Here is a 1024188-nt window from a genome sequence, read left to right as displayed (position 1 = left end):
ATTCCAAAAAAATATAATGTACATTTTTATAAAAGTATCACATTATTTAGTACGTGGCCTTTAAAATGAGTACCTATAAACATTTAAATGGAAAAAAGAAAACGAAAAGCAGATCGATATAACGTGGCAAAATAAATGAAAAGATTGCTGAAAAATTTTCTAATTGTAGATGAAGAAAAATTACAACAATCGCCATCATTTTTGCAAAAACTCTAGAAACATCATTTGTGTCCGAAACAATTCTGCAAAAAGACCAGCAGGAAAAACCAAGCAATTCCGTTTATGAAGATGAAAAAAATAAATTTAAAATCATCTCAAAGTAATGATGAAACCAAACCGATATTGCATTATGACCAGAATACTTAACAGACGCCAGATTGGTTGGCTTATACTGAAACCAACAACTTATTGTACAGTTACGTCTGTAAATTATATTCCAAGCAAACAACAAGGCTATTGACAAAAGAGACGAATGATTGGAAAAATGTACATAAAAAAAATGAAAACTAGTGACAATTTTTATAACAAGATCTAAAATGACCAGACGCATTAAGACTGAACTGGAAAAACAAATAAATGAAAAACAATAAGTACTTAAACGTGTGGTAGCGACAATCAAATTTATTTCTTCATACTCTTTAGTGTTTTGTAGTGAAATTGAAGTGTTTTTAGTGAAAATAATGGTAATTATATATTTGCTTTGGAATAATCATCTCAGTTCGATCCATTTTTGGAAGAATACATGAAAAAATATGGAAACTGCGGTTCCGATACTATAAACATAAATAAAGCCAAATTTTACTCACTAATCATTCATTCAACACCTCAGCTAACAGTCATTATTCGCTATGTTCTTCCAAGTGGTATAAAAACAAGGTTTTCGGATTTGTACCTAATATTCTCATAGAATTTTTCAATAATATAGATCAAGGACAAATAAGATAATATGTTCAATATGCCAGGTAAATATAAAGGATACCAATCCAGAATAAAATAACATATTTTTTCTGCTCATGTTATACCATGCGCAAATTATTCATTCAATTTAATTGGAAACGCTGCTGCCGAAAGTTGCATGGAAAGGATCAATTTGTTCAATATTGTTCAGGAATTGTACGTATTTTTTAAAGTTCTACACATAGGAAAAGAGCAAACACTTGAGTATTAAACCTATTTGTGACACCAGGTGGTCTGCTTGTTCCGATACTAACATTTTTGACATCATTTTTCCTCAAACAAAGATAAAAACCATTATTAAGGTCCGAAAGTGCTGATTTACATAAGAAACTTGATACTTTTGAGTATGTACTGTTACTTACTATATAGGAAAAGATTTTAGTAAGAATAGATGCTTCAAACAAGACTCTTCAACAAAAAGACAAATCCCTAAACACAGCATATTTAATACATGATTCATTGGTAGATTTAATACAAAAATGTATATATGACTTTAACAATTTAAAAGAAGAAGAAGAAAAAGTTGAAGATAAAAAACAGAAGATAATTCGAACACTATTTCATGATGAAATTCCAGAAATAAGATTCATAAACAAAGAACATTTTAAAGTTTAAATATATTTTTTTTTGTTGGATGAAATTGTTTGATTAGCAGCATTAAAAAAGGTTTGAGGTATATTTAACTATTAACAATAAATTCAAAACAATTTTTCATGGAAGTGATGTTAGTGATTCTTCAATAGAGGAATTAAAATGTTAAAAACAAGATTTAAACCTAGCAGAATTGAAAAATGAAATATTACATTCCAGAACTATGATAAATATTATTTCGCCTGTATACTTGTCGACATTTATTTAGGATATTGATATTATTGCAGCATTTCCTAATTTTAACATAATTCTGAGAATTCATTCAACCCTTCCAATAAGCACTGCAAGCGGTGGAAGATCATTCTCGGTAATAGCCAGAATAAAAAAAAATTTAATATTAGGCCAACATTAGGCCAATAAAACTTAAATAGTTTATTATTACTTTATACAGAAAAAGAGTTATTAAACGAATTTATTAATTATGACAAACTAATTAACAAGTTGGCAGAATTAAAACTGAGAAAAAAGGTACTGTAGCTGGGTATCTGGGTATATTTATTGCACATATTTATCATTATTCTCCTTTTTTTCTTGTAATCCGATAATTAAATAGAACTACATATTATATGATTTGAAGTCAAAATACCAAATGCAAAGTATGTGTCATGAATGCAAAATATGCCCGGAATTACAATGTTGCCTAGAGCCTACTTTAGCCTTAGGCCACCACTGTTGGTGGCGTAGAAGAAGTTAATGAAGTTTTAACTGTTCTTCTGAACATTTTATAATTTATCAATAGTGCTTTGAACCGTGCTTAATTATTATCCCACCTGGTATATCAATTATTTACTTTATTTGATTTTTTTAATTTTTATTCACTCGGACTATCCAAAATTGAATGATATCATTGCTTTCGACAGATTTTTCAATTTCCAAATTTTCTAAAATTTATCCTTCTTGTTATAAGAACAATTGTATTTGAAATATAATGGAACACAAGTATAAGTTTACCAACAAACAAAACAAAACACAAATTTCCTGCAACTTATTATATATTATTAAAAACAACCGGTTCTATGAAAATCACCCAGCTTCAACACATTTAAATATCTCTGCAAGTGCAGTAAAAAGCAAAAGTACACCAAAAAAAAATGAACTAAGGCTTAACATAACATCAAAATGCGAGAGTATTGAGTACTCCTAGTATAATGCAAGGCATAGTGGCGCATTCGTTTATAAAATTGTTTGTAATTTTTTTTAAATGTCCAGGAGGTGTTCCTAATTATAAAAGTGTAAGATGACACTTGATATCTTTGATGTTATTGTTTAAACAACGAAAAACTGAATGAGCCAGAAAAAATGCATTTTTTACAATGAATTAATTTTTTTTATTCTTTACAATATTATCGTATCTCCAACCCATTAATTGTTATGAATTTTTTGAAATTCAAAATCCTAATTTTCCTGAATTAAATAATATACCTAAAAAATTGAAATGTTATAATTTTTAATTTTTTATCAAATATTTCAACTATCTTAAATAAATTAACCTAAGTAGATTTGAAGAATTTTGTTTTTTTATAGAAAGAAATACGTTAAGAAATACGTTAAGAAAATATTCTTACTGCTTCTAATATTAATCTATTAATTTTTTCAACATATTGTTATGTATAATGAGATTGTTATTTATTATTAAAATATTTCACATAACTTTTTTTTTGAATAAAAAATAATTTTTGTGTAAAATAATGAAAGTAGATAGGTAGAAATTTTTCACAGATCGCGACAAGTGTATTTGTCCTTTTTTATCTTACTAAAAATAGGGATCAAAAAAGGTTACTTCTTAGACGGTATCTGACAATGATTTTTTCATAAATAAAAATAAATGTCGAAAATAAATGTTTCTGTTAACTTCAATCACCAAAAAAAGTTATATTTGTTTAAGATAGTTGAAATATTTGATAAAAAATTAAAAATTATAAAATCTCAATTTTTTAGATATATTATTTAATTCAAGAAAATTAGGATTTTGAATTTTAATTCATTAACAACTAATACGATAAAAGCTGTAAGGACTTTTTTCAATCGAAATATTGTAAAGAATATAAAAAAAATTAATTCATTATAAAAATTGCATTTTTTCTGACTTGTTCAGTTTTTTGTTGTTTAAGCAATAACATTAAAAGATATCAAGTGTCATCTTACACTTTTATAATCAGGAACCGTTCGGTGCGATAAAAACCAATTGTGCATATTCAGCTCAGTTTTTGGATATTATCATTGAATTTATATTATTATTATACTATCATTCATCAAGATACTTAGTGTATAAACTCAGTTTTAACAACTAATAGCATCAGTAAAAAAACAAGTTGTACCTTATAAATGACAAAACGTTAACACTTTAATAAAAACTAAATCATGAAGTGCCCACAAACATTAAAATTACTTTTGAGTACATATATTTAGTAGAATGAAACAAAATAGTTGTATTTCATGTCATCCTCTCATCAATATTCAATGTAACATTCACGATCTTGTTATTTTTGTAGTATTCTTTTCAACATACGTTAAATAAATTTGATAAATAGGTTTCTATTTTACACAGTGAATCAACAAATGAATCTAACCTGATTCCGATATAAATGCTAGTTATCTATCTAGTAGTTAATTATTAGTATTATAAATATTTTTTAAAGTTCAAAAAATCGTAGACAAATGTCACAACCCGGTAGCTGATCGGATTTACCGATTGGAAAGCCACCACCGGCCATAGATAGTGGCGTGATTTAACTGGAGAACTTCGCATAATATGTTGTTGTTGTTCACTTTGAACCAAGAAATTTTGTAAATATTCATACAAATGGATTGAAAACGAAAGATGAACCATTACCAAATATAGAAAAAACTAGCGTGGGAAAAAAACTAGATATTTATACCAAAAATGATTGGATTTTTCCTGCTTTCTTTTTAGAGGCGATAACACTTAGCAAATAGGTGTCACCGATGTACAGTTAATTTGAAGACAAAAAAAATATTAATTGTGGGGCATTTGAATTGGCTCTCCGCGGATATGATGAATGAAATATTACCGATTGTCGTGATATATTTCTTGGACTTTGAAAAATTTTCGACTGATTAAATGCAATTCTTAGTGAGTCCCGAAGCATACCTTAGTTTAATTAGCAATTTCTCAACATGGTTAAGAAAATGTTGAATCAGTTTAAATTGTTCATGACATTTTTTAGAAATGAAACACGAATTTTCTGCAAAGGCAATGAATGTAAAATATTAAAGTATAGTAAAAGCCTCTGTAGAGACGTAAAGTGGTGCTTGGTGATTAATTTTTTTCTTGTAACCGTAACAATCCATAATTTTTGGCAACCTAATTTTTTTTATCACGAGCTGCAGCTCTTCGTATGTAAATAAAAAAATGTTTCACTATTCATGACCAAATTTATACAAATTTAGATTTAACCTTATATTAAACTGAAGTGGCTGTTCCTTGACCCTGATCGATTAAAATTGATTTGCAAAATGCAACCTTCTTTAAGCGGCATAAATATCCATCTTATTCGGCATTGCTATACTAGTGTTACGCAAATTTATTTTTTAATTGACTCTAGTTCTAATTTATGTATTAGCAAATAATATGACCTCAGATATCATGATTTAATATTACATATCAATTATGCCTGTCGCGTCGCCCTCTTCTTGGTCGTGTTCTCTTCACATATTCTTGAAGAGGCGCTCTTTTCATTGATTATGCGTAGATTGTAGATTGTTTTGAGGAGTAGTTTTGGCTTTACAGCCTCTCTGCACCTATACCTGAAAGATATTTTAAACAAGACTCCACTTTTTATTGTTCTGCTTCCAAAATAGATACTCTACTGTTTCCATGGGCTGCTCGCAGAATCTGCAGTTGTCGTCCTCTGCCAGACCCATCGTCTTAACGTAGTATTTCACGAGACAGTAACCTGTCGTATCGTTTCTGGTCATTACAAGAAGTTCCTCAGACTTTTTAGCTTAGTGCTGAATCTTTTGGATTATCTTAGGCCTGGAATATTTCTCCGTAAGACTTCATCTGATTCATCAATCATTAGTTCAGTTTGTTATTGAAGTTGCATCTCTTGAGGCCACCGTAGGGCTCTGGTATAAGGTATGGAGTTGTTCCCTCTTTTTTGGCTAGTCTGTTTGCTTCCTCATTTCCTGGAGTAACTTATTGGCATGTTAGTCACATTAGGGTTACTTTGTATTTGTTAGTTAGTGCTCGTACGGTTTGTTTTCACTCCTAAATTGCTTTTTAGAGAGGTTTCTATCCAACAATTCCAGAGTAAATTTGATTATTGCTAGCTCCTCTAGCTGAAAAATGGTGAGTCACGTTCCTAGAGGTATGGATTTGGTCCAGAAATACCCAATAAAGCTCTTAGTACTAGCTACAAACCGTCTGTATACCAGAGATATACATTTTGTGTTTGTTGAAGATTTTCGTTGACCCATACTTGGCGGTCGTCAATAACCACATGCAATGCACCTCTTTCTTCACTATGAGGTGAAGAGGAGACAGATTAAGGAAGCAAGTTGACATTGACCCTGTAATACCTAGACCGCTTCATTGAAAGTATTGATTTAGTTCTATTAAGGAGAGGTGTGCTTATATTTGCCTTCCTTCTTCTTGTAAATGGAACTTCTTCATCACTCCAGTTGTTGATTGAGTTTAGGGCCGTTTGCATCCGAGCAGAGATTATCCTTCATGCTTTTTCCGTGCTACCAGTACTAGATCATTTATGTAGTCTAGAAATCCAGCACTGCTAAGTCTAGTAAGGATTTTATCCATGTCCATATTTAGTAATGACCACAGTAGGAGTTAAGACAATTTGGGAGATAACACTAAAGTTGATCTTCGTAATTATTTGTAGTCTATTACTTCCTAATTTGTTACAACCCAATTATATCATCTATTATGAGCTCAGATTCTAAGTACCTGATAAGATGTCTGAGCCAAATTTTTGACAGGTCTGATCACGGTTAAGTTAATTCTGATGTTCAAATAGCTAGATGGCATCTTATAATTCTTACAATGCTTATCCCCTTTTCGAATCATAGCACATATTTCACTGCATTCAAATTATAATTTGTATGGGTGTCCATAATTATATCCTGTTTTATTATGTTTTTGAGTGTTTTGCGTATGCCGTTTATCCATTTAATTTCCAGTTTTATGCTGGTTTTTTATGATATCCATATCTAACACTAACTTAAAGTGAAAATTATATTTTTTGCACTAGTACATACTCGTACTTTTAATGCTTGATATTAAGATTTTTACATTTCACACTTAATATGTATCGTATGTGTATTAGGATTAATATTTTTTAGGTGAATTCAACTGGTTTTAGTTATCTTATTGTCTATTAGTATGGGCCGGACGTTCATTTGCCTATAATTTTCATTCTTAGAATTCAAACCATATTTAAATTACATATATGCAGGTATATTTGTATTATTTTCTTATGTTAATTTGCGGATATATCTTTATGAGCTCAATTTCCATCTGCATAATTATTTGGTTTTTATGGGATAATCCCATATAAAGGTATATCAACAATGTACTAACTAGTAGTCTAAAGGTCATGGTAAGAAAGGTAAAATATATTACTTAGAACCGTTTATCGACTTTGAATTATGTAGATGATACTGAATGAATTAATCACAGGGTTATTTTTTTAATTAAATTTAAATATTAAACATTAGATAAAATATTGAAGAAGAAATAAATAATAAAAAATCATCAAAGAGAAGACTTTAGTTGGTGTAGTAACATAATTAATAGTTTTTCTTACTATACTAACAATAATTTTTCACCAATAATCCCATCAAGCCTGTAATTATTATCGTCACATCGCGGGTCTTGAGCTAAGCATATTTAAGAAGGTTGTCATTATTATTTCAAACACCAATTTGAATAAATCAGTTCCTAATGTCCGAAATACAACGTGATATAAGTGACATAGAGCCACATCCATGTTCCAAATGCAATCGAAAATTTCACAAAAGAGTAGGAGTCCACAACGCCAGGTTCAACGGGCCTTTCAACACGGGCGGGTGTGGAGCCCCCTGGTGACGGCCTTCCAGTGACCAAATCTCTTTATCACTATCGCCAAAATGTAACCATTAGGTCGGTTCTAAATATATTGTGGATTGTGTATGCTATTTCGTACTAAACTGTCAATAATTTCAATGGAGGAGTCATATTTCATTTTTTGTTATTTCAGTTTATTTAGCAATTAATAATTGGAAAATTATCTTCATAGTTCAATATTGCATATTTTCAATAAGTTCTTTTACCTCAATGATAAATCCATATATTTTACAATTGCTCTTGTGCACCAATATTTTTTTCTTTTAATTTATAAACGCCCCCGGCTTAAGGGGAGCCCAGGACACGTATCTAAAGTGCTCTTATGTAAATTCGTTTCAATTTAGTTAAATCGATTACCCTTATAGACACAACCTTTTGTTGCCAACAAAATTTAAAAAGAATCAAAAAACCTTATTCTCACAGACAGATTCATAGTGTCGAGTGGCGTCTATCTGTACTAAACCCGGTCATTAGGCATCTATATAATAAAACGACAGTTAAACCAATTGACTATATGACAATTTTTTTGCAAGAATTTTTTTTGACAATTCGGATCTCCTGACGCGATATACCCTCTGTTATTTTTGTTATACTATCAAAAAGTTGTTTCCAACTTTTTAGTGCCCCTTTCAAATTTAATTTAATTTCTTCTGATGAATAAAACCTTGGATATTATTTATTCGAAATGAAGTCAGGACGCAATAAAAACGAAAATAAAAGCAGTATTAATTTCAAACAAATTTTGTTAATAGCAGAAAAAGCTTGGGTTTTAAAATTCATAATTAGGTCACGAAATATATGATCTTTCTTCCAACAAAAAATATGACACAATTTCATCTCATAATAATGAAAGCAATCCACACTTAGATAGATTTATTGACTGCAGTTATGTATTTATCTATTCATATACCAACTACTCCTTCCTTGAAAAAAGTAATCATTTTTTTATTTTGACTCTTATGTATTTAAGGGTAAAGTATCCATTTATTGGGTGGAGTCCAGCACTTATGACTACTTTGCAAACAAAAGCAACATATAGGAAAAGCATTAGAACTGTTCCTTCATCAACAATAAAAGTACTCAAAATTTTTGTTGAGGAGCCTGTATACCACAAACCACTTATATATATGATCTGTGCTATATACTCTATAATATTAAGTGAGTTTCAACAATGATTCATTCTAATACATCAAGAGATAAACATACTCTGATATTATCTAATATCAGATTTAATATTTAATATTTAATAAAATTTAACCATCCTTCATCTTTTGTTATTAATCTGTGGACAATACCAGTTCACAGTAATTTATTTGAAACCTCAGTTTCTAATTGAATTGCAGATATTTAATTTAATAAAGCGTTTAAAATGTTAATAAAAAAATATGGTATTAATTATGGATAAGAGTCAGATAAAAAAAAAATTTAGTTATATTTTCTGTGTTTAACGATAGAAGCAGTAAACTCATGGTTAATTCTATTTCATTATTTCGTCTGAATATATTTTATGTTAACTAAATACAACAATAATTAACGTCCATTCTATGATAAAAGCGGTATATTATTTTAATACCAACTAATAAAATGCGATCCGAAATGTAGTGTTTTATTTCCACTCGTAATATTAATAATATTAATGATTCAAGAAAATGGAAAATTAATACAAGCTATTACTGATATACTTAAGCGTCTATTTTTATGTACGGAAGAGTAGTAAAATCTAATTCCTAATGCAAAACTTCGATCAATTTGAACATTATTACAGAATAATCTAAATATTTCGTACAATTTTCATAAATGTACTTGAACTGATTCAAGTTTTCGGTCTTTTATAGATCTTTTATATTGAGAACAATAGAAAAAAGGTTTGGATAGACCAAAATCTTTGTAAATTAAATATTACGTAGCTGTATCATAAGATTTTTGTCAGTGTAGTACTTATTTGCCCATAAAAATTTTGTTTTTATTTTAATTCCAAGAATATATTCCTAACAAATTTCACCGAAAAGACGATTGTAGGTTTTTCTGCTTAGTAAGGAAGTCCAAGTTATGTATTCTTAACAGTTTAGTATAGTTGCAACTTACAAGGTGCAGTGTGCAGTCTGTGAATTCTATTGTTCAACAGTTTATGAAAAAACATTAATATCCAACTGTTTTATGTAATTCACAGACGAAAATTTATGTAAAAGTGTTGATAACACAGTGGAATTAGTTAGTAGTGCGCTTGTTGTTGGGAAATCTACGGTTTACCTAGTTAATAAAGCTCTAGTGAAACCAAAATTACTAATATATCATTTGACAGAAAGACTTCGAAGGACAGTGCATGCGTTCTTCTTGAGAGAAGAATTTCGCTATAGTAGTAGCAGATATTAATGTTTTTTTCCTTTCACTTTATGAAATTTATCAGCAACAGAAAAGCTAAAAAGCTTCTTGACCTTTATAGGCGTCGTTACTATGCAGCATTCAACAGAAAAGTAAGCGGGCGCGAGAGTGTGGTTGATTGTTTGGCCTCGTCCCCAGGCATCCTTTGCCTCATACCTGAAAAACCTACAAGAAGCGACAGCGAGAAGGAGGGAAGGAAGGCGATAGGACACAAGTACATCTTCCATACTCTCGTAGAGCCTAGTGGAGAGTCTGGATCTGAATCTGGATGTGACTATAGATGCTGACTTTGATTAGGATACGATGCGATATTGGATTTCGTAATAGTACATTAAACACCGAGGTGGGAAGAATTTCTTTACTGCCAAGAGATTAAATATAGTTAACCAAGACGCGAAGCGTCAAGGATAGCTAAGGTCTCGAGACAGGGATGAAACTTTCTACCGAGGTTTGTATACTATTTTATTTACAACCATCATATTTCGATCAAAATTATTAAATTTTTGTTTCGTTCTAAATTTAAATGTTACATAAATTCAGATGGATATTAAGTTCGCGATTAATAAATTGAGAAAAATGTCCTCCGATGAAGAATTGATGGATTGTACCCCTCTAGAAATACGACAGAATGTTGACGGAGCAGCACAAGGGTTGGTGCTGAAAAAAAGTAAGCATTACTACTTAAAAGCTACTGGATTATATAGGAAGTGGTGCGAAGAAAAAAAGGTGAAGAATACCAGTTCCGAAAGTGTACTCTTAGTATATTTCAGAGAACAAACAGACAAAAGAAGCCGTCCCCTTTGTGGGCAATGTACAGTATGATTCGACGATGCTACAAATTGAAGAAAAAATTGATATTTAGAAACATGGGAAACTTTCTAAAACAACAAAATATGGGCTTCATTTCAATAAGTAGTTTGTTGTATTTTGGTTCATTGTTGGTTTTTATTGTTTGCTATAAAATAGGCATTATAATATTTGTGAATGTGTTATATTTTTCAATATAAAAAATTTTCATCTAGAATAGATTAGAAAAATTTTAACGATCATAATATTTTAGAGGGCGGGATGTGAAGGCGGGAAATGAAGACGGGAAGTAAAGGTAATATGACACTTTCTAACCTTCCATGACGTTAGTAATGAAAGCATTGCATATATGGTTATAAATAAAAGTATATTCACTGTTTAATAATTCAAATAGAGAGAGAGAGAGAGAGAGAAATGCTTTATTGTCAAAAAATTGTTCATAATTTGTCGACAAAATCTTGGAAAAATCTAAGAAACAATCATACAAATAATCTAATGAAGATACAGATAAAATAAAATATAAATATAAAGTATACACAAGAAAACTACAAAATTACGTATGGAAGTGCCTCAAATAAAGCATACTGTATAATTTTGTACACCATAATCCATAATAAGTTAAATAAAATTTGTAATTCTATTCTTTGAATTCTGCATTTAATTTCAATAATTTAAATTGCTAATAACTTTTTAAAACTTCATAGAAATAACCTTCATAATGTTTAAACAAATTCTATTTTGAAATTCACGTTATTAGGGAAATTTTTATTCATAAATCAGGGTAGCTAATTTAAAGTAATGATAGATTAAATCTTATTGTGCAGCAGGAACAGTTACAAAGAATAAACTAAAAATATTGTCTCAAAATTTTAATAGGTGACATGTCACTACAGCAACATGTGAATTAAAATTCCTTTCTTACCTATAAGATTTATACATAAGAGTTTGTTCATAAACTTCACGAATATGATTTGACCCACGAAGAATTTTATGCTGGATGTCGCTGCAAAGCACTATACTATTTTAATAATGAGTAATATATTCAAATATATCTGAAAGCAAGCAGAATTGACGCTTTCAGATATATACAAAATTATCTTACTTTAAACTTAGACAAAAACAAGGTAATCAGAATTATTATAAATAGTAATTGGACATAAAGAATTTTAAATACCTACTGACAGAGTAATGATGTAATTAAATTAGTTCTTACATCACATGTAGACTATTATATTCAATCAATGAAAAACTAACGGAACTTTTATCGTAAAACAATTTGTAATGAACAATATACATTTTGAACATTTGTATCAATACATTTTTTACGACGTAAACTGTTTGATTTTAACAAATCCTGAGTTTGATGAAAAAAAGAATTTTGATTGTACTACAGATAGTAGTAATGTAAGAAGTAAGAGTTATACTAATTCAATAGTGGATATGCGGATACCGATGAGGTCGAACTTTTAGTGAGAACCTGACCATGGACGATTGGAAAGTTTTTATGAACCTTTGTTGAATGAAGTTCCTACACACCATTACAAAATTTTTCCTCCGAACAGGATGTCCAAATATCGCGACTTATTTATGTGAGAGGCTATTATGAACCGAAATAGGTACTTTTCTATACCCAAGTTTATTCGCCTCTTTACATCCGAAGCAGCAAAGACCCGATTGATCTGAAACCCTTAGAGCATGCTTGGGATCAACTACAAAAAGTCATTGACAATCACAATCTGTAATCAGAGAACCAGTTTGAGATATTATAATTCGTATTTGAGAAAAAATATATTGTTTTTGTATTTGCATCAGGATTACTCAAACATTTGACAGAATAGATTGAGCCATTTTTGATGAAAATATTACTGTTTGCTAGTGTTCTAATAACTTTGTTTTTTATATCTAATATTGTTTATTCGGGTACTAAATGTTATTTTTTTCTGTATCCCACTTCGACAATTATCAAGACAATAAAAAACAATAATTGGTTGAAAGTAAAAAAAGTTATATTTCGCCAGTCAATTATCTACAATTAATTTGTTTTCTGGGCCCAGTCTATATCTCTCAATGGAATTATAACTTTGCTGTTGGCTATATAAAATAGAATTATTAATTAATTTCATCATCTATTTCGCGGAGATTGTTTTTAAACATCTGAATCTTTTAGTGGGCGTCGACCTTCTCAAATTAATTGGGTAGACACGTTCGATATTCACATATTTCAACATACATTATTAATAATTACGTCGATATCTTATAATTTTTTTAAGAAGGGGTAAGAAACTATTAATAATAGTTAGATATTAAGAGTTTCTGAAGAAGATACATTTGCAATGTATGTACACTACACTAATACAAATGACATCGTCTTCAAAACAGAAGTCCAAGGAAAATGAGCAATCTTCCACAAAATTACTTAGTTATAATTGGATCCATTTTATTCAATGGGTGTTAAGTTAGGTTGTAATATTTTTGTTAAATCTGTTTTAAAAAAGCCGTGAGCAGCAGAGCTCCATCACGAAAGTCTAATTTATCGTCGAATGAAGAATTTAACTAATACACAAACAAATCTTTCCATAAAATGAATTTCTTGGAAATGATATCAATTCTCAATCTTATTTCTTTATATGGAAAATTTGCTATTCCTCAATAACTTTTCATTTCACAAGTTAACTCTCTCTCTCGAATGAAAATTCATAATTTCAATAGACCTGGTGGTCTCGAACCCTCTTGTTCAATTCCAATTGACAACAAAGAAAAAATTGTCATAATGACAAGAAATTTCGAAAATGGGAAGTAAAAAAAATCACCCTAGCAACGATCATATTCGTATTATTCATTAAATAGGAGGCGGTCCCGTTCAACAATTACAACGATCAAAATGATTTCGGGGGTTTTGTGCTAGAAGAACTGAAGAAGAAAATTTTGAATTTGAGAAAGACAATTATTCAACATCATCCCTACTTGCATGCGAAGTTCGAACCCTCTAGTTAATTTTTTTTGGCCAAAATATAAGAAAATATAACAAAAATGACCATAAAATGGAAAGGGGCGGAGATGGAAAGTTTCGACCTTAGACAGGAAATCATCTCGCAACTAATTGAACCTACATGTGAAATTTCATTTTTCAGTCGCTTTTCGTTCGACCTGCAGAGGTGAGCAAAGATCGAAAACAACTTTATTTGCACTGCGACCCCTCGAAATATTCGTTTGTTTTCAACCAAACTCCAATAACATTAATCCGCCGCCAAAAAAGCCATGTATGCTAATTTTGAACCAAATCGGACCCATAGCAATTGCTCGAGAGACGAAAATAAGAATTGTAGCTTAAACAGATATATAGATATATATATATATATATATATATATATATATATATATATATATATATATATATATATATATATATATATAACTACAGATATTCGAAAAACCATCATAATCGTGTTCAGGATGTCTCAAAATATGGGAAAAATGATGTGCCCCCCATTTTTCTTCTAGTCATGCCTACTGTAATAGTCTAATTTTTCCTTGAAAAATTCGACGTATCCTTCCTCCCTACCCTATAGGAATCCAGATAGAAATATAAACAAGTGTAAGCAAGGTACCGCGATGCTAAATATTAGAAGAGAATTTGAAGAAACAGAATGTGTAGAAGACATACTAGTTAAATAGGAGTAAAACAAAACTCTCTTATTTTGTATATTATATTTATTATTTTTTCTTTTAAAGCATTAATGATATTATAATCAATTAACAAACAAATCAGTTTCAAATCATCACATTGTAAAACACCTTTCCCCATCGTATGTACAAGGACTTTATCAACAGCTATCAAATCATTTTTTCACACAAAATTCATTTTCATAAAAATTTCTGTAGTCTAAAATCTAAAATAAGTAATATTATATATAATAATTGTAATGTTGTTTATATAGGACATACATACAATATTCCAGATTTTTCGAATTTCATAAGTTTTTAATATTGAATTTGGCTGAAGTATAGATTTGAATTATCTATTATAAAATTAAATTCTTATGAAGAACTCTCAGAGTAGCTGAAACTATAGTTAGATTAGCAGCAAGAAAAACACTGCTAAATAGCATCAGAAAACATTCTTCTGGAAACAAAAGAAAATGAAGCACAGGTTTATAAAAGAAGTAATCGATTCTCACATATGGTGCAGAAACGTGAACAACGATAAACTAAAACAAAAGCTAAATACCAGAGAAATAGAATTTCCAAGGAAAATAGAAAATAAGGCAAGGAGAAATAAAAATTTTGATGTACACAGACAATAGGAAACAACTGAGATGATTCTATCACATACAACGAATGATGGAAGAAATAAATAATAATAAAACACGTATTTGAGGCAGGCGGTAATGAGGAAGGGAAACTTGAGAAGAGATAAAGAATTAAAGTAGGACAAAAATGTGTGAAGAGAAAGTTGAAAGACAATAGAGCAACAAAGTCCACAAAAAAAACCAGACCTGAAAGGGTGCATTATATAAGATTAAGATATTAATTGTAAATAGGTTTGTACTTCATATATGTCAAAAATATTTAACAAAAGCTTTATATGGAATTATTGTTTCAACAAAAAAAATAAGTTCATATTCCACAACCATAGATCGTGCCTTTTTATCTTAATCCTTCAATTTTAATTCGGATATTTTGCTTAATACAAGGAGAAAACTATGAGAAGTTATGATCTGAATCCAGTTGAATATATTGAAATCAAAATCAACTCGGCATCATGTAATTATAAGATTTTATTTAGATATTCTGTTTGTATCAGATATATCACAAAATTAAGTTTGAAATAATATTTTTGTTTATGATAATAAATTTACCTTCTCAAAAGTCTTTCATTAATAAATAGGTCATAAATAAAACAATATTGGTAATTTTTTTCTAAATTTACGTACCTTTTTTAGTAATATCCTTTTTATCTTCGTCGATGTGTATTCCGTTAACCTCCTTCATTTTGACGTACCAAAAAAAGAAAAAGAACGACAAATAACACTTAAAAACGCAAAAATTCGCGGTGAATTTTTTTTGTGAAAAGCGAAAAATCGCCTCCCTTACTGCTACAGATTTAACGGTGCACTTTAATATATTATTTACTCTTACTGACGTCACGACATTGGTTTACTCCTCCCTTTTCAATTTCTTATAATTATCCTTGCTTTTTATATACTCTCCTTCGTACGCTTTTGATACAGATTTTAGTTCACTGAACAATAACCTGATAAATAATTTATTTCTTAGATATTTGTTTACTTGAATATAGATGGAATCACTCTTAATTTTAGAAAAAAATTATTAATAAATAATACAAGGTGATTTATACAGTGAGTACAAAAAGTAACGAAACGATTTAATAAAAAGGTTCACGTCACATTTACAGAAAAAAAGTTTAAGTTTGTCAACAGTAATGTTGGACATAGTGTTATCAATCATTTGTCATACATTTTTTCATTTTTATTATACTAATAATTTACATTTCAATTGTCGCTTCCTTCGTTAAAGCAAAATGGCAAGAATATTTTGCTTGCATAGAAATCAGCCCACTGAAAGCTTTTAACATTATTTATATTTTTTTTAAATTATTCATCAGATCTATAAAATGTTTGAAAGGCAATTTAATATGCTTTAATTTGAGTATAAATTTAGGAAACTTATTTATACTTCCTATGTTTATCATAGTGAAATTAATGCATTAAGCAAATTAAGCTTTTTTATTATTAACGTAAATAGAGTTATTGCCAATCTAAAACTTAATTTATTAATAATGGGTATGACCTCCCTGCCCTAATAACACTTCTCATACGATTAGGCATAGATCTAATCAAGTTAGCTATTGTTTTTTGTGAGATGTCACTCTTCTACTTCAATAATAAGCTCTGGGATCGAGTTTGGGCTAGGAAGTCTAGCTCGAATTCTTTTTTTTTTGCTCATCCCATAAATGTTCTATCGGATTTAGACTGGCCGCTCCATAACCTGAAAACCGACTTCTGCAATGTAATCTGGCACGATTATGGAGATCTACGGCCTTGCATTGTCATGCTTAAAGGTGAATTCGTCTCCAATGTAGTCGACATAAGGTACCACATGAATTGATAAAGTTTCCTCGATGTATCTATCATCCGTTAAACCTATTCTTCCGTGAACACGGTCGCTTCTAAGAATGCAGAAACCTCCTCAATAAACACTCTGGTCTTTAAAGCAGCAATCTACAAATCGCTCTCTTGGTCTTCGGTACACATTCCCTCTTCGGTCGTACCATGGAAGCATATTCTGGTCTCATCTGAGAACAGAACAGATATCCCCATTGTTCCAACGTCCAGTTCAGATGATCCTGTGCAAAACAAGGTGCTTACCGATGAGCTTGAGTAAATTTTGGATCAATCTCAGGTGTTTTAGGGGTAAGATTAATTTCCTGTAGTCTTCGTCGTACTGTTAACTGACTCATAGTCACTCCTCGCACCTCACGGATATGTGGTTCCATATGAACGGCATTAAAGTGACAATTTCTCAATGTTGTTGACACAATCAAGCGGTCATCATGAGCGGTTATAAACCGCCTTCTGTCTGTTCAAAGTGGCCTATAAAAGGATCCAGTCTTCTCATAACGCTGGCACACTCTTCGCTCATATCCAATTGTCTAGCAACAGCCTGCTGACAAAGTCAATTTTCGAGTAGTGCAATAACTTGGGCGGCTTTTTGTGGTGTAGTATGCGTTACATAACACACTGAACATTATTGAGATTATAAGAAACAAATCATACGTAAATTTCTGTTGTAAGCACAATATTAATATTCGATAAATTTGTTATTCTCGTTACAATCACCACATAAACTCGTTTCGTTTGTTTACCGGTTGCTATCCATGTAAACGATAAGCCTCGCTGAAAAGTGTATACTCAAATCAAAGCATATTAAATTGCCTTTCAAACAGCATATTTCTTTTTTTGATCCGATGAATAGTTTAGTTAAAAATATAGTTAAAGCCAAAAATTACAATGGACCGATCTATGCACACAAATGTATGCGTCAAAAAGTCATTCACACTTTTAAATCAAACACTAAGATTTTTATTTGGGTCAATCATTTCTTTCAGTTCTAGCTTCTAGCATACTGTATCTATAAAGATTGCACCTTTGGAATCCAAACACAGTAATCGGGGGTGGTTGCATGGCTATAGAGCTCTCAAAAATGTATGGAGCTCAAAAATGTTATTTACATAATTTAAATAATCTACATTAATACATTTTCTATTACTTTTCAAACTTCTTTAATACCCCGCAGTTGCTTTGTAATAATTCAGTAAAAACGACGCGTTCTGCAGGCTCTTTCCATGGCTTACGATGACCCACATAATGGTACCGGAGGTCTGAAACAGTTGCTTGTTTAACACTCCAGCGCAATGCGTAATACGGTGGGTAAATGTCGAGTATATATCTTTATTCGCACTTTCCGAATTGTCTGGTTATTTTCGAAACATTTAAACTCAATAACAATATACTGTAGTACAGGGTGTGTGATTTTGTTCCTTAGGGAAATTATTTTTAACTTACTAAACACAAAATATTATGACAGTAAAAGCTGTAGTAAGAAAAAAAGCTGCTTATATAAATAAATTTATCTCAAGATATTTATGTTTATATTTGTGGAAGTAACTAAAATAGTGCAATACTTTTTGGTAAAAATAAAAATTGGGAAATAGGGATCAGCGAACTAGAGCAAGTTTGAAGATGAAAGACACGAAAACTCCAAAAGCTATCTTTAAAATTGCATGGTACATGTGTTATTAGGATCATTATAAATTAGATTCTGCTTCTAGTTAAATATACAGAGGCATAATAAAAATGTGTCGAAAAATAGGTATATATTGTCAAAAATTATCAATTGTATTAAATTTTATGGGGCATTGGACATTACGAAAGCGGTACTTCCAAAAATCTTGGCATATTCTTGCATGACATTTCACATTTCGGCTGAATTAGATGCAACTGTAAAACCGAAGCATACTCTAGTGAACAATCTCTCAACATAGCTAAGTTACTGGAAATATTAAATCTTTCTTCCTGCTTATTATATTATCAAAAATTTGAAGGTTGCAAATATTTTTAAGACAATAAACGTGAAATCGTAAAGTATACATTATCAAGGTCTCGGTGGCAACCGTTCCAACAATACATCATTTTATCACGGAAGCCAATAAAGTCAATAGAAATTTGACAAAGATGACAAAACTTCAACAAGGTAAGTTTTTTTGGAAACATTGCAGGACACCTAAAATTGTTCACCACGATCCGCTACTGACTGTAGCCAAGACCTTATTGGCCGGTCCTGGATATCAGCATCATCTACGTTCATATGAACACTTTTAAAAGCAAATTACCACTTACAAATAATTCCATGCATGAGTACTTTCTGGATAATATCTACGTTACTTTTCCTCGTTTTTTGAATTTTTTCACGTAAAAATAGAGTTCAATAAACACTAAAATGTCTTCATTCATCATATTCACCCAACAACGAAAACTATTTTTTTATATTCGTATGAAAACTAATCTTTGTCAATTTTGATAACTAATAAATAATCTTAGGTTATAGAGAGGGAAAACAATATGTATATATGAAAAGTGAAATGCGTTAAATAAGGGTGGGGCCACATTAGCATCAGGGTAAATTTTAAAGGAAGCGCCAAATATTAGATAGAAAATACGAAATCTAATCACTCTAGGTTATTATTATGAACACATTGTATAGTCTAATTTCTTTAAATGTCAATATTTTTCATTAAGGACTCTTATCAATTATGTTTTGTCAATTTTGTAAGCTTTCCATGTCAACTAACAAGGTTTCAATTGATTAGTTTGCTACTCTTATCACTTTCACACTAAATTATTATGTATTATAATGATACATTTTGGTCATTTGTTAATAGTAAGAGCAGATTATTTTATAAATAACTAGTAGATACTTTGGTCTCTTGTTGTACTAAAAAATATATATTATTTAATGAAGAGTAGGTAGAATATCAAAAAGAAGGAATCTGGTGACCCATTAACAGATCTCTCCCTTCACATATAGTTACAAAAACGTTATAGTAATCCTTTGTAAATTTCATTTTCACGCACGTTAATATTTTGCGATAACTCCCTAAATTTTTCATTTAATTTGTATGATGTAAAATTATGAAAATTTGCAAAAATACTTAAGGTAGCACCATATTTAAGTGGATGAAAATTATTAATTCCACTTTATTATATCTTAAATAGAATAGTAACGTTTCTAAACTTGTCTATTTGCAACATAGTATTTTTTGAGTTTATCTATCACCAACAAACAGGCAATGGATTGTCTTATAAAATGTAATGATCCTACAACGAACAATTTTCAGTAATTCAGATTATAATGGTTAATGTGAATAAAAAGAAATCGTTTGAAGTCCGAAGCTAATAGCCACGAATGAAGCATTCAAAATGATTCTTACGCGTCCTTCTCCTCCTTATATTCTTCAGCTATGGGGGATTAACAAAATGTCGAAACATTAAGTATTATACTCTAAATACTGTTACCTAGGTTAGGCGCGTACATACAACTTTTCATCGACTCAACAATGGAGGCATCAACGATTTCACCTGGACTTAACTATTTAGTTGTGTAAGGTGCGCATACAGACAATTAAATGAGGTCTCTATCATTCCTTATTAGTAGTACAAAATGCTCTGGCTCTGGCCAGTGCTCTCCTTTATTTGGAGGATGAAAAGAGGAAAATGAAACGAAGATACTGGGTTAATCCTATTTTCAGAACCAGATAACTAAATGTAAAATTCCACTGGAAAATTTTTCAGCTTTTACAGAATAAGTGTTAATAGTTTCGATGAAATCATTTGCCAATCGGTCTACCCATTCTGAGACAACTTCTCGATACACCTCTTCCCATATTTTTAAAAAATTAAGTCTGAATATTACTTCAATGTATTGAGATAGAACATAGGTCTCTTCTCTATACATTCAATTGAGTATTCAATCAAAAAGCAGTCAATATGGTTTTATGATATATTAGTCAAACAATTATCATATTGGCTGTATACGCACTCCATTCGATTCGACATTTGATAAACAACTAAATAATTGTTTTGTTAAAAGTTGTTTATATGCGTCTAGCATAAGCACTGAAACTCTATTATGCCCCATACTTGAGCTGTTGTCGGGACTATTTATAGCTCATAATCCAACAATCAAATCCATAGATCTAATGTTTTGAATGTCTCTAATGGCTTTGAAGATAGCAGAGTTTTGAGTTGCATGGTGATTCGGAGAATATTGTGCCAGAAGACAATAGATGTAATAAGAAATAAAGGTAGGGAACACTTCAATTTTTATACTGTACTTTATATTATAATTTTTTCCTATTTCTTTTAAATTTGTTTGTTTGTTGATTACAAACTCTTAACACGTTGAAGACCTCATTGCAAAATAGTATTTTTCACACATGGACCGGCATTTTTTTAATTACGTATATTATTTTTTTAAATATTTCTTTAGTGTACAATAGTTTGAGGTAGACATTATTCAAACCCCAGATTTATTTCAATTAAAGTGCCCAAGGGTGGTCACCTGGTCCCAACGTGAGTCATTATTTGTTTTGTACATTTTTCGGTTTTTATAGCTTGGAGGAGTTGAAATTGTCGAACATTTTTATATCCGCAGTTAATTTATGCACAAGTATAAGATAGATGTGCGTAATCCTGTGTTGTATTTGTAAAAATTAATAAACTTTTTGTGCCTTCATATGTTTTGTCAACGTGGGATCCTGTCACTGGTAGTAGAAAAAGTTTACAAAAACTCCTCAAAATTTCAAGGTGGATGACGATATCGCAAAAAAACTTACTAGGAAAGACCCAATTGATTTCTACGATTACTTCATAGATGACGAAGTAATTGCCTTATTTGTGACAGAGACGAATAGTTTCGCTTTGTAAAATATATATAAAGATAAAAACATGGTCAGATACTGACCCCGTGGAAATGAGAAAATTCATTAGAATGATACTATGGATGGGTCTTCTTCCGCTTCCAAAAATACAAGATTACTGGTCTACAAATACATTATATGAAAATAACAAACATATCCAAAATTATGACTAGAAATAGTTACGAACAATTATTGAATAACCTTCAGGGCGTCGTTCCAGGAGATGTTTGTATTGATGAGAGCAAAATATTCCAAACAAACGGCATAGATATGGAATAAAATTATTTAAGCTTTGTACTACTGGAGGATACAACTGGAAATACAAAGTATACACAGGAAAAGAAAAAGCAGATGTTGTTTCTGTTGGAGAAAAAGTGGTGATGGAATTAATGGATGGTCTACTAGATTCAGGAAGAAGTCTCTACACAGATAATTGCTACACTAGCGTACCATTAGCAAAGGCGCTGATAAACAGACACGCACTTGGTGGGAACATTACGTTCTAATAGAAAAGATATTCCTAAAGAAGTGATACAAAAAAAGCTAAAATCGGGAGAAATAATATCCCGACGAAATGAAGATAAAACTGTAGTATTAAAATGGAAAGACAAAAGGGATGTTCTGATGTTAAGTACAAAGCACGATGACTCTATGATAAACTTAAATATTAAGGGCAAAGAAATCCGTAAACCAGCCATCGTGATAGATTACATCAAAGGAAAGGCATTTATAGATTTGTCGGATCAAATGGCCGCGTATACATCATATTTATGAAGAACTATAAAATGGTATAAGCGACTGGTATTCCATATTATTACTGCTACAACTGTAGCCGATGCTCATTATTTGTATAAAAAAGTTTGTGGTAAAAAGATGCAATTTACCAAATTCAAAGAACTTCTTGTTCCTGCAATGACAATTACAGACTGATCGCAAGAATGCCAAAAAAGTTAATACAATTTGGGAAAAAAGCAAAATATCAATTTGTATCGACTGTTTTCAAAAAAATCATAAAAATGTTGCACAAAAGACATTTAGTAAGTTGTATCACAAATATGGAATAAAATATATATTAAAAATTGTGTTTTTTATTTTACTTTGAAAATCTTTTAACACATCAATTTTTTTTGAATTAAAAAAAATCGTTTAAAAATGAGGCTATGTCAAATTAACGTGTTAAGACCAGTGTATTTCACATGAGTCAGTTGCAGTATATTTTTATCAAGAATTAATTTGAAAAAATTTAATTAATAAATTTATTTCTTCCTTAGTTTCAGGAAGATGTCAATAAAAACTAAACAAAACATTTGTAATTGAATATACATTTCAAAATAAGTCTAACTTAATCCGTAAACATTGAATATAAATTAATAATATTTAAATTAACTTAGAAGAAAGTCTTCTTGATCTCCTTAGTGGTGTTGGATTGTTATAAATGTGAACTTCTTTATTTGCTATCATGGCACAGTTTTCTTTATTTTCTGTTTCAAAATCCAATTTTTTCGAAATATTGTCCATGTTTTCCACAAAAAGAACTGATTTAGTATGTCTTTTCTCAGACTGGGTAAAATCTGTTTTGAGAATGCTTTTACTAGGAGTCAGACCATCGCCTGCTTTTATAGCTTGTGTTATCTTCATCATTGTTAATCCAGGAGAGCTCATTCTTTTCATACTAGATCCTCTCAATAAAGATGCTCTTAAACTCCTTCTAGAGCTGCTGGTCTTTACTGGTGATAATTTTTTAGGAGGCTCTGGTGTTTTGGATTCCATTAATTGTATACTTATTTCTTTGTTGTTTTTAATTTTATTTCTAGCAGCTTTAATCATTTCTTTAATTGAAGATGATGCCTTTTGTTTCTTCGGGCGACCTCTTTTGCGCGTTTGCACTATTTTATTTTCTGGAAACACTTCTTCCCAATTATTATTCTTAATTTTTTCCAAATTATCAAATCTTTTATCTAAATCAATTACTTGCTGATAAATCATATCCCAAAAACCATGTAAATCTTCACAAGTTATTGGTTTGTTCTTAAAATCTGATGATTTGCATTCTAAGATAAGACCTCTAAACTGTTCAAATTTTTTAGTTATAAGTAGTTTGGACTGTCCTATTGCAACATTAATCATATCAATAGCTTCTTCAGATAGATTATTGTTCTGCTTATAGTTTTCCCAATTTTCACATATTGACTCTATTCTAGAAATTTGCTTGTCTAGTATAAGTTCAAAATATTCTGCTCCAGCCTGGGTACTTGTGCTCTTGGAAAAATCTTTACCATCTGGTGAAGTTAAGAACACACCTCCTATAAAAAAGTTTTATTATTGCCAAATATCGATAATTTCTTAGAAAAGTAATAAATAATAAGGAAAATGTATATATTTTATATTAAAATATTAATTTTAAACTATAAAATTTTGTGTTTTTTATTTCGATGGAATAATCTTATAGTTCTATATAAATATGGTATCTTATTTGTAAGACAATTGAAAATGACAAGAACTACAAGCACATACGGAAGAGCAAATTATTAAATTTCGTTGGAACAATATATTAGGTTCCTAAAGTAGATCTATGTTACAAAATAGGAAGTAAGGTAATGAAAATTCTGTAACATGATCAAAATCTCGTCCACCCTTAAAACAAAAGATAAATTTCTTTCTTTTTGGTATTATATACAGTGCTTCTCAAAAGTCCCCTTACTCTCTCTTTTCCTTTGAACAGTAAAAGACTGAAAACGAACTACTGTAAGCTTCTCTACAAGTAATAACAAGTGACGTTAAAGACACCTAATATGAAAGGTATTTAGAATGCATATTCAATCATACTATTTTTTTTTATAACGATGTTTGTGATGGTTACAATAAATAAACAGTAAAATTTAAGTTTCACTTTTAATTAATAAGTATTTAAGAATAAGTTCTTATAATAATTGTTCAAAATGTGCTCTATCTACTTCCTTACAGTAAAACTTTTTAAACTCTTATCGAAGTCAATAAAATGTGTCGTGAGAAATTGAACTACACCCTTCAACAATTCGTTGTCGTCAATACTATCAGGAGTTGTATCATATACTTTAGATTTAAGATATTCCCGTAGAAAAAAATCTGAAGGTGTTAAGTCCGGTGACCAAGCTGGCCATTCTATTGAGCCATGTCGTACAATACATCCACAAGAATATTCCAAGTCCACTGCAAAGGAATAGTGTGCTGGAGCACCATCTTGTTGGAACCTTATTTCCACATTACCAAATTCATCTGGATTATCTTCTGAAGAATTCACTGTTCAATAACATTTTCAAACATTTCAAGATACACTTCACCTGTGAAATTAGGGTTTAAAAAAGAGGCTCGACTATGTGGTTTTCCAAAATTTCGTGCACAAGAATGAACTTTTAATGGGAACTGTGTATGTTTTCCACAAAACATGTGAGGATTTATGTCACTCCATTACATCACATTTTAAGTAACAACATTTCCATTAAGGACGAAAGTACTTTCATCACTAAAACAAATTGTCCCTTACAGTGTAAGGCTGTTGCAGAGTTTTAGTGGACATATTTTCACAGAATTGCAGCGTTAGGTCGGGGTTGTCATTTGCAAGTTGATGCACCATTTTTAATTTGTATGGGTGATATCTCTTTTTGGCTCAACAGATATATGCTATTTGGTCTGGGGAAGAGGAGGTATCTCTCATTAAAAATTCGTTCCGCTGCATGAAAATTATTTCCAGTTTCAATAATAATTAAGATAATTTGTACTTTGTCAGCTAAAGTATGTACTATTTTGTTTATGTAGATACTTAAACATCTCATTAAACAATAATCAAACTAAAAATTCAAGATATTATAGCTTGTAAGGAAAACTTAACTTTTTTGACAAGTAACCATAACGGACTTTTTAATTATAATTGAAAGCAAAACTCAAATTTTTGTGTTTATACCATCAAAAACATTGTAAATCCAAAAAAATTAATATGATCGAATAGGAATTCTAAATACCTTACAAACAAGGTGTCATTTGCCATAAGGCCCCATTATATATTATTGATTTCAGTTACCTGATGACACAAGTGATGCCCATTATGTCACTTGTTACCACTAGTAGAGAAGCTTACAATAGATCATTTTCAAGCTCAAAATTTCATCAGTCTTAGCATCAACATTCAATTGAAAAGAGGGCGGGAGTGGTCTTTTGAGAAGCACTGTATATACGACTTTAGAATAATATCTTAGTCAATAGTCAATATTGTTTCCTTAAAGAAAAATTCACTAATGTTAAAAACAAATATATGAATTTACCTGTAGATTTTCTTTGGCTAAATTCTTTTCTTGCAGATTCCTTTCCTCTTGATATAGTTACAAATGGACTTATGTATATAGGTGTTTGCATATCCCTTTTACTTATTGATTTTTTGGGTGTTTTATTATCACAAGTATTTTTATTTATATCAATATTTGAATTTTCTTTCAGAGATTCAATACTTTTATGTGTAAGTGTGTTTGTACTTTTAGAATCTTTAGTATTATCTACGTCCTTTATCGACATTCTTTTAGTTACTTTAACACTAGAAACACAAGATTTCCGGTTTTTTTTAACTGGAGTTTTCAGTGTGATTTCTTCATCATCATAGATAACAACTTTTTCAATTTGGAAATCCTCACTAAGATTAATATAGTTTTCAGTATTTTCTCTATAATTCTTGGATGTTGAACTGTTGTTAATTTTTGATGATGATGTGGCTTTAGTCATTTTTGGAGTTATACAATTTTTCTTATGAGTTTTGAGTGTTTCATTAAATTTGCTTAAACTGTTTTGACCAGTTGATGAAGTCTTTGGTCCTTTAGCAGAAACTAGCTTTGATTTGGATGGTAAAATATTTTTTTCACATTTCGTACCAGTGGTTGCCTAAAAAAATTAAAAATTTTACATTCATAGTCTCTCCTTATTTAGCTGTGTTGAATTCTCTGAATGTACAAAAGCTTACTTCTGTTTTCTATAATATAAACAAAAGATAACAATAATTAGTTATAGAAATCAAATGCCCTAAAATACCCCCTTTCTTGTTGTGATACTGGGAAACCCAGTGTCCACAGTTGATCTGTTAATCCCACAGCTGCCAGAGATCTTTGTCTCTATTTCATATGTTCCCAGATGTAGTGCCCTGGAGTTCAGTAGTGTTTCACACTTTGAGAGAATGTGTATAGAGATTTTGTTCTCTGTGCAACGAAATCATTATCTGCTAAGTCTAGTATCTTCAAGTGTCTATTGAGATGACAGTAGTCCGATAGGACTCCTGTTAGTATTTGTAGATTGTTCTTACTTAGATTGATACATTCAGCAGATTTTCTCTGGTTATAGTTTCCCATGAGAGTATTTGCCTGTTGCAGCCCCTGTAAGTTGTTCCAAGAATTGGTTTGCTCTACCTTATTTTCAAATGCTTTTTCTATTGTTTTGTAGCCAATGCGACAGAAGGGTTCAGGTCTCATGAAGGGGGTCTGCCTCGGCTTATTGAGCTCATCAGCTATTTCATATTCCTTCGCTCCAGTATGTCCCAGAATCCATTGTAGGGTAACTTTATTTTTGATGCTAAATCTGTTTAATCTCCTAGGTAATCCCAAACGAGTTTGGATTTTATGATATTAGAGCTTAAAGCTCTCATATAGCGCCCATCGGACAGGATGATGATCTCCTGTTTGCAATAGTCCCTCCACGGATTGAATTTTTCAAATGCATAAATTTCTACTTGAAAAATGCTTGGTGTGTTGTCCAGGCTTTCAGAGTGTTTGGTTCTAGGCCCTTACACTTCTATTCCAGTTCTGTCTGCTGTTTTACATCCATCCGTATACCATTTAATGGCATTTCTGTTCATTTTTTGTATGGTGTTTTGATCCAACTCACTTCAACAGCATAGTATTGAGGTAATTTTTTTCTCAAAGGTAAACTTTTTCAGTGCATCATCCTGAGACATGTCCCAGGTTTGGACATTTCTTTTGTGATTCTGTCTCTGAACATTGTAAGTGATGATTTTTCTGCCACACTTTCCAGAACTATGTCGAAAGGTGAGATATTTAGAATCACTTTTAGTACAGCTGTTGGGCTTTAGACTAGTTCTACTACCCCAAACCACCACCCCATATGTTATGATTGGTCTTACAATTGCCGTGCAGAACCACAGTAGGATCATTGGGTTACAACCCCAATTCCTCCCTGCAAAGTTTCTACACACCATCAGGGCTTTTGTGGCTTTAGTGATTATCTCCTATTCATGTTTGTTCTAGAGAAGTTTACTATGTAGAGTGAGTTTGAGATATTGTTATTGCTTGTGACCTCCAAATTAATTCAGTTAAAGAAGAAATATCTCAGTTCTCCCAGAAACATTCTCACTGCATTGAAACCCATCCCAATGCATTCACTCAACCTCTAATTAGACCTCCCATCCAGTGAAGACATGGAAAGGCACCTTTCATATGATCTGTCTGAAATTTTAGTGCAATAGTGTTGTGTACCAAACTATATATTTTAAGTGAAAGGAAATTTCCACCAGGCAATATTCCTATATTATAACACATTTATAGCTTTGAAGCATTTGCTCATTGTAAATTTTAGAGATTGCAAATAAAAAGAAGGGGTTTGTGAAAAAAATTTGTTTAAACTGTTTTGACCAATTAGTTGCCTGAAAAATTAAAATTTTTACATTTATAGTCTCTCCCTGTTTAGCTGTGTTGAGTTTCCTGCATAAACAATAGTTTATTTTTGTTTTGTATAACCTAGATAAAAGATAATAACATGAAGATATAGAAATCAAATGACCTAAAATAAGAGGAAAAGATAAAAACCAGAGAAATAAACAGCCAATTTTAATATTGTAAGAAATATATTGATTACTTACTCTATAAATAGAGTTAACTCCAATTTTTTTAATATCCTTTAGTACTTCTTTTTCATTTTTTGAAGATCTACTCCTCATTACCATGTTAGTATGGGATGAATTTGTGTTATTTAATTCTGACATTTTCTTCTCAACATTATTGACAATTGTAGTCTTTGCAAGATTACTAACTTTTGATTTTACAAGTGATTGCCCCAATCTATAATTAAAAATTTTAATACATTTAACAGTATGATTAGTCATGTTGCAACTGACAAAATTACCAAATGAAATTTTATTGTTTGCATTTAGTTTCTTTCATAATCTAATATGTAATGTTTCTAATTATTACAATGTACTTGTTTTGATCTAAATGTTTTTCATGACAATATAGATGTTTGAATATAAACTATTCAAAAGAATGTAATATTACTGTGCCCATAGATGCCTTCTTATTTTAAGCTTTAGAGTTCTATGAGAACTTGCTTGATTTGAAACCATATTAAATTAAATAAATTATTGTACAAAGTTCCCAAATGGCAATAATCTTGTGACATTCTTGATATTATCAAAGCTTGTCATCGACATAAAATTTTAATTAAAATCTATTTCAAATATTTGTTTCAAAATTTACAATTTTTCAGTTTTGGGTAGCCAACTAAAAAATAGCCCTTGAGGCAAATTGTAAAAAACTTGATCAAATAACATTTAATAGTTTTTTGGGAAAAGCAATAATTAATGAAGAGCTATTTTCACTTAAAATTAAAATAACAATGTTTCTTTTCAAAACAAAGTTTCAGGCCAAATAGGCAACTTAAGTTAAATGATTACAATTAGATGCAATACCATCCAGAAAAGTACAATATTAATGATAGTTATCCACAAAATGAGTTTAAATCGCTCACCTAGCATCAATATTATTTTTATTAACACTAATATGCCAAACTTCTTTAGATTGTGTCTTCACTGGCTTTTTCATTGGTTGTGGTTTTATAGTTAGATTTTTGACTGACTGAGAAGTATTTTTCAACTCATGATTATTTCTTGATACAGGCTTAACAATTTGTACTGGTTTCACGTTTTTGGGAGGTTGAAATTTATGATTGGAGGGTGCAAAAGATTTCACTGTTGCACTGACTGGTTTCATTGGTTTACCTTTAATTTGTTTATTGACGTTTTCTAAGTTGGGCAAACCAATATTTTTATTTACATGACACACCTTGAAAACAGGCTTTGCAAGTTTCTTTGCTGCTTCTTTCTGTTTATCTCTTTTTTCTTTCCACTGTTTTAGCATTTCATATCTTTTGTTCGATTCCTCATTTTTAGGTTTAATTACCTGTGGACGCACTTTCGTTTCTTGTTTATTAGATTGTGGTGTGATGAATGGAGTTATGTCTGCAGCTATGTTTCTTTTATTAAACATCAAAGTTTCTCTGGTTTGTCTTCTAGCAATCATTAGGGATTCCTTGCGAGTAAGCAAACTTCTTTTCTTGTAGTTTTTATCCAAATTATCTTTATGTAAATCCTGTAGTCCTTTACGGAAAATGTCTGCTAAATCCATAGTTGCCTAAAATATTATACATAAAAAAGGATTTTCCAAATTTATTAGAGAGTATCAATTGTATCTTACCTTCAAATTAATACCGTACAACCGTTGGAATTTGAAAATGACGTATGAACAAAAAGACGACTATGACGTTTGTTCGAAAACGTTATAAACATAGACAAACAAAAACATCGTTTTTACATAGTCATAGTAATATTATTATTATGTCTAAGGTTTTATACTTTTCCTTTTCTCTGTTTCTGATATGAGCATCTGCTCAGTCCTCAGTCTACACTCTAGATTTATCAATAAAAAATAAGATAAATAACGTTTCTTTGCTTTGCAATTTCATAACCTATAAAATACCATACATGTAGTTTGAAAACTAATACGATTTCCATAAGTTAAAAATGTTTACGACTAAAGCATTTATTAAAAAAACCAGAATTGGTCATTTTTTAAAGGTTAGTAATTTGTGACTATTTGATTATATTTTAAAATTAATGGTTTGTTTTAGAACGTTAGAGAACATTATATTAGAGATGATATCTTCTGTGGATTACTAACATGTGAAAAATGCAGTTCATCGGAATCAAATTTAAGCACAACTCATATAAATAAGTGTGCGTTATTTGACTTTAATCATTATTTAATACTCGATACAAATATAATTCTGGACCAGGTAATATTTTATGTTATTTACTTGTAGAGAATAGGATTATAGGACTTGCGAAATTGCTTTTTTCAATAATATATGTAAAAAATCAAATGATAGACAAAAACATTAACTTGTTACATTTTTTCACTTTTAATTAGATAATTTACTTTCTGACCTTATTTAATATCAAGAACTTAAAATAAACAAAAAATACATACTTTTAAAAAAAGTAAATGCCCTATTATTGCATTAGACCTAGAGAACATTCTATTCATTTTTAAAAATCACTTTAGTTTTCATTGAACTTAGTTATTAATAACATTCTGATAATTTTTGTAGATGGATATTTTGGAAGAACCTATACTTGGAAATGTTATTATTTTACACACTGTTTTGAAAGAAGTTAAACATCGTAGTTTGCCAACTTATAAAAGACTTAACAGTATTATAGAAAATCCCAGCAGGCATTTTTATATTTTCACCAATGATCATCATAAGTAAGTTAAATTTTATTAAATTATTCATATACATAACCAAAAATCTAATGATTACTGAATACACTATTCACTGTCAGTAAGAATATGATAAGCCACCCCACGGCGATCTTTATGAAAATTCTATACAAAAACTATTGATGATATCGTCCCTACAATGGTAAACTTGCGAATCTGCAATTTTTGCAAATTTGGGGTTATTGGTGCATTTTGATGTAAGATGACCAATACACACTATGGTAGACTCGCGTATCTGTAGCTCGTTTCGTTATACTAGATATTGCCACTGTAAACTCACCTAACTGCGTGAATCTTGTTTTTCGACCTCTGTAAAGTAGCGAATTTATAGATTGGTGACTTTACCGTAGTGAATTTTAATAACACATGCATCTCTTTACCAATGTATACTCGCGAATAGGCGAATTCGTTAGTCTACTGTTGTGAGCTATTTCGTAAATGTTATCAGCGTGTTGTAAACTCGCGTAACTTATGGACATTTAACAATTTTGTAGTATAGATCAACATTTAGTTGCATATTGCGTTTTCGGGTGGAAGCACTAATGCTTTTTTCGTTTGTTGGTGCTGTATTGAAATTAATTCATCGGTTAAGTTTAAATAGTGAAGTTTCTTGAAAACATGATGAGTAGATCGAAGAGGCTAGTGGAAATGGCATTAAAGCAACATGAAAAAGGTAAATTAAATAATTTAAAAGCTTCTAGTGGTGATAATCAAAGCACTAAAAATATATTTTTTTTGCAATTTTAGAGAAAACTGAGGAGAAAACGTCAGTAGATAAAGATTTGCCAATTCCATCCACTTCGCGTGTTTTGCCTTTACCTTGTAAGTAATTTTGATCTACATTTTGTACCTACAACTCTGCAAACTTCACATAAAAGTTTTATTTCGGCAAGGTTTTGACAAAAGTAATGATTTTTCTTTTGTAGGTTCTAGAGAATCGTCACCTATTCCTTCCTTCGGTTCGGATCTGGAAAATGCTTTCAGCTCAGATGATAGTGTTTTTGATAAGGATTACCAACCTCCATCGGATAATTTGAGTGATTTGGAAACAAGTATGCATAACCTTGATTAATTTTAGCTCAAATTGAAACCTTTTTTTTTTCAGGTGCTACAGAAAATATTAATGAATTACCACAGGAAATAATATCAAACAAAGAAACTACTTCTCCGTCTAAACAGGCAACACCGAAGAAAAGGAAGGTATCAGACCCTACTCTCTGGAAAAGAAGTGTTGAAAAAGCGAATCGACTCAAGGGAAAATCTTATAAAACAACTACTGGTAAAAATATTCCTGCTAGACCTATTATAGCTCCTCGTTGCTTGAATCTTCCTAAACACAAGTGTAAAGATTTAATTCCTGAAGATGGCAGGTTACAAATTTATAAAACATTTCACGGGTTAGATACTTTATACCAGCAACGTGAATTTATTGTAAAACATGTGACTGTCAATCTTCCAAAAAGAAAAACAACGAATCATGAGTCTCGAAGGAAAGCAACAAAGAGTTACTCTCTAACATACAAAGGGGAGAAACATAACGTCTGCAGGAATTATTTTTTAGATACTCTAAATATTCCAGAAGCTACTATTAGGGGTGCTTTAGCTAAGGTTAGTGAAACAGGCCAAATGCTACCTGATATGAGAGGAAAGAAGGCACCACCACAAAAAACAGATGAGAATTCAGAGAAATTTTTTAGGCAGCATATTCTTTCCTTTCCTTCTGTGGAATCCCATTACTGCCGTAAAAAATCAGAATATAAATATCTTGATTCTTCATTAACAATTAAAACTATGTATAAATTATATAAACTGGAGTGTGAGAAAATTTCTAGTAAGCCCGTGTGTTTTGAAAAGTACAGGAGGGTGTTTAGAGAATACAAGTTAACATTCCATAAACCAAAAAAAGATTTTTGTAAAACCTGTGAGGTTCATAAAAATACAGAGGGAAATGATGACCAAAACAATAGTCATGGTGATCATTTAAAACGCAAGGAAGCTGCACGTCAATGCAGGGACGAGGATAAAGAAACAGCAAGGCAAGATACGTTTGTTTTGGCGTTTAACTTTGACTTACAGTCAGTTCTTAACACTCCTAAGGGTGCAGCCGGGTCTCTGTTTTATGTCAGAAAACTTGCAGTTTACAATCTTACGACATATAACTTAGGAAATTCTGATGCTACCTGTTACCTTTGGGATGAAACTGAAGGAAAGCAGGGAAGTGTGGAAATTTCTACTTGTATTTACAATTTTATAATGAATAAACCAGAAATAAGGCATGTTCGAATGATGTCAGATAATTGTGCAGGGCAGCAAAAGAACGTAACTTTTTCTATAATGTGTCTCCATTTACTAAAAGTACACCCTGTTCTTGAGGTGATAGATCACAAGTTTTTCGAATCTGGACACACCCAAATGGAATGCGACTCCATTCACGGTAAGATAGAGCAGAAATCGAAAAATATTCCTATATACACCCCAGAAGGCTGGGCACAAGTGATAAGAACAGCACGATCAAATCCAAGACCTTATGACGTCACGTATCTTTTACACGATGATTTCATAGATTTTAACCAATCTAAAAAATCTGTTTTCCAAGACGAGTCAGGTCAGAAACTTAAGTTTCGCAATGCAGTGTGGCTGCATTATGAAAAATCGGCTCCAGAGACAATTTTTTTTAAAAATAGTTGCAACGATACGTCATACACTAAATGTACTTTGAAGAAGCTACGAGGGCGTCCTGTAATAATATCAGAGCCTGCAAAACTGTATTCTTCTCGAATTCCGATTTCGAATGCAAAAAAGAAAGACTTAAAAAAACTTTGTGATGAATTAGTGATACCCAAAGTTAATCACGATTACTATGATAATTTACCTACAAGTAAATTGGCAAGAGACAACTTGCCAGAACCAGATCAGCTGGAAGAGTCTGATTATTCTGAATAATAAGTTCTAAGGATTAATCTAAGTTGATTTTTGAGATTTAATTTTTGTTAATTTTGTATTTTTTAATTTGATCTTATAATTATTAATTTACGTTTAGTTTTGAGATTTAATTTTTGATAACGATAAATATTTTTTAATTTGTTCTTGTATTTGGTTTGGACTAAGTACTTTTTTTATATTAAAATATGTACCCTAAAACTATTGTGCATTAGTATAGCGAAGTTGTGTAATAAAAACCGACAATTGAGTGAATAATAACATTAAATTTGGAACAATAATTATTACGGATTCGCTAGTTTACTGTCAAACTACAATAATTACCAAATGTGTACCACAGTAAACTAACGAATCTGCGTTTTAGGCCTTTAAAATCGAAAATTTTCAAAGTTGCTCTTATAGCCTTCAAAATAGCCTCAAGTTATACATTATAGGCAAAAATAACATTTAAAAAGAATTAAAACTGATTTTAGGGAAACAAATCGAATTGCTTTTTGCTCCCCTGAATAATTGAGATTTTGCAGATTCGCGAGTTTACCATTGAAGGGACGATATGAGAAATCAATTTGCCATATCTATTTTATGTGAAAACATTTACTTCCAGAGATACCGGAAGTAGACATTATCTCAAGTAGGTTAACAGATATCGAACCACAGATAACTTTGTTCAATAGATCTTATCAAGATCCATCAGTGAGTGAAAAGTCATGATGATTGATACATACTCAGAAAAGTTTCAGTGGAAAAAGTATGCAAATGCATAATTTTTATCAAAAAATCAATTAGTAGATGGCAGCAGTGCACTGCTACACTTTAGCTATTGCAGAGTATTCAACTTTCATTTGTGATTTGATGCTTGCACTATCAACATCTTTTGTTATTGCTCAATATTTCATTAATTTCAACCCAGGTATGTATGCTTTTTTACGCTTATTTTTTTTAGTAATTATTTATCAATTCATTGTTTTTTAAATATTCACTTTAAATTTCAAACTTCTTTAAACTCATTATGAGGTCACATATATGCTTGGCCAAAGAAATTTGCTGCTCTGATACTCAAACTATTGAATGGTATCAAGAACAGGGACTTTTGTGCATCAAATTTTATTGCCAACAACATCATGTGCAAATGAAATTTTATCTATATTTTTTATGCCCTTGCAAAGCCTCACACACTTCTTCCCGGCCTCAAGAAAGAAGTATGGCATACAGAACCTGGTTCTAAGACTTGCGCTTACCTTTGAGGAACATTTTAAGATTAATGTCCGCTTGGTCTCAGGATCTAACATATGAAAGGGTGCAGCTGAAAGTGATTGTTCCCATTCGACTATTGCAGAATACTATGGTAGATTCAGGTAGGCGATAATATCTGCTTTTTTATCCTTTCAAGAAGAGCGAGACCTGATTGGAGGTACAGGCATTATCGTCCAAATTAACGAGGCTAAATTTGGACGACAAAAATATCATAGAGGTTGGCAATTGGAGAGACACTGGCTACTTGGCATTATTACTAATGGATCAGAAGAGATCAGATTTGAAGCTTGCCCAGACAATGAAAGAGCATTTGAAGTCTTGATTCCTCTAATCAAAAAGCACATCATTCCAGGAAGCATAACTCATACAGATGGCTGGCTAGCCTATTGATACCTCAGGAATGAAGGCTACACTCACGAGTGGGTCACTCACAAAGAAAGATTTATTTCTTATAGCAGAGTTCATACCCAAAGAATTGAGGCCAGCTGGAGACCTCTGAGAGCATATACATAGCGATGAGAATGTCGTAAATCTGAACCAAAAGTAGACCAATTCATTTCATTAATAGAAGAAATCAATTATATTTTCAAATGTAAAAGTTATAGATTTAAGTCCAATTAAAATATTTGATTGAAGAAAATTATTTTTGGTTACCTTTATTTCAGTCTCTAACAAAACCTGACCTAACCTAATGTAACCTTACAGAAATTACCAAATTTTCATTTTATCTATTTATTTTTCGTGAAAATGATGCATTTGCATACTTTTTCACAGAAACTCTTCTGCACTCTTATGCATCATCGTCATGACTTTTCACACACAGATAGATCTTGATGATATCTATCGAACAAAGTTATCCATGGTTTGGTATATGTTAGCTTTCCTGAGATAAGTAAATGTAAAATAGATATGATAAATTGATTTCTTGTAATGTCAATAGTCTATGTATAGAGTTTTATGATGATTGTTGTGGGCCTTATCATACTTGTGCCATACTGTCACTAGACCTATACTCACAATTACAATATCTGAAACATGTTTCAGTTCACTTGTTCTTGATTGCCAAAACTGTATCAGATAATATAATTTTGTAATTGTGAGTGTTACTCTAGTTTATATATATATATATATATATATATATATATATATATATATATATATATATATATTGATTGTGATTCACTCAATGGCATGAGGCCCATTGTGTTATTTTTTCCCTTTTAGATTATATTTCTAAGAATTTCAAATTTAGAAATTTAGAATAAAGTCTTTACTATTTCTATTTCTAATACTGCTGTTTTTTTCGAGGCAATATATTGTGCCGTCCCCCTACATTTGACGTCCTTTCTCCATCAAAGCCGAGTACTCACAGAACATATGTTAGATCATCTCTTTTTCTCCGTTACACTCTTTGCAATAGTTGTTCATTGTCACTCTCCATTTCTGAAGTCTTGTGCTAACAGTACAATATGTGTATTTTCACTGAATCCTCCAGGCTTTCTGGCATTTCATAAAACTCACTCTCACTCACTCACTCTTAAATTGCCGATTTGAAATCGTAGCGGCAGATTTAGTAAAATCTTGGTTTTCCCGGATTGTCCATCTAAAAATCACAAATCAAGAAAATTTCTTATTGGCACTTCAATAGGTGGTAATTACAATAATAAAAGCAACTGTTAAACTTACCATTTGACTGTTCTATCTCCTGAAATATATATTATGGAGCAAGCCAAGATTGGATTCTGTTGGATGAGTAGAAAAACAAATCCTAAAACACTTCATCGATCTACGATTAAATTAGCTGATTTACAAAAATATTTATTGAGCTGAACCATAACTAAAAACTATCACTTACAAGGATGCGGGACATAACTAAAACACAAAAAATTGGGCCAAAATCACAACGTGGTTCTCAACAGCTGATGCAATACTAATGCCAGAACACCGTGTGCCAGACAGACGCCGACTACGCAAACAGTAACTATCCTCATATTTCTCCCGTCGACACGGGAGATTTCTATTGCCGATGGTACAAATCCTTTCCATTTATATTTATAAAATAACTTAAATTTATAAACAGATTGAATTTAAATTTTCATGTTTAGTTTTTAGAAGATGATGCTTTTTATGCTCTTTGATCATCATATTTTATTATAAAAGAACTTCAGCTAACTAAAAAGTCATTTTCCTGTAGTAATATACCTATAAACTGATCTCAAGCTAAAGAGTTTAAAAAGTAGCTTTGATTGTTATACTCGTATCGTTAGATTTAAATAAAATAAATATACATTTTTGATTAAAATTACATCTTTTATTTACATTTGGTAACTATTCTAAGTGATAAAAACAAAAGATAATACTTACTCATCAGAGAGAAACCACTCCGTAAATATAGTGGTCAGTGAGGCCGCACGTTCATCAGTGTAACAAAAATAGAACGTCCATAGTTAAAGGTAAATAAATTATATGAGCAAATATACCGCGTGTTTTAAGTTTACCGTACACTATAAAGAAGATAAATAGTATACTTAGCCACCATTTAAATTTAAATAGGATTTACAAGTTTAAGAGAGGTTTAATAACTTGCTGACATGTGCTTCTTTGTGCCACATAAAAGAGCGTGGGTCACGGGTATCTACAATGCAATTTAAAAGGAGCCAAAACTTTTTTCTCTAAAGAAAAAAATACTTAAGCAACGTTGGACAAAATTTCAAAAAATTTGGTACCTACAGGAACTTTTTAAGAGAATCGAATCCCTCATATATGATTGCTGTGTAATTTTAATTAATTTATTATTTAAATTTACAATAGAAACTCTGGAATAGATTTTCTCTGTACTTGAAACATTTTTCATTATTGCTTTGTCCCTATTTTTCCACTCAAACCAGTAGTTTATGAGTTGAATGTGCTTCACTAAACTCTTTGGCTTTATAATATTAATATAAATATTAGTAAAATATTTCAAAGGAGTAATTTGCTGCAAATGTAGTGTTACGCAACTTATCAATATTAGAAGCAACATATTATTTCCATTTTTCAGAGATACTTATATAAAACAAGAAGATGGTGAGCTAATAAATGATTATAATGATAGATGCATCAGAAAATCTTGCTCTTGGTACATTAACCATTTACCCAATGAGAAGTTTGTATTTCTTAGTGATGATGTTAATAACCGAAATATTGCTATTAAAGAAAATATACTTGCCTGTTCTAGTAAGTATGTATTTTAAACTAATATAGTTATTTTTACTATTGCCTTTTTAGAAGTATAGTGATAATAAGATTAAATCCTGCAACTTATTTACCAATTCCAGTTGGTAAAAATGATTTTAATGTAGCACGATTCTCTTTGATATTGACAAGTAATATCTTATACTTTTTTAGTTAGTGATTACATTAGCAATATAGAAGAAGGTTCTGTTTTGCAAGATAAACTTTTCCGAAAGGACTGTTTTATAGAAAGTTATACTAAAGACATATTCCCACCTCATTTATCAAGTGTTGATTTGTTAATGGGTGTCAAAGAAGGGAAATATTATCAAGGGACATTTCGAGCTTCCAAAGATAATTTTTTGGAAGGATTTGTTAGTGTAGACGCTTTTGAGGATCCTGTAAGTATTTTTCTAAATTTTTTAATAAAATGAAATACAAAATTATAGACAAATTACTTTTAATTATTCAAATACTTTGTTTCACAGGTTATTCTTCAAGGAAGAAACGGTCTTAACAGGGCAGTGGATGGAGATGTGGTTGTTGTAGAAATATTCCCTAAAGAAGAATGGATATCACCTAGCGAAATTGTACTAGAAGATGAAGGTGCAGCAGAAGAAAGTATAGATGAAGTAGAACGGAAAGAAAAAGAATTGAAAAGAGCTACTAAGAAAACAAAAGATAACAAACCAACAGGAAAAGTTGTAGGTATTATCAGAAGAAAATGGCGGCAGTATTGTGGAATCTTACAAGGTGGAATGGATGGAGTTTATCAATTGTTCATACCGTCAGACAAAAGCATTCCAAAAATTAGAATAGAAACCAGACAAGTTGAATTCTTAAAAACGCAGAAGTTGATTGTGACCATAGATTCTTGGCCGAGGCATTCCAGATATCCACATGTAAGTAGTGAAATTAATTTTTGAACTACATAATCTATCTAAACATGTAACAATTGTTTTATTTCTCAATTTGAAATAGAAGTGCTATATGATTTGAAGATGATGCTTAAGTATAGTTATAAAATTTCAATCGATGCAGCATACACAGGGAAATTTATTCTTTTGCTGTTTCAAATACATTAATGTTAATGTTTGATTAACATTATCTAAATAAGTGGTTCAGCAGATACAAAATGTAATTGAAATAAAATGGTCATTTATAAATTTGAGCCTTTTACAACACAAATTGAATATATCGAAAATTGAAAATATGGAATGATTTTAGGGTCATTTCGTTAGAGCTTTGGGAAAAATAGGTGAACAAAATACAGAAAATGAAGTTGTTCTATTAGAACATGATGTACCACATAGTCAATTTTCTGAGGAAGTCTTAAGTTGTTTGCCAAAGTTACCTTGGATTATAACAGAAGAGGTAAAACATCACTTTTTTGTTGTTCTGCGTAACTGTTCATTCTCAAGTTTCCATCAATACGTTAAGGATTCAATTTTATGATATTTAATAAGTAATCATACGTTAATTTTCAGGATGAAAAACGAAGAGTTGATCTTCGTCATATAGACATTTGTTCAGTAGATCCGCCAGGTTGTACTGATATAGACGATGCACTGCATTGTCGTCAATTAACAGAAAACACATTTGAAGTAGGAGTCCATATTGCTGACGTATCTCATTTTATTAGGCCGGGCACTGCTATTGATTTAGAAGCTGCATTACGAGCTACAACTGTATATCTTGTAAATAAAAGAATTGACATGGTAAGTAATAACAAGCCACTTTTGTGGGCTTGTCATACAGTTATTAGTTGAGTTAATCATCAGTTTTTTTCTTGTTCTTGTCATACAGGTTTTTGTGTTTCTTTGCTGTCTACTAATTTGGTTTCATCCTTCAATTTTTCTCACTATTTAACGACGATCGCAATAGAATTTGAACTGTGTTAATTTGCTGGTTGGTACAATTCATGAGTATTTTAAATTTGTAATGTGATTAGTTGGGTATCTAAGAATGTGTTTTTACTCTATTGGAGGGTCAGAGTTGTTTCGGATATCTATATCTTGCCAGAGTTTTAATGATCTTCAAAGAAGTTCCTACAGGTTTCTTGCCCAGAACAAGTTTTATGTATGCTTGTAACGGCAAGACTTTCTAGAAATAGGCAATGTAGAAGTTCCATCCTCTTTCCAACAGAATCTACTTGATTTTGCTAGAGCTATTAGATGCTTCTTGAAACGGTATTATGTAAGGAAGCCAGTGAAGTGTAGCTTAGAGTTATATAATACTAAGAGTCTTGAATTTGTACCAATTTGTATCATTCTTTAAATTCAAGGTGCCTGAGCTTCTCAGTTCTAACTTATGTTCTTTACGAGGTGGAGAGGAACGTTTTGCATTTTCTTGTATTTGGGAAATGGATAAAAATGCGAAAATTTTAAATACACGTTTTCACAAAAGTATAATTCTATCAAAAGCAGCATTAACTTATGAAGAAGCACAAATGATTATTGATGATAAAAGTAAAGAAGATTCAATTGCAATGTCCTTAAGAGGTTTAAATATGCTTGCAAAGATTTTAAAGAAAAGAAGATTAGAAAACGGGCAAGTTTTACTTTATTTATTTTGGATCTTATACTGAAACTTGTTTTCAATTATAGAGCATTAGTATTAGCTTCCCCAGAAGTAAAAATCCAAATGGATTCAGAAACAATGGAACCTTTAGATGTTGAGGTTAAGAAGCTTTTTGAAACAAATTCCATGGTCGAAGAATTCATGTTGTTAGCAAATATAAGTGTTGCTGAAAAAATATTACAAGACTTCCCTGAATGTGCAATGCTTAGGAGGCATCCTATTCCACCTAGCACAAACTTTGATCCATTAATAAAAGCCTGCAGACATTTAGTAAGTACTAATCAAAACAAAGTTTCTTTGCCAATATTTTTCCTTTATTTATTTTTCATGCAGCAAAAAATAATTTTTAAATGCTTTATTTATTAAATCACGATTTCCTCTAATGTGCATTTTTAATTATAGATAAAATAAAAAATCTTCATTATGTATACAGTACATTTTTTTTAATAATTCATAGTTTTTTATTTCTATGTATCAACTAATGTAATTCAGGTAATATAAAATGTCAATTTAAATATGCAATTTTCTGTTTCAAATTAACAAACAACAAAAATCAATTTTCTTAGGGATTTGACATGAATATCGATACTGGCAAACAATTAGCTGAATCATTGGATAAAGCTGTCAAACCGGAAAATCTATATCTAAACACAATGTTAAGAATTTTGGCGACCCGTTGCATGTTACAAGCTGTCTATTTTGCAAGTGGAACTGTACAAAAAGATGAATATTATCATTATGGTCTAGCAGTGCCACTATATACACATTTCACTTCTCCTATTAGAAGATATGCCGATATCATTGTTCACAGGTAAAATTAACTCTACTACATTTGTTATACTATTTTTATAATATTTGAAATATATTATTTTGTAGGTTACTAGCAGTAACATGTGGATCAGATTCTACATATCCAGATTTATTGGATAAACAAAAAACGAGTCACTTATGTCAAAATTTAAATTATCGAAACAGAATGGCTCAATATGCTGGAAGGGCTTCAGTAGCTTTCAATACACATGTAAGAATCTTAAATTTATCATTTATGGTATAATTTTTTTCATAACGAATAAGATAAACATTAGGCAAACTCGAATCTGTTTTATTTGTTTATATAAAATTTTTGCAAGATGATTATAAAACAACGTTATCCAAATTTCCAAAGGGAATACAAAAATTTAAAATTCCTAGAATATTCCTTTTATGTTAAATTTCACTTAGACGTTAAATTGAGGAAACAAATTATATTCTGTTATTGAGTTATAATACTGTAATATTAATATGATTTATAATTATGGGTGAGTAGTATAGAAAGCATAGTTTAGAAAAAATCAATTTGCCTTCATCTTTAATTATAATTGTGTATAATTTTCCAAATAAAAATCTTCTATAAAATATCATCATTATTTATTTTCAGTTATTCTTCAAAGGAAAACTTCAGGATGAAGAAGGTTACATACTTTATGTACGAAAAAATGCATTACAAATTCTCATTCCGAAGTATGGTTTAGAGTGTACCCTATTTTTAGCTCGAAAAGGAGAAACCTCAAACATATTTGAGTATAATGAGGAGGTAATCAGTTTTCTCTTTTTTACACTTCAAATAACGATATATATATATATATATATATATATATATATATATATATATATATATATATATATATATTGATATATATGATTTATCAATCAATAAATTGCCTCACAGTATGTATATAAAATACCTTGTTTAAATTGTGACAAAAAGTACATTGGTCAGTCATTGATCACTGATCAGTCGGATAACTTCTCACAAGGGTGATAACAAATTATATCCTGATAGATGTGTTCATTAGCGACTCATGTCTATCACGAAGGACACAATATAAATTATGAATCTGCGAAAGTTTTGACTGTAAAAAACTACAAAAAACGTTTATTTTTAGAGACAACATATATTGCCCAAATTGATCAATGCATTAATAAGAAAACTGATTTAAATAACCTTAGTGTAATTTATGCATATCTTTTAGATTTCGAAAAAACAAATTCTATGAAAATTCAATACCATTAACAACCAACTAACCTCAGCTAACCTATAAATTTCAACTTAACTTATAACAACCTAACCTATAAAATTTATTGTCATTTATATTCTAGCCAATGGATATTCAACTACATTCATAACGACGTAACCTATTGAAATTTAGTGTTATCCATAAATTTACCAATCAATATTAAACATCATTCACTAAAACTTTTCCATATCTAACCTATAAAAATTCAACGTCATTCAAATCTAACCAATTAAAAATTAATGAAAATTCCTATAGTAACCAGAATCAATATTTCAATTAATCAATAGTTCTATCAACGTCAATTTGAATATTGAAATTTTTTTTAGAGTTGGATCATTATTAAGTTCTTTGTATGATGTATTATTGTAGATAAGTTCTTTGGATAAATCTAAATACTGCTATTTCTCCATAATGACTGTGACATTACCTTTGTCAGATGGATGACTATTTAATTTGGATTTTCTTTTAGAAAATTTTTGGTTTTATATAATAAATCACTAAAAACAGATTGTTTCGATTCATGAATGTGGTTAGTTAAAATGTTGGTTGCTTTCGCTATAACATTTCTTTCTTGTGCATTTTGTATGAAAGAGGATATGTAATCAATATTGGCTAACATAGTTTTGATTGAAATATCTTTAGTAATTATAGGTTCAATACTGAATTTAGATCCTAATGAAAGAAAATGTAAAATATCCTTAGGTATCTCTGTATTGGAAATATTTTTAATCCATTTATCTTGGAGCTTAAGAACTGAATTGATTTTTTTGTTGATAAGGTTATTAAGTTTATTCTTTTGTTTGTTTTTAATTTTATGAAATAATTTATTATAAATAACTTGTTGTCTGCTCGAAAAATTTTCAAAAGTGGATTCATTTGTTGTATCAATTATTTGGTTTTTAAATTGTGAGAGATCATTTTCAAGTTTTAATTTTGCTTTTTGATAACAATTTCATTATTTAAAAGCTTATGTACTAACCTATTATAGATGTAATAACTATTGTTGGTCTCTTGTTCTTGGCATATGAGTATTTTTTCAATATACTTGATATTATTCTGTAGAAAGGTGGGAAGAATGTTCTTTTTCCTACATTGTAGCAGAAAGCATCTTCTGTTATATTCCTTCCTGAATAATCAACAACATTCATAACGACCTAACCTATTGAAATTTAATGTTATCCATAAATTTACCAATCAATATTAAACATCATTCAAAATCAAACCAATCAAAAATTATTAAAAATTCCTATAGTAACCAGAATAAATATTTCAATTAATCAATATTTCTATCAAAATCAATTTGAATATTGAATTTTGAATTCCATGAGTTTAAAAATTTTTACAAGCTTTAATAATATTAAAAATCACCGGAAATCTTAATTAATTATTATTATTATAAGTAAGATTTTATTATTGTTATACATTCATACATATTTCTTATATATATATATATATATATATATATATATATATATATATATATATATATACAAAATTTGAGAAATTGCAAATTCATTTCTGAGTTTTGTTGTTATAAATCACACTCAAAGTAGTTGAATATATCATGAGATATTTCCAGTGACTGTAGCATTCATTTGGCATTTTTGTGATTTCGTAAGACTATGAAAAATAACTAATTTTGTTCTTATATAAAAGGTTATTTTCAAACTAATATATTTTGTATTCAAATAACAACAAAAAATTGTAAAATAAATAAAACACATTAGGAACTTCTGTAAAGATGCCATAGTTCAGAAAGTTGAATTTGGAACTTGATTTGATACAAAATATAAACAGTTTGGATTAATCAGATCTAAAATGTTTAAAAAATATCAATTGTAAATGTTTCTTCAATATATTACTGACGAAATGGTCCAAATAATTGAATATTATAGGAAATTATAATCGTGTTCGTATGTACATTAACATCTTTTAAGGTACAACAATTTCTTCTATAATATTGGTATAGCAAAAAATGCTTGGCTTCTGAAAAACATGAATAATTTTCACATCACCCTATATTATTATCTCTATGTCTAACGCAATCTTCATTCAATTCAGGTCGTTTTCGCTGTCAAATTTTATTTCCAAAGAAACATTTATTTGGACAAGAATTTCAAACACCAATCCAAAACTTTTTGACCATGAATTACACCGAGCCCCACAGCAATAGTCGTTGTGTAAGAACGCTATGACAAATAAATAAAATCGAAAACTAATCTTTGGATGAAATGAAATTTCAAAGTGCCAAAGGGGCACTATAAACTAAAAATAACGAACTAAGACTCGAATTATCACAAAAATTCAAAAAATAATACAAAGGTTCCTAAATGAACTGAACCTTAACAAGTTTACTTTGAACTCCATGTTTATAAAGGAGTACTAGTTTCCAGATTAGAAACCCTTTTTCAGAAGATCCCAATTGAGTACAGTAAATATGTCAGTTTTATGAAACGTAATATGCCATTTAATTTTGTTTTTAAATTCTTAGCATGCGCAAATGCTTACAAAAATGCCTATTATTGTTTAGAAGAAATGTAATTTTTTCAGGACCAAAGTCAAAAAGCGGGCAATATCACACTCCACGCTTTTGATCCAGTAAAAGTTAGATTAAGCTTAGATTCTAACAATATTCAACACGAAAAGTTTGTTCTGCAATTGGTTTCTCCGTATATAGAAGGTTTCAGTGTTCCACCGCTCGAGGAAATTTTGGATATTAACGATGATACTGTAAAGAGAAAATCTTCAAATGAAGTACCAAAAAAGAAAACCAAAAAGAAGCGTTCTTAACATTTAGTTTGTTTTATTTATGTTTTGTTGTCCTTCTCAGAAAAATATATTGATGTAAGATTTTTAACATGATTTAAATTACCTACTTTCCACAACTCTGCGAAATTTTTATCATCGTCCAAGATGTCAAAAAAGAACTTATCAAGGCCAACTTCATCTGTGGGTACTTTAAAAAAAGTTTCAAATTCATGTTGAAGAGGCAGATTGGCTGGATTGGTTAAATTAATGTACTGCTGCTTTGCTTTTTCGGCAACATCATCCTCAACTCTGTTAGCGTGAACCAAGCACTGAAGGGCCACTTGAAACCTCTGAATACCAATTTTGGGCTAATAAAAGGATCTAACGCAGAAACACCCCGAACGATCAAGAACTTCACAGGACTCCTTTCTTTCAATTTTTCAACAATAGCAACAAGAAGTTCCCTGCACCGCAATTGAAAGTTCATAACATCTCTCTCATCTACTTTGACTTCTCCAAGAAATTTTCTGGCAGCAAAACCAACATCAATTTTTTTGTAATGAAGAAAGTTTTCAGATTGACATAGGTCAATATCAAGCAGTTGCTTCACAGTAATTGCAGCCTTTAATTCATCATCACTGACAAATCTTGTCATGAGGGCTCCGATTACATCATGCAGTGCTTCATACAAAAAGGGAGCAAGTGGCTTTGGACTCTGAAATCTTTTCAAAAAGGGTTCCAATTCAGCTGCAATTAATTTAAAAAAAAATTACAAAAATGATCAGTAGTTACAAGTAATGTTAAAAGCAAAGAATTTCACAAAATATAATCACTAGAATTTGCATCACTTAAAACATAAAATAAAAACTAAGAAGGAATAATAAAATTAACTTACTTTGCTTTAATTGTAAATCCAGATGTTTGAGTATGTAGTCAGCAGCATGGGTTCACACAGAAATTAGAAAACTACTTTTTGCATAGACTAACAGAAGCAGATTAATCCATCTAATCTAGAAGCTAAGAATTAAATTAAAGCAACATTCTTTTTCAGAGGCACCAAAAAAAATTCTTTTCAGAGGTGCCATCTAGTGAGAAGTACAGCAAATTCTCTTTCAAAGGTGTCATCTAGTGAGAAACACAGCAAAATATTTCAGAATCGCCATCTGGTGAGACGCAGCGCAAGGATTTTCTAAAATCTGGAGTTACTCCAGATTTTACTTTATTTTAGGATTTTCCCTGACTTTTTGAAATTTTTTGTAAATTTCCCTGACTTTTTGAGAATATTTCCAAATTTCCCTGACCATTTTGCAATTCCCTGACTTTCCAGGTCGCTGCGAACCCTGTAAAGGCTAGCTTTGAAATGTAGTAGTAGGAAGACGCCTCCCCTGCGGACATAACAGCACTGCCTGTAGTGCTACGACGGTTGAATCTAATTTTCTTATCATTCTTCTTTTCTAGTCTGGACAAGTCCATTTCTAGGACTTGTCCATTAGCCCTACAGGAACTATATTATTCATGTAAGCGATCTTTGGTGCAGTAACTTCACATCCCAAAAAATATATTATATATCATCTAATATTATAATTATATTAGGGAAAAAGTTTGAAAATAACAGTCTGTGAGTGAGTCATTTCTTCCTATATATTAGTATTCACTACACTTATACTTATGCAAGTGACCAACAATATTGATATATTTCAATCAAACGATAAAACCTAATCTCACCAGTCTATAATTATATATTAGTCTCGCTAGTTTCAGGAACATCTTTAGTACTGCGCTCTAAATTGACTTGTGTAGGAGGCAGAGCATTTGGCGCAATTACTTGCCACCGCCTTTCATTTTTTGCCGCAAGTTTTAATATCAAAGCTGTACGTTTTTTTCCTGAACAAACAAAAAAATTATAAGTAATTTGAGGAAAAATATTAAAGCTTTGTGATAATTAATTCAAGTATTCACCTACAGGGGTCAATTCTGAGCCTAGTAAGATATAAAAAATCTTGCATAACAATACGTAAGAATAATATAAACATGCATATCTTCAAAAATATCACATGAAACTTTATTTTGATTCAATATAAACTATTGAAACATATTTCGGTTTTAATTAAGTTTGCTTTATTCGCTGGGTGAAAATTTAACCAGAAATCTACATTTTAGCAAATTTGCTGGTTCAGCCTGCCAGAATCACATTAATCTTAAATGCAAACCGGATTATCTGGGTAAAAATAGAAATGTACTATTGTAAGCTAACTCAGTTTTACTTACATGATGGACGTCTTTCCTCCTTGAACGTTTTGAAGTAACTCTTGTATTGCGCGATATGTCATATGATGAACAAAATGACATAATAATCAAAAGGTAAAAAGAAAATTTTTGACACCAACCGTTTGATGAAACAGCGACATGTTTGTTACGAACATACTAATATGCGAAAAAAGTGCAGAGGATCACAAATATATGTTTATTGATCCAAATTTATTGGATTAGATGCCACTCAATCTCATTGTGAGTATAGAAGATATGAAGAATGCTTTTGTGATAAGAAACGAAAAACTAAAGAGGATCAGAAAACAATATAGAAAAAATACTCCTCACTGGAAATATTGAAGGAGCAAGTTATTTGATGCCAATTTTTCTAAGGAAAATCAAAAATGGTTTATAAAGATTAAAACTAATGAAAATTACAAAATTTTATATTTTATTATATATATTAAATTACATGTTTGATTAAGGTTTGTTTAAATCCACAAGAATACAAAACATCATTATACCAAGCCAAACCTTTGACGTGGCCTTGATGTTTTTCATTTCTATAAACAATATCTAAATCGCTAGTTTTGGAATTAATAATCAAAACTTCATTTGTATCCCCACAAACTGCAAAATTTGAACTGTCTTTGAAGCAAATTCTATTAACTGGAGCAGAAAAGCAATAGAGTACAGATAAAAATTCTTTTGGTTCCCTTTTATCTAGAAGATACACATCACCTGCCTGTGTACCTGTAACTATGTAATTGTTATCCTGTTGATTCCATGCTATACTTGTGACAGATGAAAATTCATTTGTGTAAAGTACTAAAACAAAAATTAAACTTTCTTTCTTTTTCAATTGGTGTGGTTCAATTATACTTACAAGATGCAGCAACAGGATCTCTCATATCCCAAATACAAGCTAATCTATCTCTCCCTCCTGACAGAAATAAGTTTGTGTCTTTTTTTAATGTATTTACACAATTTATTGTATCACAATGAAACCACCTAGAACACAAGAATAGAGTTCAGTATATAGTATTACTAAACAAAAAAGGAAAAGTAACATGCTAATCAGCCTCATACATTTTCGTTAAGTATTTTTTTCTATTTTATTAGTTACTGTGGCTTTGTAGTTACTTCTGCATAGCTTGTGTTATGTTTAGATTCTTTTTCATCTACTTCTTCCTATAGCAACATTATCATGAAAAAACATTAGGTGACTGCTAGACCATCACTGCTGTAACAGCCAAGTATTCTTCATTATCTCTAGAGAATGTTTATTATTAAACTGTAATATACAATCCACGAAAACAGCTGGTCTACGTGAAATTGACGGCCCTGGGAAAACAATTTACTTTCTTGTATGTACTTGTGTTTTTTAGAGTTTTCCAGTATTGAGAGCTGTTTTGTATTGTTCATTTGTTTCATGATGGTAACAGGACTTCAGACTTTTTAGATCTGTTTCAGTAGAACTAATACAGTTAAAACTGAGTATTTCTTTCCAATGAGACTGCAAGTAAGCTTTCAAACAATTTACAAAATGTGTTAGGTGAAAGGTATATGAACAAACTTAAAGCTGTTGGTAAAGGTAGCCTCTTTTCATTAGATGCCAAGAGCTTTAGTCAGAGCCCTGCTTATTTTCCACAAGTTTCCAATATTCTGCGTTTTATATTATAATTACAGTTTGTCTACACTGATCAAACGATTCATAGTGGAAAAAAATCGACTAAGCTACTTTTCCAGGAGGAAATTTCGCACTTCTTTTAGTAGCAACTCAAGAGGCAATTTTACAATAAAAGGTCTAACATCGATCGAATAAGTTCACAAATCATACGAAAACTTATGAAAAAGAATTTTTTACCCCACAACAACTAATTGAAACATTTTTTAATGATTTTAGTAATTTACATTAATTTTGAACTGCGTTTAGCAATAGTTTTCAAGTGCCTCAATAAATGTTTATTTTTTATAGACGTTTCTAGCTTTTCCCTCATTTTATCTTAGATCTTCAAGTTTTCTCTAGTTGAACAGCTAGTGGAGACCAAATTAATATTAATGATTTAGTCTACAAATAGTTCCTTGGAGTAATATATCTACCCTACTTTATACAATCATTTTTTATTCCAAATGAAAGTATTTTGGAAAAATATAGTCAACATCACTCTTACTTAACTATCTTCATTGAATTGCATATTATGTTTTTCTTCAATTAGTTTAAACACATAAATATGTATTTAAGGATAATTTATGAATAAAGATATACTTACTCATATCTTTGCAAAGGTTTTGTATCACTTGATTTGAAATCGAAAATATAAATTGACTTGCTGCCACATCCCAAAATTCTAGAAGAGTTATCCCAAACATCTACTTGAGGAACTCTATCAGCAAGTCGGAAATAATTAGTAGTTCTGATAGTATTATCTTCATCAATGGACAGTACATTTATGTGACCTGTATCATCTGCTAATGCAATCTAAAACCAAATATAAACAAAATAAGTTATTCAGTTTCATATAAGTGTACAAAAATTTTACATATTTGAGTCTAAACTAGGAGTTAGCAACCTGGGGCTCTTTAGTTTCATACGCAATTATTATTAATTCTATCAAAAAACAAAAATTTTTTTGAGAAATTCAAAACTAACAAAACCACTCATACACACATTCATAGGAAATCCTCTCAACACAAATAGTAACGAAATCTACATTTAGCCATTTGGAAACTGGGTCTCTCGAAATGCAATTGATCGATTTGAAAAGTAAAGCTTTGTGGAGTGGAAAATTTATAGAGTTGGAGGTCTAGAAATGTATGTACATGACACAACAAACATCGACAGTTCTGAAAGAAATGCCGCGAGATGAGGCTCTTAGATTCGACATATGGAATAGCCTTCCAGATTGCTATAGTGAGGTAAGAAGTTGGCATTTGGATCGACATATTCCTGCAAGCAAATGTTCTCTTGCATGAATATAATTAAAAGTAAAGTAAGAAATCAACTTACAAATGAAAATTTAGAGTCATAATTGAAACTTGAGAAGACAAGTTATAAACCAAAATTATCCAACCTTTCTAAAACCATGCAAAGCCAACGCTCCCTTTGATTTGTTTGCTGAAATGTATGTTATTGATTTTTATTTTCAGTATAAGTTGCATTGTTTAGTGAAGTTTAAATTTTCTACTAGAAAACCATGTAAAGCCACCTCTCCCTTTAAATTTGTTTCACCAATTGTTATTGACGTAGGGATAAATTGTGAGGGCTGTGAGCAAATGTTTAATTGTTCTATTTTTTTATTTAAATGATAATTATCTAATATTTCCATATAAATATAAACAATATCAAATGGTCTAAAAAATAAGAAAATAATATATATATATATATATATATATATATATATATATATATATATATATATATATATATATATATATATATATAATCTTAAACTCATAAAATTCAATATTCAAATTGACATTGATAGAAATTTTGATTAATTGAAATATTTCAATTAATGTATTTGACCATAATTTCAGTTCCAGACGATGAATACATAAGTATTCCAAAGATTGGAAAATAGATTAAAGTTAGTCCACTTTAGTGTTTCCTTGCCATGTTTCCAATAAGAAAATGAAGAATATATTTCTCAAAAATTGTTGTGAAATACACTACAAATATATGAATAAATTATTATTTCTAAGAATTAAAGATTATTTTTTCACCAAAAAACTTTATTTATGAGAGTATTAATCATTATTTACTTTGCAGACATATTAGATTGCATTGTGTTATTTTTAAGGTCACATTTAATTTTCAGTTTTTGTATCTTTTATTTATATAGAACATAAGTTACTTAAAAAGACATACTTTCATAAAGAAAACAACTTATTTATTTACCATTTTTTCATTGATAAATTTTCCATCTGAAGTAGTGCTATGAATATAAGATCCACAATAATTATACTGTTCTAATTCCTTATCATTTTCGAAATACAATAATGTACCTTCCCAAAAAGTATTATCTACTGCCGACGATCCAAGAATACAATTTCCTAAAATTTGTTCTTATTAAAACTAAAAATGTTTAAATAATTTCAACATCCACCTGTTGTGTTGAAGCTTATAAAGAATAAACTGTCGTAGATGATAGGTGTTTTTGAAAAATGATTTCTTGGTTCCATAGGTCTATTCGGAGAATTAATTACATTTCTCATAAAACCATAATCTTTAATTTCATTAAACATTTTGAAATTATTTAATTTATCGACAATGAAAAAATTAAGGTTAAAATACTATTCTAAACTCTGGTTCGTGTAGTATAAACATGTGGTTAATCTATGGTATAAACTTCTGCACTAGTTCAAAAATGTTTGTTTCGGACGGTAAGACCGTGGTTTTGAACAATGACTATATCTATGGTTTTGGAACTATTGGTAGGTGAGAAAACCATAGAGATATTACTGTCTTATATCTATGGAGAAAACTCACGTTTCCTAACCAAATTTTAGAAGCACGCGCAGTGTGCAATAGATTAGTCGTGAGTACAGGACGCGAACGTCAGTTTACAATTGGTTCAACTAAAGTTGACAGAAGACAAACAGAGTGGCTCATTTATCATAAAACGAGCACGGAGAAAATAAAATTCCTAAAATTAAGTCCTAAAGGGGACCTAGGAGGCTACGTTTTACCTGTAATGTTAATCCAAAGGAAAAGCAGGGTAAGTGATACAAATGTATTTATAAAAAATCATTCCTGAATAAAAAAACCTAGGTTCGAATTTTCCACCATTTGCATCGTTTATTTACTTTAGGAACACCAAATATTTTAATTATTTGATACGTAAAAGACATTATTACAAATAAAATTTGAACTCAATTCACCTATCCACTTTTTCGATAAAATGTACCTTTTGAGCAAGAAAAAATATTTTGCTCTTTTCAATTGATAACTTTTTTGTTCAAATCGCATGTAAGTATAGTATGGCTAAGAGATTATAGGTAAGGTGGTTATTTTATTGTTAAACACATGAAAAAATAATTAGGGATTGTATTATTGGTGAAATTGATAGATTTTATAAAACACACATTACATCTGGAAGAAGACTGCAATGATACTTGAGATGTAGATTTGTGGAATTGTAACTGCTGTCGAAATTGCATCAAAATGTTTATTTGTATATTAATAATTTCATGAGCTAAATAATCTAGACTTATAAAATTCAATAGCTGTTCAATGATAAGATTTCCTTTTAATAATTAAAATATTTTTGAAAATATTTATATAGATACCAGTATTATGTACCTTTATAGTTTTAAGGTTTGTACATATTCAAATCAATGTAAAATAGTTAATTTTGTTCCGTGATATAAATATTACATATTTGATTATATGCTTTTAATTAACATGTAGATAACTTGAAAATATTTATCATTCAATTAAATTAGCTATTGTAAATGTTAGTTCAAATATCACAAAAATGTCTATATACAAAAATTTAAACTAATTATACTGAGATATTGTATGGTAATGATGAGAATAACAATTATTTTCTCATTCGAATGCCAGGGTCAGATATAAAAAAAATTATTGTGATTCCAAATACTGAAAATAATATTAAGAAATTATTAAAACTGAAAATATTGAGGAAATTGTAGAACATTCAGTCTTATAGTTATTATGTACAGTGATCTAGTATATCTTTGCCTATGGGACAGCTATTCTCACTCTGGGCAAAACCCATGAAGAAAAGGCAGAAAAAGTTGTAAACTTAGATCAAATATGGTGGATCAAATCATTACTAGAAAGAATTATCAACACATATCAATTGAACTAGATAATGCCCATTTAGAAAATGAAACACTGTCAATGGTGCACTCAAAGTAGTGAAGTACTTGGGGATCAAGTTTTAGGAGACCTTTGAGTTTGTCATATATCAGGACACAGCAGAGTGTAGTCTGGTGTCTACATATGCTTATAGCTATTAGAGTATAAAGAACTACTTTGGTTTTTTTACAGAAACTATTGAATAAAGGGAAATTAGAATTTCTTATTGATGGTAAATGGTATTTACATAAATTTAAAAACGTAATACTTTTTATTGTGAAACTTGTTTATTATTGTAATTTGGAATATTTATTGAGAAAATAAATTAATAAGTAACTAATATTTTTTAATGTAAGCTGGTTCTCTCGCCATTTACTGTATATAGAGGTTACTAGATTACAAAGCCAAAAATATTTAGGATTCTCACTATTTTAAAGAATACAAGCACCACTTCCATAATTTCACATCAATAAAAATGATTGAGCTTGATTGTGGTCCGGCCAAACTAATTTTGACACCTAATTTATCATTTATGATAATATTTCTCCAACTTAACACAATTAAAGTTTCAAAACAACTTATTGTATCATTAAATTAATATCTATACCCAAATTTTAACAGCCTTTATAAAAAAACAGACTAAATTATCAATCAAGTGCAAATATATATCTTATAAACATTTTTATTATATTTCATTCCAGCACTGTATAAAACTTATTGACATTCAAAATATACAATATGATACATTGATAATTACCTTTTTTAGGAAATATGATTGAATTGTTGTTTAACGCCTGACGTAAATTGATAGAATGGCAGAATGTATCAGTATAAATTCAGATCTTCCTAAACAAGACTGCAGTAGCCCTAGTCCTACAGAAACTGTCTGTTTGGAGTCTTTATGTGCTGAAAATAATCCTAGTAAGTACTTTTTTAATACTACTTAAATAATGAAACATGCAGTTTTGAAATTTGGCAAAAAATATGATATTCTTATTGTACCAAAAAATAACATGGTTCTTGAAATATGAAAATACAATTTTACTAATATATACATAGTTTTCTTACAAGTATGAGATTCTTGTAATCAATTTTAACATATTGCTTGTTTTTTGTAACTTCAACAACTTTTTCTTTTTAAGAGAATAACTATGTGGATGGGTCAATAAGTCTGTGACTTTTTGAATTTCCCACTATGTAAAACAGCTACACTACTTCTGTCAAGCAATTGTCATTTGACTTCAGTCAACATTTAACAACAAAAATCCTACAAATTGCTTCCTATCCGCCCTTTTCTCTGGATTTAGCCAGAGATACTATTTCTTGCTTGTAAACCTGAAGGCTTGACAACATAACATAATCATTCCACAAAAATTCTTAAAGAATGTTTTGTTGCAAATACATTTTTTTAAAATTTGGTAGTAAAGTGAAACATTAATTCTGAATGATCGATAGAAATCCGCAGTAAAATTGCTTTTCATTGCCTAGGCACTGAAGAAACTCAACTGTCATCAGCTTCATGTTTTACAGCAGTTGAGTACACATCAACTAGCGTACAAACTTTCAACATTATGAATAATTAAAACTGTTCTATTACACAACACTCATAACATATTCTGCTCGCCAATTATTTTCACAAATATTTTTGAAACTTAGCGATTTCAAAAAAAATATAATGTAATGCGACACCAAAGCTAGTTGCTAAGGCTAAACGCCTCGGTCACTAATCTCCAGTTTTGTAACAAAAAATTTGACTTTAGTACCTTGATACATTTATAACTATTTTGACCTTCCATTTTCAATTCATAAGCTCTCATTTTAGTGCCCTATATACAGACTCTATGAATATTATTCTATTTTTCTCTATAGGTACTTCACAAAGCAATACAGAGCAATTGTCTAATCTTCAAATCGACAACTATAATATAGATCAGGTTGAAAAATTAGAAAAGAATAACTTTTTGAATGAACTTGGTTTGGTAGAAGAATGTGAAGATGGTGTGGGAGATAATGAAGGCACTGATGATGATGATGATGATACCAATAGCAAAGATGATAATTGGGAAGATTGTCTAGATCAGGAATTCCCTGATGATAATGTGAGTATTTTTTCATCAACTACCCCAATTTTTTTCAAATAGCTCTTGCACTATACTGTTTTGTTGTATGCTTTCAAATTTATTAAATGCATACTTGAAGCTACATAAAATGTGTAGAGGTGAATTCAAAAGTTACACATTAATAGTACAAAGATTGTATCAACTTCTTGTGACAAGGATTTGGGAATAAAGTCATTAATACAGGAAAGGTAAAACAAAAAGCTCAAACAAAAGTAACCAGAAAACCCAAAATTAAATGGGTGGGTGTCTTATAAAGAATGGAACTAGGTGAAGAGACTGTCTGAATTAATTTAAATCAGTTATATACCATTAAATACAACAGTGTATACCAACAGTTTAAGTTGAATTTGATTAAGCTTTAATTGAGTTTTACACTCTACAGTGCATATGTCATGTTTAGGTTTATTATGGCTATATTGAACACAGTAGCTCATTCAAAGATTCAAATTCAAATGGTTTACTCAATTATTTTGTTTTTTAGTCTGAAGATGTAACCAGCAATGAAGAAACAAGTATTGATAATATTACCCAATCTAATACGCCAAAAAGTACCCAATCGAAAAGAAACTATTTTGGTGCGATTGAACGAATTTTGGTAAGTATATTTGAATTATTGAAAAAACTATGCTAGAATGAGATAGGGACTTAGGTCTGAGTAGTTAATTTAATGGATTTTAATATCAAGTAATTAATTTGGATATTATTTTTACACCATTATATCCAAATTTCAACAGACCAAGGGACAATTCAAGAAAAAAGCAATTCTCCCAACAGATGAACAATAAATTAGAAATATAGGTTACTATAGTCATAGATTGTTAATAAAGAATAATAAGAGAATAATAAAAAACAAATATATTTTTCAAATAAGTCATCCAACCATATTTCATTAATTTAAAATATTGTTTTGATTTTGAACAGGAAGTTATTATCTGTTGTGTCTTTATTTTTAGTTAGATAAATATAGATCCTTATTCATATACATTTTTTTACATATTTTCAACCTACTTTTAAAATGCTTTAAATACTTTATGATTTGTTCCTTAAACTGTACTGGATATCACAAATAACCCAGATTATATTTATTGTTATCACTAAATATGATTTCAATATGGGTAATATAGCCATTTTTGTGATATGATGAATATTTTCATTGGAGTTGGTACCACTTCTTATGGTGACTAACAAATGATATATGACTAATCTTCTCTCTGATAATTACAATAAACGTTCTTTCTAAAATCTTCGTGAATATATTGCATTGAGTATCATTCAATTTATTTTAAGCGTAAACGCAAATTGGACGTCAATAATGGATTGTCATTGTCATTACCTTGTAAAAGAATCCAATGTGATTCGTCAAATTTATGTAGTGATGGTGCTTCTGCTACCCCAACAAATAGTTCTTGCTCATCACAAAGCTTCTCAGGTAGCATTACACCAGCTAGCGGTAGGTCGAGGGCCACTATACCGACAAAGGATAATCCACCGCCAGACTTGTCTATTTGGTTAAATAGATTCACTACGTGGTCAAATGCAGAGAGAATTATGGCCATAAATGAGTTGATTGCTAGCTGCGAACCAACACAAGTAAGGCATATGATGCAGGTAAGAATTTGTTTTCATATATTGATATTATAATTAATACACCAGTAGTTTCATAATTTTTATTAATCACCAAAAATATTTGAATCTGGAATTGATTTTGTAGGTCTATATTGAGTAGTTTAAGTTTCCTCAAATCTGTTCACACACTTCTTGTAGATAAAGCACGAGAAGGTGGTTAATCCTTAAATATTTCAATGTGGAGCTAAGAGTGGTCAGACCAGTCTAATAAAAACATTGAAATAACAATTTTGAAGAAGGGATCTTTTTGTGTCAAACTTTATAATTATTCAATCAGCCGTTCACCATTTTTTAATATGAATCTATTATTTATTGTTTCTTTATGCTTAAATAGATAGAATTCATTTATGCATATTTTTAGGTTATTGAACCACAATTTCAAAGGGATTTTATATCATTGTTACCAAAAGAATTAGCTTTAAAAGTTTTATCATTTCTGGAACCCAAGGATCTTTTAAGAGCTGCACAAACGTGCCGAAGTTGGCGCGTATTAGCAGATGACAATTTGTTGTGGAAAGAAAAATGTAAACAGGCAGGTATTGAAGAAATACCGAAAAAACGAATGTCTTCTAGGTCTCCAACACATATGAGTCCTTGGAAGGTATATAAAAATCTATTATTTTAATATTGCTCTTATTTAAAAAATATTATCATTTTTTATATTTATATTTACTTCTAGGCTACATTCATGAGACAACATACAATAGAAATGAATTGGAGATCATCTCCGTTAAATAGAATGCCAAAAGTGTTGAAAGGTCATGATGACCACGTGATAACATGTCTTCAGTTCTGTGGCAATAGAATAGTTAGTGGCTCAGATGACAATACTTTAAAAGTTTGGTCTGCTACAACTGGAAAGGTACTTTTAACATACACATATATTCTACACTAATGTAATTAATGTTTATAAAAATAACACCATATACAAATGAATTTTTGAACATTTTTCTCTTTCAATATATTATTTAAATATATCAAATTCGCCTCAAAGTAAAATTAAACCTAAACATAAATATTAAGTGACAAATGTAAAATACCATGCTTCAAAAGTATGTATTAGTGCAAAAAATATTCATTTGTATGTCTAAATTATAGTTCTTATTTTTATTAATAATTATGTATTTCAAGTATGAGTTTTACTTTTAATATTATCTATTGTTATCCACATCTAATCTGCAACCAGTTATGATTAATATTTACATTTACATGGAACAAACCCTCTTATTGAATTTTCCATCAAACTAAATGGGACAAACTCATTCTTTTGTCTTAAATATTTTGTTCAATAAAAACACTTCAGAACCCAGTTTTGTTAATGAATAATTTGTTGAGAAAATTCAAATGTACATTGTAAATTATGAAATGTACATTGTTGTTATTTTGCTAACAATATGGTATTACCTACTGATTTATCTATTGTTTAAGTGTTTAAGAACGCTTGTGGGACACACGGGCGGGGTTTGGTCTTCACAGATGTCTGGAAGTACGATCATTAGTGGAAGTACGGATAGAACATTAAAAGTTTGGGATGCCGATACTGGTGTTTGTATGCACACTTTGTATGGACATACTTCTACTGTTAGATGTATGCATCTGCATGGAAAAAAGTTAGTATGTTCTTTTATTTATAAAAAAAATGGTGGAAACTTAAATATTATAAAAATCTGTATTTCTCCTTTTTAATGAAATTCTCCATTGTTACTCACTTGGTGTTAATATTAATACATATTTATGTTATTTCTGAAGAAATTCGCAATATTGTTATGAGAAATTTGTCATTGATTACTAATTCGAGATATAAAAAAATAATAACAATGAAAACTATTAAGGTAAATATTATGAGATATTATATGAGCAAGATACTCCAGAAACCCATTAAAGTGTACAAGACTTTAAATGGACTTGTTTGGAATTAACGTGTTGACTGAATGAATGAACATCAATAGAAAGAAACATCAAAGAAATGGTTGTCATACTGAGGAAACTGTTTTCTCAAAGATTGGAATTTTGTATACAATTATGGGAAATCAACCACATATCAAATTAAAAGAATAACATATTTTGTTTCAGAGTTGTAAGTGGCTCTCGGGATGCAACTTTACGAGTTTGGGATATAGAAACTGGCAGTTTTCTTCACGTTCTTGTGGGGCATGTAGCCGCTGTCCGATGTGTTCAATATGATGGTAGATTGGTAGTCTCTGGTGCCTACGATTTCATGGTTAAAGTATGGAATCCTGATACACAAGAGTGTCTGCATACTTTAGAAGGACATACTAATAGAGTTTATTCTTTACAAGTGAGTGTATTTTGCTAAATCATTAGCGTGGTTGCTCTTCCTTTTTATTGTAAAACAATTTCTTTTTCTTCAAGTAAAATTGTGCTCCCTCTTGAGGAGACGAAAACATAAGAAAACTTCTATCTCCGCTTTATTACAATAAAAAGACTGTATATTTGTTTGATTGTAGTTGAGTAATCAATGATTAAATATTAAGTACTTATACTATTTTATTTATTAGGATTTACATTATTATATTAATATGCGTTTTCTAACTGTGCATTTACATACTGAAATTATTTTCTTTCAACACATGTGGTATTCAATGGTAATCATCATATTTATATTATAATAATTTTTTTTATCGGTGCTAACCTAATTAATATTCTTCAATTCCAGATCCTCCAATATGAAAATGTTTCCAAATTAATTACAACTTATTCCAAAACTTTTTTTCCCAGATTTTTGACTATTATCCTTAATAAGTGAGAGTGAGAGGAAAGATGAGAGTGGCGCAACGGGCAATGGAAATGGCAATGTTGGGAATTACGAGAAGGGATAAAATTACAAATGAGAAAATAAGAAGAAGAACAAACGTTAAGGACATTATTGAAATTATAGCCCAAAAGAAATGGAAATAAGCAGGCCATGTAGCCCGAATGACGGATAATAGATGGACGAAAAGAATATTGGAGTGGAGGCCAAGAATGGATAAGAGAAGTAGAGGCAGGCCGCCAACAAGATGGAGTAACGATGTAAAGAAAATTGTAGGAAATTGGATACATACAGCTCAAGATAGAGATAGATGGTTTAAACTAGAGGAGGCCTATATCCAGCAGTGGATGGAAGATTGCTGATAGATGATGATGATGATGATGATGATCCCTAATAAAATTAAAAAAGCAAACAAGTGCATGAACGTTACATGTTCTGATTATAAGTTCCTTGTCGACAAATGTACATTTATGTATTTTTATACCATTTCTTTTATTCTTTTTATGTTGAATGATGAAATTGGATTTTTAGAGCTTTCATAATACTCCATATTTTATTCTATGATTACTTAGTAAAAGGTTTGAATTTTTTGTCGAGTTCCTGTACAAGTTTGAGATATATTGGTTTAGTGATTCTCACTACATGATCACTGCTTGCTACAGTGGAATTCCGATTAATTGTGATAACAACTTGTAAATGAGAACAAACTGCTATTCATGTTATTAATTTTCAATTATATTTCATTCTGATCTCATTTTTTGTATCTTCCTAGTTTGATGGTGTTCACGTGGTGAGTGGCTCACTGGATACAAGTATACGTGTATGGGAAGTAGAAACAGGTGCCTGTAAACATACATTGATGGGTCATCAGTCTTTAACTTCTGGTATGGAGTTAAGAAATAACATACTCGTTTCAGGGAATGCAGATTCTACAGTTAAAGTTTGGGATATTGTGACTGGACAATGTCTTCAAACATTATCAGGTAAGTTTTATGATAAATTATAGAAAACTTTGACTTTGGGTGGGACGATAAAGATTCATTGGAATTACCTGACCTATTTTAATTTAATTTTAGGTTTTTTTACTATGATTGAAAGATTTATTTAAAAAATAAGCCTGAATAAACGGGATTTTGATGATTCTTGCATCCTAAAATATAAAAATTTTATATAAAATTATTCATTTGTAATATTTTTAAAATTCTCGATTGTTATGTGTACTAATGTTTGTAGATATTTTTTTAGATTGTGTTTAGTTTAATTTCTTTATTCAAGTACAATGTTATGATTGGTAAGCATTATTGCAACTAAATTTATATATAAATAAAGTCAGACCTGAAATTGAGATTTAATCGTAAAATCACATAATATTCATTTTTTAAAATTTGATTACTTTCCTCCAAGTTAATAATTGTTGTTGTTAAATAAAAAGAAATATTAGAAATAAAAACAATAACGTTCTAGGACCATATAAGCACCAGTCTGCCGTAACTTGCCTACAATTCAATAAACGTTTTGTGATAACTTCATCTGACGACGGAACAGTTAAACTTTGGGACGTACAAACAGGCGAATTCATTCGAAATTTAGTGGCTCTTGATAGCGGAGGAGCTGGTGGTGTCGTTTGGCGTATCAGAGCAAACGATACGAAATTAGTTTGTGCTGTTGGTAGTCGAAACGGCACTGAAGAAACAAAACTATTAGTGTTGAACTTTGATGTCGAATCAAATAATAGTGATGGTACAATTACACCATCTAGGTAATCGTTAAGGACTAAAAAAATTTGTTGTGTGATTGTGAGTGGGCGTGTCGTATTTGTCGTCAGAATAAAAAACCATTTATCAAATTACTAATTCGCACTAATGGAATTTTAGAATGTTATTGAATTTTATCAAAATATATGCTTTCAAGCCTACTAGGAACTAGTAAAAAAATCATAAATTTGAATTACTGTATATATTTACATACATGAGGCAATAACATTTTTTATAATCCAATGCAAAGTAGTTCAAATGATTTAATTCACATTATATTAATTTTTTTTTAAATTGACTAATTTTTATACTTCATCCCGGGCGGGTATCTATTTTCATTCCTCCTGTCCAAATTATTATTGAGTTCAAATTGAGTTTTTGCATATTCTGGGAAACTATATGAAAGGGAAATTTCCAAACTTTAATATTTATTTACATACGTATGACAATAAACATACGGTATCGTCCAATGCATAGTAGTTCAAATGAATCAATACTCACTTGCAATGATATATTAAAGCATTATTAGAAAGAAATAGTAGACCTAATTTAGATAAAAACCATAACTCATTGGGGCATACAAAAAGTAGAAAAAGTGTCTTATTATAAGGAAGAATATTATTTTCAACACGTCATCTTCCAAAATTAGTGATTAATTCTTATCATTTTATTTAATACATACAAAACGTCTTCGTTCCAATTTTCTTTGAAAACTCAATAAAATATAGTCTGGACACTTTCAAAAATTGATTATTAAAAATATATCACAAAAATTGTTGGAAAAATGTCCTATGAGCCGCAAAATTCTTTAAAATAAATAAAAAATACCTTCTCATAAAACTGAAATATATCCAAACAGCTAGAATTCTAACACTATATCTTAATAAAGCATAGTGTTTGCATTAGTGTACGGATACCATAAGCATAATTTTTTCTACTTGATGCCATAAAAAAATTAAAACTTGCATCAGATTTTTACTTTATGCCCTGTATTTAATAACTTACAATTACAACTTGAAAATGTATTTTGATAAAATATACTGATTCTGGGATTAATATAAGAGGTATATTTTATAAACATCTTCTATCAAAACCTCAATCATCCCAAATAAAAAGAACATTCCATAAAAAAATTGTATTAATTATCTTACAGTCTAATACATGAAAATAGAAGACTGCCGTTATCTAAGAAACTTGAATCACTCTAAGTACTACCAGTTTGTGAAGATTTGAAAAAGTTTGAAACTTGTAAATTTTCTTAATTTCATTTCTCAAATTTATTTATGAAAAATATGACTTAATATGTATATATGTACTTCTTGTAGTACAAGGCACTTCATTACTTCTTAAAATAAAATATTATTTTAACATTTCCTTAACAAATTGGAGCCTTATATTTATCAATAAATTATATATTTATACAAAAGCAGAAATAAAATAGGCAAGTTGAGAAGAGTACATTCACGCAATCCATTGGTATCTAATGTTTCACCTCCATCCATTCAAATATTATCATGATAATATTAAAATTAGAGCTGATAGTATGTTTAAAAATAAAGGTATAGATACTGTTTGAAGGGGTGAATTGAGCCCTTTTTTTTCTTGAATTATCTATCAAATAGTTTATATTAAGGAGTTCATATTTTGAAGAAGGGAGAATAAGATATTAGGATGTTACTATTATGTCTTAATCCGCCCCATTCCTTTTAATTTTGGATTCTGTTTTTTACCATACATTTTACTGTAACATTATTAACATATTACTGTAACTTATTAACTGTAACATATTAACAGATATTTTGATAAATAAGGTTCTCAATTTACTAAGGTTTGTATTTCCCTTATTATTCCGTTACAGAACAGAAAATAATTAACGCTATTTTTGGGCTCTAGAAATTAATATACATAATGTTGGATCACCGTTTATATTACTTAACTATATCCAAACTTGAAATATTTTGTAATCGTATCATTACCACTAGTAGTTGGAGTTATACAAACAAAAAATTAAAGTATATTTAGCTGTCGTAGTTGGAATTTTTTCAAATTTTTGTCTACATACTGGAAGATTTAACTGTGATACTATTCAAATTTAATCGAGTGATTTAAATGTAGCCAACATGACATTTGATATTCTGACAACAAATATCTTTTAGTGTATAAGATGACTTTCATAAAATTGTAATAACTAAATCTGGTGCTTTTCTTTTTTTCTTTATTATTATTTGGTTATCAGTAAGTACAAACCGTGTTATTTTTTCCTTTACATGTACGATTTGTGAGTATAGCTAGAAGTGAATTATAGACGGAGATTGGAGATTTTTTAAGGTTGAAATTCTTTTTCCATTGTTATCATAAATATTTTGTTAAAAATGATTCCCAACAAATTCTGTAGAGGATGTCAGGATATTTTTCTTGTAGTAGAAAAAGTGCCAGCTTTTTGTTAATTTATTTATTGCTGTCAGCTTTAAGTTCTATCTGGCAATAAAGTTGTACCCTATAATTATAAGTGTTATCAGTCTATATTCAATACTCGATTACGATAATTATTATTGTTTTCATGTTGATTTTTGTGTGACTAAGTGAGATATTAGCGAAGCATTTTAAACAGCAATCAGTTTTTTATAAATTATTCTGATGTAATAAGATGGAAATATCCACAAAGATATTTGATCTAAACGAATTTTACTTTAAATCGGATTGATAGATATATAGGAAGATGCGTCGTGCAGTTCTCTAGATGTATTTTTATACCAGACCATAGTTTTAAGTTACAAGAGATAGGACTAGAAGGATTCAGTTCTCTTAATATTGCTACCAATGGATTTTAACATGGATGTCATACTTGGATTATTTTTTTATGCATATATATTATAGCTACAAGAACAATTTCTTGTTTCCCTAGCCGAAAGTACGGTTATTTATTATTATTATTACAATAAGGTACAGACAGGGACCCTAAGATCCGTAAGCCCTGAAATATACAGTATATATTATAAAAATTAAAGTAATTAAAGTACCTAGTTAGAAAATTAAAAATTACAAGGAAAAAAAAAGATTTAATTAGAAAATAGAAAATCGTCCAGTTATTCTTAAAAATATTGAGAGACGGTGCCATTACAATATCCTCAGGTAGATGATTTTATGTTGAAAAAACATGATTAGATAAAAAATGTTGCCTTGTCCAACAAGTGAATATTTCTTTTTTCAATTTCCACCTGTGTCCTCGAAGCCGATTATCAGGGTCAACATTAAATATGTTTCTCAAGTTACCATAATTGAAATTTAAAATGCGATAGGTGATTATCATATCCCCATGAAGACGACGTTGTTCAAAGATCATTAAATCCATTATATTCAGTCATTCTGTATAACTAGGTCTTGTACGCCTAAAGGATAGTCTGGTTTATCAACGCTGAACTTTTTCAAGAAGATCTTTATCCCACACTAGTTCCAGACACCCCACAGTTCCACAATACTCCATAATTGGGCGAATATAAGTTTTATATAAACGAGTTGAATTATGTAATGATATCCTTCCAAAAAACTTGCGGAGGAGACACAGCTTACTTTTTGCTTTGTTGGCAATATTTATAACATGTTCGGACCAACTCAAATCCGTAGTAATTGTAACACCGAAATCATTATAAGAATACACTTCATTTAAGGCGTAACCGTTTAAGAAGTATGTATGTCTCAGATTTTTTCGCCTAAGTAAAGAGCTACACACTTATCTGAAGTAAGAGGCAACATCCAGTCCGAGCACCACTTAGAGATCGAATCCAAGTCTTCCTAAAGATTTATATGAAGAGATGAATCAGCGAATATTTTCGACTCGTCGGCATAGAAAACTTTATTGTATTGAATATGAAATTGGAGGTCACTTGCGTATATTATGAATAAGAGAGGACCCAGTACTGATCCCTGCGGAACACCGCTTAATACGGGCTTCTCAGCTGAGAAACAATTTCCCACTTTCACACAGAACTTTCTGTTTGTTAAGAATGAGTCAATCCACTCCAGTAGATCACCTCGTATGCCAAGATGTTCCAATTTATACAGTAATCTTGTCTAAAGATTTTGTCCATTCATTAACACACCAAAGTAGATTCGTCATTTTACAACGCCCTTTTACAAATCCATGTTGTTGTTCAGCTATTATTTATTCAATCAAAAGAAATTCACTGACATATTTTGATATTATAGATTCCAAAACGTTACAGATGATTGGTGTAAAGCTAATGGGGCGGTAGTTATTGGGGTCAAGTTTATTGCCTTTCTTAAAAATTGGTGTTACAACATTACATCTTTTTAGAAATAGAGGAGATTAGATCAAGACCGGGAGAAGAGTTGTTTTTAAATTTTTGAAGGTGACATTTGACAGTTTCAGGAGTAAAATGAAGTTGCTCTAAGGATGAAATTACTCTTGTGGGCAGAATGTCGGGTATAAATTATTTTGGATATTTTCGGTAGAGAAAACCTTAGAAAAAGTGTCTGCCAAAACTTCGTCAGTGTCATTTTGACAAACCATACCATCATCTTTTTTTATTAGAGGAATGGATATTTTTGATGGCAATGATGATCGAATGTATTTGTATAATTTTTCAAGGTTGTCGCTGCACACTATAGACTCTTCGTACACTTCTCTAATTTTTCTAAATCTACAGCAAAATTTTTGTGAATTTCAAAATCAGCTTGACTGACCGCGTGCTTTTACTTCCACCACAATTTGCTTTTATATCTAATCAAAGAGATTATTTCATTATTGATCCATGGTTTTACTTTATTTATGTACATCACTTTCCTGGTAGAATACTTGTTTTTAAGATCCGCAACAGTACTTGTAAATGTATCCCGTACTACAGTGGGATCCAGTGAGTCCCTAATCAATACTAGCTTGGTTCTCAAAATCAGTTAATTCAACAGTTGTAGCATTATTGTTTTTAGATGGCAGGTCAACATTAAATTGTAATTGGCTTGTAATGAATGCATGATCAGAAATACCTATTGGTGAACCTATCACGGGCTCAGTCAGTAGTTGTTCGTCATTGGTAAATAATAAATCGAGGGTAGATGGTATATTATTGATTCTGAAATGTGTTGGTTAAATTATCAGCTGATTAAGATTAGAATTTAGGACAAAGTCCATGAACCAGTTCTTAGAATTTACGCCATCCCCTGGTGACACAGTAATTGGTCAACAAATTAAAGTCGTCCATGATGACAACATTTTCGAGTGTAGACAAATACTGTAGTTTTTTGATGAGTGATATGTCATCAGCTAGTTGAGAGTCTCCAGGTTGATAAACACAAAATATGTGGAGCACAAACGAAATTGAAGAAATTTTTAAACCTAATAGTTTCATATTACTGACAGAGACATCAAGAGGATTAACAGCAAAATGCTTTGTTATATCTGAAGACAAGTAAATACGTACACCGCCTCCACGACGATTCTGTCGATCATATCAATATAGAGAGTAATCTCTGATGTCGTACATTGAATCAGGATCTTTTGATGTCAACCAAGTTTCAGAGATAAGAATAATTTTAGGTTTCAAAACTTTTGTAATACAATACAACTCATTAAATTTAGAGTTAAGAGTAGCCAGATTCGTGTATAAGAGTAGCCAATCGTAAAAACAGGAAAAATATCATCGACGAACTTTTACAATCTTTGGGACCCCTTGTATATATTTTATAGTCAAATCTCGTTCACCATTTTGTGTCTTTAAATAAGTTCTGTGCGTAGTTCTTTTAAACATTCAATTTGAACCGGTGTTTTGTCATCGATAATACTAAGTTTTTTCGTGGCCCCTTATTGCAGAAGTTTCCTTTTATTTCGTAAAATATGTTTTGCATCATGTTCGTTCTGCATTACTATCTTTATCATTCTGGGAAATTTATCATTATCTTTGCCGACTCTAAATGTGGTAACTGGAACCTGGTCACATGCCACAGTTTGCAAAACCTCACGAATAATATCATTATCATGCTTTTTTTAGCATATTTATCTCCAACAATCTCCGGCACCCCTCTTACAAAAATATTCTTTGCGCGGTTAATTCGGTCAACTGCTTCGTTGGCAATTTTATCAGTAAATTGTACGGATGAAAAGTAGTCAACTGTTGACAGTTTGTTTCCAATAATCGCCAGTTTTACATCTATCGCAGTAGTTTTCTCATCAATTTTGTCGATTTTTGTTTGTAAACTGGAAAAAGATTCAAAATTAGAAGTACATGTATTGCATAGAATTTTAATTCCATGAATTTTATGCTTGGTAACGCGATCTTCTGCTCGTAAATCTGTTTTTTGATTCTCCATCGACAAGCGGCTTGGAACAATTCGCACAGTTGTTGTCCATGGTAGGAGTAATGTAAATATTAACTAATTTTGACTGACCTTGCAATTGACGATACAAACAAACTTAGGCTTCTATTGCACTATTTGATAATCTAGTTTCTCCACACTTATGTTCTAACTTATCTAACTAGTTTGTAAACGAAAATAATTATCAAGCAGTTTTTAGTGACTGAAATTAATTAAAAACTTGTGGATCGAAGTCAATACGTTCACCGTTTGACCGCATTTCCCTTTAGAAACAACGGTTTTTAAAATCTACATGTATATGTATATAGATTTGGGGTCTCAAATACACTGTGACCCAAAGGATCTATTGTGTCTCCCTTTCTTACTGCGATACTGGAGAACCCAGTATTTACAGCTGATCCATTAATCCCACTCCTTTTAAACAACCTAGAATGTGGGATGGCTTTAATTGCCAGAGATCTTTGGTGTAGTGCTCTGAAGTTCCTTAGTGTTTCACACTTCGAGAGAATGTGAATAGAGGTTTCGATCTTTTCTGCAACAAAATCTTTACGCTGCATTATCTGCTAGGTCTAGCATCTTCAGGTGTTTGTTTAGGCGACCGTGTCCCGATAGACCTCCTGTTAGTATTCGTTGATTATTCTTACTTAGGTTGATACATCATCAGATCTTCTCCAGTTATAGGTTCCCAGAAGAGCTTGTCTGTGTTAGCCCCTGTAGGTTGTCCCAATAATTGGTTTTGCTTCTATCTACCTTCTTTTCCAGTGCTTTTTCTATTGTTCTGTAGCTGATATCACACATACATATACATAATTCCTCAATAATCGAATTTATCCAAAAATCTTTTGTCGACTAATATATGTTTTGAGTATGGTATACCTATGCTCTAATACAGGTAATTCTCTCAACTTTGTATATGAATTTATTGGCGGTGGTAGTAGACAACACATGACAAAAGGTTAGTCCTTATTTTTCATGTTTTGCAAAAAATGTAGAAGTTGTTCATACGTACTCAACTTATATCAATCAATAATAACTAAGTACATATAGTGAGGATTTTGATTGTACCCTCCCTTAAAATAAGTTGAGATGGGCTCATGAGAATGATAAAATATAATAAGTAATGTTTAATTTGTAATCGTATGACTTGGAATATTTCCATCTTTTTAAAGCCTTGTAGATATTGTACTTACCACGATGATCAATTTTTGCCAGTAAATATATTTTGAAAACGTTATACTAGTACCGCTTTTCAAATTTTTTAAACAACTAATAAAATTTTGCAAGCAATGCGGTCTAGACTTATATACATGAATTGCTAAAGTCGATAGTATTTCCAAAAATAAAAGTACATAATTCTGAAAAAGGCAGAAGTAACCAATTAAGGGAGGATAATTTTATTAGAAAAATCTTATGATTATCCCGATCCATGAGAATATAGGATATTTTTGGATAATAAGAGAAAAATTACATTCTTAATTGTAGTAAAATACACGTATACCTTTGGGTTCAAATTAATTATTAAAATTGAAAAATTGTGACGTAATAACTCTCACTATTCTCCCAAAATTAGTGTATATTCATACGGGATACGTTTGATGGTAACATAGAATCAATTATCTCTTTATAATCAGTCCCAGAATCTGAACTCCTATATCAAAACCTTTTGATAAAAAAGGTTCTCCATTCATCCTTTTCTGGGGGTCTATATCTTTTATTGAGCTTTATAAAAAAAATGTACTTGTTTTATTTTTGTATATACTATCAGCTTTAGAAATTAATATATTGTATTCCTGGAGAGTTTAGGCATTTTTGATATGAAAAAGTTATAATATCGCATATACATAGTTTTTTTTTTAATAACCGAAATACAAACATGTACAATTAGATATTAAGCAATATGTTTGTTCTCACTGTTCTTTTTTGTTCTAATTGCCAATTTGCTAATTCCAAAAATATTTCACGCAATCGCTCCTAACATGGAAAATATCTTCTTGCATATGAGTACCACTATATATTTTTCCATAATTTTTTTGCAGTTATTTTCAATTTTCCTCCTACTGAAACACTATAATATAACTACCACTAGAAGAGAATTATATTTTGAAACAGTTTGCATCATAGCTACAATTTCCATGCAATAAAATGAGATTGTAAAAATATTTTTTCAACAGATTTATATGCTATTTTATGGGCATAATCTGTGTAGGTGTAAAAATTTTGAAAAACGATACTCGTATTCTCTTTTACTAATAATTAGGCGAATCTCTATTCCTAAGATTATTTGTAAATAATGCACCAGAGAGACTGATAGTAAGTTAGTAATACGGTATTTTTAGATGAGAATCTTACCACCTAAGTTTTAATTGTATTAATTCCATAAAAAATACTTTAATGCAGATAGGTAATACTTTATAATGGCATTCAGCATTCACTACTTAGTTGTCTTTAAAACTTAATACATACTTACTTCCCATACATGTCAAACAATTAACTCTCCTGTTTTTGATAGGATTCTTCCAAATATATTGTAAGCAGGGGATATGAAGAAGTCCTTATTAAACCTTCTGATATTGCAAAAGACGATTTATTTTTACCGTTTTCTTGTATGTATTTCCATCATTTTCCTCTATTATAATATTTTTATAGCTTCTGTTTGTTCCTCAATTAATTTGGATCTATTTTCGATTATCATTTCTGGATAATAATTTTTCTATATTATTTCTTTCATAGTTGGTATATTATTTATATTATTTTTATTTTAATTTTATGTTGATAATTTGCTGACTTAGAGAGGCGCCGGGATACCATCCTTCTTCTTTTCTTTGATACCTGTTCAATTGAAATCAGTGGATTCTATTTGGGTGTTTTGAAATCTTGGAAGTCAATTTTTCCATATTAAACGGCTTTTATTCCAAAAAAAAATAGGGATAAAATTAATTATCTGTACGGTCAAAAGTGCGAAACTACAGCTTTTCTGGTAGATACATCTGAATCCTGCAAAGTATTATCTTTCTCCAGTGTAATTTTGTTTTGTAATTTTTGTAAACGTTAATAAAATATTTGTGGTTAAAGCTCAATATTCTCGTCTTAGCTCAACAAACTGTAAATAAATATATATAAAAGAATCATCACATCACAACGATTTTACTGTTTTGTCCAATATATCTTTTAATAAAATATTGCCATTTATTTCTGTAAAGATCAACTGTTTTATGTATATCAAAAAAATACTCGTTTGTGGAAGCTTCAACATTCGTTTTCATGTCTTTGAACCCGCTTAACAAAATTCATGTTTAGTCTATTAAAGCTTCTTAAGACCAACAGAGCTTTTTGGTTTCATTCATATTTATGTTAATTATGTGCATGTGTTTTTTGTGAATTTGTTCTATTTTGGAAACACATCAATAAAAATAAAAGTTGTTGATGATAAGTTCATTCAAATAAATTTAGTCCTACCAAACATCTATATCCCAACATCTATACTAATATTAAATATCTAGAGTTTTTTTGGCAGATCGCTATTCTCAGGAATTAATGTTAATAGCTCATTTATTAATATCCAAATCCATTTAAAAAGTCTGCGATAGCATATATATTTGTGCTACCGTTTCCTGGTTTATATCAAAGATCCCCTATCTTTTCTGATCCCATATATTTTCAATGGGATTTAGATCTGATTCCACAAATTCTCTAATTACTATACTAATGTGAAATGCTGAGTTGTATTATTACCCCTATGTACACACTTCTGAGCCTAACTATGTACTTTGATATGAAATAAACTTACACCAGTTAAAGTTAGCTGAATAGAAAGCCAGGAAACTTTCATTTCAAATATACTTCCTCAGAACAATATAATTTCTTCATTATATTTTGTAATACATTTGGTAGTCTTCGATTACTTAGGTTTTATCTGAAAAAACGCACATTTTATCAATTTTTAATTGTTCAAAATTTTGTGAAGACGGGACCAAGTCCAGTCAATTTAAGGTTTCCTCTGACATACTTGAACCTATCACTACCAGTTGTTGCCGTTTTAAGCTAATCTATTTACTAATTTGCATGCGTTGATAATTCCTTTATTAATGAGTTATAATCATTAACAATCAAGAACTACGAAAGATTTTTTGCAGGATGTGTTTTAATAATTGATTTGGTTTTGTGATAACCTCTGAGCAGTTTTTCATTATAGTAATGTAGTCACTGTCAATAGATTTCTTAAAACATTTTCTTTGAATCTTCACAAATTGCCACATATCAATTGTCTTAAAGAAAAGTTCGCCTTTGTATTATTTATTGCAAGAACGCAGCTATTCGGAGGGGAGCAGTAGGTGTGTCAATCGGTAGCCTGGTTCTTGGGAATTAAGTTGCTATGGAGCGTTTTTCGGGAGCGAACCGTGCTTGCGTGAGTTTTCAAAAAGCGGTAATTTGGCGACAGTAGAGCATAGAAAATTCTGCAATATTCGCAATTTTCGACCAGGCGCTCGACTGATTGGAAAATGGATCAAGAAATTCGAAGAGACCGAATCAAAACTTGATAAACCGAAACATAGAGTGTTCCTCTGTCTGTTCGTGACGAGCCTAACTCGTCTATTCGGTAGCGTGTTATTGCTTTAAACGTGCATAGATAATCACTTTTCCGCATTTTACACAAAGATTTGGGGCTGCACACTTAAAAAATTCAGTTGGTGCAAGTATTGAAGCCTCAGGAAGCTGGTCAGAGACTTAACTTCGTAAACCAGATGGTTGAGCGCTTTCCAACGTTTACAAACATCTTGTTTTCGGATGAAGTTCAATTTCATCTTAATGGATAGGCCAAGGAGAGGTAAATTGTCCTCCACGCAGTCCCGATTTAACACCTAAGGACCTTTTCCTATCGGGTAATGACGAATCTAAAGTTTTTACTAACAAACCGACTTCCCTAGCATAATTAAAAGGAAATATCCATAACGAAATGACAGCCATCACCGATCTGCAAGGTAATCTAGTACTCAGTTAAATGAATACCATGAACGCAATACTTTACATTTGGACGATATTATTTCTAAGAAATAAATTCCCAAGTAATGTATTTGAATATGAAATAAACATTTCAATAAACTCCTTATTTTTCTTAAAAATTTTTTTAAATGTGAACTTTCTTTTTACATTCGATCAACTGGAATAATTGCGAAATCGAGGTTATTATAACCAATATGTTGAAGTCAAACCTGAGTTGCTTTTTATTATATTACAAATAATATGAGATTTTGTACCTTTGAATATCTCTGAATTTTCTTTCTATAAACTGGTAACGAATATTAACTACACAAATTATTTTGTCTAATGAAGACTGACAAGGACTTAATTGAACCTAATAATTGTTGATAAGGTAAGTCCTTACATACATTAGTTTCCTTTTCATCGATAAATATGTTTTCATTTATAGGTTTTCTGATAATTTTAATATCTTTCATGCTATATTTTTCTAATAATTGATCTATATACAATTCTTGATCCAATCTAATTCTATATTTATTTTTAATCTGACACCAAGAAAACTGGCCTTTTTTTTTAGATCTAGAACTCAAATGCATTTTATTCATTAGTAAACATAGTAAATAGGGTGTTAATTATACATAATTCGAAATTCTTCTATAATCATCAGGTAGGTTGTTTTAGTAGGGTTGCGGTTCACAGTCAGTAGTTAGTGAGCTCTGCAAGTGTGCGGTGTATTAAAGATCAAGTTGTTCTTAAATAAAAGTTTTGTGATCTATAAAGTATGTGGCAACCGTGCCTTCAAGATCAATCAACAATGTCTAGAAGAGATGCTATTCAGGAAAATTTTTTGACAAAGACTATACCCTACAAAATTGCGAAGCAAAGTGTAACAATGAGACGAAAAAGTAATGTTAAGGATTTTTTTTTAATTAAACCTGATAGGTTAATTTCAATATGTATGGTAATCTACAGTATTTTCGCATCAAACATAATGCCAAATCTTCAAGGTATTCCCGCAGAACTGAAAAGGAAATTTATCCAAGAGGTATGTTCGCTACGAAGATTGCGAAGATTTAAAAAAACGTAAATAAAAGGCAAACAGTAACGGAAAATAATCGTTTGATAAAGTAGAGAAATGAATATATAACAAAAATTCGGGAGTATTAGAATGACGGAAGACAAATCTATTACTCAACCCCTTCTAGAGGTAAACGCATATCATAGACCATATCGGCGAGGAGCAAGGTTGGGTTAATGATGCATTATTATTAAGTTCGAAGCATGTTAAGGATATACCTTTAGATTACCACCAGGATATTGAAGGGATCCCGTTCGAGTCTGGGCTCAAAGAAAAACGTACCAGCCCTACATACAAACAAGTGTAATTGTGTTAGATAACGCCTCGTATCATTCAAGACAAATTTGTAAAATTCCATATAAATAATCGTCCAAAGCAGACATACAGAAGCTTCAACTTTTACAAGATTTACATTTCGAAGAGCATTATAAAAAGAAGGAACTCTTAGAGGTTTTAGAAACAAAAATTATTGCCAAAGAATATACTGTAGACGAAATGGCCACTGTTCTTAGATTACCTTTGTACTATTGTGTTTTAAATCCAATGGAATTAGTATGGTCCCAGCTAAAAAGACGGAACAAAAACTAATAACAATAGAACGGTTGTGACAACATCTAATGTCCAGGTTTAGTTTCATCGATAACGCTATTCTTAATGTTTGACTGGTAAACTGGTAAATGTTTTCAACCGCAACCTTTGGAACCAATCTCAATGTACAATGTGCTTAAAAAACCAAGTGCGTATCCATTTATCTTTGTTTAGTCTTGCCATAGCTTCCTCCATTGAGTTGCTACTTCAGCCCGCATTTAAACTGAACTTTATCACTGTTTTCTTGTTGCTAGTAATTCATTCGTGGCCAAAAATAACGCACCACCCCAATTTCTGAAAATATTTTTTTGTGTAATAAATTTAAATTAATATTGCTATTGTTTAACTTCTTTTCAAAAATTTTGACGTAATAATAAAAAATGTGTAGTAATTTTGAGTGATTTTTAATGAGTAAAAAAATGAAAACATAAATAAAATAAAACCAAATTTTCTTAAAACTAAAACTTGCATGTCCCAGACATGCTCGATAGGATTCATATCTGTACTTCTTGGTTAGGTTAGGTTAGGATATGAATTCCTACTTCGTTTAGGTAATTCAAAACATATGCCGCAATGTGTGGTCTAGCATTATTATGCATTTAACGAAAATCGTCATCAATAAATGGCCCAAATGGAACGACGTGATTTTCAAGAATGTCAGTTATGTATCTTGCTGCGTTTAGAGGGGGGGGTCTTGGAAGAGACACTAATTCTGTGCGGTCATCAAAACAAATTCCTCCCCAAAACATAATAGACCCTCCTTGGAACGGCTCCCTGGGAATGATACAAGACTGCACAAATCTTTCTCCTCGCCGTCTTCGAATTTGATGCTGCCTGGTTAGCGAAGGTGCCTGGAGAGCTTTTCTACTGTGTAGACCAGCATTCTGAAGGTGTCGTCTTATTGATCTATCAGAGATATTGACAATTCGGACCTCTCTTAAAAGGCTGTTGAGCTCGACACTTGTCATTGACCGATTTCTTATTGAATTTACAGAAAACGGTCATCTCGAGGAGTTAAAACTGAAGGACGTCCTTGTCCAGGCCTCCTAAAATGTGAATCGGTCTCTCGAAATCTTTGCCCCTGTCCAAATAACTAGGCTATTCTTTCAGCTTCGCGTTCACTCAACTGACTAAATCTATTCACACAAATTGGTACAACAATAGAATGAAAGAAACATTGAAATATGCATAAAATTTAAATTTTAAAAAACCACAAAAACAGTTATTTGGTGATAAGAAATTTTGCTACATTTTATCGCTAACATTTAAGGTATTTTAATTTTTTGTGATAGCAGAAAAAAGAAACCCAAAAAATTAACATTTAAGGTTTTGATATTGAAATAAAGGATGGTGCGTTATTTATGGCCACGATTTTATTATATATAGCTTAGAAAGGTTCTGTTTGTTTTTCTCACTATTTGACTTTAATTTTTTTAATAATTCACCAATACCCAATACACTGCTCGCAACGTATATAAAAGACTAAAACAAGGAAAGGGCACACGCATGGGCAGGCAATAAACGAAACTAATCCGAAATCATAATTAATGAATATTTTTGTGTACATTAATTTTTATGCTTATGCTAAAAATACCCTTTTTCATAATTAGTGTTTTTAATGAGTAACCTAAATTGATACTTTTAATGAAGTTGATTTTAAGCAAGCTTAATGTCTTTTCTTTTCTCATCATTTCATGGGTGGGTAGGTTACCTACTTTTATAATATTAATAAATTCAGATCAAAATATATAAGTTAAAATCTAAATTTCATGAACCGTTGGTTATACTCATACCTAACACACTAATTACTATTACAACACTCACAACTACTTTGCCTTATAATCTTCCGAGACCGAAGGTGAACTGGTTACTCCGAAGACGATCATTTGATGATCGAAATGCCTGTCAACCAGTGTAATTGTGTTATGTAACGGAATTGTAAATAGTATGCTCAGTATTATTGGGTTACATTAATATTTATTTATCATCATAGTATTTCGTCCTTCCATCCTTTTATTGCCAAGGTATTTATGTCAAAGAAAAAGAAAAAAATAAATAAACAAACAATATTTCACAAATCACCCATGGACAAATTGATAATTCTATTACATTCTCATCTTCTATCTTGCGCATTATTCTTTCAGCTTCCTCTATCTTTGCTCTTAGTAGTCTGCTAGTTAATTGTCTAATTGTCTTCACCTGAATCGATTTTGTGTTTGATGTTTTATCAGTCTTTCCTCCTTTTGGTACAAATATTCTCATTCTCCTTTTTTCAGTTCGAATCAAGGATTGACCAGCTGGGAATTGTCAGTTGTCGTCATTCCCTGTTTGATGGTATTGGATCTCCTTAGCCGACTTAACTGATCCTTTTCCAATTAGTACTCCTTTGCCAACCTCTCCGTCGTGGTTCTATGGCTCCACCATAATCGGTTCACCTTCTTTCATGACCCTCAGTAGCCGCTCTACTATCATGACTTCCTTTTGTTCATGTAGAACAATATCTTCCTGTATAACTGATTGGTGTTTTTCTGTGAACTTTAGCACTCTCATCTGTGGATGTCCTTAGTCTAATCTGGTTGTTTCTTGGAACTTATCAGATGGGGTCTTATGATGGCTCTAGTTGCTCCAGTATATACCGGCAGAGTATATTTCTTCCCATTCACTTTTTTAATCACATTAACACCTGAAAGATGCTATCGCTATGAGGAGGTCTTTCAAACGATCCTGGGTCGGTGCTGTCCCCTCGTAGTCGACCTGTTTTCCTGTGATTGTATTTGCGGGAGTTTTGTTACGCTTACATTCCCTAGCTCTCCTCAATTTCTTTGGCTTCTTCTCAATCACATCTTTGATCAAATTGATGATTTGGTCAAGTTTGTTTTTGTCATTTTCTTCATGTATGGTTTTGACCCTGTTATATGAAGCCATCGTGGCTGCTTCAGATTTAAGAGCAGCAATTAGAGCATCTACTGATTGGGTTAATCGAAGCGTCCTATGCATATCATGGTCGCGCAAGTTATCTATGCCTGGTTGCCCGAATATTCCATGATGTTCTCTGGTGCTGATTGATAAGCGAATCGAACAAGTCAGGCAATGTCTACCTCGTATCTTGGAGAGTTTCGTCACGCTTTGCATTCGGTTTTTCAGCTGCGATGCTCGTAACTCTTTCTTTCTAACTCCTTGATTTTATTGTCAATCGTTGTCATTTAATTCTACATATTCGAGTTAAGGGATGACATTTTATTTTCGATGTCGACTGCAATGTCAGTTTTCAACGATCAAATATCCGCAGAAATATCGCTATTCGTGATTGAATGCTTCTCGACGATATAGCCGAAATATACTTCATGGTCGAAATCTTGTCCTTGACCTTTTCAAAAACTAATTCTAATAAAATAATATAAACAACTGATAAAAGCATGTCAAAGGAAGTAATATCAAAATCGCCAAATCTTAGCATTCCATTATAACCGGATCCACGATTCATGTCGTGGACGAGTTCGTAACATTATTCATTCATCATTCATAAATGTTTCCTCATCTATTCAGCAATTCTATTTATAGCATGTATTGAGATTTTTAAATTTTGCGCAGCCTTTTTCATGTACAGTGTTGCATCTGACAAAATGAGAAAATCTTATTTCCAGAATATTTAGAAGCAATGAGGTAAGATTTTGACGGAATGTTGTCGCTAATAACACCTATTAATATATGAGCAATATAACGTCCTCTACAATCGGGGAAGTGGCTATCTAATATCAAGACTGATGACAAAAATATTTTATTTTGGTATTATGTATATTTATTTATTATCATCTCCAATATATACCACTCCTCTATCCCTATCACTCTCCATGTCAAACTTCCATTGTTCGAAATAATGCAGGAAATATTTTTCTGTGAGTTTTTCTTTCACAGCTTCAACTGACTCAAATATTGTTCCTTTAAATGCAGATTTGGTTTTAGAAAAGAGGTAGAAGTCGCACGGTGCATGATTTGGCGAATAAGATGGGTGGTATAGCACTGGGACGTTGTACTTGGCTAGAAACCACTGGACAGTGCAGAATCAAACACCAGTTTTACAAACACTTTAAGATGTTAAAATTTTTCATATATGAGGAAGTAAAGTTTCTCTGTAATGTTGATTCAACTGGTACTTTGAATTTGCAATTATTTATAATAATATTAATAATTTGCAAAACATAGACAATGAAAAAGGAGTGGCTTTCATGTTGAACAAAGAAACAACGTCGAAACTTCTAGAATAGGAGAACGTTCCAGAGAGAGGCCAGATTTAAGACGAAAATATGTAGTTAGAAAAATTACAGGTGGTGAGTATCCACGGTATCGAAGAAAGAAATGACAATTGTTCAAGACTGATAAATTTCTGTTCAGAAAATGAACTAGTTATACGTGGCACGCTTTTTTAATATAAAGATATAAATCAAAATACCTGGACTTTACCAGAAAGAAAAATAAAAAACCAAATAGATAACATACTCATAGCAAGAAAGTGGAGGAACCTCTAAAAGTTGTAAGAATAATGAGGAAAGCAAACTGAAAAATTAGAAACTAATGTAGCCAACTACAAACCGAATATCAAAATATAAGGAATTGGAAAAACCTTATATACTGAACAATTATAAGAAACTACATATGGAAAACATACAAAGTCATCTACAGAGAGACTGCAAAATTGGGTTATACAAGAAAGACCAACCGTGAATAACTGCAGAAACGTAAGCCAAAATAACAGAAAGAGAATATAAAAAATAATTACTAAACATATGTCCAATAGAGTTGCTTTAGAAATATAACATAAAAAATAAAGACGTGCCAACAAGACAGGAAAAGTATGTTTGAGTCAAAAAGACATAGAACGAAGATGGATCGAGCTCATTTCTGAATTATATAAATAAGCAAATATCGATCTAGTTGACCTAGAAATAAACGCAAATGAACATGTTACGATAAATACGAGTATTATGGAAGAATTTCTCGCGTCAAAATATCGGCTATTTCAAAATGTAGGGGAGCTTTTGTTCGTTGAAATCTCTACTTTCTGATGATGTAAACAAATCCACATTTATATGGTAAGTTTTCTTAGAGAATGCAAAAAAACAATAAATACTCGAATCTGAAAATTTTTCTACATCATATGTACAATTTTACACTTTAACTAGCTTTTACCCGCGGCTTCGCTCCCATCGAATCCATTCCAAAAACCTACAAAAATCCATAACTCCACATTGAATGTCCGCGCCTAGCTCCTCTCCAACTCAACCGATTTAAGTGTTCAAAAACTCAAAAGAAAGAAGGTGTTTCAGCTAGTGTTCTTAAACAAAAACGAACTCTGTAGCTATATTAGAACCTGAGGTATAGATCTTTGAATGTAGAAAAATTGCCAAAAACCTACAAAAATCCATAACTCCACATTGAATGTCCGCGCCTAGCTCCTTTCCAACTCAACCGATTTAAGTGTTCAAAAACTCAAAAGAAAGAGGGTGTTTCAGAGAGTGTTCTTAAACCAAAACGAAGTCTCTATATTGAATAGAACCTGAGATATTGAGGATAGAACGTGTGTATGTGAAAAACTCCCATAAGTAATGTACAGGGGGAAATCGCATTTGAGTATAACTTGAGAATGGTGAAAATTAGATGAAATCCGATGGTTGCTTGATCTGTGCATCAATACCTTTCATTAAAAAAAATTAAGCAAATCGGTTGGGTAGAACGCCTGAACGGACTCGGAATGGAAATCATGAATTTTTTTAATATATAAGATTAATTAATTTGATCAATGTAACATGGAATCACACGTTTTCCGAAAAATCAAAGTATAAAATTTCAATAAATTGCATAGTGATCATAGTGGCCATAGTAATGTACATTTTTGCACCCTATCAGAAAGGTTTCAATGATTAAACATATTTTGACGTGTCAATTTTCGAAATTAGAGTGCTTTTTCGATATTAAGTCAAAATAAGGTAAAAAATTGATTATTTTGAATCAAAAAATAACAGTATGGTTGGGACATAAAAATGTTAGCTTTCATCATGTTACATCCTAAAAATAATGTTTTTCAAAGACAAATAAATAACTAAAATTCCTTAATGGAATTTTTCACATAAATTTTGAGGTTTGGTGAAAAAAGTGTGTGTGGAAACCAATGTTGTAGAATTTTTTATTACCAATACCTTTGCTATTTATCTTTTTTCCATATAATCCGTAGTTTTATCGCATATCGAAATAAACCGTTTTATACCCTTGAAAACTCTACTATTTTCTATGAACTTATATCGCCCGTAAATTATTTTTCCTTTCATTTTTGTTATATTATCTTCATTATCCACATTATTCAAACAATTGAAAGGTGATGAAATATATTTTTAGAGTTACGAGCAAAAAAAAAACAAAATGATCGTTGATTTCTGACAGGAATATACAAGTTGATTAACAAATTGAGACGGTAACCTTTTATCAATATATGTGATTATCAGGATATGTTCACTTATTAAGTGTATTAAGACATACCACAAGCTTACATAACAAATTTTACACGTTAAGCTTCATTTTCTTTTGGATCTTTATGCATATGGACAATATTTGAAATTGCTTCTCCGAAAACGCAAAATGATGCCTGGCTCTTAATTTGTCAATAGACTAATAGAAAATATTTGCGCCAACCGTTAAATTCATGCTACAAGAAAGAGTTTACTTTGTTACGTCGTATCTGCGTACGAACGTAGATTATGGAACTATGTCTACCGAATTTTAACAACAATTTTCGTACTCGCCGATACTAAATAGTTCAACAGTGACGAAGACGTACCACAAATTTATAAAACGGACTTTTTCGCCGACGCACCGCTGTATGGACGACCGCTATCTGTAACATCTCACGAAAATATGGAAAAAGTGGCGTTGACGTTAGTGTAGAGCAATCTTCAAGTTGAAAGATACGGTCAATCGGCATAACTGCTTCTACTGGAACGACCAGAATCCTCACGTCTTCATTGAACAAGTATCGATTCTCTCTGGGGTGTGTTTTTGGGCAGGTATCCATACGGGAGGTTTCGTGTGTCCGTATTTTTTTTTGAGAGTCACGTGACGGGCCAAAGTTATCTGGAAATACTCGAATATTTACATGGACAAATGAACATCCGTCATTTCATGCAGAATGGAATTTTGCCACAATACGCGTTTTAAGTGCGGGAGTATCTTAATGTTCATTTTGGTGAATATATAGGCAGACTAGGATTGGTTGAGTGGCCCGCATGGTCATATGATCTGACAATCTGTTATTTCTTCCTGTGCAGCCTTCTCAAGGACTGCATTTTGTAAGAGGATCATGCACCCTTCCCTTAGACATCTTGACATGCTACGTCGGATCTGCCTCTCCGTTGAGAAATGTTACTGTAAATGCATTCATCGAGATAAGCATCCCTTTTTCGAGTTCCTTTTATAATTTTAAATTCATTTTGACGCTGCATTTTTTTTCTTAATGCAAATTTTTTGCCTGACTTGTGCAGATCTATGTATAACAACTTTACTTTAGTGGTGCCCTCGATATTGGCGTATGGTAAATAAAAAAAGACGACACGATATCATAACAATAATTCATTATTTTATTTAGTTGTTGATATAACAAAAAACCTCAGTTAAACCCAACAACAGCAGCCGATAAATCTGAATCTAGTCCATTGAATAATTAAATAGGCTTAAGTGAAGTGATAATACGTATTGAAATTCATTGAAATGTAAATAATTAGTTTAGGCGTGGCACATGCTAAAGGAATTGTACAAAATCAAACATTAACAAAACAAATTAATATGATGAATAAACGGTATCGGTCCATTGTTTTTAACACGAAAATAGATGCCGTTTTAAAATGATCATCCATGTGAAAAATATCACTACCAGCTTTTTTCTAACCCTTTATTTTTTCTCTTTTATTGTTTAGTAAAAGAAAAGAGTGCTCCGCCCTGGCACTTTGAAATTCCTTTTTAAATAACAACGTAATTTTGATTATAAAACACTACCAGCATGATAGTCCGTTGTATTCTGAAGACGTGCAGAGCCCGTTATAAAAGGAAGTTGGGCCTCTTGAAATGAATATCAGTTTACTTAATAAGTGGTTTTTGTTTTTGGTTTTGAAATATGTTTTAGTTAGCGGTTATTTTGTGAAAGTTAGAACGGTTTTTGTGTACGTATCTTTATTATTTACTGAACAATAAATATCAAAGTTGCCTATGGGATAGCCGTATTTCAAAATTTTGAGCTCATTAATTCATCCTAGGTTATTTTACGTGTCATTTCTTGTTTCAAGACTGTCTTCGCAACTGAGATCGAAAGCTGCAACTATTTTGCAAATATTCCTTCGTTGCTTTATCATACTTTGAGCTAACAGTAATTTGATCCACGATTAATAGCACTTGTAACAGGTATTTAAATAATTTTATAAATGTGTAAGAAGTACGAGAATCACTTTTTCTGTGTGTATGCAATGCCAACGTGTAATCTGCTGAAATTGTTTTAATGTTGAAAATAGCTTATAAAGATGGGTAAAATTCATGTGTACGAGAGATTTGCATCATTTTACTTCAACGGAATTGTAAATGTTTCCATTTTTACAATACCCTTCCCAAATTTCCAGTCTCTAAAATCATTCACTTCTAATCTATTCGATATACTTCTACTTTTCTTTTATTTCCAGTTCCATCATTCCTACTTATTAAAGTTCCTCACTTCTTGGTACAATTGGAATATTATTGAAAATTCGAAAATTTATACTTGATTATCGTACATCGTACTTAGGGCCATAGGTTAAAGTGCGTTCTCATGAGTCAATTTTAGTTGACCAATTTTAGTTCATCAACAAAAGTAGAATGAAAGTTGTAGTGAGACCCTGACGTCCAAAAGAGTTGATCAAGAAAAGTTTGACCCAGTCAAAATTTTTTATTGTTCAAGTGATGAATCATCACGAATTGCTTTCAAGTTGAAACTTGTCTTGAAACGTGTGAATTACACATTCAACTTTTGTTGACTTTGTATAGTACAATTCTTGGAACCGGCCGGCGTACAGCCAGGGTACATGTGCGTTTAGTTGATTTATTAGGTGTTATTGAAAGTTAGTAACCAATACAAAATTGTTCGAAATGAGCTTCACATAGTCTGAAACTATCATGATGAAATTTTTAGAAGTATGATCGTCTGAGGGACCACCGAACGGAAAAATATAGAAATAGAGATGCACGAGAAGATGCGGTCGGTTGTACTGTGCAGGAAATAGATTTACTTAGCATTAATATTGCTGAAATAAAAAAACAAAATAAATATTATTAGAACAATGTATAAAAAAGAACATTGATTGGTTGGCAAATCGAGACATAGTGGAATCATAAGAGATAAATTGTGCGTACCAAAGTTATTCTGGTATGAACGAGCGGACCTTTTTTTTTAAATGGTGTTACAAATACAAGAGATGCCTTATCAAATTTAGTGAGTATACTTTTAAATATCAAATTTTTTTTACCAGGGCACAGCTCCATGTCCGGAAAAATATTCGGCACATTCATTACGCACATTATATGCTATTATCGAATAGTTACCACTTTCTGAATTAACGTGCAAATTAACTAGAGCATTCGCTTCAGTACTGTCTGTTTTCCAAGAACCCGGTATAATACGCCTAGTATTTAGATCGTCAGTATGAAAAGAATATCGTGGTGTATATTTTTCACTTAAACTCATTTTTAACCAATTATTTTTATTATTATTATTATTTTTCCATTTATTTCGTTACAAAGAACACATTTTATTTTTTCGCTAGCCATTGTAACATAATTTTGTTAAAAACATAATATAAATAACAGCAACGTCAATGTCAAACTGACACCATCTTAACATGATTGTCTGTACTCTTCCAGCATGCCCAATCACTTTTCACTTTTGGTCTTGCTGAAGGTTCAACAATCGAATTATTCTTTGGCAAATTAATTTTAGGTTTTCAGATACTTAAATAACATCATATAAAAATTTCAGCTATACTGAAATATTTTGAAAAAAATGATTTGAAAAATCGATATTTTACCTGTACAGGTAGAATGCGCACTGATGAACGGAACTACTACTGCAAGCCAGATAGCTCATATGACGTCCGGGAAAGTGAAAGAGATAGGATATCTAAAAACTGGCCTACCTGAACTTCTCTCTCAAAAACATTGCTAGCTCTTAGACTATAAAGTCATACTTTTTGTCACGATACTTTATTGCCGCCTTACATCGAAATCGCCCAGATTCAAATACTTGTGAAAATATTTTTTATTGAGGCGAGTAGAATATGTAATGAGTTCCGTGTAAATCTTATTTCTCCCCATTTATTTACATTAAAGGTAATAGAACAGTTTTAATTTTTCGTAATGTTAAGTTCAGTTACTTCAGTGCCTAGGTACTAAAAGGCGATTTCATTGCCGATTTCTCTCGACCAATGTTACATGTTTCACCTCTATAAATTTTTCTCTTTATTGAATGTTACTTTACCTAACATCCTGTACATATTTGGTTCAACTATAGGAAATTAATCTCCCAGAACGACGATTAACCAAATTGCAGTTGTAAAAATGCTAATGCACTTACATTCTGTACTTTTAATCCCTTAATCCTCTAATAGAGGTTTTTAGGGATGGTCCTTCTGAAAAACGAGTCGCCCTTTTGTATAAAACGGTTTGTGGCTATGGGATTTCTACCAACATAAGCTACTTAGTGTGGTGCAATCGAAACTAGCTATTTTTTTTATTCTACTTCCATAACAGAAGGCAAATTATTATGGTTACTTATTTGTCAAGAGCTTTCATAATAGTATGAGTGGTATTACACAATTGAACATATGTATTTATTTAGGCATATTGATTGATAAATTAAAGATTAGCACAAAATTATCAAAATTTCTATATATGAAGCCTCCACGTTTCCTTTCCTTAGCTCTTCTACCGTGTAAGATATTCTGCGTCTTGTCTTGTGAAATAATAGCACTACTTTCTTTCTGACTTAGATCTATTTATTTGTAGTTATCTTCACTAGAGAAATTATCTACTCTTTCGATACTATTTTTTATTTTTCATTCTCTCAAATATCAACGTTTTACTGCCAAAGAGTCGACGTATATTTCTTATCAAATCTGGTTTTTGATACATAGATTCGATTTTTTTTAAGTATTGAGCTTACCTTTACATTAACTTTTGATGTTCTTTATCATTTGGTGAGTGATTTCGTTCTAAGTAGTAAGAGAGAGAGGTTCATTCATTAGATTATTTGTGAATGGGATAGCGACATTGTTAATGTGGGTTGAGGAATATTGAAGGTTTCGTGCCGATATAAGAAATATTTTCCTTTACAAGGGTGGAATTACCGTAGATTCAGGAGGTAACTGTGGTATGGGTAGAAATGAGAGGAGCAAAAAAGACTCGATTAAACAAGTTGCAGCTATATTATTCCCTGACGTAAACGGGTTCACCAGGTTACAGTAAACCGCAGAAAACCTACAACACCGACGATTTCCAAGTAGTTTTGACGCGGATATTAGTATTAGGATCGAAACTTTTGGAACAAACGTCATAAATAAATTTGTTACATCTAAACTATCTGCTCAAAATTAGAATCTAATTAGTCAAATAGGTATATAGTTGAAATTATACCTGAGCCAACCTTATACTAGGTTAACTGGTCTCAAGATTACGACTCTACGCATTATATTACATTGAAATTCCTTGCTATGTATATCATACGAATTATTTTTGTTAGAATGCTAAAAAACTATATCTGACTATATGAGAAAAGCTTGTCTTGTCTATTTTGAGCCGCACATTTCGAATGTAAATAATATGTTTGAAAATGTGGAATAGTAGATAATTGCAAATAGAAAATGCCTTAACTTTTGAGTATCAATGATAGGGAGGCAACAAAGGAACTGTAATGATGACCATTATTTTTATCTATGGAAGGCATGAATAGAATCAATAGACACAAATGGTCTTATCCTGATATATATTTTTCAAGAAAACCTATAGTATATTTTGAAGAAATACATCCTTTGTATGTATGTATAAGTAATTCAAATTACTTATCATTTATCTCGAAAATTATTAACTTTATCGAGAATGTTATTAATAATTAAATTGTCTACAATTTGTTTTTAATACATTCTTTTTTGAATCAATTTTACAAAAGTTATCAAGCATGAATCGGAACATGTGAATAAAATAAATTATTTATCAGTTCATATTATTTTTTTGTTACTATCATATTAATTTATGTATTTTTATCGACAATAATAAGATATAACAATGCATTTATATCATCCGTACGACTATTTGGAGAGGATCTCATAATGAAATAAAGGTGGAATAGTTTTCGGTACTCATGCGCCGATTCCTCCTGGACTAAATTGAGTTTGGTCAAATATTCTTCAAGAATTAGCATTATTTTTTAGGGCTCAGTTCCTACTGGTAGTTCTCCTACCGTGAAGGAGAAATATGAAACAATTACTCTAGTATTCAAAAACATATATGAAGAACATCAATGAGTCATTTTTGTTGATAAAAAATGGTTAACTATCTCATCTTATCAGCTGAGTGTATATACAAAATATACTTTTTTTTGGACAGCAATGTCAAAAATAAACATTGAATTAATATAAATTGGCCGTCAAGAGTAATGATTCAGTCATGATTGAAGTAAAATAAAATGTAATCAACAATGCTTTGTTGCTTTCGTTAGGAGATAACATTATTTCCGCCTTTGAATTAAAAAAAAAACAATTTGTAAAATCGAAACGGAAATGATCCAATTTTTGGATTAAGATGGATAAACTGTAAGTCGGTATATTTGCGAGTCCTTGGCCAACTGAACAGAGATTTCTTAGGAATTATAGAGCAGATAATTACGTAGAAATTATGAAAACTATGCTAATTACGATATTTTCGTAAGTACATAAAAATTAACTACCTTCACAGCTATATATATCGGTTTATAAAAAATTTAGATGAAGAACAGGATACCAAAACTATGTACAATGGATATAAAAGACGATAGGATATTCACAAAATACCTTTTCTAGCTTAAAAAATCGCACACCTTATATTATCGATATATTCTTGTTCCTTCTACATATTATTGTTAAATTAGATTTTCATCCATTGAACTTCGATGAAGTTTTCAAGAAGTTCCCTTACTATATTGCTAATTTATTTTCTTATATAAATATTCAACAAAATGAAAGTCATCAAATAAGAATTTTAAACTGACTTAACTTATTGAATAACACGAAATCGACCGAAAAATATCGGGGGACCCTAAAAAGTGGCGTATTAACGAAATACTTGAATCCGTCAGGCATTAATAAAAAACAAGTAAATTTGATATGGTCAGTATAACAATTGAATTTATCAAATTGTAGTGACGCATCAAAGAATTGTAAATACAGATGTTGGTAGATTCTACTGAAAGTTCCTATAGAATTCCACGGAACGTTAAACTGTTAAATCACTTTATTTATGGTTAGAAATAATTTCAGTTTCGATGCTTTATCGTTAATATTTTTTTGTTGTATTGATGAGACTTCATTCATGTTTTTTAAGTACTGTTCTATTAAGATTGGTTTGTATCGATGTTTGATCCATTCTTGTTTTGCTTGTTAATGCAATTGGGCTTTTTAAATCATTTTTATGAGGTGCTTTATAATAATTTGTTGAAAGTAGGAGTAGCAGATATTGGAATGAAAATATAAGAATAACTTATGGAGTGCATTTAGTCATCTAGTGCTTTTTCTAAGTTAATACCACAATACCCATTAATAGTGATGTGAAATTGTCATTTTCAACTGACCTCATTGCAAACATAACAAACTTCTTTTACACTTTAATTTCTAAAGGCGAGGGGCCACAACGTTTTATCACTCATATCGTTGAGAAGTTTCTACGAATATAGATGGAAACACATGGCATGAGAAAAGCCAAAGTAACAAAGATGGAGCTTCTGCTTGCCTCTCAATAAACTGCTTCGTTTAAACAGGCGCTAAATACGACTGGTATTCTAACCGTATTTTTTGACATTTCAGAGGAGTCCGCTATTTAAAAAAAATCATAGATTTTCGACAGACGGTAGGATACTTTCTGGGAGTTTGAATCCAGACATAAGTGATACATTTGATATCAGATTCTCTGGGTCGCCAAACATTGAAAACATATGCAATATTATGGCGATTATTTTCATATATTGAGACTTGAGACAACTTGAGACTCTGGTTAAAAAATCTATAACAGAAGTTATTTGTATATTCTTTCCTGTACTGAATCACTGGATTGTTTGTAAAATATAGAATTATTGAAATTGGCTTGAATCGCTTTCCACCAATACTAGAAGTAATAATCCAATAATCTTGAATTCCATGCAGTACCCATATTGAATGAAATTCCCAAAAAATTATTGGATTGTTAGCCACAAGTTAATATGTATTCTTACCTTGTCGATTCTGATGGAATATTCGTTTGATCTATGATCAAACTTGAATCAACTTGTCATTTAATCGATTTAGTAGTTTTCGATGTTGGTAATTATTATCATTATCATCCTCCAGGTTATCAAAAATCTGCGTCACTAACAGTGCTGGCATATGAGTATTTCTAATGCCTATCCTTCAATATATTTAGCGAATAGCTTCTTGTATAGAAGCCCATCGTCATGATTTTCCGTATTTTCATGAAATTCATAAAAAGGACACTTTTCACATAAAAAAGCTTTGGAAACACGGAAATACTGACTGTATCTGCGGTATCTACACAACTAGCGGAGCGTTAAAAGTCGAGGTCACCAGTGCACAACATATTTGTACACTTTTAAGAGATATAGACATCCAATTTTTTAAAGATGATTTGAAATGAATAAATATTGAATGAATAAACTTGTCATTAACATCATCACAACAAAATTGACTTGTTTGGAATATATACACTTATTTCACACTAATGCACCGTATTTACTCGTTAAGAAATTAAGTGGAAGGTGAATAAAATGGTCCGAACATTAAATTTAAACATCTATCGGCAAAAATTTTTTGAATTTACTTTGATATTCATTCATTTTTTTGATAATAACTGTAAATATATATTCTATATTTTGAAATTCTTGTATGAAATGCATAATTTTATTTCTGACCACCCATCAGAAAATTAGTATAAATGTAGAAATTACAAGCAAACCGGCTTTCTTAAGTAAGTTATTATATTAAATGAATACATGAAAAGTTACTATAATCTGCGAGATCCTGAAACGAAAGTAGTCATTTAAAATCAGAACATGCACGGGTTGCTTTAGGATTACAAGTTTTTATAAGAAACATAAATTAACCGGCGCGGCGGGCAGTTTATTTTGGTAATATTGATGGCTTTTATGAAGAATTTTTCCTTTATTTATTCAAACCAAGTTAACTCTTGCATTGTATAACATTGTTGCAAGACAGATATACCAATCTAATCTATACTTTTGTATAGTTTGAAGAGTTTGTTTGTTTCCACGCTTTATCTCAGGAACTATTGGTTCGAATTGAAAAATACTTCACAATGTTACTTACCATACTCCTCCTTTTTATGAAATTTTATATGCACATTCAGTAGTTTTGAGAATCGACCAACTTCTATTTTTCAAACCCTTAATAATTTTGGTACGATAAATTCTCATTTATAATTTCAATTTCCTTTAATTATATTTTTTTCACCCTATTTCCAAACAGAAACGTGTACGTGTGTTATGAATATACGTGTTTTATTATTGTGAAAGGTAAGTCACAATAAATATTTTAATTTGATTTATTTATAGGTTATATACTGTACACTCTAGAATGGAAGCAAGGCGCAAAGAAATCAAAAAATCATATCTAGAGTCATGCAAGATATAAGAGTATGAAGATCAGGTGAATAAATCCAACAGAACAATGCAGATGTGCCAGTGAGCACGGTGCAGTTACGTGAATCACAATCGCAAGAGGCACGAGATGAACCAAATCAAGAGAGACAATTAGAACGAAGAGAAACACGCAGATTCAGAGTCAAGAGACGTAGAGGAATTGACCAACAACGCCAACAAGTTCTGCGAGCATTACATCAGATTTATTACTTCGAGTAGCATTCCAATAAGAGACTGATATTGAATATTACACTCATTCCAAAGTGGTTATTGGAGAACTATATGTGGCATGTTCTCGCATAATGATAATCATGAATAATTATTTTTGTTGTTTAATAGCTATCAAAAATTTTAATTTGAAATATATTCATTACTTTAATAAAGAATTAATTAATTAACCTAATTAAAGCATAATTCCATTGTCTACTACGCTTTCAATACACACTTATAGTGTGTTAGTTATTTTTATTGAATTTGTTAGATTTTATATTTATATAGCAAAAAAATGTTACCGGGTTATCTAGTATAATCTAAAACGCAAAACGACATATATTAGATAATATACAGGTTGATGGTTTGATGGATTGGACATAGATTAGCTAAACTGTGTTATTAGGTCCTAAAAGTGGAAACAAAAAAGTTATCAATGAACAAATAATTTTATTAATTTAACCAAATGCTTCAATACTTTATACAACCCCCAATGGTTGGAAGATATATCTTAAGTCCAATAAACATAAATATTGATGAATTACTTCATCTATCTTATTCTCCGTCGTGGATCATGTAATGGCAATGCTAATGTGTGGCACCCAACAAGTAAAAATTTGATTTCATGAAGATGATCATGGAAAATTGAATTTACTGCTGTCGATCCAACGCTCGTGCAGAATTTTCATGTCATTCTAGACTTATTATTATATTAGATGTTTTTTTTTCGGTAGTAAGAGTTGTTTTGTACCGTTTTTTTGTTTTATGGTATTAGTGATAATTTTAGTGGAATTAATAGCGTTCAAGCAGTATAAAAAATTTATAACGCTTGAGTTATAAATTTTTTGGACATTAGTTTTAACTGTTGCTTTAATGTTTAGATATTAAGTTTATCAAACATGAGTCAGTACTTTTTAAAGTTGCAAAGTGATAACCCAGTGGCAGTATGAAGAAAAATTTTTAGCTTTAGGTGGAGCTTTAGACACAATCCAGTTCATTTTCCACCACTCTCGAATATGGACAAGTTTGAGATAATGTTCATATTAACTAGTTTCTACACTCAGACACAAATGAAAGCATTTACACTAACATCGTTTTATGAAATACGGCGTGGAATATAGCTGAAAAACATAGTGTAACTGTGCTGCGCATACCGCCATATCATTGCGGACTAAATCCTATAGAACTTATATGGGCGCAAGTGAAAGAATTTGTAGCAAGACACAACACGACATTCAAAATGAAAGACGTTAAGCTACTGTTTGATCAAGCCATTAAAGCGGTAACACCAGAGAACTGGCGAAAAGCAGTCCAGCATATTATTAAAGAAGAGGTGAACATGTGGGATCTTGACTACTTTATCGATCGGACCGTCGACCCGTTAATTATAACGTCAAGAGGAGATCACAGTTCCTCGGATGACGAAGAATATTATGATTTTTTATAATTTAATTTCTGTATAATGTATTTTTTGTATAATGTTTAATAAAAAATAAGAGTACCTAATACTATGTACAAAATGCTTAATTTCTATTCTGTTAAAATAAAATTCTTTCCCTTTGGCACACTATTTTCAGTGTTTGTGAATGGATAACAATAGGCTAAAACCATATATTTACCCCAACCCGGATGGTACTTGATAAAAAGAAAGAATTTTACAATGAAATCAATGCCAAACTATGAAAGTGACTTGAATATTCGTTGGGTCACTTTGTGGTCCCTTTGCATACATAATGAGATTTTATTACTCTATAACTTTCTGAAATAAACTATAAAATCAACTTAAGTGGAATTTTCAATGAATAATTAAAACAAAACTCGTTTAGAACTGTCATATAGGTATATGTTTAGGTTTAGTCATAGAATTCATTGCAGCTGTGACCGCTTTGCTCATCCAAACTCTCTTTTCGGACTCTACCACTTTCCTACACTACGCAGAACACTGCATAGTCGAATAAAAAACCAACAAAACCACGTTTCTGAGAGGAAGTTTCGCACTTCTTTAAATAGCAGCTCTTTAAGAAGGTTTCCCGCAGTGAAACTCAGAATAATGAGGTCTAATAACCAACCAATAACATCACTTCTTCTCAATTTTAGGCAGATTGCCTGTTCAATCTTCGCAGCTTGCCTATTGCATCATTTGATGGTAAGATTATCACTTCATCTTTTTCGTGGCCTTCCCATATTTCTTCTTCCCAGTGGTGAATTGTCTCGTGCTATCCTTACTATTCTTTCCTCGCTTATTCTATTTATGTGTTCGTCCCATTTGCACTTTCTGCTCAGTACCTATCTAGGAGCGTTTTTCCAATAATTTTTCGCAGGACTTTCATTTCGCTTGTTTCCAGGAGCCTTTTTGTTTTTGCTGTATCAGGCTGAGTTTCTGCTGTGTACGTCATTATGGGTCTGATTACAGTTTTGTAGGTTCTTGACTTGGTCTCTATACTTATGTATTTGTTTTTCCATATAGTGTCGTTCAGACATCCGGCTGCTTTTGCTTCTTTTATTGTTTGCTGCCTTACCTCTGTCTCAATATCACCATATCCAAATAGTTCTATACCCAGATATTTGTATTTAATTTCTTGCTGGATTATTTTGTTGTCTACGACTAGCTTGCATCTAAGAGGTATTTTTGATATTGTCAGGCTTTTGTTTTGGAGGCAGAAACCATCGTATTTAGAGATTTAATAACATCACAAAGTGAATAAATTTTTACATAAATGTTTACAGTAAAATCATTTTAAATGGGCATCAGTTCATTTTGATAATTCCTAATAGTTCAGTGGCATCTTAAAATGTACAGAGTGGTCTTCGTAACCCTTGAGTAGGTATAGTTTTAATGCTAAACAATTAGTACAGATTAAGACTTATGACGAGCAGTACGATAATACTAATTAGGTCATTATCAATTTTTTTTTTCAATAAAATCTATTTCGTAAAACTCGTTAGTCTGATACTAGAGGTAGGTATTCAACGCTAGTATCAATTCAGATCATTATTTTTATAGTACGAGCCTGTTACTGCTTATTTTTTTTTGAAATTCATAACTTTCAAACATGACGCGTTTAGTATCCCGCGGTTTGTTAAAGCGCGTTTTAAGTGTACATATATAATTCCGATTCCAGTGTACACATTAGAATACGCGTTTTTATCTGAGCGCGAACCAATTTCACGTTGTTACTATTATGCTCAACATTTGAACGCCCGCTTTCGTGTATAAAGGACACACTTTAATGAAAATTGAGACCATTTTAATATTGATTCGTTTATTTAGAATAGGACTTAACGCAACGCCAAGCGGTAAATCTATACCATTCCTAAGAAATTATTGTCGGTCAACAGAAAGTATATTTTTTCCATGATGCCTAGTGCAATTAAAATGTATACACAGCACGCCTAAAGTATGTAGTATTAGAAGTAATTTATTCATAATTGGTTGTAAAAGTTGTTACTTATGAATTTTGAGACAGACAGATATGCTTTATTGTAAAAAATTGTTTACAATTTGTAGACAAAAGCTTGTAAAAAACTAAGGAATAAAAACACAAGTAACTAAATAAAGACACATAAAATAAGTGGTCCAGGTGGACTACCAGGGATCCACGGGAGACTCGATGGGGGTCTATGTTGGGTGAAAAAAATGGGGGTCCACAATCGTAAGCGAGGTTGCATGAAAAGTTATTTGGAAAGTGAAGAATTAAAATGTTGGCTTAACTTAAAATCAATACAACTTGTGGCTTATGTGCTTGTAAACTTGCATAAACTTGTTTGATTCTTCACAAAAAAATGAATCGATATTAGTGTTGGCCCGTGACAGAATTTGTTTCCAGACTTTCGAAAAAAAAAAGTAAAGTGAATCGATATTAGTCATTGCCTGCCTATTTGATATTTGCATATAGTATTATTTTATATATTATTCATTTTTCAATTCATTTTAAACAAAGAATTAAAAGAAATCTCTTTCAACCAACTTGTTATATGATATAGGTATTTTTATAATATATTATTTCAGTATTTAATTTTTACTACGTAACTACTACACGCAAACATTACAAACACATTATTCATTACAATTTAAATTTAATATTGTGATTTGTATATGTTAGTATGTTACTTACACACTACGATAAAAGTACAGAGAGCCGAGAAAGATTGAACTGATTGTCCCTACTTTATTTTTATCACCTATCTATATTTATTTCATTATTGAGTTTGGAAATCAAAATATTGTTAGAAGTTTTACATTTTACAGTTACAGTAATATATTAAAAGTTAGTCCACTTTGGTGTTTCATTGCCACGTTCCCAATAATAATGTGTTTTTATGTATATGAAATACGTCAATTACTGTAGACACTATAATATTTAGATCTTGTCGACATATACGACGCATATAGCTGATGCTCTCTTTCCACGTGAGGTCAGGGTGGGTCATTAGTTTCAAATATTCCTTCTTCGTATTTTCTATGGTACCACTTAGTCCATATTTAATCTTTCTGATTATTAAAACTGTTGGAACTATCGGTAAGCAACGTTTGTTGTCAAACTATTACTGACGCTTTCGTGCCGACATCGGCTTCAGCATCATAATTCTAAGTGCCACCTCAAGCGAGAAATGAAACCACTGGAAAAAAGATTAACAACTAATTTGTGCAAAGCGGATTATAACCATAAATTCTGGTCTCGGTTCTACAAAAAGTATCAACCCTCTTTTGAATTTGGGTTCAATGCATTTACGGATTAAAGCTAAACTGACGGGGTAAAATTATATACTGGGAGCAAGATTAATAGAAATTTCACGTCTCTATTTATGTGAAAATAGGGGAACATGAAATGCAGATACATAAAAAATGATACTAATCGAATTGGTTAAGTTTATAGAAACAAAATTGATGTATGGATGAATTTAAATAATTCCTAACGTCAAATTCATGTGCGAAAATACAGAAACCGTGCTTATGATAAGGGAAACTGTCTCCTCCACATTAGATAAAAGTTGCAATCAACTGATTGCGGACATATGTTTCTATTCATTTGCTCATGCACCGAAAAAGTCTTTAAGAGTACCCAGTTTAATTAGCCAGACGTCACAATTTGGGGGAGCCTATCTTCTAATCGTGTCGTGGATCATATCTTTTTGTATGTTGAATTGCTTCACGTATCTGAAAATTTATTTTTTTGACAAGAATTTTAGATCTTCTAAAGTGGTTGAGCCTCGTGTAATCTGTGTAGACTTGAAACTGTTTTCCAGTGCTGTTAATTATCAATGACGAAGGTAGCTTGACACACTTGAATCTTTGAAAATAATTTCTATTTCAATACAAAATTTTAGGAAAGGAATTAGGATCCTTCCGATGCCGTGCTCCTGCACCCTACCCACTTACAATACATGCGGAGCACATTTAAACTCGCGACACCATTTTTTCACTATCACAAACACTCTCTCGATTCTGGACTTCTATTATTGGAACGCTTCAAAGGGATTAATCTGCATAGATCTTTATACCACCAGGAATTGAAACAAAAATCGAATAATAAATTTTGTTTGTTCGGGCGTGTCTACCTAATGCTGATTTGTTAGAACTACAACTGAGGATATTGATGTTTGCTGCATAATTTGGAAATGAGAACTCTTTATTAAACTAGAATTCCAAGATTTTGGAAAGCCTTCTCCTCAGCATCAGGGAAACTACAATATAGAAAGAAATAATGGGATAAATATTATTAGTCTTTTCATGTAGACTCTAAAATGAATATGAGAATTTAATTTTAAGATAGATTCCTAGATTTCACAAGAGTTGATTGATTAATTAGTCAAAAACGTTTAAAATATGAACAAAATATTAAAATAAATGAATGAATTATTTCACTAATTATTATGTGACGTCAATGTTTTAACAAATAGAACATAAGATTAGAATTTAAATGCTTTTACTAGTACTACATGTGGTTGAGCCAGGGAACTAATTTGACGGAACGTGATAAATGACAATTAATCATCTAGGAGAGAGGATAGTTGCCAACTGCTAATAGTTGATTATTACAGTGTAACTAATTAAAATATGCTGATGGATTTTAAAATCAAACCCACTAAATGGGCCCTCACTATAGTCAAACAGCATGAGAGTCTCATTTGTAAAGGATATGATGGCGAAACACTCCAACTAACTCATTACAGATCATTGATCAGTTGACCAAATAAAATTAACTCGAAAAGGAGTCAGTTATTGAAACGTTTGCAGCGTTCAAATCCATCCGATGATGAATCGAAGTGTTATGTTCAGCTAGTGCACATCTTTCAGGATGTCATCTGCAATAAGATCTTAGAATTTAACTGATGTATTGTTAAATATAATTTTATGATAAACTATTAAATTCATATATTTGGAACAATAATTTTAAAAATAACATTGGTCATAAATATATATTTTATTATATTATCAATATAACAAACGAGTGACTCTATTTAATTTTATTGTAAATAAGTAATTTTATCTTTTGCTTCGTTGCACGGTTTCTAACAAAAGAATATTTCAGAATAATCCCTCATTAAGTTCTCAAAACTAGTCTTGCCACAAAAATCTAATCTTCTTATCTTATTAGCCACAGCCACATCGTTCTAGTTTTCGGATCACTCGCTGTGTCAAAAATGACCCTCGGACGTGATGAATTCATCACTCATTTGTGAAAGTATCCAGTGGCGTATGTATTCCATTAAAAAATGCAGCTCCAACCTTGGGAACAAAAGTCCAATCTTGGGAACAAAACGTTTAATTTAATATAATTTTTATATGAAAAATATAAGAAGTGAAGGAAGCATTAATAATAAAAAGATCAAAATAAAACGTAAGGATGACTGAGAAATGACGAAAACTAAAATAAAAATTGTGCATAGAAACTTAACAAAATTACTTTTATTTCTAGTAAGAAATGTGTTAATGACTGAATATTACAGATTGATTTGGACAGTTATGATTTATCCAGATACTTCTTAATGTTTTTTCGCATCATACTAATTCTGAGAAGTCGATTTACATCAAAAGTAGAAAAAGTCGTGAGTTCCACAAGATTTAGGTAAGTCGAATGTTGAATATAGTGAACGGGAGTTTTCATTACAAATTTAATCCAGGACACTAGCAAATGTTGTAATTTTTTTATAAAATCAAAACAATGCAATTCGAATTACAGGTTATCCAAAATGAACCAGAGAATACGAATATGAACTCTGGTTAGGTAGACCATTGTTAGATAATTCACGTATCAAAAAAAATCTGCTGTATCTTGAGCACATATATTTTTGAATATATGAAGTAAAAAAAAAACAAGAGCAAACAAAATTTGAAAACATTTTTACCGTTGTGAGCGTATAAAGATTATTAAAGAGTATATTGAACCATATCCAACATGATGATTAACTACCTGTTGGAAAAAAATTGTTTATGAACTTACTACAAAAAGAAATTTATCCATTTCAAGTAGAGATTAGTATCGATAAACAAAACTAATCAAAAATTTATATAATATAGCCCCGCTATAAAAACATGATTGAACTTCACTGGTCAACGTATTTATCTTTCCAGACCCTTAATGAGAAAAGTGGTAATGGGATGGTAACATTTCTGGTTGGAACATTTCTTTCCGGTGGTTTCCCACGTGCTACAAAGCTGATGGGTTTCACAACACACGTGATGATTATATCAATGTTATCTGTGAGGGCAATAGTGACCCTTGAAATTCAAGGATTAAGTGACGTATGTCGATGAGACGGAAAATAATAATGGTATATTGGCTCGGGGGTTCAAAAAGCGAAGATAGAAAGGAACTTGTTGAAAGCTTGATAGGTGGTTGTTTATTAAAATTCTCTTACCCAGCCGCTGGGCAAGACTTGAAATCAGATTGTGAGGTATATGAAATTTGGTTGAACTATTTAAATGATTGAAGTATTATAAACATGTTTGATGCTGTTTGCAACCAAAAATTCGAAAGAAGAAGAACGTTTGAAAAGTCCTTGTAGAAGAATTAATCATTATTGCGAGCCGCATTCATAATTAATAAAATGTTGTTTAGTTAGTTTAGTTATTTGGTTTCTTTTTTAAGCGTAGCTACGTTTCTTAGAAGCTCCAAAATTTAAAATTCTGAACAAAGAAAATATTTTTACAAGTGAAATATATTTAATGGAACACTCCAAACAAATGTCCAAGATTGATTTAACAAATTGCAATAATGTTAAATTTTGTTGTTTCTAATAAAATTATAATATTTTTGTCTAGGTTTAAAGGTTTATTGAGAGGTTTTTAACTGTCAAAAATAGCTATGTGAACATTGGATACACACCTACGCAACGAATTACGGCTCAATTTTCTTGAGTAATGGTTTTCAACTTTAAGTAAGAATAGCGCCAGAGAGCTCTCTCTGATGTCTCTGCTGGAAAGTATTCAAGTATACGGACCAAATAGCATTACTGGCTGGTGTTGTATTTCTGTTCGAACTAGAGAAGGTGTTGCACTGCAAGATACAATAGTATCCAAACCGGTGGGCGGATTACGCTTCTCGATCGTTTTCTTCGGAGAAAATGTTATTCAAAATTCTCATCTATTATGAAATAAAAAAAAGAAAATGCTGTTTTCTTTTTCGAGGAGTGGCAGACTTTGTTTTCCAATTATTTCATTTCGCAGCAATATCAGAGGTGGAAGTAGTAATTATATTTCAATATATTAGATGCACGTATCTATAAAGAACTATGTACTACAATAGCTCAAGTTACCCTATTAGCCCGGAAAAACGCTACAAATCACAATCGGATTTTACAGTTGATACAGTTATTGAACCTTACGTAATTTCCACATACATAAGTACTTTTTTTCTAAAATGTAATAGAGATCTATAAAATTTTCCCACTTGGGATAAAATTTATATAAACGTCATTATTACAATAACAAAACTTTGATAATAATTTTAGTCTCAGAAAATTGTTTTATTTTCTGCCGACTACAAAATTACATGTAAACTCCATGTGGACATTTATTCAGTATTGTTAATTATAAGGTAGATGATATTGTTAAAACAAAGGCGTTTTGTTAAATCGTCACTCCTGTTTAAATATTTGACATGTTACTTTTGTGCACCACGTGTTGCGAAATTTGACGCCGATATTCGAGAAAAAAAACGTACGGATGAACCTAAATCTTCTAATGACTTCCGTTTCAAATGTCTTGAAACTTCCAAACAGAGAATTGAATTTCTTCTAAATATGTGTCGAAATAAAATCAGAGAGTTCTTAAAATATTTTCTATTTTTATGTCAATGCAATAATCGCCGTTTTCAACTAGTTTACAAAAGTTATTCAAACAAAAAGTAGGAATTTATTGTACTTATTATGTTCGTAATTAAATATTGAGAAGTTGTATGAATCAAATAGATTTATTATTTATAATACATATCCCTATTGAAGCAATTGCATTTATGAGGACTAAGAATTTGGTTTATACTATTTAATTCTATATCTTCTAGTTGATTATGATGAAACTTGGAAAAAAATGTACTATGATAGAAGGTGATGGTAATCTTAATGAAGTGCTTCATATATAGGGTGAGTTTTTAGTAGGATGCATGCAAGTTTAACTACAGCTTTATATAGATGTTTGTCGATGATTTCTGTTACAAACAGTTTGGAAACCACACAATATTCTTCAATTTACTACGCAGTTTTGGGGATATCTTTCTCTGCCTATTCTATCTGATGGAACCCGCTGGCGAAGTCGAGAGTAGACAAAAACTGACATCTTCCTAGTTTATCGAGGATATCTGTGATGCTTCATATGGGGTACCTATTATCGACTGTTTTCTCGTTGACCTTGCCTACTGTCTACTACTATTTGCCATTTGATTTTTTGGGAACAGCTTAAAAAGGTGAATACCAAGGCGATTGACTAGGTCTAGTGATTTCTTGTTCCAACATTGATGTTATTTGTTTCTGTACCTCTTCTTTGTGAATGTGTGAGTAACGGTATGATTTGGTGTAGGTCGGAACTGCATCTGTTGTTCTGATGTTGTATTTGATTTGGTTGGTGAAAGTAAAGGGTAACTCTGGATGGTGGAGGACATCTGAAAGCAGTTGTTTTATGTACACTTCTGAGTTAAGATGATCGACTCTCGTGATAGAGATATATGTCTTCTGGTATTCTTGAGGAATAATTTCGGCCGTAAGTAGATGTAGTCGAGTAAATGGAATTCTTAGCTTTTAACTGGATCTGTTAGTGCTATTTGTATCAGCTTGTCTGTAGAATTGAAAAGTTGTGTGACCCAACTGCTAGACAATGGTCGTGTCGTGCCCAGATCAATAATCGTGTGCTATGCGTACGGTTGCGAGCTGGTCCAAGGCGAGCCGGGGAGGTTTCCTCACCGTCGGCGTCGGCTGTCGTCCCAGTGTTGTTTTGATGTAGTGCTTGTGTTATGTCGTATTTCTGGTGTGTGGCCATCGGGACGCGTAACTCTGGAAAAGCCGCGAGGATGTTATGATACGGCGTGTTACTAGAGATTACTCTTACGTTTTGTACGTCTCTGAGACGTGAATTTTGTTATTTGGCGATGAGCTGTCCATCGTGACCGCCTATGAGGAGTCCGAAGTGGGCCAAGAAATCGACGCTCTTGATCGGTTCCGTAATGTCGGCAACGACAAAGTTCCAAGCTAGGCGCCGGTATCATATAAGAAAAACCTGTTTGATCCTCGACGTTCAACAAAAAGGCAGCGCGAGTTTCGACTGTTGTCGTCCGCCGCTATTATAGAGCGCGGTGTACGTTTCCCGAAAACTTGCTGCTAGGTAATCAGCACTTGTTCGCTACCTCTTGTTCAACCTCGGCTTCTTCTTACCTTGGACTCAACAACGGATTAACTCCTCCCTAAGTTTTTTTTATACGGGTCTGCGCGCGGTGGATTTAAAATCATATATTCTACTTTGTCACTGTAGATCGGGTCTAGTGCCACGAAGGTCTAGGTGAAATTTTCCTTTTCGTTCGTTATATTGTATACGGCGAAATTTCGCTCGGCGATCGCGAACCATAGTGCCGGTTTCGTAGGTAAGAATGCCATAACGAAACTAGGCTATTTACTGGCTATCGGACTACCGCACACTTCACACCGTCAGTCATTTTCGCTGTTCGTGGCTTTTTTTATGATGAATGAATTGAGAAACTACACTATATCTCTACGCTTTACTGCCACAAAAATGTTCACTGTTCACGCGTCTTTTGCTTCTGTTTTACCATATACACCAAAATATATACATCGACAGATAATACTATGTCGCGCGAGCTAAGTTTCTGGAAATAGCGCAGTTTTGCTAAGATCTCGACCTTCGGGATCTTATCGCTTCGCGGTCTCGATACAGAATTGAGAGAGGGAAAGAGAGAGATAAGTTTTATTGTCACTAGAAAAGCAGAGGTTAATTTTTTTGTCAAGTTTTCTATATGTACAAACCATTGAAGGGCACCGATAATATGTAGATCAAGAAATTTGATCGAATTTGAGAATAGTATTAAGTCATCGTTGAGTTTTAGAGGTTTTAAAACTCCTTTATAGGATAAAACCTAAGTTTTCTCTGTGTTTCAACAGAGACCGTTTGCATCAGACCAGTGCTTAATAGTTATGAGATCATTGCCCATGGTCGAATATAGAGCTTGTATATCTGGATCACTCCAAGCTACACTGGTGTCATCCGTGATTAAAGTAATTTGACCATTGATCCGAAAGTCAGTGAGATCATTGATCAAAATCAAAAAAAGAATTTAACCCTGACGCACACCACTGCCAACTGGCAATTTACTTGCAACTTTACCAATTCAAGATAAGATACAAACCATTTTAATGGAATACCTCGGATGCCATAATATTCTAGTTTGTTAATCAGAATTTTATGATCAACAAAATCAAAGGCTTTAGCGAAATCACAAAAAACTGAAGCCGTATAAAATTTATTGTTAAGTGAAGTATATATTTCGTTGAGAAATATATACTTCAGAACAGAAAACATAGCGTCATTAGAGCATTTATGAGGTAGGAAACCAAATTGTTGAGCTGTCAGGATTTTATGTTTTAAAAGAAAGAGTAATAGACGGCTATTCATTAGTCGTTTAATTATCTTCGATAGGATTGGCAATAATGCGATAGGACGATAATTCTGTTAAGAATAATGTGTATTTCTGTAATCTGTCTATGACTCAAACTTAGGTGATATACAAGTTGGCACCACTTGAATAATGTCACAAGTAGTTCAAAAAATAAACGAACACGTCCATAATGTGAATGTCTCAAGTCAAGCTGCATGTTGTGTGTTTTATTTTTCCACCTAAAAATACCTAATTAACCTGGTAAAAGGGCAGTAATTCAATAAATTCTTAGTACTATTTTTCTCGTCGCCTTTGTACAGAGGAACTTTCGGAAAACCCAAAAATAACTTAGCTGATCATTCGTCGATTCCACAGGTTGCTGAGTATGGTTTGCTCAATCTCAGGTCTGAGGAAAAGACTGCCAGTGATTCTTTTAGAAGGAACGAGAAAAGAGAGAGCATCTTGATATGTGGATATTTTAGAACTAATATTCTTACTAACGTTCACGAAATATTTGTTGAGTTAGTTTGGGTCGAGATCGATTATGTTTGTTGAACGCGATTTGCTTCTAAAATCATTGATACCAGACTAAGTTTCTTTCGACGAATTTTTAGCTGTCGAGATGCGATTGTAGTCATAGTTTTGCTTCATATGTAATGATAGTTTGCCGATACAATGATCTATAGTTATTGATATAATTGAGTACGTGAGGATTATCTGTGATCTTTTTTATATACAAGAGTAATCTCATATTCATGGATGAAGTACATGTTCCTTTCGTAGTCTACGATTCATGATGATTGGTTTTACGAGGGCGAAGAGGAAATGCTGTTTTGTCGCACCTCATAATTTTGTCGAGAAAGTTCGAAGTTTAGAGTTAATTTCGTCAGAAAGATCTATCCAATCATTTGTTAGAAATAAGTTATGGAATTTGATGAAGTTTTATTTAGAGTGTCTCCTCACCAACGGAGTGTGTTTTTAAGAGATTTATTAGGTATAACAAATTCGGCGAATCCAGCTGCTTCATAATCAGAGAGACCTGAATTAATTACAAAGTGATTCACATCATGGGGTGGGAAGTCGGATACTATGTAATCTAGTAATGAGGAAGTTGTTTTAGTAATTCGAGTGGTAAATCAACGTGCATATTTAGATGATATGAATCAAAAACATTTATCCCGAGTGGCACAATCATTAGTAAAATCATTGTTGAAATCACCACATACAACTTTTCTGCTATTAGTAGGGAGGGCATCGAGTAAATGTAGAAGGTTCTTGAAAAAGGAATGAATGAATTTAGGTTGTCTATAAATACGGACAAAATTAGGGTCCCGCTGGGAGCTGAATTACCCCTGTCATATCTGCTGATAACTTTATATTTGTCAATAAAAAACGGGTCATTTTCATGTAACCAGTATTCTGCAGGAACCCCAATTCCTACAAAAACAAATACAATTCATTATATTTGCTTTAGTATTCTCCATTTACAGTCCTTAAAACAAAGTTAGGATTCCAGTTCTCCTAGACACGTCCTATTAACTAAAAAATTATCTGAGAAGAATTGGCTGTTACTCTCTCTAATTTGTTGCTGATGAATTCTTCGTTGCGAGGTGATGTAAGTTGCTTTTAAATTTAAATTGCTTTTAAAGCTTCACAGGCTCTTGAGTAGCTACTGGAGGAGGTGGTGGTTCTTCTCGGGGCAGTGAAGGTTCAACAGCCCATTTAAATGATCCAGTAAAACATTTTAAATGATGTCGGTGTCTCTATTGAATAAGGGTAAGCAAAGAATGAACTCTGTACATTCCAACTGTTCTTTTTCGTGGTATAGCAAGGAGGTTGCTGATTATTACATAATGCCACTTTTGATTGCTGCTAGTGGACACGGCGTTTGAAATCTTTGGGAAGCTGGCAGTCTCAGGAGCTGTCTCAGTTTATGTGGGTCGTTTCTTTTGTTCACTGTCATTAAGTTGGGTGCTCATCTCTTTTACTAGACTAGATAAATGACTTCTATAAGATCAGACTTGATGATAAATCGAAGGTTTCAGGAGTAATTCATTTCTCCACGAGTCCAAACGAATCGCCTGGTTTTGTGTTAGTATGGAACAAAGATCAGGTAGAAAGTTTTTAGTTTTTTCCAAAGTTTGGTTTATTAGGAAGGATAAATTTAATTGTATGCTATGTGGATATTAAGAAAGTTACTTGGAATTACCTGAGCAATTAAGCTATAAGAAAAATCACTTATTCACTTCATTAATTCACTTAATAAGTACCAAAATAAGGACATTTCTTGTTATATAACTGAAAAAATGGCTGAAGTATTTGATTCCAGCGTTTAAATCCTGTCTCATATACCTATTTCGATGATTCCAACAAGTTTTATTTTTTATGAGAGAGAAAACATTGGAGAAAAGTTGTACAATGAAGATTCTGTATTTCAAATTTCCAGTTTCATCAATTGTAAACATTAAAGTTCTATAAAAACAAATCATATACAGTTCAATAGAGTGAAAACCTAAGAAGTAGTAATAGATAACATTACAATGCAAAAATTCTAATTGAATATATCTACCGATATTTTTTTAATCGTATTTTATTGTGAGGTAGCATCCATCATAATTTCCAAATATTTAAGTTACTTATTGAATCATCTATATCCACTTGACTTTTCTGTCCACTCAGGTAGGTACACTACAAAATTATATAGAAATGCGTCCGATTTCCCACAAAAGGCATTCTTGTTGTTTTTATCTAATTTCACGGCTAGTAAAAAAAGGTTTTGTGTCCAAATTACAAGTGGATGAGATAGGTAATTTAAAAAAGCGTATCGCTTTACAAAGGAGCGCTATTCAGGTTTCCTTCAGCTTGATGTTTTTTTTTCACTAAAACTCTTCACGCTTATGGCGCCAACCAATAAAACATCTCTTTTTCAAAGGGATATTGATTAATCCGTAATGAAGACTTAAGTTAAATTCTTTCATAATGTCCTTGACGAAAGATAAAAAATAGTAGCTCACTCAATTTGGTTCAGTTATTTCTTGAAGCCACTTAGTGTGTAACATCCTTCAAAAGATATAAGTAGAAGTTTTTCAGTCCACACTTATTTATAAGCTAATTATAAACATTCATAAATATCTAATAAACAAATATGAGAAAATGCCTGACAATACTTTTTAAGTTCGTAGATCACTTATGAGTGATCTACGTTCGTATCTTATGAAACGTTATATACACATTTGAAGGTTGGTTATAAACGGCTTACAGCTTCTCTACTATAGTTCATTCGAAAAGTACGTGGAGGAATAAATCATAATCGTACACAGATTAGGACGAACCTTTTTTATTTATTTTTAATTTAAAATCACTCAAAAAACTTATAATTCGAGCATAGTTAAATTTGGGTATAAAAAAATAATAGTTGATGAATCATTCATATTATTTCGATTCTACCTAGATTGATGAGAAATATAACCAATTATCGAAATTTTCTATTATTACCCACTAAGATGGAATTTTTCGAGCCGTTAGTGATATTCATTCTGAACACACGGCTTACACTACCACTACACCAACATTCACAATCACACTGTCTGACGCGCGTTTCGATAATCAAATTATCGTCTTAAGAGACTTGAGGTAAACAATAGTAAAGTGGCCAACGTAATATTCTGCATTTTGTAAGTGCAGCTCTTTCATCTACAAGGGGTTCTCTTTTTCTTGATTAGATTCGACTGAAATTAGTAGCTCCGCTTTCGGCATTTCTTAATTATATTTTTCGAAGTAATTCATTATTAACTTATAAGTTTTTCATCCGTCGCCGTAAGACATTTATTCAATCGCTAAAGATAAGGATTTTTTATCAAAATATTTTGTATATAACCTGTTTACGGGAGTTGCTACTTAAATTATGAGATTGTCAAGCATTTTTTTCATTCCGTTAGAGGTATCTCCAAAACATGGGATTTGGACCCATCAAACGCTTCTTCAGGTGTAGAAAAAAGTCGGCATCGCAATTTATTTTTAATCTGCAGGAATAAGAGCTCAATGGGTACCAAACAAGAGCTGTACGGAGGGTGACCCATCAATTCGATGGTTTGAATGTTCAAAAAAGTTTTTGTTTCAATTGATGTGTCAGAGCTCGCATTGCCGTGGTGGAGAATTCACTGTTCTACGCTGCTCTTATGGAACGGTGGTGACATGTCCATTTATTCCAAAAAAAAGAAGCAACCATTTGCTTCGAAGTGCCTCGTGAACTAACATCTTTTGTTGGACTTGAAAGACCCATACAGTCAATTTATGTTTAGTTTGGTATGATTCGTGGCCTGTCCCGATTTTGAAGCACCGCGAAGTTATTCAATATTCCGTTAGCGGCAGGGTGTTGAAAGTCCTTCTTAATGGGCTTCTCTTGGAGTTATTATTTTATTTTATTTGTATTTTCACGTAGATATTCCGATCGCCAAGCATTAGATTATTTTTTGTGGGAATATTTGAGATTCACGTCTTAGCTTCGGATAGTATGGACTTTTTGAAACAACCACCAAGGCAGGAAAATCAAACCAAAACAACAATAATTTCCTATGAAAAATATTTTGAATGTGACCCAATTTAATCAATCCAATTTTCTATGGATCTGTAGTCCCTTTCATTAGAAGCTATTTAAAACTATTGTAATGTTTTTTTTTATTTATACATTTTCTCTCGGTGGGGTGAATTTATAAACACTGTCTTTTACTTAATTAATTTATTTAAGTCTAACACTAAACTTAACTAAGCTACATAATTTATTTAAATTTAACATATATAAAAACAAACGATTTGTTCCGTATATCAAACGTGCCACGACTGCGCTAAATTTTAGAATTCTATTATAACTGGACAGGACTGGCTCACAATCTATGTCTTGCACTTGCACTCGCACTTGGACATATGAAAATAACAGGGCACCATCTTCCCCAAGTACTGATTATGGGGTACATAGCTGTAAATTAATATGTGATTTCCGGTATGGTGGAATGTCACCTCTACCATGCTTCGGATGGTCCTCTGCATATCATGGTCGCGGGGACCATCAATGAATGCCTGGACGTCCAAACATTCCATCATGTTTTCTGGTGCTGATGGAAAAGCGAATTAAGTAAATAGGGCAATGTCTACTTCGAACTCTTGAAGAATTTCGTCACGCTTCTGCCTTCGATTCTTCAGCTGCGATTGGTACAGGTGTTCTAGATGTTCGTGACTATGTCGCATGTCCAACCTCTTATTCAGCTGTTCGAAGTCGTCAGTTTCTTCAAGATGTATCGTCTGGAGTACATCTAAGGTGTCTACTCGCAGTACAATGGTTAAGTTTACTGCTTCTTCTTTATCGGTCCAATTATTTACTCTAGCGGTTGCTTCAAACTGTTAACGTAATTGTTCCAAGAGGTCAATGCTGGGACCTTGACTCGGATAAAACTACCCTTGTCTTCGGTTTTGAGTAGATCTTGTATATTGAAGGATTTAATTTGTTCGATCTCCTTTTTTTCTATTGGTGTCTTTTGTTCTTAAATCTGCAATCTTTTTCTCCCACTCCTTGATTTTCTCGTCAACTTCCGTTCCGTTCACTTTGACTATTTATTATACCATATATTAACATGCCATATATATATATATATATATATATATATATATATATATATATATATATATTTCGAATACTTATGTATTCATCGTCTGATAAATAATAAATTAAGATTTCCGGTGATTTCTGATATTATTTAAGCTTGTAAAAATTTTTAAAATCATAAAATCTCTGATTAATAATTTTTGGTAGTTCGTATGTTGAGCTAAGTTTTTTGTTTTTTTAAACTTAAATTCATTTTTTTCATGTTTGTGTAGAGCAGTCGATGCGTTTTTGGTGTATTTGTGACCATTTATTCTGTTCTTCAACTATTGTGTAGTCATTCTTATATAATTTTTAGGACAATTCAGACATGGTCTTTTAAACCCATTCCGTCACATTAGCTTGTTATAACCGTTTTCTTCAGATCTTATAGTGCAGGATATGAAACATGGATATTGAATAACGCATTAAGTTTTGTTTCAAGGCAAAAAAGTGACAAAGAAGCTCATGAAGTATGAAATTATGTCTTTGTTTATTATGAAGTAACCTTGAGGAGGGCTTAGAAGTGATATGAGCGATTTAAAAATGGAAATAAGTCACTAAACGATGAGATCGGAATGTCCTCGATCTCAAAAATAGATGAAAATGTGTAAAAAGTAGATAAACTTTTTGTCCAAAATCGTTTTAAGAGATATCGGAATGTTTGCAAATTAATGCGAGTAGAAAGTGTGCTGAAAATTTTCAATATCATGAATTTTTTTCTGCTAAATGCCTTGCTGTCTATCCACAACCGCATTCGTTATCTACTAGATTTAGCCTCAACCGACTTTTGCCTTTTTTCAAATGTAGAAAAAGTGCTATAAGAGACACCATTCCTGAGATTAAGAAGGCTGGGCAGAAGAGATTCCGAAAGAAGTCAAAGTTTTTTTCTCTAGTGATAGAGAAAATGCCTAAACGAGTTGGGATGAAAGTTTTAAAAAGTATGGATTGTATATTTCAGTAAATAATAAAACATGTGTTCTTGCTGCCGAAATTAGACTTTGTTATGTGAAAATTATTTTTATTTTAAGTTGCAAGTACTTGTTCTACTTGTTATTAACATTGCTGCCTATGCATAATCCATACTTTAGGGATTTCAGTACTATGATTAAGCTAAGTGTGACCTAGTAAGTATAACTTGAATCTTTCGGTCATTGACTGTGATCAGGGTTTCACTTCAGGTTCAATATCGCGTAGTTTCTATTGGGATTTTTTCATCCGTTTTTGCATTTTCTATTCAAGTAGTGCTTTACAATCATCGCTGTAATTTTTCTGCAAAGTCATGAATCTAAACAATTTGTCTAATCTAATTTGTCATTGGGATTTTTTTTTCAACTTTGAAAATTTGAGGAAGCATTTAGTACAATCGTTCTCCCTTTTATACATTATATATACTGTTGATAATTAGCTTGGTATCCCTGTTTGATAAATATGATATTTAAGTATATTTTGATAGCGCTTAAGATAAATCAGTTGTCAATACATGGCAGAATTCACCGCAATTTTACCATCAACCACTTGAGTGGAATAAGTATTAATTTTTCCCAATTAAATAGACAGCAAGGAATTTGATACTTATCGAAATATTTGGTTACTCGATGAGAAAAGATTTTTAAACCTTTCGACCACCGTTTAAATACTCTCACTGAAACCCTGACTCGTTATTGTACTTTTATTTTTAAATGAATTTTTATTAAATAATGTATTGAATTGTTTATGTTTTATGTAGAATTCAAAAAGACAAAAATTCACGTCTTGGTTTTTATAGAAGATATAAAGAAAAAAAATCGACATGTTCTAATGACTCCATTAGTCGTTTACTGCAGAGTCATGAGTGGAACTAACCCGCCGACAATAACACCTCATTTTGCCGGCAAATGCCCGAAACAATATAACTTACTCTCTCACACCTACTAAAGACTTTTGTTATCTTTGGAGAAATATTATTGTGTGAATGGTCAATCCTCCAGTGCAGTAACAAATAGGTTTTTCAGTTAAATTTTCAAGAGTGAAACCAAATATTTCATGAATGAGTTGCTGCCAACAAAATTATGTTTCCTGTCTGTGAAATTTGTAAATTTGTATGAAAAAGCTGGTTATATATATATATATATATATATATATATATATATATATATATATATTCCAGATTAGAAACTCAATTTTGTTGGCTGCTATACAAGTGTTTGACATTTCACCCATGCGATCAATTTGACTCCGAGAATAATCTTATAATAATATTCTACAAAAATTTACAACTGCTGAACTAATTTTCTACATAGTTTCCGAAATTTTGTAAGCACCTGTCATAGCACGGCACAAGTTTCTGTATGCCTTCTGCATAGAAGCTTGCTGCCTGTGTTATCAAGCATGTAGTAACATCGTCTTTCAGCTTGTCGTCATCGTTAAAGTGGTGACAATCCAGGAAAGATTTTAGGTGTAAGCGAGGTCCAGGCTATAGGGTGGATGGAACACTTCCCAGCCAAAATCCTGCAAGAGTTTTTTGTCATGTTCGCAATGTGAAATAGGGCATTACTGTGAAAAAACCTGCGAAACACCTTTCGACAGTGATCTGCGGCGCTTGTTCTGTATTGTAAGGAGTTCTGTATTTTTTAATTATCCCACAGTAAACATGTGCATTGAGTGTTTGGCCTCGTGGTAAGATATCAATTAGCAAAATGCACGATGCACGGTGAGTTTTCAAGGTGTTAAGATTTGCTTAGGCTCAATTTTTGTTGGAGGCGAAGTGTGCCTTCATTCCATTGATAATCTTCAGTTTCTGGAGGTGGCACTAATTGTGAACTTTTGGATTTGTTTAAGCTTCTTTCCAATTGTGTGTGTTCATCAGTAAACAAAGACAGACTTCTACATCGTTCTCCATCGTGTACGTGTTGTTCATGGAAACTTGCAGTTTTGCCGATACATTTTAGCTGTTCTTTTGCATTTACAAAATAAATCACAGATCTGATTTCATAAACAGCAACATTTTGAATGAAGGCTTGGCATATTAACGAACCACTAGAAAGAGCACGTTGGTAGCAGCGATCCAAAAATGGCGTAAATTTCTTATGCTTGAGGCGAAGTAACTACCGCGCATTCTCGGAACTGCGATCGCAGCGGTGCCGCTGATAGGAATAGAAACGGAACATTGTGGTTTTACCTCGTAGAGAAATTTTAAGTTCGAGAAATGATCAAAGCCTAGTGATCAATTGCCGAAAATAGATCATATTACGTAATCTGACGTGATTATGTGATGGCGTGTGTAACAGTAAACGGTGTCGTTTTATATTAAAATTTATAAAGGTGTGTTTACACGTGAGAGTGAAATTCACCCTAGTCCACTCTCGGAAAGCTACTCGCCATGGCAACTGTTGAGAGTACCCTTAGACCGTTTACACGGGCGATTTATATTAGTTCTGAGAGTGCTAGTAAACATCTCGAGATTTCTGTTCTCAGAGAAAAATATTTAAAGGTAAATAATAAATGCAAATGATTTGCTATATATATTTTTTATTTATTATATACCACACAAAAGATTTATAAATAAAAAAGTATTAAATTAAAATAAAATGTTATAAATGTACAAAATCACACAACTCAAAAATTTTTTTGGATGGTGGGTTATATTTTTTTCTCACATTTTCAAATTTGAACAACATCAAAATTCAAACAATTACTATTATTGGCAAATCCTGACCAGTATTTACGAAATTCACAAATATTAATTAAGTTAGCAGAATAAAATATTTGTGAACTTAAATGTCAATGCACTTTTGAATCATTATGCATATTATTTATTTAATTATTTGATTTTTGCACCATTGAATTGTAAACCAAGTCAAATTCGGAGAAAATACAAATTGAAACTAGTGGGTTCGAGAACCAGGTGTCTCCACAGAATATGATAGAAGCGGCGGGCAGGTAATATTTTTATATAGCTGGACCACTGACGTTCGGTAATAAAGAATTTATTCAAAAATTGCAACCTGATTGTTATTATTATTTTTTTTAGTTTCCCACAGAAGACTGGCTGTACATAGAAATGAGTTTTGAGAAAATATTTTCTCAAAATTTTCCTCATTATATTGGCGCAATCAACGGAAAACACGTCATTAAAGCTGCAAATAAGAGTACATTTTATAACTATAAAGGGACACAGAGTATTGTTTTATTAGGAGTTGTAGATACAAACTACAGATTTATCTATGTAGACGTTGGTTGCAATGGACGAGCTGGAACAAAAAGCATTAATATTATAATGTATTTAATAAAGTTGCTTTAATAATGAGTATTATACAACCTCATTTATCCGAATGTGCTGATTATTTGTACCACTTTTAAAATCTGGCGTTCAAATGATACCTAATATTCGCTTTATGACAAACTATAATTTTCACACTGTAATATGGTTGTGTTCTCAATATCCTTAAAAACGACCTTTTCCATACCCAACTTTCGTAAAACCATTCTTAAAGTCAATCTTCAATATTGATATTGATTATTCCAACTAAAAATTTGTGTTTGTATTTATTTTCTAACAATTTTTTCTTCTTCGTCAGTATTAGGTTGTGCAGAGAAAGGATGAATAGACGGTGGTAAACTCCTTAAAGGTAAATTGGTCGCTGGGTTTTCATATCGAAATCAAAGAGAAAAGCAAATTGTGTACTTTACTTTGACTAGTTCATTATTTAAAAGCAACCAACATGTCAGATTAAGTTACGTTATTGGAACTAACATAAAAGCCGTAAAGGGATCACTTTGGCGACCAGTTTACATGCGTCTGGAATAATCTCTTTGTTTCTTTCTGCATCGGAAATTGTAAATTCTGATACACTTCGGTTACGAGACAACACGTTTTAAAAGCACATCAAACTAAAACGTTGAAAATAATTTTTAAAATAAGCTTAATGAATAAGAAATACTAGTATTATTTTTAAAAAAGCGTCGGGCGCTCGATGTACGAGAAATATAGAACAAAGCGCCCCACGCATTTTTCACAATAATACTATTATTTTTCATTCATTATTGTTTTAAGCTTATTTTAAAAATTATATTTAACTTTTTAGTTCATGTGATTTAGATACGTGTTTTTTATTCAGCATCTTTAGTGAACTGCTGTGACGCATATTGATAAAATAACTATATTTAGGGTCTTTTGGCCGTATAAAATTTTCTTTCATAACTTGTTGCTCGGTTTCCATAAATTATCTCTCCCATATTTAATGCAGAGACGGTCTCTCTTTTCCGAAAATGTTTGTAGTTATATAGTTTCGGTTTTCATATGTGAAAATTCCTACGCCTCAATTTGAACATATCGTAAATTGTTAAGACTAGTCTCTAATTATATGAGGAGAACAATTGCTTTACTTTCTTTCAATCATTCTCTCTTTGTTTATTGATGACCCAGTACGTTTTTATAATGAATAGCGCGAGTGCGATAAATACGGTATTCGTTTATTGTTGAGACCTTATTCAAAACAAAAATTGAAAGCAGAGATCAGAAAACCATTGAAGTCTTTCTACCCATACTTTGCAGCACTTGGCAATTAGGCATACATTCCATTTTGAAACGCTTCCATTAGATTCATATGTATCTGCATCTGACTTTTCAAGGACGAGATGGAACCATCAACAACATGTGTACATATTAAAGACGGGTTTAACATACCATAGGAATAATATTACTGATGAGAAAACTGAAATTACTATATAAAAGCGTGGGGTGCCTTCTATGACATTTTTAATTTTTAGTAATCGAAAAAATCATTAGAATAGTCCCCGGTCTGGTAATCAGACTTATTTCTATTGGTTAAAAACGCAATTTTAGTTTAAAAATCCCATACAAAGCAATGCACGCGTTTAGATAAGTGACATAAATTTTCCCATCTGTAATTTTACTCTTAGGCCAAGAATTGTTTTATACTTTTTTGTATGATTATTTCTAAAAGCATTTTTTTTAGTTTTATATCATTTTCAACAGTATCAGGCATTATTCTACCAAAATGCACTATTTTGGTATGTATTGATGTTGATACAATTGTATTTCTGATTTGATTTGTGGCAAATATTACTTATTTATTATCACTTATTTATTGCTTCTATTTTCTTGGACCATTGGCTCATAATTAGTTGAGTAACGATATTAATTTCGTACCTAAAAAATGATATTTAGCAAAACCGCATAATTAAACTGGTCAACAATACCAAGACGTTCTTGAAAATTAGCGAATTTAATCTGCTTTTCAGGTAAATTATTGTATTCTAGGAAGATTGTCGGTCCGTTAAAAGACACGTACAGTTAATTAATTCCAAACTCGAAAAAGTGTCAGAAGCACTTTGATTATATCAAGTCAAGTATTTTTCACTGTCGAAAAAGTTGCTGATTTCAATAGAGGGTGAAGGCTGTTGACTAAAATAGCCGTAGCTCTCGATGGTTGACTTTGACCATGGAATAAATTATTATTAAACATACCGAAAGAACAACATTTGTACTTTTTTAGGAAACGGATTTGTATCCTATGATGTCCTATCCATTCTCCCACGTTTTTTTTGTTTTTGGTAAGTACTTTAATTTTCTACAGTTTTCTTCTACCAGATTTTCTTCGTTCTGTTGGTTGATTTTTCTTTTAATAATCTACGTTCATTCTTTAATTAAATATTATTATATGTCCATAGTATTCAAATTGACTTAATTTAAATCACCAAATTTTTTTATTTCATATATTATTTTGGGGATAGTCAATTATTTATTCATTTTTTTCATCTATTTGTTTGTGACGTACGATGGTTTTATTCATTCAATAGAATAATCTTATAGAATTATCGATTCTGTTCGTTAATTCTCCGTCTATTTTTCTGTCTTCACTGATGATTATGCATCGTTATTCATATTCTGATACTAAAATGCTACAACTTGAGATTACTTTACTGATCATTTTTACTTCTTTTATTATTATACTTTGGTTATGTTTATACCTATTATCATTATTTCAATCTCTGTATTCCATACATTTATCAATTTCTGCATATTTTCTTCAGATTTCTCAAAAATTATTAAGAAATGTTAACAGAGAAAAAGGTAAAGGTTTCACTTAATTTTGCTGAGGATATAAGGAAGCCTTTAATGATTACGAAAATTGTGATTGCGTAATACACAGATTGGGCCTCATCTTTTAAGCTTCGTTCTCAGGGGAAATAATAGGTAATCGACCCTGGAATTCGCAGAAATTACTCATCTAGCAGAGGTAGCGTGAGTTTGCCTCTGACGTCTACGGATGTCAGGTTACGAACAGTTTTAAATATTTTTGATTTTCAAGCTGGTCACGAACCTCGTCAAAGATGATAAAGTGTATGTATGTATGATGCGTTTAGGCTTAATAAGTCTCTTCCAGATGGACTAGAAAAATCAGAATTTCACTTTTGAGCAGGCATGCAATAATAAGATATTATTATTCTCCATGCAAATAATGAACCTGAATATTAAATCCTCGTTGTTCGTAGGACGCTCTGGCCATCCCACGCTGAACTCCTACATGTTTTTTTGCAGATAAGAACGTAGCTTCTTGGGACGAAACTGAATACGTATTACTTGACCCATTTCAATTAAAGGTTATAGTAGAAAGCAAAACCCTTCAAGAATTCCTATACTCATTCTTTATAATTTAGATTTGATAGAATGATTCATATTTTTTAACACTTCTTTCAAAAGATATATTTCGAATAATAATATAATATTCGATACATCAATTTCATATTCATAACATTCTTATTAAATTGAATAGAATATAAATTGTAGGTAGGTATATCTTGCCTTAAATTTTTCATAGGGACCTTTTTATCACTTTCAATCTATTTTTCTGTGAAACCAACACCTCAGAATATCTCGCCCGAGACCTGATTATTTCGAAAATTTACGATTATTACTTGAAAGCAACTCGGGGTTTAACATCTTTGTTTACTTCTCCACTGTCGGTATAAATCTAACGTCAGACGCCCAGCCATGTTTCCTATCTATAAATCACCCTGTGTGTGACAAAGGTGAAGTGAATTCCGTACTCGTTTTAAGGTGGAGATCTAGTACCTGTTGGAAGCCTGTTCTTTGTGAATCATGACCGATCGTTTCTTCGAATCTATAACTACTTATACCACCTGCAAATTAGGAGAAAATTGATCTGAAATGGTTGACACATTCGATGATAGGATCATCACGAGTTATAGACGTCACTTAATTGTTGCTTTGGCTACTAGAAGTGATATCAATTCTAATTTATGAGTAGGAAATTTTTAATCTCCCATTTTTCAGATTTTAATCATATCAGTAACAGTAAGCCATAAAAGTAATAGGCAAAAACATTAATAATTCATAGAAGCTTGAAAATTACAATTGACAAGATATATAATGAGAAGAAAATTATTCGTTAATAATCAGGTGAATAACAGATGTGACTTAAACAAAGAAGAAAATTCAGAAAAAGATATAAGGAGGCGTATAAGGAACACAAAAATAAATAACTAGAAATTTAAATGTGAGAACAGAGGGGAGTAAACTGTTTATCTTCAGTCTGTGAACACGATAACTTTGTTATCGAAACGCGCTTCAGACAGTGTAATTCTGGGTGTTGGTGTAGTAGTAGTGTAAACAGTGTGTTCAGTATTCTATAACAATGTTTGGCATTTGTTGTATTTGTATCCGGGATAATATCTTGGGCCAAATTTATAAAAAATTGATATCGTACTTAGCAAAAACATTTTAACACCTCTAGGGGTGATGAATTGTGATTGTATCATTGGGATTCTGAAACCAAATTGCAGTTGATAGTTTGGTTCTTTTAAGCTCTTTTAACTACCTCCTACAAAAATTCAATGATCACGCAGTGAGATGGACATGGTGCTGCGTAAAACAGTTAGAAGAACTATTGCACTGGAAACTTAAGGAGCAGTGACATTCTCATCACTACTCAGAATCATTTGCATATATAAAATTATTTCGGAGTTTGTGGTATGAAATGTATTCACAGGTCGATCGACGGCTTACTCAGATGGACGTAATAAAAATCACGAAGTCGTCTAGAATGTGTGGTTAGCGTATAACAGTTTGTTTGATAGTTAACCTGTTAAAAATACTACGAATTATTGAATCATGACCTAAAACATGCAAATAAATATGTAATGAATAAAGAAGAAACTAATAAAAAAGTTTGGTGCCGTCTTGTCTTGTCTTTACAGGAGTGAGACGTACTAGATAAAAGATAAAAAATAAGTGCAAAAACGTTATTGTATACAAATCTAGTAATCTCGTTAGAACAACTGAGGCACATAATTAAGATAGTTGACAAAAAAGAATATAAGAAGGAACAAAAACACAGATTTTCAAGTTGTACATGAACATTGTTTTTGATGGATTCAATAGTAAGTGAACGAATATGATTGTTGTTAAGCTCAATTAACTGGATACTGGATAGTAAAATACTGGGATTGTGTCGGACATTGTTACTATCGCCGAGGTTCAGCTGGATAAGCAAAGACACTTGATTTAAATCAAGAAAGCATGATAAATCATTTATCTGTACTTCAGAAAGGGGTCATTCGTGATTTTTGTTTGTTTCTCAATATTCCTGTCCAAACGCTCCATTTGAATATGTATATTAAATAACAAAACTGTGAATTTCTATTTTTTTATATATATTTTCTATAAAACTATTATTCTATCGATTATAGTAAACCTCATCTGAAAATTATCCATGAAAGGAACAGCGATTTAATAAAATATACATGAACTCAGTTTACATAGCCGCTATTTTGAATTTTCAAAAAATTGGTGAACACATATTATTAATTTCTATTTGTTATTTTAATTAAACTTGTCGCATGGATGAATTTTCTAGTAACAATTTTTGTAAAATTAAGAGTTGAAACTCTTACAAGAACTGATGAGTGTAACAGCAGGATCCAGCTCGTTTGGGTGCCCCGTCATTTGGGCAAAAGCGAACGACGAAGCGCACTCACTCGCTATATAATAGGGATCGGCAAACCCACCAATGGACCCAGAACTCATTTTTAATGTAGCTAAAAGAGTCTCCCAACGGTCTACTTGCAAGACAGGCTCTGCGGATATGAAGTACCTGACAGATAAGTTGAAGCACTCGTTAATGGACCTTCTTGCAAAATAACTGTTTTATTTAAATAGAAGCGAACTTCGACTGGTGACTAGATTTATAATCGGACGCTGTCATATCATGTTACCCAAGAGGCTGTCTTCGCCCTATGGGTATCATGGTCGATCCACAGTGCTGCTGGTGCATGGAGAGGGAAGACACTGCAGACCACGTCATCTGTGAATGCCCAGCACTCACACACAGGCGGTTCAAATACTTTGGCAAGACTCACAGTTTGCCTCATGTGAAGGGTCATATCATAGTGCCTGGTCTGCTTTTAAAAGTGCAACGGTATTTGGTGAGAAACTTGATTCATTTTTTGCTTTAGCTTGAAAAATCTATTGGAGACTACAGGAACAAATTTTGTGAATAACGAAACAGGTCATTTTTTGAGAACAACTAACTCTTCAAATATTTCAAACTCCTAACGTAATGATCTAATTTTGACGGATTGAGATTGTAGTGGATATCGTATATACTTCGAAAATGACCTTGAATATACAAGGATTAGATTATGTCGGCTATCACATTTAACTGTTATTTCACATTAACTTTAATGTTATTTGGGTTGAATGTATATATTTTTATATATATATATATTAATTTAGCTGTTAGTTACCACCTTCTCGAAATTAACTTGAAAATTTAATCAAATATTTTTCAATGGAAAATAAATTCGTATTAGAAACGATTCGTTGCAGCTGTGGTCATAAATAAAAAAAAATAGATATACGACACCTGCGCACAAAGTGTGTATTAATTATTAGAATAAATTGCATAGTAGTCCCAAGACTGAGAAACAGAAATCCTCTTGTAATAAATAACTTTATAACCGATAATTATTTCAAATAGTACATTATAATTAATTGATGAAAAATATTCATCTTGATAAACTCTTTAATTCATAGCCCACTTAGTCGTGATTTTGGACACAGGCGGAGTAAACTAGAAGTATTTTTTAACAACAGATAAAAATTAATGAATATTTTACGTCATCATAATATAGATATTTCAGAATACAAATTCAAATAGGATGAATTGATTCATAAACTTCAAAAAACCATATTTACGATAGTTACGGTGTTGATTTGTCTTCATCGAGAGAACAAAAATAATAACAATGTTTCATAGGCTAACTAAGTTGGAGTTTCTGGAACTGTTAGTGATATTCAAACTCACAATTATACTGTACACACAGTCTAGTTTATTTATAATCTTAATTTGTAATTGTGCGTGTATAACATGCCATTTGGCCTGTTTCACTGCAAATATTTTTATGTTCCTTTGTTTACTTATTGTGGAACATATTCACTTTTATTTTATCATCTGTTCAAATTTTTAAAGAAATTAATTTTTTGTCGACCTCCCACACCATTCAATAATTTGTTGAAATAAAAGGTTATTTTGAAAGATAATTGAATTTTTTTGACCACTATATAATCAAGTTCAAAGCTGGAATGATATTCCAAAAACTTAGCAGCGAACATAAGGAACAGTGTCACAATTCCATCGAAAATTTCAGTCTCGATTCTAAAAAGTCTCCTATTTACTTTCAACCACACTAACTTAAGGTTAAAATTGAATTAAATTTGTAAAGATTTGGTAAGTTTTTCTAATATCTTTCCAACTATACTTCTATTAATTATTTTCCATAATTTCCTTATATTTTAAGTAAATATTCGAATGGAATGAAAGGTCTACAAAAAATTAATTTTGTCAAAAACTTGAACGGATAATAAAACAGAAGTGACTACTGAGCCATAGGGAATAAAGGAAACAACCAAATGATGCAAGTCCATAGAGGCCCATAAGCTTTCTACCAGTTCCCTCAAAAGTCTTCGAAGAGCTACTATTTAAAAGTCTCAATGCAATAATAGAATAAAAACAACTCACACCTAACTATCGATGGCATGGATCTATCCAACAAGGTCACAGATTTGTCAAATAAATCAGCGATGATATCGAAAACATGGAGTATTGTTCGACTCCATTTTAAGATATAATTCAAGCCTTCAATAAGGTGTGGCTATATATATATTTATATATAGCAGATTTATCCCCGACAAGTACACACAAATTTGTATATGACGCAGCTTTGCTTGCATCACATCAAAATCCAAACGCAAAAGAAATAAAAAGTCTGCATGATTTGTGTCCAACGGTCTGGCTTAACAATCAATATCTTGTCCATAAGTGAAATACCTTTGAAACCACTTAGATCGATTGTTAACATGGAGAACCCACATATTTATGAGAAGGAAACAGTTAGGCATGAAACTAAGTCAGTACCTTTGGTTAATTAGGAGACAATCCCAACTAAATAATATAAATAGAAAATGAGCTGCTGATATAGAAAGCTATATAGAAGCAAATTTTGACTTACGGAATACAGCTGAGCGGTACAACCAGTAATTCAAACCTTGAAATATTATAATGGTTCCAGAACAAGATACTACCAGTGTTGCTTAGTACATCCTAAAGCTAAGCTAAAGTCAGTGGTTATAGTGAAAGTTACAACACCAGAAATGGTGCTCACATTAAAGTACTTGTGTGCAAATTTGTTAATACAGAAAACGAGGTATGACGTTAGAAGCATTTCAAACTAATGGACCTAACCAAGAAGTTCTACTAACAGAAGACTTGTGAATAATATCTAGTTATACTTTAAGTATTAAGTATAAACACCTAACAAAAAGTTATTATAGACAAACAATTATTCAAATGAGTAATTGTTAAAGAAATTTAATAAATATTCTTATATGAAACCATTTAATTGTGTAAAATTTGTACATCATAAAACGTGATTCCAATTGAAGCTTTTCAGCATATAAGAGTCTAAATATAATGCAGTTTTCGCAGTTTGCGTTAACGAACTCTCTGAAAAAAGTTAATCTCGACCAACAAGCCAAAGGTGACTACCAACCACTAATGAAGATACACATTTGCATGAAAGTGCACGCTACGGTTAATGACCCAAAATTCTCTTGGCCCAAACCAGACGTTTTGTTTTTTGCTCTTTTTTATTTACTTTATCAATTTAAATAACTACCTATAAACCTGACATATATCATTATGAATGTAATAGGTGTTCAATTAATTTTCACTAGATTCATATTTTATATTTTTTAGAAATAATTCTTCATATCAATTTAATAAAGTAAAATATATATTCCAATAGCTCCTAAAGGGTGCACTTTTCTATTTTTCAAATATTGATCAAATAATTGGATAACTTATTTGAATGTCGGTTATATGCTGAAAAACTAAGAATGGCAATAAGACAATTGACAATTGGATGGAATAATTGATTTGCTAAATGAGTATTCAATTAAAATCCTTTAGGAGAGTAAACGACCTCGACTTTCTGGAATAACTCAGATTACTATTGAATACCTGTGGTTTGGGAGAAAAATATATAACCATTAAATGTTTATAGTGAAGCCGCCTAGGTAACTTTTGAATATTAGTCCTATGAAACCCCAAATGTTACAAACTTACTAAATCATCAAAGTACTCTAGAAAAAGCAATGTTATCATCGACGGTCCACTTTTGCGTTGAATATCATATCTGATAACGAAGTAAAATTTGACTTCAAAAAGTGGTCAACAGGGGTCAAGGACTAACATAGGACGGTCTATTCAATCAAATCTGTCAGACTCTCTTCTGGCGTCACAAATTACACAACATTACCTCATTTTATAGAAAAATGTGAACAAACAATATAGCAATAAATAATAAAGAAAATAACACTTATATTTACATCCACAAACAATACAAATTGGAGCTGGTGTGATTCTTCTTGTTATTGTGAAACAAATAGAAAAAAATATTCGCCACTGCAAATTTTATACACAAGATAAAACACTCAACCAACTGAGTATAGAAATGCTATCTTCAATTCTCGAGTAGAAAATATAACCGTTGTTCTTATCATATGTTATATGCTTCGAAAATGAAAGCTGCTGTAGGATAACTACACGCTTGCTGTAATTTGTGATGTCACAAATTTGTATTGGGAGCAAAAATGTCACAAGAAAATATCAAGGTAAGGAAGACTAGGACATTAAGCAACAGTGTGCGAAAGAATACAAATATTTAGGAGTAAAATTCTACAAGACACACAAATCCTACAAAATTGTTAACAACAACCATAAAATAATAGAAAAAGTATGAACTATGAAAATGTTCACATTTGTCTAATAAATGAAAATTAGTTATTCACTTAAATCATTTTTTGATATCTTCACAAATGCGAATATTTGTGAAAATTCATCAACTTTTTTCAATAAGTAACAAAGCCATGAACAACTATTGAGAAATGAAGACGTCAGATACATCAATATGCGAACAAAAGGTATCCAACCATCCATAACAATTACTGAATATACCTATTTGGTTGGGCCATCTATTATCTTTTGTATATCGTTAAACACATTTATGTCAAGGATACATTATGGACCGTGCCGAGAAGAAGAGACAGTTAACTTTTGAAATGAATACCAAGAAATTTCTATTTGGAAGTTTATAATTGCTGAGACAAATGAAGAGGAACATTACCTCACATTGTATTATGTTACTAAACAGAATGGTTCTCTAGTTGGTATTTTATAAATGATGTTGATACCGCAGCCATTTTTTACCGTAAATAAAGAATGAGAATAAACAAACCGACATTAATAAATAAATTGATTTGACAAAATGAATAAGTAATATGAAAGAAATATTGCTTTAGAAGAAAGATAATGAATGAACAGTCTACACAATATTAGCTATCCCTTTAAGTTTACAATTACAAAAATGTAATATACTTTTTACCCTGCAACTTGACATTTGCTTGAATACCTAAGCAACTATAGAATATTCTGGAATAGCTCTAAGAACTTAGGAGAATTTTTTACCTTTTTGGATTGACTATAAAAGCAGCGCACAATAGTAGAAAAGGTAGCAAATAAATTTTAAAAAACTCAGTAAAAAGCTATAAGCTTTGATTCAAGTGAATCCCTCTAATTAGTTTTTTCGATAAAACTTGTATAGGTCGAATCGTCAATTATTAACTGTGTTTTTCAACTAGTTTTCTATCAAAGGAGATCTAAAATCAACTCAGTAAAAAGCCGTAATTTTTGATTCAAGTGAATTCCTCTGATTAGTTTTTTCGATAAAACTTTTTGATTTAAGTCACATTTGAGAGAAATTTAGTTTAAAACCGCCAGTGAAACTTGACCTATTTCCAAAACAGGTCGAATCGTCAATTATTAACTGTGTTTTTCACCTAGTTTTCCATTAAAGGAGATTTAAAATCAACTTGGTGAAAAGCCGTAAGTTTTGATTCAAGTGAATTCCTCTAATTAGTTTTTTCGATAAAACTTTTTGATTTAAGTCACATTTGAGAGAAATTTAGTTTAAAACCACTAGTGAAACTTGACCTATTTCCAAAATAGGTCGAATCGTCAATTATTAACTGTGTTTTTCAACTAGTTTTCCATTAAAGGAGATTTAAAATCAACTTGGTGAAAAGCCGTAAGTTTTGATTCAAGTGAATTCCTCTAATTAGTTTTTTCGATAAAACTTTTTGATTTAAGTCACATTTGAGAGAAATTTAGTTCAAAACCACTAGTGAAACTTGACCTATTTCCAAAATAGGTCGAATCGTCAATTATTAACTGTGTTTTTCAACTAGTTTTCTATCAAAGGAGATCTAAAATCAACTCAGTAAAAAGCCGTAAGTTTTGATTCAAGTGAATTCCTCTAATTAGTTTTTCCGATAAAACTTTTTGATTTAAGTCACATTTGAGAGAAATTTAGTTTAAAACCGCCAGTGAAACTTGACCTATTTCCAAAACAGGTCGAATCGTCAATTATTAACTGTGTTTTTCAACTAGTTTTCCATTAAAGGAGATTTAAAATCAACTTGGTGAAAAGCCGTAAGTTTTGATTCAAGTGAATTCCTCTAATTAGTTTTTTCGATAAAACTTTTTGATTTAAGTCACATTTGAGGGAAAATTAGTTTAAAACCACTAGTGAAACTTGATCTATTTCCAAAATAGGTCGAATCGTCAATTATTAACTGTGTTATAGATTTAATAAGAAAACCATATAAAAGGGTTTGAAAATTTTAAAATATTCATACTATTAAATCAACCTCTAACCTATCATACATATTACTGTTGGTATGATGTCAAGTAAATATTATTTTATAATGAAGAGGAGGATTTAAATAAGAAATATTAATTTTATTATCCACTTCACAGATTCATTTGTATATACTGCTGTTTTACAACAAAAAACCTCATGCTACAATAATCGTTTTACTATTTTTTTTTATTTAAAATATCGGATTTCCTTACAGTATATCACCCTCGAATAATGACTTCATCGCTTGTATACCTACATCTCTTCAAAACTAGTAACGAGCCGTATCGGTATAATTAGTGATGTTGTGGAAGTGCTCAATTTCTACCAGGGAGATCAAAGGTTCGAGTCCTCTATTGAACGAAATTTCTATTATGAATAAGCCACTTGCTCTTAGTCCAAAGGAGACTTACAAACAAACAAATCCACGTACAGGTGAAGCTAATATAAGCGTGTTAATAAACAAAGAAAAGTTACTGGCGAAGATTGATAGGGTTTTTGTTTCCCAAACCATATTAACAATAATGGATATGAGCCTTCAATTTGTAGATGGTAGGAACTCCTTAAAGAGCATGCAACGAAAGGAAACTATAATGCAGTGGAAGATAAAGAAGAAGGGGAAAATAAAGGAAAATAAGTAAGAAATCGTTTAAATGAAGAAATTTGAGGAAAAAGTGCAGAAGGAGCTGAAATTATTTGAATGACATAAATATCTAGGAAAAAAATCATTAAGTAAAAGGTTATCTTGGATGAAGTTTATCTTGTGTGACCGATGAATGTCGAAGCTTTAAGTACTTTCAGAATAGAAGAGTCCCACGGCTATAATGTGAGAATACGAAATTTTTTGGGCCCAGAGCTACAGGTGTTTCAAGGTTTCAGCTCAAGAATATAGTCCCAAAAAGACGGGGGGGGGGGGGCACTTGTTATCCACCCAATCAATCAATTGAGTTTTTAACAAGTTATTCCCTAATAAGTTCATGTCACGTAGAGGTAATATCTCCCAGAAGATCCGATCTTAGCCAAATTCTGTATTTTGTGTGGAGATGCCTTTAAAGTGTAGTGTTCCCTTTCTACGTCTCTGTAAGTTATTGAGATCTTGGAATAATTACGACTTACAAGATATTCCTTGCTATAGTATCAAATATCATTACAAACAACTTTTTTGTATTTTAACCAGTCATAATGATGGTTATATAAAATCAGTGTCTTTCATTAGATATCCAATATATATTACAATTTAAGTGCGACGTTATTTTGTAAATTAGTATAAATCCGAGCCAATTCATTTTAACTCAGTTCATTCATATTATTATTGCTACAAGTGTAGAGTTTGTATGGTAATAAATTATAGTTAAAAAAACTGAAAAACACGCCTTTAGCAATAATCAAACTAAAAAGTGGAAAATAAGAATAAAATTACCGATGAGAAAATAAATGTCACTATTAAAGTGTGGGTGTATTATATGACATTTTTAAACTAACTTTACGCTTTGTAACCAGTAGATCTAAGTGTAATCCCAGTCCGAAACTGTTTGAATGATTTTTTCACTTCACTTACTTAACGCTTCTATTTTTTCTGCCTATTGGCTCATAATTAATTCATTAACGATATTAATTTCGTTACTATCATTTAAGGGCTCACATTATAATATAACTTAATTTAAAAGCGTGGTTATCGGTGTTTTAAAACTGTATTTTATTTTTCGCTGTATAGTTCAGTTTGCTTTTTCGAACTCGACTTTAATATGTAAAGATGTATCCATGGTTATATTTTAATTTGGTGTGTCTGGGTCTGCGCTCATATTTTTCGTAGACTTGCTCTATCTACCTTACTCTCATGCAAAATATTCAAAAAAAAGTTTATGAATCCTGGCGAATCTAATCAGAATAATCACACATTTTGATCCATTTATTGCATTGTCGCAATCTTTGCAAAGTTTAAATTAAATCTGATCGTTCAAAGTAGGATAAAATTGAGAACAAAAAATTAGTTACAAACAAACAAAAGGAGAACTAACGAAAGCATCTTAAAGGTGATCTTATTCCTCTCGGCACGCTACAAAAGTAAGGATTATGAGGATATTCTGACGAAACCCCGCGATCTTAGCACCTTATGAGCAGAATTTCAATTGACCAACCATACCATATAAAAGAAATTAGTCATAAAGGTCAAGTTTTATTAATTGGTTAGGCTAGAAAATTTTTTATTATAGGTTAAATTGTTTAAGGCTGAGAAGTCGCCGATAATTGATTAGTTTATATAAATATTTGGTAGGTTTAATTTAAAATTAAAAAAATTAAGCAAGTTATCATAATCGTAACGCGCAAAGTTTCGGCCGGTTACTTGTTTCATGGCAAAGAGCACTTTCGCACAGCTCTTTTTTGATGTAAATAAAATATTTCTAATTCAAAAAATTCATGTTTATATAAAATTCTTATAAAGTAAACTACTCAACTATCAGCACCCAAATCCCATGCATGCACTTACACCTTCACGTAATTTAAAAAAATATCCTATTTCTTTATTCTCTATTATATTTCTGATGTTTTTTATATTTTAAATATTTATAGTTATACTTCTCGACCGTGTATAGGTGGAATATTTTATTTTTCTCGCGAATAAGAAGCTAAAATTTCTAAGTGACTTACTTTAACCCTTAATAAAGAAGTTTTATAACGCTGACCAATTAGTACTGACATTTTATGACCAATTTTCAAGTTTTCAGATGGTATAATAATTGATCAATCGAAATTCCGCATATGAGGTGTTAATATCGCGTGCTTTCCGACAAACCTAACGAAATTGAAACAAAATATCAGACGGCCAGCAATCTTCATTCCAAATTAGAAGAATACCAGAAGCGAAACGATTACCCATTGGAAGTAATTTCTCATTTTGTTCGTTGATAATAATCGATAATAGAGAAATACTTGATTATTGGTAGTTTTTGTTTTATTAAACGCTTTCTCAGTAATTTCATGTAAATACATATTCATTATCTCAAATAGGGTGACTTTTAAGTAATAAACATAAGATTAATATATTGTTTAATTCTAAAAAACCGGAACTAAAAACTTCACTTTTAATTATAATAACATAATTATAACCTCCATAATTCGAAAATAATCCCTATTCTGAAATAGGTATGTATTATATGTAGTTTTTTTTTATTTTTCAGCTGCCAAGGAATTATGTTTGTGGTTTACAAGAAAAGTAATCAATACCAGACTTAATATATTAATAAAAAAACCTAATGATGTATTATAAAATTCTAAAGCATGAAAATAACAAAAAATGTCCTTAATTTTGTGATTTCACACAATAAAGCAGTGCCGTCATTGAATCGTTAGCATTTCAGACCTTTTGAGACGCCTTCGTCAGACGAAATGACACTAGATTGTTACCTACCTCATGATTATTATTTTCAAGTTTGGTATGCCTGTCGGCTACTCAAGTGTAACCTTTCTTTATACTTTGTTTTACAGTTTATTTTTCTGTCTTTGTCGCCTCTATTTTTTTAATCAGATATATCTTGTTCTCCAATGAGTATCTGCAGAGGCGTACTATCAAATTTTTTTGTGTTTTAGTCTAATAGAAAAGTTGTTAATGGATTTTGTTTGCAGTTTGATACAAAGAGGAGGATATCCATAATGAACGTTGACAAATATACCCTATGAGAAGGATAAAACTGAAAATATCTGATAAATACTATTTATTTTGATATTGCATGTTATTCAATAAAGATGTCAAGAATAAATTTTGTTTTAGTGGATTCGTTTTTGTCACTTGATATCATGCAATTAAGAGGGCTATACGACCAGGCAATTGCGTTACGATTTATGGCCTTATCTGTCATATTCGCCAGATATGGCTCCAGGCGATTATTTTCTGATACCAAATTTTGAAAAGGGCTTGGTAGAAGGTGTGGCAAAGACAAACGCGTATTTTGGATAACTCTAAATTATTTTTTCGTTGGTTACAAAAAATTGGAAACTATGTAAAATTGAAAGAAGATTGTATTGGAAAATAGAATATTTTTCAACAGAACTTTCAAATGACCCTATGGAGTTCCTGTAACCACAGTTACAATAAAACACTCATTATGATCATTATGATGGTGTTTGTCAGATAAATGGATCCTACTTACCGAGATTTTATACAATGGGACACTTAAACACGTATAAACGATAAACCAAAAGTAAATATAAAACTAAATCAAATGAATTACTAAAACGATTTAATAAATCTTAAATAAAGACAATAAATACTGTAATTTTCACTTTGCAATCCAATTGCCGTGTGTCGAAAAATGTATGTCGCGCACTTGAATTTTTATAAAAACTTTATATTGTACTGTACAATATGTATATATGTAAACAGTTTTTCAACAAAAGTTTGTAACACAAACAAGAGTTTCATATAAAATTCTTACCCAAAAATGTATGAATTCTAATTAGCTCCTTTACCGCTACTACTGCATCAAACTTTTGAAAATTGAATATGATATTGTAGTGATCGATTTACTTCAAAGTCATCTGAAGCCTTGGTAGCCATTATTGAAAATTATAACAGTGAAAGCAATGAAAAGCAAAGAAGTGATCAAACTTTTTCTGTTCTTTCATTCTTAGAACTTCTTTTAGTAGTTACTGTACCTGTGCAAGCTAGATTTTCCATTCGCTATGCACTCTACGTGAAAATACACCACTAATGTTGGGTTTTCAGTATTTGAGATTGCTTGATAGTAAAATCTATATCTATTTTAGATAATTTCGTAATAATTAAGCTATTCTTTCTTTATCTGCGTTACATAAAAACAGAATCTATATACTGATCGACACTTCAACTATGAAGTTAGTTTACGATCGGTTAAGAACTTTTGTAACCACAATAACCGTTAGTTATGAAAATCTGAGTTAATATAAATAAAGAAAATGCAGAAAGTACATCGAGACTTAATGTCAAGTGGTTGTATTCGCGCTTGTTTTCAATGCCTGCGTGACTTTATTAGCATACATAAATGCATCAGAAATTGCGAGTTCTCAGTATATTGCCTCGAGGAAGACAAAGAGATGAAGACAATAACAATGGCTTTAGATTGGCAGTTAACTTGCTCTTTTCTATGGTCCGCACGCTACGTGGCGTTGGATTGAGTTATTTACTTCTGTTTGATTGTTTTCTTCTGTTTTCTGAAATTGAATAGCTGTAGTTTCAACGCTGTATATAAATACTCGTCTATCTACAGTCCTACACAATAATTGTTGTAACATGAACGCGAGAAAGCTGGTTGTCATTATTTAGAACTAAATCGAAATGAAACGAAAATACATATTCGATATTCAGAATTATGACAAGCAGTAATGTGGATAGTGCTTATTCATCAAGAAAGTTTCAGAAATCAATCAGGGACTTAATAAATAAATAAATCTAATTTCTTGGGTTCTTAGGTTGTTTGGATAAAATAATAAAACTACAAATATTTCAATCATCATATTATATTAATTATTCTTTTTAAAATGCTCCCAAGGAAGGAGCGAAACGTTAAGTTATATTTCATCGAAGTTTTATTATTTTATCCAAACAACCTACGAACCCAATAAATTAGAGAGAGGAAAAAAATAATAAATTTATATATATATATATATATATATATATATATATATATATATTTCTTAAATTTCTTATTTCTTAGACCTTTTTATATATTAATACATCTAAAGTTAAAAGAATGTACTTCTAGAAATTGAGGAAAATCCGCATAAAACAACTCGAGAACTTGTCGCCGACAATGATGCAAGTGAATCATCTATTTTGAGAGTTTGCACAAAGAAAAAATTCCACACTTACAAAGTTCAGTTGAATGAAGATGATCCTGATAGAAGGCAAGAATTCTATGTATTGATGATGGACAGAATGAACGCATATTTGTATTTCATAAACAAACGGAACGGTTAACAAATAGAACTGTAGATATTAGAGTAGAGAAAATCCTCACTGGATGTGTGATGATCACACTCAATATCCTAAAAAAGTTAACGTTTCGGCTGGTATCATTGAAAATAAAATTATTGGCCCTCATATTTTTGAGGACATAGTTAATAGTGAGGTTTATCCAGATTTGTTTATTAACTTCATAGTGCCCACATTACAAAGACTTCTTTTTGGTATTAATCATCCAAACTAGATAGACCGATCTATTTACTACAAACAATACGGAGCTCCACCGCAATTTACACATACAGTTAAAAATTATTTGAGCACGATTTTTCCCAATATGTGGATTGGAAGACGTGGAACGATCGAGTGGCCGGCTAGATCCCCTGAGTTGACTCCTCTCGATTATTTCTTGTGGGATATTTAAAATATAAGGTATACTTTAATAGGCCAGACAATATTGCTGATTCAAAAGTTGGGTAAACTGAAGAAATTAAGAAAATAACCCCCGAAGTAATACAAAATGATGTACGAAAAATCCAAAATCGCTTCGGTTATTGTTAAGAAGTGAATGGTGGTTATGGTTATGTTAATTCTACGTAAAGTTTTGTGATAGAGATATTATCTAAATTTTACATCTTAAAAATTAATTTTCCCAATAAATTGTAAATTTAAAAATAAAAATTGACCTGCTTCAGTAATATAGCAGTAATCAATAAAATTCTTTGTAGTTTTATTAGAATTTACAAAATAGAGCTATAAATTTATATAAATAAAATATTTAAATAAAATTATCCAGATCTCTTTTATCTTTTATAGCTTTTTCGTTCTTATGAATGTGAACCATTTCTAAAATTTCCCTATTTCGTGTATTAGATTCCGGTTCAAGAATTTTTGAATCTTTATAATTGAATTTATGTTTTTTTTTTGATATTTCATGGTTCGTTAATGCAATTCTATTTTTTTATCGTATTGATGACCTCTTAGTCTATTTTCTAAATACTGAGATGTTTGCCCTATGTAGACAGCGTCACAATTAATACAAGGTACTTGATATATAATATTATCCACTTCTTTTGTTTTTTGGTATTTTAGATTTTAATTTAATGTAATTATGTTGTTTTATGACTTATACTAATATCATATTTATTGAAATAATTCGATAATTATTTGGAAAGTCCTTGCACATATGGTAAGGAAAAATGTTTTATGTTTTTATGTTTCGTTTCTGTTTTGTTTTTAAATTGTTGTAGTATATGTTTATCCTTTTCTTGAATATGTTATTTATCATTTTTTCTGGATAATTATTTTCTTTCAATGCAGCTTTTGCCTTTTGAATAGCTAAGTATGTAAATTCGGGATCTGACATTTGGTAGACCTCTCAGCCAGACTTATTATCACTGATCTTTTTCGTGACATAGGATGACACGAATTGAATTTAAATATCTTGGTTTCGTATACCATTCTGTTCTTATGTTATTGTTAATTTTATATAATGTGACATCAAAAAAATTGATTTTTCTATTTTGCTCAACCTCGATTGAATTGAAGCTTTTTATTATAAGAATGGAATTTTTTATTTATGTTTTCAAATTGATTCTTTGGTACAGCAGTAATTCAATCATCTACATATCGGAAAAAAATGGAATATTTTTGATATAGTATTTGTGTTGAAATAAAATTTTTTTCAAAATATTTTTCAAATAATTAAATAATGGGGTGAGAGGAGTTTGAATACTTGAAACAATCGGTTGAAGGGGAATGTCAGGTTTGTGCAGTTTTGGTAAACCATATATTGTAGGGGGTAATGCATTGTGAATTTTTAATTTTTTTTCTGATGGCGAAATAAAAAGTTGTTCTTTCCATGATCGAATTAAAATTAATATATATATAGCTCTATTTTGTAAATTCTAATAAAACTACAAAGAATTCAATTGATTACTCCTATATATTTGAGATGTAGGGACGAAGGAAAAATTAATTTTTCTTGTTAGAACAAAGTTCTAAGTTGATTTTATCCTTATTTTGATATTCATGATAAAGCTTATCTATAGATCAAAATAAATAAGCAAATTGTCAGTGTCAATATCATATTTTGATAAAGACTCGAAAAGTCAAAATTTATCTTATAATTATCAAAAAAAAACTAATTTTAAAACAGAAGAGACCTAAAATCAAGAACATTTAGATGCATTAATATATATATTCAATACAATGTGTGTTACCGTTATTATGTTTTATGTGAAAAAAACCTGAAACAGGTCGATTTTTATTTTTAAATTCACTGGGAAAATTAATTTTTAAGATGTAAAATTTAGATAATATCTCTATCACAAAACTTTACATAGAATTAACATAACCATAACCACCATTCACTTCTTAACAATAACCGAAGCGATTTTGGAAATTTCGTACATCATTTTGTATTGCCTCAGGGTTATTTTGTTAATTTCTTCAGTTTACCCAACTTTTGAATCAGCAATATTGTTTGGCCTATTAAAGTATACCTTATATTTTAAATACTCCACAAGAAATAATCGAGAGGAGTCAACTCAGGGGATCTAGCCGTCCACTTGATCGTTCCACGTCTTCCAATCCACATATAGGGAAAAACCGTGTTCAAATAATTTTTAACTGTACTTGTAAATTGCGGTGGAGCTCCGTATTGTTGGTAGTAAATAGATCGATCTATCTAGTTTGGATGATTAATACCAAAAAGAAGTCTTTGTAATGTGGGTACTATGAAGTTAATAAACAAATCTGGATAAACCTCACTATTAATCATGTGTGATCATCACACATCCAGTGAGGATTTTCTCTACTCTAATATCTACAGTACCGTTCCGTTTGTTTATGAAATACAAATATGTACATTCTTTTAACTTTATTCATCAGTAAATTGAACATTTCTACCTAGTTTTTCAATATTTTTTATGTTGATCAGAGGCTCTATTATTAAAAATTTCACAAAACCTTCTTTTGAGTTCTTGTTTCATTACCACAACCAATCATAATTAAAATATCTGTTCTTTGAGTCCCGGACAAATGAGCCATAATTAAATTAATTACGCGTACAAATATTATACTAATGACTTTTAGATTTTTTCCTGATGTTTAGTAGTATACGTACCACAATACTTATTATTTTTAAAGTATATTTTGAGAGACCATACAATATTACTGATCTAAAACTTAGGAAAACGGAAATTAACAAAATAACCCCTGGGATCATACAACATATTGTACGGGAATTCCAAAATCACCTCAGCTATTGTCAAGCAGTGAATGGTGATCATTTTGAACATTTAATTTAATTATAAAGTACGTTAAAAAATACATTCTTAATATTATGCGACATTATTATCTTCATTCTACGTAAAGTTTTGTGATAGACACATTAACAAAATTTTACATCTTAAAAATTATTTTTCTCAGCTACGACTGTACCAAATTTAAAAAACTATATATCACTGAACAGAGGATTAAAATCCGTTTCCAACAAAGTGCCACACGACCCACTTTTTTATTTAAAATTTTTGAGGGGATGCTTATAATTCAGAGGGCGATCATATTTTCATACTGTAACTTGTCGATTTAAGAATAAAAATCGACCTGTTTCAGGTACATAAAAACGCTAGAATTTAATTTAATCCATACCTTTGTACCGCATTGTATATAAGGTCAACAGGTAAGAATTATTTATAATACATAAGTTATACATTAACTTTCTTAATCAACAGAAATTACTATGCAAATTGTGAATCATTTTAGATAATATTCAGATATTTGTACGTATAGTCGTCTTATTCTAAAAGGATAAAGTGAATATGTGAAAAAAGTCTAATTATACCCCTGGAAAATTAAAGTATAACTTAACCATGTATGTGGAAACTACAAAGTTAAGTGTACCTCACAGTCTTGTACATGAATATTTCAATAGTACTATTTGGAGTATAGTTTTCAATTTTCAAATATGATCAGAGTTGAGGAAGCAACCATTTATGGACTTTGAAGCAACGAAAGAATGAAGTATTACAATTAATTGGAAGAAAAGCCTTACAAATAAACGGTACTACAGAAAGGTTGATCCGTAGAAAAGCTTTTTATTTTATTTACAATAAAAGATACTTATTAGGGATAAAGTTTTATTGTAAATTAATGGTGTCATCAATATTGTGGAGCAATACACAGCTTTTCTAATATTTTTATAAACTTTGTTTTTTTATATGTGATACTTACTAAATTGCCTTTTCATAACTGTTATTATGTATTTCTCTTGAAAAATATTTAAAGTATTTTTTTTTAAATTTGGAGTATTGTATTTTTGGTGATCATATTAAAATCTTGTGAAACTTCAGATAAATTTCGATATTTACTTTTTTGCCATCAAAACTATGTTATTAAGAATTTTTATGTAAATTATAACGATATATAAGTAATTTCTAATAAGTTATCAAGAATTACTTTTGAAATTTACATTTAATCTATAGTTCTATGATTCGCAGGTTTTAGTTATTTTGGATATTTCTGAAATTAATGCATCTTCATATATTATCTGTTAATTTTTACACGGCATACGAATTTTACAAGAATCGCTTCTAAGGCCATCAACTTCACAGATATAATAGCCCCAATTAGTAGGTAAAACATAAGCTGACTAACACCAACCATAAATTATATCTTTTAAACTGTAATTTTTACAAACCGAAAGTGCCGTAACAGGTAAAACAAACAAAATGAGCAGGCACCTTGTTGCAAATTACAAAGTAGAGGTTGTCAAATTTGTGATTGTTGAGAATGGCGGCATTGTTGATATTTGATTTAAGGAAAGGCATAGACGTACTTTTCAACAGCTTATAGGTATGAAGTGAAATATTGGAAGTTGTTTTTATTCTAGATTTGAAAAGAAATGTTACATTTGAATATTGTTAGTCTACAGTGTATTCCAAAATTAACTATTGCAACAGGTATTTCACCTTCAACAGATTACTCAACTTTTTTTCAAATATCAGTAAAACATGACATTTCTGTATGATGGCATCCGGATCAATGAGGTATGCACCATCATTGAGCAGCTCATGAATTATAACATACAATAGACGCTACTGGAGTAGGGGCAAGTGGCAACGAGAAACATATTGTCCACCGGATACTGCGAAAAATTGTATCGTAGTGGGTACCGCATATTAGAAAAGAGAGAGTTGTTGAGGTAGATTTCTTAGTTTCCTCTGCAGTAATTGTATGATAAATCCTCTATCTAATTCGATGTTGGGAAGAGCAGCTTTTGATTTCGCCATCAGATGCAAAAAAATTGAAAATTCACAAATCCCTACTCTCTAGCATATATGGATTGTCAAAACTGTACAAATCTAATTATTTGAAAAATATTTTGAAAAAAATTTAATACCAAAATAAATACTATATAAAAAACACATGATATTTCAAAGAAAAACTAAAAAAAATGAAAATTCCTAACAAATATGTATTTATTTCGTTAGAAATAGTTTCTTCATATACAAATATTCCTATTACAATTGTAATGTAATGTAATGAAATTACTAAACACGAAAAAAGCACCGTACTCTGACCTAATAACCGCGAAAATGCTGAAAGAATTGTCATGCTAACATACATTCACGATGCAATTATGAGACTCGGATACTGGTCAAAATTATATAAAAGTTGCACAAATCATATTAATTGGTAAACCAGGCAAATACCCAACCAACGAGTCATCTTACCGTCCAATAAGCATTCTACCTACAATGTGTAAACTTCATGAAAAATTACTCCTACATAGAATAACTGAAGGCTTACCTCCACAGGAATGGATCCCCTGCCATTAATTTGGATTCCAACAAAAACATTAGATAGTGTAACAAGTTCATTGACTCACGCAAGAAATAAATAAAGTCCTGAAAACCAAAGAATACTGTCCTGCTGTTTTCCTTGATATTGGACAGGCTTTTGACAGAGTCTGGCATTAAGTGCTACTATACAAAATTAAAACTCTTACCCCAAACTACTACCCACTTCTAAAATCTTACTTAACCAACAGAACCTTCCAAACGTTAATGAGGAAAAGTCAGAAAATTTATTTTACCATAGCAGAGAGGTGCCACAGGGTAGGATTGTAGTTACGCTATTTTGCATACTGTATACATTAGATATACCAGAGACACGTATAAAACAACAGCAACCTTAGCTGACAACAGAGTCATCCTCTCTACTGATCGAGAACTATAAACAGCAGCAAAAAACGTACAGGCTCATCTTGACCAATAACAGGAGTGTCTACAAAAATGGAGGCTTGAAGTTAATGAGACTAAATCAATAACTGTAACATTCACGCTACGTAAGGGTACATGTTCGCCAGTTGAGTTAAACAAAACGGAAATACCACAAACAGATAGATATAAATATTTAGGAATCCACCTAGACAAAAAACAAAGAAACAACAGATCACAAAAAAAGAAAACAAAGTCCTTATCTACAAATCTGTCATCAAACCTATATGGGCATATGGAATAAAGCTGTGAGATTGCGCTTCCAAATCTAATATAAATATTATTCAGAAATCCCAATTGAAATACTACTAATAGGTGCTCCATGGTATGTGACAAACAAACACCATGCACGTGGACCTGGGAGTGCCCACTGTATAAGAAGTTATCCAAGAGATGATCATCAAACACCACTAACTATAGAAACTCACCCAAATCCAATACTAGAGGATTCACATTGAATGTATGAAATATTCTTATTCTTGAGAGAAACTAAAAATATTAATGAACTTGAAATTCATAGGATTCAAAAATGACGTATGATAGAAATCATATTTTTTGATATTTTGGAAAGACGGATAAAAATTGACTTTAAATCAATTAAGTTGAATTTAAGTTTAATAAAAAAAATAATTTTTCTTCAGTCCTTATATCTCAAATATGTAGCAGTTAGAAATTAAATTATTTGTAGTTTTATTATAATTTGCAAAATAGAGCTATAAATTTCACTTTTATTTAGGTCTTTTTTATCATTTATAGCTTTTTCGTTCTTATGAATATAAACAATTTCTAAAATGCAGTTGTATTTTTTTTTATCGGATTGATGACTTTTTCGTCCATTTTCTAAATGCTGAGATGTTTCCCCTCTGTAAATAGCGTCACAATTATCTGTCTTTCAAAAATTAGTAAAAAAAACTAATTTAAAGTAGAAGAGACCTAAAATCAAAAACAATTAGAAGCATAAACTTATTAAAAGGTCTAAGAAACTAAAGAAATTGCATTTGCTCCTGATAAACTGATATTATGTATTCATTCTTCTTAGTATTGTTTATCTAACTGGACTTGAAGATATTTTTAATATTGCACGTTTCTATACATAACATAACTGCAGCTGTCCGGGATATTCTTTGCAGCCTTGTGCCATTCAAGAAGTGCCCTTACTCAGGGCCGTTACATTCATCAGCCATTATCATGAGTTTCTAGAGAGGAATTCTGAGCTTATTTCTTCTTGCTTTTCTCATCTCCATTCTGTTGATCACTGTTTGATTCATCCGCCTTTAGGCTCAATTTCCCAACCCTAGGACAAGTTGTCTTTACGTGAGAACCAAATATGTTTGGTGTGTTCACCCACACCCCGTTAGCGAGTGAAGCTGCAGATTGGGATTATTATTTCATCAAGTTTAAAACCATAAGGCATTACTAAAATTATCCGGTCTTTTACAGGAGGACAATTTCATTATCATTTATTTAATTGATGTTAAACGGCAATTATCGTGTGATATTAATAAATGAATGACAATTTCATTATCATTTACACAATTAATATATTTCATACAACGATAATTTCAATATAACAACCTGTTTTAATGAAAATTACCTACCCATATTTAACTATTTAAATCTAGATATAAAACCAGACATCGAAAAATCAACAAAACTCGCCTCCAATCCCAATTATTACGATCTCGGACGTTAATGAAGTCATTTTCTAGTAAACGAAACAGGTTTGAGATTCTTGAAGCCAGCATTGCCGCAAGTACTACCAGAGGAAGGGAAAGATACTAGAGGTTCGGACTACCTGTTGGTTGTCGATAGATACACATATCATATTACACATTTTTAGAATTAATTCTTAGGTTGATGTTCAGACAGCTTGATTAAAGAAAAAAAGAGATTGATTTTTTGATTTGAAAAATAAAATTTTGTGCATTTTAACAAAACTATTAATATACAAATCCATATGGATGGTTATAATATTCGGACTCAGACATGATTGTTGAATAGAAATGCAAGATTTTTCCAAGAATTTTAAAGGTTATAAACACCAAAGTATTTTTGATTGCGAAAGTTTTCTTAACAAATCCTTTTTTATTTGCGATCTGAACAAATGGTTCGAAGAAATATATAAGTTATCTTGTAGAAAAATTACCCAGTAGCAATTTCTTTTCACTTAAAAACAAAGTTTGGTCAAGGAATAACTACAGAACACTATGACACTAAAATCTGTCAAGCAGATTACACGGAAGATGTTTTCGTTTGGTGGGAGGTCTCGTTAGAGGTTGAGATAAGTTTCCTTGCGGTGAGAATATTTTTAGGAGATATTTCTTCTTCAACTAATTTAATTTGAAGATCACATGGAGCGTTTACAACAAGTATTAGTACTGTTGAGTGAAATCTTTCTAGAATTGTTATATTAGAGTTGAATGCTCTGACCTATGTTTGAATACCATAACTCCAGATGAGTTTTAGTGTGACTTTGGAGCAGCTTGTTAGTTCGAATCTTCGACCTATTAACCAGTACAGTTTGCTGAGTTTCAAACCCAATTGCTTCCTCTTGGTTAGTATGTGTGTGCTGCAAATTCATCGGTCCAGATGAATTCTAAGGTATTTTGCACTCTCTTTTTGCTGCAGAAAATGCTCGTTTAATATTACAGTTGGACAGACCCCTCTCCGTTGGGTGTATGTGACATGAATAGATTAATTTTCATTTACTTCTATTCTCCTATTTTTTAGCCACGAGGAAATAGTATAAGTATGTCTGCCATATATGTATATTCCTCAGCTACACAAGTCAAGAAAAACATTGAATTTTTATACCTAGCACACTTCATTCTCTTTGAAACTGTTAAATTCATATCATTTTCACTTGCTACACTAACATTATTTTGATAAGATTTTAAAAAATAATTTGATGATAGACACTTTTTCAACTATTGCTCCATTTAAGACGATTGTACTCACCTCTACAATCCATATTATCCAACTAAAATCCTTTATTGAGGGAGTGAATAGGAATTTGGAAGTACCACGCTGGCCCAACAAACCCCACGAGAAGCTGATCTCTATACATTCATTACCCCTCCCGCCAATAATATACTTCCTACGCGCGTCAAAAACCCCAAACCCGCTAATAGGTCCCCTATAATTACAAGAGCCAGGCGACTAGCTCCCTAGTTAGCTCAAGACTAGCAGTTAGTGTGTATGTGTCAATAGTGTTCTTGATGGTAAGCATATTATTTTTATTTTCTATTTTAATCATTTTATATTTTTTTGTTTCAGCTTTTCATTTCCTAGGTAAAGTTCCAAGGAGTAGGCAGATTGAGGACTTGGAATCAACCAAGATAACGGGTGATTCGTTGCGTGGAGTAGGCCGAATAAGACCACGGAATCGGGTCATTTCTTACCAATGAACAAATAACCAACCTATATATAAATGCATCTAAATGTTCTTGATTTTAGGTCTCTTCTGTTTCAAAATTAGTTTTTTTTATAGTTTTGACGTTTCAAGAATGTATCTTTCAAAAACTATCAAAAAAAACTAATTTTGAAACAGCACATTTAGATGCATTAATATATCAAAAGGTCTAAGAAATTGAAGAAATTTATATATATATATATATATATATATATATATATATATATATATATATATATATATATATATATATATATATATATATATATGCATTTATTGTGAAGATAAAAAAAATGACTGTCCTGTATCTGTTATCTCGGGCTCTCCAAACCATTCAATAAACTTATATTCTTTTTGTAAGCATATACCGATTTTTGCGGTTTTAACCGCGATTCTATTTTACTATAAACGTAAACAATGTTATTAGCCACTGTTGTGAAAAAAGAATTTGTTGTAGTTAACAAAATGCAAATCAATTTTCGTTTTTATTCATTCTTATTACGTTTCTTTTGTGTTAGTAGATAAACACGAATTGAAGACAAACAAACAATGACATTTTGGAAACCTCACTATACACCAGGGATGGTGAAAGAAAATTGGAGCGCGGTAGCTCTCATTTCCTAAATTCATTATCATATTTAGTATAGTTGAAACCTGTTTTTAAAGCAACTATAGACGATAATTACATTTTTTTACTTATACAAATGTGGCGGCGAATTCCAATTCAAACAGAATATCCAGCAAGTTACAAGGAGAATATAGTGTTGGCCTTGAACGTATAACTAATGAAGTTATTAAGACATTAAGCGGCTGTGGCCACACTCGTTTGGTTCGTCCGGTTTATATTATTATATTTCTCGGTGAAATCACAGGAGCTACTTCTAGTTTTATATATATATATATATATATATATATATATATATTAATTATAATGAATTATAATCTCTGTCATTTTTTATACTTCGCTTATTCTTACCGTAACCGTATAATTGTCAAATGAGTGAAGATACTAACATTGTTTTAAATTTTGTGATCTTTATGAAATAAAAATATATAATTACGATCATTTTTATTCATTTACCGAATAGAATAAGGATTATTAGCAAGAAGCTAATAGGGAATGGTGGCTACTTGTGAATTAATTTTAAAAATATAAATTAACAATTCGCAAAACAAGTGTATCTATATTTTGCAGAAAATTTTATTATAAATATGAAAAAAAAAAAGATTTATCCAGTGATAACAAAACATAAAAGGCGGTGATAGTACACCGACAACAATGAATGTTCTAGAGCATATTGTTTGGACTTAAAATAAAACAAAACAACCGAGTCAAGCGACTGCTATCTCATGTTTTGATGAATCTACCAAAACGCATGTCACATTTAAAATGTATCTGCTTGTCAATCTTATTCTTTCATCGTGCCGTGGTATGTCGACGGAAAATCTGTACTCTTTTCCCGTTGTTGGTTTTGAATAAAAGGAAATGAAATCTTTCAAACATTGTTACGATTATGCAAAATACTAGAGAGTATTGACGGAATAGTGAGTTCTCAGATGATGACAACACTTTCGTTACGGTGATTATATTATTGTTCCCACCATGTTTCCGATGTCATCTGTCAAAATGTTAATAAATCTAGTAGATAGATAGTTTTAATACTTACATGAAGAGAACTGTTTTTGTTTTGACTAAATATAGAGCAAAACGACTTTCGAGTACTGATTAAACATTATTTTTTACAAGTAAAAACAATTGAAGAAACCGATGAAAAGTCAATTGAATATTATCCTGAAAGATCCCAGTCGTATAAAATAATTTTTAAGTGGCTCTCTACTATTATAAGTAATGAACATGGATGATACTGAGTGGCTGAGACCGTCTTTTACTTCAAATACTTCATAAAATATCAATAAAAACCGCACTCTTGTACTTGGATATCGTCCAAGTAAATATTTCAAACGGATGGGTATTATTTTGCATTTGTTACATTTGAAAAAACTGTTTGCAAGGTGTGTCTTGATTGCTTGATGTGGTAAAAAAGGGCTATATCATTTTGATTTGATGAAAGGTTGTCTTTTGCCCTGCAGCCTTGATATATATTTGCATTCCCTATCACAGCTGCTTTCAACATCTACAGATCATTTCCATTTTAGAGATCTGTGCTGGCTTCAAGGACGTTAGTATTTTGTTCGAAACATTCTATATGCTTATGTACCTGCGATACCGGAGCATTCTAGAGCTAGGCGAACTTCAGTATCTTCTTTTCCACAGATACTTCACTTGTCAATACTTCCAAGTATTTCTTATTGGTATATCTCCTACTTAAAAGAGTATTTTCCGATAGCAGATAAAGGTTCCACGCAGAAGAAAGACGTTCGTCCTACTTTACTGGCGAGTGTATTGAATTCTCCATAATCTTAAATGCTTTGATAACAAAAACCCAAAACAAAAAGACTATTATTCTTGCTTATTTCATATAGTTTTTTTCAGTACTCTGATATCAGCATTGAGTCAAAATGAATTGATAAGTTACATTTCTGATATGTCTTTTCCGACTTCATTTACATGCATCTTCAATAGAAAGTATTTCTGCACGTCTACAGTATACATCATATTAAATAAAAGTTATAAGTGCTATTGTTATTAACGTTAAACTTGATGACACCATTCTCAAAGTTTTTATTTTGAAAACGCATGACAAGTCGTATATTGACCAATGAGTTATTAATAGGAAGAAAAGAAATTTGTCAAAGAAATCTACTAAATCAAATAATGAAGTTGCGTCTATCCTTCTCAAACTTTGAAATTTTGGTGTTGAAATAACATTATCTATCGCGGTGTGACCACAGTTTGGGCCGGAACAAAAACAAAATATGAGTATTTGCACATTTTATTGCTTTTGAATTCACTCTAATCGAAAAGGAAGCACGTGTAATAAAGAAGTGCTAATAACTGTTTCAATATGTTTGCTTGGATTTTCCGAGTTATTACCATGGCACCTAGTACTTTTGGTACATTCATTCTTCACTTGCTCATCCATAATAACAATTGTTTATTCCATTATTTAATGAGTAGAAGAAATGATTTTATTTTTCGCTATTTTAATCGTATACTTTCAATGAACGGTTGTTTTACTATAAACGCCACATAAATAATTGCTTAATCTACTCTCAACAAACACAGTGATGTCTATATCGAAAATTTATAAGAGAAAAAATAAGATTGCCACTTCTGTTATAATCGTAGTAATTCAACATTTTTTTTTGAAATAATAACAAGGCGTCTCAAAACATCTGGTTGAAAAAATAACAGCTATCAAGACACTAGTAAAAATTCCTTAAACCTGATGTTAATGTGTTAATTCTCGACATGCTGACAAAGGGGATAGATATAGCATTTTTATCTTTCTCGGCAATATTTTAGATTAATGAGACACGTTTCATGTGTCGAGTTCTATCTTTGTTTCACTTAAATATTGTCATAATTTTAACTTGAATCGCGAATTTGCAGAAAGAAAAACTTTAATAGTACCAGAAACGTACAATATTTCTTAATTTTAAACTTATCAGACTTTGGTTTCATTAAAATATTGAAGAGAATAGTGGTAATAAACGAAAGTGGGGTAGAAATTTAATAAAATAGTTTAAATTATCATCATTAAAAGCTATGCGTGAGCTTGTGAAAACTTAAAGATGTGCTCGTTGGGTTTGATTTTATTGGTAGGTGAGGAATATTTTATGTGAGATTTGGTTCACTTCGGATGGCTCTGATATAGGAATATTTTCTTCTGCCAAGGTTGTAGTGGACAGTTTTTAGTATGGTGGCTGAAATCAAATAGCAAGTAGATGAAAGGCCGGGTACAGCTGCATTATTATCTAGCATGAGCCATGTGACATATGAAACAATTCACAAAGTAAGAGGAAGACCGCAAACAAGTAACGAGGGGTGAGTGGATGGACCCCATTTTCACATAATTGTATTTATTCGTAAAAACATTGAGAAAATAGAAAACTTTATCAAATTGACTTTTGTCTTGACATCATATCCAACAAGTTCACAAAATGAATAAACTGTGTCTGTAGACAAACCAAAATAATCATAGATAAGACAAACGCGTCTGCAGGTATATCATCACTAATCATAGGGTATGCGGAAGTCGGTTATCACAGATACAACACAGGCAATGTATGATATACATCAATGGGACTGCAAAGGGATTACCCAGGCATCTAGAATCAATAAGGTGTTCCCGTTCTTAGTATTCGTAGTATAGTGATCTTTCGCCTTTTTTAAAATACTAGACTTCAATATTTCTCTCCTATTCTTGGCATTCCGTTTCTATATTACTTCGACAGTTCCCTATTTATAAGTGATGATTTAATTCAACGTACAATAACGTAGTTCCCTCAAATCCAATGATTGTATATTATGTTTATTGTATTCTTAATTTTAAATATAATTATTTATCAATATACCTTCATTTGGGATGACGTAGTAGAGCTTTTATAATCTATTCTAATAATGTACGAATATACAATTTGATGAAAGCTAAATTTTTTGCCTTCCCCAGAATCCGTGCCAAGCGGCTTGGTGAGATTATATCCAAGCACCCATTTTGGGTCATAAACTGCTCTGTTATGGATTATCGTAGGTTCGTATTTTCAGATCGAGAACTTATCAATGAGGATGGCCAATAAGCTTATAATCCCCTAGATCATCATAACTTGTCCAGGACATGTACCCAGTTCTTCTCACCATTTCAATCCAGCTTTAAAATTTTTCTTTTACTTCTTAATTTGATATAAATTATCATCTAATTATTTTCATCTATATTATTTTCTGGCACAAAAATCTATAGAAAAACGAAAATTTTACTCACCGTAAAATGTAGGTATATTATCTATCTATGAACTAACAAATTTCAAAAGGCAATAGAAATGATTTAAGTTCATTGAAGTATTGAAGTAAAGAAGAAGCATTTAACCGTAGAGAGAAGCCTGAAATATGGTTAAGTTGTGGTAAGATATATTCGACAGTATACATCTTGATTAAGTGTCACATTTTGTTAAAAAACATTTAAATTTCTAATTTCAACTTAAAAATTGTTGAGTATTGAGTGTGTTTCAGTAAAAGTGAAATAACAAAGCTTCTTCTAATATAAGATTTCATGAGTAATTTATCAAAAAATTACGCAATTATTCGTATGTCTAGATTCAAAGCCCGTGAAAGTTATTATTATTATATATTATTATTATTAAAACTTATACTCAATAATTTTTATTGTCGCATTAGATTTAAAGAATTATCCGATAGCATCCACTCGAGTATTCTGATATAAATATAACTCCAATATAGAAAATGCTGGAGGGGGGGGGGGTAATATATTGGAAATATACCTGAAAAATTATAATTATTTATATCTTAACCACAAATATTGTTGGGACAAGGGCGACTCTCCGGGTCCTAGATAGGCGGTGTCAAAGAAACCATATTAATTCAAAATAACTAATACCTCTCCTAGTTCTATATAAACAAATAGAGACTCTCTACCACAAAATCTATCACAAACGTACATTTGAAAAAATTAGTCGGCGAGACAATAATTAATTAAAGGTACCGAAGAATAGCATAGCATAGTTTGGTTCTGATCAGTAACCAATTCGTGAAAATGAATATTAACCAAATTGGTTACATAATTGAGTAAAAAATTAGAACAGTATAAAAAGATCATTAGTAATAGATTTTTGTTCATTCTGTATTAAAATTGAAAATGAATTATGATATTAATTTGTTATTAAAATCCGAATAAATATTTATAAAAAAAGATATGAGGAGGAGTTAATCAAACCTATAAAACTCAGTTTATAAACTCACGTGGATTATTATCACCCCGCCACTGCGTTAACAAGTGATCAGAGAATGCGAGTCCATTCCCTCACACTCGGATAAAATAAGCCCCTCCCCTCCTTGCCCCTCTCCTACACTACTTAGTTGAGTTGTAAGGTCTGCCTGTCAACCGAAATATTCTCCTGCCTCTGCATTCTGGTTAGTTCCATGTTGTCTGCAGTGTTTTATGTATGTAGTGAATCGTTTTTTTTTTCGTACCTACCGACACACGCAAATCAAAACAATTGACAATTCGAGAACGTTGACAAACATGTGTTATTATTGTACTCTCATTAACCATATGAACTGTAGGGACAACCAGATTTAGTGACTTGTGACAAATTTTTTTTGTGATGGAATGTGATTAGTGACATGCCGGAGAAAGAAGCGGATTTTCAGACCGCTATGTCCGCAGGACTTCCCATGCAATTTCCTTCAGCTTTCGCTGCCTTTCACGCTCCTTTGCCCGTTGATCAAAGAACTCACGACGGACGGTACGTCTGGGATCATAGGATGCAGCCTCCTCCTACTGGTGCCTTCCATCCGCCAGCTCCATCAAGGTAGGAATCAAAGTATGAATGCTTCAAATTTGATAGTTTCTAAAGGAAGAAACGATTTCCGGAAAGGAAAATATTTTAACTGGATTCATAAATTGTCAACAATGAATTTTCTTTCGATAATGGGGTGTCTCTTAAAAATTTCGGTTCGATTATTAATATATTTAATAAAATAGGGTTGAAATAATGAATAAAATAAATTGTTGTCTAGACATGATGTAAAGTAGTGAACCAAGAAATTAATTTATGTTTATGACAATATTAGAAATAACATCAATAGACGATTAAAAGTCAAGAATATGAAAATTTATTCATTACTTCAGTACTTATAAATTAGAATACAGGTATAAGTATAAATCTTCCTTGACTTGAATATTCCATATCACATGAGTCTTATGATAACCCATCTAGTTATTGTTTGTGATTGTTTGTTTGTACACAAAAAAATTACATGTTATGGAAGTAATTTGTGTTATCGGCTTCTCCAAAATGTTTTCAATACAAAATTCTTGACGTTTTCTTTTCGAAACTCTAATTTTCATTACTTCATTATTCAATTTTCAATGACTTTCAAACAGCGCGTAAGTTCTGTAATAGATAATTTTATTGCTAGTTAAACCTATGTAATAATTGGCATAATATATCGGTAAGGTAGTTGGTTTGATACCGCAACCCTAATGAAAAGGGAAAATATGATTATTAACTATGACTATTAACACATTAATCAATGTCAGTCCTCCATCTAGTACCAGCTTTTCGGCCAAATTTTGTTTTATACATCATCATAGTTTTCTTGGAGAGTAGTACAGTCTAACGCTTTTCCATCTTTTCTTTGGCTCCAAAATATGCTTTTATTTCAGCGATGTTTTCAATAGGGTGGTTAACTTGTGACTTTCTTTTCTTAGTAGTTGAAAAATATGTGTATCCCAAAATACAGAGGTCAACTCTGACTGTTTTCGCCGGGTTCACTCTTCTCAGATGGATACTTACTTATATAGTGGTGAATACAATTAATCAAAGTCCATTTTTTTATTTCATTGATAGGAAACGCGGCACCCATTTGGAACTAAGCTTTTCCACGCTCAAATACTTAAATAATAGTGTAAATATTTTACTATCTCACCTTTTAAACCATGTATGATTTGTGTTGACCTTTATACGTGAGATCAGGTATATCGATGGTACAAATCATTCATGTTTATCTTGTCGGAAATATATTTATTCCAAGCAGCCCTTCATTTCCTTACACAATGATTTCGGAATCTTATTCCATAAACAAAAGAAATACTTAAGTTTAAGCATCTTGCAGTCTTAATAACAATCTATGATATCGTCAGTTTTTTTTCGTATCGAAATGATAAAGCTCCTACTTCTCAATAGTTGCCTCTCCATGGGTATGTTTCTTATTCCTGTAATATGAAATAAGCTCCAGGCTATGTATTGAATATTCAACAAACAGAAACTGATATAAAATCGACAAAAATAAAAAGATTTCTGAATTGATAATAATCGTTATACATTATATAGTTGATTTTTTAGTGATTGATATCGAAAAATACAATTATTATATACTAGCTTTTACCCGCGGCTCGCTCGCATCGAATCCATTAAATAAGTATCAGAAATCATTATAATAGAAAAGAACGAACTCTGTAGCTATATAGATCTTTGAATATAGAAAAATTGCCAAAAACCTACAAAAATCCATAACTCCACATTGAATGTCCGCGCTTAGCTCCTCTCCAACTCAACCGATTTAAGTGTTTAAAAACTCAAAAGAAAGAAGGTGTTTCAGCGAGTGTTCTTTAATCAATACGAACTCTGTAGCTATATTAGAACCTGAGATATAGATCTTTGAATGTAGAAAAATTGCCAAAAACCTACAAAAATCCATAACTCCACATTGAATGTCCGCGCCTAGCTCCTCTCCAACTCAACCGATTTAAGTGTTCAAAAACTCAAAAGAAAGAAGTTGTTTCAGCGAGTGTTCTTAAACCAAAACGAAGTCTCTATCTTGAATAGAACTTGAGATATTGAGGATAGAACGTGTGTATGTGAAAAACTCCCATAAGTAATATACAGGGGGAAATCGCATTTGAGTATAACTTGAGAATGGTAAAAATTAGATGAAATCCGATGGTTGATGGCTGATCTGTGCATCAATACCTTTCATTGAAAAAAAAAAAATAAAGCAAATCGGTTGGGTAGAACGCCTGAACGGACTCGGAATGGAAATCGTCAGTTTTTTTAATAGGTATATAAGATATGTATGTATACTTACATACAAACTTTTAATTTGCTGAATATACATATTAACCATTATATTATGCATTTTAGAAGAAAATATGTAACACATATTAAAAAATAGTTCGCTAATCTAACTATTTATTGAAATGAAATGGTAATTTTCCTATTATTAGGCCGTCCTTGTAAATTCCTCAAAATTATAAATAAATTAATTCAATATGACATAAGTTCTTCCTTTAGATAACGGAATTGTTTTGCTTTGGGCTTCACGCTTCAAAAACTGTAGTACTGCACATAACAATTTCGGCATTAGATCAAACAAAAATTCTTCGTCACTTTACAATGTGAAACCATGTTTAATAACTGTAATGTTCTTAAATTCTGCAACCGTATAACCGCACTTAAATATAATCAAAAGAGATGAAGATCCTACAATTAGTCCCTAAATATTTGTTTTTACTATTAGATATTGCTGGGAGGAATGATACATATGTATTTTGCAAAAAAGATTCTACCTTATTACAAAAATATAATCTCTTAAAATTTAAATTAATACTTAGTACCATTTCTACTTGGGGCTGTACAAAGTGCGAAATTCTATTGATAACCCGCCATCTTTTGCTACTACGCGCCCAAAATCTTATGTGCCATCCAACTTCTGATGAACAGTAGAAGTAGAGATTACGGAAACATCTGCTCAAAAGGAGATAGTATACACCTTATTCTGAAGAGGCATGAGAAGGTCGAAACTGGCTTGAAAGTTTTACGTTTCTCATTTTGATCGCATACCTAAAGATACATTAATAAAACTGACTACCATCACTTGTCTGGGGACAATTGAAATTGATATTCATCTTGGTTAGATATAAATATGTTTTTTCTTTGAGAATAGTTAAGAAAACTTTTATGTGAAAACTGATTATGTGTTAATTAATCCGTAACCATTTTAATTATAATGAATGTGTTAGCTATAAATTTTCTCTATTTTTATATAGTTCATAAAGCGATTTATTTGATTACAAAGTTTTCTGTTTTCAGGAAACGCCACTTTAAAAGTTATTTTCAAAATCCGGTGATTACACAAAATATTCCACAATATTTATTTTATTTACTATACTGCTTGTAATAAGAAACCTGATCAAGAATAAGTAAATATTTTATTAGTATAAAAATATAATTTTCCAGTTGATTTTTGTTTTAAACGAGAAACATCATTACCTTAAAGTAAAAAGTGAAAAATGTCTTACTCAGTAACATTGTTGCAGAATACGAACAATATTTCTTTACATTTTCAAAATCTTTCAATTAGTCATTCGGTGAATATATCCTCAAAATTAAAATAAACATTTTGTACTAAATGCACTAGGAAGCAGTCATAAATATAATCCTTTGTTGTGAATTGTTAGTGATTGCTCTCTATCTGCTTCAAAGAACTTTGGTCTTGAATAGTATCAGTTCATTCATTTTCAAATTATATACTTGTATTGTGATTCAGGATTACGGGGACGATCAAATTTTTGTAAATTTCTTTTTAAAATATAATAAGAAAATATTTTTTTGTAATTTTGCTTCGTAAAGCTGCATTACAAATTTTATAGAAACATTTGAATGTTTTCGAAAAATTCATTGCTTAAATTGAATTAATAGCATGTTTACCAGCATTATATATTTAAAATAGAACGTTTACAACTACACTCCCACAAAGATTGCTTTTTATTCAAATAACTTGCCCAATAAACAATTGTGCCACCTAATAAATTTTCTTTTTTCTTCTTTTTCTCCGTTATTTTCTTACTTTTTTATAATATTTAACGTAAAAAAAAGATACAAATAAAGTTTGTTTTCTTCGCAACTTAGGTGATATTTATACTTAACATACTGTTTACTGGTCAGATCAGAATTTTTTGTACTAGTATTAATCAGTGCCTTGTATGATCACTCAAACAGAAAAAACTAGAATCAAAATTGGAGTTTTTCGAGCAATGTCGATTTGTAAGAATTTCTTTTGGTTATTTGAGGCAAAGACAATAATACTCTGATCGTAAAGAATTACAGATACTTAATCTACAATTTTACCATTCATGACATAGTAAAAGCATGAAGGTTTTTGTAGAATAAAAGAAAAAAGAGGCAGTTGCTAGATTGCAAGTTGACTGTACTGACTATACTGACAAGAATTTACCGAAAGTGATCGACAATATTGTTTGCTAAAGTGATAGATCTAGTGGTAAAAATGTAACAAATTTGAAGTAGTCTTGTTAGGACTATATATTTAAATTTTGTGGTTAAAGAGCCTCTCTCATCGTTGCTTAGTTAAAAAATGTTGGTAAAGTAAATATTATTTTTACTTCAAAAATAATAGATATACCACAAGAGGAACATTTATACATAGTAAATGATGTTCCACACAAGAATATTGTGATTGAAACAAATATGCTCAACAAAAGTGACTACAAAGGAAAAAAATTAACTTATATCGTTGGAAATGACGAAGAAAAATATAATGAGAATAGATTAAACAAGAAAAATCGACATAAGGACCATATAAGTGCCTATAACAAAGTAATTTTTGTTAATTTAAAATATTAGGAGTGGCTATTTAATTATGATGTGTAATGTTATAGTTCACATTTTTACTCATTATCACCACCAATATACACCTTGCATCTATAACTACATGCTCTCTACGAACCTATTTTTTGTGCTGGAAGTATTTTTTTGTTATCTCTTTTAAAGCGCGTTATGATTTATTTTACAGTTTCAATGTACGTAAACTATTCAGTTGTTGATTTCAGTGACTCTAAGATTGATGAAACAGTTCACATTTTGTTTTTTTTTTCATCAATAAAAAACATGATATTCAACGGTTTGTTTGACAAAATTATCCCTAGTATTAAAAAAAGCGAAAATTTTACGAAATCTCCTCAATTGTTAATATTGCAATAATATTTTTTCACTTATTAACAATGCCTAATTTGTGTCTTCAACGTACATTTACAAAAGTTAAAATTTTTAGATTGACCCTAACTTAAAAACCATACAAAATTTGTCAGTTTTTCTGCAAAAACTCTACAGCGTGGCGAAAGAAAATGATGGACAGGAGATGCAGTAGTTAATATATGCGCATACTATTAAAAAAAATCCAGTATAGGGCACTATGGCAGCTTCTGTATAGGGAAATAGATGATGATAAGATAAAGGATATTCCTATTGGAGAACTGGAACGTAGATACTTTCAAAGATTATGATTTCAATATACACAAAACAAATTTGAAGACTACAAGAGGAATGTTATGATTATATAATTTCTCTGCCAGGTAGTTACAAGAATATTTTTTTGAAAGGTATAGTCTCAAATACGATCCTTTCTCTTACATAGAGTTTGCAAACGCAAGAGCTGCCAAAAATACTAAACATTGGCAATTGCAAAAAGATCAATAAGAAAGTTTCCACTAAAATACTCTCTTTCCTCTCCTAGAGATAAAAAATTTCGAAAATCATTGTTTTTAGTTAAAAATTTCTGGTTTCTATTAAAATAATCAATACATTAAGTATTACGGAAATGCCAGTGTTAATCTTTAATTAATTGTATATATTACAACGTGTACAACAATATATATTTATTAATAATTAAATGAATTGAACACCTCCATAGAATTAGCAGAACTAACTAGGCAGAAACATTAATCCTACTGCATTATTTATTACTTCCAACTAATTTGTTCTATTGTAATTTTGTAGCATGCGCTGTTGGAAAAAGGTGGCGGAACAAAATAGAAAAACATATCTAGTTATAATTGGTTTAATTCAAACCACAAAAAAACTGTTGAGTAGATTCCAATCATTTTAATAAACAAAATATTATCAATATCTGAAGATATTGTTTTGTTTATTGATAATTTGTTATTTTCAGTTTTTATAATTGGTATACATATCATCAGTGTTTCTTTGTTATTCTCAATTGGAATAAATTGAGATACTAAAGCATAACTAGATCTAAAAGTAATTTTCATTATTTGAAATAACAAGAAAAAAGTATAATTGTGTCGAAAATCTTGGCTAGATGATCTCTTTTCTGCTCAAGAAAATTCAATTTATTATTGATTGGCCAGTTTGTATTAGTTAAAAGTTTATTTTTTTCCTTCTTTCCATTTTTTTCGTCTTTACTAATTCTTCTACATTCGTCTTGTAGTTTAGATTTCATTACTGGTTCTATTACTTATCACTTTTCTGGTTGAATGTAACATATTTTTATTAATTCCTCTGACATGTTTCAATCCTCTGTTACCGAGTTTTCTCTTCTTTAACATATATTGGATTCACTTCTTCAGCGCCAATTACTTTGATTTGCTTTTATTACCTAATATTGCTCTTACGAATACTATATGTATGTTTTTCTCGTTCTGTTTCACTATTATCTTTGATTTCCTTATATTTAATATTGATATAAAATAAAATTACAGTTATAGAATCAAAAACTTTTATTGAAAGCCGAACCCCAGGATATGACATTAACAGACTATTAAAATTGGTAACATCAATTGACATAAACCCAAATCAAGACATTAATGACTGAGTGATTTAAAATAGACAATAAAACTCCTTAAATCACCATCAAACAGGAAACGGTCACTTAACAGACACAAAACTGTCTCCAAGTAAAGTGATAATTAATTTTGAAATAGACAGAAATGTTTAAAATACAAGATCATAGAGATTATAAGAAAAGCCAGACGATTCATGGCAATATATTTTAATTAGAAGTACCAAATACTTGCGTCGCCGCATCCTTATTACAATTGCGCTCCACTCTCCCAGATTTCGTCCAGCTAAACGCAAATAAGGATGGTCATTAGGGACGATGCGCCTGCCAATTGTTCTTACAAATTGAAAACTGTATGGGTGACAGTGCTATGGTATAGATAATTTTTCCGATGTCTAAGATGGTAATAGACACTAGTTTATTGCTCCTACAAGTTTAATTTAGCAAGTTTATCAAGATATTCGGGAGACATGAAACTTTATGGTTTATGAACCTTGAGCTAGGATATCATTTTCCTGGAACAGAAAATAAATCGCACTAAATTATCACGACAAAAACAAAGGCTTCGGAGAGTGTTGTTCTTAACTATGACAATAACGACCTCATAGTACCAATGTGAACAAAGAACTTCTCCAATAGTTCAAAGCGAGCTCTTTAACTAGTGGTAGTTGTTATGAAAAATGCCTCAACATTCGTTTAACAATCAACGCTTTTGTAGGATTGTACATTTCAATTGGTAAATTTTTATCTTAAAAATTTCTTATTTATGACCTATCGAAAATGAAGAAACAGAACAGCCCTCACACATGTCAGTACGAATGCAAATTCGACGATACCAAGAGGTAACATTTGTGACAAAAACCAGCCTAATCACGGTCGTACCGAGACGACGTCTTCGAAGAGAGACGAAATGTTTCAGGGGTCTTTTATTGACAGCACAATCTTGCTGATAAATGAATGCGTAGAAAAGATGTCGGTATGACTTGCAACAAGAATCATTGACGGAGCTACGTGTAGTTTCTGACATTGATATAATCGCAGGATCATGAGTTGATAATATTTATTCAGTAATTCGAAGAATTTGCGTCTAGTTGAAGAGATACGTTGAAAGATCGTTTGTCAACTCTATAAGAAAGGCTGTAAACTCTGAATTAAAAAAAATGACTCTGGCTATTGTGAAGTATATTCATATGATTTTATATCAAAAAAAGTGTGATTATATCTCAACACTTGTCAAAAATTGTATTGAGAGTGAATAACCTATCTTTTTAAATTCATAAAACCGTTAAACTACCGCAAATAAATTAAATAAATCCGATTTTCTGCAAATTGTTACATTTCCTTTACGAATTTCACATTTTAAAACCGGAACCCTTAGAAATAACAAATACAGACCATTCTGAACATGCATTCCAGTTCGTACAATAGAGAAATAATAAATATTCTCCACAATCACTTTTTCGAAGAAATGTCAGCATGTTGTAACATTGACGTATTGCCTAAAAATCTCTTTTTCGACGGAATCATGATCCCTTTTGTGTTGCCAAACGACAGGTTATGAAAGTTACAGTTTTGCGGGGTACCTTTTTATATTCAGGGGTGGAATTGGAACACAAAACAGATACACATGGTTGTTGGCGTAAAATTAGAATGTTTACGGAGCTTGGTATTTATTTTATGTCGGGATTCATGTTTTTTTATTGCGTCTATAAAATGCGGATATGTGTTGAAATAAAACTTTTCCATTTAATGACATCCTCCTTTTTATATCAACATTTTATTCTTATTGTAACCATAAGTTTCAAAGAAAAAAACATGATTTACTTCGTAATAGTTCGATATCCCAAGGTTAGGATTTTGGAGCTTACAAGTCAATTATTACGCATGTTTGGATTTAGAAGAGCACTAAATGGCTGATGGAATTTCTACATAGTTGCATTGGCTGCAGTGTTCAATCAAGAGAAATAATACTTGTGATTAATAGAAGTTGTGTCCTGTTTCGATAGTTAAATACATATTTCAACTGTGATCTTATCGCGATCGTTTCTCCACTAGAGAGAATTAGTCAAACAACATTAGTCATTTCTTCTATTTTTTAAGAACGATTCTTGATTATATGTAACATGAGTGATTGCAAGTCAACAGAAGCAACACATTCAATGAGAAAGGCTATACGTACTCATATTAAGTACTATAAAATTAGCTCCATACAAAGTAAACCAACCTAGGCGGCCTTTTTGGTGTTTTTTCTATTAAACACTCTTTTTAAGATGCTGATTGACTTATAATACAGTTATAACACAACATTGATTAGGTACCGTAAAACGGAGTTACATTGAATCCCAGGGTAACATTGAACAATTTTGCAATCAAGATTATATTTTTCCACAAGTTGGCATGAAATTGTTTTTTGGGACCGATCTATTTTTTTGAGGGTCGCAAATATGTTTTTCTTGGACTTTCTTATGAAATTTCATTTCAGGTTCTCAAAATTAAGGAGAAAAACTTTTTATATTTTATATCTAAAAAAAATTTTCTGAAACTTTGGTCTGTCTAGTCTTGCACGATACTAGTACCTATTTGAACCTTATTCTACATAAGACCGTAAATGATTTGGGTTCTATAATATTTTTAACTACATAATAAAAAAAATATGTAATTTTTTTGGAAAAGTTCGTTAACATTGAACGGCAAGACTCATCGGGTTTAGGCGACATCGCGAATGATTTATGTAAATATTGTTTCCTGCCGTTAGTTTTGAATCGTACGCGATCCGTGTAACATTAGTTTGCGTCGAAAATATATGGGAAGATTGTGCAGTTCGAAAATCCCGTTTTAAAATGAGTGTTTACGTTAGAAAGTTGGGTAATCGATCATACAAAAATTACACCATAATACTATGGAACAAGTAATCCGAGAAATCAAAACAAAAAAATTTAAGATATACAAGAACCCAAAAGGAACGTTAAGCTGCAAACTGAACAATAAAAAAGTTAAAAACGTCGGTAGGCCCCCAGTTTTAAGCAACGACGAAGAAAAGTTACTGGTTGCTGTTGAAAATCGCTGAGTGGGGCTCTCCTTCGACTCACGACGATTTACGACGATTTACGACATATTATGAAAAGCCATTTGGACAAAATTGGTAGGACAGTTAAGCAGTTTAACAATAAATTGCCTGGTATCGATTGGATTAAAGGCTTTTTGAAAAGAAACAGAAAAATAAGTTTAAGAAAATCCCAAAATATTAACCCAAATAGAGCATCTACCACTAAAGAAGTTTTCAATGCTTATTTTGATAACCTTGAGCAATGTCTAGACGGAGTTTCCCCCGATTGTATGTACAACTTCGATGCAACAAATTCATCGGATGACCCTGGGTCTATAAAATGCTTATTTAATAGAACGTTTATTGTCTCACTCAAAATCAAATATTTCTTTGATGTTTTGCGGAAGTGCTTCAGGAGCTCTGCTGCCACTGTATGTAGTCTACAAAGCAGAAAACCTTTGGATAAACTGGATGGAAGGAGGACCCGATAAAACAAGATACAACCGTACAACTCATGGATTGTTTGATTCTGCAACCTTCTTAAATTGGTTTACTTCTGTTTTTCTCTTTCGCATCAAGAAGGAATCAAAGTATTGATAGGAGATAACTTGGCGAGACATTGCTCTGAGGAATTTATCAGACTGTCGGTCGAAAATAATGTTCGATTCATATGTTTACCTCCGAATACCACGCATATAGCTCAACCGCTCGATGTCGCGGTATTCGCACCACTAAAGTAAAACAGTGGCGTACAATACTCAGTGATTATAAGTTAGCGACTGGTTATAACAGGTCTTCCAAAGAAGGCGTTTCCAAAACTCTTAAAGAAGTTAATGTTGAAATTCGCATAAACCGGCGAACAAAACCTTAAAAGTGGCTTTCGGGCAACGGGTATATACCCTTTAGACAGAAATGAAATATTAAAGAAATTGCCTGGTACTGACGACACTGAAATAAACCAAAATTTCGTAAACAGTTTAAACGACACAGTTGTACAATTTCTACAGGGTATTAGGAACAAAAAAGGACCTAGAACCAAAAGAAAAAAGAAAATAAACATTGTACCGGGTAAAAGCATCGGACCAGAAGGTTTTGAAATAGGAGAAATTTCTGGATGTTCTGCACCAACCACCAAGAATAAGAAAAAGTCTGCTAAGGAATTTGATAGTGATAGTTCCGACGTAGAAATAGAGTTTCAGGACTAATCTGATTGTGATCTCGAGATATTTTCTGATGAAGTGCTTCAAGAAGAGAATAAAGAGGACGACAAGCCGACGGAGGCTGCAGTCGTTAACGATTATGTGCATGTGAGATTCGCAACCAAGAAAAGTTTAAAATTTTTCGTCGGTCTTATACAAGAAAAACTGCCTGATGGAGACTACGTTGTCAAATTCTTAAGAAATGCTAATAAATCTGCCTTCTATTGGCCAGAGGTAAATTTTTCACAGCGTTGTGCATTATAACAAAATATAATGTTGTTTTTGTTTTCAGATAGACGACGTGTCAATCGTAAGTTCCTCGGATTTTGAGAGACTTCTGCCCGCTCCAGCTAAAGACTGCCGCGGAAAAGTGGTTTTTTCGATCAAAATCGACGGGTATGCTGTGGGCTAAAAGTATTTATAAAGACTGTCGATCATACGTTTCCATTATCTTTTGTTCTTTTACTTGCGAATTACCAATTTGCTTAATCTAGAATAAGATTCTATTACACTGTATTAAGAACTTTAAAGTTTAATAAAGAAAATTTTAAAAAATGTATTTCGTCAACCAATATAACTATATTGGCATTAAAAAAAATGGTAAAATAAATTGACCCCTTACTAATTTTTACCGCTTGCTTCAATGGCGGGGTTATATTGAAAAAATAATTAACCTATGGGCACGTAGAAGCCTATTTATATCATTGTTCAATGTTACCTCAATCACGGGGTAATATTGAACAGCAACTTTTCTAGAGCTGTATCTCCATAGCTACGCTCAATTTATAATCTGACGTACGTAAAGTCTTGGTTCTATAGTGACTCATAAGTGTTATTTTCCTCGTTTCAATTGAACCACAAGTAAAAGAGTTATTCAACAAAATATCAAAAAAATGTTCAATGTATCCCCGTTTTACGGTACCTTTAAATTTATCTAACTGAACAACAAACAAAGCCAAACGTTATAAACCTTTTCATGTTTTTTCTAGCGAATGTTCTAGTGAATGCTTGTCAAAAAATATTCTTCATGAAGATGCTAGATATGACATTCGCGTGTGCTGCATTCTTACTTGTGGGTTATATTGAGAAGAAATTTTAAGATTAACTGCTCTAAAAATTTTTAAACAGATTTCAAAAGCTTTTCAATTGGAAACGCCGTATAAGCAACAAGCTTGAGAGAGTTGTTAAAAATTTGTTGAACATCTATCAATGTTCGAGGGTTATTCGGTTAGAAAATGTTTGGCTAATTATAGAAAAAATATAATTTAATTTAAAGCAAGTATCCAGTTTAGTTTTGAGTTTAATGGTATTTTCTAAAGCCGGCTTTAGACTTATCGCGAAATAGCACGAAAAGTCCGCGAAAACGCGATAAGTGTAAAGAGATGCATTTGTTCTTTCGAAAGCGATTTGTAGTGTAAAGAGAATGTTTCGCATTTCGTTTCCCTTTTCGCGAAACAGCACGAAAATAGTGTGAAACGCGAAAACGCGAAAGTCTAAAGCCGACTTAAGGAATATGAATTTTAAATAATAGAAAGTTGGATGAATATTAAGTATAACATTTACTACTACGAAAGTATGTATGTATCACATTTCGTCCACCTACAGAGAAAATTTTCATCTTTATATCACCAACAAACGTAACATAACCTTGTTATTCAAATAGTTTTACTTTTAATTAAAATAGCTTCACTCAAAGTCAAAACAACATGAACGGGTTTTAATTGTTCACAACTAATTTTTTAAGAAGGATTATTCAAATCAATTATAAAATTTTGCATGATTCATTTCTCATATAAAAATTTTATCACGTCATTTAATTCCCCTAAAAAGTGCTTGATTGAATTTAAATGTTATTAATAGAAAAATAACGCATAATTTACAAGGACGCTACCCAAAATTGAACGCTTTCTGTTTGTCAATAACATTGTATAAATAAATTCATCCAATAACCCGAATGTATATCTCTCGATAAATTCTGTGATAGATCAATGAAAACACATTTTTATTAGAAATATTCTTTAATCTTAACATAGTCACCATCAATATATATAAGGTTTGTTCGAACCTGCTAATTTGGACCTTCCTTGGACTTGTTATCAACCAAATATGGAAAAAAATTCCTATATACATATATCGAAACACCATAGTGGACTAACTTTAATATATTTTCCGAGCTCTCGAATACTTTTGTATTTATCGTCTGATATTGATTAATTGAAATATTTCTATTAACGTCAATTTAAATATTGAATTTTGAATTCTATGAGTTTAAAAATTTATACAAGCATTAATACTATCAAAAATCAAAAATTCGAGCTACGGAGTTTTCGAGTTATAGAAGATTTCGAGTTGGGTGACAACTGGTTAAGTAGGGTGTAGAAGACTTTGATGTCGAGTTTCATACACTAAACACTGCATAAATGTGGTTAATTATATAGTACAATATGTATAAAGTAACATAAATTGGTATGAGCCTATTGGAAGTATACCGTTTCTCCAAAATGACCTATATAACCTATTAACAAATTTTCTATGAATAATACACCTTATATATATTATATATTATAGGTTTTTTATCATTTACGGAAGTACAACTACAACTGTCGAGGCCTGATAAGTCTAATCATTTATTCTAGAATTATGAAAAAATAATGGGAACAATATTATTGATGAGATGTTAAATTTTTTTCTCCTACTATTTGACAAATCAAAACCTATTATAAAAAGCCGATATGGAAGTACTATTTTGTTGATTTGTTATTTGTTAGGCTGCTATTAGTATTCTAAATCTGAGTTTAGGACAATATATACATTGCGGTGAGTTGGTTGTATAGCCACTACCTCTGCTTCACAAGTCGTAATTTAATATTAATAATTAAGAATAATTTAAAACGTATTTATCTATTTATATACGAAACTACAAGTTAATCAAGTCTTGCTGTTGGCCATTTGGTTGATATAGATGTTCGATTTGTGAAATTATTCCATCTGATCGAAAACCGTTCTGAATTACTTACAAACTGGAAATAATCGTAAATCGTAATCTTGGACATGATCGTTCAGGATTTTCTTCTAATTGACTTGCTTAGCAAATCCGTTTAGTGAAATAAATAAATATTCATTCAAAGTGTTAGATGAATTTTTTTCATCTCATAAAGACGGCTTTCGGTATAAATCGATTATTATATTATTGAGTTTATTTTCATCTAGAGACCTATAATAATTATAAATATCAAGAGATTCTAATTTCATTAATATGTTCACAACATATTTGATTCCAATTTAGAGTTACCTGACAAAGAGAGTTTTTTAACAACTTTGTAACATTCACACAATTATAGATCCTAAAGCACCTCATACTTATCGAAATTGACTGTTTGGATTCTAGTGAATATACTAACTTGGTTATCGAAAAGCACGTCAGACGGTATAATTGTGAGTGTTGATTTAGTAAACAATACTTTCAGTAAGAGTATCACCAATCGCTCCATAAATGTCAACTTATATATTTGAATGATAATTTTGGGAAGGTATAAATACATACTATTCGAAAATAAGAACAAATTCCGCTTTGTTTCCCTTTTTTGTAATCAGGACCACGATATACATACACTGGTATGCTGACGAGTCTGCTCAAATTGGACACGCTGGAATCAGAATTTTTCCTTGGCCATTAAGATTAGGTTGGAGCTGGAGTTGTACGTATTTACTGAGTTTGTATGTGTTTTTGATATTTTTTTGTATTTAGTGGCTGATATAGAGTTGACCCAACTGTTATTTTCTTTCTACTATTACTTTTTATTATGAGATCTTATTACCATTGCTACATTCAAAAACACTATTCCAAATACCAAAGAAACACGTATTAAATACTTTGGATAGGACCTTATTGTTGAGCGGATAACATTAATTTAAAATATGGTAAATGAATGTTTCAAATCACAAAATAACACACAATTTTTATTTTTTCCAATAATTATACTTATTTTATGTTATCGATTCACGAATTATAAACCAAAACGGTTTCAGTCTGTTTGGAAATATTTAGATATGATACCCCTTATTTATGTGTTATTTATTTTAGCACCAAAGTGTCTAGAATTAAAACATTGTTTATTCACCTATTATTATGATTCGCTAAAAAAAATAAATAAAATTTCCTCTTGATATCGCAAACAATATTATTAAATTTAATAATTCCATAATTTTGCTCATCATATTTCACGGAACAGGCAGGAAATTGTAAACAGCACGCGTCCTTAAGTACGTGAAATTTAACTACTAAATTCAATATAATCAATCCTATAAATAATACGTATCAAGACATGTCTTAGCATCAAATATTATTTTTTCAATCAAAATAAAATTTCATAACAGCTATACATCTTTACATTTTGATTCCAACGTGACGTAACATTGTTCGAGAGTGATGATGTGTGCCTGCGCAAAAGTATATCTTGATCAGGACTATGTCTTCTGCACTGGCTCTGTCCATTTTCTATTCTTCTGATACTTCTCTGTCTCCATATATTTCTTATTAATGTATATAATCGCTCATGCAGTTCTTGTAGTAGTAACCTGAGATGTTTAATCTTTTCATCTTAACAATTTAACAACAGTAGAATTAACAGTTCGCTTCTATTATCCATTTTTGCAAATATTCGTTGTGTCACTAAGCGGAGGACGACAGAAAGATTATAGCGAATCAGTTAGTAGCCGCTTAGTCGGTCGTAGTTTTCGACGACTGGTAAGCGTGGATTGAAACTTGGTTTCAATGGTGTAAATTAAACTTAAGCTAAATAGTTTAATAATTCCAAGAAATGTTTGAAATTTAGGTGGATAAAAATGATACGTCATTGTTAATTTCTCCTTATCGTAGATAGAGCAGATATTTAAAAATAAAATAAATGAACTAAATACCTTGAGTAACCTGCTACTAAATTTGAAGGTATGAACAGAATGATCATATTTCAACACAAAGATGATAACAAGTAATAACAATTTGTAGGTAGAAAGGTGAGTACAATAGATTCAAAGATGTGTTATTAAGTTACAAGCTTACTGATCATGATCGTACCCCCACGCATTCTTACACCGGTTTTTAATTATTGTAAGTAGTAACGAATTGACTGAATTGCAAGTTGTTTCCGACAAAAAAATTTATTAAATCTTTATTCAATGTTAAAATGACTTATTTCATTTGTAGGTGTCTTAATGTAATAGTACTTTCAATAATAATTATAGGGACCAGTATCAGAACTTATTACAATAAATAAACGTGGGTGGATGACAATATTCCATGTGCAGTAAATAACAAAGACATAATGCTAGGCGGGTAATATGACTCTGCGTTTTTTGTCGCATATTTTAGGTTATTCTCGCATGGTGAGCTCCTAATTATGCCGTGAAATTTTTTTCACTGTCTAGAATGTTAGACGTTTTCATTTTACTTTGAGCATTTGACGAAATTTAAGACAGACATTCTTTGGTTTCTGAACAAAATTTTTGAAAATGAAATGGGAATAACAACCATTTTTTGATGCATTCATTTATATTCTTGGTTTTTGATATTAATTTCACAGATGTTCAGTGGAGTGTTTGCTCAAATAAGTTCCGCATATGTGATAACCAAGTTTTAACACAAATTAACTGTGGACATGTGTAGAAAGTTGAGTTATAGAGATCAATTAACCGTAAAACTATAATTTTATTCATTATATAAGACATGAACTCCCACCATCTTTCGACAGTGAATAAATTTTTTCAATTCCGTCTACGGAAGAAAATCGTTAATTCGAATTAGGCATATGGAGTAAGATTATCAAATCAGTGTATTGTCATCGACTTGAGAAGACTCTCGCAAGTATAATGGTTTCAATTCTAGACTTGATATTTAAGAAGTGTACAAAATAATATTCTGAGGTGCTTGAACATTTTTTTATACATTTACCTCGTATTATGCTACGACACATAATTTCATGTTTACCATCGTTTTACTGGAAAGTATTCTTAAAATCTCTGGTGCGACTCTGATTACGTTGAAGCAATTGTTTGAGTTTGGAGCAATTAATGTTGTCGGTCTCTACCTCTCATTTTTTGCTTCCAACCTTTCAAACTCGAGCCGCATTTAAATGTTATCATTAAAAGTACTTTTTAATTGTCCTTAAACAGTTTTATGAAGACATTGGAACGGTAACGGTAGCAAATTTTCGAACTCGTTTAAAAACCTTTTTTGGTATTTTTATGCTTAATATTGGATTGATGGTTTAATGTATTTATACTTTGTCGGTCAATAACTCGAAATGACCACTTATTAGTTTCATATTTTCATAATAAAAAGAGTTTATTTTCATACATTATACAATGAAGAACATATGAACGTTTGTTCCGACAAGATTTTTCACAAACTGTGCAGTACCAAAAGTTTGATAATATTTAATATTTGTTCCTAAACTATGTTAACTGAGTAATCCAGATATCCATCAACACCGCTATAATTGTAGAGTCATGATATTGTGTACATTTTTACGTTTCCATTCATGTCTTGAAGTACATCTTTTTCTTCCTAGTGGCCTAACAACTGCCATAGCTATACTTTTCATTTGATTCCTTTTGCGACTTACAGACACCATTCGTTCAATATTGTCGCGGAAAAATTAGGAGAACTGGATTGCCTCAACCGCCATATTCACCTGATCAATATTATTCCAATTAATTCTGTTAACGCAAAGCGATTTCCCACAGATTAATTCATGATGGCAAAACGCGTTTTTTCAGAACTTTTTATACTCTGTTCCATCAGACCTACTTTGTAATTAATACCACTTAGTAATAAACAATAATCTTTATAGTAGCAATGTTAATTTGAGAGATTTTATAATCATTCATGAAACTTTTGAAACACCAGTTTGATTCGCCATCAAATTACATAAAATTAAATGTGAACATCAATAATTTGGGATTAGTAGAGATAGTAACTTTCTTAATACAACTAGTAGTGTAATGAAAAAATGTTGATTGATCACCCACGCATTAACTAGACCTAAATCCCAGCAGACCATATTTCTCACTTCTTATTTTGACAATGACCTCCTAACCAAATCTCTTTCCTACGTGTATTATATCTGATGTTTATGGCTGATGCAAACAAGTACAATTGCCGATTTCTGCTTATTTTGATGGTTTATAGAAAAATTTTTATGTCTTTTTATGTAATGTATGTCAACATTACGAAGATTTAAACGCTTACTGCAGTAAATTTCTGTAACAACAAGCCTTTTTGCGTTCACTGAATAGCTTCAGTTCATTTTATTTGCAGAAAAATGTCTAATTTCTTCGTATGTATCTACCTACTTAAAAAAATTAATTGTAATAATTATTCGAATATATATTTTCAGTTCTTTCATCACGAAATTGAAGGGTATAAATTGGTAAAGAGCCAATAGGTCATAAAATGCCCGGTAAACATTTGACTTGTTATAGAGATGTAAATTGAGTAAAGGTTTCTCGAAGTGTTAATTTACGTGTGTTTGTAGAACTTGATTCTATAATAGAGCCGCATTCCTTTCTCCGAAGATGCTGCGGAATATGGGATACTGAAGACCCGAATATTTCGAATTTTGACTGTTGCTACTAAACCGACTTGACGTTACTAAATTCCAATTCATTATTATTTCATTATTACATTATTTATATGGATTCCATTATTAGTTTCAAAGTGATATTTGCTAGATCATTATTAGCTTAATGAAGTACTGCGAAGAAAAAACATTTATTTGAAAAATATTCGAATTTAATTAATAAAATTAAGTGCGCAACGAAATTGTCCCATTATTCTTAGTTTTACGTTTTTTGTGCCCTATCCCACTATCTTGTAAAATCACATGTGTTTCCTTTCCAAAAAATATTTAAAAGCAAAATAACTGAGCCTATTATAATGAATATTTTTTAAAATTTAGAACATGTTTGGTAACATCCCTCACACATAGTGTAATGTTCCCATTACTGTAAGTTATACTAGTGGATGAGCTACTAAACAGATTAACCCAAGCAGGCATACAGTTCATGCAGGCCCCATAAAACCTGTAGAATAAGCAGGTCGATAATATCTCCAGAACTGCCACAACATCTGTCGAAGTTAGTTAGTTATGACATATCTGGAGACACTAATTGAATCTAACATTGGAACAAGATCCTCCTGGAGGTGAGAGAACGCCAATGATTTGCTGAGGATCTTGGTCTCATTATTGGGATGCTGAGGTCCAGTAGCCTTAGTACCATTTCTTGTGGGTATATTTGTAGGTTTTCCTTCAGTTGATAAACGCTCTTTGACTTCGACCATCTGATTATCAACCATTATGTCTTCATGATAATTTGTCTTCGTAAATTTGTCTTGTTTTGGTTGGTCTCATAGAGTATGGTTTGTTATTGCACGAAATATTTTCATCGAGCGTTTTCATAGGCGTTTCAAAACTGCTACTACCTCTAGTATAAGTCATAACAAGAATTAGGTTTTCTAGATGCTTATTCTCTGCTTCGTCAGTAAGGTGTAGTTACGTCCTTTAGATATTGAGAGGGATTGAGTTTTATGTGAAGATAAAGTCAGACTGAATCTCTTTGCTACTTGCTTTAAAAAGTGTAGTATTTTTCGTAGTTTCCACTTAATCTTAGCCATAAGAACCTTTTTGGCGTATTGATTGAGGTGAAGAGAATCAGGCTAAGGATTCTCGCCTTATACTATCTGCTACTGGTATTTGCTTCAATATTTTTCATTATTATTCTGTTTCTGGGTTAAAATCTTCAATTGCTCTTATACACTCATTATTATCGAAAAATGTTCATACCTAGTGCCACAATAATCGATGTTATGATCTTTACAATATAATTAATTATTAATTATACGAGTAACATTGGAAATTTCAATGAATATAATATGAATAAGTTATTTTATTGAAGATTTATAGTGTTAAAGCTACTTCATCACCCATTAAATTAGATTGAAATTTTTTTTGACGTTCAATCTTTTGATTCTCTTTATATTATACCAGAAATGAGCACGTATTTTGTATTTTCAAATTCTTCATAAAAAATAATGCGATAGTAAATCTCTCTTTTTAAACAGACCTCTACTATTTCGATATTTCAGACTATTTTTCAGCTCTTTTCTCCACATCATTACTTTCCTTGGACTTGTTCACCCATGCAATAATGGACTACCGAGTTGAAACCTACGCGCCATATTATAATGGCACGGAAAGTACATGAAATATGCCTCGGCGGATAATGCACGCTGCTTTTTGGCAAGGACTATGAGGGTAATTTTTATATGCGTAACAAAATTTTACGCTTCATTCATTTAACTTTGTCTGTCCCCATTCTCCTACAAATAACTGTCGCTCTGGTATGCCTAATATAAATAAGTAATCTTCACACTGCATACACATTTTACATATTGTTTTCTCGTATGTTTCCAACTTTCTATCGAATTTTAACATTTCTGTCTATTTTTGGTACAATAATATAAATTTCTAATTTCATTTTATGACTATGTATGTATGTATGACTGGTATGCAAAAAAATCCTAAATCCAAATATAACTACCGTTTTCTTCCATCGCCCACTACTTTCGGGAGAACACCACACTTCTATTTATTCCACTTATCGATAAAAATAATAATCTTATGGATATTGATTTCTATTTAAGGGTAAAATGAACAATTTTAGCTGGGAACAATTATAAATAATGAAGATTATGTACCATTATTTATGCTTGCTTACCTTTAATACCCCGAGGCGCAGCTGTCTACCCAAAAATCAGCAGTACTCCGCCAACATGCTTGCATTCCACTTCCCTGAAAATCTCTTCTCCATCTTAGCGTTTCTCGAGATTATCGGAGACTGCTGTTAACTTTTCAGGTGCGACTGAAGGAATTGTACTTTAAGAGACATGGTGTTGTACGCTAACAGAAATTCCTTGACGTAAGCGACATAATGATCACTTTTGAAGTTACACAAAGGAAACAGCAATATTTTGTGAATGTTGATTGCAGGCCCTTGACTATACCAACAACTTTCAAGTCAGCGCAAAGTTCTCATTTATAATCATGATAACTAATTTTATCAATGATCTTTTCGTACTTCTCCTTCATATCAACAAAGTATGCAACTGAAATTGATGGTAAGTCATTCCTATTTGCCAACAGGACAACTTTTATGCTTATTTCCGATGAATCTATTTGTTTGGGTCACATGGCATCTTTACCTCTGTCAACAATGAATTGGCATTAAGACAGAACACTAGGCCTTTACCTTCCGGGAAAAGTAATTCAAGGTTCGACTGATCTGGTCCAACATGAAGATATTTTTATATAGGAATATATATACATATATATTCCTTTATATAGAGATTAAAATTATCTGAACTCAAAGAACCACCTTTGGCATTTATGAAAAGCTAACGCTATAAATACCGCAAACATTTGATGTCACAACTCATTACGAAACTCAAAAAGCATATATACAATATGTGCTTTTCTGTATTTGGCTGCCTATTTCACCCTAAATTGCAGAAAAAGATACTATTCAATTATTTGGAATTGAACAAGTCACAATAAGCTTCAAATGTATTATTTGACACGACCGACCTCGCAATTCATAATGCACTGACAAATGACAATCAAATATGTCCTTAATATTGTTATTTTCCAGCTCATAGATGTCATCAGAATATGTTAGTATGAATCTATGAAATTAAACATTCTTAGTTGTACATTTTAATAGATCTATTATATTGCAATTGTAAATTGATATTAATTATTATGTTAATGAACCTTACCAATGTCAAGGATCAATTACCTTTCAAACAAGATTTATGCATCAAGAAACACAATTTTTGCTCATCGTATCAAGACTATTATCAAAGTAACAGGTGAAATATTGACACAATAAACACCTTCCACAGAACGCCCTACGTGAGGCTCTGTATAATAAATGCTCTCGCCAATTCTAAAAAATGCACGATGCATTGAGCTTAGTTGAAATATAACTTTGATAAAACGACTCGTAGGCACATTCAGCCGTCGCAAGAGTCACCGCAACAGTTTGGATAGTTTAATCTCTGTATATGGAATTTATTACTTGAAATAAAGTCTCTTAAGTTGAAAAATTACTTGTGGTGAAAAACAAGTACGGATGAAAAGCTTATTGCTATTTGTACAGCTCAATACATTATATTAATATATCGATAATAAAAAAAATAAAAGAAAATGTTTGGATTATACAATAACCAAATGTATGTGAGAGAGAGAGAAATGCTTTATTTTTGAAAAATTGTTACAATTTGTGGACAAAAGCTTGTAAAAACTACAAAACAAACATAAAAATAAAGATACAAATGAAATAAAATTTCAATATACAGAAGAAAACCACAATGAGTAACAAAATTATAGGTAATAATTAGTATGTAAATCGTATTTATATAAGTCCATAACATAAATTAAACCAGTATGTAGCATATCCTGAATTAAATATTATTATTAAAATAGAAGTCGTTTACAGAGTAGAAGGTACTTTCCCGTGAATATGCCTTCAAATTATTGTGGAATGCGGAAAAAGATGATATCGATTTGATTTCAATTTATTTTTTTACATTGTAAAATATTGAGCCCTTAACTAATTAAGAACGTGGACTAGGTAGGGAAAGGTCGTGCTCCGCGTTTCTAAGTGGATAGTAGTGCAACGATCTTTCTTAGATCTTTCTGAAGAAGCGTATTTACGAATTAAGAAAACGGATTCAAAGATGAATAAGGAAGGAAGAGTCAGAATTTTAAATCTTTTGAAAAAGTCCCTGCGGTGAAACTGCTGTTTAGTCCAAGTAAATATCTATCAGCTCTCTTTTGTAGTTTGAAGATTCGATCAAATTGAGTTGCACCACACGTACCCCAGAAGGGAAGGGCATATCTGAGATGCGACTCAATAAGGGCATAATAGACTGCTATGGAGGTGGATAAGTTCAGTTCTTTGGAAACTGATCTCAACGCAAAACAGGAGGAACTTACAACGTCAATGGTGGTGTTGTTTAATAGAAAAGATTGCATTGTATTTTTATACGATAAACTTTGGTTTTGGGTACGTTGAGACAGAGAAGATTCGAATCGCACCATGATTTAAGGGTGATTAGGTCATTAGTCTAGTGTCGTCTGCAAATAGACATATTTTACCAATGATGTCTAGATAGGCGATGTCCTTTATAAAGAGAAGAAACAGAAAAAGACCTAGTACTGAGCCTTGGGGCACTCCACATTCTATTTGATTGCAAGATGATATCTTTGTATCAATCCTTACAAGCTGACTTCTGTTGGTAAGGTATGACTTGCGACAGGTGTTCCTGTCTGCAATTTGTTGATTAAAATATTATGATTAACACAATCGAAAGCCTTGGAAAAATCACAACAAGTTGTTGCAATAGAGTGATGGCTGTTTCGGCTAGAGTACACACTATTAAGGAGAATCAAAAACATATTTGTTGTAAGTCCATCAGTTCCAGATGAGTATTTATTTTTGATGTTATTAATTGTACTGCGAAGCTCTGCTAAAACCACGAGCATAAAGAAGAAACTGTGTAGGTTAGCATTAGCATCAGGGAGATATGAAAGCGGATCATGAGAATGAGTTAAGAATTTGATAATTTTTCGGCTACATTTACAAAGTCATTATTGAGGTTATCAGTTGAAGTAGAGATTATGCTCGATGAAGAAGCCTTATTTCTTAGATCATTCACAATGGACCTGGCGAGTTTCCTATTATAATAAATGTCTTTGGCACCTTATCTTATGATAAATTTTCCTGTATAATTTCCTTAGGTGAGATAAAGATCGCATGTTCTTTGCAGATATACGTAAACCTTTAGTGAACCAGGGTTTATTTTGCTTATTTTTAATACGCCTCAGACGAAAAGAATTGAATGCCAGACTAGTTAGTGTTTTTATGAATCTAGAAAAGTCCACATAATCAAAGAGCATGTTCCAGTCAGTTGTTTGACAATTGTGCTTGAAGTTTTGAAAACTTTTTTCCGAAAAGATACGGGCATTTTTAATTTGGATTTTACCGAAAATTTTGTTATCACTGCTTAATGATAGGAGAGACCTGAATTAAAGACAGTACAGTCGGTGGATTCTGGATCATACGATGACACGACATAATCTATAGTACAAGAACTGGTCTTAGTTATTCTGGTTGGTGCCGTTATATGCATGACCATCCCAAAAAAATCAAAAATTGTCTGAAGACATTCTTGACCAGCACACACACTGGAATAATAAACATTCCAATCGCCACATAGAATTAGTTTGCTTTTTAGATGTAAGGACTCCAGTAAGGTAAGTAGTTTGGGACAGAAAATATGCACGTCAGCGTCAGGTATAGAGGTCATATTGTATTTAACATTTGTTATTACGGATACATTTGACAATGGTCATTAACAATAATGAGTAAGAATATTAATAGAAAATGATTTCGTTTATCCTAAAAATTAAAAAAAAAAACAGTCAGACATGTCGATTTTTAAATTAGGCATAAAGCTAGAAGTTTAGGTGTTCTGTTCAACCCTCAGTAAGTAATAGAGAGAGTATATTTGAATAATAATTTACACTTATGAAAAATTTGAAGTAAGGGTTTGAATTAGTACACTAGTTGTCATGTCATGTCAACTATTTTTTCTTGAACGGATTTCAAAATCATAGCTGCAGACACAGTGTGTATACAGAAAAACAAATGGCTCTGTGATAGCTGGTAGTAACCAGGACCACCAAGAGACTTTTGGTAGCCCTGGGGCAGAGTTTGGTACCGAGATCCCCCTCCCCATGACAAAATGGACAAAATCGGAAATTGAAAGTAACCATTTTGAACTGGCCCAATGTCTCATTTTTCCAAAGTCCATCTAAAAGATAATAAAAATTCGTCGCATGAGCTGAGCTTTTCCAAAACATCTCTATAACAATAGGTTATTAGGCTTACAGGACTAAAAAAATGTAATATAGTCTGAAAATGTTACTGTAGTAAAAAATCTAATGGATAAGATATGGTGACTTTACCGGCCATTGCATGGACTTGATTGAAATTTTTTGGATGATTCTTAATTGTATCAGTTACCGCGGCTGTTATCTCAGTTTGCAACATATTGATATTTCTGTCAATAAATATTTTTCCTATCTATTACTAGGATAGATTTTTATAACATATTTTGAATAAACTTTTGAATGAATTGTTACGTGATTCTCTTGGCCATTTAAAAAAATTTAGAGTATTGATAAGAATACCGAAACTTTGATAAAGTTTTATAATGAAATAAGTTGAAAATCAACATGTCCCAACATTTTTATAGTAAAATAAACAATCTAAGAGGAGGTATGATTTAATCCTTTCACTTGAACATTTTCTCAATTATTGATTCCGGATCAATTTGACAAATTTAAATTAAGTTTACAGTTGATAAAATTTATTCTAAATCGAGAGCACACCTATTTATTTTATCTAAGGCTTCTTTCATCGATTTTTACTCTAGCGAATACTTATTTCTTCCACAGCTTCCATTTATTTTATCCTATTTCTTGATGAATCTGGACCAATTCTTCTTGGTCTTCCACCTTTGCTGTTTCTTGGTTTACTTACCACATTTTTTTGGCTTTTCTTTGTGAGTTTCTTCTCATTTTATTGATTATTGATGTATGCTCCGGTACTTCCCTCAAGTGTTTGATTCTAATTTTGTTCCATGTCTCGGGACCGATTTATTTATTCGTTAGAATAATATGGACTACTTTATTGGCTCTATATTGTTAGGTATACTCCTATTTTTTCCGTTTTATGTGATTATTATGGCCATCATTATATGTCGATACTTCTAAAATTTTTTCTTGGCATTTTTTCGATTTATTTATTACTTAATTTTTTTTTCTTTCGTTTATTATAATAACTTTCATATTATTTATGTTTATATCCATTTTTGTCCTGATAACCGCTACATTCCATATATTCACTAATTTCGTTCTAGTTCGTAATCAATACTTAGTTATCTGCATATATATCGAATCACTCATTATATTTGATTTTCAATTATTATCCCATCCTGTTCTTTGTCACTGGTTAATCCAATACCAAAATGAACAGCAACTGACTTAAACTGTCTCCTTGTTGTATCTATTCTAAGAAAAATTTCTCTTGCAAACATTTATTCATTTTTGAATGTTAGTCTAAATTATCTAAATATGAATTGAGTTCTGCAAGAGCGTTTCCTTGAAATTGATCAACGCTTTTTAGACTGAAAAACCTGCACAACGCCAATCGTAAAATTTTATAGCAACCAAAATGAGTGCCGTACGGTAAAAAGTCAACGAAGAAGAAGAAACTAACCTCTCTTTAATGTTTATCGACAATGTTTTGATTTTTTTTTTGGACGGAATCAGTCTTAATTGATGTGTCAGTTCCAGGGAAAGCCGCCGTTTGTGCTTGTTCTTTATAGTTTTGTCTTTTCAAGTAACACGCACAAGAGGAATTAATGAAAACAACAAAAAAACAAACGCAAAAACAGGATCGGAAAAATTCGTCTCGGTATTATCGGTATTATTTGCATGCAATTTTGGTAGATCAACAGTCCAAGATTAATTAAAATAATGAAAACAACTTTATATAATGCTATTAACATAATTAGTTGCAATTTTAGAGTTCGGGTATTTTTACTGCCGATATCTTAAGTAGCGGAAAATCCAGTGCCGTACGCAGGAGATTTTCTCAGAAGGTCAAACGTATGTACGTATCTGTAAGTTAATTACATAGTTCAGATAAAATATACTTAACATACAAAATTAACACGTACTAAGTTTTGTTTATACAAACGTATACATATATTTTTAATTTTTAAGTAGATAGATAATAGTTTTGAAAACGCGCATTGAATAAATACTATTGTACAGTAGATCCAAATAATTAAATAATAACAACGGTTCCCGTGGTTATTTTGTAGAAATCTTATAGAGACAGTTGTGATGATATGAATAATGAACCAAGAACTGAATGACTAGAAAATGATATCGTTAAACACGATCTCGAAAATTACCAAAAGCAGAAATAATGTCGTAAGAGGAGTTGAAATTTGAGACAATTTTGATAACTGATCATCATTCTAAAGATATTATTTACAAAGAATATTTTCTGAATCTGTTGGTGGTGAATATATACAAGTTGCACATCCTTTACGCTCGAGAGATTACCATATGACAGATTTGTTCCTCATTGACCGTATCCAGGTATTCGATATATTGAATATAACTAGTTCAATTTCTTAGTTAATGCAAAACTGGCCAAAATATTATATTGCAAGTATTAAGGAACTACATATTGGTACAAAATCCAATACCTTTATGCATTCTTGTTTAATTACACTTGTCTACAGTGCCTTGTTAACAATAATCATCTTATTATATTCCAAATTAATTCACATTCAGATAACTGCAAGTAAAGAGCTCCTCACGTCTCATTTTGTTCTTTTAAGACTTGTTCACAAGTATTTCAAAATGATGTTTAGGAATCCAGTAGTTTCAAATTCCAGATCATGGAAAGAAAATAATATCAAATGACGGTTATCTTGTTTGCAGCATATGCAAAAATAACTAATAAGTGAATAAAATGTTAATCATTTAAAACGATTGAATATGGAAGTTTTTTCATTAACTGCGAAAGGATCGATTTTGTTTGCGCAACTCTCTCAAATTTTCCATAATCACATTAGAATTCACAAATAGATATTACACTCTGCATCTTGCAAGTTACGATTGAAATAAGCTGTTAAGAATACACTACTTGGACATCTTTATTACATGGAAAAACCTAAAATCGATTTTCAATGGAATTTGCCGTGAAGAGATCTTTAACCAAATATCTGACTTTTATTGGCAAATAGATACATATAGATCTTATGGTACGGCAATGTAATCTTTAATACATAGCGCTTTTGCTCAGTCCAACTTTTTTTTCTATTGTACAGTACAGCTAATGGTTATTAAAGAACAATAAAAGCCCGAATAATTTTTATTAGCTCAGGTACATTTATAAAAATAAATAGGAGTAAATTAGGATAAATATTCAAATTATTCTGTAAAAATGTTTAAAATGAATAAGTTCTGAATTAGTAAGTAGGTTTTAATTTTCTCTTGTCCATAAAAATAGGCTATAGTACTATAAATTTCTTCTCGTCTTTTTCCTCTTATCTTAACATCAAACTTGGTGCTATTTTTCTCATAGTTATTTCACAATAACCAAAAATTCCTCCATCGTTTGAAATGTCGTTTAAAAATGTTGTTTAAACTATTAATATTATATTAAAAAAAAACACGTGACTGTGTTTGGCGTTTGAATGCAACTGTAGACGTGGGAATGAAACTGTTTGAAAATGGCATTCGTTTTTTATTTGGGATTTTTTCACGTTTCATAAAATAACTCTCGACAACGTGTAGGAGATTATTTAAGTAATCTAATACTTATACGTATTAAGTGACTTACTTTACCAGTTGACTTCGTCTGAGGTGTATTCGGTTACAGAAGTGGTTATTCAAGTTACCTTAATTAACTAATAGTAACAAGTTCCTCCAACTTGAAACGTTTCTCTTTTGACTGAGGATATAGTCAGACAGTTATCAAATAATGGAACAAATATAAAAATTACTTCTATTATATATGGATACAGATTTGTTTTATTTTTAATATATTTCTTTTATAAAGGAAATTGTTTTGACTATATACGCTGATTTGAGTCATAGATACTACTACAGTTATTTGAGAAAGAAACAAAGATTACAGAGACTTCAGAAATATGAGTAATATTATATTCAGCTTTTATCTTGTATGTACAAATATATATATATATATATATATATATATATATATATATATATATATATATATACATATATATGCCTCAGTCTTGATGAAGACTGAAAGTAGCCGAAACGTCAAATTTTAATCTGTTTTTCAAAAATTATAAAAAAAACAGAAGGACAGAAGAGTCCTAAAATCAAGACGATTTAACGATTTGAAAACATGCAATACACACATACACTAGGAAGTATAAATTATTTATTAATTATTTCAATAATTAATAAGTAATTTATACTTACTTGAAATAATATGTTATCAAATTATTAAGTCAAATTAACCTTAAAAGAAGAAGATGAGTATATGGTATCGTAGTTCAATCAAATGATGACTAGTTCAGACGATTCGGACTATCATTATTATTTATGAAGATACTTTTGAAATGAAATTTTTTATTCTCTTGTTTAATTTGCAAAGAATTTATTTTCCTTTATGGTTTTTGCTTTGAAATTTCATTTTCCAGAAAAAAAAGGAATAGGGTACAAAAAGGGCTCAGTTCACGTCAGGTATTCTGTTTAAACGAAACCCCATCACTGGCAGATACATTTTACTCGTCTATTTACGTTTTATAATTTAATATTCAGTTTTAGCAAGTTAATGAGGTATAATAATAATTTTTTGCTAAGTTCCAAGTAGGACTACATTTAATTAATAATGATTCGATTGCCTTTTAACGAATACTTTCTCGTATAAAATTTACATAGTTTTAAACGTATTTGTAAAAATAATAAATTTATAAAATAAATATAAAATTTATTTAATATCTACGCCCATGGTAGGTCAAACAAAATAACTGCAACTGATATTGGACGAACTATACACTATCAAGTTTTATCGAGGGGAATTTTGATGTAAATCGGAATGATGTTTGTAATTTCGATTAATAATATGTTCAATAATAGTTGGTAAGAACCGTATTACCATCGCCTTCTATGAGAGATATACAAACGAATTCATGGGTGGTATCAGCTTCCAAAAAATATTTATAAAAATTAATTACAATGTTGCCTGTATGTTCGGCAAAATCGTAAGAAATATGTATGATTAGTTTTGTCTTCAACACCTTCTATCTTAAAAACGTATGGCGTTACGAACATTTACAACTAAGCAACCTGTCCTATAGACGGTGTCCGCTTATTTTTGACATTGTCAGTGCAGCAGATTTCCTTTTAGTATCATAACATGGACAAAATATCAGTTGACAGTAGCTCGGCTTCATTACAATTGTTACAATAGAACTAAGGTGCTAACCATGCCATCTCCACTGATGAAAATGATCTCCACTTATAAAAATGATATTATGTACGAAGAAGAAATACTAATTATCGTCAACTAACCAAATCTACAAGCTCTCAAGTTTCGCAAGGAGTTCTCCTAGTTAGCAGAGTCAATTAATTACCACATCTCTAGATGCACAGAGCAGAACGCGTAAAAATAAACGAGCGCGTAACGTTTCCGTGCGATGTGTGTACCGAGGTAATTATGCACAAAAGAGAGGATATACGAGATGGATAACGTTAGCAAATTTTAATGAATACTCATTAAAAAGCTCATCTAAGAATAACAAACGCGTCAAGAGAATGATTGATGTGTGGATACAAAGTGAAATAACTCAACTTCGAAGTGATTTGAAACCTATTAACGCCACTCTGACCACTCGTTGGCCAGACGTTGTCCGACGTTTAAGTCCGTAGAATAAGAGGTTGGACAAGGCCGTACGTTGGGGTTTCTATGTGGGATAGTTATGTCTTTATCAGATTGGCGTTAAGGTTAAGTACATAAAGTCGAACAAAAACATATATACAAGGTGTAATCAGAACAAATTTGTTGAGAAAAAGTACAAAACAGCAAATTATTCCTTAACATTTGTATTTTTTTATTACTCATATCTATTGTAAGAATTCGAAGGTTCTTCATGTCAAATAAGTGCTCTTGTTAACTTCTAATTATTGCATTGAAACAGGATATCATTTATCTAAAATTAAATCAGAAGTTGATTTCAGTTTAGTGCGCGCATATATTGAACAAGTTAAGAGACGTCCGTTAAGAGGAAAGAGAATCAGTATCAATTCCCCTAAATTTCACGCAGGGTAGTGAGTTTATTTTGTCAAATATCACGGGAGAAATAATTGTTTTAAAATGTAAAAAAATCAGATTATTATGGAATAAAAAAATGTTTATAGTCTAAAATATGTCGAAATCTACTATCTGCTTCTTCTAGATAATTAAATCCATCATCCGTAGATGTGAAGTTATTTAGGATTGATAGGATCACCGATTACGATATAAAAATATGAATTACCAAGTATTTATAAAGAAGCAATGCAAATTGTTGTGTTTTACTAAATAAATTCAACCCATTTAAACCAAGTCACGTTCCTTCTTGTCCCGATTTAGTGCCCAGTAACTAATATATGTTCTTTTAATTTGAGAAAAACTCTGGCCGGGGAGCGCCACGACAACGACGACGGTATGAAAACACTTGTGTTGAAGTGTTGTAAACACAAGCGGAGATCAAAAGCTAATTTGATTATATGATAAATGCCTTAGTTTGTGGAAATTAAGTTGAAATGAAGGCTTTCATGAAAAAATTTGTTACTAAAAATATGTGTTTGTTTCTTTTTTATTTCAAATAGCACTTGCACAAAAAATGTCTCGTTTCAAATTTTTTTTTCTATCTAATTCACAATAAATCATCATGACCAAAAAAATAACTTCATTTTTTAAGTATAACCCCATTAGTTTTCACTATATTATTTCTTTCTTTATTATTAATTCAAGTAATCTCCATGAAATGTAACGAATACTAAATAATCGACAAATCGAGGTGATTATATTTTGAGTTGCTTATTTATTCATAATGTCTAGCCGATGGCAGTTTTACTTGATGATGGTACACAAACAACAAATATGAAGACGTCTTTTACGGTACTATATTCATTTTTCAACATTTCTCACAACATCATCGGGGCATATAAACTCATTATTATTCACATGCGTTGTAATAAATGATTTTTAATTGGAGAAATGCTACAGTCGCTGTTTGTATACCGAAAATTATAAACAAGCGTGATTCATAAATAATTCGCACATAAACTGCAACACAAAATAATTAAAGAATTAAAAGAAGTTTATGGCAGGATAAAATCCAAATTTGAATTTGTGGCGAAATATAGTATTTTAGGATAAAATCTAATGGAAAAAAACCTGATCTCCCACACACAATGTAGAAAGAAAATGAAGGGTAGTAAGTAGAATTAATATTTTAATGAAATGCCTATAACCACAATAATATCCAAAAATCTCCACTATGTCTTCCTACATCTTATAATTTTTTTTCTATAACTTTTTGATTATGAACTTTTTAAGATACATACCACACAGGATTTTCTGCTGGCCAAGATAAAATATATACAGAGGGAAATTTTAGTTTGTGATGTGTCATCTCGCAAAAAGTTTAAACGAGTTTTATAAATTCTATTCAGTTTTTATGGATACATAATGAGCTATTTGAATATGAATCACTCTGTTTTTTATTATTGATGTCTTCAATGCTGGACATTTGTTATATAATGTGCTCCACATCAAATTTTCGTAAAATCACCACCACTATACCAACACTTGAGAGACTGAAGGTAAACTAAAATCTATTGACTCGACTTACCTGAAACCTTTTCCGCGAAAATTAATTTCAGCGGGAAAACCTTGGCGAGAATCTTCACATTTATTCCTTGACTACTAAACTATAGAGTGGATTGTAAGGAATTGGCTCTTTGTCCCTATTTTAGCTACTCTTACATTTAGCTGCTTCGAAGTGCATCCAACAATTTATTATTGGACACATTTTTTAAACAATTTTACATTATTAATATTTATGTGATGATTATTACTGGCAGCGTGATCGGAAATACTCGATTTTCCGGTCCTTTCATCATATTTTAAATGAGCTATGTGCACAATTTCTTATATACTCTTATCCAAATTGGGTATTTTATCCTTAGGATTGCCAAACAATTGTTTTAATGTATTGTTGGATTTATGATTCAATTTAAAACCGACATTCCTTCTAATCCTTCTATATAAAGAGGACTGAAAGGTATCAGAGCACATTTTTCTTGGTTTTCATTTTGGGTTTGGAAAAAAGTTGTTTCACATAGAGATTTCTTAAACCTATAACGTTTGATTGAACTATTACAATTCTTTTATCATAACCGTTGAGTACAGCTACATCCTCAATAAAGGTCTCTCGATGGTAAGTGGAAAGTGAATTAACCGATGTACCAGAAAATGGATGCTGGCCATCTTATGTTGGATACAATCAGCCGGGATGTACCTGCAGGTAACGGTGTTTGTACTTAAATACATTAAATTCTAGCCTATTACTATTTCTAATGACTAAAGTATTTAAAAATGATAACTGAACATTATTTTCCATTTCATAGGTGAACTTTATAGATGAATATTTTGAGTTCCAAAATGAATTCGTCTACGTTTGCCTTCGTCGTTTTGAATATGGCGAAAATATCATCCACATACTTGCACCATGCCCTGGTAAAATACTGAAACTGTTGTCTGATTTGCTTTTCAATGCCTCATGAATAGTTGAACCATATACATTTTTGTTAACTGTAAATATTCTTCTATTACATCAGCTATAATAGAAATAATAAACTTTCATCAAAGGAGATTAATCTTCAAGTTCTGTACTGTTCATTTTGTTGATAAACTCTAAAGAATTCTTCGCTGAATAACTCTCAGGTTTGGTGGGTAGATTTTCAAACTCCTTCATTGACCAAATGTTGTGTGTACAAATTGTTGAATCAATAGGTCCCATTGTCTTCCCAGGTTGGTGAATTTTGGGATGGCAATAGAGCTCTGACAATGTTGAGTTAATTACGGATAAATTATACTTGACCATACCGGTAAGATTCTTATAATTTTTAAGTGTTTCTTTCACATTTGTGATCATTTTATTCAACGAATTCCTCGAGATTATGGTGTATGGTCCTGTTTCGATTAAGCTGTCCACTCAGTCGAAATGGTACTTCTTGTCCATTATAACAACCTTGTTTTCTTTATTGGCTTTCGAGTAAAAACAATCTTTCCTACTCAAACTCCTGACAATATTCAAATCTCTTTTGCTGACTGACGGCTTTTTTTTTAGTAGACATATTTTTCAAGATTTGACTTCTGCACGCCTTGGACGAAGTTCCTTGCGTCATGAGGAAGATACTGAATGGAACTTTCGAACTTTCAATGTATCCAATCAATTCGCCAAGATCGCCCCTTATTTAACAACTCCATCTCTTTACTGCCAAACGTCTGGGAAGAAAGGAATTTTCGTTAGCTGAGGTTTTAATTTCTTCAATTTCTTACTCAAAACTGCTCAATTGAAATTGAATTTTTATGTTTATGTTATGTGAGAAGATTATCCGAATTTTATAATTAGACAAATATGAACGCAATTTGCTATTTCATAATTATCCGTTAGATGTATATTACATAAAAATAAATTTCATTCAACCAAAGTGAGGTTGGTTCTTGATGTGTTAGATGATTATTTCGACATACATTGAGAATTTCCAAATACAGTGAAAGAAAATATCACGATACGATCGAACCGAACATTCATTAAATGAGGTTTTATCTTTGAAATATGAAACTTTATTCAAATCAAATCTTAGCTATTCGACTGTAACTTTTAACTTAGCAAATGTAGCTATATTTCCGAAATTCGACAATGGGTTTGGAACATTTCGAAAAAGGATATTTTTTTCCAACGAAGACAAATACAACTTTATTTTACAAGAATAATGGTGGTTATTTCAAGTCGACAGGATTAGTATTAACAAACTTACAAAGTTTAGAAGTTTGCATATGTTATATATGGGCCGAGATCCGTTCCGAATAGATATACTCCATCATGAGCACCGATTGCCTAGGAGAGTGGCTGGTCTGTTTGACAAGATGCTACTGTCTAGTTTGTCGCTATTTTGACGACGACGATATATTTATTGACAATAATAGGGCAGGGGTTTTTTCGTAGTTCTTCAAACAACTTGCTCCTAACAGATTTCCTTGCAATGACTATTATAGTTATAGTTATTTTGCCATAAATAACGATTCTATGACTGTTCAAATCCGATGAACAGACAGATCGATAAAATGACATATTCATGGGACAAAAACAATAAGATTTTATATGGACGGAACATTTTAATTTTGAGGTACCAAGTGTTAATGTTTAAACAGATATATTTAATTTGAAGAAAATTTTATTGGGCTTATATTGTTCAAGTAAAAAATGTTTGATTTTCATCTCAAAATAGTTGAAATGAGATAGGTAAATACTATCGTTTTTCAAATGTTATAGTACTTCTTGATTTTATTAATTTCATTTAGTTAATGCCTGATAACTAGCAAAAGGTGTCAACCAACTTACATATAAAATGTAGTTTTATAAAGGTTTTAATAAAAAAAGAATATGTCCGTAACACATTTTGATGATTTCGCCATAAAAATCAGACCGATTTTATTTTTTAGGGGTCAAATTTGCTCAATGTTAAACGTGAATTTTAAAAATTATTAGGTCTAAAAAACCGGCGGTGTCCCTTTTTTTCTGAAGCAATATTCAGGTTAGATCACGTATGGACGTCACTCCCATGCAAAAAATCAAATCACAAGCAACACCTTATAACTACTATATTATTGTTACATTAAAATATCAACCTACCTTGTATCATAAGTTTTACAAAACGTATTGTATTTGATATAACTTGATACTCAAAAATACTTTATTGGGTATAGTAATAGTGGTGTTGGTACATTTTGGTACAAATCTTCAACATTCTGACAAAATGTACGACTAATACGACACAACGCCTTAGAATGATAAAACGAAACAACGTGATGTGGATGCTGCTGTAGCTTGGCGAGCGAAACTAGATCGGCGCTGATGACGTAAGTAAGCGATTGGCGCGTTACAAGAAGAAATTGGGGGGGGGAATAAAAATATTCCTTCTTTAAAAGTTAATATTAGCACTATTATGAGTGCTAAAGACGTGCGGTAAATTGTAAATTTTATTTTACGGCGGGCCCAATCATTTGAAAATATAAAACCGACATTGCTTTCAGACCCATTAGGTATAGGGAACCAATAGAAGTAGAATATAATCAATTTAACGTAACAAATATCATTATTTATCCTAAAAATAGAATGGTTGGATGTAAATACATACTATAATAATATATCATATATCAAAACCATTACAGCAAAATTACAATAAACGCTTCAACAATCTACGGCGTTGATTAAACTTTAAAATGTAATTAGATTTTAAGATATGGGCGGTTGATTGTTGATAAAAATTTCACGCATTTTATGATTTTTCTATCCAATCAATATACTAAATTGACGAGAAGAGTGATGTGACGACTGGTACGTAGCACCAACGTGATCTTCTCTAATAAAACTCTTTTTTAATTTTTTTACTTATGCACAACATGTTTTTCAGTGCCTCATTATTACACGGTTCTTTACCTGACAATTTGCTACAGTCTAACTATTGAATACAAAACCTTCCAATGACCAATCAATACTACATATGCTTGTTTAACTAACTAAACGACTGTATGGTATAAAATATAGATTTGTATTTTGTGTATTGGTTAAGCCTTTGACAAAATTATAAGCAATATAAATAAGCTTTGCTTACTATATAAATTATCTCCAAAAGTCGAGACGAAGTGATGGTATATCTCTTAAGTACATTTGGATCCGACGAATCTGAAACTAAACAGCTGATAAGGTCTATATCCCTACGTTGATGATTAGACCTTAGAATTTTTCTCTGATACCCACTTCCAATCCAGGCGTTAGGAAGTAAATTTTTTTATTATTTGTCTACCAACACTAGTTAACATACAAAATTCCGTACCTTTAAGAATTTCTGTGCCCATCGATTAGTGAGTGGCGTAATCAGGATATGTAGAGAAAAATAAAATCTTAAGTACAAGAGATCTGTAACTGAAACTTATTCTTCTCCGGAATTTTCCCTTACGAGCTTGCCGCTCTTGTCCTCAACAGGTCTCTCACATTCCAGTCTTCTACTCTCATGTCTGTATCTACATGCCCAATGTATGTTACCCATCTGAGAGTTAGTAGAACTCTCCCAGGAGGCTCCTGGTCTAGTTTCGTTTTGGCCACCTGTGTTCTGGCATTTCTGGGATGTTATCTTCCAATTGCAGTGCTTTTGTTTTCTACTTTAATTTTATTGAGCATTCTACTCCCATTAATTAATATATTTATGTAATTAATATATGTCTGCAGTTATTATTTTGTGGCTTATTATGACTTGTAGTCACCTCATCTCATACAATTCAATTGGTACACTTTCATTTTGTTTCTTGTTGTTGTCATTGGTCATACCTCTGCCCCATATGATGTAATATTCTGTATTATGTTCTAAAAAATTTGTTTTATGTTTTTATTAAATCGGGTGTTATTCCATAGCAACCCATGGAGTTCTTTTGGGGCTTGTTTCCTTTATGCTATTTTTTGTATCTTACATACATATCTTACTACCATCTTGGCGGAATGCCCTAAGTACTTGAAAGTTGAGTTGCCATTAACCCTTTTTCTTCCAAAACTAAATCTGCAGCCTGTTGTCCAATACGTAGATAATCAGTTTTATTCCTTATTATATACATCTTGTCGTTTTTTTTCCTGTGCTATTATTTGATCATCCGCAAATAATGGTTAATGCGGTCTAGTCATCCGTTCATATATTTTCTACTATATATATAGATATTTTAAAAAGCAATATCATAATTGGTTCTGTTAATCCATCACCTATTTTTATTTGTGTTTTTTTTTATCTTCATAACTTTTCACCGTCATTTTCATTTAGATTATTGATTATATAGATCTTTCCAATGACAGCTGACTGCAATAGTAATAATTACAGTCGCTGATAAATAATTTTTTGGGGGTTTTAAATAAACTGGTCTTCAATATCTGATTAATAAATTTTGAGAATTCTGAAAGTAATCAAAAATTAATGTATTCCATAGGTTCAGCAATACGAACTTGTAAGATTAAATGATTTATTATATATACCTAAAATGACTAACAATGCAAAGTTGCTACCGACATGAAAACATTAATCTAAGTTATCACTAATATGGTTATTAAACAGACGTGAAACGTCAAACAACTTCAAAGAGCTGTAACTTTTATTCGTATTCATATTCGTCATGTTGTAGTTTAAAATTGGACCTAGCTTTTTGTATATTAAGATTACCGCACCATTTAACAAATGCATAAAAAAGTCTGTCTTCCTTATAGCCTTCCAAAGTAAAAATAAAATATGGCAAATTTTAACACAGCAATCATAACAATGAACGACCATTGAAACGTTAGTTAAAAGACTTTAAAACCAATACCCAATAAAAGTGTGGATAAAGATCTCGGAACTATAAAAACTTTCTCATTCTACATTTGGTTTTAGTTACCCATAAAACCAAAAATGCCGCTATTAAAAATAACAACTAAATCTTCTTTCCAAGGTTGCAATTCTATATTGAGGATGTGTCGTTATTTCAATAACGTTATTTATTCACGAACTATATTACGTCACACACAGGATATTAAAAGATGCAGCTGATGAATATTTATGTAATTATTTGGAATAAAATAAAGCAGTCTATATTAAATATGAGACAACACGTGTAGATTTAAAATTATTTTCTCGATAAATGTAGGAAAGTATTAGTTGAAGTTCTTACGATTTATTGTTCCCTATAATTGATTTGACATTTTGTCAATTAAATCCTCGTGGATTCGTTAGAGATAAGAATAAATTGCTCAGCCGAATTCCATATTTTAAAGTTTCTATATTAACAATGTACGTTTAATAATTTTTCTATCTATGACTTTAGCTTTGCTTCGATACTTTTCATGTGAGTGGATAATGTTAAGGGATCGATGGTCTATCGGAGAAGTTGCCTGTAGAGGTTTATCAGCGCAGTTCAACCCTACATTTGTCGGTAGCATACAATAAAATTTACGGGTTTAATCCCTCAGACGTTCAGGTACCGTTAACCCGTCAACCATATGTGTATGGCAACCATTAGATTAAACATAATCGCTAACTGCTAATCGATCGGTTTACACTGAGGTTAGCGAGTAAAAAATATATACTGTGCATTATTTGTGCTCATAATTATCTCATTGGCTAGTAATTTCAATAGTAACTTTGATATAGGGTCCATCAACACATTTTCAGAAACGTGAACCAGGACCTACTCACCTTGTCGGGAACAATGGGGCACCAATGCAACAGGACGTGGATTAGTACCTTACGTACCTTACACAATTTCTTACTGGAAAAAGACAGCTCAATGTATATTTATATATGTGGATCCCAAAAGCTGCTGCTTCTTCGTCATATATATATATATATATATATATATATATATATATATATATATATATATATATATATATATATATATATATGTATATATATTTATTGCGAACGATTGTCTGATAGAAATACAGCTGCGGTGTTAAAATGAGATTGTCCCGTGGATATTTGGGAGCAATAATAATTTTACGGAAGAGACAGGCTTCGTGAGGGAAATATTGATAACAAATATAAACGAGAAATGTGACATGGAGGCTCAGCCTCAAAAAGTAGCATAGAGAAGTTCTAATACCAGGAAGTAGTACTCACGCGGTATCGAGACATACAAAAACTCTATAATATGTTAGTAATGCTCTAATCTCCAATTGTGATAATTTGGCAAATCATGAAAAAACTACAAATCGCTGTATTTTCATCACTTGAGGCTCATAGCTAGGATCACTGTCACTGATTTCTTGTTAGAATTGTAGGTATTACCGGAACTGCTTGCGCATGTGTTCGTCATTTTGATTCTAGAGAAAAACTAGAACTATACAATAGTTTATCGCGTTAGCAATTCACGAAGACTGGAAATAGTTTTGTAGTAGCTTGTTAAGGTTATAACCGAGAATATAGAAAAAAACAACTATTTTAAAAATATATAAGATAATGGAAGAGAAGCACAGATATAAACACAAAATATGAAACTTCTGAGACTACAAAAAAGATATATATTAGGTGAATACATGAAGTAGAGGTGTGAAAGAAGAGGAACAAAAGTTCTACTTATAAGAAACTCTTCTTTGTTCTGGCGGGTTGTTCATTGGATGAGATGCCCATTGGTTTTGAATTTAAATACAGCAATTACTTCTGTGCATACATTTAATAAACACATAACTGTATAATTTACTGCGAACATCCACTCTGTGAGCAATTATTGATGCATTCACTGTTCTACAAAGTAGAGATTTAAATATATGGTTGAGGAATTTAACTTGATTCGGTGTTTTTGCTCACCCCACTATATTTCAAAATTATTATTGACTACATTGATACTTAAGAAATGGAATGATACCAGCGCGATTTTATGAAGGGCCGACTTTTGTTGAGAAAACTTTCACTACGGTGTCTATATATTGTTACTTTCCGTTTAGTTTCGGATATCGCTTATTAGAATTTTAAAAAAATCTGAAAAATAGATTAGTTTCAACACGTAACAACTCGAGTGTTTAACATTGTTTTTAAGTTGGAAAACATTTAGTGAAGCCGAGGAGAAGTTTTTTCGGTAAATCAAATTGTAACATAGTAACTTTTTATTTCTCTTTATTGATCATATAGAAAAAAAGTTAATTATAACTGGCCAGTATTATGATACATTTTGATGTGAACTAGAAAAATACCACCTCTTCACGATAATGTGCATCGCTCAATACGCCATATTTACATAATCTGGGAGTTTGTGAAAACATATGCGCAAATAGTTGACTGAGATCCTGTCACATGTTTAAAAATATAGAAAACCGTCAATATAAAAGAACGTTTGTATCCATCTCTATTAAGTACAGCGAAGCAATTTAACGTCTTAATAACAAAATAACAACTTCATTGTCTCACTTAACTTTTAATTTAGATGCAAATTTTTTGCGTTGTTTTGGGACAAGTTGTGTGGTCAAATTATTATGCCATCGTCGTATCGAAAATTAAACAGATATATGCAGATTTTGCATTGATAAATCGACCGACATAATGGTTAAATGACGCGTCAATCATTAAACTATCAAATTTAATTGCTAACATTCAAGGAGCAATCCTTATTATCATTTTTGTTATGAACGTTCTAGCATTAATAGTTTACCCTAATGAAAATTATTCATGGTAAAGTAGATAAATTAATTTAGTTGAAAGTTTTTTGTAATTATTCAAATGACACTGTCGTTACTAACATAATCAGTCTCTTCACTTTTACTAACTCCGAACTGAATTGAAACGTTTTAAAATTTACCTTTGTTATTAGCCATGAATAATCACGTAGCTTCATTTTCAAGCATTATACATCTGCTTCCTCAATAAAACCAACATAAAATTTAATATGTCGATAAAGACACCATATTATCTGACACAATTTTTTTATAATTTTCAGCTGACGCTTTTTTGTCGCTCCTTTTAATTTTCGGTTGAACAAAACAATAGAGTATAGGCAGGTAAATATCTATGATTAACAATCACAGGTAATAAATAAAAATATCATTAAATAAATATAACGATTCTGGAGACATTGAAATAAAAAGGCCAAAATAAAATATGTAACAGAGAATTGGGTGAATCATAGAAATCATGAAACTATAACTGAAGTAATTGAAATTGAAATGAACAAATAAGGTAAATAACAAGTAACTCATCAACAAAATAAAAAAGAAACAGCTATATGGTATGTGCCAATCAAGACCAGGAAAATAATGAAGATGGTGCACCAAGAAAAAAGTAGACCAAGGAAGGCCAAGAAGAGAACGGAAATAAAGAACCTTTGAGTACGTTTCTTTGGAACATAAAACTATGTAAAACATGGAAGTGTCAGTTCTACGTTTGAAAAGATAAGAAAAGTAGAAGTTATAATGTATCAAAATTTTTAATTTTTTTAAATTGTAGTTTAATAAAATTATAGACCTAAATGTTCTTAGATATTTTTCTCAAAGACTAAGTTATGTCTGACTTGAAATATGATCTTAATATAATGATGTAGAAGACCTATTTATAAGTTCGTTTAAAAGCAATGCTTAAACTAATTAAAAAACACTTAACGATTAGTACTTCTACCAGTAATCATATTATTTTTTAGTTTACATAGGTAAAGTGAAAATGAGTATCTCTTAACAACAATTTTTATAGAACGGTGTTAATATTATAGTCAAACAAGTACCTATGTAGCAGGTTACTGTGAGCCGTTTGTACATTGTAATATATTAGAATTCTTGAAAAAAATCCTCTGGTTTATCATTATTGAAAGACAATTTATCATATTTAATTTACCAACTAAATTTGATTAAATGTGATTTTAATTTTTTTATTTTATATTTATAATTCTTAAATATTTCTACAAGTTTATTATTGATACATGTATTGCCATCAATAGTGAGACAGTTGCGAAATTTCAAGTCAATAGATTGATTGGATGTTGGTGAAATTTTGATTAGAAAATTCCATAAAATTAGACTAACTAGTCAGTTAATTGAAGTGCGATAAAAATACATAATTTCATAATTCTCATAGAAAATATGTTACTTTTACAGTTGAATTGGAACATAGATATTGGGATAAATATTAAAGCGGAGAAGGAATTATTAACTTATATATATATATATATATATATATATATATATATATATATATATATATATATAAAATAGATCGAATACTTCCTCTGGTATGAAGCTAGGAAACATTGTGATTATGAAGTGCTTGCTAGAGAGTATAATGAACAGTGAAATTTAGTATTTCTATTAGTTCAAATCATAATCATCGTATCTTGTATTGTGATTATTGATCAAAACGATCTCTCTGTCAAGCTTTCATTACTTTACATGAGAATAGTACATTCCTTTCAAGACAAACCATATTTTTGAAACAAATTAAAACTTTTCCTATTCCTATTCATTCTGTCACGGTTTCTAAGGATTTCGGTAAGGAAAATTTAATTATTTGTTACTTTTCATGAAAACAAATTCTCTTATAAAACTTACCTATAACTTTACTGAGATATTAAATTGAAATATTCCGTATTTATGTAACTTTTCTTTCTTTCTTCTTTCTTTTCTTGGACATCTGACATGCTAGTTCGTTGATTTGCATATCCAGCTACCTTGCTGGCCATTCAATAATACTACTTTGTCTAATCCATTGACTTAGATTGAAGTAGAATGGTACGTCTCCATGTCATACTTGTACCTAATATTTTCACATGGTAGATGGGATCTATTGTGTAAAGTTATGAGTTTTTCAAACAAATGGATAAGAATTCATTACACTAATAAATCTCAGGATGCCTTGAATCTATTGGCTTCTCGTTTTTCTACTAGATTTACCCTTGAAGAAAACCTTCTTATAGTTGCATTTTTGTAATTTGTTTTAGGAATTTCTAAATCCTTGACATGGGATAAGACCTTGCTTGTGAATAGTGTTGCAGATCTATTGTTCTTATCTTCAGATTTGTTTGGAGGAGTATTGAGTAGTGTTGAGAATTAGGATGGGGTTGAGTAGTATCACAAACTTTTTAATTTAGTTGGCACTAATATTCCCTGCTGGAAATGCATTGTGTTGCATGGATAGAGTATTTTTCAATTATTCCTCTTACTTCTCGATCATTTGATAATTCGTTTATTAAATTGTAAATGTGATTTCATCTGGTTCTTCACTGATCATCCCTCATATTAATTTGACTCGATGCTGACCTATCAACTTTGTTAAAGGCTTAGATATTTGTAGGTTTATTAATATTGCATGATATTTATGATACTGGAACCAGGAATAATAAAGTTTTTGCAGCTCGTATTACTCACTGCTTCGAGCGAAATCTCCATTCTATATTATTAAACATATTTGAGAAGAAGACAAAGAAGAAGTTTCCTTAAGAATTATGAATTTTTCCAGTACTGATTAAAATGATTAAAACTGGTTAAGCTAAGTGAAACTTACGTTTGGTTTTAAAGTGAGCTACAGAAATGGAAACTGCTGAGAAATTGAAATATAAAGAATAGAATAAAGACTACTGTATTTTTATTAATTATTATTTGTAATGCTTCGACATAATTTCGGTCTTTACCAAAATATATTCAGATATTAACAAAGATAATATCAATCTTCAGATCACCTAAACTTAATTAGCGAAATAAAATCTGCTCTAGCCATACAAAAACTTCCAATTGAAATTAGTACATAAAAGAGAATTACAAATTTCCTACCATATCAAGGTTATTGTGACGTCCACTTTTAAATAATTTAATATGACTTTTTGCAATTTTTTGCAAAGGGTGAAATAGCCAACCAAATTTCAGAAGAGCAGATACGTCATTACATGCTTTTTGAGATTCTTTACAACCATCATCGCCCATCCAAGAAGATTTATACTGCGAAGCTGGATTTACATCCTTTATAATTTTGTGTGTTTGTTTGAATATATTGCGAATTGTTCAGTTCGAATATATTGCGAACAACTTAAATCGAGAAGTATTCGGCGATTGTCAACAAAAAAAAACATTGCAAGACAAACATTGGCAAAAATCAATGAATTTTAATTACAACTTCATAGTTGCATTTTCCATAAATCCAATTTAATTATATTATTAAACTCCGTAACGAAACCTTTTTAATAATGACCTTATTTTAATAATTTCAATAACATTCCATTAACACTGAGAGTATACCTTATAGTGTCAACATCACAGCAATTTATATGACATTCATGAAGGTCCAATGCAATTGGCAAAAGTCAATGTTTTGTATGGATTTTGTACTAGCGGTTGGTTCACATTTCTTTGAGAACAACGTTGGCGCGCAATAAATCGATAATTACAGACTTGAATGAAATGATATGGGCACTAGTAATATGTGGTTTTAACATGACCACTATGTCATATTGGACAATTAGCTCGAGCAATTTTAGGGCATTTTCATCTCACGTGAAGGTAATTTGTTAAATATCGTGGGGATGTATACGAATAAGGTACCAGAAGACCTTAAAGTCCCTAAGTATTGGCCAAATTCAACCTGATTTATGCATGCAAAACTGGCATCGTCTTTCGATGGTATCTAATATATTATTTGAATTTGAATTTAAATATCAAAAGTGCTTAATGAGAGACCTTTTAGTAATAATTAATATCAATATTTAGATATTTTCATTCTATTTGTAGTCAAATTTATTTTTCAATTGTGGAATGAAGTATATTATACTTGTGCATAATAGCTATTGGCTATTATTCCCTTACTGAATGATGAACTGTTATTATAGTGGTTGACTTAGTAATCATTCAGTTTATTTATTTAAACAAAAACTCAAATAATTGTTGTAATATGTGAAGAAATGACATTAATAGGCAAAAAAATAATATATTATAAAATAAATGTTTTTTTTTGTACAGCAATCATTGTTTGAATTTTTCTAGTAAACTCCAATCTCAATTTCACAATAAATCTGTCCATAGCTTCTTCATTTTATTTTAGTTCAATGGCCTGAAATAATAAAAAATTTTCTGGTTCTGTATCAGGTACCAAAGTAACAATCAGAAAGAAGCATAGGATAAAGTATAACTATAAAAATTCTATTATTTTTTCTGGTGTTGCCAATATCAATTATCTATAATTTTAGGTCTATAATGGCTTTAGAGAGAATAATAAACCAAAGTACAACACCAATTTAAAAGATTCTCAATGAGTGAAAGGCCAACAAAATAATCTTAATAATTAAATTGTTGAGTATAATGTTTGTTGTCATGTAATCTGAACTTTTATTGGTTCGATATAGATCAACAAGTCGTTGGATCAAAAAATATATAATTTGAAGATTTTAACTTATTGTATTGTATCAAAATCATAATGAGAATAATAATCTTATATATTAAAAAAATTGATGATTTCCGTTCCGAGTCCGTTCAGGCGTTCTACACAACCGATTTGCTTTATTTTTTTTTTCTCTGAAAGGTATTGATGCACAAATCAGCCATCAACCATCGGATTTCATCTTATTTTCACCATTCTCAAGTTATACTCAAATGCGATTTCCGCCTGTACATTACTTATGGGAGTTTTTCACATACATACGTTCTATCCTCAATATCTCAGGTTGTATTCAAGATAGAGATTCGTTTTGGTTTAAGAACACTCCATGAAACACCCTCTTTCTTTTGAGTTTTTGAACACTTAAATCGGTTGAGTTGGAGAGGAGCTAGGCGCAGACATTCAATGTGGAGTTATGGTTTTTTGTAGGTTTTTGGCAATTTTTCTACATTCAAAGATCTATATCTCAGGTTCTAATATAGGTACAGAGTTCGTTCTTTTCTATTATAATTATTTCTGATACTTATTTAATGGATTCGATGCGAGCGAAGTCGCGGGTAAAAGCTAGTTTTATTTATAATTGACAAATTTACGAAATATGTGGTTATTATAATCATCTCTCCTATGAAATCATCTCAAATAAAAATGTCAAGAACAGAAACACTTTTATCAAAGTAATACTAATGCTAATATTGATATGAAAACATGAATAAAAAAGAAAAATATTATACCGACGCGATAGATAATGAGAAAAACTAGATGGAACCAATTTCTTTATTGAATGATAAAAGGATAATAGTACGAAAAGGAAATTTCGTTCTACTAGATAGTTATGATTAGTATGCAGCAATTGGTAGCTCTGGTGAAAAATACTCTTCAATGATATGTACTTACAAGACAACTATCTTCTTTCTACAATCTCCGTAACATCAAATTATACATTATTTGTAACCTCTTTTTTCGGATATTGGACATGTCAGCGCGTCGGTCAGTTTTCATATAGGACAAGCAACAAATCCTTGAAGAATTTATGCGCTTCTCCAAAATTAGCGGAGTATACGAATTACGGAGAAAATACTTTCTCCACTTTGCACATTATGTTGAAGATATTGATAATGATTCATGGAAGTTATGTTGAGGACGCCTAGAAAAAAGTTGATAATTTATAACAGTTACAACACGATTTGCAGAGATAAAGAAACAGTTATAGGCCTTTCTTACATATGCATAAGAAAAGGAACTTGCAAAACTTCAATTTGTCTGGACAAATCAGGCTGTTGTTTTGAAGTTTAATATTAGTTACGACCATTTTACTACTAGAAACGTTTAAATACAAGTGAATTCGCAACTTTTCTACTAAAATTGTAGGCTTGTTGTAGTAGTACGATATAACGCACCACTAATGTTTGTAAATCCTTTCATAGAGGCTTCAATTCAAAATTTTAAGGTTCACACCCAGATATCCAAATCCCAGATATTAAATATATAAGTATAATACATTCTAGCCTGGGTTCTTGAGTAAACAGTATGAACATCCGTCAATAACTAACCTAATTGTTTAAAAAGTGTCTACATAGTTTATCTCACTATATTTTGACTCGCCTCGCTCGCCTTCATTCTCCTCACAGCCCCGTTTGTTCGCTCCTTGTCAGATTTTCAGGTGATTGTAGAATAAATCAAAGGTGTGGATGGCTAACACGCCACCGCTCACCAAGGCCCTTGCGGAGACCCTCTAGGAAGCGTCTCGCGAGATCTAGATCGGGCATACAAAAAGATGTGCCTTGTTGTTATATAGTCCGCTCGTTAAAATCCTCGATGAGTAAGAACATTTCAAACATTATTATTTCTACTCCATCTCCTTTTCAGAGAATAGCAATGAATTGCTTTTCTACCCTTAACGGCCCCCATTAGTCCTTCAAAATGTAAGCCTCTCCAGTCGCACATTAGTGATATAAGGTAGTATAACAATTTTATGAGAAAGTTGGGGTTCATTTATTCATTAGACTACTAACTATCTCATTTGTATGAATTCACTAGAATTATATGAGTATCTGCATTGTTTTGATTATAATGTATAAACATATGTAGAAGTATTTCTGATCAGATAATCGATTAACAAGAATAATGTACTATATAATCTGGGAAAATAAATTAAAAACTATTAGTCGAAGGACACCATGCGAGCAACTAATTAAAAATTTATTATTCTTCACACGCAACGTCCATTAATTTTATGACTTCTTCTTATATGAAATTGAAATTGTTAAAGAGTATAATAAAACTGTAACACCACAAATAGAAACGATTTTTTTTCTTTATCAATCGCTTACCTAATATGTACCGAAGCAACAAACAACTACAAGCAAAAATCTAGCCGTACGACTTTTTCCCCATGCCATTGATACAAATAAATCGTCATTATGTGCTTTGGCAGCATGAAGACATACCAGCGGGAATGTAGTTCTCAAAAATAATCGAGCTGCACACATCTATACGTCAATCCCGGATAAAATACGGCACGTTCTTTTTAGAAACGTGTATTTCGTCGAGACGGTTGTTCTCGTTTTTACCGACTCGGAACAGTCCGAAGATATGTCGGCATCGCCAATAAACATGATTCGCTTATTCAGTGAATATTCCGCACAACAAAAGTTAATATAAAGTTCCGTTCATAAATGAATGATACATAATTATTCTACTTTAGATTAAAACTAATTACTGTTAGATAACATTTTACTTAAAATTTTTTCAATATCTACAATTACCACAATAACCATATCGAAACGAGACCTGCAACAGATTAATAAATGTTCGTGACCCTTGCAAAACTTATACAAGAGTAATAATAAAATAGTATTGTGAACATTTTGTTTATATTTATGTCGGTGACGTGGACTAAAATTGTAGAAAAGATTTTGAACGTTTTTAAAGTTAAAATTTTATTATTTAAAACTATTCATTCTTTCGCTCATGTTATGCAAACAACTAACTATCCGAATTTCAATTTCAATGATTGATGTGAAAAATTAAACTTATATTGAACAACAAATTCACTGGAATGTGAAGGAACATTAAATTTACTATTAATAATAATGTTACAAGAAAAATAATTTGGTGTAATAGGACAAAAAATGCTTGAAACTGCGTTAAATTGCAGTGTTATGAGGCAAATATTATTGACTGGAAGACAAAAAAATAATTTTCAATGATATTCGGTAGTCAAGCAATTCATAAAAGTTCACTGGCCGTTCGTAGTTTGCATCCATATTATTGCCATATATCCTCTCACGAAAATTAGTCATGAGTTGCAAGCTGCAATTTCTAGTGCAGTGAGCTTTTCTATAAAGCTAATATATAATAAAATATATATATAATATATAATAAAAATAAAATGGATAAAATCAAAAAACTTTTATTTATATCTTTCAGTCTTTTTATTCATAGTCACAATGTTTTTCATTGGTCCAAGTTTAATGTGAAGCGGAGGCGAAAGAACATTTTTTCAGAATAAAGAAGCACATATTCAATATTTTGAGATCGCTGTTGAATAATGGACTTGTTTTGGCCAAATTCGCCTCCAATTTACTGCAGGACTACCCCACAAAGAAAATTGAAATATTGCGTTAACCCTCCCTGGAGTCCCACTGAAATTGCGATAACTCTTGTATCATCACATATCTGCTATATTGCCAAGCCACGTTGTAGGTTTCCTTCAGTGACACTGAATGCCAAGTGGTATAGATAGATTTCATTATGTAATGGTTAAAAAAAATAATATTACAGATTTAAACTATATATATATATTATAAATACAGGCCAATCTAATATACTCCTCATAAAAGTTACTATCAGGGAACCTATCGACCTCTCTGCTCTTATTTTGCTCAATTTTACTGATTAAAGTACTCATTATAAACCTCAATATCAAAGCTTAAAAGTACATCACATCTATCCTAATTAATAATAAAATCAAAATAAACATAAAAAATATATAAAATATTGAAAAAATCTATTCAAAAATTTGTTTACATAGATATTCTACAACAAAATAAACGTAACTACTATATTTTTAAGATCGACAACTTTCTTATTGTCACTTCTATATTCTCAAGTTCATTAACAGATAAGTTAAAACTACCGTTTTAGAATAAATGTCGCTACTTGTGTCACAAGCAAACGATGTGTTTCTTGATTCAATATTTATATTTGCCCTGCATTTTAAATATACTTTGACAGAGGATACATGCTTAACTCACACAGTGTCTTGGTCGATACTTAGAACTATTTGTTTTCAGTAGGTGCTAAATATTTGTTGTATTTGATATTGCACTGCAGTACTATTTTAAATGAAACGTTTACACGATCATTTTGAGAGAACCAGAACTTTTATAAAACATATATGTAGTAGTAAAGTTTTATTCAAATTGGATTATAATGTTTAATTTGACATCTTTATATGGCAAGTAATTGTGCATTTTTTTGCATTGTAAAATATTGAGCACTCAACTAATTTTGAAACTGGAGAAGCGTGTTTACGAATTAGGCAAACGCATTCAAAGATGAATAAGGAAGGACGACATGAATCAAGTAGCAGCGCTCGCTGGTTGTGTCTTCAGTTCGAATGAGAGACTCTGAACGAGAGGTCGTTACGCCATTCTGAAGAGACGCAACAATGTCAAAACTAATCAGTGGCTAGACCCTCTCCTTGTAATTGCGAATCGTTAGCGATGCCAATTTCGGCAGATTGTCGATAACATCACGTTCTTCGGAGGAGATGTAATTCAATATTCTTCGTGGTATTAGCCAGGAAAGTAGTTGTTTCCTTGAAGAACGGCAAGCCAACATTTCGAATCATGAAATTCGAAATAACAGGTATAAATAGATATTATGTTTTTTATCACCAAATAATTTAATTCATATATATATATAGAATTCAAAATTCAAATAATATATATTATAATTACAATTATAACGAAGTCTTTGCCAGCTATATTATGAGCGGTTTCTTATTGGGAACTAGGCAATGAAACAACCAAAGTAGACTAACTTTAATATATTTTCCAAGCTTTCGAAAATTTATGTATTCATCGCCTGGGGAATAATTAATTGAGATTTGAGGTGTTGTATGGATTCTTGTAAAAATTTTAAATTCATATATATATATATATATATATATATATATATATATATATATATATATATATATACATATATATCTTAACATACTGATTATATATCTTTATTTTCAGGTAAGTGTTCCAAGAAAAATCGCTTGACGTTGCGTTGTCGGTAAGTTCAGAGGCCTCCAAACATATATTTTAAAATATTGGATTTCAAGCTGTCAAGAGACGGTTGCTGTGACTATTTTCATAAGATATATTGGAATTCTACAATAAAATAACATCCGATACACGTTGGGTGGAATTAAAAGTAACATACGACTTCGTTAGAATCATCAATATACTTCCTTAAATTTTTTAGAAGACATGAATTGAAGTTCAATTATCTTGAGGATTAAGTTTTGTATACCATTCCGTTCTTATGTTATTGTTAATTGTATATCATGTGACATCAAGAAAATTAATTTTTTTTGTAGGATTTCGATTGTTGATTGAGGTTTTTTATGATAAGAATTGTTTTTAATTTGATTATTTTCTACAGCAGTAATGCAATCATATAAATAACAAAAAATGAATGGGATATTCATATTAAGTTTGCTTACAACAGTTTCCTCAAGATATTCCATTACTAATTGTGCTGTAACACTTTATATGAAAGCACCATTTGAACAACCATTAATTTGCTTATATATTCAATTTTCATATTTGAGGTATGTTGTTGTGTTACTTGTACAGCTTTGATAAATTCATTCTAACGTATGTCCGTGTATTCTTTAATTTAGTCCCATTTTTTAATTAATATATCTTTCACAATTGTAAAAGTAATAACTGGTACTACAACCAGATTAACTTTCAGATTAAGTTTCATTATTTAGTTGATTGGTGCTGTATTTAATATTTAATATTTGATACAGGTAACTCTTTGGCACTAAATATATTTTGTGCAAAATTGGAAACTAAAGATAAAATTTCGTTTACTTTATTTGGTGTTTTAGTATTAGTTAAATTTTCTATCAATATTGGTTTTATTTCGTGTGTATTTTTATAAATAGGTTGTTTTTTCAATATTAGTTCATCAATTTTCTTAATCTTTCTTACTTTTTATTTTTTTAAAAATGTTTCAGTCCAGAAATTTTCTTTCAAAGTTTTGTAAAATGTTATTAGGAATTATACTTTTCTCTACAGCTTATGGTTATGAAAAACTAATAAAAGCTCGAAACGTTGTATGGGGTCAGGTACATTTATTTTAGTTTTGAATTTTCTAATTTCCTAATTAGAGTTATGTAATGAATAACCTAATCCAACCTAACCTTAATAAAAAGTGATTCTGATATTTGTGTTGCAAACGATTGTTTGTTAATTTTATGAGATAATTTTGAATTTAGAAATGTACGAGGATGGTCCAAGAAGTACCTGGCTGAACAAAGAAAAAATAATCATTTTGAAAAAAAAATATATTTATTTTTCAACGTAATCTCCTTTTGGTTCCATACAATTTTCCCAGCTCCTCAAAATAGCCATTAACTGCCAACATCACCTCTTTATTGTTGGAAAATCTTTGACCACCGAGCTTTCTGTTCAAGTTCGAGAAGAGAAAATAATCCAAGGGGGCTAAAACTGGCGAATAGAGTAGCAATTCAAACTTTAACTCATCAATTTTGGCTATTGCAATCACGGATGTGTGAGCAGGTGCATTGTCTTGACGAAACAACACTTCCTTCTTAGCGAAATGCGTTTTTTTTTGCTTGATTTCTTGGCATAAAACTCGCAATTGATAGTTTTTCCTTTTTCAAGATAGTCAAAGAAAGTTATCCCAAAAAATGCCTGCGCACTTTCAGTCAACGATCATCCAACACCACTACGTGGATTTTCTTCAATAGTTCTGGAGTAGTCATCTCATTTGTTCGATATTTTATATATATGTTGATAACGAAGGTAGTATCTAATTCAGCTTTTATATTGGTTGGGCTAATGCCTTCCAAATAAAAGTATTGTATCACGTAACGACCAATTTTTTACATGTTTACAAATTCAGTGAAAACATTCACTATTGATGACTGCCAAACAAATAATAACCAACGTGGCGTCTTCAAACTTGGAACATATGCCGTATAGATTGTGTACTTCCTAATACAGTGATATTTTTCAAGCATCTACGCTATGTCTAGGTCGGACCACTTTCGTAGGTATCAACTTTTTAGCATATTAGTAGAAAAAATCTGTTGTTTTTCTGTATAACAGTTTTTTGAATATGAAACATTAAGTTTTACATGTTATTTTAAACTGATTTTTGTGGAAAAGAAACCTAAGATCAAGACAAATTATTACGAGAAGTTTTCCTTTAATTTCATCTCATCATATATATTTCAACTTTCATCGATAATAACAATGTATTTCCAACTAATTAAGATTACATCCACTGATTATTCAATTCAAATAATCTGGTTTATTATTTAAATTTACATCCAACAGACTAGCTTCTTATACAAAATCAATCCGAAAATTATTAGGAACGTATTCAAAAGACTGTCATTGATTACCTCCAGTAGACGCACGAGATTATACGCACAAGATTATACGAGAAATAACAGGAAGGGATTGATTCCTCCTAAAATTCAAAAATAATATATTAATACATTATTTACCTAGATATTGGATATAAATCAATGTATGTAATTTCTATCACAGTACAATCTGATCACTTAGTGCCTACGACAGGAACTGAGTCACGCAATTTATATTTCCGCAAAAAATTAATATGATTTAAGATATAGAGAAATTTATGTTTTTATTTGGAAAAATCTGTTATTTATAATTATTAAGGATGAAGCTTATTTTTTTTACTATGGTAAGTTATAATTTTGAAAGTAACATAACCTGAATTTAATGAAATAAATATCTGTCTTTAAATTTTTGTTTGTCAGTTAATGGACATTTTTCTTATCAGCATACTCGAGATAACATTTATTAAAAAGCTTTCAAAATAAGTAGTTCAGTTATCATATATAGGATTATGTCAAAAATTTAACTGCTCGTAAATTTGAAATAAAAAATGTTACGAAATCTTTTATTTTATTGTGTCTTGAATATTCAATAATACGAGATATAATATAATACATTATAGGTTAGCGACTGTCAGCTGTTTAGAAGCATGAAGTCTACTCTTTCGAATGCGATGTTTACAGTGTTCGTAGACCAGTGTAGCCCTGGCCTTCATTTTTATAGGTTTTTTTCTTTTATTTGACAAAATGCAAGTGAAACTTATAATTTATTGAAATTAAACAGTATGGAAATGGTTGTAAGTCACGTCCGCGTGTTTCTGAGTGGTTTAAGCGTATTCAAGATGACCGAGAAGATGTTGAAGATGATTCACGTTCGGGTTACCCTTCTACGTCAAAAATGGATGAAACTATCGGTAATCTAGTTCTATCAGACCATCAGCTAGTATTCGTACGATTACTGAATCTATAAGAATTGACACAAAATGTGAGCGTCAAATTTTACATAAAAATTTTTAACATGCGAAAAGTGTATGCCAAACTGGTGCCTCATTCCGCACTGCCAGTCAAGAGGCTAAGTACAACATTCGAGTATTAGATCACCCACCGTATTCACCGGATCGTGCACCGTGCGACTTCTACCTTTTTTCTACGGTCAAATCTGTATTGAAAAAAACAAAATTTGAATCTGTTAGAGCTATGAATGAAAAAGCACTGCTCGTTCTGACTGAACACGACTACACTGTTTCGAACAAAGGAAGATTTGTATGGAGGGGTATATATTGAAGGTATAAAAAAATACACATAATACCAAAATGAAACAATTTATATCTCTATTCTCGTTACTTAATAGCCATACCTGCCGAGCATCATACTGTGATCATCCCGTAATTAATAATTATTTGGGATGGTTTACGATTGTAACACGTGCACTAGTTTGTACGAGCATTTTGCCATGTAACTTAAGAAAATAAAGAAACTTTAGAATTGTGTGGATTTTACAGAAATTTTCAAATCAAATTCATTATTCTTTTGTTGAAATTAAACAAACTAGATCAGATTTTGTATTCTGTGAAAGATTTTTTCATTCCTATATCAATGTTTCGCAAAGCTTCCTTTCATCTATTGGTTGTCTTTGGAAACATCCTTGGTATGTAATGCACTTAACAACTCGTGTGATTTGAACCTCAGCAAGATCAACATTAATAAACCCCAAACCATGTAGCAATGTGCTTAATCATGCATAAATGTTGTTTTTTTTTTTTAAAAAAATAAACATTAAAATATGGTCTTCTAGAGCCTTAAACGTACCATTTTGGATAAAGACAAGCTTCTCCCATTACCATAACTGACATCCATCAAATTGTAGTCGCTCAGTAATACAACTGTAAGATAAAATGGAAATTATTCGGTTACAATACGCGACTATCCTCTCATCTATCCCTTCAAGATCCATGACCTGTTTTATCATAATTCGATGAAATGTTGTAAATGAATATAGCTTAAGAGTTATAAAGACTTTGCTCAAAGTTTGAATTTGGACCTTAAATCACCGGTTATATGCCATGTTTTATACTGTATTTTATATTTTTTACATGGTCGGATAAAACATCTCCAACTGGTAATATGCCCTTCGATAGCCTGAGCGTGCACCAGAGTCAAACTTCAACTAAAATCAACAGGATATCTTTCCATTGAAGCTGCAATATGAAAAATGTCTCATATCATTAAACAGAGACTGTAGCCTGTAGGAGTAATGAATACCATTTTTTACAAAAATTATCTCCTGCCCCAAAAACTAGAGAATTCGAAAATTAAATATCATCTATATTCGCTCACAAATAAAAACTAACTTGTCATTTGGAACGAAAATTAACCAGTATTGAAACACTAAATACAAAAACATCCACAACTAAATTCAATCACAGTAGCTACCAGTAGCTACTGCAAAACACAAAGAACCTTCCAAATATACATTTTCTCCTTTTTTACCTCTCAAATTAAGTCACCGATAATGTTCTCATTATATTGTCTTTCATTAAGTTGTTCAATTATCATCGCTCCACTACTCTTAGGAAGATTCACACAAGTTACCTTCAAAATGTGTCTGTAGGGTATGTAATTTATGGGTTCTTCTGGAATCGAAGCGTTGATTCGACCAAAATGGCAAAATAAACTTGTTTAGTTTGTAATTATCAAAAAAATCCCTTATTTCTTGATTATCAATAACGATACGATTTGTCCACTGGCCATCATTTTTTTAATTGACAAAACCATCAGCTTAAACTTCTATTAATCATGAAAATTTTGCTGAAGACCATCCTCGAATCACTTCATGAACCCTAATTTCAAATAGAACCGACGGAGCGTTAGTATCTGATCGGGATTCATACTTTCTTAATTTTTAACATTACGAGTATAGTTTCGAGAATATCTCATTCCTTTTAGAAGTAGATGTTGTTGGTTCACTACCAACATCTTCACTAGATGACTATCCTTTGATAACACGGAGTTATCAATTTAACATAGTGTTGCTTTTTGTTGACTTTTACTAAAATAAATATTTCAATGTTAATATATCCAGCTATATATGGATGTAATAAGATTTTATAACTAACTATTACACACTAACAATTACAACTTTTTATTACTTTCATCGAAAACATTTCAATTTTTTATTCTGTGTATTGATTATTCTTCATTAATTAAAACAATATGTCTACATCATCATTATTATCCATATGTATTTCACTTCTGTCTACAGATTTACTATATAAATATTGGTGTCTATTATTTTATCATCTTTTGTGCTTCCTTCACATATTTTGATTTTCTCTGGCTCTGGTGTCTTGCTGGTTAAGTCCGGTCCTACACAGAGAATAAAAGACTCTAAGACATTGTAACAGATGGCCCGTCGTAGTGGCAAGCATGCATGCGTTGTTGTAAGATTATCACGCTAGATTTAAGAAGCCGTCTACCATTTTGAAAAATGACACTAAAGTTATTATTAATTGTCTTGGGATAGCGTTCGAGTCGACAGAGTCGGCGTATTGTTTAATATCGAACAATGAAAAATGAAATCTTCCGATAATGATTTTAAAAATCGGGCTAATTTAATTTAGATGTACCAAACATGTTCCATTGATTCAAGCTAAACAAGTGAATTTTTTTCTATGTTATGATTTTTTATGCATTTGTGAATATTTTCTTCTAATCTTAAAAACAATATATCTAATGTTTTCACTGTTTGCAACTGACTTCAAGGCCCGCATCACTATGAGCGATAAGATTCAATTTAAACTTTGTACACTTGTCAAAGACTGACGACAAGGTGATAAATCGATCAGTATATCTCTATTTATTTATTAGATTCGTCAGTATCCAAAAATTTCTTCCAAAAAAAATCCAAATCCAAAAGAAAACCATCAACACATCTGTATATATTAAAGAGAAGTAAAAAATAAAATACAGTTTATAAACACTGAGAAACACGCTCTCAATTTTAGTTATACTAAAAAGTAAAAACCAAATTATGGTTTGAATAAAATATAGTTTAAAAAGACCAAGACATAGTTCAGAAAATTACAAAATACGCTTTTAGCAATAATCAAACTAACAATTAAAAAATAATTAATTAATGTCAGTGTTCTTTATAGAAGACTGGGGTTTTTTCATGACATTTTAAAACTCGCTTTCGAATTGAAACCAGTAGAATACTATAACGGATGGCATCAAGTCCTAAATTTGGATATCACCAATTTGAACGAGTTCTGTGAATGGGGATATGGAGAATACAGGAAAAGGAAGTCCTATTTAGTGAGTAGTTTTCAGTAACGGGAAAATAATTTGGACGACTCAGAGTAGCAATCGAAGCCAGATCTATTGGTTACACCCTAGAAGTTTTACCAGTTAAACTAAACTATCCTAAAAGAGATAGCGACGTACCGCATTTATATTTCAGTCACGAGATTCAACACTGCCCTCGTCTTATGGTAGAGACCCATTATCCAAAATGCAAGAATATTTTATTTAAGGTTACCTTTTCAATAATATATTCTAAGCTCTGCACGCTACTGTATTTCATTTCAATGAATATTAATAATATTTAATCAATAACTAAATAAATCCCCAGCTTTTTTTTATCCATTACCCGATCAGTCAGTTATTGTTGTAATTCAATCCATATTTTTTCTTCAATCTAAATATTTCAACATTATCTTCCGGTTGAAATTAAGTGATTAAGAAAGATGAATTGTAAATATCTTTCCTGCATTACCAACTTCCAGATGACCTAGCCTGGTGATTTCTTGTGATCTCAGTAATCCACATAAATAATCATATAAGTTGTCCTTTGATTTCTATTTAAAATTTACATGTCAACAACTAACGCTAATTAAGAGTGCTGACATAAAAATCTACAGAGAGAGGCGGCGTTGCCGTTTAGCAGAACAAAACTAGTACGATATTTACACTTACGGTATTACATTCATAAAATCTTATAATGAACAGAAATATAATTTTTACCATATAAAAGAGAAAAACACATCAAGTTAACAAAAATACTTTAGGAAGCCACGAACGAATCAATGACTTCTATACAACATGAGATATTACAAGGTCGAGAAATGTAGTGTTTTTCAAAGATAATAGGTATATACCACAAGACAACTTCTAAAAATCATCAAACGAAGTTTAAGTTTCTAAATCAGCTGAATATCAGCTTGTGAACTCCGTAGGTACATCAAGAGCCAGTAGGCCTACCGAGAATAGACTGTTACAAGAGGCTAGGAATCATGGAAGAGGATTTCATAGTAAGGTCTCACTCCAGCATTCCGCAGATTCAGTTAACGAATTAAAGTAGGGAAGACTACGCTAGGCGTTAAACCAGGTCTGTTAAGACAAAGCTTGGTTATCGAAACGCGCATTAGACAGTGTAATTATGAGCATTGGTAGTTCTAAACGATGTATTCAGAATAAATAAAATTTTTTTATAAACATTCCATTATTGATATTTCAATAATTTGCTGTTACTTATTAATTAGTAACACATCTTTTATCACTATTTTGTAAATTTCATAGAAAAAACGTTAAACAAAAACTTTGGTATCCAACAGTCAGACCAAAAAAATGCACTACTAAATATATTAGATTATTCTTATTTAGTTTTAAGCGAAGTCAGGGAACCGTAGGGGAAAATCAAAGAGAAAACATGCAGTACACGCGTTAAAACGAAGCTTTTCATGTAGGGTATGTAGTAACGAACTGTCTGGTGTGGTAGTGGCTATTGCTCAAAATTTACCTTGGAAAAACATGATGAAGACTTCACAATTATTAAATTTATTTAATTGTAATGTAATAATTATTATGTATTATTTTCATGTCATTGCAAATTCGATGTTTGATTATTGCATTGTGCCACGGTCATAACGTAAGATTCTAAGGTCAAGCATAGTGATAAATTATATAATTATAACAACAAATTTACCAAATATGTACAAACAATTATATAACTTTAAACAAAAGATTGGAGGGTTTGAAATAAACATTTTAAGATATAAATATCGTAAGAGAAAGTCATAAAGATAAGAGTATAGTAATCAGATGTAGTTAATAACACAGTAGTCAAAAGTTGCAGTTAACTTAAGTTACGATGTAGTTATGTTATAATTAACCTCTACATCACATTATAGTAGAAGTGGTCAAGATCTAGTAATATATCTAGGAGATAGTGAATTAAATGAAGTGTATAATGTGGTATCTAAATATATTCGATAAATTTCGTTGGCCCATCTTAATAAATAATATCCAAATATGGAATATGACTAAATCACAAAGTCTAGAATCAAAAAAAACGGTGTAATACGTTTTTATAGCTTTATCTTCTTCATTACATATATTCGTTTCTTTAAATAAAGTATTCTTGACACAAACGTGAAGTGACTTCCTACTCTCGCTATTCTTGTGTGATTTTTATCTTTATAAACGATGTCTTGAGTCGGTACATAGTTCTTTACTGTTTTTATCACCTCAACACAAATGTTTTGTAACTATTATCGTTTTAAAGTGTTTTTTATATTATTGAGCAAGATTTTTATAAATACACATGTTTATTCTTATTTCATAACTTTCCATATCTTTATTTTATAATCTTGTGTCCTTAGCTGGAAACTATTCCTCAGCATTAAGTATAGTACGTACAACTAATAAAAACCGAATTTTACGCGATCAACTCAAGATACAGGTAGAAAAGTTGGAAACTTTACAAAAAATGGGTTATTGTAGCTCTCAGCTTTGTTTTAGCGGTGATCTCTCGGAATGATCCAACCGTGACCTATTAACTGAACAGATACAAAAGTAGCAGGGAAAGGAAAACAACTAAGGAATGAACGAGTAAGTAAAACAGATCTGGACGAAAAAGAGCTATGCTGTAACACAAAAAAGTGTATTTATTAAAGTGTTATTTCGTAAACCGGAGACATTAAGGAAAAATCCTGAAACCCGTCGATTTTTATTTTAAAACGGGCTATTCGTAAGGATACTTTTTTATTTTTGACGTCATCTATGCGAGCGTGATGACGTCATCGCTAAAATTTTTATTCAGTCATATCAATATGGACAATAATTGATTTTAGTATTTATTTAAAAAATTAATAAAATATCATTATTACAATAAATATTTAATATGTTCTACTCATTAAATACAACCAAATTAAATTAAGTGCTCAAATTGTTTACCTTCAGGTAAAATGCAATGAGAAAGACGTGCCGCGAACTCTTCTCGAACCTTCTCTATAACTTCCGGAGTTATTTGTACAACCTCAATACGTATCCTTTCTTTGAGTTCATTGATATTTTGTGGCCTATTTTGGTACACTTTATCTTTCAAGTATCTCCATAAAAATAAATCAAAAGGAGTCAAATCAGATGGCCTGGGCGGCCATTCTATTGTTCCTCTTCGATCTATTCACCGATTTGGAAAGACGTTATTTAAATAGTTGCGCACCAATACAGCATAGTGTGGAGGCGTACCATCTTGCTGCCGGTTCAATTCAGGTAGAAAGAAGTTTTTCTAAATTTCGAGGTCCTTTTAAGGTTTCTTCGAAAAAGTATGGCCCAATAATCCTATTATCTATTATTCCTGCCCAAACATTAACTTTCTCTGGGTATTGAGTACGGTACTCTTGCATCCAGTGTGGATTTTCTGTAGCCCAGTACCGATAAGTTTGACGATTGACATGACCGTTTAGTAGAAATGTACCTCCATCCGAGAAAAGAACCTTTTTTAAAAACATCGTATCTCTGTTATTTTGTTCTATCAAAATTTCACAAAACTCAATTCGTCTATCAAAATCATCTTCCATAAGCTCTTGTACTAAACTTACTTTGTAGGGATGTCACTTTTCCTTCTTTAGCTTTTTAAGAACTGTTGAATGGTCCATGTCATTATCTAATGCTACTTGCTGTGAACTGGTATGGGGATTATCTTAAAAGGCTAACAGAACATCTAGTTGTTTGTTTTCTAATATTGTTCTAATATGTTTTCTACTACCTTTAGGGAGGTCTTTGACATGACCTGTTTCTCTGAATTTCTTTTAAATTTTGCTTAGTGGATTGTGAAATTGGTTCTCCGTTGGGGTATTTATTATCAAATAACGTACATACTTCTTTCTGCGTACGTGCTTTATTTCCACAACCAATAATTATTAGAATTTCACTTCTTTCCGTTTCAGTCAGCTTCATGTTGATAGATACAAAGACTGTTTGAATTCGTCTAATACAATAATACTATCAATCAATTGACGGAAAGTTAATTATATACAAGTGTTAATGTTGCTGTTGATAAGATAACTAGATTTTTAAAAAAGGTAAAAAGTAGGTAGATAAGACATTTCATTACCAGTGATGGCCTTTACAAAATTTATTTTTGTGTGTCAATAAATACATCATACCAATACTTAATACATTTTATTAAGAAATCTGTTGAAATTTCATGAATAATATTTGTGACAATACGCAAATCAATTACCGTACATCTTGATATGGCTGAATAAGTATTTAAAAGATCTTTCAAATAATGTATTACAACACACACATTTCCATTTAAAAATTTTAGCAATGACGTCATCACGCTCGCATAGATGACGCCAAAAATAAAAAAGTATCCTTACGAATAGCCCGTTTTAAAATAAAAATCGACGGGTTTCAGGATTTTTCCTTAAAGTCGCCGGCTTACGAAATAAAGAATTTATTCCTTCCATTTGCACCATACTTTATAAAATATAACCAGATAGGAATCTGTTCTATTTTTTGTGTTGTTCCATAAATAAGCAGAAAGTTATATTGTCACGAAGCTAGAAAGATAAAAGAGAAATTTTCAATTAATAGCATTTTTATATGAAAAGTGTAGAGAACCTTCACAAAGACTTGAATTACCAGCAAGTTGAAATAAAAGTAGCGTAACTGATTTTTATAATTACAGCAGTTCTAAAAGATGTCTACTACTCACCTCCGACATATTTCGAAATTCAATATTTCGAAAATGAATTATCCTGTTCTTCAAATCCGAAAACAACTACTTTCCTGGCTATGAATTACAACTATTCTGAAGAGCGTGATATCACCTTTTTGTCGATATTAACATCTCCAATAGCTTGAAATTGTAAGAAGAGGTTGTAACTACTGACTAGTTTCGACGTTATTACGTCTCACTAGAGCAGTTTAACAATTCTCGTTTTCGGGCTTGAGACCCAGACTGAAAACGACGTCAAATAGCGTCGCTATTTGGTTCATGTAGTTAAACATTTCCCAGCGAACGCTAACTGGTACCATCCTCACTTCCTACTGTGAACCACTGGTCAAGAAAAAATCTAGCGTAATCATTGATATTACAGGTTCCGATGTTAAATAAGGTGTGTAAAATGTATCAATGTTATGTTAATATTGACAAAAAGGTTGATTAATATTACGCTCTTCAAAGGAGTTGTAATTCAATATTTGTGTGTGTGTATGAATTGTAGTTAGTTTATATTATCTTTTTTTAAAGCTCTAAGTTGAAAAATAACTATCTGGTCATAATCATACTTCCTTTACGCACCATATGTGAATGTACATATATAAATTTTTAAGAATCTTCTATTCACATTATTGCATTTACTTATTTACCGATACTCTGCATAAATATCGAAAGATTCCTTTAGATTTTTAATGAGTTCTAATTCGATATAAATATGCGAAACATCGTTATCGGTGCATAAAATACTAACAATTCTGCAATAAATCAAAGAACAATTACAGGAATAGACGAACACAATATTGAATATAAACTTTTTCTTTGAAATATCGGGTTCTACAAAATCCTCAGTATAAGTAGCAGGATACTTGAAAATCTATTGACAAGAATAACAATAAAATTTCAAATTTGTGAACATATTTTTATAATGCTACGTTTTATACAAATAATATGTCTAAAACGTCTAATCTAGTTCTTCATTACCTTTGCTTCTTATATTCTTATCTGTTATTGTGTTAGAATTATACTCATGGTTTTTATCTTTAATACTTCAAGCTCATTTCCTTTCTTTTCGGATTGTGGTTTTTCAACATAACTGGTAAAATCGTCTTATAAAGGTTTATTTGTGTATTTTATTTCGTAACACAGCTCGAGTCCACTCAAATACTTTTTCTTTTCAATACCCTGTCTCCTATTCGTGTTTTATTTTATTTTCCACGGTCTATATTTCTAAAATAATATAGAAAACCCATATATTAATTCAAAATAGATTTTTTGTTATAACCTGAAATTTTGTTTTATCTCTTGTATTATTAAATTTATCTTAATCAATTTTCTTATTTGGTTTTAAATCTTCAATCTTTCTGATTCGTTCACCATATGTTTTCGAATCAATTTTTCAAATGCACTCATGAAATCTATAGTACTGCGTTTGTATTTATGTTATGTACCCCGTCTTATTTACAATATTTACTTTGGATATTTATTGAGATTGTTGACCTTCCTGGCCTGAAGACCATAAGGTAACTATTTCTCGATGCATGTTTTTATTTGGATCAATTCATATTCTAATAGTTCTAGTGAAAATGTCGTGGAAAAGTTGGTTGCTGGATTGAAAGTGAGTTAGTTAAAATCTTTGCATTGATATTCCTATCGCACTCAAGCCATAACAAAAACGATTGTAAATGAAATGTTTTCTAGATCAGTTAATTCGGTACTTAGGTGTACCAAATTAATTCAGTGCATATACAGTTTGAAGATATCTTTACTGATTAGTGAAGCCAATTGTAATGTAAAGTCTACAGACCGTTTTATAAAAATTATTATTGAATGATATGCTACTATTTTTGATGTTAATTTTATTTAGACTTGTCGAGCTAGGACTTACGGCGACTAAAACGAAATTTGACTTTATTTGTATTTTAGTTTAATGTGAGAAAATTACATAAAACTATCAAACCCAAAAATGTTTTGTTTGAACTTGAGTAAATCTCCATTTAATGTAAGAATGAACAACATCGAGAAAACAAAATGCTATTGAAAACAAAACTTGCAATTTTGCAACTAAGTTCTTTTACCGTAAAAAGTGAGATCCATGTAATACCAAGTCGGTTGATTTAGTCAGTCCCTACTTAAGAGACCTTCTTTCTTAAGTTATTACGTAAACTAGCTAATCTAACATCTTATAGTGACCACATTAATATTAAAAATCTTTCATGTTTAAATAAAATAGATTGACTTGGCCATCACATGAAAACACAATGCCATCACAAATTGTAAAAAAAACCTTGTCTTGCAACTCAGATAACATTGAGCAACATGAAACAAGGATTTAAAATTAAAACTAATTTCTCAAATCTAGCATAGCCTCATAAATAAGTAGATACGACTTGGGAATCACATTGGCTTCAAATAAACGTAATGAGTCTTTCTTTTTGTTTGTGCCAATCTTTGGTTTAGTTGTGTAGGCCGGGATCAGAATCAAATTAAAGTCATTTTGTCTTCCTCTTTTTCTTATAAACCACTAATTGGAAATCTGGAAAGATAAAACTTGTATTCCATTCAGTCTCTGTCAAAGTTGTTGCGGATCTGCGTCTGAAGATTCTTTGTGTTATAAAAATCAGTGTGGGTTATGGCACTACAGCTTTCATATTTATATCTTGACGAAATGTGGATGTCAATTTTAAATATTTTTGGGATATGCCACTATTTAAATAGGAGTGCGCTATGATAGGATTTTCTTCAATATTGTATAAACGACACAAAATAAGGTGATTGGTTTTGGCAGTGGTATTGTAAGCTCACAAATCGGTGATAAAACATTCTTCAAGTCACTTAGAACAAACAACTTTCGTAAGGGAAAGTTTAGACTCTTAAATAAGTTATACATTCGAGAAAGAGAGAGAGGGAGAAATGCTTTATTGTAAAAAAATTGTTCATAATTTGTAGACAAAAGCTTGTAAAAACTAAGAAACAAACATAAAAATAATTAAATAAAGATACAAATAAAATAAAATTTCAATATCCAGACTACTTTTGCGACCGTTTGTAAAAAAATATATAGCTGTCTAGTAATTTTGTTCAAGGAATTTTGCCTCAGATTTTTTATCTAACGTGAAAATTCTTGATGTGTGATCATAATAAAAAATTGAAACAATGAAATTTGATCTGTTTCCTAGTGCAAGATAAATAAAAAAAATGAAATTTTCCAAGAGACAAATACTCGGTACTAACAGATTAATGTAAAATGTGTCAATAATTCTCAAATCTTAAGGAGAAGCAATTAAATCTGCGGGAGTTGGAGTTTGACAATATAAATAGTACTGAATGACGTGACTAAAGAGAAAACTGTAAAAACATTAAAATTTTTTTAATAATATCAAATATCCAAATATTTTGAGATAACCGGTCAATACCTTTTACTCGTGTAAGGTTCCCTCCAACTAAGTGTATAGTTTTGGAGTTAAATATCTAGTATATCTACCTGAATTTCAATACATTATAATTTTCCCAAAAAGTTAAAAAAATATCGAATAGTAATTCTTATGGTATTATTATATATGCCCCACCTCATTATACGCTTGTTGGGTTTTATCACGCAAGTTGCCTCTACAATAAACCGATAACTTAATTAGACTACGAAATCACTTTAAAAAACACTGTTTTTAAAATTGAATCTCTCAATATTAAGGTAAAAAATACGATTAAAATAGAGACAAAAAGGATTAGGATATCATACAACAGTTAGTTTTGTTTTAGAATTAGCGAGTTACTAGATTTTTCCGTGAATCATTCACTTATTTAGATAATAATAGAAGGAAAGTACGAGGAGAAACGTGCTGACAGGTCCTGTTCTTTAGTTCCTGTAGGAAATATTAAGAGAGTGAAATGTACCTATGATTGAAGCAGCTCTTCATGTTCGATAGGCAATTGTTAAATCAATTTTAAATGATCATTTTCAGTGAAAAAAAATTGTTTCCAAATACGCTCAAAGATTTCCAAAAGACACAGATAGTAAAAATCGCAAGAGAAACGTTAGAAATATTAAATTATAGTGGACAGTAAAAAGCATACGGTAGTAATACTATATCTTTGAAGAGAAAGTCCAAACCTTGTTGTTCGAATATATCCTATTATTAATGCAGTAATTTGAAAATTTAATTCAAAATTCAACCGCTGTTAGTGGCTTTTGTATAATCAAGTAAAAAAAGACTATCGTTCCTGCGCTTTGAATAAATATTTTGGAATGCTATTCTAGAATTCTTAAATTTTTGTTAGAAAAAATTCCTTCAGCTTTGTACTTTTAAAAATTTTCAACAGAAAATCCCAGTACAACTTCTGTTTCAAATAGATAATTATCTCGTCACATGAGAAACATGACACACTGTTTCATGTCATTTAGTTTACATAACTATCCTTAAATGGCGCACGATCATAAGTATAAAATCGAATGTCTGTTACGTCAATTGAATATTCCACCTCGATTTCAGTTGTTAATACAGTCATTTCGAAATTTATCACGTACTACATTTGAGTTATGTTGAGTAGCTATTCATCTGCATTTAAGAGATCTTTTTTCTCTGGGGTACACGATAATGTTAAGATTTAATGTAATCCCTGGGGATTAATGGTGTTGTTTTTTCATGTTTTTTGTTCTCATGTCAACAACTTCTTTATTGTTTGTAACTTTGAGTATCAGTTTGCAAACAAGAATTTAATTAAACTCGTGAACTGGCAGCACTGTGTCACTTCGTCCACATCTGCCTCTAAGTTTTACTTTAAGCGTGGAGTAGATAGCAATTTTAAATTAAAATGGTTTAGTGGTATCGGAAGAATAAGTGTTTCATATTACAAGGAATGGGTCGAGATTCAATGTCAAAAAATCAAGCTGAAAACTCTAGTAAATATTTCGCACGGAAGATCTGAACATGCAAATATTGTGTTGCAATCAGATCGACGGCATTCTAACAATGTCGCAACTTCCTTACAGTCTCGATTTTGTCTTCTGTATTTTTTTTTATTCCCCCAAGTTTAAATCTCACAATCTCTCATCAGAGGAGCTTGTGGTGACTCACGGGAGATGGAAGGAGCTGTAACCGGATTTTCAAACATGTTGATATCAGATTATTACCAATGATGGTTTGAATCGGGGTAGCAAAGTTCCCATGAAGACTACAGTAAAGGTTGACAATAAATATTGTCTCGAACATTATCGATGAGTTCCCAAAACTATCACAACTTGTAAGTTATACTAAACTGTCGAAAACAGACGCTGTCAGAAAATTGTAAGCTTCACACAATGTGATTCTTTACATCACAAATACATTTTGCTTGTATAGCGAAATATACTCTAATGATGAAATGACATGAAGATCATAGATAACATTACGCCGTGTAGGATTTGAGAACTTTTGAAATTATCTGTCATTTCAGCTCTAACGATGAAATGTTCCATCTATCAGAATCATTGAATCAAATTAAAAAAACTAATCCGACTTATTATTATAATAGCTAACATCTCCACCCTCTTCAATTTTGAATATAAAAATATTTTTTACAAATTAAAAACGTTATCAATCGGAATTAAATTCCTACATTATTTGAATTCACATACCAAAACCCGAAAATTCATTTTAGTATCTTGTCGAGTAGCAACCCCGCGGGATCACGACGGCCATGACTTATGGAGGACGGTTTCATCGACTATAAATAATCTCCGAGTTGCATCCCCGGCTCTTTCTCTTTCTCTCTTTTTCTCCCCAGATAGCATCTCTGACCTCAAGAGCTCAGATATATACTAACAGAATACGCCCACGAATAGCTAGACAACTAAATCAGTTAGGTTCGAGATATAAGTCGAGATATGACTGCTGCTGTGTTGCCTTTAAATGCCGTTTAGAGCACGATGTGATGCTGTCTTGGACGCCAAACAACATGAGAAGACATGTGGATGGAACTTGCATCCATCATTGTTGAGAATAAAGATCTCGCCGGGCAGTACTGATAGGGACAAACACCGAGCTTTTGCATTATTCAAAATCGACTTTGTAAAAGATCGCTTTATTATACCACTTAAGATTTCATCTTCGTCTTCTAGGTAATTGAATTCTTCTATTACTTGCATATCTTTATAGATATTTTTCGTGGCAATTCGAAATACGTAGCCAATGTTATAGTTTTTATCCAAAATTAGAATTGAAAACTGGATATTGTGAATTAAAGGTATCACATATATGTGCTAATTAAAAATGTCTTACTACTACTTACATAATTACACAAAAATTATCATTAAAACACATAAAAATTTAGTATTTAGTGTTTTAAAACTAGGCAGTGAACAAACTCATTATGGAATTCATTTATTAACCTTTGTCAGGAATTTTATTTTATCTTTACTTTCGATTGAAAACAGTTCTACATTTGAAGTTTGTGAAGAGAAAATACAGTGAAACATAAAATTCTCATTTCACTTATTCATTTCGAAATATGTATCAGTCTGTTTATCAGTCTATAACAAGAGTTGAGCTTCATATTCGTCGTAACTTTTAGTATAATCTAATGATAATTTTTTATTATACCATTCGATAACCGTGCATTATACTAAAATAGTAATTAAAGAAGCAGCCATTACAAAGATGAAACGACTATTCAAAAATCCGAACATCTAAAATAAAGACCCTTTTCCAACGTCGTTAAAATACTGAGCCAATCAAATCTAGTAATAGTCTATCACGATAAAATTGGAAAGTTGTCGATGAGAATATTTAATCAGTTAGTTAGAGGATATTTTAATTGAAAAAACTTGTTTACCATTCAAATTACTCAATCTTCTTTACGTTTCCAGGAAGTTTAGAAGCATGCTATTGTTGAATGAATAAATGATCGTTCAATGAAGTCGGTAGATGACTTTTATTTATTTACGTGAATATATTTTTTAATTTCTATGTAATGCATATTAATTCTTTTAAAATAGGAATGTCCAATTACATTAGAGCTAAGAACGCAAAACAGCACGAAATTAACCCCTATTTTCATTTAAAGGAGCAAAATATGCCGCGATAATAAACAATAATAGGATTCTGCTATCTCAGAGGCGTCTTATTGAACAAATAGGTATGATGTTATAAAATAATTTTTATATTGGAATTCTTTGTATATTGTTAAAGCAAAAATTAATTTGAAAATAAAAAAATGTTGTTTGCTCACACACTTTGATCATACAGGAATAAAAGGATATTTTTCTATAAGGCCACTGGCAATTAAAATATTTTTTTGCCATCAACAACCTTTAATAGAGTGAAAGTTCTAAATTATATTATTCACATTCATATTTTATTTGACGCATTATATTGGATTATATTGGATTATGTGGATTATCACTTCATGTCTTCAAATCCTACCACGCATATATAATTTCTTTTCTACAATATACAATATTAAATTTCAATCACTACCACAATTAGTGAATGAATATTGAGGTTTCGTTTTAATGTACTCCAAACCCTTTCTAGGATTAAAATAATAAGAGCATTATTAATAAGGTATGTCCAGTATTCTTGCAAATCTTTTTTTTAGGAATATTATGTTCTTCATTTTTATAAATGTTAATATCTTTTTCAAAACTGGTATTGAGAATGCTTTCAAATGACAATATACATTATCTATAATAATGACGGAATTTGACCCAATTTTTCGTAGGAATAATGATCAAAAAAGGCCCTGTCATGTCTTCTTGGCAATCAGAACAGAATTGAGAAATATTTTTAGCGGGTATAATGAATACATTTAGTACAAAAACCAACTTCACTTCCAATATAAGGAATAATTACAAGGAGTATTGAAGACACAACAAACTAGAATTAGATTAATTACACTGTCTTTAATCTTTATGTATAAGTTTGTCTTAATACATAGTAAATATTCTTTCCAAAGTTCAACGATATAACTCCATTTTTTTGTTGCGTTTTTATGTTCGAAAGCCTTTGACATCTTGTCGTATTTAATCATTTGTTAATATATCCTTGTTTGTAACTCCTCTCACACGCCTAAGAGATATTTGCAGCTTGCAAAGCACACTTTTATCTATTAGTGAGAATTTCACATTTACTCCCATACCAAACTACTTCAATGTATTATTCTAGATGACAAAGTTTTTATATTGATTTGAAATTGTTTTCTGCAATAAGGATCATATCTTAAGCAAATGCTCCTTTAGATGTCTTCACTTGTCGTAACTTCTTATATCCAATGCACACTTTATTTGAATTAGATAAATGAGCATATATTTATTATATTATATATAAATATATTAAAAAGCAATGCACTAAAACCAACACTGTGTCATAATCATTTTGTGGTTAGAAAAGCCTCTGAAATTAGGTTTTTACGAATAGCCTGGATGAAATTTCGTTAATATAAGCTCATGATTACATTTCGTAAGTCAACATCTATTTTTCTTCTTTCCAAACTTCTTCATGTTTTTATCCGTGGTCTTAGTCAAAAGCTTTCTACATATCGATTAATCCAAATAATGCATCTGTAACTCGACGAACCTTTGCAGAATCCACTTTGTGCACTATTTACTGTATTTTCTAATTTTGTTTTCAATTTGTTTTATTCCTATGTAGTTATTATATTCCATACTATCTCCTGTCTTAAAATGAATAATAACAATGCTACATTTGATTGCTTCTATAACTTCTTCCTTTGTTATCCTTTCTTCGTTTTCACCGTGGCCCCCTTCTTCACTTCTATTATTAATTTCTTTATTTAGTTTTTTTATCTTTTGTTCCCATCAGTAGTTGCTCAAAATACGATTTCCATATTTCTATTATTTTCCCCTCTTCTGTTAAAAGATTACCATATTTATCATTTATGTATGTTTCATCTTGTTTCTTACCCTTTCTTAACTATCAGTTTGTTATCGAAGTCTGCCCAACTCGTTTACTATATTTCGGCTACCTTATATTTTGCTTTTTTCTCTCTTTTCTGTATTTTTCATAGTTTTCAATTTTTTTATTTGCCAGATATCGCTCTCATGTGTCTTATTTCTTTCTAATTTCTTGCTTTATTTGAGTTATCTGACCACCATGATGTCAATCTTTTTTTGGTAGTTGTTTTGCTTTTTGCAGTTTTTTAATTCGTTTATTTTCTGCGAATGTATGTGCATATCGTTCTATTACTTCCTCTTCTTCTTTCAATTTATACGACCTTATAGTTCAAAATTGTTTATTATTTAATTTTTCCTCGCCGTTAATACTAGCAGGAAGTGATCACTACCAATCTCAGCTTTGCGTTCGACCCTAGTGTCAGTTATGGCACCAGTTTTGCATATCCATTGTCCGTTGCATGTATCATTTCCGTGATGGCCATGTACATCTGTGTTCCTTAGTTTTTTACCTTCCGTTTTATCTGTTTTAGCTGCTGTTATAAAGATTCCTCTTCGGGCGATCTGCAACTTATTTTCCTTTTACCTTTTATCATTTTTTCATCTTCATCATCTATTTTCATATTCATTTATTTTGTTTGATAAATTTTATTGTTGATTATCAGTTTGTTATATTTAATAATTGCTCGTTTTCCATATGAACCTGCCTCTTAAAATATTGGCAGTAATTGTCATCTTTCTTCCAAGACTTCCTTAGAAAACCCGCCTCAACCCAAATATTAGTCTTTTAATTGTTTTTATTTAACAAAATTTTCTTTCCCTGTATATTTTCCGTTTTCCTTAACGTCTTCCAATTCAGTTCTATTGAAGTTAATGCCCATCTGTTTTTATATCTTACACGCCTTCAAGGATACGATATTTATATCTCACATCTCTCTCTAGAATTCCAATTCCATTTCCTTTATTTCTTCATTCTCTCCATTTTACTTATACACAAGGATAAGTGTGTCACTCAGTTCAACACTTTGGAGGTTTCTCCCTTCTTTGTGTTAATTTATGGTTTTCACTTTAAGTTTCTAGAATTCAAGCAAAAGCCGGCAACGTCGTCATTTATTTAGTAATTTCGTTGATTGCTATCAGCTGATCACTTAATAACATTTCAATACCTGTTTATTATTCAACTGTAATTGCAATAATAAACACTTTACACAAGTTTTTCATCATTTTATTTAATGAGTATATTATTTTCACTTACTGTTACTATTTTCAAAATTATTCCTCATAAATCTCGATTTTCCAGTTTTACACAATTCCTTGGAACGAAGTTGGAACAATTATAACCAGTAATCGACGGGAGAACCGTAACAACTGGGTAGATATAATAGAAAATCTGAAAATAGCATCTGAAACCAGAAAGAAGTCTGCACAGAATAGAAGTGGAGTGGGAACAACTATGGAAAATTAGACCTCGCAACGGTGCCGGTGAGCTTAAATTGTACCTACCAATCCAATCTTTTTACCCCCAAGTATGCATTTCTACGTTTATGAACTGGTATTGTCGTTATGCAAAATAAATCGTCAAATTGGATTGGTTCCTCTAACTTTACTGAATACATCTGGCTACTCTTATACATCACGCTGATTTGACGGTGTTGTTAATTTGGAAATTCACAGTTACCGATTTTTGTGGAAAGATTAATTTTTCATTATAAAAACAGATCTCAGCAGACAACACCAGTGTTAAGCTTTCAATACTCAAATAATGAACTTTTCAAATTTTTATTTCCTTTGTTCATAAAGAAAATATAGGAGTATTATTGTTTTCCAAATCTGATTTATATAAAGAAGTATCAGATGAAAGTGGGACATCAAGTTAACTGTGGATTTTTTAGAGTGCACTCCTGAGTTCTCCGGCTGTTAGCCATCTAATTGTTGAAATAAATATAACTTCATCTGAACTACATCGAATCGTTTCGTTTTTGTGGCTGTGCTCGGAACAAAGGATAACAAAGGCCTTTTCAAGATAGTGAGGAGGTTTTTGTTAACATTCCGTACCATGTATTATTCATAGTGAATTGTGGATTGTTTGAAGGCTAGGATTCGATTGAAAGTCAGTCGTTTGCTTTTCGTTTAGCAACGACTTGGGTATTTATAAATTTTTTATCCCGACAAAAATAACTTGTTACTCGAGAATACCACTTTGAATAAGTCTTATCTAATTGGCTATTAATGTTGATTTTACCAGTATAGTTTTAGTGGAAATACTACTGCATGGAATATTTGAACTCTTACATTAATGGATATGTTAATGCTAATATACTTTCAACTTTCAATAGAAGTAATTTATATAAAACGAGTAGAATAAAATCTTGAAACGATTACATAGTCAATTTATATTTTTAGTTAACGAATGGGCAGATATAAAAAGTCCACATATTTTATAACAATCACTCCAGTGGTAAGAAAGTTTATTCTACACTCGTTCATAAAATATGATAAAAATGAAAAAGGTGGGTGTGCAAGCAATTCGTCCAGTTTTGCTATCGTAACCAAAAACAAATATTCATTTATGATGTGTTTTCGTATCAGAATCAAGGAGAATGGATTAACAGCTGTTCGAACACTTTTTCGTTAATATATAAACGTTAAATTAGGTTCAATTTCACCGTACTGACTCTTTGACCTCAAATAAATAACCCAAACGATAATAATATTATTGTGATGTTCACAAAGCTAGATAATAACACCAATCACCTAAGATGAATTAGTAACGTGCGTATAATTTTAAACTATAATTTTGTTCGAAAATATAGTGTACAAAATAACATGCTCGTCATTATTATGAATCGATATAAATTACTCAAGAACTTAGCAAGTTCATAATTATCACTCGTTATATAACTTTACCACTAATTAGAATTCCAAAAATAAAACATTATTAAATGGTTGCATATTCTAATTTTCTTTACAAGATTTTATTTTTTTTTTTTGTTAATTTTATTATTTTCAATAATTATTTTCTAAATGCCGAAGTGAATATGATTCACCTGTTTTGGTAATTGTGATGTCAATTTTATATTTCCGTCTTATGTAAATATTTCAGTTTCTTATACGAGGTGTGAGAAATGCTAAGGTAAATTGGTTTTTATACCAGTTATTATTTACGCTTAATTTATTCTAGCTATTATGTGTTATACCTTCTTGTGTCGAGATCGTTAGTGACAAATTAGAAGTAATTCTGACTGTCGGTTGTCTAATATAGCGGATTTAATAAAAACCTGTTTGCAGTATTTATCCTTAGAAGCTCAATAAGTATTGAAATAAGTATGGAGACTATTTAATAGTGAAGCAATATTTGGCCTCAAAATCCGATGAAAATTTGAAAAAAGTGGACACACAGGTGATTGACCATCCTATATGTAAACTTAAAGTTATTAGAAAAGAAAGCTGAGTCTATAGGGATCATGCATCTAGACTTTTACGCCAACTAGTGGTGAACATCTCAAGTAATTGGCATCGGTTATTAAATGTTTACTCGTGATTTATTTTTTAATAATTAAAATCAAAATCAATTGATATTATTTTAATTATGTCAGCTTCAAGAAAGAATTATTCTATCCGTGGTTGTAATAATACATCAAGTCAAAAACGTGGAGTTGATATGAAAGTGAAATTTTATAAATTCCCAGATAGCATGTTTGGAAGCACATGGAAAATAGCGAAAAGTAAACAGTTGATAAAAGCAGTAGCAAATCATTTGGGAGCTCTTTATTAATCAAAAATTTATTACAAAATAGTAACCGAATCTTTGGTTGTGACAACTTCTTCACTGTATTTTTGAATCACAGATTATAGCAAAAATATATCAGTTACGACTGTATCCGCTTTTTCCGTAAGCGTTTGTTTTCTCTTCATTTGAATTATTTCTAACAGTGATTCAGCTGGTGCAACAATGACATTTTTCTCTTCGTCTAGTTTTAACAAATTTCCAAAAGATGTGCTAGAGAATGAGTACGGTAATTACGCAGTCGTAATCTTGACAGTTTCCAATTTTGATGCTTCTCGACACAAAGACTTCGGAGTAACGAGCTTCGACATTCTTTGACCTTTATTGCATCCCAGAAATTGTCGTTGGGTTGGCTTTCCCTATTCTTGCAAGTGACTCGTCTTTGAAGATGAGCTTTCTGAAGAACAATGTGCGAAAAAATAAACCTGAAAAATGGACAATAGCACCATGCAACTTATTGTATTCTAACACCACTTGATTCAACATTAAGATAAGTTCATTGTTAATCCAGGGTAATACGCGCTCTGAACGAACCAATTTAAAATGTGTAGGTATTGCCTTTTCATTTTTATTTAAATACAATAACTTACCAGATATTTTATTGTACCTCATAAGTCATGATTCTCTCTGTTTTTTCTATATTTTGGACTTTTGTTAAAACATTGCTTTCTATTTCTCCCTTATGAGCTTAAAGAACTATTTAATCTATAGCTCACATGAGAGGTTTCTTGTATTGGTTACCAGATTTCTATCACATTTTCATTGATGATGTTGTCGTGCATGCACCTAGTTACATTTGCTCCCATTATTATATATGTATATCTTTGGACTGGTGGGGATATCTACTTCAACTTTAGCGTCAAATAATTAAGGAAAATCTCTATCATAATTCAGAAGATTTTTTGATATTACATCCCCAGCTTTCATACAGAAATGTAGCAGAAAAGTTTAGACATTGCAATACAAAAATTAAGTACATCCTTTGTAACGATCTTTCAAAATTGATTGCCACTAGCAGCTCAAGTCTCTTTTCCTCTAAAGTACTTAAAGCCATGATTCCTGCATCTATTACGGACGATAGCATTTCCCTCTAAAATCCTCATGAGCCCTCATCTTCCCGTCGGTTTTGTAGATTTTGTGTGGTTTTCCTGTAACTTGTACTCGACTATATTTAATTTGGTTGTAATATCACAAAATCCAAAATTTTATCACACTACATTACATATAATACATTGAAAGCTTTTACATATCGCAATGCCAAATGAAAACTTTTTCCATGGAATTAAAATTAAAATTTGCAGACAAAAAACCCTAACCGAAATACAGCACCCCCAAAAGAAACTTCAAGAAACTAGTTATAGATAGCCCACGGGCATGAATCGTTGATATTACTTCTACTTATTTCGCAATATAAAATTACTTTAACACCGCACTTGACAACCTCACAATAAACACAAAAGATTAGAATCTGTTTACAAGTTTTCTCAGAAAATGACTCCCGTTTTATTGCAAATTTTAATTAAGCCGAAGATTAAATCTGCGTGCTTGGAGAGAATAACGTCCAAATCTGGCAAACTTGGACGGCCATTTTTTTGTTTTAATTACTTAAACAGCGACTATCTCTCCATCTTTATACGCGGAATGAAGACATCAATTAGTGTGCCTTCTAATTATATTATTTGTTGTGAGATAATTTTAAAGGGTTTAAATCTATAGTTATTTATCATTTTAAACGTTCATTGAATCATGGAATAGTAAGCACTTATTACTGCTTAGTGTTTTTTATGCTTAATTTCAAATTTTTTGTTCACCGAGTAAAATTTTCATCACGTCATTTTCTTCAAATGTACAGTTTAAATCGATAATGGTTGATTTGCAGATGCTATTAGGTTTAATTTTGTTGTGTGATATCTTTTGGACTTGTATTGTGTAAATTATCTATGAGATACGTGAACATTTTCATTCTTCGTTTATCAAAACAAATAATGATCCGCCATCGAAGATCTGAACTTAAGGCAGCACTTACACTGCAGAAGTCTTCGTTCCAATATATCGTAGGTAAATAACGACGTAGAAATTGCTCGCTTTATATATTTACGAGTTATTCTTAAGAACTTGTACAACTATTTCATTGCTATCAAATAATCCAATAATCATCCAATAATGGATGATCAAAAATATTAACCAACTGTATACATCTAATGATACAAGTGAGTGCCAAATTTGTTCTTAGAAATTGAATTCGTATGGAATTGAAATATTTCCTTTATGTATATCCAAATTTAAGTTTAAGTGTCAAAATTATTACTGCAGATGAAAGTTAATTTTATGGTTATAATCCTGAGACTTAAAGTTCGCAATAGAAAACTAATGACTTACTTTGCTCTAAAAAATCTTCCATTCAAAATTCGAAAATGGAGATTATGGTGGAGACTACTGCCATTGAGAATAGTAACAGAATAGAAATATTTCCTATTAAAGTTAGGTTTATTGGATTTCTAGCCAAAAGAAGTAATTTGAAGGAAAATTAGAATTATATGTTTCTTTTCACTTCCTACTTACCACGTACTTATATTTGGTTTTATACTTTTGACTAAAAAAAAGTTGATGTCTTATTTAGAATTTAGTCTGCATATTTCAAATTTATATAAACTTCCTGGAAACTGTTTTCTGGTTTAGCGATTTTATTCCGAAATAAATATCCAAGAATTAAGTAATAATGAAAGGAATACTATTTATTAATGTTTCTTTCAATAATATTTTTCTGACATTTTTTAGTAATAACATAAAATGTATAATAGTAAAATAAATAGATGTACGATTTAAAAAAATGTTTGATATTTCTTTTCATATGTTTATAAACAAAATAGCACATTTTTATACGTTTGATTCATCATCGTGAATGAGAATTCCGTTATAGAAATAGAAATAGCCATTTGTTATTTTGTTCTTATTCATGTCGTCGATTTCCGTAGCATTGCGTTTGTCATTTTTCATTTTGATCTCCAATCTGAATAAATTGAGTTCTACGTTCAACGACCAGATGAGGAATGTTTTGGATACAAATATTGGATTGAATGTCTGCGTTACCGTGTACGTTTCAAACAGCCAGATAATTTGGCACAACATAAAATTAAATGCTCAGACGAAATCCTTACATTTGATAATTAATATACTGGAATTTATACTAAATGAATTTGGAGGTTGTCAATAAAAAGTTATTGAATATATTCACAAGAGCATTGGGAATTTTTTAAGTTAAGTTTAAATGTTTAAAAATGGTAAATATTTTCCCTACAGTGATTAAACTGTGAAAATGTTAGATTAATCTGAAAGGTAGTTGATAATAAAAAACTATTTTCATTACTGTGTAAATATGAAGAAAAAATAATTTTGAGTTTTATTGACATTATTTTTTAATTTCTTACGTGGTGGAAAAATATTTGAAGATTCTCTGCTTTTAGATATGGCCTTATGAACACGGATAACGCTGAACGTCCGGTATAGCCGTTTACCGTAACTACTACAGAAATAGTCAATAAAGTATGTGCCCTTTTATTTATAGATCGATCAATAAAAATATAGCAAATAAAACTTTCTCGAGTCGAACCCATATCAAAAGAACGGAAAAACTGTTCTCAAAAACTACCGTCCGTTTGCTTTAGTCCCAGCCATTGCCAAGGTCATAGAGATAGTCGTTAATCAGCAAATCTTCAGTTATCTTTCGTAAACTTACATCAACCGAAGATCTCCTTCCCTATCTCATCAACGCGTATGGACTGAGGGAAATCTCAGGCAATCGCACTCAATAGTCGAAAACTATCGATAGGGTCTGACATGTCAACTTTCTAATTCAATCAATATCATACAGTTTATCCCCTAGCTTATCGACTGGCTTTGTAGCTTTCTCAAAAACTGATCCATCCAGGTAGCCATAGATGGACACAGGCTTTAGAAAGGTTTGATATCCACGCTAGCGTTCTTATTGTCTCCAATCCTCTTTTTCCTATACATCAATGATTTACCCGACAAAATTGCCAGCTTGACGATAGTACATTTTGTCGTCCTTTTAATCAGCCCTAATAAATACGGCTAATACCAAACTCCGCAGACAAGAAATAACTACTATCAATACGCATCTTGAATACATTCTGGAATTGATTAGAAGTAATCTAATGAAGTTTAACGCAGTAAGACCCAGGCGAGACCCGGTAAAATGTTTGCAGGATGAAGAGGACGATAGAATTGGTATGATTTACGTTAATAATGGCTCTCTAACTATATTTTTTTCTGTCTGATTAGCCTGTTTTCTACTATAAGTTGAGAGGGAGGTTTAACAGCAGCTGTGACGCTGCCGTGGGGCATGTTGACATGATCCCTGATTTTTTTGAAATCTAGTTTGTTCTTTATTCGACCACAACAAGCAATGCGTAAGTGGTCATGGGTTTGACGAACGTTTGGTATGGTTAAGTCCCCATGTACTGCCTACGAACTTAGGATAAGTCCATATTGCCGCAGATAGATACTTTACTTTATTGGTGAGTATCAGTTGAGTTCCATCAAAGGTAGGTGCGAAGTTTAAGGCCGTTTGCATCCTGTCAGAGTACGTCTTTGATATGTTCATGTTTCATATAAATTGGATGAGGTTCAGCTAACACTGAAAGAGGAAGCAATAAACAACTTAATGGATTTTGAGTGCTTTTACGTCGAGAGTAAATTTTTAAGTCCATCACATAACCGCTCGCAACAATGAATAATTGCAATTTTTTCGCATCTCTTTTTTCTATAGGCAAATGTTGATTGAGATTTCAAATTTATATGAAAAATAAAAGTCAATTGAGTGATAAAAAATGTTTGATCAACTTTCAACCTCCTCCTTGTATAATGCATTTTGTACAAAAGTTATCGAATATAAATATCGCATTATGGTTGAAGTCTAAAATACGAACTTCGTGCCGCATGTGCGAATTTTAATTCTTTATGGCCCCAGTTTGCGTTTTGTTTATGTTGTGTTGTATTTGTATTGTATTGCACCAGCTCCAACGACTCCCTTTTTTATGTTTTTTTGTAACAGCTCGTAAGTTGTCTCACTCTACAACTCATTTAGTTTTGGGTACATGTATTGTGTTATCTCTATCAGATACTTGCCCTTGGACGTATAGTGATTTATCGGTAGCCTAAACACAATAATCTCACTCTGGTTAATATTGTTTATGTATAAAGTATTTCGTTGCCATTTCCATGTATTTTATTTCACCTCATAGACGAATATTTATTATGTGTTTTTAAATATTTGCAAAAACATAACACGAGTATAATTTTGACACACAACCATTTTAAAACAATATGTCACAATAATAATGAAGGCACTCGATATTTTTGTGATCGAGGGTTATGGGCAAAATAGCCGGATTCTTTATATTTTACTTCGCGTTAATTGTAGTGTGGAGTATTATCCGCGTGTTTGAAATACTAAAAATATTCATCTGAACTGTTTCTAGCAATGTTCTTCTATGTTGAGACCCAATTTCATTCCTTAGAAGTAAAACTCACCAAAATACTAGATATAATAACAAAACTAACGCTGTAAATGATTTTTTCCGAAATCATAGATTTTTACATATTATTACCTTAAATTAATATTCCGCCTCTATCTCTATAACGCTCAAAGTTCCCTCCTTTCTTCAAGGAACTGTTCATTTTATTGTGTCGCTATAATTTCAAATAGAATTAAAAGTACTTGTACAGAAATTTTTGAGAATTTCTGATGAGAATTTTATGCACCAATTTGGCACAAACTTTTTGAATGTTAAATTTGGTGTAAAGATTCACGGCCATCTCGAGAATGCTTAAACCAAACAAAAACACTTTATCAAAATATATATTTTGATAAAGACTTTAAAAAAATCGAAACGTCAAATTTTATCTCCGAAAAATTATTAAAAAAACAAATTGTCAAGCAGAAGTCTGCATGACTTTCTGTTTTACTCAATTTCCAAAACATTTTTTATCATGTAAAAAGCAAGCATAAGAGGTTAAACCCTACTACACTTGAGTAGCTCGAGTGGTGCTTGCTATGTCTAAGGGGTATTATGTTGAACGGTTCGGAAGAGTATCTGTCGTGGTAATATCGCTAAAACAGAGTCAGGTCAGCGACCTTTCTTTTATGCTGTAAGCTGTCCAAGTTTCCGGTCATGTCTGGATCGCCGTCTCTTCTGTATTGAATCGAACATTCTCAGGGTATTCTTGGGAGCCAAGCTACCAATGTGCGAGAAATAGTGGTCCTTATAGAGGATTAGGAGCTGTCGCGAAATATATAGCTTTTGGTGTTAAGGGGTTCCAGGTTCTTGTGAAGCTGCCTTAACTAATTCGGTTACGTGACTATACCAAAATATTGCGCCCAATAAAATAATTTGTACAAAAATATAAATTATATTCTTCCACTTACATATAATATAAACGTGAAAATAAATTTATTTCTCATTTATTCAAAAAATAAATATATGCACGCCAATGGGCTTCGCTAACTATCCTCTGTTAATCAGACTGAAGAAATTTATACTGCTATTATTAGGCTATTAGGCTTAAACATAGATCCGACAAAGAAACTAGTTTTGGCCTTGTCTTACAAACTACGAAAAGAACTATTCTTTAGGATATTTGAAATTTATATCTAATGGTGAGGACTATCTAGAATATAAGTGGATTAAATTTTAATCTCATTAAAAAGAAAAAACGTGATATTATTTATTATATTGACTCTATTCAATATGGAGATAATTATGTGAGATTGGAATCGTCGAATACTGTGGTTAATGGAGAAAAATAAGGTATATGATTTAAACTGATAAATTTATTTTTTATATAAAATTCTGAACGATTCGAACAATTACAGAAAAATCGTCATTGTACGACTGAATTTTATTTTTTTTTTGTACAGAACAAACCTTCGCTCTAAAATCTAAAACGGTCTGAAGAATAGAGGTTACCACAAATTATATTTTTCCCAATCAGAATAATTAAACTGTAGGGTACAATACAAAGTAACAAGCTTTGCGTGTTCTTTATATTTACAGAGACATTGAATGCTTGTGTCGTAGCTGGTCTTTCTTGAAACTTACTGTTCAATTTTGAATAATTAATTGAAATTGAGTGAGTAGCTTCTAAATAATCTCATTTATCGATAAACGTTTGCTAGCTTTTCATTATACTATTATAAGTACAATTTGGTGAATAAGTTTGTGAATAAATCCTAAAAGGATTTATTTTTACTTATGCTGGAGCTCCCTTATCGTCTTCTTCGGGTCACTTGGTCGTCTATTTTTTCTAGCCTAGACAACACAATCACAAATCAATTCACCACAACCCCAACCCCGCTGAGGAGCAAATCCTATAACAGAGCCAACTTCAACAAACATTCCTATATAAAAAAAATATCCTCCCCAAAAATACCCATCGAAACTCTCGGGTAAGTATTTGTGGATAAAAATGTACAAGTGAATTTAACACTTAAACTTTATTACATCACAAATTTCACACTAATTACAACACTACTAACAATTTAGTGACTATCACTTCAATTTATATTTCAGTTGGTACCGCTCGGATTGTCCTGTATCGTTCGCCGTCTATCTTCAATATTCAGCTCACTGCTCTACTGTGATAATTTTAGAACATATAGAAAATTCTACTCCTAGTTACAATTAACCCCTTCTTCCATAAACACCTACAACAACGGTTATCCAATAGTACATGGAGCCATCCACCATCTTTAATAGATATATTATGACCGGCGCCATCAGATAGGGTGCAGTTGTGTATCCGTCCATCATATTTTTTTCGTATGTTTTGTAACAATTTAATGTATTTTTTTATCTACTTAGGTTCACGTTATAATTTATTAACAAGAAATATTTTGTGGTGTTCGAAAATAATTAAATGTTTTCCTATTCTTATTTCATAATCTAAAATAATCTAAAATCACATAAATTCGGCATATTTAGGATTAGCCTCTTCAACTAAAGGATTATATTTGCTTTTTCCATATATATACTATCAATACCATATTGAAGTCCAATAAGAGTCTAGATAGGCGTAACCTTATACAGTCACCGTAGACTTGGTACCACCGTTGTGAACTCATGCGCTAGTCAACCGAAGCAAAACACTTTTCTTATGTCCACTTAATTTTACAAGAATAATGGTGTTTATTTCAAGTTAATAGAATCAGTATTAATAAACGTACAAAGTTTAGAAGTGTGGAAATATTTTATACCGCCGGAGATCCGTTCCAAATATGTACTACGTCATCAGCGCTTATTGTGTAGGAGAGCAGGCCGGCTTGTTTGACAAAATACCACTGGCTAGAGTGATTTGTTGCTGTTTTGGCGACAAAGAATCGATTTGTTGACAAAAATGGAGTTCACATTGTATATCAGTTATTTTTAAAGTGTTTGATAGGAGAAGTATTTACATGTGAAATTGCTCTTTTTTATTGGAGAACATGGTACATCATATGTGTTTGTGGTAATATCAGTTTGCACTTGTTTATGTGTGACATTGCATGACTCCATATTTTGGATTTCTATGCGATGTTTTTCCACGGCAACACCTTTTTCAGGTTTGACAGACTTGGAACCTGACTGCTGACACTTAAAATCACGAAGTAAAACACCTTTTCTGAATCTTATGTGTCCGCCCATTATCTTCCACTTCATATAATTTTCATATATCAAATATTAATACAAATCTCTTTAAAGCTGTCCGTTATAATATTGGGGAATTCCCATAAATTTATAATTCTTTTTCATGACAATACACCGAAATGTAACGTATTATTCCAATACTCCTGAATAATCTGAAAAAGTAACCTTTCAGTCTCTCAATTTAATTTTGTCATTTAAATTCAGCAGTAGTAGACATTTTTACTTAGGGTACCTTAATTAAATAAAAATTAACTCACATCAAAATGATCTCCACAACAAAACCGATTACATATACTCGAAAGAAATTTGTTTATTTTGTTTTCCCTCTCCATTGCATTACACCACTGTTTCTGTATTTTCTCTCCTTTTTTCACACTAATAAATATTTTAGTTGGAGTAGGCAATACAATATTTATATTGAATATTTTAACCTTTCAAAAAACAAAAAATAATAGCGTTCTACGTGAAACTAATTCTCTAGTTAGGCTATCAGCGCTTATCACAAACAAGTGGAACCATGTATGAAGTAACTATAAATACAAAAAAAACCGAATAAATTGCTAAATTTAAGTAATAAAGTGCACCTTTCTTTCACATTATAATCCAAATATCGTTTCCAAGCTCATTCAAAAAGATATCTCAGCTCCAGAATATTTTTGTTCATCTAAATTTTGACGATAGCTTCAACAACAAATAGTTCTACGTCAGTTTTTTCCCGTCTTTTCCGTCGTTTTCGTTATATACTCTTACACAGTTATATATAAATATTTCATAAATCCACAATTTTGTGTTTATAATGCTTATAAACTAATTTCTAAAAAAGTCCAATGGCTATTATACATTTTGAGAACAAACTACGTAGAGATACTTATCAGCGTATTAAAAATAGATTTGTTAATTGGCTATGACATTACATTTTAATAATAGTTTTTTTGATAATTGAATCGATAAACTGTGAATAATTTATATACTCTCCATTTGTCCAAGCTAAAAAGAAGAAATAAATAAGTTTGGAAAAAAAATTTACCTCAAATTTCAACCATTGTGTTTTTACCCGTCCTCTCGATTGATATTTTGGACATAACAGCCGAAGAATGTCGTAACAATGGGTCTATTATCTACCTGACGGTATTTCGTCTTTAATTATAAGTTTGCCGTGCGTGGTTCAGGTGAAAAGCCAGCTTGTTTACACCGGACGCTCGTTGCCTGACATTTGATCCGCTACCCAAGTACTGACAGCATTGATGAGTTGATTCATTGTGTTTCGTGTTGTTGGACTGTTTGTCGTCTGTCTTACTGTCCTTGTCACGTGTATTGATTTGCGGTCTGATTGTGATGGAAAAATCATACATAAAATATGTAATAATGTATTAACGTGAAAGGGTTTGTCAATGTGTGTATAAAGAAGACTATAATTTGACGCACAATACGTAAAAGTTATTTCTATTAACATAACACCATATGTAATGCTTCTTTTATGAGTACGAAATATACCTCCAAAAGTCTTTCATACAATTAGATACGTACCAATTATGCCTTTTATATTTTTGTTAATTAAACTCATAATAGATACGAAAAACTGTCAGAGAAGATATCACATAAAATGTCTATGGCAGCCATTGTCTGCCATAGTGAGTGAGTTTTCTAACGCCCCATCCTTTATTGTCATATACGAGTATGTTAACGCTATTTAATGACCTCATAAATCAATGTGTCAGGCTTATTCATCCTAGGTTTATTCCAACCTACTGGACCGTTCTTGGAACGGTTATTAAAAGCGTTTAAATGATATTTTCGCGCAATCTTTCGGCTATTAACGGTTCTTGTAACAATACTTCTGTCTCGGAAACAGTTCCAGAACTATACCTAAGTTGGTTAAAACACAAAACAGAATCGATCGTATAACGGTATTTGTCCTATTGGAACACGTAATTTTATTGCGCAGAATCATGACCGTACCAAGGATGGTTCTTTGATGGATTGGAAAAAACCTCATAAATAAGTGTTCCTGGTATATATTTGTTGAGAATAAAGGTCTAATACAAAAAGGAAACACAATAAAAAGTATAGTAAAAGTGATTATTTAAGATGTCCACACGAAAGCATTGACATAACTTCTGTTATCAAGTGAAGTTTGAGCTACATCGTCGTTTAGTTAAAGGTTTTGTCAGCTTATTTCAAGTAATTCACAATACAACAAGAAAAAGTGTTAAATTTGGCTGTAAATTGCGAATAGGGAGCAGTAGCAGAATATACTACAATTACTGTCAATTCCATTATAATTTCCATCTCACTGTCGTTCCTATTGAGACTAATATCCAATTTTGGCACAGCGCATTCTCACGCGCGTGTGAAAGTCCGTCAAGTCATAGACCAGGGTAGAAGACCAAAAATGGTAAAAAGTGATAAAAAATAATAGTAAAATTAATAAGAAGAAGAACGAGAATATAATAAAAATAAAGGAAAAATAATTTACGGGTGATCCGAGGTCGGGAAGGGAAAAGAGATGGGTAGAAAACGGTCTTAAGGGAAAAATCAAATAGCAAAGTTGTAGGTATTAAAAAGATCTATCACTCTTGTATCCACTTTTTTCACATAACATTATTAGTTCACGAAATTTGATGAAAACTTGATGTCCCAACCACACTGAAATTTCTTTGATTTTAAATATTTAGTTTTTCACTTTATTTTGACTTCGAAAACGCACCCTAATATCAGTTTTTTTGAAATAGTTGGTGAGTTTTTTGGTCGCTTAATTCTGATGTTGTAAAAATATTACCTTCACTATGATAAATTACTCAGAAAACACAATAAAAACGAAAGAAAACTTGCATTCTAAAATTGTCTTTAATCATAATGTACAATTTTTAGATATTTATTAAAATTCTATTTTGTGAAAAAATTCATTAGGAGGATGGTAATATTATTTTACACTATCAGAAAGTAGAGATAGACGAATACAAAATCACCGACTATTTCAAAAAAGCTGATATTTTCATGGGAGAATTTTCGTTTGAAAATTAGGGTGTTTTTTCGATATTAAGTCATAATAATGTTAAAAATAAATATTTCGAAACAAATAAATTTCAATGCATTTGAGACATAAAAAGGTACGATTTCATAAAATTTCGTGAATAACAAGGTTTTTTAAGATAAAAATAGAAAACTAAATAATTGGTTTTTTGAATTTTTCACATAAATTTTGAGGTTAAGGGGAAAATGTGGAAAAACAAAAACTGTAGATTTTTTTAGTACCTACAATTTTGACTTTTTTCCATAAGACTAGCAGCCTCCTCCCCCTTCCCGACCTCAGATCACCCGTAAATTATTCTTCTATTTATTTTTATTTTATCCTCCTTTTTCCATGGGTTTCATCCAACTATGTTTTTTTTTGGTTTCAAAAATTATCGACCCTGGTCTATTAGGCATATACCCCCCTAACCAAGTCCACGTATAGACGATAAATAGGATATTCTACCCTGTCATTACTACAGGATCTTAGTGTAGACTTTTTTCTCTCTCCTTTTGTTCTGAGGCTGATTTCGGAAGATCCCTTCTGTGTACAAACTTTATGTATACAAGGCTTTGAACGCAAGCTCTAGCTCTTAATGAAAATTTGTACTCACACGATATTTTAAAATATTCCGAAGGAAAGAAAATTATGTACAATAGTTTACATCTTTAAGTTGAGGATTTGGTTTGGGAATCGTTGTTCCCATAAATCGACTGTATTGATTCTCCAGACTAATTGGTGGAAAGAATAAACAAAGGTTTACTGCTTATTACATTACATATGAGAATACAAAATAGACAGAACTCTATAAGCGCCAAGGATAAGATAGGAAACCAGGTTATTCCAGCACTCAAATATGGTCTAGATCAGTGATGGTGTAGCCGTTGGTGGTTTGGTTTTTTCTTTTCTGCTACTCTGATCTGACAGCTACAGAACTGCAGAAAAATAAAATGAAAAAATGAACGGGAATGTGGATGGGAATGACTATAGAAGGAATGAGTGGGTAGAACAGATTTGAGTGAAAATGAGCTTATGCTCTAGCACATACGAAAACTGAAATATTTTTAAAATATCAGATACCTATTTCAGTCAATTTGTGCTGTACTCCAACTTATTAGAAAATACGAATTTTCAGAAAAGAATTCACGAAATATGCTTTGAGCGATCCATTTTAAAAATAATAGAATTCAACATAAAAAAGCATTTATATAAGCACTGCACATAAAAAGCAAAGTTGAAAAGTTACAAATTAATTGCAATTCACTTTATTAGAAATTATTAGAAATCGAGACTGATTATTATTATTATTAAAAATGTCTTTATTTTCTGTTTTAATTCCCTAGTTACATTTCATCTAATAGATTAACAAATGAATACGTTGGCCGATGTTATAGCGATCCGTAAATCGATACTTTTCAACTATTCGAATTGAAAGGTAGGTCAACAACATAAAACATTTTTTTTCTAATTGAAGTTGGTATACAAAGTGTCTACTGTGCCACAATAATTAATTATCGAAATATTTGACGAAAAAAGTAACACCCTGAGTCACATATGGATTCTTAAAGAAAATTGTCTCCAGTAAATATATAAATAAGAATAAATCGTCGAATGTGTTACAAAGCGCAATAGCAATTTATCTATTTTGTTCCTAAATATACTTTGAAGTTTGAGGAAATAAATTCCTAGACAAACTCGGAAGACTCTAATATAAGTGTTCAAGTTGTTACTCATCTTCATTGTCAACTTAAACTATTCAAATTTGATACAAATATTTGATGAAATAATCTGTAAATTTTTTACCGAATCAAGCTGGAAAACAATATTAGGCTAATAATATTGAACTGTCACGTGTCACACATTTATTTATGTCTTCGTCTGATTTTAATGTGTAAAAATTCTCGAGACGAATGTTGCATTCTCACGTTCGCTCGCGTACGACCAATTACGCCAACCCTACCGAAAAAAAATTTATAAAAAGACCATTAAAACGTTTCTTCCTCGAACACGTAATTGATTTATGAAAAAAGGAATCGTTAGTTTTTATTTGTATTACCACCAAGTAATTGATGTTTTTTTCAATGTTATTAACATTGTTTAGACTTGTAATTAATTTGGATCCGGATTGGTAGCCGTTGAAACTGACGTGGTGGTAGATCGTCTCAATTTGAAGATAAATTTGGTTCAATAATTAATAGAATAGAAATTCTGGTTGTAATGATTCTATATTGATCTGTATTATTTCTTCAGCTTAATGTCTAGTAAAATTGATTTTGAATGTTTAGCAAATAATTGGGAAACAGGTGATTTGGCATTGAAACAAATCGCAATGTGTGCGTAATCTTTAATAAAAACATATAATGCAGTTAATGGTAAGTAATATTGAAAAATTATTAAAAGAAATTGGCACGATTGAAAATAGCAGACCGATATAGATAATAATACAAAATGACTTATTGATGATCCCCAAGTTTTCAATGCAACTGTAAATGAATCATTGAAACTAGAAAATTGCGAATTTTTTGAAATTAATATCTACAGGAAATAAATGATATTGATCTAGAGAAGAAGACAATTTAGTAAAAGAATAATAGATAAATACCCGCGAGACTGTAAAAAGCAAAATTATGTTCAATAATGCAATTTTCAATTGAGATAGCAAAGTTAATCGTCAGAATTGTAGGTTATGAGCAAAACAAAACGTGTAGTGAATGAACACGTAATCATCATATACAGGGTGAGTCGGGAGGAGCGCATCAAACTGTGGGAGTGTATTATACGCGTGAAAATAATGAAAAGAACATATGAGTTTTTTTAGATTATTTTCACGTGTATAATACACTCCTAGAGTTTGGAGCGCTCCTCCCGACTCATCCTGTATAACTCACGCACAAAATAATAATATAAAAGTTATAAGAAACTTATTGGATAATAGAGGATCTCATTTCTTCTTCTCAATGAATTTTTTTCCAGTAGACCCTGGAGTAGTGGCTTTTAACCGGTTAGTCAAGGGACGGACCTGAGGGGATCGTGGAGGAAGAAAAGTAAACAGCATTCAAGGCACAGATAATAAATGAAGAGACCCTATATTTATTTAGAGCCTGAGCTAACCTATGATTTACAAAAAGGAACAAGAGGAGCTATGAATGACTCAATAACGTTCCTGCAAATCATGGTGACCGAAGGTCTTATTGTTATGGGACGAAAGTTGTTTGTTCAGAAAAGACATACTACACAAAATACATTGCAAAATTGAAACAAATAATATTTTTCATGAAATCTAATAGACTGATTTAATTAGAGCTGAGCTTCCTTGGAATTAACTAATTGTTGAATGTCTAGGCTGATTTTTGTCGAACACAAAATATTAGTTTCCCATTCTCATTTTTCAGTGCCAAACTGCTTCTAAATTTATCTTGTGGAAAATCATTTTTCACAAATGTAAGAAGTATATTTAAATGTAAAAGGTTCAACGCTACTTTGGTCTGTTCCAACTTTATACCTTTATCAATGATCGTAGAGGCCAGAATTTCGTTGTTTAGCTTTTTGAACAGTTTTTTTCAGAAAAAGGTTTGTTATGAATAGAGATCCACTTGTATCTTTAACAGAAATATAATTCATTCAATTGCTTTATCACGGCTACAAGATGTGATGATATAAGTAATGAGAGAGTTGATGTGTCAATGGATGCGTCACCAATACTTGAGACATACTCTTCGAACTCTAGTGTAAGTTTAATTTTAATTTCATTTATTTATGAATTTTTGCCACCAACGTCTTGTTAATAAAGTTTTGAATAGTGGTGGTTTGTGTAAATATTGCAACATATTATATAACAATTAATTATTTTTGTCTTTATGTATATAAAAGCCTACCTTACAATATCTACTAGAAGGGTAAAAAAAATCCTCAGCTTAAAAAGGGTTGCGGCGTTGAAATGGTTGAGAATCCCTGATCGAAATTTAAAGTCAAGCTATTTTATGCTCTATTAGTTATTTGAAAAGGCAAAGACAATTTTTGACGATATTAAACATGCGCATTTTCAACCAAATAACTAAACATATAAATTTTCATTTGTTGTTAATTAACACATAAACGCCAACAATTAAACTTTTTAATCTCCCAAAACAAATTTTCGATGATATCATACTACGAAAAGACAATTTTTGACAAAGCTAAAGTAATAAAAGCCAGCGTTTGACGAAATAACCAAGCCAATTTTTAGCAAATTTAGATTTTGAACGGACAATTTTGGACGAATTCAAAATTCAGAATCCCAATTTTTCCACATAATGAAATTAACTAATTTTTCGACAAAATTAAATTTAAAAATCCCAACTGTACACGCAACAAAAGTTAGTTATTAATTTAAATTGAAAAACAAATTTTCGACGGAATTTAATTAAATAAAAACAATTTCCATAAATTTAATTCAGTATTTGGTTCGAGCTGAATAGAAACCACTTATTAAATATTTTATATCTTCGTGAAAAAATGGACTAAATTGAATAATATGGCAACACACTATAGACGTTCCGTCCTCTACATTTATCAATAACCAATGATATAGAAGATAATTCAATTATTCTTGATGTGAGAAAGAATTAACATGATTTCTTGTTCCCATACCAACATTGTTCTAATCGTCATGGATCTCTCGGCACATACATACGTACAAAGAAATGCCGGCTTCGATCTAAAAACGTCGCCTGTTTAAGCGAATGCTCGAGAACACATGTAACCACCTTTCGGATGCAACTTTTTTGTTTCAGACTTCAATTAGTACACTCGATGTACATCAGAACGAGTATTCAATAGCTGACCATAGACGGTAGAGGAATTTCATTACTCTTACATATAGACATTATATTTATTCATAAATAGAATTAAAACAATAATTGGCCCCAAAAAATAGGTAAAGAATTGTTACGTCGTTGATTGATTTTTTCACAATTATATAAATCTATGAATATATTGAAATAATTATTCTGTGGTGTCATTAGAATTACGTACACAAATTAACCTACAGGCGTTAAAAGGTTTATAGTTATCGATTCCATTTGTGGAATCGGTGAAAAGTGCAAGAAAAATCACATGACATAGTTGTCTTTTAAAATAACCCATTTTAATGCTGCATTTCTGCAGAAAAAACTCAATTCCTGTGCGCAGATATGTCACTCACACCATCAAAAATCAGCCATACAGTAACATTCATGTCTATAGTAAGTATTCTCATCGAACCTTCAGATGAAAAAGACAAAGAAAAAAATTATTATTGATAATTCATGGAACGTGACAATAAAATAAAAATAAACCATTATGTGATCTTCTAACAATCTATATTTGTTTTTGTATTATTAACGCTGTACAGATCATCATTTCTAAGCAAGTAAAATATTGGTTTTTAATTCATTGAGTAAATTATTGAAAATGCACATTGACTGAATAAAGCTATTTTTAGTACTGACAGTTTTATATACTTCGGTACAATTATTTATTTATATTTTGCTTTGCATTTTAATTTATAAAATGTTCTTTAAAGCTTGTTTTGATATACTGCTCACTAAGCAATTATTATGAAAAATTATTTCCCTAATTTGATAGACGGAAAGGAAAAAGAAGGACAATGACCAAAAATTATGACCTGCTGTAGTATCTATTAAATTTTAAGAGGTGGATAATTTCATCTATGTGGTCGAGGTACTCGATACTGAAAACTGCTGTCAAGATCTTTATCATCAAACATGATGGGAAATATATTAAACTTACAAAAGAAACATCTATGTTTCTCCAATACTTCTACATTACGTGCTCTGAAACTACGATAATTGGGTGATTCCGTTCTAACTGTGATATCCAATGTCCTGTATTGTTTTTTTGTACTAGTCATTAATTAATAATCAATTAATAAAAATTTTGTGTTAATTGAATAATTCTTAAGATATTTAAACATTATTTTTATACAATATAACTTGCCACTTAAAGAAAACTTATACTACATCACTTGAATGTCAGTACCGTGTCATGTCCATTCCTAGAATTTACCGATAAATTATTAATTTTTTTTGTCGTAACAAATGATTTAAACTAATTACCTTATAAATTCTAATGTTTATGATCAAACTGAGGAAAATTGATGCACTTGTTGTTTAATATCTTAAGTTACCATGTCAGTACCGTGTCATGTCCATTCCTAGAATTTACCGATAAATTATTAATTTTTTTTGTCGTAACAAATGATTTAAACTAATTACCTTATAAATTCTAATGTTTATGATCAAACTGAGGAAAATTGATGCACTTGTTGTTTAATATCTTAAGTTACCATGTCAGTACCGTGGATAAATGAGTCAGTACCGTGGAACTCAAAATCCGACATTTGTGTCTTGCTCGTGATACTTTGAAGTTGTAGTAAATTCCTCTTAGAGTTTTATTTTTACAGTAAAATAGATGAATAATATGCATAAAAAAGTTAGAAAAGTTAAATTTTAAAATCTTGAAATTTTGAATACAAAAAATCACAGTTAGAACGGAATCACCCAATTACACATTTTTTAAATATGGAAATGAAATGGAAACTTCTCTTAATGACAAATATGAATCAGTAATAGTGATTCCTCTTAAAAAACAATTATTTTTAGTAATATTTCTTCCAATAAAGTGCAAATTTCCTTTCGATGACATGCTGCGCCAGTTCATGATCAGTGTGTATTTCTAATTATTATCCTATACTGAATTTAATTATTCATATCTCAAAATATTCAGAACTCTCTATCTTAACATCTTAACATGCTTATTAAAAAAAATTTATATATTTTGTATTGTTGGACAAATCTCTCTAAATCTTTCAAGTTTCTAGAAATCGGCTAGGCAGAACTGGATTTGCAGGTATTTTTCATGATTTGAAGAGATAGACTAAATCTTTTAAAATGAATAATGCACAGAATTTGTGTAAGGATACAAATATCGTATGTAAAATGTCACTTGGGTAAATTTAAAATAAAATTGGTGCCACTTTTATTATAACTTTTTTTTCTGAAGTTGTGATATTATACGTAGACCGGAATTTCATGAAAATTCACATTTATACATTCAGAATTCTTTATGAAGAGAATTGTTCAAAATCCATATCCTCACATCTGAACTTGTCCAACGTCGAAACGCTAATCAAAAATTTATTTCACAAGACTTTGTCGAAAGTTCCTCCAAGAGCTACTTCCAGGAATAAAAAATTAACTTAGTAAACGCTGAAACTTAGATCGGCCATTGTATGACTCACACTTCAATAACCTTGGTTTTTAAAATGAATAAACAATATGGTGGGTGCTGAATGTTATATCAAGGATTATATATCTAATCTAATGAAGCAAGAAAACTCCTGGTACTTGACATTTCCTACAAAAGAAACGTCTATTGATTCTGTGTGCGAATAATTCTGATATCACCAATTCAAACCTTAAATTAAGTTTTATCACTCTATAATGTTACATTAATGAAATTAGAAGTTGAGCTCATATTTCTATTTCACTGTTAATAGTAGTTTCTCTTCAGCATTTAACAGAATTATCAATTTTAAACAAAAATATTTGATTGTTATAGTGTTTTCAATCCGTTTTTAATTATTTTTATTATTATAAACGCATTGTAAATCTCAAATATTAGTTTGCGGGCTTCCCTATGACACAAAGATCTAAAAATTCGACTCCCAACAACATCACTTCATTGAGCACTACGTCAATGTAATTAACCCGACAATTGGTTTCAATAATTTTTCTCAATACTCGTTTATCAGCATCTATAATCTTGCGATTTCTGAAAGTTTTTGTCATTACATCGTAATAAACTCAATATTCAGTTGAAGTATTGCATTAATGCTTCATGTGTAAATAATATTTTTGTTTTCGTTTATTCATTGCTCCGACGCCGACGTCTAGATCATTCATGTATATTTTTTTGTTCTTATTTTTCTCGATATTAACTTTTTTTACTTGATATTCTTTTGGATTTATAGAATATCCAATTGAAATATGCATGCATACTACAGATAATAATTATTCAATGTACGAACTACAATGCAATAAATTATGATGAGTATGATAAAAATGCTGGATATGTAAAATAGTGACTCAATTACAAATTAATTGCCATCAAATATAACTATTACTCATGATATACTTAATACTGACATTTTATCCAATTGAACCTCAACTTTCATTAGATTACTGACGTTTATTTTCAGTAAAACGAATAAACGTAGCTTTGTAATAGTATTGTATAGAAAATCCTTACAAAGTTATAATATTCTGACAGCAAAAGTTATAAACAGCGTAGAATTATGTGGCAACAAATCATTTAGACAACTGGGTAATTGGTATAAATTATTTGCTGCGAAACATGTGAATTAGCTGATGACAGCTTGGAATTACAAGATTTAGAAGACACGTACGGTCAAAAGGTTATATATTTCACCTTAAATAAACGGAAATTTTTATTTATATGTTGATTCGTAGATTTGGTCTATCTGCCTTCAGTTCTTCCACAAAATTATTCACAGTTTTTTTTTCTACCTTATTATATTATTACCCTTTTCGCATCCTTCTGTAATTTTTGCATCAATTTTGATATTTTCTCTGTTTTCTACTTCTGATGAATGACATATTATATACAGGATGATTCGAGAGAAAATAGAGTTGAGAAACTTTTCAGTATATGATATGGGCCACTATTTGTTTGCACAAGTTTGCAATCACCTCTAGTTAATTGCAGATATGCTATGCTTATAGTAGTTATTATAAGTTTATGAAAGTAGAAAGTAGGGCGTTTGTGGTTGGCTAACGCCAAAGATTAGTTTTAATAGTGATTCTCTATAGCCATACATGAGCCACAAGTTTTTCGACTGCATCTACATGCCATGTTTAGAAGCATGCTTCAACATTTCTGATGTTTCTATTGCGTTGCAGTGTATGATATTTTGTCGTTCTGAATCTGTGGTATACTCGCCTGATTCTAAGAGCAGAAATTCTAACCTTGTATTCTTAGCATCTGAATTTTTTGAGCCTTTGAACTAATTGCCGAATATCTAACGCAAAGAAATTGTAAACAGAATCACTTCCAGTAAAGGTTCAACTTTAACACATCCATCATCGTTACTTTGAAATATTTGATTTTGTTGCTTATTTATGACCTTTACACGTTAGTAAATAGCAGACCAATTTAAAATGGTCTACAATTAGACCAATTAAAAATTAGACCAATTGAAAAAATCTAAATAAAGAGGTCCATTTAAATGGTCTAGACTACAATTCTAAACGAATATTAAATATTCCATGATATGTATACAATAATAATCAGAGAAAATAGAAAAAAGGATAATAATAAAATCATTCCTATTGGTTTGTTGGCGACAGGCAATAGACCAAAACTAGTAACATCAGAATAGAGAAAAATGTATTATAGAAGATTTTAAGCAATGTCGTAAAAATAAGAAGGATAATAAATGATACAGACGTGAACAAAATTGGAAAATAAATATCGAGTTGCTTTGGTATTAATATTTTGTAAATTATTAAACAAGAATAATTATAAAAGTTGATAAAATAACTAGATATGACTGAAGTATTAATTTAGATCAATTTAAGGTGATAAAAAAATGTTAACAAATATGTTTTTTAATGATTTGGATATAAAAGTTAGACAACAATGAGAGTGAGTGAGCTACAGAGTTTCAGATTTCAGCCAAGTAAATATATTTTCGTTATTACAGGTTTATTTTCATATATGTTCTAGAATATAATCAGTCAATTCTCAATCCTACAATAATCAAAGATAAAAACCTCATTATAGGTATATTCACTAGGATTACTTTGGAACAATAAATTTTAGGTTGCAAAATAATATGTGTATGACAATTCAAACCTCATTCGTACTTAAAACACCCAACATACGACTAGAGACGCGAAAGCATTGGATGAACTCTAAAATTGATTATCTCCAATTAGCGATGCACCCATTTCAAACTATTTGCTTATCGACAAGCAATAACGCGATACTCCTGAATATCACATATCACATATTATTATGATTCAAGATTATTATGTTCACCAGATGCATTTTCAATAACTACAGTAATAACTTATCTATTATTTTGTTCTCTTACATTTTCGAAATGAACCTTTTCGTTGTATTGTTGCATATTTGAGTAACCCCATGATTTTATTATTCGCTATCAATTTTTGTCCTAAACTTGAAACCGGGAACATTCTGAAATAGATAATAGAAAAAATGGCATATAAATCCCATTTGAAAAATTTTTTATTAATATAGAGTAGAGTAAGTAAAGTACAACTCACAGACTATTTCTTTTTGGTTTTTTCCTTCCCTGTATATCCTCCTAAATATGTTGCATGGTACAAAGTATTTTTTTCACATTAAACCTTATTGCCTTTAATTATTTATTAGTTATACGTGGTAAACTTTGTTAATTACTTACATTTAAGGTAGTGTGTGGTTAACCATTTCAGCTTGTCATGCAGATATCGATTAATTTTTCGACAGGTCAAAAACAAAATTGTTAATTGATGAAAATGGTTTTAAGTGCTTATACATGTTTGTTTCTGAGTAAATGATATAAAACCAATTCGATTAACTCAAACTATAGATCTCAAATCGGAATCTAGTTCTTTTGTTCATATACAGGGTGATTCATTAAGAATGTCCAATCTCTGAACTGATTCTAGACCTCAAAATAATGATGATGATGATTCTGCTCAACATGCAACCTTATGCAAATATTGCTAGTTTCAGAGATACGGGGTGTTCAAAGTTAAAATTTTGATCACAATAATTTTTTTCTTTTCTCTTTGAAAATTGGCAATTTTACGTTTTATGGCATGAGGAATCATAATTTGCACTGTAAACTTTTTTTTGGGCTAAACTCACAACTAAAATAATAAAAAAATATTAAAAAGCGTTAAATTCTACAAAAAAAAGTTACTATTCTTTGATTCGTGTAGCTCAATCGGTTATCGAGCTATTTGCTTCTAAAAAGTTCAATAAATTTTAATTTTTTCATAAAAAAATTTTATTATTCCTTAAATATGTAACAATAACTAATTTGTAAACAAAAATAAAAAATCTCAAAGCAAATGCTCAAAATGCCCATCATTTACTTCAATACACTTTATGATCCGCTTTCGTAGAGATCTCTTAATATCTAATAATCCTTGTCTATTATTCTTAATTACATCCCCAGTTTCTTCTATTTTCCGTCGCAGTTATGGAAGAGAAGTAAAATTTTTCTTTGTAAAATAATGCCTTCATTTGCGACCAAATTGAAAAATCCAAAGGATTTAAATCAGGGTCTCTTGCTGGCCAAGCAAACTCACTTCCACGACCAATCCATCGATGCGATTCGTTTAAGTATTGACAAACTTGTAAAGAATAAGGTGGTGGTGCTCCGTCGTGCAAAAACCACATATTTTGTCTTAAAGCGAGAGTTATATCCTCTAGTAATTCGTGTAAATGATCTTGAAAAAAATCTAAATAAAGAAGTCCATTTAAATTGGTTGGTAGTTCAAAAGGACCTATTAAATACCCACATATTACACTACACCAAATGTTAACCTTAAACTCGTGCTATAAATATGTTTCCCTCATAGCATGTGGATTTTCAGAATCCCACAAATGATTATTTTTATAATTAAATATTCCTCGTCTGGTTAAAGTTGCCTCATTAGTAAAAAGAATTGTATCCAGAAAATCTGGGTTAACATTTTGTTTATCTTGCAAAAAATGGGAAAATTGTAGACGCTTAGGTAAATCTTGAGGTAATAAATTCTGAACAGGAGTGTAACTCCTTTGACTCATTATATTGTGTTGGGTAGAGCTACTTGATGGGGGGCTATGACATTTTCACTATTTTTTATTTGATCTTCTTTTCTCCCCATTTTATCTCCTTTGTTTCAGCTGCTATTTTAACATTTTGAATCCATGTTTTTCTTAGTCTTACTCCATAATTTCATTTGCTGTTTTGATTTAGAATTTTTTTTGGTATTCAGTCCTCAAGCATCTATATGATTAATTTTATATTCTTTTTTTGTTTTATTCTCTATTTTCGCATTCATTCCGACTATTTTTGGAACTATTGAATATAGAATTATGCAGTCATGCAGTATTTATTAATATCATAATAATTAATATTAATATAACAATTTATTAACTGTCTTTAAAAAATTATAAAAGAAATTTTAAATCAGAAGAGACCTAAAATCAAGAACATTTAGAAGCATAAACATATCAAAAGGTCTAAGAAATAAGAAATTGAAGAAATAATTTATTAATAGATTAAAAAAATTGAAAATATACTTGAATATATATTTTAAAGTAATAGTGTACTGAATACTATTCGACTTGAGCAGATGGCCCAAATTGTTATTCATTGTAGACCGAACAGAAATTGAAATATTAGCTAATAGCTTTAATTTATGATAACACGTCGAACTAGAATTTCTCCAAGAAACTGGCGTTTGCTATTGTATAGTGTATTTAATATAATAATATGGTGAAGATTATGATGAAAAGAAAAACGACCAATTGTACGTACAGGAGTATATTCAGCTGTAGGGCCAAACACATTATTAGTTCATTTTTTTTTTTATTTTAAATACGTGTTAAAGAAATTTTTGTCAAATATCTTTTTCTTGATGTAAAGCTATCCCATTACCAATAAATTAACATCGTGAATTATTCGTTTCCGGTGAAACACTTTTAAGTCACAGAATATATATTTTGGCAATAATTTTAAGTATTTCAAGATACGAAGAGAATGTCATATTCTTATGAACGTCACTTTCAACATCCGATATAAAAATATGTGTGCCAAACATTCCAGAAAATTCTCTTATCTCGACTTCTATTCGATTCTGTGTAAACGTTTCATTTTTAATTCCCGTTGAAGTTCAACAATCTAAAGAGATTATTATACTAGTTAAACTTTGGATGTTGCAGTAAAACAGCTATAAATAGCAGCTACTACTGAGTTCACTATACTCAACATTCCAAACAAATATCTACATCATAATCAATCAATGGTAATGATTGCATCAAATCAAACAAAAACAAATTCAATTCATCATTACAAGCACCCCGAGGTTATCAATATCAAGGAACTTTTCAAGATCATTAGTTGTTATTGTTCAATTAAATAATGATTCATGCATTCATCGTTGTATGGTTCAACTAAAATAATCAATAATGATAGTAGTTCAATGGAAAAATTCAATTACAAAATCTTTACAATAATACCAGCAGTGAACTAGAAAATATACGTATATATTAAATATTCAACCTAAGTTTGATTATCTTTTAATCGTCTTCGTCGACTTATACAATTCTCTTCAACTTGGAATTGTTTACTAAATTCACAAAATGATTAATTTTTCGTAGACACTTCATAAAAATTTTATTCAAATTTGCCTCGTAAAAATATATTTTCTACAATTTATTCGACCGAACAACCTGAAGATTTAGCCTACAGTTAATTTATAAATCAATTAAGACTATGACACATGTCAGATAATCACAACGACAAAATATTGTAATATTTCAAAATATGAAGGAAAGTATATTGAATAGACTAAACGGTTTAGTAACGTTCGGTTTAAGGAGCACATTAGAAATCCTGTATAAGTGAAATTTTATATGAGTTCGTAGTTTTGAAGTGCACAACAATCGATTTCAAAAATTTCGTTACATACATACTACTACCTTGCTAATATTATCCGTATTTAGAAGCGGGTAAGATAGATTTTCTTACAAAATATATATTTTTATATAAAGCCACAGTAATATTTTATTTGTACCTAGTCCAAATTTTCAACATGTTATGTAAGTAATTGTCTTTTTGGTGTTTCAAAATCAAGAATACAAAAATGTTGGTTAATTGATATGTAAACAGAGATGTGACATATTGTGAAATTTCACAAATTCTGCACAATTTATTAAATTTATAATGCTTTAGATTTTTCATAGAATATTTTGATAAATGATAAAAAAATTATCAACGCAATATTATATTGAGCAATTTCTCACCTACAGTAAGTATACTAGTTTGAAGAGGTGTAATTTCTTATTTGTAGATTGTTAATGGGTAGTTGCACAATTATATTAAATATAATAATAATAATAATAATAATATAAAAAATAATTTAATTAAAATAATTAGCGTAAGTGACAATCTACCTTTTTAATCAAACTTTGAAATCTACAATTATTCACACCTCAGCAGAACGTTATTGATGTAGCATAATTATTTTCATGTGTTTTTATTAAAGTTCACAACTTGAAGATGGCAACACTGCTTTATTGACAAACGTGTTAAAAGCTGATAAATGCCTTTTGTTACTCCTTTTACATTTTGAGCAAGGACAATCCCGTAGCTTTCATCAAAACACCATTACAATCACAGAAAATGGGTGCGGTTTATTTGCTGGCGCAGTCATTGGTTCTTATGTCTTCAAATCGATGATGGTCAGAATGTTACTATTATCATTAAAAAGGATAGAGACATGTTTTTTTTGTACCTAATTTACCTCATTTAGCTGACATTTATTTTGCTGTACTTACAACAGCCGTATGCCACACAGCACGTGATACAATTGATTTACTCTTTACTCTTGAAAACAGCTGGAAATCAAAAACACAATAGATGGAATACGGCTGCCTATGCTGCAAAAAGCTTGCAAATATTGGTGTTCTATATTGCGTATTGTCCACGGTAGCTGTGACTGCCACATGCCGATATTCAAACATTTTAACACTGTAAAAAATCACCCATCAACAGCTTTTCCTCGCTCTGTTAGCTATTGAATTCAATTGAACGAATCAACTTGTCTTCTCACGTTAATATCTTTGAATTTGAACTTTGTTTCTATCATTCCCAATTTGAATTTTTCCTCTCGAAGATCTTTACAAAAAAGAATCTCGAGATTTATACCTGATATTTGAATATATTGAACAGCTCACATTGACATAAAATGAGATGTTAAATTACTGAAGAAAATGAATTGCTACGAAATCAAGTGGTTAGATCTACAGATAAATTTCAGTTTTTCGAGGAAGATTCGTTTCACACAACCAACACTAGAGTTTCTAGAGAATTGCAAAACTAACTTTTTTACCACATCTTTGTGTTGTACTGTGTTTTCTATTTACGACGTCCCATCTTTCACGTTACTAGTTACTACATCAATTCAGTAGCTCGAAGATTAGTTAAAAGATGTTCACAACTGATTTTGGATCCAAAGTGTAGCATGATGATGCATTTTCCTTAAATCAAGGCCCAATTAAACTATTTTTACTGTTGACTTCCCAATCCCAATTTACTCTATGGCTACTGTCGATCCACGTTTCGTCAAGAGAAAAAAAGAGTGTATTACAACGTCTGAAGTGGATTAATTATTCCATAATCGGCATCCTTTTATCAAATTATTTTATAATTATTATCTTCTACAATCACTTCATTCGTTAGAACTCTATATATAAAATAAATAGAAGATTCATTGAGTTCTATATATATGAATTCTGTAAATTCGTTTTTCGTTAGCAGATTTTCGAATAACCAAAATAACTTGTTGGGTTTTTATGTGCAAATCTGCGTAGTTAAATTCATATGAGATAATATTCTTTCTTAGTGACGGAGTTTCATTACTACTTCGTGTAATTTTATTTTACGACAAGCCAGATGCAAAGATATTATTAATAAAATTATCATTCAGGCTTGATACGCCGCTAGAACCAACATACTGCGTTTTTACTCAATAGTTACTGTTTTAATTGGTTCAAACCTAATACTTTGACGCATTTCAATCAATTATACATGGCATATCACTTCCTATGAATATTTAATTTTTTTCTTGGTTCATTAGAATAGATTTGATTAGATGGACTAGTGCGTAAACGCCGTGAATCGCCTTCGCTTACACTCAGACTTATTGATCTTTTGTTTACCAGAGAGTTAGCAACTGGATGCTATACGAATCAATTCTACTCGTTTTAAGAGGATGAGCTCGGCTGCTTCCTTGCAGAAATGACAAGAACTGTCGAAAATTTTTCTTCTGTTGGTAATTCATAGAATAGTCTTCAGTGATCATACCAGTAACTATCTTTAGATCGTGTAATGTAAGGACTTTTTGGTCTAGTTAATAGAATAAGCAATATCTCCGATTGTTTTAGACCTGCAGTTTTACTATATGTTTATGATTTTCTCTAATTTTTCTACTCTTTTATCATCATGGCTTAATAACATGACAAACCAAAAGAAGCGAAAATATACGCAATTTCAAGAAGAAATCTATGAGATAAAGGAGGCTGCCAAACAGAAAGGGATAGTGATGAATCAATCATAAACAGAAGAATCTACACAGACATCCAAGCAGCCTTAAAAACAATAGCACTAAAAACGACAAAATCAGAAGTGGTAATGAGCTGCCGCGACACACTCTCCCGGATTCGTGACACTGAGTAGGCCTCTGCTGGGTACCTGGACTCTGTGAATAGGAAGGGAACTCAACGCAAGTAGGCTTACTAAAGGTGCCACGAGGGGAGAGAATTCCCTGAAAACAGTAACAGACAAACACAGGAATCAGAGACAAATATTAGGATAAATGATCAAACAGAAGTGATGCATGATATCCAGAGCAATTTAGCCAAGGATCAATGAAGAGAATACGAAAAAGATAATAAGATGTACACATAATATAGGTACACATTTCCTTGAACAATTTCCTCAATAAAATAATTATCCTTCTTCCCCTGACCGATGGATACTCGACCAAGGGAATTCCATGTTAACTTCTTTTGGGAATTCCAAGACACCATTCTTTTATTACCTCCTTAATGTCCTAATAGCATACAATCAACTTAATCCTCACTGATATACCTGGTACACGTTTTAGAAAAATCCAACAAACCAACTATAATTATAATTCCATAACAATAGACATGGTTCTCCATTTTGGGGATTTTTTAAATAAAAATTGTAGTTGAACGCACCTATAACTATCATTTCAAAATAAAAATAATGATGATTGTCATCATATGAAACGAAAAATTCAAATCTCACATCAAGTTAGTATGGTTACTTGTAACTATCGATCTCCCATTCGAAAGAAAGAGTTGTTCAACTAACAACTAACGTTATATCGCTATAGATTTCTATCTTATCGTTATTCGTATCACGCATCTTTTGTTTCCACGGTCATGATTTGCTATATAATAATCAATTCTTAACCTGTTTGACAGCGACGACACGTAATAATATTCAAAGAACGAACTTAGAAACTTTGCGATACTATCATACCAACAACATCTAATTTAAATTATGTTGCGAGCCTTAAAGGGATGCGGAAACTCAAATCGCATATTTGAATGTAACAGGAAGAATTTCTAACGTTATTTAAATAATTTACTATCCAATTATATGCCAAATTTTGTTAATTTTAGATTTCATGGAAATCGTATTAGTGAAAAATCATGACATAGGTTATACTAAACTACTCTATTAAAACGAAAAACAGAATAACATTTTTATTTTAATATAACAGTCAAAAGAGTATTTCTGATTATCCATGGAAATATTTTCATTTCGTAAGACACTTTGCTATTTTTACCTGTTGGGCATTGATAATTTGAATTTGTGAAAATCACAGTTGAAGTCTTAGGAATTGTTGTTATTCCTCAAATTTACTTACGCCTCTTATTAGACTCTCCTTCAAAATAACAACTTGAAGCATTTCTTACGGAATAAATTTAATTTGCACTTTTTGGGAAGAGCAAATTGAAGAGGTGAATTTGGTGAGTAAAATGGTTGTTTAACTTATAGCGTATAAAGCCGAAGAAACTTAGATTTTACATTATTAAAACAAACTTTGACCATACTACGATGTTGACATGACATTTCGCGAGATTTTTATTACTTTTTTCAATTCGAACCAGAACTCCAAATACAATTTCTCTAGAACAGCTTTAAAAACAGACAGATTAAGTAATTGCTGCTATACAAAATGATTAATCGTATTTATGAACCTCGTATAGGTATATTATTTCTTTGAAACTTCGTAAGTTAATTGATGTAACTTTCATATTCAATCTATTTTTCTTCCGTTATTATTTGATCGCAGCTGTTCTAGATTCGTCATCAGTATCTGTGAAATCAGGCAATGGAGTAGATAATAAAAAATACATAGAAAAGAAATTCTGGCACTATATTCAATGATAATTTGAAGGAATGGTTAAGAGGATGAAAATCAAAATAAAATAAATTCTTATTGTGATAAAGGCTCAAATTTACAACCTCTGTCGGCTAAACAACATCTTTATTTATACAGAGATATTCTCATATCTCTTAATCTCGGAGGTTGTTTACTTTAAAAAATATATACTACCGAAAATAATTAACTCAAAAATTGAAAGCTGTCATTGGAAAGATAATACTTAATGAGGAAAAAGTTTATCGATACAATACCACAGATCAAGTTTATTTAAATGGATCTATCCAAATTGACGTCGACCTTAATAAAATACTGGCAAATTTGAATTTAATTGATGGTTTTTGATATATTATTTGAGGTAGTTCATACTGCTACCTTACAACTTTCAAATTTATGATTTTGTTTATATTTATCTTAAAATGACACATTTTAAAGTATAATATCACAAAAGATGAAAAAAATCCTAATAGGAAATTCATTGGTTGTAAATTTGTTAGGAGAAAAATATTGTCATTGTAAGAGCACACAACTTATTAAAGTGAAATAATACGGTGAAAATAAAATTTTAAGCAAATATTTTCAAATAAAATATTGCATACAAACATAACAATATAGATGTAACATATTAAGCGATTAAACCTAATCTCAATAAGTTTTATTTACTTGAACTTCGTAACAAATTCCTTGCAGTTAATTTATAGACGACAGCCATCTATTAAAACGTTCTAAGTTCTTATGAGGATTTGGGAACAAAGGCATTTTATTAATCGACTCGTAATGTTATGCACAATATTTATTGAAAGTCATTTTAAAAACTTAACTGCTAACACTATACATTATAAAATTGACACAAAAGCACCAGCACAACACAACGATAATTAATCATCAGGAGAAACTGTACAATCTATACCGACATTATATTATCCAGTTTTGTGTCAAATCCGCCAACTTGATATGCAGCCAGATCCATCTAGGGCTCTGAACAGAAATTTCAAACATTATTCAACCTTGGGCCGTCTGTGTGAAACGTCCAGAAAATAGGTGGTTTGTGTACAATATAAAGGGTTTTAATACTAAATTGAGATTACTCATATTCCATTATAAAGTCTCAGTCAGCTTCCGGTAGAAATATAAATGGTGAAGAATGCTCATAAAGGGTTACTTTTTTCAAAAGGGAACAAGAACATATTAGATCAAAATCATTTCCCGCGCATAAAGGAAGGATACGAGTGATATTTCCTTACGATGCAGTCACTATTAAATAATATCATCAACCATAGTTTGCTAATATTATGATTCTCTTCCATCCCACATGAAAAGATTAATCCTCTTGAATACACGTACCTGTATCTCTATAAGAGTATATTATTTTCCGATAAGTATTATTAGAAACAAACATGCAAGATGGTTTCTTTATGGCCGCGGCTTCATTCGACCTAATAACTTGTTTTAAAGCTCGTGGCCTTATCTCTGTCTTACTTTTATTAGACTTGTCAATGAACGTGGTTTATTTAAGATATACTTCTAATTGTAATATAAATATATTGATATTATTTGTGTTGAGTATTTAACGTTGCCGGGTTTCTATAATTTTTTCATATTGTCTATTATTTATAATACTCTTTAGTTACTAAACAATACTTTCCATTTCCACAGTACCGACACACACTAACGGCTTCAAAAATTCGTCTTCCATCCTGTTATTCTTTTTTCGTTTTGAATTCAATTATAACTAATCTAGAGATAAGATAAACGAGCAATATGTTTCTAATAAAATCTTTAAAACTGTTTGACCTCCTGGATTTTTCTCATTTTGTTTCTGTCTTGGCTGTTCACTGCATAACAACAATTTTGCTATTGGTTTGCTTAGACGCTCTCGTGGTTATAAAGCCGTTCTCCATACTCCCATTCATCGTTTACTACCATTTACATTTATAGATGCCTGTGGAGGTCGCTGTTTCTTACAAACCACTTGAAGTTAACAATACACCTCATAGCCCCAAACTTCTTTGCCGTATGTCCACATTAGCTTCAAAACCTGTTTAAATAGTTCAGATTGTCTACCTAGTAGAAAGTATAGTTTTCTATATTTGAAATGTAGTTCTTCCCTTGTCTTCTTGATGCATTCTTTCCATCGTAGTTTCACAAATTAATTCATACTTGTTTGTTTATATATGGTACAATATATTTATTACTGACTATAGTTATTTGTCGTCCAAAGATTGACTTGATCTAACGCTTCTTGGAATATTTGTTCAATTTCACCAACTTCTAGTAAAAATGTTTCGTCTGCAAATGTTACAACCATGCACTTAGAACACTGCCTTGTAGTACAATAGCCTTTATCGGTCTTAACTTTGAATATTTATGTTAGCATTTCAAACGAGCCATTATTTCACTAATTTGAATAAGTAGCAGTGTAATTCAATTCGAGTGAATTATGAAGTGAAAAACTTGATAAAAGACTGCCATTTCGTCGCACTTTCCATTTTTAAATTATTACTTACGGTTCGACTCCTATATAAACCAATTTATTTACAAGGGGCCCAGAACACTAATTGGACTGTAAAAAAGTAAGCGATATTACAGCTTGTCACTTCACCTAGGTAAAGTGTAGAAAATTAAAGTGTCTATTATTTGATGAAGCAGTGCTTTATGTAGAAATGAACTACTAATATACCTGATAAAACTATAAACACGAAGTATATAGTTATGTTGAATTACATATTAAATATATGCGAAACACATCCAACGCGGTCATTCATAATTTCATCTTAAATGTTTTAATGGATGAGAAAGTTTGAAAATTATTTCATGAATAGGAATTCCAGGATAAGAATAGTTGTCACCACTTTATGTGTATGTGTGACAATACACCATCTGATCTCTCTTGGACGGGTCAAAAACTATCGTAACTTCTTTCTAATTAATAGTTTTAGAGTACTACCGCTATTATTTTTTATTATTCTGACTTCTGGAATTTTTTTCGTGGTTTTTGTAAATTTTCTCACCATACTTGTCGTTGTTTTGTATATAGTTAATCCAGTATTACATATTTTTCCACTTTTAGTTATTTCATATTCACCAACTGATTTTATTTTTGTTTTTCATTTAATTAAGATATCTGTTATTATTTGAATAAAATTAATTAATTGTTAATTTTCACATTTTCTTTTTTTTTTTCTTTTCAGTTCTAATTTATAGTTTATTTCCATCTCTTTTTAGATCATTTCTATAGCAGACAAATTTAAAATATTATTTAGTTTTTCCCTATCCTGTACATCAAGTTTATAGTCACTACGTTGTATTTCTTGTTATACTCAATTATTTCGTCCAGAGAGAAACTCTTTACAACGCAACTAACTTCAATTTCGAAAAAAAAATATTTCTTTGTTCATTATTATCTTTTTCTTATACTAATGACATATTTTTTATTTTTAATAATTTCATGACTGGTCTATTATTGGTCATTCTTGATTCTGATCTCGAAGCCCAAAGCCAAACGATCATCAGATATAATGAGTGTTTTGATTCAATGCCTTATTCATACCGAGAAAATAAATTACCTAATGTCTTAATCGGCCTTTCTTTTGTGTCTTTAGACGAGGCTTTCTCACAGTTATCGGGCTCTTTTGTAGGCTCATGAAATTTCCTGTTCGTTGTGTAAAAGACATATTTGACATATTTCACATTGGTACTTTGTATTTATATTAACTTATATTTATATTAACAGGACAATGGCAACTAAATATTTATATAAATTTCTTCAATTTCTTATTTCCTCGACCTTCTAATATGTTTATGTTTCTAAATCGTTTTGATTTTAAGGTCTATTCCGATTTAAAATTAGCCTGACGCGCGTTTCGATAACCAAATTATCGTCTTCTGAGACTGAAGATAAATTAAAATCTAATAACTTGACTTATCTTTTTTATACCAAATTTTCCAACCAATAAAGATATCAGAGCAAATTTTTCTGGTCTTTCACTTTGGGTGGGGAAAAATTTGCCTTACATAATGAATATCAAAATAAAAATAAAATCAAAGTAGAAATCTGTTATAATAAGAAAAATTAATTTGTCCTTAGTTTTTCACATCTCAAAAATATGTAGCAGCCATCCGTCAAATTATTTGTAGTTGTATTAAAATTTACAAAGTAGTGCTATAAATTCTACTTAATTATTTAGCTCTTTTTTATCATTTATAGCTTTTTGGTTCTTATGAATGTAAACCATTTCTAAAAATTTTCTTTTTCGTGTATTAGATTTTTTTTCAAGAATTTTTGAATCCAATTTATGTTTTTTTGATATTTCGTGGTTCGTTAATGCAGTTTTATTTTTTTATCGTATTGATGACCTTTAGTCTAAATACTGAGATGTAGACAGCGTCACAATCAGTACAGTCTTACATTAACGAGCCACAAAATTCAATTATAAAAATTCAAATTCATATTTATTCTAAATTTCTAAGAAACCTCAATGGCATGATAATTTATAGGCAGACGACTTATCAATATCAATCACTATTAATTATGATATCATTGTGAGTTTTCAATTATTATTGATGTTACTATTGTAAGATTGTGATTTTTCCGCTTTAATGTTCAATACATTAATAAATAAATAAATGTTTTAAATTCACTCATCCTGATGCACAAATTGAGTATGCTGTAACTTTATTTTGATGGCCCTGTTGATCTTCTGAAAAAATTTAATGTTCTAACAAAATCCTTATCCCTCGGCCTAATTGTGTAACAACTTTATTACATTGTGAGATATAATATTTAATTGTATATTAATTGCTGTGCAGTTTTTTGCTTGTGCTTGATTTAATTAAAATATGTTAATCCAACAATCTTTATCTCTTTCTAGATCTTTAGATACAGTATTAAGTATCTAACATGCAAATTATCGTCAATTTAGAACAGTTTCAATGGCTATTAACAAATTCAAAGGGCAGCTTCTAGTATTAGAAAGATGCCAAGTGTTAATAGACTTGCTGCGCTCCTGCAGGCGAATTCTTTATACTTCGAGATTGCTTTATTTCATCCGAACCTGTCGTAAGATTCTTAAACACTTATTTAAAGTTGTATTCAGAAAAGGCCACTCGCAGGGTCGGACCGCATGATACTGCATATTATCTCTAAATGAAGGATGATCAACAATTTAATTTTTGTTTTATTTTGTCTTTAATTCGTTGGTTGATAATTATATATATATTATGTTTTTTAATTACTAAGCATGCTTCATATATATATAAATTTCTTCAATTTTTTATTTCTTAGACCTTTTGATTTATTAATGTTCTTGATTGTAGGTCTCTTCTGTTTTAAAATTAGTTTTTTTTTCATAGTTTTTAAAAGAATGATAAATTTTGACATTTCGACTTTTCTTTAAGTCTTTATCAAAAGATAATCTTCAATGAATGTAATTGTATAGATTTGACAACATAATAGACATTGGTTTAAAGAATTATTTCTCTAAAATAAATATTTCACATTTATAAATTGAGAAAGATAATCCATCAGTTACGGTGTGACATTATAGTTATCATTCAGGACCAACCTATGATGGAAATCTTTTGTATATTACATGTTTCTCGCTTCAATTTAATTCCTTATCATTATCTTAATATTACTTAAGATTTATAAGGGTCAACAAACATTATTAATTTGCTAGGAGTAGTACATATTTATGGTTCTTTGACCATGTAATGATTCCACTCATTCTTTGAGTTTAGCAAACAAGCTCTGCTCAAAATCCTTTCAATCGAATAGTTTGTTTTGTTTTTTGGTGTATTTGAAGGAAACACAGCAAAAATAATAATTATACTCATAATTCAAAGTGTCTCGAATATTAGCTTTACCGTATCTATAATCTAGTTTCATGTATGATAGAAATTATAATATACAACCAATTTCATTGACACATGATCCATCATTTTTTATGGTTGATCCGACCCTGAGAGCCTATATTATCCTCGAAATAGCTCACGAACGTTATCTGAGGGCACATCGAATTTGAGAGAGTTCGAGCCGAGAGGCGTCATCATCGAAACTACGAAACAAGCACTTAAAACAAAATGAAGTATGAGAAAAGAAAATTACTGCAATTATTGGTTTCGGGATCGTGGCCGCAGACCGCCCATATAACCATATACCATACGAGCAAGAGATACCACGCCAGAAATATTCTCTCTGCTCTCATATCTCAATTATTATGAGATGAGGCAAGCAAGTAACGATTCAACAAGTTCGGTTATAATCGGATTTCTCCAGTAAAAGCTCAAGTTGATTTTTAAGCTACAATTTTGTATGCGATCGCAGGATCGCGAGCTACTAGTGTTCGATACATAATATAAGCCTATTATTGGGAAAATTCAATAGCTCAATTTTTTTTTATTTGTCCAAGCACAATTTTTCATATACAATAATAATGGAATACAATGTGTCTCAATTTAGCGGCAAAACGTTGTTATTGTTAAATTGCAACACTGTCATATTGATTATTTTTATACGATCTTAATAATAAATCGAAAATCAAAAAGATATGTTTAAGAATATCGATTATTCGTGAATTCATTTCTATTGGAAAATTAGTTCTATATGATTTATCTGAAACTCATCATATTGACACATGGAGATGAAGCAAGAATAAACGGTATTTGTTGATGATTCTATGAGAAGTTCTTGAGTGTTTTATTGGCATACAATGTTAAGGGAGGATCGCAAAAGCGTGGAAGACCGATCGAGGTGAGCTTTGACATGAACGCGCAGTGTTTAGGTGCACAATTCTTCAAGACCAACTGAATATCAACCCTGTAACCATCAGATAGATTTCGATACTTCGTGACGAATAAGTTCTCAAATGTCGAATGTCATTTGCAGAATTTGTCGTACTGGAAATAAGTAATCCTATGCTGCTAGATAGTATTTTTACGTGTAAAGACAGTTGATTATTCCACAGTGGTTACCATCAAATGATTCAAGATAAAAAAAGCTCACATGAAGAAAGTTGAGAGAGAAAACGATACTCATATGCTCCTGTATGGCAGCCGAGGAGAGTTTTCCATGAAGAGCTCTTTCCCCTGGACAGACCGTGATTCAGCCATTCTATTTAATGGACTTCTATTCAATAGACAAGAAAAATGGTGCCCAAACATCGCGAACCTTTGGTCGCTGCATCATGATAATGAACCTAGATTGTGAAGTAGTCTTCAACTGCAAGAGATATTCTTCACAGAGACTTTTTGCTCTCGTGGGGTAGATAAGTTTTTTGAAGAGAATCATGTCATTAGATATTTTTAGACCTCGTACAATTAGATGTTTTCTTTTTCTCCGGCATTTTCCCTTACGAGTTCGCCACTCTTCTCCTTGACAGCTTCCTTCCATTACAATCCCCACTTTCAGGCCTATCATCGCATGTATGTTTCTCATCTTCCCAAATCCAGTATTCGTTTTGACCATCCGCCTTCTAGTATTTTTTGGACGTGTTCATACCCTTGTGGTGCTGCTCTCTTTTCTAGTTTCCTTGTTATTGATCATTCTAATCTCCAATCATTTCATTTCAGTACGAACAAATAAATATCTTTTGGTTTCACAGAACATCTGTATATCCTTTTACATCGCCCCGAACTATTATTCATTATCACGTAACATTGTAACATTGAAAATTAGTCTCATCTTAGAAACTGACCAGTCAATCTGTTGAGGTGTACCTAATGTAAAAACAAAATTCGAGAGAGTCATATATAACCATCAAAATGGATTGAATCGAGCAGCGACTGATGATTATCATATGATATAGTGAAAACGTAGTGTCGTAAGTCTAAATGTTGTAGATCATCATATATAGTGTTAAGAACGAATAGATAATATTACAGTAGATACAGATGAACAAGAAAGTAAAAGGAAATATTCAGGTTTACCATCGCCGAAAAAAATTCAAAACATTACCTACGAGAAAAGTTAATGCTGCACGTTTTTTTAGATACTGAGGGCTCAATGAAGCTGTAACTGTATGTCCTCCTGGTTAGGTTCAAAATTATATGGTGGGAAACACGCTGGGTGAATTTGCCCAACACAGAATATGCTGCGAATTAGTTGAGCATCCGCCATATTCTCCAGATTTGTTCCCTCGGCGATTAATGGCTACTTTCAGAACTTTTAAAGAATACTTCCATAGGTTGATAAAATGATATGTGCGGTGAATCAGTGGTTTGCAAAATTTAGAGATTATATTAAATATCAAAATGATATCCTTGCCACTTTTTTATTATAAGTGGATCAGGGTAATCAACCCTCGCACATGTTACCTAATCTAAATGAATTGTATGTTATTATGAATTCTTTAGACCGATAATAACATTTATATGCGAATTAAATAACTTTCCATATTCGCATATTTAACCTGTATAAGACTGCAGTATGAAATTTATTTGTTTTATAAAAACATTTTAATCTCTCTGGTTGATACGAATTGCATTGTAAATAAAGTTGTAACGACTTTCTTGCCTTTTTTCGGCAAGGGGTTATTAAATGCGACACACATTTCAAAAATTTGTACTCAAGAGACTTTCACAAATTACTCGAATATATTAAAGTTAATTTTTGTGTCAGGACGAGCATATTAATCATTATAGTCAAAAAAAAAACTCAAAAGTCTCAATAAATTTTAACAACTGTAGTTATATATTGTATTGGATGTTTATTTTATTAAAAAAGTAGAAGCTGTCTCGTCTCTGTTGTAGAAAGAAAAGATTTACGATCGAGTACTTAGTATGAGTATAATGTAATCACAGCCCTCGATCCGAGTTACAAGTCTCTCAAAATGAAAATGTGAACTCAGAGTGTAACAGAACTGTACATAGAACTGCAGTGCCTTTCCAAAAAAAAAAAAAATTAAAGATTTATCCATTCATAGAAACTTTCCTTAAATGCATGAATCTGGGAACTGATCAAGAAGTCTCTTTGATGTCATTATTTGATAAAAAACAAGTTCATCTATTGGCCGCTTGACTTTTGAAAAGAAAAAATCGACAAAAATTCTAATAAAAAAATATACACAACTATTTGCTCCTATAGATAATACTTTTTATTAGCTTACTGACCTTTGTCAAATCATATTCATGCGTTACTATTATACCTCAGTTCCCAGTTTTATGTAACGATTTAGCATGCGAAGTCCTATAGGTAATGCCCTCCAAGTCCAAGTTTGCTTAGTAACATATATTTCATAATGAATAGAGATGTTGTAACGCTTCATATAATAACGAGAGAGCAACCCACAATTTTGTTTGTTGGGACCAGAAAGCATAAGCTAGCCGATGACCGCTATAAAATCCTAGTAGCAACGATGACGAGCAAAGAGCTTTTTGTTCTTTACAGTTTGCAAACCCGGAAACTGTAGTTACTAAGAGTCTAATTTAGTTCAGTTGTGATCCTCCAGGTGATAAAAATATCCAGTTGGAAGATGTATGTTGGCTTTGAAAAAGGAAGAGTTGGGCAATTAAGAAGTTGTGAGAAGAGAGTTCAAAAAATGCCTTACATTACAATACATTAATTGTTGAGGTGATGAAATAAGGTTAGTGCCATTGGGGGGATTAACCAAAATTAAATTTTCAATACAATTTGGACCGGAGAAATATCAAAAAAACCTTCTAGGGCTTAGTACATCAAGCATGGTGGTTTTGAGGTCTCTAAAGACTTTATAAATGGTACTTCTCGACAGTCTGTTGATTATTTTGTGAGCACCTTATTTTATGTTTTATCAATAAAAAAATACTACTAGTAAGTCCTAGACAGGACTTGAGGTCTCCAAACACAATAAGAATGATATTCCTCGCCTGTCTGCAGATTATTTATTGAGTACCTGAGTAGCACTTGATTTTATATCAGTTTTCAAAAAGGTAAAATCCTACGAAGACTAAGTACATCAAGCATGTTGGTTTTAATGATATTCTTGACTATTTCCTGATTTTTTAGTAAGCACATAATTAGTACCTTATTTTTATATCAGTTTTAGTGATAAAAAAATCCTACTAGAACTTAGGACAGTAGGCCTAGTAGATTTAAGGTCTCCAAACACAATATAAATGATATTTCTCGACTGTCACCTCATTATTCAGTGAGCACCTAATTAGCTCTCAATTTTATGTCAGTTTAAAAATGAATAAAACCAACTAGGATTTAGTACGTCACACATGGAAGTTTTAAGGACTCCAAACACAATACGAATTATATTTCCCGACTGTGTTCTGATTATTTTGTGAGCACTTGATTAGCCTCATTCTCTAACAGTTTCGAAGATAAATAATCATCTCCTGGACGTATTACATAACTCATAGCAGCTCTATGGCTTTTATCATCCATAAAGTTGAATGTGTTGCAATGTTTTTTTTTCGTTAAAGAACTTAAATAGCATTTAAATATTTAGAATTTCAAAAATTCATTTTATATTTTGCATTTTTCATAGTATTATTACTTAACCTGAATTTATCTCCCGTTCGTATATAATTTTTTTCCACGAAATTTCACACAAGCACCCAATGTTCCTGCTTTGTTGATATCTAATTGAGTATCGATTTTATTTTTAGAGAAACATGATTTTTGAATTCCTTAACTCACGGAAATTAACTCGTTTATCGATTATTCGGGCACTTTCAAGACTCTTCAGCAACGAATACTCACCTTATTTTATTACCCCAACAATTAATATATTGTAATTATTTTCATTGCGTTGATATCATCACGTTTTTCTAGCACCGCAACTTTGGGTATTCCATTGCTGTGAAAATTACACATCATCTAATTTTTGAACTTGGCACCTAATTAGGATGTAAAAAGCATCTAATTTTGGCATTTTCTAAATGACTTAGCGTTGCTGGTGAGACGGAGCTCTATAACGGCTGTTTGGAGAATTTTACGAAGAAGCTTATAACTACATTCTTATAGTTTTCACCTTTTACAGGCTCTTAAATCAACCAACTTATATATACTGTATTTTCCCATTTTCCGGTGAATATTTTAAGAAACAGCTTTAAACCTTCGGTACATCAAAGCTTATTTTTTTAATAATTATCTTTTAAGAACCCGTGAACGGATTTGGAATTCAACATACACACAGCTTCCGAAAAATCAAATATTGGTACATAATATATGCCTAAACAAATTCGTGAAATGATGCTTGTTACCATTAGGCTTTAGTATTTCAGGGGCATCGATACCAATAGACTGGAATGTCTGTATTAAAAACTTGATATACCAATATGTATTAGTCTCACCAAACATTCCTTGGCTAATCATGAATTATGAATACTTTCTTAAGAGAAAAAATCAACCTCTACCAGAGAAAACAATCAATCTATATCTCAAGCAAGGTCAACGTCTTGTTTATTACATTGACGGCATATTAAAGAAAATGAAGAAAACAAAAAATGGAATTCTTCGGACGTCCTAAGAAACAGTTCCTTTTAAAATCTCCGAACCGAAAACTTGTTAAATTGAGTCATAATATAAATGCCTTGAAAAAATAAATCATGCTTAAAGTAACATTGATTATGGTTAATTGGAAAAGTATTTGAAAAAGTACCTATTTGTAACAAAATGGATATTACTTGAAGCAGTTGCGTTACAGATATATTTTATGTAGGAAAGGAAATTAAACTATCAATTCACCTGGAAAATTTTTCTAGGTTCAATGCCAGTTTACCGGTAAACAAATTGATATTTTGATAAATACCAAAATATCGAGAGACTCTCAAAATCAAGAAGATTTATCAAAATAAAAACAAATTGAAATTAGACAGTCATTTAATTCCAATAAACGGAAATCATATTAGATGTGGAACTCTCGTGAAATGAGGTGGAATAGAACAGAAAAGAGTACAAGGAACCGACGAGGAAGATGCTAGCTATACGCTGTTCAGAGTCTCACGTTGCATTTATCAGGATTCCATTTGTTCTTATAGGAAGCAGAAGTTTCCATAATTGTCTGCAGTCTCTTCTAGTTTATTGAATACTTTTTCCATTGCTTGTTCTGGTTATCAAAACGAAATCGTCTGCCTGTCGATATTGAATATCCTTGTTTTAATCCCTTTCTCTGATACACCATCAATCGTTTCTCTACTGTACGAGTTATCTAATGTCATTTAGAGTAGGTTCAACATTTTTTTCGGGACTTCTAGTAGATTGACGGCAACACATATTTTATTTCTATGACGGTGTCATAAGCCTGCTTAAAATCTATAAACAAAATATAAAGGCCTATATTTCGTTTATAGCTTTTATTCATAGTCGTCTTAAGGGTAAATGTTAGATCCGTTGTTCCTGTTTCTATCTCGAAACAACCTTGGTACTCTTCCACTATCCTTTCTTGGTAGGTACTCGTTGAGTCTGTTTCTCACAACTTTGCTTCTTGAAAGGCTAAAATGTCTATTTTGTACCTTTTCTACTAGATTCCACAACGCTACTTCCTCAAAAATCAACATAACATTCTATGTAACGAGTTTTATTATATCACTTCGTATCTTTCCTTTCATTCTTTTGTTAGTTTTACATTTTCTTGTGCCTTTTCCGATATTTATATTACCATTTCCTTCATTATTTCCCTTAGTAATTTCCTAATCCATTGCCTTACTTCATTATTGCTCTTATTAATACCTGTCAATTTTTTTGAGTTATTCTCTTCTTGTTCTTCTTATATTCATTCTTGCTCTTCATTTCATTTCCATACATTGCCATTTATTATCAGCTTTCTATACCCAACTTTTGCCTGTTTACCTTTTTACTTTTTCGCTTTTATATGATTCTAATTTATTTCTTTGTGAGTTCCGCATTGGGGTAGCATTCTTAATTGGTTTCTGCTCCGTAATGTATTTATTCTCTCTTCAAGAATTTTTGTCTCTACTATACAAACCTCATCTCCCACTTTTCTTGCATGTCTCGATTTCATATCGATTTTAAGTTCTTTCAGCAGAAAATTTTCAATATGTCCTTTATTTATCATCGTTTGTATTGTTCTTCAGATCCGAAATTTTAATGAACATTTCGAGTTAAGTAGACAAAATAATAATTTCTCTAAACACGTTATAATAAAATTAAAGTGACTGAGCCACAATAAGTAACGAAAAACGTAACACACCGATAGTCATGTTACAAAGTTATAGCTGCATTTATTATCATTCTATGTCTTGTCGCTTATGGTGATGATCTCGTATACTATTGTTACTATTGATATTATTTTTTCCTTTTTTACCAGATATTCTAGCACATACTAAATCAGTCTTTCCTGTCTTGAGGCCCACTCTCCAAAAAAGTGCAATTTGATTTTAAAGGGGGCAATTCGAAAATTGAGTCGACACGACTTCTCGCTGTAGTATTTTACAGCTTATAGTTGGTATTAATAATTAATTTGAAATAAGGGTCTGTAAAAACTGTTGTAGAAGCTTTTTTATTCAATAAATATATAAATTGCGTAGATATATTTAGTAAGTACTTGATTTTATTTCTTTATAGTTGAAAAACAAAATTTATTAAATCAAGGAACTAATAAAACTCTTGTCGATGCAAAAGCAAATATGTATATTTGATTTCACTGCCTATGATAAGTTTCTTGGCTCCAAAATGTGAAGTAACTCATATTGTTTTACTCAATATTTTCAACCATTTGAATATTCTATCTGCTAAATTAAAATTTATGTGTAAAAGAAAATGGAGATATAATTTGTTTACATTAGGAAATAAGTTCAAAAATCGTGAAAGTACTCTACTTTGGTGTAAGGAAATAGGATTTTTACCTAATGGAAGATATTGTAAAAAGCATAGAAATATTATGACGGTGCTGAATGAAGGAATTTGCGAGGTTTTTTGTGTCTTGAAAAATCTGTATGTAGGCACAAAATACTAATATCTAAAACTACGTGGTTAGGGTAGGTTAGGGAAAATGTTTTCATCCCCTTTCCTTGCGAGATACAGACAAGAATGCACCCCGAGCTGCACTATTTTGTTGAAAGTGCCAATTTAAACACCAAATTACGGCCTATTGTTTATTTAAAACATTCCAAGGTATATAAACTCTAATATATTTGTTTTCAAAGAGTTAATGTTTGACTTAACTTCGACAAACTATTATAGAAAATAATTGCTGGTAGAAGTAATATACAAATGTCATTATTAATAATTAAAGATTCAGCTATTCAAACCTTGCTAAATAACATATTATATTTGTATAAAAAGGGATCGAAATAAATTTGCAATCAAATCTAAAAAATACAGTTATATATCGGCTTTACGGTGTTGAATTGTCGAGTTGTATATTGACTCTTGACTTTCATTGTATGAGACGCCTGACAATACCTACAGTTACTTATGCCAAAACTATAAATGCTAAACCCTGTATAACCACATAACAGTTTTACGAAATAGATTGACTAACATCATTTTTTTTTCTTTCCAAATTTGAAACAGTCATCGTAATAGTCAAACCAAATTAATCATGCTAGAATCAATTTTTTTCAATCTACTGGAACCTGTTCAAATAACCGTCTCTTGACGTTATAAGTATGAGAAATGAAAAAGCTGTCGTACCTTTTGTCTTAATGAGTTTTCTCTAGAATTAAGATATAATAAAAAGGAGGCGTTACTTTTTACAGTTAATTGCCAAATTCAAATTTGAAATCACTTTCTGCGTACACCGAAAGAACACCTAATTTATTAATAAAAAAGCCATCACTCTGGATATGATTTATTAATAAATGTATCATACAGCTGCCCGAAGAGACTTAAATTACCTACATGACAGAGTCGTACCAGCCAATTTGTGAGTGTCTATTCATACATATACATACTGTTTATTGACTATACTATAGAAAGTGATAGTTTATATGTGATAACACAAGTTAATATACGAAGACTAAATAATTAAAGATATAGAAAATAGTTAAGGAAAAAGTTATTCCATATAATTATCATTGCAAACCTAGGGCATCAAATTCAATGTACGTTATTATTCATTTTAGTTCATGGAATGGTAATTAATTAGGTCTTAATGGTTTGAAGGATTTTTTCAAATATTACCTGGCAAGTTGTTTTATAATTAAGTCCAAAGTAGAAATAACTGCTTTGTCCCATATTCCTATTCATGATGGGTATAACTTTTGTTTATTTCTGATTTGATAATCCTGTGAGCGACTATGTCATGTATACCTATCTTATTGTCTTATGTTGTCATATAAATAATATATTTGACGATTATCTAATGCATCTACGAAAAGTTGTTCGGCAGTAGTTTCAAAAATTTACTTTGAAAAACCTGTAATGTATTTTAGTGTACCAACTTTTGAAACACCTCTCCAGCTTGATATATTCTTTCTTTTCTATTCAATAATTCAATTTTTTAAACCTTTATGAGATGCTACTTTTTTGTTGATAGTCCACATGAGTTTTCAATCTGAAAGAATGATCCAAGATATCTAATTCGATAATTTTGATGTGAACAAATTTTGTATGGATATATAAAGTTTTGGTAAAGCTGTATTGAGATTACCGAATGGTGTAAAGTATTTTTAATTTTAGCGATGATAATGTGTAGCCCGACAAAGTTTTGATTTCGTCAAATTTTCAAAATGTTACAGTTTTGGATATTTTTTATATTTCCAATCAAGTTCATTATAAATTTTTATCGAGAATAATTTTGGATATAAAATATTAGTAAGAGGGTCCAGAGTTTCTAGAAAACCCCGAACTATCATCAGCCCGTACTTCCCATGTGTAAAATTTGCATTTGTACATGCCATTAAAGGTGACATTTTCGAGTTTTCACTTTATACACCCCATAGCGTAATTAATGCATATGTTAATTGGCTCAAAGTTTTAATGAAAAAACTGGTTTCTTCTTTTACAAAGTTAATTTCCAGCCTAATATTTCTACTTTGAATAAACATAACAATCTGTAAAAAGCAACTGTTTTCATACCCTTATAAGGCGTGAGATGTTATCGAGACTTTCGCGGCTCTACAGACATATTTGAGGGTGCAAATAATTTCTTGAATTGGGGAAATCGATTAGTTGCAGCATAGAAAATACATCGAAACAATTTGTGCCTTTTATGGAGAGAAATTACATTTACCTGGTTGTCATCTTCCAGCGTCCTTATTTTGGGAAGTTGCATTTAGCAATGAGTAATCGTTGTCTTAGCACATTTTGCATATTTCAATCTACAATCACGTCGCGTGCATTTTATGTGGCTAACTCTTAATATAAAACTCTTGTTTTATATTTTTGTTCAATAAAATTTGAAGAAAACATCACATGTGAACATAAATATAAAATGTATTCTTTTGTTCGAAGTCAATGCAATATTTCTTAAGGATAAACAATTTTGCCAGGACCTTTAGTTTAAATTTGACGTCTTTTTATATCGTATATTTAGTAGTATTATGTCAAGAAACGTTTGATTTTTGTATTTTCCATCCAATAATTTTTAGAAAATAATACAACATGACTAAAAATGAGAAATTGAAAATTATCGAGAGTATATTAAATCAAATCAAGAGGCGTTGTGAAACGTGTTTAAACCTAATATTGAAACAGTATCTTGAAAGTTTTATAAACTACCTACATTTCCTTTCATCAATCCACATGGTCTGATGTTAACGTCGGACTGGTCCAGTTCAATATTCTTGCTTTATTTTCAGTTTTTAGAAGGCAACAGCTGGTGGCACTGAAACCCTATATTAAAATTGTATCAAAACGTAATTAGTTTTTAGTTAGGATCCGATGGTTTTGTTTTACATGATAAATTTACTACTTATTGCTTACTCGACGTAATGACGTTTTACCATGTCAGAATTGGTTATTTAACTAAAGTTTAACACTGTTGATTTGTCATTGTGAGCAGTTTTTGTTGACTGTGTTTGGTCATTACAGTAAAGATGTGATACAAGTATGTATGATCTAAAAATAACCGAAAATTTTATAAAATAAATTATGGAAAGAGGTAAATTATTAGACGTATTTCCAAATAATATCTAATTCTATGAACAAGTAATAATGACTATTACTCATGAGGACGTAATTCATCCAAATAAGTAAGTCATTACTAGCAATATTACTTCTTGTAGTTATTGTATTTATAATATTTGTTAATAAATCCCACAATTTTTCTTGATCTAACAATTAACAGAACCAAAATAAAACTAATTGTAGTGGATAAGCCTAACGTAGTAAAGAGGACCTATCTGCTTGGTGATCTCAAAACTGTAAACAACTTTATATATATGGGGTCAGTAATAAGCATGGATCGGTACTGGAAAAGTTAAGTGTAATCACCAGACAATAATCATTTTACAAGAAGAAAGTGTTGCTATATTTTGGAGGAGATGACAGTATAGACAGGCTCAGAGTGATGGGAGAAGATTAGGGAAAAAGAAGCAGAGGCCGATTACCTATGAGATGGGCTGATCAAATGTATCAAGTCACAGACCAATTCCTTCACGTATAGTTACATCAGGCCGAAATATATGTAAGGAGACAATAAAAAAGGGAACAGATAGTAATAACGGCTTTTGACTGAAGAAACGGGCAGAGAGAGATGGAAAGAATGGTTCGTGAAGAATATCATGTAGACTGTAGATCACTGAATGGATTCTTCTGTATCAAATAGGTGTATATGCTCACACAATGAGTCACAACTGCATAAATTCAATACCAACTTAATTTATGAGATCGAAAGAACTTGAAAATTATTCCATAGAAATTTGAAACCAGTCATTCAATAAATAAATTCAAAGTTAATTAAACTATCTTTTTCTCCTGTTTGAAGAATATTCACTTGGCTCAAATCATACATTATTTCTTACGTCAAATAACCACATTGTCCTTAATGGTTGAAACAAATTTAAAAAAAAGTGATACGATTATTTTTAATTAAAGTTTAGTTTCTAAATATCCTACGACACTGTCCTAAAAGAATAGAATCGATATCTGTATTCAATTAGTATACCTAGTTATCCAAACAAACCCTCCCATGTTATCAAGTCATCGAGTCGATGCCGTACACTTTACAATCGCAAAAAATCTCTGAATCCCAAGCAGGTATGTTTTCAAATCGTCGGGTTACTTTCCAGTGGTGGATTGGAATTAAAATCAAACGGTAGCCCTTCTTCCATCTTTTTGCAGAGCCTGTTATCTCCTTGGATTATTTAATTGGTTATTTTATACTGTGCGAGAAAAATTGAAAAAATAATAAATGAATATCAATTAATAAAATGAAATTAATTCAATTTATTCCAAAAATGTTTGATAATAATAAAATATAAATCAAAACAAACTCGGAAAATATTCCAAGTAAATTGTAAAACTTATATAAGCTATTTTATTTAAATTATAATAGATCCAACTGACATCAAGGCCATAAAGCTAGCCACAAATATCACGCGACAATGGAAATTGATAATAAACAAACTGTGAGAATCTAGGAAATTTCAGACAGATTTTTAGTAACAGATTGGTTGAGACAAGAGTATCCCGCGTTATTTTATGTCTATCAGGGTCAGTATTAAATGATCCTTAATGGTTTTGTTTAGTTACATCAGCCAACTGTATAAAAAATATGGCTACTTATTCTCTCAATATTATTCAATGATTTAGAAATATCTGTTGTTGTCGACTAAATATGGGTATAATCAAAATAATAATAATTTCTTGGCTCTAATGTTCTACGTCAACATATGCAAAATAACAGCAGAATAGAATAAAGTTGTTTTAGACGCTCCTATTGTAGTTTCAACAAGACTTGATATTTATCATCATTATCATATCTACTCCTCGGTGATGACTCCACAACAGTTTTAAAATCTCCTTATTTTGCTCAAAGTTTATTTTCAAAGTAGTGAAAAGTGTTGAAAGCCTCTTCGTATGCTTTTGTTCGGAAGAACTGTATAAAAAGTCAGGATATCAATGTTTGATTTCAAAAAGACATTTGCAGTCAACTTTCAACTCATTAGAAAAAATTTTTTTGAAAGATTAATAACAATAGATGAGCGCAAACATCGAGGTTTACCATCGCCAAAAAAATTCGAGATACAAATTTGAACAGTAAAGTTAATACTAACCGTATTTTGAAGTGCATCATCCTTAATTTTCGAAGATTAACACTAAAAAGGAGCCACCATTACAGGTGCTTATTATGTCAATTGTGTTTCAAAATAACGTTAGAGAACACCTCACAAAAGCGTTCTCTCGTATCATGTCACATGTCTTAATAGAGAGAATATATTATGGAATTTTTATAATTGAATGTACGTTTTTTTTATTTCGTGGTTCATTAAAGCAGTTTTATTTTTTTCTATCTTATTGATGACCTTTTAATCTATCTTATAAATTTTGAGATTCTGTCCTATGTAAACAGCGTCATACATCATTACGAGGTAATTGATATTCAATTTAACTTCTCTTGAGAAACTTGACTATCAAGTAAAAGAACTGTTTTTTTAAGTGCTTGAAGCAAATATTGTTTTGGAAAAATTACCTGTTCGATTTAAATAAAGTACAACATGAAGTTGGTCTCAATAAAAAATAGAATATCGAATTGGAAATGGGTACGTTGCCAGAAACTTAAGTAAACGAGTTGAATATTTGTTAAAAACAGATACTAACTTATATTTACCTTTTATACGTGGTAGATTGGTACTTCCAAAGGGCTGAAATGTATATTCATAAAAATATAAACAGTCGTTTTCTGATTTTTTCGAGAGAAGAGCATTAATACGGCTTTGCAATTGGTGAAATTTAATCTAATTGCTTATGGTTCTGAAAATTAGAATTATATAATAGACACCATGAAATTAATATTACCATATACGTTTGCTATATTATTTATGTTTTTATTTCTTTTCCAACAATTTTCTTCATTGGAATTAGTTCCATTTGTATAGTAAACGAAAATTTTTTGAAATACATAGTTTTCTTCCGTTGTCACTTGTTAAAACCCCGCCACTGCTTTTTCGCCGTGTGTTCAGTTCAAAAAACCTCTTTCATAATTATGAACCTTTTGTGAAGAACTGAATCGATATAGTCATGAAGTTATTAAAGAAGATAGAGTTATTGTTGTTGGATACTTTGAAACCGAAGTGTTTCTCCCTCTTATTAGTATAATACTTCAGTAACATACCAGGTAAAAGATTTTTGTTTCGTTCGTCGTAGATTATACGATAGATCTTACATTGGATATTTACCTACTTAGTATAATCTTCACAATTGATGGTTGGTTGACGGTTGATGAGATAGGAACAAAAACAGTTTGATTGTAGTAGTAAATTTTAATTGAAAAGTATTTTCACTAAAAGTAATCTACTGTTATCAAAATCGGAAAAAAAATTTGTCAACAAATATTGAATTTGACGGTAATATAAGTTAGATATTAAATCGTTCACTCGATTATTTTAATTAATGATGCCACAACACTCACTTCCAAATCATGGGATTATCATTATTTGATAATAAATTTAACTAAAATTTCTTATTTTGTGGATGAAAATTGTAGATCACTTCAAAATATTAAGAATTTATTGAAATATATAAATGATTTTAAAACATTTTAAACATTAAAAAATGTACTCATTCTTATCAGTATTACTTATAGGTAAGCTTTTCGAAGTAATTTCTAACCAATCATGTGAAAATAAGTTTCGTAAGTAGCTTTTCTATTTATAATACAGTCATTTTACAATGGCTGCTTATATAAACGGATTTATTTATTTTTCTGCTATATTGTGTACAACAAGACCGATGAAATATTAGAAAAACGCAAATAATTTTGTTATTTTTGATTTATGAAAATTATAGGGACGTTGAAAAGATTTTTTTCTCAAAATCCATTACTAGGTTTTTTCTCTATAATTTAGTCCCCTTATAACTTGGCAGAATATGAACCAATTCTGTCAAAATTATTTCACAAAATATGTATACAGAATGGACAACATATTAAATGAAACTTTTATTTAAAGAACTAGAAAAGAGGAATAATATAAAAAAAATTTTAAATTCAGACTATTTTCCAATAAATACACTTAATAATAACAAGTAAAAATATTGAAAATAAATAAATCAGTATAAAATAAAAATATTAGATAAAAATTTACTCGAGATTTAATATACGGAGTTCATATAGTTTCCTCGAGTCGATTGAACTTGGAATAATAGCATTATTATGATTCAAATTTAGTTCATAAATTAATACTTAAAAATTATCCTTAATAATCTTAATGCTTGCATTAATATTAATGTAATTAGAAACAACTACAAAAACGTGTCCAACGGTGTAATATAATTATTTATTACAGTCTTTATTTTTTTATTATTTCTTGTGTTGTGAAAAATAGTTTCCGCATTTTTATTACAAACAATATCATATCAAACATTAACACACTTTTTTTTCCGGGCTTGCGTAAATTGAATATCTAACTTGTTGTGTTCATTTGTTTTTCTAAGAATACTGGTTTCTTTGAAATTCTTGATGGTTCATCTGTCCATATTATAGAATTATAAAAGTAGAGTTTTCACTAGTATTCGCAGTTTATATTAACTGAATTCGAAGCGTCTAATCATTGGATTAGTGTGAAAACTCTCCTGTTCGTAATTTATATGGCTTACAACGGTTTACAATGATCAACTAGTGATTCTTTTTTGGTACATTTTCCAGATTTTCGAAATAACATTTTTTGAACTGTCGTAATGAAATTGAATGTTACTATAATGAAAAAATATTTCAGCATAGTATTATTACGTTCAAAATTAGTAATATGTCTAGTTCTAAATTTTCATTCCCTAAGTCTCTACACTTATTTCTCTTAAATCTTTAAAACAGTTACTCGTTTGTTAATAATAATGGATACCATTATTTTTTCTCACATAAAGTGAGTATCTTCCAAATTTTTTGCTTCGGTGTGATGTTTATGGAATATCAAATGTTTGTCATATATTTAACAATGTAGCTTTCCGGAGGTTTTTTTTCAAATCGCATTTAATAATTGATCTACCCCAACTCTGTATATATTTTATTAAATCATTTTCATTCAGTGAAATTCCCGAAACATATTCTTAATTACCTTCCACTTTTTATGTATAGTCTTCCATGATCATTTATGTATCCATTTTATAAAATTTTTTTCGTAAAAAGCTGCAACAACTCAAATGGATTATTTATAGCTTTTATGTTATTCTTTTGTAACATGCCATAGAATTTTTAGAATTATTTTAGAATTTGAGTAAGGTAGAACTCAATGATGTTTTTTCCAACGATTATATTCGTCACTATTCGACAGCTATGTAGATTTAAGGACAAGGGTGTTACAGGTTGAACAACTTATCTAGTAGATTAAGGGGTGATATTTTTCTATTTGATACCAAATCTTCATAGTGAATTCGACTCATTGGTATCTTTTGAAAGGTGTACTTATTTGGATTGTCTGCACAGACAATACCTGCTTTTAAATTGCCGCATTGGCTCAAAAAGTATATGTTTTGATACTCTACTAATCCACTTTGGTTGAAGGCTTGTAATATCATTTCGAAATAATAGTTTATGATGTCTACTTAATAACAATATCATTTCTACATATAGTAATGGGCACTTATTCATTTTGTACTATGCCAGATTTGTTGTCTTTAGTTGATAAGAAACATTTTATATTATCTACTGGTTAGGTTTCCATAGTTGCCATTACACATTAAATGCATACCTGACTACCTAAATTTGATATATTTTTGGACTGATACAGTTATGGAGTCAGAATATCAGAATACCTTATGCTACACCACCTATTGTTCAGTAGTTATTCAAGCTTACCTTGAAGCTTCGATTTTCTTGTCTTCTAGTTTTTGCCACTAATTTGGCATATTTTGTGTAGTCTACTAGCGTATGGTTTTTCCCTAAAGTAAATTCGAACGATTTGCTTTAAAGGCGTTGTTATTACTCCGTATGCAGAGACTTACTACATCGGTTCTTCAAGTTTCAATATAGTGATAGCATTTTCCAGTTTTTTTTTTCAATTTTAAGCGTTACAATGTGAAAAGTTAATATAATTCGTATGCAGTGATGTGAGAAGTGATAAATTTTGATTGATCGTTAAGTAGTGTCACCATGTAAGTAGTACCAAATAGCGTGTTTTGTCCCGAGTACCATCGGTCTTAAATCGCGAGTCGAGATCATTAGTTCTGTCATCGAGCGCACGTACCGCCGCGCCGCGCGGATAACTCTTCTTCTTCTTCTTATCTTCTTTCACGGCCATCTTTAACTTGCCCCTGGCAGTTTGCAATCTCCACGGCTCAATCATCCACGCGGTCTCATTTCTTCTTTCTGCTTCGCGATTGTCTTTTATTATATTGTCGGTTCGAGAATAAGACATTCTGTGCTGAGATTGGTCTAGCGGTATGGGTGGTCGGTAATATCTGCGTCTCACTCTTCTTAGGTACTTCGCCACTGCCTGATCGGCTTGTTCGGTACCGACGATTCAGTACCATCTCGATGTCTTAAGGAACGGTTCTTTGTCGCGCGAATTTTCAATAATTTGTTTGATATAGTGATGGCGATCTTCGGTTTAATTACAACACGCGAAACGCAGTGCATCTCATATATCGTAGTTATTGACAAGTGATCAAAATGAATAATCAATAACAATGTTTTGTTTGATTTTAACCATTTAAGACTCAATTATGAGTGATAATACTTGAATTCTATTCAAGTTTATTGGTAAACTTTTTCTTTTAATAACATTCTAAAAGATATATTAGAATTAGTTGATTGTGATGTAGAAGTACCAAAAAGTGCAATTGTTATTTCTGTGATATTTAGTTTTATAGTTTCAAGTAGTCCCATAATATACCTGCAATTTGTTACAACTCAAGGAAGAATTGATGATTATATAAGATAAATAACAGCTTAAAACTGGAGTTCGTACGTGGGTAAGTCAAGTTACATACTAAATTCTTTTTCATGATTTTCATTGTTAGATTCAATATATTCAGTTAGTTTTATTTTATAGTTTGAAACTGCTTTCCTTCCTAACATTGTTACATACTACAGCAACCTTAAATGAATATTCAAGGAATCATTTATCGTAATAAACCAATTTATCCTTCTTTCATTTCCTGTGATTTTTTTCTATTGATTAAAATACTGAATGTGTTGCTCTGATTGTGTATCAAATGCTTTCCTTGGTTATAAATGTTGTCAATTGAAGTATGGCATGACTTTATATTGATGTTAATAACAATAAGTTCTTATTTATAGTTAAGGAGTCATAAATAGATATAATATTCGGAGATCTTCTCTAAAGCGAAGGAATGTTTGGAAAATAATGAAGTGCATGTTGTACGTTCAAGTTTATTTGTGGCTCACTTGGAAAATAATTTTTTTTATAAATTTGAAATGTATCTAACTTTTTAAAAACAAATATATCGAAACTCTCAGAGTTATACACATGAATCAATCATAACAGTCTACTGCTAGGCACAAAATATTTCTCTTGGACGTTTCAGTGAGAGAGTTTGATAGATTTTCAATAACTATGTATAAACTGACAATCAAAATTCGTTATACTTGTAATGTAATGTTGTTTATAAAAATACCATCATGGAGATTTTTTTTCTTTTATAGGTGTATGTAAGAATTGTTTAAGTTCAGTCTTTATGTTGACTTCTTTTCCACAGCTGTTTCCATTCTTTCCTATCCTTTTTCTTTTAATTTATTTCCTGCCGTATTTGTTTTTCTGCCCAGCTCCTCCTCTGTCTTCCTTTCTTGTTTTTGTAACTTGGTGCTTCATATATCTTCCTTATTAATCCTTCTACTCTCATGACAATCTTCTTAATTGTCTTTATTCGCTTTTGTTTTAAATTGGTTTGAAGCTAAAATTTTCTTTAACAATTTTGTAGTATCTTGTTTTAAGTATTTTCTATTTTTCTTAGAAATCTCATTTCTGTAGTTCTCTAGTTTATCACTTGTTTCAGTCTTCTATATTGTGTTAATGTCAAGGCAAAGTGTTTAAAGCCTTTCTTCTGATTCTTATGTATCTCCTCATTTCGGCTCATTATTATCGTCGTGTGTTTGTTTATTGCTTATTCGTTATCTCTAGATTTTTATTGTATATTGTTAAGTTTGAGTGCTAGTGTCATTTGCATAAATTATCTCCCACAAAATGTATAACGATCCAACAACATATTAGCCACTATTATGATGGATATTTTTAATTTTGAAAAAAATTCTTAAATAGAAATTATTGTTATTTTCTGCAGTTGGAATTTAACCTTCTTAGTGTGAGTTCACGCGTCAAATTTTTTTATTTTAATAATGTTTCGACTGTGGGAAAATTGACTCGAAAACGTGTTGGTTTCTGAATATATTCCAGACGCAGAACTTCCTGGAAATGTAAGTCTGAATCCAGAACCTTCAAGAAAAAGATGGTTACTTTACTGTAAGCAATAACAATTTGACACCACGGTTCAAACTTTTCTAAACTAAAGGGGCTAGAGAAGTTGGCGGAAATCGATTTGAGCCTATTTCCATAAATAGATAAGTTCATGTAAACATGTAAACAATTGGAAAAGTGTGTGATGTTGAATCACGGAAACTTCAACTTATCAACTCATTTTGAGAAGTTAAGTGTTCTCCTCTATGAACCAGGAACGTTTCTCATAATCTAAGAGTTTCATATTTTGCAATGTACAGTAAGTTCTTTTAAGTTACAATTTGATGAAAAAATTTCGTCGGTCCACTTTCCATCTTCCTCTATTAATTTTGTTAACTAGAATAAATCGTATACATCAAGTTATATACCAGCCAAGAAAATATTATATTATTCTACAATTAAATATGATTTATTACTGTTAAATTTCGATACGCTGCTCGACCATTACACTATGTTTAACATTACGATTCATTGTTTTCATTGGTTCATCATTAAATACTACGTATTTTAATGCACGTCAATTAAGTTCATATATACTATCATTTTCTTTATGGGTAGTAAAACGTAGTGTTATAAAACAGCTTCTGCATTTGTAAATGGAAGAACTATACTTATTTATCAATCGACTGTCCTTTGTTTTCAATCTTCTTCTTCTCTTCTTCTTACACTACATTTTTAATTTTTTGTCCAATTGGAAAACTCATTAAAGACGGGGACATGATGACATTACAGAGAAGTTTAAAAAACCACGGGTTCAATACAGCTTCGTCAAGAAGTATCAAAGAAAACTGATTTCATTTTTTTTCTTTTGAACCTAGAACCTTCAAAAGAAAGCTACTTTTTTATAAAATTGGGTTGAATTCCATCCTTATCATTCTCATTTTCATCTTGGTCCAGTTATTTCATTTTAGTTATGTGGCGAATGTGGAAAACAGTAGTAAATTTGAATAATTTGAATTATCTAATGAAGTCTTTGACTATTCATTAAATACCAATCTTCAAGATGAATACGTAACACTACGGTTTTATTACTAAATGAGCTTATATAGTTATAAATTTTATATGCTATTAGACTTATTCATTAATTTTTATACAATTTTATTAACGACCTCTCAAGAACTGGTTCTCTATCTCGATAATTCTGATAAAATGTTCGATATCCAAATAATTACCATAATTTATAATTTCCTTTATAAATCGTACGCCAAGAAGCTCTATAATATAAATAGATTATCCTATCTAAAGGGACTTTTTTCCAAAATATAACCGATTATTTACCAAAAACAATTGTTATATGCTAAAATACACTTATCATTATAAAAACCAGCAGTAATAATTTAAAATAATTATAGTTATAGAATTAACCATGTGCCCTATGTTTGTAATGTAATATCAGTAACTTCCGAATACAAATTACAATAATCCATATCCGTATCCGCCAGAATAAATACTACCGATTGCTTGAGTTGCTTACATAATGTGACATTTGCTTTCACTGTCTTTTCTATTAAAAGAAATAGACGTGTTTCCGGGATGCAACACAATATGCTCTCCACCATTTTCTTAAAATTATTTCTAATTGTTAAGATCTTACTTCATAGAACAAATTTATTAGAAATATCGTATGCGAAGCGAAAATCAGTCAAAGAAAGGAATAAAATTTCGCCATGCTTCTCTAGTTCAGAAACGCATGTCAGTCAGTAAAAGTGTCACACAAATAAATATTTAGATTAATTAGTATAAGTGAAGTTAGATGATTGTATTGAATAAATTATGGATAAGTATACTGATTGACAAAGATCACGTTATATTCAGAAAATTGTGGTAAACAATTTAGAGTGTTCTCCAGAAGAGCGTACCGTTGAATAATGAAACACCAAAGTGGACTATTATTGCCATGTTTCCAATAAGAAACCGCTCATAAAATAGCTGGCAAAGACTTTTTTACAATTTATATATACAACCAATATTTCTATTAACGTCAATTTAAATATTGAATTTTGATTTCTATGAGTTTAAAAATTTATACAAGCATTAATACTATCAAAAATCACGTATTCGAAAGCTCAGAAAATATATTGAAGTTAGTCCACTTAGGTGTTTCCTTGCCACGTTCCCACTAAAAAATCACTCATTATATATATATATATATATATATTTCGTATCTTCTCATATTCAAATTCAAGTTCTCCTTTTTTACTCTATGATATCACCAAAAAAAAGTAAGCAGGGAAAACATATTAATGCGTTCTTTTTATTACCAAGTCCAATTCTAATTGACATAATTATCTTCAGTAAGTTTTCTTGCGCAGCTACTTCTCCTACTGACACCTGCTTTTTTATAATAATATTGGGTATATAGTAATGGCCTAGCTCTCATTTTTAAATCTATATTTTATTTGTATGAATATTTACAAAAGCTCGTTTTTAATTATTAACTTCCATAATGCACAAAATGACACTCACTTTATTATAATATATTGTTATTCAGTTTAAATTGTCCTTAAGAGATAGATAGTTCGGTAAAATGTCGTACATATTAAAATGCCTTGATCAAAGAAATATACCATATATATCAAGGATTTGTTTTTGTCCGATTATTAAGTCACATAAATTAATCTATGTTTTGCAAAAATAACTATCTCTCTCTTATTGTTCATTAATCCTTTATAAATCCTTTATAAATCTCTTGTTTTTAAAGGGTATAATTCCCAAAAGTAATTTCTCAAAAATACCTCGCAGAGAAATACCTCGAAAACTTCCACTTCAAGAAAACACATCGCTTTCTTACATCGTGACTGTTCAGATTGGAAGAAACATACTCAGCGATGAAGGAATGAAATGATGATCAGAGTGTTCATCAGATTAAATGTTTCATAGATTTTTAGAAAAATTATAAAATTAATTACTTTAGAAATACATGAATCTTTGCCAGCCAATATACAAAATTTATAGCTATCTTCATTTAATTTTAGTTAATATGTCTTTTGATTTTCTTCTTACCATTTCATCACTGTCATCTTCGTTTACTTCATCTAACTCATGGTCATTGGTCCCTTATCATGGCAAATTTCTTCATACATCTCTCGTAAGAATCTTTTCCATTTTCATACCTAATTGAATACATAAGGATCTTGAAGCTCAAAGTTTTTTTATTTTCTGCAATTTGTATATATTTCTTTCTCCTAAATTGTATTCATTCAACTTACACTATAGAAAAAGGTGATTCTCAACTTCTAATTATTCAATCGATAATATGCATTGCTGTTACTTTCAACTCAGTTTCCTTTACTTATATAGAAATCTAGTACTTCTTTTAGTCTAAGCTTGCATCTTTTACATATTTTGTACTCATATAATATGGTATTGATATATGGTTTCTTTCCGCACTTAGACGCAATTTTCCTCGCCAAAGAACTACAGAGAATAAGGAATAAAAATAGTCTCCTTTCTAAAACTGTAACTAATCCGCCGCTGAAAGGGTACCGAAGTTAAATGATGATGAAGTCACTAAATCCGGTTCTCCTCCAAAGGTATAATATAGTCGTTCATCATAGTAAGTTCCCTCCGCCCTCCTGATACTCGATCTCGCCTCTCGGGACTTTTATTTAAATTTATAATTATTTCTTTCTTAAGAGGTTGAGTAGCTACAGGTGTATTTTGAAAACGTGTTAAAATTTGACACATACGTTTATTAAAATAAATAGGAGCAAATGATTATTATTATTTGTATTCAATTCTATGAATATTTATTACAATATATATAACATGGCTAATAAGCAAGAAAAGCTGCTTAGCAAAACTGCCTCCTTTTAAGTTATTAGGTGATAAACTATCTCTGGTATGGCCTAGTTTTTCATCAATATTCACATCATAAGTTGCGAAACGTCTTTCTTCTAGACCATTTCCAAAATATTAATTTTGACTCTGACATTCAGAGTAAGAACTTGTAGTGAAAAATATTTATATCTACAGTCTGAAAAATAGGAACTGTGATTACCATATTTTAATTAAAAAAAAAAACTTTATATTGGAGTTAACTGATAACAGAAAAGTTCCCTTCTTATGTAGTTGTATTATGATATACAGATAATCTGAATTCGTGTATAATACATAGGATATAAAGAACTTTGGAAGGCTTTTTCTTTATATATCAGAAATATATGCAGGTTTATGACAAACTTCCTCTATGTTATATTGGAATTTAAGATTATGATCTCCTAAAAACACCTCTTTTCATTGAAATGATGCGTTTTTATATCAATACCAAATCAGCTCATACATTAAAAATTTGCAATTTTCGCATTTTCCTTCCTCTGTATCTTTGTTTGGAGATTTTCATTTGCTTCTTTTACATATGGATCTTTTAAGCAATTGGCCATATGGCCGTCAATAGCTGAATTATTCAGCTGCATCTGTAAGTGCCACCCGCATTTTGCTACAAACCGTTTGTTTGTCGCACTTTTCATTTTTCCCATTTGCTTTGCTCTTTCATTATATTGAAGTGCACATGACTCTACCATCCTAAATCCACTACAACTTTAACCCAGCAAAGGAATCTTTCCTATATTAGGGCCAAACTTAATAAATCCCACCCCCACATGGATAATATCCTTATCCAAATCACAAACATACAAACGAACCTCTGTCTCCCCCTCTCTTCCCTTCTGTCTCCTTTACCAATAACTGCGGTGCTCAAACAGTTTGTTATGAAAATTATTAAATAAATAATTCCCTTAATAAGTTATATATATTTCAATTCTTTGCTCAATTTTTCCTTTTCGTAAACAGAAGTTATCACCTTTCGTGGCTATAGTTTATCATTTCCTATTTTGCTTAATTCACTATTTTCCATATTCAAACAAAATATCACATAAAAAGGCAATTGAACTGAGAGGAGTTTTGATGTTGACCTGTTGAAATATCACATAAGGTAGACAAAAAATTTTTCAGTTGGAATTATACAAATCCAGTTTAACGTCACAGAATTCGCTTGATATAAAATTAGAATTTAATAATTTCTTATGTAAACATAAGCCACTAGATTGTGGCAGGCAGTTATCACTAATAGAGTCATCCGTTGGAGGTATTGGAAAAAAATTTCTTAACGCTTAGACCTTCCAATAGTTGGTTCTTTATGAAGCATTTAAGTTATTTCTGTAAACAAAAGAGCGTAAGTAAGTGTAACCTACATAATTTCTAAATCGCTTGAATTGAGAAAATGATTCTACGCAGGCATAATAATGAAAATGATCAAATTATTTCAGAGATCATGATTACGAATAGGTGTGCATCCTTTTTAAGTTTTAGTTTAGAAAAGGTATTTATCTACTCATTGAAAGCTGAGAGTGAAAAGAGGAAGCATTCATGCCTGAATGAAGAAAGTTGTCAATAGAAAAATGCTCAGGAGACACGTTTGAAAATTGGAAGTTCCAAAGGAACAAAGATATATGAAACATTGTGCAGATGTAATACTTATATCTGCTTGTTTTTTACATTGATTCTATAATAATCGTAATTTTAAATGTATATTTATTTCTAAATGAATAAGAATACTTCTACTACTATTTTCATTGTTTTGTGTTACTAAAAATTGTGAATGTCTTATTTATCTATCTCATAGATTGCCTTTTTAAATTAACAACCGGTATCGGTTAATAAGTAAGCTATTATAAATAAGTCACGTTGATTACAGCATGCCTTAAAAATTATTACCATGCTTTGTACAACTACGTGGGTCCGTATTATTTTTAATTAATACAAAACACAGTCCTCCCACTGGGCATATTCCTCTTAAATTTCTAATTATTCAAATCTTAATCTCGAAATCTAGTATTCGTTCCGTCAGATAAATACTTCTCCCTTTTAAGCCCGAGTTATAAAACAGGACCGTATCCTATATTTTTTCTACTAAAACGTCAAACTGATTTTTTGTAAATTTTCTGCATGACTGATCGTCACATACAAACTTTACTGAATTTGCAATTACGGAAATCACAAATAATGGTATTAGTTTGACACGATGTGTTGCTATATTTTCTTCAAATGAGCAGCTGCCTTCATTATATTTTTGAGATTTATGAAACCCATATTTTATGGTAAGTATTACTCGTACTCGTATTACTAACAATTTCAATACTTTCAAATGCATCCAACAATTTTTTGTTTATGTGTTTGTTGATATTTTAAATGAGCTGAGTGCTCCTTAAACTGGATATTAACAGACTTCTTAGTCTGCCTAACATACTTCTTACCACATTCATTACAGCTTTTTTTGTAAATACCACTCTTCTCCAAATCTAGTACTTTATTATATTACTCAACAATAGTTTTAATGTATTGTTGGATTTATACATTAAAAAAGTTAGATTTGATCTTATACCTTTCTACCTTCATTAATAAAACAAAAGGACACAAACATGAATTTACCTCATAATAAATTGAACTTATTCAAAATAACCTTACTTTTAACAGCACGAATTATATCGGTTCACCTTAAGAGTTGGTAATTGCAAAAGTTACCAAACTCGTAGGACTGACACCTTCATAACCTCATATACTCTTTACATTTTTGTTTTCTTTGTTAAGTGATTATCTGCCCGCTATAATTCGACTAATAAAAAATATACCAGCTCAAAAATAATTGTTTAGAGCTGTTAAAACTGATGAGATTTTGTTAATCAATTTTGTTCAATATTAAAACAAGCCTGGTAGTTGCGTTATCTTCAAATTTAGGTAAAATCAAGTCCGGTCCTAAATTCTATAGCTCCGGTGTATTATTTTTCTATATTTGACAAGCCGAATAAAAAAGGTCTACGTATCCATTTGTCCATAAATTTCGTTTTAACACTGTCATGTAGATAAATAAATATTTTTTTAGATACACAACCCGAGAATTCAAATATAAATGTCTTATAAAAATATTAATTGGTTGGTAATTTATCTCTCCTTTAAAGACGATGATCTTAATATGTTAATGATCAGATGGTCAATGTAATGTTTTGATTACATACTTTTTACTAATCTTTGCCGTCGAATAATTTGTTGGAATCAATTGCTTTTTCTTTTTCTATTGTAACAATGTTAATAACATATAAGAAGGAGACGAAGAAACATAAAACAAGAACATAGTAAATTATCGCAAATTACTTCCTTAAATTTTGTTTTTTTAATGCTTACATATATTTTGCTCACTCGTATTGTCTTTGTAAGTTTAAATTTAGTAGTAAACAAGATTGATAACTCATTTAATTTTGATTCAATGAAAATTACCGATACTCTTTTTTCAAAGATATCGTACATAGATCAATATGAATTACAACTAATTTAATCAATTTAAAAGGACTTAAGGAGAAAAAAACCTCTCGACTGGTTTTGATCTACTTAGGTTCCTAAGTAAAAAGCGATACCCTTTCTTTCGAGGAGGAAGAAGGAATTTCTTCGTTACTTCAGTTAATTAGAAAATTAATTCATATAATTTTTATAACCCAGGAAGTAAACCCCAACATGTCAAACTACAATGTTTAGGATTATTTGTTCCAAAATAAAATATATTTATTGTTAAAACAAACAAATAAGAATATCGATTAATTTCTTTCCTTTGCTGAAGTGAAGTTATTGGTCGATATGATCAATGCTGTTTTGAAATAATATTTAATCTGATTTTACGGTAAATAAACTGAAAATAAATATTAAGAATGAACAAATTATGTAGTATTTAAAAAGATAAATAAATTAATTCAAAAATTGAAATCTATTTGAATTTTAAAATCTCGAATACGGAAAAGTGTAGGTTGCTTAAAAGAAAACTGAAGTTCCTTTTGGTTAGATTGCAATTTGTTGCATTTAGAATGTTATAAATAAGAGATTGTATCAAAGAAACTCAATTATGGGCTGGAATTTCCCAGTTTTAATCTACAAAACAATGTTGAGTATAAAATCTCTACAGATATAAAAGATTTACAATTGAAAATTAATATGAACTTACTTAAAAAAAATTATTTTATGAAATTATATTTATCAATTGCATTTTCACAATAAAGAAGACAAAAACATCTAGATACACTTCTGTAGAATTGAAGTGCCATGTAATCGTTCACACGCGCGATCTCTATAGCAGAATGTGACGTCACGTTGGAATCAAAATGTGAAGTATAATATATGCTGTATACCAGTTTTATTTTGATTTCAAAAGTAATATTTGAAGCAAAGACATATCAATATATGTATTATTGATATGATTAAGGCGGTTTAAAGGGAATATAATTTTCTGCCTGTTCCAAGAAATAAAAGACTATTATGAATAAAAAATATTGTTTCTGCTTTATTATGGGTATATTTTTATTTATTTCGTTGATTGAATCATATATAGGTAAACAAACAATGTTTTAAACCTAGACACTTTGCATTATAAAGAACTATACTAATCGAAATGAATGAAACAAAAAAGTTATAAAATGAATAACACATAAATAAGGGGGATATTATCTAAACATTTCCAACCACACTGGAACAGTTTTTGTTAATAATTCTACGGATGAATCGACACAACATAAATAAGAAGACTTATTGGAAAAAAATTGGAATTGTGTGTGTTATGCTGGGATTACGACATTCATTCACCATATTTTAAATTAATTTTATCCTTTCGACCACAGGGTCCTATCCACTACTTCGCCAAGTCTTTTTTTAAACCAAAGTATTAAAAAACTCAGTGAATACATCCAATCGTACCTAATCTTAATGGCCCAGAAAACATCTGATTTCAGCGTGCCAAATTTGAGCCGACAATTCAGCATACCCGTGTATGTGTATTGTGATTGTTCATATGAAAAATGATGTTAAATATACATGATACTCTTGTTCATGAACATTTCAATAGAATTGTTCGGAGTAATCTTTCTAGTGCTCAGATATGACTGGAACTGAAGAAACAACAATTTATAGACATTTGAAGCAATGAAAGGATGGAAGTATTACACTAACACCTAAAACAGAAACAGAGAGAAAACTCAATCAAATCGAAACAATTTATCCGAAGAAAATACATTTTCTTGTTTACAGAAGAAAATACCTATACCAATCCGGTTACAAAAATTCGACAACAATGCTAGTTTGCCTTTAAACTGGCAGTAACAAGTAATAATACCTAAATATCAGAAGATTGGAAGTGAAAACAGACTAATATGTGATGCTATGGAAACAATAATTTTGTTGCTAATCGGAATGATGTTAATATCTCATTCAGCATAAAACGATATAAATGGAAATCAGATATTACTAACGAGTATTGTTTCAAAATGTAAATTTCACATATGAATTGAGTTAGTTTATAATACGTCAAAAGTATTTTAGCCAAACATTTTTCCATACCGTATAGTTGCCAACTTTTATAAAACATATTCGTATTAATTGTAAAACGCGAACGTTAATGAGATGCAGACCTATTTAGTAAATTTACGACTTTATCTGCTCGGGCCTCTTTTTTAATCCCTTTCTGAGAAATCTTCGTTTTCAAGTATATTTAGTTAATTGCTTTATTACTTCGGGTTTTCTCAGTTGAAGAAATATTTAAGAAGATGGTCATTCGAACTTACTTTCTTTTCCTAATCACCTCTGTTCTCTTTCTAATTTGAATTCGAGTATGAGTTTCCTACTGCCACTATCTTCGACTCCTTCCTACTAAGAAAACATTAAGAAAAAATGAAAATTTTAAAAAGAGTCAGTCTTCGTCAATCAGTAAAATTAGTAAACCACGAACACGATTGCATACCGCGGTTCTTCAACCGAACATACCGTTCAAAAATTCAATACCGTTCAAGTTATATATTCTGTATTCTTATAAACCGGGCAAGCTACCTTAAACCGTGAGTTTCCAATAGTAATTAGGAAAAATCTGAATAAACGGTGTACCTGCCATCTATTATTTGTGTTCAGAACGCTCAAATATTTTCGTTTTCCACAATTTCGAGCTCGAAAAAAATATTTTTTATTCAAATTTTATATTGCTTTATAATATAATGTAATATTTATATTGAAAAAATATAAATAAACAACCAATTAGTAACAAATTTTGATCTATTTTCAGCTTTGATTCTCTCATAATGTTACTGACATTTTATCGTCAAATAGCACTGTTTTCGATTCTTTAGGACAGGATTGACCAATACATTTCAAGAATTTTATTATATTTTTGCCCATTTAGTGCTGCCAGTACTAAGGAGCTTAAAGGCGATTATAAAATTGAGAACAATAGACAAAATACGCAAATACTTGTCAAGCACTTGAAAGGGGGTTGTCTAGTGCTTAACATTCCGAAAGTGTAAAGGTCGCTGTTTAATTATCATGTATAATGAAGGAATTTTTGTTGATAGAGGCTTGGTAGAATTTGTTTGAAAGACTACCATAGCAAAACTGACAGCTACTAACTTATTACCAACCGATCCTGTCATATAAATGGACAAAACATTGGCTACTAACCAAAGAAATATTGCAGATTCATTAGAAAAAACTTTATTTATGTGAAGAACATTGAGCCAATATGTGACTCCATATCAAATCACTGGACAACTGCCTTAGACATATTATAGCAAACTAAGATTTTGTAAACTTGATATGTTAATAGAAGAAACAAAGATTATTTCTGTGGATAGTGAGGAAAATGATGATGCTTATGATGATTCTTTATCGATAGAAAGAGTTTTATATTTATATTATTTTTGTTACTTTTAATGTTTGTATATTTATTATTTTAGAAGAATATTCAAATCTAATATCAAAGTAATTTCGGAGGTAAAGAATTATTGGTGAAGCTATATATAGAGGTTTTTTGGAGTACCTATACTAAAATCTAGTCGAAATTCACAAGAGAATTGTCAATAATTACTTTTTTTACATTACAATTCTGTATATAAACCATAAAAAACTATACGATTATGGATTTTCAACATCTTAATAATATATATTGATAAAATCACGCTTTGCAGCTAAAATATTTTATAGAAAATTATCTTTTCACTCATATAGTTATTTTCACCAAACATCACAAATTGCTTTAACCGTCACGTTAAGGATAACTATCTTAAAATATTTTTCTCCTAATTGAACGAGAACTTGTTTTTCGACACTAATTGACTGAAACGTTTTCACCTGCTCAGGTATTTGAATAACATTATATATGTACCATTTTATTTTGTACTGGATCTTTTAAAAATTCTTTGGATGAGTTTAAGGTAACCGAAAAATCCTAAAAAAAGTGCAGGTATAAAAGCTTCCTGTTATAAAAGGAACCGCCTATCTTAGTACGGGTGTATGGCAGTGAATAAAAACGAAACTGGGCAATAAAGAATAGCTATAAACCATTCATCAATATTTCCAGGGATTTTAGAAAACTGAATTCTTAGGAATTTGTTTGAAATGAATGAAATGTACGTGGGTATTTCTGTTATATTCACTATGGTTCTGATTATCTTGATGTCTTATTTAAAAAGTTTAATTTCATGAAACATGAATGTAACAATAGAATACATCTAATAAAATTATAAATTTATTTATACTCACCTACTTAAGTAGGGTATAGTATAAATTATTTTTTTTTCTATTATTGTCCCTTTTATACTTTCAGTTTGTGATGGTGTATCATTTGTCATTTCAAATTTCACTTATTAGAGAATCTGTAAACGATCTTCTCCATTAATGTACTAGTTTATGGCATTTTAGCTTAACCACTATGTATCTTCAGAAATGAAACCTAAGAATGTATGTTCAGGGATGGAACATTGGATATTTTAACAATATTCATATTGTTTGAAAATGTAAACATTATCCTAATATATAAAATATTGATATAACGAGGCCATCTTCACTTGATTCATCTTTGGTTAAAGATATAACAAGTATTTAAGTATTTGAACAGCTTGGTTCTCCACCCATGACATCTTTTATTTATGAGTACCCTATATCCTTTTTAGCCGATTTTATTTTGTAATTTTTCATAATAATAGCAATAATAGACAAAAACAAGAAATTTGTTGCTATATATCCTCTGCAATTCCAGTTATATAGTGGTAAGGTTACCACTATATAGTAAAATAGAAAATAGTAATTCTACAAACCCTGGCCATTTCATAAACGGTCTAAACACCGAAGTTTTCTCTTTAATGCATACTTTTAGTAGTTTCTCACTTAATAAAACATCACCAATAATTGAGATATCTGCATATGAATTTTAACCAATTTGTCTTGCGAGATTTTCAAGAGAGTCAAGATTCACCCAGTTTTCATCTAAATTGAATATTCATTTGCTATGATTATCCACTTTTTGTATTTCCCTCCAACAAACTATTTCTTCTTTTTCTATCAACTTTGATCTATAATCCAAATGAAACTAATTCTTATGAAATTGAGTCAATGCTAGAGCGGGAACGCACCCAATCTTTGAACTCATTGGGAGATAACAACATAGTTACTCTAATGAGGCTATTTGGCCACACCGGAGTACACGGCAATGAACAAGTTGATCACCTGGCGAAGAATTTCGGGACAAATCCGAAAAACGGGAAAACGAGAAAAATCAGAAACTTCTAGTAAGACCCTAGGTCTGAAACAATTCCATTTTTATTCTTATTTTACCCAAAACGCCCTTCTATTAAGCAAAGATGAAGTAGGAAGAATTACTGGTGAGCCAAAACCTAAAGAAAATCGGAAAAACTCCTAACAGCTCTTGTCGTTTCTACAAGGAACCAAGAGAGACTGGTTGCACAATTCGGGGTACACAATAGTATATCAAGAAGTCAAAGAGTTAGCGAGAGAGATACACGGCTGTTACCCCGTAGCTCATCTAGATATTACTAAAAAGATATTGACAATGTATGGACAGTTCTTACTCTTGTCATTTGAGTAATATTATTCAACTTCACGTCAAAATCAAATCATAATGTAGTATTTTGGCGCAAAACGTTGGCATGAAGAATTTGACTTCAATGGTAAAACAAATTGGTTTGTTCCTAAAACAGAAAGATCTTAAACATCAACAAGATTATGGAGAGGAATAAAAAAGTTGTGATAATGGGATTAATCCAGTTAAAACACATCAAATATACTCGTACGCTCAGTTATCAAACAAATGCCTATAATTTGTATATCAGATGAATACGGTGATTGTTTATTGAAATATACAACTTGAAACTCATTTACAATGAAAAATTCACCTTTAAAAGTTCAAAAACGTCTAAAAATGATGACTTTTTTGAGTGTACATTGAGTTTTTGGAAAAACGATTTAACATGAGTCATATTAAGTTATTTGTTAAAAATTTTAATGAGAAAGTTGTTTAAAATGACATATTTAACTTGGACAGTTATACGAAGTAAAATCACTTGTTTACAGACCAAAAAAGAGTCAGTTGCGTGAATACAGTGGTTGTTTATTGAAATTTTGACAGCACTCATTTATATAACATATTCATCTTTGACAGCTGAAATAACATAATGTGTTTTTTCCTGATAGTTTAGTATAAATACTCGCTATTAATGTCATTACTCCCTCATTGAATAACCAACTAGAATTCAAGTGGATCATATCATTGGTTTATCATGAAGTTTGAGGAAACCTAGTTGGTATTTGCTTATATTGAAATGAAAGAACTTTACTTATTCTCTAATAGGTTCCTCGCCGTTAAAAAAGCTTGGAAATTATATTTTCTCGTATTCTCGAATAAATGTTGTTTTAACCTTTTACTAATTATTGTGTAAGGCTTTCGTGGCCATCGTCCAATGCTCAAATGTTTCTTAAGCTACGAGTAATAGGCCGTCGTCGACAAAAACCGTTCTTCAACTCGTGTGGTTAGCACTTTTACCACACGAGCTGACGAAACGTCAAGAAGTATTTTCTTTCAACGACACGACAGGCTAAACATTCTAAACAAGAAACATTTAAATAAATTTGTATGGTCTTCGTTCAAGTAAAACTGCTTCACACGCTGAACGAATGAAGTATGAACATTTTTCAAAAGATTGTAAAATTCCAAAGTATTTTTACCATCACGGAATAGTGTGATCTAGTGGGTGCTCCAGTCGTACCACTTGCCGATAAAGAATTACACCATTACTTAAATCCTCTGTTCGATAGTATCTTACACGTAGAATTTTTTTTTTCGCACAAAACCCTCGTTGTTTATATTGCCGAGAATCTGGAACACCATACATACACTCTTATTTAAGATATCACCTGAAAGGACATTATTCTTGTGTTTGCATTGTTTTCTTGACACTTTCGAGAACATGCATGGATATTGCGCGCATAATGATCTCACTGCAAGCAAAACAGTATGTGTTGGTGTTTACAGGGTGAATTCATATTCATATTCAGAATAATATAATAATCCGACAATCTCTAATAAAACTGAAAATATAATAATAGGTATAATAATTAGATATTTTTTTTCTTTTTTATTATATATTTAATGTTTTCTGAAAGATAGATACAAACAATTGAAAACAATTGATTCACTTCTTTTTAATTGTCATTTGGATTTTTTTGAAATCGGGAAACCAAACTGAAAAATATAAACATCTGCCGATAAAAATTTGATTTCATAACGGCTAAACCAGCGCTCGCATATGCAACAACTGAAGCTGCCGACACACTGCAAGAAAAAATAAAATCTCATAAATAGTGAAGTGAAAATAGCACCCAATTTTCTATTAAAACAACAGAATTTAATATATTTCATTCGCGCCCAATACGTTACGTGTCTGAGGTATGATACAAAAACTGAATTTGAAAATATTTACACCTGATAAAATGAAGGGCTAACAAAATGTGTTTATAATTTCTGTTTTAATTGTTTCAACTCTAAAACATTTGCATTTTGTCTAAATACTAAATTTCAAAGGTATATTTGTTCTATGTTTTCGGATCCTCCTAGGATCAGTATCACTTCTATATCTACAATTGTAGTTATTTAATGTACCATTCAACATAAAAGTAACTTTATCAGAGAATACGATTTAACTTGTAAACTGAATTCTGATTTGAAAATTCACAAAATCTCATTCTGCCGTCATGCCATCTTGTACTTGTAGTGTTAATTTAGTCGGTCGTTCGTTAGCCAGTTTTAGAGAGATTTTGTAGTTTGAAACCCTAGCTAAAGAAGTTTCTCAATCTTCCAAACTGCAGTTTTGGTAATTTCTTTGCGATTTGGACAGGTTTCAACAAATAAGTAAAGTACTTCTTCGTCGTCAAAGTTTTTTATGATCACCGTAACCACTATAAGAAGCGTTATTTCCGGTTAAATTAACTTAATGCCAATAAATTCTTTTCAATGAAAATGAAAAATTTCATGATTGAAACACAATGAATGACAGAAAAACCAACTACCTTTTTAATATACATTTTTTTCATTATTCTTTTCACTGTTATCTGCTGCTATCTCTCGACGATTTGAAAGCTATTGAGGTGCATCAAATCCTTTTCAAACATAAAACACGTACTTGGAACGTGTGTATTTTTTGTTCCTAATATTTTATTTTCATTAAAAGAATTCATTCTATCCCCAATAATAGATTAAAATAAGAACTATAATTTTCATGTGAAAATGGATATTTATTACACAAATATTAATTTTACACTGTCGAAACGCTGTCAGTTATTGCTGTCAATTCAAGCGTTCTTGGTTCGTTATTGAATTTGAATTTAAGTTTGAGTTTACTTGGTCAATTTTATTTATTTTGCTAACGTATTAAAACTAAAGAATGCTTAAAAATCCATTTTGTATTGTATTACACTGTAGTGCCTATGTTATTTCTTTCATTTATTTGCTTTGCCCGCTAAATGAACGGACTATTACTAATTAAATTATTTATTAAAAGTTAGTGCACAACACTCCTAATAGAAAGTATCCATTTTGGAGGTACGTTAAAGTATTAATCTATTACAAGATTTCGAACAGGCGTCATAAATTTTAATACAGCAGTAATTCACCTAACATACTTGTGTACCTCAGAACGAAATTAGTTCTAACACCTAATTATTAAAATTAACTACTTATGGTGCAATAACTAACCTACAAGACTGGAATAAAAATTGTTCAATGGATGCTCCAACGCTTTCTAATGCACATTAATTCTCTTAGTGTCAACAATGGTTAACAAAACAATTGAAATCGTGTTTCTACCTACGTAATCGTATCGAAATAATATATAAAGTGTTTGCAAGCTATTGTTTTATTTTTTTCTAAGGATAGAAACGGATTAATCCAAAAGAATTAGGGTATTCTAAAAATCATGAATATCTTTTATTGAAAACTCCATTTAAAAACGGGTTAATAACAAAAAAGAAGCAGTCATATGAAATAATTAGACGGCAAGAAACAATAATAAAGACTTTTATAAACTATAAAATACAGTGTATATCATCCTATTTAGACGGTTGCCCGCCTCTTACGCATTAATCTTTAATTGGTAGCAACAAAAAGAAAGTCCATGCTGTGAGGTGTATCAATTTGATCTTTTATCTCTCCAAATACTCAACAACTATGAGTGGTACCCAAAATGCAAAATATTAAGATCAAGACATCAAAATTAAATAAATGTGATCGTAGTTGACTTTTTTCTAATTTATTAATTGGAACTATAAAAATAGCGATTTCCAACCAATATTTTCTCAAACCAACTAAGAAAAGTCGTATATAGGCTTTCTCTGTTTCTGATGTACTAACTAAGAATCAAGCTTTTTAGTATAATTTCGTGTTAGTAACCCATTTAAATTTGAAATTGATACAATAATACCAAAAATTTCCTCGTCTTTCTATTCTATGTTTATTGAAAGATTTTTTCCTTTCCTCGAGCATTTTTTCATAGGTATGAAAATAATCAGCAGTGTGAAAATATTATGGAAGCCTATAGAAGTTCAATTCATTAAATTATTCGTTGTTTTTACGGACAAGTGTCACTGCGCATTTTCTTTGTGAAAATCAATCATTGCTTTCATTTTAATTCAAATCAATTCAAAATTTATCAAGACAATCTTCTTATACTTAACAAAAATCACAGTTAAAAGTACGTCAACCGTGACATTGAAATATATTTTCTGGTTCATTGATTGATTGTTCATTATTTCGTTCTATGGTCCTTAAAATAATTTTCAAACAAATCATCATGATTTTTATAATCATCTACTTAACGCTGTGTGAACAATCAATTTGTGGAATGAGCTTCAGCGTTACGTAATGAGTTTTTTGCACTAATAAACAAGATATTTTCACTTTGGATTACTATGACCACAACATATATATACTGTTACATAAGATATGGTTTAATTCAAATTACTTTTCAACCGGTCATGAATTCGTTGGTTCCTGCGTTTTTTGAGTGTCTTTAGAAGACATTAGCTCAATAAATGCGCATGAAGTTTGCTCTAATCCTAGAAAACTGGTAAAGCATCCATGAATTCAAGTCGGAGTAAAATGTAAACAATTTGACTGTTTTCTTTAATTATGAAAGTGTTATACATTGCGAAAATGCAACTAAAGGTTACACGTAGATTTCTACGTTGAAATTTTGAAAAAAATTTAAAAACAAAGCGACTACTGAAATGGGAAGAATTATTTAAACAGGACTTTATAAAGATGTAAGATTTGACATGAGACGTTTTATCAAACAGAGTTAAAATGATGCTTGTTTGAAAATTCGCCATTTAGGAGTTATAAACCTTAATTTTCTATTAAATGGATTTAAGTCAAAGTTTGCTATATTCATAAGGGCGAGTGGTGTTAATCAGGGTCCCACTTTAAAAGTAAATCTGCCAACTAGGTAAACGACTACTGGAATGGGAAGAATTATTTAAACAGGACTTTATAAAGATGTAAGATTTGACATGAGACGTTTTATCAAACAGAGTTAATATGATGCTTGTTTGAAAATTCGCAATTTAGGAGCTATAAACCTTAATTTTCTATTAAATGGATTTAAGTCAAAGTTTACTATATTCATAAGAGCGAGTGGTGTTATTCAGGGTCCCACTTTAAAAAGTAAATCTGCTAACTATGTACTACTTACATCCTATTACAATTTTTAGTTCTTTCTCTTATCACAACCTGTGTATTTTTTATTTATTTTCATTTCACTTTTCGCACCATTTGGGAATTTTTGATTAAAAAAAATCTTATACCACCTCAACCATGTTCATGTAAATTAAATTGAAGTGAATACTGTAACTGTAAGCACTCCTTAATATCGACTAAGAATGATATAAACAGAACATGACGATATTATCTATAAAACTTTCATGTGGCCTTATTTACGGCGACCATTAGATCGTTTCAGATTCAGTTGTATAATTTTATAGTGGTAACTGCGATTCTTGGTAAGCCCACACCACTCTATGGACAACAACGCTACCGTGTTCTATGTAAATGATTTTATAGCAGATCTACAAAAAAGTATTTAACGAAAAACAAAAAAAATTAATTAATGATCGTTCTCATTATAAAATTTGTTTGGCGCGTGATGCGCAAGTATGGAATAAAAATCAATTGTTAGAATTACAGGACAAAGTTTGAGTACAAAAAATAAAGAAGAGCATAGTTATAGCTGTAAATGATGAAGAAGTTAATCCAAAGTAAGGCGTTTTTTCTATGAAATATCTACATTTGCCAATGAAAATATGTGTCTTCTTGAATAAATAATTTTAGATTTACAGAGATGGAATAATTGTGATCTATACCTAAAGTATGACTTGATACCTAGACAATTCTGCTAAATTAATAAAACACCTACCCAATGAATCTAACAATACACTAAAAATAATTATAAATTTGGCTTAAGTGGTTTCGTTCTTTTTAATGTTGATAGATTTCTCACTTATATGTATATATAATGATTTCTAAAAATTCCCTGTTCCAAGTATTATTGGATTTTTGTATTTAAATGCATCGGAAATATTACAAGAAACCACATATATATTATTTATTTTTTTGCATCTACATGAGAAATTGAAAAAATTTATTTATTTTTTAGAAATTTAGATTCCAGACCATTGAAATATTACAATGATTCATTATGTATTTTATGATTTATTCTAATTTCAAATTTAGTAAAATAGACAACTATGGAGAAAGTCCTTGTACATATAGTAAAAATAGGTGTTACACATTTTGATGTTGAGGATTTGTTTGTCCTCTTTCGCATACTTCATTTTTTTTTCCAGAATAATTATTTACTCTCAACAACTGCGCTTCTAAATTCAGGATCTGAAACTTAAAAAGCCAAATTAGTTTCTGAACTTTTGATGTCCTGGAATGAATTGAAATGTAAATATTCTGAGAAACTAGTGTAAGTCATATTATATTTCATTATTCAAAAATATCAAACTTGAAAAAATAAAATTAGAAATATTATATTTTGTATGCTTTGTAACTGGGATGTTGTTTGCATACATTTCATCATTTGTAAAATAGTGTAAGAAGTCTTCATTCCGATATAAACTACATTTACCAACCATGAAATAGAAAAAGACGTGCATGCATTTATAAAAATTCAATAATTCTTTGATTAAGTCTAATAAAAAAACGTACTGACGACTCAAAGGTCTCAAAAAATATAAGCAAAATTTTCATTTTTCACTAATTCCAGCTCTCTGGTCGAATATTATGCCTGAGATGTAGTAGAATTAATATATTATAGGTTTTTCTCAAATTGCTTAAGCCGAGGGATCTCGTCTCGAGGTTTTTATTGCTGTAACTTATTAAAATGTTTCTGTATCATCTTTGGTATTGTATCAACGTTATTACTACTCAAGTAATCACTAAATCATCTGCATCTAACCGTATTTTAATAAGACTGAGTACATTTTCTGTAACGTTATTAATTGCAATTAGAAATAATGTTGGACGTATAACCTTGAGAATGAATCCCAATTTTTTGTTAGTTTTGGTCAATACATTGCCCTTTGCATTCGCTCTAAAAATTTTATGGTTTAGAACGTTTTCTTAGAAATATTAATATATATCCATCTACATACCATTGCCGCAACGTTTCAAATAATATTTTTCTATATATAATATTGAATGCCTTGTTGATATCGATAAATACAATCAAATATTTCTGCTTATTTACAAAAGTTTGGTATATGTCACTTTCCAGATCAATCAATCAAGATTGTACAGCCTAACCTATGGAGCAATATCTGAGTAATGCGCAGACTAGCATGTATTTGCTATGTAGACTCAAAGAATGAAATTTATCCTAAACTTACGTCCACTTAACATTGTCGTAGAAAGACTTGCCAAGATATCTATGATTAGTCTTTCGAAAAGGGAGAATTAGGAACTCAATGAGTTTTCAATCAATCAAAAATGACGGTGATTATTCATTATTTTTTCTAAAATTTCAAGTACCGTATTTGTCAGTACAATAAACAAGAATGTATATCTGTTGCTTCTTCACTTGTCTCTGGTATTGTTAAAATTGTTGTAAATATTTAGAGTGATTGGTTATAATAAGACACATTGTTAATTGTTTTGATTATTGATTCGATTTTCTTTTTTCGATTGGTACTTAGGTTAATTTCTTTGTCGCTTCTAACCAATATGATCGATGCGACAGTGAAAAATGAAATCAAATAGAATATAATAATATTTTGTGAATTTAACATACTGTACTTTAATATCCATGTGATGTATTCATTCATTTATTTGAGTTGTTGTCAGTTGAATGTCAGGCAATATATCAATAAATATCAAAATAAGTGAAAAGCTCTAACATTCGAAGAAAGTCAAATAACAAACTCTGTCGATTACTTTCGTAACAGTTTGTCATTTACTGAGAACTAAACTATCAATAGATATACGACTCAGCAATTGTCTAGTTAATTTTTGCCTAGTATTTTGAAAAGAATTGAAACTTTACTATTATGCAGGATGATATGCTGATATTTCATTCTCTTAATACAACGCTTTTTCTTCTCAAATAAACTTTTTTAACGAGAACAAATGTAGAAATTCCAACAGAAGTAAATACATAAAATAAATGTCACTGTCTTAATGAGTAATCTTTTTGAATACCATGAACACTTTCTATTTTTACTTCTTTCAAAATGATCTTCTATTTTATTTTCTTCTTTGCTGGTAGTGCACCATAATTCTTTCGAAAGTGTCAGAACCAAGCAGGGTTCTAATTCATATTATGTTGTTAGATGTGCAGGTAAAACCTTTCTTGTTACAATAAGTGACTTTCAACTTTTAGAACGTTAAAAAGAAACCCTTAAAAGTATTTCAAATATAAGAACAGCTTATTTCATGGCCGTTTCAAGTATTTATCATTATGACTTGCGATTGTATCAAAATATTCTTTATAATTCTGGGCTATAATAAGTTACTAGTAATGTGAGAAGTACAGTGTTATCTAGAAAACTAGTAATTTATTTTCAGTTTCAACTAGATGAAAATTAAATGCATTAAATGGAAGTTGTATTTCATGGAAATTTCCACTCAAAGTTGAGAATTACAGTTTTTTAGGTTATGTACTAGATTTTGAACACATACTCTTGTGGCTACAGAAATTATATTTTTCCGTAGAATATAACAGAAGACGACTTCTTTGTCAATTTATATAGTCCAATTTAAGATTGTAGACAAAAAGATATTGCATAGGCGGCCTTTTTAGACTTTGTTATTACATTACATAATGTGCTTTTTTCAAGCTGATCTGTCAGTAGAATTCCTCATCTTTGTACATAGACGAATTCACAGTCTTTGCAAATTTGGAAGGTAGATAATGAATGAAGAAAAGAAAGTAGACGTATCGTCTAAAATCGTCTGTTGTGCCAGAAAACATGCTCTGCGTAAACTGATACTTCAAGATCGTCATGTTGCATACCGTGAGATTGGGGTAGATTTGGGCATTCCACTTGCATATATTCAATACTGTATGAACATTTGGCTTTAAATAACATTTGTTCGCGTTGAATACTGCTCAAAAAAAGTTCTTGTCGATTTGTGCCAAGAAATGCTGGAAAAATTCAATCGCGGGGCTTCAAAAGGCATCTATAAGGTCGTGACACGCGAGAAATCATGGATCTACGCATATGAACCCGAACAGCAATCGACTCTATGGGTCGAATTGTTCGTGTACGAAGCACTTCGAAGCAAATGGTCGCCACCGTTCCATTAGACTTTAGAGCAACGGTCAATTCTCCATTGTACGCCATTATTTGATTACCAGAAGTGTTCGAAAAAATCAGGGACACCAATGGCAGAAGACGAATCATTCTTCATCACGACAATGTGATCTCTCACACATCAGTTCAAACAAAAACGTTTTTAAGTAGTCAAAACATCGAATTGATGGGTCATCCGCCATACAGTTGTTTGGCACCCAATTATAATTCTTATTCCCTCAAATCAAAAATAAATTTGGAGGTGAACGTTTTTTTTTTCAGCTTAAGGTGTTCAAATCACATATTTTGGAAGTACCTAAATCGGAATGTAAAAAATGCTTCGACAATTGGTTCCAACGCATACAAAAGGGTATTGATCTTAATGGAGGATATTTTGAAAAACAATAAAGCCGTATCCAATTATAAATCATTGTTTTTATTTGGTTAGCTTAAAACTTAAGTAGCAACCTTAGCAAGCTTTTATTTTGTAGTCAAGATCTAGTCTGACTGGGACAGTAAAAAAACACAAAACACACTACCGAAAGCAGTACTGCATAGTCTGAATCTAGTCATTAGTTTGAAAGACACAGTTAAAAGTAAATTTTCATGACAATTAAATTACGCTAAAATACTCTACTAATGAAGTAGTTATTCCTTTATTAAATAAGGAATATTTGATTGTAAACGTTAGCAAATATAAAAATTCTAGAGATGATATATGTATATTGAATTTTTCTGTTTCCATTCAATAAATTAGCCCTATCCCACTGACCAGCCGAGTATTTATTCAATTTCTTATACCTACTACTACCGAATGCGTTTCAAGCTGTTAATTGTGTTGGGTTTTAAAAATACTGTCGTAACTTTTATGGACGTATAAAAGCTGAATCCAGACTACATTATCAGGTGTGTCGTGAAATAGTTGACCAAATAAAAGGAGTGCAACGATTATCTCGTAGAAACTCGGGGTGATTTAACTGGTTAAGTGGCAAGACCGTCGCATAAAACACCTATCGGGTTGTATTCAAATCAGCGATGGGTGCAGGACCGGAATTGGAAGATATCTAAAGTAAACAAAGTGTTACACTCCCAAATATTAACATTCTTTATGTTCACACTTTATAGCTTGCTGCATTGAAAACTGGAAAACTGGTATGTTTTCCGCGTGAAAGGATAGTGAGACAACTTGGTCTCAAGAAAATGTAGATCGTTAACTCACCGTGGTAAATGATCATTTGTACTAAGCTTTCGATCGAATAAAAAAATCGAATCATCGGAATATGTTGCAACACAACATTGCGAGCATTACTAAATATAAATATGGAATTAAAGGATTATTCCCATAACACCCAATCTTGTCCGAGCTACTTTTCCATAGTTGTTCCCATTTGTTGTTATTGTTGTTCTCAAAGTATTTGAGCTGTCCTTTAATTTCTCACACGATGTATTAGTTTTATGTTGGTATTTTCTCTGGCATTTGCTATGTTTATTTCTTTAGTTTCTGAGAATGGAATCCATCCCTGGTTGTGTATGTATTCGCTGGCACTGGTGCCATGGCTGTGATGTTATGTGTGGGTTGCTTTTAATGCAGTTGTTTCGAAACAAAAAACACAAAAGGTTTTTACTGCCCTTTTCATTATCATCGACAGTTGTATAATTTGACAATTTGTTTCATGTCTCGACTTAAAGTAAATTACTTTTGAATAAATATGAAGACGTTGCTAAACACGTTTTAAATTATTTTATCTCCTAATATAACCACTGTCGAAAAATATGGAATCGATTAATGAAACACAATAACTATAGATTGTTTTAGACAGATAAAAAAATCGACCGGAACTGGATCGATACAGTTTTTTGCTTTTTGATTGGAACTTCGTTATGATATGATACGTGATAGCTCAGATAATATTCTTTATTTACGGTTCAACAAGAATTCTTATGGTAGAAGTGCAATAACCGAAAAATGTTTTAAACAGTGGGAACGGCAGTACAAAAAGATAATACTTGTTTCATATTTTTTTAAGTTCCTAGTTTGCTTACCACTCTATTGTGGATTTTTTAATATAAAATTTCAAAGATTTTTTCAGTATTATTTGCAAACAATATTTCACGACTGAAATTTATTAATTTACTAATAGCCAGATTTCTGTATGTATAATAATGAAATATAGCGAACATTACACAAAAATATTCAGCATTTCTTGAGGATTTTGAAAAGAAATTTCTTGAGATAGTGAAGATGTTACCAGAAAATTGGTTAGGTTACCATTCCATAAAAGTATTACTATTGAAGAATATCTTGTCGTATTCACTCTTAACTCTTAAGTATTGGTTGAACGGTTAACGTCCACGTTTAGACTAGTTTTTTTCTTTGTTATTTTTCTAGAAATAATAAATAGAACGAATACAATATATTGTGAATAAGGAGATAATGAAATCGTGTGGGTAACATTTTTCCACTGAAATCGAAAATAAAACTAAGATGAATTTGAAACGAATCCCATGTGTTAATTCACTCATGAATATTTAATTCGATGATTGCAAACTCGGATTAGACGCACTCACGACACTGAACATTTTGATCATTGCCAATTACTTGAAATACTTAGTTGCATCGACGATATATTTTTGTAGTAATATGATCTAGCGAGAAAATAAACAACTGACTTGTTCTATAAGAAAATTGTCGTTCATGGATTTATTTTCACTTTTGAAATGAGGTTCTTCTTTTTTTCACATATATTTATCAATACATGAAATAAAATCGTAAATAGGGTTACCTGGAAGTTAGTTACGGACAAATTATCCAAATCGTCTTCTGACGTACCATTTGAGATGAATCCCAGGATCATACCACTAGAAACACTGCAGAAAAACAGTGATTCAGTATCAGTAACATTTTTACCCATTTGGTTATCGAAATTCAATGTTGAACTTTTCTCTACATCGATCGCCCTCTTAACTGACTGATCTGAAATATGTATATCAATTCCATTATCATGTTATGTGTTCTTATTATTAGTAGATACACGGTTATTATCATCTGCTAAAAAAACAATCATGGATAATTGCTCACGTTCATCAATCGAATTTTCTTCAAACGGTACATAAGCATAACAAGAAGCATACATGATCCTCATTGGATTGATCCTTACATACAAATAAGAGAAACTCGATAGATAAAGTCTGTCAAAAGGGCCCGACTATTATTCATACGGATGTTATATATAATCCAACCAGAGGTCTCCTCTCAAAGGACTTCAATAAGTGGGAGTTCTGAAAAATTTAACGCATACCTCGGACAAATGAGTGGTCAATATAAAAGTGCTAAGAAAAATGAAGTTCTGGATACTGATAATACTGAAAACTTGAATATTTTAGGCATAATGAGTTCTATGACGTCCTATCAGAATAGACCTTTTTAGATAAGGTATATGGAGGTAGAGAAGAAGACACAGAGGGAGAGTATCTTGATTTGAAAATCTTATTAACAACTTAGGTTTCATGAGCTTTTGTTGACAAAGTTCGAATAGCTAACGGCACTTACGCTAAGAAAATGTTTCAATGATCCAATCAATCCAAATCTCTTACGTATTTTTTAGAATTGGAAACATATTAATTAGCAGAGTTAATCTGTAGAATACGCTGAATAAGGCAGTATAAATTTCTATCTTGGTTACTAATCAGGTATGAATGTAAACGTTGCATTCAAAGAGAACATTGTTACTCATTCAAATCACTATCTAATTTATGCAAACGTTCAGAACAATAGTCACATGTGATTGTTTTGACCAGTACCAATAGTTGAACTATTGGACGTGATTTACAGACTTAGGCTTCTCCATGATTTCATTGATGGTTTTTTAAGCAAATAATAGCATTTAATCAGTACACGAATTTCTCCAATTTCGATAGATATACATTTAAAATGCCTACGCGGTTAATTCAAGTAACATTAATTCCAAATGGGTATTATTATATTCTATTTCAGAAAGGTATAGAGTGATAAAATGGGGAATTCCGTCCACTTTATCTCAATTTAGTTGTCGGCCATAGGTGTAGGTCTTGAAATAGTATTGTTTGTAATGCTAAAATTTCAAGTGCTTGCCTAACAGAATTAGGAAAAGTTTGTCTGTAGTGTCAATATCGAAATATTGTGTAGAAATTACTTAGGAAGTCAATTATACAGTTACGTATTAACGTTTAACAGGTACCGTTTAACCTTCTATTAGTGTCTCTGCCTAATTCCAACCCTATTTCAGATTCGGCTTAACCATGCGCCCTAAGGGCAATGGTGCCTTACCCAAAATGTTTAGACCTTTATTAGTATATTTGTTGACACCAAAAGTGTAATTCGAAGAAAAGTTCACTTTTTTATTTAAAAAAGAAATACCCACCCTAGATAAGATTTCAATGGAGCCTGGCCAGGATGATAGTATTTCGTTGGTAACTAAAAAACTTTTATGGACCACTTTGAGAAATATGGATTTTGCCTGGGAGAAGCATAACCGTAAAGCACTTTTACTGGAAAGCGATGACATTGTTTACTGGCGACGAAAATACTTAAAAAGTATAAAGCAGTACAGAACTGAGCAGAATAAATCTTTTATCTTGATGAGACGTGGATTAATGAAGGTTATACAATACTAAAAATGTGGCAAGACAAAAATATAACCAGTGCTCGCCAAGCTTTCATGGAAAGCCTGTCAACGGGTATTAAGGTGCCTTCAGGTAAAGGGAAAAGACTAATAATCGTCCATATTGGAAGCGAAGAGGAATTTTTAAAAGAAGATTTGCTAACCTTTCAGTCGTGCCATACGGGAGATTACCACGACGACATGGATTCGGATGTTTTTGAAGACTATTTTGGTGAAATGATAAAATATCCTGTTTAATATATATTCAGAGGCAAATTTCCAGGAGGCTCTGCAATACATTGAAATTGGAATGAAAATCAATGGGAAAATCTTAAATAATATTAGATATGCGGATGACTAGCAGATACTAGCCCACACCATTCAATATATACAACAGCTATTAAACAGAGTAAAAACTATCAGTGAAAATTACGGACTTAAAATGAACTACAATAAAACGAAATTCATGATAATATCGAAAACTACAATTAATAATGTGTCGCTGTGAATTAATAATCAACTCATAGAGACAGTACACCGTTTTAAGAATTTGGGAAGCTGCCTGAATGACAAGTAGGACCCAGATGAAGAAATTAATACGTTATTTAAATTAAATTCGCTTCTCACGAGAAATGACCTTAACCTGAGAACACGCTGGAGATTAACACAATGCAATGTTTTTACTACCCTACTTTATGGTGTTGAGAGCTGGAATTTGAAGGTCTCCAGCATGCGTAAGGTGGAAGCTTTTGAGATGTGGCTCTTTAGACGGATCCTTAAAATACCATGGACGGATCGGGTGACCAATGACGAGGTGCTAAGACGAATGAACAGAGAACGAGAACTATTAACCACTGTAAAGAGATGGAAAGCTTCCTACTTTGGTCTTGTTACAGCTGATCATGGAAAGAAAGATTGAAGGCAGGCGCGGCCTGGGTAGAAAAAGATTTTCATGGTTGAAAAACCTTTAAGATTGATTCCATGTACGTGATGCCGTAAATCTAATACGCATGACTGAAGATCGTGAAGAATTCCAAAGGATGATTGCCAACCTTTTTTATAATTTAATTTCTGTATAATGTATTTTTATATAATGTTCAATAAAAACTAAGTGTACCTAATACTATGTTCATAATGCCTAATTTTTATTCTGTTAAAATAAACTTCTCTTCTTTTTATCCTACCGGCCCGCCTTTGGCACACTATTTTCAGTGTTTGTGAATGGATAACAATAGGCTAAACCCATATATTGACCCCAACCCGGGTGGTACTACCTGCACTTGATAAAAAGAAAGAATTTTACATTGAAATCAATGCAAAACTATGAAAGTGGCTTAAACATTCGTTGGGACACTCTGTGGAACCTAATGTGGTTTTATTACTCTATAGCTTTCTGAAATAAACTATAAATTCAAAGCTTCCTGTTTTCAATAAATCAGTGAGAGTGATTAAGCGACCAGAAACTAGTAACCTTGGAACATTGCGACCTTAAATCGATCGTGAAATAACGCCACCAGTTAAAAGATAAGCCTTATTAACACTTACCGTCACGTGAACTTACAGAAATAATCTAACGCCAAGGTGGGTCGTCCCGACTTAATTGGCATAGTCAAGTAGTTCATATCTGATGAGAATACGCAGACTCGAGAGCTCGAGGTATTCTTTAAACTGAAACAAACACAGTGTCGGAACTTTAATACTATTTTAAAACTATTTATTAATAAACGCAACCGAAATTTACAATATTTGTGGACCATAAAATAATAATAATTTGACCTAGATTACACAGGGTGTTCAAAAAAGGGGTGCAACGTAAATAGTTCTTCTAAGTCTAACTTTATAGAGGTTATGTTCAATAATAATTGAGAGTCATATACAAACACAAATTCATTAGATGTATTAGTTTTCAAAATATTTTTATATAAAATTTTATTACAATGTTGCCGATAGTTTCGGCAAAACCGTACAAAAAGGTGTATAATTTTTTTCTTCAATCCCATTCATGTTCGTTACAGATTTTTTGACGTAAATTTTTTACCAAGTATATCCAATTATTTTTTCTACCTCTCCTTGACACCAGTCATCTTTTTTGACGCACCGTGTATAGTAATTATATAGGTCATAGCGCGTTCTCTTAGTAATTGGTTCAGCTATAGATTTATGAGAATGAAAACTGAATCTCGAACTCATGATCTGCGGACATGACACGAAGTATCCACAATGGCATTAGTATTGATTTGCTGAAAGTGACACCACAGATGCGCTGATCCTTCTAAATGGAAATATAGTACACTTAGATGATATCCACAAATATCGAGAACATGAATTCATGAAAAAATTGAGAATAGGTCTAACTTGAATCCCTTTGCTTTGTACGCAGATCTTATCATATTGAAAGATTTAGCTGTGCAGTTAAACACATGTAAAAGCCTTTGAAGATCATCCTATCTAAATTCTAGGTTATATGTTAAAGTCAGATTTGAATAGACAAATAAGAATGACCGAAAGAATAACAATATAAAAGCAGTAAGATACATAAAAAGTTTACATAAATTAGAGCGTTAAATAAGGTATGAAATACATAAAAATAATTTTTCTCTAATATTGTACTTATTCTCAAGAATCGAAATCCGATCTAATTTTTGTCAGCCAATAACGTAGACCAGGTGTTCCTAAGCTGACATAAACTTCGGTTTAAAATTCTTAACTAAGTCTTCCACATTAAAGGTACTTTTTTAGTTCTGCATGGAGGAATTTGTCTCTTAATAGAGTTATAAAATGAAAACTGGTGTACTAAAATCGAACAGATTAAATTAAAGTATTGTTTGTTAAAGTTAAAAAGCATTTCTTCCAATTGTTGCTTGTCACCTCACAAACGGCACGTTTAAATAATAGTTTAGAATTATTTAGTTTAAACGATATATTCTTTCGCGTAACTTCTCTATTTATTTGTGCTCATATTAATTTAATGGGATTTTGTGCACAATGGTGTGAGGAAAGTCGAAACACAAATATATTACGAATAGTAGCAATTTCGTCCACAACATAGACTTTAAATCTGTCTTTGTACGTTTTCAATTGGATGAAGCTTCGATTTAAGCGTGTTATTAGAACGAATTTTTAATCACGACTACAAATTAGAGCATCTATTAAATCTTTGATATAGGCATGCAATTTGAAATTTCTTTCCTATGTAATTAAAAATGCATCTATATATGAAGATCTTTATAAAAAACACATTTCATATTTAATACGTTTACGATTTATAAATAAACTTTACTACATACGGGTGATTCCGTTCTAACTGTGATATTCAATGTCCTGTATTGTTTTTTTGTACTAGTCATTAATTAATAATCAATTAATAAAAATTTTGTGTTAATTGAATAATTCTTAAGATATTTAAACATTATTTTTATACAATATAACTTGCCACTTAAAGAAAACTTATACTACATCACTTGAATGTCAGTACCGTGTCATGTCCATTCCTAGAATTTACCGATAAATTATTAATTTTTTTTGTCGTAACAAATGATTTAAACTAATTACCTTATAAATTCTAATGTTTATGATCAAACTGAGGAAAATTGATGCACTTGTTGTTTAATATCTTAAGTTACCATGTCAGTACCGTGGATAAATGAGTCAGTACCGTGGAACTCAAAATCCGACATTTGTGTCTTGCTCGTGATACTTTGAAGTTGTAGTAAATTCCTCTTAGAGTTTTATTTTTACAGTAAAATAGATGAATAATATGCATAAAAAAGTTAGAAAAGTTAAATTTTAAAATCTTGAAATTTTGAATACAAAAAATCACAGTTAGAACGGAATCACCCATACATAGTTTGAAGATAATTCGATTTTTATTCACAATACTTTATTTTAAGTTATAGATATAACTATAGCTGAATTAATCTTTTTAATAGTGAATAAATAAATAAATGTAAATCAGTAGTTGAGAGAGAAACAAGCGTTATTGTCATGAGAAAATTTTATGTACAAAGCGACACAACTTTATATAAGATAAAATAAAATAACAATTTGTAGAAATTGTAGAAATTCTGCCACAGAATAATCTTTCTAGCAGATATGCTTTTGTTAATTTCCTAAACTTAAATGTATTTGCCATTTTTAATTCTAAAGTTGACTGATTGAATAATTTTTTTGGCATTGAATATGATGAAATATATATCTACAAATATTGTCAAATTTTAATTTAACTTGTTACAATACATATTCATAATAAATTCATAATAAATAACAACCTTCAAAATTATTAAGTTGTCATGTCTATTTAATAACACTTAATTAAATATTGATTCCATTAAAGGGTGTAAGTGAACATATATATATTATATAAATATGATATTACCTAAACGACTTCTCAACTGTTATTAATTTATCATCGTTTATTTCTCTTTCACTTAAATTGGCTCCGGTACGCGTTGCATCACGAAATTAATACTTCTAAATGAATGTTGCATATCAATTGTTTAAACAATGATCGATGAATTTCAATTCAGTAACGGATTAGAGATTGCGTCATCTGAAGGTGCTCTTATTTGTCAACTGTATCGATATGAATCTGTTTTATGTAGATTTGTTTAATTTTTTGTTATTTATCTATTTTTATATCTCACCAGTACAGCGTAGTGGAATAAATGGTGTATACATTTTTAGTTATGTCATATTAAACGCTATAATGGAAAAAAATTATTTTGAAGAATAATTGAACTTGGTGCTTGCAGAAAATGAGGCAAGACTTGTAGAAGGAACCCCAAAAATAAAACTGACGATATCAAGTTGAAGTTGGATTAAATAAGATGTTGATTTGAAAAAGTTAATAATAAGATATGACTCAGAGACAAGGAAAAAGTGACCAATGCATTTGATGAGACAGTAATAGAGATGAAGTTATAATATCCAAAATATAATGAAGAATATATTGAAAAATTACTTAACTAAGATAAAATATGGTGATAATGAAGATCAAAAACAGATAGAAAAAAATACGAGTCATAAAGGGATAACTCAGCACAAAGCGCTTTGAATAAATTATAAATGAGTTGCAGTAAATAAATTATAATTAATTCACCAACATGAATTAAAAAAAAGCAATCTCATTCTTAGTTTCTTTTTCCCTTAAACTACACTCATACCCTCAGATCCCCTTGTGCAATTTCTTTATTAATTCCTTGTCTCAAATCAAAATCGCGGAAAACCTACTTCAAATAGCTCGAACTAAAGAAGTATTTCTAGCATTTGACGTCCATATAAACCATGGGAAATGTATTTCTGAAATTGTGAAATATTTCTCTTTCATTTGTATGGATTGGTTAGATTATGTTAGATTATGTTAGATTATGTTAGACTATGTTATTAATGTTAACATCACGAACAATTATAAACCAACCTAACCTAATCTAACTTAGTCCAACCTTATGTGACAACCTATTAAAAATTATACACTGTTCGCTTTAAGAAAATGGTGTATGTAGTAGTGAACATAAAGCTTGTGTGTAGGCTCATATGATTTACTAAATTTCGTTTTATAAGAGTATCAAATGCTAGATATACTTCTTCAGTAAGACACTTTTTGAAGCTATTTGAAGTAGGGTTTCCGCGAGTTTACATCCTGAAATAACGCCAGTTTATCACTATTTAGACAGTATGAAATGGAGTAGTGTTTCAAGCAGTTTCCGATAGAAAGTTCTACTTTAGTAAATCACAAGCCAGGGGATGTATTAAAGGAACGACCTGTACTTCTCAACTACCTTACGTATCGAGTCATATGCATTTCTGGACCTGATATCACTTAATTTGGATTATGAATATGTACAGGTACTATGCCGAAGTTCAGATTTTCTATCGTAAATATATTGTGGTATATTTATGATACTTACACAAAAGTCAATCATTTATTCGGTTTGTTAAATATGAAGTAATTGAAAATATTGTGCCTGTTACAACAATGGAATATATATTAAACTCACCGTACAACAGCATTCACAGTAGCTTTTATTAAAATGATAAACACACGTGTTTTGTCAACTAGAAAGAGGGCAGTCATTTCATTATTAATATCACCGTAACACAATTGATAAAGTTTTCTGGTTATCGGGTGCGCTATAAATAAAAAAAAATATTTACTTGTATATAAACGCAGTCAAATATATTTTCTAATGAAAATGGGAAACGATTTTTTTCCGAACTTAAAAGACTGGCCTGTCTTTTGTAAAGTCATTGCCCTGTCTTAATCAAGGACGAACACTCCAATTGAGAAATAAATGAGTCAATCAAAGGCATTAGTTGTTTTGAATAGTAGGTTTTCTAAACTACGATGCACATGTGCTCGCTCCTAGAATTCGTAAGCTGTACCACATTTTTTTATATTTTTTCAAACGGAACTCGAATAAAATAATAAAAAACATGGGTCGCTTGTCGCTAAAAATAAAATTAATGAAGGAGCCATAATATTTAATAACAAATTTTTGCTTCATTTAACTTTGAAATCTGTTACGGTGAATAACTGTCACAAATATAATTCCATATATTCTGTAGTATTTTTAGAATCACATCATACAAAATTTAAATGTGTATTATTTGACATTTTTTAGAGCGTTGCCCGGTATTTTAATTTCCGCATATTTCAAAATACAGTATTGTTTATTAAAGAAAGATATTTACATGAGATAGTTCATTATATTATAGATTGTAACAAATATGTAACACAAATATGAATTGAGTTACGAGGGGTAATCGATAATCCATGAAACTCAGATTGTAGTTGTCATACTTTCACTGTGAGGGTTTGCAATCTTGAAGTTTTTGTTATTAGTGATCCAGGGTGTTTACCTAACATCAAGGATCAGTAGTCTTTGGTCAGCCAGTTTTAGTTGAATCCATTTTCCCAGCTTCATAATTCTCCTATAGGTTTAGTAACTTGTTTGCGATTTGGATACAAAGGATTTGTTAAGCAAGTACCTAATCATATATTCTTTCACAATAAATTTAACATATCATAATCGTTCGATTAGATGAGCTATTGCGTAAAAGTTGTGAATCAACCTTGCTATCATGTCAACATATTTATTTATTGCGTACCCTGCACTGTTCATCAATAAGGTAGCAGCGCCTTTGCAAAATAAGCTTCTTGTTGGGTAACTATACGGCCTACCTATTCTGGGTTCCAAAAGCGTGAATGTAAATACCTTGGTCACCTAATTTGGAAGACATGGTATCCATGTTATCGTGAAACAATTTGCACTTGTTATTTCAAGACAAGACGCGATTTGTAACTTATCTACCTTATGATAGGTCACACAACGGATCTACTCGTTATTCATAATTTTGGATTCTGAGCCCCTTCCTTCGACAATTTGTCAGCAGTTGTATGAAGCATTTGATGCCTTTTGACTTACTGCTTGCAGGTGGTGACTCTAGGTTAAAGGTCAACCCAATATGTTTAATATCCTGCTCAAAGGCATGTTCAACCTCATACATTCTGATGGAATGAGAATCGTTATTACTATCTAATTAAAATACCTTCCACTAATGACAATAAGACATGAATCACGATATTTAGATATATTAATCTAATTATAGAAAAAGTTACTATATTTTTCAATAATTTTGATTTCAAACTTTACATCGACTGGACTTTGTATTTTTTATTTAAAAGATTACGAAAAACTAAATGTATTTCGTCTTTATTAAACAGATTTTATCTTTTTACAGTGTCGGTGGTAATCCTGGAGGCGGTTTACTTCTAGGAAGGGAGCTGCATCCAGCATATCGGTTACCTCCACATATGGAGTATCTGTATTCTCTCCAACATTCCACTGGTAGCTCCATTCACGGTAAGAATTATCATTATTATTTAAACTTTAATATCAAAATATTGGTAATCACAGCAAGGAAAAAAAACTATAATAGGAATTCTTTATAAAACGATGGTTTTCATTGAAACGGAAAATAAAGATTTTATTTGTTTGAGAAGAGAGAGATTTATTGTCAAAAAATTGTTACAATTTATAGACAAAGGCTTGAAAAAACTGAAAAACAAACATAAAAATAAATAAATAAAGATAAAACAAGTACAATAAAATTTCAATATACACAAGAAAACCACAATGAGTAACAAAATTATATGTAATAATAATAATAAGTCCATAGCATAAATTAAATCAGTATGAAGCATGTCAGAAATTAAATATTATTATTAGAATAGAAGTCGTTTACAGAGTAGAAGGTACTTTCCAGTAAATATACCCTAAAATTATTGCGGAACGCGGGAAAAGATGATATCGATTTGATTTCAATTGGCAAGTGATTGTGCATTTTTTTGCATAGAAAAATATTGAGCCCTTAACTAATTTTGAATGTGGAGTAGGTAGGTAAAGGTTGTGCTCCGCCTTCCTAAGTGGATAGCCGTATAACGATCTTTCTGAAATTATAGAAGCGTGTTTACGAATTAAGCAAACGGATTCAAAAATGAATAAGGAAGGGAAAGTCAGAATTTCTTTTAAAGAAGTCCCTGCAGTGAGCCCTGCTGTTTAGTCCGAGTGCATATCTAACAGCTCTCTTTTGTAATTTAAAGATTTGCTCAAATTAAGTCCTATCCTAACCACACGTACCCCAGAAAGGAAGGGCCTATCGGAAATGCAACTCAATAAGGGCATAATAAACTGTTAAGGTTGTGGATAAGTTCAGTTCTGTGGAAACTGATCTCATTTCAAGAAATTGTCCACAACAAGCCCTAAGAATTTTACAGATTCAACGACGTCAATGCGTGGTATTATTTAATAAAAAAGGCTGCAATGCATTTTTATAGGATAAAACTGGTTTTAGAAACATTGAGTCAGAGAAGATTAGAATAGCACCATGATTTAAAGGTGACTAGATATAGTCCTATGAAATGCCGTGAGTTCAGGGCTGCTCCAAGAGAAACTAGTGTCGTCTTCAAATAGACATATTTTACCACTGATGTCTAGATAGGCGATGTCGTTTATAAGCAGAAGAAACAGAATAGGACTTAGTACTGAGCCTTGGGGCACTCCACATTCTGACTTCTGTTGGTAAGGTATGACTTAAACCATGCGATATGGCTGTTTAGGCTAGAGGCATCATTTGTGCATTTTTTACTAAAAAACCCAAATTGATGGGTAGTAATTATTTTATATTTAAACAGAAATAATAAAAGCCTTTTTTTGACCAATGATCTTAGATAACGTGGGACCTAGTGCAATTGGGTGATAATTCGATACTTGATTTTTATCTCCTCCCTTATACAGAAGTATAATTATAGCCGTCTTAAGGCAATTGGGAAAAGTACCATTTTGAAATGAAACGTTAATTAAAGTGGTAAGGTAGTTTAATGTGCAATGGGGCAGACTTGAAAACATTTTTAATATTAGTTCATCAGTTCCAGATAAGTATTTATCTTTAATGTCATTAATTGTACTACGAAGCTCTGCTAAAGCTACGGGCATAAAGAAGAAACTGTGTAAGTTAGTATTAACATTAGGAAGATATGAAAGCGGATCATGAGAAGTAGTTATAAAATTTGATGAATTTTTGTCTAGTTCACAAAGTAATTATTGAGGTTATCAGGTAAAGTAGAGGTTATACTTGATGAGAAGAGTCGTAGAAGAAGAAGAAGAAGTCGTATTTCTTAGATCATCCACAATGAGCCATGTTTCGTTAGAAACATTACGACAAGTGGCGAGTTTCCTATTATAATAACTATCTTTGGCAGCTTTTATTGTCTTATGATAATTTTTTCTATATAGTTTTACGTAATATTTGAAGAAGACACTATCCGAAATTTCCTTAGGTGAAATATGCATGTTCTTTTGCAGAGATACGTAAACCTTTAGTGGACCAGGGTTTGTTTTGCTCATTTTTAATACATCTGAGGAGAAAAGAATTCGATACCAGACTAGTTAGTGTTTTTATGAATCTAGAAAGTTCGAGGTCCACATCACCAGAAAGCATGTTCCAGTCAATTGTTTGACAACTGAGCTTGAAGTTTTGAAAACTTTTTTCGGTTAACCCATTCGTGATCTTACTATATATTTCCCTGGATTCTTCGAATTAAACAATACTAGGAATTCTCTTCTCAAGCTATTAATTCACTAAAATAACTTCATTCAGATATTAAATTCATTCGGGCAGTTGTGGCACAGCTAACAACGAGACACCACGGTCCATTAACTTGACATATTATTTACGAACCATCTAACAACTACACTCGATTAATAATTCTTGGTAGGCTCAAATTATCCCATTTCTTATGTTAATTCATCAACATTAAAAACACACTGTTTCGTCGACCGTGTTCTTTTTCTTTTTTCATCTCTTTTGGTACACCTACTACATAAGTTATCCATTCCGTAGGAAGTCGGTGGTTAATTAGTTAAGAATATTTTCGGGAAAGGTAATATTTTAAATTAATTTAGCATGTTAATGACGTGAGAGGGTAAAACTTCTTTCCGGTCGATGCAAGTACAGGATAATTTATATAGTAATTTTCGGCATTTTTGTCTTTGAAAAGAACCAACTGGTAGTAGTTTTTCCAATCAACTTTTGATGTGTTATTTGTAATAGTTGCAATAATATTTGTAATAGTTATTTGCAATATTGAAAAAACACAATCATGGCAACGAGGGCAACAGTTTTATGTTCAACAATTGGCGAGATCCACAAGTGACCTCTCTACATCTCTACAAAACATTTTTCTAACTCTTACGATTATACATAAGTCCCGAAACGATGATAGATATAGAATTTAAATAAGTATCTTGTCACGGACTACAATCTAGTGAAACTTCTTTCCTGAGCAATAAAAATATATATTGTAAATATATATTTATTGTAAATTGTAAATAGTTGCAATATAGGGGTTCTTTACTTTTGAAAATGACCACATGAACACGGATGATGCTATACGCACAGGAGCATCATTCACCGAACGACTCCAGCAACGATTCATAAAATCTGTGCTCTTGTACTTAGCAATTGTCGAATAAAAGTACTTGAGACAGCTAATGAAGTAATGAAATCTTTCATCCAAACGGATGTAATATTTTGAATGGAAGGATTACCTAATGCTGATTTGAAATTTGAATATGTTCAAACGTGATCCAAGATTATACTGATGTGATGCTATGTGTTTTACCAAATTTAAGAATTGCATTTATTGCATCATCTGCCATATTCGCCTAATATGGTTCCTGGCTTACACCTATTACTTTTATTTAATATTATTACTATTGAAGAGACACACACATCTTGCAGAACAAACGAAAAAATAACTAATCTATCTACAGCCGAAAACGTTTAAGAAGACTTAGTCTAGTAGACATAACAGAATCATTCAATAAAACATAAAACAGCATCCGTCGCCTTGATTGATTTGATTTATTAGGGGAAATTTTATTTGTCTCTTACTAGCGTCGCTTTTTGAATTGTGGCGTGCTGTTGACGAATCTTACTCAGGCTCAGATGAGCAGATATAGAACAAACTGATACCGAAAAAAATTATTGCTCCAAATTTAAGTTACTTGCGACGAACTCCACAACATCCGGTGAACACATTTGTCAACGGAGTAAGTCTTCTAACTTCGAGATAAGAAATAACCTCATTCACCCTTGAATTCATGTGTTATACCTGATTTAAAAATTACTCCTAGAATGTATTTGTATGGCCCAAGTGTTAATTATAGCATAAAACAGGAGGATTCATTTTTGATGTATTTATAGAAAACAGAAGTGCATAGACTAATAGTTTATTTGAAAATGCAACAATTAGTTCATATTTTATGAACAAAATAAATCACTAGTTTTATTTGAAACATTCCATGCAAAAGATTGGTGAACTCGATTTTAAAATATGGTGGAGCTTCCATTAATTAAATCACTGATAGGATTTTTAATTCAATAAAATTATTGGAATGGAAATGAAAATCAAACGAAAACAGATTCTTAAAATAGAAATAAATGGAATCTGTATCAGCTTTGGCAATACAAATAATATCGAAGCGTGAAAATTTTAAATAAAAACTCGCAATAACGGTCTTATTAGAGGCGTGTACCGAGAATTACAAGGCGTTCATAAAATTTTTGGAAAACTTGATATCGTAAAATCTGGAATGTATCGAACATCCGCCGTATTCTCTTGGTTCTGACCATAATGTCGGAAAAATGTTATAGCGAATAACTCATTAACGCTTGTTTATATCGAAAAATTTTTTTTTTTACTTCAAAAAACATCTTTTTCATAAAACTGAAAATTTTCTGCAGTTGAACTCGAGTCATCGAGATGCAGGGTCTTTCTAAAGAACAAATTGTGCATACTTCAAAGAAATTTAAAATAGTCAGGGTGAAAACAATAGGCTCAACAGTGGTTGCGGCAACTGATATACAATAGTTCCAGCAATCAAAAGAGTGTATTGAATCCTCATGTGAAATATACGTAATATATAAGTAAACCAAAATTGAAGCTTTTTAGCACAATTTCTCCATCTTTCTCCAACTATCTAAGCAAGGAGTGGATGTAACACTCGTTTATATCCCCTCCCATTTAGTAATCGACGTTAACGAATTAGTTGATGTAGCTGCATATGGAATAACAAACTAGAGATCGAAATATCTCAAATAAAAACGAGGGTTGATACTGAAGTTTTGAGATATGGCAACACTGATGTGGATATGTCAAATCTGATATTGATAAAGTTTGACATTTTGACAAATTCAAATATAGATTCAAAAATTCTTGGAACGGAATCTATTACACAGAAAAGGGAATTTTTTAAATTCATAAGATCGAAAAAGCTATAATTTATAAAAATGACCTACATTTGCTATTCGCCTTTCTCAAAAACAAACAAAAAGAATATTTTTCGTAAATCAAAAATCTTACTTTTGGTAGATGATTTCGATTTCGTTTGATCAGTTTATTTTATATTTAAATAGCAGCAATTATATAACATTTTTTAATTAAATCCTATTTTCCAACGAATCTCGTACACAAAATGATTTACAACGGATTATTTTTGATTTACCCGATTGATTGATAGTTACATAGGTAGTAGACATTGTATCCTTTTACATTGTGCGTCATCCCAGAGACTAACATTAACATAAGAAACGAAGATGCAGAGAAAAATAAAGACTGGATGTTCATAAATAAACCTGTCGTTTGGGTATATAGCAATGAAAACAAACACGTCTCATGCAAAAATAAATCATTAAAACCGCTATAAATATATTTAAATGGACTGCATGTAGTCTGGAGCATGTGTTTGTTGCCTTTTGTTTCCTTTCATTCGGTCAAAAAAGATTTAGTGACTCTGTAGTGTAATAAATAAATTCATAATTATAATTTACTCGATTTTTGTTGAATTAGGAAAAATAATACGAACGACAAAGCTTACTTACCTTTAGTATTAGTTAAGTAAATACAAATAGAAAAATATCAAACAACCACTTTGATAATAATAACAGAAAAATATGTATATATTTAGAATAATGAGATAAAGATATCCCAAAATAGGTCAATTTTTATTTTTAATTCATAATTTGTTTGAATTATTTCGTCACAGTTCAAATCAACGAGTTCATACTTGTAATAATCACCGAGTGTAGTAGATGGAATGTAGTGATAGTAAAAAGGTCGTAGGCTTACTCATAGGATATCAAAAGAACGTGTTGCACATATCGTGAATTGATATTTCAGTCGTCATAAACCCGAATTGATATGTGACAATGGATAGAACTTGGCTTCATCACACACCGGAGTCCAATTGACAGTCAACTGAGTCAACTACATGTGATAGATCGACTCCAAAGCATGAAAAGAGACAATAGTCGGTGGGTATCAGTATTTTGGATGCACATGCTATTGTTACGAACAAGTTCGCAAAATGGTTTCCTAGGCAGGCCCTTTCCAACTAGTCGTAGTGAAAATAACGAATAAGTAAATTATTAGTTATAGTTTATTTTAGAAAGGTATAGAGCAATACTCAATAGGTATGCAAAGGGACCACAGAGTGATCATTGGCATTGATTTCATTGTAAAATTCTTTTTCTTTTTATCAAGTACAGGTAGTACCACCCGGATTGGGGTCAATATATGGGCTTAGCCTATTGTTTTCCATTAACAAACATTGAAAATACTGTGCCAAAGGCGTGCCGGTAGGATACTCGTAGAAAGAAAAGAATTTTATTTTAACAGAATAAAAATTAGGCATTATGTACATAGTATTAGGTACACTCTTAACGTTATAATTAATGGGTCGACGGTTCGACCGATCAAGTAGTCAGATCCCACATTTTCTCCTCTTCTTTAATGACATGCTGGACTGCTTTTCGCCAGTTCTCTGGTGTCACCTCCTTAATGGCTTGATCAAACAGTAGCTTAACGTCTTTCATTTTGAATGTCGTGTTGTGTCTTGCTACAAATCCTTTCATTTGCGCCCATATAAGTTCTATAGGATTTAGTCCGTTATGATATGGCGGTGTGCGCAGCACAGTTTGTGTGAATTTTCTATAGCTAATATTTCTTTTTTAACAAATTATCTTTTGGTGGTTAACCAGTCAATAATTTCTGATTTTCTTCAAGATGAAGTCTTCTCTATGCATCGAGAATGATAACTTATTATTCATAACTACTACTGAATCAGCCGGAAGATATTATATCATTTCACCAAAATAGTCTTCAAAAACATCCGAATCCATGTCCCCGTGGTAATCTCCTGTATGGCACGACTAAAAGGTTAGCAAACCTTCTTTTAAAAATCCCTCTTCGCTTCCAATATGGACGATTATTAGTCTTTTCCCTTTACCTGAAAGCACCTTAATACCCGTTGACAGGCCTTCCATGAAAGCTTGGTGAGCACTGATTATATTTTATCTTGCCACATTTTTGGTACTGTATAACCTTCATTAATCAATATTTCTCAAAGTGGTCCATAAAAGTTTTTTAGTTATCAACGGAATACTGTCATCCTGGCCAAGCTCCATTAAAATATTAACTAGGGTGGGTATTCCTTTTTTAAAATAAACAGAGTGAACTTTTCTTCGAATTACACTTTTGGTGTCTTCATCAAGGACTTTTACTGGTCTGCCTGGACTTTTCTTGGGAGTTTCCACTTGACCTGCTATCTTTCTCCCACGCAATAGTTTAAAAACGGCGGACTTTCCAACTCCAGTCATGCGGAAATATCGGTGGACAGTTTCTTGTACAGTAAATTTCGGGAAATCGTATTTTATGCAATCGTGTACATTTAAAATAATAAGTTTTTCGTTCACTGATAGTGGAGAATTATTGGTACATCCTTTCGTTGGTGTAAATGTCGCCATTTTATTACTAATCTTATAATACTGTGAACACTATGTACGACTTAACAGCAAATACTGATGCGTTAAGCTAAACAAATATACTTATAAAGATCTAAAAATTTTAGGTGATGCACCATTACCCTTACGGTGCATGATTAAGCCGAATCTGAAATAGGGTTGGAATTGGGCAGAGGCACTAATAGAAGGTTGAACGGTACCTGTTAAACGCAAAATGTAACTGTATAATCTACTACCTACAATACAATATTTCAAGACCTACACCTATGGCCGGCACCGAAATTGAGCCGAACTAGACGGAATCCCCCATTTTATTGCTATATAAGAGTGTAAATAAATACAAAAAACGTACAAAATTCATCTACTTTCTTAAAAAGGGTAAAAATATAAACAACGACTATTACGTAACGTTATTCAAGTCTTTTCTTTGCTAGCCTACCAATTTTTAACCCACTCGTTGAGTTTAAAATGACCTAAAATATCTTTACAATCATACTCACGATCGCGATTGTTTTTCTTCAATTTAAGTATCAAAACATGTCAGCAAATTCCAAAACGAGTTTTAATAACCTCTGAAAGTTTACTGTTCTGTTAAACAACCCTCGTAGAAGATGTAGAAGTAGTATAGAAATAATTTGGAGCAAAAATATAGTATCACACTTGTACATTTGACATCTGGTGCAAAATGGATTATAAAATATTTTTGCTAGATTTTAAAGTATCAAAATTTAGAAACAACTACCTGATTGAAAAACTCATTATCAGTAATAAGTCAGTAATAACTATTATCTGCCATAATACAGTAAAAGATATCGTACTAAAACCTATTAGTAACAAAAAAAAGGTGTAATATAATTGGATAATTAGACGAATTTGAGAAGGATATTATTGAAAGAAAGATATATATGTTACACTAATAACAAAAGACAACTACTCTTGATTGAATTGAAACTAATATTAGGATTACCATCTTTTTTTCTGCAATTAGACTAAATTGGTAGAAAATAAGGTAGGAAAAAAGTACACAGTATCAAAATAAAGTACAATTCCTTATTTAGTCATTCTAATTAAATACTTACTGCGATTTTTGTGCAGTTGATAGATAATTCAGGTGGTAACCCATACCAACATCCAATTTTCTTGCAGATAGTAATAAAATACTCCAAGATCTATTAAAGGTATGAAATAAGGAGATCACATCTTTTAAGAAAGAGTAACAAATTTATTTAATTTTCTTAAATTTTTTTAGTTTAGTTGATAAGTCATATTTTGATAAAGATCGAATTAGGTTGAAACGTCAAGATTTTATGCTTTTAAACGTAATTTTACTTAAAAGAGACCCAAATGAAGATAATACATCAATAAAACAGGGCGGATGTAATTTGGGCGCTAAAGGATTAATGTACTTTTTACAACATGTAAACTAGGCTCCAAAACCCAAGGGTAATTTTAATCCTATGTGTATTTTGGGCGCTAACAGACTGAAGTACATGATATATGAAATACAGTTATTTATTAAATCACCGACATTTATAATAAGATATATTTTTGTATTTTTAGATTTTCCTATAAGAGAAATGACCTATTATCACTTAAGGTCTGAAAAAATTTACCGTTAAAGGGGGCTACTTTGCACTTTTTTTAAATGAAAAATCTGCCCTTAATAAAGTTTCCTCACAACATTTTTGTAACACTCTACAGAATAAAGTAAATTTTATATTTCTTTATATTTTTATTTAGTACTTAAGTACATATTACATATAAAATAAGAGATTTACATAACCTAACCTAATCTAACCTAACCTAACCTAACCTAACCTAACCTAACCTACTTAAAAATCTATCAACTTTCCCTCTATTGGGTTATTTTATGACTCGACCTACCTGCACTTCTTAGCGCCGAAAATACATGTCGGATTATCTACCCTTCTTGGTCAGACAGGTAAGAAGGATGGTTAGCGCCCAAATTACACCCGCCGATAAAACATATATATTAATTGGATACAAGAAAGTATAGAGTAAAAATGATACTTCCTGATGAGACAATAGTATAATACGCATAATATTCGAAATAAAAGTAGGATAACATGATTGAACTTTTTAATTAATGTTTTCAAAATTATTTACTCTCAAATATAGTTAGCGGGAAATAGTGTTATTGAATTAGATACAAGTAAATAAATAAAAAATAAAATACTTATTGATTCGTGATATTTATTTTGTCGGAAGCTACAGCAAAACTGAATATGGAGCTATTTCCACATACACATTCGAAAAAGTACGGTAAGTTTTAAAATGGAATATTTGATTGTCAGTAAGTAAATTCCAAAAAAATAAAGATTATTTAGTCTGTAATAAACATCGAACATTAACACAAACAAGAATAGGTTTTTAAATGCGTTTGAAAAGAGGGGCTACTTGCTATATTTTATTGGAAATAATTAGTCCTAATAATATTATGTTGTTATCTTTGATGAAGCCTATCATGTCTAATAGGAAATTTCACAACCCTTAATATTCAGTTCAGAAACATGAATAGTATGAATAATAATTCCAAAGAGAAGAGAAGACTTTTTACTTGTGTGGTACCTATATACAAAACTTTGAAGTTGAATTCATATGTGGTATGCATAAACACTAAACAAAAGCATAAACACAAATTATATACGAAACGAAAGAATTAACAAATTCGCTCGTGCCGAATCTCTAGGAAGCTGCGTAGCTCCGCTAAAATCTAGGCGTTCGAGATCTGATAGCTTCGCTGTCCCGAGACAGAATGCCTTCTCGATTCAAAACTAAACTCAACTAAAACTTGTATCCTCTTGGTATAACTGACTTATATAAAAATGTATCTTCCTTCAAATTATTCTATCCAAATTCTGAGAATACCGTAAATGACTTTTTGGAAACTATAGTCCCAGTTCAGGTAGATTTATTACTTTTTTGTATGATAATTCTATTTTTATGCTGAAATTATGAAAAAGGGAAATAAATAACTTGAAAAGTTAAAAAAACCATCGACAAATGACTCAAACTTCAGCCGATCGCATTTACCCACCGGTCTACCAGGATAGTAAGGATAATAAAATATGACTACGACCCGATTCTGCATTGAGTAACTTCGATAAAGATAACGCGCGAAACGAAGAAAATCGTTAATATCAACGAAAAAAATGCACACGCTGTTAAACACATAAAAAATGTTATATTTACGAGTTTATCGGTAGAACGGGTTCATCATAAACGTACACATGTCATCTTTATAGCCTTTCAATTCGATATTTTAATACATAATAAAAGGAATTAAATTATCAGGATTGGATTCAGGCTTGGAAGTTTTTTAAGGGTAATACATTAGGGAGGAAGCATGTCAATATGTCAACACAGAGAAATATTGTCCAAGAACTAGAAAACACCTTTTCGTGGCCATAAATGTGACCGTGATGTATTGAAGTTTATGGGTTTTCTATTTGCATTCGAGGAAAAACATTGAAACATTCGATTTTAAGTAAAAGATGAGGAAAATAAATGAAGTCCTCGAGTTGAAACACCTCAAAACTATTTTTCCTTAAAGAGAAAAAAGTCAACAGGATAGTTATCCAATCAATCAATTATCCAATAATGATTTTCTAACTAATTAATTCTCGCTACTCTTTTGACTCCATATATAATTATTTTTGAAAAATAAACAGGATTGTTTTCCTCAAAATAAAGTAAACAGGTAGTAAAATTTGAATTAAATTCCTATAAATTGACAACTCTGTAATCATACAACCAAATTACATCAGTCATACATCATCTCCAGTAACCATTTTTGCAGTGAAATCCGGATGTACACTAAGAAAATCTTTGTTTTATTTTTGTTTATCACACGAAACTCTCGCAACCAATTTGGCGCTGGCTCGTCTGATTTACACATCAAAATACGAGACTTCTTCAAGTTCAAGTTTGTTTGAACGCAAGATTTTTTATAAATTTTTGACGCCGAAGGATCTTTCGTCGACCTGTTCATTTCCAATTTTAAATCGCTCATACGTGTAAAAAGTCTTCTAACTGACTAAATATCACCACAAACTTGATGTTTGTGGAATTTATTTCAAAGCAAATTACAAATTTTTTTCATTATTCATGGTTTCTTTGAATGTTTATCGACGCATAATAAAACCGAATAGGCTTTTTTAAATGGCCTTCTTAAAAAAATTCTACTTATTTAGCAAAATAGAGGTAGGATACAATTTAAGTTAAAACGGTCTGTTTATAGGATTCGTTAAAGTAAACAAATAATTATATTTGACTTTGATTAGGCTAGTTTTCACACTTAATTCGTTTTTGATGCGTTGATGTTAAAAAAGTACGTAGTAAAGTAGTATCTGACACAATAAGAGAAATGTTTATTCATTGGCATTGGAAAGAGAAATATTCTTTCCCAATCGTTGACAACGTTAAGTTTGAAACATCAAATTATACAAAACAACAGGTTTGGTGGCTCAAAAACTAAGAACTAACAAAGCCTTAAAAAATCGTAGAACAAAATTGACGTGCTAAATACAGCTAAATTAAAAATGTTATGCAAAGATAAAAACATTTTCAAGAGCTGTCAAAAATCTGGGTTAGGCAAGTTTATGTTTTGTTTTTTTTTTAATATCAGTATTTTATTTGCAAAAAGAAGTCCTGCTGTCAAAATTCAGAGGAAAAGAGAAGAGCGAGATCAAAAGAACATAAATAAGTGTCTCGGAATCAATGGATCTCCATTAACTGTAGTAATGAAGTAGGTGTAGCTTTTCATGTGGCTGAAAAAGTAAAATATTAGATATCAGAAAACAATATCCGTTTTTAAACGGAAGTCCAATAATCCAGAACTCTTTGGCGAATGCAAACTTTGTGGCATAACATGAAGAAAAAGCTTATAAAAAGTCCCGTAAGAACAGTTTCAGAATTCCAAACCCATCTCCAAAAAAATTAGAACAGTTTTGTAACACATAACTGCCAATAGTTAGGTGATGATACATCAAGACAAATTGAATCAGTGGGGTTGTCCATTAATCACATGACATTTTTTAGGATCTTTTAAACCCCTATCCCTCCAGGTGAAACGTAGTAAGATTTTAAACTACACCTCCTCCTCTTCTGAACCTCTTTCTCATCCTTTCTAGTTTCGCGTGATTAATTTACAAGCCTAGTAATTAGTCGAAAAGGCAATGTAACACAGTGATGATTTGATTTTAGTTGGTTTCTTTGATTTTCTGAAATCGACCAGTTCTTCCGAGTTTCTTATTTTAAAAATTTAGTATTTTTGGCCAAAAAACATATTATCGCTTGCTTAGGATTAAATTAATCTGAAGTGAAATTGTTATATTTTATTAAAATACAACAAGACATTACTTTTGTGCTTTGGAAATGTAAATAATAAATGAAAGAGGCAGATTGCTTGTAGGCTTCTTTATTGGAAATGAATCAGTTGTTGTATTTGATGGCGGTAATTTATATATCATGTATATTAATCGATTTTCTTAAATTTCAGACTAGACCACTTTTGATAACGGTATATTATCGAAAATAGATGATACATTTAAATTCCATACTTTTTTCAACTTAAAAACGAAACTTCAAGATTCTTGTCTCACCATAGGCACTGAACGGGTTGAAACATTACCGCTTGTCTCAACCGGTGAGGATATCAGAGACATATTAGTTGAAATAGAAACAGTGTTATTGGCGCTATAAAAATTCTATAATCTCAATTTTCGATCACACCTGGTATGTACATACGCCTGCATGAATTACTGGTGTATATAAAATAAAAATAAAATGATAAATATGGTTTTAATAAACATTTACGTATTAATATTTTAACATAATTAGAAGGTATGTATAAATTTTGATGTTCACGAACAATACGAGCCAATTTCGATCCTGGTTCAATCTTCGTTCAATTCGGTATTTTAATGTATAATAAAATAAGTATAAAAAACGTTCTCTCAGCTTGCCTGCAAACATGGTGGTTATTGCCATAAAATCAAGTCTTTATTGATTTAGTTAGCTCAATATCCAATTATCCTGAATAATTTCTATAAATTTACGATATTAACCATCGGGGAAGAGTTAAAATGTTGCTAGGAGCCGCATCCATATTAAGTAACAAGTTCGAATTAATTAAATTGTATCATCTGGATAAATCCAAAAATGTGTTCTGATATATTTAATAAAATATTTTCAAAGTACTAGAATATTTTGGTGCTTTAACATATATGAATGCCTCTAAATGTTCTTGATTTTAGGTCTCTTTTGTTTTAAAATTATTTTTTTTTAATAATTCTAAAATGATTGATAAAAAATTGACGTTTCGACTTCAGTCTTTATCAAAATATGATGTTGCCACTAACAATTTGCGTATTTTATTAATCAATAGATCAATTACTTCATGAACATCAAAATAAGAATAAAATCACAATAAAAATTAAGAAAACTTAATTTTTTCTCAGTCCTTACATCTCAAATATGTAGCAGTACTTAATCAATCAAATTATTTGTAGTTTCATAAGAATTTACAAAATAGGGCTATAAATTTTATTTAAATTATTTAGGTATTTTTTATCATTTATAGTTTTTTTGTTTTTATGAATGTGAACCAATTGTAAACATTTTCTTTTTCGTGTATTAGATTCCGTACTAAGAATTTTTGAAACTTTATAATTGAATTTATGTTTTTTTGATATTTCATGGTTCGTTAAAGCATTTTATTATTTTTGTCTATTTTCTAAATATTTAGAGTATGTAAACAGCGTCTCAATTAGTACAATATAAGACATTTGATATATAATATTACTTTATTTGTTTTTTGAAATTTTAGATTTTAATTTAGTGAAATGTTTAGATCCAAATATATATATATATATATATATATATATATAAAGAAAAAAATTATTTATCATATAAATATGTAACACAACTGAAAATAGTAAACAGGCGAATTCATAGTATTTTTTTCCAGTGACTCGTTGGTAATCTTGATAATAAATTACATTTTAATTATTTAACTAGATACGGTACTGTATAAGGAATACCTGGCACCAATCTAACCATAACAATGCAGGCTCTGAATAAATAAATTGCTGTCAAATTAGAAACATCTCTGAATAACTCTCAAGTGTCTGAGACTATAAGAAGACTTGGAGTTTTTGTAGAGAGAGAGATAGATCAAAGGGACTTTCTTTGACCACTTCACATGTTCGTGGTGTTTTACAGTCAACCATAAAAATCCACCAGAGAATAGAGAGAAGACTTTTACGACAAAGTTTGTGAACACATGCATGAACTGCTGCGTACATCTGGTTCGGTACTTTATTCTATTTTCGTTCGCATTTTCTCAATGGGCCTGCTTTTAGTTGTAGTTTTATTTTATTTTCCATCCTAGTCATTTTTACAAAACACATATCGAAATAATGGATTAGCGTTGTATTTCTCCGTATACCGATTGTTTACATATGAAAAATCTAAAGCGGAAATTATACAGTGTTCTTTATAAATAATATATATTGCATAATGTGGCCAAATCATTTGAATACGACTGGTTCTTATTTTAAAATTAAGAAAAGTAGAAAAAAAAAACTAATAAAATAAATATAATGATTTTATTTCAGAGCGATAGAGATATTTTGAACGGCGCAGCGTTTTCAAAAATCATGTGCACTTAAGAAGCATAATTGCTTACAAATAATTTTTTAAATTATTTATATGTTAAAACATATACTAAATAGTCACTATGCAATACCGTACCCAAGGTCGTAACTAGCGGGAAGATACCTATAAAAAACTTGTAATAATATTATAAATAATAAAATTTTTTCAGTAAAGTAAAAAACAGGGATACGCTCATAAAAAATAGGAAAATAATAAATCATCAAAATTCCCACACATAGTGAACGAAATTTTAATTCTGGCACTTATGAGTACTCCCGACAATATTTCAAATATGTAAATTGGTGTTGGATCAAGTCTTCTTTCCTTGCTTTACTTAACTGTAATTGGGCACTATAGGGAGAGACTAGAGCTGGGAAATTATGATAACTTAATGATATTCCGCGACTTGATGAGCTATTAATATCTAAGGCCTTGTAATACTCTTTGTGAGTGTACTTTGTTCAATTTGATTTTTATTTTTTATGATCTTAGATTTTAAACTACCTAAATCTAAGAAATCTATATACAACTCGAAGCATTCGTAAGGTATAGTATTTTTTCCTGTTCTGGCACCGTCAAATATTCCTTTGTAATCATTCATGATAAATATTTCCTGGTTTTTCATTTTTTTTCTACAATGAAATACATTCCAAGATTCTAAAAATTTATGTTGATCTTCTTTAAATGATTCCATTTCGCAACGGTGAAGGTTTTGTCCTGAGCAGATGTCGGAACATTCTATTTCATCAAGTCTCGTTTCCCATTTACTTTAATTTCGAAAACAAGTTTCCCATTTATTGGAAATACGAAGAGTAGCTTAAAAAAATGAGCTACAAACCCTGAACCTGAAATTATTGCTTTGATTCACTTCGAGAGCTAGAAGCTTTTACAAATCTTCTAGTGAGTCTATTTTAACAGATTTAACTCTGAAGTCTTTTAGTCTATTAAAATCAAACAATCAAAATATACGACAGCTTTCAATTTGGTCTTGTTTGGGAAAATGATCACTGCATAAAATAATGTGAAATTATGTTTTTCCGTACCTTGGCTGGGCGTTCACCATACCTTGTGGTATGAGGAAGACCTCAGATCTCATTACAGTTATTATTGTTTGCATACTCTGGCTCAGAATCTAGGAGCAGATTATCTATTTTGTCTTCATTGAGGGCAACGTTGAAGAATTATAAGTAAAACACAGATAGAGAAGAAAATCAAAGTGCTTGTAGTATATTCAATCATACACTCCTGGTTTTTATTGTTTTTATTCTCATTAAATAATTCCTTTCTATTAATTTCGTTAGATTTGAAGAAAGCAACTAGCTTTCAACCACCACTGTGCATTATTAATTAATTATTTAGCACTCTTAATGTATTATTATTAAACAAAATAAACACAACAATGTTTTTTTGGCATAACACACACTCACTTATAGTTAACAAGGTTTAATTGGATAAAGAGAAATATGTAGTTCCAAAGGAAACCACTAGTGTGATACTTGATGTATTGTAGTTAAATAGTGAATTTTCTAATTATCTGATGTACATTTATAGCATTTATATTCACAATGACTTTTTTTCGATTTTGGTAACAATTGCACTTACTCTTATTGACTTACTCCCAAGCAGACGATATATTTTGTGTATTTTTCAAAATTGACGGTCCCATGTGTGTATGTATGGGCATATTGTATTTCTAACTTTATAATCTATATAATCTAGGGCTATAAAAATCCAATTCCATGATTCATACAGTAACTTTGGTGCGGTAAGTGACGAGTACGTAGGAACTAAGACAAACATAGGAATACATTAATACCAGATACCAAGGTGGCTACAGAAGGACGACATGAGAAGAACTTGAAAAAATATGTATATTTTTCAAGATTTTGATGCCCAAAATTTTTCAACTTCTAACGGTTGACGTAATTTTCAGATTAGAATATTTATTTTGTAGATAAGTGTCATTACTGACTTACCTCTCCACATAGTAGACATTTATTGATGAGTTTGGAGAAAATATCATACGAAGTTGACGCTATATATTATGAGGTACATGAAAACTACAAGACTAATGCACTTTTTTAATCGAAGCTTCCACAAATCGAAACCTTGATGCCAGTCCTCAAGCTTAATTTCTCTCACTGTACTACAAAACAAAATTGCGTCCTTAACTTACTCGACAGACCTTTGCCTTTTCGTCAGTGTTGCTGTGGTGAATCATGTATCGAGCACACGGCTCTTTGTTGCAGATCCAACACCAACAGTTGCCTCAATCGCTTGATAGGTGCATTTTGGATCACCTTCAATCATACGTCTCACTCTCTCGATTTTTTTGTTACAAATTTATATTCCCACGGCAAATCGTATGTACCACTATTCACTTTGTGATACCGGCAACTCAACTGCAGTTGAAGCTTATTACTTTCGAAAAATTAACGTTATATCTCAAATTTATTATTTCAATTTAGATCATCTAAATAAAAAAAAGTAAATGAAAAAGGTATTATTCGTTCGAGGAGGCGCCTGTAAATGAATTTTTCTACATGTTTAATGTACACAAGTACCTTAGGGCATAAATGCATTTATTGCTCGACAACTAAACACGTAACGTTATGTTTAACACTCGTTAGCGCTTGGAAGCCGGATGTGAGATTATTTTTTGTGTTCGTTCATCGTACGCCTGCATTACTTCCTTTTTTTAATAGCACGACCCATAAAACAATCACAGACTTTTTTATTTTCCTTGTCGATTTCTAGTGCCTGTTTTGTCCCGCATGTTCGAATTACAGGCTCGTGATTGTTTCATTAAAACTACCGGATATCTCCAATTAGAAAATTTTTCTGACAACACATCAAGATTGTTAGATTTCGTAACGTGTAGATAACATCGCACATGATAGAATCAATCGTTCTGTTTTTAATGCTTTGCTGTCTGTTACCTTCGACGAACTCCATTTCTTAAGATAAACAGGATTTTAGAATATAAAGCGGAAGCAATCATAACGTTATTTGTAAATAAAAGAGATGATTTTATTTTGAAGGAAGGATTTATGACAATTATATGCCAAACAAAATATCCGTCAAATATCTTCGGAGGTATACCTCATATAGCACTGAGGCATAATTGAAGTACAATTTTGTTAATATGCCGAATTATCCCATCAAATTCAAGAATAAAAAATACCCCAAAACTTTAGAACTAACACTCTCAACAACATACTTTAAATTTGAAAATGAAATATATAAACAAATTGATGGTTGTGCTATTGAAGAAACTGTCTTAACATAATTATTTCATTCTTCTTCCGATATACAGGAGGCAGCTTTATAGCTGTACTAAATAATGAAATTGAAGATATGTCATAATAAAAAATTCGACTCTCATAATATAAAACTCCATTTCACCATTGAGATTGAATAAAATTAATTATCTTTGTGTCACATTCTACAAGATAAACATTAAGAGAGAAGCAGAATGGTATACGAAACCACCTTGGTCCTCAAGATATTTAAATTTTAAAATTATGTCATCCTATACCCCAGGCTGATAGAGCTATCAGAATTTATATGATTAGCTATTCAAAAAGCAGAAAGACGATAACAAATTTTATGATCAATTAAGGAACAAAATAGAAACTAAACATCAAAAAGTGAAACAACTTTCCTTACGATATATGTTCCTAACAACCATAATTATTTCAATAAATATAATATTAGTAAAAGTCATAAAGTACATAATACATTATAGAAATATTTCACAAAACTAAAATGTAAAACAACCATTAACAAAATGAGTAATATCATATATAAAGTACCTTGTAATGATTGTAACGCTATTTATATATGGCAGACATCTCAGTAGGTAGAAAATAGATTAAAAGTTCATCGTTATATATACATTCAGTCATAAAAATTTAAAAATTCTAGAAACGGAGTCAAACACAAGAAATGGAGCATTATTAGAACTGGTGTACATACATAGGAGTGAAAATGCGGTCGATTATAAAAAAATTTAAGTAATTGTAGTAAAATTTATTATTCTTCTTCATAAATTTTTATATAACTATGAATAATTTAATAGATGGCTGCCCCTTATTTTTGAAATATGACAATAAACAAAAACATTAAAATAATCTGCGAAATGAAAAATGGAAGAAAATTATCTCATCATCAAGCTCTTCAATTATTCGTGACTCATTGACGAGAACTTTTTCTTCTAAATATCCCTGTAAAAATAAGTCTAGCAATCCTTATCCAAATAGTTACTCTTGTAGATGTATCACTACTGGATTCTCATTGGCCCAAACTGGTAATTCTACTTAATAATCTATTAATCCACTGAGATGAAAGTCGCTGAGGATGATTTTTAAATTCACTTTTCTCTGTGGAACCAACCATTTGGCATATTGTTTATGTTTGAAATGTTCAGCTCTTGAGTAAATTGAACCTTGTAACAGTGTAAATTTAAACCTTTATTCCAAATCCGTCCAGATTCACCACAGCCACAATGTCTTAAACAGAACTAGTTGGGAAAGCATGCACAAGTATTTTCACATCTCCCACAGAATTTTTTGTAATATTCTCCCGATACACGATAGATGTTAGTCTAATTTCATAAAATTATACGATTTACAATAATATTTATTCTTCAATTTTATGGAATATAGAAATATAAATGTAATTGTATATTATTTAATATAGATCATAACGCACACAGTACATATATATAAACTAATATAAATAGGAAAGCTCCTTTTTGAATATACTTTCTCAATTCTACTAAATACATGTGTTTCCAATATAGCCTAAGTTAGTTCGTGCTTTCTGAAAATAGAGGCCGATCCATGGATCATTTACCAAACAGTCATCAACTGATTTTCTGTTCATATGTCTGACAGCTTAGTGAGCCGTATTCTTCCGTTCATTCTAATTTTAATGTTTTTATGACCATGGTAAGAAATATACGCCGTGGAACTGAAAACAACCAGCATCTGCGTGAGAAGTAAGAATATTACTGTTCATATTTTATGAGTATGATTTTCAAGAAAATTGAACCGACTTAACTTGTGAATAATGACATATTATTATTTTTATAACAATTATCTTTTTAGAAGGATCCGTTCACGGAGACCCACAACAATATATTACTCTAATTGGATCAATAATAAACTCAAAATATATTTTTTGTTTGTTATAAGAGTATCCAATTAGTAAGAATTATAAATTAATTTCTCAGTTTCAGGCGAAGTGTATATTAGAAGTTGTATAATATAAATTAGTCAGGGCCAAATATGTTTTAAACATTTTATACATTGCTAAAAAAAGGAGATATTTGTTTTTTTGTAAAGTCTCCAGATGCGTTCATAAGAGTACACATGCTGGTGTGTAAGTGTACGTACTATGTTTTCCTCTGTAATAGGGTCGCTAGTAATGTTATCTTTTTGATTGTTTACTAATAAAATATGGAAAACGTAAGTAATACAAAGTTAAGAAAGAAGAAAAATGAAAAACTTATTTCCAAAATGTGAGTTATTCTTAGCAAAGGAAAAGCAAAAATCTCCACATCCTCAGCAACGCTCATCTTTTTCAACACCTCTATTGATTTTATTTTTCACCTTTTTTTGATTTCTGAGATTTTGAGCCAGTAACAACTAGTTTTCTCTTTACTGCTTCAAGTTTTTTCTTCTTTTATCTCTTTATTCCGGCAAGTTTTACAAGTTCATCTTGAATGGCGCACTACGAAATATTTCGGATTCTTACGATCTTTTTTATTTTAGAGCAATTTGGTTTTACTTTTATTTCTGACTAAGATCAAATTTGTGAGGCTTGGATCGACCGACTTGGAGTCTCATTTTCAAAAGTAGGCGCATTTTTCGTTATAAAATTTTGGATCATCTATTTCTACCACGATTTCATCATTGAGCTGGTCATTCTCTATTATTGGGTGCGTCTGGCGTATTAATGGAATCGTCTGGTTTATTAAAGGGTATGCCTGGCGTATTATTGTGTCTGTCACGCAGGAAAGGGCAAAATCATCTTCATTAAACTGATCAAGATTATAGGTATGAATTTCGGAAGCCCTGAATGAGTTTTATGATTTTCCATATCGGCGATACTGGGGTAAGCTCGGGTATATAGTCCGGCAACTTTCCAGGGCTGCTTACCTTCAACTTATCGCACTCTTTATAGTAAGTAGATAAGCCAAAAAAACCAATATCAAGTGGGTGCATTCTGTGGCTTGCATGAAGTGGTGGGAAGAGCAAAACAACATCTCTGCAGATATGTTGATGAACGGTGAGAGGAATGATTGTCGAGAATCAACAGTACTAAAATATTTTTCTAACCATTCTGGGCTACCTGTTAAGAGGTGTTTATCCGTAGTACGGCTTGACGTTCTAAAATGATATGTAAAATCATCAACTAAAGTGTTGCTATTCAACAATTCTTTCTCGTTTGTTCCTGTGATTATTAATTGCAGCATGTAAATTGATTTATTACATTTCATTATTCGTGTATTATCAAAAAAAGAGTATTTGCCCTTGTTTCCGAAAGAGATTGAGTAACTTTTTCTAAATTTTGCACGTACAGATTAATATTTTACAAAGTTAAAGAAGTTAAAATCATTTATAGGTGTGTTCTGATTACAAGACTCCGTTTTAAAATTCCTATTTGCTCGAACTGAATAGATCAATGTCAATTTTTAGGTGAAACTGATATTTTTATGAGTAAATGAATACAATTTTTAAAAAATTAATTATTATTTTTTCTTTCCAATAGTTCTCTTCATGCTCCCTTTGATTTTCTTCAAATAATAACTGGATTTACCTTTTTGACGCAGTTGGCTTGACCTACGTAATATGTCCACTTTGTTCAGATGATAGCGGAAATGGAAAGGAATGCGTAAAATTGATTTTACTTTTTCTTCTAAAAGTTCATGACGCACATTTCGCTCAGCATTTAATCCGCTCCATGTAAGCATAGTGGGCCACACCCATAACAACAAACAAGACATGTGTCAAAGTACTGATTGGCTTTCTCCGCTCCGCATTAGTCGGGACGCACGTTAATTATGCAACATCTGATTGAACCCTCATACTCATGCGTACTCTTATACAAATATACCCTAAGAAATAACAGATTTATCTATAAAACAATAAGACAGATGAAAAATTATTAACAATCTATACCTTTAACCCACAACAACATACGCGATTTCATATCTGTTCCTGTTTAATTTTCAAGTACAAAATAATAAAAAAACGGAGTTTGTATATCAGTTTTTGAGGTATGACATATTCATGTTTTAATTTCAACGTATGCCAGTTGTGTCTATTCAAAGTTATTACTATTCCTGTTGATTTAAGAAACACGTTTAAAGTAGCAGGTGGCGCAAGTTATTATCTCATGTTCTATTTTCTAATATTGCGTTTCTTTGATATCTTTTATCATTAACTAGAAAAAATGATATCGACCAAATGGCTAGAATACGGTCCTGATTTAAGGCACTCTTGCCAATCCTTAAAATTTTTATAGTATTATACATCATTACTCCATCCTGTGAAAATTACATTTTCTAAACTAAGAGTTTCTCCAGTCGAAGAAGGAAAAAGACATTGAGCGCTCTGAAATACTAAAAATTACTTATAAGTTTGAAAAATGTAGAAAGTATAAAAAAAGAAGGTAGTAAGATGGGAAGATAACGATCCTGGCTAAAAATTTTGAGACATTCCTCCAAAAAACACAGGGTAACTCAATCAAAATACGTATTAATATACTGGGTGTCCCAGAAATTGCACGCCAGGCTGGCACGGGAGGTAGATCAGCTTTAGATCTATCAAATAAAAGCAACATGACCTCAGTAGAAGTTTTTTAGTTTTCGAGATATTAACACTTTTAGGTTTTTTCAGAAAATCTCTACTTTTTGCCCTATTTTTGTCTGTTATGGGCATAAAAAACCTCTAATTTATAATTCTTTTTTTTATGGGCTACCACTAATAGTTGGTTGAGACAATCCAGTATTCATTTTAATAAAAAGTAGCACGACATTAACAAAAAAAAACAACTCAATCTTACCTTTTGTTTCAAAGCGAAAACCTTAACTAAAGTTTGGTTAGCGACTGTGAAAAAAAAATGTACCAGACTGAGTCAGAAAATGTTCTTAAAAACTAGCCTGCTTAATGCTCCTTCCAAAATGGTACAACATTTATAGCTTTTTTTTACTAAAAATTGAATAATACCACGTTTTGTCATTGAAGTCGTAATTCTTCGAAATTAAGAAACTAAAAAATAATAGTTTTAATTGAATGTGCAGCCTTCTTTTGTCTCCATATCACTGAGAAACTGAATGACCTTAAACATTTATTGACTATCTCGCTCACACTCATTGTTCGGTCGGTAACGACGTTACGAAGAGGATCAGAGGTAATAACTGCGCACTGCACCGCAGGGGCGCAGGGTAAATTTAGTACTGCTCCTTGTGTTTAGTACTACACACGTGTTCTTTAATTCCTTCGTCTTGAAGTTTCGGTTTGCATTTTTACGATAACTTCGCATTAACTTGGATTCCGTTTTGCTAGTGTTTGGAATTAGTTTATTGGATACAGTTTCATAACGACGACTTAGCGCTCTTAGTGGACTCGATTTACTTTGTGATTTGGACTGCTTTTAAGATGGCAAATGAACAACCTGTGCTTTTCACCTCTAGTGAGTACACAGACATGTTGTTAATTTATGGTGAGACAAGAGGCGTTTCTTCACATGCTAACGTGAGTTATAACGCACGATTGGCAGCGAGATTGTACTCGGAAAGATACCCTAACCGCAGGCGAGCATCCCATGAGATTATTCTTCGCACTGTCAATGCCTGCCGAGAAGGCAGAATCCCTGGCCAAAGAAGTTCTCAAGGAAGACCACGTAGTACTCAAGAGGATGAGGTTGTACTAGAACAAGTATCGGAGGACCCATCTACTTCATTAAGGGTAATCGAACGACGTACTGGCGTTTCTAAATCGCAAGCGCAACGAATTTTGAAGAGGTATGAGTACCACCCGTACCATATTCAAAGGGTTCAAACGCTGTTAAGCAGTCTGGTACATTTTTTTTTTTCACAGTAACTTTAGTTAAGGGTTTCGCTTTGAAACAAATGGTAAGATTGAGTTGTTTTTTTTGTTAATGTCGTGCTACTTTTTATTAAAATGAATACTGGGTTGTCTCAACCAACTATTAGTGGTAGCCCAGAAAAAAAAGAATTATAAATTAGAGGTTTTTTATGCCCATAACAGACAAAAATAGGGCAAAAAGTAGAGATTTTCTGAAAAAACCTAAAAGTGTTAATATCTCGAAAACTAAAAAACTTTTACTGAGGTCATGTTGCTTTTATTTGATAGATCTAAAGCTGATCTACCTCCCGTGTCAGCCTGGCGTGCAATTTCTGGGACACCCAGTATAGATTAATCTATTTAGAAAGATTTTTCGTCACATTGGAAATGATAGAAGGTTGTAAATATTTTAATTCGAGTTTTAGTTTTCAGCTGTTTTAATTAGGGGATATTTCTCTAAAATCTCCAATGTCCTTTCCGTGAAGATATATTTAAAATTGGGAAAAATGTACGGTTTCACCCTTAGTGCTAATTTTTGTTTTGAAAATTATGATTAAAACCATATCATTAATTCTTCAATATAAAATGAATATGATGATATAAATATTATTTTTATGTTTCTAAATTTTCCTGATTTCAGGTCTCTTCTGTTTCAAAATTAGTTTTTTTAAATAATTTTTCAAAGATAGATAAAATTGACGTTTCTTTTAGTCTTTATCAAAATATGATATTGACACTGACAATTTGTTTATTTATATTGTTCAATAGATCACCTTGAACATGAATATCAAAATAAGAATAAAATCAAACTAGAACTTTGTTCTAATAAGAAAAATTAATTTTTCCTTGGTTCCTACATCTCAAATATATAGCGGTAATCAATTAAATTTATTAGAATTTACGAAATAGAGCTATAAATTTTACTTAAATTATTTAAATCTTTTTTATCATTTATAGCTTCTTCGTTTTTATGAATGTGAACCATTTCTAAAAACTCTCTTTTTTGTGTATTAAATTCCGTTTCAAGAATTTTTTGAATTTTTATAATTGAATTTATATATTTTTTATATTTCATGGTCGGTTAATGCAGTTCTATTTTTAAAGAAATATTATTTTTGTGGCAGGGCTAGGACTAGGAACAGAATATATAACTGCCAGAGGTCTTACAGATGTCCATACAGCATCTACCTTGGGAAGTTCGGAATTTCCATTCAGTATAGATGGTAAGTGAAGAAAATTCTAAAAAAAAATCGAGTAACTATTTTTACGAATGCCACATAAAAAATTTGAAAAACTATGGTTAATATTTTTAATAGTATTAATATAAACCAAACAAAAAAATTTGCTGATTTATTTTATTAAAATCAAAGAAGAGAAATATCCTAGGCTAACAATACACTTATCTGCTCTCTATATTAGGAATGGTATCAAAATACATTTTTGTCTCATATTGTTGAATTTGCTGAGAAAACAGGTGAAGGTAGACAGAAAAAAATTTATTATCTAGAAGTTCGCTAATCGAAAGCGACTTGTGGTACGGTACGTTATTATGAATCAAGAAAAAAGTCCTTGGTTCACTTTTTTTCTCTTCATTCGCGCATTATTTCGTCTTGATAGTTTCTTGCACTTAACTGATTCAGTTCCTCCCATAAACCATTTTCCAAGTTACTACAATTTCACCATAGATATATTACAAAGTTTCAAGAGTTTCTTTTGTGCTTTTCTTAACTCGAAACAAAACTTTATTTTTTCTCAATACATACTACAAACGTAATATCACTAAAGCGTCTAGCAACCAGAACGTAATTCACGGAAATATTTTTAAATCCTATCTCTTGTCTAATTTACGCCATTCCAGTAAGGGTGGATTCCCCAAATAAAAGTTTTTCTCCATTTCACAACATGACAGACTAGTTTGAGTGAACTTGTTCTTATGGTTTATAGTCATGGTAAAATCGATATCGAATCCGTTTTACCCTATTCTTAAATATGAAGAGTAGTAACATTTTGTTATTGATTTTAAGTTTTTATATAAAGTTTTATAGGTGAGAACATATTTATAGTAATATGTATCTTACTACTAATGTATTTTAGGAGTGATGCTCTCCTAAAATTTTTTAATCCAGCTCATTTATTATAATATTACGATAAATATTGTAATTTCAAAAATCACAGATCAATTATGTTTTACATTTTCAGGTTCCAGGTTGAACAGTCCTCGACCGGGCAGTATAAGAGCTTCTCGTAAACGCGCCTTATCATCCTCACCTTACTCAGATTCTTTTGATATTAATTCGATGATAAGGTTTTCCCCAAATTCCCTGGCATCTATAGTCAATGGATCGAGATCATCTAGTGCGAGCGGTTCCTATGGACATCTGTCGGCAGGAGCCATTAGCCCCGCTTTGGGCATGCATCCGATGCACCTTCAACAACTCCAAGCACACTTGATGCGTAGCTCGGGATCTTTATTACCTTTACCTCCTGCTGCACCTCCGCCTCATCCTATGTATTCTTTGGGACATCATCCGCTTCACGTAACACACAATATTAAGACTGATGTAAGTAACATTGGCTTCTTGAAAATTTTCTCACTGTTTATTATTGGATCCATAGGAGCTACAAGGGCAAAGAGAATTTTTACTTACTCCGATTGGAAAAAAAATAGTTCTTGTTAATATTAGTTTTTTTTATTATAACTTTCAGATTTTAAATGACAGGAAAAAGTCTGAAACTAGTACAATAACACAACTCGATGTCGACTCAACGACGTCAAGAAAATCCAAAGTGAAAAAAGAACCGTCTCCAAATTTCTGTGGACAAGAGGGGCAAAACGATCCCATCGATCTCAAAGACGAACCAGGAGATTTTATAGAAACGAATTGTCATTGGAAGGAATGCTCAACAGAATTTGGAACTCAAGAAGAATTAGTAAAAGTAAGTTATACTGACCTGACTCTGGGAATCATAATCTCAATTTTTAAAGAAAATAACTAATTTATATAATAATAATGCGCCAGACAAAAACTAATAAAAATATTATTAAAAGGAATATTTACCAACATTAACATAGAGATTTCGCAATATGTCTATTTCTGTTTAGTTTAGACTTACGAAAGAGATCTTTTAATGGCCGTTTAGATTTCAAAATATTGAATTTCTACCTTGTGGTTAGATTTTTACAAATTCATTGTAACGTTTCGTAGTTTGCATCAACGAGGTTTCTTGTTTCTGTCCCAAGATCTACCCTACATTCTTGACACAAAACAAACACATAATGTATATGGGACAAACAATGAACTTGTAGTCGTCGGCGAGAGTTTATTTCGCCCACGCCTATGCTCTTCCATAAATTCCATTTCACGAAGTCCATTTCATTTGTAAGATAGAAGGATATACCAACCGTTTCTTAAGCTTAACTGACTGATTTCCACTTTTAAATCGCTCATTAACATTTTTGTCAATTAAAAGAAAATTTAGGGTTAATACGTTGTTCTAAGCCCATGTTTAACGGAAGAATGATCTCAGTAAAGCAAACACTAAAGTAGTGCTTGAGACAGTCGCATTTTTTCCTTGCATGTCTCAATACAAGAGGATATGTGATATTGATGCAACGTGAGTAGAAGAAAATTCGATAGAAGAAAAAGTAATGCAGGGCTACATTTCAATTTGAGGTTAATTCTAAGTGCAGCTAGTTTATTTTCATTCAGATTGAAAACTGATATCCATTCCGAAAAATTAGAAGTTAGCCGCATTACCTAGGAAATTAAGAACGTTGTCATGTAGTAGTAGAAGTCGTTTATAATCTTTTTGTGCATCACGTGGATTGATCTCTCAACTTTAAAGATTTCGAACAGAACAGTAGTAGGGAGTAGCAAAACAAACTGCTTCGATGTTTTACGGAATTCCTACTATTCCTTAAACTCCAGGTTTCTCTTTTCTCATATCTTGAATTTTCACAATGCTCGTTACGTGGTATGGTGACCGTTATTAAAATACGCCTTCATAGTACACGTTGCCCTAGATATACTTTATTGTCTTTTAAATTTGTATCTTTTGGAAGAAAATACTTAAAAATATATATTTCTTTGAAGAAAAATGCTTACCAATATTATATCACACTACGTCTTTGTCCATCTGTTCAACACTAGAATCCGAAAATGCTTAAAAGAATGCTCTTCTTAAATATTTTATGAAAAAACTTTACGTAACTGTGTGCCTTCATCAAATACCTCTCTTTCTCCTATGAATGTCAGTTCAGCCTTCCTACACGCTCTCGCAATCCCTATTATCATTTCGACTTAAGAAACAGATTTATTTAATAATAAATTACAAACATATCGTAAACTAAGTCGTACTTTTGCAAATAGAAATATTTCGTCTTCAGGTTCTTTTATGAATCTTTCTACATTCGTCAAAAGCTCCGGATTTTTTGCTTAGTATTCAGCTGACTGTCTCTTCGGCCAAGCCAAAAACCTAGTGTACTTTTTGACATCGACATATTTGCGCACGGTGAGATCAGATCAGATCATTGAATATATAATCCACAAAGTCCTCAAGCAAGTAGTACCTTTTCATTTATGTTCTTTATATTTTTCAAATCGCACCATTTTTCAAATTTTTGCTAGATCACGGCGTATCTACTTCTTTATTTTTCAAGTATTAAACTACCCCCTGTAACATTTGCTCCCTTACTCCGAATGAAATGTCTTATTAGCTATTTGAAGATATTTCAAGTAATTACTTCTGACTTGTTTTGTCTTATTTTGAAAAATCGTTGTTTGCTTCCATAGTAACAATACTTAAAGACCTTCTTCCATAGTAACAATACTTCTAACACCATTTCATTCCATATTAATATTTTCATTGTAATTGAAGATGCTATTGAAGATTATAAAAGCGAGGAATTAGATGAAACGTTGTATATTGATATTTATAGGTTATGTATTATTTTTAGCATATCAACAATGATCACATACATGCGAATAAGAAGTCATTTGTATGTCGATGGGAGGGGTGTTCAAGAGCAGAAAAACCTTTCAAGGCTCAGTACATGTTGGTTGTACATATGAGAAGACATACAGGAGAAAAACCTCATAAATGCACGGTCAGATTTTTTATGTTTTATATATTCTGAGATCATGCAGAAATACAATAACTTTACATAAAACTAAACGATCTCTTTACTATAAAATTAAATCAAGCATATCAGCATTTTAACATACAGTATGAAAATATTTAATAGAAGTATTATCCTTTTCAGAAATAATTTCTGCGTAAATAAAATTCAGTTATATCGATAAAGTTTTTTCAAATTTCTTTTATTTCAAATTACTTACAATATTTCGATATTTTATTTTACCAAAATATCTCAAAACCATATAGCCATCGAAATATTCTATATATACTTAGACACCGGCTTGCCATATTCATTTTTTTACAATGTTCATTGGATTCAAAAATGTTAAACTTATAGGAATAAATTATAAAAAACTGAATAAGAAATGATATGTTTGGAAACTAAGACAATCTATTTATTTGTTTTTATAGTTTGAAGGATGTGCCAAAGCTTATTCGAGACTAGAGAATCTGAAAACTCATTTACGATCCCACACTGGCGAAAAACCTTATACCTGTGAATATCCTGGTTGTGCTAAAGCATTTAGCAATGCCTCTGATAGAGCCAAACATCAAAATCGTACGCATAGTAATGAGGTAAGCCATACTTTTCTTTTCTATTAATTAATTAATGCTTAATGCTTTTGAAAATTTAGCACAGATTTGAAATTCTTTCAACGTTTATTTTCAAAGAAAATGTACATTTACAGGGATATTAAAAAATTTTCAAAAAAACTCCATTCTACACATCATTTGTTATATATATTTCATTATTATTCTTACTTTAATATGTTATTTCTGCTGCTTCCTTAATTGGATATTTTGTAAGTAAAAATAGTATAGAAGTTGTCTACATTCCAAATAATGACATATTTTTGAATATACTGAATCTAAGGAATTAAGTATATTGTGTTTTTAATAGAAACCATACGTGTGCAAAGCACCGGGATGTACGAAACGGTATACCGATCCGAGTTCTCTAAGAAAACATGTGAAAACTGTACACGGGGCAGAATTTTATGCCAGTAAAAAACATAAGGGATCCGAACCAGGACCTGATGATGGCCCGGCCGGATTAGATTCCAGTCCAAGAAGTGAGGATATGCAAAGCCATAAAACAACCAGTCTCAGTAGTCCGAGTATCAAATCTGAATCTGACGTTAATTCTCCCGGTCACCAACAAGGAAGTCCACTCGGTACCACCCAACTTGCAGGTAAAATTCTATTCGATATTTGCATAATTTGACCTGATTATTCAACTCTGATCCCTATTACTAATATTATATATTTTTATCGACATAATATCAATTTTACTTTTAGGACTTGGAGGTTTCAACGATGACTTACCTAATGACATAGGTGGAACAATTGGTCCTTCTGATGATATACCTTGGGCGTACGATGCAGAAGACTTAGAAATAGACGAACTTCCTGTTGTTTTAAGAGCAATGGTGGGTTTAGGAAATGAGCGAGGAGGTGTAGCGGTTGCAGAGAGAACACCGAGAGTTAGAATGAAACATCTGGTAAAAGGAAAACCGTCAACCATACCACCCGCAAATAATCAAAGAAAAAATATTGCTGATCTTAATAGACGAATAACAGATCTGAAAATGGAAGGTGAAAACTGTATTTTAAATTTCTTTATTCTTTAATTTCTTATTTCATAGACCTTTTAGACCTTTTATATATGTCTATGTTTGTAAATCATCTTGATTTTAGGTCTCTTCTGTGATAGAATTAGTTTTTTCATAATTATTGAAAGGCAGATACAATTTTTTTAATAATGACTGTATGAAAGTAGTCGAAACGTCAAATTATAGAAAAAACTAATTTTACAAAAGAAGATATATAAAACCAAGACGATTTAGAAACATGAACAGTATTTTATACATTGTTTATAAATATTGTTTTTAATTAATTTTTAAGGCAATACAACTGGTTCTGCTCAAACTAAGAGTCAATTCACTGATCTCCAACAAAGGCTACAACCTCCTGGTAATACACAGGCTCAAATCCGCAGAGATAGTAATTCTACAGTCAGTTCCTATTATGGCAGCATGAGAAGTGCGGATATGAGTCGAAAGAGTAGTGTAGCTTCACAATCTTCCAGTATGCGTCCTGGTGTAGTAGCGCCCGGATCTTTTTACGACCCTATATCGGCTGGTAGCTCGAGAAGATCAAGCCAGTTATCGACAGCTGCAACAGGTGGAACCTGCATTCCTCCGCCGCCACCTTCACATCTTCTAGCTGGACATTTACAAAAACTGCAGAATTCTCCCGGCAACAATTTAGTACTCCAGGTAAAGTTTCTATTATTGTTATTATTCTATATATTATTCTGAACTGTTATTTTTCCAGACTCAGAATGCTTCACTTCAACAAACAGCAATGCAACAAACTTGGTTGTCTACTGCTCTATCCAATATTCCATCGACAACAACTAGTACAGATGCTCGCAGAATGTCGGAACCGTGTCACACTTTGTCCGATAGGAAGAGCCCTCCACCTCGTCCAGCTTCTGTATCTTTATCACCTTTGAAAGATACTGCAAACTCTTCAGAATTGCATCCAAATCAAGCAGTAGTTTTAGATGAGGTGGGAGAAGGAGAAATGGTGGAGAATAAACTTGTAATACCTGACGAAATGGTTAGATACTTAAACCAAGTAGCAGATAATCAAAACATAATGAGCTGGTCGGATACAAATCAAAAACCGTTAGAAAGCTCTTCACATATGATACCATCACCTTCTAGTTTTACACTGCCTTCTCCTCAAAATATGTCACCATCTGCTATTAGTCAAATTTTACCATCACCAAGTAGTTTAAATCAGATGATATCGTCACCTAATAATCAAATGGTAAATTCTCCATCTAATCTGAACCAAATGATGCCTTCTCCTGCGGCCAGTAATGCCAATCAAATTATACATTCACCGTCTTCCAATAATCTTAATCAAATGATGCATTCACCATCTTCTAATAACATGTGTCAAGTTATGTCTTCATCTGCAACTAATAATATTAACCAGATGATGTCTTCACCTGCAACTAATAACATGAACCAGATGATGCCGTCACCTGCAACTAATAACATGAATCAAATGATGTCTTCACCTGCACCTAATAATGTGAATCAAATGATTTCTTCACCTTCAACTAACAATATGAATCGTATGATGCCTTCACCTACAACTAACAACATAAATCAGGTGATGCCTTCACCTACAGCAAATAACATAAATCAAATGATGCCTTCACCTGCAGCTAATAACATAAATCAAATGATGCCTTCACCAGGAGCTACAAATATTAACCAAATGATGTCATCGTCTGCATCTGTTCATAATCAAATGCTTCATTCTCCATCTGCAAAGCAATTGATGTCATTGTCTGGTACTAATAATATGAATCAGATCATGTCTTCTAATGGGAATATGAATCATATACATACCAATTATTCAGCTTCAAACTACGGAATGGTGCAACAAAGTAACTTTCCTGTTAAATGTCACTCTCAAATGATGAATATGAACTGTTTTAATAGACCCATGAACCACAGTGGTTGTTATTCTGTGCCACACTGGGACGGATGTGGATGTCAACAAAATATGACACAAAATAATCATATCTGTCGTCAAAGGAATAGTTATATGGGTAACAATTCAAACCATTATTGTAATAACCATTACAATCAGAACCATTATAACTGCAACAATTTTCAAACAAATTACAACTGTATGTCTAACATGTCAGAGCAAATGCCCTCACCGGCAGTAGCCACACCCTCACCATCTGAAGCTATGAATCCACCTCAACAAGCACAAATGACACGACCATGTTCACATTATGAACAAAACTGTTATTCCACCTCCATATATCCTAATCAGTGTATCTCTAACACCCACAACTGCACAAATTGCAAAAAAACCGGTTTCAGTCAGTGCTGTAACCAGAATAATGAAATACAGTGTAATGATGTTAGCCAATCGCAAATGTCACCGAGTATTTCAAACAGTGGTACTACAATGCTTGGGATGCGCCAGGACGCTTATCAAAGAACATTAGAATATGTTCAAAATTGTCAATCGTGGGTGAACAATTCGGATACGGTTAGTAGTAGTACACATCCACTTAAAGTAGCTGAAAAACCTACTTCAAATATGGTCGTTAATGATATGACTTCATCTCTTACTTCTCTCTTAGAAGAAAATAGGTTCTTACAAATGATTATATAAGGAAGATATTTATTGGATCTAATCACTAAAAATATATGTATTATTGTTGTGAATATATAAAAATATAATGTATAATTTCAGATATTTTGAAATGAAACAGATGAAAACCTAGACAATGGAACAACTAAAATATATATTACAAAGTAACTAAATCTAATTTATTCAATCTCTTATTGAGAAAAATAGTTCTCACACCCCACTCTCATTCTCTTTGGTGGCAAATCTTTTATATTTTTTGTATATTTTGAGCATGAGACAAAGTCTGCTATTAATGTATATTATATAACTTAGGAAAACCATTGCTTAACTCGGTCTGATTTTTTTCAAATAAATAAAAAGTGATAGATATTTTAAATCAAAGTCCCAACTCATTGAGACTGGAATTCCGTGTGGTTTTCTTGAGTTTATATTTCACACATCAAGACATTTAGATACTATCACAATAGTAAATTAAGCTTTAATGCAGCTAACAAAATAAACAATTCTTGAAGCAAATCAATCCCACGCATCCAATCTGATGCTACATCGGGTCCTTCAAATCACTACAGTACAACAGAAAAGCTAGAACCATCATTAGAGTGAAGGAACAATATACGAAAAACATTAGAGAAGACCAGTTAGAAATCACAATAAAAGAAAATCCAAAATTGTGTTTTTTATTAATATATTTTAATAATATATATTTGGAAGTACCAGTTGTTTCAGTGACATAATATATAAATAACCCTGCTTCTATAAAAAATATTAACTCATCCTTCTCATCCTCATTTATGTCGTTTTAGATTGTCATAAACTTATTAAAATACATCATTTCAAATTTAGACAATATTTTCTGAATAACAATACTGTTCTACTCATATTCATTGGATTGTAATATTTTCCACGAATTTTATTTATTCCACAGTTCATGCAAAAAATCTATTAGCTCTAGGAAAAACTTTACGATTAGAAAATGTTTTAAAATATACAAGGGTAAAAGTAGTATTTTTATTTCAAAAAATTAAATAAAAAAAATTCATATTACTTTCACTCTTTGAAACCTAATTGGAATGTTGAGAAAATACCTGCTGATAGTGTTTTGCAAGTGCAGGGAAATTACAAAGTATCAAGTTTCTATACATATATAAATTTGAGAAAAAAATATAAATCATTAATTCTACTCACAATATATAAAGTATATAAAAAAAGATGTTGCATACATATATTTTTCGTATCCAGACCCTTGTTTAGTTAAGAACATTTGCAACCAGTTTATATCTACTCAAACGTATCTGTATAAATATTATTCAGTGAAATTTGGGAAAATGACAAGTAGTATTTAGTATTTGAATTTTATTTGCCAATTTGAATAATAATTTTGATTTATGATTTAAAGAAATTGCAAAAATAATACAGATATGTAAATTATGTAGATAAAAACTTCACACTTATTATATTTTTTCCAAAATGTATTGTTAAATGTTGATGTATTAAAATGGTTAGCAGAGTTATTTTTCATATTATTGATTCAAAGTTCTTATTATAGTGAATCTAATTATACCACTCATGAAGTTGGTAACTGATTCAATGTGTCCAATTAAATTGTAGCGCCAAACCTGCAAAAAGACATTTTTGGAGAAGATAAGTAGTGATCTTGGTTAAAGAAATATGTTAGGCGTACAAATATGTATGAAATGTATATTGTGATATGTAAATTAATTCTGCAATACTTATTAAAATTTTATAGAGGCTTTAAAGTTTTGTGAATATTCAAAATATTATAACTGTAAGGAGACTATCTTTTTTTGTATTATGTATATTTTATGAAGGGGTCTGTATAATGATGATCTCATTCTTTTCGTGTAGGGCCACATACTGCCATATTTGTACATCTTATATATTAATATTGTTTAATATTGGTTGTAAATATATAATTTTATGTTATATTTTGTACTTGCAATAGAGATATATTTAATAGAACTTATGCTTAATATTTTTTCAAAATTTTTTCATGAAACCTCCCACTTACCTCACCCACAACAACTTTGGCTCCTTCTAAACCCAGTCGTCAAACAATGCACACAAATTACAAAACACTATGTCTTCAAAATCGTATGTTATGAACTTTCATCTGACCAGTCTATTCTAAAAAATGTAAGTGTGGAGTTTATAGGAGTGTACAACCACCAACATTAACTGGAACTTGTTCTGCAGCATACTTGACGAGACGCTGGACCTAACATTACATTTCAATATGGAAAACGACACCTAACACTGAAATCTCAATTAAACAACAAGAGTTTGGAATTAACCAAAGAATATTTATTTACAAATTGAATTAGAACCTTCATAAATCGATAAGTGAAGGTGCTTTTCCGTACCAGACATTTTATTTAATTAATAGTCTCCTCATTTCATCAACAAATAACTAGAAATTTCAAGATATTAAGTGATGACAATATTAATTAAGAATTATCGTATGGATCTTAAAGGTAGGATTAGCGATAATGTCAACGAAATAACAAACCTTAAAAATTCGATATAATTGAGACAAATTTCAGATTTTTTAAGTTTATTAATATGATTGGCAGTCTTCATCCTGAGATACTATTAATAAAGTGTTAACGTATGAAGCATAATGGCAGGAATGGCGATAATTTCATCAAAATAACAAAACTTAGAAATTTTAAATATTAGACTTAAATTCTCATTTTTCAAGTTTGATGGTAAGATAGCATAAGATAAAATTAATCATGGAAATAACAAAAGCAACAAGGTCGATGGGACAGATCTAAAGGTAATAAAGACTTACATCGACCTCTGTTTTGGGACAAGAAGTTGCAGATAAAGGTGTTAAACAAGGTTATAGTTACAAATACACAACACAATACGACGACGTCTATTGATTTGAAAAGATGGTGTTGTGTATTTGTAACTATAACAAATATATAAGAATTGATGTCATTCGACTCCAATTGGTGTGAATAGACATCGGAAATTTTCAATCAACAGAAAGTGATAATCGACCTAAATCGGCTTCTTTTATTTATGCATAACAGTCACGATCAATTTGACCAGAGTAAAAAAGTAATCTTCAAAATGTAGAATCATACCAAATTTTTATTTCAAACATTACATTTAAATATATATTTAAATACTTCTTTTACATTATAAAACATACAATTAAATGAATTGAACAACATTTTATTCATAGTTTGTTCAATACATTATTTACGCAAGCGCTTCAAATCAAACCAGAAACCATTTTCTGCTAACAAGTTGAACGACGACTTTGATATTTGTATTGGAATATCTGTTTTCGCATTAGGTACAATTTCAAAGTTACATAATATATAAAAAAATACAACTTTGGTTTCCAATAATGCGAATCTAGAACCGATGCAGTTTCTTGGACCTACACCGAAAGGCAAAAAACTATATGGAACGATATTTTCGGTATTGTCCTCTCCAAATCTTTCTGGATCAAATCGATCTGGATCGGGGTAGTATGCTGGATCGCGATGAATACCAAAAATGGGAAACCATATTATCGTACCTTTTTCGATATGAAGAGGTTTCTCTCCAGGCTTTGTAGGTTGAATTGTATATGGTTTAGTACAAACTCTATCTATTGCTATAGCGATTGGCCATTTTCTAAGAGACTCTGAAATAAGATAAAAAATTAGAAGCAGATTATCTTTAACATAAACCAGAAACATCACTAAGAGCTCAAACTTACAGAGGAAGATGTTTCGTCAAGCCAAACCGAGAATATCGAAAACATTAAATAAGTAGAGTTATTGATGTTGAGAGTCCATTTTGTATAATATATTTTTAAAAATAAATCAAAGAAAAACAGAACTCACTGCTCGAGATAAAGTACTACTGAAATCACTAGTTAAAATCCGTAATATAAGGCAATTACATAGACGCTGACGAGACATTGGATGCTTTCGTTATTCAACCAGAACATATTTCCACGTTATAACAAAACATACATGGTGGTCTTGAAAAGCTTAGATAAATGTTTTAAATTAAATACCCTATATATTACATGAGTGTATGGATTTACCAGATATTAAATCTGAAATTTTTCGAAAGAATTATAAAACTTCTTTAAGGCGTATTGTCTTATACTTTTCGGTGAAGAAATTACATTCCAAGTAAAGATACTTATGCTAGTATTGTATTTTATAGATTTGAAAGCAGGAACGAAACACTTCAAAAAAATTGATACTGCAGCTTGTGTCTGATTAAGAACACTAGAAATGCAAATCAGAAGATTTATTATTTAGATAGACCTGGATTAATGCGGACCCATACTGTGTATGAAGTAAGAGTAGACAGGAACATCACAAGTTCCAGAGCAGCCCACTTAAAAGTACTTTCTCCTGGATTAAAACGTCCTTTTGGTGAATATGGGAATCAATCAACATAGATTTTAAGTTTATAGAAAAATCTTGGTTAATTTTCCTATTATACCAATGTAGTGAATCTAAAGTTGTAACTACCTACATAATCCTTAACTAAAATGTATAGTAACTGGAAATAATAATATATAATCCCGATAATTATACATAGTGAAGTCCAGGAGTTCTTGGTCTCATATAGTAAATAAAGTACGTTCGCAACAATCTGTATACACGCGACAGTAATACCTTTGAACAAGCTTTTCACAAAGTTTCAACTTGCTGCTTTTATCTATTCTACTAAAGCTCAAAGGACCACCTCAGTCAAGTTGTTTTAAAAAATGTCTCAAATTGAGTTTCACGCTGTTATAAAATTTTTGACTAAAGTAGAGAATTAACATCAACAAAAGTCAAAAACAGAATGGAGGCTTTTACGGTGACTTGTGTACACCATTTCCAAATGTTAAAAATTTGTCAAAGTTGTTTTGCTCGAGACGAGAAACAGTAGATGATACACGTGACTGTAACTACTACAAAAAACATTAAATTAGCGAAAGAAATTGTTTTAATTGATGGTTGTCTAAAAACAATAAAAATTGCAGTACAGTGAGGCATTTCGAAAAGAAAGTGTTCTAAAGACTCTACATAAACATTTTAATGTGAAGTTGAATGTTAAAAGTATCGAAAAAAGTTGCGGAAAAATCAGCCGAGGTGTACGTTGTTTCATGACAGTGCTCGAGTTCCCACTACTTCGCTTCCCAAGGCTACTGTACACGAATGTAGCTTCAATGCGACAATGAAATTTAACAGGCGTCGTTTAAATATTTTGACTCTTAGGGCCCTTTCACACCAAACGAATCCGAATCAATCAGAATCACTCCGAATCAAGTTGAATCTGATTGACCAAGTTCGGCTTCGAGCGCTCCGTTTAAATGTGAAGGGACTCTTTTCCCGCCTTCAGACCGGACGAATCTGGTTCAATCAGGTTTGATTCGAGGTCGTACTTGATTCAACCTATCAGATTCCTCGTCCGGTCAATCTTGAATCAACAACCATACGAGATGGACGTGGAGTTATTAATTTTAAAAGTTGAAGATTATAAAGATTATAGATTCAGGGTTGATTCAGCTGGTGTGAAAGAGTGGAGATGACGAATCAGGTTCAACTTGATTCGGAGTGATCAAGATTGGTTCGGATTCGTTTGGTGTGAAAGGGGCATCATATTTTATAGTTTCATAGAAACTTTAGTCAGAAGTTCTGAATAGTGTGTGGTAATAAAAGGAGAATTTGGTGAAAAATAATATTTTTATTCATGACTTATCCTTCTATGTTAGGCTAAGAACTCATGTAAGATGATCCAAACGATAGATCGCATATTTCTAAATCAATTGAGAAAAAAAATAACTAAATAAAAAATTTTATTTCTTATAGATTGACTTTTTTCCTCGACGTTAATATGTATAGATATAATTGCCGGGTTAGATGTAGACGTAATCACTGATGGATGAGGGAGAGGCACATGCAGTAGCCGCAAAAATAAGTAGGCAGAGAGTATTAACAACTGCATATTTGGGCCTTTCTCCATATATTTTAGATGGAGGCAAATATTTGGACTTGTTAATCAATAATATTTCAGCAATATTAACTATATTCTCTCACTCTAACAATACCATGCTACCTTCTGGTGACATAATATCAACAAAATCATGCTTCTCGTTGTTTACACATATCTAGATAGACACATAGATAGATAGGACGTCAAGACGCAATAGAATAAACGACCAGTTTACCGTCCAGAAAAATGGACCAGTAATTTTACAAACTCTACAAGATTTTGCAAGAGATAATCTAATAGCACAAACATATTCAAATAATTGAATAGAAAAATTTTAAAAAATATTTGGATACTGTCAAATAGTGAATTCGTATTGTTTGACCATCCCTTTTTATTTCTTTTAGTTATGGTTATTTATATTAGTTAATAGAATTAAAGTTATAATATTAATAAAATAAAAAATTTGAGTGTTATCGGTACGCTTATCATCACCATACCATGTTTTTTTATTTCCCGTAATAATATATGTTAAAAATGATATATTTAGATCTACCATTTATTAGATCTGTATAACCATAGAATTTGAAATTTGTTTTTGCAATTATTAACGTACCCACATTCAGATTAATAAAAAATGTACTGTTGTTTGATTCATATACCTGATACTACCATATCCATGTATTTCATTTTTAAAATAGCAGAATAAGTAACATTTCCGTTACACTCTTCGAGAGTTTTTTCAATTTCTTCTCTTAGCCTTTTCTGGATTTCGGGATGAAGAGCCAACTCATACGCCATAAAAGACATTAAACTAGAGACCGTATCAAAACCAGCAAAGAAGAAAATCATAGCTTGAGCTGCAATATCCAAATTGGTGATTTCCTTGATAAATGCTTTTCCTAAAAATAATTAAAGTAATAACTTTTTATAACGACTCGTATAAAATCATTTACCTAAATCTGTTTCTTCTACTACTGCAAAACCGACATCTTCCACTTTTTCTTTTTTATGACTCCCACCTTTCCTTGCCTCCAACAACAAATGAATCATATCGGGTCTAACGATGCCTTTCTCTTTTCTGACTTTGATAGTTTCGTCAATAATTTTTGTGAAAAAATTTGCTACAGATTTTTCGAAGAATCTAATTTTCAAAAACTGAAACAAAAGTTAGAGAAGCTCATTTTTCTGTACTGAAATATTTTTTGTTTTCGTGCTCTGAATTCATCATTTTTTCTTAGTGCTGGGCATTTAATATTTGTGGTGTTCTATTGTTTCAATATTTATTTTATCTATATCTATACATCCATTTCGAAAGGTCACATTTGTAAGTAAAATTTGTAATCAATTAAATTTTTGCGTTTTAAATTAGAATAAATGTTGGGAGTGATTCATTCATATGTTGTTGAGTTCATAAAACATAAAAAAAACTAATTTTCAAACAGAAGAGACCTAAAATCAAGAACATTTAGATGCATTAATATATCAAAAGGTCTAAGAAAAAAGAAATTTATATATTAACTTTATTAACTTACTGATAAAATGTTTGGTATAATTAAATATCCAAAGAATTTCATACTTTTCCAAAAGCCCGTGAAATTAGTAATGTCTCGTCCCATAATGTAGAATTCGTTGTCTTGTGTCTCTAGAGAATTAATCTCTATCCCAAAAGCTGTAGTTGCGATAACGTCATTTGTAAAGCGGGTAAATAAATCTTTCATTTCCACTTCTATAGAATCCTTGTCTTTTCGTATAAAGTATTCGCTGAAATTCTTAGCACATTCTGACATCAAAACAAACATAGCTTTCATTTTACTACTAGTGAAACTGGGACTAAGTATAGGTCTCATTTCGCGCCATCTCTGACCTAAAAAATATATTATTAATCCAAAATGGGTTTACTGTTAAGGTCTATTATCACAAATAAGGCAAAATTTAATAGTATTTAAAAAACAATTAACCTGTCAAAGCAAATAAGTTCTTTCCCCATAGAGGATCAGCTTTTTCAGGAATGAAAGCCTTGTGGTCCATAAAATGATCGAAATCTTTTACACTCAATTGATTAATTAATTCAAGATCCTTAACAAGAAGCGTGGGTAAAGTGAATTGATATATTCCAGAATATCTGAAAATTATTTATAATAAGTGAAGCCATATGTGAAATAAATTTTTATGAGTAAATGAACATTTCTTATAAAATGATAGATCTTATAATTGAATAATAAAGTATGAATATATCAGACTTTATAAAATAAGATATTGAATCAAATCACAAGATGCTTTCAATCTCAGATAAAAATTTTGGTGTGTATACAAAAACAATTCATCGAAATTATTTGTATTGAATAACAGATATCTCAATTTATATTTTTGTTGAGTGTACTACATTTATATTTGTGCGCATGTGTATCGTTGCGCGGAGAGCGCATGATCTCTTGTACTCGTATGTGTGGAAGAGCTCAAGCGCATGACGTGTGCTCTTGACAGGCCCAGTTATATGTAAGATGTTCTATAATAAGATGTTTCTTTTATTGTTCTTAATATAACAGGCAATAAAGCCTTTTTTTTATTGCGATTGATTAGTTTAATTAACCACGTACCTTAACAATTCTCACATCACAACAAATGAGTAATTGGACTTCCTCGCACTTATGGTGTAACCTATATATTTTTTTTGGCGAGACAGCGTTTTATTAATTTTGGTACACTTACCAGTTTCTTTGATTGATTTCAATAAAAACTAATACCTGACATCTGGTACTGCATTGTAAACTTTTAGAATCATATCAGCAAAACTTTGTGTTCTAGTTACTGAACCCCAGTTATCTCCAACTAGCCATTTAGATTTTCCTTGTTTCACTCCTCTTTCAGTCCAATAAGTCATTGGTTTGATAGTGAAATGATAGATAATAATAGCCAAGAGGGCCGCCCCTAATATCCATTCTATCATTTTATCTAAAACAAAAATATCATGAAAAATTTGAGATACTGAACGCTGGTAGTTTACATTTGGTCTCTGAAGACGATAATTTGCTTATCAGAACGCAGAGTTAAGAAGAAGAATTTCTGCAAATGCTTTTGAGATTATATTGAACACTGCTACTACATCAGCACTCACAAGTATACTGTCTGATATACGTTTCGATAAACAAGTTATCAGATATTGAAGATAAACTGAAGCTTATCCGAAAAAAATTCCCGGGTTCTCAGTGAATTAAATAATCGATAAGAAAGAAGACTTCAATGGTCAATAAGAATATTAATTTTAGTAACTTTCACAAATTATGTATTTCAAGAAAATACCAAAAAGTCCACACAATGTTTTTGAATAACCTCGAAAAGTAGAATGGTCATTTTACATCGAACTTCCGCAACACAACAGAAGCTAGAGCAAGTATGACTACCCTTTGAATTAGCGGGGCCCTAACCTTTGTTCATACAATGACCTTTTCTTTTTAAACGTCAGCAAAACATATCGTTTTTTAAGCCATTTGTCGAAAAGAATTTTATGGCGGTATGTTGTTATTAGCAGTGTCAATGAACATATAACTGTTGAAAAAATGTGTGTACTATTTATGATTTACTGACTTCATTGTGTACTTCTTTGATTTGTTTTAGATAGATACGAAAAGGATTGCAAGCTCTAACATATTCCATTGGGTATAGAGCCCCCACAACTACAACTATAATCTTTTACTTATGTAAATTCAATATTTTCCAAGAACCTTCCAATTCACCTCCACTACTCATACCACTCTTTAGAAACGTATTTTGACTGACTTTTAGGTAAAGTGTAGTAAGCACATCTTATCCTGAAGTTATTTTTATGAGTGGAGAATAAAAAAACGTGCTTTTAATTTTCATCCTAAAGGTATTCAGCCAGGGAAAATATCTCTGCTAATAAAATCTTTATTAGGAATTATAGCAGCTACTAGAATATAGTCCTGAAAAGATTTGTTCCTTTGTCCCTAAATATAAAAGTTTTAGCTGAAATACTATGTCACATTACACTTTTTTATTGGTGATTTGGGTTTAATATTTGTTAATTCTTACTCAACGTCCAATATCTCGTTTCTAATAACTATAATTGAAATTTCGTTATTGTTATGTTCGCGGGAAGTTTGTATATTGAAAGAAGATAATAAATATATCCATCATAGATTCTTTGGCAAATCCTATTGTCAACAAAGATAAAATGTGAGTACCGCATCTGTTTCGTGTAATCTGTAAGACTTGTTTTACGAAATTGGTCATCCAGAGATAACGTCAACTTTCCAATGTTATAGAGAGAGCCTAGCAATCATGAAAATGATTGCAGCGGCTTACAATAAAAAACATAAGGCAAGTATTTTATACGCATATATTCTGTCTGTTCCTAAGTCATTTTTATATTTGAAAGATCTTTCATATCCAATTTGTTTCGTGAACTCCAGTCAAAATGTATTAAAAGATGACAAAATTTAGGTTTTTTGAGTTTAATAAAAGAAAAGGAGAATATTTTTATTGTACTGATCTACGGGACTTTTTGAAGTAATGAATCAAAATTATATTTTTCTACGACCGTGCGTTTTAACCCACTTTCCGCACGCATTTTAGTTTTGAAAGTGTCACTTTCCCGCACTAGTGCGGGAAAGTGACATTCTTCAAAGGAGAAACAAATATCAAAACTGGTTTGATATCAGTTGCTATGACAACCCAAGCGTGTAATTGTTACTAAAACGTCAAAGTTGTTCAAACCACATTAAACCGAATCCGATACAATAATATTAATGGATTCATCCGACGAATAACTTCCCGAAGCCGTTTTGAAGGCTGCAAATGAAGCTAATTCCGAGCTGTTACCTGCCAAATCCAGACTAAAGTATGAGAAGCAATACGACTATTTTGTTACATGGTGTAAGGAGAAAGGGGCCAAAACTTATAAGGAAGAGGTATTTCTGGCGTATTTTTCAGACCTAAGTAAGGTTTTGAAATCTAATACATTATGGTCCCGCTATTCGATGGTAAAAAGTTTCTCTGTACTACAAATGACTTAAAACCGTTGCCGTCACCGTCATCGTCATCTTTATGCGACCTGCAACCGATGCCATCTTCACCGACGTCATCTACCTTCCAGATGAAACCAAATAACTCCACTGGGCCGGCAATTCTTACTAGTCTACAGAATACAACAAATTGTGTTTTCAATATTAATATTTATAATAATTAATAGTTTTTAGTTAAAATTTTGTATATTATTATGTTTGTTGGAATAAAATAATTTATGAAAAATGGGTTGGTATACTTTTATGTATATACGGTCGTAGAAAAAATAATGTTCCTAACTCATGCGTAAAGTGTCTTTCCCGCACGTGACCGCTTGCCCGAACTCCGCTCCGCGTCGTTCGGGACAACTGCAGTCGCGTGCGGGAAAGTATCACTTTCCGCACTTGTTAGGAAAATAACTATTTTCTACGACCGTGCGTTTTAACCCACTTTCCCGCACTCATTTTAGTTTTGAAAGTGTCACTTTCCCGCACTAGTGCGGGAAAGTGACTATCCTAAGTTGACGAATATTCAATGTTAATATGTTGTTCATTTACCTTGATATATTAATGTAATTTAATGATTATCTAGTTATAAAATTGTAATTGTAAACTGTATTAGCGCAATTGTAATTAGTTCAATGAGTTTGGAAAGAATAAACTCAATATCTACAATAACTATATTAGTATTTTCAAATTTTTTCATCGTTTTTTATAATCTGACGCAACATAGATAAGTAAATTACATAGCTACGCCTTAAGCAAATAACTAATAATTAATCTAGTGGTCAGTACAGTCGAAATAACCGAATCATTGTTATTTCATTTCTAATTTCTTAAATCATAACAATACACAGAAAATAACAGGTATTTATCTTCATGATAATATTTATACCTTATTATATTCCTAATCAATTGATTCCGGTAATAAAATAAATTAAATAATTCACAACGCACACTACACAAATTAAACTTGCACAACTATACACTCTGCGGTACAATGATGATGCGTTGTAGAAAACGATCGTTTTTATAATGATTAATATGATCAAAACAACCAATTTAAAAATGATAGCGATAAAAATTTGTTGGTTTCGATAGATGTTACATGCTCCGTTATGATGAAATGTAGCAATTGAATCTGTCTCGAAATTCAAAATACGTACATGAATCAGTTCTCACTAAATAAAAGTTTGTGTATCAATAATATTGTTTAATCAAATTTAAAATCTTATATCTTATTTGATATACGAGGGCGGTTTGAAAGAATTTTCGCTTTGGTAGTAAAATGTTTTCGTTTTTTGGTAAATAGGGAGAGAAAAGAATCCAAGTGTTAATCATCGCTTATTTTTACGAGAAAAAACATTGGGCTACGTCCAAAGGAATAATACTCTACTTTTAAAAGTAGATTGCTGCTTTACGATTTAATGCCTTATCCACCATATTCACCTAATGTGGCTTCGATTCGGTTACTTTCCGTTTCCAAACTTAAAATAACTCGATGGAAAGTAATTTCAGACAAATTAAGTAAGTACAGGTAATTGGAGATGTGCAAATGTCAGTTGATTGACTAATTGTTACTATTTATTCATAATAATCAGTAGTGTGTGTGGCACAATAGTCATAACGAGTATTTAGCAACTCTGTTTTCGGCGTGAATCTACTGTTTATTAACAAATCAATGTCTCTTAAATTTATTTCACGTTCCGGCCATTCTACTCTCTAGCACTATTATCGACCTTCACAATAGTCTCCATTCAACTCAACACACAATAATTCCAACAATTCTAAGCTTCATTGGTAATTGTTTCAAATTAATCCACAGTCAAAGCTTCTTGAATTTCAAAGCTAAGTAAACATGAAAATGAAAAAAGTCGCAAATATAAAGGGTTATTGATTGATGTGAAAAAGTTCAGTGCCTCCTTTTTCCTTTGAGATATCATTGAAAATTTGAGGGATTATAGCCATTATTAAGTCATCATATTTTAATAAATAGTAATAGCATTGTATAAAGAATAGGATCCTTTATACAATGGTTGTAAGTAACCCGTTACGCACGAGTGCGTAACGGGTGTAACGTACAAATGGTGTAACGTACCATACTTTTTCTACGCCCATTCATAGCATGCTACTTAAGAAAACGTGTCCTATTTTTAAAGAAATTGCGTATCTCGCTAATGCTAAAAGTTTTTATGTATTTAAATTGACTAAATTTGCGTAAATAGACCAAATGAAGTCTTAGGTGAATAAAGATTTGATTTTAATTTAATTAAACCAAGAAGTTTCAGTTTTCTTCTCAAAACGCACGTTATGACATTTCATTACGTGCATGTTATTGTAAAATGTCATTTACAAGGAATGTTGAGTAGTACAATTTTTGACGTTTTAAGACATAGGGGTAGAAAATAGTATATCACGTAACAAGAGTTGTAAGTAACCCATTACGCACGAAGTGAAAAATTTTATGCACGAAACCGCGCAGTTTCATGAGTGCGAAATGGTACTATACTTTTTTTACGTCCATTAAACATCGCAATTATTTAAACTTTATTATAATAGTTGTTAATAACAATTGAACAATTGTTGTAAATCGATTGTGCCTTATTATTTAATGGTGATAAACGGTTATTTATAATTGTAGTACTGCTCGGTACTTCAGAAGACGAAGATTGATAATTGGTAATTGCCTCCGATATTCGTAATGCGTTGTCATTTTTATTTTTAAGAGATTGATTCACATAGCCTTCCGCTACTGTAAAAGATCACCAGCCATCAAATCGTTTTAATGATAGCATATCACCTCCTGCATCAACTAACATAGTGGCTGATGATCTGAAACAATAGCCGGTATATTGCTTTGGTTCAGGCAGCTCAAGATATTCAGCAATTTTACGTGTACTACGAATTGTGTTTATCCCCACAACCTGTTTTATGCATTTTTTATTTCTGTCATTAAGAAATAAAGGAAGTTCCATTTCAGCAAGACGCAAATCCGTGTATTTTTGACATGTGATATAAAACGTTTCTGGTACTACAAATGAACGTCTCGTTTTAGTTTTAGAATCTAGAATATCAATTATCAAGGATTTTCTCGTGTCCTGAATGTGTTCCATTATTATATTTCTAAGTTCTTGTTTACGTCAAGTCCCGCTTAATCCAATAGTGAGGGTAACCTGAAAACAAAAACTCATTTTTATGTGATGATAATTATACATTTTTATTGTTTACCTTTGACAACAAATGTTTATCGTCTGGGGCATCTTTCAGAAATTTGTTCTGTAGAAAGGATTTTCGATTTTTTACTTCTAAAACCATCCGATTTCCGCTTCAGTAGGGCTATTAGTTTTGGATAATTTGCTATGTTAATGTTATTATTAATCTTAAGTGAAGTTCTTAGCATTGAATAAATGGCCCATAGATAAGATGGCTTCAACATTCTCCGAAAAGGATTTAACGTTATGCTTGTGTCGCCAATCCAATTTGATAGGTAATTTCGTACCTTTCTTTGGATTTTAGCGGTAACAAATTATGTGTGACAGCTTGAGCTTTTTCTAAAATCTCCGGTGGAGTTCTCATAATTCCATCACTTTCACTACTATCAGACATATTCGTAGATAAAGTTGAGAAAATGTTAGGATTCAAGAAAATGACAATATAAATGAGATGACATTTATTTTCATAGCACGCTACTTAAGAAAACGTTTCCTATTTTTAAGGAAATTGCATAATGTGCTCCCTACATTTAGGGGCATCACTGTTCATATTGTCTCTGATTTAATTTAATTATATAATTATAAATATCGTTTCATAAAACTAATATATACATACGTATAAATGTGCTTGGAGTGGAAGAACCTAATGTCTGTGATGGCAGTGTTAATGGTAAATTAGCTGATGTTGATAATATACCAGTGGATGTAGATGGTACATTGATATTGGCATTTATTGTTTTATCTGAAACGTGGTATTGATATATCTAACTTTTTACGAGCAAGGAAATTAACTTACCATTCTAATATATCATAGGAATAGCATTTATGTGTAGTCGATGAGACGTTGTCGAAGCATATAGGTTCAAAATGTCGATTACAAATTCTTTTAATTTATGTATAACCAAAGGATCCATATTATTCAGATTAGCGTCGTTAATATAGTCCAGCATTTTGTCAAATAGTTGCAAATCTTCTATAGGGTTTGGAAATATGTGGCGAATTTTAGATATTTCATTACAGCATTACATTGTGTTTTATCACTTTTATTTGGCAGTAATTTAAAAACTATTATCTACAACTAATTTAACTTCCTACTCTATGAATGTCCTATATAAAATCACTCTATCAACAATTTAAACACAAAAATAATTCAAGTATTACACAATTTAAAAATAATAAAATCAGATTTAAATTTATTTATTTATCGCAGACTTGAACAAAAATCTAGTAGAAAATGTGACTAATTAAAAGACCAATCGAAAGCAGAAAACCTGACCCCAAAAGTTTTTACATAGGCCCAAAATTTAGAAAATGAGTTAATTTAAGCAACCAAGAACAAAAAAGAAGAAAAGCACAGCTATAGACACCTACAGGTCCATCCCTTGAATTATTTGGTTTAACCTAGGGAAACCTATACGGGATATCTATGGGTTAGTTATCTCTGGAGACTTTAGCAAGAATCTCGCACAATGACAAGCAACATGCAATTTCGTCGCAAGCAATAAGTATTTTAACTTTCAAAAATCTCTGAGGATCATTTTTTTCATTTCGAAGTCGACAGAATGGATTATAGTATTGAAAAAGAAATAAATGAGTCAGTTTATTTATTTATAAATATATTTAAAATGTTTACTGAACAATCTAAACTACAGGTTGCCAATTGTAGAACATCTTTATCATCATTTTTGCCCGCTTCTCCAAATACAGGTCGAAAACTTAACTTTTTTATTGTGAGGTTATGCAAAGGTCTGAAAATGAAAATATACACTTGTATTAAAAAACATCATAATGAAATTTGACAATCAACATTGTTGGAGACTTATATGAGAGTATAAAAAAACTTGATCAAATAGGCAAGAAAATGAAGAAGCTTATACACTCGCCAGAAAAAAAGCACAGATAACCCTGTTAATCACTACAAGAAATATCTTTGCAGCCTGGATATCACTATATCAAATGAATATTTGGGTTTAAGCCAAAAGCTCCTCACTGGTTTCCTTAAAGATCATTGCCGCTTTAGGAAATATCTGATAAGATTAGGTCTAGCAGATACTCACGACTGCAGATTCTGTAAGAAGGACGATTAAATTCCATTTCACCTTGTTCTAGAGTACCTAGTCGTTGCAAGCATATGGAAAAAATGCTTTGGACACCAAACCTATCTCTAGGAACGAAGATATCTTCTCCTTGAAGAAGGATTGGTACACGAATACATTAGAACTGTGGAACTGTGTCAAAAACAGCTCAATGAAACTTGAGGTCTTATAACATAATGTAACCCCTAATTAGGACTCTTGTTGGAGTCATTCGCTATTTATTAAATTAACAACACTAAATCATGTGACTATTGTGTTTTGAGCTTCCATTGATCAAATTTTGTCAAATAGCTGTCGCCAAACTTATGTAGGGAGATAGTACTTGGTTATGATATTTGTATACATTGCGCAGTTAAAACTTATTTTAGTTATTTATATATTCTTCAATTAGTTTCCGATAAATACTATTTCCTTCTTTAAGACAAATTTTCTCATATAGGTTATTGAAAATTCGATAGTGGAAAAAATAAAGTAGTGTATTGACATTTTCATTCTATCCAGAGATGTTCTAAAAATACATTAATCATAGTATTTTTTTTCATACATTAGTTGATATCAGACCCCTTTGTATGGAAATGTAAGAACTAGATAAAAGAGTTTCATATAGAGTGATGGAAAAAATGTAAGGAAATGGATATTTGTTGAATGTATTTATAATCTTCAGTTGGAATAAATTTTAATACACTCACCTGTTCAAAAACATAGACAGTTTTTCCCATTTCTGAGGACACCATTTGAATAATTCCAGACATCCATTTTCCAGACCTACAGCTAACAAATAATTTCCACCTATCCAATCAGGGGCAAACGCCAATGCTGTTACTGATTCGTTTTTCATGGTAAAAGGTTCAGATGCTAGTTTATATCTTCCAAGAATACCAGACAGTTCTTCATCTTTTCCAAGACACCAAACAGCTATTTTACCATCTCGAGAACCTAAAGAAAAGAAAAATTGAGAACGTAATTATGAAAATTTTTAAGTGAAACTATGGAGAACATACGGGAAGATTTTTTTATAATTATAGAATTGTGAATTTTCTTTACCTGTAGCAAAATATTTAGAATCATGGGACCAACAGCACGTCCAAATTATTCTAGAATGTACGGTAGTAGTTTTATCGATGGTAGCTTGTAATTCAAATTGTCCATCCAAGATTTTACTAAAAAGTGACCAACGTCTATCTCTGGAAACTGAAAGAAGATGATTGCTATCTGGAGAAAATTGCAGTTGGACCACTGTTAGTGTGTGAGACATGAGTTTCTGAATAAGTTTCCAATTAGAAGAATCCCTTTAAACAAAGAGTTATAATTTTGTGTTTTACATGATAATTTAGAACATATTTTACCACAATAATACTGCAGAATGCTCAGGCTTTGTAGATTTGCAAGCTGAAGCAAGATATTTTCCATCAGGGGAAGCGGCTAAACAATAAACTTCATAACCATGACCATAAAGTTTTTGTGTTTCAGGCCACAGAGTGTTTTGTAACAAAGTTTCTTCAGTCGGTGGTTCTAGTTAAAAATCATATAATAAATCAATGTGAAGAACAAAAGATCTTAGGAATTAATATTATTCAATACACAAGATTCATTTAATAAACTTACCTGTAAGCTCTGTAGAAATAAACTGAGATTCTTCTGGATACGGATTTTTTTTGTCTAACGAAATTGTTGATTCAATATTATCATCTGAATAAACAGCTTTATTTGAAAGTCCCAAAGATGGTACAGATGCTCCTTTAGGTCTAGTTTGTTCAGCTGAAAAAATATATCTAGAATCTAAAATATCCAAAGAAATAATTCTGTTATCTACTTCGAAGTTATTGGAATAAACATGTATTGTTTTTAAAACTGACAAATTCTGCGACAGAGCCAGGTGGTAGAGTCGTAATAATATTTTTATGATGTACTAATGTACAAATTAATTGGAAAAAATGCTGGTTATGTAAAAGGCTTGTACTTGTTGAAAATAAATCAAAAAATAATTATATGACAGGGACAGAATTAATTATTGCTGGATTAGAATAAGAAGTGCCACAATAACTGTAGATACAATAGATCTCCCTCACTAATATGAAGGTTTAACGAAAAATATTCATTAGATAGTCTCTGAGGTAGCCTGGGCTTTTTTTGCTGCGAATGAAACGGTACAGAGGAGTATCTTGTGGTTTCTGCGTCGTTAGTTGCTGCTGGAACGGAAATTGATCTGGACCATAACTCTCAGGAGTAGGGTTTTGAGTACGTCCTTGAGGAAAGCCATACACAATTGTCGTTATTTTAGTCAGTATCTGTTTCAATGAAACCGCTAGGAATTGGCACTGTATACGAATAGTTGATTAATGTGTCGCTTCAGCACACAACATCTGTTTCACCATGTATTGGCGCGAACTAAGTCACCTGCATCGCTAAATTTCCAAGTCCCTTTATTATTGAGGTAGAGGCGCATCTTGATCCTCTCCCACACTGACAAGGAACGTTAGGCATTGTAACTGATGAGTATGTTGACTCCTTTGGCGAAAAAATAGCATCCAGCTCGGTTCGTTATTTCCTTCCTAGGTAGGGTTCGGCTGGATAAATTCCATACGCAGAAGGGTGGCTCTGTAACGGAACACAACTTTCTTAACCTTCTCAGCCAGGGAAAGTTTTTCTTCAGACATCGCGTTCAACTTTTGCTTGATCATTTGGACACTTCACTCTGCCAAACCGTTGATGGTTATCCAGGTGCGATAAGTTTTTGTGAAATTCCGTAAGATGTACAGCAGGATTGGAATTCGGAATTTATAAATATCTTTGCATTATACGAAACAATAATATTGGGGTATCCATGTACAGAGAAAATTTCGTACTGTAATTGATAGTAGAACCAGAGCTCGGGACGTCCTTCAATATCCTATTCTCCAGCTATTTGGATTTTGCATCAATACAAATTAGAAAATAGTTACCTTCAAACGGCCCAGCATAATCCAAATGTATTTGTTCCCAATTAGTACCAGTAACATCCCAGAGATGGATGCAAATGCAACAGAATTTTCCTGACCATCGATCATGTGGTTAATGATGGCTGCCGCCTTTACAAGGCTGGCATCTGTCATTAAACGAAGTGAGGTCAAGTACGTCACGTTACTTGACAGGATACCAGGAATACAACCCATTTTTTCTTCAGACATATTAGGAAATTCCGCAAATATGTCATCTCGTTTGTTGTCTGCATCAATTTGATGTATCTCAATATGTCACTTGAATTCCTTTCGACACAACACAGATGTCCACCTGGATAGTTCGTCCTTTGTATGTCACAGATACCAGGGCTTTAGCTTGCAAGGCACTAAGTCATTTGAAAATTTACGAAAGGTGATGTTGGAAGATTTTAAGTCAATACCCAAGTCATGTAAAACATCATCTGGTAAAATTGAAAATTTGGCACCAGAGTCAACCTCCATGTCATATTGTTTTCCATTGATGACTATATTTGTGATGTATTACTTCAATTAGGTTGATATCCATTGCTTTGCAGCCATAAGAATGATCAGAAACACAAGGGGTGTTAATATACATATAGCCCTTACTGCGAGAAGAAATGTGGAATGCTTTATGCGAAGACACTATCAACAAATTGATGCCCATATGTCGACACTTGTGAAAAAAAGTCATAGAATATAAAGGATTTTTTTGTGAAAAATCAGTTTAGCTAACTATACTGATTGTCAAAAAAGGGTTTTATTAGATGATTTTACCATTTAATTAAATACTTAGGTAACATTTCAGTGGAGTTTTATTCAATTTTCCTACTTTAATTAAGGTGGTATTAAACTTTTGACCTGCAGTGTATATAGTCTTTTCAAAATCAATTGTACAGCTATGTCTGTATTTATTGTTAAATAGATCTCCAACAATAAAAAAACGCAGTATTGAAATAACTCCACCTTAAGAGCAAAGGAATAATTGATTTACTTATTAAGAAAAGTGTTTTCTAGTTTTTCTATTAATATATTATTAGGTATAAAATTATTCAGATTCAAGAAAAATGCTGTTTGAAAAATTATAAGTATATTTGTTGGAATTTCTATTTTTCTAATGGAAAATAATTCAATAACTTGGAGGTCACAAGTTGATCAAACCTCTAAGCCAACGAAAAAATTAATTTTAGAATGGTTATGTGAAAAATGATTATATGAACATATTCACAAAATCTTATGATTATTTGCAAAGTATTGATATGTGTAATGACTGGAACTAAAATTAATAAGAAAAAATAAACTCATTTTTGCCCAAGAATTGATCCCTCAAACCTCAAGTCGGCTATGTAACTGTTGTGGCCATGGTAGTTTTTGTAACTTTGTGTTAAAAAGTCTTGAATGTCTTGAAAAAGTGGTTCAATTTATTCATTTAGAATGAGTGAGTTGAGTAAAATGTTCTAAGAATAGTACAGAAAATTTAATAATCAATCAAAAGAAGTCATAAGAATAATTTTCGTTAATCTTCATCTGACTAATATTGGAAATTTAACACTGATTGAACTATGAAATTTAGAATTAAGTTAAAACCATTTTCCTCTTTAGGAAACTAATAACATAATTTACTAGATCAAATAGGGTAAATAAAAACTACTACCATTAAGGATATAATCTCCTTCTTCATCTTCGCTAATGTTACAAATCCGTTTCATATTTTCAATGAAATTAACAGGTGCCTTAAAAATTCTTATCACTTTTTCTTCTGCCCCAGAGGCAAATAAATAACGAGAAATGACTGCCATTGAATTGATGTCATAGCCATGAACTTGAGGTCTTGCAAATTCATGCCAAGTTACCTAAACATTTCAATAAATATAAAATAATTAAATTGAAATTAAGCATTTGCTTGTTCTTACTTCTTTATTATTCTGTTTCCAAGGAGCATGTATTCGAGTTGTTTGATCAGCACTTGTAGTAAATAAAAACTGACCTTTTGGTTCCCAAGAACAATCCACTACCTCATCAAAATGTCCTCCTATTTTTACACTTGGAACCCACTGTGACAGTTTCTCACAATATTTCCACATGTGAAAGGCGCCGTGGTAACTGTAGCCCAAGATCATGTCACCTTTTGGTCCAAAAAGACCTCCATAAAAGCCTAGAGTGTTGCCTAAAAATTTCCATCCCAAACGAGTTCAATTGTAAAAAGAACAAGTAATTGAGATTTTTATTGCACTTTTAAAAAGTTTAATATCTTAAAGACATTCTTTCAAGTGGTTATCAACTACAAAATTTTAATAATTAAAGTCTCACCTCCTATCTCTCCTACTCTCAACTTTTCCAGCCACAATTCAGATGTATCATCAAATTCCCATATTATCATACTTTTATCAATAGAAGCAGACAAGAGCTGTTTACCATTTAGACTCCATTTTACTGAATAGATCCAACTTTCATGACCAGATATCACGGATTCAAGATATATGTTGAAAATATCAGAGGCTGTTTTTAATTTAGCTTTTTTTACAATTGTTTCTCCTAGACTTTTAGGAGTAAAGTGCCACAGTCGAATGAACGCATCTTGAGAACAGGTTGCCAGAAGAAGATCATCACCTAGAAAAAACTAAGTTAAAACCTTTATTGCAGAAGAGATATTATACCTTCTAGCTGTCCTTTCCCGACTATGGACAAGGTAATATGCCTTCTCTATTACACCATTGAAGCACGTTATTGACATTCAGAGAAACAAACAGATATGTAGTTTTTTTGTCTTAACACTTTATGTATCCCTTCAGTAAGGTCAAAGCTCTCATAAAGTGATTTCCATTTGAAAGTAATATTATTTAATTGAAGACTACTATCAATAATTGTGAAAGAAATTTCCAAATATATCAAAATGGAATATATTATAAATGTGTTTATTAATAGTAGATAAATAACAAATATTTAGTATTAAATTCAATTATTTTTTTAAATTTTGAGTATTTGTTTTATGTAAATTATGACTGTAGGCTAGACAAACTGAGGTATATTATTGACAATGAGAATAATAATAATTATTTGAACAAAACTCAGTTCTCTAGAATTCTTGAGGTTAAAGAGCAATGGTTCTTAAGGGTATGAACGAGACACCATTGAAAGTACCAGTTCTTGCAGGCTTAGCCTAAGTGGCCCCAACTGCATAGGAGATAACATCTCCCATGAAAATTAAATGTAAAATTCCACTACAAAATCATTTCAGCTGTGTGCGGGGTGAAAAACAAATATTATGGTCAGACTAAAAATAGAAATTGATTCTCACATTTGAGATAAAACTAATTTTGGCACCCGCAACCAAATTTTATCAAGGTATGATTATAAAATTGTGTGTATAATTTACCAACTTCAGTAAAGTCCAATCCTCGTACCCAATCTTCATGACCTTCCAATATTGTAGCAGCATCAAATTGTAAACTTTCAGATTGAGTTTCTGTGAAAACATGTACTCTGGAATCATCTAATGCACATAACAACAATGGTTCATTGCTATTGGGAAATAAAGTTAATTTTACGCTTACTACCAAATGATAACCAAAATTGAGGGTTTGATTTAAAACGAATGTATCTGAAAAATAAGGAATTGTACTTTTCAAGTTAATACAGCAGATTCAATTATTATTACCTGAAAGATGTTGCCTGTACCAAATTTTAGCAGTATGATCCATTGAAATACTAACTATAAGAGTACTTTTATCTATTCTTTGCAATCCATCTACAATATTTACATTAGAACTATGGCCTTCCAAAACCTCTGGCTCATAATAATTTTCTACGAGTTTCCATACACAAACTGTACTATCAGTTGAACCAGATATAAGTTCTGTTTCATAACTTATTTGTTTTCCACATAACCATTTGACAGAATTCACTCGTTTTGTATGTTTCATTAAAATGTTTGTTACTTTACCACCACTTCCATACTTCAAAAGAATTGTTTCAAAATAGAAATATTTTAAATGTGATATGTTGTGTATTTACTCACATTTGGATTGTAAATCATAACAGTATTGCATGAACCATAACAGATTAAATTATTTTTTCCCCAATCGACAACTGTCGGTACTTGGTTTGAATTGCTTGCATTATAACAGTGTTCAAATTTCATTGTACCTTTTAATGGATATTAATAATAATGATAAACAATCAATTGTTAAAATATTAACTTTCTTATTTCCAGATGAAAATATAACCTATAATTTATACCTTGTTCATTTTCAGCACTTTTGACACTAGGTGTAAGCCATAGATGAGCCACAGTGTAAACTCAATTAAGTACCAAGTACATAGAGCTAATAATCGGTGCATTCTCGAAGCGTTCACGGCACCTGAAGTACTCTTTTGGGCCTCCACATAGCGACTACGATCGTTGTAGTTATTAGTTAATATTTATCTTAATGCTCAAAATGTCTCGTAAACAATTCAACAGAAGCCGAAGCAGTTGTTTAGTCCAATACATAGAAATCTAAATTTTTATTTCATCATAGATCTTAAGTATATCTTTATTGTTTTTATCTTTCAGGAATATTTTTGTTTCATCAAGTTTCTCATTAATGTATACATCAAAAGTTATTATTATTAGCATGTATAGATACAAAAAAGAAGAAAATGAATCGAACTGATTGAACCATATATGTAATACTTCTATAAGTGGAATCTATTCCGACTAAAGAAGACAGAATGGCAACGATTTTTCTATCCTCCGCTCGGTTCCAGCTCAGTTTTCGCATTCTCAAGCATGCGTATTATAGATAAAGTGTCTCAAACGCGAGAGAAAATGAATATTGTCAGCTCCGTAGCGTAGAGACATTGTTTCCCATACCAACTGTGCATATAGGAGTATTACATATGTGGATTGAACCTTATTGAACACAACATAACCTGTAAAATCACGTCCCGAAAACAATGTCGCGATTGAAGTGTCAGAAGGTATTGTGCATACAATAAATTAAATGAAAAGTTTATCACTGGAAATAGCGTGTGTATTTGAAAAGTAATTATAAAGACGTAATCTATTTGTTATTTAAAATCGACCTAAACATCGTGGAAAGAAATAGCAGTTTTTGAAAACAAGTAAAATTGTCTCAGATTTTCCCAATATAAATAACCTAATAACAAATAGTGCTCATTCATTTATTCAACAAATTATCCAAAAAATTAATTTTAAGCTAAAGGTGGGTATATTAATGCAATATATTACAATTAATTATATTATGTTATACTTTGAATAAATATAGTAAGTGATGGTAATATTTTTAAATTAGATAACATAACTCAGTGTCTAAATAATTCTTAGATTCAACTTATATACATTGTCTGAATACTAAAACAATATTTTTGTTGCAGTTGAAGAATGCAAACAAGCTGATTTATGAAATTCGCCATATACTAAATCATTTTAGTTTAATTAAAATTTCTTCATTTTCAATATGAATGTAAATTCACCAAATATGTTGGTAGTAGAAGTTTTACAAGGAGCTGCAAGTCAAAATCCAGAAATACTAAAGCCAGCCGAATCCAAGTTGAAGGAATGGGAAACTCAAGCAGGTTTCTACACAACCCTATTTAATGTAATTACCAATCATTCTATTGATGAAAATGTGCGTTGGATAGCTGTACTTTCTATGAAAAATGGCGTAGATAGATATTGGCGTAAAAATGCTCCAAACGCAATAGCCGAATCTGAAAAATATAGTATTAAACAAGGTTTATTGAGTGACTTTACTGAACCAATTAATCAGATAGCAGTTCAAAGAGCTGTTTTGATTTCTAAGATAGCTAGGATTGATTATCCAACAGAATGGCCAGATCTATTTCCAACATTATTGACAGCGGTAGAAAATGCTAATACTTTAATTCAACACAGGTCTCTTCTAACTCTACATCATGTTGTTAAAGCTATAGCTACAAAACGACTGGCAGGTGATAGAAAAATATTTTATGAGTTTACTTCAAATATTTATAATTTCATTTTAACTCTATGGAACAATTATACTGAAACTTTTGTCAGGGATATTTTTCAAGATGCAAATGTTGAAATTATCACAATGAATTTAGAGAAAGCTTTATTAACATTGAGGATATTGAGAAAATTGTCAATGCATGGGTTTTATAAACCACACGAAAGTGAAAGTTGTATGTCTTTTATGGAAGTTATATTTGAGAAAGCTAAAATTGTACTTCAATCTCGAAAACAGCTTAAAGGAAAAGGAATTTATGTATTGGAACTGTGTGAAAAATTTATTATTCATTTAACCAAAGTATTATTATCAGTTCTACACATTCATCCTTTTTCTTTTATCAACTTTATATTACCTAGCTTAGAATTTACTTTTTACTATCTATTTACTGATGAAGGAATCAATTTCGTTTTTGAAAGATTTCTCATACAGTGTTTTAATCTAATAAAAAACATTCTATTATGTGTGGAATATAAAACTACAAAATATTCCGATAGTAAATATTATTCTGATACGATTAGAGCAAATCAAATCAAGGGGGAATTTTTTCAATCTGATCGAGTTGCTGATATGTGCAGAAAATTAATTGGACATTACTTCATTTTAACACAAGATGAATTAGATACATGGGACTCTGATCCAGAAGATTTTTCAAATGATGAAAGTGGTGATAGTTGGAAATATAGTTTGAGGCCTAGTACTGATACATTATTTGTTACTATATTTCACGAATATAAAGAAACTTTAATACCAGTTATTTTAGAATTAGTTGCTGAAACAAACATTTTAGTTTCCCCTGATGACATGCAAGCAATTCTTAAAAAAGATGCTGTCTACAATGCAGTTGGTCTATGTGCATTTGAACTTTATGATGAAATAGATTTTGACTCATGGTTCGTAAATACTCTGTTTCAAGAATTGAAAATAAAAGACAACAATTATAGAGTTATAAGGAGAAGGGTAACTGCTCTTATCGGTCGCTGGAGTGGAATAAAAATGTCAAGTGAGTTACGACCTGTTTTATATGAATGTATTAACAACTTGCTCGATCCAAAAGAAGATATGGCAGTGAGATTAACAGCAGCCTCTACATTAAGATACGCTATTGACGATTTCGAATTCAATTGTGAACAATTTAAAGATTATATGTTTACTGCCTTCAATCTCCTTTTCATTTTATTAAAAGAAGCTAGGGAATGTGAAACTAAGATGCAAGTTTTAAATGTAATGACATTACTAATAGAAAGAATGGGTAGTATATTACAGTTAGAATTAGATTCACTAGTTCAATATCTTCCATATCTATGGCAGGAAAGTGAAGAGCATAATATGTTAAGATGTGCTGTAGTTACCACTTTGATTCAACTTATTAAAGCTTTAGGAGGAGTCAAACCAGAATTGAACCCATTTTTATTACCAATAATTCAATTGGGAACAGATGTTTCTCAACATGCGAGTTTATATTTGTTGGAAGATTGTTTAGAATTGTGGTTAACAGTTTTAGAATATTCTACAGCCATGACAGAACCTCTGATGCAACTATTTAGCAACATGTGGCCTTTAATGGAATATTCAACAGAAACTTTGAGGCATTGTTTAATAATATGTTTAGTGCACTTACTGCTAGATCCAGAATTAGTAATGCGCACACAAGGCGTCCGTATCATGCAGATGTGTGATAGTTTAATGTCTGATTTAAAGAATGAAGGGATCATAGTGCTTATGAGATTAGTCGAGACATTTTTAAGAGCGTCGCCTTTACTTGGAGCTGAGACTGCTCTACCAATATTACCGAGAATATTTGAAAGAATATATATTGGCGATAGTTACCCAATTATTACTTCAATGTATTTGTGCGTCATATCTAGAGTCTTATTGTCATCACATGAAATATTCACTAGAGTCATAAATAGTTTGGCCCAAAAACATGGAGAAACTGAACAAGTTTTTTTGAGAAAATTATTAGATATGTGGTTGGATAAAATGAGAAATGTATCTCAACTGGATCATAGAAAACTTTTAGGTTTAGCTCTTGCTAATTTATTAACCACACAAAGTGCGGCTGTCTTTGAAAGATTCGGACTAGTCATGCTGAATATTTTAGAAACTCTAAATGACATTACTAAAACTGAAGATAACGGATTACTAACAGATTCTCTTATCTTGACAGAAGGACAAAGTCCAAGCGATTTTGATGGTGGAGACTGTTACTATACAACTGATCATAACCAGAGAAAAAAACAACTTATATTATCCGATCCGGTTCATACAGTTGTACTAAAAAATTATCTGCAATCACAAATCTTTCAATTACAAAGTCAAGTTGGTATGCAACAATACGAGTTTTTGTTGCAAACTATAGATGAGGATAGCTTATCACAACTTAAAGAATATATAACGTTATAAATTGCAAAAATGTTTATATTGTATAGTGTTAATTTATGACATAAATAGCTATAACATGCTTGCTTAGCTATTTGATTATTTTGGTGTGTGTACAAGTACATGTTACTGAAAAAAATGCTAATTTTGTTTTATATAATAAACCACATTTTTTGTTTTTATTTCGATCCTTCCAATCATATTTTGATTGATTTTTGTTATACCTATTCATTTACCTGCTATGTAATATTATTTTAATAATAAAATTTACAAAAATTTTGAAATTTACTTGATTATTGAAACAGACGTCAAGTAATTGTTGGTGTAGTGTAATGGCTTATTATAAACTAAGGTACAAAATGTTATATATAATATATTGAAATTTTGTCCTAACAATCACTCAAATTTTTTTGATTTGGCATTCAAAGATATACAGTTTGAAATTATAGTTACCTTTAAAAAAGATCCAATAATTGTAGTATTTCCAAACTCAATCATATTATATAACTCTTTTGTAGCTAATTTATGTTTATGTTCAAGTTCAACCGCATTATTATTTACACATTTGTTTATTTGCCTTTCTATATAGGCTTCTATACTCTGATCTATCTTTTATCTGTGGTGGATATCTGGATAAATAAATGTAGAATTGCAAATTTATTTGCTCATGTTCTTGTGTATTTTACATTTGTTTCTTAGAGGTTGAAGGCTGTAGAGCTCTATTTCTTCTAAATGGGAATCTGAGTTCGATGCCGTTGGATAGAGAGTACTGCTATCCAGGTTTAACAGCAATATCGGTTAGCTAAAACTGCTATATCATATCTGATTGTTTATGATCGTATTATGTGCTATTACTTGATATCCCAAAAGTACTTCCAAGAGATAAATACCAGTTGTCAAGTACATAGAAATGGCTTCGGTAGTCGAATTATGGTTTTCTCATAGACAGAAGTTTCATTTGGAGTACATTTATTTCACTTGGCCTTTCTTCTTGAATTTTTTTCAGATATATTTTCGGGCAGAAGTACTGCTGAGAGAGAATCTTTAGGTACGGTTCGCTTGAATATGCGAAGATTGGTTATTAAAAATTTATTTTGGGGTGTTATCACCTTAAACTGGCTCTTTTCTATTATAGGAGCCGAAACAAGATAGTAATGAAAAACTTTGGGTTATGTTATCGGAATATTTGTATGTATTTTATTATAATATTACATGAATAACACTTAATTTTTCGTAAGTATGCTGGAGGTATTCGCATTGTAAATCTGTGGAAACTGGAACTTATCGGTTTCTATGGGAACAGTCGAGATTATTTTTGACTATTTCCTTCGAAAAATTTAAGCCAACCAAAAAGCTGTAATATTTTATGTTTACCTAGCAACGATCAAGTTTCAGCGATAATACTGCACTAGTGCAAATTATCGATAATTTGCACTAGTGCCAAATTTTCGTCTAGGATTAATAAACATCATTTGGTTTTAATTTTATATTTTAAGAAAATGAACAATTATTGAAAATGCAATTAGAATATACAACTTTACTGGAGGCCGACGATGGTGTTTGTACAATTATTTTAAAGTAACTTTTTCTCAGGAAATAGTCTGCCAAAATGCCCTCTCGTGCATGTCAAATTGCATTCGCGCACTCGAGAAAATTAAATTATCGACAATTTGACTCGGGACATTAGTATTGAAAATATCTGCCTACGTTTATGATAAATATAAAAAATTACAAGTTTAGGGTTTATTAATTAATAACCAATCTTAAGTGCATCAAACAAGTTTTATTACTCTCTTATTTCGCCATACGAATATACTGACCATGTTTTATCAAGAAAATACTAACAACTACATTGCAGAATCACAGTCAGAAGCAAACTTCTACTTCTTATAATTGATGCACATTATTCCATTATTTCTGCGTTAATTAGATCAAGTTCGCTTAATAGTAAGTCTATGGAATAGAGGATGTTATGTATGGGAATTTCGGAAAATATGAAAATACAAAATCAATAAGTAGCTTTTTATTACCCTAAATACATTTAGTATAAAATTGGAAAATTAAGAAACAAAATAGTACAAATATAACCAAAAACCCATAAGAACATCAACAAGATTTTTATATCTTTTCATTTTTTGCTTTTCATTTGTTGTTGTCTTCTTTTATTTGCTAGATATATTGTCCAGAAAAATCCCATTATATTCGTGATAAACACTCTCATCTAGAAATAATGAAAATATATATTAGCATACCTAATAGTTTTGATGTATTTTAATGCAATAAAAACACCGTTCATTCACTCATTTGTATATATATATATATATATGTGGTGGACTAACTTTAAAACTTTAATATATCTTCCAAGCTTTCGAATACTTATGTATTCATCGTCTGGGAAATAATTAATTAAGATTTCCGGTAATATATATTATTAAAGCTTGTAAAAATTTTTAAAATCATAGAATTCAATATTCAAATTGATGTTGATAGAAATATTTCTATTGTTCATATTTTTGTAAAAGTAGGTAAATAAATAAAATATACTTCTATTCCCATTCCCGGAGATTTTTTTCATAATTTCACGGTTTCTCACTACTTTCTTACTACAGATCTCACGATTTTAACTTCAAACCAACTGGCATCCCTGCTTCACTCCCAACTATTAGGGAGCTATTGAGAATGAAAATGAAAAAATATCAAATTTTTGTACATTGACATATGAGGAGGATACTGTTAGTTTTTGGAGAAAATATGTGACACCACAAATATAAAAATGGAATGAATAGCAAAAACAATATATAAACAACTAAAATTAATGGTATGTAGAATAATATGATTAGATTTGATGCAATTGTTGTTTTTATCACAAGTACAAATTGCACACCCATTTATCAAAAAAATACACAAAACATACAGATATCATTGTGCCCATTCGATTTTCGATCAATTGCTTCAAATAAATAAAAAATATACCTACGTAGTGTAACCATGGTAATGATTAATAAACAAACACAACAGTAAACCCAGAAAAAAATTATGAAGATTCTACTTACAACATAGTTGAATATATGATCAAATGGGACTCATGATGAATTTACTGAAGAAAATTGATTTGGAACCTAGAGGAACATACCTCAATATGGTACGATGAATTTCAATAAAAATGTATGGCTACAAAACAAACAATTTTCTATTAAGCAGCAAAATAATGAATGACTGTATTGAAAAATATTTTTAAAAGTACTTGTAATATTATCTGTTTATATTTTCGATAAATAAAGAAAACTCCAGTAGCGACTGGAATACTTAAATAGTAATGATAATATTAATTTAAATAGTTTAAGATATTCAAAAGGAGCATAAAAATTTAGCATTTCCTTGAATTAAAACGTGTACGTCCAGAGAATTTCTTGAGGCCATGATTCTTTTCTTCACTCCTTGAGTAAATGTTGAGTACATTTATTTTTGTGCGCATGTGTATCGTTGTGCGGATCTCTTGTGTTTGTGTGTGGTAGAGCTCATGAGTACGACATGTGCCTTCACAATAAATCATTAAAAACAAATACTTGGGAAAATATTGCATCGTCTGTTGAAAATTTTTTAGCCTTTACAACAGAAACATCCCTAATATATTATTGTATGAAATTATCTTAATATTTACATGAATAAATGTTCTTAATTTCAATTAAGTTTTCATAAAGAGTTTTATCGTTAGCTTGATATTTACTTCTATAAAAATATTCGACTTTGATAACCCTGATATATAAATTAATAGAGAATATGAAGGTACAATTCATTTCAAACATTCATGATATTCTATCCTCAATTGTAAAAATTCGCATTTCTTCTATACAAATAAATATTTATAGCTAATTTGAAATTTATAGAATTAAGTTATAAATTTTAAATTAAATTTTAGATCTCTTTCTTAAATTCTCTTTTTTGTATTTGATTCTGTTTCAGCCTTATTTGGTTTATCATATTGATGTCATCTTAATGTACTTTCGAAATATCCACATCTCTTTCCTATATAAATAAAATCACAGTTACTACAATATCATATAATATTACTTCTTTTATTTTCTAGCGTTTCGAATTAATAAATGTTTTTATAATGTATCATGCCGTTTGTGACTTCTGTGACATAGGCTAGGAGTAGAAGGCAATTATATACTATTTTATCTTTAAGTATTTTCCTATATAAATAAAATCACAGTTACTACAATATCATATAATATTACTTCTTTTATTTTCTAGCGTTTCGAATTAATGAAATGTTTTTATAATGTATCATGCCGTTTGTGACTTCTGTGACATAGGCTAGGAGTAGAAGGCAATTATATACTATTTTATCTTTAAGTATTTTCCTATATAAATAAAATCACAGTTACTACAATATCATATAATATTACTTCTTTTATTTTCTAGCGTTTCGAATTAATGAAATGTTTTTATAATGTATCATGCCGTTTGTGACTTCTGTGACATAGGCTAGGAGTAGAAGGCAATTATATACTATTTTATCTTTAAGTATATAGATATTGTTACATATCCTATCTACCAATATATTTGAAAAATATCATAGGTAATTTGCACAATTTTGTTGGAATAAGTGTTTCTATACTGAAATTAGTAATTTCTATTAATTATGGAGTACTGTATTGCAGTTCAATCAGACATTTTCCCAATGAAATATTTAAAACTGACCAATTCTTTATTGCATCAGTAATGTTGCCAAAAAAAAGAAAAGGTATTATTATATGCTTGAAGAAAAAATGGTCCTTGTACATATGGTAGGGATAGGTGTTTTATATTTTGTTGTTTAAGCTCTGTTTAGTTTGTCAATTGATCATAGTATTTGTTCATCCTACTTTGTTTCAATTTTTTCAGGTGTATTATTGTTTTTTAAAACAGTTTTGGCTTTCTTATCAGCTGTTCATATAAATTTAGGATCAAATAGTTGTTACCGTCCAGCCACTACATGGAATGACATTGCTTAAGACAGTTTCTTAAAGATCTTCTATCAATAAGTGCTATAATAATTGATGAAGAAGTAATATTATATATGATGTTTCTTATAATAATTGTGTAGATAACAAGGGAAACTAATGTAAAAATTAAAAAACTGTCAAATTGATCAATTTTATAAAGATAATTTAAACAAGGTCTATGACTAAGAAACTGAACTGAGGAAAGAATTTTAATGTTTATAATATTCTTACCACAGGTGGCACAAAGCTGAGATTTATCAAATGAATAATTGTTAAATATTTCCAACTACTGCTAAGAACCAACCAATACAAGTCCTGTAATTGATGCATTGCTGTTTTATGATCTTTTCCTTCTAATCTGGCTAAAACATATAATGTGAAAGCTTGATACAAGGGAGAATAGACCAGTCTCTCTATTAGAAGTTTTTTAATTACAGCAAAGGAAGCTTCTTCAGATATAGTTCGTTCTAGGAAATTATAAAAGTAGTGAGGAATTGTTCCACCAAAAATTAATCTGAAATGATTAAATATTAATTTATATTGATATATAAGTAATTTCCTATGAAATTAAATTCTAACACATATTTTCTACATAAGAAAAGTACAATATTAGAAAGGATAAAAGTAGACTATATGAAAAGATAAGATTCATAACTGGATATACATAATTAAATCCTAGCATTGAGAGCAAAGAAACTACAAGAAAATTTGAAGAAACAAGATCAAAGGAAAGTATTTAGTTAATCCAATTAATACTCCATAGGTAACTAAATGGTACTTACCCATATAAGCCATAGGCTAATAAGCTGTGGTGGTTTAATGTCTTGTCTCCTGATAGCTTTTGAGATGCATAATTACCTGCAGTGGCTATTACCGAACTAAAAGATATGTTATAGATGATTAATATTACGATTCACTTTGTCTAATTATCTGTAGAAATTTCCATACTTACCAGGTAATGGCTTTTGTTCTCAAGGGATGCTCAAATAACTGTCCAAAATAAAAACTTAAAGCATTTAGAATTGGCTTTGACAAAATCATTTTATAGGGTAATTCAATTTTGTAGCAAAAAAATAGAAAACTATACTCGTCGTATCATTGAAAGTATAACGAAGCCAAAGGTTAACTTATTATAACGGAGATTACGTTTGCATCCTTTACAACCTTATCAGATTTAAACATAAGTTTCTAGTGAGATAATTTTTTCTTATTGATATTGAAAGTGTACAAGTATTTTTAATAGATAATCGTATATGATTTGTCTATTCCATTTTTAAAATTAATTTGCAATAATTGTTTAGGAAATTTCAAAGTTATGAATTCAATTCACAGTTATCATTTATTGTTTGTCACTATCGTAATCAGCTGTTTGACAAACGCAAATATTCGATAGTATCGGTGTGGTTTCATCAAATAATCGATATTCCTTCGAATCGTTACTTTAAAAAAAGTCAGCTATTTTCTTATTTATTATACATTTTATAGGATTACATAAGTAATCCGTGAATATGGAATAGTAATTTATACGGGTTATAGGGAATATTTTCCAAGATGACAAAATAATAACCAATATATTATAAAATCTATTGAAATTTATGACTATATTGATTAGTAACATATTATATTTAGACAATGGTTTTAAAAAGTTTGTAATTTTTTCTTGATTGCCAGTTTTTAAAAGTTCCTTCAACTCAGAATGATATTCTCTAGTGACATTTGCAATTTACCTCTTAAAAATGAGACTTCGTTCCATAGAGGGATCAATTTTCATAAAGAAATCACAAAGCTAATTTGCCATTCTGAAACCTTCATAAGATTTTTCAAATTAAATGTCACGTTTCGAATTTAACATTTCCTCTAAGTGGGTTTCATTCAAATCTTCATCTTGCGGTACAAGAAACTCGATCTGTTCGAACCCATCTCGTCCTTTTCCATACGCATTTTCGGCTATGTTTGCAGTCAAAGTTTGAATTTGCTTAGTTATTCTTCTTCATTTTTCTCAGTCAGTGTAGGCCACAGTTTTTTTCCAGCAAGACTTCATTGTATATGACTTCAGTTCTTCCAATGATTATTTCATGATTACGGTACATTTTGCTATGTCAAATTTCTTCTAGCATTCTAGAACATTCATGTCAGGATCACATCCCATATTATCCTATATGATTTTGAAGGATCATCTACAGTAATAGAGCTTAAAGGCCTGAATTATTCCTTAGTAGGTACAAATGTCACTTTTATATTTGAATGCGTAGTTATCGAGGATGCATTGTCCAAAAATAGAACTGCTTAAAAGTCTAAATTATTTTTTAAATAAGTGCCAACCTGAGAAACAAAACAATTTCGGAGAAAAATAGCTCTTGTAGCCCACGCTTCCTTATTAGCACGCCAAAACGCTGGCAGGTTGTCTTTGTTTTAGCATAAAAAAAATCAGTAATTTAACGACAAAATCTTCAGAGGCATTAGAATATAGCAGCGGTGTAACTCTATCTTTAGCTGTCTTAAATCCGGTGGCAGACTTTTCGCTTTTAGAACTGAATATTTTTTTATATTCTTTTCTAAAACAGTGGAGTTTCATCTGCATTAAATACTTGCCCAACTCAGCTACTATGTTTGCAAATTCTTCTGGAAATATTACAGTTGCAACTGTAAATTCTCCAACGATTTTAATGCAATTATTGTCTCACTTTAAATTTAATGAACCAACCATCCGATGCTTAAAATCCTCCATCTGAACATTTACACAACACCACTTCCATTTTTTCTATTCTGGATTACGAACAATTTTTGCTGACAGTGAATCTGAAACTACAAACGACATTTGATGTATTCCAGTAAGCGTTGGCGGCGCCTGAAATACTCTTTTGGGCGTTCCACATAGCGACTACGATCGTTGTGGTCGCGACATGAATAACATGACTTACGCTCACAACGATCCTTTGTGGTTTGGGATATTTTAAGTACTTTTTAAGCATTCTTGTGACGCACCACCAAATATTTTATTATTGCCGCAGAAGATATTTTGATTTAACTCTAATATAAATCAGTTAAGCACTCCACTAAAAGTTAATTACAATAACTTACAAATTATAACATAACCTCCTAAAGCTACCGCTTTATTTTTTGTTTTGCCGTTCGTTAATAATTATCTCAACGCTTAAAATGCCTTGTAAGCCATTCTACTTGGGTTTACGATTATAACGCTCTGGACTAAATAGAAATATCGTGGTCGTGAATGCTTATATAGTGAAATGCACCCATTATTTTATCTTCGCATTTTTTTATCGATCGTACAGTTGAGTCACTGACATTGAATGAACGTGATATGGATTCAAACGACTCTCCAAGGTGTAAACGTATAAGCATTTCTATTTTCACTCTAAGCGGCAACAGATTTTTTCGCGTGGAAATTCGTTCGTTCGTTGATTACAACATTTTTAACAAATAAAAAGATGAAACAATAGAACACAAAAAACGGCTCTTATCACAGAACGGAACGTGATGAAAGCATTAAAAAATATACTGTATGCATCGAGTAAGAAGGCTGCTTTCATTCTGTTGTGTCACTATCGCATTGGATGGGTTAAGGCTATATGTTTCACATCTAGGCAAGGTAGACCACGGTGCAGGTAGAAACAGGTCTCTTTGGTTGAGTAACAGAAGAGACGAAACTAACTAGATTATTGTTTTAGTTGCAATCTCTAATGAATTTTTATAGAATGTGGAGACAGTCGCTTTATTTAAGCCAGTAAGCTCATTAAGATGAATGGAAGTAAAACATCGATTTTTATTATTTCATTTCTTCTCTATGCTGCATATACCTATTACATAAAAAAATGTGTTCCAAGTCGCATATACGGTTACAACTATCGCACAATTTGGAATCTACTATATTTATTTTATAAAGGTGTGCTGGATAGCAAATGTACAACTTAAGGCTGAAGCCGCACTACGATTTTTTTAGCAAGCGGTTAATCGCTACAACCGCGAAACCGCTTGAGACCACGATAAAAAATCACGAAACGACCCGCAGTTTGAAGATGGATTTCAAGGTAGCAGTATGTGTTGTTGCTCTGATAATAAGAAATAGAAAAAGAAGACGTCAACGCAAATTTCGAAAATATTGGATCCATCCACTTACTGGGCGTAGATTTGAGAAAGATTTCTTTCATAAGAAGTATAAAAGCTTAAGAGACCATCCTGATAAATTTTTTAATTACTATAGGATGTCAGTAGCCAGCTTCGATAAGATTTTACAAATTGTGCGTCCGTACATCACCTTCTTGGATACAAAATTTCGCCCGCGTTTACGCCAGTGCGTGCGCGTCAACAAAGTTCTATAGATTACAAATTTTGCCGCGGTTTTTACCCGCGAGCATTTTGTAGCAAATCACTGTTTTAAAATCAGTCGCGGGAAAAAACCGCAGGTGCGGCCACTTGTATTAGTTTTCTAGGGGCACAAATTCACGCGATTAAAAACCACAGCGGTTTAACCATAGTGCGGTCTAGGCCTAAGATTACTTATACTGAATGTTACTTCGAGGTAACTCATACTACCTATGTCAGTATTGACTGGAAATATCTGGATGTAATTGTGTATACGTTGTTGATTTCTTAATTTTTTGTTTGATTAATACTTTGTTCCACAGTTATTTTGTTATTTATTGGCAGTCCATTATTGAAGGCTTCTTTTGTTAGATTATCTACATGTCCGTTATGACTGAGTCCGATATGTGCTTTTATTCTCAAAAATTTTTATATCATATTCTATGGGTAGCTCATTGGCTTTCTGTTTTTAATTCCGAAATGTTTTCAATTATTTTTGATTGTCTGTAGTAGGATTTGATGATCATTTTTCCAGACGTTGGCGCTGGATATTGAATCTCGTTTATTGTAACGTAGTAAATTATGTCGTCTAAAAAACATAATACTCGATTTTTCTGCAATAACCTGAAATCCTAATGAGTCCAATTTCTGTGTAATAGAAATAACCCATTGCTTTAGATTTGTTACAGCATTTGCGTAGGTTTTTTCGGAATTATACACTACAAATGCATCTTGTAGTGTAAATATATCAAATATTAACGGAAAAAGCACAGCTCCTTGAGGTAATCCTATGGAGGTATTTCTAGGGAAGTGAATTGTTCATAGATCTGACATAAACTTTTCTGTAAGTAAATAGGTTACATATTACATTATAAAATCTTTTTGGTATTCCAATCCCAATAAACATTTTCTGTAACTTATGGTGATTCCTAGTTATATAAAGACTATATAAAGGTAATGAAATTATATAAAAAGGTTACGAAGTTTTGTAAGATCACCTTTTAGTAACACAGTTATAATACGGTTTTATAAAATTTCAGTAACTTGTGGGTATATAAAGAAGTGGTATAACTGTTTCCATCACCATTTAATAAAACATGTAGTAACTGTTACCAATGTGTTTATAACAAATTTATATAAGGTTTTCCGTTACCTAAAGTATATAACTATATAGGCTCTGAGTTATATAATAGTGTTTCTAAACACAATTAAAAAAATAGGGTTTATTAGTGTTTATATATCCTATTAAAAAACTTTTGGTAAGCAAGTTAGGGACAACCGTTTCTTTTATATACATCGGTTAATACTCTTAATAGCAAACGTTTTATTTTTAGTTAAATTAAGGTTATGTTTTATATCAAACATTTGTTAACCAATGTCAAACTTGAAATGTTCTTTAAAACTCAGCTGCTCTCACGTCAGTTATTGAAAACGCATGCGCGGGTTGCCTAACTTTAAGTATATAACAACACTTTCAATAACGTATGTTACTTTTAATTATATACGAGATCCTTGGAGGCTTTAAGTTTTATTTTAACACTACTAGTAACTCTAAACACTACTATATAACCCACAAAGTTATATATCATTACTATCGGTTATATAAGATCACAATAAGTGATTTTTAGGTTTCCATTATTTGTAAAATTACTATACAATGATTCCGCCATGATTGTTTACTCAAATGAAAAAGGACGATTCATTATGCCTTCAAAAAACGAAAATTAAAATTATTTGAACGACATGGAATCCAAAATTAATATCACCCTGTTAAATAGTGGTTACACGAATATCTTTGGCCACATTATTTAGCATCTATGTTAAAAATAAAATAAAAAATAATTTTTTTTAAGAAATAAAATTATTTATTGTTGGATATTTGAAAGGCCTGTGCGTTTTTTCAAGGCATCTTGTCCATGTTAGCAGTAAAAACCGTTTCCCCCATGAAATTTAAGTCACTGCAATGCTAAAAACGCCTAATTAAGATAAATGTTATACGCCAATATAGGTAACGTGTATATAATATATATTTATCTGCCATCTTATAAATTTTTATTTTGCTGATAATAACCCAATAAGAAAAAGAGCCATAACAGTAACATATATAACGCTACATTTGACCACTAAAAGGCTCCAACCGTGGATTTTTAAGTAGTTATATAGTGGTTGCCAAAATGTTTTCGTTACTTTTGGTTAAAACACCTAAGTTTATATAGCGTTACTAACCTAAGTTTTCCGTAACCTTTATATACTCCCCATTTAAGCTCTTTAAGGGGTTTATACGAGTAACAGAAATATTACGGTTACTATCATATATACATTTAAGTTATTTAATGAGGTGATATAATATTTACGGCAACTGTTATATAACAAAAAATGTTTATTGGGATATTGACTAACTTATTTCATAATAATATTAAGTCAACCGAATCATACGCTCCTTTACTATCGAGAAATGCTGCTCCCAAGTAATGATTTTTTGAGAAGTATATTTGTGTATCTGTCACCAGTTTTAATATAGCGTCATTAGTGCTATATCCATTTTGACAAGAGGGAAGTGTCGATTCATAATTCATGAAAAATTCTAATCTTCGCTTTATAATTCTCTAGAAAGTTTTTAATTTACACGATAGCAAGGTTATAGGTCGATATAAGTCTGCTCAATTCGGATTTCTTCCGTTTTTATATATAGGTATCATTATTGATCTTTTCCAATCTTCAACAATATTATTGTGCATCCAGACATCGTTATATATTTCTAATAGAAATAATTTTGTTATTCGTTAAATTCCAGATCATGTCGTATGTAATTTAATCTGTACCAGCTGATGATTTATTAGATTGTTAAGGGCAAACAATAGTTCACTATAAATTATGGATTTGCTGAATAATTCATCATCTGTATCACCTTCTTGGTTAATGTTTGTAAAAACTTGGAGTATTGAACAAGGTGCGATTTTATTCATAAACTCTTGAACCCATTCTAAATTCTCGCATCTTTTGTTACTTGAATTAGAGCCTATTGCGATTCTCTGCAATCTTTCAACTTGCTGCCATAATTTTGTACAGGCTGTATTTTTGTTCAATTTACTACAAAAGGTGATCCAATGTTTCCGAGCCTTTTTTTCCTGTGTTCTACTGCCACATAGCATTCAGAATCCTACCAAGGTGGTGTTGATGTTTTTTCACCGGAATTGCAGCGGTAGCTGAGATTTCTATTCCTTCTAAGAAGTATTTATATTTGTCATTTATGTTACTGAAAGTTTCTGGGATTTCATGAAAATATGTTTGAAAAACTGAGTTATATTTTTCCCAGTTAGCTTTATTAATATTTCATTTTGTAGATAATATATTATCGTTTCTAGTTGGTTACCAACATGCTGAAAATTAATTAGAATGGGAAAGTGATTGACCCTAAGTGTCTGATAAGTAGTAGCAGTCAGCAGTAGCGAATGTTAAATCGATCGCCAACATATTGGTTGTTCTTGATATCTTAGTTAGCTATCCATCGTTCAATATTATTATATTGTTGATCTGGTTTAAGGCATTTACAATATTTGTTCCAGCTGCATTAGTTTTATAAGATCCCCAAACGCTGTGGTGTCCATTGAAATCACCTCCAATTATAGTGGACTGTTCCGCATTCTCAAATAGTTTCACGAAGTCTTGTGAACTCATTTTAGCGTCTGGTCTCATGTATATTTTTAATGAGATTTTCTTTCTATTTTATATTTTTTTTTTCATTAGTTTTGCTACCCCAGTGGTGTCAAGTCTCTCTTTACGTTCTATATAGTAGCCAGGAAATTTATAGGATTTATTTGAATTAAACCATGTTTCTAATTTGAGAGCGATATATCGATTTTAATATTAGATAATATATTAACCAAACTGTTTTTATTGGATACAGCGGACCATGCATTCCATTGAAGAATATTCAAATTAATGGTATTCCTTAAATTCATCGTCAATCGTTGTAGATTCTTGAACTGGTTCTTCATTGCTAGAAAATGCTGTTTTCTTAATATAAGTATTTGACATCTATAGATGAAAGTTCTTCCAAAGAATTTACTGAATTAAGCACCTTTTGAATTGCAATTAAAACTTTTTCTGCTAAATTTTCTTGTTTAAGATTATTCTTGAGTAATTGGTTTTTCAGGTCCGAATCTAAATGAGAACATCGATTTCTGTGAAAGGTATGAAGCTTTTGGCTATAAGATTCTGTCTCTGTGACAGGACTCGTATTTCCATAACTGTATATTTTCATGCCGTGCAGCTCTTGTCGAGGATATTGTATTATGTATGCATGTACCCAACTGTCGCGACAGACATGCGTATCATCTTTCTCTTTACCACAATTCATGCACAATGATATACTACTACCGCACTTCTTTGCTACATATCCATATTTAGACATTTATGCTACTGAATTTATGTATACCGTAGTTTATTACCCTCAAACTACCAATTTACATTATATTTTGAATATTGAGTTTTATATGTAGAGTGTTATAAACAATATCAGAGTATAGATTATGTTTTTGTAAATTAAACACCTTACTTTTTTGTTGTTTATCACTAATTACATTTTATTTCAACTGGTTGTTGTTTTCACCAGTTGAGTTGCCACTTTTTCTATGCTATTAACTTGTTCTTATAGCCCAATATCATCATTTACATTATTATTGTTTGTAACCCCTTTATCAGGGAGAAAATCCTCCTCCATAAACACCACCACAGACACTGATTGTGGTTTCAAATCAAACACAAAAGTATTTTATTGTTATTAAAGCCACCGGTTTATATTCGACACACAAACTTACATCTTCATCATAGGGAACATTCAGGTGATCTGATTCTGTTTGTTTACATTTTCAAAAATACCGACCGCGACGAAGTCGTCTAATATCAGGCCGAACCAATACAGCGGCGATATTATTCAACAGTATGGCAATGAAACACCAAAGTGGACTACTTTTAATATATTTTCCGAGCTTTCGAATACTTATGTATTCGAAATATATTAAAGTTTGTCCACTTTGGTGTTTCATTGCCACATTCCCAATAAGAAACCGCTGTTGTCAATTTTTCATGAATCTCTTAAGAATTAATGAAAAAAAATATTTTAAAACAGAAGAGACTTAAAATCAAGAACATCTAGCATTAAATATCAAAAGGTCTAAGAAATAAAAAATTAAATAAATTTATATGAGTGGTTTCTTATTGGGAACGTGGCAATGAAACACCAAAGTAGACTAGTATATTTTCCGAGCTTTCGAATACTTATATATTCATCGTCTGGGACTGAAATTATGGTCAAATACAATATAAGAAATATGTATAAATGTATAACAATAATAAAATTTTACTTACAATAATTAATTAATTTGAACCCAAAAATCTCATATTTTAAAGAAATGATGTATTACATTTAATAATACAAACAAATGTTATTCTGATTTTACTCGAAGTTGTTGAAACTTGATATTAAATGATGAGATTCTGAAAATTTTTATTCGGAATCTGAATCAGAAACTAAAACATCTCCGAGTTGAGCTCTCGAAAATGTTGATTCAAAACATCTTCCAAAAACAATTTTGGCTTTTTTCCTCGAGTTTGATTCCAAGGTATTCAATACAGCTTTATCAGCTGAATTTTTCAAAGAACCGTTTAAACTTCTTTCATCATTTGAATTTCTTCTGTTTTCCTTTGTACTATCTAATAATTCATTAAATGGAAAAGTTTTTTTGGACTTTTTATTTGCTATTCTTCCTTCACCAATAGTTTCCATACTAAAATCATCCCAATTTTCATTTAAAAGCACTTCCCTATCGTCTGCTGTTACATTTGCAATATCATTATTCACCCCCGTTATTCTTGCAGGTATAGAAGAAGTTGCTATACTTTGATTTTCATTATAAGGATTTATTGTTGCTATCATAAAATTCATTTCAAATGTTGGATTTTTCATCGTAACACAAAGAGGTCTAAAATAAATAAAATGAATATATTGACAAACATCAGGTGTAACCTTTTTCCATCACAAACTTAATCCCGTATTTAGCTTTCTTAATCAAGTATTTTTGCATATATGGATAGATAGACTGGGAGAAATCTAAAAAATCTAATTAATTTTGGAAAGACAATAAACCAATTTAAAAAAGTGTCATTCATTTCTATTTCACATTTTCTATTAATTTTATTAGTATCACTTGTAGTAAATGTGAACTGTCTTTGATGGAGATATCAATTAATATTAATATAACATACAGAATAAAACTTTTTTGGGGTTAAGTACCGACGAATTTCTTGAAACTTCAATGCCAAAATAGATTTGTTACACTTACTTTCCTCCTTGTTCAAAATTGAGGCAAATATTCAAATTAAAACCTTCTGCAAACTGTATTGCAGTACGAAATGGTTTTAAAGAGAAATTAATAGTAGTTTCTAGATTTATTCTGAATACACTAAATTCAGATCCATTTGGACTAACTTGACTTCTTACTGATTTTGATTTCACAGGTGCACCTATAAACGTAAATTTGAGAGAAATAGACAGTTTCTTTGATTTTTTTATTATCAAAATAAAATTGTTCAATCAGAACTCCCTCCACTACAGAAAACTATAATCGAGCCTCAATTGCAAACAACCTCTTTTGACTCTTTTGAATGGATATACTTTTCACAGAAGCCCCCTTCCTATAGACTATAGAAAGTGAAGTACTCATTCAGACAAATAGACAAATTATAATATATATATAATTTTTTTGAATGCTATATTTTTGAACAATATAGAACGATACAGAACAACCCTCAAAATAAGTTAAAAGTAGTGTGGTACCAGCTTAAAATGTTTTTTTTTTGTTAATTTCTCTAAAAGTTTTATTCTCAGCCCTATACAACTTGTGAACAAAAAGTAGAATAAACCTAGAACAACTTTCAATATATTTGTAATTTTGAAGTACGATGCCAACTTCTTTAGGAACTAATATTGGCATTCCACAATTTTAATTTCATTCTCTGTTTGCAGTTGCTTTTCAGAAAAACAGAAAAAGTCTAAAGGAATCATACCTATTTGTGACGTGCAAAGTTAGTATACAATTCAGTTCTACAGATTATACTTTTTCTCCCAAATGAGAATCCAATATTCCCAAAGTTTGAAAATAGAAATAATAAAGAAATGACATAGCATTAACATCTTCTAAACACATACACCATAACTAGAATATATAAAATAATTGTCCACAAAAATCTTTTAAATTTAAATAATTTCTTTTTATTGGAAAAACCTTGGAATCTAATCTTTGTTTATAATTTTCAATTTGGTTTTTGACCCATTCAGAACGATTACAATAGGCATTTACTTAGTAGTTTTAGTTACTTGAAAATTTATTTTTATTTATACACATTAAAATTATCAACTTACTACTTACCTACATAATAATTTCTTATCACAGCTTTTTCTTTAGTAATTTCAAATAAAATCTCATCATCTGAATTACTAAACATATTTAGAAGTTGATTGAAGAATGTGCTGGTTGTTACTACATTATTACAACCAGAATCCGGAGAAATATCGATTGTTAGCAATTCGGGTTCTATTAAATGTAGTTGGTGAGTCATTAAAATATCATCATATTTATATTTCATTTTAAATACTATAAAATCACTATTATTATCATATTCTACTTTTACATAATCCAGCTGAAATAATCCTAAGTTGGAAATATATACAACTTGATATTGAACATACCTTTTTTTCCAGATTGGTTCCTCTAAACAAAGGAAGTAGAGTTTTCATATGAATTTTACAAGATACACCTTGGGACTTATCAGCAATTTGAGTTATATCTACTTCGTAAGTTGAAAAAAAAATATCTAACAAATTAAAATGAACACATACAGTTTTTCTTAAATTTAATGTTATAAGACTAACATGCTCTTTAGATGCATCAACATATAAATCATCTCCAATCTTTGCCAGAGCTTGAAGTGCTTTTGCAAATACTAAAATGAAATACAAAATAATGATGATAATAATAGTAATTAAACAAAAATATTACTTTTCAAATTCGGACCTGGAATTATACAATTCATTTTATTTTCCTCAACTTATTTCATTATCATACCTCACTAAAACTCTTTATTCTTTAATTCTTAAGAAAAATTTCAAATTTTAGGTTTAATATTTATTTCTATGTTCTTGTATCATCTTATGCCATAGATAAACTAAAATGAAAAAATATTCAAAGTTATATGCTGTAACCACAGAACATTCCCTAAGTATAATATGTTCTGTGGCTATAATTCAATGTATAAAATATAGCATTCGGTGCTCCACTAATCGTTCACGGCGCCTGAAATACCCTGCTGGGCGTAGCACATAACAGCTATGATCGTTCTGGTCGCTGCAAGAACCATAATGTAAAGACTACAAGGTGTGCTATAGCGCACCAGCTGGTAAGCGCCAATTTGGGAGCGAATTCTCATTGGCTCTTTAGAGATGCGCAGAAGTAGTCGAAAATTAGCCCTCGGGAAGAACACACATTGTAGTCTTTACATCTTGGCGAGAACGTCATTCATGACGTCATGACAAACGTTGTCGAGAGGTGGGTCGAATTGAGGATTGAAAGGATTTGCGGAATTTTCAATACTCAAGCAACGCAGAATGAAATCATTGGAATATATCTCATTATTTGATGTGGTATGAGATATTTTAAGTATTTTTGAAGCATTCTTGTACCTCACCACCAAATATTTTACTATCGCCGCAGAAGGTATTTCGCTTTTACATTAATAGAAATCAGTTATGCACTCTACTAAAAAAATTCAATAACTTACAAATTATAACATAACTGCTCAAAGAATTTGCTTTATATTCCCTGTTTTGTCATTCTTTAATATTTATCTCAACGCTTAAAACACCTCGTATTCCATTCCACTTGAGTTTAAGATTATCTGCAAATGTTCTTTCTTCAAGTAACCTAGATAAATATCTTTTATTTATCAATGTAGTTTAGTATTACTTTTCTTTCTGCTTGTACATCATAAAGGACACAATCAGAAGTTGCGGAATGCACGTGGAGTGAGACAATCAGTATTTTGACGCATCTTTTGTTACGCGATTTTCTGACCCACTATGTTAAAGATCACCAAAGGAAGTAATTTAATTGGCAGTGATATGGAAATTTTAGTTTGTCATGTACTCCTTCTCTCGCAAATTTGTGACACGAGTGACTAGTTACGGCAGCACCGGTATATTGTCAAAATAGTTTCTAGCTCTGTGCTTGTGCTACCAATCAAGCGCAAAGAATCATATATGTAATACAATCATGCGCAGCATAGATAAAGTGTCTCGAACCAGAGAGAAAATAAATATTGTCAGCACCGTATCGTAGGGACGTTTTTTTTCCAATACCAACTGTCCATATAGGAGTATTACATATATGATATATGCAAAGAATTTAATTCTAACCTAAAACCATTTTTTAATAGTAGAATACATCTCAAGTACTATTGAGGATTTATATATTCACATGTTTTCTTCTTCATAAAAATAAACTTAATTAAATTAATCTTAGATTGGCCGTATGTACATTTGTGAAGTTACGTAAACAAGTAATAATAATTATGTCATTGTGCATTTTCTTTTGCAAATTTTATGTTTATTAAAAATTCCTCAAGAAAATAGACTATAATTATTACAAGGCTGCCGAATCTTAATTATTTTTTTACAATAATTAAATGTTCCCGCCACCCATATAATAATGTAATTTCACTTGTATGCTCACTTTTATGGCGCACCATATATGTAATACTTCTATATGGACAGTTTAAAGAAGAAGAATGTCCTTCTATTAAAGTGCTGACAATATACTATTTTCTCTCTTGTTCGAGCTGAACCCTGGAGAATAGAGAAAGCGGTATCATTCTGTCTCCCTTAGTCGGAACAGCTTCCACTTATAGAAACTGTCCAAGTAGAAGTATTACATATATGGGCATGCATCAAGGTGCTGATTGGCTCATTCTGTTCCGCAATAGTCTTGACGCACGTTCATTCCTCACCGTCTGAAGGAACCCTAAAACAGTCACTTGTCGTATTTTGAAAATTTCGCCGCCACTATCCGCCATGTTTGTAGAGTTGGTTAGTGGATGATAATATTGGAATGTTGAGAATATATGTTAAAGTAAAACAATTCTTACTATCAATATGACTGCGAGATTGAAACATATCGAGGTGGAAAATTTCAAGTCCTACAAAGGACGGAAAGTAATAGGACCTCTTAAATCATTTAATGCTGTTATTGGCCCAAATGGATCAGGTAAGATTCAGTCAAGAAACTAGTGTTTGTTTACTTGTTAATAACTAATACAAATGTATATGGCATTTTATTTGGATCCATAGTTTCAAATTTCTTTTTATTTTGTGTATTGCTTACAATTTCAGATTTTTTCTTCTAGCAAGTTTTCTTCAAAATTGCTTGATATTTGTATCGAAATTTCATTCAAGGGTAATATATTTTTCAGGAAAATCAAATTTTATGGATGCTATCAGTTTTGTTATGGGTGAAAAGACACAAAGCTTGAGAGTAAAAAGATTGAGTGACTTAATTCATGGTGCTGCAATTAGTAGACCTGTCTCTAGAAGGTGAGTTGTGTACATTTATTTTTTATATACACTACAATATCAATAGTGTAGTTCAACATTTCCGAGAAACCAAGGTAGGCATAATAAAACAAGTAAAAATTTAATATCTTATCACTTCATAAGAGCATTACAATGAAATTATTTAGAATTAAGCTCAGTTATAATATCAGGAATTTAGATACATACTTTATACTAACTTATGTTAAGGGATTAATGGTTAATTTCTATTAAAAAAAAATATAAATCCTAATAATTATATGAATATTGTATATTAGGTATCAATCTTTTATTTATTTCAACATTATTGTATTTACTGATTCATATATTTTGTTTAGGTTACCTTGTTCATTTCCTTCTATTCTGGTTTCTAGTATCAATTTTTCTAGTCTATAAGATATTTCACTACTTATAGGTGCTTCTCTGTGTTACATTATAATAATGAAACAACTCATTTTGTAATTGTCATAATACTAAAAATCAAATTTTGACTTGCACATACTTAATTACAATAAGAATATCTTCTGCTGCTTTCTTCCAACACATTTGTTATGTTCTTATTACAATAATTATTAATTAACCTAGTAAACAATATGTCACATGGTTTAATGTGAAAAAAAAAATAATTCACTGGATAGATTCCTCAATTGAATCAACAAATGAACAATCAACATATCTGTGTTATATCATTGTTTCATTCATGAGAGTGGAGATTAATATCTAACTAGACAAGTCACAAAAAGAGACTTTAGTGCCACGTTACATATTATATTTCTTTTTGAAATCGCCCAGATTCAAAATTACTTGTGAAAATATTTGGAATTGAAGCGAGTAGAATAGGTGCCAAGTTTAGTTACTTAGCTGAATAATATTATTTTTCAAAAATCGGCATTCAAATCCTATTTATTTTCATGTATTTATATTAATTGTAATAGAATACTTCAAATTAATTGTGATTTTAAAATTTCTTAAGCACATTAATGTGTAATCAACTGCTGTCAAATATGATGCTGTGACAGTTCAGTGCCTAGGCTTTAAAAAGTGCTTATATCTATAGACCAATCGGCATCAATGTTGGCATTCAATTTGTATGTACCATAGTTGTTGAAATATCAATGAGAAATATTCATGTAATAATTTCATACATGTAAATGAGTAGGATATGATTTGGATATTTCCAGAATTTTGATACATTAACTTGTTCATCAATATTTATAATCGCAGTCACGAATCAATTATTTTATATCTTGGATAGCAAAAAAATTCATTCCTCTGAATTTTTTTTAGTGCCTCAGTATGTGCTGTATTTGATGTTGATGGAACGGAAATGACTTTTCAGAGATCTGTTCAAGGTTCATCATCAGAATACAGGATCAATGGCAATGTAAGTATTGATAATATATTGATAATCAATATAAATTGTTGTGACATGTTACTATTTTATATAAGGCTATTCCTGAAAATTGTGCAAATCAGAACAATATTGGATAAGTTCATAAAATATTGTTTAGGCCTGCACATAGAGCAAAGTCCTATTTAAATTTAACTTTACTACAGTTTACATAGGTACATATATGTTAAATGTGATTTCTGTTAAAGTGGTTCAGATCAACAGAAATATCTTCAAAACATAAAGCTTATTCCATTGCACAAGTCACATGGATAATCTATAAATGTAATAAGCTATTCCTTATGTACAGGCATTGATTTTTATACATATAAAAAAACGTTTATATACTAAATTTGGAAGCTCCGAACGAATTTCAATATTTATTAAGGAAGTTCAATTGTCGATGCATTAAATTATGAACAGAACAGTACATTTTAAGCTATTTGGAAATGTTTAAAATATGTCTATTGGCAGAGTGTCTGAAAGTAGTACATTCTTACGGCAATTGTAGGTATTATATAATAATATGGTTGTATTCAAGACAAACACATTCTGTTGGAGTATGAAAATATTGTTCCACTTTGTCTAGTGGCTTATATACTTATTTGTATATTTGTTGTATGATACCAGGATCCGAGCTATTTTGTTAAACTAAAACTTTTCTGTGAAAGTAACATCACGTGTATTTATTAAAACATGTTAACCAAAGCTCCATATTAGAATCGTCTTTTTTGAAGTACAAAACACTGGCCTCAACCCCCCCCCATGCCTGCTGAGCCAATTAATTGTAACTTTTAATTGACTCGGACAAAGGTGGCGGCATAGCTATGAAATAAATATATAATTGATTACCCATATAATACATTGAATTTGAAAAATAACTGTATACAAAATTAATACTACCCAATTCTTTAGAGTAGTTAATTTATCAGGTATTGTTATAAAATCATCTTACATTTGATATTGTCTAATTTTTAGGTTATTTCTTCAAATGAGTATCTTTCTGAACTAGAAAAATTAAAAATTAATGTTAAAGCTAAGAATTTTTTGGTATTCCAAGGAGCTGTAGAATCAGTAGCTATGAAGAATCCCAAAGAAATGACTGCTTTGTTTGAAGAAATTAGTGGGTGAGTAATGTATCCATTTATTTAAAAAGCCCAATTCAATAATTTCACAAATAGACAAAAAACAATATTAAAGGAAAATATTAAAAGCTGTGCACAACAAATAATTATAAATTGAAAAGAAATGTATCTACAATTTTCTTTATAACTAACAAGGTAATAATACATACTAATAAATATTTATAAACAGAATATATAATAACTGTCATAGCATTTGGATGTACAGGAATAACTTTTCTATGATCATCAAGATTTTAATATTTTCTGAAACTAATTTTAATTAGTATAAACCAAATAGATAATACTAGATAATCGGAAATAAATTTGGCAGCTTTTTAATAGTAATCAATAAAATCATAACTGCATAAACAAAAAAAAATATAATTGAACTGAGAGGAATTGGAACATTTATGTCTTATACTAAAGTAGGTAGAATAATTTCCAAAAAATTGTGAAAGTTAACAAAAATGTGTTTATTCAAAATCTTACATTTCAGTTTTATAATGAAATGATTTGTTCTTGGCAATTATCACTAATAGTCATTGAAAAGATCAATAGCATTATTTTTTATATTCTATTTGTAATTAATCTATCTTGATAAGGTTATGTGTGACAGCCCGAGCTATTATTTTTTTGAAAATTCCACAAGTTTTTTTACTTTCATGTAATCCTTTTCTCACTGTATACAACTAGTAAAATATTTATTACCTATCAGGAAATGTCAAAATTGTATTGAAAAACTATTATATATTATAAATGGTTAGTAGAAACAGTTTATGTATAAATGCTTTGATTACACTTAGAATTTTAAAGTTTTAATATTATTTTCATTGGTGGTTATCACATTGTATATTATAATTTCAATAAGCTTGTTAATTGTTGAAGCCTTTTTATATCTATTGAAGTCTGATCATTTTTAATTATCAGATCCGGTGCCCTCAAGGAGGAATATTCCAAATTTCAACATGAAATGCTGAAAGCTCAGGAGGAACTTAATTGTGCTTATCAGAAGAAGAAAGGAATTAATGCAGAGAAAAAAGAAGCAAGATTAGAAAAGGAGGAAGCTGATAAATATGCTCGACTCAAAGATGATCTGGTAATATATTTCAACAATTTACTACTTAGGCTATTATTTATTGAAATAATATTGAAATTTAATTCAGTAAAAAGAAATAAAAAATCTAAAAATAAAATACAATGGAAAAATCTATTAATTCAGAGAATGGTATATATTAGGTCAACCTACAATCTCTTTAATGTACCATGGGATGATATCCACTATTTATCACATATTGAAGAAAAAGTAAACCTCTTTAATGTCCAGCTTGCGTCGCTGTTTACCTCTAAGAACAGTTTCAGTAAGTACGCTCCCAGCTCTCTGGTTAACTCCTGCCCACAAGAAAACGCTTCAGCACAAAATTGGGGGGCATATCGAGAATTGCGAAATCTTGTATCTGAGCCAGTTAGAAGAGAAAAACGAGGATATCTTGAATTTCTGGAAGGTCTAAATGATACAAAGGCACTTTGGAGGGGCTTCAGAAATATGGATATTTACTCCAATTCCAGAACATCCACAAATATGTCTACAAGTTTGCAAAAGACCAATGAGATCAATAAGTACTTTCTGAGTGTATTCAATAAGTCCCATGTATGTCAGGAGAAGATTACTTTCTACAATAGCCATAAAATGGACCCTTGTAGAGAGTTTAGCTTTGTTATGGAGTTTATGGAATCATTTCTTAACTATGTATTTATGATTAAATCGCTGGAAGTGATAGTCTTACGTTGCAGATACTCAAACACCGCTTACCCACAGTACTAAATCATTTGAGTTTGTTACCAATATTTTCAAAAGTTTTGGAATGAGCAGTGCACACCCAGATAAACTCTTCTTTACATGAAAATGATCTTCATGTGTATCAATCAGGATTTCTTGGATGGCATAGCACAGCAACTGCAATGTTAAATATCACTGACAACATAATAAGAATTGGATAAGAAGAGGGCTGTCCATCTCCTTTGTGCAAAGCTGAAATATATGGGATTTGACGAAATATCTTGTAAATTTTTTGGATCTTACTTGAAAGGAAGAAGGCTACAGATTTTGCATAGATCAGAGTTCATCTGAGGCTGGCGAGATATTATCTGATGTGCCGCAGGTTTCAATAATTGGCGCACTTTTGTTCCTCATATATGTCTTTGATCTATGTGACAGTGTCTCTCACTCTCAAATTCAATCATACTCTGATGACACTCAGGTCCTACACTACTTTGATCCCACAGATCCAGCATCTACACACATAAATATTCATCTGTCAAGTATTGAATATTCCAGTCAGCATAATCTAAAGCTGGATGCAAATAAGACTGAAGTTTTGTTCTCAGAGATGTAAAGAACATTTGCAACAAAACTTAAAATTGAAGTTTGGCAATGAGACATTGGTAATAAAACAATTTGCTAAGAACTTAGGACTAATTCTAGATGTGGACTTAAGGTTTAAAGAATATGATGAGGAAAAAGCTATGTGAATCTTAAGTATTGTCTATTTTTACCTACTGTAATGTTATTTACTATCATTGTCTTGACATGGCATCGAAAAATAGAGTGCAATATGTACAGATTTATTTTTAAGTGAAGAAAGTATGATCATATTTTGGCCAAAATTAATGAATTAAATTGGTTAAAAATGTCGAATGTTGCAAGTCTTCATTTTATGTGTCTTCTTAATAAAGTGTTGAAACATTCGACGCCTGTTTATTTGAGGGAAAAATTTGTTTTTCATGCAATAATACATAATGTACATGTGAGACATAAAAGTCTGTTAACTATGCCTCAGCATAAAAATGCACTTTTTCAAAGAAGTTTCACGTATTTAGCTATCAAAGGTTATAATGCTTAAATTGTGTGGTATAAATTCTTTTAAATCTAAGTACAGAGCAATTTTGTTTTGTATGCAAATATGTAACTAACTTTATCTTTTTTATATAAAGTTCTTTGTATAGTTAAGCAGCTGGAAGTGGTTAGAAAAAAGAATAACAGATATGTTAAATCTCGCTACTCCTCTTGCATGATGTGTGTATATTTTGTAAATTGTTATTATGTACACATATCAGACTAATAAAGACGATTTATTATATTATTATTATTATGCGAAAGACTTATGCACTACTCAGCTTAGAGCCGGTATTATTTACCGATCCCATATCAAAAGGATTAGGCTCTGTTTACATAATGAACTTGCGCACTGTGTGGCAAGTATTCAGTATTACAGCCTTCTGGATGTCGGCGAAGGTGTTTTTTGGTAATCCCAGTTTGGCGATGCTATCGTGTAGTGTCTTTGACCCGACGCCAGTTGCTGACATAATAACTAAGACGATTTCTACATTTTCGCTGTGCCTCATCTGTTTAATCCCAATTGCGAGATCCGCGTATTAGGCCAGTTTCTCCTGGTGTTTGTTGAGAACGTTATGAGAGTTCGGTATAGCTACATCGACAAGAAAGACTGAATTGACTCTTCTATTAACCAACACGGATGTCAGGTCTGTTATTTGTCACCTGTCTATCGGTGATAATGGACCTATCGTAGTAGAGTCTAAAATTGTCATTTTCGAGCACCTTCTGCGGTTGGTACTTGTAATACGGTGTATATGTATTAAGAAGACCGAACTTGTTGGCCAGTTTCTTGTAGATGATGTTGAACACTTGGTTATGCCGGTGTAGATAGTCAGTATTAGCTTACCCACTACAAGCAGATGTTATATGTTGGATGGTCTCTGATGTTTGTTGGCACTTTCTGCATTTGTCAGATTGAGTGTTCGGATCTTTAATAATATTTTTCTTGTAGCTATTCTTGTTAATAACTTGATCCCGGATAGCCATCATGAAACCTTCAGTCTCTGGAAAGAGATTGCTGCTAGTAAGCCATCTGTTTGAAGCTTCTTTGTTAACATGTGGTTGGTTGAGGTCATGATGATGTCTACCGTGTAATGACCACTGCTCCAGCTTCTTGGTGTCCAATACTATATTTAAGTCAGATTCTGGCGATGCCAGGTTGAGGGTGATAAATCCTTATCCGATTTGGATAAAATCCGGTGCAGAGTTGAGCCTTCCGATTTAGTATGAAAGAATTCACGTGTTTCATTACCTGTCGAGAGTGCAGGTTAAGAAGGTCAATCAAGCCTCTTCCACTCTCCTTTTGGGGTAATGTTGCTTCTAATAGTGGATGACTTCTGGTGGTGGTTATTCTTCGTCATCTTTGTTCGTGTCAACCTCTGAATACCCTCTTGCTCTGTTTTCGTTCACTTCAGGATTCCAAAAGAGTACGTTAAAACAGGTATGGCATAGGTGTTGATTGCCTGGACTAAGCCTGTATTTAATTCCGATTTCATAAGTGAATTCACTGGTGTATTGATCTTGGATTCTAGCTTTTGCCTGCTTGTGGTCCAGCAACTTAGCCTTTTGAAATCCTAGGTATTAGTAGGTTTCTCCGTTTTCCATCGCCTGTATGATATCTCTGTTGTGAAGTTGCACATTTCCGTTCATGACAATACCTTTCTTGATATGTAGAGTCTTGCACGTAGACAGTCTTAAGTCCATATATACACATAATCAGTTGGTGTATCAGTTCGCTTTAATGTTGAGTCCGTACTTTGTATCATTGAGCATGGTAGATAGGGGATTATTATTATTATTGTCATTGTTGATATTATTGTCCTTCCCAGTATGTCATTTTGTGTGTTGCGGGTTGAGGACTCAAAATAAAGCTGTCCAAGAGTTTTGTAAAATGCGTTTCGATTTTTATTTGATCTTTATCAAGGCTAAAAATATATGGTACATTATAACTTAAACGTTTATGTAGATAAACAATGTAAACAAAAAATTGTGAAATTATAATTACCTAAATTAAATAATCAGATGTAAATATACATGTATATATAAATAAATAGAACACACTGTATCTAAGACTAACTATATATAAAAAAAATAAGAACATTGTTGTATAAAATTTTTATTACGTTATACAGGTTCCTCGAAGTGAAAGTAAAATGTATTATAAATTTCCTTACACTAGAGTATTGTTAGAAAATCTTGGAAACTGTTTCAAAACACACTTATCAAATAATTGTGAGCTGGCATTCTACCCAATAAACAAAGTTGGCAACTTATTCACACATATCAAAGACAAAATACCTACACTCCAGCATTCCAATTTGATTTATAAAATAAATTGTTTAGACTGCAATAAGAGTTACATTGGTATGACTAAACAATACTTGAAATTCAGAATATACCAGCATGAATTCTTATTATGTTGAGAACATAATGTTTACTTGTTTATGTTCATCAACGTTTGAGTTATAATGTACCATATATTTTTAGCCTTGATACAAATCAAATAAAAAGTTGAAACGTTCGCATTTTAAAAAACTCTTGGATAGCTTTATTTTGAGTCCATATCCCGCAACACCACTCGAAATTACATTATTATTATTATATGATAATTTTTATTGGTCTATTTTTCTCTGCATGTTTATCATTTTTTAATTCTTTCATTAGGTATTGACTTAGACCTGGATCCAAATTTTTGACACAAAAAAATAATAGTAGAATGAAACCAACAAAAATTGAAGGAAAAATAGTTTACGGGTGATCTGATGTCGAGGGGACAAGGACAAAAAACTATTTATCTCAATTACTGGCAAAACTAGTCCTAGAAAAACCTCAAAACTCATGTGATTAAAAAATCATTTATTTACACAAATTTTGGTGGAAACTTACCAAATACACTGTAATTCATTTGATTTGAAATATTTATTTTTTCAACTTATTTTGACGTATTATAGAAAAAGCATCCTAATTTTCCGTCGAAAATAGTACCGTCAAAATAAGTCAGTGAGAATTTTATTCGTTGAAATCTCTATTTTCTGATGGAGCTAAAAAATATTACCATCACCAGGGTAAATTCTCTCAGAAAAGGCAAAAAACGAAAAAAAAATTGCATCCGAAATGTTTTTTATCATTTGCACAATTTTTAATTATTTATTAAAATTTTACACTCTATGAAAAACGTTAGATTCCATGTTCATTGATAAACATAAGTAGAGTGTTAAATTTTAATAAATACCCAGAAATTATGAATAATAAATGATTTTTTTTCGTTTGTTTATCATTTTCCATTGAAAATTATTGTGTCTTCAATATTAAGGCAAAATAAGATGAAAAAATAAATAGTTAAAATGAAATGTTGTTTGGAATATAAAAGTGTTCACTAAATTTCTTGAAAAAAATATTTCTTGTAAAAGATAATTGAAAAACAAACCGTTTTTTACCCTAAAAACCACCCTTTTCCACTTCCTGACCTCAGATCGTCTGTAAATTTTTTTTCTCACATTTTTTATATTTCCCCCTTTTCTAATGGTTTTTATCCTATTATTATTTTTTTCTCACTTTTTATCATTTTGAAAGTCTTCTACCCTGGTCTAATAATGCTTATTCCATTTTTCTGATCTTTGCTTGTATTTATTTTTTATGTAAGATAATTCAATTTAAAAATAAATGATTATTTCACATAAAAATATTGGAAAAATACTTGTATGTTAATTATGGGAAAATAACTAAACTCTTCATTTTTGAAAATAGTACTTTTGTATTTCACTTTTTATATATCTTGAATTATTTTAGTTTGTTTATTAGTTTTATTTTAATGTTTGAATGCTTTTTCAGAACGATAAATTGACTGAACATCAACTATTTCGACTATTTCACAACGAACGCGAAATGAAAAATTTGGAACAAGACCTCAAATCGAAACAAAAAGAGGTGGACAAGATAGAAAAGAAAAAGGAGAAGTTAGAAGATGTTCTAAAAGAAAAGAAAAAAGAACATGGTAAATGTAACAGAGAATTGGCAAAAATTGAACAAGATATAAGAGAAGTGGAAGTAGAAATTTCTAAAAAGAAACCTCAATTTATAAAAGCCAAAGAACGTGTCAGTCACATGCAAAAAAAACTTGATGGTGCAATTAAGACTCTTGATCAGGCTAGGAAAGCGCACGATGCTCATATGGACGATATTAAAAAATTGGAAGATGAATTGGCAAGTGTAGAAAAGAAAAAGGAAGAATATGAAATGCAAATTGCCGGAGAATCGCAAAGTCAAGGAAGAGATGTTCATCTGGAAGATGCGCAGGTAAATTTCTTAAATAGTTTTACACTGGCACTTAATTGAAAATCGCATTTGTTCAACAAATATTTTAGGTTAGAGAATACCATCATCTGAAAGAAGAAGCAGCAAAGAGATCAGCTAGATACATGCAAGAATTGGATTCTGTTAACAGAGAACAAAAGGCCGACCAAGACCGTTTAGATAATGTGTCAAGAAGTAGGACAGATGCAGAAAATAAACATAGACAAAAACTACATGAAAAAGAAGAAATGGAAAAGAGAATAGAAAAACTTGCTGAACATATAAGGTGAGCAAATATAGTTATATTTTTATTTTATTATATTTATGAGGAGCCAATACCTCTGACTGATTTGTAGGGGGGAAGGGACTTAACAGCCCTGCTTACCCTCCCATAGTTTATTATAGGTACCGGCAAAGTTAGATATAGAGTCACTACAGAAGAACAACATGATTTGTTCACTTTGCCAGAAAATGTTTTGCTGGCTTGCAACATCCCTGTCCGTATCAAGAAAGCATTAGTAACCGTCTTCCGGAAGAAGTTTGGTCAATTAGAAAAAGAGCAGATCCCACCTTCCGGCAAGACGCTGAGAATCAAACACGATTCGCGGTATATTTTTAACCTGGTAATCAAATATGAATTTCAAGATCATCAGTACCTGGTGAAGACGGTACCCTGTTATTTGTATATGACCGTAAAGTGCAGGAATGGGACCAGTTGCCGATTTAAACATCCAATCTCAGCTATCCATAAGTTCCAGGAGGAACTTTCATCTAAGGTCGGCCCTGTCCAGCTACAATAGAATTCGAAAATTCGGCGAATTTTTTATAAAAGGCGGAAGCTTGTTTTATGTGTCCTTTTAGAACTTTTTATTATAGTGGGTGTGTTATTTTAAAGTATTTCTTCTAAATAATTTCTAGGAAAGTCTAGTTATTTATTTCTTTTGTGTCTTTTTGTTCTAGAACTTTGTAGAATTCTATGTGTGATATATGAATAAGTTTATGTAGCACAGTAAGCTATTTTTAAATAAAGAGTCGTAATGGAAAGAGCAAATTAATAAATCCAATTACAGAAATTGTTTAAGTGATATATATATATATATATATATATATATATATATATATATATATATATATATATATATATATATATATATAATTATAAATTTTAAATAATAAATTATTCAAAATTAAGTATTGTATAGTGTATAAATAAATTAAGAACGTAAAAACGTAAAAGATAGTGTTTATTAATTCACACCACGAATATAAAGAATATAAACGAGTAAATAAATACATTACAATACCAGGAAAAATGCCGACACAGCTTCCAAAAAAAGAATTTATAATTTTAACTCACATATTTGCGATGAATAGAATTTTATATGTGTTAAAATTATATTTATTTAAAAACCATGAAGGTTCTAGAGGATTATATGCATATTAATAAGTTGCATATCCTTCTTTTAGAAAAACTGATAAACCCAATCCTAAATATAACTCCACAGTATCTGATCTGAAGAAAACTAAAACTATAGTTTTGTTTTTTGTAGAAAAATACTACTACTGTAGGTGTTTTCATTGATTCGAATGATGATTTTATTAGTGATAAGTGCCCGCCATAAATAAAGCTTTTCACCTTTTCGTTTTATATGTATATAATATATTCTTACTGTGGAACTGTCAGGCTAAAAATGTAGCATATTATCAGTAATAAAATAATAGTTGTAATTATACAGCATTCATGCATTGTTCATTTGAAAAATATTTAAATGTGTGTTTCTATTCAGATCAATGGAACAAGCTTTACAAGATCAAAGACAACTCAGAGAGGATTTACAATCTGATGTTGGTTTCTCGAAAGATAGAGTACATGAAATTCAAAACCAGTTGGATGATGTAGTGGAGCAACTTGGTGATGCTAGAACAGATAAACATGAGGATGCAAAAAGAAAGAAAAAAGAAGAAATTGTAGAAAGGTTCAAAAGTAACTATCCAGGAGTAGTAAGTGTGTTTCAATACTATAATTTTAGGTTTAAGTAAAACATTTTTGTTCAATTTGAACTTTTTATTATCATACTATTATTATTATACTATTTCACATAAGATCTAATCATGAAGAATGGAAAATAGAATTAGTAGAATTAAAAAGTTTCAATTGGTTTTTAAGTGTTACTTTAAATCAGATAGTCAGTTTCTTTCTGTTTGCAGAAATAGTTGGATTATGAGATTGGTTTTTCTGTTATTACTTCTACTAATTAAATGTGATATATGGATTTTTGAAATATAAGCAAACTTTCTGGCGTACCTTAGATTGTGATCTTTTCAATTAGCTGAAATAGCTTTGAAATTCTATTTCATATCATTGAGTTTAATATTTAGACACATTCATATTCATGTTGTTTCCTTATATATCTGACAGTCATTGTTACCAGTGTGTGAACAAAGGATATATCACTAGTAATAAAAAAGTGATTATTTGTTGTTACAGCATATAGTTTTATCTTTAAACAGTTGCCCTTAATTCTTCAAAGCAGTGCAACCTAAATAACAAAACTGCCCTGTATTTGGTTATTCAGTATCTACACTTTTCAATTTTCAATATTTTGGGCTAATGCTGCAAAGTGTTTCAGTAATTGAGCTTATTATCTTCAGATGTTTCTATTAGATTTGATGGAAACATTATTTATTATGTATTTTCAACATTTCAGTATGACCGAATGCTTAACATGTGTCACCCAATACACAAACGCTACAATGTCGCTATAACCAAAAATTTAGGCAAATATATGGATGCCATTGTGGTAGATACAGAACATACCGGTAGACAATGCATCAAATATTTGAAGGAACAGATGCTGGAACCAGAAACATTTCTTCCTCTGGATTATCTTCAGACGAAACCGATTAAAGAAAGGTTGAGAAATATCACTGAGCCCAAAGGTCCGTATACTACTGTAATTTTATAATTATCTATAAATGTTTGGAAAAAAGTGTTAATCAGAGTTATAAGAAGTAGGCTTAAAGACTATGTTTGACATGAGGGAATATCAAAAAGATTGGAAATTTTGGTTAACAAGATTTATTTGTTAATCATTGATTTTATTTGTTTCATGTAAGTTTTTGTGTGACCCTTTTCACAATATTTTTGCTCGATTGAAGTAGCGATATAGAGGGGCTAGTGCCAAGGATACCTTGAAAATACAAAGGGTCTTGACAATGAGGCCGAGCGTTCTCGTCTAAAAAGTGGAAAGTTGGTCCAATAATGTAATCACCTGCACGTAAATCTGTGAAGTAATGTTTTGATCAAGCACTAACAATTATGTACTTTCATCAAAACGAATGCTTTCTCAAACATCAACCCTGAAGTAATGAACTTCCTCTGCTAGTCTTGAATTTCTGCACACTCAGAATATCTTTTAAATTTTGTTTTAGGCGTGAAACTAATTTATGACGTACTTCAATTTGAGCCTCAAGCTATCACGAAGGCAGTAATGTTTGCCACTAACAATGCTCTTGTTTGTGAAACTCCAGAGGATGCTATGAAAGTTGCTTATGAACTGGGAGGAAGATTGGATGCAGTTGCTTTAGATGGTACTTATTATCAAAAATCTGGAATTATATCAGGAGGAAGTTTAGATCTTGCCAGAAAGGCTAAACGATGGGATGAGAAACATATGGCACAGTTAAAAGCTCAAAAGGTAAGAATTGTTGGAAGTAAAGTTTGTTTTATTTATTCTTTTTTATTTGCTAATTAATCTGTATTCCATTAAAGTTGATTTAATTGTTGGTATTTAAAGGAGAAATTAACTGAGGAGTTGCGTGAGGCTATGAAAAAATCTCGCAAAGAATCTGAACTGAATACAGTGGATTCTCAAATACGTGGACTCGAAAATCGATTAAGATATGCCAAAACTGACATGGACAGCACAGTGAGAATTTTTTTATCAATTTATTTACATTAAAATTAATACTTTGCGTAAATAATGATTTCAATTAAAATTGTATGCTCTAGCTAGTTGTTTTCAAGAAAAGTTTTTCTAAACTACGACAAATTTTTGTAATATTTGTATCAATTAATCAATAATTTAATATGTTTTAGAAAAAACAAATAAGTTTAGTAGACAGAGAATTGGCGCATCTCAATGAAGAAATGAAAAAGTATTGTCCACAAATCGAGGCAATCGAGAAATTGATGCACACCCGAGAACAGCAAATTGAAGAAATCAAATTGAAGATGAATAGTGTTGAAGATGTCGTATTCTCTGATTTTTGCCGTGAAATCGGCGTTAAAAACATAAGACAATATGAAGATAGAGAGTTGAGGGCTCAAGAAGAAAGGAAGAAAAAAAGATTAGAATTTGAAAAACAAATCAATAGAATCACTAGTAATTTGGATTTTGAAAGAAGTAGAGATACACAAAGTAAGTTGAAAAATAAAAAAAAAGATCTGCCAAAATAACAATATGACTCCAGATTTGGTGTAAATCTATACCTTCTGTCAATTTTTTAAAATTTTATTCGTATTCTAAGAATACTACACTTGCTGTACAATTTTCAGATAATGTAAGCCGTTGGGAACGTAGTGTAAATGATGAAGAAGAAAAACTGGAAACATGCAAGAAACAAGAAGCTAAACAAAGAGATGAAATTGATAAAGATTTACAACAAGTGGAACAGTTAAAAGCGGCTCGATTAAATAAGAAACAAGAAGTGGAAGCTGCTGATGAAGAAGTCGGGAAAGCTCGAAGAGAAGTAGGAGCGATGGCTAAAGATGTACAAGCTGCTCAAAAAGCTGTAGTATCTTTGGAAGGAAAAATTGAGGGAAAGAAGAGTGAACGGCATACCATTCTAATGCAATGTAAGGTAAGCTATATTTTTAATAATGTGATTACAAAGTAAAGTTATCATCAACAAGCTCTACATTTTTTCAATATTTGGATCTTCTGACGAGAGATACATTCTCTGATGATGGAAATCTGAACAAGTAATACATTTCCATTCTAAAGATGGAAATTTGAATAAATTTGCTTATGTTCATTTAAGTACATTGCTTCTCAATTTCTAGTCCTTCTTCAGTTCTCTTATTGCTATTTAAGTGTCTATTTTTTTTATCCAATAGAAAATAATTGTTTGGTAATAAAATTTAGCAAGAAACTTGTTAATAAAAAAACTACACATACTGCGGCATGCTCGATATTTTCTTCAATTGCACTTTAGGGTTACTAGGAAATAATTTATCTTTAAACTGAAGTAACAAATTGTTGTTAGATAGTATGGCATCATAGCAAATGTGACATTTGAAATTTATTCTTATTTCTAGATGGATGACATTGCTATACCTATGATAGTAGGAAATATGGAAGATATTGCTGCTGCGGATCCTTCCCAATCTTCTTCGGGTGCCGATACAAGTAGTAGTGCCCAACAACATGAAAAAGAGGCCAGGTAAAAAAAATGCACATGTTAAAAGCTAATAGGTTTTAGTTGTCATTATGTACACTTTTGATTACTAGATCGACTACTAATACAGTAAACTAAAACATTTCTTTCCAATATATATGAGCGGTTTCTTATTGGGAACATGGAAACACCAAAGTGGACTAACTTTAATATATTTTCCGAGCTTTCGAATACTTATGTATTCATCGTCTGGGGCTGAAATATGGCCAAATACAATATAAGAAATATGTGTAAATGTATAACAATAATAAAATTTTACTTACAATAATTAAGATTTTCGGTGGTTTTGAACTGTATTAATTCTTGTAAACATTTTTAAACTCATAGAATTCACAATTCAATATTCAAATTGACGTTGACAGAAATATAGATTCTGGTTACTATAGGAATTTTCATTAATTTTTAATTGGTTAGATTATGAATGAAGTTGAATTTTTATAGGTTAGGATAAGTTGTAGTGAATGAAGTTTAATATTGATTGGTAAATTTATGGATAACATTAAATTTCAATAGGTTAGGTCGTCATGAATGTAGTTGAATATTCATTGGATAGAATATAAATGACAATAAATTTTATAGGTCGTTATACGTGAAGTTGAAATTTATAGGTTAGGTGAGATTAGTTGGTTGTTACACTAAGGTTATTTAAATCAGTTTTCTTATTAATGCATTGATCATTTTGGGCAATATATGTTGTTTCTAAAAATATATGTTTTTTGTAGTTTTTTTCAATTGTAATTCATATTATGCATTAATAATAAGAAAACTGATTTATGTATATATATATATATATATATATATATATATATATATATATATATATATATATATATATATATATATATATAAATGCATCTAAATGTTCTTGATTTTAGATCTCTTCTGTTTTAAAATTAGTTTTTTTTTGATAACTTTAAAAGAAAGATAAATTTTGACGTTCCGACATTTCTTCAAGTCTTTATCAAAATATGATATTGACACTGACAACTTACGTTTTTATATTGATCAACAGATCACCTTCATCATGAATATCAAAATAAGAATAAAATCAAAATAAAACTTTGTTCAAATAAGAAAAATTAATTTTCCCCCAGTCCTTACATCTCAAATATTAAATTATTTGTAGTTTTATTAGAATTTACAAAATAGAACTATAAATTTTACTTGAACGATTTAGGTCTTTTTTATCATTTATATGAAAATGAAATATACCAACTAATCGATGTTTGTGCTATGGGAGCTTCCATTTCAAATGTTATAGCACAATTGGTAATGGAAGATCTTGAGGAAACTGTCATAAGCAAACTTGATATAAATATTCCATTCTTTTTCTGATATGTAGATGATTGCATTACTGTCGTACCAAAGAATCAAATTGAAAACAAATAAAAAATTCAATTCTTATCATAAAAAACTTCAATTCACAATCGAGATCGAGCAAAATGATAGAATCAATTTTCTTGATGTCACATTATATATAATTAACAATGACATAAGAACACAATGGTATACGAAACCAAATTGGTCCTCAAGATATTTAAACTTCAATTCGGGTCATTCTATGTAACAAAAAAGATTAGTGATAATAATATTGGCTGATAGATCTATCCAACTATTAGATCCTGTATTTAGATGTTTAGCTATTCAAAAAGCAAAAACTGCAAACATATTCTATAAAAGGATGAACAGATACTACAATCAATTAAAGAGCAAAACATAAAACATCTTTCCTTACCATATGTACAAGGACTTTCCCAACAACTATCGAATTATTTCAATAAATGTGATATTAGTATAAGTCATAAAGGACGTAATATATATAATATAAGATTATCCAAATATTTCACTAAATTAAAATCTTAAACACCAAAACCTGTCTACATAGACCAAACATCTCTGTATTTAGAAAAAAGTCTAAGGGGGGCATCAATACGATAAAAAAATAAAATATTAACGAACCGAGATATAAAAAAAAACCTAAATTCAATTATAAAGATTCAAAAATTCTTGGAACGGAATCTAATACACGAAAAAAATAATTTTTAGGAATGGTTCACATTCATAAGAACGAAAAAGCTATAAATGATAAAAAAAGTCCTAAATAATTTAGATAACATTTATACAGAGACCTACTAAATCAAGAACATTTAGAAACATATCAAAAGAAATTGAAGAAATTTATTAATATAATCCATTTTATTTTTCAGAATTAAAATCGATTATAGCAGTTTAAATGAAAACCTCAAAGATCTTGAAGAAAAAGATGAAATAAAAAAACAAGCTGACAAGCTTCTAAAATCAATACATCAATTGCAAGATACCCTTACGAAAATTCAAGCTCCAAATATGAAAGCTATTGAAAAACTGCAGTTGGCTTGTGGTAAACTGCAATCAACAAATGAAGAATTTGAGAATTTGAGAAAACAGAATAAGAAAGCAAAAGCTGGCTTTGAAAGAATTAAGCAACAGAGATATGAAAGGTTCACCAAATGTTTTGATCATGTTTCCAATGAAATTGATGGAATTTACAAATCCTTGGCTCAGAATCAATCTGCACAAGCCTTTTTAGGTAACTAATGTTAATTTTAATCATAATTGAAATAACTAAAGCATATTTTATATCAAATTGTGATTAATGTCTAGAACAGTATTTAGATTCTAGTGTTTTGCTTACATCATTCATTTCTTGAAGTCTACCTTTGCGTAGTTTTAGGCGGTTATATTTTTGGCAGTGTTTATGATATGAAAGTCGAAATGTTTACTTCTTAATTGTAGATTTCAATAATCACTACATATAACAAAACAATCACCTCTACCATATTCTGATAAATTCAAAAATTACTAGACAAATTTTCATGCATTGTCTAACAACAGATAGAGTGATTCATGAGAAAGTTTCAACTATATATTTTGTCAAGGTTTTATGTATGTTTGTTGTTTTTATAATTGTTGGGGTAGAATCCAACCTTTCATCATAATCCATCTTGCCTAATCCAATTGAGATATGATAGAAGACATTATATAATATTCCTATTTATAGATCCACAAAAAAGTCCTTGATGGCATATATCTATCTTTTCAGAATAGTTTACTATAATCATTCTATTTTCTAGGTACGGTAATTGCAAGGTCATTTGGCTGGATTTAGTTTTTATCATTACGAACTAAAACTTTAGTTTTACCCATTATTATATTTTACAATATTTAACTGTAATGAATATCTTACAGTTAACCCAAAAAACTAAAAAGTAAAGTCAAGCGCGTTTCTCACTCTGATAATAGGACTCGTTGTAATTTCTAAACAAAATATGTCTATTTTAACTGTTAATCAAGCAGAATTGATCACTGTTGTATATAAAGAGATAATTTTATTTTTTATGTTAATATTTATATAATATACTTCAAGTGGTTTAGATATAGTTCATTTAAATATGTTGTCGTTGTATCAGATTAGAGAGAGGAGAGAGAGAGAGAGAGAGAGAGAGAGATTGATTGATAGACCCTATAACATAAAACATCTATTACCTGTGTAACTAAGAATAAATAATCTGCTTAAACATTTGTCTCCTTAGTTTTAAAATTTTCTACCTTCCATAGGTGCTGAAAACCCTGAAGAACCATATTTGGATGGTATAAATTACAATTGTGTTGCCCCTGGGAAACGTTTCCAACCTATGTCCAATTTATCAGGAGGTGAAAAAACTGTAGCTGCACTCGCTTTACTTTTCGCCATTCACAGTTATCAACCGGCACCATTCTTTGTATTGGACGAAGTAGACGCAGCTTTGGATAATACTAATATAGGAAAAGTTGCCAGATATATTAGAGAAAAAACGGAATCACTACAAACGATTGTTATTTCTTTAAAAGAGGAGTTTTATTCACATGCTGATGCGTTGATTGGTATTTGTCCTGAGATTAAGGTAAATTATAAATTTTAGGAATTTTTTTAATTATTTGTTCCAATTTCATAACTTCAATAACACTGAAATGTCACAAATGATTTATTGTGTTGTCCATATTATCCCAATATTCATGAAATTCACAATTTCACAATTCAAGATTAAAACAGTTTCCGCAGCAAATTTAACTCATAATTTATTATTTATCTAAAATATTTAATGAAAGAAAATGGAGTTATATTTTTAAGAAGATGGATGATAACTTTTACTTTTTGCTGCTGTACAAAACATGTATATTTGATAAAATGTTAACAATTGTTAATTTTTTATTCATTTTGTCTAAGTAAGATGTAATTAACTCAGTAAACTTTGAAAAAAATTCTAAGAGACGGCAAAATCTTCAGCCCCAAAGACAGTAGCTGTTACCTGAATTAAAGAAAAATACTCGTAAGAACAAGTGGCATAAAGATTCCATATGGTACAATTATCGATTTCTAGAACATTAAAGACGTTCCTAGAGAAAAAATAAAGAAGACTTTGTCAAAGGCTTGATCATATAACTGATGCAACGCAGTACCTGTACTATTAATAAACTATAATTTGATATGGAGACCACTTAGAGAGGTTGATTTGAGGGTCAGAGTGCTTGCAACTAGACCTTTGTCAACCTCAGCACATCAAATAGTACTTTTGTAACAGAAAAAAAATAATAATAAAATAGAATTACTCATTAGTCTCAATGTAATTCTTAGATGGTTTCTAAGGGAAGTTTTATATACAGGATGTTACTAAATTCATGGACTAACTATATAGTCCAAAATTTTGAAAGCTATTGATTAAATAATTAGAAAGGATGTTTTTAAATTCATGCTACAAAATTCAGGAAGTGATTGCTCGTGTGAAATTAAGATATATAATCCTACACAATAATACAAAATTTCCTCAGCCCATCCCTTTCCGAGATATCACCTTCAAAAGGTAGTGACTAAAAATTGGTTTTTATTTATTTTTTCTAAAATTTCAGTAATGCTAGAAACTTGAAATTCTGTAATTTTTGTGCACTCGCAAATGACTAACCACGGGTATTTTTGTAATATTCCTCTACATTTCCAGCATTAATTATGAATTGTATTACGTTTTACAACTTTTATTACGTTTTCTACTCAATTTATGGAAAAAAATATGAATTATGGTGTATATTTTATTTCTCTGCAGCTATTGGTTTTGGGAAAAAAATTAAACAATAAAAAATATTTTTAAATAGAACAAGGATATTAAGTTATAATTTTATTTCATAAAACTTCATCTTGAAAAAACGTTTTGATATGAAAAAAAAGTATACTGAAACAGGAATATTGAGAAAATACTTGTAGTTAGTCCTTTGCGAGTTCGTGAAAATTATATAATTTTAAGTGTCTAATAACACTGAAATTTTAGAAAAAAAAAATAAAAACTCAATTATAGTCACTACCTTCTAAGGATGATATTTCGGAAATGGTGGAAATTTTGTTATAGGAATGACCTATCCTAATTTCATACAAGCAATCACCTGAATTTTCTCGCATGAATTTGAAAACATCCTAAGCCCCTGGCTTAATCCGGCACTGAGTCCAGCTTATAGAACGAAGGCTTCCTCCTCACATTATTTAATATTTGTGTCAATATTCTGGAATTTCTCTGATTTTTTAAGATGATTTGTGTGAGTTATGTAAATTTCAACTTTTTTGTTGTTTCACATAACCTATATTTTGATTTTCCATTTTTTTGTCTTGAGCTGTTCATATACATAAAAAGCAGTTCTACTGATTACTTATGATTTGACTATGTACCTATTATTAATTTCTATCATTGTACATTTTTTTAGCCTGCCGATTGTTTAGTTAGCCAAGTATTAACGTGCGATTTAACAAAGTATGAAGATTTTTGACAGCATAAGCCAGAGAATATCCAAAAAACTAAATAGTTTCCATTTAGTTTTTCGTTCGTACTTGAATTAATAAAATCATCTGTGGACTAATATTTTAAGAGTAAATATTTTTCAACGGAGTTTATTTCAGTTCTAAATTGTCAAATTTATAAATGTTTATTTGAGAGGTAAGGAAGTTGTGTTTAGAATATAGATTTTTTACTGTATTAATATCATTAAAAGGATATAAATAAAGGTTTTTTTGAAAATTTTTCACTGTTGTTTCAATCCAGCTTTTAATAAAAGTAAATTTTCTTGAATAGAAAGACAATTGATTAATATATTATTTGGTGCAAGAATTTGACTACAGATTAATTTTTTGTAGTGGTGATAGAGGAAATAAGGATGTGGTTTTAATTATACAGTGAAAATATTTAATGCAAAACGAGTATAACATTTAATGTAAAAAATATTCTTCGTATAAAACACAATACATCTGCTTTTTGGTCTACTTCAATATGATGCGTCGACTAAATATCACTTATGTACGGGAGTATCTTGTAAAAGAAGGCACTGATTTTGAAGTCTTGCGCTTAAATTCTTTCTATCAGATTTTGGTGTTTGGAAAATAGTAAGTGAATTATACAAACTCATGGCTTTTTGGACTCGTGGACTACATACTTTATAATCAAGGCTTTTAGCTACCAAATTTTTTTTCAAAGTAGATTTGCGCAAATCACTATTAGGTATAACTGGAGACGTTAAAAGTTTTGATTTTATTAAAGGACTCTTTTTTAGTAGCCGTTCAGATCTTCGGTTGATTTTTAAAGATTGATTTTCTTTGCAATTTATTTCAATTTTGGTAAGCTCTTCAAAAACTGTTTTCAACATAGATGTAGTTCGTTGATGTCTAATTTCTTCATCTTGTAAAAAATTCTTATGTCTAATTTCTTCGTCTTTTAAAAATTTTTTATGTCTAATTTCTTCCTCTTTAATGAATTTTTCAATTTTTCTTTTCAATTCTAAATCGGCATCAGAAACTGATTTTGTGTTTTTATCACTGTTTAGCACAGTATCTTGCATTAAATTACACACAGTTGTAATAGGAGAATCTTCACAAAGCTGTTCTAGGTTACGAAATTCTTGAGTAGAATCTGGTGTTTTTGGTTCGTTTTCTTCTTCCATAACCTTGTTATCAATTTCTTCCAAAAATGTTTCACATTCTTCTACTATTATTTCGGGGATTTCCAGTATTTCCGATTTACCATGAGAATTAGTCAGTTTAGTAAGTCTAACTTTGGACAACTCCGGTGATCTGAATTGATATCCCTTGAAAGAAGTAGTGCTCTTCAACATTTTTTGTTCAACTTCTTCCATATTTAATAAAGGTGATGATTTGGCTGACCCTGCAGTTGATTTTCTCTGAAACAAACATAAAATAGAAAAGTAATCAGCCTTGTTTAATGAACAATAATAAGAATAATTAAATTTCCTAATCCATTATGTTATAAGAAAAACTTTAGCTTGAAAACCATTCTGATCATTATTTCAAAGACTAACACTAATGAAAAGCAGAGATTTTATCAGAAATCGCAGATGTTAAGTTATAAACAATGGAACAATTTCCCAATAAATTCTCCAAGGATTAAGGAGTTTCGCAAAACTTAACCAATTTTATTGCATAACCTCTGTAATGATATGTCTAAAAATAAACTTACTATTTCACTTTAAAACTTGAGATGGAATAATCTATTACTCATATCCTTCTGTTTCAAAGAAATCAACATCAAGCCGATTGCACTGCACATTAAGAAAATGTGAAGAAAATACTGTTATCAACTCGTCTACTGTCGTATATCGTGAGACCGGTTTTGTTGTATTATGTTGATAAAATCTAAAGTTTGGTGGATGCTGTCCTCATTTTTTATAACTTATTTACTTTATGCCATTGCCGTTTTATATAATAGAAGGCTCTTTTATTTCTTTACAATCTAGATACGAATTATAGAGAAATCTGTTTTGTATAAATAGGCGCTTGTTTATCAGCGAGGAAATCAGTAAATAATTAGATGTCATAGTGAATGTATCGAAATATTATAAAGTAAACGTTGAATTTAAATATAATAAAAAGTTAGTGAATAGTGGAAAATTTAAGTAAATAGCAAGTAGTTTTGTGTTTAGTGTATCACAAATACAGTAAGAAACACTGTGTGTATAAATTCACTCCACAAATAAAAACAGTTTAAATAAATAAGAAAAACATTACAATACACTATCATCATATTATAACTTATATACAAATCAAACTTTCCTACATGAGATATCACACTAACTCTCTGGAAATCTGCTAAATCATCTCTTGCTTACAGAGGAATAAATAAAAGATTGAAATTGATAAAAATGGATTTCAACATAGAACATGCTAAAAACGCGATGTTCTGGAGAAATCACAAATAAAAATGATTTCAATTGTTAAAGTTTACATATTACTGAATTACATACTTTATTTGGTAAGGTAGATATCCCAGAAGTACTGTATCTATTGGAGGATGTTCTTGGATTTTGCTGTTTTTTTAATGGAAACAATCTTCTAGCTGAATGTGGAGTCTTATCAATTTTTCTTATTTTAGTTGGCATTTCTTTAGTACCTAAAAACGTTTGTTTCATCTAAATATTAAATGTACTTCAAATATTAATTTTTTATTGCAAGACTGATCCAAAATAAATCATTATAAAATTATCTCAGCACTTTTAAACCTAAATGTCTAGCTGTTGAATTCTAAAGTAAAATTCTCCTTGAAATACCTATTTATACCAATTATATTTCTAGTTGTGAATTTTTGGGCTAGAGATGTAGTTTTAAAAACCTAGGTACTTCGTCAGTGTGACAATTATGTATCACTGTTAAATATGAGTAAATGAGAATAAGAATTCTAGAATTTAGTGCAATGGTGTTTGATATATCCATTACTGGAAAATATTAATTTCAATTTTTACCTGAATGTAGATCATTCAAATTCAATGGTTCTAAACGGCGTTTATTATGTGGTTGGTTTGATTTGCTAGACATTTTTGAGTCATCTAAAAAATAATGAAGATCAAATTATTGTTATCTTCCTAAATAAAAAATATTAGTAAAACCATTTAAATATACAAAAATGGATGTACATATTAAAAAGTAAATATTTACCTGGAAATAAGTTTTTAAAATCTAATGGTTTCAGTGGTGATTTAGTTTTTGATTGGATGTTGGCAACTTTTATGTCTTCTAAAAAATTATGAAAAACAAATAATGATATAATCATAATTTATTGAAAGCAAAACCAATCTTTAAAATTAAGTCTAGCAATATTAAAGAAAGACTTCAACATGTACAAGGTAAAGTGTATGTATTTTATAGGTAGACTAAGACAAAACAATACATCAGTACGCTAAAAATTCAGCATGTATTTAAACAATAACATTTGATGAAATTCTCAGTCAATAACTTATTAAGGAAAGTGAATGAAGATTTCCACTGCTTACTTCCCCATCATTGTAATGAATGAATCTAAAACTTTTTTCAACCCATCAAGAATCAAAATTAACTTTTGTCTGAACTATGATTGAAATAATTGATATTCTTGACAATATTTTAGCTAAAAGTAAAACGAATACACTTTATATGTACATATTGCATACAAAATATTGGAATTAAAAAAAGATGTATCTATAAAATTCATTGAGGCAATTTACCTTTCTGTATATCTTGATTTTTAGGAAATGGGAGTGCAATATATTTACCGGAGACTGGATCAAATTCTAAAAAGAAAAAATTATATTTTTCAATATTAAGTAGTTGGAATAATTTCCGGTCAACATTGTAGCTAGTTTTAATGGTCGTTAATAAATAAAAGTTTATGATATGTATGTAATAAGTAATTTCCTAGTTCTCATTATTTAAGTTTCATTTTGATAATTATTTCTCCATTTTTCTTAGAAACTATTAAATGAACTATTGAGAAAAACAGAATAACAATATGTTCAATATACCAATCATATTTTCAGGAAATTGAAATCCCTTAACCTTCGACCCCTTAGTCTTCTTGTGATTATCCATTTTGTTAATAAAATAAACTTTTTACTACAACAAATAGAATTTTTAAAATCATAATCACAATTTTGTCAAATTAAACGGATTTACTTCTTCTTTTTTATTGAGATTCTGATATACTATCTATCCACCTGATGAATGATGCAAATCTTCCATTCAAACAAAACGGTTGAGGATATATTTTAATTTTAGGATTGTTTACAAAACAAGTCCACTTAATAATCAGTAGAATAGATATAAATTGCTAAGCACAACCATAGATGCTTCAAAAATACTTATGCCATACCGCATCAAATAATGAGTAATATTCTCATGATTGCAATCTGCTTGAGTTTTGAAAATTCCACTAATCCTCGCCATAGATAAAAGATATACGCTCGACCCACATTTTGACGTACCCGCAGGGATCAGAACGATCATAGTCGCTATGTGGAACGCTCAAAAGAATATTTCAGGCACCGTGAACGCTTAGTAGAATGTACTGCATATATATAATACGTATATATATTTAAATGCATCTAAATGTTCTTGATTTTAGGTCTCTTCTGTTTTAAAATTTTTGATAATATTTAAAAGAAAGAAAAATTTTGACATTTCGACTTAAGATGCATTAATATATCTAAGGGTCTAAGAATTAAGAAATTAAAGTTATATATTATATATATTAAATATATATAATATATATTAAAGTTATATATATATATATATAACTTTAATATATATATATATATATATATATATATATATATATATATATATATATATATATATATATATGTACATATATATAATATACTAAAATTTTAACGAAATCGGAAGGATATAACCTAATTTAGATAATTACCGAAGTTTCTTCAGATAAAGGATAACGTTTCAATAAGTGTATTTATTTTTTTAATCGTGAAGGAAAAATAACATTGTAAAACATAAGAAATTTATAGCTTTCATTTTAAAAATAAATGGCTGAAGTTCTGAAAACGGGAACCCACCGATTGAGAGAATTGAGAGAGGGGATAAAATTATTATAGTGTTTCATGGGTGCCTCTCTCTTACATCCAGAAGACCTCCCGATGGACTGTCGTGTAATTTCTTGAGTACCACGGCTACTATCGTTCTTGCAATTACTAGCCTTCTTCTAACAAAAGGGAGTCCCATTGAGCCCAATATGCTTTTAGTGCCAGTGAAAATCTTGACACTTCTTGCCAGGTAGGTCGCTGATTTCCTTTCTTCCATCGCCGAATCATTTTTAGGCGAGGACCATTCTCCAGATCTTCATTGATCCTCGTGGGTGACTATTTTTCGTTGAACACTGTAGTTCTTGAAATTGTGGCTTCCTTAGATTCGGCACAGTCTGCGAGGTACGACCATCCTTACAGGTTGTTGGCTTTTGGTGACAACTGTAGTAGGAGACAAGGTTACAATCATGGATAGGTGCTGCTTCCTTGTAGGTGACTCCTCTCTGACAGGACTTTGTTGTTGCGGAAGTCCAGAGACGCTTACACAATCTGCGTGCATGTCCTGGTTTATCACAATTTCGACGTTTGCTCTTTCTCGGCCTCTTGTTAACCGTACCTTTCAACAAATTCACGATCTGGTTCAATTTATTCTCGTCACCTTTTTATTGTATGATTGTATTCCTTCGTGGCTGCATTATATTCAAGAGGAGCAATCAGGGCATCTACTAAAGTTTTCGAATGGGGTAAACGAAGCGTCTTCTGCATGTCATGGTAGCGCAAGCCATCAATGAATGCCTGAATTTCTATCATGTTCTCAGGTGTTGATGAATAAGCAAATCGGGCAATGTCAACTTCGTACTCTTGAAGAGTTTCGTCGCGCTTCTACCTTCGTTTTTTCAGCTGCGATTGGTACAGGTGTTCTAGATGTTCGTGACCATAGCGCATGTTCAACCTCTTCTTCAGCGATTCGAAGTCGTCAGCTTATTTAAAAGGTATTTTCTGCCTCAAACTGTTTAACGTAATTGGTCCAAGACGTCTTACAGTCAAACCTTGGGGCCTTGACTCGTGTTAAACTGCCATTATCTTCGGTCTTGAGTAGTTTTGTTTCTGTATTGCAAGATTATGTTTATTCGATCTTCTTTTCTTCTACTAGAATGTCTATTCTTGAATTTGAAATCTTTTTCTTTAACTTTTTGATTTTCTTATCAATTGTTGTCCTTTTATTCTCCATGTCAGATTGTATCTCCTCATTCATCGTTGTCATCCTGTTGATATCAGATAAAATTCTATTTTCCTTGTCAGCAGCTATGTCAGTTTTCAATGACAAAATATCGTTCCTTCATGGTCAAAATATCATCTTTCACGGTAGAAGCCTTGTCATCCATATTGACAAAAATATCGTTTTTCAATGTCGAAATCTTCTCGTCGATATTGGACGTTTTTCAAAATTGAAATATCCTGCTTCGTAGTAGAAAACTTCTTCCATTTTAATAGAAATATTGTTTTTCATTTCAGACTCGTCTTTGAATAGATAAGTTTCTGGATCAAATCCGTCACTCCGTCAATTTATTTTAATTCTTCGGTTACTTTTCTATTTCGTTCCGTTCAGCCCTATGGTATTTAGGTCTTCTGAATCCCTACAAAGACCATCTTCATCATATATCAAGATCATCTCTTGAACAACCTCTTTCGGAATGTAAAAGATTAGATAATTAGATAATGAGGAAGAGATCTCAAATTAAATTATTATTTGTCGTTTAAAATGGAATTCATACACACAATATTCGCTTTTGATTTTATTTATCCATTACTGTTGTATAATGTGCCCATTATATGTCTGCTTGCTCGAACAATAACACCCATTAATCACGGCAGTGATTAATGAATCATTAATTACTGATGCCAGATGCTTTCTTTATATAGCTACATATATTATATTGTTTTGTTATAAAAAATCGGTTTTTATAATTTTATCATTTAAAATACTACTAAATATTTTTATTTAGTTCTGTACACATAAAAACATTAAAAAATAAATCTTCCCAGACCAGATTCGAACCTGGAATCTGTAGTTTGAATGCTCGGAGTATTCACACTGTTCTAGTGGAATTCTAAAATTCACGAAGGCGCGCGGCCCGTTTGATATACCCGAGTTAAATTACCTAAGTGAAAATTAACTTTTTTTAACATTCTATTTTATACTTAACGATTCTTAATTTGATGATTTGAACAAAGACTGCTTCCTTCTAGAATTACTTAATGAATAAAAAGGAAACAAGAATGCTGAATAAAGTATAATGAAAAATGATATTTATTGTGTTAACATATGTCTGTTGATAATATAAAAAAATGTTCTCAAACATTTGAACACAAATAATGGGGGAAATGTTCTGTCAGCATTTACATTATTATTATTTTATAATTATGTCATCGTCTCCATATGACTCCTCCTCTCTTTGTTAGTTAAAAGTTAAAATTTGGCCAACTGTAAGTTTAATTTTCTCTTAATTTCCTGCATGATCTACATGTACCATTTCAGTGTCATTCAAATAGTGATTAAATTTGTGTTAGTTTAATGTTGATTTTTAATTTTGTCTGCATAAACCAACCTTAATTTATACTTTAATGCTGTGTTACCAGATATTGAATTCAATTCCAGTCTGGGTTTTGTTTTTTTTCACACCTTTTTAAAATTTAACTTACAATATAGTAGCAACAATAGTTATGATTCATTCTATTAATATAAAAAGTATTCCATTACAAAAAATTGTAAATTGATAAATTAAATAGTAAAATCTTTTAAAAAGAGAACATAAATTTTTATTTAAATAAGTAAAAATATGCTCAATAATAGTTAAATTATCTAACTTTTCGTTTTTTGAGAAATTGTTGATGATCTAGACTTTGAAGTTTTCGATCTTTTGATAATTCTCAATAGATTGTAAATTGTATCTGGATCATATCCCATGTTCAATAATTCCACAAGTAATCTAAAAAAGTCCTTGCTCAATATTTATATGTATATTTTAAGGAATTTAGTATAAAATTAGAAATAATAAATACACGGATATTTGAGTAATTTTACTTATTCAAACATTTAATTCACCTAAATACTTTGGAATCCATATAAACTCCTGCTAATTCTCCCAATTGATGTAGTTCATTTTGATGAGGTCGTAAATTGTTCATTTTACCTTTATTTTCGTCGTGCATGATTTACTTATACTAATGAAAGAAATTATATATATATATAATTTTTCCATGTAACAATAAAACCAAAACTTTTCTTCTAAAAATATAGAGAGGTTAAAAATAGAAGACAAATGTACGTCTTCCCTTTGAGCATCATAGCCAACAATTAGTAGTTCAAAATCTAGTCACTAACTAGAATTTCAGACTAATTTGGAAATAAATTATTAAACTTGAATGACTAGTATATAAACAGTTAAATTCAGCAAATTGCTGTATATATATATATATATATATATATATATATATATATATATAATTACATAAATGGAGCATACCTTTGGGTATGATTTATGTTTTGTGGCTACTGCTACACTTATCGGTAACGATCGAGATGTCGAACGTTCTGTGTCAAAACTTTTGTTTTCTGTGTCTTGTTAATTTTGACAGGTATATTTTCAAAAAAGTGGCTACTTATTGAACTCATAAGTGTTCAATCATTATTTGATGGGATATGGGATCTAATAAGTTTTTTTGAAGTATTCTTGTAATGCACGACCAAATATTTTACTATTGCCGTAGAAGATATTCTGATTTTACTTTAATGTAAATCAGTTAAGCACTCCACTAAAATATTCAATAACTTACAAATTATAACATAACCTCTTAGGGCTTTCGCTTTATTTTTTCTATTTTGCCATTTCTTAATATTTATCTCAACACTCATAACGTCTCGTAATCCATTCTATTTGGGTTTACGATTATAATGCTCTGGACTAAGTGGAAAGGGAAATATCGTGGTCGTGGTGCTTTGTGGAATGCACCTTAAGTGATTAATGTGAAGGTACTTTGTCTAGTTCCTTTTCAAAGAATTACGAGAAAGGGTGTGATAGTAATTGAAGCTTTTTGCTTTAAATATATTATATTGTAAGATTTTTAATAAAAGTGAGTTAATTGGTTGAATTCTGGAGTACATCATGTATTTTTTGACTATAATTTTTTTCTACACGCAAAAACAAGACAGTTACCTTGGTAATGTAACGGAAATTCAATTTCATCATTAAATACATTTTGAAAATATAGCTCGAGTTTAAGGGATTTTTCGATATTTTCTGAAAATTACCCTATTTTTGCCCAATTTATAGTCAGGATCACAGTAGATCAGTGAATGTAGGGAAAATTATTAAACATTTTAAATATTTGTATCTCCAAAACTATGATTCTTAGGGAAGAAAAGTTTTAACGGAAAATTGAATGACCTACAATTTTTGTCAGATATATGTTTGACTTAACTTACCATTTGGCTGAATAAAGCAAAAGACGTGGAAACTTTAGTGATATAAATGGAACAATAAAATTTTTTTATACCTATAATACTAACAAGGTTGAATGTTCGTTCTTGAACTATACATTAAGATTACTGATTTCTTTGATGTAATAGATAATATACCAATATGAAAATTTTCTTGAAAGAAGAAATGAGAAAGAACTTTATACTAGGACGATGTCTATTTAACAAGGAATTTAAAGAATTCATTATTGTAATCTAATCTAAATATTAGTTTTCTTTGGTAAATGTTTTTTTTTCGTTACGTTTTAAATTTATTGATAATAATTCTGTTAATTTTGAAAATAAAATTATATCAAAATTGAAAAATGGAATTTGTTAATCCAATAATTTTTACAAAAATCAATTAATAATCAAACTAATGTGATAATCAGAAAAGTTTTTATTCTGATCTCATATAGCATTCTTGACTGTACTATAGAACTATGGAAAATAATTTCAACTAAATGGCAATAATAATGCTGAAAAATACTCTCTCCAATACAAATAAAGCAAAATTTCAATTTCAACAAAATTTTCTGTGTTATCAATTTTATCGAAACGAAGTAGACTAAAATTTATGTTTGATAGTAACTAGAGTCCACAAAAATTTATTTGGAAAAAGAAAATAGCCGAACTTTGATCATCTATACATGAACATTAATTAGTACAAAGTGATCATAATGTATTAAAATATATTTCTACATTTTATAGAGAGGACATTCTATTCCAATATATATACAGCGGAAATAATTATTCTGGAAATTTGTACATTTTTTTAATAAATAATGGGAATTCGGGAACTTCGTTGATATCCATTTTACTGCTTTACCTTTGCCTGTCAAAATAAAAAAACTTAAATCAACTAACGACAATCTTAATAGAAAATCCTAGTGAATAACTTGAATTAACAATTATTCTCATTATTATTTAGAAGCCAATAGTAAATGGATCAATAGATTCACCCTTTCACATTGAAATGAATTTGTAATGACTGTGTACAGGGTATGCAACAATAAGCTAAGTTCACATGTATATCGGAAACTACTGGTAATATGATGATCAAAGCTTTGTTTTATGTTTTTCGTCCTGGTTTTTTGATTTAATCTATAATTAATTTCAACATAAGGAACGTAACGTGTCTAAAAGATACCAACTTTCTTTTATTTCACTTTTTAAAGCATTTTGGAATATGCAGCCTCTCACAAATAAAATTGAACTTTTAGAATCAAGTGAAAAATTGCCACAATTTGCTTGATTAGGGCTCCATAAGCTTCCTAAATATTTGGAAATTAATCAAAAAAATTATACGAGCTGCTCAAAATTGTTGCCAAAATATTTTATATCTTAGATCATGGTCAACCTCTATTCTCAACACCAAATGGTTTATAAGCTGAAAAATAAAAGAGTTTATGTTTACAGTTTCACATACAAATAAAACTTGGTAAAATACAATCAATTGGCTTTTTTGGAAGAAATGACAAAAAAACCAATGTTGAAGTGTCAACAAAACAATGACCTGGATTATGGTATCACAAGTATCCTTTGTAGAGCGAAAATTTTAGAGACTCTTTCAATCATCATACTGATTCTAAATAAATGACTAAATTATTATTTGTTAATACTTAAACATTTGTTTTTTGTCAATTCTCGAAAAAAATAATCCAGATATTTCAACAACCACAAGCAAATTTTAGTTTGTTTTAGTTTCTACTGTTTAATTTAAAATAGGGTTTTTGAGAATGAGGGCGTTTTAAAAACGCCACTTACACATATTAACTCAGTCTTCGTATAGTGGTCTAGATAGTTTGATACAGTGGAAGAGAATTTCATATATAAGTATCAGTACTTTATACCTTTCCTATATATCTGGTATCATTTCAGGAAGTGATAATATTTGCAATTAAACTATTACTACCACTCCTCATATTTTCCTAAAACTTTCCCAGTTCCTTCCAATAACTTCCAGGGCTACAATAAAGCACTTAATTGGAATCCCAATAATGTAACAAAAAAAAAACATTAAATTTCCTTTAATTGATTACACGATTTAGGAAATGATTGTAATGGGAATTTCAGTGCCATCTCTAATATTACCTAACAAATAATCAAAAGACACAGGCACAAAATACATGCACATTGAATGTATACATTCGTCAGGTTTTTGTAACAATTTTAGTTATTCACTTGATTTTCTATAATAAGAGTTGTTAGTCAAAAATTGATAAATTCAAATATTTATTTCTATAATTCTTAGATATATATATAAATTATATAAAAAAACAATGTCACATTATGGAATAGAGATTAAACAAAAACAATCACAGCTAAAAATACACAAAATAAAGATTTGGTGTAAGGTTGAAATTATATAAAATAAACACATCAACACTTTCTGTTCCTTATTTTTTGTTTCAGCTAAATAAAAACAAACAGCTTTAAAAACAAACAAATGTGTAGATTTTCCTAGCTGCATTCTTCAATACAAAACTAAATAAGTCATATTTATCAAAAAGATCTAATTTACTGAGGTTAATCTAAATTCTTATAAATTGATTATAAGCCTTAAATTATGTGGTGCATCATCAATAATGAAAAATTTTGATCTTCAAAACAATAAAATATAAGGATAGTACTTAAGAAATAGTAACTATTTATGAATATCTTGTTAATAGAACATTGAAATTTGATGCATAATCACCATAATAGACATAGATGCAAAAATGGAAATATATAATCCTTTAACATTATCAACATATGTAGTGAAAATTAGGAGATACAAAAATAAACATAATGGAATTGAGAAATACCTGTGAACAATAGAGGGACAAAATAATGAAAGAAGTAATAATAGCTAAGTAATAAAATAAGAATCAATATTATGAAAAATGAACAATAAGTGAATTGGGTATACATATATTAAGAATAAAGACATATATTAACAAAAAAAAAACATTGAGATTGGAAAGATTATAGACAGATCATAATGGAAGAGGGGCCCGTTTCCAACTCTTGAAAAAGTAAAAAGAAAGAAGAGTAGAAGAAGAAATCAAACAAACGAATGAAAAACAATTGAGCAAACATATATTACACTATATATTTATTAAAACTGTATAATTGTTTATCCTAATCATTCTCGAAATACCTAAAAGAATTGAATAAATTTTGAGAATATTTATTGAAAAAAATCTTCATAATTATGAACTCACAATTATACCAAAAACTAATGATTTTTGACTGACTAGTTTTATGAAAGCATGTTTTGTAAGAAGAATATTACTTCCATAATTATCCTATTCATCCTTATGTATTTTAAAACTAAATCTTACGCTGGATTGAATTGACGTAATCCTGCTAATTTTTCTCTATTGTTCCAAAGAGCATATGCTGTTGATAATCCAAATCCTATTGCTCCTCCTAAACCACATTTTTTGAGTCCCGCTAAAAAAATGTATATTTTCAATATCATAAAAGGAAAAACTGGTAAAAAAAACAAGATTCATGTATAAAAAATCAGTGCAATATTAGGCAATTAGAAACATTCCAGAAAAAAAATCAAATATACAAAAATTTAATAACATTATGCAGGACCAGTTCAAGTTCGAGGCCAAGAACAGTAATAATTAGCAAAAAAAGTGAAATAAATCACATTATGAAGCTATTGCATTAAATTTGGGATAGATGTGAAATGTCATAAAGAAAATGTACAAATTTGGAAAGATGAGATTACAATTTTATAAACCCTATACACACATAGAACAGAATAAATGCGCAAATAACAGAGAACAAGTACATAAGGTAAGAGCACCAGTGGCAGACACTTTAGTGAGGATATTTTTTCAAAAACAAAAAGCATTTTAAAATGCAGATGCATTTTTTTATTTAATAGTGCAAATTGTCCTACACCAAACATGGCATGACCAAGGTCAGACATCACTAGTACCAGTAGTAGACAGTCTGTTAATACTGCTAAACTAATAACAAAATTGAAATAAATGAAATGTTGAAAAACAGTATAATTCTGATTATTTAAATAAAAGATACAAAAAACATCATTATCAGTATCTGAAAAATGCATATTTTAGTAAGTACTTGAGTAAAAATTATTTTTCAAAAAATTTTAGTTACATTTTGGCTAATACCCTGGGATAAATTTGAATGGCGACACATGAAACCTTTTACATCTGATTTTGTAATTTTTTGCATCAAGATCGATTTTCAACTCTTAGAAATATGAAATTAAACAAAGCTGTTCATATTTTTACCCTAATTTATTTTCATCTACTTTGTGATACAACATATTCTTCGGTTTACCTATAGTCAGCATAACATGTCAACCATTGATACAAATCAAAAATATGTGTACCCATCATTAAAAAAAAAAGTAACTTTTCAAGCCTCGCTTTTAAATGGTTATCACCATAAAGTAACAGAAAACTCAAAATATCAAGTATATACTCTCAATTTGAATTTTAAGAGTCTGCATTCAAGAGTATTTACCATAGCAAAATCTTAGTAGAATTCACAGAAATATCACAATTTACTTGACATCAACCCAAACATGTGTTGTTTACTCCACTAAATGGCAGAAAGTAAGTTGTTTAATATGGTAAATACATGAAGGGGATCCTATTTCTAATTTACCTAGTAACAGATAGATGGAGACAATGATACTTTTCTTGATCCTGATAATCAAACTAGAAAATGTCAGCTGTAGGTACATTGTCTGACTCTGGTGCTCTTAGCTTTCAGTATATCTGTGATTCCTGAATAGCAATAAATACAAAAGAATGGATAATATGAATTTCAATAATTTAAAATTGTTACAGAGCCTTTGAAGAAACAAAAGCAAATACTTGCCCGTTGATTTATAGAGACATCCTGTTGCGGTAGCTGCTACAACTGTGTTAAGGTCGTCATCATTCCCTCTAGCCCATGATAGAATCACTCCAAAAGCAGAATATATCACAGCTACTGATCCAAATGTATTTGCAGTAGCCCCTCCTTTTTTCATAATATGATTCAATAATCTAAAATAATATTTGAGATAAAACTTGTTAGGATGGCTTGAAATTACTTACTGTGTTCGTCTAAGTTTACCAGTCTGACCTGCTAATGTACTAGCTTTTAATCCATTATAGAAACCAGAGGCACCACCTAATGCAGCTCCTATCATACACGATCCGCCAATTTGACCAAAAGCAAGCTCGAACCGACCTCTTTGTTTACTAGCTCCATCCAGAAATATAAATTCTGGTTGCGTTTGAGGAATATATCCGGGATCGAAATTTAAATACGGCGAAGAAAATGGTCTAACTGTTCCTTAAAATTTATGTAACAATAAGTTAGGTTAAGAAATATTGGAAGAATATTATTACCTTGAAATCCTGATGTATTTGGATAAGTTGAAGAATAAACATCGTTGCTGTCGTTTAAGGAAGACATAATGTGAATTTAAATTGATTATAATTTAATTTTTCAAGATTTCTTTTTGTAAAAGCCAAAATAAGAAACCTCTATAAATCTCCGATAGTTCAAAAAGACTTTTTCAGATGAATTTGTCAATCACCAGGTTTAAAAAGGATGGATAATTTCAAAAGAGTATAATAAACAGAGATGCACATAGATCTTGGTTTGATTCTCCAGCATTGCGATTTGAAACCTGAAGTCACATGACTATATTTTTGAAACCTAGTTTATTGAAGCGCTATTTACTAATCATTTAAGTTGCTATGTAATAAGAATTAAATTATGAATATATACTTCAATAAGAATAAATTTTATTAATTTGAATTGTGTGTTATGGATAGTTATGACAATTAAAAAAGCTCAATAATTCGAGGAGATATAAAAAGAAGAAGACAGGCGCGTTAACGTGATGTTATAGAGAGTTGTTGATAAACACAAAAAAAAGGAAACACCTTACATCAACTTGAAAAAACTTTTTACAGTAAATACTTTATATTTTTAAATTAACGGTGATTCATCAAAAATAAAACTTTATTAAAAATTGATAAATTTCATGAAGAGGTAAATATATTTTGAAACTATTCCTAATCCTCTTTTATTATACTGCTCTAATCTAATCTTATATATTTAAATGTATTAAACCATTTTAGAAAATGGATCAGCTTTCTGCCGAAAAACGATTATCTCTTGCATATTTGCTAGTTATTGCAGCAGGTGCAGCATCTAGTATATCAACTGGAGTTGCTTGGAGTCATTGGTACAGAACATTAGATCAGTGCGTTGGTCGCAATTGTAGTTGTATTATATATGGAACTCACACTATGCAATACTTCCTTGGTAGTATTCTATTTTTTTTGTTTCTAACAACATTTAGCAGTTTTTTATGACTTAATATATTTTTTAGGAGGTGGTCAAGCTCCATGTATTTGGGTAACTTTTGGACCACTTATTTACTTATTTTTCACAATTGGCTTGATATGTTTCCATGGATATAGAGTACTTTTTACGACTAAATCTCCAAGTGGTAGAAGTACTAGAACTATGTTAGCAAAATTAGAGTAAGTATAATATCTGTAACTCAGGGAGATCCCATTTCTCATATAATATTTGTGGTACTATTACTTTATCAAATTGAAAGATTTTAGCAAAACTGATAAGTTGGATTTATAGTTGGAAGTTTTATATTAAGTTGCAAGATGAAATAATTTGCCTTTGTTCTTTTTATATCAAATTTTGCAAAAATATAAGTTTTTTATTGTTTATTGTTTATCAGATAGAAATTAATGGTAAAAATTTTCCACTGAAATTCTCTCCCATGAATGTTGGTCCTAAAAATTTGATATAAATTTAGAACAAATTAAGTTTACCTTTGGACTCTAGAAATGATGTCTTGAATATTGAAAGGCGTGTTAATCTGTGCAATTGTGAGTATTATTGAAGTGGAAATAAATAGACTATTCAGTATGAATTTCAACAGTTGTAAGAAAGTGTTGACCAGGTGATAAAAAACAGATTCAGTACATGTAGTTATTATACAAAAACAAGTGGAAAAGTCGTTGCACTCTCTTCGCCAAAAACTATAGTGCATTTTTTACTGTTAGCAATTAGTAAATTTTAACAAAAATTGATTAATAGATCTTCTACAATATGAATATCAATACAACTATAAAAATTCAGTTGAAAGCTTTTTCTTACTTTTGAGAAATAAGACTGGAAAAAAGAAAAAAAAATATTGTGGTTAAAACTGATTTCTATTTTGATATTCAAGTTGTAGGTGAAATATTAATCAATATAATTTTGCAAGTTGTCAATGTCAAGTAATATTTTGATAAAGACTATAACATGTTGAAAAGTCACATTTTGACCATTGTGTAAAATCACATTTTGGTTAATTTAATTAATTTTTTCATAATAATACCCAAAATGTCTTTTGTTTCGGCACATCTACAGCTACAGGATTTATATGCTAAAAACTCGCTACATGCTTCCTGTGAGGAGATATCGCTACTACCTACTGATGGAGGGATAAAACGCTAGTAATATATGAATTTAAATTAAGGTGGTGTTGTCTCGGAATGCCGGAGAGACAATAAACCAAGAGTAAAAATCTCAACGAGTAGAAGAAAATGGTGTATCAAACTCCAACTTTGTAGTGCAGAGAGAAGAATACAATGTAACAAATGATGTAAAAGTGCTTTTGTACATTATGGTGGTGATAATGGTGATTTTCATGGTTGTGAAAATCTTCAGAATTTATAGAAGTAATGTTGAAAGGAAAATTCGCAGAAATATAGCAAGTTTATTATCTATGGGTAATCTAGCTGCTTCTACAAGCTCACAGGTAGTATCTCCGATGGTGTATCAAGTGCGGGAGTGAATAATAAATAAATAAAATCGTTTTTATTATTATGACATTTCTATTTTCTGATGATTAATCTTAAATACTTATTTAAGGTCATATTAATAGTCTGATTTTCTTTGTTACGTTAATTATTATTTATTTATTTGCAACAATTGCGTCTGTTAGTAGAGTGCCGTAAGGCATAAAAATGGTAAAACCTCGGAACCCAGGGCCAGTCAATGAATCTGTATATCAAGTGTTAGACTGCATTATTAAAACCTCAAATAAAAGTTACAAAAAAATGGCTGATCTCGATTACAACAATTTACTGAAAAATGAGTGGCGGAAGGGGGAAAAAGTGTTTATAGTAAAAAATTTAATTTTATATGCAATAAATTGTTTGCAGAGTAACTTCAATGTCAATTTATTAGACTGTCATACAAAATAATGATTTATACACATTATTACATCATTGCTCATTATTGTCGTCGTCATCGATCACCTTGATGTAGATTGTAGGTGAAGGATTAGAACAGCTGTCACCATTGCATTCTAAGCAAGCTGCAGTGCAGCTTAATCCACAAGATGCTCCACATCCTGTTTTACCCGTGCAAAAAATATGTTTTCTCAATCCTTCACCAGCAGAAGCAGAATATATTTGAAGCGGTATATAACCTTGTTCAGAAGTGGTTGCCTTTGTTGGAATTTCATCTTGATGCTTTTAAGAACATTTCAGATTTTATGCCACAAGAGTGCGATGTTTCTCCTGAAAAACTACAAGCATTTTTTGATTCTCTGTCGTTGTTACATGCAAATGTTGAAATGAACACAACAAATGCTGTAGCGTTCATTAAAGCTAGGTTGTCTGGTAGGGCAAGAGGTTTGATTTCCAATTAGATTGATTTGAGAGCAATAATAAAGACACTTCGTGAGTCAAGAGAAGGAGATAGCTCACATGTCTCTTGGATCAAATCCCTAGCTGAAAAACTAGAAACTGCCTATATTAGTGAAGGAGTACCTAATGATGTAGCTGAAAAGTATACCATATAGCAAATTGTTTGGTCAGTAGTTCAAAATACAAATTCAGAAAGGGTTAAATTGATTATGGAAGTAGGCAGCTTTGCAACAGTGCAGAAGGCTGTATCAAAATTTGTCTGCTAATAATAGTAATAACCCTTAGGCGGGAAGTTCAAACATTTTTTTATACAAGACATATTTTCAATATATCATAATTCTGGAAATAGGTCAGCTTATACTAACAATTATAGGTCAGTTAGGATAACTGGAGTAGAATGTGATCCGGGGGCTGATATTTCAATTTTTTAAAGACCTAATATTGACCCAGATAATTTATTAAATAGGGTTAATCTGAATAAAATAAAAGGTATAACGGAAGGTGTAATAAGATCCTTAGGTATTACATCGACAGACATTTTTGTTGAAGATTACAGTATACCGCACGAATTTCATCAATAAATTTTTTTTCACAATATCAATGTAAACGTGACTATTACATAAAGATAACAGAAAAAAATATTGATTCCTATTAAAAGAGGACTTCTAGAAGATACAATTATTATTCCTTTTAGGTTTGAGAATTTTTGGAGTAATTAGAGAGCTTGAAAATAAACAAAATGACTGTGTGATTAACAGCAATGAAATTTTCGAGTTTTTGTTGTAAGAACTATATATAGAAACTTCCCATACGTCAAAATAATTAACATAATATGCGAAAGGCTTACATTGAAGGGGTTTGATGTGAAAATACTCAATTTAAGTGAATTTTATATTCTCATTATTGACATCGAGAAAGAAAATTTTATTTCTAATCTACCCAAACAACTTAATACGCAGATTCCTGAGTTTGCATTCAATTATGTAAAAAGTTTTCTGATATTTTTTGTGTAAAATCTGATAAATTCACTTCTAAGAATTTTTACACTTAACATCTAAAATTGACTGATAATGACCTATTTACATAAAAAATTATAGAACGCCGCGTACTCAAAAAGACGCAATAAATAAACAGATGTAAGAAATGCTTAACGACAGAATAATTGAACAGTCCAGTTTTGCTTGTTCCTAAAAAATCGTCTTTTGGCAAAAAGACTTGACGGTTAGACAAATCAACAAAAAGAAGATAATAACCGATAAATATCCTCTTCCACAAATAGATGACATATTAGATCAATTTGGTCGAGCCAAATGGTCAATTAGAGTAGATGCGAGATCCTTCATATTTACTAGACAGCCGTTTGTTCTTTTAGTTAGTCTTCTTAGCTTTCAGTGAATGATATATATATATATATATATATATATATATATATATATATATATATATATTTCATTTTTAACAATACATATTTCCCTTATAATAATAAAAATTATCAACAAATTTTTTTAAATAAATAAATAATAAAATTTTAATTGACTGGTATAGGAAACCAATAAGTTCTGGAAGATATATCAATTATCATTTATATCACCCACGTAACACTAAAATTAATTTAATTAAACAGATGAAAAATAAAATCCTTAAAATTTCTGATCCAATTTTTCTTGAAAAAACCATTACCATTAAAATAATTTACAAACTTTTTTATGAAAACTCATATCCTCCATATCTTTTGAAACGAATTTTGTATAATTCATTTGACATTGACACAAACATTGAATCATCATTTTCATACGTCATTTCTAACATAATATTTATACACCTTTACCATACATAAAATCAGTTACTCCTAAACTTTCTGGAAACTTTAAACAACGCAATATTAAAATAGCATATAGTCAAAAACTTAATATTCAATCTATTTTTACTAAAGTAAAAGATAAAACACCAATCAATAAATTTCCTTAACATAGTATATGAAATAGCTTGTTTAAATTGTTAAAGTACAAAAAGTACATTGGTCAGTCGAAAAGGTCACTGATCAGTTGGATAACTTCTCACAAGAGTGATAGCAGATTATATCCTGATAGATGTTCATTAGTGACTCATGTCTATCACGAAGGACACAATATGAATTATGAATCTTACCCTTACCTTTTGATATATTTATGCTTCTAACTGTCCTTGATTTTTTTAGGTCTCTTCTGTTTTAAAATTAATTTTTTCAATAATTTTTGAAAGAAAAAGAGAAGTTGACGTTTCGACTTTTATTTAAGTCTTTATCAAAATATTTTGAGATGCTTCACGCAGGCCTTTTAGAACCATAGCATGGAAGTGATTCCCTTCCACTCTTTCCTATTTTTTCCTTTCGTTTTCTAGTCCTGAATTCGTCTCTCTTTTAGGTCTTTCATCACCTCTGCGTACCATCTTTTCCTTGGTCTTCCTTTTTTCTTGTTCCTCCTTGTTCTATGTCAATCATTTTTTTTTGTTTCCCTAAAATCTGGCATTCTCTGTATGTGACCCAGCCACTCTATTCTTTTGGATCTTATTTTGCTTAGTTCTGTTTCTCCATATAGATTCCTTATTTCATTATTTGTTTTCCTCAGCCATAAATCTCCCTTCTTTTTACAGCCTAGTATCCTTCTAAGTATTTTTCTTTTCCATATATCTAACTTTCCTTTCTCTGCTTGTTAAGAATCCACTTTTCGCCTCCGTACCTCACTGTTGGTCTTATTATTGTTTTGTATTGATGTAGCTTCGCCTTTCTGGAGATTTTTTGTATCTTATTAACGCATTCAGTGCTCCCCAACCATTTACTCAACCCCTCGTTATCTTCGCTTCCAGATTTTCTCCCTCGTTAGCGTCGTTCTTAATAAACACTACAAGATATACATAACTTTGAACTTGTTCTAAGCTCATTGCCTTTTCTTCGTTCAGTTGTATTAAGCTCGTTGCACTTTTCCTTTGTGATGTTGTCATCATCGGGTGTTGTTTTTGTTTTTAATGTCCCTGTTCTGTTCAAACCGATTTCACGTACTATCCATTCTAATACTATATTAAACAGTGTAGTTGATAAAGGATCTCCCTGTGTTGGTCTTTGATATTCTTTGATCGTTTTTGTATGTTCGAGTGTCATTTTCGTAAGCAGCTGTTTTGGAATACTAAGATCGTTAATAGTGCTGTACAAATGGTTTACATTTCTCTCTAAATTCTCGTCTTCAGTGCAGCTCCACCATACTTGATTAATTCTGGCTCTATTTCGTCCTCTCCTGGGGACTTGCCGTTTTTTAGCCCCTGACTTCTAGTATTTCCTCCTTTGTTGGTGGCATTATATTTACGATATTATTCCAATCTTGGGTTATAAGCTCCTCCCATTGTCCACCTTCGTTTTCTGCGTTTAATGTTTCTTTGAAATGCTCTTCCCATCTTTGGATTATTTAGGTCTCATCTATTACTATTTCCCCTTTCTTATTTTTTATATACTAGTGCTCTGCTATACTTGCTTATTGTGTGTTATTTCTTTATAGAAATTCTTCATTTGTTTGTTCAGAAAACTTTTATCAATGCGTTCAATTCTGCTCTCCATTCCTTTGCGTTTCTTTGCTCTACACGTCTTCTTTATTGTTCTTCTTTGCTCTTCATACAGTTTTTTATCTTTATCTGTTCCAGTCTGTAACATTTTCTATAACGTTTCTTCTTCTCAATCTCTTCTTTACATTTAGCATCAAACCATTCGTTCCTTTTTCCCTGCTTCATTTTCTATGATATTATTTTTCTTGTCACCTTATTTATGGTTTTCTCTAAATGTTTCCATTCTTCATTCATATTATAGCTCTGTTGTTTTGCTAGGGCTCTTTCCAGTTTTTCTTCGTATTTTTTTTTTGGTGTTTTATTATCTATGATCTTTCCTACCTGTAGTCTTCTTTTTCGTCTGATATTTTGATTTCTCTTTTTTTTGTCTACTATTAAGTGCTATTTTTGCAATTACTTAAAAATGGTCGCTGTCCGCATCTGCTCCTCTGTAGTTTCTTACATCTTCTACTATTTTCATGAATAGTCGGTCTATTAAGAAATGGTCGATTTGATTAGAATATTTCCCGCTTAGAGCTAACCATGTTCCTTTGTGGTTTTCTTCCTCATTTCAGTTGGTGCATGTATGTTAAATATGCTTATATTTTTTTGTGCATTGTACACTTCTGCTCTCATATTGCTATAAATTTTTTCACTCCTGAATTATGTCTGGCAATCAAGAAACCAGTCCCTAAAGCTCTTATTCCTCCACTATTAAGTAATATTTAGTTTCCTACTTCGTTTACAAATTCCCCTTTTTGGTTTGTTTCTTGTATCGCTCATATGTCGATTTTAGATCTATTTATTTCCTATGTTAAAACTTTCACGGCTTATTCAGCGTATGACTCCCTACATTACACGTTCCAATTATTAGTGTTTCTTTTTTGTTCCTTGATTCCGTTTTCATCTCCTTTTTCATTGCTTGGTCTGATTTCCTGTCATTCGTCCTTGCTGGGGTGTGTAGTACTGCTAATTTTTTGATATGTTTTGACTTTTTTTCAGCTTATTCTCTTCCATGTTCCATTTCCATTCTTGTGATTCAAGGAATATTTTCCTGTATCCAATTTTTAACCTTTTCCCTCTGACTTTCTCTTACTTTGCTCTGGTTCTGATTTTTTTTGTATTTCTCGATCTTTGAGTGACAGGTCATCCTGTATATATACTTCCTCTTCCTTATTAAATCTTAGTTTTGGTTTGTTTATCATCACTTTATTTTTGTCTTCCTGATTGGCCAATATGACTACACAAGTTTTCTCTCCTAACTTCATAGAATCTGCAGTTCTTTTTCTTGGTAGTTTGTCATTCTGAGTTATCTGTTTTCATTTTTAATCTTTGGACGAATACGTTATTGTTCCTTTCTTGATATTACAAATACTCCCGTCTGTTCTTCATATCTATAATGTTTCTTTTCATTGTACTATTAACCTCAATTATTTTTTGGTTTTCTTTCTTCAATCGTTTCACTTCTCTGTATTCCATTTGCTCTTCTCGTGTTTTTTTATCTCCTCGTCCATTTTATCATATCCATCATTTTATCAATGGGGTGTTCTAGTTTTTCTAGGTTCTTTGACGGCGACCTTTCTAGTTTTCTGCTTTTTTAAATATTTCTTCTTCAGTTTCATCATCTTCCTCTCTGTCGCTTCTCCTCTTTATAATGTTCATTATCGTTCATTTTGTTCAGTTTTCTTTCCGTTGAGATTTCCTAGTTAGTCTCTGGTTTTGAATATTTCGTTCACCGCTAAAAAGTTTCAGCTGTTCAAGTCTTATCTACGTAGAAACTTGTTCTTATCGCTATGAACTTTTATCAGTGATATTTAGCTTTTTTGCAGTTATAAGTCCGGAAAAATCGTCGCTTTATATGGATTTTTGGAAAATCTTGAACAAGTATTTGAAACCTGTCGAATATTATTTATTCATGAAAATTTATTTTATGCGCATTAATTTAATATTTTTGGGTAGATACATTTCATAATATCTTAATGTGGTGTATTATTACGTGTTTACTAAATATTTGAGTGCGAATTAAAATTTTGAATCGATTTAGTTTTCTTAACAATGTTCATAAAACCGTTTGAATGCTCTTCACTGCCACTGACATACTACATAGATGTACATATAACCTACTTACCTTAAGTCAAATGTTCCTCCATTACCAACAAACCACAATCTTGCTACATATTTCCATCATCCATCATTAAAAAATTTGTTTTGTGTGTTTGTTTTACCATGTTCAAGAGTCAATTGGTATTCTTTTATTTTGCAGTTTGTTTTTGAGTTTTATAAACATTTAAATGTAGGTTTTTTATTGAGTCGAAATAAATTTCATTTTTTTTCTAGTACAGGGGAATCAGTGCAAATAGAAGCCATATCTCAAGAAACTACAAGTCACCTTCCAACAGCTTATTGGATCATTGTGTCTACAATCACATCTTTTTTCACTATATATTCATTGATTCATTTCATCATATATTTAGATGGTTACTATCACACTTGTAACCAATATCGTTCTACATTGGAAAGACTGCTCAGTTTACATGGTTCAGCTTTGCCCGTTATTCATCAGAGATTAAGTTGTTCAGGGATATTTGATTTTATGGATTATATGCAAACAGATTCCGGTAATGCTTATCGAGATGGTATTATTAATACAGGTGCATGTCTTATAATAGGAATTGTATCATCTTTCTTTAGTTGGACTGCATTTTTGAGTACTAGTGTCATTAATATCATGGTGGCAAGAAGGAATAATGAGTAATATGTTCAGAACAAAGTGTCATGTTAGATATATAAATATATATATATATATATATATATATATATATATATATATATATATATATATATATATATATATACCGAGTTGGATTTTTAAAAATTCTCGACGTTTCGGCCATAATCAAGAGATGGGTGGGGATAGGGTAGATATTCGTTCATTGGTAAGAAGTGGTCCGATTTTGTGGTCTCAATATGCCTACTCCGCGCAACGAATCACCACTTTTTGGTGGTTTATTCAAAATGATTAAAATAGAAAATAAAAATAATATGCTTACCATCACCATATGCCACTGTATATATAAATAAGGGATCATGTTAGGCTGTGACCTCTAATACGTTGGCTTATGATTGGAGGGCATTGTGTAACTAGGTGATCTAGACTTTCATGCTCTTCCTCATAGAACTTGTACTCGTCAGTTTCTTCGATACTTATGCAGCATGTTTTTACTCAAGATATTTCTTAGATCCAGCAGTATTAAATATTTGGGAGTATCTGTAGGAGTGATCCGTTTCTGGAAGAATCCACCAAATAATTTACACTTTGTGCTCCTTTTCTGGCAAGCACAATAGTTTTTTCATTTCTGTATGACCAGGTGGACAAATTGTTCTTGTCTAGTTTATTTAGTTTCCAATGATATTCCTAGATCAGCTTTGAATTGATGTTGTGGAAGCTCAATGCTTTGATAGCAGTCTGACTGTCCGTATGAATGACTATTTTATATTTCTGACATGACACCTCAATTATTTAATGTTTTTGTCTCCGTCCACTAATTTCTATTTTATTCCTGGCTGCGACTAATGTATTTAAAAAGTACAAAAATTTATTCTAAACTTGTGCCTTTAAATCAATTTCTGTCCAAAAATTATGAAAAAAATATTTTAATCAACTGAAATTTGTTTGATTTTAAGTGGAGAAAATTTACTAAATATGAGTTTTAAAACTCTGCAAAAAATTGTCTACAATAGTTATTGAGTATTGTTTTTCTAATAAAATTAATTTATTATACTTTATTATTAAAAGTTATATAACTTTTTCTATGTAAAGTGAGTTATGCAGTGGTGGATTTACAGATTACAAAAAACATTATTTCCAGCAAATAAAATTTCAACTTGTATGTATTACTTTTAAAATAAGGAAGATATGTTTTGAAAATATTCAACACTGAATAAAACTTAACAATGAGTAACCTTAATACAACAGGGTATTTCAAAAAAGGTGATCCCGTCTCTAGTATAGATAGGAAACAGAAAAATATTTGGTGTTTGTTCAGTGAAAAATTTTCGTAACTTCAACCGTATTCGAGAGGGCGTTGAAGAAAAAACAGACATTTTTTACGGTTTTGCCGCAATCACTGGCGACATTGTATTGAAATTTTATTCTAATATCTTTTGGAAGCTGATACATCATAGAGGTATTGAACATAACATTTTCAATATTAAACATTATTTAATTTTACACCAAAAAGGTACTTTTAATAAAACTAGATACTGGGTACCGTTTTCGAAATGGAAATTGGGACTGACGGCTTTCGTTTCTTGGAACGTTTCCCAAAAATCCAGTCTAATCAGTATGGGATCTTATTTTTCAAAGTTAAATAAGTATGGGCACTAAGCTATTTGAGGCCTTAGTATGAAACAAACAACAATTTGATGATTATGTATTGTGGTTTTGGGACTCAAACTGTTGTTTGTTTTTTGCTAAGTTAAAATAGCTGAATACCCATAAGTTTATGCTATAGAGGTAAATTTACCTCAAGAAATAAAAGACAGAATTCAACGTCACTTTAATGTCCTCATAGCTGACTCCTAATTGTTTAGAAGATTAATGGATTCTTTAGAAGAAAGGATAGACTTGTGTATTTGTGAAAACGGAGAACACCTACTCTAATTTAATTCTATTTTATTTTATTACCTTTTTTTAAGAGTACTTTTTTGGTCTAAAGTCAAGTAATGTTTGTTTACTTAAAATTTTGTTCAATAAAACTAATATTGAAAAAGTTATGTTCAGTACTACTTGGTACGAACCGTATAACTAGCGCCCTCTATGAGAGTCAGACATAAAAACAAATTCATTGAATGTATTAGGTTTCAAAACATATTCGTATAAAATTTCAATACAATGTTGCCAGTAGTTGCAGCAAAATCGTAAAAAATGTGTATATTTTTTTTCTTTAATGCCCTTTATATTGAATACAAATGGCGTTACGAAAATTTTTTACTGAGAAAACCCCAAATATTTTTCAGTTTTTTATCTATCCTAAAGAGGGAATCACCCTGTATTTTTTAGTACATTTAGAAATAAATATTTTTTTCTTGATTATCTGTTGATGTTGCTTATTAACCCATTAATATCCAGAACTATGAAAATGTTTTAAAATAATTAGAGTGAAAGTTTAAATATTTGAATTGTGGTTTATATTTATCGTCGGTTGTTGTTTTTTTTTTTTTTAATTCTATGTAATGTAAGCACAATTCGTGAAATTCATCAAACCATCTATCGTCTAATAGAACTAGACAACAACGTAGATTTTTTTGGGCATCAATTTTTTGACATTTACAATACCTTCCAAAACTATGAGGAATTTTCTTAAAACAGGTACTCTATTTTCGAGAAACCTTATTCACATCAAAATTCATTTTTTAAGATATGCGTAATCTTCAAACGGCGACAATTCCCTCAAAACTTTTGTAAATTAGGTTAGGTGACACAAAATTACATGTAGTAGTTTAGATTTAGTAGAATGTTTTATGAATACCATATTTATATTCACAATTTTACAGTATTGACTGATTTTGACAACGATTTTACTATTTGATTTTTTTTAAATATACATAATCGTTTTATATGACAACGTAGTTTTATTTTTGTGAATTATGTCATTGGGTGACTAGATGTAGAAGAAAGTGCTATTTTAACATTCCTTGTAAATACCTATACATGAACAAAGAGAGCGTCATAGGCCATGAGTAAATACATTGAGGTTTCACATCAACAAGTGTATATGAACATGGAATTGGCATATGGATGATTCAATTTCCATCATTCCACAGAAGAAACGATATATTTGCATCAGTGTAGATCCTTGTCCATAAAAATTCATATGGTTTCGATATTGAAGAACTAAAATGTTGGCTTCACTTGTGTATCAATATAGGGATATATTTTAAGAAGCTCAGCGTCTGTTACTAAAAAATTTGAGTGATAGATTGCAGCAATCGCTTCAATTTGTGATTAATGCAATTAACAAAATAAGAAGCAATGCATTGAATACAAGCTTATTTGCGCAATTGTGTGAAGAAAAACCATGAATACTTCCAACGATTTTATTTACTTCACGACTCAGTTTTAGAGTTTCTGGAAAATTAAGATCCTATCCTGATTTAGAAGAAAACCTAATCAATTTAAAGGAAAATATTGGTCGGCGCGAATTTTCAGTTTTCAAGCTTGAAGCATGAAGATATTCCGACAATCCATTTAATGAAACGGAAACGAAGAATTTGATATTACAAGAGGAGCTACTCGAGCTTAGCACTAATTAGGAGCTGAAAGTGACATTTAAAAATGGGTATCAAAAAATTCGGCTAGAGGTAGAAATACCCGAAAAATATCTTGGACTGTGGAAAATTTTGCAAAAGATTCTGATCGCGTTTCCCTCGTTATATCTTGTCGAAAAAAGTTAGTGCCGTTACAAACTTATTGACAAAAAAGAACAGATTGAATATTACAAAACGGGAAGATTTGCGGGTATTCCTTACAAAACTGAAGACTAATATTGATAATTTGCTGTCAATTCATCAAGTACATCTCTGACATTGAGATTATATTTTTTCTTGTTATTATCATCGTAGAAGTTACATTCTTTTCACCATTCCGCGTGGGAAGTTTTCTAAATAAAGTTTGTGAGAATTGATTGGTTCTTTTGCTGCGAGTCACTGTAGATTTCAGAAAAGTAAAGTTGGATGAAGTCACTTATTCGATTTGATAACTTTGCTTTATTAATATCCAATCACAGCACAATCAATTTAAAAGTTTGTTTATTTATCAAATAATTAACCCTATCAAGCAATCAATTCCAACCTTTTTTTTTTCGAAAACTGTTACTTCGTCGTTGAAACTCGGCCATAACGCAAGTTACCTTAGGTAGTTCTAAGATTCACTTTTTCGAGATGTGGAAAATTGGTAGTAATATAGCTGCAGGGGTCCACCGGATCCAACAAAATTTTGAAAGTGGTCTATGAAACAAGAAAGTTTGGGAACCAATGGTGTAAGTAGATCATCCAAAATAGATTCTTGATAAAATTTTGTTTTTTATACCCCCACTCACCATACCTCAATAAATGTGATTACTTTTTTGGGGGGGGCCGTTAAGGGAGTCTGTTTTTTCTTTCCCTGTTGATTCCTGAGAAGAATTGTGGAATCACATTACAGACAAATGCAATATAATAAAAAATAATCATCATCTACTGATTAAAGTTGACTTTTCGGCGAAGAATAGTTTGCTGTCTAAAAGAAAATGGTGATAATTTTCAGCAATTTCTTTAAATTATCAAGGTTCATGTAATTTCTACAATATTATTAATTTGATTTTCCATTAAATTGTTCTTTGTAAAAACAATAGGTGTTTCCAAAAGTTGTTTTGTATTTTTCTCTGTTACTAGGTAATGCAAGTCCTAATATTATACAGTAGTTTTATTGATTTTGGAGTAACCTATACTTTTAATTAAAACTTCTTGGGAGAACTCCGTTTTTTGCTGACGTTTGAAATTATTAAAGGTGAAAATAATCAGATACTCATTAGTAATCTAAAGAAATATGATAAGTTTACATAAATTATGGTTGAATATTTGCGTTTTTGTCAGGTTAACTCGAACTTATACAGCAGGATTCAATAACTCGCAGGTTTCTTTTGAACTCTGTTACAGATTCGGCAAACAGTACTTAATCATCACCATACAAAAGCTAATGAAAAATGTATTTATGTTCAAGGTAAAAAAAGAAAAGGAAAGTTTGCTTAAGGTGTCTCCTTATTGAATCCCTTTCTTATTTTTAATTCCCCTGACCCATTACCTTGTTAAATAAACAGAGTAGCTGATAAAATCATTTTAGCACTTATCCTACTGGTAAATAGTTTATCCCGAAGGAGCTTTAAGTTAATTGAGTCAAATGCATTTTTGCAATCTTCAAATAAGAGTAAGCAATTTTCTTCCTAAAAGACGTGGATATTACTAATAGAATGAAAATATTATCCTTTCATTTAAATCCTATTCCAGTATCATTTAATTCAATTCTTTAAAATTTGTTAATCTGTCTTTAATTAGTTCATAAATTATTAGTGAGATGATACGGTAGTTGTTTCGATTATTTGTTGTCTCTTTCTTGTCAGAAGATAATCATTTTTATGTTTGTCCATGTAAAGGATACGTTAAGAATTGTGTTGAAATATATTTTAAAAACATTCTGTTGGCAAGTTTTTCTAGAGCTCATTTGCTATGTTATCTTTTATAGTATTTAAGAAATCTAATCTAGTTCGGGATGAAAACAGCGTATAAAAAATTTCTGTGATAATCAAGCATTGCATTCATGTTAGTATTCATGCTACGTTTTTATTTTTTAGTTAAGTTTTCTCCCTATCTAATTATATTTGTGCTCTATAGTTGTGGCCCACATATTCATTATCTCCAGTATTTGTTTAATAATATTGCTTAGTAGGTAGTTGAAAACTGATTTTTTTTGTTTTATTCATACTCTTTTTAGTTTCCCGGCATATGCTTTCAAACCACGGTTTTAATTTTGAAGTTTTCTTTCTTTCCATTACTATAAATTTATATATCGATTAATTATTTTAATATTATGTCAGTCCGTAGTAATTCTATTTTATATGAATTTCTCTCTTCATATGAATTTGAAAATAAGTTTATGGGAATATGTGTGAGCAGCAAAATTTTGTACAACCTATACAATCAATATGTTACCAAACATTGTATTCACGTACAACTTTGAGCGTCATCTGTCAAAGAATTTGTGTTTGCGAAGCACTGAACTTGTTACTCAACATTTTCACACAATTTGATAAGATTGAAGGAAAAATAAAACGACTCGAAAATAAGTGCTATAAATATATATTTTATAAATAAATAAAGGAATGTAACAATTATTTTAGTAATATAAACAATATCAATATTGTATAAATAGGTAAACTTTACATAGTAACAAATAAATATCTATTTTTTTGCTTCTCCTAACAATCTAATTGACCTGTTTCGAAACAGCTGCGGCAATTAAGAGCACAGATAGTTATATCTATATATATATATATATATATATATATATATATATATATATATATATATATATATATATATATATATATATATTTATACTTAATACTGCAAAAATACTTCTTAAATAGAAAATAGCTGCCACTTGAATAATTCGAGAAGAAAACAGATCAGTATTATATATGATTTTGTTCTTTGGCATATGATACCAACAATTCATCAATTATTAGACATTTTAATATTTTCAGTTCAGTTGGAAATTAAATAAGTATATCAGAATGTGATTTGTTTTATTTTATAATTTTAAAATAATTATTTCGTTTCTTTACAAAATAAGAAATTGAAACATTCTTAATACATATATATTCAAAAAAAATTCATTTATAGTTTGGAACTAGAACGCTGTGATTTTACGTCCTAAAAGTGGTTCAATATACGTTAGAGCCCCGTTTATGTGACGACTGACTTTCTGAACATTTCTCTTACAAAAATCTACGTCTGGGACTGAATAGAGAATCGTAAACCCTTTCAAATGCGATATCACACGCTACAGCTTTTCATTAAAACATATTATAAGGCTAGTTATTACCATAAAGAGGTCGAACGGGCAGGTAAAATTCAGAAAATGTATTTTTAGATACAAAAAGCGTTTTGTTCTACGATTTTTCACAAATTACGTAGAAAGAATATTCATCCGCTACTTTATAACCTCAACGTATGTGAAATGGTATATCATTATAGTTCCAGAAGAACCGTTGCATTTATTTTTATCCCCGATCTTATAGTATTGTTTTCATAATTTTTTGTAATATGTTCCTTTCAAAAAATGAGATACTTTTTCAGTTTTTCACTACACTGTTTGAATTTGGTGCTCACTTTTAATAAATGTCGGGGAGAAATTTACTTTATTAGCTACTTAGTGACATTTAAAATGCATCTGTAACATAATGTCGTTAGGCTATTATTACTGAATTATTTACTTTTTGTTGCATTCATTATTCCCTAAATGAACTACCTTCATTTTCGTAATTGTCTTTCTATATATATTCTGTTTAAGGTTTATTATTATTTCAGCAACATATCCCTACTGTTCAATGTTTCTTTGAAAATTTAATTTATAAACCCTTTTTTATTTCCAAGATCTGCAGATTAATTAAGAGATTTTATTAGCAGCTTTTTGGTAACTTTTTATGACACTAGCAACCTTGTTCTCCATCACATCATGCAATTCTTACATGTATATCGATATTTTGTATTTTCAACTAATTTGGAAGATAAAATTATTAATTATATACTATATTATATAATAATAATTATGATTATTAGTATTGATATGATAATCGTGTATTTAATATGTGTTATTAAACACTACAATCCCAAGAAACAAATCTTCCTCTATATTTACTAGAGCTATCCCGTGCGATTATTTCTTTTTATCAAAACTACATTAAACTACTTTCCGGTCGCCACTTCTAATGAATTATCCTGCATATAAGAACGAGGATGTGTTTCCATTGGTTAGGTGCGTGATTAAAAGTAACGGAATATATTCATATACCAGTTTATCTGGTATTTCACTCCATAAGGGTTAAAGCTATTTGCATTTAATATGAAAAATTAGCTGCACAGCCTCAATTTATCAATAACAATTTAACAATAGCTACTTCCTGTTTCAATAATTTAAAACTATATTGGTGCAGTAACAATTCCTCAATAAACATCCGTTCATGTAATAGAAACGGAATCAAGAGAAAGGATTGCCAATCCTTTTCATACCGAACGTTTTTTGTTCTTGTTCGGGACTTCTGAGGACTTCAAAAGGCATTATGGAACTTTCAATGATCTCTCTGTCGTCCGAGGGAAAATCTTCAAAACTCATATTACTAAAACCTCCATCATTTCGTTCTTTTGAAGACTTTTTAGATTTGCTACTACTCTTTTTCGAAATCTTGTCACTTTTCGACGACTTTTTAGTTTTAACAGAAATGGTACTACCGTCGTCGGAAATATTGTCGTCTATTAAAAAATATTTTGTCTTTTGTTCTTTATCTTTTTTCTTATCTTTTTTATTTTTCTGATTAGATTCTTGTGATAAATCTTCATCTATAAATTCAAGCCTAAGATTACTTTTAGACGATCTGGGAGAAGAATAATTACTATTTTTACCTAATGTATCATTCGGTAAGAGGAGCTCCGTAAATAGTGGTTCTTTTTTAGGCAATTCCAAGTTTTCACGTTTAATTTCGTAACTATTACGCTTGGGTTCGAAACTTTCCCTGCGAATCTCATAACTTTCTCGTTTTATTTCAAAACTTGCCCGATTGAGAATTTGGATGGGTTCGCGTTTTACACGTAATTCGACGCTCTCACGAGATGTTGTATGTTCTTTTGGTAATTCCGGAAAAGAAGCTACAAAATTGACTTCTTCGAAATAATTGGAGTTTTGACTAGCAATTTCAATATTGGGAGTTGATGCGGCTGGTTGCGGTGAAACAAATTCTGGTGTTAAAAACGGATTAGAATTAGTAGTGCTGACAGATAATTTATTTTCGTTGTTTTCTGTAAAATCATCTTCGAATGTTTTAATTACGATCTGTTCTTCTTCTGTTTTCCCAGCTTGTACTTCTTGCTTAGGTTTATTCTTGGAAAAAGGTGCTAACGCAAATACGTCGTTATTATCTTCAAAACTACTAGACGGAGCTATCCAGATATCAGCTTTAGCCTTTGGGACTTCTTTAGATTGCCATTTAACGTTTTCACAATCGGAATCTAATTCATCATCTAGTAACAAAGGCTTCTCTCCATACTGATGGCCCACAAAGAGCAAATCTTCTGATACCACGGCCGCCTTCTTCACCTGCTCTCGTTGCTTGGTCCTTATTATTCTACTGGTACAATCTTCTTCGTGAGTTGCCATGCTTTCACATTCAGCGTGATAAGCTGATGATCCACAAGTTTTAATACTTTCACTAACTGCATCATCTTTAACTTGCCGCTGTTCATCTTCATCTACTCTTAAATCGCTAGCAGAACCTATAGAATCTTCGGATTCCGGTTCAGCCTCCTTTCCTTTTTCCGTTTTTTTCTTCTTTTTCTTTTCGCTTTTATTTTTATCTGATCTCAAGTTTTTAATAGGTATTTCTACTGTTTTGTATACCGAATGCAATTTCTCGGGAATGGTTATTTTCTTTTTCCTCTTTGATTTCACGTTGTCCTCATCCGAACTACTAGTTGAAGATGTTATATCATAAACTCCTTGAATTAATTTTTCGTATTTGGATCTATCTTCTAATGGCGCTTTGACAAATGGTGGGGATATTGGTTGATCAGATTCCGGTTCGGTATTTATGAGTGCTTCTCCGTCAGAAGCTGCTGCGTGTTCTGGAGAAGAATCGAACAAAGGTTCTTCCGGTAAAGTTTCCGTTACAGGCTTTTTAGATACTGCTTTGGCTGAAAAAATAATCAGAATTAGTTGTATATACCATATAAACCCTTTATTGATTGACTTACTCTTTGTGATCAATGAATTAATTGTAAACTGCAAAATAACAGAGAAGCTTTGGAGGAAGTTTCAAAGCTTTTTGTAAATAACTAATCTATTTGGATACGTTAACTTAGTAGCGAGTAGATTCAAACTAAGCAATTCATTCTAGATAATTATGTTTTAAAACTCAAGTATCGCCACATCCCCACATTTTGTTGGACATAACGACACAAACATAAGTAGCTTGGTTTTGGTTTTTTCAAATTAAATAATAGAATAATATCAATATAGGCTTGCCAATAAACTAGGGCAACGTCAAATATCCAATAATGGATAAGATTATTGCTAACAATATGAAACAATTCTTAGCAGATTGAAAAAGAAGTGAGGTGCAGGATTGTCAGCAAACAGTTTGTATTAACAATATAATAGTTTATAATAGGCCAAAGGCAGCTGTATAGCTGATGATACAAATCAGAAAATACAATGAGCTAAAAATTTGTCAGAAAACTACTGAAATATTAACACTTCATAATAGACTAAAGAAGAAAAGGAAGATAGAAGATACAGTAAATAATTGTTAATGGTGAAAAGGGCAATACGTAACTTTTTAAACTTGCAAACTGCGATTACGAGATACCTCGGTTTTTGGTTATCTTTGGTATATGAGGAATCGATTATAACAATTAAAGAAAGTAAACTGCTGGTTCCAGCACTATTCTAAATTATATCGAACAGCTTATATACCATCTCCACTTTCAACTCAGCAGATTTCAAGTTCTATTGCAATATCCTTATCCTGTTTGTCTTCAGTTCAATTGAAAATTTGAGGGATTATAGCCATCATTAGTCTTCACAGTTTAAAATGATTTTCAATCTTATATACAGTCCAGAATGCTATGCCAAAGTTATATATTTATAAATGGAACACCTTAAATTTTATTGTATATTTGCAATCAGCTTGACTTCCCCATTACAATAATAAAGGATTGTTATGTGTTCTATGGGGTATTTAAAAAGTTATAACTAATTTTCCATAAAAATCGTAACAAGTTTGATACTCCGTACAATGTAAAAAAAAATTCAAGAATGAAGATTTGTTGCGGCCAAAACATTCAAATAGTAGTAAAAATTCTGACAAATTATTTGTTTCGTTAATATATATTGAATATGATAAAGGGTGAATCAAAATACTAATACATTGTTTTGATGTGATTGGTACATTATTATTTTGATTTAGCGGTTTGGTACATTTTTTGTTGTTTTGAAGAATTTGAACCAGGGCAAAAATGAATTTAAATAGTGATGACATGATTGATATAATCTGGATATTGGGAGAATGCAATAAAAACGCCTTACTATGCACGTTTTCCTGAAAATCGGCCACCCACAAAAGTAATGAACGATTGGTTTTGCACAGAAAAATCAAATATCTCAAGAACTTATAATTTTAGGAATAAGGAATGCTTGATAAAATAGAAGAATTTAGCTAGAATTTTTCGATACCCACATAAAATAAAGACTGAACAGTGCTGTAGTTTTGAAGTGAACACGTGTGAAATTGATTTTTCTTTAAAAAATAAATTAATACGTATTTTCGTATAGTGGTGGAGCTATGACCTTCTATAACACGCAGTAAAGCACTGGGCCTCCCCATCCTAAACCACCTAAAAATCACAAACACAAAGTAACATAACCAACAACAAAATAAAGAATTATGAAGTATACGATAAAGAAGCATTGTAGTAGTTGAAACCAAAAATAAAAATATAGGCTATTTACATTCAGTCACAGTAGGGAAAATGTTAGAACAAGGTAATATTTAAGGAATTAGAAAAATTACTAAGAAAGGAAGGAAGAGGAATTGAATTCATCACCTCACGCTATGCCAATACCTTTCTCATTAATAAAATAATATCAGAAAAAGACTGGGATGCATTTATTCCTTCTTCACTAGTTTCAGTAAAAGGGATAGTCAGGGACGTCGATATTAACACCTCGATGGAAGAAGTAATTACGGAGGCAGTGACCACAAGACCGATAATAGTAGCAAGAAGATTAAGTAGAAGTCGTAAATTATTTTGAGTCGAGAGTACAGGTATATGTTGAACCAGTAATCCAATATGTGAACTGTTTCGAGATTTTGACCCATAGATCCAGACGAATGTTTGTGCTTCCAGACCATTTTCAACATCTAACTGCTGCAACTGACTAAAATAGTCCCGTAAACTCATTCTAATGAATTTCAGAAATTATTTTTAAAGTCATACTAGCGGTGAAAAGGTTAAGTCCACTTATATCCAATGTCTACACAGCAAGTTTGAGAAAAGTTGTGAATCGTATGCAGATAGCATTGTACTGACTTATTCACATTCTGATATTGAACATCTAAGGCATAGTAGGGAAAAAGCACTGCAACCAGTTAATGTCAGGTAAAAGACTAAGGCGATGATATTCAGTAGGAAGAAACTTCGACATTACGTAGAACCTATTAGTCTGCTACAAACTAATATAAAATGGGTTGACTCATACAAGTATTTGGGAGCTATCTTTGATACACAGATGACTTGGAAAGAACATATAAATAATAGCTGTTTGAAAGAAGATACAGGAATCAATGTGATGAGAGCTCCCACCAGAACCTATTGTGAATCCAACCCTTCAGTTCTCCTCAATATCTACAGGGGAATTGTAAGACCACATCTTGAGTACGGTATGGGAATAATTTGCAAGGCTTTGAAGGAGACATGGCTAGGTGCAGTATCAGGCAATTACAACAGTCTTGAGATTCATGAATTCGACCCCAACTAACGTCTTACTTGCGGAGACATCAGAAACTAGCATATTTTATACAAGAGTATGGCTGAATGCAAAATTCTGTTTTAGATTATTGTCACTGAAAAATTATGAGATCGTTGATCAGGTTTTATTGTGCCCCAAATTTACTAGACTTTAATTTACAACATATTGATAAACAGAAAATCACAGAGGGATATGCTTCAACGACGAGTATTGGCCGCAAATACGAAAACTGGAGTGGTTAAAATCGAACATAATGATTGCAATCAAAGAAGCTCTAGAAAAGACATTAAGTTATTATGGGTACCAAGTCATTTGGGTATCTCAGGAAACGAAAAAAGGATGAATTAGTCAAACAAGGAAGGCAAGAAAATTTAATAAGGGACTATGAATTACATTAAGCTGACATATGGCTAAGAATTAAAGAAGAATTATGGAACAATTGGACTCAACTTTATCGAAATGAGAGAAAAATCAAAAGAAGAAATTTCTTTTATACACAAAATACACATAGGAAAATACCATGGTAAATTACACAACATATTGTGGCACTTCACATCTTTTTTTTTACACAAAGAACTGCTTCAAGTCCCCATTAATATTTATTTGTTGCTTATGGCTCCAGGGTCGAAGTCAGTGGAGCTTTTAGTTAAGTACCTAATACGAAATGGCTCTACTCTAAGTAGACAGTATGCGTTTATATCCAATTTTGTAATGCATGGCTTAGCTTATAATAGTTGTAGAATAAACTTTCATAGAAGCTACTTCTTCAAGTAGTCTTTTTTTTACTTCTAGAAAAAAATCCTTTCTATGTCCTACTCTCCTGGTGCAACACTATGTGTAATATACTTTATACACCACAGGACGTGAAGAGTCAATATTTGTTACCCTGTTTAGTCACCTATTTCATTTTTTAAAGGGCATGAAGCAGGTCTTTAGACGTACCGCACGGTACACTCTTCAAACAAGCAGGTAAGAATCAAACACAGATCTTGGCTAGATGTCATTAGACAAAAGGCCAATAGAGAAGAAGAACAATAAAAAAATACAGAGCGATTCATTTGAAAACAACAAGAAAATAATGTATTAGTATTTTGATTCACCCTATATCAGATTCAACAAGTATTGATGAAATAAATAATTTTCTATAATGAATTTTTACCACTATTCAAATGCTTTGACTGCAGTAGATCTTTATTCTTGAATTTCTATTACATTGGGCAGGGTAATGAACTGATTTTTATAGAAAATTAGTTATAAAATTTTAAATAGTGCCTTAGAACATATCAACAACTCAAGCTGATTCAAAATATGCAATAAATTTAACTTTGATATGGCGCAGCATTTTGAAATATCCTGTAATATTGTAAATAATGTCAAAATGTGAAGACTATTAATGGCTATGATATGTCAAATTTTCAGATTGATATCTCAAAGGACTGACTAAATGAACTTTATCACACTAATTAATCACTCTGTATGTTATTTTGATGGGGTCTATATTGTGCATCGACAATGGTGCTTTTTCTTTCCACAATCAAAACATTGTAATGACATAATATAGGTTATTTTTTTTTACCTTTTTACCTCGAATATTCTGAAAAACGAGGATATAATAGGCTACAAAAGTAGACCATAAAAAGAAAAACTTGACAGAAGTAAACAACTGGAAGTTATAAAATGTTCAAATTCCAAGTAGAACATATAAATTTTTGAAATAAATAATGTAGAGCCACCGGTGCGCTACAATATCTTTCAAACATGTAAATAATTTGTACTAATTATATTGCCTACCAATATTCTCTAAAAAAAATCCCTAAAAAGGCTGTTTCAAAAACCCGTGACTGGTAAATAACACAAATGAATCCCCAACACATCTCAACTAATTAAAAGGAGAATTGAACGTACAATTTACAAGATTAGTGCTTAATAAAATTGTTAGTAATACCACCACCATTCTGGAACAGCCATTTTTAGAGATATCTTAGAAGGGATCGCCAGATTAATATTTGCCTGGCTTACAGGTAAATAAGTAACGAAGCTAGTAACATAAAGCAATTTTATTGCCAATAAAATACAATAATAGCTGTACAAGAATATTGTTAATTTTTTAGTTAGTAGACGACCACAATAATACAATTTTGAATTAAACTAATTAATACATTGGATTAATGCGTTAAGATTGGAAAGCGAACGGAAACAATAATAAAATTAACAAAGATACCCGAAAGAAAACAAAATATTTCTAAAAATGCTGTTCCAAAAATAATGAGATACCTAAATAAAAAACAATTTAATTTTAAAAAAAATAAAGGAGATACTTTCAGGTTGTTGATAACATTATATTATTGTTTTTGTCTATACTTTGCACTAATAAATCCATAGATTCTTAAAATGCATTGTTGGATTAAATTTGTTCCAAAGTATGTTAAAACTATTATAGTAGTGTAGTAAGTTAAGTTTGGTTATTGATGAAAATCCATCTCATCTGACTTAAAAAATATAAGATAACTATTGGAGATTGAAAGGAGGAAAATAGATAAAAGTTATCTAAAAAATATATAGAATTCTAAGAGATGAAGACATTTCAATGAACATCGACAACATTGCTGCTGCTGCTTTCTTTGGTCCGATAGTATATCACGATTCATCATCACCCTGTATGCAAGTCACATTACTTACGATTAAAAAATGATAAATGCCCAAAAATCCTTCAATGCAAGGGGATATTTCAATGTCTTATTTTTGTATCATGTCCATGATAGAACGTAGGTGACCTCTCACATTTACCATGTGCCATCCATTTACCACAGATAGAAAAGATCCACAGTTTAAAGGATTCGAATGTTGAGAGACTATCTTGGAATTACACTGCTTGAGGTTTGCCATTAATTTACTACAGATGACGTCGACCACTTTTTATGTAATAATAGGGGTTTCAAAAGTCATTTCCATAAAGATTACATATATTGTCCTTTATTATTGAGAGAGATGAACAGTGAAAATATTCTCTACATATATATAAATATGAGTGCTAGAACAAGAAGATGAAAAATTAACATCAATTAATTATAAATTCTAATTCCTTTCTTACTCGAATGACATAAGTTTGTAACTGTCAGTAATAAAAATTGTAAAAAAGATCCATTGTTAGCGTTTCATCCAGTCTTGTATCAAAAATGAAGTGAAAAAAAAAAATGTACGTGTGTGTAGACTGTAAAATTTATATACACGACTACTTAAATTAATTTCTTTTCGCAGATGGGAACGTCTTCATATTTTCAAACAACACATAAATCATTCTCAAGAAGTTATAATTTCCTTATAAATAAACTTCTAAGGAAGAAAAAAATTTCAACAACCTGAAACTAGTAGAATGAATACTTTTCACAATTACTATCTTGTTCATATTGAATGAATTTGAGTTACTTCAGCCTAAATATTTTAATTGGCTATGAATTAGTAACAAACATATACTTCTTCCTCTTCAAAAAAATAATGTTTATAATGAAAATTGACAATTTCATTTACATTTTCAGGTATTTAATAAATGTAATCTGCAGAATTCAGATCTATAAAAAAACTAATACCCCATACATAACAAAATTGATAGAGTATTAGTATTTTGGATAATTGCTAGTAATCTTTAAACTTCATATATTAATCTTTGACCTTCATATATCCAATTGCATTCCAGACATCAGACATTTTTTATAAATTTCTCCTCTGAATTATGTTCCATAAATATATTTCTATTTACTTGGGATTAAAATAAAAGATAAGTTGTCAATAGTAACATTTCCATAATCTGTGAATCGACAGCATTAAGACCCACAAACTTTGGTTGTTTTAATATCCAAATGGAAATAAAATTCAATCTATTTCAACCATATTGTTCAATTTATTATTATGCGATCGTTTTTTTAAGTTGACTGCTCAGTTGTGTCAAATTAATTATTACTTGTTTAATATATTTTCGTATCAACAGAATGTTGGCATTAATTTGCAACTCATTTGATAATTATTGTAATTTTTTCACCACCTATTCATGAAGGTTCTATGCTTGGTACCTAATATCATGTTATATCTATCTGAAATTGTCAAATCCTCATTAGTACACTGTAGATATGGTGCTATCAATAAGTAAACTAAAAATAAGTTTGTTGTTTAACAATATTTCACTACGAAATTTTTTATTTTTGATGTGTTTGTTATTCCGAAAATCATAATTTTATTTAGGTACCTATTTCCCAAATACAATGTAAAGAGCAACATTCTTGTTGTAATGTATGTACCAGTTAATCGAGCGCTAAATTGAATCACATTCACGGAATCGGGTAACTCCGATGTAGGTCTTCAAAAGTTTTATTATTTTATTGCATTTTAATAGTACATCAAAGTTTCCTTAAGTCTGTTGTTATAGAATTATAACTGAAGGTATAACACTCCGATTTAAAAATTTTAATTCCTCCAAAACTGTTCATTGTATAAACTTCAAACATAAGTCATTCGTAAAAAGTTAGATAATTTATTTTTAGAATTCCGATATACAGTTATTCATTATTATAATTACGGATTACGTCAACATTTTTAAAAATTTGATATTCCAATGTATGATTTAGAAATAAATATAAATTTGTACTTCCTCTAGACATTTTGGCATTGAGTTCTTGGAGGTATATACATCAATAGATGATAATCTAGTAAAACTTTTCAATACCATAATAAAAACCAATTCTACTGATGCAGGATTATCCCGATTTATTTACTTTTCTAAAACCTTACACATACAACTAGGAGTAATTTTCAAAGTTTGGAATGATTATTAAAAATATATATTATATGCCTCTTGAAATCCAATACTGACCAATCTATTTATACATGTACAATTCATTAAAAATGAACAAAAAATTAAATTTTCGTCACAGAATGTAGAAAGTTTACTTGCTCTTAACATTTTTTTGGAAGTGGACAACGGTTTACAATTTTATATTTTAAATGTCTCGTCACATTCGATCCCAAATAATTCTACCAATTTTGTGAGTTCAAATTAGATATTGAATACTATATTTAATACCTTAGTTTTCATGTTGTTTGGTTTTCTGGTATATCTAATGATAAAGACCAATTTTATAAAATTATTCGCTTCAACTTTTAACTTCAGGAATTAAGCAGAAAAACTAAACTTTAAATTTTAAAGTAGGTTTAATATTTATTTGATTTTATTGTGAGAAACCACAAGCCATGGCTATTTTCTGCACTAGTGGCACAATATATAGACCAAGGGATGCTTATTTCTATTAAATTTCTGTGGTGTTCAAATGTCTATTGGGTAGGTGTATGTAAACGATTGTCCACTTAATCATTATGTCATTCTAGTAAATGTTACTTAAAAATTGAAACCTTTTTATTTCACTTCAAGAGTAAAAAAAAACAATGGATATTTTGTTGAAATTAAAACAAAATTAATTATCCGAATGTTAAACTAATAAATTATAAAATCTTTTAAGCTCTTCTCTATTTTATCTGTAGTACTGTATAATATTAATATAACCCGATCTAAAAAAATGGATTCAATGGATTGATAGTTCTGTTTTAAATGTCCTTTCATATTACCTTATTTGAACTATAAATTTTCAAAAGTTTCATCTATGTGGCAAATTTCTTTGCTACTTGTTTTCAATGAAAGAAAAAACCTTCACCTGTATAGCGAAGCAGGTGCTGGGAAAATCTGTTAGCAAATGAATGTATGATCATTTTGAAAAATGAGACGTAAAAAATAAGAGAAGATGTAGAAGGAAGGAGGAATCATTGAGTCATTAGCATTACTAAACGTGTACTCTGTGCAAGCTTTGTTACTATTTTCCTGGTGCTAATAATATAATGTACTGCTAATCGCTATTCTTTAATAACTAAAATGTTACCAATTCAAGTAAAACGTAAATTAGGACTATCAATAAGGAACTATTGTGAGAAAAATATTGCTTAAATGTATTGGTGTTTTAAACCAATAAGTATATTGGTAAGTATAACATCTGGAACAAGTATCCAAATGTTTGACCTAGATAATCAAGAATTTACTAAATTATCAACTTTAACAATATCACTTGCCCACAGTTTTGCCATGAAAACATTATATTATTATTAACATCAAACCTAACAAGAATTAGTTTATTATATAATATGTAAATAAAATGATGTAAAATTTTTAATAAGGTTCACTCTTTCAGATTTTACTATTAATATATATTGTCACTTTAGTTATAACACCGCGTAAATTCAAAAAATTCCTTTTTGATTTTTGCATGTAATTCGCAAGATAATCAAAAGATGCACCTCTAGACAACTGATACAAAAATCTTGAAATCGATCGACGTCCAAAAATTTTCAAAAAAAAAATATATATGTATTATGATCACGATAAAGACTTATACGGTGTAAAATTTTTTGCGACGATATTCAACTAGTGCGGAAAATAGAAAAGTGCTTGTGGTTTATCATCTTTTTACACAAGTATCAATATCCAGTTGCCGCACGTGTTGTACACTATGCTTTTCCAACGACCTACATGAAATCATTACAAACTAGTGCAAAAAGTTACACACATTTCGCTTGAATATTTGGAGAAATATTATAAGTTTATTTAAAACGAGTGTTTAGTTGAGATGACTAGAATGGAAATCTAGAAACAATAATGAATTGTCCAGATACAAATATAATATCCTAATATTATAGTAAATAATAAATTTAGAACATATTCCAAAAAAGAAACAACTAGTTTCGCGGCTACTTGAGTTGCTATGCTTTGAAGAATATCCGGTGTTATTATTTCATGAAGTAAATGGGAAAATTTAAATGAACCTTATTTTAAAAAATACCACACCATTTTAGTAAAATTATCATGCAAATAATAAACCCAAAAAAGCTGATTTACAGCATTAACGAAAACTCTTCAATTGTATCGCATCAATAACTTCTATATTTCAAATAATTAATTCACTTTTTTAATATCGCAATATCCATCATTTGTGAACGATAAGTAACCCACACATTGTTTCTAATCTCTGAGTGAGTAATTAAAAAGGTACTATTATATCACATCTTCTAGCATAAAAAATTGTCAGGAAATTAGTAATAGATTATAAGTAGAGATAAAACTATTACCGTTACTGAAAGTTCACAAATTACTTTATCCATTTTAGCTTTTATCCCATTTTTCTGACTTTACGAGTAACAATTTTCATTGAGCCATTATCATCAATATATTCTAAAAAGTATGCTACAATTTAGTAATGATTTGAGATCATATTGTTTACGCAAAATTAATTTTAGTTGAGACAAAAAAATTGTTACTATTATTTGAAGTAGGTACATAAAATATTTTTGCTGTAACGGTAATAATTTTTCATTGAAAGAAAGGTGCCTATGTAGTAGTGAGAGTGGATTAGACATTAGATATCACAGATCACTTCAATTACAAGGTAAAATTAAGCAACGACACAATTATTAATTTAATTTTTGTAACAATAACAATTTCATCTTGATAACTTTGCTTTTCACACACAATAACTAGTAGTAGAATTAAATAAACAAATTTACTCAGCAGTTACTAGCAGTTTTGTTTTCAAGGTGAAAATAATATTCAAATAGTACAATGTTACTATTTACAGGAACTTAGTACTTCTGGTACCATTTTCCCTACGCTGCAACATTGTTAATTAAGAATATTGGGAGTGTGCTATTGAACCCAAAATCAACCAAAAGAAGTAGGAGATAAAACAACACGCACTAAAAAGAATTGCCTCCTTAAAATGACAATGGACCGAATATACTACCAAAGATTGGAAAAATGTATGTACAAAAAAATCTCAGCAGAGTATGTTCAACTAAAAAATTTCATTGGGTTAAACTAATATTCTATTGACAAAATTGTCCATTATCCTGAGTTAATTCAAACAAAAAAAAGCATCGATGTATCCACTCCGCCTGCCTTATGATTGCCTCTAATAGTCAACATATGTTCCAGTGCAAGTGTTACTATTGCTCATTATACCCATAATATTTCAATATATGTAATGTGATGATTCAATTTAAAACTTTATTATTAATCATAAATTCCAAGAAGGTTAAACAGGAATCACTGAAGCTAGACCTAAAAAAGTCCGTTTGATGGTACCAAGAAATGGGTTTGCATCATATAGCCGAGAAGAATTAGGTTAAAAATTACATTATAATTTAATTAAAATATAGAGTTTGAAATATTGACTTTTTATTACCCAAAAACCACTAAAAGCTTATTACAACTGAAAGTGAATACGGAAATTCGGAAATTTCAATTTAGCCCACTGATATCATCACAATCGATGTTTCATAATTTGTGAAATGGATATTCTTAGGTGCTTTGAATCACTATGCACTCGTTCAGTAGATTCTAGCACAAAAAGACAAAAAAATTATTCAGTTATGCAATATCAAACTTGATAACTTGTTTTGTGTCATAACAGGTTTTAATAGGTATGTAGTAAATAATACTGTGATTATCTAAGTCAAGCGACAATCACTAATAAAGCACAAATATCTGTAGTATGATTATTTGTAATAACATTTAGAGAGACACCATTTTAAACATTTTTTTAAGCATTAAGATTGATTACCTGAGGAATGTGGTCCTTTATTGGTTCTATCTCGGTTACGAACAGGAAGACTGAAAGGAGCGCAAATGAAAGGATCTTCAGACAAAGACATCGTTAAGCTTTCTTTTGATTTCATACCTTGCAAACCTGTATAAGGAAATAAATAAATGAACAAATGAAACTGGTGTATTGCTGTTTTTTCCCAACTTGATGTTAATTAAATCCCGATCATAAATCAATAAGATTACTAAGCAGAGTTTATTTTGGTTAATATCTTGAAATGGTTTTTATTAATCTCTTCCAATGCCTTTGAGATACAATATTCTTTATCCAATTACATATGAATATTTCTTTGGGCTTCTTGTTGAATTGAAAATTTGTTTCTTCAATCGATTTTAAGCTTTCTTAGGTTTTATACGCTTAAAAATAAAGTACAAACTAAAAGATATAATAGGTATGAAATAATTTGCGTAATATGTTAATCATAATCAAATAACCAGCATTATTAATCTTGTTAAATATATTATATCTCTTTTTTATGACAATAGTTAAATGTATTGTATAAGTGATTCAATTATGTTAAAACTAGGATTAGAACTAATATTACTGTGAAGTGTATGAAAAAAAAATCAAAACACAACATGGCCATTATTAAAAAAACTAAGTATTTTTTCAGGTTTATTATTATCACAACGTCAACGGTATACTTGAGTAAAATATACAATGATCAATTACGAGTTCAAACAAAATTTTTTAGGTAGGCATATGCAAGTAGGAACTGCTACGAGTGGTTAGTTATTTTGCTACATCTAGGTTCATTATACCATTATGAGAGAGTATTAAAATTAAATTAATCAACAACTCTGTAAATTGGGCTTATACATTAAAAATTCCTTATCAACCCCAGACGTTCTAATTACCTTATAGAGGTTACATTTCTTGTTTGCTAATAAAGAAATGATAATAAAAAAGCTTGCAAAATAAATTAGGTCTAATTCATCAGTCTTAAGCATTAACTAAATTAGAAATTCCAAAGTAATCGAAAGAAATGATTGCTTGTCTTTCTGATCTAAAAATTTTCAAGGTTCCAAGACAAAATAGTAAATTACAAAGTACCCATCAAACCAGCAATAAAAAATCAAATTTATGTCGAAGAAAACCTATATGTCTTAAATTTGGGTATCTATTCTCAATTTGTTCACACTAAAACGTTATATGTATATTTTCCCTACTCCCATCTCCATTGTATTTAAAATATATTATATTTTTATAAAGAACTTACCTCTGAACCATTTCCAAGGACTTCAAAAATTTATATAACTTAATTGCTACACAGGCAAATGTGCATATCAATCTTTATCTTTACTATATTATATTTACATTCATTCTAATTTAATTACACTATTTACATTTGAATATATTTTTTTCAATTATGTAATAAAAATTGAAAACTTGAAAATATGTAGATTATTTTGCACCAAAAAGAATGATGCTATAAACCTGACTCAAAAGTAGGTACGTTCTATAAGCTATTTAGTTATAAATACAAATTTTGCTTAGTCTCTTAGTCATAAAATTACTAAATGCAATCCCTCAGCACGAGAAACAGGATATAGAAAGAGGTGTAGATACAGAACTATATTTTTTACTTGAGCTAATTCCTAAACGACAGAAAATAAATTGTTTCAGAAGTTACTTACTGTTATTACTTCCCATCCTTATTTTATCAAATTCAGCGCCAAATATGTGATCCTCAGTTAACTGACTAAAAGGAGCCTCTTCAAAAGGATTCCAGTCTGCAACGTCTGCAGAAAGAGATCTACTATCAGGACCCTTTACTCGACTTACATCAGTTGTGGAAGCTGAAGTACCCATTGGAGCCAAAGTTCTACTAAGATCTTCAGTAGACTCAGCTGGGGAAGCAATACTTCTAGCTTTGATGGATGATTCAAATGGGGCCAAGAATTGAGATGTTTCAGAAGCATAAGCCCTAGAAAATTGATACAAGTATTCATGTAGCATGTGCATAATTTGGGTTCTACTTATTATTCATACTTATTAAAAGCTGTTGTATCACTCATGTTACGTCTGTGGCCTCTAGGAACAGCAAGTGAAGGAGAAGTTGGTGGAGTAATTTGTCCTCCAATTACGTTACTAGATTCTGTTAAACCAGAGCCCATCTGATGTGAAGTCCCCTGAGTGGCATTGCTAGTTTCAAACAAGGGGTTCTCTAGTGAAACTGGAGACACTATATTAACAGGCAGACTAGCTGGTGGATTACTTCCAAAATTGTCCTAAAAAATATTATGAATAAATGTATGCGAGATTAAAAATATTAGATTGGAATATACCTTAGAGTCAACTTTATTTCCATTATTAGTGTCGGTAATAGTGGGAGATGCAGCAGTAGAATCATCTCGAAATGGATCCGGATAAATGGAAGACTGAAATAAGGAGTCCAAATGAGGTTGAGGTATTTCAGGCGTAGGAAAAAAATTAGGTGGAAAATTCTGGTTATTAGAATTAGTATTCGGTACAGAAAATGGAGAATTATAGGAAATTTTACCCTGAAAAGTAGCCTGAGGTGTTGGTACTACAGGACTCTGGGATTTCTTTGCTAGAGTGGGACTAGGACAGAGAGTTAAAGGTATGTTGTTTAAATTCAGGGGAGCTGAAGAACTGCCTTTTGGTCGTTGTCGTGGCATTACACTGGTTCCTTCTATCACAGGAGCGACTGTTTTACTTGTTTGCACTTTATTAATTAGTGTTTTCTTCAATTCTGATTCAAATGGAGGAACTGGAATTTCGTCCAAATTCGGCGTTGGGGATTTCTAGAGAAAAATAATTAAATATTTATATCAAAAACTTACTTTTAAAAATTCAACATTATAATAAAACCAACTTCTTTTGGATTTTGTTTAGTTTTCTATCAAATCGACGTTTATGAAATTCACTCTAATCTGATTTATTATTCTAGCATTTAAAGAGATTTAGAGTGGAAATTTTAAATGTGTAAATCAAGATTCAAAAGTTCACCCCTGGCAAAACTATAGCAAATTTTGTTATTAAGCTCTTTGGTTTCATTTAATTAGTTGTTGTTTTCAGGATTGTTAAGGGCTTATTAATACTTTTTGGTGATGTGCAAAACATGTGAATTCTGCAAAAATCGTAATCTTAATCATGAAGAATGTGTTGATTTGGGAAGGTTTGTCGACTGCAGATCACAATAACTGGCTAACACTGTCTAGAAGATATCTATATCCAAGCAATGGTATGTCCAGCTAACAGCCCCTCAATCCAATAGAGCTTTTTTGGGGAGTAATTGATAGTAATTTATAAGATTTATTAAATTATCCTTACTATTTTCGTCAGCTATCTCATAAACACAATAAAATATGGAACACTCTTGATCAAAATAAAATGAGAATACAAATATGCCCTTGCATTGCCAACTTGTAATTATGCCAGTCGCTATCAAAATAAAGTCTTCCATAGTTTTCTAGATTTTGTTTCAATTTCCCTTTTGTACATTTTTGATAAAACTGTATATATCCTACAATAGTGGTGAAATGAAAAAATGCTTCAATTTTATTGTTGTCATGCTTTCATTCCTCCTCCACATATTAGTCATGCTTTAATTTGATAGGAAGTATATCAATAATATATTACTATCTGATCTATATGTACTAATTACAAAAAAACTAACTGAATCATATCCAATTGTCTAATTTTCTTATAAAGAAAAAAATTCAGTCTTTAGAAACTATAATAACTGAGAATACAATAATAAAGGGGCTAAAGGAAGAATACTTCTGACAGTGTTTTTAAGAATTCTTGCACCAGTAGACTCTTTGTTTTAAATGCACATATATGATTCTACTCACCATTAAATTTTTTACTGGATTTTCTCGACCTATTAATTTAAACGCTACATAACTGACTTGGTATATATCAGGTCGTTGATCAGGATCAGTTTCTAGCATATATCCTTAAAAATATTAATGGAAATTTTTAATAGACAATGGCATCAAAACATATGAATTCGAGGTTATTTTGAATTACCAAAATAAGTTTCAAACTTACTTATTAATTGATGCAGTCCTTTAGAATATTGAGAATTATCTGGAATGCTGAAATTTCCACTTTGTATAGCTAAGGTACTTTCACCAAAAGGTAATGTAAAGAAACACAATTTGTATAATAAACAGCCTAAAGCCTAAAAAATTGAAAATTTACAGAAATTGAAATACATAACTATATTAAAAATATTAGGCAGAAAATTAATAATTATATACCCATATATCAGCCTTTGTAGATATTATCTTTCCAGAATACATATCCACCATCTCTGGGGATCTATAACTTAAAGTTGTGTAACGTTTTATTTCTTCTTCTACAGATGCTACACCCTTTTCTAACGGATTTAACATTCTTGCCGTAGCTGAACCAAAATCACATAGAACATAATTACCATTTTCATTCACTAAAATATTTTCTACCTAAAATAACAAGGTGTATAAAGTATTGGAAAGTATGAACATATGAATATTGATGTCAAATTTATAACCAATTGAGTAAACTTAACTGTTCCTCTGAACCCCCACTCCACTCTTTGACCCTATCTTGCTATATTTTAGCTTGTAGCATCCAAACAGTAAGAAAACTCATCATTCACCAGACTAAGAAATTTTAAATGATATTTTATTGAATTTATACGATTGTTTTTAATAAAATATGGCACAAATAATTTAACTTAAGAAACAATTGGGTGGTTTTAACATAAGATTTGTGAGTCTTTCAATGTGATATTAATAATCGTTTTGTTTTAAATGTAAAGATATCTGTTAATTTCAGACCAAATTCTTTTGGGAAAACTATTATTAAATAATTTTTGACCTCACTTTATTGTGAGCAGAAGCACTATATTGCTGAATCTAAATTGTTTCAAAATTAAAAGGAAAGAATAGAATTGTCATGATAATTTGAACATTGAAGTTTGAAATCTATATGTTTTGTTAAATTTCCATCAATCCAGAAAAATCATATTATCTAGTTTTCTAAAACTCCCATCAAAACGATAAGTTTTAAGGGTATTGAGTTTATACAGGAATGCTCAGCTATTAATTCTACCAGAAGTAATATGTTACAATGGACGGTTATTTTTACAATGCAGTAAAAATGTAAATTTAACTTCAAAAAAAATGTTTTATACAAAGAAGTTGATTTGAGTTTGAATCAATAATTCTGATCTATTTAATATTGTCCTGCTGAGCACACTGTTTACACTACCACTACACCAACACTCATAACTACACTGTCTGACGCACGTTTTGATAACCAAGTTATCGTCTTCTAAATCTCTTTGGCGGGAATATTCACATTTATTCCTTAATTACTAAACTATAGAGTGGGCTGTAAGTAATAGGCCCTTTTTACCTATTTCAGCTGTTCTTACATTTAGCTGCTTTGAAGTGCATCTAAAAAATTATTATTGGATACATTCTTCATCACATTTACATTATTAATATTTATTTCAAGAATATGACTGCTAGCATGATCAGCGATACTCAGTTTTTCGGTCCATCTATATTTTAAATGAGCTATGTGCTCATAAACCGGACATTAACAGATCTCGTAATTTGCCCAATAAACTTCCTGTCTTAATCACTACTGGTAATGGTTTTTTTTCTTTTGACACTTACTACTTGCAACGGGTTGTCAATAGAGTATTTTGATTTATCTTCAGAGGAGATAATGCGGACTATTTGATTGCTCTTTTGAAATTGGTTGGTTGTAATGGCCTTGATTTGGCGAAGCATGATTATTGTCTGTTGGGAATGTTGAAGTTTGTGGGGAATGTGTTGAAGACACTTGTAGTTGGGATGCTTAGCTTTGTGTTTGTGCAAAGTTTGGTAATTAATGTGTGTATGCATGACTCATTTACGGGTTACCCTGTATAAATATTGGCTAGTCGTTCTTATTAAATTCAGCGAGGTTTCCATCTGTGTACATATTTATTTTCATAGTTTACTGATATTGTTTTTTATCACATCACAATTATCGCAAGAAATTCACATTTTAATATCATATAAAAACTTATCTTTATATAGAAATTTATATCTGAACTTATTAACTTTTTACCGCACTTGTTTATCTTTTGACTGGAGAGCAATAAAACATGTCTTTATCCATTGTCAATCAAGTGAGAACTGTTAAAATATCTAAAAATGGTAACTGTCCATTAGTTTCAATTTCATAAGTGAAACTTATAGATGGATATTTTGAATTGAATTCCAAAATAAATTCTTCTACATTTGCCTTTTTCGTATTGAATATAGCGAAAATATCATCCACATACCTATACCATACCCTGGGAAAATACTGGAACTCTTGACTGATTTAATTTTCAAAATGACTCATAACAGTTCAGCCATAAACTGAGATAGGCAGTTGCCCATTGCTGTTCTTTCGTCTTGTTTGTAGAATTTATTGTTGTACTGGAAATAGTTTTGCTCCATACATATTTTTATTAATTGTAGATATTCTTCCATTATATCAACTTCCAAATTATTACACCTCAGTAAGTCTCAAAGTACTTCAAGGAATGCGGTATCGGCACGCTGGGAAATAATGAACTTACATCAAAGGAGATTAAAATTTGAAATTGCTAAATGTAAGAACAGTTTAAATAGGGACAAGGGGCATATTCCTTACAGCCTACTCTATAATTTGATAGTTAAGAAATAAATGTGAAGATTCCTGCCAAGGAGATTTTCTCACTAGAATTATTTTTTCGCGGGTGAAGGTTTAGTTGTGGGAAAATTTAGTATAAAACAGGTAAGTTAAGAATATAAGTTTTAGTTTACCTTCAGTCTTTGAAGACTATGAGTGTTGGTGTAGTGGTAGTGTAAACAGTGTGTTCAGTATGAATATAACCAACGGTTCTGAAAATTCCAACTTAGTTAATATTCCTGGATTATTTGTAATTTAACAATCTCCATTTTTTAGAATCATAATCTAATATTTGGCACATGAAATAAATGAACTAAAGTAGATGTGAATTCTCACTGATAGATTCTCTCTACAATCTAATAAAGAGGAGTGAGAATAAACTGGAACAATTATTAAAATATTTTTTTAATTTTTGATTATAAATTTTTAGAACAAAATAATATAATTCCATTAATAAATAGCACAGAAACTTAATTTGTATATTTCAATAAACTTTCCCTACACACGCTTGCTGTTTTTGTAGAACTTACTTTTAAATCACGATGTATAATAGGGGTTTTACAATGGTGTAGTCTAGATACTGCTTCACATATATCACAGAATATAGTCAAAACTTCATTTTCTGTAAAAGTAGCTTTACCCCTACTTTTCATCATTCCAAATACATTTTCTTGGCAATAAGGCATAAGCAACAGAACCTCAAACACTCCACCTCCAGTTGCAGTCAAACTAGAATCTATGTACCCTATTATATTTTTATGACCACTTAGACTACTCTAAAAATTGAAAAGTTATTTAATTAGTGATTCTAATAATGGTACCTAAAAATAAGGTGTGATATTAGTACATGAATTAGTGACTCCTAATCTGTATGATATTACTTGTAAGCTTTTATTTTAAATTGGAAAATATTAAAAATCATTAACTGTTTTGTAAAGCTATGAAGAATCAAGTTACTTCTTCAACATACTGTATAGTTTAATTTGACTAAAACTGTGAACAAATAAGGTTGTATGTTTTAAAGTAAAGACTGTTAGCAATTAGGTAACTCCCAAAAAGTTGCCGCCGCACTTTCAAGTTCGAAATATTTTGAAGGTTGTTGTAGGTTGTGCTATGTTAGTCCAAAATATGAAAAGCTTGAAAAAAATTTTTTTTATTGCAAAAATAAAAGTTCTGAGTTGTGCTAGGATCCTAAAACAATGTTATTCAGAAAAAAATTATTCTTATCAAAGGCAATTAGAACATTGAATAATCTCGGATTTTGTAGTGGGAAATTGTTTATTGGCTTCTCATTTGTGATTGCAATTTTTTATCAGAAAAATAAAAGTTGTTCCTCTGAGTTGTGTTAGGATCCTAGTATTCATTGTTGGCCAAAAAACTATTTTCCACAAATTTTGTAAAAAATATATTTATTCCAACTTCATATTTTTGAACAACATAAAACAAACCTAGCACAATGAAGGACAACTGACAAAATTGCAAAAACATGCTACACCAGCTCAAAAATTGGCTTTTTTGGATTTTTTTCTGAAAGTTTCAATCTCAGCTCTATGACGTTTTTAAACAAACCTAGCACAACCTAGAAGAATTGTTCAAATATTTCTAGCTTGAAAATGCAGTCTAACTTCTTAAAGGTTATTAGCTATGAAGCTGAAGAATCAAGTCTACTCTATGGCAATGAAATACTTGAGAAGGGTTATTGCAATTTTTTTCATGTTGTTATTTTTAATTTTTCATCATTCAAGTCATAAAAATCACAATATAATTGAATATTTATTTTCATTTAGTTATAATGTAAAACTATTTAAAGGAAAAATAAACTTGCATACTAAATTGATATTAATTTCTCATTTATTTTTATGATAATGAGAAACTAGTCTACTTAAGTATCTATGAATCTGAAATTAGCTTTAATAAATGTCACAGCATATAGTTTTTCAATTATTTTACTAATTGAATATTCTTTTATACTTCACATAGTGGGTGGATTGTTATATGATGCAACAATAATAACATTAACCTTTGGAATACAAAGATAATAACAATAAATTTGAAAATATTAGATGTCACTCATAAAACTAAATATTACTAATAACCACTTACTGCAATTTGGATTTCTCTTTTTGCAACATTGAGATCTTGGTCATTATTGACATACATTCTCTTAAGAGCATATCTACTACCATTACTTGCTTTTACTGAATAAACTATGGCAAACCCCCCTACAAAATAAAAATATTAACTTAATAATAATGTCAATATTAAATAGATAAGTTTATCCTCCCCCTATGACATGATAACCAATTCAACATTTTTATGTTTTACCTTCAGCAAGAACATCTTCCACTGTAACCGTTTGCCTGCCAACGTTAAAGACTTTTCCTGTATAAGTATTACTTTCTCGAGATGTGTTGTCGATCTTAGTTTCAATTTTGGAAAATAATTTCTTCATGTTCGTTGTAGTACACCCCTACACATTAGATATTAATCTAAACTTTGTATCTCAAGTATTTAAACATTGCGTTTAAATTTCAAAGAAATTATATATTTTTCTCGTTTATTCTTCACTAATACATCATTTTTTGATAATTAGAGCATTAACAAAAATTAGTTGTGGACTAAAATCAAGCGATTGAAATATGACAATTGACAAAAATTGACATAAAGAATACACTGAAGTTAGGTGAGATACTGACGTGTACCTATCAATTGAGCTATATCAAATATAACGACAGTAGGCTTTAATTTACAAATACAGAAGAAAGATGGCATCTGAACTGTTATGCATCGATACTGAGGTCATTTAGCAAATGAACAGAAGAGATTTGAAAATATATTTTTATTGGTGAAAAGTGTTTTGTTTTTAATATTTAGAAACTAAAATGTCAGAAAAGCAAAAAATTTTATTATGCGGTGATGTTGAAGGAAAATTTGATACTTTATTCAAAAGGGTAGAAAGTATTAATAAGAAATCTGGACCGTTCGATTGCCTTTTGTGCGTGGGAAACTTTTTTGGAATTAACAACAGACAGTTTATTTCATATAAACTTGGAGACAAAAAGGTCCCAATACCCACATACATACTAGGAGCAAATAAAGAAGATCATGTCAAAGAGTATCCAGCAGATGATTCCCAGTTTGAATTATGCCCCAATGTTTACTACCTAGGAAAACGTGGAATCTATACTGACAGTAAAGGTGTAAAAATTGCTTATGTTAGTGGAATAGCAGAAACAAATTCTAAAAAAGCTTGGACATATTCTGAAAAAGATATATCTGATCTCTGTGATGTTGTTTATAGAAATCCGAGTTTTAGAGGAGTAGATATATTGTTAACTTCACAATGGCCTTCAAACATTATAAGTGATGAAACAAAAAATATAACACTTCCTGTAAATGTGACCAGTGATTTTCCAAGTTATTTGTGTATGAAACTTAAACCTCGCTATATAATTAGCGGTCTTGAAGGAATATACTATGAAAGGCCACCTTTCAGATGTCCTAATTTGGGTGATAATGACACAACAATGGAACTAGCAACAAGATTTATTGGTCTGGCAAGAGTTGGTAATCCAGATAAACTTAAATGGATATATGCATTAAGTATAACACCATTAGATAAGATAAAAGTTAGTGAATTATTACAAAAAACAACAGATGAAAGTTTTTGTCCATTTAATATAAGTGAATTGGAAAATAAGATTTTCAAAGTTTCAAGAAAAAATAAACAATGTGCACAATATTTCTATGATATGGATGCACCAATAGATATACAGAACACCAAGAAACATAAAAAACCACGAGTGGAATTTGATCAAAGTAAATGTTGGTTTTGCTTAGCAAGTCCATCAGTAGAAAAACATCTTATTATATGTGTTGGAAATTCAACTTACTTGGCACTTGCTAAAGGTGGTATGGTTGAAGAACACTTTCTTATTTGCCCCATAGAACATCACCAATCTAGTTTAACATTACAAGCAGACGTTTTAGATGAATTAAAAAAATTTAAAAATAGTATTAGAAAGTTTTATAACAGAGTTGGAAAGCTTGCCATTTTCTTTGAAAGAAATTATAAAACTTCACACATGCAACTGCAAGCAATACCAATTACTAAAAATGCGAATAAGGAATTGAAAGAAATTTTTATAGAAGAATCAGATGCTCAAGGATTTAAATTAGAATCACTGGACTCTTTTAATCGTCTAGATCAAGTCATACCTCCCAAGATTCCATATTTTACAATTGAATTAACAGATGGTACCTTGTTATATACAAAACTGCAAGGAGTCCATAATTTTCCAATTAATTTTGCTAGAGAAGTACTAGCTTCTGGTCCTGTACTTAATATGAAGAATAGAGAAGATTGGAAAAATTGTATTTTGGAAAAAAGTGAAGAAGAAAAGTTGGTGCAACGGTTAAGGATAGAATTTCAACCTTATGACTTTACAGATGACTAATTTTATTTTAACTAGAAATTAAAATTTAAACTTTGTTAAGGCAAAACTTCAAATAAAAACATTTTTTTCTTTAATAATTTACTTCTTATACCATTTTATATGTTTTTCGTGATAAATCATTTTGATTTTACATCACGTCAAAAAAATCAATTTTCACCTGTTTTTTTATTTGCGACTGTTTTATAATGTACCCATTAATCACTGCTGTTAGCTGCTTATTGCTACAAAAAATTGATTTTTAAAATTGTTGAATTACTGAATATTTTCAATTCATGTACATATAAAAAATTTTAAAAACTGAATTTTCTTAAACCAGATTGAACCCTGGTCTCGCAGTTGGAAGGCACGGAACAACACTGAACCATCAGTGACTTGGAATATGTGTGTCGTATATCTGTTTCTTAACATACCATGATTTTCAAATCCATCATTATTGTTTCCATGCGTATATTTCAAAGTAGTTTGATATTTTGTGTAAAATTAGAGAATATGCTGAAGTTGCCTCATTAATTTTATTGACGAAAAAGTCAAGGAAAGTATATAATGTGGTCTAAGTCTAAATGTTTTTTTGAACCAACAAAAGGAAAATAAAACACCCTCATTTTTTAATGGACCTTGTTAGTATATTTCACTGAACTACCCCCCAAAAATAAATCTTCGTCACCTTACATCAAGATATGAACTCGGATAATTATTAAAACAAAAATCAGAAGGTTTTCAACATAAAAAAGCATGATTACTGCATAGCAACAAGGATAAAATTCTAAGTTACATAGTTATTTCATTACATTCTGTAATCTATGGTTATAAATATTTAGTAGTCGTAGATAAAGTATAATATTCTACTCGCGTATAATGAGTTATTCACTCGGTGTTTTATTCCACTTGCTAACACTCGTGACAATGAACTTTATCTTGTAAAAATGATAACCTTTATTATAATATTCTATTAAATTTCTATTACATACTTTTATTAAATATGGAATATTAGAATGTTTAACTTATTAAAACCCTAAAAAGGCTACTTCTAATTGAAAACTAACATTTTAGTATAAAACTTGAATCATGTGTTTACAATGAATCTAAATAATTGTAATAAAGCAAACTATTAATCATAGTAATTGTTTTCTGTCTCTTATTTATTAGCAAACAAAATAGTTATTACGACAATCACATAATTAGGAAAAACCTTTACACACGAATTGCACTAATGCGTAGAGTAAGTTTAATTCTTTTTAGAAGAAACTATAACGCTATTGATTCCTAATAAAATATATTTTGAGTAATAATTTGAACATTATAATCAAAATAAGAGCAAATTAAGGAAAAATGATGATTTCAATTATTAACAATGCTAATATTAAAACTGCAATTTGTGCAAATATTAAATTGGGGAAATACCAATCATAAAAACCAGCTATAAATAAATATTACCAAATAAATAGAAAAACAAAAAATGGCATGGGGACTGGGACCTTCCGCACGTGAGTCTCACTCTAGTCGCTTAAATATGTAGACCTTGCAACAATTTTTTTACGAACTAGTGCATAAACATACTTTACGCACTTGAGAGTGTGTCTAAAGAACGTACTTTACGAACGGTAATAGAAAAAGAGCTTTAGATTTGCCTGTTTGAATTATGACTATATTTATCTTGTTTATGCATGGCCAAAATTGTCTAAGGTAGTTATATACAAATAATTGTGTTTTCCAGACTTTCTTTTCAATAATCTGGAGAATGTGTTTGTTTCAGCTACGTTTTGAATCACTATTTAGGTTTATTGGATTTTGTAATTTAAATGATATTAACCGAAACTGAAAAGGAGCTTGGTTACTTTCTTAAGGTAAAAGTTACTGGAACCTATTCATTTGTAATAAATCTTTTTTCTCGCAGAATGGTAGATACTATAGTATACTATACTATAGAACTTTATTTTTATGGGCTACAGGTATAACAATGTCGTGATAAGTGATAGTTTTGTTATTAGGTATTAGATCTTCTGTGCGTAACATAATATTTCAATTATTGGAAATAATTTCATTCGCCCTATTCATTAATTCACTATTAGGTACTTAATTGGGATCTTACAAGTTTTGGATGGGTAATAGGACGATATTTGCACCCTTGTTTATAAACTTTCTATTTGACCAATGTCTATTTTTTAGTTAGTAGTAGCATTGTATAAAGAATATTCTTTATACAATGGTAGTAGTAACAAAAATTTTAAAATTTGGTTCTGATCATAGACTATAACTGTCACAACTTGCAATATGTCACGAGTTTCTTTCTTAACATAACCTCAAATCAACGCTGATCCGCTTCTACATTTTGTACAATGGTTAATATTACCGAAACTCAAATCAAAAGTATTGGTAATGTATTGAACGATTCTACTAGACCATTAAAAGAAAGATTTCGAGCATTGTTCACTTTGAGGAATATTGGTGGTGAGGAATGTATCAAGTGTATAGAGTCATGTTTTTCAGACAGTTCCGTGTTATTAAAACACGAATTAGCTTATTGTTTGGGGCAAATGCAAGATGAGAGGGCGAATCCAGTATTAAGGCGAATATTGGAAGATTCAACACAAGAACCTATGGTTCGACATGAAGCAGGTGAGTTTTTAACAACCCATTATAGTGCAAATTTATGTATACATTTCTGTATAAATAGGTGAAGCCCTAGGAGCTATTGGCAGTCCTGAAAATATGGAAGTTTTAGAGAAATATAAAAATGATCCAGTTGTAGAAGTTGCAGAAACTTGTAACTTAGCTTTAGACAGAATTAAGTGGCTACAATCTCAAAAACAACCAACACTTTCCAAAAACCCCTACAACTCTGTCGATCCCGCACCTCCTAGTACAGATTCTAATGTTGAATATTTAAGGAAAGTTTTATTAGATGGAAGCGCTCCTCTGTTTGAACGATATAGAGCTATGTTTTCTTTAAGAAACTTGCAATCAAAAGAAGCTATAGATGCACTAGGAGAGGCTTTGAAACATGGAAGTGCATTATTTAAACATGAAATTGCATTTGTTTTGGGGCAGCTACAAGATGAACGAGCTATAACTTATCTCAAACAATCACTGCAAGATGATAATGAAAATGAAATGGTAAGACACGAATGTGCTGAGGCATTGGGAGCTATTGCAACACAAGAATGTACAGAAATATTAACGAAATATTTGAGAGATCCGAAGAGGGTAGTTAAAGAAAGTTGTGAAGTAGCATTGGATATGTGTGAATATGAGAACAGCCCCGAGTTTCAGTATGCTAATTCTTTAAATAAAGCAGATTGAGATTCTGTCAATAAATTAAAATAAATACATATACTTCATTTTATTTAATATCTATTTAGACCAATAATTTAACATTTGTTATCAGGTTCAATAGGATATGGTAAATAAATTAAGCAGCTACTTTACTTTTTGTGTCTTGTATTTCAATAGAATAATATATTTTGCAATTTTAGATTCACTGGAGTCTGATGAGTGGCTATTATCTGATGATAGTCTATTAAATAGCTTTCTACGTTAAAATTTTTATGTTATGTCCATATAAATAAAATGAAACCTTTGGAAAATATCATTTAATTTTGAAATTAACTTTAGAAATACAAAGTAAATGATCATAAAATGAACAACTCCCAATTATGCAATCACCAACATTGTCAAATTTATTACATTCATCTTTATCAAGATATGACCAATCGGCACCATATGAGATGTTTTTATGTTCAAAATAACTTGCTATTAAGTCCATTCGATTATGTGTGTCAATATTTAATATATGCACTCCTCCTAACATACATGCTGCTAATAGTTTATTTTGTTCAAAAGGATCCCATTTTAACCTCCAAAGAGTACCAGGCATTTTTATAGTATCTATTTCTGATTTCATTTTTCTCACATCCCAAAGACGTACATGTTCATCATAACTAAAAATGTTAAAGATATTGTAAATATCAAGACTAATAAGGTATAACTTTTCACAATTTAAAAATATTTATATTACATTATTTTTTTAACTTAATTTTAATTTTTCAAAACATAAAAAATAATCAATTGAAGTGCTTTGTAATAAAATGCAATATTTAATATAATTAAATGCAATATTTAATATAATTAAATGCAACCAATAATAAGTATTAATAGTAGTTAATCAAAAATTTTCAAAAAAATATTATTTTAATTCTAATATTTAATCAGTTTTGCTAATAATCATATTTAGATTATAATAGCAGGGGCTTTTTGCCCTCTTTCTCTCTCTTGAGACCCTTTTGTTGGCACCTCGTAATTACTACGGGTCCATAACCTTTAATAAGTCAATGGACCTGAGAAGTTAATTGAAATGGTTAGGAGTTTTCATAAGAATGGGATATCACATGTTAATCAATACAGGAAAAAATGATAATTATAGATGAAAGGTGAAAAAAGTGATAAATTTACTGACCTTCCTGATGCTACAAGATATTCTTTAAAAGAATTGGAGTGAAATGAAGTAACGCCAGCTCCATGATTTTTATTCTTTGATATTGGCTGTGATCCAACTCTTTTATCAAATTTCAGAAATAAGCAATCATCACCACCTAAATAAAATTATATTATTTTGTGCTCCAATTGCATGAAAATGATCATTCAAAAAATTAAATGTAATATAATCCGCTTTACCACTAAAAATTATATTAGTGTCCCAATAGTAAAATCCGGTAATCCAAGCTTCAAAATCATGTCCATGCCAGCTATCTTTTAAAACTAAAATATTATTATCCAATTCAAGTAAATGAATATTTCCTTTAGAATCACTACAAGCAATTTCAATTTCATTACAGTTTGAGACACTTTTTGACCAATCTAGTGATAGAACAAGTGTTTCTGATGTATCTGAATCTACTTTATAAGTTGTTATTAATTCTAACTCGAGAGTGTAACCATTAAGTTTATACAGTGATACTGATTTTTCAGCATTTACAACTCCAAGGATTGAATCATTATCTATTTTCTTATGACACCATTTTTGATCCAAAATAGCTGGAGTATCTATTCTTTGTAATAACTTTAATCCATTTCTATGATGGATTGAAAAAAGGAGAAGTCTTCCCAAACGTTTAGTGGTACACGTATCTGCAAAAATAGTATAATTATTTGGTTTTTGTGGCGTGAATATAATTTTAATTCTACGAAAACCAACCTGTTTACCTGTTGTACTTTCTATTAACTGATAGTTTGCACATACAAATATATTTTGATTGGGTTTATGAGGACACCATTCCACAGAATCTGCACTGTATTCAGTGTCAAACGAATATATTGTTTCTATATTAAGCGATTCCATTTAGGCATATATATCTCAGTTAAATTGATTAATTACGATCGAACATTAACAATAAATAGTTAAAATGCATTATCTGTATTTTTATGTGCAGATTTAATCATCTTCTATACACTTAAATCCAAAAGTAACCCTTCATTAAAAGTATTAGGTAAACACAGACCTGTGTAGGTAAATGTGTTTTGAAATCGTGACGTCATTTGACGTGAAGTACGAATAGTCCAAATGGGTACACCAAAAATAATAAATATTTTGTTGTTTAAAAAAATTTTGTGAAATTATATATTGTGCAGGGTTATTAGATATAACATATCTCTTCTTCCATATATTTTCGTTGATTTTCATAAATTTATATTGACAGGTTAATTTTTTGGCTCTATATAAAAACAGCTTATTACTATGGACATTTGTTGTAAAACGTGTGCTTATTTGTAAATCGTTGATTCAATAACTATTATTCAAAGGAAAAAAGTCTATAAATACAGAAAAACTATAAAGTTGTAAATTATGTAAAGCTAAATAAATATTATTAAAACTCATTCATTGAATACTATAAACATAACATAATTTTACAAGTCAAGTTTAAGCCTTAAACGTCAGTTTACTCTAAAAATATTTCACGCTTTATAGATGGCGTTTACCGACAAACTACGGCTTAAACATTACTGATGGTCTGGGGCTTAAACTTCTGTTTAGCATAAAAAGGAGGATCCAAATCCAACTTTGTCAAATTATTTACTTTTTTTCAATATTATAGAGGGTTTTGGTAAAATGATTTAAGATTTACACTTTATATTTGAAGATTTTGACAATGATGATGAAGAAATTATAAATATTGTCGACGCGCCGAGAAAGCAAAAAATTATTCATCCTAGAGCAAATATTTAAATTGTCCCACTTATTTTTTAAATTTGTTGTGTTTCTGTCGAAAACATTTCTTTATATTTTTTCGCCAAGTTAACCAAAAGTACTACATCATAGTCAGGTAAAATACAATTGTATATTGTTCATTGTCCATTTTTGTTTATACAACTTTTTCCAATAATTCAACTTTAAAGCAAATATAGGAAAAATATTCGTTATATATCCGGGTTGTTTTATAATGACAACTGGCACAAAAATGTCTGTTTGACTGCGACTTGTAAAATAGAGCAATCTTGTTTATTCTTATTTAAGTTGGAGTTTGAGCTCTAGTTAATCTCCAGTTTTATCTTAGGTGGTAAAATTGGCTCTTGGTTAAATAATAAATTTAAAATCTCCAACGAAAACGGAACGCGGCGGCCTCTGATCACAATCTCAGAACATTAGTCAGCTGATAAGTGATCTACCTGATCCCGGATCATAGTTTCTAAAAAGCCCTATAAATGAATTTTTTATGTTTATCAAGTGTGTTGATAGTCTGCAGAAACTGCCATATCTACTTACAAGGAAAATAAAAAAAGAGTTATAGACTTTTCTCTTTGACTTGTTTGAAATTAAAGAATTTTGAAAAATATTTTATATTGAACTCGTGTATGACATTTTTATTTAATATCAAGCACTTTCTTTGATAAATTAGGCAACTAGATTGACAGAAGAGAAGAAATTATGGAGAATATTTTTACGTATTGAGGTTGTGTTTCCATAAACAATTTACATTTATTTCTAAATTGACTAAATTTTCTAAACGGTAATTCAAGATAGTGATTTATAATCAAATTTGAATTGTTTATTCTTTTTTTTTTCTAGGATAACTTTTTTATATTGCCAAATACTTCCATAATAGTAATTTTTCAATTTTATTTGTCGACTTTAAATTATGGAAGCTGTAGACATCCAAGCTGTTGAATCAAAACTTAGTGATGTAACTGTTACACCAATCCCAATAATTCCCAAACCATCAACAAGTAGTCAATCGCAGCAACAAACTTCCAAACAAGAACCTGGCCAATCAAAATATGCTCAACTTTTGAGTGTAATAGAAGAAATGGGACGAGAAGTCAGACCTACTTATGCAGGCAGCAGGAGTTCTGCAGAAAGACTGAAAAGAAACATTGTTTCTGCTAGAATTTTAGTGAGAGAATGTCTTATAGAAACAGAAAAAAGTGCTAGACAATAATTTTTTCATTTCAACAAATATAAATACCGTCCAAAGAATGTAAGAAAAATCTACCATTGATACTGTATATACTCTACAAGAATTCTGCTCTCATTAGAATCATCCTTATTGATAGGACCCATGGTCTTACAGATTTATTACTTTTTCACATTAGCAGAGTGTAGATGTAATTTTATATTTTTAATCAAAGGATAAATGTGACATTTTAATTAACTATATTTAGTGATATATGCAAATGATTTAACTCCTATTTATGAATGGTCCATGTAGGAATATTTTGTGTAATTCCTTGGTAGATTTTTTTGGTTCACTTTTACCCGACAATTGCTGCAAACAATGTGATATTTCCAAATATGCAAATGCAAATCAGGTATATAAATAGTACAAATAAATCACTTTAGATAACAGACCTGTATATTTTATGAAGTTATATAAATGTTTATATTTGTACCATTATTTTTATATGCAACTCATTTAGCTTAGAATGCGTTTCTACAACGTTCTCTCTCTCTCTCTCTCTCTCTCTCTCTATATATATATATATATATATATATATATATATATATATATATATATATTAATGTATTTAATTGGAAAAATCTATATAATTTTTACAAATAAAAACAATACCTATATAAATTTTACAAAACAAAATTCTATATTTTAAATAAAAGGTTGGTCTTCTAACACATGCTATTCAAATACATATATGTAAGAGGTTGTAACTGTATCCCTGTTTCAAAATTTGTTCAACCTAACTGCAGAGAAGCTCAAATGGAGATCTAAATCTTTCCACAAAGAAACAAAAGTAATGGTGTTGAATAATATAAAAATGTTTATTGCTTATTACAATAAATGATCCTAGAACCTATTTAGCAAAACATTTAAATTTATTCATAAAATCATCTATATCAGAAGACTCTTTCAGTTGTTCGATAGATAATAGACAAATCTGAAAACTTAGCATGCTGTTTGTACTTTCGGAAAACTAGACACAAGCTATTGAATTTTATTATTAATATTTCCGAGAGTTTAATCATGTTTTTTCTATGTTTGGTTTGTTGTAAAATGAAGAGGTTTATGATTAATATTAATTGAAAATTCTCCGTTCACCGAACTCCCAATTCATAAGACAATATCTTTGTAATGCACATGCTTTATAAGCTTTCTTTGCTTCCCCATCGAGTGATGTTGGTAATATTTTACGAATTTTTTTCTTACATGACTTCGGGGCCTTAAATCTTTGTTACGGTAGTAGTTACCCTCTTGAAAGAGCAGAGGTACCTACAGTTTCATAATTGCTTTTCAAGTGGCAATGTTATCATTGCTATATAGAATGTTTTTTCGACTCTAGTTGTTATCAATATATTGTAATGTGGTTTAATTCCACAATGTTATTAGATATATTTTTGGTTAAGATAAGATTCAGTGAACAAGATATCTTATTTCACCTGGCTAAAATGTTGACACTTGTAGTTGATTAGATATTTTCTCAATTTAGGTTTTCAAGCATAGTCTCTACATGATTTATAAGCAGATCATAATGTTTTGAGATGTAGTTTTTATTTGTTGGTAGCCGCATACCTCACAGTTCTTACTGTTGGAGTGGGTAATTCTAAATACAAGTCTCATAAATTCAGATGAGTTTATTCAATGATACAAAATATTTAAATCTGAAGTTATAATTGGATTTCTAACTTAAAAATTGATTTGATAAATATCTGACTAGAAACAAAAATGAAAAAATAAACCATAATATCTTGAAGGATTTTCACTATATAGAGTATAAAATGGAATTTTTTTCTTGAATACATTTTACCAGTTAAAAGTGACATAACTGATAGTAATTTAGATTTCGTATTTGAAATGCTAGGAGAAAAATAGAGATCCTTAATTTCAAATGCTATTAAAGGTAGAAAAATCTTATTAGTATAAACTTCACTAAAATTTAACTGAAAAATGTTACAAGTTGTTATCAGAATACTCCATATAAAAGGTAGTACAATCATTACTTTTCTATTGGAATTGTTTTTTGAAGATTCTAATAATAGATTTTCATCTAAAGAATTTAACTGAGTATTTGATGTATATTCATCTGAAAGTGAACTGTTGCATGTTGGGTCCAAGTTACTGGGTTTATTATATTTATCACTTTTACCCGATAAAGGAAAATTGTCAGCAAGGGAACCACTTTCTTCTGTATGACTTTGAAAACGATTAGTTCCTAAAAAAGTTGAAACTTAGTAACAAGCTTGTTAGTATAATTCTTCGAGATTTTCTTTATGTAATGCTGCTAGAACATACACAAAATATTGAAAGTATGGAGTGTAATTAAATATGTAAGAATAATAACATCAGTATATGTTTTATTATTAATTTTGATAATATCAAGTTATACCTTTTATTGAAGTTTTAGTACTTTTATTTTCAACACCTGTAATTTTCTGTAATCTCTTTTCAGAGTTTTCCAAAATTTTTCGTATTCTAGCTTCTCTTCTCGCTTCAGCTTGATCCATATTAAAGATATATAAGCATTTACTAGGAAAATAAATTTTCAACTCGCCAGTCATGACAGTTTTTACAATAAGGTTATGTATAAACAAAAATGAAAACTTCTTTTTCATAAACTCTTCTTCTCATAGTTTAAAATTAAAGGTGCATATATAATTCCTGCCACTTGGATCTGAATTTTTTTCTATTCTAATTTAGAAATTATTTTGTTGATGTTTACTGACTTTTTGAAATCGTATATTGAGATGGAAAGCTGATATTTACTATTTTATGTGATATGACAGAGACCAATACATTTTGTTTTATACTGATACTGAATTTTCCATTATGTTAACTCATATTACCTCTTCACCATTCTCTTTGCTAAAGTCGATTATTCTGTAACTGTTCTTATCTGAACAGTATTCATCTTATAATGTGCCTTGTTTCCCTTCTCTCAAATTAATTACCTTTGGTCCTCACGGTTTATTTTTCTTCTAAAATTAAACCTTACCTTTTTTGTGTACTAATGTTTTCTAAACATTATTTTATATTTTTATTCTATTTTTTCGTATTTCTATTGCTACAGTTTAAGTGGTTTCTTTTAATTCCCCGCATTGAAGATAAAAAGTAGGTAAATTGAGTAATAATGTAAGTCCTAAGTAAAACATCCATTTACAAAAAGATTTATTTTATTATGTGTTTGTGTTTAAGTACATTGAAGATAAACCAAAACATATTCTAAACAACACTGTGCTAATTTATTTTACTTACAATACTTATTGCAGCTAACTACTATTAACTTTTTCTTCAGCTGGTGACTCATTTGTAGTGTGAACAGTTACTGGGGGTAAATAATAAGACTTAACAAGACCATTTAGCCTGGCAATTTCGATATCCTCTCGTTCCAAATTTCGTAACATTTGTGAGAATTTAATTATCCCTTCTCTTCCTTCAGGATATCCAAAATCTTTTATTATCTCCATTTGTATTTGCATCACAATTGGAAATAAAAATTGCATCATTTTTAACATTTCGTTACCAACATTATCTCGCGCTTCTTCTAATTTTTGTAAACTATCCGCAGACTGGAGTGCTTCTAGGGTTTTATTCAAGATATCTCGTGCTGAGTTCGCAGTTAAAATTGGTATTGTTTCGATTTTAGACATTTTAATTTTTTTCGTTGATATTCATTACTTGTTAAATATAGTGTAGAATTTTATATTCAACACATTAACTTTAATGGTAGCTATAAACAAACTTCAACAAATAGATACATAACTAGTATAGTTTATCGATGCTTTGATAAGCAGGGCAGCAAACTGGCAAACAGTTCTTACAACTAAACAATTAGATGCTTTACATACGTAACACTTGCTATAAATGTACGTAATCAGCACATAGAGAAAATATTGAAGATAGAGAGAGCGAGGTATGGGGATGATTGTAATACTTTTTATTACATATATGGGTATGGGAGCTTGTTCAAGTGGGCCCGAACGGCTGGTAGTGAGCGAAAGAACATCGGTATACCATCACAGAACACACCCAATAAAAAGATCGACTTGCATGTAAATTTCAGCAACACAAATTTAGTTCTGCCACTTACCAATCGTGGGGCTAGTCTGATGAAAATGTGCCATTACTTTTAACGTCAATAATCATTTGTCTAAATCAAATGACCGCTTTTGTAAAAGTCATTTTCTGAAAAGAACTTTTATAAATTTCAATAGAAAAAATTTAAGGTATAAAGCTATCCCATCTATTCCTACCTCTCATTTGTCTTAATTTTTTACTTCCATTACAGATGTAATAGACACTGATATAATCGTCGAAGAGCATCAATTTACCTAGAGAAGAGCCATTGGAGTTTTCAAATTCCATTGTTACAGAGAAAATTAGTAGGTTTGACAAATAAAAATCGATTTTTGACTAGCTGGAACGAGTATGAACAATTTAACACTTAAGAAAATGGTAATGTATCAAGTTCATCTGAATATAACTATCAAAATTGAGCAGTTAAAAACATTGAAGAGATATGAAATTGGAACATTTGAGTGATTAGATGAAACTTTGGATAATTAAATGGAAGAATACATTAATTATATATTTATAAAATAATTAATTACAGTTAAAAAGTATTCAGAGACAAGGTAAAGCAAAGTGATGACTATAAAGGATAAAACTCTTTCTATGTACAAAAGAAGTCTATTGATTTAGTTTATTCATTTTACTACTAAAATGCTCTTAAATTTTATGTACCTCTGGTGGTATCAATATTGCTGATGTTTCTGGACAGATCCACATAAACCTTTTAAGATATCTTGATTTTTTACTACCCTAATGTTTTTTTTTTATTTTTTAATCATGATTTTTAATAGTTAAATTATATATATATATATATATATATATATATATATATATATATATATATATATATGCAATTCTGGCATTCTATAAAATACCGGGTTTTTTAGGAGAAATATGGAATTGAGCACATTCCATGGTTCTATTAGGCATTCTATGAAACACTATGGCCACTAAATCAACATCTGACCAATATTTTATTATAAAATATAATACTAGATATTAGTGGCCCTAAAATACACTGCTGATTTCTTTGAAAAAAGTAGTCATATGCATTTTTTTAGGAACCAGCTGTACAATTGTGTATTTTTTTTAGATTTATTAGTCAGTGTGATTCTGGCCCAGGACGCAGAAAAACTTTGCGAAAAGCTGAATATCCTGAAATGAAAACTCGTTTGTATGTGTGGTTTTGTAGACAAAAATAGAGGCATGTCCCCAATTTTATCCGCTAAAGCAATACAGTTTTATACCAATACATATGGAAATTATAATTTTAGAGCTAGCAGTGACTGGATTTGTAACTTTAGAAAAAGGCATAGTCTGTGTGCTTTAAAAGTGTGTGGCGAAAAACATGATGATCTAAGTGCCATCAATATTTTCTTGTCAAAATTTAAATGGAAGGTAAGACAATTAAATCTTGTGGCTACTCAAATATACAACGCAGACGAATCGGTCCTCTACTGGAAAATGTTGCCGAAAAAAACGCTGGTTCGTTCTCAAGAGAAGACCGCACCAGGTCGAAAAATAAGCAAAGAACGGGTAGCATTTTTAGCATGTTGCAATGCCATAAACTAAATATGCTAGATATAGGAAAGGCAAAACATCCACTAGCATTTAAAAACGCAGACATTCCTGTTGAATACAAATCCTCTGCTAATGCATGGATGACTACAAAGATTTTTATAGATTGGTTTCATCAATCATTTATACCTCAAGTTAGGGGGCATTTAAGAAGTTATAATTTGCCTGAAAAAGCGCTGTTAATCATAGATAATGCCTTGAGTCATGGAACTGTATAAGAGCTAACTAGTGAAGATGGAAGATTTAAAACATTATTCCTCCCACCAAATTGTACAGCACTCTTGCAGCCTTTGGATCAAAATGCTATCAGACTAATAAAATTATTGTACCAAAAAAGCCTTTTAGCCCACACAGCATTGTTAAAAAATCTTAACCTAAAAGTTGCAGTATGTCTGCTATGCAATGCTTGGGAAAAGGTCTCTTCTGAAGTTTTGAAGAAGTGCTGGGACAAAATTATGTCCGATAACAAAGACATTGAATATGATGCTGAAGATCTAATTCCTCTTAAGTGAATTACGCCTTAATCTGCTTTCTTTGGATGGAGATAGGGGAAAGTAAATAAAAACTGCCGAATAGCAATTTCATAAAAACTAATAAACAAATTTTTTTTTACTATTGACCATTTTTTATTTCCCGTCCGACCGTTTTGCTGTTTCCTTGTTTGCGCAAAAATGTTGCAATAATACATTTTCTTGATCGGTAGAGAGTAAGTTTTTCCTTTTAAGCAAACTTACCAATTTCTTAAGGGAATTTATTTTTTTCTGTCGCGAAATTGTTTTCTAATTTTTATATTTTTAAAAGCAACATTTTGTTGTAAATCTATGATTTTTTTTTGTTTTTTACGTGGGGTATCTTCTATACTATATTTATAATAGAAGCTAAAATAGGTGGGTCTGTTATAAATGTTGGCTCTGGTAGAAGCGAATTAAAATTTCTTGTCCGTAAAAATTAAATACATGCAAATAAACATTGCCAAATAGAGAAAAATTCGTTTTTCTAACAATCTTTAGAAAAACTAAAAGCAACTTAACTCAGTATTTTTTTTATGTTACGCCTATGTCTTGACCTTGTCTTTTTCTTAGCAAAAATATTTTGATTACATTTAATAATTTTTCATCATATATTTATCTCTCAATGTAAAAATAGATTTCAGTTTAATGTAATAGTTGCTTGGAGATCATTGTGGGTCAACATTGTTTTTTATTTAAAAAAATACAAAAAATAAGTTTCACGTTAAAATTAATCAATACTTTCAAGTCTAGTTTAGAAATTTCTGAAGTTATTTTTTTTTCATTAGCTGACCAACATTACACCAGAAAAATAGATTAAAACTACAGTTTTTCCTATATCTCATTTCTGAATATTTTCAACAGAATTTGAGAATTACATTATGTGATGGAACCGGATTTGATCAAGAAAAGTAAGATTCGACTGTATTTTTTTGTAGGGGAATTTGTCATAGTTCATCCTATTAAAGTTCAAGGTCGATAGATCCAATCACCAGTATTCTGTTAACTGAAGAAATTATTGTTTTTTACACAAAAATCATTTAACAAATTTCCTTTCCAAAAGCCGTTCCCATGAAACACACCAGACCACAAAATTAAACTAGAAAAGTTATATTATGCAATAATAATTTATTGTTTACAGTATTTTTATTTTAGTACCGTTGATGTTTTTTAGTTAATTTAATTTTTAACTTTTTAATTATAATAAAAATGATATTGAAAAAGTCTATTTTAAAATTCCTATTTCATCTATCATTCCGCAGTTCTAATAAACAACAACAAATAGACGCCGTATGCCGGACATTAATGGACACAGCGTCGCCCTGGCGGCATATTTAGAAAAATGATGTATCATTCAATTATCTGACGCTTGCAATACATTGCGATCGTCCTCCCTAACTTGCCTCCATTTTCTTAGTTCACCTTTTATCTCATACCTGGTAATATATCAGTCATTTTAGAAACGCATCTTTAACGATTATAATTTTATTGGAATATAAAAAAATTCTATAAAAATAAAATTAGCTTATAAAGCGCTTGTAAAACTATAAAAAAATTCATATATAATGTTAAATTATGAACCAGTTAGGTTTTCTTATTTCTCGAATGTCAACTTTTCTAGATTTGAGTTGTTTCTCAAATGATTCATTCAATTGTGCTCTTTGTATCTTTTTTCAATTGATTTAAAATGTATGAGGAATAGATAAGAAACTTCTTTTTCAAGACATTTATTGATACAATACATTAGTAAGATAAATGTAATTATGCCAAAGACAGAATTATAAAATGTTACAACTCACACAGACTTTACCAGAACTAAACATATGTGTGATCAATTTCATGACTACTTTGGAAAATTTTTTATTAAATTGACAATATAAATATGTCAAAAAAAATTAAAATATCTACTATTTCTTACAAGAATCGACCAATTTCATCACAAATAAAAAATCATTTTCTGGAAACCTAATTACAAACACTAACCAACGTTCAAAAGACTGTTCCTACAATTTAATGCAAGTAAAAAGTAAACTCCCTATTCATTATTTTGTAGCAGTAATAAATTCATAGTATGTACCATAAAATGTACATAAAATGAATATTAAATAAAAAGGTTACTTAAAAACTAAAGTGTAATGACCAAGATTCAGAATTTATTTACGAGTTTTCTTGCTTTTGGGACCAGCTCCATTTTTAACAGCTCCTACTGTAGCAGAGGCTGCAGGCGTTGCTGCGGCTGCCCTTCCTTTTACTGGAGTAGCAGCAACAACTTTTGGAGATTCTTTTGGAGCCGGAGGTGCAGCTACTTCTTCCTCTTCAGCTTCCATAGCCTCTGCACAATTTTCAGCAGGGGCAGCCTCATCTTGAGATAGTTCCATTGTTGTGTCACCTTCCATGGTAGTATCTTCTTGCGTTTCTTGTGTAGGTTCATCTGGATCGTATAAATCGCCTGTTAGTTAAGAAAAAAATAAATAGCAAATGATTCTACAAATCAATTAAAATTTTATTCATTCCAAATAAAAATGTTTGAATTTTGATTTGACAATACATTAAACATTGAAGAAGTTTAGACCAAATATCAGCAATTACAGTATTGCTCATTAGCATTCATTGCAATTGAACTTACAAAGGTTCTAACAAAGCAGAATCAGATCCTTTGTAGAACAGTATTTTCAATAATATGAAATAGCCTAAGTTATATTTGAAACTCTAGCTTGTAAATGATTTTTAACTTAGTTCATATTTTTTACCTGAAGGATCTACAATGTAGCTGAACATTATTTATTTATATATATATATATATATATATATATATATATATATATATATATATATATATATATATATATATATATATATTGTGGAGAATAAATATTAAGACTAGAGTGAATGATTATAGTCATATTCTACCATACATTATTTTATGTTTAATGTTAATGGAAACCATTAATTAACAGCTGTTTAATATAGACAATGAGAATGAATGATACTAACAGAAAAATGAGTAAATTATGGTAACGTAATTTACAGATATGTACAAACTTACTGGAGAATGAGGATCAAATCGTAATAATTTGAATGTTGGTTGAAGATAAAAACCAAAAGTTAAGTAATAAAATTGTGGTATTATGAATTCAAATTTCGATGTACTAACATTTTTTTCTTTAAGAGCATGCATGAGATAGATAAAATAAGGTTTTTCTGTTAAATGTTGAAGAATATTTAAATTTAAGGTATGTTAACAAGTTTTAAATAATATTTCAAAATTTTAATTGATTTTTGCTCAAGTGTAGACCCAAAAACACATTCATTTACCTTCTTGTCCATTCTTCTCGGCTTCTTTCTTCATCTCAGCTTCTTTAGCTTCTTTTTCTCTCTTTTGCTGCTCTTTGAATTTGAGTTTAAGAGCCTCGACGAATTTTGCATGATGTCGTCTAGTTTTCAAATGTTTCTGGAAAAAAATAACTTTCTTGCATTGTTCTTCAAATATATATATATATATATTATTTATTGAATACCTGAGCTAAATCTTCATTAGTAAAACTTCTGTGACACAATTCACATACGAAACCACAGAATTGTTGCAAGCTTTCAGTGGCAACTGCTCTATCTGCTTTATATACAGGCATCAGATTTTGTAATCCAGATAAATTGTCAGTGAATTCCAAAATTGGATTTTCAGCTTCCATTTCTAATGGTTCTTCAAGAAGAGGCTCCAATGGCAAATCATTGGCTTCTTCCTCTTCATCTTCAATAATATCACTACCATCTAGAAAGAATTTAATAAAATGTCAATAAAAATTATTCAAATTAATGATAGTAAACAGTAACGAAATTAAAAAAAAAAAACATTCATTACCTGCACCACCAGCTTTTTCAGCCAAATTTTTGGCTAATTTTCTAAGATGGTCTGGAGACAAACGATGTTCAATCCATTCCATTCTTGAAGGAAATTCCTTGGAGCAAAGACGGCAGTTTGGATGCAAATAATGTTTTAGACGTTGATGACCCTCAGTTCTAAAAAAAGTTGGATTATAGAATTCTTTACCAATTATACAAGAATTACACAACTTACTTTCGATGGGCAATTATTTTTCCCAAAAATTTGAGATCACACATGTTGCAATGACTTTCAGGTTCAGGTTTATTGAATCTCTTAGTAACACGCTGAACGCGGTTTAATTCGATAAGTTTTTTCTCTTCAAGAAGACGCATATTTTCCCTAAGGATGTTTACAGTGATATGGATGCTTTCTTCTAAACTATCCAACATTTGTCTATGAGCACGACCTAAAGACAGCAGAATTTATTATACATACAAATCTAGTACAGTCGAACTCCGATAATTCGAATTCCTCGTTAATTCGAACTTTTGCGTCGGTCCCTTGACATTCCTATTACTAACACATGTAAAAAAACCTCGATAATTCGAACTTTTGAAGTTCGAATTATCAAAAAAATTCGTATTTTCTGTGTTAATTACCGAAAAATTCGAATTTTTGGCGTTAAAATAATTGAAAAGTTCGAATTTTTGATGTTCGAATAATTGAAAAATTCGAATTTTTCTTGTATAAATTATGTATGTACAAAGGTATTAAAAAATTCGAACTGTTAGTGTTGAAAAAAATTGAAAAATTCGAATCTTCAGATTCTAGGTAAGACGACGATATTTTGTCGAATCACTCGATTTGCTTCAAAGGAAAAAATCGTCAGCATGAAGCAATCTAGCATAGCTGATTTCTTTACAAAAAAATAAATATATGTATTTTTTTTTATTTTAAGATAAATAATCGGTCCTTTTTAGGACCAAAAATTCTTCAAACGTATACAAATTATTATTTTAAATAAATAAATAAATAAATAAATAAATAAACATGTTATATACCCATAACATATTTATTTATTTATAAAATGGAAAGATGCATCGAAATGCATACATATATGTATGTAAATGTGCACAACTCCGATAATTCGAACACCTCGATAATTCGAACTTTTGCTACGGTCCCTTGCAGTTCGAATTATTGGAGTTCGACTGTAACTGGAATCTAATAAATTTTTCTAATTTTCTGGTTGTTTTGTATACAAGATGTTCCAAGCTTATCTTATGTAATCTAATTATGGGGCTCATGGTTTCTTTACCAGTTATGAGGTCTTCTGTGGGGATTCTTAAGGCTTTCACCCTATTCAATATTTTCATAAATGATACAACTTAACAATATACCATTATTTGGGAGAGGGTAGACTGGATAAATACACCCAGAAACGAAAACAAAATATGTTAGTAAAAACTGTAGAAAACATGTGAAAAGAAGCCATACCTTTAAGTGCCTCTGGAACTTGAAATTATTTTTTCAATACTTATATTTGTTTAGAATCTTTGCTTACCCTTAACATGTTTCTTCATGGATTCGCCATCCCACATTTCTTTGTTGCAAACAAAACAGCTCAATAATTTCACAGGAATGTCATAATAAGGCCCTTCTTTCTCTTCTTTTTCCTTTCTCAGCTTAGCTTCTTCTTCAGTCTCTTCTTTTTTATCTTCACTGTTGTTCTTCTCATCCTTCCAGTCTCTTTTGGTTTCTCCCTCTTCGTTGGCTTCATCCCCAGATACTTCTTCTTTCTTAATATCATCCTTCTTTTTCTGGTTTTGACCCTTTCTATTTCTGTTGAAACCACCTTGGCGATTCTGGGAAGTCAAATAACCCATTTATATAAGATATAAATTAAATTGAGATTAAGGAGAAACTGTTAAAATAGGATTTCAGAATTTGCTCTACATCACAGTAAATGAGATCAAGAAATATGAACACTGAAAGAAAATCATAAGCTGTGGAAAAGAAATTTGATATTTTTAGAAAAAAAGGAATCTATATGAATTTCTTTCAACTGTAAGCAAAGGGGAAAAGCAGAATTTGACTGTATTATTTTTAAAAGACATAAAATTACCTACAGAAATAATGTAATGAATATATAAAAAGAAAAAAATTCAAGATTACACTTGGAAATTATAAAAATTTGCCTTGAAGAAACAGAAAAAATAATGACAATTTACTGGAAGTTGTCATACTGTAATGCAACTATGTTGAAATTATCAAAATCATTTAGTATAAAGAGGAGTTTTTAAGACAAAAGATTTTTCATGAAACTGATACAAGATGATAGAGTAAAGCATATTCACATGATGTTCATTACATTGTTTTTACACTGAATGTTTCCTATTGACGAGATAACACCAAATACATGGATTATAGCAACAATAAAGCTCAGATTCAAGACAAAATATATTTTATCACTAATTATGTAGATTGTGGGAGTGCAGGAATAAATATTAGTTTCAAATTTTTCTCACGGGAGAGTTAAACTTCTCAAATATCTGTTTTTATAGACCTTGGTACTTCGACCAGAGAAAAAAACATTTTTCTAAATTATTTAATACAAAAACTGGCTATGTATCACATATATCACCATGTTAAGCAAAAACACAATTATTTGACAACAATGGGAGACAATAGAGACTATTGAATTCATTCATAATTATTCGTTCAAAGACTTCTGATATAGATAATCGAGGAAGACATCCTAGGTATTTGTCTTAGCAATCTGAAGTGGTAATTACAAAATTAAGAAATGTGGTTTGAAGCAATTCTATTCTTTTGAGCGAATTTCTGAAAATAAACATTTATAAGTGGTAAATATAAATTGATAGCAAAATTACTCTTCAGAGAAATATAAACTCACAGAAAACTTCAAGCGAAAAATGAAATATTTTTGTTGTAATAAATTTTGTTGTTGAAAGCATTTGTAGACACCTATAGCCTGTTATGTCAGATTTCTAGAATCTCAATTGTTTAATTCATGTTGCCTATAAATCCAAGCTTTATTTATAAGACTGAATAGAAAACAAGCAATCATTCAGCTGATTTAGGAACATTAACATTATACTTCTCCTACAAAGTCATTTCTAATAAAATTCATCAAGTGGTACAAATGTCAAATAAAACTAAAGTGGATTTTGGTCAAAAGCACTTGAGAACATGATTAATTCAGAGGAATTTCTTGGTTACAATTGTTATTAGAAAATCATATTCAGACCATATCTGAAGAACAAATGTACAAACAATTTAAATGGAATTCAACCTTTTGCAATCTACATATGATTTTCTTCATAAAATTATTGAATTTCAAAAAAAATATATTTTATAATTTAATCAATTCTGATATAAAGATAACAAATGGTTGAATTTTATACAATTTTTTCCTATACATATTTATAACTGTAATCTAATAACCTTACAATAAATAAAATTTTTGATAGTCCCAAAAATTTTTGGACTAAATAGTAAAAAAATCTCTTCCAGGAGTCAGCAGGACATAGAAAATGTTCTGATGACAATAATATTCAATTTTATAGGATGCTTCGGGATATTCCAGAGATTATTCTGGTCCAACCGATGTCAATACACTCATATTTTTCATAACAAATATAAATCTGTGAACAATCCTAAAATAATAGCATACAGGGGAACAAAATAAAAGAACCATTTCCAAGTATAATCAAGTAGAATATTAAGATGGAAAAGCTTAAAAGTTGCCTCAATTGTTTCAGTATGAGGAGCACCTAAATTAAAGTTCTGTTGAAAAAAATAGACATGCAGGAACTAATATAACACTTGAGGCAACTGGTGTTTTATTAGAAATTTCATGGCCGAAGCAATTTTAGAAACTTGAAGGAAGACCTTCTTACCTTGTAATTTTAACTCTGATATATTTTGATTCTCAATTATAAAAATTGTTTATTTTGGACTTTTTGTACAAATAATGCAGTATTTGCAGAAGTTGTTAAGATTTTGTTGAATAGAAATTTGGTAAATGGTATTATGGAAAATTTATTAACCCAAAACAGGTAATTAGTAGAATTTATTTATCAAGATAAAAACACATAGAAACTCCCCTGCCAAAATCACTACATACAAAAGATGTGATATTTCCATCTAACATAATTCACATTTATTCAAAGAAGCCATTGCCCACTACCTATAAACGGTAATTTTATGAGCCTGCAATGGTAAATTGTTTACTATAAACTTTCGTTTTTCACTACAGTCAATAAATTTGTTAAAAAATGTTTGGGGTATGAGTATTTAAAAAGTGTCTTAAAATTTTCATCATGCATTGTTTTTGAGAAAAATCAACTACAGCAGTGGGATAATTAAAATATTTTATACTGATAAGCCAAACAAATTTTAGCAAATTTACTGACTGTAGTAAAAAACAAAAGTTTATTGTAATCAATTTACCATTGCAGGCTCATAAAATTACAATGTTTATAGGTAGTGGATGTTTTATATACTGAATTAATCAAAAGTTGTTTGTAATATGGAATTTGAGTTACATTATTAAAAATAATTTTCAAATTCACTGTCAAATTTGTCAAAAACCTGGTATCATTAATAAGTTATATGTTGCACATTCCATATTGAATACAATATACCAATACAAAAAACAAAGATTTATATTAAACAATTATGCAGGCTTATTGAATATAAGAATTATGCAGGTAACAGTTTTTAGAGATTATGATTAAAAGAGTGTTCTCTTATTAGAAACTTTTGGGTAAATGTGAATTAGGTAAGATAAGGACATTTTGAAAACTATAACCCATGTTTAGGTAGATTGTGTTTCCATCTTTAGAAGCAAATCCTTTTGACAATATTGGGACTTTTTGGAAACTATAACCCGGGTTTGGGTAGATCACCTACCAGCTCATTGCAAATTCAAACCCAGAATGAGATCAAGATCACAATTTCCGAATGTTGCATTCAATGTTTGGTGGAAATTTCAAATTTAAAGCATAATCCACAAGAACTTTTGATTTTTATTTCTTTTTGTGTGTTAATTATTCCATAATATGTATTTATTATGGATCAAATGTTTAATAATTGTTATTCAACAGTTACCAGCTATTTACCCCTTTACACGGATTTTGCACTAAACTTTAATACTAATAACCTATTTTTATGCGGCAAACATCAATAACTTAGCAGTGACACTGCTAATGAGAATCAAGAGTAGACAGCCATTTAAGGAAATAAATAATTTTTAATGTACAAAAAACCATAGACAAATGAAACAACGCACCAGCTAATCACATTTATCCACTGGTCCATCAGGGTAGAAAGGATCCTATCATATGACAATCCAATTAACTCGACCATTTTCTGAACAATAATGTACATGATCTGGGTTAGATTCCAAAAATTCAGATCATGATCGGGTTAACCCGATCATAGTTTCCGAAAAATCTTATAGAAATAAAATTACAAGTTCTCAGCTCTATTTTTGCTCTTGGTAGAAGTTTCAAGACAGTTTGTATATTCTTTGAAAATGTGTTCACAATTACTGATAACGAAAATATTAAATGCTTCTAAAAACGTAATCTTGAATTCGAAATGTTCCTACTCAAGTACTGAAATTTAAGAGGAAAATGATTCAAGAATGGAGAGTAGTCTCGGATAATTCAAAATACATCAGAGTTAAAATTAAAGGTACCGATGTAAACCAGTAGATGTATTAATATAATAAGGTAGTAAATTTATAATATACAACTGAAAAAGAGTATATCAACTTGTCCCTTAGTGAATGTAGTAATAAATCCATACCTTACTGTAAGGCTCGTGTCGCCTGAAATCACGGCCTCTACCAAATTGACCGAAATCTCTATCCCGACCAGAAAAACCAGACGTGTTCAAAGAAAGTAATGATGGTGGATTCTGTTGTTGAGGTTGTAGTAAGCTACTGAGAGCAAGAGCAAGTTGCTGGGGATTGGAAGTAATTTGGGAAATCAATCCCTGATTACCGCTATTGGCCCCTTGCCAGGGGCTAACACTACCTCCTTGAAATGGTTGATTAAAAGAACGATTGCCTCGAAGGCCACCGCTTGGTCCGCCCATTCTTCTATTAGCCATGATAATTTGAACTAAATACAGCAAGAAATAAGTTAATTGATTTCAGAAACAAAATGGAAGCCAACTGATGCCAAGCTGACGCCGATATTTATTTTCAATGTTACAAAAGAATATCAATAATTCGACTTACCCTGATTCAACTGGTAACAATAATCACGTCAAAACTATTTAACTGATAGTTTTACCAAATATTTTAGCAAGGATTTCAAGAAATATACTAGGAGCTAAATAACTCACAATCACACCCAAATCGTACGACGAACCAAATGGAAGATGAACGATTTGCCGATTCGAGTTTGTTGATGTCATCAATCTCGTAACGGAAACGGAAATACACTTTATGCGCATAAGTTTGGCGTCTAGTATCATCCTTGTCATAACACTGTAGCTAGAAAGAAGTAGAAGCATTTCTTCAAAAATATATTTTTTGTCAAAATATAAAATAATGGAATATACTTCTAAGCACGAATTTACCCTAAGGTATCTAAATATATAATTCTATGAGTATAATTTTGTTTAAAGTACAAAAATGGTCTATAGAAAATATTAATTGATGCTTTATTTTGAAATTTGTTTACTCAAGTGTATAAAATGATATTTGATTTAAAAATTAATTTTCCATAAAGCTAACAACAAAAAATACTTATAAGTGATAGCTTGACATCTGCCATCTTTGTCATAAGGTTGTGGCGAGCAAGAGATAAATTCATTCATCAGTATAGACTAGAATAAGTTTGATATCAATTCGAAATATTTGTCTTATATTCATATTTAACACGTAACACTTGATAATTCTAGAATTGTGATACGGTTTTATTTTTGTGTCAGTATATGTATACCGTTTAATTCCGAACAAGATGCAGAGCTTGTGATTCCTCAAAGACAAGGCCAAGTATGTTATATGAGTAAATAATGTATATTATCGTTTATTGACAATAACAAAAAAATCAAAAAAAGAAGAAACAGCTATTATTAGAAGAAGAAGATTATCCTAATTATTCAATATTGCATTCATTTTCCTAAGATTACGTTTTAAATAATAGAACAAAAACTAAATCATGTCGGACTGGGATACTGTAACGGTTTTAAAAAAAAGGGCCCCTAAAGCTTCAACTATGAAGAGCGAGCAAGCCATAAATGCTGCTCGTCGTCAAGGTGTAGCTGTTGACACGCAATTGAAATGTAAGATCTGAATTCTAGACTCTTCTATTTCTATATATTTTTTTCGTTTTTAGGGGGTGCTGGAAGTAATAAACAGCATGTAGCAACAAAAAATACTGCCAAATTGGATAGAGAAACGGAGGAACTTAAACATGAAACAATTTCTTTAGATGTCGGAAAATTAATTCAACAGGGACGTCAGGCTAAAGGTTTGAGTCAAAAAGATCTTGCCACAAAAATTAACGAGAAGCCACAAGTTATAACAGATTATGAAGCAGGTCGTGGTATTCCAAACAATGCAATCATTGGTAAAATTGAGAGGGTAATAGGCTTGAAACTGAGAGGAAAAGATCGCGGACTTCCCGTAGTGCCCCCAGGAAATAAAAAGTAATATAGTCCTGGGGGAACTAAGAAAGTTTTTGGATGATGAATTTAATTTTAAAGAATGGTTTTCCTACATAACTCATAGTAAAAACACTTCTAGGATTCCTGCATTTATTGTAAGAACCCTTGCAATTATAAATTCATGTAGGTTAATATGTTAATCATTTTTTAGAAAAAAAAATCTTTGTGTACTGCTGCTGTATTAATATTAGCTGTTTCATTAAAACAAAAATATAACAATAAATGGGTGGTTTGAAAAATGATTCTTTTTCATGCATTTTCATTCACTTTACCTAATTTTGGTTACCAAAGGATAAAATTTCAACAGTTATTCCCATATTAGCACAAGCACAAAAGTGTCTTTTATTACCAATTTGAATAATTTCCAATATTGTCCAAAGCTTGTCAAAATTCAACTAAGAAGATATTAGATTCTAATAATTCTTTTTTGGTATATTATTCCATGCTCTGCCTCAAAATGACATGAGACAAATTTTATTTTTTCTTATCTCTACATAAAACAAAGCCTGCACTGCATTAAGATTCTTGATGAATTCAAAAACTACCAAACAATTTCCATAGAGTTTTTACCAGTATAAAGAGTGATCAACATTTTACATAAAGTTTGTTCATATTGCATACATTTTTTGAAGTAGGACAATAATTATTGGAAGTGTAGGAAAATATCGAGCACAAGGGAGTTTTAATCAAAACCGTTCCTCAATTTAGTTTTTAGGTGATAAAGAATAATAATGCATAGATCTATAATTATTAGTACCAACTTTCCATGCCCAAATGTTTTGTCTGTTGTCTACATTACTTTTACATTTACAAACTATATTTTTATTTCTTAGTGTAAAAACGACAGAGTTTGGTTTATTGTTAGAAGTTGCATGTCACATCAAGCAAGTCCTCATTATGTGCAAGGAACTATTAGGGCAACTATTGTAATTGATTGATGTTAATACTGTATCCAAGTAATTTCCCATTGACCTCATTGTGTAGTGTCATTTCATGGAATGGGTATATAGTAAAATATAGAAATATAGGTACAAGACATTATTGACTTTTTAGATCTATGAGGAATATCCCACACTGCATTACTTTTTCATCTATCAAAATGTTTAATAATGTAAATTGTTCCAAGGTGTTTTGTATTTAATTTTAGTTTTATTTTTATTTGAGGTTTTACTTATGAATCGAGTTTATAATATCCTCATATCTTAAGTATTCTAAATAAATATTTTTTCGCAACGTACATGAGGTATTTGATAGATCTAGCTGGTCAAAAACCAATTTTATAAAACTATTTGCCTGGAAACAAAAAACACTGCCTGAGTAGCCATATGCCTTAATTAATTAACTATATAGTGCATCAAGATCAACTCACTCAAAAAATCTGAAACCAATAAAATTGGTATGTTTTTACTTTATAATCGCATATTAATTATTGTTTTGTGGTGCCAGAAGGTTCTGTTCTACGACGAATATTATTATTGTCGGTTTTACTGTTATTTTCGCATTGCTTCTGAACATGAAGGTAAAACACATATTTTTTAAGTACTTAGTTTTTAGCGTTTGCATAATGTTCCAATTAATAATTGAACAGTTCAAAATAAAAGCACTCATGAAAGTAGGAATTAAACAATAATTTGTACTATTGAAGATATTAGCTATATTTTAGGGTAACCCCGGTTTCTGCTCGAATTGAATTTTTAAATAAGAGGAACTCGATAACGTTGTTTAGTTGTTTAAATATATTTTAAAATTTATTCATCTTTGTTTCATTTCAAAGGGATCACCTCAGAATAATGACACTGAAACTTTTATTTGACAAGATGCAACTGTAGGATCTCTACAGTTTAGACGAAACCTTGGAATATCATGTGAAGACCTTTCCGAAGAAAAGATCACGAATATTAAACACAAGTTTTCATATGTCAAATCACAATTCAAATAAAGTTGGTTGAAGGCTTACAAAAACCATGATTTTTTCAAAGACAATGCCCAGTGGTTACAAGAAACTTTTTCAATTCCAAAAATTTCGCCTCAGAACAAGACTGGAGCTGGCCGACCACAAAAGCGGTTGTCCGAATGTTCTGAGAGAAGTAAAGATATCCTTACATCCAGCCGGCATAAGGTGAAGTTGATAAAATTGAAGATTATTGGATGGAACCGGCCAAACTTTACATTAAGCTGTATTCATGGCAATCTATGTCTCCTACGCTCCATAAAATCTTTCTGCACATTGCAACTATTATAACCATGCTTTATTACAATTGGATTATTATCCAATGAAGCTGCAGAAGCACGGAACTTTGGAAAAAAATTTTAAAAGATGCATACAACCTTTATTTATTGGGTTTATTAGTTTATTACTTAGTAGTTAATTTTTTATACTTCTTAGAATTACTCTGTTTATTTCTCATTAAGTTACTTGATTCGCTTTTACTGTGCTTTTGTTTTATGCTCCATATGTAATATACCTCCATAAATAATAAAATCATACGACAAAGCAAAGCAAGATTGTCTTTCGAATTCATCACCCTTCTATTTCTATAGAAATAAAAACGCAAAAATAGTAACTTTGAGAATTTCAGTATTTAACAAACAGTTAGTCTTATTCAACCATTAAAGTAACCACGAACAAGATTGCAAACCATGGCTCTTTAACCTAACATATCATTCAAATATTCAATATCGTAAATAAGTAAAATATTCCTAGCTATCTTTATAATTGAAAGATATATTTCTTAGACCTTTTACTGTTTATGTTTCTAATGTTTTCAAAATTAGTTTTTTTAATAATTTTCAAAAGATCAAATTTCACGTTTTGACTTTTCTTTATATTTTGAAAAAGAAAAACTATCTTTTAAAAATTATTAAAGAAACTAATTTTGAAAAAGAAGAGACCTAAAATCAACAACATTTAGAAACATAAATATTTATATATATATTTCAACTAGTTGATAAATTATATATCTGAATATTCCTCAGGAGTTTATTAGCGAAAATTCCATTCATTTTTCAAATGATAACTCAAAAACTTCCAAAGTTACCGCAATTTCGTCTCCTCAATCTAACCTTTTTCATTTCATGTTTCAAAACTCTTATATGATTTGTTTTTGTCCTTTCCCTACCTTTTTTATATACTGATTTACTAATATCGTTTTTCAAAGGTTTTTTATATATTAAACTAAATATACACAAATGAGTTTATTTGAACATTATAATTTTATTATTACATATGAAAAACTGAATCAATCTCTTCTTAAATCAAAAGTGTCTTCTTTAATTCCATTTTTAGTAATAATTTTGATGGATACGCTATCTCCAGTATAGATATCTCTTTCTGCGGCTGAAATAAAAACATCCTTGAGGGTAGCCAATGCTTTTTCTTGTGTAAGAGGTTCGGTTGATGGATTTAGAATGTTCTTTTGGCCAATTTGGTTATCAAGTAAAGGCTGAAGTAGAGCACCTGCTGATCCACCTGCTCTATATGTGGCTTTCTCACAATGTCCTATTGGATCATAGCTGTACACACAACCTTTCCCTTCATTGTCCAAACCAACCAGAATGTTTGATATATAATAAGGAAAGAATCTTTTGTAATACAGTATTGTGGATAACATTTGAGCACATGCTACTGTTGACATTGTTTTATTATGTTCTTGTTGATACATCTGCATACGTGATTTAAGGATTCTGGTTAAAGTCAACGTGTCGCACCAACAACCAGCACATCCTAGAATTGTTGTAGATGAGAGAGGAAACAATTTATTTTGTTCTCTAGTAAAAATGGAAAATCCGGAACTAAGACGAGTGTCTGCACCAATTACGACAAAGTCATCTCCAGCAATCGCAACAACACTTCTGAAAATTGAAGACAATTTTGTTAAAATCTTTGAATACTCGATTACAATTAAAATTATTATTCCAATAAATGCATATTTACCCTCCATTATCTGCATAAGGATTAATTTGGCGTTGAATTGAACCTCCTGAATAATCTAGATAATTTGGTAGTTGAACCATTTTTACTAGATATTAAACCAAAAATGAGAAACCGAAAGGCGAAAACTAATAATGACAAGTCGAAATAATTCGACTGAAGTTCGTCACTTCTACTTCTATCTTCAATACTGTACGAAATGACGTATTTCAATACATATCCAGGAAATAGTAAAAATTGAAGAAATGTAACTGTTAATAAAATGAGACCAGAAAATGAATGCCCTTAGGTAAGATAGGTAAGGTATCCACCATTGACTTTCAAAAAAGAAGTGCTTTTGGATTACTTGGAGTGCATTTTTATAATATTTATGTTTGGATTGAATTTTAGGTGATAAAATGGTTTACTTACTTTATATACAAATATAATTCAAAATTAGCGTTTGATTTGTAAAGGTAGGAGGATATAGGTGATTCATTATTGCTTTTTAATTTCATTTATATTTAAGGCAAAATTCACTATTTTGATTGTATTTTATAGATATATAGCACTCATGGGAAAAATAAAAAAACCAAAAGTAGTAATTCCTCGGAGTGAATCAACTACACAACCATCACTAAAAGCTGATTGTGTTTCTGATGTAAACTCTATTATGAAGAGTATGAAAAATCATACAAACAAAATGAGAACTGTTGTATCTCACAAATCTGTAGAATCCTGCAAATCCTTTGGTAGAATAATTAAGAAAAAAGATAAACTAAATATTAAACGTAAATTTTTGATGAAAAAAATTGATGTTGTCAATGAGTCTAAGAAGCAAGCAAAGATTCGAGAAAAGCGAAAAAATGTTTCTGTAATAGGAGACACAAATCCATTACTTGATGCTTTACCTTCTATAGAAGATCTAATTAGAAGTAAATCCAAAAGTAATAACATGTTACCCAAAGAATCTATAAAAAATAGAGGAATTGGAAAAGCTAGGCAAAGAAAAAAGAAACTAATTGAAGATATGGCTGTTTTTAAAAGAATACTCAAAAATAAAACATTTTCTACCAATCCATTTGATATCATTTCCAATCATCTACAAGCTATGGTTCAAGAAGAACGTAATAAACTTAGGACCAAGTCTTAATTTATCTTCTCCCTTATTCTGTTCTTTGGATTGCACAAAATCAAACTGTTTCTTATATTTATGATTATATTAAAGTTGCTTTCACAATTACTTATGTGTTATTAATGTAAATTCTCTATTTTGAAACAACATTTAAATGTTTTATAGTATATAATAATAATAATAATGTGGTAGGGCAGCAATCAAGTGATAGATGGAGAGTTTTTGTCTGTAATTAATCTCAAATTGTGAGAGTTTTAGAAAAAGCAACATCATGGAAATAACATAGAAGAGTGTGGCCTGGAGATAATATAACAGATTTTAATGGTGAGTGTAATTTTTGACCTATATGATCCAAAACCACCTACAAAGTAAGTAAATAAACAATTAACTACAGTGATCAAAAAACAGACAACATGAAAAAAAAGTTATAGAAAGCAATAGAACTTTGTTCTTTAGAAAAGTGGTGCTGCAAGATTTTCGAAAAAATCTGAAAAAGAATATGAATAGTAAAACATGAATTACTGAAAAAAAAGAAAAAATTTCGAATATATTATACTGATAGGAAAAATTAAAAGAGTTGGTCTGGGTTGTTTTTCCTTTCGCACTATTGTAATAAAATGAGCAGAATGGATACTGACGACGAGGATCCAAAAAGAAAAAGAGGCCTGGTGGACGAATACTTTGATATGAAACATCAAGCAACAGTTACCAAGAATACCGAATGTGAACAATAAAAGGAAGAAGTATAATGCATCAATGATACAGGAAAACAAGGTGAAACAGGAAATTCAAGAGTATCTCAGCACAAATCTGAGAACAATGAACATAGACGACAATGTGGAAATGAGTCGATGCAAATAGAAAAATTAATGGCACACGTGGCAGAGCAAACGCTAGGCTTGGAAAAAAATCAAGCAAGAAAAATGGTTCAATGAGAAGTGTAAAAAGAAACTGGAAGAAAGGAATATAGTATGACTAAATACACTGAAAACTGACTCGACAGAGAAAATATTCAGAAATTCGAAAGAATACAAAAAAGATACACAGACACAAAAAGAGAATATACATGCGCAAAAGACTACAAAATATTGAAGAACACTTAATTATAGAGGGATATCTCTTCTTGATGTGGTGTATAAAGTTTTAGGTAAAATTGTGAGAAACCGACTCAACGTGTACCAAGAAAGGATAGTCAGAGATTACCAAGGAGGTTTCAAGAAAGGAAGAGGAACAACGAATCAATTATTTACCATTGAGACGATCATGGATAAAAGTTATGAGTGAAATCTAGACCTTCATATTATATGTTTGCTGTCTTCAATCTATTAGGAACTTCGAAAAAAATTATGAAGTTAGTCAAGATGACAGTAGATAACTCACACAGCAGAGATGGAATTGTATCAGACAAATTTAGGGTTGAAAAGGGATTTCAATCTCTTGTTTCATACGATTTAGCTTTAATAACCAGAACAAAAAAAATGGAAAGAATATTCTGCAAGATTAAGAATAAATTAAGGGAAAACAAAGTGTGATTGGTTAAAAGGAATATATAGAAATTAAAACACGAAGGGACAAAAGATAAAGATAAAAAAGTTTGTAAATCCGAATACCTGGGAGCAGCACTGTCAAATAAAAATGAACAGAGGACAGAAATAAATAAGAAAATAGCTAAAGGAAGTAAATCCATGGGGTTATTAAGTAAAATGATAAAAGGACAAAGGATGGAGAAACAAAATTGGTTACATGGGAGAGGAAGGTGTTGAGGAAAGTATATGGGGGAATAAAAACAAGTGAAGGAGTATGGAGAAAAAGAATTACCGAAGAACTGAAGGATTTGTATAAATACCCATCAATAACAAGATAAAAATATACATTAAAAAAATCATACATGGGAAAATTCAATAGGTAAATAACAAGTATTTATTTTGATATCACTTTATTAGTACAACAAAAAGAAAACTTAAATGATTCTAAATCAAAAGAAAACCTTAATATCTATTTAACAATATATAACTTTCATAACTAAACATATTGTGTATAATCAGATAAATTTCTTGAAAATTTTGTATCTTTTTGTATCTGTAATATTGAAATTCCATGCAAATTACTTGCTTTTTTTAAAATATTCTCCAGTAATAGAAACAATTTATAAACATTATTTACATAACATAAAACCTACAGTTGTTAAGGCGCAGTCAGTAATTCTTCCTGTATACTTTGTGACCTTATCAATTTGATACCAGACAAACTCTGGGATTTCTGTGCTGACTGGTCTTTGGAGTTATGATATTCTTCTGAATATTCTTTTATTCTGTGCCCCAAAAAAACTGCCCTTTCTCTTTTCTTAATCATGTAATCTGTTGGTTGTAACCAGCGATTTTCGTGGCATTCCTCAGGTGTTGGTCTTTTACTACAAAAAAATAGTTAAAAATTTTGTTCAAGTAGTGATCAATGAACCAGAGTAAATAAGATTATTGTAAATGAAACAGTTCCATATGGGCCGATTATTGAATGAATTAAATTGAAATCCTTTAATTTTCAAAATAAATTTTGTTTTGCCATAATTTCACATAGATAGTAATGTCAATTAAACAACTGCGTTCATACTAGAACACTATATGTTCTCCATATACATAGAATGAGATTGAATGCAAGATTCTGAAACAGGCCAATCTTATATCTAAAACTGCAGTTAAGTGAATTACTTTAATGCTATCTTCAATTTCATCTATAATCGAACTACATCACATTCGATTTTGGTGTACCAGTGATGAAGAGTAGCTTTAGAAATTAATCGCCGAAACGTTTTAGTCAAAAATGTCAAAGTGGCAAAGACAAATTTTACCTTAAACGCTAATGTTAGTTTTCATATAATTACTGTGATATTTTAAATATGAAATAATTTATCTTATCATTTTGAAGAACTTTTTTTAATCTGATTCAGAGACATATTGATGTGTTAGAATTGAATCGATAATAAAATCTGCATTAATCTTCTAGTTCAAATAAAAAATATTATATTTCTCGAAGTAAGAAAGGATGTTTCACTGTTACCAGCAAATTAAATAAAGAAATCGGTTATTGAATTTGAAAATGGTAACTTGCTTACCCAATTCTATTTTAATAAATAAACTTACTTGGGATGACGTTTGAATAACAACATAATAAATCTAGTCGCTTCTTGTGTGACTTCCTGAAATAAGTTTTCGAATCTGTATCGTACGAATAGAATATTTTGTCTACTTTCATTTTCGTCTTGACCACGGAATGGCACCGTACCCGACAGCATAACGTACGTTAAAACGCCAACTGTCCAAATGTCTGTTTGAGGGAATGCAGGTTCTTCCGCTAGGACTTCAGGTGCTGTCAAATAAACATATATATATATATATATATATATATATATATATATATATATATATATATATATATAGAATATATATAGAACGAACTCGTATATTGCAAAACAACACAAAATATGAACACTACTTGTAGAACTTCATATAATAAAGCATTGTACTATTTGTAGTGTTGTATCACACAAATTATCAGCACTATCTGTAGGGCTGTATAAAACAAAGTATGAGCACTATTTGCAGTGCTGTATAAAATACAGTTTGTATTAATAAGTTGTACATCCATAAAGTGTTGTGTTTTTTGTCTCCTATATCAATATTATTATAATTATATCAATATAATTGTAATGAAATTATTCCTAAATTCATATAATTACTAAAGAGAGAGGATTTAGAAATAGTATATCTATAAATTAAATTGCTGGTGTGGAAGTTACTTGGTAAGCTTCACTATTATGACGTTTATTTATTAAACTGCTCAAACCAAATGATCTAGACGTATCACAATATTTGGAGACACTCTGTAAATTATCGAAGCTGGATTTGCCGTCATCCCTCCAAAATGTTATACCATATATCCAGCTTGGAATAATTTTTCTAAAGACATTTTTATATTTCTGCCAAGCTGCTAATTTGAATTTCTCGTTTTTATGGTCTATTTTTTTGCGTTTTTTCTTTAGTCTTCAACATATTTGGATTGAAACATTTATTTTGTGTTTATGTAAACTAGGATGTTTAAAGCTTTATGTTGTTATTTTTTTACATTATTTTCTATTCTCAGTTTAAAAAGACATTCTTCTATTAAATGTTTTTACAGATTTGTAGATGGATAGAATGGCTATATCACACAATATTTTGCTATGATGTAGTTTGAAATTTAAATATCAAAAGTACCATTGAAATAGAATTATGACCCTAGTACACTGATTTGTCAGAAATCTCTTTAGTCCGGAGGGACACAGTGACCTCTACTATATGTGTTGTGCTCCCGAGTTACCACTGATAGAGGGATCTATAAATTAACGACGAATCAATTGTCATTTATGTTAAGGGGTAACACTATGGCATAATACAGTGATTTGTCACCGAGAAATGGTATACTGAACTTTTATTTTCTGATGTTCAGACCCAGGTTTGATTCGGGGTCGTTTTGGTTAGCAAAGAGAAGACCATTCTACTAAAACTGATATGTTAAAACTAATATCTGTTGTCTAGTTGTATATTATTTTAATACTGAAAAGTCTATCCAATACATAAGATATCAGTTGTAGGCGGAAGAACTTTGTGATTTGGTTTATAGGAAGATTTAATCCAAGTTAGTTGAGACATGATGGACCAGCTTATTTTTTTCTGTAGGAACAAATTGGTTAGATCCTCTGCTGGTTTTGTGAAAAGTAGAATTGATAATTTCTCAATAGAGTTTGATCAGTATTGAAGTTGAGTTGAATAAGATTTTAACATGTTTATGCAATAATTCTGAAAAAATTGGACATTACCAATTCAGTATCTACTCATAAAGAAGCACACAAAAATTGAAAAATATGTTATGTAATTTTATGGGGTTAAGCAAATTGCTCCCAGCAATGGCTAAAATACGATACAAAGCTTATAAAATTTCGGAAATAAAAGTGTTTGGGGCAAAAAAAGATTACATACTTTGATAGCCCAACACGGGATTCACATTCGTTCTAATACTCACATACCTATATATTCAATATTACCAATAACTGGAACCTTGACTCCTTCGCCTGTTAGACAGGTTATAAAAAATTAATTGGATACAACTTTCACAAATTTCAAAATTTACAAATATTGATTGCCTATTACTTAGTCACTTCTGTTGTATAGCCACTTCTAAAAATTTAATTTACTAATTTGTGGATTTCCTACTTCAAATTGAATTGATTAATTTAGGCAGAGAAATTTAACTACTGAGTTTTCTTTTTCACTTTACTACCTTCCTAAGAGGTAACAATAAAGTAATAATTTAGATAAATACTACCAATCACCTCTAGCCCACGGATCACACTAGCAGATAACTGTTATACCACCGATTAATCTCTAGACATAGTTAATAGCTACAAACAACTAACCTTAACATGAATTTTAAGATGTTTCTACCTCTTTGTAAATTTCGTTCCGTTCAAAAGCTCATGGTATCCAATTTAATATTAACTTTTTTTCTGATTTCAGTTTCAGTTGCATGTAGTTAATATAACAGAAGATTAGAACATTGGATTGAGGAATTGATTCGTTTAGAATAATTATTTATTGACGTTCCATTAAACATCGTAATTTCAATCAACTAATGTTAATAAATAACTGAAGCTTTTTAGAATTTCAAACTATTATAATTTCCACATGTGCTTTAAATGTTTGAATAATTTTAAGAGGATTTTTGGTTTACCAAATAAGGCTTTGGTGTTTATTTGGAATAATTTTAAAAAATCATACTTTAAATCCACTACTCCTATACTTACAAATATAGTCAGGATGTCCAAGTATCGGAACATTGGTGCCTAATTTTGTGACTCTATGGGCAGCTCCTAAATCTACCAATTTTATTTGTACTGATCTCACTCCACACATTACGACATTATCTGGTTGAAGGTCCAAGTGACATAGTCCTCTCCAATGTAAATATTGTATTCCATCTAGAACCTAAGAAAAGTTTCAATTAGAAAACTATAATTAAAAAAGGTTAAAATGAAGACACGAGATATATTATTATGATTCGAAAATAAAATTACAAAATCTAGGTGATATGACCTAAACTTAAGACTCAGGAAATGTCTCATATGGTAGTTATATGGTTTTACGAGTTGCATAGCATGAGTCTCAAATTTAGGAAAAGTGTTTTCTGTTCGAACGATGGCAAATTAAATCTTGAATAATGTATCATTGTTCTCGAAACAAATTAGTTGATGCGAAATTTAGATTCAAGTATTTCTTTGTTCTTGGGAATTAACCTGTTTAGATAGTTGTACATATTATAGTGAATTCGAAATGTTTTTATTTATTAATTAGTTGTCTAATTCAAACTATTGAAAAACATGTTGTTGAATTGTTTAAAAATAATAATAATTTACCGAACAATCACAATTTTAAAAATTAATATTAAAAAGAATAACATACGTTTCTTTATTTTAATAGAATATTGAATATTTTAAGAAGAAATACTTATAGTAGTCTTTTTCAAGTCAGCATAAAAATATGATTTTGTCAGGAGCTCCTAATGAATTGCGTTTAAGTCCTACCGACACTTTACAAAATAATTTATTTGTTTAATCATTTTTACTAATTATAGGAGCACAATTTTGAATTTTTGAATTTTGAATTTTGAATTAAGCATCGTTAAGCTCCATTCATTTGCGTCGTTTTTGTGGGATCTTCTAAAAGCTATTTTTATTGCTTGCCAACATACTAATAATACCTAATAGACATTACATTTGGTATCCCCGCTTCAGTATATCAAATATTAAGAGAAGAAACCGAATTTATGACGATTCAAGGGTGACAGATGACCAAAATTTCGACTTCCATCAAAGCCCTTACATATATTTATGGCTCAACTAACCTGAGAAATAATTGTAGCAACAGTTTGTTCCGTGTATTCGTGTCGGCTGGCGAGATACGTCAAAATATCAGCCCCTTGAAGTTTTTCTAATATAAATACCGCAGTTCCGTTTGTTCTGTAGGCCGATAAAAGACTGGCAATTCTCTCATGTCTAAGCGATCTCAAAGCTGCGAATTCTCCATCTACGTCTTCTCTAGTTTTTTCGTTATAGTCTAATACTTTTGCCACAACTACAGAGTCGTTTCGTTTATCAACCCCTTTTAGTACCACGGAGAAACTGCCTCTGAAAAAAGACACACAACAGTTATAAAAATTTTTTTAAGTTGTCATAATTTTGACTAACCTTGATATTTCAGATATGAAATTGTATCGCTCTTGAACATTTGATTCTTCCCATTCTATAGGCGTCGTTTCTAGTTTGTAATCAAGACGAATTTTGCATTCTAGCTCCACTTCTTTTCCACTATCAGTCATTTGTTGAAGATGCAGCATTGCTTTACTTAATTGCACTTTTGGAGAACCTACAAAAATTATTTATTTGGATTCATATTTGTATGCATTTCATACACACTTATATTACGAGCGGTTTCTTATTGTAGACAGCGTCATAATTAGTACAATGCACTGGATATATAATATTACATTACATATCTTATCTTACATTTCATTTAGAAAAAAGAAGTATAACGCAGATAAGAATCGATCTTTTTTAGAAGCAACTTTATAGTCCCTTTTCAGGGTGAATGAAACTATTTCAGATACCCTTCTGTGAGATATAAGGATTGGTGAGAAAGTACAAAGGTTTCACATCCTTTTGGGTGAATATAGAGCCTAATATAGAGGAGGTCAATAAATCTTCAACCGACGAAGAAATTATCTGCGTTAAGTTTAAGTGATTAATGTAACTGTCTGTCCTGAAAAAATTAGATTAGAAATAACTATTAATTATAAGACGAATATGACGTGTTTCTGCTTTGGAACTCAAAAAATTCTGCAATTACCTCAAAAATAATTTTAGTTATTTTATCTTGACCAGTTAACCTTAAAGGCAAAAATATTCTTGGGAGAAGCCGTCGATCTTAAAGTGATGGTTACCCAATTTTCCCCTTCTCTTTTCAATCTCAAAACCACCCCCACAGGGGAAAACAGTCTACATTGGTAAAACACAGTGTTTGAGAATAAAACCGCAAAACATAATTTGACCCAAGTTATTATATATTACCTGCTGGTTTCGTTGTAATAGGTGAGGAAGGAACACCTGGGTCGCTCCATCCTATCGAATTCTTTGCAGCCAATCTGAATATATAACTTTTATTGGATTCCAAACCGCTCATTAGATAGAACTCGTGGTCAATATTATCAGCCTTCTTAATCCAATCCAATTCATCGGCAACTTTATATTCTAAACTATAACAGATAACCGGAGCGTTACCGTCGAATCTTGGTTGTTTCCAGGTGAGTAGAATTTCACTGTCAGATACTTCTTGCGATTCAGGACTATCTGGTTCATCAGGTACCAAACCCAAAACGATTCTGGTTCTAGCTATCACTTGTCCAATCTTATTACGAGCCACAACTTTATATAAACCTTGATCGAAATTAAGAGCTGGAGTTAGTTTAAAGTGAGATCTTCCGTCACCATCTGTATAGATTTTTATTCTGTGGGAATCTGCTACAATGGAATCGTTTCTGAAACAAATCAAATAATTATTTTCAACTGTCAGAATTATTAGTAGTAAATTGTATAGAAAACTATCGGAAGGTTCCCCCTCAATATTGCTTTGTATTTTGTAGATATTCATTTTATTATTTTAAGCCTCAGGTATGTAGAGGAACTGAAATATTAGAAGAAAGTGGAATTTTTCATTATGTATACTATCGTAACATATTTCTATCTGTGATGATTATTATGCAGATAAAATTTTTGCTGAACTACCAGAATTGATGTATTACATTAGAATTTTGAGTTCATTAGTGGTCCAGATATACAAGCTTTACATTCTACCATAAGCAAAGATATCATTACAATTAAGTCCTGGTCTGACGCGAACGGTTTCTGTCTAAACACTGAAAAAGCATTAGTTTTATCCTAAAAAGGAGCTTTACCAGCTCTAGAACTCAAAAGTAACTTAATACGATCCTCAAATTCGATCAAGTTTTTTGGTCTACATATTGACGGTGCTCTTCAATGGTCTGTACATATAAAAAACTTGGCAAAAAATTATCCTCTGCTTGTTTTGCGATTAAATCTGTGTCTAAACAGGTCGATTCTCGTGCTGCTTCAACAACGTACTACTCGTTATTCGCTATGGTTTGCCTCTCTGGGGAGCTTGTAATTTACACCTCTTCGAATTTATTTTCAAATTACAAAACAGAGATATTCATCATATTTATAGTTTGAGTAGTAGAACGCATTGAGAATTCTATTTTAAAAAACATAAAATTCTAACTCTGGCCGCTCTTTTCATTTTAGAATCTGATAGTTTGGTTCGCTCGCTTTCATTACTCAACTGATAGACCCATTCATGCATAGTCTACTTCTTGAACGACATTATTATTCCGTGGCAGATTTCTACAAATTTACCATAGACTCAAAAGACTGGCATACCTACCTAATTCAATTTAGTGTGAAGTAAGATATCTTATATATTAAAAAAATTGATGATTTCCATTCCGACTCCGTTCAGGCGTTCTACACAACCGATTTGCTTAATTTTTTTTCAATGAAAGGTATTGATACACAGATCAGCCATCAACCATCGGATTTCATCTAATTTTCACCATTCTCAAGTTATACTCAAATGCGATTTCCCCCCTGTACATTACTTATGGGAGTTTTTCACATACACACGTTCTATCCTCAATATCTCAGGTTCTATTCAAGATAGAGATTTCGTTTTGGTTTAAGAACACTCCATGAAACACCCTCTTTCTTTTGAGTTTTTGAACAATTAAATCGGTAGAGTTGGAGAGGAGCTAGGCGCGGATATTCAATGTGGAGTTATGGATTTTTTAAGTTTTTGGCAACTTTTCTACATTCAAAGATCTATATCTCAGGTTCTAATATAGCTACAAAGTTCGTTTTGGTTTAAGAACACTCGCTGAAACACTTTCTTTCTTTTAAGTTTTTAAACACTTAAATCGGTTGAGTTGGAGAGGAGCTAGGCGCGGACATTCAATGTGGAGTTATGGAATTTTGTAGGTTTTTGGCAATTATTCTACATTCAAAGATCTATATCTCAGGTTCTAATATAGCTACAGAGTTCGTTCTTTTCTATTATAATGATTTCTGATACTTATTTAATGGATTCGATGCGAGCGAAGCCGCGGGTAAAAGCTAGTATATATTATAATTACTATTATTAAGGCAAATCGTTATTTTATTTTTTATATTATCTCATATAAAATTGTGTCACTTTGTCGATAAAATTGTAAAATTTTATAATGATAATAAAGCTTGTCTCTCTTATTGGGGTTATGTATTTTTTTCCTAGTTTAGAGGTCCTATACAGAAGGTGTACAATTTTTAGTTACTTTATTTATTTCTAGGAAATTCTTCTATTCTTCTAATTTATTAGTATTACCTAACATTAGTATTACCTAACCTAACATTAGGTAATACTAATAAATACTTTGTCGAATATTGCTTACAAAAAAATAATGCTGAATTTAAAATTATGTACATTGTTGCAGGAATATATCTTTATAACTAGCTATGATAAAAACACTTCTTAATTATCTTATTGACAGTGATAAAAGTAATGAGAACAAATAACAACACTTCAATTCAGGCCAGACTATATATGAAGATAATAAAAAAGGAGGAAGCTTCTTTATTTTTCGAATGATTATTTTAATATATAAACTAGCTTTTACCCGCGGCTTCGCTCGCATAGAAAAATTGCCAAAAACCTACAAAAATCCATAACTCCACATTGAATGTCCGCGTCTAGCTCCTCTCTAACTCAACCGATTTAAGTATTCAAAAACTCAAAAGAAAGAAGGTGTTTCAGCGAGTGTTCTTAAACCAAAACGAAGTCTATATCTTGAATAGAACCTGAGATATTGAGGATAGAACGTGTGTATGTGAAAAACTCCCATAAGTAATGTACAGGGGGAAATCGCATTTGAGTATAACTTGAGAATGGTGAAAATAAGACGAAATCCAATGGTTGATGGCTGATCTGTGCATCAATACCTTTCATTGAAAAAAAAATTAAGCAAATCGGTTGTGTAGAACTCCTGAACGGACTCGGAATGGAAATCATTAATTTTTTTAATATATAAGATATCTATTTTGTAAAGGTCAAAATTTTGGCATCATTAAATTATAAATAAAATATTATATGAAAAAGATCATGTTAAATAACTCACTTGAACCATTGTACAATTGGCTGTGGTTCACCAACGGCTAGACAAGTTAATTCGAGATCTTGCCCTTCGGTCATTGCTGTTAAACTTGGTTTTTCTCTAAAGAAAGGTAGACGACCTTCTTGCTTAGATTCAAGGAATGCCTCAGCTTCCACATATGCATCCAAACGAGAGCCTACAATTATACAATATAATGTCAAACAAATATATGATATATGTATATTATTATAAAAATTCACTTGGAAGGAATTTCTTTATAATTTACTAATATAAGGATTGTAATTAAAATTGTACCTATTTCATGTTTAATCCTTCTAGTAGTAGGCTCTTTTTCTTCAGAACCGTACCTATATATGCGAGCTTTTCTTTCATCATCAATTTCTTCATCCATGATATCTGTGAAACGGCGTCTTTCTCTGATAATAGGGGTCTGAAAATATAATTAAATGACTATGAATTTTGACGTATATATAAATATGGAGCCAAGTAGCAATTAGTATCATTGTCGTTGTTTTTTCCACAAAAATAGGTCTAAACATAAATAGGTTTTCATATCATTTTTATACTTTTGCCCAAGAGACCTAAAAGTCATAACAAAATTTCACAAGTTTCTTATTTCTCCCTATAGATGTGATTCATCGTACATTTGTGTTCATCATCAATAAAGTTGTATACGAGGAAATCTAATCTAATATTCTTTGCGCGGCATTTCAGCCAGAAAGTGTTTTTTATTCTTATAAAATCAGTCATTGGTCATATGGTAATGTTTTTGAACATACGAGGGTTGTTACTTAAGTTTTGAGATATGGCAACAATGATGTGAGTATGTCAAATCTGACATTGCCATAAAAAAGTTTGACATTTTTAATGGTGAATGTATTATTGGTCCAAAAATGGAATTAAATTGCAAACATTTTCATGCGATGATTTTCTATGACTTTCGACGTAGATTTAACCAACAGCAATCGTGGTTGCATTTCGCTTCAGCGTGAAGGTCGTCCAAAATCGGCTGTTGCGCCGAAAAACATCGATGCTATGGGTAAACTGATATTATAAGGTGACATACCGTGAGATTTTGCTGCCAAAAAGATTTATTCGCGTTGGATACTGTATAATTTGACAATCGCTACAAGCAGTTTGTGTCTATTGGTGCAAAGATATGCCGAAAAAATACAATAGGGGTGATTCAAAAGATGCCTATAAGATCGTGACAAGCAAAGAATCAGTCTTTCAAGACGAGCCAAATCCAACGAAAGTTGTTTGCGAACGAAGGTACCTCAATCTGAATGGAAAAAATTCTTCGACAATTGGTTTAAACGCATGCTAAAGTGTATTGATCTTAATGGAGATTATTTTTAAAAATAATAAATCCATATCCAATTATAAATATTTGTTTTTATTTGTCTCCGTATATATCTCGAATCTTAAGTAACAACCCTGGTACAAAGGTGGAAAAGCATGACAGTTGGAGGCCGGAGGCTTGTGGTTTATGATCTTGTCATACTAGTATAGTCCATAACAAATAACCTGTTTATATATCCATTAGGAATCGGGGACTATGACTTGAGTAAACTATATAATTTTAGTTCACTAGAAATTAATTACTTGCAAAGAAAAATTATAGTCTTGTAATAGTTTCAAACATTTAGGGTACAAAACATAATAGTTTTCAGATTATATTGTGAAATTTTTTCAATTGATAAGATAAATAACTTAAAAACTATATGAATCTGTTGATATTGAAACCTAGTTTAGAAGGAAGCTCAAATTCCATGCATTTTAATACATGTCATGTTGATTATTCTATATTGATAAAACGCCAAAGTTTGAAATTGCAGTAACATATTTTATCTGGAATTACCCATATCTGATAATAAGTATTATATGATATATTACTTACGCCCCAGTCATATCCATTTTCATCTGATAGAATATATCCTGCACCTGGGCCTCTATTAGCAGCCACTTTCATATATTCACGAAGACGTACAGGAAAATCGACATCCCTTAGCTGTAGTAAGTAGGTATCAGGGCCATTTTGGTAACTAAAAAAAATTAATCGATGTGAGAGACCAGCAAACTTAGGTACAACAAATAGAAAGTTACAGACACCTTTACTCGTCTGACGATTATGATCTGGATGTTTTGGGCTATTACACTACCTATTGTTGTGGTGAGGGTTTTAAAAAATAGCTCTTCTGTAAAACTCACTCCAAAAATACTTTTTAATAGTCAAGCTGCAATATTGAAACCAAATTTCCAGTAACGTAAATGTTGATATAATAATTCAACTTTCGCACAATTGCCTACGTTGAATCGTGCAACATAAATACAGCACACCCCATCAACAGAGTGATGGTGGTCACAGCTAAAAAATTCTTGTCTACACATTATCTTTCCAACATTCCAACTCATCAGCATATGTCCACTCTAATTTTAGACCAACAATTATGTTTTTCAATTAAACTGATACTTACTGACTCTCAGATTTTATTACGCCAATTTCATAATTCAAGGGAGATCTTGTAGGTAGTTGATCCTCCCAAGTTCTCGGCGCTCTTGGTGTTTTATCCAAAGGAGCTGGAGTACTTCTTGGCGATTCGTAATCACCTGGAGGATATACCATCTTTGAGGGATGAGTAAATGCTCCTTCTAGTGGTCTGCGTCTGAACCATCTTCTGCAAGACGCGTTGTCATACCATTCTCTACAAATTAATAGGGACGAGTTATGATTTATAAAAAGAGCTAAGAGTTTGCTATAAATAGATTAAAAAAAATGTGGAGTTGGATAACCAAAATTTGAAAAATGTTATTGTCAACAGTCAGGTATATTATTTGGAAGTTTGATTATTTTTTTTCTATATTGATCGATATTATGTGCATTGGAATTATTCGGGGATGCATGTAATATTTAATACAAAAAATATTTCACTTACGCCAAGATCATTTCGATTTTATATAAATCATATTCAGATATATGGTATATTTTCTTATGAGCAGATAGTTTATCGAAACCATTATATACTTTTATATTGTATCTAAATGTTTCTTCGATATCTTCTCTAACCTTGTTATTTTCTATTATATACTTCTGCAGGTTGTCCATTACAATTAATGTTTCAGTTGTAACTGGCTATTTAGTTAACGATAGCGAAATTTTCGAGGACTAAAATAACTTGGCACATAATGAATGTAGTGTAAGTAGATTAAGTAATTATTAGCTTCATCAAGGGACATTTTAAATTTATTTTTAAGACGAATGTTTACACAACAAAATAAGGTCTAGTGAACTTATATTATTATCAATGCCAAAATTGGACATGATGAAAAGTTTCAAATATGCCTGGTTAATGGAAGCATTGAACTTGTAGATATTTATAGAGATGGACAGTATGAAAGTTAGAATACATTCGCAATTCAAAAAAGTACAAGATCTTTTTTATTGTACTATTGCTACTACAGAACTTGAAACTCTTATCTTAAATTATGTCACATGAATAGCTGTCATTGCAGTAACTTCGTCAGTTTCAGAGTTATCATCCGAACAGTGAAAAATAAAGTTTCAATTTCAAACGATTATCACTGGATAGTTTTGATTTTTGACGTATGACACTACTTGAGTGGAGGTGCGATATGTATATTGAACATAAATGTGTGTCTATTCTAAAAAATTACACAAATGCCTCATCCATCTTACCTGCTATTGAAATTATATTTGACACACATTTCATATCAAAAGTTTAAATTGGAATTTTTCAACCTACCCATCTACATAAAAGAACAGATTAAAATGGAAGAATAAGATTTAAAAAAAAATTAATCTGAAATGATCTTGTTGTATACATTTATATTAGTTACTTAGTTTGAACTGGAGAAAACTTCTGAGAAAATAAAAGAAAAAAAGTAGACAATAAAATGGAAGGTAACTACGAATGTGATTAGATAATGAAATATGATCACGCTGGACAGTAAGTAGTCCAATGTAGATAATGTTCATCTAACACAAACGTTAATACAAGAGAGAAATCAAATAAGTCTAAAATTGCGTTGCTACTAATTGAGGCAGAGGTTTTCTACAGAAAGAAGCCCCAACAGGACAATATCGTGACTGATTAATCAATATTCTAGCCAGAGAAGTGGCTTATGGAACAAAAAAATTTGCTTCTTGAGGGTTGCATGAAGGAACAATATCGAAGAACGAGGAATTAAAGACAAATGTAAAGAATGTATTAGTGGATATACTTGAAGCAGCACAGTGAAGGGATGCTTAAACTTGTGTTATCGTTTTTTCTCAATGGATCAAATGTAAATATAATTATGTCTTTACAAAACAATTAAGGAAACTAATTACTTCCTAGAAGAGACTATTTTTCTTAAATTTGCTTCTGGGGAAGAAATGATCGATATGATTGAAAAAAATTGAAAGTAATATATTTGAAAAGATTTTACCTCGCGGAATTGGTTACAAACTTAACTTGGCAGTGTTGTAAAAATTATAAAAAACATACCTATAAAGACGCCAGTAATCATTGAGATAGCTCGTTCTTATTTGGAATTCGTCAGAATATTTCTTATCAGCTTTCTCTAACCATGGATGTCTCAAAGCAGTCCTAACGTCCATCCTGCTTTCAATATCATAACACAATAATCTGCTTATGAAATCTTTAGCTTCAACGCTTATCTTCGACCACCATTCGTCGTGAAAACTCCATCTTCCTTCTTTAATTTTAGTCAACGTTTCCCTGTCATTATCGCCTCTGAAAGGCGATCTTCCTGAGAGGAGGATGTAAGTTATAATACCGACACTCCACATATCTTGACTGAAGCCAATACCATCACCATTGATTACTTCAGGACTGACATACTCTGGCATTCCATATTTCAACGGGTAGAAATTGCCGTGCTGGATCCTCCTGGATAGACTGAAGTCAGTTATCTTGAGATCGTCACCTCCTGGGTGAGATATTAGTAGATCTCCCAACTAAAATACAATAGATAATTATTTGTTAGTAATTAAATCTGTAACAGTAATTAATAGAGTTAATTGTAACTATTAATATTTGTTCAGCTTCAACTTAATCATTAACCTTTACCTTGGTATTATTTGTAGTAATGTAAATAATCGTTAAAGGTATATTTGAAATATTAAAAAGGCTATCATTAAAAGTCATAATTTTTATTAGCATATTTTCATAGCATTTTCTACCGAAGAAAGGAAAACGACAGGACTTCTCGGAAACTATGATCGGATTGACCCGATTATGATTCTAATGTTCAGAAACTAACATGAATCACATTAATTGTTGTTCGGAAACTGACCTTTCTACTTTGGTAGACCAGTGGATAAATGGGATAACTAATAATAATTATGCTTTAAATTTGAAATTTTCATCGAAAATAGAACAAGATGTTCGGAAGTTTCGATCTGAATCTCGTTCTGGGCTAGGATCCGCAATCAGCTGGATGATGATCTGCCCGATTCCGGGTTAGAGATTCAGAAAAGTCCTAATATTGTCAAGTGTAAAAGAATTTGCTTCTAAAGAAGCATAAAAAAATCTAAACTGGTTGTAAATAGTGTCTATTAAATTTGGTAACACAATTCTGTCTTTTTACTATCTGGAATCTAACATGGATATCACTTCACTTGCACCCTTTTTTGACTTATTCTCTGGGTGATGATACGTTATGAGAAAATCATCAAGAGTCCCGAAAGCATTGTACAATAATTGTCGTGAATAAGACCATTTGTTATATGTGGAAGGAGAAGTCAAAAGACAAGCACAATTCAATCTCTTTTTGTATGGGACTTGTCTAGTTTTTACAGATCCGCGCACCATTAGAGAGTCAACATTTTAAAGCATCGAAAATGGGGGCAAAATGAGAATCTGGTATTTTGGAAAAATGCCTTTAATTGTACAATAAAGAGTGATGAACGGTTACTGATTATCTGAATAATAAATTTGTCTTTATGTTATGAATCGCTGTTTTTTTCTCAATCTCATAAACTAACTCGACTCATAGAACTACATACTTACGTTCAAACCCATATGAGCATAACCTCGGTCATGCATGTAATCCAGGCCCTGAAGCAGCTGACGAATATATCCAGCGATGTCACTTTCGGTGTAATAATCTAATTTAAGTAGATTATCTCTAACCAACTCTCCACCAGAGGCAAGTTCTAAGATGAGAGCTAAGGAATCGCCAGTTTCGTAAGCATCATGCAAAGAAATTAGTTTCTTGTGACGGAGTTCATTTAGAATATCAAGTTCGTTATACATGAACGGTTTGAAATCTCCTGTTCCGCACATTATTTTAGCGGCATAATTGCGACCTGAAAATATATACACTTGTTAAAAAGTTAATATTGGAATTCTATAATACAATCCAGAGATATGCTGATTTAGTGTGTTTTATCATTTGATATAAGTCAAGAGCTTAAATGCAAAATATTTGTTGAGGCTACTGTATGTAATAAAAATAAAAAATTATGAACCAGAAGTTCCAAATTCGTGGGGTGTCAATGAAATGTCGAAAACGGTAAGACATAAAGAAACAGTCAAATTGTGGCAAAGTTCTGCTTTCAAGGAGCAATATTAAATTTGAACTGGAAAAGACACCAAGATCATGACCAGATTTCCCTATAAGCTCTAGTTCTTGATGTTAGTTATGATAACTAGCCAAAAATAGGGATATGTATAATTATTTCTTTTCTTGGCGACATAGAAATGTCATACCCATAATTAGAATCTAGCTAGACACATATATATTTGGGAAATTAGGATTAATCTTGGGTTTTAAATTTTATATGTAGACATGTGTTGAACTTTTTTGACATTAGATAATTTAAAAAAAGGAAGTGACTCAATTTTTGAATGATTCGAACAGGACCACAAAACATACTTGTATATTGGCAAAGGCTATTTTTGATTTGTTTATATTAAAGGCATAACAATAGACACAAATAGACATACCCTGATTTAGATTTTATTACAAAATCTGAAGTGCATTTGGAAGAAATATTGAGTAGATCAAACACTTGACAATTCAAAGTTACCTAGTGAGCCATAAAGTAGAGAATTATGTAGAATTAGTGGAAATTATGTGTTCAAATTTTGATATTCTCGGTTGCAATATAAAATTTTCAAGAAAACTTTGATGATGATAGTGAAGAATAGGAATATATTCCATCACAACAAATCTATGGAATATCAATATTAATATGATGTCCAACTACTGTTGGAGCCTACAGCAACACTACTCTACCAAACCCTATGTTACAATCATATGTATGTAAAATGTAGAATAAATACTCAAAACATGTATTTCTATAAATAAATAGTAAAATTCATGTTTTTTTAATCTTGGAATAGTAATATAGAAATATTCAAAAATTGAAGAAAATAGAAAATGATAAATTTAGCGTAACTCAAAAAATAAATCTAACAGTCGAAATGTGCGTTTTTTTTTCAGATTCTATACCCAACAATTAACTAGGAACAATTAAAAAATATCGCAGGGATTGAGATGTCTGTTGGTTTACGTAATAGTTTTATACTATGCTATTGAAAAGTACTTCTTCCTAACATCTGAATGGTTATAATAATAAAGTTTGAAAAATAAATATAGATAGCAATTTGGATGGTCCTGTTCGAGAAATATTTGTAGTGGTAGTGGTATCTACTTAACGATTGTAAATGTGGATAATGAAAAAATTATATGAAGACAAAATAAATATGACAGAGGAAAATACTTAGGAGGCAAAAAGGATGAGTTGTTGTAAAAAAATCATGTAATAGGCAATCTCTATGAAGAAATGGAGTTTAGCAAAAGTTTTAAATCAAAAAGAATAATGTTTAAATTTGAATAGAGCAAAGTTCCAGTACATGGAATATCCTCAACTTTTTATTTCTTAGACCTTTTGATATATAAATGCATCTAAATGTTCTTGATTTTAGGTCTCTTAAAAATTAGTTTTTTTGATAATTAAAAGAAAGATAAATTTTGACGTTTCGACTTTTCTTTAAGTCTTTATCAAAGAATCATATTGACACTGACAATTTGTTTATTTATATTGATCTATAGATCACCTTCAATCGATCAACTAATGTTAAAACAGAAGAGACCTAAAATCAAGAACATTTATATGCATTTATATATATATTTATATACAATACCATTAAGTCTTTCCACGGCATGAGAAGTTATTCCTTGTGTACCACGCCCCAGTTCGTCACCAATATCATAAAAGTCTGTGTAGGTACGTTTCTTAGGTCTTATAGGTGCCAAGTTGTAGTAATTTCTCAACTTATATTCATGCTCGTTCTCCTCGACGTACAACATTGCACTGGCGGATGTGGAACCAGCTACATTTCGAGCGCTAACTGAATAAAGTCCTTCATCTTTTAGAATGATGTCGTTTATGGTTAATATTGTAGTATCTGGTTCAATGAATGCTATCTAAGTAGAATAAGAAGAGTGATTAGTCCAAAACATTTTAAGGCATCACACGGTGACATTTTGTTATTGATGAAATGTTTCTATTAAATTTGCTCATCTAATGTCATAAGATTTCACCTCTACAGCTTCAAATTATTCACAGTTTGAGGCCACTTATCAAATGAAAGAGTAAAAAGTTTATTTTTTATCAATTAGGTTCTGCATTAGCAACTATGACATATAAAATTGACAAAATATAAAAGTGAGGTGGGAGAATTTTGAAATTGGAGTTATGCAATTTTTTACAGCAGTAATACTTTTCCTATTTTTGGTTCACTGAAGTCTTCTAGAAAAGTTTTGTAATTAATTTTCATAGTTAAATCTGTTTAGAAAAGATAATTGAAAAATTGGACAGTAGATTCTGTTCCATATTGTTTTTAAGTAGTTTTTACTTCACGAGCCTCTAAACTATACTAAATATATGAATCATCAACAAGGGAGACTATTTCCATTCTAGAAATTTTGAAGTCATACAATTTGTGTTCCTTACTATGGATTTGATTAGATTTAAACAAAGAAAATTCTGTAAAACGCTTATACATTAACATCAATTAAGTTCGCTAATTTGCTAACCCAAAACATTCAAATAAATATCAGAACCAAACAAAATTTCAGTAATATTTTATTACTCAACACATTCTCCTCTTAATTGGATACATTTATCACAGCGAACCTGCAACGTCTCTAGACCTTTCAAAAAAATGTTTCTTCTTGCCCTGCAAACCAGACCTCCACAGCTTTTATTACTCCTCGTTGGGCGAAAATTTACGACCTTTTAAACTTTTTTTCAATTGAGGAAAGAAATGATAGTTAGATGGAGCCAAATCTGGTGAATAAGGGGGGTCTTCTATTAATTCAAACCCTAAATCACGAATGTTTTGCATGGCATCATGAGATTTGTGCGCAGGGGCGTTGTTCTGCAAAAACAAAACACCTTTGGATAGCTTTCAGCGTCTTTTCTCTTCAGTTTTTTTCCCATAGTGTGGTCATTATTGTCGAATAGTAATCTCCAGTTATTGTTCTACCCTTATCCAAAAAATCAATCACAATTACTCCATGGCAATCCCAAAAAATTGAAGCAAGAGCTTTTTCAGCAGATTTTTGGACACGAAACTTCTTAGGTCCTGGAGAACCAGAGTCTCGCCATTCCATCGATTGTTACTTTGTTTCTGGATTCTAGAAATGTACCAAGTCTCATCCATAGTAACAATTCGGTTTAAGAAGTCTACATCGTTTTCAAATCGAGCACAGATCGAACGCGATGCTTGTACCCTTGCACGCTTTCGGTCAACATTCAAACATTTGGGGATCCATTTTGCAGCAATTTTTCTCATGTCCAAATTGACGTGAACTATATGATGAACGCGTTCGTATGAAATATTCAGTGCTTCAGATATCCGTTTTAGCCCAATTCGACGGTCTGATAAAATCATCTGCATCGATATTTTCGGGGACTGACACAGAAACTGGCCTTCCCGGTCGGTCATCATCTTCAATGGAAAATTTACCTCTTTTGAAGCTTGTAGTCCAATTTTTCACGGTTGCGAAGGAATGGAATGCTATGCTTAATACCATTGATCCAAGGGTAATAAGGTACCATTTCCCTTTTTAATTATGTTATAATATTCAGCAAAATGAGACTTTAAAAATTATAATGAGAATAAATATTTCAAGTATTGTATTTATTACATATCAAATTTGAAGGATAAAATTATTGATAATGGATGGAAAATAAATAATAATCAAAATTATCATTTTGGTACATGTGACCATGGTAGACTTATGAAGTGTTGGTATTGTAGGTCATGGAAAAGAATGGTGACTCACTTTTATTCTGCTGGAAGGTGCAAGTGGTTTCCAGTCTTTGTACCATTTGATCTCAGGATATGGAACACCAATGATTCTAGCCTCAAATTTGGCTTTACCCCTAATCATGACGTAATCAATTTCGGGTCTTCTAAGGAAATATGGCAATTCTGAAATATCTAGACGAACTCTTTGACGAGCTTCACCATGCTCGTTTCTTGCTACTGCTTCATACCAACCTACATCTCTGTCTAACATTCTAAAAGAAACAGAAATATTAAGTGTACGAGGTATGGAATCAGTGTCAAATTAGTTGACAAATGCCAAAATTTGAATTGAAATTTTGATGATAATTGACAAATTATTTTGAAAATCAAATTTTTCAGTTTATAACCAGGCTGTAGAAGTTTTAATGTGAGGAAACAAGGGGGAGATGCTACAAACAAAACTTGTTAATATGGTATTGCCATTCAATCACAGTTTAAAAATGTATTAAGAAGTCTAATTCTGCTAAACGAACAACACCGCTGTTCACATTTAGATTAGATTTAAATGGCGATTAATCTAGCATTGTGGGTACTCTTTATTTTTAAACAATTTTACTAAAATTCTGACTGTATTTTAATCATTTACATATCGATATTTCTTTGAGTGTGGATAATTTTATGTGATTCAAAAGAAATCTTTTATGTTGCTAGGTAATCTGCATAAATATTTGCTGTTAATTAAATGGGTTTATTATTATGTTTAAGCACACATCTACTTGTTATTAAAATGTTCATACACATAAAAAACCACATGACAAATGTTGAGAAAGTTAACAAACGATGTTCAATTCCATATTTTGTTGCCATGCATTGGATATATTATTTAGTAGCAGTAATAGATGAAAGCTCTAAAATTACTACAGCAAAGCGGAAATATTTTAAAATTAAAACATACTTATTGATAAATAATGTTGCTTGGCCATTTCTAGTGTAACTCATATCAAATCGACCACCTGGTTCAATGAGCTCATCATTGAAATAATAAGTCATCTTTGGTTTCGGATAGCCATACACATACCAAAACAGGTTAGTGTTTTGGTCTTTGACACCATATTGGGTATCGTGTTCTTGACGCAAGAATCTTGGAGCCTGTGCCATACCATCATGGGGAGGTTTTTCAATATCGAAATCTTTCGGGAAATAAGGAGACGTTTCTGGACGAAAATCAATCTCAGGAGGTAGGTAGGGCCGGAATTTAGGTAATTCTGGTTCTAATTTTTCCCTAAAACAAGATTTAAACATGGCAACAAGATATAATTCACTTAAAGTTAGTTTGAAGGGAGTTGACAAAAGTACATTTTGAAAACGGGACAAAAATTTTATTTAGTGTGGTCAGGAAGTCAGGAAACTTTGTGTATGTGGAATATGAAATCTACATATCTCGAAATAGAAAAATATGTGCAGTTTGGACAACCAATTTTAGAATTACTTCCAGACTTTCCTTCCACTATAAATAAAGCATTTCAAAGGAATGGTAACATAACAAATAGTAATATAGGCAAAGGTCAGATCTTAGTTTGTTCATCTGGTTTATTGTTAATGGTGTATTTTTGATGTTGATTTTTTTGGCACTTTGATTTATGTATTTTGATGGATTTGTTCTTTACTAGAACTATTGTATAAATTTGAAAAAAATCACAAAATGCATTCATGTCGCCACTACTGATAGAAAAAACCATATTCAATTTATGCCAATAAAGAAGTTGAATTGTAGCTACAAACATTTTTACCACTAAGTTAGGACCTGATAAATGGTAAATATTATTAAAACTACATGAGGATATGAACCAGTTTGTACAATTCATTTTCATAAGAAAGGGGCTAATTCAATTTATATTGTGTTTAAGTTTGAACACTGTTAAGGAAAAAATGGAAATTTTTATCAATTCATTTTTGAATTCATGAAAGGTCTGTCCTCTAGCAAAAAAGACTCAATTTTGATATTTGATACACAATATATCGTGTTTTATGTTTTGTTTATTATAGTAAGGTGAGTATATTATACTAATTTTTGTTGGTTGTTAATAGAAGACAATTTCAGCAAATATTTTGAGAAAATTCCACTCTTCATTGTTGTATATTAAATATAAATACCTGTGAGTAAGAGCATATGGTGATGGATCACTAATTCCATATTTATTCTCAACTCTAACTCTAAACTTGTAATCTCTGAACGGCTCCAAATTTCTAACTCCGCAAGTACAACTCCTAATGCCAGATCTAACCGTAAACCAATCACCGCTGGGCAATTCACACATTTCTAATTGATATGTAACAGGTGTTCTTGGTCCAGTAGGAATCGATGGATTCCAAGACAATGTGCAATGTCTGTCTGTCATCTGTGATATAATTGGGGGATCTGAAATAGGCATTGGAGCACCGCTTTTTTTGTATTTATCAAAGTCTGTGTATTGATCGGTGATCGGCCGTTTTGCTTTCGGTTCCAGTCCTTAAAATTCATAGAAAGTTTTATAATATTTACCTACTCAAAATGATAACTCATTTGATAAATTACAAAAAATCATCAAAGAGTAAAATACTTGCTAATGGAGTTATCCATTGATATTATGAATATTTGATAATCACTATTAGATATTATTCCTCTTGTTGATTATTAGAGTTTTACATATAATAAAAAAATACGAAGAACTGTTTTCTTAATTTCTTAATTTTCTTAATTTGAATTAATATCATTCAAACAAGTGCCCTTGGCTAGTAATTTCAAAAATGGTGTCAAAATATGTCTCTTTTTGGACATTTTTTTAATTTTGGAAAGAACTAGAGTCATATAGTATTGAATCTAGTGAATAAGGCGAATATAAACAGACAGACAAACTTTTAGCAGTGAAAAACTGGCGAATCAAAAGCGTGTTAGGCATGGCATGATAAACAATACCAATGGTTCATTTTTCAGGTTCTTTCTTCTCATTTCTTGTTCCATAATTTTTTATTGAATTTAAAAGTTTACAGTTATTACACTGTCTTAACTAACTTATTTCCACTTTTAAATTGGTCATACCAGTTGCAAACATTATCACCACAGATAGATTTTAATTTTGCAAGCATCTTGGACACTTTTGTGAACTTATTCAAGGGTTATTCAAGATTAATATTTCACAAAAGGCACTATAAACATAAAATCTTTCTTGTCACTGCTTATCCTAACACATAAAGTTTATATGGTATATTAGTTGAAGTAATTGCTACTATAAAAATTACTTCACCTTAATTTTTTGATAAACCTCATATTTTCAAACACTTTTGGACTAGGCCAGAATTCTACATTTCATGAAAAATGTATCGTTTTTTGATGACTTCTAATTTTAATCCCATATTTTGGAGTTTTAGTATAGTTCTATAAAATCTATTTCAGATGTTTTGAGAAACTATGATCCTGGATTTAGACGGATTATTTATCTGGTGCTTGTGGATCTTAACCCAGAACGAGATTTAAAAACCCCAAGCTTTAGAAACCTATCAATTAGGATAATAATTATTATAATTAATAACAGATAAACATATGTGGGGAATTCAAACTTTCAAAGTCCAAAAGAACTGGAGCAATTGAAATAACCTGCCAGCTGATTTGTTGTAGGATGGAAAGGATCCTAGTTCATTTATTTCGTTCAGTTTCTGAAAGCTAATGTAGATGATCCTATGAAAAATATGTTTTAAACTTCAGTTGGTTAGATGTTGGGCATCCGCTAATATTCTAAGATTTGAAAACAAAATATTTTTATCCTTTCACAACATTTTAAATGATTTTTATAAAATTCAAATCAACTAAAATGTTATTTCCACTAATTTTACATTATTTTAGAGCAATTATGAGAAATCTTTATAATTACTTATACTTTTACAAGACTTTAAATCACTTTTTCTAGCAATTTCTTACAATTTTTTATAATTCTGGAAAAATTCCAACTATTTTGGGACATTTTAGCAAATTCTATGTTATTTTCACACAATCAAAATAACCCAAGCTACTTTCCAGATTTATACATTTAAAACTTTGTGAATTCTTGACTCCTTCGGAGAACTCTAAACCATATTGACCAATTTTTATAATTTTCCTAAAATTCTTCAGATTGTTTAAGTCAAATTATAACAATATAGGATAGTCAATAAAGTAAAACTGTCTTAGGTTATTCTAGATAATTAAGGACAAGGATTACAATTATATTTTTTGCAAAAATAATTTACCTTCATCAAATTTGAGGCTGGCGTGACAAATATCACTCCCATATTCATTAGAAATTTTGCAAGAATATTTTCCAAGATCATCAACATCCACCCCGGATATTGTAAGTCTCAGTAGACCTGCGGTATCTTTGTCCATTTTAATTCTTGTGGAGGGAAATATTTTTTTGTCATTATGGAACCATTCCACTACCGGTTCTGGAATTCCCGATGCGCAAGCCGTAAATTTGGCAGTCATCGATTTGAACAGTTCAGTATCCCCAATACGTTTAAGGAATACCGGAGGTTCCATCCTCTTTGGAGCTTTGCTAAAAACAAAAAGTTTTCAGTTTAACAATGTAGTGAAGGTATGGATTTCCATCATATTTAATTCAAAAATAAGTAAAAAAGTAAAAAAATAAATAAAAAAATATATTTTTAAACAAAGAGCATAGTTATATAGTTTATACTTTTTCAAAAAAATTGAAAAAATAGAGTTAATGGCTTTCAGAAAAGCTATATAGTTTATAAGTTTTTACTAACATTTCTTTAACAACTTCCACAGAGGCAGTGCAGTCATCATGGCCTTCTTGGTTTACAGCAGTAGCTCTATAAATACCGGCATCATTTGGTTGACAGTCCAAAATATATAAGCAACATAGATCCCCATCTCGTTTAATGTGATATTTATCTGATTCTTTTATGGGTTGACCATCTTTGGTCCACATTACTTCTGGTTGCGGAACACCTGTTACCCTACAAGGTAGCTTAGCATCTCTGTCTGGCAACTGGAACAAAATATCGTGTAATAAAATTAAAACATAGTATAGAAACGTAATCTTGGCTTTCAAGGCTTACTTTTTTCAAACTTTGTTGAATAATTTTTCCACAAACGTGAGAGAAAGTCATCCCTTACAATGTTTATATGACAATATTAAAATAAGTGGTAAAATCTTCTACAATCAATTGAGAAAATTGTGTGGTTAATTTTTTTGATGTACTCACTTGTTGTAAATCAGTGAACCTCTGCGTGAATGATGGTTTCATAAATACTTTCCTAACTGTGGCTTTGCCTTTAGCTGTATCTTCTCCAAGAGGATTTATTATCTTAACTCCATATATACCAGCATCTGATGGTAGCGCTTTATCTATTTTGAGACCAACCTGAAAATTTGTATGAACTGTTAAAAATTTATTCACAACAAAACTGCAATAAGAAAAATTATTTAACGACAAAAGTGATGTATTAATGAAAGTAATTGACGATTATTATAGCGATGTGAAATAATAAAATAATTTTCTGCTACAATAATTCTCATTAAAGTTATAGATATGTTTCGTGAGTATAGATCGGATTAGGAAATGCAAATAATAATATATTTACCCTTCGACCATCACAAGTCATTAACACCCTTTCAGATGGCAATAATGGTTCACCGTCTTTGGTCCATTCAGCACTTGGTATGGGATTTCCTGTAAAAGGAGCTTCAATCACTAGAGGTTGTCCTTCATCAGTAATCGTATCTTTAATGGAATGTAAGAACAAAGGTCTTTCTTCCGGCTCCCCTGATTTAGCAGCTTCCTTAACTGTTAATGGGGCAGATGTGTCTGCTTGTCCAGCTTCATTTGAAGCAACAGCTTTGTAAGTTAAAGCATCACGTGCAATGTCGGCACTATCAAGAAATAGAGCACTATAACCATCAGTTTGTTCGATGATTTTTATGTGTTTGTTGTCTGAAATAACCTCCGCACCATTTCTGTACCTAAAATAAAAAATATATTACGCGTCTGAGTTGCAACATGCAACATATTATGTATCAGTGAAAAAATTCCAGGAGCAGGTACATATTTTTTAATATAAATTTTAAGCACTGGGATTAATACAACCAATGGATGTTCTAATTTGTTTGGTACCTTTTTTAAATTTCTAATCTTTATTTTATTTCGGGATGAGTGCACATTTCTTCTTCATAACTTAATGACATACTCATAATCTAAATTCTAATCAAACTTAATTAATAAAAAAACTGCACTTTTAAGTATTAACTGACATTTATCTTAAATCTTCGACAGCGTTCTCGACAGATTCAAATTATATTGTAATGTGTATTGCGTAAAAAGACTATATCCTTTCGAAAAAATACGCGACATTTTATATTGCAAGCCGTAGATTAAAAAACTTTTCGCTCCGAAAGACTTATTTTTCAGGGGATTCTGTTGCTAATTTGGTATTTGTTTGTAACCATTATTTTGTAGTATTTGTACCAAATAACTGATGTTTGATTGAAACTTACCAAGCTATTGTAGGAGTTGGAAAACCTTCAGCTTTCACTTCAAGCCTAACAGGAAAACCTTCAACGACCGTTTGCGGGAAAAGTCTCTGAACAAAGTCGGGTTTTTTCGGCTTCTTTTCAACTTCAACTTTAGCTTCACTCATAGCTTCGCCTAATTTGTTTGTTAGAATCAATTTGTAGTTTCCAGCAGTATCTGGTTTCATAATATCGACTACGAGAGCTACTCTACCGTCGGGATAGTTTTCGAATCGGACATTAGATGAAGCGCGAACTGGAACACCATCCTTAAACCATTTAATTTCTGGCGGGGGGTAAGCTTCAACTTTGGCTTCGAGACGGAGAGTTTCTCCAAGTGGTACCTTAGTATCTTTGAAGCATTTCAAGAATTTAGGTCTTCTAGGTTGAGCTAAAATATAGACTTATTATTATTAATAATATACTCAGGAATATTAGCGTTGTTAGTACCAGAAGAAATAACTTATCCACCTCGATTTTTTGATTTTATAATAGGATATCGATAGGCAATAGTTCTACTCTTGTCAAAAGACATTTTGATACGCTTAACACAACAAGACGAACTCTAAATAACTAACAATATATATATATATACTATTCAAATTTTGTGTAGCATGGTCACAAATATAGAGGGTGTCTCATAAATAATGTCGGTTTCAAATATTCTCTTTGTTGATAGAACCATTCCTTAGGGTTAGATACAAAAAATTGTCGCACTGCATTTTCAACATCTCCTTTGGATACCAAATTTTTCCCAAGCAAAAATAATGGATCCTAATAATCTGAAGGTGCAAGGTCCGTACTGAATGCTGGATGTGGTAGGAAATTCTACAAAAAAACCTCATACATTCGCATCAGATGTCTTAACTCCATCAGACACACAACCAGGTTTTCTGCTCGAATCGACCTCTCTTTGCAACGGGTTCCAGCCGCTGATTTTACGTGTTCGGGTTGTTTAGATGAATTTTTTATCGCAAGTAACGATGCAACTACTAAAACCATCATCTCTTGGCAGGGCATGGATCTATTTTCACACCTGTACTCGACAATTAGATCTTACGTAATGATTTTAAATAGCGATTTATGGTATCTTTAGAAGGTCGTAGGGATTCCGAAAATCAGCAAGTGCTGCTACCAAGTTAGTTTTTAACTGTTCCCCTTGTAACCTCAATATCCTCTTCAAAAAGTTGATATTGTTATCATCGCTTGCTCTAAATATGTTCATGATTTTATTAAAACAAGGTCAAGAAATTGTTCATTCTGTAACACTACTTCCGTTACTGAGTATCATTTATTTATTTTGGAAAAATAAGTTTATGCAATGTTGAAACAAAGGGATTTAATATATACATAATTGTATATAACTGAACTGAGAATGCAACTTACGCGTGACTGCTACAGCACACAGTCCGGCGGTTTCGCCATTTATATTCTTGACGACCAGTTTATATGCTCCACTATCTGATGGTTTACATTTTTCTATATTAAGTTTAACAGTTCCATCCGATAATACTGTTATCTTGATATTGTCATCGGGCAAAATTGGCTCTCCATCTTTAAACCATTTCACCTAAGCAATAAACATTTTATAATAAACGGATTTTTCAAATATTTCATTTTTTATTTGTAAATGATCTTCTATGATTTGAGGATGCATTAAAATTAGAATTTAGAAACGATTCAAATAATTTATTTTAGAAAAACAATGAAAGTGAATGATGTACAACTATAGATAACCCCACATATACAAGAACGTTACTACTAAATTAATAGTGCTCCTTTGTCTATTTTGGTTACACCATAAACTCTTGAAGACAAATTAATGATAGAATCTAGTTTTAAATCTGTCCAAATATTCTGTATTGCATTTTTCAGTTCATTTATTGCGGCATATTGTTTAATATCAGCATTAATTAGACGAACCATAATGCCCATAAACTTTTCATCGGATTTATATCGAACATATAGGCCATTCCGATAGTTCGTTAGAATATCCATTTTCTACAATCTTTGTTAATCAAAGAGGTATCAAATATTCTTCGATGACGTCCAGATATTCTCTATTATTCATTTTCGTTGACGGATGCGCTAATTATAAGACTTTGTAAGGGCAGATATAAGGACCATCTAATTTGAATTGATTTTTATCAGAAAATAGTATCCATAAGAAGCTTTTAAAATAGTATGTTTAAAGAAAACAGTCAATTGCAGTTGTAGTTCATATCCTAGTGAGACACCTGCAACCTGGCAATTTTATGACGTATCGCTTTTACATACTTTTGATGAACGATTTTTGTTCAATATTCTTTTAATGGCCGACCTTGAAACATTTACACCACATTCTGCAGCTATATTTTTACAACTTTTTACTGCTTGCTGCATCATTAATTCTTTCAGTTCTTGGTGAAGTTTTCTTTTAGGGTCCACTTGTGCTGCTTGATTCATGCTGAACGAGATTACTTAAATAATTCACCACAACTTTTCATGATTTATCTATTATTTGATCGATTTTTCCTTGTGAAAAGCTGCAATTTTACCTTTGTCTAGCTCAGATAAACTATTACTACAAGTAATTTCTAAGCATGTCAATGCTTTCTAAAATAAAAGGTGTAAATCGCTTTTCCAAATCACTTTAAATAATAAAACATCATGGTAGAAAAAAATAAATTTGGAAAAATCAGGATGGGCTATAGTATACTCTTAAGTGTAGTATTGCAGTTTTTAACAATTAAAATTATGGTCGAAAATTTTATACATTATCATCTTATCATATTGTCTTTTATGTCTACTCACTTCTGGTTTTGGACTTCCATTAATTTTAGCTTTAAGCTCTAGTGGTTCTCCTTCATTAACATCCATATTTCTATCCAATTTTTTTCCAAATGATGGAGGAGTTTGAAGTAACGAGATTCTAGACGTAGTTTCTGCTTCTCCTACTACGTTAATAGCCATAGCTTTATACTGAAAATAAAAAAAAATGTTAATAATGAAGCGTTGTTGTTTGGTAAACTACGAAGCTTTAATTACTCACAATACCAGCTTCGGTTTCTTCAAAGTCTTGGATAATCAATTTGCTTGTGACCTGAGCTTCTGAGGTGGTTACTATTTTATGTTTTTCATCATCGGTAATAGGTTTTCCGTTGACAAACCAACGGATTTCTGGTTTAGGCAAACCGTCTGCTCTAACCATTAAAGTAACCTCCCCCATGTGTTCAACTTGATCGTCGACCAATCCAGTGATGAATTTAGGTCTTTCAGCTGGAAATTGAATCGTGTTAAATGTGACACAAAATTTGGTGTACAGAGCTTAAGATGTGATTGAATTATTTTGTTATTAACAGCTCAAGCTACATATGCGCTTTATATTAAATGAATATTACTTAGTGAACAATAAACTGAAATATCATGTCATATATTTGTGTCGACAGCGATAATGAGAGCTATCGGCATATGAAGAGGACATACAGAAGATTCTGATACATTATTTTATAGAAATATCAGGTATACCTATATAGAGAGAAAATATTGTAAAGTTTTTCGTATTTATTTACACTCTTCCTGTCCCTTACGTTCTTAATTTATTTACACACCATATAATACATTTTAATTTAATAATCTACTTATAAAATATCACTTAAATAATTTCTGCGTCTTCTTTTACTCAATCATTCTTCTCAATACGACTATTTATTTAAAACTAACTAACTGCACTACATAAACTTATTTATATACCACAAATAGAATTCTATAAAGTTCTAGAACAAAAAGAAACAAAAGAAATAAATAAATAGACTGTCCTAGAAATTATTTAGACGAAATACTGTAATAAACCTCCTTCTATAATAAAAAGTTTATCAAAGGCGCGTCCTCCATTTATAAAAAACAAATCAAACGCGCCGCGTGCATTCGCCGAATTTTAAAATTCTATTGTAGTTGGACAGGGCCGGCATAAGGACCCATTTCGCGAGCTTGTTCGTAACAATATCCAAAAAATGGTAACTTATAGAAAATAATTTTTAGTGTTTGCATATTGTTAAAAGCAAGTCCGCGATATGGGTACTGGAGCTTGTCCTATCCGGTTATAGTGCAATTATAAAATTTGGTGAGAGCGCGTGGCACGTTTGATATGGTCGAAATTCCTTTGATGTTTGTTATTTATATAAGTTTTTATCATAACAGGCAATTTGTTTACATTGTTTCTTTTGAAATAATTTCTACTTCTGTCTACTTATTATTTATAGATCGTTTGGATATATAAACAAGTTCGCTTAGCGCTGTTTAGTTAGTTTATAATAAATAGTCATAGTGAACAGAACGAAATAGAAAAGTAAGCGAAAAATTTAAATATATTATATAAATTAGTTAAGTGTTAGTGATAAGTTAATTATCATAAGTGTAGCTTGAAGTGTGTAAATAAATTAAGAGCTTAAAAGATAGTGTTTATAAATTCAACCACTATTTGAAAAAATTCAGTATAGTTACTTTTAGTTACTTTTAGAGGCAGTAACAAAGAAAAACCAGATATCTATTAAATGCTGAGATAATATAATAGAATAATTTCAATTGACATGTGATGTGATTGATGTATGCGAAGGGTTATTATTTATGGAAAAGAGCGGGAGCATGATTGAGTTGAGTAAGCAAAGTGTGAGGACTGCTTTCTGTATATAATTTTGAACATAGATAAGCCTGTAGATTTCGATTCTGATTATTGCCAAGAGATATTGGTCCATTAATCTTTTATTCATCACTTTTTAGTTATCATGAAAGAGACAGCATAAAAGCTATGGTACCATTTAACATATTTTCATTTATTATAATTGAAGATACTTATAGCTAGTCGATTAGAGAATATGAAAGAAAAGAAGATAAGAATTGTTGATGAAAAACTATTCAATACCCAATAATATTCCAGATAGAATACAGATAATGAATGTTTTTTGTTAAGACACAAATTATTAGTATACGAGAATTGCTACTTAAGTTTTGAGATAGACGAATAAAAACAAATACTTATAATTGGATATTGCTTTATTGTTTTTCAAAATGCGTTTGGACCAATTGTCGAAGCATTTTTTCCAATTCGATTGAGGTACCTCAAAAACATGCATCAACCACTTCTTCAGGTGTAGAAAAACATTAACCTCGCAATTTATTCTGTGGAAATAAGAAATCATTGGATGCTAAACAAGGACTGTATGGGAATGATACATCAATTCGATGTTTTGACTGTTAAAAAACGTTTTTATTTGAGCTGATGTATGAGAGATCACATTGTCGTCATGGAGAATAGTTTGTCCTCTGCGATTGGCTTCCATGATTTTTTCGAACATTTCTGGCAAACAAATGTTGATGTTCCATTCAGAATTGACCGTTCTACGTTGCTTTAATGGAGTGATAGCGATATGTCCAGTTATTCTGAAAGAACAAGCGACCCTTTGCTTCAAAGTTTTTCAAGTGCGAATAACTTTTATAGGATTTGGCTTATCTTGAAAGACCAATACAGTCGATTATTGTTTAGTTTCGGGTTTGTATGTGTAGATCCATATTTTTGACAGCCAAATGTTCATCGACTTCACGAAATCCATTCTATAGGGAAGTATGAGCATGATTGTATTTAGAAAATCAGCGAAACCGGTGGCTGGAGATGGTCATCACCAAAAGTCGAATCGAGTCGCACGAAAATGTTGAATTTTTTGACCAAGATGTATGTTTCAAGTATCTATAAACAACTCAAATATCACTCGTGTGACAACAAGTTCTGAGTACGTATACTATTAAAAAAGTCAAAGTTTATAATGTTAGATTTGACATATTCATATCAGTGTTGACACATCTCAAAACTTAAGTAGTAGCCCTCGTATTTGTACAATGAAATACAAGTAAGTTATGATTTGTTACAAGAGCAAGCTTTTTTTGATAATTTGATGCATATTTACATGCATCAACAATTCTGGTGTTGATAGTTTTGTCACTTGCTGCCTGAGACTTGTCCGAAAAGCATAAACAAAGCATAATAATTTTTATTATTCTTCTTTTATGCCTAGAACTTAGTTCAGAGATACTCATCCACGTTCACAAATCGATGAAAATTCGTCTCATTCAATTTAAACTACGTCAATAAGGATTGGAAAATGTTCATTCGAATGAGCTTTTGGTCCAATGTGAGCAAAGTCGTTCCAATACGTGGATAACGTACACATGCATAATTCTTCATTCTGTATATGGCAAATGCGTCTTTTTGATATGCGAATAGCCTCTTCTACCTCTCTAACCCTAATTCGAGAGTCGTTCAGTGAACTTTTCTGATGATATCTAGCTCGCAGTTTTTGGCCATCTCATAAGATCGTCGTCGTTTAAGCTGATATGGTCAAGTTTGAATTTAGCTGCCCATAATTATTCGGTCATAAATGATGTTGAAAATTCTCCTTAGACAAAGGTTCTCGTTAAGGTATTGAGCAGCCAAGTAACACGTTGAAATATATTGTTTTCATAAGATTCAACAGACCATAGACCTAACCCATTTAGACGTGCTAGCTCATTCCAAAAATAAATTCTCGGAATTAACAAAACTTTATCAGTGCTAAAGATTATGATGTGAGCTGGTTGGAATTTCACAATATGATTACTTCTGTCCAATATCGTATCTATACGTTTTACACTTAGCTACAAGAAAATATTCCATCAACAACATAATTTTGAAAGATTGTAATTTTAGTATGTTCGGAGGTGTATTTGTACCACTATTACAATTTTTTCAATATTTGATTTTGGAAATTTTTTCTGTTATCTATGTTTGCATACTCAACTCATTTGGCGCCTGCAATAAAATATAGCATTTCGCTAAACATTTAAATATTTTAGAAAAGCTGCGGCGTAATTTTTTTAACTTACTAGTTGGTTCTGCTTCTTCTGTAAAATAATATAATTAGACATAATCAATATTCTATGGGAATTGATATTATTATGTGTGATTATGTGTTTTAATCAAAAATTCTTCCTAATCATAATGCAAATATAATATATGAATGTTTAATTCTATTATCCCGTCAATCAGAAATTATAGTGGATCAAACTGTAATTTCTGAGATACAATTTACTAAAATTTAATCTTCTTAGGCAGGGAAACATATTAAATTTTTCTATTTTTTATTTTTATAATGTATAACCTGCTTGACCTATTCACATATTTTTGTTTTGTGATTTGCATTAGGTAACTTCTCAATAGTAATACCACGAGTGATTGTCTTTTGACGATGAGTACTTACATCGATTTATTTCATAACGAAAGTGGGTTGCTTGGAAACGCCATTTAGTTGAGGTAATGAATAAAGGAAATAAGTATGAGGTGAATTTAATTATGCTATATCATGAATAAATTCAGGAATTTAACCCAAATCAAATAAAAAGTAATTAGTCACAATTATTTTTTGCCACGTATAAAAATAAAAAATAAAGTTAATGAATACAAACAATAATACCTTAATCTCGGTTATAATCTTATATATTAAAAAAATTGATGATTTCTATTCCGAGTCCGTTCAGGCGTTCTACCCAACCGATTTGCTTAATTTTTTTTTTTTTTCATTGAAAGGTACTGATGCACAGATCAGCCATCAACCACCGGATTTCATCTAATTTTCACCATTCTCAAGTTATACTCAAATGCGATTTCCCCCTGTACATTACTTATGGGAGTTTTTCACATACACACGTTCTATCCTCAATATCTCAGGTTCTATTCAAGATAGAGACTTCGTTTTCATTTAAAAACACTCGCTGAAACACCTTCTTTCTTCTGAGTTTTTGAACAATTAAATCGGTTGAGTTGGAGAGGAGCTAGACGCGGACATTCAATGTGGAGTTATGGATTTTTGTAGGTTTTTGGCAATTTTCTACATTCAAAGATCTATATCTCAGGTTCTATTATAGCTACAGAGTTCGTTCTTTTCTATTATAATGATTTCTGATACTTATTTAATGGATTCGATGCGAGCGAAGCCGCTGGTAAAAGCTACTTATTATAAATTTTGAAATTGAATTTTGAATAGTACGTCGTTTTTATTGCTTGATGGACTTGAGAACATGAAAAAATTGTGGATGATTATGAAGTTGATATCCGACCCTAAGATGTAAGTGCGGCTTCATTGAGCTTGAATTTCCATGTCCAATAATTTTCGTGACTTGTTTACTAAGTTTTACAGACTCCACTATCAAAATCTTCTCAGTGCATAATTAGAAGACAGCTGGTGCTTTCATGATAATAATAGTTCTGTATTGTTTGTAGCTTGGTTCAAATAAAGTTTTTCCTATCGTTGTCTTATATCAGTCGATCAATCAAATTGAAAGATGAATTGAAACTCTGGTCTTTGGATTTTATCAATTTTAAATTTTTTGTACAGCGAAATGTCGTCGAGAACTGAGAGTGTGAGAGTTTAATGCTTTATATCTGGATCGATTTGGTAGAAGCGTTTTGAGTACATGTCTCTGTTTTCCAAAAACGACTTAGACTAAGTTATTTGAGTATATATATTTATTTATTTTTAAGTTTCAGTAACGTACTTATTTTCGAAGTAAATCTCTTTATTATCAACTAGTACTGAGGGAAGATCTAATAGGTTTCGAAATACTTACTGATTGTTTTGATTCTTGCTTCTGAGCTAGCTTCTCCTAATTCATTCTTTGCAGTTACTTTATAATAACCTTCATCACCCAACATAACTTTATGGAATATCAGTTTGTACGTTTTGTTCGCTCTATCTTCGACTATTTTGATTAGGTCGCTGGTTTCTACTACAACATTATCTTTGGTCCAAACAACTTGAGGTTCTGGATTAGCAAGAATAACAACCGTGAATTCAGTTGCTTCACCAGGAACAACTTTTACATCTTGGGGACCTTCTATCTCTGGACGCATTACTATGCTTAGATAAGCACTGCTTTCAGCTTCTCCCCATTTGTTTTTGGCTTTTATAGTGTATTTTCCAGTTGCTGTAGTATCACCTACAATATATATATATATATATATGCCTTTACATATTTGAAAAACAGGAATATCGACTGGTTAATAATGGGGGGTTCATCTCGAACAGTTTTAATATAGGTTGTGTTGGAAAATGAATATTAAGCAAACCTTGGTTAGATAAAAGTATGGTGTAAAAAGCCAAATAAAAATGATTCCATTATACCTAATTTGACAAGTATAATTTATAACTTTATATTTTAATATGAAAATGTGATCATTACAGATAGTTATAGTAATTCTATTCTTAAACGAAGAAACAAGAAATACGGCAAGATTAACAAAAAACAAGGACGTATTACAAATACAATTTTTTAGATTATAGCCTGACTATATTTAACTACTCTTCGTGTGTATCAAGCGAGATATCACCTAAATGCACTCTATACTAAATTTATCCAGCAAACAGAGCGACTCAAACAACAATCGATGCGTGATCGAAGCATGATCATCACGCGTCTTTGCAATAATTGTTTTTGGTACATCGTTACAGGGTCGGAAGGGTAAGTTACGTTTTAACGGTTTGTGCTGATATATTTTTAGTGTAAATGTACGGTGTTTCAAGGTTTCACATTTTTTAAATGTCAGACACTAGCTGAATAAACTGCGGATTTATATTGTCACAGTGCACCTTAAAAAATACCAAAAAAACTGTATTTCAATATTAATGAAAATCATGTAATTTTGAACATTTATAAAAATGAAATTGAAGCAAATTCTTTCTTGTCGGTCGACGAACTCGTGAGAAAAGTAGGAAACATTGCTGGAGTAGATTCTTCAAACGTTTATGCAGCAATGAGAGAATATAATCCACAAGTTGTTGAAAAAATTAAGTTTTAAATTTAAAAAAGAAAAAGATTGATAGTATGCCACATAGGGAGCGAAACCGACTCCGACGTCTTGTGAGCTTTGAAGTCGTTGACAACGGGTGACTATCATGAGGGGATGGACAAAAAATCGTTTGAGAAATGGTTTTGTAACGTAACCCCAAACCTAGAAGAGAATTCTATGAATATACATTCTATGAGTATATAACCTGTATACCAACTGCACACTATACATACAACCTGTAAAAGTTTTTTTGTTAAAAAAAATACGGAAGCAAAAATATAAATTGATGTCTATAAGCATTTAATTATTAACGAATTTATTTCATTTAGCTGTAATCAAAATAAATTTTTGACATTGAACATGTTTCGACTGACTTCAATACTGTATCGTCTACTTTAAATGGTTGCAAAAATCCAATTTCCTTAAATTAATTTAGAAAGTTGATACTAATAGAAACAAAAGTCTAAAAATATACATATTGTCTATTAGAAAAATTTGGAGTCGAAGCTGGCACTAGAATGAAGTTGAAGCTAGAACTCACGATAATGAATCATATTTTCCATACCGTATAGTTTCCATAGGTACTAAGAAGATTTTTTTATGACTTCACATGCGAATGAATAGACTTAAACTTACAAAGAATAGGGATTATTTATGAAAATGAAAATAGGATTGAGTACAAAGGTACACCGATAATTGTCACCAGGAAATGAACCAGTTTTGGTATCTTGTTTTTTGAGATTTTTAAATAATGAGATCATTTTCGAGTAAATTAAATTTAAAGTGAAATTTCATATGTATTCACAAGTAAAATGCGGTGTTGTTTATACTTACATGCAGGTATTCTTATAGAATATGTACATTCTTTCAAACCATCTTCGATTTCAGTATCTTCGGTTTCTAGAACAATTTTGAGCTTTTCAAATTCTTCATCGGAGATTTCTTTGCCGTTTTTGCACCTACAAATTTTTTAATATTATATATTGGTGTGCAGGTGTACTTTTAATGAAATTTCCATTAATTTCAACCCTCTTTACATTCGTGTAAAATTTTTTTTCCATAGAGACAATATTGGAGATAATTAGAATTATGCGCATATCTGACACCACTAGTAAGAGATAACTCATTAATTTTTGGAATTGGAATATCGCTTCGTTTTGATTTATAGACAGGTTTCTCTATTTCTCTGATAGATATTTGAATTTCAAGTCATCCTATGTCACAAAAAATATCATATTTCAATTAATCAATATTTATATTTCTCTAATTTCCTAGATCTTTTGATATGTTTCTTTCTAAATCGTCTTGGTTTCAGGTCTCTTCTCTTCTGATTTAAAATTAGTTGTTTTAAATTTGTTGAAGACGGATAAAAATTTGATGTTTCGACCTGTTGCGGTCTTTATTACGATATGAGTTGTCACTGACAATTTGCGTATTTATATTAGAAATCTCCTTTAACATAAAATTAATTTTTTCTTACTTTTTACATCTCAAAAATATATAGTAGCATTAGTCAAATTATTCGTAGTTTACTTAACTCTTTAGTTTTTTTTATCGTTGAAATCTTTCTCTTCCCTATGAATGTGAACTATTACTATAACTTCTCTTTTTCGTAAATTTGCATGCATTAATATATCAAAAGGTTTAAGAAATAAGAATTTAAAGGTATATATAAAATCTAAACTAAGGGAATTGTTTATTGTTATACATATACATAGAATTCTAGGTAATTACGAACAAAACGTGTTGTAAATACACATGAAATTCATACTAACCAAGATACATCTGGTACAGGATCTCCAATAATCACAGCTTTGAATGAAGCAGTAGTTCTCTTCACTATCGATTGATCTTTCAAACCTTCTTTTATCTTTGGTCGTCTCAAATCTTTTTCGGCTGTGTTAGAACAAGATAAATATCAATAACATAATGAAGTAAATGTGTAAAATATAATGTGAATCATTTAGATTGAAAATATACGTGTTATTTAACGATTTTTGAAATTTTTTCAATGTCTAATAATAAAACACCTACAAAAATTTCTAATGTTATTTCAACATAAATCATTTGAATTAAATATATAAATATAAAATTATCATATATCTGATCCTTTATTATTTATGTCTATAAATATAAAATGTTTACTTACGAGTTACATCAAGAATTGCTTGCTGTACAGTTTTTCCTACAGGATTACTTAAAATACACTGGTACACACCGGCATCTTTCAAATCCAACTTATTAATTTCCAGTTTGAATTCTTCACCGTTTTGACTAATTTTCATCCTCAAATTACCTTCAGGTTTAAGCTCCTTGCCATCTAATGTCCATGTAGCTATTGGTGGTGGATTTGCAAATCCTTTGACGATATAAGTCACGTCAAGAGATTCAGGACGGGATCCATCTTTCATATTTGTTCCAAGAATCATTGGCTCCGCTATGGAAAATTAAGAAGCATTAGACATAAAATAAAAGTTGTTTAGAAGATATTTGTACTAATTTTATTCATCTATGAGGAATGTTAATCAGATGTGGGGAAGAGAAATAGAAATAATTGGTATATGAAAAGCGAAGAAATATCATAAGGCATAATGGATAAAGAGAAAGTTACAAAAAGGTTATGTTGAGGTATACGAGGAAATTGAAGATAATTATGGATTGAGTATTTGTGAAAGTAGAATTAAAGTGACAGTAAGATGTCCAAATTAATATGCTTAAGTTTGCTTCATACCGAAAGGGTGGATCAGGAAAGCTCTAGAAGCCATTGTAAGTATGTATGTATGATGGGGTAACGATCCACTGAGACCTCAAAAATCTATTGTGTCTTTACAAGCGACAATTTCCTATTAAAAGCTCTGTTAGTGTAGATTTCCTCTGGTTAATGGATTATTCTAATCTCTTTTGGTGGCATTTTTCCAGTCATGTATTCGTTTGTTTACTATGTTGACCTCCTTTTCGTTTTTATTATTCTTAATTTATTGCAATTTGTATTGGTGGATTCCACAAAAGTTTGATCACCAGAAGGATATTAGGATCTTTGTTTCTAATAGTTTATCAGCTGGTTCATTTCCTCCTATTTCATTATGTTTTGGTAGCTATGTCATCTCTTTCTAATTCGAAAGTATTCATTAACTATTTTGGAACTGATTACCGAGATCAGAGCTTTAAAGTCTGCTTGGTTATACGAAATAATCATTATTTTGACTTTTATATTCCCTACTGATATTGAATTAGGACATCTTCCAATTGCGTAACTTTACGCTTAGAATTTGCTTGAGATTTTTCAAAATTTCACATTGTTATGTTCCATTTACTCCTATCGTAGTTATTTGTTTCCAAACCGTCTGCGAACTATTTGATTTTATTTATTCCATCATGTGACATGTCTAGGTTTCCTATTCAATTAATAACTAAGGGGGAGTTTTTTTGTCGTTGTTCAACGTATATACAATTTGATTGGTGACCTTCACTTAAAAAATGTATATGCTCCAACAGATTTCTCTTTCACCAATATTTTTTGCAGATTATGATTACGAGAATAAGTCTGAAGAGAACATAAATGTGTTTAGCGCGGAAGACTATATTCTAATTTGAATCTTTGTAATAAGTATAATTGGGAACAAATTATTTTTATTATTTAATTTCCAGTTGGTTCTATTAATCCATTGTATATACGGTAAGTTTAAGTTAAATCTAAATAACAATATTTCGTGGTAGATATCAAATCAAAATTTGAAAGCTTGAGAGAAAATATTGTCAAATAGATTTTCAAAAAATGGCTTAGTATCAATGCTTATAAGTAGAGAGTTGTAGAAGAATTGGAGGCACATCAAACGTTGATTGCAATGAATATTGGGAATTTTATATTGACAAACCTTTTTATATAAAAAATCTCATGACCTACAAATAAAACCTTTAATATGCTTTATTTGCAATTTTAGTTGAATAATTTTTATATCTCGTATGAGATAATTCATAACTTACCTCTCATATTAGCTGTAATTAGACGCAGTAGTGGATTATAATCAAGCCAAACTAAATAATTGAGATTAGTCACACATGCAACTATTTCTGATTAGACACAAAAAAAGTTTCCAATAATTGAAGCGTTTTAATTGATTCCTCATTTTATTATAATGTAATATTAGTGGTATGTTACACTGATATGTCCGGGTTCCTAACGGCACTTACAGTTGAATTTCCATATATTTTTGATAAATACATCGTTTTAAAGGTATAATCAAGTTGAATAGCTTTATATTTATCAGAATATCTTTCGAAAAAGACTCTCTTGAAAGCTTATGATTATAGTAACAGGAATATCAATAAACTAAATCCAAAGAAATACCAAGAAAATGTAAATCAATCCAATGATACATTCACTATGTCAAAGAAAAACCTCATACGATTAGAAACGAGAAATATTCAAGATTATAAGTATAAATAAAAAAAGAAGAAATAGTTGAACTATTAACTTCACTTTCACAAAAGAAAGATTTGACATTACAGGAAGAATTACAATTACTAATCCAGTAAGAAATCACGTAGCATACACACTAAAAAAGAAACAGATTTTTATTAGTATTAGTTTTAAAAAAGGAAGTGACGGAGCTCTAGTTTGTTGATAATAAATCCGACAATCTGGAAAAATTACATCAATTACAATTTTTAGAGGGTATACAAGAAAGAAGCAAGGTTCAATTGAATTCGTTTTCGGTGTAAACGTCCCTTGAATCAAGTCCAGTAGTGGAGTAGACGTTGATATTAATGAATAAATCAAGAGTGTGCATGGCTGGCACTTAGTCCAGTCAATAGAGGCTCAAAAAAGGGGGTTCACCGTACATCAACTACGGGATCTTTTTTTATTTTTTGATGTTGCTTGGGACCATTAGTTAGTAACTAATCCAGGTTTCCGTCATCCCCCCCTCCTAGCTTTGCGCGCCATCGTGAAAAAACAGTCAGAAATCGGCACTTTTTTCAGTTTTTGGCCTCTAGCTTATTCCCAGTTCATTTTTTCAAAAATATGTCTATATAAGAAAATGTAGATTACTAAATTTCCAACAAATTTCATTTGAAAGTTTTTTTTGTAGGCCCAAGCGTATTCGAGCTATGAGAAGGCGAAAAAGGTCGAAAATTGGACATTTGGCAAAAGACCGACAGAAGAGTCCCCCCCGGTTGCTTTAACAACCCTCCCTTCTTTTTAAAAGTTTTTATTTTAGTGCTTATTGTGTTCATTATTTAATATGTAAATAATTAATATCTAAAACGCATTGTATTGTAATTTATATTTTGTAAATATACACTAACTTATTTGAATGAATGTGTAACGAATTTGTTTTCTTCCATCTATTCATATTTATACAAAAAATGGTTCAAATATTATTTAGATGCACTGCTGTGCTCAAAAAATGGTTGTAATATAATGAAAACGTAAAACTTTCATCAACCCGACGCCCTACGGCTGAATCACGAAAAACGCATTTCTTCTAGTTTCCTTAAATTTACCCCCACTCCTACCCATTGCTCGTCAAATTAAATTCTCTACAAATTTAATTCTATAAACGTTTTTCTGAGATAAAGTCTTCCCCCTGCGATGGTAAGTGGAGCGAAAGTGAAAATTTTACCGAATGTCCAATTTTCGATCTTTTTCGCCTTCTCATAGCTCGAATACGCTTGTGCCTACAAAAAAAAAACTTTCAAATGAAATTTGTTGGAAATTTAGTAATCTACATTTTCTTGTATAGACATATCTTCAAAAAAATGAACTGGGAATGAGCTAGAGGCTGAAAACTGAAGAAAGTGCCGATTTATGACTGTTTTTTCAAGATGGCGGGCAAAGCAAAGAGGGGGGGATGACGGAAACTTGGATTAATTACTATCTAATGGTCCCAAGCAACATCAAAAAATAAAAAACGATCCCGTATTTTATGTAAGGTAAAGTTCGTTTATTGACTGGACTAACTACTGACACCTCCACTTGCGAAGACTCGTGTCGAGAGCGTCTAGAAAGCGCCTCGTGAAAGTTTGGGGTGGATTTAACGCAGTTGGGCTAATTTTTCTGCAATAATAGTGGACCAATGGGCAGGCGCATTGTGGTTATGGAATGAAGCTTTTTTCTTCAACAAAAGCATTAAATTGTGTTAGCAAATTACCATAATTGTGATCAGTTATCTTTTCCCTCTTTTTTTAAAAATAAATGAGATTACACCTCTGGTTTTAAAAAAAAAACCACGGCCATAACCTTGTTGGCCGAAAAAAAAACGGTTTCTGTGTTTGTAAGCACGTTCCTTGGATGAATTCCATTGTTTCGACTGTCATTTTGGAGAAAACTGATTTATCTACTGGAAATTAATTTTTGATCAACGGACCACCTTTGCAGATAGTGTTTTCATATGCAATTTTCTATGCACTCCCATTTGGTGATATTTACTTCATTAGCTGCCTCACGTACTTTTATTCAACGATCGTTAAGTATTTGTTCATACGTTCGCTTTTGAAAAGAGATAACCACTTATAAACTATTACATGTGATAGATTACTTTTAAGATAATGAGTAAAAAATGTTTATTCCACATTCTTCTTCTTTATATGAGTATTGAAATTAATTTATCTGTAGGATCTAAGTAAAATATTGTCTCTCAACCTCTGGAAAGCTACGTTTGAGTCAAATCGCACTCTAATTGTTCGAATTAACACAATTCACCAGGACTTTCGTGAACTAGAAATCAAAAAGTTCATCGAAGTTTAAAACCAGCGTTAGATTTGAAATAGGCATTATAAACTCTCCTCCATATACCGTCAGTGAGCTATTTTATATGGTGCTTCCTCATCAATATAGAATGAATTATGTTTTTATTTTTCTCATAGCTTTTCTTTTCTTTAGTTACTCATATAAGTTTGAGGGAACCCGTTAGAACAAAAAACAATGTTTTGATCAACAACAAAGGCCCATTATAGTCCACATTTGAATTTTACGATTCAGTAATTCTCGCAAATCTGTTCGAATACAATTACTCATACATGTTGGGAAAACAGATTTTCTATGCCTCTTCATAATATTCGGCGATGAAATTTGCGTTATTATTATGCGAAAGACTTAGTCACTACTCAACTTAGAGCCGGTATTATTTACCTATACCAGATACAAAGTATCAAAAGGATTAGGCTCGGTTCACATATTGAACTTGCGCACTGTGTGGCAAGTATTCAGTATTACAGCCTTCTGGATGTCGGCGAAGGTGTTTTTTGGTAATCCCAGTTTGGCAATGCTATCGTGCAGGGTCCTAGGGACTATTTCCAAATTTTCTCTGTGCCACATCTGTTTCATCTCAATTGCGAGATCCGCGTATTTGGTCAGTTTCTCCTGGTTATTATTATTATTATTATTATTATTATTATTATTATTATTATTATTAATTATTATTATTATTATTATTATTATTATTATTATTAATTATTATTATTATTATCATACACATGCACAAAACAGTGCTATACATGTTTATCTCAATTCGATATAAATAAAGCTGTGAGATAGTTAGTAGTTCTAGCATTTTTATATATCTTGAACCAATTTTAAAGACAATAGTTTTATGGAATTAATAAGATATTAGAATTAATGTTAATGAAAAACAGTGTAATATACGTATCCTTGTAAGTTCTACCTTTATCAGCATCAGGGGAAATGTTATGGACTAAACTTGTTTGACTTTTATCTTTTCTATGCGAATCTTCGGTTTCCTCATCTATATATTCGTGATATTTCTGACTTTCTTGCCTTTCAAATTTAATTTCTTGAGGTTTTTTCAAGGATTCCTCATTTTTATCGACAAGCTTAGCTTCTTGTAACACAGATTCCCGTCCTCTTTTAGGTTCGATTCTATTCGTATCAACGTTAGTTTCTGTAGGCGTTTGAAGTTCTGTTGTTTCGTTTTCAATGAGATCAAGGTTTTCTTTGGTAGCCGAAATGCCTCTTTTTAGTTTTTTGTTATCATCACTTTGTGATAATTTTCTTGATTTAGGCTCTAGCCCTTCGTCTTTTTCTTTCATCAGGATATCCTTTTCTATCGCGGCTACACCTTTTTTTGATTTGTGTTCAAATGTCTTTTCTTCTACAGGTGTAGGTTCCGATTTCATTTCTTCGATTTCTTGTATTTGAACAGAAAGACCACGTTTAGGTTTTGTTTTTGTCAAGATTTCTTCTTTGATTTCTTCTGGTTTATGTTCGTCTTCAACTTTTACAGCTCCCTCAATTATTGCAGAATTAGATTTATTGTACGGTACGGGTGATGCCGGCTCTTCTACAATAGGTTCCGGCGATTTAATATCGCTTTCTTTGATCGTTATTTCGGCTTTTTCTCCTTCAGAACCTATTTTGTGGAATGGTTTCATTATAGACAATTATTGTTTATATTAACATAAATTTATTTAGTGACATTGTTTTAAATCAACAAGTAGGCAATGTTTTGTAACTGCTTTAGATTGAGAAGTACTCATTCAAAACATGCATACAAAATATATCTACTAGAAAAAGGCTAGTTTCAAAACGACAAAAACAAAAAAGAATTTCATAGCAAATATAAAAAATAAACTTACTTTTTTATCAGTAACGTGAGAATTCAAAAAATTGTATGCATAGACGAAAAAGTTTCATAAAATAGATTTTTAAACTGTTAATTGTATTTGTAGCAACCTACTTTCACTGCAATATTTATATTGATCAGCGATAACATCGTACTAAATAGTTCATTTTGATAATTACACTCATAATATGATTAACAGTTCTTTGAAAAAAAAATTTCTTGATCTACACTATAAGTACAAAAGTCCATAATGGTTTCTTCTATTTTTCCAAGAATTTTAGTGAAGTAAGCAGAAAAAAAGGAGACTATTCTCTTCAGGACATTCAACATATGCAATATCGGGAGTATAAGAAATAGGAAATTAATATGATCACCATGGACCATTATTTAGAAAATAATTTAGGACACAGAAGCGTACAAATGTAGGGGGGAGTTAGGTTTCTACTTTTATAAAATTTTAAATGAAATTGCTATCAAAAAGGAGAAAATTTTGTCCAAATAACCAAAAATATTATAATGAGGCAATATTTTCCACAGAATAGACTCACATTTTTTAGGATTTTGCCTTATCATTTCTACTACTACTATTACTATTCAAATCTGAGGTCAAGGACTTTTAGAATTTCCTCTTACTTGAGTACTCAATAGGCACCAGTAAATGGTTTTTATTACATTACGTTATAGTACACTATTTCGTAATTTGATAAGAAAATGGAAAAAATGAGTGTTCTTATTAAAAATTATGTTTTTTAGATGAAAAATCATCTCTCAAAACAAAGGTAAGCTTACTAAATACTGAAGGAGCCATGCATCATCAGCTTAAATGGTCGAAATATGATTTTCTGAATGTTGTTGGGGTAATACGCACAAGTAAAATGCCGAACTTACCAGACGTCCCGTTAAGGTCTTTAGACTCTAAAGAAGAGATTAAAAGTGTGAAAGATTGTTTGAACTATACGTATTTCATATGACTCAATTGACAACGAAATCATGTGACAACTTCATAGAAATGATAGGTGTGGTAGAACCGTAATATGGATCAGTTTTTTCATTGAGCGTAATGTACTTCCGTCATAATGTACCAGAAATGAAACGGGGTGTTTTTCGTAGTGAATCGAAAACAAAAGATCAAGTTGGATCTGTCAACCAATAAAGTCCGACAGATTTTTGTGATGTGCGCGTTATAATCCACACTTGGATGAAACAATCAGTAACGCATGTTATGTCAGTTTAGTGGGTAGATTTAATGATGTTTGAGAAAAGAATAACCTCATTTCTTTAGTGATTTTGCATCAGGACTACATAAGCGAGCACACATGTGTAATTCTCTAGGCAAAAAGCCATGAATCAGGCTACCAATTTCTCTCTTAGCCACCAAATTCTCCGAGTGATAATGTAGAAATACCTATTTTAATGACTTTAACTAATCTAATTTTGTGGAAGGGATAAAAAATCTAAGAAACATTGAATAAAGTGTAAAAAGCTCAAAGGAAGCTACATTGTGAAATTTTTTGTTTTTTCATTCAAAAGTTCCCGTTTCATTCCGAACTAGCTGAAATCTCTGGAACCGTTGGTAAATATGTAAACAGTGTTTCATCAAAAGTTACGGACCTATTGACTCGTCCTTGCATTATTGAATAAAGAAGCAGCTGATAGAACTGTCATTTTAATATTTTTTTCCCAACTTAATATTAAGAACAATTTAATTGACATCAGAGGAATGTTTTTACTGAAAGTGAGATATTTTTCAACAGTTTAGTAATGATTCACCTTTTCATTTATAAGTCTATGAATGCTTTTCAGATTATTTCTGAAGCACAATTTGTTGTGTTTCATATTTTGAACTAAATATTATCAATGCACAATAAAATACACTGTATTAAAATGAACTTAAGCATTCACTTGACTGTGATCTGAACTTTTGCCCAAACTTAACTGATCGTATTCAAAAAGAAATAATTTGTCGTACATTCAATTACCATACCTTTCGGCTTTTGAGGTTCATCGTCCACATCTTTAATATCTGGTTGTTGAAACTCTTCTAATTCTTGTTCAACTTTTTCTTCTATATCAGCCTCTTTCCCAGCCTGAGGTATATCCTCAAGGATTTCGACTTTCGGTATTTCTTCGGTTTCTTCGATAGCATCAGTATGAGTTATTTCTGTAATTGGTTAGAGGGATGACAATGGTTAAACATATAATGGTATTACAGGCATGAATAAATAAAAAAAGGGTCTGAATAGGTGAATCTTAGCTCATTCTTAAACATATAAAAGCCAATTGTATATAAATTTATTTACTACTAATATGTGGTACATGTTACAGGGCTTTTTATATTTTTATTGAACCACCGAGTATCGAAATAAACATTCAAAATATTCATCACTACGATTACAGATTATTTAACATTCTCTTCGCTAGTTTGCGTGATGTTGGATGACGAAAGAGTCGAGAAGAGTTATATAAGAGATGTGAGGTGGTTAAGGCATACCGTTTTATGACAAAACTTTTACAAAATGAATTATGAAATATCCAGAGCCCAGTGAATATGAACCTCATATCAAAAATAGATGCTTGTAGTTGTTTCAGATCCATAAAACGACCAAAATTATTTCCATTTGCGGTTTAAGCTCTGCTGCCTTTGTTACGGGTCTTGAAATACTTCTTAGATATACTCATGTCTAGTAATTATAGCTTCCGAGGAGATCCTTGATTCAATTTGTTTTAATATTACAATTAACACAATACACCTTCAAAAAGACAGTTTTTGTTCCTTTTTCGTTCATATTTATAAAGTAATGTAACGTTCTATCAAACAAAAGTATTGTACCGTTACTCCAAGATAACATAAATAACACTCTTTATATAGTTAGTATTATTTTTACCTAAGTTACAGTCGTTTGAGATTGAATAAATTGTTAAAAAGTAGTAGATTTTATCCCGTGGTGCAATTATTTTGTATTGTTTTTTGTTTTATATTGTTAAGAGGACCTCATAGATACTTTTTAAAGTTGCTTCAGTGAAATTAATACAGCAGAAACTGAGTTACTTTTGAACCAATTCACAAAATTTAGAATACTCAGTTTTCTTTAATTCAAGTTTATTAAACATGAGTGAGCTCGTAACGTGAAAATCCAGTGGTAACTGAAAGGTGCAACGACAAATTTGCAGTTTTAGGCTGGATTAATTCTTTTTCTTTAGATGAAAAGTCAGGATCCGGCTAATTTTTCACCAATTTGCAATAAACTTGCTTTACAAACTTTATTTACCGCTTATAAAGCACATCACTGCATAGCCGGAAAAAAAACAACAAAGGCACGTTTCTGGAAACTGGAAATAGTACGGTCTAAAATGCAACAAATAACTTCAGAAATTTACGACAAAAGCATTGACTTACCCCATGGCGGCTATTTTTAAATGAGCAACAGCTAATTTTGAGATTTCGTTAGATTGCTACATTTTTTTCGAACAGGAAACAAAAATGATTCTTATAGTGAGAGGTAATCAACTAATAAGTATCCAAATCGTAACTAAATTATCAACATTACAGACTGGATGATTGTGAAACTTTTTGGAGGAGTGAGTTAAATAAAAATTTCGTACGTTGTAGAAAATCCTTATACATCAATTGCATTAGAAGATCCGTCTGTATCATTATTAAAACAAATCAGTTTTATTCTTATGAATCAGTGCTATTATTAGAGTCATTAATGTGTTTGTATGCAACTTCTTTATTTTCTATCCTTACACGGTATTCTATCTGAAAATTCTTTTTATTTCTTATTATTTTTATAATTAATTACTGCTACAGTCTCCGGCTAGCCGGTGCATTTTTCCTCCGGATGCGCAATGACTGGACTTGTAATTGTGGAATCTTAAATCTTTAAATAAAGAATCCCAATACCTAGCAGATTTTATTTGAATCACTACCTTTGAGTAACTCTTCCTAATTTCCAGTATGAATTTTATAATCAAATAGCAAACAAGAACATTTTTGTTACTATTTGCTTTTGGAAACTGTACTTCCAACGTGATTTTTGCTGGAATTAGTGGTGTTTGTGTTCCAATGTTTCCAAAACAATTGTACTTCTTGATGAAGAATTTAATTTTGTTTCTCTCGATTTTTTGGTAAATCTAGTTAGTCTGATTAGGGTAATGTGACACAGTCACACAAGAACCCTTCATTGGTATCAGCTACATAATAAAGAAAGTATTAGAAGAGGAGTTAGAAAGAAATCAGGTAATGGAAAAATCCACAAGGGTTTAGAGAGACACAGATACGTAGATAATCGTAGAAGATATATTGATTGTATTAACCCAAAAAAAGAACAAATTACGAATACTAACAGGAGTTTTATCGGGTCATTGCCGCCTTAATGAGTACCTAAGACGCTACGTTTAGTAAATAGTGCAACAAGTAGATTCTGCTACGTAGAGGACGCACCTTATTTCGACGTTGAGATATTACATCGGGGGCATATGAAATAGTAGATGAAGATATTTGACAGCTAGAATCATGCAATATCCTGAGCTTTTTCTATTATTTTTAATAAGCCGTGTTATATCAGGTTCAACGGGAATTTGCTGATTAGTGTTTGAAAACGTTTAGAAACGATGAAGTGGGCGAATCACTGGCAATATGTAGTATAGATACAAGGAGACCGAAAGAACGACATCAATTTAGGAGACAGATACTTCGCCGGTAGGGCGCGCTACTTTTCAAGATGTACTCGTTTAAATACTTATGGGGGAAGTCTTGTTACTATTGATAGCTGGAATTGAATAAAAGTTTAAGGAAAAAATTAAGGACACCTCAGACGTTTTCAACTTACTAATATCGAGGAGTTTAAGAAATAATTTGCAAAGTTAAAAACATCTGATAGTAATACATCATAATACAAAAATAGGTTGGCATCAAAACATTTTGTTAAAAAAAATAGATTTATGAGAACAAAAATTTCAAGTAATTGAGTTTGTGGGCAATTCTTTTTAATCTTTTCATGTAAAACTATTAAGAATTGTCTCTATGAAAATTTACTAGTAAAAATATGTTAAAAAATTGTCAAATATCTATTTATTTACGCATTTGTATCAAATTTTTACAAGGTATGTACCTGTGCTCCTTCACTTATTTTTATACGTTTCATCTCATTATACCAATATACCAATACAACTTGGCAACATCTATGCAAATGAAATATAAAGTTTCAATAACATTTATAATATAGTACGCGAGACATAATGATTAATATAATAGCCGTAATAGCCTTTATTATCATAAATTAATGTGTCTAGATTCTTAGTTACTTTTTGTCATCTTATTCAGTTCCACTGTAGGAAAAGCTGTTTTTTAAAGAGTTCAAGAACTACCAAACACAATCAATTGAGGAAATATTCACAACCATATCAATCAGGATATTCATTCAACACTTTTCTAATACCATTCAAATAATTATTTCCGGTTATTATTGTAATTAAATTTATTTTTAAATTGAGACAGGTTAGACAGTCCGTATTTACATGTAATAATAATACTAGTATCTCCTGAATGCTTGCGCAGCCAGTGGTAAAAAAGAGAACTATGATCTGGGTCTATTATCGTATACATAAATAAGTTGAAAAATCTGATACCATTCGGACTGATATCTTTACTTCGTGCTTTCAATTGTCATTTTATATGTAGAGGTTATTTTGAAATAACGGTGTCCAATATCTACTTCTAAATGACTTATGCAGATGGCTTGATTAATTTTAAAAAAGATCCTTTTTTTTTGTAAAACTGTTAGTAATCAAAATATTAACAAGTTACCTTACTTTACTTAGATAAGCTACTGTAACATGATATTCACTATGAATTATAAAATGTAAACAATTTTCAAAGATTTTTAGGGTCGCATTAGATTTTTACCTAGTACTAATAGAACAAAGGAGTGTTTCGTAAATCCCTTAAAAAACAAAAAGAACACCAAACACATTTTTTTGTGAAATCTGTGAAAACGACAATAAATCAATTCAAATAAGGGGGTTTCAAACTGCAAAACGTTATACTTACCGTTAGTAAATCTTATCTTAATATATATATTTTAAAAATTTGACGTAGATGATGGGAGACTACTTTCTTCTTGTTGGATATAAACTTCAGACCCAATAAAATATTTGTGGGAGCGAAAAATTGGGACCTTATTTTTGAAAAAGGTATTCATGATTTCTTTATTAAAACACCACCAGTGTTGTTGATTTTTCTCGATTTAATCTAATATCGTTTATTCTTAGTTTATTTATGCCAGTAACATTCAAATGCATCGGCTTTAATCGCGTTTAGTGGAGATTCATTTATAAACTTTTAGGTACGCTCGAGCTCGCGCTGACGTTCTCGTTCACAATCAGTATAAATTGAACAGATTACGAAATGTAGATCATAAACACAAAGATACACGCTCGCGTTCAAGTTCACACAGAGTTAGCGCTGGTAGATGGACAACTTTTATGTTCGACGCTAGCGTTCCAGCGCGTAACCAATGAAAAAAGGTATTAAGGTCATATGACCTTGCATACATAGTAGTTAAACCATATCCAACTATAACTAGGATAGAAACAACTTCAATAAATCTATAAAATGCTGAAACTTGCAACAAATGAAACGAGACGAGATTTTTCTTCTACCATGTAAACGAAACGTCTATTTACTTAATACTTACTTCACTTGATATCTAACATTTTAATTAATTATTTTTGGATGCACTATTTTATTTGAAAATATATATCTTTATTTTCACCTTATTATTATAATTAAAGGATTATTATATCACTATTAAAATCCAATTTGTTTACATTTCACTTGAGTAAGGAATTAAGTGTTTTTACATCAACTTTAATATTTTTACTCTATAAGATTATAACTAGCAAATTTCAAAATTTATTATTTTTTTTTTTCATAATAGTATGAACTACCTTTAATAATTCAATAATTTAAATTACGCGCCATTGTCATATTAGTAGTTAAGGATCAGACCCTAAGTCGACGTTAATTTGGTTGGAACAAATAAGATTGTTGTGATCCATCTAAATATAGGATATCCATGGGATTGATGATCGATTGATATCGATATAACCTCACTTATTTCTAAGCTTGGAGATGTTCCGGAGTGATTTAATGGGATTTTAATTCGTTTCAACAAAAGAGATTAAACCATGTCACTAAGTGTATAATCGTTTATATATAGTTCAATACTATGATCAGTTTGTAATTTCTATTGACTAATTTTATCACAAACTATATAATCTCGTTAAAAGATTATGTTTTGAATTCACCGTTGAAAAAAATTTGGTTTAAGATATGGCTCGCTTAACTGGATAATTAGAAAAACCCTTCTTGTGTCGCTTAAAAAAAAATAACCTTGATTTTGAAATTTTTAACATTGTAAGGTTTACGTTTGGTTCTATTTAAATGAACAGTTGAGTAACATGAAAAAGTTTAACGGCAGTAAAGTTGCAAAAAAGTGTCCAATAGGAATTATATTCGTTATTATATTCTGGTGTATGGTACTGATCTAAGATTACGCAGGGCGGTTAGCTAAATAGATTTTCAAAATGGGTATGAAAGATGTTCAGAATGTATTAGGAAACTGAATTTCGTATAGTTCACACGATATAGAGGTCGCATTAATGAGGCAACACATTTGCATTAAGAGAAAAAAATGCAGCCTCACAAAGGGTTACTGTCAGTGTCTGAATTTATGCCTATCTTTATCAATTCATCTACGGCAACGCTTCTCAACGGAGGGGTTGGTCAGGCAAGGCATGTCAAGCTGTTCGTGAAGAGGTCGGGAAAAGCGCGTTGTCCTCTTGCAAAAACGTGGTCCTTGAGAAGGCTCCGCAGAAAGAAATCACAAGGTGTTAGGTCACATACCCATGCGGATCATTTAACGAATCCTTGTCAGCTTATCCATTCTCTAAAATGAGCATTAAGGTACTCACACATATCGTGTAGTTCCGCGAAGCTGCATCCCACATGAAATGACGGATGTTCGCGAGTAATGGATCGTTGTCCATTTGCTTATGTAAATCTTTGAGTATTTCCAGATAACTTGGCCCGTCATGTGACCCTAAAAAGTACGGACCCACGAGACCTCCCGTATGGAGACCTGTTCACACACACCCCAGGCAAGTTTAATTCTTACCCAATGAAGACGTGAGGATTCTATTCGTACCAGTACACGCACTTACGTTGATTGATCGTACCTCGTAGAATGTGTCGGCAACAGAGCCCGTTTTTAAGAATTTCTGGTAAATCTTCCTCACTGCTGAACGATTTGGTAGCGGCGAGTTCGGAAGTTGTTGTTGATATTCGGTAAACAAAGTTACGTAATCTGCGTTCGTATGCTAATACTACGTAACAAAAAAACTCTTTCCTGAAGCGTGAAATTGTATCGGTTATTCATTCTGAAAACGCGTCTACTCGACGAGCACTTATGATGACATGGACACAACTGTCTGAAGTACGAACATGCGTCATTTTAATCTTTTTTAGAGCGATGCAAGACTTATGAGCGTTGTCGGAGCTATGATAATGTTTCGAGAGCGTTGCCTGACTTATGTCGACCTCTGTATAGTAACAGTCCATAATATTATTTTTTTCATGCATTGCTCTTGCCGTAGTTCCTTCTACTTCTACTTTGGAATGAACAACAAGTAATTTTTGTTCTAAATCAATTCACAAAGTTCTATGTTCTATGGAAAGAAAGGTATTTAGTTTGAAGTCGATGGAAACAGTATAAACTATTTTTCTTTTCAGGGTGTTATCAAATTTCAGGATTGATTCATCCTACATTAGTTTACTTTCTTTTGCTTAATCTACATTTGAATTTTTTATCCAAATTTGAATCAGTCTCTCCTATTTAATACATTTAATGAAGAGGACATAATGCTTTATTCATTTTACCAGTGTGGAATTAGAAATTTTTTCCTTTGATATGAGTTTGTACTCACTTTGTACGGTGACGATACTCTTGCTCCTTACAGTACCGAGTGAGTTTGTTACAATAACTTCGTACTCTCCCTGCTCTTCGTACTTTATCAAATTAACTGCCAAATTGAACGTTTCGTGTCGTTGAGTATCTCTCGTTATTTTAATCCTAGCGTCAGCTGAAACTTCACGTCCATTCCTCAACCATTTCACCGTCGGTGTTGGACAACCGTCAACCTCAACTTCTAAGTGCAAAGTAGCGCCTTCTTCCACTGTTGTATCGTTAAGATGTTTGATGATTCGTGGAGCGCCTAAAATCATTACAACAATGAGAAATGCGAACTGTGCTCAAATAAAATTTTGTCACTTGAGTATGTGAAGTTTTTACAATTTTATGACCTCACTCATTCACTCATAATTTTACTTGTAACAATAAAAAGCGAGGGTGTTAAACAACGTGAATAACCACAATACCACATTGTTCATATGAGAACATGAAAATACTCACAGTTAACTGTTAATTTGGCACTCGTTTCTGTACTACCACATTCGTTGCTCAATTTACAGGTATATTGTCCAGAAAGTTCACTTGTGACCTCTTTGATTATTAGAGTTGCTCCATCATCGGATTCGATTCTTGTAAATTCTGTTCGTGTTTCTTGAATTTCTACTTCATCTAGATACCTAGAGAAATATCGATAGGATTTGCAGGTAATTCTAGATTAATTTGCTTTTTAAAAATATAGTATACAGTGATATTTTTTAAGATATACAAATTTATTGATGTAGTTTCTAGTTACTTCTATCAAAGACAACAATTGGTTGAATATTGGATCCAAGTGATAGAATTTTTCAAAAAAATTCAAAATTTACATCTGAGTATAGAGTTATGACAACCATATACTGGGATTCATGTGGTGTCATGATCGATTATCTGAAGCGTAGCTACAGTCCTTATGTAGATCGTTATTGTGACATATTGATTAGGTTACAAAAGCCATTCGGCAAAGACATGTTGAGTGAAGGTGTCATTCTCCTGCATGACAGTGTCTATGACAATGCTGCCAAAGCAAAGTCCAGATTAGACACTCAGATATTGTTTCTGATATAGGAGGAGCACTTATATTGTCAAAGGTTTTCTTCAGACCTGTATGGGAAAACATCTACCATGTAGTTGCTTGCTCAATAGATAGGAACATGATTTCCACAAAGACAGGTTAAGCAAGTTAGTTCCGATAAATTCGTACTTAGTAGTTATGTCGAAAATTGATTGTCACACACGCATCATAATTTTCTGTTTTATTTTTTTATTAGATATTTCAGAGGAGGTTTTTAATGAATTCTGTTATATGAAGATTTGATGATGTGAAATGCTATAAAAATATATTTAAGACTAGTAGACCACTGAATACATAGAAATATTTTTTGCTCCATTCTATTCGATTTGGTCGAAGGCTTTATAAATATTCGTTAATATCTAGTATGTATGCTGGTAGTTGCATTGTGAATAGAATATTAAAGACTGAATTATTTAGATGTCGTTATTGAAACAATCTTTGATCAACGTTCAAGATATTTACTTCGCGATTTCATAACATAGTAACTGTCAAGTTTGAGGGGGATAACCGTATTGAATTTTTCCAATAATTTTGGAGATAGAAGAAATTGAGGAAGGCAATGAGGAAACCATAGAGCACAGTAGAAATCTCGCCAGGTAAGGACAATAAACTTAGGACAATATTGTTCCTTTCTACTATGCATCACTATAATTTTAAATTTATGTATATATACATATATTAAGATTTTTGTTCTCTTACCATTTAACTGTGGGTTTAGGGAAAGCTTCGAGCTTAATATCAAGCTTAACGTCTTTATCATGTTCGGTAACTGTCATATCTGTTAATCCTTTGATTATTTTTGGTGGTTTCTTAACGTCAACTCTAACCTCATCGTCAACACTGCCATGTATATTTATTGCCCTACATTTGAAACGAGCCGCGTCCGTAGTCACAGCTCCAGTTATTTTCAACATATATGTATCTCCATCTTCCTTGATAGTGTAATGTTGGCTCGATGTTATTTCTTCTTCATCTTTATACCATTTTACTTCTGCCTTCGGCTCTGATTCCACTTTTACTTTCAATTCTAGATTTTGATTTTGTGATAACTGCCTATCGCTTCCCATTTTTTGTAATATTTTTGGTTTGGAATAAACCTCCAAATTCCAGAATTGAGAAACTTGAGCCATTTCATTGGAAGCAACAACGGAATAAGAACCTGAGTCCTTGAGGGAAGTTTTTTCTATGACTAGAGTATGCTTTTCTCCAGATTCAATGACCTTAATATGATCGCTTTGTTTGATAATTTTTCCATCTTTGTAAAATTGAACTGATGGTTTTGGTATACCTTCAACTTCCACGTCCATTTTTAGAAGAATATCTGCATGTACAGTTACATCTTCCATCTTTGTTTTTATCTTTGGTGGTGCTAGGAAAAAAATGAACGTATAAAGTAGACGTGACATATTTACAGAAAAGACAACATTTACAGAAAAGACAACATTAATAGTTGATCATTGAAGCAAGTTAACAGAATAAAATATTTCTTTCAAGTATTAGTTCAGGCTTTTCCTTTCATTTAAAGGAATTTGATGAGAGATTCATTTCTTATAAAATCACAAATGCTTAAACGTAACATGTTAAACTTCGCATTTGAACGAATTCATTCTATGTATTAGTTCGTTTATTTTGTCAGAATTTATTTGATTAACCAAAATATATAAGAATTGATGTGATCGACTTCAATCGGCGTCAATAGATGTAAATCGACAATATGTGACAAAAGTAAACGCCAATTCACCCAAATATATAAGAATTGATATGATTTGAGTGAACATGTTAATTGCCAGCCTTAATTAGAAGGAAAATTGAACCAGGTTCTATCCGCCAAGCAATAACACCTTTTGTTACCTTCGCCACAGTTGGTGATAGAGGTGTAACTAGCTTTTACTCGCGGCTTCGCTCGCATCGAATCCATTAAATAAGTATCAGAAATCATTATAATAGAAAAGAACGAACTCTGTAGCTATATTAGAACCTGAGATATAGATCTTTGAATGTAGAAAAATTGCCAAAAACCTACAAAAATCCATAACTCCACATTGTATGTCCGCGCCTAGCTCCTCTCCAACCCAACCGATTTAAGTGTTCAAAAACTCAAAAGAAAGAAGGTGTTTCAGGGAGTGTTCTTAAACCAAAACGAAGTCTCTATCTTGAATAGAACCTGAGATATTGAGGATAGAACGTGTGTATGTGAAAAACTCCCATAAGTAATGTACAGAGGGAAATCGCATTTGAGTATAACTTGAGAATGGTGAATTTCAATTTCAATACCTTTCATTGAAAAAAAATTAAGTAAATCGGTTGGGTAGAGCGCCTGAACGGACTCGGAATGGAAATCATCAATTTTTTTAATATATAAGATTTCTGACAATCACCTACCAATCGTTTAAAACAGTATATATTGAATATATGATTTGATTTTATAACATCGCTGAGGGAATTTACAGTTTCATTATGACAGAAGGGTCAATTTTACAAATTAGGATAAAACTGGAGATTAAACTAATATAAACAAGATAGTTTTGTTTCACAGGTCACAGTTAGGCAGACATTTTTCTGCCAGTTTCTCTAGTGCGGAAATATAACTAAAATTTTTCCGATATTTGTTTTAAAGTTGAATCATCCTCGAGCTCATCAAATATAAAGTCATCAAAATAAATTCACCTAAACCCTTAATGACATTGTAAAAGTGTGAACAATTTGAAAAACTTAGGTTCGGATCCTTCGTTTTATGTTAAACTGAACTTCAAATTACCCTCTGTACCGCCGGAAACGTTCAAACGCGAAAAAACGGTATCTGTGAGGTGACGTTTGAGGTTCACTTGTAAAATTTGGCAGAAATCGTAATCACTGGTAAATGAAAGTATTCTACATACTCTCAATATAAAATTATTTTATGTGTAAAATTTCTAATATCACTAGTTACTGAGAATGTTTCAAATGCCAAAGTACTACTAATTTTGCTCTTAATAATATTACAACCATACAAATTTTGATGAATAACATTTATGAGTTTCTTATTTTGACTTTTTGTTAACTTACCACAACGATTAGGCAAAAAATTTTTTAATTGACCCTGTAAAATACGTTTATAGTAATTGGAAGCTTTTTTGATGTGAAATTCCATGCAAGTAACATCGAAAAACTGTATTAGAATTCTCTAATTTTGTTAGTTTTTATAGTTGAGGTGTGCGTAAATGTTTGTGGTAATTTTAGAGAGGTAATAACTGAGATCTATTTATGTACCTATCGTAACTGTACACTCTTGTGAATCTGGTGTTGTTGAGATAAGTGAAAAAGGATATTGATGTGTATTTTTAAATGTGTTTTATTTATGTTTGTTTTATTGTATTAATAATCAAAGATAACGATATTAAAAAGACCAAAGATGACAATTAAAATAAAATAATAATGTGACATACATAGTTAGAGAAAGTAAAAACCGAAAAAGGAAACAGACGTTCGAAATACAAATAGCATTTAATAGACTCTCAATATTTGCTACTGCTGTAAAGATTTAGTCTTTTGTGCAGGACTGATTGCTTGGCTGTTGATTTAGCATATGAATAAATGCCCAGATTTCTATTTTCACTAAACTTTGTGAGTGAAAAATTCATTCTGGAAAGTTGGATACAGTGAACGTAACACAAATATCTTTGATCCCATTATATCGTTCATTACCCAGCATAAAAACTGTACACATAACCTAAATTCATCCTAAAATGAATAAAATTTGCCTAAGCTCATAGTGAACAATATTCTTAGGATAGACATAACCTTCATTTACTTCCAAAGAAACGTGCCCGAGAGCCTTACCTAACCTCCAACTTGTAATTTTGATTGCTTAGTTCTGACATTGAAAAGTTTACAGTAAATTGAATAGAGTGGCAATTACAAAAAACTAGTGAAACATACCTTTTACTGTTAAGTTCATTTCAGCAGTATCAACGCCAAGCTCGTTCTCGGCTGTAAATGTGTATTTCCCAGCATCTGAAGATTCGACGTCTTTTATAACAAGAGAAACACTCTCCTCATCTTCGTACAAAATTCTAAAAAAGGTAATTATATCATATAAAGGTATGAATTAGTCTATTAGAGGCGTTAGGTGACATATTATTCGAAATATTACAAACATTGTTATCACCTTCGTAACTAGTTGTAGTTATTAGAACATGAAATTCTTTTACAATGTAGATAGATGTAAGATGTAGATACTACCATATTTCTTAAATAATTTATTAACTCACTTATGTTTCTTGCTGGATTCAATTGTTTTTCCTTCGTGCATAAACTTGATATTCGGCTTGGGATAACCTTTAACTTGTAGCTCCAACATTGCCGATCCTCCGACATTAACTTCGGGATCTTTTTTTATTATAATTAGTTGAGGTTTCTCAGGTTCTCTAAACAACTGGTTGACGGTCCCGTGCACAGTTAATTCAGCACTACAGCTAATGTGACCTCTGGAAGTTTGTGCCACACAAGTATAAAGACCGACATCTTCTGGTCTCACTTTTTGGAATACAAGCGCAAGGGAATCTTCGTCGTCACCCATGAGCACCTTAAAACGTTCTTCAGGTTCGAATGGAACACCGTCTTTTTTCCAATGGAATACAGGCTTTTCTCCTGGTGGAAGGATCTCACCTTCTGGCATTTCTTCAAATATTTTTTTATTATCTGAAAGTGAAGAAAACGTTTATGTAACAAAAATCTATAGATATAGATATTTAAATTTAATTTAGAAGTTACAGCAACGCAATGTTATTGTACGAGGTATGGCGATTGAATAACGAGAATTCAGTTGTATTTACAAAAGTGATATACTTTAAGCAGTCATTCCTTCAGAATAACTACCACTTTTTGCACTTCTCATAGTAAGCCTAGAAATTTGCCGGTGTTGAAGATATCCAATCAGATTTAGATTTATATAATAAGAGAGAAATAAGAATACCTAATCTCGTGACGTATGTATTAATAATCTTACCTGTTACTGTTAGAGTAGCTTCAGATGAGGATTCTCCAAATTTATTCGTCGCCACACATTTGTACAAGCCTGCATCTTCTTTCCTAACGACCGGTATCACTAGTTCATAGAATCCTTTATCCGCATGCTCCTTGATAATTTGATATCGTTCGGAGTTTTCTGGAATTTTCTTTCCTTCTTTGAAGCTGCAATGTTTAAACGGGTACTATAGAAAATATGTGACTGATGGTAATTATCAGAAGATTTATGAGTTGCGTGAAACCAGAGCATCTCTCGATATTAGAACATTCTAAAACAGGTATATATCTGGACTGTTGGATTCATATTCCTATAAGAGATTGTTGAGGCACCAACGTAAGTGTTAAAATCAGCTAGTGAAATGTATATATTCCCTATGATTAAGTTAGGTTACAGTTACAGTTTTTAATTTCATTTCTACGCGCATTAATACGCCATAATATAAACAAGTCACTATAATCGCCTCTGTAGTTTGGGGTATTAGAATATATTAGTTTGAATATCATCAGGAACAATCTCTTGAAGGTCCAAAAACAGGCATGCATATGTGAAACCGGGGCTATGAAATCATTTATTGTGGGAGATTTACAATCACTTCTAGTGATTCATCTTTAGAATCACTTTTTTAGAATCACTAGAAGTGATTCTAAATCTCCCACCTCTTGTACTGGAAAGCGTCACAGAAAAAACATGACTTAGAATGTTCAGAGACGGAATCTCCAAGGAAGAACCGTCTCTAAATAATTACCAAATCTGGCACATGCATCTGGATAAAGCACCTCAAAACTAAGCTGTAGAAGTGGAACTAAAACACCAAACAATAAATGAACAGAATGCCATTAAATGGGATACAGACTAAAGCAGCAGAACTGGAATAGAAGTGTATGAGTCCACAACCAAACACTCTGAAAGCCTGTGCAACATACCAAGCATTTTTCATCAGAAATTTATGCAGCTCAATCTAGATAGGAAATATTATCATCCTGTCTGATAGCCAAGCAACCATCAGATCTTTAAGCTCTAATATCATGGAATCCAAACTTGTTTGGTACTGCTTAGAAAATTTAAACAAATTAGAAAACAAAATAAAGTTATCCTACCATGGATTCTGGTACATACCGGAGTGACGCGAAATGAAACAACTGATATGCTCGCTAGAGTAGGAGTAGACAAGCTCTTCATGGAACCTGAACCCTTTTGTGGTATCAGCCACAGAACGATAGAAAAAGCATTGGAAGATAAGGGATATATGAGCAAAACCAATTATTGGGACAACCTACAGGGGCTGAGACAGGCTAAGACTCTCTTTGGAAACTATAACCAGAGAAGATCTGCTGAATGTATAAACCTAAGTAAGAACAACCTACGAATACTAACAAGACTCCTATCGAGACACTATCGCTTCATTGGACACATAAAGACGCAAGAGTTAGCAGATAATGTGGAGTGCACATTCTGTTGTACAGATGACGAAATCTGTACCTACATCCTCTCGAGGTGTGGAACACTACGGAACTCCAGAGCACTACACTTGGAAGCGTATGAAATAGAAGATGAAGATCTTTAATAGCTACAGCCATCCCACATTCTAAACCGAGTAGGATTAACAGATCAGCTGTATGACTGGACTTTTCACTATCGCAGCAAGAAAGGAGAACACAATAGATCCTTTGGTCGCATTTTATATGACACCCCAATATCTACATACATACATAATCCCCTATTCAGCCGGTGCTATATGTTTTAGGAGCTGTCTAGTTGCCAAATTTCCCCATCAAAGCTTCTTAGAGCTACTAGGATGTGTATCAGGTTAAACAGGAGAGAAAATTTGTCTTATTTGAAAGGAAAACTAATTTATTCACGGCAAACTCTCAATTTAATTATTCCAATTCTTTACACTTAACTATGGTATTCTAAGGAATATATTCATTCAGTTACACAATATAGGAATCATAACTATACGCAAAGAATATTATAATACGGGCTAAATGTCAGTTTAATGGGGGTATATAGCTAAAATTAATACTAAATCACCTACGGACAATTTTTTTTCAATCTTTCTCCATTTACGACGATGTTGCAATCGATGACAGGACTCTACCGACCAATGTTTCCAAAAATTCTCTTGGATTTTTGAGCATCACGCCAAGAGAGTCCAATTAAAATACCAATTAAAAAATGGCCAGGTGTTATGGCATCAGATCATGAGACGTGGGGTATAAAGGGCTATTTAGAATCGATTCAATTTGAACTAAAATAGTGTATGTTTCTTCAAATGTAAAAATGGATGAACCTAATAATCTAGCTAAATGACGGCGTCCTCTCATAGGCCCCCCCCAATGAGGAGGCATTACCAAGTTAGAGATAGAAAAGAGAACAAGTTTACTGGACGTTTGAAGAATTCAGCTAATTCCTAGAGTTGATTCCGAGAATATATAAAGTTAGTGCCGTTATCGCTGTAAATGATTTGAAGATTGCCTCGGCGTGCAATAAATCGTTTCAACGTTGAGATAAATACGGGGGCACTTGAACTAGTAACTAACTCGATGTGTACGGCCTTTGTTACCATGCACACGAAGATGACTATACAAGCTTTTATCTTTTTCTAAGTTTAGAAGAACGAAGTGAAATAGGTCTGGCAAAATCGACACCCACTCTCTTAGTCTGCCAACTATCATATCCTTAATGAGTAGTAAAATAGGAATTTTTTTCATAATTTCGGTTAAAATTTTGTAACCGACCTCCAACTCGAAGTGTATGTGTATTATCTAGAAATATATTTAAAGGGAAGTCTTTGCCAGCTATATTATGAGCAGTTTGTTATTGGGAACGTGGCAATGAAACACCAAAGTGGACTAACTTAAACCGCTTATAATATAGTTGGCAAAAACTTCGTTACAATTTCAATATACGAAGTTTAAATATTTTAATTTGTAGGCCAATTATTTATACTATTCATTCCATTATTTATGATAATGGATATATATATATTTTGTTAATAATAATTGTAATTTTTTACTGCACCAAAATCCTTTAAAATAATTTTTCGAGAGATGATTCTTTATCGAATGAACTAACGCTCATGATTTTTGGACTTTCATCCCTATTTTTCTCGTCTTTGATCTAGTTGACCAGACTAAAAATGTATCGCGAGTCAAATATATCTCAAAGCATTTTAGAAAGTTATAAAACAGATAAGACTTTGATACTCACAAGGCGATGTCGGGATGTGGCTTTCCAGCTACTTTCACCATGAATCGGAGATAGGTTTCTTCTAATAACTCAGCATCTTTCATAGAAATTAAAAATTCCGGTTTATCCGTAGATGATTTAGCGGCTCGCTCTTCGGTGGTTACTACAACAATTTCGATCATTAGTTTTGAATCATTTTTTCATTGACCTTCTGTCTCTTTGATACATGGAAAATTAGTTCGCATTCCCCATTAAACAAAAACGAGAAGGGTTGCATTAAAACATTGGTTGCTTCCTTAAGACCTGTAATTAGGTGTTAGTTGATTATGAACAATAACATTTCAATCAATAGGGATAATATTCACCAAATCTCTCAAGTTAGTAAAAATTCTAATTGTGAAATAATATTCAATAGAAATGTGATACTTTGGAACCATTTATGAACAAATAAACGTTTACTAAGATTTGAACATAAAGTAAGCTTAATATTGAAACTTCCTCGGAAAATAATCGAGGAAACAAAGTGAAATACAAGTGTGAAAATATCTACGATTAACAAAGCAGGAACTAATAATAATTAAAAGAGAAACGAGGTGATCCGGATAGTAGAGTTACGTTATCATATACAGGGTGAGTCGGGAGGAGCGTACCAAACTCTAGTGTATTATATACGTGAAAATAATGTAAAAAAACCCAAATGCTCTTATCCGATTTTCATTTGTTTTTAAGTTGTAGCATATTAACAAATAAACAAATTATCACATAAAAATTTTTTTAATCATAGCGTTCTCTCAATAAATGTTCAAAAATACCGCAATTGACTTCTAAACAATTTCTGCTTCGTCTACGAAGAGCGTTTGTTGTTCTCCCAATTGATTCATTTCTTTCTTCTTTAATATGGGCTATAGTTTTCTCAATTCGTCCAATTAGTACATCCCGTGTTTCCTCTTTTATTTTGTAGACTTCATTTCTCATCCAGCCTCATGAACAAAAATCTAGTGGAGTGAGGTCTAGAGATCTTGCAGGCCAATTAATGGGACCTCCACGACCAATCCAACGCCCTGGAAAACGTTCGTCCAAATGTTGCTTGACCTGACGAGCGACATGTGCAGGAGCTGATAGTACATCTGCATTCTAATATTCACATGAACATTCTCTAGTAGGCCTTGTAATTCATTTTGTAAAAAATTTAGGTAGTTGTCTCCTGTGAGACGATTCTCCAAAATGAAAGGGCCAATTAAATAACTGCCATACCACACCACAGGTTTACAGAAAGCCGATGTTGAAAATTGCTTTCGATTGTTGCCTAGGGATTTTCGTCCGACCATACATGATAGTTATGAGTATTATTAATACTATCACGGTTAAATATAGCTTCATCCGTAAAGAGTATACTCGATACAACACGATAATTATTATTTATCCACCGACAAAACTCCATGCGATTAGTGTAATCCTCTGGTTGTAAGTGCTGTACTCTCTGTACGTGATAAGGATATAAGCATAGTTCGTGGAGTGTGTTTATCAACCTTTTTTGTGGAATTCTCAATTGAGTGGCAATTCTCCGTGAGCTAGTAGTTGCATCTTCTTCTACTAGATGCAGAATATTTTTTACTTCTACCAAACCTCGTCGAGTAGCTCGTTTAGATGAAATTTTAGCACTTGCCAGCTTACCAGTATAGCACAATTTGTTAAAAACTCTAATAAATACGTTTTAATCAGGATATCTTTGGTGTGGAAAGCGTTGAAGATATTCTTGAGCAGCAGCTGTGGCATTTCCATTACAGAAACCATGAACAAACACCATATTTGCATATTCTAAATTTGAATAAGTATCTGGCATTTTGCAACACTAATAATCACATAAATTCGAAATTAAGCGTTCACTGTACACTGACATCAAAACGTCAGAATTATCAAATGCCTTTGAGCTTCGAACATGGCATACTTTGATAGTGTTAAAATTCAGATATAAGTGGAAAGCTAGATGAACATTTTTAATTACTCCATAATTTGAAAAAAAAAAAATGAAAATCGAATAAGAACATATGATTATTTTCACGTTTATAATACACTCCTAAAGTTGATGTGCTGCTCCCGACTCACCCGTATAAGTCAAGAACGACAAACACCATGCATAAAAGGAGATGACGACCGAGAAATTATTGGATTGATTAAAAATAAAGACAGTAGGGAAGATAAAAACTATGAATTGAAAAAAATACGAAGTAGGAAGAGAAAATGCATGAAACCGGCAAGGAGAATGTCCTTGCCATTATTTCTATGGGATGTATTAACAAGAATATATATAATTGAATAGAAACGCCTTACATTATAGTTCACTTAGATAGGTACGTAGACATAAGACAGAAAATATTTAATTAATACTTCAATGTTTAGATATCAACACATTCAAATACGAGTAGATATTACACTTGATTGTTATGTATCGTGAACTTTCACTGTGATTAAGTGATCATCTTTCTTGGACCCCGAGTCATTGAAAGGAGTTACGTATTCCTGTCTTAAAAGGAGTTTGTTTGTATATGTTAATGAGAAACGATGTATAATACTGGTATATACAGGTTAATATGAATTATTATAAAAATAATGAAAATAAAAGCAGCAAAGAAAAAAGACTCAAGCCTACTAACGTTCATGCACAATAAGCTGTGCGGAGCACGTTGATTCCCCTTTATCGTTCTTGGCTACAGCAATATACATTCCATTGTCTTCTTTAGTAGCTTCTTTGATGGTAAGTTTGAATTCATTCGTTTTATCATTAACAGAAGCTTGGATCCTCGAGTTAGAATCAATTATTTGTTTGTTATTCTTTAGCCATGTGAAAGAATTGGGTGTGGAGTTTATAGTTACACCGAAATGTGCAGTTTCACCAGCTAGTGTTCAAACAGAAGAATTAATAAGTTGTTATATTTTGAACTCTACAAATATTATATTTCAATTGCACTCATGAAATTCTGATTTGGTTGGAATATTCCCAACTGCACCTGCTGTATTTTAATACAATGAAACTTTTAGATAGGTGGCATAAGTTAGAAATAACATGCATATTTTGCTGTTATGTCTAACGAAGTGTAGTTTACTGTCAGTCGGATTATATAAATAAATTAGTCATTACTATTTGGAATTAACTCTCGATACTTTTTGAATTGATTTTGGTTCAAAATATAACTTTTTAGAAGCTGATAATAGGGTGAAAATGCGTGCTTCTATAGCTTTAATGACATCAAAGTGCTATTAAGTTTTTTGATGATTTGTTGCTACAATGGGTCTGAAAAAGATGTCGGGCTTAAATTTTTAAATGATTGCGCACGCCGTTCGTTGGTTTGTTTATGTCACCAGCGCGGATCGAGTGCCACCGACAAGCTAAGGCAGCATCCACATCACGTTGTATTGTTTTACCATTCTATCGTGTATCACTACCACTGTACCAAATGAAGTATTTTTAATTATCCCTAAGGGAGAAAAATTACAGAAAAATGGAATGATACAATGAAAAAAGGAAGTAAAAGGAATAGGTACTGTTTGACCAATTACAAGTAATTGGTTTTGTTGTGAAGATAATTTCAAGGTTAGTAGGTATTTTCTTTTTTAAATAGCATATATTCAATATTTAAACTTACGGTACAGCGTAGCTTGACATATTATCGTGACAATAATGTAGTAGTTTTATGGTGTTACTTGTGATTTGATTTTCTTGTCTTTTTGAATTGACGTGGCGTCCAGACTGAATTTAACTTGAATATTGTTAAAGTTAAAGGGGCACTACCGATTTTTCAGAAATATTAATTTTTAAAATTTACATTTAGTATAGAGCAAATTTGACCTCTAGGGTATTTTTTTCAGTATCGGTCTGATGATCATGACAAAATCATCAAAATGTGGTACGGATATTTATTTTTTTATAAAACCTTTTATAAAACTATATTTTTTAGTTAGGTGAGTCAACAACTTTTGCTAGTTAATTAACTAAATTAAATTAATAAAATCTAGGGATATAATCACATTTAGAAAACAAATCTATTTCCTTATCTCATTTTAATTATTTTTTGATGAAAATCTGACACCTTTTACTCCTTACAAGTCCAACAAATTGAAGTCGAATTTGCTCCAAATTATCTCAAAACTAAGAGGTTACGTGCATATAAAATTTTCTTGTTTTTGTCCCATGAATATGTCATTCAATCGACCTGTCTGTTCATTTGGTTCAACCCGCGAATTTTAACAGTCATAAGAACGTGTTTTTTGACAAAATGAGTAGTCATTTCAAATGAATCTATTTGAGGCAAGTTATTTGATGAACCACGTGAAAGCACCTTAATTTTTATAAACAAATTAACCATTTGTGTCAAAAGTCACTCTAACCAGTAGCAGTAGGCCGGCCGCTCTCCTATTCTATCGGCGTTGATGACGTAGCACCTATTTGGAACGGATCTCGGGTGGTATAAAATATATTCAGACTTCTAAACTTTGTAAGTTTGCTAATACTAATCATATCAACTTGGAATAAAAAGAATTATTTTTGTAAAATTAAGTTGTATTTTAAATTTTCCAAGCCCATTTGTAATTGAATATTGTCTAAAAAAGTTTCCTATGCAATTCAAAAGCAATGCACCACTACACTTGATTCAGTTTTGCTCCTATAGTAGGTACCATTTAGATGCTACTAAAAGAGGTGCGATAATGATTTTTGTAGTATCAATTATTTGCGTACAAGCGTATCAAAATTGCACTTGTTCCAACTTTATCAGTTTATCAGTTTATTATTATAGCCGCTTTAGAGAGAACGTTGATGGTTTATGGAACATGGATCATGAGTAACGCAGTAAGTTCTGTTTCAAATTGAAAAAACTGCTGAAGCAGCTTGAAAATAGACGAAAATGTGGAAGAATTGACTATTTGTTCATACAGGCCATTAACTGTTCAGAATGTCGTGAAATTTTTTATAGACAATGTTTTGATTAAGCGACTGAAGAATTATACAGTATCATTCTTCATCATGATAAGGCGCCTTGACACAAGCCACTTTTTATTCAGTACATTGCGGCTGCTAAGCTCAGTTCTATCATAAAGTTGACTCACGATCTCATCATTTCTGATACCATAAATACATGAATTGTCACACCAAAATATAACCAACAATCGAAATCATTTTGTTGATTCAAATCATTCAAATCCACGACATTAGTTTATTTTTCAACGTCATGTTTTAAAGTTTCTAATTTATCAGTAACAGAAAACTAGTATGGATAAAGCTTGGATTTTTACTGCTTTTCATATTAAGTTTTTATCGGATTAGATTGTAAGTAAGAGTTTCTCAGCATGATAAAGAAGAGAATTATGAATATATTCAAACCTATTATTTGATTGCTTGCGAATTATCCTAAATACGTAAAAATAATGATACTACATGTCACAGATTTCTTTAGTAATAATATAATTGTTGCTTTTTCACTTTATGTTAGAACTGCAGATATACTTACGTTCGATGCTAGCACCGCGAATAGTCTGTATGAATCTAGGCCTTCCATCTCCTAGTTCGTCTAGTTTATCTTCAGCTGATTTTTCGCGTACATTTCTTGCTTCCATGGAAATGGTATCGTAGGTTTCCTTACTTGCCATAGTCACACTTTCTTCAACAGCTTCCTTAGAAGACGATTTTGAACATATTTCTTTCAAAACATCAGTTTTCTCGGAAGATTTCTTGGTAAAAGTTTCTGAAGTTTCTTGAGAACTAGCTTTTTGAGATGAAGTTTCGGAATCTTTTTGTAAATCAGCTTCAGAAGATTGCTTTTGAATAGATTCGGAAGATTCTTGCGAAATTGCTTCTAGCGATTGTGCTGCGGCTAGTTCAGATTTTATATCTGATCTTGCTCCTGATTTAGAACTTTTGGTTGATTCTTCTAGGTAGGATTCCGATTTAACTTTTTTTGATACAAAAACTTCAGAATTTCCACTTGCTTCTTTGATTGCTGTTTCGCTAGATATTTTTATTGATGATGATTCTAAAATTTAAGATAAATATTGGTTACAATTATTTATATTTTGAAAAGTTAATCTAATATGGCAATTTAATAACCCTTTAAACAAGGTGAACAACTCAAACTTTTACCGTTAACTAGCGGAAATTGGAATGTAATTATCAATTTTTTTTGCATTAGCAGAGAGAACAAAGAACAGATAAAACATGGGAAGAGAATATAGCGATAATGATCACTAATTGTTAGTACAATATAATAAATTATTTATCAACAACCGTGTTAAAATTCTTCTATATAATTTTTTGAAATGAGTATAAAACAGTTCCTTAGGGCACTTTTCTAGGTATAAACCTAAAAAGTTACACTATTGATTTTTTCTTCTAATACTCCAAAATTGTTACAAACTTACCCCCATTAGCATCATAATATTTGGACTTTCTCTCATAAGAATCCGTCTTAACATCATCAACGTTTGAATCTTTTCTCAAATATTTTTTTGCATATTTCTCGTAAGCATCTTCTTCTTCATCTTTCCTTTCTTCTTTCGAATTACCCCTAGAATATTTTCTGTTATACTTATATTCTTCGTCATCTTTTTTATCCGATGCTGACTCGGTTCTAGAATATTTTCTAGTATATTTGGCGTATTTATCTTCTTCACTTTCCCCGATGGCCTTTCGGTCGGTAGAATACGAAGAATATTTGGATAATAAGTTGTCAGTATCGCTCTTCTCTTCTTCAATGGAAGCAGATCTTATAGAATATTTGGAGCCTAAATCTGCTGATAATCCTCTTTTGGAAGTGTAGCTGTAAGTATCGGTTGTTTTGGAGGGCTCTATATCAGTACCTTCCAAAGATGTTTTAATAGTTCTTCTTACGGAATAACTATCTCCGTCTGCAATACCTTCTGTTCTTGATTTGATACTTCTTCTTGAAAAAGTATAGTCATCATCTCCTAATCCATCTGTAATGGACCTAGAAGATTTCTTAGAATACGAACTGTATGATTCAGATCGATCTCCATCTCTTGCTTTTGTTACTTTTCTCGAATAACTATAGTTACCCCCATCATCATCGTCTGAAGATAACCTACTTTTTCTGAAATAACTGTAACCATCGTCTACTTCACCTGTAAGGGATTTTTTAGAGTTATAAGTAGAAGTCAAATCACCGTCACCACGGGAGTTTCTGGAACTGTAGCTAGACGTGATCGGAGATAAGTCACCAATGTCTGAACCGTAAGTTTTTCCATATTTGGACGTTGCACTTTCATATCTTGAACTTCCTCCTGTTAAACCAGAATCTATTCCATATTTACTGGAGTTATGTTCAGAACTGTATCTGGAAGATGAAAGACCACCATCTGTTGAATAGGAACCTAGGTCTGATCTTCTTGTATATGAAGATTCGTATCCGCCTTCTGCGAATTAAGATAGCAACAATAATTCCTTTTTCAATTACATTTTTTAGTTAACTGAAGACTGCTGAAGCTGGTTACGAATATTGCTAAGCGATCCAATATTTTTATTATGATATAAGCGTTTTTTAGAAAAAGTTAGAGTGAATTGTGCAATTGGTATCTGTCTTAGATGTTAAGGTTAAATGTACAGTGTCAAAGAAGTGAATAGAATACAAACACAAAGTTTATTGGTTTCACTTGAGATAATTCCCTTATAAAAACGAATGATTCATTTTCTTGTATCTTTTCAAAGTTTCCTTTCGAGAGTAAACTAATAAGCATGTAATAAGTAAGGTTTACCACAAATCAGTGTTCAGTGTCTGTTGAGCCAGTTAATACCAGAGTTCCCAACTCTTAAAAATTTATCTCCTCAAACTCTAATAAAAAACAACTAATGTCCCGATAATTTCTAGGGATTTCCCGTCAAATAATTTTATTAGTTATTAAATCAATAATTAAATATCGTTAAAAATAATAGTTTAAAATAATCTATATATAATGTCATTAAGCAACATCATTGAAGAAATTATTTTCTTTAGATTCTGATTGTCTAAAATCACACATATTGACATTGAATAAAAATTATCGACTGTAATCGGATTGCGGATTTCAAATATCCATATTCATTAGGGTCAATGGAAGGAATAACAGCCAATGAGACCTTGTTACTCTGTTTCCAATTGGTAATTGGAGGGTTTAGAATACAGGTGGACCAAAGGTACTTTTGAGCAAGAGAAGTTTAAAGCTGAAACTTTACAACAAAATTACATGTTAATATTTTCACAAGTATATATTCAATTTAAGAAGTTCGAGTAGTAAATTTACGTAGATTTATTGAGTAAATTTCATGTTTTAAACACAAAATAAAAACAAAATAATAGATTTGAATGTATTTAGATGTAAAAAGTTTATATAGATAATGAACCAATTCTAAGTGTTGGTAATACACTTGTTTAGAGATCAAATTAGAAAGATTGAAAGAAAATATCAATTTCTAGTTGAAAGGAAAAGTTAATTGATAAAAAAATTCATCACCAGTGCCATTTCCTTCGGTTGCTTGTTGCCCTGGGTTTGACGATTTTTCTGATTCCCTGAAAGGTTTCTGATTCATTTTTTTGAGAGTCTTTTCGAGATGCCCAACGTTCGGAACCCCGAGGGGTCCTCCTTTTTCAAACCTCAACCACCGTATCTTAAGTCATTTGGTTTTTCTACCTTCAATGTCCTTTTTCCTGTTTGTGATATTCAAGAGATCCAAAATAAACTCGTCGTTTTACAACTTCAAACTGAGGCTTTTTTACTTTTGCAGTTTTAATGATCTACCAGTCACTAGGCACACACTGATGGTCGCATGTTTTTGGTTGCTCTCTCTATTATAACGATTTCATTATCATTGGGAAGTAAAGCCTGGTATAAATTTCATATCAATTGTTTATACATCCAATAGAGGGTCTTGAGAAAGTTTCTTCAGAGTGAGGGTAGTCTTTGTTTCCCTGTTTTGCCAGTCTTTGAGTCAAAAAACAGAATAACTTATTTGAATGTCTTAATCAGATCCCAGACGTGCATATAAGTAGTGCTGTTATTAAAACAAAGAATATCAAAGTTGTAGATATAAAGATTTATCTCATAGTAGACTACTGAGGTTGTTGTGAATTTGGCAAAAGTCAATACTTTTTGAGAATCAAATATGCATATTTTCTAGCCTGCGAGCCTTCCGCGTCTCTGCGCTCGCTTGTTCTGCTCACTTTAATTGCAACTCTATTTCTCTCATCAGTTTTAGCATTGATTCTTTGAAATAACTTTCCACAATTGCTGCACTTAAGATCATCTAGACTTGGTTTAATTGTATTCTAAAATAAAATATAACAATCTGCGACTAAGCACCAAAACCTGCTGTTACCTAGCGGATATTATCAGAAATAGGACTTGGCTCACTATGACACTGAAATTTTATATAGTTGGTACATGTTATAGCATAGCTTCTACTTGGATTCCTAGTCCTCCAATGAATAATTACTTAACGGATTTAAGTAACATTTACTAGACGAACATGAGTTTGCGCCCGAGCGATAGTAATTCGATAATTTTTGCATGAATTTAGTGACAGCCTCGACCGGTTTCTATAGCATCACAATCTTTGTTATGTTGATAAATTCTGGTGATTTTAGGTCACTTCTGATTGGAAATTAGTTTTTGAAAATAGTAAAAAAATTGTCGTTTCGACCTATTTCAATCTTTATCAAAACATGACTTGACACTGATAGTTTGTATAATTATATTCATGAATAGATCACGTTCAACCCGAATTTCAAATAAAAATTTGTTTAACCACGTTTTATCCTAAGTTGTCCTATTTCAAAAATGAGTAGTAGCCATCAATTGAATTCTCAATAATTGCATTGAAATTTATTATGTGACGCTATTTACATAGGACAGAAATCTCAGTGTTCAGAAACTAGATTAAAGGTTATCATTTGAACACAATGAAATATTGAAAAATATTACAGACAATTATACAAACTCACAAGTTTTTGAAATGGAATGAGAGCAAAAAAAAAGAGAATTTTTAGAAATGTCCCACATAAATTTGAACGATAAAGCTGTGAATGATAAGAAAGATTTGAACAATTTGAGTTGATTTATAATAGTATTTACAGGAAATAAAAAAGAACATAAGATGATATGAAAGAAAAAAAGAGGGCATTCATATAAAGAAGTAACATAATTGATGTGATAAGCTCCACCTAATAAAGAGGCAAACATGCCAATGTATATTTCGGCAACCATCATTAAAAAAATTGGCCTAACCACTAAAAATATCTTCTCCTTAAGTCTACCTGAAAAGTAACAATTGATAAGGGAATTTTTACATTCTCAACTTTTTTATTTTCAAAACTTTCCAAAAATCTGTCACATGACGTCTCAATCATGTGCGGAAAGCGTTTTCAGATAACATAAAATAAAAAGATGAAAGTTGTATCATGCTGTTTATAATTCATCTATGAGCGACAGATAGTCCCTCAACGTAAACCATTATTTTTGATCTTATTACTCATTTTCTGTTATGTTATCTTAGAAAACATTTATCCAATTTTTTCTAATAATTCTAATTAATGTTCTATTAATATCCACACCACTTAATATTACTAAAGTTTCATAAATCGTTATTGTTAGTTTGACGTTGTTAATGAAATAAAAAAAGGTATTTCCTATGTTTTTCTAGACATTTTAATAAATATAGGGTGGTTTTTAAGTAAATAAAAGTTTTATATATCATAAATTATTACTACACAAGGGTGATAAGTAGGGAAGAAAGTTTACTTACAACCCGTCGTCAAGGGTAATCGATGCTTATTTGGTATTTGTTATTTACGACCTTCAAAACAATGTTAAAATACGTTGTGGGAGAAGAAAAAATTTGCATTTTTTGAATTTCTTATCCTTTCATATCAATTGATTGATATATTTGAAAGGATTTCTAACATATATTTTTGAGTAAGGATATTAGCAATGATAGATGATTAGGTTAGGTTAGGCACTTATATCACAAAATAGGTTTCAACGTGAAAGATTATAAGTCATATTTAGAGCCAACTTTTCAATAACAAATGCTGCTATGAACAAAAAATTATCATTATCTATAACTGTAGGTGATACAAATTTTATAAGAAACAAATCATCACAAATTGCGTTAACATTTAGACATTTTGTATTTGCTGCAAAGTTAACAAACACAAAGTTAACTCGCCCGAAACGAATCATCATCTATAGTTGCTGCTTTCCCTCTTTAAAAATGTTAGTTGAAGATCCTTTTAAAAAGGATTATCAATTGATATAAAAAATTGGGAAAATATTCGAAACACACATTCGAAACAAAGTGAAAATCAAAGTGGATATTTGAAATATGCTACCAGACACAATCCAATCATTTTTTCTAGGGTAGAAACCGATAATTTAATAACCTCATAAACAAGTTGCAATTTTACTATCGAATATATTTAGTTTACTAAAAGCCTTTACTTCTAGCGTACACCGTACAAAATAACCAATGGATATTATATTTTTGGGTATAAAATAAATGAGAATACATTAAATGAGGCTTAACAACTATGAATACAGCTGGAAGTATACCATAAGAATTGATTAACAAAGCAAAAGGTGCAACTTTGGTTTATTATTGAAAATACTGCACTGTTCAACATCTTCAGGCTGAGGTCGGAAAGTTTTCAGACAACCCTCGTAATATCACTGGCCCTTTAACCGTAGATATATCCTATAAACACTTGTTAATAGGTAATGATGCACCTTGCCTAATTCAAATCAACTTATGCAGGGTTTCAAATATTTTAAAACCTTTTAGGTGATATTTTTTGTAGACCAGGCAGAAGTGAAATCACTAGCAAATTCCGTCACTGTATAGTATTTTGAACAGAAAAAGTAGACACACTGTATAATTGAAAAATTGAAAGAATTTCAAGGGACGTCTAGGTTAACTCAACAAGAAAACCAAATAGTTCTATTCTATATTTATTGGAGTAGTCGTTAAAAATAAAATTTTTTGCGTCACCCTCTATAAAGCTTCTTATCGATGAAAAAAAAAATGGGAATTTTTTTTAATTCAAACCATGTGCATTCGCACGATCACGAGTGAGTTTTGGGATATAATCATTTTTTGTCTTAAAGTATCTAATTGAATTTGAAATTATTATTTTTTGAGATTTGAAAATAGCTAGCAATGAAACCCCTTCAGTGTTGTAATTTTAAGTTATGAATTTTGACTTTAAGCTTTGTAAGAAGCTTGATATACTTCGTCATTTAAGCTAATGTTTCTATTTTTCTCTTATTGGGCTTTTCATACGTCTGTGAGCAGTTATGAATAAGTTTTTTTTATGAAAATCTCTTAACGTCTCCTTTGAAGGCACAAAATAATTTTCTATTGATAAGTTTAACTAGGTTCATGGAATTCCATCATTTACCATCAATTATCATGCATTCATATCTACGTCTATAGTTTCTATTTACTTTTCGAAATTCGTCTCACTTTGTGTGAATTATTAACTAAATAATGTAATAATTAAAGCATGTTCCACAGTATTTTTCTTGACTGTTCATTATTTCCTTTCACAAACTGAGTTGTATCTTATATTAAAAGTTACTACACACCGTTAGTAAAGTCTTATCTGAGGTGCGTATTTGAGGTTCAACATTAGACAAAATAAACAATATTATTTTCATCGAGTACTGTTTTATCTCTATAATGGAAAATATATTTTTGAATCGAAAGACACATATGTAAATTGCCGGAAATTAGCTGCTATCTTATTTGCAAATATTTGTTAAACATGCATGAGTACAACGATTTGTTTACAAAAGAAGAAGGGCAGAAATAATTCCTCATTTAAATCTTAGATAATTATAGAAGAGAAAGCATTAAAAATACGAAAGAAAACTTACTTGAGGCTTTGAGTGAAGAAATCTAAATAGTAAAATATCGTTTGTACTAATGTAATTAAAAAAAAATATCAATTTGGGGTCTATAATTTTTTATATTTCGAATAAAATTGTACTTTTCCCGAATAATTTCCCCCAAAATGATTACACGTGTTGTTTTGGATTAAAAAAAATTCCCAGTGTTTTGTAATAAAAAGAAGCTTTTTAGGTGACGTCGAAAAAAATTTAATTCTTAACGACCACCCGAATCTTTATATTTCTTGTTCAACAAATTAGATGTTAACGCAAAGCAATAAAACACACAATTAATATAATCATTTATTAAATCACACACCAATAAATCACAAAACTAACCTGATCGAGCTGATGAAGTATATCTTCGACTCATTTCGTCGCCTACTTCCACATTTACTTCAATGCCAACCTTAAAATCAGTTAATTTGATATCACTTTCTCCTGTTTTTTCAACACTATATAATTTTTCTATAGCACTACCAGGTATTTTTTCAGGAGGTGGCTTGATAATATAAGGAATAACTTCTTCAAGTACTCTTGGTTTATTGATTTCAACTAAAGGTTCTACAGCTTGAATTTTTTTGAGATGCTTATCGTCAACTTCCTCTTCAGTTATTCGTTTTAAGCTTTCACTTTCCGATTTAAGAAGTTCAGCTGTGGTTGTTTCGATTGGTAAACAAGCCTCAGGTAGCTTACTATTATCAGAAAATGTGGAGGATCGATGAGCTACAAATGATAAGTGTTCTAATATTTCACTTTCCGATTTTATAAGTTCATCAGTTGTTGTTTCAACTGGTAAACAAGATGTAGCTACTTCACTATTATCTCTAATTATAGCTTTAATAGACGACTGCTCAAACTTTGATTGGTGTACCTTTGAAGAAGCTTCTTCTGATTTAAATTGATGAGTTTCTGTTTCAATTTGCTCAACTTCAGTTTTTTCAAGCTTTGATTGTTGTAATTTCAATTCTTTTATAAGCGTATCTTGAGCTGCGGTACTTTCTGTTAATTTCTCCTTTCTAAAGTTTGTCTCTTCAGGTTCTTTTACAGGTAGTTCTACGCTTTCCTTCCTCCTTAAATGTCTCGGTTGCTGGGACTGCTTGAGTGGTTTAGCTTGTTCGATACCTGTTTCTTCTTCTGGTTTCTTTTGCTGATTTTGTTGATTTTTTTCTAGTGAACTTTGGATCTCTTTTGCAGGTTTAGTAGGAACTTCTTTTTTATATTCTGAAGTATGGACTTCTTTTGAGCTTTTTCTTATAGGTATCGATGATACGCTCTTTTGTATTTGCTGCTTCTCGCTAAATTTTTCTTTTGAGTCTCTACGATCAAGGGTAGCTGTCTCTTGTTGTTTTACCTCTGTAGATTGTGCTGATTCTTGTTGAGGGAAGGTTTCACGTTTCAATTTTTTTGATTTAGGGGAATCTGTGCTTTTTTCTCGTCGGTTTGCTGCTGGTTTTTCAACAGGTTTTATTTTGTGTTCTTCAACTTTTTCTGTTGGCGGGGATTTCAGATCGTCACTGCTAGTCTCTTCACTTTCACCTAAAAATTGAAAACACCAGATTATGAGAGACTATTTTGGGAAATGATATCAGAGTTTCTCAAAAAGGTGCCATATATAAGTTTTCCTCATTATTTGCTTTCAAACCAGGATCTTAAACATCATATTTTGATTATTCGACAAAAGCAACATTTCTTCCAATTAATTTAATAAGTTGACTTCTATTCACATTTCTTTTTAAATTAACTATGAAACTTACCGTGATTTTTCGCAAATTCTCTTATTTCTTTCAACCAAAACTCTTTAACGTCTCTATGTAGTTTTAAGGTTATGGCTTGCCCTCCAACCTTGTCAATTAATTCAAAGATGTATTTGTCTTCTAGATGATCTTTCACTGATACTTTAGTCAGCTAAAAGGGAAAGAACACATAAAATGATGGGTATTATAAACAATTATATATTCATCGCACATCCATAATATTATTTAGCATTTGAAATTCTGTTTCCTCAGAGTGAATAGAGATAGCGCTATTTGTCATACTGTGGGTGTGCTGTTGGTAGTTTTCAGAACGTGTATGGCTATTGCATTGGCAAGTCGCTTGAAAATTGGCATGTATGGAATCAGTGATTCGATTTTTATGGACAAAGAATGTGTTCGCATTTGATATTCGTTGTTAAATCGCAAGAGATAACAGCAAAGAAGCAATAAGCAGACAAATTTAATAAAATATTTTTAATCTTTTCCATTAAACAAACAGCAATAATTGAAAGTGATTAACAAGTTAATCTTGTATAGATGGAATTGAACTTCTAATATGCTGTAATATTTCCATGTATTTGTTAGATGTATGAAGAGAAACTTCCTGGATCTCAATTTTCAAGAAAATATCCAGCAGAACCATAATAGACTTAAAAAATTACATCAATAGTTTACTAATATGAATATGATTTTTATAACTATCTAGAGTTATTATCAAGAAGTAAATGAAAGCTTGGCTTGTCTAGATTTCAATTGCGACTTAATAAGAGTAATTAAAATTTTTAGCTTGCAATTTATTGATCTTTATAATTCAAATGAGAAAGGCTATTAGTATATTGCACATGATGTATACAAGTTGATGTTCTTTCATCCAAACGTCGCATCATTGATGAAGGTACTGAGTTTGTACGTTATGAGAAATTTTTGAGTTGAAGTTTTAAATACAATGACACTAATCAAATTGGAATTAGACGCAATAAAAATCACAAATTGTTTTACAAACAATGTATGAGAATAGTATGAATAGCTAACAACATAAATTGTAGATATATGAAACGACAGGAGGAGAACCACGAAATCAAGAAATTTTTAGGTGGGCGTTTACATGGAGGGGATTATCAGAAAATGTACTAAATAAACACGAAAAGAGTAAAGTTATATAAAAATATACTAGCTTTTACCCGCGGCTTCGCTTGCATCGAACCCATAAATAAGTATCAAAAATTATTATAATAGAAAATAACGAACTTTGTAGCTAAATTAGAACCTGAGATATAGATCTTTGAATGTAGAAAAATTGCCAAAAACCTACAAAAATCCATAACTCCACATTGAATGTCCGCGCCTAGCTCCTCTCCAACTCAACCTTTTAAGTGTTCAAAAACTCAAAAGAAAGAAGGTGTTTCAGCGAGTGTTTTTAAACCAAAACGAAGTCTCTATCTTGAATAGAACTTGAGATATTGAGGATAGAACGTGTGTATGTGAAAAACTCCCATAAGTAATGTACAGGGGGAAATCGCATTTGAGTATAACTTTTTCATTGAAAAAAAAAAAAAATAAAAAATTAAGCAAATCGGTTGGGTAGAACGCCTGAACGGACTCGGAATGGAAATCATCAATTTTTTTAATATACAAGATGATCATCGCTTATTGCGGACTCGGAATACAAACAAAACAATAAATAAATAGAAGTAGATGGTACTGGAATAGAACAGGGGGGAAGTGTTACAATTCTTAAGAGTGATAAACACAAGATGCTGAGATAAGAATAAAAAAATAATGAAACGTTATTAAAATATTAGTTTTACTTTTTAAACAAAAATGAGATTATAAACGAAACCAAATGAAACAATATACAGATTAATTGACTCTTAAAATTGAATTTTGGACAAATTGAAAACACGATTCGAAAAAAAAACCGTGCCATATATGGTACAAAACGATAGTAGTTAGAAGAATCAATGGAACATAACGAAATATAGAGAATAATAGAAATATATGATCAACTTTTGTTTAATTTTGTTTGTTAGTTCTTATTGTAGCTTTGATTACTTATCTCGTCATTTAGTTATCAACAGCCAATAATTTGCTATCCACATCTTGAATATTCACCTTGTTTCTTGTAGTTAAATCATGTTGAAGATCAGTCGTTTGTGGAATAATAATATTTTCACTATTCGGTAAAATGTGTCAATCTTTTGGATTTGACCTTCAGTTATACCACCAATTAGCAATTCTTAATATTAATTAATATTATTAATTGTACTTTAAAGATACCAGCTAGTGTCAATGTTACTACTAATGTCGCAGTAATCAAAAGTTTATATCTTGTATTCTCAACAAATTAACGTATTAATATTATCAGTTTTTACATGGTATTGAAAATATTGGATCGAAGTTGAATATATTTTTCTCAGTCAAGCTTTCACTGAATTTTCATGTATTGGGGTGTTTATTATAAACTTTATTATAAAGTACGGGGTCAATAACTTTAATTACCTAGATGTATTGATTCAAATAAATGAAAAAACTCACACGTATGCAGTCTTTCAGTTGAAATATCGATCGATCGTCTGATATTCTTCGGACTTTACAAACTAAAATGCGCGCCTTGAATAGAAACAAATATCGTTCTTTGGAAACGTCTTCGAAAGTTATTGTGAATCTATCGTGAGCTAGAAGTCTTCCTAATTTGTGAATACTGCCCTTGTATCCTTCAATGCTAGAGATAAATTTATCGTCTTGTGCTCGATGAGGAATACTTAGCATCAAATCAAGGGCCTTCTGGAGATCGATGTAGTTCTCACCAAGGCACGCGCTATATCTTACCAACTCCTAGAAGAAAAAACCAAATAGTTCTTAATTTATTTCTTTACTGAGAAACGATATAATAAATAAGGTACAGTGTAATGTATAATACAACTAAGTGAACTTTTATAGTTTAATTCATTCATAATTTTTTACATTACTTTTCTGATATTGCACGTTCCAAAGTTTGAAGTTCGGTAAAGAGAGAGTAGATTTTGTAGCAGCATTTCTATTATCTCCGATCTTGAAGAACATTCTGTATATGACATTTTCTATCTTTCTACCATATTTCCACTTTTCTTATATAGAAATAATGATTTTCAGTATTTTGATTTAGATAAACTTACTTATTCATTGGAATTTGTTCAGATATGTTTGACACAGAAATACAAGACAAGCAAAAGAGCCATGACTCCAAAATAATAAATGCAATTATCGATATCAAATTTTTGTGTTTCAGTTATAGTTCCTTCTAATATTGAGCTGTTCATTTAATTTTGAGTATATTACGAAGCATGAAAGAATTGTTGAATTGATGTAACTTATGAAACAAATAATTTAATTGATGATGTACAATGTCATCATTTACAGATTCTGACAGAAAAACTAACTCAATCATATCAAAATTGTCACACTATCTACCCAATCATAAACCAAAGAGAGTTGGTATTGTAACGAATATGAATACGTCTTAAAATGATGATTTTAATTGATTTTATGTTTTGAAAGACGTAACTATGAATTCGAACAAGTTTGACAAAGTGATATTTAACTCCTCGACCTCTCACATCGTTGGTGAAATAGTTTAATAAAATAGCACCCGTGATTTGAGAATGTCTTTTATTTCATAATGAAACTAAGTTACTTGAAAACACCAAGAGTCCCAAGAATAGATTTGTAGTGAACATTCAATCACTTGATATACATATTTTAAATTCAAAAAAGCTATTTAATTAAAAGAGATCTACAATAAAGAATTACTGTTGATAATTCACGATAAAATTAGCCAATAGCTCTAAGTTTAAAAATAAGCAAAGTAATTGGATCTGCCATTACATAATCGATACCTGCTATGAGTCATCAAATCAATTTTATTCCACATTAACAAAGAATGAAAGAAGATTTAATATTGGGAGTATAATTTTTCAAATTTCATATATTGCTTACCCCTATGTTTTTAGTTTGAGGGCTGTAAGAAATATTTACATATTTTAAAAATTGCTGTAAAAATCACTAAAACTGAAAGTAGAATAACTCCTACTCTTGGAATAAGTATGCACGTGAAGTATTCGTCAAAAACACAATCTGACATCTTTCAAATTCAATATTTTTCTAACTCATTGGTGTGTTATATATTAACTGATAATTTTGACTTTATTTCAATATTCACTGGCATCACCACAGTAATGCCAACATATGCTATAAGTTATTGCAGCAAATATATGTAGAAATAATAAAGCTCCTAAGAATCTACTACTATCAGTCAAAAATATTTTTATCCTTTTTTCACGTATCGAAGCGTAGCCTACCTCTCACTGTTTGAAATTCTTTTCTTCTACTGACAGGATATAAAACCGTTAAATTGGGTGACTAAAAGAAGAACTATTTTAATTACTTATTTAAACTTGATACTTTCCTGCAATTTTTTTCAGAATAACTTCTTAGGACTTCTTAGTGCACTTGTAAATGACATTAAGATTCGACTTAGACGCCGTAGTACACTTATTCAGCTGGTTGCAGACTTTAAAATGATAAGTAAGTGACTGTGCGTTTTCAGTTATTCCATTACGTCGGTCTCATGCCAAAACCATAAATCTGCAAAATTGGCGGTTTTGACCTAAGTGCACTGAAGTCTTACAATGCCCCATATTAGCTATACCAAACTCACGAATGTGCTTATGCGCCAATTATCCACAAGGTCTAGACAATCATCCACGGAAAATTAGTTCTCCTCCTGATTTCACCAGGAATTCTCCACGAATGTGACAGTTTTACGTTTTTGGCTGGGGGAACAGTTATTCAGAATATGTGCTTGTGCCAATACCATGTATTTGGCGTTGCGAACATATGTTTAGATAGATCTGAAAGTACCCGTTTCGTGATTTGTGAAGCTCTTCACAAAACAAGTATCTTAATCCTTGTGCCAGAAAAAAAAACTTATAAATTCAGTTTCTATAGAAGAATACAGACATATTTTTAGGGATTATAATTCAGGGTTCTTTCGGTCGAATAAAGAGCAGTGTTTAGAGCATAAGAAAATAGCTGAAACTGAAAGAATAAAAATCTCAAGAACATTTTCTTAGAAAAGAATGAGCTAGCAAGTTCAAGAGATGAGGAAAAAAATCCAAAATAAAATACGGAAGTTTTACCTTTTAATTACTTTAATTTAATTGATTTAATAATTTTAATGTGCCTTCAAATTCAAATTTTTCTAAGCTAGTGACACAGAAATGAAGTGCGACTCAATACATTTAAAAATAGAAGTAAAATCCAAATACGTTCCAGTGTATTCTGTAAAAGTTTGGATAAACATTATTTGTAGCGCAAGGACAAGGCAACGACCTAGCATACGAAGACTTCTCTGATTTTGAGACATTCGGAGCACAGTCTTTCAACATGAATCATATTCCATGGCGCATATTTTGCTGTTCTCACTATGTGAATGATGATCCAACAACAACAACATTTTCTTCATGACTAATTACATAGATAAAGATTTTAAGGAGGAAAATTGTTCGAAAAAATGTCCAAGAAAAGTTGCCCATTTCGAATGCAAAAAAATGAAATCATTTTGCAATACCCAAGATTCACCATAACCACCAACCAAGATCTTTGAAATGTAGTGAGAAAATCCGAGACTGTTTATCAGAGTCGAATGCGTCGGAAAACGACTCGGAAGAAAGTGATTAGTTTTCATGTTCAGGTTACTCGTACAAATGATTGTTTTCTACTTTTAAATAGTTAAGTATTACAGTTTATTTCCTTGTTTTATTTTCATTAAATGAGTTTGCAAAAAGTTAACTACTTAATTCTTGTGTTCTTCGAACCTACATTTGTTTAAAATCTTTCATCGGAAAAAACACGAATTTGCTTCCAAAAATAAAAAAAATGAATATATCTAAAATTTTATTAGACAACTTAAATTGGTCGTTAAAAATTATACTTATGTCAGAAAATATTCAAAATCACACAAAAACCATATTTTTCTCTGTCATTACAAGTAAGTTTCTCCAAAGCATAGTTTTGGACATTCATGGTTTTGGAATGGGATCGATATATTATGACGCAGCACACCCATTTGTTTTCGATTAAATTACATCAATATTCTCTCAATTTTTTTGTAGTAAACGGATTGTTGACCTATCTTTAGAAACAGAAGCTGTATTATCACTATTAATTTCCATTGTTTGGTTTCACAATTTTCACGGAATCTGCCATCTCATGTCGTTACATACTTGTCCTAACTCATATCAATTAATAAAGATAATCATGTATCTAAGAATCACAACAAAGGAATGTATATAACAGGGTATTTTGGTGAATATCTAAAAAAATTGAATTCTAAAAGTTGGGCTTGTAATAATTGATGGTAAGTTCAGGGGATTCACACTGTTTACTTTCTGTCTCATCTTGACGGTTTGGATTACAATCTCATCCAAAGATCGAACCTATTGAGTAAGTAGTCACTCATACGTCTTCCTTTCAAGCGTCACCATTCTACATATTTACCTCATTGAAAAGATACAGAATCTATGTGTTTTCAACCGTTACAACACAAACAATGTAATCGTTCTCCAGGTTGTGCCACAGCCGAACCCACTCCACCTGACTCATTTCGTTCAAATGTATAAGATAATTTGAGGCTGATGGTTGCAGAAAAGCAAGAATCAGTTATTTCCTACATTGTAGTAGGCCAGCAACAACAACATCGGTAGAGATTTTATTAAACTTAAAATCATGATGTTAAATGGGAACGAGTTCGGTTACCGACTTTACAGCGTCGTAGAGGCCGTGATTTTGGTCAAAAGTAAATAATAAAAAACATAATTGTGAGACTAAACACGCTCTACTAGTTCCATGATAAATTAGTTCGGTATCAGTTACCAGAAAAAGTAAAATAGCCACAAAAAAATTCACCACTTAGATATTTAACTTTGAAAAATGCGTGAAATTGAAATTGTACAGCATAAAACAAATAACACAATTTTTTACAACGGAACCATTGTAAGAAAAACTGAATGTAACCCTTTTTTCATTCAAGAACGGTTGGAGCCGAGGTTTCTTAGCCTTCTTGGCTCATTTGCATTTCGAAATGTAAGTACAGTAAGAATAATTAACAAGGTTACGTTCTTGTTTACCAAGTCCATTATGATAACATTGAGGAAAATCGTTTAATTTAAAATTAATTTTACCTTCAGCAAAAGTTGATAGTCGTTGATACGTTGTATCGGGAGTTTCAAATGTTCGGAGATACTTTTGTCGTCACCAAAGCGTAGCGATAGCTCCTAGAAATAAAACAAGAGCTTAATCAAATGCTTAGTAAATAGAATTAATGTAATATATGCGATTAAAGGATTTAAATGTGTGGTTTCAATATGAAAATGAGCACTGATTGAACAAAAAGTCGGAAAAAAAGGATTTACTTTAGGATAATAGATGCTAGTCTTAAATGCCCGGCCTTTACCTTTTTGAAGGTATAATTACATGGTTAGAGGACAAGATTATACAATCTCTCAAAATGTGGACAATCTATTGTGGTGGCACTAATGAAGATCGGTTTAGTAGTGGTGAAAGATTTGCGTCACGCTGACCAGCTATCAACAACAGTTAACGCCAAAATAACTCGTGAAACATTTCGCATAATATTCCATAATATTCTTTAACAAAAATTAGAGGCCGAGGTATTTTATTTCACAATCTGTAGCATACATCAGGGCGAATATAATATATATATATATATATATATATATATATATATATATATATATATATAAATATATATATATATATATATATATATATATATATATATATATATATTGTTATGGTATGAATATATCCAAAATAAATTATTAAATAATAATAAGATATAAATAAAGCAATAAGTTCAGTTCTGTTATTCGGTTACTTAGAGCAGTTTATCACAATAAAATAAATAACATTCTTTATATTAAGTTTTGGCCAACACTATATTCTAAATTATTATTTAATTTTGACAAATCCTGTATAATCAAAGAATTTAATCCATAAATTGACAGATAAAAACAGGAGCACCAACTTCAAAAATTTGTGTGACATACCAACATAAATTTTAAGGTTATAAATGATAAAATATAAAAATTTTGACAACTGCAATGATAAAATTAATAACATAGGAATGAAATAAATACAACAAAGAAATTATAGAATAATATTATTTGAATAAAGTCACAATAATTTAAAAATTTAGAAATGACAATTTAGTAACTAACTTTTAATATCATTGGTTAAAAAAAAAAAAAGTTTGTTAAAAAAAAACAATGAAGAAGAGAATCAACAACGAGAAAAATTTTTTTTTGGCAAGAGAAAAAAGAGTAAAATAATTTTAATTGAAATTTAAAAAAAAATTAAAATCTTGATAAAAAGGCATAAAATATTCAAAGGATTGATAATTAATAATTGTATAAGTGTAGTAATAAGAAATTAGTGAAAACAATTAAATAAAGTAAAATAAGTGAGAATACTCACAAAGGGACAATTTCCAAGATAAAGAAGTTGTGAAAAGGAAAAGAACAGGAGTGGAACTACAGCGGAGTATCTGTTTATTCTGCAAGGCCGTAACAATTTCCAATTAAAAAAAAAAAAAAATTAAAAATACAACATAACAAACACTTAAGGTACTGTTCTATTAAGTTTAAGTATTTCTTTTAGTATATAATATTTGAGTTCACATTTCCATATAATTTAGTTTTATGAGTGTAATTATGAGTATGAATGAATGAATGAATGTTTGTAAAATAAAATAATTGTAATAGCTAGTTAAGAAATTGTATATTTTGGATATTTTATTCATTATAAAGAACAGACCCGGTCTTAAAACTATTATAATCTGACCTCATAACCATAACAATTTATCGCAATAAAATTTTTTAATTTGACCTCACAATATAATACCCTGAGAATAAAAAAAAATAATAATAACATAATAAAATAAAGAAATTCAAATAATTATTAATGGCGCCTAAATTAAAATCTGATTTTATTTAAAATAAAATTTATAAAAATAAACATTACACACTATAATACCATAACAATATATATATATATATATATATATATATATATATATATATATATATATATATATATTTACTTACTTTCTTGAACCTTTTGATATATTATGGCTACTAAAATTTATTGATTTTAGGTCTCTTTTGTTTTAAAATTGATTTTTTAAATAATTTTTAAAAGACTTATAAAAAATTGACGTTTCGACTTAATTTTAGACTTTTTATTTATATTAATCAATAGATTATCTACATCATGAACATCAAAATGAGAGTAAAATCAAAATAGAATTTTGTTCTAATAAGAAAAATTAATTTTTCCTGCCCTTATATCTCAATTATGTAGCAGTAACTAATGAATTAAATTATTCGTTTTTTTATCATTTATAGCTTTTTCTTTCTTATGAATATTTTTATATGTTTTTTATCAAAAACAAAATAATGACATAATTCGATCTTGGGAAGAATAACTTTTTATTCTGCCATCAGATACAAAAAAATTGAAAATTCACAATGCCTTACCCCCTAAAATGTATGATTTACCAAAACTGCACAAACCTGACATTCTCTATACTATATCAACAACACATGGGATGTCAAAGAAAAAATTAAATTAAAATTAAATTAAAAATTAAAAAACTTCCTAACGAATTTGTATTTATTTCGTTAGATGTGGCTTCTTTATATAGAAATATTCCTATTACCATTGTGAAAAATATATTAATGAAAAAATGGGACAAAATTAAAGAATATACAGAAATACCTCAAAACGATTTTATATAAGCTATCAAACTTTTTTTTCATAGTTTTTAAAAGAAAGATAAATTTTCACGTTTCGACTTTTCCTTAAGTCTTTTTCAAAATATGGTATTGACATTCATAAGAACAAAAAAGCTATAAATGATAAAAAAGATCCAAATAATTTGAGTAAAATTTATAACTCTATTTTGTAAATTCTAATATATTTAGGATATGGAAACCCAGGAAAAATTAATTTTTCTTATTGGAACACAGTTCTAAGTTGATTTTATCCTTATTTTAATATTCATGATGAAGGTGATCTATAGATAAATATAAATAAGCAAATTGTCAGTTTCAATATCATATTTCGATAAAGACTTAAAGAAAAGTCGAAACGTCAAAATTTATCTTTTGAAAACTATCAAAAAAACTAATTTTAAAACAGAAGAGACATAAAATCAAGAACATTTAAATGTTTGGTTATATATTTTTTTATATTTGTGTCCTCTATATTCCGGACCATAATTGTAATTGGCACGTATCAAAATACGTTTCAGTTTTTCTCCAAAAAAACTGCAAATAACTCAATTTGCATCAAATACGAACGTCTACATTTCTATTTTTGAAAGCATGAATTCATCTCTGTGAAACATTTGTTTTTAAAAACCTGCCAAATTCATGTGTTTACTAAGTTTCGTAGTTATATGAAAACGCATAATTTTATAATCATTGAAATTATATTGAGGATTATCAAACATATACCAACAAAATATTCCATTTAATAATGTGTTATCCATTATTTCATTCTAAATGTAAAGATAGTTTTTAGTTGTTTTGGTACGGCTGCGAAACCTATTCTTACCGCCAGCGGTCAATAAAATCATTAACTCAATTACATTTGGAAAATTTCAAATACTGTCAAACTTCAACTGATTAATTGAGAATTATCATAAGCTTTTTCAGTGGAAAATTCGATTGTTTTATCTCATACCTTAGATTAAGCTTAAGAAAAAATGTTTCCCGACAAAAATAACATCAATAAAATCTCGAACTTGAATTGTACATGCACCGTAATTTTAAAAATGATTCAATTGAGCAGCATTTTTAATGCAATGATCAGATTCTAGAAAATTATTCGTTTAATTTAATTTAGCATCATTTCAAATAAGTTGTGTCAAGAAGTAGATTGTAATAGTTATTTATGTATCTATTTTATATTATATGATTGTGATCAGGTCCCTCAAAGTTCTTTTGAAAAATCATAACTAAATGAGTTGGTATCCGTATACCTTTTAGATTTCCGTCACCACCTCCAGGTCACCGCCATAGCTTCTTCCAAGCTAAAAATTCAGCACTTGAAAGATATAACCAATTCAAGTTAGATAGAAATTGCCGGAAAAGATACATAGCAATGTTATCTGAAATAGTGGACATGAGAAAAATCAACTCAGTAATTATCGAGTGAAACTTGGCCATAGAAATGTTAAAGAGGCACTTGATAAACTAGGCAAAGTAAAGTTCTTCTAATCTAGATGCACGATGGAGTAGGAACGAGAAAATCAATAGTTCGACGAAAAAGGAGTCTAAAACTCCTTTCCGTGGAGGTCTAGAAACCTTAGGAAATAAAGAATTCTATTCCATACTTACAGTACAGGATACCGACATAGAGATCGAAGTATTCACCTTCGTTAAATAATGGTATGGAAGATTCGAAGATAATTTTTTTTATTTTGTACGTTTTTATTGTATCACATACATAAGTCTTTTACGTCGTAAGTACCCATGTCGTCAATAACCATGGAGTATACAGATTATTTTACTCAAAAATTCTGCCAAGAAAGTGAAACTTATCAGAGATATGATTAATTAAAAAGATTTTTTTTTAATTTGAATGTCTACATCTTGTCAAATGACGTTATTGAGAGTGTCTCATCATTCCCAAAATTACGAAAGGCGATTTTTTTAGATTGTTCATACGAAATTGATATATAGCATTAGCTTGACCAAACAACTTGAACATATATTATTGTTCCTTTCAAAATCCTAGAGCATAAACAATGCAACTGAGGTATCAACCAATGCGCATTAACAAATCATTAACTGCTTCATAGAAAACCCTAACAAAATCTTCCAAAACAAACTCATAAATTTGAGCTTAGAATAAATAACTTAGATTCTAATAATGTATTGTAATACCAAACGATTGATGTACAACCTTATCGTTGGCACGTTTCCTGAATCAACACTAATGAATTGAAAAAAATTCCTGGCGCTCCAGCCTTATTTTCTGATATTAAAATCAAATGCGTTGTTTCGTAAGATTTATTTGTTTAATTTTTATTGAAATGGGCCAGTTCTAATTCGTAAATAAATATTGTAACCTCACAATGAATGTATTTTAATTCCCACATATTTCGAGAAAGCAGCATAAAATATTAGAAACACTCGCCGATAACCATAAGAACTAGTTTCCTAAAGTTGTTAATTTCTACACAAAATGAAGAGAGTGAATCAATCTGAGAATGAACGCATGAATAAACTCAAAATTGCGATCCCACTTTCTAATAAACTGCTGTTATAACACGTGTTATGAAAGCTATATAGAATATCACAACATCCCTCTTGTGAAACTTGGCTCATTCTTTCAGGAGAGGAAGAGAGATTTATTCATAGTTTTCTAACACCTTTATACCACATCCAACCATCTCGGATTCGGTCTTACCGTTTCGCCAGTGTAAACACGTCATGTCAAAGGTAATCCGGAGGAGACTAATAGTTTTCTTTTCTATATATATAAACAGTATATTAGTTTTTATTATTATCAAATGTCATTTGAGTGCAATTTCCAAGCCTTCGGCCAATTATTCATTGAAATATTGTTGAAAATGATAATCCAATTACATAATTTCATTTTATTTCTTTTTGAGACCACTGATTCATACTTGTATATTCAATACTGTTCAAATCAGTGTTTCTCTGATGTAGTATTTATTTTTAACTAACGAAATTGCGAATTTTTCATTTTTACTTTGAATGAGAACTAGGTTAAAAATACAGCTGGCTTTGTTATAAGAATAGACAACTTAGTGTTTTGACTCAATATTTCTGTTTATAATACCTTGATAAACAAATACGTTTAATTTCAATTCCATACTTATTATAAAATTGAGTAGGTGTAGTAACTTTCATGATGGTTACGATGGATATTATTATTGTACTGAGATTCATCTTAAAGTTTAACATATTACTATTTGAACGTTTATTAGAAGTCATAGTACAGGCTTGATCCCGAAGAACCAGCCTACTTCCACTTGATTGAATAACACGGTCCCAGTGTTGTTTCTACTTCCTCAGGTGGTAATGGAAGTTAATGTTCGGAAATGTCTTCTGTGGCATTAATTTCAACGTGGAACGGATGTTCTGTTAGTGGCAGTTTTATCTTGGAAACAACTTCCTGGAGGTTTCGACTGGACTACACTAAGATTGACAAAGCAATACGATTTGGTGCTTTGATAAATATTGCTGCTTAATGTTGATGAATACATTAAGGGTTGTGAATATATTGGAGCATAGTCAGGTACAGAAACCCTCACAATCATAGAGAACAATCGATATTGTGTTAACTTTGTTTCGACTTTGACCTATTTCCACTGTGAAAACTGTCGCCTTGTTTCTAAATTATAGCCAAATCATTACCAGTAATAATGTAGTTCATGTCCAACAGGATTTCATAGATAGTAGGTATGTCGTGGTCATAGTTTCCTTGAGGATCAACTCAGAGAGGGTTCTCGAAAACTGATTGATATATCATTCTGTAACGTATCATGAAATCCAAAAATTTTGAAACACTGGTATGACAAGGATATATAAAACGTAACATGAAGATTTGAGTGTTTCGAAGCTCTCAACATTGTTAGAAGATACTCAACGAATCCACGTATCTAGTATCACCATGAAATTACAACAATCTAAAGCTGTATAAAACATTGTGATAAAATTATGAACGTATATTTATACATATGAATCCAAAAAAGAGAAAAAGATTGCTGCAATATAGGGAGTTAATTAAGTTTCTTATCCTCCAAACATTAAAAGTAATGTGGCAACTTTTCTTTTTGTTTCTCTGTTTGGCATAAGTTTTTGTTGAATCTCGAGAAACCAATCTAAAACCGACGGATTACTATTTTGCATTACAATGTTCACACATGGATTTATTGAGTAAATATTGAATTTATCCGCCTTATACACCCGATTTATTCTACAATGATTCTTTTTCTTCCATTAATTGAAGGTGAACTGAGGTTTTATCTGTTTAGGAAGGTAGATCAATCATTTTACGAATATTCTGAGAAAGGATCTAAATATTTTCATAACTTTCATTTGTTTATAATTATTTGTAATAGGTGGTCCGTAGTTAATTGATTTGGCATACAATCTTGAACTATATTTATGAACATATGGAATAGCCAACTATAATGTCGGGTCAAGATGAAAATTTGCAAGTAAACAATTTCTAGGCCATTGCTGGTGATACTTTTTAATGCCAACTCTCGCATTGATATCGTTATGTAACATGTACATTTTGATAAACAATTTTTTTATAAATTTATGAATTTTTCTAGAATATACAACCATTGTTATTTCAATAGTACCACCATCATCAAATAAAACCTCAAAAAGGGGATGTGCTAGATGAAGTTATGTAGTGATTATCTATAACGTGAAATTTTGGTTTAAATTTTGGAAACAAAACCTATTAAAATAAGAATATTCAAATTAATATGACGTCAAAAGTTAATGTGAAAAAGACATGAAAGCGATAATTTGCTTAGCATCAAAACTGATAGAATTAGAATTTGGATGATGTTAGTGTTGTGCACTCGGTAAAAATTGAATCTTCTACCGATAAGTTATCTTTTTTTCCATCTACCACTATTAAATATTTTGAAAATTATCATAAAATATTGACATAATATTTATATCTTTGGATACTATTAACTACTTAGCAGAGCCAATTTTCCCTCATAGGTTCGATTAACCCATTATTCAAACTAATGTGGTTTCAAACGGATAACTTGTGAAACAGTTTTACATAAATTTTGACTAATTCATTATATTTAGAAAAAAGTAGGTGTGAAACGAAATAAATACTTTACCTAAAAAAATGTATCATTTCTAATATTGAGAGCGGAAGACTAAAATTACATTATATTCAGTTGAAAATGTGTTGATGATTAGTTTAAATTCAATTTGGACGAAATTTTTGAGTTATGATACCAATTACATTTTTAGATATAGAACATTTGTCTTATGTCAAATTATTTATAGGTAATGAGTTGAGATATTCATTTCACTATAAATATTTGTTCCAACAATTGAGTCGAATGGAAAGTATTGACATATTTTTCATTTTGTGTCTCGAAAATATATTATTTAGAATTCAGAAGACTTGAGATTAATTTTCATCCGGACACACTTGAATACTAAAAATATTCAAATTTTTTAGGGCCAGTACCACATCCCAGGTTAGAGGTTGACCATTGCTTGAATTAAAAATTAGCATCTGGTGAACTGAGAACGACTTGAAGTCATCAAAAACCCAAGGAATTTCATAAATGATATTTACTCTTAACAGAAAAATCAAGTTTTTCATATATTTTGATAATTTGTATATAATATTTCTATTACCACCGAAAAGGTAGCAAAAAGAGCTACATTGCATTTTCTCGAGTGATATCAAATGAAAAACGTTAGAGGAAACTTCGGTAAACCCATCTTTTTGGCATATCTAGAAGAGGAATGAAAAGTATGGAACTTGTTAATTATATAAAGTAAGTTTTCTATGATGGTTCAGTGCGATGGTTAAAAATGGAGTCATCACTCCAGTTTACATTTCTGTAATATTTGCAGAAATGAAATTTCTACTTTTTTATCGAACAAAAAAACTTAAAAAAGGTCTATGATTGAGAATGTTACATAGAAAATAGATAAATCAAACAATTAGTGGGTAAAAAGAATCTAAAAACTGAATGGAGCAAATATAATTTCTAAAAAAACCTTTATAAAGGTTAGTTTATATAAAAACCATATACTGCGAGAGAATAATTTTTTCAATATGAGACAGATTTCAATTGTTCGTAGAAAAAAGTATCTACAGCGAGTACCACAATAAACTGTTTATACCTGAATATTGGAAAATTTTATTAGTGGTCGACAACTTCAGGTTATAGCAGAAGTATGTAGTGATTGTGTCAATTGTTCTTTATCTTTTTTCATAAAAATGAATTGTTCAGTCAAAACAAATACAAAATTAACAGAAGTTTCCTGAATTGCGGTTCCTTAGTCAACTCTAAAAAACTATTGAGATTTTCAGAAACTGACGAATCCAACTTTCCTGAAATATGTATCACTTTGTATGAATAGCAACCTCGTTTTTTTCAACATTAATGGATTCTACATTTATAAGGTACAGTCTCTGGAACTTTTTCGTAACACTTGTGGATTAGTATCGGTCTAGTAATGCAAGTTCAAATATCCATATATTTTACCTTAGTTTTCTCAATATTGAATAAATACTAGTTTTCTGCTTTCAATTTTCAAAATATAAGAGAAAAAATATGTATTGAACAAATTTTTTTAGAATTCTCTGAATACTTACAGGGACTTTCTCTATCCAATAACTAATTTTGTGGATATCTTCTATAGTTTGCCAAGACTGTAATCTTATTTGTCAATGAGAAGAATGAGGATATAATAAATCGATATTCTCCGTAAACAATAAACAAAATCAAATAAAATACATAACTAAATCCTAAATGTAACACGATATAATCATTTATTAACGATATTTGTAATAAAAATGCAGCATGCAAGATTTGTGGATTTCTCGAAATATATCCTACTTAATTCAGATAAATAATACAGAAAAATTTTCCTACGTTTCTAACTTGAATACATGTCGCATAAACTTTTCTAATTTTTTAGCGAAGTTACACAATTTTCAAGCGCCAATTGGGGTATATTCTGGTAATTTTCGACCCAACTCTATTAATTTTCTGTAAAATACTTTTATTGTAAAGGGCTACATATGTCTAAAAATTGAAATTCATCGTATATTTAAAAAATGCAATAAAGAATAAGTTTCCTATACACATATAAACTAAGTTTCTTGTTATATACCATGCTTAAATTATTTTGTTTTATTCCTATCACTATTAGTTTGAAAAAAGCCAAAAAGCCTGAAAAATTATTACCCAGCACTGGATCTCTTTATATTTTAGTCTTTTCAGTCTTGATGAAACATCCTCAATATAAAAATAATGCGTCCTTAAACTATTATTAACATTCAATGTATATTTTCCCGATTTACTCATATTACGTTTATTAGTGTAGAATTATGAGAAGGCGTAACTTTTTAGATCTAAAATTGATAATTAGTGGGTTATGAAATCATATTAACTTAGTATAATCAAAGATTGTCACCAAACCATCATCCAAATTAGGTAATCCAAATATTGGCGATGAACCAAACACAATTCAAAATAAAGGTAAAGCTATGAAACGTCATGAAAATTCAATGACGTATGAGCATCTCGTACCTGTGGATCGAGGGTGAAATATCGCGTTTAAGCTCGGTAGTGAACCGTTTAGGCACTCACTTAACGGACTTCGTGGACGCGGATCGACTGACTGGGAAAGACGAGAGTATGGTATCGTTTCTATACTTAGAAACGATCCAAGACTGCTCAGATATCAGACGAGAGAATTGCAGTGGGTACGGTCGTCGATTTTTAATCAAAATAAACCAAGACCACGCAAATTTTCTTTTCTATTCTCTCATTGGAATTCTAATTGTCTATAATGAATCACGACGAAATATGTGTATCAAAAGGATGTTTCGTAAGTTCATTAACCACCGTCAACAAAGGGGTGTTTGGAATGAGGCATAAATATATTTCTGCTATTTGAGAATAATAATTTTATTTTGATAATTAATTTCATTGTACAAGTCAATATGGCAGATTATTTCATTATCGAGTTATAAATCACATTCGCATTAAAGTCGAACATTTTTTGTCAAAATTTATAATTAGAGTTTCTCGAGGACGCCAACATACGAATATAGAATTCGAAAGCTGAAATCTGAGCGGCAAGTCTAAAAACCATAAGTTTAAGAGCTAATCCCCATCCACAGACCTCAACGCCACAAACCCAAGTTAAACATCAGCCAGAAATTAAGCAATGTTGAATTAAATCAAAGATTTAAGATGAACGAACTATGTTTTCATCTTTTTTAGCTACTCCCAGATGAGATTTCCATTTCCCATTTTCATCCACTTTTGTCACTGCTCTCTGTCATACTCCTCAATTAGCTTTGTGTGCATGGAGTTCCTTTAGTTGGTGTTTGTTTGTCAGCCTTCTCCTATTTCAAATGAATATCCAAATTATTATTTTTTCCGGATCCGTCGTCATTTTCATGATATGACAATACCAATTCATGTCTATTTCTATTATTATTGTTATCTTCCGAATCTCTTTGTTTCTGATAGTGATTTCACATATTTTCTGGTCATTCAGCAGCCATGCATTTTCACTGTTTCATTTACTGCACAGTTATCGATTTATTTGCCCTATTTTTGTATTTCTTTTCCTATCTTTTGTCAGCATACTTCCGTGATATTCCCTTGTTGTTAAACTTGTAAATTACTGTTCATATATATATTTTTCTTTGGTTTATTGGTTGTTTTAGTTTTTATTTATTGTCATATATACATTTGGTTTTATTTATGTTCATTCTATTTATCTATTTATGTATGCCAGACGTTGATTTTCTTTTGAATTCTATTCCTATATAATTTGCAATTGAAATCTCACAGTCGCAATCTGAAAGGCTATAATTTTTCTATGTTCTTGATGTAGAATGAAGAGGCAATAGAACAAGATATCCTTATATTTAATATTTACATTACAACAATAATAGAACTTATTTACTTTTTACGATAATGAGTTTATAGTCAATGATAATAGTCTTTCCTTCTTCTGAAACCCTATTCCCAAGTACATTAACTACAAAGTCTTCCATGGTGAAGTGTTTTTCATTAATCACTTGTTTTGAAATTGTCTCTTCTTATACCCACTATCCATTTATTGCTGAGGTCGGAGTTTTTTGGTAATTTATAATATAGATACATAAACATTTTGGATTGCAATTATTAAAAAACTTTAATTTCTATTTGGAGATGTCAACTGATGTCAACATTTTTAATTGAATAATTTTAATTTTTACTTTTTATCGTTATAGCCATTTATTATTAAAAGATTGAAGCACCCTTAAACTACAAACTTGAACTCAAAAAACAAGGTATTTCTCAAAAAATCACTAAAAACCTTTAACAAGTCGATGATAAGGACTAGAATAAAGTAGGGGGCGAATAACGAAGTCTTTATCCAAACTCAGAAATCTGAGGCTTGTTCTCTCATAAGTAGTACTCTAACAGAACAGTTGAAATATTAGTTCTATAGTTTTTTTATGTATAATAGACTCAACTTGTCAAATAAATTTTTAAAATCAAAAAAGATATAAATCCCATTAATTGCACAAAAATAAAAATATTAATAGCGCCATTCCAATAGGAAAGGAATTGTAGAAATTTAACGTGAGTTGTGGTAATAACAATTATTCGATTTGCGCGCAACAAGTTTTTCATCTGCCTTTTGGCATTTTAATTAAGGAGAGATTTGAACAATAAAATGTATAAAAACTCTTGTGTAATTATAATGAACTGTTCCACTGGATTCTAACCCCTCTATTTCTCAGCACGGTGTGCGCTGAAAATATTTTCGAAATAAAAGGTTAACGATGTTTTAAATTATGAATAACCCACTATTCATCAATAACTATATCAAATGGATGGAATTTGATTAATACCTAAGAACTTGAGCACTAAAGCAAATTATTTCTACCATTCTTTCACTTCCTGTTAAATTTGTAATGGATTATTTCCGGTTAGATGGTTGTTTGGCTCTAATAAACGTGAGGTTCACAGTTATTTGTGGAATATTTTAATCATAAAATAATTTTTTGAAGTGATGCGATCATGCTGCATCACGAATCACCTGTTTTATCTCAAAACTATTTTTTTATATTTAGAGTTATTTGATGTTTATTGACTTGGTTTCCTAGAGGTACAAATTTACAAATGATTTGTCTGAAATCTGAACACTGCTCCTCACAACTTTTCACGCGAAAATATCTCAATATAGACCAATTAATTTTGTCTTCTGACTTTGTGTATTGAACATGAAATTGCTGTAGATATCAACTTTGATAACCTATTAAAGATGTGATGAGTAAAAAGAATGCAAGTTACATACGAAGAATTTTTGAAGGACATTTTTAAAACAATACCATTGTATCAAATATCATTAACATGTATCAGCATTTATTCTATTTTTGTATCAAATAACGTAAATATGTATCAGCACTATTTTTACTATAAATAAGATGTTTGTAAACAACTCGATGATATTTAATGTTTATAATTAGTTCGATCTTGAGATTAATTGTATTCATATAAATATTAAAAAATAAAGTTTTTTAAAAATATATTTCGAAACCCGAAATATATAATTTGCAGAAATTTTTTCATTAAGAAATTGTTTTTTTCAATAAATTATCATTCCACTACATTCTGATTATTAAAGTATATAAGTAAAGTATAGTATTAAAGTATTAAAGTGATCTACATAATTAAAATTAATTAAAAATGGTCACTTTTAATTTGTAGGTATTCGATTGGTGATTACGAAAACATTTGAGTATAATTAGTGTTGCAATTATCATCGTTTTACTTCAATTAAATGAAGCAAAATGTTTTATGTAAACTAACTGATCATTCCATTTTACAAAAGGTGACGTCACCCACATTGGAATTTTGATTGAAACTTTTGCCAGCAGAATTTTGTGTTGGAACTATTTATAAATTTATTTTTACGTTGGACTTGGATATGTGTATATCAAAAGCTTATCATGGATAATTTGCTTTAAAACGTTTTAAAATTGTTTGTTAGTACATTGACAATTTTGAAAACGTCCAAATTATATATGCGTTGAATTGAGTTACCAAATACTTATTTAATTATACTTACAATTATTAGTTCATACAATGAAACTTGTTATAAATTAGTTTAGGTAAATATGGTCACTGATGAACATATTACCGTTTGTATACAATCTTTCTCTTCCTTTTAATATATTACGTAACACGCTTTATTTCATACTTTCTTATTTCTATTTTTAGGTCTTGTAAGTCTTTAGATTTTTACAGTTTATTTTATTCTTTTCTTTCTGCGTGTTTCCTGGTACTTCTTTTGATAGCTTTTTTTATTCGAGCTTTTTTGTAAGATTAGGGATTATGCTTTTTATTGCATCTAGATGCTATGGTTATTTTTCTGAGTGTAGTGTAGGGGCTAGCCTATCATTTGTCATAAAAAATCAAGAAATTGATATTTTCAATAATTTTTTTCATATAGTTTATTTTTTCGGTGCATCTAGGATGTTTTTTGATTGATAAAAAAATGAAAATCATATTATTAATCATATTACTACAAGAGCAAGGTATGTAAGTTGAAATTCCTGGAACCGTTAGTGGTATTTATGTTGAACCCACTGTTCACGCTACCTCTACACCACCACTCATAATTACGCTCGTTCCGATAACCAACTTATCGTCTTCAGAGACTAAAGATTAACTAAAACTTATATCTTGACCTAACTCTAAATACTAAATTTTCTACTAGGGAACCTCTTTTACACTATTTATATTTATTCTATGATTATGATTAACAGCGTGCTCTAAAATACCCGATTTTTCTGTCCGTTCATATTTTAAAAGAGTACTCTTTAAATCGGACATTAACTTACTTCTTGTCTCAATAATCTTAACTAATAACACCACTTTTTTCTAAAACTAATACTTTGTACTTTATCCTCAGGAATATCCAACAATTGTTTTTGTTGTATTTATAAGCGAGTTTAAAAGTTTCATTTTTGATAATTTGAAATTATCCAAAATCCAACAATACGTTGAAACAATTGTTAAGTAATCCCAAGGATAATGTACTAGATCTGGAGAAACTAGATCTGGAGAAGGCTGGTATTTGCAAAATTAGCAGCAATGATTGTGACAAGAATTATGTTGGGCAAACTAAGAGGATGAAAGAGCTGTCAAATTCGAATATTCCAGAGCCTGAATAAAGAAGAATAAAGAACTGGGTCAAGTGAAATTTCATGAAATGGTTTTTCCCGCTGGAATTGTTTTTCGAGAAAAGAGGTTCATTAGTGGAGGAAGTTTTTACACATTGGAAGGTTAAGTTAATAAATTTTAAGTCACGTTCTGTCTGTGAAGACGATCACTTGGTTATCGAAGCTCGTGCCAGATAATTGTGAGTGTTTATTAGAAGGATTTTGACTACCTGTTAAATAGAACTTGAATATTGCGACGGAATGAACTATAAAAACAATAAATTATCTGATAATAAAATTGTTTTTTTCACAATAATTACATTAACGAGCAAAATGATTTTTTAATATAATTTCAATTAAATAATATATATCAAGGTTGCGATATTAAATATTGATTGTACTGCAAATGAGTCATTTGTGTTATTTTCTTCTGCAGGTGAAACGTAAGTTTTTATTCCTTGTTTCTTACCATCTCTTCAGTGTTTTATTAATTTATTTCTGGGGCACAACATATTAAAACAACTTAATTGGCATGTGCAATAGTTTTCTAGATAAATATTTTCTTGTTAATTTTTTTCACGTTGGTATAGCAAGTTTCTGACTACTGTTTCCCGGAGCCCTATAACTGTGTACAATTTTTTTTTTATAAAGGGATTCAATTTCTTTCTATAGGTTGTTGTTTTGTTGATAATTGGATTAAGATTAGGTATAATTTGGGTATGTGGTTGGGTTATCTAGCAGTAAATCTTGATTCTATTAATAGTTCGAAGCACTTTTTAGTTAAATGTTTTTCAGTATGAAAATTATTAGCAGAACGTTGTAATAGAAATAAAATCATATTCAAACAATTCGGAATTTATTATTTGACATGTTTTTTACATTATCTATCTATCTATCTATGAAATAAAATAAATCGCCAATTATGTATGAACGGACTACAACTACTCGTGAATAGCAAACTGTTATCTGTGTTACTCATAAAAATGTAGCACATAAACCTACGTATTATATTAATAGAATGTACTAACATGTGTTAATACGACACTTAATCACCAAGCAATTATGTTTAAATGACGTTATTGTTAATCTTTCTATTCAATAGGACTAGCAGTGGTTTTGAATGTACTTTAACAAATAATATTGGGGATATTTCATACGTTTTAAAACGTGGGAATTTACGTTATATTTTATGAATCTTTCCAAAAATAGTCGCGTTAAATTATAACGACTAAGTTAAGGGTCTATTTTTAATTTTTCATATGTTGACTTGTATTCGTTACGTTTATAATAAAGTGTCGAAGCCAAAAGGAAAACTAGATGTGAACAAATTTCAGTAGTTTGATTCAATATGTACATTGATTGTGATCTTCCTCTAAGACAATCTAAAGAAAGATGAAGAAAGCTTATTATCAATTATCATATACCTATACTTTTCCAACCTCGATGACCGGTTTTTACTATGTTGAGTGTCAAATTGAAAATAAAGCCTTCTATCTAAACTAGTAATTTAGTAGTAAACATACTCATGTAGGTGTAAACGTGAAAAACGGTGCCAAGTATAGCTTTTTTGAGATTTATGTGAAAATATTGTATACTTATTCTTCCCGATACCATTTCATGTAAAATTAGCTAGAGGTTGTGCGTTTATTGATCTTTGAATGGTACTTTAATAAAGAAATGAAATTTCTCTTCCTTGTGGGTGATGTGGGAGAAGACAATGTTTGCTAGATTATATTCAACTAGTAATTTAGATTACAGATTTGTTATATAGATAATTTTGTTCAAATTTTTTCTCAACATGCATGTTGAAAAGTAAAATTGTTTCTATTAGAAATTAGATGAGAATCCGCGACTTCCTACATAATACCCAGAAATCAGAGAAAGTGGAGGTTTCTGCTGCTATTTCTTGTTAGGTTAGAAATTATTGTGATGATATTCATTGGATAAAATCCAGCTGGTAAGCTTGACTCAAAGTTGTTAAAGGCAAAAATACATCCTTTAATAACAACTAGCATGGAAAATTGAATTGATGTGGCTGATGACATGATAGTGCAAGAAGATCCCATCTAGTTCCAGTAACATGAAATCCCACCATATAACTTTCTTCTAGTACAACAGTGACCATGCTAGATCTCATGGTATATGGATACTTTTGTGGCCTTTTTCTGTGTTAAGTTTATCTGTTGCAGTAACTATTCATCTCCATTTTCCCTTAGTAAACTCTTTAATTCTATTCCAAAGGTTCATTACTTATTTTGTTTGAATATAACTAGTAGGCATCTCTTGGTAAACGATTTTCATGTTTCGCCCCATATAACAGGACAGAGTTTACATCGATTTGGAATAGCTTTAGTTTTGTTGTTATTAAAATATTTGTTGAAGACCATATTTCATACAGGGAGTTGATTTGTGCTAGGTCTCTTTTCTTTTGATGTCATTTTTAGTACATTGCTCTATTTCTCTTCCTTCTAAGTAGATAGCGTTATCTGTATCGGTTTTGTTGTGTCGTAATATCTCTGTATTCTTGCTGTTTATGTTTAGCTCAACTGGTGTTGAGTTATTATGTGGTCTGTTAGCTTTCTCTTGCATGTGATAATTTTCCTTCCTGCTGTATTCTGGCTAAGAAATGGTTATAAAAATGTTGTATTACTCTAGTGTATTTATATGATAGTCCATACGCTCTATATTCTGCACATTACTTCTTTTTTATCGACTCAAATTTTATATAAAATAGATTTCGTGTAAAAAGAATCTGGAAGACTAGAGAGAAGAAGGCGAAATGCGTATACAGAGTTTCAGGCAACTTTCAGAGATGTTAGAGATTGACGGCAGACTAGAAAATAATGGACATTCCAAACATATCCAAAATTAGAATTTCTAGAGCCTTTGGTGATATTTATAGCGAACACTGACAATTAATATCGATATCAAATCTTCAGAGGCTAAAGGCAAACATCTTTTAAAATATGTCTCTGGATTATAAACAGAACAAGAAAATGGATAATTGAAGCATAACAATAGAAATAGATCAGCACATCGTATTGATAACACAGGGAGTTTTATCTCCAATATCGAGGAAATAAACTGTATACAGGCGATCCCACATAATAACCGACGCAGAGAAGAAGCGTATAGGGTAGTCCAAAATAAGTCGATTGTAAGCCTTCAACTTAAAATACTGAATGTGGTACACTGTATGAGACTGTTAAGAACATTGAGTAAGTAGTAAGACGATCGTACCATTCTAGGGGATTAGTTAAGGGTGACCTCGGATAATTAGATTCGAAAGTTTTTTCTACTCCTATAATTTTCCATAAAACTTCATCATTTTCAAGGAAAAAGTCAAATAACCAAAGTCTTAAAATGTTTAATTATCCACTACATGATGAAGCCTCAACTAGAGTAAAAAAAGAGGAACAGAAACGTTGATAAAAAGAAGTATAGCAAGGAAGGATGAAAAACACCTTCGACGTCAAGGTCTTGCTTCAGTTGTGATTCACGGAAGATGCAAGGATATATATTTAAAGGACAAAACATGTGACGAAGGAAACTTCAAGAGGCATCACAGGAATTAGTGGCTAAAGAAAGTGACAAGCCTCTGAACAGGCGAGTTACCATGCAGTGTGTCACCACAATTGAATTTATAAATTCTCTCTTGACTACAGTTCAACGGTGTCAATATGAAGAGGTACATGACAAATTCGTCTTAAAAATGATCTAGTTATCTAGTTGCGGTAGAGGCCGGATACCACCGCTTCTGCAGTATCAAGTTCCTGAAAAAAGATGCAATAACTGGTCCCTGATATTCAACTATATTTCCAAATACATGGAAGAAAATGAAGATCAATGCCAATTCACTTCAGAAATGGAAGACTTCTAGACTTTGTCCCAACTCATAAATTACTGATGAAAAAGCTGAAAACAAAGTATGAAGACGACATTATTATTACTAGAGGAAGGAGTGAGAATAATCCACCTATAATATGCTTTCGAAAGACAGGCTACAAAATTGTATCCAAGTCTTGGTATTTATCTCCTTGATACTTGCCCCAAAGTAGAGAAATTTTTGAAGTACCTTGAGAATGACTTTCTAGAAACCCTTAAATCTGTGCTATTGCTCACGCAATAATTAATGCAGCGAAACTTTAGTTATTAGAGAATAATTAATAATGATAATAATACTTATAGGATTCAATGGTAAAACAAAACTTAATATTGATTTTTATTTATATTACTCAAACTTCTACTCAGGTCCTTTAACATTGTAAAGCAATAAGGTGCAAAAATGGTGCAAAAATATCATAAAATTACTTAAAACGATTGAAAAAACGATTTCGAATTGATGCTAATTTCGAATTTTAAATGAATGTATTTAAAAACATTACAAACTATGTAACGTGAAATTCAATTCTATACAACTTTAATTCCACATGTTTATTCAATAGGATTATCTGTTTTCAACACATCGCACCTATGCTCAAATAGTGTCGCAACGGAAAAAATTAGAAAATCTCTTTCATTGTATTATTGGTGCTAGAAAACTTGAAAATCTTAACTCAAATAATGTCATGTAAATAGTTGCTCTTGCGGTAACTTTGTCAGTTTTTGAGTCATCTTCCGAAAAGTGAAAAATAAAGTGAGATTTAATTTCAAACATTTAGCACCCGTTAGTTTTTTTTTTGACTTTTGACACAATTTGAGCGATAGGTGGTTTTGGAAAGCCGTATAAGGTTGCACTAAAATAATAGAATGTTTTCCAGCTACAAGCAAAAAACTTAAAATAATGCGATCACTACCTCGGATGGGACAAACTTAGATTACACGCATTTGGGACCAAATAGATGTCTTAAAATGATTTCCAGCTTGTTGGAAATTAATTCCCCAAAAACTGATTTTTTTCACCTCATTTTACAAGACGGAGTCGACTTTTCGGCAAAGAGTAATTTTTTGTTTAAGAGAAAATTGTGATCATTTTCAGCAATTTATTCAAATTATAAATGTTCATATGTAACATGTAACATGGTGTGAAAATATGGTCACCCCTAATTAGCCTTCAGAATGGTTTGATCTCCTTCTTCTTACCATTAATGAATGCCCTGACCCTATGTATCAAATTTAAAGTCAAATGGTTGCGAAGAAATTAATTTTTTTCGAAGGAATGGGCCCTACTTTGAGGTGCCATAATTTCTCAGGGATGCAGCTTAAATAGATGTGGTAAATTACCCCCTATATATTACTAACAGATTGTGATTTGTGATTGATATTATTATTTTAAATCAAAGTTCTCTACTTTATCTGCTGGTTTGTTTAGATATTTGGCTGTACTTACGTTGAAATAATCAAATGCGGCATCAGAAGTTTCCAAAAATTCTTGAGCCATTGGTTCATCTCGACAATAAGCAACATGTTTATCGAAATCTCTTTCTAGCCTAAGAAACGTTTTTCCTATCAGGATTGGTTGATTTGCGTTGAATTTTACACCTTCCACCAATACCCTAAAAAATTGATCGGAATAAATTTCACGAAAATATATACGAGGATATATTGAAAAATTCTTATTCTACTATAGAACCAAACAAAATTTCAATGTCAAAATATGTTATTACTCAACATATTCTCTTCTTAATTTGATACATTTATTACAGCGAACCTGCAACGTCTCTAGAACTTTCAAAAAAAATGTTTCTTCTTGCTCTGCAAACCAGACCTCCACAGCCTTTATTAACTCCTCGTTCTAAGAAAATTTACGATCTTTTAAATTTTTTTCCAGTTGAGGAAAGAGATGATAGTCGGACGGAGCCAAATCTGGTGAATAAGGGGGGTGTTTTAGAAATTCAAACCCTAAATCACGGATTTTTTGCATGGCAACATGAGATTTGTGTGTAGGGGCGTTGTCTTGCAAAAACAAAACACCTTTGGATAGCTTTCCACGTCTTCTTTCTTTAATTTTTTCTCGTAGAGTGGTTAGGAATATCGAATAGTAATCTCCAGTTATTGTTCTACCCTTATCCAAAAAATCAAGCATGATTACTCCATGGCAATCCCAAAAAACTGAAGCAAGAACTTTTCCAGCAGATTTTTGGCCACGAAACTTCTCAGGTCTTGGAGAACCAGACTGTCGCCATTCCATCGATTGTTGCTTTGTTTGTGGATCATGGAAATGTACCCAAGTCTCATCCATAGTAACAATTCGGTTTAAGAAGTCTACATCGTTTTCAAATCGAGCACAGATCGAACGCGATGCTTCTACTCTTGCACGCTTTTGGTCAACATTCAAACATTTGGGGATCCATTTAGCAGCAATTTTACTCATGTCCAAATTGACGTGAACTATATGATGAACGCGTTCGTATAAAATATCCAGTGCTTCAGATATCCGTTTTAGCCCAATTCGACGGTCTGATAAAATCATCTGCAACGATATTTTCGGGACTGACACAGAAACTGGCCTTCCCGGTCGGTAGTGATCCAAGGGTATTAAGCATATTTTCGTAAATCTGCGTATCTCTTAACCCTTTTAAATACAGGTATTTGATGATGACTCGATACTCCAATTTCTCGATTTTCACAATTTCGGTTGACATCTTTTTTCTTTTAATTTATTGCGTAGCTCTGATTTACTTTTTTGACATCAAACTTTACATTGACACTTCTAATAAGTTATTGTTCGTTGCTATGGTAACGCAATATTTTGTTTATGCATCTAGGCTAACTAGATATCAATACATCCTCGCATACACCATAATTTTGAATTGTGAATAGAAAATTATTCATTGAAATGAATCTTAATTGGTGTTAGGAAGTGAGTACCGAAATCTATGAATGAGTAATGACATATATGAATATGACTGGAAATAAAATAGATGATTTGTTACAAATGTAGATAAAACATTTCAACCTATATGTAAGTTTAAATAAAGCTATTGTATTCAATTGAAACAAATGTAATTCATTGTTAAAAATAAGTAATGAATGCATTGAACATTAACTAGAAAAATATTGTCGAACATTTACAGCTCAAATGGAGATTACACCGCTTTTTTATTTAGTTGTGAATAAAATTATATAAATAAAGTTTCCTGCTACGGTGTTTATATTTGTAGATTCCACCGTGTTTATGATATCACCTGTCAACATTTTACATAAATCTCACGGATAGACTTCAACCGAACATCGTTTTATCACACAGAAACTATTGATGAAACTGAGAAAAAGTTACGTTAATATTTTGTCGAAGGTACTTTGACCCATTTAATGATTTGTAAGTGGTTTCATGCTATAAAAAGGGGCCATATGAATACTGATAAAACTAAACGTCTATTTGGGGGCAATTTTTCACTGGAAACTGCATTTTCTTCAATGTGGTTCAATTCAGTATATCTAGTATTCGAAATATTTGTTTTTAGAATGTCTGTAAGTTGAAAATTCTTCAGCTAGTTAGCTTATATTCAGTAGTCATTAGATATGAACAGGTTTGTTCCAAATATACGGTTATTTTAAAATTTTGTTATTATTTACATCATAAGTTGACTAAAAAATATGTTTTACTTTATAGTGGCACGCAAAATTAGTATAGTGGTGATTCATTTGAATTGCGCTGACTACACATAATTACAAAATTGCATTCAACCACCAAACTATCACTTACGTTCGATGAAATTCTGAAATTTCCTTGAAATTTCCAAACACGAGATCGAAGTTGTCTTTTATAACTTTTGGAACTTGTCCTGATTCCGAAGGAATTAAATATCGTTGAACTACCAGATCGAGATCTCTTACGAATTCTATTTCTGTTTCTATGAGTTCTTTCACTACTGCCCTAGAAGTAAGGAAAAAATGCATATATTATATATTATCCATATCAATAATAAAAATGGACACGAATTTTGAGTATCGGTTATATAAATATGATTTTGAATATAATAGTATTTTGTTTTATCAATAAGAGTGAGACCAATTTGTATTACACAGAATTATAGATCGAATAAAACATACTATTTGTTTTAAATGTTTATAAATCGTTTGAAAAATTTTGTTAATAATGTATGCAAATGCCTAAAAAATATTTTTTGACGCTACCAATAGCAGCGAGAGGCTCTCATGGAAATCAAAATGGACTGAAAAATATTATATTTGCTTACGTTTCAATAGAATATAACAGACCATAATCTACACTTAGCTTTAGAGGTAAAACTTACAAAAAAAGGTGATCTCTAGGACAGATAGAAAACTGAAAAATATTTGGGGTTTGCTCAGTAAAGAATTTTCGTAACGCCATCCGTATTCAAGCATCAGCAGATTTTCGCAATTCGTTAGATTGATCAATTGTCAGAAAAGATTTGACGGTTGCTGGCGTTTATTGCATGCGTACTTCTTCGGTAACTACATTGTTTTTATTATTTAATACTCATATTTCGTACCTAAATTTAATAAATAGCTTGAAACAAAGATATATAATCTTAGACTGATAAAGCATTTCCTTTCTTTTTCTCAATATAATTTTAAAATGATTTAACAAATTATCAATGAACTTTGAGGGATATTCTGTTTAAAGCGATGTTGGAAATACACAACAAGTTAAGCGTCAATAATACACACAAGAAGCTGTTAATTTGTTCAAGGTTCATATATTATATGTAAGTATAGCATTCCAATTACGTTTCCAAATATTTTGGCGAAATCGTTCGGATTAAACAACAATGATGTAGTCAACGTAGAATTTATTGAATGAATATTTAAGAAGGTTGATTTATGTTTGAGAAACATTTACGTGTATTCGTTGTTTCCCGACTTATTCGAAATCACAAATTGCAGTGAAAAATTGAAATTAAATTTGAAATGTTCATCAATTTTAAACAACAATTTTGACAAATATTATTAATATAAAGAAAGAAAGAAAGAAAGAAGTAAGATCAAGATTATATTAATTTGCTGTGGCTCTTATTTATTCCATATTTATGTCATTTATTATTTAGTTTATTAACGGCCTTTAATTTTATTTAGTTACCTTCATTGCATAATGTAATTGTGTATTGTATTGTGGTTGGTGATTCGACCTCAATTTATGTGATTCTGCCTCAATTGACGTTAATACACATCAGAAATTATCAATGCACCCAAATATATAGGAATTTATGTGATTCGACCTCAATCGGCGTCAATGCACATCAGAAATTATCAATCAACATCAAGTGACAATCAACCTCAATCGGTTTCAATGGATCTGAGTCGACAATATCTGACAAAAGTGAACGCCCATACTCATACATATACACGAATTTATGTGATTCGGCCTCAATCGACGCTTGCAGAAGCACTGAAAGTTTTAAATTCCGTCCATGGTAATATACTCTATAAGAAATAAGTGGAAAAACTGTAGGTGATTGTTATAGAATTATCTCTAATCAATCATCAACTTCTAATAAGAAAAATAGACGTTGGGATTTCTGTAACTCAGAAATCTATTTGTACCATTAACGAACGATAGCAAGGCTACTTATTATTTATGAATTTTGGTAGGAAATCTAAAAAATAATTTAAAGACTGATTTTTTCCCCAAGATATAAATTTTGACTAAGTAAATTTGGATTCTTGGTAAGTTTTCAACTTAGTGGTATTTTAGTACAATAAAAGCATACTGTCTTCTAAATTCTGCATCTCCTGGAAGACCGGTGGTATTCAATGTAGGATCATCTGCAGTTTGTAGAACCTTGCAAGGAACCCATCCTTGTTTTTTGCTTCCATTTACTTGTCTCACTAGCCATCTGAAACCAATTAAAAAAGTCAAGGATTATTTAGTTTGAAAATCAAAATTTTATGTAGCAATAAGATATATAAGAATAAAATGAGGAATGTATCACATAATCTAATGTTTTCTAATATAACATTTAAGTTATAATATTTTATATATGTATGAAATCAATAAGAATATGGCAATGAATGAAATATATAAAATCAACAAGGGAGTATCTGATATTGGGTGGTTCAAAGACATTCGAGTAGTAGAAGTAGTGGCACACAAGGAGTGGTAAGCCTAACTAAGGACGCCACAATTCTAGGAGGTAATAACAACGAGATACGCTTGTGTAGAAGAATTCAGTATGTAGTAAAGAATTCAATATTTACAGAGATGTAGATTTTTGCGGAAGAAGTTGCGGATCATATAATGTGCCACTGCAAATCTTTAGCAATGGTGTGGTTCTCGGTATTAGCTATAGGAAGGTAATTGGCAAATAACCATACGATTAAGTTTTTACGCTAATAGGCTTTATGAGGAGAATGAGGCTAGATAATTTTATCTAGATTCCGAGAACCACAATAGATTTTAAAAAGTCGTAATGGAATAGGCTGCAACTCAACTCTATAATATATATCTCTGTATCTAATACCTTGGTACAGTAATAAAAACAAAATGAAAAGAGAGGATAAGTAGAACGTCCATATAGGAGGAATATATAAAGGACATGAATCTTACGGTAGAAGTATTAACGAAGGCAACAGCATATCATAATTTGTCTAAATATCGTATCCATAGGCAGATTCTAACAATAAGTGAACATCTCTTTTGTACTTTTGTTCAACAAATAAAATTTTATATTGATTCTTTATTCAATATCCATGTTCTACAATAAGACACTGAAAACAATATCACTAAAACGTCTAAACTACCAGACTAACATACAGGAATGGGCGAAAACTATTACTTAACTAACTCATGCAATGACAAAAATTCACTCTCTGTATCTTTTCATTGGATCATTGTGAAAATATACTTTGCGGTCCATATGTACGGAATAGATTCAATTTTATAGTTATTATGTTCTATGTGAAAAAAACTGGTACAGGTCGATTTTTATTCTTAAATTAGCAATTTACAGTATGAAAATATCATCCCATCCAGTACCCCCTCTGAATTATAATCACCTATTCGAAAATTAAGTCCTTTATTCAGCAATATTAAGTTTTTTAAATTTGGTGCAATCATAACTGAGAAAATTAATTTTTAAAATGTAAAATTTTGATACTGACTTACATAACTTAACGTAGAATGAAGATAATAATGTCGCATAATATTTAGAATGTATTTTTCAATGTACAATTAAATGAAATGTTCAAAATTACCACTATCTCCTACTTGACAATAACCGAGGCGATTTTGGAATTCTCGTACATTATTTTGTATCACCTCAGGGGTTATAGTATAGACATTTTAATTATGTCAAAACGTTTCGCAGTCTACAGTTAGCAAAATTGAAAAAAAGTTTCGTGAAACTGGACATGTAAAAAATATTGAAAAACCAGATAGAAATGTTTAATTTACTGATGAAAAAAAGATAGATGTATCTCGAGATCTAGAGATTGATGAAAATCCGCATGAGACAAATCGAGAACTTGCCGCCGGAAATGATGTAAGTAAATCATCTATTTTGAGTTTTGCATAAAGAAAAATAACACCCTCACAAAGTTCTGTTGGTTCAGGAGTCAAATGAAGATGATCCCGATAGAAGGCAAGAATTCTGTGAATTGATGAACGCAGATTTGTAGTTCAAAAACAAAATAGTTTTTCTCGATAAAGCGACGTTTCATTTAAACGGAACGGTTAATAAACAGAACTGTAGATATTAGAGCAAAGAAAATTCTTACTGGATGTGTGAGGCTCACACTCAATCTCCTAAAAAACTGAATGTTTGGGCTGGTATAATTAACAATAAAATTCTTAACCCTTATTTTTTGAGGGCACAGTTAGTGGTGAGGTTTATCTATATTTTTTGACTTAGTGTCTGCATTACAAAGACTTTTTTCTGTTGTTAAACATCCAAATGATATACATCGATCTATTTCCTACCAAAAACGGAGCTCTACCGCATTTTGCACGTACTTCTGTAAACGTGGTTTTTTCCAATAGGTGGATTGGAAGGCGTGGAGCGATCGAATGGCTGACTAGGTCCCCCAATTTGATTTCTCTCGATTACTTCTTATGGAGTTATTTAAAATACTTATATAGTATATTTCTATGGACCAGACAAAATTGCTGATTTAAAAGTTAGGATATAGGATAGAACATTTAGTTTTCTTGTAAAGTGAATTGAAAAACACATTTTAAATATTATGCGAAGTTATTATTTCCATTCTACGTAAAATTTTGTATGATAGATATTATCAAAATTTTACATCTTAAAAATAAATTTTGTGCTCAATTATGATTGCACAATTTTAAAAAAAATTACTGAACAGAGGACTAAAATTCCTTTCCAACAAGGTGCCACATGACCCCCTTTGTTATTTAAATTTTTCGAGAGAGGGCTTATAATTTAGAGGTGTGTTGGAAGGGAATAATATTTTCATACTGTCAATTTGAGAATAAAAGTCGACCTGTTTGTCAGAGAAATAAGATATTGAATAAATAAAATAATGCACGAATTAAATATGCATATCCTTTATAATAAGTTGCTCTTACCTTTGATTTATATTTAATCTAGTCGGGGAATGTCTAGAGCTGCTGTAAGTCCTTTTAGGTTTGACAGATAATTTATGACGAGCTGCAGAATTGTCAAGTAGATCTCCAGATACAGTATCTAGTTCTGGATCAAGTTTGATACGTCTGAAAATAAGTAATTTCATAAATGACATCATAATATCAGAGTCACATCATGCAGAAATGAACTTAATATTAACCTCAACAATACGCTCAAGGGTGTGAAGCCGAACAAAGCTTTCATCCTTGCACCAACAGATAGGACTAAACGACAGTTATTAAACATTCTCTCAGAAATATACCTCAAACTGCTGCTGGCAGCAGATTATTTTTAGTTAAAAAACTAATAACCTTTTATGGAGCTGAAATGAACGGTGTTTGCCTCTAAACAAAAGTCTGCAAGCACGTACGTAATTTACAAATTTACAAAGTGTAAATCGTTCAAAACAAATAAAAATTATTCATAACCTCAATTTCAACCAAAAATGTATTACAACAATAACAACATTGACAAAGTTACAGTAGTTGTTCAAACTGTTGGCCATTTACTTCAATACACTTACACCGTTTTGTCATTGAAAAATGTGTTTTTGATAATAAATCTGGATGGGATTGAATGATTTCTGCCGCAGTTTGAATTCTAGCTACTAGATCTTGTTCAGATTCGATGAGTGTTTTGTACACTAAGGATTTCATACAGCTCTAAATAAAAAAATTGATAGTATTCGAGTTGGTGATCTTGGAGGCCACCAACAATTGGGGGCACCCTTACCAATTCATTTTTCACTATAACGTCGGTTTAAGTAATTTCTTTCCACTGCAGCTAAATGAACAGATGCTCCATAGTGTTGAGGAGGAAATATTGAATAATATTTTTGAAAGTCCATCTTTAAGTACTCGAACTGTACGTCTAAGTAAGAGTGGACTATTCTATTGTATGGAAAGTTTTAAAAGAACAAGTGTTACATCCATACAAATTGGCCAGTGTTCAAGCAAACAATCTAGAGATTTTCAGGTGCGTTTAGAATTTTCAAACTGGTATTTACAAAAGTGTCGTGAAAATCGAAATTTTCCAAAATATGTGCTGTATACCGGCGAGGCTAGATTTACTAGGGAAGTAATTTTCAACTCTAGAAATAGTCACGTTTGGGATGAAGGAAATCGTTTCTTTGTTCGTGAATGGGGATTTCAGTATAAATATTCGGTTAATGTATGGGTGAGTATAGCTGGAGATTGCGTTATGGGGCCTTTCATTTTACCAAATAAATTAAATGGAGCAATTTATACACGCTTTCTGGAAGAAATGTTGGATGAATTGTTGGAGAATGTACCGTTAAATATTAGACAACACATGTGGTTTTAACACGATGGGGCAACTGTTCATTTTGCTGCAGTGGCAAGAAGTTACTTAAACAGACGTTTTAGAGAAAAAAAGATTGGTCGGGGTGGACCCAATGGTTGGCCTCCAAGATCACCTGACTTAAATCCTATCAATTTTTTTATATGGAGCTGTATGAAGTCCTTAGTGCACTCGAATCATCGAATCTAAACAATATATAGTAGCTAGAATTCAAGCTGTGGCAGAAATCATTCAATCTCATCCAGATTTATTCTCAAAGACACGTTTTTCAATGACAAAACGGTGTAATAAGTGTATTGAAGTAAGTGGCCAACAGTTTGAACAATTGAGATTATGGATAATTTTCATTTGGTTTGAAATACTTACGCTTAATCATTATTCGGAATTGAATGAATAGTTAATTAATTAATAAATTACTTAAGTGCTTGCAGAATTTTGCTTAAAGGCAAATTTCTACAACATTGTTCATTTTAGCTTCATAAAAGGTTATTAGTCTTTCAAGTAAAAATAATCAAGCAATTTAAAAAAAAATTAAGAGAAGAATTTGCTCCAGTGGCGTAAAAAATAGCGGGATAAAAGGGACAACTAACCCTGACAGCGCGCCACTGGTTAAATTTTTCGAAAATTTGTTTATGTCAAAATATTACTTTATTGAGGAGCATGGTTATAAAAAGGCGTTCTTGATTTTTGGCAAATTTTTGATTTTGATTTAAAAATTTGAACACCCTATATCTTAGCAACTTGGTCCCGTAAGGGTTCGTATTCCTATATTAAAATGAATTATTTATTGAGATCTCTCTGTGGTAGAACGTTGTTGGTCGAAAATAGAATCACCCTTTACATCATAATTATAATTATAATACAATTAACATTAAAAAAAAACTAGAATTTTAAGAGACCTGCTATCTGACAATTTGGACACTCCTCCTCAGAAAGGTCTAACCCCAAATTGTGCTAAGCCTCCTCATAAAACTTAAAATACTGTATCTATCTGCAAAATAAAACAAACACTCTTCTTTAAAGGCATCTTCTTCATAAACTCAATTTCACTTATAGAACTCATCACATTATTTAATGAAACCGACTCATATAACAAACTTAGAAGCAATAATGAGCAAAAAAAATATTCAGATATATGGTTAAGGACTCCCTCATGCCTATGTAACTTGATCTCTTGACATTTTCTTTCGTAATTCTTCGAATGAAACTTATATGCCAGAACGAAACTTACTTGGTGGAAGTAGGGTCGTTTATATCCAGAAGTTCAACTACATCTCCTTGTTGTAAATTGATTTCATCGTCAGAACTAGCTGTATACTTTTGCCATGCTATTAGTATCTCTCCAACCACCTAAACAAGAGTAGAAACAGATAAACGGTATAATTTATAATATATTAATGAAAAAGGTGTTAATTATACGTTATATACCATAAAGCTTTAAAGCCATAATAAGCAATTTTTAGTTGTGTTATTAGTGAGATATGGCATATATTATGAGTGGGAGATAAATTATTGCAGCCCGAAACTTGACTGATCATCATTCTCATTGCCCTCTTCTGAAAAGTAAAAGATGCGCTGCATCATCAGTTTTACATCAGTATTTTAAGAAATATTCAATTTTGCGTCGTATATGAAGCCAAGGTTCTTGATTTACTGATCCGATCTCTCTTTTCGGTTTACATGTATGCCTTTTGAGGCTATCTACCTTAACCCGTATTAGAAGACTAACAGAAGCCGGTTGGATTTTAGAAGGCCGGCTACTACATTGCTACTTACTTTCGATCAACCATATTAACATTGTGGGTAGGCCTAAAATCTCCCATTTGTGGTGTTAACATGGAGAAAGCTTCTATATAGCATCTGTTTCCATTTGATGGTGGTTCAAAATTGTTCTGGGTCTCACTGAGCTAGTTCCTATTATTACGCAGAGTTCTATTTGCGTCATTTATAAAAGAAATCTTCATTTCCGTGCATATTGCAAAAATTGTTATGAATCAGTTGAATATAATCAATAAGTAGATATGTGAATCTATAGAGCACCTTTAGGATACAGGTGCGTCATTTTTTACCTACCATAATGAACCCGCGTATTTTTGCTCTCAGAATATAGTCCGGGAGCCAGCGACCTTTTGAGGGTGGTCATTTCACCAAGGCTGAAAATTTTTTCTAAGCCTTATTTGGCATCACTAGTAAGTGAATGGACCTCCAGCTTGCGTAGTTCCGGGGAGTGTATCTGCGGCAGCCTTCCAGGCATGTAAAATAGTAATTATGAAAAACTAATACCGCAAAAGCTAGAACTTTGTTAACATTTACATTATGTTACAAAATAAAGAAAAAACGTATCCAGCCGAATGTAGAGTGGGGGATTATGCCCCAGCTTTTTACGTAAAGAAGTGAAAAATGCGCACTGAGTAAACTAATACCGCAAAAGCTGAAATTTGGTAAATTTATAGTTAAGTTAATAACTTTAACGAAAAAAACATTCAACTTCATATTCAGTGGGGGAAAAGTGTCCAGCCGATGCAGTCAAAGACGCTGCGCTCGGGCGCGTTGTATCATTATATCTCCCAAAGAAGAAGGTAGCTGCTCACCCTCGAACCATTTGAAGTGGAATTTCGTGTCCTTTTCTTCCCAGCTAAAATCGGTTGGATACAATTCCCATGGAACCCGAAGATGAGCGTGTGCTCAAATGTTTGCAATATAAGTTGTCCGCAGCAAATGTTGGTGCAATTCAGTTTTGCAGGGAGGCAGAGCTGATCCGTCGACGTTATTCGTCGGTAAACGGAATATGTCGTCGTTTACCAAAATATTGTATAAATTCAAAAATATTGATACGCTTGCTTCAGTGACTTTACTTATTTTTTTGTATCCATACATACGACATACATGTTCTTCAAGCATATCAACGTTTCATATAATTTGCTAATATTAATAAAACGCCGATTATTGCCGACTCTGGTTTCCATTGAAACTTTTACATTAGCATTACTTAATGCACTTATATTGCACAGCATTATAACGGCCACGTCTGTATCGATAATGAAAGCGACATAAGTCCTATGGAAATGAATTCTTATAAATTCGTATATTATTTTGTTATTTTGTGCGTAATAGCATGATATGTTTGTTTATTTTTATTTTTAGTATATAGTTCAAATAATTAAAATTAATTTTTTTAATTTTCTTATTTTGATGTCTACACATTTCCCGTTTATGTTATGTGTTGTATGGTTTATTATGTATATTCAAATGTGTAAATATTTACTAATAGCCTCTAGATTCAAAAACTTGTGAGACAGTATAATAACTACATGGGCGGGCTGTGTTTAATGAGAAAAGTATAGATATCTTATACCACAAGAGCTGAAATTCGGTAATATAATAGTTAAGTAAATAAGTTAATAGAAAAAAAATATCCAGCTGATGATACAACGCGCCCGAGCGCATGCCGATGCGCAGCGTCTTTGACTGCATCTGCTGGACACTTTTCCCCAATAAATTTGAAGCTGGATGTATTTTCTTATTAGTTATTAACTTAACTAAAAATTTACCAAATTTCAGCTTTTCTGGTATTAGTTTACTCAATGCACATTTTTCAGTTTCTTACGTGAAAAGCTGGCGCCAAATTCCCCATTCTACATTCGGCTGGATACGTTTTTTTTTTATTTTGTAACATAATATAAATGTTAACAAAGTTTCAACTTTTGCGGTATTAGTTTTTTTTAATTATTATTTTACATGTGTGGGACGTTGCCGCAGCAACCCCCCACCCCGGAAGTTCGTGAGCTGGAGGTTCGTTTAATAGTGATACCAAATAAAGTTTAGAACAAGTTTTCAGCTTTTGTGGTTTTGGTCATCAAGAACGGTAGCTGGCTCTCGGACTAATAGGAGAATAGTCCTCAGATCTTACTAACAAACTTAATCAGATGACCGCAACTGGTTACACCACCCGGAAGTTCGCGATTTGGAGGTCCATTCGTTTAATAGTAATACCTAATAACGCTTAGGACAAGTTTTCAGCTTTTGTGGTTTTGGTCATCAAGAACGGTCGCTGGCTCTCGGACTAATAGGAGAATAGTCCTCAGATCTTATTAACAAACTTAATCAGATGAACGCAACTGGTTACACCTCCCGGAAGTTCGCGAGCTGGAGGTCCATTCGTTTAATAGTGATATCTAATAAATCTTAGGACAAGTTTTCAGCTTTTGTGGTTTTGGTCATCAAGAACGGTCGCTGGCTCTCGGACTAATAGGAGAATAGTCCTCAGATCTTACTAAAAAACTTAATCAGACTAGTGCAACTGGTTACATCCCCCGGAAGTTCGCGAGCTGGTGGTCCATTCGTTTAATAGTGATACCAAATAAAGCTTAGGACAAGTTTTCAGCTTTTGTGGTTTTGGTCATCAAGAACGGTCGCTGGCTCTCGGACTAATAGGAGAATAGTCCTCAGATCTTACTAACAAACTTAATCAGACTAGTGCAACTGGTTATTATGGCACGAAGTGATACTATACGCTATTTTATTAAATATTTTTGGTTAATCTTAGAAATTATCTACTTATGGTGTGAGATTACACGCAAGATTGTTCGATTACATTTATTCATGAAAAATTAGATAAATAGTGCAAAAACAAAGGCATATTAAAAAAATTTGAAGTGATACATTAATTTTTTCAATTTGTAATTTTTTTTAATCAATTATAGTAAGAATGTGAGTCTTTCCTACGTTCTAAATAATTTGATAGCATTCTAGCAGCGATATTTTTGAAACTTAAATTTGATTAAGCAAAATTGGCAGCGGGTTTAAGCACATGTAATTTTCAACATACTGGACTTCTTATAGAAAATATCATCGCCAATCAGGTTGCCAATATTTTCAGATTCCTTCGTTTTCTGTCCACGTATGAGTTTAATCGTGTAATAGTTTTCTATAAACAAACAATTATTCATTTTTACAAAATATTGATACAAAAGAAGTTGATGAAAACATTTCCATACCCTTTTTATTATTAATATGTCGTTAATGTTGTAAACATTGAAACATGATAGCGTTCACTTCATCAGATAGGTTGAAAATTTGGATTGGGTTAACAACGATGATGCCTCCTATGAAGCTTCTATGTCTATTTCATTAAATACATTTATCGGAGTGGGCGAGTTTTCATTGGAGTTTTGTATGCCCCCCTTTAAATAAAGCATGATATAGATAATAGAAATTCCTTGTATATTTCCATAAATGCCTCAATTTCTCCCATCCCATACGTAAATCAACCATTTGGTTTTTTATTTCCTGTATTTACACATAAAACCTAATTTCATTATCGACTATGTGTATATGTTTCTAAAGTTTCGGAGAAAAGTTTATATTATTAGTATTACAAACCGACTTCTCATGTGGGCACGAATTTTTATCTGATGTGGTTCTAATAAATTATCTCATACAAGGCGTCCCAATGATTATGTAACGCTCTATCGTCGCTACGCGTAGGTTTGATGCATGAGCTCAGGTATCAGTTTCCCTCGAGCGCTAGTTTTTTATCGTAGTATGCTTCACTTGATCCGGGCAGCTTCAGTGAAGAAAATTAAATACTCCAGGGGTCAGTATAGTTATGACGAATATGTTGAAGCCAGTGGCACTCCTGGATTGGTAGCCTGGGTATTTACTGCTAGTGTTACTTACAAAGCTTTTAAGGAACGGAGACGTATAAGAAAGTGAAACTATGGTTAAACACAATTTCCACTATTTAAATCTAAAATAAAGAATAAATTATACATGAAAACACATTAAGAAAAACAAAGATGGGAAAAACAACGATATACAAAGCGTAAACTCTACGGTTATTACCTAATAACTGCCTACTGAGGCACAAATGACTGATAATATGTGTGACAATACGGAATCAGGTGCCTGTAACAAACGGGGTTAAAACGACTCGCAAAAAATAAGCTCTCAGTCGGTCAAAGCTCTACGGTAAGGGCTGCGGTTTTCAAATATCTGTTAGCAAACGAGATATGGATGCTCAGCGCCCTCAATGGTAGTTTCGCGCCTCCTACTGAAGTGTGAATACTCAGCGCCTCCAGTAGCAGTTTCCTTACTGTCGGTATAATCGGTTGGCTGAAGACACTAAGATGTAAATACTCAGCGCCCTCAATGGCAGTTTCGCGACTTCTACTAGTGTGTGGATACTCATCGCCTCCAGTAAGAGTTGCTTTACCCTCGGTATAATCGGTTGGTTGAAGGCACTAGCATGACCACCTCTGAGATGTGAATACTCAACGCCCTATAAATATGATAAACACAATCTCACCTCAGATTTTAACCTGAGCGGTCCTGGCGGTTGTTGCAGGCACTATTACTGAACTATCTCTCACAATTCAGTGAGTTATGTATATCGGCTTACTTAGATTTCTCTCCCTTAAGTACGTACGGACTGGCGCAGAAGCCCTTTAACAGACTTAGTTAAAATTGGGGCCCTTACTCTGCTCCGGATCTTGTCTCTGCTATTAAGTTTGCTACTGGTATTTCCCTTCTAACAATCCGCTGGACCTGACCGAGTTCAGGTTGGGACCTGTACCTGTAAGTAGAAAAATATTTCTACTTACAACGGTATTCCTTGGTTGGGTTCTTGCTTCGATAAGGACAGCTGAATGACTTATCTTTTCGACTTGGTACCATATCTTTTATTGCTGTAATAGCTTTCTTTTCTCTAGCTGTGCAAAAGGTGGTGTCGACTTCACTACGGTTCTTTGAGTTTCGGAGTGCGGGGGAGAATGCAACGCTTGCAAATTGAAATTTCGGGGGAATACTATATTTTACATTAAAACGAGGCTATTTTTCTGGTTACATTCGAAAACGAATTACATTGAAAAATAAAATATATAAATTCAAATTTAAAATTGTTAAAATCGTTCCTTTTACGATTTAGACAAATAGTAACTTCATTACAATTATATACTATAGTTCCTGATAAAGTGAACACAATCATCTTTACTTCAAACTTGCTACAAATTAAAGAATATTTGTAATAGCAATACTTAGCTCAGTTCACAGTATATTAAATCTAATATATTACGCAGAAATAACTTACTTTACTCTTCTCTTTTTCGTGAGATGCCATCACGCATCTTTTGATTCTGAAAAAAAAAATAATTGTAATAACAGTTGCCTGGTGAAAAAATTTTGTCATAAAATCATCTAACTTAGATCAGGAAAATGTAATATCTTGAACTACGATTGGTTTTGTTTCATAAGTAACACACAACTAAAAGGAACTTAAATTTCTATTTATGTACCTCTGGTAACAATATAATTTTATGTTATATAATATATTTTTGTGTTTCTATATCTCAGATACTATTTACACCTATAGTGCGGCTAAGAGATCCCACAATCTTTAAAACACTTATGCCATTCCTCGCCTATCTCCACGATCAACCATCCAGATGTGCTTCGAAGGGCACACGAATACCATCATTAAAGTAATGCTAGTATCAGAGGAGCCCCTCTGATACGTGCGTGAGTTATATTATCGCTTAAACAACGCACAGCTGCATTCATTCATAAAATAAAACTATAAATTGTTTAGGTCTTTTTCATTATTGATGAATGGGAACCATTTCTAAAAATTCTTGTTTTTTTGAATTTGATTTCGGTTCATGTTTTTTTTTGATATTTCATGATTAGTTAATGCAGTTCTATTTGTTTATCGTATTGATGACCTTTTAATGTTTTCTTATTACTGTCCTATGTAAACAGCGTTACAGTCATTACAAAGCACTTGATATATATTATAATTTAAATTTCTTCAATTTTTTATTTCTTAGACCTTTGGATATAATTATGTTTCTAAATGTTCTTGATGGTAGGTTTCTTCCGTTTCAAAATTAGTTTTTTCTAATAATTTTTAAAAGATAGATAAAAATCAACGTTTCGACTAATTTTAAGTCGTTGTGAATATACATATACACAACACTACTTGAGTTCCAACACCACATAAGTTCAAAAAAAATACCTTTTTTATTTTTAAATATGATTCAATAGAGAATAGAAAGATACACTTCTAGACAACTGATAAAAAATCTTGAAATCGATCGTTTATTAATTTGCAATTTGCAAAAAAATAAAAATGTTTTTACAGTTTTTTGCTTTTCAAATTGTCATTTTTGACTCACGCGGTAAATTTAAGTGACGATAAATAGGACATCTCTGTTAGTAGCAAATTTTCCTAAAAAATTATTCAATTCTCTCACTCTTCAATTTAAGAGTAAGTGAAATACTATTAATGAAGGAACACAAAAAATTGTTTCATTTGTATATAATTCAAAAGTAATAAAAACGAATAAAAATTCGGAAATTGTTGGGCTAATTCTAGCCTCGGAATTAGATTCTAAGCATGTGTTATTGAGCTCCTTTCTTCAAAGTGTAGTACATCATCATCATCATCATCATCTTCTTCTTCTTCATAAGTGTAGTACGTATGGCACATTTTCTTTCTACTTTATTTACAATGGGTTGTATCAAAAATCAAAAGCTCTGACTATCAAAGTGTAAGGAATATATGTTTCTAAAAATAAGTAAATAGTAAATAAATGTTTTATTTATCACTTATTTCGTGATTATTTATCAATCTAAGCCTCTAAGCTACCCTACTAATGACGTATAAAACAACATATTTTTCGCAAATGATCTATATAAAGAGTAGGTCACTCAATCTAATTTAAATATCAGGATTTTGATCGTTTGCCAATAAGATCAATACTATTGTAGGGGTGTTAATGTTTTAGATATCCATTGAATTGAATATTCTCAACATATAATTTGTTCTGAACTTTGAATGTGAATAGATGACACTTGCTACAAAATATATTGTTAGCAACCCGCAAGCCATCATCATTACTTTCAGACTTTAAAGAAATTATAGTGTGAATGATGGGTTTCTTTTCATATTTTTTCTTCAATGTTTGGAAATATTTCGATTCGTCACCTGTTTTATTAGGATGATACCGCTCAAAACAAAAAAGTCTCGACGCGTTGTCCTAAAAGTTTCTGCAAGTAACAGTCTCTGAGCTTCTTAAAGTATTATCTGCCTATATTGATAGAAGAAGTCAAGTGAACAATTTAGTTCTCCACTATCGAAACCAAATAAATTTTCATGGGCCTCCGCTTAGGATTGTGGATCCCCATTTTTGTCACGCCCAACGTAGATCCCCGTCGAGTCTTCCGTGGACCCTACACCACTTTGAGAATCACTGCCATGGATCATTCCAAAATCGTCTTTGAAGCTGTATCCAATTTAGGGGAACTGATTTCTAATAGAGGTACACAAAAAATTTTCCAAAATAATTTTTTCTGATTCTCCATTGCTGATATTTTATTTTTTAGCTTTAATATTGATCTGATAAAATTTGGAATCTTAGTTCCTAAACTACAAAAGTTAAATTATGAATACGATAAGAATTGACTTTTTATCGATAGACAGAGCAGATTGTCAATAGAGATTTAATAAAGATTTGATATATGATACACCAAATGGACAAGCCAACGAATGTCTAGACTGCACGAAGAAACTAGAATTAAAAATAAGTTTATTCAGAAAGTGGAATTATTTCAATTGGAATTGAAAACAAACAAGCACCAGACAAATATGTCAAAAATATAGAACAAAACTGAAAATTATAACAAAACACAAATGTCATTATTCAAAAGCTCTGGATTAAATTATCGTGAAGACGCTAGAGTACTATTTTCTTCTTCCTTCTCTCCTGAATTCGAGCTGAATATGAGTTAAGTCGTTCGTTCTAGTATCATGTTTTCTAATTTCAGTTAATTTTTGAAAACATTTTTCACATTTGCTCCACTTTATTCTGTTCCATATATTTTCTCTTCCATTCCTAACATTGTTATTCGTAATGATAGTTCAATCTGACCGTTTGATAAGAAAATCAATTAAAATTAGTGATCACAAAAAATAGTGCCGAGGAGATTATCGGCTTCCACTTACTTTTATACCACGTGCCTATTTTTATTTATCTCAAGGATAAAAGATAATATACCGTTAGTGATAAGACGCTATAATAATATGTTGTGACTTTGAAACTTGGTGTCCAAACGTGACAAATGTGTGGAAATAATATTTGCAGACATCCTTCACATCATACGCAATATTGAATTTTATCAATATAGTTATGTAAACCAACATATAAAAAATACATTGCATGAATTATATTGAACTCCTCAAAAAGGAGAATTTTTAATCGAAAGTTGAAATAAAATAGTTTATTATTTTCGGTCTTGTTATTTATGTTGTTTTCTGTAGTATATTTTCACCTTCCCAGATTTTTCACAGGTATGATGTTGAAAGGAATGACCAGTGTAAAGTTCAGGAGCTTTTAGTTTTTAAAATATACAATCTTATTGTATGTTATATTTACCATTCAATTAATTCAAAAATACATAGTTGCAGTTGAAGTTATTTACTCGAAACTGTCATCACCGGATGCGGTAAACGATCTAGATATCTTTGTTCTAGTGACAGGTATTAACTAAAGGAGCTCCGCTATATTCTTTTCTATCTTCTATTTCCACATATTTAATTCGTTTGTGCAGCAGGTTCCTATTAAACCCATGAAAAATGCAATTTACTCAGTTCTTACAGTGTACACGCCTTTCTAAAAACGTTTGCGGCTTCATATAATTTTCCAGATAGATATTGTGCACTTCTTATTAAATTTAGCAATGTGTTGATTGCCAATCTATGAAATTCTGTAGAGAGTAGATTTTCAGTTGTGACCATCTTCTACGCGAGCAAAACAGAAAGATACAAATTTATCAAATGGCTCTGGAGCTATAAGAACAACCTTTCGCCGAAATAATGCATTATGGTTCACTTTTAACGACAATTGAATATTATTCCTTAGAGTTGTCAGTATTCAGTTCACAATTCACTACTTCTCAATAATTCTATTAATCTACACATCATGTGATAGTTGTACATAAAATATGGGACATGGTATGTTACATGAAAATTGTCTTTTTGTTATAATTGGGAAATTCAATCATAGCTCAATAATATCTTATAAAAATAAACAATAATTTGAAATAATGAGGATAGAAATGATAAACAATATCAATAGAATATTATAGTAATAAGAATCCAAATCACCCACAACAAATATTCAAATTTATTATCTAAATGTAGTCTCATTTTCCAGCTAGTTAGATTTAATTCCATCACAATGTTGATACATTTTTTTCCATTAAGTCGTTAAGATTTGAAAGCTATTACAATAAACGGCAAAATATCTAGTGAAATTTTCCAAATAATTGGAATATCACGTTTATTTTGACCGTTTCGCTGGAACCAAACTTAACATACAATTAAAAAAATAATTTTTTACCTGTTTCAAATATTTAATTTAATTTAAGTCAAATTTTTAATATCTTACTGAGGAATATTTAGGTATAAAAATGTATATGTATAAAAATTGTTGATTATGCAATCAATATTTTTTTAAAATATTCCGTTTTAGTTTTTCTTTACCATCTCCAAATCTCAAAATTTTATCCTTTAAAAATGTATTTGTTCGTAATTGTTGATTATACCTAAAAGTATTTTTGGCGTCTCGCAAGGAAAGAGTACTAAATAGTATATTATAATGAGTTTGAAAAGTCATACATTTCGCACTAGTTACTGTTTTGCACGAGCCACGTATAGGCGAGTGCTGAAACGTAGCGAGTGCGAAATACAGTTTCCAACGAAATGTGTACACTATTTTTCTAATGACCACGAAAAAACTTCTTCAAAAAAACTTATTTTTTGAATAAGAAAACCAATTAAACATTATTACACTTGTGATGAAAAGTACTTCAAGACATGGGCTGAAAAGTTAAGAAATCCTACAAAATATTTCTTATTTTGTAATAGAAGAGATGACAAAAACGAAAAGAATGATTTTGTAATATTTTATAACTAATGAACAGAGAAAGAACCAATAGAACAATAAATTTTTTCTAATTATATTAGATAACTAACAACATCTAAATAATTATTAATGATTTTGTTTTACTTTTTCTCTTAGACGTTATAAAATTTAAAGTTGTTATAACAAAATTGCAGTAGATTTTATAATGTTGCATTATTGGTGGTATCCCTAACATATTATATGTTTATTGCCTCTTGTTGCTGAATAGATGAAGTACACTTGCATTGTTTTTGGGATCTGCAGTGTCAGTACCTATGTTGTTCAGCATTTTGTCCAACACAATGTTCAATGTTTCTATTTGCAACTTATTTGTTTAATGTGCTTGTGTTGCAAATGGCATTCATTATTTTATTAGCAGCCATTAATCTATTAGTTGCAGAGTAATCTATGTACTACTCAGCAACGGTAGAGGATGTCCATCCTCCGTGGCGTTTTAATGCAGCAAGATCTGCTCCTGCATCTACCAAAATTGTGTGAAATAAGCTACTTTCTTAGATAAAAATGAGTATAAAATCTATCATTTTCATAAATGGTCGTAGAAAAACATAATTATAACCTCAAAAAATTTGGCATTTTGCCTTTCGGCGCCGAGCCAGATTCATATTGTATTCTCATATTCCTTCTATCGTTCGAGACCATATGGGTGAGTCGGGAGGTGCGCACCAAACTCTAAGAGTGTATTATACACGTGAAAATGATCATATGTTCTTATCCGATTTTTATTTGATTTCAAGTTATAGCATACTAACAAATAAACAAATTATCACGTAAAAACTTTCTTAATCATAGCGTTCTTTCAATAAATGTTCAAAAGTACAGCCATTGACTTCTAAACTTTTCTGCTTCGACTAAGAAGAGCGTATTTTGTTTTCCCAATTGATTCATTTTTTTCTTTTTTATTTAATATGGGCTGCAGTATTCTAAATTCGTCTAATTAGTGTGTCCACTTTTATTTTGTAGACTTCAGTTCTCATCCAGCCCCATAAACAAAAATTTAGTGGTGTGAGGTCTGGAGATCTTGCAGGCCAATTAATGGGACCTCCACGACCAATCCAACGCCCTGGCAAACGTTCGTCCAAATGTTGCCTGATCTGACGAGCGACATGTGCAGGAGTTCCATCGTGCTGATAGTACATCTGCATTATAATATTTACAGGAACATCCTCTAATAGGCCTTGTAATTCATTTGGTAAAAAATTTAGGTAGTTGTCTCCTGTGACACGATTCTCCAAATTGAAAGGGCCAATTAAATAACTGTCAACCATACCACACTAGTAGTAGTAGAGCTAGTAGTTGCATATTCTTCTACTAGATGCAGAATATTTTTTACTTCTACCAAACCTTGTCGAGTAGCCCGTTTAGATAATATGTTAGCACTTGCAAGCTTACCAGTCTCGCACAATTTGTTAAAAACTCTAATAAATACGTTTTGATCAGGATATCTTTGGTGTGGAAAGCGTTGACGATATTCTTGAGTAGCAGCTGTAGCATTTCCATTACAGAAACCATGAACAAATACCATATTTGTATATTCTAAATTTGAATAAGTATCTGTCATTTTGCAACACTAACAATCACATAAATTCGAAACTATGCCTTTGAGCCTCGAAATGGCATACTTTGATAATGTTAACATTTTTAATTACTCCATAACTTGAAAACAAATGAAAATGGGATAAGAACATAAGAGTTTCTCTACATGATTTTAACGTGTATAATACACTCCTAGAGTTTGGTGCGCTCTTCCCGACTCACCCTGTATGACATAAGAAAAAGCAGCATTTCATTACATGTATGTTTTGTTATTTTTTAGTGTATGTGTGAAATAAGCTACTTTGTAAGGTAAAAAAGTGGTCGTAGGAAAAAAATTTCCTAACCTAACCACGTATTTTCATCTACCGATATTTTGTGGCTATATTTAGATTTTTTCATGCATAAAAAACATGCAAATTCCTCCACCCAGCACCGTGATATTCTTCCTATGCTTTTTGCAATATCTTCAGGTAAAAATCCGAGCTCCTTCCTAAAAAAGATATTGCAAAAAGCATAGAAAGAGTATAATGATGCTGAATGAAGGAATTTAAGGAATTTTTTTAATATAAATATAGACACAACATATCACAAAACATGTAAACAACTACGACTAATACTTTCTAAATATCGAAAAAAATAAATTAAAAAAAAAATTAAGGAGATTGAAATAATAAATAAGTGGCTTTTGTTTTTTCACTACCTTCATATGTGCCTTTGTCAGCAATCAATGATTTTTTGTTATGGTTCAGTTGTACTATTACGAATAACTAATTTTCTATGGTAAAAAGGACACTAGTAGGAGTAGGAGAGTAGGACAAAGAGAGAAGTGAGAGGGGTGGTGATAAGATAGGTATCATCAATTGCAATATTAATATATATATATATATATATATATATATATATATATATATATATATATATATATTTTTTTTTTTTTTTCGTGGGCTCAAAACTATAAACGAGACGCCATAAATCCTTTTAGGTAGAATCATCTAGTGTGTGATCGAGTATCAGGTAAAAATTTGAAGCCAATCGCTGGGCTCCGGTTTTCGGAACTGCAGCCAAATATAATATTCCAAGCAGTAAATATTCACGTTGTTCTTATTTTGATATTAATTCATTTCGATTCTTATAAGTACAGTATTCTGAGAGTGAGATGGGACTCATTTAAAATAAAAATGTATACATCCAAATTTTCGCAGATAGCTTGGAAGTGAAATGATTAAAATTTTCATTGCATTGCACTGAACGGCATTCTTAATTTTTTTCAAATATTATACTGCTTCTGATTCGTTAGAAATATTGATACGTCCTGAAATATGTTGTCTTTTAGTAAATCATGGGCGAAATTTAATATATTCTTACATATCTGCATCTCAAAACATATTTATCGGACATAAATATTATGAATCACAAACCAAATGTATATTTGTCAATGCAAAAAATGGTGACTGTTGCCAAAATATTTATTATGAAACTGCACATCAAATAAATTAGTATGGACAATTGCGCAATTATCGTGATGTAATCATCATTAATTATTTCATTAACTAATTACAAAAGAAATAATTCATTAGGATTAGGATTTATTCATTACTTTATTCGTATCACTTGTACTCAACATTTTTTTCCTTGAAATACAATTTTTTCATAAATTGCCAGGTACTCTAGGGGGGCAAGTATAGGAATCTTAGTAGTGAATTTTTCACCCAATTTGAACGATCAGATAAATCCAAAATTTTCACGTCACAAGAACTGATAACAATACAATGATGTCATAAATTTATACGATTAGCGTTGTTAGGATTACCTGGATTGTGTAATAATTTTTTATGGTTCTTATCAGGCTAATTAGAATGAACGCCGAAGCGGTATAAGAATTGGAGTTTACTATACCAACGGAATAAATAAATCAGTAACGCAGAAAAAATAATTGATCAAAATTGTGAATCTGAGTTATGCATACACTCTTTGTAAGATGTAATGCCATACAATTAAACATCATATCAGTTATCTAGGTTTTAAGCTATTTACTGTTGCATATACTTATACAGTAGTAATTAGCCGCGTATGGACGGTAAACAAAAATAAAATGAAAATTGTAGACATAGTCTTTTGAATGTTGTTACTTCATAAAAGTCATATGGATTTCACAATGGCAGCGTCATTTGTGTATCAGTCACACGACTTATTGAGTGATGTAATATATGGATGTAGACTTACCAAAACCTTTATAGGTGAGAAAAACCTCTTAGACCTTGTGGTGGAACGACTGTAGCTAAGCAAAGGAGGCAAACACTAGGCCTAATTACAGGGCACGTTTAAGTCGGTTATCACAGAAACAATTCCGACAATTCCTCTATCTTAGATTGTGGAACAGATGAGGTAACTACATCTACAATTGTTAAGCTCTTATTTACAGAAACAGGAAAATACTCAGATTCAGAGCCAGCAACGATGTCCCATGGATTCGGCAATTATGGAGAGCCTCAATGAGCTAGCTAATTTAGGTAATTAGGATCGACAAGACCTACCCATTGTTAATCATGGTATTAACTATGCTTTTTGGGATAAAACTAGTAGGAAGTTTGACAAATATTTCTCTCTTTTAGAATAGTGACAACTAGGGTTGCCACCCGTTGAGATAATAATATAATAATAATTACTCTATATTGTATAACAATGAAATACGCGAAAATCCTTTATTTCGCATCTTTATGAAGAAATCACTTTATTAAATCAACTTCATCATCAGATATGTACTTCTAAGGTGTTTGCAGAATTATCATCCTCATAAAATTGACAGCAAGTATTTAATGAGATTAATGATAATTTTTTAAACTTGTACAAAGCGATTACACTTCTACTCATACACTTACTTTTGGTAAGTAATAATAAGTGGTGAGACAAAAGAAGCAAAACGTCCCTGAATTTGGTGAAAAATACTCATTTACTTTAATTCGACTGTAAAGATGCTGTGCGATTGATCATTGGAGATCATTGGAGAGAAAAACCGATAAAAAATTTCTTTTCAAACATAAAAATGAATTGTATTTTATTTTTATACTATGTACTTTTCTTATCAATAATATCAACAAACGTACTTTAATAGTTGAAAAAAAACTGGTAACCCTAGTGACAACAAACAATTATTTTTGATCTTTGAATTTATTAGCTTTGGACGCATATTTTTCAATATTTTCTAAATATGTATCATTTTATGTAAACATCGCTCATAAAAATTATACTTTTATACTGGATAGCCTTTTAACGAATATAATAGAAGTATTACGTATAAGTCAGACTTAGAGATAACGTTTCACATATAGTAAAATATAATTTAACAATCAATTTTCAGCGATGCATTTATTATGATTTTACTACATGTATATCTTTCATTCAAAAAATTCAATTACAGGTCCTGAAATTCTGTATAATCCCATACACTAATAGAAATAATGATAAGTGTATGATAAGCCTTTCCACGACGACCATCATGAAACTCTATACATAGACAATTGATGATACGAGTGACAATTATCTCAAGAATGCTGAAAGATATCGAACCATAGATAACTTTTTCGATAGATCTATCTGTGTGTGAAAAGTAATGATGAGTTTCTGCACGTCGCTCCAGGAAGCATAATTCATACAAATGGCTGGTTAGCCTATCGATTCCTCAGTAATGAAGGCTACACTCACGAGTGGGTCAATCACAAAGAAAGATTTATTTCTAATAGCGGGGTTCATACTCAAAGAATTGAGGCCAGCTGGAGACCACTGAGAGCATTCTTCCGGGATAGGCATGTACCTTTAGAAGATTTGGAGGACAGAATCATAGAATATACATGGCGACGAAAATGTCGTAAATTTGAACCAAAAATAGACCTATTCATTTCATTAATAAAAGAAATCAAAAAGATTCAATTGTAAAAATTATAGATTTGAGTCTAATTGAAATATTTGTTATGGAAATTATTTTTGTTTACCTTTATTTTAGTCTCTAGCACAATCTAACTTAACCTAACTTAACCTTACAAAAATTACCAAATTTTTTGCATTTGCATGCTTTTTCCACAGAAACTCTTCTGCATATGCGTCAACTATGATGACTTTTTACACACAGATAGATCTTAATGAGATCAAAGATCTAGTATCTTCAGAAGTAAAAGTTTCCGTATAAAATAGATATGATAAATCTATTTCTCGTAATATCAATATTCTATGTATAGAGTTTCATGATGATCTATGTGGGGTGGCTTCTCATACTTGGGCCGAAATAATTATATGATAAAAGTGATTGAGTGAAAAAAATGATAGAAACCTAGTTATTTGTACATTAGTTAATTAAAAATAAGACAGCCAATCAAATATGCCGAATAATGTGATTTTTATTTCACAACAATAAATTGTATAAAACATATAGTAATTCATATTGATTGTACTGGAAAACCATTGGATAGTTACCCTTAACAACCTATCAAAGATAAAAACTATTTTAACCCACACTGTCCAGAACGTAGAAGTGCGATTTTATATGCTACAATGCTTTGACATGAAGCGTGTAGTTTGGCTACCGGCCCACTTTTTTCGAAATACTTATCAAACATTCCTTTTTAAATTTGATCAAAACAACTTTGTTATATTCTCAATGCAGACATTTGAAAGTGATTTTTTTACTTTTTATGTATTTTGAAAAGCGGGTTGAGGGCAACGATCTCTACAGAAAATTTAAAAATATGCAGAACCAGCTCAACTCCATTTATTAGGGGAGTTATTAGTTAAATCATATTAACTCTATAGTAGTGGCGAACACAACTCCAAAAATTTCAAATTTTAAAGGGTGCTTAACTAATTTTCAAAAATAACAATACTTGACCTTTTTTGCAGGTAATTTTGAGAAATCAAGTAAAACCTTGAAAATATCTTATCTCAGCATGTGACAGTGGAACCAATATTTTTGCAACAACCTTGAAAAATATTGGGTTGTTTTTCAAAGAGTTTATTGTTATCATTCTTTAAAACGGATCGTGTGGCTTCTGGTTCTATCTTGTTGAAATGAGGTTTCATCATCCATTCCATGGTAGTAACATTTCCGAGTAGTCCCTTGTTTAGATCTCTGAATTCTGTTGAAAACATTACGCACCAAACAGTTACCTTGATCGAATGGAGAGTTTTGAAGGAGATCTAAAAGGTTTCCATCGCTTCTTTACCTAAAATTGTTTGTTAATGCAGACGGAGAAATTGGAATGCACCTTGTTAGCTTTGATATCAATCTATCTCCAGGTACTTGAAAGACTCTAGTCTAAAATTCTAATCCCAGGACTTCGTGTCGCATTTATACCTTTTCGGTTTTTAGTTTCAGCTAAGTTTTCATTCCTTTGTGCACAAACTTGATCGGGTTAACAGAAGGCATGGGTCGATTATGATTAATCTGAGAATTAATGCAAGGGTTAACAAAAGGTGATATAACTACCTTTTCGTTTAAATGTCTTCACTTCAATGAACATTTTTTAGCTACTAGAATGCTTTGGAGGTTGAAGCGCAACAGTAACCCTGACATCTCGCGCTGCGCACTTTCTTTTTTCTCACGCTTTTTCCGAAATAGCAGGTTTGAATACCGCACACGTATCAAGTGTTTTGCAATAAAATATGAAAAATCTTAGAAATGTAACTTGTTTGCTGAGCAGATCTCATTTAAAGTTTCTAAATTTCAAAAGGCATAATTGGGAGAAGCATTTTTAGTAATGGATTTTACCGAAAATTTTGTTATCACTGCTTCATGATCGGAGACACCTGATTTAAAGACAGTACATTCGGTGGATTCAGGATCATACGATGACACGAAATAGTCTATAGTACTGTAACCGGTCTAAGTTATTCCGGTTGCTGCCGTTAGATGCATGACCATACCAAAAGAATCAAAAATAGACTGAAGATATTCTTGACCAGCACACACACTGGAATAATAAATATGGGAATCGCCACATAGAATTAGTTACCATTTTAGACGTAAGGACTCTAGTAAAGTCAGTAATTTGTGACAAAAAGTATGCACTTCAGGGTGTTCTGTAAATACAACAATATAGAGGTCATAAGTCTTGTGGTAGACGATAAAAAATTCCAATACTTTCGCAGATATTATATCATTGAACTGTGTTATTTCGGAAAATTCGTTTTTTGTGGAAATTATACTACCTCCATGAGATAAATTAGTTCTATTGGATCTGCCTACAGTGGTATAGTTTTTGACAAGAACAGGCTCATTATTATTTAACCAATGTTCAAGCATCGATTTCTTCGTGAATAAATTTCTTATTCCATTCTAGTACGTGTAGCTTCATTTCAATAATTTGCGTAGTTATCTTGATCTTTATTTGTATTCTCAAACGTTGTTTGGGTTAGACGAGATTGAAAACTCAGCTTATTATGAGAAGCCTATAAGCGTACACAAATATCATACGACAATTATGAAATTTCAATGTCACGAGGTAAAGTTAAAAAACTTGTGCAAAAATAGAACTATTCTGAAGAACAAGCGAGTCCTTAAGTTTACTCAAGGCTACGAAGCATGTTGGTAGTGAAGGAGCATTTTAAAAGTAAATTTAGTCAACCGATTCGAACAACACCAAAATTTTGACTCCAAAAATTGTACCGGAAGGATGAGAATACAAAATATGCTTTTGGAAGTTTAATGATGATATGAGTCAGTAATGGACCTAAAATTGTATTGCTGGGGGGAGGGAAAGGTTGGCAGAACGGGTGAAAAGTTTGCGAAAGGACCGCTGTATGTAGTACTCTTCCATTTCAATGAAAGTAGTTAAATGGGACGGACACAAAAATCAAAATACTTCATGTTGATTGTGTTGTGCGAACTTATTTCAACGTTTAAGCGAAGAAATTAAGAGAAAGACATCAAGACAATGCACTAGCTCACATATCCATTATTCCAATGGCCAAAATTAATGAATTCAAGTTTGAATTGCTATCGCATGTACCCTATTTACCAGATTTAGCCCCCTCGGATTATTTTCTGTTTCCATACTTGCAAAAATGGCTCGGTGGTCAAAGATTTTCCAGTAATGAAGAAGTGATGTCGGCAGTTAATGGCAATTCTTATAAAAATGATATTGATGGTGAAAGTGTATGAAGTTAAAGAAGATTAAGTTGAAAAATAAATATTTTTTTCCAAAATTTGTATGTTTTGGGAAGAATATATCAATCAGATACTACCTGCCTACCATATTTATACCGAAATTTTAAGTTAAAAAAAATTATAACGTATTTCGATAGAACTATTCTTGCAGATTTTATCAATGAAAGATTGTTCTATCTGCCTACCAATATAATATGATTCATTTTTTTGAATTCAATTTCATCTGTTTGGCCATTGCCATTAGCTTGTTATATCATAAAGTATCACAGTTTAAAGATGATGTTAATACCTCATTTTGTAGTTATACTCAATTCAGAGAGAGGACATCGCACTTTTTTTAATGTAGGTTTCTTTGCCTAAAAACATTTTATAGCTGCTGTCTATCATTGTGTTTAATAGTAATAGAACAGTTGAGGTCTTAGCAGGTTGGTACTCGTATATTTTTGGAATTCATACACAGGTGTTGAGTCAAATGATTTTCATATAAAATGTATGTTATTCAATATAGATTTTAAAGAATTTATAGCGGATAGTTAGTATGTGTTTAAGATATGTATGAACAGTACATTTCTCTAAATGTATATTTAGCATATGTATAATCTTATAGATGATTGTTAAATTGAACGTAGATTAGAAGATTTTTATATCATTTTGGTATGGGAAAATATATACGAATAGATCCATGAGAAATACCTAATACAAAGTGAACATTATTGAAAAAGAATATTGGTTCCAATTACCTCAATATAATCGAATATTTCCGCTTTCTTTTGGATTAGTACGCACAACCGATTCTCTTTGGGATGCCCCTCTTGTACTTGCCTTCAACACAAAAACTGAGTTTGCGGGCATGAAAAAGCGAGCACTTTCCGCTATAAACCAGATAGAACTAGAAAAATTATTTTCACTGTTCATAGATTAGGATAGGTTAGATGCCTAATTGGATTTCTGGTTTCATACCGGACGTGTCCCAAGGTGGTGGATAGGGCAACGACTGTCAACTATGAGTCGTACTGGAGAAATCTGGAGCGACTCAAAGCTAGCATTGGAGGGGGAATTGACCTGCGAAAACAAATTTCTTTCCGACTTGCCCCCATGAAAGAGATAGTGGTTTAGTGTATTTCCTCATTACGTATCGATCTCGTCTTACTTTATCAACCTAAAACACCGCTTTTCTCATACTCTACTGACACTTTTCATCACCCCTACCTTCAGCACATTTCACTTTCGAAGTTTCAAAGAAATCAGAAGTTGGTTCTATTCCGAAATCTTTCCAATATTTTACTAATATGTTGTAGTTTCCATAAAAGAAGTGCTATTTTCCCACGTTATTATACTACAGAAATCGAATATTCGGTTTACATTGTCGACATTAACCAACCGTCAAACTCAAGAGATATCTCAGCCCAAATAAGCTCTCGCTTGTAAGCAAAATATCGTTAATTAACAATAATTTTACTTGTGATACTTGTAATTTTTAATCATTTTCATTATATTCTGCTGGTATTTTCTATTTAATAAACAATTTGAATCCATTTGATTCAAGTATTCAAATCAATTAAGGGAATATCCTCATGATTTATACCAATGCATCAAAATAATCAGATATTTCAACGTGTTATCCACAAATTGCAATATTATTTATTGATGAAATATGAAAATAAACAAATGTAATTATAGTAAAACACATTTTACTACACTTCATTCTAGTTTAGGCTAAGCTGAAACTGTTGTCTTTCGACGGTATATTTGCGACACTCGGTCAAAATGTGCTTCATGGATAGATACGAGTTGCAGCTGGAGCAAAACGGTCTGGGAGTAGTAGTCATAAGGTATCCATGAGTAAGTCTTGAATGGCCGATTCTTACTCTTCTTATCGCAGTTAAGTCTTGCCTTGAGAGACCAGCGAAGATAATAGGTTGGATACCAATTGAGCGCTGTATTTCTTTTGAACTGTGATTTTAAATACTTTCTAATGATTATATTGTCGGTGACGGTAGATGTAGTTACAATTTTTGCCTGTTGGTCTGCTAGTTCGTTGCCTTCGATACCAATGTTAGAAGGTAACCAAATTAAAGTAACTGCTATTCCTTAGGATGAGATTAGCTAGTAGGAGTCATGTATTGATTGGACAATAGGATGTTCGGTAAATATATTTTGGACAGCGTTACAGGTTGATTGGATTAGGGAGGATTTTATGGCAATTTGTGACGTTGTTTTGGATGCATCAGTATATAACACTAAATCATAGTGGTTATTCGTTATTATATCATTTAAATCATTTATAATTAATTGTTGCTGTTGTTTTCTTATTGTATATCATAAGGGATGTGTCGAATTTGTGTAAATTGTATAGTTAAAAATTAGATTTATTGCATAAATTCATTGATGGATAATTTGCAGTTACATCATTCAACAGAATGATTCCATAATTGGTTTGGTTTGAGAAATCTGAGTTTGATTAACGGTGGAAGTGATGATTACGATACATCTTACCTACGACTTTGTATACTAAAAATTCATTCCACTTACTTGATTGCTGTTGCAGCTTTTTTCACATAACGAACACCATTGCATCAAAATTAGAACATGTCCTATTATTAAAAAAGTCAACTTATTTAGAAAGTGCTTTATTTGACAGCTAGCCTATTTATTGACGAAAATAATATTCAATTTTCTAATTATTTTCAATTTAATGAGTATTTAAAATTCTGAGGATAAAATTTTTGAAATAGAGTTTTTTGAAGGATATCACAATATCGCAGTCAAAATCAAAAGTATTAATAACGTTGAATCTTCTAACTAATAAGGAAGTTCAAAGGCCACTTACAGAGAACATGTAAGGTAGCAGCTCTTTACCAGAGTACTCAGCAATAGCAATGGGATATTTCAGTTAATTATAGGTTCAATCAAAAATTATAGTAGTATCTTCTAATATTGTTAATTAATTGACACTATATGAAAACTACATATACCAAATTTCTAGGTTTGAATTGAAATTAATCCTGTATAGTATTGAAAATGCATATAATTTTTTCTACAGAATTCACTTCTCTTAAATACACTGTGCGTTTGATGGTTCTAAAAAGTCGAACCTTGAAAAAATTGGCTACAACATTAACGATGATATAATTCACATATAAAAACAATGGAACTGTATTCTTAATTAAATTAACAATTCCATCAATATTGAAATTATAAAAAGCGATATGTCAACTTATTTGTGGACAACTTTTTCAAGCATGTTAATATATATAGATATCCTACATGCATTGTTTTACAAACCCAACAAATTAAAACATTACACCAACAACATACACACCTAGGGATACTTCTTTCAACATTGCATGTTGACAACTATAAATAAACTTAAGCAAACTGGCAGCAAAACACTGGCGGATCGTTCGAAGCAAACTAACTACTTATTTTGTCCGCATCTTGATGTATTAGATACTATTTTTGGCACAGAGAGTCAGTCAAAATCACCGCCAATATTCAAACTATCCCGCAGGAAATGATTGGGGATATTTTATTTGTAGTATATCTAACGGTGTGCCATAATTACTTTCGACTCCCGTTGTTTTGGATACGACCGAAAGCTTCAGTAACGTTTAGTTGACTGATTTTAGTGATAATATAATTCGAAAGGATTTTAAAACAAGGGAATTACTATATTAACCAATGAATTTGTTTGTTTACATGAAATTGTCTAATCAAAGCGCAACTAACTTTTAATCAATCTATTGACTTTCTGGCTCTTGATGGAAATACGTTATTCGATAAAAAAGTTGCTCGAAGATTGGAAGATTCGATAGTACCACGTGAACTGAGTGACTACATTTTCATTTGAAACAGAACGTTATGAAACTTTCGAATTAAATTTTTACCAAAAGGTGGCTCTACAAAGAGCGAAGAAGATTTATAATTTCTCATAAAAATGATGTTACTAATTTCAATAACATTTATTGAGGAAAGAAAAACATCAAATAGCATTAATTATAGCATTGGTCGTGGGTTTTTCATCATTAGTTATGTGTAGGGAATATTCTACACCGTAAGAAGACCCCTCCATAAAACACAGAAAAAATCGACTTTTTATTTCTGTTTGATGCAAGAAATGCTCCTATTGCTTTGTATAATAATTTGCATGAGAAAAAGTAGCATATCTGTTTATGTTTTTCTTTTATTTTTTTTAATCTTCACAACTGGGCACATTCCCAGCATAGGTTGGTAATATAGTGTGTTATTATTATAGAGATATTACAGATAGAGTAGGCATGCTATAGGCGCCCATACAAGTGGAAGCGTCTGGCCGATAGAAAGAGAGAAATAATCATTTATGTATTGGTGTCTCTGTCTAATGGCGCATGCGCGTTGAGTAGTTTTCGTGTCGGAACATGAATTGAAACAGAATAAGATCTTCCTGTATACTGTTGATAAACGAAATCTAGTGCAATGAAAACAATTGTATATTCCTCAAGTAATATTCAATAAAAATAGGTTGAGCTAATTTACAAATCATTAGGCTAAGCCTCTCAGCCCACAAGCTTTTGAAGTACTTCACACTATGTATATCCATGAATGCACGGTGGCCGAGGTGTAATAAATTCATAGAAATTAATTAATTTTGCAAGGCTAATTAATTATCATTATAACTGAAAATATAGTCCTATTGTATCAATCAAAATTTTTGATTGCATTGCATTAAATCAACATTATTTATCAGTAGTGCACGTAATTTGAAGAATAAGTTCAGTTTATCAGTACGTAAACAAAATGGAATACTCTGAGGACCAAAACTCAATTAGAATTAAATAAAACACTTTATTTAACAATTCTTTATTAATAAATTAGTACAACTTCATAAAAAATCAGTACGTATACTAATATTACTTCCGGGTTTTCAATAAAATCTTTTTAATTGCATATGATACATTCGATTATATTATATTTCAAATCGTAAGTCATGCATATCAGCTATTTTTAGCTACTCAATAAAATTTAATATATTCAAGTTTTGAAAAAGCTTGTGTTTACTTAAAACTGTAAGTTCCTTCATAAAATATTTGTCAGGAATAAATAACAGACGACTAGCCATTTTTTACGCTCATTACAAATTATTTCGCACAGTAACTTAATAATGAGATTTACAAGAGTCGATTTGTTTTATCTATATCGAGATCCACAACAAATATCTGGAACAAGAAGTAAACATATACTCATGAAAAGCTATTTAATAAGAAATTTTGTAACGCTTACCTTTTCATAGTGGTATCAAGTAAATTTGGTTGAGATTTTTCGCAAATGGCTTTCACTTGCTCCGTTATGTGCATACAATCTTTTGCTGCGAGAAATATCTGTGGTATTGCAAAGTGGCAATTTCCTAAAAAAATAAGTGTAAAATAAATAAATGTATCTATATACGATAACAATATAATTATGAGCGTAGAAATAACCTTTTGAGATTTGTACGATTAACATTAAAGTGTGTATTACTAAATACAGTTTACTGTGTGATTTGCACTTGCAACACTGTTGAAAAATTATTTCTTGAAATGTTGTCGCAATGGCTTTTTGACAGATTACTGCTCGAACCCAACTCTACAGCGACAGATGAGTTTGTTGGAAAAATTTTACTTGTATCCAAATCCATAGCCACAGATGAGTTTGATATAAGATAACTGACAGGTTCACAAAAATCTTGCTTATTTTCACCAAATGCTTCACTAGTATTTGCAGGCAAATCATTGATGATAGAGGGTAGCAAATTAACTACGGTATTTACAGAAACATTACTGACACATGACTGTTTTTGCAAATTCAGTTGTGTTTCATCTTTTGTGACTGGATAGCTAACACTTTGAACTTTATCTTGATACAAATCTGCAAGAGACCACAGTTTTCCGTAAAGATTCCATCATTTTACTTTCATCGCAGTCTTCATAGACATTCGTATCAAAATGATCACTGCAAAATTTTGTATACTTCGTTATAGAACTTAGTCCAGCAAAAGCCATCCATTCCTGCCTTAACCCATCATCATCCGGAAATGTACAATAAACAAAACATATTTTGATGATAAAACATTATATACTCATTTTTATAACACTTCTTTTTTAATTTTGTGCATACACTCAAAACAACATTTTTGATAACTACTTCTTGAATTACTTATACGGACTTACTTATGAAACCTGCGACTTTATCTCCAGGTGTTCGCTCTTTTTGCAGAGAACACAGTAGTAAGGCATATTCGACAACAAATGTTTAATAATCTTTATCATATTATTTACATTGGGCAAATATAATATTTATTTACAGACGTACAGGTTACGTTCGCACTTTACCGTTGCCCGTTGAATCAGAGACACGCATGCGCAGTACGCAACAAAAGAAAGAGATAGAAATACATAAATGACACTCTTTCTCTTTTCATTCGCAAGACGCTCTCAATTGTAGGCATGCCTACTCTATTGGTAATATCTCTATGGTTGTTATGTTCATCGATAATTCTAATAGTAGAAAGCAAACAAGAGTGAGTATTCTCCATTTTTTAATTTTATTAACTTTTATTAACAAGAAAAAAGGATTCTCCTTATAACAAATCAAACGCAAATAAAACAAAAATTATATAACTTATTATGAACAGTCTTTTTGTTCATCTGATCACAAAGTTTGCAGTTGGAAGAGAGAGAAATACTTTATTGTCAAAAAATTGTTACAATTTGTAGACAAAAGCTTGTAAAAACTGAAAAACAAACATAAAAATAACTAAATTAAGATACAAATAAAATCAAATTTCAATATACAGAAGAAAACCACAATGAGTAACAAAATATAGGTAATAGTAATAGGTAATTATTAGTATATAAGTCCAGAGCAAAAATTAAATCAGTATACAGCATGTGCGAAATTAAATCGTATTATTAGAAGTCGTTTACAGAGTAAAAGGCACTTTCCAGTAAATATGCCCTAAAATTATTGCGGAACGCGGGAAAAGATGATATCGATTTGATTTCAATTGGAAAGTGATTGTGCATTTTTACTGCATTGTGAAATATTTAGCCCTTAACTGGAGTGAACGTAGAGTGGGTAGATAAAGGTCGTGCTCCGCGTTCCTAAGTGGATAGTCGTGCAACGATCTTTCTGAAATTGGAGAAGCGTGTTTACGATTTAGGTAAACGGATTTAATAAGATTATTTTGCATCAAATGATGTCTTTGGTTATCTCTAACTACGGACATCAAGTCACAAATTCTTTCGTTTGCCTTTCTCCTAAGATAACATACATTATTTGTATTGATTGTTCAATATCATTCCCTATCATTATCGACTTTCACTCTTTACATTTGATGTCATTGATTCCAGTACACTATAATTATTATTATCCTGATGTACTTTATACCATAATCAACATTCCCCAAAATTTCCACTAACTATCTAAAGTATTTAAATATATATCACAATTCATATTTCCGCAAAATTCTAATGATACTATATCCAATGAATTTCTGGAGCCAAACTTAATAAACTTCATTGCGCAAAGTGGAATTAACACTTGGAAGGATCAGTTTGTGCGTGCCATAATATTTATTTTTATTAATAGTCGCGTAGTTTAATATATAAGATTATGACAAAGTGAAGCACAAAATTCATGAAACGTACAATATTTTGAAAAAAAAAGTGTTAAAACACGTCAGTTGCATCCACGTCATTTGACATGGATGTCAAAATGACACTTAAACTTAAACTTATCAGCCATTAAGTTAACTAAACTAAAGGTTTAAACTATGTCCCGTTCACTATTTGACTGAAGGGAAACACTAGTTTACGTTCATTCTATGAAAACGATAACTTGGTTATCGAAACGCTCGTCGAACAGTTAGTCCAGTCACTTTAGGGTTTCACCTCGGAATTTGAGATAATAAGCTGGAAACTCGTATATAGCTTCATTTTGACGTTCTAAAAGTTGTCTCAAAAGTCTCATATTATCTCGTGTCTGCGTCGTAAGTTATTCGAGGTCAAAGGTCACGAAAATCGGTTTTTGGCAATTATCTCCGTTTCTATGGTTCCAATCCAATCCAAATAATAAATAATACAAATTATTTATTTGAAAGATATTTAAATGATTTAGTAACTATAACAAGGTATTATTCACCGAGAATCACGGTTGTATTACAGTATATATACCTGAGCGCTGGTATCTATCTCGAAAAGGCTTAAGCTTACAGAAAAAAAGTTGAGACAAAAGTTGTGGCAATTTTTTTATCTTTAATTATCATAATAAGTGTTGAAATGATTGGAGCTATAAAAACGGAGATAATTGCAAGAAACCGATTTTTGTGACCTTTGACCTCGAATAACTTACGACGCAGTCACGAGATAATATGAGACTTTTGAGACAACTTTTATAACTTCAAAATGTAGCAGTATACGAGTTTCCAGCTTTTTATTTCAAATTCCGATGTGGTCCCGTTTTTTTTGCCTAAAGTGACTGAACTTAGTGTAATTTTGTGTGTTGGTGTAGTTGTAGTTTAAACAGTGTGTCCAGTGTGAATATCACCAATGGTTTCCGAAATTTCAACTTAGTTCCTTCAAACTGGTTATCCAGCAGCAGCAGAATATTGAGAGCATAATGTGGTGGCGTACCATATTGTTGCAACCATAGTGGGATTCAAGTTTTCTCGGATTATGTGGACCCGGAAATGCCACATTTAGGTCCAGAATGAGTGCCATATGAAGATGTTCCAAATATCACTAAGCTATTAAATTCTCGCATATGAAATAAGGACCAATTAATTCTCCCCTGAAGATCCATACAGGAATCACTTTACAACTTAAGCAAAACGTTGTCTGAAGATACTACACTATCCAGAAAATTTGAGTTTGCATCAAGATTTCACAATTTCCCTCTATCTGGATAAACTCCTGAGAGCTCATAAAAAAGTTTTTATGGAGCAATTTTTGATTTCTTCAAATTATACTCCACTATAAACGAAGGACCACCATTTTATTTTAATGCAAATTCTTCTGTAGTTGCCTTACGGCTGGCTTCCAATGATAGCATAATCACTAACTTTGCTTAGACGCTTATTCATATTCTTACAGATGTTGAAGCATCCCTCACACTTTTCATGTTAAAAAAATTTGCAAAATTTGTGTTTGCTGTTTTTAGCAATAGGAGGTCTTCCAAAAATGCTTCTTCATGACTTTTAAGTCTATGGCGGTAACCTACGATCATTAGAATTTCTATTCTTTCTATTTCGGTTAAATGAACCAGAATAGTAACAAACAGTTGTTTGGAAAAAATATCTCACAAGGTAACATCAAGCTTTCAATTATATAGTTTTTTTCATGAATTCAAAATTTTCTTTATTTTGTTTTAAATTAATTCTCTCAGTTGTTTTACTATTTGAATTTTATGCATCACTTTATCACAACCCTGTATGATTGATACCTTTGAAAAAGTACTCACAAGAAGTTACTAGTCAAACTGCCAACCGAGAAAATTAAAAAAATTCCGAGGAAATATTTTTTAATGGCCAGTAATTAATTATAAATCTGTGTATATTGAGAATAATAAATTTCCACATCAAAAATTCCAATGCAGATTACCGTTTTAAATAAAAAAATCACTTTTGGAAAAATTTCGAATCAAACTTGATTTATTAACATACTGTTTATGATATTGATGTTTATAAATAGCGTGTGTTGGTTCACATCAATATCTAAAATATTAACAATGCAATAACGAAATATTTATTACACTTATTTGTTAGATGGTTAATAATATCTAATGCTTATTCAATCCACTTACAGGCTATTGGTGGATATTTATTGTGCCATTCTAGAGCTGTTTCCGACAGCTAACCTCTCAATTTCAGAGCTCTCTAAGTTCTATGCTGGCTTTAAGGAGGTTAGATTTTCCCTCCTACAGGTACCTTGACCAAAGCGTTCTTTGTCTATGGTAGCAAAAATCACACTTTTCGTATACTGACAGACATCGAGTGCTTCTAAGGTAGTAGTGTTCTGCTAGAAATCCAGTGAGAAGGTTTTGATTGTTCCCAGAACAAAATAATTCTTGATTTATCGGTATCAATGTTTCGAAGGAATTTTTTGAAATGTCTGCATGTTTCCTTTTCAGTTACCTTTGTCGTCTGAAACTCTCCGCTTCTCACAATTTTTGTTTTACTAGAAAAATGAGACTCTGTTAGTTTCTTATTGGTTCAGAATTCCTATTTCAGCTCAATGAATGGAAGCTTACTGCTTCAATAACTGTTCAACTATCAGAATAAATCGCTTTTCGGATAGTTTATTTCAAATTATCTTTTACGAGTAATTGCAAGTGTTTTCAGGAGAGGTGCTCTGACCTATACGATAATGAGTATTCCATATTAGCTCCAAATACTCCAGCGCCAGATCTTTTGGTTTTCAAACTACATGTAATTTGAAATTTTGAGTTATGTACTGGTTTTCAACCTTTTTCTTTCTATCTCAAAATAGTGGTAGATTCCTTTAGAATGCTTATATTTTTGATTAATACTTTACTTTTAAGATTTGATTAGATGTACGTAGAAAGAACCAAATTTCCTAATTTTTGGTACTTTTATTGTATGCACCTTCTCTAGATATTCAGAGAATGGCTTCATAAGTTGAATGGAAAGTTTGTGTAATATTCTCAGTCATGCGCATATAGACTTTTGTCTACAATACAATAAAGTGTTATTCAAATTTTCATTCTATTTCCAAGCCCTCTAGAGACAGGAGTTTCATAATTCCATCTTCAAGGTAAATTACATCTTATATATTAAAAAAATTGATGATTTCCATTCCGAGTCCGTTCAGGCGTTCTACCCAACCGATTTGCTTAATTTTTTTTTCAATGAAAGGTATTGATGCACAGATCAGCCATCAACCATCGGATTTCATCTAATTTTCACCATTCTCAAGTTATACTCAAATGCGATTTCCCCCTGTACATTACTTATGGGAGTTTTTCACATACACACGTTCTATCCTCAATATCTCAGGTTCTATTCAAGATAGATACTTCGTTTTGGTTTAAGAACACTCGCTGAAGCACCTTCTTTCTTTTGAGTTTTTGAACACTTAAATCGGTTGAGTTAGAGAGGAGCTAGACGCGGACATTCAATGTGGAGTTATGGATTTTTGTAGGTTTTTGGCAATTTTTCTACATTCAAAGATGTATATCTCAGGTTCTGATACAGCTACAGACTTCGTTTTTGTTTAAGAACACTCGCAAAAACACCTTCTTTCTTTTGAGTTTTTGAACACTTAAATCGGTTGAGTTGGAGAGGAGCTAGGCGCGGACATTCAATGTGGAGTTATGGATTTTTGTAGGATTTTGGCAATTTTTCTACATTCAAAGATCTATATCACAGGTTCTAATATAGCTACAGAGTTCATTCTTTTTCATTATAATGATTTCTGATACTTATTTAATGTATTCGATGCGAGCGAAGCCGCGGTAAAAGCTAGTTACTGTTATCTTGTTCGCGCTAATATTTGGTCCTATTGATAAGCAACATGGCTCAATAAATATATGTTCTACAAGTGATAATAATAGAGGACTTTTCGTTGTTGTCAAGTGTATTGTCTTATGATTTTTGAGCGTACAGTTTTTCCTAGCTGCTATGATTCATTTTCCAATTTTATACTGAAAATTACATATTTTCATATCTATTTGTCTTGATATTTGTACTTTTATATTTGTTTATTTTTTTTCATCCATTTCTCCATCATTATACTTTCCTTTCATTCCATTTTCTCTCACATTTATTGCGGCTTTTTTATTTACCTTTGTGTATAAATAATTCTTTCGGCAAACATTTTTGCCAAAAATCAATTGCCTGGAGTGCTTCATCGATTAAGATAGACAATTATCATAATCACAAAATGTATAAATCGGATTCGAACGATCACGAATTTTTTTGCTATCCGTTAATGTAAACTATTTTATTTCTGTATAGTACCAATCCTTGGGGAGGTTTCTTATGCTTATTTTATGATAGGTGAAAAGATTCAGCAGTGTTTTCTTCGTATAAATTGAATATGAAGTGCGGTTTATCAAGTATTTCCTCAAAAAGCTTCCTCATATAGTTTTCTGCTTTTTTTACTTCGGCTTATATCTTGACCACCAGTCTATTATATCAAATTTTTTCAGCATAGCAAAATCATACACAACTTATCAGTTTTTCTGTACCTACTTTAAGAAGTTTTAAAAAATCGAACTTATCTTGAATATCTGAAATGTATTTCAATTTTTAATGGTAGATAATAATCTAAAAGTAGATTAGCCGCAAGAAAAACCTTATGAGCTTCTACAGTAGTTCCTTGTAACATAATCCTTGTTAACGTTTGTTGTTGTTATTTTTATTATCCCGTTCAAATAAATCAAAAGTTGCGCGTGTGACCTTTCAAATCAGAAATTACTACTTTTGGGAATAGACATTGGAATATACTCCAAAGAAAGATGTGAGGGAAGTTACTAATTCATAGCTAAAATTTATTTTTATGTATCTAGATATTACGTGACTTTATTTTGTTTTAATTATGAAGGATTAAGCGATAAGGTAGACAAATACTTAAAACAGATATGTCGTCGAAAAAGTAACCAGAAGCAATATTTCAATTAATCAATATTTCTATCAACGTCACTTTGAATATTGAATTTTGAATCCTATGTATTTAAAATTTTTTCAAGAATTAATATAATTTATGTTTTTTTGATAATTCATGGTTAATTAATGCAGTTAAATTTTTTTATCGTATGGAAGACCTTTTAGTCTATTTTTCAAACACTATAAATTTTCATCTTCCAACAATTATCAAGAACAACTAATTTTAAAACAGAAGATACCTAAAATCAAGAGCATTTAGAAGCATAAACATATCAAAAGGTGTAAGAAATGAGAAATTAAAGAAGTCTATATATATATACAAAGTATATTCTAATAGTGATTTCAGCTAAACAAATGATAACAAACAAATTGGAACCTGAAGCTACAAGTGAAATATGAACTGTTACAACTTATGAAGTTTCGTTATGAACTGCCAATAAAATGTTGACGCCAACACCTGCTGAGTTGAAGGAAATACTTTTTTGTCGATTAAATATTTTGCACAATATAACAAATTATTAAATAATTTGTAACTTGTTGCCAGTTTTATAAGAATATACTTATAAAAATATAATTCCGTCACCACATGTGTAGCACAAAAAAACATAAAATTAAGAGGTATTCTAAACGCTGGTATTTCGAACAGAAAAATGCAAAATAAATTAGAAATAAAGATAAATCATGACTTTGATTTATCACTGTTATATCTATGTAGAAAAAGCTATATATAGTGCTGGAGAAGAAGAACTATGAAATAATAAAATAAACTTTAAAGCACCTAGAATGGCATGCTCATTAGAGATCAAATTGAGACCATATAAATAGTACTACGTACCAACAAACAAAAAGAGGAAAGGGAAACTGAGGAACTTTTCAATTTCCTTTTGACGTTGTTTCGAGGGTTTGTCTTATGGGTATATTTATTCGAGAGTTTAAGACTTTCTCATGTCTATAGCGTTACGAAGTCAATTAGTTTAGAGACTAAATCTTTCATGTAGTTCCTTGGTAGAGAATGTCGTATGCTTTGTACTATGTACTGCACGTTTGTTAAACTATTACGTTAACATAGAATATGCTCCGCAATTCTTCCCTTTTTCCAACATAATCTATATAAAGACTTTGACTCCTATTATTTTAAGATGTCTATAGAATCTTTTTAATGGACACAACAGATTAGCGTTCCATATTTGTGGTTAATATGCTGTTGATCTTGCATTAATCTGTGCATTGTACTTGGACGAAAAAGTAGAAAGACGGAAGACTTAGCTAAATTTGTAGCTGAGTTCTTATATATTCCATGACACACGGTCAAGCTTGATTTATGCATTACTGAATAGCTGTATGTTGTCTATTTACTGCGTTTTCGTCCACCATACTACCGGTTCATTGCTAATCAATGGCTTTTACACAGTTGAGTATAATCAAAAGGTTTTGTAGGATTCAGTCCTCAATTCTTACTGCACACCGACCGCTTATTAAATCGTTTATATTACGTGAGTATTCTATGTAAATCTACGATAGAAATGTCAATCATGGTATTACATTACATTCTATGGTAAATGAAGTTGGCGGACATCCCCATTTGTTGAGGATATGAAATAAAATAACTAATAATTCTAATGACATTGTTTGCGATGAGGAAGAGGAAGGATAAAAGGTCTTTCAAGACTCAGTGAATTGGCAACACATTAAACATACATACATACCAATGCCTAGTACTAGTAATTTTAAGCCTGGGAGTGTAAATTTTCAAGTTAAATTAATCTACTACAAGTGCCTCTTATTTACTCTAGTATAGGGAGCTGCCTGCACTCTTTTCGACACCACCAAATTTAACAATGAAAAGTTTCCGTGGATAAATCTAAGACAACTAAAGTTCATTAGGATTCTGGGGATAGAAATCCTTCCTTTGGCTGTCATCCCACGGCCCTTGCTTCGATGGTAGCTTGATACAGAGTAGATTTTACTATCCTGATTGTCAGATTTTGTTTTCAAGTCTTGAAAGTTTTCACCTCCTAACCTACTATAATGTTACATAGTGGAATTATATCTAGGCCTTAAGATATGTCATAACTGGCAACTGTGTAATACTTTGTAATATAACCTCAATATTAGTATGCCTAGTTTTTATGTGAAAATGGAATTTTAGTTATATGCATGTGGTTATCTTGAAAATATCAATGAAACATCAAATTAATATGTCTTTAAATACCGTCATTAGTTTTTAATGGAACAGTTTTCCAAAAGTGTATGAGGACAGTTTGCTCTTAATAGTGAAAGATTTGCATGCAATAAACGTCGAAGCTTCAGTAAGTAGATAAAACCGTTTTAATTAATATGTAAGAACTATTTTGTTTTTTTTTCTTGTATGGTATACTGAAATTTGATCTCAAAAGTACTCAGACCTTCACTAAATGGTACAGAATGTTATTTCAAATGTACAGAAGAGTGAGAATATTTTGTGCTAGTCTCAAATAATATAATTTGAAATAGTTCTAGTGACAATTACTTTATAATTTGATACTTACCACACTTAATTCAGTTCATTTTGTTTGTTCAAATGGAATTTTATATTTATATTATCAACCTGTTGACTTAAAGTTTTCATATTCCTCGTTCTTGATGATAATATATAATTCAATTAAAGAATAATTGTGAAATATTCAATATTATTTGACCTTTTTAACTTGTTAATAAATTAACAAGTTGTAGCTTTAAAGCTCTTTTCAGTCTTACATGAAGAAAAAATAATTAATTAAATAACACAGTTCATTAAAAATGCAGTCGAAAATGGAAAAAGTAATTTGAAAAATATGCTTGGGGACAATTTAAATCTGAACCAAGTTCATCCCCGAGGACCACAATGCTGAGCTCAACATTTCAAAAAAAATCAATTCCCTTGCTACCATTTAACTTGAACATATCAAATTTGGTACACGATATGAGACTGTTTAGGGCAATGGTAAGTAGAAGGCGATCGAAATAATCTGAAGAGTTTATTAGGGATGACCCGACCTGAAAATTTTACTGTCATTAGATTTAAAATTTTTTGTTTTCATACCATGGATAAATTAATTCTAAACTATTGATACAACTCTGTCATTCCCAAAAAAACAAATGTTTTCAACAATCTTATTTAAAAAGTGACAAAAAAGTCAGTTGGTTGGTACATATCAAATTTCATTCCTTCCAGTAATTAAATTGTTTTATATAAGTGAAAAATTCTCATGATTGATTACACAATTCTCGACTAACACTTCCGATATTCTTCCACGCTTCTCCTATAGTTTCTTCACAAAAACCTAACACCATATTGATTTGTTCGGTAAATGAGAATTTTATTGAAAAAAAAAATATAAAAATTTCATTTCTAGAAGAACCACTTTACAAATTCTCCAGTTTGATATAGGAATTTGTAGCCACATAGTTACTAATAATTAACTTAAAAAACAGGCATTGAATAAAGTTAAGTCCATTCCCCATAATAATGAAGTGTAGACGTTTAATGCATACTGTGAGTTCGGAGAAATAAAATTTTAAATTTCAATATTTTATGATAATACTGTATTTCTTAGTAACAAACTATATTTCACATATTTCAATAGCTTCAACTTTATAACATTGTACGCTAGTATCCTTGACCATAGATTTTAAATTTACTGAGAAGTCGATTTTTGAGCTAATTATGAGAAAGTAATAATATATATTTACAAAATATTTTATCAATATTAGCACCTATTATTAAATCATTATTAAATTCCATTTGTACCAAGAAACGCGCCAAAAATTTGTATGTTCGTGTTTTTCAAAAATCTTTCCACTCAGTATCGATATCATTAAGTTTTGGTGATGATAAAATCGACATTGATTTGTATTTCTAATTTCTTCATTCAAAATTGCACAATATGTTACCGAGGACCCGCAGGGATATTTGATTGATACAAATTTACACACCATATAATGGATGTATATTGAAGATAATATTTTTTATACTACACGAAAACGGAGGCTAGATTTTTCAGTACTTAGATGTTAAATGAATGACAAATTTGATTTTATAAGTCAAAAGATGATCATAAGAAGATAGTTTTAAGCAAAGACGCCATATTAAAGTTCCTTTTTGTCCAAAATCATAATATTCATCAACTAGACGTGCTGGAAATCACATGAATGAAAACTATAGAAGACTTGGTTAACTCATGAAAATACTTGAATAGAAGATATAGTTAGTATAATATTAAAATATGTTTCTACTTGAACTGAAAACTGGAAATATCATATCGTCATCCAATTCTGATCAGAATTATTTGAATTGGATATGGAATTAGCATGAAAACAGGCTTTTTTCTCAAAATTTTCATATATCTACCTTTATCCATTCATATCTAATTACAGAACATTTAAATTACAATTATTTTTAAAAGACACCATAATGAGTATTTGAGTATCTGTATACACGATAGAATTTTTACATATTCAATCATAATTCCGCAATTCCAATACGTAATAATAGTAGAGAGGAACTCGTCATTTTTGTCCAATATTAACAAGTTTTTTATTCCAGATTATATTTTTCATTCAAACCTCAGAATATTTATTTTTGTGAACTCAAGTGAAATGTTTGAGACCCTGCTCTCGTAATTTCTCTTCAATAACTCCTGGAATTGGGATTGGGGAAGGAAGCTACCTCCGATATTGAATATTTGTAGGAATTATGAAATTATTTGGGAATGTGTAAAAGTGTAGGAGGCAATTATTGTACTTATGATACAAATTAAGGTTCATCGAACAGGTTTATCTGTTCCGGAATGTCTATGGGAACAAATTTGCCCAGTTTTTTGTACATATGCAGACGTTCGCTTGACTCACGCAGGCAAATCTGTACAAGTATTCTCACCAGTAAACCGTGACTTGTGTGGCTTACTTAAGGTAACTGAAAATTTAATTATTGGGTCTGCAAATTTAGATACTGAGAAACTAACCATACATACTCACTTTAGGAGTTGTGTTTTTACAGCAAGACATTTAGTTCTTAGTATTGTTCAGAAACTAACGAAGGAAATGAAAAAGGTTTATTCGGTTTCTCAGTAGTAACAGTTGAAATATCTCAATTTGCAATTGTTGCAATAACATTAACAATATATCAATGGATTGACACTAAATTGTGTATGATTGGGTGCTCCATCAAACATGTATTCTGTAGAGAGTAATCTTCAGCGGTTGATCCCAATTATCCATCTAGATTAACTAGTTGTTATTCATGAGATTGTTCTGTAAAATGTATGTATAAATAATAAAAATCTTGTGAATAAATCTATGTAGAAAATGATATTATGAAAGTGATTAGATGTTTAGAAAAAAGCGGATTGCATTCAAACATGGCAATGTACAATGCAAGTTTATCAGTTAGTATTGAACTGGAGGAGAAACGTTAAATTTTTTTTTGGTATTTTCAATTCATTTTTTCTTTTTTGAGCTCGACGTTGATAAATAAAACTAATGCAGAAGGTGAAATAAGAATCAAGATAATTAATGCCAACTATAAATAGCTCGTACTGATTCCGGTTATTTTAATTTGATTGATTACATTTCAAAATATAATTGCAGCCATTTTCAAATGTTATCAGCCTAAATTTAGGTAACGTAATCTAAATCATTTTGATAAAGTTCATTTATTTCCGTTATTTCCTTCATGGCTTCAGTGTCTGGTCTTCATTAATCGATTTTTTTTATTTTCATATTTCGTTGAATACATTTAAGGATAATAATAAAAGAGAATAGAGAAAATATCGAGATTGACATATAGGGGTATTGTTTTTATCCTATAAAATCGGAGAGTGTGCTTTAGTTGTCGAATGAAACGCCACTTCCTCGACTTTTACATCACGCATACCAGAGCATTCAACTTAGGTTATGAGAAGGCTTCAAAAAAACTGCTGTTGTTGGTCAAGGGATGAAGAAATTTAGTTACGTGGCTTCTTCTCGGGCTTTCTCTCAAATATTATTACTAAAAACCGAATCTTCTATATCTTAAGCCATATTATTATTAATTTTTGGTACTTGAAAGGAGAAGCAAAAAAACAAAGCTGTTATTTATTTCCACATAGACTTGTTCGAATTCTTGCTCGAAATTAGTCTTTCCATTTATCACATATCACCTGGGGTAAGTTTCCTCGCAAACACATTATTTCTTCAGCCAGTTATATAGATGGAAATATGGTACGACAGCGTTATAACATTTTAGGTATTATTGTTGAATTCAGAATAAGGATAAAAAATAACAGTTGAAATAGGAATGTCGTATATTAATCAACATTTATAAAATATTTTAAATAGTAACAAACATGACTAGATTCATACTGACTCACAAAAAAATGACAATGAGCGGTGTCTGTTTTTAGACACTCGATTGGGATGTTGACTTCAAGAAGTGAGAGATGGACAGGAAATGTTTTCTCTGTTAACGTGTAAGAAGAATTTTTATTCTGATCACTTTAATGAAAATCTTGAGTTTTTTACTTCCAAAAATACTGTTACGTTATGATATTTGCTCAATACTGCGAAATTAGTTATTTTAAACCCTGTTATTTGTCTCGCCATTCCGATATTTATTTAATATATCTACAAATAAATTCGATGTTAAATACTTTTTAATGTTTCTTATGAGTAGAATTCTTCAGTACAATTTTGATAATTAAGTATAGATTTATAAAACATTATAACTATAGAATTTATTATTAATGTTTCTGCTTATTATGCTGCAATTAGAATTTTCAATAAATTTCATATAAAAGAGCGTTTCATGCAAATGTTTCATGTTTATAGATGCAATTCATACTCAACTTCTCCAACGTTTTTCATAACAAAATAGAATGAAATATATCAACGATAAAATAGATAGTTTTGAATGGATAATTTGTAAAGAACTCAATTTGAATTTCACGATTGAAACAGCTTGCCATCATTGAGCCTTAGTTTAATTTTAACTCAACAAAACTTAAGACACACGATGATTTTCATGAATTTTATATAGTAAAAAATATAATTTATTTGTATGATAAATTTAGGTATTCACTTTAAAGTTTTTGAAGTTCTTTGAAAAAAAGCCGATGGTATCAGCGACCCCATATACATTTTTTATCTGAAATCGGAGAGAAAAAGATAAATTGAATTTTTTACACGAGTCAAACGAAAAATAATATTCCGATATCTGATTCATATACAGCACAATACTATAAAGAAGGCAACTACTAATTTTCAGAACGATTACTTAAATCATTTCCATCTAGCGTGTACGCAAGTTCGAAAAAATAAACCAATACTGTATATTCACTGAATCTAATCAATCTAGCAATAAGATACTGATACCTCACTAGACCTAGAGCTCCAGTAAGTCATTCAACGATAGATTAATAATCTAACCATAAAATAGCTTTTATCTTATCTTTATAGATATAGCAGAAGTTATATTAGTTCGAAAGACTTGAATGGAAATTTGATTTGACAAATCAAGAGTGAAGTTTTAAAATTCTTATACTTTTCTATTTAATCTAGGCTTTTGTTATACTGCAACTTTTTGAGAGCGGATTATGATACAACTTTTTTTGTAGACCAGCGTAATCTATTGATTCAAGGTCCAGTAGGAAGTGTCTAATTGACCTGGTTAAGTTGAATGTAGTTTAACGATTATAAACATAATTCAATGTTAGTTCTAGTAAACGTTAATGATAACAGACTGTATCAATTATCAAACTTTCTAATATATTTCAAATTGATAAATGGATTGAGCTATAATTTTTACCTTGGAAATTTTGTTTAATTTTTCTAGTTGCATCCATCAGAAATAAAAACTATATTCTTACACATCAATACTGTCTCTCTCTATCTTGCAGCCGACGCAAAAAAAAGAAACAGCCATAACATTAACATACACATGTTTACTCTGATACAAGTTATGAAGCAATCGACGAAGACATAATCGTTAGACTTTTCCAACATTTTATAGTGGAAGATGTATTTTTTTCGATATAGTTACTGTGAAATTACTTTTAATAGAGAATAAATTGTATTCGAAACCATTTTTTCCACATATGAATTGCAGTAAAAAAATTAATATTTTTATTTAGAAAGTTGTATTATTCTATTTCATACGCTGTAAAGGCCGATCCATAAACTCAACTTTACGTTTGCCGTTGACGTTTGTTGTTACAAAATTAAAAACTTTAAAATGCGTAAAAGCATTCATAGTTTCCGTTTGACATCTTCGTCTGCCGTTTGTAACTCTCAACATTAAAATTTTATTTTTTTCCTTCGGCCGTTCGTAGCAAGTTTCGTAGCAATAGAAAAAAAAAGGAAAAAATAGAAATAGAAAAACAAAATGAAGAAACTCTCCGTTATTCTCCATAATATCGTCCATAAATACCAAACAAAAACAAAAAAATATTATGAATAATTTTTAGGATAACGGCAGCAACGTCAAGTTTATGAATAGGGACTTGGAGTAGTTTAGACATTTTTGAATTCGTGTGATTTATTGTGGTCTTTAAAGATGTATGATTGGAAGACTCTTCAAGTCTCTTAACTAATTATATTGTACAAAGCATCTCTTGAATAATTGGAAAAAATTTCTCTTCAGCTGATCATATAAATGATATCATTCTAACCTTGGTTTAGTCGTTTACGTATCAACTTTCTCTAATAGCAAATTTTACAAAAAAATATATATAAGTGTTATTGAAATAGTTAGCTTAATCGATACCTCTAGGTAGAATTGTAATCAATTAGTAAGTTTGTTAAAAGAGGTGTTTTAAGGATTTTAGGTTAGAATAACTTATTCTGATCATATCTTATGAATAAAATGTTTCATAATAAATGATGTCTGATATCGCTGCATGATAGTTGTAATATATGTTCTGAAACTTGGTATATGTGTCTGGAAAGAAAAAATCAAAGAAACTATTGGTAAGCTTCGGAACTTTTTTTCCATGCTATCAAAGTAATTTCATGTACAAATCCTATTTCTTTTGATTTGACCAGATTCGGAGTGTATCTTGGATTATTTCTAAGCATCTTTGTCTTCTCTATCCATTCAAATCCATGTTTAACTTCTCTTAGATCAGCTTTCCAAATTTCTAGAAAAAAATGCTAGTAACACTTGCAAAACTGTGAAAAATAAATATAAAGATATATTTTCAAGCAGTGACAGTGACAATGAATGTATTGCTAAATTATTTTTTTTTATATTCTATGATCAAATTTTATATCTATACAGTTTAATTATATATATATATATATATATATATATATATATATATATATATATATATATATATATATATATATATATATAAAACAGTGCCAATTAAAACAGCATCTTCTACAAGTATTAGAGAAATACTTTGTACACTAAAATCAGTGAAATCAACACAAATCAATTATGAGAACAATAAACATATTCCAAGGGGAGAATAAGGATAATTATTATATATAATAAATTCCTTGATGCTTACTGAGAAACGAACAATTTTGAGAAACAAGGAAGACACGTTGAAGTAAACAGAGAAAACTGAAAGTTAAAGGTTATATTAGATTATTTTAGAAGTCTCTTTTATAAGAAATACAAAAATAGAATTATTTACAATTAAATTTGTTATCGAATATCCATTAAAGCTATTTAATTAGTATGTAGCGTTATATACAATGTGTCGACAAAATGATTACGTTAGGAGTGAATAAGAAATTAATGAGTTGAATATGACACCCAAGTGTTTAAATTAGTTGATTCATAAATTTTGAGAATATTGCATAAAAAAATATTCTTTTTCATTGGTAATTTCAATTTCAAACAAAATTTGAATTTGGAATTTATTCTCACGGAAACTATACTATTCTAATTATTTGGTTTCAAGTATCATTAAAATACTTTTTAATTATGGTTCTTACTAGTCTAGACTACATACTAGACTTATTGTCTAAAAAAGATTCTAATTTTATTAAAAATAACGATTTGGAACCCAATGAAATGGACTACAAGTTTAAAAATCTATATATTTGGGGCTTTTTTCAGTTTATAATAAAGAGAAATGTAATACAATAGTACATCTCATAATTTTGTTTATTATTGAATAATCAATAGCATGAAAGTAAAGAAACTCTCCAGTTTTCCAGACTTGATCTAGTAAACCTAATAAGTGCTAAAATTGAATTTCAGTAATCCACACTTCTAAAAAATTATCGAAATCGGTCAATAAGTTCATATTTTCTTATTTAGTTTGATTATAACAATTAAAATGGAAAAAATACAATCCAAAAATTGGTACGTTGCCATTATAAAAGCATGAGATTAATTTTTTAAATTTCCTGAAACAGAACTCAATTTCTTCTTATTCAAACTCCACGTAAACTAAATTCACAGACACACGATATTTTCTTAATTATAGAGAAATGCTTAGTGCTTGAATTATTAATTAATTAAACACAACATTTAAAAATTATTTTGAAAAATCTTTTCACGTGAAACAAATACAAAATTTAAAATACGTTGATTATAGGACTGATATTTTTAATTAGTTTGTTCTGTATATTACAATATTTACAAACCATATTTTTGAATCGAATGAGAATTCAGTTCAATTTATTTTTGTATCCAATGAAGTTGTTGTGAATAGGTTATTAATTTAAAAAGTAAATATTCTCTTTATTGGTTGATACTGTAACCTAGCTTGACACTTAGATCAATGAATTAAAGTAAAACGTTTCAGTTCAAGATTTCATAACTTCTTCATACATCTTCTTAATTTTATAAAACCTATTTCACAAAATCAGTCCATTACCAAAAGAAATTTCATTTAGTTTAGTTTTGAAGATTCATTTATCAATCAATGCCATCAAATAATCTATAAAATATTTCGAACAATAGATGCTCTAGCAATTTTCCTCGATATAATCTAAGCCCGTGATTCCCAAAGTGATCCAGGGACCAACAGGGGTCTACGGGAGACTCGATGAGTGTCTACGTTGGGTGTGACAAAAAATGGGTGTCCAAAATCGTAAACAGTGGTAAAATATTGGCTTCACTTCTCCTATCGGCAGATAATATTTTAAGAAGCTCATCGACATTTACTTGAACGTTACATATTCATACAAGGCGTCGAGACATGCCGTTTCTGCGCTAACCTCCGTCCCGTCCGCAACGCTTGTTCAAACGTGCAGCTTAATACGACTTATATATATATATATATATATATATATATATATATATATATATATATATATATATATATATATATATACGTGTTATATGTGGTTGCAATCTTGCCTGAACTTGTTTGATTCTTCACCAATATAAATCCAAATGTCAAGGAGCTGTGTTATCCACTGACAACATCTACTAGCGAAAAATGTGTGTGATAGATTGCTCCAATCGTTTTAATTTGTGATTAATGCAAAATAAGAAGCAATCTATTGAATACGCGCTTATTTCCACAATTGTGCGATGAAAACGATGAAGACTTTCAACGATTGCTGTTGCATACTAAAGTACGCTGGTACTCGAAAGGTGAATGTTTATCGATTTTTTTTACTTTTTGACAATACGTATTTGACAGATTTGTGCAAAAAAATTAATGACCTCCACTCACTATCATAAGGGAACAATCTCAATTTAAGAAAAGCAAAGAGGATAATTTCAGCTTTCTTGGTAAATTGACATTTATGAAGGAAAATATTTGTCTATGAGAATATTCTCAGTTTTCAAACTTGAAGGAGGTAGAATGCATTGAGACATAGATTTGACATTTGATTGCACTGCATGATGATTTTAAAATCAGATTTGAAGATATTTTGCCGATGGAAATACCACCATGGATCATAAATCCATTTGATAAAATGGAAGTGGAGAATGTGATATGACAAGAGGAAATACTGGAGCTCAGCATTAATGAGGAGCTGGAAGTGACATTTAAAAGAGGTTATAAAAAATTTCGGCTACTGGTAGAAATACCCAAAAAATATCCTGGACTGTGAGGATTTGTGTAAAAGCTTCTTATTGCGAAGATTTGCGGTTATTCTTTACAACAATAAAGCCAAATATTGATAATTTGCTGTCAATCTATCAAGTACATCCCTCTCATTAAAATTAAATTATTTTTGTACTTCTATTGTAGAAGTCATAAGTGTTTAATTTTGATTATAATGTTATGTTATGTTAAGTATAATAATAACTATTATTAGTGTAATAATCTATATATTTGAATAAATACCTTTAACACAAAAAAATACGAAATAGTTCCTTTTTTACCAAGTTGGATGGAGTCACTTTTTCGATTTGCCAACTTTTTTTTGTTCTTTTGATATTCTCTTATGCTAATCAATTAAAATTAAATTGAAAATTTTGTTCAGTTGATTTTATTTTTAAATAATTAACCTTGAAAAGCAATCAATTCTAATTTTTTTTTCTAAAACTGTCAATTCGTCGTTAAAACTTTTCTCTAGACTAGAAAGATTCCACCAAGAAATTAGTGCATTGGAGGAGCGATATAAGGTTAGATTGGAAGGTTATATGATAGCAGATGAGGGGTGGAGCTTAGAAGCTTTAAGTTACTTATTAAACAAAATCATATATAGACCATTTTTATTTGCTTTTAAAAGAATATATTCAGTTTTGTAATGCTTTCCACTAGTGCACATGTATATCGAAAATTGAAGCTGATATATAAAAAGCCATTTCTATGTCTGGACAAAATCTTGATGTTATTTATGTAAGTTTATGAAGAAACCGAAGATTCTATCCAGGCTAGTTAAAAAATGAAATGCAACGAGTTCAACGCAGCATTTTACTGGTAAGCACGAGGCTACCACCTAGTGCTTTCGCCATCACAAACCACCTATTTTATAGATGTCCTACACAGATGGCATAAGGTTAATCAATCTTCTAATTGTAATTCAGAGCCCAAGACGCATCTGCCGGCATATTATGTAGATGAGAAATTTGTGAATTTGACACAAAACTGGATTGTACAGTTTTTCTTGATGATTAAATATTGTTGTTCATTTTTTGAAATGACTTTCAATAAATGTTGTGTATGACATTGCGAATCTATTAATATTATCAACTTCAATTTGAGAATTTAATGTGAGGTAGCGTTATGATCAGCCATCAAATAATTTATATTACGCATCATAAAAAATTAAATTTTCTAGTAATTTATGAAATATGTAATATTAATAGTTCATGTTGAGACCCCCAGTTGACTCAATTTGGATTGATCAAATAACATTGTGGTGATTCGTCTAAATATAGGTGATCTGTGCTTACCACAAAGCAGCTACAATATTTCCATCATAATCTCTTCATGTCTCCGTTTAAAAGAAGCATATAATAGGTTCGTTTCTTTTTCTCTAAGTCCACCTATTCTCTACCAATTCATGATTTAACTTTTTTATTCAATATTTTTTTTCTTTTGTCTTGTGTACTTTTCGAAACAAATAAACTTCATTGCATACAAAAGTATTGGATATAACTCTAGCAAACATCTCATCGATTATCAAATATATGACGTATAAACTAATTTTTCTTTACAAACATATGTTAGACCTTTATACATTTTGTCAGAACAAAAATATTCTGTTTAAAAAAAAACACAAGTAAAATAGATTTTAAATACCATCTTCCACTATTATTGTCTTCGTAGTTTGCATCGTTGGTAAATCATTTTCGGTGTTTATTTTTGATTATTGATTATCTACACAGTACTGATTATTAGCATTCGAATTCGATTTAAATAGTGATATATTGCGAAGACCGAGCGAGTGCGGATCTTTGATTGCCCGACTGGGAATGTAGAGCGCCATTTTGTTTTGGAAATTCTTTGTTACTGTGTATATCGCAAGTTTCGTCTCATCTCTGAAAACATAAATCATTAATTCCAAATAATAGATTGAAACTTCGAAGCCTAAGGTTAATTTAAAGTTCTTTACCTGAGAGAATTGAAAAAAAAACTGTTAATTTTAGATTGAAAACGCTTTTCTTTTAGACCTCATCATATATCCCACCTTACAAAACAAAACAACCTAAATTTATCAAACAGTATAGTACTTACTTGATGGATGTAATAAAAACATTGTAGGATCAACAATAAGAGACGTGAGAGGTTGCCCTATCTGAAGAAGATGGATCATAAAACAAACATCAATGAGTTACCTACATGTCACTGTATTATCTGATTACATGAATATTGTTGTTCCACGAACTTCAAATTTGTACACACCTATAATTTCCACGTTGTAAATCTTTTTCAGTCTTTCCTCCGATATCTTATGCTATGCCAGGAGGAAACTGTTCATTACTGTGACAAAGTTAACAAATCCTCTTTCAACTGTTGGAGTTGATTCAATTCTAATTCTATTACCCGAATTACTATGATTTATGATTATTACTTATTCCTTATAATAAGCTGTAAAATTATTCTAGTAATTAGTTAAATATGGAAAGTCATACTTCGAAGTTTCTGTTCGTTAATTTAGTTTTTTAACTATGAATTTGCAAATTTCCCAAATTTCTTATCAGTTACCGTTCGTTTGAATTGAATAATTCAAATTGTTGAAATTATAGAATAAAATAAGTTAGAATTCCCTAAGTATGTCAAAAAGTAGCATATTCTTTGCTTTTTATTAATTCTAATTAACATGGTATACCTAGTCTCTCCTAAGAGGAATTGTTTAAATATAGGCTTGATATAACTCTAATGTTGTAACAGCGGTGGTGTTAGTTAAAACTGAGTTTGAATTAAGACTTCAATAAATCTTGATTGCGAAATTATTAGATTATATAAATCGACATTCTATTTTTCTGGTATCACGATAACAATTCATTTTTATTCTATGTAAGTACACTATTATTTCTAGATTAATTTCTCAAAGTTTACCATTTTGATCTATTTCTAACGAAGCTATTATTATAAAGAATGCTACACGCCAAAAAAGTTTAGTAATAGTATTTACTATCTTGATCCTATGAATTTTCTAATAGAGCAGATGCTTAAAAGTCCAAAAAAATTAGATTAGAGTATATATAAATATAGATAGTAAGAAGAACTAGGTACCTACTGTGTTCAAGCAGGACAATGTTTTCAAAACTTGCGATATCACAATCTTTTTATATGAAAATTTGCTTGTATCGATTATAATATATGTACAATGTGATATTATAAATAACTGCCCACATAATTTCTAATTTTTATACATAATATAATTGGCTTTTTGAAACATTTCTTGTGTAATATTGCAAAAAAATATTGTTGGATAAGAATAAATACAATAACGATAGGATCAGCAAGTGAGAAATAGATTAAATTTTAAAAAATGGAAAATTAATACAATAAACTTCTTTGAAAAATTAGTAGCATGTTTTATACGCCCCAAGTATTTCCTAAGAAAAAGATTGATAATGTCTCTATGATTCCATTTTTTATTTTTAGTTAATATTAATATTTTTAGTTCAATTTAAGTTAATAAAATGCAAAAGAAATATTTCATTTGACATAGATAATGAGAATGAGATAAGAAAATACAGTTAACACCAAATAGAGGTGGAAGAATAATTTGAAAAACAAAGAGAAGATTAGAAATGCAATAAATTTGATTAATAGAGGAACAAATCATAGAAAAACTGTCCCAATCCAATGTTCAGGTATCAGGCTAACCAACAACACTTACATAGGAAAATATTTGAATAAATGAATCAAGAAAAAAGCGTACAGAAAACCGCGACAAAAGAACTGTCAAAAAAGCTACGATAATAATGTTTTTCCTATATATCCCAGTAGTTATCATTGTCTTATTCAACTAAATTTTCTGCCTCTTCTCATCACTTATATCTCACAGAAATACCAACATTACACCATATTTTATCATTCCTAAAAACACATATAAACTTTGATTCTCTCACCTAAACATGTAAATCTTAAGCTTTGAAAAAGGAAACGCACCGGATCTATTCAAAAATGGGTTCAATAGAATTTGTCAAATATAGAAATTAAAGAAAAGAAGAATGAGAAAAGAGTAACCAGGTATAGAAAAGTATGAAAAAATGATTGAGAAAGAACAAGAAGACTTAATCCCATAAAAAAGCATCAGCTTAAGCCGAGAAGAAAAGTATTTTACATTTAGAAAATATTTAATTTTAGTTTAATTTCAATATTATTTGGATAATTGGTGGGACAATCCTTGTATATGTATAGTACAAAGGAGAGACTTATTTTGATGTCGCGTTCTGTTTTTTTTTTATTTAATATGATTGATATACTAGCATTCACATCTTTTATTCCAAATTTACTTCTAAGTAAAAATGGAAATGTCATTACCTAAAATAGTTCTAGGAAATATGAGCAAAATATATAATTCTCCATATACCATGTAGGTATGAATAATTTCATTACCTAAAATTGTTCTAGGAAATATGAGCAAAATTTATAATTCTCCATATACCATGTAGTTATGAATAATTCAAATTGTCCATTGCTTCCTTTTTTGTACGTATTATAAATCTAATTCAAAATTTCAAATAGCGACAATAAAAAATTTAATTAGAAGTAGTTGTAAGTTGTGTTTCAATATATATGCAGTAAGTAGTAACGTTTTTGTTCGAGCCTTTTGAATGTTAAATAATTTTTTTATCTAATTCCGCTAAAAATTTTTCATAACCTTCGTATATTAATTATGAAAACTAGTTATGTAAAGACTTTACGTAACTATTCAATTTTCAAATAATAATTTCTTAATTACTGTAAAAACTGACAAATATTTCATTGTTTGAACTGACAATTAACTCATTATTTAAATTCACTACTATTTTAAGGTTTATAAACATTGACGACAACGTTATTAAAAACACAATTATTTAAAGTAAGTCTATTTTCTTGGTGAATATTCTCTTGAACTTCTTGTCCAGTGTTTTCTGAAGTTCTTCCGTTATTTTCTAATGAACTCTAAATATAATTTTCGGCTACTCTGTTAGATTTCAATCCTCCGTGTTGCTTTATTTTCAGAATGTCCGCACCTGATTCTGCCCGGAGAGACGCTGACGAGCGTCTGAAACAATGTCCTGTGTATCGTTTAACAATAGGTAGACCCAGGTACTGAACAACTTTTGCTGGTAATTTTCCAATGATATTTATGCTGACGGGTTGTATGCCACATTTTACAATATAATACCGCACAAAAAAGCTGGCTTGCCTGACAGCAGGAGGTCTAATATTTCTATACTTTTTGAGGAGGTCAATAACATTGACCCCAGCAATATTTCCAGCAGTAACAGTGACAAATTTGCTTTCTGGAATTGTAATTTTTAAGAAGGTGCCTTCATCAAATATGTCTCCTTTTCGTAGGAACGTCAGTTCAGCCTTCCTGTAGGCTCCCGCAATACCTATTATCATTGTAACCTGAGGAACAGATTTATTTAATGATATATATGATATATGTTGTTCAGTTTCCGTTCCCCATGTGTGGTATAATTTTATCGCAAAATAATGAAAAAAATATGTATTTTTTATACGGAGTCCATATGTTTGATATGGACTTGAAAGAAAATTAGGAGCATTGTGAAGCCATAAGCGTTGATAGATAAAGGGAATCCAGAAGAGAAATTATAATACTTATTAGTGAAGAACTTTGAAGCAGATGGAGAAATTGGCCGTGAGCTCTTATTTCGACCCTATTGCTTGATGAACATATTTTCGAATAAAACTGAAACCATTGGAATTATTAACAATCAAATTCGTATGGCGAAAGTAATGCTGGAAAAAGAATCTATGTCTGTTGAAGAAAACCAATGTTTTACTAACCAAAGGTATATCAGATGCATGCTTACGGATCCATATCGGGTTCTACTTATCAGATATTTTTTTATTTATGAACTAAAATGTCAATTTCTGTGTTAAAAGTATACCACTGACATAAAATAAGTTGTTAGCGATCGAATCAACCAGTGTATATGAATATAGACTACTTTACCTTGTATCGAGTACATACAAGACTCGTCATGAAAATCTTTTGGATGAATAAATGTGTTAATTATTTGACTTTTAACAAATATGGGACAAAAATTATGCGCTGAGGTAGAAAAGTAATAGTTCTGAGACATTGATACACTTCTCAACCATGGGCTCTTGAGTCATACAACATTTTTTTCACTACTGGTAAAAATATTTTTTGAACTGAAGAATTTGAATAAAATATGTGAAATTCTACTGGTTGTACTTCTCCTGAAATCATAGTTCAAGTCAAGGAAGGGAGACTATTACCAGAAAAATACTTACACTTTATACATTCCATATAAAAATGGCATGAGAAAAAAATAATCCAAGGCGTCAGAAAATATATTGCTAGTTCATTTTCATGATCTCTCAAGCGAATAAGATATCAACTTGGTGTTCCAAATATTGATGATAAAATCCGTGCTTAGCATTAGAGAAAATTTTAATCTTCCTAATTGTTTCAAATTTGTCACATTTTTTAAAAGATAAAACGTTTTTTACGTATCGAGAGAAATTTGTTTTGAAATTATTTTGGAAGCAACAAATGAAATCTGCCAAATGGATTCAGACCTACTTCTAATCAAGCTCTCTATTTTTCTATTTAGATTTATAATTAATAATTTATAGCCCTCAACAAAAGCCAGTAAAGCCAGAGTTTGAAAGCAAGTAGTAAAAAGCATATTTTGTTAAAAAAATTTATTCAACATTAAATCAAACTAGTAAAGAAACGAGTATAGACTAGTTAAAGCAACTTCTTCGAGGAACAAGTTAAATCCTAAGACTACAATTGTTATTTTCTCTATGAGGTTCATATTTTTTTCACCGTTGATTTCCAAATACAAATTCTGCACATCAATAATATTGACGTTCACTACGAACAAAACAGAATTTACTTCTGTTTTCAATTGTTTTATTATTCCTTTCATGGATCAATATGTCTTTGGCACCAATTATTATACGGTATTTTTTTCCATATTTAAATAATTTAGCAGTTCTGGCTTCTATAAATCGATTATGCTGAATTGTGTCCAAATTATGATGGAATGGTAAGCTCGTGGTATAGATAATAGTAATAAGTAGATGAATTAAATGTCTACCTAAGTGGAACTAGCGATACGAGTACATTTAGAAATAAATCCTCTTCAAAAATTATAGAACTTTATACAATACGTATATATCAGTTTGTCAGTTGATACTTTTATCAAGGTTTTGATTCAATTTGTCTTTATATCTGGATATGTTGTTAAATTCACATTTTATTGATGGTAACGATAGTTTCATGTTATTTTTCTCAGTGTGGTTTGAGTTGGAATTTATTGATCTTCCAGTTCTGCAGAACATAAAGACGGTAGTACACGGTTGCCAAGTTTAATCGTTGTTTATCCTGCACTTTCTTTTAATCATTTCCTCTATAAAATTATATACAATGAGAATCTTCATGATAAATATTTCTACATTGATAGAAACCGTTGAATTTGGAATTTTTCGGTTAGAATACTAACAAAAAATATATGTTTCTAATCTGATTAGCGCATTCTGTTTTAGTTTTCCATAGAATCTAGAGTTATTTTATATTTATTATTTCATAACCAAAATGAGTATATAAGCCCAGAAATGTTTGAATTATGGTTCTTATATTATATAATTAATATCATTTCATCTTGTTCTTTTTCCCATACATGACTTCCAATGTTGTATCGAAATATTTGTGATTTTTTGTTCGACATAAAAAATTATAGCCTCTATTTGACCTGTTGTATATTTGTGTTATGTAAACCTTTTATTATACATTTTTGGTTTCAGTTCAACGTTCTTAGCTTGTCTTTCCTACTTTCTGATATCGTTACCACATGTAATATTTATCCACTCATTCTTTAATAATTTCATTATTTTCTCTGTTTCCATATTTGCTATAAATTTAGTGAATTTCCATATTGGATATGAATATGGATAGTGAAAAGCTCACTAGTTGAATAAAAAACTTCACTGATTCAAATTATTTCGAAAATTTCAATAGACCAATCAATTTAAATAGCTTTAGAATCTCTTACAAGGATTGAAATAAATTATAATTGTTTTATACGAATTTGAAATGAATTCTGTTCCTTTTGAATATCCAAATTTTCAAAAAAAGAATCTAAAAGTAATATTTCTTTTTTCTTTCGATAATTGAAATGCAAAAAATGTAAAAATAATAGGAATACACGAATATAAAACGGTTTACGAAAAATTAGAATCTCGTTCTTAAAGAAGCGATTAGATGTTTTGCAATTTTCCATTTGATGGGGAGAATTTGAGTAGCAGTCTATGAAACTATATGGTGTAAGTATTTTGTTTTTAGAGAAACAGGTATATGAAGATTATATCAACATCAGCTTCAATTGATTAAAAAGTATCTATATCATGTGAATATCGATTCACAAATAGAACACGAAATCGTTTCTGTGGCTCCATCTGGGTACAGAGAAAGTTTGAACAATGATTTATGTGTAATACGTAACAAACAGAGAAGGTTTCTTTAAAAATGCTGTGAGTGAGGGAGTTATGTTCACCTTCATGTCAAATCGATTGACGCGAATGCCATTCGAATCGTATCAAATTTGAATGAGTTGTCGAAATCGGCCAAAATTATCAAAAAAAACAACATTCTAAGTAACAATGTACTAGGAATTCCTCACTCCTGTAACAGCACATTCACTTGGACATTTAAAAGGCAATGTTCGGTGTGTGATTGTGATTATGCATGAAAGGAATGGTAAAAAGTTTGATATACGGTGTTTTGAATATTTTTCATGAATATTGTTCCTCATTCACTGATGCTCGAAAAAATTGAGATAATATTCGAAGCCTTGTTATTGCAGAATTAGAATATTGTGATTTTTTTGATGCGTAATGTCTTAGTTTATTGGAAAGTGAAGGCTACAATCTAAACATACGAATATGTCTGATATTCTCGAGAAGTTATTGTTATTACCTTTTTAAAAGCCGAACAAATTCTATTAAATTATCTTTCATATAAATTGTAACTTCAGTATTTGAAATATTGAAAATAAATTTTAATTTAGTTAATCACAAAATTCAGCCAATTTAATATGAATTAATTATTTGTCATTTCGATTAAATAGAAATTTCAAAACTACAAAAAATGGCGCTCTACGGGGGCACACGCGCGGCCATATCGTCTACGCGGGTGGATATGTAACAAGGGCTAAAGCTAATCCAACCCTAGGTATTAAGCTTCACACAGCCCAAAAATACAAGCACTTAAAACAGTGCTGGTAACTAATGAAAAGTTCGGTGTGAGCACTACACAGCTTTCATCGCAAACGCCATCTGGCGGGCTAACTAGCTATCGACATGACGTATTTATTGCTGACATGGTTCAATTTCACAAATTAGACATTACAGTTGATTTCGGTTCAACTTTAGGAATTTATTTAGTAGTGGTGGCGGTATACTGTACTTTTTAACAAAAACTGATCTATGAGATGAATTTGTAGCAGACAAGACACATTTCTAAACATAATCAGAAATATTTTATTCGGCAATAATACTATCAAAAATATTTTGAAGCAAATCAGAAATTGAGATTAAGAACCTTTTTAGCAAATTACATTTCAAACACCTATTATAACTTACTATTATAAAGTGAAATTATATTTTCCTCTGATTCGAACTAATCAGTGCTTTGACCTGTATAAAGTTGTTGATTAAATGCAATAAAACATTTTCAGCAGCTATTGTTTGAAGAATAATAAAAATTAGTTTTTTAATTTAAAATTGGAATTTACAATGCAAAATATACAAACATGAATAAGCTTTTCCATAAGTTTTAAATAGTCAATTAGTCTCTCAGGGTAGATAGTGGGACTCATGAATAAAACAATTATAATGAGCTTCATCGACCTACAGCTTCTTATTGTTTTTATTTTGCCAGAGTCAGTACTTACATATTGTCGCAAGTGTCGGGGAGCTTGGTAAGTCAGATATTTAAAATTAACATTTCAAATGGAAATTATATATTTTAATCTCCAATTAATTTTTTCTTTCTTATTTTTTCATGCTAATTACGAGAATAATGAATAAAATACTCCATGAATTTTGTGCAAATATATTGTTTCCATAATTTTCCTATCTTCTAAAATATATAGAATATATATTACAGACTTCATCTGTGAAATTAATGATGTCCACAAGAATATAATTATATATAATCTGAAGTTAAGAAATGTAATAAAATGTTTAAAGAATTGATAAAAATTTTTTATCGACGGCTGGTAGATAGTTTATCACAGCGATAACAGAACGTTAAGATTTGTTTCATGTCATTATTTTCTATATGCTTCTATTTTAGGTTATGCTTAATATAATATAATTTTTAAAAGTAACAGATTGGAAAATGTTAATACTAATCTGTGAATTTTCAGTCGTTTCTGGTATCTGTTCAATAATAATTTTCTGCATTCAACATTCCTTCTAATAAAATAAATTTAGTTAAAATGACAGACGCTACTTTGTGATTCTGTATATTCCATATTATAAAATAAACTGGATAAGGCATTTGAAAAGGTAGGAATACCAAAAACTTGAGAATTCTCATTAAAATGACATTGACCAATTCAAATAATAGAAATAATAGAAGAGGATATATTCTTTTTACGAAATGATTTAATATATTAGAAATAGAGATGAGACAAAATAACATAAAAATAACAGACTCCATCTTTCACCATAATGCACAGTGCATTGCATATGCCGATGACATAGTGCAACTAACAAGATCGAAGAGAAAAATGAAATAGGTTATTAGTAATTTTAGCTTACAAATAAATTAAGAGAAAACTAAATAAATGGAGATGCGCTCTGAGGTCATAGATGGGAGCAACTAGCAAATATACTAAATGGATAACAAGTGGAAACAAAGATAATTTGATATAAGTTGATTTTCTAGGAGTTACTGTAACATCTACAAATCTAGAAAAAAATTAGGTAGATGAGAATGAATAGTAACAGAGTGGTAGTATCGTTATCCAAAATACTGAGGGCAAAAAATCTTATTGTATGAGAAACATGGATAATGTCAAAAAAATACAAGAGTAAACTAGAAATATGGAAAGAGAAATTCTAAGGAAAATATATGGCGGTGTCAAAATGGCATAAGGAATCTGGAGAAGAGAACACAGAACTGATGATGATATTTAAGAAGCCTAGAATAGCCCAAATATTTAGAACACAAAGAGCAAGGTGATTACAGCCGAAATTTGCGGAAATGGTGCTGGAGGGAGGAGAAGGAGAGAAAAGAAAAAGAGGGCACCCAAAGAAAATATGTTTATATTAATAATTAATTATTAATTAATTAATAATTAATAGACCGAAGAAAGTGGTGAAGAATAGATATGAGACAGAATATTCTGAGTGAATCTGATTGTTTCGATTAGCTAAATCCTTTATTTTCTTGTTTTTACTGCAATCTTTAGATTGCGCAGTTAACTGTTAGGATGACGTTGAAACTAAAGTACATCATATTGTACGAAACTGGTATAAACAATACCATTTAACATTAGAATACAGAATATATCACAGGCCAAACTTTCTGTGTTATTTGAAACAATTTGCAGAAGAATAGAAAGTAGCTTTAGAAACGAACAAAGAAATGCAGAAAAGTCCACGAGATAAAATAAGATTAAGTAAAGTTAGTAACGTGCTTAGTAATATATTGAACAATGTGAAAAAATCCCTCCAAGTTGCGTCCATTTGTTCTCACAAATTCAAATCTCCTTACTCTTGAGAAGGATTTACACGGCTTCATTAACCAGTGAAAGTACTGAAAGCAGTAGGTATAATTTAGTTAATGAAACTATGTAATCTTAATTATTTAGTACTAGATCAAGTAAGTCTTTCAGTAAATAGAATAGAATCAGATTCTAGGGGACTGGACACGTCTAGACAGGAGAGTTGATTTCAGTTAAATAGGAATTTAATTCAAAATAGCAGAGGCATAGTATCTCGTTGGACCTCATGAAATTTGTGCAAGATGTTATTGATCTTACTTGGCCAATAAAACCAATGAAGCATCGCGTGTTTTTCTACGGGATGTCAATTGTTGAACTCAACAAATTTTCCAATACTAGTCTATTCATATACAATATTAGATAATTCTTCACATACTCAAAATGCGGAAAGAAAAGATCTAATCTAATACAACAACCGTTGCTATTTTATTCAATCATTCCAAAACACTAAAATGTGTGTAACAACTTGAAAAAACTCAAATTTACATCAATTACTAGTTTTAGTACTTGTTCTAGCTACTGGGACCGTCCTTGCTTTGTTGTAAGAATTGACATTGTCGTTACCAAATTCGAAAGATAGGAAGTATTTAACGTATTTTTTTTAAATCGTGACCCTAGCATTATTATAAATAATAAATATGAACAATGTTCATATCGGTACGTGATACTTATAAGTAATAATAAGTACACGTTAACAATTTGAAAAATGTGAAAATAGACATACTTTTATTACCAACAAATGGTTCTAGAAGTTATCATACTTTTTAGTAGGTACTGCTTATGAGAAAATTTGTTTAGTGATTTAATTGGAATCATTATTTTGCAAGTAGAAGCAACTGAGTTCAAATGAACCTCCGTATAAAAATAAGTTTAAATAAAGAAATAAAATTTAAATAAATATATTGTTATCATGAATATGATGTTTATAAATAGATTTGTGGTTAGTTTGATTGGATTACCGTGGATTAATTTTTATTAAATATGTCTGTCTGCTATAATAGGTGTGATTGTGAACCACATCTGCAAAAAAACAAATATTTTTTCGCCGATAGCCAAATAGTGATGTTACTCAATCGTTATCATTAAAAATTATTTATTATCTATAGGTATTTATTATGTAATTATGTAATATTTTTTGGCAGGATATCTCACCCAAAAACAATCGTAATGCTTGTACAAAAGTACCGAGTAAAGGTTCTAGGAATTTTATGTAACAGTCCAAATAATGTACGGATCACTGCGCACAAACACTCGCGATAAGTGATTCTAAATCTTGAAGGTAATATTACGCGAGTTGTTGCTTCTATTACTCGTCTTCGTCTTCTCCTTCTCCTCCTCCTCCTCCTTCTTCTTCTTCTTCGGTTTGTAGCTCTTGATGTTATAATTGATTCTGCGTCTGATGAAGCAGATAACGATGGAAGAGAAGGCAAGAATGGAAAGAATGGATGTCGAATGTCGCGTAAGGGACAGCAGCTTGGGCAACGGGAAATAAAGCCTGGCGGTTCTAGGCGCAGCGTATCCGTCACTGGGAACAGAAATAGTAAATTATATTAATAGTATAAACTAAATAAACAATCCTTTAAAATATCAAAATAACTTCATAATTTGCAGATAAAACAAAGTCGATAGTAGCAACAGAAAAATAGGTAATGTAGGATTGAATTTAACGATGCAATATTTGAACGAGGAGAAAAAGTCGAATACATAGAGAACGAAATAAGTACAATCTAAAGTCGATAATAGTGAACTATTATTTGTTTATGAAATAATTCCACCACCATATTCAAAATCCTCCCAAATAGCTTTCACTTCAATTTTACACTAAAAATTCAATAATTTCAAAGTTATGATAACTTAATTTTCTAAGAAATCTCAAAGTCACCGTAACAAAAGAACAGAGTGTATTAAATAGTTGGTCATGAAAATTATGCTTTATAATTAAATAATTATAAGAATAAGTTACCAGGGGATAAAGAAATATTTAATGCAACATTAATATTGGTTAAAAGGAACGGTCTGAAAGATACATATCACATTTTTCGTTGTTTTATATTCTAGTTCTCTCTACCAATCCACTATTTACCTAGTTCAGTTCTTGACAGGTAATTTTTACTCACGCCTATCCATACCTTACACAAATATCGTTTTTGTTCCTTTGGACAGGGTTATATACTCGACGTGTGATTGATCCTAGAAGAAAGAAGTCTAATATTATTGGAGATGATGGTAGTCAATCTACAGGCTGCCAGGGCCTATACAGCGGATTAGATGATGTTTTTAATCGATTGCTACAGTTCTGATGCCAATACCGCTGCCAAAGAGATAATAGATTTTGATTTTTTGCGATTACTGGCTTTTAAAATTTACTATCCAGTAGGAATAATTGTTTAGAATATTACTCCTGTAGTAAACGTAGCTTCGTCTATTTAAATATTATCTTCAAGTTCATAAACAATATTTCACACATTTTTCATAGGACGTTATGTGGGAAAAGACAATCTGTGATTACACGGAACTGTAAGCGTACCTTCAAAGTGGCATATTCTATAGAAACATAAGAACAGAAGAGTATGTGCAGAGCAACAGAAATGAACACGTTGAGATCAATAGATAAAAAAAAAACATTCAAAGTGAATAATCGAATAAGAGATATTAACATTAGCATTATTGTGCAGTAGTGACGATAAAACGAATATAAAACCAAAACGTTAATAGAATCACTTCCTAGAGACTTAACCCACAATAACGGGGATCTTTAAAAAATTCAAAGAATGACATCTTAGACGCAAAATCAAGAGACATATAAAGAAGAAAAATTATATACAGGCATGAGCATATTGTTCTAAAAGAGTACAACGTCTCTACGTTCTATCGAATTACAATTTTATTTAATCTCCTATTATATGAAAATAAAATACCGGGAATCTTTTTTTCACAGAAATAATTGTCTTCTATGGAAAGTTGACATGGAATTGTTGGTTTTATATTTGACAGGCTGTTAGCAGTGATAATCGTCTTGTATACAATAGGTTTTATATGTATAAAAAAATTTTTGTGATAAATAGTGAGGTTGAAATATTCCTACTATTTTACCCTTATGTGTTGATACAAGCTGCCTAAAGTTTAAGAAGTTTAAACCTATTGTAAATTCTCAGTCTGCTACCATAGCTGCTTTAGCATTAGCTTGTGATTGTTTTGGACTCTGTATTAAGTGCTGTTTTAAGTTGAAAAACAGCGCCACAGAAGGTCAAAAATGTTGTTATCTGTTTACGGTGATAATGTAATAACTCTAAAGACTATTTACAAGCGGTTTGAGCGATTGAAGAGTTAAAATAAGTCAATTAAGCTACCTTTTATCTCAAAAACAAATTGAAATTGTTTGAATAGGCGATTGGAGCTCTGGAACGATTACGGAACTATGCGCAATAATAGACGTAAAAAATGAGACAATGGCTTTCTTTTTAACACGCTTATATTAACTTCACCTGTATGTGGATTTGTTTGTGGCTTATTATTGTTAGTAAATACCACCACTTTAATAGTGTTCGTTAGTCCGTCCAGGCATCAACATCCGGATTAACCGTTCAAATACCGTTCAGACTGCAAAAAGATTTTTCGGCAACTTTTTGTTAGGAACTATTACTGCAAAGTTTCTTTTTACATCGAAACAAATTTTACAACTGTCTGCCCTCTGTTGAAGATTTACTATACCACCCGCATCAGTGCACCACGCTGGAGATTTACAATAATAAAAACTTTAAAATTTCAATTTTAACAATAAATGGAACTTAAAAGTTGAAAATAAATATAGTTTTAAAAAACGCTTTCATAGGATGTGAAACAGAAAATTGAGAAATAAATATGGTTTGAAAAGTAAAGAACACGCTTTTAAAGCATATCACACTAAAAACTTGAAAATAATTTTTAAAATAAGCTTTAGACAATAGTGAATGAAAAATATTAATATTATTGTGAAAAACGCATGAGGCGCTTTGTTCGATATTTCTCATACACAATAATACTAGATTTTTCCATTTATTATTGTTTTAAGCTCATTCAAAAATTATTTTCTTTTTAGAGTTATGTGCTTTAAAAGCGTGTAAAAACACGCCGTGTCACATACCGCTTTCAATTCGCGACATTTTTCAATAAATTTGTAGTCATTGTGAAGGCCACGACAGAGCAGATGACATATATTCCAAAATAATTACAGTCATGGTTTCAACTTTCTGATAAGGGCATTGTTAGCCAAAGGCTATACTTCGAAGAAGATTAACTATAACTTTATGTTACCTTCTCACTTTGGATTTATATACAATTATTCACCGTGTTTTATAACGCATATCCTAATTTCCTTTATTTATGGATCCAGTTTTTGTTGTGATAAGTAGGTATAAGTACCGGTCGAGTTATTGTCTTATATTGTTACTTTTGTATGTGTTTCTAGTAGTTTAGGTATAAATAAACATGAGTGAAGCTATAATACTTCATTTTCCACCAATTATTTCGCTGCAGAATCTTTTTCTACTATCGTGTCGTCCGTAATCACCACTCAATTCAGTAACCACTTGAGTCGTATTCATTGTTCCGTATTTCTCTATTATGAGTTTCCAGACATTTGTTAAAGTATATTATTTTTTCAGTATCTAATTAACTTTCGTTTAATGATCGATTTAGCTTGTGGGAATCGAATTTCAATTCTTACAATGACGTGTAATATCATAAATATAATATAATAATCATTATAATTCTGTGTCAGTATATTACGCGGTACTTTAACGTCAAGATGTAAATCCAAAAATCTTGGTCACGTCCTATTTCGTCTAACGTCTATAGGTGCTGAATAATACATCTAATTAGTAAAAGAAATAAATATTATGAGGTTTATCATGTGATCTGTCATACGTCAATATTTTTTTATTCATGAATTGACTGTGTGGATCCGCTTTATTCAACAATTGTGAATACACAATGATATGTTAATTTGAAATTTGTATCGATGATAAATAGATAAATTTCGCGAGCGAGAGATGTACCAACGTTTCATATATAAATAAAACTATTGATTCAATTTTATTGTATTCAGTACAAAATTTCTTAAATTCGTATTGATACATTTCTGTGAAATATTTGATTGTATAAAAAACTGGACTGTTTACTTAGATAATCTACGTGAGGGTGACAAATGAACTGAAAATTGTCGTTATCTGGGATTCCCGAAAATCGGAGCTTTTAGTGAAACTACAGGTCAGCGTCAACATCAGTTGTAAGTGTAATTTTTTGATATAAAAATGTTCAATTTATATAGTTTTCCTACTGTTTCTCAATCTATATTATCTCATATTTGTATTAGTATATGTATATTTTTATGCAAACGCACAGCTGAAGGAATTCGTATCTAAATTTTTAATTATATAATATGTCAAAGATTCAAATAAAATTATAAAATTTGATAAATCTTTGGGAAACGTATACCAAAAATTTAATAAGAATAATAAGCTGTGATTGATTTTAATCTTAACTAGTTCTACGTCTATTTGAATATATATTACATTTTTTTATATCATGCTTAACTACTTGTCTAAGTTCAGGGATACTAATTTTTTGTTCTATTCTCGATGGCTGGAATGAATTTTATAATCTTTGTATTTCCAATTATACACCAAAAATAAAGGAGATCTCGAAAAGGCATACAACGATTAATTCTTCCTTTACGGATGAATGTACCATCTTGATGACAATGAATAATCCCGTCAGATATTGAGAGAAATATTGAGTTGTTTCTCATAATTCTCCATCCATAACTTAATTAAACAATCAGAGTCTGATGATTTGTTGAAGAAAAAATTGACAAAATATCCTTCTCTTAAAACTGCACACAGATGTTGATTCATAGTTTTGACGAAATACAACCGCATTAGAAATAAATTTAGTATAGTAAATTAATCTTGGAAATCACTTTATGCTTAATAGTAATATTATTTTATTATAAATTCCTCTTGTAGGATGAATGTAAGATTGATTTTTCAGTAAAGTTAAGAGTCTTGTTTAACCTAGTTTCCTTCTACTCGGCTGTTTTGACATCGTTTTGTGGAGCTCACCACCCAGGTTGCTCTTCGAATAAGGACAAAACGAATCACTGAGTGTGATTATCCGAATATGAATGGCCAGTAGTATGGAGGAGTTTTATCAAAGTCTCAAAAATAAGTCATAAGATTTATTGTATCCCTAAGTTACAAAATCTACGAACAATACCCTTTTCCTGTCCCAAAACACAGTACACATTATGTTTTAGGCTGAGAATGTTTTATTAAATTTGATTTTCTTGTGTGATGTCGAATGTCGTTTTGATTCTAGTGTAACCTACTTAAATTTCATAGCCTTTCACTATATCCTTTTAAAATACATGTTCGTACTGTATACTTCGAGGAAACTGTTCAGATAATACCGAAATTGTAAGTCTTGTACTTTTTGGATAACAGCCCCTACTTTTCAGTTGTTGAAGATATAATAAAGAATGTATGCACCGATGAAAATGCCTTACTTACATATGTGTTTGTGTAAATTTTGTCATGAGGTTGAAATAATATTCTGAGTAAATGTGTATTTTCTTTGTTAGTAATTTTTTATTGGGAACGTGGCAAGGAAACACCAAAGTGGACTAACTTCAATATATTTTCCGAGCTTTCGAATACTATAGCTACAATATAGCTGTCAAACACTTCTTTTATATATATATATATATATATATATATATATATATATATATATATATATATATATATATATATATCATTTGTTGTCTACCTCTATGGTATTATCTCTAGTCAAGATAAATGTATTATTCACTTAGTAAGTAGGACATTTTTTTAAATTTATGCAACAACACGGAAGAACAACTCAACATGCATATCACAGTATTATTAACTTCTTCACTTTTTAGAAGTAAAAAATAAAGGAAAACTGCAGGATAGAATTTAGGATTAGATAAGAGAGAAAAATTTACGATATGACTGATAGGATATGATTCTTTCAGTTTAGATATAATACTAAGTATTGAAAAAAAATCCCCAAAATAGTGAATTGGGAGCAAAAGTGACGTTAGGTATCTTTACTTACTTTTAGACTGAAGAAAATAAATATGTGTAAATTGTGAGGTATGAAAAACGTATTTTAATGACACACGTGTTTTCAAAATTAAAGTTATTGATTCTAGAAATTTTAGCTTATATTTGATAAGTGAGTTAAATAAATAACTAGTAAATACTATTGAGAGTTAATTATTCCAAATTTAGATTCATAAACTATATTGATGTCAATTTTTTTGTTACATTTAAAACTTTCTGAGCGCAAAACGTAGATAAATATGTTACTGACTAGATCGATTAATGTGTATGAAGCTACGTTTAGCAGAATTATAAAATACTCTGATACCAAAAATGCGGATATAATAGTTATTTACGCAAGTAGTTATCAAAAGAGCGATAATATTTGCCAAAACGAGCGCAGCGAGTTTTGCAAATTATGCGAGTTAAACAAAATCGATCTTTCATACGTAACAACGTTTCATCTAATTCCGCGCTTCCATAATATTTAATCGAATCTACAATTACAATGAAAATATTAATTAAAATTAAAATTAAAACAAATAGTGTTAGAAGTGATGGTACTATGGAAACAGGTCTTAAAATATTGTTATCATGATGCAAACAACGATTAAATAATTACTTGAAATGTCTTCAGATAGCGAATCAGACATTATATTTTAGTAAAAAGTCTGCAAATGCTGCAGTGGGTGGTTTAGTACCTGGAAAATCAAGAAGTAGGTACGCCCTGGCCTACCAAAAATTTGCAAAATGGTCCGTTTTGAAAAATATAAAAAACATCAACGTAAAGGTACTACTTGCTTTTTTTGAAAATTTAATTGCGCCGACTTTAAGGACTACATGTTCAATGTTGAGATATGAACTTACCGTGCGCAAAAATGTCGAAATCAAAAAGTACTACACTAGGCTTTTGGCTTGGCTGAAGAGACGATCAGCAGGATACCATGCAAGAAAATCGGAGATTTTGACGAAGGAGAGTATAGAAAGATTTCTAAAAGAGGATGAAGACGGAATATTTCTATTTGTAACAGTATGACTTAATTTACGATATGATTATAATTCGTTATTATATAATCTGTTTCTTAGGTCGCAATGATAATAGGGATTGCGGGAGTATGGCTGAACTGACGTTCCTACGAGAAGGAGACGTATTTATTATTTATTTTATTATTGATATATTTAATTACGATTCCAGAAAGCAAAACATTACATTATTCACAAATTTATGATTACTGCTGAAACTATTGCTGGGGTCAATGTTGTTGACCTCCTCAAAAAGTATAGACAGATTTTTTGTGCGATATTATAATGGTAAATGTGGTATACAAACCCGTAGGCATAAATACCATTGGAAAATTTCCAGGAAAGATTGCTCAGTATCTGGGTCTACCTAATGTTAAATGATACAAAGGATATTGTTTCAGATACTTGTCAGCGTCTCTCCTGGCAGGCTCAGGAGCGGACGTTCTGATGGAAATCCAACAGTGTAATCAAAGGCTATGTTGAGAGTTTATTAGAAAATAAGAGAGGAATTTCAGAAAACATTCTGGGCTAGCCGCTGGCATACATGAAAATATCAAAGCTTGAACTGAAATTAACATTAGACAAGAGAATATTGACCCAGAAAATGGACTCACTTTAAAATGTAACTTTATAAATGTTGTTTTCAATGTTTATAAATTCTATTGAATTAAAATCATGAGTTAATTGTCAGTTTAAATAATGGAATGATCATCAGTTTTTACAGTAATTAATAAATTATTCTTTGAAACTTAAACAGTTGGCGAAAAGTTTTTACATAACAACTTTTTATAATTGATATATGTACGTTATGAAAAATGTCACGTGTCCTAATGTCAAAGAGTGACTTAAAGTGTCACATTTGATAGCGGAATCAAATAAAATAAATGTAATATGAGTTTCTTCTCATAACCAGCTTAATAAAGAAAAGTGAAAGTTTTATATCACAAAAGAGCAATCTAAGAAATTTCTATTTGAAGCACTAGATGGTACTTGAGTATTGAGGTCAGTATAAAATATATTGAAATTGATATGAAGTCTGTTGGTGTAAAGAGCGACCTCCTACCACTGTAGGAGATGACCTCACAAATATGCATCATTGCGCTTAGAAGATTATAATGAGAAATGTTTAGATTCTATTTAAAATCAATTGAATAATGACTATACCTATATACCTGACTATATAAATTTTATAGCCCATTTTAATTATAAATATATTTTAACACATTTAACGGTATTTAACTACAGCCTTGCTTCCTCCATATTTACTAAACATTGCGATCTAGGTCTTCCCTTCCGGTTGTCATTGTCTTTTTTATTACTTCAGCCCAGACGGGGCTTCAATTTGTTGAATTTATCTCTCCTAAAGTTTCTTGAATAATTTTTTCTCGTCTTCACTGCACATTACGTTTATTATTTTTCGTTCGTTTATCCTAAAATTCTGTTCTTGCCATAGTAAAGGGTTCTTGGGCATATATTATTAAGGGCTTCAATATTGTTCTGTGTATGTTCACGTCTGTTTTTTAATAGGTTTCAATTTGATTGGTACCCTCCTTGGGTTGCCGTCATTCTTTCTTTATTGCTTATGATTTCTCGCAGTTATTTGAATTTTTGTGCTTCTTTGATCCTTTATTTTTCATTATTTTTCCTTTGCATCTAACGACAACTAAATCTCTTCTTCTACAATCTCTTCTCTCATTTTCCCATGATTTTGGCATTTTTTATTACTAATACTTTAGTATACGCATTTACGATGAATTCATTTTCTGTTATTCTCATTCATGTATTCTTTTTAAGTTGGCTCAATTACGTAGCCGATGGCCAATTTTCTTGTCTTACACATTTTTTTATTTCAAAATATTTTGCTTATTTTTAGCCTCATTATATATTAAAGTTCCCACTTATTTCTTGTTCTATCAATGCATTTGTTGTTGATCTACATTTTAATGAATAGTACTTTACTTTACTATTTACGAGGTCTAGCTATTAAATAACGAGACTGGGATTTAAACGAGTCTTCCGTTGGGTATCAAGATATCTTGTCTGTAAGCTGTAAACGCGATAAAGAAACGGTCAGAAAAATTTTACACAAGGAATTACACACGACAAAAGGCTGCGCGATGTTGGTGCCAAAAATGACTCCTGGCCAAAAGCTCTTGCATCAAAGGGTCTGCTCAGGTTTCCTTGAAAGGTTAGAAATGCTAGAAAAATATCTGCTTTGATAGGGATCCGATTTGAGTCGATTGAAGCGGTAAAGCAAAAAACGGCAGAGCTCCTAAAGGCTCGCACCAAAGAAGACTTCCAGCACTGCTTCTATCAATAGAAAAAACTTTTGAATTTGAAAGGGAGCATTCGAATCTGAAATAATTTTTATAATGAACAAGTCTCGTTATTTAATAGCCAGACCTCGTATAATACAAATATTATCAATAATAAAAATCTGCCTGCAGCAGGGATTGAATCAACCATATTTCCCTCCGTATGTGCGTACGTTAACTAACTGGTCCACAACAAGTCAATTAAAACATTTATAAGATAATATACAGCATTATGTAGACACCTATTACTTTTAAATGTTTAATGATGTTTTTTTCTTCAGACGTGTTAGTTTCTAAAACTGATAAAGATATATTTCCAATACGATTGCTGTTGATAATTTGATTATGATGTTCTTTGTCAATATTCAAGTAGGGTTTTATTGAGTTGGGATTATTGTGACCCATTATTGTAATATGTATAAGCTCTTGCTCTTGTACACCACTTTTGACCAATCGACTAACCGCCGTCGATCTATTGGAGTGATTAGTAGTTTTTTTTTCATTTATTCAACCCAATCGCACAACCGCAATACTTCCAATGGGAATATTATCATACCAATGATCATTTAGAAATGTCCAGGGACGATTTATTCTTAGAAATAACCTAATGAATTTAATATTTGAGCCCCTTTTTGACATCGATTTTTTACATAATTTCACAGGACAAACGTTACTGTCGTTATTTTCTATTAAAAATTTGTATTCAGTACATATTAATGAACTACCTTGGCAAGTCTTGCTGAATAAACTCGATTTGTTACAGAACCGTCGCTATTTGATTTAATACAAAAAAAGTCAGTCAAACAAGCAGCAGCTTCTTCACCTCGCCAAGCTAATTCTAACGCGGCTATGTGATAGAATTTCCCTTGCAGCCCTTCAAAGGTATTTCATTCCATAAATTCCATTTTCGTTATTTCTACGGAGCTTAATGCTATCGAACTATGTGTGCAGTTTTCGTCGTATAGAATCGCGGACAGCTTGTGCTTGTTGAAATGGGTCATAATAACTTTCATTTCATTATAATATTTTTCTTGTAACAGTTTACTTGTTAGGTTCCACAAGGTTTTGACCATAGTTTCTTCGAATTCTGTACCATCTTTTCTTCCCATGTCACAGCTCAATCCTTTAAAATCAACGCCAATTTTTCCACCGTCCGATTTCCATCTAATTGATACATTAAATTGCATTGCAGAAGTTCATAAATGCTTTCTGTACAATTTTTTTATTGTAAACGGTATTTTTTGGTATGTTTGATTCTTTAATTTCATTTATATTCTCTATAGTATTACAACCAAGTCCTAACATCTTGAAATATTAAATATTTGAAACGTCAAATTCGGAATATTATTTATCCATGGCAACGCGGTAAAGTAAAAACAGCCCATGAGATCTGTTTTCAGTATAATATTGTACTGATTGGTTGTTTTGAATCAGCTGACTTGGATTTCTACTGGAGCAAAAAATTTTCTCAGTAATTCCTAGATTATATAATAGTTGTAGATAAAATCTTCCACTATCTGTACGTATGTTAAAAATAGATTGAGGTCCTTTTTATAAGTACATAATATGTAATATCTTAATTTCATATTTTATATGAATATGCGAGCTGCAGTGTATTCAAATTATATTTCTACTAAGAGGTGAATTAATATATTTATAGTTCTTATTATTATAGTCTCTTTGAAAAACCATGGAAGCATTTTTTTCTACTTATAACTGATTGGAGGATTTTATAATATTTGTTTTTATCATATTCGAAACTTGCCATCTTTCAAATCGTGACAGAAACTTTGTAAGTGTCGTCCAAACATTTTAATTTCAGAAGTCACGGTACAAAAGTAGACTGTGAAAATAAATTAATTTATCAAAGTTTCGACTTCCTATCTATTGATAACAATCTCTTATCGCTTTAGGGACCTTTTACGAGATATCATCGCTCATGTAATACCAAAAATTAAAGTTCCTTTTTCTTTTTCAGATATGGATCATTCTAACTGGTCGTGAATTTCTATCAAGAACATCGACCGAAACTAGTTATACGGTGAGGTTCTAATCGACCCTATTAATTAAATTACACATATGTCATTATAAGACAATCACAAAAAAGAAGAACTTGTAAATTCTAGAAGTAACATGGAGAATATTACTATTTTTGATGACTTTCATTACGCTGTCAATAAATATGGAGGTTAGTATAGATTATATAATTACTTAGATTAACTTTCATTTGAATATACGTTTTTAAAATTTTTTGATGTACTTATACATTTTTTGAAACTAAAATAATAGAATGAGGTATCCAATTCCAATACAATGAAAATATTGGGAGTAGATTGGGGGTTTCTTGAATCGTTCTTTCTCTTAAATATAAAATCAATCGATAAAATCCTGCTAGAAATTAACACAAATTAAGTATCCCCACAGAGGGAGGATACAGATATACGAGGTCTGGCTATTAAATAACTAGACTGGTCATGATCCAGACTCCAATGCTCCCCTGCAATATACTCCCCTCCCCTCGCTACACACCTTTCCATACGTTTTTTTCCATTGATCGAAGCAGTGCTGGAAGTCTTGTTTGGTGAGTGCCTTTAGGAGTTTTTTGTCGTTTTTTGCTTTACCGCTTCCATCGACTCAAATCAGGTCTATTTCAAAGCAGATTTTTTTACTTCCTTTAACCTTTCATGAAAATCTGAGCAGACCCGTTAACGCAAGAGATTTTGGTCAGGAGTCAGATTTTTTGGCACCAACCTCGCAGAGAATTATCTCCATTGGCCTTTTGCTACAATTTATAGCACTCAGTCGGAGTATGTAACGAAAAATTTGAGATTGATACGTTGCTTCTGTTTTTCGTCACACATGGTTTTCGGCACGAGGAAAAACACGTTCGTTTCAAACCGCTACTGCACAAATACTATAATAGTGACGAAAATGTGTTCTGAGACGTGCGTAGACAAGATGTCTAGGTACTTAACGTACTACTCGTTTTTTACTCCACCCGTCTAGGGCGCCCTCTAGGCGCGCAGTCTCGTTATTTAATAGCCAGAACTCGTATCACACCTTCATAGTTTACTCTAACGAGGACGAACTGGAAGAATATAAGTCGTGCAAAGGAGACATTTTGATTGAAATAACATCGATTGAAATTTGACTTTGATATTCTCATTTTGACGTCATATTTTTCTCAACAATCATGATGTGGATTCTACGAAATACATGAATGCTTTTAAAACGTTGGAAAGATTAAAGTGTTGCAGGCTGACTCACTCGATTTAAACAAATCACACAAATATTATTAATGTACTCGTGATATTTACCAGCAATACCTCATTTCATTAGATTAGGAAAAAAAATTTTCATGAACGTTGAAGTTCTGGTTTAAACAATTCAGTATATAATGCAACACATTTAGTTGTATGCCAGTGCACTATTCAAAACTTTGGAAGTTGAAAAAATTGAAAAATGTTATTTTATTTAAGAACTTGTAGTCGTGATAATTTTTTCCCATATTCGTAGTTAGTGAATGAGAGTTTTATTTTCAGATCCAAGAATAAAAGACTGGTATCTTATGTCCAACCCAATTCCCACAGTAGCTCTCACCATGGCATTTTTAATAACTGTTACTGTAAGTAATATACGATTGGTTATCACTTCATTAATGAAAAATGTGACTCAAACAGAAACAGATAATTACACATTCGGGAAAGACCCGTCATATTTACGTAAAAAAGTTTTATCTAGAGTAGCACTGAATATGAATTATAAAGACTTTTCGGAAACTATAACCCAGGTTCACGTATATCACCTATCAACTGATTGCGAACCCTAACCCAGAATGAGATTTAGGTCATAGTCTCCGAACGTCGCATTAATTCTTCCATGATATTAATTTAGTTGTATAGTAGAATCTATATTTTTTAAAATTTTATTATTAATAAGCTATTTTTATGCTGAAATGCAAAAACGTATGAAGTTCAATAAACCATAAGCAAATGAAATAACTCAGCTTAACGCATTTACCTACCAGTTTACTAGGATAAAAAGGATCATATTATATGACAACGATCTGATTAACTCGATCAATTTCCGAAAAGTAAAGAACGTGATCCAGGTTACCGAACATTCAGATCATTATCGATTTAGCTCGATCAAAGTTTTCCTAAAAGGATATAGTTGATTCGAGTTGGAATATCTCAATGCATATAAAGTATATTATTCTTCAACATCATTGAAAAAAAGAAGAGATACGTTACGATGAAATTATGATATTCGTGGGGTGGTTGACAAAGTTGTTAAGGGAACATCCGGAGAAGTTAGGAAACGTACATCAATTTTGTCAATTGATGTGATCCTAACCTACTCGTATAACATGATACATTTACGTCTAAAAGTTTTTTCTCAACTTCCAATTTTTCGAAATCTAATCAGAAATTTGAGAATTTATTGATTTATGAGAGAAAGTGAAATTAATATTAAATGGAGGAAATGTGTCTAAAAAATTGGCGTGTTAAACTTTTGAAAAGAATTTTTAAATCGCTGATAATTTCATGAATATAGGCAATTTTTAGATGTAGCAGTAGATAGAAGGTATGAAATAATATCAACAATTTTTTTTATTTCATTTTTTAATGTGTAAGCTTATTTTTTCGAGATTTACTGTTGAAAAATGAATCGTTTCTAATTATAAAATATTGGGACTTTAAAAACAGAACATTTGGAAAAAACTCTTGTCAAGTCAAAACCTGCTAAATATGAGGGTCTTGATGTTTTGACTGTTTTTCAAACACTTCTAGCAAACAAATGTTGGTGTACCATTCAGAGTTGACCGTTCTACGTTGTTCCAGTATAACAGTGGCAACATGTAGAATTATTCCGAAAAAATAGGCTACCATTTGCTTTGAAGTGCTTCGTGCTCGAACAACTTTTGTGAATTTGACTCGTTTTGAAAGACCCATACCAACAGTGTTTGTTGTTTAGTTTCTGGTTCATACTCATAGATCCATTTTTCATCACCTGCTACGATCTTATAGACGTCTTTTGAAGTACAACGATTAATTTTTTTTAGCATTTCTTTGCATTAATCGCCACGGGTCTTTTTAGTGATTGTACGGTATTATTCAACGCGCACAAATTTTTTGTGCAGCCATATGTCATACAATATTGAATGTATGCGAGTGGAACTAAAGTATTCCTCAATATTACGGTATGTCACATGACGATTTAGCAATATCAGTTTACGTATAGCATCGATATTTCTGGTTCAACACCCGATTTTGAACGACCTGCACGACATTTATCCTGTAGCGAATTGTGACCAGGATTAAATTCGTAAAATCAGCGAAACATGGTGGCTCGAAATGGTGCTCAATCACCAAAAGTCGAGGCGAGTTGATCGGCACATTGCAGTTGGTTTAATCCACCACAAAAATTGACCAAGATGAATATTTCGAGTATATGTTCACAACTTAAATAGAACTCGTATGACAACACGTTCTGAGTACGTTCACTATTAAAAATGTCAAACTTATGATGGCAACGTCAGATTTGACATATTCATATCAGTATTACCACATTCCAAAACTTAATAGCAGCCCTCGAATTGACTAAATGCAATTAGAAATGGGACCTCGTCAATTATTCGTTTCGTTGCTTCCTCACCAACTTTTACGTCGCTGTGGTTTCGTTGAGCACGCTAAGAGCAACAGCAATTTTTATACAAATCCAGCAGTGCGTTGAATATGGGAAAATAAACGAATTTACAGATTGGATTCACCAACCTGAACAAATTATTCATAAACTCTACATTCCCAAATTGTTTTATTATTTAAAATAACTGAATTTTTTTATTTGAGGGTTGGAAATAAAAATTGGAAAATATTGTTGAAATTGTCTCTCACAATATAAATCTGCCTCTGTCAAATCTAGCAGTCTCGACATAATTAATATTCATATAAAATAAATAAAATATATAAATTCATTTTGTGCTACCGCCATTGAGAATTTTCGACATTTGAAAACACTAAATTTTTAGATACTTTTATTATATTTATTCTGTATAATATCAATTTGGTTTTATTGATTTTACTATATTTGTCACATGAATACACAAAGTTACATTTTTTTGAAGAATCTTCGGAAAATTGAAGGTTCGCAAATGTTTTTCAGAAATCTAGTATCATCGTGTTATATGACATAGTAGTTTCAACAATTTTGTGCCTATAATTTTTTGTACAAAAAAATAACAAAGGAAAAGACTAGAATTAGAGTGCCCTAAGCTAAGTTTCAAAGTTGCGTCGCAAGCTTCAGTGTAATTAATTGAGGAATTTAGTATTAGGGGTCAATATATTGGCAAATATGAACGTAATATTTCAGAAAAAAATATGTATAGTTAATTTTTCGACCTCACATTCTCGGATTAAAAAGCGACGAATGAGAAGATATGTAACTAGGTATTAGGTAATGATATATACTATATAGACTATACTTTTCTCTATTCGTATATATCGCCACCAATATTTGAAATAAATAGAATAAGTACGTATAAAGAAATGCACTGAGATTATTTAAAAAGTTGTAATAGAAGCAAGAGTCATTATTAATAGATCTCTTTGAATATATCTCCAATAATTATCTCTTATTTTGAAAACAAACCCCTTTTTCAGGTTCTTCTTCCAGGATTCATGAAAAATCGAAAACCATACCAATTTAAAAAATTATTGATTGTGTATAATGGTCTACAAGTTTTATTCAGTATTTGGCTATTTTACGGGGTGAGTTTTTGAATGTAGATTGTTTGAATAGTAGAATAACCTAACATTTCATTTTTATTAGTTTGCAGTTGGTGGATGGATGTTTCCATATTACAATGGCAAATGTTTTTATCCTGGACGTGGTAAAAACGTTAGTATCTATTTCTAGTTTCCATATTTGAGTGGGTTGTTCAAAAAGTTTTAAACAGATTTGACAAAATTTGACAAATATTATTTGTAAAAAAAATGATTCGAAGAATCTGCATAACCAATATTCTCCACCGCTTTTTATATAACTATCATGTTACTATTATAGTCTGCTTATTAGGAAAATTTTGTGGCACACGCTCTCCATAGACAAAAACTACTGTGATGTGATGTGACAGCCAATAAAATTTTTTGTAAAATATTTATATGCTGGTGTACATTGATAGAATTATTTGAAATTATATTAAAAAGCTACGGTAACAAGTCACATCAACCCTACAGCCTCAACTTTACACGATGCGATTTTTTCTATTAGCAAAATTACAACTAAAAATTTTATTCGAAGAAGCTTAGGAAGCTTATTATGATTCCATTGAGAAGAAGAAATTGCAGCAATGGTCTCATGATAGATTCTCACGTATGCGGAAGTGTATTGGAGTGTGGTGGGAATTATTTCTCAAAAAAAAAAAGAATACTGTTACTAATAGCCTTTGTCATAATATTAGTTTTGTTTCAAGTAAACGATAGCTTCAGTTTATGGAATTTTAGCTTACGAAATGTTCTCAGAACAGCGACTTTTAATTTAGATTTAATTTAGATATATGTATTTGTTTTCATGTATTAAATACAATTGTTTTACAGATGTTGTTCACATCGCATATGTACTTTCTCTCCAAATTCTCGGAATTCATAGATACAGTAAGTAATCATATTTTTTTCGTAACATAGGAGTAAAAAAATCAGAATGATAGTGTCACCGATCCATGTACACTTCTGTTCACTGAAAAAGCATACACTAACCAAATTAAATGAAATTGAGGAAGTTGCCAATTTTGCAAAATTGGAAGGGTTAATAATCATAGTATAATGATAATTTTTGTTCTTAATAATTACCTGATAAACATGGCAACATATGTCAAATTTACTTTACAAAAAAATTTGAAAATTGCAAAAATCTGTCCAAGACTTGTATGTTATTTCAATAAACGAAAGTTTTGCTTCACCAGAACTGGACAGAACAGAACTAGAAAGACAGTTGTCGATCTAATAATTGGTAGCACAAAGTTCAATACACCGGCCCGTTAATTTAGAATACATGGAGTGTTTACTTAATCTTGAATGTATATGTATCCTTATTCTTCTGGTACCTATCTACTATTATTGGTCGCAGGTCATTACATTGCCGTAGGCTTTTCTGTCTTCCGTTGTGTGAGCCAGATTTCCAACATTTCACAGGCCTTTCTACTCTCTTATATTCCTCAATCAAAATATTTGCTTTCTCTCGACTCCCCGTTTACCTTCTACCCTCAACTATGAGTTGAAGAAGTTGGTACTTTGCTTCTCTAAGTATGTGACTCAAATAGGCTGTTTTTCTTCTTTTTATATCAAGGAGAGTTTCTCTCATATTCCCATACCATAAAGCATAACTGACCATACGTTTCATCTAGAGTATCGCATTCACAGTTTTAAGCTAAAATATGATATTTATTAAGTAAGGATATTCTTAAATTTGAAAAATAATTGCGGGCCAATTCAATTCTCACTCTGTCTTCTCTCTCATCCTCCTAGTCCTCGTCCTACTAACTTCCGAGTTGGTAGCGTCATCTACCAAGAGTTGTGCATGCGTATAGGGCCCTTTACGTCTGCTAATGTTTTGTTTTACTTATTTTGAACCCGTATCTTTTAGCAACACAGTTTAGTCTGTGTATTAAATGTATTAAATATATTTTGATAATAATAATATTTTGAAAAATGTTTAACGACTTTGAAATGAATTCATGTTTTGGTTTTTTACACTTCAAACTAAGAAGGTACATTTTTTTCAGGTACTCTTTGCTTTAAGAAAAAAAGACAGCCAAATTACACGACTCCATTTATATCATCATGGAATAATGCCTATAGGATCCTGGATATGTGTTAAGTACGCTCCGGACAGTCCAGTGACATTTTTGGGATTTGTAAATTCGTTTGTGCATATTGTAATGTATTCATATTATATGTTGAGTGCCATGGGGCCAAATATACAAAAGTATCTTTGGTGGAAGAAATATATCACCGTTATGCAGTTGGTAAGTTGTAAATTTACGTAGTAGTGATACCAATTAGTATAATAACTAGTATTGATTCTTGGAATGATTTATACAAAATTATCATTTAACTATTATATTAGTGCCGGGTAGCTTCAATTTTTTGTTTATATTTCAATTCATATTTTTAAAAATTTTTCTTGTCCTTGGACAAACTTTCCATTTTTTCATGTGATTTTTTCGAAAACAGTGTTTAATTTAATTTTTGATAAAATATTAATGAAATCACTTTTTAGACGCAGTTCGTCATATGCTTGATACATGTGATACTCACATCAATCCATGGATGTAATATGCCCTTCGCATTAAGTTATTTCAGCATTGTTCAAAGTATAACATTCTTCATTATGTTTGGAGACTTTTATTTGCATGCCTATAAAAAGAAAGTACCCACTACCAGTAAAGAACTAAGTGACGAAGTAGCGAATGCAGAGAACAAAGGTTTAACCAATGGATTGGCTAAAGAGAATAAGAAATTTGATTAATCTATTGTAATGATTTTTAAGTCTAAATGTGATTATTTCTAGTTATGTTGTTGTTTCATTTTTCCTTTCAATTTAGTATATCGCAACAGGCTATGTGAAAAGTAATTCGACTTTGAGGATATACAGAATAAAACGTGTAAACCTTATTGGCAAATACTGGAGTGGCGTAATACTTGGGAAAAGCAGACAGTATTAGAGACACGTACACAAGATTGTATTACTTTATAAAAAGTGATTTTTGGTAAACGTACTGTAGTTCACGGTCATGCTAATCATGAAAATAGCCGTTAGCGGTATCAACGATATCTTGTCAGAATGAGAAAAAGCAATACCCTCAAATCCAAAATAATGTAGTGTTTAAATCAACAAACTTGAATTCTAATAAAACAGCGCCGAATTATCGAACCAATATTTGAAAGTTCCTTGTCCGGATATTTACAAATCGATAAACAAGAAGATGAGGCTAAATAGAATTGCTATAATGACTTTTTCTACGACCGTGCGTTTTAACCCACTTTCCCGCACGCATTTTAGTTTTGAAAGTGTCACTTTCCCGCACTAGTGCGGGAAAGTAAAATGATACACATTTTGACCATATTAGATAGTTTTTCACTTTTGAGATTATAACTATTGTTACTACAGGTAAATAAATATTTACGAAATAGTCCATCAAACAAAATTTAAACCTTTTCTAGCTTTTTGTAGCATTTTTAATTTTTTGAAAATATAGAATAATATAGATATTTTTATATAACCATGTAATTGTTACTAAAACGTCAAAGTTGTTCAAAACGTCTTGGAAGTGACCGAATAAGTGCAATCTTCTAAATTAAACCACATTAAACCGAATCCGATACAATAATATTAATTCATCATCAACCGAGGAAGAACTTCCCGAAGCCATTTTGAAGGCTGCAAATGAAACTAATTCCGAGCTGTTACCTGCCAACTGACTTAAAACCGTTGCCGTCACCGTCATCGTCATCTTTATGCGACCTGCAACCGATGCCATCCATCCTCATCGACGTCATCTACCCTCCAGTTGAAACCAAATAACTCCACTGGATCGGCAATTCTTACTAGTCTACAGAATGCAACAAATTGTGTTTTCAATATTAATATTTATAATAATTAGTAGTTTATAGTTACAGTTTTTTATATTGTTATGTTTGTTGGATTAAAATAATTTTTGAAAAATGGGTTGGTATACTTTTTTGTATATACGGTCGTAGAAAAAATAAAGTTCCTAACACATGCGTAAAGTGTCTTTCCCGCACTTGACCGCTTGCCCGAACTCCGCTCCGCGTCATTCGGGACAACTGCAGTCGCGTGCGGGAAAGTATCACTTTCCGCACTTGTTAGGAAAATAACTATTCTAATCTGTGTATATGCCGCAGGTATATTGTCAAAGACATTACAATTTCCTAGTGACTTTATTATTAAACAGTAGACTGCTAATCGACTCCATGTCATATAATTTAATAGCCTCATTTTATGTCATTGTAATATGACAGGAACATGATGAAATTATAGTAAATCAAGGTATTTTATGAGTGAAGGTGTGCAGAAGGAGACGTCGAACGTTTTAATTCTTCAAGGTAAGGTTAGATAAAGTTAGGATTGCAAAATTGACATTTGAAACGAAGCAATCAGAGAGAACTACATATAACCTAACGACTAGTGAAATTATCGAATAACAACCTACTGAATTATAATAACACTACTAAAATTGGAATGTCACGACTTTGATAAAATACCTGTGACATATACAAAACCAAACTTAACAGACTTGAGTCTAGGGACAGATGGTGGTTGAGCACAAGGATTCTTCCACACAGAATAGGACAATCTAGCTGTCAGACGGTCTTCTGATGTCACAAATTACGTGACATTACCTCACTTTATAATAAAATGTATACAAACAAAATAATAATAAATAATGTGATATGAGAAACGTACCCAAAAACTAGACTGGACTCAAGAATATTGATGAATACAGTCAAATGAACAAAATGGCTGCAGAATGCAGAACCAAAATGTAAACAAGCAACTTAGATAAGAGAGTGGAGTGTCTTTATTTATATAGTTTGAACATAGGAGAAATAAAACATTGCCATATAATTTACATTCAATAATAACATAATATCCAATAACATAACTAGCAACACTCAATTCTTGAGTGCAAAATATAACTACCTTTCGTAGACTACACGCTTGCTGTGAGGACACATAATTGGATTGTATACGGTTAATGAAAGTAGGCCTTGAGTTAAGCTAGATGTTGAGCAGATTCAAAACAAATCTTTGTCTCAGCTTAGGATTTTGACCATAGTACTAGAGTATAGTGGTAGTAGTAACAGTGTGTATAATAACTTTAACAATTATATTCACAAATATGTTTCTTTATATTTCAAGAAATGACATGTGAAAATAATAAATAAAATTTTTATATGGTATGATCATATCCATGAACTAAGAACTAATCCTAGTTTTGGTTTTATTTAATGTCGAATTCGTTTTCAAGTTGATAAACGCGAAGATTATACTGCGTTGGAATTAAATCTTTGACAACCTGATTATTTTTGTCCAATATAGAAAATTGTTTCTCTATAACTCCTAAAATTTATTTACAATTTCTAAATTTAAATTGAGTTGACGGCATGAGTTATGGGTCAAGTTCCATTAACTGTCCATTTTGAGTAGTGCTAAAAATAATAAGAAAGCGTGCACTCTATGCAGCGAAACAGTAAATTTACAAATAGTATGCGTACTTTTTAATACTGGATTGTAATACGTTAGTTGTAGTACTGAACGAGATGCAAACTGCAAAATGAAATCGTCAAAATGTGGTTATGGACATGTTCTTTTTTATATAAAATATTTTATAAAACTTAATTTTTTATGTTAGTAGGTTGATAACTTTTGCTAGTTATTAGGCATTGATGAAATTAAAAGGGAAACTACAACATTTAGGACAATAGTATTTACCTATCTCATTTTTAATATTTTGTAACGAAAATCGACACTTTTTTACTCAAACATCTAAGTTTAACAAAATCGAAATCGAATTTTCTCCAAATTAAATGTAATATATTTGTTCAAACTTTAACAATTGATACTTCAAAATTAAAACGTTCAATGCACATAAAATATTTATGTTTTTGCCCCATGAATATGTCATTCTATCAATTTGTTTGTTCATCTGATTCATTCCGCGGATTTTAACAGTTATTTGTGGCAAAATAAGATGCGTTGCGTTTGTGCAATTACACTCGAAAGTAGTTATAATATAAATCACCTGCTCAATATAAAATCAAGTTTATGAAATAAAAAAAATGACAACTTAATCTATCGTCACGAAAGAAGATAGTCATATGCATCAACAGCTACTAAGATCAGATCGCCTCTATGTAGGCTTTGTTTTTACGGTGTCATTAATAGGTGGCATACTTAATAATTAAGTATAATTATAAATAAACAAAAAATATTCATTTATTCATCATCCGTTCATCATTGTATTAATTGAATGAAGTCTTTATTATATAATAATATAATCAATTGATTCATTGTACGATTGGCGATTACGAATTTCTTATACTCTTTTAAATTCACCGTGTAATCAAATTGCGTCAGTAATATTTCATGTGAATGAATACTTTTCAAGGGCATATATTTTTACATTTAATATAACAATTACTTCATACAAGTCACGTTATTCACATTCATCTCAACGTTCAGTACATTACATTTACCCATATATGTAATACTTCTATATACAGTTTCTAAAGTGGAAACGGTTCCGTCTAAGGAAGACAGAATGATAACGCTTTCTCTATCCTCCGAGGTTCCACCTCGGTTCTGCGCATTCTCAAGTATTCGCAACCTGAACAAGGTATCTGGAACGAAAGAGAAAATAGTATATTGTCAGCACTTTAATAGTGGGACATTCCTTTCCATTTTCCATGTCCATATAGAAGTATTACATATATGCATTCACCAAATATGAACAGGAAGCATCTAGTGCACGAAATTGGCCATGTCCAATTCTCCTAATGGTATATAGAGGGGGCTGCTATTTTTATTTTCGACTTTGGTGACTAACTGTTTCTGACTATCACTGACATTTCGGCTGTAAATTTTTCATTGCTAAAACATAACTTTAATTATAAATTTCGCATTTGATAACGATTATTATCATTTACTAGTGGACCCGACAGACGTTGTCCTGTCCCACGTTTTAAATGCAATCTTTTGGAAATTAGCTGTAGCAATTAGACCGTTCTGATGAAAATTTTTATCAGAAACTTATTACAATACCTAACGTCATTCATATATATTTATCACAATTCAAGCAATAGATAGCGTGTGAGTATGTGTATTAGTATGCTTTCAAAATGTTGAGTGAAAACTCATTATCTCTTTTTATTTTGTAGTTTTTATATATAACCTAACCATTTTTGGAGATTAAGATCTCATTATCATTCTTGATGAATTTTTCGTTCCATTTTTTTCTCGAAGAAATTTTTATTTTTAACTTTTCGTTTAACTTAAATGGTTACTAAAAATCAAACCAATAATTTGATATATTATTTAGCCAACAACCTTTAGAAAGGTTTACTAGAGATGAAATCCGTGAGGGGCGTCCAAAAACTGTCGTTGTGCTTGAAAACATTGCATTAGTATGAACAACATCAACAAGATACGACACGATTATTATATAAAATATGCGCGGGTGAATAATCACGAATGTATTCATATGATAAATATGCCTATCTAATCTAATGAAAGTTTTTTGAAGGCCGAAGTACATCGAAACAAATGGTTGAAGAATGTAAGTTTCAATAAAGACAACTACGAATGGTACATAACCATTCAGTGGCCAGTAGTTATTGTAGATATTCGAAAAACCTCAAAAAATCATTCCAATATTGCGGTGCAAACTCTCATTTCAGTGCTCAAGCAAATGAATTTCTGACCAGCCAGGAGTTCGCGTTGCTGAAATGTTCATTACAGAGCGATACTTTGATATCTAATGAAAATATAAAGAAATATGTGGAAGAGCTGTAATTAAATGGGGTAAAATTTGGGCTGACCACCCACAAAAAATACAAGGCTAAAATTTTTAATACAATGTATCATTTATTGTTGAATCTAAGTACTCCTGTCTCCTCTATTACTGATCATAATGCCGATGTACTTATTAAGCTTCCATAAATTCATACTCGGCAACTTTCACCTTTCCCTATTGACATTGCTTTCCAAATCTCATTATTTTTTGTTTTGTTTTCATTGATTCTCAAACCCATCCGTTTTCCCATTTTAACTATCTTGTTTAACATTGCCTTCATTATAGATTTTATTTTGGTTACCAATACTATATACTTGACCTTAAATTCCCCTATGAATTTTCAAAAAACCCATCAGATTCTCCTTTAGGTGCTAGTCTGTTGGCCCTTGTGTCGCTGATATTCACCTTGATAAATCTTGCTTTTATACCATGTTCTTTTAGTGCTGTCAATAAAGGTTTTTTTTATTGAACCAAAGGCCTTTTTTCGACCTACCAAGTGTGAAGACATATTGATATTGTCCCACTATTTCTTAATACCTTCTAGTTCTTTTTGGATTACTGTTAGTAGAATCTTATATGCAAAGTTAAATAGGGTAGTCCCCCTAGAGTTACTGCACTAGTGCTGTTAACTTTTCTTGTGAATGTGATATTTTTTCCGATTTCTTATTTATTTCCTCAAAACATATTTTCCTAATTATATATATTTTTTCTTGAAGTTTGGTTCCTCCATACTTTATCAACTCTATGCTCACTTCATCTTTACCAGGTGCTTTTCCTTTCTCATTTTATTTATGATTTCCTTTACTTCTATTGTTATTTCTTTTTCCTTTACATATTTTATTAGTTTTCTTTCTTTCTTTTTCTACTTATCTATAAATATTATCCATCTCCCGTTCACTTTTACTTATCAGCTTATTACTTTCCTTTCTAACCAATTCGTATTGTTTACTGTTTTCAATTCTGTTCGTTTTTATCCATCTTAGTCATTTGTTCCACCCAAATGATTATTGCTTTGGAATAGTCTCCATTCCTTTCACGTTTTCATAAAATTCTCTATTATCGTTCTTGTATTCCCAGCGTGTCATTTATACTCATACATCTTAATTTCAGTACTTTGTGTTTTAATAAGACCATGAAGCCTACTCCATATTGACTTTGCATTCCATCACCTGAGTATCGGATGATAAAATTTTTATTTTCTATGGTCCCATGTTCTTTCAATCTTGTTTCATGTACTGCCGCGATATATATTTCATACTTCCTTAATTCCAAGCCAACCTATTGCCTATTTCCTATTATTTATTCTTAGCATTGTTCCAACGTTACATATACAATTTTCATACTTCTCGGTGCTAAGTTATTTATTTGGTTATTTTTCTCTTTTGTTCCACTTCCACTCCTATCCGTTCACCATTATTTTGTTGTATCCAACTTTTGTGTATTTTTAATTTCTTTTTTCAGTATATCCTTCTTCATTAAGTCTTCAATAATATATATTCTCGTGTTCTTCCTTGATTTTTGCATTTTCTGGTTTTATATGTTTCCTTCCATTAATCTAACATTCTCCTCTTTCAATTTGAATATTTATTTTGAGAAATTTTTTTGTTTCGCTCTTAACTGAAGTATTTCGTTTATTTGTTTCATTTTGTTCCTACTTGACATCCTGAATTTCGTTTTTTCATGTCTTCCATATCACTTTTCATTAGTAGTCCATGTCAAGTTTTTCCAATATCTTTTCAATTTCTTCAATTTTTTATTTTTGTTTCTTTCCGCACCTTTCTCATATCGTGTTCCGGCTTTTGTCTTCTCCTACTCATCTAGCAAGTCCAACGTGCTGCTTGTAGTTTTAATGCTGCGAATCTACTCTGTTCAACCCGCGACCAATACTCAGACTGGCTAAACTCACTGCGAATATTGAAAAAGGGTTTGTATTTTTATTACTGATCCCGTTAATAATTACCTAACTATTATTTGTTGATTTCAAATTACCCATTGTGCAATATGTGACGCCTATGGTTCTATTTTTACAGACTTACGAGTATCTACTATCATTCAGTTTTTCTGTTTTGACGTTTTTGTTTCCGTTTGATAGTTGATAGACGATTTAGTATTTTGAATTTTAATTATTATTTACTGAGTTTGATTGGTATATTAGTTAATTTTTATATTACTTGATGATCTGTTGGTGTTTGAATCACTTAATTTTTTACTTTTCACAAAGACCGAAAGAATCACGTCTTTCTTCCACTGCTACCAGTGGCGTATGCGGACATTGCATACGAAGTGGTCGGTTATATGGTAAATGTAAAAGTTGTGATTCGCGGAAGCATAATACACAGCCTCACACTGATTCTGACCCTGGCGCAAATAATAATTCCTGCAAAAATCTACAATAAGCAACACTTCGGACAATACGATCACTTGTAAAAACTCAATTTTCACGTGCGATTTCAACTTTGTTCCCAACTGCGATGATAAAGATTGCAAATACAAGGTTATTCTTGTGATGGTGCACCCATTATTAGATTCGGGGTCGCAGACTTCGTATGTGACAAAATCGTTGTGCGAAAAAGTGGTGCTTCCAAAACAAGAAATCAGCTTTGCTGTGGCTGTCATAAATAACGTGGTCTCAAAGTTAAAATATCAATGTCAAATCAACTTATCATTTCGATATAATAACTTGAAAATAAAATTGAACTACTTATGAATTCCAGAAATTACGTTAAATTTGCCCTGTACTCCCATTAATCCTAGAGTTCACGTATACCCTCGTAAGATAAAAGTAGCAGATGAGTTACTTTATAAACCAGGACTTGTAGACGCACTTATTGGCGCAGATATTTTGTGGAATTTATTGTGCCATAAGCAAATTAGTCTAGGCTTGATTAAGGTAGTTTTACAGAAAAGAAACTGGAGTTTTACGAGAAACTGAAGTGTTGCAGAAAAGTTGAACGCATCTAAACAGTTTGATAGAACCTTCTATAGTTTTACTCAAACGATATCAAATTATGATGTTCATATGCAATTAACTATATTTTTTGAAATTGGGAGCGTTCCTGAAAAAAGGGTCAATGATCTTCTGAGGAAATCCAATGCGAAAAATTTTGTCGAACATACCAAAAAATTAAGCGACAGCCGGTTTCAAGTTTCATTTCCTTTTAAAAGGTCAGTTGAAAATTTGATGAGTCTTTTGAGCGAGTGAAAAAAATATTTTTTCCTCTAGGAAATGAGTTCATGAAAAATCATTTCATGATCTTTATACTTAACACGATATTGATAGCTATAGAGTTTTGATCCAAACCAGGCAGATTTCGTTGGAATCATGGGATCCTACGTGAAAGCAGTGAAACTACGAATTGGTTTTTTACGCGTCGGCACATACTTCCACTGGGATTTTATTAAATGACATTCAAATGAAGGATGATTTATTTGCTATTTTATTACGGTTCCGGAAGAATACATATGCAGTTTCCTCAAAAAAAATGTATCGCAAGGTGGAGGTTCGTGATGAGCAATGCAGCTTATAACGATTCATCTGGCGGGATTCTACTAGAGACGATCTTGCAGTGTATGAATTAAATACGTTCACTTTTGGAATGACTAGTTCACCTCTTTCAGCCATAAGATGTTCATTTGAGCTGGCCAACGAGTGCGCAAGCAAAAAATCTTCAGTTTATGAAATTATAAAACATGATTTTTTGACGATCTAGAAATACCACGTGAAGGTTACCTGGAGATCTCAAATATTATAGCTTCTAGATCGTTTTCGTTAAGAAAGTGGCGTACCAATAAACCTGAAGAATTGAATTTTCTACAAAACTCTGCTTGCAGTGCTTAAACTAAAAAATTGTCATTTAACGATGAAAGTAACATGAAAATGTTGGGTTTGGTTTGGTATTGCAAAGATAAATATATCTACCAACAATAGTATAGGTATGACAAAACGAACTAGGTTATCATGTATTTCGTGCATATTTGATCTTCAAGGTCTCCGTTCGCGCGTTATTGAAACGAAGAACAAAGAAAAGACGAGATATCATATGAACTTAGTAATTTTAGATAGAGTGAAGTATGCAGTGTTAGAAAATTTTATATTTTAAATGACTAGAGTCAATTAAATATTGGTATACAAAATCTAAACTATTCATGTAGTACAAAATAATTTTTTAAATATAACCTAGAAAACTAATGTGAGATAACGCTGAATGTTAATTAATTATTGTGAATTTGTAAGAAAGTGAGTGTCATTTATGACTTCTTTCTTTCTCTGCCCTTATTCTTAAATTTCCAGCGATTTATTTAAAATTTACACTCATGCGATAGTAGCGCCTCCCTAACGTAAAGAATGACCATAATTTCAACCAATTCATTAAAACCGTGTTGCAAAAATACAGAAACTTCAAATGCATCGTCTTGGCATCACCTTTCCATAAACGAGAATCCAGTAGATTTAATTAGTATAGGTGTAAACCCAAAAAATATCAATGGTTTGAGTTAATGGTGGCATGGTCCGAGTTGAGCGGTTTCATTTTTCACGTTTTTCACATTTAAGCCGGTTTCAAAGAGTAATTGCTCAAATTTTAAGGTTGAATCGCAACTGCTGATAGCGTACTACAGAAAAAATGTATATTGCATATCACGTTTGAAACGATAGTTCGAATTTCTCAATTACACTTTTCCTGAAGATTATTAATTGTTACTCAAATCAAAATGAGTCAAAAAGAATGGCAAACTTTTTAATTTAAATCCATTTTTAGATGACTTTGGCATTATGTGTATATAAAAACACCCGATAATATTGTGTGCTGAAACTGCTTTATGAAATTGCTTGTCAAATCAGAACATCTTAAGTTAATACACATTGGGTCTTAGCAGACTGTATTGAGTTATTTCCTTATATCTACCAAATAAGATACAAATTTGAAATTGGTGGAATATACTCTCTAGGCAATTAGAATGTATGTCATATTAAAATAAAAGATTACAATAATTTTTAAGAGTGTGTTATAATTAATAAATATATTCTCAATATTTACTCATTTAACATCTTGTAATTTATACCACAATTTGTAGAGAATACTGAAATACGAGTATAAGAAATACATCTGAAACAAAAGTGTTTTACGTTAACCTTAGACCAAGGTCGATGATTTTGGAAATAAAAAAAATTATAGTAGGATGAAACATATCGCAAAAGAAAGAGACTATAGTAAAACTGAGAGGAAAAAATTTACGGGTGACCTGTGGTTAAGAGGGGGCAGAGGGTGAGTTTTTAATGGTGAAAACGGTTTATTTCGATTTCCGGCAAAACTACAAGTTCTATTGTAGTCAAATAACAGAATTGTAGATAATTAAAAGGTCTACAACTTTTTTATCCACACAAAAATTGAAATAACCGAGTTTTTGGTTTTTAAGTTTTCTTTCACAAAATCCATTCTTTTCTTACGAAATTTTATGAAAACTCACCTTTCCATGTTTCGAATACACTATCAATTATTTGTTCCGAAATATTTATTTTTAACATTATTTTCACTTAATATCGAAAAAGCACCCTAATTATCAATCCGTTAAAATACTATCTTTTTTTAAAAAGTCCATAAAATCTCTATTTTCTGATAGTGAAAAAAAATTACCATGGTAAATTTATTCAGAAAAGGCAAAAAGCAAGAAAAAAAATTCGCGTCGGCGATTTATTTTAAGCATTTGTACAATTTTTATTTGTTTATTAAAATTTTACACTATAATCACCCGAAAAACGTGAGATTCCATATTATTGATAAACATGAGAAACTATAGTGAAAAATTATAATAAATATTTAAAATTTGTACATAATGATTGAAAAAAATGTTTGATTGCGAGTTTTTTTTTGTTTGCCTTTTCTGAGAAAATTTATGATGGTTTTGGTTATATTTTTTACCATCAGATATAAGTGATTTTGACGAACAAAAATGTTGCCATTTTTTCAAAACAAACCTCATATTTGGACGGAGGAATTAAAAATTAGGGTGATTTTTCGATATTACGTCAAAATAAGAAGAAAAAATAAATATATAAAATCAATTAAAAAGGTGAATTTCACAAAATTCTGTGGAAATATATGTTTTCTATAATAGATGAAAATAAAAAACGAAAAGCTTGGTTGTTTCAATTTTTCATATAAATTTTGATGTTATTTGTTTTTAAAATTTTTTAAAATACTTGTAGAGCTTTTTTTTACCTACAACTCTGCTATTTGTAGTCTGGAATCAAAATAAATCGTTTTTTACCATTAAAAATGCACCCTCTTCCCCTTCCCGACCTTAGATCCCCAGAAATTATTTTTGATTCCACTTTCATTATATTATCTTCTCTTTACATCCCATCATTTTTTTTCACTTTTTATCACTTTTTTTCAGAAAAAGCATTTATCTGCTAAAAATCTGTGGAAATTTTGTTCTTTGTTCTTCTTTCTCCTATCCCACAATATCCTAAAAAAAATTTCATTTTTCTGTAATCTATTATCAGATATAATGTCAGAACCTTTATAAAATTCTTTGGTTAATTAAACCAACAGAACAGATACATATATTATCCAAAACATTTGATTAAATAATTTCCAAATCTTGCTCCAACCATTCAGGAAAGAGTACTTTTTCAAGTAGTGGAGCTTCATAAATTTAATACTGATGAGCTCATGACTTTGTACCTTGCATGAAATTTATCGATTAGAGATAAATTGCTTTCGAAACCCAAATCCAAATGCTTTACCCAATCTTTTATTTTCATTATATATTGTTATTATTTCAATTTGTGAAACTTACCTCGTAGTCAAACATCAGTCTCGATGCTCATGGCGTTGATGTTGTTGTTGTGACGCGGATTGCAGTTCTGTTTTTGGGACAGTTGATCACGTGTCACCATCAGTCCCTCTTCTAGTTCGACCAAGTCACTCGAAGACTCACTTAACGAACTTTTCTTCATATGCTGTCCCAGAGTGCCTGGCAAGTATGGGCAGCTCGTCACATGATTGAAGTTCTGCGACTGCATTTCCTCCTAATAAGCCACAAAATTATATGTATTGTAAATTAAGCGAACATTAAGTACGTCATGCTTGTTTTGTAATAATACACAGCCATATTTATATTTAAGAGTGAAACATGAACAAATTATCTTATTACAGATTGGATTTATTATTAATGTATTTTAAAAAATAATAATATGAATAACTAACTTGATCCGTTTCACGATGATAGAAGTAATTGAAATTTGACACTATAACAGGCACTGGCAATGCAATGGTTAGAACACCAGCAATCGCACAAAGTGATCCCACGATCTTCCCCCAGACTCCAACTGGCCTGTGAACAGATTTCAAGATTTCAATAAAATTATTGATTGCTGACTCGAAATATCAAGACGAGCCCAACCAAATTAATACTTATTGATGTAAAATGATTTGTTAGGTATGTTGAATCTACATGCCAATTCAACAAACAATCGAATTCAATTGCACTCACAATATTTCGTGTTTGAGTCAAGTGATAATGTGCTTTCAATATGCAGCAGCACGATATAACCATTCGGTGAGTATACCATATGAAACGTCATTCTGATATCGAATATTTCTATAATTATTTATAGTATACGGAAAAATGTGAATAACAAAATTGCTAGTTCGACAGTTTCTTTTCAAGTTGAATAAGTTGGCAAAACAATTACTTACGGAAAATTAATGATGATAAAATTGCAGAAACTGAAATATGTATTGAAAATAAATCCTAGTCAAGTCAATTACAATTTACTGAATATATTTTTTAAAAACGCCAGAAAATCGATTATAATCGTTTTTCCTATCAAGTAAACAAAGAGACCATTCTATACTATTCCACCCACCACCACCAGTCATAATTATCTCCAATTTGCATAACATTTTATTCACTCCGCACCCTACTAACAAGGAAGGCTGAAATAATCACTAATAATGGCGGAAAAATTCTGTTAAGCTCCTGGCATCAAACGCTTCGCTTGCGTCTTCGATATCAACAGCTAAGGTTATTGATAACATGAGAGCTTTTCGAAACTATGATGTGATTAGCTGACGAGTTATATATATTTTTATCTACGGTGCGTAAAAACTGAATGGAATAAATTAGTTAATAAATAAATGGGAGTGCGTTGAGAATAACGCCTTGGCACTTCAAATTGTATTTTTCAATGCACATTTTTTTCAAAGAGAAAAAATTACACATTACATGTGACTGTGGCCCATATCAGCTTTCTTATTTCCAAAGTATTTTATGTCATCAGTATATGATACATATAGTTCATGTACAGTCTTATACCTATCTTCAACTGTTTCGAAAACATTGAGTGTTTCCAGACTCTTGAAATCTTAAAAAATTAACATCAAAATTAGAAAATTATTTTATTTCTAAAATTCGGTGAATTACACTGAAAACTAATTCTATTTATTTCCTAATAATGTCAAAAAACCATTAATGTCAATTTATGAGATGTTCAAAATGCTCACCGCAAATGTCTTGGCAACATGCTAATCTGATATAAAAATAACTAACGTAGATTGTAGATTGTTTTGGGGTGTCGTTTTGGCTTACAGCCACTATGAACCTATACTTAGAAGATATTTTGTACAAGACTATACATCTTATAGTTCTGCTTCCAAAAAACATAGAGTCCTCCCAAAAAAAGTTAGTTTTTGGGGTTTTTGTGACATACTTCCCCAGTGTTCTACTCCTTCAAGGTACTCATTCGCAGAGTAGATGCTCTGCTGTGACTTCCAACTAACATTACCGAAACATCTCAGTTTTGTATTCAACACCTTTATCTAACATTGACAGAATTTGTTCACAACAATACGTCTTGTATAAGTTGAATTGATATTATTTTATAGGGATGCATTTTATATTTCTGTAATATTATAAAAATTGATGTGCTGCTATCGTTGAATAATGGGGCTTTTCGATCTGAACTATGTGGGTTTTCTTGAAACTCAAGCATAATAACCAATTTCATATCATCACTCCCTGCTGCATTGGTAGCTACGTTTTTTTATGTCTTTCATAACCAAAATCCTGAAAGTGCTTTTCTATTTTGTTGTTTGTACCATTTGCACCCGTATCATTTGTAGAATGTGAAAAATAATTTTCTCTTTTCAATAAATCTGATCTGATAATATTTCTGAAACAGTTGAAAATAGGAATGGGACATTGTACATAGTATATTAACAATTTTCTGAAGAATCCAAAAAATTAATGATAAACAGGGGTCTTTATTTAAAATAAAAAAGTTGGTATTACCATTGTCACGTAACCTACCCTGTATATTTTATATACAGGGTAGCGACGTATGTATAGCGACGTCCAAGCGTTTTATCAACAGGCACTCACTTATTTATAAACGAATTCATTCCATTGGACCGTTCCACACGTATGATTAAATATTATGATGATCTAAAATCTATGCGTATTGCTGAATCATTGAAAACTATTCAATAATAATTGTAAAATCTATAAACACAAAATTACTATTTCTATTTATTGAAGAAAAATAATGAACCGAAACATTATATTATATCCCACAAATGGAAAGGTTCGTGGGAAGGGCCAGTGACGGATTGCTACAAAAGCTGCTAGATCAGATGTAGTACAGTATAATCATACTGCAGTGAGATTGTTTGTACTTGCCTGCTGTGTAATTTTCTGACACGGATACAGCTGTTGAAGTTAATGACATTAGCTATACTCTGTGTAAGAAAAGAATAAAAAGCTTCATTTTAAGGCGAAAAACAAATCCTTGTGAATATTTATAAAAATGAAATGCAACAAAATGATGACAAGACTGTTGATGACGTTATTTCCAAAACGGCTAATATGTCGGGAGTATCTTCTTCAAGAGTGTACTGAATAAATTGTGAACAATTTTTTCCTCAAAATGACTTACCTATAGTGGTTTCTGAGAGTAGGTAACGAAGATAAAGATTGCCGCATTTTAAAAGATAAACATTTTGTAAATTATTAAAAGAAATGGAATACCAATACAAAAAACGAGTAAGGATCAGTTTATCATTAGAAAAAGTATAAATACTTGTGTGGAGACGAAAATAAGGAAAAAAATTAAGGAATTAAGCAAATAGAAAAATTTTCTACCTGGATGAAACATGGTTAAGCGTTGGACATACTAAGGATAAGGTTTGGGTAAACCCTTCCATACAATCCTCAAGGCAAGCATTCTTGGATGGACTTTCCACCGGATTAAAAAACCCCTCAGGTAGGTAATATTTCAAAAAACTATTTCACGAGCTTTTATTAAGTGTCACCTGTCTGTGTATGTATGTGTGGAATCAAATCTTAAAAGTTCAATTTAATTGACATCTACTTATCACTATATCTTCTCTTATTATTTCATCCAAGGCTATCTCCAAAACTATAAAACACAACTGAATTGCCTTATCTTTATTTTTAATTTCTCACTCAATTGTCTAATTCTAAATATCAATTGAGTTTCTTCCATTTTTATAGTCATATTGTGAGTCATCTAAAATTTCATTCAAATTAAAACTTGTTTCTGAGAAGATTAATATTCATTATTGGGTTGACTTAGATAATTTGATTTGAATTTTATGTTTGGTTGTATACATTCATGGTTTATAGGGAAAATTTAATTTTAGGAAAAGGACAGAGACTCATAATTTGTCACATTGGTAGTGAAGATGGGTCTGTCAGATGCTTTATGGGTATTTGATTCGTAGGAAACCGGAGACTATCTTGAGGAAATGGACGGGATGTCATTCGAAAATTCGTTTTCGATAACTCTACCGAAGCTTGAAAAGAATTGTGTTTGTTGTATTCAATAATGGCTCACTTCTGAAAATATCAATTTTGATGAAATGATGGTAGAGCTATTAGAAATTGTCAAAGAGCATAAAAATAAGTATAACTCGAACATTATTGATGATATGTCTAAAAAACAAAATAAAACCATTTTACAATTACCGTCTACCATTGTGAACTTAATCCCATTAAGTTGATCTGGGTAGATGTGGAGCAAAAATGTTGGAACAGAAAATAAAACATTTAAATTTTCTGACGTTAAAAATATTTTTCACGAAGCTTTTCAGAGAATTAATCCTGATGATTGTATTCAACATGTCCAGGAGAAGGTGTAAGCCAAAATGTGGAATATAGACATTGTCATTGATTTGCAAGTTGAGCTCCATTTATAAATGTTGACGACAGTGGAAGCTAAATGTCATCTGATCGGTAATAAGAAAATGTGTTTATTGAGGTAAACAATGAAGATTTTATTTTAATGTTTCAATACACATATTTTAAATGAATGTATTACATATTTTGGCCATTCACTTTGTATCTATTTCAAATGTCAGGTTTACATTGCATATCTTTGTAATGATCATTGTACATAATTATGTATAATTTATATTATTATTCTGATGTATGAAACCGCAAATTATTTCTTAAATGACGTTTTTAAGTCTGATCATGTGTAGTATGCGTGAAATGTTTTGATTTATTATTTTTCTTCAATAAATAAAGTGTAGATACAAACATGGAAATTCATTTGAAAATGAACACACAAACCTAAAGTAATTGAATTAAAAGTCTTTTTATTGTTTAGTTTCAAAACTTTTTTCAAAAACAGAACGCGACGTTCGGAAATTCGGAAATATCTCATTCAGGATCATAGTTTTTGAAAAGTCCCATGAACTCTGTATAAGTTTTATTATTGTTTTTTTTACCAATAATAAGGAGCAGCTTAGCAAAAATGGCGAATTTTATATTGGAGTTTCACACATTTATGTATTTGTAAAAATTATACTCAACAAATTTTAATGTCATATGTAACAATCTACTCTTGGGCGCGTGGGTTAACATATCAACTGCTTTATTCATTAAATCATGACAATCGTGAAAAATCTAATGAACTTATCGATATTGAATTGGTTCTCCAATTTCCTTCTCATTAATAAAACTCAGAGATTTCCATACTAAAAAGGATTCATTTGGTTGGGCTTTTTAACCCACAATCTTAACCATAACTACACACAAATACAATCAATACATTTTCATTGAAATGTACTTTAAAGGGTAAAGGTCAAAAATGAAGCATGCGATTAATCATATTGGGATGGGGAGTTGCGTTTAAAAATAGTGCACTACAAACTACTAATTAGTCAAGCGGCATACAATAGGATGGAAAAAAATCCAAATCGTGCACCACCAATTTTTTGATTATTCATGTAGAATAACAGGAAAATCAAACATTGTCTGGTGATGTGATTTAATGAAAACCGTTTTATTTCGGAGCTATATTTGAAAAAAATATCTGAGACTACAATAATAAAAGTGGTGGAACAATAGCAAACAATCACATATTTCTTATCTTTAAAATGCCTATTCGTACCGAATGCTAATCATTTTCAAACAACTTTGTCGACAGCAATATAGAATAATTAATTTGTTGACTGAATTAATCACGTTCTGGCATTTTTCAACCACACAATGTGTTTTATGACCACTACTCTTGCTTCCAATAAATTGCATTGGAGAGTCTTTTGTGAAAGAACGTATCTGATTTCATTATGTTACGTGCTAAACACACTTCAGGTTTCTACTCTTAAAAGTATTGAGTACTTCTTTCTCTCCCTTCTCTTTTCCGTATTGGTTACACAATGTGTTAAAAATATGATTCGATTCTTCGAGTAGTACCTCTTAAAGACTTCATCCTGATAAAAGCTGTTCTTGTTTTTACCCACGCGTTCTGATTTCATAAGAATGTATGTATTTTTAACAGTGTGTAGGAATGTTTTCTACTAAACTATATCGAACATATAGCGAGTGCGTACACAATACCTAAAGTATTAGAAGGGAAGGAGCTGGGCTTATATCTCTCTCTTAAATGTTATATAACTTTGGAAAATTACATAATCATGATTTTTTTAGAAATTTCCTTGAAATCTGCTGAGAATTATAAGAAGTTTTAGGCATCAAAAACATTGTTGTTGTTCCCAAAATTAATGAAACTGTACGACAGATTTTTGAAATTTTTCAACTTATACTAACTAATATCCATGATAAGCATAAGAAGTGATTGAAAAATTTTAATGGGAAATTTGTTATAACATATATGAAGACGTATAGCATTATTTAGATTTTTGAGAAAATATTTTTCTATGCATCATTGCTGACACCATTTGTTGTCAAAATGACATTATTATGAATTGAATGTTGTAAGTTGATAATTTTAAATGTTATTTGCACTCTTAACTAACAACTAAAATTATTCCTTATTTATGGGCAATGTGAAAGATGACCTGAAGACCGTCAACAATATTTAACGAAAAGAATCCAAATAATAATAGTCATTCAAATCATACATTTATATATAAATAAGAGCCGTGATGTAGATGAAGCAGCACTATTAGTACTTTTGGGCACCTTTACGGAAAAGCTCTTAACGTCACAGTGTCACAATTGATAAAACAGTTAAAAAATTTCACCCTCAATAAATAAAAATTCTTCTGCAGCTTTTTGACGACGTTTCCGATAGGATCATTGAATTTTGTCAAACAATGACAACTTTTGTCAATAAAAATCAGAATATGAGTGTTTTTTCTTCATGGAACAAGTAACAATGTCGCTATTGAAGTGATGGAATTCCGCGACTTTTCGGGGAAGTGAACGTTTGATCTGATATTTACGGGAAAGTATCCTTCATAAAATTTAGAAAAAGTTTGAGAGACGAGTTTTAGACCAGATTATATAAGTGCTTAAAAATAATGATAATTGAAAATAAGATTGATGGAATATAATTTCTTTGACAAAGTAGTGAAAGTAAAGATTGAGTATTTGCTATTTCTTCAATATTACTTTTAGTAGTTTGTTGGGGGAAAATTTCAAATTATTTGATATTGTAAATGATTCATAATTTGTGAGTTATGGAATAAACTCTTTGAGTTATGAATAATAGTGTGTACAAATTCATACCGAATTATCTCTAGCTGTATTATTACTAAAAAAATCAATCCATTTGAAGTAGAGAATAAATTATATTCAAGATCTACATACGTCTTTTTATAAATGATGCTCAATTTTCTCTCTGGTCATGTTTCAGACAAAACAGAGTTTAATTAATGTATTACTTTTCGATCGTTTTTTGTATATACTAAATGTTATCGAAAAAATAATTTTCCAAATTTCGAAGAGTCCTAGCTGAAAATGTTTGAGAGCTAACATTATTGTTTAAAAATATATGGAAACATTATCAAATTTTCTGAGTTTTCAGCTTTATTCTTTTCCTAGTTTGGCTTTTATCTATCCAGTTATAATAAGAATAGCAGTATTGGCTGATTTATTCCATATTTTTTTCCTACTTCAAATGGTGTACACTTTATGCTTTCGTGTTTGAAGAAGTTTTTCAAATCTCTATATCAATAATCTAAGCCACTATCAGATTGCAAAGTTTCGAATTTTTTGCATTTATTTCCAAATTTACTGATAAAATTTCAACATGGTACTAAACTTGGTTTTATTCTTTTGAATGCGGGTATAATTTTGTTATCACATTTTTTTGTTTGCCATTAAATGTGCTATTTTAATTATATAATATATGGAACAGTAGTTCATTCCATTCAACTAACCATAGTCGATAAGCAGATATATTTTAGCTATATAAATCAAATTTAGATAGTGATGGCCAAAGAATAAATGTCGAATAAAAATTTGAGATACATGCAATGAAATCTACTATAATTTTACTATCTGTAACAACTACATAACGTGCTGAATTGTGTAATATTGCATTAGTTAATGAAAAATAGTGTTTCAATTACAATGATATTTTTGGATTAATTTTGTTTCGATGCTTGATGAGATTAAATAAATGGTATTCGATTCGATTGTGAACGAAACTACAATTAGGTTTGTACTGAAAGACATAATTATATTTTTTATTTCAATGATGGAAATGTGTAAAAATAATTAGAATTTCATATGAAAAAAAATTAACAAAATATAGGGATACTTGTCAAGTTACAATAAGATAGTTGAAATATTACTTATTTCCCAAACACGAAATTGAGAGCTGTGGCAGCTAAAAAGAAGTCCTATTTTTTTGCTGGAAGTTTTTTTTGTGATATTTCGTAGTATCTATCAAAGTATCAAGATTTTAGATTATAGTTTGTTACATATTCGTAAGTGCTTGTCGGTGTGGCTCTTTTTCGGTTGTTTTTGATGGAAGTATACAAGAATCATGAATCATTAATTTTAAGAACATCAACATGAAAATAAATGAGAAGAAAATATAGACAATGATTATAAGTAATGACAAACAAGTATATGATATAATATATATATATATCAACATGAAATAAAACTGGCAAATTTTAGATAAAAAATATTGTTGAGATATCTAACAGACAACAAACTGGAAGCTGGAGAATTAAACTTTTGAAGCTAGAAGAAGGAAAAGAGCTCTTCAAAATGGAAATGGCCGAGTCAAATGAAGTTAAAACATATTGTGTTTCATTTTAGCATGGCGTCAATAAACTTATGGATTAAAACAGCTATAAAAATTTAAAATAATTGAAACATAAATTTTTAGTCAAAGACTTGCCCAAGCTAGAATTTATTAATTAGTATATTTGAATTAATATTGGTATCTACATTTAGCGATGATGCTCATTAAGGTAGGAGGAGCCATGGAGACATGACGGTTTTTTTATTTTCATACATATTGAATTTAATTTTGACCTTCAAATTAGGGTTAACTATTAAATTATTTTATTCAATATCTTCCATTAAAATTAACGCCAAGAATTCAGAAATAGGTAACAGGATTTAGTAATGAAATTTACTTCAATTCGAAAGGTCGAAATTTTGAAGTTAAATAAATCAGATGTTATGATGGATGTAACTTTGTTCTTTTATTTCCATATATATATATATATATATATATATATATATATATATATATACATATATATATATATATAATATTATTATATATATATATTATATAATATATTATTATATATTAATTGGAAAGCATTCGTTATATATTGAAAATACGAATAAAGGAGGAAATATGTACGCGTTATAATTTGCTAATTTTTTATGACAATATTTTTCTTCATTCATTCCAAAAATGTGCTGTTTGGTATCTAATTGGAGTGTGTAATTGTTTCTAGCAATCTATATAGTGAAATCAAATTTTTGTTTGCAAAGAAGATTCGGTTGGCTACTTCTAACATTTAAAAGAGTTCATTCTATTTTTAATAGCTACAGATATTGTCACACAGAATTCTACCATATAGTCTCTATATAACTTCAAGTACAAGTAAAATATATAAATATATATTATATAGTGTGTCTAGTAATATGACCTGGTATTGTAGTATTGGGCAAATGGGCAAGCATAAGGCATAAAGGCATAATATTTGTCAGGATGCAAATGACTCCTAACACAATTAAAAACTGAGGCGGTGAAGAGCAAGATAAATCCCAATAAAACAAAACTAGTCCCATTTACAAGGAGTAAGAAGACAAATATACTTACACCTATCCTTAAGGGAACTAAACTGATATTTTCCAATGACTTACAATATCTAGGAGTCATCCTGGATAAAACACTTACTTGGAACAATCAATTATACATGGTACCCTCAACAGATCACAGACGCAGCGCTTGTTTGGTGCTCAAGAACAGAACCTACCTCCCCTTCACCTAGAGAAAATCAGAGGCATTTAACGGTGCCCAGAGGCTAATCCAGACAGAAAAATGTTAGCCAGGAAATCTGACAGATCACCTAAGATTTATAAAACTGATAAAAATAGAAAGTGGTGGCAAACTAATATACCAAATGCCCAGTATGATAGACAGATATATCCCATTCGAACGACAATAATGGGTTAATATGGGTATCTCTCTCATACTCAGAAGGTTCGAAGCTAGCGCAAGGAGCTGGATTGGGCTTATTGAGATTACTATTTTTCAGTTAGAGTTGTTAGCAATAAATAAATGTGCTCAGGAGTGTTTGGATGAAAACTTCTCTAAAAAGAATAGTCACATTCTCTCTGATATCCATGACAAAGGATGACAACTTTGCGATTGTCCTGTCCATTTCATTGAAAGGCTTGAAGAAGTAGAACTAACACCTTGGGAAGAGGGACACAAAGACCCTAGACAAATAGCGTCCCTTGGGAGGAGTCTACGTATTTTGGAAACAGAACAATGAGATGTAGAGTCTTGTACAACATATCTTCTAGATATAGGTGAAGAGTGACTGAAAATCCAAAACGACTCCCCAAACAATCTACAATGTACAAATAATATATCAATACCATTTTATAGAAATCAAGTCAAAATAATAAAATAAAATAGGGCGTTTAAAGACAAGATTTTTTTTTCTCAGTTTTTCAGAGAAACGTCTAAAACATTAAGCATTCTTCGCAATCCAGTATCCTCTAATAGGAATATGTCACTAACAATAGAATGCTAATTTTGAGTCTATGAAGCTGCATGTTACAAAAACTTGAAAACAACGAGAACGTCAAAATATGAATTGTGGACAATGTGTGTGAACACATTATACACTTAAGACTACATCGTTTGATGATAAGCTTATTTACGTAGATATTCCTTAGCACGTCACAACTTAATTTTTCTTCGACCATGTTTTAGAGTTTGAAAAATACACTGGTTAAAAATAAGGCGATATGTACTACAGGATTTTAAACAAAGACTGATTAAATATCAAGAAAAAGATGTGATGGTATATTAGTGAAATGTTCAAAATAAAATATGATTCAGTATTCATTAGGTATCGTAAAGTTGTTTGCAAATATCGATAAAATGATATTTTAAACAGATGAATGAGATTAATGTTTGAATTTATAAATTAGACTACCAGTAAGATGCCAATCTAGAATTTTGGCAGTGCACTAATCTCAATGCCCACTCTATATATAAAGTTATCCAGAAAATATTATTGGATTTTTTATTTGATACTGAATTAACAGAATTAGATTTCAAGTGAAGTAACAGTAACACATTTATTGATTAGCTAACAAAATTATTATGTAAGAAAATATCACGGAAAAAAAACATTTTATTTTAAAAAACCTCATTCTTTGCAAACAGAGAATTTGTTCTGAATTTTTTTAAGATTACAAAGATAATTATTGGAGATCTATATAAAATCAGAAGCATTCCAATATAATAGAATTCGCATTGTTTTTTTGTTCTTCACTCTAGCTTAAAAATCTGTTTGTTTGCCTCCGTATTAATTATTACATAGAAAATGAGTATATTCCCAGCATTGCGGCTTTATTTTGAAAAGACGTTTTCGAGATCTGCAGTATTATTATTTTCATCATAAATTGATTGAAAATAATAGAAACCTTACCATCGATTGTTTAAAAAATTTTTACTATTCATCATATTTTACACTTAAGGCAAAAATGAAAGTGAGCTTAATCTATGAAAATTAATTAATTACAATCTCCAACAACGTTATCTTTATCATCCACTAGAACTAAAATTTGGTGCATCTAGGAATTTTCGTTAAGTGTTATCTGGTACCACAGTTTTAGTTGCAAAAAATGTCCTGGTTACGTGTACGTAGAAAAAACGATCAAACATATCAATCGGCATCATAGAAAATTCTTTGGTCCAGATTTCCAACATAATCAATCAAGAAAGCAACAACATCGAGAGCAAGTCTGGAGTTCTTGATTTAGTATATTTTTTGTTAAAAAGGTTGGCAAATTTGAAAATATCAAAAGAAAAATTTAAACTTATACAAACATTGTAGGTAATTCCAACGTATTTGTTGAATAACGTGTTTTTGTTGAAGCAGAGCATAGTTTTAAAAAGCGAATTGAAAGGAGATGCAATTGAAGCTGAAATAATGATTGAAAAGCCATATTTGGATGAGTTAAAATTTGTATGCTCAATATATTTTATATATCTTAATCAAGAAGCCCTTTGAATCGAAAATACTGGATTGAATTCAAGAAAATTTATTTTTGATTTTAGATATTGTAAACCGATGTTAAAAAGCATATTTTTGGCTGCTTGAATTTCGACCTCACTTACCATGAAAAGTGTGAATTTTTCATGTCTCAGTTCTCCATGCCAGAAAATATTTCATTGCTTCACAACAATTTTTGTATTTTTATTTACAATGGATTGAAGATAACCAAGAAGAGATGAATGAGATAACCTCTTTGGAGGATAAAAAATATCAGTAGAAGTAACATGGATGCAATTTTTGGGAAACCGGAACAAAAATTGAGGATTAAAAAAAAGAGATGAGGTTAAACTAGAAATTAAAACTGAGATAATCATTCATGAACAAGGCAGCTGAAAATCGATGGCGACAGAAGCAGATATTTAAGAGAATATATATCAATAAAACAAGATTAAGTAACACTTATCAATATTCTATATTGAGAATTTTGTAGATGTAGAAAAAATTTACATTCAATTGGAAAATTGCAAACAATAGGTATTGTATTTTAACAAAATTTTTGCGAAAAATGCAAAGACATTTAAAATGAATAATGAAGCAGCAGGTTTGCCGTATGGAAAAATATATCATTAGCTTCTATAGAAAATTATTATCAATTGATTATCTGCATCTTAATCAAGTCAGAAAGTCAACGCAGTATCTGGATAAGATAGAGATATTGAATTTACTCAAGTAGATACTTACCTTACTAGATTTTTGTGTTAACTATCCTTCATAGCATCTTGAAAAATTGATAGTCTTCATTTTAAAAATTTGTTAATCTAAAGATCAATTCCAATATTCCCTATGTTTTAGTTCTAAAACCACCACTGACTCGCAAATAAGCGATATTTATTTTATTTACATTTGTTTGCTCAACCTTTCCAAATAAAAATTATATTAACCAAGGAACTCTTGGAGCCACACATTTAGAGCATCACGACATCAAAAGTAGGTTTTTGGGAGCTGGATTTTTGTAGTCTAAATAAACCGGACGCGTCCTCGGAGCAAAGAATTTTCTGGAAGGTACAGGCGTCGAAGAATAGAGGAATAAATCCGAATAAAATTTGTCTCTAAACTGCGCATTTTAATTTATATTTTTTTTTTGATAAAATATCCCATCGGAACTAATGTTGTTCATAAATGCAATAATAATCATCATATCAATTGGAAATCATCCAACCATAATTTTTATCAATAAAAAAAGCTTTTCTTGCAAAAATGTTGTAGAATCAGACTATAAAAATTAATTTATCAATTTTAAAACCACTCATTCAGTTACCTTGTTGTGTATACTTGTTATTAATCAATCAAAATGCCAAACAATGGAAGACGCGTGTTTCACATCAATATTTGTGTGTTGTATCCATAACAGTCTAAATTATTGTGATTTGTTGGAAAACTATTCAATATTAATTCTGTTATGTGATCACACGACACTACATTCAAACTTTTGGTATGGTCAATTGCAATAGATGCACAAATTGTCACAAAATCTCCAATTTTCGATAAAGTTCAAAGAAGATACTTGAAATGGTAACACTAGAAGATTTTTTTGTCAAAGTTGAAGACCGATGCATTACTCTATGGGTGTTCACATCCAAAATAAAAGTTTACAGAACATGCAATGATGTTATTAAAAAGGCGAAAAGAAAGAAAATACTTATATTAATGGCGAGAAAAATAGATAGAAATGTGCTTTATAACAAATTGGATCATAAAACCAATACTTTTAATGAATCTTAATATTTAAGAAAGACATTTTTACATCTAAGTCCTTGTAAAAGTATGACAGGTGTGTCTATTTATATAATTGTATATCAAAGGCACATTGTGTATATCAGACACACTAACGAGGATGAAAACCTATTCAAATCAATTCAAAACTAACAGTACATACTTTCTATTTAGAAAAAAATGTCACTGTTAGCAAGACGTTTTCATTTCCATATTCATATATTGTATTTAAGCACCTACAGATGAATGGCCGCACTAATAAGTCATATAGGAAGTAACAATGGATTTATACAGAGAAATCTTATAATACTTTCTTCCATAGCCATCAGAGCGAGTTAAAATGCAACAATGAATACGAGAAAAAGGAATTGGATTCTATATTCTTAAAACAGTTTTAATGGAAACTATCGAACTACATCGCGCTAATTATATTAATCGTCGATGAAAAAGCTCAGAGAAACATCATTATTGTTTTAAGACTGCATTATTACAAGCCTAACCAAATTATTCATGTACAGAAAAATTTACCTTTATTAATAATTATCGCCGTACAGTGTTCTCTACGTGATACAATAGAGGAGGTTATTCCATTTAAGAACATTCGAAAGGAAGAAAACTGCTTCAAATCATTTTACTAGGGTACTCTGAATCTTTACATTTGCACAGAAATTGTGTATGGCATGATAATGATGTACAAAAGCAAGCAATTATAATTATATACGAATATTTGAAATAATTCAGAGCTGCTGTAGTTCAAAAAATTATTGGAACTGACTAATTGCATTCTTAGTTCAGTTATTTAGACTAAGAGGTTGAGGTTTGGTCTTTGACAACAGTACTGATAAAACCAAGCAGGATTTGTTTTTACACTTTCGCATTTTATTCAGCTAATTTATAGAATAGGCTTCTTAAAAAAATTAAATAACACTCTATAACAACAATAGTTGTTTAAGTTGAATTTGTACTTCAGATATGTTGGCAACTCTTATTCCTTTCCTCCAAATATGTGTTTGTATCCTCTGAAATTTCTGCGCTATTGTACTTCAATAGCAATTAAAAAATCGAAACCAGACAACTTTCATTCTTCTATTCTCGGAATTAATTGGGATGAATGTCAATATTCACATCTTGTCTAATAAGTTTTGTCATTCAATAAGAAATATGAACGGTATGGGATTCGTCTATTTGGTCTTGTCAAAGCGGTTCTACGACTGTACTAATAAGTATAAAGTTTGATATATATCGGTAAACTACTCGTATTTGGTGAAAGTTAACATATCACAGCTTTGTATAAATTTGGACCGTAATAGAATACACAAGAAATTCAAGAACGGTTGTTCAAATTATATATGTATTATTCACTTTCAATTTTGATTAGTAGAAAGATGCACTACTGTATTTAGAACCTTATTAAAAGCACAGTATATGATTATGTAATCGAATGAGATTTTGTAGACGGCCTAGTCATATCATTAAGTGAGGTAAGGTGTATTTTGGCTGAAGTCTGAGCTTATAAAAAGATCTTGGTTAAAAACGAACAAAAACATAGTTGTATACAACTTCAACTTTTCAACGTTTAAAAAAAAAGAAGTCACATTCTTCCAGTATTTTACTTGTGTATCATTCTAATCAACGCAAGAAAAATATCATTTTCATCATGACAACGCACCTTCTTATACAGTTTAAAAATCCATCGCGATAATCAGGGAACTAAAGCACGAAATGTCAACAACATCCAACCTATTTGCCATACTTAACTACGTCTGAGTTCCAACTGTTCTCAGAATAAAAAATTCATGAGTGGGAAACGATTTTAAGGGTCAGGTGGGGTAATTACAGCCAAGAGTATTTTGACAAAAGGGTGGAAATCATGAGTTAAAACAAAGAAAAAAGTTAATAGAAGTACAGGGATCAACAATACAATCTATCTTTAAGGCATAAAATAGAGTAGTTTATAGTTAGTATAACGTTAGTTTTGCTAACAGATAATATATTTTAGAAATCTCAGTTTCAATTGAATTCAACGGATACGAAGATATTTTCAAAGAAGCACTGTATTTTACTACTAATTTTGGATTCGATCCACTCAATTCACCAATGGGATGATATACGAATATATACTTTACGTATAGTACATTTTCTTTTTAAATTACAAATCTACGATCTTGTTAGCCTCTATAATTTATGTAGGATGATGGCCAGAGGCTCTGAATATTAAAATTTGAAGAGTTTTTTCAGATTTTATTTTTATAAGAATATAATTATTTATACATTCCTTCTAAGGTTTCTTAAAACCGTTTTGAGAGCCTGTGTTAAGATCCATAGGGATTGATTTTGACTTTGCGTATATCTTAAAACTTTTCAAATAGCTATAAGTTCAGCTTAATATGAGGATGTTAGATCTGTGAGTATTTGGCTTCGGCATTCTTCCCATCATATGATACCTCAATATCGGCTTTAGAAAGTGATACTTCAAAATATACATTAGTAATATTTGTAGGGTCAGGAGTTTCTGATTTTGCGATTTACTTTATTAGGGTTGTGTTGATTTTTAGGTTACCAAAAGACCATGGAAGAGTTGCAATCATATCCGTAATATTCTTAGTTTTTGATAAGAAACATCCAGCATAAATAAAAGCTTTTTTCAGCTGTTTATGAAATGGAGGATTGGAACTTATTTGAGAACATGTTACAATAAGCGATATTCTTCGGACTGACAGTTATTTTAATTTCTAAAAGTAACTAGATACCGTATATTTTTCCAAAGAAAGTTTTCATACCTCTTTAAACTTGGCTGACCCAAGTCAAAAATATTAACGTAAATAAAGGGCGTTTTAGATGCTATTTAGGTACCCAAATAAAATTTTTCTTGCAGTTATAGTTTTTGAATAATTCAAGAAAGGTTTGGCAGGTTTTTAAAACGTGATGATCCCTATTTAAATAAAAATAATTTAGTGCCTTTTGTTCCATATAAGAATTAATGCTTTTCAGATTCTTCTCAGAAAGAATTCTATTATCAATATTCAACCATTAAAACATATAACTATATTTTCGATCTTTCGATTTGATATACACTGTAGTAGCGGATTGTTACGCCAAAATAGACACAAACTTTACATCACATCTCAAATTTTGTATCCAAATTTATTTTGAATTCAAATATATATCCCAACAAATTCTATAAACCGTTAAATAATTTTTTACATAAATTTATTCTATTCCTAATAAGTTCAGTTTATCATAGAATAATATTGATATTAAAATATCATTTTGTTAGTAGAACTTTTAATAGATGTATTTAGTTTCAGTTGATTGAATTGTCTGTAAGAAAGATAAAAAATTGAATTGGAATTCTACCGTCTTAGAATTGTGTCTGAAAACATCGATTTCACCTCTAGAATTCTTCTATTTTTATAGCATTGGTATATCAACAATCATTAGTCCGATTGAGCCAGCTCTATGCACGTTCAACAATTAGCATTTTAGGTTACATTCTTGTGGAGAGAAGTTTTGTCAGTGTTTCTGTTACGCTTACAGAACTTGAAAATGTGTTAAATGTCTAAAGAAATACGTTACATGACTACAGAAAAGGCTATAATGCAAAAACACAATCATATATATATATATAATTATACAAATTAACCCGATGTTTGGGTACATATTAAGTTGCACATTTCAGAGATGCTATTTTAAATTGAATTTATTTGTAGAAAGTTTTGTTAGTCAACATTTCTAAGCTATATATAAGAAGTTATCAATGTTTTAAAATAAGTGGGATTTCTGAAAAACTAACACAAATGTGAAAATGATCTAGATAGTTCGCCAGATGAGCTGTCAAGATATCGATGATGCACTCAATAGTCACCATTAAATAGTTTGTAATCATTTATAAGAGGATTTATATATCTATACAATAGATATTTTGGTGTCGTACGAGTCGACTGCACGTAATTTAATTAAATGGATAGACTAAGAACGGATGCGGAAAAATGGATTGAATATAAGATTTTTTACTATGATAGACGTGTGGTGAAGTGACACAAACGTTGTGATGCATAGATTTACGACGCGTAAGGTGTTGGTGTGTGTGTGTGTGTGTGGTGAAACCGGGAATAAACTATATACTATGAAAATCTGAGTAAACTGTAGATTGAGGACTATATTGTCAACAATTGAACAGAATTTAGGAAGAAATTTAAAAGATGCATCCGGATTCACCAATAGACGTCGTGTTGGACAAGCAAAACGCCAAGCCACACACATCTTTGATGACTCGCCGAAAATTGAAGCTGTATATACAACTTTATATTTTTATTCAATTTCTCATTTATACTTTCTTATCTGAATTATTCTGAATTTGCAACCAAAATTTGATGGAGCTCATGAATTGATCAAAGGAAAATTTTGGATCACTTAATTAAAATAAGTGATTTACATAATAGCTAAATTTCGAATAATCAAAATAGATACGATTTGAATAATTGAAATATTCACGAATGTCGATATGACAAATGGAAGGAACGAAACACATGAAAATGAATTTATACGGATTTATCCTCTGAAGCCAAAAAATCGAACTGAATTCTTCCAAGCCTGACCTAGGTGGTCATATGGTGTCGCGGTGTATAGCTACGGTGGAAGGCAACTAAATTTGAATTAGGTTTGTACATCATACGTCATGTCGCCGTAGCCCACGGTCGTCATGGTGACCACTGCCCACCAGAACGCGTCTGGGATAGACTTGAAGAAGGAATTCTCGGAACCGGCTTCTGCGAAGTAGACAGCACTAGAGAACAGCACGACACCTGCAAGGAGGAGGATAGGTCAGTAGAGCTGTTTAAAATCAGACTGTACCTCATATCGCCGTAGCCGACTGTCGTCATTGTAACGACTGCCCACCAAAACGCATCCGGTATCGATTTGAAGAACGACTGTTCGGTACCAGCTTCTGCAAAGTATACTATGCTGCTGAAGAGGACGACTCCTGCAACAAACAAACAAAACGAAGCCGGCGATTGCCGAAGAAATTATATCAGTGCTTATTCCAGATATATCTGACAAATCAGTATGTTTCATTTTTATTTTATGGGGTTAGTTTTTTTCATTAGAACAACAGATAATGCAATACTCGAAGTTAAAATTTTGAAAAGTGAATAAAACCAAATTGACTGATAGTTATTTCCAATTTATTTTAAGTATATGTTCACTTCCAAATTTGGGCTCTACATTTCCAATTGGATGTCTCTTTGAAACAACATAGACTTGAAATAGAAGACACCATGATACATTTAGTATAAAATTTTTCTCTCTAAAATTGAAAATTTGTGCTAATAACTTGATGTTTTGTAAATAATTTAACCAATAACAACAAATACTTTGCGAGTTATGATGCTCGTGCCCAAAACAGAAAGTTACTAGAACTATAATAATTAGAAATATTTTCATACTTATATTTTGAAAAAGATGATATCATGTTATGATGCAACAATTTGATAAGATATAAACAAATTTTAACAAAGAAGTAGCAGGCCAAATCGAGTAAGCAACTACGAAATCAAAATAGATTCAAGTTGGATAAGATCTACCGGAAAATTGATTGTACTGAAGCAGTTTGATTACAAATGAGGAGATATCATGTAAGATCGTAGATACGGTATGGAAGGCGATAGCAAGATGGGGATTAAATAAAAAAAGAATAATCAACATGTAATGAGGAACGTGAATATTGAAGATATGAAACCAGAATAAATAAAAAAAATAAAGTGAATAGCACCGAGTACAATATGCAGAGAAAGAAAAATGGAGAGAAAAGGATAAGAATGGAAATGGATATAAGACAATACTTGGTCTTAAACCTATGCTTAATGATGCTTCATTAACTTCAATATAAATAAGGTGTTTCACACATATTCTAAGAAAAAATCCAAAAAACTGTCGGAAAATAATAGCAAATTGGAGAAACTTCAAAGTGATTTTCTGGATATTTTGTGAAAATCCTAAATATGATTAGCTGAATTTATAATGATCCTGAAAGGGGTTTCTGATAAATTTCACCTGAAATTTTGCATTAAAACTTGTATAATCATTCTCCTTTTTAATGATAAATGAATAGCCAAACTGATAAAATGTTTGTTAATTACAATGGAAGCATGAAAAATTATGAACCACTATGAAACATATCAGAAAACGTCCTGTTCGAAATAAGAAGTATGCCAAATACCAAATGAAGTAGAAAATTATGAATTAGAATAAAATACAATCTCAGTCCATATAATGTAATTAATAGTTTACTAATGTTGCATAAGGTTTGTTACCTTAAGATTTGTAATTTATTTTACGTCTTGAAGCAAACTATTCTGTGCTCTTTCTTTCTTTTCTCTTAGTTGCTCCAATAGCTTCAACTATATCTTCAAGGTGATCATTAAAATAATCATGAAAAAACCTCCTAATGTTCCTTTTAGGTCTTTCTTTAAGAATACCGTTTAATAGTATCGATATTACTACTCTTATTTCCGGATGCTGCTTCAAATAAATTTGATTTTCTTTAGCTTGTTTCACCTTGTGATTATTCAACTTCTCTCGCTGGAATGATGTTAGATTTAATAAGTTGTACATTCTCATTCCATGGGGTCTATTTGTACTATGAAAGTTGGAAAATGACGAGCTTTTGAATGGAAGCTTTTCTGCCATACTGCCAATTTTTATTTATTCCTTCCGTTTCACGTAGCAAACCCGTTTTCACTATAATTCATCGCCTCTAGATATACGATTTTTTATCTGGAGTGTCGCAAGTCTAAAGCATAGTTTTCACAGAAATTATTTTGATGTGACACTGACAAATTCAGTGAATTGGTTTGATATGTTTACTCCAATCTCCTTTTTTTCTCTTCCAACGTTCTTGATCTGCCGGCGATATATGAAACGTATTTTTATCCTATTGGTATTATCTCCCAGATTTTACATAATTTATTCTTACGACGTGTTACGAAGTTCAGAGAAAATAAAATTCAGGGCATGGTTGTTCTATGCATAGCTGGCTATTGTCTCTTGGTTTGGAATGATTAATCATATATTCATAAACAGCTAAATATTTATTAATTTCAGCATAAAATTTTCTCTTTCCTTAGCTCTCTAATCTATGGTGATTGACATCGATTCACAAATGATTGATAGATCATAAATAGCGATAGTGATTGAGATTAAGTTTTCAATGATTAGCTTTGAAGCAAGAAACACGTTTGAAATAAACATATAGATCTTATATAAATCCGAAACATTGAAAACATGGGAGCAAATGCTTTATAACAAAGAAGGTTTTCTTTGGTTCTTTTCTTCAATCGACGTGCGAGTCGTTTAATTGTAGAATGTTTGCCCCTGAAAGTTCATAGCTGATTATCTTTAGTTTGTTATTTTTTTTAGATACTCAATTTCTGAAATGAATATAGATATGGTATATTTTATGTTATCGATATTTATTTTTGATAAAAAATGTATAACTTTTCAATTAACTTCATTGAGCTATAATCACTCCAAATGGGTTGCGTGTTATTGCTACATAAAAAAGTCATTCTTAAGGATTGAATCATTTGACAATTTATGAGATCACAATGATAGATCATTACCCAACAAAAACAAATTGTTGTAGTGGAAAAAAGTGAAAATTTTAAGCAATATTGCATGGAAATATAGTGAAACTGAAAACTGAACGTCCAAAGAAGACATATCGATCAAATGGGTAAGTCATATAGATACAGAAGTTTATGTGGAGGCAAAATGAAAGATTGGAAAAACATTGGACTGATTGGATCACTCAATAAAAACTAATTTCATACAGAAAACCGAATTTTACCGAAACAAACTAGTTTTTACAACTATTAGACTTATTCATTTATTGACCTTTTTCTAAAAGGGGTGGTGAAAGCAAACAACGTTGCAAGTTATATTTACGACATAATCTGGTGGAAAATGCACCGATAACGAAAAATTTTGTATTTGTTCCATTGATCGGCACCTCAGTAGCAAAGCTTGAAACATCAAAAGCGAAACTAATATGAAGTACCACAGAAATGACAATAAGTTATTACTTGGAAAATAGAGTCGAATCGTATAGTAATAATGAAACATAGCTCTTTTACATTAATCCATGCGACAGAGGAGATAGCAGAGGATAAATTATCAAGTGATACTTTGCAGCAGTTATAACTAATTAAACTAAGAGTCAGTTTGATAATTAACCTCATAAACCTGCCAGTTTTCTGAGTTGTATTCCTAAATTAGATAATTTATATTTTTATTGATAAAAATAGTACAGAAATATCAATATTAAGTGAGCAAAATAAATTTAAGAACTCACAATTAAAACTCAAATTATAAAATCAAAATGAAACAAACTGATTTATGAACAATAGAAGCTTATACTCAAAATATTCTTCCAATAACTACACAAACATTTATGTGTATATGAAATGAGCACAAACATTATTATTATTATCCTCAAAAATTCAAAATAAGTGAAATATATATTATAACGCATAATAAATTGGATTTGAATATATAACGGACAAATTCTAAAGACAAGAGCCGATACAAAATTGACCTTAACTGATAAATATATCTCTAGCGGAATGAGAATCTTTTTTTTTTATTTCTGTCAATTATTTCAATACTATGTATATTGCAAACACTTTGTTACATTCAAAATTCAATTGAAAATTCCATATTATATATAAACTTATCGATTAAAAAATGTTATTTACGAAACAAAAAAGTTGGACATTCTTCAAAATATACAGGATGACCTATTAGTGTGTGAAAGTGCAATAACTTACTTAAGATAGAATATACCAAAAAAAAAATTGAAATAAAAGTTGTTATATTTGCACAGATACCCATTTCTAAAATATTTTGAGGTATACAGGGTGTTCAGCCTAAGCTTGACAACATAAAGTAAAGTTTTTTTAAATAGGACACCCTGTATATTTGTTTACCACCACCAAAATTCTGCATCTGGCCCTGTCTTTTCTTCTCCCATAAATTGTGACGTTGCCAAGTTGGAGCGAACAATATGAAGATTTGCCTAGTAAACGTTATTAGAGAGAAGTAACAAAGCTTGTTTGGTAAGTACGAAGGTAGAAATGTCTGAACAGAGTAGAAGTTACGTTTGGGGTTCAATTTTCAATTGTTGAAAAGATGAATTTCTTAAATCATAAACTAAAAACGCAATTTTCTTGAAAACAGTCAATTTTAGAGTGTACATTATTGGACATAATTTGAAGACATTAAATAGTTTTATAAGATGGTAAAATAATATACTGGGTGTTCGATTTAAGAAAGTTTTTTCTAATTCAAATCTCCTGAATGAATGCTTATGTAAAAAACACCCCGAACTCCAAACGAGAGAAACTCTGTTCAGACATTTCAGCCATTCTTTTCCTTTGTACTTACCAAACAAGTTTAGTTACTTCTCACTAATAACATTTACTAGGCAGCATTATAGTGCACCAACTTTCGTTAAATCTTCATATTTTTCGCTTCAACTTGGCAACGTCACAATTTATGGGAAAAGAAAAGACAGGGCTAGATGCAGAATATCGATGGTAAACAAATATAAAGAGTGTCCTACTTAAAAAACTTTACTTCATGTTGTCACGCCTAGGTGTATCTGGGCAAATATAACAACTTTTATTTAAAAAAATTTTCTTATATTTTAACTAAGTAAGTTATTGCTTTTCCACACAGTAATGGACCACCCTGTATGATGGTCAAACAAAACAATAGACCCAGATATTGAACAGTATTCATTAGAATTTGAGTAAATAGTGAAACATGTCGATTGAGGGACAATGCATTGTTTGATTATATTTGATTCCTTGCCTTTTTTACATATAAAATACGATTCAATGCTAGGATTTTGGATTGCCTTCTTATTTATAGCAGGATTGCTGCTATACGGCATAACAAACTCCAATAACTTTGTTGAAAATCATCGAGGAGACAAGCATTAACTAGTTTTTTTATTAATACTACTTGTTTATTAGTGCCAATTTTGAACTGGTTTTCAGCCCAAAATCTTAAAAAGAAGCCATTTTAGATGATACGAACGTTGTTATTTACCTGACATATTAGTTTTACGATTATTTTAATGTTTTTTCATTGGAGGAATTCAAATAGGTGAACTAGCACCAAAAATTTTTTATATATATATTTTTATTTTTTTTTTCATAAAAATCAAGCTGGTACTTGGATACTAAATAGAAAAAATGTTTGATTATTTATCAATAAAATACAAAAAACAAATGTTGTAGCATAATGCAAAAATTATCTTCGAGGAGCTACCTGGTGGAATTCTAGGAGACAATTTTTGGTAGTATTGCAACAAAGAGATACACGACATGTAGAGCATTTTGACAGTAGTTTGGATTGAATCACGCTTCTATTTATTAGAAGTAACGTTAGTCACATCAGAAGAACGTATTTTATTGCTTCCACATCGTTTATGGGTAATTAGCTTCATAGCAACAGATCGACGAAATACTAGAAGAGGCTGATTATTGTTGATTTCAGAATAAATGATTCGTCTGTTGACTCCATAAACAGCCCTCAATTTATCCTCGTTGTCCACTCTTCCTATGTATTTATTAGTCTTTCACAACTATCGGAGCTTAGATCGGCAACTTTGATCTATCTTTTTGTGTACTGTACTGTACAGTGATTTCTTCACTGCCATGGAGTTCACTAGCTGAATAAATGTTTTTGTTGCCCTGCCATTCCCAAATACCAATATCCATAGAAAAAAAGTGCTACACGTTTTAGGGCTTTACTAGAGATCATGCTCTTAGCTAGTCCTGCCCTATCAGACCTGATGGTTCTACATGCTAGTGTATGTTCAGCTTTCAGTTTTTCTAGTAGAGGTAGCGACGTGAAGTAATTATCAAACATGTCATTCTATTTTTTCCCTATTTAAATTCATTAAAACCTAGAATTACTCTTTCAACAAGCCCGAATGTGGGATTCTTGACTTGCACTATTTCGTTCTTTCTTTCATATATTTGGAAGTTCTTTATATAACCTTTTTGATCCTACAAACACCAAATTTTAAATTCCTGTTTTATAGGTTTCTTGGGATTGTACTGCTTCAATGAGCTACGACCTTTAAAAATTATCTTAGACTCATCAATTCTTAGCATTCTTGTACCATTGTAGAGAGTCGTGAATAATCTGTGTCTATCATTGGTTTATATTTTTTAAAATTGGATTTATAACGGTTATAAAAACATCTGTGGCTGTTTCACAGCCCACAAAATTATTCTATTCTATGCCTTCTGGATACTGGTAATTTGTAATGTAAGTCAATACCTCTCTTTTATTCCATGTTCTGTCTATAGTTTAACCTCTTGGATTTTGGCCTTTTTACATGCTTCTTTTCTTTCTCTGTTTTAGCTTGCAATTGATCTACTCCCTTAGGATTCTCATTCCCCAATTCCTTTTTAGTATTCTCTTGAGGGATATCAACTTCTTGTTCAGCAACCTGGTCATCAATTAGGCCTGTAAACCCCCATCACCAAAATCGTTTTCCTGTAATTTCTGATTAACAATATCATGACTGTCTTCCCCATCTATATATGTGTTCATTTGTGAATCGTCTAGTATATCCTCAAATGTAAGAGTTTCTATAATTTCTAAAAGTTCTACATCTGTTAACGGACTTATGATCCATATGTCGTTCATATAGGGTATTGACTGAAATATAATAAATGAAAATCAAAATTGATCTAATGACGGTCTGTCAAACAAAAGAATCAAAATAAAACTAGTTGTAAGTGTATTATGCGCAATTATCATTTTTATCACTTCACAAAGATCATATTACACGTATGAAACTAAAAAACCTCCCACAATTAACTGTAAATACAAATGTTCCTCTCTAATGAGAAAAAGGATTAACTTTTGAAATATGGCAACACTGATGTGAATATGTGCACACAGCAGTGTGCCGATCAACCAGCTTCAACTTTTGGTGATGACTATCTCCAGCCACAGCAGGCTTTCTTAATTCAGTCGTGATTGCACTATGTCAAAAATCGACTGATGTGTTATAAAACAACAATGCTATGCGTAAACTGATATTGCAAGATTGTCATATGACATACCGTGGGATTGATGCACACATTCAATACTGCATGAACATTCGCTATCAAAAAGATTTGTTCGCGTTGCTTACCGCATAATTTAACAATTACTCAAAAAAAGTTCGTATAGATTAGTGCAACGAAATGCTGGAAAACTTTAATCGCGGTGCTTCAAAAGATGCCTATAAGATCGTGACAGGGAACGAATAATGTGTTCGAAAAATCAAGGAAATTAATGGCAGAAGACGAATCATTTTCCACCACGACAAAGCGAGCTCTCACACATCAGTTCAAACCAAAATATTTCTGAACAATCAAAACATCGATTTGATGGGTCATCCGCCGCACAGACTGTCTGAAGAAGCGGTTGATGCGTTCAAATCACAGTTTTAGAGGTACCGCTTGATTGAGATTATTTTGATAAACTATAAAAAAACTTTATCAAATTATAAATATTTTTCTGTTACAGTTCTAAAGTAGAATCCATCGTATTAATTTAAGTCCTAAAACAAATACAAAAGAACTGGATGTGGCATCAAGATTGGCAAAATAAATACTGTACTATTCTTTCATTTCAATATATATATGGTGGCTAAACACCCCAGATGGGGTAACGCCGCTCTTACGAGCTTTCTAGATCTTTTTTTTTTCTTTGTTTCGGGGTAGATCAGGTTTCATTTTAATGGATGTTCCTATTTTCTATACGAAAGATATATACAGCATCCTCTCAAATGAAACAGGAGTTAAGATATTCGTCGTGATCGTATTTTTGTACAATTATTTTTTTGCCACAAACTATTGATTCCGCTCTCACATGTATAACGAAGAATAATCATACTTGGGAGAAGACTTTTTTACCCATCTCCACATTATATAAGAGCTGTATTGTATTGTATTTTGAATATATTATTCAAAAAGATCAAAAACATCGTGTTTACACATTTTCTTGAAATCTAATGAATACTGCCAAATATTGGGGTGGACCTTTCCATGTGGCCCACTAAAGATCGGGTCAAAAAAGTATCCAGGATTGAACATTTAAAATCACGCTTCAGGCATTGTCAGTATTATTTTTCTCGTTCCGTAGGTATAACTACCTATTCTATTTACGAGAATTTCATGCGTCATTTCCATTTCAATTTGTTTTAATTATTAATTCTAAATGTGCTATATAAAGAGTATTGAAATTAAAGGATTAAAGTCTGAGGAAGGCTCTCTTCACCTTTGCGGGTTCTCATAGTTAAAGTGAAATTTTATATGACCTCTAAAAACAAAACTTAACCAATATTGTATTATATTGCAGTACACTAAGGAATTATTATTATTTTGAATTAATATTAGAAGTGGTTGAATACAACTAACACCTTTATATTTTTAAATAAAATGAAATGGTTAAGTACTCTTAGCATTTGCTATTATTTGGTTGAATAATTAGGTTGCCAATTTGTCTTCAGGGTTGAGATTAAAGATTTCGTTTGATTCGTATTGGTTAGTAGAAATTGCTTTCATATGTCTTCACGTAAAAATAGATTTATGTAAATCTCTATTTGATATTCAATTTACAAAAGATTCTCCTAATTTGACATGAAAACATTGCGAAAGTGTTGAGTTCGTTCTATCTGTGTTCGTGATTCAATTTAATGAATATACAAAAAAGAGAAATATTATTAAAAAATGAAATGCTAACAACAGCAAAAGTATATAATTGGCGGTGATATTCAAATAAACAAGTCTAAATAATGATTGACCTGGAATATATTTATTATCGTACCGTAAAGCTATAAAAATGTATGGTTATATTTAATGGATGACTCGGTACTCACATAAAATTATGAATTTACGATCTTTTGGTGAATTTATATCTTGACGCGCATTTTACATTAGTAAAGGCATATATTGAAAATGTACATATACCGGGGGTTTCAAGTTTCAACAACCAATGAGTACTCATAAGTTAGATGATAGCTATATATCAATAAGTTGCAAAATGTATTCCTTGTATTTCCAATATACTCAATAGTAGCACTCTCTCAAGCAAAATGACACAATGCTATTCAGAACTCGCTATTGGTTGTCTGCCTGTCGTAGTCCTAGTTTTAGATAACTGAATTTATTGAAATCCACTGGATCTCTTTTTTATTTCAAAACGGAACTCAATTTACATGTATACGTAGGACAAACAATGATAACAACAAGAAAGATGCAGTTCTCGATCTTCCATCTTCAAGTAAAAATATATTGAATATTTAGGACAGTGTGAGAAGAGTTTTAAGGAGAAAAAGCGCAGTCTTATGGAATTAAATCAGAAAGTCGACATATTATTCGATTTATTGATAATGGTCATCTTAATTTTCTTTAGCCAATAATTAATTCTAATGGTCTCTCCCGCAGGCAAGTGCTCAACTATTCTCTATTTAAAAAATCCTGACATCTCCTTTAATGCAGTTCCCCAGATTTTCTTTTAACAGCAAAATATTTTTTGAGATTTACTCTTCATCTATATTTGAATGTACGGACATGTCGCACCTGCTACAGTCTCACAACTCTTATGTACTTGATCACCTTTATTTTCTTCTAAAGCAGGTTAGTAAAGTTCTCTTCTTATAAAGTGAACAAAAAAATTTCATAGTGTTACTATTATTTTCGATGTGACAACATGTAGGTGTTGTAAACAGTTTTTTTGGAAATAGATCACTAATTTTCGTGGATGTACCTTAGTATATTTGAAACAGTAGCTTCTATAAGGATCTGGATTGACCAAATTATAGTCGAGTCAAGAGCTAAGACTTCACCACTATAACAATGATGGCATAATACAGCTCCTGGATACTATAGGAATCGCGAGAAGACTCAACGGGATTAGATGTTCCGAGTTGGTGAAGTGTACGTTAATTACTGTTCAAAATGTATTAGAAATTCAAATTGCTGATAGATCTCAAGATTATACTGCAATGTTAACACAATGTCTCGCCAGAATAGTTGTTATAAAAAAATTAGATGAACAGTAAAATGTCGAACAATCAAAATTGTATATCTGTAATGAATAATGCATGAGTATGTAAAACTCAACTCATATATATTTATAACCAATACTATAATACAAATTATAAGTAATCATTAACGCCTTGGAATATGTGAGTGAATCTAGTTTGGAGAATCTGGTAAGTTGCTATTTAACGAAATCCATATGAAGGTGACGCTAATTAGAATTAAATTGAAACGCATCAATCAATAGATGACGTACAAAAGGCAGATGTAACAGAATTCACTGAAATATAATAATATAATTAATTCACGGTATTCAGTTTAGTGCAAATTTTTAAAAACAAATTGAAATTTCTAATATTGAAGCGCTTAAAATAATATATAACGCTCACTAATATTGGCCGTACGTAGGTCTTATCCGGTTACAGAACCTCTCCGAGAACTGCAATTCACCTATGATTATCGTGAATACGCATAAATAAACGTCGAAATAGGCATCTGTAACTACTAGACTACCGCCTAGTGTTCGCGTTCGTTAACCGATTTATCCGTACTAGATCACTAGTTTTCGGTCGTCTCGAATACAACTTAAAATAACGGTCTCGAGCACAGTTTATAAACTTCTAAAATGTGCCACCTTATTCAAGTACGTGAGTCAAAATACAAAAAAAAATCGTCGAAATATGCTCAGTTCGGTCGCAATTCGAATTCGCAATCGAAGCCTCTATAAAAAGTTAATTAAGGAGTGCATAATTAAAAATTGAAAATGTTTATATTTGTGCAACATGATATTTTGGGTAATTCAAAAATTTATTATGGAGAATCATTGATTCACCACCTACAAACAAGAGATGAGAGCCAAAATCACTGAAATATTACTAAAAATATCGTTATAAGGCTTGAGAAGACACAATAAGTTGAACAAATTGTTTCGCAAAGAAAATATAGTATAACAGTATATAAGGATGAGCCTGTACGTTAAAATGTTTATATGATAATTCCTATTATCTAATAGTTCAGGAAATTGATATTTGATACTAACCTATAAACAAAAAGAATATGAGCAAGCCTAATTCGCGCATGCTGGCCTTAAGTGTTCGTCCGAGAATTTGGAGTCCTTTGCTGTGCCGGCTGAGTTTGAAGATTCGGAAGACTCGCACAAGTCGAATAACACGCAGAATGGCCAACGACATGGCCTGATTGGTGCTCTTGTCTTGCGGGCTGACAGGTGCACGCGGTAAATTCAGAGTATCTTCTTCTTCCGCCACGACAGTAGCCAAAGTAATAAAATACGGAATGATGGCGATAATATCGATAAAATTCATAACGTCTCGAAAAAAATGTAACTTATTAGGACACGCAAGGAAGCGCACGGATAATTCGAACGTAAACCAAATAATGCAAATGGTTTCGATGAGGAAGAACGGGTCCGTAATATCGGGCACTTCGTCCTCTTCTATCTTGGTGCCGTTGGTAGTTGTATTGAACACTTTGTAGTGCTTGAATTCAGGCAGCGTTTCCAGGCAAAAAATGACGATGGACAAAAGGATAACGAAAACTGATATGATGGCAACCACTCTCGCCGCCTGGGACGATTCTGGATATTCGAACAGCAGCCATACGTTACGCTGAAACTCGTGAGATGGCAAAGGCTTTTCCTCTTCTTTGATGAACCTGTAAATAATAATTAAATTAGCAGCTTTGTTTCACACTTTGTAGGTAATTAAGTTTAACGTAGGCTCGTATCTTATATTTTAAAACAAGAAAATAGAATAACTTAATGATATTACTTGAATATTTTGTTAATAGCCCTTACAGTCAAATGAATTTTTTTAAATATTATGTTTCTGCAGTAAAATATCCATACCTTCCAAATATTTTTCTTACTGAAGCTTTTTCGGCATTTGACATTCTAAAGTGAATGGTGAGAGTATTGGACAGCAGTATTTTTTCAAAAAGACACTTCCAACGTATTCTTACTTGATTGTTTACATAGAACGTTTTTTGTTTTATTAGTTCATAACTCTGTAACTTGATATTCTGTTTTTAATTGTTTTTTAGTTGCTGACAACTTAGCTCGTGATATTTCTTATTCAAGTAGTAGCATTTGTTCTAAATAGCGAACAGTATTGATCTCTCTTAAAGGAATTGACCAAAAAATTATACTAGTTCTTGAATTTTGTCGTTTATCTGATGTAAGTCTATGAAACTTCAAGGAGCCTTGTAATAATAGACTCCATTTGGAGATATCAACCCCTTAAAGTCATAATGGAAATCAAATCATTATTTCTTGCTAAAATTCTCGAGAAAATAGAATCTAGAAAACTAGGAAGATGTGTGGAGAAATTTTTTCTCTTTTTCTTAATATTTGGTGGATTACATTGTGCAAATCAAAAACACTTTCTATTCAAGCTGCTCCATTTTTAAAATGCATACCATGTTGGCAGGACTCATTGAGTGATTGAAACAAAAATTATCTATGTTTATTAAAAATACTAACCCTTCATCTTCCCTAAATTTGTTGATTGCCAATTCCCCCAGCTCATAGAATTTGATTTCTTCAGAAAATACGTCGAGTGGTACGTTAACGGGCCTACGTAAACGGCCTCCACTCTGGTAGTAATAAAGGATGGCGTCGAAGGATGGGCGATTTCTGTCGAAGAAGTATTCATTGCGAAGGGGGTCGAAATAACGGATACGACGTGCTGGATCACCCAGTAGAGTATCGGGAAACTGGTTTAGCGTCCTCAGTTGCGTTTCGAACCGGAGGCCGCTGACCTGAAAATTAAATTCGAATTAAAATTTTGTTTTCGAGATTATTCGGAAAAAAATATTCAGAAAATGATTTGTGAAAACTCAGAATACTATTTAGCTGTATAGTATTGATAGGATTCTTTTGGTTTATCGTCCTATTGAGAAATATTTTCATATCAAAATATTTTTTTTAATGATAGAACCTAACTTATAAGTATTTTAAGAACGTTCTCAAATTATAATGTGTATTCATACGTGCTACTTTAATGGCTTTAAAGTATAAAAGATCACACATCATGATAAGACTTTTCCCAACCTCAAGTTTTTTTCAACCATTGTGTTCGTGGGCTGATCAACTTTTTGAGTATAACATTTAATCTAGTAGTTTGATTTACAATATTTCTTATCTCGTTCTGATATAATTTGATTTCAGATATTGAGTTTGAATCAACACAAATAGTCCATAAAGCTTTTCATGTTTTAATCTAAACAAACTCGGGCCGAAACTATTTACTTGAGAAACAAATTTGAAATACAAACAAATAGGAACATGTGAAGTAATAACGTAATTCAAGTTACAAGCAGGTTTGCCTACCACTAAAAACGAAAAACTGGTTGTTCGCAGACAGCCGCTACAAAAATAACTATAGTCTGGATTTTTCGAGGCTTTCCCTTATTTGCATAGATGAAGTCGATCTAATTTTTTTCGTGGAACATGAAGTCGTGGACGAAGTATGGGCTTCGTGAGAATATCTGCGAGTTGGCACTCGGTCCTAATGTGCTAGAGAGTTAACTAGTATCTTTTTCTTAATTCGATCTCGAATGAAAGAAATCCATTCACTAAATATGCTTCACCACCTTCACTATGCAGACTATAAACACAATGATCCGCGCGGCTTTGCTGAAATTTCAAACCTGTCATGAAGTTATGAAGAGTCTTATTCCAGCAGTGCGGAGCCTGCTTTAGTCCATATAAACTTCGTTTGAGATGACAAATACGACTCGTTCCATCCGCATACCTCTCCGGTTGTTTCATGAAGGTTTCTTCTTCGACATAACCGTGTAAGGATGCAGTCGAGACATCATACTGCCGCAGAACAATCCTCTAAACAGCTGATATTGCCAACAATGATAGAATCACTTTCAGCCGAGCAACTGGACTGAAGGTGGCTGCATAGTTAATGCAGTACACAACCTTTTATAACCAGTCTTGGACGATACTTGTCAATACTACCGTAAGGAATACGCTTGACCCACTAATTGTTGATCACTTTCTTTCCTGCAGGAAGTTCGGTTAATTCCCATGTATCGTTTTTGTACATAGATTTTATTTCTGTATACATTGCCATTATCCATTTACTCCTTCCTTTAACTGGATAGCTTCTTCAGCTCATCGTCTGTGAGAAGCTACAATTTAAACACATTTTACTTCATATATTCCAATTTGTTTGTATTATAAATTTATTTTCTCAAGTAATTAAAACTATGAAAAACCATAAAGCATTTTGGTCTCTGTTTCCTTAGATTATTAGTATTAGTATTAGTATTATGAATTGACTCCATTTGATCACTATGTCTGATTTTGCTTACGAAATCTTATATCTCGACACTTCATATTCAGAAAAGTTCGTACCTAACTATTCAAAGGATGTATCTTGTGGTGTTTCTGATTATTTAGATGACTACATGTATCTTATTTTAGAGTAAAAATCACTTGAATAGGATTTATCTCAAAAATATGATTTAATATCTACTCAATCGAGTTACTTTGGCTGCTAGTATATCTAATTGTTCGAAGAAACGCTCCTGTATTGCACTCCAGCTTTTATGGGAAACTTCGAAATTTCCATATCAGTGTGAATATTATTTCCATTGTATCATATGTCAATAAATTTTCTTTAATTTTGTATGCTAAACTCTGTTGAATATTTGCTCGAAGCCCTCAAATGTGTATATGTACTATTTCTCTATTTTATTATACTTACTTTGTTGAGCAAATACTTTGGTGAATTAGCTGTATATTGAAATTCTTTTTGAAATACTGTCCAGTAACTATACCTAAATATTTATGTCCGAGCTAATTCTTTGCAGCACCATCTAACTTCCTAGAATCTGTTTGCATCTAGTGTCGGCCAGCTACTCTTTCAGTATTATTAAGTCAGTTTTTCTAGGCTTCTGTCAAGTCAACTCAGCCATACGCTTTAGAATCTCTATCACTCCTGTACGTTTTCTGTTTGCCTTGTTATGGATCCTATCTCTGAACGAGATTCTGAACATGGCTCTCTCCATTGCCCTTGACGCTATATTTTATCGAGTCACGCTATTTCCTGTGTCATTATTTCTAGACCCTATGTTGCTACAGGAAATAAACATGAGACAAATATTGTCATCTCAAAGTTACTGGGAATTATTTTGCCTTTAGGATATGACATGCTGGAATTAGTCTTCCTTCGACTCAAATCGGGTCCCTATCAAAGCAGATTCGGAAACAAAAAAAAATTGGAAGGTTCCCAATCTGGTGAGGACGGCGGATATTCGAGCACTGGAGTGCGCTTACTGGCCAAATACTGCTTCACAAATAGGTTATGGGCAGGTGTGTTGTCCTGGTGCAAAATCCACGTGTTGTTCTTCCACAACTCGGGCCGTTGTGCCAGTCGCAGTCGCAGTGCTGCCAAAACTGACAAAGACTAAGTCTGGTTGACAGTTTGACCCTCTGAAACCCATTCAGTCATCACGATACCGTTAATGTCGTTAAAAAAAAGATCCACATTGCCTTGAATTTTAATTTGCGCTCTCGGCCCTAACTAAAGCACTTACACCACTCAAAAACACGCGTACAAGATAGAGAATTATCCCCATAAGTCTTTTGCAATAATATATAGCACTCAGTCGTTTTTTTCAATTTAACTAGAAATTTGAGAATGATACAGTGTTCCTGTTTTTCGTCACATATGGTTTACAGCGCGAGTAAAAAAACACGTTCGTTTCAAACCGCTACTGCACAAATATTATAATTGTGACTGTAACGTGTTTTGAGACGTACATAGACAAGATATTTAATAGCCAGACCTCGTATATGACTATAGAGGTTGTTGTAACACTCATTATCCTTGTTTTGCTCACGTAGATCCTTAATCCAACTTTGTAGTAATACTGATGAGCATCAATTTGGTAGATTTACATAACGAACGTATCGAAAGAGATTATACAGCAAAAAGTTAATGATATCCTATAACTGGAGAGATTACAACAATTATTGACACCAATTTTTTCAGTGAGAGTTTTTCTAATAGAAATTGCCTAAATTCATGAGTACCTAATTTGGTAATTTGGATTTTATTTTGTGGTAGTTACATTTAGGTGGTAATATTATAAAGAGATTCAATTTTTTTATTCATATTCATTCCCACGAATGTAGCAATGAAAATAATAATTCCTCTTCGTCTTCTATAATTTGTACATCATCAAGACCACACTTTATTTTGCCGATTAGTCAACAAAAAATAAATATACTCACGTTTATCACAACCCTCTCACAAAAATCGTGATCATGCGGGATAGGCTCAAAATGGGCTACACCAGTAAATTGAGTGTGGGGGGTGTGCCCGTCCTCTTCCTGGCTGCTGAGCTTGGGCAGCGACCTAGAAAATAAAAAACAAAAGTAAATATTGAGTGGAATTATCAATTTGTTGTGAGTCTGAGAAGAATTTTGTAGAATTAAGATATCGGTGAGGCACATTAATTCCAATTTTAAAGTAGTTTTAAGAATAATATGTTGAAATATATTTAAACAGAAATAAATGTTTGGTGTCATGTATGATGTATGGTTATTGTATATCTTTCAGCGAAAACCTACGTCCGTTTTATGGACGGTGTTGAAATAGTGTTATATTACTTCCATGAATTTAAAACAATATTTTTCGAAACTTGCTCACTGAAAAGTCGGGATAATATTGAGATGTTATACCTATCAAGTTAATGGAGATTCTAAGAATGAAATTTATCTCAGAAGTTTTTTTACTGATTAAAGACTATTGAGGATAGAATGTTTTTAGAAGGAATGTGCTACAAAAAATAAGATAAATAATATATGATACAAACTATAAAAATATCCGTTGAAGGGAGATTGATAGGATGCTATCAATCTACTTGATAATATTATACAATTTCAAAAAAGGCGTTCAAAACGTCCACCTACAACGTCTTTGAAAGTTTGTATTTAATTTTAAAATGACTTGGCTACGTTTCCATAAACATTTGTCGATACTGTTGAAAAATCTTTTAATTGGTTTTATTTATATTATTGGCTGTAATAACAATCTGATGGTACACATAGAGATTTATACAACTACACATAAACTCAGCTGATGAAAAATTGACCTTTTCGTATTGTGTATGATATAACATTTATGTTCACCGTACACAAGAAATAATTTCTGAATATTTCAACAACTTTTACATCTACTCATAATGTTATTGACCCTTATTCTAATGCACCTGAATAATGTCCCAAATTTATGTAAACAATGTAGCAAATCACACGTCTATATGATATAAAAAGCTCAGAAGCATATATAAAAATTTGTTGAGGAGGTTTTCATCCAGATGAAGTCAAATAACTAAAAAAAATTCCAACGAGTGAAAAATCATGTCCATGATTATTTAGCTCATAACTTTGGATACTTTATTTACCATATCGTACGAATAAGAAATTAACTTCTATCGAATAGCAGATATTCGAATATACTAATACTACTACATTCGTCACACCACCACACAAAAATCGTATGAAGCAGCAGAGTTGGGAGAAGATTGCTCTTCAAATGATTTCATATCTTATATTTGGCATATTTTATTACTTAAATTGATATATAAGGCCATCCAAGTTCGTAAATCAAATATTTTAATCGTATACGAGTTATTTCAACAATTATAAATTTGATTCAAAATAAAGATCTCCCTTTATCATTAATCAATTTATTTATTTTTTTTATCTTCTGTCCAATAACAAGAAAGAGGAAGATGATCATTGAGTTTGAGATGTTATTAGACTAAGAGTATTTGAAGAAGGATTGTTTTGATTTGGGAAGTCCTGATGCAGGATTTCTTTCTTTACTGAAACTTCAGTTGAAACGATTCTCGTAAATAAAATAGTTAGCCTAACCCAAACTATATTCTCTATCACCGCAAAAAATAGGTAAGGTGAACAATAAGTTACGACTTGTGACGATAGAGGAATCATCAAGAAAGACAAGATAGTTATTAGGGAGGTCTTTATAGGCTGATAATAGTAGCCGAAATGCGAATTTCGATAAAATAATCGTCTTTCCTGAAGAACTCACTCAAAATGTGGCTCAACATTGTTATGAAAACTCGACTCCTTATTCGCTTATAAGGCGGTCGATTTGAAGAAACCTTTATTTCATGAGAAATCTCAATATCTGTAGAGGATACTGTAAATTCAACAGTGTGCGGTCTTGGGGGCCAGGGTACATGGTGGTTGTGGAGATAGTTCCTGAAGGTAATATTATTTGGCAACATATGGTATTGTTTTGCTGAAAACAGAGTCTTACATAATGTTAAGGTATAGAAAGACATATAGCTCCACTACTTTCTAAATATAGTGCCGGACATATGAAAACTAATTGTTTTCTGCTACTAATAACTCCCTGTATTTTAGCACCTACAGTATGGAACATATGACGTTCTCTATTTTGTCTTTATGTATGTCGCCTTCTTGCCTTTCCCTATCATCATAAAAACCTCGACAGGTTTCGGTATTGTGTATGCTGCTAATGCATGCTAAGTCCATATCAGAGCAGACATCTAAGACGATGTTTTGATGTAAGTAGCTTCATGCTATGTGGACAGTTGGAAAAACAGTATGTGTCGATTTACTGTACGTATAACAATAGTCTTAAGACCACGCATTCGCATTTACTCGCTAAAGTGGTCTCTAAGATCCAAAATACTTAATCGATGACATTGTTATTATGCGGTCTCTCTGCAATGCCCAAAACCCCCTGTTGACACGATAGTATACGCATAAATATGTTGGTTCGATTAGAAAGACCAGGTTCAAATAATAGAACAATCCGACCTCCGTCAAAGTCACTTAGTTGGGACACTGACGATTCTGGGCTCTATACATTTTGCTTAATTAAAAAAAAGCTTTGCAACAATAGCCACCTCAAAAACTAGATAACAGATATGACTAAATTATTGTTTATTCGAGGATATTTGAGTCAAAATGTAGGAAAATTCTAATTAACATTTTATGGGTATTCACCTTTTACCTTTTTTATCACTCAATATATTTCAATATGATAAGGATCCACTCAAAGGCAGTTTTAATCGAAATCAAACTAATCTATTAAAACAATATCATGATTCAACATACCTAAATTTAAAAATTTCATTTAAGAGAACATTGAGATGAATTAAACTCGGCAAAGTCATAACTAAAACTAAGTCATTTAAATTTAGAATATTAAAGTGACGAAGACTAACTTGTTTATAAAAATACTTTAGTGAAACACTTACTTCGTCTTGAACAAATTGAACGATTCCAGAATTTGAGTAAAACCATTACTTTCTACTATTTTTAGATTATATTGTTATAGAAATCATGGTGAAATAATCTGTTCATTTTTTCGTGGAATTATCTAACAAGTAAAGCGATGTCTTACAGTATTTTCAACATGTATTTCGTTCAAACACGAATTATTTGTCGTAGAAAATAATTGATAACATTGAATCTTGCTGATTTTTCTAACAACTAAGTTATTTCAATACTTCTAATCCTAACTTTAGTCAAACAATAACATATAAATAAAATTATGAATACTAAGAAAATTCACTAATTGTTATTTCTCTTGATGAAATGATGTTTTTGTTTTAAATCATTCGTTGTTTACATTTAATTCAAGCCGCAAGTCACAAAGCATGGGCTTCGTTAGTATTTTGCAAATGTTGCATTAATCATAGGAGTCGCATAAAAATTGAAGATATCAAAAATTACAATGTTGCTCTTAAAGTATATTATAGTATGGCTGTCACCATAATAAAGACATCGTTCACAAGATCAGGTAGATTCCACGAAATTTGTGGAGAATACCTTAATCTGCGACCATCTCATGCCACATTACACTTTTTCTTTTCAAATTATTAGAATGGCATGAATAAGATGATGCAATGAGCAAACAAATTGGTTCCTTTCTAAGACTGAATTTTACCCAAGACATTCAATTCGCATTCACATATTGCTATGAAAAAACTACAGTTGCAGAATATGGTACCGACCACAATATAAATAACAAATTAGAATCCAGTTGTAATTTTTAATAATTGAACAATTAATTTAGTGTCGATTCACTTGTCGCATGGTTTCGCCCGGATTATCTTGCATCATTTTCTATTTAGTTAACTGCTCTACTGTGAGCCCTTTTTATATAGTTTTGCAATAATTTCAGAACATTGTAGAACTTTCTGTTATGGTTACATCTTACTTCTTGTCCAAAAACATCTCGCTCCATGGTTCAAGGATAACCCATTAATAGACGGAGCTACCTACTTTCATAACGGAAATTACGTTACTACCGGTGCGGTCAAATAGCGTGTAGATGTATATCCGTTAAATGATAGTTTCCCATTGAGTTATGATCGGCCCCGTCTTATTGCGTGTGGCTGTATACCTGTTACAATATTGTGTTTTTTCCTAAAAGTTGTAGATAGAATATAGTGTTCTATTCGGAAGTAATGACTATCACTAGAATTAATTATACCATTCTCTAGGCTTGCGGTGCAAACATCATCCTAGTGAGTAACAGCCATCTTTATTCGTTCATTAAGAATAATAAACTATTGTTTATAAATCAAGCGATACGATGCATCTAATAAGTAATGTTTACTATAATATCATTTTTTGTGTAAATTTATTATGAAAATGGTAGTAAAATTAGGTACTAATCCCTTTAAGTGTTTCTATTGATCAACTCCACTTTTTGTACCGTAATTTTCAGATGTGATTAATAGGTTGCAGCATTCATGAACAAGTTTTATGGATTACAAATTCAAATCAAGTAAAATGCATGATGCAGCGAGGAGGGTAATTATTCAAACTAATCAACTTCCTGTTTGTACATTATTTCTACCATTCTCATTAAGTCACAAAATTTTACATTAGAATTGGATAAATTAAAATGAATTATATGAATTGTTATAAGTAATTGTTTAGGGGCAATATGAGGATTTAAAATAATGCAAACATTTCAGGAATTCGGCTTCTTAGATTATTTTCTTCACTATGTTTGTGAGTAAATCCGCAATTTGACCTAAAGGCTAATTAATTTATTTGATTTATTTTTTATTGTGGTATCTATTACGACGACTACTACTGCGAAATTATCGTTTTTTATCACTTCACAAAGGTCATATTAGATGTATAAGACTATTTTTTTATTCAAAAAACTCTATTAACTACAATTAACTGTAAATACAAATTTTCTCCAATGAGAAAAACATAAACTCTCACTGGGATGGTTCGAAACATACTGTCATAATTCATAACATCGCGCTATTTTTTGGTGGTAACGTGATAAAACATTGAAAAAGGTGTACATGAACGTACCGAATGGCTGGGAGAAAGTATTATAGGATTATATAAATTGTATAGTTTATAAAAAGTGGTGCTCCAGTGTGTGTCCGTGTCCGTCGACAAATGGTTAAGTTTTGAGAAATAGCAACACTGATGTGAATATCTCAAATCTGACATTGCCATGTGGCCAAAAAATAGAATCAAATCGCCGTGGATTGAATCAAAGGCAGTGTGCCAATCAACTCGCTTCGACTTTTGGTGATGAAGCACCATCTTGAGTCACCGTGTTTCGCTGCTTTTCCGAATTCAATCGTGGTTGCACTTGGTTACAGGATGAATTTCGTGAAAGTCATCGAAAATCGGCGATGATGACAGAAACATTAATGCTGTGAGTAAATTGATATTACAAAATCGTCATATGCCATTCCGTAAGATTGAGGCATACTTGGACATTAGTTCTACTCAATATCGCGTGAACATTGGCTATCAAAAAGATTTGTTCGCGTTACATACCGCATAATTTAACAATAGTTCAAAAAATATCGATTGGTGCAAAGAAATTTTAAAAAACCGCGGTGCTTCAAAACGTCCGTTGGATTGAGATAGGCGACGAATCATGAATATATGCACTTAGAAGTCTTTTCGCCTTTCCTTTCGGACATGTCGCTACTGTCGCCACTCTGAACAACGCAAAACTGTTAACTCTGAATGATTCAGAATGGTACAGATCGAATTGATAGGACATCCCCGTACAATCTCCCCGTACGTTTGGCACCCAATGATTTCTTCTTATTCCCGCAGATCGGGAGGTCAACGTTTTTCTACACCTGAAAAAGCGGTTGAGGTGTTCAAATCACATAGTTTGGACGTACCTCATTCGGAATAGAAAAAATGTTCGATAATTACTTCAAATACATGCAAAAGTGTATTGATCTCAACGGAGAATTTTTTAAAAAACCAGTCATATCCAATTATTAATACTTAAGTAGCAATACTAGTATAATAGTATAATAATTTCGACCGGTTTATTCTTTTCATAATTGCCGATTGTTTTTATGTACTGTATCCGCACCAATAGGTTCTAGGGCTAGTATAGGTCCATTTAATTCACCAATAATACTTCTTAATCCGTTTCTCAATTTTTCTTTGCTTCAACTTCTACTTGTTGTGTTATGTTTGAACTTGTAGTATCTAATATTTTTCTTCTCCTAGTTTCAATCGATATCAATAAAATAGAGAACAAAATAAGAAGTTACTTTATTTGAAATAATGATTTTTCTTCTATAATAAAAGATTCCTGGAATATGTCATTAATCAATTTATAAACAGAATTTTCTTAATGGAATATATAGAGCAAATAACAAAAAACAATTTTTTGTTCATAGTTAACAAAACTAGTTTTCAAAACGCTCTGGTTTTGATGTAGATTGTAGCAATGAAAAGTGAGTTTGGTGTATATCATCAATAGTTTCGAAATATTTCAAATGAAATACTATAGAGTATCAATTTAATATGTAAGAATATTGTTAAACTAAAGATATTTTCGAACATTTTCGAAACGTTTAATCATACGATCTAATTTATCTTCTTTAAAAATATCATTGAATGTCACCGAATTATAAACATCTAACAACTCGGTTAATCGCTTCTGAACAGGTGGCTGCCAAGCTGGAGAATAGCAGATCGGGAATAAAAATACACAAGGAGTATTCTGGGTGGTTTCCTAACAAAATTAATTAAATAAACCTGTGAAATTTGCTTGAATCAAACAAACAATTGATATGGAATCGAAATGTTTTAAGTAGGTAATATAGGGTGTAACAAGAAGATGGGTCATAGTGATTGAACCGCACAAATGTGCATGCCAAAGAATTATTCTGGTGTTACCAAAATATTTGTTTTCCCAAAATTTTTGAGAGTTGTTCGAGACATATAGAAACTGACCCATGAATTTTCCGAAACATTGTTTGAACACGCAAGAACAACTTTTTCATTACCCTAAAAAATTCAAGTATAATATTAATTGAATAGGCAGTTATTAGAACGGAGTACAGAGGAAAAAAAGAATAAAAATAAGCTATTACCTGCCTAATAAAGTGAGAAGGTAACATAAAATTTTATCCAATCCACTTACAAGTAGCACCCGTGGCTAGCAATACTCTTATCTCATTTGTAGGAGGCATCCATGCGAATAGCTTCCATCTGTTCTATTATTATCACTAATATTATCAAAACGTGCTTTTTAGCATATTTATGGGAAGAATCAGACGGAGGATAGTGCTATTTAGTGGAGCAGATATAGATAGCTAAAAACACTGTTACTGGTCGTGAATTAGATGCAACTTGTGTGAGAAGAAGAAATATTTTGTCCCATTTCTCTTTCATTGCATATTATTTAACCAACATTCTTTTACCCTATACGTCTGAGGGAATGGACGTTTTGTACATTTTTTTCTGTTTGTTAGATTGAAGGACAATTTTAAATCTATTATACCTGTTATAGCTAGTCGTACTTAATATATTACCTCTATAGACAAATTTTTGAGTGCAAACACCATTATCAATATGACTGTGATAGCAGACTAAAAAACTAGATCGATTTCAAACTAGTCCCTGGTTGTATTAACACACGAGAGTATGAGACATTATTGTTAAAATAAATGCAGTATAGGTATAATAATTCATTGTCTGTATTTCTGGATAACATATATATATATTTATCAAATTTTTCAGCTCTCTTAATTGAGAATTGAGACAACAAATATATACTTTTTTTAATTGTATTTGTTTAAGATATGGAATTTGGATTATATTAGAGGGTTTAGAGGTTGGAACCGACTAAAAATTCCAACAAACTTTTAACGTAACCTACTAGTACATATTCAGAGTCTGACATTTGCAAATTTTTGAAAAAATAAATCCAGATTACAAATAAATTTTATTTTAAAAAGTTGAAGAAACAACTTAGTCTGAATTCTTGAATCGTTTTATATTCATACTGAACACAGTGTGTTCATTATAGAAAACAAGACAAGTTATTCTAAAAATGTGTAATTAATTGAAGTCAGACATACAGGAATAAATAATTATGGAAACGACGTAGTTTTGAAGGAAAAAATCACAGAAATATTGGTTTTCTCTTGAAATCTCTTTAAAAACGAACAGAAAAAAACTGAGTTATAGATTTACTAAAAGTTAGGTTTCACACAAAATTAAGGTTCGTAAAGGAAAATATTATTTAGCACAGCAATTGACATAAAATTTTCAAAATACATAAATTTCACAAAACAATGAAGAGAAAATTTGATAATCACGATCATCTAACTATATTAGTTGATGCTGAAGGTTAAATATTTGACAACATGATTGACAATGTTTTATCAACCTTATAAGCAATAATGCGGTTATTAACAAACTAAATACAGAATATATTGTAATCATGAGTTGTTTTAAGAGCATTTGGTATCATTCCTGGCGAACAGAAGCTATAAAAATGTTGATTAAATCCTCCTAAAATAAGTTTATGACAAATATATCTATTGAAATTATCATAATGACGTCAGGGCTTAGCCAAACTCACTTTAATGGATTTCCTTAATAAAATTCAATGATTTGTATATTATTGTTTAAATCCAAGTCAAAAAGCTTATTTTGAAAAACTGAAATGCGTAAAATCATAATATTGTACAGTATAGCTGGATAGTAGAATTATAACAAATATTTTTAGCTGATTAATTGAAACTATTACTATGGTTACGTATTGGGAAAATTAGAAATGAAGTAAATATGTTATTGAGAGGATCGAGCAAAAGCTTGTAGCAAGGAAATAAATTACAAATGAATTTATACAGCGTGAGTTTTATATATAGAACGCCTCAATTATCTCGGGAACTACTTGTACGATTTTTATAAATTTTTGTGTACAAGGGTCTTGTGATACGGCCGGTATTATGGTGTTGTACGATAATGAACATTGTTATTTCAAATGGATCACCCTATATATTTTTTGCTTTTCGAAATCCTTGAAAATTACTTATTATTTTTCATCTAATATTCCCGACATCTAAATGCCATAATTTCGTTGTTATAGTTACATTTGCGTTATCTCCGCCGAAGAAAATAATACATTTAGATGACTATGACTGCTACAATAACAAATTTGACGTTTTAATGAATTATTATTGTTGAAATTTATTAAAAATCACAATGTATCGTTTATCTGAGAAAGAACGAACTGATATTTTAATAATATTAGGATATGATGATAGGCGTAGCAGTCAACAAGATAGTGTAATATCTTTAATAATTTATATCCTAACCGTAATCCCAAGATCTACTGTCAGTGAATTATTAGAAAAGTTAAACTAAACTGGTCAGTAAAAGATCTATCCAAATCAGGGAGCAGAAAAACTGCATCGACTGAAAACAAATATTTAGATATTTGTGTCCAGTTAAAAGACGATCCACACTTGAGAAATATCCAGGGAACTTGATATTTCGCAAACATCCGTAATGAAAATTTTTCGTGATATAAATTCCATTCATACAAAGTAACGTTGGTTCAAGAGCTGTAAAATGACGATTTCCAAATCCAAGTAAGTATTATCAATTACGTTTAAAAAAACAACTTTTAGACAATAACAATATCCCAAACGACAATATTTGGCTATAACAAGATGTTGCCCCACCTCACTTTGCGTGTGTGGTGAGGCAATACGTAAATAATGTGTTTTCAAGAAGATGGGTTGGAAGGCGTGGTTTTATCGAGTGGCTCCCGCGATCACCCGATATGAATCCTTTAGATTATTTCCTGTGAGGTCACTCAGAATTCATAGTTTATAAAACAAAACCCGCCAATATTCAGTAGTTGTAAGATAGGATTACCACAGAGATAAGAAGAATCGAGCAGTCAGGGATGTTGCAAAATGTATTGCAAAGTTCTAAAAATCGCATAGCTTGTTGTATTGAAGTAAATGGACAACTTTTGAGCATCTGCTGTGATCACATTACAACAGAAACAAAACATAGTGTCAGGAACTAATAAGTTTGATTTCTTGGACCAGAATCGTATTTGACCCTGATTATCGAATTTTTTTTATGGACAATGTTCTTTGGATATATCCGGAAAAAATATTGCACTGGCGATGAATTGTGACATCTGTGAGCGTATTTTTTCAATTCGTCTGTCGTAGAAATTCAAGAAATTTTGAAGTGCAACACTAAAGTATAGTGATGTCTTATGCTGCTTCAACCATATGTCATGGAAATTGATTTTCTCATGTATGGCATCATTTAATTTCTCAATACATCTGATTATTTTCAAGTTATGGTTCAGATAGAATAGAATTTCACATCTACCCTTGGGGCATATATAATATACAGATAAAGATATTTAGCAGCTAGAACCATTCACATATTGAACTTTCTTAACGGAGTGAATTAATAGGTTAGTTGTAAACAATGAATATCCCCAGCGCCACAAAAAGAACAGAGGATGGATACAATAGAACTTTTGGACGAAGTGACAAACAATATTTTCGCTTCACATCGAGTTATAATATTATCATCAAATCAGTATCTCATCTCGCTTTATTGTTCCCTTACATTCTGAGATCATATGGCGTAAAATGTTCATTACAAGGACAACAAATTCGAATTTTATAAAGTAGTATTAGAATGTTTACGAAACGATAGGTAAAGAAAGACATAAATTGGACCAACAGCTTTCTGTGGTATAAGTCGCTTTTGATTTTTGAGTGTTTGGTTGCTGAATGACTTTCTCTCTTTCAGGATCTACTTTTCTCACATTATTTAGCACTATGTAACTTCAGATTCATCTAAAAAATAATGAAAATGTATTGAAATGCAAATGTTTTCGAACCCATTCTAATATTGCGAAAACCACGACAAAGTAATTGGAGACTTCTAAGAAATTCTCCAAGAAGTTTTTATAATGGTAATAGTTGTTTGTTAAGACTTTTGAATATCGTCATCACTTGATCTAAATTCATTTTTATTAAATTGTATATTTGATAAATTAGAGATGATATTGTTGTTAATATAAATAATATCAAGAAACTAGTGATCTTTGTTGAGAGTGTGTAAGTGCTGATCTGAAATGGGCACGCCGCGTACATCTAACGCGGCATCGCACTGCATGAACTTAGTTAACCGGATTTTCTAATGAGGTCAGGAATGACGTCACAGGCTGGCCTGTTTCAAATTCCAATCCAAGAAATGATAAAGGATTTTCCGGAAAATAGTCGGCTTCATTTTTCTCGATTCCGCTTGCTCAGAGATTTTCATGGAAGGTATAAGGAATTGTTTACTCTTGATTAACTCAAGCAAAAATTCATGAATAATAATAAAAAACTTGGATTGAAAAAGTACAGAAATATTTTCGTATATGATGGAATAATTCATCTAGATATTTCTGATAGAAAGAAAATTGGTCATTTATCTGAAATTATACAACTATAAAAATCAAGTGAAGAAGAAAAATGAAGCATGAAAAATTTTCAAACGATTTCTCTTTGGGAATAAAAACATACACGTCCAGAGTTAAACTACTACAAGGAACTAATAAGATGGACTGATGCGACCATAGGAAAAAGGAGGCAAAGAGCATGTCGAAAAGTGAATTTCCTATTTTTCTATAACTACAGTACTGTTTTCAGATTTTTCGGAAATTTTTCTTTACGGTAACATTGGCTATATGCTCTATATCTGGAAGTGTACATTATAATTTATCTATATACTATCTAAATTTATTCATCATTAAGCAATTACTTTGCATAAGTACATCGGATGAATAAAATATAATAATAAACTGCGTAAGATTCGCTCAAATTGAAAATATTGTCTACTAGAAACTTAAAGAAGATAGGAATTACAAAAAAACAAAATAGGATGTATACTGAGAGCGGTGAAGAAGTAATCAAAAAAATTTCAACTGTAAGACATGAAGATCGGATAAAAATACATGCATACAACTATTTACATTTGAGTCTTCATCTCATGAATCAAAGTTTGTTGAATCTATTTTTATTTGACTGTATTGTTGTTATTGGTATTGCCTTACTAATATTCTTAGTTCGTCCCCTCATTTTTCAACGTTTATCATTATAAAATCAAATATTTTGAATACCGAGTCATGTCTTCGAGATAGTCATTTGTTTCCATTTAACCAGAAAATTGATTTCAAAGTATTTATGAGCTTGACTCTTCTTTCATTTTCGTTTTCTGGACAATCGAGTAACAGGTGCTTCATTGCGTTGTGTTTGACATTTTTGACATAATTCATCAATTTTTAGAAGGATTTCAATACCTTGTTCTCCTTTTTGATAGGTTTTAATTTTAGTGTCCATTAAGATTGCAATTTTTAGTGCAGTTTTTCTTTTATTGCCAATGTGTGTTAGCTGCTAGAAAATTTGAAGGAACCGTTTATAATCAGTCGAAAATGCTGGAAGGTTTAACTTTCACTTCCCCATGAAAACGAAATCTTTTTATGTTGCGAGCAATAAAGTTCTCTTTCAAGTCAATTAGATATTCGTTAATGCCAAAGAAGACTCTCTATTTAGATCCGATTATATTGAAGTATATGATACCTATACCTCCTATCGATCAAGAAGATTAAAAACATTACTGAACGACATGATTTCGGCGGAAATGGTAGTAAATCTAAGATCATTTGCAGTAAACTGGAAAATAAGGTGAACAATCAGAGACAATCAGCTTCAACGTGGAATTGTTCATTTAGAAGTTCTAAAGCCTAGACAACCTATTGATGCATATCTTTATTGTGAACAATTGGATTGAATGGAACAATTTTTAATTGAAAATATACGACGATTGTCTAAAATTTTTCAAGAAAAACCATCAGAAAAAATTTATTCGATTGATTTAAGATAGCGACATTGATTTCTTCTCCCTTTTACTACAATTTTTTGTAGATACAGGATACACGAGCAAAAAGGAGACAAAATTTTGAAAACTTCCATCCTAATTTGTCAAATGAGTTTTATATCTGAGGGAATGCTTTTAATAGAATGTTATAGAAGCTTAAACTTGTATTAGAAATGATCCAATACCTGTTTTTGATGTCAGAGAAGATTAAAATTGCTAATATAAATATTCGACACGTATGAATTGTTGATAGAATGGTTTTCGGAGGGTTCCATTGTAGCTATAATTATGATATTTCTAGATCTAGAGGAATATAGAAAGTAGATATTTTTGTTGATATTCTAGAGGAATAGTTGAGGGAAAACCTTTTCAGATGGAGATGCATTGATGGAGATCAAAAAAATTGATTTCATCAACTTTGGATATCGAAAATTATGAATGCATATATAATTCGTTCAAATATTTGTTTCAATTGAAATCCGTATTGAGGATATTCTTAATCATATTTTTATTTTTTGAAAACAATCAAATGTCAGTTTTAGATATCTATTCTTTGAGTTACACTTTGATGTTGAACTAGTATTCAGCAATATATATTTAAGAAAGTTGTGGAATGATGGATTAGGAAAGTTGTGGTACAATGGGGTGTGTCGATGAAATCAAAATCAAAGATAATCCACAATTTAGAATTAGACAAAAACCTATAAGGAAGGAAATCGGAAAGGTACAAAATATAATATCGAAAAATTTAATATCAAATAAATTCCCATATCACGCAAAAAGAGCATATTGAAACTTTGGGACTTTGGGAACAAAATTGAAATTGCGTCTCTTCTTCAAAGACAATTCTCCTAAGTTATATATAATTCAAATATAACGAGAATAGTATAGGCCGTGCTTTTTCAGAATTTTTCTGTACTATATAAATTTCTCAGTAGATTAATGTTTATTGAATCATGAACGACAACGATATAGTACCAACAAGTTCGTGCAATTTTTTATAGTAAATATTTTACTCTGGAAATCATATTGGAAATGATTTGTAAGCATTTTCTCGTAAAAAGAGATGTAATGATTGATTCATTTATACAGAATTCTTTCATTCCTATCAAGTATGTTGTGCAAATAAAACACTAAGATAGAAGATTTCACAGACTGTCCACCCCAATATGTGGCAGTATTCAATAGGTTTTAATGAAATACCTCGCTCCTTATTCTAAGAGGAATACATTCTTGTCCACTTCCCCAATCGCTCGTCATTAAATAGACACATTATTATAGAGCTCCACGTTTTTTTTTTTTGTTATACACAACATTTTTGTTAAAAAATCATACTAAAGTACCACAATTCTAGCCTTTGTTATCTGGATATTCAATGGAAGCAGATAAATTATTGAATCGCTTGAAAGATTTATTGTCCTTTTTTTGGGAAGTTATTATGTATAACAAAAATTATAAAACTGAGCCCACTTCATTGGAAACACTAGGACGACGACTAGTATATAGATACAATCTAAATTTTTTTTAATTATTTCGAAATGATCGACATGTATCGAACCGCGAATCTACAAATATATAGACACCATTTTGAATATCTAATTAATTAATGGTAATATCTATTATGACTTATAATTCAGTTAATTTTCATTACAATACAATAAATTATAATTATCTTTTCATAAAATTTTTTATAATTCACATATGATGTGACAGAAAAAATAAAACATCAGGGAACCATAGGCATTGCGTTCCATTTTCAAGAGGTGTGTCACTTTAAATTATTTTGGCCTGATTTGGAAATTGCAAATTATCTAAATGACTTTTTTTTGATGTGTGACACACTCTTAAATAGTAGTAAATAGTTCTGGATTTTAAATTGTATTTAAAATTCAGCTTGAAAACTTCGCTTCTGAGGGAAATAATTATTTAGTTGGTGATATTTAAGTGAACTCGTATTGATAGTAACCTTTAACAAATCCCTAAATAATTTTTCCAGAAAAAAAAACTTGCTTGCGATAAATAGTTTTCATTCAAGGAACCTTGGGAATATGTATTACTTCAATCTTCACTCATAATATTTCGAGAAAGAATAATAATCAAATGATACTGTTGGTAATCCATTACACTTTTTATGTACATTTTGAAATACCGAAATCCATTCAGTTTGTGAATTTTTGGCGGAAAATGATTGAAATTTGAATTTTGTTGAATTTATTTCTCCACATGTCAGCTTTGTTTAAATAACAAACTGTTAACAAACCTTGAAATAATAAGCATAGAAAAGATTCAAATCAACATAAAGTTTCAAATTGTTTAATTTTAATGAAGGATCTAATCGGAACAAAGGTCACAATAAAACAAATTTTAAAGATATGGATAGATACAGCGTGTAATCAATATGATATGAGAATTTTTGTTGTTTTTCTAAAGTTTCAAAGAACACTAAAAAATTAGAAAACAAATAAATCAAAGTTGAATTTATTATTATAAATGAAATTTTAGATATTGTTGATTTTGTTGTCTGATTACTAGTTATATTGGGTTTGCACGTACCAAATATTTTATTAATATTTATTCATTTGAATCGTAAATAGTATAAAGATTAGTGTAATAATAGATGATAAAAAAATTTTAGCAATGGCATCAATCTCACAGGTGGAGGCTGGCATCATATCGAACGAAACAAGAATGAAGTAGCGCTAGCAATAAAAAATCAGTATAGACGAACGACAAGCCAAGACAATCTCACAGACAGCACTGAACTGGTAATTAATGTCGCTATCTAACGCGGAAGAGATGTCTGCTACTGCAATGCTATTCCTGTTAATATTGGGTTTCCGTAGTATACTCATGACTGAGCAACTAAGCAAACATATTTTGTCTAAATGCAACATCCTGTATATTTCTTCATATTTAGATTTATCCTATGATTCCATGTTCTCACATAATGCAGTTTTACCACATTTTATAGGGTATTTATAATTTATATAATTATAATTATATAAAAATTCAATATAAAAATTATAATTATAATTTTTATATTGAAATATCGATGCAACATGTACGAGTAACTAGTAAATAAATGATTAATACGTATTAAGTTATATCTATATACAGAATAGGTTAAACAGTAAAGTAGATTTGAATGATTTTTTCAAATGATTTACTCATATCCTTGTGAAGCATTTTCTTCACTTGAATTCATTATTTTTTGATATATTCCAAATTTCCATTTAATTTTATAGCTTATTTTAATTCGTGAAACTTAACGTAACGTAATAACTCTACTACTATATGTTTGAAAGTGTACTTTTACTCGAATTTCTTACAATAAAAACTCATTTTGTATAAAGAGTCACCCTTCTGCTCCGTAGCCAATGGAAGAGTTCCAGTTAGTGAATATACTTCAAGTAGGTTAAGATAGTTTGGTATAACTTAATGTTTTTGCGGAAAGTCTTAACGGTTATACGATATGATATTCTTATTTTTCTAACTAGGTTGATTTATCTCCTACTTTTATCTTTGTTATAAATTCAACACAATTATCACCAACCAAGTTTCGACTTTCTACATACTACATTTATCCCCTCATTAGTGTGGGGATAAATTTTTATATTTTGCTTATTTACATATACTAGAACCTTAGTCGTATCAGTATACCAAGGCTGGACTGTGAGAAATTGTGAGTACTTTGTCGAGTAGTATTAAATGATTTGAAACAAAGAACATTGGTTTGTTTTTTTTTTGATCGAGAGGGGATGTGTTGTCGCAAAGAGAGTTTTTAGAAAAAATCATTCCCCAGAGGCTTGCGATGAGGACTTCACAGTGCTTTCAAAGCATTAACGGGAAAAGGAGACATCGCAATATTACCCACATCTGAAATGATTTAGGATTTCCAAGAAGTGGATTAAATGTGTTACCGTCTGCCCAACGAGCGGTTATGTAAGTTAATATTTGTCTGATATTTAGATTTCTTCTCTAGTTAATCTTCTATACTCATAAATGGTGATTATTTCGAACAATGCACTCTACAAAAGTCTTTGTTACGAGAAAATACCAATTCTACCAACTGGAAAGGCAGACTAGTTACACAAACAATATAAATTTAGATGAATCAATGCTACAAACTTGATATTTTGCAATAACAATAGAGTTCTTACTTAAAATATAAAATAAAAAAATAAAACAACGAAAAAACTATACAAAATGTAAGTTTATGAATTTGGGAATGATTAATATGTAATTACTTCAAATATCACGTTTTTCTATAGCCACATAATTTCATTCATTTTAAGTCGAACATGGTTTCTTTTAATGACGAAATTCGTCTCTGTTTAGTATTATGAAATGTTCTTTTTATTTATTCAAACACTTTTTTGAAAGATGGGATGAACTCATGCACACGGAGTATCTTAGGCAATTCATTTATACAATAACACTTAATACACTAGACTATTCACTAACAGTTATTACCAAACACATAATATAATTTTCAACACACTAATTAATTTAAATACCACGTTTGGTTCACTTTTTACTATGCCGATATGTTCACTGACATCAAGTTATTTACTGATTAGTATCACATTTCAGAACTTTCGTTTACTGGAAACCTCTAGTTTGCCACAAACTAACAAAAAGGCATGTCTCTATAAAAACAATAACAACATAATATAAATAGGTTACAAAAACAATACAAAGAAATAACGGCAATATAAAAAAAACCATAATTTAAATAGGTAGAAAAATAGGTCAAACTTTAGTTTAAACAACATAATAGAACATCTCCGGCTTGATGGTTGACAAGTTGACAAGTTCATGGCAAAATAAATATCAGATTAGATTTTAAATGAGTTTTGGTAATGTCAATACAGGAAAGTGATGTTAGATGATTTATCATTAAATATACTTAAAATTATTATTTCATTCTTTACAACGTTCTTTACGTCGCTTATTTTACTTGACTTTACATGCGTTGAATCGGTAAAGCCCTATCAAGTTCCAACTATAGAATATTTTTCCTATTTGTTCCGACACAAGTTTTCCAAGCATTTTTGTATTTTAATCATCATAGTTCTAAATTTTCATTCATTCTCATAGGCCAGTCCAAATATATCCCATGGCTTTAAAAGAGCTTGTTAGACAGGAAGTTAATTTCTAAGCGACCATTTTAATGATATAACGAATAACTTTCCCTAAACATGTAAATATGCCAAATATACATAGGTGCTACATATATAAGCTACTTACTTTCAGTGATGTTGGTCTAAGCCATTCAACGAGGTGGATATTGATCAGAAAATATTACCACAGTTTTTCAACAGAACTCAGTGGAAGCCTATGGATATAAAATTGTTACAAATCATACAAAAGATCCCACATAAAATTCGTATCTGCCAAAATAATTCTAGTTAAATGGCGAACTCCAAAGAGATATTTTTGCAAAAATAAACCTAAATTTTACTTGAACTTGAAGAGCTTGAATTTTGGAATGAGTTTAATGATGAAAAATGTCCCTCGAATCAATGTTATTCCAATTAACTATTGGTCATTAAATTAGTATTATTTTCTGTTTCTAATTTTCTGAAATCATGCTATTCCACTATTATAAAACATGTACAACTGTTCATGAGATACAAGTTTATCATGGTTCAAAATAATCCATCCATCTGGTGAGAAAGAATCACGTAAATGAAAATGGAAATGATATCGACTAACTATCTAGGTATTATTCATCCATATTCTACCTACTTAAGGGAGTTAATGAATGTAAAATATTTAATAATTACGAGAAAAGTACAAATGTGTTTTAGTACCGTTTCTAACATATTTATAAAGGATTCCTGGATAATCGTATAAGAAACCCATGTATTTTACTGCTATTTTTTTCGTTCCAAACATCATTTTCGTGAAGCATTAGTTTCAAATTAAAGGAAAGAGAATTTGTGAAAGTGCATTATACAGAAAGGTGTGATTGATAGTTTCTTGTTGACATTAGTGTATAATATTCCGCAAGGGCGGAATGATTCAATGAATTATGATGAATAATTCATTTTTTTCTATTATTTCTGGATATTTGTTGTACACGGTAGTATATAAATTTATTGAAATAATGCTTTTGACAATAATACGCTAAAGAACAACACAATTCCTCAATCTGAGATGAGTTTTGAAATTGATAAGAAATGGCTCATATATTATTTTATTTATTTTGTTAAGCTCGTAATCCGACTGCATAATAATAGTGATAATAGAATATTAGTTAACTTGTTTCGTTAGTTATGACCTTAACGGCAAATCGACTACAATACTATATACAAATATCACAATAAATATAAAAATAGAGTTACAGAGAAAAAGTTTATTCACTTGCAATAATTACCAAGAACTGGGCTATCTAAATTTTAGTTTGAATCATTTATTTTCTTTATTATGGAAAATAGTGTGAATTTTGATAATTCAGTGTATTGAATTAAACAGAGAAGCAGCGAAAACAATGCCGTGTATATAATTTATAAATGCTTTTCGAAATACATCAAATTTATCGATGCAAATTCTATGTTAGTGATATTTTTCGTTTAGAAATTTGAAAGATGATTGCGTTTGCTATACGGGGGTTTTGAGATATACTAACACTGATGAATATGTCAAATCTGACATTGCCATCATAAAGCTAACATTTTTAATGGTGAGCGTACTCAGAACGTGTTATCATACGAATGTTATTTGAGTTGTTTACAGATGATTGAAACAAAAAATGGAATTAAATCAACAATATTTTCGTGCGATGTTTTTCTATAACTTGCAACGAAAATCGGCTGAGGTGCCAGAAAACATCGATGCTGTGCATAAACTGATATCGTGAGATGGATGTATTCTTGGGCATTAGTTTCACTAGCATATTTTAAATATTGAATGAACATTTGGCTGTGAAAACAATTTGTTCGCGTTGGATACCACACAATTGGACAATCGTTCAAAAGAAGCTCATGTCGGTTGGTGTAGAGAAATGCTGAAAAACTCACGGTGCCTCAAAAGTCATCTATAAGATTCTGATAGGGGACGGATTATGGATCTATGCATATAAACCCAAAACTTAACAAAACTCGACTCTATGGGTCTTTCAAGACTTGCCAAATTCAACCAAAGCTGTTCACGCACGAAACATGTCACTACCGTTTCATTAGAGCCAAACTGTCAATTGTTCACCAGTTGAACTTTCAAAAACTGGCGACAAATGTTATAGAACTAACAATAATTCAAATGTTTTTAATATCTAGCAGCTATAGAGGGTGTCCCACGGTGAGATAAAACTATCTGTATATGGCAAAATACTTATAATAAAATCATGATAATTTCTACGTTTGGGTTTTGGGATACGATCTTTTTAACTAGAAAATTTTCAAAGATGGTGGACTGTAAATTTTTTATTTTAAATGAAACACCCTGTATATTAATACATTTTTGAAATTGACGTGAAATTATATTATCCTTTTATCTGAAATCTGTTTTCTAAAAATGCATACTTTTTGAGTTATTAATTTTTTTGTAAAAAATTTGACCGCTGCATAACTTTATAAATTATTTTTTACAAGGTTAGCATTAAAGATATGAAAATGGTTTCTATTCGGTTGCTTTTAGAAAAGTGAGAAATATTTGAATCTATATTGAAAAATTTTTAGAGAGAATAAGGCAAATTCATGTATACTTTCCTATACTTAAACCTTACCGTTATCCAGAGATTGAATGTTTTCTGTAAATTTTTAGTGATGTAGGTGTGGTCTAAATTCTATTTTGACCCTTTGATACAAGCACTAAGAAATTAAAAAACTATTTTTCTTTATCTTGTCAAGGTCAGCAAACTCCGGTCGCTTAATAAAATCGGTTGGTTTTATATTTTGACACAAATTGTTGGAATAGAATAAGAATAAATGCATTTTGTGTTTTCGTAAAATACGGTGAATCGACGATTTGCTTACTCCAAGATCTCTTACGGCAACACTTATTGATGCTTCTGGATAACCAGTAAAATAAGCAGCAACATTAATTTCGGCATTATTATTGTCAATAGCTGGTTAAATTCAATTAACTTTTGCTTCAAATGAATCGTTTAGTTTCAAATTGTTGAGGATTCTATCTGGATATCTTGCAGTAAATAAAGTACATGTTCTTGTAACAACTTTGTCACTTTCACCATATATTAAACACAAAGTTACATAATATTCGTTATTAAATTGAGAAAGAGCCATTTTAACGATTTTCGAAAGTATCGACAATTGACTAATAACAGTTAAATAAGTGCTATTTATTATAAAGCCTACTAAAAGTTTGAATAAAAAATTAAAACTTGTCAAAGAAAACAATAATAATTTAAAATCTCAAATATCTCGGAAACGATTAAAAATTGGAATAAGATTAGTAAATACAATTTGATTTGATTTTTCTACAGACCTTGACAAGATAAAAAAAATACTTTTTTATTTGTTAGTGCTTGTATCAACAGTCAAAATAGAATTTAGACCACACCTGCATCTCTAAAAATTTACAGATAACATGTAATATCAGAATAAAGGTAAGGTTTGAGTATAGGAAAGTATACATGAATTTGCTTAATTTTTTACTCCTGAATGTATTAAAATAGAAAAAACCGGGTGGTTCTATTTAAAAAAATGATGAAATTTGATATTTAAAATTGGAACGCTTTTTATACACATCCTGTATAAAATGGAAAATTTTTGCAATATAGATTCAAATACGTCTCACCTTGCTAAAAGCAACCGAATATCTTTAAGGGTATCCTCGTAAAAAAATAATTTATAAAGTTCTGCAGCGGTCAAATTTTTTACAAAAAAAATAACTCAAAAAGTATGTATTTCTAGAAATCTGATTTCAGACAAAAGTATCCTAAAATTTAACGTCAATTTCAAAAATGTATTAATATACAGGGTGTTTCATTTAAAATAACAAAGTTACAGTCCGCTATATTTGAAAATATTCCAGTTAAAAAGATCGTATCCGAAAACCCAAACATAGAAATTTTTATGATTTTAATATAAGTATTTTGCCATATACAGATAGTTTTAACTCGCCGTGGGACACCCTCGATAGTTGCTAGATATTAAAAACATTTGAATTATTGTTAGTTCTACAACATTTGTCGCCAAGTATTTATCGTTAGGAGTTTGATTCTAGAGTGAAAGTAAGTGTCCGTAGAGACAATGCTTCATATTTTATACAAAATTCGTCAAAATAAGGCAAATTTTTTGTGAACGATGATTTCCTACTACTATATAAACTCTGAAAATTCTTGTTTAATCTTTTGTATTAAGATTGTACATGAATTCATTATTTTTTTGGCCTAATATTTACAATAAATGGTTAGGGTATTAACTCAAAGTGAAAATAATGACTTGTACAGAACCACAGAGTCACTTTGTATGTGAATTATTCAAAATTTTTTTCTGATTTACCATAGTTATATGTATAAATAGTAGTTGAATAATTATTCTGTTTAGTCATCAACAGTTTAATACATGGTTGAAAATGTTCACATAAACGTTCAATTTCTATTGGCAACTGTAATAAATCTAGTAATAATCATTTCATAGTTAATTATTCATGTTCAAATATTACAAAAACTTGCAACAGTTTCGAAGTATTTGCCAACTATTTGTAATTAATCGCTAGGTCACTAGGTAAGCTCCAAATGTTGTATCGTAATCTTTAGTTCGCATATTTCTTATCAAAACCGATTGTCATTTTTCAGAGACATTTCATACCGTACAAGAAAAATTGGAGCTTCATCTCAACCTAAGGAGACACAACTAAACCCAAAGCTTGACTTGCATGTGAAAAATGTGATATGTGTTTCGTGGAAATTTGAAGAAATCCTTCATTGTTAACGGTTGATAAATCAGAAGATTGTAATGTCTTATCACCACTTCATGCTGCATGAATAACGGGGAAAAAGCTGTGTCAGTTGAGATAAGCTGCCTTTTCAAAACCTCCATAGTTCCATATATTGCGACATCTTATCATAATTTCTTGCAAAGTTATCATTTCGGTAACCATTTCAATAATGAAATGAGCCAATATTACAAGAAATGTACAATTAAAGGCAACCATACTGTTAAATTATTATTTTTTCATTCAAATGAATTAATTTGAAAATCTATTTCACAAAGATATTGTATTACTAAACCTGATTGTACCATGAAAGAGAAATATGAAGCAATCACACCAGATTTGAAAAAATCAAATACGGAGAACATCGATGAACGATTTGTGCTGATGTGAAAATGTGGAAATTCCTTCTTGAACAGGAATGATTTATATGACTTTTGAGTCTTTAGCGAGAGTACCCTACTAAACTGCACGATAGAAAATCATATAAAAGTGGCAAGTTACAAAGTTATATAAATTTTATTGATAAATATGAAATGAAAAATAGTAATTTGCTTCGAATTTTTCTTCGAAAAATCAATCAAGAAAAGTTGAAAAAGCACGGGCATTAAAATGTCTGTTAGTCATTAATTTGTATGTTCTTAACCAAATCTTTATAGTTGATGTGGTATATTTAAAAATAAATACTTTTGGTATCATGTCTCAGAAATAATCACCATCATCGGGAAGATAACAATAACAGGTCATTGATATCCAATACCAAACAAATAATAATTGTTATATGAAATGTATTCTCATCATTATCTTATTTTTTCTTGTGTAGGATAGTCATATCCTAACTTTTTACCAGTTTTTTAACCACATCGAAACCTTGTACGATGAACTTTTTGAAAGAAAATATTTTCTGATTTTATAAACACTCCAAAAATAAATTCATTTAAAGTCGCCTTGATACGTATCCTAAAATAAATTTAAAATATTTATTTTGAAAGTTGAGTAATAACAACTAAAGTGCCGTTAAAACTTCTGATCTTTTGAGTTTTGAGCGTGAGTTATTGGACAGAAAAGTAAATGCCTTCCAACATGCAAACATTAGATTCAGCTACTTGAATTAGCGCGTTTATGTGCCAAAATTATTTATACTGATAGAAATTTCTTTGGATACACCACTTTTGTTGAACTATAACATATTAGGTCTAATGCACTAGTTTTTCAGAACTGGTTCTCCTGAGTAATTCGAAATGTATTGAAAGTAAATTCATATGAAACTAACGGTATTTTCTAAGAAGAATCAAGAAGTATTCTATTATTTTTCGTCATAATAATTTGTAATAATATTCGCATGAAAAAAAGACCAAAAAGCATGAAAATCTCCATTTTGTACTATAAAATTCTATGGGAAATTGAAAAACCAAATTCAAACAAACAAAATACTTTATTAGGTATCTTGTAACATTATGTATTGGAGACTACACCCTTACTTCAGTCTTATATATACACAAGAACTACTCATAGAATTGGAGAATAAGATATAATGAAACAAAATAGGTAAACATAAATTTCAAAAACAAAACGAACAACCAAAACCAGTCTCAGTAAACGAAATGGAGGTACCATTGAAACAAAGCTAAATTTTAGGAGTTGCTCTATATGCAAAGCTAACATGAAAGGACTATGTGAAAAACGCTAAAGAACTAGATGCAAAATATAGAAAAATGTATCGGATTATGAGCAGACAATCCCAAATGTCAAAAAGTAATACACTCCTCATATATAAGCAAATTTTAAACCTCACCTGAACATAAGGATTATACCTCTTGTGCTATACCAGATCAACCAGCATTGCACCCATTCAAAAATTTCAAAAGAACTGTTGTGAATGCTCAATGCTACATTTGAAATGCGAATTTGCATAGAAACCCCAATGTAGCATTAATTAAACAAAAACTAAGAGAGTGAAGAAAGAGAAAGGAGGATAATAATTATCTCACATGGTTACGATCTGGCGTAATACGAATTTAAAAAAATCGTTATCCCCTTACAGTCAGCATGTAAGACTCAAACCTGTAACGCGTATGTAGAGAATGGAAGATCACTGTTTGAGAATCATTAGGGAACCACCACACAACAATTATAAACGTAAATGAAAAGCTGTTGTGTTTCTATAAATGTTGCCCATGTCTATTTCTCAATGAACAATACTATGATCAAAAAACTTGTGTATTAAACATGTAATTTTGTCCATTAAAATATTTAATAAGAAATAGAATTTTCTTATAAGAAACGTTTCATCAATGAATCTATGGATCCTGAAAAAGTATATCGGCGTCAATAACTGAAAAAAACAATTTTTTTTGTTAGATATAGAAATGATGTAGAATTTTGAAAATATGTGTTATTTATGACTTGAAATGAATTCAACTGAGTTTAATATTTGTTAGTCTATCATAATAATTCAAAATTCCCAGAAAGCAGCTCTTTCCCATCCAGATATTTTGAATCATAATTTTCTGGGAAACTCGTAATAAAATAAATATGATGTTGAGCACTATAGGAATGCAGTACAAATAATCAAAAAATTGTTATGTATCGATGTTTCCGGAACGAATGATTGATATTTCTCCTAATACTATATTAACGCGAAACAGACATATAAATTGTTTTAGTTATAAAACTGACAGGAAATGTCAAAAATTTTTTACTTTGCCCACAAACTAGGTCCTCTTTATATTTAATACGATGTATTTATCAAACAATTTTTATTGTAAAATTTGAGAAATCACCTTAATTCTCATGTCTTCTACAACTTTCCTAAGCAGTTTTAATTTAAAAGCGACCACATCTATGCTTCCCAAATGAAATCATAACGGTGAGAAATTGAAAATACTTCTCTTCTCTTTACGCTTTTGTGTGGAGTCGAACCTTGGTGCTATTAAAAGCGATAGAAATAAATATCAATGCATTCGATATATAGATCAACTCGATAATTTAATGATCAAGGGATTAAATCGTGAAATACAGTAATTTTATTGGACATGAGAATATACTGGTTGGTACATTTGTGCAAATGGTATATCAATACATTGATTCAGAACTGCACTGAGTAAAACATGAATAACTCCAGCTTCCGACACGGTAAGGTAAGACAAATAAGATGGCAACTATCTCTACTTAAATTACAATTTGGTCATGTCTATTATGTGAAACCCATACAATTCTTCTCATTGATCCGAAAAAAATGTATGGGTTCCATGGATTGGAATATTTACGAAGTATGTGGGAAGAGATATTGGTCAAAAAAGCATTCAAGCTTATTCATATTTCTCTATATGGAAATTTACTGTTCATAAATACGAAATTTTCCTTAGAACAAGGTTTTGAATTCCTGAATTGGGAGTATGTGTGAATGAAAAGTGTAAAGTGTATGGGGGCTCCGATAGCTTATTTCTTCTACTTGAATATAGTCGGAGATATGATAGTAGTACACGTGTTGCTTATGAGACCAGCTTACTACATAAAAACCAACGTTTTTATACTATTCACAATAGGAAATTCTATACAGATTTTCCCAATTTGTTGTAACAATTTGAAGAAATAATTGGGATAGACTGGCAAATAGTAAGCTTGTAAATAAAATAAATGACAGATGACGCTAGAAAACAGATGTGCGAACTGATCATATATTTTCAGACTAATGGATCGAGAAAACATATACAAATAAATCAAGTTGCCAGAAAGAAGAGATTTGCTATGAATCATGTCAAACGATGCAACGCAAGAATTAGTTATGATAGTATATGTTGAAATTATCACTTACCTCGGGATATATATTTGGTTCTAAGTAAATACCACATAACCAAGCACTCAATTCATGTTTTATTAATTATTCACTCACCTACAACATTGTCGTAAAACATAAAAATTGCATACATCCCTACCATATTTAAATATATCGCACTTATTGTTGACTATATGTCTAGGTACTTCATTTGTTGATATTTGAAAAATGAGAAATGAGTACAAGAGGACCTTTGAATTAGTAATGGTTTCTATTTACGAAAACTAAGTTTCAAATGTACGTATTAATTTATAACTTTTTTTATGTTTATGTATGTGTATTAATAGTAATTATCTAACATTTTTCTTTATGTTCAGTCGGTTTTGATGAAAATTTAGATATCGAAAAACTGCTGCTGGTATTTTATGGTATGTACCATTCCTATATATGTATATATGTAAAGGAAAGTCATTGCCAAATAGTTTACGAAAGATATCGTGGGAAATAGGTAGTGTAAGTAAGTCCCTGATGATGAATATATAATTATTCGAAAGATTTTAAAATATATAAAAAATGTGACACTTTGGTGTTCCATTACCACATTCCCACAACAAGAACAATCATGTATATACAGGTGTCATATACATTGCCACCCAACGAATGTGGGATAGCTCTTGCTACCAAACATGTTCATTTTTTATTTCAAACGTTTTCAAGTATATTTATCTGGAGTTCCGTAATTTCTCACACTTCGAGAGAATATGGATAGAGGTGTCGTCCTCTCCATAGAGAATCTGCAAGTTTGATCCTCCTCTTCCATTATTTTTATTGTTTTGTCCGCACAATTCCACCTAAAATATCCAGAACTTCAGTACTTTACGATAGAAATTTTGCTAAATTGAGCTTTCACAAAGATTATCTATGAATAATGATTTATAAGAATTTGGTTGGGCTTAATGAAGTGTCGGTTACCTTCTCCAATTTTTTTTGTAATAGTACTACTTATAAGGGCAATAAATTCAACAGAGGGTATGTTCGCCAATAGTCCCATCAATGAAGCCGTAAAACAGGCGAAAATCCTCGCAAACAGATCCGGTTTTGATCATTTTTTTTTTATTTTTGTTGCATTATATTAATTTATATCAGAAACCTTTTAAAGGAGAGAAATAATTATATACATTGTTCAAACATTATGTATGATTATTGAATAGGAATAAATGTTTCCCTTCATACTTTTCTATTAAGACAATATTTCATGTATTTGCAACTTCATCTTCTTGATGTGGGTGATTGTCACAGTCATTTCCACTGTATACAATTCAAAGTGATTTATTGCGTGAGCAATAAAAACCACTTTTTCTGCAGCTACATGTTAACCCTGTTTTACAAGAACAAAATATAATTTTCAAAAAGTTCATTGGTGTCGGAGGTTACGATATTTTGATTGGTTTTAAGTAATTATCTAATTGCCAATGCCTATTTTAGATATTGGAATATTATTTTTTCATTGTTGAAGGTACACTCTTTTAATATGTTGTTTTGCAGCATCCTCTGTTGAAAGTAATGAGCTGAGTTTTACGCTCTTGTCTTTTCAAGCTAATTCTATAAAACGTTGTATCGCAGTTCATTAAAATTTTTGGCAGTTTTAACACCATACATGGTGAGAATATAATAAATAACTCCATTGAAAAGTATTTCCACTTTGTTCTTGAATTATAAAAGTTTAAGCTGCTGCGCATAATTTCTGATATTGAAAATTTTGATAAAATTATTTTTTCCCTCATTATAGAAAGCAGATGAAGTATCCAGTGGATACATGAATGAAGGAGGTTTGAATATATTTGGATGTTTTATTAATATAGTTTTTGTTGAATAAACTCGTTACAAAACAATATTTTTTGACTGGTTTTAAGAAACATATTTCTTTATCATCAGGTGCTAAAGTCATCAATATCACTATAACATCAACATCCTCTGTTACAACGACCTCATGATGGAAGGAACTATCAAATCTGATTGAACAATTAAACTTTATGCTAGATACCATTCAATATTATTTTCAGCCAATTTTTTGCAGAAAAGATTTATAAATCTTTTTTTTTTTTCAATTTTTGCCGTTTCTTCAAACAAATAATCGATTGAAGTATTACTTTTATTCCATTCCGTTAGTATCCACCAAAAATAACTTTGACGTTGATTCCATAGTTGTTACATAAATATCGGATATTCTGTTAAAACATGTAAATAAACTTTCGATTTTTTCCCATTTTAATAAATGAAGTAACATACCATCATGGATAATGTAAAAAATTTTGTTACATCATTAAAATACTTTTTACATTTTCCAACAATATCGTATAGCGTTGATTTCGTTGTTTTTCTTATATCAGTGTTATCAAAAAGTTAAAGAGGATAGGGGTAAACAATATTATTAACTTTAATTTTACTGTTCATGCTCAATAAAGATTTAGTTGTATCTTTCATTGTAATTTTCATACCTATAAAGTTCAAACCTTCAATTTTTTCTGAACTTAATTTCAATATCAAATGCTTTATAAAAAAAAACAGTTTCGTTACCTACAATTCCTGTGGAATTGCTATCACTGTACAAATGAAAAGGGGTTGATTTTAAAATTTTATTTACTGCTGAAGAATCTCCATTTATTCTGTTCTCACTAGCATCAGTATGCTGGTATGGTGATTTAAAAGAAAGTCTATAAAATTCCTCCGTTCTGTCCTACGTCTGTTGTAAATAACGTTGCTCTTATCCATTTGAAGACAACAATTGGTGTTGCTCCACTTCTGTAAGGACCATCCTCTATTTTCATGGGTTTCATGAGAGTTTACTATATTATTTGATTAGTTCAGTTTTGTGAAATACATGTCAGATCGTCTAGAACAATGATTTTCTTTATGAGCATCAAAATCTTTTTGGCTTAATTCTTGTGGTAATGCTTACATTTTTTGTAAATAGATATCACTACATTTAGTGTAAGGAGAATGTCTTGCAGCGTGAAAGAATGAAATCAATATTACTGTCAATTGAACTTTCAACAACTATTCTCAACATCAAAATTAATACACGAATAATTTTTTCAAAAAAAATCACACAGAAGCTGCTTTCTTTACATAAATAACGTGCAAATTGTTTAAACAATCTAAGTAATTAGCTTCCCCCTTTGAAAGATTTCTGATTTGATAAATATAAAAATACAAAAGTTTAAAAAAAAAAAAAATCGGAGCTGTTTCCGAGGATTTTCGACGAAAAATCTTCATTAACGCGACTACAATAAGCTGTTTTGAATCTAACTTTTCTGTCATCTTGTAATGTTTAGTTATTCACTGATTCTGGTGTGACAGTTTTCGTCTTCATATCATAAAATAAGCAAAATAATTTTAATTTTCGCATATCGTTGAAACATGCTAATAACAAACTTTCAGAAGGTATTAGAAAAAATAATAATAAAATAATAGTCATAATACTCGCAGAGATTTGTTTTAATATTAAAAACTAATTTTACTTTAGATTTTACATCTGAAAGATATGTTGTAGTTATCAGTCAACAAAATTAACAACCTAGATTTTACTTAAATTATTTAGTCCTCTTTTATTATTGATTTCTCGTTCTTATGTGTATGAAGATGTCTGCCTTATGTAGAGAGCGTCACAATTAGTACAAGGTACTTGATATATAATATTACTTCTTTTGTTTTTGGGTGTTTTAGTTTGATTCGATAGTAGAATAGATCTATCAACTTATTATCATTGACTTTTTTTGTAGCATAGGGTGACATGAATTGAAGTTCAAGTTGGTTTTGTATCTGTTTGTATGTTATTATTAATTCTATATAATGTGACATCAAGAAAATTGATTTTATTAGTTTCTTTGATTTCGATAGTGAATTGTGACGTTTTGTATAATAAAAACTGAATTTCTATCTATGTTTTCAATTCGATTTTCTGGTTCGTCAGTAATGCAATCGTCTACATAGCAAAAACTAACCTGACTAAATTTTCCTCATTACCTTGAAACATCATAATGACCTTATCAGTTTAAGACAAGGTTAACCTTATAAGGGAAAACCTGACAAGGCACACGCTAGGAGCGAATAAGGATAACTCTATTTAAAATAAATTAATTTCAAATCATATTTCTCTGCTCTTGCCAATATAAGAGACCTCTCAATATCACCTCATTTCTTATCAGGTTATCCGGAAGAAGTCCATGCTGATATCACATTAGGTTGGTTCTATTGAAATAAATTAATTCTTCTTCAAGCTTTCCTAGTCACGTCCTTGCAAGGAATCTCTCAGGATCACTTAACTCAAATAAAAACTATTTCTTATCAGATTATCTGTACACACTATGATAACATCAGTATAACCATATTCAAAATTCAATGTCTATACTAAAAATCTCTTAGGTTCACCTTACTAGAAAAAAGAATATTTTTAATAAGTTTTTCCTGATCATGTCCATATAAGAAACCTATCAGGATCACCTGAAATATTTCTTGTTAGGTTATCCTGACGAGGTCCACAACATAATTCACTTGATGATACATAATATATCGCTTCTATTTTCTTATTTCATTATTCATATTGGGAGCGTTCGAATCTAACGTAAATTCTCTCTCATTGGTTTACATTCAGTTGTATAATATTATATACATACTACTGTTAAATTTTGTCGTCGCTGCTAATTTTCCTATTTATCTGAGAGTGAGAGTGTTTTGTGTTTGAAAGTTTTTTATATGAAACAATAAAAAACCAAGTTAATTTTATACAAAAAAAAATGTTATAAACCTTATATTTGAATACACTGTTTACACCACCACTACACTAAAACTCACAATTACACTGTCTTGGGCGTTTCGATGACCAAGTTATCGTCTGACTGAAGGTAAACTAAAACCTAATGACTAGACTTGCCTGTTTTATACTGAATTTTCTCACAAATGAATCTTCTCACGCGAAAATTAATTCTTACGAGGAAACCTATTTTTATTAAATATTACTTGTAGTATGAATTTTCAAACAGAATTTATGGTAGGTTTGAGTTTCTATGGTTGATAAAGTATTCTTATAAATAACTTTTGCAAGTGTAAATTTCTTAATCCTTTACAAACCAGAAGGAAAATATAATCAGGAATATGTTATGTAATCGTGATTAAAACCGTCCAAAGCAACCCTGATAAGAACCTAGTGAAGTAATCTTAATCACAACCATCATCACAGGTTATCCTGGTAAGGACCCTATGAGGTAATCCTGATCAGGATCAAGGTGAACCTGATGAGCACCTTATAAGTGATTTATGTTAAATCCTCATCATGTGCTTGTCAGGTTATCCTGATAAATAATATTTATATCAAATTTGCTTATGACAGTTTCCTCAAGATATTCCATTACTAATTGTGCTACAACCTTGAAACAAATTTATAAACGCTATAAAACTTATACTTACAACAACATATTGATGGTTGGGCAATGGAAGCTTCCATATTGAGTGTTAAGGCACAATTAGTAATGGAAGATCTTGAGACAGCTGTCTCAAGCAAATTTGATAAAAATGTTTCAATGTTTTTTCGTTATGTTGATGATTGCCATACCAAAAAAACATCGAAAACATAAATAAAAAATTCAATTCTTATCATAAAAAACTTAAATTAACAATCGAAAGTAATCGAAAATAATACAATCAAGTTTCTTATTGTAACATTATATAAAATTTATAATAACATAAGAATAGATTAGAACGGAAAAGCTATAAATGATAAAAAAGACCTGAAAATAAATAAAATTTCCAGCTCTATTTTTTAAATTATAATACAACTACAAATAATTTAATTGATAATTGCTACATATTTGAGATATATTATTCATGATGTAGGTGATCTATTGATCAATATAAATCCACAAATCAGTTAATATCATATTTTGTTAGACACTAAAAATATTTTGAAAAAGACCGCAATAAGTCTAAACATCAAATTTTATCCGTCTTCAAAAAATTATAAAAGAAAGATAAAAATTGACGTTCCGACTTGTAGCCTATTTCTAAATATTTTGAAGAAGATTGAAATAAGTAGTAACGTCAATTTTGATCTTTCTCTAGTTATTGAAAAAAAAAAATAATTGTAAAACAGAAAAGGACTAAAATAAAGAACATTTAGAAAAATAAATATACAAAGTGAATCATATGTATGGAAATCCTCAATTATCTCGGAAACGGCTTGTACGGTTTTTATAAATTTTTGGGTACTAAGGTCTTGCCATACGGCCAGTAATATGGTGGTATCTACATTGTTATCAGATCATTTTTTTTTTAGGGAAAAATAAAGAAATCTGTTATTTCAAATTGATCACCTTATATATTTTGTGGTTTTAGAAATCTTTAAGAATTACTGATTATTTTTCATTCAATATTCAATATTCGATTCAATATTTATACATTTACAGTATCTCCATTAAAGATATTGTACATTTATAAGGCTCCAATTAAATAAACTCGTTTAATTTGAATATTCTTGTATAATCTATGTGCTAATACAAATCTTATAACAAGGTCTAGTGTCAGTAGTGAAAGTAAGTTAGTAAAAAGTTTAACGAAACTGGTGCAGTAAAATATTTATCCAAATCATGGAGCAGAAAACCTACAATAATTTGTTTGTGTCATGTTAGAAGTAGATCCACATTTGTTAAGTGGAAAAATTACGAATTTTATAAAACATAAGAATACAGTAGAGGCAATTACAGCAGATGTTGTCCATTTACTTCAATACAACAACATTTGGCAACATCCCTGATTTCTCAATTCTTTTTATCTCTGTGGTAATCATATCTTACAAATCCCAAATATTGGCAGGTTTTGTTTTATAAACGATTTTTTTCCAGTGACTCCACAGGAAATAGTCTAAAGGATTTATTACGGGTGATTACGGGGGCCATACGATAATACCACGCCATCCAATCCATCTTTTGGGAAACACAATATTTAGGTATTGCTTCACCAGACACGCATAGTGAAGTGCGACACTATCTTGTAATCAAATATTGTCGTTTGGGATATTGTTATTGTCTGAAAATTTCTAATAATGAAGTTTTCAACTGTAATTAATAATGTTTTAATTATCCATTCGCTCAAGAAGTCAAGTTATAGTTAACTTATGGTGGTTTTTCAGCTTTGTGTCATATGTTCCAAATTTTATGAAATAACTCATTATAATGGTGAACAGTATTGGTTGTTAATATTCCAGAACTAACTACCAGCAGTCTTCCGCTAAAGTCTACATTCAGTTTTATAGCTTGAAATATCTAGAAGCGTTATTTTCATGTTATAGTGTATTTTGATTCCGCAGACTTTACTTGATCAAAGTTTGTCATGTCGCCATTCATTCTATTCTTATGTTTGATAGCTTTTAACCTTTTTTACTACATACTTCTCAATCTTGCTTAAATAACTATTTAGATTTACGTATTCATAGTATTATCAGGTATCTGCTCAGACATAAAGATAAGATGTTGATATTTTCACCATATCTCCAGCTGATGTTTGCTATTCAATACAAGCGTTTGACGTTTACATTGACCTTTGTCTCCACTGTTTTACAAAGTTACAGATTTCTCTAACTTCCTTTTTAAGATGTTTTACATAATATATAGTTCGAACACTGCATTCTACTTCAAGTTTTTTATTACTTTTGTAATATGTAACTGAACTGGGACTCTTTATTCAGCGTTTGTCCAAAGAAGTTATATTTAGCGAAAATGTTCCTGTTTAATTTCACTCCTCATTCAATTTCCATGAATATCGAATATATATTTTTTTTTTCGATCCTTTATATCAAAAGACTACTATTTCAGTAAAAGAACAATACAAGGTAACAGGAAGTTTCCACATTGAACCAATGTGACAAACGATATATAACACTTGAATAGCATGTAGAGTTCAAGTGGAGACGCATAGAATTACGATAAGCCTTAACAAATGGTTGCATATATTATTACATTTCTAGAGTTGCATGTTGACGCTATTGATTGAACTCAATTTGCACTATTTTGTTCTATTCAGAAATGCTACTTAAGCGTTTAGTAGAGTTGATCAATTAGCTAGTTTTATCTGCCGATATATAAAAAACTATACGCAAATAGAATAGAATCCACACAATTTATACTAGGAGGGGCAGAGCAGCTTTCTAATTTTGGAATTCGATAAAAAAGTTATTTAAACGTACATGTTACTCTGTGAAAAAATCAAGTTCAACTTGTTTGAAGTTTATGTTCACGCAGCTTTAAATACAATATTAGGCAGATGGCGTCGGTTGTTGTCAATACACAGCGTTGTTAAACTCTTACCAATATATCTACGGGAATGTTAATTATAGTTTGACGAATGTTAATCTAAAGGTGATCCAGGTTTAATAAGGAATTTGTTTGATTTTGATAAATTGCTCTGATAAAGCTTTTTTTCTCTGCAGGAGTTCTGCTAGGATCTTTTTAGTCATTTGTATATATTTATATATATATATATATATATATATATATATATATATATATATATTCTCCCAAATACGTCTCTGTCAGTAAGTTTTAAAAATTCTCGAGATTTCACGTAATCATGTTGACGTCACTTGCAACGGAGTTATGACGTCATAGAGAAAGATTTTAAATTTAGAAATTGAGGTCGACATACGGTTTGTTTGAAGATATTCCTAATTTCTTTTGTAATGTTTATTTTCTTCGTCTTTTTCGACGAATCACTTTCATTAATTTTTAGGCAGGACTTTTTGGTTCTTCCGACGCGTTTGCCTACTTGACAATGCAATATAAAAGTTGCTTGTTGAAGTAGTTAAATAATGTAGATTGAGATTAAAGATTTTTCAATTATATTTACATTGGAATTGAAAGATAACAAGTTATAGGTATGAGTTTCTATAGTTTTTCTTTTTATGGTTGAACTATCATAATATTGAGACAAATTAATGTATGTATAAGTTGAAGGTAAGACGGTGCCTTAAAATATCTATATATGGGAGAAAATAGGAGAAATAAGGTAAAGATAGAGTAATAAAGAAGTCAGAACCTATTGAGCCAACCCGATAAAATACATCAGGTACAGCAAAAGTACATCTATTGAGATTGATAGGTCATATATAATAAAAAACTACCTAGAAAGCTAATAGAATTTAGAAATTGAGAAAAACAGGCAAAGGAGAAAGACCTAAAGGTGCTAAAAATTAAAGCTAAGTGAAAGTAGGAGATGGAGAGTCATTAGCCTCCTAGTCCTGCAGTATGATTATAAACATATACATACTTTCAAGTAGGCTAATATCAGAAGAGTAAGATGGAAATTATTTTTATAAAACTACCAGTTTTGAGCTATCCTAGTTTAAAAGTTCCGGAATGGCTGATTTGCTACCAGAAACTATGTTACTAAAAAGGACGAAATTCATTCTTGGAAACCATCTTAAGAATTTAAATAACGTATTGTTTCGTTGCAATATAGTGTATCAAGTATTGTTACTCTTAGATTAGAAGAGGTGCTATGAGGCTTTGCAAACCTCGCGAACCCCTTGACCTAAAAATCTACTGTGCATCCCCGCATTGCCAAGTCTCAATAAAATTCACTTCCTTTTTAGGTGCTAAATCCATCACTTTTTCCGATTTTCAGTAGCACATAGCTTTTTCCTATGGACAGCTCCTTCATTGCAAAGCAGGTGTTCAGCTGTCCCAGTGACTTGCGTGAGTATTTTTGTTATTTTTCAATTTTCATACTGATTTATTGATAATACATTTTGGTCCGGTTCTCAAGTAGGAAAGGAATGATTCAGCACTGTCATGAATTAATTTTTCACGCTAGATCTCATTCCTTAACTATCAACTTTTGCTAGCTAACTGGGAAATCTATTCAAAGAAACGAATTACTACTCTTATCTTTTTCCAGATGATCAATGCTGTGTACTTTGGAAAGACAAAGAGCCCACACAGGGTCGAATTGGTTATATAAACCCTGAGGGGTCTATGATGTTTAGCTCCAAATTATAATTTGTCTGAACGTCGCGTTATTTGGGACAATAACGATGAGCTCCTTACTTTCGTCAAGAATGCAAAAGAAACCTGTATGTTTGCCACTTTATTAGAAAAATTGAGAATTATAAAGTTCATCCATCGATGTTGGCAAGAATTTATGTATAGTGTTTTCAAATAAGAAGTGTTTCAGTCGCTGGAGAAGTGAAAACCCCTAGAAAATATGTATCATTAATTTGTTCACTCGAATGTGTTTCTTACTACTTTTAATAAATGGCATATTGTGTTTGTGTATATAATTTTCTTACTCCAGCTTTCATTTGATCATATTTTTTCCATTCATTTCCTGATTTGCCCATCTAGAAACAAAATTGCATAATATGCCTTTTAAACAAAGTGCAGATACACAAAAAATTTCATTATAAATATCTCAAATCAACTAAAAATTCTAAACTGCGCGTAGAATTAGATGAGAAGAAAAGGAGTTATTGAAATTTGCATCGAAAATCATAATGTTCATAGTTGAATGTTGATAAACAAATACAATTCAATTTCTTTGAAAATCTTCCTTACATACTCAACGAATAATGAATAAAGTTTTCTCTTTTAATTTTATTTCAGATCAAATTTTTCCACTTGCACTTTTTGAGAAATCTCACCAGGACACAGGGGGACAACACGACCATAAGCACATATCCGTGTAAAATTGTATCTAATTGATTATCTTGTTTTGTTATCTAAAGTATTTGAAGCTAAGCTCCAAATTACAATTTGTCTGAATGACGCGTTATTTGGGACAACGATGAGCTCTTACATCCAGTTAGAACGCGAAGGGAACCTGTATTGTTCACTAGTTTTCCACCATACTCACCCAGAGTATTTGAGGGCAGCTACAATGGTACGAAAAGAAGATTGTCCAATATTGCGTTGATTGAAAAGCAAGAAGTTACTTTCATAGTAATATAAAAATAGTTAGTAGAATGAAGTATTTAAGAAATCAAATAAAAATTATTTTGAAAAATTACAATATTCCTGTTAGCAAAAATTGTGATGTTTCCTCATTTCGCATTATCTATATGACATAAGAAGTAGATTATGTAGATTATCTACATTGTTATGGAATGTTATACATTTTTTTCAATTATACTTAGTTCCTCACACATGTTAACAAATTGAGTGAGAACTTTGTATCATTCTTATTTATTTCATTCGTTCTTTAAAAAATTCAGCACATTCACAATTATCTTGATTCTCCACAGTTAATTTAGAATACTTTAGATAATAACGTGATTTTATCTCTTTCTATTCATGAACCACTATTTTTCATACCAAAATGATACAAAATCATTCTCAAATGTGAATATCACATTTGCTTTACCTTGGTTATTTTTACCCACCTAAAGCATTTATACTATAATTCTAGTTTGATAATGATTGGTATTTATTTATTTTCGATTTTCAGTTCAGACAAAATCACTTCTCAATGTGATTCATCAAATAGCACTTCCCGTTTTAATAAAATTCACGCCATCCCACTGTTTCAGTTACATTCTAACAATATGACTAGTTCATCGGAATTCGATGAAAATCATAGTAGATTTATTTTAATATGAATCATTATTTAGTGTTCTATTGAAACATTGAAGGAATATTTCCAACTTATAAATTCAGTTGATAAATTCTAAATTGTAATTGATATACAAAAAGTCTGAGTGGACTTTTTGTACGTACACTTAGAAAATTTCAGTTCGTATTTTGTCCCCAGACAGTAGAGAGTTTTTTAAGTTAGTTAATTTTTTTTTTCAGCAATTTGAACTGACATTCAGCTAGATCCATATTTGATTTGATTCATATTTGTTATTTGAACCATTAGACGAGTCCTTGTTCCCACACTTACAAACTTTTTATATTGTATAGCGTTTATTCGTCAGAAATTCCGAATTTATTGTTGAATGTGTTTGGTCAATTCTATTTTCGTATTAATGAGCAACGCATATTTATTATTAAAAAGGAAAAGTATTGGTTCTCAAGTTTTTAAGTGCTCATTCTAACTTGCTAACAACCTGTAAATCATTAGTGTTCGGATCCACTTACATTAGGCTAGTAATATTTAGAACAATTGAGAAAGTATTAGTATATGAATAGCTTTTACCCGCGGCTTCGCTCGCATCGAATCCATTAAATAAGAAATCATTATATTGAAAAAGAATGAACTCTGTAGCTATATTAGAACCTGTGATATGGATCTTTGAATGTAGAAAAATTGCCAAAAACCTACAAAAATCCATAACGCCACATTGAATATCCGCGCCTAGCTCCCCTCCAACTCAACCGATTTAAGTGTTCAAAAACTCAACAGAAAGAAGGTGTTTCAGCGTTAAACCAAAACGAAGTCTCTATCTTGAATAGAACCTGAGATATTGAGGATAGAACGTGTGTATGTGAAAAACTCCCATAAGTAATGTACAGGGGGAAATCGCATTTGAGTATAACTTGAGAATGGTGAAAATTAGATGAAATCCGATGGTTGATGGCTGATCTGTGCATCAATAACTTTCATAGAAAAAAAAAAATTAAGCAAATCGGTTGGGTAGAACGCCTGAACGGACTCGGAATGGAAATCATCAATTTTTTTAATATATAAATAATTATCGAGTGAGTCATAGGGAGAGAATGAATTTGTTTTCGAAGGACTTAGTGCTACAACATTCTTTGGAATATGCAGAATGAACTTAGACTTCAAAGTAAATTATGTAAATACAAATGGTGACATATATTGGACAACTATGAGCTAAAGCGGAAACAGAGAGGATGTCTATAGGTAAACTGTTATTTGATTCAATTTCCGTCCCGTACAACAAAAATATGTTGTTCTTTTATGACAGGGAGCTCATAAAATTAGTCTTTGATACTATTTTTCATATGCTTATGTAAATATTCCAAGTGTGTGTGTCCTGGTGAGATATCTTAAAAAGTGTAATCGGAAAAATTTTATGTGAAATAAAATTAAAAGAGAAAAATAGATTCAGTAATTCACTACACGTACATTCTTGCCATCATCGACGGATGAACAAAATTTTCAATTTTACTGATTAACTCATAATTTTCTTGCTAGCTACATGGATATTTGAACCAGATGCCTATATAATATGCAAATTTGAGAATAAAATATTAAATATAAATATTCTCCTTATTCTTTTTCGATTTTTAAATTAGTTCCACAATTTACGAAAAAATTTCATAGTACCTTACTTTTTAATAATAAAAGTTTATGTGGTATCAATATCAGACTATATGACACATATTCACAAACTCTACAAAATACTTTTTCAATTCTTTAGAGTATGAGAAAAAGTTTTGTATATTGCAGTACGGTTATTCTTGTCCCCTTTGTTTGCAGCAGTGTCAAAGTATGATATAACATATCCCTCCAAAATTATAATGTTCCAGTAAAAACGAAGAAGGAAGTTTGCTAGTAATCCAAATATACTTCCAAATATATTTTTTTGCATGGCTTGAAAATCAGAGGGAAGGTGAAAGATCCTTAGTTCACATACCTGCTAATTAATTCTTTTAGAAGTAAAGAAGAAAAAATAAGGTAACGTGTACGAATAGTATTAACATGGTGAAGTCATTGACGATTCATTTCTTATATTCTTGTATTTGAGTGTAATACCAACAAGATTTGAAGTGGTGGATTACTATTGGTCATTATTCGGTCAGTAGTATAAAATCCGATATTCCATAACGAAAAAATATATCAGTCACATTTTATAATAACATAAGAATTTCAGCAGTAGAGAAAAACATTGAAGAAACTAAAGCCAACCTACAAAAAGCAGAGATAACATGAAACACTGCTCTAAAAAATATTGTATAAGATTTAATAAAAACAAATCAGTACATATTACCTTTACTCTCAAGAGAACAATCTACCAAAAAAAGGAATTATAGAAGTAAACATTAGAAAACCTAATAATAATAAACACTGCAGGTGCTCATTGGTATGATCTCCATAGAGATCTGCAAACTGAATGATTTCATCCTCCTGGGAGGAGAGTTAGTGTTATGTGGGTTACATTTAGATTAAAAACAAAAATCAGTTGCCTTTCAACTATGGAAGAAAGCTAATATTGATATTGATTTGTATATATAATATATTATTTAAAACTGAGAAAAATAAATTTCCATATTCGTACCGATATTGACACAAATAATGTTTTAAGTAATAATAAACGAGATTTTTCATTATTCTAAACCATTCGGAAATAAAAAAATTACATGGAACCACGTTATAAACACAATAGAAAAGGAATTCTAAATTTGCAGACAACTGAAATATTTACTAACCCTCATAGATTTCAATAAAATATAGATAAACTGCATATTTAAATAATGAAAAAAGATAAAAGCTTCTCTATATTATGTATACCTTTCATGCCAACAATTTTATTTCATACATAAATCAGTTCTGTCATCAATTATAATTTGGAGCTGCACCCTATACTTGTCAGAAAAATGCAGTATTGAAGGATCACATTCTAAGAAATTGTTGTAGTACAATCAGAAAAATCTACAAATCTTTGTATTAATTTGAAAATTATATCGAATCGTTTTATTTTTTCAATGATGTGATTACTCATCACTAACGTTGTATAAAAATTTGCTGGTGTATATTTATACTCCAATAATTCTAAATGGGTGATGAATGATGAACTAAAATAGACGGCGAATGACAACAGCTGTGCCTATTGTTAAAAAGACCATTACATAAGACATCTGAGTTTGGACTTAAATCTGATTTACAATGTTAAATGAGTTTTAGTATTCATACTGATTGAAATTTATAAACAGAAAAAAAGTGTACATAAAAAAATAAAGTTTATAGTTATTCATGTAATAATTAACGAAGCGCTGCACTAAATTTGTGTTATCTAAATTCGGTCCAAATTAAGGCATTGTAGAATACTCACATGAATTTTTATATGTGTTATTTTGTTTCATTTTGTATCACTCCACCACGCCCTACTTTCAATGTACGGCAAATGTGGGACAATCTGTATTAACCACCATTCAAAAGAGCTGACAATTGACGGATTACCTTGAAAACTCATCTCATTCAAAGGTTAATTTCGATTATAAATAAGCACCCGCCGATTATCGATGGAATAAAGATGGTGCGTGCGTGTGTTTAACATAAAAAATAAGTAATGGCGAGAGGGAGGTTATGGTCGGGGTTAGGAAACAGATGATTTGATATGGTGGTATTAGGTATTTAGTGGTGCATGCGGCACATAAATATATATTTGGAGCACTGACATAAACTGTATTGCAGATGAAGTTTGGCTTATTTCCAGGATTGATACGAGCACAAGAGTGTTGGGGAATCGGCGACATCTTCGCCGAAGGACTCTGCTGATTGTCAAGCCATGCGGATTGTCTACGGCGACTATTTTAAAGGTCGATGTTAAAATCCATGCTATTTGTTCGTTGTATATCCGTGTAAACTACATTTATCGAGTAAAGTGTAAATAATGTGCATGTATGGGGTAACAGCATCCTTAAGGAGTGCAATTAGCGGGAGTGGCCTTTGACTGTCATACCTGGCGCCTTCGGGGGGCCGTGGGTCCTGCCTCGGTTTGAGGACAGGGGTCAGCCCCCATTTCTCCACTAGTTCGAAGCGGGAAATGTTGGCGGATCACGAGAGGGGAGCCGCTTCCCCCCCCTCGAGCCCCATGACGGACTTCAGGGGCTGCACTCTCACTCGGCCGCGACTCACACACAGACTGCGCCCGGCCGACGCTCTCGGTTGGCGTCGCGATGCTTCGTAGACGATCGGCGTCGCACTGCTACCAACTAAATGGGATAAAGATTCACACGGCTATATACGCTACGATGCCAGACATCCAAACATTACGTGAAATCTTCTGCATTACCGCTAACTTTCACTCTTTAAAACATTACGTTGCCGGGATTAGAATAGTTGCAGTTCTCTTATATTTAAACTGAATCAATTAGAAGCATGTTTCACATTTTATACTAGATATTTACTTGAACGAATTAAAATTATTGGTAGACATTAGGCCAGTACTTTAATTTCGGGTTGTATTTTCACTGATAAAATCGCGTCTTTTTACAATTTCTGGTAATCTACACAAATGATTCTGTCTCTTTGACTCTTTTTTTAAGGAATATACAGGGGTTGTTCATATACTTTTATAGATTTATTCAATAAACGTGGTTATCTTAGCGAATATAATTATAACTGATTTCCATAATTGGACAAGTTATATCGCTGTTATTATTGTTGTTGAAATAATAGTTTTGAAAACAGCTTCGTTCTCTTAACGGAGTTATAAAGCAGAAATTGCAAACTTTTCTTAGGTAAAATTTTTTTATATGATAAATATATGATATTTAGAGAAGAGTTGAGGATTGAATTTTTTGTCGAGTTGTGGTATTTTCCACATAGAAGTTTAATTTTTCATATATTTTGCAAAAGTTTTATATCGCATACATGACCATAAGATGAAAATGTATGATGATATATGATATATAGTTATATTTTTTCACAAATAGTAAGTATAGCTTGTTCTTATTATTTCTTGTCTGTATGAGCTAGTTCACGTATATTTCCTTATTATTATTGGCTGGTTTTGCATGAAATGCATGAAGAGGTATTTTGTCGAAGTCAATGTATTTGTATGTATTTTTATTATTTTTATCTTCTGTTTAAATACTATCATATCATAAACTAGAAGATGATAACTTTAGTTGAATTTGCAGTCGCATCATGTTCAGTATTTGAATGGATAAACAATATAGTGAATATTGTAAGCATATATTGCGAATATAATCTCAATATATAGTTTATTGCAAAGACTATGATTTAATATCGCAATAATGGTTGGGCCCTGAATGATTTTTTCTGAATCAATCACCTTGAATGTGTTAGGATAAAGTTGGTATTCAAATACTGACAAAAAATACGTAAATTTCAATATTTACTATAATCAGGGCTTTGTTTGGAATGGCAACTAAAGTATTGAGAATTGGAACATTTGATATTATTTGTATATTCAAAATCAAATAAATATATTGTCTCGCGTTAATTACCTTTCATCTTCTATTTCAATATCCCCTATAAGTTGTGAATATAATTCAAATATAGTGCTAGTTGAGAATTTTTGATAAATAAATTAGGTAAATAGAAAGTAGGAAAAGGAGAAAAAATAGATTATTGGAAATATATTTTATTATTGGTCTTAGCAATGTATAACACTTTCAATAGTGATGCTCTTTCAACTTGATCTTCATGAAAATTTAACAGGAACCCTCTGTATGTTTTGCATATGAAGTAGGTGGATTTATATGAGAAGTAAATCTGTTCCTATTCAGAAAGAGTAAACTACTAGGAATCTCTTCATGTTAAGATATTTAAAATATATTTTATTTGTTGTTATAAATCCAGTAGATAGAACATTAAAAAATATACTTGTAATTTCTGACCGACTGACCGATATTATCTAAGTGTAGTTCAAAATACTGGCCTGATAAACCCGAACACTTGCATAACGACATCCACGAGGCAACTTTGAATTTCCAGCGGATTCATCGACCAATATTTGAACTCGGAAGAAAAAGCAGTGTTGCCATGTATATGTATTTCAATGATTTGGTTGGCAGGGTACTGCAGATATTTTCCAGGTGACATAAATTATTTATTAATGCCTTATTTTATCTCGGTGGATACGAAGACAATATATAACCACTCTTATAAAGTAAATTAATGAGTGGTTCGTTTTTTATTAAATAAATTTATTTAGGAAATTCTCGGAACTAATGGAGACGCGGATAGATATAGGATGAATGGCATGGCTAAATTAGGCTTCTGTGGCGATTCCTCCTAAATAAACGAATTTTTTCACTCGGAGAACCGTCTTTCAAATCGAAATAATCACTGTGATAGGATCTAGATGGGCGTTACTCAATAGAAGATTTAGATACACAGTAATCTGGATCTGCAATAAAAGCAATAATGCTGTAACGGTGCGCTCTAGGTTTGTGCTAATGTAAAAAAATACAAGAGCTGGCGAGTGATGACTGCAAAGTTCAGCTCGTTTGGGTGCTCGGTCATTCAGATCAATAAAACTATGCATGGGCCAAGAGTTTATATATTATATCCCTGAGTATTCTGCTCTGAAGACAAAATCTGTGGAGATAGATGCAAACATTTGGCATAAAATATGCAGCCAGTGCTGTAGACCACTTTATCGTATAGTACAAAGCACTAACTTGTGTGAGGTTCAAACATAGCAATTTTTATAGAGTTTTGAAGAAGGGGTAAAGTCATGCTGCTCATTCACCTTTTCAATTGTCATCGGCTTTTAGTAGGTTTAAGTGGAGCCTCTCAGATGACCTATATGCAGAATAGGCTGCCTACTGACCTAACTATGAACTATGCTCAGATTCGTTAATTACTATTTCAAATAGGGAAACTGTCATTCTTATCGTTATTTTTATGTTTGTCAAGCTACTTGTAACCATGAAATATCACATTCTCGTACCTCATTAATTACAAAATAATGAAAAGAAACAATGTTAAGAAAAAGAAGTAATCTAATAATTGAATTCGAATCTTCCAATGAAAAAAATGCTTACTCTCTCATCACCTATTTTTCAGAGATTAGCATATGAAACAAATTGCGGCACTAATTCTTGTTACAAGAAGTCCAAAACTATTACTCAATTGTAATAATCTTGTAATAATCCTGTAACAAACGTAGATTCATCAGAAAACATAATGAAATAGTTTATTCATTCATAGTTTATTCACAAGACTGAAGTCTTTCACCTGGTTCATCTTGCATTAAATTGTGAAGAATTGTAAGTTTGTAAAGATGCAATTCATGTGCTTCTGATATTTATTCCAATATCTCCACATGACAGTTCAGGATGAGTTCTTATTTTTCTTTGAGGTGCAAGTTCCTTAAATTGTTTTTCTACTTTTTCTGCAGTAGTTTGCCAGTAATGATATTTTTCTCTGAATATATGTGCATCTTTTGTGAGTGTTCTGCTTCATCAATTATTTGTAAAACTTTTAACTTTTCCCAAGACTGACACGGTTTTTTTGAACTGTGTTTTATTCGTTAATATTATAAAAAAGTTCATACTTATAAAATACAGGACATAAAAGGAGAAATAAAAACACCTAAGGTGAATTTTATGTCATTAAGCATGCGTTTGCGCAGTTTACGCTGTGGCAAACTATTGCAAATTCCACTTTTGATTATTTATCCTCTATATCAGATATTTTGGTAAGTTTTACACAGAAATACATATTATTTTGTAGCTGAATTACTAATTACTCATCTTTTATTTTCGCAAACTACAAGAAGAGTTACTCTGCTGAAGAAGTCGATTAGGTATGCTGAAATATTACTTCTTGGCTTGTTCAAGAACCGAGCGAAAATATTATTATTTCAACTACTGGCCTATTAAATATTAAACAATAACAACTGAGTTTTACAGTTTTATGAGAATATATTATTCTTCTACGCAAGGAAAAACAGTATACTGCTTTTTCTACTGAAAAATAATTCGTACTGCCTTTTTCCATTTGTTCCATTCTCTTTATTAATCGTTTTCATTTGAACAAATCCTTGAGAAAAACTCTTGAATTGCAATTACAATTATTAATATATTTGCATTGGCAAAACTAGAAATTAACTTCAATCGTTTCCCTCTGAAAATGAAGCATATTATTATACATATCTCTATAATTTAACAGTTGACGTTTCAGTCCAAAAACTTATGAATTTATGACTTATGTTTTCAACTCTTTATTGATTATTTTAATCTAACCAGGCAGGCATACTTCTAAAAAAAGTCCCAAATTCAATCAACATACTATTTAAAATTATACCGTCAGTTTGGCAGTACTGGATTCATTCAAAAAGTTTTAAATGAATCGCACAAGTCGAAATTCCAACATTTTGTTAGCAAAATCAATTTTCTCATTATTTTCATATATCTAATAACACAAAACGCCTCTAAAATAGTTTGCGTTATTGCTATTTCAATTTACAAACCAAAAGACAGTTAGTTCTTCACAGCATCGCTGGATGCCTCTGCATTCACGTTTACTACTGGATTTTAGCGCACAATCTTATCCAAAGGATGCTCTGAGAATGGTTACGACTATTATAATTTTATAGTCCTGTATACGTATTAAATTTTTGCGATGGTGAGATTAAAAATGTTACAAGAAAGAAATATGTCTGTGGCAATAACTGAAAATAGACAGTTGAGAAGGGGCAGTAATTGAACGGAGAAAATAACAGAAGAACAATACAACATTCACGTTGTTTCTATTGATGGGGTTTCCAGAAAGAGGAGTATTTAAATATAAATATATATTTTCCGATGTAGTAAATAATAGCATGAGAAAAAAATGAATATAGAGATATATGGAATATAGATACAAAAGAAGCAACAATATTAAGAACACGTACTAAGTGATCTTACGAAACAGTTCCAAATTGGACTTTGGAAGCATTAGATACAAACGTACAAAAATATGACAATACCCAATATGATTTAGTAACAAAGTTCACCGTAGGTGTGAATTAATAATAGATAATGTCGAACATAGATAATGATGTGTAATGACTGAACTAGCTATAGAAGAAAGGTGGACTGGGTAAAAAATATGGAAATAATGATAATTAGAAATAGAAATGTCTATAATTTAGGAAAATCACTTGACTTGGAATAGTACAAAAAATATTATTTATAGGTAAGATTGCAAACATTAGTTGCATATCAACAAAATGGATATGAAAGCTAGATAAGTTCATTGATTTTTTCTAATCTAATCATATAAAATATATTCTTTTCACTGATTCTCAGAATAACCAATTTAAGTCTATATTTCAGAACTAGACTATTTTTAGCTGCCCTATAGGGTAGAGAAAGTCGTAGCCTTTGCGTTCAATTATATCTCTCTCAAATTCCGTACAGAGAGGATTATGAAACGTTTCTCGATTGTAAGAGAACGCTTTGTTGTTTATAGTATGCTGTAAGTGTTTGTTCTGATATAGCTTTCAATTTATTTGAAATAATTTTTCTTCAATAAATTGATAAAGAAGGCTTTTTTGCTGATAACTAGTCACTTTTTTCTCTAAAACGTTTTTTTACGCACAATCTGTACGAAGAAAATTATTATTTAAGCTCACAGATTCAGAAATTTGCCCATGATTCAAATATATATATATATATATATATATATATATATATATATATATATATATACATATATATATATATATATATATATATATATATATATATATATATATATATATATATATATTTCAAAAGTGCTAATTTTGTCAGTAGAAAAATGGAAGATAATACGCGAAAAGCAATATAACTAATTTCTATGAGAATATTGATAAGGACAGTTGTTTCTATTATCAATTGAATAATATTGACAGTTCGATAATAGTATAATAGTATATTATTCATATGCGTATAATGAAGGTTATTATTCACGAGGTGAGGTGAAGCATGAATAATAACTCATTATAGGCGGATAGAATATTATACCATTTACGATTACTGAATATTTTTGTTGAAAAATTTTTTTGCATTATGAGAAACATTATTATTCTAACAAATGTTTCATACAATATATTAGGTTGATTCACACATAGCAGGTACATAAATATCGAAAAGTGAATCAAAACAAACAGAATTTCAGTTTAACTTTTTATTAAACACCAATAAATGGACAATTAAAATTTCAACTAAAATTAAATGCTGATTTGATACCTGGTAGAAATGATACTCAGAAATGGATAATAATAAACCTTAAAATGAGTATACGCCCACTAAAAATATAACTCATCAACCGAAAACATACATTTCTGTAGCAAACCAACCAACCGAAACAAACAACTTCTATATATGATAAAATTATAAAATCCGATTTTTTTATAACAAAACAATGAGTATTATTAAGTTCAAGCAAGCAGATATACAATGGGTACATTACAAAATACTCTTGGATAAATAATATTATTCAATCGTGATGATGAAATTCATGTTAAAATTGAATCATTATGCATTATTTTGGATCAAGTGGAATTAAATTCTATGTTGGATCTATGGATGGTGTTATGAATGTTTTATTGAAACAAATTGTTTGCTTCAATTCAATCTAATCAAAAGTTCAATATTGTTAATTATAATAATTATAAAAATAAAAATATAATAAATAATGGTTACGTCTGACACAATCAGCGGTGATAGATATAAAGTAAATTTAAATATAGATCTTACTAAAGAAAATCCATTTTTTTGGAAAATTCTTTCAAAATAATGAGTTGAATCCATAATAAACGCATTCAGTAAATATGAGAAAATAATTTGAACTCACATGCTTGAAATTACATTAAACTGAAAATATTAATTTACAAGTGAAGGGGTCCAGATATTTGAAAAATCAATAACAATTCAAAATTTGTATGAAGATTTGGCACAAAACCATGTGTCAATCAACATATGTTTCTAAAATTCAACCTCAAATATTTCTATAAATATGGCAAACAATACATCAAAACTTTCTCAATCTGATAACAAGATAACAAGGAAATTCTTTCAATATGAATGTTGAAATTTTAAATATGGTAAGAACATAGAAACATAGATCTTTTACATAGAAAATTTTTTTAGAAAATCACAAATTTAGATTTTATTTATGTCCTCAATAGAGACGAATTAAGTAGAGAACTAAAATGATTGAATACAAATCTATACACGTGAACTTTATCAATAGAGTTCAACAACACATACCCATATTCATAAAATATAAATGATCTCATTCACGAATGTAGCAAAATACTCTCAAGGCATAGCTCTGCAAGAAAGCTTATATTCAAAAGAAAAAGGAATAACTTCGAATTAAATACAAAAAAATGTTTTGGCTGATCGCAAGACATTCTACTCCGTCTGTATACAACAAGATTATGCTTTATAAACATACCCTCAAGTCCATCTGGTAGTTCGGTATTTAGCTATTGGACACTGCTATTAAAAGTATGATACACATCATTTAACTATTTCGGACCACCCGGATATCAGGGAACATCGTGGATGTACCTTGATACATTCGAAACAGTAGTCTCCACATGGATCTGGATATAGACACTGTTAACGAAACTGATGGGGTAATGCAGCTACTTGATATTGAAGGAATAGAAAGAAGACTCAAGAGATTGAAACCTTTCGAGTTGGTGGATTGAATTGATTGAATACAAAATATATTGGTTAAAGAGATGTAAATTGCTGATTGGTTTTGAGATCATATTGTAATGTGAACACAATACCGAGCAAGGGTAATTGTTATATGAAAAAATGTTTTGGTGTGTTTAGTGTCTGTACGTTGGTAAGTATCGGTCAATAAAGGACAACGTTCTGTGAAATATTACCTAGATGAAATTTCAACAATGTGTAATAAATAGAAGAGAAGTATTTTTGCCGTGGAAATTAGACTTTTCCAACAAGAAATATAACATTGACAGTTTTTCGATTTTAATTTTCAACTTCAAATAGCTGAATATGAGCACTTTTTATTTACAAGTTCCATTGAATTGCTTATTTTACTTTGAGATTATCTTGTTGTGTCACGTCATTTTCCTAATTGAACAGATTTAAGTTCAGTGAAGCTCAAAATTAGCTGGATTGGAAATGCTCCTCAAATTTAAAATTCTCCTTATTCTTAAATATGGAAATTATTTTTTGATAAAATAAATATTTTCTGATTGATCTACCGTCTAAATTTTTTGAACGCTTGTAATCACACACAATACATCGCATCACAAATCGAATTTACGAATATAGAAGGTCACTCATAAATATTGTCTGTTTACAATGTTAACTTCATACATTAAATAATCATACAAAAAGAAAGTCTTAATATTAGAAGTATAGCAGCTCTTTGAGACTTCTCTAAACCATTATTCGATTTATATGCAAAAAATTGTCGCACTGTATTTTCAACTATATTCTCAACAACGTAAGAATTTCACAATGGATCTGAATAAATAGTAATCTGACGGTGCAATGTCCTGACAAAATGCTAGATGTGGTTATAGCGCAATACCACCAAGTTATTCGATCTTATTACGCGTAGCTTTCGCAGTATACGTTTCAACATTGATGTGTTTCGGTTAACTAATCTTGGATATTTCTCTAATAAAAACTCATATATTTGCGTCAGGTATCCGACATTGATAACTTTATCATCTTCAATGATTTCAAAGTACACTAAACCTTCATTATACCATCAGACACACAGGTTTTTCGGTCGAATCGATTTCTCTTTGCGACGCGTTTTGCTAATTTTCCTTTGTTTTTCCATTGATTTTCGATGTTCCGACTGTTTAGATAAATCCATTTCCCAAGGCAAATATTGTGTCTAATAAACCGATATTCTTCCGGCAGGGCAAGGAGCTGTTTACACACCTCCACTTGACGATTTCCTTGGTATCTTTAGGAGGTCAAAGGGAGCTCGATCTTCAAGAGTTCAGTCGGTAACTATGTCTTACCCTTCAATTTACGGTATTTCCCCTGTTGCCACGGCTGCTTTAAAATTTAGTTTCCAATGGTATATTGAAAATAAATGAATTCCTTATTTATCGCACTTTTTTTCTTAATTATTTACACTCTCTATTAGTGGGGCAGAATTATAAACACCTTTTATTACGTTCTTAATTTATTTTAACACTTCATACTTCACTTAACTAACTTATAATAATCAACTTATCACTAACATTTAACTACTTTACATAATTTGTTTAATTCTTCGGTTACTTTTCTATTTCGTTCTGTTCACTCTGCTAAACATGCTCGATTATATTTCCAAAAAGAAGTTCTCAAAAAATCTAGAAAAAAAGAAACAAAACAAATAAATAAATAGACCTTCCTAGAAATTAGTTTAAAACAAACAATATAAACAAACATCCAACTAATTCCGCGGTTTAGAAAAAAATATATCAAACGTGCCGCGCCTTCATCGAATTTTGGAATTTCATTATAGCTTTACAGGGCCGGATTCAAAGAAGGGACGAATTCGTGACACTATTTATCATAGGAGCGTAATGCATCGTCAATAAATAAAGAAAGAATAATTGTACTCTCAATATAATTAGAGAGTAGTGTTAAGTTACGACATTTTTAAATTGAGGCAAAGGAATTTTCACATATGAAAACCGACATTACTTATGAGACACGCTCGTTATATAATGCAATTTTCAAGAGTTTATGAATATCATTAATAAATAACAAAAATTAATACCTTGGATAACGAGACTCATCTCCTAATCCGTAAAGACCAACTACGGCCATTGATGCTCAGAATAATATTTTGCCTTCCCGCCATTAAGATTCGGAAGTATACACCTTCTTAGAATAGATCCTTGCCACTAGCTCGTTCATAATCATTGAAATATTGTCGGCATCCATCCTGGATTTATACACTGGTAACACTTTCATTTCTACCGTCACTTATCTTGAAAACCGGAGTAATTAGAAGATATACGTCGCGCCCAGTATTTGTACTCGAGGTCTGCCAACCAAATTAATGGATGCATAAGAAGACCGAGTCACTTTTAAGAAATTTAGGGATGCAAATTATGAGACCGGAGACGTTTTATTAAAATATAGTTTTAATAGGATGGGTTCGATGCAACTTTTGGGCGGTTATATAATGGTGAATGTACTAAGATTAAGCGCCATAATTTAAAATACATATCTTTCTTCAAATTTACATTAAGAATAGAATATTATTATGATATATAGAGTGATAATAATAATGAATGAATATATAATAAAAATATTTGGAAATCTTAGCAGAAAACAGTGATACACAAGTAAAAACTATATCAATCCCTATTTGTAGTAGAAACTTAAACAAATTAAATTTGAGTGAATTTTGAATGGTGATAATCCACATTACATGCACTTATCATAAAGGTGGAGGAAGGAGGAAATATCCATTCGAATGAATTAAGCAGTTCTTGAATACAGTATGCCGTATTAATCCCATTATATGGGAAATCAAAGTTGATTTTCTTCGACACATCTTTCTTCTTAGATTGAGCTAAAAGTTTGTGGTAGCCTATCTTTATTATATTATTTTAAACAATATCAATCGCATCGACGAATGAATTAATAATTACAACAATTACAATATGGTACCATGTTTGATTAGGTTGTTTCTGAATAGTTCACACAATTGCCTTTGGATTTCCGTATATATTCGATTTTTTGCCGAAAAAGTTTGCCAATCGCATCTCATAACTTTCAAAATTTTTACAGCATTCTGCGCAAGTTACTGCGAAATTAAAAATGCACTTCAAATTTTATTGCGGGCAGTTGAATTTATATAAAAAATTCATATCCAAAAATGGATCCCCCTGCTTCCTTCTGCAGCCCCACATCAGCCCCTCTCCTATGTATGTTGATTAGTAACTGTGGTCTAGTGACAAATTATCGGAAATATATTTTATCTGTTTCCACAAGATTGCAGCTTCTGTTCAATTTAGAGAATAACTGAGATATTGATGATTCATCTATTTGTTAAATAGCACTGATAACAAAGAAACAAATGATCAAATTGAACGTTTGAATTGATTCCCCTGACCTTCATACAATATTTTAATGTACCTGATATCTGTTATTGACTACCAAATTGATTTTTAAACAGAGATAATGAATACTAATTAGGTTTTTTTAAGTACCAATATCAAGTTACCTTTCATTTGCGAATTGTCAATGACTGATTAGTCAGATATATTATTTTCAATGCTCACACAAAGACCTCAGAAATAAATGCTTACGAAAATGGTAATTCTACTGACTGAAACAATACTGAAGATGAAGCTAACTGTGTAAATTATAAGTGCCTAGGATACGATAAAATGGTTCAGAGCCAATCACTTGGAAATTGCCGTGCGTCACGTACCTAAAAAAATGAACAAGGGAATTGAACTAACATTGGAAACTGTCTACAAAAAAATTTCCAATATTTTTAATTATTTCACTATTATACCTACGTGAATAATATGATGAGATTTTACAGTTTCACTATAAATTTAAGCATTTTTTACTTAGAAAATAACATTGAAAGTTATTGCAAATATTTGTTAATTTTATCAACTTCACTGTGCCATTCAAATAAAAAAATAAAATTTCTTTGTTTGAGGAAAATAGAAACACTTCAAATTATGCTATTCCTGAAAGCCATTAGCTGAAAAAAATTTTATACAAACAATGAGTTCCCGAAGAGGGAATGTTTTATTTTGTCAATTGGAGAGTCAGAAAAGTAGAGCGCCTGCTGTATCAGCAAGTATGTTCAACTCCCGAATTTCACCTTGATACAATATGTTTAGGGTATGAATTGAGAGGAGATAATCCAGATCGTTGGCTTTAATTTTGTGAAGAATTTATTTCTTATAAAACGTGCACCTTTATATTGAATGATTAAGTTAATGGAAAGAATTATTCCCATTGAAGTAAGAGTGACATACATAAGACATACACAAAGACCTTAGAAATCAAACATTTAGGTTTTTATTTCACACACATCATTATACCTTTATTGATTAACGGAAATTTGACTATTGGAATGGGATATTAATCTTTTAGAATAAGAAATAATTTCTAAGCAGGATGGAGAAATATGCCGATATTGCATAGTTGCAACAGAAGATTGTGGCAATCTGCCGATAACTGGAAGTATTTGCCAAACCTTTTTAAATAAGTTGTAAGGAGGTTACCAGAGATAAAGATATGTGATATTGACATTAAAATCAATTCCTAGTTGTGGTAGTTGTAGGAAGGCATTAAAACTGACATAAATTATAAAGCAAGAAAAAGAATAGTTTATGTCTGCAGGAAGATCATCCAGTTTTCGTAAAATATTCCCCTTATGTATGTTTATGTTATCCCAATAACTCAACTGAAAAAATCCTATTACCTATATAGTGAAAAATGCTTTTTTGTGAATTTTATATTACAAAAACGATTAATAGTTATGTATACTATAACATATAATATTTACTAGGTACTCGCAACTATTTTGTTCCTGACTAATAGCGAGATCTGACAATAAAAATCCAGAATGTATACTTATATTGTTCAAAATTCAATAGGATATTTTCCACATGAAATTATGAAGAGGTAGAACAGGTTCCTATAAAATCATAAGTATGATTATTTCATCAACAATGTTAAGAAATTGAAATTATTTATTAGTATAATAGCCAAATAGATAAAGTGGAAACAGCAAACACTGCTTATCTGTCGCTACTGAGAGAAATGCTTCAAGAAAAAGTGACATATGGAGTGAATATTCCATACTGAAGACTACCCTTTTCATAGAGGTAGTTTCCAGTTATCTTAGCATAAATAATAATTGTACTATTAATATTCATATCACTTATTACTCAGATTTTATGAATTTTTGTTAGTTGTACGGTTCTGTGGGAAAAATTTGAGTCATATTTGTAGTAGTAGAGTGAATGAGATACATGTTTTAAATGTCATAAATTATTACCACCCAAGGGTGGTAAGTTAACTTATAACCCTAGGGTAATCGATACTTTTTTGGAAATTGTTATTTACGACTATACAGTATAGAGAGAAGAAAAAATAATTTAGTTCTGATCGTCATGCAATCTTAAAGTTGTAATACTAATTTCTAAGTAGCATGAGATGACTCTAGTCTTTTGACAAAGTCTCAGATTAAAATCTGATATGAATGTATTATAATGAGCAGGAAATCATCATTATATTCATGTTATAAATGTTTTGTTTGTTGTCTGCTTCCCATCTCATTAAATAGTATAGCGTTATCGATGTTCGAAATCTCGTCATAAAAAATATGACGGTTTGCATTTTATATGAAAATTCATCCCAATGAAACGAATTTTCCATATTTCAAAAAAATTTCAGTATCTAAGTTTCTGGGGGAATTGATTTTACGTTGGAACTTCTATACATAATCATAAAAAAAATTAGGAAATAGCAAGAGAAAATGTGAAGTAGGTATTATCATATTTGACAAATCTACTATCAAAAACATTACATCACATTAACATTTCTCAAATTATTTATAATGTTCAGTTAGTTCTCACAACTATGATAGTATATAGAAAGTTGTGACGTGACAAAATTGAGTGGAGTTGGTATGTGTCAAGAATATCAGAAGAAAAAAATCGAACTATTCCAGAATTTCAATTCTATTTTGACAGACCTAGTGTAGAAATTCATTGCATTCTAACAGCACCGTATTCAGGTGATTTATTATGACGTTATTTTGCATGATAGCATGCAACTTTAGTTGAATATTCGCGAATGCGGATTTAAAGCCACAACATGATCTTTAATTCCTTTTGCGGAATCTAATAATTCCAACAATGATTGATGATACCGACTTTACATGGAACGGGCTCCTTGGTATTTGAAATTTTGAAGTACACCTAATAAAACGTTTTAATTACATGCAGAAGTTGGTTGGTTGGTATCATTATAATTCATTGGTTGATTGGTATCATTATAATCAATTGAATTTTGTGTGTATACAATATGTATTTTTGGTTACTAGACCGTACAACTCAGAAGCTGAATAAAAATTTACTTTAACAAACGTAGAAAGTAAAAAAGACATCTATGTATGCAATTCAGTATTCTACAGGCTTTAGATTTCTTTCTATGTTTCCATACTGTATATAAAAATTTTTTTTTGAAAGACAGTTATGGAATTATCATATGTCCGATAATAATGCATTGCTACTAAGCTGCAGTGCTTTAAATGGGATTAATCCAAATTTCATGCTGATTCTTAGGTCACAGTTGAAAGAACAATTTCAAAGATCATAATGTGGTCAACGATGAATATATTAGGACCTGAAGCCGGTCTTGTCCCATTGATTCCGTGAGTAAGAGTGTGTTCAAACTCACCCTACCATTTAAATTGTTCAAATAAATAAAAAGAACATTATATTATTGTAAGCCCTGCGGTTCTGGGCATCAGAAGCATGAACACAGAGAAATAGAGATAAGAATAAACTGGGAATATGGTAACCTTCGGGTAATTATAAGAAAATGGTTGAAGGTATCCAGACTTATAGAGAAGCTATCCAGAGAAGCCGGAAATGACCAAAATAAAGTATAAATAGCCAGATAGATAGGACGAATATCCAGAATGTCACAACAGAAAAGGTAACAAACGTAGTAATATTTTTCATTGGAATTGTGAACAGTGAAATGATGAAGAATCAATAAACAAGATTTGGAAATAACCATTTAGATATACAGTGTGGATGATGAAATCTGTTAGCAATTCGTATCGTTTTGAATTATTTTTCAAAGATGACAGACACTTTCTCTAAGATGATTAAATTATTAGTTTTCGACATTTTCCGAAAGCATTTGATACTTTCATACAAATCAGACCTATAGAATGATTTTAATACTCATATAAAGCATATCGTTTTTATTATGGGTGAATATGTGGAGTTCTGATTGAACATTATGTTTACGTGGAAAACCGGGAAAATATTATCCCGAGCATGCTTCTAAAAGTGTGAATATAAATACTCAATTCCCATCAGAAAGTTAATTTTTTCATTGATATATAGCAGAAGATTGAAATTGAAATATATCGTAGGAATAAATATACTGTCCAAACAAATAGACTCCATTCAAGAAACGTGCTCTGATTGAAGCAAAAACGTTTCGAGGCACCAAAGGTCTAATCTTTATTCCCTTCCTCACAAATTTTTTTCTAAAATGGCAATTCTGAAAACATAAATTCTATTTTTAAAAGAAAGACACTGAATAATATTTCAAGCCTTTGTGGTTGAATCGCGTAGAAGATTGATTGTTATTTTTTTTTTCTAACCAGTGAAACATCATATCAAATGATTTTATTTTTTTTTTTTCAAATTATGCCAATAAGTTGTGGAAGAATCTTCACTATATAAAGAGAAGGGTTTATGTATTTTTAGTGCTTTAGTGTAACTTCCGATAATATGTTAACAATTTCCCAGAAAAGAGAAAAAAAAAATAAAATCTGATAAAGTAACTCTCTCAAGTATTTCCTACGTTTTCATTTTTGTATTGAATTATATATTTCAATTTATAAAGTTGAACAATAATAACAGAACTTCCATAGATGATGTGCCAATCATTAATATGCAAGCTGAAGTTGATAATGTTCTATAGAAGAAGTTGAATTTTTCACAGTAATAAAGTTTGGTTCACTGACTTAACTTTTGTAGGCCTTCAATTCTATAGTGAGGCGTATAGCAATAAATTTTTGCTCTGTTTGATCAGCGGTTGCGGTGATATTACATTTTAATAGTATGATGTTGAATGAATTCATGAACATTTATAAAATAAGCCAGGGAACACTATAAATTAAAAATTTTCTTTTGATTTTCGAAACATAATCGGATGTATCAGAACAAGTGACAAATTTTTTACGTCGTACTTTTTTTGTAATTCAAAATATTTCCAAATGTACTAAATCACAAAATTACTCATATTTAATATAATTCTAACAAATTCGATTTTTACGTTTAAACTGAGAACTCGCAGCTTGAATATCCCCTCCAATTTTTAAATACTGTTGTTGAAAATACCACTTTCAAATTATTATCCCTCAAACTGTATTTTAAGCAAAGAATTACATATATAATCCAAATCTACTGTTTCAGATTGTCTTCTTCTTCGTGCTGTGTATAGGTATCATTGCCTGTTTTTCTTCACATCATTGCCTCTGCTCAGTCACCTGGGAGGTTGTCACTCCATCTTTTCCTAGATCTTCCAAGGCTTCTTTGTCCTGCTGGTGATTTGTCCCTTGATATTTTCACAATTCGTTCTTCCGTCATGCGGTCAATGTGCTCATTCCATTTTATCTTTCTATCCAGTACCCAGTCATTGATGTTATCTATTCCGCATGTTAGTCATATGTTTTCACTCCTTTCTCTATCCATTAGTGTTCTTCCCGCTATTCTTCGAACTATTTTCATTTCTGTAGTCTCCAATATCCGTTTCGTTTTAGAGGTCTCAGATCGGGTCTCTGCTGCATAGGATAATATAGGTCTGATTGCGGTCTTGTATATGCGGGCTTTTGCTTCAGTTCGAATGTATTTATTTCGCCAGATTGTGTCATTTAGGTATGCTGCTGCTCTTGAGGCTCTTGTAGCTTGGTTTCTTACTTCCGTCTCCACGTCCCCGTGTCCAGATATTTTGATTCCCAGATATTTAAATTTCATTTCCTGGTGTATTATTCTGTTATCCACCACAAGCTTACATCTGATCGGTGTCTTGGAAGTAACCATTGATTTCGTCTTTGCCGCTGATATTATCATATTGAACTTTTTTGCTGATAGATTGTATGGTATAAAAATAGAATAAGGATGAGAAATAAATTGAAGCAGTTATTTTGTTTTATAATTTGTGAAGCTAACAAACAGAGATATTAGTATTATCACACTCGATGTTCTTACGAGTAAACCGAAAGAAAAATTGTTTTTGTAACTATGAAATGAGCAGAGCTGGATTGAAAAATGTCGATTTTTTTATAACTTCCATGTGATTATTTATTGTCACTCAATAATATTATGATTTAAATTTTTTCCTTTCAAATTATTTATTGGCATCCTCCGAATTTGAAATATTTGTATTTAATTGTGTAAATGGGTGTAAGAAGAGTTTTTTCAAAAGAATAATGTCAAGTCTTTTCGTCTGGCCTGAAATGAGTTCGGTATTATAACGTTTCATGATCGTTTTTACACTCAAGGCACGGTCTAAAGATGGTGACACGCGATTATTTGATAATTGACCCATTGGATATTCATAAAAAGGCTATTCCTGTGGATGGTTTTGAAACATGAATATGAGTATACTAACATATTTCTATACATTTATGTTACTATGGAAATAGAAATGGATATTTAATAATTAGAATCATGCAATAAATATTGTTGGCTCAATTTAACAAAAAAATTTTCTATACAAAAAATATATGTTATGTTCATGAAGGTTATACAATTTTAAGCCGTATCTTGTCATGGCTTCTATTATTTTTTATTTGTTGCTTATTTTGCTTATTTAAAGTACAACGTATGTAAATCCAGTTTTATAAAACGCGCGTGTGTAAAAGTTTTATGGCAACATCAATAACTCTAGAAGCTTATTTTTAATGTTACATTTTTTAATAATTTATCTGTTAGGAGTAGGCGTGTTCTAACGTCAAATTAAATTTCCGCCAAATAGTTGAGGAACTCATCTGAATATTAATAATAATTTTGAGGAAATGTAATAAGTTGATGGAATTTTTGAGGTGAAGTGAAGTGAGGTTGCTCTTCAACTCCCAGTGATATTTGACAGATTGCTCTTATTACCACTTCTCTATCTAACTTAATCAGTTGCTACTTTTCATCCGACTTGCCAATGAATTTAATCTATTGTCATTCTACCAATCACCATAATAATGGTGGAAGCTCGTCAAAACGTCAAGTTTATTTTTCAGGATTGTCGAAGTTAAGCCAACGTGCAATTTGCAAGGGATGTTAACAAAATGTACAAGCACTTGTTTGAACCTTCTTCTTCTTTCTACCTCTACCTCTACTGCTGAATTTTTCTTCAAAAATTCCCTCAAATTCCATTATGTCTTCCGTGTTTACTTTTATATTATTTCTTTTATCTTATATTTCCTTTCTTTTTCTTCCTTCTAGTGATCTGTTTCAAATGCTTCTGTTATTGTCTTCATAGTTGTTTGATAATTGAATTGTTCCTATGTTCACTTTTTGCGTCTTTAATTTCTTCCTGACTTCAATTTTAGTGGTTTTTTATACTTCAATACAATTCTTTCATGTTGCCTTTCTCTGCTTAACCATCTTATTTATTCTATCCACTTGGTTTTGTGGTTATTCCTTTTGATTGTCCTCCCACAAATTTCCTCTGCTTTTTCATGCTTCTTGCTTCCGTTACCTTTTGTTCCAGTACACAGAAATTTTTATCCGTTGCTTCCTTTCTTCTCCCTCTATCTCCAGTACTGTTGTCACCACTCCGTGGTTCGTGCCTATTTCTGCTTTTGGTATTGTTATCTCCCCAATTGTTCTTTCCTTTATCTTCTATGTGTATGTTATGGAATCTATTACACTTATTGCTTCTGTTTCTTTTGATATGAATGTGCTTCCTAATATCAATTCTTTGCTAATACAGAATTCACTCATTCTTCTTCCATGCATCGTAGACCCAAATTTTCTTCATTTCCTATTCAGGTATTCCCTTATTTTATTTATACGCTCCTGTAGAATTCTTCCATTTTTCCTATTCAGTTCCTTCCATTAATGCATATATTTGTATGATATGAAAAATTTATTTCAATTCTAGACTTACGTAAATTATCCTTGACGAAATGTCCTCTATTTTAGTTATTTTCCTATCGAAGTCCATCGTTATTACTACTGCTTCGCTCATTGGCTTTCTATTCTCTATAAATGGTGTGTTTGGTACATTTCTGTTTCGTCGTTGTTCCTTTTCCAGTTATTTCGTTTCGCTTATTCCCAATATATTGATTTCGTTGTCCTCCATTTCTATTAAGAGTTCGTCCTTTCCATTCAATAATGTAATATTCCAACCACACCGATTTTTTTTCTACGATATGATTCTGTGAGTTCTGAGAAGAAGAAGATGGGACCTAGGTTCTATTCAAGTATCTCTTTTCATTGCTTAATAAGTATTTCATTCTGTATATCATATAATGAAAATGCTAATACGTAACAATCTAAAAATTAGTATCACCCTCGTATCCAAGTATTTTATTTTTATACTAACGGAAATTGTTTTTTTTAGATGAGACCTTGTTATCCATGATTGTCTTAATTTAGCCGTGCACTGGATTAGTCACTGCCCATTGCTTCGATCGACTCTATAATTTATTGACTTTTCAAAGATTAATTAACTGTTGAAATTCTAATGAGAGCTGTGCGTATTTTTTAGAAAACTCTTCGATCGTATCACTTTTCAGAGAATTTAAACATGAGCCCCCTTCAAGAAGAATAATTGTTTGGTGTAGAACATGAAAGAAAAGTTTTTAAAAAAATGTATTCGCAAAAGTCATCTGCAAAGTAAAAATAGAATATAACCACTCTTAAAGTAAATTGAGTGCGTTCGTAAAAATCTTTACGCAGGAGTCAATAACAAATCTCAACAACCTATTATAATAGAGCTCGAACGACTACTTAGCAAGTTGTTTTGAGAAATATCTCAAATTGAGTTTTGCTCTTTTTTTAAATTTTTGACTAAAGAAGGATCAACACCGACGCAAATTAAAACCAGATTAGAGGGTGGTAAGGGTGAATGGTGTCCATTATTTTCAACAATTAAAAATTGGTCTTAGATGTTTCGCTGGGGGCATGAATCATTGGAAAATGACCTATATGCTGGAGGTCCTGTGACGGTAACTACTCCAGAAAACATTAAATTAGTAGAAGAAATTATTATAAGTGACCGGCGCCTAAAAACAAAAGAAATTGCATTAAAAAACCAGCATTACCAAAACAAAACTTTTAAGGATCTGACATGAACATTTAAATATGATAAAAATTAGTACAAGGTGAGTGTCTCAAATTATCGAGATACTGTGTGGACGAACATTTTAACTCCTAAAATGTATCATATTCTCACAATGGCAAACTTTAACCAGACGCTTCGAAATTTTTTTATTTGTAACATTTTTTTTTGTGTTATTCTAAAAATTCATGGACCGTACTACGAATGTACAATATATTTAGATAAAATAATAATTGAAAGACACAGTTTGATCAAACAATGACAAAGTGATTTTACAATCTTATCGAGATTTAGAAAGAAAACAAAAAAATAAAACATTCGTAGAAAAATTATTGTAGCCAGATAGATAGAAGAAATATGAACAAAAATGTAGTGTTATGAGAATTCAGAATCATTTTTATGCGAACTATGAATATTAACACTTGCAACTAAGCAAACACAAAAGGCGAAAGAAATTTGCGACTTTTAACGCAGTAAAGTTGAATAAAATTCTTGCATGATCAGTAAGAAATGATGATTCCTGGATCGATTACTATGATGTACAGTCCAAAATGGAAAATAAGGAGTAGAGGTGTCGAGGTTACCACCGTCGAAAAAATTACAAAGTTACAACCTTCAGGGATGCTGGAGGCGATATTAACTATAAAAGAGAGCGCCAATTACAGGGCTTTATTATGCCAACTTGGTTCTAAAATTGCATGAGGCGATAAAAGAAAAACACCAGAGAAGTTACACGCAAAGATATTATCTGGTATCAGAACGACCTATCTACAGGATCGTCATTGAAATAGCTGGTTTAGCTCAGGCACGCCTCGAACTAGTTATTCATCTACCATGGCCGTTGACTCTTCATTATTCTTATTATTGAAAATTATGCAAGTCTTCTCACCCTAAAAAAAACGATGATTCATAAGATTGGGATTTGATTCCTACTGTTATCTATTTCAATGTATCCATATTTATATGACAACGAAGTACAAACGATACATGTAATGTAATGAAGGCAATGACGGAGCTATAAGCAGCGTGGAATGTTGTTTTAAATAATGAAACAGACACTTATGAATCTCTCATTTCCTATAAATTAAAAAATGTAGTGATGAATATAAATTGGTTTTCAAATTAGCGAAGGTGATGAATAAATAAATGAAATTGATGAGGAAAGTGTTTATCAATATACAGTATGGTGCAAATGAAAGGAATAAATTTGTTATTTCGTAAACCGGCGACTTTAAGGAAAAATCCTGAAACCCGTCGATTTATATTTTAAAACGGGTTATTCGTAAGGATACCTTTTTATTTTTGACGTCATCTATACGAGCGTGATGACGTCATCGATAAAATTTTTAAATGGAAATGTTGGTGTTGTAATACATTATTTGAAAGGTCTTTTAAATACGTATTCAGCCATATCAATATGTACAGTAATTGATTGTACAGTAATTGCTCAAATTGCTAAAATACAATGAGAAAGACGTGCCGCGAACTCTTCTCGAACCTTCTCTATAACTTCCGGAATGATTTGTGCAACCTCAATACGTACCCTTTCTTTGAGTTCATTGATATTTTGTGGTCTATTTTGGTAAGCTTTACTTTTCAAGTATCCCCTTAGAAAGAAATCAAGAGGAGTCAAATCAGGTGACCTTTCTCTAGGTATTAAGTACGGTACTCTTGCATCCAGTGTGGATTTATATAGCCCAGTACCGATTGTTTGATCGATTGTTTACGTTTGATGATTGACATGACCGTTTAGTAGAAATGTAGCTTCCTCCTAGAAAAGAACCTTTTTTAAAAACATCGGATCTCTGTTGCCACTTTTCATTCTTTAGCTTTCTAGGAACTGTTGAATGGTCCATGTCATTATCTAACTGGTATGAGGATTATCTCGAAAGGCTAACAGAACATCTACTTGTTTGTTTTCTGATATTGGTTTTCTACTACCTTTAGGGAGGTTTTTGACATGACTCGTTTGTCTGAATTTCTTATCAATTTTGCTTATAGTGGATTGTGAAATTGGTTCCAGGTTGGAGTATTTATTATCAAATAACGTACATACTTCTTTCTGCGTACGTGCTTTATCTCCACAACCAATCAATATTAGAATTTCAATTCTTTGCGTTTCACTCAGCTTCATAGATACAAAGACTGTTTGAATTCGTCTAATACAATAATACTATCAATCAATTGACGGAAAGTTAATTATATCCAAGTGTTAATGTTGATGTTGGTAACTAGATAACTAGATTTTTAATAAAGGTAAAAAGTAGGTAGTTAAGACATTTCATTACCAGTGACGGCTTTTACAAAATTCATTTTTGTGTGTCAATAAATACATCATTCCAATACTTAATACATTTTATCAGGAAATCTGTTGAAATTTCATAAATAATATTTGTGACAATACGCAAATACTGTACATATTGATATGGCTGATAAGTATTTAAAAGATCTTTCAAATAATATATTACAACACCCACATTTCCATTTAAAAATTTTAGCGATGTCGTCATCACGCTAATATAGATGACGTCAAAAATAAAAAGGTATTCTTACGCATGACCTGTTTAAAAATAAAAATTGACGGCTTTTGGGATTTTTCCTTAAAGTCTCCGGCTTACGAAATAACGAATTTATTCCTTTCATTTGCACAATACTGTATAAATACGGAAAACGTATCCTGAGAAAGAAGAGCGCTACTTTTAGATCACGTTTGAGGGTGTAATTTAACTCCTAATGTAGAAGAAGATCATAGCAAAACATGATATGTCTGCCCAAGTTAATTATTACAAAAATCCAAATATTATTAGATTTTAAGCAATATTTACCAATTTTTGAATTAACACACAACATTTGAAAGCTCCTTATAGACATAAAGCCGAGTGAAGAACAGAGCGGCCATCAGAACACTAATTTGGATGGGTCTACGAACTTGCAGATTCACAAATCCTACCGCGGCAGGATTTGTTACTTGTTAATAAGAATTTCAATAATTCATAAAGATTAAGTTAAGCATCACGATGAGTTCCGATAACTTTTAGTAGGATTTGTTGTCCAAATTGTGCAGTTAAGAAATATTAAATCAATAGCCACCAATCTAACAAATATTGGTTTTTTCTTCTGTTGCAAATCCGAATAAATATGCAAAATTTTTTAAAGCATCTGAGAAAAGATTATATAACTTTTCAGGTATTTTCATTATCTAGTTAAGAGCAAATGTTATTTCAAGGTCATCTGGGATAAGAATTCTTATAAGACGAGTACTTTTCATCTGATGGATATCCAGCAACCGTCCTATTTCAACAAGAACTTTTTGATAATTACTTGGTAAATAAAAACAATTTTTCTGAAGAGCAACAGAAGGATATCAAACATGAATTTACAAGGTTAAGGTCAAAATTTTGGCGTAGATGACGTAGTGCAAAGAAAAATTATTTTGCTACTTCATCTTGGTTGGAAAAACACTTCAATTACATTAGTAGATTTGTCTAGAGGTCAACCCCAGAAGTTATCCAGAGGAATATAACGAAAGAAGCAAGAGACTAAAAAAGGAAGAAGTGCGCAGAAACAGATCCTTTCTCATGCAACCCAATCCCAAATATATGCTTCTGGATGTCGAAAGGCTCCTCTGGTGGTGAAAGAAATTACTAAAGATTCACGGCAAGCAACTGAATATAAGAAATTATTATCCGGTGATAAGACCTGTACGAACACATTCACTGTGCAGGCGTTATCGATATTCGCAGAAGCAAGTTTATTCAGAAGACATCATGAGCTACTACGATATTCGAACCAAACAAATTGACTGCTATCCAAATACGGATTTTTATCGAGTCATGGATACCATTGTATCCTTGATGTGTGATCCAGTTACATGTTCTAATGGACCATACTCTCTGAATGGAATAAGAGAAACATCGAGGGATGAAAATCGTACTTCACTTTTTATGATTTGCAAATGGTGATATGGCAGAGAATACATACAACAGTTTAACAATGACGACTAGTTTTTCAGTTGAACGGAGAATATATTCGGCAAAATTCGACGCCTTCCTCACCAAGATTCTGTCAATACATACGGATTCGTAAAGTTCGCCGACATTAGTAACGGATACATTTCGTATATTGACCATACATGCAACTCGCTAGAGGCAAAAAATGTAGTTTTAAATGGTAATCCGTATTATGTACAACATATAATGATATTAACCGGGGTAGATTACAAGTAATACAAAATCAACATTGCGATGCTTAAACTAAAGCCCCCAGAAATTTTTCACTCACAGGGGACTTCAACCAAAATTACTTTTACTTTTAACCACTCAAAATGGTTGTACCATATAGCTCTTGAAAATTAATAAATTTGGCGTCGTGGAGAAGTAAATAGCAAATTTGTTGCATTTCCGAATCCGGAATTATATACGCCACTGTTTCCGAAATTTATCTGCGGTTATTTTATCATACTGTCGTACCAGTGTGAATCTTCAGGATTATTGAGGTTTTCCTCTCGCATATTCCCGTTGTTGAATCCCGTAGGTCCAAATCGGATTCAAGATTTGTTCATATATAAGTTCATTTACTTCATATGTCCCAGTAACCAATACATTTTCTAGAATCTGATAATGACTTTTTCTAGTTTCTCTTTGATGTGAGCGTAACTTCGTATCTAATGTTAGCCTCAGATATTTTGCGGTATGAGTATATCATCTAGTCGTTTACTTTTATTTGTACATATTGTTCCTTTCTATTGATGAAATTGATAGGTACCGATTCGATCTTGTCTAAAGTTATTTTTCATTGATTAATTGATATATGTAGGTTGATCGTCAGCAAATGTGACTATCACTAGTGCACAAGAGGTAGAAGACCGAAGACCAAACACACTTTTTTATGGTAGAACCACATTTATTCTATTCAAGTATGAGTAAGCATCATCTTGTTTTGTTCTGAAAGCTTGTTTTCTTATGTACTACTGTAATAACTTTGCATATGTGGCAAGAGTTTGTTCAGTTTGTACTTGAGCTCTTCATGCTAAACTCTGTCGAACACCTGAAGCACACATCTAAGAAAACAGAGGAGCAGACCTTATTTGTATCGGTTATTCTGGGTTACTGGTCTATGGAGAAGTATATTTCGCTGAAGTCAAACTAATGTGGACTTATTTATTTTCTTTATTCAAGTATAGGACACAATCTTCTAAGAATTTTCTCTGATAGTTTTGATATCATTGGTAATAGTAGTTTGAGAATTTGAATATTTCTATGTACCAATAAAACAGCAGAAAAATTGAATCTTTAATTTGATATACTATAATTACCTTAGACATATAATTAAATTCAAACTTAACAATTTGAGAATAACTGTTCCCAAACTAGATATTGATATCGAATTTCAAAAGAAAAACAATTTTACTGGTCATATCGAATAACATTTGTCTGGAGAATGAAGCATCTATATTTTGAAAATAATAATTTTATGTACGTCGTAGGCACAATGAAAATTCAGACATTTGATGAAAAGGAAGTTTACAAAAAACCGGCAATACGTGATTCTGAGAGCTTTCTTGCGTTATGATAATTTTAGGCAATTTGACAGAATGCCTATAACATGTGTGGGAGATAATGTATCTCATTTTTCCTGGTTATTTTGAAGAATTTCTAAATTTTCCTGTACTTTCCTAGTCACAATTATAAATAAGAGATAGACTTATTACCCACAGGTTTAATTCAAAAGAAATACATTTCTAAAATCAATCAGATATGTAGGCATTTTAAAAAAGGAGAATTTATTAAAATTACACTGTTTATTGCCAGCTTTACACGAGCATTTCTGAAAACCTAGACCACTGAATTTTAATGAAATGCAACTGCCTGTCTCAATGTAACTATTCGATCAGAGACTTCATATTGAAAACCAGAGGAGGAATCAATTATTTCTGAAAACCAAGATTTTATTTTCCCTCTCAAGGTATCTAATGCCCGTTCTTCATGTCTCTTACTTTTACTATTAAATAAACAGTTTTGCCTTTCATTATCGATAACTTTTTCAGTTGAGAAAGAATAAATATAACTTCAGATTGTGATGACGATAGAGGATTGTTTTCGATCTTGCCACTGCGCATAGTGCAACACATTGGAGTATCACTCGCGTTGCGCTTATTCTGCATTTCTATCAGATGATTCTTCTTCTGTATTGAACAGACTGATTTAAATTTCTTGTTGTGGATTAGAATCGTTTTTGTATGTGTCCCCATTCCAGTTTGTGTACTATTTTTTCGAGATCCTCTTCGCTACGAAGCTCTTTTATTAGAGAGTCTGGAAGATTAGTCGAGTTAAGTACTACTTTCGTTTCAGCTGCATACAATGTATGGTGTAGTGTTCTTTCAATGATACGATACTAGAGGGGTACAGAAGCAATAATTTTGTAGCGTGGTCTTGATCATTGAGAAGCCAGTTATAATTTCCATCGGGATCAGATTGAAAATCTATCAGGTTCACCGAACATTAGTATCTTTAGAAAGAATAAGACATCCCTTACTAGGTTGTGGGCAAAATGGAAAAAAAGCTTCCACTGCAACTCTAGGAATGTAATATTTTTTTGTTTAAGGGAATAACTTTTTATCTCACTCAACGGTGTTTCGTCTTAGCACTATATGTTCAATGTTAATAACAGACAGTACATTATAATTATTATTACTGAATGATACTGTTCATTGCTTCTTTTAATATCTTTTGATTAAGCTAATTTACCGCTGTTGATTTCGTCGATCACTTTGTTAACTCGAGTAGCAGTTCAAGGATTCTTGATTGGATCGTTTTTTCGTTGTAAAATTGTTCCAGAACAGCATTTTCCACCTTAATACACCTAATGAACTTTAAAATGATCGTACTTTTTTGAGGTTATGTTATTGTTGATTTGTAAATGTGAAATTACCGCATTCGTGTGTTTTTACTAATCCACATCCGGCAAATTTTAAAATGCTCAAATCTAAGTAGGACTAATGAAATAAATATATTGCGACTCGTGTTTTGCTAGTGTGTTTCAAGTTACCTTAAATGATCTAGTAATAACGCAAGAAAGTTCTCAGGATCACTTCCTGACGGTTTTTTAAAAACGCTTAAGATTCTTATAAAATGCCTGAATTTGCATTGTACCTACGACATGTAAATCTTTCTCATTCTTATCATTTCAACTAAACGTGCAATATTATTGCAGATAAGAAAACCGTATTTTCTATTTTCAAATTTTGTTGAAATTAGTCTTACAAATTTAGCTTGATTTCCAAATTTGACTAGAATAACATATAAAAGGATATCGATCGATTCGACAAAACGACGAATTATGTAGAAAGGTATATTTATAACGTAATTACGTTGAATTTTTCATAGACTAAAGTGTGTCGGTAATTGTTGAATTTAGCTTCACAAAACCCACTACATTGTAGAAACCTAGCAAGTGCTTTAAAGCGAATCCAAATTCTGAATAATTGAAATAAGGAGATTCAATTGGGAATTATTGATTTCACTTTCGCCGTACTTTGAACAATAACATTGTGTTACGTTTCATATTATTCTTAAATATTCTTGATAAGAACGTATTAAACCTATTTAATATCACTTCTTGCTTTTTTGATGAAACCATAAAATTCAGCCAAAAGACGAAGAATTGAATGATATTCAACGATCCATTCTCATATTATATTCACAAATATGTTCCAAAGTAGTCAAAGATATGTTCATAAGAAAACAACATACTTGGACGTTTGAGACATACAATACAGGGGCTGCGACTTTGTTTTGAGACCTGTGAATCTGACATTGCTACGTTGAGGAGTTATCTTATGAGGGCTACTAGATTTGTTTACAGATACTTGAAACATTCATCTTGGTCAAAAAATAGAATTAAATTGCAAACATTTTCGTGCTATGATTTTCTATGACTTTCGACGTGGGTTAATCCAACAGCAGTGTGCCGATCAACTCGCTTCGACTTTCTGTCATCAAGTACCATCTTGAGCCACCGCGTTTTGCTAGTTTTTCGAATTCAATCATGGTCGCACTTCGCTAGTGGATGAATTTCGTGAAGTCATCCAAAATCGGCTGCTGTGCCACAAAACATAAATACTGTACCTAAACTGATATTGCAATATCGTCATGTGTCATACCGTGAGATTGACGTTTGCGTTACATACAAATCATGGATCTATGGATATGGTCCCAAAATAAACAGCAATCGATTGTATGTGTCTTTCAAGACGAGCCGAATACAACAAAAGTTGTTCGTATGAGAACATGTTCTGAGTACGTTTACTTTTAAAAATATCAAACTTCATGACATCATTGTCAGATTTGTCATATTCACATTGAGTGTTTCCATGTCACAAAACTTAAATAGCAACCCGTGTATACATAAGTGAAATATTGTTATATTGATTATGTCATCTCTTGAAGTGAATCGTGAAAAAGATTTAACTGCTGATGGGATCATTAAGTTTACACACCACTTCATATTCTTGAAATAAACAGTGTTTTATGATTTATATTGGTCTCATAAAATTACGGCTACTAAGTTGATGTAGCAGTTAATATATAACAACTAAATCGATTTATTGATAATAAAACTAACACATTTTGCTCAATATATGCGAATATTTTATTGGGTAATATAGTCTATTCAGCAATGTTTGTCGGACCTAACAATTTGAGAATTATCTTTAATGCAATGAAAACATCCTATATAAAACGAGACTTATTAAAAAAAGTAAAAATAGTAATTTTGAAAAAGTAATGAGGCCTTGTAAACTTTATAGTTGTAAGACATGGATATTGAATCATAGATTGAGTTTACTAAAACCATTTATTCATTCTCAACGATTTGCTGGTAGATGTGTTTTATTTTCTATCCACTTCTATGAGAACTACCTCACTACTCACTCATACAAACACGATTTGAGCTAGGAAAACTAGCGCTGTGAGAATTCGTCTAATTAAAAGTAGAAACAAGAATTTGGTCAATTAGGCATCTAAAAACAATAAGAGAATGGAGATTTGAAAGTCAAGTTTGAGCTTAAGTATTGAGAAAGTTTCGTCAAAAATCTGTGATATTGATTGGGAAATATACACCTACTCGGGAATTAAGGATATTCTCAAATATTAGCAGTCCAAATTAAGAATTGCTCATTTTCATTCGCTTAAAATATTGGATGGCTGTGAATAATTTTTAAAAGAGTTTGGTTGATTTTAATAACGCTAAGAATAAAATTAACTATCGAAGAGTTTTCTCGGGTTATTGTATTGCTTGAAGCGATCTTAACACAGGCCGATGTTGTGAATCGACTACATGTTCCCAAAATGTAACTTCAAGGAGGCTTAAATCATATCGTAGACACTGACGCCATAAGACGAAGAACTAGAAGATATGGAGTGAGAAACGCCATTGTATAGTTACCTAGGACGTAGAGCTTGTGTATCGATCTTAACAATAAGGAGAAGAATCATTAATGCTAATTTGAGATCCAGTCGAACTTTTAAGAAAATACCATTAACACCTGCATATAGCTTAGCTTGGACATTAGAACAATAACAATGGCGTAATGTATGAGTCTCGTTACAGATTTTATTCTGATAGACGACCAGCGATTATGAGGTAAATCAATTGACGCCCTTGTATAAATGGACTGTCTTCACCCTTTTCGAGAAAATACAATTATGGTTCAGACAAGAATTTATTTTAATGATCATACTGAGTTGATTGTATTGGATGGAAACATGACGGAACATGTATATAAGGATCAAGCAGTGGCCATAATGCCACAATTTCTTGCCTTTATAAGCCCCCAAATCATTGATGGTTTTAGAAGAAACAGAAAATCAAGGTTCTGTTTTTCTATATCGTTTTTAGATATAAGATATACCATTACATTTCTTTGTTCTAGCTTTTGAAATCTAATTTAAATGAAATCCGAAACCGTTGAATAGTGTTTTATTCTTACAGTTATTAATTTGAGCGATTTGTACGTGTGAAAATTCGACGAGTCATCTGATTTTATTCTACTAAATCTATTCGAATAAATAATAAATAGGTGCTTTACAATCATAAAGTATCTGTTTATAAATCTTTAAATCTCCACTCTAGTTTACATCACGTGAAAACCACTCTTTGCTCAATCTTATATACTTCTAAAAATTAATTAGAATATTTTTCTGGGAGAAAAAAACTATTAATCTCAGCCTTGAATGATATTAAAACAGTTTTTACAAAAAAGCAATTATGTAATCTACTTCAATCTACTTCAATTTCGTCAGAATTTCAACTGTTCAGAAGATACAAGGCATATATTCCCTCTAAATGTATCGTCTCAATTTATTTATTCAAACAGTTCAATTTTAAAGAAATTTACAAAATGATTTGTCTACTCGACAAAACTGCAAACCCGATCTATAGCTCCGCCAACGATAGCTCCAATTAACTCGGCTAATACCCAAATCCGTTGGCAGCCAGTAGGTAGACTGATAGGTGGACAGATCACCAGATAACCTAACCATCAATATTCATCAATACTAAAAACAATCTGGAATGGAGTGAAAGTAATCCTTTTCAGTTTAATCCAGCAATGATAGAGGCTGCTATTTTTACAAAGAAGGCTAATACTGCAGCTCAGGTTTGGGACCTGAATTAGCTAAGACAGCTTCACAAAAACTTGGAGGCCTCTTCAAGACAAGAAAACTATATACCTCGCAAAAGCTTTTAATCCTCTACAAGGCACATATTTGTCAAACTTTGGAGTATTGCTCGCACATTTGGAGCTAGGCTCTCAAGCATACCACGAGGATGATAGTCTCAATACAGATAAGAGCAATTTGACTCATGGACGATCCAGACTTGACTAGAAATTTTGTCAGTTCAGAGCATAGAAGAACGGTCGCTGACCTCACTGATAATACCACGGCAGATTCTCCTCCGAGCTTTCCAACATAATATCATATAGAACGTATATACAAGACCTAATCGGCAGGTAGATATGGCTCATAAACACCGAGTTCACCTGTAGACACCTAGAGCTTTAATGGAGAAGTGGAAGCCTCAGTTAACAAGGCACGGCACAAGAGACTTGTGTTTTAGTTAAAGGTAGAGCTGACTAGAAACAAAACTGAATTTTTCATATTTTGAGAAAAGTGAAGATCATTTCAGCAAAAGTGGCAATCCAAACATTTAAGGAGAAAATATTGTCCAGTCAATTGGGAGAATATTGGATGATAGAAAATCTTTAAGAACATCAACAAGCTTAGCGGAATATTCTATTTTCTAGACAATCTACGGGCCAATACCTAAAAAAATTTTACGCTGAGGATATTTTTCCCCTTTTTTCATCACCTCAACATTATATATATATATATATATATATATATATATATATTATATATATATTGCAACCTCTCAATCAATAATAATTTATTACTCTCTACTGTTGTTTGTTGTTCCACAAGTTTAATGAATCGGAAGGGAATTTAATTTACTTCCTTATGTTACAGAAGTTGAATTTCAGCGTGCTTCGCCTTTCATTATTTATTTTTGGCAATGTTCCCAGTTCTTCTACTGTTATGCGGGTGAAACTCCCATTACGCAGTGTGCCAAAACAGGGAATTTTTTAAATGGTGATTTAACATTGTGTTTTTGATACTTGTCCTTGACCCCAATTCAAATGTCATGTTATATTTTTGCAGTAAAAATGAGTGACGGTATTTCCAACCGCTGTTACTTTATTGGTTTTTGTTTGTTTGTTGAATAAGTTGAACTGGTGGAATAAGTGATTCCGGAAACGATGATTGATATAAGAAATATTATATAAGACGATATAACCTATCGGTACTCACGCACATAAAATCTACACCAAATTGAGATCGAAACTTTTTCAAACTTTAGTAACCATCTAAGTTAAGAAAAAAATTTTGGCAATATTTGTCATATGGGGAGAAGTAAAATGTTTGTATGTGCTGTAACTGAACATTTTCAATACTTCTAGTAATATACCATTTGATGAAGCAACAGTAAACTTTTTATAAAAAAGCGAATAGCGATTTCGTTGAAATAATTTTGTTTTACACAAAATTCAATGATGAAAAAATTAACCATCTTGATCACAGAAAATTTTGATAATTAACTTGAAATTGTTTTTATTATTATGTTTACTCAGGATCACTGGTTACGCCTTTTGGTACAAGCGTGATGGGGGATTTTCTCTTTCTCTCTCTGTCTCATGGCAAAATCATGTTTGCGAAATTTTCCATTTTGATAGATTTGATAGATTATTTTGATTGTTATCTAAGAAAGAAACGGAATATGAAATTCGCAGTACGAAGAAGTTGGTGAGTGCCAAAAGATGAAGGTGACTGTTATTTTTGCTTGTTGAAGATGAAGATTTTGTAATTTTTTTATGTTTTGATGCTTCGTTTCGGTTTTGTTTTTAAATTGATTGTAGTATCTGTTTATCCTTTTCTTGAATATGTTATTTATCACTTTTTCCGGATAATTATTTTCTTTCAATGCAGTTTTTGCTTTTTGAATAGCTAAGCATCTCAATTCAGGATCTGATAGTTGGATAGATCTATCAGCCAAACTTATTATCACTGATCTTTTTTGTGACATAGGATGACACGAATTGAAGTTTAAATATCTTGAGGACCAAGTTGGTTTTGTATACCATTCTGTTCTTATGTTATTGTTAATTTTATATAATATGACATCAAGAAAATTGGTTCTATTATTTTGCTCTACCTCGATTGTGAATTGAAGTATTTTATAAGAATTGAATTTTTCACTTATGTTTTCAATTTGATTCTTTGGTACAGCAGTAATGCAATCATCTACATATCGGAAAAAGAATGGAATATTTATATCAAGTTTGCTTAGAACCGTTTCCTCAAGATCTTGCATTACCAATTGTGCTATAACACTTGAAATGGAAGCTCCCATAGCACAACAATAAATTTGTTTGTATATTTAATTTTCATATTTGAAATATGTTGTTGTAAGTGTGGGTTCTATAGCTTTTATAAATTTATTTTGAGGTATTTCTTTATATTCTTTAATTTTGTCCCATTTTTCCATTAATATATTTTTCACAATGGTAATAGGAATATTTCTATATAAAGAAACCACACCAAACGAAATTAATACTATTCATTAGGAATTTTGATACTTTTAATTTTTTCTTTGAAATCCCATATGTTTTTGACATAGTATTTGTTTTAATATAAAATTTTTCTAAAAGTATTTTTCAAATAATTTTGGCAGTTTTGGTAAACCATATATTTTAGGTAGTAAGGCATTGTGAATTTTCAATTTTATTGCATCTGATGGCGAAATAAAAAGTTGTTATTCCCAAGATCAAATTAGATTATTATTTTGTTTCCCATAAGAATTCGTAGGGTCTTGTTTAATTTTTTTGTAAGTTGTCTTATTGTTTAATAATTTCATGATTTTATTATTATAATCTCCTGATTTCATGATAACAGTTTTATTAGCTTTATCTGCTTTCAAAAGTTTCTTTTTTTATTTATGAAGTCTTTGGTTTTAGTTATATTTTGAGGTTTGATAGTGTTTTGTTTGTTTTTCAATTTATTTTTGAAATTAGTGATAATATTACAAGTATCAGATGTTATTTTATTTTGAATTTCGTTATTTAGATGTTTGGTGTTGCATTCAATATTACATAAGATATTTGTCACAGGTAATTGTTTGTCACTAGAAATATTTTGTGCAAAATTGGGACCTAAAGATAAAACTTCTTTTACTTCATCTGGTATGAGAGTATCATTTGAATTCTCGATCCATTTTGATTTTATTTCATTTGTATTTTCAAGAATTGGTTGTTGTTTTGATATTAGCTTAGCAAATCTCTTAATATTTTTTTCTTTGCACTTATTAATAAGTGGTTCAGTTCTTTCTCGACATGTTTCCTTAAATTTTTGAATAATATTAATATGAATTGCTTCATTTATTTTAACTGTTATGTTTTTCAAATCATTTTCTAATGTTCTTATTAGAGTAGTTGATTCGGTAATAGATAGTTGTATGACTCGGAAAATGACATCTAGATAAAACGTGACTTTGATATTCATACTGCAGGTAAATTTTATATGGGATAATTTTAAATTTAGAAATGTAGGTATCAACTCATCTTTTTTGTATCTGAGTAGAAAAATTCTTCGGTTTTTCAGTTTTGCAATTTTGTGGAGGATATTTTCGAAATTTTTCAGATTCAGTTCGGCTTCAGTTCCATATGTAAGTTCAACGTTACGGTAGGTAGGCATTATTTCATCCATTTCAATAATTTTCAACATTTTTCAATAATTTTTGGAAGATAAAATTTGATATTGACATTGACAATCTGCGTATTTATATTAATATAGATCACCTTCATCATGATTATCAAAATAATGAAAAGGTTTCGAAACCAACTTGGTCCTCAAGATATTTAAACTTCAATTCGTATCATCATATTTTGATTAAGACTTGAAGGAAAGTCGAAATGTCAATTTTTATCTATCTTTTAAAAATTATTAAGAAAACTAATTTTGAAACAGAAGAGAACTATATATAATCGAAAATACAACAGTGTGTATTATATAGTGTGTATGAAAGTGAAATACGAAGAAAGATTGGTGAGATTAAGAACCAACTACCGTCTTATGTCCTCGGCCATATTTTCTATTGCAACTTTGAATCACTAGTGTTTATTAGATCGAAGACTTGAATGATGATTGAAAGCAAATATTCACAACAACCAATAATGGTTCATATTAATACATATTCATTATTATGTGCATGATAATTTGATGCCGTTCAACGCATTCTGGGGTGAATTATAGGTGGATTCTATGTTTGTTGTTTTATTGACAATGAAATTTATGATCTGCGGGAACTCCGTTTATCGTATATTAACTTGATAAGTTAACTGGAATTGAAATTGTAGAATTGTAGAATTGTGGAATTGTAGAATTGAAATTTGATTAAAAATAAACGGAAAGCAACTAATACATTCATGGAATATGAAAAAAGTGGTAATTCTAGAAATAGTTTCGATGTGTGGATAGATTCAGTCCTATCAATATAAATAAATAATCCTAAGAAAAATGTTGAACCGAGTTATAGAAAGGAAAAAAGGTAATTCAAGTTTCATTTATATCATTCTTAGAACAGGTAAATCCGATTTATTAATGTTGATAGATTATTTTATTGTCAAAAAGTCGCATTCTCTCAATTTTATCAATAATTTAATGATGATAAAACTAGTTCACTGTTATTTATGTTATATGTAAATAGAATTGTGATGTAATCGGATAAAATTGGTTTTCAAATAAACAAAATGACGTAATTATCATATATATAATTTGTGAAATGTTTTTTGGATTTTCGAACGGATCTTGAGACGAGGTAAGTTCAAAGAAACTTTTGTTTTCATTATTTGATCTAAAGTCGCTTGATAGTAGAAAACGCCCAAACAAGACCGTATATGACCAAGCGCTGTAAAATAAATTTTATATTATTTCAACATTTGAACTGAATCACACATATGCCGCATGAACCCTTTTTACAATTTGAGTAGGGATTTTTATCAAAATGGTAATAAAGCCAGGAGAATTATTTGATTGTGTTCATTTTTGGAGGAAACGACTATTTGAATGAAACTAAAATAATCTGGCTTTCCCAAATCTAATTGGGCTGTAATTCCTTCTGCCACACAATTTATCTATCCATCTTGAGAATGTTAACATGACTTTTTATATTCAAAATTATGAGAATGAATTTTTAAATATTAATCTCTTTTAATAAGACATTGATTTGAATTGAATTTGCTTTTTACGGAGTTGGAAAATATATTGATGAATCTGTATTAATATAATTGCCCAAATTTTCAATAATCTATATTCTATTGGTATATTTACTAAATATTGAGATGTCTTCCCTATGTAGACAACATACAATTGTTACAAGGCACTTGATATATAATATTACTTCTTTTGTTTTTTGGTGTTTTAGATTTCAATTTAGTGAAATATTTGGATAGTGTATTGTGTTCTTTATGACATATACTAATATCATATTTATTGAAAGAATTAGGAAGTTGTTGGAAAATCGTTTCGTTTCTGTTTTGTTCCATAATTTATTATAGTCTGTGTTTATCCTTTTCTTGAATATGTTGTTTTTTCCAAGTAATTACTTTCTTTCAATACAGTTTGTGCTTTTTAAATATCTAACCATCTGATTACAGAATCTGATAGTTGAGTACATCTACTAACCAAACTTATCACTGATTTGTTTTACGGCATAGAATAACATGAATTTAAGTTCAAATATCTTGAGGATCAAGCGGGTTTCGTATACTATACTGTATTGTTCTTATGTTATTGTTAATTTTCTAAAATGTGGATCATCCTGTGTCACAAAAAAGATCAGTGATAATAAGTTTGGCTGATAGATCTAGCCAACTATCAGATCATGAATTTACATGCTGAGCTATTAAAATCACAAAAACTGCATTGAAAGAAAATAATTATCCGCATGATAAACAGCATAATCAAGTAACGGATAAACAGATACTATAATTAATTAGGGAATAAAACAGAAACGAAACATGAAAACATTAAACATTTCTCCTTACTATATGTAGGTACAAGGACTTTTCCTACAACTATCTGATCATTTCAATAAATATGACGCGGTTTACATAAGGCAGACATCTCAATAATCTCACTATAGGTTAAAGGTCATCCATACAATAAAAAAATATAAAACAGCTTTAAAAAACTACGAAATAACATAACATAAATTCAATTATAAAGCTTCAAAAATTCTGGGAACGGAATCTAATAAATTTTAGAAATATTTCTCATAAAAAAACCTAAATAATTTGAGCATATATATATATATATATATATATATATATATATATATATATATATATATATAACTACATAATTTGAGATGAAAAAGTAAGGAATGAATAAATTTTTATTTTGTTGTTTTTATTTTATTTTTATTCTGATATTCATGTGACTTATTGATTAATATAAATAAGCAAATTGTCAGGTCGATATCATATTCTGATTGAAGACTTAAAGAAAACTCGAAACGTCAAAATTTTTTGCGAAATGTTTTAATGACACTTCGTCAAATGTAAAATTTTCACTATCAATTTTCTCAAAGTATGTATTGTTCCGAAATCGAAGGCTCAAAATTTTTTTTATTACAAAGGATATTCAATAAGGAATCTATTAACAAAAGAATGTGATTATTATTACTTATTACTATCTACATTGTATCCAAATTCTGGTGAATTGTTTTGAGCAAATTCATATTTAGATTCTGTCTTTCGCACCTCTTGAGAAAATTATACTGAGAATTTTGTCCGTTTGCACTATCCTGTGTGGAATTTCTCAGAATTTTGTGGCTTCAATTTTAAAACGAACGAAGCTCGTCAGCGCGCAAACAAAAAGTTTATGAATTTTTTTGTCATTCTAGAGAATACTTATATCACAATTTTTTGTTAATGGGTTCCTTATTAAGTATCCTTCGCAATAGTTGAAGAAAATTTCGGGGCTTTGAATTTAAAACAAACGATACTCGTCAGCACTCAAACATAAGTTTTATGAATTTTTTGACGTTATAAAAAATACTTACAACACATTATTTGGTTTTTTGTTTTTTAATTGGGCGAACTTTGTAATATATAAATAAAATTTTTTAATTTTTGGGTCTTCGATTCAGAATCGTAAAATATGTACAAAACCATGTGTTTAAAAATGTTTTATCCATTTAGTCTTCCATGGTTGGTAGTAAAATTATGTAGCATGTTATAATGTCATTATATGTCTCCTCCATAAACATATTTTCGCTGAAGTTCAGCTTATTTTGTAATAAAATATTCGTGGTACAAATCCTTGGATAACTTCACACGGGTAATAGACGATTATTGATGGCAACGAATTTCTGCCAAAAAGTGAATAAACCTTATTAAATATCTGTATATTTTATGGAATACCGGTCAACTTTCTCCTTTTGATAAATTCAGATTTCCAGCTCATGATAATATGGGATTAAAAGAATTAACAAACCTAGTACATACGTTGAAAAAAGGATTGTTTTAACACAGTAAAGACATTATTCGTATATGCCCAATAAATGTGTTAAAGTGATGTACCAATGAAAATTGGAATATATATTTTTTTCTCCTAACTTGGCAGGTGTTGAAGAGTCCAAAATGCATTTTATTTCTAGCCAAAAAATCTTTTTGTTTCATATTTTAGCATTAGAACGTCAACAAATAATTTTCAATTATCAAGAATTATTTGTATTTCTCTAAACTTCAGTGATCTCAAATGTTAAATTAATAAACAACTTAAATAAATAAAAAAACGAAACAAATAGGTAGCATTGAACTTATTTAAAATAGTTTACGCTGCTAGGAAAGCCGATAATTTTTCTCCTGTTTGTATCAAGCTGTGAATTGTTAATGCTTTAAAAAAATATATAAGCTATCGACCACAGTTACTAAATCATATCAACAGTAATATTTTAGCCATAGTAAAAGTTATTCGTTTTTACAAAACGGAAGTAATAAAGAAAATATGGCGTTGACATTAACTGATTTGTGACGATTAAAACTATAAAAATCGAAATACCAACGAACCCACCCGATCAATTGTCTGTATTCGGTTAATTTATGTATATAATAATCGATAGAAAGAGCAGAAGATACCGAAAAAGACGAACGTCGGAAGATAATTGAAATGAGCAATTTTATTTGAACTATTACAACCACTACACACCGCTTTAGCGCTATATTCACCACACGCAAAAAGTTCGCAAACACTTTTCACAGCCCGGCCGGATAAGCGATCAGTATTCTCGGTGGATGATACCGTAGTGGTCATGATAAAATGCGGTGGTTCTATATTGTATACGTTAAGGGGGTTGCGAGGTTTATCGAACATGTCCGGTTCGAAACGATTATCCACATGGCTAATAGAAATGTACATAAATTGTTTTTAGAAACGTATATTTTACAGAAAATATGGAATAAACATGGATTCTGAAGTAATGCTAAAGCGTCACATTTTGGTTAGGATGCAAAATCCACTCTCGCACACCGTGTTACCTAATAATGTAGATTCTTAGTCGGTGTATTGTTTCAAGAGGTAGCGCAATATTTTAATCAAAATAGGGTAAATTAAGTTTATTGAATCATAATTTACTAATTATTAAAATTAGATACGTCAATGTATCTCTACGCTTAGTGTACATTTCACGATATTCAAAAAATTGAATACACTTTACAATTTATCAATATTGGGTTTTGTGATATGAAAATCACAATTTCCAGTTTAAAACAAATAAGAAATGACAAAAAGTCTGAATGTGTTAAATGTGGAAATATATTTTAGATTAATAATAAAGAGAATTCTTAAATACTAAAAGGTTTATACTCTTATTTACATAAAAACTTTCTATAACTATTTTTGTTTCTATCACTGAATCACTGCTTACATCTTATCTCAATTATTAATTGAAATTGGTGAAATGACTTATATAACTTTTCTTCATCGGGTGCTTGCCTTGTGACCCTTAAATTGCGATTAAGGGATTACCACTCCAGGTTCAAATGGTTGAGATCCATCTCGTCAGTAATTTCATTGTCACCGAGTCCTCTATGTTCAGGGTTCCATAGACGCTCTACACAGCTTCACTATCTATTCATATTTGCACACCAATGTGAATTTGGTCATCATCTTGTTCAGCAAGTTGATTTAACTACTAGCTATATATGCATAACAGAAGTGTTCAGGGGGAAGGATAGGTCTCGCACCCCTTTGGCTTTTAAACTCCTGCTACAGTCAGCTCGCCTCTTTAGGGTTAGGTTGGTTAACCTCATTGTCGTCCCATTTTCTTTGGATTTTTTCAGAAGGTGTAATGAGGATTTCCACTTCGCTGACTTCATTCGGTCCATAGCACCTTAACAGTTTTATCCTATGTGCATATTTTATGCGGTAGTATGTCTTAGCAGCCTGCATACCGGGTCTAATCTATAGCAGCGGGACACCCATAATAGCCAATATAGCAGCCATCATGGTAACGTTCAGCACCAGTCTTTCTATAGAGCCACCATAGCTGTTTTTTGTCAGTTCTCCCACTCCTCTTCTCCAAGAATAGAAAAATTGAGAAAGTGTGAGTTAATATTTGTATCCTATTTAAAGCTTGCTGTATTATAGGGAATGAAGATCATGCCTTTGAATTAAATATAAACAACATAACAAGCAACCAACACAAGAACATTCATCAAAATGAGTATTTTCAAAAATGAACTTTATTATAGAAATTTTTATCAAAATTTACATCACTACTCGATTTGTTAAGACTATCTTTAATGTTTGGGAGGAGGAAGAGTAAGACTCGAACACAGGCTGTATGTACATCAGCGCTTTGGGATTGTAATGCAATAGCAGAGTAGAGATACAATAGATCTTTAAAGCTCCAGTGCATACAGAAATGTCTTAATATTTGAGTTAAAACTTCTCAGATATAGAGTTTTTTTCGAATTCTCTATAATTTTTGACAAAAAGATATTATCTGAAGAAAAAATTTGAGACTGAAATAAAATATTGAATTTCTACTGGAACATTTTTTTTGTGTTTATAAAAATGCTATAAGTTGAGAATCAAACGTTCAAAGTATACTTTATACTGCAAAAACTAAATGGTAACTCCAAACGACACAACTATTACTTTGAGTTATGAGCAGATAGGGATGCAACGAAACTATTTTTTCAAACATTTCCCAAACTGGATGAGTTTATAATTTTGAGAATACTCTGTTAAAGATGAGAACTAGAGTGATAAAATGAAAGAATATCCCGTAGCGATAGCTGTACAATCTTTATCGATGGATAACATGCACGTGTTTCGACTTAAAGTTGTAAATGCAGCTGTCGTCAACACTGAGTTGGTATACGAAAATGAAAAATTTTCGATCATTGGAAAGTATAATTCGAATGCTTTCTATAGTAAAGAAGACTTTTTAATGGATATACATTATTTCTGATTCCACTACATTTCCTCCATTCGTACATATTTACCATCTGTTGCTTTCACTACTTGTAGGGTAATCAAGGATAGAATGCCAGATTTGAAAAATAACGGTATCCATGAAATTAGATGGAATTATTTTGATTTAAAGAGCACAATTTTCCGCCGAAGAGGTTTTCCCGCTGTAATCATTTGTCTGAAGTTCATTGGTAATTTAGTATAAAATAGATAGGTCTAGTTAATAGTTTTAGTCTACCTTAAGCCTCTGAAAATAATAACATGGTTATCAAAACGCTCATCAGATATTGTAATTTCAAGATACTAAAATCAGATCCTCTACTAAATTTATTGCGGTATATTCCAGCTTTATTTCCTAATTTTCCAACCCTCACTGTTTCCTTCAACCTGCAATCCAACTTTCTCAGTTTATAAAAATGGAATGTAAACATAAAACCAAATGAACAAACCCAGAAAAGATTATCTTTCAATTGATTATTTTGAATATTTTATACGCGAGTGAAATCAAATTATTATATACTATATACTATTTAACTATTCGATTTCTCACGATTTTGGTTCAAAATTATTCAATGTAAGAAGAAGTGTATGTCAGAACATGAATCAAGTAGTCTTTCCTTACTTACCAATACAACATTCTAGATGAAAGTATAATTTTCACTTTATCATAGCAGTTTCTCACCAAATTATCAATTCAGAAACTGAAATATAATTATTTCTGTATCGTGAAAATGTTATAAGATAAACTTTTGATACCCAAAATTTGATCATTATCTCATTAATCCAGAAATTTACAATTACATTTAATTGTACGATCTTGGTAATCAACACGTCAGTATAGGATCAAATATATCAACCTTAATTTTTTATTGGATTAAAAAAAATTTTTGTCATAAAAATATCATCATTACGTTGTCTGCATTCATAGATAGCTTCTAATTATTTACAGATTTCAATTTGAAGAGATGACATCGATTAGTTTCTAAAATAAATTAGAGCCGATTTTACAGCCATGGGTAATATTTGAGATTTAACTAAAGTTTAAGCTATGGTTTGAGCTCTAGTTTAAACTAAGAATAAACAAGATTGCTCTATTTTACAGGTCACAGTTGAACAGACATTTTTCGGCTAGTTTTTTTAAAATTGTAGAAACAAAAATTAACAAAAAACAATGTGCAATTGCAATTTCTCTAACAATTTTAGAAATTAAGTTGACAATTTAAAAATTTTCTTTAGGTCGAATAACTTTTTGTTTTCTCGGCGCGTCGGTAATATTGATAATTTTTCCATCCTCATCAAGCTCATCAAATATAAAGTGTAAATTTTCAATCATATTTATTAAACCCTTCATAATGTTGTAAAAATGTAAACAATTTTAGAAAGTTGGGTTCGGATCCTCCGTTTCATGTAAAACTACCCCCAGACATACGATAACATTTAAACCGTAGTTTGTGGGTAAACGCCATGTATAAAACGTGAAAAAGTCTATATCTGTAGTTTAAACTGACGTTGTGCTTGTAAAATTGGGCCTTAATGTGAGAAAACACATACAATAACATCTCTATCTATAGATAAATAAAAAGTAAACTTGAAAATAGTAAATTTCAACCCAGTAGAAACAAAAAGTAGAATATCACCGCCTTTAGTTCGTTAGATGTTAATGTAAGTAGGGACAATTTGTTAACAAATAACAAGAATTATTTTTTAATAATTGATATTCTAATGAGTATAGTCTACCTAATTATGCTAGAAGCCGAACATATTATTCATGTACATAACATCTCTCCTTTCTATAATATTCAGAGCAAATTTCTTCCTCTACATTCTGAGTTTCAACTATGGCATATCTCAATTATCTAGGTTTGCACGAATTTACTTTGTAATATCGTCGACATTATGGTGGTATTTTTATTCTCATATCTTTCATGTTTCGAATAATATAATAAATTTAATTACTTCAAACGTACCATTCTTTATTTTTCGATTTTGTAATCCTCGAGGACTTCTGAATAACTTTCATGTGTATTCTTTATATCTAATTGTTATAATTTCGTTATGTGATCTACATTTGCAATATTCCCGCCTTAGTTAAAATAATGATACATAGTGGCGGCAATAGTTGAATTAATTAGTTTAATTTAAATAATTTCCAATTTATTTCCTAGCATAGCAAATTATGAAACAAGTATGTTACAAAAATTTATGAAGCTGCTGCAGTAAAAGATTTTTCAAATCTTTAGGTACTAGTATCAATGTATCATGTCTGCATTTGAGTAGTAAGCAAATTAGAAATAAAAAGTAACGGTAACAGATAAATGCTCAAAATTTTGCTCATTTTCTTCAATATAACAATCCAATGTCTACATTAATCTCTAATACATCTAATGAATGCACATTAACCCCTCATGACACGCGCAAGGTGAGGTAGAGCTAGAGTAAAGATTTTCTACTTTGCAAATTTGTCTTTTGTCGTTGTTTTTTTGGTAGTCTCGTAAATTGGGGGCATAGTCTCATATCACCTTTTCAAAGTAGGATGTTTCGGATTTTATTTCTGCAGCATATGCCATAACAGATCTCACATAGGTTTTATAAATTCTTAATTCATACAAGCTAATTGCTTCAGGTGATATTACTTAAACAGACTGATATCATGATTACCTTCGTCTCCTTCTCTTCACATCACTCTTAGGTTCCTGTTTACAAGTCGTGTTGACGCGGTGGTCTTAATCTGATTCATTTTCTGATCATATACAGATAATTTTTGGTTCTTTAAATATTGTACGGGGTTAATTATTCAGGTTAATTATAAGATGAATTCAGATTGAATTACTTGACCATTGCTTTAAGTTTGTGTAAGATTCTCTGTGCGTTGTCCTCATTCTAAACTATGAAAACAGTGTCATCAGTGTGTAGATGCCCGATGAGTACACTCTTCCCACGGCTTCCGCTACAATAATTATACCATATGCTACTAGTATATCATGCGATTTAATTTTGTTATGCATCTTGTTGCAGCCTAATATTCCCATTAAAGATATTTATAAATGAGAAAACAATTGAAATACAGTCTATACATTGATCTTCACAATAAGGTGTCTCATCTGAATACCTACCAAACTCTTCAAATAATCATCTGGCAACTCTTGAACTTCCTGTCTTATTTGTTTTTAGTTTGTTCAGCTTTTTCGCCTTGATTTGGATAATTCTTCACCGTTAACAGTTTATTTTTGTCACCTACGACTAACTATCATGGCATTTCTGTGATGATATAAATTATTAGAAATATTATTCATCTATATTGTTTACATAAACGTATTTGAAGGAGTTCTCGAAAGTGATTTTGCGTAACTTATTGAAAACGTAACTTGATATTGAAAACGATAATTAACACTTAGAAACAATTGCTACAATATTGTTCAGAATAGGGTTCGCATATTAAATAAACGATTTTCACACTCTAATTTGCAAAATTTAGTACCGCCAAGTAAAACGAAAACATTTCTAAATGTAGAGTTTAGGTTCAGGGACCGTTAAATGAAAATATTCAGTTCAATACAAAAAACTCAGATGAGTTGTTATCCATTTTAAATAACAAATTTCCAATTATTTGTAGAAATACGGAAGATCTGATAGTTTGAATAATATTAGTTATATTGGAAAACAATTACAAAACGAAATTTAAAAAATCGTTAACGCCGTTATACGAGTGAATTCAGAAATTCCATACCTAAAACTAATCGTCCATAATAAATTTAACACGTTAAATCCATTCTATAAATAATACTTGGATGAAAACAATGCAGATAAATCCATTAATTCTATATTATAGGATTGTGCGAAATTTCTATTGGAGTATCCATTCATAACTTTTGTCAGTTGTTGGCACTAATATTATATAGTTGTGAATTACAGCTGTGCATCATATTAATTATGTATCAAATTGGCAACAATTTAGCAATTCAAGTGAGCTACATAGCGGCAATAACCTTTTGTTTCTTTTCATCAGGAATTAGTGAATAGAGACTGAGTGTCCTTATTGTCATTTTCGATTATCGGAATTTGGCATTGTGTACATTATATTTACACAATCAGCTATATTCAACGTAATGCTGTATTTATTAAAACGTGTCCGTGCAACTGAACTTTTATATCCTGCTATTTACGTTCAAATATCTATGTTGTTTTCTTCCAGTATTTCGTAATTATAAATATACTAATGAAGAACTTTGATGCATTAGCAACATATACTAAATAGCCCATATTTATATTGTAATATTTTTCTTATTTATTTGAATTATTTTTTAACGGTGGAATGAATGTAAACACGTGATGTTACTTAATCCTGGTCCTGTACCTGGTCCACCAAATTTTATATGCTAATATAATCGAATTGGATCGTTTCCGCGATCCATGTCGTGGAGGAGTTCGTAACATTACCCCCTACTTCGTAGGTCTATTTCTCCTGCACCGTTTCATTAGGTGCTGACGATACGTGGACACCGATATCCTGGAAGATCACCTCTACCATGTTCCTGACGATTCGCCAATCCAATTGGTTACTCGCTACTCCAACACATTGTCGCGGTGGCTTTTGAAGCGTTTCTTCACATGGATGTAGGTGGATAGATCTTGAAATTAGTTATGGTTACTAGGTAGAAGACGCAAGACGCAGTTTTGCCGGTGGCTTTAATCTGCTCTTCAAAATTTTCTAATGGTCCAATTTTCTTTCAGAAGACGGTTGCTAACCCTGGTACGTTCTTGATACTGGCAGTCCAGTAAATAATTTTCCGGCAAAGTGAACAAATCTCGTTGATGTTTTTTAGTGACTTCATATTAAGCTTTTTTCGAAGACAGTGTAGGCTTTTCTCGGTTATGAATCACTGCTTTCTCTAGGTCATGGTTTCCTTCGAATGGCGCTAATTATATTATATTAATTATGTTCCAATGCTAATGACCAGCGATGTCGAGGCTTGTTAAAACAAAAACATTTTCTTATAACAATGTATTTTCATTGAAATATTATTTCACACGAAAGTAATTCTCGCAAAATTTCGCGGATCTACCTGTTAATTTTAGTTTGTAGTTGCGTTACCTTTGCGGTAGAGGAAACCACATCAAATAAAACCTCAGTATTCAGATTAGTATACCACATTATACCACATCTACAGTTGTTTATATATTACAGCCGGTGAAACAGCTTTCATCGATTTTTTATAAATTATTTAGTATAGTAGGTAACATGCGTAGCAATGACAAAATAATCAGACGATTGTTGTTTAAATAAACTGAAGGGCCGATTTAAATGTCGATTTTTTATGAATGGTCAATAAGTATAGCGCCGGATTGAGAATAATCGAAGGAAATTTTTTATATTTCGAAGGTAAGAGCAGTCATAGATCCAATCAAATCTGTATTCTCCTCCACGTCTGCTAGAAATTTATTTTTCCAGAAATCACTCGGATAAAGTTTTTAAAAAGTTTGTCAGATATAGCTTAGGAAATATTCATTCAATGGTACTAGTAGAAAGTATCGAGAATATACAAATGGAATTTCGTGTTTTTATTGTGATTTTACACTTAAATTTCCTCAAACTATTTTTGTATGATTTTCATTCCTAAATCCTTCATATAATCTATACTTTGAAAACTCAAGGAAAAAAATTTAGTGCAAGTACAAGAAATATTAACATCATCAACTAGACACAGAGAATAGAAAACTAGAATCAGGATATACATCGTAAGATATTATGTAACTTCCAGTAGTCCTCTGGGTATATTTAGTTTCTCAAACGATTCAGGAATAATCGAATTATTTGCACACTTTGAAGCTTGAAAAGGTGTATTAAAAAAATGGATAAGTCTACACTAAATGAATTTCATTTGTTTAGAGCAAATATCTCATTTGTGTTTATAATTACCACATTGGAAAATAAAAAAGTAAAACATGCTTAAGGCTTAAAATCTCAAATATTGAGAAGGAAATTTTAATGATGAACTGAATAGTACCTAATGTAATAGAGAATAAAAAAATTCTTCAGTTCTCTCAGTTCTCATACATTCCATGTATAAATACCAGAGTATTGAAGGTCGCAAAATCTACTAGGATTACTGTATTATAGTTATTATTAACACGTTCACATTAACATTTATTTGTAAGAAAATTTTTTACATAGCTTTAACAACAGAACTTATTATATATCTCATTTCTTCCATTCGCTCAGTAGTCGGTTGGTCGGACAGCGTTGCCAGTTTTCATGAGTTTTGAATTAATTCTGGCGTGAACATACTCCCCGCGTTGAAAGCATAAGGATGGCTTTCAAAGGTCAACTGGAAGGGGGCAGATTTTTTGAAAGCTTCTTTTGATGATTTCTCCAGAGGGAGTTCTTATAGAAGCGACCCTAGCGATACCGTCAGGGCCTCTATGGAGCTTGCTGATTCTACCTAATAACCACTGAGTGGGCATAGTGTTCTCGCCTTTCACTAAAACGAGAGAATCTTCTACTAGATGGCCTTGGTTGGACTTCCATTTGGTGCGTCTTTGGAGCTCCGCAATGTACTCAGATTTCCATCTGTTCCAGAAGTGCTGTGCTAATTGTTGTACGAGCTGAAATCTGGAAAGTCGATTCATTTTTATGTCGGTGACATCTTGATCAGGTGCTGCAATTATTGGTCTTCCAATCAAGAAGTGAGCTGGGGTAAGAGGTCCAAAATCGTTGGGATCAGAGCTCAGTGGGCATAAAGGACGCGAATTCAAAATCGCCTCGATTTGTGCGAGAACTGTGGCAAATTCTTCAAATGATAAATGAACTTGGGTCAAAACGCGCCTTAAATGATGCTTTACGCTTTTGACAGCTGCTTCCCACAAACCTCCGAAATGAGGAGAGTAGGGTGGTATAAACCTCCACTCTATATTCTGAGAGCTACATTTCTCGATTATAGTGTTGCTGCCATGTTTTAGAAAATCCTTTAGCTCTCGCTGTGCCCCGACGAAGCTTGTTCCATTGTCGGACAATATTTTTGATGGTTTGCCTCGTCTAGAGACAAAACGATATAGCGCTTGAATAAATGATTCTGAAGAAAGGCTAGAAATCAATTCCAAATGGACTGCTTTAGTTGATAAACAAATAAATACGCCAATATAACATTTACTTAAACGACAACCTCTACCTTTCTTATCGTTAATCATAAATGGCCCCGCGTAATCAACTCCCACTATTGAAAATGCACTAGAAGGATTAGTTCTATCGCGCGGTAAGTTGGCCATAATTGGCTGTATGGTTTTAGCATTGAATTTGAAGCATTTCACACAATTCTTAACAGTCTTTCGTGCAAGATTTCTACCGGATATAACCCAGTAATTTTCTCTTATAGTGCTTAAGAGCAGCTGAGGGCCGCCATGCAATAGGCGTTCATGTTCTTGTAAAAATAGTAGCTTTGAAAAATGATGCTTTGAATTGATCAAAATTGGATGCCTTTTGTCAAAAGAGTAATTTGAATGTTTTAGTCGCCCTCCTACGCGTAGCAAACCATCGGGTTCTAGAAAGGGACTGAGACTTAATAGATTACTATGGGAGCTCAAAGGCTTGTTATTTTTCAATGTTTCAATTTCGGTAGAATACGATTGAGATTGACAAATTCGAATGAGACATTTTAGAGAATCACTTAACTCCTGTACTGTAAGAGAACCGCCTCTTCTGCGATTTCTCTGAAGACAATTATCCTTAAATCGTAAAATGTATGCCATTGTTCGTTGCATTCTTGAGAAATTTGAAAAACGTTCAAAGGGAAAACTCAGAGTAGGGGGCGCAACATTGGTCAGAAGACTGGATTTAAGTTCAGGTAAATCATGAACCACCTCCAGCTTGTCATTGGGCCAAAAACTTGGGTCCTTAGCTAGCCAAGTAGGGCCGCGCCACCACAAATCAGAGTTTAAAATTTGACTAGGATATATTCCCCTTGAAGCAATATCTGCTGGATTATCGTGGGTGGGGATGTGCCTCCAATCGGCGTGTTTAGTGAGAGACTGAATTTCTGCCACTCTATGGGCCGTGAATGTTTTTAGCAGATTCGGGCTTGTGCGTACCCAAGCTAGAGTTATAGTTGAGTCCGACCAAAGTGTGAAAGATTTGAATTGAATTTTCAAAGCAGTTTTAGCTTTATCTGTTAGGCGGGCTAGAAGCAATGCTGCGCATAATTCCAACCGCGGGATTGGTATTGTTTTTATAGGTGCCACCTTTGCTTTGGCGCATAACAGGGATACATGAACCTTTTGATCGGAATCAATACTTCTCAAATAAACACAGGCTCCGTAAGCCTTTTCCGAAGCGTCAGCGAAACCATGCAGTTGTAATTCAACAGCATTCTTGCAAATAGCTTGTCTGTTTAACTCAAGATCGTTCAAAATAAGAAGCTCCTTCTCCAACCTTACCCAATTTTCAGATATAGCTTTTGGAATAGCGTCATCCCAAGCTAATTTATTTTCCCATAATTTTTGCATTATCATTTTTGCGATAATAGTACATGGGCTTAGTAAACCAAGGATGTCGAATATTTTTGATATAGTAGATAAAATTGTGCGTTTTGTGACCTTTGTACCTATAGGATTGGTATGAATTTTATATTGAAGCTTATCGTTATTGCAAACCCATATCAAGCCTAATGTTTTTGTTTTGCCATCATGCGCAAATTCTAGTATATCGGATTTTAAATCATTTGAACTTATATTTTTGAGCGCGTTGGTGTCGTTAGAGCACCATTTTCGGAGTGCGAAACATCCCGATTTAAGAGTGTCACTTATCGCTTTACATATGTATTGCGCATGCTCAAGTGTAGGTGCACCTGTTAACAGGTCATCTACATAAAAATCGTGCTTAATGATTTCGGCTATTTCCGAGTTCATTTCTTGAATATCCTCAGCGAGTTTAGCTAAACAGCGTATTGCAAGATAACTAGCAGAGGCTTGCCCGTATGTAACGGTATTTAGCTGGTAGACTTCCAGGTTATCACTCGGATTTTCGCGCCATACAATTTTTTGCAAATGCCTTTGCTCGGGCGTTATTGAAATTTGCCGGTACATTTTAACTATGTCTGCCGAAACTACATAGTTATATTTCCTAAACCTTAAGACTATTGATAGTAAATCGTCTTGTAAAACGGGTCCAATGACTTGAATATTGTTGAAGGATAGACCGTTGCTAGAGGGCGCTGATGCATCAAAAACTACCCGTAGTTTTGTGGTCAAACTCTCTTCTCTCAAAACTCCGTGATGCGGCATGAAATATTCGAAGCTTGAATCATTGCCGTTACAAATTGTCATATGGCCTAGCTCTTTATACTCGTTCATAAATTGTATATATCTGCTGTGCAGCATTGGATCTCTCCTGAATTTTCGTTCTAATGCATAGAAACGTTTTTCGGCTTGAGCTTTCGACTCACCTAAACTAGAAGGTTGTTGCTTCAAAGGTATAGTGACTGTAAAACGTCCGTTCGCGTCTCTGGTAGTAGTTTTGATGAAATTGTCCTCGCAAAATTGTTCATCTGGAGAAAGTTGTCGCGTGCTAGATATTTCCTCGATTTCCCAAAATTTGGCTATTGAATTTAATAATTCCTGGTTTATACTTAAATTACAAGAAGCCTTTTCAACGTTGTTAGTACTTATTTGCCCAGATACAACCCAACCTAGCACTGTATCAATTAATAGCGGCATATTTTTTCCTAACGAAATTTTGTTATTGCTTAAAATTGTCCAAAATAGGTCCGCGCCAATGAGCATGTCTACTGGTCCGGGAATATTGAATTGTGGATCAGCTAGCTTTAGATCACCTGGAATCGCCCAAGATTGCGTGTTGATTCGACAACACGGCATCACACTTGTAATCTCTTTTAGAATATAACAATTGCCATGCGCTTTAAAATTGGTATGTATAGATTTAAATGAAACCTTACACCTTTTACTGACCTTTGAAATATTGTTTGAAATTCCGAAAATTGAAAGATCTGTTTTATGTGTCGCAATATTCAAACGCTTTTGCAAATCCTCCGTTATAAAGGAAGTTTGAGAACCACAATCTAATAACGCTCTTGCTTTGTGAAAATTATTGAAATTGTCTGAAATGAGTAAACAGGCGGTAGATAATAGCACCTGCCCCGCCGCTGGTACCACTACGCCACTGCTTAGTGCTGCGGAACTTGAGCTCGCGTTGTCCGCTATCTCGAGTTTTTCATGCAAAATTGTATTGTGCCAAGCTTTACACACTTTGCAAGGCCCTAATTTACACTGTTTGACAGAGTGACCCGAACGCAAACAGTTATGGCAAAGATTTGATTTTTTGACAAAATCTTTTTTTTGTGTTATTGTTAATCCGAGAAACTCTGCACAACGATATATTGAATGCTCTTTCTTGCAATAGGAGCATGTATATGTACTTGAGGTCAATGACCTTACTCTACTTTGTTTATTGAATTTATTTTCCTCATTACTAAATTTTGAATCTGATTTATTTAAACTGAGACTGTTCTTTGATTCTAACATATTAAGAAAATTGGAACGTTTTTGTAAAAATTGTAGGAATTTATCTAACTTTGGCAATTCTTCCTGATCTCTATTTTCCCTTTCCCATTCAAGGTTTGAGCTAGTATCTAATTTATTAGTAATCCAAAAAATTAGTAGAGGATCCCAATTAGTTATATTTTGCCCCAATTGTTCAATAGATCCCAAATGTTTGTGAATATCGTCAGCTAAATTTTGTAGTTTTTCAGCTGTCGGTTTTTGTATATTTTCTAATGAAAAAATAGCTCTAATATGTTCATATATTAATTTTTTAGTATTGTCAAATCTTTTTGAAATTGTGGCCCATGCCACTTCATAATTGTCGGCCGTATATTTGATTTTGGAAATGGACGCCGCTGCTGTTCCTCCTAGTGCACTTCGCAAGTAATAAAATTTTTGAATATTATCTAATTTTTTACTATCATGAATAAGGCATTTATATGTGTCCCTGAATTCTAACCAATCTTCAAAGTTTCCACTGAATTTAGGAAGTGATATATCCGGAAGCTTTATACCCTCGTTTTTACAACAAGCTTTGTCTGAAATCACGCTAAGATTTGTATCATTATCGTGATTATTGTAGCTTTGTAAAATGTTTTTAGCAACAGCGATTGCATCATAATATGAATTTTCAAATCTCTCTCGTTCGATTAATTGCTCATCTAAATTTATATCATCCTGTAACTCTATTTCTAATTGATATGATTTGAATTCGTCAAGATAATTTTCGGCATCACGTAACCTATCTTTTAATTTTGTAACTTCTGTTTGGCTTAAATTAGATATAGTTGCAAATTCATTTACCGCTTTTGTGAAAATAGTTAACTGAGCTTTAATTACACCTCTTTTCTTTATTAGTTTGCCAAGTTCTGCCATTTTATATTGTCAAATTGTTCAAGCACAAACAGAGAAGCTTTGAAATCGCAAATGGAAAGAAAAATTCGGAAATAAATAATTTGGAACAAACTCACTCTGATTTCGGTCGAACTGCCTGATTCTTGCAATTGAACTAGTCGGCCAGTTGAGTTGATGTCTGGTCGCCGTGATATTGTATCGACTACTTGTTTGGTCGATCACTTTGCACTCGTTGATAGTTGCTTGCAGCACGTGGTAAATTGTTTTTGGGTTATAGTTGTTAATAATATATTGTTTATTGCGAATTTTCACTGGTTTTGTTTATAATCCGCTCGTAAGGACCATTTTTTGTATTATAGTTATTATTAACACGTTCACATTAACATTTATTTGTAAGAAAATTTTTTACATAGCTTTAACAACAGAACTTATTATATATCTCATTTCTTCCATTCGCTCAGTAGTCGGTTGGTCGGACAGCGTTGCCAGTTTTCATGAGTTTTGAATTAATTCTGGCGTGAACAATTACTCAAAATGGATGTACAAAATTCACTACAGTTGACTCACAATTTATATTTCATCCGATATTATAAGAACGGTTCAGAAATAATGAAAGTAATTAAGTTTGACGGAGATGAACCGCAAAAATTTACAAGTAGCGCAAAAAATATAAATGAATAAATAAATATGAGCTGTGGACCAAGATCTGTACAATAAGAAAAACTCAATGGGTGAAATTCATAAATCACCCTGGATAGCTATGCAAACAAAACAAAATCAATTAAGATTTAGGGGAAAGTAGCCTAATTTGATCTGCCGTTGTATCCAAAGATTGATCAAATCTGTACGATTTTAGATAGGCCATACGTAGATGTAGACGAGGTTGATGCAATCGTGTTTGTGAAGAAACGTCTCATGGTTACATTGAGAGAGGTGTTATTTGTTTGACTACGAAGAAACTTTGTTATTTTGATGTGAGGGTGAAAACCGTTAGTACGTCCAAATGTAAGTAATTACAGATCTTATTATATCATCACAAAGATTACTTGTCTATCTATAAGTTCATGTTGCAAATCTATGAGTTTCAGCTAGTCTGACGGTTTTGTATAATATTAAGTATAAAATATTCAAGTTGCCCAAGTTGGACCGAAAACAGTAACCGAAATTGAACTGGAGTGGTTACAATGTCAAAAAGAGGACGCTATGGATTGTGGTTTGAAAATGATTTATTGCTTGTTGTTGTCGTGTACAAAAATGGTGATTACGGTTTGAATGAATGCAGTCGTGAATATGGAGTTCCAAAGGCAACTATTAAGAGACATGCTGATGAAAACACTCCGTTCACAATAATGTTAAAGCTTTTGATAGACTATCGGTATTTTCTACAGATATAGAAAGAATTATTTCTGAGCACATCCTCCACCTTGAAGAATGCCATTTTGGTTTAACAATTAAGGATGTCAAATAACTAGCTTTTGCTGTTGCAGAAAAATATACCTTATCACGTTTTTATACAGATGAAAAAATTGTTGTTAAAATGGTTCTACTCATTTTTGACTAAATGCACATCTTTTGTTCCGGAAATCTGAAGGAACCTCAATGGCGAGAGCCAGAGGCTTAAATAATAAAAATGTTAATAATTTTTCCTGTATTTTAGAACTAACTTTCGATAAGCATGAATTTCTAGCCGACACTATATTTGATGTGTACGAATCTGGTTTTACCGCTGTGTAAAAAAGTCTCCCAAACATAGTTGGTCCCAAAGGGAAGTATCAAGTAGGAAGTCTAACAATATGTATATGTGTATATTCCACCAATGATAATTTTTAAGAGAAAAAAATTTCATTCAGACCTTAAAATTGAAGCACCTTCCGCCAGTATTGCTACAATTTCGGACACATGATATATTAACTCAGATTTCTTTGTTGAATGGCTAATGCATTTCTAAAAAATATCAACTACACTGTACATAATAAAGTTCTCCTACTGCTTAATGGCATTACAACAAACAGCAAAAATTTTCAGCTTCAACTGTTTGAGCATACTACCCACCGTTTACAATCTTTGGATATAGCATTTTTTGGTCCTTTGCAAAGTTATTTCACACAACCTCAAGGAACTCTCCGCTTATATAGAGACGATAAAATATGAGTATATCAAACGCAAATATCAAAATTAGCGGCATATGGCAGAGCGGCCGCTATGGGAATTCCGTACAACCGGAATTTGGTCAGTAAATGGACATGTATTTACAGATTAATCAATTTGCATCAGCTGTTGTTTTGGAACATACAACCTCAGTTACAAATTCTAGCAGTAATGATGATAAAAATGTGACAATGAGGATAAACGATTTAGGAGAGCTCTTGAAGAAACATTAACCCGAGCAAAGAGAACTCAAAATCCAGATAGTCTTTCGTCTTATCGTGAAACGCCACGAGCTCAGAAAGCAGTGTAAATAACAAATAGCATTTACAAATCACAGTTAGATAGAATAAACTAAATAAGTTCTACAAACTTTAACAGAATGCCGAAACATAAAACAGAAATGTAAAGAAACCAAGAAAGAAGATATGAAACAATGTATGAAATGTTGCAATTAGATTCATACTCGGTTTGCTGGAGTTAGTGTTGCAGTTTTAATTGTCATTAAGAAAGCTAATGGTCCAATTTAGGAAGATAGCGGTCCAAATAAGAAGTCTGGTTTTCTATATTGGACCAATGACATGATTTTTTGAATTTAATTTTTACTATTATAAAATATAATATTCAAAATTTGATCTTATTTGAAGGTACACTTAGTAACTTTCTTTTCTACTACTTAATTTTCATCGTCACTTCTTCCGTGCTTTTATATAGTGAATATGTATTATAAAATTGGTACAACTTATGCTACCTTCTCCTATAAGTTATCCACTAGTTGTGAAACAATTACTATTTAGATAGCAACTTCCAAGTAATATGATGTCCCTAGATAAGAATAAAATAAAGACTCAACACAAATTCAGTATACAAAATTATTTAAGACCAACCGAAGTTATCAATTATAACCTTTCAGATACTAAAACCATAAAACTATATCGCATAAATTGACTTGGTAACAGAGATAAAAGAGTTCAGTGTAATATTATAGTTTTGAGATTGGATATTTCTGGTGTGAACCACTGCATAAACATATTTATATAAGAAATTTTGTCAACAAAAAGAGGTTATTCTATTTACCTACCTAAACTAAACCTAAACTAGTCAATTCGTGAGTTGTATAAACTTTCTATAAGTGCCTGAAGCTATTAAAATATGGCATCTGTCAAAACTCGACCCCTAGAATATTAATTCTTCTGCGTTATTATCTTTACTCTTTCCTTAAGCCCCAACAGTTAAACCACTAAGAAATACGCTTAAGGCTTTCTAATTGTGTGAATATTCATTAATCCGTTATTTACAGGGTTATGAGCTGATTAGAAATATTTGGTGTACGTGTGCCCGTGTATTAATACGTGAATTTTTTACATTCTAAGATGTATAAAAAAATTTCAAAGACTATAATACATGGTGGACTATGAATATGTGTTGGGTTATACGTAAGCAACAGTTTCCTTAAATGAGTATCAGATAAGAAATTTACACTAGATAAATTCTTCTGATAAATTCTCATTTTTTATATGTCATTTCTAATTTTTCTCAAGTCATTATTAGCAAAAGCAAATTATTGTTGTTTCGTTTTATAATGTAATGATCTCTGATCCGAGTTATGTTCAGATATGTTATTGATACATAAGGATAATAATTTATTTATTTCAAAAATAATTGTGAAGATTAAATCCGCATTTTATATTCTCAGTCTATTTTACGTGGAATTTTTAAAAGGGAACCAAAAGTGAGAAAGTTCAAATTAAGATGAAATAATATATCTTTTGAATAAAACAACGGCCAAAGAATTTATCAATAATTCAATTAGGAATATTAATTGTTTTGAAATAGCAGCCAACTCAATTTCTACGGAATCCGTAATTATTACAATCGACTTTGTGCTACAAAATCATCTTTATCCGTTAGAAAGTTGGCATGTTACTTTTATTTTATTTCAAAATATTTGAGATGTAAGAATAGAATTCAAATCTAAACTTCACACAAACTTTTTCTCACTAAAGAGGTGAGATTTACGGTGAAATTTCAATTGTGATTTGTGTGGCTCTAAAAATTCTTTCATAACCAAGTAAATACCTTCTTGGAATGAGTTTAAGTTTAATATTTGATTTGATGTGCTGTCAGCCATTTCAGCTTAATAGAAACAACAAGCAAGACGTTAACGCGGCAATGAGAACCCATCTCATTAAAGGGAGGGCATGCGAAGTTTGTATGTTTGTAGTTGTTATTATTAAGCTTCGATTTAGCTTGTGGTGTTGAAGGAAGATTGTTGTTCTATAAATTGGTATAATCTGAGATCTGTTTTTCTCCAAAAGATTCATACCTCTGTGAAAATCATTTATTATGATAATAACTTTATTTTCATCTCAATGTAATACATAAAAAGAAGTTAATCCCTGGGTATTAGTGACTATCACATGTAATTTTGGCTTCTTCAATTTATATTTATACATTATTTTTTTTTCTCTTATCATTTTCATCAAAACATAATTTCAGTCCTATCATACTATTATTTTATATTGTATGCAGAAATTCATGAGTTATTTCACTATGTACATAAAATGACTATCTGAAAATAAATCGTATACGTTGCACCCAGCCGAGTAAAGTCATTAAATGGATTACAAATACAAGAACTGAATTACTCGTAGCTAACGGGAAAGAAACATGACCAAATTGTTATAGTGCTCTCGCATGACACTCTGAAAGCTCAACTGAGAGGCGATAGTGTCTATCTGCTTACAATTTGATTTGGGAAGTAAACAATTGATAGAAGTACTCAAAATATTGACCACAAAATTTCATTGATACCAGTACAAGACTAAAAAGTGAATGATAATTTATAAAAAATACTTCTTTAAAAATCACATTTTATAATGTTGTGAAAGTGTACTAAAAAGTAAAAAGTAAGGTCGGTATGTAGACGTCAGAAGTTTTTTTTCCTTCAAGAATAGTGAATATTGTGTTATATTCCCTTATAAAGCGCCTACACCTTGTATATTGTTATAACATTTTTATTATTTTTTTCAACTATATTATTACCAGCTTCCGACGTCATACGTACCAACCTTGTCCTCCACGAACCAATTTTTTAATTTTAAGTGCACTTTTAAACCGTTATAATCTTTTTTTATAATAAATTATCACCTTTTCAGCTCTCTTCTGCAATCATTTTCACGTCTTCTGTATCCAAGTTTATATATATTGAAAATATGAGTTATAAGTGAACTAGATAGTCAGGGGAAAAATAATTTCATAAATTACTTCAATGCAAGTTTGCACACAAAAAGTTACAAATCTTGGAAACTCCAAAATTAAAATCTGTTTCTTCCAATATTTCATAAACTCCTTAATATGAGATTATGTTTTCCAATAAAGTCGTAGAATTTGGTAAAGCCCATAATTGTATGTTTTGCGAGCTCGTAAAATACTCAATTTTTTTACGCTTTACAATTAAATTAGTATTGCGACACCATTGGTTTCTTAGACCATTTTTGAAATTTCCACAATTAAATTTATTTGGAATAAATACTGCTCCAATAAAATCGTGTGTGTCTTTTGGTGATTCCTAATGTTATTTCTGTTCAATGTAGAAATTGATTGTTTTCCGTTAAAGACCAGTTGTGATTCTTTTACGATGTCATTCATCTAGTTATTTTTGAATGGTTGTTAAGTGATAGAGGTGAAGCTATTGTTCCTCAAATTATCTCCACCATTTAATTGAGCCGATATTATCCTTGTACTACAATCAGTGTCTTCTTAAACTAATTCCAAAATCTTTTCTTTTGCATTCATTTTCAACGATTATTCAAGTTAACTAGTCGTCAAGACATAACGAACAATAGAAAGAAAAAATCTTCTATCTAGTTTATTGAGATATTTTTTCACATAACGCCTAACAGCTATTGCACTATTCTCTTGCATTTCACCTATGATTACTAGAATTACAAATAATTACCTGAAACTTTGTTTTAGCCTGACCACACATACCTAGAATTTAATGCAAATGTGTAAACCATCATAAAAGAAAGTTTAATTTTTCTTACATATTTAGAATAAACAATTTTTTAAAGCTTTAATTGATTGAATTGATACGCAGATAAACCAACAAAATTTGCGCGTCGCAAAACTTCAACTTAAAAACGAATTTTCCATGTAATCATTTTCATTACAAAATGTTGAACAGTTCATTAAATTATGGAAATCAAAATTTGCTTAAATTTTAATGTACGCAAGGCTGTAAATGATTTTGGCTACATAAAGATAAGTTAAATTGAATCTAGTTTGAACCCAGAATGTGCGGTTCTATTCAGAGCCTACCTTTTTGTTACAATCTATATACCAACTTATTATACCCAAGCGTTCACATTGTATTTTTATGTACGTACAAACAAACACATAATATGTTGCACATATTGTGAAAATTAGCTAATTTTCCTACGATGTTATGAGCTAGCAATAAATTTTGAGGAAAATCACCATTCCTGCACCAAGTTGATACTTGAAATAACAAACGCAACGGGACAATCAGTAAATGCGACAGCTGTTTTGCTGATTTTATGATATTACGAAACTATTGCTTTGAATAAATGTGTATCACATTGTCATGACAATGTGTTTACGAGTAGTTGTAAGCATATCTTCCTGTTACTAAATGTTTGTTCTGCATTGCACCAACTACAACGGCCATTTAATTATGCTCGCGCTGATAACTTTGAATATCCGATTCAATCACATCTATTCGAAACGGTGCCGCTATTGTTCTACTCGACTTCTTATGATGTGGAATCTGATTTCAATTAATGATATAGCCATGTCTATTAGAAGCATTTCAAATTGTTCCTCGCTAAATTAGGATATAATCGCATTATAATGGTACATTCCCAATTTTGTATTAATATACGATTCTTCTCAGATATCCTCCTTGGTTTTCGTGCTAACTCTAGAAATAAACAAAAAAGCAATTCTACTGCTGAAAGCTCTCAATTTCTTACAAATTATTAATAACGCAACAGAATTGGAACCTATTGTCAAGAAATAAGAATTGAATTTGAAACGTACCTCATTTCCATTTTTGACCAAAATTAAATATTAAATTGTTGATTAAGACTAGATAAATTCAGCATCTCAAGTTTTTTGAAGCCATCACTCGTATAAACATTCGAGCCAAGTTCTTCTTCTTCTTCTTCCTACTTCATTTTAGGCAAATTGCCTGTTCGTTCTTCGCAGCATGCCTATTGCCTCAATTTGATGGAAGATTATCACTCCATCTTTTTCGTGGCTTTCTCATACTTCTCCCCAGTGGTGAGTTGTCTATCCTTACTATTTTTTCCTAGCTCATTCTACTTATGTGTTCGTCCCATTCGCGCTTTCTGCTCAGTATCCATTCGTTAATATTTTCCACTCTGCATTTTTGCCTTATGTCGTCGATACGTTCCCTGTCTAGGAGCGTTTTTCCAGTAACTTGGTCTCAATACTTATGTATTTGTCTTTCCATATAGTGTCGTTCAGACATCCGTCTGCTTTTATTGTTTGCTGCCTTACCTCTGTCTCAATATCACTTTATCCAGATAGTTCTATACCCAGATATTTGAATTTCATTTCAAGCCAAGTTAATGTGAAATACTTTAATTGTTGAAACTTTTCACTTGGTTTACCGCAATTATGATTGTTAATTCACATTACATTTAATTATATTCTTCTTTTTTTCAGTACTTTTGGCATTTCTTGGTCTTAACAATTCCTCTAGTAGTGGATTTGGGTGGCTTTCTATAGTTTTGTGATATTTGATGATACTTTCTTGGATAACTTATTTTACAGTGGGCAATCCCAGGTCCACGTGAATTGTGTGATTTTATACATACCATGGAGTATCTACTAGTTGACAGAGTGTTTTAGATTGCGATCTCTGAATAATATTCATCTATTTTTGTAGTTGGTTTTTATGAGCCCGATGAGAACATTTTTAGGTGCTGTTTGTTGTTCGTGATTAGTAAAGAGGAGACAGTGTCGTCAGCAAAAGTTGCTGTTGCATACTTTGTCTTTGGATTAACTGATGTATACAGTATGTAAGTTCGGACTTTTCCTCATTAACTTTTGTTTGGAAGGTTCTGTTGATTAGATGAGATGTTAGAAATAGGTAGTAGTTTGGGAGAAGAGTGTTTTTGATTTTGTATATCAGTCATGGATGCCACACTCTGTCAAAAGCTTGTAATGAGTTATATTCTTTGGTCTCCAGGGATTTATTATTTTCTGCTTGAGTCGGTGGAGTTGCACTGTCGAATGTTTGTGTCGGAATACAAATTGATAGCTGGGGATCATTCCTGTGGAGGTAGGTCTTCAGTTATTCTACACAGGAGTTATTTTTCAAGGAGTTTCGACATTGTTGGTTGCAGGCGTTGCTCTGTAAGATTACACGTTGGCTGGGTGATTACCTGGTTTACCAATAAATATGATTTGTGCTTTATATGATTTTGGCCAGTATCCGAGTCTTAGGATTGGGTTGTTAAAGTATATTAGTATGACTACCCCTTTTTATGACAATTGTTGCAGTATTTTGGAAGTAATTAGGTCGGTGTCCGGTGCTTTTTTCAGGTTTAGTAACTTTATTTCATTGTGTACTTTTTTAGGAGGCATTGCTTTTATGAAACGATTTGTGTTTATTTTATTTGCTAAGCTTTATTCTACTTCTTGATCTATCTCGCTGGAAAATTGTAATGAGGTGATATGCAAATAAATTCGGTGGGGCTTTTTTGAATCTTTTATTTGGTTCCAAATGGAATTATCAGTTCTTGTTGGTTTAGAAACTCCAAATTGTGCATCCCTTATTTATTCAAGTTTTTTCTTCAATTTATGACTAAATCGATTGAGGTTGTTTTTATCCGCACCAGTGTGGCTCAGTGTGGCTCATTTGTCATCTTTCCCGAACCTGTGTGTTTTCAGCTATTATTCTGTTCATATTTACGTCATAACTGGCCAGGATGTCTCTGTAAGTTGAGTTTATTCCGTCTGTAATGATTGAATCCAAAAGTTCCAGAATTTTTTGTGGGTCAATTGGCCAGTACGTCGGTGTACGTGTCGAGATAATTGAGTATCGATTAGCTTATATCACTTTGTACAGTTATATAGTGTACAGTCGGGACCCCGTATGTTTGTAAATGTAATCACCTCCTGCTATAAATTTGTTTCCTGAGGTGCTGAAGAACTCTTTGTTCTATTTTATGTCGATGTGGGCAATATACTGCGGTTATTGTGAGTGCGTATGGCAAGGTTATTACTTTTATTGAGGTGATTAAAGTGATTTTGTTGGTATGTTGGTAGTTTAAAAGTTCGGTTAGGTTAGGTTGTGTGTGTGTGTGTGTGTGTGATATACAAGATAATTTGGTATTTTGAAATATCTCTTTTTTGTGAAATGTGTCTCGCTAACAAGTAGTAGTGAATAATGAAATTTTATATTGGTAGAATTAGCTCGCTAAACCTCTATAGAAAGAATTCTAAATAATATGATATTAAATTATGGAACAACTGGGTTGTTTAATTTCTAAAAAGTTCACTTTTTTGGATATGATATTTTTCTCAAATAACCGTTTCGATCATTCTATATGTTGGATTACTTACATTACTATTTGTGTATTGTCATCAGAGTTTTCATTGAAAACTATACTGCGGCAAAAATAATCAAGTTTTGTGATAAAAATTTACAATAAACAAAAACATTATCATTGATTGTTTGTGACAGCTAGATGAAATATGTAACAACATGTTAGAGAGCATAGTTTATTCTTAAGCCCTTCAAAAATATCGGTATCTTTATGGATATGAAAATCACAAACACTTGTTTGTTCAAAGTTATTCTATGACGATAAATTCGAAGCTCAATCTTTTATTATATTTTCACAGCTTTGTAAACAGAAACTTTCCTTAAGAAAATTAAGAAGTGATTGATCATCTTAATTAAGGAATATGAATCAAATTGGTTGCGAATTATCCTATTTCGAACGTCAGTGATGGTTTCATTAAGTTCCATCTTAGGCAATAAATTTCAAATGAACTTAAGGAAACTAATTTGGAATAAAAAGTTTAATTGATACAGCCAAACTATTAAATAATGTTAAAAGTTTGGAATGAACCTATTTTTCTTAAATGGCGAATTTCATATGAGGAAATGTTAAGTTTTTCTATTCGTTAGAAACAGGTTTTCACGCGACAGTTTATGGGGTAAATCTTCTTGATCTCCTTTTCATTCTCCTTCTATTTTTTCAAGTGTTTACTTCGTCTCTTCTTGATAGTAGTGGATATAATATCTTCATACCAATTCTGTTACTATTGGTATCGTTATTATATTGTGTATCTTCATTTGAATTAAAGTCAATATTTCTATGTCACAATTCAGTGTAGTATAGTCTCTTTGATTTAGTCTCTAACTGAATGATCCAAACTATCAGAAAGCAATAGAACTGATGACACTAGATACATCGGAACACCATCATAACATATCTTCTCACTTCTTATAATTATCTTTGTCCTTATTAATTCTCCAGATATATATATATATATATATATATATATATATATATATATATATATATATATATATATATATATATATATATAGATACATCGGAACTCAATCAATATATATATATATGGAAAATGTTTAGAAGAAAAGTGTAGAGAAAGTAGAAAGGAAATTACCATATAAACATTGAACATAGACTCAATTAGGATAGAATTTTAACAATTGTACTAGTAATAATAAGAATAAAAAGTGTCGCCACTGAAAGAAGTCTATTGTTGACTTCATATCTTATAATGTTTGTACTCGAATCAACTTATTTTCCAACTCCTTGTGACTGTACTATACAATAAATCAAGATGTTGAACTACTTGTTCTCTTGAGTTGTATCTTTCACATCTTGAAGCCTATTACTTCTCGAGTGCTGAGATCTCTTTCCGTCTTAAGACCGTATAGTGTTTTCAGATTGTAAATTATATAAAGGTCGTTTGTGGTATACTGAAAAGCTCGCCCCTCTTTATGCATGTAATGATTTTCTATTTAATAAAAATAGGAAAGTAGAATAAAGTATCATATGTTTTTGATTTGAAATAAGTTTATTAAAATTAAAAGCAAACCAAATTCTAGCAATATCATTTTAGTATACTGAGAGATATATTGCTCAATTTTTGTTCTAATGAATTTTATTTACAAAGGCAATAGAACTACCGCAAATTGACCATCTCTGTGGAGTAGGAGTAACCTAAGGTGAAAGGTAGGTAGCTATACGTCTTAGTTGTTACCTCCACATTGAAAAAAGTGATCTATTTGTAGCACTAGAAACATTTGATACTCAATTGTAGTTTATATACTCGACACAATTATTGTTCTAATAATTTGATAATGAAAAATTTGATGATAACAAGTAACTTTATATATAGATACACAGACACTAATTAATCATCATCATCATCTATCAGCCATCTTCCATCCACTGCTGGATATAGGCCTCCTCTAGTTTAAACCATCTATCTCTATCTTGAGCTGTTTGTATCCAATTTCCTACAATTTTCTTTACATCGTCACTCCATCTTGTTGGCGGCCTGCCTCTACTTCTCTTATCCATTCTTGGCCTCCACTCCAATATTCTTTTCGTCCATCTATTATCTGTCATTCGGGCTACATGGCCTGCCCATTTCCATTTCTTTTGGGCTTAACGTTTGTTCTTCTTCTTATGTTCTAATTAATATTGTTTTGGAAAACCTCGTAGCTGAATACACTCCTGTACACTTCTTGGCATCGACAAAAAAGCAAAAGGGATATCTGTGTCTATTCATTCCTAGCTACTTTAATTTGTATTAATTACATCAGTATCTGTGGAGGATGGTTTAAATCTAACAGTCTGTTTATCTTATCCCACGCATGTTCGATAAGATTTCAATCTGTTGACAGGAGTGGTTACGGCAAAACATTGACTCCAGCTCCTTCGCTAAACCACCATATTCCACTTACGTTGTATAATTATATAAACATTCTGTTACGCTTAACATAAGTAGAGAAAGCCGCAATGACTAACAATATCCTTAATATCTAGTTTCCGTGAATATATGAACAATAAAATTGATTGAACTTTGTTATCTCAGTCTAGTATCATAAGGGTGATGATGTTGCTATAAAATCGGGGTAAAGAAACTATTTCTTCACGCTTTATTTATTATTAATGAGGTATATGTGATAAAGGCATTTTTTGAAGGTATAATAATTTGAAACAATGACATAGTTCAGACCTATTTGAATACGTCATCATTTTATTATTAATATTAATAAGCTAATTTTATACTCAAGTGTATGTCTTGAAATATCAGTATAAGGTTGAACCAGTAGACGTAAACCCGTACTGTAGGTTATTGATTTTCAACTTATGAATCTAATAATCACTAAAAGGCTTGGAGAAATCACAAGCAATTGAGATTTATCTACAAATTATTGCAGATATAGTGATTGGTGAGTCGGAATTGCCAGTTAATAATGCTAAAGAAAATCGGGGAAATCTGCAGTAAAAACTTAATGTGAATTAAAAATAGTAGATAGATAAAAATGCAGGTGGAGCAGTCACAACTACTACCACAGATGAAATTTTGAAAACTTGGTGATTTTTCATTTAAACATCGACGAGCGACTATTGCACAAATATTTAAAAGTGGTGTTATCTATCTCACACCATATGGTACATAATTCATTTGATACTAAACTGAAAATCTGCACGTGATGACATTTGCAGTCGTCTGAAAGAAATATAGAAACATCGTATTTCACCACCTAGATGCAATCGCCAGCAGGAATGTTCTTACTATTATGGCATGCTGAGGCGTTATTTCAGTATATTGCTTACAAAAAAGAGTCAAATTATAATATAACGCATCCAGACGTAGATCTACTATTTCAGCAACTCTTGTATGTTGTATCTGAGGCGGGAATAGAATTATATATTATTAGCTATCTACAAAGCTTACAAAAAATTTGTCTATTTATTATTTTCTTAAAGTAATATGTACAAGAAACAGTAGTTTGCAGAGTTTGAACAATCTCTCTCACTTTTTTCTAGACGCTTTAGAAATACTACAACATCAATGGAAAAATGTGTCAACCATACTGATTGAATATATTAGAAAATTAAAATAGGAAAATTTTTACTGTGATTGTGTCAAGAGGGGCTCACAGAAATCAGCCCTGATACATCATCACGGTTTCCAACTTTTCAACTCCAGTTTAGAGGCAAGGATCACTTGAGATGTGGACAAAAATTGAACATAATTTTTTTCTTGAATTCAAAGCTCCTCTGTTTTTCCACGAGTTTTCAGCAATTCTGTAATGTAAACTTTGTTGCATTCATTATTAAACATTATTCTTCAATATTCATAAACCGAGCCATTTTATTATATGCTATGCATGTTACAAATTAAACTAGTACTGGACTATTCACTCGATTGTTCATAATATATTCCAACAAGATTTACATATGTGATCATAAAAAATGGTTAGTTATTGCTTTAAAGTTGATATTTTTGCAATATTTTATTTACACACGTTTGAGTTTAAGCTGTAAACTGAAAAAAAAATTAAATATACTAACAGCAAATAGTATAATCTAATCGGAGAGTAATCAACATTCACTGAAATCATAGTTTTTGCTATAAAATTCAAGTAAAGGTTCATATCAGTACTTTTTTTACATTGACATTTGTTTATTATTCTACTAATTGAAAATTATACACCATTATCAACACAACGAACGTTTCCAAAAATATATTTTCTTTGATCTAGGTATTTTCATTAATAATTTTTCTTTGTGAAAAGTTAATCGTTAAGAGCAAGTTGAAGCATAACTGGTTTATTTTTAGTCTCTAATTGAATGTTATACCTAGTTAATATACCAACTGTTCATAAGTTCATGCTATTATTGACTCACGATGTCTATTTTTAATCTACATGTTTTCACTTAAAAACTTAGTTGTTTTCTTTCTCACATCATAAAGTAATATTTCAATTCAATAGGTATTATTAATTATTGTCATAAATATTGTTAACCAAACTTAATCGTTATTCAACAAATTAATATTTCTCCAATATATTCCACATTATATACAATATAATAAATATATGTTCATTGGCAGTTTAATAGTTTATTTAAAAATGATAAATCGAAAAAAAGGGGCTTGCACAAAAATAAATAGCTCAGCTCACCTCCCAGGTTTACTTCTATTCAGGAACAGCATATATCATCCTATGAATCCTTTTAATCACATCCTATGAAACTAAAAGTACACCACACAATTACCTAAAAACACCACCGAATAAAGCGCTATGCCTTCGTGAGCGCTTTCCATTTTTAACTGAAAACCTAGACTGGCACTCAAAAATAGATAATTTGATTGTGCAATTGGAATACTTGGCAAATGACATCGTCGAAATGACCACTGTATGTTTATGTAATAGTCAAGGCGATTTTTTAGTATTTCTGGAAAGCGAAAAAATAATATAGGCGAATAAACTTTTTATATTGATGTATTTGGATGTTGAAGTAAATTATCTCAGTTGTCTAAAATTTTTCAATTCCGGAACATTTTCTATTTATTTATACATATAAATATACATATGAATATACGAGGTATCTTTACTCCGGCCCTGACCCACTTACGATAGAAAACTGGAAAATATATTATTTTAATTATTCAATATAGTTTCTATTGAGGTTGAGATATTTTCTCTATCAGTGTTCCAGTATTTCTAAATGTGCCATCATTGAAAGATTGTTCACAATCTGCGAACCACTCAGTTACCGCATATATGACTTTATAAGAAAAAACTTGTTGACCTGAGACTGAGTGCAAGAGAATACCGGCGTTCTTTTTTTCTTGGCAAGAAATTGTACTTATCACCTTTAATATCCCAAAACAATATGAGCATGACCTTCAATACATGACCTTTTCCCATTTTGGTCTCTACATGTTCATGACCTTTTCCCATTTTGGTCTCTACATGTTCATGGTATGAGAGACCACTATCTATAACTATTTCTCTCACAATCAGGTTCCGATGTAATAGAGAATCATTTTCATTGGTGAAAACTATTTTTAACGCAATTATCAATGACCTCTCATTGCTTTACTTGATTCATTTTGATACTAAGGCATAAATCTAGTCCAAACTCAATATATAAATATTATATAACCGCTTCTGGCGTATGTGTACAGCTAATAGATTACAATTGGACATGATAATAAAAAATTGTTCTCATTCATAAATGGGAGGAACGAAGCAAAAGAATCAACCAGCTAAATTCAATAAGAACGATCTGTTGTGTCGTGATTCGTATATTCGGTCTTATCTGGCATCATCCTCTCTTAATTTTTAAAAGCAAACCTTGTGCGGAATAGGCAATTTCCTTCCTTAGAAAGGGCTGAGAACAATAAATTGCAGCTACGTTCTAGTAAAATGAAATTGTAACAGTATATTTATGATCTTTTTAGAAAGCGCTTTTAAGCTTCACTTTTATCTATGTATGTAAAGGTGTTTTTGAACTCTATTTTTGAATACCTCAAAACAGAGAATTAACTCCATACTCATTAAGAACCGAAGACAAAACAGATTTTGTAAGAGTTCAATTAGAAGTTTAAATACTCTAAACTAAAGATACTGTAGTAAATCGTTCTAGTGAATGTTGTATTATATTTTGAGTTGTGTAATTATTACTAGGTACTATCTACTGTACCTGATTAATATCCATTTATCCTCTAACAAATTTCATTAGGTATAGACATTCAAAATTCAAAACGATGCCAGGTTGCAAAGTTGATTCTGCTATCGTTTATCTAGTTTCTCGACTAATAACTAATTTCTAATGATTTTTACCAATTGGCATTCAAAACTTTAAGTATACATTTCATAACATGAGACTCTTTCGAAATTTTTCAATTAATTGATAGAAACTCAAAATTTACCATACGTACTTGATTATAAACACTCCAACAATCATTAAAATGTTTACGTTGGAATTTATCCATCGATATAAGTTTATAGAAAATTTTCTATCTACTGGGATCAAATTTACTAATACCTCTCTGTATACGAAAACATATGGATATTTTTATATGCTTTTGTAAGAAGTAATCACCACACTAAGCTAAATTTACAAATTGAGCTCTTCTAAAAAAAGGCCCTTTCTGATTACACAAAACTCAATTACACATTGACAAAGATCACTTTAGTCTGAGTCGGACCAAGAATTCAACTATTTAGTAAGATTGTATCATCTTTTCCTTCCTTGTTCAGGTTTCTCGTTAAGATTGTGGGATAATTAACTACCAGATCAGTGGATCAAACATTAAAAGTAATCATATAATTGTTGAAATAAATAAATAATCATTTCATTAAATTATGACTAATAGATGGAAAGTCATTTTACCAGAACCCCTACAAATGTTGAAGAAAATCTACAATATGTATTATCAACAATTTGATTAGAAAGTTAAATTTGAGTGTGGTGCTCGGTATGGAGTACAAAATTTTCCAATAATGATTATATGAGCAAAAAAGGGAAATACAAGGAAAAATAGGCAAAAGTAACAAAAGGTAAAATGTGAAAATACGTTTTCAAAAGTTGACAATCCAAGAAGAAGAATGGATATGGAATAGGAAGACAGAACTATTTGAGAAAAAGGATAGACAAAAAATATAAAAGATTTATGAAGAAGCAGGCAATGGAAGAGGAATATGATACAAGAAAAATACGATTAAAATATATAATAGTGAGTAGAGAACATTCAAAAAACCAGGATCGAGAATCGTTAAGAAACAGGACGAAAAGGTAGGAAAGAAAACTGATTTAGATTGTGTAGTAAATAGTAGGGAAAACATTGTAAACACAGGTAAAAATAGTAATGGCATCGAAAATAACAGAAACCAAAACAAAAAAAAGGTCCCTCCTTCTCCTTCTAAAAACTCACAGGAGCACAACGTAGAAGAGAAAATCAGTATAGTTACTTGGAACATAACATCATTAAATGGAAAAGAAGTTAATCTTATTAATCTATTGGGAATCAGCGAATCGAAGAAAAAAACGGAAAAGGAACAATGAAGATTCAAAACGAATACCATAAACACTACTTAGGAAAGAAGAAAAGCCATAGAGCAAAGGAAGAAGTAGCAATAGAATAGTAGAAGTACTTCTATAGGAAAATAACTAAAATAAGGGACATCATCGAGGGTAATTTATTAGAGTAAAATATATATAAATATTTCTGCAATGTTTTGCAGCACTGTATAAATGAAATAAGGGAAGATAACTATAATATTCAATATATGATAATTATAATGGAAGATTGGAATACCTGAATAGAAAATACAATACAGAAGGAAGAGAAGTAAAAAGTATAATAAATTCCATAATATAAACAAATACGGTAAAGGAAATAATAATTGGGGAGATAGTGGCAATAACAGAAGCAGAAATAGGCAACCACAGAATAGTGAAAATAGTACTGGAGATAGAGGGAGAAGATAGGAGGAAAGAGGACAGAGATTAAAGAATTTCTATACATAAGTTGAGAAGAAAAGAAAATAGAAGGAAAATCCGAGAAGCAACAGATAGAAAATTCGGTGAACTAGAACGAGAGGTAACCCTGGAAGAAGCATGGAAGTTATTCAAAAAAATTAGATTTCGGAGAAGAAATATCAAATAACTATCAAGATAATAACAGAAGCTTTTGAAACAAAATTACAGAAATGAGAGGAACAAAAATAAATGAAATCAGAAGAATAAGAGATGTAAAAATATTATAGACACTTTACAGACATGGAGGGCATTTTCTGAAAAAAATTCAACTGTAGAGGTAGAAATAGGGTAGATAGAAATAGGAATAGCGTGTGGAGGAGACAACATAGAAGCGGGAATAATAAAACATTTAGGACAAATAGCAAAGGGATGGATATTTAAGATATTCAATATAGCATGGATAACAAATAAAATATCCAGAGACTGGGTATCAGTTGATACCACTATATAAAAAAGGAAAGGTCTAATGTGCGAAAACTACAAAAGATAAGGAAATACATTAAGGAATGGAGGGAATGGAGGAGAAACAAAGTGCATATTGAATAGGGAAATAAACGATGTATAACAAATATATATTAAGAAAACTAATACAAAAGAAAATAGAACATGAATTTATTTGAAAGCTGCATTCGATTCAATAAATAGAAAAAGCCTTAGACAAATAATAGAGAAAAAAAGAAATGTATGGAAACGTAAGAGAAAGTTTAAATAGACGGAAGAAGATTGACGGAGTTTAGGATGGAGATAGAAGTAAAACAAGGAGATAGAGATAGAGATTCTACTATTTATACCTGTCATTGATGGGATAATAAAAACACAATAAAAAAAAGAACTATGAACTAGAGAAAATAATTGGTACAGAAGCCTAGAACCGGTGAAAATAGACATAGTATATACATGCGATATATCAATCGTAGCTGATAAGATTAAGAAGATGGGAAAAAGTAGACATATGTATAAAAACAATAGAAAACCTAAGAATGAGTAGAAATATCACGAAATTCAAAAGGACGGTGAAAATTAAAAAGGAGAATATGGGGAAGATTTAATAATTAAATAACAAAGGATAGGTGAAGTGACAGATTTTGAGTATCTGGGAGTCGTTTTCGCAGAAGACAGAAAAATACTGCAACTATTATTTGGAAGATTAGGAAGGTTATAATACCTCTGATAAAAGTGTATAGACTCAAGAGGAGACTGTTGGAACATAAAAATGGCCATGGAAAAAAATGTCGTTTCTATGTTATGCCGTAAACTTTTCAGACAACCCTCGTAGGTGACATGAAGCAGCGTCACAATGAACGGCTGAGTGAATCGATTTTTTGAATGTTTTTTTTTATTCTATTTCATATTATGACAAATATTAAAAATTCTACTGAAAACTTGGTGGCGACCAACATTTTGAACATTATCGACCACACGCAGTATTCATATAGGTACGTAATTTTTCCATATTTGGATTTCCAGTCAACATTCATACAAAGTATGATTTATGTTATGTGGAGATTTTTGTCAAGCCTTCAGAAACCAAGCTGAAAATCCTTATTATTGCACTATAATCGACGAATTATCTAGATCCATGTCATGAAAATGTATGGAATATATATTGATAATAAATTATATCAAAACATTATTTTCGAAATATAAACTTACTCATATTTAGTGTTACGATTATGGTCACTTACCTGAAACAAATAAAAGTTCATTATTGCATAATAAAAAAAGGTTTGTTGAATCAAATATTTATTATCTAGGTATTTACTCTAACAATTTGTTCCATAATCACTGAACTGCCTAATATAAAGAATATAAGGCCCCGCCTAAAAAGTTTGAGCTCATAAACTGATAATTGTATCTGGCCAACCAACAGTCTCTCACACTCACACTGCTTGTTTTTGGTAAATCTGTGTGGTAAGCATCATCAATTAATTCAACCTGCATGATTTTTCTAAACGTTATTCTACAAATATTATAATTTCTGTTCAATTTATGAACAAAAACGAGACAAGAACTTTTCCAGATAATTATAATTCAAGTATTAAGTTTTTATTTTTTAGTTGTATACTGTTTATCTATTTTCAGCTTTTCATAATTTAACAAAACCGTACAATTCTAGCTTCATATATTTTTCATATAAAAATAATAATAATTTACATATTTTTTTTTCATAAAAATACTTAATAAGAAAAGATAAGTCATTGGATGCCAAACAAGGACTGTACGGCGGATGATTTATCAATTCGATATTTTGACTGTTCAAACGTTTTTATTTGAAATTATGTGTGAAAGCTCGCATCGTCGTGGTGGAGAATAATTCATCTTTTGCGATTGGTTTCCCTGATTTTTTCGAATTAACCGTTCTATGTTGCTACGTGCGCAAACAACTTTTGTTGATTTTGGCTCGTCTTGAAAGACCCATACACTCAATAGAAGCTTATTTTCGAGTTTATATGCATAGATCCAAGATTTGTTGCCTGTCACGATCTTATAGACATCTTTTGAAGCAAAGCGATTTTTTTCCAACATTTTTCTGCTTCAATTGACACAAGCTTCTTTTGAGCGCTAGTCAAAATATACAATATCCAACGCGAGCGAATATTTTTGACGGCCAAATGTTCATGCAATATTGAATAGAACTAATGCCCAAGTATGCCTCAGTCTCACGGTATGTCACATGAAGATCTTGCAATATCAGTTTACGTACAGCATCGATGTTTTCTACCACAACAGCCGATTTTGGACGTCTTTCACGAATTTAATTCTGTAGTGAAGTGCAACTACGATTGAATTCGGAAAACTTACGAAGCACGGTGGCTCGAGATGTACTTTATTGCCAAAGTTGAAGCGAGTTGATCGGCACATCGCTGTTAGTTTAATCCAAGTCGAAAGTCATAGAAAATCATCACACGAAAATGTTAGCGATTTAATGAGTTAGGATAAAGGAATGAGTAGTGGAAAATGTGAGAGTAGATAGACTTGTTGATGTAGGGGCGTATAGCTTCTTTCCAAGACAAGAACCCTACTGAGGATTAGGCTAGAGGTTACTACAGAAAAAATTCGAAAAGGAGGAAGATTGAAAAAAGTCAGATGCTGAGATGATCTACAGTGATTGAGAAAGGTAAATGATATGTGTAATATGTATATATGTAAATGATCATGCATACCTATAAACAAAGAAGATCTTTTGAATATATCAACCAAAGAGATAACGATTGTCGTCTCAATGGAAACGCTAGGTTTGCCAGAGAACGCAACGAGGACGAGAACGCAACGAGGACTAAACATTTATGCATATACTTTCGAAATGAAACTCCAGAGTATTACCTAGGGGCGTATGAAATAGAAAATTAAGATCTAGAAGAAGAATTGGGATCAATAAATCAAATCAAATAAATCAGAAAAGAGAACATAATAGATATAGATAAATATACAATAGAGAGAATTACGAAAAAAAGAAATTAAGTGGAAACTATTAGCATTAGCTATAATCTACCAACGATTGAACGGTTTGAAGATAACGAAGAGAATTAGCTACTTAGTAAAATTGGTATTATTTGTAGAAAGGGTCCTATTATACTTACACTTTTAGTTTTCTCTGTATCCCACCTCTACTTTAAATGCTTACTATTTCTCCTTTTCACAATAATCTTCTATTTTTCAGATTTTGTAGATTCCTTATCTTGTGTTATTCACATCACATCAAATCGCAACAATTTTTACAACCTACGTTGTTCATGACTAATTTTAAGATAGATCTATTTATTATAAGGTATATGCCGGAAAATTTATAATCATTTTTTTCAAAAAGCTGATGATTATGACTGATTTTGAAAAAATTTTTTCCTCGTTCATATACTCCGATATATAAAAACATATTATTCTACTAAATATAGTGACAACATTAATGAAAAAAAAAACTACTTTCAGTAATTAGTGGATATATAATTTCGATAATTTGAAGTATGAAATATCTCAACCCAAAATACGGTTCCATTCTTTTATAAAAGTCACCAAGAATGGAACCATTAACTTGATGGATATTTCTAATTATTAACTAAACCCTCATTCCAACAATACCGTCAATCACACCCTTTGCATGATAAATTGTTTCCGAAGTTTCTATTTTGTCGACTTTTTTATGTTAGGATTTGATAAAATTTGAGGCCGTATCTTGATTATTTGAAATTATTTCAACTACAAAAAAACATAGGCATAGGTATAATATTTTTCCGATCAGTTTTGTCAGTCGCTCCAAACATTGTATTAAAGTGCGAAATTCTGTCTGTCTCAGCCAAGAATGAAACTCAAAAATACCATTATCCTTGCTATGTTGCTCTGTATTGAAATGGAAATACAAAAGTCGATCTAACTGATATGTTGTTAATATTTACAACCGTTCAGCTTTTAAGACAACCATAGCAGAAACAAGTTTTGTTTTTGGCTCATTATTTTGATTGTTCTCTTTTAGCTAGGATAATTTTTTTGAGAACACTCTTCTATTAGGGTCCTTGTCCACCTCGTTCACGTAGTACAGGTAGATACTACCTGCAATCTTGCTAGGCATGAAGGCACAGTTCGCATTATTTGCAAACTAACTGGTAACTTAACAGTTTCCCCACAACATGGAATTGAATAGTCAACACAACTGTCCTCAATATTCCAAGCTAATTTAGTCGATCTAATTCTCGCGGATTTCCAAATCACTAATGATATATGATGAAAAATATATTTTCAATTTAGTATAGTGACTATGATTTAGTCGAAGAATATTAAAAATATCATAAGGATGGATCTATTTTATCAAAAACAGTGTATTTAAAAGCGATTGAGATTGGATGAAAATTTATTTAAATGGCCACTTGAACTGAATTGAACATTATTGGAGTGAAAATGATCATAGTAAAATTGTTCAAGTGTGAGAGGGATTTCTCTATTTCAATAATCTGTTTGTATAATTTTGTATGATTGTTGAGGTACTGGAGACTTTGCTACTGGACTACTGCCAAAGAACCTGAATTGTTTGGAGCAATTCGATAGCAAAGGAGTTGCTGGAGGCAATTTAAATAAAAAAAAACACTTTTTGTGAATTCCATTATGATTGATAAAAAATAAAATAACTATATAAGCTAATAATCCAACTATTTGGCGCAATATATGGGGTATATAGAACATGTAATTTTACCAGTCATTATATATCCATAAAACCGTAGTGAAACATCAAATAATTTTGATTTGAATTGGATTTTTCGCAATACTTATCCGTAAATTCGATTAAATACTAACGAGCTCTACATGTATTTTGTACGGAAATTTTAATATTTGGTGTCTGCGCTCTCCTTCGCCAGAAATTCAAACGACATTTCAAGGGTGTGTACGTAAACAGTGACTTTTTAGTATATAGTAGGCAGTGGCATGATCCTTATTTAGCGATATTTATTGGGTGGTATAGGTACGTTACAAAACTTATTTTTAAACGTTACCTGTATATTTTCTCTTATTCAACTTCATTAACCTCATAATACTCGTTCTTATAATAATATTAAATGTTTTTAACCTTCGTAAGGCTGAGGCAAAAAACTGATGCTGATGAGGTACTTTCAAGCTACGACTGTTGCAAGTTGATATGCAGTCATTTTCATATTAAGTACATGTTATAATGACTCAAGAAGACAAAGTGTTAATTAGTTTTAATTGTTTAATGCTTAAAATGTTGCTTAAATAAGGAAACACACATATAACATTCAACAATCGTTGCAAAATGTTTGTTGCTCTGTACATATAAATTTATGACGCTCCTTACACTTGTGACTTTTTATATCTTTCTTTCAATCACAAAGGCAACAACGTCCCCAGGATCGATCAGGATTCTCTACTAATTCAGTACTAGCATCTTCTGCGTCTCGTAATTTGGAAAGCAAATTTCGCATACTTTGCTGTATAGAATTCCTTACATTTGGTACAATTTTGTATCAGCACACGATATTTTCTTTTCTACCAGCTCTTTACCCAAATCTTACAGAAATTTTTGTCGGGCATCCAAGCAGCCTGCGTAATCATTTGGATTCACTAATTATCATATTCTGAACCTGTTTATAGCCGCCTTATCGAGTAAATTAAAATACTACCATTGTCCATCTATTCGTCTTTCGTTTGATAGTATACTGCTGTATCATTTATTCACTATTTTTGTGACGGCAGAAATTCTGAGGGACTGAAGGTTTTATTTTTTTGTAGCGCACCACATAATGTTATATTTTTATCCCAGAGTTTGTTTGCCAATTGAAGAATGGTAAAAAATTATAGGAGGTGATATCGTATCCACCCAATAGATTTTTCATACCCATAATTACAATTTTACTTTGATTTTTTTAAGGTTACATATCAAGCTTTACCTAAGTATAACTGCATGTAAGATATGTAAGGCGAATCGCAACATGTAAGAGCCCACACCTTCACACCGTACTTGGCTGTGTATCACAAATCTGATCGGAGCCATTTTATCACCTCATTTCCGTTCATCTCGTGTTTCAAAATTATTGAAACACAATTATCTTGTAATAAATTTGAATCAATTTCGAGCCATAACTGCTGGGATAATTTGGGGAGTATTCGTAGGATCACCACACTACTATTTCTACAGTTTCTTGACTGCTTTTCAAAGCACACATTGTAATGACGAGGCCAATAAAAGTTGTCATTTCAGTGTTTTTTGTGGTAATGAACTTCTTTTTATATGTACGATTATCACAATCCTATTTTTCTTCTACTAGGATGTTCAATGTATCCTAACCAAAAAAAGGTATCTTTTATACTGGTAACTTTGGAACTAATACCTAGCCTTGGAGCATTTATTACTATATCTTGTTGCCTTCTCCTTACTACACCCCCGAAGGATACCTTTCACCAACAAGGTTCCGTCTTTAGATACATAGTAGGGGTTACCTAATGAAAAACTAGTCGACTAAACTTCGTCATGAATTTTTTTACACATCGTTACCAATAATCGTATCATTCTCTTCTTCTTTGTGAGATATATAGTCTATAGATTTTACATCACGCCTCTCCTGGATTTAAAAATTCTTCATATTTCAGATCGTCATTCTCCAAAAAATACCTTACGTCTTCATCTGTAAAGTTTCTGTCGCCCCGAATTCGTTTACGAACACTCATTCTAAACATTATAGACACAAAGCACAAACAAATTGACTTTCTGTTACAGTAATGTAAAAGCAACCGACTTATATAGAAACAAATCTACATCTTTATCAAATAATATGGGTATTCATAGAAAACTAACCCCAAAATTCCAGGGCATTTGTCTATACAGTTCAATAAATAAAAAAACTTAAAAAGGTATGTAATTGAGTAAGCTACACAATACAAGAACGACATAATCCTGAAAACTTATTTTTTTTTTGCAAAAAATACCACAAAATTGTTTACTTGGGGTAAATTTGTACCCCTCTTAGTCTTATGAAGGTTAACGAAATTGCTACTAAATAAACACTCTATATGTGAACAACTAGTGAATATGTTTTTATTCATTTTACGTTGTGAGCTGGAACTTTCTTGATTTTTGCAAATAGTTTCTTCCATTCACTCATTTTTAATTTCACTTGGCAGATATGAACAAATATTTCAATTCAATCTACAATAATTAGAATAATTCACCCTAAATTTTTGAAGTATCCATATAAAACGTATAAACAAGTTTGTATTTGATTTCTAAATGGGTGCTACATTTCTCAACATATGTGTACCATCAAAATCCGCTCTTATCCTATCTATTTTTTCACTTGCTGTTGCTGTTTTTTTATACACACGATTTTTATGTGACATAAAAAAAACAATGCTAAATAATATCGGTGGTCAATCTGGCCAAGCAATTGGTTTTTTTCTGCATATAAAAATTCCAAAAAAAATAATCATAGTGGTTGTGTGAGAAACTAGAGCACCATCGTGGAAGAATCCCAATCTTTTTCGTATATTAAATGGTGAAATTAGAGGTAATAGTAGCAAATGAACAATTCACGTGACCGTCTAAAAATGTAGGTAATTTGCTTGCAAAATAATAATCAATAAAACCCCCGTTCACCGTAATATTTTTGAGAAAAGTAGCCTCATCTCCAAAAAAGTACAAACTTGAAAAAAAAATTAAACTTGACACAATTTTTTTAAGTATTAAGTATTGATTTTTCTTGCATCAGAAATCGGTGAAATTCTGTGAGATGGAAAAAATATTATACAATTAACGGAATATAAGTATATTTGCTAGCTTAGAACTTTTTTGTGAGCCCTCGCTATCGCGCAGGTGCAAAATCGTTCTTGACTTGTAGCAATTATTTACATACCTTGTAGTATAAATAACTAGCATTAACTTCATGTCATTGCTTCTAGTGTCAGTGATATCGCCCGTAAGAATGTAATAGTCTTAATAAGTTTGTCTTGATAGTAGACATACTATTGCAAATATATTTCTAGCGTGGAAATGGGTGTGCGCTTGCTGCATCCGTAATAGAAGAATTATTTGTGGTGAGAAAATAGTTATCAAAAATCCTCTAATGCTTCTTAAAGTATGTATGAAACCCGTGATTGTATGAATGTATACCGCGATGCAAAAGATCTATTGTGTCCCTTTTTCTTGCTGTGACACTAGGCTCAGTGTTTATAGCTGTGTGCATTAGTATTTATAAACCCGCTACTCTTAGAAAGTTCAGAATGTGGGATGGCTCTAATTGCCGGAGATCTTCGTCTTGTATGGCTATTACTCATGGAAATGATTTTCTTCACCCGTCATATTATAAGTAATTGGTGCTAGTTGTATTCTCGTACTGTGCATATATTCTTATTCAATTACTTCCACAAATTTTCTTTCCTATTCTAATTGGTTGTCTATGTTGTCATCAATGTAACCTGTATAATGCCATGTGCAGAATTCAGGATCTTTTATCTACGCAAAAGTTATGACTTAATTTTAACGTGACCTTTGCCATGAGGATTCAATTATATTATTCCATCGATTTTTCAAGAGTAAGAACTGTATGTAATTTTCAATATTCTCTTAAAAATCCTCATATCATGAGATAATGGTAGATGAACGTATTCCTAACTAAGAAACGACAAAAAAAGCCAGTACATAGTGAAATAAATAATATATGCTATAGAAATAGAAACATAAAATTAAACTGATTAAACATATTAGGTAGCGCAACAAACAGTGCAGTCAACCAAATAGTCTAATTGAAGGTTAGAATTGTCTTTTGCTAGGATTGATACTAAGTTTTGAGATGGACAAATAGAAACAAATATTTATAATTGTATATGATTTTATTGTTTTCCAAATTATTCTCCTAGATAAATAATAAACATGTGATTTGAACGCACTAACCGCTACTTCAGGTGTAGGAAAATAAAATCGTTTTGACTGTTCAAAAACGTTTTTGTTTGAATTGACGTATGAGAGCTGGCATTGTTGTGGTGGAGAACGATTCGTCTTCTGCGATTGGTTTCTGTTAGCGTGGAGTTTTCAGAGTTTTCTGAACAAAGAAAATTACAAAGCTATCCGTTATAGAGCAACATAGAATTAAAGAAATGGGAATCCAAAAGCATTTTAAATGTTAATTTTTTCAACCATATTCAGTGCATGGACGGTGATATCTTTTTCACAAATAACATAATTAAAAATTAGGTATAACATCAAGTGAACACTCATGCAAAAAAGTCATCTATCTCCAGCGGATTTTTGATGCCAATGTTAGGGTCGTTAAGCTTTCTTAAATTATTTGCATGGTAAAATGAAGTAATACTGTTGAGACTAAATTCAGTACTTTGAATTCGAAGCACTGTTCAAAATCTCCAGGTTTTTCACTCCGATTGAAAATCCAGATATCCATATCAAAGTCTGTAAACCTTTGAAGATATAAATGATCAACTTAAGTCTAGTTAATTCAATGAATAAAAATTCACGTCAATTTATTCATTGTATAAAAATTTTCTAAAAAGTCTTCCTTTTACAGGTAGTACACTTAAACATTTGGCGTGAGAAAATGGATGGATTTATTGAAAAAACATGTTGTTTGATCAAAATATTCTGTCACGCTATTATCGTGTGCGTGACAAAACAACTTGGGTATCAACAAGTTAATGACAATTCTTTGTATGGAAGAAAAAGCAAGGAAACTTTTAGTTTAAAAATAATGGATTTTCAACGTCGATATCATAGTGTTGCGAAAAATATAAACACCATTTAATGACAAATAACACCGATAAAAAGTGTGCAGGATGTTGAACTGAATATTTTCAAAAAAAGTAAGTAAATTTCATATAATGAATATCCATATAATAAAATCTAGAGGTATCAAAATTTTAAGCAAAATCCGTGTGTTAAGTCGCTAATAATTGTTCAATAATTATTATGAAAATACCTAAAAATATAATAATCATATTCTATACTGTAAATTATTGAAACCACGATATAAATACACCGATATGTTGAATTGTCGGCTCAAATTTGACACGCCTCGCGCATGACGTCACGCTGGAATCAGAATGTGGTCTTGGCCATTGCGATTACGTTGGAGTTTTACGTATTTATTAGGTTTTTGTGTGTTTGTGATCTTTTTTTGTGTATAGCGGCTATTACAGAGTAGAACTAACAGCTATTATTTTCTTTTAAACGATTGTATTTTCTATTATGAGATCATAATGCCGTCGCCACATGCAGAAACACTAATCGAAATACCAAAGAAACAGTTATTGAATACTTTTGTGCCTTAAATTCAATAACCATATAAATAATACATATATTTCGGTATACAACGGTATAATTGTCGTAACGTGAGTAACTGACCGTACTAAAAGTTGAATTTGTCTATTTATTATTAAAATCAGTCTTTTTTTAAAAACTAATTTAACTTTTTATTCAATATTACATCGGTAGGTTTGATTATAATATATCATCAACTTGTAAACTTTTGACATTTAGTAATACCTAAAATGCCGTAAGACGGGAATATTACAATACTTATGTTTCTACTTATTAGTGGCAAATAGTGTTCATAATGTTGTAAAATTATATTATAATGGCATATACCAACAGTAATTTTCAGAAAATAGCTGGAAAACAGCTGAATTCACCATCACAGAATTTGGTATAAAGTTGATTGAATGGTTTGAGATTTGAAAGAATAACTGTTGACGCCGCCCCTGTGCGAAAGACATAACAATTTTTTGCCGAGTCTCGTGAAGCGAATATAAGGCCGGCACAACCAGTTGAGAGTTTGAGAAGCCTACACAAGTGAGAAAGAGAGGGTTGGTTCTCCCTCGATTGAAAAACATTTTCAAATGTGTTATTCTTTGTCACAATTCAAATTTACATGTATTAAGTTAAAAAATACAAAAACGAGTGTGTTCTTAATCAGTTTTACACGATTCATTGGTCCTTCGAGCCGGATTAATTAGTCAATTGGAAGATTTTTGTGGCAGAAAGCAGAAATCAACATTTTACACGATTCAATAACGGTGAACCTTTTCAACCTCTTTCATCTGTTCAGGAGGAATTAATTATACTATAGTTAACATCTATTTAAGGACATTTCTATTTATATTATATATTTCAGGAAGAGGCAACAGCGCTGAAAATATCTGAGAGTAAGGTGTGTTCCGTTAAAAAAGACAAGAAATAATCCAACTTTCCTAACACCAAAATGGTAGTTCGGAATACCTCATTTAACATGTATGAACAACGTGAGTAAATAAATATGTAAAAAATAATACAATACCTTGTTCTTAACCTTGATTAAAGTCTGCCCACACTTTAAATGAAATTAAGGAATATCATAGTTCATTGTTCTGTTATCTATGCATAGTGTTTTTTCACCAGTTATAATGTGGTATCTGAAAGTCTTGGGAAACTAGTAATTTGATGTAAGTTTGATCATAAAGGTTTTGATTTTTATTATTGTTCACGTTGGTTAATCAATAGGATTGGTAGAAAATTCCAGATTAGTGTTTCCCTCTAAATCATCGGCGTCAGATTACATCGTTGAAATGTTTACAAAGTGGATTACGACACAGCATTTCCTAATTTTGAAGAACCCCGCTGTTTATGGTAATGGACAATGCGCCTTATCTTAGTATACTTGCAGAAAACTAACCTTCTACTTCGTCAAAAAATATGAAGTTATCACTTGGATAAAAGCCAACAATGTTAAGTTTAATGAAAACCTCTCAATACCTGAACTATTAAAAATTACTACTTATTTGGGCCAATGGCAAGACATATTATAATAAGTATATTGGTAAAGACATATAAAATTAAGAAGGGGTGGGATCTTTAGTATGTGGAAAGAGGCATTGGAAATTTGGAGTGTAAATGTTTGGGATCATTGTGCTAAACTTACCAAAAAAATAATTTGATACTGAGTTTATCGAGAAGAAAATTTGGTGAATATAGAGATTGAACCAGTGATAATAAATTCTGGTGGAGACAGTGTAGATTGCGAATGAGATGAACTCTGAAGCAAGATTTTCTGCTACAATCCGCAGTCTTAGTCAAAGATCTGCTATCTACGTTACACGAGTGTGAATCTACTAACGCTCCTCATATAAATCAGTTTATAAAGTGTAATTTTAATTTAGTTGAGCTGCAAAAAATTAATTTTGTAACTTATTCACCTATTATATCGATCAAAAGAGTTTTTGTGAATAAATCGATTGAACCATATAAATACAATACAAACAATGAAAGACGTTGAATTTCTTTTTGAATAAGAAATTTGTAAAATGCCGATCTTCAGAATATTAAGCAAAACGAGTTTACAGAAATTTTGATTTGATCCATATGAATATCGTTGCTGACGTATTAGTCACGTGATGAAAGACGTTTACCGTTACTATTTTATAGTAAGCAGAGCATGAAAAATCATCTGAATAATCCGCTTAAAAGGATGTCACATTCAATTTTGTAGTTCAGTTACTCAACAGGCCATTATAGTAACTCCATCAATTTGAAATTTTCAGCATTTCTAATGATAAATCGCATAATCGCCTTTAATTTTGTATGTTAGACGAAATCACTTCCCTCAAACTCATCCAATGAATTAGATAGCTTTTGAAATTATTGTACCTATCGAATCAATTCGATTTTAAGCAGTATTCGAAGTTACATCTCACAATGCTAGTAATTTGCATGATGTTTTCTAAAACTACCTTTCCTTGACGTATAGTCTAATTATTATATACGTAGACGAGTAATTTATCATTTATCATAGAGTACGCTAAATTTAGTTTGAAAAAAATAAAAATTATCTTCTAAACTCCTGTATTTATTGGCAATCTCAGTTTTTTTAATTCTTTACCATCTCCCTATATAAGTATTGATTTTTATTTTTGTGAAATATATTTTTATATGCGACCATATTGATGCCATCAGATACTCAGATAAAGAAAACTGTTCTTATTTTGACTCAATACGAAGGGAAAATACTTTTGAGTGCTGATCACACTTTAGAAAAGCTACGTTCATATTATTCTGAAAGTACTCTTTTCCGTGGAATGATTTGTTAGTGGCTAGCTGCTTTTAAAAGTAGTCATATGAATACAGATTATGCTTAACGTATGGAACCATTATAAAAATATCCCAGAAATTAAATATTCCATGCGAATGAGTATGTAATATTATGCGCGAGAGGGTCATATATGAGAAAATTATAAGTTGAATGCCACGTTAGTCTAATACTAAGCAAAAGCTCGTTCGCCTAAAAAACCAAACAAATGTAAATCTAATTTATGTTTCCGTTGATATGTCACAGCACACGGAAGATAAGTGCACCGTCTTTCACTAGATTTTTTCTGCCATTCTGATGTGGGACAGGAAAAACATCTTGTTCTATCATATCAAAGCTCTTACCCATTCCTCCGCTATTTTTGCAAAATATTTACAAGAGAGTGTTACGATTTATTGCCTTATTCGCCATAATGACCTGATATGGCTTCCTCCCATTATTTTTGGTTCTCCTGCTTAAAAAATAGATTAGTGGACGGTGAGTGCAGACAAATGAAGAGGTGATGACAGAGACTCTTCAATCAAAGAGTAATTCTTTTTTCGAACCACCTTGAAATATATCATCAACATAAAATTTTACTAATAATTCATTCCATTCTGGTATCATGAATCAAAAATTGAAAGATATAAGATTGATCGAAAATTGATAAAACAACTAGAATTCACATGACATTGAGATATGAAAATTCGAAATATTCAAAATATACTCACGTAACTTTTCTGTAAATTCCAGGGAATCGTTACTGTTATAACATCTAGTATCGACCGTGAAACATCAATCATATAAATATCCACATCCTCAGAGGATTATTTCTTGTCTAGTTATTTCAGGCTCCGTATTTATCTTTGAAAGATGTGATTCTGTATAGGAAGTCTGTAGGTTGAGTGCTTATATGTATACCAAAATCTCGTTAAAATTTGTTCAAAGAAAAGAATATAGAATATAGTATAGATAGAGGGAACACTAATGTATTTAACACTTCATTCTAATGAAATGATATTATTCCACTATACTCATAATGTTATTTCTGTTCTTTCTCAATTATGGAATTAACCATTTCTCCATTAATTTGGAATAAGTTCTGTGGCTTTTTATGAACTAATGATATAATTACTCAGTTAAAGGAAGATATTTTTTGTAAATATGTTTTTGTTATGTGGCAATCACGACACGTGCCCTTGAATATAAAAATACATAATACAGGTTCACATTTCTCCGAACACTTTCCTCAATAAAACAATAATCTTTTGACCCCGGGAATTCCAGGTTACATTCTTTTGTGAATTCCAAGGCAACTTTTTTATACAAGAACCTAAAAGTTCTAATAGAATACAATGAAATTAATCTTCTCGATATATCTGGTACACGTTTTAGGTAAACATATTTACATGAGCCCAGGCGAGACGATTTGAGTCGATGAGAAGTTCATGCTGTCTTAAAACAGCGAAGTAAACAGGGAACTCCCACATCTCAGCGGAGCTACACTGCTCCTATTAATTCGGCACGCGCCACTTTGATTAGTTTTACGTTTTGTATATATTTTTTTGTTGATGTATATATAGTAAGGTTAAGTAGTTATCGAACTGTGTTTATTGTGTTACCTCATCACCATTCTCGACCCTAGGATTAGCACCCATAGTTAATTAGTTTCCATATCTTTACCTCTAATTTCCAAATAAAAAAAGTGTTACCTAGTAAAAGTGCTACAAAAATTTTACGACAATGAAATGTTTTTACTGAAACTGTATGCTATTATTGTAACTTCTGTGATATAGTGAAAAAAGTTAGTTATGTACGGTATATTAATATTTCAAAAAAAAAAATTTACAAACAACAAATTTCCTTATCACGTTCATTCAATTTTTGACAGGTTATCAAAGATGTTGCTTGGCGTTGTCGTAGTGGAACACAATCCTGTAATCTGGTGATCTTTTGAAATTATAGTACTGAATTAACCTTGTGACCAGGTTTCAGTTATCGGTTATAAAGTCTCTCAGCTGTATGCTGCTAGATAAATTTACGCAATAACACTGCTCCTAGCAGTTACGCAAACGACGCCATTCAAGTTAAATGATAAAAACTCATTAATAAATGTTTATTTTCATCCAATATAATTTAAAGTACATTAGATCAGGGATATAGTGAATTAAATAAACCTGGCAGTCTATTTTCGTGGAAACTGTGAATAACAGAAGCATGTCTCTATCAAATACATTCGCGATTAAGGGCTCAAAAATTACTACTATAGCTACTTTTTCACTGAATATTCAAGTTTAGTGAAATAAAAGCTAAGTTCGAATTTTTGGAGCCTTTGGTTATATTCTGACTGAATACACTGTTTACACTACCACTATACCAACACTCACAGCTACACTGTATGACGTGCGTTTCGATAACCAAGTTATCGTCTTCAGAGACTGAAGGTAAACTAAAACTTATCATCTTGTCTTACCTATATTACATACTACATTGTGCAATCATAAACATTCTTCAGCGAAAAATAATTCTGGTGGGAAAACCTCCTTGGCAGGAATCTTCACATTTATTTCTCAATACTAAACATCACATTTAGCAATTTCAATCTCTTTCAATGCATCCAACAATTTGCTTTGCTGTGTGCTCTTTAAGCCATACATTAACGGATCTCTTAGTATGTCTCATATAATTCCCGTCATATTTACACAGACAATTTCATAGATACCAATCTCTTTCAAATCTGGCATTTCATTCTTGGGATTACCCTGCAAGTAGTGAAAGCAGCAGATGGTAAAGATGTACGAATGGAGGGAATTAATACAGTTGGTTTTATAAGTCAATTTAAAATTTAAAAAATTCCTTCCAATCCTTTCGTATAAACATGATTGAAAAATACCATAGCAAATTTCTCTTCTTTTTCATTTTAATTTTGGAAATAGGTAATTTTACAATGAGATTTCTTGAATCTATGACGGTTAATGAATTACCTGATTTACAATTCTCTTATCATAACCGTTAAGTATAGCTACATATTCAACAAAAGTCCTCCCTTGTTGTATCTCTCAATGTTAAATGAAAAGTAATGTAAACGATGTACCACGAAATGGATACTGGTCATCTTATGCTGGATACAATGAAAAGAATCAGCCGGGATGTACCTGCACGTAACGGTGCGTTTCCAAAATACATGAAATTCTAGCCTATTACTATTCTTAACTACTAAAGTACCTAAAAATGGCCCATTATTTTCCATTTCATAAGTGTACTTTATAGACGACATTTTAAATTGAGTTCCACAATGAATTTCTCTACATTTGCCTTGTTCGTATCAAATATAGCAAAAATATCATTTATATATCTGTACCATGCCCTGAAAAAATATTAAAACTCACTCACTCATTTTCTGTTCAAAAAGACTCATAAACGATGATAGGCAATTGTCCATAGCTGTTCTTTCGTCATTTGAAAAATTCGTTGTTGTACTGGAAATAGTTTTGCTCCATAAATATTTTCGTTAATTGTAAATATTCTCCTACATATCAGCTCACAAATTATTAGATCTCAGTAAGTCCTCAAACTACTCCGGGATCGGCACTCTGGGAAATAATGAGCTTACATCAAAGCAGATTAAAATTTCCTCATATTTAATTTGTGTATTTGTGAATGTTGGTTTAGAGACAAATGAATCTTCTTTTGGAATTTTTGAACAATATCTGTACGGATCATATTGTTCACTGTCATTGTACCAACTATACTGATCTACACTACCATTTCAATAATCCAATATTACAGAAGGACAAGTATTTCCCGTACAAAGAATAAAAAATCGTCGACTTATTTAAAACTTTTATTTACAAATTTGAGAAGTTTCGGAGAGAAGTGTATATTCAGAAAGTAATTGTGTTTTCCATTTCCTAAGAATGTATGCTATTAAGTACTCCATAATGAAGCGGGCTGAATTTCATTAGTTGATATGTATTGCGAGGAAATGGACTGCTCTTGCAATTAACGAACCGTTCTCAATTCCACCTCCTGATATAAAGACAATAAATTATTGTAATACTATAAAATTCAATTGTAATACAGTGGAAGGGATAATGACAAAGTATATATTGTGCATGTGATCAAAGCACTACGAAGCAAGTAGTAAGCAAGAAAGTAGTAAGCATCTATTAGAATTAAAATCAACTGATAGAGAATATATATTCTCTTTGTTAAAAACGGAAACCCAACTTTTGCAAAAATCAATTCCAATTCGGGCTTTTCTATTAATTGTGCGTTTATGTTATAAAAAAATCGAATGTCACTTTCGAACTAGAAGCGCTTCTCGATTCTTTTGGAGCCAATACGGGCAGCGAAGGTAATATAGAATCGTGCATAGTTGTGATAGATCGTTTCTAAGATAATCCATTTATATGTAGAAACATAGTGACCTCTCAGTTTTATCTGTATTGTAATCTCCAGTTACCATAGGTAAGCGGTATCTATAGTTTTATGACAAATCCATACATCGATGTTGAGGGGTGTACGTAAGTAGAATCGATTTGCTATTGCAGTACTGTGTATAATTTCACTAAATTATGAGAAGTCAGCCTAAATTATTGAAGAGAAACAGAAAAGAAGCAAAGATGAAAACAACTCACAAACTTGTTCAAGTAATAGAATAGATCACAATCCGTAACAGGATACAGAACACGAACACAGAGATCGGTGAAAACAATATGCCAACAACGGCGAGACCATGTAGAACGTATATTTTGGTAAGTTAGTATTCAAACTCAATGTATGCCTACCAAAATATTTACAATAAAACAGCAACATATGCAAAAATATTTTTTTAATCCTCATCTTCTTTTTTATACAGTGAAAATTTTTAAAAACAATATTGAACCAATACATATTCACAAAATTGTTAAATTCATATTTCTTACATACATATTGAAACTAAAATATGATAATTTCATTATTGTCATATACAATTTCAGTGGTTTATGCGACATCAACAAAGATTTTTTAATATTATAACTATTTCATTCTATGGTAATATTTTAACGGCAGTTTAATTTCTACTGCACAATATCTCATACGTCACCACGTGTAGTCGAAGGTTATATTAAGAATATTTTTCTGTGGGTCGTATTAACGCTTCCAGATGTTTTATTGAATATCGTGCTTCACAGGAAAAATTCATGGACCATTAATCATAATCAATAGACAAATAGAAATAAAGAAATTACTTTCAGATTTTTCTATTTTAGGCGCTTTCTGCTATATATTTTATTACAACCATATTTATATGTAGTTATTTTCATCATTATTTTGTTTATTCATTCTGTTTTTTTCATCAACTGTTACCTCAAAAGTCAAATGCACATTTTGTCATGAATTTGTGAGTTCATTTACAAACAGACAATGAAACAAAGTGCAGAAAACAATGTACTTTTATACTTAAATACTCATTTATAAGAAATATAGTAGCTACAGAAAGTGATGTGTTACATTCCAATTTGCCTGTTTCATTTTTTTAAATGTTTTTCTATTTTGTTATTCAATTATTGTTCAGCAATAGTTACCTCTGTCACATCCATTATATAAAGGAAATTGATGTGTCTGTCTTCCTACTTCAAATGGATTCTACTCAAATTACCAAAATTCAATTAATAAACTCACTTACCCATCAGAGGGAACAATAATTTGATAGTTCAAATGAATTTGTTGTGATAACTCTTCATAATCTCTGCTTTGCAGCTGATGGGCCGCGGTCCAGCAATATCAAAATCACTGCTATACCAAAGGTGAAAAATTATATATCATCACCAAACAATACACCTCACCCATTAACCTCTATATTTCAGTTGAAATCTGGAGATAATTCATCCTTGTTATAAATATCTATAATTGCTTTTTCATTCTATAACTGCTTTGTATTCGTTTTGAACACACAGTAAATGTGAGTTTTTTCATATTAATAGTTATAGATAGACTTCTTCATTTTATTTTATTATTTTCTCGCAGCTTTTCCAACTCTTTTTTGAGTTTATAACGGCATCTATTCAATATTATTGGTGTGAGTATCAATAGTCTATATTTCAATTTGAGTCAAACATCACTGAGATTATAAATGACGATTTTAATAACAGCACGCCATACATATTGCAAGAAGCTACCAAATTATAATTAGATTTGTTGACGAGTATTTCAAAAGTATAAATTGGAATATATAAATTATGGAATTGATAAGAAAGTCACAAATAAAATCTTTCTCGGAGAATGTACATTTGACGATAAACAAAGAATATCTACTAACAAAGATGTTCATGTAGAAAGAGTTATATTCAAACTGTAGTTTTTCATACTTCTTAATTTATTTAAATACTAACACTAGACTTAACCAACTTCTTATATAATAATCAAATTATCACTACTTGTATAATTGTATATTCACTATTTTATAACTATTCCTCTAAATTATTCAAATTCAAATTACTTTTCTATTTCGTTCCGTTCACTATAACTTTTTAATAAAAACTAAATTCTAGCCAGTAAAAAAGCTCCAATTTAGAGCTAGAAAAGACATTTCTTGAATTCTAAAAAGTAAACAAACACAAACAAATAAATCACAAGACCTTGGTAGAAATTAGTTCTAAAATAATAATATAAACAACTCGCCGATGTTTATAAAAAGCATATCAAAGACGCCGAGAATTCGCAAAATTTTAGAATTCCATTATTACCAAACACGACCTGCTCCACGGAAAATATCGTGGACGTGCTTATAACAATATTTTCTTTTTATTTCTCTTTGAAATAATCCAGCTCATTGTATTGAGTGAGTTTCTCAGTGGATAGAAAGCTTAATAAAATGATTATAAGAAATTCCTTTTTTGCTAGACAGATACATGTACTTCTAAGCAAACTTTCGAAATAATGCCTGTGGTGCAGTGAATCCGCTTTTAGTTGGTTAGATATTTTACATTGATATACTTATTACTGTATACTTGGAGCTCAATAAGTCTCCATCGTGATTTCATGACTAGAATTCTATTATATTGAAATATGTTTGTAAAGTTTATTTGAGAGTAGGTTTAGGATTGTTACATAGCAAAGCTTTAATTTTATAATCAATATAACATAATGCGAATTGGATATTTACAGCATTTTGTCATTTTTGTCGCTTAGTATAGTATTTTCATTCACGTAATTTCATAAATTTTATAACAATTCTTTGTGAAATTAATAAAATATATGAGCCAATATAATGAGTTTGGGAGCAGTGGAATGGAACTTAAAACGACCAAACTTTATGATATTACTACGTTCATTTCAACTTTACTCAATCGTTAGAATGTAATGGTTTCTGTATGACTAACTTTCCTTCCTGTGTCCGTCCATGTTCATATGATAATTTTTCAATTCTGTCATCATTAACATCTAGTATTAAAATCATTTTTAAAGGACAATTCTATTAAAATTTACGCGATTTTTAAGCTTGAGTTTCATGCTTAAGATTTTTTAGAAATTCTCCCATATCACGCCGTCTCTGTTATAAGCAAAACGGCTCCGTTCTTATAGTTACCCTTTCGTGTTAATAATGAAAAACAAAGATTAAAATCTCGAAGTTCATTGTTAATAAAATATCGTTGATACGGTTTTCGTGAATTTTAATTGCTTTCATGGCTTATAGTTATACACTGAGATTGATGGTTTGGTTAAATAGAACCAGTTACTACAACTGCGGTATAAACAATTTGGATAAATGATGTTTATTACAGTTTCGGCGCTCATCGACAATAAAACTGGAAACAATAAAAGTAGAAACCCGAATAACCGCGTATGGAGATTCTAAAGAAAATATACAGAGTATTGTTATAACTGCTATTAAGTTTTGTTATTGTTTTTAGAAATCGTAAATGAGTTTTTGGTATGCTACATGTAGGCAATAAACGGAACAATGGTGGTAATAACAATTGAATCAAAGGAAAGTAATATAATATACAATAAGAGAATAGGGAAAAATAAACTGACATAAATGACCAGAATCAGGAATTCATTGGGATCGATACTAAAAAATTTATGGGGTGCTATCTAAAACATGAGGAGGCATATTAGAATTGAACCCAGGAAAAACTAGACTTATTTGGGAAGTGCTACATATTGAGGTAATAACACTTTATAGTATAGTTAATAAAAACATGAACGTAAAGTAAATTGGAAGACATATAGAGAGAAAATGAGAATGATGATGAAAAGGGAAAAGGAGAACTAGTGAGTCATGAAATTGGAAAAAAGATTAAAGAAAGAATAATTACAGGAGGAATGAAATGGGGGAAAAGGAAAAAAGTATGGAACAAATATATTGAAAAATAGTTTTGCAATATTTTATATAAGGGGTTATTCGTTAAAAACATCAACTGTCCAAGCCGCAGATTCTATGTATATATTTTCATTATTTGGTTTATTCGCTCAAAAAGGGCTCTATCTTACAATTTTAGTGTTTAGAGTTTATTTTTGTATATGCGCTTCTAGGCTCTTATCGTCTATCGAATTGTTTTCCAGATTTCGTATTCCCACATATTCTATGAAATATCCTCATCAAAGATGTGAAATACATTTTTATTGTTTTGTCCGTAGCTGAAGGAAAACAATGTAGCAGTTAAATTTATTAAACACTTCAGTTTCAGCTTTATTTCTATAGCAAATATTCTTCAATATTTGCTTATATCAACAATACTTACATTTTCCCAATAACATTTCTATCCACCTTCTATCTCTTTTCACCTACAACTATATAAAAACAGTATTACTCGCCTCAAGACTCACTCCACGCATTTTGTGGTATATTTTTTATTGTTTTATTATCCTTGACAAGATTACTTTTTGTTGTCCATAAAGTACTCGATACATTTTCAAAATTTATTACTTTTTCTGATTGAATTCATAGTTTTAAGTGTAACTTAAGTGAGTCATAGCCTTAAACGATCGATTTTTATGTGGTCCGTACGATTTTTTAAACTGTTTTTTCATAGTTGAACATCTACACGGAAATACCAACACCAACTTCAAGTGAAAGATTGCCCCTGTCCAACGTTTGTCAAACTATACCCCACCAAATTATCGAACAGGAACTTAATCAATTAGGCCTTCACTTGTCTTCATCAATCACATCTAATTCGAAATTTAAACACATTTTAAGTTTTCGCCGTAATATTTACATATCTCCCACGGAATAACCAACACCAACCTCGAAAACGCACCATATCGAATCTTTCCATCACACGATAGTCATTTGTGTTCCATATGCAATGATTCAAGACATGTTTCCAATAATTGTCAAAACGAAGCAACAAACATCGCACCTAATAATAGATCATCAAAAATAGAATCTATTTCGTCAAGCTCAACAAACATCTCCAATCAAACCACGAACACATCACTAACCTCTAACTCGACCTTAACTAGTCCAACAAATATAAACAACCAAACAGAAGTCAATCCATCATACATTACTCCTACCAATCAAGAACATGATGTCCAATCTATAAACAATAACAGAAACCCAAAAAAGCTGGCATAAGCCAAATGAACAAATAATAAAAAAAAGCAACAGATGAAGAAGCAGATACACAAAAAAGTACTTAAGTTGGAACCATATGGAAAACTTTTTTATTAGTGGTTTTATGAAAAAAGATTATTCTTGCTAAATAGTTCTGCATGGTCCAAAAGTTGGAATGCTACCATCAGATATAAATTTTTTAAACCAGTATACGAGGTTTGTCAAAAAATTTGAATTTTGTGCAAGAGTAAAGTAACTTTATTTTTCACAATTCAGAAAAATGTTTTGTTGTTTTAAATTGTCTGATTATTTTCCAAAGTTTGTTTATGTCAAAATATTAATTTATCAAGGAGGACAACATATTGGTCAACAAATTTGAAGGCGTTCTTGATTTATGGCAAATTTTTTATTTTGATTCCTATATCAAAATGAATCATTTATTGATATCTCTCTGTGGTAGAGCGTTGTCGGTCGTATATAGAAACACCCTGTAGATTATTATTAATAATACAATGCTGTTTTTAGTATTATAAATCATATATCATTCTCCTTATCTCGACCGAATCAGTCATCTGTTTCACTATTACTAGATTCAGTTTCCAATAGTCGTAAAGGAAATTATAGAAGAAATGTATTTACTATAATATGAATGATCACTTCCGTAACTTAAATATAGATCAATCAACTTCCTTCTCAAAAAATAGGTTCGGCAAACCATATTTAAACGGAAGGGACGTATTCTGAATGTGTAAATATATTCATATCAGCAGTAATGTCTAATAATGGTTAAGATATCTAATTGAGCTGGAAATCTGTAATATATTTTCAAAATATCACTTCAACAGATGTATAATTTTTGCCTTAAGTGCACACACCTTATTTACACCACCAACCAAATTACTCCAAGATATTTTGCAAAATTATCTTTTTCACTAATGGCGCCTATCTGAAATGATCTTTGAGTAACATGTGATGCCTTTGCACTTTATTAGCCTGCCATAGTCGTAAATTGATGTATGCTGTCTTCGAGCTTCTTTAACACGCTTATATTTGATTGTAAGTGTCTTTTGGTCTAACTGTTGATCGATTTTTGTTAGTTAGTCACAGTGTTGTTAGTCACAGTTAGTGTGAGCGGCTAACACATTACTCAATAAGTCATGTGACTAACTCAGAAAAATACTAAAATTGATTTTATTTATCAAAATAGGCATTAGTTTCAGCAATTGCTAGCATTTTTTGAGATCAGTAGTCAATGGGGTCCAGATCTGGACTATACGGTGAATGACGAAGCAATTTGAAGTGTAATTCGTTCTATTTAACCATCATTGTCTTCGATTTGTGAATCGGTGCAATGTGCATTGGTGAAACATTGAGGCCGTTTTTCCATGATGATTTTTCTCACAATGACTCTTTATTATCTCAAGTTTTGTAACTCCTGAATTTTAGTCCCTTCCAAAAAATTATGAATATGAGGTAATTGAGTTTTTTTCTTGTACTATGGCTATCAAAAATTATACAGTGTATCTACTTAAGTTGGAACCATATAGAAAACTAACTGAAAAGTAAAGTTGTTTTGAATTAAAAGTTATATTCAAATATGCAATTACAGCCATTTATTATGAAAATTCAGGTTTTGTGAGTATTTACTAATCATTCCGTATTAATTATTCTGGCTGGATACAATTTATCTCTCTTACCTGTTAAAAATATGATAATCCTTCTATTTATTACTGTTTTTGAACAACCTTGCAATTTACATAGGAATGCATAATAATTATTTATTGTAGAAATTTAAAAACCCATACTAAGAATATTGTGAGTAATTTTTTGGCATTCTTCCGAAATAATCCTCTCCAAATGGTCTACATCATCAAATGATCCTCGCTGATGTCCTGCTGTTTTAAGTAAGCCCTTAAAAATAGTCAACGGGAGTCAAATCAACAGACCTAGGAGGACAAAAAATATCTGAATACCTGTGAATCACCTTCCCATTAGACATATTTTCAAGAAGTACTCTAGCGTTTAATGTACTATAGATGGAAGCACCTTCTAGTTGGAACCAAATTATCATACGTTCTTGTAACGGAAGGTCGTGCAAAAATCACTTACTTGATTTTCTAATAATTGTAAGTATTGTGCGGTATTTAAGGAATGTCAAAGAAAAAACAGGTCCAACTAATTTATTTTTGTACACACCACACCATACGTTCGTTTTAAAAGAATATTGGTTCCGAGTTTTTATTACAAAGTTTGGATTACTGTTAGACTACCAGCGACAATATTGTGATGAGACGGTTTCGTTTGAAGAAAATGTTGCCTCGTCGGAAAATATTGTCGTTCTTGTAAGAAACGAGTCTATATCCAACATTCCCTGAATCAGAGCGCAGAATTCAAAACGAATATCGTAATCCCTTGGTAGTAAAGTGTGTACAAATTGCGGTTTGTATGCATCATATTTATTATCTTTCAAAATATTTGCCACTGTATCTTTGCTTACTGAAGTAGTTTGGATTACAGAAGACCTTTTTCTTTCTTTGCTTCTTCTACGACAGCATCACTTCAAATTCAGTGTATTCATTAGCAAACCATTTTCTGCGTTTATTCTTAAATTTATTTTCTATACTTCCACTGGCCTTAAATTTCTTCTAAATTTTTTTAATTGTTTGAATGCCAAATGTTTCTGTGCAGATGTCTATTATTTATTAAAAATATTTGCGTTCTCTCTATGTGTTTTGTAATTGCATATTTGAATAAAACTGTTAATTCAACTTTACTTTTACTACATTCTTCAATTTCTAATTGCTTAGATCTTTTCAAATTTAGTTTTTTTCACTAATTTTCTAAAAGGAAGATATATAGAATAGAAGATAAATAGAAAGATAAACGTTTCGACGTTTCTTTATCAAAATATTTATCTTTCTTGCAAAAAATTAACATCTTTTAAGAAATTATTATGTATTATATGTTCTTGATTTGATATCTTCTAAAAATTATTAGAAAAACAAATTTTAAATTAGAAGAGACCTAGAATCAATCAATTAATTTCTTATTTCTTAGACCTTTTGATATGTTTTGTTTCTGAATTTTCTTGATTCTAGGTCTCTTCTAATTTAAAATTTGTTTTTCTAATAATTTTCAGAATATATCAAATCAAGAACATATAATACATAATAATGTCTTAAAGATAATAATTTCTTGAAAGAATGATAAATATTTTGATAAAGAATAAAAATCAGTCGAAACGTCAATATAAATCTTTCTTTTAGAAAATTATTCAAAAAAAAACTAAATTTGAGAATATCTAGTTTTCTAGTTTTACTTCGTTTAGTGAGCTGATTACTAATGCTTGTTATTTTGTTAGAAAGTTTGTTTTTTTTGCTTAGTAATGGATGAGTAGGATTGAGGGAGTTATTTGGTGGGATGGTAGAATGATTTTTTATGCTGTTTTCATCCATCTTTTTTAATTTTAATTATTAGATTTTTCCCCTTGTAAAAATGGATTGTAGACGAGTGCTGATTTTTCCACGACTTTAGACTATTTTACCTGGGCCGTCACGAAAAAAACAGTTTTTCCTCTGCGATTATTTCTATATTTTCAGTATTTTTAATTTAAGTATATCGATTCTTTGAAGTATTCATTCCACAAATACAATGATTCTGCCTGCTTCGATAAAATTTTAAGCTCTCCTTATATCAATTAAGTTCATTGTTCAACCAAAACCAAAGTTTTTTGGAATTGTTTTATTTAGAAATAGCATTCACGTCCTCTCTTCTGCTCAAAGACCTATTGTCCTATCAATTAAGGTTTTTTTTCAGATACTTTTCTATTTTTTGCGTTTTGTGTTTAGCTAGTCTTTTGATTGATGTATTTGTATTTATGTAAATTAAGATTTTTCTCAAAATATGATATGGTCTAGATAATTTAAAAAAAAATAGTCAATATCATTTTCAATTTCATGGATCAATTTAATGAATTTTTATTATTTTACTCTGTCTCTTGTTACATTTTTCGATATATCTCAATTACCTTTTTTCTTTGTATGCTTTTTTTATTGATGAACTTTACCTGACACTTTCAGAGAGTGTGAAATTCTATATTTTTTAAGATACGAATGTAAACACGAGCCTATATAGTCTGTAATCCATAAATGTTAATATCCGTCAGAACAACGTAACGAGTCCATTTATGAATAAGTTTTAAGTGGTGACTATCCTATTTTGAACGAACAGCTTAATTTTCATCTATTTTAAAAGGGGCTCAAAGATTAATGGCAGTGATGGTTGATGTTTAGTAGGATCGGTTAAACGCCCTATTTTTTGTGCTTTAATATATTTCGTTTCCAAACAAAGGTCATAGAAATTACATATATTCTAAGAGATAACCGTGCTATAAATACATTCTAATGGATATTTGTTTTTCGATAACTTTTATAGAAGTTAATAAAAATACTCGAAGACAAATTACTCGACCCTGAAAAGCCAGAAAAAATCTGGACAAGAATAAGAGTCTCATTTAGCTTTTGCTCGCTGCGTAACTTTTTAAAGGCATGAGGCAAACTATGAAATAAATGCTAAGCGGTGATAAATTTCATTGTAATTTTCTTCATTTATTTCATTTATTAGTGTGAACAGATGATAGTCTTTTTAGAACAAGTAGTCTGGGAAATATCAGTGAGTACATTCAAGAATAAATAAAATTCTTATGGAGCTACACTGTAAAATTAATTTCATATGATGACCACTTTTTTATTTCTTGTTATTGTCGTTAAATTTATGTCAAATACACTGTAATAAGGATATGTAAATATGAAATTTACTAATTAAGATATAAAATGAAATTTTTATGATAATGTTAAAAAAGAAGCAGCATGTAGAAAGATACACAGCACTGAGGATGCTTTGTCGTATCTTTATCACAACCTTAGAGATCTAATATTGGTATAGTCTGCAACTTGAATCTCTGGGAAAAACTGAACACCCATAAATACTCAAATAGGCGAATAAATGTGTTGACGAGTAAATAAAAATCGTTCATAAATATGATAAAGTGTATAATGTAACACCTCCCATCATTCTTATAAGAGATGTGAACGCACAAGATAACAGATTTAGTCAATAAAAAGAGACTATCCAGCTAAATACCACCTTAAGACGATAGCCATGGTAAAAAGCAACATGGCAAATTCTTTGAGTAAGACATAGAGTTAGCAGATTATCAACTCTGCGAGTGTCCCGCTCGTGTCAACAATATACTTAGGTAACTCAAAGGGGTTGTGCTAACACCTTGGGAAGAGGAACAAAAAATGAGATGCAGGGTCGTAAACAAAATATTTTTTTAGGTATTGGCAAGGTGTGCGACAAAAACGGCATCTGATTATTGCATAAAATCATGCTCGGCAAATGTATAACATATATGTAAGATCCTTATCAAAAATAATGAATAGTCTTAGAAATTCAGAAATATATATGCATTACAAAATACTATTGTGTTTTTTAAAAGTGATAAAACTCAATTATGATGAAAATTCTATGATTTTAAACAGGAAAATGTACAAAAAATGTGATACATGCTGAAATAATAAAAATTGCGAAATTAGTTGTTTATTGAGATGATGAACTGAATTAAAATACAAAAATTAATTAGTAAATTTGCCATCGTCACTGAGTTGGTCAAGTCTACAACTTTTTTCAGTACCTATTACTGACAGCGACCGTTTTGTTAACCAAATTTTCGTTCACAATCATATCGGCAGAAGTCGTTTCAGAAACACAAAAAATGCTAAATATCTGAATGAGCTGGCGACCAATCGTATTTTTTCAATGCATCAATATTTATTACATCTATTCGAACACGTATTTTGTTTTTATTAATCTCTGAGCTGGCGTGCTACAGAATAAGATTATACACTAATCACTTTTTTCTCGATACTGCATTTTTGAACTTATTCACTTTATTTACTGCGAATATGTGGGAATTGCAATTTTTCATTTGATTTTCACGTGTTTATTTATATTAGGAGCATGATTTCAATATACTTTGATCACATCGAGCGCTTTGATCGTTTCAGTTGTTCCCACAATATTCTCTGCTCCCTGTCAATAGGTGCAGAGCGATTGTAAAACCCAAACTATTCGCCTAACAATCAACTACTACAATAGAATCAACTATCTTTTCTCGTTTCTATAAAATATCAAACATTCGCGCCTATTAAGTAGGCTAAATTACCATCTTGTGTAGTATTGTAGATAAAAACTGTAAACCTCCGGTCTCTGATGATGATAACTTGGTCATCGAAGCATGCTTCAGATAGTATAAGTGTGATTATTGTTATAGTGGTAGCAGTAAACAATGTGTTTAATATGAATATCATCAACGACTACAAAATTTCCAGCTTATTCGTGTATGTTGTAAACTTAGCAGCTATCGAGGGGTCACATGTTACCTTTGAAACGCTGTACTGTAAGGTAAAAATTGACGATTTGGGAACGTTGATAGTAGAAATCAATCTAAGAGTAATGCATGCATGAGTACAAATTAGGGAATATATTCATTGAGATGATCAAATAAGTTCATTACTATCCAAAGGAATTTCTAGAACAGCTGTTCTATCAAGAGGTCCAAATACACAAGCAAGCAAGTCTTAAAAAATTTCTTCAATTTTGATATAATCCACAATGTAAGTACTATTTCTCATTCCACAAGAGTACCATAGAAAATTACAATTTGTGGATGTTACCACAATTTCAATTGAAAATGTTTTGGATGTTTTGGATGAGTGGATACCGGTAAATTGTCAACAATGCATTTTTAATCATTTTTGGGGTTAAAATCCGAACGGATTTTAGCTTATAACCTTTCAACATTGTTGTTCATAAATTTCCAATCAATTAATTGAACAAATTATATGAAAATACTTCCATTTTTTTGGAATCCACAAAAAATATTGTTGACAGAATCGACTACAATGGTTGGATGAAATGCAATTCATCAATCATTCGTGAAAATTTTATTAAAAGACAAACGGTTCTGTTGGTACAAGAACAAAAGCCGCTCACTTCCGTATTCCAAAGTAAACAAAAACGAACATTATTCTCGTTAAAATGAAAACAGTATGTTTTGAGTATGTAAAACTGAAACATCTGGATGACAAATTATGTTTTTATTGATAGTTGAAATAGAATTGATTAGTACCGTAAATTCGACGATTTATTTGGAATAATTCAATACAATTTAACACTGTTAGAGGAGCAGAATAAACTATTTTCCTTTATATTGATTCATCCATTCATATATGTTTAGATCAATAACAATTTGTACATCTGTAGCTACCGTATAAGTATATTGTTTAAATGAATTTACAATGTTTACATGTGATTTCCATTTACTTGAAATTCATCTTTGCATCAAAGTTTTACGCCATATACAACTACCTTCTTTATATTTCAAATATTTCTGCTCGCAATTCGAGTGCTCATTCCTCGCGTCAGATTGAATACTGATTCCGTTTCATCTCTTCTATCATTCGTATTCATTTCGTCCATTCTGAAAACTATTTACAATTTACATTCCAATATTCCAAAATCTTCTAGTCTTTGAACTCTATACAAGTATATGCGTTCTAAAAAATTAAATAGAATGTAGACCAAGAGTACGATCAAGGATCAGATGAGAAGAATAAGTGAGAGAATACATAAAAGAATTGAGCATTTACGACATAAAACACAAGATCAACAATAGGAGACAATAGATAATAACGAAAGAAGCTAATGAGTTATAGATATAGAAGGCCATATGTAGCAATGCATCCTGCAATAAAAGGATATTATAGCTCCAAGGAGCCGTTCTATTCCCTTGTGAATGTACCGGGGGTCCCAATAAGAATGGCTTTCGGTCATATCTCGGGAACCGTTTATAGTACAGCTTCGGGAAAAAAAATTATAACAAAAGTGACCTCGAGAAAAACCTGAAAACTATTTACAGAATTGTAGGTCTACCGCCAGAGGGCGTAATTAAATACTAAAAATTATAAAATGAATAATTTGAAAATTTTGCCTAATTAAGATGCATTTAAACTATGATTATAGTATTCTTCAAGAAGTTCAGCGTATATTTGATTTTACAAGTTTTAGTCTATCTCCTCAAATAAGAGAGGGGGGAAGCGGGAGCTTTATTATGAAAAAACGCCTGTAAGTCCAGTTCTACTTAACCTATCTATGCAAACTTAGTCTTTTTGAAGAGAGCTCCTTTCTACCAATGTAAGAGTTATAGTTTCGAAGCAACCTAATGAGTAACGTATAGGCTAGAGGGCGCTATTTATTTTTTTTAAATCTAGATATCCTTGAAAAATGTTAAATGGAAACATACAGTTTTAATTAAGGAATATAGACCAAATTAGCAACAGAATAGCGAAAACCGTATGTCGATATCTTTTTCGTATTACGAAATAAATATCCTAAGAAATTTGTAAATTTTAAGCATTTTTCTTTAAACATAGATCACTCCGGGTTGACTGAACGGATTTAAACATTTTTTGACTTCTCAAAATTGTCTTCCCTTGTTCTATTCATAATAGTTCCAACTATTATGTCAATATAACTTATGCTGTCACCGGGAAACTGCGTTATGGAAGTTAAAATGGAAATATATAAAAACATGTAGTGGACCATGAAAAAAACAAAACAAAAAGATATCTCTTGTGTCAAATTAATAAACCTAGTAATTTGTTCATTTACGTGTTATATCTAAGATGATTCTTACAAAAGATATGATATGATATGATAGGCATTTACTTTGAATGTATGAGAAATCCAACTGTTGAGGCTAGGGTATATGCCATGCAATATCCCCAAAAACGTCATTCCCCAATAAATGTTTTGACATATGGGCAATTTAATCCGCATTTAATTATTAGAGCAATAAGTAGAGACTTAGGAATAAGAAGAACCACCGTTCAGCGTATCTTGACAGGACACAGGCAAATTATGGTGTAAAAAGATATGTTTCATAAACAAAAATACCCGCATAATATTATTTGTGGGCATGGTTATATGTTATATAACATAATAATTTATTTATCATTCCGGAAAGATATTTAACAGGACATTATATTTCTTCTAGATTTCATCCATATCATATAGTACTGCATCAACAATTGGTTGATCGTGATTACGACAGAAGGTTGGATTATTGCAACTGGTTACTACATATGGTATATGACGACCCTCAATTACTGTCACGTATTTTGTGGTCAGACGAAGCTACATTTAGTAGTGATGGTACGGTTAACCGGCATAATATGCACTATTGGTCACAGAATAATCCACGCTGGATGAAAGAAGTTCAGTATCAGGGGCGATGGTCGGTGAATGTATGGTGTGGTATTGTAGATGGTCAGATAATTGGACCTTTTATTTTTGACAATGCAATTAACGAGGAACGCTACCTAAATTTTATAAGGGATGAATTACCATGTCTTCTAGAAATTATATTACTAGCAACTTGTAGGTCTATGTCGTTTCAGCACTATGGATGACTTGTCTCCAGACAAGTTAGAGAATTTTTAGATAATGCTCACTCTGATAGGTGGATAGGACGTGGCGGCCTATTTTTTTGGCCAGCCAGGTCACCAGACTTCTTCTTCTCTCAACGTTTCTAAAACCAAAGTTTTAGCATATAAAAATACAATGCAGCCTTTTTTTATTAAATAACACCACCATTGATATTATTTATTCTGTAAAATTCTTAGGGCTTGCTGTGGACAATTTCTTGAAATAGGAGTTAAATATTGCCGCCTTTTCTAAAAAATTAATTTCCTCCTGTTTTGCGCTGATATCACTTTCGAAAGAACTGAAGTTATCCATCTCCTTAACAGTCTATTATGCCATTAATGAGTTGCATCCTCTATATGCCCTTCTGGGGTACGTGTGGTGCGACTCAATTTGAGCGAATCTTCAAACTACAAAAGAGAGCTGTTAGATATTAGACTAAATCGCAGGCCTTACTGCAGGGTCTTCTTTAAAAGATTAAAAATTCTGTCTCTTCCTTCCTTAATCATCTTTGTATCCATTTGCCTAATTTGTAAGCACCCTTCTCCAATTTCAGAATGGAACGCGGAGCACGACCTTTATCTACCTACTCCACGTTCAGAAGTAGTTAAGGGCTCAATATTTTACGACTTTTATACTAATTACTACCCATTACTATTACCTATAATTTTGTTACCCATTAAGATTTTCTTCTGTATCTGTATATTTAGTTTTTTAGTTTTTACAAGATGTTGTCTACAAATTGAAACAATTTTTCCACAATAATGCATTTCTCTCTTTTTCTCTCTCTCTCAAAATTTTCACCAAGAAATTCGTTTACAATGATTGCTTTTTGATGTAGTATATATTTGTGGTGCCCAAATATTTTTGTCAACATTAATACAATTGTTGCTTGGGGCTTTCCACCTATCCTCCTTATTCCACAAAATGTGAAAAATTTTTAATTTTCGATACTTTCTGCCTATGTTTTATTTTTCTGCTCAACATTTTTTTTGTTGTTTCGAATTTCCCCATATTTCCATAAAATCTTTATTTTTTCTTGCAAGGTGTCAGAACTGATTCATATAAATTCTGTCAGTATGCAATTTCTAGATTGTTTTACTTTTCTGAAAATATAAACTAAAATATACATATGCTGGTGAACGATATAAAGTTTCCAAACATTCATGTTTCGTATTAACAATGTAAAGTTGGAGTTCTGATCAAACTTTTAAATTTATATTTATATCTATTTTATTTTGGGGTAAGCCAAATATGCATAATCTTTTGTTTGAAATGGTTGTCGTTGTTACTTATCTACTCGAAAATATCGACTATAATTATAAGAATAAAAGCAGTTGTCATGCATGCAATCCATTACATAATGCATCTGATATTAATTATATTATGAGCATCAACCGTTCCTTTAGCACAATTGCTGTATATCCCAGTTTTCTCAATATAAGAAAAGTAAGTGAATGTAAGTAGATGCAGTAGCCTTGTCCGCGTCCCCTGAAAGTACCGTTCCTCTAACCTAAATAGGCCCAGGCGTTGTAGGCAAAAGTTGAAAGTGGATGTAAGTTCTCATTGTGGCAGCTTGGTGAAAACTTGCAGTTTGAAAACAATACTTCTCATGGAGAGGAATATGAATCAATTCAATAGGGATTCGTAGTTATTTCTTGGAGAATTTAAATTTTTAATGCAATATCAGATTCGGGACTATATGAAATGACTACTTTTTTGTCGCGATCGTTGAATTGCCTTCAGGTTTTGTTAAGTCTACCGCGACTTACATAAATTGTTTCCTTTACTTATCTGTATTATCTGCATATTTCATATTAATTATGATTTCTGAAATCCATTGCAAAAATTGAATTTTACCTATAATCGTTTCATAAATTAACGTATTAAAACCTGTGTTTCATAATACTTTAAATACCATATATAGAAACGATTGATCTGTAACGTTTTTTGATTACTATATTAAAAGAAGTGTACCGAAACAAATTAAAATCAATACCTCTGGAAATATTCCAAGAGGCGTTGCACAAAACATAATGCTTTATTTCAGAAAGTCGCCAAGTTTCCTGTTAGCAAATGGAACTGCTGCAAAATTTTAAGACAAACGACCCCTGGAAGTCGTCCAGTATTGGCGAAAGTTACAAACAAACAAAAAGCGCTGAAGTCTTCGAACTAGAAATAGACATATGGTTCTCCAAAATTAAATCAATATTATTATGGTTATCATTTCATATTCCGTTTATCCATTAGTTACTTATCAAATTAAAATTGTATCTTAGTGCAATTATTAACATACTACTGGCGACTAATACCCCATTTTGCATTATTAAAATAAAGTAGTGTTTCCTTGATTTCCAAAAAACATTTATAATAAAGAAACTTGGCTTGATTATTCTTTATTTATAAATCAAGCCCTTCACGTACACTTATGGATATTTATAATATATGCGAAACAGGGATAAAATTACCTACTGATCCCAAAAGATGCTACCAAAATTTCTTATGATGTATTGTATTCTAGTTAATGGCATCATCACCAAGTGACCGGGAACGTCTTGGTTGTTTGTGTCATAATCCATTTGCGTACAAATGTTATAAAATATGATTTTTTTACCACCGTGCGTTTTAACCCACTTTCCCGCACACATTTTAGTTTTGGAAGTGTCACTTACCCGCACTAGTGCGGGAAAGTAAAATTATGCAAACTTTGACCTTATTAGATAGTTTTTTAATTCGGAGGTTATAACTATTGTTACTATAGGTAAATAAATATTTACGAAATAGTCCATCAAATAAAATTTAAACCTTTTCTAGCTTTTTGAAGCATTTTTAAATTTTTGAAAATATAAAATATTAAAAATATTTTTTATATAACCATGTACATTCTTCAAAGGAGTGTCACAAAACAACTATCAAACCACCCCAGTTTGATATCAGTTGCTATGACAACCCAGGCGTGTAATTGTTACTAAAACAAAGTTGTTCAAATCGTTTTGGAAGTGACCGAATAAGTACAATCTTCTTCTAAATTAAACCACATTAAATCAAATAACTCCGCTGGACCGGCAATTCTTACTAGTCTACAGAATGCAACAAATTGTGTTTTCAATATTAATATTTATAATACTTAGTAGTTTTTAGTTAAAGTTTTGTATATTATTATGTTTGTTGGAATAAAATAATTTTTGAAAGATGGGTTGGTATACTTTTTTGGTATATACGATCGTAGAAAAAATAATGTTCCTAACTCATGCGTAAAGTGTCTTTCCCGCACGTGACCGATTGCCGATTGCCAACAAGTGGACAACTGCAGTCGCGTGCGGGAAAGTATCACTTTCCGCACTTGTTAGGAAAATAACTATTTCGACGCTGTTGATCTAAGATATGCATCTCGCTATAAAGTTATAATTCTATACTTGTTTCAATATCTTTTAATAGCAGGCATTAAATTTCAACATGTGAGTTGAAGAAATGGTGGGCCAGCGTAGAAAAATTTTTTTTAGAACTTCATTTTATTATTCAATATATTCGTAATAGTATAAAAATATAGTTTTCTATAAAAATGTTTTTGTTTCTTATGACAATTGACAATATATTTTTGTAAGACAGTTACTAAAGAGGTTTTTCTTCAAGACAGTTTCTAAGTAGCGCAAAAGGTTTTAATTTTCCTATGTTCATGAAAGTCTTCAAAAATGTTGGCGCAATGGAGATGAAAAAATAAAACTCAAATAAAGCACATCTTCATCGCTGATGAAAAATTTCTGTCCAGCAAGCATCCTCTTGAGATCTGAATACAGGAAGAAATCGCTAGGGGCAAAATGTGTGGAATAAGGTGGATGCGGAAGCAATTCGAAGCCCCATTCATGAAATTTTATTAACTTTAACATTGATTTGTGATACGTGCAATTGTCTTGATGAAAGAGTACTTCCTTCTTTTTCAAATGAGGCCATTTTTTTCGGCATTTCCTCCTTCAAAAATTTCAATAACGCTATGTAGATTAGAAATTATTTTAAGTGCATACCACTAAACTGATGCCATAACCTTTCTAGCTGACTTTGCGTCTCTTCATGTTTTGAAGTCAGTTCAGCACGTACAGTTCACTCGGCTGACTGTCGATTGACTTCCGGTGTAAAATTAGAGAGCTGTGTTCCATCCATTGTCACATATCAAGGCAAAAATTTTGGTTTATTACGATTGAACAGCTTCAAACATTGCTCACAATCATTAATTCGTAGTGGTTTTCAGTCGATTATGAGCTCGCGTGGCACCCATTTTGAACAAAGCTTTCGCATAGCCAAATAGTCATCCACGAACTCATTCTTTTGTTATATTTAAGATGTCAGCTATCTGAAATAGCTGCACTTTACATTTTCCCGTAATGATTTTGTTGACAACTTTGATGGTTTTCTCTTTGGATTGTCCACTTCGTGTATCGTCATTGCATCGTTGGAACGTAACAAAACACTTTCTTAACTGTTGATTATCCTAGGGCAGAGTCCTATTCATGTTTATCGATCCAAGCCTAGGCTTCATTAATATTTTTACCCAAAAGCAATGCTTTATTAATACTCGAAATTCCTCATTCATTTTTCCAAACTAACAAAAGTTACTTCACTGAAAATGCTATAACTCACAAACTAAAAGTATGAAATATCTTTTCCTTTAGAATTAACTGAAAATGATATAGTTTTAATATTAGTAGTGCTATTTATGTGTCGTGTTATGAACTTTTTAGCTCACCTTATTTTGATGGGTTTGTGGATTGGATCTAATAATTCGACCCTCTAACCGAGCGAAAAACTGTTCACAGAAGATCATAAAGCTGACGTCCTAAGCTATATAGAGAAGCCCATATGTATGATTTGACTCTTTTCATAAGTTTCGAGAAAGTCCTCCAAATTTATCTCTAAGAGAAGTCCAGAATCAACAACAGGAATACGTATAAATTATTTTTAGAAGGTAGTTATTAATATATTTTATGGTCTTCTCGAAACAGAATACATGTATAAATTCATAGAATCTTCATCGAGACTTCGGTAAGCCCAGTTTCAGGTAGATTCAAGCCATAATTCCGAAATAAGTATTGTTGATTTGCTAATGAACTATAATTTAACAATATTCTACATTATTGATCTTCAATGAACATGGTCGCCTTAAAGAAAACTTGGAAATAAACAAAAAGTAAAACACACTATTCAGCGTTGAATAACGAATTCTATGAGACCAATGACAAATGTCAAGTGACTTTTCTTACACTCTAGTTCTACATCCCTTCACAATTTTTCCTCTAATTCGAATTGCTTTAGAAAAACGCACCCAGTTAATTTTGTAAGTAAACTTATAGTTGCTAAATTACGTGAGTAAGCAAATTGAAGAACTGAAATTTACTTTCAATAAAATACAAATATAGTAAAAGTTCTTAACTTCTAATAGATATCGACAAATTAATTTTCTTAGGTGTGGAATAGCTATAGAATAGAGATATAACTAGTTTGCCACAATAATTAATTGATTAATGGAAAATGAAAAATATTTGTAGAAAACAGTAACGGGCGAGCGAAAAGAGGAAAGTAAAACAGTATGTTTTGACAATGACAAGTTCTAAAATAATTTCACTTATAATCTCCCTAGAGCTTGAATTATTTCCGAAAATTTTATCGAGGTGCGAATTTTAATGAAATTTCCGTACAAAAATTAGCAAATAAGAAACAATTTACGGAGAATAATTCAGACTTGGGGGAGATTCGGTGCGAAAATTTTATACTCTTAAGCCAAGGAAATTATCACTTGTAATTTTGCAAAATTTAAGTTGTTGTTATAGTCAAAAATAACAGGTATAAAATTTTTTGCATACTCAATATCGTAGATAGATAATTGAGGCCTCGTATGTTATTTTGATATCATTAACATCAAGATTTCCAAATTAGAATTTTAAAGTACCGTTGAAAAACGTGGTCTTTCTAGAAATAACCGCTGTCAATTAAACAATTACTAAGATTGCAAAAAATATACAGAATATAATACATCAATATTGAGGTAATACAGTTTCTTAACAACATGCCATCCAGATTTTTGGAATTCCCAATAATAATATCACTCTTTAAATAACCGCAATTCCACGCATCATCTGCTACTAAAAAGCTCGAATTGAGAAATTATATCTTGATTCAACGACTCAGAATCTGATTTAGTTAGTCATATTGTTCGATAATGACATCTACAACTCGAAAATTTCAAAATCAGTACGTAAATACAGACGTATCTTCTGAATATTGGAGAAGCGAACGATTATAATAAATTAGAATTATGAATGCACTCACAACGGTAACTATAGAATTGGAAAGTAGATGCATTTGCATAATTGGTATCAAATTATTTGTAAAATGAATTAAATTGCTTCTAAACCTTGTGTTCAATGCAGTAATTAATAAATGGATATATAAAAAAACACATTACGAAAAAATTTATCAAAATTATTCTTCATTCACATAGCTTTGCCACTAATTTTTAATTGAAAAAAGTCAGAAATGAATCAAAAGAACGACATATATATTTCCGTCCTAAGTTAAAGAAAAAAAATATTATTTTCCTGTAAATAAATGACTGATGTGGGCTTGCGTGTGTTTATAAAAATTGATAATGATATTGTAATGGGGATTAATTTAGAGAATTTATTCAAGTATCCTCATCCTATTTCTTGTTATTGTAGAAAGGGGTACTATACAGAAAATCATCTGACTTGCCTTTAGTTGATATATTTAGTAAGCAGAGTGAAATTCTCAAAAAGAGATGTCAAAGCTGCATTTCCACTAATTTGTTCCGTAGTAACTTTCTCATTTTGGAGCTCAAATTCGTATCATGAATTAAGATCTCATAACTTCCGAATTACCGATATATTTTTTCAAAAATGAGGACACGTGATAAGTTCTATCTGGATACCAGTTAAGATAACACTAAGACGATAATCCGGGGTTGAATGAACAAAAAAGGCGGGTCCAGTCCATTTCCGCAATTAAGATACTGATTTCAGGAAATATTTATGATTTGAATTAATATGCAGACACACTCCTTAAAAAATTTGAGTTCTATTTTGGAGTGTGAAACAGTATTTAAAAAATATTAGAACACAAAACTCTCAACTCGTCAAACTAATTTTATGATTATGGTAAACGTGGTAAAGTGGTAAACCCTGTTAGACTTGAGTCCTGTTAAATTATCGTTTTGGGCGTCTATAGACGAACTCGGTGTCCATGAGCCACGTCTGTCTGTCGAGTAGATCTTGCCAATACTGCTCTAGGTGGTAGGATCGGTAAAACAAAGTCAGCTGGGCAAACTTTCTTTTATGCTCCAGGCTGTCCAAGTTTCTGATCAACTCAGTATCGCCTATAAGTCGAATTGCTCTCTTCTGTACTGAGTCATAAGGGTAATGCTTGAGAGAGCTCCAAATGTGCGAGTAATACTCCAAAGATGTACGAATCTGAGCGTTGTAGAAGATTAGAAGCTGTTGCGAAGTATATTGCTTTTCAATCTTGAAGAGGGCTCCAAGTTTTTGTGAAGCTGTCATAAATAATTCGACCACGAGACTATTCCCGGACATATTGCTCTTAACTTCAATAACTAACAGGCGAATTTACGGAGCTGGTGATATTTTATGTCCAGACAGGACCAAATCCTGAGCTGCAGTTCCAGCCTTCTTTGTAAAGACAGCAGCCTGGGATTAAGTAATTTTAATAACAAGAAATTGTGTCGGAAATAATAGTGAAGAATATTTTAACATTTCATATTTCTTTGTTTAATTTTGAATGCTAGGATTAAAATAAAAATTGATTGAAAAAATTTTTGAGCAAGTTTTTACTTAAAAAGCACTGCTGAATAAAAAATAGTATTTGACGCGTAATTCTTGGTACAATTGCTCTTTCACTTTGAATAGTAGATGCTGATAATGAAAGACTTAAAAAGATATATTGTGATCAAAAAGATATAGAAATGCAAAAGAAAGTTGGTCATATAGGAATTATCATTTTCTAATAATTAGAATAAAACTCCGGTATTGAATAAGGTTAAAACTAATTGTTATGAATACTAACGTACAATGTGGTAAATATAGAATTATTAAATAATAGTTGCAATATGTGAAAAAATAGTTAGAGTATGAATAAACATAGTAATACAATAAGATGTGGGTGATTCAATTTTTTTCCTACGGCTCCTGAACGCACTATACACATCAAACACCCATATTCGTATTACTATATTCATTCAATGAATAACAACCTTTATTCAATAATTTGGACATTTGTCACATTGTACATTACTATCTATGAATTTTAACCTCACTAAGTAACGGAGTTTTCTGGTAATTATTATAAAGTAATAGTTTTTGTACATTTCTGTTCCTAATCATCGCAATAGAAATTTTTACCTTCATCATTCGCTGCATCTATTATTTTTATCATTCTTGTTAAAGAAAAATTGTAGCAATAGTCCTTATGAATGTTATAAAATCCAGTTAACTTGATAGTTCACGATTTTTTGTATCGAATCATACGTTGTCGTTATACGAAAGTATAAAAAATGACAAGTCAATAGGTTCAAAAAAATTCATAAGAAAATAAGAAACAAACTAACTAACTGGGTAAGTTGAATAAAGTCTATTAAAAAGTTAGTGGTAATTTAGTAGTACATTAAAATTGTTAAGGGACTTTAAAAACAAATTTTTGAAAGAAATGAGATTAATCTACACGAATTGTTGAAATTCCTTCTCATCCTTTCTGTCAATAACAGAAACTTTAATCATTTTCACGATTTTTTTGAGAATTTAAAATGTTAATATCAATATGATTGCTATTCCGAATTCAGGAGGTATCGTGAAATAATCTTTACAAAAAAAGTCTACTCCATTCTGCTAGTTCTATATTGATTAATATAGAAAGAGAAAAGAGAAAAATTTGCGTCTGCAATCCAGTATGATATTAGCATTTTTCACGCTTGATTTTAGATTCATATGATGGAAAAATTGATATTGTTGACGTGAATAGAATAGTTTACAAAAAAATTATCAGGGTGCTTTGTATTTATTATTATTTTCTTAATAATGAGGCTGAAATAGGTATTGAGTAAAATGTCAATTTTACGGGGCATATCCAGAAAGTTAATTTCCTGATGTTTTCTCCTTTTAACCATGAGTTACGTATCAACTGCATATGCGTAACAGACTTCCAGTAAAGACTGCATACTTAGGAAACTCAAAGTTTTGATTGACATTATTAAAAAATTAACAAAACATACTCGTAATTTTACAATATTCAACCTATTGCTTTCATGCTGTGTCCTGCGAAAGTGATGCTTCATGATATATTTGAATATTCATTCTTCAAGTAAAAAAACATTTGTCAAAAATATCTAGATGAAAGAAAGTATGGAAATTCACGTCGTTTGAGGCTGACGGTTGGAATCAACAATGATACTTTGGCTGCAGAAAAAGTTTTAAAGGTATGCTTAGCTCAACAAAAAATCTTCTCAATAAATCAAAGGCAAACTACAAATACTAGATGTTAACTCAGTTTACATTAATACAAAAGTTCTTGCTAATGGATCTGACGTCTTTGAATGTGCCGCTGATTTTCGTTTAAAAAAGCCAACTACTTACTTACAAATTTCTATGATTAATGCTATTAAAACTTTTTGCAAAATAATTTACTTGATTCAATGGACGAAGTTTCCTTAATAGCATGGTTTATTTACAACAGCTATCTTGCTCATTTTAGTAAAGTACTTTAAATCATTAGTTTATGCTGTTCCAATACAAACGTCTATTTATATGTGTGATAAAAATATAGACGATGCATGTTTTAAATTAGGAAAGATTTGAAAATATTACTAAAAATCAAATAATCTTTACTAAAAGGATGACCGATTATATTTATATTTTGGAAAATACTTAATATTTTGGGAATTGGCTGTAAAATGTACCAATATTCAAAAAATTTAACCGAATTTACCTGATCCTTTTTCCATGTTGTAACGACAAAAAAGATTTAGATAAGATGGAAATAAAATCACATCTGATATGTGTAGTTGATGAGAGAGTTTACTTGCACCATGTAGAAATAGTAGCAGAGAAACAAAAAATCAAGTACTCCCTTTTTGTCGAGTATTCCTTCAAAGCATGTAATATGTTTTGTTGTAACCATAATAAAAACACTTTTTTTCTTTTATATCGAAGTTAGTTTGGAAATAACTTTCGAAACCTGTTACAAAATGAATAATTGTGTCTCATATCCTCGACGTAGGGTTCTATGAAATACCTTCTCATTGCAACGTAGTTAGATCTACGTGAATAACTATGTTTATCGTTTGAAAGGTCGATTCAGGTATTATGTGTTTTAGATCTATCAACTTCAGACGTAAATTTGGTGGGTGGTGCAATATGCATAAGCGAGGTAGCGAACATCATGTATTACACCATTTAGGTACCATAAAACTGAGTAACGGGTAACAGACAAAAATCTTACTCGGATATTAAGTGCACTATTGTCGCTTCTAAGGAAGTGGATCTGGAATTATCGGAATGAAGAAACTTTTCTTTAAAAATTGTAGCAAAGCAATTCTATGAAGCCTTTCTCTTGCGATGTGGTCCACTACTCGTAGCACAAGTCATACATTTTTTACACCAGTCCTTTACATGGTTGGAGCTGTTCTACTAATAAAACCTTTCACGAACTCGTTGAAAAGTTTTTTTTTCTTTCTCAAATGATCTTACAAAGAACTGTCGTGTAACTTCTTCAGTACATCAAAATGACTAGCTGTCTACTCGTTTCGGAACCATCATCGTTCTCAAGGATTCTTTTAAGCGGCCCTCTTCCAGAAGTCTGAGTCCAATATGCATTTAGGGCCGGTGAAAATGTGGACATTTCTTATAAAGTAGATAGTCGATTGTCTTCCTTGCTGTCGAATCATTTTTAGGTGAGGATCATCGGATCTATATTTATTTACTATAAATTGAACTAACTTTGCTAAACAAACTCGTTTATATACGCAAAACGGAAATTTAGGAAAATAGAGAAACAAAAAAAATAAATGAAAGGACCTTCCTAGAAATTAGCCTATTCATAAACAAACAAATAACGAAGTAGAGTGGAGAAAAGAATGTAAAAATAAACGAAAAATATCAATATCAAATACTATTTGATAGACAAAGAACAGATGGTAAACTTCCATACTACATTTACAGTACCGCTCAAAATTATAATTATATTTATAAAATTCATAATAGGGGCAATAGTTTGAACGGTTTAAAGTTCGCTACATGGTCGAAATAGTCCCAACTTATCCTTATTTCGTCAAACTTTCAAATCGTATGGATATTAATAACACAAACTAATTTTGCACATTTGTGACCTCATTACGTATCCATCAACGCCAAATGTTGGGTAATTTTCTTATACCGACTATAATAAATGAACACGTTACTTCGTATACAGGAATTAGGATCGGTTGTTTGTAGTATTGAGTTTGAGAAGATGAAAGCCAATGATTTGTACATATATATATATATATATATATATATATATATATATATATATATATATATATATATATATATATATAATATATATAATATATATATAAGAAATATATATATATATATATATATATATATATATATTTCTTATATTTCTATATATATATATATATATATATATTTCTTCAATTTCTTATTTCTTAGACCTTTTGACATATTTATGCATCTAAATGTTCTTGATTTTAGGTCTGCTCTGTTTCAAAATTAGTTTTTGATAGTTTTTAAAAGAAGAAGATGAATTTTGACGTTTCCACTTTTCTTCAAGTCTTTAACAAAATATATATACAAAGTTTTAAGTTGATTTTATACTTATTTTGATATTCATGATGAAGGTGATCTATAGATCAATATAAATAAGCAAATTGTCAGTGTCAGTATCATATTTTGATAAAGACTTGTGTATTCATCGTCTGGGACTGAAATTATGGTCAAACACAATATATATATATATATATATATATATATATATATATATATATATATATAAATGTATAACAATAATGAAATTTTAGTTACAATAATTAATTAAGATTTTCGGTGGTTTTGGATAGTATTATTACTAGTTCAAGTTTTCATACTCATAGAATTCAAAATTCAATATTCAAATTGACGTTGATAGAAATGTTGATAAATAAAAATATTGATTCTGGTTACTATAGGGATTTATATTAATTTGTAGTTGGTTAGATTATGGATGATGTTGAATTTTTATACGTTAGATAAAGATAAGTTGTAGTAAATGATGTTGAATATTGATTGGTTAATTCATAGTTAACATTAAATTTCAATAGGCTAGTTCGTTATGAATTTAGCTGAATATTTATTGGCTAGAATATAAATGTGAATAGATTTTATAGGTTAGGTCGTTTTATTATTGTTATACATTTACACATATTTCTTATATTGTATTTGACCATAATTTCAGTTCCAGTCGAAGAATATATAAGTATTTGAAAGCTCGGAAAATATATTAAAGTTTGTCCACTTTTGTGTTTCCTTGCCACGTTCCCAATAACAAACTACTTGCCACTAATTTTCTTTTATGTCTTCTATCACTAGGAAAAAATTGAGGTATAAGTAATAATTGCATTTTGGGAGTGAACTAGCCAGTCATATCAAGAAAATAATGTTGGTTCAGCTTAGTTTCTGCTAAGAAAGTAGCTCACGATTTATTTGAGTTTTGATTTCTATTATCGTGATGAAATAATCGTTTCAAATAGGTACTTTAGTCTAATCTATTAGAACAACAAATTCCAGCAGGAACTTATCTGACACATGAGAAGTTTCTATTTATTTCATTTCATCGTGACTTAATAGTAAATAGTTCACAGATTTGATTATTTTTCAATAAATTATTTATAGAATCAAGAAATTTAAAATAGTTGGGCTAAAATTATCAGATATACCAATAGCAATAAATACTTGTGATGGATTGGACATATGATTTTGAAAATCAGTTATACCACCTTATTTCGACAATTCATTTAAGCTGGTTAACCCAATTATGAACAAGCACTCACTGTAAGGTATTTCGATAAGTAAGGATCTGAAGTAAGCTATTTGACTGATACATTTGGTTTTGGAGTCAAACAAATTATGAGCAATTATAAAATGACCCTTGGATTCTACTGTGAACGTTGTTTACTAGTGCATAGTTCTAATCCAGTACAAATGTTTTTCGACCGCTTTTTGAAGTAATAATGAGTAAAATATTTTTTTCTTCATAATTCATAATTAAAAATTGTCATTCTTGAGTCGATGACTTCATCCCCCGCAAATTACGATTTTGAAAGTGCGCATGTAATCCGTACCTAAACTGATTCGGAATTTAACCCGCGAACCCACATTGAATATCATATACATAGGTTACTTTGCTACATTTTATCAATAGCAGTAAAGAAAGACAATTTTTCTGAAAATTTATCAAAGGAATTTTATCTTATGATTGTATGACTTAATATAGAATTTGTTTTATTTGCTCAGGCTAGGATGCTCAATACTTTGACTATTAGGTCTGTGTGTTGTGTGTGTAAGACGTGTGTTAGACATCCAAAAATTCATTTTGATTTCGAGTAAACGATGATGAAAACTATATTTATCAAGACCATTATAACCAAAAAAAATAAGCTTCCACTAAAATAGTCCAAAATGTTTCTAATTCGACCCGCTGTTGATATTAAAGTGGGTACATGCAATTTCCTTTTTCTTAATCTCTCCGAATGTTTCGGCAAAAATAATTCCTCGCAGATGACAAATTCTCATTTCCCGGCTGAGTATTAAAAAGCAGTTCTTGATTTATGTCAACTAATCAGATAATCTCTTTCTGCAGTAAAGGAAAATTACATTAGACTGCAATCACTCTTGTAGATCCGTATCTGTCTTACGTAAAAACTGTTATAATGGATACATTATTTATTATTACAAAATTCTCAACTGCATGTAAAAGCTGTAGAAAAGTCGGAATCTACGATAGAAAGATCGTGAATATTCACAAAGTGGAATGAAATTTATGGCAAACTGTACCGAGATATATACGAAAGATTTGAACTAAGAAGTTGAAATATGAACAATGCTGGATAAAGAAGCTAATTTATTCGAATAAGAATTCATTTTAATATTCATAGTTATCGTGTGGGCTCTTACTTTGTAGCATTTCTCCAACATAAAATTCGAAAGTTTCGATAGAATTTGGGGGTCGTTCAGCTGTATGATTGCTTGTTATTAAAAAAATATATCAGTGAAAAGTGGTTGTATATGACAAAAATGGAAAAATTTGCGGATACACTTTATGATATTTGGAAAATTAGATATGTTGTAACAAGTGAATTTTTTTCCTAGGACCAAAAGACTTGGAGAAAAGAAAAAAATCAAATATCACTACACTATCTTTACTGTTTACACTTTCAATACGTAACTTATTGTTTTATGAGATCAATATTAAGATAAGAGACGCCTTGTTGCTCTTAATTGTTGCATTAGCACACACGAAAACTGGAGAATGCATTAGCCGTCACCTCCTCAATTTCCTTCTTCCACAGTAATGGCAGTTGAAGTCAGCAGTCCTGCCTTTATTGTGATAATATGCTCCACTACAATCTCTCCACCGCGTCTTATCTATCAAGGTTTTACCTATTTGCATCTATATGAGTAGACCTATGCATCCTTGTTTTCTGCTTCCCCACAGTTTAAGGTGTATCTTTATGTGCGACTGAGAAATTCTCCCGTAGGTTCAGGTTCTATCAATGGTATCGAATGACTTCAAGTTTGACAAAGTTGTCAAGAATTTTGCTACCCCTAGTCCACTATATCCAGGAATCTAGAGCAGTTCTATGACACTTGCGCTAGCGAGCTAATAAAGTGCACGATGGTCTACAGTGGGTATGGATGTTTCCTTCACCTCTATTGCGCAAGACCTCTGAGTTTTTCTAGCACTTTTTTGTCAGTCCTCTTCTCTCAGACAAGGGAAGTTAGTTTGTGTTTGGAACCAGGTCCGGATTAAGATTTATAAGGCCCGGGGCTAAAATAATGACGGGGCCCCCTTAAGGAATTCGAAAACCCGGAAAAATTCACAAAATAATATCAATACTTTAGATTTGTGGTATCAACACATCAAAAATACAGAATGATTTCCAAATTATGGGGCCCTCTTGAACCTGGGGCCCAGGGCTATAGCCCTCCAAGCCCCTAGTTTAATCCGGCCCTGTTTGGAAGATATCGGATGTGCAGAATTGAGGCCCCAAAGACCTGCTCTTACAGCCATATGGTTACCATTACTCTGTGGTATTTTTGACAAATGAATTATTAGTATATATTTGAACGAGTTTCCAACCATTGTGAAATCCAACTATAATGAATAAGATCTTACTCGTGCGACAGCTACAGAAATTTCACCGCCCTATGTTTCTCTTAGCTGCAACGGTGAATTATTCTCCGTCCCAAAAAATTCGCTGTGTATGTGTCAGCAGAGTCATTCCTCAATTTGCTTTCAATAAGGTTCAGACGTGAGAAATTATAGGAAGATTTGGTAGGAAAATATTCGGAGTTATCTATCTGTTTTTTACTATGAACGAATTAGGTCGAACGAAAACTAGAAATTGTTTTTGTTGAAAGCAATAAAGGAGAAGAGTTTGAAAATATCAACAAAAGAACTGGATTTGAATGAACTCTATATATTTTTATCTCTACAAACTCATTACAGCAAGTTTCCGGTTTCTTGAAAGTATTCAAAGAATAATATTCGGAATACACATTTGTCGTTGCCATTACCTCATTTGTCTGAAAATGTTTTCCATCCCGTAATTTTCTCCAGATTTGGACCTGATGGTGATCGGAGAGAGTCATATCAGTGATTTTATGATGACGAATAAAATAAAATACAGAAGAAAATAACTATTGACTGACTAGGAATCAGCACCATTCTAGACGGTGATCTAGAGCCGAAAAATCATTGTCATCCGACATGTGTATCCAGTAGCTCTTAGACTATTAGTTAATTTTAGAAGCCAAAAATCGCTCAATAAACTTTGTTTTTCGATTTTGAGTTTAGGCTGCATAATTGAAAAGAATGATTTCCAGCATATTGGAAATTATTATTCAATTAAGTTATTATACAATATTTTTGTTTATTTAAATATTGAGGAACAGCTATATTTTTTTCACATTTTTACTTTGTCTTTAGTGCGGTCGATTAGGACTTTTTTCGATGTATGGGATGTTGGTGACAGAATGAGCTCTTTGTAATGGCCCGTTTTATGGATAATAAATCTGAGAAAACACTGCCACCGTTTGCGCGTGGGAAATGAACAGAAGTTAACTGTTGCACACTCACTTTATTTAATAAATATAGTTATAGGATGATAAATAAAGTCAAGCATAACATTTTTAACGAGGAAGCATACTCATTCCGTTTTATTATGATTAAACCAGATAAGATTATTTATAACAGATGCGAGTGAAATTGTGCAAAATATTATGGAGAGGAGAAAAAACAACTAAATATCCACAATAATAGATGATGATAATTGTTATTTGTTCACCGTTAGTTGGTATAAGGTTATAACTATAATAGTATTTTTACGTTTTATAATTGAAACCTTCATTGACTAAATGTTTCACTTTTAGTATGAACCATACTAGATGTGATTCGATAATACTGTAATGCTTTTCTTATTTATTTAAAATATTTCTAAAGTTAGGGTGAATTTAAACACACTATCTTCCACTTACTTAATTTATTTACACACTTACCCTAGACACTATAATAATTTTCTCTCTCATTACCTACCTTTATACTTGAATATTCACTATTTAATAATTTATTAAAATTCAGCTGTTACTGTTTACTATTTCGTTTCGTTTACTATGACTTTTTATTATAAACTGTTTGCTCAGAGGCAAACTAGTATTCAAACCCGATAAACATTTCTCAATAATTCTAGAAAATAAACAAATAAGCATATAAATGAAAAAGCATTTCTGAAAGGTGATTAAGAAAAACAATATAAAGGCAATTTTAAAGACGCTGTCGCATCCGCTGAGACTTCCATTATAAACGAACAAGACCGGTTTCAATGCCTATGTCATGGATGATATCGTGACATTATCCCCTTCTTGCACTCTTGTATAGCTGTGAACTGATTTGAGATCACCGGTATCCAGCAATATCATCTCTACCATGTACCTCACCAATCCAACTGGTTACTCGCTAACTTGGTCGTAGCTAGTTTCTTCACGCTGGATTCCAACACAAGGTCACTGAGAATTTGAAACGTTTTGCACACGTCGCGGTAGGGGGATCGATCTTGAATTTGTTCTTGATTACCAGGTAGAAGTCCCGCGAATTGAATTTAAGTCGAAGTGTCTTGCTGGTGAATGGTATCTGCTCTTCAAGATTTTTAATTGACCAAACTTCTTCCGGAAGGCAGTGGCCAGCCCTTGTGCGTTTTCGATACGTCATGGTCTCCTTCGAACGGCGCTAGTCAATTTTGGTGGACTACTTTCGATTTTCCATTGGGAACCTTACTTATGTGGTAGATAACATCATTGATCCTTTTCATGATTAAGTATGGACCTCCCAGGATTTTTGTGATTTTGGAGGAAATCCCTTCCTCAGAGACGCTACCGCAGTTGCCAAACTCTAGACTTCCATTATAACTGAACCGGACCGACTCAACGGTCCATGTCATGGACGTAAGAGTACGATCAATCATTTCAAATAGTAGAAAGATAGAATCCTTTAAGGTACTTCCTTCAAGCAATAATTATAAAGAAAAAAATTATTGAAACTTTGTAGGTAGTTCAAACATTTCAGTAAGGACGCCATAATACGTAACTTTATAGGTATAAAATAAACACTGAACATGTGATACTAAGTAAATACTAAAATTATATTCTATCGGTAGTTGTATGTAAAAATACCAGGACTAAAACACCTGAAAAGTTTTCTATGATGCCAAAAATTCGAATATACAACAAAAATGGTTTGAAAGTGTTGGTCGCTTGACGGGATGTAATTATTTTTGTTGCCAGGATCATTGTAATGTAAGTTAGATTCAAATTAAACTTTAAATATTTAGGTATTATTTTCTCACTTAATTAAATATTTCACTTCAGATCAAGAACCAGGTAGTACAGGTAGTCTGTCTATTTTCATTATCATTATCCCTATATTTTGAAAGATGCATTCATAACTATCCCTCCACCTTCTCCTCTTATGTTGGTACTGTTGGCACCTTTGTATTTTTCTTTGTCAATCTCATCTCAATATTTCAAGTATTTTTCGTGATTGTCTTAATATCTGTGCTCTTGATTCCATTTCTGTTGCTCTCAACTTTATATGTCTGTTCTCGAATACATATTCCGTATGTCTCACATGTTCTGTAATATTTTATCTATATCTATAGTATGTGGTGAACCAGAAGTCGCATGATAAAAAATCTAGTCATAGAGCAAAAGACATTTGGGGGCCCAAATTTTGCGAATCAAAAGTTACTTATGGGATTTGATGAACAAAAAAAACGTTGACTCATTTATCAAGTTTATTTCTTCGCTAAGCAGTCGAATAAATAACTTTCCTTCCTTTCCGTTTCTTAACTGACTCGCTCATATGTCAACATAGTCTACAAAGTTTCTACATTATTATAATAGGTACATTCCAACATTTCATACGCATTTTTGGCAATTTTTCTCAATTTTATTGTTGCTTTGGAAATTCATTCACTGTATTTCTCTTATACCACGTAAAAGGTCAATAACGTGAAGTTCGTAACATAAAAACGTTATGCTTCAATGTTATTCCATCCAGAACTAATTCAATATATATTCATCTCGATGTAACCCTACCATATCAAGTGACTGCACTTTCATCATTGAGTTATTAGATTCGATGTCTTTCGCTTGAACCGTTTCAGTTTGCTATGTTATTTCTATAAACATCTGCTTAGTTACTTTCATTTCTAAATTTTTTGCATATAAATATTCACCTATTTGAATATTCATCGACTCAACATTAGAGTCATTAAACAAGAGAGTGATGGTGTACGACTACTTAATAAAAAGAAAAAATTATAACTCTGAATGTTGAGCTCGTTATGAAGCATAGCAGGGACAAAGACCTGTATACAATCTCATGATTGGAAGGAAATGCTTCGTTGGAGAACGTAATGTCCAATTTTCAATATATTATTATCTAAATATAAGCAAGCATTGCAAGAATTGTTGAATCAAATAAAAGTGTTTTAAGGTATGAATAAGTGTCACTTTGATTTGTCATCAATAATTAGCGATCTGCAGGTCTAATTTCATTGCAATACCTTTGTTTAAACAATAATAGACTTTCGCCACCATTTTGTTAATTTTAATGTTGCTTTCATATTATTTTTTAAGACCAAATGTCCTTACATCGAACATTTCGAATTTTTGTTTTATGTTTGTGTTTTGTATTCGATTTCTTCTGGTTTCTCAAATAAAAATGCCTAGATTTTCTCTTTTCGAATATCTACTCTGTATGTTATATTTGTCTTGTAAATAGCAATTTTGATGTCTGTAAGCAGTGGTGATCAATTCAAACTATTTGCCTTAAACATCTTGATATATCTGCTAGTTGCTTCTGGTTAATTGAAATATAACAGATATTTAAAGTGGAATTTTTTCGACGGTTTGGATGTTTACTCAATAATTGTATAATTGATTGAACTTATGAAGCTGCTTTTACAAATATTCTTTGTTTCAGCGGTTATTCCCTTCATAAATTTCCATGAAAGCAATGAAATTATCTCAAAATTACAATGATCATTGTAACAATTGTGTTCCACTATCGATTAACTACGAGGATTCTATTTTTTTTTAACACAAACGGTTGATATATTCCTTGAACGCAATTTTGTTACAAAAATGTCTGGTTTTGACAGAGAATCTATCCTGAATATACAACGGAAACTAATAAAGGCAACTCCACAAAATACTTGTGTCCGGTATTTCATATGTTTTTGCAAAAAGGAGTACATTCTTGACGAAAAGACTGATCGTCAAAAACTGGCATATAGCTGGAAAAACTGGGCGTTCAATATGAAAAAGCAAATGATCTATAATATTATACTCTCAAAACTTGTTTTATCCTATGAACTGGTTTGACATGGAGAAAAAGGTCCAATGCATTTAAAGAAGAACTGGATCACGCAAGAAAAGAGATCACTCAAGAAGATCAGGAAATCAAAACATCTCTATATAAGAAGTTCATGTAACAAAGGGAAGACAGAAAGTGCCAGCGATTTTTTCTACCGTGATTCCATTCAAGACATTAAGAAAATGGTACAAAAGCGTACTAGTTGGACGGAAGTGAATGGATCACAACGGAAGCGGAAAAATTAGACCAAACCAAAAAATCAAATCATAGCTCATGAGCAACCGCTGTACCACAACTTGTAAAAAAAGGTATTAGGGAGAAATAAATAATCAAATACAATGTATAGTAAAATACGAAGTCTTACATTGGGATAAATAGGAACCATATGCTTTTGCTTGAAAAAAAAAACCGTCAATCTGAAGTGTCTTATCTCAAATAATCGCTTATTGTCTGGATCATTCCTATGACTTCAAAGCAAAGTATTGTTAATTACAATAATTCATAATACAATAATAACAATTCAATGTAATTTCGAACCATTTATTCAGAGTTCTCAATGAATTCGGATAATATTAAAGTTAATTACATTCGTGCCAATTTGTTTCAAAATTGTTGAGAAAAATCTTCCTCTGTTTTCGGGAGAATATTAGAAAACACTCCTGCGATCATGGAATATTATCAGTAATTTTGATTTGTGCAATCACACCCGATAATTAGTGTCATCACCTGTCATCATAACATTTTTTAGTTCAATACTTGTCACTCATTTTCTTCTATTATTTTGGTGATTATTTGATGTAAATTTTAAAAATTTTGGTTCGATTCAGCAGACTCTTTTCAAAAAAGACAAAAAGTCTCACATTCCAGCAAGAAAACGTCAAAGTTCCGAGTGGTAGAAATGAGAAAGGAGGAGAAAAACACCCAATAGGACACTTACACGCTGATATTTCTATCCGTGATATCAATTGTAGGGTTCATTATTTTCACTCCAATTTTTCAAAGGTTTCCTCATACTAAGTTGTTAATTGTAATGTGCCTTTTTCAGGCCACTGTGTATGTACTACTGATTCCCATTCAGACACAGTACAAAAATTATTTGTAGATAAGTTGTCTGCAGGAGTGTGATAAACTCCCTCAAATCTGCAAAAAATAATATTCTTAGCTCCTGTTTGACGCGTTTGACTACTCATTTGGTTGAATGTATGTCAATATAATCTATGAAAACCAAAAGCTACTTGCTCAAGCAGCAATTGATGGTGTTCGTAATAGGTGATTGTCAAGTTATGAATGGTACAAAACTTTCGAATACTGCTGGAACAACCTATTAACCTTCAACTTGTAGCAAAGCTTTGGCAATTTCAGGACGGGTAGATTTCAATTTCCGCCTTTGTATAGAAGAGCTCGTCCTGACACTGAACTAAATGTTCAACACCAGCATCCACTTTTATAAATATTCGCGAAAACAATATTCATTGTTACGATATTTAAAATTAGACAAATTTTCAAGACCTTTCTCATAAATTCATTTCAAAAATTAATAATTCATGGTTATTATATTATCTTATAACTAACTAACAGCTTACTCCGTATACGATGTATAAAGTTTTATAAATAACTGTAAGTTTTGTCTTAATAGCAGCATACAAACTTTCGTGCTTCGACTATAGAATTTAAAAAAACTTGCTTCATGAGCGTTCTCTATTTAACTACACCAATTTCGGTATTTCGTTTCCATACATGAATAATTAATCAATAGTTGCTTTGTCATATTATGGCCAAATAAATTTGTATATGATATAAATCGTCACGGGAAGTTATTATCCATATTATTCTAATATATCTTATACAACATTCACCCAACAAAACCGCGTTCATTAAAAAATTTTACTACCAATTTTAATCATTCGTTAAGTTACACTGAAATCGTTCATGTAATAATAAAGTGTCATCAACAATTGAATCATTTTTCATTCTCCCTATACATAAAACTGCCTCGTCTAAATAATTTCGTAAGTTAACAAAAGCAGAGATTGAATTTTTTGGTCAAGTCCTTTAGAGGAATCTCGACATTTTCCTCTCCTTTTGAACGCTTCTGTCGATATCAGATGTAAAAAGGGACGAACAGTATAAAATGGATTGGGTGGAGTTCTACTGAAAATAAATTTTTCAGATCCGCGAAAAGGTGGAAATAGAATTTAATCTGAGATAGCACAAAGTAATGTTGAATCACAAACCGTTCAAGAACTTTTCTCGGATTTCAATCGTGCTTAATATTTACTTTCTTGGTGAACAAAACCTTGATTATAATATAATCCTACTCCATTGTGCTCCGAGGACACAGATTTAAATTTTACATATAGTATAGACTTCCAAAATAATATTTTTTATACGTATTTTTTGTATTTCTGTTCATTCAAGTTATTGCTTAATTACAGTAATTGATAGTAATGATGTTTGCATCATGAGAAATTGTTGATTTGTCGCAAGAATATTTTGATTTATTTCTACAAAACCGAGTTTCAAATAATGTTCATAATAAAAGAATTGAGAATAAATGTATCGATTTTGAGATATTTCCTTTTTTACCATATTCGTTTCTGCGATTCGTCCTATTTTCTCTATCTTGCATTTCATTATCTTCTTGGTCTTTGCTTGTTCCTGGTTTCACCTACCATGATTTTTCTCCCCATTCTTTGTAAACTATTTCGTAATATGCCTTTATATGAATTTAACGGTTTATTTGATTGCTTATTTATTCTTGATTCACTATTTATTCAAATGTTTCATTTCATTTAACTCAATTTTCACTGTATTAGCCAGCTCTCTGCCACGTTGTACATTTTGGGAATACTTTTTTGTTTCAAAGTCTATATAATACAACCATCTCGATTCGTTGCCTCTGTTTGTTCTATCATTAGTTTCCAATCTTGTTAATTGTACCTACTCAATATACTGTTTACACTACCACTACATTGTCATTCACAATAACGAAGATATCGAAGTTTTTGGTGAAATAGTGGCTACAAAAATTCCAACCTAGTTGATGGTGCCTAGATATTTATATGCCGTTACTCTTTCTAAAACGTTTTCTTTGTGTTAAATTTCTTAACTTTTTTCGTAATAGTTTTTCCTTTCATTTATAACAACCTTTGCATAACATACATATGGTATTATTCACGTTTTATTTTTTTAATAGGAAATCTTTTCTATGTCGCGTCTAAAAATTCAATAAACGTAAATAGTTCCAAAATGTTTGTTTCCTATTCTTGTATCTATTTGTTATTATTTTTTAAAAATTCTTTCGAGTCTCTCATCTATAAAAAAATAAGTAGTAATTGTCTTAAGCTGTCCCATAATGTTGCTACTTTTTTATTAGAAATATTGAATTCAATTTGAAACTGAATGAAGATTTTAGTTGACTTGAAATTGAATTTGACCATTTATATCATTAATATAGATCCGTGGAATACTGTAAATTATCTACTTCTACTACTATGGTGCTAAATAGTGTTGCGGGCCTTGATTTCCCTTTATCTTTTCCACTTGTTCCTGTTCAGAGATGCCCACTACCAATTACTTTTCTTCACAATACTTATTGCGTTTTCTACAATTTCTTTCTACCCCTTTTTCAGAGGTTTTTCAGTTGACCTACTTCCTTCAAAATTGGATTCGAGTACTTTTATCGGCATTCTCTGTTTATCCATCCACACTATACGGTCAATCGCAGTCTCTCTGCTATCTCATCAGAAGAAACTGTACAAAGTATACCATCATTAAATTATCCAGTTTTGTGAAAAATTTGCCAAATTCTTATCTACTTATGGTGGCAGATGCAAGATAACTGATTCAACCTTGGGTCGTCTATATGAAATGTCTAGAAAATAGGTGGTATGTGTTCCAACCACTTTACTGCTATTATGTCATCGCCTCCATTGAAGCAAATAGTTGCAGATGACCTTTAGGAAGAATATCGTGTGTGAAATTCCTGTAAAAACTAAATTGTTGATATATTTTCTTTAAATAGTACATTTCAGAAGAGTGATGGGATTTTTTTGTTTTATTGTCCTCGGACTAACGTTTTCAAACAGGGTTATAACTTCATTTGAGTTGATATTCACTTCTAAGAAAAATTTTACTTTTGTTTTTCTTCAGAAAAAGACGATATTTGTCTTTAATCACTCTGGTAATTGGAAAATAATGAATAATAAACATTTCTCATAATTTCATCCAAAAGTGAATCTGAAATAAATCAGGAGCACCTTAAGATTCTGTAATAATCATATCGAATAATTAATGAGGATTTTTTGAGAAAACTTTGATGTATCAACTTCCCCCTTAAAAGCTGGAAGTAGGCGATATTCTCGAGGGATTATAATATTCAGTGCGTCATCTCAAGAGGCTCATTGTGTTCCATTTTCATTGAGATTACACAAGGGAAGTACACAATTAGTTGAGAAAATGTCCAAGTGATTCTAAATGGTACTCATAAGTGTATTTTCAAGTTGTCACGAAAATCGGCTCAATTTCATCAGATAAATAATCGTTGTAGAATATGTCTGTAATTAATTGCTTTTCTGAAAAACAGAAAGAAATTTACGTAAATAATTTTGGCAAAAATATGTGTAAAAAAAGAAAAAAAATAATGTAAGAAAATATAGGGATTTTCACCTCTTTCACCTATTGCAGTTGTTCTTTACATTTAGTATTTTTTTAAAATTCTTTAGCATCCACTCATAATTTTCGTATTTCTAATATTATATAGTTAAAATTTGACACAACGAAATTCCATTCATTTCTTTAGTTTGTCTATTCGTTACTAATACCTCCGTTTTATTTTTATTTTAATTTTTTATTTATTATTTTTTATTTTTATTATTTTATTTTGGGATTTGCAATTTCTATATATTGTAGCGGATTAACCGAAAGTATATTTATTTCTGTTTTCCTGTTCGATTACTATGAGAATTCGAGTAATTGTTAACAGGTATGTTTTTTGGTACCAAATTTTAATACGTATTAGGAATTTTTATTAAAATTTGGTTAGGCTCTTTGAAAATTTTGAGCATGCGTATGCTGTCTGTTACCATTATTAGGTTTATTTTGTTAATTATTTTTATCGTTGAAGAAACCATGAAGTCTTTCAAAATTTTCGAATTGGGCCACATAGACCATCACCTCTTGTAAAGTGTGGTTTTCGTAAATGCATATTATTTTTCAGAGTGCCGTTCACCCTGCAATAAACGTATTTAAAGCTGTTTTATCGTATTGATTTATTTGATAATTTCTTTCTTCAGCAGTTATATTGGGGTAATTGCTAATTCTTTGAATTACACTATTAGGAATTAATTGAAGTCTACTTGAGCTCTGATCAACTCTTGCACAAGACAATTTAAATCCCTTCTATCAGCAAAACACTGTAATAAGGCCGTTTTTAATTTGGGCCAATTATTTAATCCAGCTCTGTTCCCGACAATGAACGAACTGTGTAGCTATATTAGAACCTGAGGTATAGATGTTTGAATGTAGAAAAATTGCCAAAAACCTACAAAAATCCATAACTCCACATTGAATGTCCGCGTCTAGCTCCTCTCCAACTCAACCGATTTAAGTGTTCAAAAACTCAAAAGAAATAGGGTGTTTCAGCGAGTGTTTTTAAACCAAAACGAAGTCTCTATCTTGAATAGAACCTGAGATATTGAGGATAGAACGTGTGTATGTGAAAAACTCCCATAAGTAATGTACAGGGGGAAATCGCATTTGAGTATAACTTGAGAATGGTGAAAATTAGATGAAATCCGATGGTTGATGGCTAATCTGTGTATCAATACCAATCATAATTTTTTTTAATATATAAGATATTTTTTTTACATGAAACTTAATAATTAATACTATCTTTCCGAATTCCAGTGGAAGGTATTTTATAAATATGAAAGTTACTTTAGCAAAATATGATATTGACACTGACAATTTGCTTATTTATATTGATCTATAGATCACCTTCATCATGAATATCAAAATAAGGATAAAATCAACTTAGAACTTGGTTCCAATAAGAAAAATTAATTTTTCCTTGGTTTCCACATCTCAAATATATTTCATCTATTAGACTTTACAAAATAGAGCTATAAATTATCTAGATGGTTTTTATCATTTATAGCTTTTTCGTTCTTAAGAATGTGAACCATTTCTGAAAATTCTCTTTTTCGTGTATTAGAATACGTTATACGAATAGAATTTTTGGATCTTTATAATTGAATTTATGTTTTTCTGATATTCTTTAATTCCTAATAAGTGATCCGATTTCGTGTTCTCAATCTGTCTAATCCATACAACAATTAACCCCATTTTTGGTTAATTCCAAGGCCTCATTCGGCCTACACCTTAGAATTTCACCGAAGAAATGAAAAGCTAAAACAGAAAGTATGAAATGAGATGAAAATAAAAAATAAAAATAATATACTTACCATGGAGAACATTGTTGATACTAACAAAATCACAAGAATATTATTATTTCAAAATTCAATATTCAATATGAATACATAAGTTAGTATTATAAATATTAAAGTTAGTACACTTTGGTATTTAATTTTGCCATATTCCCAATACTTAAACGCTTATTAATGTCAAATGTCTATGCAATAATATGTCACCGCCATTAGTAATAAAAAAGCATCGAATTAGGTGATAACAATCTGGAGTTACAATAACATGGTATTGAATGAAAATTATATTGCAAACCTAATAATTCGCATACCAAGTCTGCCACCCGAACAATTTCAGTTTTTTAAGGTAAATTGATAGAAATCATTCAGTTGATTATTTCCTCAAACGTGAAAATAAACATGCAATTACTCTACTCCCAACTTGTTTGCGCCAGAATTAAACGTGTTAAATGAAAAATACGCTTGCAAATCTGAAATTGCAAATGGGGAGCATAAAAAAGTCAATATAAAAGTACATTGAAGTTGATTCCTGGCTCATAACATAAATATAAACGCTTTTTAGATGTCATGGGTGTTCTCTACTCAGATTTTTTCAGTGAAAATTATATAACAGATAAATAATCGTAATTATTTTGCCATGTTCAATTAATTGTAGCCGATTTTTAATAGTTGGGAACGCGTAAAAGTTAGGATTTGAATGTCTCTACGAATATGTGATTGTTTTGAAAGGGTATAGTTATCCCAATACTCCAAGAAAAATTTGTCTTACAGGAAACTTATGTTCTTCTCATTGATTCATATATAAACCGTTTTCACCTACCTATGAAAATGTTGACACCCCTTAATCGCTAATGAAAATTGAAATATTCCTTTGTAGTGCCACTTTCATCAAAATTTTATTCAGTAACAATATATATAAAGTACATGATACGAGGGCAAATACTTGAGTTTTGAGATAGACAATAAAAACAAATATTCATAATTGGATACGGCTTTATTGTTTTAAAAAATATTCTCCATTAAGATTAATACAGTTTTGCATTCGTTTGAACCAATTGTCGAATTTTTTCTATTCTGTACCTCCAAAATATGTTATTTGAACGCATCTACCGCTTCTTCAGGTGTAAAAAACATTAACCTCGCAATTAATTTTGGATCTGCGTGAATAAGAAGAAATCATTGGGTGCCTAAAGAAGAGTGAACGGCGGATGACTCATCAACATTTTTGTTTGATTTGATGTGTGATAGTTCGTATTGTCGTAATAGAGAATGATTCGACTTCTGCGATTGGTTTCTCTGATTTTTTCGAACACTTCTAGCAAATAAATGATAGTGTACAATTCAGAATTGACCGTTCTACGTTAATCTAAAGGAAGGGTCAAATTTGGCTCCTCTTGAAAGACCCATACAGTCGATTATTGTTAAATTTCGGGTACATATGCATTGATTCTTGATTCGTCGCCTGTCACAATCTTATAAACATTTTTTGAAGTAATGTGATTGAATTTTTTCAGAATTTCTCTACACCAATCGACACGAGCTTCTTTTGAACGATAGTCAAATTATGCGGTATCCAACGCCAACAAATCTTTTTAACAGTCAACTGTTTAAGCAATATTCAATGTATGCTAGAGGAACTAATGCCCAAGTATACCTCAATATCACGGTATGTCACATAATGATCTTGCAATATCAGTTTACAATAGACAACCTTCACGAAATTCATCATTTCATTGGTTTAATCCATGTAAAAAGCATATGTATGACAACATGTCTGAATACGTTCACTAAAAAAGTTATAATATTCGGTATATGAAAAGATATTGTAAATGACAATAGAAAACAAGCAATATAGTATTGAGTCCGATACAGGAACAAAAGTGTTGTGCATTTTTTTTTGGACAGTTTGGTCCCAGCGGTTAGATTTTGTTTTTGTCAAGTAGAATATTTATATTGAAGAAAATGCAATTGATATTTGTTATGGAATATCATAATCAGGATATTATGAAAAAACAATAGACAAAGATTATAAAGTTGTTTCGTTGGGTACATATGTTATTTTCAAGGATAATTTCTTTGGAACAGTAAGTTTTTTAGTTGAATTCTGGCCTATACTACCGCATCCAAGTATTCCATATCTTGAGAGTGAATCAATAGCCGCATAATATAGAGTTTTTAGACGACAATTATTTAGGATTTTGTTGGCAAATTTTCATTTACGTACCATACGTCGCAGGTTTGTAGATTTGTTGCGTATGTCAAGTGTTATCCGTAAATATTAAATGGATTGGGTAGCGTTGATAACCGTACCCTCATTTTAAGTTTTCGATTCTGTAAAGTTGTGTAAGTTATTCTTGTATTCTTTAAATGGCATCAATTTAGTTTTTTTAACGGTGAGGCATTCGTTATCGGACTAATATAAAATGTTTTGTAAATATAGTTTGGCATCAATTTTTAACGTAGAGTAACATCTGTCTCCATAAAAGACCACAGTGTCATCTGCAGAGGTGAAAATTTCCCCCTGGCTATCAAGGATGAGTTATGGATTTAGGTATAATATAAATATTATTACTCTATGGAACGTCACAGGTAACCATTTTTTGGTGCTGACTTTTTCAGTTTAATTGAATTGGTTTCCTATTAATCAAATATTATTAATATTGTTATTAACAGAACAAGGAAAGACAATTTTGAGGAGTCAAAAAATGTTAAAATCCGTTCAGTCACCCCGGAGTTATTTATGTTTAAAGGAAAATGCTTAAAATATACAAACTTCTCAGGATATCTCGTAATACGAAAAAGATATCGACATTCGGTTTTCGCTATTCTGTTGCTAATTTGGTATACTTTTATATTCCTTAATTAAAACTGCATGTTTCCATTTAACATTTTTCAAGGATAGCTTGATTTGAAAAAATAAATAAATAGGTTAAGTAGAGCTGGACTTACAGGCGTTTTTTCATAATAAAGTTTGTAAATTATTCATTTTATAATTTTTGGTATTTAATTACGCCCTCTGGCGGTAGACCTTCAACTCTATAAATAATTTCCAGGTTTTTCTCAAGGTCATTTTTGTTATAAATTTTTTTTCCCGAAACTGTACTATAAACGGTTCTCGAGATATGCTCGAGAGCAATTCTTATTGGGACACCCGGTACATTTATCATCACTGCTTGTACAGCTCTTTATTGTATAGGACCTATGAAATATCTGTATTTAATAACCATTACAATCACGCTATTTTACCTTCCTTGTTTTCCCAATGACAAAATGAAAATATGATTGATTTCCTTTTCTGATGAGATTGAGATGTTTTTCGGTATTTAGTTCGCATCATGTGTAGGCCCACTGTGTACCCTAATCGAATGAACGTTAAATTGAATAAAACGAATGAACGAGTTCACCAGGTGTCATAAAAACCGCAGAAAACCTGCATCATCCAAGAGATGTACCACAAAAAAATCTATCAAATATGTAAATACCGATAAAACGTAATTTATTTATCATTACTGACTAACTTAATTTCTAGTTTATTAAACTTCAACACCTGCAACCCTTTTCGTCCTCATTTCCATTCAAATTCAACTGATACGTCAATTGATTGTAATATGTTAGTTACACTATTGGCATTTTAATAGAAGCCAGTTATAATAAGAAACCCTTTAAGATAACCTTATTCTGATATTGCAAAGTTATATTTATTTTAATGAAGGCGATGAAAGTTCACTCCCTGCTGTACCTTAGCGCATTAAACTATCATCAACGTAATATTAATGACTGTTATATTGTGTTTTGTCTAAAATATCTTGTGATTTACCGAAACATTATAAAATTATTTTTAATGTAATTTGTTTTGACACAAGCGTGGTAGGTTATCATAATAGTTTGGATGTTTTGAAAAAATCCAGATCGGTTATTAACAGTGTTTATAATAATATACACCTGCATGTTTTAAAATATATGTACACTTTATTTACACGTCAAATTAGAATTAATTCATAAGAAAACTTTATGCTCATAATTTTAGATTCTCAGAAAAATACCGTGAAAAATATCTCTACAAATACATGTAGATGATGTAATAGTAATATCTACTAAATATAAAAAGTGAGCGAATAAAATCGGTAATCGTAGATTAATTTTATTATTTAAATACATATAAAACAAGCTGAACGTGCTCTTTTTAAATGATTCAACAACTTCAAGCTCAAAAAACATATTTTCATATTGAAGAAATTTTTTTCTTGTAATATTTGAATATGATTTCTACATGAGGGAGAGAATTTTGTTTTTAAATGTCAAATCTTGGACTTTCTCATCACTGCAGTCAAAAACGGAAAATTTAGCAGACAGTGAGAAATATTTGTCATTTTAATGAGAAATAACTTCTCACTATTATTTGCACAACTCTATTCAACTTTAAATTGTTACATAGCAAACTAATATAGTACAGTGCTTTTCAGATAAAAGTATCCACCTTTAATAACTTTTGTAATACTGGTATTTAGAAAAAATCCAAAAACACGTCAATTTATGTTGGAAGGGGCAAGCATTATGGCTTATTTAAACTTACTGGAAAAGCCACCCCCTCACCCCTAGCAGCATCCCCTTTATTTTTTTAAATTACTTTTCATATTTTTTATGTAAAATTTGAATACTCCTCTTTGAGCTGATTTCAAAAATGTATAATACTTGTAGGTTAAAGTGGTTAGTTTATGAGATAAACAATTTTTCTTTTAAGAGCACAAATTTTACTTATTATTTACTTTCACCTTATTTGCCTGTACTAAAATGGGTTGTACAACAGTTCAAACTCTTTAATCTTTTTAACTGTGCTATTTATTATGAAGTTACAATAAGTGTTCAAAATGAGTACCATTCACTTCCATACAATGGTATAATCTATTTTGAAATGCCTCTCTGACATTGCTTAATACGGCTGGATTTAATTGTCGACATTCATTTTCTATCCTCTCTCGTAAATCATCCAGAGATTCTGGTTGGGTAGCATAAACTTTTGTTTTTAAATACCCCCATAAAAAGAAGTCTAGGGGTGTTAAATCCGGTGACCTAGGTGGCCACTCCATCATCTGCCCCCTTCTACCTATCCAACGAGCGGGGAATGTTTCGTTTAAAAATTGTCGGACAGGCATAGCATAGTGTGGGGGAGCTCCGTCTTGTTGAAATACCAGTAAATCTTCGGAAAGGTTATCATCATTTTCTATTATTGTTGTAATACGTGGGTCAACCCCTTCCCTGAGTAACTCAAGATATGATTCACCATTTAAATTTCCGTTGATAAAGAAAGGTCCGACAATGTGGTCACCTAGGATACCACACCAAACGTTTAACTTTTGGGGATGTTGTGTATGGAATTCACGCATAATATGTGGATCACTTTCAGCCCAATATCTACAATTATGCCTACTTACTAAGCCATTTAATGACCATGAGCATTCATCAGAAAAGCAAATATTGTTTAACAATTGTGGATTGTTATTGATAATTTGCGTCATTGATTCGCAGAACTCTAGACGACGATCAAAATCATCTTCATTCAACTCGTGCACGAACTTAACTTTGTATGGGTGGTACTTGAATTTATGTAGAACTCGGAAAACTGTAGAAGATGAAACACCGATCGCTCTACTTATTGTTGACAACGATTGGGGTTGTTGAGCCTCTAAGCTGACTTGCCCTAAAATTGCCACTTGGATTGCTTCGTTATTTACGAGTCCCTCTCGCTTATGCAAACAGACCCTGTTGTGGTAAATTTCTCCATCAGTTGAATTACATACTTATGAGTTTCATGTCTTCCGTCATGTAATTCGTTAAATATTCTAGCAGCAGCTCTTGCACAATTATTATTTTGGTAGTATAAACCTATAATTTCAATTCTTTCTTGCAAAGAGTAAACCATTTCAGAGAAACAAAATAAATAATGTATCAAATTACACTATCAATAGTGACTACAAATTCTAGTTGACAATGTCAAACTTTAATAAAAAGTAGAGTTTTTTGTTGTTTGGATTTTTTAAGTAGAATAAATAGCACAGTTAAAAAGATTAAAGAGTTTGAACTGTTGTACAACCCATTTTAGTACAGGCAAATAAGGTGAAAGTAAATAATAAGTAAAATTTGTGCTCTTAAAAGAAAAATTGTTTATCTCATAAACTAACCACTTTAACCTACAAGTATTATACATTTTTGAAATCAGCTCAAAGAGGAGTATCCAAATTTTAAATAAAAAATATGAAAAGTAATTTAAAAAAATAAAGGGGATGCTGCTAGGGGTGAGGGGGTGGCTTTTCCAGTAAGTTTAAATAAGCCATAATGCTTGCCCCTTCCAACATAAATTGACGTGTTTTTGGATTTTTTCTAAATACCAGTATTACAAAAGTTATTAAAGGTGGATACTTTTATCTGAAAAGCACAGTATAACGTTTTCCAGGTTCACGCCGCAACGCACAAAGTTAGCGCCCAATATCTACTTAGACCGTGAAAAAATTTTCCCACATTCTCATAACAACAAAACCAAAACACCGAATAATTATTTTTACTGCCCACTCTCCTATCAGGAGTTATGTTTGTAGTTTTTTTATACTAAAGCAGTTCAGATTAAAAACACAACTCAAGTATTATCCAAAAAGTATCTGCTGTGATACTTTGCTACCAGTATCATTATGAACTGAAGAATATAGGTGAAGGTCAACTCAACAATTTCTGAAAATATTTTTTTCATTGTGAAATGAAATATTTGAGAACATTTTGATACATCGAAATACGCAACTATGCGCATTTTATAAATGAAAAACGGGAATATATCATCCAAAAGAGTCAAAACCTAAGCCTTAAAGAAATTTAGAAAAAGATGTAATTAATGAAAAACATTAGCTGATAAAGTTATGTCTAAAATTTTCTGGAATAACGCCTTTTTGTTTTTAGTTTTAGGCTGATTTAGCTGTTCACATTGAAGAGACATACTGATATGAAATATTCGAATTCTGTCCCTTCTATGATATTATAAAAATATGCGAAGCTTCGACTGTGTCCAGGCGAGACATGCTTTTTCTAATTACCAATATGCAAATGTTTAAAACAGTCAATGGACATCAATAAGTTTTCGTTTCGAAATGTAATCTGCTATTTCAGTTAATGCAGATCAATCAACTCTAAAACGCCATGGGGATTTGAAAAAAATAAAAATACGAAAAAGTCAAAAGGTGCCGAAAAATCAATACAACCTTCAGCATCCTTTGAGTTATTTCTGCAATACTAGAATCAAGTGTTTTCAACTCACTTTTTTAGCAAATAAAGACATAGAGACTCCCATGAGTCTCTATGTCTTTATTTTCAAGATAATTGTCAAAAACCATATTATATATTTCCATTGCATAGGTATTTTAATTCTTATGTATGATTATTAAAAAGCGGTTTATGATTTTGAATGATGAATTTTTGATTCCAACAACTTGGCTAACGTATAAAATTGCAGTAGTATGTTATGTTATCTTCTTTATTCTGTGAGTTACTCCGTTGATTTTTTATATAGTTCGATGTTTTTAATGGAATAGGAATCAGTATTTAGTTCGTCAAGATTTATTGGTGAGTTTTAAGGCCTCGGATGGTGGTCGGTATAGAATAGTGTGATTTTTGTCTAATTATAGAAACATTACCATTTGTGCAATTTGGCAGGTGATTTAGTTATAAAATTCATATCAAAATAGAGCTGACTGAAGCTTGGAAATACAAGATAATCCCACGCAAGAACATAAAACTAGAAGAAATGACTAAGGGAAATTCGAATGCTAAAATAAGAAAACAATAGGGTGACACAAGAAAATTTATGATAAATAAAGGGGTGGGGCAAGACCATGCACTATCAGCAAAATGATTTATTATGATTTGAGAGACGAAAAATCTTAATAAAAAGAAAATAGAGGGGTCCAACTAATGGAATCGCAGAAGATATAGCTATAGTTGCAAAGAATAGTAATTTAATCAAGAAATGGAGAATAAATGAGAAAAAGCGAATGTAACAATAAAAACGACGAGACAATCCTAAATACCTAGCTGTAATAATAATAAGCGATAGAGATAAAACAAAAGAAGTAAGAAAAAAGATGCAATAAGTATCTACAAGAAGAAATAAAAATGAAAATAATTTATGAATTAACAATATCGCTCATCATGACATATGCTGTAGATACAATGAAGCAGTCAGTAAGAATCTTGAGAATGGAAAGAAAAAGAAAAAAGCATGTAGGCATAACCTTTTGAATATTCCTTTGTTTACATATTGTGTAGTCACTTCTGATCTATTCTGATCTTATCTATTCGAACATTCGACTTTTAGAAGAAACTAATTTGTTATCGACCTTCCACTCTATTCGAGAAAACCAATAAAACCTCGGAATGTATTCGAAATCGTCCTCTACCTTCTATACTCCAGTTTAAATCAAAGTCAATTTGAAGAAATTTGTAGTGATATTATTCTTGACTTCGCTGTTCTACAGCAGCCAGGTTGGAATCCGACTAGTGCATCACAAATATCTTTAATATATAGAAATCTGAGTTATTTTTAATTTATAACTGCTTTTTATTCGTTGTGCTCTTTTGGAAAAGTAGTTACTGGGAATTTATCATTTTTTCAATAAATTTATTTGATGCAGAAACTTTTTTTTATTGTTCATAGTAATAAATATTAATTAGAATAATCGTACCGGGTATAGTTTTAGTTTGTTTGTTTCTTATTATTAATTTAATCTATAAAGTGTTTCCAGATTTTCCACCTTTTCTTATTAATTTCCAACCTCGTTTGTTGAACAGTTGGTGGCATGAAATTTAATATTAACTGTTCACCAAATACCAGTTATTTATATACTTTAACTGAGACCGAATACCACTTCCTGAGGAAGAGTCTTCTGTCGAAAAAGTAAGGTTATAAATAAGAAGAAAATTTGATGAAGATAATAAAAAAGTAGAAATCAAATAACTTGGACACACAAGGTATTTCTAAATTCACGCGACAAATTAAGGATGTGATGACTCGTATGAAATTAAGATGGTCCTTACCTATAACGAAATTTCCTCAGTCGTAAGTAACATATTACATTATCCAAATATTTCACTAAGTTAAAATCTATACACCAAAAAACAAAAGAAGTAATCATATGTCAAGTGCCTTGTACTAATTGTGACGCTGTCTACATAAGGCAAGCATAGGGTATACGAAACCAACTTGGTCCTCAAGATATTTAAACTTCAATTCGTGTCATTCTATGTCACAAAAAGATCAGTGATAATAAGTTTGGCTGATAGATCTAGCCAACTATCAGATCATGAATTTAGATGCTTAGCTATTCAAAAAGCAAAAACTTCATTGAACGGGAATAATTATTCGGAAAACATGATAAATAACATATTCAAGAAAAGGATAAACTGACGCTACAATCAATTAAAAATCAAAACAGAAACAAAATATCAAAACATAAAATATTTTTCCTTACCATATGTACAAGGACTTTCCAAATAATTATTATCCAATTATTCCAATAAATATGATATTAGTATAAGTTATAAAGGACATAATACATTATCCAAATATTTCACTAAATTAAATTCTAAAACACCAAAAAACAAAAGAAGTAATATTATATATCAAGTGCCTTGTACTAATTGTGACGCTGTGTACATAGGGCAAACATCTCAGTATTTGGAAAATTGACTAAAAGATCACCAATATGATTAAAAAAAATAAGACTGCAAAAAATTTTTTGAAGATTCAAAAATTCGTGGAAAGGAATATAATACACGATAAAAAGTAATGGTTCACATTCATAAGAACGAAAAAGCTATAAATGATAAAAAAGCCTAAATTTTTTAAGAAAAATTTATAGCTCTATTTTGTAAATTTTAATAAAATTACAAATAATTTAAATAATTACTGCTACATATTTGAGATTTGAGGACTAAAGGAAAAATAAATTTTTATTTTGACTTTATTTTTATTTTGATGTTCAAGATGTAGGTGATCTATTGATTGATATGAATACGCAAATTGTCAGTGTGAATATCATATTTTGAAAAAAACTTAAATAAAAGTCGAAACGTCAACTTTTATCTTTTTCTCAAAAATTATCAAAATAATTAATTTTAAAACACAAGAGACCTAAAATCAATCAAAACTATCAATAATTAATACCAAGCAGTGACGAAAGCTATAGAAAACAGCATTAGCTATCCTTATTAACAATCTACAAAATTTAGATCAAGCTTATAAGTTTCCACTGAATTCAACTAAAGAAAGGATATTATCCATATTAAAAAATAAAACGAAACATTCAATGGAATATTCGATGTGGGGTAATCAATATTTTCATATAAATTAAACAAACCCAAAATTATACAAGACAGTGACTTTAGTTTAAGGTTTATTACATTATATATTGTGTATACTTCTGAATTTCTTGTTAACTGTAGTTAACGAAAGTGTTTTTAAAAAAATTAGGTTCAAAAGAGACTATTCATATTTTTATAGATTAAAATATGTAAGGTTACGTGAGTATAACCAAAATATTTAAACTTGAATAAAAAATGAGGAAAAGCTGACTAAGAAGTATAGTTGCGTGTTCCCAAATACAAATATTTGATAAGAAATAACGAAGGGAAATATTTTATTCTTTCATATTGTCGCCGTTAATATACCAAGACTTGTAAATGAGGAAAATAAGAAAAAGGTCGAAATAAAAAACCTTATGTATATAAAAATTTGATAAAAAACTCGTTGTTTTTTAGATGTATTATAAAGTATTGATGTTAAAAAAAATATTAACTCACAACTACTCGACTCTAGTTTCCAAACGCTTCGAGAATTGTATTAACAAATCCTTCAGAATTTGATGTGTTGCTATCTAATTTTTGGTTTAGCAACATTAAATTAATATAAAGATGTGTAGAATGATCAAGACTCATCTAATATACATGAGAAGCTGCAAAGTCAACAGAATAATCATATAAATCCTATGGCACATGACATTGTATTCTAATTCTTTCAGATAACAATTTCTTCCTGTACATGATGGCGAATTTTCTTTGAATTTATATGGTTATTCTGTTGACTCTGGAAGCAAGTGGAACATGTCAGTGCCAAAGCGTCAGTAGTGAGGGCTAGTCTCACACGACTGATGCCGAACGTCGGAGGCCCAAAGTAGAGCAGGAGGCTATTATTGTCATCAGTAGTGACATCGGTGCTCACTTACGGAATATCCATTTGGGCCGACGCACTAAAGATGCAAGAATCGTGGAGAAAGGCTGGACCAGTATATCGACTGAGTGCCCTACGAGTACCTAGCGCCTTCCTCACAATATCAGAGGAAGCAATGTGTGTTATTTCCGGTAGTCTGCCTCTAGCTGAGGAAAGACGGAACCTATATCAACGAAAAAGGTCAACCACACTGAGCCCTGAAGAACTTTGAAGGGAAGAACGGCAACACAGCATCGCAAGATGGCAACAGGAGTGGAATGATGCAAAGAAGGTCGATGGACGTACCGTCTCATACCTCGGATTGATGTGTGGTTCAACCGGTGAGATCAACTATTATTCAACGTAGATGTTATCAGGACACGGATGTTACTGGAAGTATCTTCACCGCTTTAAGCACGATGATACCCCAGAGTGCCCGTCCTGCCCAGGGGTCAATGATGATGCGGAGCATGTTTTCTTTTTGTGTTCACGTTTCAACCAACAGCGCGATGAGTTAGAGAAGATTCTGAAAAAGAGAACCCAACCAGAGTCAATAGTAGAAGCAATGTTGTCAGAAGCTGCCTGGAACGCCACAAGCACTTTTGTTACAAAAGTGCTTACAGAGTTGCGATCCGTTGAGGAAAAGAGCGAAAGGCAGAATCTAGAAGGAAGAAATAACATCTTAACCACCAGAAGGAAGAGCGGCAGCTAATTCCTGCCCCTGCGAAGAAATGCCTCACGGCGGTACCATGGGGGATCAGAGGATAGAAGAGAAAGGGGTTTAGGGTTTAGTGGGTGGGGGCGTCAGCGTCAGAGTTTTCGTATGACGCTGCGTCGAGTCGCCACATATCGAGGCCAAACAGCTATACCTAGAATCCATAAAAAGGTTTCACCCCCTAAGAAAACACACACACATATGTATATATGTAGTTTTTTACTTACAATAATTAATTAAAATTGCCTGTGATTTTCGATATTATTAAAGCTTGTAAAAATGTTTAAACTCGTAGAATTTAAAATTCAATATTCAAATTAAAGTTGATAGAAATATTGATTCTGGTTACTATAGAAATTTTCATTAAATTTTGATTGGTTAGATTTTGAATGACGTTGAATTAATTATAGGTTAGATAAGGATAAGTTTTAGTAAATGATTTTTAATATTGATTGGTAAATTTATGGATAACATTAAATTTCAATAGGTTAGGTCGTTATGAATGTAGTTGAATATTCATTGGCTAGAATATAAATGACAATAAATTTTATAGGTTAGGTCGTCATAAGTGAATTTGAAATTCATAGGTTAGATGAGGTCAGTTGGTTGTTAATGGCGTTGAATTTTCAGAGAATTTGTTTTTTCTAAATCTAAAAGATATGCATAAATTACACTAAGGTTATTTAAATCAGTTTTCTTATTAATGGATTTATCATTTTGGGCAATGTATGTTGTTTCTAAAAATAAACGTTTTTTGTAGTTTTTTCTGTTGTCAAAACTTTGGCAGATTTGGCAGACGTGGATATGGTCGAATAAAAATATCGGTATATATATAATAACCATAAAGGTAAATATTAAAATATGACCAAGAAAGTACAAATATGGTCCGAAGAGACTGAATTAGAGACATACGTAACTAGGAGAAGCAAGAAGTCGAGTTTATTACAAATGAACAGCTCCAAACGCAGTTAAAATTGATAAATTCATTGTTGTTTTTGATCGATTGTGATCTCGAGCAACACTCACTTTGGGCAGAACTTTCGCATTCACGATATGTCCGACAAGTTCCTTTGTAATCTTTGAGATAACAGCTTTCTCAATCAGCTTCAATTTACTATTACCTGAAATAATTTTGTGGACTTTCTTCTGTTTTTGTTGGTGGAAGCCACTTTTGGGCGTCCAGTGCGTACCTCGTCCTCGATGCTCATTTTGTCTCGTTCAAACTTATGAAACCACTTCTCAAGCCAAATCTTGACTTCAATAGTTTCTTTTGCCAAAAAGAAATGCTTAATCAACACATGAAACATTCTTTTTTTTCAATTCTTTCAAAGTAACAAAAGTTGTTTCACTTAAATTGCTGTTGCTCACAAACTAATAGTAGAATCAGTATTAAATTTATATACATGTGTCTTTCAAAGGTTGGGGCTAATTGAAAATCATATGAATTTAATACTTTTCAATCCACCCAATATAAAAGAAATTATGGGGTAATTACAATAAAATCAGTGATATAACAGATTTAAATTTAGTTGACTAAATTATAAGTTGTGATTCGGCAGATATAAAATTGACTTGTATTTTTGTTAGATGATACTCATTTCTTACAATTTCTGATTTTTTTTATTTATTTACTTCCCAAATGTAATGACTTGATATCGATTACACATACTTAATATTATTTTATTATTTGGAAAAGACTTCCTTATCGTTGAGTAACAAAGCACATGTTGAAAACGTGCCTCATGGATTGGAAACTTTTCTATACATTCTTAAAAAAACTTTTATTAATATTGATTTTATCTATATTATTACACTCAGCCGTTTACCTTTGTGCGGCGGGTCTCGACATTACCGTAATCCGTAAAATATAAAATATATGAAGTTTCAAAGAACCTTGCACAGTCATTTATTGGCTTTTCCAGGATAGATTTATGTATTTATAATGGTGGAAATTCTATTTAATACCCCTCTATTTTATTGGAATTTTGCGAACCACGTTTTCAGGAAAAATGTCCAGTGAAATTCAATGAATAATTCTTTCGCTAATGTAAAGGCCTAGTTTTGTTTATGTTATGCTAATTACTATAGTGAATAAATGCCCTAATGATGTAGATGTACAGTTCCCCTTCTAAAATATGAGACTATCCAATAAATACAGAACAATTTACTTTATGAGCTATTTTCTTATAATTTATTGTATGTAAAATGATATCTGATACTGAAGTATTTGGTTTGTACAAAACCTAGAAATAACAATCCCCTTAGTACCGCTTTTTATAATTGTTAATATCGAGCTATAAAATAAAGAAATAATGATGGACAGAGAACACATTAAGAGAAAAGAAATGGTACTAAGCAGAAAAGCTAGAGAGGAACTATCGAAAAAAGCAGATCATCATCCTGTCCAATAGCCAAGAAAAATAAAGTATTAAATAACTCCCAAATACAGAATTTATGGAGCAACACACGTTTTAAGGAAATCTTTTCGTTCAAGATACATATGGTAACAAACAATATTAAATAAGCATACACAAATTCAGAAACATGGTATATTTCCGATTGACATACTAGAGGCAATCTCAAACCTTCATTGGGAGTGCAGAACAAGAAGGATAATGATTGTCATATTAATAATAATAAAAATATTGTACTTACTGGCTCAAAGTCCTATCAGTAGAAGCAGGCCCTGAATCATGATGACGCCTCTCTTTGTGGACAATGCCCATGAGTTTCATCCAAGCGTTGTTCTTCCCCCCGTGGCCCCCCATCCCACTTTGCCACATCGTCATGATGTCTGCAGATCATCACCAACTTCACTCGTCAGAAGAAAATTCCTGCCAATTGGCAACAAACCCTCATATGTCGAAAGGTGTTCTCGATAGATTGGTAGAACATTTTGAAACTTATTTTTCTAATGGAAGAATCAATTTTAACTATCTTGAGCAAGAATCGAAAATTTAAAAAAATTGACGTCGAGGAACAGTCTTTTCATAAGCACTGGTTAAATATAACGGCGGAGAGTCTTTTTTTCCTGCTGATGATTCTTAATATCAGAAATTTACAAGGCAGTGTAATAATATTGTATATGATATATCTTTTTATCAGATGTTAGTCATAAGTATGAAAAGTTTTTTTATGCTCTCCAATTATTAAAAAAAATGTGATTATCCATACATTCGCACTATCATGAAATAATATTCTCTCAATAGGTAGTCATGTTATGCAAAACTTAAAAAATGGTGATTCCAGATTCGATATCATCTACAAAATACAATTAGATTGGAATTTCTATGACAGTGCGTGATATTTATTCACATTAAACACACTGTTCACATTCGGTCTTTATAGATGATAACATAAAAATACGTGTTAATGTTAATATAGCAAACAGTAAACAGTCCAGTTAATGATACGCACAACTTTTTCTATATCAGCACAAAAGTTCTACCTAATTCTCTTAATATTAGCAATTTTTGCCTGCAAGAAGTGAAAATTGTGCTTAATTTGAGATATTGTAGAGTAAATTTTTAGATATTCACAATATTATTCGCATAAATAAGTCAATTTCATTAGATTACCATCAACTTTGACAAAATGTTCAAGTTGTGCCACTTTTTTGTTCTACTTTATAATAAGTAGGTATAACTATCTACGTTTAGACTCGTAAAGAAAAAACAGAATTTTATATGGGCCTGGAACAGAGTAGGCATGCTATTTTATATACGTTTACGTTTAACTCAGCGGTGGATTTACCAGCAGGCTGAGTACTCTGAGTAGGCTGTAGTCTAGGGCGGCAGATTTCAAGAGGCGGCAAATTTTGTCCAGCATATAGAAAAAATATACAAGAGAAATGGAAAAATACAACAAACAGGAAGAGTTGATGAAACACCTGATGAAGATATTGGAATGTCTGCGGGTGATTACTTCAGAGTTAACACGTTTCTAGTTGTCTCATATCCGCATCAGCAAAACGGCAAGAGGCCTATAACGGATTTAACTCGAAATTCTCTAATGATCTAGAAACAGGAATAGGAATAGCTACCTTCCATTTTTTACTTCGTATTGCTCTGTGTACACCAGCGTAAAATTGTTCAGGTGAGAAAAGCTTTTCTTGCTTAAAATAAGTCGATTTAAAGTCAAGAAACGCTTAACACGTCAGCTCTTTTATAAAGTGAGAACTAATAAACGATAATACAAAGTTTTCGTGCGACAATATAATTAATGATTTTGTTGTTAAACTGTAACTGTAATAAAAAATATGTATCAACGTTTCTCGTTGTATAAGCTCCATTCATATTACATGAGTGTTGAATAGTTTCGAAGCAAACCTTACCTTACTAAAGTAGTACACGATTCAACTTTGTTTAAAATGTCTTTTAACAGTTCTTTGCAATAAAAATAATCAAGGATCTTACATGAACCCTTGGTGGTTATTCCCAATCTTTTTTATGTGATTAACTCAAATATATATTAACGTGGGTAGAAAAAAGCTGCGATTGTCTAAGATTATAATGTAAGGTAAATGACTGTATCAGAAAGTAGAAGTGGTAAGTCAGATAGAAGCATAGACGTAGAATGAATAGTTAGCAAAAAAGATACCGATATGTTAAAAATAAGTGTCTCACTGGTTTCACATAGAATAATCAAAGACGAGGTGGATATTTGATATTTTTTATATAATTGTGATCTGATTACTGATAATTCTTACTTTACATATCGTGAAAGATGTAGAAACTACCTAAACAAATAATTTGATACAAGAACAAATATTGATATCCTGTTTAAAACACAATTTAGATTGATTTTTTTTAATTGTAAGAAATACTCAAAATACATATAAATAAATAGAAGAAAAAAAAACCACTTTTTCAACAACATGCTTAATAATGTTTTATATTCTCTTCCGGATCCGTCTTTCCATCGAATAACATAAACCCCCTAATATAAGTACTAGAAAGTCGTAAACCAATCCCAGATAGTGGGGCTTCCATCAAGAGTCCACGATGTAGGAGGAAAATTATATTCATTATTCGTCATGACTTATTGTCACAAAAAGTAGTTGTTTTTTACAAACAAAAATCGATTTTTACTTAACAAAGACACAAAACATCTTGTGGATAATGAATTTCAAAAATATTAACATTTGTATTTTGCTGAAACCGTTGGCATCAGATGAAGTTAATTTGTCAAATATCATATTTACTTTAATTATTACATTCTGTCTACACTTTTTAACATATCTTCTAATATTAGATTCAATTATTCTTCACTGAATACGTAATGGAAAATCATCGGTTCAACCTAGATTTTCATTTTGATTGATATAGACCAAGAGTTCAGACCGCTTGGCTACAAAACTAAAATTCAACATAAATTTTCTATTAATAAACATCAGTAAATTTGATATAAATAACAGACAACTAATGTTTTTGACAGTTGTAGGTTGTTCATATTCTATTTTAAATTATGGAATTGAATTTGTGTAGCAGTATATATTTATACGAGTGTGGAGACACAACTTGATTCAATAGCTCATTCATTCATATATAAGTATTCAAATCAAAATCAAATTATAGAAACTGCAGTTCGGAGGAATGTTAAATTTTTCACAGACTTGTATTCAACTAAAAATTGTCCCAAAACTAATCGAACAAAAACAGTAACTAATGATGGAAAATCCTTGAATATTGTGTTACATATAAAATTCTTGTACTTCCATTCAAAAGACATTATGTAAGTGAACGTCACATTATTGAGAAAAACAAGTTTCATCCTTATAAAGTAACAATAGTACAAAGGTTATTTGCAGATTATTATACCATAACCATAAAAATGAAGTTTGTCAAATCATAATACAAAAAGTAGATGCAGAACCCCATTCTCAATAATTACAGATCTTGGATAGAGACTAATTTTAGATACATGTGAAAATATGGAGATTTGAAAGTGAACAGCTCTGTTATTGGACCTTTCATGGTAGAAGGTCAGAGTGGACCAAGTATTTAGATCTGTTTATAAATCATGTAGCCCTGCAAAGAATGTAGTTAGTAACAATTGCATTTAGTTGTCGAAGGATAGTGCTTCATCTTAATTTAGTTGTAATTAGAAGCATAATAAAGTGGCCAGCAAGATCTTCCTATTTATCGTTTCCAGGTAAAAACCATAGCGAATACTAAAAACAGCCTATAAAATAAAAATCGACAATTGCGCATTTTCATATCAGCTGACATGGACATAAAGAAGAAAAAAACAATTTGAACTTTTCCAATTTGATTAGTTTCATTGTTGTTTTTCACATTACAACTACAAAAGATATCAAGATAAAAATATGAAATTGCAACTTCATAGATCAGAGAAGAATGGAAGCCTAAGTGAATTCTTTTCCTGAAAATACGTTGTTTACTTTGAACATATACCAAGAAAATTAAAACCCGCCACATTAGGGTCACAGTACTTGCTGCTGAGGAATATCATAATTATTAAAAGCTATATTTTTAAATACACAAAATACAAAATCTAAAATTCGGGAAATGAATTCCAAAATAGTCAAAAACATTAACTCCTCAAGAATCTCAACAGTTTCTACATATCTTATGCATCAATGAAAAGTACTTGCTGATGAGATATGTTCAGAAAATTTTATGAAAGATAGCAACTTTGGTTTTAATTTCAGGGTGCTTTAGCTATTAGTTTTATAGGGTCATAGCGTTGTGATGAACTTCAAAAATTGATGACATGAAAGATCTCAATGAAATTACTCGATTCTAAAACCACAGTTCCTAGAAATTTCATAGCCAGGAGAGAATTTTACAACATATTTCAATTACCGAACCCGGAAAGACGTAAAAGCCATTGTTTCCATAGGCAATCTGCGACTATTTCAGTTAATGAAGATTATTTTCCTCTGTGGGGGTTGAAAATCCAGTAATGCGGTTTTGTGGATAACTCTATTTCAAACAAAATAAAAATATCAACAAGTGTAGTAGAATTGATATCGATTCAGCCTCTAGCGCTACTAGATCCTGTATACAACAATGCTGTGAAAGCTCGGTACGTTTCCCCATCAACTTCAACTTGGACCTCGGTTCATATTTCAATTACCGAAAATTTGTTGGAGCGAAACGACCCCCATTAATAAGTTTCGGTTATAGTTCCAATATAACTGTTGATTACAATTTCTAGTAAGATATAAAAATGAGTTCATGTAATATATTATTTATTTATTTCTAGCCCTGATTTTGAACACATAACACCAACGTATCCTTAGAAAAGGAGCAGGGTACGACACATGTGAAAAGAGATATAACTGCCTCACTTTATTTGCAACAAAGTTCTTAGTTTGGAAAAAAAAAGAATTTTTTCTCACTTGTTGTACAATGTACTACTACTCTATGCACGACTATATGAATACAATGTTTGAAAAGAGCTTTATAAGTGACATATAAATTAAGTTGGTAATAGGATGAAACACGAACGTATAGTGTTCAAAGAAGTATATTCTAGTACATTCAGTAAGTATGAATTTTACCAGATTTCTCTTTGTACGAGATATAAAATTGAAATAATATTTCTTTTACATCAACTGAAACCCAAAGATTACTCTTAAAACCATTTCCAAGAACTCTTCCACGAAAACAATGAAAAATTGTTGAGACATAATTTTGATGCTACATTAATAACATTCAAATTAAAATATTTTCCATGAAATTAAGTAAAAGTGTAATTAAATGAGACAGTAAATTTTCACTTCCATAAAATCTGAAAGTGATACGTTCATTTCTCGAGATAGAAAGTTAAATTATTAAGAAGTATTTTAGAGTTATACAGTGTAGTAACCTCCACAATCGTTTCATTTCGTGCAACAACACAATAAAATATACTTACTTTCATATTGTAGAGGTTACAAAAAATTTCAACCAAGTAGTATTTCACAAAATCCTCATACATAAAAGAATTTTTTCGGGTATCCTTGAGACAATAAGCATGGTAAATCGTTACTTTGAGACTCTCATAGGATCATTACATAATTACGATTGATAGAAAAGAATATAACTTCATTCTCTAAGAAATAAAAATCTATCTCACCACATAATAATTGAGGAAGCGAAGATGGTTTTTATGATAATCATCAATGGTAAATACAGTCATGAAATGAGTAGTTTCATCAATCCATGTAGTTAATGAGAAATTTCACGAAATCATGTCCTGAGAACAGGGTTTATGTGTGAGAAAAACTTGATATTAATTCGTCTTAAAATTCTTTGGCTTCATGTTGTAAAGAGCAAATGTTGAATTGTGGAATTAACACAATATAGATCATTTTGTAACGTAAGGAACAATTTAAGTTATACGGAGATTTACAAATTTACTATTAAATCTGAAAAAAAACCAAATATCAAAATCCAAGATGAAAACAATAGCAGTCAGGATTTGTGAAAAAAAGGTGCCTACTGTACAAGAGATCAAAGATAGGAATGAAGATGTCGAGACTAGTTAAAGCAGTAAAGGTAAGGAAAGTTTTATATCAAAATATGTGAAGTTATTTTTGTTAGTGATAAAAAATTATTCAAATCGATTTCAACTATCGGGGAAGGATTTTTAGAAGAATATGATTGAATTTATAGTACTATATCAACTTATAAATGATCATAAATTAGAATAAATGTCAACGAATTTTCACTTATCGTATAATTTGCAATTCTATTAGTTTTCCTTAATCACCTCGACTAATATTGTCAAACTTTAATTTTGTGGACGTTTGTTAAAATTTCGCAAATAATATTTATTTTTGTAAATTATAATGGTTCCACTTGTTTTCTGATACAAAATATATCATAACTCAGGCAAATTTTACATATTCCAATTTATTTTATTGCATATTCACTCAATAAAACATCTATAATATATCATTCCTTTCATGAATAAATGTCTGTATAATCATTAACTTCTCTGTGATTAAAATATCTTGAAAAATATATCTTGGTCACCATTTTTTTCGTTTGCTTCGTCTGACTACCCCATGATTCAGCAACAAAAATAATGACACAATATTTGAAAAGAAACTAAATATCAAAAATTTTTTCTTTTCTAGTCGAATTTTTATAAACCATTAAGTCCATTGACGATGGTTGTTGTGAAGTTTTCCGCACTTTTCAAAAAATGACTCACATCCTTTTCCTCGGATATAGAAGCTTCTATATCCTGTACACTTGATACAATATTATTACACTACCTGTCTACAGAATCCAGCAATGGTTTTCGGGACATCTTCAGAGAGCCGGTTGTTCGCCAACAGCCAACAGGTGCAGACGCGCGGCGCGGTGGCGAAGACGAACGCTAGCGTCGACGTCGACAAGAACAGAAAATTAGACGCATCGCGAAGCGGCCAGTGCACTGCACTGAAGTCCCGGCGAAAGACACGGGACACGCGACGATACGCGCCTGCGCCGCCCAATGCGGACCACCTGGGCCACTCTGGTGTTATATCGTACTGCAGCAGCAACGCATCTCTAGCCGACGTTCATTCATCCTCTGCGGAAATCGGCGCCCTTATTGCCCTTAACATCTGCACTAGCCGGCATGTCTCCTCATTTGCAAATCGTTTCGTTTGCCGCTTCTTCCTACTCTATTTTTAGATTTTAGTTCACTTGGGACAACATGAAATACTCGTGAAATGTTTTTATCGATTCTAGATTTACTTTTCGCAGCAATTCTTGTTGTTAAATCGACAATTCCGTCTGTCAGGTTAAATAACAAACTTTTAAGTTTAATACATATATTGAAAACGTGAATCTACGTTGCTTTTTCACTTAAAAATATTGAAGAAGCTCACGTAAATTCGACAAAATGATTTTATCAATTTTATTAGTATTCGTAGGCGTATATAATGATTTGTCGATCATTTACAGTTTATTAATTTAAATGCTCAGATAGCTTCATGAGCGCATCATATGCAAAGGCTTTCTAATAATGCGATCAAATACAGTATGTTCGTAAAGTAAGGTAACTATAATATTCGAATATACGAGTACACTGTTAAATAAAAGTTTCCTCAAATAATTAAGGTTATCTGCATAATCTATTGACTTATACAGGGTGCATCGTTACTCCAAAATAACATTAAGATATTTTTCAACCAGTAAACCTTCAACAATAAGCAGTTCCAAAGTTGCAGTCGTTCGTAACTTATGAAAAAATAGTATAATACCCCATACAACAATTTTATGGTTCAGCATTCCACGCAAAAACCACTTCTTTCTCTGAAATGTGTTATTGGTGTTTTTTGCTGAAATAAGAAGTACAAGATACGATTTTAATTGGTATCATGAATATTCACCATAACTTCCATTATATGAAAATTCAAAACGCGTTTCTAAAACCACAGTCTGAAAGCTATCGACCAAAAGAAGTCAAGACTTCTACACCGGAGGAACTCAGTAAATTTCTTAAAAAGAATTACCCAATCATCTATTTCTTCTGACCACGTCAAGGGAATTTAACGCAATTTGTATAACTATTTTTTACTGTGACCACCTAAGATCACACGAAACTCTCTCCTTAAACCAAAGTACGCCAGGCTCGCTTAGCAGCGCCGACTTTCGCGTCGAACATTCTTTTGTATATTAAAGTGCTTCGGAGTTAGCACTTGAACCACATTATCTAAACTTACTAATCTGGATCTTCACTTTGAACGGGTTAGCTAAACGAGCCCGAATTTCGGGAGTAAGGTATGCTCTATGGTCCAGGTATAGCCGATTTATAGTGAAACCATCGGATATTTATGAATTATGTAAAATAATCTTGAATCCTGTTAGTGTTGGAACACAATTTTTCAAAGCTACCGCTGTGATTTCTCGAAGTCCATTGAGATTCTGCTCAAATTTCTGCAACTCAGTAAATATATAGGTACGACTTAACATAACTAATCAGGATCGGTCTGCTAGTTTTATTATCAACTCAATAGTCTTCAATAGTCCTCAATAGTGCAATAAATGGATTTTCACGTTGCGTCTTTTTTGGATATTAGATAAATAGAATGGCCGTGATGTGATTTGAGTATTTCTAGCATTTTATCAAATAATCAGTACTCACATTTACTGTACGCGCCACATAGATGTCTATTTTAATTTTGCACCATGGTTGCAGTATTGTTATCGAGAATGGATCCCAACAGTACATAGATGTTGGCTGTTCTGATTACAATCCATGATAAATTTCATCCATACAAATTTAGTGTACTAGACCTTAAAACACGTGAATTTGTTTTTCAATAAAATTCAAGTGAAGTGTATCTGTGATGCCTGACGACGCCGACGTGACATATATGAGGCTCACTATAATCTTTACAAATGTCTAGATAAATTTAAGAATAAAGGGATTCCAAACACAACCAATATACTCGTCGATATTCTGGAAAGATTTGAAAGTAATTTGAACTAGTTTGAAATGGTGTCTAGCAATAATGGATACCATCAGCATCCTATTGAAGTCTGCTAAATATTTCTTTTAATAATATATAATCTACGTTTCCTCACATGGTATTTAGTCACGTATTTAGATGAAACACTTGAAGTAAAACCATTTATTAATATTCGTTTTTAATAAAGAAAATGATCTATAAATAGAATTTTTTGTTGGACCAAGACAATTTTCAAATATCTATTTCGAGTCGTCACAGTTTTTAGTATTCGAAAATGTATAAAAAAAAACAAATGTGTTTACAAATATTCATAAAAAACAATATAATATATTAGTTTGAATACGAGAATATTTCGTAAATTTAAATATAGACCACGTGTATTGATATTTAGACTATACATAAACATCTGTAGAAAAACATCTTGTAACACATGTAATAATAACAAATAAATTATAATCATACATCGATTCAATTATTGTGGTAGATATACCTATAAAACAATTAAGAATACGTGAATTTGATATTGTTTCAATTAATTATTACATAAGCCTGCAAAAGAAAATCCTAGTTTTAGATGATCTATGAGTACATTTTATTATAGAAACTCACTTCAGCTCAAAGTTAATATTTCACATCATATTTCTGAATAATTTCTACTTGAATGTAGAAACCTCTGTAGATACCTCTAAAGCTAGCTTTTTTTTCGACATAGAGATCTCGTCTTTTTGCAGTCTCATACTTATTTCTATAAATGGAAAATGTTATTCAACAGAAAACTCCGCTTATTGGCCCAAAAATTGAGGATGCTGATAACCCAAACTCAGATCATTCTCCTAAATTACTAACTATTAGCGGACACATGTTGAGAAAATCTAAAGAAAATTTAACTAATAAGGGAAATGAATGGAATAACCCTAAACCAGAGTTATTTGAGAGAATTAACTTAAATGTATTAATCAGAACCAATGAATATCTAGACGGAGAAGATGAGAAACTAATTATTAACATACAGCAAGCAGCATGGAATAATTCCAATCGAATTACAAGAAAAATTTAACAACCACCCCAAAGAAATAAGACTAGTTCAAAGCCAAAAAAAGTGGCAGAAAACCAGAACTTCACCCAGAAAGTAAAAGACCAATTCAATAGATACAACAAGTTGATTGAAAGATGGATCTTGGGCACGTGATGAACAACAAAAGGTAAATGCATTGCCTCATACGTAGAGAATATTTTCTGAAATATTGACATGGAAAATAATGATGAAACCAAGAGTGGCGATCATGGGAGTATTGAAGGAGTGTATAGCGAAGGCCAAGAAAAAATGTAGCTTAATATACCTAAAGAGATGATGAAAATGATTAAAAATAGAATTAATCCCAAGTGAGCCTCGGAATATGACCTAATAAGAGGAAAACCTCATAAATGCAGTATTCAGGCTCCAATACTTACCAATAACATGGAAAACAAACGAACTAATTATAATACCTACATCAGGAAAACAGTTGGAAAGTCGGTTAAGAATCTTCCAAATTCAATGAATAAAATAGATGTCCGGACTAACCAACGGGGTATTCAAATCACTGAAGAAAAATCATAATCAAATAACCTGGCAGAAACATGCCAAAAAAAGCAGAAGAACTAAAACCCGGACATAAAATACTATATTGGGTATTAGGAAGAAGCTACAATTAATTATTAAAAATAAGGTGCCTGTATACGAAAAGATACTGAAGAATTTATGGTTTACAAGTAAGGGGGTGTGCAAGTGAAAGTAATTATGCTTGTCTGTCCAAAACCATACTAAGAAGTATACTTATTTCATAGTATACTGGGTTATCTATTCCCATCAGTCATGACTATTTTTGATTTTCTCATTGAGATTCCTTCAGTTTTCTGTTGTTGATATACAATACAAATTTTTCTTCTAATGTCATGCTGCGTTTTCTAATATATAATATATTATTTTATATCCAATTTAAATGTTTGATCAAAACATGTACTCCTCTTCTACAAAATACTCATTTACAATTACTTGAGAATTCCTATTTTTAATCGCGGTAGAAAAATAGATCAGAATTTTTTATCGATAATAAAAAGTAACAAAATGAAAATATAACAGAAGTCATAAACCATAGGTTAGAGAGCTCACCTATTATGTATTCCAAAATAGAGATGAACGAATCAATGAATGTAAAGCAAATTAAAGATATTGTATGTAATGTTTTGCTTATTCATGTAAACTGTTTTTAACTGTGGGATGAATTTATGCACAATATTATTTTCTGCTTACTTACTTTACTTATATTCGAATTTTCGATTAACAAACACTGTTAATATTAAAAGTGGAAATATACAAACAAGGTTTTTGTAAACAGAATTGTGAACGTGATCTCCATGTTCAAAATTTCAATGAAGGTACTTTTTCTTTAGAATTCATATGTTAAGTCCTAACTTTCGAAATATCAAGTTTAATATTTTCAAATTTCAAATAAAGATTTCGTTTATCGTTATCAGCAATCAGAAAATCAGAAGAAACACACTCAGGAAGAGTAGACCGATGGAAGCCATCATGAAAGTAAAACAAAATTAAATAATTCACCCATTAATTCATATGATGTATACCAAAAAAGATTCAATAGAACTTGTGAAATACGGAAAGTTGATGCGAAATCAAAATCCACTCTGAATACACGGTATATCGTAAACTAGTAATATTTATGTATATACAGCATGTCGTACTAAAATAAAATATTTCAAGTCACAATATACAGTTCAGAGATTGGACATATTAAATGGATCGCGTATACTACAAGTTCAATTTACCAACAAAAAAAGAATTTAGTTGATTGATATATTCTGTGCTAATATTTCGTAGAACGTTTCTTATGAGCTGCTTTATGCTCCATCAAACATGTGAGCTAAAAAAAAAACAAAATTTCTACTGTTCATTATTCAGAATTAGAAACAAATAGTTATCGTCTTTTCGTCTACTTCTTTTCTCTGGATGCTTCAAAGACTTTAGGCGCCACGATTAACGGTCTATTTCACTTTGTATCCTGCCATTATCTGAAAAAAATATCATTAAGCGTTGGGATGTCTATAGGGTGAGTTCGTAAATACATTTTCGCAGATCCTTAATGTGAAAGTCATTTGTGACTCATATCCTTTGCTGTTCTCTTTGATAATAAAGTTTTCCAAAGTAGTTCCTTATTCTTTCACTTTTTGTAATGTGACGGTTTCTCATTTAGTCGAAATTCGAAAGAGACTCGTTTGGTTTCTAAAAGAGTAAAGCGATCATTTTTTATGTCACAAAATTCACAAGAAGAATCAAAAACCAATTAACAATTTATTATATTAAATGGTGGTACGTACAGAAGCGTAGTTTTCTCTGAGCAAAATTTTCAGAATGAATCTTCTCAAGAAACTAAGCAGGGGTAATGCTTTCAAAAAGAATTAGTTGCCATTGGAAGATTTTGGGAAATAAATCCAGAAAAAAACTATCAAATATATGACATAGTGATCCTTTTCAGGAGACGAAGGTATATGAAACATATCGAAGAAATAGTAGATTTTACCAGGACTGAGACTTCTTAGTAATCGAAATGTCTAAGAAATATCTAGATCTGAATAAAAATTTGCTAGGCTAGGCTTTCTTACAGGACACTACCATCTCAAAAAGTCCGCATTTGGAAAATATCTAGTAATGACCACATAGATTCTATAAAAAGGAGGATAAAAATTCGGTTTAGATAATTAAAAAATATCCTTCCGTCACAAGCCAAAGCAGAAAATGCTTCTGAAGACGTGTTCCACTTCATGCTATTCTACTGAGATTGTTAGAACTTTGGAGCTGAGAACGAGCACTAGATAGATCTAAAATTAAGAAAACCTAAGATCTCAATGAATAGTGAATTTGAGTTTATTTCACTTTGTAAACTAGGTTATAGACAATACAACCCTGTTTGCTTCCATATAATGAAAAGTAAATGCTTTACTTCTACTTTAAACATTTATCTACTATGTATTCCCAGTGTCAGTATGTGCAAATACTGTGGCCTTGAAGTTGTATACACCGTCAAAGCATATTCCCACATAGAATGCCTCTGAATTTGGCCACAACGGGGTTTGTTAAGTTCTGTACAAACACCGCATGTTGTTTTACTCGTGGCATTTGAGATCCCTTGGTCTGCCGAAAATGACAAAGATTGATAAGGGTATTGATATTTTAATAATTATAGTTATTATATCTTAAAAATAAAAAAAATCTGGGAAATTAATACTACTGAAAATGGAGGTTTAAAAACAGAATTTCAAGATAGTGATAAGCTAGTCGAAATTTAAAATAGCGGACAACTTGGAATTTAAAGTAGATAAAGCATGCCATAGTATCAAATCTAAGTACATATTTCAATTGGTTGTAGTTAAGGTTTTTAACCGTTAACAAATTAGTTAGGTAATTGTTTAGGAATTGGACCACTTGAAAAATAAATTGTATATATTTTCGAAAATAAAAGATTCCATCACAATTTGTAAAATTGGACAATAATTGTTACACTTATGTTTGTTTTCTTTTTTGGAAACCGAAGTAATCGATACCAGCTTCGAACAGGAAGAAACGGAGCTAACTGAATAGTGAACGTTTACATTATCATTGACAATGACTTAGGAAGAGTATTCGAATATTGTTTTAAGAAGTGATAAAAGAGTGAAACCAGGTGATGAGTTCACACGTGGTGAGTTTATGTTGCACAAATTGTTATTGTTAGGTTCGTCTCAAAAGCCAAAACGGCTGCCCAAAACGATCTATAACCTAAACAAAATCATTGTCCCTGCCTAAAAATTAACCTTTAAATGACACTGCGTTTGTTCTTTCTTTATCCAGTACTGATTTCCTTTTTACTACTAATTTTATACAAATGACTTCTCACATATTCTTTTTTTTTGCGTATCAATTTCCGCATCTAATTTTGAAACGTAAATATATTTAAATAGAGAATAAAGTGAGCATTTAAGCGATTTGGCGGAAACCCATGCTTTCCATTTAATAAATTGAGAGCTGAAGGTAGGGATCACATTTTCACGAATGTTAATTTATAATTCAAATTTGTCGTGTTTTCGTATTTTCTATAAATATATACAGTAACCGATATAATTAATTTATTCCACACTGAGTCTTTGGTAAAGACCACAGTTATGTTTGTATTTACATTGTTGTCAGACGTTCCGTTTATCTCGAAATCGAATTTTTGCCTTTCTAATCATTGAAAATATTCTAACGTTGGAAAAAGCAAAAACAAGTAAAATATTTTCATAAGCCACTTACCAAATTTCATTGTTGAATTTGTAAATGGATTGATTATTGTGCTTATTCCACATACCACATTCCATATCCCAGTTTCCATTATTCACTGACTGACATGTCTCCTAGTTTTAAATTAATCTCTGGCATGACTTTCGTTACTAATATCCGCGTTGCAATCAATCTGCTTCTTTGAGCCTTTCGGAAATCGAGGAATATTTAAGTAAATATCTGTTTGATATATTTATTATTTTGGAATCCTATATATATATATATATATATATTAGGAACGTGGCAACGAAACACCAAAGTAGACAAACTCTAATATATTTTCCGAGCTTTCGAATACTTATGTATTCATCGTCTGAGAAATAATTAATTAAGATTTTCGTTGATTTCTGGTAGTATTAATGCTGGTGTGAATTTTTAAACTCATAATTCAATATTCAAATTGACGTTGATAGAAATATTTCAATTAAATGCAAAGAGAGGATCTAGTTTGGTTAGGCAGCAAAATTTATCAAAAACAGCACTATTCAAAGTGAAGTTATAGATATCTCTATTTTCAACTGTTAAATAATTTGTTTAAAAAAAAATAATGAATTCAATCCACCGATAGTATTCATGCAAATTTGTATTACTAAATTCTAAAATGTTGAATTGATATTTTTATGATGTTAGTATATGGTGATAAGTATGACACAGATACATAATATACTATCTTACACATTTAATGTAATTTTATATAAATTTTGAACAAACTGGTTCCGTAACAGATTTACCCAAATGGTTCTCTGTGTACTCATCAAGTCAGGCGGAGCTGTTTGGATCTGTCAATAGACTGTAAATCTTTTCTATGTGTTGAATCCATAGCACAGAACAGGTAGAAACCCTGATTAGGGACATAGCACAAAGATATAAAATCTAATTTTACTTCTTTTTCGGTATTATTATTCTTTTTCTTGGACTCATTATTCTCAATTTAAATATTTTTCTTGACTTTTGTGTCATTTTAAAACATACACGAGCATCATTGGGATCACTCTCTGATTCGATTAAAGTAAACTTCATAACTGAAATATCATCATTATCGAAAGTTTTTATGTTCTGCTTCCATTTTTTATTACTATATTCGGATTTTTAGTGATTTTATGTAGTTCCACAGATTTTACCGGCCATAATATTAATTTTCTGACCCCTCGATTTAGTTTGACTCGGAGGCTCTACAATTACATGTGCCACTGCACGCTCTTGATTATTCTCACCATTGTTGTCCAGCACATTACTTGGTAATACAATAATTATCACTAAATCGCGTTTCAATATTTTCTTTAGTGTCTTCTAGAAGCTTGGGAAATTTTGTTTTAAGAACCGTCATTCTCTAACACATTTCTTAATGACGTTCGAAGTACTTTCATGGGATTGTTAGATCACCAAATCTTACAATAAAAACCTGTCTACACTCGACAAAATCATCTTACATTTTTTGATTTCTCAAGATTATGCTTGTATAGTGGACCTAATATCGATTCTTTTCAATTTAAAGAAACTACATTAATTGAAAACAAATCTACAGTTTATGATTTCGATAGACGTTATGAATTTGCTGGTAGAATTTTGGAATAATTTTTCAATCGAAACGATCAAATTTTTTAATTAAAGATATGTTTTCGGATGAGGTCATTTTTTTCTTTTTGACAACATTAAACCGCATTTGACAAAATATCCTATAAGAATTATAGGATGGAATAATAAATAAAACAATTATTAGCTCTATTTTCAATTGAAGGGAATTTAAATGGTACAGCTTATTTAAATTGATTCATATGTAGTATTATACTTGAGATGGTTCTGTTACTGACAGTATTTCCATCTAATTTTTATAACAATATTCCAAACCATATTTGATTGCAGCAATATGGAACTCCACCTCACTCTGCAGGTACGCGAGGAAATATTTAAATATCGTGTTTCCCAGAAGATGAAATCAAAAGATTGGTTTTACCGAATGGTCTCCGCGACTAACCGACATAAATCCTATAAACTATTTCTTATTATGTCATGAAAATATTATTTAGAAAGCAAAACCTGCCAAGTCAAAAAAGATACGATAGAAATTATTAAAGATTGTTTGAATTGAACTAGTTGATTCAATTATTACAACTTCGGCAGAGACATTACAAAATCCGATATTTATGACTGGTACAAAGAAGAGTACGTGAAAAACACAATTTCTTTACTTATAAACTAAATTTAAAAAAATAAGGCAATCCTTTTCTGATTTACAACTCAGGTGTATTATACGTTTTTGAATCGAAATAAGGTTGTAGTGAAAATATGCTATTTAAATCTATTTCGAATGAAAAAATACCAAATAAAACTTAGAATTAATCGAGACAAGTTCTTAAAATCAATTTAGCTCTAGTCGTTTTCCGCACCTAAACATAAAATAAACATGTCATATCTTAAAGGTGGAAAATTATTTAGGAATTATAAAAAATTCATTAGAAAGGGGAAGATGTGAGGGAACTTTTATAGTCACCAGAGGCCAAAATGTCTCGAAGTGTATTTGTGTGTTCCGGAGAGGCTTTTTCGAGAAATAGTTGAGATCTTATGTAAGAAATGGCGATAAACATTTCCAGATGAAATATTTAGAGGACTTGCAGATAAAAGTGATTCAATTTCAATAATTACACGTTCTACTAATTATATAGCTTGCGTTATATTTCAAATCCCGAACGATAAAATTTTTGAGAAATTGTTCGGATTTTCAAGAAAGACTTAGAGACTTTCGAGTAATTTTTTGAATTAACTATGTCAATTGATTTTCGAGAAATTGCTCGAATTGCATAAAGAGATTCAGAAATTGATGGAAAAAGTTTACGGAATCACCCACAAACGCTTCATTACTTCTACCATTTCTAACCCGTGTATCTTTGAACTCCTCTAATCTAGCGACACAACCACTAAAGTGCACGAGGCTACTATCACTTACAAAAGTTATCTGTCCTGAGACTGTAGTAGTAGCTATAAAGGTCAATATAGCAACATAAACGTCAATTTTTATATAACTGCATTTTACAAAAATATCAGTAATCTACTGCATCAGTTTTTTTTTCTTCGATAAATGTTCCACTATATCCCTTGCTTTTACCTACACATAAGCATTAATTAGAATTTATGGGGAATCTTGAAGAAAATTAGCTATTATCGTAAGATATAATAAAATCCAACATTGTCTTCTTTCCTAAATAAATGTTTGTCGCCCTATTTACACTGTAGACACCGCAGAAGGAGTAGTAGCGTTATAATATCGATTTACTTCAGCGAAGTTGCCAAGCCTACAGAAATAGATCAGCTTTGGTGTTTACAAGGATTATTTTGTGAACAGCAAAATTTAAAATGATAAAAAACTTGATATTAAGCATACAGGCATATTTCGGTATATTAAATTTCGTTTGCTGTTACCCATATTGAGAAGTGTACAGTGTGAAATATAATATATATGTATACATATATAAATACATATATATATATATATATATATATATATATATATATATATATAATTTCTTATTTCTTAGACCTTTTGATATATTAATGCATCTAAATGTTCTTGATTTTAGGTCTCTTCTGTTTTGAAATTAGTTTTTTTATAGTTTTTAGAAGAAAGATTTGACTTTTCTTTAAGTCTCTATCAAAATATGATATTGATACTGACAATTTGCTTATTTATATTGATCTATAGATCACCTTCATCATGAATATCAAAATAAGGATAAAATCAACTAGGAACTTTGTTCCAATAAAAAAAAATTTTTTCTTCGTTTGCCACATCTCAAATATATAACGGTAATCAATTAAACTTATTAGAATTTACAAAATAGAGCTATAAATTTTACTTAAATTATTTAGATCATTCTTATCATTTATAGCTTTTTCGTTCTTATGAATGTGAACCATTTCTAAAAATTCCCTTTTACGTGTATTAGATTCAAGAATTTTTGAATCTTTATAATTGAATTTATGTTTTTTTTTTGATATATCATGGTTCGTTAATGCAGTTCTATTTTTTTATCGTATTGATGACCTCTTAGTCTATTTTCTATGTTTGCCCTATGTAGACAGCCTCACAATTAGTGCAAGGCGCTTGATATATAATATTACTTCTTTTTTTGTGTTATAGATTTTAATTTAGTGAAATATTTGGATAATATATTATGTCCTATATGACTTATACTAATATCATATTTATTTAAATAATTCGATAATTGTTGGGAAAGTCCTTGTACTGGGTGTCCCAATAAGAATGGCTCTCGGCCATATCTCGGGAATCGTTTATAGTACAGCTTCGGAAAAAAAATTTTATAACAAATGTGACCTCGAGAAAAACCTGGAAATTATTTACAGAGTTGTAGGTCCACCGCCAGAGAGCGTAATTAAATACCAAAAATCATAAAATGAATAATTATATATTTTTATTTTGCCTAATTAAGATGCATTCAAACTATGATTATCGTATTCTTCAAGAAGATCAGCGTATATTTAATTCACAAGTTTTAGTCTATCTCTTCAAATAAGAGTTGGGGGAAAGCGGGAACTTTATTATGAAAAAACGCCTGTAAGTCCAGTTCTACTTAACCTATCTATGCAAACTTAGTCTTTTTGAAGAGAGCTCCTTTCTACCAATGTTATAGTTATAGTTTCGAAGCAACCTAATTAGTAACGTATACGTTAGAGGGCGCTATTTATTTATTTTTTCAAATCTAACTATCCTTGAAAATGTTAAATGGAAGCATGCAGTTTTAATTAAGGAATATAAAAATAGACCAAATTAGCAACTGAATAGTGAAAACCGCATGTCGATATCTTTTTCGTATTACGAGATATCCTAAGAAATGTGTAAATTTTAAGCATTTTCTATTAAACATAAATTATTCCGGTTTGACTGAACGGATTTTAACATTTTTTTACTCCTCACAATTGTCTTTCCTTGTTCTATTAATAATAGTTCCAATTATTAATAATCAATATTACTTATGCTGTCACCGGAAAACTGCAGTAGTTAAAATGGAAATATATAAAACAAGTAGTGGACCATGAAAAAAACAGAACAAAAAGATATCTCTTGTGTAAATTAATAAACCTAGTAATTTGTTCATTTACGTGTCATTGCGATTTGTGTGCATTAAATTCGATATAAAATTTACTTAAGTTATATCTAAGATGATTCTTACAAACGAAGAAGCATTTGATATGAAAGGCATTTACTTTGAATGTATGAGAAATGCAACTCTTGCGGCTATGGTAAATGGCATATGCCATACAATATCCCCAAAGACGTCATCCCAGTAGCAGAATTTTTCGTTGACTCATACACGGTTTAAGAACGACTGGAAATGTAAATCTTCCTATATTTAGAAGACGCGGCAGAGGTCGTTCAGAGGAAAACACAATAAATGTTTTGCCATATGTGCAATTTAACCCGCATTTAAGTATTAGAGTAATAAGTAGAGACTTGCGAATAAGCAGAACCACCGTTCAACGTATTTTGACAGGACACAGGTAAATTATGATGTAAAAGAAATGTTTCTTAAAATATATCCGCATAATATTATTTGTGGGCATGGTTATATGTTAACATAATAATTTATTTATCATTCCGGAAAAATATTTAATAGGACATTACATTTCTTTTAGTTTCATCCATATCATATAGTACAGCATCAACAATTGGTTGATCGTGATTACGTCAGAAGGTTGGATTATTGCAACTGGTTACTTCATTTGGTATATGACGACCCTCAATTATTGTCACGTATTTTGTGGTCAGACGAAGCTACATTTAGTAGTGATGGTACGGTTAACCGGCATAATATGCACTATTGGTCACAGAATAATCCACGTTGGATGGTAGAAGTTCAGTATCAGAGGCAATGGTCGGTGAATGTATGGTGTCGTATTGTAGATGGACAGATAATTGGACCTTTTATTTTTGACAACGCAATTAACGGGGAAGCTACCTAAATTTTGTAAGGGATGAATTACCATAATTTTTTGTGTATATATATATATATATATATATACATGTACATATATTGTTACAAAATATTTTATTCCATTTTTTCCAAATATAAACTCAAGCAACTACAAAATAAGCATATTCAACCCCACAAATTGTTACATGTGGTATCCATATTGCCTTTCTATTTCATAATAACTAGTGATGCTATCGTTACCAGCATACTACCTTAATTATATGATGAATTTAGCACCTGAGTATTACCTAATTCTAAGTAACTATTTCTATCAATAGGTATAAATTTTCTCAAACAGTATATTATAATCTTTTAACTGAATTGAATTTTCTACTTCCATACTTTTTTATTTCTTCCGTTACTCATTCAGTTTACTGTGTGGGGCCGAAATAATTAACGAAAAAGTTTTATAAAAATTTTATTTCAGTTAAATCAGAAAAATCCACAATTTTAATATTTAAAAAATAGTGTGCATAAATGAAATATAGAGTACTTTATTCCTACAATTTAATCATTATTTGAACATAGATAGGAGCGGTGTTTTAGAATTTCGCAAATTTATTTTTAAAGCCAGCCCTGTAATGTATATTATAATTTATTATTTCTACTTATGAATATATTTTCATTTATATTCATCACTTCTATTATATATTTGTTTTTCAGACAATAACATTCATATTCTAAACTCAACTTAAATATCTAGAATAAAAGATTTGAATGGTCAATATTCAAATTAAATTCTATCTACATTGAAAACGATGCTTAAAATACAGTCTCAGGAACTATGAGTGCGTTCACAAAATCGAAACGGTTACAAACCTAACAATAACCGAGTTCGATTCTTATGGATGAGGCAATTATATACAATTTTTTAATATTCACTAATCAGAACTGAATTTTTAAAAAGTTTTAAATAGTTTAATTGAACACATTACCAATAATATTGTTATGTTTTGAATGTTATAATTAGAATTCTGGGCAATTCAATGTTGTGTGTTACACTGCACTACCCCAGTGTTGAACAACCTACCTTTACACTCAGTGTCAATGTGTCAAATTTCTGAGGCATGCGTAAAGTGTATAGTTAAAAGTGCAGTATAACCGGGTACTGTCAGTGATTTATCAAAGTATAATATTCCTATAAAGTTAATTACATTTTGAGTTTTAGTTTTCGAGTATTGTTAGATAATGTCTAAACCGGAGCAAGTATTGCAAATAGAACCCCAACATGAACTTAAATTTAAAGGTGAGACAGAAACGTATTGACGTATTACACAGTCTACCCACCAATAATAAAAATGAAACATTTTAGTTATAAGCTCAAGTTATATTTTAAGAAACAGATTCGGGCTATTGCTTTATTTAGCATAATATATAGATGGTATATTTTAATTTATGACAATAATAATAGTTGCCTTTTTCGACACTTACTACTAGCTATAGGATATAACTAGATCCTTATGTCATCTAATATTCGTGATAACGATAGTATTAATCTACATAAATAATCCTTTCAGTAGCATCGAAATTGATTTGGTTCAAAGCAGTAACAATGTAAATAAGATACTATAGGTGACCTAAATATATTCACAATGCCTGTGTATCCTTACCCTGAGTTACATTTATTTATATATTTATGAATAATATAATCATTCAATAGTACAAATTCCAATATCTAACAAGTTTCCTATGCAATTAGAATTTTGATGTGTTATTTTGTACTTGAAAACCTCTCTTTATAAATTTTATATTTTGTCATCACTAATTTGAAGGTTATCTTGTAACAGGTCTGTTTATTTGGAAATATTTTAAATATATTAATTTCTTAGTAATACATTGTTTTTTGAATAAAAATATAATTTTGATTGAATCCTAATGAAAATAAGTTTTTTTAAACAAATTGTAATGCAATTGTGAACCTCTTTAATATTTATTCATATTATAACTACAAAAGTTACAATATAATGTATAGAATTGAGTACAGAGTGACAGAATCCAAAATTTAAATATTCTTTGTTACAACTTTAATGATTACGTTGAGATTATAATCATAAAGTGAATAATGAACCAAAACCAATTTTTTTTTAAATGCAGGTGTGCATGTACTTACTCTATTATTTTTAAGTTTTCCATATGAATATGTTAAGTAGATAAAATTAATTTCAACACACATATGTGTCTTTTCTATTGTGATATTCTTCACTTCCAATTTCAAGTTCTATCACCATCTTAACAAATTTGTTTGAAACATAATAAGTAATATAAAATAAAATTTACAACTTTTAGCTCTTTAAGAATTTGAGTAGTATATATTTTGACAAAATTCTGATAATATATTAAGAAGATATTGGAGGAAACAAATTTTGCTTCAAAATGTATAATTATAGGTTTTATTAGTATAAGGAAGTTGCAAACCTCTTTTTCTTTTCTCAAACACTTTTTTTGTTAATGCTGATGTTTTTTATTTCTGATTTAATACTTTGATTCAAGTATTGTCACTTCTCTGCATGAGGCATTTTTCAAAGGTATTTGAAGACTTGTTGTTGTTCCACCATTATTATCTATAATTTGTGAGCTTTGTTTCCTTCTCTATTTATTTGCAGTTGCTAGGACTTATTTGCAATTGTATTCTGTTACTCCTTTATTAGAGTGTATTTTATGTCTAATTTCTAAGCTTTTGCTTTACTATGGGATATTCATTCAAAAAATTTCACAGCAGTGTTACTCAAACTCAAGTAAAATCCCCATTGATTTCATTTTTAACATCTCCTGTATTTCTGTTTGACATATTGCCACCTCTGCTGATTGCCTATCTAATTTTTAGAACATTCATTCAATATCTCTGTTTTTAGAATCAATATTCAGAATCATTATAAAATAAAGGCCTTTTAGAACAATTGGAACTATTTGTATCCAACAAATAAAAGATTAAGTAACTCAAGGAAAGTTTGATAAAACTATTGATAATTACATTGTTGATAATATTATTTCCTTACTAAACATACTTAAATATGTTAAAGATTTATGCTGACTCACTGTTTATTTAATTCAATTAAACATTGTTTTAAATAATTTTTGTATAGAAAAAATATATGTGTAATTTTAATGATGAATTTTTTTATTCACTTCCTGTTTGTGAATATTGTTTTGGTTCATTTTTATTTGGAAAAGGATGATGACTGCCTGTTCATTTATGTTTTACATTCAGTTTTTAGTCTTAAGAATATTTGATAATTTTTAGAACAATAATTAGTTTATTTAGTAATTCCCAATTGTTTAACAAAGTAATTGCTATAACAGAATTCCTACTAAGAAAACTAGGTTGTTGTTCACAACATTCTCGTATTTTAATAAATAGATAAATGTCTACTGTTTCTAATTCTTACTGTAATATGTAGCAGAGTTGTAACCCCATTATCTGACGTTAGTTATAAGGATTCACGATTATCCGGACTCTCAACAGTGATCAAATACCTATAATTTTATATGATAATTATAAAATGTGTTAAACAAATTGAATGATATAATATTGAGATTGAATATTTTAATAATTTAAAAAGTATATGTTATCTCTCAATAATTTCTCAACAAAACTTTGATGTTTGCTAGCAGTAAGCTGAATTTGGTTCTGTTATTTTAATAATTACCAGGCAACATGTATTGTGCAATATAAAGTGCATACAAATATCACTTACCTTCATCGACTATATTTTGGATTATACAAATTTCCAACTACAACTATTATTTCAAGTAGTTTAGTCTCTACTGTAATATTAGTGAAGCTATGATTCTAAAAGAAGGTATATAAAGGGTAACTGTACAATTTAGAGGCATTTTTGTGAATTTCCTAAATATAATATTTGCTTATTGTTTCCAAATTGTCATAATATGTAATAAATTTAAGTGGTTCTGGTTTTTTAACTTTGCATTGTTTTATTCTCATTGTTATGCAATTTCAATTCAAATTGGTCTAATCAGGTTTTTTGGCAGGTCCTTTCAATGAACAAGTGGCATCTTACATGAAGCTTACCAATCCTTCAGATAAGAAAGTTATTTTCAAAATTAAGACAACTGCTCCCAAGAAGTACTGTGTACGCCCTAATTCCGGTATTTTAGAACCTAACAGTAATACCGAAATTTCGAGTAAGTAGATTATTGCTGATTATTTCAGAAAATCTATTATTTTATAAGAAAATTTCAGAATTTAATCTATTTTCAAAATGTTAATATTTTCACAAAGTTCGAATATGTAACTTAATTTCTTTAAATATGTTTTTAATCAAATTAAATCCAAAATTAAAAAAAAATTTTTGACTATCATATGAATTCATCTATGTTAATGTATAAATATTTAGTTACATTTTTCATTTGTTAACGTTCATAATAACTTTTAAAAATTATAAATTTGAGTTTTCTTAGATTGTGACCAAAAAGGTTTATTGTTTTTTATCATTAGTAAAGAAATTTCTTCTATCTAAAAAGATAATTGATAAAAATTGGAAATAATGTAAGGATAATGATAGTTTTCTGTGAAATAGTTGCATCATTAATTTCTAATCAATTTTATCATCATTTCTTGGTATTCAGAATTTAAGACAGTGACGCACATTTCTTTTAAATTTTTTTCTGATTCTTCTGAGCTTTTGTGTGTTCGCAGTATGCTTCCAACCGCAGCCAGTTCTCTTTGATCCTGCGGAGAAGAACAAACATAAGTTCATGGTACAAACTGCATTTGCCCCAGAAGGGGAATTTAATATGGAACAGCTTTGGAAAGAAATAACTCCTGATCAGCTTATGGATTCCAAGCTTAAGTGTGTATTTGAATTACCTTCTGATCAAAATGAAACAACTGAAGAGTCTACCAAGTTTAGCCCTAAGGTGGTTCCAACCACAGCCACTGCCCCTAACAGCAATGTGGAAACGGAATTGCAGAAGGCTGCACAAGAGGTAGCTATTATTTATTAATTAAGTTGTAACATCATTCAGATATAACTGCACAAATGAAATAGTGTCATTGGATAAAACATTATATATTCTTACAAGTTCTTCTTGTGCTTATGAAAATTCTAATATGATCTTAATTTCGTTTCACTATTTTTTGAAAACCTATTTAGTATTTCTGTTATCTTCTTGTTCTTTGTTTATGTTCATTTATGATGCTTTTTGTTTATATTCCCACCATTCCTACTATCTTTTAGTAGAATATCCGAACCTAAATTGACCTTCACTGAGCTGATAATAGAATAAAACTTATAATAAATTTAGTATATTAGAAAATATATTAAAAATGGGTTTGTTAAAAAATAATGGACAGAATATTTTCAAATATATTTTAAAAAATGATTTTTCATTACATGTTGTAACATCAAGATAATAAGAAAATTTTATCCTGACTCTATGAAACATACAGAATGTGCAGATGTTGGGTTGTCTATTATTTATGTTGACAATTTAGTGATTTGTCAGGTATCAACAGGTATATCAACGCCAGTTACTTTCACTTGATTGGAAAATAGAAAAAATTTTGTGTCAACACAAGCACTGTTTTATTTTGGGAATACGTTGATATGGGGTTGTATGCAAAAAATTCTGTCCTAATGGAGGTTTGCGAATTTTAAAGAATTAAATTTCAACGCGCGTGTGAAAATGAATGATAAAGATATCCGATGTAAGTATACTGCATAATAATAAAGGACCCAACATTGCAGTAGTGTCTGATGGGACCGCGAATATAAGAAAGTGTGCATGCTCGGCACGTAAACTGTAGGGTAGAGGTACCTCTACTATCCGTTATGTCGTAAACAGTACACGTTATTTTGGAGCTACTGATATTTGAAATAATACAAAAAAATTAGATAATAAAACATCAATTAAACAAATATATATATATATATATATATATATATATATATATATATATATATATATAAACTTTTCTATTATAGATATATTATTATACTTATAAGTCAATATATATATGTATATATATATATATATATATATATATATATATATATATATATATATATATATATATAAGTATAATAATATATCTATAATAGAAAAGTTTTTTTAACTTAAAATATGCTAGAGTAATTAATGAAAATATCAATTACTTGAATATCTGCACATTCTTCATTTTTTATACTTTAACAGGTGGCCCCGGTGCCACAAAAAAATTGGTTGCCTTTGTCCGGCCCTAGATTTTTTTATTTTCAGCTTCCGAATATAAAATTTAAAAAAAAATACGATCTTTGGGTTTTTTTTGGGAAAAAATGGGACTTTGCGTTCATGCCTCGCGGTTTGAAAAACAAAATTTGGTCCTGTGGACAATGTGGCATTAATGTATTGCCTTGGAAAAAATCGTGTTTATTTGTGCCCGCGGTAACTACTGTAATACGGAAGAAGATTCCAGAACCCCAGGCATAACAATGGAAGTCAGTAGATGGTTCCAATTTAGAAAGATTTCTCTTCAATGAGAATAATATTGTAATCAAGCCGGAGTACTATGACCTTTTTGATAAAGAATTCGTTTTTCAAGTTATTTCTGACTAAAATTATTCAGAATTATTATTTGAATGGGTCTACTCAAAGAACAACTACGAAATTACTGGAGTACAAATCATCTTTTTGAAATAAATAAAAAAAACATATGAAACTAGTTTAAGCAGTTACTGTCCATACTTCATTACAATAACAACGAGACTGCCACCGAAAAAGGCGATGAAGAATTTGACAGACTTCATAAAATATCTCCCTTGTTACAGAAGCTCACTGAAAGGTTTAAAGTTATTACTTACCCTGGAAAAAATATTTGTATTGATGAGACCATGGTTCCGTTTCGTGGACGTCTAAAATTTAAACAGTATATTAAAAACAAAAGAAACAATTTTGGAATAAAACTGTACAAACTCTGTTTAGAAAATGGATATACTTACCATCTCAAAGTTTATTTGGAAAAAATACTAACGAGTAGGCGATCTCTTAGAAGCGGTAGAAAGGTTTTCACACATAATTATTATACAAGCTTAACTCTGGCACACGAATTGCTAAAACGTCACACACACTTAGTTGGAACTTTAAAATCAAATAGAAAACTAAACCCTGCTGAAATTGTGGGAGGGAAAAAAATGGAATAAAAATGAGTTATTTGCTCTAGAAAGTAATACTAGGGTTGCGATGATAAAATGGCATGATAAGAGAGATGTCCTAATTCTAAAAATAAAACAGAAGTAAGGATATCGAAAAACCATTTGAAATTGTGGACTATAATGAATCAAAGGCTTTTATTGATTTTCAAACGGGGTATAAAGTGGTACCGAAAATTAGCAATGGAACTTTAATTCGGTTCTGCAATGGTAGGTGCTTTTCTTGTTTATAAGGAGGTTACCCAAAATAAAACATCAATAACCGAATTAAAAAAGCAAGTAGCTCTAAAGCTAATTGGTATTGACAGTAAAAGTAACACAAATCTTCAAGGTAATGAAGATTTCAAACCTCATATTTTGATTAAAATAGAGTGTGGTGTGTTAAGCGAAAATCAAGGAACAGTGTGGTAAAAAAAAGCTCAAAACAAGTCATCTAGAGCCAAATTTCAGTGTAGTATTTCTAAAAACATAACTTGCATGTCTTGTTTTATGGAGGAACGTGAGGCTAACCGAATAAACCAAAATGTCTTTTTTTCAATAAAATCTTTTTTTAGAATCTAGTAGTAAGTTTATATTAACTTCCGACCGGTGATAATAAATGTTTTCCACATATTTTGTCATATGTTTACTGTGCCTAATTTACAAGGCTATATATTCCCTATAAAGGTAGCTACATACAACTCGTAACTAGCCATGTAGTCTTTGGACCGCACTCTTTTTAATTCCATTTAAATAACATTGCTATGAGACATCACGTTATTTGTACGCGGTCCCAATAACATTAATGTCGCGTGGCATAACATTGATACCACGCGGTCCTCTAGGTATATGGTAGTGACGCATCGCTTTGGTACCACTCAGGGCTAAATGTAAAGTCAGAATAAAATTCTCTTATTAGCTTGATGTTGCAACATTTAACAAAAAATCGAGCTATAAAGGTGTAATTGGTTCAAAACCTCTGCTGAACGATTTTTGTTAATAAGCCACTTACTAATAATTATTAATAGTTATTAATAAAACCCCTAATTCTTTACTTAAGTATGAATATTAGAAAATATCAGTACAAATCATTGTAATTTTAGTAACTGGAAGGTAAAAGAGAAGTATTTTTAGTAAGAGTATAATAAGCCAACCCACAACGATCATCTTGAAACTCTATACATAGACTATTGATATTACGAGAAATACATTTATCATATCTATTTTATGTGGAAACATTTACTTCCGGAGATACCGAAGTGGCTATTATCTCAGGAAGGCTAACATATGTTGAACTACGGATAACTTTGTTCGATAGATCTCATCAAGATCTATCTATGTGTGAAAAGTCATGATGATTGACGCATGAGCAGCAAATGCATCATTTTTATCAAAAAACGTAACCTTACAAAATTTACTAAATTTTCATTTCATCTATTGATTTTTCGTGAAAATAATGCTTTTGCATATATTTTCCACAGAAACTCTTCTGCACATGCGTCAATCATCATGACTTGGTCTATCGAACAAAGTTATCCATGGTTCGATATATGTTCTTGAGATAATGGCTACTTATGGCCAGTAAATGTTTCCGCTTAAAATAAATAGTTTCATGGTGATCATTGTGGGGTAGTTTACCATACTGGTGTCGACTTTTTGATTGAAATTTAAATTATTGTATAAGACTTATATGGATTAAACGATCATTAATGAAGTAGAAAAAATATTAAACAAAAACCGTGACAGGCCAATCAACAGTTACAAATTGAAATTGGATGTATGTATTTATTTATAAACTGGGATTTGTGTGTTAGTTGCTATGAATGGTGATTAAAACAAATTTCTTATTCAAACTTTTCAGGTGCAACAGCTTAGAGAAGAAGAAAGTCAATTGAGGCAACACAACTTACGACTAAAAGAAGAAATTTTACAGTTGAAACAACAATTAGGACAGTCACGAGCTGCTCCAGTAAACAGATATGCCCCACCAGTGCAGGAACAAACGATTCCAATGGTATATGTCGGTTTGGCAGTGCTACTAAGCTTCATAGGCATCATATTGGGTAAATTTGCGCTCTGAAACAGCGTCCAAGTATTGCTAAACATTCGGACATCATTCTTGTTGTAAATAGACCAGTCACCAACATAAAATTTATCGTTTTATGTGGTACTGTAGAAATTTTTGATAGTGACATTTAGTGGAATGTAGAAAAAAACAATTTGCTTTGAAAAACTACCTTCTGGTATAACTTGAAAAATATCTTGTATTATATGTGACGAGTTCAAAATGTTTATGTTTCCTTTATTATAACTTATGTCCAAGTGCCTATTCGTCTGTCATCAGTTAGCAGCAGATTTCTTTAATTTTTTTAGTTATCGAATCTCATGTGGGTTTATTTCATATCAAGATTTCCCAATATAGCTTGGACTCTTGAATTCCATTGTAAATTTTTCACAAATTTTATTTGGTAATTTTTTCTTTGTTCCACTAATTCATGTTTAGTTTTTTTTGGGAAATAGGATATTGAATCACTGTTTTTCATAGGAGGTGGTGTATTTACTTTAGTTTATTCTCAATGTTACAACTTTTCAAATAATGGCTTTTTTACCTAGTAATGATATACATCTACAAGTGTTAGCTATTTAAAAAAAGGTACGTTGTAACTTGAATGTATGAAAAAAAGTAAAAGAAGCGTTTTATTAGAATTTGTTGTTAACATTGAGAAACAAAAGCAGCACTAAATGTTTTACTTTGGTCACATTCAAAAATGGCTACTTTTAATAGCAAAATACTAATAACTGACTGGTGTAATATTTATTATTCATTTATATTCTCTATTGTAAATTCATTGGGATGATTCTTAACTCTTCATTTTATTCTAAAAGTAACCATTATTAAGAACTCTCAAGCTAGTGAAAATATGGCATTCAACTGATGTTCAAGCTAAGGTAACACAAAACCTCTATTCACTAGTACAGATAAATTACTGATCAGTTTTGTATACTTCAAGTAAAGTAACTTGCAAACTTAACAAAAGGACTAACTGTAGTTGCTAGAGATAAAAATAAAGGAAAATGTACGAAATTTGCCATCAAAATTCAACATATTTTATTAAATTGCTGGTGGTAACTTTTTGAATATTTTCCTGTTTAGAAACAACTTCTAAAAGTTGTAGGAGCTGATCTAATTGTCCACTTAAATGACTTTCATCTAAATAATGACATTTCTAAATGCTAACAACTTCAATCTTCGAATCTTATTTGTATTGTCTTTTGATATAGTAGTTAATTAAATAACGCCACCTGTCTTTAACCTTGTTTTGTCTAAAAGTTCTTAGATATTAGTTGCAAATTTTTCCATATTTGTTTTCTAGAAACACTTAATGCTTTTTGAATATCAATAAACACAATGTACACTTTTTGATACCTATAAACCTGAGGTACACTTTATAATTTGTTTTTAATTTATTACAAGATGTAAGTAACATGATGCATTTATATACCTAAGTTTCAGTTTTTAAATGGCTAGTTGAAATCCATGAAGTTTTTAAGTCAAGAATCACTCCAATAATAACTTTTGGTTGCCCAATATATATATATATATCCAAGGTACATTATTTTAACAAAAAGGCTTATTTGGAAAAAAAAACAACCTCTTCGATTTCTACCAACAACGCATTTTTATTTAATTTTTTTTTAATTTCTCCTATAATATTTAAGATGTGTTAGGACGCTATATACTGAGTTGATCTTGTACAATATGTTTCAAATAATATACTATTCCGTTTTGTTGATTATTTTTAAATGTTAACTGTAGGTTCAAAATGTGTTTTGTTTATTTTTGTAAATAAAATCTTAATATGCTTATTTGAAACATTCTGTATATATTAACTAATTCTATATTTATGATATGTCTGTTTGTCAATTTTTCTTCCAATGACGTATTTAGAGGATTCAGTAATAATGCTAGTTAAAAAATTGATGTATCAAACTTTATTTTGTCAGTCTTAAAATATCGCTAATTCGAAAAATTTAATCATATTGAATGGAAATATTGAAAAAATATTCTGAACTAAAACCGACCATACATTTCACTTAGATTACCACCCCACTATTTTGTAGAAATTTTCAATTTAAAGTGACTACTTTCTCTTTATAAATCAACCTTATTCCAATTGCTGGACTGAAAACATAGTGTTGACAGTTACAGTTTCTTAGTAAAAAAATTCTATTGTCATGTGGATTTTTCTCTATTTACATTTTTCACGTGTACAGTCAGCGAATTTTATGGAATTTTTATGTTATCGCCGCTCAGGTCATCAAATTTCATAACTAGTTTTTGTTTCATTCATCCTTATTTTGAATACGTCATGAGTAACAAATTCTCTAGATTTGGTTATTTTTTGGAAATCAGTGAGCTTTTATTTAACTTATTTAATATTTAAAACTTACGTTGCGTGGATTAAAGAAATTTTCCAAAAAATAATTTGATTCTTTTGAAAACAATAATTTTTAATTTGTCTCCACTTTAGTTTTTAATTTTTAATGTTTACCTTGTATGTAGAGAGAGTTCGATAATATAAATGTATGAAAGAGGCGCATTTTATGTTTTATTATAGCATTATACCAGTAGTTGCTTAAAAATCAAAGCGTCAATTTCTATGTGTCCCCTTCCCATTGTCTTAGGTGAGCGACAATATAGACATTACAAACAAAATTTGAATTTCGGTATATTTAATAGAAAATTCAGTAACCTACAATGCCAAAAAATTACAATAGTCTTCCCGTAAACATAAAAACAAAAAGTTCGTACATATTATTTCATCATAGTACTTTTGAGTACTACAACCTTCAGTAATGAAAAATCATTTTTAGATATTTAGGTTTTATAATTTTAAGGATTTTATGTTATGATATTCCTATTTTTTATTTCAATTACACCTACATTTTTTGTTTTCATATTTTTATTTTGTATTTATATAGTCTATTGTTAATTGCTTTTTCTATAAAATTATGAAATCTTCTACAGCAATAAAGCATGTGATATAATGTATACATCCAACATATAATTACTGTCAATTACGGTATAAAATTACTGTCAATTTTGTCAAATAGCGATTTCAATAGAAAGACATTAATGTCTATTGATTTCTCATTCTGTTTGTGTCTTATATTGGTATTGTTTCATTTCGAAATTATTTCCTTCTAGTACCCTCAAAAACACTCAATTGTTTGAATCATACTGTGTTCAAGCTTCCTCACACTGACTACTCTGAAGCTGCTAGAGCACTGCACACAGTTGGTAACTAATAGAATTGCTGAGAGCTTTAGCATGTCAGCAAATAGCCTAATTTTTAATTTACAGTTTTCATTTTTATCATACAATAATGTTACTCCTCAAAATGGTTCCTTAGAACAGCCACAAAAGACGTTCCCACTCGTGAGAGCAATGTTGACAGTTTTGGTCCCAATTTTTTGAACATTCTTTATAGTCCACAATTATTTCTTCTTAAGACATCTTCTAATTTCGGGAAAAGGAAAGAGTCACTCAAACCAGGATTCGAGGTTATCAGCAATTCTCTCAAGAATTGAAAAGTATTAAAAATATAAAATTAAAAAAGCAAATCGTTGTAAAATTTACCCAAACAAGCGTCATTTTATATAGGATAATCGAATTCAATGTAAACAGAAGCATCAAGTAGGTCTTTTAAAAGTAAACTAAATTAACATTGAAATTGATATTGAAATGTCAATATCCTTTTTCTGTCCCAATAAATCTTAAGGAATGTGTGAATGGCAAAAATTTTTCTCCAAACGTCTATTAGGTTAGTTCACCCTGACGCTAATTAAAAAATTATTCTGTGCTGTTCCTATAATAATCTTATAATTACCTCTAGAAGGCATTATCCAAATCTTAAGCTAATATTACTAACAATAAGTAAGTTTGAATTTTTGGAACCGTTGGTAATATTCAATCTCAACACACTGTTTATAGTTAATAGGTTTTAGTTTACCTTCAATCTCTGAAGACGATAACTTTGTTGTTGAAACGCGTGTCAGATAGTGTAATTGTGAGGATTGGTGTAGTGATGGTATAAACAGTGTGTATAAATAATCAGTAATCTAAGTGCACTGTAGAAAAAATAATTTTACAATGCTATTATTATTTTTCAAGTCTAAATTTCATTATTAATGTGTTGAAGCGTAACAACATACCAAACATTCCTTCCAAAACTGCGCAAATATAACTGTTACCTACAATTTCCAGTAAAATATCTAATAAGGAATAGGAACACAAACTCCACAAAATAAAAACCTAAAAATGGAAAAAGCGTGCAATTCTACTGTTTTAAACCTTTATTTCCCATAAAAGTCACAACAAAATTTGTTTAACGAGTATAATAAGTAAAGCATAATAATTATTTAGTGAATATCACTAGAAGTGACCTCTTAATACAAAATAAATCTTTTAGATCAGTGAGAACCTCAAATTTTTATGCATTTTGTACCAATTATTTTCGAAAAATAACCGGTAAACTACCAATAACAATGATGGCATTCCACTTAACGTCCACAACAATCATAATACCCTTTGGTCCCTTCATCTAAGGCCCCTAAGGTCGTTGACATCGTTCATTTGACTTTACAGATGACGTTACTGTTCTCGACCACGTAGTACTTATTATGTACTCCATAAAATATTGAAGGGTTAAAGCGGGCTTTCATAAAAACGTGGTGACAATTCCAACAATATCAACAAACCCCAGTCATTGTTAGTAATCCCGAATCTAATGTTGCAGCGGAAAGTAAATGTAGTCAGTTTTGATAAAAATTTTAATATGATTTGGATTTTACCCTATTCTACGCGGAATATTCATTTTAATCTACATGTGCACATTAATTCGCTATATTGTAAGTACAGTGACAGATATGCGTTCCACCTATAACGTTCACAACCTTTTTACATTAGTGGAATTCAAATTCCAGAGGTCGCGGACGCTGATGTAGACCTTAAGTGGAATGTGGCCAAAAATATTCACAATACGTCAAGGTAGCTAACCACCTTTCAATTGACAGGTCAACAAATAAAGTAAATCAAACAAGCGAAACAAATAGGGTTGAATCATTTTTTTCTCTCTCTATATATATACTACAAATCCATTTCCTCATTAAATCGAAAATGATCGATTAGTAAGAACATTCTTGAATCTAGTCCAATTATATTTTTCTGTTCTCTCTATTATCCTTGACAGCATGTGAACTGGACTAGTACTGTTCTTATCAGCATTACATATATTCTTATTATTCGCTTCTTGTTACAGATTTAATAAAAAGATTTAACATTCAGTAGTTTTAATGTATAATATTTATTTAAATAATAGTGCAAACTCGTGCATATTTGTGCCTTATTAAAATATCAACAACACGTCATAACCCACTAAAACAAAAAAAAGAAAACGAGTACAAACAACACGAAATAGTGAAATGATTAAAAGTCGGAGTACATTTCTTTAGGTTGTAAAAAGTTTAGTGGTTTATAATAGTTTTTGGCCTCTGTCCACCCCTTTGGTGCCACGTTGTAGTTTTGGAGGTTGTTAAGGTCTATCTTCTTGATAGGTTTTGATTCGGATATTTGTAATGTCGGTTGGTAGCTGTAGCTCGGATCCGATTCTGACGTGTAATAATTTGATAACGGATTTTCTTTCGGAACGAAAACAGAAGGACTCGTTGGAGCTTTATAAGTTGGAGATAATACAGCAGTTTTTGCTTTTGTTCTTGGCAAAGTATTTGATCCTGAAAAATATTAGGTACTTGTTAAACATTGAATGTAATTATTCGAATTTCTGAAACAGAGAAATTGAGATATTTTTTAATGTATAATATGTAATTTGGAGCTAGACTTGAATTAAAATGGGGTATAAAAACTTTGTTATCAATGAATATTAAGGAATGTACTTTTGAAATTTGAAATGCTCTAAATAAAATTGAAGAGAATCACAAAAACATTTTGATTATGTCTTTTCGTTTCTATACTAATACAACTTTGAAATAAACAATGTTTTTTGCTCAACTCTAAAAGGATCTCCTAATAAATTAACCGATATATTTTGATTTATTCAAGCTTATTTCTTGTCACATTAACAGTCTTTTGTAATAAGATTTTTGAATATAAAGGTGGCTGTAGGAAAGCCTAAATTTTGTTGACTTCACATAGCCCTGGCAATATTTACAAGGAATTTTATAAAAAATTTACTTGCTGGACAAATCAGTTCGAATTTTCTGTCATACACTCACTAGAGCTTCGTAATTTTATATTCAAATTCCATGTGTTTTCTTATTGTGAAAAAAGACTTATTTTAAGAGATTCATTAGTAGGAGTAATATGAGAAAGTATTTGACAAAAACGAAACACTGCAAAACAAAAACAGATTAAAGTGTAATTCACACTACAACTTACATCACATATATAATACAGAACTATCAAAATTTTCAAATCGATTGGTTAAAAACATATTTTAGCTCACAATAAGTCTCATAGAGGTTATAATTGGAATATCAAAAAAATTTTACTGATCTTACCCCAAAAAATAAATTATTCATTTTAAAAATTTTGGTAAAAAATATCAGAAATATACATTACAGTTTTTGATTGTGTTGCTGTTAAACCTTCAAAACAACTTGACTGAGTGGTTGTTCGAGCTCTATAATAATAAAATAGTTCGAAGCAGCAACTTGAAACTTTGTGTGAAGCTTGCATAAAGATTTTTCTGAACGTACTCTATGTACTTTATGAAGCCAATAACCTATGGACCGCACTACGTAACTAGAAATGATTATTTTGAGATATCAAGATTCCAAAAGTTGAAGAGAGTCCCCGTGGAAGAGAGTGCGATCAGAAAATCATTTACTACGTTTTTACCATACCCTGATCAGTTTCCATCTGTCTTCATCGCTGGAAATCGTGTGGATCATCCACATGCTAAGCTAAAAACCTATAAGGTGATAGATCTTCAGACTCCTAACAATATTTGTTACAGAGAAATTGTTTTTGCTTATTATTTCTAGCTTGGCCCTATTTTTATTTAATCTTTTAACCAAGGAATGAATTATTGAAGTATGGAAATAATTTATTCTTTTAACTCATACCTTTTTTTGATTTGAGCTCTTAGCTTCAACACATTATGACCTGTTCAGTATAGATTTACTAAGAAATTTTTTTCTCGCACATAATCTATTTTCTGTTGAGAATAGGAAATATAAAGAAGAGGTGAGGTGTGCTGAAGAGGTGCAAGGAAATCTAACGTAGGGTCCATGACGTTACAAAGTTAAATATAGAAATTTATATAAAAAGTATTTGTTTTATTTTCAAATAAAGGTTAAAATTTTGTCCTCATATCTATTTTCAAACTTCAAAATAAAGCATATATATTTCAATCAACAACTGCATTACAGTGTAATACTTGAGTTTTTGTTTCACAGTTGAAAATAAAGAAGAAATCGTGCTTGTTTCAGATCCTAAATGAGAAAACGTGTAGCTATAAGCGGTACACAACATGTTTTGTTAATCATGTTGTGAATTGCTTAGAAATTAAAAAAATGAAATCCCAAGAATAAAATTGTGTGTCTGGACTTCAATTTAGAAACACATAATAACTACCTCAGGTTCACAAGAGAATATAACTAACATGTTTTATTATTTAGACTTGAACATGCGAAAATTGTATATTTATGATCTTTGATTCTAGGTAAAAGAGACATTCCAAATATCACGGTTCCAATTTTGAGCTCTATTTTTGACTTAATATGAGCTTACCATATTTTTGACTAAATTGGTCGGGTTTGAACAAAAATAAACATTAAATCAAAACAAATCATTCTTGCCTTCATCGCAGCCATTACTGTAGCTATGGATGGGTTGAAATGTAGAATTTAGTTTGGTTACAACTGATGAAGACGGTGAAATATATTTACAAAAAGAGCTATTCTCCGATGGTTCAATAAGCTGCATTCTGCTTTGGTCAGGAGGAAAGTATTGACTCTTAACTTCAACGTTAGCAACGTGGTACATAGTGGCCGACATTTCTCTTGACGTTTCAACCATATCTTTCGATTTAACCAGAGTATGATCACTTTGACTTGTTTCTAATTTATTATTGATAGAGTTGCTGAATGATTCCAGAGATCGTGAGCCACTCAGATTATAAGGACTGAATTTTTCAACTACATCTGGAAGGGGATCTTTGATTTGTTTGTATTTTAAATTTGGCATTGAGGATTGTTCGAAACTTTGTATGAGTGATTTTACGGGAATTTTTCTATATTCTTCTTGATCATCATTACCATCCACGCTTAAATTTGTTGACTGCATTTGTTCCTGATATTGATTTTGAATGAATTCTTGAAAACAGCTGAAAGCTTGTGGTTCCAATGGTACGTCAGGAAAAACGATTTCGTCGCCTATTTTTTGAAAATCTATATGAATTTCTCTTTCTTGTGCGTAGTTAATTTTTTCAATTTCTTCATTTTCGCTTGGATACATCATTTCTACTTCTGCTAATTCTGTCCTTTTTATTTCAGTTGCTAATTTTGATTTTTCCGTCACTTGTTGCTGTTTATTAATTTGAGTTTTTTCTACTTTAATTTTAGATTCTGCGTCATTGGAGTTAGTTATATCTTCCGATCGAAATTCGGTTTTGTCAATCTGAATTGGTTGTTCATCTAAATTACTTTTACTCGCAGCAGATTGTCTGGAACGTTTGGCTTTGATAGATTGTTGTCTTCCAAGTATAGCTTTTTGAAATTCGTTGTTATCTATTTGACCGAATACTGGTTTCGCTCCTATTATAGTTTCTGGTGGTTTTCTAAACTTCTTAGGCATTTCGTTATTTTTAGGATGTGAAATTCTTTTTGGTTCACTCTCCTCAATATTTTTTTCCGGAGACAACTTTCCTCCGTTTTCATTTTTTCCGGAGTCCTTGATAGATGTCATAACTGTCTCAGATTTTACAACTTCTACATTTTCCTCAACATTTTTTGATGTCTTTTCTATGTTTTTAACAAAATTGCTATTGTTATCAACTCTTCCATCAACAATTTGAATAGGTCCTGAAAATTCTTCCAGGGTTCTCTGATTTTTTATGATTTTTTTCTCTTTTAATTCATTGAAACAACCCTTTTGCAACATAATCGTTTTTTCTTTATCTTTACTCGAGGACAAAGCAACTTTCTTCATATGCTCTTCATATTTGGGATCTTTAGGAATCGCAGGTTCAATAATAATTTTGGCTGAAGATTTTTCTTCAACCTGTGGGATGTTTTCTGTTATCTGAGAAGAAGGAGGTTCATATTTGGGTACATAAATAGGGAAAGGGGAACACGATCTACTGGCATTGAAGTGACCTTGACTTTCGAAGATTTCTGATTGTAATGATCTAGCATTTGCATCTGATGAGCTAGTGAAACTACTCTCTAATACCTTTGCAGTGGGATCTGAGAAAGCATAGCTAAATTCTGGGACTCTTTTAATAGGTTCTTGAGGTTTACTTCCTAGTGGTACGGGACTCATTGGTCGGTAGATAACAGTATCATTAGATTGATCTAGATAAGTAAATATATTTGGTATTTTGTATGGAACACTTTTAGATTGTATATCCTTATTTTTTTCTCCAACATTTTCGGTTTTTGGAACTGAGTCAACAATATTCTCGTCATTACTAAAATCCCAATTTGGTTCATCCTGTAGTGTGCCGAAACTATCAGATGAATCATTAATAAGCTCTTGATCATCTGACAAAGTTTGGTTTATTAACTGAGTTTCTTTTTCTGATATTATCTCGGATTTGGTTTGAAATTCATCTGTTTTTACAGAAGAAATATCTGAATCTGCTACTGCGGCCATTGATGTTTGTGATGTTTCACTTACTCGTTGAGAGGAAGACACTTTCTTAGTCGTGATTTGACAGTATTTATGGCTACCTAAATGTAGTTAGATAAAAAAATGTTAGCTTATGAGCAAAGCATTAGTCATAACAAAAATATAAAACAAATGTAATAATTTATATATGGAGTACCTAATTCTAAGGCTCAACAGAGAAAAGCTACAGAATCTGATACAAAACAAAATAGTTTCAGCTTCACTTCGGATAATAATCAAGAAAATCACTTCGGATAATAAACATAATAAAACATTTAGTAAAATATTAGATACAAGATTTCAGGGGTAAAAACCAGATTCGAGAAATCTCGTGCCAACTTCTTTCACGTTAAGCCTCAAGGTACTGTGTATTAAAGTTTTCGTACACGATGGGGTAGAATTATATAGACGCACAATGAGATGACTTAGTTCTCGAAATGTAGAGCTCTAGATATACTTTGTGGGTTGAACTAAAATCATAGAAGTGATAGGAAGAATTGACGAAAACAAAATAATTTGTACTTAGATCAACAAACTTGTGGAGTATCTAGGTCACAGAATGCTTGACCAGAAGTACAACCTATTAAAATTCAAATAGAACGCTAAAGAAAAGAAGGTTTAAAAGTTTAAAGAAAGAAAAAGCAATTATAATAAACTAACCAATAAATATGATTTGGCTAGATGAGAATAAATAAAAAGCTTGAAGACAACGAATGAAAGCAAAAACAAGCAATTAGTGTCATCTAATTTGTTTTTTATATATCTAACACAATTATACATATTTATAAAAGAGCAATAACAAGAATTTTATATCCATGAGGTACCCATAAAATAAATTATATTTAAAAAAACACCGTTAAATCTCAAACATGAACTGATATTAACAATAAAACACTTTATTGGGGTCCTCAAATAGATACTATACAAAAAAATTGTCATTAACTGCAATAATTTTTAAATGAAATGAATAAAGGAGGAGATAATTTTGATTCCTACAAAAACTTACCGAATTGTTTATGATTAGCCCATCCTTGTGGTAAAGTAGGTTTATAAACATCCACATTACTTCCACCTTTTTGATAATTATCAATTATTTTATTGATGCTGCTACTGTTGTAATTAGAATTCTGTGCGTACATTTTCTGATCACTAGATTTTGGAATACTCCAATTAGCAAGATTGTCGTTCTTTAAAGCTGATTCGTAAGAGTTAACAGCAGGAGCCACGTAATTTCCTTTAGTTGGCCACGTTGGCTCTTCTACGAATGCTGCATCAACAGAACCCGTTTCTAAAGCAGCGTCCCAAGGGGATTTTACAAGCTTCACACGAGGACGGTTGAATTTTTCCTAGAGAAATATAAATAAGTAGGTACCCTGAATTAGAAGTATGAAGGAACATGAAAATTTTCTCTCATCTTTTTAGCTCATGGAATGTAAAGCACAGAAGAAAGGAAGATTTTATGTTCATTTTAACAACTTTTTATAGTGGCGTGATATGTGAATTATAATTATGGAATGATGTACCATAACAATAATAAGAAAGGTATAAGAAAAAGTTGGAATAACATTTAAAATATTGAAAGAGTGATAAAAAGTACTAAATTGGAAAACCTTGACGGAAACAAACAGAAAGTACAAAGGAGAAAAAATCTGAGAATCTGTAGAACAAAAATTTCAATTAGTTGCTACTTCAAGAAGAATGATAGGTAACTGTTCATATGAAGCGTGTACTCTTAATACTCACCTGAATACCGTCCAACTTCTGTTTATGCTGGAGTCTTTCAACTGTTTCTGGTAAGTAGCTAGGTGTTGGTAGATTCACCGATGGTAGAGGAGTTAATGGAGATAATAATGGCACTGGCGTAGGGGGTATTTCTGTAGCTGATGGAGTTTGTCTTGTACCATTTGTTTCACCCACAACCCACTTTTCAGATCGCTTACGTCGTTTCGCAAATAATTCTGCTCCTAAACATGGAAAAATCCCAAGTGTTTTTATATCGTTATGTTATTATCAAAATTGTAGTAAGTGATACATTTTCCTTCTATTTATTTTCAGCCTAATTTGAAAATGAACCAGTGTTTACATTTAAAAGGAAGTAGCTGGTAGAAAATTGAGTTTGAATCTATAGTAGGAAGCAAAAGAAAACAAAAACGAATAACAAAGTCCTTACATCTGAATGATTTAATAATATACATCTAGAAGGTATACTTGGAATTTATGTTTTACAAACTATTGGAGGTTATGAGGTATAAATCAGTAACGATTTTTATTAATGAAATTTGTTGATAAAAATTACATTCGTAGTTTTTACCTTTTCCTTTGGGAGAATTGAGCCCTTTTACTATTTCTTGAGCGATTTCTGGCGAGAGTAACGCAGTATCTACGTTGTAACCTTGTTTTCTCAAAGAATTTATGTCATGAACCTGTCCATGCGGGTTCATAACCAGCTTGATAGGATCTTTTGGTTTGTCATTGCAGCTGTTTAGCTCTTGGCCGTTAAAACCTCCTCGACCTGCGAACACAAAAAATTCATTTTCATAACTCTAGTAACAGGCACGGTGTTATATAAGTACCTACAAAAGTACATTTACGAGGGTTGTCTGAAGCGTTTTCGACCTCTCTTATCAATATGATTTAGAAAATATATTTGCACATTATTTAAGAGATTCTTACAAGAATTTCAGTAATTTTCGACGCTTTGACAATCGTATAAGAGATATTTTTTTAAAAATGGAATACAGAACTTACTCTGGAAAAGGCATAAACTGATTTATAGGTCCGAAAAGTGATGGCGAACATTTTCATGGGATTGTGTTGATCTATTACCTGAAATAATTGTTTGATAAGGTAAATAGATAAATTGCAAAAAATGACCGCTTTTCGATTAGGACAACGCACTTTCTAGAACTTCGTTCATCATCATAGCTAAAATTCAAGGGTTGCACTTCGAATTGAGTGATTGCCAACCGTATTCAACAGATCTGGCACCCAGCGACTTTTTTTATGTTCCATTTGCAGGAAAATATTTTCATCAGAATAATACTTAAACGCATGTTCTTAGGGAGAAACACAGTTACTATTAATTGGAAGGTTTAAAAAGATTAGCTTCGCTATAAAAAATATATATATATACTTAAAAAGAAAAGAATAATCATCATGGAAAAAAATCTTGTTTCTCTGTTAGACAGGAAACTTTTCAGTCAACCCTCGTAAATTTAGTAGTTGTAGAAAATGAGGAAGATTAACTGCTGTGTGTGAGACAATAGAGAAAAAAAATTTAATCCGCTTTTAACCTTCTCGAAGATAGATGCATGTTTTTATATTTTTACCTCATGTGTATATGTTACATACTTGTTGGACAGCAAGCCTCTAATAATATTGTATTTCAACAAATTTAGAATGTTTTTTCGTCGTCTTCAAATATGTTTTCCACTACTCTGTTTCATCTTACTTACTCTCTAGATTGAGTGCAGCAGTCTCCAACATTCATGTTTCTACCAGTGGATTAGGCGTTAGTAATATTACAAATACGAACAAAATATACTTTAACGGGTCTCCTCAGAGTTTCTTTCTCTCTACTTGTATTTAAGTGAGAGTTTTGGATGATATATTCCATCATATAAGTTGTTTCCATTAACTTAGAATAACAGAAATGTTCAATTTATAGCTAGATTAATAAATCAGTGGAAAAATCAATTGCAAAAATATACAAAACATAATTTGTCTAAAAATTTTCTGTCAATTTTGAATATTTATTTATGGTACCTCTTTGAGAATGTGATTGTCGTCTAGAAACATATTTTATAAAGTATCCTGCCAAGTCACGTTATTGGCTCAAAAACGTACGCCCACTTCAAAGAAATTATTTAAATTAAAACACTTTTAATTATGTTTTTATCTTATTTTAGTAAATTATAAATTCTCACAACTTCAAAGCATGAACAGTCAGATAAAATTTTCACAATTTTTACCTTCGAATCAAAAATAGAGAATATCCATTTTTTTCAAAAAACTAGAGTACAAATAATCCTATAAGGCTCATTATAACAATTTTCTCTCCAAATATATTATTTTCTAGAAAGTAGATAACAATATTCATAACTCTTAGTAGGGGGACAGTGGTACTTTGATTTCAACCTTTTGATGTTACTAGGCAAACTTTGTGGCGGCAGTTTCTTCTTCCTTCATGGAAAAGCGGCACTTCTGGTCGTCCGTCATGCTCATAGTGTGAATATTGCGGCTCAGATGACCGGGTCCGGTTAAAAGTCCATTAACATAACTAACATAACTATTCAAGTGGAGCAGCTGCTTGGTAAGAAAGGAGAAGCTTATGTGTTCCTTACCTTTCTCTTATGTCAGGTGTCACTATTAATTTCTCCAGAGCCTGCATTGAAAGCAGTTTGTTGAGAAACGTAATAGTAATCTTTTCGCTACATCAATAATGCGTTTGGAGGATTTACGGATCCCAATCTAGCAAGCGGGACAGCTTCGTCATTATCATAGCTCTTCTAGGATTTTTTTACACTCTAGCACAAGCCTTGAGCACACCATTCCTGCTGTTATGACTTGTATGGCACTGCCATATTCCCTAATAGCGAATACCTAGGTTTGAAAGAAGATAGCATGTTTCCCTACCGAGAAAAAATCGATTATTTTGGGGTGTTCTGCGTAGAAAACTCCTCTGACCAACTCATTCATCCTGGAGCCCTTTGTGTACCCGGTGGCTCCATTATTTAGTTTAGTGGGCTTAGAGTCACCAATCTATTGCTCTCTACCAGTGATGTACGTCATCCTTATTATTAACAGTGGTAACACTATTAAAATATGTTTATGTATCCAATATTGATATCTTAAAATACGAGAAACCTGGAAAAGGATCAGCCTACAGAAGAATTGTCGAGGAAAGGATTCAGCCAAAAAACCTATAGAATGATTAGAGAGCATAACAAATGTACAGAGTACAAATGGATTTAATTGAAGAGAAATATTCCTATTTCCCACCCTTATTGGAATGTAGTGACTGTAAAGGAAAACAAACAATTTAGAGAAAGCTAGAATATAAGAAAAATAAGTACTCATCGACAAACTGACATAGTAAAGATATGAAAATGAGTAAACTTCTAGCTATTCAATAAAACTGCATGTTCCGATTGGAGTCATCTGGTTTCATTAAAACGGTGAGCCCTTTCCACTTTTTCTCAAGACCTGTTGGTAATGCTGGTTTTCCAAGCACTTGTATACGAGTTGTGACAATTAGGGCACAGAAATTTAGTCATAGCTCGGTAACAGTGTGTCACATCGTACATATCGCGCCCAACGAAGAGGCCTCCTATATCAATTCTACTTGAAGCCTGAGATCGATACGTTCGAGTTGTGTTTGTGCGAATGTATGTGAAAAACAGTTTTAGTAGTGGCAGAAATTAAGTTACATGACCAGCAACTGGAGACTGTGTATGGAGACAGGTGTATGGCAAAACCTTTGAATGGGCGAAGCTCAGCAAAAAGGGGCGTGTATCAGCAGATGATCCATACGAAAGAGATCCCAAGCATCACGAATGTGCATAGTTTACGCAAACTGCTTACATCTGACCCGTGTTTAACCATTAATGCGTTGATTTTAATATCAACATAGAAAGTTTCTCAGTTGCTAGATGAATCAGGTAATCACTGTAGATAGGTATACGTAAATCGAACACACTGTGTTCAGTCTGAATATAACCAAACGGTTCAAGAAATTCCAATTTAGTTTCAAGAAATGATTGGAGAACATCCAAAAAATCCGAGATATCGACAAAACGATAGCTGGATAGATTTATAAAGGCACGTGTTCTCTATATACATCTGGAACTCGTCAATTTATGATGGAGCTTGAGAACACACCGTACTATTTCGAATTTATTCTGCAAGATTTTCTGGCAAAAAAAACATTTCAACGATTACGTACCTATTACCTATTTTATAGTATCGATATTACCGCTGGCCCTTTAGTTTATTTCCCAAAATGAAGTCACAACTGATAAAAACTAATCATACTAGAGCAATGGAGTTGTAGGAGGCTGCAACCATGGTTCTAAATGCTTTGATCCTTGAAAGCAATTTTGAAATGTTCGATTAAAATTTTGTATAAAACGTTATTTGCTTATTTTTATTGATCAATTTCTAGAACTTGATTAGCAAAATACTTACTAGAAAAGCATCGTTTTTTAGAACCCACTTCCAAATCATGAGCATGTAGTAGTACGAATAAAACATAATTGTTAATTAGTTTTTCCTAGATTCCTTTGATTTATCCAAAACGTATTTCAAATGCGTTTAAACTTTTGTCAAATAGTGAAATAACGATAATATACCTAATAACATTATGTATTGAAACCGGGTTTGATTAATGGATAACCTAATTGAACGTATACACTTCAATCCATATAATTATTTTATTTAAACATCGACATATATATATATATATATATATATATATATATATATATATCCTATATATATCCTACTTGTCTATAGATCGAATACTTCGAAAATTTTCAAAAGGTGTCAACAAGAGAGATTGTTAATAAATATCACACAATATATGATATTTTCAATTCAGAAACAGACACCAATACACACGTACATTCCACTAACCTTTGAATATACTTCGACTTAGGCGTTCCAAGTAGTTTCTCGTATATTTGTGATTAATATTCTAATTGATTCTGAAATTTACAGCTGTCCGCACTGACACCTAGATATGTTCTGAAGATAATTTTAGCCCTATTAATTCCATCGTTGCACAATCCAAGATGTGTGGGCATATGGCCAAACTTAATTCTTTTTTTACTTCCGTAGCCGACAAAGTGTTTGCTTAGTGTTATTGACACAATGAATGTGGAAATGTTTTCTCTATACATCTCAAGAATTGAATGCGAATTTTACATTGTATTGCAAAAATCTTGAATGGGTAATATGATCTATTCTTGTGATGCTAAGAACTAATAAAGCTCATTTATATGTAATATGACGAGTTAAGTAGAGAATTATGAATGAATCATCCTTATTTCAGTTTAATCTAAAATAACTAAGGATCTTTTCAGATTTATTGTCCACGCGGGTCTGATTCCGAACTAGCTCAGGATAGATCACATGCGCACTTCCAAAATATATCATAGATATTGCTAGAACAATAGTAAATAATTCCGTTCTCATTTTAGAAGGTTTCTTACAACGAAAGATGAAATCAAAATAGAATTTTCAAAAAAATAAACAGGAAATCGTAGCTATTTCTGAGAACCATATTATAAAGAGAAATGTTGAAACGTAAAAACTTCAAGTCCAGTATAAACAGAAAATAGTACAAGCCAACATAAAGAGAATGAACAACAATTATGAAATAAGATATACCTATTATATAAATTCAATTATATAAATGTCTTAATCATTATTTTCTTAAGTTATTATATCATACAATTTATAATTTCAAAGGACAATTAATAGAAAACTTAACTAATTTAACAATATAAAAAGTATTTTGATAAAATAGTGATAATTAAATAATCCACTTGAAAAAATTGATTAGGCACAATAGTATTGATGTTCTTGATGATTTGGAATCAGTCTAGGGAATAAAGCTATAAACTAATGCAGTTACATAGATAACAGTATTAATATTATATGTATTGTGGAATGCATGCATGTTGTGTCTAGCATAAATGGTATACTGTATTTATCTTCAGAGTGAACTTATCGTTTTATTTAATATATGAAACTGAGGAAATGTTTATTATAACAAATATCCTTTTTTGTAGGTTTACACTCTTCATTAGCCATAGTCTTGATATAATCTCAAGCGAAACGAGTATTGATATGTATGTTACAGATCTAGCTGTTCATTTTAACTAATCTATTTCTTTAAAAAAAACTGTTTCGCTTCAATTTATATCCTACAGATACCTTCCAAAATCTCATGAGAATAATAAGTAGGTATGTCTCACATAACCAGTACAGGCATACCAATACCTGTTTATACGTTACAGTTTAAATATATAGATCTTTTCTGGACAGGGAAAGAAGTGAGAACATCAGGAGATTGTGCAAAATAGATGACGTTAACGAATGGATTCTATCAAGAAAGAAAGAATGCAACGAGCACATAAGTCGTATGGACAACAATAGACTGGCGACAAGATAAATCTCCATTGGGCCGAAGGAGTACCGGCCGATCCAGAAAAAGGTGGAGCGATAACCTTGAAGCAGGATAGGAGGCAATGATGTCGAAGATAAAACAGGCAACTACGCCTAATACGAACAAGAAGATCTTTTCCTTTATAAACAATTAATATGAATGAGATTCTTTACTAGGGATAATCGTGAGTGTTATTCGATTGGAATTCTGTTCGGAAACACAATTTTCATTATCACATTATCTTTAAGATTTTATTTCCCATAGCACAGTGACTTAAAACATATTAGAAGATATAATTGAATGAGTTTGCTATTTTAACTTGATTTATACAGGGTGTTAATTGCGACTAAAAATGGATTTATCTAAACAACCCGAATTGTTGGAAAATATCAGTAGTTAAACAAAGTATAATCACCAAAACCCGTCGCAAAGACATTAAGTGTACTTCACAATTATTCTAGGTGGTCGAGATATCAATACCGAGTGTATAGTGGACAGCTGATGGATGTATGAAGTTTATAGGAGAATAATCCAGATTTAATTAACCGATAGCTGGTTCTCTCTCACAAAAAGTTAATGCTAAAACACACAAGTACTGCGAAAGTTACGCGGAATAACTTATCACATTCAGCATTTAGTCCAGACATTGCAACGTCAGACTCATTGAGAGATTACTACGTGGGTAAAGATTTATTTTAAAGGCTATTTTGAAAATGTAGTGTCTCCTTGTATCTAAGCCCAAAGACTGGTTTTACTATGGAATCAAAGAACTTACTGAATGTTGGGTTGAAATCTTAGGATACGATGGGCTATATTTCGGATATTTGGGCTTGCGTTTTGTATGATAGATGATAAACATATCAAACATGGGAAGTCGACATTATTACTAAGATACTCTTTATATAAAGTTTTCAATAACATCTGGATAATTTTGTTATACAGCTTCAAAAGTCGGCTTCGAAATATCAATAATTGTTATACGTAAACTATTTAAAATTTTGCTTTTGGTTCAATTTTCCATTATTGCTTCTACATTTTTCATAGCTCACTCCGTTAAAGCTGTTCTTATTTTGTCTGAACATCTTCATTGACAAACTTCACTGACTTTTTGACTAAATATTTCATAGACCAAATCTCTTTAGTGTATCAATTACTGTTTACAATGAAATTATGGAATCTACCTGGTGAGTAATTATTGAAATATTGAAAAGATTTTTCAAGTTTGGTACTCAATTGTACAATACGTACCTTCTCCTTCATGCACCCATTTGACTGATCTCTTCATTCTTTTCACATACATCGACTGTCCTTTGCTACTCTTATTACTAATGTCTGACAAAGAACTGGATATTCTGTGAGCAAGCTTAATCTGATCCTCAATAGTTGGATGGAAACCTTTTTCATAAAATGCAGAAGATGCAAACACCTTACCTGAAAAATAAATCATTTTAACAACATATAAATGAAATGAAATGAATAATTTAGTATCTTAGGTTATTTATGTGGCCACATGATCAAATTTTAGTGAAATAATACTTTTTCTTATGCAAAGAAAAATTGACTTCCTATTGTCTATAAAAAACTAGTGAGATTCAGAATCCATAATACAACTCGAAAACTACAATATTTGTGTGAAGAATATTGGACTGGCACATATTATCGTGCCAATGAAATTTAACTGGTATGATTTTTGAATGTTTGGTCATAGTCCATTGAATGGTTTTCAAAGTTTAAGAATATTGTCCTTTCAAACCTGCTTCAATTCAAGAATAAGTTGGAAGAACTTAAATCGGAATTCATGGTCATTCGCTTCTTGTTCAGTAAGGTTTTGTGAAACATAAAATTTTGCCAAAGTTGTGTCACAACCACTATGGCAGAATTTTATGTATAGCAAAAATGTTCAAATTTAACTGTTCATTCATAATCATCATTATCAAACGACAGTTTGATTTACAAAACCCTCACCAAATTTAACACAAAACGTTGCTCCAAATTCCGATGTTCACTTTTTGTAACACAGAACTTCCCTAATGTTACTGTCAAAAACAATGTTATCAGTAAGGATGTGGAACTCGAACTAAAAAAGTGAAAGCGGTAAAAAATGACTAGTACAGGTCGGTAGACACGTTGTTACATCTCTTTTAGTATTGGCAGTCTCATTACTTTTCATATACACCTTGTAAGATCAACTTTTCCAATTTCACAAGCCGAATTTGTAGATTAATTGCTAATTTTCCTTCCATGTATTTTATTTTTATTCCAAAATTTATAAACAAGTTACCGAATAAATTCTTAACGAATATTTTTTTTTTGAATTTTTCAAAAATAAAGTTTTTCACCGTTCTCCCCCAATAATGTGATGATAATATGAAAATAATTCCTCTCTAAGTAAGAACTAACCACACACTGATGCCTCTAAGAATGGGTCTAAAAAAGTAACTTTAGGGATTATAATTTAACAAACTCGGTACTAAATTCAAAGTATTTACTCTGACATATGAAACTGGTCATATGACTGGTGATATAATCAAATCATTTGTTCACGCCAGAATTAATTCAAAACTCATGAAAACTGGCAACGCTGTCCGACCAACCGACTACTGAGCGAATGGAAGAAATGAGATATATAATAAGTTCTGTTGTTAAAGCTATGTAAAAAATTTTCTTACAAATAAATGTTAATGTGAACGTGTTAATAATAACTATAATACAAAAAATGGTCCTTACGAGCGGATTATAAACAAAACCAGTGAAAATTCGCAATAAACAATATATTATTAACAACTATAACCCAAAAACAATTTACCACGTGCTGCAAGCAACTATCAACGAGTGCAAAGTGATCGACCAAACAAGTAGTCGATACAATATCACGGCGACCAGACATCAACTCAACTGGCCGACTAGTTCAATTGCAAGAATCAGGCAGTTCGACCGAAATCAGAGTGAGTTTGTTCCAAATTATTTATTTCCGAATTTTTCTTTCCATTTGCGATTTCAAAGCTTCTCTGTTTGTGCTTGAACAATTTGACAATATAAAATGGCAGAACTTGGCAAACTAATAAAGAAAAGAGGTGTAATTAAAGCTCAGTTAACTATTTTCACAAAAGCGGTAAATGAATTTGCAACTATATCTAATTTAAGCCAAACAGAAGTTACAAAATTAAAAGATAGGTTACGTGATGCCGAAAATTATCTTGACGAATTCAAATCATATCAATTAGAAATAGAGTTACAGGATGATATAAATTTAGATGAGCAATTAATCGAACGAGAGAGATTTGAAAATTCATATTATGATGCAATCGCTGTTGCTAAAAACATTTTACAAAGCTACAATAATCACGATAATGATACAAATCTTAGCGTGATTTCAGACAAAGCTTGTTGTAAAAACGAGGGTATAAAGCTTCCGGATATATCACTTCCTAAATTCAGTGGAAACTTTGAAGATTGGTTAGAATTCAGGGACACATATAAATGCCTTATTCATGATAGTAAAAAATTAGATAATATTCAAAAATTTTATTACTTGCGAAGTGCACTAGGAGGAACAGCAGCGGCGTCCATTTCCAAAATCAAATATACGGCCGACAATTATGAAGTGGCATGGGCCACAATTTCAAAAAGATTTGACAATACTAAAAAATTAATATATGAACATATTAGAGCTATTTTTTCATTAGAAAATATACAAAAACCGACAGCTGAAAAACTACAAAATCTAGCTGACGATATTCACAAACATTTGGGATCTATTGAACAATTGGGGCAAAATATAACTAATTGGGATCCTCTACTAATTTTTTGGATTACTAATAAATTAGATACTAGCTCAAACCTTGAATGGGAAAGGGAAAATAGAGATCAGGAAGAATTGCCAAAGTTAGATAAATTCCTACAATTTTTACAAAAACGTTCCAATTTTCTTAATATGTTAGAATCAAAGAACAGTCTCAGTTTAAATAAATCAGATTCAAAATTTAGTAATGAGGAAAATAAATTCAATAAACAAAGTAGAGTAAGGTCATTGACCTCAAGTACATATACATGCTCCTATTGCAAGAAAGAGCATTCAATATATCGTTGTGCAGAGTTTCTCGGATTAACAATAACACAAAAAAAAGATTTTGTCAAAAAATCAAATCTTTGCCATAACTGTTTGCGTTCGGGTCACTCTGTCAAACAGTGTAAATTAGGGCCTTGCAAAGTGTGTAAAGCTTGGCACAATACAATTTTGCATGAAAAACTCGAGATAGCGGACAACGCGAGCTCAAGTTCCGCAGCACTAAGCAGTGGCGTAGTGGTACCAGCGGCGGGGCAGGTGCTATTATCTACCGCCTGTTTACTCATTTCAGACAATTTCAATAATTTTCACAAAGCAAGAGCGTTATTAGATTGTGGTTCTCAAACTTCCTTTATAACGGAGGATTTGCAAAAGCGTTTGAATATTGCGACACATAAAACAGATCTTTCAATTTTCGGAATTTCAAACAATATTTCAAAGGTCAGTAAAAGGTGTAAGGTTTCATTTAAATCTATACATACCAATTTTAAAGCGCATGGCAATTGTTATATTCTAAAAGAGATTACAAGTGTGATGCCGTGTTGTCGAATCAACACGCAATCTTGGGCGATTCCAGGTGATCTAAAGCTAGCTGATCCACAATTCAATATTCCCGGACCAGTAGACATGCTCATTGGCGCGGACCTATTTTGGACAATTTTAAGCAATAACAAAATTTCGTTAGGAAAAAATATGCCGCTATTAATTGATACAGTGCTAGGTTGGGTTGTATCTGGGCAAATAAGTACTAACAACGTTGAAAAGGCTTCTTGTAATTTAAGTATAAACCAGGAATTATTAAATTCAATAGCCAAATTTTGGGAAATCGAGGAAATATCTAGCACGCGACAACTTTCTCCAGATGAACAATTTTGCGAGGACAATTTCATCAAAACTACTACCAGAGACGCGAACGGACGTTTTACAGTCACTATACCTTTGAAGCAACAACCTTCTAGTTTAGGTGAGTCGAAAGCTCAAGCCGAAAAACGTTTCTATGCATTAGAACGAAAATTCAGGAGAGATCCAATGCTGCACAGCAGATATATACAATTTATGAACGAGTATAAAGAGCTAGGCCATATGACAATTTGTAACGGCAATGATTCAAGCTTCGAATATTTCATGCCGCATCACGGAGTTTTGAGAGAAGAGAGTTTGACCACAAAACTACGGGTAGTTTTCGATGCATCAGCGCCCTCTAGCAACGGTCTATCCTTCAACAATATTCAAGTCATTGGACCCGTTTTACAAGACGATTTACTATCAATAGTCTTAAGGTTTAGGAAATATAACTATGTAGTTTCGGCAGACATAGTTAAAATGTACCGGCAAATTTCAATAACGCCCGAGCAAAGGCATTTGCAAAAAATTGTATGGCGCGAAAATCCGAGTGATAACCTGGAAGTCTACCAGCTAAATACCGTTACATACGGGCAAGCCTCTGCCAGTTATCTTGCAATACGCTGTTTAGCTAAACTCGCTGAGGATATTCAAGAAATGAACCCGGAAATAGCCGAAATCATTAAGCACGACTTTTATGTAGATGACCTGTTAACAGGTGCACCTACACTTGAGCATGCGCAATACATATGTAAAGCGATAAGTGACACTCTTAAATCGGGATGTTTCGCACTCCGAAAATGGTGCTCTAACGACACCAACGCGCTCAAAAATATAAGTTCAAATGATTTAAAATCCGATATACTAGAATTTGCGCATGATGGCAAAACAAAAACATTAGGCTTGATATGGGTTTGCAATAACGATAAGCTTCAATATAAAATTCATACCAATCCTATAGGTACAAAGGTCACAAAACGCACAATTTTATCTACTATATCAAAAATATTCGACATCCTTGGTTTACTAAGCCCATGTACTATTATCGCAAAAATGATAATGCAAAAATTATGGGAAAATAAATTAGCTTGGGATGACGCTATTCCAAAAGCTATATCTGAAAATTGGGTAAGGTTGGAGAAGGAGCTTCTTATTTTGAACGATCTTGAGTTAAACAGACAAGCTATTTGCAAGAATGCTGTTGAATTACAACTGCATGGTTTCGCTGACGCTTCGGAAAAGGCTTACGGAGCCTGTGTTTATTTGAGAAGTATTGATTCCGATCAAAAGGTTCATGTATCCCTGTTATGCGCCAAGGCAAAGGTGGCACCTATAAAAACAATACCAATCCCGCGGTTGGAATTATGCGCAGCATTGCTTCTAGCCCGCCTAACAGATAAAGCTAAAACTGCTTTGAAAATTCAATTCAAATCTTTCACACTTTGGTCGGACTCAACTATAACTCTAGCTTGGGTACGCACAAGCCCGAATCTGCTAAAAACATTCACGGCCCATAGAATGGCAGAAATTCAGTCTCTCACTAAACACGCCGATTGGAGGCACATCCCCACCCACGATAATCCAGCAGATATTGCTTCAAGGGGAATATATCCTAGTCAAATTTTAAACTCTGATTTGTGGTGGCGCGGCCCTACTTGGCTAGCTAAGGACCCAAGTTTTTGGCCCAATGACAAGCTGGAGGTGGTTCATGATTTACCTGAACTTAAATCCAGTCTTCTGACCAATGTTGCGCCCCCTACTCTGAGTTTTCCCTTTGAACGTTTTTCAAATTTCTCAAGAATGCAACGAACAATGGCATACATTTTACGATTTAAGGATAATTGTCTTCAGAGAAATCGCAGAAGAGGCGGTTCTCTTACAGTACAGGAGTTAAGTGATTCTCTAAAATGTCTCATTCGAATTTGTCAATCTCAATCGTATTCTACCGAAATTGAAACATTGAAAAATAACAAGCCTTTGAGCTCCCATAGTAATCTATTAAGTCTTAGTCCCTTTCTAGAACCCGATGGTTTGCTACGCGTAGGAGGGCGACTAAAACATTCAAATTACTCCTTTGACAAAAGGCATCCAATTTTGATCAATTCAAAGCATCATTTTTCAAAGCTACTATTTTTACAAGAACATGAACGCCTATTGCATGGCGGCCCTCAGCTGCTCTTAAGCACTATAAGAGAAAATTACTGGGTTATATCCGGTAGAAATCTTGCACGAAAGACTGTTAAGAATTGTGTGAAATGCTTCAAATTCAATGCTAAAACCATACAGCCAATCATGGCCAACTTACCGCGCGATAGAACTAATCCTTCTAGTGCATTTTCAATAGTGGGAGTTGATTACGCGGGGCCATTTATGATTAACGATAAGAAAGGTAGAGGTTGTCGTTTAAGTAAATGTTATATTGGCGTATTTATTTGTTTATCAACTAAAGCAGTCCATTTGGAATTGATTTCTAGCCTTTCTTCAGAATCATTTATTCAAGCGCTATATCGTTTTGTCTCTAGACGAGGCAAACCATCAAAAATATTGTCCGACAATGGAACAAGCTTCGTCGGGGCACAGCGAGAGCTAAAGGATTTTCTAAAACATGGCAGCAACACTATAATCGAGAAATGTAGCTCTCAGAATATAGAGTGGAGTTTTATACCACCCTACTCTCCTCATTTCGGAGGTTTGTGGGAAGCAGCTGTCAAAAGCGTAAAGCATCATTTAAGGCGCGTTTTGACCCAAGTTCATTTATCATTTGAAGAATTTGCCACAGTTCTCGCACAAATCGAGGCGATTTTGAATTCGCGTCCTTTATGCCCACTGAGCTCTGATCCCAACGATTTTGGACCTCTTACCCCAGCTCACTTCTTGATTGGAAGACCAATAATTGCAGCACCTGATCAAGATGTCACCGACATAAAAATGAATCGACTTTCCAGATTTCAGCTCGTACAACAATTAGCACAGCACTTCTGGAACAGATGGAAATCTGAGTACATTGCGGAGCTCCAAAGACGCACCAAATGGAAGTCCAACCAAGGCCATCTAGTAGAAGATTCTCTCGTTTTAGTGAAAGGCGAGAACACTATGCCCACTCAGTGGTTATTAGGTAGAATCAGCAAGCTCCATAGAGGCCCTGACGGTATCGCTAGGGTCGCTTCTATAAGAACTCCCTCTGGAGAAATCATCAAAAGAAGCTTTCAAAAAATCTGCCCCCTTCCAGTTGACCTTTGAAAGCCATCCTTATGCTTTCAACGCGGGGAGTATGTTCACGCCAGAATTAATTCAAAACTCATGAAAACTGGCAACGCTGTCCGACCAACCGACTACTGAGCGAATGGAAGAAATGAGATATATAATAAGTTCTGTTGTTAAAGCTATGTAAAAAATTTTCTTACAAATAAATGTTAATGTGAACGTGTTAATAATAACTATAATACATCATTCATGTGCAAAATAATTACTTACGGCTTTTAGTAGGTTTGATTTGCTCTCCATCTGCTGGAGTGAATATTTTTTCCAAATTAATTGGTGGTTTTGGAGGTGCATTTTCATCCTAAAATAATTAAGTGGTGATAAATATTTATATGTTAATGTCCTAGGGTAACATCAAAGTTATGCTCACATTTAACTATACTAAATTCTTGGCAGAGGTTTCTGATTTAAAACAAGGCCGCATTGTACTCGTTTAAAAAAACGTTCAGAGATTTTAGGCTTCTCATGACTTTTAATATTGCTTCAAAGTATTGATTTGGAACAAAAAATCAAGAATAATTTCTATTTTAATGAATATTGTGTTAGTAATATTATATTTATACCTACCAATCCAACTTTAAAAACCTTCTTTGTGAGGCTCTGTAAGAATTCTCTTTTAGAAGGATCTTTTCTATCAGAAGGCTTCAGACTGCTTGATCCATCTATAATATCACTAAGACTAGAAATTTTTCTAAGATCGAACGATTTATTCGGCCAATAATTGAACGGAGTTGTTGGAACGGAAGATGGTAAACATTTAGAACTTGCACTTCTATTGATGTTGTAAGTTTCTTTGGACATACAGAGGGATGACGATATATTCTCTTTTTTCGAATCGACTATTTTTGTGATTAATCTCATTTTGATATGGGTATTTTTTATTAAGGAATCTCGGTATTTGTGACCTAATATTTTGTAGTTTAAAAAATGGTTTCGCTTATATCATTCATTGAATTCAGTTTTTTTACATAAAATTTGTTTTTTATGTAAGTCTAAAAAATCATCTTACGTATCATCAAGAGGAAAAAATTTCCTAACTGCGAAAGAGGACCTATCCGAAGGTTTATACATTCAAATATATAAAAATAATTTGTTTTTAAATAATTTCATCATCAATACTATTCACATAACAGAGTATTTATTATTAAACCAACCTATTTATATTGCATTGTAAATATTTTAGGATGCTGTCAATTAATTAATCTAAAACTAAACAAACAATTCTTTACGTCACGAAAGGTAATAACCATAATATTGCTAAATCATCGTTAAAATTATTACAATAAATAACCGAGAAAAGCGCATTATAAAGCACAAAATCTATTTTGGTAATAAAAACAAATCTATCGACACTTGAAACCACAAGCTTTGAATTATCAGAGTATATTGTATACCACGAGAATCGCCAAAAATAGATCGAAAGATAGTAGAAATTCGTTATATCAAATAATAAAAAAAATTAGATCGATCACAAGAAGCCAAAGGATATATGGAAACCCTAATATTACAACAAACTTTTTTTTCAATTTTGGAAATAGTCGCCAGTATCATTATTTTTATCAATATCAAGAGTAAAACAGAACACATGTGATTTTGTTATGGATGGTATTACGTGTATTTTGCTTCCAGTCTGAATCAAGGATCACCTTAGTATTATGAGATATTTAATCTGTAATGTACAATAAAGGTTCTAGCTATTTTTGGCAGTATTCTGGGGGTTTCTTTTTGATTACACCAGTGAGTAATCCGATTATATAGTATGTTACGAGTATTTGATAAATTTTTTTCAATAATGTTTTATTTAGAGATACTTTTTATAAAGTATGGAATAAGGTATTATTGCTTCAACCGTCTCCCTCGAAAATCTATGAACCCCGCATAGCATTTTATTCTTTTTTTTTATATGTTTAAAGATTTTTTTTGGAAAATATCAGAAATATTTTCTTATATTTTTGTATATTTCCAAATAGTTAACAAATTTATTGATTCTTATAAGTTTATAATAAATATTTTCAAAATAATGAAATGGTAATTAAGTAAAACCTGAGTAAACCATAAAAAAATAATTACTGTTTCACGGACATCAAAAAAAATTTTGAATTGAATGACATTAATTGCACTGTATCGAGCGTTTTATTTATTAATTTCACTCGTAGCTGATTGCGTCTTTTTATTTTATCATCACAATATGCTCAAATATATATAGAGTTGTTGTTGTTGTATGTTTTTAACAAAAAATTAAGAGAAAAAAGTTTGTTTTAGAAATTTTTAAGATTTCTAGTGATGAATTCAATGTGAATTTATTTTTGAATTTGAAGTTGAGTTTAGTGTATCAATAATATGTAGCTTAATTGGTTGTTAGACTTTGCATGAAAATGATATGATTATTTGTTTTTTCCAAAGCGACCAAAAAACTTCTCTTCTTTTCTAAACACGACGGTTAACATAACTCAAATTTCTCATTAGTTTATTTTTTCGAAGAAGTGAGTCAATCTCATCTGTTACTAATAACGGTTGCTGCAAATTATTACGTACAAAAATAAAAAGAGAAACGCAAATATTGTAGATCCTTTGAGATTATATTGGCTTCGAGTTACAAATGTCATATCAATTTATCAGAAACTAGACACACCAAATAACACAAATGGGGAGATTATATTATCCTATATATGTGCTATCTACGACGAGATATTCATCAAAAATATAAACGTTGAAATATTAAAAAATTATAAAAAAATTGGAATACCAAGTTTGTCACAGGTCTCGATTCGTTTTGTGAATTGTTGATTTGATTTTTTATGAATACAGGTTGTATAGTTGTTAACATTTCGAAAAGAAATAGAAGAGCTTGTTTACTTTATGAAATCGTTGGCGATATTTATAATGTACATTCTATTCATTACTATCATTCCACTACAGCCACAATCAAAATTACACTGTCTGGCGCACGTTTCGTTAACCAAGTTATCACTTTCAGAGATCGAAAAGTTACTAAATTGACATGCCTATATATACGCATAATTTTCTGCTATTCGAATTATTCTCATATCTACAATCTCAATACTTCTAGACGATACCCAATTTTTCTATCCGTTCATATTTTGAATGAGCTTCATTATTTTCCATTTCATGAATGTGAATTTTATAATTGGACATTTTGAATGAACTTCTGAGATGGGGTATCCATCTACATACCTATACAACAGTCTGAAGAATACATAAACCCTCAGTAAATCTATTTCTCAAAGTATATTTCTTATAAATTGTATGTTAGTGTAGTGGGTGAAGCGAATAGTGTGTTAAGTAAAAGATTATTAAAATGAGACGTGATAGGCGAGAGTGAATTTGTTATTTTTTCTAGGTAACGTGCTTCACTCGCTTGTTTGATTAAGGAGGGCTATTTTTAATACACATATCAAAGAAGATAGGGCGGTGTTACTTTGGTATGAGTTTGGTCTATAGAAATGATGGGAGAATCAAAAATACTGTTCGCATACATACGTGATTATATACACCAAGTGTGCTTTTAACATTTTATCCGATACTAAGAGAACATGACTTATTTCGGCTGTTGAAATTGGTAGAAAATGTATTAAAGAAGCCTTACTTCCCCGTAAAAATTGTATCGAATTTACATTATAGTGACACAGTGTAATCGAACTATAGGAGATTTTTTTAATTTTTTATTTCTTTGACCTTTTGATATATTAATGCATCTAAATGTTCTTGATTTTAGGTATCTTCTGATTTAATTAAAATTAGATTTTTTAATAATTTTTGGAAGGAAGATAAAATTTGACGTTTAGAGTTTTCTTTAAGTCTTAATCTAAATAAAATATTGACAGTGACAATTTGCGTATTTATATTAATCAATAGGTCACCTACATCATGAACATCAAAATAAGAATAAAATCAAAGTAGAAAATGTTCTAATAAGAAAAATCAATTTTTGCTTGGTACCTATATCTCAAAAATATAGCAGTACTTAATCGATCAAATTATATGTAGTTTTATCAGAATTTACAAAATAGAGCTATAAATTTTACTTAAATTATTTATGTCTTTTTTATCATTTATAGCTTTTTCGTTTTTATGAATGTGAACCATTTCAAAAATTCTCTTTTTCGTGTATTAGATTCCGTTCCAAGAATTTTTGAATTGAATTTATGTTTTTTTGATATTTTATGTTTTGTTAACGCAGTTTTATTTTTTTTATCGTATTAATGACCTCTTAGTCTATTTTCTAAATACTGAGATGTTTGCCCTATGTAGACAGCGTCACAACTAGTACAAGGTACTTGATATATAATATATAAGAAAAGGATAAACAGTCACTACAATCAATTAAAAAACAGAGCATAAAACATTTTTCCTTACCATATGTACAAAGACTTTCCCAACAATTATCGAATTATTTCAATAAATATGATATTAGTATAAGTCAAAAAGGACATAATAGGTTATCTAAACATTTCACTAAATGAAATCTGAAACACCGAAAAACAAAAGAAGTAATATTATATATCAAGTGCCTTGTACTAATTGTGACGCTGTCTACATAGGGCAAACATCTCAGTATTTAGAAAATAGACTAAGAGGTCATCAATACGATAAAAAAAAGATCTGCATTAACGAACTATGAAATATCAAAAAAACATAAATTCAATTATAAAGATTGAAATATTCTTGGAACGGAATATAATACACGAAAAAGAGAATTTTTAGAAATGGTTCACATTCATAAAAACAAAAAAACTATAAATGATAAAAAAGACCTAAATAATTTAAGTAAAATTTATAGCTCTATTTTGTAAATTCTTATGAAACTACAAATAATTTGATTGATTGAGTACTGCTACATATTTGAGATGTAAGGACTTAGGAAAGATGAATATTTCTTATTAAAAATTTTCGATTTTGATTTTATTCTTATTTTGATGTTCATGATGAAGGTGATCCATTCATTAATATAAATACGCAAATTGTCAGTGGTAATATCATATTTTGATAACGACTTAAAGAAAAGTTGAAACCTCAAATTTTTTTCTTTCTCGCAAAAATTATTAAGAAAACTAATTTTAAAACTCAATATATGAATCTCGCGCTTACACAATTACTCATTAAAGCCTCTTCTTGAGAAGCTCTAAGAATCTAAGATGGAAGTGTATGTAGGAGAGCGTAATATTATCTAAACAAAAACATTCAATATGAAATTTTATGTGCAAAATTGTCGTGCGGAACAGAATCACATTGGAATAGCCGAAGAAAGGATGATGAAAAGATCTTTCGATGTTATGAAAAATTTTGTATATCTATTGGGAAAAAATCATCAAAACATGACGCTAGAGAATGATTTGCCTGGAACATTAGATGAAACCATAAGACAGTAGATAGATAAATAAAATAATCTTTTTTGATGAGCCAGTGTGGTTATTGGAGGTAGCCTAATTTAGATGAACAAGGGATGAGATAAATAGAAAACAAATACCCTCAAAAGTTCATGTTCGAGCAGTTATTATAGACATCACTGTTATTGAATTATTTTTTACAAAAGGCAATTCGAAGTGATCAAAGTATTCAGATTTGTTAGCAAAACAAATAGTTCCTGTTTTTTAAGAAAGTGGCAAACCAAATCACCCATTTACCGCCTTAAAGTCCGTTGTTTCTGGAGATATCTAATAAACATTATGCACAAGACTCAATAATTGTGATAAACTGAAAAATGGAATACCTAATAATAATATCACATCAAAAAACATTTGTTAATTGTCAAATAGTAGGGGGAAGACAATTTAAACATCGAATTAAATAAGATGAATAGATTACCTATTTTTGTTATTAATGGACACACTGTATAAAGCAGAGTATTTTATAATAGTTAAATAAATACCTTTGAGGCAACCTTCTAAAAATAACGGGACATTTTATTGTTGATAACACAATTGGTTATTACAAATTTTATTTGTTATGGAATACGTACCTTTATGTTATCTATAATAATATATTATATTACCTACATTTTCCAATAATTTAATATGATTTAGAATTTTTTTTAATATAATCGAAACCAATTTTTTTCATTTCAGTAAATATTTAGATACTTTTGAAAATTATTCCTTTGTCAACATTATAATACAAATTTGAAATCTTAAAATTTTCTTTTCTCGAGGTCACAAAACACAACGTTTCAAAAATCAAACACTGACACATGCCACAAAAAGAAAATATTTTATCGAAGGCTGTTTGTTGTAACTACTAATTTTAATGACCAAAAACGTTTTGTAAGAATTATGTGTTTAACAAAATACAAGTCCAGAAATAAATCGGTTGGGTGGCAGGGATTTGGTTTGTGTTTGGACCATATCCAAAGTGAATTTAGTTGAACGGCTGCAATCGTTTACGTATACTTAAAAAACAAAGGTTTTGTTACTAAATTAACAGAATTTAGTTACGTCAGTCATCAATTGGGACTAGCTTCAACGTATTTTTTAGTTGTATTAGGCAACTGACTGATTATATATATATATATATATATATATATATATATATATATATATATATATATATATATATATATATATTTATATACATATATTTATATATATATATAAACGGGAAAACAACGAGGTGGAGGGTTTTGACGGTCAGAAGTGGTATCCGGTGATACTTGAAGATGTGATCTACGTACCAAATCTCAACTTTACTCTTTTTTCAGTAAGTCAGATGCTAGACAAAGGACATGTACAGAAAGCAAACGAAAAAGAGTCAATATTCTATAGTCAAGATGGTAGGGAAATTGTGGCAGTAGTAGAGCGCAAAGGAAATCTCTTCAGAATTATGCTCAGGAGAGAAGTTGTTCTCTTGTGACTCGCTTTCCCATTATCACCCATAAATTTTTTGAGCCCAGAGACAGGCTCTTCTCGGACGTGGTTCACTCCTTTGTCTAGTTCATGGTCTCTTGTGAACGACGCTAATTACTTTTTGCGGACTACTTTCCATTGGGGATCTTGCTTATGCGATTGATGACATTATTGATCCTTTTCTTGGTTAAGATTTTTGTAAACTTAGAGAAAATCCCTTTCTTCTCTTCGGGTTATGCATTCATACTTTCTGCCCTTCCCCTTGAAACCGCTATCTGTGGCTTCTGTGTCGTATCATTTTTTCATTGCTATTGCTGGTAATTGGAAGATTTGAACGTAACCTAACCTAACCAATTCGTGTACATTGTCCATTCCCCTTGTCAATTGGATCGCTTGATCATCTCTCGCTAGATTTTCTCCAGGCCGAAAGCCAAATAATGTTCCTGTTTATTCTTTCGACCATTCCATCTGATTGTGAATGTAATGAGGTCGTCCTAGTCTTCGTCATTTACAGTTGGTCATAGATTTCTTAGAGCATGGCTCTCGAAATTTCTACCTCGATCGCTGTGGACTTCCATATTAGCTGATGAACTATTTCACCAATGCACGAAAGTTGTTGTCTCATGATTCAAGATCGCGTAAATTTCCAGTCACTTTGTAGAATAATCCATTACGATTAGTATTTATGTGTCGGAAATGTTGCAATGATAACTAAAACATTCCTTTGGGTGCCTTTCTCTTGCGGTGTGGTCCATTACTCGTAGCACAAATCGTATGTTTCTTACACCAGTCCTTCACATTGTCGAAGCTTTTCATTGAATGAAACTTCTCACAAATTCACTGCAGGGGTTTTCTTCATTCCCAGATGACCTTCCGATATTTTAATGCGTAAGTTCTTCAGTAACTCCGGCTATTCTCGTTCTCAGAAGTCTGCCTCAGCTGTCTTCTCTCTTGGAACCATCATCGTTGTCAAGGATTCTTTTTAACAGGCTCTCTTCCAAGAAAAGGGAGTGCATGAGTGAGTCCAATTAGTGAGTGCCGATTAAAATCTTGACACTTGTCAGATAGGTCACTGAGTTATTTCCTTCCATTGCTGGATCATTTTTAGATGAAAATAATTTCCCCGATTTTCTGACCTGACCACTGTAGTTCTTAGAACTATAGCATCGTTAGATTATGCTTTGTTGTAGTGGGGCATGGTCATCTAGGCAGGAAGTCGGCTTTTCAGTGACCACAGTAGTATGAGGCAATGTTACGATCCTGAATGGTGGCGCCTCTTGTAGCCGACCTATTTCAGTTTTACCTGTGACTGGATTTGTTGTTTTAATCTTCTTCAGTTGTTCAAAGTTATCAGTTTATTCAAGAGGTATTGTCTGGAGTACATCTAAGGTATCTTCTCGCTGTGCGATAGTTAAGTTCTTGAATTTGCAATCTCTTCTTTAGCTCCTTCTTTTTCTAGTTTCCTTGTCATTCAATTCTCCACATACGATTTGAGAGATGAAATTTTGTTTTCGTCGTAAGTGGCAATGTCAATTTTTAATGATAAAATGTGGGCAGAAATATCGCTCGTCATGGTAGAAATATCGTTCATTATAGATGAAATCTTGTCCCTATTAACCAAAATATTATCGTTCATTTTAGAAATTGAAAAGATCAAAGTGGAAAACTCGTTTTGAACAGGAATGTTTCTGGATTAAAGCCGTCACTTACCAGTTTTTCTACTAATTCACTCTGTGAATGTTTCTAACTCGCGATTCTCCAATTCTACTTCTAATTATATCACTTCCGGGTCACCCAATCTCTTAGCCATTTTTACGTCACTATTTACTCAAATTATCACACTTTCGGAACCAATGTAATGTTTTTCTAATTTATTTGAACTGTTTCTAGCGGTGGGGTGAATTAATACATACTTACTTATTTTATTTCTCCACTTACACTGGTTACTACACTAAACTATTCCCTATTCTCTGAATTATCCACTAAAACCTAACTATTTACTAACTTAAACAGTTTTTTTATTCAATTCAATGTTTGCTTTTTACTATTTCGATACTTTCTCAATAAAATCCAATCATTCACTGACTGACTCGCTGATAAACAACATCTTTATAAAAAAGAAGGAATTTTGGCATTGTAAACAAATCAGTGTTGCCGTAGCCTGGATAATTCCTGTCTGGGTTACCCACGGATGACAACTCGTAAAAACGCTAATCTGATTGATGAAACTGTAGTAATTATTGAACTATTAAAATGGGACAAATCCTTGTTCGTAATAATTCGAAACAAGGTTTGAGACCCTTGTAGACCTGAAATAGAAAGCGGTATGCGTCTTGAAAAAGCTAACAGAAGACTTCCATCACTGTTTCAAACAAAGGAAGGTTTGCTTGAAGCGCTGTAGGATACAATCAAAGAAAATATTTTATAGCGTTATTTGATAGCCACATTTTATATGCTGTCGTAATTGGAAATATGAAATAATACATGAACGAAAATCAACAGTAGAACAAAGAAAAATTTCAGAAAAAATCACTAGACTACAAAAACCTGCTTTGTTTTGGTTGAAAGAGTATTATTTTTCTTTGGTTTTACAAAATAATAATATAAAACATGATATCAGTTTGATATTTGACATTAGAATGCCCAATAGTTACAATAACGATCTCAAGTTCATTTCTTGATATTATAAATTATACTATTGAAAGGATTACATATCAGATATTTAATATTTGGAAAATTATTCCACTAAAATCGTTTTTGGAATCCCGCGGAGAATTTTGACGCCTTCGTGCTATTTATGTTTGCTAAATAATGTAAATTACGTAGTTACAGAACCTCGGTTCTAAAAAATACACTGGATTTTATACGTTTCGCATGTTTCATTCAATGGAAAAATCTAAATAAGTCGTTCATACAGTGCTGGAATTGAAACAAATTTCTATAAAATTAAATTAGAAGATTATTACTCTAGAAAAGTAAGTGATATGAAAACGTAAATAAATAAATTCTTTTAAAAATTTAGAACTAGAATTCCACAAAAGTATATGGACTAACACAACGAAAAATAATACGTCAGCACTACAACACTTTTTCAATGATCCTTCTTTATATTATTTATATTATGGTCACGAATATGTTCCAAAGTACAGTCATAGATAACGATATGTTCATAAAAAACAATATACTTGGACGTTTCAGATATATTATACGAGGGTTTCTACTTAAGCTTTGAGATATGGTAACACCGATGTGAATTTGTCAAATCTGACAATGTTTTTGAAAAGTAAAAACGTTAAATTGACGTCTTTCTACTTATGAAGAAGCGGTTGATACGTCAAATCATATGATTTGGAGGTACCTTAATCGGAATAGAAAAATTGCTTCGACAATTGGTTCAAACACATGCAAAAGTGTATTGACTTTAATGGATAATATTTTGAAAAACAATAAAGCCATAATTAATAAATGTTTCTTTCCATTTATCTATATCAAAACATCTTGCATACGTCTGAGCAGGTACAAGATGCACAAGTAATCTTTTTAAAACATGTCAAACGTGTTGTATTGGTCTAAAGTCTGTACTGTAGTGACTATTCTAAAATCTACATGTAGACTCCGTTTAAGTAGTACACAACAAACCTTACAATACAAGACCGTAGCTTGCCCAAGATAGACCCTGCATATTTGCATATTTGTTAGGGGCCCTTCAACCTAAATGCGGAGAATGTCTTAACAACGTTTTGTAAGTTATATTTCTTTCACTTCGATTAATTGTTGAGTAATTGACGCTTTATAGAGCGATTAATTAATATTTTTATATTGAACATCAAGTACGGAGAAGCAAAATTGATCTATATAGTAGTATTGATTATGATTCAGTCTCAATATTGAACAGAATTTTGAAAATTATTCTCTTGATTCGTAATACGACACCAATAAATAAGTCCCCAGCCTAACAGAGGAGGATCATCTCAAACAACAAATTTATAATTTTCTCTTGGAGTAACTTCTTTCAAACAAATGGTGATACAGTTGAACATGACCCGAAGATAATAAAAGAACTTCCAAAGGAAGAAAAATGGATGAAATAAGCGATAAGCAAAAAATTAAATTACACAAATTGATAGAATACAACCCAAATTACGCATGGCTCTTTTTGATAGAAAAGTTTTTTGAGAAAAATTAATATTTTACATCTTACCTGCTCATTTTTGGAGTAGGAATTGATTCCTTCTGAATATCTTCTAGCTGCCTCGTTCTTCTCTACGTATTGGTCCAAGTCCGAAATTATTTCTTTCAGTGAATTTCTTATATTTCCATCTTTAATTTCAGATTTGGTACCGTTTTGTTGACTATGCATGGAGGAGAATAGTGAATTCAAATCCAAAGGTGCTAAAGGCTGAACAGGTGTGTATCCCAGTTTTTCAAAAATATTTGTGTTCGATAAACTTGACGGCTCCGAAGATAACCGTAATTCTGGTAATTTTGGAGCTTCTGTTGTTTCCCTATTCTTTTGAATTTTTGATATTTCAGGAATAGATGATACTTGTGAAATTTGGGATACAGCTGATTCAACTTTTGGTATTTTAGTTTCTTTCTGAGAATCATATATATTTAGTTTTTCCTCATCTTCTTGTTTTTTTATTTGTTCAGTGCTTGTGGGTGAGTCTATCTTTAGTTCAGGTATAATCAATTTCTTTTCATTTTCTCTATTCAAATTTTGGTTTTCTTTGTCAGAGTTCTGTTTTTGTAATGTGCAATTCGCTTGTCTAACTAATTCAAATGATTGTGGTAGATCAAATGATAATGGCGCGAATGGTTGTAGAGGTTCAAAAGTTTTCACTGGACTCACATATTCGTATCCTAAATTAGAAATGGGAACTTGAGATGCTTCTGTTACTGTCTGTAAAAGAAATTCAACAAAAATAATGAATGAACTTTCATAATTTAGCTGATTATTAGAAATGTTAAATTCAAATTGTGTGCTTTAATTTTTTTTTAAAAATCGAGACAAATTGTTCAAGCAGGATATTTTGGAAGACGTTTGAATATAGATCATAGATTGTTATTCTTCTATACAGATTGAGACATGAGGAACTACTTCCACCATATGTAGAGTCCCTCAGTATATCATGTGGCTACTAAAAAGTGTCAACGCCTCTTCTTTATTAATTTACAGGGTGATTTGTGAAATTTATCATATATTTAATTCACACAGCTCATTTGATTTATCAAATTTTTATAAAGTAACCTTGATTCATTTTTTTCAAATGCAATAAATGATTTGTAATCTACATAAATAACCAATGGGAACGATATATGCAACAAAGTTATCGCATTTTTATCCAATTTTTAGTGAAAGATCAAAGCTTTTCAAACATATAACAATAATAATGATGTATGACATAATAAGGTATTAATTCAAACAAATCTTATTTTTGATTATTTCAACTAAAATGATAAACTATAACGAATGACAATAACGACAAACACCAAATAACAAAAACCAGTAACAAATAACAATAACAAGCAACAATTTTAAAACTATAACAAAAATTATTATGTAATTAAAACGCATGAATAAATTTAAATTAGATTCTCGAAATGAGACTCAGCAGCCTCTACACATTTTTGTTTGGTCGGTGATTGATATTTTCTTTGTAAACTATTTGCTTCAATCATCCTAAAATATGGTAATCAACGGGATTGAAATTAGGGGAACTAGAAGGCCATGAACAAGACCTTCACGTCCTATCCACCTGTAGCCACAAACGTGGTAGGATGCCTCATCATGCTCAAAATCTATCCCACTGATACTAACGTTAGCGTTGATAAGCAAATTCGGCAAAATAATCTGTAGAAAGTCCAAATAGATCTATAGACCTGTCCGTTTAAAGGAAAAGCAGATAGATCCTTTGGGTCGCAGTGACATGAGACCCCAAATCTGTATATATATATATATATATATATATATATATATATATATATATATATATATATATATATATATATATATATACATTTATACATATAAAGGAATAGCACTGGTATTTGCTTCTGCCCACACATGTGAGTTACGGGAATTATTTACGCCGTCTCTAGTAAATTGGGCTCCATCTGTACAGCTTTGGTAGATAATCTACAAAATTCCATCCAATGGACTTTTTCTCCAGGATATAGTCGCTGAAGTATTTCTATATGATATGGGTACAGATGATTTTTTGTGAGACTGTACTCACTTTGAGTAGCATTAAGTTCTGGAATTACTTCTCTAGTGCTTATTGTATAGTTCATAGGAGCAGCGTCAACAATGTCATCTTCCTGCGCTCCATCTACATATTGTTCTTTTCTGTCACTGGGAAAAGTATCATTTTCTCGGAAATAATTGAAAACTGACCCAAAAGCTGCACGACTAGGATTACGATGATCAGGTTATCTTCTGTGAAATTTTCTATCAGCAGCTCTACCATTACTGATTTGACATTTTGGACGAATGTAATAAAAGCTCTACCAAAGATAACACAATAGTACGAAATGTAGATACACATAGAAGAAATATGTATTCTTGAACACATAAATAACGGTTGAGAATGACAATTGGTATAAAATATCAAGAAACCTAAAACAATATAGTCAAAACAATTTAAAAATAATTGATTGCCTTTGGGATATAATACAAAGTGAAAGTGAAGTGTAGTTTGATTTATAGAAATATTGGATTATGCTGTAGGTATTCATTTTAGTTAAAATACTCAAAATTGAGTAATTTTGTTTAAATGAATACCTTATTATTTGATAGGCTCTTTCACTAAAAATTTAATAAATAACTTTTTGCAAAAAAAATATTATGTATTATATAGATAATGCAATATTCAATACGAATCCTTAAATTGATTTATCCAAAGCCGGTCATGGAATTTCTAGGTTTAGCTAATACCAGTCGAGTATCTGATAGTAGTGTATTGCATCATGAAAGACATTGAAAAATCAAATGCTATGTAAACATTGTTAATGCAGTGATACAGTAAATGTGGCTGGTTATAAATATTGCTAAAACAAAGTTTATAATCTTCAGCCACCAACCATACCTCTATGTGTCACTACATATAAACGGACAGACCGTTGACTGGGTCTCCAATTTTGAATACCAAGGATGCTACATCACTGAATAATTGGATCGGTAAACGATATTATGTACAGGATTAAATCGGACCGTGGAGCTTTCCATAAGATTTTATCACTGTTTTGTAAATGATGGAAATTAAAATTAAGACAAAGAATAATTAAATATTATAGTCGGTCTATGCTATTGTATGGAGTTGAAGACTGGACCCTGAAGGCAGTCACAATCAACCGAGGGGCTGACAAGAGAGTATAAAAATATATTATTTATGAAAATTCATTGTAATTTTAAATTTTTTTCAAAATTATCATTGATGTGTTGATAGTTTTTTGTTTTTCGATTTCAAACAATGGTTTGTACTTCTTATTTTTCGTTTTGACAAAACCATATTAGATGTCCAGAGAACCAAAGGTGAAAGTTTGAACCAGCACATTTACAACTCATTCCTCAGCGAAGTTACCCTGAATTATTTTTAATTTTTTTTCAGAATATTTTGAATCAAATTTGGTTTTAAATTAAAACGAACAATCTAATATCATAAACATAATATGACGTTTTGTGTAATAATATTATTTTTAGTTGGGTATGACAAACTTTGTCAATGGGCGAAGCATACATAAACCAGCAGATACTATTTTTTTACATAAAGATATCCTTAGATCACTAAACGAAAAAATTAACTCATGGTTTTGTAACCTATTCATCAGCCCAAACAAAATATATTATCTGTTAATATTAAGTTTTAGTACATCACATCCATCGCGAGCTACCTGCCGCTCGCAAAGAAAATTCTAGTAGCTCGCATCTCGCAAAACATTGTTGAAATGTCAAAGATTCACAACACCCAAACAAAATTTAATGGTTTGGTTAGCGTTGGCCGGCAATTTAAAATGTGGCAAGTAGTAGTAAAAGTTTGAAAACATTCCATTTCCATTCGAAATGGGAAGAACAATAATTTTACATAGAAGTTAAAGGCAAGGATGTGTGTTTGTTACGTAATACTCCTCTCAAAATTGTCAAACAAGGAAATATTGAGAGGCATCATAAAACTGCACAATCAAATTTTGAGAAATCAATCCCATTACATTCTGCCACCAGAAAGAAAAAACTGAAACTACTTAAACAGTTAATTGGACAATAATCAGTATTTTTAAGAATAGTCGTTAAAAATAAGACCGCAACTGAAGCGTCATATCATGTGTCCCAGATAATTGGACAGAAGAAAAAACCTTAGGGTTTCGTGGCGTTATGTGAGGGTTATTCAAAGTCTTGGCCGATGAAAGTGACTGTCAATACGTGGAACTACTTGTTCACTCTGAAGTTTGATGGTTGAGTAGGAGTCTGGTGTTAAAACGTTTTAATGATTTTAATTTAACGTTTTAACAATGCTATGAGCCTATTCAAGAACTGGAAATTTCAACCTGGCTTAAACATCCTTGTTTTCTTGATATTTCAGAAAAATTAAATGAACTTAACTCGCAGCTTTAGGGTAAAGGCAAACTACCGGAAAAAATTTCTTATATTTAATGCAAATATAAATAAGCTTGAATTTTGGGGGTCGTTTGACCCTCCATGGAAATTGAAGTACAACAGTGCGCAACTTGTGTTATGCAGAACTAACGGAACTAATTTCATTTTGTAAATCATTTAACGTTCAAGTTCAAGTGAGGAAAAATATCTAGTTTCATATCACGTTGCCTCGAAAGTAAAGGCATTATTTAGCTCAACATATTTGTGTGAATCGTCTTTTTCAAATACCTGTAGTTAATTAAAAATAAATGCCGCAATCGACTTACAGATAAACATTTGGATAATTCATAACATTATTAATGTGTCTGAGTGTCAGCCCTCTCTTTGAACATAAATTGAAATAGTGCATTATTCTATTTGTTGCTTTTTTATAATTTTAGTTCAATAATTTAGATCGTATAGTAGTAACCGTAAATGGCATAAAAATGTTATTAATTTTTAAACACCTCTGGTTATTTTTTATGAACTAAAATAATAGTTTATGAATTAAATGAATTAAATCAAAAAGCAATTCAAGTTTCAAACATTTGATTGCTGCTTGATCTGAATTTAATATCATATTCCGTAAATGGAAATTATCATAAATCTTCAGTTGATATTGGATCTAATGGAAAGTAAAACAGCTTGTCACTCATTGGATTACACATCATCAAATTCTGAGATGATTGTACTGATTGTTGAGTGTGGATATTACTAGTCGTATGAATTTTGTCTTCAGCGTGTTCGATTAAACTCTGAACAACGATTAGGCAGAAAACCTCATCAATTTGGTTGAAAACCATCAAAGTGTTTTCTTGCATAATTATTATGCAAGTGAACTACGACATAGTACACTTTGGTTATACTCTCCTAGTAATTTAAGCTCTATCAACGTGCTATGTCGATCACAATTAACTACATCCTGTAAAGATATGCGTCCACAAGCAATAATTGATCCTCTACAAAAGAGGAGAAAGTCAGAAATATAAATTAGAATATATCTCCCGTCGTATACAAGCCGTCAATCTTCGTCCAAACCAACTGCAAATTCGATAGAGCCGCCAATAGCTCTAATTGGAGAGGATAATTTAGAAGGATGAACATTTTTCTGAACTATCGACTGACTTCACGTTACTCAATGGTATTTTTTGATATTTTACAAATGATCATTGTCATCTTCTACGATCCAAAACCTCAGAAAAACAAGATATCAATAAGGCTACAAAAACAATATGCAAAATACAGATGATACCAAAAAAATGAAAACCAAGCTGATTTAGTAACAACTCCAGAGCTACGTTAAAATCAAAAATATATGACAAAAAAGGAGTCTCCAAGTTAATGGTAGTGTTTATCATTCAAGATACGTATGCATGTTTTCTATCCAATAACTCCACTATATCCACTCTGGTGATTTTCATTCTTTTCATTTTCCTTATTGAATATTTCATCTTTTTCTACTGTTAAAATCCATATCTATTCCGTCGTGTTTACTATAGTCGTTCGTGAAAAACTATTTCGTATACAATTTTTTCCTTTTAAATGAATTATAATACCTTCGAGTACTAGTACGTTATGAAATATAAACTATGTGTTAAAATTAACCTACTGTATGGCATAATAAAGGTGGAAATAGTAAGATAGAGTAAGAAAAGTGAGAGCAGTATCGAAGGAAGTATGAGGAATGGTTTAACTGAAGCTTCAAAACGTTAAGAAGCAGTGTGTGTTTGATAGAAAGCTATATAGAACTGGATGCTCTGCCTATTAACATTCTGAAGCTCAGCTCTGAAATAAACCAAGAATACATTTTATTATATCATTTATTGAAAATATTGAACAGAAATACAATTTTTATAATACTTATTTGAAACAATCCAAAAATGCTAAAAACAGTCAATGACAAGCGTCAGTTCTATATAACTCAAAAGGATCCAAGAAGCATTATTAGAATAATGTCTTTTGCTAAGTAGGAACTGATTTTATTCAATCAATGTGGGGATTATCCACTCACTATTGGTTTTGGTTCTTTTTTTCATGTGAATAAGGTCTTCAACAAGTATTGTAATTGAAGCAAACATTTTTAATAAATACAAATGATTAATTAATAGTATGTTCAGCTTGAGCAACGAGGTAAAAATTAGTGATAATGTATAAACTATAGTTAGAATATTATTTGATACGTTTCATCAACGTGAGTCTTTTACATCACATTTTTCGCTAGAGTAGATAAAACCGTTTATTAGAATTTTAACATTGATCTTTATTCATCCTTCTATTTCGTACTCTTCATATTCCTCGGATTCAAAACTTTGGGAAGATTCGAAATGAGAACTGAATACCTTTTTATTTTCTGATACTTCGACGCTTTCCGACTGCTGGACATTTTTGGTTGAGTGTATTTGTTGAGTTTTATTGTCTTCTATCACGGATTTGTTGATTGTACTATCGAATGTGGCTTTCTTTTCTGATACTTGAGTGTGGCCGAGGTCTTTGTGGCTCTGAAACATTGATAATAATATTAACATGATATTATCAATGCATACTAGTTTAAAAAGGAAATATTTTAAAGATGGAAACAGACATTACATCAGTATTGAATGTTGCTCGTATTCAAAGGACCGATTTGTTAAAATAATGAGGTCTGTATTTAGTTTATATTTTATTCATTGAAAGTATGATGTGAGAGGTGCACTTGCTCTATATTACAAGAATTTTGTACAATGGATGTACTTTAGCACAACGTTGGATAGAATGTAAAAAAATTATATTAGAAGAAGTTTTTTTACTACAAACCATTCCGAGGTAATTTGTTGCTGCAGATTTTGTGAATAAAAATGTGGAAAAGCTACACATAATTTAAGCGTACACCGAAGCAACGAGCATCTGATCCCGGGTATTTAGTTTGAATATTTAAAGTCCAAAAACTACACAAGGATAACATAGTCATCCTGTTGTGGCTATCCCAAACCTCCTTCTTGGGAGGTTCCAATACAATATTGGAATAAATCGTTAAAAAAGAAGAAATGACTGAATTTCTGGGATAAAGAATCAAAGATAGAAAACCTGCTAGATTCAGAGACAATCATATGATCAATTTGGATTCAACGATAATGAAACTATACATGAGAGGATACATTGAATATGAACATCTATTTTTGTGTACAAATTTACCTCTGACAGCGTGGTTTCTTCCGTTTCTTCAATTTCTTCTTCCCTGTTGCCTTCTCCTAACGCCACAGTCTTATTTTCGGGAATAGCTACTTGTGATTTAGACATTTTACGATAGTTTATCTCCTATTACCTTTCCAGTTCTACCGTTTCTACTTTAGGATATCTGAAAGAAATTCAATATTGAAAATTCCAGTTGAAAATTGCGATTAGGAATATATTCTACTGACTACTGTCTTTTGTATAATTTTCAATATGAGATAGATTATGATGAGTGTACAGGTTCTAGTAGTAATCAATGTTGTTTTTTTTTGTTCGTTTAAATTGGTAAGAGATTCCCAAATAACCCAACAAGAGCTTTAAACATCTTGCAACACACAAGAATTAACAACTACAAACAAAGACTTAGAATCTGCAGTTTCTTTTCTTTTGTGTTAAAACCTATTTTCATTTTCTGAACAAATATTTATCAGAGATATGAAATTAGTGCTTTATAGTAATCTACACAGACGTCCATAATTGTTGACCAAAAGTAAAACATTGCAACACACTCTCAGCTGCACGCAAAAAACGTATTGTTAACTCTTAACCACAAGCAACACCATTACAATTGATTTGAATAGTGGATAAAGGAAAAGGTAAAAGCCAGTTCTCAGAGAAAAAGAACCTGCGTTGAGTAATCAGAAAGACGTAATTCTTCGTCGCGATAACAAATGCAAGAAGAAAAAAAAGCCTCGACTGTCGGGATGGGAAGTTCTCTCACAACCTCCAGATATAGTCCCATCCGATTATAATTTGGACCATTTCCTCAAAAATTTTCCTCATGGACATTTCAGTTGTGGAGAATACCTCTAATTTACTTGTCTGAGTTTTGTATGATAAATAAATGATGCCCATTATTATGAATTACTGTCACTTATGATATATTTAAAATTTCTTTAATTTCTGACTACTTAGACCTCTTTTAATTTGTTTTTTTTTTGATAAATTATTTTGATAACAGGTCCCTATCAATTGAAATTTCGCTTAACGTCAATATTATATGCTTTTAAAAGAAATTTCTATCAATATAGAACCTAAAATCAAAATAATTTATCAAGAAAATGATATATTTTATTGACATAATTCACTGAATATTATTATTAGAAAAGTACATAGTTTTAGCTGATGCCCTATTTATGAGTATTCCATTACATTTTTTTAAAACCCATCTTCTCACAAGTAATTACTTATCTGACATCCCAGCTTTTACATGGTAATATATTTTACAACTCATTTCCAGCATTGAAATGTCATAAATTCAAATTAACCGATTCAATAAGATTCGTACTATAGTTTCTTCCATTTGGTTTTCACAATTATTCTCCTTCCATTTTTTTTTTCTTCAGCCTTCTCTTCCTCTTGGATATTTATTCGGCGGATTTTTCATTATAAACAAACACCCATTTAACTTTGTTATCAAGTTGTACAAAAGTTTTACAAAAATCGTAACAAGTGCAACCCTCTACAATGTAGAAGGAACTCAGATTTGCTGTGGCCAAAGCATTCGAGTAGTATTAAAAATTCTGGAAAATTATTCATTCCATTAACATTCATTGAATCTGATTCATGGTAAATAAAAATAATACATCATTTTCTCGGTTTTTCAAATGGATCACCTTGTATTTTATGTGAGTATCGAAAAGTAGTATCAACATACATCTTTTGTCGAGAATTCCCTATATCTAAGATTATAGAGATATTTTGATTTTTTCTGTGCAAAATAATAATGTACCTACATCTAATCATTTAACAAATAATTGTGAGTTATCTATAAAAATGAAATTCACTAGGACTAAAATGATTAATATGATCTGAATATTGAGAGAATGCAATAAAAACGCCTAACTATCAGCAAGAATATATCATGAACGTTTGTTTGAAAGGAGGCAAGCTTAGAGACATTGATAGATCGGTTCAATCGCATGGGTCCAGTTAATTTTGAAAAGCACGAACGATTAAAACTTCTGGGACAGAAATAAATGGAATTAATGTTTTGCTGGCAGAAATAAAATATAGGGTGTTTTTTTTGAAAAATATAATTTTTATATGACACAGCATTCTAGAACACCTTGTAAAATTGTTAATAGGTTTTAAATGCGAAGACTAATGATGGTTACAATTCCTCAAATTTTCGATTTGATATCTCAAAGGACAAAGAAGGCACTGAGCTTCATCACATTAACCAACCACTCTGTATAAACACGGTTCCACAGAAAAAATTGAATCAAAAAAATATTAGGCAATATACCATAGAATCTCTATATTCCGACTATATTGTTAATTTTTATCATACTTAACAGTAACATATAACACCTTACGAAATAAAATAAACATTTTTTTAATAAAAATATAACCGATATTGGCGTCCGAAGACTGAAAAGAATGTGAGGTTTTGCAATCCCTTAAAATTCAAATAAAAATTGTGTGGCGGGACTGCGGATTCAATCGCAAAGAACCAACGCAGCGCAGTGAGGAGAAAAATGTAATTAAAATAACATAAATAGAAAATAAATAAATAAGTTGGTAAGAAATGATCAATAACGAAAAAAAAAACACCATTTTTAATGTACAAAATTCATATCGTTTATTCACGTGGCGTTGGTTGAACTATTTCTACTAGCACTATCTGATTCTGTCAATTCTTAAATTTTGTTTTAAAAAATTTGAACATTATCATTACTATCAAAGAAAAGATTTTCTTTTAGGATTGATCACACAGACTTTTAGTTAGACGGTTATTGAAATTGAAACAGACAAAATTTGTCTTGAATGTATTTAATGTAATTCAACTAGATATTGTGTGGTATAATAAATATGAACAAGTCTAAATATATATTTACAAATACTTTAAATGTGTGAAGATTTACGACCGATGAAATGATTTCAGCCAAGAAAATTATTTTCTTCATTTTATGCTTCTATGAAGTAATTAGGGCAATTGTAATTTATCCTTTCTTTTTTTAGCACAAGTTTGTATGAAAACATCAATTTCAACTTGTTTATGATGTGGCGATCGAATTTAATTGTCTAAAGTCTATCATTAGTTCCAAAACACATTCCACGAGTTTTTATTTAGCGAAATAACAATGCATAGTAGACAAAATCATTTACTTTACCAAAATAGTTCTCAACAATATACAGGGAACCCTCAGAAACATTATATATATATCTTGACATTTTTGTCAGTGAATCATTTGTTAGTTCTATTCTATTATGGAGATTTTTCTTGAGTAGATGGCGCTGGAGACTGCCAAAAGGCCAGTTATATGTGCTTCATTTAAGTTATTATTCGTTGATATTTTGGACATAAATTTGTAACCTTTCTGTTATTTCTATAATAATATATATGTTTATTCCTACTATATGTTTATGAGATGCTATCCTGGAAATAATGTTTTCGACAAATACTTCTCTGACAACACCCTACAAAATTGCAAAACAAGTGTTCCAGTGAATTTTTTAAAAATCAAACCTGATAAGTTAACTACAATATACGAAATAATCTACTGTATGTTCACATTAAATATATATATGTATATGTATATATATATATATATATATATATATATATATATATATATATATATATATATATATATATATATATATATATGTATATATAGAAATTATACAAAAAAGAAACTCAAACAGGCTTTAGAAATAAAGATAATTGCCAAAGACTATACTGTTGAGGAAATGGCCAAGAAGAATGGTCACACTATTTTGAAATTACCTCGAACCTAATAACACTCCACCCAAAAATTCCTCCACTGGAACTGATTATAAAGGAATGTTCAGCACTACATTAGAGAATTCGAGAAATACCATAAATCGTGTAAAAAAATTGAAAACAAATATAAATGCAACATATACCAGTTTTAAATAGTCTTGTAATTGATTTAAACGAAGGGTGATTCTGAAGTTGATGATGATGTTGATGAATTCTATTGTACGAGTATTATAAATGAAGACCACATGGAAAAACTTAGTAAGTCACAATTTTAGAATTTTCCAGGAAATTGTCATAGCAAGGAAGTTATTCTCCAGTATAATTTTACTGTCATGAAATATACACTGTATTGTATCAATATTATGGTAAAAAAACATATAAAAAAACAAAAAATAGTTGAACAACTTATTCTACCAAAGATTTTTTATCTTTATGATTAACGAATATCAAAAAGTGCTATGTAACTCTGTACAATTCTTAATGATGGGTTCCCTATCTACGTTTGTAAGCAGGTTATAGTTTTACAAAGTAAGAACATATGTGATCACATTTTCGCTATTTGACGTCCGCCATTATAAATTCATTGGAAACTGTACTTGTTGAAAGGTGAGCTCTTGTTATATAACTTATTAATTTCTATGGCTGAAATGGATATCCAGCCAAATTGTTACCATCTTCGTTTTAGGTTTTCCTTTATAATTCATAGTATTGTAGATTAATCGGATAGAGGAGTTTATCTTCATTGATATATTCGAATTTTGTCGCTTTTTTTGCTAAATTGTCCAATGCTTCATTATGAGATATTTCAGCAAGTGCCTCAACCCATGCAAAATGTTATTTCTTATTGTGATTGCTTTGAAATTAAACTCGAGAATTCCCAAATTGCGTGGTAAGACTTAACTTTCATTTTAAAGTTTTTTCAAAAAATGGAAGGTGCTTTTACTTCTTTTAAATATAACAAGTAAATTTTCTGTTCTTTATAAACAAACAAATATAACGTGTTTTATTGCTATTAGTGCAGTAAAAATAGAGAAATAGACATCAACCAATCTAGGCAAAATACATAATTCAAGATACAAGAAAACTACAAATCTTTATAAACAATTTATTTTATTTATGTCAAAGTAATCACGATAAAAATAAAAAAAATACCTAAGAATCACCGGTATTTAGAAATTCAGTGTTGCCAGTGTCACCTCTTATAGTTTCGTGGCATTTCGAAATGTAAGTAGTGGTCTTCTATTTGTTTTACGATCTTTTCGTGGCAAAGAACAGCACAATCTACTTCTTCATGAATTTTTAATCCATCTTCAAAAATTTGTTAATATTCTTCCTATTGTTTATTAATTGCTTGTACAGATGAATTCCTAATAATGAATGGATTCTCAGCGGTTTGGATATTAATGATATGAGTTTTTATGGGACTGAAAAGTGCTTAATATTTTAGAATATTATTCATAACTTTGATATTTGAGATTTTCTTCCCAAATAATATTGAGTTCCTATGTATATCCACAACTTTTGTTCCAATACTGTTTTGTGAGACCAAGATTTATTATTAAGCTGATATTTATTTAAATAAAATTTAAATATATTACTCAAGAATTAAGATTTTGTTTCAGTTTGTTTGAGTATGGTTCATTTCTCAATAATATTATGCTCTGTAGGTATTATAAAGATATAATTAGATTGTCTTAAGCTGTGCAGCAATTATATTTTGTTAAGATACAAAAACTTGGCATTGATTTAAAACAGTTTGGTTACTTACGCGTAGGCTGCTACATGCGTATTTTATCGTTTTATATCTATTTCTAGAATGTACAATTTGTGCAGTACAACATTTCTGTGTGGAGATACATCGGTCATGATTAACCATTTTTTTTTGTTACGAACGATTCACGAGAATATTAATTATCAGAAATATGAATCAGAATTGTGGCACAGAGTAAACATCCTTTCATATCAAGTGTTCTGTCCAGATTACATTCCTTAGCATTAAATAGGATGCCCAATACTTACTTTTGTGTAATAAAATTTAAAATCGTAACGTAATTAGATAACAAAAATGTTTGAAAGCAAATATTCTTATTTAGTTATCGTAAAATCCAACATAGATACCTGTTTTTAGTATTTTCTCGCGACTATATTCGAAAATGATGAATTTCACTTCATTATTTGCATCCTTAGACACTACATTTTACATTTCTACAAAAATATATCCACATTGTGTGGAAAAGGATATTGAATTAGTCTAAATTAACAATAGGACCAATAAGTGTCAGTTGGACAGCGTATAGTTGGGCTAAAGTACCTTAAAGCTAGAGGAGTAGATAATAAAGTCTATTTATTAGAGTCTTTTATTTTTGCTGGAATAACATCTTGTTGGTTTTTTATGCTCGGCTTGAGAGCTTTAACATATTTATTTGATAAATATTTGATAGCAAATGCACCTAATCTAACCTGCCCCTTTTTACTCAACATTTTCGTCTCTTGCAATATTAAAAAATATCATAATAGGGTTAAACAGGCGTGCGCCTGCTCGTGATTTTGATTCCTGACTTGAAGATTAGACAACTCGTGCAGCTCAGAATTTTAATTATGAAATGAAAAATATATCTCACTTTCTAAACACATAACAAAACATATGAAAAACAATAAAAAAATATTATATTGCAAATGAGCATTATTATGTTATGTAGAACTTTACAAATTACAGCTTCCACAAATTTTGAAAATTCATTTCTCTATTGTATATTATTTAGTACCTACCATATATCACAATGCAATTTAAAGGTTTTAGAAATATATTATCCCCCTATAGAAAGATTTTGGCCCAACTGTAGTATCAATTTCGATTTATCAGCTACTTTTAGCCCAACTATACAACACCGATGTCAGTTATGTTAAGATTCCAGAGAAGTAAAGATAAAAATATGACGAGTATATATTTTTTCTAGAAAAATTTTTAAAAACTAAGAGCATCAATAACCTAAATTGCGAAATGAATGAAGCACATACCTACTATACCTTCCAGTTCCAATTTATTTAAATAGTAATTCTATATATTTACAGTACTACAGGCCTTTAGGCATAATGCCCATGACTCATTTTCCTTTTCTCATCAGTCTTCAACTGATTTCACAATTCCTCTCCGCAGGTTGCGATTCTGTACTTTTGCGCTCCAATTCGGTTCTACCTCTCTAATATCCTTCAAATCAGCATTCAACCATTTTTCTTTGGTCTTCTTCTCCTTCTTGTACCTCCTTCCCCCTCTTCAATGGCCCTTTTCGCAAATCTTATTCCCGACATCATACTCTTTGGGATTTTAAGCTTGTTATTGATGAGTATTCATAAAAATACTTCAGTTCTTCGTTAGCTCTTCCTCATTATAGTTTTTTACTTGTTTTCATTCCCACAAAATTTTTTCTCAACACCTTCCTTTCCCATATAATCAGTTTTGTTTCTTCAGCCTTTGTTAAAATCCTTGTTTCATTTCCGTATGTAAATGTTTATCGTATTATTAAACGGTATATTCTAATTTTGGATTCTCTTAATAACTACTTCGCTTTTATTATTTTACTTAATTATCCCATAGCTTCACTTCCTTTGGCTATTCTTTCATTTAGCGCTGTATAATTATTTACTATCTATTTTGTTATTAAGGAAAAAATAGAAGGATAGAATGGGTATCCCATGCACCCAATTTCTGATGGCACGGAAAAAGCTAATCTCATACGGTTAATATTGCATGTCTTATGTATACATCCGATTGGACAGATGAAAAGAAAGACGAAAAGAAGACAAGATCATAACCGCAAAAAGCCGATTTGTTGATGAAATTAATTTTTATCAATTATGTCCAGAAATTTTTTTTAAATGAATTTATTTGCTTCTATCAGTAAGTTTCATATCATTGAGTAAAATGTGGTAAGTTCCTTTCTTTCAAAAATACTTCTAATATAAATCTAAGTGACCGTTGGGGTCCATTTATCCTACATTATGGGGATAAGGTATTGAAATAATATGTTATTTACAATTATCAAATAATTCCACGAAGTTTTAGACAATTCCCATCACAACAATAAAATACGAGTCCAATACGAATCATTACATTTCAAAAATGTAATAAAGTTACGTAAACAATCATAATATTGGAGTCAAAAGTTAAAATGAATCCAGCTTAGTCAACGACGAACGAGTTTCTTAAAATTATTCAGGTGAAAAATCTCAGATCATCGAACTGTCAGAAAACTGATCCATGTGAAACTGACCTAACATTTTTACATTAAATAAAATCAAAATTCACCAAACAACCATTTTGATTTTATTTGTTTATACAGGGTGAGTCGGGAGAACCACACCAAACTCTAAGAGTGTATTAAACACGTGAAAATAATGTAAAGAAACTCTTATGTTCTTATCGGATTTTCATTTGTTTTCAAGTTATGGAGTAATTAAAAATGTTAACATTATCAAAGTATGCCATGTTCGAGGCTCAAAGGCATTTGATAACTCTGACGTTTTGATGAACTCTCAGTGTACAGTGAACAGTAACTGAACGTTTAATTTTGAATTTATGTAATTGTTAGTGTTGCAAAATGTCAGATACTTATTCAAATTTAGAATATGCAAATATGGTGTTTGTTCATTGTTTCTGTGATGGAAATACTACAGCTGCTGCTGAAGAATATCGTTAACGTTTTCCACACCAAAGATATCCTGATACAAACGTATTTATTAGAATTTTAACAAATTGTGCGAAACTGGTAAGCTTTCCAGTGCTAACATATCATATAAACGGGCTACTTGACAAGGTTTGGTAGAAGTAAAAAATATTCTGCATCTAGTAGAAGAAGATGCAACTACTAGCTTACAGAGAATTCCAACTCAATTGGGAATTTCACAGAAAAGGTTGATAAACACACTCCACGAACTATGCTTATATCCTTATCACGTACAGAGAGTACAGCATCTACAACCAGAGGATTACGCTAACCGTATAGAATTTTGTCGGTGGATAAATAATAATCATCGTGTTGTATCGAGTATACTCTTTACGTAGGAAGCTACATTTACCCGTGATGGCATTAATAATACTCGTAACTATCATCTATGGTCGGACGAAAATCCCCAATCAACAGTCGAAAGCAATTGTCAACATCGGTTTCCTGTAAAAGTGTGCTGTGGTATGGTTGACAATTATTTATTGGCCCTTTCATTTTGGAGAATCGTCTCATAGGAGACAACTACCTAAATTTTTTACAAAATGACCTACTAGGGGATATTCCTGTAAATATTAGAATGCAGATGTACTATCAGCACGATGGAGCTCCTGCACATGTCAGGTCAAGCAACATTTAGATGAACGTTTTCCAGGACGTTGGATTGGTCGTTTAGGTCCCATTAATTGGCCTGCAAGATCTCCAGACCTCACACTACTAGATTTTTGTTTATGGGGCTGGATGAGAAATGAATACTACAAAATAAAATTGGACACACGAGATGCACTAATTAGACGAATTGAGAATACTGCAGCCCATATTAAAGAAGAAAAAAATTAATCAATTGGGAGAACAACAAACGATCTACGTACATTTATTGAAAGAACGCTAAGATTAAGAAAATTTTTAGGTGATAATTTGTTTATTTGTTGTATGATACACTCCCAGAGTTTGGTGCGCTCCTCCCGACTCACCCTGTATATTCATAATACATTGAAATTGCTAATAATCTAAGTAGCTATGACAGATATATCAAAACAACCATCAATTCATTGATCGATTGAAAACATGGATTTTTAAACTAGTTTTTTTTATCATCAGAAATCGCCACTGTTTATGTGTAAATGTGGAAATCAATATAATTCAAATTCCTCTAATAGTTTAAAGCTGTTGGTGGTAGAAAAATTAATAGTTCATATAGTATATATATATATATATATATATATATATATATATATATATATATATAATGTAGTGAATATTTAAATTATATACTATTATCTATACAGAATAAAGGGATATTCCAAAACTACAAAATTAGAAGAATATCAGAAGAACTTAGAAACAAATAATAAAATGAAATAGTCGTGCTGATTATGACCAGTTATGTATAGTAAAAAGTAGAAGAAATGCTTCAATACACAAATGTCAGAGAAAATAACAAACTTGGGTTTGGGTGGCACAAAGTAATATTTTTGAAAGATTTATTTTTTGTTACATAACGTATTTACGTTAACAAAGAAAGAAACATCTTTATTCATCTCAAGAAAAAATAACAATAAATTGAAATGAGACACAAAAATGAAACGTTAGAGGTATGAATCTCGTTTTAAAGTCTGTATACGTGACATATTGTATAAAGAAATTAGACATTCCAATCAAATTATCTGGTGTATGGTGAGTTGTGATAGATATTTAAGCATTATTAAGGACCTTTTTACCAATCATAGAAGAAACTTAAAAGGATTTTATATGTCAGCAAGACGGAGCTGGATACGTCAAAAGCAGAATTCAAATGGTTGGAGGTTCATTATTAAAATAAGTTTCAAGCAGCCATGACTTATCGCGTAATGCAAAAAATGTAAAACTGCATAAGTGCAGCTTTTGTAAGATCGGGTGAAAAATTAAAAGCCAGCTCATTCGTAATCCTTAACAAAATGATTTTTAAAAAATGAAAGAACATATTTATATAAACAAGATTTCCTCTGCTGACATGTTACTCTATAAAATGTTAGAGCTCTGCCGATTAAATCTGTCTCTCTTTTCTTTTCTTTAATTATATCATACTGATAATTTGAATTTGTTGTACCTGGAACTGTTTTGTAAAATTTTTTTCAGATAAAACTCTATATAAAAGTAATTTTTCTGTTTAAAAATATATTGAGTGTAAAAATAGTTCGGAGAGGTGATTGTACCTTTTCACGTGAAACGTTAAAATGTTCTTATTTGTTCCACTAGCGAGTTCTTTTCATCAAATCAAATGTATTTATTACTTGTTACAAGGCTGTGAAAAAGTTTACATAAACAGGATGTATTCTAGAAGCTTGCCAAAATTACACACGCAAAAGCCGAGGGTGACAATTTCAACGAAATTATTAGCGTGTCGTCCGACATCGTGGATTGTACCTCTGAGGAAATTTGTAATACTATAATATATACGGTGTGGAGCAGACAAATGGAATAAATTCGTTAATAACTGATGACGTGTGGGGAAAACGATTGGATACATCGATTTGTGTTTTTAAATGATCATTTTTTTGGCAGTTGCCAATACTAACTCTCTTATTCTAAATTTAACCCCCTGTATATCATTCTTGAGAGAATTCTAGACCAATTCATATATAATGTCCTATACCCATTTTAACCTGCTTCGGAAATATTGAGTGCTTTCAGAATAACAAAAATGAACAAGCATTGAGAAATTCCACAAATTCGCTATACAAAAACCCTTATAGGGATACTGATTATTTCTTAATAATAAAAAAACATTGATTTCAATGTGGAAGATTATCAAAATATTCGCCGCAAATGTATTGGCAACTTGCTAATACTTAACATGTCGGGCGTAACTGATCACAAGCGTGATTTGTCTGTCTGTATGTAATCTAAGTTTAAAGGTTTAGCTTCATATACAACACTTTTGACATATCCCCGCAAAAGTATTATGGCGTCAGGTCAAGGGATCGTGCTGACACATATATATCAAGCTGTTCTTCCTTAAATATTATTCCTATATGGCTAATTATTTATTGTGGGTCAGTAGTCACTTCAGTTCAATAGCCACTTATTTTTATTGATTTTCAAATGTTTTTTAGTCTTTTAACATATTCTGAGACAAACAGTTAAATAAATTTATGGTGATATTCTTTCACACATGATGCTCTGTAGCTCCCGCTTTCAACTTTTGAAGTCATTAAAAATCTTATTGCGTTCAATTTTATATTAGTTTTTTACTCCAACTAGTTGTATATACGATATATAAGGACAGATTACAAGTTGCTGAGAAAGAGTATCCAACCTTTATAATCTCCATAAGTCTTAATATAAATTATTAGCTTCTCAAAACACAATCTTTGTTTTAACACATTGTTCAAAGCCCCTATTTCACGACAGATACTGCAAACACGATCTCGAAACAGATGCCTTAATAATTTAGTTGGCTAGCTCTTCCTCTATCATGATTTCCACTTGTGTAGTTGCTACTATAGACACTTTATATGAGAAATGACTCCATTTCTTCTAGCTACCGTTTAAATCATATTTGTTATCAACAAGAATTTCACATTGTCTGAATTATTAGTTATTACTGTCACTTACTCAATCAAAATTTCAATCAATTACAGAATAATTTTTCAAGAAATCAACCAATTCATATCAATTTTAACATTATTTCTAAAGCATTTTTCTCTTTATTTTATCAGTTCTACGTTCATTAATTCTGCACTCATTGAAACTGTCTAGCATGGATAAGGATCTTTTGTGGATAAGTTCTATGTATATAATTCTTTTTTGTGCACCTACCACTACACCATCCAACCACATTTGGCTTAAACATATTCAGTACGTGGAATTGCAAGTTTTAAAAAAATCAAAAACAATAGAAAGTAGTTCTGGTTACACGGTTTACTATTATAGTTCAGAAAAAACGGTGATGGTAGGCTGGCATCAAGAATCCTCCAAAAATTCTTCAGAAAGTTTAATAAAAACAGATGATTACTATTATCCTCGCTTATAATAACTTTTGCATGGATAATAATTAATCTTGTAAAATATGTCATATCAGTTGTATCAAAATAATCCGTACAAGGATGGAAACGGAGATAAGTTTTTTTATTTAGAATACTCTATAAAAAAAAGGTCGTTAAATAAAAGATATGAATTACTCTCACACATGATTATTTTAGCGTTAAAATTTTGTTTGAAACACTCGTGTATATAGTTAAGTAGAGCAAACCGGATTTATGGGAGTTTCGTAATTTGTTTGTTTTAAACTGCATTTTGGATAGTAGTAGTCCCAATACACAACGTCAACCTAATTGGACGCAGACAGACCTCAGTAAATAATTAGGGAACCTGTTTATAATCTTGGAGAACTGTTAAAATAGTGTCAGATGTTAATTTCACTGTTTATGTAGATTGTAATATTTTGTAAACAATTGGATATTATTAAATATCTTGTATAATGGGAAATTGCTAAATACAGTATGTATTTATGAATAGAATCATTCATTATATAGCTGTATCCGGTAATTGAGAACCAGAAGTTAGTGGATGGTTAATGAATGTTCGAAATACATGAATTATTTTACCTTCACAAAGTGTGTTGTGTTTCTATAGCATATTTTCTGGAGTGAAAATTAATAGAACCGATGTTAAAAAGAACCTTCCTGTTGGAAAAGTGCAACTGCCAAAAGTATTTAATTTTGTTTGCTCAATACTTTTCTGTAAATGAGAGTTTTGCGACTAGCGTTAATTTAAACTTATTAACTTTTTTAGTCTATACTTTACCCTACTTTGAGAGAACAGATTTAAATAAAAATTTCTATACTGTCAAACGCTGATAACAATGCCATAATTCGATCAAAATATCTGATTATCTTGATTAGATTCGTCTAGTCTTTTTGTATCCTTTGAATAATGGTCAAAAAGATAAAACTAGTGAACGATCTATGTAAGCGCGTAGTTCCAGATTTACAAAGTCTAGATGTAACCACCAACTTATATTAAAGACGAGTTGAAGTAGCATGTCGAACTAAGAAGAAAAATATAAAATACAATTCGAAAACACTAAGAAACAGGCTTATAGAGTTAGTGAGAATTTGAATTGATTATAGTTTAAAAAAAATACGCTTTCAGCAATACTAACTCTGTGTTTTGGAATGAAATCAATAAAAATTTATAACGAGTGATATCGAGTCCCAAATTTCATTATCATCATTTTAAGCGAGTTTGGTGAATGGAGAAATGGAAAATAAAGGAAAAAGCTCGTAAGGAAATATTTTTCGATAACGGAAAATTAATTTGGCGACTCGTAATAGGAATCGAGCCCAGATCTATTGGTTATACGCTAGAAGCTTTACCAGTTAAGTTATCCTAGAGACATGGGAGAAATCTACCGAAAAAATGAGGAAAGAAGGGAATAATAGAAGGCAATAATTTTCGGTAATCGAAAAAATCATTCAGACAGTCTCTACAGTGGAAATTAGACTAAGAGCCATTTGTTACAAAGCGAAAAGTTAATTTAAAAATGCCATACAAAACACCCCTTTTATAATAGTGATATTAATTTCTTCATAAATAATTTTATTCTTATGGTAAGAATTATAGAATTATTACTTTTCTATTGCTAAAAGAGTGTCGTTTAGTTTTATAAACTATAATTTATTTTCATTAAGCTTATATTAGCTTAGTAACAGAAGTTGATTTTTTCATACATTCGTGCTATGATCTTGACCAGGTGTTTTTTTTAAACTATTATTTTTTCAACATCATTGGAAGCCAATGGTGAAAAGCTTGTTGTTATTTGGAATATGAAAATCATGGTGAGATTTTTCACATTTTATCAAAAATCTGAGGAATACAAACGGAATAAATAACATCAAACTTAAAATATTTTGTTCATTAATTTGGCTTTTGAAGTGAAAGAATTTTGGTTGTTTAATTAGGGCAAAGACTATGTTAGCTGTTCCATGAGAAGCACAGCCCTCCTGGAATAGATAAAAGCAAAGTGGCGATTTAATTCCAATGCAAAAACCTCTTAAATAATCAAAGAGAGCGGAGTAGGTAGTTGACAAAAGCTTAACGTACATCTGAATACACATAATACTCAGATTTTAACAAATTCACTTCAACAGCTCGAAAGGTTCAATCCTCTTGAGTGTCTCTCTATTCCTTCAATGTCAAGGTGGTGATAAAATCATAGTTCATGACTCGTGGCAAATTTCACTACAGTTTGTTTAACAGTATCTTTATTTAGATTCATGTGAAGACTACTGTTTCGTATGTACCAAGGTGCATTTACGATGTTCTTTAGTAACTTGTTTTAAAATTTTTGAATGATTTGTAGTAGTTTGCTGTATTTGTGAATGAGATTCGTTTTTCATTTATGTAAATTTTGTAAAAATTAGGCCTTGTTCTAGTACATTAAATCATATTTATTTTACTGAAGCTTAGAGCGGAATCAAAATAATTAATATGCAATGATATAAAATTTTTCTCGTTTCTTTAACAAATGAGAAAGGAAGACTTATTTAGATATTAAAACTTTTGTACATTGGAAAATAGGAATCATTTAACTTTGCGAGCCTATATTCCGTTTAATAGCTACGATTTAAGTGTTAAAATACCATAGTTAAAATATACCTCAATTTTTTTCGCCACTCTATTATTATTATCATTATTACCGTCGACATGTGCAAATGATCTGGCATAAAAAGTTCGTAGACTGTTGAACCATAATTTAGAAGCATACGCTTTTTATAAATTTATACTACATAATTGTACCAATGAAAATAGTAATTCAAAGCTTTTTAAATCATATCAAAACAATTTATGCAAATTTATTTTATTATATATTTTCATGCTATTATTATTTGGTTGCGAATCTTACTTTTATCATTCAAGGTCTGAAAAATAAGTGAAAAACTATTTGTTAAGGCGCTTGTGATAACCTTGAAACAATGGAAATTTTTCTCCAGTATCTGGAAGCATGCTATCATTCATTCATTCCCTCTATCTGCAGTGTATTTTATACTTTTCAGAGGAGCATAATAACATCGAATGTCAATCGAAAGAAATTGATTGGATCGCTACTAGATCAAATAATTACGCGCAATAAAAGTTGGTTTTCTCAATACGATCCTGAAATGGAGCACCGAAGGCATTATGACTTTAAAAAAATTAGCCAAAATTGAAAAAGCTCACATAAGTAGGTTGAAAGTGAAAACAATGTTCATCTGTTTCTTTGGCAGCCGTGTGGTGGTTCATAAGGAGACCATGAATCAAATCTTCTATCGGGTGCTTCTCTTGGATATTGAATGACGACTACGCACCCTATCCACCGCATCCATTTTTTCCAAAAAAAAAACTTCGTAAAAGAACGAATTTCCCAGGATTGTTCCAACGCCTGGATAAATCACTGGTGTGGAACTTATTGTTAGAAAACATTTATAGGCCAACGCTATCATCTTTTAGATTTGATCATAGAAATAGAATGGGGAATATCGATCTTTTTAATGTAAGACAGTTGATGCCCGTTATTAATGATATTTTTAGTTCCTCTATCATAAGTTATTTAAATATGCCTTCTAGTACTCATATTTCATTCAAATTGTAGATCCCATTATTTCGAAGGATTTAAATTATTTACCAGTGCTTGTCGTCTATTTACAAACTATTAGTTAACATCTTCAAATATAAACAAATGCTTTACGATTTTGAATAAATTAATAACAGATATATATATATATATATATATATATATATATATATATATATATATATATATATATATATATATATAACAGATAAAGTTATGCTTATCAATAAATTAAAAAGTTACATTACAAAAAGTACCAGAAAAATATGTTCTAGGTGAAAAAATTTGATAAAAAAAGAACAACCTTTTATAATAATATTACATAAAATCTATAGTAATTTAAAATAATTTATCTACAGAGCTATATGAATTAGCCTAAAGTAGATGAAAATTTGACGTTTCGACTTCTTTTAGTCTTTATTATATTTTGCTAAAGACTCCAAAATATGAATTCTTACGATGTGTCCTCCCTCTTATTTAAATGTACGGTAGCATTGCAGCAAATAACATTAAATAAGCTCCAGTTTATAAATAGCTTCAACGAAACTAAATCCTATCTTTGTTTTTGCAATTTATTTTTAGGTCTACGGAAAATCTTTTTATTTTAGTTGAATTCTGTCAAGAGCAGAATTGCTAACATAAGTAAATGTTCTACACCGAATAAACAATTTTAAATGTTTAGAAATTCAAAATGGAGGTTGAACCACAATATTTTTAATATTGAGACTTATGAAAGCATAATTTGAAAAAGAAATGCTAATAAATGTACTTACAGTTGAATAAAGGGTTTAAAACTAGATCAAAAATAACGTTGCTTCATACAGGCCGGCGGATGACTAATTTTGTTTGAGCGACGCCTGTGTCCGGCTACTCAGACAGTGACGCCGACGTCGAGTGCGCATCCAGGCGTCGATATACAAGTGAATCGAAAATATTAACATAATTCTGTTTGAAACAAGAATGTATCACAAACTATATAAGTGGACTAATTACTTGAAATATCATGAAATAGTCACTAGACAATTATTGTAGTATTCTACATTGTGTCTATCAAACCTTTTTTTGAGACGTAAACTGACATAAAATCTTGCACTACAGCTGGTTAATATAGATAAAATATCAATTTTTGGTGCAGAAATAATTCATACAACGAATAATCAAACAGCATTGTTATGCTTCCAAACAAAACGTCTACGGAAAGACAAAAACTAGAAATTAAACGGATTTTCACGTAGTTTTCACCAATGAATGAAGTGAGTCTTGAGAAATATTTTGGTGTATGATAAGGCAAGGCTTCGTGGAGATTAGTAGATTTAACCACATATTATAATACAAAGATCTATACTGGTTCTAAGGTTGTGTATATTCGAGCTTAACTAAAAAAGTATTGGTCAAATTTTAACGTAAGGTGTACCAATTGTTGTTATGTTTTTAATGTCCTTAGACATCTGGTTTCTTTCTTTCCATACTACTAGTTTAGAGAATTTAGATTTATAATCAGAGTTTTCTTACTAGTTAAGCTCATTGTAACGTGAGTTAACAATTAACATGCTGTAGTTCGAATAATATTACTTCTTTCCTTCATAATTCACCTGATTTAACCCTCATTAAGCCGTCCAAGCCGTCTTCACTGTTTTGGGACTTCAAGCCTTTCAAGACAAAACCAAGCAGTGATAAGGAGGTCATCAAGAAACCGTTCATATTGTTCTGTCTGTAATTGTAACTTTATTATAGTGTGTCAAGATTATACATTTAGAAGACACCAACTCTCCCAAAATTTCGAAATCAATTTTTAGAATTCTAAAAGATTCTATCACTTATGCCCCTCGCAATGAATCTATTGAGATTTAATAAACCTCCAATTCTATATCAAATGATTATAAATGATTTTTTTTCGAAGAAGGACATAGATTTGTTATCCAAACGTATTTGTGAAGTATAAAACTGTTATTAGTGTATATACAAATAAAGTAATTTCGATTAACGAACTGATAGCACAAAACTGATCTTCAAGGGCGTGGTCATTGACACCCAATTTTTTTTGCTTTACCCTATGCCCAATTGAGTTACGCCCCGCCCTTTAATTAAATCGAAAAAAAAGGAAGTGGTGTATAATCCGAAAAAACTTTGCTCCCGACATCAAGAGTTGCTGAACTTGAATTTGTATTCATATTAGAAAGATACGTGGATGGCCCCAAAAGTACCTGGCATGACCTAGAGATGACGGCAGTTGCTTGAAAAATACCAGTGTATGAGAAAATACACAATCTAACAGCTAAGTTTTAAGTTTAGAAACGCCGCGTGGTTTAGTATTTGTTTGATTTGATCGATGTATTTCATCAATAGTGAACGTTTTCAATAAATTTGTAAACATGGTCATCGTTATGTGATGCAATACTTTTATTTGAAAGGTATTAGCCCTACTAATATAAAAGCTGAACTAGATTCTGGGTGAGACTACTCCTTCGTCGGTTTTTTGGAATGCGCCTTGGATAATTTTTATTGACTATCTTGAAAAAGGAAAAACTAGTATTATGCAAACCTATTGCAACATTTGAGCGAAGAAATTAAGCAAAAACAGCTGCATTTGGCTAAAAAGAAAGTGTTGTCTCAAGACAATGCACCAGCTCACATTGAATTGCTACCTCATAGACCTTATTCTCCAGATTTAGCCCCCTCGGATCATTTTCTGTTAATAGACTTGAAAAAATGGCTCGGCGGTCAAAGAGGTACCTATCGAACTTATTGAACATCGCCGGGAAAAGTGTTTGAAGATAGAAAGAGGTTACGTTGAAAACTAAATATATTTTCTCCCAAAATTTTCTTTGTTGGGCTAGGTACTTCTGGGAACATCCTCATATTAGGAAGCTATTTTTTTTCTACTTCATAGATCTTTTTTACTCTGTGTTCTATTTAGACATTATTGTATGTAGGTATTTGGTGTTTGAGTTTGGAAGTCATGAATACAACTTTAAATTTGAAAGATGAATATGAATACAGTCATTTTTCCATAATATATTTCAGAATATCTTAATGAAGGTGTGTCCTTCGGATTTTCATTATCTCCATTGTCAGAAGCAATGATGTGGTTAATTGACGGAATAGAAAATATTTATATAACGTACTCCTCACATTTCAGATGATTGATTAACTTTTTGATAAACTTTGTACTAGTTAATGAGAACACTTCAATTACTAATAATATTCAAGTCACGTTTTATTTTTAGACGAGGACAATAAAATAACAATAAATTGTAAAAAAATAGGTCTGTTGTTCCTAAAATTATTATCGCACAATTTTTTTTAAATATTTCAATTATCTAAATATTGAAATAGTTGATTGGAAAATTAGTTGTACCAGAATTTGACAGATTAAATATTCAAGAATACTATTTCTCCTGTGTTTTGAGTCATTTGTGCCTATTTCTCATTTGTTTTTAAAATATCTATGCAACATCGCATATAATTAGTACCTTCAATATGAAAATCAGAAAATAGTTCAGTACAAATAAAAATTATTATATATTCGAGGGTGTCCTAGAAGTATTGAGAATACATGCATATTTTCTCATTGGTGTCATATTCAATAATCCGTTGATTGACATCCTCCTAAATAGTGAACATTTTTTCTATAACACATAACCAGTGGTGTTTCTACCTCTTGAAGCAGTGCTGAAATTCAGTTTAGGACTATTTTTTTCAACGCATTCGATGGAGTAGATGAAATTGCCTCTTTGTCTGTGAACTGGTTTCCTTCATGAAGCATTTTCCTATTTAAAAAAGGGACAAAAGTGTTTTGTTAAATATTGCTAAGTTAGATGAGCGCGCTGATTAATTGTAATGGTGAACCAGCCAATCACCTATTGTCCAAAAGTGTGAACTGCCTAACATAATCTTGCCAATACCTCAATGTAGTATTCTGATGATCTGATATATTCGTGGTGCATATTACTTTTTCTCCAACTTATTTTAGCGATTCAAAATTTTATTTTGTTGGTTATAGCCGATTCATGGCCAGTAATAATCAGTTACTTATCCAAGATTGAAAAAAAAAAACTTAATTCAAATACGTTGATCTAATTTTTTATCATTAATCGTAATATCGAAACGACCAAAATATGCAGTATGTAATTATGCACACCAACGAATCCATGAAGATCTAATAGTTATGTCAGTGCCTCACAAAGATCGCTTGGATGCTTTAGCACTGGAATATAAAGGTAGGCTCAATGATTTTCGACCCAACATCGTAGACATATATAGATTATTAAAAATACAAATCAGGAGCTGAAGCAAAATAGAAAAACCTATTGGAATTACTAATTAATCAAAAGACAAAGTTTCGGGTCGAAAAATGTCAATAAGAACGAAATGTAGGATCTATAAACTTTTCTAATAAAGTGTTGGGAATGTATATAATGGAGATAAAGTCTATTCAATATATGCAACTGAAGTTGAAGATTCTTTGTTTCTCAACATATGCCACCATTTATATGTATTGAAACTGGCAGTAAAATGTAATTTACTTTCCAGTCCTTGCCCTATATTTTTCAAATACTTCCTCCGATCTGACATAATACAGCTGGCAGTTCTCCCGCTACCATATGTTCCATCAATCCACGATTCACATTTTGATAAATACTTTCCTTGAAAATTTTCATTTGTCTCGATTAGTTGTTTTGCTGATGATAGAATCACACTGTTAAAATGCGTATGTAAGCTCTTATTACTTTTTTATGTCAAGAAAGCCCAATTCTGCTAGGTTTTGTTTTCAAATAATTATTTTTCCCCGTCAATGCAAAATTTCTTCCACAACTATGCTGAACATATTCGAATTTTTTCCATATTCATTTTTAGTAGATGTATGTCCAAACATATTATGAAATTTTTATAGTTAATTGAATAAAGTGCAAAGTAAATAAGTGTCTTAATTAGATTTATACATACACTATAATTTGTTGGTACCTTCGGTACCAGTTGTTATGAAAATAATATTTCTTCAAGTGAAAGTACGTAAAAATGATATTCCATCACTACAAATAATCCCATCAAATATTTAGTACGAATTATAGGGTAAAAAACCCAGTGTTTTGCATCCCATTCTAATAAGTAGATTATTTATTTTATTTCACCGACCGACCGACATAATGTAAACAGTATATTACGTTTCTTATAAGTATGTGTATG

At 31.0% G+C, this 1024188-nt stretch overlaps 31 protein-coding genes and 4 long non-coding RNA genes across 77 annotated transcripts; 15 read left to right on the top strand and 20 right to left on the bottom strand.

Moving 5' to 3' along the window:
• Window positions 1-22950: 22950 nt before the first annotated feature.
• On the bottom strand, window positions 22951-30647 carry LOC130900610 (disks large-associated protein 5). Its single transcript, XM_057811324.1, has 5 exons — window positions 30377-30647; window positions 29652-30313; window positions 28768-28966; window positions 26177-26783; window positions 22951-24181 (listed from the first exon to the last, which is right to left on the bottom strand). The coding sequence occupies exons 2-5, from the start codon at window positions 30305-30307 to the stop codon at window positions 23256-23258; spliced, it is 2388 nt and encodes a 795-aa protein (XP_057667307.1). The 5' UTR covers window positions 30308-30313; window positions 30377-30647; the 3' UTR covers window positions 22951-23255.
• LOC130900609 (exosome complex exonuclease RRP44) lies at window positions 30435-46363 on the top strand. The gene is made up of 14 exons (XM_057811323.1): window positions 30435-30756; window positions 30810-30974; window positions 31290-31447; window positions 38697-38872; window positions 39044-39270; window positions 39358-39771; window positions 40097-40243; window positions 40357-40587; window positions 41154-41419; window positions 41476-41719; window positions 42016-42260; window positions 42326-42470; window positions 42867-43022; window positions 46057-46363. Exons 1-14 carry the CDS (start codon window positions 30703-30705, stop codon window positions 46294-46296), a joined length of 2868 nt encoding a protein of 955 aa, XP_057667306.1. The 5' UTR covers window positions 30435-30702; the 3' UTR covers window positions 46297-46363.
• Window positions 46364-48935: 2572 nt separating this feature from the next.
• Window positions 48936-52872, bottom strand: LOC130900608 (methylosome protein 50-like). Its single transcript, XM_057811321.1, has 5 exons — window positions 52614-52872; window positions 52406-52560; window positions 50778-50986; window positions 49391-49515; window positions 48936-49332 (listed from the first exon to the last, which is right to left on the bottom strand). Exons 1-5 carry the CDS (start codon window positions 52750-52752, stop codon window positions 48968-48970), a joined length of 993 nt encoding a protein of 330 aa, XP_057667304.1. The 5' UTR covers window positions 52753-52872; the 3' UTR covers window positions 48936-48967.
• Window positions 52873-53014: 142 nt separating this feature from the next.
• Window positions 53015-72364, top strand: LOC130900791 (F-box/WD repeat-containing protein 7). Its single transcript, XM_057811661.1, has 11 exons — window positions 53015-53225; window positions 55098-55252; window positions 56201-56430; window positions 56933-57046; window positions 57739-58059; window positions 58439-58678; window positions 58757-58939; window positions 59506-59687; window positions 60151-60376; window positions 61623-61833; window positions 62315-72364. The coding sequence occupies exons 2-11, from the start codon at window positions 55144-55146 to the stop codon at window positions 62611-62613; spliced, it is 2115 nt and encodes a 704-aa protein (XP_057667644.1). The 5' UTR covers window positions 53015-53225; window positions 55098-55143; the 3' UTR covers window positions 62614-72364.
• Window positions 72365-147388: 75024 nt separating this feature from the next.
• Window positions 147389-349399, top strand: LOC130902750 (transcriptional activator cubitus interruptus). Of its 3 annotated transcripts, XM_057815023.1 has the most exons (12): window positions 147458-147849; window positions 313041-313162; window positions 338566-338664; window positions 339641-340002; window positions 340148-340378; window positions 342399-342548; window positions 342992-343156; window positions 343482-343773; window positions 343880-344176; window positions 344486-344859; window positions 344918-345418; window positions 346877-347931. In XM_057815023.1, exons 1-12 carry the CDS (start codon window positions 147662-147664, stop codon window positions 346883-346885), a joined length of 2790 nt encoding a protein of 929 aa, XP_057671006.1. In that variant the 5' UTR covers window positions 147458-147661; the 3' UTR covers window positions 346886-347931. The 3 variants fall into 3 exon arrangements, with proteins under 3 accessions (XP_057671004.1, XP_057671006.1, XP_057671005.1); XM_057815021.1 differs by having other exon boundaries at window positions 147389-147849; window positions 344918-349399; XM_057815022.1 differs by lacking the exon at window positions 147458-147849 and adding an exon at window positions 220647-220755 and having other exon boundaries at window positions 344918-349399.
• Window positions 297652-309742, bottom strand: LOC130902754 (uncharacterized). The gene is made up of 4 exons (XR_009060464.1): window positions 309676-309742; window positions 306846-306968; window positions 303444-303634; window positions 297652-297760 (listed from the first exon to the last, which is right to left on the bottom strand). It is a non-coding gene; the product is annotated as an uncharacterized LOC130902754 (long non-coding RNA).
• Window positions 349400-349876: 477 nt separating the features above from the next.
• LOC130902753 (cytochrome P450 9e2-like) lies at window positions 349877-354583 on the bottom strand. The gene is made up of 4 exons (XM_057815026.1): window positions 354315-354583; window positions 353692-353893; window positions 353398-353637; window positions 349877-350438 (listed from the first exon to the last, which is right to left on the bottom strand). The coding sequence occupies exons 2-4, from the start codon at window positions 353786-353788 to the stop codon at window positions 350002-350004; spliced, it is 774 nt and encodes a 257-aa protein (XP_057671009.1). The 5' UTR covers window positions 353789-353893; window positions 354315-354583; the 3' UTR covers window positions 349877-350001.
• Window positions 354262-355685, bottom strand: LOC130900550 (cytochrome P450 9e2-like). The gene is made up of 3 exons (XM_057811248.1): window positions 355483-355685; window positions 354697-354860; window positions 354262-354602 (listed from the first exon to the last, which is right to left on the bottom strand). Exons 1-3 carry the CDS (start codon window positions 355683-355685, stop codon window positions 354262-354264), a joined length of 708 nt encoding a protein of 235 aa, XP_057667231.1.
• LOC130902752 (elongator complex protein 2) lies at window positions 355139-370326 on the bottom strand. Of its 2 annotated transcripts, none has more exons than XM_057815025.1 (11): window positions 370043-370297; window positions 369683-369980; window positions 369401-369625; window positions 368335-368634; window positions 367938-368191; window positions 367679-367877; window positions 364673-364825; window positions 364414-364579; window positions 364112-364356; window positions 363757-364003; window positions 355139-355690 (listed from the first exon to the last, which is right to left on the bottom strand). In XM_057815025.1, exons 1-11 carry the CDS (start codon window positions 370163-370165, stop codon window positions 355687-355689), a joined length of 2214 nt encoding a protein of 737 aa, XP_057671008.1. In that variant the 5' UTR covers window positions 370166-370297; the 3' UTR covers window positions 355139-355686. The 2 variants fall into 2 exon arrangements, with proteins under 2 accessions (XP_057671008.1, XP_057671007.1); XM_057815024.1 differs by lacking the exon at window positions 355139-355690 and adding an exon at window positions 362571-362719 and having other exon boundaries at window positions 370043-370326.
• Window positions 370327-371486: 1160 nt separating this feature from the next.
• LOC130902586 (importin-11) lies at window positions 371487-374675 on the top strand. The gene has a single exon (XM_057814811.1). The coding sequence runs from the start codon at window positions 371487-371489 to the stop codon at window positions 374421-374423; it is 2937 nt and encodes a 978-aa protein (XP_057670794.1). The 3' UTR covers window positions 374424-374675.
• A 1732-nt stretch (window positions 374676-376407) lies between these two features.
• On the bottom strand, window positions 376408-380765 carry LOC130902587 (peroxisomal membrane protein 2). Of its 2 annotated transcripts, XM_057814812.1 has the most exons (5): window positions 380343-380764; window positions 380173-380268; window positions 379622-379904; window positions 377453-377570; window positions 376408-376620 (listed from the first exon to the last, which is right to left on the bottom strand). In XM_057814812.1, the coding sequence occupies exons 1-4, from the start codon at window positions 380429-380431 to the stop codon at window positions 377472-377474; spliced, it is 567 nt and encodes a 188-aa protein (XP_057670795.1). In that variant the 5' UTR covers window positions 380432-380764; the 3' UTR covers window positions 376408-376620; window positions 377453-377471. The 2 variants fall into 2 exon arrangements, with proteins under 2 accessions (XP_057670795.1, XP_057670796.1); XM_057814813.1 differs by lacking the exon at window positions 377453-377570 and having other exon boundaries at window positions 380343-380765.
• Window positions 380766-388677: 7912 nt separating this feature from the next.
• LOC130902584 (cell cycle checkpoint control protein RAD9B-like) lies at window positions 388678-392100 on the bottom strand. Its single transcript, XM_057814810.1, has 5 exons — window positions 391774-392100; window positions 391464-391717; window positions 391144-391414; window positions 390058-390238; window positions 388678-389697 (listed from the first exon to the last, which is right to left on the bottom strand). Exons 1-5 carry the CDS (start codon window positions 391805-391807, stop codon window positions 389223-389225), a joined length of 1215 nt encoding a protein of 404 aa, XP_057670793.1. The 5' UTR covers window positions 391808-392100; the 3' UTR covers window positions 388678-389222.
• A 1652-nt stretch (window positions 392101-393752) lies between these two features.
• LOC130902583 (structural maintenance of chromosomes protein 1A) lies at window positions 393753-415597 on the top strand. The gene is made up of 17 exons (XM_057814809.1): window positions 393753-394032; window positions 394238-394358; window positions 395643-395739; window positions 396724-396872; window positions 397797-397965; window positions 403594-404058; window positions 404127-404341; window positions 405843-406056; window positions 406764-406995; window positions 407488-407753; window positions 407853-407984; window positions 408155-408476; window positions 408614-408918; window positions 409376-409500; window positions 411723-412084; window positions 413113-413438; window positions 415282-415597. Exons 1-17 carry the CDS (start codon window positions 393921-393923, stop codon window positions 415342-415344), a joined length of 3675 nt encoding a protein of 1224 aa, XP_057670792.1. The 5' UTR covers window positions 393753-393920; the 3' UTR covers window positions 415345-415597.
• A 137-nt stretch (window positions 415598-415734) lies between these two features.
• Window positions 415735-419551, bottom strand: LOC130901689 (uncharacterized). The gene is made up of 6 exons (XM_057813224.1): window positions 419356-419551; window positions 419059-419124; window positions 418514-418591; window positions 418321-418404; window positions 417826-417971; window positions 415735-416745 (listed from the first exon to the last, which is right to left on the bottom strand). Exons 1-6 carry the CDS (start codon window positions 419420-419422, stop codon window positions 415861-415863), a joined length of 1326 nt encoding a protein of 441 aa, XP_057669207.1. The 5' UTR covers window positions 419423-419551; the 3' UTR covers window positions 415735-415860.
• Window positions 419552-422155: 2604 nt separating this feature from the next.
• LOC130901688 (uncharacterized) lies at window positions 422156-423715 on the bottom strand. The gene is made up of 2 exons (XR_009060307.1): window positions 423479-423715; window positions 422156-423362 (listed from the first exon to the last, which is right to left on the bottom strand). It is a non-coding gene; the product is annotated as an uncharacterized LOC130901688 (long non-coding RNA).
• Window positions 423716-425566: 1851 nt separating this feature from the next.
• Window positions 425567-430520, bottom strand: LOC130901687 (mitochondrial import inner membrane translocase subunit Tim23). Of its 2 annotated transcripts, none has more exons than XM_057813223.1 (5): window positions 430267-430519; window positions 429970-430210; window positions 429749-429918; window positions 428218-428329; window positions 425567-425726 (listed from the first exon to the last, which is right to left on the bottom strand). In XM_057813223.1, the coding sequence occupies exons 1-5, from the start codon at window positions 430331-430333 to the stop codon at window positions 425717-425719; spliced, it is 600 nt and encodes a 199-aa protein (XP_057669206.1). In that variant the 5' UTR covers window positions 430334-430519; the 3' UTR covers window positions 425567-425716. The 2 variants fall into 2 exon arrangements, with proteins under 2 accessions (XP_057669206.1, XP_057669205.1); XM_057813222.1 differs by lacking the exon at window positions 425567-425726 and adding an exon at window positions 427110-428033 and having other exon boundaries at window positions 430267-430520.
• An 81-nt stretch (window positions 430521-430601) lies between these two features.
• LOC130902770 (uncharacterized) lies at window positions 430602-442258 on the top strand. The gene is made up of 4 exons (XM_057815052.1): window positions 430602-430918; window positions 431008-431194; window positions 431262-431415; window positions 439501-442258. Exons 2-4 carry the CDS (start codon window positions 431011-431013, stop codon window positions 439916-439918), a joined length of 756 nt encoding a protein of 251 aa, XP_057671035.1. The 5' UTR covers window positions 430602-430918; window positions 431008-431010; the 3' UTR covers window positions 439919-442258.
• Window positions 442259-446271: 4013 nt separating this feature from the next.
• LOC130902765 (BMP-2-inducible protein kinase) lies at window positions 446272-470608 on the bottom strand. Its single transcript, XM_057815047.1, has 11 exons — window positions 470191-470608; window positions 469969-470087; window positions 468396-468641; window positions 465429-465632; window positions 465217-465349; window positions 465018-465121; window positions 463485-463964; window positions 463189-463427; window positions 462834-463123; window positions 461155-461280; window positions 446272-449667 (listed from the first exon to the last, which is right to left on the bottom strand). Exons 1-11 carry the CDS (start codon window positions 470315-470317, stop codon window positions 447962-447964), a joined length of 3774 nt encoding a protein of 1257 aa, XP_057671030.1. The 5' UTR covers window positions 470318-470608; the 3' UTR covers window positions 446272-447961.
• On the top strand, window positions 459713-460761 carry LOC130902769 (uncharacterized). The gene is made up of 2 exons (XR_009060467.1): window positions 459713-459981; window positions 460171-460761. It is a non-coding gene; the product is annotated as an uncharacterized LOC130902769 (long non-coding RNA).
• LOC130902766 (CWF19-like protein 1 homolog) lies at window positions 470538-472399 on the top strand. Its single transcript, XM_057815049.1, has one exon. The coding sequence runs from the start codon at window positions 470748-470750 to the stop codon at window positions 472320-472322; it is 1575 nt and encodes a 524-aa protein (XP_057671032.1). The 5' UTR covers window positions 470538-470747; the 3' UTR covers window positions 472323-472399.
• Window positions 472400-473878: 1479 nt separating this feature from the next.
• LOC130902768 (deoxyhypusine hydroxylase) lies at window positions 473879-475651 on the top strand. Its single transcript, XM_057815051.1, has 3 exons — window positions 473879-474005; window positions 474076-474938; window positions 474997-475651. The coding sequence occupies exons 2-3, from the start codon at window positions 474659-474661 to the stop codon at window positions 475620-475622; spliced, it is 906 nt and encodes a 301-aa protein (XP_057671034.1). The 5' UTR covers window positions 473879-474005; window positions 474076-474658; the 3' UTR covers window positions 475623-475651.
• A 246-nt stretch (window positions 475652-475897) lies between these two features.
• On the bottom strand, window positions 475898-478053 carry LOC130902767 (diphthine methyltransferase). Its single transcript, XM_057815050.1, has 4 exons — window positions 477522-478053; window positions 476994-477446; window positions 476776-476911; window positions 475898-476260 (listed from the first exon to the last, which is right to left on the bottom strand). The coding sequence occupies exons 1-4, from the start codon at window positions 477655-477657 to the stop codon at window positions 475909-475911; spliced, it is 1077 nt and encodes a 358-aa protein (XP_057671033.1). The 5' UTR covers window positions 477658-478053; the 3' UTR covers window positions 475898-475908.
• A 924-nt stretch (window positions 478054-478977) lies between these two features.
• LOC130901151 (cyclin-dependent kinase 2-associated protein 1) lies at window positions 478978-480208 on the top strand. Its single transcript, XM_057812275.1, has 2 exons — window positions 478978-479323; window positions 479383-480208. The coding sequence occupies exon 2, from the start codon at window positions 479453-479455 to the stop codon at window positions 479750-479752; it is 300 nt and encodes a 99-aa protein (XP_057668258.1). The 5' UTR covers window positions 478978-479323; window positions 479383-479452; the 3' UTR covers window positions 479753-480208.
• Window positions 480209-481383: 1175 nt separating this feature from the next.
• Window positions 481384-482510, bottom strand: LOC130901287 (uncharacterized). Its single transcript, XM_057812511.1, has 2 exons — window positions 482151-482510; window positions 481384-481976 (listed from the first exon to the last, which is right to left on the bottom strand). The coding sequence occupies exons 1-2, from the start codon at window positions 482374-482376 to the stop codon at window positions 481432-481434; spliced, it is 771 nt and encodes a 256-aa protein (XP_057668494.1). The 5' UTR covers window positions 482377-482510; the 3' UTR covers window positions 481384-481431.
• Window positions 482511-482912: 402 nt separating this feature from the next.
• Window positions 482913-483611, bottom strand: LOC130902292 (protein C10). The gene has a single exon (XM_057814285.1). It carries the CDS (start codon window positions 483409-483411, stop codon window positions 483031-483033), a length of 381 nt encoding a protein of 126 aa, XP_057670268.1. The 5' UTR covers window positions 483412-483611; the 3' UTR covers window positions 482913-483030.
• Window positions 483612-483618: 7 nt separating this feature from the next.
• LOC130902293 (uncharacterized) lies at window positions 483619-486022 on the top strand. 2 transcript variants are annotated; one of them, XR_009060381.1, is made up of 3 exons: window positions 483619-483987; window positions 484050-484395; window positions 484926-486022. It is a non-coding gene; the product is annotated as an uncharacterized LOC130902293 (long non-coding RNA). The 2 variants fall into 2 exon arrangements; XR_009060380.1 differs by having other exon boundaries at window positions 483628-483987; window positions 484050-484216.
• Window positions 486023-487630: 1608 nt separating this feature from the next.
• LOC130902291 (zinc finger protein on ecdysone puffs) lies at window positions 487631-496219 on the bottom strand. Of its 2 annotated transcripts, none has more exons than XM_057814283.1 (8): window positions 496017-496219; window positions 495581-495897; window positions 491307-491607; window positions 489995-490208; window positions 489779-489936; window positions 489438-489688; window positions 489235-489370; window positions 487631-488368 (listed from the first exon to the last, which is right to left on the bottom strand). In XM_057814283.1, exons 2-8 carry the CDS (start codon window positions 495884-495886, stop codon window positions 488073-488075), a joined length of 1662 nt encoding a protein of 553 aa, XP_057670266.1. In that variant the 5' UTR covers window positions 495887-495897; window positions 496017-496219; the 3' UTR covers window positions 487631-488072. The 2 variants fall into 2 exon arrangements, with proteins under 2 accessions (XP_057670266.1, XP_057670267.1); XM_057814284.1 differs by having other exon boundaries at window positions 487631-488350.
• Window positions 496220-496820: 601 nt separating this feature from the next.
• LOC130901894 (endothelial differentiation-related factor 1 homolog) lies at window positions 496821-497669 on the top strand. The gene is made up of 2 exons (XM_057813555.1): window positions 496821-497068; window positions 497122-497669. The coding sequence occupies exons 1-2, from the start codon at window positions 496945-496947 to the stop codon at window positions 497436-497438; spliced, it is 441 nt and encodes a 146-aa protein (XP_057669538.1). The 5' UTR covers window positions 496821-496944; the 3' UTR covers window positions 497439-497669.
• A 2963-nt stretch (window positions 497670-500632) lies between these two features.
• On the bottom strand, window positions 500633-501626 carry LOC130900501 (proteasome subunit beta type-1). The gene is made up of 2 exons (XM_057811185.1): window positions 501387-501626; window positions 500633-501304 (listed from the first exon to the last, which is right to left on the bottom strand). Exons 1-2 carry the CDS (start codon window positions 501464-501466, stop codon window positions 500692-500694), a joined length of 693 nt encoding a protein of 230 aa, XP_057667168.1. The 5' UTR covers window positions 501467-501626; the 3' UTR covers window positions 500633-500691.
• A 63-nt stretch (window positions 501627-501689) lies between these two features.
• Window positions 501690-502605, top strand: LOC130900502 (ribosome biogenesis protein SLX9 homolog). 2 transcript variants are annotated; one of them, XM_057811186.1, is made up of 2 exons: window positions 501690-501838; window positions 501924-502605. In XM_057811186.1, the coding sequence occupies exon 2, from the start codon at window positions 501937-501939 to the stop codon at window positions 502513-502515; it is 579 nt and encodes a 192-aa protein (XP_057667169.1). In that variant the 5' UTR covers window positions 501690-501838; window positions 501924-501936; the 3' UTR covers window positions 502516-502605. The 2 variants fall into 2 exon arrangements, with proteins under 2 accessions (XP_057667169.1, XP_057667170.1); XM_057811187.1 differs by having other exon boundaries at window positions 501694-501852.
• Window positions 502606-504416: 1811 nt separating this feature from the next.
• On the bottom strand, window positions 504417-642117 carry LOC130900496 (obscurin). Of its 18 annotated transcripts, XM_057811151.1 has the most exons (53): window positions 641924-642075; window positions 625019-625064; window positions 622760-622858; window positions 619163-619281; window positions 616554-616697; window positions 613735-613860; window positions 611745-611915; window positions 609426-609591; window positions 589258-589350; window positions 584573-584872; window positions 582038-582188; window positions 580620-581819; window positions 573768-574778; window positions 572861-573382; window positions 570011-570253; window positions 567378-567519; window positions 564147-564331; window positions 563410-563839; window positions 563078-563211; window positions 559859-560528; window positions 558550-558725; window positions 558065-558352; window positions 551061-551237; window positions 548159-548863; window positions 542644-542931; window positions 542270-542390; window positions 541329-541453; window positions 539276-539644; window positions 537536-537553; window positions 533673-533899; window positions 533435-533602; window positions 532028-532211; window positions 530627-531032; window positions 529717-530095; window positions 529338-529496; window positions 528876-529120; window positions 528357-528661; window positions 526248-526602; window positions 525049-525375; window positions 524128-524365; window positions 521979-522261; window positions 519837-520135; window positions 518310-518782; window positions 516279-516506; window positions 515702-515846; window positions 514096-514231; window positions 513805-513976; window positions 510653-511119; window positions 509774-509951; window positions 509431-509713; window positions 508334-508514; window positions 505635-505860; window positions 504417-504907 (listed from the first exon to the last, which is right to left on the bottom strand). In XM_057811151.1, the coding sequence occupies exons 3-53, from the start codon at window positions 622781-622783 to the stop codon at window positions 504682-504684; spliced, it is 14388 nt and encodes a 4795-aa protein (XP_057667134.1). In that variant the 5' UTR covers window positions 622784-622858; window positions 625019-625064; window positions 641924-642075; the 3' UTR covers window positions 504417-504681. The 18 variants fall into 18 exon arrangements, with proteins under 18 accessions (XP_057667134.1, XP_057667133.1, XP_057667146.1 ...); XM_057811150.1 differs by lacking the exon at window positions 622760-622858 and having other exon boundaries at window positions 641924-642117; XM_057811163.1 differs by lacking the exons at window positions 573768-574778; window positions 622760-622858 and having other exon boundaries at window positions 641924-642051.
• Window positions 604514-695082, top strand: LOC130900499 (elongation of very long chain fatty acids protein AAEL008004-like). 7 transcript variants are annotated; one of them, XM_057811182.1, is made up of 8 exons: window positions 604514-604539; window positions 687488-687697; window positions 689052-689134; window positions 692172-692279; window positions 692341-692409; window positions 693108-693164; window positions 694292-694534; window positions 694789-695082. In XM_057811182.1, exons 2-8 carry the CDS (start codon window positions 687643-687645, stop codon window positions 695035-695037), a joined length of 864 nt encoding a protein of 287 aa, XP_057667165.1. In that variant the 5' UTR covers window positions 604514-604539; window positions 687488-687642; the 3' UTR covers window positions 695038-695082. The 7 variants fall into 7 exon arrangements, with proteins under 7 accessions (XP_057667165.1, XP_057667160.1, XP_057667163.1 ...); XM_057811177.1 differs by lacking the exon at window positions 604514-604539 and adding an exon at window positions 653370-653550; XM_057811180.1 differs by lacking the exon at window positions 604514-604539 and adding an exon at window positions 673120-673250.
• LOC130900498 (potassium voltage-gated channel protein Shaker) lies at window positions 643866-935511 on the bottom strand. 9 transcript variants are annotated; one of them, XR_009060190.1, is made up of 10 exons: window positions 935344-935506; window positions 928767-929145; window positions 742255-742378; window positions 738484-738761; window positions 737026-737657; window positions 725546-725675; window positions 707317-707443; window positions 706907-707138; window positions 676218-676590; window positions 643866-643984 (listed from the first exon to the last, which is right to left on the bottom strand). XR_009060190.1 is itself a non-coding variant. In XM_057811172.1 (9 exons), the coding sequence occupies exons 2-8, from the start codon at window positions 928898-928900 to the stop codon at window positions 706914-706916; spliced, it is 1650 nt and encodes a 549-aa protein (XP_057667155.1). In that variant the 5' UTR covers window positions 928901-929145; window positions 935344-935511; the 3' UTR covers window positions 657526-676590; window positions 706907-706913. The 9 variants fall into 9 exon arrangements, 6 of the variants coding, with proteins under 6 accessions (XP_057667155.1, XP_057667156.1, XP_057667157.1 ...); XM_057811172.1 differs by lacking the exon at window positions 643866-643984 and having other exon boundaries at window positions 657526-676590; window positions 935344-935511; XM_057811173.1 differs by lacking the exon at window positions 643866-643984 and having other exon boundaries at window positions 657526-676590; window positions 928767-929142; window positions 935344-935511.
• Window positions 935512-949904: 14393 nt separating this feature from the next.
• On the top strand, window positions 949905-960594 carry LOC130900492 (vesicle-associated membrane protein-associated protein B/C-like). Its single transcript, XM_057811148.1, has 4 exons — window positions 949905-950116; window positions 952861-953013; window positions 953528-953817; window positions 957859-960594. Exons 1-4 carry the CDS (start codon window positions 950059-950061, stop codon window positions 958075-958077), a joined length of 720 nt encoding a protein of 239 aa, XP_057667131.1. The 5' UTR covers window positions 949905-950058; the 3' UTR covers window positions 958078-960594.
• A 1742-nt stretch (window positions 960595-962336) lies between these two features.
• LOC130900487 (uncharacterized) lies at window positions 962337-1019955 on the bottom strand. 4 transcript variants are annotated; one of them, XM_057811129.1, is made up of 11 exons: window positions 1019775-1019955; window positions 1002915-1003077; window positions 1002083-1002241; window positions 995313-996014; window positions 984465-984552; window positions 977330-977512; window positions 970223-970423; window positions 969655-969875; window positions 968918-969257; window positions 965880-967973; window positions 962337-963791 (listed from the first exon to the last, which is right to left on the bottom strand). In XM_057811129.1, exons 2-11 carry the CDS (start codon window positions 1003017-1003019, stop codon window positions 963487-963489), a joined length of 4398 nt encoding a protein of 1465 aa, XP_057667112.1. In that variant the 5' UTR covers window positions 1003020-1003077; window positions 1019775-1019955; the 3' UTR covers window positions 962337-963486. The 4 variants fall into 4 exon arrangements, with proteins under 4 accessions (XP_057667112.1, XP_057667115.1, XP_057667114.1 ...); XM_057811132.1 differs by lacking the exons at window positions 995313-996014; window positions 1002083-1002241; window positions 1002915-1003077; window positions 1019775-1019955 and adding exons at window positions 984819-985156; window positions 990232-990565; XM_057811131.1 differs by lacking the exons at window positions 995313-996014; window positions 1002083-1002241; window positions 1002915-1003077; window positions 1019775-1019955 and adding exons at window positions 984819-985156; window positions 990265-990530.
• Window positions 1019956-1024188: the final 4233 nt, after the last annotated feature.

Source organism: Diorhabda carinulata, chromosome X (assembly GCF_026250575.1).
Source record: "Diorhabda carinulata isolate Delta chromosome X, icDioCari1.1, whole genome shotgun sequence".
Classification (NCBI taxonomy): domain Eukaryota; kingdom Metazoa; phylum Arthropoda; class Insecta; order Coleoptera; family Chrysomelidae; genus Diorhabda; species Diorhabda carinulata.
This window is presented reverse-complemented; position numbering and strand designations above follow the sequence as displayed.

What these genes read in the sequence shown, in the direction of transcription:
- LOC130900610 (XM_057811324.1), bottom strand. Translation starts at nt 30,307, where the DNA reads ATGGATTTAGCAGACATTTTCCGTAAAGGACTACAGGATTTACATAAA. An exon ending in GAGTTAACTCTATTTATAGA is followed by an intron (nt 26,784 to 28,767) that starts GTAAGTAATCAA and finishes TAATTTTTTTAG; the next exon opens with GCAACCACTGGTACGAAATG. An exon ending in TAGCCAAAGAAAATCTACAG is followed by an intron (nt 24,182 to 26,176) that starts GTAAATTCATAT and finishes ACTTTTTTATAG; the next exon opens with GAGGTGTGTTCTTAACTTCA.
- LOC130900609 (XM_057811323.1), top strand. Translation starts at nt 30,703, where the DNA reads ATGTTTACGACTAAAGCATTTATTAAAAAAACCAGAATTGGTCATTTT. An exon ending in GGCATTCCAGATATCCACAT is followed by an intron (nt 39,772 to 40,096) that starts GTAAGTAGTGAA and finishes GAATGATTTTAG; the next exon opens with GGTCATTTCGTTAGAGCTTT. An exon ending in TAAAAGCCTGCAGACATTTA is followed by an intron (nt 41,720 to 42,015) that starts GTAAGTACTAAT and finishes CAATTTTCTTAG; the next exon opens with GGATTTGACATGAATATCGA.
- LOC130900608 (XM_057811321.1), bottom strand. Translation starts at nt 52,752, where the DNA reads ATGTTTAATGAAATTAAAGATTATGGTTTTATGAGAAATGTAATTAAT. An exon ending in AAACCTTTGCAAAGATATGA is followed by an intron (nt 49,516 to 50,777) that starts GTAAGTATATCT and finishes CTTGTGTTCTAG; the next exon opens with GTGGTTTCATTGTGATACAA. An exon ending in AGATCCTGTTGCTGCATCTT is followed by an intron (nt 49,333 to 49,390) that starts GTAAGTATAATT and finishes TTTTTGTTTTAG; the next exon opens with TACTTTACACAAATGAATTT.
- LOC130900791 (XM_057811661.1), top strand. Translation starts at nt 55,144, where the DNA reads ATGGCAGAATGTATCAGTATAAATTCAGATCTTCCTAAACAAGACTGC. An exon ending in GTGCGATTGAACGAATTTTG is followed by an intron (nt 57,047 to 57,738) that starts GTAAGTATATTT and finishes ATTTATTTTAAG; the next exon opens with CGTAAACGCAAATTGGACGT. An exon ending in ATGTCTTCAAACATTATCAG is followed by an intron (nt 61,834 to 62,314) that starts GTAAGTTTTATG and finishes ATAACGTTCTAG; the next exon opens with GACCATATAAGCACCAGTCT.
- LOC130902750 (XM_057815021.1), top strand. Translation starts at nt 147,662, where the DNA reads ATGCCGGAGAAAGAAGCGGATTTTCAGACCGCTATGTCCGCAGGACTT. An exon ending in CATCCGCCAGCTCCATCAAG is followed by an intron (nt 147,850 to 313,040) that starts GTAGGAATCAAA and finishes ATCTTTTTACAG; the next exon opens with TGTCGGTGGTAATCCTGGAG. An exon ending in AACAGATCTGAAAATGGAAG is followed by an intron (nt 344,177 to 344,485) that starts GTGAAAACTGTA and finishes TTAATTTTTAAG; the next exon opens with GCAATACAACTGGTTCTGCT.
- LOC130902753 (XM_057815026.1), bottom strand. Translation starts at nt 353,788, where the DNA reads ATGATTCATTTGTTGTTGGAGGCAAGGAAAGGTGGGAGTCATAAAAAA. An exon ending in AGTAGAAGAAACAGATTTAG is followed by an intron (nt 353,638 to 353,691) that starts GTAAATGATTTT and finishes AATTATTTTTAG; the next exon opens with GAAAAGCATTTATCAAGGAA. An exon ending in CATGGATATGGTAGTATCAG is followed by an intron (nt 350,439 to 353,397) that starts GTATATGAATCA and finishes ATCTTATTTCAG; the next exon opens with AGTCTCTTAGAAAATGGCCA.
- LOC130900550 (XM_057811248.1), bottom strand. Translation starts at nt 355,685, where the DNA reads ATGATAGAATGGATATTAGGGGCGGCCCTCTTGGCTATTATTATCTAT. An exon ending in AATGCAGTACCAGATGTCAG is followed by an intron (nt 354,861 to 355,482) that starts GTATTAGTTTTT and finishes AATAATTTTCAG; the next exon opens with ATATTCTGGAATATATCAAT. An exon ending in GAACTTATTTGCTTTGACAG is followed by an intron (nt 354,603 to 354,696) that starts GTTAATTGTTTT and finishes TATATTTTTTAG; the next exon opens with GTCAGAGATGGCGCGAAATG.
- LOC130902752 (XM_057815024.1), bottom strand. Translation starts at nt 370,165, where the DNA reads ATGAAATTTGAACACTGTTATAATGCAAGCAATTCAAACCAAGTACCG. An exon ending in TATTTCTACAGAGCTTACAG is followed by an intron (nt 364,580 to 364,672) that starts GTAAGTTTATTA and finishes ATTTTTAACTAG; the next exon opens with AACCACCGACTGAAGAAACT. An exon ending in CATTCTGCAGTATTATTGTG is followed by an intron (nt 364,357 to 364,413) that starts GTAAAATATGTT and finishes CTTTGTTTAAAG; the next exon opens with GGATTCTTCTAATTGGAAAC.
- LOC130902586 (XM_057814811.1), top strand. Translation starts at nt 371,487, where the DNA reads ATGAATGTAAATTCACCAAATATGTTGGTAGTAGAAGTTTTACAAGGA.
- LOC130902587 (XM_057814812.1), bottom strand. Translation starts at nt 380,431, where the DNA reads ATGATTTTGTCAAAGCCAATTCTAAATGCTTTAAGTTTTTATTTTGGA. An exon ending in AGAACAAAAGCCATTACCTG is followed by an intron (nt 380,269 to 380,342) that starts GTAAGTATGGAA and finishes CATATCTTTTAG; the next exon opens with TTCGGTAATAGCCACTGCAG. An exon ending in TTAGCCTATGGCTTATATGG is followed by an intron (nt 379,905 to 380,172) that starts GTAAGTACCATT and finishes TAATCATTTCAG; the next exon opens with ATTAATTTTTGGTGGAACAA.
- LOC130902584 (XM_057814810.1), bottom strand. Translation starts at nt 391,807, where the DNA reads ATGAATTGTATAATTCCAGGTCCGAATTTGAAAA. An exon ending in GATAAGAAATTATTATGTAG is followed by an intron (nt 390,239 to 391,143) that starts GTAAGTAGTAAG and finishes TTACGTTTATAG; the next exon opens with GTGCACCTGTGAAATCAAAA. An exon ending in AATTTTGAACAAGGAGGAAA is followed by an intron (nt 389,698 to 390,057) that starts GTAAGTGTAACA and finishes TATTTATTTTAG; the next exon opens with ACCTCTTTGTGTTACGATGA.
- LOC130902583 (XM_057814809.1), top strand. Translation starts at nt 393,921, where the DNA reads ATGACTGCGAGATTGAAACATATCGAGGTGGAAAATTTCAAGTCCTAC. An exon ending in TTGTTTGAAGAAATTAGTGG is followed by an intron (nt 396,873 to 397,796) that starts GTGAGTAATGTA and finishes TTTAATTATCAG; the next exon opens with ATCCGGTGCCCTCAAGGAGG. An exon ending in ATCTGCACAAGCCTTTTTAG is followed by an intron (nt 412,085 to 413,112) that starts GTAACTAATGTT and finishes TACCTTCCATAG; the next exon opens with GTGCTGAAAACCCTGAAGAA.
- LOC130901689 (XM_057813224.1), bottom strand. Translation starts at nt 419,422, where the DNA reads ATGGATAATCACAAGAAGACTAAGGGGTCGAAGGTTAAGGGATTTCAA. An exon ending in TTTTAAAAACTTATTTCCAG is followed by an intron (nt 418,405 to 418,513) that starts GTAAATATTTAC and finishes ATTATTTTTTAG; the next exon opens with ATGACTCAAAAATGTCTAGC. An exon ending in TTTGAATGATCTACATTCAG is followed by an intron (nt 417,972 to 418,320) that starts GTAAAAATTGAA and finishes AAACGTTTTTAG; the next exon opens with GTACTAAAGAAATGCCAACT.
- LOC130901687 (XM_057813222.1), bottom strand. Translation starts at nt 430,333, where the DNA reads ATGTCTTCCTTAAACGACAGCAACGATGTTTATTCTTCAACTTATCCA. An exon ending in AAATACATCAGGATTTCAAG is followed by an intron (nt 430,211 to 430,266) that starts GTAATAATATTC and finishes ATAAATTTTAAG; the next exon opens with GAACAGTTAGACCATTTTCT. An exon ending in GGTAAACTTAGACGAACACA is followed by an intron (nt 429,919 to 429,969) that starts GTAAGTAATTTC and finishes ATATTATTTTAG; the next exon opens with ATTATTGAATCATATTATGA.
- LOC130902770 (XM_057815052.1), top strand. Translation starts at nt 431,011, where the DNA reads ATGGATCAGCTTTCTGCCGAAAAACGATTATCTCTTGCATATTTGCTA. An exon ending in CACTATGCAATACTTCCTTG is followed by an intron (nt 431,195 to 431,261) that starts GTAGTATTCTAT and finishes TATATTTTTTAG; the next exon opens with GAGGTGGTCAAGCTCCATGT. An exon ending in ACTATGTTAGCAAAATTAGA is followed by an intron (nt 431,416 to 439,500) that starts GTAAGTATAATA and finishes TTTTTTTTCTAG; the next exon opens with TACAGGGGAATCAGTGCAAA.
- LOC130902765 (XM_057815047.1), bottom strand. Translation starts at nt 470,317, where the DNA reads ATGAAGAAATTATTTTCCAAAATTGAAACTAAGATCGACAACACATCT. An exon ending in GAAATAAAGTTGACTCTAAG is followed by an intron (nt 463,428 to 463,484) that starts GTATATTCCAAT and finishes AATATTTTTTAG; the next exon opens with GACAATTTTGGAAGTAATCC. An exon ending in GATACAACAGCTTTTAATAA is followed by an intron (nt 463,124 to 463,188) that starts GTATGAATAATA and finishes TCAATTTTCTAG; the next exon opens with GGCTTATGCTTCTGAAACAT.
- LOC130902766 (XM_057815049.1), top strand. Translation starts at nt 470,748, where the DNA reads ATGTCAGAAAAGCAAAAAATTTTATTATGCGGTGATGTTGAAGGAAAA.
- LOC130902768 (XM_057815051.1), top strand. Translation starts at nt 474,659, where the DNA reads ATGGTTAATATTACCGAAACTCAAATCAAAAGTATTGGTAATGTATTG. An exon ending in TATGGTTCGACATGAAGCAG is followed by an intron (nt 474,939 to 474,996) that starts GTGAGTTTTTAA and finishes CTGTATAAATAG; the next exon opens with GTGAAGCCCTAGGAGCTATT.
- LOC130902767 (XM_057815050.1), bottom strand. Translation starts at nt 477,657, where the DNA reads ATGGAATCGCTTAATATAGAAACAATATATTCGTTTGACACTGAATAC. An exon ending in GTTAATAGAAAGTACAACAG is followed by an intron (nt 477,447 to 477,521) that starts GTAAACAGGTTG and finishes CTATTTTTGCAG; the next exon opens with ATACGTGTACCACTAAACGT. An exon ending in CACTAATATAATTTTTAGTG is followed by an intron (nt 476,912 to 476,993) that starts GTAAAGCGGATT and finishes AATTTTATTTAG; the next exon opens with GTGGTGATGATTGCTTATTT.
- LOC130901151 (XM_057812275.1), top strand. Translation starts at nt 479,453, where the DNA reads ATGGAAGCTGTAGACATCCAAGCTGTTGAATCAAAACTTAGTGATGTA.
- LOC130901287 (XM_057812511.1), bottom strand. Translation starts at nt 482,376, where the DNA reads ATGAAAAAGAAGTTTTCATTTTTGTTTATACATAACCTTATTGTAAAA. An exon ending in TACTAAAACTTCAATAAAAG is followed by an intron (nt 481,977 to 482,150) that starts GTATAACTTGAT and finishes CAACTTTTTTAG; the next exon opens with GAACTAATCGTTTTCAAAGT.
- LOC130902292 (XM_057814285.1), bottom strand. Translation starts at nt 483,411, where the DNA reads ATGTCTAAAATCGAAACAATACCAATTTTAACTGCGAACTCAGCACGA.
- LOC130902291 (XM_057814283.1), bottom strand. Translation starts at nt 495,886, where the DNA reads ATGGCTAATAGAAGAATGGGCGGACCAAGCGGTGGCCTTCGAGGCAAT. An exon ending in AAAATAATTGCCCATCGAAA is followed by an intron (nt 489,937 to 489,994) that starts GTAAGTTGTGTA and finishes AACTTTTTTTAG; the next exon opens with AACTGAGGGTCATCAACGTC. An exon ending in CTAATGAAGATTTAGCTCAG is followed by an intron (nt 489,371 to 489,437) that starts GTATTCAATAAA and finishes ATTTTTTTCCAG; the next exon opens with AAACATTTGAAAACTAGACG.
- LOC130901894 (XM_057813555.1), top strand. Translation starts at nt 496,945, where the DNA reads ATGTCGGACTGGGATACTGTAACGGTTTTAAAAAAAAGGGCCCCTAAA. An exon ending in TGTTGACACGCAATTGAAAT is followed by an intron (nt 497,069 to 497,121) that starts GTAAGATCTGAA and finishes TTTCGTTTTTAG; the next exon opens with GGGGTGCTGGAAGTAATAAA.
- LOC130900501 (XM_057811185.1), bottom strand. Translation starts at nt 501,466, where the DNA reads ATGGTTCAACTACCAAATTATCTAGATTATTCAGGAGGTTCAATTCAA. An exon ending in CCTTATGCAGATAATGGAGG is followed by an intron (nt 501,305 to 501,386) that starts GTAAATATGCAT and finishes TTCAATTTTCAG; the next exon opens with AAGTGTTGTTGCGATTGCTG.
- LOC130900502 (XM_057811186.1), top strand. Translation starts at nt 501,937, where the DNA reads ATGGGAAAAATAAAAAAACCAAAAGTAGTAATTCCTCGGAGTGAATCA.
- LOC130900496 (XM_057811150.1), bottom strand. Translation starts at nt 625,048, where the DNA reads ATGGCATCTCACGAAAAAGAGAAGAGTAAA. An exon ending in AACGACCCTACTTCCACCAA is followed by an intron (nt 616,698 to 619,162) that starts GTAAGTTTCGTT and finishes ACTTATTTTCAG; the next exon opens with ACGTATCAAACTTGATCCAG. An exon ending in AAGGATTAAACATGAAATAG is followed by an intron (nt 513,977 to 514,095) that starts GTACAATTTTAA and finishes GTATAATTGTAG; the next exon opens with GCTCTCGTTTGGATGCATAT.
- LOC130900499 (XM_057811182.1), top strand. Translation starts at nt 687,643, where the DNA reads ATGGAGAATATTACTATTTTTGATGACTTTCATTACGCTGTCAATAAA. An exon ending in CGCTGTCAATAAATATGGAG is followed by an intron (nt 687,698 to 689,051) that starts GTTAGTATAGAT and finishes TTTTATTTTCAG; the next exon opens with ATCCAAGAATAAAAGACTGG. An exon ending in ATCCTGGACGTGGTAAAAAC is followed by an intron (nt 692,410 to 693,107) that starts GTTAGTATCTAT and finishes ATTGTTTTACAG; the next exon opens with ATGTTGTTCACATCGCATAT.
- LOC130900498 (XM_057811172.1), bottom strand. Translation starts at nt 928,900, where the DNA reads ATGACGATGTGGCAAAGTGGGATGGGGGGCCACGGGGGGAAGAACAAC. An exon ending in GTGAGAGGGTTGTGATAAAC is followed by an intron (nt 738,762 to 742,254) that starts GTGAGTATATTT and finishes TTTAATTTTCAG; the next exon opens with GTCAGCGGCCTCCGGTTCGA. An exon ending in ATCATCGTGAAACGGATCAA is followed by an intron (nt 707,139 to 707,316) that starts GTTAGTTATTCA and finishes GTGGCTTATTAG; the next exon opens with GAGGAAATGCAGTCGCAGAA.
- LOC130900492 (XM_057811148.1), top strand. Translation starts at nt 950,059, where the DNA reads ATGTCTAAACCGGAGCAAGTATTGCAAATAGAACCCCAACATGAACTT. An exon ending in ACATGAACTTAAATTTAAAG is followed by an intron (nt 950,117 to 952,860) that starts GTGAGACAGAAA and finishes GTTTTTTGGCAG; the next exon opens with GTCCTTTCAATGAACAAGTG. An exon ending in TGCAGAAGGCTGCACAAGAG is followed by an intron (nt 953,818 to 957,858) that starts GTAGCTATTATT and finishes CAAACTTTTCAG; the next exon opens with GTGCAACAGCTTAGAGAAGA.
- LOC130900487 (XM_057811129.1), bottom strand. Translation starts at nt 1,003,019, where the DNA reads ATGTCTAAATCACAAGTAGCTATTCCCGAAAATAAGACTGTGGCGTTA. An exon ending in CAATTCTCCCAAAGGAAAAG is followed by an intron (nt 969,876 to 970,222) that starts GTAAAAACTACG and finishes TTCCATGTTTAG; the next exon opens with GAGCAGAATTATTTGCGAAA. An exon ending in GGCTAATCATAAACAATTCG is followed by an intron (nt 967,974 to 968,917) that starts GTAAGTTTTTGT and finishes AACTACATTTAG; the next exon opens with GTAGCCATAAATACTGTCAA.